General features: G+C 42.3%; 16 protein-coding genes, 4 long non-coding RNA genes and 1 pseudogene across 97 annotated transcripts; 10 read left to right on the top strand and 11 right to left on the bottom strand.

The window, feature by feature from the left end:
* The first annotated feature begins 32,739 nt into the window (after positions 1-32,739).
* On the top strand, positions 32,740-59,224 carry PEX26 (peroxisomal biogenesis factor 26). 2 transcript variants are annotated; one of them, XM_043517533.1, is made up of 5 exons: positions 32,740-33,320; positions 36,732-36,872; positions 39,596-39,909; positions 42,720-42,866; positions 59,090-59,224. In XM_043517533.1, exons 1-5 carry the CDS (start codon positions 33,103-33,105, stop codon positions 59,092-59,094), a joined length of 825 nt encoding a protein of 274 aa, XP_043373468.1. In that variant the 5' UTR covers positions 32,740-33,102; the 3' UTR covers positions 59,095-59,224. The 2 variants fall into 2 exon arrangements, with proteins under 2 accessions (XP_043373468.1, XP_038243095.1); XM_038387167.2 differs by lacking the exon at positions 59,090-59,224 and adding an exon at positions 43,754-46,804 and having other exon boundaries at positions 32,743-33,320.
* On the bottom strand, positions 49,311-95,253 carry LOC119849868. Of its 2 annotated transcripts, XR_006282344.1 has the most exons (6): positions 95,123-95,253; positions 89,857-90,063; positions 83,720-84,221; positions 75,998-76,112; positions 65,059-65,156; positions 52,708-56,764 (listed from the first exon to the last, which is right to left on the bottom strand). It is a non-coding gene; the product is annotated as an uncharacterized LOC119849868 (long non-coding RNA). The 2 variants fall into 2 exon arrangements; XR_006282345.1 differs by lacking the exons at positions 52,708-56,764; positions 95,123-95,253 and adding an exon at positions 49,311-50,344 and having other exon boundaries at positions 89,857-91,045.
* LOC119849867 (tubulin alpha-8 chain-like) lies at positions 59,096-63,485 on the top strand. The gene is made up of 4 exons (XM_038387170.2): positions 59,096-59,312; positions 60,105-60,253; positions 60,673-61,353; positions 62,308-63,485. The coding sequence occupies exons 1-4, from the start codon at positions 59,285-59,287 to the stop codon at positions 62,599-62,601; spliced, it is 1,152 nt and encodes a 383-aa protein (XP_038243098.1). The 5' UTR covers positions 59,096-59,284; the 3' UTR covers positions 62,602-63,485.
* On the top strand, positions 72,180-83,721 carry LOC119849863 (tubulin alpha-8 chain). 3 transcript variants are annotated; one of them, XM_038387161.2, is made up of 5 exons: positions 72,180-73,248; positions 78,753-78,975; positions 80,762-80,910; positions 81,458-82,138; positions 83,048-83,721. In XM_038387161.2, the coding sequence occupies exons 1-5, from the start codon at positions 73,246-73,248 to the stop codon at positions 83,339-83,341; spliced, it is 1,350 nt and encodes a 449-aa protein (XP_038243089.1). In that variant the 5' UTR covers positions 72,180-73,245; the 3' UTR covers positions 83,342-83,721. The 3 variants fall into 3 exon arrangements, with proteins under 3 accessions (XP_038243089.1, XP_043373420.1, XP_043373424.1); XM_043517485.1 differs by having other exon boundaries at positions 72,180-73,254; XM_043517489.1 differs by having other exon boundaries at positions 72,180-73,808.
* Positions 95,219-125,721, top strand: USP18 (ubiquitin specific peptidase 18). Of its 5 annotated transcripts, XM_038387162.2 has the most exons (12): positions 95,291-95,463; positions 96,879-96,938; positions 107,234-107,449; positions 109,154-109,250; positions 112,659-112,804; positions 114,028-114,107; positions 114,826-114,972; positions 116,843-116,938; positions 117,730-117,900; positions 119,025-119,156; positions 123,169-123,218; positions 123,735-125,721. In XM_038387162.2, the coding sequence occupies exons 3-12, from the start codon at positions 107,278-107,280 to the stop codon at positions 123,781-123,783; spliced, it is 1,140 nt and encodes a 379-aa protein (XP_038243090.1). In that variant the 5' UTR covers positions 95,291-95,463; positions 96,879-96,938; positions 107,234-107,277; the 3' UTR covers positions 123,784-125,721. The 5 variants fall into 5 exon arrangements, with proteins under 5 accessions (XP_038243091.1, XP_043373450.1, XP_038243092.1 ...); XM_038387163.2 differs by lacking the exon at positions 96,879-96,938 and having other exon boundaries at positions 95,219-95,463; XM_043517515.1 differs by lacking the exon at positions 119,025-119,156 and having other exon boundaries at positions 95,281-95,463.
* Positions 125,722-127,572: 1,851 nt separating this feature from the next.
* Positions 127,573-139,654, bottom strand: LOC119849865 (prostaglandin-E(2) 9-reductase-like). Its single transcript, XM_043517519.1, has 10 exons — positions 139,345-139,654; positions 136,721-136,888; positions 135,792-135,908; positions 135,295-135,372; positions 132,680-132,802; positions 132,032-132,141; positions 131,558-131,723; positions 129,113-129,195; positions 128,623-128,640; positions 127,573-127,867 (listed from the first exon to the last, which is right to left on the bottom strand). The coding sequence occupies exons 1-10, from the start codon at positions 139,429-139,431 to the stop codon at positions 127,840-127,842; spliced, it is 978 nt and encodes a 325-aa protein (XP_043373454.1). The 5' UTR covers positions 139,432-139,654; the 3' UTR covers positions 127,573-127,839.
* A 5,636-nt stretch (positions 139,655-145,290) lies between these two features.
* Positions 145,291-165,285, bottom strand: LOC119856197 (annotated as a pseudogene).
* Positions 165,286-166,776: 1,491 nt separating this feature from the next.
* LOC119843778 (aldo-keto reductase family 1 member C3-like) lies at positions 166,777-214,096 on the bottom strand. Of its 3 annotated transcripts, XM_043517473.1 has the most exons (10): positions 194,437-194,572; positions 192,792-192,951; positions 181,044-181,211; positions 179,549-179,665; positions 178,186-178,263; positions 175,331-175,453; positions 170,813-170,922; positions 170,412-170,577; positions 169,374-169,456; positions 166,777-167,061 (listed from the first exon to the last, which is right to left on the bottom strand). In XM_043517473.1, the coding sequence occupies exons 2-10, from the start codon at positions 192,876-192,878 to the stop codon at positions 167,022-167,024; spliced, it is 972 nt and encodes a 323-aa protein (XP_043373408.1). In that variant the 5' UTR covers positions 192,879-192,951; positions 194,437-194,572; the 3' UTR covers positions 166,777-167,021. The 3 variants fall into 3 exon arrangements, with proteins under 3 accessions (XP_043373408.1, XP_038229563.1, XP_038229573.1); XM_038373635.1 differs by lacking the exons at positions 192,792-192,951; positions 194,437-194,572 and adding an exon at positions 213,620-214,096 and having other exon boundaries at positions 179,549-179,719; XM_038373645.1 differs by lacking the exons at positions 192,792-192,951; positions 194,437-194,572 and adding an exon at positions 213,620-214,096.
* LOC119843797 (aldo-keto reductase family 1 member B1-like) lies at positions 211,798-225,304 on the top strand. The gene is given in 13 exon segments (XM_038373667.2): positions 211,798-211,863; positions 215,777-215,793; positions 215,795-215,901; positions 215,904-215,941; positions 216,669-216,785; positions 217,552-217,629; positions 218,348-218,470; positions 220,287-220,393; positions 221,211-221,244; positions 221,494-221,541; positions 222,008-222,091; positions 223,368-223,450; positions 224,577-225,304. Coding segments are annotated over 13 exon segments (942 nt in total). The 3' UTR covers positions 224,617-225,304.
* Positions 225,305-227,787: 2,483 nt separating this feature from the next.
* LOC119850112 (perilipin-3-like) lies at positions 227,788-238,889 on the bottom strand. 6 transcript variants are annotated; one of them, XM_043517426.1, is made up of 8 exons: positions 237,650-238,889; positions 236,969-237,045; positions 233,251-233,446; positions 231,108-231,190; positions 230,483-230,732; positions 229,752-229,939; positions 229,101-229,229; positions 227,788-229,007 (listed from the first exon to the last, which is right to left on the bottom strand). In XM_043517426.1, the coding sequence occupies exons 2-8, from the start codon at positions 237,026-237,028 to the stop codon at positions 228,660-228,662; spliced, it is 1,254 nt and encodes a 417-aa protein (XP_043373361.1). In that variant the 5' UTR covers positions 237,029-237,045; positions 237,650-238,889; the 3' UTR covers positions 227,788-228,659. The 6 variants fall into 6 exon arrangements, with proteins under 6 accessions (XP_043373361.1, XP_038243799.1, XP_038243797.1 ...); XM_038387871.2 differs by having other exon boundaries at positions 237,594-238,887; XM_038387869.2 differs by having other exon boundaries at positions 227,788-229,010; positions 237,650-238,885.
* A 4,198-nt stretch (positions 238,890-243,087) lies between these two features.
* On the bottom strand, positions 243,088-262,454 carry LOC119855187 (aldo-keto reductase family 1 member B1). 5 transcript variants are annotated; one of them, XM_038400797.1, is made up of 10 exons: positions 261,804-262,454; positions 257,162-257,329; positions 254,715-254,831; positions 253,044-253,121; positions 250,648-250,770; positions 247,640-247,746; positions 247,381-247,462; positions 246,381-246,464; positions 245,401-245,483; positions 243,088-243,691 (listed from the first exon to the last, which is right to left on the bottom strand). In XM_038400797.1, the coding sequence occupies exons 1-10, from the start codon at positions 262,119-262,121 to the stop codon at positions 243,649-243,651; spliced, it is 1,203 nt and encodes a 400-aa protein (XP_038256725.1). In that variant the 5' UTR covers positions 262,122-262,454; the 3' UTR covers positions 243,088-243,648. The 5 variants fall into 5 exon arrangements, with proteins under 5 accessions (XP_038256725.1, XP_038256745.1, XP_038256736.1 ...); XM_038400817.2 differs by lacking the exon at positions 257,162-257,329 and having other exon boundaries at positions 261,804-261,982; XM_038400808.2 differs by lacking the exon at positions 253,044-253,121 and having other exon boundaries at positions 261,804-261,980.
* Positions 262,455-284,447: 21,993 nt separating this feature from the next.
* On the top strand, positions 284,448-411,610 carry BPGM (bisphosphoglycerate mutase). Of its 17 annotated transcripts, XR_005295606.2 has the most exons (9): positions 288,783-288,990; positions 293,031-293,123; positions 295,392-296,043; positions 313,950-314,059; positions 314,410-314,530; positions 315,158-315,393; positions 324,688-324,786; positions 385,694-385,788; positions 411,056-411,610. XR_005295606.2 is itself a non-coding variant. In XM_043517357.1 (7 exons), the coding sequence occupies exons 4-7, from the start codon at positions 295,443-295,445 to the stop codon at positions 315,337-315,339; spliced, it is 1,014 nt and encodes a 337-aa protein (XP_043373292.1). In that variant the 5' UTR covers positions 288,787-288,990; positions 289,718-289,824; positions 293,031-293,123; positions 295,392-295,442; the 3' UTR covers positions 315,340-319,284. The 17 variants fall into 17 exon arrangements, 12 of the variants coding, with proteins under 12 accessions (XP_043373315.1, XP_043373298.1, XP_038277739.1 ...); XR_006282304.1 differs by lacking the exon at positions 324,688-324,786; XR_005295607.2 differs by lacking the exon at positions 385,694-385,788.
* On the bottom strand, positions 409,993-428,000 carry LOC122460799. Its single transcript, XR_006282308.1, has 3 exons — positions 427,989-428,000; positions 422,740-422,744; positions 409,993-410,156 (listed from the first exon to the last, which is right to left on the bottom strand). It is a non-coding gene; the product is annotated as an uncharacterized LOC122460799 (long non-coding RNA).
* A 15,074-nt stretch (positions 428,001-443,074) lies between these two features.
* On the top strand, positions 443,075-680,061 carry CALD1 (caldesmon 1). 25 transcript variants are annotated; one of them, XM_043517125.1, is made up of 17 exons: positions 443,134-443,379; positions 504,567-504,707; positions 536,380-536,485; positions 563,725-563,836; positions 644,289-644,435; positions 646,202-647,459; positions 648,117-648,200; positions 654,313-654,473; positions 657,988-658,249; positions 660,632-660,772; positions 668,438-668,481; positions 668,570-668,648; positions 670,531-670,668; positions 672,819-672,914; positions 676,168-676,248; positions 676,604-676,637; positions 678,427-680,061. In XM_043517125.1, the coding sequence occupies exons 4-17, from the start codon at positions 563,766-563,768 to the stop codon at positions 678,456-678,458; spliced, it is 2,628 nt and encodes an 875-aa protein (XP_043373060.1). In that variant the 5' UTR covers positions 443,134-443,379; positions 504,567-504,707; positions 536,380-536,485; positions 563,725-563,765; the 3' UTR covers positions 678,459-680,061. The 25 variants fall into 25 exon arrangements, with proteins under 25 accessions (XP_038239110.1, XP_038239018.1, XP_038239009.1 ...); XM_043517182.1 differs by lacking the exon at positions 504,567-504,707 and having other exon boundaries at positions 443,145-443,379; positions 563,720-563,836; positions 646,202-647,045; positions 647,256-647,459; XM_043517184.1 differs by lacking the exon at positions 504,567-504,707 and having other exon boundaries at positions 443,145-443,379; positions 563,720-563,836; positions 646,202-647,051; positions 647,262-647,459.
* LOC122460786 lies at positions 650,112-657,990 on the bottom strand. Its single transcript, XR_006282294.1, has 2 exons — positions 656,568-657,990; positions 650,112-656,445 (listed from the first exon to the last, which is right to left on the bottom strand). It is a non-coding gene; the product is annotated as an uncharacterized LOC122460786 (long non-coding RNA).
* Positions 680,062-682,750: 2,689 nt separating the features above from the next.
* On the bottom strand, positions 682,751-698,553 carry LOC119847937 (aldo-keto reductase family 1 member B1-like). 4 transcript variants are annotated; one of them, XM_043517287.1, is made up of 11 exons: positions 698,397-698,540; positions 697,056-697,119; positions 694,926-695,097; positions 693,339-693,455; positions 692,091-692,168; positions 690,522-690,644; positions 687,431-687,537; positions 687,132-687,213; positions 685,837-685,920; positions 684,100-684,182; positions 682,751-683,245 (listed from the first exon to the last, which is right to left on the bottom strand). In XM_043517287.1, the coding sequence occupies exons 2-11, from the start codon at positions 697,112-697,114 to the stop codon at positions 683,203-683,205; spliced, it is 948 nt and encodes a 315-aa protein (XP_043373222.1). In that variant the 5' UTR covers positions 697,115-697,119; positions 698,397-698,540; the 3' UTR covers positions 682,751-683,202. The 4 variants fall into 4 exon arrangements, with proteins under 4 accessions (XP_043373222.1, XP_038239134.1, XP_043373211.1 ...); XM_038383206.2 differs by lacking the exon at positions 697,056-697,119 and having other exon boundaries at positions 694,926-695,093; positions 698,397-698,553; XM_043517276.1 differs by lacking the exons at positions 697,056-697,119; positions 698,397-698,540 and adding an exon at positions 696,868-697,011 and having other exon boundaries at positions 694,926-695,093.
* On the top strand, positions 696,640-801,709 carry LOC119863049 (perilipin-3-like). 5 transcript variants are annotated; one of them, XM_043517270.1, is made up of 9 exons: positions 778,999-779,020; positions 784,466-784,473; positions 791,919-791,981; positions 793,747-793,826; positions 795,135-795,333; positions 795,613-795,686; positions 797,556-797,703; positions 799,799-799,935; positions 801,145-801,709. In XM_043517270.1, exons 3-9 carry the CDS (start codon positions 791,933-791,935, stop codon positions 801,469-801,471), a joined length of 1,014 nt encoding a protein of 337 aa, XP_043373205.1. In that variant the 5' UTR covers positions 778,999-779,020; positions 784,466-784,473; positions 791,919-791,932; the 3' UTR covers positions 801,472-801,709. The 5 variants fall into 5 exon arrangements, with proteins under 5 accessions (XP_043373193.1, XP_043373205.1, XP_043373189.1 ...); XM_043517254.1 differs by lacking the exons at positions 778,999-779,020; positions 784,466-784,473; positions 791,919-791,981 and adding exons at positions 790,282-790,427; positions 791,806-791,852; XM_043517258.1 differs by lacking the exons at positions 778,999-779,020; positions 784,466-784,473; positions 791,919-791,981 and adding an exon at positions 696,640-696,886.
* On the bottom strand, positions 776,019-825,640 carry LOC119863080. Of its 2 annotated transcripts, XR_005295480.2 has the most exons (7): positions 825,435-825,640; positions 818,349-818,636; positions 804,577-804,756; positions 798,471-798,629; positions 792,599-792,855; positions 789,538-789,712; positions 776,019-777,703 (listed from the first exon to the last, which is right to left on the bottom strand). It is a non-coding gene; the product is annotated as an uncharacterized LOC119863080 (long non-coding RNA). The 2 variants fall into 2 exon arrangements; XR_005295477.2 differs by lacking the exons at positions 776,019-777,703; positions 789,538-789,712 and having other exon boundaries at positions 791,975-792,855; positions 825,435-825,638.
* Positions 805,889-811,390, top strand: LOC119863042 (perilipin-3-like). Of its 2 annotated transcripts, none has more exons than XM_038420773.2 (8): positions 805,889-806,078; positions 806,692-806,771; positions 807,147-807,342; positions 808,517-808,599; positions 808,900-809,152; positions 809,619-809,815; positions 810,058-810,180; positions 810,736-811,390. In XM_038420773.2, exons 2-8 carry the CDS (start codon positions 806,694-806,696, stop codon positions 811,141-811,143), a joined length of 1,338 nt encoding a protein of 445 aa, XP_038276701.1. In that variant the 5' UTR covers positions 805,889-806,078; positions 806,692-806,693; the 3' UTR covers positions 811,144-811,390. The 2 variants fall into 2 exon arrangements, with proteins under 2 accessions (XP_038276701.1, XP_038276709.1); XM_038420781.2 differs by lacking the exon at positions 805,889-806,078 and adding an exon at positions 806,108-806,308.
* Positions 815,606-901,492, top strand: LOC119863059. Of its 6 annotated transcripts, none has more exons than XR_005295476.2 (7): positions 815,625-815,853; positions 816,745-816,794; positions 818,565-818,726; positions 832,215-832,264; positions 833,391-833,543; positions 837,973-838,171; positions 900,919-901,492. XR_005295476.2 is itself a non-coding variant. In XM_038420812.1 (4 exons), exons 3-4 carry the CDS (start codon positions 818,705-818,707, stop codon positions 825,817-825,819), a joined length of 696 nt encoding a protein of 231 aa, XP_038276740.1. In that variant the 5' UTR covers positions 815,606-815,853; positions 816,745-816,794; positions 818,565-818,704; the 3' UTR covers positions 825,820-826,206. The 6 variants fall into 6 exon arrangements, 4 of the variants coding, with proteins under 4 accessions (XP_038276740.1, XP_038276754.1, XP_043373244.1 ...); XR_005295473.2 differs by lacking the exon at positions 900,919-901,492 and adding an exon at positions 844,513-845,039; XM_038420812.1 differs by lacking the exons at positions 832,215-832,264; positions 833,391-833,543; positions 837,973-838,171; positions 900,919-901,492 and adding an exon at positions 825,146-826,206 and having other exon boundaries at positions 815,606-815,853.
* A 20,842-nt stretch (positions 901,493-922,334) lies between these two features.
* On the bottom strand, positions 922,335-1,103,501 carry RERG (RAS like estrogen regulated growth inhibitor). Of its 5 annotated transcripts, none has more exons than XM_038387949.2 (5): positions 1,103,397-1,103,501; positions 1,066,415-1,066,588; positions 943,296-943,352; positions 928,765-928,838; positions 922,335-927,667 (listed from the first exon to the last, which is right to left on the bottom strand). In XM_038387949.2, exons 2-5 carry the CDS (start codon positions 1,066,473-1,066,475, stop codon positions 927,260-927,262), a joined length of 600 nt encoding a protein of 199 aa, XP_038243877.1. In that variant the 5' UTR covers positions 1,066,476-1,066,588; positions 1,103,397-1,103,501; the 3' UTR covers positions 922,335-927,259. The 5 variants fall into 5 exon arrangements, with proteins under 5 accessions (XP_038243877.1, XP_038243875.1, XP_038243876.1 ...); XM_038387947.2 differs by lacking the exon at positions 1,103,397-1,103,501 and adding an exon at positions 1,069,402-1,069,722; XM_038387948.2 differs by lacking the exon at positions 1,103,397-1,103,501 and adding an exon at positions 1,069,483-1,069,722.
* Positions 1,103,502-1,109,795: the final 6,294 nt, after the last annotated feature.

The following is a 1,109,795-nucleotide window of genomic DNA, read 5'->3' as shown; positions in this document are numbered from 1 at the left end:
TGTGGTCTGACAAACCTGGCATATCCCTGAGAGAGCCTGTCATTTCCTTTGGGAAACAATGCTGCCATCTGACAACAGAGAAACCTTGCTTTGGAAAACATCTGAGCAGCAACACAAGCTCGCAAGTATCTGAAGAGGTGTTAGCAGGAAGGATGGGATGCAGCTTTGGTTCCCTGAGCAAGGGAGGAGCAGATGAATTAACATTTGTGACAGTGAAAGAGAATACAAGAGCCAGAGTATTTTCCTAGGTTTCAGAGTAGCAGCCGTGTTAGTCTGTATTCGCAAAAAGAAAAGGAGTACTTGTGGCACCTTAGAGACTAACAAATTTATTAGAGCATAAGCTTTCGTGAGCTACAGCTCACTTCATCGGCTCACGAAAGCTTATGCTCTAATAAATTTGTTAGTCTCTAAGGTGCCACAAGTACTCCAGTATTTTCCTAGTGTCTCTGCCAGTGATTCAGAGAGAGGGACAGGCTAAGGCTGCCTCCATAGCTACAGGGAATCTATAACCCACGTTAGCCAGAGTCTCTTTTCCGCTGCCCTCTGAAGTGAATCATCTTGAAAGTACCCTTTCAATATCTTAAACAAGATATATTTTATAACTTGTTCTAAAAATGTCATTTACAGCAGGGTCACAAATAGAATATTACTACTTATTTTAATGTCGCTGTTCACAGTGCCACCTGCTGGCAGAGGCTGAGACAGCAGCTGCTGTGAACTAGGGCAATAGTTTCTAAAATCATGCTCTACAGCATCTCCTGTTGGGAAAAATTAGGACTGCAGGAGCTGGCATTGTTTTCTGGACAATGAACAATCTTGAATACCAAACAAGATTTTGCAGTCTTGTCTGGATTCTGGAAAGCAAACCGCGGATAGTGAATCAATACCATTTGTTTGCAAGTTAGACTATTTCTTTAAACTCATTGTCTTATTAAAACTCTATTACTAGCTCTATGTTACTTTCCTTGTTATTCTTTCCTAATGCCAACTGTTTCTTCTAGAGGACTAGATTTCCTCTCAGGACACTGGTAACAAACACAACTCTGTATGTGCCTACGTGGGAGGAGAAGAGAAAAAAAATCTGTTTTACTTTGACAAAGCTCACTCCCCTCATTTTTGTGTCAGATTGTGTGAGCTCACTGTCTCTCTCCAGCAGGAGCCAGTCAGCAACTCCTTGGATGGGGACAAGCTTCAGGATTCCAAATTATGACTGTTGGAGAGCCTGTCACAACAAAGGGCTCAGTGACCTTTGTGGGGAAAGACTTACTCAGAACAGTATTGCTGACCCAAAGGATTCAAAAGTCATGAGTCAAGCCCCCCAAAATCATAACCTTGGCTTAAAAATCATTAGATTTTAAAAGTGACAAAGTTTGGGTCTTTTTATTTGCCCGTTTTTTGAGCTTTTAGGGTTCCTGTTTTCTCCAAAACCACGAGGGCTAGAAACTTAATGGTTTTAAAATGAAAGTTGAGATTCTCATGTAATTTAATGATTCTAGAACCTGGAACTTCAAGATAAAACACTAAATACTGCGAATCTTGTGACAAAATTGCTAGAGTGGGCAACTCTGTGTTATTTACCACAGCAAAGCAAGTAAATTTTTCCAGGACTGGTTCTTGTAAACCTGAGGCCCCCTATGCCATTTGATGGCTTCCCCACCACTCTTCCAGATGGCCTTTGTGAAATGAATTGGTGGTCTCCATTCAGTTCCTACTAGGTATGCACCATGTCACAAAAAACTCACATGAAGACTGGCATTATATCGCCTCTTTGTGGGTAGTCTCACATGAGCATGGAATAGGAATAGAGACTGAACTATCCTCTCAATCCCAGGAAGGGAAGGTGCTAGGTCAGGGATGGGCAAACTTTTTGGCCCGAGGGCCACATCTGGGTATAGAAATTGTATGGTGGTCCATGAATGCTCATTGCAATTAAGGTTGGAGTGCAGAACGAGGTGAGGGCTCTGGCTGGGGGTGCAGGCTCCAGGGTGGGGCCAGAAATGAGGAGTTCAGGGTGTGGAAGGGGGCTCCAGGCTGGAGCAGGGGATGTGTGGTGTGGGGGAGGGCTCTGGCTAGGGGTGTGGGCTCTGGGATGGGGCTGGGGATGAGGAGTTTGGAGTGCAGGAGGATGCTCCGGATTGAGATCGAGGGGTTCGGAGGAGGGAATCATGGCTGGGGCAGGGGGTTGGAGCATGGGGGCTCAGGAGTGCAGGCTCCAGGCAGCACTTATCTCAAGCAGCTCCTGAAAGTAGCATGTCCCCCACTCCGGCTCCTACGTGGAGGCGCGGCCAGGCGACTCTGCTGCGTGCTGCCCCATCCACAGGCGCCGCACCTGCTGCTCCCATTGGCCGTGGTTCCCAACCAATGGGAGCAGCACTTGGGGAGGGAACAGCATGCAGAGCAGAGCCCCCTGGCTGTTCCTATGCATAGGAGCCAGAGGGGGGACATGCCACTGCTTCTAGGAGCCATGTGGAACTGCCTCCAACCCTGCTCCCAGGCTGGAGCGCTGGAGTGGGGCAAGCCCCAGACTCCGCTCCTGAGCAGGAGTTTGAGGGCCAGATTAAAATGGGAGGCGGGCCGGATTCAGCCCGTGGGCCGTAGTTTGCCCACCCCTGTGCTAAGTACATTTAATTAAACTTGGTCTATCTTGCAGACCCTCTCTCCTGCCCCGGGAATGTTGTGGCTGTGCTGATGGGAAAGGCCTCCTGCATCTGTGAATGTAAAAGCTTTCCAAATAAAGCTGCCCCCTAGCTAAGGCTGTCTTGAGCAGGGAGGTTTTCAAGGTTTGAGGGTAGCCAGGGAGCTGTGACTGGGCACTGTTAGATTGTTTCCTTCTGCTGCTGTCTCCTAGCAGCCGCAGGACCCTTGGGAGGTGTTTAATGGGATCAGGAGGCCTCCTCTGCTCCATCACTCACCAAGGAGGGTACAAAAATGACAGCAGCTAATGGGCAGCGGCTTTCTCATCAGCTGCCTCATCAGAGTGATTTGATGAGCAAAAGGCTGCAATGGCTAAAGGAATGGAATTGACACAGATGACTGGATCCATGCCAGCCCAGAAAGAACATGTCCCTGTGCATGCCCACTTCATTCCTCCAGCCACATGCAAAGAAAGAGCTACAGTAAATGTACATTCATGGAACTACCCAGGCTGCATACACAGGGCTAGAGGCACTCAACATTGTTTCTTCCCATCTTTTTCTCCTTCATATTTGGAGGCATCAGGAACTTCCAAATGAATAAAGAAAAGGAGTACTTGTGGCACCTTAGAGACTAACAAATTTATTTGAGCATAAGTTTTTGTGAGCTACAGCTCATTTCATCGGATGCATGTCAATGAAGTGAGCAGTAGCTCACGAAAGCTTATGCTCAAATAAATTTGTTAGTCTCTAAGGTGCCACAAGTCCTTCTTTTCTTTTTGCGGATACAGACTAACACGGCTGCTACTCTGATTCCACATGAATGTTCATTCATCCACTCAATGTCCAAACGATGTTTCTTTTTGTCACACTGCCAGTGGCTTGGACACGGGAGCCTTTTATTAGTAGCTGTGAGTGTTCTGGTGTCCTGCTTTGAGTGGAAGCAACATACAGCACGTTGGGTGCTTTCCTGGTCCTGTGCAGAGAGCCCACCTGGGAGGGATGGGGAGGTCCCTTCAGGGTTGCAGTGAGAACCTCCCCCAAACACTGACACAGAGTTTACAAAAAGTTAGCTAACTGCTCCCAGGAGAGTGTTTCACAAAGAGGAATGGCCGTATGGAGTTAGTCCAGGACTAGAGAGAGCAGTAAGGACTTTTTACAAAATAGATTGGTGAATTGGTCATGAGAAATATTTGTAAGGATGTGTCCTGGTTAAGGATCTAGGGGCTGGTGAGTCTGGGGGAGCAGACTGGGTGAGGTGAGGGGGTAGAAGGAAGGACTGTGTGCAGACTAAAGGAGGGGGTGTGTTTATGTGAGAGTAGGGAGTGTGAGTGTTTGTAAAGGGAGTGACAGTAGGAGGAGAATGTTCATGTTTGCATGAATCATGGAAGTTAGAATTACAGATGGGGGAAAAAATAAGCTTTTTTCCCATTCTTTCACTCAGCCAGCACCGAATTTTTCAAATAGTATATCACTTAAGTACACTGAATCAAAATCTATACTAAAACTTATCTTAGATATTTCTAAAGTGTATATCACCTTCCTATCCAAGCATCACACAAGATTATCCAGCTATATTACATCTGCTCTGTTATCTTCACCCATCAATGTGGTAATACTGTCAAAAAAGTAAAAATGTGTGTGGCAAGTTTTGTTTTTTTACAAACACATATTCCTTTTTGCTCATGGTATTGTTATCCTCTGGATACTTTTTTTTCTTTTAATACATGTTCCATTTAGTAAGGTTTGAAGTAAGGCTTATCAGATAGTTATTATCAGAGTTGTTGTTCTTTTCTTTTTTTGAAGATTGGGAATATATTTACTCATCTTTCTTTTTAAATCCTCAAGCACACCTGTTCATAATTTTTGATTGTCGATTATCTTTGCAATCCATTAGAATTCCACTACCCCTATAACATGCAATATCATTGGGATGCAGTCTTTGTATATGTTTAATTTTTCCAAATATTTCCACGCCTGCATTTCATAGTTATATTAGACACGTCTTTGTTACGTCCTAAATTGTTCACAACTTTTATTGTTGTTAAAGACAGATTTTTAAAAAGAAGTTCAGTAGCTCAGCAATTTTATAACTATAGTAGAAATAATTCAGTCCACCCTCCTTCCCCACCCCACTCTTCATTTATTAATGGATTTTCTTTTTATGCAGTATTTCTCTCTCCTCCACCTATATATCTGTAACATGGGTGTAATGTGCAGTATTTACCTACCAAATCTCCCATTGATTTTAATGGGAGTTTTTGCCCAAATAAGATCCAAATAAAGACTTTAGGGTTTGGTCCAATATCTGTAAATAGGGAACAGAATGAAGAATTGTGTGTGGCGTAGGATGATGGCGTGTGTATATTGTGAGAGTAGGGGCAGTTTTTATGGAAGGCATGAAAGGACAGTTTTGTATGTTTCAGAAGAGCAAGATGAAGGAGAGTGGGGTGAGCAGGCTGAGAGATGGTCTTTTACTATGGATGAGCAGGGTGAGGGAGAGCTTTTATGTGTCTACACTCATGTTAACACTGATTTTTTAACTTGAAATAATTGGAGAGTGGATTCTTTCCCTCTCTGTCTCTGTCATCATGCAGCTGTGCAAATATTTTATCATGTGATTCTGGAAGCACAACACTGAAAACCTCTGATTTGAATAATGCCAAGAGGAAAATGCACTGAACAAAAGGCTAAAGCCTGGGCTAGATCCAGCTGCCAGGATCCTCCATCCCTAGCAGAGTTTGCAGTGGTGAGGGAAAATACATAAATAAAAGAGAGAGAAGCCATACAGCTTTCACTGCTTGCACTGTAACTATCGGTCACCCTAATGGGTAGAGAGATAGAGACCTCATATCCTCTGCCTTCCTGAGAGATGTGGCAAAAATAGTGAAGTAATTAACTCCCTTATAAACCACAACTTTATTCGTAACAGTTGGCTCTCACCACAGCACCATCTGCATGTACTGGGCCTACTTAAAATATCCAACTCATACGCTACAGGTACACTAGCAATCCAGTAAGTCACAGATTTTCTTTGACTTTTCTTTGACTACTCCTGGCAAGTTGGTCTGAGGCTGCTCTTGTCTGGCATGAGGCTGGTCTTCCTCCAGGAGGTCCAAGGGATCATCAAAGAGCACCAAAAACTGACCCGGGTCAGCATACTAAGAATGCTTTCCCTCTTAAGCATTCTGAGGAGTTTATCCTTTGTGTATCATACACAAAATGTGGGCAACAGGAGATGATGAAAAAGTAAGTATGTTGTGACTGGGACACTGGTGGATGGTGATTCTCTGCTGAAGAATCCCATGTTCTGTGACAGGGCAAGGCCAGATGGCTATAGAACAGTAGTTTGAAAGTTACTCAGTCTTAGGGCCCCCTCCACAGTGGTCTGCAAAGTCTCTAGGTGCTCCCCCAGTGGTAGATGGTCCTCTTCTTCTTCTCCTCGGGGCTTCAGCAGCTCCAGGCAGCAAGCTCCACAGCAGCAGCAGCTCCAGGAACTCCAGGTGGTGGTCCAGGCAGGCAGAAAGGAGCCCTCTCAGGTGGTGGTGTCCACAACAGCAGTGGCTGGGGTCCCTCCCTCCTCCTCTCTGGGGAGTGGGCTAGCAGCCTCCCCCCCCCCCCCGGGGCTGCAGTTGGAGCAGTAGCAGCACCCGAGAGTGGGGGGTCCAGCAACCAGGTAGCAGAGAATGGGGGGTTGTTTGGCCCAGCCAGGGGAACAGCTGGAGCAGCAGGGAGAGCTTAGTGCCTAGCAGCAGGAGTAGCAGCTTCCCACCTCCCTCCAAGCTAGAAGGCTATGGAAGAGTAATCTTATTGGGATCTGGGAAGTGGGCGGGCAAAACCCGTCCACTGCTAAAGGATCCCCCCCAGCCTAAAAGGGGGACCAACAGGACCTAGATACCCAAAAAATTCCGGGGGACAACTAATGAAATAACAGGGACAGGAGTGTGGTCAAAGGGTCAAACGAAGGGAACCGGATGGGGACACTGAGCAGAGAACCCCAGACAGCTTCCACTGCTCCTCAAAGGCGTCAAGGGAGTCAGAGGACGCCGCCCAGAGGAACTCTGCCCGGATACGTGAACAGACCGAGAATCGGAAATAGGCCCCACAGTCACAGGGGACTCCATCCGCCAACCTCCTCACTCTGATTTTATTGATGGCCATTTTAGCTAGGGCCAGGAGGAGGTTGACCAGGAGGTCCCGTGACTTTGTGGGGCCATGGATAGGAGTGCATAGATAAGAAGGTGAGGGGAAAAGTGCAACCAAAAGCGTAATAAAATATTGGTGAGGAGCCGGAATAGGGACTGCAGCCTGGCACACTCCAGGTATATATGTGCCAGGGTTTCCCTCACGCTGCAAAAGGGGCAGGTGTCTGGGAGCTATGGAAGAGTAATGGGAGATAGATATATTAGCTCCAGGCTAAACAAATCCCTGGTACCAGGTTAAGTGAACCATCCGAGAGGTCTTCCGTGAGACCTCTCCGCGCTGCCGGTCTTCTACCAAGACTCCTCCGGACCTGGAAACTCTTTTCAACGACCAGGTCCATGGCGGCCACCGAGGGGGCAGATCTCCTCGCGGAGCCCGTGCTACACAACCCCCAGCTCCGTGTGCAGGTGGCGGAGTCCCACTCGGTGCACCAGAGGTTGGTCCGGGCAGAAGTCACAAGAGTCGGAGATCTCCTGGACTATGACCGGGGAGACTGGCTGGATCCCCTGACGCTCGCTCAGCGCATGGGGCTCTCCAGACCTTGTACTCCCCAGCGCATACTTCAGGAGGTGAAGGCCGCTTTGCCGCCCGCTGCTCGGGTTTATCTCGACCGGGTCCTGCACGAGGGCACGCCCCGCCCACCCGCTACCCCAGGCCCGCCGGACCTATTAATTGGACCCCTGCCCCGTGGACCCAACCGACCCCCTCACGCCTTCACTGTAAGCCAGCTGCACGAGATGCAGCCGGTCTGCTTTCAAACTGCGTCAAGAAAACATCTATACACGCTTGTGCTCCACACCCTTCACGCCCTCACCCTCGTGTCCCACCCCTATACAAAATGGCGGGACCTCCTGGCACCTTTGGAGGGTGAGGAGCCCCGGTGGGCTAGCCTATATTCCACCTTAGTCCCAAGGCCCGCCAGGGATGTCAGTTGGCGGCTCCTTCACGGAGCCGTGAGCACGGGCGTGTACTTGGTGTGGTTCACCTCAATCCCAGACACCTGTCCCTTTTGCGGCATGAGGGAAACCCTGGCACATATAAACCTGGAGTGTGCCAGGTTGCAGCCCCTATTCCGGCTCCTCACCAATATTTTATTACGCTTTTGGTTGCACTTTTCCCCTCATCTTCTTATCTATGCACTCCCTATCCATGGCCCCACAAAGTCACGGGACCTCCTGGTCAACCTCCTCCTGGCCCTAGCTAAAATGGCCATCTATAAAATCAGAGTGAGGAGGTTGGCGGATGGAGTCCCCTGTGACTGTGGGGCCTATTTCCGATTCTCGGTCTGTTCACATATCCGGGCAGAGTTCCTCTGGGCGGCGTCCTCTGACTCCCTTGACGCCTTTGAGGAGCAGTGGGTGCTGTCTGGGGTTCTCTGCTCGGTGTCCCCATCCGGTTCCCTTCATTTGATCCTTTGACCACACTCCTGTCCCTGTTATTTCATTAGTTGTTCCCCGGAATTTTTTGGGTATCTAGGTCCTGTGGATCCCCCTTTTAGGCTGGGGGGGGATCCTTTAGCGGTGGACGGCCTTCGCCCGCCCACTTCTCGGATCCCAATAAGACCAGGTTAAGTGAAATGGAAGCTGCTCCAGGTCAATTAAGACACCTGGGGCCAACTAAGAACTTTCCAGAAGGCAGGGAGAAGGCTAGGTTGATTGGGACACCTGAAGCCAATCAGGGGCTGTCTGAAACTAGTCAAAAGCCTCCCAGCCAGTCAGGTAGGTGAGCATGTCAGGAGCTGTGGGAAGAAGTTGTGCTATTAGAGAGTCTGAGTAGTACACACCATGTCAGTCACAAGGAAGGAGGCCCTGAGATAAGGGTGAAGTGGAGCTTGAGGAAGTGAGGGCTGCTGTGCGGGAAGTAGCCCAGGGCATTGTACATGTCATGTTTCTAAAAGGTCAGCTACCATAGCTGATACTATTAGGGTCCCTGGGCTGGAGCCTGGAGTAGAGGGTGGGCCTGGGCTCCCCCCCACCTTTGCCCCCTGTTTAATCACTGAGACTGGGAGACAACAGAGACTGTGCAAGGAAGGATAACTTCTCCTCACCTCCCTTGCTGGCTTATGATGAAAATGGCTCAGTAGACTGTGACCCTGTCCCTAGAGAAAGAAGGGTTATGTGAAGGGTCACAGTGAGCCTCTGAGGCTAGTGAAATCTGCCAGGAAATATGGGATCCATGAAGGCAAGGACAGAGTTTTGTCACAGTCCTTACTTCTGGGGGATGTGTAAGCCTGTAACAAATCAATTCACAAGTGATATTCTGAGTCTTTCCTTATTTTCCATGCTGGTTTAGTGGCTCTGTCACACTGCCCATACCTAATGCTAGGCCAGTCTCTGCTCTTCCTCTTCCATAAGAGCTGTCATCCCAGAACAGGTAATGGTTCATCTTGTACAGCATCCAAACAGTGACTAATGCTGGATTCGCCACAGGAAAGTGTACAGCCCCTATAATGCACCTGATTCTGCAATTCACCACTATTATGGAGGGGAATTTCTTCTTGGCTGGTCAGGGTTCTATGCATTAAAGCACAAGATTGATGATCCATACCATTTTTATTTAAGCAAGTATAACTGCAGATGCTAGTCAAAGAAACACTAAAACTCATTTGAAATATCACTAGGCTATCTATATGCCTCAATAATGTCCTGTAGCAGGGAATTCCACAAGTTGTTATTCAAATTGCAGTAATTTCTTTCATGTTCTAGGTCCATTCTTCTTCCTTTCCAATAGAGCAGTGTTAGTAATTTTTATCTCTGTTCCTGTAGAGGCTCTCACACTTGAAAATTCCTCTAATCACTTTAAAAAGAAGTGGAATTTAAATTGTCTGAGTTAATCAGTTAATGTTAGTACAGTGCTTTGAATAGGTAAAGAGCTACATAAATGCTAGGTATTTGTGATGGTGCCTCCCCATAAGGCTTTATGGAAATATGCTTATGAATATATACATGACATAACTGGCATATGTTTTATGCTACATATGCCATGTAACATACCTATGTAAAGGTTATGATTGACTGAATCTATTAATCCTATTTGTATGCATGTATCAGTATTGTATTAGAAGTTCTGAATATTGGCTGTGTACTTGCTTGATTTTTAAGCAGCCTTTGTAAAGCATCTAGTCAGCTTCTTGAGAAAGGAATGTGCAAATTAAGTGCTCAGTCAAGAATCACTTAAGGGACAATGGATCTTGGGAGGCTCCAATCCACATAAGAAGTCTACATAAGGATGTTCAAACTAGCCTGTGAGCCATGGCTGCTACTGGTAAGTTCTGAGTCATGCATGGACATATGACTTGCCCATGTGACTCCAAAACTCCATCTTGTAGCTGGACTTTGCACAGGAGAGAGTCTCCTCCCACAAGAGTCTATTTAAGCCTGTGAGAGACCCCTCCATTTGGTCTTCAGCTTGCTCAAGAGATAGCCTCTCCACCCCCAAGGATATCTCAAAGAAACTGGAACAAAGGACAGTAACTACGGGGCAGGGGGTGAGTGATTGCTGGACCGAGACTAGTCTGTAAAAGGAAGCTTACTGGGTGAGGTTTTTATCTGTATTTAGTTTTCTTAGACATAGACTTGTGTGTTCTAATTTATTTTGCTTAGTAATTCACTTTGTTCTGTCTGTTACTACTTGGACCCACTTAAATCCTACTTTCTGTATTTAATAAAATCACTTTTTACTTATTAATTAACCCAGAGTATGTATTAATACCTGGGGGGGAACAGCTGTGCATATCTCTCTATCAGTGTTATAGAGGGTGTACAATTTATGAGTTTACCCTGTATAAGCTTTATACAGGGTAAAATGGATTTATTTGGGGTTTGGACCCCATTGGGAGTTGGGCATCTAGTGTCAAAGACAGGAACACTACTTAAGTTGCTTTCAGTTAAGTCTGCAGCTTTGGGGCACATGGTTCAGACCCTGGGTCTGTGTTGGAGCAGACTGGTGTCTGGCTTAACAAGACAGGGTGCTGGAGTCCCAAGCTGGCAGGGAAAGCAGGGGCATCAGTAGGCAGCCCCAAATGGGTTTCTGTGATCCAACCCATCACAGTATTAATAATTTATTAGATTATTATTTTACTGTTGTTCGCTGCACTTTTTTCTGCTTTTATAGTCAGTGGCCAATGGGAAACCAGCAATTCATTCAGCCTAAGCTAAGCAGCCAGGCACACCTGAGCCCATCACCATACTGTGGCTTCTAAATGTTTCAGAGCTACAGCTCCTCTGGCACAGCCAGGTGTCCTTGCACAGAGTTTAAAGCTGCAGCAAAGACCTTGTGCCCATTACTAACGAATAGCGACCGGCAGCTCCTTTATCTCCATCCGAGAGGTCTTCCGCGAGACCTCTCTGGGCCGCCGGTCTTCTACCAGGACCTCCTCCGGACCTGGAAACTCTTTACAATGAGCAGGTCCGTGGCGGCCACCGTGGGGGCAGATCTCCTCGCGGAGCCCCTGCTACACAACCCCCAGCTCCGTTTGCAGGTGGCGGAGTCCCGCTCGGTGCGCCAGAGGTTGGTCCGGGCAGAGGTCACAAGAGTCGGAGACCTCCTGGACTATGACCGGGGAGACTGGCTGGATCCCCTAACCTTCGCTCAGCGCATGGGGCTTTCCAGACCTTGTACTCCCCGACACATACTTCAGGAGGTGAAGGCCGCTTTGCCGTCCGCTGCTCGGGTTTATCTCGACCGGGTCCTGCACGAGGGCACGCCCCGCCCACCCACTACCCCAGGCCCGCCGGACCTTTTAATTGGACCTCTGCCCCGTGGACCCAACCGATCCCTTCACCCCTTCACTAGAAGCTGACTGCACGAGATGCAGCCGGTCTGTTTTCAAACCGCGCCAAGAAAACATCTCTACACGCTCGTGCTCCACACCCTTCACGCCCACACCCTCGTGTCCCGCCCCGATACAAAATGGCGGGACCTCCTGCCACCTTTGGAGGGTGAAGAGCCCCGGTGGGCCAGCCTATATTCCATCTTAGTCCCAAAGCCCACCGGGGATGTCAGTTGGCGGCTCCTTCACGGAGCCGTGAGCACGGGCGTATACTTGGCGCGGTTCACCACAATCCCAGACACCTGCCCCTTTTGCGGCGTGAGGGATACCCTGGCACATGTCTACCTGGAGTGTGCCAGGCTGCAGCCCCTATTCCGGCTCCTCACCAATATCTTATTACGTTTTTGGTTGCACTTCTCCCCTCACCTTCTCATTTATGCACTCCCTATCCGTGGCCCCACAAAGTCACGGGATCTCCTGGTCAACCTCCTCCTGGCCCTAGCTAAAATGGCCATCTACAAAACCAGATTGAGGAGGTTGGCCGATGGAGTCTCCTGTGACTGTAGGGCCTATTTCCGATCCTCGGTCCGTTCACGTATCCGGGCAGAGTTCCTCTGGGCGGCGTCCTCTGATTCCCTTGACGCCTTTGAGGAGCAGTGGGCGCTGTCCGGGGTTCTCTGCTCGATGTCCCCGTCCGGTTCCCTTCTTTTGACCCTTTGACTGCACTCCTGTCCCTGTTATTTTATTAGTTGCCCAAAAAATTCCGGGGGACATCTAGGTCTTGTGGATCCCCCTTTTAGGCTGGGGGGGATCCTTTAGCAGTGGACGGGCTTCGCCCGCCCACTTCCCGGATCCCAATAAGACTAACGAATAGCATTTCTATCCTGCAGGCAGGCTCAGATTCTAGCCTCACTGCAGCTATCCACTTGCAGCATCTGCACCTTGATGATAACAGATGGGGAGCTCTGCTCACTCACTGTGATAGCAGCAACCAGGACAGATTGCAATCCTTTCTCTGAAAGTAGTTCTGTCAGTGGTTTCAGGCCTGGATTCACTATAACCCTACTGGTACCAGCAGGGAACTTCCTGTACTACTGGGATCCTGTCTAATAGGACTCTAAAGTTATATCTAAGCAGGAACCCCATACAGCACATGTAGCTATAGCCAACCAAGCTTTGATCTAGCTAGCCTGAATAACAAGAAGCAGTGATTATTCATCAGAAAGCTGACACAACCCTGTTTAAATCCCTTCATCTCAGCAGGCAGGGCAGGGAATTGAACCAGTGTTTCCAACCTCCCAGGTAAGTGCTCTAACCACAGGGCTAAAGGTTGTAAAGGAGGGCTGTGGCCTCCCCCAATGGGCTATTTCATGTCGAGGTAGGCTGGTGCCTAAGCCATTTCTTCTACAAACAGCTTGGGTGCCAAAACCACCCAACTCCAGGAGGGAGGTTCCGAATCCTGGCTGTGGATCACAAGCAGAAATAGGTGCCTCCCTGCAGCCTGGACATAGGCACCAAACTCCCTGAGATGGGTGTGGCTTAGCATATCCCTCTTCTTGGTATCTCCCATTGCCTAGCATAGGCAGCTCCCTGTTTGTGTATCCCATTCATAGGCGCCTATGTCTTTCCATGCATTGCACAGGGAGCCTAGCCACCTAAACCAGGATTTGCGGAGCCCTGTGATTTTTCAAGGCACCTAGAACTCAGTGTTGCAATCCTGTGCGTTGCAATGCCCAAGTCCCTTTATGGATCTAGGCCCTGAGGCCTAATTTTCAGAAGTGATGAGCAACCACAATTCCAACTGAAGTCAATGGGCTCCATGTTTGTTGTGTCTCCAGATCAAATGTGCTGCATTTACAAATAAAGAAGAGTATGTTTTAACTGCCATCCCCACTAACTCTGCCTAGGATATCAGACTCAAGCTGAGTTCCTTCTCGCTTATTCATACCATAATCACAAGTGATACATTATTCTGTGGTCAGATTAGGCCTCTGACATTGTCAATGCATTTACACAGGTCTAACTGAATGGAACATAGTAGGCTATTCTGTTGAGGCCGCAAAAGGTGAAACAGAATTCTGCTGCGTTTCTCATACTCTTAGAGGTATTGGCTCTTCAGGGCTAATAATAGCAAAGTTCTTTGTCACTAAACTCAGCAGATCTGACTATACACAAAGGGGAGACATCTTTTGAATAAAAAGGTCACTCTCTAATGTTCCAGCTTACTTTAACTCCTTCTGGGGTCTCTGATGCAGTCCCTCTAGGAGTTGCTCAAAGACCCCAAGGCAGAGAATGGCAGCTCCAAAAGGATAAAGCTTCATAAAGCTGCTTTTTCTCTTGGTCTGGCTCAAAGCCACTAGCTCAAGATTATTTCTGAGTTGAGAAATCAAAGAAAAGTGATAGAGAAAGAGTACAAGTCTTCCGGAGAGGAGGTGTCACTGTGGACAAGGTTCCTGGTGTGGCACATGAAGGAGATGGATTGTCAGCACAGTAAAAGAAGTCGGAGTACACTCACTCTAATCATTCCCCTCCCACAATCCCCTGTTCATGCCTGTAGCTGCTTATAACCGAGAAGCTGCAAGTAAGGATTTTATCAGGGGAATTTGACTGTCTGGTTTCTTTTATCCCTGTTCTTACTGTCTCCTACAGCAAGCTGCCAGCCAGGAGTGCAAGGAAGGGTTTCTGTTGTAGGGCTCTCCAGGTAGAGACCCACAATAGCCTCTATCACAGCGGGTGCAAAACATAGCAGACAACCAAATGCAATCTCCAGTGTTGCAAAATGTGAGGAGCCCTGGTAAACCAGCAACTGAAGAGCAGGAGGAGAGAGTGAGAGACAGAACCACAAATGCAAAGTGCAGAGTTGGAGGGTGAAAAGGAGTGAGTTAAGGAAACAAAGAAGTGCTGAGGAGAGAAACAATGTGCAGAAAATGACTAGGGGAGGAGAAGACAGCAAGAAGAAAACATGACAGAAATGTATGAAAACCAAACCCCAGGCAAAATTCTCCTCTCTGAGCTACATGGTGGATCTCAACTGATTTTCCTGTCCTCTCTAAACACCTGGAAATCTAGTTGAACTATCAGAAGGGTTTGTTTGCTCATGTTGGAGTTCTTTTACTAGCTTCTCATTCCAGATCATTTGGGGTGCACTCACTTTGCATTTTCAAGCTTTTCTTCACAACTAGGAGGGCTAGAAATGTAATGTAAAAAAAAAAGCTAAGATTCTCAGTCTCCTGATTCCAGCAGCTTTAAGAAAAATGCCAAATATCATGAGACTTCTGGAAAAACGGGGTGTGTGTGTGTGTGTAGAGAAGTGAGTGTTGAGGCCTGTATGTGTTTCTGACAGGGGTGTACATACAGTGAGTACATGAGTTGAAGAATGTATGTATGTATCTGTGCTTACAGTTTGGGACTATGCAGCTGTGGGGAGACTGGGTTGGAGGCTGGGTGGCTCCTCTACCTGAAGATGCTTACAACAGTGAGCGTTCTCTTCCACCGTGACTGGCAGCTGTCTTTGCTGGATGTGAGCAGGGAATGACAGATTTCGTACAAATCACAGCTGAAGGCTGATGCCTACTCGGAAATCTTCAGAGCAGTTTCCAAAAGCACCTGTCACAGCCTTATTCTCCAAAGGAGTAAAGGGGGCAAAGAAACAGCAAGGCTCTCCTCAAGAGGGAAAGAGATTGGGCAGAAGGAAGAGACAGTAAACAAGAGTGTTCCATTCTCCTTCACCGAAGCAGGAAGGGAGCATGATGCAGATTCTCCCTGTCCTTGGCCCTAATCATGCTGCAGGGGCTGGGAAATCCTTCTGTCCTCTGGCTCATTAACTCACACTGATCTGTGTGGAACAGCAGCAGCCTATCATTGAATAGGAAGAGTGTAGTCAACCCACAGCACTTTACCTATTGATGATGGTGTTTATAGGCATATCCATCACCGTAACAGCATGAAACATTTCTCTGGGGATTGGACTGAGAGAATCTTCTCCACTTAATCTCTATTATGGATTTGGACTTCTGTAAAGGATTTGCCACTTAACCCATTAAATCCTGTACACAGCCAACTATTGTTCATGGATAATGATGAGCTTTGTGATTTAGCCGTGGGGTGGTGAAACTCTTCACTGGGAATTGTCTTTTCAAGGAACACAGCTTCTTTGTTAACCCCTGACTGGCCTAGCAATATGAAGGCAGTCTGGTGACATAGCACAGCGTCTTTTTGTTCACCTCATAACTCAGCCAGCGAGAGGGGATTCAGCCCTCATAAATATGAAGTCCCTCACCCAATGAGAGGAAAGAAACAGCACAGATAAATAATGTGGGGAAGAACCAAGCCACCTCATCTGTAACATGAAAGCAAGTTTATTTTTATATGGTCTCTTTAATAGTGTCTTTATGTTCCTTTTCTTGTAGGAAAGCATTATATTCACTGCTGGGAAGGTGAGGGATTGGGATAGAGAGAAGAGGTGTCCCTGAGACACATTCCAGGTTAAGAAGTGGTACACAAGTTGAAGGTATCTGAGAACTGCCCAGGAAGAAATTTTTCCCCAGGTGAGACTGGCAGCAAGATTTTTCTGCCTTCCTCTACAGTGTGAGGTGTGAATCACTTGCCAGAATTATCTGGGTCTCTCTCACTTAATTTCTTGCCACTCTCAGGGGCCTCTGGCATTGGTGCACCTCAGTCTCTCCTATTCTCTGCCTTTGGCACATTGTAGTTTAATCTCCTGTGGGATGTATGCTTTGGTCTAATTCCAATAGTTGGCTTTAGTGTGCAGGTGGTGGTGGTGGCCTGTGACATACAGGAGGTTCGACTAGATGGTCTGGTGGTCCCTTCTAGCCTAAGTCACTATTGCTATGACTACCATTATGCCACTTTAGATGGAGGCATGCTCAAGAGATTGGAAAAGAGCATACCATCCCCTCTTGCCCCCCAGTCAGCTAGGGATATAAATGGATAGCCTGGGCATTGGAGTCGGGGTGGGAGAGGTCTGCTTTTCTGGTTTGTGATTCTTTTTCTCAGGCAGGCATGGATCTCCTAATGGTGGGTTAATACTGAGAAATGAGCATCAACTTAGATTATAGCACGTATGAAGCAATCTTGGAACCATTAGCAATTATGTTTGAGAACGCATGGAGGACAGCCAAGGTCCTAGCGGACTAGAGAAGGGCAAACACGGTACCTGTCTTTTTTAAAAAGGGGAACAAAGAGGTTCTGGGGAATTACAGACCAGTCAGCCTAACTTCAATACCTGGAAAGATACAGGAACAAATTATTAAACAATGGATCTGTAAGCACCTAGAGCAGTGGTCAGCAACCGGTCAATTGCGATCGACTGGTCAATCCTAGAGGATCTCCCAGTTGATCGCAATCTCTGGTGTAGCGGGGCTGCCGCTAAAGTTTGCTCTCTGCCTGCCCTGGCTCCACACCACTCCCAGAAGTGGCCAGCATGGCCCCATGGGCTGGGGGGCAGGGGTCTCCCTCCTTGCACTGCTCTGGCCTGCAAGCACCACCACCGCAGCTCCCATTGGCCAGGAACGGGGAGCTGTGCCCAATGGGAGCTGCAGGGGGTGGTGCTTGCAGAGAGGGGCAGCGTGTGAAGCCACGTGCCTCCCCCCCTCCCAGGGGCCACAGGAGCACGTTGGCCCCTTCTGAGAGCTGCGTGTGGCCAGGGTAGGCAGGGAGCCTGCCTCAGCCTTGCTGCATTGCCAACTGGGAGCTGCCTGGCGGGAGGCTGCACCCCAACCCCCAGCCCTGAGCCCCCTCCTGGAGCCAGCAGCCCGAATCCCCTCCTGCACCGCAACACTCTGCCCCAGCCCTGACCTTCCTCCCAGAGCCAGCACCCGGTACCGCCTCCTGCACCCCAATACTCTGCCCAGCCCAGAGATCCCTCCTGCACCCAAATTCCCTTCTAGAGCTTGCATCCCTCATCCCCTCCTGCACCAGGCGCAGCCCAGAGCCCCCACCCACACTGTGAACCCGTCGGCCCCAACCCAAAGCTTACGCCCCCTCCCAAACCTCAACCCCCTACCCCAGCCTGGTGAAAGTGAGTGAGGGTGGGGGAGAGCGAGCAATGGAGATGGGGGAAGGGAATGGAGTGAGTGGGACTGGGCTTTGGGGAAGGGGCAGGGCCTCGGGGAAGGGGCGGGGTACATCCTGGGTTGCCCTTAAATTGGAAAAATGATCTTGGTGTAAAAAGGTTGGAGTCCACTGACCTAGAGGATAGAGGGTTATAAGGAATTGCCAGCAGGGATGTGAAACCAACCTAATTTCTTTCTTTGACAGGGTTACCGGACTAGTGAAATGGTGCAGGGGGAGGGAAGCAGTAGATGTGATATCTTGATTTTAGTAATGCTTTTGACACAGTCCCACAGGACATTCTCACAAGCAAATTAGGGAAATGTGGTTTAGATAAAATTACTATAAGGTGAGTGCAAAACTGGTTAAAAGAGCATAATCAAAAACCAGTCATCAATGGTTCACTGTCAAACTGGGAGGACATATCTAGTGCGGTCCCGCAGGGGTCAGTCCTGGATCCAAATCTGAAAATGACACCACGCTTAGAGGTGTTTCAAGCACTTTGGAGGACAGAATTAGAATTCAAAACAACCTGGCCCTTGGAGAATTGGGTTGAATTTAACAAGATGAAATTCAATATAGACAAGTGCAAAGTGCTTCACCTAGGAAGGAAAAAAATCAAATGTACAACTATATAATGGGGAATAACTGACTAGATGGCTGTCCTGCTGAAAAGGATCTGGGATTATAGTGGATCACAACTGATTATAAATCAAAAATGGAATGCAGTTGCAAAAAAGGCTAATATCATTGTGGGGTGTATTACCAGGAGTATTGTATGTAATATACAAGAAGTAAATGTCCCACTCTCTTTGGCAATAGTGAGGCCTCAGCCAGCGCACTGTGGCCAATTCTGGGCGCCACAATTTAGGAAAGATGTGGACAATCGGGAGAGAGTCCAGAGGAGAGCAACAAAAATGATAAAAGGTTTAGAAAACATGACCTACAAGGAAGGGTTAAAAAACTGGGGCATGTTTAGTCTTGAGAAAAGAAGACTGAAGTGGGACCTGATAATCTTCAAATATGTTAAGGGCTGTCATTAAGCAGTCAGTGATCAATTGTGCTCCATATCCGTTGAACATAAGACAAGAAGTAATGGGCTGAATCTGCAGCCAGAGAGATTAGATTAGACATTAGGAAAAACTTCCTAACTATAAGATTAGTTAAGCTCTGGAATAGGCTTCTAAGGGAGGTCATGGAATCTCCATCACTGGAGGTTTTTAAGAATAGATTGGACAAATGCCTGTCAGGGATGATCTTTGTTTACTTCGTCCTGCCACAGCACAGTGGGACTGGATTTGATGACTTTTCAAGGTCTCTTCCAGCCACACATTTCTATGGTTCCTTGTTTAGGAAACAAGGAGCACAGATTTGGTTTGGGTTCCTAACAACATGTAGCTCAAGGGACAACTTCTGCTTGTCTCACTCATACAAAGAGTTTCATTGTCTTTAATGTCACTGCTCATGTAAGTTAATGTTGTTACATAACATATCTCCCCTGTGAGGCTATTTTAGTCAGCCTCTTTAGCGAGTCAAAGTGCACCTAGCCCACCTCTGGAAAAATATCTTATTAAATGGCAAAAACTTTATTAATGCAGAGTTAAGATTGCCTGGTGATAGCTTGTGCCCTTCCAGAATGTTAAATTGAGTAAAAATCTCAATTTCATTTCTGAAAACTAGGAACTACAGAGTTAGTGACACCACACAATTGTAATTCTGCCCCCTGGAGCTGTCAATAGTCCCTGGGAATGATCTATATACACTCCAGCTACATTCACTGTTAGGTGTAGCTGTACTGAATGGTGGAAAAATAAGTTGGAGCAGCTTGGAAGAGCTGTGATTGTGATATGGGGACATCGGTGAGCAAAAAAAAAAAAAGTTGCCAGAATGTGTCAACTGTAAGAAAAGCTGTTTCTTCTGAAAAAAGAAAAGGAGGACTTGTGGCACCTTAGAGACTAACAAATTTATTTGAGCGTAAGCTTTCATGAGCTACAGCTCACTTCATCTTCTGGGGGCTGTATCTTGCGAATGCCTGGATCAAATGCTCCCAGATTTGGATCACTGACCATACCTTCCACCCCCACAAGGCACACCAATTTCAAGGCAATCTGATTAACTGTACAGATTTTAGAACAGTCAGGCTTTAAACAGAAAGCTGGTCTTAACCTTAACTGTAGCAGAGCTGTTTCTCTGCTACAATCTATGTAGCTGAATTTCTCTTGGCAAGCATACCTGGTGACACAAAACAATCGTGAACAAACCTATTGATAAGGGAACTTACTGTGCACAGGGAGCATTAAACATCACTTAACTTGAATGTGGGAAAGAGACACATTTTAAGGATAGCATGGGTGAGTATTCATGAACATAAATAGTGCATTTGAGCATTTCTAATTCCCCTTCCAATCCCCAAGGCCATGAACAGTCATGTGCATCTTTCCAGTCTCACTTTCCCCCCTCACTGTGACCTCCTAACATTCTTCACTTCCCATAACCTCTCTCAAGGCTTTCACTGACCTCCATCCTGATGACTTGGTTTTGCACTGCTAGAGTCAACCCAGTGCTCCTTCCCAACACACACCTACAGCATTCCTCCACTGGCTGTCCTGCCATTATCCCTTCCTACTACACTGAAAAACTTGGACACATCCTACTTTAGTAAATACAAGTGCCCCAATCTCTGCCAACTCCCCTGCCCTCTAAAGGATAGTCCAAAATTTATAAAAGATTCTTGATCACTGCAGTTTACATTGGAATTATTTTCTTGAACTAAAACATTTTGTTAATAAGTACAATAATAAATACTTTGCTTTTCACTGGTGCCTTTCATCCAAAGATCTGAAGGCACTTTACAAATATTAATTACACCATAAGTCACAACCCCTTTGTGAGTTACGGGATACATTATTTACTCCCATTTTACAAATGGAGAAACTGAGACACAGAGATTAAGGTTTTACAGGGTTAATCAATGGCAGGGGTCCTCCAACCAATCAGCTCCACTTCAGAGGACAGTTAGGACTAATTTTCATGCCTCAAATTAATTTAATCAAAGCAGTGTTTGAATTACCTTATTTTTTTAAAGCCAAATCCCACCCCCTTTGGGTATACCCCGACTAGTCTATAAAGTGTGTTGTGTGTGTGTGGTTTTTTTTTTTAAATGGGTTAGTTTAACTTATTTTAAAACCCTAGGGCAGATAAGGCAAGTTGTATTTTAGGGTTCACTTTCTCCAGCCATGTGTTTAAAATATAACTTGCCCTGTCTACACTAGGGTTTTAAAACATGTTTGTTAAAACGTTATTAGCTAACACATTTTAACCAGACACATTTTTTTATCCTATTCTAAACAAGTCCTTTGAGGGCCCCACTATACGAAATGCAGAAAACTTGTGGATATGGTTTTAAGAACATCTTGGAGTGTCAAAGAATCCCAAAAGCCTTCACATTTAAGCCCTTCAGACTACCACTGAACTCATAGCAAGTCACTTTTCAGAGATGAGCATGGTTAGGGTTGCCACCTGTCCAGGTTTTATCCGGACAGTCTGGTTTTTGTTTCTGTGTCCGGGTTGCCAGGTGCCCAGTTTTCAACAGGAAAGTCCAGTTAGATGTACTGACTGGACACTAAAACACCGACTGGTTACCCTGGGGAGGAGCCGGGTCATTAACCCTTGTCAGCCCCTGCTCAGCAGGGGCTATCTCCTACCTGCAGACAGGCTCCTTGTCAGGCTGCAGCAGTTCCTGTCCTAGCCCCAGAGCAGAGAGAGACAGCTGGAGGGAGAGAGGGAAGGGAGAAGAGGAAGGGAGGTGAATATGATCAAGCCAGTGAGGGGGAAGGAGGGAGAGGAGCAAGTGATGGGAGCAGGGGGCAAAGCCTTGGCGGTCTAGTTACCAGCATTTAGAAAGGTGGCAACCATAATATGGATGTGACTATAAGATCTCACCCTAAATTAGAGATGATTTCAGCTTTGGTAAGACTAAGTGATGGAATCTTCTACTTTATCTATCAGTTGACAGGTGCAGGAAAGCAACAATGAAGAGTGTCTAGAAAACTCCTGGCCTGCCTTCCCAGATGGTCCTCCTGGCTCAGTTTTCATTTAAAGCTGAAAACAAGGGGGAGAAAGCAGTAACGTTTCTTGCAGCTGCCCTTCCCCCACTGCTGAGAAGTAAACAACTGTCTGCAGAGATAGTAAACTAATTAGAAATCTAATCTCATCTTCATCTGCAGCCAGCATTGCTATGACACCTTCTGGGAGAGATGAGAGAAACCAGGGAATGAGAAGGGAAGAGAAGGAAACAGAAAAACAGTTTGTGAGGGCAAAGAAAAGTAATGCAAATTAATTTTATACATACTGTGGTCATAGATAGCTCTTAATCCAATGAGATGCTAATGTACGACATGGATCTTTAAAATATGGGGGGAAGCCCCAAATAAGAAATATTGTTTCTGGAGTGACTATATTAAAATGAGTCTGGAGGAAAAACAGAAAAGTAACAATTTCTTTCAATAATAACTAAATTCAACCACATGAGCAAGATAGCAGGAAAATTCTGGTTTATTCCAGAGTTACATCCACCAGTCCCCTAGTAGCATGTGGAGTGGCAATACACTGAACTAATGAAACATAAGACAGAAGCATTGCATCATCAAAACAATCCCTTCTTAGCTGATCCTTTCCTAAGTGCCAGACACTGTTACCTAGCAACTTCAGAGAACCCTTAATTAACCCTTCAATGGGTATCACAAGACCCAACAAAAAGACAAAAAAAAAGGAGTACTTGTGGCACCTTAGAGACTAACAAATTTATTAGAGCATAAGCTTTCGTGAGCTACAGCTCGCTTCATCGGATGCATCCAATGAAGCGAGCTGTAGCTCACGAAAGCTTATGCTCTAATAAATTTGTTAGTCTCTAAGGTGCCACAAGTACTCCTTTTATTTTTGCGAATACAGACTAACACGGCTGCTACTCTGAAACCTGTCAAAAAGCGAAGAAACAGAAGTCTGAAATGACATGGGTTTGTTCCTGTATTCTATATCATGTTTTAATGTTTATATAGCTTCAGTTTCAAGAGTCAACATTTCTGATGTCAATAATTTACAGTGATAATTAGCGGAGGGATGGAGATAAACTGAGTTTAAAATGAGGGCCAGCCCTGTTAATCTGCAGTATTGACAATTCCAAGCATTAAAAAAATAAATAAAAAAATCAAGAGCTAAGCTCCCCAAAATCATGAATTTAGCTTTAAAATTATGAAATTTGCAAATAATACATTTTAGATTCCTTTCATTTGCCTTCTGGTGTTGGCATATTTATGACTCACATTGTCAAGCTTTTCTCCATGACCAAAAATTTACTTTAAAAAAAAAAAAAGGCTGAAATTCTCATAACTATAACAGGGTTCAAAAAAGAACTAGATAAATTCATGGAGGATAGGTCCATCAATGGCTATTAGCTAGGCTGGTCTGGTGTCCCTAGACTCTGTTTGCCAGAAGCTAGGAATGGGTGACAGGGAATGGATCACTTGATGATTACCTGTTCATTCCCTCTGGGGCACCTGGCAATGGCTACTGTAAGAAGACAGGATATTGGGCTAGATGGACCTTTGGTCTGACCAAGTATAGCCGCTCTTATGTTCAAAAAACCTAATTTCAGCTTTTAAAAAAAACAAACAAATATCACCACGACTCATGAGATAATCGTGAGAGTTGGCAACCCTGATTCAGAGACAGCAAAGAGATGCAGGGCTGTGTAAGGCAAAGAGGATTTCATTGAGCAATATTGACCTCCTGCATTTAGTATTTTCTGACAATTAATGACTGGCTGCGGGAAATGAGAAGCCTTGGAACTCTTAACTAAGCTAGTCAGAAAGGCCTGGTGCCACAAAGTTATTTAGGCATAAATCTTCCATTGATTTCAATGGATTTTGGGACCCTAAATACCTTTGAGGATCTGGGCCAAAGTGCTTTGAAATACCAAGCCCAGTGTTAATTATTGCTATTATAAACAGTAAAAAGAAAATATAAAGTAATTGTTATTCTTTCTATGTTGTGTCTCAAGTTCTGCATACTGTTATTGGGTATTTTGTTTACTATGGAGCAGAGAAAGGAGCACAATCAACTTAAAAATCACCCTTCTTTCTGAATTTTTACCTAATGTTCTTACAAGGAACACCTCAGGATACTATATGTGAAATAAATTAGACAGAAAATATAGTTTCCCCTATGTTTTCAGGTTTGTTTATTTTGTTCATCTGACAACGTTTTGGTGTCTAGTTACCTTTACTGTTTCTCCAGAACAGTCATTTCTGCTGTTTGTGTGGATCTTTCACACAGCAACAGGAGGAGAGACAAACACTTTTTAAAAATAGACAATGTGACAGTAAACATTTACAGGTGGTCTTAGGGGCAGAGGTAGTACCTGTGACTTTTACTCATTATTTATTTTTTTTTCAAAAAAAGATTAGATTTCATGCTGTCCTTTTAATAGCGGAGTGAAAATGGGAAACCTGGACTTCATTTTCAGCCTTTTTGTCACGGGCATAACAGGAGTATCCAAACTTCACCCAACGTCGGGCTGCAATGATAGCTTTCCAAGAACTTGAGGGTACACCGAATTTGGATTAAATTAAGCAGATTGCAGCCATCCATCTTTATATTTAATATGATACTGTTGCTCACAGTAATTATAGGTTCCAGCATGCAATGCTCTACCACTGTCCCGACCCAAAGAGTAAGAATGCTCAGATCAAGATGGAACATTGTATGCTGGAACCTATAATCTCTGTGGACCACATTCCCCTATTAAAGATGAGGTTGGCTGTATGCTACATTATATTTCAGAACTTCATGGCTCATACCTGTCCTAGAGGCTGCACTTTGTCTTGGCTTACAATGCCCTTTATATTGCAGTCTCTGCTGGCTGATGTCGTGTGGGTCTATGAATATATCCTTCTTCAAGTGCAGGACCTTACTGTTTTCAGCTCAAAGTCTTCCTAATGCTTCTAATCTCATATTAGCAGCCTACTGACACAGCAGACACCAGGAGAAACAGAGACTGCCAGAGACCAGCTCTCTGGCCCTATGACTGTGTGCTGGTCAGATCTGGATTAATACTTGAAGCGATTTACCCCAGGAAGCCTTATTACAGGTGCGTGTATCTCTAACATGCTTTGAGCTACTGCAGGAGTGGGGAAGCATGGAACCTATGAGTTTACAGATGGTAAACATGAAAATAAACACCCTCGGACAACTTGGGCTCATTTCATTTGTTTTTCTACATAAAAATTACAATTATGGGGAACAGAAATCCTTCCCTTCTCAGCTAAGGGGCACCTAGGGAGAGACTGACATCCCACATATGACACAAAATGCATTATGATGTACCCCAAAACAACATCTCCCTCTTACTGTACACAACTGACAGCCCATCTCCCTGAATTTAATCCTTTCTAATACCACAAACCATTTTCTGGAAATTAGGCTTTGTCTACATGGGAAAATTTTATTGGTATAACCTCACGTATGAATTTAAACTGATAGTTATATCAGTATAACCCTCCATGGAGGCACTCTGATTCCATTGTAAATGTGTCCTTTTTTTTTTGTTTAGCTTAAAAATAGCTATACTTATACTGGAATAAGTGTCCACATAGGAGCATTACATCAGTATAACTACACTGGTATAACTGCTCAAACTTTCCTATGTAGACAAGGACTTCTTCTGAAAAATAAAATAATCTCCCAAAAACTCCTTTGCTGATGTTGGCTTGTCTCTGATAGGGTTGCCAATTTTGGCTGAACGTATTCCTGGAGGTTTCATCACCTGACATAATCTTTAATTAAAGATTAATATTTAATTCCTGGACCATCCAGGGCAATCCTGGAGGGTTGGCAACCCTAGTCTCTGAGTCAGAACTAATCTCACTAAAAGCCATCCTATTGAGATCAACGTATTTTAATTTTGCCTGGTAAACTGCCAATGAAATAAGTGAACCTGTTATTGAGTTACTGTACTATTGTAATAATCACAGGTTTCAGAGTAGCAGCCGTGTTAGTCTGTATTCGCAAAAAGAAAAGGAGTACCGGTGGCACCTTAGAGACTAACAAATTTATTAGAGCATAAGCTTTCGTGAGCTACAGCTCACTTCATCGGATGCATCCGATGAAGTGAGCTGTAGCTCACGAAAGCTTATGCTCTAATAAATTTGTTAGTCTCTAAGGTGCCACCGGTACTCCTTTTCTTTTTATTGTAATAATGACAGTTAGATTTCCACTCCATATGGCTAAATTCAGTGCCTTGCATACTGTGTGGCACTAGGATGACTGTAGATTTGCCATCAAAGCACCATACTGTCCCCTGTAGGAATAAAGAGAGAAGTACAAAAACATTTCCTCATGCCTTACAGAGCAGAACTGAACTTTTATTCCATCACTTACACTATGATGCCTACCAACCCAGCTGAGACTCTTGAAAGATCAGCCTGCATCTCATGCAAACCTTTGGTTTAAAAACAACACTGCCTCTCTCCCATTTTCTAGACCTGTAATATAATTGTCTTATTGTTGTTGATTTTATTTCTTTTCCCTTGTTCTTTATTAGCCCGGACATTTGCATGGAAATGGTCAGAGTCACTTACGAGCCGATCTCCTGCTGCTTATTTTCACTTCCCCCTCCCCCTGAAACAATGATCCTCTGTTTTTAAAATCACACTCATCCCCACAGCAACCAATTCTAATGTCACCAATACAACACGGCTCTCTCCTTCCCAGGACCAAAATATTCTTGGCTGTCCTCCTTAAATGACACGCTTGAACCGTATATTTGCATATTGCTAACTTACCTCATTTTCATGCTCGCTCTCTCTCTCTTGCTCCCTGTCTGATTCTTGGTGGAGACTATTCCGCAACTGTTTGCCTCTTTTAAAATTGATTCCTTCTCCATATTTGGGAATTTGTGTTGGGCACTAACTGGTACAACCCATTCTTTTCCCACAGTGCACACTGGGAGTTATAGTTTCCAGCAAGGAATGTTGTTTTCCAACATGCAAACAGCCAGAAAAGGCAACAGAAAGAAAGATGTCTGAGGATGACCCTTGTTTTCCTTCTTAATTACAACCCATCCCCCCTTTTAACAGAGTTTTAATCCTCTGGTTTGTTATACCTTCTCCTCCTCAATTATATCTATCTAGGTTTTCATGCTGGAGTCATCACCATGGCACATGAGTGCTTCACACAACTAAGCACACATTAAAGACCCTATTACATTCTAATTTGGTAATGCTTTTGCACAATATTTTTATCTCATTATGGAAGGGAGCAGGTGCTGCTCTTTGCCTGTGCTAAGTAATTATATGCAAAAAAACAGGATAGGGCAACAGTAAAGCTGATGCATTTCAATCACACTACTACTCCAATCAGAAACATCAGAATTAAATTCCCCTTAAAGCCTTTTCTCTGACACTTTAGGCATATGCATTGCATTAATGACTTTCATTAAATGATCACACACAACAGTGGGCAATTAGCAAACATACAAAACAGTGTAACTTATCCTGCCGCTCAGCTGGAAGTATATGGTTCGAGGCAGTTCTCTCATTGTGTAATACTGATTTATGTTCAAACTGAGCTATTTTCTATAATAGTTAAGCATATGTAGTATTTTATATTACTGCATGTACACTGTGAAGTCGTGTAGCAAAGGAGGCAATTGTAATGCCCACACCGCAGCTCATTGGACAAACTGTTTCATCCTTTTTAAAAAGTACTGTCATAGTGAACGCATGAATACTCCATGCATAAAAAGGATTCCTGAGGAGATCTCATGGTGTGGAGTATAATGTAGGGAGAAGAAGCCCTGGAAGGCTTGCATTCATCTAGTATATCAGGAAGCTACTGGCCTCGAGTGCACCACCATCCTTTAAACAACTTTCCAAGAAGCACCATTGATAGGCTTCAGAGGGAGCCAGCCACATGCTGCCACAACACAGGGCCCTTGAGGATCATGGAGGAGAAACAGGAAGAAAAACAGGAATTCCTTCAAAAAAGAAACTGTGCAGTGTGACCAGATCCAACATATTTCATAGTGTAAGCCCTGCCCCTTTCTCTCAAGTCTGCTCCCTGCTAGTGTTTTTGTTTATTTATTTAGAGAGAGAAAGCTTGGGACCTCAACTTTAGCTAGTCAGCTTTTGCTAGTTAATGGAGCAAACTTCAACCTGACCCCAAATTCTGAGTTTGGCACAACATACTAACCCACAGAGACCTTCCTACCAACACTACAAAAAGAAGGATTCTGGGTGGACTCCTCCTGAAGGTCGAAACAACAGACTGGACTTCTACATAGAGTGCTTCCGCCGACGTGCTTGGGCTGAAATTGTGGAAAAGCAGCATCACTTGCCCCATAACCTCAACCGTGCAGAACACAATGCCATCCACAGCCTCAGAAACAACTCTGACATCATAATCAAAAAGGCTGACAAATGAGGTGTTGTCGTCATCATGAATAGGTCGGAGTATGAACAAGAGGCTACTAGGCAGCTCTCCAACACCACTTTCTACAAGCCATTACCCTCTGATCCCACTGAGAGTTACCAAAAGAATCTACAGCATTTGCTCAAGAAACTCCCTGAAAAAGCACAAGAACAAATCCGCACAGACACACCCCTGGAACTCCAACCTGGGGTATTCTATTTGCTACCCAAGATCCATAAACCTGGAAATCCTGGACACCCCATCATCTCAGGCATTGGCACTCTGACAGCAGGATTGTCTGGCTATGTAGACTCCCTCCTCAGGCCCTACTCTACCAGCATTCCCAGCTATTGTCAAGACACCACTGACTTCCTAAGGAAACTACAATCCATTGGTGATCTTCCTAAAAACACCATCCTAGCCACTATGGATGTAGAAGCCCTCTAAACCAACATTCCACACAAAGATGGACTACAAGCCATCAGGAACATTATCCCCGATAATGTCACGGCAAACCTGGTGGCTGAACTTTGACTTTGTCCTCACCCATAACTATTTCACATTTGGGGACAATGTATACCTTCAAATCAGCGGCACTGCATGGCCCCACACTATGCCAACATTTTTATGGCTGACTTAGAACAACGCTTCCTCAACCCTCGTCCCCTAATGCCCCTACTCTACTTAGGCTACATTGATGACATCTTTATCATCTGGACCCATGGGGAAAAAAGCCCTTGAGGAATTCCACCACGATTTCAACAATTTCCATCCCACCATCAACCTCGGCCTGGACTAGTCCACACAAGAGATCCACTTCCTGGACACTACGGTGATAATAAGAGATGTGATGGTCACATAAACACCACCCTATACCAGAAACCTACTAATCACTATGCCTTCCTACATGCCTCCAGCTTTCACCCAGACCACACCACACGATCCATTGTCTACAGCCAAGCTGTACGATACAACTCATTTGCGCCAACCCCTCAGACAGAAACAAACATCTACAAGATCTCTATCAAGCATTCTTACAACTACAATACCCACCTGCTGAAGTGAAGAAACAGATTGACAGAGCCAGAAGAGTACCCAGAAGTCACCTACTACAGGACAGGCCCAACAAAGAAAATAACAGAACGCCATTAGCCATCACCTTCAGCCCCCAACTAAAACCTCCCCAATGCATCATCAAGAATCTATAACCTATCCTGAAGGACAACCCATCACTCTCACAGATCTTGGGAGACAGGCCAATCCTTGCTTACAGACAGCCCCCCAACCTGAATCAAATACTTACCAGCAACCACACACCACACAACAGAACTACAAACCAAGGAACCTATCCTTGCAACAAAGCCCGTTGCCAACTGTGTCCACATATCTATTCAGGGGACACAATCATAGGGCCTAATCACATCAGCCACACTATCAGAGGCTCGTTTACCTGCACATCTACCAATGTGATATATGCCATCATATGCCAGCAATGCCCCTCTGCCATGTACATTGGCCAAACTGGACAGTCTCTACGTAAAAGAATAAATGGACACAAATCAGATGTCAAGAATTATAACATTCAAAAACCAGTCGGAGAACACTTCAATCTCTTTGGTCACTTGATTACAGACCTAAAAGTGTCAATTCTTCAACAAAAAAACTTCAAAAACAGAGTCCACCAAGAGACTGCTGAACTGGAATTAATTTGCAAACTGGATACAATTAACTTAGGCTTGAATAAAGACTGGGAGTGGATGGGTCATTACACAAAATAAAACTATTTCCCCATATTTATTCCCCCCCATCCTTGCTGTTCCTCAGACGTTCTTGTCAACTGCTGGAAATGGCCCACCTTGACTATCACTACAAAAGGTTCCCCCCTCCCCCCCTGCTCTCCTGCTGGTAATAGCTCACCTTACCTGATCACTCTGGTTACAGTCTGTATGGTAACACCCATTGTTTCATGTTCTCTGTGTGTATATACAAAAAGAAAAGGAGGACTTGTGGCACCTTAGAGACTAACAAGTTTATTTGAGCATAAGCTTTCGTGAGCTGAGCTCACGAAAGCTTATGCTCAAATAAATTTGTTAGTCTCTAAGGTGCCACAAGTCCTCCTTTTCTACTTGTGGCACCTTAGAGACTAGCAAGTTTATTTGAGCATAAGTTTTCGTGAGCTGAGCTCACGAAAGCTTATGCTCAAATAAACTTGTTAGTCTCTAAGGTGCCACAAGTCCTCCTTTTCTTTTTGCGAATATAGACTAACGGCTGCTACTCTGAAACCTTTAAAATAACTGTTCTCTAGGTCCTTGAAAACTGTTTTCTTGAGTAAATGTATGTTGTTAGGGCGACACCTTGTGACTAAACAGAAGAAATGCAGTCTCCTCCTCCTTCTGATACCTGCTTCTTTGACTCTCCTGCTTACTTACCCGTGGAGCTGAAGGTGGATACATTGGTTTGGACTCGGTTCTTTTATAGAAGTCTTGGTGTCCAGAGAAGTCAAAGTGTCCTTATTTGAACCAAAGGCAAACTGAGACTCAAGCCCTTTGAGACTCATCACTAAGATAGAGACACATACCCTATCCTACATCAAAAAAACCCTCTTCTCTCTCTCTTGCATACACAGACTTGCAACATCATGTCTTCCTCTCTTCCAGGGCAGTTTATGTCTTTTCAGCCTGCCACCACTGCATGCAAACTGGGATTTATAGATGGAAATGCAATTAGTGTGCTATGATCTTGCAGTCAATCCTTTCACAATACAAGATAAATCCTAAATTTCTCTATAGCATAATTCACTTCAGAAACTTTTCAGGATGGTATGTGCATAACTCTCTGAGCACACTTTTGATTGGGAATGATCCTTCACTACATGTATTACAATATAGTATTAACTTCAAGGACTTAATATGCAATATATTTGCAATGTGGCCAAGTTACAGTGGCTGTGAGCACCATGCTGCCGTTTACATTTGGTTGGTTCTAGCCAGCTCTGACCCTTTGTCTACAGAAGACATTAATTTTCCAAAAAATAAGATGAAGATAATATAGACTTGCAAAAATCAATTCCTCCACTTTCCCACAGAAAGCATTTTGTATTTTTGGAAGATGAGTAACTTTTTTATTATAATTTACCCTCCTGGTAGTCAGTGGATGAGAAGGTCTTGTGTGTGAGCTAGTAAATGTTCCTGACAATTTTGCCTGGCTTACATAATGATGCTTTGCACAGACAGTCTTTTTTAGCTGTAGAGATAAAGAACTTTACAAATTGGGTAACAGAGGCTAAGTGACCTGATTTTTGAGGATGCTGATCACCCACAACACCCCTAGAGCTCCCACTGAGTTCCAGCTGCTCAACATTTTTGACAATCTGGCCATACGTGACTTTTTTAAGGTCACACAGCAAGTCAGTGACAGAGAGAAGAACAGAACCTGGAACTCCTGATGACTCCCATTATCAATTTCAGTCATCTAGAGCAGTGCTTCTCAAGCTATCTGATGTGGGGGACCGGCAATTTTTTTTCCCCAATGTGCGCGCAGACCGGCAGCCGATGGCTCACAGACCGGCACCGGTCCGTGGACCACCACTTTGAGTAGCACTGATCTAGAGTGAGCATAGCTGCCCCATGTTCAAAGAGTGGTATCCCTCTGATACAATAACTACCAACAGCAATAGCTTTTAAAAACACTTAAAGGCCGTCTGTCTAAATTTCAGAGAACCTGCTTTTTTCTTTAAATAAGTCAAAGGAAAACAGGCTAGGCCACTGCCCATCACCCTTCCCCCTCCCCCCCTCGCCATGCTCTATTGTGTTCTAATGCAATATAACAAAAGCTAGTTTTTTACAGCAATTTTTGGATTTCAGGCACCCAGGGCCTGATTTTCAGAGATGCTGAACTCCAGCTGATTTCTTCTATGCTTGTGGATGGTCAGTACCTCTTAAAATCAGGTCCCAAGGCCTGAAAGGTCAGATGTGTCATCCCAGGTGGGCCCAGTGGGTTTCGAAATCCTCACTTTCATGGAATATGTTGCTTGGGATTTGCTGCGTTCAGGGCTTCAGAGACCATACCCATCGCAGCTCAATGAAGATCTACTCTGCCATAAGGAACCGAGAAAATCAACATATAAAGTAATTAAATTTCTACTGCCATCCGAGGGAAAGTGGGCCAGCCCTTCCCACCCCTGCTCAGCATAACCCCAGGAACCTGAATCTAAACCTTACAGCTACAAACCCCTCACATCCTTGCGGCTCGGTTTTAAATCCTAGAGCAGACTGCATTCTGCTTGATTTCCTCCTCCAACCTTCCTAGGACAGCAGCACGGTGAGTTACTCTCACACTTAAAACGATATGCCTTATTTCCAGTCTCAATTTGTCTAGCTTCAACTTCCAGCCACTGGATCATATTATACCTTTCTCCGCTACACTGAAGCGCCCGTTATTAAATATTCTCCATGCAGGTACTGACAGACTGTAATTATGTCACCCCCTTAACCTTCTCTAGCAAAATAGATTCAGCTCCTTTACTCAATAAAGGAACTACAAATCCCAGAGTCCCCTGCACAGGGGTTGGGCGCCCCGAGGCGTGCGGGTAGCCGGGGAAGAGTGCCCGGCTCCAGGCTCTTCGGGAAGGCGGCGAAGGTGGGGGCCGGGCCGGGCCGGGCCGGGCCGGCTCTGCGCGCCGCAAGCCAGGACTCAGGCTCTCGGGCCCCGCGCAGCGTGCGCGGTAAAATCGCGCAGAGCCTCCGCCTCCCCCGCTCCCGCCGCCGCGCTGCAGGGCTGGAGCCCGAGCCCGCGCCCGCGCGTGGGAGGACCCGGCCCGTACGTGCCCAGGGGGACGCTTCGGGAGCGGCTGGGGCGCAGCAGCCAGCGAGCGATGGCCCCGAAGGGGATGCGGGGACGGGATTCAAAGGCACGGAGCCAAGCCCGGAAGCTAACAGCCGCCGCTCCCCGGGCGCCATGAAGAACAACTTGCCTGTGTCCTTCGCTGAACTCAGCGGCCCGGCAGGTTTCCTCAGGAGCAGCGAGCCTCCGTCCTTGTCTCCCGTGCCAGCCCCAGCGACCGCTTTGCTGGAGGAGGCTGCGGATTTGCTGGTGGTGCACCTGGACTTTGCTGCTGCTCTGGACAGGTGTGAGCGGGGCTGCGAGAGCCTCGCCTCAGACCCTGCCTGTGAAAGGTACGGGGGGGGGGGGGCGAGTTCCCAGTCACCCCTGGGCATGCAGCAAAGGAGGTTCCCGCTGCTTAGTTATTCAGGCCAAACGCAGGCAGGGCCTGTGCAGCCGGTTCCCTGCGAAATCTCAGATCCAAGCGCAGACGAAATCTGTTTCTGGTGCCTCCTGGACAGAGAAGTCTTGGCTTTTGTTCGTGAACACGCTGGGCTACGGTGGTCCTGAGAAGTTTGGCAGAACTCAGCTAAGATCTAACGTAGCAGTGTAACATCCTGCCTTCGGGGACTCCATCCTGAACTCGTAGAGGGATGCATCCACACTGACTGTTTTTAATGAATCGCTTTGAAATATTTTGCTTAGAAATAATTTTGCTATGGGTTCTGGTTTTGGATTTTTTTTGCCCCTCTTTCCCCCTCAACCTGCTACTTGGGTAGAGTTGCAAGTGTTACTGGTCAGAGTCAGCGCTGTTGTCTTTTGTTTGGCAGGTAAAGGAGAGATCCATGACCATCTTTGGTAGTTAAAAATTTCATAGCAGCATTTTTTTACAGTAGTGAGAGCGTTAATGTTGGTGTCCTGGCCAAATTCTGATTTGTCTAATTACTTTTTAACTCCATGCTGTTTCATTTGGAAATAATACATTATTTTTTGCTTTCAACCCTGAAATGGGGTGTAATGTTGCTATTCTGTATACAAACAGCTGATTTGTTTAAGCAGCAGTAACTGCATGCCATAGGTAAGGGAAATTATTCCTGTATATGAATTGCTTGGAGATCCTTGAGAATCAAGGCATTTTGATGATGATAGGTCTAAGAATATACAAGAACTCAGAAAAAGGAAGCATGGGATTATTGATCATGCTTTATATTAAGGTTCTATTTATAAAGAATTAATGAATGTTTTAGTAAATGGTTAATCTATTGTTTTAGAGTTCAGCAAGTTAATACATGACTGATAGCCATCTATAACACTTGCTGACATGCTTATAACTCTGTTTGCATTTTAATATGCCTAAATGCATCTAGGAACAAAGAACATAGGCCATACTTACATGATGGGGGACTCTCTCCTGAGAAGCAGTGACTGAAAATAATTTGGGGTTCATGGTGGATAATCAGCTGAACATGAACTCCCTGCATGATGCTGTGGCTAAAAGGGCTAATGTAATTCCTGGATTCATAAGCAGGGGAATCTCAAGTAGGAGTAGGGAGGCTATTTTAGCTCTGTATTTGGCATTGGTGGGATTGCTGCTGCACTATTGTGTCTAGTTATGGTGTCCACAATTCAAGACGGATGTTGATAAATTGGAGAAGGTTCGGAGACGAGCCATGTTAAAGATTAAAGGAGCTGAATCTGTTTTGCTAGAGAAGATTAAGGGGTGACATAATTACAGTCTGTAAGTACCTGCATGGAGAACATTTAATAATGGACGCTTCAATGTAGCAGAGAAAGGTATAATATGATCCAGTGGCTGGAAGTTGAAGCTAGACAAATTGAGACTGGAAATAAGGCATATCGTTTTAAGTGTGAGAGTAATTAACCATTGGAACAATTTACCCAGGGTCATGGTGGATTCTTTATCATTGACTACTTTGAAATTAAGATATGCTCTGGGAATTATTTTGGAGACTTTTTATGGCCTGTGTTGTACTGGAGATCAGACTACATGATCACAATAGTCCCTTCGATCCTTGGAATCGAAGAATTTCTCTTACTAGTTATCTCTATAACATGCTTAGAATATCTCTAATTTATTAACCCTTTATAAATCACTATATTGAGGGATAGTTTTATTCCTTTGTTTATGACTAGGGAGATGCGTAGAAACACAATCTAAGTGCCTTAGGTCATCTAGTCTTGTTCCCGCCTTCCCCATCTGAACACAAAAATACTCCTCCTGCTCCTCTTCATTTCCAAAGCTGTGTACCTAATACAGGTTTATGATTTGTGGTGGAGGAAATGAACAGCTGGAATAGATGAATTCTTAAGGGACTTAAGCACAGCTCCTCCAATGTATTTAGGCCTGTAACTCCCATTTCTCTGGAGGTCCTGCCAATCAATAGATCTGGTCTGGCTCTGCTTTGCTTGTTAGTTATGATGAGTTCAAAAGCCATCAGAATGATATAGTTTATTGATCTTATTATGCCCCACCGCAATATAGTCCAGAGGTTCTTGTGGTTCTACTAGATACTAAATGACCCACAAATACATTTAAAAGTGGGGAGGGGCATGAAGATGAGAATTCCCTGGAAGAACGTGTGTAAAATAGCATTGGCATTATGTTAGGATTAGTCACAACAAGGATGGAGTCTATACTTGTTACCTGTCTGAAGAACCAGGGAGGGACACTTTAAAAAAAACAAATTCCCCCAGATAGGAAAGGAGGAGTTTTAGGTTTATATTTTACTTGCTATATTATAGTCACACTCAGAGACGGCAGTGGAGATGAAGGCCCCATTGTGCTAGGTGCTGCACAAACACATGGTCTATCTCAAAGAGCTGATGGTCTAACTAGACAAGACCAACAAAGGGTGGGAGGGAAGAATCCTCATTTTATAGGTGGGGGACTAAGGGCTTATCTACACTTAAAATGCCACAGCAGCATAGCTGCACCGCTGTAGCATTTCAGTGAAGACACTGCCTACGCCAATGGTAATCCACCTCCTCAAGAGGCAGTAGCTAGGTCTATGGAAGAATTGTCTCATCAACCTACCGCTTTCTACACTGGGGGTTAGATTGGTTTCACTGTGTCACTCAGAAGTGTGGATTTTTCACACCCCCAACTGACGTAGTTATACCAACCTAATTTTCTAGTGTTGACCAGGCATGAGGCAGAGAGAATGGTTGAATCACTGACTCTGTCACACAAGAAGGGCGAGGAATTGAACTCGGTTCTCTTGAATTTCAGGCCAGGGCCTTAACCCATTCTCACTCACTTTTTTTTTTATTTGATTTTGGTCTTAAAGAATGTTTTATCAATCATGCATTGTTTAGGTTTGGAATCTCTTACAATCACAATTTCAGCACATTGTCAGTCCTAAAATAATAATAATAATGATGCCAATGGTGCTTGTCATGATTTCTAGTCACCAAACCATTACTGGAGGCTAGATTGTTGTTAAAAGCCTAAACTAATTTACAGGTAAATTTGGCTCGTTTTGGCTGCTTTAATATCTGTGAATATAGACAACTCCTGATGAGTATGAAAAGGGGTCTGTGCACGATTGAGAATTGTGGGATTTCTGCTGGAGATGTGTAACAAATATGTCCAGCAAAAAAGGCTGAACATTGTCTGTGCTTTTGGGGAAAAACTGCTGAGGAGGAATTAGAAAGCCCCTAACATCAGATGTGTCAGGCGGGGAAGGATTTTGAAATAGCATTTCTCACAAGTGCTCATTTGGCCTGTCTTGTCCATTGGACAGCTCTGCGGAAGTGAAGAGCTCCCTTTGCATTGTGGGGATCCAGGCCCTGGCAGAGATGAACCGGTGGAGAGAAGTTCTGTCTTGGGTCCTGCAGTATTACCAGGTCCCTGAACTTCTACCTCCAAAAATTCTGGAACTGTGGTGAGTAATTATCTATTCTTTCCAGATATGTTCTGCATAAAATACCCAGGTTCCACAACCTATATGTGTAGTCTCTTGTATGGAGTTTGAGTTGGGCTTTTTCCTCCTGTGTTCCTCCTCCTTTCTTGTCATCTCCCCATGCATGAGATCGGGGGGGGGGGGGGGGTGGCAGGCACAGCTGTTCCGAGGGAACCTTTTCAGAATGAAAGAACAGAGCTGAACTTGGTTTTCTGCAGCATCTTTCATTTTTCAAGGAATGCCATAGTGATAGGTTAGAGACTGTTATGTACCAAGTTTTGTCTCTTCCACAGCTAGAATACTGGAACCTGTTAGTGTGAGAAGGGATGTTGCCCTGACACCAACATCACACTCCCCCGGTGTTATGTGATCTTTATCTAGCACCTGTAGTCAGGCAGTGGTTTAATATCTCCACTAGAATATGTTGTCTCAATCAGTGCAGCATCTCCCTAGTGCTTTAATGCAGTGAAAGACATGTTGTTCCCTTCTCTTCTTCACTAGCAGGGCGGGACTACTGTAACTGTCTCCTGACAGAAGCTAACAGAATGTTAGGAACCATTAGGAAAGGGATAGATAATAAAACAGAAAATATCATATTGCCTTTATATAAATCCATGGTACATCCACTTCTTGAATATTGTGTGCAGATCTGGTCACCCCATCACAAAACAGACACGTTGGAATTGGAAAAGGTACAGAGAAGGGTAACAAAAATAATTAGGGATATTCGCTTTCGTATGAGGAGAGATTAAAAGACTGGGACTTTTCAGCTTGGAAAAAGAGATGACGGAGGGAAAACATGATAGCGGTCTATAAAATCTTGACTGGTGTGGAGAAAGTGAATTAGGAAGGGTTATTTACTCCTTCACATAACACAAGAAGTAGGGGGTCACCCAATGAAATTAATAGACAACAGGTTTTAAACAAACAAAAGGAAATACTTCTTCACACAATGCACAGTCAACCTGTGGAACTCCTTGCTATGGATGTTTTGAAGACCAAAACTAACAGGGTTCAAAAAACCTGACGTTCATGGAGAATAGGTCCATTAATGGCTATTAATCAGGATGGGCAGGGATGCAACACCATGCTCTGAGTGTCCCCAGCCTCTTGTTGTCAGAAGCTGGTAGTGGACGACTGGGGATGGATCACTTGATGATTACCTGTTGTCTTCCATCCTTCTGAAGCACCTGGCATTGGCCACTGTCAGAAGACAGGATACTGGGCTAGATGGACCTTTGGTCTGACCCAGTATGACCGTTCATATATCATCACAAGGATTGCTATGAGAAAAGATGCTGTGGCAGTGGCACCTGACCTATGAATAGCCAAAGAACCACTTAATCAATGAATGGAATGGGGCTATAGTAAATACCTATGAAAAATCCAGAGAATCTTCTCTTTATCAGGAGTGTGCTTTTTAAATTTAGTTTTTAGCATGAAGAGAGAGAGTGCTGCAAGAAGTTGAATATATAAAAGTATTAAGTACTTATCATTTACAGGATTTTCCACCTATGGATCTCAAAGCACTTTATAAAGGCAGGCAATTACCATTCCAAGTGACTGCTGGAGCAAATCTAGTCTCCCTTGGAAGTACAGGCTTCTTAGAAGAAGGTGTGCAGGACTCTTATTACTGAGATCATGGAGTCATGGAAGGATTTGGCCTCTCTAGGAAGGAGGGGAAAATGGATTTGATGCTTGTTGTTGAGGAGGGCTTGGCAGCTGTGGCAAGGGGGTTGGGTCATGATTAACCAAGCCTGAGCGAAGATTATTCAGGGCTATTAAAAGCCACATGCAGCTTGAGAGCCTTAAATGAGTGTAATGGGTCTCGGGACATTTGATTCTCAGATTACTGCATTTCACCCTTTAGTCAAATCTGTGTATTTGCCAGCCTTTCTGACCCCTCATGTCAAAACCCAAAGGGTCTGAGAACTGCCCAATAAAGTACTGCCTCATGTGTCTTGTTGAGTCATGAATTTCGTAGCCTTAGCAAAGACTCAGACCCTGTCTGAGTGATATCAGTAAGTGCAGGGAGAAAGTCACGTCACACCCAGTGAAGAGCATGTGTTTTTTAAGATAACAAAATTTCTTACATCTTAACAGTGACTGCTGTACTAGACCTTTGCTCCCTGCATCAGGTGATGAAAGGCTAGGAACGTTGCTGGGGGAGGAAGGAAGCAAGCTTGGCCTCTGCAGGTGTTTGCACTGCACCTGGGAGGTGTCATTCCCACTGTGGGTAGATCGACTCGCCCTAGCTCAGCTCAAGCTAGTGCACTAAAAATAGTAGTGTGGACGTTGTGGCACTGGCGATAGTTTAGGCTAGCCATCTGAATGCCAGCCCCCTGCCTTCCGCTTGGGCCTGAGCTTGGGTGGCTAGGCCAAGCTGCCACCAGTGCTGTAGCAGCTACGCGGCTGTTCCTAGTGCAGTAGCTTGATCTGACCTAGGAATCACACCTCCCTGCTGGGAATCATGTCTGTCTACCCATGCTGGCAATCACACCTCCCTGCTGCAGTGTAGACACATGCTGAGGGGTTGCTTCATATTGCTTTCTAGGGACTCCCTTCCTCTCTGCGTGGAGTGCAGATTGTCACTGAGGGATCTATGTCCAGTTCTGGTTATAGATGACTGAAGTTGGTAACTGTAAGTGATCTCAACTTTGCAAATAGTTTGCAGTGTAACATTCATTTTTTTTCTTGCATTCTAGCATCCTTTTGTACAGCACAGTGAAGGAGCCCCATGTGATGTTAGAAGTTGACAGTTATTGGCTGAGAGATCTAACCAATCAGAGCCTACCTTCGTATGGCACCTTGATGGAGTTGCATCTGTTGCACGTGTTGCTTCCCCTTGGACAATTTGTGGAGGCAGAGGATCTGGTACAGGGCTGTGAAGCTTTCAGTAAAGAGCAACAACTTGAGGCCCTGAGCACCATTAACAAGAGGAGGTGTCAGTGGGTGCAGCAGGAAGAGAGACAATCAGGCCCTGAAGAGCAACCGGCCACAGCGAGGGAGAAGTTGTTAGGTAGGTGCTCTCTTTAAGCCTCACAATCCTGCTTTCCTGTTCCAAGGTGTAGAAGATGGAGTGATTGAACTTGGGCCAAATCATTCTTTATTTTATTTAGACTTATGTTAAGTGTTTTACCTACTTGCTCTTGGTGCTTTCACTATAGTTACAACTCACAATGTCGAAATGCAGCTCAACACATACAATCTACAGATTGCCTCTCCCCCTCACATAACCACTGTCTGCTAATAAATAATAATTCATCTCAGCCCCCTTTCTTGTACCCCAGTTCCCTCAGCTTGGCTCCTTCCCAAATGTTCAGGAGAAAAGCTAGACTTGCTGGCCTTCTGGACGTGCTGCAAAATCTGGTAGGTAGAGAGGAGAAGCAAGTTTCAAATATAAAAGTCCTTCACAGAGAATTGCCCTGCGAGTAGCCTTCTCCCATCTACAATGAGGGAGTTGCAGTTCTGCAGTCCTCACAACAGTGGCAGTATTGTATGAGGGAAGAGGTGGTACCTCAACAAACCCAAACTACTTAAGGGCTTTTAAATTAAAATAAAGACCTCAAACTGTGCCCGGAAATCCACAGTATTCCAAGTTCCCCATGTCTGTTTAGTTTTTGACTTCTCTGCTAGATGCCAATTGCAATGGTGTTTGTTTGTGGGATTTGAATACTTGTCCCCTGGGAACAGAGGTGAAAGCTACCCACTTATTTCCACACATCAAGCTGCCATTACATGGGTTGACTGTTCAGTCTTCATTACCAACTAGGGCTAGAGTCAAACTGGTGTTTTAGAAGGAAGAGGCTCTGTATCCATTACTGGTTTTATCTCTTTTTCTTTATTATGCCCAGTTGGATGACTCAACAGCTAGTTCCCTTTCTGAATCTATCCAAGGTTGGTAGTGACTGAAAGTCTTATGGGAAGTGGTTTCAGTTTCAGCAAGTTTCTAGGTCTCAAAATTCCATCACAGCTGGCACTAGTTGGTACCCATTTCTGCTGCAGCAACAGGAGCAGCTACCCAACATACTATTAAGCCTGGTCTACACTTAAAATGTAGGTTGACCTAGCTACAGGGGTTTAAAACAAGCCACACCCCTGTGCATCCTGACTATGCCAACCTAACCCCCAGTGTAGACACAGCTAGGCTGACAGAAGAATGCTTCCAATCGATCTAACAACAGTTGCTTGGGGAGGTGGATTTCCTAGAGTGATAGATAGACCCCATCCGTCACTGTAGACTGCATCTACACTACAGGGTTATGCCAGCATAGCTACAGCACCATATCTATATTATGCTAGTTTCCATAGTGTAGACATGGCCTTAGTCTGCTAGCTTAGTGGGTATTAACTGTTAACTAACAATATTGCCAGGGGATGTTCCTTCTGAACTCTTACATGGCATGTGCATAAACAAAGTAGTAAACCAAATGCTCTTGCTTGATAAGAGTTGCAAGGGCGAAGTTTATCTTTCACCTTGGCAAAGACTAAGACGACAATTTTCTAGTTTCTAAAATATACTACCAAAGAAATATGTAAAAACATGCAATTAAAACTTAAGACAGATGACATTTCCTCTAAGGACTTATGTAGTTGCCAGTGTGAACTTTCTACTATTTTCTTTATTTTATTCTCCTTTTTTGAGCCTGTGTAATAGAATCTATGGGTGGGATTTAAGCACCTATTAAACCTAAGAATTCCCAATTAATCCAGGTATTCTTGCCTCCAGGGGGCTCCAGCACCTGGCTGGGGTATCCCTCCCTTATTGGACATCAGTATTTATAATTGTATAAAGTCCTTCGGGTACAAGCTTCCCAGAGAGTTTCCTCCTCAGTAACAACTACCACAAAGCTTTTAGAAAGAAAACAGGAAAAGAAAGCAACAAGCCTCTGTTAATAGCTGCCCAACTAGGAAGAAGTGCATTGCAGGAGCCAATGTGATGTTACATCCTTGCTAATAGCAGACAGGCCAGGAGTGCTTGAGGAACCCAGGGATGAACACAGTGTTCCTCTTCGAATAGCTGCCCTGTCATGGGGTGCATCACTCACCAGCGGGCTGGTACCTCCTTCTGGCCACTCTGGAGATTAGCTGGAGGCCACCATCCCCGTCCATGGCTTGCACATCATCACTCTGTCTCTGCATCTGGCAGTGGCCCCTCTTGCAGCCTCAGGAACCGCAGCACCCTCTTCGTGACTTGACCCTCCAGGTTTGTCACCATCCAGGTTCCCTCCTTTTAGGGGTTAGGGTCTCAGTCCATCCACTACTCCAGGTCCCAACCCAGGGACCTTACAGATAGCAGCCTCTTGCTACAACTTTTTAATTTCTCCCAATGCTGTTATGTTTCCCAGGGCCACTTCCCCGTGGCCCCAGCACCTTCTTCAACCTAATCTCAGGATATGCAACTACCCAGCCCCAGCAGCCAATCAGGAGCTCCTTTTTGTTCCCCCATCCTGTGAGTAGTTGCTCTGTCCAATATGCACTAGAGACACAATCCTAATTCCTTGAGCTCCCAGCAGCAACTTAACTTGCTTTGTTCACCCTACCCTGCCCTGCCCTGAAGCTCCTTTTATGTGAGCTTGCTGGGCCCTGATTGGTTGTTCTCTGCAACTCCTACCTGATTGGCTGCACTCAGGCAGTCTCTTTGGACCACTCAAAGGACTCACCTCCACTGCTTGCTGCTGAGGTTAACCCTTCCTAGTCTAGTTTGGGGCAGACACCCCATCACATGCTCCATCAAGAGAGCTTTTGGAACCCAGCGGCTCTTCTGTGCCGTCTTATTTTCCTTGCTTTAACCCTTTCCTTTAACCACCTCTTGTCCTTGTATTCCAGGCTCTGTATCCCGAAAGTTGTTGAACATATTAACAGTGCTGCGTAGAGCACTGGGATCCATGTCGAGCCACTTCTGTTCCAGTTCTTACAAAAAGACGCTCTTGGCTGCTCTCATAATATGCCTTGTTGTGGTGAGACTAGACCCGGGTATGTGATTAAGGTTTCTGAATGTTATTTGTTATCAGTCTTATGGTTATGAACAAGAAACTGGGCATTGCTAGCGTTGGGCTTGGAAGAGGAACATTTATTCAAGCCTCTCTCCTTAGGAGTGACTGTGAGATAGGGTGCAGGAGTGGTGGGTATGTGGGAGCTCACAGCTACTATATTTCCAGCTTTTTCCACTAAAAGTCACTGAAGGCAGATGTGTAGGACAGCTAGCTGTAAATTAACCTATAGGTACCGCATCCACAGCCTTTTCCTAATGAAAGGTACTGTCGGAAACTGTTCTGAAGCACAGGCTATAGGCAGTTCGCAGCTATCCAGTGTCAGACTCTGCCTCTGTCGGAGAAAGATGCTGCAAAGGTGTTGGCTGTGGGAAGTACACAGTGGTAAGGATGGTTGTGATTTGTGAACTTTAGAAAAGTAATTTAGCTCTAATCTTGACCTTGATCCACTTAAGCTATAAGCCAACCCAAAACTACCCTAAAAAGCACTCATTAGCATTCAGAAAGTGTGTGGATATAGATTCCCCCTCTGTTTTGTAATGAGTGTCTCTGCTAGTCTTAAGAATCTTCATTACTGAGGCACATGCTAATTACCCCCCTGCAGAGGGGACTTTTGAGTCTTCAGTGTTGTTCTGTCAATCAGCCTTTGCAGGGTGAAGCATAGCTTACTGGAGATGAGAGCAGCACCCTCTTTTCTATGCCCTGCAGCTTCTGCTAGGTGAGAGTCTGAGCACTCACCTGGGCTGGAATAAAGAGAAAGCAAAGCTGATGGCTTCCCTTGACCCGAGTGGGGATCAGCTCTTTCTAAGTCTGAGTTTATAAAGAGAAGGGTAGGAAACATTAATGAAATACTTTTATTTTATTCTGCAGCTGCTCCCACGTCCCTACCCTTCCTTTACAGGCTGGTCCAGCTCTGTCATCAGGCATGGGTGGCTGTATTTTCTCTGCTCTACAGGCCTCCACTTCAAGACTAAGCGGCTTTACGAAGTGTTACAAGTCTTTTGTCTCTGTTGCTGGGCAAGTGGCAGCTTGTCTAGAGGATTTTAATCAGGATCTTCAAGGGCTCCTGAGATCAATGTACTAATTAAAATGACCACACATGGGTCCCATACAATGACATCTTCCTCTCTTGCCAGACTAAGAACCTGGCCTAGTGCTGTCTGGATTTTGAAACTACATCTGCTACTTGTCTCCTTGCACTATGCAGCTCTGCAGCACAATACTAACCCTGGAGGAATGTGCACGTCCAGAGTTTTAGCCGTGCTCTTCTAATCCACGTCTTATTAAGATGCTCCTTAAAGTGGTTGCTTTTGGTGTGGATCCCAAGTGAGAGTCTGTAGCCAATGGCAAAGAACAATGACAGGCATTTTGAGAGATTGCACCATCCTTGCAAATGTTTTTGAAGTAATCCAAGAAGTGGGAGTGGAAATTCAGAGGGTATGGTTATGAAAGATCTGAGTACCACGTCTACACTGAATACTAGGAGCCAAAAAACTGTTCTGCCTTGGGACCCTTTAAATGCCCAGTTTCTGCAGCATGGGATTTAAGCCAAATATGTGGAACACGATAAAATATTGCAGACTGAAATTGGAGCCCATTCTGTTCTGAAGGCCAGAGTTTCTCTTGTGACCCTGATGTGTCTTGGAATAGTCATTCTCACTTTGGATTTAACAATCGTGGCTAAGCAAGCATATCAAGGTGACGGGGCGCATTATAAAGATGGATCTGTCAGCTCATTCTGTCCCCTGTCTGGGTGTACTGCATCCAGCACAAGCAATTATAGACCTTTCTGTCTTTCAGATGATCATTAATATTAAATATTTGACACTGGATAAGTTAGAATAGGGGACAGCAGAGAAATTGAGATGGCGAGAGACAAGAGGCAACAGAGTTGCTCTTATTAATCTTAATATGCTCCATATTTATTAGTCTAACCTGCCCAATTACTTGAATTGTCATGTAGTTTCACTGCATACTTTGTAAGTGTCTCTGTATCTCCCGTTGCTGTGCTTTCTATTTACCTATTTAGATTTAATACTCAAATAGACTCCTGGCCACATGCCTAGACATCCCAACAAGTATTTAGAATCATAATCCACAAAGAGTAATCATCCAGCGGCAAAACTGCACTCTTTCACACCAAGAGTAAATTAACAGGCCTCAAAATACATTTTTTCCCCCAAAACCCTCCACCCCAGCACCTAGTGTTCTGATGGTCAATAGATCAAAGCTACTTTAGACCAGTGGTTGGGGGAGCGACTTCTAGAGTCAAAGGGCCCTCCTGGAGAACACTGCCAGCAGTGCCTGTCCCCATACCAAGTTGGCTTCACAGCTCAAGTGCCTCAGCTGATTGTAGCTTTAGCAGTATAAAACAGGGAGAGAAGTGATTATTCAGGTAGACAAGTCCCAAACCACACCCTGAACTCCCCACCTCCCTGATAATCAAGAGGCATCCAGTGCAGATCCTTGTGCAACATCCTAAATCATCCCCCCACAGCCTTCTGCCTTTGCAGTAACCATACAGTGCAGTGGGGGCCATTTCTAGTCCTTCAAAAATGGCAGCAGCACACAGGTCTCACAACAACTGGCTGCATGCACTACAATGGTTTGTTAGCGGTTCCTCCTCATTTAAGAGTCCAAGGTTCCGTCTTCACTGCAGAACAACACACCTGTTTTTCTGTGGCATAACTAACATGAACTATCCTGCTGTGAAATCCTAGTGGAGACAAGGCCCTGTAGTTTTACAGAGAGGTGAACCAGGCAAGGTCAACGATGCAGTGGGTGGTGGTAATATTATTAACTTTGCCTACCTCTCACTCAGAAGAAAGTACAGGAAGCTTGTCTCCACTAGGATATACAGCGAGGTAACTATTGTCCATTTACACGTGTTTTTCACAGCAAGCTAGACAGTTAAGACAAAGCCTTGAAGACCTTACACAAATAGGGCAGAGCTCTTTGGAGCTTCATGTTATTATTTACATGCATGTGTAATGCACCTATGGCCATCATATCTCCATGAGCTCAGTCACTGGATTCATCATTTCAAAGACTTTCAGCATAAAATAATCATATTAAGACTGTAAGGAGAAAGGCTCTGGGCTTGTTCTTATGTTCTTGTCTACATGGCGTGGCAATGGACCCTATGGGGGTGTGATTTCTAAAATGCACTCATTTGCACATTAATTGGTCCATGTGTTCCCTCCTGGTATGCACTAAAAGTTCCCTACTGTGCTTTAACATAGTTCTGTTTCAAATAGTACTATGTTAAAGTGCACCAAGGAACTACTGGTGCACACCAGCATGGTCTACATGATCTGATAAGTGTGCATAGTGAACTTTAGAAATCACACCCCTGTAGAGTGCACTGACAAACAACTTAGACAAGCCCTCTCTGTAACTCTTCTAAGAATGACTAGTTTGTACTTCCCAGTCTCCTATATTGCAGGATCTACCTATGTACATAGCTTTGTGACCTAGTTACAGTAGTATCTGAGTGAGTCAAATGCGCTTACTGATCATATGTAGTCTGTCTTTCTTCTGCTAACTAGGTGGTAGTTAACATTTCCTCTGGCTCATTGTTTCAAATTTCTGTTTGTAGCCATTCTTGTGATATTGGGATTGTGTTTTGGGAGGAGCATGCATGATGATCTTGATTTCTGCTTAGAGGTTGCTTGATAATGTCTTAACTGTTCATTTCCATGGATCTTTTTAATATGTGTGAGTGATGCATAGATTAGCCACCTCAAATTTCTCCTAGTACTTTGTTTTTTAATTTGAATGTTTTTCTTTGTGTTTAGCACATAATGAGACAAAGGATGGTGGAAACCAAAAAATAACACTTAAGCAATTTTAATGGTTTTATTCATTTAATTTTAAATACTTAATTTTCAGAATAAAAATTACTACTTATGTAGTCTGTTATATTGTGATGCTCAGTCTGGCTGGTCACAAATAGTCTTTCACCACACTGGCATATATTATTAAAAATATTTACATTTAGTGCATTGATACTTGGCAAGTTCCAAATAATTCTTTGGAAATAGGTTTCACTGCAAACAGTGGCCCTGATTCTGCAAACACATGCTTTAAGTAGGTGACTAGTACCATTCAGTTCTATGGGACTAACTACCCAATTAAAAAGAAAAGAAGGACTTGTGGCACCTTAGAGACTAACAAATTTATTTGAGCATAAGCTTTCGTGAGCTACAGCTCACTTCACTGGATGCATCAACTGCTTCTAAGTGGAGCCTATGGAGAGCGGGAGGAAGATGAAGCTTGGTGACTTTTTGTTGTGCACAGGTGAGCAAATAATCTACCACTGAGATCTCTTGATACATTTCTCCTTCCCTTCACTGACACATTTCAATCAATAGAATTTACAACATGCTAAATAACTCAATCGCCATCATTTCCCTCCAATTACCTCTGATGTCATGTAGGCCCAGATCCTCAAAGGTATTTAGGTACCTAACATTCGCTGAATATCTGGACCTAAGGGCTTGTCTACACTGGCGCTTTAAAGCGCTGCAACTTGCTTGCTCAGGGGTGTGAAAGAATACGCCCACTGAGCGCTGCAAGTTTCAGCACTGTAATGTGCCAGTATAAACAGTGCACTAGTAGCTACGCCCCTCATGGAGGTGCGTTTTTTTTAGAGTGCTTGGAGAGCTCTCTCCCAGTGCTGGGCTGCGACTACACAAGCCATGTTAAAGTGCTGCCATGGCAGTGCTTTAACATTGCCAGTGAAGACGTGCCCTGAGACACAACAGAAAAATGACCTCAGCTATTGACATTGCCCTGACTATAATTATAATAATTAGATATAACAGTTAAAAATTTTGCTTAATTACAAACATTTCTTTATCTGCAGCATATTCACTACTTAATGAGTTTTAACTAGATGGAAAGTTTGTAAAGTTAGTAACAAGTAGGGCTGTCAATCGCAGTTAGCTCATGTGATTGACTCAAAAAAATTAATCGGGATTAATTGCACTGTTAAACAGAATACCAATTGAAATGTATTAAATATTTTTGGATGTTTTTCTATATTTTCAAATATACTGGTTTCAGTTAGAACACAGAATACAAAGTGTACAATGCTCACTTTATTCTTTTTTATTACAAATATTTGCCTGTAAAAATTATAAAAGAAATAGTATTTTTCAGTTCACTTCATACAAGTACTGTAGTGCAATCTCTTTATCATAAAAATGCAACTTACAAATGTAGATTTTTTTTTTTTATGTAGCTGCACTCAAAAACAAAACAAGAAAAACTTTAGAGCGTACAAGTCCACTCAGTCCTACTTCTTGTTCTGCCAATCGCAAAGACAAACAAGTTTGTTTACATTTACGGGAGATAATGCTGCTCACTTCTTATTTACAACATCCCCGGAAAGTGAGAACAAGCACTTTTGCATGGGACTTTTGTAGCCAGCATTGCAAGGTATTTACGTGCCAGATATGCTAAACATTCGTATTCCCCTTCATGCTTTGGCCACCGTTCCAGAGGACATGCTTCCATGCTGATGATACTCGTTAAAAAAAGTGTTAATTAAATTTGTGACTGAACTGCTTGGGGGAGAATTGTATGTCTCCGGCTCCGTTTTACCCACATTCTGCCATATATTTCATGTTACAGCAGTCTTGGATGATGACTCAGCACATGTTCATTTTAAGAACACTTTTGCTGCAGATTTGACAAAATGCAAAGAAGGTACCGATGTGAGATTTCTAAAGCTAGCTACAGCACTCGATCCAAGGTTTAAGAATCTGCAGTGTCTTCCAAAATCTGAGAGGGACGAGGTGTGGAGCATGGTTTGAGAAGTCTTAAAAGAGCAACACTCCAGTGTCGAAACTACAGAACCTGAACCACCAAAAAAGAAAATCAACCTTCTGCTGGTGGCATCTGACTCAGATTATAAAAATGAATATGTGTCGGTCCGCACTGCTTTGGATTGTTATCGAGCAGAACCTGTCATCAGCGTAGACACATGTCCTCGGAAATGTTGAATGAAGCATGAAGGGACATGTGAATCTTTAGTGCATCTGGCATGTAAATATCTTGCGATGCTGGCTGCAATAGTACCATGCAAAATGCCTGTTCTCACTTTCAGGTGACATTGTGAACAAGAAGCAGGCAGTATTATCTTCCATAAATGTAAACAAACTTGTTTGTCTGAGCCATTGGCTGAACAAGAAATAGGACTGAGTGGACAAGTAGGGTCTAAAGTTTTACATTGTTTTATTTTTGAATGCAGTTATTTTGCACATAATTCTACATTTATAAATTGCACTACAGTACTTGTATTAGGTGAATTGAAAAATATTTTTTTTTTACAGTGCAAATACTTGTAAAAAATATAAAGTGAGCACTGTACACTTTGTATTGTGTTTGTAATTGAAATCAATATATTTGAAAACGTAGAAAATATCCAAAAATATTTAAATAAATGGTATTCTATTATATAACAGTGCAATTAATCACATTTAAATTTTTTAATTGCGTGATTAGTCGCGATTAATTTTTTTAATTGCTTGACAGCCCTAGTAACAAGCCATTTGTTAGCGATAGAAGTGTGAAAAAATTACAATTTTTGAATGAACCATTTAAAAATAATTATTGCTCAAACTAATAGATTTAAAAATTTGAAAAACTCATTATTTAATGTTTGGGGAGGATACACTAAATTATTCATACATAACTAAGAGGTTTAATCTCTGCTTTAAGTGTAAATCCCAAAGTAACTTAACTAAGGAACCAGAAAGATATCTCCATAATTAAAACGGTATTAAATAGCATGTCTTCCATACAAAGATCCAACACTGCCCCAAACCATTCAGATGCAATTACCTCTGAAGTGAACCCCCCCCAACTATTTAGTAGTGCACAGTAACAGTACAAGAGTTAAGCACAGGAGTGAAAAATACATTAAATTGAAGGGAAACTAAGGGGAAGTTTATGGGAAGAATATAGTTTCCCAGCTCACAATTTGACCAGAGGCTGCTTTTTTTTGTAAGTGCTGACCATCCGGATTTCCAGATGAAGTAAAGAAGAACTGTGGGTGCTCAGGCCCTTTGACAATCATATCCCAAGATACCAAGGCTATTCTTCTGACAAGTGTCATTAAGTCTTTAAGAGCCTCATTTCTGTGTGTTTTTAATGCACTCTTTTCTAGTGCAATCTAAAGGTAACACTTGTAGTTTTTTATGAACATAGCAGTAGCACAAGTTAAACTCAAGCTAACTGATGCTCAGTGTTCACACCCAGGCGTGACAAAATTTACAAAATTACACAACTCACTTCATGTTTTGATACCTTTGCTTTTCACTTGATAAATTAATAATCGCAATTGAGGGCAGTGGAAATAAACCATAAAAAAGTTCATGATGAATTTTGTAACGTACAGTCTGCAAAGTTTAGATTTTTGTTGGTGCTTAGACTTATCAGCCATTTTCCTAAGTCCTGCAACACAAAAGCCAGAAAATATCTCAGTATTAATGAATCCTTTAAAAACAGAACATGTCTACAAAACAAAGAGTTTTAAGAACCAGTGCAGATGTCAATCAACTCATCTTTCCCTGAAAAAAAAAAGTAAAAAAAGGGACTGCTTCAATGCTTTTAGCTTCATGATTAAGCTAAACTTCATATGATTTAGTCACAGTATTTTTAGTAAAAGTCATGGACAGATCACAGACAATAAACAAAAATTCACAGCCTGTGATCAGTCCATGATTTATACTATAAATACCCTTGGCTAAATCGGGGGGGGGGGCACTCCCAGGGGGCTGCTACTGGGGGTGGGGACAGTGGCACCATTGCTGCTTGGGCTGTTCCTGGGGCTGTCTGATCAGCTGGCCTTGGAGGCAACTGCTTTGGCAGCCCTCAGGTCAGCCACACTGGCCGCTCCAGAAGTCACGGAAAGTTATGGAATTCGTGACTTCTGCAACCTCCATTACAGACACGGTGCCCTATTCATGACTGATTGGTATTCTAGAGCTCATGATCCTGAGTGCAGAACAGAGATTCTGGGTTTTCCAGGGATATTCAGCAAAAGCATGAAAACACCATTGGCCAGATTTTGATTTTGGTTACACTGCTGCAAATCTGAATTACCTCCGTTGCCTTCAGTGGAGTTGCTCTGGCTTTACAGTGGTGTGATTGAGATCAGAATCTGGCCCCAATTGTCTGATGATGATTTTTAAACAAATCAACTCCAGTAAAGCAAGATTACTCCAGAAATAACATTTTAGTTTTCAACATAACTCAGAGAGGTTCTCACTTGATTACAGATTCTGCAGTAAAGAAAACATCCCTGAAGGTGGGTTCCTTTCCAAATGTTCTAGCAAGGATAAAGTTGTACAGGATGGAAAATTGAATATAGGCTTTACAAATAACTTGGTAATTCATAGGTGCTGAGAAGGAATTCCATACCTTTTGCCTATATCTTCTGTGTCTTTTTTTCAGCCATGCTGCTTGATGTATCAGCTTGACTTTTTGCAACCAATATAACCATTTTAGAGAACAAATCAGTCAGGAACTAATTTACAAAAATGTCTACTAATTTTGGGTGTCCACTTCGGATACTAAGTGCCTGATTTTCAGCGATACTGAGCACTCACAGCTGCCATTGACTTACTCCATTTGGCATTGTGGATGCTTAATATCTCTGAAAATAAATCCCTCTGTTTCTCAAGTTGGGCACCCAAGAGATCCAAATGAGTGGACACTTCTTTACTCATTTCAGCTCTGAGGAAGAGTAGCATTGCAATGAATGAAGATGAATTGAAAACACCACTCTAATAGCGCTTGTGGTCAGAATATTATTAAAGATACAGAATAAAGTGAAAATAATAGTATTTTATCTAATAGTTAAAGTTCAATAGTAATAATATTTTATGTTTATCTAGTTCCTTTAAAACACTGTCGGATACATGGACTGTAGATTGGGCCACTCGCCATCAAAAAGGTATAAAGTAGAAATGGCCAGAGGATGGCAAGTCTGTCTTGCAAAAACTTTTGGGGTTTCAAAATTTGTTTTCATTCTTCATCAGAATGAGAACAAAAACCTTTCAAAAGTTTTCATGAAACAGAATTGTGTTGACATGTCCATTTTCATATTGAAAAGGTCAGGTTTCCAGTTCAGGTCTCTTTCTCTCTCTCTCTCCACTCTGGACCTCAGAATCCTTCCTGATGAAAAAATTGTCGAAATTGGTACATTTTCATGAAATGGTTCAGTTTTGATTAAATGACATATTCGGATGAAGTATATTTAATTGAAAATCTTCCAACCAGGTCTAGTATAAAGGATTCGTTGGAAGGAAAATTTTGTCAAGAATGAATAGAGGGTACGGGGGGGGGGGGAATAAGCATGGGGGATTCCTGGAGAGAGAGAATGGAATTTGGGGTGTATCTGGTTACAGGGGGGTAGTCGTGTGTATGTGTGTGTGAGGGGGTTAGTGATGCAAATAGACAAGAGGTGGTGGAAAGTGAGGGTTGCCTTGGGGAGATTGTGACCTCCTCTCGGCACTGTGATGCTGTAGGGCACCAGCTGGCCTGGGATGCATGGCCTGGGCTCCCTCCCACCAAGATACTTAGAGTGATACAGCAGTGGAAACATCACTATCCAAAGCTGCTGCTTTTCATCTGAAAGGGAAGGCAGCACCACTAGAGGCACTATGGTAAGGACAAATGCAGCAACTCCCCATTCAAGGAGGGAACAAGATATTCTGGGAATGTGAGGACATGAGACGGTAGTCTCTCTATTACCTGATCTGCTCTGGAGCTGCATGAGAGGGAGAGGATTGTGGTTGCTTTTTGCTTCAGTGTTTGGAATCTGGGATGGGGGGGGCATGAATGGGATCAGAGATTGATGTCTTTGATTGACAGACTATAAGGTCTGCAGAGACCTAATAATTCACCTCATAATTCCTGCACTGAGCCCAATAATTTGCAACTGAACTTGAGTAAACATTTTAGAAAGCCTTGTTTTAAAGACTTAGAGTGAGCGAGAATGTACTACTCCCCTGCTAAGGTGTTCCAATGTGTAATGACCCTCATTTAACAATTTATGCCTTATTTCCAGTATGAATTTTCCTAACTTCAGGTTTCAGCAATTTTATGTTGTTATGCTTTTGACAACTAGATTGAAGAGTCCTCTGGTTAGTACCAGATACCTTCTTCCTGTGTAGGTACTTAGAGGCCATGATCAAGTTGCCACTGTAAGATGTGTCCTACAGTCTTAGAATAATTCTTGCTGCTCTTTACTAAATCCTCTGCAACTCTTCAGTAATTAGATTAAATCTGGCATGCACAGGGTTTGGATGCTTCTGGCCACAGACCCTGTGATGCACTAGGTGGGAGCTTTTTATTCTGCTCCATCTCATATCAGGGGAACTGAAATGCTGGATTTGAGAAGCTAACGCTCACACAATCAAAGGGGAAGAAGAGGTAGATATAATTTGGGGAGGAACTACTACTTCCTTTTCCATCCCCCCTCTCCATCCAACACACACACACTTAAAAACATGCTGGCAAGGTCTGCATTTTTAACTGAGGTGTGAATTTTTTTTAAGTTAATAAAATTTTTAAATAAAATGTACCCTCAATATATCCAGATGACACACAATGAAATGCCTATAATCTAGAAAATGACAATGTTAAGTACTTTTGGATTCTTACAGTGTATGTGTACGTGTCACTTCTTATTCAATCCATAACTTCAAGCAATACCAAGGTAATAAATACATCCAGATTAAAACTGACAAAATTACATCTGATTAAAGGAAAAAACTATACTTCTAAATTGTATTGTTATTTTTGTCCACATAGTGGGAAATCCAGGAGAGTGGTGAGATAGTGTGCAGAGAAATAGTTCATGGACATGTACAGCTTACATTTTTAGAAGGGGCTAGTGATGTTGGGTCCCCAATATGAGACATCACCAAAGCCCGAGCCTCAGAAAGGGCTGAATACTCACCCACAGAAAAATCGGGCTCTTTAAAGGGTCTTGGTTTGTAACCCCAACAGTAGAGGCATCCAAAATCATTAGCCACTTTTGAAAATTTAGATCATATTAGAAGGTCTGAGCACCCATTCAATGGTGCCCACAGTCCTAGTTATGACATCATACCCCTGCTGATCATCAGTGGCTTGTGTCACAGACCCCTGACCTCACTGACAGGACACTAAGTAAAGGGAGAGACTCTTGCTATTTAACACAGAGAGCACATGAGATTTATAGTGTGTCAAATACAGGCTGGGAAAAACAGTGAGGCAAATTCATCCTGGGTGGAACACCATTACATAAGTGGAATTACAAAGAGGATGAATTTGGTCTTATACCTCTTAACTATTTGGTGCCTGCTGTTTACGATCTGTATCTTTACTTTAGTAATATAGAATGGTTCTCATAATAGGAGATAAGATAGAAATCTAGAAACAACACAAAACTATGAGAAATGTAAAAGAGGTCATAATTTCAGGAACATAATTAACAAACTATTTTTTTCTGATTATTTTTAACTTAACTCCTCATTTATGTCCTATACATCCTTCTGATTCCTATCTAAACTAAAATCCCTTTACACAGTGCTGGAAGTATAAAGTAGCCTTAAAGTGGGTGTAAACATAATTTATTTTCACTTTAAGGTCATTTTACCCTGCCACAGAGGGGTAAAAGGGGTTTAGTATAAATGAGAATCAGGCCCCATGTGGGTGTGAGAAGGGTAGCAACCACTCCAAAACAGTCTGAAAGAGAAATGGTCAAAAGACCTGATTCAAAGCCTACTGAAATAAATGGAAGCACCCGCATTTCACTCCCACTTCATAAGCACAATCGAATTAGCCATTATTCCATGGAAATGCTCATGGTTAATATTCTGTCCATAGGCCTCCTGAAGAACTATGATGGGAAGAAAACATTCCCAATGAATTCCCTTTCATTTTAGTCCCTACAATTATATTTAAATTCTTTCCTAGTACAGGGCTTTGCTCTGGAGATCCATCCTCCACCACACACCCAGCTTCACCATCTACTTAGATGGATCTAACAACATGTGTAGACTCATGGTAGTGAGTGCATATGAAAAACAACAAGGTAGCTGCTACCTTGAAGATAAGACTATACCTCAGTACGGATGAAGCCTAAATCAGACTGTGTTCTAAATGTCTGCAAACTGTATAGGGTCTGGTTTTCTAGTACTGCAGTGTGAATACAGTTAATAAGAACAAATGTGAACCCCAGACTGTTAGACTGGGAATTCAGTATAGAAGTTTGGAGTAGGGTCAGGATTTAAATATCCTACAGAGATCAGTTTACCATGCCTGGGACTCTGAGGAAGGTCCATTCTCTTCATTGTTAGAGGAACAGTAACTTATTTTAAAGCCATTTACTTTGAAACCCCCTGTTTCAAATCTCTTGCTTCGCTTGGCATTTCTCCCCATGTCAGTCAGAGCATTTCCAAATTGTAGCAAGTATAGTGAAGAAAAGGGTTTCGTGCAGATCTGCTCTGCCTTTGGGATTTATCACAGGGAGCTGATTCAAAAGGTAGAGTTAAGATATTCACTGGAAAGGAACAATATCTGATTAGGGGAAAAGGAGACAAATCTATAGCCTTTATGAAGCACAAGTCCTATTATGAAATGAATAACTCTCCAGAACAAGCTTCCCACTGTGTGAGAAGATATAGAAAGAAGGTTGATTATCAGAAAACAGCTCCTGTCTTCATCTGAACTGGACAGAGGTTTTTTCTTTTTTGATGAATGAGCTGGCATATTCAACTTATTTACAGCACAGTGCTCGTTATAACAGCAGGAGAAGACATGGGCCAGAAACCAGAATGAAATCCTACCTCATCTGACTCTTACACTCGCTAAAAACAAATAAAAATCTTATTTGTGTTTAAATAAAATGGAACATGGCTTCACTCCTAGCTTTGGGTTTGGTTCTTGAAAACCTGAGACATGGTCAACAAGGTTTTATAAAATCAAATCCACCCTTGGTTTTGGTATCTTTAACTATCAGGGAGGCTGAGATGGTACTTTAAAACCTTGAGAATACACAGCATGTTTTTGTTTTTGACTCCAGAAACACATTCCAAAGTATAATGGTCAGGATCTCTATGCTGTGGAGAGGGATGAGAAAAAGAAACTCTTCTTGACGATCATTCAGCACATTTGTAATACAGAATTCTTAGGAGAGCATGGTTGTGTTGATCCAGCCGTGTCTGATTCCTGAGCATGACTGAGCCAGGTCAGCATTCAGATAGGAAGGTTCCAAGAAAAATGGAGTCTGTGGAAGACATACACATCTTTTGGATATCAAATTGTTGCTTATAGACTACAACCAGATTACTGTACCAATGGGAGAAAACCAGAGTTTCTATTAACTCAGTAGGTAGCCTTACTTCTTTTCAGTTCAGAGGTCTGGGCTCCAGGTCTTGCTGGAATGGATTTCTTAGAAACAAGGATCATCTCTTGTTTAATGTTTAATTTAAAAACAAATCCTGAGCCCAGAATGTGCCACACTATTTGGTGTGCAAGCCTCAGAAGCCTATAGCCAGCCTATCTTGGGGGAAAGATGACATAATCTATAAATGGGGGTTGGGGGGCGCAGTATTACTCTTACACGGTCATGGGAGCTGTCCTAGATATATACTGAACATACCATGTATAGTCCTTTGTGAATTGTCCCTCCACGCTGGAGCCATGAGTATGAAGGATAGGAAGACACTTTCCTTGTGAGTAGGTTATTCCATAAGTGACTTCTGCAGGGTCTCTTGCACTTTCCTTTGATGTAGTTAGTAGTGGCCACTGCTAGACAAGAAGCTAAATGATGGTCCACTGGTCTGATCCAGTATGGCAATCCCTGTGTTCTTATTCCTGCTACATGAAGAGGAAGGTAATTGAGAAAGAGGTAGCGATACAATTCTATACACCTCAGAATTCTTTGATCTCTATCAGTCTGGGGTCAGACCAGATTATAGATCTGGAACTGGATTGCTATTGATGGGAGACAATCTCCTTCTAGTAATGAACAAGAGTAAGATGTCCATACAGATCTATTAACTCTCTGTAAATAGATTCTGATGCCATTGATAAGGTACTGTTAGATCAGGTAGAACTGCAGGCTCTTAGCAAAATCGTTTTACAGTAGGTTTGCTCCTTCCTCTGATCCCAGAGAGTGATGCTGGGCTCTTAAGTGTGGCTCTGCTCTGAGAGTCACTCTAAAACTGGCAGCATGAGCTTCATGTTCGTTGTTTCATATCAAATTTGCTTAATTTACAAATAAAAAGATGTTTCTCCTAATTGCCAGCCCTGCAAACTCAATATGGAAATCAATAGACAAGCTGGATTCTATCTTTCCGGTGCAACATTATAAGTAACAAAGATTCTTTAGACCAAATTATGCTTTCACTGATACCCCAGTGAATTTAGTGGAGTTGCACAGGGGTATATAACGGCTTAATTTGAAGGCATGTCGTATAGCTGTCACAGCACAAGAAAACCAGCTTGATTATCAGATCTCAGGCTGAATTTTCAGGGCTGGCAGTTAGAAAACCCATCCCAATCATTTCTTTTGTAAGATGAGCAAATTTAAACAGACAACAACATGAAGCCGAGGATGACATTTTTCCAGACTGAATTTCAGAGCAGGGCTGCATTGAGATCAGTTCCAGTCTGTTCAGGGCTTTTATCTTCAAAGAGTGCTTCTCAACTTATATAATGTAAAGGCAGTTAATGGCTTCTCTTCACTGCAAAGTTAACTTGAGTTATAACTCGAGTGTGGTTGTACTTGTAGCTCAGGTTGGCTAGTCTGTCAGGGAGTATAGGCTAAAGCTTGAGTTAGCACAACTCGTCCATGACTGCTCTGCTGTGTGGACCCAGACTAGTGCCACTTGAATGCTGCTAGTTTAGTCCTCCAGCTTTTTCCTGTGATTCCCCCCATGTGCCCAAGCAGGACAGAGAAGTTCTACCACAATTCACTGAGAAAGAAATCATATTGCATCACAGCTTGCAGCATTGTAAAGAACCATGAGATATGCCCCCAGAAGTTTTAGTGCCATCCGTGTGAGTGGAGCATCAGCGTGGACACAGCAGATTGAGTGTTGTTTGGCAGTGTGACTGCTCATTTGAGCTAGTTTAACTCCAGAGGATTAATTCAAGTGCAGATAACACAAGTTCACGCTGCAGTGAAGACATACCCTAAGATGACTAGGAAGTGCTTGCTAAAATATCTTATGTTTGACTATACCTCATCCAGCAGCAATGCTTACCCAAAGAGGTTTTTGTAATTCATACTCTTTGGTGGTCTACAGAGCAATCTTCGGGGAAAGAGACATTTATTTTGTTAAGCATTTCATTATTTTTGTGTTGTGTTTTAGTTTTATGTAATTATAGTGCTTAGTTGACGTGGCAATAACCACTTTGGAAATTGGTTAAATATATATACGTGCTTGCTCAAAATATGCTTCAATGACACTGACTGCTGCACAGCCATGTCGAAACGTGCAGGGTGCACAAGGTGTAAGTGTGTGAATATGAGCTCTCAGGCGATTAGTTTCACATGTGAAGGATCTTAAGTGCCAAGGGAATGAGGCTGAGTCCACAACTGCTTGAGCTGGGCACTGATGAAAGCAGGTTTTCCCATCCTCCAGTACAGTCTCCCAGTTGAGGGCTAAGAGCACAGAAGACACCTCACCCCTCTTGAGTTATATATAGTTAGAAAATGCTGCATGCTGTGTCAGGTCCCAGCCAAGAATAAAAATAAATGGACCTTGCACATGCTGTTCATTTGGGATCTGTCATAGCGTTTACATGTTTGTGTGCATATGTGTATGTGAATAAATGAGGACATGTATTTGGTGTACACAGGCATGTGTGTACATGCCTGAAAATCTCCACTTTTCTTTGTGATTTGCTATTTATGTCCTTATGTAGCTCTGCAGAAAAATACATTCACCACCCTATTTGTAAATAAGAGTTGGAACTTCTACTACAGGCAGAGAACAGAGGCTAGGCCCCAGTTCCATGGGTCCATGTGCACACCAGTTCCAGTTGGGTATGTGAGGTTGGAGACTCCAAACCAGTCAAGGTTAGAGGTTGGTTTGAGATTTCTGAATGCAGCTATGACAAGCATATGCGACTATCAGGAGGAAGAAGAGTTGATGTGTATTAATTCTTCTGACCTGTGCTCTGTTCTCCCTACAGCGTGAGTGCATCTCCATTCATGTTGGCCAGGCTGGAGTTCAGATTGGCAATGCATGCTGGGAACTTTTCTGTCTGGAACATGGCATTCAGCCAGATGGTACCTTCAAGAATCAGTCCAACAAGGTCAACGATGATGACTCCTTTGCCACATTTTTCAGAGAGACAGGCACAGGAAAACATGTGCCACGGGCTATTATGGTAGACTTGGAGCAAACTGTAGTAGGTCAGTATAGAATTAACAATGGAAAATGGAAAAGATTCTACTCTTATGTGGGTCAGGGTTGGGGTCTAGCTGTCTCCAGCATATTGGTGGGGCAGTCCCTTCTTTGCATTTCGGTATGACCCCATAACTGGGATAAAACTAACCTATTTCAGGCTTTTAATGCCAGGCACTCATCAAACACTCATCTCTCAAAGGAAATTAAGTCTACTGATGGGAGAAGGGGAGAACACTGACTACACTTTCCCATAAGTGCCCCACCTTGCTATCAGCTCAGTCAGAAGGTTATCATTGCTAAGTATGGCTAAGTGTACCTCTCCTCATAAGATCCTCTAACTCTGATCTTGTTTGGGGTGATATTTTCCTTTGCCATTTGGGTGTTGTTCAGATTGGAGACAAGAGAAGCTGCTGCTGGTAGAAGGTGTTTCCTGAGAATTTCCCATCACTTTTATTTGCAAGTCTCTTCTCTTGTCTGATGACTTGCCCTCTGGTCGGGTGATTTCATCCCTGGCCAGGCAGAAGTCATTCCATAAATTGGTTAACTCTGCTAAGAGAAAGAGACTGGTTTATAAAGCAACATTCACTTCTCCCTTCAGACTTAGAGAGCATCATCTCTGTGACACACCTTCATTTTTTTACTAACTCAAGGATATTTCTAACACCCTGCTCTCCCATGTCACGTGCCTGCCAACAAACAGCACTGCCAATTAACAACCGTTTGGGGTGTTCAACAAAAATCATCAAAATTGGAGTATGTCCATTCAAGGCTTCTTATGGTTTCTCTTTCTTGGACAGATGAAGTGCGGACTGGCACTTACCGGAAGCTTTTCCATCCAGAACAGCTGATCACTGGAAAGGAGGATGCAGCTAATAACTATGCCCGTGGTCACTATACCATTGGCAAAGACAGAATTGACTTGGCATTGGATCGTATCCGTAAACTGGTAAGTGACAGTACATCAGAAATAAAATGTGGGGTTGGTGGCATAAGTAGATGATTAGGATATATATGTCAATTGGAAGCTCTTCTTTTGCTCCCAATAGTGTCATTGGTTTGTAGTAGAAACTGATTGTATTGTAGGTCAGTTCCCAGAGGGACGGAAGACTCAGACAGAAGCCTAAAATGTAGGTTCCTGCAGCTTAAATTCTTTACATTTGTCACTGTAACAGCAAACTAGTAGTGATACCTATGGAGCCCACACCATTATGTGAGAGGGTGTTACCGAGTCCTTTCCCAGGAAGACCTGGTCTGATCTCCGTGCTGTGTTTTGGATACACACGTCCCAGCATCAATCTCAGGATGTGCTCATGGAAGTCTCAGAGATTTAGACTGATTCCTTTTGTTCTCTGTTTGGCTTTTCAGACCGATGCCTGTTCTGGGCTACAGGGATTCCTGATTTTCCACAGCTTTGGTGGGGGCACTGGCTCTGGCTTCACCTCCTTGTTAATGGAACGCCTCTCCCTGGATTATGGCAAGAAGTCCAAACTGGAGTTTGCCATCTACCCAGCCCCTCAAGTCTCCACTGCTGTAGTGGAGCCGTACAACTCCATCCTGACCACCCACACCACCCTGGAGCATTCAGACTGCGCCTTCATGGTGGACAACGAGGCCATCTATGACATCTGCCGTCGCAACTTGGACATTGAGCGCCCCACTTACACCAACCTTAACCGTCTCATCAGCCAGATAGTCTCATCAATCACTGCCTCTCTGCGCTTCGATGGTGCTCTCAATGTGGATCTGACAGAGTTTCAGACCAACCTGGTGCCCTACCCTCGCATCCACTTCCCCCTGGTGACATATGCACCCATCATCTCCTCTGAGAGAGCCTACCATGAGCAGCTGTCAGTGGTGGAAATCACCAGTTCCTGCTTTGAACCCAACAACCAGATGGTGAAGTGTGATCCACGTCATGGAAAATACATGGCCTGCTGCATGCTGTACCGCGGTGACGTGGTCCCCAAAGATGTCAACGTAGCTATTGCTGCCATCAAGACCAAGAGAACTATCCAGTTTGTGGACTGGTGTCCAACAGGCTTCAAGGTGAGAGGGACAAAGACACACTGGTACTGTGTATTAAGGGACATTGCCAAGTAGTGCAGCCCAAATTGTGATTTCAACTCTTGAACATTTTCTATTTGTGAGAAAAGGGAATGGTTAGAAGTGTGTGTGTGTATAATCTTCAGTTAATCATTTGGAGAATGCACATGTCCTATTTACATATCCTACTTACACAGCCTCTTAAGCAGTCACGTAGCTGGCAGTCTGGAAAATGTCAACTCTATGAGAGTTAAAGTGTTTAGCAGATGGGGAGACTGTTCTCTAGACTAGTAATATATTTTGTTAAAAACGAGAATAAATTCTGGTAAATTAAACAGGAGCATTTCTCTGTGAAAATTCTTTTTTTAAAGAGCCTCCAGTTTCACATAATTCTCCACACATTCTATGCTCCACTTACTGCCTATGCAGCAGCACTGACCGGCCTGATTTCCAGAGCAATGCTGTCAAAAGCAATAGATGGAAAAATGTATCTATTTTTCTCATATGTATTAATGGGCTCTAAACTTGAAGATTTATAGATGGAAAATACTTACTGTATTAGTTTATACGGAATAGCTGTGAGCTCAGTAAGCAACAGCAGCAGTTCAAAAAAGCAAGTAAGATGCTGGTGTTCATTAAAAGGAAAAAAATAAAGATGATTGTAATGATGATTACAATGTCTTCTGTGCTCCCTGATCTCATGTGCAGTTTTGGTTGCTCTCCCTTGTTTTCTCATTGGTTATCGCTGAGAAATGAATAGTCCAAAAAGGGCAACATGGATGACCTTTGCCACTATGATAATTTAATACTGTGGTTTCAGCCCCCTAACCCCTCTCTTGCCAACCACGTCTTAGGCTACTCCGACTTTTCCACCATGTTTATTTGATTTTTGTTGTCTCTCTAGATCCTCCTTTTCTCCCTCACTTTTTCATCCATCTTTCTTGTTCTTATTACCAGGTTGGAATCAATTACCAGCCTCCCACAATAACACCCGGAGGAGACCTGGCCCAAGTGGAACGTGCCGTCTGCATGCTAAGCAACACCACAGCCATCGCTGAAGCCTGGGCAAGGCTGGACCACAAGTTTGATCTGATGTATGCCAAGAGGGCATTTGTGCACTGGTATGTTGGTGAAGGCATGGAGGAAGGGGAGTTTGCAGAGGCCCGAGAGGACTTGTCTGCACTGGAGAAGGACTATGACGAAGTGGGAACAAACTCATTTGGAGAAGAAAATGACGGGGAGGAATTTTGAAATACACGTTGCCCCTTGCTGCACGTAGGATTGTCTTTGTGTCTCTTTACTGCATGTATCTGCATTCCTGTTTGTTTTATATACACAACAATTCTCATAGACTGAATATTACGAGGTCCATGTTATAAGAATGCTCTTTCCTACCCCTCAAATCACAAGGTAATGATCATACGAGATATGTCCACCTGCTCCTAAGTCATAATTCCTAGGAAGACAACAAACCTTAGATACTATGCCAATGCACCCTGGGAGAAAGTTTCTTTTTGAGCAGAGTCCCACTGTATTATAATGTAATATTTACTATATTTTACTAATCTAAGGATTCACTCATGCATCTCCAATATCATTATTTGACAAGTTTTATTTGTAATATTTGCTTTAAAATGCTATATACAGTTGTGGCAGTGAGACTGTGAAAAGATAGAGGATTGCTATTGCAGGAACCAATGTTACTGAGCAGCAATGCTTATCCATAGGTTCAAATTAGTTGGAAGATAAGTCAATAAAGCCTTCCTAGTTTATAGTGCTATGAGACCCCTCATATTATTTCCTGCTCTTTCAAACATTTGATGTAGGACTCTTTGTTGTAGCTTTCTGAAAACTTTGTAAATGCCTCAGATAGGGCTTTTGCAAATGACAAAAGGTCTGATTTCTCCTTTATATTAAGTGCCCTTTATACTGTTTTTGTGCTGTAAAGGGCCTTAAAGTTAGATTTATCCTCCCTTTGGATCCCTTATTACACTAGAGCATATAAAGTAATGAATGATGCCCATAATTTTTAAATGTTCACGTATTCGTTATTATCAACGTTAAAAAAATATGTCTGACACTAGTCTTCATTCATGATCACTTACATGCAAAATAATAAAAGTGGTTTAACCTGATGGAGTCAAACCAAGATGGTGTTTACAAAAGGGAAGTCACACTTCTCTAACCTAAGCAGATTAACTGAAAAAGGTGGCATAGTAAATAAACAACTATTAAAACAAATAAATAACGAGTTTTTAAACATGACATTGTCACTTCCCTCACGATCAATGGATAGGAAACAGAGAAGTAGAAAGAGATTAATAGTGAAAGGCTTCAGGATATATTTTTAGAAATCATGCACAAAAACATTAAGAACATTAAGGTTGCAAAGTCGACCGCTCCAAAGTTAAGAAATGCCATAATTAAGATGGCCTGTGCTACCTGAATTCATCCCCCCTTGTCCATATGCATTATGATACTGTCTTTAATTACATGATCACATCCTATTTTTCCCACAGGGCCCCTGCCTCATTCAGTGCACAGGACGGACAGTGCTCACTTAATGAGCAGTGAGACAGAGTCAGGCCAGATGGCTATAGGAGAGTGATAGAAGGCAGATATGTTATCCCCAGGTTAAGTAGATCCCTTTTCCCTGGGTAAGGTAACAGGGAAGGTTCCAGAACAATCAGGAACTTTCCAGAAACAATTAAGGCAGACAGACTGATTAGAACACCTGCAGTCAATCAAGAAGCTGCCAGAATCAATTAAGACAGGCAGGCTAATCAGGGCACCTAGGTTTAAACAGGAGTTCACTTCAGTTTGTGGTGTGCGTGTGAGGAGCTGGGAGCAAGAGGTGCAAGAAGCTGAGAGTGAGCAGGCATACTACTAGAAGACTGAGAAGTACAAGCATTATCAGACATCAGGCAGAAGGTCCTGTGGTGAGAATAAAGAAGGTGTTGGGAGGTGACCATGGGGAAGTAGCCCAGGGAGTTGTAGCTGTCATGCAGGTGTTACAGGAGCCACTGTAGACAGCTGCAATCCACAGGGCCCTGGGCTGGAACCCGGAGTAGAGGGCAGGCCCGGGTTCCCCCCATCCCTCCAACTCTCTACTTGATACCTGAGGAGTTGACCTGAACTGTGGGTTCCACCAGAGGGGAAGGTTTCTGGCCTGTTCCCCGATCCACTAGGTGGATCAGCAGAGACTGCGGGGATTGTTCTTCTTCCTTTTCCCCATGCTGGCCCGTGATGAGGCTAACTGAGTAAACGGCAGATTTGAGCCACGAAAGTGGCCAAACTGAGGGCTGCCATGAACCTCTGAGGCAAGAAAATCCACCAATAAGCGTAGGACCCACCAAGGCAGAGGAGGAACTTTTTCACAGCAGCTATTCAATATTTTGCTTTCTCCTAATTTTTTAATATGTGGTCCCTGGCCTTATTTACTTAACAATATTAAACCCTCTTCTGATGACAGAATTATTCATTTCTTCATGGGCTTTTCTTATGCACTTATCATTGTAGTATCAGAGTGCTTCACACATTAAATCATTTTCACAACAACTGTGTGAGTTGAAGGGATGGCATAATCCCTATTTTACAGATAGGAAACTGAGGCACGGAGTGATTAGGCCAAAAGTTTCCACAAATTTTGGGTGCCCAATTTGAGATGACCAGGATCTGATTCTTTAGAGGACTTATAATTATACAGACCTTTATATGTTCAAAGCACAGCTCCCACTGACTTCAGTTGTAGCTCTGAATGCTCAGCACATCTGCAGATCAGACCTCAGGATATCAAGCTGGGCACCCTGAAAATGAGGAACACACCATTAGTGGCCACCTGTGAAAAGTTTGGTTAAAGTGACTTGCCCAGAGTCACATAGGAATTTTGTGGCAGAGGCAGGGATAGAATCCAATTCTCCAGGGCAGCATTCAACTACCTTAATCCTTTCTCTTCCTGCAGTTCCTTGTCTCATTCACTACAGACCTTCCAACTCCTGAAACAAATGAGGAAGGGTCCTATAGACAAAGTGTCCTTTACTACACAACCCTGATTCATCCCCAGAGCAGTTCTATCCATCAGTGCACTGAATGAGGGAGAGGATTTCATGCCTTGGTTGGTAGGTCAAATATAAGCTGGAAAGCTGGATGTGGTCCCTGGGCCACCATTGCCCATCCCTGATTCAGGGCTTGTCTCCATTTACTGTCGATTGATGTTGTGGCGATCGATCCATTGGGGGTTGATTTAGCAGGTCTAGTGAAGACCCACTAAATTGACCGGTGATCGCTCTCCCATCGATTCCGATACTCAACCAGAACGAGAAACATAAGATAAGTCGAAGGGAGAGTTTCTCCTGTCTACTCAGCGTGGTATAGACACCGCAATAAGTCGACCTACGGTACGTTGACTCCAGCTATGTTATTCACGTAGCTGGAATTGCGTAACTTAGGTCGACTTAACCCTGTAGTGTAGACCTGCCCTTACATGATTGACCTACAAGAAAATAGCATGCGTTTGGACAACGGAGAAGTATCAGCCTTTCATGAGATAAATATGTAGTTTACCCGTGCCCTCATGCTAGCATGTAATAATCCTGCAGCCAAAAGTAAAGTGAAAGTTCAGTAGATTTAGGGGCTATATTGGGCCAAGATCACGAGGACTTAAAAGGCTGTACATTATACAAGCAAGGTACTTTCAAATTCAGACACTCCCAAACAGAGAAAAAGGTTTTAGCTGTTGTTTGGGTATGTGGACAAAAATGACACTTTGAGACTGAATTTGGTTTTATTACAGAGAGTAAACCACTCAAGATTATATATCCACCAAAATCAAAATCCTTTGCCAGAAGTCACAGATGGGAATTAAGGCTGTTGCAATATTGATTCAAAATTTTATCCCAACAAAGTATATGCATCAGTGCAGCTGATGCATTATCAAGGCTATCCCCTCTAGAGCAAATACAATTTGTAATCTGGCAGCAGAATATGTCTATTTTATAGTTTACACTGTTGTTCCCCACATTTTTCCTCCTTAAGGGGTAGAGGCAACTTCTGAAAGAGATCCAGACATTATCCACCTTAGACACATTAAGGAGTCATTAAAGTGAACTCGTATAGTGGTGCCCAAAGAGCTTTGCAAACAGACATTGAAAATTAGCACATGAAGAGCTACCAGTGTTGTGTGGATGAAACCACACTGGAGAATGTTGATGGCCAAGTGTAGACACAGAAGCAGAACCCACATCTGCTGCATGTCCATCCTGTCAATTATTGGGCTTTTGGCCAAGGCAAAACTTATATCCAGTACACAAATATCATTAATACCCTGTTGCCATGGTGGGCCATTTGTTGGTTCTTGTTGATTATTGTTCACAGTGGCAGGAACAACAAGGCGTCCAGTGGCACCTTAAAGACTAACAGATTTAATTGAGCATAAGCTTTCATGGGTAAAAACCCCACTTCTTCAGATGCATGGAGTGAAAATTACAGATGCACACATAAATATACTGATACATGAAGAGAAGGGAATTACCTCACAAGTGGAGAACCAATGTTGACAGGACCAGTTCGATCAGGGGGATGTAGTCCACTCCCAATAATAGATGAGGAGGTGTCCATTCCAGGAGAGGCAAAGCTGCTTTTGTAATGAGCCAGCCACTCCCAGTCCCTATTCAAGCCCAAATTAATGGTGTTAAATTTGCAAATGAATTTTAGTTCTGCTGTTTCTCTTTGAAGTCTGTTTCTGAAGTTTTTTTGTTCAAGTATACTGTCAAGGTTCCTCCCTTTCTCTGAACTCTAGGGTACAGATGTGGGGACCTGCATGAAAGACCCCCTAGGCTTATTCTTACCAGCTTAGGTTAAAAGTTGCCACCACCAAAGTGTTACACAAAGAACAGGGGAAGCGCCCACTTGGAAACGTCTCCCCCCAAAAATATCCCCCCAAGCACTACACCCCCTTTCCTGGGGAAGGTTTGATAAAAATCCTCACCAATTTGCATAGGTGAACACAGACCCAAACCCTTGGATCTTAAGAACAATGAAAAAGCAATCAGGTTCTTAAAAGAGAATTTTAATTAAAGAAAAAGTAAAAGAATCACCTCTGTAAAATCAGGATGGTAAATACCTTACAGGGTAATCAGATTCAAAACAGAGAATCCCTCTAGGCAAAACCTTAAGTTACAAAAAGACACAAAAACAGGAATATACATTCCATTCAGCACAACTTATTTTATCAGCCATTTAAACAAAACAGAATCTAACTCATATCTAACTAGATTGCTTACTAACTCTTCACAGGAGTTCTGACTTGCATTCCTACTCTGGTTCCAGCAAAAGCATCACACAGACAGAGAGAGATCCTTTGTTTCCCCCCAACTCCAGCTTTGAAAGTATCTTGTCTCCTCATTGGTCATTTTGGTCAGGTGCCAGCAAGATTATTTTAGCTTCTTAACCCTTTACAGGTGAAAGGGTTTTTCCTCTGGCCAGGGGGGATTTAAAGGTGTTTACCCTTCCCGTTATATTTATGACATATACTTTCAAATCTGTTATAGAATGTCCAGGAAGATTGAAGCGTTCTCTTACTGGCTTTTGTATGTTACCATTCCTGATGTCTGATTTGTGTCCATTTATTCTTTTACCTAGGGACTGTCCGGTTTGGCCAGTGTACATGGCAGAGGGACTTTAAGGTGCCACCGGACTCCTTGTTGGTTTGTGGATACAGACTAACACAGCTACCCCCTGATACTTGTCAGGGGCAGGAAGTGTCCATAGTGAAAAGGCTACAACCATCACCATTCTTAATAGCCTCGAGAACATAGTGGAAACATATGGGATATCTAAACTCTTTTTCAGTGATAATGATTCTTAATTTTCGTCCAAGGAATTTTGGTATTTGTTACTGGATAATAGTATTTTGCATGGTGTGACACCTCATTTGTCTCAAGCCAATGGGATGGGTGTCAAAATAGAACACTTTGCAAAGTACTTAGAATAGTGCTTAGAAAAGGATCCAAAAAATGAATTCTCACATTTTTTGGCATCTCATCATACATCCTATACAATCATTGGGGAAAACCCAGCAGAGCTACCCTTTGTTAGGAGATTCTATGCCAAAATACCAGGAGTCTCAACTGGTTTAACAGAACAGAACAGAAAAGAAACAACAGTGGAAATTTTGAGACCAAGAATACATTAATCACAGATGACACGTGTCATAGTACCTGGTATATGACTGCAACTGAGAGAGCCAATCTCAAGTCAGACTGTCAGAAAAGAGGGCAGACACCCCAAACTGGTGGTATATTCTGTAATTAGATTTCATCAAACCAGTAATAAATGGGCACTCCTGGACTATGTATTAGTCTAACCATGGAGCCAGAGACAATCCCCTTACGCTCTCCAGCCCCTTTTTGCCACGCAGACAAACTGGACTTTATGATGAAAGGTTATTAAAATTGAAATCACCACACATTAGGTTCTTCCAACCCCAAAGGATTGGTCACTTACACCAGGTCAATGGATGCTTTGGATCACACACCAAAAACAACACTGATAACCAATTTCTTTAGTAAACTAAAGATTTATTAGCTAAGAAAAAGAAATGAGAGTTATGTATATTACCTGCTTTTAACCTTTCAATAACAGGTGAGTCAAAGTTTGTAAGTCCAAAATGATAGCAGAGATGAGTTTCTGCTTAGTTCTCCATAAATGTCTCAGGACTGCCCAAAATGACTTTGGGGACCTCTGCCCTGTATCTGGGATACCCTTTGACAGCATCAAAATAGATCAGAGAGCTAAAGGATCATTTCCAGGATCCAGTATTTTATAGATCCTTCCCACAGAAGATAAGCCTAAAATAGTTTGGCAGGTGTTCCTAGCACAGCATAGGCTCAACACAGACAAAGTTTGCAGATCTCTCCTTGTCCTACACAATGACCCATGCTTTGAAGTTAACAACCTTCTCATCTAAATTTCTAAGGCTTCAATCATGGTTGATGGGCCATCCAATTACAGAGACATACGAAGAGAGGAAGTGCTGCCTTATACATTAAAAATGTACACACTTGGACTGAGGTTGAGATAGAAATAAGAGACAGACTTGTTGAAAGTCTCTGGGTAAGAATAAAAGGGGTAAAAAACAAGGATGATGTCATGGTAGGGGGTCTACTACAGACCACCAAACCAGGAAGAAGAGGTGGATGAGGCTTTTTTTAAACAACTAACACAATCATCCAAAGCACAGGACTTGGAGGTGATGAGGGACTTCAACTACCCAGACATCTGTTGGGAAAATAACACAGCAGGACACAGATTATCCAACAAGTTCTTGGAATGTATTGGAGACACTTTTTTATTCCAGAAGGTGGAGAAAGCTACTGGGGGGAGGCTGTTCTAGATTTAATTTTGACAAATAGGGAGGAACTGGTTGAGAATTTGAAGGTGGAAGGCAACTTGGGTGAAAGTGATCATGAAATGGTAGAGTTCATGATTCTATGGAATGGTAGGAGGGAGAACAGCACAATAAAGACACTGGATTTCAAGAAGGCAGACTTTAGTGAACTCAGGAAGTTGGTAGGTAAAATCCCTTGGGAAGCAAGTCTAAGGGGAAAAACAATTGAAGACAGTTGGCAGTTTTTCAAAGAGACATTATTAAGAGCACAAGAGCAAACTATCCCATTGCATAGGAAAGATAGGAAGTATGGCAAGAGACCACCCTGGCTTAACCAGGAGATCTTCAATGATCTAAAACTCAAAAAAGAGTCCTACAAAAAGTGGAAACTTGGTCAAATTACAAAGGATGAATATAAACAAATAACACAAGTATGTAGGGACAAAATTAGAAAAGCCAAGGCACACAACGAGATCAAACTAGCTAGGGACATAAAAGGAAACAAGAAAACATTCTACAAATACATTAGAAGCAAGAGAAAGACCAAGGACAGAGTAAGCCCGTTACTCAATGAGGGGGGAAAGACAATAACAGAAAATGTGGAAATGGAAGAGGTGCTTAATGACTTTGTTTCAGTTTTCACCAAGAAGGTTGGTGGCGATTGGACGTCTAACATAGTGAATGCCAGTGAAAATGAGGTAGGATAAGAGTCTAAAATAGGGAAAGAACAAGTCAAGAATTATTTAGACAAGTTAGATGTCTTCAAATCACCAGGGCCTGATGAAATGCATCCTAGAATACTCAAGGAGCTGACTGAGGAGATATCTGAGCCATTAGCAATTATCTTTGAAAAGTCATGGAAGACAGGAGACATTCCAGAAGACTGGAAAAGGGCAAATATAGTGCCCATCTATAAAAAGGGAAATAAGGCAACCCAGGGAATTACAGACCAGTCAGCTTAACTTCTGTATCCGGAAAGATAATGGAGCAAATATTTAAGCAATCAATTTGCAAACACTTAGAAGATAATAAGGTGATAAATAACATGGATTTGTCAAGAAGAAATCATGTCAAACCAACCAGATAGCTTTCTTTGACAGGGTAAAAAGCTTTGTGGATGGGGGGAAAGCAGTAGATGTGGTATATCTTGACTTTAGTAAGGCTTTTGATACTGTCTTGCATGACCTTTTCATAAACAAACTAGGGAAATACAACCTAGATGGAGTTACTACAAGTTGGGTGCATAACTGGTTGGAAAATCGTTACCAGAAAGTAGTTATCAGTGATTCACAGTCATGTTGGAAGAGCATAACGAGTGGGGTCCCACAGGGATCGGTTCTGGGTCCAGTTCTGTTCAATATCTTCATCAATGATTTAGATAATGGTATAGAGAGCACACTTATAAAGTTTGTGGATGATACCAACCTGGGAGGGGTTGAAAGTGTTTTGGAGAATAGGATTAAAATTCAAAATGATTTGGACAAATTGGAGAAATGATCTGAAGTAAATAGGATGAAATTCAATAAGGACAAATGCACAGTACTCCACTTAGGAAGGAATAAGCAGTTGCACTCATACAAAGTGGAAAATGACTGCCTAGGAAGGAGTACTATGGAAAGGGATCTGGGGGTCATAGTGGATCACAAGCTAAATATGAGTCAACAGTGTAATGCTGTTGCAAAAAAAGCAAACATAATTCTGGAATGTATTAGCAGGAGTGTTGTAAGCAAGACATGAGGAGTAATTCTTCCGCTCTATTCTGTGCTGATTAGGCCTCAACTGGAGTATTGTGTCAAGTTCTTTGTGCCACATTTCAGGAAAGATGTGGACAAATTGGAGAAAGTCCAGAGAACAGCAACAAAAATATTAAAGGTCTAGAAAACATAACGTATGAGGGAAGATTGAAAAAACTGGGTTTGTTTAGTCTCAAGAAGAGAAGACTGAAAGGAGACATGATAACAGTTTTCATGTACATAAAAGGTTGTTACAGGGGGAGGGAGAAAAATTGTTCTTCTCAGGATAGGACAAGAAGCAATGGGCTTAAATTGCAGCAATGAGGTTTAGGTTGGACATCAGGAAAAACTTCCTGTCAGAGTGGTTAAGCACTGGGAATAAATTGCCTAGGGAGGCTGTGGAATCTCCATCATTGGGGATTTTTAAGAGCAGGTAGGACAAACACCTGCAGGGATGGTCTAGAGATAATACTTAGTCCTGCCATGAGTGCAGGGGACTGGACTAGATGACCTCTCGAGGTCCCTTCCAGTCCTATGATTCTATAACACATTTAGTTACAGACATCCAGACAATTAGTTTTCCTGAACAATGTGACATCAAGTAAATTCTTATCCCAACACATATTAAGAACAAAGATAGCAATCACAGGAAACAGGTGAAGACAAAAACATTATCATTTCACTAGCTTTCATGCATTTAAAGCAATTGTAATTACTGGGTACATGCCAAGTACAGGTAATGTGATAACATCCCCTTTTGTTCTGTTCTAACAAGTGACTTGGTATATTTAACACTTCCTTGAGGGTGTGACCTTAGCTGGCTAGCTGTCAGCACCACAGCAAGTTAGATCTAGAATTCTTGAGACCAATCAAGTTGCACTGGAACAAGAACACCAGAACTAACTATTCTTCAGCCATTGCATTAAAGCCTTATTGTTTGCTGGAAAAACATGGGAATCAAGTAGCTTTAGAAAAACTGATAGAAAGAAAATCTCATATGGAATTCTTCCTTTGTAAAAACATTTATTGAACCAAAGATATAACTCTCCATAGTCAAACCAGGGGAAGGAGACTAGGACACTTACGTAGAGTTCCAAAATGTAGACTGTATGTACCAGAAACAAAAGGAAACTGATCAAAACAGATATGAAATCCCCTCAAATATCTAAAAATTATGAGTGGATTTGAAGGAAGATATAGTTAGATTCTGGGTGCCAACACGGGCTCAATAATTTACTAACCAATATTAGGTGAAGGCAGTCTACTCTTAACCTAAAGTTTAGGAATTATGTATTTAAATGGTTATTGTTTAAATGTCATGTTAAATGTAAACAGTATGATTCTAAAGAAAGGAGGGAATGTAGAGTCTTCCGATCCTAAGGAGTTAACTGTGTTGTCCTGCTTGTAACCTGAGCTCTGACACTGACAGGTGTCCTCTTTCCTATGCTCAGCCTGGAATAGAAACAGCAGACAGTAAAGCAATAACTGGAAGCAAGACAAGTATCTTTGTATATCTGCCCATCCAGCCACTCCTTTGCTATAAACACTGCAATGAGAAGTGATTTCTCTCTCTCTCTGTTTGGGCAGATCAGTTGGACTGTGGCCCTCATGTTGCAGGGCACTGCTGATGTTCCAGCTGCCTGCATATCCAGAGAGAAGCTGTAAAAGTAAATCAGAACATGAGAGGAGAGGCAGATGGGAGAAAGGACAGAAGGGAAGCCATAGAAAGGACTGGGCAGCAGCTAAGACCACTCTGTGGTATAGCACTCTTAAAAAATGGTAAATGTATGTATTCTCTCTCTCTCTCTCTCTCTCTCTCTTTCTTTCTTGCTCTATTTTTCTGTCCCTCTCTTTCCCATTCATTTGTTCTATCGCACTTTTTTGTTCTCAGGCACTGGAGGGTAGGAATGATTCTCATACGCATGTAGTGGTTATTTGTGAGGGAATATGGAATTAGGATTGTAATTGAATACTGTGGTGTAGGGTTTGAATTGTTAGAGTCTGTTTGTGTGTAGAATATGGGCTGATTATTAGTACACTCAGATGTACTGTGTATGTAGGGATTTATAGTGAAAGAATATGGGATACCGGGTGTAGGGATGGATTTTGTGTGTGTGTGTGTTAGTAAGGAGCTGGTGATGTAATAGTGCAGAGGTGGGAGGATTGTGACCTACTCCCTACCCTGTACTGTGACATTGAAGGATAGTAGCAGGTGTTTGGTGCATGGCCCAAGCCCCTTCATACCTATCAGCTCAGAGTGATACAACCGCAGAGAGAGCAGTATCAAAGGCTGTTACCACTGACTGAGACGGGAAGCAAACACCACTGGCGACAGCATGGTAAGGAGGGGACTGTGGGAACTCCACACTCATCAAGGGAACAGGAGCATTCTGGGGGTGGGAAGAGTCAGGGAGATCTGCCATCTGCCCTATTGTGAAGCTTGATGAGGGGTGGAGGATTCAGATTGCTTTCTGCTTCAGTGTCTGGATTCGAGGTGGGGAGAGTGGGGGTGAAACTAGAGATGGACTTGGTCAGGACTTCCTTGTGCTACACTGGATGGGCAGGGTGATTCTGGGCCCACCCTTGCAATATGGCACCCTTTTTACTGCTGGGTGAGTGCTACATCTGGACATTTTATTCTGCTCCATCCCTTAAGAGGCAGATTGAAACCCTTAAGCCTTGGAACTTGCCCTAATATGGTGCACCTCCCTCTGCTGTAGAAGGGCAGGTAGAAGAAGAGGAAATCTGAGGATGGATGAACCCTTCCTATTCAATCCTTTTTCCTTACAAAAAGCCATACTGGCAGACTAGGAAGACAAAAAGACTAGGAAATCCAGATGACATGAAAGTGACCATAACAAATAAAATGTTGGCTTCATTCATCTTCTGTGTATATGGACACACACGCTAGTTTTTCCACAATCCATCACTTCAACCATCACAAAGGCAATACACCCAGACTAAAAATACAGAAATTTACACCTGATTAGTCCAGAGAGCTGGCATTTGGACTCCACGTCACCATGGGTCCAAGGCAACTTCAAGGGTGCCCACAGCTCCAGTTATGGCATTGGACCTCTGGTGATCATCAATGGTTTGTGTCACAGAACACTGACCTCACTAAGTAAAGGAGGAGCATGTGAGGTTCAGAGTGGGTCAGATACAGACTGGGAAAAACATACTGAGGCAAATTCAGCTTCGGTGGAACTCCAGTTAAATCAGTGGAATTACAATGAAGATTTTAATTTGGTTCTGTACCTCTTAACTATTCAGTGGCTTCTGCTTATGATCCTATGTCTTTATTTTAGTAGCATAGAGTGGTTCTCATATTGAACAGTATGAGATTTGTTAGTTGCATATCATTTGTAGAGTCCTCTAAACTCAAAAGAAATAATTTTAGAAATATACTTAACAAAATGCTTATTTTTGTGAGTGTTTTTAATTAACTTAGACAGCCCCCCACGATGATTTTCATCCCTCTAGACTTGTAGGTGTTTGAATGTTCCTTTTTAAATGGGAAATAAACAAGGCTTTTAATCATTGGGAGTTTCTTGAAAATTCATTAAAATCTCTCAAGGCTTCTTATAAATTCACCTGCAAATCCCACCTCATCTTGCATACCAATCTACATCTGGAAGAGGGTTTTATTTTGCTCCTGAGAATTGTATTATTCTCCACTGGTACAGAGCTATGCACTGGAGACCACTCCCACCACACATGGATACACACATGTGCAGGCGCCTCATCTACTTAGGTGGACCTAATCTTACAACTGGGCTTGCTGCAGCAAGTACATCTCAGAAATAACAGTACAGAAACAGCTAAAGGATTTAAATCTACCTCAGTACAGTTAAGACCTACAACAGATCATGCTCCACATGACTGTAAACACGATGGGGTCTGATTTTATCAAAGAACAGTGTGGAAAGAAGGCCAGATCCAAAACCTACTGAAGTCAATAGGAGTCTTTCCACTGACTTGGGGCTTTGTATCAGATCCACAGTTAGTAAGAGCAAATGTGAGCCCCAGACTCTTAGAGAAGAGATTTGAAATATGAGCTGAAAACAGGGTCAGGATTTAACTATCCTATTGGGATCAGTTTACAATGCTAGGGACTCTGAGGAAGTACTATGCTCTTCATTGTTCAAGCTATACTGACCTATTTTAAAGCAGTTTACTTTCAAAAACCCTGGTTTCAAATCTTCTGTTTTTATTGACATTTTTGTCCTTGCATGTTAGAACATTTCCAAACTGTAGCTGGTCTGAGGTGGAACTGGGATTGGTGCAGATCACCTCTGACACTGGGAATCATCAGAGCAGGCTGGCTGAGACAAGGAGCTGAGATATTCAAAGGAAATGGACAGGGTTTCAAATCAGAGCAACTGAAAACTCTGAATAGTGGGGAGGGGAGCGGATCTGTGGTCTCTATCAGTCATAAATTAAGCCATGAAACTACTAAGTCTCTCGGAGCAATCTCCCAGGTGTGTGAGTCTGTGAAGAAACGGAAAGGTTTAGAAGGTTGACTCACCTGTAGCTTCTTGAGGAAGAGTGGCTCTGTGGTGGGTTTGCTGCTTTGTCTCAGAAAGATTCCAGAGGGTTATGCCGGACAGGCTTTTAAATGTGGTTCTGGTCTGCAAGTCACTCTGTAATAACCGTATCAAGGGCTCAGCATGCTTTTTGTCTCTTTTGATTCAACAACATATTTGCTCAGTTTACAAGGAAAACTGTTTTTCTAACTCACACTGGGATCTGACCAAGCAAGGGTCTTTCTTTATGGTGCAATATCACCAGTAATTAAAATTCTCCAGGTCAAAATACACCTCCAGTGACACCTAAATATCCACAGATTATACCTTCAACTACTCCAGTGTTTGTGCAACCCCATTATCTTCAAATAAAACCCTCAGAAACACTTGTGCAACTCCATGGAAGATAACATGCCTGTAAGGTGCCCCTGACAGCAGAATTTGGCCTGGGGAATCTATTACATATGATAGCACTTGTGAAAGATTATCAGACATGTTGGTGAGTTTATGTCTTGGGGGTGGCATCTCTTATATGTATACTGAACAAATTTGATATGGAGATCACTGAGGGACATTAATCATGTATTCCCACAATGCAATTTTGGGAGTCACTTTTCAGTCTTCCTTTGCACTTCTGGGTTCAACTGCGGGTGATAGTGATGATTTCTGAAATGCAGTTCTCTTCTGAAAAAAATCTTTAGTTGGGTTTCACAGACATAACAGAGATCTCAGCTTGTGAAAACTGTTTCATAGATGTCATTGGAGGAATATTTAGCTTGTAGAATCTATTATTTGAGAAGATGTGTTTGAAGGAAAGAACACAGCTTGACTGGTAGATCACAGGATGAGTTGGCAGGACTGACTGTTAGAAAAAATATCTTTTGACTTGTAAACTGAACCAATTTGACCGGAATCAATGAGACAACAAAGACGGAGTCATATAATGTTATGTTTCCAAAGTTACTTCAGAATAGAACTGCACTTAAAAGCCCTGAATGATCTAGAACTGCTTCCTTTTATTAGAAAGATTGCCTCCCACCTTACCCCATGGCATGGCAATCATGACTGTATCAGAAATGTTTGCTACATGAACTTGTGTTTGCACATATTATATCTAAGGCTGTGAGTTTGTCACGGAGGTCACGATTTCCATGACTTTCTGGAACCTCCGTGACTTCTGCAGCAGCTGGTGTGGCTGGCCGGCAGCCACCTGTGCAACTCAGGCAGCCCTGGGCCAGCCGCACCGCCCGCTGCTGGCGCAGTCTCAGTGGGCCACCGCCCTCCTGCCCCCCCAGCAGCAGCAGGAGTTTGGATAAGTGTGGGAGGTGACTCAGGGCTGGGGCGCAAGAGGGGGTGAGGGCTTCGGGTGGTGTTTACCTTGGGAGGCCCCCCGGAAGCAGCGACATGTCCATCCCTCAGCTCCTAGGTCCATGTGCTACCTCTGCCTGCAGGCACTGCCCCCCACAGCTCCCATTGGCCACGGTTCCCGGCCAACGGGAGCCGCAAAGCCGGCATTTATGGGGTAGGAGCAGCGTGAGGAGGTAGGAGCTGAGGGAGGAATATGTTGCTGCTTCAGGGAAGCAGCAAGGAGCCGGGTAGGGAGCCTGCCAGCCCCAGCAAACCCCTCCCTCCAGCATCCCTGGAAGTCCCAGACCAGCCCCCACAAAAGCATCAGTGGCACACCCCAGGCTGTTCCACCCTTGCAAGATTTAGTCAAGGGTATATAGTACAAGTCATAGACTGGTCACAGGCCATGAATTTTTGTTTACTGACTGTGACCGGTCCATGACTTCTACTAAAAATATCTGTGACTAAAATGTAGCCTTAATTATATCCAATAGCAGTGCTTTCCCAGATGGACCTTTGAAATACATACTCCTGTGCAGACTACTGGGGCAATAAACATTTGTTTTGTTTAGCATGTAGTCACTATTTTTATTTTTTGTTTTACTGTTCTCTAATTAAAGTGTCTGTCTGCTATTGTAAAAACTATGTTCATAATTAAATCTTTAAGCATGTGTTCTCAATATGATGTGATGATGCCAATTGATGAGCCATGTCTAAACATGCAGGGTATAAATCCATGGGTGTGTAGGAACTCTCAGGAACATTTGTTTCACATTTGGAGAGTCACAACTCTTTTCTTGATGTCAGTTCTTCTCAGTCTCCAGCCCAGCCTGCCATAAGAGGGTTAAGGGATCAGAAGACATTGCACCCCTCTTGAGTTACATATGGCTGGAAAATGCCACACTGCTGTGTCAGGTCCCAGCTAGGAATAAAAATAAATGGATCTAGCACATGCTCCTCAGCTGGAATTTATCATAGTCTGGATAGGAGCAAGATAGCATGTGGTAGACATGCATGTATTTTTACGTTTGTATGTGTATACATGTACATGAGGGCATGTATCTGGTACGCACAGGCATAAGTGCATGCCTGCACATTTCCAGTTTTTTTTGTGCTTTGCTGTTTATTTCCTTGCATAGCTCTGCAGCAAAACACTTTCACCTTTGTATTTGTAATCAACATTTGCAACTTTTACTGCAGACAGAAAACAGTGGCTAAGACACAGTTCCCTGGGCCCTTGCATACACTGCATCTTGTTGTATATATGATGTTAGGGAATGCAAATCAACTCAGGTGGAGGCTGATTTCAGAGATCTGAATAACAATGTACCAGGCATTAATAACTATTAAGAAGGAGGAGGAGAAATGATGTTTTTTAGTTCTCTTGACCTTTCCTCCCTCTCTCTACAGCGTGAGTGCATTTCCATTCATGTTGGCCAGGCTGGAGTTCAGATTGGCAATGCATGCTGGGAACTCTTCTGTCTGGAGCATGGCATTCAGCCAGATGGCACCTTCAAGAATCAGCCCAACAAAGTCAACAACGATGACTCCTTTAACACATTTTTTAGTGAAACAGTCACAGAAAAGCATGTGCCACGGGCTGTCATGGTGGACTTGGAACCGACTGTAGTAGGTCAGTATAGAATTAACACTGGAAAATGGAGAAGCACCTTCTGTGTGTCAGTGTAGTGTTTCTCTAGTCCCCTGTGTATCATGGGAACAACTCTGTCTTTGTATCTTGGTCTAACCACTAGGATGAGATAAAATTAGTCAACCTAAGACTTTTAGTGCCAGATTCTATTCATGACTCTATTATCTCAGTAAGGAGAAGATACCTACAGGATAGTTAGGGTAGAAACTTCAGCTAGACTAAACATAATGGTAATGATAATTGATAATGATGCTGCTATCTTTCAACATCCTGGATCAATAAGATGCCATACTTAAATAGCTATCCGCTTAGTTTTGCATCTGCTCTTCATAAAAGAGTGTCTAATTCTCTGATTTTGTTTGTGATATTTTCTATTGCTGTCTAGGTGTTGCTTTCCTCCTACTCAGATCAAAGACAGGAGAATGAAGGGGTGGGTTTCCTCAGAATTTCTCATCCCTTTTTAGGGAGGGAACCAGCATTTTACTCCTGCAAATCTCCCTCTTTTCTGATGGCTTGTCCTCAGAACAGACAGGTGATTTCTTCCCTGGCTGGGTACAACTTCCATGAATTGACTAACTGCTAAAACAAAGTGACTGGCTTAGACAGCAGCCTTTATTTCTCCCTCAAGAAAGTACAACACCTCATCTTTATGAGACATGTTAGCTTTTTTTTGGGATTCCCTTCAAGACCTTTTCCACTCCAGAACACCTTATCCAGTTCTGGGAGAACATTTCATCCAGTTTGACTCTGGATTTCATTACTCAGGCTCCTTTATTTGGCAATACAGCAAAGCTATGCTGAGTTGATCAGACTCAAGCATCGGGGGTGAGTTTAGGGCCTACCACACATCCAAAGTTACATAAGCCAATGGTTCTCAACCAGGGGTATGCCTACCTCTGGGGGTAAACAGAGGTCTTCTAGGGCATAAGTTAACCCTTCTAAATATTTGCCTAGTTTTACAACAGGCAACATAAAGCGCTAGCAAAAATTTCATACAGACAGACTTGGTTATACTGCTCTATATACTATACACTGAAATGTAAGTACAATATTCATACTCCAATTAATTTATTTTATAATTATATGGTAAAAATGAGAAAATAAGCAATTTTTCAGTAACAGCGTGCTGTGACACTTTTGTATTTTATGTCTGATTTTGTAAGCAAGTAGTTTTTAAGTGAGGTGAAACTTGGGGGTAACGAGACAAATCAGACTCCTGAAAGGGGTACACTAGTCTGGAAAGGCTGAAAGCCACTGATATAGACAACCTCTTCCTTTACAAATTACATTTCATTTGCTATACATTAAATCACACAGTTTTGAATTGGATTGGTTAGTCTGCAGGAACCAAATCCTGTCGAGCATGTTCTGTCCTTGTGCTGTTCACCTGGAACCTGATCTTTACTTTCCAAGTTTATCTTGTCCATAATCCCTAGCATCAAGGTATTGTTGCTTATCTTGGCAAGCAGAGACATCCTGACTCCAGCAAACTGTTTGTCAAGCCCCTATTTACAACTTAACCTTCCATTCACCTTCCCAATTATGCCCATTAAGAAATGAGCCAAGTTACTTATGTCAAGCCAGACCTACCCTTTCTACCAGTGTCCTGAAAGAGAAGAAGACCCAAGTTTATTTCCAACCCTCAGGTCTTCCTTGCCTCACATCATACAACACAGCCAGTTAGCAACCCTAGGAGTGTTCAACAGAACTCATCTACACTGGAGTGTGTCCCATTCCAGGTCTCTCATAGTTTCTCTTTCTTGGACAGATGAAGTGCGAGCCGGAGCTTACCGGCAGCTTTTCCATCCAGAACAGCTGATCACTGGAAAGGAGGATGCAGCTAATAACTATGCTCGTGGTCACTACACCATTGGTAAAGAAAGCATTGATCTGGTGCTTGATCGTATCCGTAAGCTGGTAAGTTCCAGTACTTTTGAAATAGGAGTTGAGGTTGTTGTGAAAGAAAGGGAACAGACAGCTCCTTTTGTTCCTGATAGTGTACTTTGTTCAGCGCTGAGACCGTCAGATCCACGGGGATTCCATTATTGGTCCAAGTGAGAAAAGGGTCTGTAGGTCTGTCAGTCAGACAGATGCTCTTGAAAGGTGGTTCTTCAGATTAAAACCTTTAACTTTATTGTGGTAACAGTAACCCAAGACTGTTATATCTTGGTGCGAGAGGAGTTAGTTAAATATCTGTTCACTTTCTGTTTCAGTAAACCTAGATTCTAGAGGTACGAATTTCACCAAGATAAACTCCACAAACAGAGTCTGATTTATATTTCATTGATTGGGCTGTTGGAGGAGAGCATAGGAGAGAGCGTTAACAAGTCTTTTCCCAGGAAGATCTGGTCTGATCTCTGTGCTGTGTTTTGGATACACACGTTCCAGCATCAATTTCAAGATGCGCTCATGGAAGTCTCAGAGATTTAGACTGATTCCTTTTGTTCTCTGTTTGGCTTTTCAGACCGATGCCTGTTCTGGGCTACAGGGATTCCTGATTTTCCACAGCTTTGGTGGGGGCACTGGCTCTGGCTTCACCTCCTTGTTAATGGAACGCCTCTCCCTGGATTATGGCAAGAAGTCCAAACTGGAGTTTGCCATCTACCCAGCCCCTCAAGTCTCCACTGCTGTAGTGGAGCCGTACAACTCCATCCTGACCACCCACACCACCCTGGAGCATTCAGACTGCGCCTTCATGGTGGACAACGAGGCCATCTATGACATCTGCCGTCGCAACTTGGACATTGAGCGCCCCACTTACACCAACCTTAACCGTCTCATCAGCCAGATAGTCTCATCAATCACTGCCTCTCTGCGCTTCGATGGTGCTCTCAATGTGGATCTGACAGAGTTTCAGACCAACCTGGTGCCCTACCCTCGCATCCACTTCCCCCTGATGACATATGCACCCATCATCTCCTCCGAGAGAGCCTACCATGAGCAGCTGTCAGTGGCGGAAATCACCAATTCCTGCTTTGAACCCAACAACCAGATGGTGAAGTGTGATCCACGTCATGGAAAATACATGGCCTGCTGCATGCTGTACCGCGGTGACGTGGTCCCCAAAGATGTCAACGTAGCTATTGCTGCCATCAAGACCAAGAGAACTATCCAGTTTGTGGACTGGTGTCCAACAGGCTTCAAGGTGAGAGGGACAAAGACACACTGGTACTGTATGTTAAGGGACATTGCCAAGTAGTCCAGCCCAAATTGTGATTTCAACTCTTGAACATTTTCCATTTGTGAGAAAAGGGAATGGTTAGAAGTGTGTGTGTGTGTGTGTGTGTGTATATAATCTTCAGTTAGTCATTTGGAGAATGGACATGTCCTGTTTACACATGTCGTATTTACATATCCTACTTACACAGCCTCTTAAGCAGTCACATAGCTGGCAGTCTGGAAAAAGTCCAGATTGGGAGACTGTTCCTTTAGACTATCAATGTTTAATTAAAAGCAAAAACTCAGAGATTTATAGTACTCATATTTCATTTACCAGATTTTTTTTTGAGAGCCTCTGGTTTCAGCAGTCATCACACAATTGTTTATGCTCCCCCTGCTGGCTAGACAGCAGCATGGAGAGACCTAGTTTCCAGAGCAATGCTGAGAACAGCAATAATGAAAAAAAAATCTATTTTTCTCATACATATTAATGTGCTCTAAATTTGAAGATTTGTAGATGGAAAATACTTACGCTATTAGTTCATATGGAATAGCTATGGGCTCAGTAAACAGCAGCAGGAAAAAAAGCAAGTAAGATGCTGGTTTGCATTAAAAAGGGAGAAAAAATAACACGGATTATTTTAATGAGATTTGGTTGAACTCCTTCATTTGGGGTCCAGTCTCCATTTTTGGTTGCTCTCCCTTGTTCTCATGTGCTGTAGCTGAGAATGGGTTAGTCCAGAAAAAGGCAACATGGATGACATTTCCATTAGGGTAATTTCAATATTGTGGTTTGAGATCCCCATCCTGTGTCTTCCCAACCCATTTATTTTATTTTTTCTGTCTCTCTTGATCCCTCTTATCTCTTTCTCCTCCATCTTAATCTTATTTCCAGGTTGGCATCAATTACCAGCCTCCTACTGTAGTTCCTGGGGGAGACCTGGCCCAGGTGCAACGTGCCGTCTGCATGCTAAGCAACACCACAGCTATCGCTGAGGCCTGGGCCAGGTTGGACCACAAGTTTGATCTGATGTATGCCAAGAGGGCATTTGTGCACTGGTACGTTGGTGAAGGCATGGAGGAAGGGGAGTTTGCAGAGGCCCGAGAGGACTTGGCTGCACTGGAGAAGGACTATGAGGAAGTGGGAACTGATTCATTTGAAGAAGAAAATGATGGGGAGGAATTTTAAAATACACGTTGTTATTCAATAGCACCAAATTGTCTCTTTACTGCATATGTCTGCTTTCCTGTTTGGTACCTTCTCCATGTGTGTAATATATAGAGAATGAAGATCAGAAAGGCCCTTGAAACACAAGAAAGCTATCATGTTTGGTATGACCACCTAATCCAAATTATGCATGATCCTCACTCAATACAAGGGAGTGTAACAAGCATTAGATTCTCTGCCAGTCCACCTTGAGAGAATTTTCTTTTCCAATCCCAAATGTAATTAGCAATTTAACCCTCTGCATACAAGCTAAAGTTACCATAACTGAGCATCTAATTCCAGTTTTACAAGCCTTCATAGGGCCATGGAAAAATAGCATAGACCTCACATTTGACCTACCTCTACCTTTTGCTCCTGGGGATATCAGGGAATAATGTAAGTGGATAACTGAGTCCTCCTTTGCTCTGTGGGACATGCTGTCTCATCGATCTCCACCTGAGGGATCCAAATTGGACGTGTCTTTTTTTTTGTCCTGTGAAATATCCATTTCTGATATACGTGTAGAATTTCCTTAGAAATGTTACAGCAATAGAAAACTTTGTGCATATTTTTTGTAAAAGTTTGTACTTCCTTGTGAAAGCAAGAATCAGTTGTTGCTTGATATAAAAATCACTAATAAAACTTCTGCAGACAAAGGGGGATTTTTTTTCTTCATGTTTATGTGAAATTGCTGAAAAGAGAAAATTTCCTGGCTGATGTAAAACTTTTCCCACCATCTCCGGTCTGCCCATGGTCCTTGCTCCACATGAAGAGTTCCTTCTCTCCGAGCGAGATCCTTGCTGCATCCAGAAGTCCTCTGTTCTGTTTGTGGCATCCTTGATCTAGTGAAGGATGGTGATATCTGAAAGTGAGTTTGCAACACAGGCATTAGGTGTACACCTAAAGATACTTTACAGTGGTGCATACAGATCACAATTTATCTGATTCACAATATGCCAGGCAGTGCCAGTAATTGCTGCGAAAGGAAACCTCCTTTGCATACCTTTGTCTTGAGCAGGGGTGGCCAACGTGTGGCTCCGGAGCCACCTGTGGCTCTTCAGAAGTTAATATGAGGCTCCTTGTATAGGCACCAACTCCGGGGCAGGAGATACTGGCACCAACTTTCCAATGTGCTGGGGGGTGCTCACTGCTCAACCCCTGGCTCTGCCATAGGTCCTGCCCCCACTCCAGTGTTTTCCCCAGGAATTGAAATGGTGGGGGGTGGGGGGGTGTTCAAATTTACAGGATGGGGTTAGGGTCGATGAGGGGTGAGACCGAGAGGGTGAAGGTAGGCTGTATGGCACCATAGTGAAAAATGTTTCATGACCATTTTATTAGATTTGAAAATCATCACACAAATTAAACTACTCAAACCTTCTATGAAGCACTACATCTACATCCTTCTTGGTTTCTTGTTATAATTTTGCACAACTCTGTTAATGAACTTCAATGCATTCATCTTTGGTGGCTTCTCGTGTGTCCGGTACTTCCATTCCTTCAATTGATATGCTCATTAGTTCATTCACATGATCAGGTAGAAGGCGACTTCTTTCAAAACACAAAATTCTATTCAATGATGAAAAAGAACGCTCAACTGTAGCTGTTGTGACTGGGACTAGCAAGAGATGAATTCCTACCTCTTTCAGCACAGGAAACATAGCATAAAGATCAGGTTGATCCACTAGTGATGATAAAAAAGAAGTTGAAGTCAAATCTTCATTCATTGGTCGTATGATATTACGCTCTGTTCAAATTCTCTATTCTGTCCTGAGCACATGGCAGCCCCATTGCTGGTAGTGCCTCACTCCACTCAACTGTCAGTGTTTTATAAGACAGGGATCTGTAAAAACTACATAGAGCTTGAGTAGAATCTAGAAGTCACTGTTGTAGATTTTTAAGAATCAAGTCTGTGTATTTTTTCAGTTGTCTTAATAAACACTTCTTGTCCTCTTCACTTAAGGATTCAATATAAAAGTCCTCATTAGTCAACTTCTGGTCTTTGCTTCTTCCAGTACTTTTTCAATGGATAGCTCTCTGATTGATCCAAATGTAGCTTCTATTGCTGGACAAAGATCTATTACTGTTGTAGCAGATGCTTGGATGGCATTGTTTAATGACCCAAGTGGTTTCAACAGCAGACTTACAAGAGAGAGAATGGCAATAGTCTCCTCTGAACATAGTAGCAAAAGTAATCCACCAGCCTCACTACTTAGATCCATCCCATCTTGGTAGATACTTTCCAAAGCCAGTATTAATGGCTGGAGTAATTTTAAGACAACAGCCAAGGATAGCTCATGAGAAAGCCAGGTTTTCCCAGGTTGGACGAATTTGAACTTCAGTCCCAGTGTATCTTCTATATTTTCCAAGATATTCAGTCTTTTTGGACTCTTGCTGAAAAAAGAATATAATGAAGACATTAAATTTATAGCTTTTTAAATGTCTTTTGAAGAATTTGCAGCTTGTAGTAGCGCTAGTTGGAGTAGATGGCCTCTGCAATGTGTATAGGAGAAACTAGGGTTACACTTTTCTCTGAGCAAAGCTTGTGCTCCCACCATGTCTTCCAGAGAAGTTTGCAGCTCCATCAAATGAACAAGCAGCCATCTATTTGGGGTCCCATTGACAAGCATTTAACTCTTCTAAGATGTGGGTTGTCACAGATGCAGCCAATCTGTCTTCTATAACTTGAACATCTAGAAATGCATGTACTGGCCTATCACTGACATCAAGATAACATACACAATGACTTAATACTTGATGACCATTTGCATTGGTGTATTCATCAGCCATGTATGCACATTTTTTGAATGTGGTGAGAGAGTTCTTCACTTTTTCAACTGTTGAGTCTTTCACTGTTGCACCACATGCATCTAGCCAGTCAGCTGAGTTTCTTGCAGAAAGATAGTGAGCATTTGCTGGTCTTGTTTGGAACCAGTGTTCAACTTCAGGATGAACTAGTGACAATGCACTTAACATTGGCCTCCAGTTTGAAGTGTGTGGTATCTCTTGCTTAAATAGAAAGTATGATGCCATGGCCATGTTTGGTCGCATGAACTGTGTTGTGTCTCCAGCATTCTTAACAGCCTCATTAATGCTCACCAGTGTTGTCCTTGGTCAGTGGAGACTCACAGTTCAAAGGTGCTTTCACATGAGTTCATCTCCCAGGTCGGGGGCAAGAAGGCATCTTGCTCGTTTCTCCAGCTGCTCACTGTTCATTCTGGCCACTGTTGTTGGTTCACTCCATCGCTCTGTGACCAATGGCCCTGTGCCATCACCTTCTGCTGCCACCCGCCACTATGACCTCTGTGAGTTGGTCTCTTGAAGTTCCACCCAGCTCTCAGTGATTTCAGCTGAGCTCTCAGTGGGGGAACCTCGCTGCTAGTGCAGACTGGGCCGTCTCTTTCACAGAAATGCTGTCCCACAGTTTTTTTAAGCACTTACACCTAATTATCAGTGATTTCAGCTGTAGTGGTCACTTCACAGAAAAAAAGACTATCTATGGAGCCTAATCAGCTCTGTCTTTAAACAGTGGAGAGGGGCAGGTCAAATAGTACTTGTGACTCAGGCAGACCATCAAGCAAAACACCTGTCCCCACACTCTCTCTTGATGCCCTCAATCAGCAGAGGCTAAGTACAGCTGTGCTGCCCTTTACTTATACAATAAGAATAACAACATTTCTTTACCCCCTGCATTCAAGTGATTTGTAACCCAACCCCAGTCAAAATCTATCACTTGGGCAACACAGCTCTGTTTGCTGGATACCTAGGCAGGTTAGGTGTGAATGTAAATACAACTGGTCCTGAAGCCTTTCCCCCCAGCCCCCAGCTCATTACTACCTGTCAGGGAGAGCTCATTTAGACTTTGCTTACAAATCATAATTTGAAATTATTAGGTTGGCCCACATCACCGAAATGAATGCACTGACATGGTCATAAAAACAACAGCTGTATAAGGAAGCTAGTCTCTGTTCATACTTTTCAAATCTATTATACTTTTTCAGATACATGTATTTTATGATACACTTTATATGCTTTTAAAGTGTGCATTAATGTTTCAATTTCAATTCAAATTTCCAAACAATCACTAAATTGGCAACACTGCATGTAACTAGTTCACAAAACTGCAGGGAGCGTTGGGGAAATTCAGGGGGGGAAAACACCCCCATAGGGGGAGTGTAGGGAAATCACTGCCCCACTCCACCTCTTCCCGCCTCCCTCCGCTGAGCCTGCCGTGCCCTTGCTCCTCCTGCCTACTCCCCAGAGCCTCCTGCACGCCATGAAACAGCTGATTGTCAGGTGCGGGGAGGGAGGGGAAGGCGCTGATCGGCAGGGCTGCTAGTAGGTGGGAGATGCTGGGAGCGGCAGGGCGGGGGAGCTGATGGGGGGCTCCTGACATATTACTGTGGCTCTTTGGCAATGTCCATTGATAAATTCTGGCTCCTTCTCAGGCTCAGGTTGGCCACCCCGTTATAGAGGACCCCTGCTCTGCCTGAAGCTTTCAGTGCTCTCTATTGGTATCCTGTGAAAATATGGTGCACTATTTTTATTTTATTAGGTTTCCTTTTTGTAGTAATGTGTCTCAAAAAGCAGAGTGAGCACAGTTATTATTTCTTGATTTAGTTTGCACCAGGTATGTACGATATTAAATGTAATGCACCTACATTAAATCAATGTTAAGGTTCCACAGTTAAAAATCCCCCAAATTCTAAAATTAAAGTTCCCACTGCAACATTAACTTATACTTCTTGCACATTATGTGTATTTTATCATACATACTTAATTACATAAACAGTTGTATACTAAACAACATCTGTCACGATTAGCATTTCAGTTAAATAAAACATCCCTATTCAGGAAACATTTGATCACATGCTTAACTTTAAGCACATGAATGAGAAACACTGAAGTCGATGGGAGATAGGCACATTGCTTGAGTGCTTTCCTGAATAGGGATGGATTTAAGCTTAAATACGGTCCTGAATTGAGGCCTAAAACAGGAATGTAAAATATTACGGTTGAAACACAGCTGAACTCATGTAGCTGTTGCAAATCTTAACTTGTTCCTCCTCTCCTGGCTTTTTGATTTTAATTATTAAACCTTTCCTTTGTATTTATGGAAACATACTGCATTTAATTTCCTAGCTTGGATTTTTGTTTTTTTAAAGGGGGGGAGGGGAAACGAAATAGAGCAAGAAGAGAAGAAATGAAAAAAAAATTGACAAAAATTCCCTTTGTTAGCCCAAATTTTGGCTCAGTTACTTGGCAAATTGTAAAAAGGTCTAATGGAGAAGCATAAGCTAGTGGCTTTTTACATATACGGAAAAGTGTGCAAAACGTAGGCAAAAAATCCATGAAAGTGCAATGAGTCTCTAGAAATGTGAAGGTGTAAACGGAGTAAAATCTCCAAAGCATGTGCAACAGCATAGCACCCTGCCGAGGCACTGGGGTCAACATTATTAACACTATTTATACAGAGCACAGTTAGGGGCCCAACTGCCATTTATTAGCAATTGAGTTGAGTGCCTAATTCTCTTCACTGCTTCTGAAAAAAATCCCATCCAAGCTAAGGGCCAGATTCTAAACCATTCACTTAGAGGCTATGTCTACACTACACACCACTTTTGATGGCATGTAGAGGGAAGCATAACTACACCTGGCCGTGAAAAGCAAGCTATGTCCATACTGTGGTATGTAGCTACACATTGTCAGTGAAAGGCACTAGCAGTTGGGAGGCAGCAGGGAGCTGCCACTGCCTTCCCATGCTGCTGGAGTCTTTTCCTGTGGTGGGGAAAGGCACCAGCAGCCGGGAGGCAGAGGGACACTACATGACTAAAAATAGCAGTGTAGACATGGAGGCACAGCTTGCGTGAGTAGAGAGCAATGTAGTGTATGTACTCGGGCACATACACACACCTTTCAGGCGTGTCTGTACTCTACCCACCAAAGCCATGCTTTATGTCTACACTGTTACTTAAACTCATGTTAGCAGGGCTACCCAACTACATACTCTACATGCCGCTGAAAGAAGTGTGCAGCATAGATGTAGGCATAGAGTAGTACCTTACTCCACAAGAAAGACTAATGATTTCAACAGGACTACTAGTGGATTAAGATACTATTCAATGTAAAGGTACCAGAATCTGTCCCTGAATGAGGCAAACCCTGACTGAACTAGCCATAGAAGAGAAAGGAGGGGCAAGAGTTAAAACAAATAAAAATGTGCCAAATTACATAGTAAGCTAGTCACGTAAGTTCTCATATTTATAAGTAGAAGTGGAGGTAGGTCCAGAGGGGAGTAGTAGACAGCACAAGAAGGATTCTAGCATATTAGCATAGTGGAATATAGCTCCAGGCTATAGAGAACAGCTTGAAAAACAAAGATACAACACCAAGTTTACCAATTTTGAGGCCTTGTCTACACTACCAGGGGAAGTCGACCTAAGTTACGCTACTCCAGGTACATGAATAACGTAGCTGGAGTCGATGTAACTTATGTCGACTTATCGTGGTATCCACACCGTGCTGCGTCAATGGGGAGATACTCTCCTGTCGACTTACCTTACCCCTCTTGTTCCGGTGGAGTACTGGAGTTGACTGGAGAGCGCTCTTCACCCACTAAATCGACCCCCACTGCATCGATCACAGCAGCATCGATCCCCAGTAAGTGTAGACATGGCCTGAGTAATTGCTGCACTTATAAGTCATTTCTAAAAAAGTGACAAAATAACATTTTACAGAAATAGAGAGAGAGAGAAAAAAAATCCCACAACAGACAAGCCATACAACAGAATATAGGAACTACCATTCCATATCAGACCAAAGGTCCATCTAATCTAGGAGCCTGTTTCTGATTGGCCAGTAACAAGTACTTGAGATCATTGAACTGGGCTTCCCTGACTCAGCTATAGTTCCCTCAGCTGGGCTCCACTTCTAGCAAGGGCCTGGTGGGTTATCTCCATGGGATCATGTATGCTACCTTCAATTTAGATAGCTACTGATTAACCTTGTTCTACCTTTTTCAGATGATCCATGGGTTGGGTGCAAGTACAACCCCCTGCCTGGACTCTCCCGGACTCTTTAGTTGGGCTTTCTCTGGAAAGATGTGTTTGGTTTCCCTCAGTATGAGCAGCCTGTGCAGTAGCTGTTCCTCTCAAGAAACTGAAAGGGCAGCTCCTGCAGCTGTTCTCCCTTCTCTCAGGCAGAACATCCCTATGGAAAAATCCTATAGAAGATAATAGGAGACAGGAACCTTATAGCACTGGATCTAAACCACTGCTGGGTACAGAACTCCAGCACAGTTCTAGCCCTAATTTGGAGCCTCAGGAAGAGATAGGAGCTGTCACCTTTGGCTCAAAAGGCATGGCCTTCTGCTCACACCTGGAGGAGCCATTGCTGAAACCTGTGACCCTCTGCTGTCCCTCTGAAGCTCCAGGAAGTTCTCCATTACCACTGCTGCTGCGTCCACTGAAGGGACTTGGCAGCTAGGCAACTGCATCCTTGCTAACAGAAGCCTGTAACAGGAGGAGAATTCTATATAACTCTATCAGAGGGAATGCAGTTGCCTAGCAGCTGGCTCTCTTCAGTGGAGGCAGCAAAAGTGATGGTGGCAGTGGAGAACTCGTCAATCCCTTTCAAAACCCCATAAATACTTCCATCTTTCCTATGCCTTCACTTAAATACCTATATGAGGATTTATTTATATATATATATATATATATATATATATATATATATATATATATACTAGCTTTTGAAAATTTAGGCCTAAATTAAATTTGGCCAATGTCACAGAGGAAATCTTTTCTAGGAATAAAATCTATGTCTCCTGTTTCGTAGGTACGTACTGTGCCTAATCCACTATTAGAGCTTTTTTTTTCCTACCTATAGTACATAACAAAGAGGTTTCCTAATATAGGAAAGCAGCCTTGCCCATTATTCATGATTAACATATACATCAAGTATTTTTTTCTCCATATGTCTAATGTGAGCAATTTAAAAGATTATTTCCCTCTGAAGTATAAAACAAGCAAAAAAAGTAATCTGACTCCTCAACTGCATTTCCAGGCAGCTTGACACTCTCATTCAGCTGTTGCATCAACACACAGTGTTATATAGCTGCTATGGCACTGTGACAGAGTACACTCCTGTCTCCATATCCTACCCTACACACTATTGTAATAATCTTTGTACTAAGTATGATTTGTGAGGTCTCATTTGAAAACTTATAATTTGCTGATCAGTATTGTCTTGGTAACATATATGTGGCAACATTGTATGTGAAGTTATAAGATTCTCCTATATGGTGTTATTAACACACGTTCCAAACACCACCGACCTGTCCAAACAGAAGTTGGCAAATAAGTCTGTCCCAAACAAAGAAATGTGTGCTCTGCTTAATTTGCATTTAAGAAGTAAACAAAGTCATCAGGCAGGGAAGGAAACAAAGAAAGCTCAAACAGGTGAGAAAAAGTGAGCAGGGAACATCCTTCCACATAGACTCTTTGTCTCGTAATGCCCAGCAAGAAATGTTTTTCAAGAGAGGAACTGAAACTATAAAAAGGAAGGAAACATCCTAAGGCACCCCCTCCCTCCGCCTATCACATTCACTGCACCTGAAACACAAAGGAATCATTTGTTGGACTCTGGGAGAGGGATTCCTAACATAGAGTGTTGGTCAATACGACTGCTGAAAACATGTGGTGAGAAACTTTGCTTGAATCTGACATAGTTTGTTAAGTATTAGTAAACATCTTATTTTTATATTTCTTGTAACCATTTCTGATTTTTGTGGCTCATTTCTTGTACTCACATAAAATCTCTCTTTGTAGTTAATAAACTTGTTTTATCTAAACTTGTTTTATCCAGTGTGTTTCAATTGAAGTGTCTGAATAACTATTTGAGATAATAAAATGCATATTATTCCCTTCAAGGAATAACAGACTTAAAGTATTTTGTACTGTCTAGGAGAGGTTCTGGGAAGTACACAACATTCATTTCTGGGGGAAAATCAAGGACTGCGGTTGTGTGGAGGTTACCAGTATAACCAAGGCTGGTGAGAGCTGCAGTATAACCCAAGTGCGACTGGCAGGCTGCAGTTACAGACAGACACTCAGAGTTTGACTTTCATGCTGGAAGTCTGTTTCTGAGCAGCCCAGGGAGAAACTCCTTCAGCAAAGTATTGTAAGGCACCCAAAGTTGCAGGGTAGGTGTGACACAGCTGCTCATCAGTTTGGATTGTACCCTGGTATGTCATAAGCACATTCTGCCAGTTTCCAAGTGGGTTTCTATAGCTGAATTTGAACTAGATGATGTGAATTAACCTTTGAGTTCTCACAAAAGTCTGCTTGATGGCTTGTCTGCTTCAAATGCTTTCTAAATTATCTAGGGTCATTTCAGTTGCTCTGGTTCCACACATTCTGTCCTCACTGACAGATTCAGAGACTGAGGTGAGCGGTAGAGGATAAAGAAAAATAAAGATGCATTTCCTTGTCTGGAGGTCTTTTTACCCTCACTAGAGTTAGCAGCTGCCTGAATCCTATGGTCTATAATCTCACGTCTAAGTAGATATTTTAATAATCATGACACTGGAAAGAGAATTGCCTTGAAATGAAAGGCATTTTCAATACAGATCTTCCAAAAAGATTCTAATCCTAAAACTTCCACAATTTCCATACTATTAGGATATCATCACTTAAACATTCTGGACTGCCTGTGAGTACTATTAGGGTTACAGCCATAGCGATCTCTCATCCTAAAACATACTTATATGGATACTACATTGCAAAATGTATTGCTAAACTGTAACAACTAATGGGGAATGATTTCACTTTGTAAACGAGTGTAACCCCTTTGGGGTTTAGAGAGAATGGCCCCTTTAAATCTTTTTCCTGAGTGTGGGAAGGGGAGCACTGAGAGAAAGGAGGAAAACTCCAGGGTGTGTGGCTCTGGAGCTCCAGAGAGAGAAGGGCTGCAGCCCGCAGGCCCTCACAAAGTGAAGCAGTGGAGAACCTTCCTGAAGACTGGGAGGGACAGAGCGGCCGATCGGGACACACCAGGACAGGAGCCAGGAGGAGCACTGTACCAGGGAGGAATTGCCTGAGAAGGACAGGCTGGAGCTGGACCCAGTATCACTGCTGCCCAGAGCTGCAGGGGCTGTGAGTATTGGGGCTCGTGACTCTGCATTGGGAATAAGGAGGGAGGCTGCTAGCTAGTTAAGTGGGGAGGTGGTCGCTCTGTGTGGCTTTGCAGAGAGCTGCAGAAGACGGCCCTGGAGGGGTTTAAAGGGGAAAGTTCACTGGCGCCAAAGATGACCAGAAGCACCCAAAATTCACCACTGGACTGGAACTTTGCTCAGGACTCCTGAACTCTGTGTGCAGACACATTGCTCCGTGTCTGCCCTTTCAGACTGGGCTACCATTGGGCCTGTGGGGTCTTGTGTTGAATGTAACCCTGTTTTACTGCTCCCCTATCTTTCCCCTTGTTTTTCTCCTCTCATCCCTCCGTAAATAAATATTTCCCTTTCTTATATCCATTGTACTTTTCCGGTGTGTGTGTGTGTTCACTCTGGGGGCTTTGGAACAGGTGCATTCCTGCGTGCGCTTTCTCTTGGCCAGAGATGCTTGCAGAGCAGACTCCATCTTGGCTACGAGGGCACTAAAGTTACATGGGCTATCACAGTCCTTGCAAAAGTTTCTTTTCCAAAGGGCAGTAAAAGATAGTAAGTCATAACACCTTGTCTAATGAGTTGCTACTTCAAGATAGTACAGGACTGTTAATTCAGTACATCCAAGCTCTGAAACAGTAGCTCTAGGACTAGTCCACTAAGGTACTTATTAAAGGATTGAACTAGCTGGGGGGTAGGAAAGAGATCTTTTACAGAATTTAACCCCCCACTCAATTTATGGGTCCTTTCAGACCTTGGTAGAAAGCCTTTCTAATCATTTCTCTAATGTGGAGGATAGGTCTGTGACATTCTATATCTTGGGAGAATGTCCTGTAACCCCCATATTCCTAATTTTCATACAATTGTGATCTTACATATAAAGTATGCATTGTAAGGTATCAGGGGAAAGGTTATGATCTGCTGAAAGTCATTTCTCTATCCATATATGTGTATCATTAATGCATATGAAGTTATGAGACTTGTGTTGTACGGCTGTCATTAAAACATGCTGTAAACTGGGGAATCACCCAGATATTAGCTCTGCAGAGGAAACAGCAAGGAAAGTAAGCAATAGCTGGATGGGGTATCAATCAACCCATCAACAACCATTGTCCAGCAAGGGAGCTACAATGCAATGAATCATCTGCATGAGGCTGCGTGCTTCTATTCTATTTTTTTTTTTTTGGAAACTAACTCTGACTTTTTGCCTATCACTTAAAAATCTCTTTTTTGTAGTCAATACATTTGTTTTACTGTTTACCTTTATCAGTGAGTTTGTATGAAGTGTGTGACAAAAGGATTCCTCTTCCCCCCACAAATGGCAGGCGTCCTGTCCCCTTCACATAGCACTGCCTGAGAGTATGCAGCGTGCTATAGCCCTAGTGGTGCCAGAATACTGGCGAGACAGGACGGGGGAGGTTCTGTCTCACCCCCCTGGTCTCTCTAATTGCCCTTGAGCGTTGTTTTTTAATCTAACTGCATGTCACAGCAGAGGGATTTGCAGTGCCCGTGACTCTATGCGAGTGCCTCAGCATAGCTGAGAAGTTCCCTTTTCCGCATTCCTCCTTTTTTTGGCTCCTGACTCCTTTCCGTCACCCCCGTACCTGTGCTGGGATTCTTCCCCTAAGCAAAGGAGCGCTGTGTGCAATGGTGTTAACCGCTGGACTCTGAGCTGACTCACTGCATCAGAAGAGCAGCCTCCTCCCGTCCATATAAGACCGTGGCAGCGCTTGAGTTTCACTTTCTATGCTCCTCACCGCGTGTTAGTGGGAAATCAAAACCGAACGGACGGCGCTGCGCAACACCGCCCCCTGAGGCCCCGAGCAGAGCGTCCACCAGGCAGAGTCGCGGGGAGCCGCGTGGGGAGCGGAGCTGCGTGTAGCTCAGGGAGCTGAAGAGACGCAGAAAGCGGTCCGCGGGGCTCTTCTTTCTCCCCAAAGCTGCAGTAAGTACCCCCCTTTTCACTCAGAGTTCATATCATCGATGTTGCAGGGCAGGACTTTTGTTTCTAGCGGCAATTTGTGGAGAAAAAACATGGCTCACACGGAGGGTGTCCAGATGTCCCGTTTTCATAGGGACAGTCCCGCTTTTGGGGGCTTTTTCTTATATAGGCACCTCTTACCTCCCACCCCCTGTCCCGATTTTTGACCCTGGCTAGCTGGTCACCCTATTCACACGGGGTGAAAGCTTCATCTCTAGGTTGTCAGCTCACGTCTAGTCCAGGTCAATACAAATTGGCATAACTTGGTGGCAGTCTCAAAATAAAGACCAAGCACTTAAAGGATATGCAAAAAGAAAAAGGAGGACTTGGGGCACCTTAGAGACTTACACATTTATTTGAGCAGAAGCTTTCGTGAGCTACAGCTCGCTTCAGCGGATGCATTCAGTAATCCGCTGAAGCGAGCTGTAGCTCACGAAAGCTTCTGCTCTAATAAATGTGTTAGTCTCTAAGGTGCCCCAAGTCCTCCTTTTTCTTTTTGCGAATATAGACTAACACGGCTGCTACTCTGAAACCTGTCATTAAAAGATATGGAAACTTATTTACCTTCTCATCGCTGTAAGTATTCTCTCCAAGTCAGGGCTTAGGCACCCTGGCAAGGGAGCCAGCAAAGTTTGCACTGCGGGTGGCTGTGTGGTACTACGGATGTTAGGAGCAGCAATCCTGCAGCTTCCATCTCCCCTAAAATAACTTTATTTAAAAAATAAACTTCAAATGCAAAACTACCAAACTGATATGTTAAAGCTTTTCAGGGGACACAGAATTATTAAGATCTATGAGCTATATTTTTGTTTTTACTACACCACTGGGAGTGCATTACTTTGTACTGATCAGAAAAGTTTTCTTTCAAATTCCCGTATCATTTTGTGACCATTATAAAAGTAGAATTTTCAGCAGGCTCTTAATGAAGTTTCTCTTGAGCCACAAACATTTTTGCCCTAGCAAACCTGGGTTCCCACTGAACCCAGAAAAGAATCTTTTTGTGGGGAACAGAGATGGGTCAAGGATACTAGGAACGACATTGAAAAAGCCTGACACATAGGTGCTGGAATTAGGGATGCTGCAGTTTGGTTCAACGGCTCCCAGCACCCCCACTATACAAATTGTTTCAGCACCCTTGTGGTTCTTCACTAAATCAGATTAGGAAAGGTCTTATGAAATTAAGAGAATAGCCTATTAAATGCAACCCCCCACAAAACTATATGCAACATTATGGGTTCACTTTCTTTTGAACTAGAGAAAGAGAAATCTGTAAATCATATAGAAGAATAAAACATTCTATATAGTGCAGCATAAACATTAAGTAAACAAATCTCACACAATGTTTCAGTGAAGTTGATAATGTTCTCTCTCTTTTACAGACGAGACACAGAAAAGTTAAATGACTTGTCCAAGATCACAGCCAATAAGTGACAACTGTGGTTAGAACTTTTGTATTTCTAACTCCTAGACCTGAGTTCAGTTCTTAAATCCTGCTGCTTCTCTCACTGGACAATGGCAAATATATTTTTCCCCCTCAAATGCACGGTTATATTTTGATGTTGACAGAATTGTCATTTTCATTTAATAGTTTTTAAGGACTATGTAAAAATTAAGATGGATCTGAGAAATCTTGTGCCTTTTATCCATTTATGATTTAGAAAGAAAATAAGTAGCTCACGTGTCAGTGTTGTGACTATCACTTCTTTAAAAACTTTCTAATTTGACTCAGTTAGGCCCAGTTAGCCTGAAAAACAGCATATTTTGAAAGGAGTCATTTAGCAGCACTTGTGTTAAACCATTTCTCCACCTCTTACAAAGCAGAACCAGGATTTCCTGTATTTAGGAAGGTAAAAGGTACTATAGAAATTCTGAGATTTCCTTGTATGAACATTGAAGACAAAATGTGAATATCAGTCCACTGATATTTAGATGAATATGATTCTCAGGGCTAGGGTGACCAGATGTCCCATTTTTAAAGGGACAGTCCCCCCCGCCCAATCCCATTTTCTCACGGTTGCTGTCTGGTCACCCTGCTCATGGCAAATGTAAATTTAACTCACATTTAGTGCAATGTTTGTGAAATATTAACAAGGCATATGTGATTATTAAATTTTCCCTTAAAAATGTAGGCAGATTTATTCAGATGGATATTGCTAACACATTGTGTACATGAATATGCATACTATATGAACATTGTCAAATTGCTAAAAGCCTGGTCAGAATGATCCCTTTGAATTTCAGTTTGAAAAGCTATTGAAGCCAGTAAAACATATTGTGATTTGGAAATGAAACTCTACACTGATTCATAGATTCCAAGGCCTGAACGGACCATTGTGATCATCTAGGCTGACGCCCTGTACAACATAGGCCACAGAACTTTCCCCAAATAATTCCTAGATGATATCTCCTAGAAAAACATCTAATCTTGATTTAAAAATGGTTACTGATGAAGAATCCATTACAACCCTTGGTAAATTGTTACAGTGGTTAATTATTCTCACTATTAAAAGTATATGCTTTATTTCCAGCATGAATTTGTCTGGCTTCAATTTCTAGCCATTGGATCGTGTTCTGCTAATCTCTGATAGATTGAAGAGCCCATTATTTGTTCCCCATGTAGGCTATAATCAAGTCATTCCTTAACCTTCTCTTTGTTAAGTTAATAGATTCAAGGAGCTGAATCTATTCACTATAAAACATGTTTTCTAATCCTTTAATCATTTCGTGGCTCTTCTCTGAACCCTCTCCGACTCCAATTTATAAACTTCCTTCTTGAACTGTGGTCACCAGAACTGGATATAGTATTCCAATAGCAGTTGCACCAGTGCCAAATACAGAGGTAAAATAACCTCTCTACTCGAGATTATCTTGTTTATGCATCCAAGCATTGCATTGGCTCAGTGGTTCTCAAACTTTTGCATTAGTGACCCCTTTCACATAGCAAGGCTAAGTGTCACCCCCCCTTATAAATTAAAAAACACATTTTTTATATTTAACACTCTTATAAATGCTGGAGGCAAAGTGTGATTTGAGGGTGGAGGCTGACAGCTCACGACCCCCCAGCTAATAACCTCATGACTCTTTGAGGGGTCATGACCTCCAGTTTGAGAACCCCTGCATTAGCTCTTTTGGCCACAGCATTGCTCTAGGAGCTCACATTTAGCTGATTAGCCACGATGACTCCCACATTTTTTTCAGTCACTGCTTCCCAGGATAGAGTCCTCCATTGTGTACGTATGGCCTACATTCTTTGTTTTTAGAAGTATTCATTTATATTAGCCACAGGGCTGATAAAAATCAATGATTTTTTAAAAAATGGATTTTTTGATAACATGCTTTTTGAGGAAAACAACAATTTAAAGGTAGTTTTAAATAAGATACAGTATAGCTCAAAATATCTCATGAAATAGGGATTATAAATTCTAATTCTATAGTATGAGACAATATAGTCATGTAATGTTTAAAAAAAGTTTTGTAAATGAGTTCCAATAGTTCATGGATTAGGGACACAATTTTATGGGGTTCCAGGGGCTTCTGTATAGATTACTTAGGTTAATCTTTCTATCTACCCAATGGGACTCAGTGCTCAGTTTAGAAGATACCATCAGAGATGCTTAGTTTTGCAGTTCATAAGTTATGGATTTGCATCTCCAGAGATAACATGCTTGTTAACGGCAAAAATGTTTTTAAATTAATATATATAAAGGTGAGAAATGACAGACCTCAACCCTATTGTCCCTCTGCAAATTTGTGTACACAGAGTCAATCCATTGCCTCTCTCTAAAAGTGCAAAGTTTCAAAAAGTTTAATGAATAGAAGATTGTTGGGGGTGGAATAGATCTGAACAAGGAGAAGAAGTCCGGAGGTAGATGTGAGAAGGGAGGGACAGGTAGTAGAACAAAAGTGAAACTATTTGAGCAGCATATTAGAGAAGTCTTTTGGAGCGTAGCCTTCATTGATGCGAGATCTCCCATACCATTCTTTCCAGGGGCAGCAGGTTTGTAGTAATTTTGGTGGCGCCCAGAACCCACCCCCCCAAGCTCTGCCCCCCACCAACCTAAGGCTCTGGGAGGGAGTTTGGGGTGGGGGAGAGGAGGTCTGGGGTGCAGACCCGGGGTTGGGGCAGAGGATTGGGGTGCAGGACAGGTGAGAGGTTGGGCTCTGGGAGGGAGTTTGGGTGGAGGAGGGGGTCTTGGAGGGAGTTTGGGTGCTGGGTGTAGGCTCTGGGCTTGGGCAAGGGGTGGGGGTGCAGGAGGGGTAAGGGGTGCAGGCTCTGGGAGGGAGCTTGGGGGTGGGAGGGGAGGTGCAAGGCAGGGCAGGCCGGGAGTCTCCACGTGCTGCTACCCTCAGGCACTGCCCCCGCAGCTTCCCATTGGCATCTGGGATGCTTGGGGCAGGACACAGAACAAGCCCTCCCAGGGCTGCTGGCAGCCATGTGGAGCGAGCAGGCAGGAACCTGCTCAGCTCTGCTATGCTGCCGGTGGTGAGTGGGGTCCTCAGGCTGTTTTAAATGGCCCAGGGGATGTGTGGGGCTGGAGTGCCTGGGGCGGAAGGCGGGGCCCAGGGAGAGACCAGTGCTGGAGCCAGGCCCATGGTTCCTGGGTACCAGGAATATTCCTGGTGCTCAAGCACCAAGGGCCCATAGAACTTGCTGCCCATGATTCTCTCACTAGAACAGAAAACCTATAATTGCAGCAGGCCGTAAAAGAGACCTAGTTTGGGAATAAGAACCATTCAAGAAATATATGTTTGCTGATGTTTTAAAGAAAGTCACACTAGTGAACTGGTGGAAGTCACTTAAGCACTTGGATTCAGAGACTGTTGAAGTGATCATCTCACTTTTAACAGCAGTAGCTTCTTCTGCTGGCGCAGAAAGAATATTTTTTTTCCTCTGGGCTAATTCATTCCATTTGGGACCTGAAAAAGCAGGAAAGCTTGTTTTTCTTTTCCAGATTATGAACAAACAGGAAAATCATAGAATCATAGATTTTAAGGTCAAAAGGGACCATTATGATAGTCTAGTCTGACCTCCTGCACAATGCAGGCCACAGAATCTCAATCACCAACTCCTGTAACAAACCCCTACCTTATGTCTGAGCTATTGAAGTCCTCAAATTGTGGTTTAAAGACTTCAAGATGCAGAGAATCCTCCAGCAAGTGACCCGTGCCCCACGCTGCAGAGGAAGGCTGTCAGGGTTCTCTCCCCACTCAGAACTCTGGGGAACAGATGTGGGCACCTGCATGAAAGACCCCCTAAGCTTATTTCTATCAGCTTAGGTTAAAAGCTTCCCCGAGACACAAATCCTTCCCTGTCATTGGACGAGTACTGCTGCCACCACTGAGTTAGACAAAGATTTAGGAAAAGGACCACTTGGAGTTCCTGTTTCCTCAAAATATTCCCCCAAAGCCCCTTCACCCCCTTTCCTGGGGAGGCTTGAGAATAGTCTACCAACCAGATAGGTAAACAAGGTGAGCACAGACCAGACCCTTGGGTTCTTAGGACACTAAAAACCAATCAGATTCTTAAAAAAAACAACAAAAACAAAAACACAGAACTTTGTAATAAAGAAAAAAAAAGTAAAAAACACCTCTGTAAAATCAGGATGGAAGATAATTTTACAGGGTAATAAGATTTAAAACAGAGGATTCCCCTCTAGGCAAAACTTCAAAGTTACAAAAAACAGGGATAAACCTCCCTCTTAGCACAGGGAAAATTCACAAGCTAAAACAAAAGAAATGCATTTCCTTGCTATTACTTACTATTTCTGTAATATTAGATGTATCATTTCAGTAGGAGCTGGAATACTTGCTTGTTCTCTCCCTTTGTCGCCTGAGAGAACACCCACAGAACACAAAACAAAGCTCCCCCCCACCATTTGAAAGTATCTTCTTTCCCCACTGGTCCTTTTGGTCAGGTGCCAACAAGGTTAATTGAACTGATTAACCCCTTACAGGTAAGAGAGGGATTTTAAGCTGTATGTTTATGACAAAGGCGAAAAACCCCCATGGCCTCTGCCAATCTGCCCTGGAGGAAAATTCCTTCCCAAACCCAAATATGGCGATCAGCTAAACCCTGAGCATGTGGGCAAGACTCACTAGCCAGACACCCAGGAAAGAATTCTCTGTAGTAACTCAGATCCCACCCCATCTAATATCCCATCACAGGCCATTGGGTATATCTACTGCTAATAGTCAAAAATCAATTAATTGCCAAAATTAGGCTATCCCATCTTATCATCTGTTCCATAAACTTATCAAGCTTAGTCTTGAAGCCAGATATGTCTTTTGCCCCCACTGCTTCCCTTGGAAGGCTGTTCCAGAACTTCACTCCTCTGATGATTAGAAAAATGAAGGTGAAGATGAATGAGTTAGCTGCAGAAGCCAATATTTTACGTTTTTCATGTTGACTTGGCTGACATAGGTGATTTAATTTGTTTTTTTTTAAATTTTCATTTAACTATTTTAGTTAACAATTTTAACAAAAACAAACCTGATTTTAAAAAACTTGAATGTTTAACTAAGTTCAAAAATTCATATGCTTGTTTTGTTAAAATATTATATTTTTTGCTGATGAAGAAAAAAAATCCAGAATACATAACATTGTTGTTTTAGTTAAATAAAACAATTTAAATGTTTGTCTGGTGATGTTCTCCTCCTAATATAGAATGGCAAGAAAATCCTCCAAAATAGTAATGATTAGCCTGCTGAATTGGAGATAGTTCACCTCCCAATGACTTCATAAATATTTGCTTCAATTACCTTTGGTAAATGAAATAACCAAACAAACATTCATTTTCTGATATAGCTGTAAAACTAATCTGAAAAATTTTCAAAATAAATCACTTTAAAAATGTATAGTGTGTACCTTCTAAAAATGAAACCTACATCTATCTCTGAGTTGTGAAGAATATGTATTAAGGTTATAACAACCAACAAGAATGCACTTTTATGTAGAATCCACGATTAAGTAGAGTCTATCTGACTAGTGATATCAATCAATTTGATTTAAATCAAATCCACCCAGATTAGCCATATTAAAATGCATAGTTTGCTTGTGCCGAGTTTACCAAGCAATCCAGATTACTCCAGTGACATGTCCTCTTCATTATTTACCAGTTTCCCCAATTTGTGTGTCATCTGCAAACTTTATCAGTGATTTTATTTTTTCTTTCAGGTCATTAATAAAAAATGTTAATTAGCATAAGGCCAAGAACCAATCCCTGTGGATGCCACTAGAAATATACCCACTCAATGATGATTCCCCGTTTACAGTTACACTGAGGCTCATCAGTTAGCCAGCTTTTTATCCATGTAATGTGTAAATATTAATTTGATATCTTTATAGTTTTTAAATCAAATATCATTCAGTACCAAGTAAAACTCCTTACAGAAGTCTAAGTATATTATATCAACACTATTGCCTTTATCAACCAAACTTATAATCTCATAAAAAAATATACCAAGTTAGTTTGACAGGATCTATTGCCCGTGAATGCATGGTGATTGACATTAATTATATTACTTACCTTTAATTCTTTACTAAAGAAGTTCTGTATAGCAGCTCCATTATCTTTTATATCATTATCTTGATATCAGTGTGACAGGCCTATAATTACATGAGTCATCTTGTTAACCCTTTTTAAATATTGACACAATACCACCTTTCTTCCAGTCTTCTGGAATTTCCCTTGTGTTCCAAGACTGTGAGGAGTGTATTGAGCCTGATGAGTTATCCCTGAGCCTGAATGTTCTGAGCCTGATGAGTCCTCCACCAGCAAAGATCTAAGCAGATGACCCTCAAGACAGATATATAGGCTCTGAATGAAAGGAGCCGTTTCAGTCAGCTCAGCATCACTACCTTGTTGGGGATACTCCCAGATGCTTGGTAGTTCAGTCATACTATTCCAGCTCTAGCCTGTGCCTGCTTCTTCTCCAGCCATGGCTGGCTGTCCTTACAAATACTTATAAAAAAAATAAATCAAAATTAACAGCCAGTGAACTCATAGCCCAGTTCTTTACAAACTCTTGGATGCAAGTCATCTGAATCTTTTGATTTAAAAATGTCTAACTTTAATAGCTTCTGTTTATCACCCTCCTGAGATACAAGTGGTATGGAAACATCTATAATGTTATCATTTTTTTTTTCCCCCAATACAGAACAGAAATATTTATTGAACACTTCTGCCTTTTATGTATTATTGATAATTCTATCATTTCCATATAATAATGGACCAACACCATTGTCAGGATTGTTTTTGATCCTAATACGCTTTTTAAAAAACCCTCCTTTTTATTGTCCTCAACTCTGCTGGCTATAGATTTCTCTTGGAGGCCCTTTGCTTTCCTTATCAATTTTGTACAATTCCTAGCTTCTGATTTATATTCACTATTATCAACTTCCCCTTTCTTGCGTTTGTTTGTTTATATATATATATATATATATATATATATATATATATATATATATATATATATATATATAAATAATAGCTGCCTTCACTTCCCCTCTAAATCAGGTTGTTTTTTTAACCAGTACATGGATTGTGGCTTTTTAGGCATCTAGTAAAGAGTTCTAAAAGCATTTCCCAATTATTATTCATATTTTTCTGATTAAGAATTCTTCCTTCTAGCTAATGTGGCTTAATTGCTTTCAGCTCTGTGAAATTGGCTCTTTTAAAGCACCAAGTATACATACATCACTGGTTTGTACTTTATTCTGTTTGCACATTATAAATGTGATCAAGTCTTGATCACTTGTACTCAAGTTAATATTAATTTTTAGTTCTGGGATCAGTTCATCTTTATCAAGACAAGATCTAACATAGAATTGCTCCATGTTGGATACAACACTTTGAGTTAGGAACCTGTCGTCCAACTCCATGTCAAACTGCCTTATTAACTCAGTCAGTTTCATGCATTTTTGGCTGTGCTCTGTTAAACACAAGTACCGAAGATAAAGGTTAAGAATGGAAGATGATTGCTATTGTATTGCTAGCACAATGCGTCATTACATAGGTTATATTTCTAATTTTCTCTTATCTTTTGTTCTTCCACATCCCTTTCTTCTGCTTTTAGTTTTCTTTTTTCTTTCTCTACGCTAGTGGTTTATGAATTCTTTCAGTGTCTGTAATGGCCTCACTGATTTTTCCATGGTGTTTAACCCTTAATACATTGTCTGAGCATTCTTTTTTCTCTACTACGTTCTCTCCTCTGTCTAAGGGCATTTATTTCCTTTTCTGATTCTCCCTCTCTTCAGTTTTTAATGTTCATCTCATTCTCCCCTCTCTACTTTCCCTCCCCTCTCTGGCTTCTCTTCCCCCGCCCCTCTTCACTAGTCTCCACCTCACATTATAAACAAATTTTAATCCTTACCATTTTTCTTTCCCCTCCCTTTGTTCACCCCACTTTTCTAGCTCTGTGTCTGAAACCCTTCCTCTGTTAACTTTCTTGCTGTCTCCCTCTTCCTCAATCTTTCTTGCATCCTCTTCTTTAAATGCTGCCCTTTCCCCATCTTTCTTCTGTCTTCCCCTTACACAACCACGATTCCTCCTTTTTCTCCCTTTCAGCTATGGCCACTTCAGAGTTGTAACAGATTTAAAAATCTTCACCTGCTCTTCCCCCTGAATTGTGATTGGCCAAAAGTTCTCCCCTCTTAGATGAGGCTGGCATAAAGACTTGCATCTCTGGCTATGTCTAGCTCATGCCACCATCTTGGGCTGTAGTAATGAAATTTGCATCAGTATGGTATAGCTATTCAGATGCAAGTTTCCCTACTATAGATGAGCCTTAAGATTAAATCCTACTCATTCACAAGAAAGAGGGAGTTTAAGGTCCTTCATGGGGCTCTAGCTTCACTTAGGGCTAGGTTTCAAATGGGCTTGGGTATATAAATATCTTTGAAAAATCTATCCTTTAGCATCTTAGGCTGGGAGAATACCATCAATAGTGGGCCTAGCACTCAACTCCAGCCATGCAATGAATCATCTTGCTCCAGCGTTTGGTACTAGCCAGCTCCTGTGGCTATGGTATCCTGGCTATTGTTATGTGGTTCTAGATGCCAGTTACTTTGGACACTCTGGTTATATTAGTACCTGTTCTTGCCTCCTCAGGCTACTGCAGTCAATTTCTGCTATTGGTGCTTTTTAAATTGCACATTCCTATTAAGTTGTAGCATTTTTTTACGTTTTGACAGTTCAGAGGTTGATGTTTGAGTTTGGCTATACAGATATGCTACTGGATGAACAGTATAGGGCATCACATTGCTTGCAGCTTTATTGTGGTGATTTTTTTGAAAGCCCATCAGTGTATGCTAAGGGTCCCATTCGTCAAGGTCAGTATTTCCCCAAACTTGGACACACTTGTTCAGGAAAAGCCCCTGACAGGCCGGGCCGGTTTGTTTACCTGCTGCATCCGCAGGTTCGGTCAATTGCGGCTTCCACTGGCCGTGGTTCGCTGTGCCTGGCCAATGGGAAGTGGCGGCCAGTACGTCCCTCGGCCTGTGCCACTTCCCGCAGCCCCCATTGGCTGGGTACAGCGAACCACGGCCAGTGGGAGCAGCGATTCGCTGAACCTGCGGATGCAGCAGGTAAACAAACCAGCCCGGCCTGCCAGGGTTTTCCCTGAACAAGTGGTATTCCAGGTTTGGGAAACACTGGTCAAGGTGATGATATTCTCAGCACCCCTTGAGCTCCATGGGAGTTGTAATAGTTCTCTTGCTAAGCTGTTAAGGCTGGAATTTTCCAAGGAGCATGAAGGAGACTGGTGAGTGCCTAACTTCTTAGGCTCCTTTGAAAATCCCCACCTCAAGTGCTACAACAGAGATTGAAATTAATTTTCTTTAAATGCTACTAAAGGCAGGAAAAAACAGATACTTAAATGAGCCACCACTGAGATTAGTGCTCACAAGAGGTAGGCAACTCTTCTGAAAATTTACCTAATGATGTATTGTGTTTTCCTTTTGTACTGGATTAAAGAAAATGTTTTTTTAACAACCACACCAGCATCATGTTAAAAGAATATTTGTTTTGTTGCAACACTTTGTTTCAAGGATGTCTGTGCCTTCATTCACCCTGCCTTCCTGAAATGAAATGTTCACGGTTCTCTCACTAAGTGGTGCTGCAATTGCAGGATTGAGTATCTACTCTATTGTAGAGAAAATGTTGAAGTTGTACTAACTTTTTATTACACTAGGTGCCAGTACAACAGTTGAGGCTTCATCACTCTTGATATTAAGAGCATGTTTTTCAGCTTTTTCATCATTTGAGAATGATCAGACTATCCTGATTTCCTGATCATATAAAAACATTTGAGGCAAATAAAGAGGCATTCAAAGATTTTTGGCAACTAAATAACTCCATCTGTGTGGCTATAAACTAATAGTCCGATACTAGTTACTGTGGCATACCAGACAAGGCCAGCTAGCTAGACTAAATGGATCCTGAACATGTCTCTCGGTTTTCCTTTGGGTCTAAAGAGACTTAGTGCTGATGAAAGATGCCTAGCAGACAGCCCTGCAAACCAGGATCTTAAATTTAGCACAAAACAGGTACAGGATATGCAATGACAGTGTGCTCTCCGCTCATACTGCCCTGCAGATATATTTCTGGGGTGCCAACATGTAATGACATGAAGAATGTTAGTAAAATAAACATGATTAATTGTGAAATCTGTTCTGTGTTTGTATGATAAATACTAAGATGAATCTCACTTTGCTGTATTCTGCCTATCTTTCCAGTCTCTCTAGGTCCTTTTGTATTACTGTAGTCCTTGCATTGTCCTATGCTGTTGATGGGCCAGGGAATTGGCTGTCCAGAGAAAAGCAGAAAGTCAGAGCTGGCACTAAACCAGAGCATGAGGAAGGAGGAAGATGGAGAAGAGCGCAGAGAGGAAGCTGTGGAGAGAGGTGACCAGCAGCTAAGAGCTCTCTGTGGTGTGGCAGACTTAAACAATGGTAATTGTTTTTACTCTCCTTCCCCCCAACCCCCATTTTGTGTCATTCACTCCATGTTGTGTGCTCTCTCTCTCCTCCCCCTCCCCCCCCACCTTATTCTTTTTCCCCTTTGCTAAAATTCACACATGGAGGAGTTGTACAAATCAGATATTAGAACTCACTCATTTGACTCTTCCAAGTGAAAGTTTTGTGCTTTAGGAAAAGGGCTACTTGAGGATCCCAAGTGTTTTCTTCCCTTCAAAACCCTAAACCGGGCAGATTTTCTTTCTAGTTGAGGATGGTTGGATGTTGGTTGCATCTCCCTCCACGCTACATCAAAGCTGCTCCTGGGTTTGCTGAAGGGTCACTTCTAGGTCATGGACCCTAATCGCCAAGTTATATCACTGGACTAGCCTCCCAAAAGCTTTCTTCACTGTTTTAAATGCAGATACTGTTTTATCCTGTGTATTTACCCTTTCTCACCCACTATATTCACCTTTCCATGGTGGGCTTTTCTTCACTGCAGTGTTAACTCAAGTTATGCATACTCCAGTTACCTCCTCTCAAGTTAGCTTAGTGTGAGTGAGAGTGGTCACAGTGGAAAACATTCCGGCTGCACAGTGTTTGGATTAGCAACACAGTAGCAGAGTCCCAGCTGCAATGATAGCTCCAGCAGCAGCACCTGAGTTTTAACCCATGCCCTTTGATGAGCCTGCTAGCTCAAATTTTAGTGACACTCAACTTGAGCTAGAGATTTGTATGTGTGGATGGGAGTCCAGTTACAGGCAAGAGCTCAAGGTAACACTGCAGTGAAAACAAATTCCGAGTGTGTCTGCTTCTGGGGTGAGTAGATTACCTTGATAGGGACAACACATCTCATCTCTATCCATTTTACCCCACTTCCCATGGAAACAGAAGCTTTTGTATCTCATATACCTCTGAGTGAAAATTACTTCTCTTTACCGCCTCCCCTTTAGCTATATCTGTTTCCTTGAAACTGGGCAAATTGGTTAAAATTCTGGAGATAGATTGTCAGACCTGAACAGGAACCCTGAATCTATTTCCTTGAACTGGTGTGACCAGAGAGCAAGTGTGAAAAATCAGGACAGGGTGGGGGGGGGTAATAGGCACCTATATAAGAAAAAGCCCCAAATATGGGGACTGTCCCTATAAATTTGGGACATCTGTTCACCCTAGGTGTGTCAGGGCATTAAAATATGGACCCTAAGCCAGAGCTGAATGTTGTGATTAGGGCCTAGCTCCCTAGAAGTCTGAATAAACTCCCTCATCCAGACAACCCTCACGTTTTTGGGGGAATGGGTTTCAAAGTCAGACTGACCTAGATCCAGATTTTGCAGCTTGAGCTCATTTTTAGAGACACCCTCCGAACTCTCCCCCGCTGTTAGAGGCAAACTGATGCTAAGATTTTAAAGGGGTGTAAGATAGGGTTGCCAACTTTCTAGGATTGGCCAGGAGTCTTCAGAAATTAGAGATTAATTTTTAGAGATTATGTCATGTGATGAAATCTCATGAATATGTCCAACCAAAGTTGGCATCCCTAGTAAGAGTAGATTTGACCCTTCCTCCATCCTAGTGAAGATGCTGAGCCTATATGTTAAATAGGCTGAAAGTGCCCAAAGGGAAATTTGCCATCATCTTCTCCTTGCCCCTTACTCTCCTTGCCTCCATGTGAGCTCTAAGCCCCACTTCCTCTTGTCCCTACAGGAGCCATTGGGCTATACAATATGGGACTGAGCTGCTGCCTGAATTCTCTGCTTCAGGTGTTCTTCATGAACACACACTTCACCATGATACTACGAAGGTAAGAGATGCACAGGAGCAGTACCCATTCCCTGAGCTCAGACTGCCAGCGATACTTCACTGCCTTACCTCTGTTTTCAAGTGGAATGTCCATCCAAAGGAATGGATTATGAGGAGGTGCCAGGTGCTTCCCAAACAAGAGTGGGCCCTGAATATGCCTAAGGCAGAAGGCTAGGGCTCTGCAAAACACAGCAATTTTGATTCACAGGGGTTCGTTAGAGACTGAAAATAGGCCATATTTGCACATTACTATAATTTAATCCCAGACTGGGATATTTGAGATAATATGTATACTGATCTAAGTATTATATTTTTCCATAACTAGGGTGACCAGATAGCAAGTGTAAAAAAACAGGACAGGGGATGAAGGGTAATAGGTGCCTATATAAGAAAAAGCCCCCAAAATCAGGACTGTCCCTATAAAATCAGGACATCTGGTCACCCTATCCATAACAGCACATGGTTTTATTCTAGTTATATCCATGAAGAATAATCCCTGTGCAATAATATAAACCATTAACTTTACAACTATAAACATTCCACAGCTATAGGCCCAAATTGCACAGCCTTACTCCTTCCTGGGTTAGATATTTGTTTGGGTGGATGGACAGCATGTAGTGTCCCATTGCTTTGCCCCTTTATTGTGCTTCATTGACTTCAGGGAGTTGCATAGAACAGGGGAGACAGGGCAGATTTTGACCCTGTACTTTTCTGCTGCCCATAGTGACAGCTATTTCAATTTGTTTCCAGTTTGTTCAGCTCACTACAGTGCATTTAAGTGGATAGTTTCTGTATATTCCCCACTACCTCCATATTTCCCAGAAGAATGGTACACTCACTGATATGCTGTAGAAGGTGCACAGCCACTAACTGTGCTAGTCTGTGGCAGGTCATCTCCCCATTGACAACACAAGTCCTGTCCTTCAACACCCCCCACACCAGGGGTTTCCAGTCCTCCCCTTTCACACAGAAATTTTGGGGACTGGGCCCCTGAACAAGCAAGATCTTTTCTAGTTGGCTTCTCACTCTAGGTAAATGTTCCTCTTATGGCAACATCCTCTCAGAATGGGTAGCAGGGCTCAGGCCTGCCCTCTCCACCAGGCTCCAGTCCAGGGCCCAATGGTAGGCAGCTACACTCAGCATCCCAGGGTGCTAAGCAGCCACCCCCAGACCACTTCCTACCGAACTCTCCTTTAGCTTGCAGGAGTAAGTCACTCCAATCCAGTCTCTGACCTGCATACTCAGTCACCAGCCTCTTCTCTCTGCAGGTTTGCACAGGGCTGTGGAACCAAGTCCCAGGCACTGAGCTCCAGGACAGTACTTTCTCCTCCAAACAGCCATTTTCTCCCTTCCATAGCCTGCTTCTGAGGCTCCACCACTACTCCTTTTAAAGCCATGCCTCCAGCTTGTGCAGGCATTGTAAGTGTGGCTGGGTGGGGCCACCAAAGCTGTTCTTTAACCCCTTGCTCTCCAAGGTGGGGGGTTTGTCTTCCCCATCATACACACCCCGGGGGAAAGAGACAGGGTTTCAGTGCTGCAGAGATGTGGAGAGAGACTAGAACTGGCATAGAGATGTCACTGATATCTGCTTGCTAGGCTTGGTACGAGGAGTGGGAAAATGAGCAGTGGAGGGTAGGGAAGGAATTCTCCCCGCATAGCAACTCCAGAGCCACTATGGAAGACTTCCAGGCAAAGAGATGGTGGGGGAGGGACAGACCCATGTTTCAGCTGGTCCCATCCCCGCCCTGGTGTTAAAGTAGAATGAGCCAGGAGTGGGAGCTCTTACTGCATCAAGCAGGGAGGAGGGGGCACTGCTTACCCAGCTAGGGGGAATTGAAGGGGGGCTGGGTGGGTGTGGAGGGAACTGCTTACCAGCCCAAGGAGAAGAAGGGGAGCTCCCCTCTGCTTTCAGAAGAGAAGAGGGATCTGTGCTGACTTTTAACCCCTGCTCATTCCCCACCTGCTGCGCAGGGCCAGATTTCCAGTTAGGCATAGTAGACACGGGCCTAGGGGCGCTGGTGTTCTAGGAGCACCTAAAAGTTAAAAGCTCCCCTGTGGGCTCCTGGCGTGGGTTGGTGGCACTGGCAGAGCCAGAGCACGGCTGCTGCGCTGGGCTGCTGGAGGTACAGAAGGCACCTGTAGATCGCTTGCCGGGGGAAGAGTTACAGTGCCCCCTTGCACCTCACCTGAGGTGGGTGGGCTGCGCCTGGCTTGGTCTGGGAGCCCCATGCATGGTGGAGGGTCTCGTGCCTTCTTGGGGAGGCTGTGTTTATATTTCTTTTGGTTTCATTTTTTACGGAAAACATAAAGGTCAGCTGTAGGCAGGGAGGGCACTGAAGATGCTGTGGCTAGGGGCACATAAGGTGTAAATCCAGCCCTGCTGCTGCCACAGAACTGAATGCCACACAGGGTACACACCCTCCAGGAGTCCCCTCAAATCCTTGTGCCATCTTGCACAGTGTAAGTAATTTGAGAGTAGATAACTTGAGTTAATGCTGCAATAAAGAAAAGCCCACAATGGAAGGTCTTAATATCAGAGGGACCATTGTGTGTCGGGCCCAGTCTGCAAGGTGCTGAGCGCCCTCAACTCCCCTTGAAGTAAGAGAAAGTAAGGGTTCTCAGCGCATCACAGGATTGAGCCCAAACATATCACTGGATGTGCATCTGGGTCTCCAGGACTGAAATACAACCACAAAACTCCATTGCACTGCTTAGGTTCTGAAATGTGCTCCGGCCAGCCCCCTCCCTTCCTGGTGTCACCTTAGTAGTAGTTTGTCCTTTGTTGCCATTTCCTTCACCCCATTCCCCCCCTCCCCCCAGCACCCTATTTCTAACCATGAACTGAACGTGTTGAAATTTGCTATTTCTACTACCCAATATGAGGCTGATTTTCAGTCATGTTACAGCCCCTTTCCACAGTTTTGGCAAAATAACTTCCTGGGCAGGGCACCTTTCCAGCTGGGGGAGAGTTGAAATAAGGGCTCTATACCAACCCTGTTTGTAACATGCAGAATGGGCAGGATTTTAGGTGTGTGGGGGCAGAAGGGAGTAGGTGAAGGGCAGGAAGAGGTACGTATGTCTGGAGCCCACTGTGCTACAGCGATTCTTTGTTTCCCAGGGTGACTTAAAGGCACTTCCGGCCCATCCATTCTGCCCCAAACACAGGGATGAAGGAACTTAGAATCAAGGCCTCTCTCTTTAAAACATGCTACCTGCCCCTTGGTTGAGGTAGTGCAGCTGCCTCCTGCTGGCAAGCCTTCTTTCTTTACTCTTTTATCGTAGGCATATATGTAATGGTTGCCTCTTCAACTGCTGTCTGTGCTGTTTACTCTGCCCCTTTGGTTACAATGCCTGGTACTCCATACCTGTGATGCTTGTTCACTGCTCCTGTTGTGTTTTCTGTTCACAGGATCAGAGTCCCGATAGTACATGCAGAACAAAAGGCAAGTGTCCCATACCAAATGCTCTTGCTGTTGGAACAGATGCAGCGTAGCAAACAGAGAGCCGTATCTCCCCAGGAACTTGTCCGCTGTCTCACTGTGCACAATTTGAAATGTAAGCGTTAACCAACCAGCCCCTGGATGCTGAACCGGGGAAGTCACCAAGCACTAATAAGCTCAGTGTGTCCTCTGACTCCCCTCCTCATGTGTTCTAGGAATGGGAGAAGTGGTGGCGCAGAGTCATGCTGGTTACAGCAGCCTGCCCGCAGGGGAAGGGCAGCTGGGTCTTATTTCCAGATCAGGGGAGAGACCGACAGCCCTGGAGAGTGACCTCACTTTTGGCCAGGGGATGCGATGGCTGCACATATTCTATAGGAGCAGAATGTTTTACTGTAGGTGAAGGGAGGCACTTTGGTTCTAGACAGAGGTGTGAAATCCTTTGGGAGTAGAGGGAGTTAGATTACTGCTTGACGTATCTTGTTATATTGGCATGATCACAGAGGGGAAGCTGCACTCTCTCTCTCTCTCTCTCTTACTAGAAAATAAGGCCATGTCTACACTAGCATGTATGTTGGCAAAACTTTTTCTCTCTCGGGGTATGAAAAAACCACCCCCCGGAGTTACAGAATTTTTGTCAGCATCAGTGCTTGTGTGCAGAGCGCTATGCTGATGGAAGACGCTCTCCCGTCAACATAGCTACAGCCACTGGTTGAGCTGGTTTTACTATGTCGACAGGAGAGCTCTTTCCCATCGGCATAAGGTGGTTACATAAGTGCACTTACAGCAGCACAGCTGTACCAATACAGCTGTGCTGCTGAAAGCTTGTAAGTGTAAACATGGCCTAAGTGTCAGCTGGAAGAAAGAGCAGGAATATAAGTGGATGATTGGACTCATCCCTGAGCTTATAAGATATATCCAACTTTTTAGTTCTGTCATAAATGCTGAGAGAAGACCTGATCAGATCAACCTTCCAGTGAACACTTGTCAAAAGCAGATCTCTTATTGTACATATGCGATCAGAAGTGATCAGTGATATGTGTGTGTGTGTGCGCGCGCACACATACATATGCAAAATGTTGCATATATATTGGACCTATAAGGAACTGCCTCATATTGTTCTGTAATGAGACTCAGAGATTGTTCCAGAGCGACGTTGACTGGATTCCACCCTTTCCTCATAGGTCAGGCAGATGTTTGGCATGGTATGGGGGGGTTAAGATTGGGGAGGACTGCGGATGAGAAAGTGGATGGAAACCTCAGGTCTCTGAGAGGAGCTCCAAGGAATAAAATGTGCTGTTTGCAATGCTAGCGTTGGTTATAATGTCTCTGTTTGTCCAGTGTTTGTCCAGTATGATGCTGCTCACCTCTTCCTAAGCCTCTGGAACCTCATTAAGAGTCAGATCACAGACTGGGAGCTGGTAAGTGCTCTGATGGAAAAAAGGAACGTGACACCTGCACCTAGAGATTCCACAGCTTTCCCTGTTCACTAACCGTGGTTCTCTGTGAGCCTCCATGAGTCACCTCCACCTCATCTGGCATCCTGCTACCAAGCAATCCTGCCTCTCACTTCCCAGCCACAAGGAATTGGCAATTTAAGTCTCAATTAAAATGAATCTGTACATCTTTTAGACCACACCAAGGTGGTAATTCCCTTTATGGGGGAGACTGCTTGTTAATAAGAAAAAACATGTTCCTTTTGCAAAATTGGGTTTGGTTAACTCATGTTTCTTCCTACCTCAAATGTACATAAATATTGTTCAGTATTATCTTTAAACGGCCCCGCTTGCATTAATGTCTGTCAGCTGCCTCTAATATGGTTTACATGTTATCTGGATGGTAGTTCCTCCCATCAGAGGCTCCTAGGCTAATAGTAAACAATAATACTTACTTTCCTCCACACCAGTAGCAGAGTACCTCTAAGGGGTACATGTACCCTTGGTTGAGAACCACTTATTTATATTGTCCTCATTTAGATGCTGTGAGGTACTCTCTGTCTAGGCAGATGAAAGATCTGGTTTCAAGTCCTAAAGAAGTGACGCTGCATTAAGTGTCTAATACAGTCACTGTCACCCCTGCAGAGTAAAAAGCATCAGCTGTATTGTTCATATCCATTTCTTGTTCTTTTCTACTCTTTAGGCTGACAGGTTGACCACGCTGTACACTATCCGGGTGCAGGAGTATCTGGTTTGTCAGAAGTGCTCCTTTGAAACAAGGAGGGGCAGCGACATGTTAACCCTCCCACTCCCAATGTTTAATTCCCATTCTCAGCGACTGAAGACACTGGTAGGTTCAGCCCTCCAACACTCCGCACTTAATGGGGAGGAAGAGTCCACTCCGCTCAGGCATAGGCATCCACTTCAGGTGCCTCTCCTCAGAGGGCTGTAGTCAGTGTCTGTGCAAGGGATACTGGTCTTTCAAATGGATGTAAAACTCTGTTTATCCCAGGTGGATTTACAGGCAGAAGATTAAGCTCTTGAGGCTCCTTTCTGAAAAGCTTAGGGGAAAATTCTGGTGTCCTGGTTAGGATTCCCCTCTCTTGGTAAAACACCTCCTTTAAAAGCTTTGTGTGCTTATCAGAACTTAGATATCACAAAAATATATGCCTTAGAAATATGTAAGGTAGCTAGATAACATGAGCTATTGCTGAACACAGAAATACTGCATTTACCTACAGAGTCCTGGTACTATTAATGGTGCCGTACTGTGTTTAGTGATGCTCAGATGCTACAGTGACACAGGGGTCATATAAATGTTTAGATAGATAAATGCTATGGTGTTCAATGATATTTGGATTCAAAGGGCCTGATTCTCATTTACACTAAGGCCCCCTTGCACTGCTGTAGCAGTGTACATTTAAGGGATCTTAAAGAGGTTGTAAATTACAGTTACACTTCAACACCTTTTCCCTGAATCAACAGTCCTCCTTATCTCCAGCTAGTGCAGTTGTCTCAGGGACCAAAGAAAGAGGGGACACCAGCTGAGGTCAATCCAAAGATTTGTTTCTTAAAACAGGAATTATGGTAGGAGTTCTGATCCAGCAGAATCAGAATATGCATGTGTGCGTGCATAGCCACTTGTGGGTAGGAGGGCCAGTAGCAGGGCTTGAGTTGTGCTGGAATGCTCCAGAATGCCATTCCAGCATGCCGGAAAGGTGTTCCCATACTTCTTTTTTAAAGATTCCAACACTGTATAATAGGTAAAGTGGGGATTATGAGCATTTTGCCACTGACTTCAAATGGGAACATGATCAAGTCCTGGGGCGAAGGGGAAGATTTAGAAGGCCAAGATTTTCAAAAGTGACTAGTGATTTTATGCCCCTCAGTTTCTGGGAACCCAACTTGAGAGACCTTAAGGCACCTGATTTTCAGAGGATGAGTGCTCAGCACTTTCCAAAAATCAGTCCCCTTTGAGGCTTCTCCAACTAGGCCCACAACAATGAAGGCATCCAAAAGCACTAATCATTTTTGAAAATGTAAGCCAAAATGTCCCCAAATGCAGTTTCATGCTCTTGGTGTAGGGTTGCACATTCCATTGTACTTGATCCATAGGCTTTCTAACAGAACACTTCTTAATGTGTTGGTGTCAGTAAGAACAAGCAATGTTTTGCTTAAGTTACTCCCTTCCTTCCTGTACTGGAAAAGGAAATGAAACCAGGTTGTTGGGGTTTGAACTAAGCAGAAAACATAACTGGAGCTCTGTCTGGGCCTGTGTAGACTAGGAGACGTGTTTTTTAAAAATGGAGTAAGGTAACTTGATGTGGCTAACATGACTTGAAACATCACCTAACACATAGTGTACATGCAGTTTAGCTCTTTAAAATTGTGTTAGCTTGTAACCTAAGAGGGAGCCTAAACTACAGTACAACAATATGACAAATAGAGGGAAACAGGAGAGGCAAAAATTAAATTTTTAATGTGAAAAAGAAGCAAAGGGGAAAAAAGACTTTAAAACCAGCCAACATGTCTTTTTGGGTCTCTTATTCACAATAAAGCAGCAACAAAACCAATTTATTTTCCTTTGCTAGATACTTTGAAATACAATACCTTCTGAAGGTTTGCCTTGAAACTGCAGCCTTTGAAATGAAGCAGAAATAGAAATGTAACTTCTCAGAGGAGTTCTATTTGGCTGCTAGAATCTCTCACTGTGTTTCTAGGAGGATTCCTTGCGTTGCTTTTTCCAGCCTGAACAGCTGACTGACAACAACATGTGTCTCTGTGAACAGTGTGAAAGGAAAACACCAAGTCTGCAGGTAAGTGACTGTTTCCCCTAATTCTGCCTACCCATGGAATTGCCATCAGGGTGGGGGTGCTGCCACTGCAGACGTATAGCAGTGCAGTGAGTCGTAATTGGCAAGAAAAGCTATATTAATGTTGCCAAAATGAAAGAGAAAGACCTGTCAGGGTGAGTACAACCCACCCAAGGTAAGATAGTACTGCTCAAAGTCTCCTTTTCAGGCCATTGCCCAATAGGGACATTCCCTATTAGCATATCTCTCACCCATCCTGCATTTTGTAGGAAAGCCCCCACTATTCTTGCCAGCATCCCACCGTGCAGCTCCCGTGCCTGCCTGTGCCTGCTGTGATCCCTCTAACAGGTGCTCTCCTCCATCCCCTCCTGTGTCCTTGTGAATAGAACATGCTTCAGGATAAGGATAGTAGACAGCGTGTGAAGTAATGCACAAAATGGACGCCTTAAGGCTGAGCCTCAGAATCACACCAAAGATGGGAAACTTGGTGATCATGGCTCCATTACATGTGTGTGTGAATGTTTAGCACCTGCATTCCAGGATCCCCCAAACAACTGTGCTTGTATTTCTGACCGACAGCTCTTCATGCTATTCCAGTTCTAGGAATAAAATGTGAACAAGTGTCTTTTACATATGCCTGAAACTCAACTGTGGTCTTCTAAAGTGACAGGTTGGGGGAATTAATTCACGGTACCACTAACCACTTTTCACCCTAATTGCACTCACACTGATCCCAGCATCTTCATCCATTCTTGATTCTTTAGTTTTCAGTTCAAGTGTTTATTGCTTTGCAGGGCATGAAGCTAACATGTCTGCCACAGACCCTCATCCTTCACCTAAAGCGCTTCTGCTACAGGAAATCTTCCTGGACTCAGAAGATCAGCTACCCTCTGCCTTTTCCACAAAGCCTTGATTTCAACCATATCCTGACACAAGAGCAGTTTCACCCAGATGCCAAAGAGAAGGTGAGACATTCTCATCCATTGCACTTGGGGGAAGCAGATTTCCTTCTATTCACTCAGCTCTCACAAGAAGAGACTCACAGGTCAGACACACATTACCCTCAGTGTTCTCCATCTTTCTAATAGAGTCATGCCCTGGGCTTTAGCTGTACCTAATGGTGTTCTACATCCTGTGATTTTAACCCTTTTAGGCACTATGCAACTTTTGTGCTTAGACTCTGCTAAACCAGCAAACCAAGACTGTTGCTACCAGGGCCATCTACCATGCTAACCTGACTCAAAAACTTACACCTTCCTTCTTCAGAGACCAGGTAGCATGGCTGTCCCACACAGCCTTGTTTCCAGCTTGCTTCAGAAAAGATCAAGGCACACTCCCCTTATGTCTTATTTAATCACAATGGTATCTGACAGACAAATCCTGCCTCGGCCTGCATCCCACCCCCCAACTTTCTCGGTATTGAAGCCTCAATGAGCAGCAGAGCTGGTGTTCCACTGTGTGGGAGGCCAGGGTTTGGGGCATCCACTCACAGCAATCAACACAATGGTGCATGCCCTAGAACTGTTTTTAGCAGGGATCCCATCTATGCCACTGTAGGAGGGTTTCATCTCAACAGGACAGGGACATAAGGATATGTGCCTATGTGGAGCTGCTGGTCAAACTTCCTGCTCTCCTCAAGTCATGAGGGAGCAGCAAGGCCTTGAGGTTGCAGTGCTGGCTGCAGATTGGTTTGGAAAGGAACTTTTCCTTTTTCCCCATTACCTAGTCTCCATGAAACTTCCCTGCTCACAACCAATTTCTTCGGATTGTGTGGAGGAACAAGGATTTAGCTATAAGAACAACAGGAAAATCTAATCCAATTGGTGGTATTTATGAAGCATTTAGCGCCTTGGTATCCAGGCACCTGTTTAGGAGAACTGAATAGTTAGGAAGAATTCCTGTTAAACTGAAGAAAATGATCTTCATTTTCCAGACAGGGCCATCATTGTCCTGTTGCTTTGCTCGACTGGGGAGGATGTTTCACCTTCTCCTGAAGGAAATGGACTTCTGTTAGAGGTGTTTGTCTCTGCTCATCAGCCAGAATTTGGTCTCTGCTGCATTGACAGTATCTTTTTGTGGCTCTTTTTAGGCAGATTGGCAGTATGATCTCTTTGGTGTTGTTGCTCACTCAGGATTAGCCAGCTTTGGTCACTATTGTGCCTACATTCGGAGTCTCACGGAAAGCAAATGGTACTGCTTCAATGATTCCAGTGTCTGTCAGGTGAGAAAACCAGACCCACAACTCTTCTGTCTTCTCTGCTGTGCATTCTTTTGATCTTCAGCTATGCCCACAAAAAAAAAGCACCTCTCATTCAAATTGATGTGTGTGGCTGGACTGGTGCTGAGCTCATTTCTCCATCCCATTCCCTTATGCTACATATGTCTGTGGGTTATTTAGTGCCAATCAAGCCATCAGAAGTGTCATGCTTTCCTTACACAAAGAGCAAACAGATACTTTCAGTCTGAGTGACTTTAATTTTACATTAGGAGAACAAAAAGAGGAAATAACTAAAATGGTCTCCCTGAGAGAGCACACCATGCGTTTCTCTTCTTTTAACAATATTCACTGAACTGAACACAGAATGGCTTTCAGTTTCTGCAGACACTATAATCCTTAGGCGTTAAGGTGTAGTTCACAGATACAGTCATCCAGCATTCATATAGTTATTCAATATACCCTTTAGGAAAGGGGTAGATTGAGAGAATGGAGCTGCCTTTCACAGAAGATTATCGGGTACACCCTGCTTACCAGTGGACCTGCAATTATTGGAAGGGGAGGAGTAGAACCTTTCTGGGGAATTGCTGTGCAGTTATCATTATCAATAATTAAATTTGCAGCTGACACAAAGTTGGAGGGTATTGCCAATAGAGAGGCGGACTGGAGTATCATTCAAGAAGATTTGGATGGCCTTGGAAACTGGAGTAATAGAAATGGGATGAAACTTAGTAGTGCAAAGCGCAAGGTCCATGTAGTTAGGGACTAACAATAAGATTTTTTGCTATAAGCTGGGGACATGTCAGTTGGTAGTGACAGAGGAGGAGAAAGACCTGGGTGTACTGGTCATTTTTTGTATGACCATGAGCCACCAATGTGATGCGACGGTGAAAAAGGCTAATGCAGTCCTAGGATGCATTAGGTGAGGTATTTCCAGTAGAGATAGGGAAGTGTTATTACCATTATACAAGGCACTGGTGAGACTTATTTGCACCTGTTCCAATGTGAATTCATCTTTCTTAAACATTGGAGACCAGAACTGCACACAGTACTACAGATGAACGGCTACTAAGATGATTAGAGGAGTGGAAGACGTGCTTTACGAGAGAGACTTAAGGAGCTTGGCTTGTTTAACCTAATCAAACAAAGGCTTTATAAATACATCAGAGGGATAAACACCGGGGGGGGGGGGGAAGAGTGGAGTTATTTAAGTTAATGGCTAAGGTTGACACAAGAACAAATGGTTATAAATTGTCCATCAACAAGTTTAGGTTTGAAATTAGGCAAAGGTTTCTAACCATCAGAGGAATGAAGTTCTGGAGCAGCCTCCCAAGGGGATTGTGGGGGCAAAATACCTAACTGGCTTCAAGACTGAGTTTGATAAGTTTATGGAGGAGATGGTATGATGAGACTGCCTACAATGGCATGTAGCCAATCTGCAACATCTAGCAGCAGATATCTCCCAATGGCTGGTGATGGGACACTAGATGGAGAGGCTCTGAGTTATTACAGAGAATTCTTTCCCAGGTGTCTGGTTGTTGGATCTTGCCCACATGCTCAGGGTCTGACTGATCTCCATATTTGGGGTTGGGAAGGAATTTCCCCCCAGATCAGATTGGCAGAGCCCCTGGGGTTTTTTTTCTCCTTCCTCTGCAGTATGGGGCACAGGTCACTGGGTTTGAATTAGAGTAATTGAGGGATTCTCTGTAACTTGAAATCTTTAAATCATGATTTGAGGATGTCAGTAACTCAGCCAGTGATTATGGGCAGTGGTGAGCTGGAGCCGGTTTGCGCAAACCGGTTGTTAAATTTTGAAGCAGTTTTAGAACCGGTTGTTAACCCGCTTCCCTGCAGGGGGCACTGAGGCTTTGATGGGCTCTGGCTGGGAAGTGATGTAATTCCTCCTCCGGCCGCCGGGGGCGCTGCGCTGCAGGAGCCATGTGAGCTGCCACCTGGTCCTCGGCATGAGCCCTGGCGCTGCTGCTGCTCCCCTGGCCCTGGGGCTCCCGCTGCTCTGCTGGGTCTGGGCTGCGTCCGGCTGCTCTCCCCGTGAACACCCACCACCCTGCCTGCAGCCACCCCTGCACCCCCTGCCCTGCCCGCAGCCAGCCCCCGTCTCCAGCCACCCCCTGCCCTGCCTCCAGCCAGCCCCCGTCTCCAGCCACCCCCCACACCCTCTGCTCTGCCCGCAGCCAGCCCCCGTCTCCAGCAACCCCCTGCCCTGCCTCCAGCCAGCCCCCGTCTCCAGCAACCCCCTGCCCTGCCTCCAGCCAGCCCCCGTCTCCAGCCACCCCCCACACCCCCTGCCCGCAGCAAGCCTCTGCCGCACCCCCTGCCCTGCCCACCGCCAGCCCCTGCCACATCCCCTGCCCTACCTCCAGCCACCCCCGCACCCCTTGCCCGGCCTCCAGCCAGCCCCCGTCTCCAACCACCCCCTGCCTGCAGCCAGCCCCCGCCGCACGCCCTGCCTGCAGCCAGCCCCCGTCTCCAGCCACCCCCTGCACCCACTGCCTCCAGCCACCCCCGCACCCTCTGCCTGCAGCCAGCCTCTGCCGCACCCCCTGCCTTGTCTCCAGCCACCCCTGCATCCCCTGCCTGCAGCCAGCCACCCCCGCACCCCCTGCCGTGCCCGCAGCCACCCCCGCACCCCCTGCCTGCAGCCAGCTCCTGCCACGCCCCCTGCCCTGCCCGCAGCCGGCCCCTGCCTGCAGCCAGCCCCTGCTTGCAGCCAGCCCCTGCTGGCACCCCCTGCCTGCAGCCAGCTCCTGTCTCCAGCCACCCGCATCCCCTGCCCTGCCCACAGCCAGCCCCTGTCTCAAGCCAACCCCGCACCCCCTGCCCTGCCCCCACCAGCGCCTGCAGCACCCCCTGCCCTGCCCGCAGCCAGCCCCTGCCGCACCCCCTGCCCTGCCCACAGCCGGCCCCTGTCTCCAGCCATCCCCACACCCTCTGCCTGCAGCCAGCCCCTGCCGCACCCCCTGCCCTGCCCTCAGCCGGCCCGTCTCCAGCCACCCCCGCACCCCCTGCCTGCAGCCAGCCCCTGCTGGCACCCCCTGCCTGCAGCCAGCCCGTCTCCAGCCACCCGCATCCCCTGCCCTGCCCTGCCCACAGCCAGCCCGTCTCAAGCCAACCCCGCACCCCCTGCCCTGCCCTGCCCCCACCAGCGCCTGCAGCACCCCCTGCCCTGCCCGCAGCCAGCCCCTACCTCCACTCAGACCCTGCCCTGTCTCCAGCCAACCCCACACCTTCCTGTCTCCAGCCAGCTCCGCACCCCCTTGCCTCCAACTAGCCCTGCCCCACGCCCCGTCTGCAGCTGTCCCTACGTCCACTGGTGCCCTGTAGTTCCCAGTGCAATAACCCTGCACACCTGCTTCAATGAGGGGGGCAGGGAGCAGCTGGGACCCACACGTGCACACCCTAGGGTGACCAGACAGCAAGTGTGAAAAATCAGAACAGGGGGTGTGGGGTAATAGGAGCCTATATAAGAAAAAGACACCAAAATCGGGACTGTCCCTATAAAATCGGGACATCTGGTCACCCTAGCACACCCCCAGGGAGTAGAATGTGAAGCGGAGTTCATTTCTAGTTCAGCCCCATCTTTTTAAAAAAGAACTTTAGGCAGGGTTAATATACATCCGTATTTTCCCGGACAGGTCAGGCTTTTTTGGTTCTTAAATCGTTGTCCGGGAGGAATTTTTAAAACTTAAAAATTCCTCCTGGAAAAATACAGATATATGGTAATCCTGTTGGTACAAAAAATACATACTGGGGCACATCCCTTAAATCAGAACTGTTTATAGGGAACCGGTTGTTAAGATTTTGGCAGCTCATCACTGGTTATGGATCTATTACAGGAGTGGGAGGGTGAGATTTTGAGACCCCTAACCCTAACCCTGCAGGAGGTCAGTCTAGATGATCACAATGGTCCTGTCTGACCCTAAAGTCTGTGAGTCTATAATGTGTCTAACCACCACTCAAAAGAGTTCTTACCAGCACTCTCATGTTTGATTCACTGCAGGTATTGTGGGATGATGTCAAATGTACCTATGGAAATTCACATTTCTACTGGTAAGTGGGTATATTTTCATTTATCTGATGGTGCTCTGGGATAAGGAATGGGGTTAGTGGTGGTATGAAAACAATCTCTGTTGTGTTTGTCTGGAATAAACTTGGGGGAAGGAGACAACTTCTCACATGGCCATGGTAATACACTATTACCTGGCTGTAGCAATACTGTACAGTCACAAGTGTGTGAGCAAAAGCAATCTTTCATCGTTCACCCTCATTGCCTCCCAGTCTCTAAAGAGAGTGAGGTGCTAAACATTTGAGGATGTTATAGTCAGGGTCTCTCTCGCTCCTCCCTCTGCACTGATAAATCATAAGAGAGTGAAAGGTAGAAAGAATCCATGCTGCCACTATAGCACCTTTTCTCAGTCACAATTACAGTGCTATCTGGAGTGCAAAAGGAAGGATGAGGTCACCTGACCCTGTGGTAGGACAACTGAAAAAAAGCTAACTTTGGGGAGTGTGTCTAACTACAGCCTGCCTCATGCACACATTTGTTTTGCTCTTTTCTTCTGCTAGGGGTGAAACTGCCTATCTCCTGGTGTACATGAGAAAGAATCCCCAGTAGCCTCATCCAGGCCTGCTTCAGGGACTTGGGGGCTCTATGCAGGCCCCATCCTATTTACGGAATCTGCCAACCCTGCTCCAAGAAGAATATCTACAAATCCATTAGTACAGCAGAGTGGGAGACCTGAACTCAGTTGAGCGGCGACACATCACTGTGTATAGTGTGTGTATGGGGGAATGGGAAGGTTCTGTGGGGGCACGAGACCGCCCCGTGTTGCCTCTGCCTCCACCTCCTGGAACTTGATATGTATGTAGACAACAGAGAAGAGCAACCACTTCTTCCTCCTGCTCTCTGCTGCCCACAGAACTTGCAGGCATCCCTCCCTGCCTGAACAATCCTCAGTAAATTTAGTAAGTGTTTAAATCAAGACCAACAAAAGGAGCAATGCAGTTGGGATGCACAGTCCCCCATGCGCCATCAGCGTGCGTGGTGCCAGGGTGGGATGATGGTTAGGGCTGGATCACCTCAGTTAACAAGAAGTTGGAGAATTATCCAACTTTTTGGTGGGGGTGGGGGAAATATGACACCCCCACATCGCCTTCCCGTTGATAGGCACATTGGAGGCTGCTGCTGCTTCAATGCACCCCCAGCAGCAGCAAGCTGCTGTTGCGGATGCATTGAAGCAGCAGGGTCTGCTCCCTCTTTCTCACTCTCCCCCACCCAGCTTGTTCCCCTCACTCTCCCCTGGGGTTCTCGGGCTGGATGGGGCTCCAGCTGAGCTGCCTGGTGCTGAGCACCACATCACCACCATGTCGCAACTCCTCTTCCTGATCTCAAAGATGCCCCCTGACTCACCTCAGTGGGTGGTCTGCAAAGCAGGTACTGGGAAGCACTGGGGCTCCAGCAGCAGGGAAGGAGAAGCAGCCCCATGTAGCAGGGCGGGGTGTGTGGGTGGGAAGGGAAGAGCTCAGCCAGATGCCCTGATGCATCCTCCCTTTCCACACTGCACAGACACACAGTCAGGGGGAGCTACTGCCTCTTGCTGCTGGGTGTCCCAGTGAGATAGGGTCCAAGAAATACAGGGGGCTGTGTGCTGCCCTCCCAAAGCGTTGCCTCTGCCCGCCCCCACCAATTGCCATTGTCTTTTTCTGGTGGCTGCTGCACAGAAATTGTCATTCTCACTCATGCCTGCTGCTGCCAATGACTGTGCTCTGCAGACTGCCTCTCAACCATGCTTCCTCCTGCCTTCTAGGCTGTGCAAGAGGGAGTGGGTCTATGAAGAAAATGAAAATCATCTTAATCAGCAGAAAAAATCTTTATACTATGCCACATATTCATGACCTCCTTGTGCCCTTGGTTCAGCTTGCACATTGGCTCCAATGTCAGCGTCATGCAGTTGGAGGGAGGACTTGGGAATTAGGAAGGAAGCAGATTGGACATCAGTGACAAGTAAAAATCAGAAGTACGCATATTTATAAAGTCTCATCATCAGGTACACTAGCTTTCACATTTTATCGGTATACGAAGTTATAATTTTTGATTAGGACCACATTTTACAGTGCTGATGTGCAGCTAGTCTTGGGAACAAGACCGTGACATTGGGCAGTGGTGCAGAGACTGCTTTCTGTACCTAGACTAGATCATCCTGGAATATCTGCACTGGCGTTCACATCATATCTGATAAGAATAAGTGTAGTGCTGACTGAATAGCGACACAAGCTGTATGTGTTCTGTCTTGATTGTTATCGTGATGAAATTCCCAAGATCATGCGTATGTGTCAGATTTTTTTTTCTTATGTAGATTTTAAATGGGCTTTCAGGAGGTGGAAAGGGAAAGGGGAGGTGAAAGAGCTAGAGTGTAACTGAGAGACTGATTATAGTTACTTGGCAAGTAATTACACCATTGTATGGGCAATCTGTTTTATTCTGTTCTACTGCATTTTATTCAAAACTTGTATTATACTAATATTAATAACAGTTGACAATTTACTGCTTGGATTCTGTTAAAGGGTATTCTCTGCTGTGATGGACTATGAATCAGAGGCGGATCAAGCCTAACAATTGGGCCTGGTTTAACTAAATGTTTGCCCTTCTCCCCAACTTCCTTTACACCCCACCCCTGCCTCTCACTGACAGCCATTTCTTCACTTCTGGCCACCCATCCTGAGACACGCTTCCACCTGAATCAAGCCGTCTCTTCTCCACTCCCAGAGCAACTGAGCTGCCCTCATTTCCTTCCATGGCCTGGTATCTGGGGATATATCTAGATCACTTAAAAAACTCCCCCCCAATTTACCACTACCGGTTTCATATGTATATGGAACACACACAGCTGTGGTCAATTCACTGTGGCATTAGAATGTTAAGATACTGGGCCCAATTCCTTTCACTTACATGATTTTCACACCAGCACAACTCCTTTGGCTTCAATGGAGTTACTTCCTTAACACTGCTGTGAGTAAATGGAGAATGAGGCCCAGTATTTTTTGTGTGTGCAGGGCAATTACCCACAAAGCCATATTAATGGTGCAATTGAAACTGGGCAGAAGCTTAGAAATTCAGTATTTTCCCCACAGCAGTAAGGTTTTCTTTACATTCTCATGCTGAGCACTTGGATGTACTTTGGGGTACATAATGCAATGCAAAGCCAGTGCCACTGCTCATCACTGTGGATGCACAGATTTAGTATTTTATATTACTGGACTGCAAATATATTGTGTTATTATATATTGAAAGGCCATATTATGATGCATAGGCTAAGAAGCCTAGAATTGTGGTGGCATCTCTGACTATAAAACATTTGACTTGTGATTAAAATCCTATCCTGAATGCTGCATTAACACATGAATACATCAGTTTCACAAAACATAGTTATACAGAACTAGGAACAAAATCAAAGAAACTCCTCATTAAAGACACGAAATGTGTAAGACCTCAGGGATTTCATCTCTCCACAGCAAAACTAAATTCCATCTTAACAGGGCAAAAGTCTGTATGTAGAGGGCAGGTACCTGTCCCTCACTTACTTCTTATCTTTTAAGTCCACTTTCCTATATCAGCAAAAACAAGGAGGAGTACTTGTGGCACCTTAGAGACTAAAATTTATTTGGGCATAAGCTTTCATGGACTAAAATCCACTTCATCAGATGCATGGAGTAGAAAATACAGTAGCAGGTATATATACACAGTACATACATCTACCAATGTGATATATGCCATCATGTGCCAGCAATGCCCCTCTGCCATGTACATTGGCCAAACCGGACAGTCTGTATGCAAAAGAAAAAATGGACACAAATCTGACATCAGCAATTATAACATTCAAAAACCAGTAGGAGAACACTTCAGTTTCCCTGGTCACTCAATAACAGACTTAAAAGTGGCAAATCTTCAACAAAAAAACTTCAAAAATAGACCCCAGCCAGAAACTGCAGAACTGGAATTAATTTGCAAACTGGACACCATCAAGTTAGGCCTGAATAAAGACTGGGAGTGGATGGGTCATTACAAAAACAAATGTCCCCAAACTAATTTCCTCCTACTGTTACTCACACCTTCCTGTCTACTGTTTGAAATGGGCCACCCTCATTACCACTACAAAAGTGATTTTTTCTCCCTTGGTATTCTACTATTGAGAATAGCCTACTTCCACTTTAATTGAATTGTCTCGTTATCACTGACCCCCCACTTGGTAAGGCAACTCCCATCTTTTCATGTACTGTGTATATATACCTGCTACTGTATTTTCCACTCCATGCATCTGATGAAGTGGGTTTTAGCCCACGAAAGATTATGCCCAAATAGTTTTGTTAGTCTCTAAGGTTCCACAAGGACTCCTCGTTGTTTTTCCTGATACAGGCTACCACTCTGAAACCTGTTTCCTATGTCAGATTTTCCTGGTAGCCACCAGAGGTCAGCAGAGCCAGCCAGCTGCTTCCCTGAGAATTGCAGATTGCTATAAACCCAGTGTGACCAAGCCCCTTCTTATCAGCATATAAAAGAAATGGAGGAAAAACAAAAGAAATGGGTGTAGTGAGAGCTTTTATTACTGTGATGGAGTCAAATGAAATATGCTAAACATGTCTCTAAATGGAACTCAGAGCTTCTATTTCCTCTTCATTTAGTTTGACAGATACTGGGACATCTTTGTTGTGAGGGCAGAGGATTGTGTTAACTGAAAATTTGTGCCTGATGAGTTCAGTGATTGTACTGAGATGCTAGCTGACACCAAACCTGAGCATCCTCCACTCCCATAGGAGAGCTCCAGGATTGAGCCACAAATGAGTACCTGATGTTTGAGAGTCAAGGGGAGTGAGGTAATATCTTTTATAGGGCCAACTTCTGTTGGTGAAAGAGACAAGCTTTTGAGTTTACACAGAGCTCTCCTTCAGGTTGCGTAGGCTATGTGTAACTCAAAAGCTTGTCTCATTGACTTACAGAAACTGATCCAATAAAGGATAATATCTCACCTTGTCTACCTAAAATCCTGGAATTAACAAGGTTATACCACCACCTAATGTTTGGTTAGTCACTAAATTTTTACATACTAGCTTGACTGAGATTTTCAGGGGGCACGGTTCATTCCAAGAGATTAAGTTCTAGCAGCTCAGAATGAAGACAAAATATTTATGAAAGATCAAGGGTAGGAACTGATAACTATTCAAAATACCCCTTTCCGCGCTCAGCATTATCAAAAGCAAGAAGACAAGTCATTGTAAGGATGAGATTTAACTGCTTATTGTGTAGGTCAAATTACACAGTAGAGAAGTTGATGGCAACAGTGTTATAAATGGTATTTTCCCTTTAGAATTGGCCCTAGGTATAGAGCATTATTACTATTTGCTAACACCACAGGAATTGCAAATGGATCCTCTTTAATAGTCATCAGCAAATGGATACTCAGGATGGTCCAAAAATCTAAAAAACAAAATGCAGATAATAGCTGTTTAATTTCCATGAAATATCCCCACACAAACTGCAAGCAGTTAAGATGTGGCATCCATATTTGCATTATGCAAACTATGCAACACTTATGATAATCATCAAGGATTATTTAATATCTGTATAAGAGGATATAACCGGAATTAATAGGATGATGAAGACAGGTCTGACTGTCAGGAAGAGCTTCCTGCCAGTGAGATCTTTTCAGCGTCCGACCAAAGCAATTACTGAAAACCACTCCAAGAACTTTCTAGAGTGTGCTGTCTAGGGAGCGAAGAACTGATGGTGAGTCTTAGATTCCAAATTTCCACTGCCTGCAGCATTGCAGGAAGGTATCAAACATGACTGTGCTGCGAGACTAGCACAATCTGTCTTTTGTCAGGCTGTATTGCCCACAGTTGATTTCTACACACTTAAACATTCTTAAAACCCAAGTACTGCAACTCACTGTTGACACAGGTCATAGCGAAGGTTTTGGTTCAGACTATCAATGGCTTTCATGTCCTCCTCTGTCAACTGGAAGTCAAACACCTATCAGAGAAAAAAGTGCTAATCATCAGATTTGCCTATGCGATGGACCAAATTGGCCCTTCATAAAGCAGGAAGGGATTTAATTTGTTCTAACATGCTAGTCATTTAGAGTGTCAGTCACTAAAATAGTAATAATACCACCACCTATTTCTTATATAGCATTTTTCATCAGCAGATTTCAAAGCACTTCCCAATCTTTATTGTGTTTATACTCACAACACCACTAGGAGGTAGGGATGCATCTCAATCATCATCCCCATTTGTAATGGAAAACAACAAACACTCAGGCAGAGAGAGAGAGAGTAACTGACTTGCCGAAGGTCACACAGGAAGTCCATGGCAGAGTAGGGAATGGACCTGCAACTTTCACAGCCTAGTCCAGTGCCCCAGCTACTGGACCAACCTCCCTCTCCCAAATGCAACCTAGTATTTCAATCCACTAAGCCAGGGCTCGGCAACCTTTTAGAAGTGGTGTGCCAAGTCTTCATTTATTCACTTTAATTTAAGGTTTCACGTGCCAGTAACACATTTTAACGTTTTTTAGAAGGTCTCTCTCTCTATAAGTCTATATATTATATAACTAAACTGTTGTCATATGTAAACAAGGTTTTCAAAATGATTAAGAAGCTTCATTTAAAATTAAATTAAAATGCTGATCTTACGCTGCCAGGTGGCTCAGCCCGCTGCCAGCCTGGGGTTCCGTTCACCTAGGCTGGCAGTGGGCTGAGTGGGGCCAGCGGCCGGGACCCCGGCTGGCAAGGGGCTGGCAGCCAGAATCCCAGACCGGCAGTGGGCTGACTGGGGCTGGCGGCCGGGAACCCAGACCAGCAATGGGCTGAGCGGCTCAGTCCGCTGCCTGTCTGGGGTTCTGTCCACGGGCTCCTGCCAGGCAGGGTCCCGGCTGCCAGCCCCTCTCAGCCCGCTGCTGGTCTGGGGTCCCAGCCCTGCCCACATAGAGTGGGTGCCTACCTTCTCCCTGGTTCTAGCCCATTCTCTTCCTCTCTCTCTGCACTGAGCTGAGGGTGGGAGTGCGCTGAGAACAGGGCTGGGGGTGACGAGCAGGTTGGGGGTGGGGTGCAGGGTCTGGCCAGGAGCTAGAATGTGGGAGGGGGCTCAGGGTTGGGGCAGGAGGTTTGGGTGTGGAGCACTTACCTGGGCAGCTCCCATTTGGTGGGGGGGTGCAGGTGGGAATGTGTGTGTGTGCAGGAGTTCCCGTTTGGTGCTCAGGGCATGGGGTGTGGAGGGGCTGGGTATGCCTGGGAAGTGCTGGAGTCAGGGCTGGGGTTGTGGGGGAGTTCAGGGGTCAGGACACAGAGCTGGGGTGTGGGTGGAGTTCAAGGGTCAGGACAGAGGGATGGGATGTGTGGGGGTGCTCCCAGCCCCCTGCCCTGAGCGGCTCACGGCAGGGGGCTGGAGGGGATATGCCGATTCCACCCCCTTCCCCAAGGTCTCCGGAGCAGAGAGCGCACTGTGGCTCCGCTTTTCCCTCTCTCCTCCTCTAGCAAAGGTCGTCAGTTGATCGAGAGGAGGAGGGGCAGGAACCCAGCATGCTAGGGGAAGAGGCGGGGGGAGGGGGAAGCTTGCCTGCCCGCAAGGAGAGAGCGGTGGGCGGAGAAGAGCGGGCCGGGCAGGGCAGGATTTTTAATGGCATGCTGCTGTCTGCTGGGGTAGGCAGACAGCAGCGTGCCACTAAAAATTGGCTCACATGCCGTTTTTGGCACACATGCAGTAGGTTGCCGACCCCTGCACTAACCTCTGGGTTATGGGCCCAGCACACTGCTGCTAGAAGAGTCTCTGCATGCGCATCGAAGGCCAGATACTGAAGTTCTCACCCAATCATTACTTACTGAGGACTATGTGAGTTTTGCCCAAGTCAGGACTTAGTAACAATTGAACTGAACAACTGAACAGAAACTAAGTAAAGACCTCAGAATTTGGCTCTAGATTAGCAGAGAAATTCCAGACAAAACCTCTTTGCATGAATTAATTTGTGTTGCCTGAGTGGCTTATAGCTTCAGTTGGTAATGAGACATATACAGGATAACACTTTGGCCTTTGTCCAACAAATCTCTCTCTGAAATGTCCTTTTATAACTATGCAACCTTTATATTGCAGTAGCACCTATTGGCCTTAACCAATCTGGACTCGAATTGTGCAAGGGACTGTACAAACACAGGGCAAATGACAGTCCCCGTCCTAAGGAGTTTGGCTATATGCAGGTGAAAGGTGCTTGGAGGTGCCGTCAGTCCTCAACTTGAGGGGCCATGTCCATGTAGGGCAGGAACCATAAGGGATATTTTACATCCACTATTTTCAAACTTGTGAGCGATTCTAATGGTATTTCTCCTTTCCACTGCTTTACCTTGAAGTTGTCTTCAATATGCTTTCTGGTGAAGCTCTTGGCAAGGACCACAACACCACGCTGCAACTGGTAGCGCAGGGTTACTAGAGCTGGGCTTTGGTTGTATTTTTTGGCCAGAGCGTTCAGTACTGGATCCTCTAGCAGAAGTGGAGTGCTTTGATCCACCCTGCAAGGGAATACAGACACTCAGTGAGCGTTTCTGATCTCAGGATCAGTGAGAGCTGAGCCTGTTGGAAGCAATACTTATTTATCATCAGATATTTAGCAAACATATTAGGCCCAATTCTCCACTGCCTGTTTCCTTGTGTGGTCATTTATATTTGTACCAAATGGGTGCAAAATACAGCCATGCCAATTTGGTAGCATGCTATGCCCACTTTCCACCCATGTAAATGACCACACAAGATCAAGGTAGCGGAGAATCAGATGCATTCTTTTAGTAATGAGACTCAACAGTCAGCTCTCTTTCCTTACCATCTCTCATCTCTTTGAGATCCCAAGGCACTAAAAGCCACAAGGACAATCTTTTTGGATTTGCAGAACTCCAGCAATTTCCTTTGGTTGAGGTAAGGATGACATTCAACCTGAAGCATTAGAAAAATGGAGATTTCCGATTGTACAAACGGTGACAGTCACACAACCCGCCCCATTATTTCTATCCTACATGTCCAAAATGGCCTCCAGTGCTGTGTCTGTAGTTAAAGCCAGGCATATTTATTGGTGCCTGTAGCTGCATGTACTGAGAAATCTAAATACCTGACTGCACCTGCAAATCAGCTCGGTATTTAAAAGGGTACTATTGTAGGCGAAAAGAAACATGCCTGCAGTTAAGCTGCTGAAATATAATTGCACACTTAATATTGGAAGCCTCATTGAAGCTTGGCTAAAAACAGTCTGATTTCTATGGAATTTCATTGCTATCTGAATCAGTGTTTCCAGGAGAAAGAGAAGCACAGCAAAGTGCAGAATGACCTGGCTTTGCCCCACTTGGCTTGGGTTGCCCTCTCGCCCTTCTCTCTCTCTCTCCCAGGCTCTGTTGTATGACTCTTGTTTTCCAGTTCTCTTTAGGAGTCACAATGAACCCTTCTGGGCCTTCATTTTAGCGGAAGCTCAGAGCATTACCTGGTTGCAGACAGGTTTGTACTTGAGTCCAGGTTTGTTCAGGATCATCTCCAGCTGTCTGCGGTTGAAGTTGGACACTCCAATGGACTTCACCAAGCCTGCATCTTTACATGCCTCCATGGCCTGGGAAAGAAAATATGGTCAGGTCCATTGTCACTGGTGCCTATAGCACGAGTGTCTGCACAATGCAGCTTGCGGGACTGGGGCCTACTAGCACAGACTAGAGACTGCTTTGTTTTTTTGCTGTCATTGCGTTACTTCCCTACAGAGATCTGTTAGTGCACTCAGTATTGCCAACCCCAAGTGTTCAAAAAGCACGAATCAGGCCCTAAAATATGAGAGTGGTTAAAAAACTATGAGACTTAAAAAAGAAGGGGCTCTTTTTATTTACCTTTTGGTTTTTGAACCTTTAGGGTTTACCTGAGTTATGTTTAGAAGCTTCTCTGCAAACCCCTGGGGGGTCTAGAAAGTTACTTGTTTTGTTTAAATGAAAGCTGAGATATGTACATAACAGCAGCATTCCAGGAGTTGTGCTTTAAGAAAAATAGCAAATATCATGAGACTCACAATAAACCTGTGAGAGTTGGGAAACCTGGGCATTTCAGTTCTGACCTAGAACCCTCCTGTATCATCAGTCCTAGATACAGCTGGGAGGCATTTTTCAGACAAATAGTTTACTTGACAAAAAAAGTAATTTCAATCAACCCAAAACTATTTGAGAATTGGACATGAATAGTTTTGGCAATTCACAAAATGGCCATATGAGGAGAAGGAATTGTGATGATGGTGGTGCGGCCATTACGGTTACAACCTTAGAAATGAAAAAAACCCAGCACACACACCCCACAAGGCAGCTCCGCAACTCGCCCCAACAGCCACTCATCATATCTAGAGAGAGAACACATATAGATAAGACTGATAACATTGCACGTCTCCTCACGCTCGCTTGACTGAAACCCTGTCTCGCTCTTATGCGCGGTGCACTTGTGTGTTGGTGGGCACTGGGCAGGCAGCTGTTGTACTTTCAACAGTTTTGATCTGTTATCACTTAAACTGTGCAAGTGGGAACACTGAAGCATCTTTAGCTGGACACGGAAACTTTTAACACCAGATATCCCAGTGTATTGTGATGATAATGCAAATCTTTAGACCCACGTAAAAAAACCCGGCTGATTAAATGATTTTTCTGGCAACTGCAAATCCATAAAAAAACCTGGCCAGGTTGGCCAAATACCAGCGAGGTGTTAACCCTAGCAGCCACCCCCTTTAGAACATTTAGCCCAGTGGTTAGGGAATTCACCTGGCTTGTGGGAGGCCGAGGGAGAATCCCTGCTCTGGACCAGATCAAAACGGACTTTTTCAATTCATAGAAAACTCTCGAAAGCTTCAGTTCAACCCGAGCCATTTTTTCCCCTTTTTTTGGTATTTTCCAAATGGAAAAAATCTGTCATTTACCCAGCTCTAGTCCCAGGCCTCTCATGTGACGACCATGTAAGTTTTGATGAACTATGGTTTGCCTGGTGGTTTGCCGGAGCAGTGCAAAGTCGCTGGAAAAGAGCCTGAGGATTGACCTCCCTAATGTATAGGTGGTGTACATACCCCTTTTACAGCAACAAAACAGATACAAAGAAATAGTAAAGAAAAAAGCTAATAAAATCTAGGTTAATTCTTCTTTCATTTTCTTTCTTGTCCCTCCCCCTCTTTCCTCTAGGAGGTTTCCATGGCAGCCTGAGACCATGTAATTTCTAGGCCTGATCTACACATGGTTTTTGTACCAGGTATAACTATCTCAGTTAGGGGTTTGGGTTTTTTTTTAACCAAAACATTTGAACTAGTAAACCCCCTGGTGTGGATGCTGTTATACTGATATAAGGGTGCTTAATACTGGCATAGCTTCTTTCCCCCAAAAGGGAGATGAGCAGTAACATTTGTGTTTAGATAAGCTCTTTGTTTCTTTTAGAAAAACAGCATCAGAAGGGACCCCCTCAACACACCTTAGTCATTATTACTGGACTAATAAAAGAATTGTCTTGTATCTTAACATAGCCTTACAAAAGGGGTAGTCAATTATTTTTTTGTTAAGGTTAAAATTTCTTGATCAAGGTACAGTCAAGGTCCAGACTCCAGAGAAACATTTTTCACCCTGCAATGTTAACAATGATAGTAAGTAAATAAAATTATTCCAGAGTCTGTTCAAAAGCATCTAGTGGCCCAGTTTTGGCCCACGGCCCGCCTACTGACTGCCCCTGCTTTACAATATTCCATGCTTTCATTCTCCCAGGTGAGTAACATTTTTCTGCAGGTGAGTAGGATCATAGGAACTATCATACTGGAGCAAACCAGTGATCCATTTTGTCCTGTTCCAAGAGTGACCTCTACCAGCTGCTTTAGAGGAAGATAAAAGAAATCCACAGTGGACAGCTATGAAATAACCCACCTCCAGGAAAAGTTTTTTCCTAAACCCCTCTTAGAATTTAGCTTATGCCCTGAAATAGAGATCTGATTTTTTGTTTTCTCCTACACTCATGGGTAAGTAGATTTTTTGCCTGGCCTGGTAAGTTTTCATGACAGTTTTGCACAGCTGTTTTCACGTTATACTTGTACATGATACCTACCTTCCATGTGGCACAAAGGTCTACGTTATCAAAAATCAATTTTCCATTTCCATCCACCGGGCATAAATCATCTCCAGGCTTAAAAACAAAAGAAACAATATAATCAGATAAACTTCCCCTTCGGTATGACACTTGACGTGAATTGCTTTCTGGAGAAATTCTGGAAATATATTAAGCTATTGTGGCATGTCAGTAACTCAATATACACAGCACATTTAACCTTTATTTTTAAGTGCAAAGTTCTTTCTGAAACCTGATGGATGTTCAGTCCATCAGTTCCCTTGATTACCTCTTCATCCATAATATAAATGAAAGCCCATTTTACATCTGATCTGGAAGAAATATACATAGGGAAATTGTTTGGTATTGTAAAGCCCTTTGTTCCTTACAGCAATGTCTCTGAATCAAGCAGTTAACATTTGGTCTGTCTTAAAGCAAAAGGGGAACTGTGGGGATGAAATTCTCCTGTGTTCAGACAGATGATTTTTTTTTTTTACCTTTAAAGATAGGGGTGTATGAATAATATAGAGATCAATGTAGTCAAACTGCAGGCTCTTCAGTGACTTTTCCAGGGCTGGTTGGACCATCTCAGGAGCGTTAAAGGTGCTCCAAAGCTGTAAAGAGTGAAAATAGAATAAGTGCCATCAGAATCGTATGTTCACAAGGCTGATTCCCCAAATAACTGTATTCTGCTGTATCTCAGGCATGAAATGTCATGATATATACAGTATATTATGCATTATTTTATCCAAATTTTAATTTTAATAATATACAAAGTCTATGCGTGCCCGACATTTAATTAATGTTGCATCATCATACCCCGCAGCATGAAAAAGTGAACATTCATACAGGAACTCTGTCCTTTAGGGGCACCATGAGGGTAGAAATTGGAAACAACTAATGTGTCTTTCAAAATCAATTTAATGCAGTCTCGGACCACAAATAACGCACCAGTCCTAATTATATGGCCATTGCATGCATAGTTACAGTTACCGGAGTTAAGATAGTTTAGGTGCCTAACCTGTGTATTTCCATAGCTTAACATATTTGGATTTCTTTCAAGTGTAACCTTAAATCTCTATCACCTGGTCTGTAATGATTGTCTTGGGGATAATTACAGCATCCTTTCTAATGCTTTTACCCTTATGTTACTAACATGTACCCTCCCTTAACTTCAGTTCAATGTAGTTTTTATCTGGTAACTGTATATAGGCACCATGCCTGCTAAAGCTCCAGCTGCCACTAAATGCATATAACACTTTCCCCTCAGGATTAGCACCTGGTAACAAGAGGGGTGTTTCAGGCAAATCCTGTCAGCCTGCTACAACTTGTACTAAACCCTTCACTAAAGTCACTGCTTTCTTGCTGCCAAAAGGCAGCATAGAAAGAAGCAGAGAACAAGTTATGGGATTTAGAACAAAATTACCTTTCCTGTGTAAAATATGTCCTCTCTTTTGACTGTTCCATCTGCAATCTTCTCTCGAATGGCTCGCCCAACCTCCTCCTCGTTCTCATAGAAATAGGCTCCATCTATATGGCGGTAGCCAACTTCAATAGCCACCTTTACAGCCTCCTCACACTTACTTTTTGGAACCTATGAATTAAAAACAGAAAGACAAAAAGCCTCAACATGCCTGGCTCAGGAATGATATTTTAAAAAGTGTGGTTCCAGTATTAAAAGTAACTGTGTAAAAATGTCACCTTCTTATTCAGACACTTTCTCTGTGTGTATTCACACTCACCTCTGCTTACATTAATGAAAAAAGTAAATTTTCCATTATTGAAGAGTCCTAGAGAATTTAATAGACAATGACATAGTTCCACAGAATTTTTAAACCAATCTACAGATTCTATAGAACAGATGTAATTCTCTAATAAAGTCTCAGATTGGTTTAAAAATGTTTCAGAAAAGTGATACATTTCTATTACATTCAATAAGCTTTTAGACACCATTTAAAAAACTCTATTTAATTGCTATAAAATCTTATTACTTTCATCCCTATTAAATTTTATAGGCCAATCTATTAAAGATAATGGGATGTCACAGGTGTCACTGAGACCAGAACTTGGCTGTCACAACCCTTTTAGTGATGATGATACATAAGAAGAAAAGAACACAGCTTGCCTCTCAGGTTGAATGTCAATTTCACAGCCCTAGCAGTCAGAAAATACATTTTTTAGTTGTAAATTGAACACATTTAATCCTGAATTCACTTGAAAGACAATAATATGGAACTACACTGTAATTTTTACAGAGTCCCTTTTCAAACTAGAACCACACTTTTAGTCACTAATCACCTAAAAGTGAGGGGGCAAGTTCTGGCCTCGTTTACACCAGTACAACCTCCATTGATTTCAGTAACGCTTGATTCATCAGAGATTATCACAAGGTAAACCATTGGAATGCTGATAATCTGTACAATGAGTCAATGTCTCAGGTCCTTATTTATCGGACTCAATGAGAGTTTTTCCTGAAGGACTGAATAACTATCGAGTAAGGAGCAAAAGGTTTGACCCACACAGCCCCCTGACTAGGTGGACTTTTCAAATAAGATAAAATGTCCAGGATTTTTGTGGAGCAGGTGTTGCAAGCTGAGAAAGAGCTGTCTCTGCTCCCTGATTGGTCCCTCCTCTGCAGCTACATCTGCCAGATTCTGCCCACCTAGACCCCCCCACTCCCAGACCTGGGAAGGAGGAGAAGCAGGGAGGCGCTGACTGATGGCTGGCGCCACATCCTGGACCTATGCCAGCTGCTCTACCACTGTGACAGGGAGCAACAATGCCCCCCACCTCAAGGTGAGGCCACAGGTGCCCCCTTGAGCCCCACCCAAATACCCCCTCCAGTACACACGCCCCTCCAGCACCCCTCAAGTACCACTCCCAGTACACTGACCCCTCCGCCACCCACCAAAACCCTCCTCCCACACACTCCAAGTACCCTCTCCCAGTCAGGAACAATTCATATTTCTTTTCTTCAGTTTCCCCATGTATAGAATTATGATAGAGATACTTTCCTTCCATTGCAAAGTGCTTGGGATCTATGGGTGAGAGAGCCGTAAGTACAACATATGATTTTTAGTCACTACCACTTTGGGTGGACTCTAAACCAGGGACTGACAAAGAAATAAAAGGCTTTGTATCCCATTACCTAAGTCCCCTGTTCTTTTCAAGGTCAGTCTGTTTGCTCACTCCATGAAGCAAATACAGTTTTGAATGGTGTCAGCACATTTATTGTTTATCTGGCACAGAACATGTATTTACATGTAACTACACAATCAGAGAGTGAGAGAGAAGAAAAACAACAGATGCTGCTGGCAGACTCTGAGTAGTAATTATGTTACAAATAAGATCACCAACTTCTTCTCCCTCCTCACTCAAAAGGGACACTCACCTGTCATCAGCTTAGTATTATCGTTGGAGGGATGTTCCTGAAATATAGGGTAGTGCTGAGGGCACATTTCCTGACTGAGGTATATAACATTTTGAATGGCCCAGAGAGGATGACACAAAATTACTTGAGAGTAAGAGGGTGAAAAACAATGGAGCATAAATTAAAGCTCTGAAAGACATGGAGATATGCTTTTAAGCACAGCATGTGGAATTGAGGTGTAGAATGGACTCCCCAAAACAGCAATAGGAGATGCAGTTGTGAACTTACAGGCACTTAGAAGATATAACACAATAGAGAACAAATAGCTGGATTCCAAATATCGCAATATAGAAATCCTTAACAAGTGTATAAAAACTACCCAGTGTAGAACAATTGACAGTTAAATGAGGGAAAGAACTGGAATAGCAAAGCAAGGAGCAGGTCAGGACTGATGGCAAATCAGAGATGAAGTGCACTGCAGCCCTGCATGGGGCCCATTGTTGGAACTGCAGAAAGTGCTGCATGCCTGGATGGAGAGCTCTGTGGAGGAAACTGTGCAATGCCTACACTCACTATCTAGATCTTAGTGCTGTCAGTTGCTCATTTTCATGCACAGCACCAAACTTCATACAACAAACACAAACTTCCTATTGTGGAAAATCTATAAAGGGTTTACTCACTGTATCAGGGGTGTAAGTACCAAATCCGACCACAGGAATTGTGTGTCCATCATTCATTTTCACAGATGTATCTTTGCAGAGCTCCATTGTCCTCCACTGAACGGTTTATGCCGGTTCTTTTGTGAAGCTTGAAATGTTGCTACACTTCTGCATAAGCCAGTGAGCAAATGCAGCCCCTGACTGAATATTATTTTTATTTACTGAGGCATGGAGACAGAGAGTAACCAAGCCTATTACTGCAGTCTCCAAAGGGGTCAAAAACGCAACACAGCAAATCAGCTGGGAGATATTCAGCATTGCTTAATACAAGGTTCAAAGATTAGTCAGTTTATGTAATGCACACACTCAAAGGGGGGTGATATTTAAGAGCTGATATTTAATCTGATCACTGCTGGAAAAAGAGCTGCAAAGAAGAATTAAGGTCTCCTCTTTCCTAAAGCTGGAAAGGGGACAAATAACTCTTTGAAATTCATTCTCTCTTTGGCACTGAAGTTGTTTATCATATCACTGGGAAAATATGACCCCAGGCTGGGACATTAACACACACATTCCCCTATCTATTCTCCTTATAGTTTTCATTGATAAAAGGAAGGAATTCCAGGATAGTATTCCATGCCTGGAAGAGAAAAATGAGACCCTTACCCCCACTCCAACCAGTTTGTGCTGGATTAAAGACCCAGAGTGGTGTAAAGTGGCCTAAAAACCTGGATTGTTTCTGGGTGAGAAGTCCCCTGGCACAGGCTCTGTAAAAGATAGTCCTAAACTGTGCTCTGAGCATGGTCATACAGGTTGTGCTGTAGGAGAAGAATGTGGTGCAGTGTCACAGGGTGATCTAGTAGGTATGGTACACTTAGATTTTCAGAAAGTCTTTGACAAGGTCCCTCACCTATGGCTCTGAAGCAGAGTAAGCTGTCATGGGATAAGAGAGAAGGTCCTCTAGTGGATTGGTAACTAATTAAAAGATAGGAAACAAAGAGTAGGAATAAATGGTCAGCTCTCAGAATGGAGAGAGGAAAATAGTGGTGGTTCTCCACAGATCTGTACCAGAAGCAGTACTGTTCAGATCATTTATAAATATGCTGGAAAAAAGGGTGAACAGTGAGGTGGCAAAATTTTGCAGATGATACAAAACTACTCAAGAGAGTTAAGTCCAAAGCAGACTTCGAAGAGTTACAAAGGATTCTCACAAAACTGGGAGACTGGGCAACAAAATGGTAGAATAAATTCAATGCTGAGAAATGCAAAGTAATGCACACTGGAGAACATACATATAAAATGGAGTCTAGATTAGCTGTTACCACTCAAGAAAGATCTTGGAGCCATTGTGGTTGGTTCTCTGAAAACATCCACTCAATGTGCAACTGCAGTCAAAACTAACAATGTTTGGAATCGTTAAGAAAGGGATAGATAATAGAAAATATAATATTGCCTCTATATAAATTCATGCTACACCCACATCTTGAATTCTGTTGTCCAGATGTAGTTGCCCCATCTCAAATATGTGCTTGGGAAAAGGGCAACAAAAATTATTAGGGGTATGGATCAGCTTCCATATGAGGAGAGAGAATGCTGGGACTTTTTAGCTTGGAAAAGAGATGACTAAAGGGGGATATGATAGAGGTCTACAAAATCATGGCAGGTGGAGAAAGTAAATAGGGAAGTGTTATTTACTCATAACACAAGAATTAAGGGTAGCCAAACAAAATTAATAGGCAGCAGGTTTAAAACAAACAAAAGGAAATATTTTTTCACACAACGCACAGTCGAACTGTGAAACTCTTTGCCAGAGGATGTTGTGAAGGTCAAGACTATAACAGGGTTCAAAGAAAAACTACATAAGTTCATGGAGGCTACGTTCATCAATGGCTATTAGTCAGGATGGGCAGGGATGCTAAACCATGCTCTGAAGTGTCCTCAGCATCTGTTTGCCAGAAGCTTGGAATGGGCGAGATGGAGTGGATCACTTGATGACTATCTGTTCTTGCCCATATGCTCAGGGTTTCTTGCCCATATGCTCAGGGTTTAGCTGATCGCCATATTTGGCGTCAGGAAGGAATTTTCCTCCAGGGCAGATTGGAGAGGCCATGGAGGTTTTTTGCCTTCCTCTGTAGCATGGGGCATGGGTGACTTGAGGGAGGCTTCTCTGCTCCTTGAAGTCTTTAAACCATGATTTGAGGACTTCAATAGCTCAGACGTAGGTGAGGTTTTTCGTAGGAGAGGGTGGGTGAGATTCTGTGGCCTGCGCTGTGCAGGAGGTCGGACTAGATGATCAGAATGGTCCCTTCTGACCTTAGTATCTATGAATCTAGGAGCATGCTGGGAGGGGGAGAGGTGTGTAAGGGGTAGGGCTTTAGTCCATGGCATTGTGGCTCACAGAACAGCCCAAGGAGGCTGCTGTAACTTAGTGAGGCCTCTAGGGCTGCCAAATATACATGAGTGACCTGTCCAGCCCCTAGGACAGCCTAGGATTAAGAGGATGCAAAAGGTGTCTAAAGCCACTTTAGCCTCCTCCTTTACCCTGAGCTTCTGCAGCACAGAATCCTACTTAAGGTACATAAAGGTGTCTTAGGGCAACAAAGAAGCAGAATTGCTATATGCTTACCAATATGGTCAATGCTACCTTTCTGAAAAGCTCTCCTTGTCCAGGGTATTTCAATAGAGGTTTTTTTGCTTTATAGAATTACAGAAATGCAGTGCTGGAAGGGACCTCAAGAAGCCATTTAGTTTGTCCCTGTGCTCTGAGGCAGGATTAAATAGACCTAGACCATCAGTGACACACTCAGTATTTCAGTGGAGTTAAAAGTTAATTTTCTCCCCCAAACTTCATACATCATTCAAATGTTGTCTGTATGAACGTCAACCTTCACATTGCCTCTGCTGAGTAGGAGCATGAGCCAATAGGCTGTGAGAAGAGAATGATTGTTAGTGTCTTCCAAGGATAATTGCCCCAGCCAGAAATTTTTGTTGTTTGCTGAAATGTTTGCATATTAAATCATTGCCTCCAGAGAACAAAACACTGTGTGCTTTCAGTAGATCAGTGCAGGAATTATCTGAGAAACATCCCGGGTTATTCCCAAATGTAAGAGTCATGGCCTTTTCCTCCCCATTTACAGCATTTTCCTTAGTGTACTTTGTTTCACATTAATATAAAAATAACAAGAAGCACAAAATTACACACTGTGGGTTTCTGCTATCTCAGAAAAGAAAGTGAGGATGAAGAAAAATAAGCCCTTTAACTTAGTCACATGCCCATCTTTGTCTTGCTCAGCTACTGTCCTCTATGAATCACAGACAGAAAAGATCTGCTACATTATCCCCATCATGATGGCTGAGGACATTATTAGTAGTTCAACAATAATAATCCAGCCCATTTCCCAGCAAATGCAGGATTATTCCCTACAAAGTGTCCGTCTGGGAGAATTCAGATAACTCCCAATTTATTTTCTTAATGCAGAGATAAACTAAGAAGAATGGGGAGCTGCATTATAAGAGAAAGTTTCACTCTGTCATGTTAGGGGCTTTCCCTTCGCCCTCTCCCCTGGTTCTTGTCACGCAGACAGAAAGCAGAAGACCAGAAGTCCGAAGTGCAGGCAATGCAATGTTTATTGGGGTTCGTTTCCAGTAAGCATATCCATAGCTCTCATGCCGCAGAGCCTTTACCCATGTCCCCATTCCCACCTCCTCCTAACAGGCTCAAATATACCTACAGTGTACGCCCCTGGTCTCACCCCTTACAATTTATGGTCATGTTCCATTTTGGAGGGTCTTGAGTCTGGGGGCTTGGTACCACCTCTTTTGTATCCCCTGGGAGGGGTAAGGAGTGAGGTTGTGTCCTGGCCAAGACCAGGCCTTTCTTTGGCTTTTAGTGTGTCTAATGCCTCCCCCACTGTCCCCCTTGTCCCTCACTGGTTGCTTGACCTTGGCTTGAGAGAGGAGCCAGGCAGCCTTCCAGTGTACGCCCATATATTACACTCCCACCATACCCAGTAACATTTTAGTGCTGTTCCTTATCTTTCTCATTGTACTAACAAACCCATCCGGCTGGGCAGAAGCAACACAATGTCTTTGTTCATTGTTCACACATGTTAGTAAGGATATAAGGGTATCAAAAATCAAACCCAAAATTTTATCTCAGGCTAACAAACAGGCCTATATACTAACACTTCTCTCCCGCAGCCCAGGTGTGGTGCATCACAGGTAGCTGGGTTTCTTGGCGGTTATGGGCCAGATCTGTAGCTGGGATACATTGGTACAGCTCCATTTTAGCAGAGAAGTGACTCTCAACATGCTTGAGGCAACAGTGGAGCAATGTAACATACATAGAATACAGCAATGAGCCATGATAGGGTATCTCTATTGGCCACACTGGGTTATTCCTACAGGATGCATGTGCATTTACAGAACCACAAGCCTCATGCTGAGCCAAAAGAAATGAAAAAAGGTATAATAATCCTGGCCTGCTCTTTCCACTGTATTTTAGATATTTCAGAGGTGAAGACAGAGGCAGATTAAGATATATTGGAGACCCAGGCACAAAGAACATTTGCCCACCCCTCCCTGCTCCCGCAATGGGGCTCCACCCCCTGCTCCTCCCCTTCCCCCAAGGCCCCTCCCCCTGGCCTGGCCAGAAGCTGGGCCATGGTAAGAGCTGCCCAGGGAGCCTGGACAACTGTGGAGAGCCCTGGCCCCACCATCTGCCCTGGGAAGCGCGCCCTGAGGGGCAGGGACAAGGGCTGGTCTCAGGCCTCCTGCCCAAGGCAGGTGAAAGGTCCTGGGGTCCCCACAGCTGCCTGGGCTCTGTGGGCAGCTCTTACCACAGCCTAGGGCAGTAGTCTCCAAATTGTGGGGCATGTCACCCTAGGGGGTACGGAGAAATGTTTGAGGGGGGCACAGCAGGGCCTAGCCCTATCCCCCAGCTATGCTTTGGCTGCACCCAGCCACAGCTGTGGCTTTCCTCCTGGCCACACCCCCACTCACAGCCCCCGAGAGCAGACCCAGTCCCACTCCTGGCCCTGGCTCCTGGGGAGGGGGCATGGACTAGGTAAGGAGGGGTGTGACAGAAAAAGTTTGGGGATCCCTGGCCTAGGGTGCCCATGCATCCCATTTTGGCTTGAGACATCCCAATTTTTTTTTTTTTTTTTTAAGCAAAACTGAGCATTTTTGCTCTTGCCAACTGATCAGTTGGCAAGAGAAAATGGGACAAATGCCCAGTTTTGCCAAAAAGGAGCTGGGCAGGGGGCGTTGAGTGGCAGGACTTGGGCCAACCCACATGTGGGAGGGGAGAGGGCACAGGGGAAGATGTGCTCGTGGGAGCTCAGTGCCGCATGGGGAAGGTGAAAAGGGAGAGGGGCTTGGTCGAGCACTATGCCGGGTAGGGTGGGGGAGTAGGGGAAGGCTTTCAGTGGGCTTGGGCTAGCTGTGCGTGGGGCTTGGGCGAGCAGTGCTCAACCAGCTCTGCCTGGGGATGTGGGGGACTATTCATTGTTCACCAGACACCACCTCCACAGGTGTTTGGCTGGGGTGGAGGCGGAACCTCAGGGGAAGAGGAGGAGCAGAGAAGGGGAGAGAGAGGAGGAGCAGAGGGCTTTGCTAGAGTTCCGGCCGCTCCTGCGGGCCCTCCAAATTGGCCAGGGCCCCTGTTCATGGGCCCCGTTGGCCCATACAGTAATGCAACCCTGGGTAAAGGGTATGTAGCTATGTAACTGTTGTGATTTTCTTTTCTGTGCATTTCACCTTTAAACTTCTATGAATCTGCTGTCTGCAGAGGCAGCTGCCATTTTGGGAAATAAAGGGCATCTTACAGAGTATACACACACTGTGCTCTCTCATGTAGATGTTGTTCCTTGTTTTGTTCTTTTCCTTAATGTAGAATAAATCAGTCAGTCTGATACTGTATGGTTTGCTCCTTGGGTATGGAAAATAGAACGAGGGATGCCTTACACTGATTTACCTGGGAAAGATGTTTAAGATCCTCGACTAAAGTGGACAGAGGAGGACAGAGAAGAGTTTGGAGAGCACCCATGGTCTAGGCAAGAGGCTGAGGGCAGGAAAGGAGCACACTTCTATTGGAAGATCATTTGTCTTTCCAAAGCTCAGAGGGGCCTATATTCCCATCTGATGTCAAGAGTAGCATTAGTCATTTTGGGAAAGGGCTCCACAAATCAGTTGTTCCCTCAGAATTTTGCCTTTGGGAGAGACAAGGAGGACTCCAGGGTTTCCCCCCCCCATATTATTATTTGTTCTCCAGTGAGTGCCAAGTTACACAGTTCAAATATTAAAATGGCAAAAACCTTCCCTAAGAATAGAGAACCTGCCTGAGAACTGCATTACACAATGTCTGATAGTTCTCTGGCAGGATCTTGCAGTGCCATACTGTACAAGGGCACAAAAGTTCTCAGCCTTCTACAGTGTCCCATCAAAATCTGCACACAGGGAGGTGGGTCCCTCATCATCATCTCTCTCCCCTCCTGTTTTACCTGGAAGTTTTTTTCCATATGCTTTCTGGTGAAACTCTTGAAGAGGACCACGCTGCAGCTGGTAGCGCAGGGCTACTAGAGCGGGGCTTCGGTTGTATTTTTTGGCAATTGCACCCAATACTGGGTCCTCCAGCAGAACTGGGGTGCTTTGGTCTATCCTACAAGGGAAACAGAGAAACAGGGAGCATTTTGGGGATCAGGAATGCAGTCATCTCAGCTTATTGAGAACAATGCCTGTGCAATCTGAAGATAACCTACTAGGTCTTTTCCAGCTCTCATTTTTATTTTATAACTTTATAAATACCAGATATTTTGAAGACAGAGGGTACCTACCCCTCCCTCCAACCCATTTTTGATGTTCTAAACCTGGGAGCACAGTCCAGTTTCTTTCCTTACCAGTTCTTGTCTCTCTTTGAGCCCAGAGCAGAATAAGCTTCGAGGAGGATATCTTTGGATTTGCAGAAGGCCAGCAGTTTGCTTTGGTGAGGTAAGGGTGACACTCAACCTGCAGAATCAGCCCCCAACCCAAAATTGAGATTTCAGTTCCTATAAGCAGCAGCAGTCAGACAAAAGAAACAGCAGATGTTATGTCAAGGGGATACAGAATGTTAAAATATCAAAGTAAATTTCAATAAAATATCCTTCAATTAAAATACAGCCTGGCAATGCAAGTGACCATGGGGTGCAGTTTAGGGGATAACAAATCCCAAGAAACAGTTTATCTAGTAGAGGACAGTGAAGCCAATACATGCTGTGTGGGGAAAGGCTTAAGACTTATAAACCGAGGGTCAAATCCTGCTTGCCTTACGCATGCGTGTAGTCCCACTGACACCTCATTAAGTTTTCTCCAGGCAGGTTTTGACCCATTGTGTATTGTTACACAGCTAGGATAGGGATCAAAATCGTGTCCTGGACCAACACTGCCATTAAAGCCATGCCTATTAGTTATATAGTGAGATAATTACTAATAGATGTTCTACGGATCTTTACTGGGACCAGTTGTAACTGTCGATATGGCACTCTCATTCTAAGCCCTTATTTTCAGGGACTGATAACTTCCTCTAAAGTGGTCTCTTGGTCTAAAATGTCTCATGCTTGGTCTCAACTCACAAATGAATTTTTTGGCAGGGAGGGAAGAAAATGAATCAAAATCAGTTCAGTCATTTTTGAATTGTCCAACTGTGAAACAATAGATTTTTCCTCAAGATAAGACATTTTACTCTTACATATTTTAATACTGAAATTTAAGCATTCAGATTTACAACTTCAAAATTACCTTCTACCTATAGATAATCCTCCTTGTAGAAATTGTGCTATACTAAGTTTAAAAAAATATTACTTGAGAGGTAAAATTGCTTTAACTACTGACTATGGGATGTTGTGCATATCCTGTGTCATTTTGCTTATTATATGTAACTCAATTCTTTCCCTTTATCCAGCATGTATAGAATACATCTAGGTAACTACGTGAAAGGTAGGCAAATCGATTAGAAAGTCACATTTCTGAGTATGAGTTTGGATAACCTGGTAATAAATCATCCTCACATTTGAAGCAGAGAGAGGCCGGTGCTCTGAAAGTCCATTCCCATAGCAGGGGAATGAGGTAGCAGGAGAGGATCTCTGGATGTTCAGGGAAGCAGCTGGGTCTCTCTTTCTCCTGCCCCTCTCAAAAACTGTTTCCTTTAAGGGTATTTTCTACTTTATTCTTTCTTGATTTGCATAAGTTTTTCCATGAATTTAGTGATGGGCACAAACAAAGCCCTTGTTGCAAGCTCCATAGCATTATGGGTATTTTTCAGAACTTGAACCTGAATCTGTATTTGCTAATGGCCCCCGTCTTTAACGTCAGCTGGTCCCAACACCCACAAATTCTGAGGAGTTCAATATCAGGGTATAAATGTTGTGACTTGTGTCTACTTGAAGTGGACCAATAAGGAAGTTTCCTTTTTGATTTAAAAGAAACGCTGGACATTAGCTCCTACTGAGAAAGACGTTCTGGAGTTTCTGCTTCCTTTAAGTATTGAGGTTCTTCCCCCATAAATGAAACTCTTCACTGACTACAAGTTCTGAATTTCTTTTAACTCAATACTTTTAGATGTCCATTCAAAGGCGAGAGTTTTACTTGGCTTAGAACAGGTTTGTACTTGAGCCCTGGTTTTTTTTCAGGATCATTTCCAGCTGTCTGATGTTGAAGTTGGACACTCCAATGGACTTCACCAAGCCTGTGTCTTTACATGCATCCATGGCCTGGGAAAAACAACAATGGCCAATTCCATTATCACTACTGGCAGGATAATTTCAACATGAGACTGGAAAAATTATGCTCAACTGGGCTTACTCCATATAAAATTATTCCACCAAAATATCATTACACAGACAGTAGGGGAAGTTTGATTTGTTCTAGAACAAAACTCTGATTTAGAGACAGTTATTTTCCAACCATTCATTAAGGCATCAGATCTCCATCCTATTCAGTGAAATATAGTCATCTTTTCCCCCCCAGTAGAAAGTAGACAGACAATCTGGCCGCTGCCTCTCCCAGTCGCTTTCTCTCTAATTTGTCCCTTACACCTACAGAACCTCAAAGACATAGCGATACCCAATCATTGCTAGTGAACAATGCAGAAATAAGGATACCACATAAGTATGGGACTTAAGAGTTTTATAGTGAAAAAATAATTGAGTATGAAAATTAAAGGGAAAACACAAGAAATACTGAAGGAGAGGGACAGGTACAGTGGTGACTGTTAGAATGTCTGTACTTACTGACAGTAGCCATTCTGTGGTGTCTGAGATATGCCAGTGTTTCCCTGCTCTGATAATAGGAAATGACTGCAGAGTCTCAGATCACAAGAGTGCTACGATAACAATGATACTGTAGCCAAATCCTGTTTACTTTTTACATTTAATAAAAAAAGCTTGCTAGAGTCCACTGAAGGGAAGGCACATGTTACAGGGGAAGTTTTAGCTTTTTCCTTTTAAATGAGGGAGTTTAGTTAATGCTCATGAAAATGAGGAACCAACAGCAGCAATTAGAACCAGGGATAATGTGAACAGACACTGTGCTAACTTCCCCAAAGCTCTGTCAATGCACCTTGATTCTGACCTGATGCCCCTTTAGATTTCATTTCTGGCCTCTCTTGATATAGAAGCACCAATTATATTAAACTGACTGATGAATTTTATAATGTGGATAAGCTGGGCCGGCTTCAGGCACCAGCTAACGAAGCACGTGCCTGGGGCGGCCCCCAAGAAGGGTTGGCATTTCAGCCAATCTTGGGGCAGCATTTTGGATCTGATGGAATCCTCATCTTGGCCGACTCTAGGGCAGAATATTTCATTCCTCCTCTGTGGAAAATATCACTTGTAAAGCTGAGACCGTCCCTGACAATGCCTTTGGCAATACTCCTGTCCTAAGAACAGGGAAGTCCAAAGCATCTCAAAGCGTGGTTCTGCTCTACAAAGTAATTCTGTTAAAAAAAAAAAAGCCATGTGAGATTTCATGTTTGTTGTCTCTCAGTGATTTCCTCCTTAAATCTGCTCAGTTCACACATAAAAATATATTTCACTTAACTAGCTGCCCTGAACACTCATTGAGGGTCTGGACTATGCACTGTTGTACTAGTTTAATTCTAGGTTTCAGAGTAGCAGCCGTGTTAGTCTGTATTCGCAAAAAGAAAAGGAGTACTTGTGGCACCTTAGAGACTAACAAATTTATTAGAGCATAAGCTTTCGTGAGCTGTAGCTCACGAAAGCTTATGCTCTAATAAATTTGTTAGTCTCTAAGGTGCCACAAGTACTCCTTTTCTTTTTAGTTTAATTCTATCAATCAATCTGACACTGATGTAGTAGAACTCTCCTAGTATGATGGGTCTGCTCCCACAGCAGTCAAGAAAGGGTTAAAGAGTTTCTCTGAGCACAACCCACCGCACCTAGGAGGCTTGTCAAGCCTGGCGAAGGGCAAGTGATTAGAAAGGAGAATGCTGGCTCAGTCTGGGTGAGACTCTGGAGCTCCCTGGATATCGGGGTTGTCCCCTCAGGAAACTGAGTGCACTGGCCTCCTGGGCCCCCTGAGAAATTAGAGGACTGGCTTTTCTGTACTTTAGTTTTTGGAGCCCTGGGACTTTGCCCTGGTTGCTTGGGCTCATAAGGGATAAGGAGCCCAGATCTCTGCCTGAGTATCAACCTTCACTCTGTGTGAGACTTCAGGGACCTAGTCTTTTTTGTGGGCTGCAGAAGTATTTTGTGTTTTTCTTCACTTGGATGTCTGAGACGAGAGAGATGCCCTTTCTTGCCCCAGGGTGGTGCCAGAGAGGTATCACTTATCCCAGTGGATAAAGTTGTGCTGGTATAAAAGTTCTTATAGCAGTGTAGTTTATTCACATAAATTAGGGGAATAACACACACCGGTATAAGGCACCACTGTACTGGTATAACTGCCTTCACTCTATCGGTTGCGCTAATTCAACTATTTTGTTAAAGAAATCACACCCCTAACTGACATAGTTAAAGTGGGACCAAAACTGTATGCAGACCTGGCTGAAGTCTGACAGTTGAGCTGGACTCAGGGCCAGATTAAGACCTTTAGAGGCCCTAAACACTGAACAGATTATGGTGCCTCCCCATATGTAATTCAAAATAAAAAATACTATACCATAAAATAAAATTTTATTTTTTCGAAATGACACAAAACTAACATGTATGCTGAAATTAAAATAGCTTCTTTCTAGATTTTCTGATTGCAAAATTATGGATAAATTCATCGAAGCTGACTCGACGAAGCATGTCCGCTTCCACACACAATAGGGAAAGTCAATCAAGTTTGTCCTGACACATTGTTGTTCTGAGGTTTTTTATTCTTTTCAGCCGAGGGAAAAAAAAAAAGCATTCTGCAGAGCAGTTAATAATCAATGTTAGAAAAATACGTAGTGCGATCTCTACATTTGGAAATACACATTGTATTCCGTCTTTCAATATTGTGTCATGAAGTTCAATGTAACTGAATTTCATTTTTCCTGTTTCATTAAACTTTGCGCGCTGTGACGAGGCAAGGCCAGATGGCTATAGAAAAGTAGTGGAAGATAGATATATTAGCTCCAGGCTAAACAAATCCCTGGTACCAGGATAAGTTAAATGGCAGCTGCTTCAGGTCAATTAAGACACCTGGGGCCAATTAAAAACTTTCCAGAAGTCAGGGAGAATGCTAGGTTGATTGAGACACCTGAAGTCAATCAGGGACTGGCTGAAACTAGTTAAAAGCCTCCCAGTTAGTCAGGTGGGGGTGGATGTAAGGAGCTGTGGGAGGAAGTTGTGCTGTTGGAGAGACAGAGCAGTACACACCATATCAGGCACAAGGAAGGAGGCCCTGAGCTAAGGGTGAAGTGAAACTTGGAGGAAAAGGGGGCTGCTGTGGGAAAGTAGCCCAGGGATTTGTACATGTCATGTTTCTAAAAGGTCAGCTACCATAGCTGATACTATTAGGGTCCCTGGGCTGGAGCCCGGAGTAGAGGGCGGGCCTGGGGCCCCCCTTTCCCCCCCCGATTAATCACTGAGACTGGGAGACAACAGAGACTGTGCAAGGGAGGATAGCTTCTCCTCACCTCCCTTGCTGGCTTATGATGAAAATGGCTCAGTAGACTGTGACCCTTGTCTCCAGAGAGAGAAGGGTTATGTGGAGAGTCACAGTGAGCCTCTGAGGCTAGAAAAATCCACCAGGAAATGCAGGACCCATGGAGACAAGGACAGAGCTTTGTCACAGCACATATAACAATAGAACTGCTGTACTTCTCCACAGAAGTCAACAGGGTACGAGTCAACTAGCTTTTGGGAACCTCGTGAATATTGTTCATCAGATAAGTCCATATCATTTAGAAAAGAAAATCTACTTGATACTTCTTTGTACACTTCACCTCTCCCCTTCATATGAGCTTCTAGTATATCGGTTATAGCATAGTAAGTAGATATGCGAAATTTGTCTCTAGGATTCTATGCTGTTTCTGTTATCTGCTGTTTCTGCTATCATTTGCTTGTTTTTTCCTGATTCGCTTGCGGGACTGGGCTTCTTTGTAGTTAGTATCAGGCAAGATATCTTTTCATATGTCTTCAAATCTTTCAAAATCATTCCTCAAAGTGTGTAAGTGGTCTGCTAATGATTGACAGATGTCTGCACGTTTTCAAATCCAATTCTTTTTCTTGGAGAGTTTGACTTGTGTGGTAAAAGTGTTGTAAAATTTCATTCCACATTGTCAACATGAATACAAACTCTAGTTCTTGCATCTTGTTTGCAATGCTTTCCGCCTCTGGTATAGTTTCTCCCTTTTGTGATTGGTCTTCAGCTATACTTTCTAATGCACCCACAATCTTTGAGTAGGACTCCAGAATTGCACTTGTTGCCACTGCATGTGCCTCCCAACAAGAGATTTCAACACACGATCATGGCCCAAATATGTTTTAAGAATTGCCCATCGGTGTGTTGAGGCAGAGAAAAATGTATAAAGTAACTGGACTGTTGCGAAAAAACTTACTGCCACCGGACAACAATCAACAGCACTGCAGCCAACAAGATTGAGAGAGAGTGTGCAGCACATGGTATGAATATGGCATATTTGTTCTGTTCTAAAAGCTACTTCTGCATTCCTTGATAACACCCTGACATGTTGGCAGCGTTGTCATAAGATTGACCTCTGCACTTTGAGAAATCTATTTTGCAAACTTAGCACAGATAATGCAGTACTTGATTTGCCATTTCTTCACCAGTGAGGCTTTTCAAATTGAGGAATATTATAGATTGTTCAACTGGTTTTCCATCGGTGGGAGACACATATCTTAGTACAATACTCAATTGATCAATATGTGAAAGATCAGGTGTAGAGTCGACAGATAAACTGAAGTACCCAGCAGTACTTATTTCATCCACAATAGCTGAACTAACTTTATCACTCATTAGACCAATGAGTTCACATATTGTCTTGGATAAATATGATGGGTTACTTTTGCCAGCATTCCCATATTTTGAGATATGGCCTGCTAAAAATGGGTCAGACTGAACCACAAGCTCCAACAATCCCAAGAAATTTCCATTCTACAATGATCCAAATGTGTCATTTGATTCCTGGAAAGGCAGACCACATTCAGCTAATGTTTGAACAACAGCTATAACACGCTGCAAGACATATTGCCAGTATTCACGCTCCCCTTTAATTTGTTCTTTCAATTTGTGTGTCAATCCAAAGCCCTGTCTTCAATTTAAATATGTCAACATTGAATCTCTGTGAGCAGTGCTATTTTCATGTTGTTCAATTAAAACAGTATTCTGCCAGTCACTAAATCCATCTGCAGCAAACCGGGATGTTGAAGGTTTATATGCAAAAAGTTTGCAAACAAAACAGTACACAGAACCTGTTGATGGGGAATACAGTAGCCATTCTCAAGTGTATTTCTCATCATTCGCTTTCATGCCGAAAAATATTTTTTGTGGACAATATCTGGTTTGTTTGCCATTGGTAAAAGTCCAACGTGATTTCTCAAATGGCCCAGTGTGGTGTTGACAGTCATTTGGTCCACAATCTATCCAGTAAGCTACATAATCGGTACTGAAATCAACCCACATACCAAGATCTTTTTTCCTATCCTTTGCAGCAGGTTCAGTCTCTGACATATCCACACCTTCTAGAACAATATCTATTTTACCACCAGGAGTAGGATGATCAGTTAGTCTCTGACACATCCACATGTTCTGGAATGGTGTTTGTTTCACCAATAGAAGAAGGGTCAATCTCTGAAACACCTACAGGTTTTGGAACAATGTCTATGCTACTGAGAGAAGATGTTGCTTCTGATGGATTCACTTTGAAAAATGATGTCAGCTTTGGAAGATTTTGGAAAATTTCACGAGTTTTTTGTTTCTTTTCTTCTGCAAGTTTACGTTTCTGTGCTCCATTCAGTTGATTACATTTCATCCTGCCCCTTATCTCAGTTATCTGAATTTAAAAAAAAACAAATTACACAATGTACACTATTTTTATGTATATATATCAGAAAAAAAATGAATCATGTACGTATAACTCAGAAGAATATATCAATAATAAGACAAATTTATTGCAATACACGACAGGATCTGATTTCCTCACATTATTTCGATCTATGTTAGTAGGGCGCCTCCCTGGTTTAGGTTGGGATAAGTAATAAAAAGAACAGAAAAACAGGGGAAGAGTGTGTAGTGGAGTGTAAGGATGTCTAACAAAATTCTGATTTTTCCCATGATGACTACTTTGATTTTTTTTTTGAAATATCAAATTTTTTTAAAAATAATCTCATTTTTTTGGTGCCCCCTGCTTTGCTTGTGCCCTAAGCACGTGCTTAGTCTGCCTATTGGGTAATCCAGCCTTGGCTGGACTCTTTCCAACTTGTGCATCATCACTAATAAGAACGGTTCAATTACACCTCTGCAGCCCCAATGTCTTCAGATTATACCCTCAGTGACACGAGCAACATCATTTTCTTAACACGGGTGTTACTGATTTGATTTTAGTAAGAAAATCTGTTGATGATTCACAAGAAGGAGCATCGCTGGTTGATGCTGCTGGGCTAACTGGAGCAAAAAAGCAGCCCAAGCTTATTTTTGTCACTAAAGCTGGCAGCAATGATGCTCAATACACACAAGGGGCAGATCTGTTAAGTCTGAAGGTGCCATTTATATATGGTTGCTTGCTGGTGTGAATCTGCACTTTATCAATAGGCAGTTCAACATCATATCGTACTAACAATCCCAGCCTCCCCACATACATTACAATTACATTCTCCCTAGTTCTCTAAAAAAGTCATATAACTAAAAAACAGATAGAACTCTGAACACTCTGTGGGTAACAGTCAGCTGGCTGCCTAAGGAAACTGGATGGGCTCTTAATTAACGCTGTGTTATTCGTGTCACTCACCTCCTAAGTTTGACGCAGATCTACAATATCAAAAATGAGTTTTCCATTTTCATCCTTTGGGAATGTACCTGTCCCAGGCTTAAAAACAAAAGGAAAATCCCCATTGGTCATGATGATTTTTAAACAAGTGGATTTTAACTATTTTGTGGCCAAGGAAGGAGTTGTAAGCAGGAGGAGTTGGGGAGGGAAGGTGTTGAACTCTAAAGCTGGATAAAAGTAATAAAATGGTTTTATCTAAACCACTTGGCTTCCCACAAGCTAAAAATAATGGATGAGACTGAAAGCTGGATCATTGCCTAGTCACCAAGAATTTCCCTACCAGTAACACCTACCAGTTATCTGATATAAACATCTTATTAACTCTCTCTCTTTTAAATCCTTAAGGGAAGATTCCAGGGGCACCAGAACAAGAGTTAAATCACCTGAATTAAAACAGTAATAGAAAACATGGAAATTCCAGAAATGCTAAATGAGTTTTTGTTTCAGTTTTCACTGAACAGGTTAGTAGCGATTGGACCTCTAACATAATGAATACCAGTGAAAATGAGGTGGGATATGAGGCTAAAACAGGGCAAGAACAAGTTAAAAATTACTTAGACAAGTTTATGTCTTCAAGTCACCAGGGCCTGATGAAATACATCCTAGTATACTCAAGAGGCTGACTGAGGAGATATCCGAGCTATTAGCGATTTTCTTCAAAAACTCATGGAAGACGGGAGAAATTCCAGAGGATTGGAAAAAGGGCAAATATACTGCCAATCTATAAAAAGGAAAATAAGGACAACCCAGGGAACTTCCTAACTATCATGATAGTTAAGCACCGGAATAAGTTTCCTAGGGAAGTTGTGGAAACTCCATCAATGGAAATTTTTAAGGACAGGTTATATAAACATCTGCCAGGGATGGTCTGGATAATGCTTGGTCCTTCTATAAGTTCAGGGGACTGGACTAGATGACTTTGAGGTCCCTTCCAGTTCTATAATTTTACTTTGAACGGACCTGGTTTCTACTTCTCTAAGGACAGGGCAGCTGTTGTAAATCTACATACCACTTGAGTTAAATCCTATACATGACTAAAATATATAGTGTAGCTTCTGTTTCATGACCCTAGATGCCCAGAAATAATTGTGTCAATAAGAGGATATGTATTAATACTGGAAAATTAATTAGCTCAGCTAAGCAGTACTTTCATAAGAAATTCTGTTTATACGCAGTGAAACAAAGCATGCTTGTCAAAAGCAAATTAGTGCCTAGAAATATTACAGATAAAACATGTGGTATCTTCTCTGACAAAGAGAAAGAAGCTTGAATAAATGAACTCATGATTAATAAGTGAAAGTAGTTATAGTTGATTAAAAAACAAGAGATCCCAGTAACCCAAGGTTAATTTTACAGATTATTGGTGAATTTCCAGAGTAACTAGAGTTTGCTTTTGATCATTAAGTGTATATTTGAATTTAGAGAGTTTCTGAGATAGTTTGTAAATTTGCCAGTCCACACAGATCATATAGATATTGAAGTAGCATTGAGTGAACCAAGGTAGCATATGATGTTTTAATAGGAAGGATTAAAAGCATAACCTACATGCTTAATATATATTGATTGCCAATGAGAGACCACACAGGTTTTCCCCCAAAATTAATTAAAGAGTGTGCCTCATGCATTAGTTTTTCTTTTGTCTTTTGCCTTCCCCTCGAACACTCATTTAAGGCTACTTCTGCAGACGGGATGTACGACAAGATGGACTATGGGTCTTTTTTTCAGAACGGCTCTACTCTGGCCCGTGGATATACTACCAAACATTTGTTTTCCTGTGTACATTTTTAAAAGAAATGTTTACCTTTAGAGACACAGGGATATGGATAATGAAGAGATCAAGATAGTCAAACTTAAATTTCTTCAGTGATTGTTCCAGGCAGCTTCAGACAAGTTCAGGATGGTTAAAAGGTACTCTAAAGCTGTAATGATTCAAAAACTGTTCTTTCTGAAGAAGTTCTCTCTTTTCTCAAAGGCTGACTCTGTAAAAACCACTTTTCTAAAATGCCTTATTCATGGCATACCACTGGATTTACTTTTTTGGCAGAAGGGTTGTGTTATGGGGTGGCTGTGTGCAAAGATGTACACGAGAGTAAGAAATGAATGTTTCCTGAAGAAGCAGGGCAAGGGGCCCAAACGCAGCCAGGATGTGAGAAATGTACTTGCTCAGTACAGGAACCCAATGTGAGGCCACTTTCAGTGTTAAAATCTTTCTGGCTAAATTTGTTCTCCTTGGTTATTAGGAGTCATTCTGTTGTCTGACTTAACTAGTTGGCCGTTGGAAGAATGGAATGGAAGATGTCCCTTGGTATGTGACTGAGTTCTGTACACAATTTTGGTATGTTTTTGGGATCCAGGAGATGGGAGTTCATACAAATGCCACTTCTAACAGGACATCAGTTCTAAGGTGGAAAGAATCCCGCCCAAGAACCCCTTCTCCTTTTTTGCCATGGATTCTTCATGTACTGTGTGGTTCTGCTCTGAAAAATGACACTGTAAAAATAAGAACTTGGTGTTCGATATTGACTGTCAGAGATTCAATACAAATGTGCCCCATTGACAAATAAAAGGATGCTTTTCTAACTGATAGCTCCACAAACTCAATCTGGATTCTTTGTTTCTTGTCCATCACCTCTAGCAATAAAGATGCTGAAGAACAAATTATGCTCTGACACCTTTCAATCCCACTCTCTTAAAATCTTGCTCCCAGTGATAATCCCTTGCTTTTAATGGGTTTGTAGTACAAGTGTAATTGATTAGAAATTAGTAAACAATTTTGTCGATGAGACCCCAGGAGGAATAAAATCTACTTCACTCTCCCTTAATTGTGTTGTATCTGTAGGACTGAAAGGAGTGATAATTTTTTCCCCACTGAAGTAGATAGAACTGTGAATGCACACAGGAAAAAGGTTGGTTGAATAAGAAGGTGCCATTTTTACACAATCACTTTTCAAAATAAATCTACACTTTTAAGCAGAGTCACCATTGTGCACAGGAAGCTTAGAAAGGGTCATTGTGACTAAATAAAACTCTGCAGGACCCAATTTGATAAGCCCTTCCAGCTTGATTGTAAGCTATTGATATCTACTCAGAGTATGGTTTTCCAACCATTTGTACTCCCACCTTATAGTAAGTTCATCTAGGTTACTGACCTCTTGTTTGCTTAAGAGGTCATGTGAGACACTATCAAAAAACTTTCTAAAGTTGAGATATGACATCTACTGCTTTCCCCATCCACAAGGCTTGTTACCTATTAGGTTGGTTTGACATTTTTTTTGTTGACTGTTACTTATTACCTTATCATCTTCTAGGTACTTACAGATTGCTTGCTTGATCATTTGCTCCATTATCTTTCTGGGTACCAAAGTTAAGATGAATGGTCTATAATTCCATGGATTGTCCTTATTCATATTTTATAGATAGGTACTACTGAGACAGATTTGTTACCAATCTGTCTGGGGCATCAGGTGATCAGGCTGAATCCGCAGAATTTTTAGGGAGATGATGACGGAACACACATGTAACTGAGTTTTAAAGCTTTATTGATAAAATAATAGCAGAGAGTGCTGGGGGGCAGGGTTTCCCATGTCACTCAGAGGAAGGAAGAAAGCGTTAGTGCCCCAAGCCCTAACCCACTTTCATTCTCACACATGCACTACCTGAGGCTGGCCAGGCCTGGGTGTAACATAAGAAGAAGAGGAGGAGGGGTGGACGGGAGTTCTGTCCTGTGCGCACAGTTTGTCCAGGGTCCGCTGTTGATCTCTGATTTGCCTTTGCTCTCAGAAGGGTTTTTAAGTTCTTTTGGGGACGTTTCGTTCAGTGACCTCTGTTCCCCGTGCTCTTTGTAGCAGTCCAAACTGGGTCTCTGTGCCTCCTCAGCTTTCCCAAAACACATCGGCTCCAGGAACATGAAACTTTGTTCCCCACCCCTTCTGCTGGCCTTCGCCATCTCGTTCATTTTTGCAATCTCTGCAGTCCTGCTCAGCTTAGTTCTCCTTTTCTTACGGCTGTCTGGGGTTGGCTAAAATATGAATACAGCTGTAGACTTCTCGTCGGGCTCTGTGACCTTGGATTGGGGGCCAGCATCTTATCTTCGAACTGAGCTTGCTGAAATATTGAGTTCTCTGCTCACTTCCTCCCTCCCCCTTTGGCATCTCACAGCCTGCAAAGGAATCTTCCACTCCACACTCACACCTTTGACTCTCCCCAAAATGCTTTGCAATGCTTGCAACAGCATTAGCAACATGCAGTGCTGATCTGCCTTCCCAGAGAACCCCCTGAGGGGGGACAGTGCGGGTGTGACACTATATTTGCCCTTTTCCAGTCCTTCCTTCCACGTGTTCTCAAAGCCAAATTGCTAATGGCTCAGAGATCTCTCTAGCCAGTTCCTTAAATATTCTGGGATGTCATGAACTGACCTGAAGACATCTAACTTGTCTAAGTCATTCTTAACTTGGTATTTTCCTACTTTAGCCTCAGAGCCTATCCCATTTACATTGTTGTTCTCTAGGATGGTTGTCTGACCATTTCTATCTTTTTGGTGAAAACTGAAACAAAAAGGGTATTTAACACTTTGGACATTGCAGCGTTTTCTGTTCTTGTGTTTCCCTTGTCATTTAGAAATGGGCCTCCCCTGTCCCTGGTCTCTCTCTTGCTTCCCATGTATTTGTAAAATGCTTGCTTGGTACCCTTTATATCCCTAGCTACTTTCATCTCGTTTTGGGCCTTTATGTTTCTGATTTTGTCTCTACATGCTTGTGTTTTGTTTTTTTTTTTTTTTTTAATATTCATCCTATGTAATTTGACCTAGTTTCCACTTCTTGTATGACTCAGGCAACTGAAGATCTCTTGGTTAAGCCAGGGTGGCCTCTTACCATACTTTCTATCTTTCCTCTGCACTGGTATAGTTTGCTCCCATGCCTTTAATATGTCTCTTTAAAAAACTGATACCCCCTGAACTCTTTCCTTGAGACTTGATTCCCATGGGATCTTAGAAAATGCAGAGAATTGGTAGGTAAGTCTGCTTTCTTGAAGTCCTTTGTCTTTATTCTGCTGTTGTCCCTCCTACTTTTCCTTAGAATGATAAACTCTACCATTTCATGCTCCCTTTCACCCAAACTGCCTTCCACCTTCGGATTCTCAACTACTTCCTCCCTCTTTATCAGAATCAAATCCAGAATAGCCTCTCCCCTACTCACTTTCTCCACTGTCTGTAATAATGAGTTGTCTCCAGTGCATTCCAAGAACTTGCTTAATAATCAGTGCCCTGCTGTATTTTCCCAGCTGATGTCTGGTTAGTTGAAGTCCCCCATCACTAACAATTCCTGCATTTTGGATGATTTTGTTAGTTTTAAAAAAGTCTCATCCATCTCTTCTTCCCGATTAGGTGACCTGTAACAGACCCCTACCATTACATCACCCTGATTTTTTACTCCTTTTATTCTTACTCAGAGACTAGAAACAGGTCTGACTTCCACTTCTGTCTCAACCTCAGTGGAAGTGTATGCATCTTTGATATAGAAGGCAACACCTCCTCCTTTTTTTCCAGGCCTGTCCTTCCTGAACGAGCTGTACCCTTCTATATCAATATTCCAGTCATGTGAATTATCTCACTAAATTTCCATGATGACAATTATATCGTATTTGTGATTATTCACTAGTATTTCTAGTTCTTCCTGTTTATTTCCTATACTTCTTGCATTAGAATTCAGACATCTAAGATGTTTATTAGGTAGTGGAGGGCTACTAGAGCTGGGCTTCGGTTGTATTTTTTGGCCAGAGCGTTCAGTACTGGATCCTCCAGCAGAAGTGGAGAGCTTTCCACCCTGCAAGGGAATACAGACACTCAGTGAGCGTATCTGATCTTGGGATCAGTAAGAGCTGAGCCTGTTGGAGGCGATGCTCATTTATCATCAGATATTTAGCAAACATATTACGCCAAATTCTCCACTGCCTGTTTCCTTATGTGATCATTTATATCTGTGCCAAATGGGTGCAAAAACACAGCCATGCCAATTTGGTAGCATGCTATGCCCACTTTCCACCCACATAAATGGCCACACAAGATCAAGGCAGTGGAGAATCAGATGCATTCTTTTATTGATGAGACTCTTTCCTTGTGTGATGCAGTCAGCTTCTTTCCTTAAGATCTCTCATCTCTGTGTAATCCCAAGGCACTATAAGCCATTAGGACAATATTTTTGGATTTGCAGAACTCCAGCAATTTCCTTTGGTTGAGGTAAGGATGACATTCAACCTAAAGCATTAGAAAAATGGAGATTTCAGTTTGTACAAACAGTGACAGTCACAACTCCCCCACAAATATCTATTAACTGCTGCATTTATTTAGGTATTTATAATATGCCTTTCAGCAGAGCATCTAAGTGCATTTCTACTTTAAGAATATAAATTATATTAAAATATCAAATAACTTCCTTTGAAATAAAATACAATCCTTTAGGTAACCTGGCAAACTTTAAATATTAATGTTACAAGGACATACAGGACTCTTTATCTGAAGGCCAATCACATACATCAGAGCCAGAAGGGTAAAAATTCAAATAACTATGATTTCCTTACTACTGTGATGTCCCAGGTCTTGGAGTTCCCAGTCAACTGCCAGTTACCAGAGCCAGGAATTGAAGCTGCAGATTAGAGCCAAAGGTCAGATGCCAAATGCCAGAGACAAGGGTCAAGATGGAGTCAGGGTTAGAAATAACGAGGCCAGGGTCAGAGTCAGGACTGGTCATTGGGGATTGGAGATGAGGCATAAGGGCAGGAAAGGATCAACCACGAAGCAGGTGCATGGCAGGAGTAGGCGCGAAGGTTAGGATAAAGCAGGAGCTGAGCAGGAATCATGAACAGGGTTGAGTGCAGGAGGCAGGCTCAAGCAGGGTCCAATGCAGCCACAGTAGGAAATCATCTTGTTGCTTAGACAAACTACCTGTTGCTCCTGCTGGCAATCGGTGAAGCTGGGCAATCCTCCAATCAGAGCTCATGGGTGGTGCATTTGCTGGTGCTATAGCCCTAGTAGTTTCTCAGCCCACCTAGGTTCAGTAACCGTTGGGTGAAGGCCCGAATATGGCAGCTGAGTGGTGGTTCCGGGTCTGGATTCAAGACCTGCAACATCATTATCTCTACACTACATGTCCAAAATTGCCTCCAGGTCCAATCCTGTAGTTAAAGGCAGGCACATTTATTGGTGCCTATAACTGTATGTATTGAGAAATCTAAATACCTGACTGCACCTGCTAATCAGATATAGGTTATTTCCCCCAGAAGGGAAATAAGCAATATAACATTTGTGTTTAGAGAAGTTCTTTGTTTCTTTAAGAAAAACAGCATCAGGAAGGTGCAACACACCTTAGCCATGATTACTGGACGAATACAGCACTGCCTTGCATCTTAATATAGCCTTACAATATTCCATGCTTCCATTCTCCCAAGGGAGTAACATTTTTCTGTGGGTGAGTGGGATCATAGGAACTGCCAAACTGGAGCAAACTAATGGCCCAATTAGTCCTCTTTCCAAGAGTGACCTCTACCATCTGCTTCAGAGGAAGATACAAGAAACCCACAGTGGACAGCTATGAAATAACCTACCTCCAGGAAAAGTTTCTTCCTAAACCGCTATTAGAGTTTAGTTTATGCCCTGAAATATAGATCTCATTATTGTTTTCTCATACACCCATGGGTAAGTTGGTTTTGTGCCTGGCAAGTATGCATGACAGTTTTGCAAAAAAGTGTTTTAATGTTATATTCGTACATGATACCCGCCTCTCCAGTGGCACACAGGTCTACACTGTAAAAAAATCTATTCCATTTCCATCCTCTGGGAGTAAATCATCTCCAGACTTAAAAAAAAAAAAATTAGATAAACTTCCCTTCGGTTTGACGTTTTACATGAGTCGCTTTCTGGAGAAATTCTAGAAATATTAAGCTATTGTGACATGTCAGTAACTCAATATTCACAGCACATTTAACCTTTATTATTAAGTGCAACGTTCTTTCTGAAACTTGATGGATGTTCAGTCCATTAGTTCTCTTGATTATCTCCACATTCCTAATATAAATGAAAGCCCATTTTACATCTGATCTGGAAGAAATATATGTAGGAAAATTGTTTAGTATTGTAAAGCTCCTTGTTCCTTACAGCAGTGTGTCTGAATCAAGCAGTTAACATATGGTCTTGTCTTAAAGCAAAAGGGGAACTGTGGGGATGAGATTTTGCAATGTTAAGACAGAACTCTTTTTTACCTTTAAAGATAGAGGTGTATGAATAATACAGAGATCAATGTAGTCAAACTGCAGGCTCTTCAGTGACTTTTCCAGGGCTAAGGAGATCATCTCAGGAGCATTAAATGTGCTCCAAAGCTGTAAAGAGTGACGGGAGAACAATTGCCATCAGATTTGTATGTTGAGAAGGCTGATTCCCTAAATAACTGTATTCTATTATACCTCAGGCATGAAATGTCACTGGATATACAGCATAGAAATTGAAATAATAAAAATGACCACTATATACAAAGCCTATAGATGCCCTGACAATTAATGCTGCATCATCATACCCCACAGCATTGAAAAGTGAACATTCATACCATGAGGGTAGAAAATGGAAACATCTAATGTGTCTTTCAAAATCAAATTAGTTCAGTCTGGGACCACAAACAATGAACTAATCCTAATTCTATGGCTCTTGCGTACATAATTATGGGTGGAGGAATTAAGATTGTTTAGGTGCCTAACCTGTGCATTTCCATAGCTTAACATATTTGGATTTCTTTAAGGTGTAACCATAAATCTCTATCTCCTGGTATGTAATGCTTAATTTTGGGATAATTACAGCATCCCTGTAATGCTTTTACCCTTAGGTTACTAACACATACTCTCCCTTAACTTCAGTTCAATGTAGTTTTTATCTGGTAACTGTACCTAGGTACCATGCACTAAATGCATATAACACTTTCCCCACAGGATTAGCACCTGGTAACAAGAGGCATGTTTCAGGCAAATCCTGTCAGCCTGCTACAACTTGTACTGACCTCCTCACTGAAGTCACTGTTTTCTTGCTGCTGAAAAGCAGCACAGAAAGAAGCAGAGAGCAAGTGATGGGATTTAGAACAAAATCAACTTACCTTTCCTGTGTAAAATATTTCTTCGCTCTTGATTATTCCATCTGCAATCTTCTCTCGAATGGCTCACCCAACCTCCTCCTCATTCTCATAGAGATAGGCTCCATCTATATGGTGATAGCCAACTTCAATAGCCACCTTTACAGCCTCCTCACACTTACTTTTTAGAACCTATGAATTAAAAACAGAAAGACAAAAAGCCTCAACATATCTGGTTCAGGAATGATATTTTAAAAAGTGTGGTTCCAGTATGAAAAGTGACTGTGTAAAAATGTTACCTTCTAACAGACACTTTCTCTGTTTGTATTCACACTCACCTCTGCTTACGTTAGTGAAAAAAGTAAATTTTCCATTATGGAAAAGTACTATAGAATTTAATAGACAATGACCACAGTTCTACAGAATATTTAAACCAATCTAAAGGGAGTCTATAGAACAGATGTAATTATCTAATAAGGTCTCAAGTTCGTTTAAAAATGCTTCAGAAAAGTGATCATTCAAAAAGCTTTTAGAGATTGTATAGAGAACTCTGTTGAATTTCTATAGAATTTTATCATTTTAATCCCTATCAAATTCTATAGGCCAATCTCTGTCAGCCCATTAAAGATAATGGGATGGCACAGGTGTCACTGACACCAGAACTTGGCTTTCACAACCCTTTACTGACGACGATACCTAAGAAGAAAACAACACAGTTTGCCTCTTAGGTCGAAGATCAATTTTGCAGGGCTAGCAGTCAGCAAATACATCTTTTCAGTTGTAAACTGAACACATTTATTCTTGAAATCTCTTGAAAGACAAATATGGAACCACATAGGGACTCTGTAAGTTACTAAATCAGCAATTATCCAAAAATGTGTGTGGAGGTGTGTGAGGGGGGGCAATTTCTGTCCTCATTTACACCAGTGCAACCTCCCTTGATTTCCACAGCCCTTGATGTACAGCAGAGAGTATCACAAGCTGAACCATTGGAGCACTGATAATCTGCATAATGAATCAAGGCCTCAGGTCCTTATTTATTTGAGTCAATGAGTGTTCTGTTATTCAGTCTTCAAGCAATCGAGTAAGGAGCTCAATGTTTGACCCATACTGATTGACTGCAATGCATTTGAAAATGAAGGGCCTGTTCTTGAAACCTTATTCACACAAGAAATATTACTGAAGTCCATGAGGCTAGTTGAGCGAGTAAGGACTGCTTGAAAAAGTAACGGGAGCAGTCGCTAATTCTGCAGCTAAATGTACATGAGTGAGTGTGACATCAAAAGGATTTTGCATGGGCTCAAGAGCCTGCCCATACTGATCTGATTTCAAGATTTGGGTCTTGATGGGTGACCATGGGCAAGTTCTATACTGCAGTTTCGCCATGTATAACATTAGGATAGTGATACTTACCTTCCATTGCAAAGTGCTTGGGATCTATCGGTGAGAGAGCCATAAATACAACACAGTGATTTTTAGTCACTACTAATTTGGGTGGACTCTGAACCCGGGAGTGACAAAGAGATAAAAAGCTTTGTATCCCATTACCTAAGTCCCCTATTCTTTTCAAGGTCAGTCTTTGTTTGCTCACCCCATGAAGCAAATACAGTTTTGAACGGCGTCAGCATATCTGTTATTTGGCACAGAACATGTACTACACAATAAGAGCGCGAGTGAGCTAGCAAAAAAAGGGTGCTGCTGGCAGATTGTAAGTAGTTAAGTTCAAATGAGATCACCTAGTTCTTCTGCCTGCTTACAAAAAGTGACACTCACCTATCAGCTTACTGTTATCGTTGGAGGGTTTTTCCAGAAATACAGGGTAGTGCTAAGGGCACATCTCCTGACTGAGGTGTATAACATTTTGAATGGCCCAGAGAAAGCAGATGGGACATGAAAACAATGGGACATGAACTAAAGCTCCAAAAGGATCTGAAAGACGTGTAGACGTGCCTTTAAGCACAGCATGTGGAATTCAGGCGTGGAATGGACTCCCAAAAACAGCAATAGGACCTGCAGTTGTAAACATATTCTTATAGTCAGACAGGAACTTAGAAGATATGACGCAATAGAGAACAAACTGTGAACAAATAGCTGAATGAACAAAAATAAGCTGTGTTGTCTCCTTTTCTTTCCAAATATCACAGTATAGAAATACTACCTGGTATAGAACAATTGACAGTTAAACGAGGAAAGAACTGGAATAGCAAAGCAAGCAGCAGGTCAGGACTGATGTGTGTTGCAGATAAGCTGTGGGCCCATGAATGGAACAGCTAACCTGATGGCAAGTCAGAGATGAAGTGCATTGCAGAACTGCAAGGGGCCCATTGTTGGAACTGCAGAAAGTGCTGCATGCCCGGATGGAGAGCTCTGTGGAGAAAACTGTACAATGCCTACCCTATCTAGACCTTAGTGCTGTCAGTTGCTCATTTTCATGCACAGTACCAAACTTTATACAACAAACACAAACTTCCTATTCTGGAATAATCTGTTAAAAATGTGCGTCAATCATTCTGTGCCCATCATTCATCCCCACAGATTTATCTTTGCAGAGCTCAATTATCCTCCACTGAACGGTTTTTGCCAGTTCTTTCTTGAAGTTTGTAACATTGCTTCACTCCTGCTTGAGCCAGTGAGCAAATACAGACCCTGAGTATTGCTTTTATTTACTGAGGTATGGAGACTGAGGGCATAGTCAAGCTGCTACGTGACATCAATGCCCACCAAAGTGGACTGACCCTATCATTTGTCAAGCTAGCTCAGCCAACCACACTTTGTGGACCTACAGCACCTCACACAGAGCATTTTTAAGGGGCCTGAATCTGCTGGCTCTGAGAATGAAGAAAAGAAAATCAAAGAATAAAGACTAGACTCAATAAATGCATTACACAGACACCTTTATTTTTTCCCCATTAGCAATCCAGAACCACTCCATTCAGAGACCTAGTTGTTTTGAATTTCTGTTTAAATGTACAATATAGATCTCTTGATATCACCAGCACAAGTTGGGCTTCCAGAACAGGGCGCTTCTCTTGGACTAATCACTGGAATGGAGCAAGGAGATGAAATGTGTGTGATTCCTCACATGTGAAATAAAATCAGGAACACTGAAAGTATTCTTTTCATTATTCATCTTTAAATGGAAACTGAGGGTGGTCCACAAGTCTAAAAAGAAAATATTTATTAAATATCTCCATGTAATTGCATTACTAGGACATCTGAGTGCAAAATGCAGGAATCTCAAAGAGCAGACATGCAATGCTATCTGTTTTAGGGTTTTCTTTAGGCCCATCATTGTACTATCTCAGCATGCGAGTGCTCTAATGTATAGTCTCTATTTAGAGGACTTTACATTAGAGCACAGTCTATTATAACTAATACCTGTGTTCATCTGGAATTTAATAAAGCTTGGAGAAAACATGACAAAATGGTCTCATAACTGTCTGACTGCCTATGGCAGAATGCTGTTAAAAGAAGTTTATTCTCAGTAAACAGTGAGGCTAGAACAAATAATAGCGGGCTTTTATGAAGTGGGGAAAAATTGTCTTTAAAATAAGACAGGCCCAAACTGTAAAGTTAAGATCCCGATCTGGATCCAAAATTTGGGTGTGTTTTGGTTTAGCCCACTGCAGATGTAAAGGCCACCCAGATCAAAGAATGTTTAACCTAGACCTACACTTCTGCAAAGATCAGGGTTGTTTGGGTGCAGCAGAGACCTGAACTCCTTGCACCCTGTGGCACTGTGCAGAGCTGGGGGGGGCAAAGGGGGGGAAGAGGGGTATATTCACAAATGAAAAGTTTGCAGCTCTCTGATCCTTGGGCTAATTCCTAAAATGCTCTCTCCTAGCTAGGGATTGCTGGAGCACAGCAGCACTCTGGCCACACTCTCTCCCCAGAAGTGCCTTCAGCGAATCCCCTATGCCAACATCTTGGACGGTATGGCACAGGACCTTGCTCTGTGGGTTCTTCACCACCAGGGAGATCCCCATGTTGATGCCACTAGAACACAACAAATGCCCCAGAGGGGCCCTGAACTGATGCTAGAGTTTCTAGAACATTGGAAATGTTTATAACCATTAGGATGATGACACAATGACATTGGCATTCAAGGGAAGTTGTTATTTTGCCTTCAAACTGGAGCAAGGGTAAAAATGATAACCTACTAGGAATGTGTTGGGATAATGGGCCAAATCCTGTCATTGTGGGGGCCTCAGGCACTGATGCACCTCGGTCTCTCCTATTCACTGCCTGTGGCACATAATTTTCTAGTCTCCTGTGTGCAATCTTGTTGTAGTTTTGTAGGTCACTGGATATTAGAAAGACAAGGTGGGTGAGGTAATATTTTCTATTGAACCAACTTTTGTGGGTGAGAGAGACAAGCTCCGGTCTGTAGGGAGCTTGCTTCTGGTGAGCTGAACCCCCCCCCCCATACATTTTTCAAGATCCATGGATCCTACACATGCCTATCACAACATGTGGTAAACCTCATCCCGTGCACTAAATGCCTTAACAACAAGAACTATATGGGTGAAACCAGACAATCACTACATTCCCAAATGAACTCACACAGGAAAGTGATAATACAAAAACACCCTATCACCTGTGGGTGAACACTTAACAAACCTATCAGTCCTCATCCTCAAAGGAAACCCGCACAACATTTTCAAAATATGAACCTGGGAGCTTAACTTCATAACCTTACTAGTCACTAAAAATCATGGACTGAAAGACTCTGGATTTATAGATTATTACAACAATCTATAATCTACTAACAACCCCCCCAGCTGCCTTTCCCTCCTTTCTTTCCCCCCTCTGAATGGAGGGGTGTTAAAGGGGTGTAACCTTGAACAGCCCCTTAAAATGCGTGTTAACTACTTATGCCAAACAATCTGTTCCATCTTGTATTTAGTTGTGACAAGTTTCCCAGACATGAAGAGCTCTCTGTGTAAGCTTGTTTCTCTATCAACAGAAGTTGGTCCAATAAAAGATATTACCTCACCCACCTTGTGTCCTGGTCTCCTGTGGGCTGTAATGCTTCGGTCTGGTTTTGGTTGTTGGGTTCAGCAAGTGGGTGCTGGGTGGTGTTGATAGCCTGCGATATACAGGTCAGACTAAATGGGGGGAGGGATAGCTCAGTGGTTTGAACATTGGCCTGCTAAACCCAGGGTTGTGAGTTCAATCCTTGAGGGGGCCATTTAGGGTTCTGGGGCAAAATTGGGGATTGGTCCTGCTTTGAGCAGGGGGTTGGACTAGATGACCTTCTGCGGTCCCTTCCAACTCTGATATTCTATGAATCTGGTCATCCCTTCTGGGCTTAAAGTCTATGACTCCATTCCAGTCCTAATAGCTATGATCCTAAATACATCCTTTGTGATCACGAGGGTCAGTATAACACAAAACCTTATTTGTGGAGTGACCACTGCTGCCTTTCTCCTGCCTCTCCACAGAGTTCTAAAATACAAAATATTGTGACTCACTGTATTAAGTTCAGGTAGCGAAGGTTTTTGTTCAGCCCATCAATGGTTTTCATGTCCTCCTCAGAGAGCTGGAAGTTGAAAACCTGACACAGAAGACAGGATAAAACATTGGGTTATTCCTGCTTGGCATAGCCCTTCTAATAGAGGAATGTATGTGCATTTACAGAAGCACAAGCCCCATGTTAAGTGAAAAGGAAATGAAATAAGTATATTAATCTAGGTCTGCTCTTTCCACTGTATTTTATATATTTCAGAGGTGAAGGGTATCTAGCTACATAACTGTTGTGATTTTATTTTCTGTGTGTTTCACCTTTGAACTTTTAGCAATCTGCTGTCTGTAGAGGCAGCTGCCATTTTGAGATATAAATGGCACATTACAGAGGAGATACACATGGTGCTCTCTCACATAGATGTTCTTTCTTGGTTTGTTTTTCCTTTAATCTAGAATAAGTCTGTCAGTCTGATATTGTATGGTTTGTTCCTTGGGTATGGAAAGTAGAACGAGGGATGCTATTCCCTGATTTACCTGGGATGTTTAAGATTCTGGACTAAAATGGGCAGGGGAGGACAGAGCAGAATTTGGAGCGGACCCATGGTCTAGGCAAGAAGCTGAGGGCAGGAAAGGAGCACACTCCTATTGGAAGATCATTTGTCTTTCCAATGCTCAGAGGGGCCTATATTCCCATCTGATGTCAAGAGTAGCATTTTGGAAAAGGGCTCCACAAATCAATTGCTCCCTCAGAATGTTTCCTTTGGGAGAGACAAGGAGGACTCCAGGGTTTTTTCTCCCCATATTATTTGTTCTCTAGTGAGTGCCAAGTTACACAGTTCAAATATTAAAATGGCAAAAGCCTTCTCTGAGAACAGAGAACCTGCCTGAGAACTGCGCTACACAATGTCTGATAGTTCTCAGGCAGGATCCTGCAGTGCCATACTGTACAAGGGCACAAAAGTTCTCAATCCTCCATAGTATCCCATCTAAATCTGCACATAGAGGGGTGTCCCCCTCATCCTCTTCTCTCTGCACTCCTGTTTTACCTGGAAGTTTTCTTCAATACGCTTTCTGGTGAAGCTCTTGAAAAGGACCACGATACCACGCTGCAGCTGGTAGCGCAGGGCTACTAGAGCGGGGCTTCGGTTGTATTTTTTGGCAATTGCACCCAATACTGGGTCCTCCAGCAGAACTGGGGTGCTTTGGTCTATCCTACAAGGGAAACAGAGAAACAGGGAGAATTTCTGGGATCAGGAATGCAGTCATCTCAGCCTAGTGAGGACAATGCCTGTGCAATCTGAAAATAAACTACTAGGTCTTTTCTAGCTCTCATTTTTATTGTATAACTTTATAAATGTCAGATACTTTGAAGATGGAAGGAGGGGAAAGTACCCTCTAACCCATTGAGGTTCTAAACCTGGGAGCATAATCCAGTTTCTTTCCTTACCACATCTTGTCTCTCTGTGAGCCCAGAGCACAATAGGCTTCGAAGAGGATATCCTTGGATTTGCAGAAGGCCAGCAGTTTGCTTTGGTTGAGGTAAGGGTGACATTCAACCTGCAGAATCAACCCGCAACCCAGAATTGAGATTTCAGATCATATGAGCAGCAGCAGTCAGACAAAAGAAACATCAGACATTACATTAACGGGACACAGTATACTAAAATATTAAATATCCTTCAATTAAAATGCAGTCTGGCAGTGCAAGTGACCCTGTGGTGCAGTTTACCTGATAAATCCCAAGCAATAGTTTATCTAGTAAAGGACAGAAGCCAAGACACGTTGTGAGAGGATAGGCTTAATAAGGATTTATAGTCAGGACCAAGTCCTGCTTGCCTTACTTATGTGTCTAGTCCCACTGAAACCTCAGTAAATTGTTTTGGCCCATCGTGCATTGTTACATAGCTAGGATATGGATCAAAATCATCACCTGGACTAACACTGCCATTAAAGCAATGACCATTAGTTGGAGAGAGAGATTGAGGGTATTACTAGTGGATGTTCTAGGGGTTTGTACTGGGACCAGTTATGGACAAGATGGCACTTTCATTCTAAGCCCTTATTTTCAGTGGCTGATAACTTCCCCTAAAGTGGTCTCTTGGTCCAAATTTCTCATGCTTGGTCTCAACTCAAATGAGTTTTGGGTTGGGGGAGGGAATTCAAACAGTTCAATCATTTTTGAGTTGTCCAACTGTGTTTTTCACCAGATAAGACATTTTTTCCCTTGTATATTTTAATAATGAAATTTAAAACAGTTTAGATTTAAAACTTTAAAATTACCTCCTACCAATATAGTATCCTCCATACAGAACTTGTTCTTTGCCAAATTTGAAAAAAAATTAGCCGAGAAGCAAAATTACCTCCAAAAAACTGACTATAGGATGCTGTGCATATCCTGTGTTATTTTGCTTATCATATACAACTCAGTTCTTTCTCTTTATCCAGCATGTACTGAATACACCTGGATATCTATGTGGAGGAAACATAGAAAACAGTCCATCTGAATCATCTCTCTCTGAGCCTACTGCCTGAAAGCCACATTTCTGAGTACGAGTTTGGACAACCTGGTAACAAAACATCCTCAGATTCCAAGCAGAGAAAGGCTGCTGCTATGAAAGTCTATTCCCATAGCAGAGGAATGAGGATCTCTGGATGTACAGGGAGGTGGCTGTGCTTATCTTTCTCCTGCCTTTCAGAGACTGTTTCCTTTACAGTATTTTCTATTTCATTCTTTCTTGATATGCACAAGTTTATCATTTCAGTGATGGGCATAAACAAAGCCCTTGTTCCAAACAACATAGAACTATTTTTTTTCCAGAACCTGAACCTGAATCTATAGTTGCTAATGCCCAGTCTTTAACGTCAGCTGGTTGCAACACCCACAAATTCCGAAGAATTCAATGTTAGGGTCTAACTGTTGTGGCTTGTGTCTACTTGAAGTGGACCAATAAGGAAGTTTCCTCTTTGATTTAAAAGAAAGGCTGGGCATTAGTTCCCCCCATAAACGAAACTCTTCACTGACTACAAGTTCTGAATTTCTTCTGACTCCATGGGCTCCAGGTTTGTATAATTTTTGGTGGTGCCCAAGGGGAGCTGTCCCATCCATAGGATGGACTGGCGCAACTGCCCAGGGCCCAGTGCTTCAGGGGGAGCATGGTCCAGGGCGGACTTGGGAGTTAGTAGGGGGCCTGGCGCCAGCAGCAGCAAGCAACCCAGCCCCAGCCCGCTCCACTCCATCCTGCTTCTTCCTACCCCGCCCCTATTCCACCCCTTTCCCCAAACCATCTCTGAGCAACACTGGGAGCCAGCAGGGTGTAGCGGAGCAGGCTAGGGCTAGGTCACTCGCTGCTGCTGGTGACAGGCCCCCCACTGACCTCCCAGGCCGCCTTGGAACTCATGTCCTCCTGAAGCGCGGGGCAGGGGTAGACACCATCATGTTGCAAGATGGACACATGACAAAATTATCCGATTTAGTGACTGACATTGGGGGGGTGGCAATTATGTCATTCAATCCATAAAATAGCACAATTTTCCACACTGGGAAAAAAACCCCAGTAACCTAGCTAATAAACAAAACAATAATAAATTCAACTCCTATAATTAATGAAAAGTGTATAATGTATATGAGATTATTATATGAGAAATGAAGATGAGCTTGCTTTGGAATTTTACAAGGCACTTATATCATTTAAACACATTTAGTACCAAGTAATTATAACATTTCTTGCAAATCACATAAATAGGGAACCCATGATCCCCTTCCCTCACCACTGTACCTTTGCAATGGGGTTATTGCTGGCTGCCCTAGGGCTGCAGAAAACCCTATGGGCAAAACATATTGAAAGAAGGGGATCAATTTATACAGAGGGCTGAATGGGGACTCCCATAGTGCATTAATTAACACTTAATAAATAAATACATTACAGAGATAAGAACCTGTAATGACAGACTTCACTTCATGAGCAAGGAAAGATCCAGAGGGAGTAATGGTAGGGGGAATCCTAGGGAGGCCAAAGGGGTCATAGGCGCTGACTTCCTCTCTTCCCAGTGGGTGCTCGACCCCATGCCGGACCTGCCCCTGCACTGCCCTCGCCCCGTCCCCATTCCAACCGTTCTCCAAAGTCCCCACCGCATTCCACCCCCTTCCCCCAAGTTCCTGCCCCTGCCCCACCTCCTCTCTGCCTCCTCCCCTGAGCACGCCACATCCCCGCTCCTCCCCCCCCCCGAAAGTCTTAAGCGTGCCAAACAGCTGTTAGGTGGTGGTGGGGGGAAGCACTGGGAGGGAGAGGGAGGAGCAGGGACACAGAGCGCTGGGAGGTGGGGGGAGAAGGAGATAAGGAAGGGGGAGCTTGGCTGCTGGTGGGTGCAGAGCACCAACTAATTTTTCCCTGTGCGTGCTCCAGCCCTGGAGTTGCTGCAGGGTTGACACAGTCTTCTGCATCTCCCTTGTGGGTGGAGACATTGGTCACTATCACTACTGGAGGGAACAATAGAATGGAATGCCCGGAAGAATGAGTGATTTGAAGACAATTTCATGAAGGGACTGTTACCCTTGCAGAGCTTTTCTAGCTCTGATATTTACATTTTTACACAGGGTGGTTTGGCCCACAGAAATAAAAATCTGCACATCTTCCATGTATTTTTGGACCGATGGAAAAAAACTAGGTACAATTCAAGTGACTTTTAAAATTGCCTATGAAACTGAGTTAACAAAATAAATGAGCTTATGAATAACCAGAAAATATACTTCTCAAGTGAAAAAAACTATAACTGGACTTCTTTGCAAAGAAACTGTAAGTTTTCTTACAGGAAAAGCCACAAACCATCTGGAAAGGAAGAATAGATTGACTTACTTGCCTCAGTGAAATTAAATACCCAGAGAATTGCTGTGCCTGCGATGATGATGATGACTAGGGCTTGCTCACCTGTGGCTCCCCCTCCCCGCTGTGGAGACACAGCCAGGCAGGTCTGCATCTGCAAGCAGGCATACTGCCTCAGGTGCAGCTCCCATTGGCTGCAGTGGCCAATAGGCTGGGATGGGGAGGAGAGGCAAAGGGGGAGATGGTAGGGAGCTCAGGAGCAGAGAGCCAGGCAGGAGGGGAGCTGTCTGTGGAGGCACAAAGGGTGGGCTCTCTGGAGAGGGGTGACCAGGGCACAGTGGGAGTTTATCAGGGGGGCAGAGGATTGTGTGGGTGTCTGTGGAGTGGAGTGATAGACAGAGCCAGCTGCAGCCCGGGTCTGCTCTGGGGGGTGGGGGATGTTGCTATAGCCCCCCACCCAGGAAGCCCCCTCTACTCTGTATTTTATACCAGCCCCAGCGTGCCCATCACTGCTCCTTTCCCCTGCCCCCGGTTCCATCTGTCTATCCCCACAACCCCGCTGCTGAGTCTGTGTGTGTCTCTGTCTGACAATGAAGTGAGCTGTAGCTCACAAAAGCTTATGCACTAATAAATTTGTTAATCTCTAAAGTGCTACAAGTAATCCTTTTCTTTTTACGGATACAGACTAACACGGCTGCTACTCTGAAATCTGTCTGACAGTGAGATTCCTGCTGCTCTTTCTGCCCGGGGCTGAGAGCCACTACCTGTGGCTCCCTCCCTGTCCCTGCTGTAGAGGCTGGCCAGGCAGCTCTGGGAGCTGGGTCAGAGCTGCAGGGAGAGGGAGGACAAAAGCAGCAAACAAAGCTACCTTGCCTCTGCCGAGACACTGCAGCATGCAGGGATGCAGGGGATAGGGGGAGCTGCTTGTGGGGAGGCGAGGGAGCTGCCCCCGAGGTGAGAGCGCCCCACATTGCCAAGCCATGGTGTGGGGCCTCCCAAAACACGGCGCCTGAGGCCCAAACATTGGTGGAGCCGGGCCCACCTCCATGAATATTGTTGGAGCATGGACACCACGGGCCCATATAACTTGCTGCCTATGTCTAACTCAGTACTTTTAGGTCTCCACCCAAAGGTCAGCATTTTACCTGGTTGAGAACAGGTTTGTACTTGAGCCCTGGTTTGTTCAGGATCATTTCTAGCTGTCTGCGGTTGAAGTTGGACACTCCAATGGACTTCACCAAGCCTGCATCTTTACATGCCTCCATGGCCTGGGGAAAACAACAACAGCCAGTTCTATCATCACTACTGGTAGTATAATTTCTGAGAGACTAGAAAAATTAACCTCAACTGGGACCACTCAATATAAAATTATTCCACCAAAATATTACTACATACACAGTAGGGGAAGTTTGATTTGTTCTAGAAAGAAACTCTGATTTAGAGACAGTTATTTTCCAACCGTTCACTTAGGCATCAGATCTCTGTCCAATCCATTGTGAAATAAAATCATCTTTTCCCCCAGTAGAAAGTGCCCTCCCCATAGCTTCCTGTCTAATTTGTCCTTCATACACAAAGAACTCAAAGACATAACGATACCCAATCACTGCTAGTGAACAATACAGAAATAAGGGTACCACATAAATATGGGATTACGAACACCAGTTTAAGAGCTTTATAAAATGGAGAATGAAAATTAAGGGGGAAACACAAGAAATACTGAAGGATATGGACAAGTGCAGTGGTAACCATTAGAATGTCTGTATTTACTGATAGTATCAATACTGTGGTGTCTGAAATTCCAGTCATTTCCTGGTGTATCTCAGATCACAAGCAGTGCTATGAAAACAGATACTGTAAATTCAGTTTACTTTTTATATTTAATAGAAAAAGTTTGCTAGAGTCCACTGAAGGGAAGGCACATATCACAGGGGAAGTTTTAGCTTTCTCTTTTTAAATGAGGGAGTTAAGTTAGTACTCGTGAAAATAAGGAACCAATAGCACCAATTAGAACCAGGGATAATGTGAGCATACGCTATGCTAACCTCCCCCAAAGGTCTGCCAATGCACCTCGATTCTGACCTGATATCCCTTTGTATTTCATTTCTGGCCTCTCTTGATATAGAGGCACCAATGATATTAAACTGAGAGGTGGACTTTGTAACGTGGGTAAGCGTGGACAGACTTTGAACCTAGCTCTTCAGTGTTGACTGGCTGGACCACTAATAAGCTGCAATGCAATACTCAAAGAGCATTAGCTAAAGAATTAGGGATCTGATGGAGTCCTCATCTTGGCTGACTCTAGGGCAGAATATTTCATTCCTCCTCTGTGGAAAACATCATCTGGAAAGCTCAGACTACAGTTCTGTCCCTGACAATGCCTTTGACAATATCCCTGCCCTAAGAACAGGTGCAGCTCTGCTCTGTAAAGTGATTCTGTAAAAATGGCATGTGAGGTTTCTTGTTTGTTGTGTCTCAGTGATTTCCCCCTCAAATCTGCTCAGTTTACAATTGAAAATATATTTCACTTAACTAGCAGCCCTGAACACTCACTGAAGGTCTGGTCTATGCACAGTTATTGTGCTGCTTTAACTACCATATATCAGTCTGACACTGATGTAGTAGACCTCTCCTAGTATGATGGGGCAGCTCCCACAGCAGTCAGAGTTAAAGAGCTTCTCTGCACACAATCCACTGCACCTATGAGGCTTGTCAAGCCTGGCGAACGGCAAGTGCTTAAAAGGGAGGAAACCAGCTCAGTCCGAGTAAGACTCTGGTGTGATCCCAGCTAGAGCTCCCCAGAGGACAGGGGTTGTCTCCTGGGGAAATTGCTTGAGCACACTGGCCTCCTAGGGGAAGGCCTCTGAGGAAGTAGAGGACTGGCTTTTCTATACTTCTCTTTTTGGAGCCCTGGGACTTTGCCTTGGTTGCTTGGGCACATAGGGGACAAGTAGTCCAGATCTCCTGCCAAGGGACTGTAAACCTTCACTCTGTGAGAGACTGCAGGGACAAGGCCTTTTTTGAGGGCTGCAGAATTATTGTGCCCTTTTCTTCATTTGGACTATTTTATACCCCTAGAAGGGGACAGGCTCTCTATCAGGTGTACGCAGAGGGCCATACTCCGCACTCGGAACTAGAACTATAGTAATGTAATTGTCCAGAAAAGGAGGTCTGAGACAAGAGAGATGCCCCTTCTTACCCCAGGGGGTGCCAGAAAGGTATAATTTATCCCAGTGGGTACAGTCATGCTGAAATAAAGGAACCTATAGTGATATAGTTTATTCCCATAAATTTAGGGAAATAAAAATACCTCAGTGCAAGGTACCACTGTACTGGTAAAACTGCTTTCACTCTAGGGGTTGCACCAATTCAACTATTTTGTTTAAAAAAAAAAATCACACCCATAAATGAAATAGTTAAAGTGGGATGAAAACTGTATGCAGACCTGACTGAAGTCTGACAGTTGAGCTGGACTCTTTCCAACTTGGGCATCAATACTAATAAAAGCAGTTCAATTGCACTTCTGCAGCCCCAACATCTTCAGATTATACCCTCAGTGAAACTTGAGCATCATTTTCTTAACACAGGTGTCACTGACTTGATTTTAACAAGAAAATCTGTTGATGATTCACAAGAAGGAGCAACGCTGGTTGGTGCTGCTGGGCTAACTGGAGCAAAAAGCAGCCCAAGCTTATTTTTGTCACTAAAGCAATGATGATGAATACACACAAGGGGCAGATCTGTTAAGTGTGATGGTGCCGTTTATGTATCGTTTCTTGCTGATAAAATGCAGATTCACAATAGGCAGTTCAACAACATAGCTTACTCACAATCCCAGCCTCCCACATGCATAACAATTACATTCTCCCTAGCCCTCTAAAAAGGTCATACGACAAAAAAAACAGATAGAACTCTGAACACTCTCTGGATAACAGTCAGAGAGTGGCTGCCTAAGGAAACTGGATGAGCTCTTAATTAACACTGTGTTGTTCATGTCACTCACCTCCCAAGTTTGACGCAGATCTACAATATCAAAAATGAGTTTTCCGTTTTCATCCATTGGTGATAAATCTGGCCCAGGCTTAAAAACAAAAGGAAAATCCCCTTTGGTCGTGATGTTTTTTACACAAGTGGATTTTAACTATTTTGTGGCCAAGGAAGGAGTTGTAACCAGGAGGAGTGGAGGAGGCGGCAAAGCGTCTGACTCTAAAGCTGGTAAAAATAATAGAATGGTTTTATCTAAACCATTTGGATTCCCACAAGCTAAAAACATTTGGATGACAGACTGAGAGCTGGATCATTGCCCAGTCACCAAGAATTTCCTGACCAGTAACACCTAAGAGTTATCTTATCTTATTAATTCCTTTTCTTTTAAGTCCCTAATGGAAGACTTCAGCAGCACCAGAACAAAACCGATATCATCTGAATTAAAACTACTTTGAACTGAACTGAATATTCTACTTCTCTAGAGGAAGAGCAGACAATGTAAATTGTCAATACAGAATTTATCTACACACCACTTGAGTAAAAGGCCTATACATGACTGAAATATAGAGCGTACCTTGTATTCCATGAGCAAATTTCACCCTAGATGCCTTGAAATAATTTTGAGTAAGACAGACAAATGTAAATACTGGAAAATTAATTAGCTCAGTGAAACACTATTTTCATAAGAAATCGTGTTTATATGCTGTGAAAACAAAGCATGTATGTGGAAAGCAATTAGGGCCTAGAGATAGTAAAGATAAATCATGATATGGTGTCACACGAAATGACATCTTCATTGACAAAGAGAAAGAAGCTTGACTTAATGAACTAAAGAGGTTATAGCCGATTAAAAAACCCCACAAGAAACCACAGTAACCTCAGATTAGTTTTATAGATTACTGGTGAGTTTCTGGAGTAATTAGTTAGCTTTTGATCATTAAGTGTATATTAGAATTTAGAGAGTTTCCCAGACAGTTTGTAAATTTGCCAATGCACTAAGATATTATATAAAAAAAAAACTTTAGTGGCCTAGAGTGAACCCAGGTAGCATATGATGTTTTAATAGCAAGGATGAAAAATATAAAACTGTTAACGTATATGATTACTATACATCGACTGCGAATGAGACAACACGAGTTCCCCCCCCCCCAAAATTTTTGCATTATAGAGTGTGCTTCATGCATTAGTTTTTCTTTTGTCTTTTGCCTTCCCCTCGAGCACCCATCATAGGCTACTTTTGTAGGCTGGGCATACGACTAGATGGACTACGGGTCTTTTTTTAAAGACAGCTCTGCTCTGGATATACTACCAAACATTTGTTCTCCTGTATATACATATACACACACTATATCTCCTATATTTTTTAAAGAAATGTTTACCTTTAGAGACACAGGGATATGGATAATGAAGAGATCAACATAGTCAAACTTAAGTTTCTTCAGTGATTGTTCCAGGCAGCTTCGGACAAGTTCAGGACGGTGAAAGGTACTCCCAAGCTGTAATGATCCAAAAACAACTGTTCTTTCTGAAGAAGTTCTTATCTCTTCTTTCTGTAAAAAGACTTTTCTAAATTGTTTTATTCATGACATGCCATTGGCTTTGCCTTTTTAGCAGAAGGGTTGCATTGTGAGGTGGTTGTGTGGGAAGATGCACATGAGAGCGAGAAGTGAATGTTTCCTGAAGAAGCAGGGCGAGGGGCCAAAATGCAGCCAGGATGTCAGAAGTGCATTTGATCAGTACAGAAACCCTATGTAAATCCACTGTCAAGGTTAAAATCTTTCTGGCTAAATTTGTTCTCCTTGGCTATTAGGAGTCACTCTGTTGTCTGACTTAACTAGTTGACCCTTGGAAGAATGGAATGGAAGATGTCCCTTGGTACGTGACTGAGTCCTGTACACAATTCTGGTCTGTCTCTGGGAACCAGGAGATGGGAGTTCATACAAATGCCATTTCTAACAAGACATCAGTTCTAATGTGGAAAGAATCCCACCCCAAGAACCCCTTCTCCTTTTTTGCCATGGATTCTTCATGTACTGTGTGGTTCTGCTCTGAAAAGTGACTCTGTAAAAATGAGAGTTTGGTGTTAAATATTGACTCTCAGTCAATACAAATGTGCCCCATTTACAAGTAAAAGGATGCTTTTCCAACTGACAGTTCCATAAACTCAATCTGGATTCTTCACTTCTTGTCCATCATCTCCAGCAATAAAGATGCTGGAGAACTAATTATGCTCTGACACCTTTGCAACCCCAATGTCTAAAAATCTTGCTCTCAGTGATAATCTCTTCCTTTTAATTGTTTTGTGGATGTGTAATTGATTGGCAATTAGTAAACAATTTTGTTGACGAGACCTGAGGAGGAATAAAATCCACTTTACTCTCCCTTAGTTGTGTTGTCTCTATAGAGCTGAAAGGAGTGACAGCTTAATTTTTCTTCCACTGAAGACACAGATACAACTGTGAATGCACACAGGGAGCAGGTTGGTTGAACAACAAGGTGCCTTTTTACACAATCACTTTTCAAAATAAATCCACTTTAAAAGAAACAGAAATGGTCTATCAAGCAGAGTCACCATCGTGCACAGGAAGCTTAAAAAGGCTCATTGTGGCTAAATAAAATAAAATGTTCTGGCTGGTGATCTGTATTTTGAGGGGCATGAGGAGGCCATTTTAACTTCGCATTCACACATTTAGAGATGAGCCTGTAACTTTTTATAGAAAGCAGTTTTCCAAGTCTGTGAATAATACCGCCCCCCGGGGAATCCTTTCAATACTGGCCTTGAGTAGGTTGCACCATTCTTCATAAATTAGAAAAAAAAATTTGCTCTGGAAGCAGTAGCGTAAAAATATCTGCATTAAAACAAAATCCACTTACCTTTCCTGTGTAAAATATGTCCTCTCTTTTGACTGTCCCATCTGCAATCTTCTCATGAATGGCTCGCCCAACCTCTTCCTCAGTCCCATATACAAAGGCTCCATCAATATGGCGGAAGCCAACTTCAATAGCCACTTTTGTAGCCTCCTCACATTTACTTTTTTGAACCTACCAGTTAAGAAGGTATGGTTTCAATCTCTCTGGATTAGGGATATTTTATGCCAGTGATTTAGAGCTTTGATGCCCATCAGAAACACTTCAAAGTAGAGTGGCACATTTAGAATTTTGAATTTACCTTAAAGGAAATTCAGGGATTCAGGGCCAGGTCCTCTGTTGCCCTGCATCTTGTGTTATCATTTACACCACAACAAAGTAAATGGAATGTAGGTGTAAAAAGCTACTATTCAGATATAGCAGATTTTTTTGCTCTCACTGTGCACAGAAGTAAATGACTCCTTAAAATGCAGGGCAACAGAGATTCAGGCCCATAATTTCAACTTTCCTTTTTACAAGATTCAAAGGACAATTAGTACAGGACCTTGAGACCAGGAGCTGTAAGAATCAAATATAAACATTCACTGTGGATTAGAACCCCCCAGTCTGGCTGAGCTATTGCCAATTTAAAAAAAAACAAAAAACAAAAAAAACAAAACTCATGATTTGTAAGTCAAACTCATGATTTTGCCAAAACCGATTATGGTTTTGAACTCTTGGTTTGACAGGACCACATTCTTTTCATTAGTAGTTGTAACAAAGGCAGCTTTAGAACGGTTTGGTGAGAACTATGATTTTATGAACCCCTGTTGGTTCTTGATAATGACTCAGCTTTCTTCCAGCTATGTCCATATTGACTGTTGAGATTAATGATTAAAAAAAAAAATCTGACAACAGCCATGCTTCCTAGTGGAGAAATCAGGTGTGATAAAGAAAAAAAAAATGATAAGACAGACCTAAGTGGCAGAAGGTTTGATTTCCCATTTGCCTTTAAATTTTATTTTTCAAGCTTCAGCTAGGGATTTGAACAATTTTTCTCCTAGTATCAAAGAGAATCTAGCCTGTGGGCTGAAATCTGCTCTCATTGAAGTCAATGAAGTTACAATGGCGTAAAACCTAGTGTGAAAGGAGAATCAGGCCTTATAAATACAAGTGGGCCACATTCTCATTATATTAAGGCCCCTTTGTGATGGGTTCGGTCACAGAGATCCCCTTGGGACTGTCACCAGACAGGCTGAAATTACCTGAGCCCATTTTCCCTGCCAGCTTGGGACTCCAGACCCTGCCTTGTTGAGCCAGACACACTACCCTGCTGCAACACAGACCCAGGGGCTGGGCCATGCCCCCAAAGCTGCAGACTTTAATTAAAAACAGCTCAGCAGGTTACCTGTCTCCACCATCCAGCTCCCAATGGGATCCAAACCCCAAATAAATCTGTTTTACACTGTATAGGCATTTAACCTGCATAAGCTTTAAATTGTTCGTCCTCTATAACACTGAGAGATATGCACAGCTGTTTGCTCCCCCAGCTATCAATCACATACTCTGGGTTTATTAATAAACAAAAGTATAAAGAGTAGGATTTAAGTGGTTTCAAGTAATAACAGACAGAACAAAGTCAGTCACCAAACAAAAAGCAAAAAACACACAAGTCTAAGACTAATCCATTAAGAAACTGATTACAGGTAATCTCTCACCCTCGGAGATGTTCCAATAAGCTTCTTTCACAGACTAGACTCCTTCCTAGTCTGGGCCCAATCCTTTCCCCTGGTAGAGTCCTTGTTAGTTCCAGAAGACATCTCAGGTGGTAAGCCGGGGTTCTCTCATGACTAGTCCCCCTTTATCCTGCTCCACCCCCTTTTATAGTTTTGGCACAAGGTGGGAATCTTGTCTCTCTGGGTCCCCACCCCTCCTTCTAAATGGAAAAGTACCACATTTAGATGGATTTCATCGTCAGGTGACATGGTCACATGCCACTCTAAGGCCCCTAGTCTCCATTCCCCATGGGCTGGCGCACACGGATCACAGGAAGGCTTTCAAGTAACTAAGGCCACTTACAACTGATCGTTTCTGATCAACGGGAGCCATCAAGATTCTAAGCCACCATTAATGACCCAAACTTTGCATAATTACAATAGGACCTTAGAGTTATACTTCATATTTCTAGCTTCAGATACAAGAATGATACATGCATACAAAATAGGAGGAATATATTCAGTATGTTCTAAACTTTGTTATGATACCTTACAAGAGACCTTTTGCATAAAGCATATTCCAGTTACATCATAAGCATATTTCCATAAAACATATGGAGTGCAATGTCACGCCCTTTACATCACTCTGGCAGTCAGAGATGTGAAACTCTTGATGGTGGGTGGGCACAACATTTAAAGTTTTGGGTGGGGATGGGTTGCATCTGACCGATCCATGTGTCACCTCTGGGCTGAGGAGCAGCAGCAGAGCCAGGAGCATCAGGGCAGCAGTGAGCAAGCATCCTGGGGAGTATCTCATGGCAGCTGGGCTCCATGTTGCATCATCTGGCTCCTTTGTGGGAGAGGCGAGAGCGCATCAGGGATGCAGCTCAGACCTGTGCTGCCCTCCCTGCCTGGGGAGCCCCTGGCTGTACATAGGTGGCCTGGCTCAGGGAGATGGGCAGGGAGGGCTGCCGGGCAGCCGGCTTCCACAGTGCAGAGAGCCAAGGGCTCGAGCTGACCAGGCAGCTCCCACCAGCTTCCAATCCACCACCTCCTGGCAGGAGGCAGTTTTCAAATCCCACACATCACCTCTCCTGGCAGTGTGATGGGGCCTTAAATTACACCCACTTTAGAGTGGAGGTCCTAAGGTGCCTTAGTATAACTGAGAAACAGGCCTGAGTGAATAGCTGCAGTTGATGCAGATTGTAGTGTGGAGGAAAGTCATATTTTAGGAGATGGCCCTTTCTGGGGGGAGGAGGAGGAAAAGAAAGATTGTAGAGCAGGAGGAGGAGGAGGAGAATGTTATGAATTATACCACAGAGACCACACTACTTTTTGAGTAGCGAATTGTGCCACATGGGTCACGTACAAACTGGGTCTAGGCTGAGGCACATAAACGAGTTACAACTGATCAGTCTTTGCAAAGACTCTGTTTATTACGCTTGAGCGTGGTGCCCCCCGCTAGTCAGAAGGGGACCCTATGCATTGTCTACACACCATATATTATATGAGTAGGTGATCCATGCAGCCCTTGTGCCCGAACCCCTCCACAAATCAGTAGGTTCCATTGTCCTCGTGCACAGGGTTCTTCAGCCAATGAGTAAAAGCCCATTATTGTTGCATTTAGACCTAACCTTCACTTGCGATAACATGCTTACACAAAATTTTGCTAACTCCAGGCCTTTTTCATAACAGTCGCTTATCTCAAGCAGTGAGTCAAGGCCAAGCCAGAGCAGCCTACTACAAAGCCACAGAAATGAGAGCTCTCTTAATTCTTTCACAACAGTCCCTCCTTTTCTCCTTTTGTACGTCAGTTAATTATATTAGAGCAGAAGAAATCCGTCGACAACATATACTGCAACACTGTATACATACAAAAAATAATACCAATATAATCATGCCCAAACAGACCATATACAAGATACGCCGTCCCCACACACCCAAATCTGGCACCCATGACGTAAGCCAGTTCCAAACCTTTTGGAACCCAGTGCTAGTATTGTCAAGACTAACATGGTGGAATATTGTTGCCTGCTGTTGTAAAATGTGAATGTTTGTTTTAACTTGACTGTTGATTTACAAACACACAACAGCTTGAGTTTACCAGAGCGCAAACCCTGCCTTGATTGGCGAGAAGATAATCCAGGGTGAGGCGGTTTTGCAAGGCGGTTTGTGATAATTGGGTAACTTCTATTTGAAGGGCAGATAGTGCATTAGCGGTGGCATTTGCCATCCATTTTAGGGCAGCCGATATGTTAACTATAGCTTTTTTTTAAATTTACTAACTTTCAGCCACGGTAAGAACCATTGTGCGAAGGAGTGAAACCCTGTTGGGCGGTTAACGAGGGGGTTCTGTGGGACCTCTCGTCGGTTTTTCCATACTAGATTGCGAATTCTTTCCCAGAGTAAGTTTTGGTGTACTGTGACAGCGGGTACAATAGCCCCCAGAGTACACATACCAACCCAATTTGCTGGGAGAATTTTATGAGCTGTGTGATTGCACAACCAGAACCAGCCTGATCCTTCAGGGACCGGCCAAGGGGCCCCTGAGTAATTTGAAACATGTGCTGCTCCAGAGCCAATTGTGGTAGTGTGGTTACACCCCATAAAAGTTTCTACAAAATTCCTGTTTATTTCTTTCCCACGCTTTACACATACTGCGTAATTGCCCTGGGTTACCATGTTGATAGACCACGTTTGAATAGTGATACTTTAATTGAAAATGGTATTGGCCCATAACATGGGCAAACGCGTTTTATTAAAAGGGATAGGCACCCCTACTAGCGGGACCCCCTGACCAATATATGTGGGGGTATGGATACATATCCAACACTGTTTGATTCACGCTTTGTGTAATAATGCGAGTCAGATTCAAGAAACTATTACCTGCCCATCCTTGTACTGAACTTGGGAATAGGGGGAGGAACCCACAGGCAAACCATACCAATAACGACATCCTCCCCGATACCACCCAAAAACCAATACTCTCAATAGGAGTTCGATAAACAGGAACACAGAAAGTCCTGGTGGGCTATGAAGGTCCCAATAGCTGGAGAGTTCGGTCCAAGGGTTGGTAGTAGTGTTCATTAATGAAGCAATTTGTCAGTCAGGATTAGGGTCGGATGGGGGTCTTGTGGCCAGTTTAGCATAGCTATGGTGAATTCAGGAGCTTTTACCTGCAACTTTTAAAACAGAATAAGTACATAACAATACCTGATATGGCCCCTCCCACCGGGGTTTCAAAGGATCTGCCTGACGGATCTTTTTTACCATTACCCAGTCCCCTGGTTTAAAGGAATGGACCTGCAATCCCAGGGGTGCAGTTTGAAACAGCTGAGCCTCTGATTGATTACAGGTCAACTCCTTCTGTAACCTAGCAACATATTTGGCCAAAGTTTTATTTTTATTTAAAAGGCTAGCATGGGCTGGAACATAAGTTCCTGGAACTAATGCTGGTTTTCCAAACAATACCTCAAACGGAGATAGACCCAGGGGCATCCGTGGGGTTCGCCGTATGTGCCATAAGACTATAGGCAAGACATCTGGCCACTTTAGTTTTTTTGCAAAACTTTGCAACTGTTTTTAAAGTTTGATTTATGCGCTTAACCTGTCCAGCGGACTGAGGGTGTTATGGAGTGTTTAACTGTTGTGTAATCCCCAAACACCGGTACAATTCTTTTAAGATTTTTGCAGTAAAGTGTGAGCCCCGATCTGAATCAATCACTTTAGGGACCCCAAACCTAGGTACAATGTTTTTCATTAAAAACTTGACCACAGATCTGGCGTCTGCCTTTCTGGATGGCCTGAAGCAGCGCCAACCAGAAAGTTGGTCCATGATGACGAGGTGGTGGCGAAACCCCAAGCTTTTGGGCATTTCGGCATAATCCATTTGCAGGCGCTGGAATGGAAAGGTCGCCCAGGGTCTCCCTCCCCTAAGGGCAACATTGAATCAGGCCTGGGCAGAAAAGGCCAGACAAGTAGAGCAAGAACTGAACTCGTTTAACTGCAGGATACACATGAGGTGCGGCCCAATACTTTAATATGGCTGTCCCCGTGCCCTGGATCCCAGCATGGCCTAAAGAGTGAAAGTAATGAGCCGCTGCGAGCAAGTAACGCCGGGGGAGGATAGGTTTATTTCCAATCCGCCAAACCCTATTGGGGCCCTCTGATCCTTTCCAACGCTTTCAATCCTGTAGCTCTGACGACGATATATCAGCATATAATAGCGACCAATCAGCTGGTGGAAAAGATACTTCCAAGGGGAGGGAAGTAGAGACCCCCAGAGGTTGTAAAGCTGCAGCCTTTGCGGCTGAATCAGCTAATGCATTTTCCCTTGACACAAAATTGTCAGGTTGTCTATGTGCATAACAATGGACCACCGCTACCAGGTGTGGGGCTTGAATGGCCTTTAAGAGGGTAGAAGTTAGCGGGCCGTTGGCGATTTTTGAACCCGAGGAAGTTAAAAACCCTCTATGCTTTCAGAGCTAGCCCGTAGCATGGCAGACACCGAAAGCATATTTAGAGTCTGTATAAATAGTAGCTGCTTTTCCTGCCGACAATAAACAAGCCCTGGTAAGCGCATATAACTCTGCACTCTGAGTGCTGAAAGAAGGGGGTAGGGGGGCAGCCTTGATAACGTCTGTATGGGAAGTAACCGAATATCCTGAAACCTGATAACCTTTTAAATAGTACAAGGACCCATTTGTAAAAAGCAATAAATCGGGTTCAGTTAAAGGGGTGTCCACCAGATCCGGACGGGGTTTACCATCCTGCGTGACGACATCCATGCACACATGATGTGGGGTTCCGTTCTCTGGAAGGGGTAGCATCGTGGCTGGATTAAGAACGTTGCAGCGACGTAAAGTAACATTATTAGCAGCTAACAAGATCAGTTCATACTTGTGAGCTTGCTGTGGAGACAGGGCCTGAGTAGAATGCTGTTTTAGCAAAACTTCAACCTCCTGAGGAACCCAAACAGTCAGAGGATGTCCCAAAACAATAGGTCATGTTCGTTCAACCATAACAGTGGCGGCGGCAACAGATCGCACGCAAGAGATAGAGCCTTGAATAACAGGGTCCAGCTGCACCGAATAATAGGCCACAGGGCGTGGGCGATCCCCTAGGTACCGTAATAGGACGCCACTTGCTACTCCCCTCCTCTCATGAGTAAAAAGAGAGAGAGAGAATGGCTTACCATAGTCCGGGAATCCCAAAGCCGGTGCAGAGGCGAGAGCTTCTTTGACAGACATGTGAAAGCACATTCCATTTTAGAAGTCCAGGAGATAGGGTCACAAGTTGACACGGTAGTGGCTTGAACTAATGGTTTCACTAGTTCCCCAAAAGCTACAATCCATGGACGACAGAACCCAGCTGCCCCCAGGAAAGCTCGTAACTGTCTCTTGGTAGTTGGACGCGGGTAATCCTGGATTGCCTGCACCCTGTCAGGGGAAAGTAAACGCTCCCCCGGCCTAATGATGAAACCCAAATAAGTTACCTGACTCTGGCATAGCTGCAACTTGGATGGAGATGCATGTGACCTTTATCCGCTAATGCAGTAAGCAAAAACAGAATCAATTAAACAAGCCTCGCGGTCAGAGGCAGCAATTAACAAATCATTTACATATTGAATTAAAACAGAAGAACTAAAGGAAAGTAATATCCTTTAGATTCTCAATGAGAATCCGAGAAAAAATGGTGGGGGATCCCGAGAACCCCTGGGGAAGACATGTCCAAGTTAACTGTTGACCCTTTCAAGTGAAGGCAAACAAATATTGAGAATCAGGGTGTAAAGGGATACTAAAAAATGCTGCGCACAAATCAACAGTAAAACAGGTAGCTGACTGAGGAATCAATGTTAAAATAGTACTAGGGTCTGGAACCACTGGATGGGGGGCTATGACATAACTCTTTACTGATTTGTTCAGGATTTACGCGCTATAAAGTGGGCGTCCATCCGGCCAAGGTTTAGGTTTCTGTATCGGGAGGATGGGTGTATTACAAGGGACTAAAACCCCTTTTTCTAAATAGCTGTCGATAAGTGAAATACCTTCTTTGGCTTCCCTTGGCAAGGGATATTGTTTCACAGACGGGGGCGATCCGCCTCGTGTTTCTAAACTTACTGGTGTAGCCGATTTTAAAAGACCCACATCTGTGGGATCCGAACTCCACAAAGTGGGGGGTACACTGGCCAATTCAGGAGGCAACATAAAAGTAGGAGTAACCGCTGCCATAAGGGAGGCAACTGTCGAATCTGGGACATATGGAGCCCCTTGGGGTGCAACGTATGTGTGCCCCTAACTTACCCAATACGTCCCGTCCAAGAAGGTTGGCTAGGCCTTCTGGCATTACAAGAAATTTATGTAACAATTTTAACGGACCGAGCTCGATAGGAACGGACAGGATAAGGGTGCCGGGTACGGATGGCCCTCTATGCCTTGCACCCAAACCCTGGCACCTGACAAAGAGCCTGGAACAAAAGTCAAAGTGGAAAGGGTGGCCCCAGTATCTACTAAAAAAGGCACGAGCTGCTCCCTGATTTTTAAATAAATTTGTGACTGCAGCCCCAAGTTCTACTCCAACTCCCCCAGAGTTTCTAAAATTTCCCGCTTCCAGTCATTGGGGGTCAACCTGGTTTGAAGGGTTGTTAGGGGGATACCAATGAGGAGCCTGAGGAAAACAGGAAAGGTCATTTTGTGCTTGCCTCTGCCAAGGGGCCCCTTCCGGACGGAGGGGACATTCCCTTTTCCAGTGTCCTGGTTGTTTACAATAGTTGTAATTGCCAGATCTTGTGTTTTCCCCAACCTTCTTTTTGCTCTATCTGCACCCGTCCCCTTCCTCTTGCACCGCCACGCTCCTGCCAATTCTGATTCCCAAAGGGGATCTGCAACGCAGCTACCAACATACTTATTTTTTCCTTTTTTTGTTTGTGCTTTTCCTTAGCCTTTTCCTCGTCCCTGCCATTAAACACAAAGGTGGCCAACCAGACTATCTCTTGTAGGGGTTTACCCAGCCAGTCAGGAACAAGTATTTTTATATCTGATGTTGCTTGATTGACATAAAAGGATATCATAGGATGGGTTTCTTCCGCCTCAGGGTTAACACCACCCCCATACATACAAACTTGTTTAGACAAGCGAGCCAAAAAGGCGGAGGGGTGTTCCATAGGCTCCTGCTGACACTCACGGATCTTAGGCCAATTAGCAGTCTTACTTCCGGCTTTATGTATGGCCTCTAAAAGGCCATGTCTGCCAGCTTGTAAACGACCCATGTGATCAGTAATATTCGGATTCCAAGCGGGGTCAGTCGATGGCCAGAGCACTCTAGCACCATCCTCCCCCGCCCAATGCCTGTTAGCATCTAAAATGGAGTATTTTTCATCCGGCATAAAGAGTGTCCAAAATTACCTGAACATCTCCCCACGAGGGGTTAAATGCCGTGAACACGGACCGAATAGTCTGCAATACCTTTTTGGGGTCGTTGTGCAGGCGGGGCATCTGTTGCTGCCAAATCACTAGGTTCCCTGGCCCAAACTGATCTGCTCAGCACCGTCTGTGTTATGGGTAACAAGGGGTTGTTGAACAAGAGGAGCTTGAAGGGCTGGCGGTGGGTCGATAGTAGGTTCAAACGAGTTGGGGGGTGGCAAGCAAGGGGGCAAAAGACATGCATCAGAAAGGCAAGGGTAAGCCGGAGGAGGGGCAGAGGCAGACAGCATAGCACAGGATGGGGATGGGGCAGAAGACCCGAGACAGGTAAGAGAAAGAGGAAGTGAGGGGACGTCCCTTCGCATGCACATAAGCCCAGTTGTCCCACACATACCAGTAATCCATCTGAGCTGGAACTTCGTCCTCTAATTTTTTTTTCTTAAGGCCGTTAATTTGTCCCCGGCAAAAGATCCATTCGGTGGCCACTCAAACGATGTTTGAGTTGTTAATGCCAGCCACTCTTTTTTACACAAAAAGGTACCATTTGTCTTTTACCTAACCCATGGGTACCAGAAATATGTTTCCAGTTTTCAAGAATTTTTGCCTAAGGGGTTCCCCTACCTGTACTCTATCCAGAGCCCATAATGGAATGGGCTACCAAAAGAGCATCAAATGTGCCACCTTATTGCCTAAGCGACAACCTCCCCCCTCCTCGGAGTTCTCAAAAGGTGAACTCACCTTGTGCTGGCTGGAGCTATCTGAGAGGAGTGCAGCCTTGCTTATTAGGGCGAACCTAGAGTCCCATCTGGGGTGCCAAAACTGTTACGAATTATACCACAGAGACCACGCTACCTTTTGAGTAGTGAATTATGCCACATGGGTCACGTACAAACTGGTCTAGGCTGAGGCACATAAGTGAGTTACAACTGATCAGTCTTTGCAAAGTTTCTGTTTATTACGCTTGAGCGTGGTGCCCCCCTGCTAGTCAGAGGGGGACCCTATGCATTGTCTACACACCATATATTATATGAGTAGGTGATCCATGCAGCCCTTGTGCCCGAACCCCTCCACAAATCAGTAGGTTCCATTGTCCTCGTGCACAGGGTTCTTCAGCCAATGAGTAAAAGCCCATTATTGTTGCATTTAGACCTAACCTTCACTTGCGATAACATGTTTACACAAAATTTTGCTAACTCCAGGCCTTTTCCATAACAGTCGCTTATCTCGCCAAACAGCGAGTCAAGGCCAGGCCAGAGCAGCCTACTACAAAGCCACAGAAATGAGAGCTCTCTTAATTCTTTCACAACAAGAAGAAAGATTGTATCAGTCCTGCTGATTAGTAGGACCCACTGGAAAGAGCTGAGTCACTGAGCTTTACAGAAAATGTCTATGCTTCACCTTTATTCCTAGGACAATATACATGTCATGGTGCCACAAGGCCTATATGTACCAGGTAGAAGGAAATAGAACCACATGCAACTGTCCTCTTCAGAGGGACCCTTGCGAGGGTATAAACACAGTATTTAGTCAGGCTTAATTCTCCCTGAGTCATGGATAGGAATAAGGAGTGAAAAAATGTGTAAAGACTATAGAATTTAATAACTTTTTAGCACCTTCCATCTGAGAGGCCCAATGCAATTTTACAAACTCTTAGGATAAAATCTTCAAAAGCAGTGCCATTTCCAAATGTCTTTCAATGAGATGTAGGCTTCTAAGTCATTTAGGTGCTTTTGAAAATTTTATCCTTACGAACTAAGTCCAGAAAGGTTCATTCAGGTATTTATCATCATTTTAGAGAATGGGGAAACTAAAACACACAGAATCAAGTAAGGTGCCCAAAGGTTACATAAGTGACTCAGAGGCAGAATCAGATCTTCTGACTCTAAATCCCCTGCTCTGACCACTAGACCAGTCCCCTCCACACTGGGATCAGCAATTAGCAGGACTGTTGAGAAGGGAGAAAAAAGGAAATATACTCATTTTCCTTCCCTCAGTGTAATTCAGTAAGCAGCACTACAAGGGCTAAAAATAACTAATTTCTCTTTAAAGGAAACTGGTTTCCATTTAACTCAAGTTGGGATCAAAATGCATTGGCAGAGACATATGGGCTGAAAACTGGAAAAGGGAGTGCTGTAGGTCAGGGCAAAGGTGTGCAGGTAGTTACATAGTGACTCTGGACTAGCATACCTGGGTGCTGGAGGTCAGGACATTGGTGGATTGACAGATGCATGTCGGGGTTCAAGGTAAAAAGAAAAGGAGTACTTGTGGCACCTTAGAGACTAATATTTATTTGAGCATAAGCTTTCGTGAGCTACAGCTCACTTCAAGGTGTGAGTGGTTGGGGTTGCTATTGATCAGGTGTTTTGGCAAAGCTAGGTCAAGGAGTCATGAATCAGCATGAGATTTGCTCAAATAAAAAATTTCTTACAGAATGATGATATTCTTACACTTGTATACAGGCATCATCTTTCACTCAAACCCACAAAGCACTTTTCAGACATTGTCAATAGTTTTATAAATTAGATATACAGGGATCTAATCTTGCAGCCCTTTCTGGAGTGCTACAGGTAATGGTTATAGCCATGCCCAGCAATGTTAAACAGGTTAAGGACAAAGAAATCCATGAAAGATTTACTTACTGCATCAGGGGAATAGGTACCAAATCCCACTGCAGGAATTTTGTTCCCATCATTCATCCTAATACAGTGGTCTGTGTCAAATTCCATCTCTTTATAGTATTTCCTCGATTCTATTCTGAATGCTGAAATTTTGCAGCACTGCTGTATGAGCCAGCAAGAGCTTCAGAAAGAAAAAACAGTAGGAATTTCTGTTTTAGTTGTATTTCTATGATGTGTACCAAAAGGAGTAGCCAAGTTTGGTGCAGCAGGCATAAAGGGGGGAAAAAAAAAAAAAGTATAAATGCAAAATGACAAAGCTCTCAAAAAATATAGTTGTCCACTATCAACAGGTTCAAAGATCGGTCTCTTTCCTCAAACTCTATTGACTTAATATTGTGTCCATGTGACACAGAAGAAAAGCGTACAAAAGATCTCCCTTCAAAATCACAGTCACTCTACAATAGAGGCAAAGCATTTCCAGCAAAATATAATTAGGAAAACTGTTATAACCTTTAAACAAAGCATTTTAGAACACTTATCACATGTTACTAATTGTTTACACTCAGAAGAAGCAAATAAAAATTAAATTATCTGTGAAAGTAGTACAAGAGAATTGCCTAGTGTTTAATTGCTCCTATACATTACAAAAACTTGAGTGGCCCGACCTATTGGCTCAGGGAATGAAAAGATAAGAAACTTATCAAAACTAGTAACAAGACTCAATAACTGCATTACAAAGAGACCTTCATTCCTTCCCAATAATCTAGAACCATGATAAAAGAAGTTGTTCTGAATTTCTATTTAAAATGTACAATATAGATCTCTTGACTTTATCAGTGTGCTCTGGGTTCCCAGAGCAGTGTGTTCTTTTTGGAATAACCCCAGTAACGCAACAAGGAGAAGAAATGTGGGTCCGATTCTTTATTATGTGGAAGAAAAAAAAAAAAAGTCAGGAATAGTGAAAGGATCCTTTTTAATATACATCTTTAAATGAATACTTGGGGTGGACCACAAATCTAAAGAAAATAGTTTTAATAAAATATCCATGTGCAACTGTTTGGCTAGAACAATGGAATACACACTGCAGGTCTCTCAAAGAGCAGACATGCAATGCTTTCTACTAATTTTTTTTAAAACACAGCCCATGACCATAGCGTTCAGTGGCACAGCCAGGCCACTCAGAATAAGTCAGCAAAACCTGCAGGGCTCTCAGAGCCTGGGTCTACAGAGAAGGGCTGGGCGCTATAAACAGCAAGATAGACATTGTGACTTGGGCTGGAGCCCAGGCCTCATGGGCTGAGCCTGAATGTCTACATTTCTGTTTTTAGCATTAAGAAAAGGAGTACTTGTGGCACCTTAGAGACTAACAAATTTATTAGAGCATAAGCTTTCGTGAGCTACAGCTCACTTCTGATGAAGTGAGCTGTAGCTCACGAAAGCTTATGCTCTAATAAATTTGTTAGTCTCTAAGGTGCCACAAGTACTCCTTTTCTTTTTGCGAATACAGACTAACACGGTTGCTACTCTGAAACCTGTTTTTAGCATTGTAGCACAAACCTGAGTCTCTGGACCCAGACTCAGAGTCACTGCTATGGGTTTTAAAAGTCAGTGTAGACATACCCTTACTCTTCCCCCTGAACTGGGAGTGACAATGAACCCCAGCTACCTGGCAGGGTCTGCTGCAAAAGCACCTGTGAGCTACTCCACTCCTGAGATACCCCCCCCCTCTACAGGCATCCATTGGTACAGCCTGGCTGCTTACTCTTTTCCTCTATAAGTGGGAATGAAGACAAACTCCAGGTAGCTGGCGGGGCAGTTGCAGAAGCATACTTGGTAATATTTCCCCTCCCCATCCTCCTTTTGCCACTCCCCCAGGGCTTTCATTTAATCATTGTTGTTGCGCTCCTCAGGATTTTCTCCAATTTGTCCACATCCTTCCAGCTGAGGTCTTATCAGTACCGAGCAGAGCAGAAGAATTACTTCTTGTGTCTTGCTTACAACATTCCCACTGATAAATCCCAAAATGATGTTTGGTTCCCCCCCCCAACAAAATTATATTGTTGACCCATATTTCATTTGTGATCCACTATAATCCCCAGATCCTTTTCTGCAGTACTCCTTCCTAGCCAGTCATTTTCCATTTTGTATTTGTGCAATTGATTATTTCTTCCTAAGTGTAGTACTTTCCATCTGTCCTCATTGAATTTCATCCTATTTAATTCAGACCATTTCTCCAGTTTGTCAAGATTTTGAATTTTATTCCTGTCTTCCAAAGTGTTTGCAACCCTTCCCAGCTTGGTATCGTCCACAAATTTTACATATGTACCCTTTCTGCCACCGTCTAATTCATTTACAAAGATATTGATTAGAACCAGACCCAGGACAAATTCTTGCAGGACCCCACTCAAAATGCCCTTCCAGCTCAATTGTGAGCCACTGATGGGGGAAAGCAGTAGCATTTATCTGCAAGGCTTATTACTCTGTCAAAGAAGGCTACAACTTGGTTTGACATGGTTTGTTCTTGACAAATCTATATTGACTGTTAATAATCTTCTAGGTGCTTACAGATTATTTGCTCCATTATCTTTCCCAGGACCAAAGTTAAGATGAGTGATAATTCCCTGGATTGTCTTTGCCTTTTTATAGATAGGTACTATATTTGCCCTTTTCCTGTCCTCAGGTACCTCTTTTGTCCTCCATGAGTTCTCAAAGATAATTGCTAATGGCTCAGAGATATCTTCAGCCAGTTCCTTAAGTATTCTAGGATATACTTCATCAAGTCCTGAGACTTGAAGACATCTAACTTGTCAAAGTAATTGTTAACACATTCTTTTCCTACTTTAGCCTCAGAGCCTATCCCATTTACGCTGTTCTCTATGTTAGCCAGCTCATCATTGCTAACTTTTTGGTGAAAGCCAAAACAAAAAAAGGCATTTAATACTTTGGCCATTGCTGCATTTTCTGTTGTCATCTTTCCCTCATTTAAAAGTGAGCCTAACTTGTCCCTAGTCTTCCTCGTTTCCTATGTATTTACAAAATGTTTTCTTATTCTAGCTAGTTTAATCTAATTTTGTGCCTTTACCTTTCTAATTTTGTTCCTACATGCTTGTGGGGTTTTTTTTTTTTTTTAATATTCATCCTTTGTAATTTGACCTATTTTCCTATTCTTGTACAATGACCCAAAACTCAAAAAAGAATTAAAGATCTCCTGGTTAAGCCAGGCTTCCTACCTTCCTCTGCATTGGTACAGTTTGTTCGTGCTTTTAAAAGTGTCCCTTTAAAAAACTACCAACTCTTCTGAACTCTTTTTCCCCCCCTCAGACTTGCTTCCCAGGGACTCTTAACTAACAATTTTCTGAGTAATAAACTCTACCTTCTTTAAGACCTTTGTCTTTATTCTGCTGTTTTCCCCTCCTACAATTCTTTAGAATCATTAACTCTACCATTTCATTCTACTTTCACCCAAGCTGCCTTTCACCTTCAGATTCTTAATTACTTCCTCCCAGTTTGTCAGCATCAAATCCAAAATAGCCTCTTCCATAGTCTTTCTCCACCTTCTGTAATAATGAGCTGTCTCCAGTGCATACCAAGAACTTGCTGAATAATTTATGCCCTGCTGTATTATTTTCAAACCAGACATCTGTTGGGTTGAAGTCCCATCACCATCCATTTTATTAGTTTTTTTTTTTTTAAAGTCTCATCCACCCCCTTTTCCTGGTTATCTAGTCTATAATAGACCCCTACCATGACATCACCCTTCCCCCCTTTATCCTTATCCTGAGACTAGCAAGAGGTCTGCCTCCCACTTTTGTCTCAACCTCAGTGAAATCATATACATCTTTGATATACAAGGCAACATCTCCTCCCTTTTTTCCCAGCCCATCCTTCCTGAACTAGCTGTACCCTTCTATGCCAATATTCCATCATTGGAATTATTTCACTAAGTCTCCATGATGCCAATTATGTTGTCTTTATCGGGCCCTACCAAATTCATGGTCCAGTTTAGTCAATTTCACAGTCATAGGATTTTTAACATAGTAAATTTTGTGATTTGAGCTATTTAAATCTGAAAGTTCATGGTGTTGTAATTGTAGGGGTCCTGACCCAAAAAGGAGTTGTGGGGGTTGGAGTCACAAGGTTCTTGTAAGGGAGGTTGCGGTACTGCTACCCTTACTTCTATGTTGCTGCTGGTGGCAGTGCTGTCTTCAGAGCTGGACAGCTGGAGAGCAGTGGCTGTTGCCAGGGAGCCTAGCTCTGATGACAGAGCCACCGCCATCAGCAGTGCAGAAGTAAGGATGGCATGGTATGGTGTTGCTACCTTTACTTCTGCTTTGCTGCTGGGGCGCTGCCTTCAGAGCTGGCGCTGTCACACAGCTTCCACTCTCCAGACACCCAGCACTGAAGGCAGTGCAGAAATAAGGGTGGCAATTCCCCACTCCCCTTAAAAAATAACTACAGGTTTCAGAGTAGCAGCCGTGTTAGTCTGTATTCGCAAAAAGAAAAGGAGTACTTGTGGCACCTTAGAGACTAACAAATTTATTAGAGCATAAGCTTTCGTGAGCTACAGCTCACTTCATCGGATGCATTTCTGTGAAGTGAGCTGTAGCTCACGAAAGCTTATGCTCTAATAAATTTGTTAGTCTCTAAGGTGCCACAAGTACTCCTTTTCTTTTTAAAAAATAACTGACTCCCCCTGCAACTCCCTTTTGGGACAGGATCCCCACCTTGAGAAATGCTGGACTCCCCCTGTATAGGGGGAAAACATACAAAAGACCATATTTTGTGGGGGGGAGGGAGGGAACACACCAGATTTTACAGTCCATGACACTGTTTTCATGGCCATGAATTTGGTAGGGCCCTAGGTATTTGTGATTATTCATTAGTATTTCTACTTCTTCCTGTTTATTCCCCATACTTCCTGCATTAGTATACAGACATCTAAAATGTTTATTAGATTTCTCCACTATAATTTTCTTTTTGTTCATGCTGCAATTTTCAGTGTTTGCCCTAGATTCTGACCTTTCTCCCAGGTCTCTGTTTTGGACTCACCTGTGGGCTTTTGCCTCCTGCCTGTCGGACCTAGTTTAAAGCCACCTCACTGGGTTAGCACACCTCCCAGCCTACCAGGTCAGGCATACAGATGGATGACTCTGTCCCCTTTAGAAGGAGTCACTAACCACCACCACCCTTTGATTTCTCTTGTGAAGGGTAGCCATGATTCTCCCAGCCTAGGGGGTACATTGTTTCCTTGTTCCCTATGGTCTTCCTGTATCCATCTGTTGTCTCTTGTCTAATACTTCATAAGGCAGGGAGCATCTTTTTCTTTTGTGTTTGCATGGTACCTTGTGCAATAGGGTTCTACTCCATGACAAGGTCTCCTGGCACTGTGGTAATACAACTAATAAACAATAATAAACCCTACTGTATAGTCTTCATTGAGATTATATTACATTGCAGCAGTTTATAACCAATACCTTTATTCACTTGGCAGTAAAATAAACTCAGAATATATTTGTCAAACATTATATAAAGCTTATATATAAACAAACATTTATTTATAAACATATAAAGCTGAATTGGGTCACAGCTATAACTGTCTGTAGGCAAAGAAAGTAGAAGGCTGTTACAGAGGATGTTTATTCTTAGTAAACATTGAACCTAGAATAATGGATTTTGAATGCAGCTGGAATTTAGGTTTAATACATATTATTCAAACTCTAAATTCAGCTCCAGATTTGGATCCAAACTCCTCCAGAAATTGGGAATTTGTTTCCACCATTTATAGACAAAAGGGCCAGTTGACAATTTTGAAACTAGATGCAAACTTTCCCAGAGGAAAGTTAGGATGCAGAAGATTCAATTCTGCATTGTGCCCAGTAGCTGCTGAGCAATGCTAAGGGAAAGAATTACACGGGAGCTTACGTGTTACATATGCTACATAAGAGTTACATGTTTTTAAGTCCAGAGTAACTCAGTTGCAGTCATTTACTGTGGATTTATGCTAGAGTAATGTAGAGCAGAATTTGATTTAACTCAATCCTGCCACCCAGTGGACAACTGAATAGATGACCTGCAAAGTCCTGTTCCAACCCTAATTGTTATACTCCTAGGTACATTTGTTTGCACTAGGGCATTCACCATGAAGAGTTATCCCTACTGATAACACCTAATTTCTTCTTCATTGTAACGAGACATTTCACCTGAATCAAAAGCTACCATGAACTGAACTTTCTGCTTCTTCAGATACTAGTTATTGCAAGTTTTCAAACAGAGTTGGAGAATTTATCTATACAAGGAATTGTATAGATCTATAACCTTCTACTCAAGTGAAAGTTTGGCTAATATAAGTTTAAATACTTTCTGAAAAGTATTTATCCAAGTTAAAAAAGCCTACACATGGGCTTAAATATAGTAAGCCAAGATAAGGTTTATAAGCTACTTGTTATATCTACTATTGACTTTTCTGAAGCACTAGGGTTAGCTTTGAATCATAAAGTGCACACTTGGGTTTAATATAGAGTGTGTTCATGTGCAAAAAAAAGTCTTGGATAAGACATTTGGAGAGGCAATGAGAAATACAAACCATAAAACAATGACAATCACCTTTTAATTTAGGAATAAAAACCATCAGTGAGAATAATTTCCTGTTCTATTTTACTGCATTCGTGATATTTTATGTGAGAAAGTTTAAAATATTTGGAAACTTAGGGTCTGAATTAAAGCCCAAAGAAGTCAAAAATAGTTTCATTGATTCCAATGGGTTTTGGATCAGGTCCTTAGTGGATGGCTTACCTTAAAGGAATAAAGAAAAAGGAGTACTTGTGGCACCTTAGAGACTAACAAATTTGAGTATAAGCTTTCGTGAGCTACAGCTCACTTCAGCGGATGCATTCGGTGGAAAAACTGAATGCATCCAATGAATGAGTTGTAGCTCATTAAAGCTTATGCTCAAATAAATTTTAGTCTAAGGTGCCACAAGTACTCCTTTTCTTTTTTGTGAATACAGACTAACATGGCTGCTACTCTTAAAGGAATACAATTTTCAAAATAGTATAAACAGGTAGCATCTATTGTTTTACTAGCAATAATCAAATCTACAAGGCTATTAAATCCAGATGAAGCAGAATATAAACTGATTACCAACTGGGACAGGAAGAATTTCCCCTCAAAATATTGTATTGCACTATATACACATTAGTTTGTCATTTATTTTTTGGGTTCCTCAAAGCAGTTATCATAGGTTAATTCTTCAAGAAGGAAGTTGGACTTAGTAAATATTTATATCCTAAACATACTCCGGAAAACTGTTTGAGAACAGGGAGTGTGGATAATGAGGAGATCAACAGAGTTAAACTTAAGAGTCAAGCATTTATTGTTCCTGGACTTCCAGACTAGCTCAGGGTGGTGAAAAATATGCCAAATCTATAAGAATTAGACAGCAAAACAGAACAGATCTGGTGACATTCTCTTTCTCCAAGGCTGAATATCAAGGACAGTTTTTCTAAAATATCTTTGTAATGCCATCTTCTTTGCTTATTTATCAAAAGGGTCACACTGTAAGGTGGTTGTATGCAACACTATGTAAATTAGTGTACAAAGATAGACTTGCTAAATACTAAGACAAACAGCATTAATGACATTCTTCACTGCCTATGTACTTATTTTTTCCTTGCAAACAAGATATTAGTTTGTCCACAACTATGTCATTAGTTATTTATATGGCTGCCATCACTTTGGTATCGGAGCACCTCACAGGCGTTGATCAATTTACCCTCACAAAACCTCAGGAGGATGCACTTCACCTACTTTTCCTGCAATGGAGCCTCTTCTTTGGATTATGGACATCACTTTCACCAGTAAGCAGGGGTGAAAATAACTTAAAGGATTTACTGGTACACCTGAGTCCTGAGCAGGGGGCATGGCCTCAACCAGAAGAGGCAGGGCCTTTAAAGGCCCCCCAAGCTCCAGCTGCACTAGCAGCAGTTGGGAGCCCCAGCCCTTTAAATCACTCCTGGAGCTACCAGCTGCAGGGATGATTTAAAGGACCCGGAGCTCAAGCTGCCACTACTGCAGCAGAGCTATGGGCCCTTTAAATCGCCGACGGAGCCCCAGGGGCTCCTGGCTGCCACCACTAGCCTGAGCCTCGGAGATTTGAAGGGCCTGGGGCTCCGCTGCAGTAGCAGTGGCTGGGAGACCCTGGCCCTTTAAGTCACCACTGGAGCCCTGCTGCCACTACCCCAGGGCTCCGGCAGCAGGGCTTGGGTGGCAATTTAAAGAGCCCAGGGCTCTGGCCACTGCAGGGAGCCCCAGGCCCTTTAAATTGCCAGCCTGGGGAAGCTGGTCCAGTCTGGCACAGCGTACCAGCTCTTGCCGATATGCTGTACCGGCTTACTTTCACCTCTGCCAATAAGGGAGCCTGTCAACACTACTGCTTAAGTAGCTGGTGTCTCCTTTGATTGATAGGATGCATTTTCTCAATACCAGGATCTGACTGCTGCATTCCTGGCATTCACAGCCCTGCTAAACACAGCAAGCATAGATGCAGAAGTGAAACTGTTTTTGCTGCATGGCAGTGTCACAGGGTCAGCAGAAAGGACAGATAGCTAGCTGCATCTTTTTCAAGGTGAGATACAATGGGAATGTGTTTGGTAACATTTGAGGATGATCTAAAATAGCTGTCATTGATATGAATTGGACTTGTAGCATGATTTGTGTGGAATAAAGCCACAAAACCATACCTCTGCTGGAAGTTACAGGATGTCTCCTTGAGGCTATATCTTGGGGGGGAAAGGAATTTTCACACACTGTATAAGAGAAATATATTCATGCTCTTGCCTAGACCAAGGAATGCAGCCATTCAGGCAGCAAGACCTTCAAGAAAACAAACAGAAAAGGCCAAAAGCAGAGTTATAGAAGACTTACTGCTGGCACTGGTAACCTCTCTCTTCCCTCTCTTGCTCTTGAGATTCTGAGTCTCACTGAAAAGAAGTGCTGAGGTAGAAACAGCAAACTATGTTAATTCCATTGCTTGATCTCTGGCTGAGATCCTCACCCTCAGATTTCAAAAAGGAAAGCAGCACTTGTGGCATCTTAGAGACTAAAATTTGAGCATAAGCTTTCATGAGCTACAGCTCACTTCACCAATGAAGTGGAGCTGTAGCTCACAAAAGCTTATGCTCAAATAAATTTGTTATCCTTTTCTTTTTGTGAATACAGACCAATACGGCTGCTACTCTGAAACCTCAGATTTCAGATGTTGTTCAGTTCCAAGAAACAGTAAAGGAAACAGGAAAGTTATGTTTGCATTAATGGAGTCAGTATTGGGTAACTCATGAATATGTTATAGCAGCTTAATATCACTTGGACATTAATGTTTATTTCAGGCTGAAGTTTGGCCAGTAAAAAAATCCCCCACCCCCCCAAAAAAACCACACTATCAACTAATTTATTAATGAGAAATATTTTGTAGAGTTTTTTTTTGGCGATTAATAAGTTAAACTGATTCTGAAATTACACAGAGTCAAGGTTGTCAAGTGATTTGCCTTGTGGGCATTCACCCAAGAATGATGCCCAGAAGAGACATTAAAAAGAACTTTTACACTCAGTGAAAACACATTGAGTAATTAGACTGTTTACATTAAACACCACTGAACTCTGAACACCACTAGGGCATAACACTATTAACAGTACGCATAACTACTGATCACAAGAACTCCTTGGGTCTAGATGGGTTCTACTGCTTGTGGACCCAAGATATTCCTGGGGAAGAACTGTATCAGGGTTTCTAAAGTCTTTAAGAAATATGTGCTGGGCTGGTGGCTCTCAACTGTAGTTCTTGCCCTTCTGACCCTGTGAAGTGAGGCTCTATCTGGCCCTTAACTGGGTTCTTCGGAGCCTTCCTGTACCTCTTCCTTTTTGGGCTGCTCTTCATAGAGTGTTTCTTACTGATGTCCCCTCTTCAAGGTGAGACAATTCTTATCCTAGAATAAGTTAAGCCATTCCTTCCCCAGGAAGAATTTCAGAACCGTCCTTTCAGGGCCAGAGAAGATGGCTCCCTCCAAATTCCATTCCTAAAGCAACCTGACTGGCTAAGAGGGATTTGGCTCTTCATCAAAACCTTCTCAGAAGAAAAACTGCAGCTGTGCAGTGCCTTGCTGAAAAGACAGTCCTGGCCTCTAGTACAAGACCATTTTCTTTGTTTGATGGCACATTTCTTGCCTGTGAGCGCAACGGAGAAGCCTGCTGCATTTCCACCATATTCAAATAGGAGCCTCAAACAGGCTTCAGAAGAGATTTTCTGGAGGTAAACCTTTTTCAGAAAAGGAATTAAAATGCACAGACTCCTCAGAGGACCCAATGTGACAGGAATTTTTGATACCTTATGTTTGGTGCCCCAATCAGTCTTTAGAAAGAATGAGGTAAATTTCTTCATAATAAGCACAGACTCCACAGAATGTCCAGTCAAAACCCATAATTTTTAAACAAATTAAATGAGGAACTTCAAATAGGCCTTAAAAAGGGATTTCTGAGGTAATTGGTTTAGAATAGAGTTGAATGCCAGCACTTGCCAAGGCTTTCAGGGTGAGAGTGGCCTGCTGCGTGCACTGATTGAGTCTCAGCATATGTTTGGTTGCTTGGGGGATATTTGAAAAATTCCCTGGAGCACTTCAGTAGCAAGAAAAGTGAATGCTTCCAAAGGACAGAGCCAGCCCCTTAACGATTGCCTGGCTACTAAACTGGGAGGTGCACATTAGCTACTGCTGAAGCACGGCACTCAATTATGCTACATTTGTTCCTCTGAGGCACAGGAGGGAAACGAGGAGGGCCATGCTGTCCTTGGCTCATAGATGGAGTAGACAATACACAGTCTATGAACCAAAGAGGATTGTCCTTAGCCCCACTGAATCACAGCAAATCCACCAATACATGCTCACCCCAGAAGTCTTCATTCACCTCTGAAAAGCCAAGGGATGATTTTGAGAGGATGATACACAGCCTCTCAATTGCTGTCAGTGTCCAAACTATCCTGGGATTTACTTGTTTTGGATCCTTCCAGAGACGTTATCAGGGACACCTTGAACCTCACCAAATCTGCTGCCTTGCAAAGGTCCCAGGATTTTAATGAGGAGAGCAATGGATCTCCTTCCCTGTGGACAGAAGCATCCAAACTCAAAATATTGTGGATGGTAGGCTGAGGGACATCAATCCCCATGAGAGCTCTCAAGAGTGGGTAATACTGCATACCAGAATAGCAAACATTTACTTAAGCCCTGAGCACGACATTAGTCTGACTCTAAGCTGCAATTTACAGCCTTGGTAGCAATGTTTCTTGGTTTCTGCCACTTCCTGCAAACTCAATATCTTATTCCTCCCAGGACAGTTTCAGAGTGAACCACTGAATCTGGATTCATCTCTGTTGACAGGCAAAAAGAAAAAAATATTCACAGCGTACTTGTTTTCTGAACACCAGTCATGGATTAAACAGGGAAAATACCTTAATATTTGTTTTCCTTCCTAGGAGACAGAACATACTTTTGTAAATCTGGCTGTTCTCTTCCATTATAAATCAAACAGACTCAGCACAAAAAAAAAGTGCTCGTAGATCCAGCACAATGGGTATAGAGAAGGCATTTGATCCTCTAAGTGCAAGTCAAGTATCTTCATCAGATTAATATTATGTTACTATATGCAGACAGGAAGTTAAAGGACACCAAATTCTCTCCTTCCTTGTTTAAAATAGTGATAGTGGCAGCTGACAGGTGGGTTATGATATGGCTTCTAACGTTGCTAACAGCTGAGGGTCAGAATTGGTGCTGGCAATTTTTTGAAAAAAATTCTTAAAGATGGATCTATATTCTCCAGCAGGAGAAATCATTTTGTATTTGTTTTTGGTACTGTAATATAGTTGGGGGGTGCATGGGTGAGGTTCTTGGGAGTAAGATACTCTTAAGTAGAGCTAGGTGACTTTTTTTGATGAATTAGTTTTTCATTAAAAATGCATTTTTCAGTGCCCAAAACTATTTGTTGAATCCAGGTCAAATTCAGTGAATTGTTTCAGTTGAAAATTCTCATTTGAAATGTTTTATTTTAAATAAGAGCGTTTCAAATAAAAAAGTTTAAAAATGTGCACACACACTGTGCACACCTCAAATTGCCTAATTCAAAGAAAAACTAAAAAAAAGTTGCTTTGAGGGAAGGCATTTTGGTGAACTCAAAATGAATCAAAAACTGAATGGACTTAAAATATTTTGGTCAATTCAAAATTTGAATTTTTGATTTGAAGAAGTTTTTTGGAAAAAAACAAGTGTTTTCCATTCTAATCAAACCAGAATTTTCTTTCTGATTTTTTGGTTAAGGCCCTGAACTAAAAAAACCCAATTGTTTGCTAAACTCTATTCCTAATACAGTAGGACCTCAGATTTATGATCACCTTGGAAAGGAGGTTGTAACTCTGAACAAAATGTTATGGTTGTTCTTTCAAAAATTTACAACTGAACATTGATTTAATACAGCTTTGAAACTTTACTATGAAGAAAATACTGCTTTTAACCATCTTAATTTAAATTAAACAAATTGTTTCCTTACCTTGTCAGATCTTTTTTTAAAAAACTTTCTGTAGTTTATGTTTAACAGTTCTGTACTGTATTTGTTTTTTTCCCCCCGCCTCTGCTGTTGCCTGATTGCATATTTCCTGTTCCAAATGACATGTGTAGTGTGCCCCCTCTCCACCTGGTTACCTCCTTTAATGCCAATCCCCTTACAGGTTTTGATGGACAGGTCTGGGTTCTTTTGGATCCTGCCACCCACTCAGCGGGATGGGTCTTTTTTTCCTATGAAATTTGGAGGTACCTGCATCCCCCTTGCTCCTTCCTCGCAGGGTCACCAGGACAACTTGGGTGGAAAATTCTCACTACAGAGTAATCCCCACTTACTTACCAGATAGTTGGAGACTTCCAAGAAACAACACAAGCACATAAAAACATATTCAACAAAATAATTATATTAGACAGGAGACAAACAACATAACAGGGTAAAACACTATTTTTAGGGTCACCAGTGCCCACACTGCAAATACCTGTGACTTGATGTAGCAAATGTAAAATTAGGGTCCCATTGGTACATGTATTTTGCTGGGGCCCTTGATGACCTATAACCACAAAATTCTTCTCTGCAGTGGTTTAGCAGCATGGCTGACTGGGTTCAGTACAGCCCAAAGGACTCACAAGTGGAAGGCGGCGGTAAATCCATCCACAGGTGTCATGTGTAGCAGGTTATAAAATCCTCAGACCCTTACTCCCTGGCTTGAGGGCACAGTTCAGGGAATAGGGGGTCCCCAGAACAAATTCCCTGACTAACTAATGGTGTTCGATGGTGCGCTCACGAACTCCATGAATGACCCTCAGGTTCAAAGATGACTCTGGACTCCTCAGTCACTGCAGAGGGGCTGCTCTCTGCTGGCAGGGATCCTCCTCAGGCAGGAATCAGGCTGTGTCAGTCTCAGGATTTCCCCTCACCACAAAGGGGTGCAGGGCTCAAGGTGTAGATTACACAACTACACTAACATCCAAACGGTAGCCTCCTAGCCCAGCCTCCAGTCACACTCAGCAGGCAGCTGCCCTGGACTAGCAAACAGAGCAGAGCTGACCATGTGGTACTGGTCTCACCTAGGGAGCTGGAGGGCAAACTCAGACTGGCTGGGAAGTTTCCCAGCAAGTGCTACAAATTGGGAATCAGTGGGGAAGGAAAAAACCCAGCTGAGGGATCTGCTGTCAGTTCCTTAGAGGCCTGTTTTCAGGGGGAACCCTGCATGGAAGCCTGGGACTCCCCAGCATCCCTACATAGCTAGTCCTGCCCTTTTCCTGGCTGGCTCCAGACTGACTCCCAAATGGCTTTTCCCTGGGAGGGCCTCTCCCTCCCTATTGATTGCTGGGCAGACTGAGTCTGCCTTGGCTCCCCCTCCCTACCAGGGATAGTGAGCCTCTCCTGGAGCTTCCCGCAGACAGAGCCCCAGGAATCTGTGCGATCTCCTTGGGGGTTACATGTGGTTGACTTGTCGGTTTGTAATGCTGGTGTTCGTAGCTCTGAGGTTCTACTGTATAGTAGAAGGGTAGCCAAACTGCAGCTCATGAGCTGCGTGCAGCTCTTTAATAGTTAAAGTGAGGCTTGCAGAGCCCCCCCCATTCTCCACCTTAGGGTTTCTTCTCTGTGGTGGGATGATGGGCCTGGGGCTTCTGCCAGAGACCACTGGTGCCTGCTGATGGGGAGCACAATTTAAAGGGTTGTTCCCCCCAGCTTGACTCATGCCCCCAAGCACAGCCTCCCTTTTACCCTCAGTAGCTCTCCCTGCAGCTCCCATCTGTTTGCTGTTGCCTCTAGGGCAGTGATGAGCTGCCAAAATCTTAACTGGTTCCCTCCTCACCCCACAAGGGGGTTGTGGCCCACCCCTGCCCCATCCAACCCCCTGCATTCCTTGATGCCTCCCCCCAGGACCCCTACCCAAGAACCAGGCAGGAGGGTCTCGTGGGCCACTGTAGTGGGTGCCCACCCCACCCCTAAGAGCCAGAGGGACCTGCTGGGTGGTGAGGTGAGGAGTCCTGGAGGTGCTTACCTGGGGCAGCTCCCAGGAAGCATCCGGCAGGTCCCTCTGGTTCCTAGGAGCGGGGGGAGCAGCTGCTCCCCCCACTGATCACATATAAAGTGGTGCCTTAGATGCCAACTCCATGGGTGCTCCAGGCTGGAGCACCCACTGGCAGCTCCCCGCCCTGTGCCTGGCTCTAGCTCGCCTCTGCATCCGCCCCTGAACATACCGCCCTGCTCTGCTTCTCCGCGCCCCACCCCGGCTTCCCACTAATCAGCTGTTCGGCGGGAAGCCCGAGAAGCAGGTGGTGGCTTCACACTCAGGCTGAGGATGGCAGAGGTGAGCTGGGGCAAGGAGAGTTACCTGCTGTGGCATGGGCAACCCTTCTCGCATCCTTCCCCCCCCCCCCCCCCCAGCTCACCTCCATCTCCCTGGGCCTGACTGCGAAGCCGCCGCCTGCTTCTCAGCCCACTCCGGCTTCCGGTGTGAACAGCTGATTTGCAGGAAGCCTGGGGGGGGTGTGGAGAAGCAGAGCGGGGCGGCGTGTTCAGGGGAGGAGGTGGAGGCGGGGCAGGGGTGAGCTGGGGTCAGGGGTGCTCTGCACCCAACTTTTCCCCTTGGGTGCTCCAGCCCTGGAGCACCCATGGAGTCGGCGCCTAAGGCGTCACTTTTGGCTGGTTAAATTTAGAAGCTCTTTTAGAACCGGTTGTCCCTCACGGTACAACAGGTTCTAAAAAAAGGGCTTCTAAATTTAACTGGTTCTAGCAAACCAGTGGGAACCGGCTCCACCTCACCACTGCTCTAGGGTGACCAGATGTCCCGATTTTATAGGGACAGTCCTGATTTTTGGGTCTCTTATATAGGCTCCTATTACCCCCACCCCCATCCTAGTTTTTCACACTTGCTGTCTGGTCACCCTAGTTGCCTCTCCTTATGGCTGCAGCTCCCAGCTTGCTGACTCCAGCAGCTGCCACACAGGGAGGGGACCCAGCAGCACCATGTGACTGAGCAGGGCCAGTAAACCCTGGTAAAAATCTGGCTTCTGCCCAGTGGGGAAGGGCATCTTGAAGCTTCAGCCCTGCAGGAGATGCCTGCCACAGCTCAGGGCTTAAGCCCTGGGCCCCAGCAGGGGCACCCTGGCTCTCAAACTTCTGAAGGTTGTTGTATGTGGCTTGGAGGGTCAGTAAGTTTGCTACCCCAGTATAGTAATTCCTTGTGGAAAAGCAGAGAAGCGAGGGGTGGGGAGCAAGAGGAAGAAGAGGTAACTGGGAAAGGGGAAATAATGCAATAAGGATCTCCCAAAGGAGGAGATCATGCCAGACTAATCTGATTACTTTGAGAAAAAAGATTGAGTTTAGATAAGGGAAATGCAGTAGATTTAATATACTTGGACTTCAGTCAAGCATTTGACATGGTAGCACATGGGAAACAGTTAGATTAGAGAAGATGGGGATTAGGACAAGCATTGTAAGCAATTGGCTAAAGGGGAGAAGGCAATGGATTGTGCGGAAAGGTGGAATATCGAACTAGAGGGAGATTCCTAGTGGAGTTCCTTAAGGATCGGTCCTGGGACCAATCTTAAGTATTTTGATTAATGACCTTGGTACAAAAAGTGGGATTGTGCTAATGAAATTTGCTGATAATACAAAATCGGGATGCATCTATCATCAATACAGAAAAGGGTAGGATACAGAAAAGGATAGGATACAGGAATCTGGATGAAACTGAAGACTGGAATGACAGAAAAGAGATGAAATTCAGCAGAACAAGTGTCAGGTCATGCGCCTAGGATCTAATAATAAGAGTTTCTGCTTTAAGCCAGGGGTTTGTCAGTTGGAAGCAACAGAAGATGAGAGACCTGGTTGTGTTGGTCACTCACAAGAGGACTATGAATCATTAATGTGATGTGCAAAGAAGGCAAAGGCAATTCTAGGATGTATCAGGCAGAGCATTTCCAGCAGAGCTAGAGAAGTATTAATGCCATTGTACAAAGCACAAGACAGACCTCATTTGGAATACTGTGTGCCAGTCTGGTTACCCATGTTCAAGAAAGATGAATTCACACTGTAAAGTTACAGAGAAGAGCTACTAGTATGATCGGGGTATGGAGGGCCTATCTTATGAGAGGAATCTGGAAAAGCTTGGCTTGTTTAGCCTAACAAAAAGAAGGCTGAGAAGGTATATGATTGCTCTAAACACCAGGGAGGGGGAAGAACTATTTAAGCTAAAGGAAAAATGTTGGCACAAGGCCAAATTCAGGCTGGAACTCCTCCTCTGAAGGTTTCTGAGATGTGAGGTTCTGGAACAGCTTCCCAATAGGAATTGTGGGGACAAAACTTTGTTTTGAGAGAAAACTGGATAAATGTGTGTGGGATTGTACAATGGGTTACTGTGATGGTGGGGGACAGGGCTCAGCAGCCCTGGGGACTCTTCCAGTTTATGTCTTATGTTCCTAACGGTTATGCTTTGCCAGTCACCTGCAGGGGTTAGGAAGGGATTCCCTCCCTTCAATGCATTCTCTTTCCTCTGAACCATCAGAGATGGCCATGGCCGGAGAGTGGCCCACCCTGTATAGTGTCCTATGATTTGAGGCAGTATGAGCACACTCTCACATGCTCAGTTGGCTGGTTTTTGTTCACATGCTCAGATCTTAACTGATTGCATTATATGGGGTCAGGTTGGAATTTCCCCCCAGGTCATATTGGCAGTGACCTTTGGGATTTTTGCCTTCCTTTGCAGCATGGGGAGTGGGTCATTTGCTGGGATTATCTGGGCATCTCACTTATTTCCTTGCCATTACAGGGGCCTTGGGCAGCACAGTCCCTCCTATTCTCACAACAATTTAGTCTCCTGGGGACTTTAATACTCAAGTCTAATTTTGGTTTTGGGGTTGGTGCAAAAGTACTGGATGGTGTTTGTGGCCTGTGCCATACAGGCAGTCAGACTAGGTGATCTGGTGGTTCTTTCTAGCTTTAAACTAAAAAAAAAAAGGTACAAGAATGGTCATACTGGGTCTGACCAGTAGTCCATCTAGCCTGATATTCTGTCTTCTAACAGTGCCAGATGCTTCAGAGGGAATGAACAGAATCAAGTGAGCCAGCCCCCTTTGTCCAGTCATAGCTATCAGGAGTCAGAGGTTTAGGAATAACCAAATCATGGGGTAGAATCCTTTACCATCTTGGCTAATAGCCATTGATGGACCTCTTCTCAATGAGCTTATCTAATTCTTTTTTGAACCCAGATATACTTTTAGTCTTCACAAAATCCCCTTGCAATGAGTTCCACAAGTTGACTGTGTGGTGTGTGTAGTATTTCCTCTGGTTTGTTTTAAACCTGGTGCCTATAAATTTCATTAGGTGACCCCTCATTCTTGAGTTGTAAAGGGATAAACACTTTCTCCATAGCATTCATGATATCCCCTCTTAGTCTTCTCTTTTCTAAGAATGAAGAGTCCCAGTCTTCTTATTCTCTCTTCATATGGTAGCTGTTCCATACCCCTAATCATTTTTGTTGCCATTCTACTCCCCCCCCCATACACACTTTTTTTTGGAGATGGGAAGACCAGAACTGCATTCAATATTTAAGGTGTGGGTATACCATGGATTTATATAGTGGCATTGAGATATTTTCTGTGTTATCTATCCCTTGCCTAATGGTTCCTAAAATTCTGTGGTTTGATTGAAAACACCTGCTCACTGTGCAGTGGCAAAGAATTATCCACAATGACTCCAAAAATCTTTTAGTACGAGTTCTTTAAACCTCATAATTTTGTATGTATAGTTGGGATTATATTTTCCATTGTGCCTAGTCACCCAGTTTTGTGAGATCCCTTTGTAACTCTTCACAGTTAGCTTTAGACTTCACTATCTTGAGTAATTTGCATCATTTGCAGCTTTTCCACCTCACTGTTTATCCCCTTTCCAGATTGTTTATGAATATGTTGAACAGTGGTCCCAGTACTGATTCTTGGGGGACCCTGCTAGGTACCTCTCTCCATTGTGAAAATGGAGCATTTATTCCTACCCTTTGTTTCCTGTCAGTTAATGATCCATAACATAAGCAAAGTAAGCAGTTATGGGATAAGAGTTAAGAGACTTTGGTGAGGGACCTTGTCAAAGGCTTTCTGAAAGTCAATCTCCTCCCCCCCCCCACTTGCTTATTAACACCCTCAAAAATTCAAATTGTATAAAGGACACACATACAAAGCCTACTGCACACTTGCAGATTGTAATTCTGCATGGCTTCATAATCCTCCAAAGAGGAGAGGGAAGAGGCACAGAGCAAAACCTCCACCTTCTGAGGCTTCTCCCCTTCATTCTCCCTTCCCACTCCTATTTGCAGCTAATCACCAGAAAGTGGGTGGAGCAAGAACCTATTGAAGGCTTTTGTCAGGGTACTGCCCATTCTTTTACCGTGTTGCATTCCAAAGGGAATTAGAACAGACAAGCCATGACAACCTATGTGGAACTGAGCACAAACACAAAGATGCCCATCCTGGGACTAGGAAACTGGCAGGTAATGATGAGACCCAACTACTCCGGTACTGTACACATGCCTAGAGCAAGGCTAGTTTGTAACCTGTATGATACGATGAAACTGCTACAGGTCATCAAGCCTGTTGCAGCTGTCTCACCAAGAGAGTGCAACTCCTACCTGGAACTTATGGTCTCGAAATTCTGCAGGTGTGACTGTTCAGTTACAGCTTTCTTTACTTGTCAAATCTTTCGAGTGTGACTGTGTGGAGATTTGCTTTTTGATGTAAAAGCCGATGCCCCTGAAAACTGCTTCATGTGATTTTTTTAATATTCAGTGCTAATCTGTTAGAATGAATTTAAGTATCATCTACTGTAATTAACTGGATTTGCAAATGGAACTTTATAAATTGACATCCAAGTAGTTTTGTACAAAGCACCTTATTTCTGCATGGTACTTTCCAAACAAAAAGGAACTGTAGTATCTCACATTGCTGCTTTGGGGTGTAGGAGAAGGTTTTTAAGAGCCTCTTTAAATTAATTTTCAAGTAGGCGGCAAAATGGACAAATCTCACAAAAAACTGCAACATTAAAAAGATAAAAGGTGTTCAGCCCTATGTTTTATGAAAGCTCTGTAAAATGTTACATTGAAAATGAGAAGTGCCTGAAGAAGAAATATAGAAAGAATGTGTGTCAGAAAAGTTGTACTTATGTTTACACTTTTCAATTGCCCTCCTCTGTGTGGGTCTAATCACGAAAGGTGCTAAGTGCTTTCAGCTCCCATTGACTCCAGTGCTAATTGTGCATGCCCAGGATCTCTCAGGATGAGGCCCCTTAACTCATTATTGCAAGCATGGGATTGTAACATGATTTATCAGTGATAATTTGTGAAATCTTTGACAGGTTTGAGTGGTAGTTAGTCTGTATCAGAGAATGAGGCGTACTTATGGCACCTTTAACAAATTTATTTGGGCATAAGCTTTTGTGGGCTAAAACCCACTTTAAAACCCACTTCATCGGATATGAAGTGGGTTTTAGCCCACAAAAGCTTATGCCCAAATAAATTAGTCTGTCTCTCAAGTGTCACAAGTACTCTTCATTCTTTCTGCTGAAATCTTTGAATGAACCTGATAAGTGGGTCAGGCTGACTGGAAAGATTTTTGGATGCAAGAAGCCCCTATCTAAATGCAATGAAAAATTCAATGTTGATTTCCACAAAAAAATCACTAGGGTTATTTTGTCATTATTCAGTATGAATGTCACCACAGCAACCTCAACTGTATCTCTCTGTACTTACTAAATAGAGGAGTTTCAATTTGAGTACTGCATGACTATGTAAAGATAGATCCTGTTATAATGCAGGTACATAGTGTAAAAACACCACAAGGGATTATTCTCTGAATGTCTCATTGCAGACTTGTGTAACCATGCAACAAATTGCCAATCCTGTCTCTCCTTGCTCCACCAGCTAACACAAGGATCGCGTTTTGCTTCTTCACAAAAAGCTTTGTCTTCCACATTGCACTTTAGTACAGCAGCTCCTAGATACTGTACAGCATATTGTGTATCAGTGGTTCTCAAACATTTGTACTGGTGACCCTTTTCACATACCAAGCCTCCGAGCGTGACCCCCCCCCCATATAAATGAAAAACACTAATATATTTATCACCATTAAAAATGCTGGAGGCAAAGCAGGGTTTGGGGTGGAGGTTGACAGCTCACAGTTCCCCCCCCCCATGCAATAACTTCACAACCCCCCAGGGGTTGTATAGTGACTGACTGGGACAAGAGTACTTACCTCCTGACTGCTTCTTGTCAGCTGGGTGTGGCACTTCAGTCTTTTCCCCCCTGCTCTTGGCATCCTCTGTAGGTTGCTGACCTTGCTAGGCAGGTCTTCAGTGGCTCAGCTCTCTGGTCAAGTACCACAGTCAAATAGATGAACCCCCTCCAGAGTAGCAAAGAGTCCACAGTCAGTCCTCACCAGGGTCTTCAGGTCCTTTTTAATCCAGCCCTTCATTAGGGTTTAGCTATTTTGCCACTGGCAGGACCTGGGCCCACCAAATATTCCAGGTCCAAACCCAAGGACCCTATAAACAGCAGTCACATACCTCTGCCTCCTTTAATTAATTCCCTGGGCCTCTTCCCACCTGGTCTCTTTACTGCCATTCATTATCTTAGGGATGGAGCTCACAGGTCCTCTCACCCCCCAGGTTTCGCAAATACAGCCTATCAAGCTCCCTCAGGCCAGAGTTCCCCCTAACCCCAGCCATGAACTGATCTATTCAGCCCCTGCAGCTCCTTTTATTTGAGATTGCTGGCTCTGATTGGCTGCTTTTAGGCAGCCTCTCTAGGCAGCTCTGGGGGACCCACCTTTACTGTTCCTTCCTGGGGTGGGGTGGTGGTAGGATTGAGGGGCCTCCAGCAGGGGGCCACAAAGAGACTGGTACATCTTGGCATGCTGCCTCTTTTACATATGCCAGCTAGCTTTCCCAGGCTGCTGAAGGAACTGCAGTTAATGAATCTTATGCAAGAAATGAGATTAATTCAGACTGCAAGAGTTATACAAAAAGTACATATTCGCCAGAAGGGATAACTGGTTCCTGCTTATTTTTCTACCACATGCAAGAATCCAGGTAGGGTTTTTTTCTAAAGAGTAATAGAATTTAAGGCCAGAAGGGACCACCAGATCATCTAGTTTGACCTCCTGTATGTCACAGGCCACCAACATTACCCAGCACCCCAACCAAGCAGCCTTTGATCTGCAGGACTTAGAACTATGTGCTTAAAAAAAAGGGATCAGTGATTATATTGTTAATCTTATAATGCATTAAATATAGGAATGTGTAGTTCTGCTTTTGCTGCAAGTTCTTACTTGAGATGCCTCCCCTCTTTCCACTTGACTTGGTATAAGGTTGTCAAACAAATTTTCAGTGTTCTTTTCCAGCCAAGAAAGTTATGTGGTTTCATATTGATAATGAATCCTAAACTATGTGCCTTATCCAGAGAGTGGCACTTTCTATAATATTTTGCATTGTATCTACATATGCCTCCTGTCCCAGCTCCTCAATAGCAGATTTGTTTATGTCCAAGAGTCAAGAGAATTTCCAGTGATTATGTCTTTCCTCGTGTTTCCCAATACCCCACCTTAAAACTGGTTTCTCCTCTTTTTCTCCCTCGGCAAATTATAACTTAATTCCAGGTGTTGATTCCAAGTAACTCAACATTGATTCCATGGTCAGTTTAGCAGAGCTCTTCAAAAGTTATCCTGTCAATTTCTCACTCTCAGAATGACTGGCTGCAAAGGAAATGTTAAGCAGGTGAATGAAGGTTTCCAACAGGGATGTGGAGAATCTCCTGGAGGGCACTCCTCTAATGAGACAGTGTCATGACCAGTTACTTTCAGCCAGGGAGGACTGGAGAATTGTATCATGTTTTCCTTCCTCCACACTCTCAGTCTGATGTCTCCAGGAACATGTACTTACGTTGTAGGGAATGGACTAAAGAATTCTTGCAAAGTTTCCATGTACAGATCTTGGAGTCTGTTATTGCGTTTTCAAAGCAAATGTTGAGCAATATGATTACCATACCTTACTTTGACTCCCATTCCTTGAGATTTGCCCACCCTCTTGATCTACATGATTGGCCATCTGGGCAGATTTCACCCTAAATAGATGCATATGGCATGGCACACTCTGGTATCTATCTTGTCTATGGTATTTCTTGGGTGCCTATTACCATAATCTGTGAGTGCCAGTCACAGGTGGCTTAAGACTCAAGGTTGTCACTGGTTGTTTTGTTCCATAAAGCACACTGAAAATGGGAATCAAATCCGGATTACTGGATTACTACTGGATTAATACTACATGATTTTAGGGGAGGATGAACCATTATCACACTGGAAAGCTGGAAATATTTTCCAGATATTTAAATTTCTGACTTTCTCTTTTCATTTCAGTCCCCCATTGGGAAAGTGAGAGGCAGTCAAGTTTGCCATTGATGTTGGATACTACCAGTTTGACTGTGCCTATGTGTACCAGAATGAAAATGAAATAGGGATTGCGATCCAAGAGAAAATTGAGGAGTGACACAGGAGGACCTCTTTGTTGTCAGTAAGGGTAAGGTACTGCCTTTGTTCTCTTGAGTCTAAGTATGGGGTCAGGTTGATGACTGGGAGGAAAAGAGACAAAGATCACATAATGCAAAGGGCAGGCTCCATGGAGTAAAGCTAGTCAGGAAATTAACCCCTTAATACTGTATCCACTATTTATTAATTTTGTTTTCTTTATTCCAGTAGTCAAGTAAAGGGGATGGAGGGAAGGAAAAAAGAAACTCTTAAAAAATCCGTGGTTGATTAGAATGCACTTTTCTGTGTACTCCTCTTTTGCCAGCAATAGAGCAGGAACTTAGCCTCTTCTTTCAGTGACCCTGAGGAAGAAAGCATGGCTACAATATTCTTGCTCATTCCTGCTGCAGGTTTGAATTATTAACTCTTGTATGTTAGGTTTTCTCCCCAGCAGCAACAAGGGTAAGAAAGAAATTGGTTTCTACCTACTGGAAAACTTGTGAGTGGGTCTTCACCAATCTTGCATTTTTGCATTATTTTCTTTAATTGCTGTCTTAACTGGTGACGTTTTACTATATTTTAATCTGACAGAATCCTAATTTAGTCAAGTGTACTGCCAGTGACAAAATTAACTGCAAGAATATACCCATCAACGCCACCTCCCCTGTAGATGAATGGCATAATATTCCCAGACCTGCCTCTGGTAGATGTGACATTCCCCTGTCCTGCTGCGGATTTCATTTGCCTGTGAAGTCAACTGTCATGCTTAGTTTTCTCTCTCTAGCTGTGGTGCACATTTCATGAGAAATCCATGGTGAAGGGAGCATGCCAGAATATGCTTGCTGCACTGAAATTGGATTATTTGGACCTCTACCTGATGCACTGGCCCATGGGATTCAAGGTACTGTGACTTTAACTCTTCTAAGCCTTTCTGTCAGAGTCCTAGGGAGGCAATTTCCTCTTCTTAGCAGTCATGCCATAATTATCTTCTAACCAGGCAAGGAAGACTAGACTTTCTTCAGAGTGTATTGGTGCCACTCCCAGTATCCTCCGGAAAGTAGTGCTGCCCTGGACTGGTAAGGCAGTAGCTATCTTGCAAGGTCATTCTTATGATACGTCTATGCTGCAGCTGTGCTACTGTGCTACTGTAATGTAGTCTTTTTGTCATTCTTATTTTCTTTCTTTTTCTAGCCCTTCTGGATTAGAGAGTAATTGATCCAAATCAAATCCAGGTCTCTTGGCTCATAATATCTAGTCATTTGGCTGTCTATAATATTCTACAATATTCCTGTCTGATGATGTCTATGTTCTGAATGCTTATCTACCTCTATCTTTACTGGAAAGATAGCTAATTCTCAGCTCCCTACTGCAGGACTGTTCTGTCAACCTCCAGAGAGCTCCTATAAGCTGACAGAAGCACTGATAAACTTCTGTCTTTCCTCTGCTTGTAGTTGCAAGTCATACTGATTGGCATGGTGCCAGTCTGCTCAGAAACTAACTAGTTTAATAAGTAATTCTTTTTTCCTTCTTTTTGCCCCTCAAAGCTCAAGTCGGGACACCCTGTATAAATCTACCTTCACTCACTTGCAGATTTAAAGAAAAACAAACAAAAAAACCCAATAGATAATTCAGCATGGAGGATATCTTTATCTACCTTACAATGACAGGCCGGAGAAGAACCGCTTCCTGCAGATGAGAGCAGCATGATCATTCCAAGTGACACAGATTTTCTGGACACATGGGAGGTGGGTTAACTGATGATTTGAGATTCCCTTTGTTTCTGTCAGAAATGCTATTGGATGAGGGTGGCAACAGGAACTGTGTGTGCTCAACAGTGCTACGCTAAGCCTTCAGGAGAAAGAATGAGATAGTAAGTCACCAGATTTAGAAGGAACACTTGGGAATCTTGTTCTTTTCTCCATTCTGTCAGATGGGAAATGAATCAAGTCTTATTGATGATTTACAGGAATAAAAAGGAAACTGCAGGCTGATACTAATGATAACAAGCACAAAAAGAAAACTGTTCTTAAAAGAGAATGAGATGTCTCTGCCTCCTAAAAGAAGGATGCAGCGGACTATTTTTTGTGTATCCCCTTTCTCAGCTAGCCTCTGGGACCTGCAAAACATGATGTATTTGGCAGGTCCAACTACCTGATTTATCATTTGGTTTTGTGAAAGAAAATAGGCAAGTTAACAATAAGACCACGAACACTTTGTCCCATGTATGTCTACATGGAAAAACTGACTTGCATAACTTTTCTGGAATAACTCTGAAAGAAAAGTGACATTATTCCAAAATTATTACTCTGCTTTGTGAGCAGACTAATTATTCTGGAATAAAATTACTTTTATTCTGGAATAGTGTGTTCACAGGGGGAGTTATTCCAGAATAGCTGCCAGTCAATTTCCCTGTGTTGATAAACCCTTTGTTATATAGAATGTCTGATTCTCTTGTATCCTTAGGCTATGGAAGAGCTGGTGGATGCAGGATTGGCAAAATCCATTGGAATCTCCAACTTTAACTATGAACAGATAAAGAGGCTCTTGAACAAACCTGATTTAAAATACAAACCAGTGAATAATCAGGTAGACAGTTTATAGACTCATTAATGTTGGCAGAACACTTGTCTGAAGGATGCTGCAGGCAGAAGATGTGACTTGTATGTGTGTCTGTGTATGTTTGAGAAGGATGTAATTGGTTAATGGACAGAATGGACCATTTAATGAGTTTTTCTATGATTCATATAATTAGAGTTGTTCAAAACTTGGAATTTCCATCCTGTGGGAAATTCAGACATTTAACATTTTTTTTTGTTCTAAGTTCAAATTTCAAAATCGCTCACAGAATAAAATTTCTGAAAAAAATTTAGTTTCAGGTAAATTGAGACATTGTTTCTATTTTGATTTTTTAATGTATTTTAATTGTTTTATATTTTATATTATAAATTGATAATTGTTTTTTAAAATTGATATTCTAATTGCTAAGTAGTATTCTAATTGTTAGTTTGCTTGGTAATTGGTATTCTAATTGGTTTGGTAACTGGTACTCTTTGCTATTCTAACTGATCATTTGTAATTGTTATTCTAATTGGTAACTGATCTGGTAATTTGTATAATATAAAAATAAAAAATAAAAAAATATAAAAATGTAAAATAAAAATTTTTGAAATAAAAAGTCATTCTGAAACACCAAATTGAAATGTTCCATGGTGATAAGGTCAAAATGGAAACCCGAACATTTCAACTGCATTAAAAATAAAAAATACACAATTAGTGAACACCTGTGAAAAGCTGGTTTAGTTGCCCCAAGTCAGTCACTCTGTGGCATATTACCAAGGGGAAGCAAGCTTAGCACAAGGTTGTGCTTAATCAACAATGAGATGGAGGTTGTGTACAATAAAAAATTTTAGATCACAAGAAACTAAAAGTACAAACCAAGTCAGTTCTTTAACTACTCCTTGCAGGAGGAGTGCCTTTAGATAATTTACAGTACAATAGAACCTCAGAGATAGGAATACCAGAGTGATGGACTTACCAGTCAACTGGCCACCCTGTGAAACCGAAAGTCATCAATCAGGCAGTAGCGGAGACCAAAAAAAGACAAAAAGGAACCCCCCACCCCAAACACCAGCAAATACTGAGCTGCCTCCCAGCTTTAGCCCTGGGGCTCATGGCTTCAGCCACTGGGTAGGGTAGAGGGGAGGGGGGTTGGGGCTGCAGCTGCAGGGTGTGGGTGGGGGCGGCTGGGGACTTCTGACCCTCGGGAGCACTGGGGCTCAGGGCTTTAGACTGTGGGGAGCACTGGGGCTTGGGGCTTCAGCCCTGCGAGGGTCGCCGGGGCTCTAGCTGTGAGCGGAGCGCCAGTTTCAGCCCCAGCATTCCCCCCCCATAGCTAAAGCCCTGATGCCTGGCAACTCCCCTGGGACTGAAGCCCTGATCCTTGATGTCCCCCACGAGGCTGAAGCTGGGAACAGAGAGGCAAGACTGAAGCCTTAAGCCCCAGTGCTTCCCCCAGGTCTAAAGCCCTGAGCCCTGATGTTTCCAGAGGGCAGAAGCCCTGAGCCCCCTGCCAAGAGCCCTGGCGGCCCCTAGGGTCAGAAGCCCTGACCCCCCTCCCCACCCTGAGCCTGCAGCCCCAACTCCCCGGTGACTGAAGTCTGTAATGTTTTGTTCAGAGTTAATATTTCAGAGTTATGGACAGCCTCCATTCCTGAGGTGTCTGTAACTCTAAGGTTCTACTATATATTGACTAGTTCCAAAAGAAGCTATCTTCTGTAGGTTAGGGGGGATATATTCTATGGAGAAGCTTGTGCTACTATATATCTTTCTGTACTCAGTGTCTGTACTCTGAAGAACAGTAGTACAGTCTGCCTCTGCGTAAACTTAGTGTTCATGCTTGTAGATCGAGAGCTACACATACCTTCCTCATGAAGAGCTGGTTAAGTATTGCCAGACCCAAGGGATTGCTGTCACTGCATACTGTCCCCTTGGAGCTCCCAACTGGCCTTGGTAAGAATGTTTTCTATATCTTGTTTTCTTTTTAGGAGTGATTTCAATAAACTAATATTTGTATATTATCATAGCTGGATGAAATAAAAAATGAAGAAAATTGATAAAATATTGTAGATTACAAAACCTCAAAATTTCTCTTAAATCTGCACAATTACATAGAAACCATGAATCTCTTATTGAATTAATGGATTAATGTGTGGGACTCAGTCTGACTGGATTTATGTATTTTAATAGAAAAACAAGCAATTATTTTGTGAACTGGTAAATAAAATTCTTAGTTGAATTCTGATACATTTATTTAACATTCTTTAACAACTTAATGAAAAATTAGAAAATCATAATCAAACACCTGTCATGAAAACATCAGTTTCATGCATTCATTCTAACAAACATATGGTGAGCTTGAGATTGTCTCTGGTTCTAATCTTCAAACCCGCTAGACTACCTCGAAGACATCCACTCTCCATCCATTCCTACAAGAGAAACTGGGATCATGAAGGATGAAACTCTTGGGAGTCAGAGGGAAGGTATTCTCGGTGCTAAGTCCTAGACTATAGAACATCTTATTGGAGTATATTGGAACGAGCTATATCTAACTTCTAAGCTAAACTCAGCTATTCACAGATGCCTACTCATGATAAAATAATGTGAAGAATGATGTTTGGGGGGAGAGGAGCAATGTGATGGGGTGAATTAAAGTATGCCATAAATTCTTTTGTTCCTAAATTACCAATTATCTTATGAACCCTATGATGTTTAGTGGTGGAAACACAATTATCTTTTCCATCAAAGTGTCTACTCTTTATTTTTGTAGGCCCAAGTCTGAGGACTTTTTCCTCTTGGATGACCCCAAGATTAGGAAAAAGAAAAGGAGTACTTGTGGCACCTTAGAGACTAACAAATTTATTTGAGCATAAGCTTTCGCGAGCTACAGCTCATTTCATCGGATGCATTTGGTGGTTTCCACCAAATGCATCCGATGAAGTGAGCTGTAGCTCACGAAAGCTTATGCTCAAATAAATTTGTTAGTCTCTAAGGTGCCACAAGTACTCCTTTTCTTTTTACGAATACAGACTAACACGGCTGCTACTCTGAAACCCAAGATTAGGGAAATTGCAGCTAAGTACAGCAAAACCTCAGCTCATGTACAGACTCATTGTACAACATTTTTTTCCTTTCTAAAATGTCATCCTCTTATGCTGGCTAACATCTTTCACAAAGGAATTGCGCCCAATTCTGCTCCCTGTTACGTTTTCTTTATAGCGTGTTGCTTTAAATATTTGTTTTTAATATGACTGCATTACAGAAGGAATGGGGAAAGATTATTGACCACTAAACTGTGAAATTAAGGGCATTAGCTAGAAAGGGGTAGCTGCATCTTTCATATGCATCACCATTAGTCAACCTTTTCAGTCAGTGGCAGTCACTAGTTGCCATCTTGGTCTCATGAATACTAGTAATAAATGAGTATTTGCAAAAATTAGGGTGGCTCTGCTACATTGCTTCCTCCTGTGGTAACTCTTTGATCTAGGAGATTTATTCACTATTGAATGTGAAAGTAGGCATGGCATTGTCTTCTCAATTTGCCACATTTCTGATTTGTTGCTATAGGTTCTGATCCAGTTCCACATCCAAAGAAATGTGAGTGTAATTCCCAAGTCTGTCACTCCACATCGTATTGAGGAGAATTTTAAGGTAATGTTGCAAATAAGATACTTATAGGTTCTGTTGCAAGTTTACACAGGAAACCTGCTTTACTTTACCAATATCACTGTTTTCCCTTATACTTAGAACAGGAAATAACTGGGGTCTCTCAGATATGACTATATGATAACATGGTAAATGCTGAAGGTTTTTTTTGAAATGGCAACCACTCAGCTTACTTCATTAGAACAACCAGCAAACAAATAAATGTGAAACCAAATCCTCCCTCTGGAAGAGGTGACCTAACAGTTTGATTTAAAATTCTATTAGTGAGTTGCCTGATTACATATACTACTTTGTTTCAAAATATGGTCTCTCTCTCTCCATCATCATGTCAGTTCAATGCTAGACCATTCCAAAACACCTGAATCCCTTTGTTTAATGTACATGATTTCCCCATACTCAGTTGATTCTTCTAGACTCCGATAACCACATAACAACTAAGAATTTGGAAACAACTAAAATAAATAGAATTCTCATTAACACTGTCACCTCTTTGAGGTAACACCCACATATTTGAAACTAAGCCAGACACTTATACCTACAACAATTCTTAAGTACTAACACAGGCTACACTGTGGTTACCACTAATGAAGGGCCAAACACTGCAGTACTTATACTAAAGTAAATATCCCACTGAATACACGAGAAATGGCCTGAGTAATGGTTTGAAGGATCAGGCCATGCAAACATATCTTTTCTTCCTCTGAATTATCCCTCATTTGTAAACATTTGAAAGTCTACCTGAACTATCTTTTTCAGCAAAATAAAATAAAAATTGATCTTGTCAGTGAGTTGAGTGGTTAGTGACATCCTAAATTATAATATAAGAACCTAGCGGGTAGAATCATTCCGTTTTGTATTGTAGAGTGGTTTTCATAATTCAAGGCCAAAATTTGGAACATGGCACTAATAATTCAGCATATAAATTAAGTGACCTGATACTCACAGGTGCTGAGCACTTGCAGAGATATCACAAGTCCCTTTGACTAAATTAAGAGTTGAAACTGTGAAAATCAGGCAACTTAATTTATATGCCTGGCTTTACGTACCTCACATTTAAAATTTTGGTTCATATATTTTATTACCCACTCAGAAATGGGGGCATTCATTGTAACATTTGTTCATGAAGTTGTGTTCCTTCTGTCACCTAAACAACTATAATGCATTCTTCCTCATCTCTGCAGTATCCTTACCTGGAAGCCACTTAAACTTTCCTCTTGTACATCTTATTTTGTGTGTCTGTCTCTCTCGCTCTCTTTTTAAGGTATTTGACTTTGAAATGACTAAAGAGGAGATGGAAACCATCCTCCGCTTTAAGAGGAGATGTAGAATCTGTCCCATAAGCATGTGAGTGTCTCTTCTCATCTAGCAGAATGCATAACAAATCCACATTTATTGTAGAACATTTATATCCTCATTTTTAAATGGTGAGTAGGAAACTGAACAATGGACCTCTAACAAAATGTCATATTCAAAGCCACTGAAATCCCATGCTAGCATTCACTAGAATACTAGTCAGCTTGCACCCTTTTGCAGAATTGTGATTTATACAGGGTTTATCATGTTAAAATAGCTTTTAATATGTAGATGTCAAGGTACTATGAGCTAAACATGTGTTAGCAAATTAAAATAGACTTACAGCTCCAAAATAGCTAGGCTTCAGATTTCTTGATTTTTTTTTTTTTTGCTACTCATCTGACTAAAAGATGTTCAGTGTAAAATTACAATTCAGAAATTAATGTTCTACTAGATAAGTTTCAGAGTAGCAGCTGTGTTAGTCTGTATTTGCAAAAAGAAAAGGAGTACTTGTGGTACCTTAGAGACTAACAAATTTATTTGAGCATAAGCTTTCGTGAGCTATAGCTCACTTCATCGGTAAGCTTATCCTTTTAAGTTAGTAAGTCGAGAAAAGAAAGGTCATGTACTACCTACACAGAAATTATTAATGTAGGGTCTATATTGTAGAGTGGTTGGACCCTGACATTTAAGATCTATTCCTAGCTCTGCTATTTATTCTCTTTTCCCAATATAACAATCTGTGAAGTGACTACTACAGCCATACTGTACCTCAGATATGTGTGGCTTAATACTGCAAAGAAATTTGGTAGCCTCAGATGAGGTGTGCTAAATAAGTGAGAAGCATATTCCTTTTGACATCAAGATCATAATGTAAAATCTGAAACAGTTACAAATCTACAGGGGAAAACTACCTTTTGAATGACAGGAGTTCAAGCCTGCCTATTTAAATTACAGAATATCCAAATCCTCTATTGATTACAAAAAGCAGAGTGTTAGCATGAATTATCCTGTATAAGTTAGGACAGTGAGGGAGGCTGGATAAACACTTTAAATATTCACTATAATTAGAGATTATGCACATTTCAAACTCCTCTCTTTAACCTTGAGACTGCATCAATGCTGACCCTTGTAGTGTTCACTGTAAGAACTTTAGAATAACTCACTCTTTCTTTAGGTGCACAAATCACAAGGAGTATACTTTCAGAGAAGATTAAACCTGGCATTGTCTTGACATTCTTCAGGGCTTAGAATGATTGTATTCTGCTGATCCTTTAGTCTGGTTAGCTGAACTGATGAGCATGTTCATGTGCACTATACAATTATGGCATCATTTAAGCACCAGTGTAAATGCATTATGTACTGGCTGCTGGCAGAGGAGATACAGGAAGCTTGAAGGATAAAGCCTGAAGACAGTCCAATTTGCTGCCCTTACATCTACTATTACTACTGTAGTCCTTTAGCTGTTTGAGATTTTGTTTTTACAATATAAATGCATGTTTTCCCCTTTAGTAAAATTTATTCCACAGGCTGTTAGTAATGAAACAGGTAAACAAGTCTTAATAATCATTGACCTATGGGCCTTGTGAACGAGTTTCTAGCAATTAAACTAAACAGTTTTTGTAGCCATATTAACAGAATGCTCATGGCATTTGGACTGATTACTATAGTAAGAGAATCGTGTGCACTAGCATTAAGACACCTAGGCCAGCATTAAAACCTAATTTAATCTAAGATATGTTGACACCTAAATACATAGGCATAAAACAGCTCATTCAGTTTCAAGAAGCCTTCATGAGAGAAGTGGATGTAAATTCTTTGTTGCTATAATTTCATTTAATGCAAGGGAGTGGAATAGTTAGACTTTAAGATGTTTAGATTAGACTATATTACTGTGTATTTATACATAGGGCCCTACCAAATTCACAGCCATGAAAAACGTGTCAGTCTATGAAATCTGGTCTTATGTGCTTTTACTCTACATCATACAGATTTCATGGTGGAGACCCATGTTTCTCAAATTGGGGGTCCTGACCTGAAAGGGAGTTGCAGGAGGGGTCAGAAGATTATTAAGGGGATTGTGGTATTGCCACTCTTACTTCTGCACTGCTGCCTTCAGGGCTGGGTGGCTGGAGAGTGGCAGCTACTGACTGAGGGCCCAGCTCTGCAGGCAGCAGCACAGAAGTAAGAGTAGCAATACCACACCATGCCATCCTTTCTTCTGCACTGCTGCTAGCAGCAGCTCTGCCTTCAGAGCTGCGCTCCTGGCCAGCAGCTGCTGCTCTCCAGCTGCCCAGCTCTGAAGGTAGTGCCACTGCCACCAGCAACACAGAAGTAAGGGTAGCAGTACTGCAACCCCCTCCCCCACCACACACACCTCCTTTGTGGATCAGGACTCCTACAATTACAACACCATGACATTTCAGATTTAAGTAGCTGAAATCATAAAATTTATGATTTTTAAAATCCTATGACTGAAATTGACCAAAACAGGCCATGACTTTGGTAGGGCCTTACTTATAGGGCATTTAATGGAATGAATCTTCCCTTCCCCCAAGCTTAGTTATGGCCTTTAGGTGCTGCTACACTACTACTACTACTGAGCCCCCAGAATCTGTGGCTGAAGACAGAATGAGTAGTATTTTAAGATACTACAGCTTCACATACAATAATGATGCACTGCTAATACATTTTGTATCTATTGTTAGGGAACATGGGGCTGCTTAAACTTAAAGCAATAGCCACTGCTGAATGAGTTTCCTGCAGTTCCCGATAAGCTAGCTGTGTTTGTTTTAATTTTCCTCACTTTGTAACCCTCTCCCAGTCTGATAGAGGAGAACAGCTGTTTTGAACAGTGAGCTGAATCAGAAACCGACACCAAGCAAGAGTAGATAAATGGGGGGGGGGGGGGGGGAAGGAAAGAAAGACAAGAAAGAGTTGTTATGGAAGCTAAACAGGAAACTTCACCTCAAGCATATTCCTTCCCCTTTACTGAGTTCCATTATTTAGTGCAGCTTGTGCTTTTCTACAAGTCTACAGTAGCCTCTACAACTGGTGAGGTGCTACCATTAACTTGTGTTAGTCAAGATTCATTGCTACTGAACTCAAACTGATGACTGAAGTTTGAATGTTGCCCTAGGTCCCCTCACAGTATAACAAGAGGACAAAGTTGATGAGTGTGATTAGAATACAGGACTAGGAGGTAGGCTGCTTGGCTCTAACAGACTTTGTAGGACCTCCACCAGATGACTTTGTGCACTGCAATTTGCTTATCTATAAAAGGAGAAAAACAGGGACCTGTGTGAGAGGCTGTTTGTATTTTGTAAGAACTTTGTATTTCTAGAACATCACCTGAAAAAGTATCATCCAATTGGAATTAATCCCATTGGAACAGAAAGTACTAGCCTGAAAGACAAAAGTAATTTCCAAGCAGAATGATTATGTTGCAATAGCTAACCACTGCAACATGACCTAGAATCTGCAGAGGTCCTGTACCCTTTACTGAACAATAGAAAGCTTTGGAACATGATATCACAGCTGTAATTAAAAGGCTGCTTCAGTTAGTGCATGGTCTACTATTCATACCCTAGGCTGTTTTCTAGGTGAAGTTCCCAAAAGCTGCAGACATATTGAGACTCATGCTTTGGGATGTCTTTCAACCAGTAGCAGGCAGCACTGAGTAGACTGGAGTAAAGTAACATTAGTTCAAAGAATAGTAAATGGATACAGGACCCATTATACAACCTAGAAGTTTGTGCACAAGATTAACCAGCATGTATACTGTTGTAATTTCACACAATATGCAAGTTCGTAGAGTCACATGCTTTGAATTTATTTTAAGCCCTGTTTTATGAGACTAGAAGCTCATCATGCAGTGCTATGTCCAATTTGGATATTTTCAAGCTAGCTATTTTTGATGTTGAGGCTAAAGGCATCTTCCCCCACCCCTTCCCCTGCTCGGGGTTTGATACAGACATTAGAAATTTTAATCTAACTCAAAAGAAGTTTAGGGTCCTTAAGCCCCAGGGATAAAGATCTTTATTGGTTCCAACTAAATTAAAGAATTCTGGGATGCTATGTGGAGACACCATCTTCCTTAAGATCTTGATGAAAGTTATGAGTGAGGGAAGGATGGCTGGCTGTTAGAACAGTCTCAGACCTTTTATTAATAGCATTGGGTTACCAAGGGTTGTTGCTGGTTGTCCAGCATGGGACATTTTTAAAGAGATATGTCCATTGACTTACAGATACTGGATTTTAAGCAGGCCACAGGACTTCCTGGAATGGATTCTTGTGTTATGCAGGAGATAGGAGGGACTACTGTGATATAGCCTAGGGTTAAGAATAGCTAGAAGTTAAGGCAATTCAAGAACAAGCTAGAAGACAGATTTGTTTATATGCAATATATGTTTATTTTGCAAGAGAAAAAAAAAGTTCTTTACTACAGCAATTTGAGGAGAAGTGACAAGAGAATGAGTCAGTTACCCAAAACAAGTGTAAAGATAGTCACCAATACACTAGTGTGTGGGGTATGGTTGGAGTCATCTGACTAACAGATATTACATACACACATCCATGCACTAGAAAGGCCATGATTTATGTCAATGACTTGTTTAGCAATCCACATGACACCTAGAGCTGAAGCTGTATTTAGTACCATTTCTTACTGCTTTAAGAAGTCTTAGAAGAGTTCTAGCAAGAACTCCAAGTTGGAGATGTCTATCTCACTGTGGCAAGAACCGTTTTCCACCAGAAGTAATCTAGTTCTCAGCCACTACTTTAAGATTGTGGCAAGTATTCCAGATGTAGGTTGAGTTCCTGGAGGGTAGGATCCAATTTGTGTGTTGTTTTACATTCATATTTCACCCTCATTTTAAAAGGGTGACTTCTGGTGACAGCATTGCCATTTAGAAAGTAATTAAATCAGTTTTTAATCTTAGCTCAGCCACAGGTAGCATGCAGCCCATGCAAGACATGAGATTGAGTTGTACCCCATGCTATCCAGGGGAGGAAGTGCCTCTCCTGGTTCAAACATTCTTCACCACAATCTTGGAGCTGCAAGCAGCTTCATTTCCTACAGGAAGGAGAAAAGACCCCACATGACACAATTCAATCTAATGTTGGAGGTGGCTGCACAAAGGTATAAGCTTTCAGACCCTATTTGTTAATTGCTATAGGTGTTAAGGAAAATGGTCCTTTACAAGTGAGCTGCAGTAAGTTTGCCAGAGAGGTTATAGAAGCCATTTACTCTTCCCCATCCTCATTCTGATGGTTCCATGGCTTCTTCTGGTATTTTGCTGGACAGCATGAAAGGTCCCACAAGCCAGGACAGAGGAGTGTTGTGCACTATGTACTCTAGTAGCTCATCCATGTACCCCTGGGCTTTGGTGACCTGTTTGCGGCTCTGGGTCAGGATTCTGCTGGAGAGATCTTGGAAGGAGTGAACTGTGGAGAAGGAAGTCTGGAGCTCCTTTGTGCTGTGGCAAACCTGCTGCACCTTGTCTTGGATGTTGGATGGGAAGCCTTGGATGCTTGACATTAGGGTTAGGCAGGTTGCCTGCAGCTGCTGGATAATGCTCTGAAACATAGTCAGAGCACGAGTCTCCAGCTGCTGAAAGGAAACAAGTTATTATTGAGGTAGAATAAGACTCGATAGGCAGAAATGCCACAGCCCAAAGCTGGATCCTGGCTAATTAGATACCTCAGGTTGTACCAACTCTGTGTCCTCACTCCCTCCTGTCTGCCTCTTGCTCCAGTCCAGCCACATTTGGTGGAGCTTCTCTTGGCCATCTTGAAGCTTCTGATCCACTCCTTGCTTCACGTATTCGATCTGGAGGAGAAAGGAGTCTTACTACAACATTTCGGTAGCACCTTTTATACACCACAAGTGTTTTAGAGCAGCTCCGAGATGCTGGGGCCTCCTCCATGCCAGTGATGACTGGGCCATATTTCAGTATGTTTGGCATATATGCCAACAAGCAAAAAAAAAAAAAAAAAAAAAAACACAAAACAAAAAACAAAACAGTGCTCCATAGCCAAGAGGAAATAATGTCCCCCCCCCAGTCACTCACTTGCAACACCTGCTTTATTCAGAGATCTCTTTTAGAGACTCAGTTGGCAAGGTGTTGCTTAGCTTGTGAAGTTTGCTGGAACCAAGGCATTATGGCAGTTGGAGTTATCTGCTTGCCTAGACCCAAGTAAGAGACTAGCTTAAGAAGCAGCCAGTTCCAGTGGAACATGGGTAGTCAGGGGGAACAGGAGAGCCTAGACACCTTGTAGAGAAGACACTTTGGTCTCAGTCTGCTCAGCCCAAATCAGCTCCAGAATAGAATGCTGCTGAGAAAGTGCCTACCAGATCAATGGTTTGATGAAGCTGGGAGAGAGCGTCTTGGATGCTCTGCCTGGTATTTTTAATCTTGGCTAGCGAATGCTGGTAGGCACGATGGCGGAGTTTGCTTGACAGAGAGCCTAAGCGCACAAAATAACTTTGAGGTTGGAGAGGAGCCACTCCATCCTCCTTTATAGATGTTGCAAGTTCAGCTGAAGGAAATAAATGGGGTATGACCAAAAAACATTTTAGCAGGATGGCAAGAGGGAGGAAGGCATAGACTATAGCTACTTTCAATATCTTGTTGAATTAATTGTGTCAGGAAGTTGCTTGTGACACATCTAGCAATAGTAACCATAGCTATTCCTATTTGGATATTGCCTTTTCAGACACATTTGATAGCTGCATTACAGATTTGGCCACCTCTAACTCTTCCCTCTTAATCACTCCCCACCCCAAGAGCCCAATACATCTCATTGTCTGGCTAGCTAAGCCTCGGATACAAGTGACATTCTAACCATCTTCACCTACTTTCCAGTAGCCTGTGAACTGCTTAGCAGTGTTCAACTGCCTTTGATGGTACAGGAAAAGCAGGTTTCTAAAGGAAGGACCAGGTGGATGAAAGCAAGATAGACCGAGCATAGTATTTGGCTCCAACTTTGCATGTCATAAGGTAAAAGGGCCTTCTTGAAAATAAGAGAACCATGACCTCCAATGAAGGGAGCCAGCATCTCATAATTCAGATGTGTTCTGACCTAGTTCCTCATCTGTTATGGGGAGATATTGATCTAACAGCTCCGCTGATTTCTCCAGCACTGCTTCCACACCACTCACAGCCATCTGGCCCATTCTTGATCCCATGACTGTGTTCACACTGTGGGTCATAACAGCCTTGGTGGACTCCACACTCTCTTGCACAGCTTCTCTGGTCACATCTACCAAGCTGGAGAATCTGCTGGCAGCTTCCACTTTGGAAGACACCAGCTCCTTGGTGTCTGAAGCAACCTTCAGAGGTGACAGCAGAAGACATTTGGTGATTATTCTTCATGTATTATTTATACAATTCTCTGCCTGAGATCTAGAGGTCTGCCCCCACACCATGCCCTTTCCTCAAATTCTACATGTTTCTTCTCTGGAGAAGAAAGATTATACCATGATTTAGTTGAGCACCATTTACTAAGCTTTAGCTACCCTCCTATTTTTGCCTCATTCTAGACAGGCAACAAATCTGTTCCTGGGCAGCTCCTTTACGCGACTCAGCCACTTTCCTGAACCAGAATGTTCATGAGGCTGCCTCCAGAGCTCTGGACTGGTCCAGTTCTTACCCTAGATGGTTTATGTGACCACAACCTTCTCTAGAGAAGAGCAGAATAAGTTTACCTTATCCACTGTAATTTGAAGGCTTGGCAGTTTCTCATCCAGTGGGTCCGGTCCCTTAATAGTAGATTCATTTGCTGTTGCAACTATTAGAGAAAGGCAGTTTAGTCCCCTACAAGTCAAACTCAGTTTGATCAATTAAAGGGCAAGGTCACTGCTGTATGACAAATTCAGCCAGATCTTCTCTAGTCAGCAGCAAGCCTGCAAAGAGATTAAAATCTAGCCACACTGAATGGAGAACATGCTAGTTTAGCATTTCCCCTTTGTGTTGTATCATGCTACCCTAGGACCTGCACTTTTGCTGTACAGTAGATCCATTGAGTAACTACAGTTTCAGGCCTGAACTTTTAAAAATGCCAAACAATTTTGGGTACCTCAGTTTGTATGTCCCCCTGGACCACTGATGATTTTTAATAAGTCCTAGAAGGCCAGAGCTCAAGAGGACTGGTAGAAAGCCATTGTGCCAAAATTTGAGGGTAAACAGGATGACTGCATAGTTAGACTTCCCAGTTACCTGTTGACTAGGTCAATTCTGGACAAAACAAAACAGCTTGTGTGGAACTCCAAGAATGAAAGGGGAATACAACTAGTGTCAATTGACTTGGGTTTGTTGAAGGTAGATCTTGTCAAACTTTAAAAAAGGTGAGACTACAAGGCTGGTGGATTTAAGAATATTACATCAACACTGGTAGGTTTGACTTCTGTAAGGCATTTGACTTGGTATCACCATGGCATAAGGTAGAATACAAAGTCAACCTGATACATTAAGTGGATTAAATTGTTGCTAACTGATAGGTCTCAAAATGTAATTATGAGCTGGAAATCATCTTTTAGAGGCGTTTCTAGTGGGGTTCCACAGTGACTGATCTGGATCTCCTGGTAGTCTAGGGGGAAATGAAACCCTAGTCATGTCTAGGAACAAAACATGAAAGCTATAATCAAATGGCAGACTATGCTGAGGAACAGTGATTAAAGAGCTTTGGTGGTTCAGAATAGTCATTTGACTTTGAGCTCACAGTGCTATGGTAAAGTGTTAATGGCATCCTTATATGCATTAAGAGGAATATGGAGTAGGTTATTTACCCCTGTATTTGGGTCTGATGTGAGTGGTATTTCAGTAGCAGTCTGGTGTCCACTGCTGGACAAAGTTGGAAAAAATTGGGGAGGGTTCAGGGAAGAGCCACAAGAATGATTGAAGGATTAGAAACATGCCTTGTAATGAGGGGCTCAAGAGCTCTATTTAGCTTATCAAGAAGAATGTTAAGAAGTTACAGTCTGTAAATACCTACATGGGGTAGAGATGTTTAGAGGGCTCTTCAGTCTACCAGACAGAGCTATCCTGATTGAGTGACTGGAAGCTGAAACTAGGCAAATTCAGATTACTATCCTTGTCAAATGTTAATCTATGTCTAAACTACTGGAGTAGTGTACTAGGATTATAATGGAGATTCCATCTCTGGGAATTTGTCAAGATTGGATGTTTTTCCTAAGACATATGCTTTAGTTCAGCCTTAGCTATTGGCCTTTATTTCAGGGAAGTCCTGCATTATTTTTTGTGGCTTATGTTATGCAAGTGGTCAGACTTGATGACCACAGCAGTCCTTTTAGAAACCAAACCAGTCGCCAACCCCTGCATGAACCTTGATATTTAGAGAGACCTGACTTCGACACTTCAGAATAGCGAGACCCCTAAAAATCTAAGCATGAGCACTCAGGAGTCACTTTGAGTCCCTATTTCTAAGAGGCCATTAGAATTTAACAGGTTTGGCATGCAAAGATGATTACCCACATAAAGTAATCAATCTATGGATTGAGTCAGTCAAGTTGCCTGTGCACCACCAGAGACTGAAGACTCAGTCTTGCAGTCACTGAAGTTATTTGGCAATGACTTCTCTGCCTGTGAGAAACTGACCAAGTCTCAAGATATACAGAAACCTTAAATGAAAAGGGCAAGTGCTCAGCAAGGCAGGGGGTTTGGACTGTCTTGGGATGTAGTTCTATCAAGGAGTGAGGAAATCAAGAATAAGTGCAAGATATAGACCTTCAAAAAGCAGCATGAGACTGAGCCATTGCACTCCATGTCTGTACTTGGGATGCAGATACTTATGTTCATTCATAAAGTGACCTGCAAACCCTGCTTACTCACTCTGTGGTTCAAATGAAGTCAGAATTGGCTGTGTCCTGCTGGCTGCAGCCTCACTAATGGTCTTCACACCTTTCTCTGCCACATCACACAAGGACTTTAGGTAAGGGTGGCTCTCCTTGGTGGAGGTGTAGGCAGTTGCGGCCATGTCATAGGCAGAGCTGACCAAGGGCAGACTGGCCACCCTCCTCAAGAGATTCTGCAGGCAAGAAAGGGAGAGAGATTTGTGAAGACCTGCTGAGAAGTGGCTAATGAGAGCATCATACTGGAAAGCCTACAGAGGCAGGAGAGTCAGTTAGCATCTTGCAGGTATTTCATAGTCATGAACCTTTCCTCCCACACTAATTCAAAGGCTCAAATTCTCAGCAGTCTGAAGGGTTACACAGACCAGTGGTCCTCTAATTACTATGGGATGCTGTATTAAACTAGCTGAAAGATCCAAGTGTGTGTCTTACTCCCATCCTCTGAGAGGAAACCTTCTATCGTTGCAACTAGAGAGCTATTAGTTATCTGGAAGGTTTACTCAGGATTTATAGATCAGGTCCCAGAGTAGCTTTCAGCTATGTCAAGCTTGGAATGTTTTAAGAAAGTTTCAGTAGTGATGAAGAAAGCCAATCACACGGTCTTTCATAGAATGGGAAATAGTCTCCATGAATATTCAGCTCTGAAGTCACTAAACAGACTATGATAGGATTGCTAGAATACAAGACCAACCATTCATTTGACCCAGTATACTGGGCTAGATTGGCCATGCTGTCTTCCAGTCATGGTCAATGCCAGATGCTCCAGGAGGGACTCAAGTGATCCACCCCCCTGTTCACTCCCAGTTTCTGGCAGTCAGGTTAGAGACACCCAGAGCACAAGGTTGCATCCCCTGGCCATGTTGGCTAATAGCCAGAAATGGACCTCTTCCCCCATGAATTTATCTAACTTTTTCAATCCTATTATACCTATGGCCTTCACAACATCCCAGGGCAATGAGTAAACCTGTGGAACTATGTTGTGTGAAGTAATTCCTTTTGTTTTAAGCCTGCTGCCTATTAGTCTCATTGGGTGTCCCCTGGTTCTTGTGTCATGTTTACTCCTTCATAACACTTCCCTATTCACTTTCTCTATGCCATTTGTGATTTTAGAGACCTCCCCTTAGTCATCTCCTTTCCAAGATGAGCCACACTAGTCTTTTTATTCTCTCCTCATATGGAAGCTATTCCACATCCCTAATCATTTTTGGTGCCCTTCTCTGTACCTTTTCCAATTCTAATAGTCCCCTTTAGATATGGGGCAACCAAAACTGTGTGTGGTAGTCAAGGTCTGGGTGTACTATAGACTTCTATAGTGGCATGATGATATTTTTCTGTCTTATTATCTGATTCCTAGCATAGTTTGCTTTTTAAACTGCTGCTGCACATTGGGCAGATGTTTTCAGAGAACTAGCCACAATGACTGCAACAAGTTTCTTTTACGAAAGCAGCTAATTTAGATCCCATCAGTTTGGAAAACATAGTCCCAACCACCCAATGTCCATTAACTTGGATTTACCAACATTGAATTTCATCTGCCATTTTTTTGCCTACTCACCCACTTTGCTGAGATCCCTTAACTCTTTTCAGTCAGCTTTGGACTTCATGTGGGGGGGAATTGCAAATTGTGATTTCTGAATAGGTTGAACAGCACTACAGATTCTTGGGGGACCCTGCTGTTTACCGCTCTCTATTGGTAGAAATAAACGGTCCATTTTCACCTTCGTTTCCTAGTTCTTAACCAGTTACTGATCTGTAAGAGGACCTTCCTTCCTATCCCCTGACAGCTTACTTTGCAGAAGAACCTTTGGCAAGGGACCTTGTCATTGGCTTTTTTTAAAGTCCAAAGACAATATATCATCCCTGTCCACATCTGTTGATCCTCCCCCCCCCCCCCCGCAAAGAATTCCAATAGATTGGAGAGTCATGATGTCCTTTTACAAAAAGCTGTGTTGACTCTTCCTGCCCTACTCCCCAAATCATGTTGTCTATGCATCTGATCATTCTGTTCTTTACTATAGTTTCAAAAACTTGTTGGCTGGTACTGAAATTAGGCTCACTCATCTATAAATGCCAGGTTTGCCTCTGGAGCCCTTTTTAAAAGCGGTATCGCATCAACCATCTTTTAGTCATCTGGCACTGGAAGAGATTTAAATGATAGGTTAAGTGACACTTAGTAGTTCTGCAATTTCATATTTGGAGTTTCTTCAGAGCTCTTGGGTGAATACCATCTGGTTCTGGCAAATAAGTGTTCCTAAACCTTCTTTATCCACACCTCAATCTGGGACGTTCATTGGGATTTGTCACTTAAAGACTTGCTCAGGTGTGGAAACCCCCCCTCACATCCTGTGAAGTGAAGATGATGCAAAGAATTCATTTAGCTTCTCTGCAGTGAGCTTATCTTCCTTAACTGTCTAGTGGCCCCACTGATTGTTAAGCAGACCTTTTGTTTGTGATGTACTTAATTTTTTTTGCCGTTAGTCTTCGGCTAGTTGCTCTTCAAATATTTTTTATTGGAAAGCCCAATTACACTTTTATGCTTGACTTGCCAGAATTTATGCTCCTTTCTATTTTCCTCACTAGGATTTAACTTCTAATTTTTAAAAAGATGTCTTTTTGCCACTAGCCACTTTTTATTTTGTGGTTTCACCATCATGGCCCCTTTTTACTTACTATTTAATTTGGGGTATACATTTAATTTGAGCCTCTATTATTGTGTTTTTAAAAACATTTCCATGCAACTTGGCAGACAGACATCACTCTTGTGACTGTTCCTTTTAGTTTCCATTTAACTAGTTCCCTTTTCTTAAGTTTAAAGCCTACTGTGGTGGGCCTCTCTGGGGGTCTGTCCCCGCTCATCACAGGGAGGTGAAACTTAGTAATAGCAGCCATTATATAACTAAATGGTTCACCTATATTCACCTCTTAGTACTAAATCAAGACTGTCTCTCCCCTTGTGGGTTCCAGCCTCGAATCTCAGGAAAGCGGTCATTTATGCCATGTAAAAAACTCTCCCTACATCCCCATCCTGATGGGGCATCTACCCAGTCAAAATGGGGATAGCTGAAATCCCCCATTGAGTTTTCTATTTTTGTAACCTCTCTAGCCTCTCTCCCTGAGCATTTCACAAACCACCATCTTGGTCAGTAGTATGTTCCAACTGCTATGTTCTTATTATTCAAAAATGGAATTTTTATCTTTTGAGATCCTATGGGACAGTTTGATTCGATGCTTTCTTTCACATATGCCATTCCCCCCAGCCCAACCTGTCATTCCTATATATTTTGCACCATAGTATGACCATGCCTCATTGAGGATCGTCATTCTACTAACTTGCTGTGATGCAAATTATATTAATAGCCTCATTTAATACTTGGCACTTAAGTTCACCCCTTAGCATTTATATAAAAGTGCTTATAAAATTTGTCGATTTTTAGTGGTCAGCCTTTATGTGATGTAGTTGAATGGGACTCATTTCCTACCTGTACTTTATCAGCTTCCATCCTCAACAGGCAGAATCCCCATTAATAGAGCCTCTCCTAGGGGATGTCTCTGTCCAAATGGTGTACTTCTCTACACCTGTTGGCTTCCCCCCCCCATCTTAGTTTAAAGACACCTCTACAACCTTTTTCATTTAGTAGACTCTCTTTTAGACAGATAGGAGAGAGTCAGTATATTGCCCTCTTAATACATGCACCTACTTGTTGCGCCTGTTCCTGGATCTCTAAGGAAGAATCATATATTTGCTTCTCAGAAGACATAGCAGCGTCAGATACAGCTGAAAGGCAAGAGAGGTGGAGCAGTTACAGGTCAAGAGCAGTCTCCTTTGATTAACATTGGAGTTTAACAGCATTCACATAAGTCATAGCTGAAGAACTACAAATATCCAGTTTTACTAATTTTTACCTCTTTGATACAATTTACAGACTCTTACATATGATGTATAATTAAGAGAATCTGAGCAGTCACATTTGAGAGGAGTTCTGTCTTAGAAGAAGTTAGTCTTGTTCTTACATATCAGACAGGAAAGAAAGAAAGAAAACAAAAGCTAAAGTTATCAGCTGCAGATCACAATAAAGAAGCCCCAGCTTGATGCCTCCTTTCTCTCCCCCCTCAAGGGAGGAGTAGAGAGGGAAAGGGGGGGAGAAAAAAAAAAAAACACAAAACCCCCTAGAAACACAAACCCCATCACTCAAATTTTAAAAAGTAGCATTTTACAGAAATTGCTATATATTTGAAACTAATAAATGCATAAAGAAAACAAAGTGTTTTATTTATCATCATCATCATCATCATCATCATCTCTCATCTACAGTAATTATTTACCTAGCCTTGTCAGTTGTACTTGATATTGCAGTAAATGCTCACTTCAACCTACTCACCTTTTATGTACCTGTGGTGATCTCACTGGGGAGGAAGGTGGTCAGGAGCTGAAGACTGACAGTTCAGCAAACCTGTGAGAAAGAAGTACTCTCTGCTGTGACCAATGAGGATAGAATGTATGTGGGACAACATGCAGGGGTTCTTGGGACAGTGAATAATTGTACACATATGATTGCAATTGACCCTTTCAGTTAATTTCTTAGTAGCACCATCCCTTCAAGATGAACTCTCCTGTGAGCAGGCTGGTCCAGATCTACGGAGGTATTTAGGCACTTAATGCCCATTGCTTTCAATCAAAGTTAGGACTCTAAATAACTTTGAGGAGCTGGGCCTTACTGCTCTGTGCAAGTGTTTCTTATTAATGTAGAACAGGCAGTGAGACAACAAATCTGCATGGACTCACTTTGGGTAGTTTAAAAGCTACAAGTGTATTATTGTGGATTTTTTTAACCTCATTTGTTATAGAGTAACATTATAAGTAGTATAAATAAGAATCAGAACCCTGGGTCCTGAGTAACTTTCCCTTCCCATCATCTTACTGCCTAATGAGCAACAGGGTTGGGAGAATCTTTGCCCATAACTCATCCTAAAATATAGCTTGCTACCAGAAACCATCTCACGGTATAACTTGTCATTTTTTATTAGTTATTTCATAATAGGGTATGACAGCTCAGGGCAGGAGAGACATGGACAGAACAAAAGAGCTAGAGGTTCTTTGGTTTGTTCTTCGTCCATGTAGTAACTTCTCGTCTCTTCATTCTCCACACTTTATTAATTATTATTATTATTTGTATTATCGTAGTACTTGGGAACCTATCAGGGATCAAAACCTCAGAGCACTAGGTACTGTACAAGCACAGAACAAAAAGACAGTCCCTGCCCCAAGGGGCTAACAATCTAAGTAAGAGACAACTGATGGATATGGACAGATGGGGGAGTACAAGAAAACAATATTATGATATTTGTCAGCATGATAAGCTGTGTAATGCACAGCTACACATTGTTAAGTTTTTTGTAGGCCCACACCTTTTGAAATTCAGCTAACCCAGGGCAAATCTCCCAGCTACAAGAAGGGGCCCCTGATGTACACTGATCTGTCCATGTTGCCTCCACAGGAATGGGGACACTTTCCTGCAAATGGTGCTCCCTGTATGATATCCTTATAGAAGGCCCCTTGGTCACTGTGTATCAATACCCAGATCTTGTTGCCTAAGTCTGTTTCCTTGTGACAGATCCTTCTCCTGAGCTCACCTGCTTCTAAAGAGTCCTCATCCTGCATTCCTCTCAAGAGGGCAACTTACCCAAATGCAATCTCCAAAGCAGCTCATTATGGATTGATACTATTTATGTATAGATCTTATGATCAAGCCTGAGTTAAAAGTTCAGCAGATGGTCTCTAAGGAATCCAGTAGATATGTTGGGAGTGTAGCGATATCAGGGAGATGTTATGCTGACAGAAAGTTTGGCAAAATTGTGCTCAGCTGGTTCTCTGTGTTATTGGGCAGCAGAATGCCCCTTTATGAAAGGCCTCATTTAATCTCCAACCTTAAGACTCCCCCCACCCACCCTGGTGGAAATGGAAGTATAACTATGGGTCACTATGTCACTCTAGGCCAGCACAGACCCTCTCCCCTCCCATTTACCCTTGTAGCATATCGCTGAAGTGTAGCCCCTCCTTTTTTATTACTTTGTCATGACTGTGTTGGGAACACTGGGCATGGCCACTAGGTAACTCAAGGGGATGGAAGACCATGAGTGTCGATGAAGCCCCCTCACTCTAGGCCCAGGTGGCCCCCCCTTCCCTTTTCTGCCTGGAGATACTCACAGCAGTCATGCTGAGGAGTTTGCAACAGTTTGTTGCAGGCGCAAACTGGCTGAAGCAAGATTAGGCCCAACAGGACAGAAATGTTAGATAATGCTGAACAAACAACTCCATATATGGTGAAATAGATAAGAGGAAAAGGGAACTGGCTGCTATGCTGGATTGGCTATATGGGTACTCAGGGCAGCTTGCTATTGGATAAGTATGCTAAAGAAAGAATGTATAAAAATATGTGTAACTGCTTGCACTAGTGTGCAGGATTTGAGATTGTTGTCTCCCTGTACCGCTTGAAGCTTTAAATACACTTTTCTACTTCTCCACTCCGTTGTGGTTATTGGGCAACGCACACCGGGCAACGAATCCAGCTGTTGCTTGCCTCGGGCACTCTGTGCCAGCAACAACTGTGTTGATGGAGTCCACCTACTTGTTCTTCCTTTCCTGAGACTAGAGCCTTCTTCACCTCGCAGCCATAGGGAAAGGTATGAGAGAGGTCCTAGGAAGCCAAATTTAGACTGCTGGGTAAAAGATTAAAGTCTAGGACCTCTATGGTAGCATTCTCCAAAAAGCTTCCTGTTCCACAAGCAGGGCAAGACAGACAGGCAGAACTGCAGGATCTCACTGCATGGCTGAGATTGCGTAGGGAGGAAGGTTTTAGGTTTATTAGGAGCTGGGGAAACTTTTGGGAATGGAGGAGCCCCTACAGGAAGGGCCAGAATTACTGGCATACAAAATTTAAAAACTATCCCCATATTGACAGGGTAATGTGTCACCTGAGGATGGGATGTAGAGAAAATTTCTAGACAGCATGAATGACTGCCTCTTGGAGCAGCTAATCTAGAACCCACAAGGGAAGAGGTAATTCTTGATTTAGTCTTAAGCAGAGCACAGTATCTGGTCAAAGAGGTGACTATAGCTGAACAGCTCAGCAATAGTGACCATAATGTAATTAAGCCCCCAACAGTGGCATTTAGCTTCAAAAATAGGAACCACACAAAAAAGAAGAATCTAGTTAAATGGAAATTTAAAGCAACAGTCACCGGAGTAATGTGCCTGCAAGCTGCATGGAAACTTTTTAAAAACTGCCATAACAGAGGTTCAAAATTAAAAAAAAACAAACAAAACAAAAACCAAACAGTAATTGGACCCCCCCCCCCCCAAAAGCCACCATGGCTAAACACAGTAAAAGGTAATTAGAGGAAAAATGGCTTCCTTTCAAAATTGTAAGTCAAATCCTGCTGAGGAAAATAGAAAGGAATATAAACTCTGGCAAGTCAAGTATAATTAGGCAGGCCAAAGGAGAATCTGAAAAACAGCTAGGAAAACAAAAAAACCCCACAAACTGAACAGCAAAAAGAATTAAGTGCATCAGAAGCAAGATGCCTGCTAAACAACCAGTGGGGCCACTGGACAATCGAGGTGCTAAAGGAGCACTCAAGGAAGACAAGGCCTATGTGACAAATTTAAATTAATTCTTTGCATCAGTTTTCACTGCACATGAATGTGATGGAAATTTGAGAGATTCTTCTTAGGTGACAAATCTGAGGAACTGTCCCAGATTGTGATATCACGAGGTGGTTTTGGAACAAATTGATAAAATGAAACAGTAATAAGTCACTGGGACCAGATGGTAGTCCCTCAAGAGTTCAGAAGGAACTCAAATATGAAATTGCAATCATGGGATAAGAGGGAAGGTCCACATGGATCAGTACCTGGTTAAGAATTAGAAAACAAAGGGTAGAAATATATTGTCAATTTTCACAATGGAAAGCGGTAAATAGCAGGGTTCCCCCCCAGAATCTGTACTGGAACCAGTGCTGTACAACATTTACAAATGATCTGGAGAAAGGGATAAAACAGTGAGGTGGCAAAATTGTGGAAGTTACAAAATTACTCAAGATAGTGAAAAAGTTGACTGTGGTGTTACAAAGGGATCACACAAAAGGGGGTGACTGGGCAACAAAATGGCGGATGAAATTCAAAGTTAATAAATGCAAAATAATGCACATTGGAAAAAAGTAATTTCAACTATACACACAAAAAAATGGAGTCTAAATTAGAAAGATTTTAGAGTCATCATGGACGGTTGTCTGAAAACATCTGCTCAATGTGCAGTGGCAGTAAAAACAACACCTAAGAGGTGAGGAATCGTTAGGAAAGGGATAGATAAGATTTACTGGAAAAAGGTAAAAATGAGGGGTATGGAACAGATTCCGCATGAGGAGAGATTAAGAAGACTGGGTGTGTTCAATTTAGAAAAAGAGATGACTGAGGAGAGATATGATAGAGGTCTATAAAATCATGACTGGTGTGTAGAAAGTGTTATTTATTCCTTCACATAACACAACTACCAAGGTTCACCTGATGAAACTAATAGGCAGCTGCTTTAAAAAGAAACAAAAGGAAGTACTTCTTAACACAATTCAATCAGCCTGGGAAAATTGTGAAGGCCATAGGTACAACTGGGTTAAAAAAAAATTAGTTAAGTTCATGGAGGATAGGTCCATCAATGGCTCTTAACCAAAATGGTCAGGGATGCAACCCTATGCTCTGGGTTGTCCTTAAGCCTCTGACTGCCAGAAGCTGGGTCTGGACAACAGGGGATGGATCACTTGAAATTTCCCTGTTCTGTTCATTCCCTCCGAAGCATCCAGCAGTGGCCACTGTTAGAAGACAGGATACTGGGCTAGATGGACCATTGGTCTGACCCACTATGGCAATTCTTCTCTTTTAGAAACCCAAATTATTTTTGACAGAAAATTGCCAGACCATTTTTGACCAACCCCAGTGGCAAATGCTGTAATTATGCCACATACTAAGCTCTGTATTGGCACTAGCCCCTTCGGTCATTACTAATGTGTGCTAAAAATACCTTAGTTGTGAGGTTCCTAAAATGTGGCCTGAAGTATAAAAGCAGCTGATGAATTTCAAAGTTTAGGAAAATGCATATCACTGAAGTGGTGGCTTTATGGTTATTGCAAATTTTTATCTGATTTGCGGATTCTTAAATGTAGGTTTTTTTGCATACAATTTTTTAGTATGGTTATTTAAGAAAGGCTGAAGACTGCGTTTTGTAGCTCACTAAGCCTTTGGTGTAACCTTTGTACTGGCCATCCTAATGAGGAATGTTACTACTATAAATTTAGACAATCAAATGGAAGTCTGCCTAGGTTTAAATTCCTCTGCAGGAATGCCCCTTGAACTAGTCAAAAATAAGCGATACCTTTAATAAAAGATTGACCTATTGCATTGTTACTCCATTTGTTTCCAATTTTACTAGAAAAAGCAAGTAACTACATTTTTAAAAAGTCCCCCATCTAAACAGATGACAACCGCGTTTGAGTGTCAAGAGGCATAAGTACATTAACTTTTTGGTTAGCCAGGATTTTGCATGGATTCATGCGTTTTTGCATCAGTACCACAAAAGCTGCAGATCCTTTAAGGACAGCAGGTTCTGCATAAGAAATTAGTATGAAAGTGAAGTGAGCTTTCTGTGTTTAAACACAAAGAATGATTTTTTTATTCTCTTGTTTGAGGGCTGGAGACAGCTGCACACAAAGGGGCAGCTGCAGAATTACTGTCACAGCAATGCTGAAATAATCATCTCATTACACAAAGTAACTAGACAACATTTTATTACAAGCAAAAAACAGTTTTAGACTGCCAAAAAAGCTCCATTGTTTGGGAGAGCTGCACAGATAGCAAATGTCCATACTCAGAAGTCAACTGGCACTTCAACATGGAGTGAAAGGCAAAGGAGTGTTCCAAAAACAGGAATTTAACAGACAAGGCTTCAGAATTGGCTCTTCCAAATGACAGCAGTCTAACCCTCCCATCTGGGAGCAGAGAGTGATCTCAATCACATTACAACCTGTTGTGAAACAGTGTGAACAGAGAATTTGAATTACTGTATTTTCTGTTCAACTTGAGCCAATCCCAGCCAGCTATCTTGGCAAACACACTCTCACGTAATAAGGAGGTCAAAATTATATTCAGTGTTTTGTTCTTCAGACTCCTTATAAAATTTCCTTTGAGCACATCTTCTGTAGCCAGAATAGAAGTACAGTGTGATAGCTGTAGTGTGAAAAAACTGCTATTGGGACAAACGAACAAGTCAGAGGTAACAGCAGAAGTGAACCACTGCCAGGAGTCAGGAAGCATGGCAAGACACTACCAGCTTTAATACTCAGCTTTGAAAGGATAGTCCTTGTGATCTGTGCACCTGAGGAAAAGAAAAAGAAGAAAGGTTATTCTGAAAACTGAATTAAACACTGCTCATATTGGCATTGGTGCCTTTTTCTGGACTGAAGAGAAGGTTCTCAATGGTACACAAGCAGTCTACACAGGCGTTAAGTCCCTACCAGCCTCAGAAACATATCCAGTTTATACACAAGCTTCCCCAACCCCTTTGCATTTAGACATTGAGAAGTCACAGGCAGGGAGATCTGAATGCTTTTTAGATTAAGTGTTTACATTTGTGCTGTGTCATTCAAATGGTAATTTTTTAACAATCAGTTTTGGTTTCTGAGCTTGATATTGCAAGGTGCTATGATCGCTACAGAAGTATTAATACTTCATACTAAACACTTCAAACACTTGATATCCCTAATGAGATAGTGTCCATATTTTAAAAATGGTCGGGAAAAAAAGAAAAACGTCTGGCAGAGTGATCAACCAAGCTGTATATGACAAATAAGCTGGCCAGCCAGGCTCAGGATTTGGGAATTTAACTCCTAATATTGTGTTCATTTCTCTATATTGCCATCTTTTTAATTTCATACAGAAAAGCAAGATTCCTTGCTAAATTTGTTATTGTATTAGAATTCTATTTACTAACCCCAAAAGACCCTGAAAAACTATCACTCAGTTTTGAAAATGTAAGCTTATTTACATCATTTACCTGTTCTTCAGATGGGACATTAGTAATAAGAATCGGAGCCATTTTAAATTCATCCAAGGCAAAAAGCAACAAAAAAACGCTATTGTTTAGGCTAAAACACCCTTACACAGAGCTCCATTTGACACTTTATTTGAAACAGGTTTCCTATCCATTTAGGACAGCACCCTTTAACACTCAGTTCCAGGGATCATTTCAGAGTGTGACAGAAGAGAGAGTACTCTGAGATTCTGGGATTGCCTAAAATTGGAGACTTCCCACTCCAAAAATAGACTTGGTTGAAAAGAAACAAACTAAACAAAATCCCCCACTAAAACCCAGCAACAGAATCACAACTGCTTTATTTCCTCACATCCATCAAGCAAAAGGGAACAAAGGGATAATTTTGCAACATCATGATGCGCAAGGACATGTTCATGCGCTGCTAAGTAGGAATGCAGATATATTTGGGTGGAAGAACACATGTTACTGGTTTCATCTTGGCAGGTGTTGCAAGTTATATTTCATTTTATAATGTGGAGTGAAAACTCAACTGACAGCACAGAAGCTGATGAATACATCTCAAGTTTTAGGACTTCCAAGGGCAATTTAATTCCTTAATTCTCCATTGGAATTAAGTATTTAGCATGCAAACATTAAACTCCAGAGAGGTAAGTATCTCTGTTCTACTGACAAAGCGTGAAGCAGACAGTTAAATGGCTCAATCAACATCACAGATCCAGTCCCATGTCAGAACTAGGTTTAGAACTAGAGACTAAGAACTCCTGTGTTCAGACTCTTCCTTCTTGATAAATAAGTCAGTTTAAATCAAACGTAGGTATTAAAAATAAGGCCATATGTTTACCACTGTGAAGATGTTCAAAAATTATTTTTTCAGGTCGGTTTTTGACAGACCTGTTTGTTAGACAGTCCAAAATTTCAGTTTGCTTTTTTTTTTTTTTTAAATCAATCTCTCTCTCTCACACACACAAAAATAATTCCCGGATTTTTCAAAAAAAAAAAAAAAAAAAATGTGTTTGAAAACAGTCACCTACATGGTGAATGCACAGGCTCTCCAGTTCTTATTAAAGGTGAGGATGGTTTCCATCTCCTCTTTAGTCAATTCAAAGTCAAACACCTGACAAGAGAAAACTTTTAGTTAGCTTTTCAAACAGTGTAGTCAAGACTTGGGTGATCAAAGATTCACAACTCTGAAAGAAAAGCTTCATAAACACTCCCAACTTGACCTGAAAAAAAAAAAATCGGATTAGTTAGAAGCAATGATTGCTTTGTACAACTAAAGTATTGCTTTTTGAACAGCTGCTGTCTATTGTCAGAGAAACATGTAAACTGAAGCTACAGACACATCAGCTATACTGAAAGCTTTTGTGAACTGTTATAAGACAATTAGCTACACATTCATCCTCTGCATTTGTTCATATTCACTGACAGCTAACTCCTCTGATTATGGGTAATACATTTTACCGGCTTGTTAAGAATACAATGCTTGAAAACTTCAGTGTTCCAGTTCATCCAATGTGCGTGTTCTCACAATTTGTTTAATTTGAATATTTTAATTTAGCAAACAATCTAAGTGTTTTTAATTCACTGGTAATTCAGTAAAGTACCACTGAATTAAGAACAAGTATATGACAAGCTGTGCAGTTAGTTAGTGTGTGGGTGTGTATATATATGTGATATCAAAGATTGGATCTGAGTAGAGGAAAGCTATTTTCTTGACACTGCTTTGTATACACTGAGGTATTAGGCAAGTTTTACCTGCCAGCTCAGCACACAAGAGAAAGGAAACACTAACTAGGACCCTGTACAGCCACTTTGTGCATTTATTTTTAAGACAGTTCTGCTCACTGTTGCCATTAATCCTGAGTGTCAGTTTAACCTTCAGTATACTGTATGTAAAGGTAATAAAGAATCTTTCACTTCCTTATTTGAGAATAGCCATATTTTCTCACCCTTCCCAGGTTATCTAGTTACTACGATTCAAAGCCAACCTGAATTTTATTTGCAATCTTACCTTAAAGTTCTCTTCAATACGATGTTGTGTAACAGATTTGGGAATCACAATCACATTTCTCTGGATATGAAACCGGATCAGAACCTAAACAGATCAGCAGGGTTACTTATAAGTCATTCATCACCAGTAAGAGACTGAAACCTCCCTGTTCTAAATAAACAGTACTATTAGAGCAAAGATTCAATATACACGAAGATGCAGTTCATCAGAACCATTCCAGTTCTAAAGCACCTCTTCATCACTGCAGTACTCAAGGCCAAGCTGACACTTATTGAACTGCAATGGGTTGAACAGTGGCGGTCAGGCGAAAGCTGCATGTTTCCCTTTCCTCTGTTTCATAGATACTAAGGTCAGAAGGGACCTTTATGATCATCTAGTCTGTGGCCTGCATTGTGCAGGAGGTCAGAATCTCACCCACGCACTCCTGTGATAAACCTCTCACCTATGTCTGAGGTACTGAAGTCCTCAAAATTGTGGTTTAAAGACTTCAAGGAGCAGAGAATCCTTCAGCAAGTGACCCATGCCCCATGCTACAGAGGAAGGCGAAAAATCTCCAGGGCCTCTTCCAATCTGCCCTGGAGGAAAATTCCTTTCTGACCTCAAATATGGCGATCAGCTAAACCCTGAGCATATGGGCAAGATTCAACAGCCAGATACCCAGGAAAGAATTTTCTGTAGTAACTCGGATCCCACCCCATCTAACATCCCATCACAGGCCATTGGGCCTATTTACCATGAATATTTAAAGATCAATTAATTACCAAAATCATGTTATCCCATCATACCATCTCCTCCATAAACTTTGAGTTTCCCTTTCCTCTGTTATCCAAATAACCAGGTGATCATTAATTCCTTATCTTTACAATGAGATTTTAAGAACGGAATCAGATTGCAAAGAATGTAGAGTCTACACAAGATTAGAATGCTGAAACAAGAGGACACATTATAAAAGGAAGCAGCAGATATCATGCAGCGACCTCACTTTGCTGGGCACAGATACCTGAGCTGGGGTTTTGTTGTGCTTGGCTGCAATCTCCTTAATCTTGGGGTCATCCAAGAGGGAAGGGTCCTCTGGTTTAGCCCTGTAAAAACAAGGGATAGAAAGTTAATGGTGGCAAGTTTTCATAAAATGACGCTACATACTAACAGAAGCATGTGCCCATTACAACTGCGTGTGTTACTTGTTCAACTTGCCTCAGTTTCAAGTTCAACATACACATTGTCACTATCAGGCAAGTTAGGCTGCAAAGCATTCTTACCATGGCCTGTCAGGAGATCCGAGGGGACTGTATGCTGTGACAGAGATTCCTTTGCATTGGCAATACTTAATCAGCTTTTCCTGGGTAAGGTACGGGTGGCATTCAATCTGTGAACACAAGGACATAAATTTACTCAGAGGCAGTCTGCCCTAATACTGCTGTGTTCCAGGGATCATTTCCTATTCCACTTACAGGAAATATCTTTAGTCACAACTTGCCAACCTACCAATTATGAACCCTGTGTCTGTTACACAACTTTTGTTGGTTCGTATTTTATGAAATGTTCTTGTTTTTGTGTTTTATCTGTTGCGTTTCAGTTATTATGGGATATTACAAGGCAGAGGAGTGGCTGGGGGACCATACCTCACTTATATTTTAATCATCAACTTTGTTCTTCAAAGATTTACAAAATAGTCAGCCTCATAATTATGCAACTGAAGCAGTACAATAAAGTTTGTATCCAAAAGTATAGCATAAAATCAGAGTAATCTAGTTGAAGTGAAATTCAAATGAGTAGGGCTAATTCTTCCAATTTAAAGTTTTCTTGTTTAGCTTCCCTAGTTAAAGATACAAATATTTTGGAAAGTACTGTAGCATCAGTACTATGAACTGGAGTGTTCCAGACCATTACTTTAGAATAACATAAGACTGTTTTGATGTTAACAGGTAAGGTACATTTCAATCCATTTATAGGGAAATTTCAATACTGGTTACTGCTGTACATGAGTGCTCTTGTTGAAAGTGGCCCTATTCATCCAAAATGTAAATACTGAACAAATTTTACTCATTAGATCATTGTCTGTTATGGAATTTCTTTTTCCAGACAATGCACATGTGTGCCTACCATTAGTTTTAATGGAATCATCATCATCATCATACCAGGCAGATCAGAGGAAAGACTACAGAACCCTTAATGTTGGGCCCACATTCTGGTAAGCTACTGCAGTACAACCCACAGTACAACCAGGATTACCACAAAGTCATGGGGCACTGGCTCAGTTTGGACAATTGAGGCTTTGGATAACTGAAGGGATTTTCAGGGTACCTACACATTGGGGAGCATAAACTTAAACAGAGCCTATCCTGTTGGTCATTCAAACCATCTGGATTGCTGCTTTCAGACTGAAGGCCTTGAAATCTCATGCCGCTGGCAGGTGGGACCAAGACACTACATTGCACAGGATGGGTTGCAGCCTGTTTTATTTATGGTTCTAGCTGCATTGCTGTTAGGAGATGTGGCAGTTTCCCAAAACTCCTAAAATAGTTTGGAATATTAGTCATCGTGCAGCTTACGGCTGAGTCCAGCTGGATAGATGCTGCGTGGCTATTTTGTTTCTGCAGCATGAAGAAATTCAGCTGCTCGTACAGTATATAATGGAAGTGCCTGGCTGGGTTGCCCCTTTTCAAAGGTGCCCAACAGGCAGAGTTTTGGCTATATTTAGTATGAAACATGAACCAGTGACATTGTGTCTCCGATATGAATATAGACAGGCTCCTGAGATTTTTCTTCAGAGCTATGCTAGTTCATCTGTTACAACTGGCTCAGGGTGAAAGGCCTAACTGAATATACAGAAACTACTTTAAACAATTGCTACCCCCTGTTTACAGCAATGAGCGAGTATTCAGATTAAAGGAAAAGACCTTCCATCAAAGATTAAAATGAGGATTTTTTCCAAAATGAATTGCAGATGGAATAGTTCATGTGTGTTTACAGAAGAATGTTTGAAAATATCTGCAAATTACTGAGTATTCCTTTGGCCCTCCCCAACCCTTTCACTCTAAGTTCTATGCTACAGAAATTTCAATTTAACATTTTCTCCCTCCCCCCAAGAAGAGAGCTAGTCTAAAGTATTTTGTATTGAACCAGAAATATGCTAATAATATTAGTCTTTGCGCTGTTAGCTGGACATGAGCTCTCATTTATGAGCAGAAGACCATAGGATGCCAATTTCTTGATTTTCAACTTTTACAAAAAACCAAATGCTAAACACTTGAACTAAAAAAAGAGTCGTTATTTGACCAGCCAACTCACTACTATCTTTGATTGTTTGAAAGAAAATTAATGTAACTGAATTGGTGAGATATACTTTCAACATCCACAGGAAGGAGGCACATATTGATTTTGAAATATTATAATTACTATTACTAACAAGATACAAGAATGAGGTTCAGATTTTATTCTCCATTTTCACCTAGGCATTAAAGTAACCCTCTCTTTTAGTACATTGATAAGAAAACCATTATTGAACTTGGATCATTTATATCACGGTACCAGAGAAGGGTGATAACCACAATCTACTTATTTTGCATTTGAGATTTTAAAAACAGACCAGTCAAGCAATTCAGTTATTTTTCCTACCACAGCCATTACTCAACCCCCTCCATTATACTGTGGCTGTTGCTAGTAGCTGAAGTATAGGCAAGTTGTTTCTGTTATAAACACTTGTATTCTCCCACTTATGGCTTAAGCCTAGCAACATCCTCTGAAGTCAATGGGAATGGAAGGTTCTCACTCAGCCCCTTGCAGGATGGTGCTCTTAGCTTTCTTAGGGGTCATCTATATAGCAGCAGTGTGGACTACAAGGGGTGTGAACTGTACAGCATGCTCATATGCTGTGCTCTAACTGCCCTGGTTAGACCCTGCTGGCAAGAACTAAAAAAGGGACCTAGTTCACATTGAGGTAGTCCCATTTCAAGCAGGACTACACTAACATGAACAAGGCACACTCTCCCACTCTGTGCCTCAGTTGCCCTACTATAAAATGAAGATAATGATACTTAACTCTTTTGTACAGCATTTAGTACTTTTCACCAGGAAGTCATTGTAAGAATTATATATTTATTAACATTCACTCCCTCAAGTGCCCCTGCACAATTCTAGAAGGACTGAAAACATCTTTTATCCCTACTCTGTTTGCCCACTCCCTACTTCCCCACTGTAAAAGAACTGACATGATCAGATCCTCAGGATCCCGGAGACACTGAGCTGTTGCCTTTAAGCAGCTTACCTGGTTGTTGGCAGGCCTGTATTTTAACTCAGGCTTGTTCAAGATTCTCTCAATCTGTTCGTGGTTAAAGTTGGAGATTCCAATGGCTTTCACCAGACCTGCATCTACCAGCTCTTCCATAGCCTAAGAGGACAAGAGAATCTGAGTCTATGTAACCAGTGGAGTTCCTCAGGGATTGGTTTTGGGACCAATCTTATTTAATCTTTTTATTACTGACCTTGGCACTAAAAGTGGGAGTGTGCTAATAAAGTTTGCAGATGATACAAAGCTGGGAGGTATTGCCAATTCAGAGAAGGATCGGGATATTATACAGGAGGATCTGGATGACCTTGTAAACTGGAGTAATAGTAATAGGATGAAATTTAATAGTGAGAAGTGTAAGGTTATTCATTTAGAGATTAATAACAAGAATTTTAGTTATAAGTTGGGGACGCATCAATTAGAAGTAACGGAAGAGGAGAAGGACCTTGGAGTATTGGTTGATCGTAGGATGACTATGAGCTGCCAATGTGATACGGCTGTGAAAAAAGCAAACGTGGTTTTGGGATGCATCAGGAGAAGCATTTCCAGTAGGGATAAAGAGGTTTTAGTACCATTATACAAGGCACTGGTGAGACCTCACCTAGAATACTGTGTGCAGTTCTGGTCTCCCATGTTTAAAAAGGATGAATTCAAACTGGAGCAGGTACAGAGAAGGGCTACTAGGATGATCCGAGGAATGGAAAACTTGTCTTATGAAAGGAGACTTAAGGAGCTTGGCTTGTTTAGCCTAACTAAAAGAAGGTTGAGGGGAGATATGATTGCTCTCTATAAATATATCAGAGGGATAAATACAGGAGAGGGAGAGGAATTATTTCAGCTCAGCACCAATGTGGACACAAGAACAAATGGGTATAAACTGGCCACCAGGAAGTTTAGACTTGAAATCAGACGAAGGTTTTTAACCATCAGAGGAGTGAAGTTTTGGAATAGCCTTCCAAGGGAAGCAGTGGGGGCAAAAGACCTATCTGGTTTTAAGATTCTACTTGATAAGTTTATGGAGGAGATGGTATGATGGGATAATGGGATTTTGGTAAGTAATTGATCTTTAAATATTCAGGGTAAATAGACCAAATCCCCTGAGATGGGATATTAGATGGTTGGGATCTGAGTTACCCAGGAAAGAATTTTCTGTAGTATCTGGCTGGTGAATCTTGCCCATATGCTCAGGGTTTAGCTGATCGCCATATTTGGGGTCGGGAAGGAATTTTCCTCCAGGGCAGATTGGAGAGGCCCTGGAGGTTTTTCGCCTTCCTCTGTAGCATGGGGCATGGGTGACTTGAGGGAGGCTTCTCTGCTCCTTGAAGTCTTTAAACCATGATTTAAGGACTTCAATAGCTCAGACATAGGTGAGGTTTTTCATAGGAGTGGGTGGGTGAGATTCTATGGCCTGCGCTGTGCAGGAGGTCGGACTAGATGATCAGAATGGTCCCTTCTGACCTTAGTATCTATGAATCTATGAAACCAGATACACAAGGCAGGGCCTAAATAAGGCATTCTTGCTGCCAACATGGTTTATTTCTTTGAGGATAACCAGTGATAGGACACTTGGTTGGATTCATCACATATGTTCTGGAGTCCACCAGGGGAAAGGGATGCAGAGAGAACGGTGTTTTTCACCCTCTTCTCTGAGGTTTCTTTTCTGGCTGTGAGAGTTTTTACGCATTTTTATTAATCATACGAGTGAGTTAGGAGAGACCTGTGTCAGATAGTCCACTATTCTGCCAGTGCTGGGTTATCCTCAAGATTGTGGGTAGTATATAAACCTACAACTCTCCTTTTACTTCTGCAAGTAATAAGCAGAGCTGAGAATTTTTAACAAAAATGTTAAAATTTCAGTCAATTTACTTTGACTATGTCTATCACCTTACATGTTTGTTAGTATTCTAGCAAAGAAGTTTTCTAGCCTGAATTTTAAGTTTGAATCCAAATGAACTGAAAATTTACACTCACATTTCCTGTGAGCTAAATTACCCAAGGCAGCCAGTCAGAGAACAAAAAGATCACCTGACTTGCATAAATGTACAGTTGGAATATTTACATAGAATTCTAAGTCATGTGCAAATCAAGAATGAAGGTATTTACAAATAATTTTGAATGAATGATAAGTTCTTTGCAGAGAAATCAAATATAAAATAGATAATCTAAATCACAGAGCCAAAATGAATCTCAAACTGTAATAAGAAAAGGAGTACTTGTGGCACCTTAGAGACTAACAAATTTATTAGAGCATAAGCTTTCGTGAGCTACAGCTCACTTCATCGGATGCATTAGTCTAAGGTGCCACAAGTACTCCTTTTCTTTTTGCGAATCCAGACTAACACGGCTGCTACTCTGAAAACTGTAATAAGACTCACCTCCCAAGTGTCCAGAATATTTGTGGTACTGGGCAAGACCATGCCTTTCTCATCCACAGGAAACAGGTGCTCTCCAGCCTGTCAATGCAAGGCAGAAAGTCTGAAACGTCCTCTGGTGAATTTTCTGCTGAAAAACTAGAATTCTTGGGGAGTCAAATGGAACTCAGATTCTGTATAGCAGCTCGAACTCTTAGGGCAGAAAAAGAGGAATAGTAACTCCTATTTAAGTAGTTATCTTACTCATTCTGGCAAGATCTCCCTCCCTCACGCTTCACATTCATCATTCCAGCCAGATAATCCATCCCAATAAATAGGGTTAGATCTGTGGCTGGCCTGCAGTTCAGGGATAGATCCAGTGATCCACCATAGTACAAGTACAGCTGAGTTATAGGTCTGTTATCTATGGGTGTAGCAAAGCACACAGGTTTTACATGTTGTCCCATGATGTACATAATGGGGCATTCCTTTATTAAGCCGGATTTATATCTGACTCCATCTGTTGGATGAGTGATGGTGTGCTGTTACAGGCCTTCAGTGGGAGACTATGTATGGATTGCAGAGAATGGGGAAAAGACAATGGGACAGACTGTGTGCATAAGTTACTGTCTATGCTCTTGCTATTATAAAAAGCTCCCTTGCCTAGACTCCTTTACAGCCTGCCTGCAGAACCAGTACAGCCTTATTTCATTTACTTTGTCCACCCTAAAAAAACTAAAAGATACTGGAGAGTGCATTTGGGAGTTGCGCAGAATACCAAGGAGAAGGTATTTTTTATCAGGCTTGAACAGAAAAGAAGAGCCAAGACAAGGAGTGAGACATCACCAGCTTCAACCATATCTTTAATCTGCATATGGACTTTAAAATGAAAGTTGCCAGTTCTGAAAGCCATGGATTGCAGAACAAGGCTCTTATGGCAGATGGTAACTACAAGTTTGTACTGTGCTTAGGGATTGGGGTGGATGTCAGAGAGAAGAGAAATTAAGAGCTTATTTCACTGCCTGCTGCTTAACTAAGGTCATGTATACACTACCGGTAGACTGACGCTGCTGCAATCAATGCAGCAGGGGTTGATTTAGTGTCTAGTGAAGAGTGTTCTCCACTGCAATGAGAGGAATAAGGTAAGTCAATGGGAGATGTGGTATAGACACCGCGGTAAGTCAACCTAAGTTACATCGACTCCAGCTATGTTATTCTTGTACCTGGAGTAGCATAACTCAGGTCAGCTTACCCCGGTAGTGCAGACAAGGCCTAAGAGTGCTGCTACTAGCAACAAGGAAAAACAGACTTGTTAAGAAGCAAGGAATATAGCTATCCTTTGTATAAAAAGGAAGACATACCAATAAAGAAGAAATTGGTAATCAAATGGCTAAAGGTATAAGCTACCCTGCACTCAGACCTGGATCTGATCCCAGGTTCATCTCTTCTTGGATCAACAGGGGAGGGAACGTGGTAAAAGTAGCATGCTCCACTTCAGGGATGCAAGCCTTGTTCACACACCCATACAGTAAAGTTGAATAAGCAGCCCAAAGAGTGATGCTGAGATATCCCGGAGGAAGCTCAGTCCTCCTTGAGGGTAAGAGGGTTGGGGCGGTAACAGGATAGTTTACCAGGAGGACAGTTGCTTCTCCAGAATCTGTCAGGAAGAAACAAAAGTGTTAAACATTACAGTACCTTAAATCCCAAAGGCCAGTGAATGAGATACAGATCCAAGTAATTCAGTTTCAATGCATCAAGGGTTTTCTGGCATGCTCCCTTCACCAGAGATTTCTCATGGAATGTGGACCACAGCTATAAAAGGAAAACCAAGCAAAGCAGTGACCTCACAGGCAAATGCTCTTACAAAACTCTCCCAAACAGGACAAAGTCACATCACACCTACAGGAAGCAGGTCTGGGAATATTACCCTCATTTACAGGCTCAATCTGTGAGCAGAGACAGAGGGAACGTTTCTTGATGCTAATATTTTCAGTAGCAGTTTACCTGACAAAATTGGGTTCTGGCAGATTAAGATGTTAACAAAATTTTACCAGTTAAGGCAACAATAAAAAGCCACTTATTGCAAGACATGGTATTCGGAAAGAGAAAACTAAGAGCTACAGGGTAATGAAGCTTTCCAGCCATCTGTGTCTGGAAGCAGGGAGATGGGAAAATCTCCTGCATGAGTTTGGCTAGCTAAACATTTACAAGACAACCTAGACAGCCAATAGGGCTGCGAGTGCCTTCTGATTTGATCACCTAATTTAAGAGCCTAGATAAAGAATGGGTTCAAACACATACAATGCAAAAAATTTATTTGGGCCCCCATGATTTTGAATTGTCACATGGCCTGGATTCACAAGAGTACTTAGGCACCTAAGTCACAGCTTTAGGCTCCCCTGAAAACCAGGAAACTCCTGCCAAACCCAGCACGCACCTAAATGCAATTTTCATTTGGCACCTACATTTTCAGGGTAAAAGTTCCCTAGGTGTCTATGTTTCTGCCTCTGGACATGCTCACTGCTGCCCCCCATCCTGAATCTGGATGCCTTTCTCCCACCTAAGTCCCAGAGCAATGCACAAGCCAAGGGAAGATAGCAATTTGTCTGCCTAAGTCACATGCGGTGCCCAATCTGGCAGGCATGTTCAGAGGCCCACTACCAGATCAGGTATAATTCAAAATCTCACCAAGAGGCACTCACCTGGGACATGGAGGACCCAGGTTCAATTTTCCGTTCAGGCAGAGGGGAAGAAAGGATCTGAAGAGAGGCCTGACTGACCTTTCAGGAGAGTGCTCCAACCACTGAGCTCTGGGATATTCTGGTGTGGGTGTTCAGTCTCTACGGAAGCTATTCCATTCCAGATAAATAATGGAAAAACAATTGGAGCACAAGGACTGGATGTTGGGTCTCCCAAATGGGCATCCTAATGACCATGCTACAGAGTCATTCTTACGTGCTCACAAAAGAGTCCCATAGTTCAATGGTTAGCCCATCCTCCTGAGAGGTGGGAGACCCTTGTTTGAATCCTTTCTTACCCTCTGCCTGTGGGGAGAATTGAACGTAGGTCTTCTAGAGCCCAGGTGAGGGCTCTAGCCACTGGACTAGCAATCATACAGTGGTCAGCCTCAACTTTGTGTGGTGTAAGGCACCCACACAACTCATTCTCACAAGAAGCAGTTTAGCTGTCTAAGATGCTCGATATCGAGAGAGCAGTTCCCCTTTGTCAATCACTAGCAGAGACAGGTGCCTATTTCACACACAGAGACAGAGAGAGAGGCGGGGCTTAGCATACACATCTCTCATCTCCATTGGTTAGGTTAAACGGCTCCCCCACCTAGCAGGCTGGCTTTTCTAAATCACATTCTTAGCTGTCCATCTCTCCCCATTCATTGCATAGGAGCCCAGGCACTTCACTCAGGCTTTGTGAATTGCAGTGTGCTCTTGTGATTTTCTAGGTACCCAAAAGTTAGTGTCACAATACTGAAATACCTTTCTGAACACAGGCCAGGCTCAGAAAGCCACAACCTGGTCCTCCTTCCAGCAGCAGAAATGGAAAGAGCCAAACAGTAGCTTGCTACATTGCTCCAATTCTGGAAGTTGCACTAGAAGGGGGGGGGGGGCAATCTTGTAGCCCCTAATGCCCATCCATGATTCAAGGACTTCAGTAACTCAGCAAGAGGTTAGGGGTCTATTACAGGAGTGGGTGAGTGAGGGTTCTTATGTGCAGGAGGTCAGACTAGATAAACATGATGGTCCCTTCTGGCCTTAAAGTTCTTACCTTAAGTCCAGCTCTAGGGTCTACATTATAAGATCAGCATGGAAGGCAAAAAACACTTGTCCCTTCCTCAATTATTGGAAGGGCACAATATTCCCACCTCCATTGCTGGTACGTTCACTGGAGAAGAGCCACTCCAAATAGGAGAGAATCCAAGATGTCTTTTATCCTTCCCTGTGCATGCCCTTTATACCCATCCCATATGAACATGTGAAGCAGGAAACACAACTCAATGGTAAAATATACCATGTCTTGAATTGCTTTATCCCATCGAGTCAGAAAGGAGTGAAGTTTTCCATCTTCCTCCAACACCCTGGGTGCACTGAATCTGCCCCATGACCGTGATCTTCCTGCCGCAGCCATACCTTACTGACAACAAAGAGGTCCTCTCGTTTCACAACCCCTTCTTTGATTTTCTGCTGGATCCCATCCCCTACTTCATTCTCATTCTGGTACACATAGGCACAGTCAAAGTGGCGGTATCCAATGTCAATGGCATCCTTCACTGCATCCTTCACTTTCCCTGGTGGAGACTAATAAAAATAATAAATTAAAAACCACCAACAACACTTTAAAATACCCCATTTTCCAGGTGGCTAGAGGCTCAGAAACCCCAATAAAGTTTATTTATTTCTTCTATAGTGTTCACCTCCCAGGCATCTGGGCACCTTGCAATCACAACAAAAAATGTCTCTCTGTGGTTGTCTAGTAATTATTGTCTGACTTAATGAAGGCATCCAACAGTGCATCTAGCAATCCATCCTGCATCTTACATGGACAGTTTAGCAAAACAAAGCTGCCTCACACCATGACCCTACTCTGGATAGCTGTCAAGGAGCAATTTCTATGAGAGAGGGCTCTTTAGCAACACCCTTCAAGTGGTCCTAGGAAAAGAGCTATCTTGGGAACTAGCTGTCAAGGCTGAGTCCCCACTCTGGCACTTTGAGTGCAGAAGGTGGGGGCCTGCAAGGATTCTAAAAATTAACACTGGCCACTCCAGGCTTGTATTAAACTCCCAAGGTTACAGATTTTCTCTGACCTTGGATGGGTAGATGCTGCCACCACCCAAGTGCAAAAAACCCTTTTGGAACCCAGGAAGGTGCACTTGGGAATTCCTCCCTGTGGATACACTCAAGCCCTTTTACCCCCCTCCCCCCCCAGGGAACAGCTGTGAAAGAAAACAAAGGAAATCAGTTTTGCCACCAGCTAATTAACCAACAAATGCACAAACCTCTCAGGGACACAAAAATTCAATCCTGTTCTTAAAAAAAAAAAAAATTATTTAAAACAAAAAGAAAGAAAATACATCTGGAACTTGTGTTTTTTAAAACCTAGCAAAAAGCCTAATTACAAGGATTAAGCATCAAGATAGCTTCTTGAGGTCCAGTTTAAAGATTACATGCAAAACAAAAAGCACCTGGGGTTAGCACAGAGAAGTCCACAAGCCATAAAGAAATAAAAGATAAAACTAATCTGTCTTCCTAGACATTTCCTGACCTACTTACATATCTGGGGTTTGAAATGAGTAGTTTCTAGGTATGATGTGATGATTTTCCATGCCTGGCCCAAAGCTTTTTACAGCATAGTTTCAGCCCTGTCCCCTCTCTCTGGAGAACGACAGACAAAGGGAAAAAAATTTCCCCCAATTTTAAAAAGTTCTAGCCTTCCTATTGGCTCTTTGTCAGGTGCTCACTACCTTCCTTTTACCTATGGACTTTAACCCTTTACAGGTAAAGCAAGTAGAGAACTGCTAGTAACAGGGATTTTATAGCTAACTGGCTGGCTGGCTATCCATAAAAGTGAGCTACCCACTCTTCATTTATCACACTAGCAGAAGAAGCATGAGCCTATGAAAGGCAGTGCGGTGCACTGGGAAAGGCAAGGGACAGTCAGGTGATCTAAGTTCTGTGTGATGATGGGCAGATGACATAACCTCTCTATCCCTCAGTTTCCCCATTTGTAAAGTGAGGATACCAATAACTACCTTCTTTGTAAAAGTTTTTCAGTTCGATGGACAAGAAGTGCAATAGAAGAGCTATGTATTAATGATCACACAGGGAAGCATCCCACAAGAGGGGAGGCTGGGGAGATGCAGAAGCTTCCCAACCACTAAAAGAGCGCAATCACCACTCTGAAAAAAGAGAATAGGTAGCCAGAAATAATATGGCAGATATATAGACTGCTGAGGGGAGGAAGATTTCAAATGTTACATACATGTTATCCAAAAAGGCTTTTCCAGCAAGGATTCTTAGAGCTATCCTCCTCCGCACCTCAGAATGCACTCATCTCACAGGACAGCAGGGGAGTTACTTAAGTACCAATGACCAGCCCTATGGTCTTCAACCCCTGTGCTTTGAGCATGCAGTTGAGATTGGTCTTCTCAAGGGAAGCGTTAAGCATTTGCCTGCCAACTATGGGCAGTGATCAATTCATCCTAAAACACCTGAACTACTGCAAATCAGGAACTTGCCACAGTACCAGAGCTGCCGCTCTGTCCCTCAGGGCATATGGCTAGACAACAAGATGTAGACCAGTCCACTGACTGACATCTATGAACCAATATTAGATTTCAGAGTCTGCAGTGTGCATTAAACAAAAGAATTAGAAGGAGAACATTTTGCTCCTGCAAAAAAGAATAATTAAAAAAAAAAAAAAAACAGATAGTGCCTGCATTTTCAGGTATTGCATGAATCCAGCTGTTGCTGCTGATTGCTATTTGATTTTGTTCCAATTCTGCTGGTCAAAAGTTGCTTGAAATAACAAGTTTGCTTAATACACTAGCTTGCTGCTCTCAAAAGGTAAAAAAAGCAGACAATGGATTTCAGGTTATGCTATGGTATATCGTGCCATCCAGCACTTGGGGCCTGCATAAGGTAAGTGTGCAGGAGCAGTATGTGATCCTCAGCCTGTAAGAGGCCCACGGGAAGAAAGTCCTACAGAAATTATTTATATGACATATTGTTCAGCAAGTCACCTATTCTAATCTACTGTAGCACACTGTTTGAAATTGCATTTTACAGCATTGTACCTACCATACAACATCAGGGCTAGAAGGGATCTCAAGAGGTCATCTACTTCAACCCCCTGCTCAAAGCAGGACCAATCCCCAATTTTTGCCCCAGATCCCTAAATGGCCCCTCAAGGATTGAGATCACAACCCTGGATTTAGCAGGCCAATGCTCAAACCACTGTGCTATCCTGCCTCCCTATATGAGACACTGTCAGCTTTGTGGGACCACATAATGCAGAGCTCTGCCGTAAGGCATAAAACAAATGCACACACTTTCAAGTTGCAAGTCAGGTTGGAGTTTGGGCTATGAACACCCCTTCCTAGGCTTCAGAGCCCAGGCTCTAGCTTGAGCTGCAACTTCAAAGCATTAGCATGAGCCCTGCTACCCCAAGTCAGTCAACCCAGGCTGGCAGGCTCGCTACCGCAGGCTATGTAGACACACCTTACTTTAGGGATATCAAACAGCTTAAAACCTTGGATCTCCACCTTGCATTAACTTAGTATTGGAACCAGCACATCAAGCAGTGGATAGCAAAACCATTGCATAAAGCTGACAAAGAAAAGTGCTTTTAAAAATGTAAGAAAAGCTCTGTTTACCTATAAATCTGTTTGGAACATTTAATGATTTCACAGTCAGAAAGCAAGAGTAAGTTTAATGACATGTTAGCAAGATCCACTGTCACACATTTGCCATATCTCTAATAATAACTACAATACTGCTTCATGCTTCAGTAGGACTTTCCAAGAGAGGATGATCTTTATGAACATTAATCTTCTCAACGCCCTTATAAAATAGGTCAGTAATATCCCTGTTTTACACACAAAAAGGCAAGCATGAACACTCCTCAAAGTCATACACAAGTCTGAAGTCAGAATTAGGAACAGAACCCAGAAATGTAAACTCCTGGCTGTATTAACTAAAATTATAAATTCTTTCAATCTCTCTCCCCCACCCCCAGGTATTGTATGCCTTGCTAGTTATGAATCACCAATCACATGCTGTGCAATGTACAAAATACAGACAGTCCCTGCCCTGAGTTTTCTAGAAACTACTCTTGTATGTTATTTCACTTTTAAAGTGATACCAACAAACTTCATGAGACTTAAGGGGATATTCTTTTAAAAGCCAAGTAATAAAAAAAAAATAATAAGGCCAATAGAAAACTTTTTAAAGAAAAGGCTAATAAAATCAGCTGTTCTAAACAAAAAGAGTTCTCTTGCAGTGTCTGAAACCCAAACATTGCAGAAGAGCCTACAAGCGAAACTGACTTCTTTGGTTTTTAATCGATTTTTATTCAGCCAGAGAGAAGTGGTAAACTGAAACTTGAGCAGTAACAAGAAAATTGCGTTTTTAAAATGCTCTTTTTAAAATAGGGGAAGTTAACTGTAAGAGGGGCAAAGAAAATTAGTCCAGAATACACCATTTTTAAATTGGCAATACCTCTTTAAATAGGCCAGTCAATTTCCTAGACAAATTTTGGAGCGCAGGAAGCCTTTACACTCCTTCCTCTCCCCCCTAAGAGATGCATGAATTACACACGAGGCACCATGTGCCCAACAACTTTTAATAGCTGGGCTCAGACGCAGCAAAGGCTGGGGTATGGAAGCGTGACACACAGCAACCCAGTATCTGTGTTACAGAATGGCCAAACGCGATTCACACTGAGCGCATACAGGCACCCCCCTCCACCTCCCCGTCCGCATCCCAGGCCTTGCAGACGCATCAGGGGACAGGACGCTTTGCACAGGGGGCAAATCTTGCCAGCGGAAGAAACCCAGAGAGTTTGCAAAGGAACCACCCAGTGCTCAGGAAGTGCCAGAGCTGCCTGCCCTGGAACAAGAAGCCAAGCGGAGGCCGGCACACTTTGCAAAGGGAGGACCGGACCCGAACAGATCCGCAGTTGCAGAGGCAGCGATGAGGAAGGGATGCAACGCACCCGAGCGCGGGTGGCCGCTTGGTACCATGCCCTAGACCCCATCTCCTGCAATTACTGTACCTTCCAGGTGCCAAGCCCCAGGATGGGCATCTTTGCCTTAGTGTTCAGCTCCACGCAGGTCCCCATGACTCCAACTCTTCGGCTCGCCCTGGATCGCGTCCCGGGAAGGAAGAAAAGCCGCAGCCACCCTTTTTTATGGGAGACTGGCCCCGCCCCGGCAGCTGGTCTCCAAGGGGCGGCTGCGGCGGGCGGGGAGGGTGGAGCAGGGAAGGGCTTCGGGAGGGGGAGCACGCTGCAGAACAGCCGCCGCCTGCCTTTAGCAAAGCCCTTGCAGTGGGCCCGGCTCAGGGCACGCTGGCCTGGGCAGCCTGCGGGCATGTGTCTCCTTGCAGCGTTAGCGGCAGGTGATGCACAGACCGTGCCTGCGTTGCCCGTGCACGCTCCGGCTCTCCTGTTGGGATTTTCTGCAAAGAGTGACACCGAGTAGCTTGCAGATTCCTCCCTCCGGTGCGCTCAAACCGCCAGGGCAGGCAGTGCGGGCTGTTTTCTGCTGAGGACAGAGCTTTCAAGGAGCTGCAAAGGCCAAACCGCGTGCGACTCCAGCTTTCCATTCTGGAGGGCAAAGAGAGAAGCGTGTGTAGCCACCTACCAAAAAAGTTGAGTGGGATCAGGAGTGAGCCTGCACCAGTGCCGAGGCTGCAACATTGCGAGGCGGGGGGAGGCGCATGAACACGGGTGGGAGGGCTTATCCCTTGACTCTCCGTCTCACTACCTCTATACAGATAAAATACAAATGAAATGGAAACTGGAATGTGATGCATCATTCATGGTCTGTATTAGGGGAGGGAGGGAGATCTGTTCATGGCTAATTAACCTCTCCTCATCTCCCGTTCATTGTTCCTTTGAGACCTACGTTTTCAGAAGGCCCCTCTCATTTTAGGAAACTCCATTTGGGGGGACCCAGTTATAGGAACCTCAGAATCTCAAATTAAGACCCCCCAAGTTAGGGGCCACTTTTGAAAATTTGAGTCTGGTAGAGGCAGTGGCTAGCCTGCTGCTCCTTCACTCGCTATTTTTGTGCTGTCCTGTTGCAATGGCAATGAAATGTAGCTGGTGCTTCTGAAATTACATTGCTCTGGATTGAATTTGATCTTTTTATAATTTGTAACAAATCCATGGGCATCTAGAATTCCTTAGTTGTCACTGTGCTTTCACAGCTTCGTCAGTCAGAACTTAAAGGCAACAGAGTGCAAGAGGAGGTGATCAGGTCACTAATATTTTCTGGGCAGCGTGAAAGGTCATTGCCCAGGCTGATTGAACCCACCAGTCCAACTCGGGTGTCCAATGCTGTAAACGTTTCAATGCAGCTCACAAATGTGTTCAGTACAGGAGGGATCCCACACCTAACCAGCAGCCTGACACAATCTGTCCCTTTCTTTTCATCTTGCCTCATTACCACAGCCTTAATGTGACTCTTTCATAGTAGCGAGCAGTACAGTTGACTAAGGAAAGTGTGCAGGGGTGGCAGGTTTGTGTAATTTTTGGTGGTGCCCAGAACAAGTCCAAGTCCCGTCCCCCCAACCTGCCTAAGGCTCTGGGAGGGAGTTTGAGTGCGGAAGGGGGTTTAGGCTCTGGTAGGGAGTTTGGGTGTGGGGTGTGGTCTCTGGGCTGGGACAGGGGGTTGGGGTGCAGGAGGGGGTGTGAAGTGCGGGCTCCAGAAGGGAGTTTGGGTGTGGGGTGTGGCGCCTACCTTCAGTGCCTCCTGAAAGTGACCCGCATACCGCTCTGGCAGCGGCTCCTAGGTGAAGAGGCTGGGGGGTCTCCACACACCACTGCCTGCAGGCACCGCCCCCATGGCTCCCATTGGCCGCGGTTCCTGGCCAATGGGAGCTGTGGAGTTCAGGGTGGGGGCAGACGCCCGGGGGAGGCGCGTGGGGGCAGCAGGCAGGGCTGGGGGAGAGACCCGGCCCCAAACATTGGAGCCGGGTCCTCAAGGCCCTGAATATTCCTGTAGCACAGACACCAGGGGCCTGTATTACTCACTGCCCCTGAAAGTGTGAGATCTGGAGTGGGAGGTTGAGAGGGGAGATGGCCATTAAAAGAATCTATAATTTAAAGTGAGGCCCAGAATATAATTGTTTGAAATATGTGCACACAGTTCTGCAAAAGTCACTTTAAGAAAAAAAGGTGAGATTCTTTAGTAGCACTAAGCACTGGCCTCGCTCTGCTCCCACTGAAGTGAATGTTGACATAGGAGCAGAGTGTAGTCTACTCTGAACGTCTTCCAAAATCCTACTCAAAGGCCTGCTTCACCACTGCATTACTCCCTTTTTTTGCTGTTGTGATGCCATTCATTTTAATGGAGTAACACTAGTATTAAACTGGAGTGATGCAATGGTGAATCAGGCCCTAAGACTGCTATAGCCTCTCACTTCTATCCTCACATATATTTATTTTCTCACTCATTGAATGCCAAGTTAGTGAAAATTACACTTCTCTACCATTTAGACCCTATTTCTGACCCTTTGGCACAGAACCACATTTTACATCTGGCACATTCAGTTTACATGACAGTTGAATTTGGCTCCTCCTTTTTAATGTAGTCATAAACTGAAAGGCACAGTCCAGTTGTGCAAACAAAGGGAATAACTTTTGTTCTGCTCTCAGACTCATGCAATTCTGTTTATGCTTGAAAAGAACCATTTAAAAATCAAGCAGGTAATCACTTATGTCAAGTTTCATTAGCAATGTTTTAATAATCTTCAGAACCTTTCCTGAGGATTTCATTTCTTATCAAAATGCTGACTCACTCTCTATATTTTTTTTCACGTTTATACAGTCCTTTGACCATGTAAAGCAAAGTGCTAAGTAATATTTATATTTGGCCAAATGTTGAAAAGTTTTGAGCACCTGCAATTTACAATCAGCATGTCTTGAAATTCAGCCCATATCTCATCATCCTTTCATCCAACGGTCCCGTCATAAACCTAGAGCTAAGGGTAGCATAAAATCCCTCCTTTACCTGTAAAGGGTTAAGAAGCTCAGATAACCTGGTTGGCACCTGACCAAAAGGTCCAATAAGGGGAGAAGATACTTTCAAATCTGTGGGGGAAGGTTTTTGTTTTGGGCTTCGGTGTTCTCTCTGGAGACAAAGAGAGAAACCAAGCAAGTAATCTAGTTCCTACTGAATGATAAATCTAAACTTACAGAAATAGTAAGTAATAGCAAGGAAATGCATTAGAGTACCTTTTGTTTTAGGTTGTGAATTTTCCCTGTGCTAAGAGGGAGGCTTATCCCTGTTTTTTGTAACTTTGAAGTTTTGCCTAGAGGGGAATCCTCTGTGTTTTGAATCTTATTACCCTGTAAAATTACCTTCCATCCTGATTTTACAGAGGTGTTTCTTTTACTTTTTTTTCTTTATAATAAAGTTCTGTTTTTTAAGAATCTGATTGGTTTTTAGTGTCCTAAAAACCCAAGGGGCTAGTCTGTGCTCACCTGGTTTACATATTTGGTTGATAGATTATTCTCAAGCCTCCCCAGGAAAGGGGGTGAACAGGCTTGGGGGGATATTTTAGGGAAACAGGAACTCAAAGTGGTCCTTTTCCTGAATCTTTGTCTAACTCACTTGGTGGTGGCAGCAGTACCCATCCAAGGACAAGGAAGGATTTGTGCCTTGGGGACGGTTTTAACCTAAGCTGGTAGAAATAAGGTTAGGGGGTCTTTTATGCGGGTCCCCACATCTGTACCCCAGAGTTCAGAGTGGGGAGGGAACCCTGACAGGTCCCATAGTACTTCGCAAGTTAGGGACTCAACCTTGCACCTTTGAAGTCACTGGGAGCTATGCCATTGACTTCAAATACTTGAAATATTGTTATAGCAGGAACCATTCTACAGCACACATTGTCTTCCAAGTTCATTTTCTTAGTATGTGAGTAGTGTCCTTTTTCTTTTGAGAAGTGCTGTACTGCAGTACTGTCACAGTGTTTCTCTGTGGGGGAACTGCTGGAGGCCACAGGAGAGCTTTTTTCTGCCTAAATCTTTCTAAGGAGAGTTCATTATTGAGGAAGACTTGCTCCCGGGGAACTGGGCTTTGGCATTTGGGCTGTGATGCCTAAAAAAGGAGTTTGTCTACGTGTCATTTGTGACCACTTTTGTTTAAGGACATATAGAGAGAGTAAAATAAAAAGTTGCACTAACACTACACCCAGACTCTATGTCCTCCAGTGGGAAGCTGGTCTGCAAAGCCCAGGCATCTGCTATGCTTTGTAGAGGGGTGACAACATATGCAAAATGCAAACCAGATACCATTAACTTGGGTTTGAATAGAGACTGGGAGTGGCTCGGTCATTACACATATTGAATCTATTTCCCTAAATTAAGTATCCTCACACCTTCTTGTCAACTGTCTAAATGGGCCATCTTGGTTATCACTACAAAAGTTTTTTTTCTCCTGCTGATAATAGCTCATCTTAACTAATTAGCCTCTTACAGTTTGTATGACAACTTCTACCTTCTCTGTATGTATATATTTATATTCTTACTATATGTTCCATTCTATGCATCCGATGAAGTGGGCTGTAGCCCATGAAAGCTTATGCTCTAATAAATTTGTTAGTCTCTAAGGTGCCACAAGTCCTCCTGTTCTTTTTGCGGATACAGACTAACACGGCTGCTACTCTGAAACCTGTCATTACAGAATAGTTTAGGGCAGGAATTAAGACTTCTGTACCCACTGAAACTTGGAGGCAGACTATAATTATCCAAACTGGAATTTGCCCAGGTTGCCAAGATTAATCTCTCTTACTCAGGTGAAATGTGCCATGGGAATGTCAGTGCCTACACATGGGGCCTGTTCCAGCTCCCAGAAAAGTCAATAGTCGCAGGCTCTGCCCCCTGGGGCATAGGCGCTGACTTGTGCCAGTGGGTGCTCGCACCCCCGCCTCCGGCCCCACCCCCATTCCAACCCCTTTCCCAAATCCCTGCCCCTGCCTCCTCCCCTGGGCGCGCCGTATTTCCCCTCCACCCCCCTCTCCCCCAGGCTTGCATGCGGCAAGCCAGGGAGTGGGGGAGAAGCGGAGCAGCAGAGCGCTCAGGGGTAGGGGTAGGGGTGGAGGCGGAGGCAAGCTGGGGGATGTGTGGAGAGGGCCTTAGGAACTGGAAGTGAGCTTGGGAGCAGGGGCTGCAGAGGAATCGCTCCCTGCCCCAGCTCACCTCCGTTCTGTCTCCTCCTATGCCCGGGGGCTTAATCCTGCGCCACTGAATTCAATGGGAGCTTTGTCATTGACTTCAGTGGATGCCAACATCAGACCCAAGGTGAGGATCTTGTTTTTTCTATATAAACTGAGAGACTAAGTCTGGCCTATCCAGAAGCAAAGTACCCCTTAACGCCATCCCCAGGGTTGGGAGCAAACACATATTTAGTCCTGACAGAAGCCTGCAGTGGATTTTAAGAGTCTGTTTTGATAATATTTAATAGCTTAAGCATAAGTAGAACTGTGAATATGTAAGAAATTGCAGATTAATCATGTTTATGAGACCAAGAAAAGAGAAAGTAACTAAAAAGCTAGAAAAGACCCGTCTCAACTAACACTAAACCTGTACTGACAGGGGAAGATAGTTAACATAGAAATGAGACACTAATACATAGGTATAAGAAAAGGTACCACAACGTTATAAATAAGTTTGTGTAACAAAGGGAGATTGAAGCTGTACTGTCTGGTGCTGGAGGTGACTGTGATGAGGCCATCCTAACGAGCTTCCCTCTTGTAAGTAATTGATTACTACTTGCTGAGTGTTTCGCCTTAATAAATATTTGTTAGATCCATCTGTTGGGAAGTGAATCTCAATCCAATACCAGAGTATTTTTGAGTAGTAAAGAGGGAGGAATGGCACATACTGAAGCACTTCTTGCAGCACCTGTGTCTTAGTTACATGGATGCATTGCAAATTTTTAATTAAATTTAGGTACACCATTTTAAAATTAAAAGATCACAAATAAAAAAAATCTGTATGTTCTTTGTTGTTTTAAATCCCAAATTGGACTTGCTTTTAGCCATTGTTGAGAGCTGGTAACTTGGACTATCTTAAAACACCTGCCTCTTAAATTGACAGTGAGATCCATCATTCAAAGTAAGGAATGAAACATTCATATTTTATTATTTACAGTATGTTCAACTCGTCTAAAGTACACCTATTTTCAACAAAAATGTGACCATAGATATGATGTAATAAACACTGTAAAATGATTCCATTTGTCACACACCATTGTAAAAAACCAGAATGACCACAGAATCCACATTTCACTGACTTATTATATTATGTAAACTTAGCCAGCAGCAGCTGAGAGAGGTTTTACTGCTTATTCATTCCCTCAGAATTTCTTCATCTACAAATACTTAATTGTACATAAGATTATGCACTCTTCTCGTGGTGTTTTTTCTCTGCCCAAATTCTCGCTCTCTTTGCAGTTGCATATTCTTTGTCCTTGCGTGTCATGGAGATGAACTGGGAATGAACAAGCTATTAACATTTTTATTTTAGTTTTCATCCTCCCATTGTGTCATTGCCACCAGATATTTCCTCTACATCTCCCAATGGCGTGTTTCCATGGGATCCTGTAGACAGTTGTATAACACGGTGCTGTACACTTTCACTGGCTAGATTCCCTCTCTAGGGATTCACCTCTACCCAGTCTTCCTCTCTTTCAGGGCTGATTCACTACCCACTATAGTCAATGGAAGGAATCCCATTGATTCAATGGGCGCTGGTGTGATGCAGTGTTCATCCCCACACAAGGCAGAGCAGGTTAAATTAGGTTAATTAACCTGATAGGCTGCCTCTGGGGGATAGCCAAGGCTTGAAAGGCTGATTGATGATGAAGTCCAACTGAGAAGGAACAGGTGGGGCTGGAGGTGTATTTGAGGCTATGGTGTTAAGCAGTCTGCAGTTACTCTCTGGGAAGAGGGAATTTGAGCTAGTAAGGGGTGCCAGAAGCTGTAGGAAGGAGTCCTGGGAAAGAGTAACAGAGTCTGAGGAAAGCAGACCACAGTTGCTAACCATATGGTTCCTGGACTAGAACCCAGAATAGAGGACAGGCCTGGGTTCCCCATCAGTCTCTGGGGGAAGTGCTGCAGACCGGGCAGTGGAGCAGAAGGCTGCCTGGGACAGTTGTCTGATAGGACTTTGATACCTCAGAAGGGGAGGACTATAGTGACCTAGCCAGAGGGCCAAGTCCTTGAGAGTAGGTTGGGTCACAGAGAGAGAGAGAGAGAGGTGGCAGGGCATGCAAATGAGTGACTGAACAGGGCAAGACCTGGAAGGAGCTAATGCCAAGAGCAGCCAGGAAGACGTGCCCTAGGCAGGAGTGGAGCCCTGAGACAGTTGGATTGGGCCCTCAATCCACACCACTAAACAAACTGTTAGAGATAAAGTTCGTAAACTGTGAGTGCAATGGGTCACAATAAACATTCCTCCTTCCTAGTCCAAGCACCTTCTAGTTCCCTCCCACCCAAATCAAGCAACATCCCCACTGGGCATTTCCCTGCCCAACATCCCCTTGCTCTGTCAGGCAGACACCCTCCCAGTTCTTCCCCAGGCTGCAGGATGTCTGTCACCACAAGTGCTGGCCCTGGGTGCCAACAGGTATTCTTGGTGAATTGTTCTGGTTGCAGGCGAGCACTAGTGTTGAGGTCTATGACTGTGGGGTGCCTGTGAGTGCTCCTGGGTAGGAGGAGGTGGGTGGTGGTTCTGGGACTCAGAAAACTTCGCAGTTTTTTTCTGATCATTGTTTCAGGACCAGTGCTTGCAAAAGTCGAAAGACACAGGCATTTGTACTAGTCCTGCCAAAGAGTTTCTCTGCCTTGGTAAGTCACCAAATATTGGACCTTCAAACATGAATATCAATGTACTTATTTTAGATCAGCATGTATTAGTGTTTTGGTTGTTGAATGTCAGTTATGGAAAGTGTACATATTTTCACAAAACTTACAGAAAAGTTAGTATTTATCCTCTGCCTGTGATCCTCTTTCAGCAAAGTCTGAGAGCCCATTTGAGTTCTATGTTGCTGCTGCTCCTGTCATAAACAGATCCTAGCTTCATTGGACCCTTACCCTGAAAGTTGAGGCCCAGTCAAATTTCCACTCCTAGCTATGCCACTGCAGCAAAACACAAAATTTCTAAGAAGTTCTTGGAATGTATTAGGAATAATTTTTTGTTGCAGAAAGTGCAGGAAGTAACCAGAGGGAAAAGACATTTTAGACTTGATTCCGTCCAACAGGGAGGAATTGGTAGCGAATCTGAAGGTGAAAGGCAACTTGGGTAAAAGTGATCATGAAATGACAGATTTCATTATTTTGAAGGAAAGGAAGGAGTGAGAGCAGTAGAATAAGGACAATGACGTTTTTTTTTTAAAAAATCCAGACTTTATCAAGGTTACAGAACTGGTAAATAAGGTCCCATGGGAACAAAATCTAAGGGAAAGGAGTTCAGGAAAGCTTGCAGTTTCTCAAGGAGACAATCTTAAGGGCACAACAGCAAACTATCCCAACACAAAGGAAAGATAGGAAGCATAATAAGAGGCCAATATGGCTCCATCAGGAGCTTTTTAATGACCTGAAAATCCCAAAAGAATCTTACAGAAAGTGGAAACATGGATGAATTGCTAAGGAGAAGTACAAAAGAATAACACAAGGATGTAGGAACAAAATCAGAAAGCCTAACTCACAAAATGAGTTACCCCTAGCAAGAGGCATAAAAGGCAATAAGAAGAGATTCTCTAAATACTTTAGAAGCAAGAGAAAGAAGAATGACAGTATAGGTCCTCTGTTTAGTGGGGAAGAAGATCTAATAACTGATGGTATCAAGAAAGCTGAGGTGTTTAAGGCCTATTTTGCTTCAGTCTTCACTAAAAAGGTTAATGGTGACCAGATACTCAACACAGTTAATATTAACAACAAGTGGGAAGGAACGCAAGACAAAAGAGGGAAAGAACAGGTGAAAGAATATTTAGAGGTATTCGAGTTGGCAGGGCCTGATGAAATTAATCCTATGGTGCTTAAGGAACTAGCTGAAGCAATCTCAGAACTTTTAGCAATTATCTTTGAGAGCTACTGGGGGATGGGTGAAGTCCCAGAAGACTGGAAAAGGGCAATGTTTAAAAAGAAGAACAAAAAGGACCTGGGGAATTATAGACTAGTCAGCCTAACTTTGATACCTGGAAATGTATCAGAACAAATTAAACAATCAGTTTGTATGTACCTGGAGGATAATGGGGTTATAAGGAATAGCCAGCATGGATTTGTCAAGAAGAAAAATCATGCCAAACCAACCTAATTTCCTTCTTTGACAGGGTTACTGGCCTAGTGTGTAATTTTAGTAAGGCTTTCGACACAGTCCCAGATGACATTCTCATAAGCAAGCTGGGGAAATGTGGTCTAGATGGAATTACTATGAGGTGGTGCACAACTGGTTGAAAGACCATATTGAAAGCATAGTTATTAATGGTTTGCTATTAAACTGGGAGGGCTTATTTAGAGGGTCCCACAAGAATCAGTCCTGAGCCAAGTACTATTCAATATTTTCATTAATTATTTGGACAATGGACTGGAGAGGATGCCTATAAAATTTGAGATGGCACCAAACTGGGAGGGGTTGCAAGCACTTTAGAGGACAGGATTAGAATTCAAAATAACTGACAAATTGGAGAACTGGTCTAAATTCTATATGAAATTCAATTAAAAAAGTGCAATATGCTTCACTTAGGAAGGAAAAATCAAATGCATAATTACAAAATGGGGAATAACTGGCTAGGTAGTTGTGCAGCTGAAAAGGATCTGGAGTTATAGTGGGTCACAAACTGGACGAGTGAACACTGTGCTGCAACTGTGAAAAAGGTTAATGTCATTCTGGGGTGTATTAACAGGAGTGCTGTATGTAAGACATGGGAGGTAACTGGCACATTCTATTAGGCACTAGAGCAGTCTCAGCTGGAGTACTGTGTCCAATTCTAGGCTCCACACTTTAGGAAAGATGTGGACAAACTGGAGAGTCCAGAGGACAGCAACTAAAATGATAAAAGGGTTAGAAAACCTGACCCATGACAAAAGATTAAAAAACTGGGCATTGTTAGTGTTGAGTAAAGAAGCCTGAGGGGGGATACAAGTCTTCAAATGTGTTAAAGGCTGTTATAAAGAGGATGTTGATCAATTGTTCTCCACGACCACTGAAGGTCAGAGAAGAAGTAATGGGCTTAATCTGCAAGGGAGATTTAGGTTTGTTATTAGGAAATTTTTTCTAACTACAAGGGTGGTTAAGGTCTGGAATAGGCTTCCAAGGGTGGTGTGGAATCCCATCGATGGAAGTTTGTAAGAACAGCTTGGACAAACACCCGTCAGGGATGCTATAGGTTTACTTGATCCTGCCACAGCAAAAGGGCTGGACTTGATCTCTCAAGGGCTCTTCCAACCTGACATTTCTGATTTTTGGAACAGCAACTGCTAAAGTCAAGTCAGCTTTACAGCAGAATAAAAAAGGCAGGATTTGGAAGTCAGAATGATGTGACTTTAAGGTCCAATATCTTGCTAATCATGAGGGCTAGAAAGATGAGGTTCCTTTGTTAGAGAAAAGTCATCCTTCCTCTTCCCTTTCAATGTGTGGAGCCTCACATTGCTGTTCATGGTAGCCTCAAGCAGTCATTGTGCTCCCTGAGTTTAAGAACAGGGATTACATCTGCCTACAGAGCAGGGCTGTGTAGAGGCTGGAAGGCAGGCTGTCTCCTTACTCCCTCACATTAGGATAAATGCAGTCTGGCCCTTTTGTTTTCCTTCCCATTTTTCAATGTTTTCCTCACATTCCTGCTCATTCCCTCACATCACCATTCACAGAACCAAGTGACCTTTCCATTATGAGTTTTCGCTTAGGAAAGATATCTCCATCTTTTTAAAAGGGCTTCCTTTTCATGCAGAAAATCTGGGAGTTTGATTTCACACTTTCTAGAGTGAAAAATCCCCCTGATCCTTGAGAACAAACTGTCGAACAGCCACTTGTGTGTCAGCAAGTACTAGCTGTGCTTGTTATTCAACTGGACCTTGGAACAAGAAAAAATACTGTTTACGTTACTGGCTCAAATCCAGACAACTTGTGAGGAAAAGTTGGTAACATCACCAACCTCTAACATACATAAATTGTGTCCTTCAGAAAACCTCCAAGGTTCTTTTATAATGTAGTACAAGACGGATGAGGAGCAATGCTCATGTAGCTGTTTAATGTTAAAGTCACTGTGAAAGGTAACTGTAAAAGTGGTATTATTGGGTTCCATGTTTGTCTCAGTGACTCCCAATTAAACAATTATAATACACACCGAAGTACTGTCAGTTTGGTCTCTGAGTATTCCTGGATTCTAAAATGATCAAACTGGTAATACAGTCGGAAACTTCCCAGCTACTAAAACCTGCTAGGCCAGATGAAATAATAGGGGAAAAAATACATAAGTTAAAAGGCAACTTGACCACAGTCTTATCACCTACAACTTTGGGGAGAAGACATCTGATACTAGAGGACTCTTTAATCTAGCAGACAAAGGCATAATAAGATCCAGTGGCTGAAAGTTGGAATCTGTAAAGTTCACACTGGAAATAGGTACATTTTTAATTGGAAGTGTAACTAATGAAAACTTACCGAGGGATGTGGTGGATTCTCCATCACTTAGTCTTTAAATCAGAACTGGATGACTTTCAAAAAGAGATCTAGTAATTGAACTAGAGCATGATGGGCTAAGTCCAGCAATATACTGTGTGAAATCTCTAGCCTGCAGTGTACAGGAGGACAGACTTAGAGCTGTGTCTATACTAGGAGCACTTTTGATATTAGAATATTGGTATACTACCAGCAAAGCACTCCTAGTGTAGATGCCGCTAAAACGGCAAAGCTATACTTTATATCAGGAGAGTAAAACCACCCTCCGTGAACAAAACAAGCTATACTGGTAAATGCACAGCTTTGTTGGTGTAATCTGAATCTCCACTAGAGACTTCTGCTGGCATAACTATGTCAGTCAGGAATCTCACCTCTTCACATCCCTGATTGACATAGCTAAGCTGGCAGAAGTCTGTAGTGTAGACACAGCCTAGATGATCACAATGGTTAGGTCTAAATATAAAGTCTATGGTAAAAGTAAACTGAATTTTAATCCATGATGCAGGCCTCCAGTTCCCTCTTCTTTAGAATCTGATGAACAAAGGACTGACTAGATACCCTATGCCACATACAGAATCTAAAATTTTGCTCCTAACTCCATCAGAAAACGTTGGCATCTCTGCACAGAGGAAGGATGATCTGGATAAATGCCAGTGTGAACAAACATCAGTGTCTGAGTTCTGCTTTACTCCTGGGGGAATTCTGTGCCACTGTGCAATGCAGAAGTTTGCAGAAATTAACTTTGTGAGTGCAGAATTTCCTTTCCCCCATAGAAATGGGCTGTAGTGCTGCTAGCTGCCACTAGGGGCTGCTTGACTCAGCAGAGCCCAGCTCGCACATAGAGGGAGGGGGAGGGGGAGGGAGCTAGAGGGTTCCTGGCAGCTGCAGTTCCCTGCATGCCCTGAGGAAGGAGACAGCAGTGCACAGGAAACTCCATGCAAACCTGGGACCAAGCATCAGGCTGTTTCTCCCTCTGGATCCCTGGGCTCTGGGGGAGAGAGGGCGGGTGTCTGTGCTCTAGGGGGAGAGGGTGCAGGTATCTAGGCTAGGGGTCCCTGTGGGTGGGCTCTGGGGTGAAGAGGGTCTTGGTATCTGAGCTGGGGGGGCCCTGCAACTCCTCTGGAGGGAGGGGTTTGGGTGTATTGGCTGGGGGTTTGGGTGTATTGGCTGGGGCACCATGGCTGGGCTCAGGGGGGAGGGGATGTCTGTGTCTGGCCCCCCCGGATGAACTCAGTGGGGGTGAGAAGAGGGCAGAGAAACATAAATTGGGTTGTCATAGGGGTTTCTTTAACTCTCTACTCCTGGGGGAATTTTTGTATGCGTCTGTATAATTGCAGACATATTTGCTGACAGGTATTTTGAAAGATATTACCAAAATAATCGAAACTGGCATGATTATGTAGTGTTATTTTGACAAAATTTGCAGAATTTTGCAGAATTGTAAAATATTGTGTGCAGAATTTTTTATTTTTTGGTGCAGAGTTCCCCCAGGAGTATTGCTTGCAGCAGAGAGAACTCAGTTGTTTACTGCAAAGATTTCACAAACTGTAAGGCCGATCTTGAAGAGGCTGGGGACCAACAGGCATTTTCCCCAGGGTATCACTTGGCAGAGATTAATGTAAATTGGGAGCCTCTGATATAGTCCCCATTATTTCTTAGGCTAACACTTCTCAAAGACACAATTCCCCACTTCTCCACTTTCAGACATTTCACTCTCTGCCTCTTGCCACCATGAGGAAGAAGGTTCCACTTTACAATCAATGGCAATGGCAAGATTTCGCAGCAAGACCTACATTTTTATGGACTAAGGTTTACAAAGATATTTAAGCATCTAAAGATGCAGATAGGCACCTATAGGTATTTCCAAAAGCACCTAAGCAGCTTAGGCACCTAACTCCTATTGAAAGTCATGGGAGCTAGGCACTTAACTTAAGCATGTTTGTAAACCCCCCCCAGATGTTTATCAGCAGCTTTAGGTGCCTATATACTTCTGTAAATCTCATCCTAAAGCCCTGATTCAGCAAAGCACTTAATCAGATACTTAACTTCTTTGTCCCATTGACTTCAAGTTAAGCATATGCTTAAATGTTTTGCTGCATCAAGGCCTACAGGCCAACTACGGGTCTCATCAAAGCTAATAAGAGTTTTGCCATTGACTTTAATGGGACTATGCTTTGATCCTAAATCCGATACAAAAGCAAAACTGTTTATTTTAAAAACAAAGTGATATCAGTGTAGTTAACTCTCGCTGGATGTAGACACAAAGCCCGTAAATGCAAAGAAATGAATTGTTAAGGACATCATAAATCTTGCACTGCTCACACAACAAATAGTCCTTTTATGTATAAAGAAATGCATATGTGATCACAGACAACAACCCTAGCTCTGACTGTGGATTGTTGAGAGTTTTATGTATTGTTTTTGCTGTCTTGATTTCAGTAGCTAAATATTTTCTTTTAAGTGATACTGTTAAAAGAGAACTGATGGCAGAACTTTTTGAAAAATACTTATACTTGCTGTTCTTTGAGGAGGGCGCTGTATATTCATTTTAATAGGAAAATTGTACAACATTATAGATTTTTCAGAAAACTTGCCCTTGGGGTGGTTATATTCCTGGCCAGTCACCAGAGTGGAGGAAACAAAGGAAGCAAGGTATAGGACTGATGCCAAAATGGAGGAGGTAAAATGAGTCTGAGTTAATGATCTTATGAGAATGCTGACTTTTGAGCATCACAATTTTAAAATGCAACATTACCACATAATCAGGTTTGGGGGTTGATTCTCCATTACCCTGCCCCTCTATAATTTTTCTCCAGTTCAAAGTTCATAATGGGTGTAAAACACTTTCAGATATGAATGGCAGCATTTTACCCCAATGTGTTGCTCACTGTGTGCAATCCTCAGGTCTGGCCAAGTTTCGTTTGGTGCAAATCCCAGGGAGGAGGGACAGAGGTGGCTGAAGCAACCGCCACTCTCCCCCCTGCCCAATCCTGGGATCAGCTGAGCTGCTCTAATTTGTGCTGGGTGGCAATGACTCCAAGGGGCTATTCCATCAGCAGGGAATTGCCGGAGTGTAGTAGTGGGTTGGCTGTGCTCAGCTACCCTGGCTGCCCCCTGAAGTGGTGTTCTCTATCGTTGATGTGGTGCTGGGGTGATAGCAGAGAGCTGTTGTGCTGGCTCTATACTACCCGGAGATTCTGCCATACCAAAGGAATCCTCCAGTGGCAGGCTAAACCCACTGTGAGGCTACTCCGTCTGATGGACCAGTTCAACCCAGCTGCCTGGGAGCCAGGATCTGGCTCTCTTTTCACAGGTGAAAGTGACTTTGTGTAGTGAGAAGAATGAGTTCCATAATTCTGAGGATCTTACAGACCATATCCACTTCGTTCAGATAGCACTGTCTTCCTGCTGATGGTACTGCCTGACCTCTAGTGGGAAGTTACTGAATGATTTTGACAGGTTTCAGAGTAGCAGCCGTGTTAGTCTGTATTCGCAAAAAGAAAAGGAGTACTTGTGGCACCTTAGAGACTAACAAATTTATTAGAGCATAAGCTTTCGTGAGCTACAGCTCACTTCATCGGATGCATTATGCTTATGCTCTAATAAATTTGAATGATTTTGCTAACATAAAATAAATACACTATGCCCCATAAGCAATTATTAGGTGGACCTGGAAATAAGTTTTTAAAAAGAGGCTAATGTGTACTAGGTTTGAAAAATGGAAATTAATACATTTTTTGAAAGATCTGAAACAGAAGACAAAATAAAATGCGAGAAACCACTGTTAAATTCTGATGGATTATTTTTGTTTATTTCAGATAAATCTGAGTTTACAAAAGTATAAACAAAGTCTGTGTTTCAAACATCACAACGTTGTTTTCAGGGTACTGTGAGGTGTGTAATGTATTTTTTCATCAGATTTGGTTGCAAATATTGTATGATATTCTGATGGGACATGCCCACGTCCCTCTGATGGAAAGACTAATGAGCATTCCTGCACTCAGTCAGCACCAATTAAGAGCACTTTCAGAACGTTCTCCATCTGGAGAAGGAGAATGTAAAGCCACAGAGGAGAAGGGGACAAGAGAATTTTTCTAGGAACAGGGGAGCTGCTAGTGAGCTCCAGTAACAAGGGGAGCTCAGCCTGAGGCAGTTGCTAACCTTTTCCTTCAACTGCCCCCCATCTGAGGCAGGCAGAGTCTACTTTCCTTGGTATGAGCAAAGACTCTGGAGGGCTGCTTCCAGCCAGTGACCTATAGTGTTTCCTGAGAAGAACCACCAGGGGCTAGAGACAATGGGACTGTATACTGAGCTCTAAAAAGACCCAGGACTGAGCAGAACTCCCACTGGGATCAGTACAATTGTCCAGGAGTGAGGCTCCTGTAGGGAACCTGGGGCAAGACACTCAAAGACACTATGGTTCGAGCCCAAGCTGAGATTTGGTTGACTACAGATATTAGCACGTAAGAAGTGCAAGATGCGTTTTAGATGTACTTGACATTTTAGTGGGGTAAACAATCTTTGCTTACTATGTTTTCTCCCTAGAATTACCCTAGTTCACTGACTAACAATTAGTTTCCCTTACACGGCTGCCATCGCTGTTGTGTCTGGACTAAATCTGGCCAAAATTTTCCCATCAGAATGTTGTGGTTTATTTTAAAATGTATAATAGTTTTTGGATTAAACAGATAATTTTGAAAAATCTGCTTTGATCTAAAATGTCTGGGTTTTTGATGAAAATTTGGAAACATTTTAATGAAATTTGATTCAAGTGAAATGTTAGTTTACATCAATTTTTCATGGAGAAAAAATAATTTCTCAACCAGATCTAATCTAGACACATCAAGTATTAAAAAAGATGTAACTGTCTGTCCCAGCCCACAGTGTGCGTTTGCGTGAGTTTGAAGCACTTATTGACAGTAGTGGTCCTGGAACAATTTGTATAGCTGGGGTGCTGAGAGCCATTGAACCAAAGTGTAAACCCTGTATATGATGGAAAGCACTTCAAGCCAGAGGATGCTGCCATGCCCCCAGAATCCCTGCACCTGTGACTGAGAGGGCTAAATTGAAAAAATGGGGTTTTTAGTTAGTTCTGAAAGTGGTCGGGCCCAACGTCATTATCTCCTCCAGGAATGAGTTCCACAGTTTAGGTCCATCTGCTGTGAAAGTTCTGTCTGCTCCCCAGTTTCATTGTGCTAATGGAACATAACTATTATGGAAGCTCATGATAGATGATCATCTCAAGGGCCAATCCCATGGAAGGCTTTAATAGTAAGTCAGATTTGTACTGTACTCTGCATTCAACAAGGAATCAGTGAAGAGAGCAGAGCACTGGAATGATGTGTTCTTGCTGATAGTGTTGCTAAACAGATGGGCTGATGTGTTTGGTATCAGAAGTCTTTTTTTGGGAATCTAGTTTAATTTCTAAATATAAATTGCAACCATCAAGATTAGAGGTTGCTACATGTATCACTGTGGCCAGGAATGTATCTGATAAGATGAGGTACAATCTTCCAGCCCATTGCTGATGGAAGTGGGGCTTTTGTTTTGCCACCATGGCTTTTTGGGTATTCTGTAGCAGAGAGCAATTTCCTAGTTCAGGTAAGGCAGTGGAATTCATTTCTAGAACCCCCTGTGCAGGGGCGCTGGAAAAATTTGTATAGTGGGGGTGCTCAGAGTCATTGAACCAAACTGTAAACCCTGTATATAATGGAAACCACTTCAAGCGAGAGGGGTACAGCAGCACCCCTAGTTTCAGCACTTGTGCTCCCATGGAGCCTGAAACATGCCAACCAAACGATCATCAGATTCATCAGGATTCCACTGTGGTATACTATAGTATTAGTGCTGTAATGTCAGACTATTTTTAAAGCTCTCTCATGTCATCCTCATTGTTATTTAGAAACAGACTTAGTTAAATTGTGTAGTTAAATTTAACTAATTGTTAGTTAAATTTCAGCTTGAGTGTTTTATATTGATTTAGTTTAAGCCTATTTCTTACATATTTATGCTAAGGCTATATAAGGCACCCTTAAACCAAAACAAGAGTGCCAACCAAAAGGGTTGAAACAATTTAACGACATCTGTTTCTAAACAGATGTCATTAAATTAGTTCCACTTTCTTGTGCAGAAATGGCATGCAATTCATTGCTGGAGGAGTGGAACAAGGCAGGATCTATCAGGCCTTTGATCTGTCCAGAAACAAACATTCTGAACATCAAGCAGAGAGCTGGGCAAATAGGGAAGTCTCATGATCTCTGAACATTTTCATTTAATGTCTCCTGGTCAGGCACTGTGAGCAAAATAGGTCCTGCAGAACTGGCATCTGTCCATCAAGTGTCTTATCCTGTTTCTTAATTGCTTCTGTCGAAGGGTTGGCTATATACTAAGGTGATAGGTATCTGATGAACACAGTGTAAATTGAAATGCAACAATAGCATCCTGGCCAACTCTACAAACTGTCTCGGACTCTAAATGGAACGTGTGTTCATCCCAAAGGTATATTCATGCACAGTGCAGGTCTCATTGTGTGCACACAATATAATGAAAATGTTCTGTTGCATGTGCGCAGTTGCAGTTTTCCAAGGCTCATCCCTCTCTGAAAAACAAACAGATGTCTTTTACACCAAAGCAAAGAATCTTGTCCTCAGTGCAGAATATTTTCATGCCCAGTTTGTCTGTTCTTAGAAACTTCTTTACAAAGGGGAAACAAGATTTTCGCTTTTATTGAACACAAAAATGTTAAATATTTTGCTCAAACTTTTAAGAAATAATCTGGATCATAGGCACACATGAAAAGTATCAGGCCCAAAGGTGAATTTTTTAGAAGTTATGCGAACAGATGGTTATAATGGAAGCTGTTTTGCAACCTTAACTATAATATACAGTTACCAAAGGTCTGCTGTAAAACTAGAGGGAACAGTTGGCACTGGCATGCATATGAACCAGTATTTTAGTGTGTGGATATGTAACTATTTGCCATTTTGTGGTGATGCCTCTTGTTGTCTCATCTTCAGTAGACTTTATATGACTGAGGAAGATGTCCCAGAGTTCTGTGTATTGTCTATTTTATCCTGTGGGGTGGCATTTAGACATTGGTGAGATTTCTCACTCATGTAGCCATTGTGCATGCAAAGGTGTGTCCTTCCCATGTCTGATTACAGGTTGGCATATAAGTATTGGCACCATCTCCCATTTCTCCAAAGGGTCTGAAACATAAGGATCCTCAGTGAGACAGGATAGGCTACATTTTATTGGTATCTCCCTAAAGAAAACCTTAGTGTATACAGTTACATGGTCCTGATTTACATTACAGTACAGTAGCTCATCTTCCAGAAATGAACTGAGTGTTTAAAATCAGATTATGGGATTTCTGCAAATATTTTCTTACTAATGGCAAAACCGTACAGACCAGATTTTGCTATTAGACAGATCCATTTGGGTTGTTCTCAATTCAACATCTTATCTGGTGTATCCTGGGGAGAGTGACTTGTGACTGGGAATCTATAGGATTCTCTCGCACTTAAGCAAAGTGTCAATAACAGTACTAGTTAGTATTTATGTCACTTATGAAGTTACAATGGTATAAAACTAGTGAGAGGAGGATCAGGCCTGCGGTATGTAACCTACAGCTGTAACAGGTACAAAAGCATGTGCATACGGAATACACAGCAATCAGCCCTTTGCAGTCTACCTGCGTTTCTGAAATCAGGCTGTGTCTACTACATGGGTTGTGTAGGAGCACTGTCATAGAAAAACTCATTGACATGCAACGTCATCTTCTGTGCTTTTAACCACATTCAGGGGAAAAGATTGTAACAAATCCACAGACTGTACTATACATACATACCAGAAAGTTCATATTTAACCCAGTTTCCACTTTTTGTTGTAATAGTAAAGTAATCAAACTTTTAAATAACCCTCCCCATAATGGATCACTATTTTAGAGCAGGAAGAGATGAGTACAGGCAAGCTCCTATTTTGTCCTTTGTGGTTCCCCATCTGCCACCCCCTGCCATCAAATTTCTTTAGAGTTCTCTTTTCTGCCTTTGTTTTTATTTGCCCAGATTCTAGCATTAGAGCACAGCAACAATATATCAGTATTATCCAGTCTGTTTTTGACCGACTTATCATGTCTAGACTCAACACTATCTCCTCCCTTTCTTTGCTCAGAGAAGCCCTTTTAAGCTTATCAAGCCTCTGACAGTATTTTACTGATGTCTGGATGTTTTTCAGAGAAAAAAAGTTGGCAGAAACAACTAATACATTCACTCTCAATGTTGTGGCACTAGAAGTATAGAGATGCAAAACAACAAATGTTAACTTTTTTTTTTTAACATCTCTGATCAGTCAAAATGGTTCCATTTCTGGTTCAAAAATATGGGCAACAATTTGGTCTTGGGGTGAATGTTGGTTTTTCTGAATTAGTTCACTTTTCCTTAGTTTTGGACTACAGTATCTCTTATTTTATATTGACTGTCTTGCAGTTGCTTTGGAATCTAATATCTAAGCATATAGGCCCTGATTCAGGAAAGCATTTAAGCACCTGCTTAAATTCCTTTGAGGTCAATGCTTAAAGTTCAGCTTGTGTCTAAATGCTTTCTGGAATGAGGTTCTTATTCCACACACATCACCCTACTATCTGAGTCCCTGTTTTCTGCATTGTATACAGGCATTTATTTGCAATGGCTCTAGTTCTGCATTCCTTCATGACACTGGCAACTTTGTGCTCAAGGAACGCAAGTTTTGCCCCATGTGTCTATTTTTTGCATGGGGTATGCAGAAACTGAATCCTTTTCAAGTTAAGGGTTCAGATGAATATTGTGCTACAGCAGGGCCAGAGGGTAGTAGGAGAGTGATCTTATTGGGTCTTATTGGAAGGCCTGGGAGGTATATAAGCCCCAGGATGATCAGAGCCTTATTCCCTGTAGACTGAGGAGAGGTTACTACAGGTTAATTAGGGCACCTGGAGCCAATTAAGGCCCCACCAAGACCTAATAAAACCCCCCTGCTTCAGTCAGACAGGAGGAGGGAAGGACTTCTGACTGTAGTTTGGAGGTGCAGGGTATTGATCAGAAGATTAGAGTACCAAGGGAAGGGAAACCCTGCCCAAGCGGGATAGAGGAACGCCCCCAGCATTGTGGACTGAGAGAAACCCTGCCCAGGGGGAAAGAGGGTGAGAAGCCTGTGAAGCTGAAGGGGCTGGGACCGGAGTAGTGGGTGAACCTGAGTCCCTTCTCTCCCCCTCCAGGGCACTTGCAGAACCCAAGAATCCGGGGCGGTGCCCTGATCCATCACACCAAAGACGAGCATGGGACCTACCACAATAGCATTGGCCATTTGCCACAATATGTTGTGATGTTTTGGATATTTTCTGGGGGACTTTTTCACAGCAGAATGAAGTTTCCATGGTAACTTTAGAACAACCTCTCTCTCACCAATAGAAGTTGGCCCAATAAAAGATATTACCTCACCCACCTTGTTTCTCTAATATCCTGGGACCAATACAGCTGCAACACTACTGCATACTTGTCCAAGTTTTACAAATATATGCTCTGAAATCTACCAAGGCAGATATTAAGGATGTTTTAAATAAATTGGAAAATCCCTGTTCTCATGGTTAAATGGTAATAAGTTAGCTAGAATTCCCATTTATGTGAAAATTTCTTTTGGAAGCTCTCAGACTTGAGATATGTCTCAACTACATTAACTAATGTTTTAAAAATGATCAGGTTTTTTTTTTAAATCAAAGTTTAACTTTAGTTAAACTGATGCCTTGTGCAAATGTGTATTTATATTTACTGACAAAAAATACCCATGGCATGCATAAAATAGGCTGAAGGATGACCTCCTTCCATGAATGCATGATGCAATGAATTTATATTATATTTATAGGAATAATTATGAAATTAGTACTAGATTTTAACATTTGGATTCAGGAACATACCTGATTTAAGAGATGGGTGTTTCTGGGCTTACCTGTTATAATCAATAAGACCATTAGTCTCTTATGGCACAGACAAACTCTGCTCTTAGTTACACTGATGTAAATCTGGAATTACACCACTGGAATCAGTGGAATTCCCAATTGTTTACACCGGATTAACTGAAAGCAGAATTTAGACAGTGGTGGGTAGAATCCTAGCTTTACTGAAATCAGTGGGGAGCTTTGCCATTGATTTCAACAGGGAGAGGGTTTCACCCTTTGTTTATTGTTTAGAGGTAAGATCAAATGGCAGAATCAGCATCTGGATCAAGACTATTAATCCCCTAAAGCGTTGCAAGAACCTGGGGTTTTAAGTGAGCCCCAGAGATGAGGGCTCACCTCTGAAATTCAATTCCAGATTTGGATTCAGATTTTAACACGTGCATGCAAATATCAATGGTGATTGGATGTGGGGTCTCAATGAATGCATGTATTTATTTATTACTTGTCTACTGTTTTGTAGAGGAGATGATGCAATTAAATTTATATTTTTGCCTACAAATATTATAGAGCTGCAATCCTGCTAACAAATACAGGGGACTTGGTGGCAAAAAAAATCCAAGAGATGTCAGAATGAGAAGGCCCCAGAGGCAGGATTTGAGCAAAGAAATCCCCTTTTAAATTGGAAACTTGTAATGATGACTGTCCATGTGTCAAAAATAGTTTGGTATCTAGGTACAGTGCATTCCAAAAATAACAGAGAAAATATCAAGGCGGTAGAGCTTAGGCAGCGGAGAATGATGAATATTTTGACAAATGTGAACAATATACCACTTATTCTACTATTTTCCTCCTAATTTTATTTCCTTCTATTTCTACTCTGCTTCATTCTTCTCTTACTATTCTTATTTATAATATGATAGCATTGGTAGCTGCATGAACCATGATCTGATGAGAAAAGGGCTTTCCTAAATCATTTGTACCCTAAAAATTCCAACTGAGAGAAGCTGTTATGTCCTGGAAAAGTTCCAGTTTGGAGATGTTGAGGGGGTGGGGGAGGAGGAGGAAGGGAACAGTCTAGCTGTTCTGAGAGATAATGCCCACCAATGGAGTGAAACTGGGTGGAGCAAGAGTAACGAATGGCAATATGGGCCAGATCCTTGTGCAGGTAAAACTCAGATTAAAGTAAATTGGTTATTTTTATTATGTTAATGAAATTATCTGGTAAAAAGTCTGGTAATATGCGATGATAACAGTTTTATATTTAATGGCTGAGTAGGTCCTGGCTAATGGCATGAGTTGATGTCTAACTAGTTGAGATTATGATTGTATAGTGGCATATAATGGTTGCTTTCAATTGTTTATGTCATCAATGGTGGCAGTATATCCCATAGAGTGTATAAACACAACCTCTTGTATATATCCAGCCTCTAGTGTATTTCTTCTCCTTGTAAAGTGAACTGAGCAACTTGAAAGGGACACTGCCATATTAAAAATCTAAGTGCTAATATGTATATGCACCACTGTCCTCTCATAGATGGATTCAGAACTGCTTGGCTTTTGTCCTAGACCCTATCCTTCTCCATGGTTAATGGAGATTCAAGTGGGGGTAGCTGAAGAGGTCTATGGAGAATGCATATCCTATTATCTCCAGTTGTGTGGAAATTAGTCAGAAAAGGTACTACAGCAGCAAGCTTTATTATCCTTTCCTGGCAGCTCCCACTTTTGGAACCAGCCAAAACAAGGGAAAGTTCTTGGTACAATGGCTTCATTGGAGATGTGCTGCCATGGAGTCAAGGGGGTAAGGGATTGCTGTAGGCCAGAGTTGGTGCTGAGGTACAGGGACTGCATGCAGATGGTCCTTGTCTCCCATGGATTTGTATAGATGCCCTGGCATTTGCCAGGTTTGGGGATGGGGCCCCAATGTCTTTTCCAAGGAAAGGCTGGTATAAAACCCCACTTGTGATGTGAAAACATGGAGGTGATCTCAGTGAAGGATTCTAGTGGAGGTTTCCTCCCCCTGATTTGTGTCTCGTGGGTTTTTACACAGGATGGGACCCAGTAGTTGGAGCTGTCTTCTTTCTATCACTTCTCTGCTCATACTCAAGGATGTTCCATGGCATGCATCCCTCACTATCCTTAACTGTCCGGACGTGCATTAATGCCTTGATACAGCACAGGGATATGTGTGAGCAAACTTGGGTTCCCCACAGAGCACCACTCCCAGGGCCAAGATTCTGCCGGTGTGGAACTGACTGAAATCAGGGCCTAGATATGTGCATAAATGAGTCTGCTCACCACACCTACATTCTGTTGCTTTTATTTGGGAGGTGTAATGTCTTTTTTTTTTTTTTTTTTAAACACTCTTATTGCAGATAGGGGTTGTAAATCACACTCATCAGCATGGAAGGAGGGAAGAGGATGGTGTTGATTTGCATTCATTGGGTTGTTCCCTGGAAGGGTAATGATTTCTTTTCTCCTTTCAGACTGTGTGTTTGTTTGTTGCAAAGTCACTTAAGGTTTGATTGTGCCATTTAGACATGACCCTGCATTAGGGGCAGTGCAAAGTAGCCCTGCCCCACCAGCAGTACTGGAAACATTCAACAGAATGCCTCCCCGTGTTCAGTGGGAATGAACACACTGCAATACCTCTTTAGGAGGTGTAGCATGCTCCCAGCTCAGGGAGGCTGGCCAGCTCCACTGGCTGCCATGGAAGAGGAGGGTGGGGTTATGGCGATGCCTCTTTGGAATGCTGTGCACCCCCAGGGAGTAGTTAGGGGATGATTCATGTGCTTCCCTCAGACTGCATTTCTGCCCTTTCGTTAGCAGACTACCCAAAATGGGGAGAGACTCTTTACTCCCTTCCTCTTCTACTCCCCCACCAGCTGCACAGACATATAAGGGCCAGGGGGGAGGGGGAATCTAGAAATGTCAAAAAAACCCACCCACCATCTCTTCTTCTGAGCCCAGTTTAGTCCCCACATCCCCTTTATTTGGCTGACCCCAGATCTTTTACTGCAGCTTCTTGCCCTGCTTTGACCATTAGGAATCTGAACTTTCTCTTTTTCAGTTTTACACATTTTTATTTAGCCTGGGACAAATCCAGCATCACTTTTATCTCTCTTGTGCCTCTATGTCCTTAGTTTACAGCAGGCAGAGCCAATCTACAGCACTTGAGGCTTTAAAATGGGCCATTCAAAGGCTTCTGTCTTCAGAAGAAAATGTGCATTTGATTCCAAATGGAAAATGTGTCCTGTGGGTTTTAATGGGCAGTGTTTGAATCAGGCCTTATTGCTATGGAGACAAGGAAGGTGGCACCATCTTTCTGACAGCCTCCCAGTGTCCCTGCCTCCAGCTGCTCTGTTTGTTTGTTTGTGATTCCGAATCAACAGTGCCTCATGGATACAAGCGTAGCTAAGATGGTGTAACTGGTAGACCACGGTTGCCAATTCTGGAGATTTTGGTCTCTGCTGGAGCCAGTCTCCCATGACAAGAAGCTCCAGCCCTCAAGCAAAGGTGAGCTCTGCTTGGGGAAAACTATTCCGCTGCCTTCTCCAATTCCTAGCCTGAGCTTCCTGGGCAAGAACAGTCAACCTGAGGTGCTGCAAGAAGCCCACAGAGCTCTCCCTCTGTCCTTGTTCCCCTGAGCGGAGGGGGGTGTGTGTCTGTTGGTCTGTCTGTCCTCCAGCAGCTAAGAGTAGTCAGCTCCATTTTCCATTTCTCCTCCTGTGACAAATGGGTAGGTCTCCTCCGTCCCTCTCTAATCCATCCCTGCAACACCAGCCCCGGGGGTGGTGTTGGGGATAATCCCTGGAGGGGCAGAGGTAGGGCTGATGTGGGGTGCCCAATTAATTACTAGTCTGAGGGGCACAGAATGAATGACTTTGAATTTTTGGGTTGGGGAGAAGCTGGAAGCTTGACATCATCAAAAAGCATTTCATACAAACCCATATTTTTAGCCGGGGCTTCTGCAGCAGGGGCCATGTGGGAGAGATGTCAAAACTTTATCTGCTCCGCACACATTAGGTATGGGCAGGAGGGGTTCAAAAATCAAAAGACAGACCAGAAAACACAGTATAATCATTTTGGGGCCAATTTCTTGAGTTTTGGTGAGTCTGACTCATGGTTTTTTGAACTCTTGGGTTTGGCAATACTGCAGATTCAACTGGAAATTAACCAACTGGTGTGTGTGTGAGGGGTAAACAACTCCAAAAGTCATATTAAGAGGATAATAAGTCAAGACAAGTTTTTGTATTGGGGTTATAGGATAAATAGTTAAAAGTATTGAGTGTGGTCTCTTGGTCCTTTTGAAATAATATTTTGGCTGTCAGACCGACAAAGTCAGACACCACCGGTCTATGTAATGTCTGTAATTTGGTGATGCTATGCCCTTCTTTTCCCTCTGCTTTTCTCTCAGGCACTTAGTTCTAGGAGGATATTTTTTGCAGCTGATCCTTCCTTTCTCTTTAGTAGGGGTGTGTTGTTTTTTTTAAACCTGTGACTTGTTGCCAATATTTTACCAAAGATTCCCCACAAAATTTTCTCCTTTGCCTCGGATAAACCCCTTGTACTGGGGCCAGTATGCTTGCAGGGAGGAGGGGTAAGAAACTGGGAAATCTTACTTGGGCTTCCCTTGCAAACAAAAGCTCTTTCTCCTAACCAAGGAAGGAGGCAACGCTCAGAGCTATGAAGTGATTTTGCATTTGGTTCTTGAAAAATATGGGGAGCGCCTTGTGCTAAATGTGTGTACTTTCAAACGCTGCAGGTGGGCGTACGGTCACCTTGGCAGGGGCCCGGGACCTACCCTCATCTTGGAAAGTTCCTGATACCTGGTGCAATTTGGTATATTCCAAAGGCAAACAAGGCGTTTTACAAAAAGGAAAGGAGGACTGGTGGCACCTTAGAGACTAACACATTTATTAGAGCAGAAGCTTTCGTGAGCTACAGCTCGCTTCGTCGGATTACTGCATGCATCCGCTGAAGCGAGCTGTAGCTCACGAAAGCTTCTGCTCAAATAAATGTGTTAGTCTCTAAGGTGCCGCCAGTCCTCCTTTCCTTTTTGCGAATACGGACTAACACGGCTGCGCCTCTGAAACAAGGCGTTTTACAGACAGCGCTTTCGGGCCAGCCCGAGGGAGAGGATGTGGCCGGCAGGCTGGGGGCCCAGCGCCCAGAGAGCGGGGGTGAGAATGGTTCCATCGCGGAGCGGGCAAACTCCCCACGTCACGCGAGGGCAGCGTTTCCACAATGGGACCCCCGCGCTCCCGCCCGCCCGCCGCGCGTGCCAGAAAACAAAACCAATGATCCCGGAGCGGCCAGTAAACCAACTCCGATTGGCTGCGGATTACGTTTATCTGGCCCGCCAGCCAATCAAACTCTCTTCCTCCCACAGCGCCGGAGCCATCAGCGCCCGGGAAAGGTCACCAGGGCCAGCCCTCGGCCCGTCTCTGATAGGCAGCGGCTGGGCTATTTCATGAGTGACAGCTCGACGCCCCGCTCACAGGGGCGCGCTCCGGGAGCCAGTTTGAGGCTCTGGTTACCACCGCTAGCGTGTGGGGCTGCTGCCGGCCGCGGGAAGACGCGGCACTGATGCGGCTGGGCGGTGGCTTAACTCGTCCTGCTCTCGGCCAGGTAAATCTGGTTTCCCGGGGCGGAAAGATGCGCTTGACGCAGCCCGCTGGAGAGCGGGGTGACTTGCGCGTGCGGAGGAGGGATTTGCTGGCACAGTCGAGGCTGGGGTAGATGGAACGTGCCCCCCTCCCCCCCCCCCCCCGCGCCCATCCAATGCACCTCCATAGTCCTGCGCTCTTCGCCGTCCCGGGGGCTTGCCCCGAGCCGCCTCGCCATGCGGCAGTGCCGGCGAAGCGTCTGCCGGCGCCTGCGGGGCGGGAGGATGGTTTGGAGGCTCGCTCGAGGTGTGAGTTGAGGTCCGCCCTACAGGAGCACGCCGGTCTCACCCGTCCGAAGGTCCAGAGTAGCCGCCGTGTTGGTCTGTATTCGCAAAAAGAAAAAGGAGGACTTGCGGCACCTTGGAGACTCGCACATTTATTAGAGCAGAAGCTTTCGCGAGCTACAGCTCGCTTCATCGGATTACTGAATGCATCCGCTGAAGCGGGTTGTAGCTCGCGAAAGCTTCTGCTCTAATAAATGTGTTAGTCTCTAAGGTGCCGCAAGTCCTCCTTTTTCTTTTTGTAAAACGCCTTGTTTGCCTTTGGAGCTCGCTTCATCGGATGCAATGGATTATTTATGCTCAAATCAATGCGTTAGTCTCTAAGGTGCCACAAGTCCTCCTTTTTCTCTTTGCGATCAGAAGCTGTAATTCTTAGCGCTGCTGATCTCTTTCTCTCTCTCTCTCTAGCCACTTGGGACAACTTAATTTCCTCCAGGGCTGTTACTACGCTGGTGTTTGTTTGTGTTTCACGAATGAGAAATGCGAGCTGTGCAGTGTAAAGGATGGGGCAGCGGGTTGGTGCTTGGAAAATAGCATTTTAAACAAGTGACTTTGCTAAATGAGCAATCTCTGAGGTGCTGTTCAGTAAGGCCTTTATGAACGGGGGAGTGTTTTCAGAAGAAACCTACTGACTGCCATTCAGAACTTGATTTTTCAGAGGTGCTGGGAGCCATAATTCCACCTAGTCAGAGTGGGAGCTGCAGGTGCTCAGCACCTCTGACAGTCCTGCCTCGAGACACATTGTGTTCAAGGCTGTGTCAGTCTAAGAAGTTGCCATCCATGTACAATAGTTACCTTTCGCTTCATTGTGAGGCACAGCTGAGTATGCTGTTCTGCGGTAGGCCTGATCCTGCTGTCCTTCTGAAGGCTAAGGTCTCTTTGACTTCAGTGGGACTGGTGTGCACGTCAGGTCTGCAGGACTGGGGTCCAGTGGGTGCAGTCTGGGGAATAAACAAAAGTTATCAATAAAAAAAATTAGGGAGAGTACATGTAAAGGCTATCTGAGAATGAAACCTGAGCATTTTGCAGTGTCAACTTTCTTAATCAAAGCGATATGATGTTGAAAATAGGCTGAAAAAGTGGAGTGGGATGTGAAACCATCTATGAGTACTTGAAAGGTGCAATATCCAAAGAGGAAAGAATCTATTCGGTGTGGCACTATAGGGTATCAATAGCAGGGCATTATGAAGAGGGAATTTTGGGTAGACATCAGGAACAATTTTATCAGACTGAGATCAGTTATACTGGGGAATATTCTCCCAGGGAAAGTGGTGGAAGCCCCATGGCCTGAGTCACTTAAAACTTAACTGAACAAAGCACTGGCCCTGTGGATAGGCAAAGGATAAAATTTTCAAGTGTCTAAATCCTAGTCTCAAAAGTGACTTAGGCACCTAGTAAATCTCAGTCTAAGGGGTTAGGTAGGTTTGGGCACCTAACTCACTTAGGCTGAAATTTTCAAAGGTGCATGAGTGAATTATATGTCCAAATTCACCTAACTCCTTTGATTGGGATTTACAAGGTGCCTAACTGCCTAAATTGCTTTTGAAAATAGGATTTAGGCTCCTTTGTCGTTTAGGTACATTTGTTAAATCATCCAAGGTAACGTTTTTCAAGGTTTCCTGCCCCCTCCCCCCATCTCTGACTTTTATGACTGTCAATCCTAACGCTTTCAAATTCAGCTACTTTTAAAATAATATTTTAATTCTGATTAAAAGATCATCCAGTTAACTGAATCTGAAAAGTGCATAATTTCACTTGTGACAAATGGTAGTGTTGTGTATTTAGATACTAAATATACCTATGTGCTTACAAAACTGATCTGAAAATATTGGAGAAGTCCACTGTGGCTTATTTTGTGTTGGTATCTCTTCATAGGAATTAATACAGTGGCCTTTTAACAGAAGGGAATAGGGAGAGAACACAGTTTTGGAGAGCTTAAAAATGCAGTTTAATTTTAATTCTGTTTCAAATAGAGGGCCTGATTCTCCTTTGTTCTGCACCTTGTGTTAAGTGTGTCTAAAATGCTACCAAATCAGAATGGCAACGGTGATGAGCCCATTTGACCCAAATGTGTTCAAATCTCTGCAGTGGGAGAACTGTGCAAAATGCATGTTTGCCAGTTATCTGGGCAAAATCCTACATTTGTTCATGTAATCCAGACAATTGCAGGTGCAGAGTACTTGCTGAGCAAGCACAATTACCTGACTTTCTCTAACCAGTGCAGAGTTTTGTCTGCACCACTGATGAGTATGCACTCTGCAATGCACAAATCGTTGATTTTTAGTCTCTTTATGGCATCTGGGATGTTTTGCATGTGAGTGGTTTCTAAATTAATAGCATGTAGCTGGGCACAGAGGCAGCTGATCTTTTCTCCACTTTCTGTCATTTCCCCAGTCTCCTTCCCTACAGGTGACATTGCCTACTTCACCCAGGGAGACAGGATTAGTGGCTTCTTCTCTGGGAGACAATCAGTAGCTTCCATCTCTCTGAACCCACATGTAAGGATGTCCAGGATCTTGCTCTAGAAAGCTAGAGTCATCAATTTCTTGCTCAGCCTCAGGAGGTGGGGTTCAGCGGCTTGGTTTTTGGTTCTTCTTTCTCTTTCACTTCCCATATAGGTGTTTCTTTGAATTATGAATTGTTGATTGTTCCTCTGTTATATTATTTCTACATTCTGTCCCTTTCTATTCCTGCTGCTATAACTTTGCTTCGTTCCATGTTGGCTTCAGATCTCTAGTACTGTAACCTCCTGCTTTGCAATCCACCTCTTTCCCTCATCCCACTACAGCTACATGACTCCCAAGATCATATTCACTTTCACTGCTCCAGCCACATCACTTCTCTTCTCAGATCCATCACTAGCTTCTATCCTTCAGCATTAAGTTCAAGCTTCTCAGATCTGATTTCCCCACTCTTGTCACACTGGTTTAGTCCAGTGTAACTTCATTGGCTTCACTGTGTAGCAGAGTGGAACAACAAACGCCTCATCTGTAAGATACCGCTCCATCCTTACATCTACACCCTAATATAATTCTCTTCCTGACCCCAGTTGCTGCTTAAACTCCTCCACGTCTCCTGCTAACTATCCCCTTCTCCCCTGGTGCTGGGCTTTGTACCTTCTACCCTGCTGCCCTCTTCATTGGAGACAGGCTCCACATGTGTGCCCCAATGTGTTCAACCCACTTCTTCAATGAAGTCTTTCAACATGGGCAATATCCCCTTTATTGTTCTTGTTTCCTACCTGTATCATATTCGTCTGTAAGCTCTTCAAGAGAGTGACTGTGTTGCCTAAACAAGTCTCTAAGAGGTGGGGTTAGTGGCTTCTTGGAATATCTGGGAGGCAAGCAGATTGCTCTTTTTCTGGAGTGCCCAATCTGTATCACACACAGCTGGGAGGTGAATCCAACCCAGGCTGATAGTCACACTAGCTCAGTTCAAGCAAGCATGCTAAAATAGGAGTGTGGATGTTGCGGCACTGGTGAAGGCTTGGGCTAATTACCAAAGCTCAGATCCAGGACATTGCGTGGGTCTGAACTTGGGTAGCTAGCCTGAGCTGTAACATCCACAGTGCTATTCTTTGCGCACTGTCTCAAGCGGAGCTAGTGTGAGTCTGTCTGCCTGGGCTGGGAGGCACGTGTCCAGCTGCCATGTAGACCTACCCAAAGAGGCAGGGTTGGTGACAGCGTTGCCAAGACTCTCACTGCCTTTTCTTTTCCTGCAGATAGCTTCAGGCTGAGGTTGTGATCTTCTGACAGCAACTCCAGTCTCTGTGCCTGGGGGTTTGTGTAAGTGGAATACATTTACAGTGATTCAGGTGAGGACAGTTACTTCCATATGTCACTCTAGGTTTTTTAGCGAATTCAGTATTGTGCTGATATTTAAGGAAACATATTTCCGCCCTTTTCCTCTAAATATAGTTACAAGAATAGTGGTCCAAATATTATAGATAATTGCACTGAAGTCCATAGTTATGCCCAAGACAAATTTACTTCTGGGTGGGTCTGTCATCTCCCACCCCCATCTCTAGATGACTTGTGTTGGGCTCCTCTGGTGCCCAATTGAGAACTGATGTAAGGGGGTGCAACTTTCTTGCCTTTCTGGTCACATCAGGTCTGAATTTGGACTTGTAAATCAGTTCATCAGTTCCTGTGGATGATGCAATCTTTTGATCTCAACAATAAATGTTCAGTATCTAGACAATGAACCTTCTATATAAACCGTGGGCTCTTTATGAGGTTATAGTTCTAAAGGAACTTGCATGGTATTTTGCTGTGGGCCGCATATTTTTAAGTCTCTGTGGGAGGAGACCACTGAAAGGAAAGCGCTTTTTTTTTTTTTCCTCCAGAGGGTGAAATACTTTGTCATTTTTTTCTTAGAACACTGTGCTCTCAAAGAAATGGCTTAATACTGTAAGCATCTTGCTTGCAATTTATGGAGTCACCAGCTTGAATCCCATCAGGGTTGACTTGAACAGTACACACCTGATTTCTATGAATTTAGGGAGTGTGTGGAGTAGGACGTGTTCAGATGAGATTCAGAACAAATGATTAGTCTTTAGTCTCCATGATTCTGCATGGAGACTAAAGATCTGCAGCCCTTTCTGTAAGAGTAGCTGTTTTACTCTGTGACCTTCATCTTTGTTTTCCCCTCCCACTTCTTTTATGTTTGCCACATGTCCATCTGGCTTCCATTCTTTGTTGAAGATGTCTGTAGGTTTCCTATAAAATCTGATGAGCTTAGCATCAGATTGTGGGTTACTACTGAGGAGCACCTCTCCTGGGGAAGCCTCACCCAGAACTCTCCCTGAGAGGGAGCATGCAAGCTGCGTTCACCGGCTTGCTGGCTACCAATTGGTCAGTATCTCCTCTTGGCTCCTCTAGGCCCTCACAGCAACTAGTTTTGTTGGTAGCCTGGCCTGTGTGGGTTTTCCTTGAGCTGAGGGGTGTCTGGATGCTGATGTCTTCAGCCAGGTGCAGAGAGAGCCCGATAGACCCCATCGCAGATGCTTTGTAAATAAGGTAAAATTGTAAGATCTTTAGGACAGGGACTGGTTTGTTTGTTTTATTTATTTATTTGTTCTGTTTGTACAGCATCTAGCGCAGCGAGGTCGTTGTCCATGACTGGGGCTTGTAGGTGCTATAGCAATATGAATAATAACCAAAAGGAACTGTGTAGCTGGAAGAAATGCTTCATGGTATCATTGTGTTATGTCTGTACACTTTGTTCCATGATGATGGTTGAGAATTCTAGCACACTGTTCAGTGGGATCACGCTGCAGTCAGCAGCATCAAAACACTGATTCCGTTCGATAATTTAGCCCCTCTGAATAGCTGATGAAGACCTATTCTGCAAAGCTGACATTGTATTTTGTGCTGTTCAGAATGCACTGGAATGCATGGTCCCTGGCCCACACCATTCATAATGTAAGATCAAAAATGGCTGGAGACTTTTGGGGTTCCCAGCTTGAGAGCCTTAGGAGCTGAGCACCCAAAATTCCAGTCAGTGTTCATGGGAGTTGCAGATGTTCAGCACCTCTGAAAATCAGGTCCCAGGTATCTCAAGCTGGGCACCCAAAAATCTGTGGCCACTCTGGAAAATGTTAGCCTGACAACACAATCCATCTCCCACTGCAGATGATAGATTCCTGTTGATGAGGCAACAGATAAACAAAAAAGAAAATGTGCTGTGCTTTGATAGCTTTCATCTGGATGTTGTTAAAAATCAATAACCCCAAATTTGCCCGATTCTGTACAAGAAACGAAAAGGCTATGCACCCTGCATGAACATCTTGCAGTCTAATCCATGGACACAAAGTAAATGAGATTTACTTGAAAATCAAGAGGAAGGAATTACCAGAGTGTCTTCTGTGGGCTCTTTAATAATAATAAAAAAAAAAAAATTAAAAAAAATGAGGATAGGTGGTGGTCACTTGTTATGTAGTGGGGAGGAAGGAAAGCAAAGCCTAGTGATCAGCACAGAGGACACAAAAGAACTTCTTTCAGTGGACACAACACTTAAAGTACGTACAACTTAATTTTACTTTACTCTCTAGTGACATACTCATTTCATGTCTCTTGTCTAGATGGATCATCATTAAATACTAGACTGTAAGCTGAGTGAAGCCAGAATCAAAATGACTAAGTACAAACTTGTTCTGTTAAGACACGGAGAAGGAGCCTGGAACAAAGAGAACCGCTTTTGCAGCTGGGTGGATCAGAAGCTGAGCAGCAATGGAATAAAGGAAGCTCAGAACTGTGGGAAACACCTCAAAGCGCTAGGTTTTCAGTTTGACCATGTGTTTACATCCATCCTAAGCCGTTCTATTCAGACTGCTTGGCTGGTGTTAGAAGAGATGGGGCAAGAATGGGTTCCCACCCAAAGTTCATGGCGTCTGAACGAACGCCACTACGGTGCACTGATAGGTCTCAACAGAGCAGAAATGGCTCTGAACCATGGTGAAGAGCAAGTGAAAATATGGAGAAGAAGCTATGATGTTACTCCACCTCCCATAACTGAATCTCATCCTTACTACAAAGAGATCTATGATGATCGCAGATATAAATGCTGTGATGTGTCGCAGGACAAACTCCCAAAGGCTGAAAGCTTAAAAGAAGTTCTGGAGAGACTCATTCCTTATTGGAATGAAAAGATAGCACCAGAACTGAAAAGCGGCAAAATGATCCTTATATCTGCTCATGGAAACAGCACTAGGGCACTGCTCAAGCATCTGGAAGGTAAAGATCTTCACACTCTTTCTGCTTTAGTGGTAACAGTACCCAGGCTTCTGTTTGTTTAAAAAATTCTTGTATGCTGATCCAACCCTTTTTTTGCATTAAATACATAGAGCCAGTTTTGCCACACCTGCAACAGTACACTGACTTAAATGGCAAGCAGCATTTGATCCCAGTGATAGCTCCCTAACATAATGTACGAGCTTTAATAGCTGTGGTGTTGAAGGACAAAATAGTAGGTTGGTCTCTTGAACAAAAATCAGATGGGAGGAAGGCGGTGCCACACAATTAGTCTGCTTTATTTCTTAATCTTTTAAAAAAATTAGATTTACATCAATGTAAAAGATGAGAGTAACCAATCCGGCTTCAGTGGAGTTAATAGACACCAATGTGACCAAGATCAGAATCTGGCCCTGTTTTTGTTTTTCCCCTCTGTTCCTTATTTTACTGTGATAATTGATACAAACAGATTTTATACTCTGTTTTTTCTACTCACCATATCATTAAAGTTCCTGGCTAGAAGTGCGTGAGGAGAATACTTACCTGTTACTGTGATGTATATCTTCTCTTTAAGAGTAAGTGCTCGTGAATACATCACTGAGAAGTCAGTGTTGTATTGACATACTGTGTCAGGAAGATGCTTGTTAAAACATTCATCTATACGTATATTATACTTTCCCAGTGAACAGCTAAACTTGCATTCCTGGACCTTGCAAAGGTTTGCTGATTCCTTTAGGGGCTGAGGGGGTGTGAGTTGAGATAGGCCTTTTTATGCAGACATGGGTCCAAGTTTAGGTCCTTCGTAAATTAGCACAATCCACCTTCCGGTTATTCAGTTATGAATGTAGGTCCTAGTCACAGTATGGCTTTTTTTTTTAAATCATGATTTTGTAATCATGCAGTCCCCTCTGCTGGCTGCAAGTAGATAGAAGTGCTGTGTAACACTGGCTTGTATCATCAAACCCATATTTGTGCATCTGCACCTACTGCACTGCCCACATCATTTTCTTTCTGGGACAGTCTGGGCAAATATTGTTTCCCCAAAGTGTGCAAAGAACATACACCTGGAGTGGTATCCAGAGAGCAGGCAGTGTATTCTGGAATGTCCTACTTCACAGGGTTGGGAAGAAGATTGCTAAACCAGTTATAGTCGCATGGTATGGATGCCTTGTGCCCACAAAAGGTGCATTGAATCAGTTACAGGAAAAGAGCCATGTGCCAGCCAAGCCCACTGGCAAGGGTGGTACACTGCTAGCTGAGCACAGCTCCTGCATAACTTTTAACCATATTGTGTGTAGACACAAACCATGTTCAGAGCCAGCTATGTCAGACTAGCCCTACAGACTATAATGAGTTTGTAACCAGAGTCTCTCCTGCACTGAGATCCACTTGATGCAAGTGTGGAAGGAGAGTTAAAGCTGGTTTCAGCTCCCAGATTCTGAAGCTGCAGCTGTCCAATTCTCAGCGTAAGTTAGAGTAGCCTAGGGACTGATCTAAGCATAAATTAGCTGTGTATAGTCCCTAAGGAACCATATGTACTACAGAGAAAAATAATACAGCTGAGCAGAGTTGCATCCCTCTGGCCATACCCTTTCTTTTCAGATCGAATACTCTATACTTGAGCAAAACTCCCATTGAAGTTAAATGTGGCCATGGAGGAGGCCTTACCCTCTGAGGTGCTGACCCTTTCCTGAAAGGTGTTGAGCCCCTTGCTCCCACTGGCTGGAGTCCTGCCTCAGTAGATCCTGATTCTGCTATCTTTTAAGTTGCAGATGAATTTGTGTGGCCCAACACTTTTGAGTGGCCACTGACCTTTTGGGTGATCAACTTGGGATATCTTGGACCTGACTCTTTTCAGAGGTTCCAAACACCTGCAGTTCCCATTAACTCAGCTGGAGTTGTGGGTTCTTGGCATGTCTGAAAATCAGGCTCACGATGTCTGAACCTGGGTATTAAAAATCTGTGGTCACTTCTGAATGTTTTGGTTGTATTGACTACTTTTATCTTTTGAGACTACAGCTGAACATATCTTGATTTAAGCCAAGAGGCTTTGAACGGAAGTAAATACTGACAGATTTTCCTTTCTTAGGTTAAGACAGGTAAAGTAACACATAATTAATCATTTCAGAGAAACTTTCAGCAAAAGACTTTCCTAAAGAGGTTTCACTGACTCCTTTAAAAACATCTTTGAAACACAGCTGCTTCTAAATCCAGGCTAAGTAGTTCCTTGGACATGAACATTGCCCTCATTATGGTTAATTAAAACAAAGCTTGAAAGGCTTAGGCTTGCTAACCACATTACCAACAAAAAAAAAAAATGCTTTGGAGCAACAGACTTTCCTGGTTAACAAAGCTTTGATTATGTGTTCAGTGCTAGGAATGGATTTAAGCAGGATGTGTTGAAATGCATGAAAGATCTGTTATGATTTCCATGGAAGATTGTTTTTTAAAAAACAAAAAACATATTTAACACAGATTGGGATACACACACTCTGCATGCATTTGGAGGTGAAACGAACTCCTGCAAAGAGAGATGATTAATGTTTAAGTGGTACATAGTTCCTCAGCACAGGAGCGAATTTCACCCAAGCTACATTGTTTAAAAGCTCTCATTTCTACAGCATCAACTCTTCAGTAACTACTTCAGACACAGTTTCATCCTCAGTGCAATTCTCCTGAAGTCAGTGAAGGATAAATATGGCTCTGTGGTTTGTGTGATCCTGTCCATTAATGCAGAGTGGGATATAAAATTGTCCTCTTTAGGAGCATGTGCTGTTGGTGCCCTGTTCAGATGATCTGTGATGGTGGTAGATGTCTTTAGAACTACTTAAGGGAGATTTCCTGATGCTCAAAGTGCAGCTAGGTGTCTGGCTCCTGTTGAATGTCAATAAGTCTTGGGTGTCCAACTTCTATTTATGCCTTTGAAAATTCCCTTAAGTTCCTTTTTCCCTCTTTGTTTTGTGCTTGCTGGTTGAAGCCTCTTGCAGCACCCTGGCTGCCTGTGACTCTGTATATCTACATTGTGTTTTTGAGAGGAGGAGGAGGAAATAAAAATAGAAATTAATGAAAAGGACATATAACATGACCAGATAACATGTGTTTAGTTAAAGGCCAGAGGTGGTGAGGCTAAGATTTAGTAGCACTACAGCAGTCTGACTTCAAAGGCTGGATTCCCTTCACTGCTTCAGTGTGAAGGTGGGGTGCGCACAGGAGATCCTTTGTGGAAGTATTTAAGAGGAATCTGCTGCATTTTTCCTGATAACTGGGGCTTCAGACTTCCAGGACTTTCTATGAGAGTCTCACCATGGAAACGCTCCCAGGTGAAGTGCTTACTACTGTGAGTAGTCCTACAGTATGTTTTCAAGGGGACAACTTGCAGAGGGGCTTCTGGAACAGAGTCTGTAGCCCCAGGCTGTTAGCTTTGCTGTGCAAGCCTTACATAAGGAACGTTCTACATCCCTTCCCAGCCGACACTCTTTCCTCCCTGTGGGCCCATGGAGTGCTCCTTCTAGATACAGGTACTGCAGGAGTAGCTGAGTTTCCCTTCCACTGGATGAGGGGGGAGAGCCACATATGCTTCTGGGAGGCCCTGTTCTTTGCTTTGCTCTCCACTGAAATGCAGCCTCCTCTGGGGTAAAACCAGTTGCTGTTTAACAATGATATGCAGTCATCAGGACAGGCAATGAAGGAAAAAAATACTGTATCCTGTTGAAACTGCTGGCATGAGACAGAGCAGGTTGGGTTGCTCACTCTCGGACTGGGCCAGGAAACTCAAGCTCTTGGGATGGGCTGTCAGTAGCAGAGGACAGCAACTTACCAGAGTCTGAAGCAGTGCTTCTCAATTGGCAGGCAGGGAGTGTAGCACCTCCCTTTGTTTCCTTCTGTGCTCAGGACATCCTGCTAATGGGGCTGAAATGTACATACAGGAAGGGCATATGTGCAGGGAATGATGTGTGTGTGAACTCTGGCGTGACCGAGTGCTGGAGGCTAACAAGTGAGCTAGCCTTCTGATCACTTAGAGTATGTCTGCACAGCAAAGGAAACCCAGGGCTGGCCCATGCCAGCCAACTCAGGCTTACAGGACTCGGGGACTGTTCCATTGCTGTGTAGACTTCTGGGCTCAGGCTGGAGCCTGGGCTCTAGGACTTGGGAAGGTCCCAGAGCCTGGGCTTCAGCCTAAGCCCAGAAGTCTACACAGCAATGGAATAGCTCGCAGCTTGAGCGCCATGAGCCTGAATTTGCTGGCATAGGCTAATGCTGGATTTTTCTTTGCTGTGTAGATGTACCCCTAGGCACCAATAAGTTCCTCTGGAGAAGGCTTATTGGGGAATGTGATAATTAGCTGATCAGTGTGGGGACTGATGAACCAATTAACCATCAGCTGAGTGGGAGGTGGAGGGAGATGTATGGAGTTCTGCTAACCCAGTTGCTCTGAGATTCCAAGGGAAGAGATCTGTTTCTCTAGCTCTATGGGAAAGGGTGAGAAACCACTGTAAAAACTTTCCTGCACAAGATTGTATTCAGGTTGGTGGTGAGAAAATAATGTGGAGATGCTATGCACTGGAGAGTCTGAGTGGTTTCTGGGCAGCAGAGGGCGAGGACAGAGCATGCCCTCTTACACTTGTGTTGGCAATAAGTCTCATGGTCTTATTTGGCTGGGGTCTCTTCTTTTTTTGTACCTGAACTCCCGGGCTTGGCAATATTGCCAGATGCTAGCTGTGGATTGCTATGTTGGGCTATGCTATGTCAATGTTCTGGGTCCCTCCATGGCTAGCTTGTAATTAATGTTATTGTTGGTCAATGGCAGATTTCAGACTGCTTAAAGTTTGGTCTGCAGGAGGAAAATTTTATGGAGGCAGAATATAGTTTTCTTAAACAGGATTTTTCCAGGGCACTGGCTTAACACCCCACCATGTGCTAGTACTAGATGGGTTCTTTGACCACCACATGTGGTCAAGGTATCTCAATGTCACGGTCCATCTGAAAGGTAGCACTGCCATCCCAGCACAATGATGGGTCATGTCTTCCCTCCAAGCCTATACAAAAACAAATCTTATGGGTGAGGGGAGAGAGACCTATTTCTATTACTCCTGGGGGAATTCTGCGCCACTGCACGTGCACAGAATTTATGTCCTCTGCAGATTTCTTTGCTTCCCTGCAGAAAAATGACTTTCTGACAGAGAAGCCACAAGAGTGGTCATGTGACCCTTCCCAGCAGTATGTTTTGGGTGCCCAGGGAAGCTGGCAGAGAAGTAAACCACTGTCAGGCAGGATTGGGGAAGACCTGGCTGTTGGCTCCTACCCTGCGCTGGGCTCAGCTGCTAGTCGCAGCTGGACTGGGGAGGGTGGAACTTCCTCTTCCCCTGAATGGCATGCAGAGCTGTGTAAGACCAATGCCAGATTTCTCCTCTGGCTCTAGGAAGCTCTGCAAACTCTCTCTTCCTCCCCCCCCCCCCCAGCTTCCTGCACCCATCACTCCTCGGCTGCAATGGGAGGGATCCCTGTACAGGGAGCTGCTTCCCAATCCTCCAGACCCCCTTGTACCCAGGCCATCCTGACAAGCCTTACTCTCCCCTGACAAGCCCCACTCCCCCAGCATCTGGACCCTCCCCTCCCACCTGGACCCCCCGATGAGTTCTATCACCCAACCCCCCTGCTGAACCCCAACCTCCTTCACTTGGACCTCTCTTCAAAGTCCCATTACAGTTGCACCCAGAACCCCGCCCCCACAACAAGCTCTCTGTGCATCCAGATCCCCACCACACCCAGATCCCCCACTGAGCCACCTGCACCCAGACTGCTCCACATAGAACCCTCTCAACCCACAACTGGATCCCTCCACACTAAACCCCTCCAAACTTGTTTTCTGCCTTGCTGAGCCTGCCTGGTGCACCTGGCACAGAGGGGCAGGGCCCTGGGGTGTTTCTGGGGCAGACCCGGTCCTTATGCTGTGTCGGGTTTGGGTGCAGCCTCACCGCTAAGACTGTGCCCCAGGGATGGGGGCAAAACTGCACAGTGATCTCCCACCTCTGTGCAGCCAGTGGCCTATGCTCCCCAATGCCATGCTGGAGCCTCCATGTTTATTTGACAAATAAAAGTTGCAGAATTTTAAAATATTATGTGCAGCATTTTTAATTTTTTTGGCACAGAATGCCCTCAGTGTTCTATAACTTGCTACATTAATATAAATGTCCTTCATTCTGCCTCCTCAATTTCACTAAAGCAATTTGCATACCATAAAGATTAGTAGCCAGACTCTGCTGTTATAACTATTTAAATCCAGACTTTTTTAATGGAGTTCTCTGTGTAATTGAGATCCAGATCTGGCCCCCTACATACTGCCAACAGGAATAATACATTGAAGCCTCATTTAATAATCTAAACATCCTTGGCCAAATTCTGCACTAGCCATTCATGGGGTTGCAACTGTGTGCAAGCTGTCAGGGAATTGGATTAGTACTGTGCAAAATACTGTACATTCTCTCTGAAGAATCATGTCCTGTAGATGCAGTTTGGGTGCAAGGACTGCTTAATTGGGGCAGATATTTGGTGTGGCTGTTACGTTTTGTTTTGCTGTGACCATAGAGATGGAAGGAAAGAAAAGGCTTGTGAACAGTAAGACAATGACCTCATAGTGGTTTTGAAATACGTAGGTTGCTTATTAAAAGCAGATGAGACAAGCTGGACTGACTCTTAAAAATGAGTCACTTTGGGGGGCTGGAAATCCAGTGCAATCAATGCCCATCTACAATATTTTCCTCAACAGAAATGTTTCAGAACAGTAATTTGTATGGGTTACCCATTAAACAAAAGTTAGTGGAAACTCCTATTCCAGTAGTGATTTCTGCTTATCCAGAAAGTGCTGTGTCCTTGTTCCCTTGTGGAGTGAATCCTCAGGTGCCCCAATTAGACAACCTTGTGCTGTCAGTTATGTAAACTTTGTAAAGGGTCTGGAGCAGAGGCTGGAATCTGGCTCCAAGTGTGTCCTTAAGCCTGCAGGGTGACGTGTACTGCAAGGGGGTAAATCTCTTATAGGAATAAACCTCAAACAAAGGTTTATTTCTAGAACATTGAGAAGGATAATAGCATAAGAAGCCTTTCACACTTGTGCAGTCTGGTGGGTTTCAGTGGATCAAATTTGGTAGCATAAATAAATGTGCTTGGAAATTAGCTCCGATACAACATTGCAATAACTTTAGACCTTCGCACTCCAAAGTGCTTTACGAAGTAGGGATCACTTACTTCACCTGCTCCTGAAATAGGTGCTGAAATGCTGCCATCACTGAGGTGGAATGTGGTACCTGTTTAATAGCATACAAAACCATCACACAACACTATGGGACAGGAATTAGAGAATAGAATGCCCACTTGAAATTTCAGGAGGAATTTTTAGGTAGGCAGAATGCAATTATCTAGATTGGACTCTCCCCAAGACACAAGTGCTGTGCTATAGGATTGCAAGTAGGGATGTATATACCATTTAAAAAGTTAACTGTTTAAGAGATAAATTTTTTTAAAAAATGGTTATCTGATTAAAGGGCCGGCTGGCACTGCTTGGGCTGGCTGGCACGGGGGTTAACAGTTAAGGTGGGTTAATTGGTAAGACTAATGCTTACCGGTTAACATTTTACATCCCTAATTTGCAAGTGACCATGAGTAGGCAAAATCTTCCTCTTAAGACTCCTGAAAGACCACACCCCCAATAACACTAAGAAAGAAGAAGTGGGGCTGCTAAATACTGAGGATGGAGTGGAGGTTAAAGATAATCTAGGCATGGCCCAATATCTGAACAAATACTTTGCCTCAGTCTTTAATAAGGCTAAAGAGGATCTTGGGGATAATGGTAGCATGACAAATGGGAATGAGGATATGGAGGTAGATATTACCATATCTGAGGTAGAAGCGAAACTGAAACAGCTTAATGGGACTAAATCGGGGGGCCCAGATAATCTTCATCCAAAAATATTAAAGGAATTGGCACCTGAAATTGCAAGCCCATTAGCAAGAATTTTTAATGAATCTTTAAACTCAGGAGTAGTACCGAATGATTGGAGAATTGCTAATATAGTGCCTATTTTTAAGAAAGGAAAAAAGTGTGATCCGGGTAACTACAGGCCAGTTAGTTTGACATCTGTAGTATGCAAGGTCCTGGAAAAAATTTTGAAGGAGAAATTAGTTAAGGACATTGAAGTCAATGGTAAATGGGACAAAATACAACATGGTTTTACAAAAGGTAGATCGTGCCTAACCAACCTAATCTCCTTTTTTGAAAAAGTAACAGATTTTTTTAGATAAAGGAAATGCAGTGGATCTAATTTACCTAGATTTCAGTAAGGCATTTGATACCGTGCCACATGGGGAATTATTAGTTAAATCGGAGAAGATGGGGATCAATATGAACATCAAAAGGTGGATAAGGAATTGGTTAAAGGGGAGACTGCAACTGTTAGGTTGGAGGGAGGTTACCAGTGGAGTTCCTCAGGGATCGGTTTTGGGACCAATCTTATTTAATCTTTTTATTACTGACCTTGGCACTAAAAGTGGGAGTGTGCTAATAAAGTTTGCAGATGATACAAAGCTGGGAGGTATTGCCAATTCAGAGAAGGATCGGGATATTATACAGGAGGATCTGGATGACCTTGTAAACTGGAGTAATAGTAATAGGATGAAATTTAATAGTGAGAAGTGTAAGGTTATTCATTTAGGGATTAATAACAAGAATTTTAGTTATAAGTTGGGGACGCATCAATTAGAAGTAACGGAAGAGGAGAAGGACCTTGGAGTATTGGTTGATCGTAGGATGACTATGAGCTGCCAATGTGATATGGCTGTGAAAAAAGCAAACGTGGTTTTGGGATGCATCAGGAGAAGCATTTCCAGTAGGGATAAAGAGGTTTTAGTACCATTATACAAGGCACTGGTGAGACCTCACCTAGAATACTGTGTGCAGTTCTGGTCTCCCATGTTTAAAAAGGATGAATTCAAACTGGAGCAGGTACAGAGAAGGGCTACTAGGATGATCCGAGGAATGGAAAACTTGTCTTATGAAAGGAGACTTAAGGAGCTTGGCTTGTTTAGCCTAACTAAAAGAAGGTTGAGGGGAGATATGATTGCTCTCTATAAATATATCAGAGGGATAAATACAGGAGAGGGAGAGGAATTATTTCAGCTCAGCACCAATGTGGACACAAGAACAAATGGGTATAAACTGGCCACCAGGAAGTTGACTTGAAATCAGACGAAGGTTTTTAACCATCAGAGGAGTGAAGTTTTGGAATAGCCTTCCAAGGGAAGCAGTGGGGGCAAAAGACCTATCTGGTTTTAAGATTCTACTTGATAAGTTTATGGAGGAGATGGTATGATGGGATAATGGGATTTTGGTAAGTAATTGATCTTTAAATATTCAGGGTAAATAGGACTAATCCCCTGAGATGGGATATTAGATGGATGGGATCTGAGTTACCCAGGAAAGAATTTTCTGTAGTATCTGGCTGGTGAATCTTGCCCATATGCTCAGGGTTTAGCTGATTGCCATATTTGGGGTCGGGAAGGAATTTTCCTCCAGGGCAGATTGGAGAGGCCCTGGAGGTTTTTCGCCTTCCTCTGTAGCATGGGGCATGGGTGACTTGAGGGAGGCTTCTCTGCTCCTTGCAGTCTTTAAACCACGATTTGAGGACTTCAGTAGCTCAGACATAGGGTGAGGTTTTTTGTAGGAGTGGGTGGGTGAGATTCTGGGCCTGCGCTGTGCAGGAGGTCGGACTAGATGATCAGAATGGTCCCTTCTGACCTTAGTATCTATGAATCTATAACACTGTACCCACTAACATTGTGCTGGGACACTGGCTTGGTATTAACTCTGAGGAATGAGTCCTACCTACTGAATCATAAGTATTATTTCCTGCAGCACCTAGGTATTCTTGGAGGTCTGGTGTTCAACTACTGACCTTATCTCACCCTGCTTAGATGGGGAGAAATGATGGGATCTCAACATGGACTGGTATGGATACAGAAGTGCAGTAAAAGGTCATTTGGCTTGTGTGAAGTAACTGGATAGCAGCTTTAGCTGTCACTTATGCTAGTCAGAGTGGCATGTTTCCAACGTCTTGATTTCTGTTCAGTCTCTTATCAGCCTGGCTGGCTGGAAGTCCTCTTGGATTTTAACTGTGCAGGTTTCAACATTTAACTGACATGGGTGCACAATGTGCTTAATAAATATCTTACTTTCTGAGTAAAGGGTTCCCATGTGCAAATACTCTCATTGTGCTATAAGTACGCAAGCAGCTATGAAGCACCTCTTGGATTTCTTCCCCTTCTTCTCTCCTCAACCTTCACCTCTCACCTTTAGCTGTGATCTTGTCAGGTGGCAGCAGAATCTAAACCGGTGGTTCTCAAACTTCTATTTTCGTGGCCCACTTGAAAATTGCTCAGGGTCTCTGCAAACCACTTAATGATCTTTCCAAATGTTGTTTGTACTGTTCGCTAACTTTTGTAAAGCACTTTGGATAAAAGCGCTATATTAAAAAAACCCTTAATATTTTTTTGTTCTACAATTAAAAGCACACCACTTATATTTTAATATCCATAGTCTTACCTTTCTAATGTGATGGGTGTGCCGTCTCTTCCCCGCTGCAGCAGGCCTTGAGCTGGGGCTGGGAAGAAGCGGGGGTCTCTCCCTGGCAGCCGCAGCCCTGGAGCTGGGGAAAGTTTCTTTCTTTCTTTCTTTCTCTCTCTTTCTCTCTCTCTTTCTCTCTCTCTCTCTGCTGCAGCTCTGCATGTCCCAAATTCCGCCCACCCCCTCTCTTTACCCCACTGCTCCCTCCAACCAACCCCTTATTTCCCCCAAGGCCACTATCTCAACTTGCATGTGTGTCTTCTCCAGGGTCCAGGCACCTAATTAATGGAGCCAGGCCTACGCGGCTCCACTAATTAGGTGGGTGGCCCTTCATTCTCTCGTGTGTGGCCACCCAGGTGTGCACATTAGAGGGAACGGTCCACGGGCCACAGTTTGAGAACCACTGATCTAAACAGTCTGGGCATTTGTTAGGCTGTGGAATAGACATAGCTTATGTTGGCAAAACTTGTGTCGCTCAGGGGTGTGAATATTCCACCCGCCTGAGTGTTGCAAGTTACACTGACATAAGCGCTTGTGCACAGGGAGAGCTGCTCCTGTTGACAGCTTCTGCTGCTCGCCAGGGGTAGGCTTTTTATGTCAACGAGAGCTCCTGTCTGCATAGTGTCTTCACCAGATGCACTGCAGCTGTATTGGTACTGCTGCAGGACTGTACATGTAGACATGGCCTTAGGTGGGAGATTTGTAGGGGAACAAACCCAGACATTGCAGCAAGTGCTGTGGTGGCACTTTTCCTTTTGATCTGTACATAATGCCTCAGCATGGTATTGGTGGACACTCTAGTTGCAGAGAGGATGCTGTCTTTTTTGTAAGAGGTATAAAATAGAGATCCTGAGCACTTACTTGCAGTGGTGGTGTTTTTCACCTAACCCACCTTGTCTCTTTGAGCATTTATAGGCATTTAAGATCCCACATATTCTTTTGAAGAGTGATTAAAACAAATGTCCTGCCCAAATTCCGGTTTAGGCAAAGACATGTTGCCTATTTAAATTCCCCTTTGTAATTTCATCTATGCTGTGTGATTCTCAACAGTCTGTGTTTGTTTCACCCCATAATGGCTGAATTTTAGAGGGGGACACGCAGCAATTCCTCACTTATATAAGGCCAAATTCTCCATGTCTATAAGGAAGTCAGTTAATCTGCACATGTTTACATTGGGGTGAATTTGGTTTATAGATCAGTGCTTAAGGATCCTTTTAGGATGAGTGATTTTTTGTTGTTGAAATCATTAGCATTACAAACGCAAAACCTTGACTACAAACCCCGTGTCCTACAGCCTTTATTTAAATGAAAAATATAGCAGCCCAGGGTTTCTGCATCGGAGTTCTAAAAGTTTATTAACTTAAGAGTATGCTCTCGGAATAGAATAGTCTCTTTGAGGTTCTTGGAGCTGTTGCTTAGAACTCGTCTGTTCTCAGCCAGTGTCATACTGTCTCACACACTGATTTTGATCAGTTATAGGATAGCGAGTAAAGCTGTGAGAAGCTTGGTGCTTGCATTTTGCAAGGGTTTATATGAACAACTCTCCAGCGGCATACATCCTCCTGAATTTTGGGGTCTCAGTCATTTGCAACAATAATCTTGCTTCAGTTCACACTGAAATCACAAACTTAGGGTATATCAGGGCAACATTATAAAATGAATTAGATTTGCTCATGAGATCTGTGAACTTTTTGTTTAGATTTTTTTTGTATTAAAGGAGCATACAGTTATGGAGCTATATAAGTATCCTGTTAGGATTAATCTGCTATCCTGTTCCCATGGGCAAAGGAATTTTATTGTTTAACTGCTCTAAAAGTCTCTCAAACAATGGAAAGCTTTAAATGAAGTAAAACCTTTTTTATTAAAGCAACTGATGGTTCAAGCTGTGATCAGTGTTTTTCCTGCACTCATGGTAACAGTGCTGCTATGAATGTCTTGACTCTTTATATGTTGGTCATTTCCTTCCACCTAATGTGAGAATCATTTTGTCATTTTATACCTCTTTGTTCTGTGAGAGCTTTCTGTTTTCTTAGCTGCTCACCTGTACTTTGCCTCTTGTCCCTTTGTCTATTTGGCATGTTAGTCTGTTTAGAAAGTTCATTGTGTTTATTTTTTTAACTTGTATTACTTCAGGCTACCTAGCTTTCCAATTACAATCTGCTTTTCTAAAGGGGATCCAAGACCTTAACAACTTACATTTCCTCCCCATAAAAATCTGTGCAAGAGAGTATGTGCAGACCTGCGGCAAAATTTTCGCAAGTACGTTCATGATTACATAGTCACATAGGAGCCAAAGGACATGTCTACACTTAAAGTTGAAGGTGCAAATTCCAGCTCTAAAAATAGCATAAAACAGCTAGTCCCTCCAACTGCTCACCCCACTGTGGCTACACTGTTTGGTTTTTTTTTGTTTTGTTTTTAAATGCGCTAGCTTGAGCAGAGCTAGTGTGGGTATGTCTCCTGGACCTGGAATTTACACTTTCCAGCTCAAGAGTGTCGACATACCCAAGTCTCATGGCAAGTCAAGGGGACTTAGGCTCCAAAATCACTCTGATGCTTTTGAAAATTTTACCCATTATGTAAAAACAACCCACAATGACTCTCTGGCTACATTTAAATCCTGGTTTTCAGCTGTCTGTTTGGTGTATGCAGGCCGATGTGTGGGAAGCTGGACTGATTGAGGGGTTTTTTCTAGTGATTTTTGTGACCAGTCCAATACAGCTTTGTGTAGTCTGTCTCATAGAATCTCTATCCCCAAAATGCTTGAGAATTTAAAAAGAGGTGGACTTCAATAAAAGTAGGAGAGAAATGACCATCTTTTGTAGAGTCAACGAGGTGGAAAGAGTTGGGAAAACTGCTTCAGATGGCGGCAGCTGCAGAGAAGACTCGTCAGCGGTTATCTGTGGTGGTTAGCACAAACACGTGGAGACAGAAATAAGGCTCCCTTTACTCTAGCAATTTTCTCACTGTTGATCTGGTAGCAGTGGGAGCAGTAATATAGGGTGGACACAAGTGTTCTTACTACCATGTTGTCTAGGTTTGGCACAAAAGTCTGCGCCTGGCCTACACTAAAGTTAGGATGACCCAGCTACGGTGCTCAGGGTGTGAAATCTCCACTCCCAAGGGATGTAGTTAAGCTGACCTAATCCCTGGTATAGACAGCACTAGCTGGACTGAAAAATTCTTCCATAGACCTAGCTACTGCCTCACAGGGAGGTGGATTACCTTTGCTGATGGGAGAATCCTTCCTGTTGGTGTCAGTAGTGTCTACACCAAAGCACTGCAGTGGCGCTGGTGCACCTATGCTGCTGTAGTGTTTCAAGTGTAGACAAGCCCTGGTACTAGTAGTTCTGTGGTGGAGTTGTGCTGGGGTGGAGTTGTATCGGTACTAGGCCAAGAGTATGTCTACAGCTGCGCCGCTATCACTCTTCACTGTAGATAGCAGCAGTGCTGACAGGAGGGGTTTTCCCATCAGTGTAGATAATCTGCTTCCCTGAGAGGCACTAGCTAGGTCGATAGAAGAATCTTCTGTCAGCCTAGTGCTGTCTAGGGTAGCGTGGGGTGTATGTGGTTAGGTCGGTATAACTCCATTGCTCGGGGGTGTGGATTTTTCACAGCCATGGGAGATGTGTCTATGCCACTGTAAATTCCCAGTGTAGATGCACCCTAATAGTGGGAGAATTAAGTCTTTCTTTGTAGACCAGGTTTATGAGAGAAGCTGCAAATACAGGGTTTTAAAAACAAGGGGGCAATCTTGAATAGTCCCCTCAAAGGGACTGACAAGTTAATTTTGTAGCAGAGGTTGTTGGTTTCATACTGCAGTAGCGCCTTTGGGCACCAATTAAGGATCAGCACCCTGCCCTGCTGTGCACTGTGCAGACATGCCGTGGGGAGCAGGGGAGGGGGAAGTCCCTGTTCTAAAGAGCCGCCTCTAAGAAAGATGCGTTTTTTGCAGGCAGATTCTCTTCCCTGCCTCACTTAAGTGGCTCAAAGGGAGAAAAAACCTGATTTCATTTCCTCTGCTGGGAATTCCCCCGTTGTGGGCTGACATCCTGTTCAGGTCAACCAAAACTGCAAGCCACTGTGTTATTGTTCTGCCTAAGTATGAGTGAACTTTTCTGCTGCTAAGCTATGTGTCAGCTTCAGAATGCTGCCAGTCCAAACCTTGCCTTGCAGGTAACAATCAGTGAACCCAACTCCAGGGTGGATTTGATTTAAATCTCTACTCAGGAGGACTCTATTTAATCATGGATTTCTACATAAAAGTGCATTCTTGTTGGTTGTTATAACCTTAATATTGTACATATTCTTCACAACTCAAATAGAAGTAGGTTTCATTTTTAGAAGGTACACACTGTACATTTTTAAAGTAATTGATTTTGAAAACTTTCCAGATTACTTTTATAGCTATATCAGAAAAGGAATGATTGTTTGGTTATTTCATTTACCAATGGTAATTGAAGCAAATATTTATGAAGTCACTGGGAAGTGAACCATCTCCAATTCAACAGTCAAATCATAGAATATCAGGGTTGGAAGGGACTTCAGGAGGTCATCTAGTCCAACCCCCTGCTTATAGTAGGGCCAATCCCCAATTTTTGCCCCAGATCCCTAAATGGCCCCCTCAAGGATTGAACTCACAACGCTGGGTTTAGTAGGCCAATGCTCAAACCACTGAGCTATCCCTAATATTTGGAGGATTCTCTTTCCATGCTATATTAGGAGGAGAACATCACAAGACAGACATTTAAATTTTTAGTTTAACTAAAACAACATTATGTATTCAACAGCAAATATATCGTATTTTAACAAAACAAGGATATGAATTTTTGAATTTAAACATTAATTTTTTTAAAATCAGGTTTGTTTTAACTAAAATAGTTAAATCAAATTTTTTTTTAAAAACAAAAATTAAATCGCCTATGTCAGCCAGGTCAACATGAGAAACTTAAAATATTGGCTTCTGCAGCTAACTCTGTCGTCTTCATCTTCATTTTCCTGTTTGTTCATAGTCTGGAAAAGAAAAACAAGCTTTCCTGCTTTTTCAGGTCCTAAACGATTTCTCAATTTGGAATGAATTAGTCCAAAGGAAGAAAATATTCTTTATACACCAGTAGAAGAAGCTACTGCTGTTAAAAGGGAGTTGATCACTTCAACAGTCTCTGAATCCAAGGGCTTAAGTGACTTCCACCAGTTCACTGGTGTGACTTTCTTTAAAACATCATCAGCAAACATCTATTTCTTGAATGGTTCACCCTTAGCTCTGAAGTTTATTATAGTTGACATTATGGAGGGATGATTGCTGGATGTCCATGTCATAGCCCGCTCCTCTTCTTCAGCAGTTAAGGTTTGACTCTGGTACCGAGTATTGAGAATATTTGCAAGAAAATGAGCTGAAGATAGTGCTTGTCCCATTTGTTTTTTTTAAAGCTTCTAATTTAACTCTGTCATTGCCGATTTCTCTTTTTAAGATCTCACTCAGTTCCTTCCAAATTTCACCAGCGTCAGCAATAAAACAGCTATTTCCCTGCGTTTTGTTCAAGGCTACAGAAATAGGCTTCAGGGTACTCAGCATGTGTTCAACATTTCTCTTAAGCCCAATGTTGAAAACTTTGACTGTGACAGTGCCATCTATTTTTTTTCACGATTTTGGTCACAAACTGTCGTCAGGTTAGGCCAGTTCTTGATATAGTGCTCAAAACAGTCCACTTCTGAGTTCCATTGCACGTCTTGTGAGAGCGTTAGCTTGGTTCCTCCCACTTTTTTCAGAGCAGCTGCTGCAAAGTGGGTGTTAGGGAAGTATTTTACAATTTCAACAACATTAGCCATTATTTCTGGAACGCTGAAGCCTTTGACTAGGAGGTGCATCAAATGAGCACTGCAACTGTATGTTATTAGCTTGTGACACTCTTCACTCTCTCCTAAATAATTTCTTCTCATCTTGGATACATTTGCAGTATTGTCTGTGACCAAGCTGCGTGCTAGACATTTGAATTTGTTTTCAGTTTGTTATAGCTTTTACTGCTACTTCTTATAAGTATTCTGCTGTGTGTGCATTTCCTGATGTATCAATAGTTTCTGTAAGGAAGACATTCCCTTCTTCTTTTGTCATACAAGCATATATAACAGGATCGTTGTGGACATTGCTCCACCCATCAAGACTCAGGTTAACAATTTCACACTCTAGACCTTTTTGCACACTGCTCAATTTCTCTTTCATACTCTTTATCCAGCAATTTGCCTGTGACATCTGCTCTGGGTGGACTGCATCCTGTCTTAATGACTGAACCATGTTAATGAAGTGTGGGTTCTTAATCATACGGAAAGGAGAGTTTGTTGCATAAGCAAACAGAGCAATTTTTTCATCAGTTACCTCTTTTTGTAATCTGCTGGTTCTCATGACAAATTTATTTATGGTTGTTTCTGGATGATGGAGATTTTTTTCTTTTTTGCTACAGGTGTTATACTGTGGTCATGTGACATACATGATATGACTGAAACACTGTCATTGGCAGATAACTCTGAAACGATAGAAAATGATGGTAATCTTGAAGGTGGATAGTCTTCAGAATCCTGTATGTTGAGGATGGATTCTCCTAAACAAAATAAGTCAATGCAGTTATTTAATGCATCCAATGAAGTGAGCTGTAGCTCACGAAAGCTTATGCTCAAATAAATTTGTTAGTCTCTAAGGTACCACAAGTACTCCTTTTCTTTTTTGCAAATACAGACTAATACAGCTGCTACTCTGCAATCATCTTCTTGTCATTGAACTTTTTGAAACTTTGCACTTTTAGAGAGGTAAGGGGTTGACTCTGTGTACACAAATTTTCAGAGGGACGGTAGGGTTGAGGTCTGTTATTTCTCACCTCTCTATTTATTTTATTTATTTAAAAACATTTTTGCTGTTAACAAGCATGTTATCTCTGGAGATACAAATCCACAGTTTTGAGAACTGTAAAACTAAGCATCTCTAGTATCTTCTAGAGTGAGCACTGAGTCCCATCGGGCTGATAGAAAGATTAACCTAAATAATCTATTCAGAAGCCCCTGGAACCCCATAAGATTAGGTCCCTAATCCATGAACTATTGAAACTCATTTACAAAATTTTTCTTAAACATTACATTAATATATTCTCATACTATAGAATTAGAATTTATAATCCCTATTCCACAATGAGATGTCTTTGAGCTATAATGTATCTTTATCTTTAGATAGGGTTTTTTTTTCCCTCAAAGCATTTTATCCACTTTTTTTTTTTAAATCATTCATTTTTTTTTTATCCACCCTGTCCAGCTCCCAAGTTCCATAGAGACGTCTCTCTGCAGTGTCCAGTCCCTCTTCCTGGACACTCACAAAAAGGTATTGCGTTTGCTGCCTCCAAAGAGGGCCCATCAGCCTGTCAGGTGAGCTGGAGACACGCACTTCACTTCAGTGTAACAGCACGGTGAGAGGGCTTTGTAAGGAAACAAGAATAAGTTAATAAACAAAGAATATAGATTTCCATGATTTCAAGTAAGACTGAAAGAGAGGAAAGGTTACAAACAACAAAACATGATTTCTAGTGACTTAAAGTTTACTTCAGCAAGTTACAGTCTTTGTCTAAGTAGGTTTCTCACCTATAGTCAGCTCCCAGAGACTTCAGTCCCCTTGGGTGAAGGTTCCACCTTTCTCACATTTCAAGGGCTCTGGCTCCTTGTGTCTCTTAGGTGACGGATGCCAAAATGGCTTTTCTGTTTCTGCTTCCGTTTCCCAGCGGCCATTGTCTGTTTCCAGAGGCAGGCAGGCTTCCTGGAGAGACAGCATCCCCTGTTGTTATCGTTCATGGGAAATCTCTCCTGCACTTGCTAGTCTTCATGGCTTTGTTTACCTTCTATGTAAGTGTACTTCCATTGTTTCTGGCCTCACCTTGCTCAGTTTCCACTGGGGATGCAGGCAAAACACCATTTCTTTGTCTAGGGCAGACTTATGCACTATGTGCTGAAAACACTTTAGGAACATGGTTCCAGCACACCTCTGTAATTCCTTCTACACCACCTGCACATAAATCACACAATAATATTAATGCCCAGCTTTTTAGCAGTTTGCATATGACATCCTACACAGTGCATCTAGCCTGATGTGAGTTATGGTATGGTGTGCACTTTGCCAGTTGGCGTTGAGGGCCCCTCTGGGTCACGGAAGGGAAGTACCTAGTGTGTGTCTAGCTGGCTCCCATGCCACCCCTCCATATCATGCTCTAGCTGGCTGAGAGTCTCCTAGGAACTGTTGCCAGCTGTCATAGATTAGCACTAACCTGCACTGGGGCTAGGGTTGAGCCCGGCAGATAATCAAGAAGCCATAATGGTCCCTGTGCCTCAACTCCTTGCTTAGCTGAACAGATCGCTGCCACAGCAGAGAATGTGGACCAACGTCTTTGGAGATACTTGGGGGCAATCTCAAGGCAGGAGGTTGCCTGGTGCTGGGTTTAACTGTGTGGCGTTTTTTGTGTTCTCTTTTTGCAGGCATCTCCGATGAGGATATAGTTAATGTTACCCTCCCTACTGGCGTGCCTGTGCTCCTTGAACTCGATGAGAATCTGCGCCCTCTTGGCCATCACCAGTTTCTAGGTGATCAAGAGGCTGTCCAAGCTGCCATCAGAAAAGTGGAAGATCAAGGGAAAGTCCAACCTGTTGAGAAGAAATAACGCTTCCAGATGCTGCCCCCACTCGTGTGTGTGTGTGGTAATAAGTAGTGCTTTGTGAGTGTTAAGTTGCACTTTGTGAGCTTGTTAATTTTAAATATTAATTAGGAGCGCTAGTTATGCGTTCTGTTAGTAGAGCAGCCTTTCACCTTTGGTGACTAGAATTCAAATCCCAGTGTGGGTTACAGGTGAAGAGGAGGTGGCTGATTTCATCCTAAGCAGTAGTAAGGACACCATAAAATTGCAGAAAAAAGTCTGCCACAAATCTTTGCTAAAGAAAGGCCCAAGCCAGCAATATGGTAGGATATATTACAGGTCAGGTCAGGATTAAGAAGTATTGGCACAGCTCTGTGGGGAAAGCTTGCATTGCAGAACACTTGGCTCCCAGTAACATTTGAGGTCACTCACTTTCACAAGCCCTAAATGCTCCCAGTTTGCAAAAAGTAAGTATTAGGTAGTAAAGTGCCAGTTAGATTGTTCTTTATGGGGAGACCTGTTAAAAAGCCTGCCTGTAGCACTAGCGTATACATTACAGGCAGTTCTCTGGTCGTCTTATTGCAGTGACGCTGCTGTGGTTGAGTGCATTTTTGCTAGCAGCTCATTTTAGAAGCACAAAAAAGTATCTTGTGGCTTGACTCTTCCGGCTTGACTCTTCCAAGGCTAGTTTTTGTTCTAGAAGAAGCACAATCCTACTATCTACACAAGGGAGTGGGGTATGCTTGGAAGAAGTCGCCTCTCTACCATTCCCCCTTCACCTTGCTTTCAAAACCAGTTTTTAGGGCTAAATTCTGCTAGGTTGCACCAGTGATAGGTGAAGGATGGCCCAGTGGTTGGGGCACTGGCCTGGGACGAGGGAAACCAGGTTCAACTCCCTGCTTTGCCACAGACTTTGTGTGACCTTGGACAAGTCACTTAGCCTCTCTGGGTATGTTGACACAGCCCACAGCAGCAAGCCTTCTGTGTCAACAGACACAGGCTCATGGGGCTCATGCTAGTGCTCTAAAAATAGTGCTGTAGACAGCACTTGGAAGGGGTGGCTTGGGCTCTGAAGACTTGGGAGAAGGGTTAGAGCGCTAGTGTGAGCCCCGCTAGGTTGAGTCTGTTGACCCAGGCTGGGAAGCTTGCTTCTGCAGGCTGTGTAAACATACCTGTAGTGCCTCAGTTCCCAACTGTGAAATGGGGCTCCTAGAGAGGAGACGACGGGCACCCCTGTGATAAAACCACCCATTGAAAGACACTCCTGCAACCAGGTTGCTCATGGGATATGTACACATGCATGCACACCCATGCAAACCTCGTGGGATTTCACTGATGTAATTCAGCAGACTTTAGCCCTCAAAACAAGGAGCACAAAGAGGTTAGTGCATGAACAGAACTTCAGACTTGTCATGGACATAGCCGTTAATTAGAACAAGTAACCCGGATAGGTTTCAAGCACTTAACAGGATCTACAGGCTTGATCCAACTCCCATTAAAGTCACTGATAACACTGACTTGATTTGAATAGGGCCTGATCCAAACCTTTGAAATTCCCCACTTTCACCACTCTGTGGCACTCCAGATAAGGGCTAGAGAGTGGTCTCCACTGAACTCTTTACAAACATTTTTTCAAGTGAGATTACCACGGTGTTCCCAAAATTAACTCCTTGCAAGAGCCAGTACTGGAGAGATTGTAATGGTGAGTAGTGTATGTATGTGCAGTGCTACTCCAGGAAATAAATATAGCTGTTTCATTGTGTGATCCTGTAAACAGTAGAGAATGTTAAAATTTACTTCTGAATTCATTCCGGTGAACCTCTTATCTCTACTACCCACTACAGTGTGTGGTGTCTTAATTTCCTTTTTAAAAACCAAAAAACCCCAACTTTGTGCTTGGTTTTTTTTACAGGCACTCTTGTCAGGAAATTATGAGCCTTACTCTAGTTTCTCTTGTGCTAGTGTAAAACCGCTGTAGCTTAAATCTGAATCCATCCCAGTAACTGAACTCTTTCAGTGGTCCAAATTCTGCCCTCCGATGCACATAGCCCCCACTGACTTCAACGGAAATTGCATGTGCCAATTTGAAGGCAGAATTTTGCCCTTTGTTTTTCAGTGCAGCCAAGCTATGACTGCGAGGGAACAACTGTGAATTCCTTGAGTGCAATGCCTGTAAAAAATCTCACATGGAGCTGTATGCAGTGAGTGGCTTGTTTTTTAATTGGATTTTTATAGGTTCAAGAAAATGACTGCCTCCTGGCGAATTGAGCAGCCTTGCACTTCTTTAGCACTCTGACTTTCTGAGCATAGTAGTAGCTTGTGTCACTAAAGCATGCTGATTGTAACAGACCATATTGCTGGGTATCTTTCCTTTACATGAATGGCATTTGGACTCCTAGGTTTTTTGTTTGTTTCTATTGCACTTGCAAAAGGGGGCTGGTGGCAGTCTCTCCTGTTTTTAAGATAGTTTCTCTTTCTAAAATATGAAGTCAGTTTACTTTAATCCTCAAATGTATTGTGCACTAGATGAGAACCTCTATACTTGTGACATTGATAAGCAACCTACAGCCTGATGTATGGTTTTTTTTGTATATATTATTCACCTGAATATGGTGTTTGAGTCATAAATGATCTCCTCCTCCACGGTAGCATCAGTACGTTGGCTGCCCATCGGTGAATGTTCACTTTCCATAGCCATACTGAAGAGCCCCATCACTAAGATGGCTTTTTCTTTGGTGTGACAATTGACACTTGTGCTGGTAAAGACATCCATGAAGCAGCACTACCATAGACTTCAGCAGGAGTGGAGTCCCTCATCCATATGGTTTGATATGTACTTAGGGGTCTGAATGTGGTGTGGGGGAGTGAAAAGAAATACGGGTAATCTAGTATTTTTTGTAGAGAATAATTAGTATAGTTTTGCAACCAAGACTACCGGCACCACATGCTGCCCTCCGCTATATACACATAACTCCCATTGACCAACTGGGATTCATGGACATGGAGCTGAGGCCAGAGCATGGCTCTTGACTGTTTACCATACTGCAATGCCAAAGCAGTGCAACATAGGAATTTTTGAGAACTTGAGATGCTGCAGCTACAGTGTAATGCTCAGAATGCTGATAAATAAGCCAGACTCTGCGGGCTTTTCATATAACACAAGGTCAGGGCTAGATATCTGTGTCTCATGTTCTCCAGCAGAAGGGAAAGGAACACTGATCTTAGGAACACCTGACCTTTAAGTAGAAGGGTTGGAGGGAAAGTGCTGAGTAAATGTTCAGAAACCTTAGGTTCAGCAGCCAGCCAAGCGGGGCAAATCGAAAATGGTTTCAAATGGAACTGTTTTTTGCAATGCTCTTAACTCAAGAGGCAGTGGTAGTGCAGCAGGAAGTTGGACTGCAGTTGTTTGGGCTGAGACTCCATTTGATGACAAAGCAGCTCGCCAAGGTTCAGTACCCATGCTCTTCAGCATTGCCAGTGCAGGGAGTAACAGACCGAGACCTTGATCTTCTCCTGGGGGCTATAAAATGCCCCTCAATAGGGGGGAAAAATTGGAGGCCCAAGCCAGGTGTTTCTGAGCACTTACCAGCACTGGTCTCTTGGCATCCTTTGTAACTATATTATTGACACCCAATGGGGGGTGGGGTGCATACTTGAGGACAGAAGCCAGCATTCATGGGGAAGGGGGCCTGATCCACAGGCTCTGTTATCTTACAGCAAAGGGATGGATGAGAAGCAGCCTAGTGACCCGTCTCAGTCCATGATTAGAAGATGCATTTTCCCTTGATCGAGCTTCAGAGCTCTGGAAATACAGCATTTCCACAACTGACGACATAGGCATGGTTGGTTTGCTTATGTGTTTAAAATATGTGGTTTGTTGTGTGATCCTGTTGACAACACTTGTAAATATTTACTTGTAGAGTTAGCAAATTCTTTAAAATTCAATAAACCATCTAAAATACAACTTTAAAATGGTTTGGCTTCACTTCTTCCCCTCTCCCCCCATTCATACATTGTTCCCATAGATCTGAAACAAAGGCTTTTCACATGTTGACTTTGGCTATTTTTACGTGGATGGTACTCGGATACCATGGTGAAGGGTGGCAGCATAAAACTCTAAGGTAGAAAACCCAGAAGGCAAAGAAAAGCTTCAATGTGATCTTTAAACAAAAACCCTCATGATTTTTAAGCCAATTCCATAATTTTTGGGGGCCTGACTGTGGTGGTCTGGGTGATCCTCAAAACAGGAAGGCATTCTGAAACTGCCTACTCTGTAACCTTGAGGGGTCTTTATGTTGTGCTGCTTTGGATCTGTTCCCTGACACCAGTAGCCTGCCCACAAGCACAATGTCTCATTCTGGCTTCCATCAGCATGGTTACTCTACAGGGTGACACAACCACCCTTCCATTCCTAGTCTCGCCAAATCCATGCTCCTTGAGTTCTTAAGTACCAGATGCTCAGACCGTTTCCCTCTTGCTCGTCAGTCCCAGAGGTGTGAAACTTGCCCCCCATCCCCACTTATCAGTTCACTTTGGCACACACACTCAACACAGTTGGCACAAAAGATGCATTTATTTTCATCCCAAGCGGGTAATACAAAAATCACAGATGAAATGGTAAAGGAGAGCACACACAAACAAGTTACACAGCAAATAAACAAAGGTGTAATCTCAGGCTTTACACTTCCATATTAAATAAAAATCCCTTTTCTTCCAATTAACGGTCCATCAGAGTCTTTTCCTGTCCTGCACAATTAATAGGTACTTGTTCATTTTGTGTGAACTGGCTTGGGAGGTGTTCCTCTCTACTGTGATGTGTAGTGAAAATTGTACAGATTGAGCACAGTTTTCTATATACATAGAAAGGGACCTCAAGAGGTAATCCAATCCAGTCCCCTGCGCTCATGGCAGGACTAAGTATTATCTAGACTAGACATAGATTCATAACCACAGTCCATATACATACCTCATAATGATTTAAGTTCAGAAGATTACAAGCTTTCATAAAATAACTTGATATAGGTTTATAGTACAGTAGGAATTTGTCTGTAAATGGTGGATTCTCTGTGACTTTAAGCTTTAAACCATGATTTGAGGACTTCAGTAACTCAGGTTAGGGGTCTATTATAGGAGTGCGGGGTGGGGGAGGGAGAGGTTCTGTAGCTTGCAGTGTGCAGGAGGTCAGACTAGATGATCATGATGGTCCCTTCTGACCTTAAAGTCTGAGTCTATAATCCAGTAGGCAATCAGATGGGTTAACTGCTCATTGTCTGTTCTCTTCGGGTAGCTGGCCCTGATTGTCATTCTGATTCATGACTTTTTCTTTTTTGGTCCAGCTAGGGTTGGCCATGCCACTACCCAAGTGAAAGGTGCCCTGGGACTTAAGGAGTATACGTGCTCAAGAACTCTATAGAACTCTGCTGAAAGCTGGCACCACCAGCAGTGATCCTTAGCCAATGCACAGCATGGTACTAATCCTGACTTAGAGGAAAGAGCACCTCCTGGGGTATCAACAACAACAACATTTCCTGTATTACTTAGAATGAAAGAACATCTGAGCACTGGCTTAGCCTGAACCCTGCTCAGCTTTAGATCTAAAAGGTAACAGTGAGGGCAACTGACTGCAGCCAACCTTTAACATGGGCTTGAAAAAATCCATTCAGAAGGGTGACTAGGAGTGTTGGAGGTTTTTTTTGTTTGTTTGTTTTTTAAATGAAAGCTAGCCCTTGAGGCTGTGAAGGTAACTTCCAAATGCAAACTGAGTACAATCCAATTAGTGCTGCCTTCCTAAATTGACAGTCAGAATGCTGCAGTGCTGCTGTTGCTCAAAACTACCCTAAGATGCAGCAAAATGAAAACTGACCAGAGTCTTGACAGTCTTCAGGGCTGGTTTCTTCCCCATATCAATCCACACCCAGTTTCCTCTGGCAGCAATGGTGCTGACGAACATCAGCACATGTAGTGTTGTTTTAGCCCTGTTGGGCCCAGGATATTAGAGACAAGGTGGGTGAGGTAATATCTTTTATTGGACCAATTTTTGTTGGTGAGAGAGACAAGCTTTCCTGCTTACACAGAGCTTTTCGGGTCTGGAAAACATACTCAGGGTGTCACAGCTAAATATGAGGTGGGATAGATTGTTTAGCATAAGTAGTTAACACATTTCAAGACACCATTCAAGGTGAAGTGGCCAGTAAATACCTCTCTAGTCAGAGGGGAGAAAGGAGAGAGAGAGAAATCTGGGGAGGTGATTTAGTGGGTTATAGATTGTTGTAGTAAGCCATAAATCCAGTGCCTCTCTTCAGTCCATGATTTTTAGTATCAAGCAAAGTTATGAATTTCAGCTCCCAGGTTGTTTGTTTGAAAGTGTGCAGGTTTCCTTTGAGGATGAGAACTGACAGGTCATATATAGAGTGTTTGCTTTATGAAGTGTTCACCCATAGGTGATATAGAGTGTTTTTGTCATATCATTTTTCTGTGATAGTTCATTTGTAGCATGGTTTCACACACTGTCATAAATATAAAGGGAAGAGTAAACACCTTTAAATCCCTCCTGGCCAGAAGAAAAACCCTTTCACCTGTAAAGGGTTAAGAAGCTAGGATAACTTCACTGGCACCTGACCACAATGACCAATGAGGAGACAAGATACTTTCAAAGCTGGAGGGGGGAGAAACAAAGGCTCTCTCGGTCTGTGTGTTGCTTTTGCTGGGACCAGAGCAGGAATGCTCTTCAGAACTCCTGTAAAGGGCTAATTAGGAATCTAGTTAGATATACATTAGATTCTGTTTTGTTTAAATGGCTAATAAAATAAGTTGTGCTGAATGGAATGTATATTCCTGTTTTTGTGTCTTTTTGTAACTTAAGGTTTTGCCTAGAGGGATTCTCTGTTTTGAATCTGATTACCCTGTACCATCCTGATTTTACAGAGGTGATTCTTTTACTTTTTCTTCAATTAAAATTCTTCTTTTAAGAACCCGATTGCTTTTTCATTGTTCTTAAGATCCAAGGGTTTGGGTCTATGTTGTCCTATGCAAATTGGTGAGGATTTTTAACAAGCCTTCCCCAGGAAAGGGGGTGTAGGGTTTGGGAGGATTTTGGGGGGGAAAGTTTCCAAGTGGGCTCTTTCCCTGTTATATATTTGTTAGACGCTTGGTGGTGGCAGCAGTAAAGTCCAGGGGCAAAAGGTAAAATAGTTTGTACCTTGGGGAAGTTTTAACCTAAGCTGGTAAAAATAAGCTTAGGGGGTTTTTCATGCAGGTCCCCACATCTGTACCCTAGAGTTCAGAGTGGGGAAGGAACCTTGAGACACACACACAGTTACTATTGAGGCAGTAAGTGTCCTGGATGAAGTACTCCACATGTGTAGGACCCATGGAACTTGAAAGGTGTGTTGTATGTGGCGTTAGTCTGCAGGTTTTGCATCTGTTGTTCTGGCAGGGTCTAGTGCCACTTTGGATTGGTGTGTCCTGGTCTGTGGGGAGCTGTCTGCTGATGATGAGGTTGGGGGGCTGTTTGGCTGGAGCGGTGTTAACTGCTCACTTCACCTTGCCTCTTTAAGCATCAGGACAGTTTAGCTGCTGCTTGTGAAAGTTCTGAGCAACAGCAGAGATAGGAACTGGGGAGGTGGATTCAAAATGGAGGCTCCGGAAAGGCTGGGATAGTGGAAACTGCCCCCTTGAAGCAGGCAGAATGCTGAGAATGCAGGCTGCTCCCCAATTCATGATTGCCAGGAGGCCCTGGGCTGCGTAGAGGGGCTTCAAATTTATCCAATATGTAGCTGGAGGCTGATGGGAAAGATGGAGCCCTGAGCAGGGTCCACAGATCCCTGTACTCTTCCCTATTCCTCCAAGATGTTCTAACTTGCATATTGGCACCTAAAGCCCCTAGGGCAGGGGTGGGCAAACTTTTTGGCCCGAAGGCCACATCAGGGTTACGAAACGGTATGGAGGGCTGGGCAGGGAAGGCTATGCCTCTGCAAACAGCCTGGCCCCCACCCCCTGACTGCCCCCCTCAGAACCCCCGACCCATCCAAACCCCCCACTGCTCCTTGTCCCCTGACCACCCCCTCCCAGGACCCCCCACCCCTAACTGCCCCCCCGGGACCCCATCCCCTATCCAACCCCCCCGTCTCCTGACTGCCCTCCCGGGACCCCATCCCCATCCAACAGCCCCCTGTCTCCGACTACCCCCGGGACCTCCTGCCCCTTATCCAACCCCCCCCTCCTCACCCCCTTACCATGCCGCTCAGAGTGGCAGGACAGGCTTCTTTGGAAGGTGGGAGGGCACAAGCTGTGCTGCCTGAATGGCTGCAGGGGAGGGGGACAGTGGGGGAGGGACTGGGGGTGAGCCTCTGTGGCCGGGAGCTCAGGGGCCAGGCAGGATGGTCCCATGGGCTGGACATGGCCCGTGGGCTATAGTTTGCCCACTTCTGCTCTAGGCGCTATTCCAGCAGCAAAGAATAGCAGACCTCAGCAGTGCCCTGGCCATGCCCCCTTCTCCCGACCATGACCCCATGCTGGAGTTGTCAGTGGCTTTGCGAAACAGCCATTATGCCACCCATACACTGTCTAGGAATATTCCCTGGCTAACTTATGCTGCTAGAGAACTGTAGAGAGGCTACAGAGTAATGGCATATAGGACCCTCTGGCTGTGGGGTATCTGTAATAGGATGGCTGATCCCATAAACTGGAAAGCCTGGGGCTAAGCCTGCCCTGAGTACAGGATGAGCCACACCTGGGTTGAATCAGGTGCTCCCAGGATAAAAAGAGGAGGACAGTGTGGTGGGGGGAGCATTGGAAACTGTAGCTGCTGCTACAGGGGGTAAGAAGGTGTCTGCAGGGCCCTGAGTTTGCGGGGAGCTGAAGAAGCATGAGAGAGCTCTCATGGCAGGAAAGCCGGGTAGAGACTAAAAGCCAGCTGGGATGAAGACTGTGCAAGTTCGTGGGTTTTTTGGGTTATATCAGGAGAGAAACACTGAACTGCTTGTGTCCTAGAGGGCCAGTATGATCGGAGGATTAAATAAGTGGGACCCTACATGGTGGCTGTCTGAACCATCTTTGAACTGTGAGGCTTTTAAAGGGCTAAGGAGGGGGAAACAAAGGCAGCATGCTACAGAGTGACCTCTGGTCGAAGGGGGCGGCCACTATGTTCTAGTATGTCAGAGGAGAGCGCACTGCACTAACCCAGCCTGCAGGTTATTGAGGGTATGTCTAGACTGCAATTGCAATCTTGAGTCTCAAAACCTCGGCCAATTGGCTTGGGCTTATGGGGCTAAAAATAGCAGCATAAACAGTCCTGCCTCAGGCTGGAGCCCAGGCTTTGAAACTGAGTGAGGGTCTCAGAGCCTGGCACTCACTATGCTCGCTTGCTTTCCCCAGAGCCATCCTGCCATCAGCTGAGCTTGGGTCATTTGTTTCCCCACCTCTCTGGCACTGGGAGAAAACAAACTGCTGCCCGGAGGATCCGATCCACACCAGGTGAGATTCCACTCCTAGGGAAGGAGCATGAGCCCTAGTGAGTGCAAACCTCTAGATTTAAATTGTTTTGTGGGGCAACAATCACACTGCCAGGCAGTACTTTAGTGCTAGCTTAGAAATCCCCTCCAGTCACAGGAGCAAGCAGAACAGCAGAGAAATGACTTAATCATGTTTGTTACGGTAGTGCCTAAAGACCAGCCAAGCATGGGGCTCCATTGTGCTAGGTGCTGTGCAGATACAGGGTAGCACCCAGACCCTGCCTGGAAGAGTTTACAATTTTAATAGACAATGCTGAGATTCCTATTAGTGCTAAAATGGATGTGCTTTATTTTAATAAAATAAAGGCTATTCATTTAAAATGGTGGTTCTCAAACTGTGGTTGCGACCCCAAAGTGGGTCATGAGCCCTTTTTAATGGGATTGTGAGGGTTGGTGTTAGATTAGTCTGAGGGCTTCAGCTCTGGCTGGTGGGGCTCAGGTTACAGGCCCCCTGTGTGGGGCTGAAGCCCTTTGGCTTTGGTCCCTTCGCCTAGGGGACAGGGCTTGGGTTTGGGTTGTGGCTTTATTTCCCGCCCCCCCAGGGCAGCAGATTTCAGGCTTCGGTCCCCTCCTGGGGTTGTGTAGTAATTTTTGTTGTCAGAAGAGGGTCACGGTGCAATGAAGTTTGACAATCCCTGATTTAAAGCAACACCCATCCTCTGCTGCTGCTGGACAACCTTATTGAACAGGCTTGTATTTATATGCATGAAAATAAACTGTAAAATGGAACGCAGTTAAACAAAGCATGCTTGCCTGACAGATGTTTGTCATGCTCCAACAGCTTTTATGGTGCCCCTTAAGCAGCATTTTAGTTAAGGTTCAGAGGCCACTGCTATTCTAACTTGTGGTTCTCTCTGCTTCACTGCGTGCTCTTGGCAGGTTGCAGCATCCGTGCTGGGGTAGGAGTGGGTATGCTAGGTGGAAGATCTAGCACATAGTCCTTAAAAATACTGAGACCACTGTTACCGGAATTGATACTGTGGTTCAGGATTTGGTTTTCAAACTTTGCAACCACATATTGCCTTGCAGAAATGCAACGGAACAACAGGTGGAGCAAAAGCATTATGATTAGATTGCTCAGCAAACTAAAGGCATAATTTTACACTCTTCTGTGTATGTTGGAAGAGGAAGTTATGTTCCAGCCCCCCTCCCCACCCCAAAGGCACTGTTTGTGTTCTAGTAGGTAACAAGGCTCTGTAATGTCACAAGTCACATGAAGGTGACTTAGATTCTGAGGTTGAATAAATGGATTGTAAGAAAGACCTAAATAATTACCACGCAGCATGTTGCCTCTTTCCAAATGTACTGCCAACTTCACAAGTCAAAGCCAGATAAATATTACAGGAGCAATATCTTTGTACCATTTTCTGGAAGGCTGGATGGTTTGAAATTACGTTTATCCAGCGTCAACAGTCAAAGCAGGGTCCCTTGATTGTGAGTGGGTGGCATTAAATAAAACTGCAGGAGTTGTGGGGTAGCCTTGGAGTGTGAGCCCAGCAGTAGATTTATTTGAGCCTGTTGAAGGCAAGTATGACTCAGCACTTTGCAGGAAGCATTCACAGGGAGCAGGCTTTGATCTGCTACCCGCTATTTATTTGCTTAAATAAGATTTTTACACACATTGCCACCTAGTGGCTGAACAGTATAGTACGGTTTAGCATTCCATTACAAGTGGGGGCTGTAAAGCTAGAGCTGGGGAACGGGTGCAGAGAAGCATTCATGTTGGAAGAAGACACTTGTCAATGATACCCAGCTAACTCTGCTTGTTGTAGGAAAGGATGGGACAAAATAATTGTTGCTCTAGAGGAGGGACTGCACAGACAGCAGAGGTGTATATATAATTGGTGTTTGGGTACCTATCCTGAGACATTTTGTGCCTAACTTTCAGAGACACTAAGCACCCACAACTCCGACTGAAGTCAGTGGGAGCTGCAGGTACTCAGCACCTCTGAAAATTAGGTCCAATACATCTCAGGTTGGGCACTTCAAAAATGAGGCATCATCTAATGATGCATGCATGTGGGTGGTGGTGGTGGTTTTTATGGGGTGTGGTGTGGTGTTTTTTGCTTCTGGGGACTTGTCCAAGGTGAGTGTGAGCCTTTAGCAGAGGTTGGTGGAAACAGAACTGAGGAAATCTGATTCCCAGTCTTCTGCAGTAAATGCAAAACAATATTGTCTCTGGGTTAAATATACCCATCTGAAACCTTCTGCTTGTTAGTGTGTTGTGAAACTCATGAGTTTCAGTTCCTACGGTTTTCAGTGAACTTGATGGGTTTCAGTGCATGCATGTGAGAGGAACACTTTACAGGTATGCAAGAAGAGAAATTCCAGCTGTAGTGAAATATACTGTTATCCATTTTGTTAGAATAACCGTTAACATTAAACTTATGTCAGAAAACTACAGAAACATAAAATCTGTCTTATGGAGACTTTCACAGTCTTTATTTCACTAGACCAAAGCTTTAGGAGAATCTTTCACATCGAGACTTGCCACTTTCTTCTGATACTGGAAATTTCATATCCAGTGATTCCTATGTCACATGATTAGCTCTGGCTCAAATGATTTCATCACCTGGAAGCCAGGAATCTTCTCTATCCTTCATGAAGCTATAAATCCATCCCATAGGCAACTGATACAGAGGCTGCTTAATATCTGAGAGAGAGACAGACTATCTCTTGGCCAGAAGGTAAATATCAATGACAAACCAGGCACGCACGCGCGCACACATACAGATTTAGTAACAACAATATAATATAAGGTCACAGGTTTGCTGTTTTACCTTCTATGACTTCAGTGTGGCCTGCTCCTATCTAGGAAAGTGGATTTTGTGTTGCCAATCCCTCCCTGCATTTCACCTTGATTATCAAACTGGCCAGTTGATATCAGATTTGGCCTAATGAAATTGGCTTGTACAGGGGATGAATTATAGTTGTCCATAATCCAGTAAAAAAACAGGAGTACTTGTGGCACCTTAGAGACTAACAAATTTATTAGAGCATAAGCTTTCATGGGCTACAGCCCACTTCATCGGATGCAAAGAATGGAACATATAGTTAGAAGAGATGTATAATATACACACACACAGGACTGTCCCTATAAAATCGGGATATCTGGTCACCCTATTTTTCTTAGCTTGTTGGAGTTCTGTGCTGATCAAAATAATAAGGAACAGGTGCTGGTGGCAAATTTTGCATTTTTGGCTGAAAAGAACATACAAATTATACATACTTGCATTCTAAATGGGCATTGTTTCTGTTTAATATACTGTATTATGTTCTGCGGAACTAAAATTTAATGCAAATCAGTCAGGCAAGTTTCTCTCTCCATAAACAAATGTCAGAATCAATAATTCTGAAGGGGTAGACCCTCAAATTATTCCGAAAGGAAATGCTTTTAAAAAAATATTAGGGATTTCCCACAATGAATTAGCTGGAATGTACGCTTTATTGAAATGGTCTCCTAGGACATAGTCTTCTGTGACTTCTTTATAGATCTTCTAAAGTGCTCTGTATACAGCAGCTCTTCTGGTATGATGGCCAGATTTTTTGAAAGAACTTCTCACCAATGAGCGGAAGGATGCTGTAGTGGTTAGGATGTTTGCTTGGGGCTTGGGAGATGTGGGTTTAATTTCCTGCTCCATCACTCATGTCCTATGTGACCCTGGGCAAATGACATAGGGTGGGATTCACAAAGGGGACTTAAGCGACCTGCCACCTACTGGAATTAACAATCTTGAGTTAGGTGCCCAGGTTCCCTATATAATGGATGTGGGGAGAGTTAAATGCCTACAAAAGGATTTACAGAAGCCAGTACATTGACGCTGGGAGCTATCTAAACTAGCCAATAGGAAATGTTGGAGAGGGGTGTGGCCTAAGCCTTGTCCCTTAAAGGGAGTTAGGCACTGGCTGGAGGAAAACACCTTTCCCCACTCAGCAATCACAGCTGTGAACCCTCTCCTGGAGTTGGGTGCTTAAGTGTGTCCATCCCTTACAACCTTTAACCCGGAAGTTAGAGCACACACACAGGATGTGGGAGACCTGGGTTCAAATCCTCACTCTGCCTGCCCTAGAGCAGGGACTAGAAGTTGGGTCTCTTCATCTCCAAGAAGATTGTCCTAACCCCTGGGATGGGAGGTATTCGGGAGCAGTGCTCACCCAATCTCTCATGCTGGAGCTGTTCCATTGTGTACAAATACTTAAATATTCATTGGGCCAGAGAGAGTGAGAATGACACTGTAGCCCTGTGGCTCATATTTTTATCTTTACGGAATCACATCTCCCCCTCCTTAATTCCAATCAAAGTAGAAACTGAAAACATTCAAGATCATTTAAATTGGGAGTTTGCATAAAAAAAAAACAACTATATCTAAACTTCCCTACAAAAGCTTCAAGTAGTCTCTGCCAGGTATCCCAAGTAACTTAGCTACTGCTTTAACTTTCTATAACTGCACCTAATTCCCATCAGGTTGTTCATGTGTCTCCCTCTTTCTCCCCACCCTGCTCTATATTTTTGGTGTGAATTTTTTTCCTTTTTGAAGTCAGAGGTACTTTTGGAGGCATTTTCTAGGTATGGTATATGAAAAGCAGTTCTTCAGACTGTGGAAGTTAGAAATGTGTTTTATGGCTCTATACTGGATATACATGTCACAAAATATAATAAAACAATATTGAGGTTTTATTATGCAACACTAAATAAACTGCAGCAATATTGTTCAAATCAACATTAATATACTAGGGCTGTCAAGCGATTAAAAAAATTAATAGCAATTAATCGTGCAATTAAAAAGATTAATGATGCAACTAATTTCACTGTTAAACAATAATATACCATTTATTTAAATATTTTTGGATGGTTTTCTACATTTTCAAATATTGATTTCAATTCCAATACAGAATACAAAGTGTACAGTGCTCACTTTATTTTTGATTACAAATATTTGTACTGTAAAAATCAAAAGAAATAGTATTTTTCAATTCACCTAATACAAGTACTGTAGTGCAGTCTTTTTATCATGAAAATTGAACTTAGAAATGTAGAATTATGTACAAAAACCCCCTGTTTTGTTTTTGAGTGCAATGTAAAACTTTGGAGCCTACAAGTCCACTCAGTCCTACGTCTTGTTCAGCCAATTGCTCAGACAAACAAGTTTGTTTACATTTGCAGAAGATAATGCTGCTCGCTTCTTAATTACAGTGTCACCTGAAAGTGAGAACGGGTGTTTGCATGGCACTGTTGTAGCCGGCATGGCAAGATATTTACATGTCAGATGCGCTAAAGATTCATATGTCCCTTGATGCTTCAACCATCATTCCAGAGGACATGTGTCCATGCTGATGACTGGTTCTGCTTGATAACAATCCAAAGCAGTGTGGACTGACGCATGTTCATTTTCATTTGAGTCAATGCCTCCAGGTGAAGGTTGATTTTTTTTTTTGATGGTTTGGGGTCTGTAGTTTCCACATCTGAGTGTTGTTCTTTTAAGATTTCTGAAAGCATGCTCCACGCCTCATCTCTCTCAGATTTTTGAAGGCAGATTTTTGGGTCGAGTGCTGTAGCTATCTTTAGAAATTTCACATTGGTATCTTCTTTGCATTTGTCAAATTTGTAGTGAAAGTGTTCTTAAAATGAACGTGTGCTGGGTCATCATCCGACTATGTGCTATAACATGAAATATATGGCAGAATGCAGGTAAAACAGAGCAGGAGACATACAATTCTACCCCAAGGAGTTCAGTCACAAATTTAATTAATGCATTATTTTTTAATGAGCATCATTCAGCATGGAAGCATGTGTTCTGGAACGATGGCCGAAGCGTGAAGAGGCATAGGAATCTCTTTAGCGCATCTAGCACGGAAAAATCTTGCAACGCCTGCTACAACAGTACCATGAGACTGCCTGTTCTCACTTTCAGGTGACACTGTAATTAAGAAGTGGGCAGCATTCTCTCCCATAAATGTAAACAAACTTTTGTCTTAGCAATTGACTGAACAAGAAGTAGGACTAAGTGGGTTTGTAGGCTCCAAAGTTTTACATATTTTTTTTGTTTTTGAGTGCAGTTATGTTAAGTACAACAACAAAACCTCCTACATTTGTAAGTTGTACTTTCATGATTAAGAGATTGCACTACAGTATTTTTTTAATTCACCTCATACAAGTACTATTTATTTTGTTTTTTACAGTGCAAATATTTGTAAACAGAAATAAATATAAAGTGAGCACTATACACTTTGTATTCTGTTTGCAACTGAAATTGATATATTTGAAAATGTAGAAAAACAGTGAAAATATTTTAATTTCAATTGTTATTCTATTGTTTAGCAGTGCGATTAATCATTAATTTTTTTGAGTTAATTGTGTGAGTTAACTGCGATTTAATAAAAACACCAAACAAAAACAACCCTAATATATATACTCTTCTATTTTGGAGGAAAAGTTTGTGTCATGAGAATCAAAAATAGTAATGAAAACTTACGTTTCAGATTATTTTAAAAAAAAATCAGATAAATTTGGCTAAAATTTGTAAATGGCATATTTTTGCAACAGGAAACAGAATAGGGACTCGTCTACAATTTCCACTTTTTAAAAATAAAAGGTAAATATTCAGAAAGTCCTCTCCAATTTGTAAGAAGTGCACGCACAATGCACATGAAAAAGAGCTGGACTTTTGTGATTTCCTTTTTTTTTTTCTCCATGTGCGCTCTTTTTTGAATAGAGGAACAAGTAATGATGCTTTGAAAAGAAATGGTGCAACTTGCCACAGTACAAACCCAAAGCAGCACAGCTGGACCTTATTCGAGCAGAGTATGCTGTCAGTACAATTGATCCTTTGCTCTTTTTTTGCAATCCTAGGACGGAGTAAATAACTTATCAGTTGAAGGCACTATAAAGTAGTGAAGTCACATTTACATGCTGAACTGGTGCCATGCCCACAAGGGGGCTAACACACTTTGTGACTGGTCAACTCAAAAACCATTTCTTTGTATGCAGTGAAAAGGAGCTGTCTAATTATCTTCTCCTCTGGATTAGATTAAAAGGGCAGAAACTGCACCATGGAAGGGTCTAAAAGATGACCACTTTTCTGGACTACATCAGAAACAAGTTGTTTGCTAGTCCCCATTAAACAAAGTGCTCATTTATCAAACAGTGTTCAGCGCCAATTATTTTTAAATCAATAAAATGTTTATAATGGATAAACATGTGAATGGTTAATTATTTCTAAAAGTACACAATGACACGTTCGCATTATGTACAAATTTAATTAGAAACATTTTCATCTGTTTTTTTCCATGAGAGTTCACTTGCAGGGGAAGAAAAGTTAGAATACCATAATGATATCACAGACCCAAAAAGAGGAACATAAAGCAGCTGTAGAAACTCTCCCCATGCAGCGAAAACAGAACAGTACAGCATGTGGGCAGAAAGATATAGAAGCCAAAAAGAAAAGGAGTACTTGTGGCACCTTAGAGACTAACAAATTTATTTGAGCAGTGCAGGTAAACACGGTTTAGGTGAGGAACAGTTCTCCAAGCAGAACTTTAGAGGGAGAAAATACAAGTGTAACTCATAGGGGTCCATTATAAATGCAATTTTCTCTCTGAAATGTTCACATTTCAAAAGGAGATGAAGGAAGATTTTGATCAATAAGACAATAGTCCTTATCAACTGCTTTGAAATATTCCAAGAGATCATGAAAACTTTTGAAGTTTTAAGAGGTGTGAGACATGAAAAATATAGGCTACAAATGATCATTTTAATAAGCTATGTAAAGAATAATGAATGAGAGAAGTACTGGCAAAGTATGAAATGGGAAAAGCAGTAATTTCATCATTAGTCTTTTCAAACAAACCCTTAATTACAAAATATATAGGACAACCTGGAACATCTCTTTGGGGATAAATAAATGGTCATCCTTTTATAAGGATGTAACAATAAAGTGGTTCAAAATGGTGTCAGTAAGATAAAAGGTCTAAATGTAATGTCTTAACTAATAGGATACATTGTGAGGTAATATCTTTGAGAGACAAGCTGTTGAGCTACACAAAGTTTTTCTTCAGGTCTCTGTATAGCTCGAAAACTTCTCTCTCACCAACCGAAGTTGGTCCAATCGAAGATATTACCACACCCACCTTGTCTCTCTAATATCATGGGACCACTACACCTACAATAAGCCTATCTGTGAGTGTAAATTGTAAGGAATGCAGTGTCCTGATAGCTCCAGCTGCCCCTGCTAGCCAATGCTCTGCGGCAGCATCCCTCTCCTTAGGTATGCGTAAGGCTGTGATTTCTCTCATGGACCTTGTGGATTTATTGGACTTTCTGTGACCTCCATGACTTCCGCAGGTGTTGGTGCCGCTGACTCCAGGGCCGGCAGAGCAGTTGGCTCCAGAAGTAGAGATTTAGTTGGGATGGGGTAAGAGCCATGGGCAGGTCGCTGGCCATGAATTTTTATTTATTGAGCATGACCTGTCCATGACTCTTAACAAAATACCTGTGACTAAATCTTAGCCTCTAGGTATGGGTGGTGTCTGAGAAGCAGTCCTGGTGGTGGTCCTACTGGCTGCACAAAGGGGAAGCTATGTTCTTGTTCAGTTAGAGTTGCAGGTGCTTGAGTGGTGACTAGAGTGACAAATAATGGTGATTTGTCTGTCAAATATGTGGCAGGCCAAGGTTATTCCCTTTAGCTGGATACATGGTTATAATTTAAAATATACTGTTTATTATAAAAATATACATAAGAAATTATGGTGTGATCAGGAAAAACATGGTGTCACTAATTCATTCTTTTCAGTACATTATTAAAAGGGAAACACACAAGCTCCAATAATCAAATTATTCGGAACAAAATATGTTCTGAATAAAATCAGTGGTTTTGTTGTTTTACAAGTTATTTCAATTCTAACAGCGACATCTCTTAAAAGTGAATTTTAACCAATGTTGGCAAAGGGACAGTGTAAAGTTGATATCTATCTTTGGAATTTCTTCTGCCCTGTTACATTTCATAATAAAAAGAACAATATCTTCCTTAAATCCCCAAACAGCTTATAGTGTTTTGATCTCTTTCCTAAACCATGAATAATTGAACAGAAGTCCTTAGATCACCACCTATTCAAATAACATACATTTTCTCCCTTACAATTTCATAGCATCACAGTTACAGAACATGTCAGGCATCTTTCATATCGCTTACACCCCATCCCCCCAACCCCATATGCATAAAAACACCAAATACACATTGGAGCTCATTTTTAACACATACAGTACTCATTAGGGGATGAAATTTGGCTACAGGGCTCAGCTCCTCAAAGGTACTTGGGCACTAGTTCTGTATTATAAGAATGTCCCCTTTAAAAAAAAAATTGCCTGTCCCTTACTACTGTAAATCTATATGGCTGTGTTTTATCTGATATCCCCTCCTCTACGTACTGCTTCCCCTTTTGCAGGTAGCTCTACACATCTTGAGGGATAAAGCAGTCGGAGTTCATTTGTTGCTTCATTCCTTGAAGTTCTTAGTGGTTCCCCTGTCCCCCCCTAGGAGGCAGGGCTTTCGGGGATGCAGGAGGGCCCTTCCTACAGCTGATGGAGCCTGAGCTGCACAGGGAGCTGGGGCAAAGGGCTGGAGCTCCTGCCAAGTAGGAAGGAGGAGAGGCCAGCTGGGCAGGTTTCTGGGTCCTGGTGTCAGATGGACTAAGAGGACCCCAAAACACTTCCCCCCCCCGTCTGTCTCTTCCCCCCTGAGAGATACTCCCATCATATATTTTTGAAATGCAATTTTGGCAGCCCTGGTGGGGGTGCCTAATAACTGCCATTGATTTCAATGAGAATTAGTACCTCTGAGGATGTGCCCAACTCCCTATTGCATGTTTGCAAATAAATTGTCACTCTGCCCTGGTGAAGCTCCCTCTGCTGGACGCTCACCAGGCTGCTGTTTGGGTTCCAAGCTGATGGACTCGTGCTCTCAAGCTTCTCGATCTGGGTAGGGTGCAGCCCTGATTCTCTGTGGGGACCCTCTGGCTCACTTCCAAGACTTAGACATGGGCCTTGTGTGTTACCCCTTCATGGAAATGCGGACCATATGGCACAGCAACCGTGGGCCTCCAGGACCAAGGTTGAGCTGCTAGATTTCCCAGTGGCTTAACCGCACCCTTTTCCAGTCCTGCAATCTCATCAGCAGTCTGGGTTTACTGTTACCTCTTCACGGACATGAGAGTTGAAAAGCAAATAGACTTGCAGGCTTTGAAAGAGTTCTCAAAACCCAATCTCTGTTTACTTTAGCTAGCACAAGGAAATATACTGATCTAGACAATAATAAGCATAACTAACCTTTCCCTGCCTCAGTTTCCTCCCCACTCTTGAGCACTCATCAGTATAGGTGCAAATCCATGATTCTTCTCCCCCCCCCCGCACATAGCTTCCCCTCTGAATTGTCTAGTCTCTGTCTCCCCTGGGCAACCAATTTCCTTCTTCCTTGGCTGGTCCCACAGTTAAACTGGTCTCCTACACTATGAAAGCAAGTTGCGCACTCCTACTTAAGTTTTCTGTGAGTCTGCTCCGAGTTCTCTCAGGCTCTGTGGCTTTTAAGACCCAGGCTTAACATGTGATATTTTCATTCTCCTGTATCAGGATTTTCCACTCTCTAAACTCCAGCCTCTTCAGACAAACTTGGTTGAACTGGTTTTCCTAAGCTTAACGATCGCATTTAGTTGGGGATAGCTCCTGCTTTGAGCAGGGGGTGGTACTAGATGACCTCCTGAGGTCCCTTCCAACCCTGATATTCTATGATTATCCCTAGGTGCTTCTATCTGAATAGGTGACCATTAAAGGTCTAATGACCTATGCTTGCACCAAGTCTGGAAGAGTTTACCATGACAGCAAATGGTGAATTTCACATACAACGATAGAACAATTTCCTAAGATCAACCAGAATTCATAAGTTGTACATAAATTCCCCAAATTGTCACAGATTCCAAAAAATGGATACTGTGGAGTCAGATCTATATTCTGACCTGTTTTATGACATATTTATTAGGGCTGTCAATTAATCGCAGTTAACGCACATCATTAACTCAAATCTTAGTCGCACGTATAACAATAGAATACCAATTGAAATTTATTAAATATTTTTGGATGTTTTTCTACATTTTCAATATTGATTTCAATTACAACACAGAATACAAAGTGCACAGTGCTCACTTTATATTTTTGATTATCATTTTTCAGTGCATATATTTGTAAACAAAAGAAATAGTATTTTTCAATTCACCTTATACAAGTACAGAAGTGCAATCTCTTTATTGTGAAAGTGTAATTTACATATGCAGATTTTTTGGTTACATAACTGCACTCAAAAACAAAACAGTGTAAAACTTTACTGCCTACAAGTCCACTCAGTCCTACTTAGTCTGCTAATTGCTAAGACAAACAAGATTGTTTACATTGACAGGAGATACTGCTGCCTGCTTCTTATTTACAATGTCACTTGAAAGTGAGAATAGGCATTTGCATGGCACTTTTGTAGCCAGCATTGCAAGGTATTTATGTGCCAGATTTGCTAAACATTCATGTGGCCATTTGTGCTTCGGCCACCATTCCAGAGGACATGCTTCCATGCTGATGATGATTGTTTAAAAAAAATGCGTTAATTAAATTTGTGACTGTACTACTTTGGGGGGAGAATTGTATGTCTCTTGCTCTGTTTTACCAGCATTCTGCCATATATTTCATGTTACAACAGCCTCTGATGATGACCCAGCACATATTCATTGTAAGAACACTTTCACAGCAGATTTGACAAAACGCAAAGAAGGTACTGATGAGATTTCTAAAAATAGCTACAGCACTCAATCCAAGGTTCAAGAATCTGCAGTGCCTTCCAAAATCTGAGGGATGAGGTGTGGAGCATACTTTCAGAAGTCTTAAAAGAGCAACACTCCAATGTAGAAACTACAGAACCTGAACCACCAAAAAAGAAAATCGACCTTCTGCTGGTGGCATCTGACTCAGATGATGAAAATGAACATGTCAGTCAGCACTGCTTTGGATCGTTATCAAGCAGAACCAGTCATCAGGATGGAAGCATGTCTTCTGGAATGGTGGTTGATGCACAAAGGGACATGAATCTTTAGCGCCTCTGGCGTGTAAATATCTTGCAATGCTAGCTACAACAGTGTCATGCGAATGTCTGTTGTCACCTGAAAGTGAGATTGTAAACAAGAGGCAGGCAGCATTATCTCCTACAAATTGTAACCAACCTTGTTTGTTTGAGTGATTGGCCGACCAAGAAGTAGGACTGAGTGGACTTGTAGGCTCTAAAGTTTTACATGGTTTTATTTTTGAATATAGGGTTTTTTGTACATAATTCTACATTTGTAAGTTCAATTTTCATGATAAAGAGATTGCACTACAGTACTTATATGAGGTGAATTGAAAAATACGTTTTTTTTGTTTTACAGTGCAAATATCTGTAGTAAAAAATAAATATAAAGTGATCACTGTACACTTTGATTTCAATTACAACACAGAATAAAATATATTTGAAAATGTAGAAAATATCCAAAAATATTTAAATAAATGGTATTCTATTGTTTAACCGTGATTACTTTTTTAATCACTTGATAGCCCTAATATTTATGCTTAAAAATAGAAGTCAATGGTATAAAACAAATGTATAACAATGTAGAGCTTCTTCAAACCTATAACCTTTATAGTTCAGGTTCTTGTTTCTAAAAGAATTAGAACATAATTTTCTGTGACACTGAAAACCCTGACTCATCCTTAACTATGGTCTTGCTGCTGATCCAACATTCATAGCCAGCCCCTAATCTAAAAATGTATGTGCCAAGTTCAGTGCCAGTATTAACAGGTGCTCCTTCCATGTAAGTCTCCAGGCCAAATTCAGCAGCCATATAAATGGCAGTGTAAATTACACACAAAGTACAAGTAGACCAGTGAGCTGGTTTACATGGCAGAGTATTGCACCTTGCACCAATTTGGCATACATGATATGCTAACAAGTGTAACTTACAGTATGCTCTAAGGGAGTTGAAGACAGAAAAACTGCTAACAGAAGCTTTTACAGATAAAGCAAACTCCCCTTACAGCACTTTATCTTCCACCTTCCTGTTTGCTTTTCCAGCTACTCCTACCTTCCTGTCTGCACTCAAAGCTCAAATCCAAGGGCCTGATTTTGACTTCACTGCAAATTTTATTTAGTCAGCAGTTACTTGGACTTGCTTTGTCCTAAATGAGATCAAGTCTATCCTGAAGTGTTTTATGCACATGGAACAACTTTAGTCTGAACATGATATGCTAGATTTTACAAAGCATTTCTATTAAAAAGCAAATAATTCAGTAGAGCAGAAACTGAATCGAATAAGTAAGAAATTAAAAACATATCTGATCCTTCCTGTTTGTTTTTCATCAGAGAAGTCTTATCTGTAACACCTTTGCTGTATATTATGGTGTGAATCTCAGATTCCTTGGGGGTTTTTTAGAGCCTAGGTTCCCATCTCCGGCCCTTATTAAATAAACTTTTTCCAGGAAGCATCTGTGGAAAGAATAAGCTAATCAGGCAAAACTTTGATACCGAGTAACCCCTCCTCCTTTTCCTTCTCAATTTTAATGTCTTAATTTTGTTTTTCTGGTACTCCTGTAAAATTTATCACAAATAGCACTAAATAGACACTTGGCACACAACATAGTTCCCATACTTTATCAGCAGAACCCATTGAATTGTAATGGGGAAATACTACATGTTGCTGTCACACATAGATTTGATCCATGCTGTGTAATTAATTATTTTCATAGCCCTGTCTTGCCAAGGTGCTCAGGTCTCTAATCATGGTGAGACTTGAGGGTGCTCAGCACCTCAGAGGATCAGGCCCATAGTGAATTGTGTCTCTCAAACTGCCATGCTTTGAGTGAATGTCATTTGATAATATTTTCAGGATCCAGGGCAAGAACAAAGATGAGCCAGTTTAAATTAATCCAGAAGGAAAGTCAGTTACAGAAATATGTTTGGAGGTGTATTAAATATGTCGGTACTATCTAGGGATTTTATATGGGCATTCTATACTTCAGTTTTACGGAGCTTAACAATTGGGGTTTTATGCTAGTATCCCAATGCCAAGATTTTTAAAAATGGGTGCCTAAAACTAGGCTCAAATGGCCTGATTTTTCAAGGGTTGAATACACTGACTTCTGTAGGAGCTGCTGGAAACTTATGGCTTATAATAATAATAATAATTAATAATAAAAAACCACGCCACTTAATTAGGTATCCAAATGTGGCTGCTGTGCTCCACAGTGACACTCAGAGGTGGCAGGAGTGGGGGGCTGGTGTGAGGTTCCATCATTCTGTAGCTCCAGTGGCCAACATCCAAATTCTAGTGAATATTACACTTCCACTGACGTCCAAATAGGTTCTGCTGAGTAAGAAGTACAGGATTCAGCACTGTATCCATCCCACACAAGCCCAGAGCGAGTTAATATGCCAATTAACCTTATATGCTGCACTTGGAGAGAACCAGGGATTGATAGGGCCTAATGGGAGATAAAACCTTGAGGGGGTGGAGGGGAAAAGCTGAGATAGGACTACAGTGCTAGAAGTAAGAGTAGCAGGGGGCCATAGGGAGGAGGTCTGCAGTCACTCTCTAGAGCAGGGGTGGGCAAACTGGCCCACGGGCTGTATCCGGCCCCCCAGACATTTTAATCCGTCCCTCAAGCTCCAGCCAGGGAGTGAGGTCCAGGGCTTGCCCTGCTTCACTCATGCCAGGGCTCCATGCGGCTCCTGGAAGCAGCAGCATATGCTCCCTTTGCCTCCTATGCACTGGGGCAGCCAGGGGGCTCCGCACATTGCCCCTACAGTTCTCATTGGCCGGCAACCGCAGCCAATGGCAGCTGCAGGGGCAGTGCCTGTGGACAGGGCAGTGCGCAGAGTCACCTGGCTGTGCCTCCACATAGGAGCCAGAGGGAGAACATGCCACTGCTTCTGGAAGCTGCTTGAGGTAAGTGCTGCCTGGAGCTTACGCCCTTGACCCCCTCCTAAGCCCCAACTCCCTGCCCCAGCCCTGATCCCTTTCCCACCCTTGATCCCAGCCCGGGGCACCCTCCTGCACCCTCAGTCTCTCATTCCCAGCCCCACCCCAGAATCTGCACCCCCATCTGAAGCCCTCATCCCCTCCTGCACCCCAAACCGCAACTTCGTGAGCATTCATGGCCCACCATACAATTTCCATACCCAGATGTGGCCTCTCGGGTCAAAAAGTTTGCTCATCCCTGCCATAGAGGGAAAGGGAGTTGCCTAGGGACAAGATGGAAGCCTAGAAGAAGAGGAGGGAATTTGATAAGAGGGGTGAAGTACCCATGGAGAGTGGAGGAAGCTCTGTGGGCAAGCCAAGACGTAGGCAGGGAGATAGAGAGGTGGAATAGGAAATGCCCAGGGAAACAGCACCAAGGTCTGAGACCGAGTTGACCTACATTGCTGGTTCTAGGGACCCTGGAGTGGCCAAACCATGTTCCCCTACCAGCCATGGGGAAAGTGGTGCTGGACCGAGATTTGGAACAAAAGACTGCCTGAGATGGTATATGATCAGCTTGTCCTATGTGATTTTGGTTTTTTTGTTTCCCTGAAAGAGGAAGACTATATAGTGACCTGGCTGAAGGGCAAAGTCACTAAGGGGGAGCATCCTGAGTCATCAGGGGGTAGGTGGGGCCTCAGCCTAAGCAACTGATGGGATGGGATGAGATCTAATTCTTAGACCTAGCCACAATGAGGCACACCTGTGGTAAGGTGGGACCCCTTCACATATACCCTCTTGTATTTTTTTTGTCTTGTCGGCATCAGGTTATCTGGGGGCTCAATTCTGCTCTGACTGAAGTAAATGGCAGAACTGCCTTTGAGGTCAGAGGAACAGGCTTGGGCCCTTCCTGTTCATTTTACAGAGTGCACTAGTGACAACCTTTTAAAAATGTAACCTTCGCCCATTAACAAATTGTCTTACAAAGAGATGAGCAGTTAAAGGGATGGACAAATGGATGAGATCTAGATACCCTGGGAGATAAATGAAATAATTTAAAAATTCTGTCTTGTAATCTGAGTCCAGTAATGGTGCTATGAGTACTAAACTGAGAGTTCCAGTATGTAGCACCTGTCTCTACCCTAATCCTTTCTCTGTTTCAACTAGTTTTGTACACTTATTACCGACATTTTGTAGACTATGAAGATTTCAATGTTAAAACAAGGTCATTCACTGCACAGAAATATCAGTTAAGATACCCACTGCAACGTTTTACACCTGAATTATAGTGTTATCACATGCTGATAGTCTGTATCAATTGCATATGCAAAATGCCATGCACATATCATACAAATTAACTACTGTGCTTTACTATAGATGAACATATACTTTTGTATGGCTGCATGTGTGATTGGTTACTGAGATGCTATTGTGGTGTATACAACAGAATGGGGCGGGGGGTGGGGATCTTAACTCTGCTTTCCAGGTTCCTCAAATCTCTATCTTAATGGTGCAGTAATTTAGGACCTGCTCTTGCAATGAGCTCCAATCAGACAGCCCTTCTGCAACTTCTTGTAATGCTCTGGCACCAAGTACTGTTTTTTTGTGTGTGTTTTGTTTTGCATGATTATCTGTAGCCAACAATCCTTTCCCTGGTTGCTTAATTTGGGCTAGGATTTGGACAGACCCTTTGTGGTAACAATGCAATAAGCAGTGTTCGGAGTCTGTAAGCCAGAGAAAGAAGGATCTATCCCAGCAGCCAGCCACCATAAAGAATTCCTCATGTGTTTAGTGCACGTGTATCCTGCCTTGCCTTGATCACAAGGCATATTACATAAGAAGCAAATCAGTCAGCAGGATTAAGGTTCAGCAGACTTTACTGGTGATTTACACAGAATCTAGTAGAAATGCATCACAGATGACCAGACAGCAAGTGTGAAAAGTCGGAACGGGAGTGAGGGGTAATAGGAGCCTATATAAAAAAAAGACCCAAACATCGGGACTGTCCCTATAAAATTGGGACATCTGGTCACCTTACAGATGGCCACAGACATTTCTTCAAGGTAACTGCTTAAGAATTCAGTTAAACAGAACTAGCAAGACCATTTGCACTAGCCCCATCTGAGAACTTCCAGCACTGCTGTATGCCTCAGCATTATTTTAGCAAAAGTCTTCGCAACATGATCAGATTTGTGAGTCCCCAGTTGATAGTTGTACCAGTTTTGTTGAACTGGACATGTAGGTAGTTTAGATCTGGAGAAATGTTTTAGTGGTGATGCAGTCCTTTCACTTATTCCTTGTAGTGTTTTTTTTCTTTGAGTGAGACTCCTTGACTAAAAACTGTTACTTAGTTGAAGAGCTGCTGCCTACATGTAATATACATGCAAGCAAACAAAAAACAGATGGTGTCATCCACTAAGATTTACCTCTAACTTTAACTGCTGTAAAGCAGGAATAATTCCATGAAATCAATAGAATTGCACCATCGTAAAACCAATGCAAGTGAGAGGAGAATCAGGTTCTTAGTTTTTTCTCATCAAAGTCATATGCATTACTAAACGTTTTCCCACCTAAAGCAACCTCAAGCGGATCCTACTAGAGTCAGGATCAGTGGAAAAGTAATCTCTCTCCAAAGTGATATATTTTTCTAGAATGATTGGTACAAAAACTGCAATCCAAATGACTTGGAAAAAAACTCAGAATCCACGTAATTATCTTCCAGAAAATGCACACATGAATTTCTGATTAAAGTGCAACAAGCCCAAAGGAAATTCTCAGGACAGACACATTTTTAGTTTGAATTTGAAAATGTAACAGGAAATTAAAATAAGATGGAAAGATCTATGACCAATACCCATGAAGAATTATTTGACCAGTGTCTAGATCTCAGCTGTACAACAAAACTAAGCAAACCACCAAGAAATATCTATTTGTTATGCTTTTATGTGGGGGTGTCTTATTTCCTAAGCTCTAACCACTTTAAGTAAATAAAACTGACTTCAGGAAATGAGTGCATTATGATTTTCATTGATGTACTTGTAACTGTAAAATATATGCACTCCGTCAGCATTAAAACGGCCTTTTCTTTGCAGTCCATCTAACAAGATACATCGGACAATAAAGGGTCCAATCCTGCTCCCAAAGAGGTGAATAGCAAAACTCCTATTTCATATTAAGAGCAGGATTTGTGGTTACTGGTGACTGAATAGCTGCAGATATATTTGAGTTGATGCAAGAGATTTTAATCACAAAGGTCAGCCTTGACAGCATCTTAATTCTGCTCCCTTATGTGTCTTCACTCTATACCCCTTACTGACACTGGTGAGTACAAAAACAGTTCCATTGGTGCCAGTGGGACAACTACTTGTGAGTAACTGCTTACCTTAAAAGGTTCACAATCCAGGCCTATAATAATTTTACTAGTCTTGATCCTACTGACCCTCTGTGTGCTGAACTCTCCTTGAGAATGTACTAGAATATATTCTCATCTGCGCAGTAGTACAAAATGGTGCATATGTGAATCCATAACTATAGAAAAAAGTGCAATGCAAACACAAACCACTGCTTACTTCGCTGTATTTACATATGCTTGTTGGAAGAGCTGTAGTGCAAATAATACAATTCCAGATTTACAATATTTAATGCTTTATTATCAGAATAATATTTCCAGTTACCCAGCTGCTGTGGAAAACCCTCATTCTGAATATATTGTTCTCCGGGCATTAATATTAGCATTAGGACAAGTAGTTTTGCATAAAATTGAACATTCCCCTCCCTCAAAACAAAACACTCAACCAACCAACCATCCAGTCCATCATTACTTGGAATCTCTAAAGGATATGGGGCGACCACCTCTGCACGCAGTATTCAAGATGTGGGCATACTATGGATTTATATAGAGGCAATATATTTTCTGTCTCATTATCTTTCCCTTTCTTAATGATTCTCAACATTTTGTTCGCTTTTCTGACTGCTGCTGCACATTGAGTGGATGTTTTCAGAGAACTATCCACAATGGCTCCAAGATCTTTCTTGAGTGGTAACAGCTAATTTAGACCCCATCATTTTATATGTGTAGTTGGGATTATGTTTTCCAGTCTGCATTACTTTGCATTTATCAACACTGAATTTCATCTGCCATTTTGTTGCCCAGTTGCCACCCAGTTTTGAGAGAGCCTTTTGTAGCTCTTCAGTCTGCCTGGGACTTAACTATCCTGAGTAGTTTTGTATCATTTGCAAATTTTGCCACCTAACTGTTTTACCCCTTTTTCCAGATCATTTATGAATATGTTGAATAAGACTGGTCCCAGTACAGACCCCTGGGGGACACCACTATTTACATCTCTCCATTTTGAAAACTGACCATTTATTCCTACCCATTGTTTCCTATCTTTTAACCAGTTACCAATCCACGAGGGGACCTTCCTTCTTATCCCATAACTGCTTACCTTGCTTAAAAGCCTTTGTTGAGGGACCTTGTCAAAGGCTTTCTGAAAATCTAAATACACTATATCCATTGGATCCCCTTTGTCCACATGCTTGTTGACCCCCTCAAAGAATTCGAGTAGATTGGTGAGGCATGATTCCCTTTAAAAAACCATGTTGACTCTTCCCCAACAAATTATGTTCATCTGTGTGTCTGACAATTTGGTTCTTTACTATAGTTTCAACCAATGTGCTCGGTACTGAAGTCAGGCATACCGGCCTGTAAATGCCGGGGTCTCCTCTGGAGCCCTTTTCTGAAAAGAGGCATCACATTAGCTATCCTCCAGTCATTTAGTCCAGAAGCTGATTTAAATGATAGGTTACAGATGACAGCTAGTAGTCCTGCAATTTTGCATTTGAGTTCCTTCAGAACTCTTGGGTGAATACCATCTGGTCCTAGTGACTTATTACTGTTTAGTTTCTCAATTTGTTCCAAAACCACATCTAATGACACCTCATTCTGGGACAGTTCCTCAGATTTGTCACCTAAAAAAAAAAAAAAAAGCTCGGGTTTGGGGATCTCCCTCACATCATCAGCTGTGAAGACCAATGCAAAGAATTCATTTAGTTTCTCTGAAATGGCCTTATCGTCCTTGAGTACTCCTTTATCATCTCGATAGTCCAGGGGCCCCACTGGTTGTTTAGCAGGTTTCCTGCTTCTGATGTACTTAACATTTTTTTGCTAATACTTTTTGAGTCTTCAGCTAGCTGTTCTTCAAATTCTCTTTTGGCCTTCCTAATTATATTTTTATGTTTCATTTGCCAGAGTTTATGCTCCTTTCTGTTTTCCTCATTTACAACTTAAATTGACCCCAAAATAGACAAGTTCTACAATTTCCTTTTCATTTGCAACTTTCCTTGGATCTTAATTTATTCATCCTAGGATGTACTTACACATCTGCTACTCCTTTATATACATTTGTCAAGCTACTTTGGTAAATGTCATTCCTTAACTTTTCCATTTGTCATCGGCTAGGTAGAAAGTAATTGTTGCAGGAAAATGTTGCTGAATTATATTCACCAGGTATGATAAAGTTAAAGGTTTTATGGGGCACATAAATATCATGTGAGACTCTTCCCACAAGGAATGTGTGCACTGAGTTGTCTTTTCTTTCCTGAAAAGTACAGTGTATAAACTGTTGTGACGGGATCCACAGGGTACAATCTGGAACTGGGGTACCGCTGTGCCCCTTAACTCTCCAGCCTGGGCTGTCTCTCACAATGCTTTGCTAGTGACAAGCAGCAAACCCTCCCAGGAGCCATTATCACTCAGCACAACCGCATGTAGAGCCCCCCACACAGCTGGTTTACATGAATGCTTCCTGAGCACTCACGAATCACACAGGAAAAAGCCCCAGCAAATCTCCTAAGCCTCCAGCCTTGCACCCAGAATTGTATCTTCTTGCTCTGACCAATATAAGTTTATTACCCAGTCCACCCTTCCCTCGATGTGGAGAGGACACACACTAGCCTTTGTAAACTGAGTTGAGATTTCCCAAGCACTTTAAGCAAAACACCCTGTTTTAGGTAAAATATAGAACAGATTTATTAACTATAGAAAGATAGGTTTCAGAGTAGCAGCTGTTTCTTTGGTAACTACCACTTAAAAATAAAAAGGTAATTGCACAGTCTAAATCTTAAACCTTATTCAACTAGGCAGTATTTAGATCAAGCAATTTTTCTCATTCCACTAGATGTTGCAGATAAGTTATAGTTCTTAATACACAGGCTTCCTGTTTAAGCCTGGGAGCAGTCTCATCAGTTCAAGTCTTTGTCTTCCCAGTGTTCTTGTTGCTTCCAGCATAGGTGGGGGAGGAGAAAGGGGACAGTGGCGTCACGCTTTTGCCTATTTTATATCATCAGTCCATGTGCCTGTCTCTCCTACTGCCTGATTGTGTTCTTCCGGTTCCAAATTGGTTGTGGTTGGCTAGTCAGTTCGTAACTCTGGTGTTTGTAACTCTGAGGTTCTACTCTAAAGCCCTCAAAGGTTAGGAAATGTCGGAAGTATGGTTGCCTTTGCAACTTTAATTGGGCCCCCTTGTGCATATGTGTATGATGTCTTTAATTACATACTATTCTTTCCCCCACAAATGCACAAACACAATCCCCCCACCTCGCCTACTAGTAGTACAAGGAGAATGATATTGAAACTGCCAAATAATGTGGATGAACAAACAGCTCTAACTTACTCCTCCTCTGATGCTGCCAACGTCAGGACGGTAAAAATATATCTGAAAGTACCAAAAACATGCTTGAAAACTAACAGGGTATAATTAATGCATATTCACCCTAATGTTGCTATGGACAGAAGAGGGTAAGTGACCCCCCCAACAGAATCTGAACAGCTGTTCTTGCTGCATTTAAGAATTTATATTAATCTTTCAGAGTGGGGAATATTCTAGTCACAGGGCCTCCTATTTTGTGCTCTGACTAGCAACAAACACGTGAGATGTGGGCAAACAACAAAGCCAGGCACTGGTATTGACAACTGCAGCTTCCAGACAGACCTGCAGGAATGTTCACCTCCCAATCAGTAATCTGTATATTGAGGAATCCTTTGGGTTCTCAAATTCTTCCATCTAGTATCTTGTGTGCATCAGTGTCTCAAAAATCAATGTCTAAACACTATCCCCTTCTTCTCAGCACTTCTGTTGTCATCTCCAAAAGCAGTAACACAGCAGCCCAGACCCTTAAATGTTTACCTTATGACAGATACTGCATCTTGTAGACCAACAAGTCTACAGAGTATTCCCTGAGCTGTAATCAAGTCCTTCAAATAGACATGGAGAGGGAAGGAGAGGTCTAAAACACTACAATGGCATTGTTGCTGTTTTGGGAGCTGACAGAGCAGCCAGAGTGATATATTTCAAAGAGGTATTTTTTTCATTTTAACATAACAGAAAAAACAGTTGTAAACTGTTACTTTAGGACCCAGAGTTCAAACTCTGAAATGTTTATAAAATACTAGAGAATTTGGGGTTGAATGGAATCTTTCTTCATGTTCCCTCACCCTGGGGATGCTCAGGAACAGGTTATTCACACACACAATCCAAAAGATGCCTACACATATTCCCTGAAAATGGTCGATCCCCGCAAAAAAGCAACACCCACACATCTGGGCTACAACAGCATAAGATGTCTCAGCCCCAAAGGAGAATGTTCTGAGAAAGGTGAGAATTAGAGCAAGTGAATGGGGTAAAGAATAGAAGTGCCATCTTAGTATTCACTACTGCTAAGCTCTGTGTTTGGGGGGGGGGGGGGAAAGCCAAGGAAAACATTGTTTCTAAGGGGTGCTTTAAACTTTCAAGCTGTCACAGCATTCCTAAGAGCTGTAAACTCAGAGAAATGGGACCTGCTAGGATTTCTTTGGAATTTTAATCTATTAAAAAATAGAAATATTGGCTGGGGAATACTCCCTAGTTTTGTTCTGATTTTCAAGTGTTGCTCGGGATACTAACTTGTTGCTTTGAAGCTACTGGAATAAGTCAGACACAAGAATGGGCACTGGCCATATTTTTCATAGGACTACAAATGAACTTTATTCCCAGTTCTGGGAATCATTTTACAGTCCTTTGGCACATCATCTATAATCTGGATACCCTCACTCCATTGTAGTTAGTAAATTATTGCTCAACCTGACTTAGTCTTGGCTTTAGAGCATTTCTGGGGAAAAGTCACACAATTTATTAATTTGACATATGCAAACATGAGAATTAAGCAGGAAGTATCTAAGTTTGATTTGGTTGGAAGAGTAAAAATGACAGAGATTTTAGTTTACAGCTGTTCATTGACATTTCTTTTCAATTATTTTTTAACGACTACAGGGTTTTTCTTGGTTTCAGAGTAGCAGCCGTGTTAGTCTGTATTCGCAAAAAGAAAAGGAGTACTTGTGGCACCTTAGAGACTAACAAATTTATTAGAGCATAAGCTTTCGTGAGCTACAGCTCACTTCATCGGATGCATTTGGTGGAAAAAACAGAGGAGAGATTTATATACACACACACAGAGAACATGAAACAATGGGTTTATCATACACACTGTAAGGAGAGTTTTTCTAATGAACTTTCCCACAAAGGGAAGGGGAGGGGGAAAAATAATGTGGTTAGAGTGCTTTAACTGTATCTGTTACAACCCATCTCTTCTGTTAGTTAAGCAGCCAAAAATGTGTTCCTCCTTTATAAAAGAGGGAACAGAAGGGCACCAGATCATAGTTCTTTAATGCAATAAAATCTTCAGAGGCCAATATGAGGAGCTCCATCCTGCACTGCTGAAAGACGAGCAGAGAGCCAGACTACTAGCATTGATCACTCCAGGCCTGATTAAATGCCCACTGCAATCCATGGGAGTCTCAGAGATTTCTGACTTGCCCACAGTCTCACATGGGAAATCTGTGGCCAGGCTGAGAATAAATACAATTTACAGTTCCTGCTTCTCCATCCTGTCTCTTAAAACTCAGAGACAACATCCCTCCCACTGCTAGCCTGCTTTTATATTTGTCTTGCACCGTATTTATTCTTTTTATTTTGTCTTTGCCTTTGCAAGACTTTCAGTAAAAACCATACCTGAAAATGAGAACAAAAATACAACTACATCCTCACTGGGGCCACTTGTGCGAACAAAGGGAGCTGGATTTGGTTTTATGGGCCTGATTCTATGTTCATGGAAGTCAATGGGATTCTTTCCATTGATTTCAGTAGACTGTGAAGGGTCATATTCATAAAAGTAACTAGCCCCTGAACTCCTATTGACTTTAATGGGAGTTAGGACCTAAGTATTTTTGAGTCCCACCCCCTAGGTGTGTTTGGGCCTGATCCTACAACAACGGCAGGAGTAAAGATGACTTAAGTCCGCAAGGGTTTCACCCTTACCTGGCACTCATGGCAGCTGTGTGGTATTGTGAGTGTCTGTGTTTATCATCCGTTCCCTCAGTTCTCCTAGAGGCTGCCTTACTTTTTCTCTAGAAGTGATTCTTGTCTCCTCTATTGAAGCAGAAACAGTCCCAACATCTCTGCTACCATGGGGCCTTCTTCCCTGTTGAATGTCCAAGAATCCCTGCTGGTCTCCCCTTTCTCCCTGGCAGCAGTAGCCATGCGTGAACAGTCTGGCTGCAGTGCAACATAGCACTGTTTGCTCTAAGTATGAATGTGGTTTATTATGGAGTGGTGACAAGTTGGTGTGCATATTTAAGCCAGATGTGATAGCTTTGTAATAGAACAAGGACACTTGACTTACCGAAAGTGAGTGCCATTTTCTTTTGGGTAAAATGTCCTAATTTTATTTGAAACCTCCTGTTATTGATTCTGAGGTTGGCTAAGCTCATGCCTGTGTGTTCTGAAAATGTATGCTGGCAAGACATATGCCTTGTTGACCAATGGAATTTGATGGTTTTTAAATGAAAATATTTTTCTACTTACTTGATCAGTCAGAATTCATCTTGCAAAATTGTTAATTTGACTTGAATTTCATGGGTTGGAAGCACTGGTGATGCAAAGCTGTTTCCATGGATGACTATTCCCCGATCCATGTATGATGTTCTGCTGTCAGCAAAGATAAGCAGGGTTGGTGGGCAGTGTTTCTTCTAATTTTTTACATTCATGTGCAGAATGAATTTTATGTGCACCAATATGGAGGTGATGTGTGGTGGGGGTGCAGGGGAGGTATGGGCTCTAGAGTGGGGCCGGGGATGAGGGGTTTGGGGTGCAGGCTGCCCTGGGGCTGCGGCAGGGAGAGAGCCCTCCCCCCCCCCTTGCTGCAGCAGCTCAGGTTGGCCTTGGTTGGGCAGGCCAAGGGAGAGATGCCTCTCCTTGATTGGGCCAGGCCTTGGCTTAGGGTTGCCAACTTTCTACTCGCATAAAACCAAACACCCTTGCCCCGCCCCTGTTCATTCCATCCTCCCCATCCCTCTATCGCTTGCTCTCCCCACCCTCACTCACTGACTCGCTCATTTTCACTGGGCTGGCTCAGGGGGCTGAGATGTGGGAAGGGATAAGGGCTGGGGGTGCGGGCTCTAGGGTGGGGCCAGAAATGAGGAGTTCAGTGTGGGAGGGAGCTTTGGGCTGGGGCAAGGGGCTGGGGGGTGTGAGGGCTCTGGCTGTGGGTGCAGACTCTGGGGTGGGGTTGGGGATGAGGGTTTTGGGGTGCAGGAGGGTGCTCTGGACTAGGACTTTCTAAACATTATAGATAACAATTTCCTAACTCAAAAAGTATTGTAGCCAACACAGGGGAATTCCATAATAGACCTTGTCCAACAGATAAAGAGGAACTGATCACAGAATTGAAAGTTAATACTAGTTTAGTTACAAGTGATTATGACTTGATGATATTTATAATGTGCAAGCAAAATAAAGTCCAGACCAGTTTTTTATGTATAAAAAAATCCCCTGTCTCACTTGGTGCTTTAGTAGGGCCAGTTTCACAAAGCTGAAAATAATTGAGCCAAATCAACTGGGCCAAGCTTAATCAGAAAAATGTGAATGATGATTGGAAATCATTTTAAGAATACCTTACTAGATGCCCAAAAAGCCACAACTGAGGAAGAAGACTGTGCTACTTAAAAAAACAACCTGGTTTAAAGTGGAAGTGAAAGCAGTTGTAAAATAAATATATATTTAAAAAATGGAAGAAAGAAGAAGTTGATAGTAATGAATATAAATCAGAAGTTAGGAATGTTAGGAATTGTAGAAAATTGATAAGGGAAGCCAAAGGATACAAGGAGAAATCTATGACCAGCAGAGTTAAGGACAATAAGAAGGATCACAACCCAACATGATACAGCTGCAGGTAAATGATCTTCCACAGAAAACTAGTAGTAGGCGCTGCCCAGTATAGTAAAAAGTAACAGAGGTATTTGGATTTTCTTTTATTATCTTAAAACAGGGGTTCTCAATCTTTTTTTCTTGAGGCCCCCCCCAATATGCTATAAAGACTCCATGTCCTGCCTTTGCCACAACAACTGGTTTTCTACATATCCAGTAGATTAAAAGCCAGGGCCAGCATTAGGGGGATAGCAAGCATGGGCAATTGCCTGGGGTGCCAAGCCACAGGGGGCCCCACAAACCTAAGTTGCTTGGGCTTCAGCCCTAGTGCATCTAATGCCAGCCCTCCTCTGTGGTTTATTTTGGCAGACCCCCCTGAAACCTGCTTGCGGCCCCAGATCCCTGGTTGAGAACCACTGTCCTAAAATACTCACTATTTTACTGTAGTGCAATGGGAGCAAAATAAATGACCTTGTCCAATAGGGACAACAATCAGTTTATATAGTTGAACTTCAGATGCCATAACATTTTCAAAAATACCTAGGTTTTTTCCATATCTCATTTCTTAATACCATGAAACTTCAGTCAATTTTGTTTGTTCTGTGTAGAGCTGGTAAAAGACTGAACTTCATTTCTTGGGCTCCACCACATGACAAAGGGTACAGGATTACAAAAGGTTTTACCAGTATTCTGTAGCAGACGTTAGACTCTGGTGACTGCTGATATAGTGATGAGCACCAAAGATATGCATATCACATAAACAAATCAAGCTTAGCTGAAAGGCCAAGAAGAAGCAAAACTTAAAGGTGATTGACTGTTATAGATACACACAGACACTTTAAATAAAGTGTAGTGTCCTTTTGCTCATTGAGGAAATCATGAGCTAATATGGGAGGCACTTGGCTATTTAGTCTCAGAACATACTAGAGGCAATAATACTTCTGGCTTTTTGTTTGTTGATTCCAAAATAGCAAGCCTTATTATAATTTATTTTTTTAATTGGAGTCTCTTCCATTTCAGTGTCATTCTGGTGTTTGAGAACCATATGAAAGTACAAATAGCAATGGTAAATAAGTCCATTTTTTTCTTCCATTTTTCACCAGACTTGGATGAAGTTTTGAATTAGTTGTTGTTGTTCTTAACTGCTAATATTTTCCAAATCCACTCTACTGGTGAGCGTGGTGATAACGAAGTCTTAATCCTTATTGGAAGGAAGCTATAGTGCTCCCTTTGGGCTTTCTTTATTTGCTTGCTTATGCTCTTTTTATTTGTAACCGTGTTTTGTATTGCGTTTGGTTGGTTGTTTTTTTTATTGATAGTCATATTTTGTGGCATTGATTCTTGGAAGTGGATTTAACAGCTGGGATTGAGCAGCCTACGAGATTTCTGCAGCAGCACGCTTTTTTCTTGAAAGTCGCAGTTCTACTCTGTCCTACATTTGTCAGACTTTTGTTTGACTGCTATGAAGAGTCCACACCCATATGTGTTCATTAGCTGGCTGAGAGAGAGAGAGAGAGAGGAAGATATTGTCAGTTTCCATTGCAAGCTTCATCCCTGATTTTCCCCGTGGAGCTCTGGTCCAGAATTTGTCCACTGAGATGACTTGAGATGCAAGTCATTCAAAGCATTGATTCCATCTTATTGAAGTCTCTTTCCTCTGAGTCATGATGAACAAACTATGTGAGGGGGAGAAAAATCTGTTTTAATACATGCTTCCTTGGCATGATTTCACTTTGACTTGAAAGCTCAGAAGAAATGTTTCCTCCTTCTCTCCTCAAAAGTGGAATTTCTCCCCTCAGGCCCAGGATGGGCAGAATGGTGCTATGCATCAGTGACAACTTTTCTATGCATAAAGTCAGGATGTTAAGTCCAACATCTTGCATCTCCTCAGGGTGCTAGAGACAGGGTCTGTAGGCTACTTGGGAAGGAGATTTCCAGCTTCTCAGTGGGACTCAGCACTCACTTCTGGAAGGGACCAAGATAGTGGATTTTAAAGCCATGGTTATTATGTTTAGAAAATGTTATTGGTCATTTTAGGGGATGGGCTTCAGAGGGAGTAGCTTTTCTGACTCTCTGAGCCTGATACAATTGGGACTGTTAACTAATATTTAGCTTTCTAGCAGTATGGATAGCTTGCAGTGCTTTTCTTTGGAATTTCTGCTTTACAGGACCTCGAAAGAGTTAATTAGGAGGAAGTTCCACTCTCCATCATGGCTTTTTTTTTTCCTACTTCAAGCAGTGAGGGCAAGTGCTCCCATTTGTATCCTACCCCTACTGCATTTGTCTGTGGGTGTGTTTTCACCATAGGGAAGCCAAGAACACTTGATTTGTGGCCAATAGAACTAGGAGCACTTTGCCTGAGAGGCATTGCAGAAGCCTCCTCTTATTCATATGCACAGTGTGTGTATCACACAAGTAGCTTCATACAAAAGACAAATCAACAGGAGTCCTTCTCCTGCCTTATTTCCCTCCTCAACTGGCCTTGTCTTCCTGTTTCCTCTCCCTCTCTGCAGTGCTGCCAAACTTTCTTCACTGACCCCCCTTCTCCCTCCCCCACAATGACTACTTCTTCAGTTCAGATGGCACAGACCTTTTTAGTCTTGGTTCTGAGAATACTACAAATCCCAAATTAATTGTGTTGGGCTGGGGTGGGCAAATTTTTTTGGCCCGAGGGCCACATCAGGGTTGCAAAACTATATGGAGGGCCAGGTAGGAAAGTCTGTGTCTCCCCAAACAGCCTGGCTCCCACCCACCCCCACTTATAACTGCCCCCCTCAAACTCCCGACCCATCCAACCCCCCCTGCTCTTTGTCCCCTGACTGCCCCCTGGGATCCCACCCCCATCCAATGGCCACTTCTCCCTGTCCCCTGACTGGCCCGACCCCTATCCACACCCCTAACAGGCCCCCCAGGACTCCCACGCCTATCCAGCCCCCCAGTTCCCCTTCCCTGACCTCCACCCTATCCAACCACCCCGTGCTGCCTGTCCCCTGACTTCCCCCTGGGACTCCCCACCCCCTTACCATGCTGGAGCCAGCCACGCCGCCGTGCTGCCCAGGAGTGGTGGGCCTGAGCGCTGGCAGCACAGCACACTGAGGCTGCGGGGGAGGGGGGCGGGGACTAGCCTCCCCGGCCGGGAGGTCAAGGGCCGGGCAGGATGGTTCCATGGGCCAGATGTGGCCCGTGGGCCATAGTTTGCCCACCACTGGTGTAGGGCAACCCTAGAAACGTTTTCAGCAAAGCACTGTAGAAACCTACACAAGAGTCATTTTAGTAGTCATAACATTGTGATTTCACAGTCCAATACTGTGTCTTGTGACCTCTCGGTGTTAGAAACAAGGGCCCTATACCATTATGAAGAGGAGATTCACAGCTTTCCAGTGCGGATAAAGACCTCACTCCTCACTCCGATGGCTCTATATATTAGAGCTGGTCAAAAAATCATCCTGAAACTATTTTCCATTTTTTGTCACGTTTTGAAACTTTCCTTTGTGGAGGCACAGGTGCCTCCTCCCCTCCTGCCACAATATTTATGTGATAAATAGTGGAACTGTGCAATATATTGTATTTATCTTGCATCTTTGACTATCTTACCTGGGAACTAATCTATCGTAGATGGGACCATTTCTAAAACTCCAAACATCCAAGCTGTTTCAAAAAAAAAAAGCTGTTTCAAAAAGCAGCCGCCATTTAAAAGGGCCCCACTTCCTCAACACCCCCTGTTTGCCACAAATGTTTCTGCTCTCATCTCTGCTGCAAAACTTGTATATGAAATGTAAAAAAGAAAAGGAGTACTTGTGGCACCTTAGAGACTAACAAATTTATTTGAGCATAAGCTTTTGTGAGCTACAGCTCACTTCATCGGATGCAGACTAACACGGCCGCTACTCTGAAACCTATATGAAATGTGTGCGAGTCCCCAGCAGGGGGAGTTAGTTTATCCCTTTTTAAAAAATAAATTGGAGCTACAAGTGCAATCAGTAGAGCAAGCCATTCTCCAAAACTTGTCAAACTTGTCGTTTTCAAGTGAATTATACTTTGACTATTTGAATCTGCCTTCTGATTATGCAGGGGCAATGTCAATCCCTGCTTGCCAGCGCCCTGGCTAGAAACCGTTGTGTGAAGAGAAAAATGTGAAGCGAGAACTTTTTCCAGTATGTTGGGCCCGAGGAAGGTTGGGGGTGGGGGAGTACAACCGCCCAGAGAACACTGACACTGCAGTTGCCTGGCATAAAGTAGGTGTCATATTTGGGGTATTTTTTATTATTAAATGAATATACAAGGGAGTACAGCAGCAATTCTTTTATTTCTTAACCACACTTAGTGGGGTTTAAATTATTAATGCCAAATATAATAAAAATGTATTCTAATCTTGGTCACGTTTCTGGTTCTCATTTGCTGTCATCTTGTATTTCTCTGCCTCTTTCTCTTTCCCATTGCTCTGTTTATATTATGATTCTTGTGTCTCTCTGTCTCCAGACTTCCTTAAGCCCCCTCCTTTCCTAAGTTTTCCTTTACTCTTTCTGCCCTCTAGTTTCATTTTATTTTTTCTCTTCTTTATTTATTCAATTTGTCACTCCTTTATTCACTTTTGGGGGGGGCAGAAATCTTTGCTGCTTTTAATCTGTTTCAGTTGCCTCTTTTCCCCCTTCTCTTATCTCAAAGCCCTCTGAATTCAGAGGGTTTTTTGATTGACTTCAGTGGGTTTGGATCACACCTATAGTCCCTAACAACAGAATAACTTGTAACACACACTTCTTTGTGGTAAAGAGGAAGATACACAACACCCTGTTGTCCCTAGGTGCAGTCAAACACAGGTACATGAATATAGCATTTGCGCATCTCCTGAAAAACAGGTGCTCAAATAATCCATGCTAATGCTGCATACTCCTGCTTCTACCATGTACTCGGCAACCATATGACCGTTAAGTATAAACTAAAGCTGTCCCTGGTAGCTCCGAAGTATGCTGCAGAGTACAAATGGTCTCCAGAGCATTTGGAGGGGAAGAGACGGGTATTAAAATGAGAGATTTTGGTGAAAACAAATCTATGCACATTACAGCACAAAAGAAGCCCAAATCCTTTTTTATTTCCAAAAAAGATAAGTTGAGAAATGTTTTTGAATTTTTTCATAAGCTGACTGTAAAATGTATGTGTGTGTCAGGGCGGGGGGGGGGTGAAGAATAGAAAAACATCTAACAATTTGCAGGAAATATTGTTTATTTTGGCAGAACTTGGGAAATGTCTTCTCTTGTTTTATCGTGATCACGTTTTATCCATCTAATAGCAGCCTACGTTAGCATCGTACCATGCCCTTTCATAATGCCAGATTCCCCAGGCATGTTTCAGGCCATATATAGGGATCGTTTACCCACCTCTTGGATGGAAGGCAGAGGCAGCATGCCATCTAACAGTGCCAACAATACTACACAATAGACTTTAAGAGAGGATGTGAAGAATAACTTTTCCTGTTGAAACTGCAATGGATATTACAGCTAGTTACACAAACATAAAAAAGAATAGTGTGTTGCACCTGTAAGAAAAACTTTGATGTGTTTTTGGTTTTTTGGTTTTTTTTTTGTACTTGGCTTACTGCAAAATTCTTTCCTGTTAAATCTAGTCTTGTGTGTCTTTGAACAGTTATTGTCACCTGAAAACAGAGAATTGACCAGACCTAATACCGTGTGTCTGTTTCACATTCACTGGCATTTTCTGGATGCTTGGCCCCACTCCTGTGAAGGATACCAGCCACCACAGCATGCCAGCAAATCTGGCCCAACATGGTTGTTTTCCAGAAGTTACAGCAATAAACTTAGGGGTGAATAGTTCTAAGTGCGGTGGATATTTGCATCGTTTCATTAGCAATAAATGATGCAGCAAGAAGGCACAGTGCTAGGAGTCTTTACTGAGCATACTGAGAGGCCTGAGTTTCTATCAACATATGCTACTGCATTTCCATGAATTTTACAGAAATGTAGAGCTGGAAGGGACTTTGAGAGGTCAGCCAGTCCAGCCCCCTGCATTGAGGCAGGACCTAGTATACCTAGACCTTCCCTGACAGGTGTTCGTCTAACCTGTTCTTGCAAACCTTCAAGGGTAGAGATTCCACAACCTTCCTTGGAAGCCTATTCCACTGTTTAACTATCCTTAGAATTTTTTCCTAATCTCTAACCTAAATCTCCCTTGCTGCAGATTTAGATGATTATGTCTTATCCTATCTTTAGTGGACCAATTGTTTACCATCCTTTTTCTCACAACCCTTAACATATTTGAAGACTGTTATCAGGTCACCCCAGTCTTATTTTCTCAAGAAAAATCATGCCCTGATTTTTTAACCTCTCCTCATAGCTCAGGATTTTTTTTTAACACCTTTTATCATTTTTGTTGCTCTCTGCTGGAGACTCTACAGTTTGTCCACATCTTTATTAAAGGGATGCCCAGAAAAGAACACAGTAGGCCACTTCAGGTCTCGCCAGTGTCAAGTAAAGCAGGACAATTACCTCCTGTGTCTTACATACAACATTCCTGTTAATACACCTGTCATGGAGTTCAGGGTGCAATCCAGACCAGCGAAGGGTTGTCATTGCTTGTATTATAAACCTGAGTAGCTCTCTGCCTGGGGTGTGCATACAGCCTGCAGTAGCCATGCACTTTGTGTTGTGTATGCTGTCCAGCTCTGATTCAACAACCTTGAATCCAACAGCCTGCCAGCAGCTGGCACAGATACACACTTGTCTTACAAGACATGATTAATGTCAGCAGGTAACCCCAACACACCTCCAGTCCTGAATTTTCCCAACCCATGTGCTCTGCAATGTCCAACTCTATTCAGAGAAACAGGAAGATCCATTTGCTCCTTTAAAGAGACAAAGCCCACTAGCTTGCCACATTAGCTGGAGTTAACTCTTTAATTTAAACATAGCACTGTTGGTTTAACTTAAAAGTAAAACAAGTTTATTAACAAAAGAAGATAGGATTTTAAGGGAGAAAATTAGAAATGGTTATAAGCAAATAAAAGTGAAAACACATTAGAAAGTCTAAAACTTAATCTAGAAAGGTTCAAGCTTTGTTCTCGATGGCTTTTCTCACCTACAGTCTTCCAGCAAGAGGGTGGCTGAATCCACCAGGTCAGGACCTCCTCCAGAAGCCAGAAGAAATGCTGATTTCTTTGTCATCTTAGGTGAAAGAGAGATATTGGAATTTTCTGCCCCCTTTCTTTTGAAATGGATTCTCCCTAAAAATCAAGTTCATGCAAGCTGGTAGTGAAGGAAGCTCCTTGCTTTTCCCCACTTCTGGTATTTGCTAAAATGCAAACTCTTCGGTTTTCTACAATCTCCTGTCCCTGCTGTCTTCATTACTATTCACTGTTTATAATGTAAATTGAGCTAAATCCACATTCCTTTGTTTAGGACAGACCTGTTTGCCAGCTCTCTTGGACATGCCTGGTTTAAACATGCTTTACTCATAATTTCATCATATACCCATAACTCTTAATACACATTGCATACATACATCATGCAAGAATATTAAGGATCAGTGAGTTATTAGTTTTCAAATGATACCTCACAAGCTATATTTGGTACAAAAATTATTACAATCATATGTAGGGTATGAATATCTGGATGCTTTGGGTCATAATATCCCAGAATTATTTTAGCCGTTTTCACAACTGCCTCCCATTGTTGACTTGTATTCAAATTTTAATCCAATAACCCCCCCCCCCGAACCTTTTCAGCACTCTAGCAATGTATTCCCCATTTTGTAGTTGTGCATTTGATATTTTTTCTTCCTAAGGAGAAAGAAGAGAAGAGACTACTTCAGGAGAAGTAGTCTACCGTCATTCTCTGGGAGAAAGAGGGTTTGTTTAGGGCAGTGGTTCTTAACGTTTACTGCAGCCTGCACCCCTTTGGTTCTCAAAATATGTTCTCACACCCCTTATCAAAAATCATTGAAGTAGGTCAGTTCTTTAAACCTAGATATATTTTTTTGTTTGTATATTACAGTAGTCGTTAAATATATAATGTTAATAAATACATAGGTTTGATGAAACAAAGTAGTTGTACTTACATGCCTGTGCTTAATTTGTGTTTTCGATGATTTACCTTCTAAAAAAATTTAGCATGTCTCGCACCCCCAGAAAGGGCATCTCGCACCCCAGGTTAAGAACCACTGGTTTAGGGCTACAGAATCTGGCAAGAAGTATATGGTCTGTATTATATAGACAAATTTTAATTAGAAAGATGCTGTGTGTTTTGTTTTAGTCTTAGCCTAGTATAGTGGTTCTCAACCTTTCCAGACTACTGTACCCCTTTCAGTAGTCTGATTTGTCTTGGGTAGCCTAGGATTTCACTATAGGTGCTGGAACTAAGGGCGATGGGGGTGCTGCAGCACCCACTGGCTTGAAGGGGTTTCCATCATATACAGGGTTTGTAGTTTGGTTCAATGGCTCTGAGCACCCCCACTATACAAATTGTTCTAGCGCCCCTGGATTTCATCTCACTTAAAAAGCTCCTTGCTTACAAAATCAAACATAAAAATACAAGTGTCACAGCACACTATTATTGAAAAATTGCTTACTTTCTCATTTTTACCATATAATTATAAATCACTTGGAATATAAATATTGTACTTACATTTCAGTGCATAGTATATAGAGCAGTATAACCAAGTCATTGTCTGTATAAAATGTCAGTTTGTACTGACTTTGTTAGTTCTTTTTACGTAGCCTGTTGTAAAACTAGGCAAATATCTAGGTGAGTTGATGTACCCCTTGGAAAACCTCTGTGGACCCCCAGGGGTACCCATATCCCTGGTTGAGAACCACTGGCCTAGTTGTGGCATTGATCTGTAGTGATATGTGGAAGATGTGAGCTTGACTGTAGCTCCTGTTACCTCACTACATATTGTTGTAAGCTCCTTACGGTAGGTACTGTTTCTTTGTTCTGTGTTTTGTACTGCACCTAGCACAATGGGGTACTGGTCCAGGACTGCGGAACTTGGCTGCTACTGTAAGACAAACAGAATAATAATATTAAAAATCACTCTCCTGTAGTTAGACTACCATGAACTGCTGAAAGGTGACACATAATTAACTTGTCCTCAACACACATTAAATGAGAATTGAACCAGCACTAGCTCACACAGAAATGTCAAATGTTTCCCAAGGAGCTCTCACAGGATGGGATATATATATATATTGAAAAATGCAAGAGATACAAGATCTCTTCAATATTTACATTGCTTCAGTTTAAAAGCAAAATCTGCCCCCTTCTGCATGATATGTTGCCATTTCAGAGCTGTGCATTAGTGTTTCCATTCAATGGATTGAAAATCCATTCAGCAGCATTACAACAATGGGCAAAAAACCCCATTGTTCTCAGAACTGAGAATAATACTGTTGTCAGAACAGAGACATGTTTAAAAAAATGACGACCATCCAAAACATATTTGAAAAAGTTAGTTAAAGAAAGAAAGTAGTGAGTGTTCATGTCCAGCTCTGCTGCTTTAGAATGACATGGGCAATAGTAACAGTAGCTTGGTGGTAGTATTTCAGGTCAGATCACATCATTAGGGAGCAGCTGAAACACAAGCTAAACTGCAAGATAGGACCAAAATGTAGTGTGTTGTATTGGAGTTTAGGTAAAGCAAACTGTCATTAAGTTTCAGTGCAGCCATTTGCTTTATGGGGTTGGCCGTGAATTTACCTTTCAAAAAGTACAAACTGTAGCATTCAGTGCTGCTGTGGGGACTTTTCTTCTTGTCTTTGGCATCTGAGGCAGTAAAGAGCTTAAGGGTTAAACCCAACTCATTCGTAGCCTGATCCAAAGTCACTGGGAGTCTTTTCATGCCCTACCTCCATTGGGGCTACTTGCATGACAGCGGGAAATGACTCTTCAGTATCTCTCCTTTTATTGTGTGCTAGGTATGTACTGTATACTCCTGCTTGCCTGCTAGGAGGCAGGGCTGTGGGGGGAATGCAAGGGGGTGGATTTTGCTTCCTCCCTCATGAAGAGTTTACCTTTATTCCTTCTTTGTTTCATTTAATCTAAATTATTTACTCTACAATGAAATACATGTTTTTGCTCGTTGCATGTCCGAAACATAACTTTTATGGCACATCAGATAGATGCATGTATCAGCTTTGTCACGTAAGGATTTTCTTGTTCATTTTAACTCCTAATATCTGAAGCCACAGCTCTTCTTAGCCCATTTGTTAGAAAGAAGAGCAACAAGCTTTGAACAAAACAAGCTGGCTTCCTTCTTTTGTCTGTAATCAGGAGATCATGCCCTCTTTAGAGCTTCTACAACAGCTAGTGGCTGAACATGCAACTGCATGGAAATATTACTACAAGTAGAAATCCTTTTTGACATCTAAAGAAAACAATTCCTCAGATTTGCTGATCTTCACATTGGGAGGAGAACAGAAACCTCTGGGAGCAGGTCAGCTGCAATTGCCCACCAAGACTTATGTGCCACATGCTAAACTTGCTAAACACAGTAAAAGACAGTTGCTAAGCCAAGGAGCTTATAATCTAAATAGAAAACTCAGACAAAGGGAGGGAGAAAAGAAAGATACACTTCCCCATTTTCTCTATGGGGAACTGAGGCAGAGAGCACATGTAAATGAATTCTGCAAGGGTGCACAGAAATCTCTGCTGTAGCAGAACTGGGAGTACAACCCAGATCGCCAAAGGCCCATCACAGCCTACTAAACTATAACACTGTCCTTCCTATTTTTGCTGTTAACCCAGGTTTAGTCATTTTTCATGTAGCTTTCATACAGGAGGAGAGCTATTGAACTCTCAGCCCAGTATCTATTAGCCAGGGCAAGCTGAGGCACAGCCAGTGAAAATGTACATAGACAAATGTATAGCCTGAGTCAGCTTCTGATCTCCGTTATTTCTGGATTTATACCAGAGAGACCAGAATTTGGGCCCCTTCTGTATTGGGAATTATAAAGTGGTTATTTTAATCACATGACTAGAGTTTTAAATAAACTTTCAGGAAGTAACGAAGGCAAGTCCCCCCGCCAAGTAAAGTGAGTCACACACACCCTTTGAGGTAAATAAAAGGGAAACAGCTTTATTCCAGCTAGAGGCTCATCCAAAAAGTGTTCCAGCATTTGGCTGCAGGCACCAGGAGGGGGGAATTTAGGCTTGCAAGGCTCCTCCACACACACTAATTCCCTTGCAAAAAAATTATGCAGCTTCAATCTTTTACCATAATCTGCCTGCCAATGTACTACCCTGATGGATCCTTGCAGTGTGTATGTATATGATTTTTAAGGTAGATCCCTCCTCCCCCCCACTCCCTTATGCTCCAGCACAGTAAAGCACTGAGACACATGCTTAGACTTAAGTGCATCCTTAATGTTGTTATCCCTATTCAGCATAGTGCTTATGCGTTTGTTTGTGTCCTGCTAAATCAGGGTTTTAAAGAACATACCAGACTTTTCTTTATTATATGTATTATTTAATTAAAAATAATTTTTACAAAGTATGCCACATGATTTATCATGGTGCTGATCCTTTCAATTCATTGGAGTGAGTAGAGAGAAATTTTACTTTATCCCTGCTAACTAATGTACTTTTCAACGGACCCCTGTCGGTTCATTCCTTCCTCTTGCATAGTATATAGAGCAGTATAACCAAGTCATTGACGCTGGGAATGGGCGACGGGATGGATCACTTGGTGATTACTTGTTCTGTTCATTCCTTCTCAGGCACCTGGCACTGGCCACTGTTGGAAGACAGGATACTGAGCTAGATGGACCTTTGGTCTGACCCAATATGGCCGTTCTTACATTCTGATCTCACATGGTCTGTTCACCCCAGGTCCCAGTTCTGCAAACAATTAAGTGGATAGTTGAGTGATTAATGTAACTTATGTACTTGTTTGCAGAGTAAGGGTGTGACTCCATAGGTTGGCACCAGAGCTTGTGTTTTCAAGTGTTTTCATAGAAAAAGCCAAGCACAGTCTGCTGAAAGAAGCTGTAGAACTGTGAGAACCCTGAGTCCTGGTCAGAGCTGCCAACGCTCCTTCCTCATTGCAGTCACAGGTTTGATATTCATGTGGCTCCAAAGCCACAATGAAGATGAAGTATCTTTTTTTTTAAAGTTCTGTCTCCTTGCTATTTAGAGTGGCATTGCTCTGTTCTAGCTAAGGCTGGTTTCTGGAGTTACTTCACTGAATTCCAAAGAATTACACTGATGTAAAACTGGTGCAAATGAGCAGAACTGGTCTCATGAGAGCAGTAGCTTGGTGGTGTCACTCTAGAGGTTTGGGTGAATATTTTCTTCAATGCTGATTCCCATGAGTTGTACTTCAACACTCCAAATTCCCAGGGAAAGTCTGTTAAAAGTGCCAGGACAAGTGTTCAAGCCAGGAGAAGCCATGGGTTTTTCAGGGGTTTAGGAGTGCAGTGTTAGATAGCTACTACACGGTCACCATGAGGTGGTGGCATTTCAATGGTGGATGAACTGACTGCTTAGAGCTAGACTTGCACTGTGCCAAGAGAAAGAGAAAGTGCAGGGCCTGAATTGCAATAGATAGTGTCACAATTTGGGCCCTGTTTCCCATTCCAGACCTCTTTTGCTATGCTGTCCACCCCATCCCCACTTCTACCCACCTGTCTCCTGCACGCCTGCTCAGGAAGAAGAGGAGTGGTCCCTGGCACCTGTTTTTCCCTGTGTTGTGGCTTGCAGTAGGGGTGGTTCACATGCCCCTGTACTTTCCTGTGTGGTTGCATAGTCTGGCTCATGATTGAACCTTTGTGTGCATCTTTGGTATCCTTTTGAGATAAAAGGTGTTGCATAAATGTTACACATCGCTACTGTTGTTGTTACTGCACTTGAATATGTTTCTAAGCAGCAGTATTTATATTGGATTTATTGAGGGGCTGACTTGTCGAAGAAGGGATTTTTCCTCTGAAAATACATACTGTACTGCTATCACTACCACATGTACAACTACACTGCAGCTAGTGTAGTCTGTTTTTCACTAAGTGCATTGGTGAACAGCGTTTAAACAAAGGGGGAAAAAAGTACTGGCAACAAAGACATGACTTATCATTTGCAACTCTAAAAAGGAGCCTGCAGCTATACGGGTCTGGAAATAATATAAACTTAACCCACAGGACTGTTGCATTGGTTTTAGAGGAGCTTACTTTAAAGCTAGTATGTGGAGTCACTAAGAGACTGAGTGGTTGGCAAGGATGCTAACGATTTATGGAATGTGTCTTTTTGGAAAGGATTAAAGCAAAAACATGTTGCTTCTTACCATCTCTGAGCTAGGAATATAGCTTTAAGGGTTGAGCATTAAATTTTAAACATCCAGTATGTAAAGTTTTTAAGGGAATAAACTTTCAATTTTTTCAGTCCTAGTGCTCAGGATCAAATTCACCCCAGACCGGATAGACTAATAATCATTCCCATCTGACGTCCAGGAATAGGTCAGAAGTTAAAGGAGAACTGGTAATTGTGAGCCAGTTCCCAGCTTGCATAAGTACTATTTGTGAGCTGCCCAAGACAACACAGCATTTTAGTTCTAAACTGTCCCGGGCCTTGTATAAAGGGGGGGAAACTAGATAGAAGCAGTTAATTTCCTTTTTAAAACTGCTTGCCTTCTCCCATTGAGACACGAATAAAAATGGAATATGGAGAATTTGGTTAAAAGTAAAACACACTGACTTTATAGGGAAGTCCTTCATTTCCTACATTATTGAACCTGTAACAAAAATGTCTGTCTTGGTAGTCATGCCCCAACACACTGAGATTCCAGGACTTCTCAAGTATTCTACAATAGAAATGCTAGAAACAATCTCTCCTTTCCCAGTTTGTAGTAGAAATGACTTAATAGTTACAGGCTATTTTTAACTTTGCGTGTGTGGGGAGGAGTGGGGGCACATGAGGGAAAGTGAGAAGGTTTGTTGTCTGTGTTTGTGTGTCTGAAGGACACACTGTGGGAAAACTAGATTGAAGAAATGAGCTCCACATTTAATTTCTGCAATCCCAAGGCCTGTAGTCTTACTTACCATGTGCAGGAGTGAATTCCAGAGTCTAATTTTGGTTCCTGTGGAAGTTCTGCCTCTTGTAACCCCTCCCCCCCCTTCCTCCTCAGTTGATAGTTTTAGGATTGCTGTGGGAGAGGTGATCGCTCTGACAGCCAGGGCCAATCCCACGAAGACTTTCAATATCAGGACAGGTTTCAGAGTAGCAGCCGTGTTAGTCTGTATTCGCAAAAAGAAAAGGAGGACTTGTGGCACCTTAGAGACTAACAAATTTATTAGAGCATAAGCTTTCGTGAGCTACAGCTCACTTCATCAGGACAGATGTTGAATTTGATTCTGTATTCAGTGGGCAGCCAGTGCAAAGAGCAGATCGCCAGGGTGATGTGTTCGCAATAGTTTATATTGCTAAGCAAACAGGATCCTGCATTTTGTACCAAGTTTATAAGCTTCTGAAATAGTAGTAGAGCCTGAAGGTCACAACTGCATGAAGACCCATAGTCTGGTATGTATCTGATAGGATGGCCAGTCACCAGTGGAAATGGATATTTGTTGTTGACAAGGCTACTTGGACACCCAGTAGCCTTGTGGAGTCCAAAAGGTACACATGGCTGCAAGCTAGTTTAATGATTGGAGGGCAGATGCCATTGGAAATGGGAGTATTTCAAAGGACACAAATTATGGGAAGTGCTTCCCTTTACCTTCCAGCGACTTCATTCTTGCCTGGGTTCAGCAGTAGCCAACTGCTCTCCCTCCTGCTGCTGATTTTGGCTGGGCGCTGAGAGAGCTGAGCGATGCTGCTGTTACATTTGACATAAAGGTGATACTCATCTGTGTGCTGCTGGAGCTCCAGCCTGACCTGACTGATTAGTCTCCCAATGGCTTCATACAGACGTCAGATAATATGCAAGAGAGGACTGAGCCTTCTGAGATTCCACAGCCAAAGGCTGGTGTTTCTGTTCACCCAGATAATTTCTTGGAGGACAGAGGAGTATTTGGGGCTTTCCTGTAATGCCACAGAGGGGCCCATCAGGATGAGCATGCATGTACATTACTTGTTTATGGCCAGGAGGGTGTCATCCACCAGACCATCCAAGTTCTGTCTCTGGATGGTGCCCTGCCCTGAAGCCTGCCAGAGCAGAATATTGGATGCTAGCCCCTGATAAGTAGCACAGGAAGCTATCTTTTTTGCTAGCTTTTTGATTAGCTTGCCTAGAGAATAGAGCCCCATTCAATTTCATGATTGTTTGCTCTGCCCTGTGGCTCTTTGGAACTTCGTGGCCACAGACTTGGAACTTGGATCCTCCTGTATTTTTAAAAAAAGGTACAGATCCCTACAACTGAACTTAATAAGAATCTGCAATATAGCAATCCCGCAGTACAGCACATATGACACATCTTTGCAGTTCTAATTCTGTCCGTTAGAGGGCAGCAGTACACATACACAGCTAGTTTATTACAACAGGTGAGTATTACTAGCAGTTAACTTTCCCCCCAGTTATTTGAAGAACTGCCCCTGACATTTTTATAGATTCATAGATATTAAGATCAGAAGGGACCATTCTGATCATCTAGTCCAACCTCCTGCACAGCGCAGGCCACAGAATCTCACCCACCCACTCCTACGAAAAACCTGACCTATGTCTGAGCTATTGAAGTCCTCAAATCATGGTTTAAAGACATGGTTTATGCTGACTATTATGCATGGACTCCAGTACTAGTAGCTGAATCAACTGCTTCTACAGCAGGGAAAGCTGGTGGTGGCCTAAAGATCTCCTTGCCTTTAGATATGTCAGTTAAATTTGGGGATTCTCCAAAGGATCGTCTTTCTGGCCCTTCCCAGAGGCCGGTCCTATGCAAAACATGAATACACTGGCCAGGATGGGTTGAATGTAGGGGGGCCTGAATTAAATTTTTTTCAGAAGATCACCCCCAAAGAATTGGGCTGGCTTTGTCTAGGTCTAATTTTAAAAGCCTTGGTGCCCTATTATAAATGCTGGCTATACAGCTGTATAACACATGAAACTTCTGATATGCTTTGCAGTTTAAAAAAAAGTAAATGTCTTCATTCTTCAGAAAATATTCTGTTGTGCTTGCTGACAGTGAATGTATATTTCAGTACAATAAGACCAGAGCTTATATTTGTAAGCCTTCTAGAAGGGTACAATTAGAGATGAGCAAACTAACTTTTGTTTTAAAACAACTGTCCTAAAACAAAATATTTTCAGGGTCTAAATAAGATAATGCAGGTACCCATGTCACACTACTGCAATCTGGGATTTTTCACCTACCACTTGTGCTAATGATACCTAGAAAATTCTATGGGTGGTCTCAGCAAATCTGGTACCCTTTGCTTATTGTTTTCTACAAATCTTCGGTGCTTCCCTGAAGTCAGAGGTAGAGTGGCTGGAAACTTTTTGACAAAACATTTTGGCAGAAAATGCCGATTTGTCAAAACGGAAACCTTTTCCAGAAACATATCAGTTTTGAGGAAACGTTCATCAGGAAAGGTTTCTCAGGATCCAGGATGGAATTTTTGGTCTAAAGGAATGAGAGACGTACCTCAGAACAGCCAATAGCTTGGTGGTTAGGTCATTCACCTGGAATGTGGGAGACCCTGATACTGGTCCCTGCCCTGAAAGAGGTGTGTAAATCACTGTGTCTAGGATGGTAAGCTTGATTGTGCTGGAAGAGGAAGAACTGGGGCCTTGGCTGAGATCAGGGGAACCAGTAAGGGAAGGAGAGTGGTTAAAGAAGGGAAAATATCTGCTTGGGTGGAAGCAGGGAGGGTGAAAGTCCAGGAAATGAAGAAGGCCTCAGAACGTCTGAATTAGCTTTTGACAAATGTACATACGGAGGCTGGAAGCTCTAGAAGGCAGGGAGCTTGCTACTACTATTCATTGGTGAACAGGGGAAAGAGCAACCCAGAGCTGCTTCAAAATGCCGGGAGGACAGAGGCTCCATAGCGGAAGGAGCTCTCTGCTACCATCTACTGGCAAACAGTGGGGGGGGGGGAAGAAACTGAGCCGGGCCTCATTTGCCTTTTGTTATGTAAAAATGTTCAGTTTTGGGTTAAAATTAATTTTAGTTTTGGGTGAAAGGGTAATGAAATATTATCCTTGTTGGGGAACAAAGGGGGAGAAAAAGTGCACCAAATATGCCCTGGCTGAGGGTTTGCCCTAACCTAAACATCCATCCAGCGTGGCATGTCAGAGAAAGGGACTCCGATTTTCTGGCATGAGTGCTTCTCAGGTGGTAAGGGTTCTGTTCAAGTTTGCTCTGTAGCATTGATCTCTCTCTGCTGAACACTGTGAAGAGGTGGCTTTGCGACAGGGACTTAATGTCCAGAGGTGACTGTTTGCTGCAGCTGCAGAGGGCAGCAACAGAGCTGACCCAACTCTGGTGAGGGGATCCCAACCCAGTACCAGTAAAACTGAAATCCTCTTCGGTAGCCTCAGGACCTGACCACGCAGCATGTCCCCTAGGTGCTAGAGACAGACCTCCATGAACTCTGGGACTTCACTAAACAGGAGGAATGTGACTATTAAAGGTACATTGCTTTCTAGGATGTTCATATTGGGGATGGGGAAACTAAGTTAAAGGATTACTGCTAAAGATACCATGGGTATGTTTATTTAGTTAGTGTGTGTGTATAGAAAACAGAACAACAACAAAACCATATATAGAGAGAGTATATGGGTACAATTAAAGATGAGCAAACCAAGTTTAAAAAAATCCTCAAACAAAATATTTTTATGGCCTAAATAAGGTAATAAGTGTAGTGGTGTGTCATGCAGCTGCAGGTAAAAATTAGGATTTTATTATAGCTTTACTGTGTTTTCCCCCAAGATGATTGTGTCCCTTCTTCTCCTCAAAAAGCTTCATACACAGACACTTTGTGTGCGTAAGAATTGTTTTTAAGGTGCCCCGAAAAGTATTTCATTTACCTGGCTTCTATGTGGGAGCTTGAGTCAATGATATTGGTTAGAATTTTAAAAGGAGCCCCTAGATATATGAACCCAGCTTTTGTTTCTGCTGATAACATCTGGTAGTGGGTTATGCAAGAACTGAAACTCTGAAACTGTTCTGACCTCAAACATGTCCATAGCTTTACAGATGACCCATGGCTGGTATGTGTATCTTAAACTAACAATGGCTAAAGTAGTGATGGGGTGAGTTTCAAAAACTTCTTGGGGTTCTGAAAGAATCAGACAAACCCCAATGTTTAGGATTTTTATTCTAACAATATTCATGCTTTCCCAAAAGTTCAATTTAAAATGTTTTACCCTTTTTCTGCCAATCATCTCCCTTCCTTCCACACAGCTGTCTTTGCTTGAGTCAATAAGGCAATTTACCTACAGTAGGAGGGATTTATCTTCCTTCCTCCCTTACCAGCTGCTTCTACTGTCCATGGCTGCAATCCCCTTTCCTTAGAAAACTACCCACAACCTGATGCCTCTGTTGGGTGCTGATCGACTTCAGAGAGCCACCCTCACACTGTGTAATCCAGAATGTCTGGCCTGGTGTAACTATAGCTCAAGTCTGCGGTGTTTTACTAATTTGAAAACATTTTCACTCAGCTTAAAATTGTCACAGCTGGACAGGAGCAATGGCTGGGTCCAAAGAGGACCATATGATTTAGGAGAAGAGGAGTTCCAAACAGGAAGGGAAGCTGGGCGGAAGGAAGAGAGAGAAAGAGACTGCAGAGGGCGGGGGAGTATCCTGAGGAAGTGGATCAGAGCCACGGGTATGCACACAGACTGTTGGGTGGGGAAGAGGCAAGGGATAGGCTGAAACTTTAGGGCATTTGATAAACTCTGATCCTGGTGTTTGGTTTGCACAGATTGATCACCTGATTGAGTTGCTGGGTATTTTCTTTTGGAGGGATCATGGGCTTTATTTTTAGTGAAGGGGTCAGTTTAGAACATAAGAACACTTTTAAAGGGTTTATGAACTGTTGTTGTGCACTTGGGTCACATTTTTGCTTTTGCCTGCAACAGTTAGGGCAGACAAAAGCAAAAATGTGACCCAAGTGCACACCAATGGTTCATAAAAATGGTTTAAAAGTGATCAAGATAGCAGAATACCAGCTGTAAATAGTTTAATAGGCACAATCATTTCCACCTAAAACAAAACACGACTGCTCCAAACCCAAATGATAATTGCCAGGATAAACCACAGTGCCTGTAATCACATTGTCTCATGCTACACAAGACAATCTAAGTATTACTTTCCTGCTGTAATGAAAGCTGAGATTATCACATAATAACTTGCCTCCTGGAGCTGGAGCTTTAAGAAATACATCAAATATTATGAGATTCATGATATAATTCCCAAAAGCTGTTGATGCCACATACTTTACTGCAAAGTACTTTCACTAAAAAGAATAAAGTACAAATAAGACAAACACCTGTACTCAATTTTAAATATAAACTGATAAAGTTCTAGTTACTTGCTATTGCATTGCCAAAACACCTAGAATTCATATTTGCCTTTAATCTCTTCTTTTTTGCAACTATTTTGGTTCTAATTAAAAAAAAGATCCTGGGAAATTCAATACCCCATTTTTCTAACTATTTAAATTAAGGCTGGCACTGTAGTTCAATACATTTAATCAAAACTTTTTTTTTACACACGTAGTGTGCAAGTGGATGGTGAATAATAACTTATATAATAATTACTGCATGTGCCTAATTCTAAGACTAAAGCACCTTATTATTATTTATTATTACTTTTTACTGTGTAGGGAGCAGGAATACTAGTATTTTCTGCAGGGAGACGCATGCAAGTGTGAATTGTGTTTATATATCTGAGTAGTAGAGGAGGGAATGAACTCCCCAGATTAACAAAGAAACTAACATATAAAGAAGATGCAATATGTTTTTGAAAGTACCACTGAAATAGTTGTTATAGATATTACTCGACCTTTAGTGGTGATTGTTGAAAGTTTCCTGTTTACTTCCTAGAGCCCCAGTAAATCAAGGCTAATTACAAAACGCAGGAAAAAATGAGTTTCTAGTATATCATGTGAAAACATGGAAACATAGCAACAAAAGCAAGGAAAATGTGTCTGGGCTGTCACTAAAACTCACCACCCTTGAACCACCTGCTTTGAAAACAAAAAGAGAGGCTACCTAAAGTATAGCTATCAAGGATCTTCTGTCTAAACTGAAATGGAACAAAATCACTGCTTCTTCTTAGAATCAGTGCAATATTCCTCAGGTGGCACGTGACCAGGATTCCTTGCCGAATTTGGTTCATTGGTTGGATCATTAGCTTCCCCGGCTTGAGCTGATACTGAGGGGGAGCACTTATTTAACCGAGGAGGTTGGCTTAAGTCTTGAGGATGACTGCACATGTCTCTTTTAAGTACCTTTCAAGCCCGGGGTTGTTAACCTGACTGGTGAGTACACTTCTGTAATGGTTTTCAGTTTAATGCTCCTTCCAAGACTTTCCCTCTCACCTCAGATATCACTTTTAGCAACAAGAGGACAGTTCATATCTTTAGCTACAAGAGCTTGATCTTAAGCTTGCTAACTTTAATAGATTGTGTTTACTTTCATCCCCTTTCTAATGAATGTAGGGAGCAGCCTACCTTTGGGTCCTGTCACAGTTTTACTTTTGTTAGCAAGTACTATGGTCTTGGGATTGAGCCCACTGAAATCAATGGAAAGACTCCCATTGACTTTAATGGGTTTTGGATCAGGCCCTGTATGTTCTTACCAGTCTAGGAGAAACAGGTTACAAAATGGTTACAGTGTCAGCAGTTGAGACATGGTGGGTCAAGCCTATTAGTTGGAGCAGTACACTCAGGCCTAGTGGTCAATGCAATGCAGTGCAGTGCAGCTGGGCCAGGAATAGAAGCCAGAGTCAAGAGTGGGTTCAGAAAAAAGCAGGAGTGGGGCTGGGAGCCAGGGCTGGAGCAAGCTAAGGCCTATGGCGTCCATCACCACCATCAGGCAGGGGAGAGTTCCAAGCCATGAGGTGACTTTGGGCAGACTGAGTTGCTGTTTCTCCTGCGAGGCTTATATTCTTGCTCTGAAAGCCAACAGACCAGCTCCAGCCTTGTGGATTGGCCGGAGCCTAGTGCAGGAAAGGCTCATCACCAGATGTGGTTTAATCAAGCTTTAGTTGAGGGATGACTCATCACGTCAGATGGTAGGTTACAGTGCTAAATATTGTGGAAAATACAAAACATTCAAAAGTTCTGCTGCTTGAAATTGTGAGGTCAGAATTTAGAATAATGAGTCATTAGGAAGTGTAAAATGGATGTGTAAGCAACACTTTTGAAGTAGGGATATTTTTTCCATAGGCACATATGAATTGTCATAGTGGATCAAACCAGTGGTTTATCTAGTCTGGCAACTTCTGTCTGACAGTGGCCAGTACCAGATGCATCAGAGGCGGATGCAAGAAACCTTGAAGTTGGCAATTATGAAATTACTTTGGACTAGGCCAATGGTTGTCATATGAAAACTTCCTCTCTCCCACCACTGATGTGCAGCATACTGTGTACTGCTGCTGTCTTATGTACTGCATGCTGGGTCATAACATGAGAGGATTCCATGTTTCTAAAACTAAACTGACTGTTTGTTAAATGATCTGGTTAGAGATACTACAACCTCAGTGAGCATTGTGCCTACTGACTAAGTTCCTGATGCCTTCTCCTGACTCTTCTCTCCTACAACCTGTGCTCCTCCCTCCAAGTTTCATGCAATTTGCTACAGCTGCTGTCTTCACCCACAGAGGATGCTTTAGTTCATGGTGGTATATGTATGTGACTTACATTATAGCTTTCTCTAAGATGAAAGATGCTATATAAATGTAAAATATAATTCAGTGTATTCTACTTGGGGCATGATGAATTAGGATGGTTGCTTCATTGGGATGTCTCAGGGAACTGATTTAGCCTAAGGATAATAAATAATAATGACTGCTTTATTTGACATAGTATTAACACACAATCTGCTCAGAGGGAATGCATTTTGCTGCATACTACAGTGATGACTAACCGGATATCAGATAAGTTTGAAATTCCAAACTCTAGCCTTTTAACATGCAATTTCTAAAATCAAAATGATCCCTGCGGCTGAGTGTTCTGGCAGCTTGGGTCAGTGATAGCTGGGTTCAGAATATACCTAAGCCAAATGGTTCTAGCTTATGCAACATACAGTAGAAGGTCCCTTGATAATTTTTAGTGAGCTGGTGTTGTTTGAAAGTCTTAGAATGAAGGACTCTTTCGAGGCCCTGTAATGCTCTAATAAATTTGTTAGTCTCTAAGGTGCCACAAGTACTCCTTTTCTTTTTAGAATGAAGTGGGTTTTTTCCCCATTTTTTTTACTTAAAAAAAAAAGCTAAGAAATTAAATACAAAACCCAGCAATGCAACCTTAAAATAACACAATTATGCACTCATGCCTAATCCTGCCCCACAGAAGTCAATGGGAGTTTTACAAAGGGTGCAAGATCAAACTCTCCAGAAGCAGGAAATTCTAGTTAATATATGGAATGTGTGAGCTTAACTCTTCCCTATTAGATCCTCTTATGAGCCATGTAGACAGCATGAATGCTTTTTTTATGGGCTTCCCTTCTCCCCAACCCCTTCCCAATGAAACTGTTGCCATTTCTCAGCCCTGTGCAGTGGCGCAATGATATCCTAGGGATTTTGGATTTTAGAAAGATGATTCGTCCGAAATGTAAAGGGCTCAACATAAATGTGTGTGTAACCATCAGGTTTTGCTTTACCCCCTCAACTCAAGCTTCAGAAGTGGAACCTGTTTGCCTTTTCTTTCATATCTAGTGATTGGTTTGTCACTTTGTTTTCAAGATTATCTTCACAAGAAAAAAAGGCCAAAATAGTGTGTGCGTTCACATTTCAAGTGCCTCAAATCAAGGCCAACTCTGATGATACAGTATGTGATGTTAGATTGTGTCATCAAAATACAGTATAATACGAAGAAGGATGTTATGTGTGCAGAAACCAACAGAGTACATTAGCATGTTTGTTCTATTTTATGGAGGTTTTTCTAATGGTGGGGGCAGGGAGAGGGGATGGATTGGGGCCAAGAAATAAAGGATGATTTTGTGGCTTAAATCACAGGGTTGGGAGTCAGGAGTTCTGGCTCTGTTTGGATCTGCCACAGATTTTGTGCAATCATTTAATTCCATTGTGCCCCATCTTTCCTATCAGTAATGGGAGGATAATACATTCCTGTCTCACAGGTAGAAATCATTAATATTTGTAAAACATGTTGAGAACTTTGGCATAATATATTGTAAGTGCAAATACTATAACGGCTAAAGAAAAATAGGAATGATCTTGTTCCATATTGTTCTCCACCACCTTCATGTATTAGTCAATTGCTGTGCATAGAAGGAAAAAAACCCATTTTGTTAGATGAACAAGAAATCAATGGCATATCCATAACTACAGGACCAGTCTAAACATAAAAACATTTCTCCATGAAAAAGATTAAATTAATAACATTCTTATAGGGTTAATTCACTGTGTAAGAATATGAACTGAAATTAAATGTCTCCAGTTCTCGTATGAGAATCTATAGTTTATTATTCTTAACTGCATCAATATGTTGTCAGTGTTTCAGAGAGTAAGGAGTGCCAAAATGGTATTGCATATATCAGTTTTCTACCGAATGCATCCGATGAAGTGAGCTGTAGCTCACAAAAGCTTATGCTCAAATAAATTTGTTAGTCTCTAAGGTGCCACAAGTACTCCTTTTCTTTTTGCGAATACAGACTAACACGGCTGCTACTTTGAAACCTGTCATATATCAGAGAATGTGCTGTGTACATTACTAAGGGCCTGGCTACTCTAGGGCATTTACAGCAGTACAGCTGCGTCATTGTACGTTCTCGAATGTAGCTGCTCTAAGACAATGGGAGAGAGCTCTTCCATTGGCTTAACTACTCCAGCCCCCAAGAGTGGCAAAAGCTATGTTGCTGTCCACACTGGCACTCATGTGGGTGTAGCTTATGTTGCTAGGGATGTGTTTGAAATATTCACACCCTTGGGCAACATAAGCTGCCATGTAGATGTAGCCTAACTCTTCAAAAGCATAAGGGCTTTGAATTTGACTGTGAGGAATTCAGGAAATAGCAAATGGAAATAAGAAGATACGACCTTGCATTTTTATAGCATCTTTCATCCTGATTGATCTTAAAGCGCTTTTCAGAGTGTACAGATGGGGTCACTTTACCAGCCACTGAAATGCATCTGCCTCTGGGTTGAAACAAGGTGAATCTCAGCTGGACTTGAGAATGAGGCCCATAATATTTTTTATTCAGATGTCCTCAGTCTCAGTGAGAACAAGAGCAAAGTGAACTGCAATACACCCAAACAGATCTGACTTGCATCTGACAGCAGGTTTTTGTGAAACTGCTCTGAGGCAAAAATTGGCAGAATTTGGTCGGCTTTAACAGAAGTTCATTCTTAAAGATCAGGCTCAAGCATCTTTGAGCAAGGATGTGATTTCCCCATAGCAGTCATCTGACAATTTGCAATGTGTGCATATGCTTGACCAATCTGTTGTCCCCCTTCCCCACCACTGGCCCCAATCCTACAAGGCGGTCAAACTTCTCCTTCATGGTGTATATTGCCCTTTACTCTCATTGGAGTCAAGGGGCACTCTGCTCCTTGACAGGATTAGGCCCATGTATCTTCCAATGTAAACCTATCACACATATGGTAATATGATGAAGAAGGTGGGTGCAATTAGATATTTAGAGCAGATTAACAAAAGGCCTCATGAAAGACAATCTGTATTTTGTCCGAAGGATGTGGCCTCTTGGGAAATGAAATTTAATGCAGCACACTGTACAGAGTTTCATTTTAACTTATAAATTATGTCCAACACCAAAGTCTCTGGCCACATCAATGTCATGCATGGTGTAATTACCCAGAGGTCCCATTTCTGAATACCCTTCACGGGTCATATAGATCAATGTCAAAATAGATTCCTATAAAATAAACACTAGCCTCCTACCTCCAACCCCCACAATCAACATGTGATGGCTGAGAAAAGAATAGATGTCACACATCCAGCTACCTGCATTCACTATAGACCTAATTCAAAGCCCACTGAAGCCAATGTGAATCTCTTTCAGTTGAGTTCAGTGGTCTTTGGATCAGGGTCTTGGCATCAGTACCATCAGCCAAAGTCCTGTGGAGTCTACCTGTATTAAACCAAAGAAAATGAGAATGCGTCAAGGAAACACTCAACTCATTTGTTTGCTCTTGTTATTGATTGAAAATTCCTTCATTATAATGGTACCACGCTCCCTTTACCCCACCACTGCAAGCAAGTGCTGGCAAAATAACTTGCTTTCTTTGGCTATTCACCCTGAACAAGTGAGTTTTCTTAAGAGCAGATTTAGTTTGTATTCAGCAAGGGAACGATGTATAAATCATCTCATACATTATCTCCCAGCTCCACTATGAGAGCTGTCCCTCTGGATGCCCGGGTGGGGCCTTTAAGTGCATTGCATGGAAGCTACTCTGGTTTTGATGTATTCATATGGTTTTGTTTTAGGCTGTATTTTATTGAGTGGTTATAGATTATTATATAGAAACAGCATAGCTCGGATTTATGCTAATGGCTGTTCATTTGCCTTGCTTTGCTCAGTGAAAAAGGTATGTTTGGATGTTGTCTATCTGTCTTGTTTCTATCTCTGGGTAGCAATAGGACTGGAGTTCTTAGAAAGCTCTGTTAAGGGAATAAAAAGCATGAAAGGCCATCTCACAAATCCATTATTATACCCTGAAAATGTGGTGATGGTCAGATCTGTGGGTTTCAAGACACACAAACCTCTAGGACAGAGGTCACCAACGGGTTTATCGCAATCGACTAGTTGATCCTGGAGCCTCTGCCAGTTGATCATGATCTCCAGCCGCTAAAAGTCTGGTGGTGCAGCAGGGCTAAGGCTGGCTCCCAGTCTGCCAGCACGCCCCTGAGGCCCCAGTGAAGAGGGGGGAGCAGGGGTCTCCATGCGCTGCTCCTGCATGCAAGCACCGCCCCTGCAGCTCCAATTGGCTGGGAACAGGGAACTGCAGCCAATGGGAGCTGCGCGGGTGGAGTCTGCAGAGAGGAGCAACGTGTGGAGCCACGTGCTGCCCCTGCCCCAGGGGCTGCAGGGGCATGATGGCCGCTTCCAGGAGTGGTATGGGGCCAGGGCATGCAGGGAGCCTACCTTAGCCCCGCTGCGCTGCTGATTGGGAGCTGCCTGAGGTAAGTGCCACCCGGCAGGAGCTCACACCCTCCCACACTTGAGCCCCCTCCCAGACCCAGCACCCCATAACCCCTCCTGCACCCAAACACTCTGCCCTAGCCCGAAGCCCCCTCCTGCACCCAAACTCCCTCCCACAGTTTGCACCCCTCACCCCCTCCTGCACCCCTGCCCCAGGCTCAGCCCAGAGCCTCCTCCCACACTCCAAACCCCTTGGCCCCAGCCCAGAGCCCACACCCCAACCCCCTCCCCCACTCTGGTGCGGGTGGGGGAGAGTGAGCGACGGAGGGAGGAGGGATGGAGTGAGTGGGGTGGGGCCTCAGGGAAGGGGTGGGATAGATCCTGAGTCGCACTTACATTCAGAAAGTCATCTTGTGTGTAAAAAGGTTGGAGACCACTGGTCTAGGAGTTATACCAGTAGGGAAACTGGCTCTGTGTCTGATAGAACCTATGTCTGATGTATGTCTGGGGGTGAACTCAATTAGCATATAGGAGCCACTCCTCCCTCTTATGCCCTCCCCCCTTTACAGATGTAGAAAAGCATTGACAGGGGAGGCAATCCGACTTCTTTTGCACTATGTTTGGTGATAATCCCAACACTTCAGACTCCTTAGCCTGTTTATTTGGCCTGTGCACTCTATTAGGATTTGGTTCATACTTTGCATGTATACAGTAGATTTCTGTTAGGCTCACAAAGCTTTTTAGAACATTAACATTAATTCTCATGGCTCCCTTCTGAGGAAGGAAAAGTAATTTAATGATACCTATTATATAGATAAACTGAGGCACAGTGGCAGTAGCAGAGCTGGAATAGAATCTGGGATCTTTTGTATGTAACCCACACACCTCCTGGGTGTGGTGCTCTGTCCCATCTAGTGGCACCGAGACCACTTAAAGAGAGATTAATGAGTCTCCTACAGCCTTAACTAAGAATCATATGGCTTTTAGCTCATGAAGTAGAGGCTCATACACTAAACTCCAGCGGTCCTAGGTTCAATCCTGCCCGCCACGGACCACGGTCTGTCGGCGTTACATGCACACTAGCCTTTTTTGGGCAAATCTCCCATCAGTGCAGTCATTCTTCCACATGATCACAACCAACTTCATTAGTAGCTCCCTGTGCATACCCACAGTTTGCTGACTCTAGTGACAAAGATAAGCTTTTAGTACTTTTTATTCCTATTAGTTTGCAGAAACCACCACAACTGGAGGAGATCATGGGCCTTTTTCATTTTGTTAATCATGAACAGTAGCGTGTAGAGTCCATCCAACTAGTTTAGTTATAAATAACAGTGTACATGATCACAGGTTTCAGAGTAGCAGCCGTGTTAGTCTGTATTCGCAAAAAGAAAAGGAGTACTTGTGGCACCTTAGAGACTAACAAATTTATTAGAGCATAAGCTTTCGTGAGCTACAGCTCACTTCATCGGATGCATTTGGTGGAAAAAACAGAGGAGAGATTTATATACACACACACAGAGAACATGAAACAATGGGTTTATCATACACACTGTAAGGAGAGTGATCACTTAAGATAAGCCATCACCAACAGCGGGGGGGGGGGGGGAAGGAGGAAAACCTTTCATGGTGACAAGCAGGTAGGCTAATTCCAGCAGTTAACAAGAATATCAGAGGAACAGTGGGGGGTGAGGTGGGAGGGAGAAATACCATGGGGAAATAGTTTTACTTTGTGTAATGACTCATCCATTCCCAGTCTCTATTCAAGCCTAAGTTAATTGTATCCAGTTTGCAAATTAATTCCAATTCAGCAGTCTCTCGTTGGAGTATGTTTTTGAAGCTTTTTTGTTGAAGTATAGCCACTCTTAGGTCTGTGATCGAGTGACCAGAGAGATTGAAGTGTTCTCCAACTGGTTTTTGAATGTTATAATTCTTGACGTCTGATTTGTGTCCATGCATTCTTTTACGTAGAGACTGTCCAGTTTGGCCAATGTACATGGCAGAGGGGCATTGCTGGCACATGATGGCATATATCACATTGGTAGATGCGCAGGTGAACGAGCCTCTGATAGTGTGGCTGATGTGATTAGGCCCTATGATGGTATCCCCTGAATAGATATGTGGACAGAGTTGGCAACAGGCTTTGTTGCAAGGATAGGTTCCTGGGTTAGTGGTTCTGTTGTGTGGTGTGTGGTTGCTGGTGAGTATTTGCTTCAGATTGGGGGGCTGTCTGTAAGCAAGGACTGGTCTGTCTCCCAAGATCTGAGAGAGCGATGGCTCGTCCTTCAGGATAGGTTGTAGATCCTTGATGATGCGTTGGAGAGGTTTTAGTTGGGGGCTGAAGGTGATGGCTAGTGGCGTTCTGTTGTTTTTTTTGTTGGGCCTGTCCTGTAGTAGGTGACTTCTGGGTACTCTTCTGGCTCTGTCAATCTGTTTCTTCACTTCAGCAGGTGGGTATTGTAGTTGTAGGAATGCATGATAGAGATCTTGTAGGTGTTTGTCTCTGTCTGAGGGGTTGGAGCAAATGCGGTTATATCGTAGCGCTTGGCTGTAGACAATAGATCGAGTGGTATGATCTGGATGAAAGCTAGAGGCATGTAGGTAGGAATAGCGGTCAGTAGGTTTCCGATATAGGGTGGTGTTTATGTGACCATCGCTTATTAGCACCGTAGTGTCCAGGAAGTGGATCTCTTGTGTGGACTGGTCCAGGCTGAGGTTGATGGTGGGATGGAAATTGTTGAAATCATGGTGGAATTCCTCAAGAGCTTCTTTTCCATGGGTCCAGATGATGAAGATGTCATCAATGTAGCGCAAGTAGAGTAGGGGCATTAGGGGACGAGAGCTGAGGAAGCGTTGTTCTAAGTCAGCCATAAAAATGTTGGCATACTGTGGGGCCATGCGGGTACCCATCGCAGTGCCGCTGATTTGAAGGTATACATTGTCACCAAATGTGAAATAGTTATGGGTCAGGACAAAGTCACAAAGTTCTGCCACCAGGTTAGCCGTGACAGTATCGGGGATACTGTTCCTGACGGCTTGTAGTCCATCTTTGTGTGGAATGTTGGTGTAGAGGGCTTCTACATCCATAGTGGCTAGGATGGTGTTTTTAGGAAGATCACCAATGGACTGTAGTTTCCTCAGGAAATCGGTGGTGTCTCGAAGATAGCTGGGAGTGCTGGTAACGAAGGGCCTGAGGAGGGAGTCTACATAGCCAGACAATCCTGCTGTCAGGGTGCCAATGCCTGAGATGATGGGGCGTCCAGGATTTCCAGGTTTATGGATCTTGGGTAGCAGATAGAATACCCCAGGTCGGGGCTCCAGGGGTGTGTCTGTGCGGATTTGTTCTTGTGCTTTTTCAGGGAGTTTCTTGAGCAAATGCTGTAGTTTCTTTTGGTAACTCTCAGTGGGATCAGAGGGTAATGGCTTGTAGAAAGTGGTGTTGGAGAGCTGCCTAGTAGCCTCTTGTTCATACTCCGACCTATTCATGATGACGACAGCACCTCCTTTGTCAGCCTTTTTGATTATGATGTCAGAGTTGTTTCTGAGGCTGTGGATGGCACTGTGTTCTGCATGGCTGAGGTTATAGGGTAAGCGATGCTGCTTTTCCACAATTTCAGCTCGTGCACGTCGGCGGAAGCAGTCTATGTAGAAATCCAGGCTGCTGTTTCGACCTTCAGGAGGAGTCCACCCAGAATCCTTCTTTTTGTAGTGTTGGCAGGAAGGTCTCTGTGGGTTAAAATGTTGGTCAGAGGTGTGTTGGAAATATTCCTTCAGCCTGAGACGTCGAAAATAGGATTCTAGGTCACCACAGAACTGTATCATGTTCGTGGGGGTGGAGGGGCAAAAGGAGAGGCCCCGAGATAGGACAGATTCTTCCGCTGGGCTAAGACTATAGTTGGATAGATTAACAATATTGCTGGGTGGGTTACGGGAACCATTAGCACTGCCTCAATGAGTAGAGTACAATAAAGAGCCGTATATACCTGAACCTTGCAAGGGTGTCTACATGTCCAAGCAGTGCTTCCCACGTCTACACTGCTATTTTTAGCAGTGTTGTGTCCCTCTGCCTCCCGGCTGCCAGAGCCTGTCCTCACTGCCTCCCCACTTTTCACTGCCATGTGTAGCTCCATGCGGCAGCTTGGATGCAGCATGTCTTGCACTGCAGTGTAGAGCTACACATAACTTCCATGCTTCTGTCAGCATTGGCAAGTGTAGACAAGGTCATAGTTACACCTATGCAACCCCAGTGAAGACACCTGGGTAGAGGGCCTCTAAGCTGGCCTGCAGAACCTGTGTTGGTAGGGATGATGCATGAAACAGAAAGAACTCAGCTCGACTGTAGATCTCAAGCCAAGTTTTGCAGAGCTGGCTGGTGCGGGTCTGAGGTGGGGAAATCTTACTTGGGTAATCTGATTGCATTTGATCAGGAGTCAAAGTCCTGTGATGCTGTTTACACAAAATAGAGCCACACTTCTTGTGTGGCCAAAACTATGGCTTTGTGGGGCTCTGGAAGCAGGGTGGAGGGAATCTCTAGGTTGTTGGAGTAGGAGAGCATGTCTGCTGCTCCAGCAGTGGTGGAGGGAGGCCTTTGGGGAGCCACAATATCCTGCACTGCTTCTCCAGTGCTCCTCTTCTGGTGCTGTCGGTGGCTACATTCATTTCCCTCACCTTGCCTAAATACTCCTTCTTTGGGCTAGTAAGCATTGCTGATAGTGCTAGCTAGCCCCCACCCTTAACACAGCCAAGCACAGGCTTCCTGGTGTGCATGCAAGGGGGAGGAGCTCTCCCACACCCCTACTACATCATCACAGGATAAGCCATGATTTGGCCTTTGGTGTATTATTAATTAATCCTGCCTAGTAACACAGGGCATTGACACATCTGCTAATGTCTCCTGTCTCCCTGCCCACTATGCTTAGACTCTCATCCTGCTATTAAAGTAACTTGCCAGGCCACTGGGGCATTGACTAAACTGTATGTAAAAACAGCAGTCTCTTCCAAAGCTGACTCATTCTAGGGGAACCCAGCTCCTGGGAGTAACAAAAACTCCTTTATATGGAAGAAAGGATTGAGCTTGGCATACGTTAATTAGGAAACGTACGACACTAAACGAGCAAAGAATTAAACCATTTAATTTACAAGATTGGTAGACAATTTTGGCATTCTGTGTACTACTTTCTTCAACTATTTACAGTTGGTAAATTGCATTACAAAAGCATTCTCAGAGACCTTTCCAAACAGAGTAACATTTCTGACTTTAACAGTTTGGCATTTTTTTTTTAATCAGCCCAATCAGCACCTTTGCGCCTTGAAAATTTTCAAGACCATCAGTGACGGAATATATTGCACCACAAGCTTAGAAAAGATGCCAGAAATAGACTTTTATATTGATGCAAATAATTGAGAATGAAACCGAATAGGGTTCACATCACAGCATGTTTTAAAGTCAGACCAATAACTCACATTTCTGATTTTAATCATACCGAAAAGTTCCTTTGGATCTCCAGGTAAACTATTTAGTGCATGGATTACCTCATGCTGTTTTCATAGATAGTTTATCAGACTAAGACAAAGACTATTAGTCACCTCTGCCCAAATTGACTGGAACACTCAGCCCTGGTCCACTGTTTGTGTGGATGTGCCCCACCCCCAACCATTTGCATGTACCTTATTGGGGGATGTAGAAGGCAAAAGACTCTCTGCTTAGTATTCAACAAGGGAAGAGCATAGGAGCTGGATTGACCAGTGCTCTGCATCTTGTGTTTTCATTTAAACCAGCGCAAAGTGAGGGCCTAACAGGCTCATTCGGTTTTGGTGGCATTTTGCACTCTTGTTGCACCGTTGTAAATGACTGCACGAGATGAAGGGCAATGGTGATTTGGGTCCTTTTGAAAGGATCTCGGGAACTCCTTAAGTCATTAAATGAATTATTTGTCTCTGAGTGAATTATTTGTAATTCAATATTTTTTCAGTTCTATAATAGGTTTTTTTGGGGGGGGGTTAAAACAATTTTCAAAAATTAATAAAAATATTGGAGAAGAAAAAGTGTTTGAGACAAGTAAAATGGATCATCTTTGTACAACATATCCAGAGGTGCTTGCATACTGTTTATACTCCAGGGCCAGACAACTGTCCAGATTATCAACTTCAGCATAAATTCACTCAGCTGACTCTTCTCTAACTGTCTCTCCACTTTGGACATATTGCATTTGTAGGACTTCTAATCTCCTTTACTTTTTATAACATAACCTGTCCCCATCCCTTTACCAGACTAATGCTCTTGGGCTGACCCCCTCTCCATAGTGTTTTCAGGCTTTAGATTCAAAAGAAGAGCTGACTAAAAACTTTTATTTTTTTTCCAATGGGAATGTAGAAGGGAAGGAACATATCCTTCATGAAAACCTTTCCCGTTTTTCAAAAAGTTCTGTTCAAAACTCAGAATCCCTTTTTCATGTTGAACTTCTGCATCTTTGTCACCTTTCCCAACATACTTCAATCTCTCTCTCTTTTTGTTTTAAATGACGGCATTTAGAGCTAAGATACTATGGTGAAGAGTGTAGTATAAATACTGAGTGATAGAAAATAGATAGAAAAATATGTTGTCGTTATAACAGCAGTGTTCAACTTGAACCCATCTTGGTATAGACTTATTGCTGTACTTTTGAATATAAATTGGCTGAAAGATATCTAAACTGGAACATAGATGCTCATGCTGTATTACATTTTGCCATTCTGAATAAGTTCTGTATGATCATTTGGATAAGTTGTTTTTTCACTTTGTTCTAAATTGTTTGTGGGGCATGTCTGAATTGTTATACAACTGTCATTTCCCATCACTTGGGGGTGGGGGGATGATTCCTATTCAGAGAGAAAACATGATTTAAGTGACCTCTCAGAGTATGTCTACACAGCAGTGTAAGCGCAGAGTCTGTGGGATTTGAGTGCACAGGGGTGGTGTTTCTAAGTCCGTGCCTGAGCGTGTACACTGATTAGTGACCCTGAGTTTACAATTCCTGGAACCAGACCTCTCACCTCTGCTCATGTGTCCATATTGCATTATGCAGATCCGAGTCAAACCAGACTATCTCAGGCTTCCTAGCACCCTCCTCAGTTGTAGCTGCTCTAGCCCTTGGTTTGTGGTGCACAGTGGGAAAACTTGACTGTGCTGACAGAGTTTGGTTGCTTAATGAGGGTGCTTGCTAATAAAAATTGTTATCGTTATCGCTACAGTACTGTACTATGTCACAGGAAACAAATTCTTGGAGTCTCAGCAATATGCCTCTTGATGACTGTATCTTTTGGGGGGAAATTTGCCTTTGATCAATACTTTGCACATTATGAGACAAATTCTCCTCTTGTTACACTGCAACCACTCCTCTGCAGTCAGGTGGCTTGCACTTCAAATTCGGTATCTTTCTTGTAACTGCTTACACATTGAACTATATTTATCCAAGGTGGTGCAGAGAGGCTGAAATTACACTTCTCTGCACCAGCCTGATCTCCTGTACCCCAGGGGGCTCACACTGAGGGAGGCTAGGTGGTATTGCCATGGCTTGGGTTCTGTTCTGGGCTCTACCAATAACTCGCTGAGTGTCCCTCCTTCAGGAAGTCTCTTCATTCTCCCTATCTGTAAAATGGGTATAAGACGACCTGCCTGTGTAAAGGGCTGTGAGATTTATAGATGAAAAGTATTTATTATTGGCCAGACATTCCAAACAGGGGTGTCTAAAGTTATATACCTAAATCCAAAAACTTGGTCCAGTTGTCCCAGACTCAACCAAAAATATAATAATAGGCAATATTTTAAAAAAGTGAGTACCTAGAGTTAGGCACCTACATAGCCTGATTTTCAGAGGTGTTGAGCATCTGTGAGTCACCCTGCTGCCAAATCAGTGGGAGCTGTGGTGCTCTGTTCCTTTCAAAGCCATGCCATTGAGGTGCCTAACTTTAGAGACATTTTTGAAAATACTGACTATTATCATTATTTTGGTGGAAATTAGGCTAACTGACTGGCTTCTTTCCTCCCCTGACTATTGTTTATAAAATAAACAAGCGGATTTCCCTCTGCCATGTTTTACAGATAATTTTAGAATTATTGAAATATCATCAATACCTATTTGAGATATGTACATCACGTTCTGATTCCTAGAAGGGAGCAAAATGCCAGATGTTAGTCATTTGAGCCAGATTCTGATGTCCTTGCTCATGTGAAGTACTATCTTACTCCATATTCAGTGCCATTGAAGTGAATGAGATTATCAGGGGACTAACATGAGGAAGAGTATAAGAAATCTGGCCCTTTCTCTTTTTAGTATAAAATGGCAAAAGTAAACATGGTTGTTTTCTTATTAATACAATCATCATACAGGCACCAATAAATATTAATCAGTGTTTTATATTATTCATTAGGCATGTTCATTCATTAGTTCTTTCTTCATAAAATAAACACGGGAGTGCCCAGCATGAGGAGAAATTCTGAGAACAAGAACTCACATTATACAAAGGTACGATGATAAATGTCTCCTGTGGCATAATTCTAACTCTTACCATCTGTGATTCCCCGTTGCCAAAGTAACTTAAAGTAAATATTAAAAATAGTCCAAAACCAGGAAAAGCACAGCAGGGAACGTCTGTCCTGAAAGAAAACAAGCCTTCAACGTGACCAACCATTGGTAGGAAAAAGGACTGATCAGGTCAGGAGCTTTAGTCTAAAGACAGATCAATATGAAGGGTGAGACTGAGGGGGTGGGGAGAATCCCCAATGCAGTGTTTATAACTGGTTATAGATGTGCTACCAAAACATTATCAGATGCTCTGTGCTGTACTTGTCATCTGTTTTCAACTTTGTGCTTGACAAGTAAATTTACTTATACAGATTAGCTTGTAGGATATATATTTTACATTTTCTACAAATCTGTTTTTGATTTTTGTAGGGCTGTGGAAGAATGAGGCCATATTTTCAGTATCTGTGTTTGAGCAGAGTTATAGTGATATTCATATCCTAGAAGCCTATTTAAAACCATGTTAAATGGAGTGTTTAGTTTAAAGGGAAAGTTAAAATGGGAGGTGTAGTTTCAAACTAGACCATCAGGAGAGTTGTTTATTGTGGCTTCTGTCTTGGAAACATGACAGTTGGGAGGGAGGCAGCAGGAAAAACTGTCCTGGGAAGAAAAAAAGAAGTGAGAGACAGGGTGTGAAGAGGGCATAAAGGTGGGTTAAGACTAATCAATATGTGGGGAGGTAGGAGGACATCTCTCTTTTAATTAGTAAATTTAGTCAGAGAATCCCAATCCAAAGGTGTTTCTGGGTAAATAAAGGCTTGGAAGAGCTCTGCATGGAGAGCCCTGCCCAGGGAAGTTAAGGACAATTCAGGAACTTTTACTTTAAGTGACTGCTTTAGTCCAATTGCAAAAAGTTCTATTCAGTGTTTCCGATCCTATGTAGTCCTCATAATTTTCCCCATCCATTTAAATGGCAACAATTGCAAGGTTAATTTATGATACCAGATTTAAAAACAAACACAGGTTTAGTTAGAACTTAGATGTGTATTAGGCAAGAACTGGGGACCCTAGATTTAATCACTGCTACATAAAATTCCTCCAAATATTGCATGCAGTGGATGTTGCTGTCTAAAATATATGCCTTGTGGTTTGCTCCACAATGGTGACATACAGAATACAAACCCTAGAAGACAGCTAAATACAGACACTTGACTTGTGGGGAAGTTCTGCCAAGCCAAAAATGTAGCTCTTTGGGTGTGGGTCATGGGAGAACTTCTGTTTTTTGAGGCTCAGCAGTAACCCAAAAGTCTCACCCGATCTAAGAAACGAAACTGCCTCTTCCTTATTTGTATGTTTTGACCTGCTATGACCGAATGCACCCCTGTATTCACACCCTACACACTATTGTAGTAATCTTTGTACAAAATATGCCTTGTGAGGGATTGTTTGAAAATTAATAACTTGCTGGTCAATAATATCCTGGTGAAATGAGTGTAGCAACATTATATGTACAGCTATAAACTTAAGCTGAAATTAGGACTGAAATATGTTTACCAGACCAGTCTGGCTAACTCAGTTTCTCAAAGACAAAGGATATGGATTCCTTACAGATTGGTGGATAGTACGATTGCTCTCTCTTGGCCGTCCCACAGACTACGGTCCTACCATAACCAACAAGGAAGGTGAACTTCCTTTCAGTTAAGCCTGTGGTTTTGGAACTGTAAATCCTGAGTTCTATCGCTGATGAATGCCTTCATGGATCCACTAGTCTATCCCTGTGCACGTATTCCTGCATAGCAATTAAAGGATTGTCATATCCTGTTAGATCAGACCGGAGGTTCATGTAGTCCAGTGTCTTTTGTCTGACTGAAGTGACTACCAGATGCAGGTGGCTAGTGATTGGGTTATAATAGCAGCTGCAGAGGTACTCTGTCTTCTTCTAATGTTCTGTGACATTCCCCTCAGCAGAGCTTGTGTGTTGAGGCTACCCACAGGAGACACAAGTCCTCTGAGTGAGAGAGAAACTGTATTCATCATAAAGGAATTAGACTTAACATTCCCTCCCCACAAGACAGAGACAGTGGATACACTTTGACAGGAGTGTAAGCTTTTGGATATTAGTAACATACAATGTTATAATTTAGATTAAACTCTCTTGCAAAAAGTCACAACAGCTTTCCAGTATAAACTTTTGTATTAGCATGGTTGATGTTAATGGTTCAAAAGAATTACACTCCAAAATAAATGTCCTAAATAAGCTAAACAAGTCTTAGGCGAGACCATATTAAAAAAAATAACTATAAATGTCCAACATTTATAGTGTCTGAACCTGATAAATTACATTTTTTTATAGGTAGTAGGTCCAGACCTGAAGTAGAGTTCTGTGTAGCTCAAAAGCTTGTTCTCTTTCATCAACGGAAGTTGGTCCAATAAAATATATTACCTCACCCACCTTGTCTCTCTCATGTCCTGGCATCAACACAGCCACGACAGTTCTGGAAACTTGTAGAAAAATTATACTCAGTCATGGAAAACTTGACAAATTGGCAGGGATTACCAACACCATGAGGGCCAGAGGACATGACCTCCTAACCACAAAGTTGTTTAGGATCTGCAGGGAATCCAGTTTCAACCTCCTGGATCTCAGAGCATCTGGCCAGAGTGTCTTCACCTTTTCATGCTGTCAGGGCTTTCCTCTCCCACATGGCAATATAGCTGGCTCAATAACCTTTTCCAATTGGTTTCTGGTCCATCCAATGTCCATCCACCTGTGATGGCGAAGAAGGATAGGAGTGGACATTAATATTGCAAAGGAGCAGCATTCATTACTGCAGGGATTGCTGTAATGGAAAATTGTTTTGGTTTCCTGGGAAAACAAGCCTCCCAGAGCAGCCCAAAATTATGTCTCCCTCTGCCATCTTTTTTTATCTGCATGAAATGTAATCACCAAAGGATACGAAGGTCTGCTGACTAAAGAGCATTTTACTGTTGATATAATAATCTCACATGCAAGTATTGTAGCACTTAAAATTGCAAAGTTCAGAAACAGAACTGGATGTAAAGTTGTTAAAAGTTCTATAGTTCTAACATAAGTTGCTTTATTTCAGCCAAATTAGATCCAAAATGCGGTTCAGGATGCAATCTTTCCCAAAATATAAGAATATTTGGATCAAGTGTTCTGGGGCAGGTTATGATAGTAATCCATGCTTTTCGCTTAAAGGAACCCTGTTTCCTAGCAGTAGGTCACAAATTTAGGTTTAACAAGAAGAAAATGGGGCCCTAAAAACTCTGATGGGCCAAATCCTGTACCAGGTGTAACTTCATTGGCTTTCATGGAATGTGGCTTAGTCTGTAGAAATATTTCTTGAATGCTTTTTATAGTTAAATTTTTTTAATAGTCATATGCCTAAAGTGAAGCTGACTTGGGAAAACACCAGTCTATTTTAATTGTCTATGTGACGTGCATAAACTAAACAGCCTAAATAATGAGCTAGATTTGATTTGTTTTCAGTTTTAATTATCCTAAAATGACGCTAATAATAGAAGTTGGGAAAATATATACTGGTCCACATACTACGTCTCAGTATGCCAGGAATGTACTGTATGCAAACTTTTTATTGATGATTTAGATCTAAAATACATAATTTAAATAAATGAATCTGGAATGATATTAAGATCAGTTTTATGTCTCAATCCTGCAGCTGGTTGTGGGTGGGAGGGTGGGTACAGAAATCCAGCCTCATAGCTTCACTGAAGTCAATATGATTCCATGTCAGCTCAGTATTTGCCTGTGCATAATTAATAGCAGACTCCGGGCCTTGGGCCTACTTCTAATGTACACTAATGCTCCTCTACCCTACTGCGAAAGTAGCTAAAATGTCACAATTTTGTTCTGTGAAGTTCTTGTTTTGCAAAATGTCCCACAAATGGAAATTATTAGGGATCCAAAAATAGGCAGGATGAAATTCTGGGAAACTTCCCAAAGTATCACGAAAAATATTCTGCAGTTTCACACATCCTTAAGCAAAATGAATCACTAGCTGCTAACCTAGATGATGCTGAACCCCTCTTATGGGGCTGAATTTGGCACCCTTATTTACAGTGGGTTACTTCAGGTGTAATTCCATTGGGTGAAATCCTGCCCCTGCTGAAGTTAATGAATTTTGCTACTGATTTAAACAGTGCCAGGATTTCATCCATTGAATGTAATGAGATTACTTCCAAAGTAACACATTTACATCTCAAGAGTAAAGGGTGTCAAAATTAGGCCTTATCTGAAGAAGGTACTATTCTCTATGGACTCTGCTGACAATGGGTGTTGAAAGGCTGTACTTTCCTTGCTATGGAAGATGACAAGCTCCTAGGAATCTGTCTTTTAGAACTTCATTAATAGGCATTTGAATAGGTGTTTTTAGATCTGGTAGGTTGGCCTTTGTAGCTAAAAATCAAACTTCCACATCTTAGTAAGCAAGGACTGAAAACTTGATTCTCTTGGGTCATCCTCCTCCACCTGTGAGATACATTTGCAGCTGAAGGTATAGAGCCAGCAGCTTCCCCTGGAACGGTACTGGTACGTGTCTCAGATGCAGGAGCAGATAATTGAGAAAAATAAGAGGTTTGACTGAAGAACTGTAGTATTCCCTTTGGGCCTGCTTCTGAGAGGTAACGAGCACCTGAAACTCTGAGTGTTTAGTATCGTTGAGGTCATGCTGGGAATAGTTCCTGGACAAATACCAAAAATCCTGGTTGTTTAGTAAAGGAAAATCCCCGTTACCTTGCAAGTAATTTGCAGCAATAAATGTAAAATGCAGTCTGCATTAGATCATTGTAGCAACCTATTGCAGTGCAATGTGGTTACAAAGAAGAACATTTTATCCATTCCCTCACTGTTATTTTCCTGGAAAAATGTATTTTATTTATAGGCATTTTTATGGGGCTCATCGCCATAGAATTGTCGCATTACACTAGCGGCACTTGTACCTTTAATAGGAAAGGAGGGATGTTTTTCTGGTTATCTTGGAATTTTGCAAATGAATACATGTTCATTGAAACCCATCTTATGTCTAAATTTTAACTCTAATTAAATCTACTTTTCAAGAATTCCTCTACTGTGCAATAACTTTCCTTCATTTCTGTTTAGAAACTAGGCAAATGTACAGATGAGTCTTCATATTTCATTAATACACTGAGCATTAAACACAAAACTTTACACTGAAATAGAGTTCTACTAAACATTTTCTTGATTTGTGACATCAGATGTTGATCTGAGTGCATATTTATTCTGGAGGAATGAACACATGGTGAAGACTAGGGCTGGTTGGAAAAAAAATTCTGCAAAAATTTTGATGCAAGTGAAGAGAAATTCTTTGTCAATTTTCCATAGCAAGTTTTAACTTTTCAGTATACTTTTTTTTAAAGGAAAACCAAACAATTCTGATTGAAAACAAAAAATCCTAACTTAAAATGCCACTACAGTGTGCAATGCCTCCATTCTCTTCTAGAGACTGGACTTCCAAGCCAGACTACGTCCTACAGTGATGCAGCACAGAACACAGTCTCTCCTCTTGCGGAGCCTGCACAGTGCATCATGGGAATCCCTGGGCATAGTGCATCATGTCAAATGTATTCTAGTCAAAATTTTCAATGGAAATCACAGGCTTTTCATGAAAAAATGTGTTTAACTGAAATCCGAATTTCCATTAAATAGTTCTGATAGAAATGTTTCAACTAGCCCTACTGGGAAGTCAGGAAGGTCAGACTCCTGCCTCTTCCATTGATTTTTGTCTGTGACTTAGTCAAGTCACGACTTTCTCTGCCCCAGATTACCAATGTGAAAATGGGGATAATATTACTGACCTGCTTTCCTCACAGAGATGCTGTGAGAATTGAAGTCTGCACAGAGCTTTTAATGTTTAAAGAGTTATTTAAATGCTCAATGTTGTCTCGTTGTGTAAATTCAATGGGATACATTCATAAATCTACTAACTCCAGTTGAGACTCAAGGGATAAACCTGGACATGTATGCTTATGGAGATATTCTTCTACTAGTCTCAGGTTCGATAGCTTATTTTAGTGACCGTAACTTTGTGTAAGCCCTGGAGCCTGAAACATTTTATGGAAATTCAGAACAGATACAACACAGAGAAATGAAATCAAAGCTCACAGGACACTCCCCTCTGTTTGTGGCACTATCCTGACCTTCTACATCAGTGGGTCTTAACCAGGTGTATATGTGCCACTGGAGGTATGCAGAGGTTTTCCAAACAACTCAGCTAGATGTTTGCCTGGTTTTACAACAGGCTACATAAAAAGCACTAGCAGTCAGTACAAAATAAAATTTAACACAGACAATGACTTGGTTATACTACTCTATATACTATACACTGAAATCTAAGTACAATATTGATACTCCAGTTGATTTATTTTCTAATTATATGGTAAAAATGAAAAAGTAAGCAATTTTTCAGTAGTGTGCTGTGACACTTCTGTATTTTTATGTCTGAATTTGTAAGTAAGTAGTTTTTAAGTGAGGTGAAACTTGGGAGTATGCAAGACAAATCAGACTCCTGAAAGGGGTATAGTAGTCTAGAAAGGCTGAGAGCCACTGTTCTGCAGGACAGGCAGTTTGTGATCTTGTGTGAAGGGGGTCTGTTTGTTCTCTATCAAATTGCTCTATTCATGAGCTACATTTCACAAACAAAATCATTTTGTTGACAGGGTCACACAAAGCACTGAGCACAAAAACAATTAAGGCATAACGCATAACTTCCTTTTAAAATCTAGTAATATAGATCAGATTTGGGTCTCTAGAGCTAGGCATCTAAATGTATATTTTGGTCTTTAAATAAGTGGCCTGACTTTCAGAAGTGCAGAGTACTAACTCTGTTAGTACTAACTCTGTTGACTTCAACAGGTGCTGGAGGTGCTCAGCGTCTCTGAAAATCAGGACACTTATTTAGGTGCTTAACTTCAGGTATCCAACTGAGTTTGAGGATTTGGGCCATTGATTTTTATCCTCGCTACAGGAAGGTTTCTTATGAAGACTGTATTAGTGTCCCAACAGTTACCTAAGTTCTGGTATGCACCTCCATCTGAAGCTGCCTGTGTTCTCTCCATTGAGGAGTAGATGGGCCCAAGTGTGTTTATAGCTGTAGTGCTGCTTCTTGGTCCTTAAAGACCTCCCTATCAGCCAGCTGGTACTATGATTCTGTTAAAAGAAAAGCAGTACTTGTGGCACCTTAGAGACTAACAAATTTATTAGAGCATAAGCTTTTGTGAGCTACAGCTCACTTCATCGGATGCATTTGGTGGAAAAAACAGAGGAGAGATTTATATACACACACAGAGAACAAGAAACAATGGGTTTATCATACACACTGTAAGGAGAGTGATCACTTAAGATAAGCCATCACCAGCAGCAGGGGGGGGAAAAGAGGAAAACCTTTCATGGTGACAAGTAAGGTAGGCTAATTCCAGCAGTTAACAAGAATATCAGAATGCCAAATGCATCCGATGAAGTGAGCTGTAGCTCACGAAAGCTTATGCTCTAATAAATTTGTTAGTCTCTAAGGTGCCACACGTACTCCTTTTCTTTTTAAGAATATCAGAGGAACAGTGGGGGGTGGAGTGGGGGGGAGAAATAACATGGGGAAATAGTTTTACTTTGTGTAATGACTCATCCATTCCCAGTCTCTATTCAAGCCTAAGTTAAATGTATCCAGTTTGCAAATTAATTCCAATTCATCAGTCTCTCGTTGGAGTCTGTTTTTGAAGCTTTTTTGTTGAAGGATAGCCACTCTTAGGTCTGTAATCGAGTGACCAGAGAGATTGAAGTGTTCTCCGACTAGTTTTTGAATGTTATAATTCTTGACGTCTGATTTGTGTCCATTCATTCTTTTGCGTAGAGACTGTCCAGTTTGGCCAATGTACATGGCAGAGGGGCATTGCTGGCACATGATGGCATATATCACATTGGTAGATGCGCAGGTGAACGAGCCTCTGATAGCGTGGCTGATGTGATTAGGGCCTATGATGGTATCCCCTGAATAGATATGTGGACAGAGTTGGCAACGGGCTTTGTTGCAAGGATAGGTTCCTGGGTTAGTGGTTCTGTTGTGTGGTGTGTGGTTGCTGGTGAGTATTTGCTTCAGATTGGGGGGCTGTCTGTAAGCAAAGACTGGCCTGTCTCCCAAGATCTGTGAGAGTGATGGGTCGTCCTTCAGGATAGGTTGTAGATCCTTGATGATGCGTTGGAGAGGTTTTAGTTGGGGGCTGAAGGTGATGGCTAGTGGCGTTCTGTTATTTTCTTTGTTGGGCCTGTCCTGTAGTAGGTGACTTCTGGGTACTCTTCTGGCTCTGTCAATCTGTTTCTTCACTTCAGCAGGTGGGTATTGTAGTTGTAGGAATGCATGATAGAGATCTTGTAGGTGTTTGTCTCTGTCTGAGGGGTTGGAGCAAATGCGGTTATATCGTAGAGCTTGGCTGTAGACAATGGATCGTGTGGTATGATCTGGATGAAAGCTAGAGGCATGTAGGTAGGAATAGCGGTCAGTAGGTTTCCGATATAGGGTGGTGTTTATGTGACCATCGCTTATTAGCACCGTAGTGTCCAGGAAGTGGATCTCTTGTGTGGACTGGTCCAGGCTGAGGTTGATGGTGGGATGGAAATTGTTGAAATCATGGTGGAATTCCTTCTTTTCCATGGGTCCAGATGATGCAGATGTCATCAATGTAGCGCAAGTAGAGTAGGGGCATTAGGGGACGAGAGCTGAGGAAGTGTTGTTCTAAGTCAGCCATAAAAATGTTGGCATACTGTGGGGCCATGCGGGTACCCATTGCTGTGCCGTTGATTTGAAGGTATACATTGTCCCCAAATGTGAAATAGTTATGGGTGAGGACAATGGCTTGTAGAAAGTGGTGTTGGAGAGCTGCCTAGCAGCCTCTTGTTCATACTCCGACCTATTCATGATGACATGGAGTGCTTCCGCTGACATGCACGAGCTGAAGTTGTGGAGGGGCGGCATCGCTTACCCCGTGGCCTCGGCCGTGCGGAGCACGGTGCCGTCCGCGGCCTCGGGGACAACTCTGACATCATAATCAAAAAGGCTGACAAAGGAGGTGCTGTCGTCATCATGAATAGGTCGGAGTATGAACAAGAGGCTGCTAGGCAGCTCTCCAACACCACTTTCTACAAGCCATTACCCTCTGATCCCACTGAGAGTTACCAAAAGAAACTACAGCATTTGCTCAAGAAACTCCCTGAAAAAGCACAAGAACAAATCCGCACAGACACACCCCTAGAACCCCGACCTGGGGTATTCTATCTGCTACCCAAGATCCATAAACCTGGAAATCCTGGACGCCCCATCATCTCAGGCATTGGCACCCTGACAGCAGGATTGTCTGGCTATGTAGACTCCCTCCTCAGGCCCTTCGTTACCAGCACTCCCAGCTATTTTCGAGACACCACTGACTTCCTGAGGAAACTACAGTTCATTGGTGATCTTCCTAAAAACACCATCCTAGCCACTATGGATATAGAAGCCCTCTACACCAACATTCCACACAAAGATGGGCTACAAGCCGTCAGGAACAGTATCCCCGATAATGTCATGGCTAACCTGGTGGCTGAACTTTGTGACTTTGTCCTCACCCATAACTATTTCACATTTGGGGACAATGTATACCTTCAAATCAGCGGCACTGCGATGGGTACCCGCATGGCCCCACAGTATGCCAACATTTTTATGGCTGACTTAGAACAACACTTCCTCAGCTCTCGTCCCCTAATGCCCCTACTCTACTTGCGCTACATTGATGACATCTTCATCATCTGGACCCATGGAAAAGAAGGAATTCCACCATGATTTCAACAATTTCCATCCCACCATCAACCTCAGCCTGGACCAGTCCACACAAGAGATCCACTTCCTGGACACTACGGTGCTAATAAGCGATGGTCACATAAACACCACCCTATATCGGAAACCTACTGACCGCTATTCCTACCTACATGCCTCTAGCTTTCATCCAGATCATACCACACGATCCATTGTCTACAGCCAAGCTCTACGATATAACCGCATTTGCTCCAACCCCTCAGACAGAGACAAACACCTACAAGATCTCTATCATGCATTCCTACAACTACAATACCCACCTGCTGAAGTGAAGAAACAGATTGACAGAGCCAGAAGAGTACCCAGAAGTCACCTACTACAGGACAGGCCCAACAAAGAAAATAACAGAACGCCACTAGCCATCATCTTCAGCCCCCAACTAAAACCTCTCCAACGCATCATCAAGGATCTACAACCTATCCTGAAGGACGACCCATCATTCTCACAGATCTTGGGAGACAGGCCAATCCTTGCTTACAGACAGTCCCCCAATCTGAAGCAAATACTCACCAGCAACCACACACCACACAACAGAACCACTAACCCAGGAACCTATCCTTGCAACAAAGCCCGTTGCCAACTCTGTCCACATATCTTTTCAGGGGATACCATCATAGGGCCTAATCACATCAGCCACGCTATCAGAGGCTCGTTCACCTGCGCATCTACCAATGTGATATATGCCATCATGTGCCAGCAATGCCCCTCTGCCATGTACATTGGCCAAACTGGACAGTCTCTACGTAAAAGAATGAATGGACACAAATCAGACGTCAAGAATTATAACATTCAAAAACCAGTCGGAGAACACTTCAATCTCTCTGGTCACTCGATTACAGACCTAAGAGTGGCTATCCTTCAACAAAAAAGCTTCAAAAACAGACTCCAACGAGAGACTGCTGAATTGGAATTAATTTGCAAACTGGATACAATTAACTTAGGCTTGAATAGAGACAGGGAATGGATGAGTCATTACACAAAGTAAAACTATTTCCCCATGTTATTTCTCCCCCCCCACCCCACCCCCCACTGTTCCTCTGATATTCTTGTTAACTGCTGGAATTAGCCTACCTTGCTTGTCACCATGAAAGGTTTTCCTCCTTTCCCCCCCCTGCTGTTGGTGATGGCTTATCTTAAGTGATCACTCTCCTTACAGTGTGTATGATAAACCCATTGTTTCTTGTTCTCTGTGTGTGTATATAAATCTCTCCTCTGTTTTTTCCACCAAATGCATCCGATGAAGTGAGCTGTAGGTCACGAAAGCTTATGCTCTAATAAATTTGTTAGTCTCTAAGGTGCCACAAGTACTGCTTTTCTTTTTGCGAATACAGACTAACACGGCTGCTACTCTGAAACCTATGATTCTGTTGTGTCTCAAACTAAGCAGAATTGGGCTATAAGAATACTTGAATGGGAGACCTCAAAATTACAGGATGTTGAGTTGCTGACTTACTGGGGGACATTCTTGTCTCCAACTTGGAACTGAGTCAGTATGCTGTTAGGGAGTACCATGCTGCTGGAGATGCTGAATTCTGGATGGGGTGGGAAACTGAACTCCTGACTGGAGAGTCTGGAACACTTTTCTTTAGCACAGCAGTCAGAAATGATACTTTAGGCAAACCTGAGCTCAGTGGCTAATTCTGCCTAACTAAAATTAGCCTTGCAGCTTCAGTTTCATGTGGTTTGATTCAATTTGTTTTGCTCAATGGTCCTGTGTTAAACAGTTGGCATGGCACTTTTTCAGAGGTGGCACCATTTCAGTGGTGGTTAATGGGTTTTTTTCTGTATACTATAGTTTTTATGACGCTTTCTCTCTGAGATCCTTTAGGATGAAAGGTTCTGTGCACATATAAGCTGTGTGTGTGCATGTGCACTTTCAATTCAACATGCAATTTACCCTAAATATTATCTAGATGCACCCCACTCAAATTTCTTTCTGGTTTTGTTTGAGTAACAGAACTTTTTCCTTATCCTCCAAATATACTCTGTTAACAGATGATGATAATATATCCTATTATGCATCTTGTAGTTAAGTTTTCATGATTATTTCGCTTTGTACTCCTTACAGAGACTTCAAACAAGTCAATTGTAATATGGACATGTGTCTAGTAGGAACTTTACCGAGACCACCGATTCATTCCATCTAAGTCATCAAATAGTCTTCAAAGCACTACTGCCTTAGACTGTAGTTGAACAGTGAACCTACAGTGGAAATATTTCATATCCCATTACTAATCCCCTGAGCCAACTGCCCTTCTCCCTCATGGTCATTAATTTAAGGAAAATCAATTAAGTACAGAAAATCAACTGTTCTTTCACTTAGTACCTTAGAATTCTGTGGTATATCAGGAAATCTTTATGAAGTCTGGCAAAAATATAAAATAATAGGAACACAGTGAAAGGGAAAAATTTGTTGCAGCTTAGAAAAGGAAAGAAAATATATGCACACTAAAGTAGCAAAAAGTCTTGTAATGATTCCATTGCTCTTTACCAGAACTCTTGGACTATTGATTTCAAAGCGTTTATATATACAAAAGAAGTATAGAATTGTGCTCTGCAACTGACTATTGTGTATAAAGCAACATGTTAACTCCCTTTGAGTTTCATAGGGAACACTTTCATCTGAGGAGTCACAGTAGCACTAAAAGTCTGTCAAAGGATGTGGACATTTAATTGTTCCAGTGTAGACTTCAATAAGAGGTTGACAACCGGGATATTTTTTGCTGAAAATTTAATTGCAGAAGAATGATTTAATGGTCAGAATAAATCTCTTAGTGCTGACATTTAGCAGTCCTTGGTGTTGCCATAATTCTTCTTCAGTCCAGAATGTTACCATATACTTGCAGAAATTCCAGTGGCGGTGACTGAGGATTAGGCATTTGAGCCAATCGATGTCTCTGTCAAAGGAGTTCTCTGACAAACACATTTGTATGTAGCTTGATTGGGTCTGATTGTTGCTCCAGTTCTTTCCTCCCAACAAAGAACACTTTGAATAGAAGTTACCTCGCTATTTCAGGAAGTTTATATTCTTAAAGAGTATGAAGGTGCAAGTGGAACTGTAGTAGCTTATAAAACAGTGTTATTGGGAACTTGACATACTATCTGGAAAGCTATGGGTTTCCCTTTGGCGCTGCACTCGTATGCATTTGAATGGATTTGCTTTATTGAATTGAAAAATGTTTATTGGCCAATTCAATATTTATTGAAAAAATGTAAGGTGTTCACATTAGAAACTTGGGATCCCTAAATTTTCTTCCTGTTAGTTGTCAATAGTAGTTTAGTTTTTATCTGACAACATTTGGTCGTGGATATGACTAGCCTATAGAATAGTGGTGCCCCATCGGGTAATCCGCTGGTGGGCCATCACAGTTTGTTTACATTTGCACAGCTGCCCGCTGCTCACAGTGGCCATGGTTTGCCATTCCTGGCCAATGGGAGCTGAGTATATCAGCTTTTATAGGATGAACACCAGTGATTGCTCTTTTAATCTCTTCTGCTTGGGGCCCCTAGGAAGGAGACATTAAGACCTGTGATGGAGGAGGAACGGTGGTCTTATAGTTATGGCACAGGATTCCATGTAGTAAATCAGTGTTTTTGTTCCCAGTTCTCCTACAGATTTCCTATGTGCCCTTGCAGAAAATCACTGAAACTATATGGACCTCAGTCTCCTCATCTGAAAAATGGGATAATATCTTTACTTATCCACAGAGATACTGTGAGGCTTAATTCAATAAAGATTGGCCTTGAGAGCCTCTGATGGAAGTGTTCTATCAGTTCAAAGTGTGAATTACTGTTAAAGGTATTTCTGCTGTCTATTAATCTGCCTGTGCTTTACATTATATGCATGAGAGCTCTCTGCAAGATAAAGAAGATAACTGCAACTCAAACACCACCTGGGAAAAGCGGTCAAAAAGCCGTGTTTCTCTGCTATCGCCCATTTACAGCACTGCACAAATGACTGAGTTATCATTATTTATTCCTCAATCCGTCAAAAGCATAAGATATTGGCTTCAGTCAGAAGCACAGTCCCAGACTACATCAACCAACAGTCTGATTTGATATGAGAAATATGATATTTTTATCCAAGCCACTGATTCATCTTTTTCCCTATCACTCTGACCCCCTTGCCCGCAGCAATGCTTGCTTATAACTTGTTACATATATGTGGTCTGCTTCACCTCTGTAATGACTGTCATAGCTGTCCTCAGGAAATGTTGGGATATCTCGTTCTGGCCTTTTCTTTTTGCTGTAAAGGAGGAAGGCTTTGCTTGTTCTTTTTTGTGAGACAATATAGCACAGTCATGACAATAAAAGTGTGCAAAGATCTTTGCAGTTGTCTTTATCTGAAAAAATAGTTTAAAAAGTAAATGAAATTTGGGGTAGTTAACTAATGGTACAGTGGAAGGCACTTAAAGACTTGCCAATTTTACCTTGAGACAAAGTTACGAAAGTGTTTGCAGTATTCTTTAGTACTCTTATATGTTCCATATAAGCAAATATCTTCAGTACTGCAAATGCAGACGTATTTAACTCCAAATTGTTAGGCCCTGATCCTGAAATGAGCTCTGGGGAGCTGGATCTCTCCCTGATCCTACATAGACCCAGCTAGCATTTGCTGAAGGACCAGGGCCATAGTTAAGGCAACGGGCAAGCTTTTAAAGGCCACCACAGTGCTGTCTAGGATTGAAAGCTTGTATGTTGTTGTGATGCACGGGTAGAAAGGGTTAAACATCCTGCAAAATAAATAACCCTCAAAAGATATGGGGGGAAATAATGTTTGTGTTTTTGTGTATTTACATATGTATGAGTACGACAATGTAATCAACAGACCCTGTCTATGCTGTATTCTGATATCATTTAAATGAATTATAAACACGGGATATCTCGGTATTCATCTCTCTTTGAAATGTACTGTGAATGGTGGAGGAAAAAGCAAATGGCCTTATATTAATTTGTATAGCTAAGTACTGGTGATGGACCTCCTTCAAAGTCATTCTAATTACCTTTTGTTCCCCGAGGAAACCCCAACTTGTCAAAGAGGACATGAAATTGTATAAAATATCTTTGGGCCCTAATTCTGTCATATCTGCTTAGAGTTCATCGGGGAAGTTTGAGTTGCAAGACTGAGGTCCCAGTTATGCAGTTACACCCTGAATATGAGATTTGGACATTGGACTATGACCTATGAACTGAATTGTAAAGGAACTCTTTGCAACTACAGAGCTCACCATCGCTGCTATGAATCTGAACCTCAATTAATTGAATTCATGTCTGTATGTATAATGATCTTTTAACCATGCTCTCTCTCTCTCTTGTTTTTTAATAAATTTTAGTTTAGTTAATAAGAATTGTCTGTAGCATGTATTTGGGTAAGATCTGAAACATTAACCTGGGAGGTAATGTGTCCTATTGGTATTGGGATTGGTAGAACCTGTTCTTTTATGTGATGAAATAAGATTTATGGAAATTTTCATCAGATTTGATGTGGGTACCTGGATGGAGGCCTGAAGCTGGATCACTTTAAGGGAACTGTATTGTTATCAGTAAGGTAATAAAGAAGCTGTTTCGTGCTGATTTGGTGAATCTAAGTATTGGAATATCCACCAGCTTTATAGGGATTGTCTGCCCCATTCTTGGCAGTTCATCCTAACTGAGTGACCACAGCTGGCTCCCCATTGGGACCCCGGTCACAGTGGTGTAGTTGTGCATGGATACACATTACCACCGTTAATTGGGTTTTTGGATCAGAACTACATGCTTGTCAAAATTAAATTTTGATATTGGAGAGTTTAAAGGTTAAAAATCAGTTACAGTGAGTGACCCATGATCAAGATCCTGACAGAAAAAGCCTGGAAGAATTGTGCTTACAGAGAGGGTTGTATTTTAAGCAAAAGGCCCCAGAGCAGGAACTGAAAAATCTGTTAATTGCCAGTGATAAGGAAGCAGACCCAGCAAAAATGCTTGCTGTGAGAAACAAGCAGCTAGAACTTGAACAAAAGCAAAAAAACCCCAACAAAAAACCCTGATATGGAAGGAGAAGTTGCTGAAAGAGAACACCTGTGTTTTGAACATGAACAAAAAATGGCATATATTCGATTGCAGGAACTAGAAGCTAAGGCAAAAGTGGACAGATTTAAGTTCAAACTCAAGAGAATAAAGGAACAACAGGTACTGTATCATCCCGAAAAACCAATTCCTCTCAACAACAAAGATGGGGCTAGAATCTATCCCGGTTGTAACCATGTTGGTGTGATGTTTGACTGTGTGTAACCAAATTTACCCCAACATTGCCACCTTTTATGTAAATGCTTTTACTGTGAGCTCGGGTAAAGGTAACCCCATAACTTGTGCAGAGAATGTAAAAGTCAATGGTAAAAGCTGTTTAGGGCAAATTATAGCTTCTAACATCACTCTTGTTAAAGCAGATCTTGTCAAAGAGGAAGATTATTTACCAATGAGAGCATGAATATTGTAATCCTTTATGAATATACTGTACATCTTGAATGGAATGGTGTTAAACATAAAGTTATAGCTGGTGTAACAAAGTTATTGCCTAAGGATCTTTTGATTGCAGATGATATTAAAGCTTTGTTCAATTAGGTTGACATAAACCAGTCACAGGAAAGAAATAATCCTGAACCTGTGTCTATTAGGGGCAAAGATTTGCCTATGGAGGGTTTCTCCAAATATTTGTCTGAGGAAGGTGGCAGTTTGTCTGTGCAAAGAAGCAGAGCATATGTGTCTCAGAAGTGAATCTGGCATTAGATAAGGCTCAGGAAGATGTTTCTCTAGAGCAGAGGTGGGCAAACTATGGCCCATAGGCCACATCTGGCCTGTGGGACCATCCTGCCCAGCCCTTGAACTCCCGGCCAGGGAAGCTAGCCCCTGGCCCCTCCCCTGCTGTTCTCCCTCCCCCACAGTCTTAGCTCGCTGTGTCACCAGTGCTCTGGGCAGTGGGGCTGTGAGCTCCTGCCAGGCAGCGCAGCGGCGGGGCTGGCTTTGGCCGGGTGGTGCAGCTACTAGACATGCTGCTCTGAGCAGCATGGTAAGGGAGCGGGGGGGGAGGGTTGGATAAGGGGCAGGGAGTCCCGGGGGACAGTCGAGGACAGGGAGCAGGGGGTGATTGGATGGGGCAGAGGTTTGGGGAGGGCAGTCGGGATGGGGAACGGAGGGGGGTTGGATAGGCATGGAAGTCCCAGGGGGCCTGTCAGGGGGTGGGGATGTGGATAAGGGTGGGGCAGTCAGGGGACAGGGAGCGGGGGGGGTTGGATAGAGGATGGGGTCCCGAGGGGGCTGTTAGTGGTGGGAGGTCCTGGGAGGGGGTGGCAAGGGGACAAGGAGCAGAGGGGGTTGGATAGGTGGGGAATTCTGGCGGGGGGCAGTCAGGAGGTGGGTAGTGGGAGGGGGCAGATCGGGTGCAGGGGCCAGGCTGTTTTGGGAGGCACAGCCTTCTCTACCCAGCCCTCCATACAGTTTTGGAACCCCGACGTGGCCCTCAGGCTAAAAGGTTTGTCCAACCCTGCTTTAGAGCAAATTAAAATTGGTGATCAGGTTAAAGCCCTAACTGAAGAAGGAAGGGGTACATTCTTGATGAGTGATAAATTGTTGCTCGTAAAGCTTGGGAAAGTAAACCTGACCCAGGTAAAAGTGATGTGCTTCAAGGGGCTCAGTGTAATAAGACACTATTTGTGGGGAACAGCAGTTTATCTGTTAAGGGAGGGGAAGGCAAAGACAGTTTAGATGAGCATAGGCAGCCTTCTGAGCTGATGGCTTTGTCTAATCAGCAGTTTGGGAAGGCAAAGTTAGTGGAACATGAGTATCCCTATACCTTACCTCTTACCAATGTGGAGAATTGTAACAGTGAAGGAAATGTTCCTGGGGTTATGTTAGGGGTAATGACTTGCCCAGGAAAGAAGCTACCCCAATCTCCAAGCAATTGTCTGTGAACAGCCATGTGTGCTGGGACAAGGGAAATGATATCCCAAGCTGTTTGTCTGTTAAAGGAGAATGTTTTTCCAGCTCTTTTCTGTCTGTAGAGCAGACAGAAGAAGCTTGTCAGCCTATGATGGTTGAAAATGTATCAGTTGACCCAGAGCTGATTTTGGATACAACTAAACCCCAGAAAGGAAGTGGTCCTAAATTTGTGTCTGCTAGGGATGATGACATTGTAACTAGGTTGCATCCAGTTAATGTCATAAATAGCTCCCAGAGACCAAGCGATTCTGGTGCTTCTATTTTTCCTGTTAGTGTGTCGCTGGGTAAAGGTATGACAACCTTGTCTGAGCAGGGTGATGATATAGCCAGGGCACAAGAAAAGCATGAAGGTGATTTGACTGTTACAATTTCCACACTGTCAGTGGGTAACAAGGAAGAGAATACTTCTAATCATGTAACTGTGAAGTCTATCAGTTTTCCTGAAAGGGGCTTGTGTGAAAATCCTTCTGATGGGCCACAGGTGATTCTGGATGTGTGTGAAACTCGGAAGGAGTTTGGTGATTTGTCTGTTGTGCCAAAGTCGGTTCTAGACATAAATATAGTTCAGAAAGAACCTGTTGCAGTGCATGATATTGCAGAAGGAAAGGAATTTCTTGGGGAAGTCTTTGAAGTCTGTGAAAAGGAATGGTTTCCATTGACTCTTGATGGGCCATTGTTGATAGTAAACAGTCTCTCTTCTGAGGAAAATGTGTTGGTGACGAGTGGCCAAAGGGCATGGCTACACTTGTGAGTTAGAGCGCATTAAAGCAACCTCAGGTTCTTATCACCACCAGCTGCCTCCAACACCTGTAGCTTCACCACCCAACTCTGCAAACTATGACCCTTACCCTCTGCACTCAACCCCCATCACCATTCATTTTAGCCAGCCAGAAGTGCAGCACCCATTGCACAGCACTCCAGACAGGAAGGCTGAGTATGATAACAGGACATATACAAATCTGTGATTGAACCATTACCCACCCCACACTCTGCCCTTTCTGTTTCCCAAGCAGTTGTGTTTCTTTTCAATAAATGAATTTTCTTTTCAATAAATGGATTTTTTGGCTTTGAAAACATTCTTTATTATTTCATTAAGTAAAAGATACCTTAGCCCAGGAAAGCAACAGGCACTGCAAGTCAGTGCATCATATGTAGCAAACACAGATTCCTGCTAACACTGGAACCACTGCACCTCACTTCCGTGCAGGGCACCAAACATCAGTGGTGACTTTCAGCCTCAGATTGCTCCCTCAAGACATCCCCAATCCTTGCAGCCCCACGCTGGGCCCCTCTAATAGCCCTGCTCTCTGGCTGTTCAAATTCAGTCTCCAGGTGTTGAACTTCCAAGGTCCATGCCTGAGTGAATCTTTCACCCTTCCCTTCACAAATGTTATGGTAGGTACAGCACGCGGATATAACTGTGGGGATGTTGTCATTGGCCAGGTCCAGCTTCCCATACAGACAGCACCAGCGGCCCTTTAAATCACCAAAAGCACACTCCACAGTCATTCTGCACTGACTCAGCCTGTTGTTGAACTGCTCTTTGCTGCTGTCAAGGCTCCCTGTGTAGGGTTTCATGAGTCACAGCACTAAAGGGTAAGTGGGGTCTCCAAGGATCACAATGGGCATTTCAACTTCCCCTACGGTGATCTTCCAGTCTGGAAAGAAAGTCCCAGCTTGCAGCTTCCTGGATAGGTTTGTGCGTCATGCACCTTTCTGGACCAGCCTGCATTAATGTCAGTGAAACGCCCATGGTGATCCACAAGGACCTGGAGAGCCATCGAGAAATACCCCTTCCGATTAACGTACTTGGAGGGTAGGTGGGCTGGTGCCAGAATTGGAATATGCATCCCATCTATTGCTCCTCTGCAGTTAGGGAAACCCATTTGTGCAAAGCCATCCACAATGTCATGCACATTACGCAGAGTCATGGTTCTTCTGAGCAAGATTAGATTAATGGCTCTTCAAACTTGCATCAACACGCTTCCAACGGTCGACATCCCCACTCCAAACTGGTTAGTGACCGATTGATAGCTGTCTGGAGTTGCCAGCTTCCAGATTGCAATAGCCACCCACTTCTTCACCAGCAGGGCTGCTCTCAATCTCATGGTCTTACGCCACAGGATGAGGGTGAGCTCAGCACACAGTCCCATGAAAGTGGCTTTTCTCATCCAAAAGTTCTACAGCCACTGCTCATCATCCCAGACTTGCACGATCCCACCACTCAGTGCTTGTTTCCTGAGCCCAAAAGCGGAGTTCTACTGTAGTGAGCATATCCGTGAATGCCACAAGCAATCTCGTGTCATATGCATTATGGGAGTCAACATCGTCCGACACCTTACTGTCAGTTTATAGCTTAAGGAGTAACTCGACTGCCAAACGTGATGTGCTGGCAAGACTCATCAGTGTATTTCTCAGCACTTTGGGCTCCATTCCCGCAGACTGAAAGGGAAGACAGAGTGCGCAGTACAAAAACCTTTGAAAGATGGCACCAAATGTGGATGGAAGCACAGGGTTTTCTGGGATGAGAAGCGATGCATCACGTGGTGTTGGGACAGGACCCAGTATGCCCTGCACCTCCCACCCCTTCCCATAAGCCACAGCACCAGAATGGGAAGAGGTGCTCTGTGGGATAGCTTCCCACCACTCCCAATGCTGCTGCAAATGCAGCAAATGTGGCCATGCCAATGTGCTTTCAGCTGACAGTGTGAGCATACTGCAGCGCTTTCTCTACCTAGCTCTCTGAGAGCTGGTTTAACTCACAGCACTCTACATCTGCAAGTGTAGCCATGCCCAAAGTCTTTCAAATGAAAAGGAATCCACTGACTTTGCTTTGGAAAGACACAGGGTGAATAGCTTTGAGAAGATTTCAGATGGAATAAAAATTGTGAGGGAATTTGAACAGTCCTATGTCCAAGTGGCTGTGTTTGACCAATTTGTTGGGACAGGAATGTCTCCATATTGATTCTTTAAGTAAGCAATCTGTGACTCAGGTACTGAGGAAAGATGGGGTTACTGATTTTTCAGAGCAGAACAGCCTTATGACTGAACTCACAAGGATTCAGGGGAGAGCAGGCAAACTCTCACCCTTAGACACTTTGAATTTGTTTGGTATCTCTTTAAAACAGAGTCCAGTCTCTAAGCAGCTGGTGGTGATAGATTCACAAGCAAGCATGAAAGAGAGCATAGGTGCCGACTCCATGGGTGCTCTGAGGCTGGAGCACCCATGGGGAAAAATTAGTGGGTGCTCTGCACCCACCGGCAGCTGCCTGCCCCGCCCCAGCTGACCTCCACTCCACCTCCTCCCCGAATGCACCACATCCCTGCTTCTTCTGCTAGCTCCCAGCACTTGCCGCTGTAAAACAGCTGTTTTGCGGCAGCAAGCACGAGGGGGGAGGAGGGGGAACGTGGTGCACTCTGGGAAGAGGTGGGGTTGGGGCGGGGATTTAGGGAAGGAGTCCAATAGGGGTAGGGAGGGGGCGGAGTTGGGGCAGAGCCTGGGCAAGCACCCACTGGCGCCAGGGAAAGTTGGCACCTATGCAGGAGAGCATCTGTGTAAATGTTCATAGCACAGAGGGTCTGCAGTTGGTGAACACACCTAGCCAGCAAAGGAATTCCTGTGAGCAGGAAGTTTCAGATTCCAACCTTTTAGGAAAAAGATGGTGGGGGAGGGGGGAAAGAACCCCATCCTGCTGAAGGGAAGAGTGAGCTTCCAGCCTTGAAATTGGTAGCAGCTGAGAATTTGAAAGCTAGTGTTTGTGTGATGCAAATTACTTGACTGACTGGGGGGAAGACTTGCCTGTAGCTGTTAGCAAAAAGGACAAACACAGCCAGCCAATGGATTCTGTTAAGCAAAAGAATTCAGATTTTGACCCTACTGGAAGGGAGGAAGGGAAGGATTAAACCTTGCAAATAAAAGCCATAGGTTAACCCTAAAATACCAAAACCAAAGGAAGTGGTTAAACTGAAAGCCTATGTTAAGGAAGACCCTGAGGTAAAGAAAAAGCTACAAAGATTCAAAAGGGATATTGAACAAGCAGACCTAAAGAATGATTTGTCTAAACCAAAGGCTTGCCATGACAAAAATAATTATAAATGTACACGTGTGATAAATATGATAATGTTATTGCTAATGATTGTAACTAATTTGTTGCTGATACCAAGAACTGTAAAATGTACAATGTGCATGGTCTGTTGGAAAAGCCCTTGAACATGTTACGAGCAGTACATAATAGAAACCCTTATGATTATGCTGTTTGGTTCAACAAGAACACACTTTGTGTTAAAAAGCCTAATAATGTTGAGGCTTCACAGCTAATGCATAGACCTATTTCTAAAACTTTCCAAGCAGAAAAAAAACACTATAAGCTGGAACTGCTGTGCACAAAGGGAAACTGAGGTATAACACCTCCCAGGCTTCATGGCTGAATGCCAGAATAAGTGATCTCTGAAGAACATTAATGGCAATGTTAAGTTAACACATAGGCCACACCCTGGAATCACTAAATTTTTTCACAAAGTATGGACTTAGTTTTTGGCTGGGGCCAAAGCATGCATCAATAATTTGGCCTTACAAAGAATTCAATGTAAACACAGCTCATATCAATGTTGAAAGGTCTGTAAGGTATATCCAGGAGATCTAATTTTGCCCTTCCACACCAGTCTCACATTGGGGGTGTGGTGAATGGCTAGAAAGGGTTAAACATCCTGCAAAATAAATAACCCTCAAAAGACATGTGGGGAGATAATGTTTGTGTATTTACATATGTATGAGTACGACAATGTAATCAACCGTCCCTGTCTATGCTGTATTCTGATATCATTTAAATGAATTATAAACGCGGGATATCTTGGTATTCATCTCTCTTTGAAATGTACTGTGAATGGTGGAGAAAAAGCAAATGGCCTTATGTTAATTTGTATAGTTAAGCACTGGTGATGGACCTCCTTCAAAGTCATCCTAATTACCTTTTGTTCCCCAAGGAAATCCCAACTTGTCAGAGGACATGAAATTGTATAAAAGATCCTTGGACCCTGATTCTGTCATCTCATATTTGCTTAGATTTCATCATGGGAAGTTTCAGTTGCAAGACTGAGGTCCCAGTTATGGTGGTACACCCTGAATATGAGATTTGGACATTGGACTATGACCTGCTATGGGGACCTGCATGGCCCCACAGTATGCCAACATTTTTATGGCTGACTTAGAACAATGCTTCCTCAGCTCTTGTCCCCTAATGTTCCTACTCTATTGGTGCTACATTGATGACATCTTCATCATCTGGACCCATGGAAAAGAAGCCCTTGAGGACTTCCACCAGGATTTCAACAATTTGCATCCCACCATCAACCTCAGCCTGGACCACACAAGAGATCCACTTCCTAGACACTACAGTGCTAATAGGCGATGGTTACATAAACACCACCCAATACTGGAAACCTACTGACTACTGTACTTACATGCCTCCAGCTTTCATCCAGATTACATCACATGATCCATTGTCTACAGCCAAGCTCTAAGATACAACCACATTTGATGCAATCCCTCAGACAGAGACAAACACCTACAAGATCTCTATCAAGCATTCTTAAAACTACAATACCCACCTGCTGAAGTGAAGAAACAGATTGACAGAGCCAGAAGGGTACCCAGAAGTCACCTACTACAGGACAGGCCCAACAAAGAAAGTAATAGAACACCACTAGCCATCACCTTCAGCCCCAACTAAAACCTCTCCAGCGCATCATCAAGGATCTACAATTTATCCTGAAGGACGATCCCTCACTCTCACAGACCTTGTGAGACACACTAGTCCTTGCTTACAGACAGCCCCCCAACCTGAAGCAAATACTCATCAGCAACCACACAACAAAAACACTAACCCAGGAACCTATCCTTGCAACAAAGCCTGTTGCCAACTGTGTCCACACATCTATTCAGGGGACACCATCATAGGGCCTAATCACATCAGCCACACCATCAGGGGCTTGTTCACCTGCACATCTACCTATGTGATGTATGCCATCATGTGCCAGCAATGCCCCTCTGTACATTGGCCAAACCGGACAGTCTCTACACAAAAGAATAAATGGACACAAATCAGACGTCAAGAATTATAACATTCAAAAACCAGTCGGAGAACACTTCAACCTCTCTGAACTCTCAATTACAGAGTGGCAATTCTTCAACAAAAAAACTTCAAAAACAGACTCCAACGAGAAACTGCAGAACTGGAATTAATTTGCAAACTGGACACCATCAAATTAGGCCTGAATAAAGACTGGGAGTGGATGGGTCATTACACAAACTAAAAACTATTTCCCCATGCTAATTTTTACCCCTACTGTTACTCACACCTTCTTGTCAACTGTTTGAAATAGGCCATCCTGATTACCAGTACAAAAGTGATGTTTTTCCCCCTGCTGATAATAGTCCACTTTAATTGATTTGTCTCAATAGAGTTGGTAAGGCAAACCCCATCTTTTCATGTTCTCTCTCTCTCTCTCTCTCTCTCTCTCTCTGTGTGTGTGTGTGTGTGTGTGTAAAAAATACAGTAGGAAGATTATCTATCTATCTTCCTACTGTATTTTCCACTCCATGTATCTGATTTTAGCCCACAAAAATGCGCAAATAAATTTGTTAGTCTCTGAGGTGCCACAAATACTCCTCATTCTTTTTGCTGATACAGACTAACATGGCTGCCACTCTGAAACCTGAATTCTAAAGAAACTCTTTGCAACTACAAAGCTCACCATCACTGCTATGAATCTGAACCTCAGTGAATTGAACTCATGTCTGTATGTATAATGATCTTTTAACCATGCTCTCTCTCTCTCTCTTGTTTTTTAATAAATTTTAGTTTAGTTAATAAGAATTGTCTGTAGCATGTATTTGGGTAAGATCTGAAACATTAACCTGGGAGGTAATGTGTCCGATTGGGATTGGGATTGGTAGAACCTGTTCTTTTATGTGATGAAATAAGATTTACAGAAATTTTCATCATATTTGATGTGGGTACCTGGATGGAGGCCTGAGGCTGTATCGCTTTAAGGGAACTGTGTTTGGACTTCTGAGTAACCAGTAAGGTAATAAAGAAGCTGTTTTATGCTGTCTTGGTGAATCTAAGTATTGAAATATCCACCAGCTTTATGGGGATTGTCTGCTCCATTCTTTGTCGTTCACCCTAATTGAGTGACCACAGCTGGCTCCCCATTGAGACCCCGGTCACAGTTATCGCTTGTTTTTTTTACTCTGAAAGCATCTCACTGATCTGCTTTGTACATCCCAATAAATCTACAGCATACATATCCCTCTCTGTAGGAGATCACTCATCAAAATGTTTATCACATTGATTTTATTCAGGCAGATAATGTTGGTGATCTTCTGTTTTCTTCAGGGCTGGCTCTACAGTTTTTGCCGCCCCAAGCAGTGGAAAAAACTGCTGCCGCGGATGGCAAAAGGAAGAAACTGCCACCGATTCACCACCGTGGCAGGCGGAGCACAGAAGCTGCTGCCGAATTGCCGCTGCGGCCGGAGGAACTGCCGTCCCTTTCCAACTGCTGCCCCAAGCACCTGCTTGGAACGCAGGTGCCCGGAGCCACTGGTTTTCTTTCTACCTGACCTAACCAGTGATCTAAAGTAGGATCTGTCCTGCCACTTGGCCAACAATATTTCACTGAATACTAATGCTTCTATATTTTTTGTCTTTCGTGCATAAGCATGATCACCATAAGGCCTGATCCAAAATCCAGTGAAGTTATTAGGAGGCAGGTCCTGACAGCCTACTCCTGGTATTGTGCCAGCAATGGCAAAGCTCCTATTTACACCCCTGAGAGCAGGTTTCCCCTTAGAAGGTTCCTCCAGTTTGTCATGACTGCATTTCACTATCTGTTCCTAAACGAAGTACTACAGTATGTGCTGAAAGAATAAAAGGCCAAACTATATAAAGGTATTTTTTTGTTCCGTGTAGTATGTGCATGCAGCAGCATAAGTCAATAGAATAAATTAGGTCTAAAATGAAGAGTTATGTTTCCAGGTAGAGTTTCTGTGGCCACCAGGCTTGGTTTGTCTGGTTTCAGCAAATCAAAATGAGGTTACTGCACACGCTCTTTTTGCATGGAGTTTCAGATTTGTGCTTTACTTGGTTCGGAGTTATAATGTCAAAGCTTTGCCTTGAACTGTTTCCAGGAATCAATGGGAGTAGATCCAGACTTTTAGCAGGCATGCTGTAGATATGTCTGCGATCAACAGCTTCCTTTCTCTAACACCCTATCCCTTTTGGTCCTAGAAAGGCCTTTCCTGAATATACCGTAGGGCCTGCTCCCACTCAAGTAAATAAGAGGTTAGCCATAGACCTCAAGGAGTTGCTTTCTGTCCTCCATCCTACTGAAGCGGAGGATGAGAGCAGAGAGCCTCAGCTGGTGTAAATTTGTTGCACTTCCACTGAAATCCATGTAGCTCTGCCAATCACTTTTTCGCAGTGTATTGACATATCTTCTAGCATTATTTCCACCTTGTCATCTGACAGGTTAAGCATAAATGACAGTGATAAATACTTGTCTAGTACTTCCTGCTGCTATGTGCTGACTTATCTTATTCTATTTGCTAATCATCTTCCCTATGTGAGAATTAGCCATTGAAATAATTTCCCTCTCCTCTTAATTTGTCTCAGTCATATTGTATAGAATGTAGCATTTTTGCCAGGCCTACAAAACACTTTGAAACCAATCTCGTCCCAGCCAGCTCCCACCCCACCCAAAAAAATTGCTGACTCTTGTCCTACCCTCTTACCTCCCCACAAGTCCTCTCCAAACTGACCTCTGTTACACCGCATTTTGCATTAATTTGACTAGACAACAAAATCTCATTCTTAAAAAATAAAATAGTTAGCCAAGTGGCTCTGGAAAGCAACAATTCTTTTTTGGGCCTGTCCCTGACTGTTTTACATAAAACAGTAAAGCCAGTCAAAATACAGAAACAAATTTTGTGCAAAATGGGATTTCACTTTAGTGTTAACTACACATAAGTCATTTAGGACCTAAGTAACTTCTGAACATTTCACCCTTAACCCTTTTATATCTGGGTTGCCCCATTACATAAAATGGAGCTAATGATAGTCGCCCACCTTTGCAAAGTACTTTAAGATATTCAAATTAATAATATACTATATTAATCAATGTCCTTCATCTGAGAATATTTTTCATACAGAGTACCTCTTGCAGAGCAACTAAATGCTCTTAAATTGCTCCAGTAAGCAATGAATTGATGGTGTTGACTGGCTTGGAATGCACTGAGCAATACAACAAAAAAAATTTGGTGTCAAAGCATGGAATTCTGCAGTTTTAGTGAGGCTCTTTTCAGCCTCTTTCTAGAGACATCTGAATACTCAGATTCTCTTATGAGCAGGAAGACACTCTGAGAGGGAGGAGGGAGACATTGCTATGATTTTATACTGCAATGCTGCCACACACTGAGAGTCAAGGTCAAAGCCCTGGGCTCTTGCTGGACTGCTTTGTGAGACAGAAGCATTGCAGGCTCTCATGACCAATGGGTGTTACTGTGCTTGAATGGAGCATGGAGACTGAATAATTGTAGGAAATTACAAACAAAGAACATCTGAACTCCTGATAAGCAGCCCAGATATGCACCAAAACATAAACACTTGGCAAAACTGTCTGGCAAAAAAGTTTCTCATTTCAAAACTAGAGCTCTAATTTTAAAAACTTACAGGGCTTTGATGTTCTCCAGTTCATCGGAGATCCTCAGTGACTCTGCGAAAAATGGATTCTGTCTTCTGAGAAATCACAAAATGTTTTGCAGTTTTTACTTTGATCTTTGTTTAAAGCAGTTTTTGTGCAAGGGGCTGAGATGTGTGAAACAGATTACACAGCTAACGTCCAGGTCAAAGCTTTTCCAAAGTTCCAGGGTTTTAATTTGAACCTTTCTTTCGTGAACTAAAGAGATTGAAGTATAAAAACTCAAAATGGACTGTACAGTTCATTTTTCCTTAGGCAAAAACTCTGCTTACAACTAATTTTTGCTGAGTAGGGTATGCAGGTCCTTGATTACTTGTAGATTAACAATATAATGGGAAGAGCTGGACAACTGTGGTCCCTCCCATCAGAGTTCTGCAGCCTGGACTCCTGCATGAGCCCAAGGTCTACACTGCCATTAAACAGCCCCTTAACCCAAGGCCTGTGAACCCGAGTCAGCTGGATGTCTAACTGCAGTATAGACCTATCCTAAGACTAAAAGACTGATGCTTTCCCAACTAAGCTATGCAATCCCTCAAAGCTAAATGGATTGTAAATGCTGCTTGATGTGTACAGTGTTAGTCCATTATGCCTTTACCCATAATCTTTTTTTTTTAGTTAAATGCAAATGCCATGAAGCAATTTGCCTTCACCCCAGAATGGAAGATGACTACATCAAAACAACACTTCAATAAATACATCTCTTCCTCAGGGTCGGACCCTTACTGGAACTTGTTTTGCTTACTTCTGTTTCTCCCCTGTGATGGAGATGGATTTATCTATTCTGCCTTTAGCTATCTCTGTATCTCTCCTCATCTATTTAACAATCTCATCTGAAAATGACTCTGCCATAACCCCTTAATCTTACTGTTTCTCTCCCTGCTATTTATTTTAACTTTATAACCCTTATTGCACCCCTGAAGGGTTTTGGGACATGGTTTGCATAGTATGCATTGTACAGAACTATGACTGTATTCTATTTCTACAGGGTATAGATATGCTATACCATAAACATTCCTCTCTACCTGCCCTAACTCAGCCCTTTTGGTTGCTGGTCTGGATTACAGATCCTTTCCCTTTATTCTCCCCTTCCCATGATCCTTGCACATAGCTGACCATCTCTGTTATATTTCTATTTATATAGCCTAGTCTTTTTTGGTAAGGTGTCTAAGTGCTGAACAAATTTGGGTCAAAATCTTCAATGGAACCTGTTGCTGCTGACTCTTCGCAACAGCGAATGAAGACTGAAATAAGTTTGACCCTGGGCTCAGGGTTCCCAAACCACTAGAATCCCCAAGGTGAATAGCAAGGGATTTCTACAATAGACCATGCTGCTATAGGGCTTCCTGGGAAGAGGCCCAGCTGAATTCAGAGAAAATCTGTCACCCACAGCTGGGGTGAAAGTAAGTGTAGGGACTTACCGGTACGGGGCTGGGCTGGGGCCGGCTCTGGCCCCCAGAAGGGGCAGGGCCTCAGGCGGACAGAGTGGGGCTGGGGGAGGACAGAGCCAGTCCCAGCCCACCTTGTACCAACAAGTGCCTCCTTCCCCCTTCCCAGGGTAACAGCGGCAGCCGTGGCCTTTGGCAGTGGTTTTAAAGGGCCCTGGGTGGTAGCAGCAGCCGGAGCCCGGGCCCTTTAAATTGTCCCCGAAGCCCCGCTGCCGCTTCCCCAGGGCTCCGGCAGCAGGGCTCCGGGGACGGGGCTCCAGCCATCACTACCGCTTTGGGCCCTTTAAATCATCCCCGGAGCTTGTCGGAGCCCTGGGGAAGCAGCGGCGGAGCTCCAGGGATGATTTAAAGGGCCCAGGGCTCGACTGTCGCTACCACCCCGGGCCCTTTAAATTGCCGCCCCAGCCCCGCCGCCGCTACCCCAGGGTTCCGGGAGCAGGGCTCTGGCAGTAATTTAAAGGGCTGGGGGCTCCAGCCACTGCTGGGAGCTGCAGGCCCTTTAAATTGCGCCTGGGGAAGACGATACACCCTAGTACGGCGCACTGGCTCTTGCCAATACACCGTACCGGGGTGTACCGGCTTACTTTCACCTCTCCCCTCAGCATGCCAGGGTGACAGACAATAAAAACTCCTTTCTCCTCTGAGCTATCTGTCAACAATCATGGAGTAGACACCAATGTATTACACTGAAGTGTAAACTTTGCACCTAGGACATGATTCTCCATTGTCTGGCATTTTGTGTGGACATCAAATATTACAAAAATCAGAATGGTGGTGATTTACACTCCCTCTTGCACTAGTGTAAATGACTATTCAAGATGCAGGCTGCCGTATAATGAAGGATCAGGCTGCCGTATACATTTCCTAGCCCTGCCACTGACTTGCTGTGTCCCAGTGGGTGATTCATTTAATTTCTAGGAGTCTGTGTCCCCATCTGTAAAATGAGAGTAATAATGCCAGCACTTAACTATTTATTAAATGAGGTAGGTGTCCTGAAGAAGTGGGCATCCGGCCTGACCACAATTTGAGTGATTGATTCAAAATCACTCTGGATTGAAGGGAGAGGCAGCAAGCGTTTGGGGGAAAGAGGGATTTTAATGTGGCTGCAAATAGAAGCAAAGCAGGAGACAAGGGAACATATAACTAGACAAGACCAGGTAAGTGCCTGGGGAAAGTATCTGTAATCTGGCCCAACAGCCAATAGGGTTTCATCAGTGCAGATGATGCTAGCTGGCTGGTGTGGTTAGAGAAAACTCAGAACTGGCCACGCACAATCAATAGAGGCAGGGAGTAAGAACCACGAGGATCAGAGTCCACCTGAAGTTCCAGCTGCTCAGGCAGGAGGCCTGGATGCCTTTCTTCAGAGTCTGGATTAGATCAGACTCAGTAGGAGTGGAAGAACCAGACTATACTTTTCTCCCTATACTTTCAAGCCTGCCTGGACAGTAAGAGTTTACAGGGCAAAGCATCTGTTACACAGCATCTGTATAACCTAACTGGATTACTCTGCAGTTTCCTTTAGATTAGATAGAAACTGTATATTAGGGGCATTGCCAGCAGATCGAGGGATGTGATCGTTTCCCTCTATTCGACATTGGTGAGGCCTCATCTGGAGTACTGTGTCCCACACTACAAGAAGGATGTGGAAAAACTGGAAAACGTCCAGCAGAGGGCAAGAAAAATGATTAGGGGACTGGAACACATGACTTATGAGGAGAGGCTGAGGGAACTGGGATTGTTTAGTCTGCGGAAGAGAAGAATGAGGGGGGATTTGATAACTGCTTTCAACTACCTGAAAGGGGGTTCCAAAGAGGATGGATCTAGACTGTTCTCAGTGGTAGCAGATGACAGAACGAGGAGTAATGGTCTCAAGTTGCAGTAGGGGAGGTTTAGGTTGGATATTAGGAAAAACTTTTTCACTAGGAGGGTGGTGAAACACTGGAATGCGTTACCTAGGGTGGTGGTGGAATCTCCTTCCTTAGAAGTTTTTAAGATCCATCTTGACAAAGCCCTGGCTGCGATGATTTAGTTGGGGATTGGTCCTGCTTTGAGCAGAAGGTTGGACTAGATGACCTCCTGAGGTCCCTTCCAACCCTGATATTCTATGATTCTATGATTTGTTGGACTAATTATAATTATAAAGGCCAGGCCCCATTATGCTAAATACTATCACTAATATAGGAAGAAGAACTTAAAATGCCCAAATATGGGAGGGGGGATGGTTTGGGGACTTGGAAATTGAATTTAAGATTTCTAGCTCTGCCACAGACTTCCTGTGTGATCATGGGCTGGTCACTTATTCTCCTGAAGCCTTAGTTTGCCATTGGTAAAAATAATACCTACCTCTGTGAAACAGAGAGAATACTTATTGATATCATGATTGTGAAATGCTCAGATGCTACAGTGGGGGTAATATAAGAATCTAGATAGACCCATTCCGTGGGGACCTCCCGAAGGGATGAATTGCCTGTAATTGAAAACTGGTTGAGAGCCTGTAAAGACTCTATAGTACCATGGGCAGGGAGAACCTGTCCCTTCATATCAAAGTGAAAGAATCATGGTTTACACTATATATGGTGATGTTACCAATATAGATACTTGAATCAATAGGTGTTCTAGGTCTATCTGATTCCTGAGAAAGGTATGAAGGAGGGGGTTGTTTCCTGTGAATTTCTAGGAACAGAGTCAAAAGCTTGATACAACTTCTGTTTTTCTCAGGAAAACTGGTTTGATTGTCACAAAAGTGTTAATTGTGTTCCTGGAGCTAAGAATCACTGCCGCGTGTGGAGGAAAAGTTTGGAACAGCATCACAGAATTGCCCTGTACATATTGTTTTATGTAAAGGGTTTATTTTTCCTTTCTTTTTTTTAAACGTGCCTTCCATTTGGAGTTAGCAAATCTCATTGTACCAGCTGGTACAGTGGAAATCCACTCTACAATCCTGTGTCAAACAGATTTTGCTGAGTGGTCCTCTCTGTGGAAGGAAATAATGGACTAATTCCAGAAAGATTAGGTTAGCATGTTGGGTTCCTTTGGCGTTTCAGATGTTGAATGTGAACTGAAGGAGTGCACAGTTCTCCTTTTAACTCTTTTTCAGGCCACATGGGCTCCAGTCTGCCTTCTGATATGCATGCACTGCGTTCAATGGGAGTTGCACAGGTGTATCTGAGGTTAGAAATGAGCTCATATCTGTTTGCTTTAAAAACAGCAGCAGTTCTGGATCTAGAAACCTCTCCGGCAGCCAGACCTGCGCTGCTCAGACACACATGCTTTGTGTTCAACCAGTAGCTAACCTCATACCTGGGGCTAGATTACAGCATGTGCTGTTAGTTCAAACTGCCTTTTTACTGCTGCCAAACACAGAACAGGCTCCTCACTTATTCTCTAGCCTGAGTATTAAAAGGGTATATTGCAAAAATCAATAGTGTTAAGGTTGCACAGTTTAAATTTTAAAAAGTCAGTGAATACACATGGTCAGATTCCTGCTGCAGCAGTGTTGGCCAGGTTATGCTTATTTCCTACGTCTATTCCTGCTTTTCCAGTTAAATGTGCAGTTTGGAGCCTGCTCCTACTCCCATTGAAATTGATGGCAACATTCTCATTCACTTTAATGAGAGCAGAACGGAGCCATGAATGTGGTACGAATAGGACTGTCTCTAAGGAAATTCAAAACTATCTCAGAGTTCTAGGACTAAAGAGGCTGCATGGGTGTTATCTGAGTGCATGGTTGGTTGAGCGTGAGGTTTCATAGGTATAACTGAGGGCACAATCTGAGCTGCAGGACATTATTACTGACTCTTAGAGCTCAGGGTAAGATGCAGGCCTAGAAATGCAGGAATTACTTTCATTTGTTTGTAAATGGAGAAGTATGATAGTCAGAGAGACACCATAAACAGGTAGCCCCAATAATGTATTTTCCCTCCTCCCGCCCTCTGACTCCTGGAGTAGAGCTACAATTTAAGACTATCTGAAGCCTCTTCCAGACCAGTTACTGGCTGGCTCTGGCAGCTAGGTTGAATTTGGGACTCTCAGGACCCTTACTGTATTGAAGGGACTGCTGGCTGGCTGATCAGATGGTTGACCTCCAATGGTTACAATGGAGCTTAGTTGAACAAGGGATTCAGTTAATGAGTTGCACTGCATGCACCAAAATGGCTTGGGATACTGACAGACCTTTTAAACACTTCAGTTTTTATCAGTTCTTCTTTGGCCTTCGGTGTCCATTAAGATGCCTCTCTGAGCCAAATTCCCTGTAAATCTGATTAGGAGTCTTGAGCCATTAGACACATTGCAGACTTATTCATCTAAATTGCTATAAATATCACATTTTAACTAGGACTGGCTTTGCAACCCTGTAGTTACAGCTGAAATGCTCTTGAAAGCTGGTTAAGAAGCATAAGAGCAAATAACTACATCCTGAAAACAGAGCCAAAGACTCCACTTCAGTTCTCTCATCTGCAGATTTTGTTCCAAGATCTCTGGGTTTGGTTGAAACTCATAATTTAAGATTCCAGATTAACAGTCCAAGAAATAGGTTTTTTTGTTTTTTTTTTTTTTTTTCTTATTTGGAACAGATCTCTGTCTCCTGGGGAGCAAAAAAAAAATCTGGAAAAGGACTGTTAAACTTGCATACTAGCTACTGAATAGTGGCTGATACTGCAAGGCAGCAGCATAGCCAAAGGTGATGTAAATGCATGCTAGAGGCCAGCAAGCCTGCATACTAGCTACCAGAGTGTGGCTGATACCGGAAAGGCTACTGCATGGTTGGTGGTGATGTAAATCCCTACTAAAGGCCAGCAGACATGTATCAGTGTGAGTACTTGCCCAGAACAACATAAAACATAGAGAACGGCAAGGTAATTAGGATAAAGATGAGGAAAGTGGCATCATTAACATTAAAAAAAATTCTCCTCTGAAGAATAAGGTTGTCATAAAATAAATGCTAATTGTGTGTGTTTGTGTGTGTGTGTGGCGGGGTGCTAAATACCTTAGGTGCTACATACTGTCCTGGCTTGAGCAGGTGTGCTATGATGGGGAACATTAAATGTTTAAGCACACTCGCACAGAACAGGGACAGTTAGAGAACTAGAACACTTATGTAGTTGTTCAGACTAGTCACCAGTTGTTTGCTCTCATTCTTTGATTGGCTGAAGCCACCCCATGTGGTACGGCAGCTTGGCAGAAGCCATTCCTGGCTCACTTTCTTAGCAGGAGTGGCTATGGATGATATGCACTTCCTTCCTTTCTCTGAGCCAATCAGGAAAAAATGCTCAGGGCAGTTAGAATCTCTGGAGAATTTTCATGCCATCCTCTGCTGAATGTGTATGGACTCTGACTTTTTTTTCAGAAGCTATTACTGGGTCGAAATTGGCTGGATTTTCGTGGGGTTAGCCAAAGACAAATTTCTGACCCCAGCCTGGCCTCTCTACCAAATCTCCTGCTCCAAAGCATGAAAGCACTACAGTTTCTCAATGAAGTAGTTGTAAGCATGTTTTTCCCATGTTAAAAATGTATTTTTCCCTACCCTTGTTATTGGGAAATAACTGAACGATTTTTGCTGAAACTTAAAAAATAATAAGCCAGCCAGAGGCAGACACCTAGCATGGAACATTTCAGCCCAAACAGTTAGTTTGGCAAAGTTATAAGCAGGGTGTTGTGATGGAAAATATGAAGCAACCTTGAATAAAGATGTGCTGTCAGTGCTATCTGTAAGTGCATGTGACTGTCTACTTGTTGCTCTATGCCAACCTGTCATATTTACCGCCATGGCATTTTTCCATGAAATTTTAATCTAGAAGTAGATTTCCAAGATGGCCTTCAAAAATAAATCCAACTTTTTTATTTAAAATTTATATTTTTCGACCCTCCTAATCTAGTGCAAAAGAAAATGCTCTCTTACTACTGAAACCCAAAATGAGAATTGTTTGAAACCAGACGTGCAAACTGTCACTGTTAGGGCTACAGGGTAAACTGTGCCTTAGACCCCTTTAATCCCTCTTGAGTGCACCCCTGAGGTGACAAGCCTGGCTTCCTGCACCTCACTGTGGGTGGAACCACATGGTTCAAACGCACTCAGACTGGGTCTCTTGACTGTAAACTCTAGTGCCCAACTGTGTTAATGACACAGGTCTCATTTGGTTTTGATCCCTGTAATAGTTTCGCTTCAGAAGCCTGGGACCATATATGTTTTCAGAGACACAGAAACAGCATCTTCAGGACAAAGCATTGCTTATTCATTCCTCAAAGGAACACAGCATGTAGAGCTTAGGGTTAAGACAATAAAAGGTCAACAAGCATGCACCCTACTTACACCTTTTTGACTTTCCTTTCTAGCTATTGTAAGAGTTCCCCCTCAGCCCAGCTACCTCCATCTCTGGCAGGGAGAAGCAGCCCATCATGCTGTAGTAGTCTCTATGTTTCAGTCAGCTTTCTCTGACACTCTGAGTAGCCTCTGGACACTCACACCACTGGTCCTTCCTTTTCTAGCATCTTTGAGTTTTAGACTCTTCTTTGATCCTAGGCTCAGTCTTGGGAAGAGTAAACCACTCTAGCCTGGAGGGAGCCAGTCACAGAGTATTCCTCAACTGATGCCCTCTCTCGTTTCTTCAAGGAGCTTTATCTTTGCCATCACATTGTTTCCTGCAGGTTTCCTCATTTACAGCCTCCTTTTGATTTTTAACTCCCTGCATTCAGGCAAGTTAAAATCCTTATAGGATAACTTGTGATATTTATAGTAAATACTACATTTATCTCCCTCATTCTCCACAGTGGACAAAATGAGTGAAATATATTTTATGACTCTTATTCAAGTCACTTCCAATGGCTACTTTGATATTTGATTAGTCCTTTCTGCTTCCAGATAAAGGAGACCACCCTATGTTGCACACTATTTGGCTTGGCAATCTGCATCCACATCTCACTCAGCTTCTATTAGGATCTTTCTTTTTGGCAATGGAGAATGATATAATTTCTTTGCAAACTGCCACAGTGGCCATTTCCTTAGAACAGTTCCATCTGGGAATTTGTAGACTTCATTGGTAGTCTCATAAAGGTCCTGTTACGCCTCTAATTAGGAAATAAGGAGAGGTCATTATAATGTAACCAGCATAGGACCTAACACTTTGAAGTAGCTGTTTCTATGGGGCAAAACTGTCCACCAAAATTGTTAAATGAAAATGGAAGGTGATGAGAATAAGTCCCAACAATTGTTTTGCATGGAAAGGAAAAAAAGCCAACAAGATTTATGAGTTCCCCTTTTGTATTAGTTCTTCTTGGCAGAATGCAAAACCTCCCAAACATCTGGAAGAATGAGGTTAGCACAGAGTGAATGGAAGAATTTAGAGATGTATGAAGGGTTACTTCAACTAGTGGGAGATTATTCACAGAAACTGGACATTCAAAACTCCCCTGTGCATACGAACTGGGAAAGAGAGTAGTGAGAAAATAAAGACACAAAGAACACAGGATTATAGGAGCTAGGGACTCAAACATTGCTTAATACCAGAGTTTTCCCAACAATGATCAATTAATAGACTAAAAATCATTTTGGCACATCTATGAGATTAGGAAATTGAAATGTTTGCATGATGAAATGATGATCCTCTCTTGCTTAATGCCTGGTCTATGCTGAAAAGTTATGTCGGCAGAGCTACACTGGTCAGGGTGATGGGAGGGGAAAACCACACCCCTGAGTGCCACAGCTATGCCAACTTAACCCCCAGTGTAGATGCCACTATGTCCATGGAAGAGGGTTTCTGTTGTCAGAAATAACTTTGTTTGGGGAGATGGTGTTCCTATGCTAACAGAAAAAACCCTTCTGCCAGTTTAGGCTGCCTCTATACTGTAGGGCTATGTGGGCATATAGTCTCTGTAGTGCAGACATATCCTTAGTAGCCCAGAACAGTATATGAAGAGGTAAACATCTGCACAATCCACTTAACCTTAATTTCTTCAGGTACAGGTAGTGTGTTTCCTGGGTGAAGGCTGCTTCTCTCATCCCATCCTTGTCATAGCTAAAATTATAGTCTTAATCTAATATATTTAAATAGGGTGACCAGATGTCCTGATTTTATAGGGACAATCCCAGTTTTTGGGTCTTTTTCTTATATAGGCTCCGATTACCCCCACCCTCTGTCCCGATTTTTCACACTTGCTGTCTGGTCACCCTATATTTAAAATATCTAATATTTACCCCCTTTTGACCTTCAGAGGAGTTGACTTAATCAGTCATAATTAAATTATACAAGGCTTGCTATTTATCTAGAGTGCCTTGTGTGCTTCAGGAGTTCAGTGAGGAAGGAGACAAAGTTGCTGCTAGGGGTTGCATAGGGTGAAGGGGAAAGTAACGGTGCTCTACCTATCTTAGCTCACAAACCATGTTTCACCCATTTGAGACACCAGAATGAGAGATCACTCAGAGAAGAGGGTGCAGTTGTTCAGAATGTGTTCCTGTGGGCTCTGGTGGCTTCTTCAAGGTTGGCTCATCCGTGATAAGGTGTCAGTGGAACTTGGCTTTCCCTTGGTGGGACTCAGATGCTTTCTTGGGTCCACTCCTTGCCTCTAGCTTGTTAGCTCCACAGACTGGGGGGTGGGGAATAAATGCTGGTGCTTTCCTAAGCATTACCTGTTCATGACACCAAAAAGAGACATCACCTCTGGTGGATTCTTCATTGTCCCTCTGTTTTCTTTCCTGCTTTGATCAGCAGTGAAATAGTTAACATAAATGGCAATATTTTTATCACTGGCTATTTGAATCAATGTCCCACTGATATAATCAGAGTTAGTTTGCAACACTCAAAGCTATTGATTCAGTCTCTCTGCAACCTCAGGAAGAAAGTGCATTAATTTGGATTTAGTTCAAGTTTTGAGCACTCCTTTGCAACCATAAAAGATAGAGGTTTTGTTGTTTTTCTTTTAATGAAAGCTGAGATTCTGGAGCACGGGCTTGCTTAGCCTCGAGTTGGCCAGTTTTGCTCCTTGATCACTACTCTGAAGAGGTTAACTCTAACAGTTTGGTTCTGCAAACACCGTAGCGTACACCCCCATCCACCTCAGTGGAACTATGCACAGCAGTAAGCACAATGCTTCATGGTCAGTGTTTGGAGGACTAGGGTCTAAATTGAAAATAAGCTGGTGAGGTATGAGATAGAGCAGGAGCAAGCACAATGAGCAGATGAAAAATGGTGAATGGGATATAACGAAAGCAAATGTATTTAGCGATTCAGAACCTCTCTATGTATATAGAGAACTAGAATGCAAAACTTGTTGGCACTAATGTACAGCATATGCTTACTGAAACAAAACCTTTCCTAGAAAAGGGGTAAAGGTTGAAAATGTTTGTGTGACTAACACTGAAAAATCCCACTTTTATACTTTATGAAAATTCTACACCTTTAAAATATCAAATAAGAATGTCTTGCGATGAACTGGTCAAGGGTTCAGCCATTTCCTCAGTGACATAAAATCCTTCATCACTCATTACTGCCCACACTTATTTATGCTATCCAATGAGAGCCAGCCACAATCTGGCCCTGTGATAACAATTTATACAACAATAAAAATCTCTTCCAAATATCATGAGACTTTGTCGATGATGTGACCAGCATAAAGCAATCACTAGGGACCAGATCATAAATAGGCATCTGGGAAGAAAAAAAGTAAAAATCATCATACACTACACTGCACAATTCAAATGCATAAGAATTCTGAACTGAACCAGTGTACAAAAACTCTACAGCAGCTATTTGTGGATCTAGCAGTGCCTAATAAATACTATAACTGGTTCAAATACTTTCATTTTGGTGACACAGGCTGCTTGAGAGAGACTGACCATCTGGGTGGTTAGAGTACTGCCTGGTGTGACGGGTTCCCCGTGGGGTGCCACCTGGAACTGGGGTACCACTGAGCCCCCCCTGACCCACCAGCCTGGGCTCCCTTTACACTGTACTGCTGTGACCAGCCTTCCAAGCCATCTCCCATGCTCCAGCCTGCACTTTACCAGCACACATACAGGTAGGGAGATACCCAGCTGCAGTTACATACAGATGCTTTGATCAGCTCTGCATGGGGAGGCATAGCTAGGGCATCTCCCAGTTGCTAAGTCACGCACCTCCTCTCTGGAGTGTAAACCCAAAATTATATTGTCTTGCGCTGTACACTGTACAGCATAAGATCATGAAATTCGTCCCCTCCTTCAATGTGGAGAGGAAATATGCAACAGCTTTCTGCCCCGAGTTATGATTTCAACACACACTGGTTTTAGACAAAGCAAAAACAAGTTTATTAATGACAAAAGATAGATTTTAAGTGATTATAATGGGTAGCAAACAGATCAAAGCAGATTACCTAGCAAATAAAACACAAAAACTAAGCTTAATATACTACATAATTCTGATATGAATAGTGCAATCTCACCCTAAATGATGATGCAAGCAGGCTGCAGGCTTTTAAGGGGCAAGATGCACCAACTTAAATCTTGGAATCCCCAGGTGTTTCAATCACAGGCTAAAAATCCCTTTAGCCAGGGTCCAGCGCTTCCCCCCAATTCAGTCTTTGTTCCCCAGGTGTTTCCAGAAGTCCCTTTGGACGAGGAGTCAGTGAAAAACCATGATGATGTCTCTCCTCTGCCTGATATAGCTTTTGCATATGGCAGGAACCCTTTGTTTCAAAGCTTGGTTCTCACACCAGTCAGTGGAAAAACACTGGTACAGGAAAAAAGGCAATGGGAACCTGCAATCTAACTTCCCAAGGTCCACAAAGCCTCTCCAGAGCGCCACCGTTTGGGGAAGTCTGCATTATTGTTTCACCCTTCGGGGTCTTCCTGACAATTAAAGCAAGTAACACACAGGTTTTGCAACGGCACTTCTAAACCACACACACAGACTTTACTTGTAGACATGGCACAAGAAATTTACAGATCTAAGGAAAAATAATACCTGGATGCAAGACCCTGCCCCAGTTTCCTCACCCTACCTAAGTCCTTTGGATCTTAGTGTTTTTTCCAGGGAGTCCAGGATTCTTCTGCAGCTACTCTTCTCCTGCCCAGTCTTATCTTACGGTTCTGGTCTGCACTGTCTTGCTGTTGAGAGTCTCTTTTAACAGATTCTAACATCTTTTTTTCTCTTCCTGTCCTTTGGGGTTATTCCATTCTGTCATAATCAGTGTTCAATGGCCTCCTGTCTCCTCTAGGTTGTTACGGGGATCTGAATCATTAGCATATGAAGAGACTTTTGTCCAGCAGTTTCCCCTTGGTCTGGGACAAAATGACAACTGGCCTTGATAACCTGTTTTTTGAGGGGGTAAGTATCAATGACTGATCTATCCACATGAATTCTCTGCCTTCCTGCAGAGGAGTAACCTTTATCCCTGCTCCCCTCCACTGAGAACTAAGTTAACTCTTTGTGCCCAGGTAGCATACATTATAATTGAAGATACATATAATATTCATAAAAATAACAGAGATCTCCCACATTCTCTTCAGGATGTTAGGGCTTTGTAGATTTCAACATCATACACGCACATGTTGTTCATATTAAATTTAAGCTTAATGTTTATGATCACTCCACAAACTAAACAAGACTTAGGAATGGCTCAGTATGTTCAAGGGAGCACTGATATTCCTGTCTCTATAGAGAACAATTGTTTGGGAATATTTATGATTTGTAAAGTCAGTGAAGGGGAGAGAGAGGAGACTATTAAAACTCAATTTAGAGGCTACATGTGTAAATATGATTCCTGACACAACGTACCCCTTGTGTTAGTTTTCCCAAACCAGGTATAGATGGTATCTAATTTTCATCACTGGAAAGCAACACTATGTAGTTTACAGACATGATCAGGAGGAGAAATTGGTTCTCTGGGTCAGTAAATATTCCTGGAGAATATGGAAAAAGTCAGCTATTACCCTTAGGCCAAATCCAGAGGATCCTTTCTGAGACAAACTCTGCCTCCCTCAGTTACCTTAGGTAGTACCGTACTTCATGGATAGCCCCACACCCACGTAGGGGGTTCGACAGCACATAGACCTGAGCTGCCAAGAGAGGAGCTAGTCAAGGAGCCATGTGACTTTAAACAAAAATTATGGGCCACCAGATGCCAGGAAGTGAGTTGGAGGCTGAAGTTGTAATGGTTATTGCTGTTGGTCATGGGTGCGTCAGCAGAAAAGTCAGCCTCTTAGCAGAAATCCTGCTGTGTACCCAAAATATTCTTGATTCCTATGATCTTTTTACTATGCACAAACAAGGGGAATAATGTAAAATAAAAAACATGAACAGTTGAGCACTAACATAGGCAAGCTATAAAAAAGGGCATGACTACACTGCAATTACAGGGTATGACTGCCGCTCATGTAGATATAAATGAGCTAGCTTTAATCTAGTTAGCTTGGGTATCAGAGCAGTGAAACTGTGGAAGTATTAGCTAGCCACACAAGCCATTTACCCAAGCTTCTGGTAGGCTTGAACAGCCCACGCCGAAACGCTCGCTGTCTCAGCTTTGCAGCTCCAGTAACCAAGCAAGGTAGATTAAAACTAGCTCAGATATGTCTACATGACCTGCAACTGCATTCTGTGATTGGAGTGTATATAGATTCTGATCAAGTGATAGCAGAACCTCAATGTTCAGAGTGGCCTGTTTGAACTGCCCAAATACCCCAACAAATAACGTAGCCTTCTCCCAACCCACTCCTCTTGCCATACATCCTGGGGTTTAGAACTCAATAGAAAAACAGGAAAAAGACTGCAAAAAATTAAATTTTGAGGTGGCTTCCATTTTGCAGGGTTCAAAATGCATCCATTTTTAGTGGAATGTTTACAGAAATCATAGTTTTTAACTGAAATTGTGGGTTTTTTTAAATAAGAAAACATAATTTATGGTAAAAACTTTATCAAAACTTTCCTTTTTTCATTGACAACTTTTTGTTATATTTCATATTTTTTAAACATAGGCCATTTTGAACATAAAATGTTGCCTACAGAAAGGTTTTTAACCCCCTTTCGGCTGTCATCTACTTCCACTGGAAGGCCCAGCCATCTTTGTGTGTGTGTGTGTGTTTTTAACCATATCTATAATGTAGTCTGGAGGCTGCCAAGCCCTCAAAAATCCTGGATGGCCTGCTCATGGAACACTAAACAGCCTATCTTCCATACTGTAGTAGGAAGCAGTACCCCACAGATTTCTTTTTCCTAATTGGTTTAAACAGCGAGACTATAAATTGCCACTGCTGCCTTGAAGGAAACAAGTCAAAATGGCTTTTGTTAATCCTTTTGAGCACATGAGGTAGACTCAGTCACAATCATTCAGGAAACTAGAACTGATACCATGTGACTTTTGTGATCAATCACAACTAATCTAGAATAAAATTTGAGAAAGTAACCTGAAAATTTGTTACTAAGGGCTGGTCAGTGCTTTAGAGCATTGAGCTGTAACTGTCCCGTTTATCATTTTTCTATGCAAAGCACTTTGTTTCAACTGTAATATATCAGCGCTGGGTTTATAAAATGTAATATAAAATTGAAAGGAAGTGCTTTGACCTTGTCAAAATGAAATTTTATGGAAATTTTGTTTCATGGGAAATTTCAATTTTTTGTTCTGATTTAGGACAAAAATAAATTTCAAAGTGTCAGAACTTCCCATGGAATTGAAATTCTGAGTTTGGGCCAGCTCTACTTAGTATTTACTTAGCATCTCACACATTCAAAGGACCATGCCCTTGGATATCTAGGGGATTGCACTGTTTACATCTGATGTGAAGAAATGTAGAGCAAGGTGGCAGCTGCATAGTGGTTGCATTTTAGTCAATGTAATTTCACAGTCTCCCCTACTGGCTTCAGGTAGATGTTGAATAGAATGGGGCAGAGGATGGATACTTGTGGGACTGTGCACTTGAGGGCTCTGGAAACATTAGGATTGTCTTGGTATGGTCTGAGGGGAATGAATGGAGCCATTGCAGCATGACCTCACTAGTCCCTGCCACATCTCTGAGGCAAGATGGCAGCTTTCTCAAATGCTGTGGAGAGCTCCAATAATATGAGCATGGATATGTGGCCCCGAGATCATCTACCAGTGCAATCACCCCACATTTCTGTTCTATGTCCTGGTTTGAAGCCTGGCTGGGAAGGGTACAAGATGGAGGTGGTATTTAGGAAGAGACTTGCGAACTTCTTGCTTGAGATGCTCAGGAATGGGAAATATTCCAGGTATGACCAATCAGATGTTGCAGGGACTTGGTAATGTTTGTTGCTTTGACCTTGTAATTTCAGGGATTTCTGTAAGGCAACACCTAGAGACTGTGAGGAAGTGCTCACTCACTCACAACTGCGTGGAGGCCAAGTTAAACAGACTGTCAGTTTTTACAGCCAAGTGTGGAGTATCTGGGAGTTACTCTGAATAACAAAAGATTTCAGCCAAAACTGGAAAGTGTTTCTGAACTGTTAATTTTGAAGTCTGTTAAAATACTATGTATAAAAAACTATACTAGGTTTTTATAAAACCTCCCAACTATGATAAACCTTTGCTGGAGTGGCAAGCCCTGGAAATAGTCAAAGGGGTGTGCTATTTCTTCTAACAAATTAAAATCAGTCAGCAATGCACACAAACACTATGACACTCACAAACAACTCCATCTAGTTTGTGATATTGAAATATAGCATAGTGGCTGTGACACTGCATGTGGTAGAATATGGCAAAGAGAGACCAGTTGTGTTCACCTTGAGAACTTTAGCCAGCAATAAAAAGAATTATGCTTGTATTAAAGAGGATCTGTCCATAGCTTCTGATTTGTGAACATTCCAAAAGTATCTCTGTGGTTAAATTCATCTTAGGTACAAACCATAAAATGGTGAGCATTTAAAGCTATTTATACCCATATTAGATGTACTGTGTATTGCCCAACATTGCAAGCTCTTTACTACTTATGGTATGGAATATCAGCAGAACATGGTCATGCTGATGGCTTAATCAAAGTTACCTTATGACGATTAGGAGAGTTTCACAGAAGAATGGGATATTTTTCTTTTGTTTACATATTGGTGAGCTATTTTGTTCTCCAAAGTTTGCTGAGGGGATTCAGAGAAGCCCTTTGCTATCAAGAATGTGGGAATACAGAAGGAATGCCTGGCCAAATGTTGTAAGAGGTGGCTTTCAATCCTCTATAGTTAAAAAAAGATCCACTTTCAACTTAACCGGGCTACTTTTTTTGGGCACTGCGGGTGCTAACACCTCCATTCTATTAAGCCAGATTATTAGAGGATCTATGGGGAGGGGAACCCTCTGCAGTGTGTCACATGAAGGTCGCAGTGCAAAGCTATTTCTGGTGACCAGGAGTTAATAAAAATATTGAGCAGAAAGTACAGTGCTATAGAGTTGATAGGGTGTTAAAGAACCTGCCCTTCCCCATCCATGGAAAGGTGTAATTCAAGTACATTAGTATGTTCCCATTGACTTTGCTGGAAAAAAAGCAGTACTTTTTTATGGACATCAATGGTCATTGAAAGTGGCTATAAGTGATTTGAGTGATGGCATAAAAGGAGTTAATAGAGCCTCAAGGTGGCTGCATGTGAAGCAGCCAATAGGAGAGAGACTGAGAGGAGTAGCTAATCAGGGCTCAGCAGGCTCACATAAAAAGGGCTGAAGGGCCAGAGGTAGTCAGTTGCTGCTTGGAGCTCAAGGAGGAAGAACTTGGTTCCTAGCAGGTGATTGGAAGCAAGCACCTTGGACAGAGCAGCTGCTGGCAGGACTGGGGGAGTGAGAGGGAGCACCTGGCTGGCTTCTGGGCCTGACATGCTGAGTGCCCTGACGTAAGGGTGAAGAAGGTGCTGGGGCCATGCGAAAGGGGTCAAGGGAAACATAGCAGTGTCGAGAGAAGTTAGAAACACAGCAGGAGGCTGCTATTTACAGGGTCCTTGGGTTGGGACCCAGAGTAGTGCATGGGGCTGGGTCCTCCCCACTTGCCACTGGGGAAATGGCATAATTATTGGACTGAGACACTGACCCCCGGAAGGGGGAACACAGAGGATGACCTAGCTGGAGGGCTGAGACGGAAAGAAGGATGCTGCCATTCCTGAAGTGGAGAGAGGGGCCGTAGGTGGAATTGGAGACAGAGTGACGGTGTGCAGACCATGGACGAGGGAGCTGGCCTCAAGCTAATCCTCAGAGCCACCAGGAGGAGGCGCCAGTCTGGTGGTGAGAGCTGCACCTCACGACAGTCCACAACAACTGTCACAAAAATCACAGTCGCATTATAGAGTTTACTGTCCTTATATGGATTTCTTAAGGAAATGGTACCTAATGGGGTATAATGACTTATTGCAGAAAAATACCAGACATCTAACACGATTAAATGTATGCTATTATCACTGCACCTTTCTTCATGGAAATGGAGCTGGAGAAAGATCATTATGGACATTGAAAAATGGACTTGCAAAGTAAGTGCTAAGCAGGGACAGATGAAATTATCCTCATAGCTTGGCAACCCTGTTTATTTAGGTAACAATGTAGGCTATGTACTGTCACTGGATGCTCACCCTCTCTGAACTATTGCTGAAGCAATGATGAAAAGATAATCTTACTCTTCTTGAACATGATTTGCCCGAAACAGTTGAAAACAATGGAGTGAAACACAAGGACCTGCATGTGCAAACTCATGCTAAACTCCAGGAATTCAAAATCAGGAGTATTCAAGTCATGCCAGTAGAAGAAGGGAAAATGGGAATTTGGAACCATTGTAAAGGTTTCAGAGTAGCAGCTGTGTTAGTTTGTATTCTCAAAAAGAAAAGGAGTACTTGTGGCACCTTAGAGACTAACAAATTTATTTGAGCATAAGCTTTCATGAGCTACAGCATCCGATGAAGTGATGTAGCTGTAGCTCATGAAAGCTTATGCTCAAATAAATTTGTTAGTCTCTAAGGTGCCACAAGTACTCCTTTTCTTATTGTAAAGGTTGGATCCTTCAGCGTACTTAGTTCAGATTGCCTCCAATCTTACACCCTACCCCTGCAATTGTGTTCAATATGTATGCTGAATATTCTAGAGCCAATCTCTCAGGTAGGTATGATCTAGGCCATTTAGGGTTTTATAGGTCAAAACTAAAACCTTAAATTCCACCTGGAGACCAATGGGCAGATCCAGGAGGACGGGTGTTATATGCATGCAATAGCACACTGTGCTGAATTCTGCACCAACCTCAATTTCAGGTTAGGTTGAAGATGTACCCCATGTGCAGTACATGGCAGTCATTTAATTTCTTGGTGGCAAAGGCACGGATGACAACAGGAAGATCTGCATCTGCAAGAAACAGTTACAACCTCTCAAGCATACCTAAATGAAAAACAAACAAGTCTCTTGGCTGTTGCTGCTCCTTGATCTTCTAGTAACAGCTGGAAATCTAATCAGACACCTAGACTGTAAACTCCAACAACAAAAGGCAGACAGACACTTGCAATCAAAGGAGCAGATATTATCCTCACTGTATCTTCTTAGTCAACCAACTAACTTCAGCCCGATCCTGGTGTGACTGAGCTTTAGCCAGCTACCTCTCATTGCTGCCACATCTCAGCCACATACCGAGTCACACAGTCAGCTGCTTTGACTAGGTCAGATGTGATAATTATAGAGCTGGATGTCATCATCATTACAGCGAAAACATTGCAACATATGTCTCCTCACTAATGCTCCCAACAGCTCTACATAACCTTAAACTCTAGGAAACCCTGCATGAGCATGTCCTCTGAGATGAGGAGCACGTGCCCAACAGTACTAAAGGCTCAGCAAGAAAAGAATGGATCCACTTGAGAGCAGCTCTGTTCATCTCCCCTCTGGTCAGTGAGGAAGACAGACACACCTCCGTATGAACGATATCACTGGCAGCTGATAGGTTTAATAATACATGCAGGGTCTTCGTCCACTGCCAGAAGAAGATTGTCAACTAATGCAAGCAGGGCATCTCTGTGCTGTAGCTGGGTTGGTACCTAGACTGGTACAGATCAAGGAGATATGAGGCAATGAGATGCGTAGAGTTGTCTTGACTAAAATATATATCTCAAATATTACATCTTCACTGTCAACATGAGCTATTTCACTGCTGACCACTTTGGCAGAAACATCAAGCTAATATGCTATCTCACGTTCCCCAACTGTCTATCACTCTTCTGCATGTTTTCAAAGCCCCAGCAGACCCTGACTATTGCCCCAAAGGGCAACTCCCCCCCACGACAAATTCTACAATGCAGCTAAGAAATCGGACACATGTTGAAAATGTGAGTGGAAGCATAAAATAAACTTAGGGCCTGCTGTACGGATTATATTTATCAAATCCTTATTTAATTCATTAAAAATGTACACTTAGCAACTTAATTTTAAAAAATGCTATAGGGAATTGTCTATTGGACTATATGACCAAGAACTCTTAGCAGGAAATTGAGTGTCTCAGTTTGGAGAGTGGGGGAAACCCATGATGGAGTATTAGCAGCAAACCACAAAGTCTCTCTTTCCATAAAAGGGCAGGGGAAGAAAAACTACATTCCAACATATGTGTAATGTACCACTCCCTCCATGGCAGCTGGTATTGAGGTTAATGCTCTCCGAGGGCTGCAGTAACTCCTGCACTCCCTGAGTAGAGAGTGAGGAGGGAGTCAGATATCTGCAGAATGCTGCTTGGATAGGTCGGACTTCATTTACTTAAGGTTCCCTCTCTCCCAGGTATCTCCACAGTGGGAGAGCAGTGCCTAGTACAATGGAGCTGTGATCCCTGACCGAGGTCCTTTAGCAGCTGCTGCCACCACAACAGAAATAATAATCCTCTCCAAGACCCATTTCACACAGTCAGGCTAGGCTTGCTTGACCCAGTATGTAGTCGATTTATTACTATATGTACTTAAGGGGTTTATGTACCTTTGAGTCTCTGAATAGTTATCCCCAAATTTGGTCCATAATATTATGCACTTCTCTGATGTTTTTGCATCTGCTTCTTCCCCACTCCAGTTTATAATTCTTTTATTCTTTTGAAATTAGATATTGCAGTTCTTCCTAGCTATTTTGGATACAAATGAGGACAGCCAACGTTTTTGGCTTAGCAAAGTGTCTGGGCTAGTTACACAGATTTGGAATGTGTCTCCCCCTGTTTTTCTTGATAAACTTTGAAAGGGGTAGTAGTTGTTCTGATGCAAAATGAAAAAAAAATCTCAACCTCAGTTTTTTCCCACAAAACCAAATTCTTGTTTTCCGACCAGTCCTGCTCTTTGCTTTCATGCAATGCTTCACCCCTAAGAAGTATCCATCCCTATTGCCATCGCAGTAGAGGAGCAAAGCCGAGTTCTGCTTGTGACAGTCACTTAGATCCCCACGGAAGGCCCAAGCCGAGACCAAAGGCAATGTTTGCAAAAGACTGGTATCTGTGGAACCTAAATGCACAGGCCTGTTATCTGTAAAGTTAGGTTTTGTATTTGAGTCTGTTACAAATTAGTGACCCAGACCTAACCTTTGCTCATTGCTTGAGCCGACCTGCCAAAACTAAATGGTTTATTTAGATACAAAAGATAAGGGGCCTGATTATCCTCTCACCTACACCGCTGTTATAGTGAGGTAAATTGCATTCGTTGACTTACACTGGTCTAAGCAAAAAGGGACTCAAGCACTCTCCACCCTGCCCCCAAAATGCCTGCCCCAGCAGCTGTGAAACTTGTATTTACGTTGCAAAAGTATGTGACAGCAACACATTTTCCACAGTGAAAACAATGCTCAAAATGGGACCATTTTAACTGAAAATGATCTAATTTAACACAAATGGGACTCATTTCCATGTCTCAATAAACTGGGAATGTGTGCAAGTGCTGAACGCTTCAAATGTCATTGCAAACATTTTGCACTTCCCCATCCCTGATGCTGCCATCAGAAAAGTTTGGAAAGTGATGCACATCTGTTGTTCATATTTTGTGCTCTCTGTGAGAAAAGTGGGCACAGCCTTCAGGAAGGGAGTCATCCTGGAGGCCAAAGTTCTCCGGCCATATGTTAGCCTGCAGAAGCAGTATAAAATGGTACATTAAGAATGAAGTCACCTTTGCTTTGGGAGACATTGTGGTCTTGTAGGATTGCTTGGTTTCATACTGAAAATATGCAAGTATTTTGTTTTAATTAGGATGTGGGTCATTGTGCTATTCAGTATGTTTTTAGTAAGTGTGAGGGCATTGTGCCGACAATAAATCCTTCTTCCTATAATAATTATTATTATGGGTAAAATGTCTCATACGAGTGTGCTTTCTGCTCCTTTTCTGTTTTATTTTTATTAAATGCCTTGCATTTACATAGCCAGCAATACCAAGAAAAATAAAATTCCACAGCTAACTGCAATGAACTAGCTGTCTGCACCAAAATTAATATTTTGAAATGTGAATGATATATAATTCCACAGTAACACATTTTAAATCCTAGTGAGGGAATGATCTCATTGAAAACTTCAGACTGATCCCTCCTGTTAGGTTGTTCCTTCTCATCTGACACAAGACTCCATTCCCAATATCCAATATGCTTATGCAATCAAGATGTGCGTATACGTGCCAGAGCTGATACTATCACCTGCCCTGGAGGCCTTCTTTGCCAGGCATGACTGGGACCTTTCATAACACAGCTGATTGCTATGGTTTATATGTGATGTGCTGCTATTATTTATTTGTTTCTGGTAGTGCCCAGAACCTGCTAGGCCCATTTAAATGCTTAAATGGCATTAAAGTAAACATTGTCTTTTCCCCCACTTATTGAAATCCTATTTTCTTCACATTGCAAACTCTCCTAAATTTTCAGGGATACTCATGTGCTTCTCCTGTAGTTCTGTTTTGTATTAATTTTTAGACCATCTATGCACTGGCACAGTTTGTTAAGGAAAGACAATACAACCCTCAGAGTCCTACAGGTTGTGTTGGTAAAGACTGAAGGGCCCTGCTCAATACAGAGTGTAAAAACACCTTTATCTTCTAAAGATAAATACACAAAATTTCCCAAAATGTTACATCTGCTTCTCTCTAACACAGGCAACACTGTCTAGAGACAGGAGGTAATAGTATGGATGACCAAATTTGCTCCTGGTGGGTGGGCTTCTCTCGCTCTCATTTCTGAGTGATTTTTTTCCCTTCCCAGACAGATCTGCCAGCTGGGTGGCTAGCTAACAAATATAAGCTTGCTCACCTTTATGTCAAATATGCACAGCTGTGCGTGTACCACCGTTGTTCCAACTGAGCTATATTCTCTGTATATACCATTAGCATGACTTATGGTTATGCCATTTTCCATGGCTCATCTTAGCATAATTCAGAACCTATCTGTTAGGGAAAAAAATGCACTGTGCTCTTTACGTGATGGGGACTCAAGGTCATTTCAGAGAATTAGACTGTCTTTAGCTGCAGCCCTGAGCAAGGGATGGTATATAAGCTGTACTACTCAGGGATAGCCCTAGGAAGCACTGTGCCTCACCAATATCCTTTGGAGGTACACTTCCTTCCTGCTGCTCTCATGCAGCACTGGAAGAGAGAAGTATGTTACTGCAGGCACTGAAAGGGTGCATCTTAGGGCCTTGCATCTGGTCAGTGAGCATAGGGGGAGAGCGGAACCAAAGCTCCACCTAGTTCCCTCTCCTGTCTGCCACCAGTGCCTACACACTTACTCACAAAAGGGAGTAGGTAAGTGATGTGGGTATGCTCCTCACCCGACTCAGACCCTGCAGCTGGGTAAGCCTTACTCAGGAAAGCAGGGGTGTGAAGGTCTACTTCCCCTGTGTCTTGAAATAAGACAGGCATTATACAGCCCATAGTTCATAGTGGGAATTCTCACAAAACCCTGTGAGAGATGTCCTGTCTCACAGTATCTCACAATGGTTCTACCGTGGAAAACAATTATTTGTGACTGTCCGTTATTTGTATCCTTATTTAGTGCCTTACCTTCTGGAGGAGCCACAAGCCATGAGCTGTGCAGAAGTCTCAGCTGCATTAGGGGTGTGTGTGGAGATATCCTGTGTCAGGGACAGTTCCTATAGACCAGTGGTCCCCAACTTTCCTATTCTCAGAAGACCTGGCTGCCAAATGCCAAATGCCAAAATGCCGCTGCCGAAAAGATCGGAAGATCAGCTTCTTGGCGGCATTTCGGTGGCGGGGTTTCCTGCGGGGACACAAAAATGCCCCGGCGGGCGCATTGGGGACCCCTGCTATAGACAGTCTGCCTGTGAAGAGATGAGGCATGTGAGACATCTTTTTTGGTGCTGATGGGAGTGGCCCCTATTTCTTTTTTGGAATTGTGGTGTGCACTTCCCTCCAGATGCCACCAATTGGTGAGCAGGGGTAAGACCATGACCCCACCCTCATTCAATGCAGACCTGTGCCAGTGTGGGGTATCTTGCACCACTGCATGTGTTAACTGTTCCCCATCCCTTTGCACTCCACGACAAAGAACTGTGAACGCTGGGTTAGAATTAAATGTTGCACTGTACTATTCCCGCGTCAGTGACACAGAGGGAATTCAAACATGAATGGATAAAAGTATTTTCCTGGCAGGATGTGCAATATGTAGGTTTATCTGAGAATGTTTGTTGTTGGAACAAGAAGACAGGAATGCTTGATTGTAACAGTAGACGCTGGAACCAATGGATAATGACCTTTACTGTGACAAGGCTATAACCTTTTTAAACCATGACCCATGTCAGCACTCCTATGTGTCACACCTTTATTATTAGTAGCAGGAGTAGAGAAATTACCACTACTTTCTTGCCAGTGTCACATCTTTATTACGGATGTAGAAAGAAAGTCTGCTTGTCTGCTTCTATACGGTACTCCAGGGCATATGCTCAGTTCCTCCTAACAGAGAGCTCTCTGTTTTCTGCTAAGGTCAGCTTTGGTCATTCTTTGCATAAATGCTGGCCATCCGTTCTAGTTACAGCTATACCTGTCTAGCTAATGTGTTCAAAACCTGTGCTTATCATGCATTCATCAATCCATTTTCTTTGTTCCTTTCTATTAGTCTCCCCATGATTTTTCATTCACCCACTTTTGATTGGTGTACCTTAGCAAAGGCAAAAGATTTTGATACATTGCAATTCTTTATAGCGTGTAAGTGACACACAAGTCATAATGTAGCAATTCCCCTGTAGATTCCACACAAAAAAACCCACCCTGTTTTACAGAGGGCACAATTAATCTGTACTTTGGAATCACAGAATCATAGCACCTTAGAGTTAGAAAGCACCGCAAGGGTCATCTAGTCTAACCCCCCTGCCAAGATGCAGGATGTGTTGTGTCTAAAGCCATATGCCACACAGTCATCATCTCTTAGAACAAGAAGAGCGTATGTAAACCATTACCCTCCATCCCCATGTATTCCAGCAAAGCAATAAGATGTGGATTTTACATCAAGCCCCCATCAAGTTGATGAGTTACACCTGAGTGGATCTGTTGACCAGCAAACATTTCACCTAAAATTAAGTTAGGTCTCCCACAATGTGCGGTCCATATCAGGATCAGTCTCTCTCAGGCACACGGTGCTCATGTGTCAAATTGGCAACATACATGTTTCAATGCAAAACAGGGGTGGGTGGCATCATTAAAAAAAATCTGCTGTTGGACTCAATGCTTCCCAGTGCACGCATGAGATTCTGAAGAGGCGAAAAGACTCGTTACAAAGCCCTTGTGCCGCAAGAGCCTTGGTGTAACCTTGCTCCCGCAGCCACAGTCCTGCCATTAGCTCTGCCTGCCACCATGTATTGCAATTAGTCACCCTACCCACGAACATCACCCAGCCTCTCCACCATCCTTTATTTCCGCAAAATACTGTGGTGATGGGCGTATAATAGATCAGCTCCCTTGGTGCAAACTTGGTGTCTGCTGAAGCTTTCTGTAGCATTTCCCCACTGGACTGTGCCAGCCATGTTAGCAGCCATGCTATGCAGTCCCATGGAGAGACATGGGAGAGAAGTGGCCCTCACCTCACCACCACTGGGCAGTGGAATGGGGCTCCTACACGTCAGACACGCCAGTGTGGGCCTGCCTCCCCCAGTGGAGTATCAGCAACTACCTTCTCTTCTGCTCATGCTACTCCTACTCCATTTCCCCAGTGGCTTACTCACTCGTGTGTCTCTCCCTTCTCAGGAATGTTTGGTTGCACTTCACTGCCTCATTAATAGATGGCTTTTTGTTTTGTTATAGATTATCGTAGGCATTGATTAAAAATTCAACACTGGCCATTCCCCTGATGGCCTGGTAAAAGCAACTTAGAGTAGGCTTTTCTGCCTAAATCTCTTCTGCATCTTTCTTGAATGGAAAAACTATAGCCAGCCCTAGAGCTGTTTGGTGGTCTTCACAGCCAAAGATCCAGAAGTAGGGGAACAGAAGAAATGACCTAACACACTGAATACTGATCAGAGGTTACTGTCTTTCCTAAATTGTATCAGAGTGTATCAGACTGTGGGAACATATAAGGGTATGGAAACAGACATTCCCCCCACCTCACTATTCCTCCCCTCTTCCAAGTCTCTGGAGCCCAGATCAGCTGCTGTAATGGCACCGACCCCAAGGATGGAGCTGCTCTGGGATTCTCAGCACTCCTCACTAATGCAGAATCTAATTACAAAGTAAAAAATGATAAACTACTAAAACCCAGTAATAAAAAAGACTGTTGGGTTAACTTCTCCCCACCCGAAAAATAACAAACAATCCCAAAACACAAAGCGCCAGTCTCTCTATGCCTGGAACTGGTCATGGAAAGGAAGGCACTGAGGGAACTGGAACTTCATGACTTTATAAAACTGCTGTTCTGAATGCTCAGTGCTGTGAAAATATGCTCCTATGGGCACCACTCTCTGGAGAGCTACTACCTTGCTGGGATGCGCATCCCAAGAGTGGATCTATACAGAAATATTACCTACCTCTCAGGAGATGATCAATAGTGCACTTTCTAAACCCCGACCATATCTTCTCTTTAAATTTTATAGGAAAACAGTGATAAACCTTTGAGAGCCATGGTCTCCACAGAGATTTCCCAGGACTTCTAATGAAAACATTGAGATGGTATGTTCTGAGTGACTGCAATCACAGGAATTCCATGCTCGCAGCACTAAAATGTAGTCCCTGTAGCTGCTATCACAAATAGCCAGGATATGTCTGCTTCCACCCCTAGCCTAACCCTAGCAAGTATGGGAGTAAGCAGTTTACAGGGCTGCTGCTTAATAGATTGGTGTTGAAGGGACACTTTAAGTTTTAGCTTCAATTCCTGCCCTGTGCCATAAATGAAGGGATGGGGTGGGAGAGGGTCAGTCAATAGTTTTTTCTCTCCTGTGCCATGACAGGAAAGGGAAGCTGAAGGAGGCCTTCCCTCCATGCCATGACATAAGAGGAGAGGGGGCTGGCAGAGTCATAGCAGAGATGGCAGGAAGACATGGCTCAAAGGTGGGGCCTAACCTTGCAAGCAGCTGCAGGGGTTACTGTTATGGTAGTTCTGTACTAGCTAATTTCTAGTATAGCGCTGCTATTGATGTAACATATTATAATTACTTTATCAAAGGGTTTTGCATGATGCTTCTCTCCAAAGTGTGCAAAGATATTCCCACTGGAAATGCAATTTAAAAACCTTATTCATCTACGTCCTTGATTATTTTTTTAGAAATGTTGATGAAAATTCACTAAAACCTGTGCACTTTCACTTTTTTTTCCCTGCTTGAGTGTCCCTATTTTAGAGCAAACCCCACAGTGTATTTTTGTAGTCTTGAATCTTGAAATTCAAAGTTCCTTGTGGCTGAACATCACATCCCATTGTTGAATTTTCCATTTTGTCAGCTTGCATAGTTTTTCTAATGTGAAATAGCCACTTTTCAGAAATTCGCTGGAAAAATGACCCTGACGTACAAATGGCCTGGAACTCAACAAAACAGTTTGTGAAGAATCTCATTCAAAAAGCACAATTGCTTTCATCCAGCCCTACTTATAATGTATACGTTGGCTTCCTGTTTCAGTGAACACTGAGCTCTTGCAGCAAGTCAATGACTGTATAGGAAATAGAACTCAGAGGAATCTTTCCGACTCCCAGTCCTCAGCTGTAACCATGAGCTTTCTCTAATCCTGCTCGGACACTGCAGTAGACATTTCATATATTTAAAATCCTGGAATTAAAAATCTCTGTAGCAATTTAGGACCACTCCCCGTTTGCCATAGGCTCCTGACTAGTCTAATTGACTTCAGATGATTTTGGCTCTTAACAGCCTGAGGTTTTTAAAGCTTTTAGTACAACAGAGCTTAGACATTCTGTTCTCCCTTGTGCTAGTCAATTATAAATGTGACATCTGCTTTATCAACATACTGTGTGTGTTAGATTTTATGTTTCAAATCCTTGCCGAGACAAAGCCTCCTGCATTAGAAAAGGCATCGGAATGTTAAAATAAAAACGCGTATTTCCAAGACCAAATCCTATTTTTTTTTACTTAATAAAATGTAATTGTAATATTTAAAAAAGGAACTAAACAATTGATATAAGCATGCTTGCTGAGATTCTGAGTTTGTGTAAATCAGCATACCTTTGGAGCTATGCCACTTTGTATCAGTTGAGCATCTAGCTCAGGAGTGGCTAGCCTGAGAAGGAGCCAGAATTTACCAATGTTCATTGCCAAAGAGCCACAGTAAGACATCAGCAGCCCCCACATCAGATCCCACCCCCCCAGCACCTCCCACCCACTGGCAGCCCCACCAAGCAGCATCTCCCCCTCCCTCCCCGCACCTCCCAATCAGCTGTTTCATGGCAAGCAGGAGGCTTGGCGGGGGCGGGGGGAGGAGCAAGGGCACAGCAGACTCAGGGGAGGGGGTGGGAAGGGGTGGAGTGGGGGCAGGGCCTGTGGCAGAGCCAGGGGTTGAGCAGTGAGCACCCCCTCGCACATTGGAAAGTCGGCGCCTGTAGCTCCAGTCCTGTAGTCGGTGCCTATACAAGGAGCCGCATATTAATTTCTGAAGAGCAGCATGTGGCTCCAAAGCCACAGGTTGGCCACCTCTGCTCTAGCTCTTTAGCTAGAGGTGTACAGTGTTAAATAAGATTAGTTTACTGTACATGGGCCAAATCTTGCTGCTTGTACTCATGTGAGTAGATTCAAATAGGCCCTGTGATTGAAGGAAAAGATCCAGACTGGCATTAAAACAATAGACTTATGAACACATACAATAGCCCACCTGGATCCAATGTCTTGTTATATGTATTTGCCCCTCTCACTGTCCTTTTGTACAAATTATTGTCAAATAATAAACCTGCAGAATATCTTGTGGCTTGGGCAGTTTCTTCCACTTCTCTCCAGTTCAGTCAGCACTTTTCTTTCAATCTTTATTGGTGTGTGTGTGTGTGTATGTGTGTCTATATACTGTGCTATATATTTACATCTGTAAGAACAGTTACATTTCATCTCATTCTTTGCAAATACTTTATGTACCTCACTTTTTTCTGTGCATGTGTTTTGTATTTGTTCTTCCACTTCTTTAAATTACTCAGGGTAAGTAAAACCTCCAATAAAATTCTGAGAACAGTCTGCAATTTTCTGATGCTCCACAAAAGACATTTCAAGGTAAAGATTAATCCAAACATACTTGATTAGTGGAAAAAGAAAGTTTAGTGAAAAGTGCTGTTCAAAATATATATATAAATGGACATCTATTAACTCAATGTTTACCTGCACTAGTCAACATTTTTTAGGATCAGTGATTAGTGTCAAAGGTTTTAATAGTATCTTAAACAATTTTTAAGAACACGGACATTCTATATGTAACTTCTATTACACTACTTGACAGGTAACTGCCTGTCTGCCAACTCCTCTTTCATGCTCCTCTCATACTATTGCTTTACAATTTTTGTTTCTGCAGGAAAAGACAAACAGTTTTTACATTCTCTTTCTACATATGGTATTCGTTAAAACAGTGCAATGAAGTTGGTTGTGGTGTATGTGCTTTTTAAATTTTCTTTAAAATTGGTGCAAAAAATAAACGTATTTACTCTGCCCCCTTTCCTTGCAGTATATTTCCTTTTTTAAAGCTCCATTTGTGTTCAACAAGACAGCCTCTTTTCCCCAAGATTAACATTTCTTATGATTGTTCCTGACAGAGGATTTACTTTCAGAGGCCCTGCTAAGGATAACCAAAAAAGGGCATGTAGCAAGACACTTTTGGCAGCTTGCATGAATTTTCGGAGCTTTTTAGGTCTTGGTTTTCTGATGAGTGGCTTCCTGAGCATGCCTAGGGAATGACAGGCATCTCTGCAGGCAGGCTGGACCCACCTTGGCTCAAGCGTAGTCATTGGCTGCTTATTAGAATAAATTGAGAACAATGCATACCACTGGCTGCCAATTGTAAACATAAGGGATATGTAGTCACTTAGCATTGACTTTTGGGAGGGGCCAAGGAAAGTCTGTAGTTTTATTGAATAGGGCTGTGTGTTAGGCTGCTGGTGTACCTTTCTTGCTGTGCTCCTGCCTAAACAGCCAGTTATTCGTTTCCTTCCTACTAGTTGAAAACTTTTCAGCTGCGGAGGTAAGGGATTAAGATACTCTTTTCCCCCACCCCAATGATCTGATTTGACTGCATTTTCTGTTTAATGTCTATCCACAGTGCATGTTAAATGTAACAGAGCTGTGGAAATATACTAAAAGTGCCTGCAGCTTTTTCCCTTGGCAGATGTTCATTGTGAACCACTGTTAGTGAGAGAAGATTTCATATTTTGTTCTTCACAGAGATGTATGCTTTGCGTAGTGAGTGCAATTCCTGGGCAGAATGGAAAGGCTTCTCATGTACAGAATAGCCCATTGTTTGTTTGGAGGGAGGCAGAAACCCAGTTGGGCCAGCATTAATGAGTCGGTACCGCACAGTGGTATTCTTGGGGACGCTTGCCCATGGAACAAAAGCCTATTCATGTTTTCTTTTAAAGTACATTTAAAGGAGTGATTGAAATAAGATTTTGCAGGTTAACAGACTGACTTGCTTTTCATTTTGCAACCTAAGAGCTAGGCTATTAAAGTAGCAAAAATCTAAAGGCAGAGCAGGCAGGGAAAACATTGTCACTGATTTGATATTTGCTGAAACAGATGTCTATTATGGCTGTCTTTCAGAAAAGTATTGTTGACAATAAACTGCATCCGTTTTTGTTTTCAGACTTAACATGCAGAGCAGCATATTGCCAGAATGTTTCTTATGAAGCAGTCTTTCCTGTGAAAAGAAAGTGCGGGGAGGGGGGGACCCAAACTGTTCATGGGTTGGACTGGAGCTTTGTGTGTGTGTGTGTGTGTGTGTGTGTGTGTGTGTGTGACTGCTATTCCAGAAAGAGAGGAAGCAGACTTTCATTTCAAGCTACTTTTGACATGCTCGTACAGTTGTGTTGTGCAAGCCTGATAGCTGATACTAGTGACATTTTGTGAGGCATGGAATTCCTCATAAGAAGGAATGATGGGGGCATAAAGATAGAGAAGGGCAAGATTAGCTGTAGAATGATCAGGGTGGGGGCGGGTGGGAGGAAGACCTGATAACTCCTGACCGAACCCACAGATATGTCAAAGGTGATTATTCTCCCATGCCCTGTTTCATTTATTTATGGAAAGGATGCACAAAATAATTTTTAAAATAACTTTTCTACGGCATGTGGCTTCTTCTGAGGACTTCATGTTTTCGGGAAGGTTTCTCCCCCACTCCCACTAAAAGGCTTGTTGGAGAATATTCTGTGAAAATGACACATTTTTTCCCTTGGAAACATCTGGAAGAAACAAACTGTGGAGGGAGAATGTCTTTTGTAGTGTCTTTCATATAACATATTCTAAATGAATTTGCTAGTACAGCCAAGCATTAAATAAGTCTGAGATCAGTACCCTTTCTTTTTCTAATTATATTTACAGGTTGGGATGTGTGTATATGTATGTGTGCCTGCACAATGTTTGTTTGTTGCTATATTTTGGATTTGGAATTGGGAAATATCAGGCGATCCTGAAATTGCTTTCTTGAAAACCACTCAAACTGGACTTTTCTTGAGATGCATTACAAATACAATGAAAGCTGTTTTCTGTGGTCATTCAAGGGACTGACAAAAAGTCATTTGTTAATGGAAGTGGCTTTCTGAAAAAGGGGGAACAGAGCTGTTATCAGTATATTTGGGGAAGCTTATGGGTCTGTCTCTCTGTCTTCAGATGACTGTTTAAGGAGGATGATGATATTCAATAAAACCTATACATGTAACTGTAATGTTTGGCATTTGGTTGTCATGATGGTACTGGGAGAAATATTGGACAGGTTGTTTGAGAACAGAAGGCAAATTGAAGTCATTTGTATTTCCTGAAAACTTCTCATTGTTGCACCGTGAAATGACAAGGGACCCAACCCAATCTTGCAGGCCTTATTCACACGATTAGTCTTGGGTGAAATCAGTACATTCATTAACAAATACACGATCAGACTCAAGGAGAGTAGATGTAATGGCTTGCCACATCTAAATACACTATGACAATGAGCAATGTACAGTGTAAAGTTGCTTCTTTATACTACTGCAGCCCTATCTTTCAACATTGAACAGCATAAAGAAATGGAAAACTCAGTATTTTGCACTCAATATCATTATGAAACATTTTGAATTTTACAGGGTAGTTGGTCAGTTTCCTTCCATGCAAGGTGACGCAGAAGGGAAAAGATGCACTAAAATGGGGGTCTCTGTGTTCCTCAATTCCTCATTCACTGGGCTATGTGTGGAGGCTGCAATAGGTGTGTTTACCAGCAGTGTTTCATAACAGAACAAAGTGTGGAGGGCAATATTGTGAATTCAATGAAGGGTGCTGCTTTGGGGATGGTTAAAGGGCACCTGTGTACAGAGATGACATGAAAGAGGACACAGTGGCAGTGATGGAATGAACTCTCCTTGTTGAATAGCAATGGGACCAATGACTCTAAGAGCTAGGAGCAGGACATGATAGGGCAATAGCACTGGGCATTCTTTTTTTTTGCAGACTGCTAGCAGGGATAGTGGTCTCTGTGGCATTGAGACATGGGTGTCAGTTACATTATCTGAACAGGTTGCTGTAGCACACTGGTTCTCAGCCAGGGGTCTGCGGCCCCCTGGGGGGCTATGAGCAGGTTTCAGGGAGTCTGCCAAAATAAATTGGGCTTCAGCCCAGGCGGCGGGGCTCAGGGAGAGAGTACCACTGCCATTCCCTGACTCACTCAGCAGGCCACCAAGCTTGTCTGGGTTGGCCGGGATGGGCGGGTAAATCAAAAATTGCAGCATCACTGCAGAAGAGAGATCTCCCCCTGCTATAAGAAGGGATTTCCTCACAGCCATCGACTTCATGAGCAGGCAGCAGCTAGCTAAGGATACACATCACTGCTCTGCCCTGCTACGTCTGCACTTCAGGGAGCAGGGCCAAGTGGAAAGCCGAAATCTGGGAGGCATGTGACCCCCATGCATCACCCGTGGTTGGGGTTCCACAGGTTTGTCTGTTTAAGTTTAGGGGTCCCTGGGTAAAAAAGGTTGAGAAACTCTGCTGTAGCAAGAGCCCCTCTAGCATTGCTTCCTCCTCTCCCCATACACAAGTGGAGGTGCTGCATCCACTGTACTGTATTCAAACTCTGGTGCATGAGTAGGTATGGAGGGCATCCATGCACAGCATTGCTTAACAGCCATGGCTAGCCTTACATGATACTGCCCTCCCACATTTCCTCCTGACTGCTGGTGCAATGAGTAGAGGTTTATCTGGACCAACAGGCACCGAAGTACACTGCAAAAGATATAACAAACTGGATATGCTCTAAAACGTGCTCTTGTTATTTCTGGTAGTTTTTTAAAAAGTGGATTGTACAGCTGGGAAAGAAACAGAGTGCCATTCATTTTTCTTTGCCAACACTCCCCCCATCTGCTCACCTTTCTAACAGTCTGTAGGCTATATGCACATGAGCATTGTCAGAACAGGGAGGAGTGCACTGGGCACACGAGGGGGCATAGTTTGTATTGTTTTGCGTAGTGTGTGGTGTATTTTCTCCTCTTTTCTACTATAGCAAACTGCGTAACAATAGGACCCTACTGTCCTAGGGCCTTAAAATTCCTCTTATCGTGCAGGAGATGTGCTGCACAACAGGGTAAATTCCATTGTATAACACTGAGTTCCTACGGGATTTCTTTCCTACAGAACAAATGGAATTTCAATGCTCCAGAACTGTATCAACACTCTTCTCTTTCTGTAGTTTGCATTTGACATTTTTTGTGATTACATGGGCCATAATTCATATTGGATCAGGTCTTCACCTAGTGTAAATTGATGCACATCCATTAAAGTCAATGGAACTATGGAGGATTTGACCCACTGAATTTAGTTACTATGCAAGAACAAAGAGGTGAAAGAAAAGTGTGTGTGTATATATATAAGGGTATGTCTACACTAGAGATGGAGGTGTGACTTCCAGCTCAGATAGACATACCTGCGCTAGCGGGTTACCAATAGAAGCATGGCTGTGAGGGCACAAGCAGCGGTACTGGCTAGCTGCCCCAAATACATACTTAGGGTTTCAGATGGGATTGTACTAGCCCCTGTCACCACTTCATACTGCTATTTTTAGAATACTATCTTGATTAGAGCTAGCCAGGGTATGGCTACCTAACAAGGAAATTATACCTCCAGCTCCAGTGTAGACATACTCTAAGAAAGAGAGCAAGAGGCTGAGAATACAGTATTAGCTGTCAATCTTCAGTACCCTACATCAAATACCATAGGAACCAGAGAAAGGGTGTGTGTGTGTGGGAGGGGGGGAATACCCCCAAAGTTACTATTGTTTTCTGGGTCAAATCCTACAAATCTTCCATTGTCTTCAAGGGGAATTTCATGTATTGAGGGTTTGCAGAATTGGGCCCCAGATGAGTAAAACCTGAGGCAGGCAGGATGACTACTTTAAAGAATGTTAGTAGAAAGTTGTTTCCTTACTAAAAGTCCCTTCATCGGACATATATACGGATTTGTGCGTGTGCACACAGATAGGTTTGCTGAGATTGGTACTAAGCTTTTGGCTATTTTAGAAGGAAATTTTCTTTAACAACTGACTGAGTGGTTATTGGGTATAGCTGCATTTTAGCATTTGTGGCTTGTACATATAATGTCATATACAATGTGTGCGTGTGTGTGTGTGTGTGTGTGTGTGTGTGTGTGTGTGTGTGTGTGAGTGCATGTATGTAATTATAGCCATTGCTGGCCTCAAAGAAAATGGTCAGAGAAGGATTTAACTGAAGTTGAAATTTGACTCAAAGGCATTTGAAGATCAGATTAGATTTGACCTTTCTGGATGAAACATTGAGGTCACTGAGGTCACATGACTGTTGAACTATGTAACTCTTTATTTTCAGCTTTCTTCTGAAGCTTGTGTGTAAATTAGCTAATCAATATCAAGTGGAAGGGAAGATTTGAGATATTTTGTTTGACAACATTTAGACTTAAAAAAAATATGTATACCTCCTACTGGTCCCAAAATATGACTTGATAAATCCAGAAAACTGGGGTACATAATTTATTTAGCTAGTAAACTGAATATATATGTATAACCGATATGATTATCATAATTTTGACCCTCACTAAAAAAATTCTTTTGTCTTTTTAACAAATGTTTCTTTGGGAATGAATCTGGTACTGGTGAATGTGGATGGATTGACAGCCCTTGCAACTAATGTTTATCTGCAGAACTGGCAAAGCAGTAGCAATGCAGACCCAACCACGCTGCTTTTCCAAAGCATCTCAACCCATCTGTAAGGTAATGTGTGATGAGCTCCATCTCCAGGCCCATTCAGTCTTTCATCTCTCTGCTCACGCTACCAATGAGAATGGTATATGAACAGTAGCAGTCGTGGTGGAGCATTAGGTAGAATTCTAATCTTTTCTCTACCATCCTTTCCCCCCAATGTATTTGACTGGACAGAGTTAGGGAAACCATTTTTAATTACTGAGTGGACTAGTAATCATGTTCTTCAAATGCCAAGTAACAATCAGGAGAGCTGGATTCTGTTCCAGGGTCTGCTATAGGCTTCTTGCAAATCATTTCAGCTCTCTACCTCAGTTTCCATATCAGTAAAATAAATGCTTCCCCTATGAACTAGGTACACTAAGGTTATTAAGGCTTAATTCATTCCTATTTTGTAACATGGTTTGAGGTCGTGGAATGGAAGTCCAAAGTCGTGCTGGTAATACCTATTTTTTGAGAGAATCTTTTAGACACTATATGCTATACATACTCCTTAGTGGAAAGTCCAGTGGACTCCATTAGATTAGGACTTCAGTTAGTCTGTTTGGGCTGCTCCTGGAGGGACCAGTGGGCTAACAGAGTAATTTGCTTCCAAAACAAAGCAGAACCAATAGTAACCAGTTGAAAATGGTTCACTGGAACTTCAACTAGGGTCAGTGGCGTAGGCTTTCAGAATTACACAGGTACACGGGGGTTGCACAGTTACTGCATCTGCATGTGCAAGCGTAAATGCTCATTTACACTTGTCATATTAAATGCATGTTCTGAAAATATGGGTGGAGAGAGGAGACCCTTTTTTAATATTGCAGAGACGGTCTAAATGCTTGGAAGACAAATAACTCTAAACAAACTTCTGAACATTAATCTGCTTGTCATTGCACATATGATGGGAGCATTTGAGATCAGAACCACAGTAGCTAGAACAGGCTACAATGGGTAAATACCCTACTTGGAAAAGATTTCACTGAGTGGAAACTTCATTACATATTTCCACTCCCTACGTCTACAGAATACAAAGAGAGGTTTTCCCCCAGACGTGTTGCAGAGGGTGTGAAGCAAAAAGGAACCCTCCCGTTCACACACCTTCTTCTGGTTTATATCCTGAAATAGAAAAAAAATCATATGGGGAATTTAGCTTCTTTTTATAAATATATTTGTGGAGAACGTAACGTTTTACCCTAAATGCTCTGCTTGGATCTATTCCAATGGATATTTTTACAGCCTAATAAATAAAAAAATGTTGGGAATATTGTTAAATGCAGCAAGACAACTTGGTTACGCGCTCGCACACACGCGCTCACACATACACATGCACACACACGCATGCACACACGCACACGTACATACCTCCCCTAAACCTCCCTTCAAGAAACTGGATATTCGAAGGACAGGGAAACAGATTCAATTTAAGAATGATGAAGCAAACGTTTTAATGTTAGATAGTTTGGGGCAATGCTGCAAATTGGGAAAATTATAGGATTCACTATTTATATAATTCTCATAATTTTTGGGAGTAATGAGGGATACTGTAAATATGACAGTTCTTTAACTAATGGGTTGAGGAGAACTTTCCCTGTGGGTTACTCTATAACTACCTACCGCAGGGTTTCTTGGCACCTTCCTCTGAAGCAGCTGGCTGTAGCCACAGTCGGAGACGGGATACTGGACTAGATGGACCACTGCACTGGTCTGATCCTGAATGGCAGTTGCTGTGTTCCTTTAAATTTCAAGGTTCAGTCCTGCAGCCCTTACACAGGCCAGACTCCCATTGCCTTTAAAGGGAATTTTTACCCAAGAAAGGACATTGTGATCTGTTGGTTTCTTATTTGGAGGGCTTCAATGTTGGCGTTCTCCTTATGTAAATGTCAATGCTGTAGAGCACATTACTACTCTTCGCATATCTTTGCCTCGGATAGGGAATGGCTGAGTACCATTGCCTCAGATAGGCAATAGCTGAGTACCTTTTTGGGATGGGAACCATTTCACTGTAGCAGTGTTCACAGGGGACAGGGAACACTGCTACAGTGAAATGGTTCCCTCCCCAAAAAGTCACCATGGTCAAAATATTCCTTTCTTTTCATCCCATAAGCTATGGCAGGACATCTCATTACTCCTTGCAGTTTTGGGGATGCTAACAGCTGGTGGAGTTCCTTGGCAAGTCCATATATTCATTTCTATTAAGAGCAGCAGCAGCAGGAACAATTTCTCTTCAATCCCCTGGGATTAGCAAGAGCTAAGAGATTCCTCTTTACTCCTCTCCTCCCCCCGCCACCCCAACTCCACAATGAGCTAGTGACACCCTCCCTTCTCCTCCTCTGCTCTGTTATAATGACAGGTTTCAGAGTAGCAGCCGTGTTAGGAAGTGAGCTGTAGCTCACGAAAGCTTATGCTCAAATAAATTTGTTAGTCTCTAAGGTGCCACAAGTACTCCTTTTCTTTTTGCTCTGTTATGAAACCCCATTGATTTAAAAAGCAATTGTGCTTGTTAGCACTAGGGCTGAATTTGGTATCTTGGTTACAAAGGGCAGAGGTTTGGGAAAATGGTTTATGGAACTTTTTGCAAACCTTGAAAAAGGATCTGGTCGAGATAGGATTGAGATATGGGGGAAGATTCTGGTCAGCTATTATTTTATCTGAATAGCTTCTCCCATCCACTGCTGATATCACAAAATGCCTAATGGCACATGGCAAAATTCTTCTCTTGGATCCACGCACAGCTTCAGTGCTCTGATGTTCTGCCTTCATATTGCCTGTGGGTAGAGAGAGAGGCGCTCCAGGCATGTGGGGATAGCAAGAATGTCAGAGTTTAGATTCTTTGTGCGCCTCTGAGAGCAGAATTTAACTTTAGATACATGACCATACCCCTGCTATGAAAATGATGGGTTCCATTCAGATGTCTGATAAGCTACAGCTGTTGCTTTGTAACTTCAGTCTTTAAAATCTAGTTTTGTTTGAAGTATGTCATTTTAATTGCTATAAATATGAATGAGTGTTAGTGATCCAGCTGAAATATTGCCATGCATTTTTGTGGCTGGTATACAGTACACAGATAAAAGAAGCCTAATTCAAATCCTTTTTTTAAACTTAAAACATCAGTTATCCAAATTCTGCTGTTAATTACACTGGTGTAAATCTGATGTTTGGTGTAAATGAGAACAAAATTTGGTCCAGGTTTTAGCTTGGACATCTTTTGCCCAGATTTTGATCTTAACTTTCACCAGTTTTACACTGGTGAAACTCCATTGCCAGTGAATGATCTTTATCCTGGGCCTGATTCTGATCTAAATGATCCTGGTATAAATCTGGAGTAACTCTAACTTCAGTGAGATTTATGATGGGATAATTGAGTTCAGAATCTGGCCCACTCTCTCTGTTTCATGTACATCATGGGTCTGCAAAAACTTGGGTCAAAATTATTCCCACATTCAATAACAACCATTCATCAGAAAACAATATTTCATATAAGATAGGGCACTGCAAAATCAAAAGCCAAGTAAAATTCCATTGCTCATTCGTTCCCTGTTGATTAAAAGGCACTGCCATATATGGAAAGGTCTGAGCTTCATTCACTTTAACTGCAATAGTAAATGGCTTGCTCACTGGACACCCTATACAAACAAGGGATAACCCATTGGGAGTTATGGTTTTTCAGAGTAAAAAAGGAGAACCTGCGGAATAGTAGTGTTTGCAACTTCCTCTACTAAAGGTGCATTAAAAACTCTATTACTGGTTTTTGTTCTTGTAGTTAGATCCCTGAGATATAAATTGTTGTATATAGTGCCAGTTTAAAATACCATAGGCCACATCTTCAGCTGGTCTGAATCAGCATAGATCCATTGAAGTCAGTGGAACTGTGCAGATTTGCAGTGGCTGAGGTTCTGGCACAATGGATGAAATCCTCCTCTCATCCATGGATAGAGATGCACGAAAATGCTAAATCCAGTTTACAGAGGGGGAGAGGCTGTGGAGAGTCCTTTGTGGGGCGGGAGGCAGTTCTCACCCCTTGTGTGTGCTGTCTCTGTAGAACCAGAGAGAGGGCTTTTGGGGCAGAAAAGGATCAATGCACACAGATCCTCAGACCAAAACTCTCTGCCTAATGGTTTAATAGTGGCTGTGCAATGGTTCATTTGGTGTTCCAGAGCTTACAGGAAAAGTCCCTTACCCACCCCCAAATACCCATAGTAAAATAATGCACAGACAGGTTAACACATTAAGTCATCAGAATATATGCGCATTTACTTTTTGCCACTGTGATTTATTTTCTTTATGGGTGTGTGGGATTTTTTGGCCATCAAAGTCCTGAGACGGAAAATAACAAAACCACTATACAATTACATGTGTGTTTCATGGGAAGAAAGATAGGAAGGTTGCTGCAGCAAGGAAATTTTATACAGGATCTGCTCCCTGCCAAAATTCTCAGGTTGTTTAAAATAAATTGGAAATAGAATGATCTGTGCCATGTTGATAGATTTGGAGACTATGGACCAGTTTCTGAGCTTGGTGACATGGATAGGAATCCAATGATGCAGTGTTTCCCAAACTTGGGACGCCGCTTGTTCAAGGAAAGCCCCTGGCGGGCCCGGCCGATTTGTTTACCTGCCGCATTCGCAAGTTCGGCCAATCGTGGCTCCCACTGGCCGCAGTTCGCCGCTCCAGGCCAATGGGGGCTGCGGGAAACGGTGGCTAGTACATCCCTCGGCCCATGCCGCTTCCCGCAGCCCCCATTGGCCTGCAGTGGCGAACCGCAGCCAGTGGGAGCCGCGATCGGCCAAACCTGCAGACGCAGCAGGTAAACAAACTGGGCCGGCCCACCAGGGGCTTTCCCTGAACAAGCGGCGTCCCAAGTTTGGGAAACACTGCAATGACAGACAAAGTTTTAAGGCCAGAAGACCAGTAGATAATCTAGTCTGACCTCCTGTATAACGGAGGCCATTGAATTTCACCTAGTTACTCCTGTATTGAGCCCAGTCACTCCTATGAGTTCTGAGAACTTAAAGTGGCATAGCTGAAATCAGAATCCGGCCTCCTATATTCTTTTTAGTCACAGAATAGGCACAATACAGATAGTAGTATTACACGTTTCCCTCACTGCCCCTCCAAAGTGCTGTCAATCCTTTCATGAAGGGACCACAACTAAGTGAGAGAGGCTAGTTCAGCCTCCATGCTCAAACATCTCTGGGCCTCTCTATGATTTCCACCAAGCGTATCAGTTCTGGCAATTGGCTTTTCAATATGGATGTTGGTCTATTGGGAACTGGATAGAGACTCAATTCACATGGGCTGCACCTGCCATCAGATGGTAACACCTTTGTCATTACCAGTCTGGGCTGGATATGAACCAGCAACCAGGCGTAGTTTGGTTTCTCAGAGCCAGAGAATTTCTCTCCGAGATACGGTGCCACTTCTGTTTACAGATTATGGAAAATAACCATTGTTGTTCAGTAACCTATTCAGCTATTTATAAAGTTTCAAATAGCTAACCTGCGGAAGGCAGATTTTTTGACAGAAAGTTGACATTCCCAGCTCTTTCAAAAGTCTAGATTTGTTAAGTCAAGGGGATGGTGTGGAGAAGTTGCTTTTAGATTGTCAATTAAGCGTTTCTTGTAAAATCAGTTCCTTCAGAACTACTGAGGAGGCATCATTTGATCATTCCTAGTGTGAGGCTGAAGCTATTCCTAGTGGTGTCAATTGGGTTCCATAAGAACATTAATAAAGTTAAAAATAGCCACTGTCAGGCATCAAATTATTAATAATAATGCATATACTAATGCCAAGTTGTTTTTCAGGGTGTTTCAAATGCATCATGGAGCCACTTATGAAACCAAAACAACAGAATATCTGGTCTTCCCGTAGTGTTTTCTCCAACAGGAACTGAATTACTGTGGGGAAAATCCGACCTATTTCATATTCTTAAGTGGCTCCCTGAGACACTGGAAAAGCCCTTCAATAACAAATCTATCAGGGTACAGCAGGTATTGCTGGATTGCAATGTTTATTTCATCCATATGGTTTTCAGTCTTTCAAGGCTGAAATGTAGGAGGTGAGGCTATTAAAGGAAATTTATATGGTGCATGTTTTAGAGTTCATTTAAAAACCCCACTACAATCAGAATTTGTAGGTGAAGGTAGTGCCCATGAAAGCTTGAACCTGGTACTCTGATGTGTCTATTGCATAGCTTGGTCACTGTGCCTAAGTCCTTAGCCTGGTGAGTCCCCCCTGTTGATGTGTGGGTCTGTTAGTAATGGTTGCCAACTAGGTCACATTTTGCAGTGAGGTTGTTTTGATTTGCACAAACAGGATCACACCAACTAATGCAGTTTTTCACTTGAGACCTAACTCAAAATTTGTAATCGGGCCTCCTCCCAAAGAGGCTAAAGTTTAGTGCACTGCCTACCAAACTAAAAATGTTGACAGTACCATTCCTTAAGTGTCTGTCCCAACAAATTCACAAATCATCCGTGATGAATAGTGATTTTTTTTTCATTCACAGCATCGTGGATGGATGTGAAACCAATTTTTAGAAGCAACATGTAGCTATCAAACAGTTAAAATGGGGGTTGGTGGAACTCCATATTTGTTTGTCTTCTATATCAGCACATCAGATAAGTCATCTGTCCATGTTTAGTAAAAAATGAGGGGAAAGTGTGTCCCTTGTAAGGAACAGACTGAGCTTGGTGTCAGATTGTCTGTCTGATTTACACCACTAAATACAGTTGTACGATATAGCCAAAAGTTTGGGGATCAGTGTGACCCTAAATAGGATTGGACCCTAAATAGGGACTTTGCTGATTTTCAGTGGGATGCTCCTATAATTGAGAGCAGAACTTAGCTCTGTGTGTTCAGTGCTTTTCCATGATTTAGACTTGAACACCAACAGTTGAGGCCATAAAAAATAGACAAGAGAAAGACATTAGATCATCTCGTTCATTCTCCCCAGCCCGTGCCGGATGGTTTCTATGGTATATTCACACGTGTTTTGTCATAAACACTTCTGTTAACAAAATACAAAAGCTGTAGTTTTTTGGATGAGAAGAGGGATAGTTTGCTGCATTCTGTAGTTTTCAGCAGGAGAAAATAGCCATCACTTTCAAATGTATTTCTTGGTCTGTGGATATTGCTCGTGCAAATTCAGTGCAGAAATCCTAATGAATGGAAACTTGGAGATAAGCTAATAGTGGTCATTTTATTAAGGACATGGGTCTGATGTGATCTCACACTGGTTTAATACTAGTGTTATCTCACTGACTTCAATGGCATTACTTTTGATTTACATGGATGAAAGTGAGATCAGAATCAGGCCCAAAGTCCTTGTGAGACTTTCTCGGAGAGTTATTTTAAGGATTTTTTTTTTAAACTCTGGCATGTCAACACATAGCAATAAATAAATGAGGGGACCTGAGAATAAGGGCCAAATTCTGCTTTCAGTTACACCTGTGTAAATCTGGAGTAACTCCTTTGAAGCCAATGGAGACTTTCTCCTGCAAGGCAGAGTGCTATCTTTAATGCCAACATGGATCACCTCCATATTAGATTTGCAATTGTGTCACATTCAAACATCCAGAGAACCCTTTTTTATGCTTTTCAAGTTGTTGATTAACATTTATACAAATCAGCCAAAAATACAGCATAAATCTCCTTATGTGCAGTTGTTTTACTTGGCAAAAATCAAAGCAAACATTTGACTAAATACTAGTTATTTTTCCAGTCAAACCGTTCTTTGGGATTGTGCAAGAATATGTTGCACATTGGGTACTTAAAGTGCTAAAAAACAGTTTTTACTCCAAAAAAGGAGAATACTAGAGACACCATGAACTCCATGAGTGATTGATTTTGTGATTGATTTTTTTTTAACATGGAAGGAGCTCATATTATGGTGATGGGCAGCAGTATAAAACAGTAAGGTAGGTAGATAAACTAGATAGTTGTGTCATTAATACCACTTGGCTTTTCTAGCTGTGTATTTCCCCATATGTAAAGTGAATTGATCAAGGCCAAAGAAGACATCGGCAACAGACATGCTTTTAGAATTCCTGGCACTCTGTTATGTGTGTCACATCTCACTCCATATTCTTTATGAAAATATGCTTATGATATGGATATAACATAATTGAGATATACTTTATGCAAGATGGCTCATGTGAGATATCATTGGAAAGATTATGACTTAGTGAATGTGATTATCCAATTTGTATGCTGGTATCATTTCTGTATCTGAAGTTAGGAATATTGACTATGTATCTGTATTTCAAATGTGTTACTTTGGGTGTCAACCCCAACCAGCCCTTCAGGTACAACAATGGAAAAGCCAAACAAGTCTAATAGTTCATTAGCAAAGACAGCCTGTGGACTGTGAAAGAGCTTAGTCTTCCTGTGTATGCTCCAGATAGCCTTCGAGTAATGGCTGCCACAGCCCTGCACAGACATGGGTCTGAGTCTCCTGGTACTGGACCCACTGCTTGGAATGCCAGTGTTCTTCCACTGGGAGACAAAGGGTTCCTGCCATACACAAGAGCTGTATAAGGCAGGAGAGTGACATCATCGTGTCTCTCCTCTGCCTCCTCACCCAAAGAGACACTGAAAAACACCTTGAAGCAAGAACTGAACTGAGGGGAGAAGAGTTGAACCCAAGCTGGAAGGGCATCTAACTTGTAATAATACCTGAGGTCTCAAGCTGGAGACCAGTGCAGCTGCCTTTCAAGACTTTCTGTAATCTGCCTGCAACAATATCTAGGGTGAGAAATTACTATTTGTAACCAATTTTTTTTAGTGAAACAAGTGTAGTTTACGTATTCTGTTTTATTCACTCAGTAATCTGCTTTGTTCTGTTATTTCTCATATTTACTTAAAATCCACCTTTTGTAGTTAAAAACTTATTTCTTGTTTATAACATAACCCCGTTTGTACAGTTCATAATGGGGAAAGAGGCTGTGCATACCTTCCTCCACATTGAGGGAGGAGGCAGATTTCACAATACACCTTTGGGTCTGCACTCCAAGGGAGGTGGACACCTGAGTGCTGGATCAAGTCCCTTAAGCCGAGTCTTCACCGAACTGACCTCAGTGTCTGTATCATTCTGCAGTTGGGTGTGGCCCTGCCTGTGTCTGTGCTGGAGGAGGCTTAATAGCTGGGCTCAGCAAGACAAGTTAAAAGGGTGCCCAGGCTGGCATAACATGCAGGCTCAGTGCTATCTCAGCACATCAAGTGGCATCCTAAGGGGGGCAACCCGTCACAATGTGCTCTATCCACTATTATTAATGTTATTTATCATTTATATTTGGGTGGCGTTCATCATAGACCCACACCCCCATTGTGCCAGGTGTTGTATAAACACAACCAAATTCTACATCTTTCTTAGTGAAAATCTTTTGAAATTTTCAATTGATCAAAACTTCAGCACTATCAATTTCTGAATTTATTACACGAAGGAATTGCAATACTGGAATAGACTAATGGCTCATTGAGATATTTATCCTGTTTCTAAAAAGCAACCTATTTCAGGTACTCCACAGTAAGGACTAAAATCTTCATGCATCATTAGCCTGAGTAGATGCATTGCCCTTTTTATTGATTGCAATGTTAATTGATATAGCTCCACTGATTTCAACAGGACTGCTCAAAGGTGTAAAGTTAAACACTTGATTTCAGATACTTAATTTGTACAGAGCTTTGAAACTGAAGTTTACAGGTGCTTAGTATCCTTAATAATCATGTTAGGTGATGTGCTACTCTTTTCTATTCTATATACACTAACAGTAGTAGAGCGAATCGAAGGCCTTGTCTACACTGGCACTGTACAGCACTGCAACTTTCTCGCTCAGAGGAGTGAAAAAACATCTGCCTGAGCGCTGCAAGTTTCAGTGCTGTAATGTGGCAGGGTAGCCGTGCTCCCAGCGCTGGTAGCTACTCCCATCGTGGAGGTGATTTTTTTTTTTTTTTATAGCCTTGGGATAGCTCTCTCCCAGTGCTGATGCTGCGACGACACAGCCACAGCCATGGCAGCACTTTAATGTTGCTAGTGAAGACATGCCCTAAGATGACTGAGATTATGCAGCAGTCATCTTCGGCTTTTATTAGAGCACTCGGAGGGAAGCAAAATAATAGTTAAGCATGATTCAGAAACCAGAAATAAAAAGAGATGGCATAGAATGGAAACTCTCCCCAGTTGTACAAATAGGGGACAGCATGGGGATGGTTTGAAATTCTCTCTTTACAGGATAGCACAAGTCCTATAAGTGTGCAAACCAAGAATTATCATATTTGATACACTTGTTTACACAGTCTCTTTGTATTTCTTGCAGCTATTAGAACTTCATCTGGAAAAATAGTGAAGAGAATATTCAACTTCTTATTTTTCTTTGTCTCTTGAAATTCCTTTTACAGCACAAGTTTAACATTTTGTCCCTATCACCATATGATATGCCTTTGATATATGGAATTTGATATCTGTCTGGTGGATTGATACAACGCTATGTTGCTGGGAAGGGAACATCTGTTTATGTCTAGAGATTTAAAAAGTAATTGCTAGAGAAAGGTGGCACTTGTAGCTCTGTCATGTGAAATTTGCTTATTATCCTTGGAAAAAATATGGTGAGAGCTAAATTCCCTGCCCTATACATTATGCCAATTAATACCAGTTATGATGGTCCATTTTGAGATACAGACATTTGTCCTGTCACAAATGGGAATGAGATCACCAATTCATTTCACATGGAGCATGAAAGAGTGATCAGGTGGGAATGACTTCTGTTCACTAATGAACTTCACCAAATTCACAGTGGAACCTAAAGGTGAAAGGCTTTGTATCTTGTTACAAATCCTCTAAGCCATTCAGTCCCCTCTGGATCTTCCTTTGAGTGAATTAAGTGCTCAAACAAGAAAAGGTTTAGTAGGCGAGCCTCAATTCAAGCACAGTGCATGCTTATCTCAGGGCATTTAATCCTGATTTACCATGTCCCTTTTATTTCAATGTTATCTTTACCCTAGTAGAGAGCACCAATCTTGAAATACTTTAGAAATATTAATTGGTACACTCATTACCTGTATAAAGTAGTTAAATATCATACACAATTCAGACATATAGACACTGAGAGAGAGAGAGTTTATGTCTCTGCTAAGGTCAAACACAGTCAATGAAAGACCCAGGAACAGAAAACATGAATCCTGATTTCTTGCCCTATGCAGGCAACTCTAAATCATGTTTTCATCCCAACCCTCACATTCTCAGACTTGTTTGCTTCTTAAATCACCAGAATGCCTCCCCTTATTTTTAGTTTGGTAGAACTATCACATTGATTACAGAGCACGTACTAGGTAAATGCTTCCATCAGTGAATCATTTTTAGAATTTAAGTGCATTTAAAACATTTACAAACATTGAGAACCCATAATTATCAGGTGCAGAATAATCTGAATATGCTGGACATTTCTCATATGAGGATTTTCACATGCAAAAGATCCAAGAAGACCTTGTTAGCTGTCTGAACATTTTTGGACTCAGAGCCATTAACTTCTGAGTTACAAGCCCAGCTTTCAATTTTGTGGTTTTGGGTAAGTCATCCATCTCTATGGTGAACAAACGTGAAGTTCTAGGTTGACGTGGATTGTTACAGTACTTTATCCAAACCAATTTGTCCATCCTTAATTGTCTTTTGACTAATGGAAGTTCACATAAAAAAAACACCACCCAGATTGGGCCAGATCCTCAGCTGGTATAAACTGACATAGCTTTTTTGACATCAGTGGAACTATATTGATGTACTGCAGCTGAAGATCAGGCCCGTTATGAAAGACACTTTTAGGAAATCTTTGGCTTATCTTTTTGTGGCTTTGTAAAGAAGCTGTTTGTTTGTTTGCTGAGAAGAGAGTGAAACTGTAAGGTCAGTCTCAGATAGAAAAGGTGGCAGTGTGCAAAGATCATTTGCAATGGAAGAAAGAATGGCACGTGGGTGCGGAAATGAAGAGACTGGGTTAAATGAAGATCAGATGGAAGGGTTTGTAACTCTCTGACACTGGAGTTGCATTCACTAGTGTCGTGTCTGAATCTGGCCCCTTAGCTGAAAGATAATGTACAAGAAGTGATTGAACGTTCAAACAGAAACATGGCAAAGTCAGAGGGAGGGAGACTGTGTGGAAATAGTTAATGTTCTTCATACAGCTCTGGTCCAGCCTGTTCCACATACGGCATAAAGGTATCTCTCTGGAGTACCAGAAAGAACAGATTTATAAACCAGATGTTACTTTGCATTTATACAGGTGTTACTGGCTTTGACTGAAGTGCCATTTTGAAAAGAGATGGAGTGTCTCATTATGTAATCAGTATAAATTACTACTTGACTTTTACATATGTGTTATTAAACAAACATGCACCACTTGTGTTGTACTTCTTCTAGTGTGCATAAAAGGGGACCTGTCCACCTCAGGCTTACAGAAAAAGCATATGGTATAATGCACCTATTCAGTATTCATAAAAGAATATGTTAGTTACCCAGCTGATGATGAAGAGATGGTAATTTCAGAATTCCACTTAGTTGAAGTCACTGATTATTGCAAGTGGAAATTATCTTTATGAATTTTTCTTTAATTAAAAAAATGTAATTAGTGGTTCACAAATATCTATATAGATAGTATGAAGGGAATCTTGTTCCCAGCCATTCCATACCTTGCATTTTGCGTGTCCTTTGCTCCCCCCTTTACAAGACACATCATACAAAAATGTGACTATGTAAGTCCAATGCTAAACAGAAGCTCATGATGCAACTATGAAGTTTTGCCAAACTGCTCTAAGCTCCTTAGATGGTAATAGAATAATTAAAAAGAAACACTGAACAGACATAAGGCTCAATTCAGCAGCCCTGACTCAGGCCCCAATCCTGCAACTTGTGTTAAGATAGATTCAGGTAACATTACTCAGGCAAAACTCTCCGAGTACTGACTGAGATAGGGCAACAGACTTCACCCTTTAATTGTTAAAGAAGGATTTTCCACGCACGTCTAGTCACCCAAGATGCTTCAGATCCCGGGTTTATTTAGAACCATTACAATTCTGCCACTGACTCACTGTGTGATTCAGAGCAAGTCACTTCTGGTTTCCCTGTCTGCAAAATAGAGTAATATTGACTTCTTGTTTGTAAAGAGATTTGAGGAAAGTATGCAAAGTTATTCTTATTACATAACAAAATCCTTATTTTAAAAAGGATGATTCATTGATACTCCCATACTCTTTATTCTTGACAAATCTGATCTTGGGTATTGAGGAGTCCAGGAGAGTCCAATTTATGGGAATTACATGTTATGTGAATTTTTTGCTATTTCTTGAACCTAATTTTTGTAGCAAAGTGATATTTAAAGACTATTTACTTTCCCTGTCTACTTGGTCAGTGATTTAATTTCCCAGTGAGCTGACAGCTACTAATAATTTCTTGCATTTCAGAAACCTCTTGAGTACTTGTACTGTGATACCGATCAGCAGGTTATTAGGAAAAATAAGTTATTCTTCTCTGAAAGTAAATTAGAAGTTCTCAAGAGCAGCCAAGACCTACAACCATAATCTGTATTGCACATGTGTGAGAGAGTGAGCTTTCAGCCCTTTCTTTTATGCTTCCTCTATCCCCCTTTTAGGGCAAAATTCTTCTCTCTGATCAATTTTCTGCCCTACTCTTCTCAAAATCCACTTCTCTCAATCTCTCCAACAGTGACACACACTCTCACACTTAACCCACTATCACCTACTTAACTCAATAAATAACCATTAGGGAATCAACACAGTATGTCAAGTACATTATGAACACCTCACTCCAATTGTTTTCTGGAAACCTTATGCCTCAAATAGTCCTTTCCTGTGCCATGCCATATCTTGCTTAGGTTGCAAGCTTGTTGGCTCAGGGACTGTGACAGCCTGCTGGAGGCCTCCACCCCATCCCAGAGAGGAGCAGAAGAGAAGTCCTCCAAGTGTCCTAGAGTAGTCCTGGGGCTGCTGGAGCAACCAATCAGGGCTCAGCAGGGCCATGTAAAAGCAGCAGCAGAACAGCGCAGCAGCAGTCAGTTGCTGCTTGGAGCTGGAAGGGAGATCATTGGGTTACTGGCGGGGGGGTGGGGGGGAAGAGAGAGAGAGAGCGAGAGAGCAAGCAAGCAAGCAAGCAAGCAAGCAAGCAGCACCACCACCACCACCACCACCACCACAGACAGTTTAGTATGATCAGGGACCGGCAGAGCTAACAAGAAACTCCTTGCTGGGACTGGAAGAGCAAAGAAGCAGCTCCTGGCTGGCTGCTGGTAAGGACTGAACTCGGGGATGGCTGTAAGAAGACAGTGTCTCCAGGGAGGAAGTCCTGGGGGTATGGCTGCATACCAGGGCCGGGACAAGTTAAGGACTGTATACACCGGAAGGGGTCTGTTCTGATTCACACACAGTGTGTAAGGCCCAGCCAGAGGGCTGACTCACTGGAAAAACCACCTGAGAAACCCCTGACAGGGGTCACCATGAACTGAAAGATGGCAGACGCACCTGACCAGATGGGTATGCGTGTGAGAAATGGTGTCCCCATTACAGGGACCATGGGCCAAACTTGAAAAGCCAGACTATGCTAATGTAAATAGATACATCAAATCATTTCTACAAGGGGCACCTTTATAAGATCAGCAATACAGTAGCCTCTAGAAATTCTCCCATGGAATCAATTGCTCCCATAGGCAAACCTCTTTCTGAAAATGGAGGTGTGTGTGTGTGTGTGTGTGTGTGTGTGTATGTGTGTGTATATATATATATATATATATATATATATATATATATTTCTGAAAACTCTGGGTTTGTCAGCACTGCTGAGAATCTGTTTAGTTTTTTAAACTTCAGAATACATCAAATGTGCTGATTTTGTACTAAGTTGAGCCACAAAATTGTCCCAATCATTTCCTTTTTGACCAGTGAAGACCAGGTTGTTTTACCCTCCGTAGTTTTTTTTTCTCTCGTCACTCAGGTTCACCGATAAGACACCCATGTTTGGTTTAATAGTAGAGCTAGAATACAAAACCACTAAACAGTTAATTCAAGTGCCAGTTTGAAAACTGCATTGTAATGTATTACTGCATGTTGTGTTTGAAACCATAGCAATTAAAGGCCACATTCAGCCCTACTGAAATCAATGTAGTTGTATTCAGATGTGGCGTGGGAAAATTTGGCCTTAATTGTCTGGAAGCAAGAGAGAAAGTAAAATAACTGATTTTTCATACCAACTTAAATTGAACTGAATGTAGTAGAGAGAAACTTCTCTGAGCTTCTATTGAACTTCAGATCTAAAATTCCTCAGCAGGTTTTCCAGTGACAACATATGCAGTCAATGAAATAGCTAGTGTGAAGCATTACACCAGCCAAACACATTCTCACTGGCTGATCATGCATATCTAGCGGTTTGCAATGTTGCTGTTATGTCTCATGTAATGTACAGCAGTATCTGAATTGCCCAACAAAGAACATACTTAGGGCCTGACCAGAGTGCACACTGAAGAAAAGTAGAAAGATTTTCATTGACTTCAGCAGGCTTTGGGTCAGATGCTTAGCTATTATCTTTCCTAAAAGAACTGTTCATAACAGTTATGTGCAACAGAATTTATTCAGTTTATTGTTTTCATATTTCTTCTCCTAGGTATGAGCCCTATAGAAATGCATCTTTGTGTCTCACCAAAGAAGTGTTTGTCTGGTTTTGACTCTTAGGCCTGGTCTACACTAGAAAATTGTCCTCTTAACTAGGTCGCTCAGAGGTGCAAAAAAGCCACACTTGTGAGCAGTGTAGTTAAGCTGACCCACACCCCAGTGTAGATAGTACTAGTCTATAAAAGAAGTCTTCTGTCTGCCTAGCTATCACCTCTCAGGGAGATGTTACGTGTGCTGATGGGAGAACCCCACCTGTTGGCATAGATAGTGTCTATATTATAGCATTTCAAGTGTAGATAAGCCCTTACCCCTGCCTGCATTAATATTTGTCTGCAGTGCCCAACGTATAGTTTAGACAATCACTGGAGAAAAGCAAAAAACAAAGTTCAAATTTAATCAAACAATATTTTGCTGTGGGGCCAATACTCAAGACACTGCTGCACTGTTACCTGGGCCAGCTTCCTTGAGGAACCTTAGACCCTGGCACCAGTACTCAGCCCTTCGTTGTTAGTAAGCTATGTGTATCTAAAAAGGCCCACTTAAAGGAACACGAGGCTTTAAATATTAAGACAATTGCTATCCAATTATCTAAGCTTTGCTAATGTAATGAGAAATGAAAGAAAGAAAAATAGGGTACTTGAGTTGGAGAGTAAAAAAATATAGATGCTGTAGTGTACAATAAGTGGGCTTTGTTGGACTAAATACAGTATTACATTCTTTAAATGCGTGTATGGTTAGCAGCTTTAAGCACCGGATTCTGTCTTTGATTATAACAGTGCCAAGCTTTATCTGCAAAACTGAAACCTCTGACTCTCTCTAGTACAGTAGTAAGTGAAATCTAAGTACATGTAATCTGTAAAAATAAATATAATTACTTTAGCAAATGCATTACAGCTGGCCAGGTTTAATATTAATATACCTGTTTCTTACAGCTGATTAGTGGCAGAGGACAGAGGTGGCGGTTTGTGTTGCGCCATTCAAGCAGAATGGGGGGAAAAATCATTGCCCTACATTGTTCCATTTTGACATTTGATAGTGAATTGAAATTGATTGGAAATGCTGGTCTTTGCAGTTTCTTCGCACTCAGCAAGTCAGTTAAAATATTTTTGGGATAGAAAGTTCAAAAGCTTCTGAAGTGCTTCATCCTCTTTCAAAATTGGAGGAATTTCTAAATTTCAAAATGCTCTGAAAATGTGAAGGAAACCGGAACGCCTTTCTTCGATACATTACCAGGAGATAGTGCTGTCTAGGGTGTGAGTCAGGAGACTGGGAATCAACATTAGTACAGGCCTTTCCAGCTCTGCTGTTGATTCGCTGTGTGACTTAGACAAGTCATTTGATCTCTCTGTGCCTTATTTTATCCAGCTGTAAAATAGGTGTATTTTTTGAGGGGTTTAGGGACTGTTTACAGCAGAAATACATCAATGTAGGGACATCAATGCAAGTCTCTAATGTTGCACTGGCAAAACTACATTGATGTAGACCTACATTGGGACCCACATACAGCTAAATTGACGCAAACCAGAGCTTCCCCTCCTATAGCTTATTCCAGTAACTTGCAGTTACACTGGTGCAAATATTTGAAAAATGTTCCTAATGTAGATAGGCCCATAGACAAACAATGCAATTAAGGGGTGGTATGTGCCTTGACTTCCCCATACTGCTATGGAAATCTTAACCAATATACCCATCTCCCTCATTGGAGTGTTGAGACATAATTAATGTCTACAAAGTGCTTTGAGATCCTCAGATGAAAGGCACTCAAAGCATGAAGTGCATTGTGATATTGTTGATTGAGGTGATGCCTGTGAGTACTAGCAAATTGACATTGCAGATAAGGCTATCATCGACTGCTAAGCTTTTTGAGTGCCTGCTCTTTAATCTAGCTAATTTCTCATTCCTCCTCTTCAATATTGTTTTGTTTCCCCTTTACAAAGGACATGTTCATGAAGCAACACTGTCCAGCTCACTTAGGGAGGCTACATCTAAACGCTTGGTGTAAATTACTAGGTTTACAATTTCATTCTCAGTTAGTGTCAGGAATTTATAGATTTACTCTGTGAGACATAATAGAGTCTAGAAATTTACTATGTTGAGGAGCCACTGCAGGCTAAATAAAGAGACTCTTATTAAAATAATTAGTAAGCCCACCAGTCAGTTACAGTGTTTCCCTCCCCTTCAAACAAACAAACAAGACAAGGCTCAAACAGTTAAGTATTTCAGTGTTATAGCCAGCCTGGTAGAGATATGGCAGTTACACAAAGAGAGGACTCAAGAAGTCTTCCTGGCCATTGCACACCCATGCAGTCTGTCTCTGTACTCCTAGGAACAGATTTCTTCTCACATTGTGTCCCCTTGGCAGTCGCTAGGCAGAGGTTCCTGGTGCATGGTCTATGCTGGGGGCGTTCTGGGGGCCTGGGCAGAAGGAGTTGTGAGTGGGGCATTTTACATCCCAGCAATTCTGCATCCTCTCCAGTGATCCATAGGAGTAATGACAGCAGGGACGTAAGTTACAACAGTACTTAGGGACGCCCTAGCCTGTGCTGGGGGGGAACATTGGCCCCTGTCAGTCTCTTGATTAAGAGAGGTACAAGCTGCTTCCCTTTTATCCTGGCTATCACCTCATCACAGACACAGCATGAATCTAGCGCCTGGTCCATACCTCTTCTGTGCTGGTCAGTGGAGAAGCAGCGTCACAGGGAGACAGCATGCTGGACCCTTTCAAAGGATGCCTTGGATCTTGCTATGATATGCAGTTGCTTTTCCAAGAGATGTTTTGTCTGAATCAGTCTGAATGTTTCTGGGGTGCTAAGTGGAGGAGGCAGCACCACCCTCACTCTAGCCCAGGGTCTGGCAGTGAAAGCCACAGCGGAGCCCTCAAAACTTTATTTTTACATGCTGGATGAAGTTGCTTTGAGGTTAGCAGGGACTCAGTCTCACAGATCTTATTCAGACAAAACCCCACCGATTTGAAAGGGGAGTTTTTTCCATGTATGAACTCTAAACCTAGCCATCTTGTACACTAGATTTATTTTCTTTGCTTGCAAAAGAAAATTCATACTCTGATGGACAAAATATGGCACATAAGTAAAACTGCATAAACAACCTTGGATTTCTGTATTCTATCTGTCCATGGATGATATTTAGAAAACAAAGTTCTTCAAAAACATAAAGGAATTTTGGCTGCCTTTCAGAAATAGTAGAGTTAAATCAAAATGCTCTGTAGAGATTGTATGTCCCCAAACATATTTTATCTTGACAAGTTATGCACTATTGAGAGCCACAGGAGTGACTTGAAGGCAAGTTAGAAAACGAGCACTTCTAGTACAGGACTTCTTTGGATGGGGAATCTTAGGGACTGCCTTGAGAATACCAAACCCTGGAATAATCATCTTTCTTGGCCAGATCCTCAGGTGACATAACCTGGCATAGCTTTACTGAAGGCAACATGGATTGACGTCAGCTGAGAATCTGGCCCTTTTGTGGTCTTTCTCAGACCTGATAGCTCTAACATCACAAAGAAAAAGTGAGGCTAATAAATGCTGTATTTACAGAAAAAAATTGTAGCCAAAATATAGAAGAGTTTCAGTTGTTAACAGTGTTGATTTTTGTTGATTTCATCTTCCTGAATTCTCCCCCCCCCCCCATTTTTATGAAGTTTTCAGTTCCCTTAGACCTTGGTATGGCTATTGTCTGTCTGAATTCTCTAGCCTTTTTATTTTTATTTTATTTTATTTTATTTCTTTACATTCTCAAGGGGGCAGATTCTCTGTTGTAGCCAAGCTATGCTTGGCACAGGAACAAAAAAGAGTGGGGGGTGGGAGGGCATTACAGGTAGTTTTGGGGTTGGCCTAACTTTGCGCAACTTCAGTTGGTCACAAAAGTTCTCAGGTGACTGTTCCTCAGTTGAGAATAGCATTAGCATTGGCCATGTTCCCTCCCTCCCCAATGTGCCATGAACCAGGGACTGTGTGGTACGGCAGCACAGAGGTGGTACACAAGAACTGCAATGTGTGGGGAACCCCCTTACACCAGGAAAATTCCATATGGGCCACTTCTGCTGATTTTAAGCCTCTTTATGATGCTCTATAGTGTAAAGGGTCCACAGGGTAACCAAGAATCTGCCCTAATATGTGTCTATTGCATAACCATATAGGCTTCCCCTCATCTCCTTTAAGGGCATAATCCAGTCTTATTAATGTAAGCAGTCTCTTTGATGCGTGTGACTACACAGATGAATAATGTTTGTAGGATGAAGCTGAATTGATATGGAACAACAAAAACTACTTGAGTTTGGCTTGGACTGAGGACCAGATTTACAGGCCAGTTCTTACCCAATTTGTACACTGCTAATTGTAATGTGCCTGCCCAGTTCTTTTTCTAATTTAGCTTCTTTCCTTTGTTTTGTTAATACACAATGCTGTTGATGAAGCTTTATGTGGTATTTATCATGCTCGTGAGGTGAACAAAGACTTAACTGAGGAGGATAAAAGCACTATCTCACTGATGCCTATATTCTCTCTCTATATCTATTCATTCTATTACATGTGATCATAACTTGGAAGTTTACCGTCTCCACATTGGTATGAATAAAACTACTGAGTACTACAGGAAAGCAATCCGTGACTAAAAATAAATTTCTTTTGTATTACCCTCTCGGCAAGAGATCTCATGTTAATATGTAGTTTGAAGTGGGTCTTAAATTTATAGTGAGAAGGTAGGTTTTTTAATCCAAAATTTGTCCCTTTATGAAGTTATTAAAATGTTTATGAGCCCTGAACCTACATCACATGTTGGTTGGGGAAAAGTGAATGCTGGCAGCATATAATGCTCTTGGGCTCCATCCAGTTTCTTTAAGGGCCAGGGATGTCTAAATTAGAAATGACCATGTTGGTTACATCAAATTAGTCTCTTGTCTGAGTATAATAAACAAGCTTAAGGCACTGGAGTGGGATTCAGGAGACCTGAGTTCAGTTCGCAGACTTCCTATGTGACCTTGAGTAAATGCCTTAGCATGGGATTTGGAAAACCTCTGACTTTCAATGGTATTTGTACTGTTAAATCTCTGAGATGCTTTGGAAAAAGCATACCTTTAATATCTGTGCCTTAATTCCCTATCTATAAAATGGGGATAATTCTAATACTCCTTCTCCCATCTTTTGTCTTACCTCTTTAGATTGGAAGTTCTTAGGGCAGTGACTGTCAAAAGTATTTGTACGCTACAAATGAGTTGTATGAATAAAAACTTCTCATTTGGAGACTAGATGGCTCAGGGGCTGTTAATGGGATGGTAACCAGTCACTGATTTCAAAGTGGTGTAGATCAGAACTCACTGAAAGGTACTGTGGTTTGATGGCAGGTCAGTGACCATCGTGAAATGAGTTCCTCTGGACAGTGTTCACCTTACATAAACCATTATGAAAACTGGCACCAGTTTTTAAAAGTTCCATAAGAGAGGCCCAGGGCTGAGTGGCTATTGATGCATCTTCTTACCCCTTCTTACCCCTCCTGATGTATTTAGAGTTTGAGGCACATTGCAGGATGCTGAATATTCTGTACCTGTTTGATGGATGAAAGAACAACATCAGTTTCCAGGGCTGTCAGCAAGGCTCCTTTCACAAATATTCCATTCCATTTTTATTGTCAAGTGAAGAGGGGGAAGTATTGCAATTGTTTTTTAATAGCTATCTATGTAATAGCTACAAAGCAGCTTACTGTATACCTGTATGCTATGCTTGCAGAGGCCTAAATTGTAAAAAAGTGAATGGTGACTTTTGGGCTCTTCTGCTTTTGGCTGTCCAGCATGGAACACCTTAAAGGGGTCTGATATTCAAAAAAGTGATAAGCAACCAGTACCTGAAAATCAGGCTCCTTTAAGATGCCTCAAGCTGGCCACCAAGATGTTGAGGCATGCAAAACCAGCAGGCATTTCTCAGAATTTAAGCCAACACATATAATTTACCTTAGCTCTACCTTAATGTATTATTTTGTGTTGCTACTGTTGAATTATTAAGGCTTATCTGTTACGACTACTATCCTTTTGTGATTTAAAACTGGAAGAATATTTATTATTCTCCTTGGAGATGATCTGTCCTTGAGGCCGTGAACAATATTTTAAAATTGATAAGAAATAGAGTTGAAAATGCAGCTGTTACATAGCAATATGGATGCAGCTGTTAAGAATTAAAAACAGTAGAAGACCAAACCTTCAGTTAGTATAAACTGGCATTGGTTACTCTGTAATATAATTATAAAATTACAAATTAGAGGGGGAGTTGGCAGAGGCCCATATATTTAGGTTGCCTAATATTTTCTATTATAAGAGCCTTATGACTCTTTTTGAGGGGCTCTAATGTCTCTATTTTATAGCCGGCCATCCTTTGAAATTTGACAAAGTTCATGGGCTAGAAAAGTGCTGCTGCTTTTGCATCATGAAATTCCATCCAGGTTTAGCTAAGATATAAGCTGTTAAAAATCAACATTTCTCTTCTCTGGCTTGTGTTCTTCAGGGAAATTTTGACAGCCTGCCAAAATAACTGAACATGAATGTCCTAAAGAGCCAGACTCCTGCAGCCACAGCATCACACACTGTACTGCAAACACCTGAGAACTTCCAGAGCCACTGTAGCTAGGGGGATTGGGGAGAGGGAGAGAAGGGTGTCAAGCTGAGGTGGGCCATGCTCCCCCTCTTTGATCAAACCCCCTGGACTCAGCACATGACCCACTATCCCATCCCCCCCACTCTTGGGCCACCACCTGGGAATATGATAAAGGGAATCTTTCAGGCCACCTGCTCAAAACCAGGTGAGGTCAATATTTTAGCTATATAAATTGTTGCCATCTGATGGCTGTTCAGTGACTTATAGTATATGAAAGAATGTGATGGTCTCAAACTAGTTCTTAGTGGATATTGGCCTCCATCATTATAACCACTATAATAATTAGTATGTCATTGGTCAGGGGTGAAGCACATTTTTGGAGCAGTTTTCAGAGTAGCAGCCGTGTTGGTCTGTATTCGCAAAAAGAAAGAGGACTTGTGGCACCTTAGACACTAACAAATTTATTTAAGCATAAGCTTTCGTGAGCTACAGCTCACTCCGATGAAGTGAGCTGTAGCTCACGAAAGCTTATGCTCAAATTTGTTAGTCTCTAAGGTGCCACAAGTCCTCCTTTTCTTTTTTGGAGCAGTGTAACAAATTCTTAATTGCTGTGCTTGTGATATATACTTTATATGTTTTTAAATAGGAATTCATCTTCCTGGGCTATCAGTCTAGGGAGGGAGGGATAGCTCAGTGGTTTGAGCATTGGCCTGCTAAACCCAGGATTGAGTTCAATCCTTGAGGGGACCATTTTGGGATCTGGGGCAAAAATTGGGGATTGGTCCTGCTTTGAGCAGGGGGTTGGACTCGATGACCTCCTGAGGTCCCTTCCAACCGTGATATTCTGTGATTCTATCTTTCATGAGCACTTAATTTGTTGTTGAAGCATACATGTTCTGTGATTTGTGGCCCATAAAAATATGCGATCAGGTAATTACCGATTGTACTGTCAGAAGGCAAAGTTATGGTCTCGCAGCATTCAGTTCATTTCTTAGTTGAAAAAGAGAACTTCATTGTTTTTCATAATATTAGAGCACATACATTGAGAGAACACCTTCCATCTCAGGACTGAACTTTTATCCCCTATCCACAACTCTCACATTTGCTCACATTTCAGGTGTTGCTGATGAAATGTATGGTGGTTATGACTGAATCCTGACACCTTTATGCTGCTCCTTATTTACTGCTCAGGTAGCCTCACCAGTTAGGGTGGCAGCATTTGGCCCACAGAAAGTATGATGAGATGGCAAAGTTTCCCTATCTGTAAGTTGCTCCTATGCCTCAACATCACACATACCGTGGTCATTCCAGTGGTACTTCTGGAAATGATTAGTCAACATCAGTGGATTGGCATTTCTTGGGTGGATTGAACATTTTTAACAATAGTCATGCCTCCTAGGAGGCAGACCAATTCTTTCTTTTCTTACTCTCACTGGTATAAATCCAGAGTAACTTTATTGAATTCAGTCTAGTTATTCTGGATTTATACCAGTGTATCAGCCTACTGGCCCAACAGGGATGCTTTTAAATCACCAACCCTGCTATAATGTCATTTTCCCCCTGTCTAGTTTGTTCTCTCTTTGAAACCCTGGTCAGTCAGGAAAAGTTTTAAGTGCTTGACTCTGAGATAGTTTATTAATAATTCCCTACAATACTATTTTGGATACCAGTTTCCCCTCATGCTTTAATTTAACTTGCTCATCACCCACTATCCTTACTGAGATTTTTTCATAGTTTGCACAGTGACTTTTGCCATCAGGAAGCAGGACAGCACTAATAGAGGAAGCTGGTATCACCCAGTACCTGACTATCTTTCTATGCTACCTCATCCCTCACATGGCAGAGCCCATCAGTAGTAAGGCACCAGCGTGTCTTACAGTACCATTTATAGTGGGTTCCTTTGAAAACATTTTTTAATGTAAACTTGCTTGTGAAAGGTGCTGGAATCACTGTCTTGGAACTTGAAATCCCAGTTATTGATGGAACAGAAACAAGATGGACAGCAGAAGTGCAGGCTTCCCTCACAAAGCCCAACCCTGCCCTGGAAGTGAGGCCCAGCTGCTGGGAAAAGAGGATTGTCCACTGTAGTTTTCATGCCCATACAATTTTAGGCCTTTTTGTGGAGCTTGTCAACCAGGCCACTTACTTGTGCCAGCTGTGGTTTTACTGATGTGAAAAAATTGCCCACTAGGCTTAGAACTAGGACCACCAAAATCATTTCCCACAGGCCCTGAACAGTCAATAGATGGGACCAACTTTCAGTCTCTATTGCTATGGGGTGGATTTGAAGAAGGCTTCTAAATTCTTTTACAAATCTCTGCAGCCATCTATTTCTTGCTTATTGTCGCAAAAAGGCTAAAACATTCAAAATATACATTCTATTAGGTTCCATTTTCCAAATCTGAACAACAAATAACTTGTCTAAGTTTTCTTTAATGGAGAATGTTTCTAAAGGAGTAGAACACTTTTGGTTCTTTTCCAGCAGCTAAAAGATAGCATTGAAACAGGAAGTACATATAAATATCCTCTCAGCAAATATGCAACCTGTTTACATATTTAAAACTCTAGAGGTTAAAAAGGTCCATTCGGCACTGAGAATGTTCCAACATCCCTTGGTTTACATTTTCAGTACTGTTAGAGATGTATAAGTACTTATCAAATATTTGCATTTATCCACCCACTTGGATGGAGTAAAATAGTTTGCAAGAATGAGGTTTTAAGATTTTCCTGGATTTTACTCAGTGGTTGCTGAAATTATGCAAGCTCCCACGTACCACAACTTACAAGTTTTAGTTTGCTTAGTTTGTTTTCTTAAATTCCAAGAGAACGTGTTAGAGAACTAAAATAAAAATGCAAACCTACTGAAATGAAGGAAAAGACTAGTCTTCCCTACCTACACCTCCTCCCTTCCCTAAGAAGACTGGAAATTTGTTTCTGAATTTAGTAGAATGTGGCCATGTAAGTTTTGCATACAAATAAATGGCAGGATCTAGTCCAATGTCAGTAACATACAGTGTGTCTGCTTCTGTAACCCCTTACTCGCCATGAGCCTTTAATATACTACCCATAACTCCAGTGGGATTATTCAAGTGAACTAGGCTTGTAGGGCAAAATCTCACTTTACTGATGGTAGTCAGATTTCACAGTTTTAGGGTAGTTGTTCACACCAGAAACTAAAGGTGATATTTGGAAACATGTATGAGTCCTAGTAGTCCCTCATGAGCAGATCTCAGATCATGCACCAGAGTTGAAAAGACTAGGAAATAAGAGAGAAGAAACAGAAGTTCAAGATGGAAGAAACCAATTAGTTCCTCTAGGACCTCTCCATCCTCTTTGCTTCAACCAATTTACAGCCTTCTCTTGCACTTATCTTCGTGCCTTCTCCATAAGCCCTTCCAATGCAAGAACTTCCCTTTCTTTTCCATGGTTAAGCCCTCTCCTCAGAACAGAATTCTTCCAAGAGGCCTATAAACTCTAGTCCTCCCTGCAGGGGAAGATCAATAAGTCCCACTGTGAACAAAATATGGAATCCATGCAAGAAGAGCTAAACGTCATCGTTCAGCCATGATTTTTATTGCACTGAAACCTCAACCCTCTATTTGTACATTTTCTATTTAGTGTGTGAGCCAGGACCTTTTATTCCTACATGTCTGCAAAGTGTCCACCATGCCAGCACTATGTAAATGATGATGATTTATCATTTAAGGTCCAATTTTGCAACTCTTCCTCCAACTGAAGGCAATAGGATTATTTGTGTACACAGAAATACTTGAATGAGTTAGGATATAGGATCTGATTTTATGTCCATCCCGCTTCCTGCAGCACAATCTCCAGTGTTTTCTCTTGTCCATTTCTGAATGTCTGAAATGATGTTCTACTCACTGATTTCCTCCAGACTACTGTAATGGACCACTCCTCACCATTACTAAGCATTTTCTGATATGCAGCTTACTATTTTTCCTTTTTAAAAATTTCATCCAATTAATCCTCATTACTCACGTCAGAAGAATATGCCAGTCCATTAAGGGACATTGAAGGAAGCAATAATCAATGAAAGTGAATCCAATTTTCAAAGTAGCCTATCAAATGTCTTAAAAACCAGAGTCACTAGTTTGTAGAGCCTTTTGCAGACAGCATAAAAGTAGTTTATTACCGCAGTTGTTGCAATTAAAAAGCTGACATTCATTTACAGTTACCACTCAGTGGTATGTGAGCTACTCCAGTTATTTCCTATTCCCGTTCTGCTAAAGCAGGAGTTCTCAAACTGGAGGTCGGGACCCCTCAGAGGGTCACGAGGTTATTACATGGGGGGGGGGGGGGTTGCGAGCTGTCAGCCTCCACCCCAAACCTCGCTTTGCCTCCAGCATTTATAATGGTGTTAAATACATTAAAAACACTTTTTAATATATGGGGGGTTACACTCAAGAGGCTTGCTTTGTGAAAGGGGTCACCAGTACAAAAGTCTGAGAACCCCTGTGCTAAAATTTGCGATTGAGACAAAGATTGGCAGAGAGGTAAATAATGATGGGAACAGGAGTCATGGTGCAGTCAGACAGATCAATCTGGATTGCTTGGTAAACTGGGCTCATTCAAAGAAAATGTGTTTTAGTACAGCCAAATAGAAAAATTATACTTCCAGGAAAAAGGAATGCAGGAAACACATGTGGTGTTAGTTGTGAATATTCAGAGTGGCCACTAGGGGACATAGAGCAAGGAGGAAAGCATCTGCGTAAGTGGGAAATAAAAGACAGTCTTGCATTCACCCCAACCATGGTGAGCTAGGTCTGTCACCTGTACAATACCTACAGAAGGGGGACTGTAACTTGGGAGGCAGTGACTCTGAAAAGGATCTAGGGATTGTGGTGGACAAATAACACAAGTGCCCAGTGATATTGTGGCAAAAAGGGAAAATGCGTTCCTTGAATGGATAAAGGTTGGAGTAGAATTAGGGAGGGGATTTTATCTCCGTAGTCTGCATTGGTGAGACTGATGCTGGGTATTCTGTACAGCTCAGGTGTCCACATTTTGAGCGGGTGCAAAAAAGAGCCACAAATATGATTCAAAGAGCTGGAGAAAATGCCTTGCAGGGAAGGATATATAAGCTGCTAAACAGACTGACCTTTTAAAAAAAATAAAATAAAATGGACAGTTGGCTGGATTACACTAATTATGCTTCTGAGATATACAAACCCATTAATCATGTCATATTCTTCACTGTGGATCATATACGCACCTCCATCACTGACTCTTTCGATGATCATGATTTTCATTTTCTTTTGACTGATTCTTAATCCTACATTGGCAGCCTCATATTTGCCATTGATGGTGGTATTTCTCACAGCATCATCACCTGTGTCCAATAGAACAAAGGCATCTGCAAAGTCAAGATCTTGCAGTTTTCCTCTATTCCATATAATTCCTGTATCTTCCTTTGATGTTTGCTTTGCACATCACGTAATCTATCACTTTGCAGAAGAGGAGATAATAAGATGCATCCCTGTCACACTCCAATGACAATATCAAGCCAGCCACTCTACTTTTTGTCCTTATGAAGCATTTTGAACCTTCATACAGCATTTTATCCAGTGACGCTAGCTGTATTTTTGCTAGATCTTCCATAGTGATTCTGAATGCAATCAAAAGCTTTGGTGAAATCAATAAAGTTCAAGACTAATCTTCTCTGGCAACCAAGCCCTTGTTTAATCATCTTAGGGTAAAGATGTAATCTGTACACTACCTTTCTGGTACAAAACCTGCTTGCTCAGTATGCAGTTTTTCATCTGTGACCAGTTTGATTCTGTTTAATAATACCTTTTCCAGGTACTGAAAGTAGTGTTATTCCTCACTAATTGTCACATGCCTTTCTTTGGTAATTTACAAATCATATCTTTCTTCCTCTCCTCTGGGCAGAATTCTTTCTCCCAAACCATATTACAAAGTTTATATATTTCATGTACTACCACCTTGTCCTCAGCTTTAAGTATTTCAGCAGTGATCTTATCTTGATCAGTGCTTTGCTATGTTTTTAACCTGCTTAGTTGCTTCTGTTTCTGCTTTGGAAATTTCTAGGAGTGAGACTTAATTCTTCATCAACTTCTTCACATCCATCGATTGGAATTGTTGGTTCTGGCTGGTTGAGTACTTCATTAAAGTATTTTCACCATCAGTCCTTTTGTTCTGCTTCCATGGTTAATAATGTTCCATCTTTTGCTCTGATGATGCCACTGTGACTCTAGAACCTGACACACCCGGAACAGTTTCTAAGAATTGCTTCTCACAAATGCTTCATTGGCGTGTCTCTCTTTTTTGTGTCATGCCAGTCTCTTATCTTTTGGATAAAACATCTTTACTTTTTTTTCTACAGATTCCCATTGCAGCATGTGGTGTTCTTATCATGTCGCCTTATTTTTTTAAGCTTTTTTTCCCTTCAATTAATTACCGTGTGTGGGGCTGTATCCATTCGTCTTTCCTTGATCCTCTTGGTCCAAGTGGAGTTCCTGGCAGCTTCCTGGCAGACATCTCTGTAGTGAGCCCATTATTCCTCTATATCATAATTCATTAGCCACTGCTCTTGGAATCTATTTGAGAGCTGGATTGTAAAGTCTGTCCTGATTCCTGGGTCAGATAGTTTCATTGCATCAAATCCCATCTCTTTGTTTTATTAACTTGTCTTTGTAGCTTTACTCTAACTGTTAGGATGACAAGGTAGCGTTTGCTTCCTATTTAGCAGTTGTAAGAGATCGTGTATCCAGCAGTGATCTTCTCTGCAGTCAGTCTGTTAATGGCAGTGTGATCCACCCCGCCGTGCATAGGTTATACATACTACAGAAATCTTTCACCATTGTCCATCTACCCCTCACTTCCATGTTGACCCATGCAATGCTCATCTCCAAGGCTGCCATTGCCAACTTGGACATTCATGTCAATCAGAACTAGAACCACGTCATAAGCATATACTGGCTTAGTACATCTTGCAACTTACTGTAGAATGCATCTTATACTTGTTTGTTAGCTGTGGGTAATGGTGACCTTTTTAAAGCCAACTGTTGTGAGTACACAAATAATAATGCACCTATGCTACTAACAGTAAAGGGCGCTCTTTGTAGATCCCGCCCCCCACCTCTGAGAAGTGCTTTCATACTGTTTGCTCAGCAGGTTTAATGGCCTTTCTGGTGGGTGCCACATTGCAACAAATTTAATTTTTTTTGCATGATCCACAAAATATGCTGTGCCTAAGAGAATATGCAATGCAAAATTTGCAAATAGGGATACTCACTGCCTAGAACTAGGAAGGCCATTAGACATATTGGAGCCTTTATGATGCCATCTCAAGTGTGTGTGTGTGTGGGGGGGGGGGGGGCGGGGTGCAATACAACCCCATAGAAATGTATTTAATTAAAATTCCTATAGTAATCCTATCTAATGATGCTTAATTGCTTTGCTAAAGCTTCTGCCTGGAGGAGTTGCTATGGGAACGTTGTTTGGAAACATCTGGAAGCTAGGCAAATAACTCAATGTGTGGAAGATAATACTGAGCTTGTATGGGAGAACTGCAAAGGCTGATATTATTCCAACATGACTTAGGGGTTCTGTGCATTAAAAAATGGGACAGGAATTAAGCAGCAAGCTATGCCGTTAAAGGCCAGTCTGAATGAGCTGTTCTTTTCTTGAAAGCTGTTAGGTCAAAGTTAATATTGGCTGAATTATTTGTAGCAATATTTCACTGACAAATCAAAGCAAGATAAATCCATGTAACAGGAAAGTTCAGGTATAGTAGACTCAGCAGAGGAATTGGCTCCCCAAAATTGTTAGTTCCAAACTTTCTTAGACTATCATTTACTTGTCACACAACACCACTCCCTAATACAGGGTGGCCATCCTGTGCTCTAGAGCCACATATGGCTCTTCAGAAGTTAATATGCAGCTCCTTGTATAGGCATCAACTCCGGCTGGAGCTACAGGTGCCAACTTTCCAATGTCTTGGGGGCGGGGGCTCACTGCTCAACCCCTGGCTCTGTTACAGGCCCTGCCCTCACTCCGCCCCTTCCTGAGCCTGCTGTGCCCTCGCTCCTCCCCTCTTCCCCCCCAGGACCTCCTGCGTCCCACGAAACAGCTGATTGGGAGGGAGGGAGAGGCGCTGATTGGCAGGGATGCCAGTGGGTGGGAGGCTCTGAGAGCGGGGGTGGAGGGAAGCTGATGGGAGGGGGGCTGCTGACGTCTTGCTTTGGCAATGTAGATTGGTAAATTCTGACTTCTTCTAGGGCTCAGGTTGGCCACCCCTGCCCTAATATTTTGGAATATAGTAGGCATTGCAGTAATTTAATAGAATATCTAGAATACTATTTGCTAAGTATTTTAATCAATAGTTCATACAGGGGAGGAAAAGGTAAATCTTACTCCAAAGAGAAATTTGTGCAACCCATACAACTGCGTTTTTATTGCTCTAAAGTATTGGAATGTTGTATCAAATATTTATTTTTAGACCCAATTACTTGCTGTCCTGATTTCAAGTTCATTCTAGCACATTGTATATACAATCAAAATGTTAAGAACACTTCAAAAACTTTGGCATGTTTGTTGCTTAGCCTCAGGCTGGAGCAAGGCAGGTACTATTGCTATCTCTTTCTCTTGATGCTTTCAAATAGTAAGTGTCAATATTTTAATGACGTTTATTATCAAAGTAATTAGCATAACTAAAGCTACACTGTTGTGAAAGGAAAAGTACTTCAATTAAATTGAAAGTGGAGTTTGGTTCTCTTGGAATTACTGTGCAGCACTTTTCCTGCAAAATAATGAAGAGAAGAAATAACCATTCTTAAAATATGATACTGCTAAAATAATGCCTACAGAACAATTAAGAATTAAAAAGAGAAACTCAGGGAATGATTATGTGAAGTGATTCTGTGGATGAATGGTTTAATGATTCCCCAGGCTGCTCTAATCAACTTAGGTCTAGTATATGGCTCCAGGATCAGGAAGCCATAACCAGATCCCTTTTTTGCCTCTTCCTCTGAGCAGTGCCTGGTGGAAGCTAAGTTACCCAGTTGAGAACCTAGCCCTTAGTTATCTGTTCTGAACTGTCTAGTTCATGGGTTCTCAATCTCAGGGTCATGGACAGGTGACAAAGTGCTGCAGCCACCTTGCCTTTGTCATATAGGATAGGGATCCTTTATAGATGAGAATGGATTCTGGGAGGATGTGGTGGTTTGGAACAGTGGTTCTCAACCAGGGTGCCTGTGGCCCTCTGAGGAGCTGCAAGCGGATTTCAGGGGTCCACCAAAACAAACCAGAGAGCAGGGCCAGTGTTGGACTCACTGGGGCCCAGTGGAGAAAGTGAAAGCCCAAGCCCTGCTGTGTGGAACTGAAGTGGAAGCCAAAGCAACTTAGCTTTGTGTGTGTGTATAAGCTTGCCATTTAAAAAACAAATCAAAACACACTTTTCTTTGTCATGGAGGAAATAAAACTAAATATTAAATTATAAGAAAGAGGAAAGCAATCGGCCATATTAATGCTGGTCCCCAGCCAACCCCAAATTCCACACACTGTGTTGGATGCACTGCATTCTGGGGCAGAATTTTAAATTTTGATATTCCGGGGCCCATCAGAAATACCAGTATGTATGGTATTTCTCCTTGTGTGTGTGTGTGTGTGTATGTGTGTGTGTGTATGTGTGTGTGTATATATATGTGTATACTTGTATATATACTCCTTGTAATGCTACCTTAAAGGCAGAAAGAGGATTCATAGAGATATGTCTTCAATGCCTAGACTCTAAGGTGATGAGTGTTCTAGAAACACCTAGCTAGTTTAGCTCTGAAGAGGAGGGATTGCTTGAAAGAGTGTATTCAACATCTTTGAAGTCATACTTAGGGTCTGACCCCTTTTGAGGTGCTAAACTACTGCAACTACGTCTGAACTCAGTGGGAGCTGAGGAATTGGTAGGATTGAGCCCTCATTGAACAGATAAACTGGTAAGGGGAATTGCTTTTAGTGTGCATGTGATATACACTGGATAAGACACATTCCCCTCAGGAACTTTCAGTCTAAGATAGATAGTACAATTATTCAGGAAAGGGAGGTGAGGAGAGATTATTGACAAGGTGAAAGGAAAGGATTTCTGAAGAAGTAGGCTTTTAAAGAGGAATTTAGAGGAGAAATAAGAAAGGAAGATGACTGTTTCAAACACAGAGGATACCCAGATAGAAATCAACAGTGTAAGAAAGAGATTAAGACAAGATGATTGGGAATGAAAGGGATGAGGAAGAGAGGAAAAAGTTTAATTCTTCTCCATTCAGAGACAAGAAGCTGGTAAAAGGAGAGTATGGTGTGATCTGTGTATCAGGAGAGGAAGATGACTTCAGCAGTGGCATTTTGGATAGAAAGGCATTGGGAAAGAGGAAGAGTGGCCAGAAAAAAGGATCATTAAAGAATAGCTTGACGTCACTTTTCTGAAGATAGCCACTAGAATAATAAATTAAGATGTCTCACACTCAAATTGTAATATGAAGACAGGGTGAAGAATGCAAGAAAAGCAGGGGGACTTAGAAAGAGACTGCAGTCAACTGGGGAGGAGAGAGAAGAACTGGAGATGACCCTGAAGTTGCAAGCCTTGGAGAAGGGAAGGGTAGCAGAGCTGTCAAGGGTAATAGAAAAGGGAGGCAGAAGAGAGGAAAGAGATTCACTTTTGGAAAGACTGAGTGTGCGATGGTGCTAGGTCATCCAAGACGAAACATGAGAACAGCTGGACATGTGGAACTGGACACAGGAGGAGCAGCTGCGTAGAGTGATAGAAATGAGAATAAATCACACAGACGTGGTAGCTGAAACCACTATAAGATGATGAAGTCACCAAGGAATCTTATTAAACATGACAGGATCAGAACACAATGGTGTATGACAAGCAAGGAAGATGGTTCCAGGAGGAAAAAGGATTACTGAATCTCTCTTTTTATCTCTAACTCCTTGTAAAGAATGTTATGTTTAAATACAATACTGTAATTATTTTTGACTAAGACCATGTGCAGGAACTTGTTTGTTCATCGAATGTATTGGTAGTCTTTTTTGGACTTTGGAAATAAGAAAAGAGAGAGAGTCCTTGATGCTACAGTGTTCACAATCTTTCCTGCCTCATGAGCAGCACAGCACAGCCTGTGGACAGTGTGAGGCCGGTAGCGGCCCCCGGCGCGCCGGGACCGGGTCTTCTTGGAGTCGGGTTGCTTGGGAATGCAGCCCAAAGCTGGTGGTAAACTCCATCTAAGGCTAAATACTGATTAAAGGTAATAAAAGAGAAGAATCAGTGTAACTATGATGGACTTCCTTTTACTATGGTGGCATTGAACTAAGAGAGAAATTATACCTGATACTGCCTGAAATGAATTTTAGGTGAAAGTTCAAACACTAGCCTAGTTCAATATGCTTTTTAATTTTTAGGCCTTGATGTTAGGTTGATAGCATGATAGCTGAGTTTTGCAGAATGTTTTTTTAGTTGAAATACTAAATGCATTTTGCAAAATTCATATACCTCTGAAGTTTATTTTAAGAGATCCATATTTGTTTGGTGTAGATTTAGTCCAATTATCTAATCAGAAGCAGACCCATAACTTTTTAGGCTGTCAAGGTGTTCAGGAATGTCTGACAAACTTCAAAGGAACGTATAAGCTCTTGCTACACATCTTACTGCAAGTTTGCATAGAAAAGACTTGGTTAAATTAATTTGCTCTTTCTGAACAGAAATTATTTTTAGTCTAAATATGTACAGTTGTGTGGCATGGTGAATTTCAGTATTTTCGACTCTAGCTCATTGGCTGACTAAATTGCCAAATACTTCTATGTTAGAAGAGTAATATGTAAAATGATATCCTCGGACCAATTATCTGTTGAAAACAATCTTGAGTGAACTGTGACATATCCACACTTTAAAGCAAATACTCAACCAAATGGATTAAGCTGCAAGATTTTGAATAGATTTTTCAATAATATTCACCCATTGGGAGGTGGAGAAAAATCCCATATGTTCAGACAACTAAGGTTCTTTAGTTATGCTCTACTTGAATGCAATTTACAGGACAGTATTTAGAGTTGTTAGCCTCATCTATTTAGGTAAGAACCTCTACTTTCCCTTATACAATTAGACTGGGTGACTTCATATTATACATGAAAAAGAGTAACCCTACCTGATAGTAAAGTGAAGGGTGAATTAGAAATGCATAGCTAGATTACATGGGTTGCTATTAGTAAAAGGCACAGATTCATAGATGACAATAACAGCAGAAGCAGCTGTATCACCAAAGTTGCATAAAAAAATTGGCTTCCCTGCAGATATGTCAGCACAAGAAACTAGGACCACAAAGAGGAAGGATGGTCTAGCAGTTAGGGTACTGCTCCAGGACTTAGGAGACATGTCTCCACCATAGACTTCCTGGGAGATCACAGGCATGTCACTTAGCCTCTCTGCCTCAATTCTCCATCTTTGGGGATACTACTTCTCTACCTCCCAGGGGTGCTGTAAAACACTGTTACTACAGCAATGGGGGCCATATTAGTAACTAAAATAGATTTCTATTGCAGTGCTCTGGTTCTAGTGCAAATACTGCATCAAGGTTAATTAATTTCAGCAGCATTAGTGTGGAAAAAATACTGTGACGAATACTAAAGGAGCTGGGTTAAATGTTCACAGAAAGCCTGAATCAACCAAAACTCATAGTTTCAGACTGTACCCGCTGTTGTAATTTATTGTGCAGAGGCCTGTTTGGCCCCCAGTAGCTACAGGATCAGAGTAAGTGAAAAGTTGGCTTAGTCATTTTCTGCCTCACCCCTTTCCCACTTCACGTTTAGTCCAGTGGAGAATATATCCCACTATTTATTTCTTATTCAGGCACAAGTTCCCATTCTCTTTGGTGGGAATTCTACGTGAATAGACATCACTCCATAGAGTAACGTGTAATGATTCAACAATGGGGAGGCCAATGTGCAAGATATACCAAGATTGAGGGATTTGGTGACGTCCCTTCATTTCCACTGACAGAGGGGAACACACTGGGAATCTTGCTAGGGTCCTAAAATGTTACCTGTCCTGCAGGGCACTTCTTGCACTTCAGAGAGAGAATTCCTTTGAACAGTAAGTTTCTTCTTAAAAGACACTTTTTTACTTCAGAGCAAGAGAAGTGTTAATGCTCTGGGACTGTATTTCTCACTTTTGGTGGAACAGCTCAGAAGTCAGCAGGATAAGATCAGTGTTGTCAGAAAAGCAGAAGAATAAGAAAAGTTGTAATGGTGCCTTGGTATATGGAAAACTCCATTAATATCTCTTCTTCCATGCAAATAAAAGGTTTCTTTTGGCCCGATCATGAGCATCAGTAGAGCAAGGAATAAATATCTATTGAAACACAATAGTTCCCCCCTTTAAACACAGTAAATAAAAAGGAAATAGTTATATTCTGCCGTTTCCTGAGATGTAAGGCTGTTCAGTTTTAAAATCTGAGATCTATCTTTTGATGGAGTAGTTGCTATGCTAAGGATGCATTATATTTAAAAGGTAAGAAATACAGCCATTGAATACCCATTAAAATATCATGAGCAGAAGTTATGACTGGCTTCACCCAAAGAGTCAACTAGCTAATTTGCTTGGGGAAACAAATCAAATACTACTTAAAAAAAAAAAGTGTTCTGATATTGGAACAATGAAGTGAGTACTCTATTTTTGATGAAATATATGTCAAGCACTTTTTGTCGAGATCAGCAGTTCTGAAACTCTGGGATGGGACCCCAAAGTGGGTTGGGACCCTGTTTTAATGGGGTTGCCAGGGTTGGTGTGAGACTTGCTGGGGCCTGGGACTAAAGCTGAAGCCTGAGTCCCATTGCCTGGGGCAGAAGACAAGCCCTACCACCTAGGGCCAAAGCTGAAGACTGAGGTCTTCAGCCCCGTGTGGTAGGGCTCAAGATATAGGACTCCTGCTTGGGGTCATGTAGTAATTTTTGCTGTCATTAAGGGGTTGTGGTGCACTGAAATTTGAGAACCCCCCTCTAGATCTCTCAAAGTACTTTACAAAGGTTAATTATGCAATACCCTTTAAGATAGGTATCCACTTCTTTTAAAGATGGGGAAACTGAGATACAGAGGTTTATTGATTTGCCCAGTGTCACACATGGAATGGGGAAGAGACACCTAACTCTCAATCTCTTACACTAATTGCAATCCACTTTCTTTTACTTGCTTTCAACTCTTCTCAAGGAAAATGAATGGATCCACCTACTGCATGTATGTAGGATAGTTAATGCATATCAAAAAAACTGATTTGGCTTACTTCTGATATATTTTCAGATTTTATGAGTAAAATCTACCAAAAACACACCTCAATGGAGCATAACCCTTTATTGGCTAGAGGCTTATAAGTTTTTCATTTTTATTGTTCATGCTACTCATTTTTAATCTTGTATTCTAAAGTGGAACAAAATGCATTTTTTATGATGTGAAAGTACATATTTTACTTTTATTTTCATAACGTCCCCTGAAAAGAATCCCTCCAAGGGGCTGCAGTTGGTTTAATAAAACTGAAATCTTAGACTGTATAGAGAGGGGAAGGTCATGAACTCTGTTCTATAGAATGGGCAATGCTGGCTGCATTACAAAAACAAAGATATGAGGGCATAATTGACAACATTTGTTCTTGGGTGTCTGCAGGACCAAGGGCTCGATCCAGATTTCATTGAAGTCAATGGAAGTCTTTCCACTGACTTCAGTGGGCTTTGGCTCAAGCTCTAAAATAGTTTAGTTAAAAAGCATAAAAGAATTTTGTTTTGTTAGGAAAGAATTTTACAAACTTTAATTTGAATAAAAATGTTTGATTATTTTAAAAAGAAAATCAATGAAAATAACTTTTTAAAGTAAACTTCCCCTGTAGTGTTTGCAAAACCCACGTTAGACAGTGATGTTTGAGAACAGTAATGATTAGCTCATGAAAAATAGAGGGTGAAATCCAGGCCCCCACTGAAGTAAGTGGCAACAGTTCCATTGTGTTTAATGGGGTCAGGACTTCAGCCAGAAAGTGCAACTGATCAGTCTAATGTCACTATACAAGATGAATGAAATGGAAAATTTTAATAGCATAAATAGTGAAAAGTACATTAAGGCACTGATTGTGCAAAGGTGTATGGACATGTTTAACCTTAAGGTCAAGCACAGTTCCATTGAATTAATATTTTAAATTTTTTTAGGTAATAACCATGTGTAAAAAATATATTCAGGATCATTGGACGGAGCAATATTCTATGTACTCTTTCACATCTGTCCTTCTAAAGGAAGAAAAGGACACATTTGTTGTAAAAGGGGCTAAAACAAAGGCCAAGATTTTCCATCATAACTGGTGATTTTGGGGTGCCTTAATTCTTGGGTGTCCAATATGACTCATCTTCAAAGCAGGTGCTTCACACTCTCTGGAAATCAGTTCCCTTTAAGGTGTCACAAATTAGGCACCCAAAATCGCTAGTAGTCGCTTTTGAAAATCTTGATCAAAATGTACTTGATCAAGCATACAGTAGGGCAATACACTGATTAAAAGCTTAACAGAATGATTGAAATGTACTTGCTCTTTTATAGTTATTTTCCATCTCAAATTAAAAATGAAGGCAGTCATAGCTGAAGATGGGATTTCTGATACATGATGATGGGGGAGGGGGAGGAGAAAGAAAGAAAAACCCAAACCCCTACCATGTTTCAGAAATCTGAGTCTACAGTAAAATTATTTTCTCTTTTATGTAACTTGGACCATAAAATGTGTGCACAATGGACCATATCCATTGGTCCTTACAAAGAGCTAAATTCAAAACAGACATTAAAGTCAATGTGAGTTTTTTGTCCTAAGAACTGCAGGCTTTGGCCCAGTTCGTTTATAAGCACTGTAATTCTAGTCATGTTTTTCCCAAGTGAGGAAGAATACTAATTTTATGAGTGAATATACCTTTTACATAGTGAAAATCTACATAGTGTTGTCAGGACTCCAACTGTAATTATAAACTGCCATGAGACCCTATGTGTCTGCTTAATGCTTTTGTTGCATCATTATAACAATGATTATTGATTATGAACAGCATCGTTGTATTCAAAGGATGAGACTTTTAAGAGCCTATTAATGTCATCTTATGCTAGATCTCAAAAACCAACATGGGATTAATCATGATTTGCCATGTTTTCAAAAGTATTGCCCCCTTCTGTGTGTAAGGCCAAGGAAGTCAGTGATCCCTAAACATATTATTCCAAAGACATTTTGGGGGCACTTTTGCAATATTCTTTCTTTTTCAAAACTTGGTATGAAAACGTCTGAAAATCAGTGGGGAACAAATCTCTCCATTCAAAATTCTTTCTGGAGGAACTGAAGAGGCAAAATCTTATTCACAATTTAGTAACAAGTGTCCCCTCAGTCCCAAAGCCAAATAGCAACCCCTTGGTTACAAGGGACATGATGTGTTCCAGTGATTAGAAAAAGTTATTGGGAATCAGGATTCCTGTATTCTAGTCCCAGCTCTGCTGCAAATTCACTGTATGACTTTGAGCTCAGGGTTAATCTCTGTCCCTCAGTTTGTCCACCTGTAAAAAGGGGGTAATTATTCTCATCACTCTGTGGTATGGAGGCTTAACTAACATTTGTAAAATTGTTATAATTTTAGTTTGAAAAGGTGCTATATAATTGCAAATAGTACTAATACCTAGCTCGTATATAGCACTTTTCATCTCAAAGTGCTTTACAAAATAAATTAGTACGATTATCCCTATTTATAGATGGGGAAATTGAGGCACAGAGAGGTGGAATGGCTTGTCCAAGGACACCTGCAGGTCTTCTGAGTCCCAGCCCTATCCACTAGGCCAGACTGCAAACAGTGTTACAGATAATCTGTGATTCAGGCGTTTTAAAAAAAAATATGAAACCTATCAAAATATTGGTTGGTGGGAAGAGGGAAGTGGGGTGAGAATACAGAAAAACAATTCCCACGATTGTCCATTGTATCATAAATTTAGCTGTAAAAAAGATAAATCCTTTGAAAAATCCCCAAAAGCCCACTAAAATCAGAGGATTAAATTAACTTTTTTAAAAGACTCTAGTAATAGCATAACTTGTGCTCAGTCACATTTTAGCACATACATGAGTCTGAGCCAGACAACTCTGTTGTTTTAACCCACTTTCAACATTCCTATCAGCAAATCTGCTCAAAAGGGCCCCGTATCTATATCTTATGCAGTTTTATCATTAAATCTTTTTTCTTTTTTCGCTACTGCTTGGAATTTCATTATGAATCATTAGTGATGTAATACTAAACATATGGAATCTTAAACTCTGTGAAATAAAGAGGTCTCCTACCAAACCAAAAACTCGGAGGGCATGGACAATACTGCATCTTTTTCAAAGGATTCATTTAATATTTTCCTGAATGTTTTGACGGAAACGTCTCAAAATAAACTAGCTTCAATGTTCCAGCTTTGATGTCTGTTTTCTAACGAATGTTTCATTTTTTTCAAAACAGGTCCATTTTTTGCCTACTTAGTAGTGTGTGTGTGTGTGTGTGTGTGTGTGTATATATGTATATGTGTATATATATGTATGTATGGGCCAAATCCTTAGCTAGTGTAAACTGTAGTAGTGCCACTGACTTAATGGAACTATGTCAATTTATGCTAGTTGAAGATCATAATTTTTTTTCAATTTAAATCTCTAATTTCTTTACTGGAGCTATCTATCTGCACAACCTATCTCATCACCAGCTCTGTCAAGACACCAAGATGACTTTATTCCCTGTCTAAAGCAAACATATTATACACCAGATGATTATTCCTTGTTGACATATAGAGGGAAAAAAAGATTAACAACTGAATAGTGATTTCAGTGCTAAAGATGGAAAATTTCCCCAAACTGCTAAATTAGGTCCTGATCCTACAAACACTTACGCATGTGCTTAACTGTAAACTTGTGAGTATTCCCACTGACTTCCATATGGCTATGGATGTGAGCATAGTTAGTAACAATACCTAACTTTTTCATCCGTAGATCTCAAGTTGCTGTGCAAAGGAGGAGAAATGTTATCTCCCTTTTGCATCAGGCAGAATGGAAGCACAGAGAAGTGAAGTGTCATGCCCAAGGTCACATAGCAAGCCAGTAGCAGAGCTGGTGGTAGAAACCAGGCCTTCTAACTCCAAGTCTGGTGCCCTGTTCACAGGCCCACAGTGCCTCAGAAGTGGGGTCTGAGACAGGGCCTGATTATTCACTCTTTGAAGTCCATCAGAACCTTTCCAGTAACTTCAGTGGGAGTTGGTAAGATTTCAGTCCTGCAACATACTGGGCATTCTTAGCTACATAGGAGGCCAGGGCTTAGCATCTCACAGGACCAGATCCTTAATTTTACTGCTCTTTCTTGATAGTTCAATGGTTTTGTATTTTCATTACAAAGGGCCTTGATTCTTAGCCAGTAGTGCCCTAGTTCAGCAAAGCACTTGAGTGTCTGTCTAAATTTAAGCATGTGAGTGATCCCATTGAAGTCAATAAGACTACTTGTGCTTTACTGGATCAGTCTAATGAAACCCTTCTGCCCCCCAGCCCCACCACTGGTCACACTTTGTTTCTTGTATAGACAATGTTTGATTTGCTGCTGTTTGATACAGGAGCGTCTCTTGGCTCCCACCCCTCCCTCTGTTTGTTGGCATCTCGTCTCTTTTTCAGTCTCCTCCTTGCCTGTCTTGCTACATAGATGGGACTTTCCCTCCTCTTTTCAGTACTGTATAAGCTGATAGTATTCTTTTATCAAGGAGGAACACAGCTTGTGTACTTTTTTCCTCTCCAATGCCTGGAAATGGGTGTGCCATATAAACCCTAGGCATAATTTCTCCAGTGCTGTGCTCCGTTTTCAGAGATGGCCTGATACTTGCATCTAGTGCACTTTAAATAATGTGTTAATGTAACAAACATAAGGGACCAAGTTCCACCCTCAGAGATACTCCAGATTTATATCTGCATCATCCCATTGACTTTAAGTGAGTGACTCAAGCATTCATCTTGTCACTCAGAAAAGAATTTGGCCTAAGATCTTTATAGTTCAATTAAAATCCATTTATAGGGTTAGATCTTGAGGTCCTAGTTCTGGAAAATTTTGTCTTCATTGGGAGCACGTTTAAGAACTGAGTAAAAGCTTCAGAGAGACCTCAGGATTTGGCCCATTTACAATCACGATGGCACCAGAAATTAGGAAACATCATTCTCGTATATATATTATGAGGTTTAATTACCCGAACTGTCTTCCCTGGCATTCTGCGTGTAAAGCTTCTATTAACTTAGCTGCAGAGGAATGATCTGGCCCCATGTGAGGAAGTGTCTAGTTGTCACATTGTATTATGCAAGTCCCCGAGAGGCACTTGGGTGAAAATTAGAGAGAGCTTGGAAAAGGAGTAAATCTTCCTAGGCCAAGCAAGGAAAAATACATATTTTTTTTCTGATTTTATTCTATGTTAATGTAGGAGTGTTGGTTTTTGGAAGCATTACAGTGTGGCCCTTTTGGGAGTCTCGAGGTGTTTAGTACTGAACAAGTACCGGCTACATGTGCATGCCAAGAAAGGAGGAAAACAGCAGAAATGCAGTTTGGGTGTTAGCTTCCAAGATGTTCCTTATGTAGATAGTCACAGAGGAATTGCTCCTCCTTCACTTACTTATGTATGGATGTAATGGAGCACGGTCCAAGGGCCTGCAGGCATGTCCTACATACATATGTATATATGACTACTGTGGCCAACCAATGGATCATATGTTTGGTGCCTAGTGCAAGCAATTTCTACTTCTAGCAAGAACAGACTATGCAAAAGGGAGCTAAGGACCAGGTTGGTCTCAGCTAGTGTGTGCTACCTTTGTAGTCAATTGGTGACCACACCTGCTTATCCAACTACTGCTCTATATCTCCCTTCACATCCAAGTAATTGAAAAATTTGTCTAGAACTACAGCCTTGATTTGGCTCTCCTCCAACTCCACTTTTGAGCCCCCACCCCCAGTCCATCTTCTGTTCTTGCCACTCCACAGAAACTGTTGTCATTAAAGTCTCATGTCCTCCTTCTGGCTGAATCCAGGACCTCTATTCCATCGTCATCCTTCTTCACCTGTCAGCAGCTTTTGACACTGTTCACCACTCCCCAATTCTTGAAATTTTGTCCTTCATTGGTTTCCCTGGCTCCATCTCCACATGGTTCTCCTCCTCCCATTCTGATGACTCCTTTGGCATCTCATTTGTTAGATCCTTCTCTTCACTTTTCCCTGTTGCAGGGGCAATCCTTACGTTTCTGTTATTGACCCCCTTCCTCTTTTCCCTCTTTACACTTTATTTCTAGGTGTTTATTATCTGCAAACATGGCTTTGACTACATCTTTATGCCAATGACTTGCAAATCTTCCTCTCTACTGATGACCTATCGCTTTCAATCCAATCCCACACTCAACCAGTCTTTCTAAATTTATGCATGGATGCCCATCTGTCATTTTTAAATTCAGCATGACCAAAACTGAGCTCTTGATGTTTCTTCCTCCACCAAGCACTCAGACCTCCTCACAAATCATTCTAGCTAGCTGTTAAATAGGCTCAAGTTTGCTTAAAAAAGTGAACCTTTTGATGAACCTGGGCTGATTTTCAAGATTGTAATGAGACCTGAACCTACGAGAGTTTCCCCATGACTCGCATTTTATTCTCAACATCTGAATAGTTCTATGCTTGCAGTCTTCTCCGAAGGGTAAAATGAAGACACAACAAATTAAGAAAGAGCTACATTTTCAGCTCTAATATAGAATGCTAATGGTAGGCTTAAATGTGGGCCCAGAACTCATTAGACTTTATAATTATGCACGAAAGCAGGGGTACTTATGCAGGGGCTGATGGATACATGGTGGGGTCTACAGCTTGGTATTGAATGAGTGATGTACATGCTCCAGAGAAGATGTTCTAAGTAAAGTACCACCTTTGTGAACATCGTTACAGAGTTGTAAAGAAAAGTCTTACAGATTTTTTTAAATGATTTTTTTCACCAGATTTGTCATTTCTCTGAGCTATAAATTTACTGCTGATATTGGCTGGCTGCCCAATGCTGTTATCCCACAAAAATGTACAGAATCTCTGCCTTTCAATCCCCTGTGAAGAAAGGCATAGAACATAGACTTTAGGGGAAAAATGTATAAAAATGCATGTATGCATACATGCATGAGGCTCAATGGAGCCTCAAAGGAGTAGCTGTTTCCTAAATTACAAATGTTCCCATGTTAGGGTAAAGATTTAAAGTTAAGCAGACATGGAAAAGTTGGGGTTCTATCCAAAGTCTGGTGAGCACTGGCTCTAAAGACAAACTTCTTCCCATGCATACACTGCAGTCAACTGTCTTCAGAGCTCTTATGGGCTGATGATCCTTTATGTAATACCATACAATGAAATGTTACACCAGCTGTATTTGAGACTTCACCAACTTATGTCTGCTTAGTCCAAACTCTCAAATTCAGGTTTTTATTGTGGGCAGGGAAGAGATGGCAAGGTGTACAGATAGACGTAGGTTGTGATTAGCTCTGTGTAGTTCCATAAAGATCAGGGAAGATATGGAGCAATCATATTAACTGTTACTTACTTTCATTCGTTATAAAGGGAAAATGTTTCATGTCTGCTTGATATAGTCATAGAAGGGGCCAACATGATCATGAGCTATTTCTTGGTGAACACAACAAAAGATATACAAGACAAAATCATAATATACTCATATATAAATATGAACTTGTGAAAAATGATACATCATATAGTGGGGGAGATTTTCAAAAGCACTTATGGGATATAGGAGCACAAATCCACCCTGATTGTCCTTTTTCCTCAATAAATTTTCTTCAGTGTGGTCACGGGCCAGATGCTTAGGTGTGGGGAGTTAGAGAATCCATGCCCAAGGCTGACTATCCTATGGAAGCGGCAGAGTGTCCTGTGGCACCTTATAGACTAACAGACGTATTGGAGCATGAGCTTTTGTGGGTGAATACCCACTTCGTCGGATACATGCATCCGACGGAGTGGGTATTCACCCACGAAAGCTCTTGCTCCAATACGTCTGTTAGTCTATAAGGTGCCACAGGACTCTTTGCCGCTTTTACGGACCCAGATTAACACGGCTACTCCTCTGAAGCTATCCTATGGAACAAACTCTACACATGGCACAAGGGTACATATATAGTTCTGCAGCTAGGGATGCTGAAGGATTGCTGCTAGTTGTGACTGGTTGCACAGTAATTGCAGTGGTATCCCTTGGGACGACTGTAAATTGGAGGATTTCTGTTTTAAAATGTTCACTATCCTGACAAGCAGCAATACTTCCACCATACGTCCCATTTAAAATGTCTGCAGCCAGTACCTCCTTGTGTTGTGATGCCATCAGATCTCATAAGCTAAACAAGGCTGGGCCAAGTCCGTCCTTGCACAGGTGACCACCAGGGAACATCCAGAACAGGAATTGCAGAAAATAGGATGGTGGCACACTTTACCCCTGAGCCAGTTGTGTAGCTTGATGTTAGTGGGTTGCTTTGCTGCTAGAGGAACCACCTGTGTTAACAGCCTTAAAATGGAGATCCTGAACACTTAGTCATTACATCCTTTTCACAATAGTAATGGCGTTAGCCTCTGTGCATTGGCCACATTGAAAATCTAATAGTTAAACCTTGCCTATTTAAATTCCTTTGGCAATTTCAATTGGAGATGGGCTAGCATCAGCGTTTGATTCCTGTCTTAAACTGTGGGTGTTGAAATGTGACACACGCTTATGGAGTATATCAGTATTTGGTATACTTGTAAGGTGCCTTGGCATTCTTTGGGAGGGAACTGCAAGATATTTCAATCTCTTTAAAGCTCAGGTGGTCTGATCTAGTTCTTAAATCAAGGATTGCTTGGGAGAGGGGTCAGGGCAAGGACCACAACGACAGTTCCCAGAGTTGACATGGCTGGCTCTGACAGAATGCCTCCTGGAGATTGGGGAATTAAGCAAGCAAGAGAGAGCAGCGCATGCTCTCTGTTGACCTTCTCTGCTGGCTGTTATGGAAAGAGACAATGAAACTCTCTTTTGGGACATTTAGAACTACTGTTAGGATTAGAAATCCACAGTTGTGTGCAGAGAGCAAATGCACAGATTATAGCCCCCCTTACACAGATGTGCAACAGGCAGAAGGAACCTGGTGACCACCCTTTTGCATACCCACAGAGGACTTACCATAGTGTAGGCTTAAATCTAAATGCATTTACCATATAATATAGGTGAAGTATTTCTTTTCTTCTTTTCATACCTGATACCATGGGTTGGGCCATGCGTGGCCCACAGACAGAGACAGGTTGTCCTGATTGTCTGTATTATCCAGTAGACCTAAAATCCCATAATGAGAATAGCTCTGGAGGCAAGAAGAGGCCACTTACGGCCTTATCCTGATGAAATGGAAGTTAATGGACTCTATGGCTCACCTTCTCCAGAGCGTGGGCCTGATTCACCACAGCATTACTCCAGTATTACAACTCGTTGGGAACTCTCCTGAAATCATCTGAGTTACTCTTACTTAAAGCTGGAATAATGTAGCAGTAACTCAGACCATGTGTTCACACAGATAAGTTATAAGACGCTAACCCATTAGCGAGAGAGTGGTGTGCAGCCTAAGTAGTGTTGGATAGTCTCATAGACAGTCCAGATTTTCAGAACGAGCTCAGACCATCTCTACTGTACCTAATTTTTTAGTATGCCATGTATTTCTTTCTGAAGTAGTATGGGAGATACACTATACTTGTGTGACAAGCAACACAGCTAAAGAACCATGCCGCTGTACCATGTTTACACAAAGCAGGCTATCGCTTGCCAAAATAACCCACAGAACCCAGCTTGCATGTCATAGCGGTCAAGTTAAATTAAAGGAAAGGAATTTCTCAAAAATGTTAGACTAATATATTGTGATCTAAGCCTTAATGGCTTGATTATTTTCTGAAAATGATCACTTTTCACTTCCTATGGGGAACAGAATTTCGGCTTGGAATGGAGCAATGGAAAAACAAAATTGCGTTAGTTTGCACATTTAAAAAAAAGAAAATGATTGGTTCTGAGTTCAGAAGAAGTAACAGTCTAGCTGTAAAATTTCTTAAAATGCAACTGGCAAATTTTAGAGAATGGGAAGGGTTATAGCTCAACAAATGACTCTCTATTTACTATTGTTTGAACCCATGCATACATACTACCTTTTCTGGTGGATATTTGTCCAGAATAGCTTACTAGGTACTTAATGCTCTGGTGAGAGATGTTATAGGAATACCTTAGCTAGAGAGAATGAACTCTGGCTATTTGGAGAGCACCTGAAGTAGCCAAGTAACTCAGATTAGTTCAGCTATTTCGCTCTTGGGCCTCTATTTTTAATTTATTTTGTAGGCTGCATCATATCAAATAACATAAAAGTTAAAGTGCTGTATTCTGATAAGTGGCTTGAATGATTCTTTGGTACAGATCTTGTCTAATCAATCTCATTCTCTCACTTCTAAAGGTTTATAGAAGGTTGTCTCAATGTATTCTGCTTTTAGAAGGAAATTCTCATTGGATAATAAGCCTACAATCTGCATCTTTTACACGTCTAGGTGACACAAATATTGTTACCTTCTAGAATGGAGAATCTGTAGCATAAATACATCCATTGATTTTTATGGCAAAGGAGTCTTATTGGGGAATCCTTATAGTATCTGGTATGCATATCTTTTCCTACCTATTCTTCTAGGCTATAGAATAAAACAAGCATGTAAGATAAAATCAAGCACTCTACGAATAGTTTGTATTTTGAATCAGCAAAGTACTTAAACATGTGCCTAACTTAAAGTATGTGAGTTATCCCATTGGGCTGGTTATGGACATGCTTTAATACCTTGCTGAATTTGGACCTCTAACAATAGCTTGTGATACTGTAACATCGACACAGGGAAACAAAAGAATGGTGACAAAGACTTGCCTTGCATTGCCCTTGATAAATTAGTTTATTCAAGAAAAAAAGAGTAAGTGAAAAATTATAAATGTCTCGATATTGTAAGAAAGCATGTCTGTGCCTAATTTACTGGAAAATAATTCATCCTGTTGACCATATTAGCTGTTTAACACTGTCCAGATAATTGAGAAGTTAGGCTACGTGCCAGCCATGCAAGTTAAACATTCTTGGGCTCAAGCCTAACAAGAATCTAGCTTTGAAGCTGCTTTACAGATGAAATAGCAAGATCTCAGAGTTTAGAAATTCCAAATGTTAAGGCTGCTTAACTCGGCCATATTGCGCCTTTGGTTTGTTTTGCATTCAGATTTTCTTTGTCACACATCAACCTTTATGTATTATCATTTCTTATTCACGTATACCATTAAAATATATAGGCTGTGCATTGTGGCTGAGTTACTCTTGTGGGACAGAATGAGCCATTAGAATTGTCTGATTTTTGGAATGCTTGATATTGAACCTGAACACTGCACTAATGTTTATGCTTTTACATTTTATTGATACATGATGTGTTCAGTTCTACTTTCAGATAGGAACACTAACTCCCATCAATTTTAATGGGAGACGTATCGATGCAGAGAATGGACTAAATTATACCTGAAAGTCCGAACTTAGTAATATACAGTGCGAATCTGCACTCCTTTAGCTGAAATTCCTGAAGACCATGTGTTTCAGAGATGTGTGCTGCCGCCTGGAGCTCCCCAGCTCCCTTAAGAGGGTGTAACATGCAAGCTCTTGCATGAACAGCCTCCTCTGTTGGCCACAGCCTCATGACATCCTTTGGGCTGCCTTGTGGAATTATGAAGAGTGTAGTTCTTGTGCTTTGTGGAGTGCTGAGTTTGAGTTACGCCTAGCCACAGTATGGGCAGGTATAGTAACCGTACAAGGAAGCTTCCCTGTATGCGTTCAATACAGTGGCTGGCCTTGAATGAACTCGGCACTACTTTTACACACACACACACACACACACACACACACACGTCCTCCTAAGCATTCTTTTGCCTGGCACTGTTGTCTGGAAAATACCAATGTATTAAGAGTTAAAAAGAAACGTAGGGAAAAATATATAAAACATATTTTGTGAAAGCATGGCTTTTTTCTCTGAAGTCTGGAGAGCTTTGTTAAGTCTCCTACTCAAACCAGATAATTGTATAGATGTTTTTAAATACAACCACTGATCGTATGTAAGAGACAAGAGGAAAAGTAAGTTGCATGTTCATCTAATTAAATAGCAGTTTACAAGAACAGTTCCCGCACCCCACCAAAATCGGTGCAAATGATCTCTAGCAATTATACAGAATAAGTCTAATATTTTACACTCATTTTTGCTTCTCACCAGCAACTAGGCATGCAGCCATCAGTCAAGAGACCATGCTGGGCCACAGCCAAAACAAATAAAGAATAGCCTCAGATAATTTTGTGAAGTGAATCATGGGGGCATAATTGGATTTCCAGTTTCATATTGATCATTCCAATTTGATTATAAGATTCTGGGCCCTGATCTTTTTAAACTTCTCTGATCCTATAGCTGATAGGTTCTGGGGTCTTCCGCAGCTACAGCTTAGAACATCCTTAGGACTGTTCTAAGTTGTGCCATTTAGTACTGGTCATTATTAGAATTGGACAAAATATTTTGCCAAACTTTTTTTTTGTCAGAAAGCATAGATTTTGGTCAACTGAAACATTTCATGAACCTGTGTTGAATTTGCCCAATTGTATTAATTGAAAAACCCTTTTTGTTTTGACAATTTTTTGAAGTGGATTTGTTTTGAAATTTACTTAACTTTTATTTTTTTTATTTAAAAGCCATTTACAATATTTTATAAAGCTCAAATAAAACATTGGTAGGCCCCAAACTAAACTTCTCTCTCTCTCTCTCTCTCTCTGAAAATAACATTTGGTATGGCCCATGAATCAAAAAGTCAGCTCTAGTCATTATGGCTGCCAGGCTTCAGATGGACAGAACAGCTCCCTGGCTATCCCTCCTTTCTCTTAGCCATGGTGCAAGAGCTGGGAGCCAGGTTGGGTGGCATACAATCTGCTGTGTCTGCCTTTTGCCACTTAGGAATTTCCCCCCTCCAGTGTGGAATCATTAAATAGCTGGTTAAGCTGATTTTTTGCAGTTGCTTTATGCTGCCAGAGCAGTGCAAAGTAGCTACAGCAGGGCTTATGATCTGGCTTTCTGTGTTTGAAACTCTCCCCATCATAAAGCTATTTCAATAGGAACACTATGTTAAGATCCCACCCATGAACATTTCTATCTTCTTAACATCTTTTAGCTATGCTTAAAATATTTTGGTTACCAGTTAAGTGCCTGGGAATTGAAGATTCTCTGCATCTCTTGGGTTTAGGTCTATAGTGAGGATGGAGCATATTGTTAAAACTTATATTTGTTTTCTGCTAGCAAGTATTGTCTATCTATCAATTCTGATGGTTACCACCATCTGGTTTGGCGTTGAGCCTACTTTAGCTCAAAGTTCAGGGTGAGAAATGTGAAGAGAGGAGAAGAGAAAGATGAGACAACCAAAAGGAAGCTTTCTGATCTCCAGCAAGCACTTTATATCACTCATAAAAACACTCAGCATTATCTATCAGATGTCAGGTCACCTCACCAGATCCTCTTCAATGCCTCTTTTCCTTCTGATGTACCATAGGGTACAGAGGACCTCTAAAATCAAACCCAATTAAGAAACCCCACTAGTTTAATGCACAACACAGATTATTCACCCATGTGATTACTAAAAAGAAAAGGAGTACTTGTGGCACCTTAGAGACTAACAACTTTATTAGAGCATAAGCTTTCGTGAGCTACAGCTCACTTCATCGGATGCGTTTGGTGGAAAAAACAGAGACCAAATGCATCCGATGAAGTGAGCTGTAGCTCACGAAAGCTTATGCTCTAATAAATTTTAGTCTCTAAGGTGCCACAAGTACTCCTTTTCTTTTTGCGAATATAGACTAACACGGCTGCTACTCTGAAACCTGCCATGTGATTACTGTATCATTAAACAAGTCAGGGCATGCACCTCATTTTCCATTCATGATGAGAAATATATTCATTATATTTCACTCACTAGAACTTCCAACTCATGTTTTTCACAAAAACAATGCACCCAGAATCTCTCACCTCTGACATGTCTCCTCTCTTACCTGCAGCATGGTCCCTGTCCCAGAAATTGTAAGGGGGCCTGTGCAGGCAGCCTGTGGCTGTCTCAAGCAGTATCTATGCTGAGGGAATTCTCTCCACATTTGGCCAAGTGGCTTTTTTGGCCTCTGTATATTGCCATAATGGGAAGGAGGATCTCTCCTTCTGTCCCTGCATATATGAGGATCTAATTCTTATTATTCCTTGTCCCTAAATTTGTATGTCCTCTTGCAGGAACATGTATATGCACATGCACACGCACACACTGAGGTAATTATTCCAGTTCAACTGTTACAGTTGTCTCCTCCATGAAAGGCTATGATTATGGTGACTTATACAGCATTACAGTAATGATATTGTTGGGCATGAAGCAAAGCCAGTGATTCTAAGTTTTCTCGGCCTTTAAGCAAGTCCCAATTTGGCGGGCGCGGGGAGGTGGAATGAATCCTTTCCAAAGGCATTCTGGCTGCCAGGTGAGAAAGTGTTTGCCTCATCAGTACTGACTTCCAGGGGATTGATGTGTCAGCACTTGAAACGATTCTCTGAGCAAAAAACGAAACAAACTGTGTGTGGGGGATATGCACAAAACACTTGAAGTGAGGGAACCCCATCATTACAAGTACCAGCTTGAGAGATCATGGCATCATGCATAATATTTGTATTACCACATTGATTAAAAAAATGATGGGGCATTACATAAATAACACGAATATCCAGAGTTACAATAGTAAAGGTTAAAAAGGGGTATAAAGCTTCAGGTTTAAGGGCATAAGCCAGTCTCTGACTCTTGTGGTTGGGAAGAAACTTCCTGTGGGGATTTGTTATCTGACTACTGCCTACTTGTAGGTTTTTCTTTCTTTCTTTCTTCATCTTCTGTAGCAGCTGGTATTTACTACTGTCAATGATAAACTACTGGATTAGATGAACCACTGATCTGATCCTGTATGATAATATGACCAGAGTTTGTGCTTGTTTCCACGGAACCAAGACTGTGCCAAGGATGTTGTGGGCTTGGTTTGAAGACTCAAATCCGGGTCCCACTTCTCCCCTCACCACAAATAAAACAATGCTGATAAGGTCAATCAAAGTCAAGTAAAGAGACGGGTTACAGAGAAAGCTAGGACCTCAAAAGAAGGAAAGAACAAGAAGAGTTAAATAACATGGGCATAGGTGCTGGAACTAGGCGTGCTGGGGGAGGGGGAACTGCTGCACCTCCTGGCTCAAAGTAGTTTCCATCATATACAGGGTTTACAGTGTGGTTCATCAGCTCTCAGCACCTTCACTCTACAAATTGTTCCAGCACCCCTGAATTTGTGGCTCTTTACAGGCCCTGATAGGCCTGGCCCCAGTTCCACTGGAACCATTTGAAACGTCCCTTTGCACAGCCCTGCTTCGATCTCACACAAGTGTACATGGCAGAGCTGAGGACTGAGAACCCATTCAGGCTCCCGCAGCATAGACAGCAGGCAGAAATTCACACCCGGTTCTGACATGGCTGTGTTATAACCCAGACTTGTTTTCTAGTCAGTAAAACCAATGTTTGTTTCTTTTGCTGTGACCATAGCACCCTAAAACTTCAAGAGCTATATCATTGGGCCTCATAAGTGTCTTTCAGCAGATGGCAATTCCCTGAGCATTTAGAGTTCCTATAGCCATTCCTATGAGAGCTGCTCCTGTCCCCACAGCACATGGGACTTTCTGGGCCATACTGAATGTGGCCCAATGCTTGTATCTTGCAAGTGTCAAGAGAAGATGGGGTCTGAGTTTGGTGAAGGAGGGAACGGAGGGTTATGGTGAAAAGACAGGAATTATATAACACAAAAAGGGCTAGTTTGTTTGGCCAGGTCAGCTTCTTTAACACATCTTACATTCAACTGTATATTGATAAGTATAAGGCACAGATTTCTGTCTCTGTAGTGTGTGTGTCTCTTTAGGATAATACAGCACAACGTGCAATTACTGCGCACAAGATCACCCCCACCACAGGTAAGAGCAGAACTATTTTTGAGGGTTGTTGAATATTCTGAAGTTGCACCCTGGACTACCAGGGAGCTATTTTGGTAAGGATAATACTTTAGGAAAATGCCAAGCCTCCAGATGCCTTTAGACATGTCTATATTTGTGGTGTATGAGGTCTAAGTGTTCCTCCTCTGGGCTGTATATTTTTGAGAGCATGTTAGCAGAAAGCAGCATTGTCACAGCATAAGGGTCTTTTGCTGCCAGAGAAGTGCCAGAGCATCTCCAGAGTATTTAACAAACAAATATTAAGGCCAAAGGTTCTGCTGTTCAAGCAGGAGACACTAATCCTGAAACATTTATTCTATTATAATTAGTGATGAGCAAACCTCAAAAGATGTGGATTTCTATTAGAGACCACATCAGAATTATCTTTCAAACTGGGCTGAAGAAGAGACTCTTTAATTTTGGATCTTGTGTGGCATCAAGCACAATGTTGTTACTTAATAATTAATACATTAATTAACAATAATTAATAATAAATCTTGGGAGAATAGCTTTCTTGTGAAATTTCCAGATCTTCTAGTTCTGAGTGACTCCCAGTGCAAAAAAAAGTCTTTCTAAAAACAGACAATGGTTTGAGGCTAGAGGAATCTTACATTAAGTAAATTGCATCCCAGTCTCTAGTTACAGTGGTCTAAATTATACCCTCATTACACCTATGCAGCCTCATTAAGTTCACCTGCATTGCACAGAGACAGCATGACTTGGTAATAGAGAACTAGACTGGGACCTGGGTTCTCTTCCTGGCTCTGCCACTGGTCTGCTGGGTGACCTTGGGCAACTCACATCACCTCTGTGCCTCAGTTTCTCTGAGGAGAAAGATGCTTTCCTTTCTTTGAGATCTATTGTTGAAAAATGCTTTATCAGAGCTATGTATTATCAACTAAGGGAAGAATTTGGTAATGTTAATGATAGTGAATAGCTGAGTGCTGAATAGTTTAGAGAACAGAACAGTTAGCTTCACTCATTCAGAATGAAATTCAGCTCTTCCACAGAGCCAGCATGTAGCTTTTACATCACTTAAGCCCTCAAAATAGGCCTATGTGGAAAATAGGTGGGGCATAATCTTGTGCTTGCTCTCTGCACCGGCTGAATTTCACTCTCCAAGAATGGTTCATCCCTAAGGTTCTGACCATGCAACTGCATCTCTGCAAAGCCTCATTTTCAGTGGTCCAAGGCAGCCCAACCTCTTCAGGCTTGCCGACAGCAATTCCGGGCCCAAGGGCAGAACAGTCAATGGGCCCCCACTAGTGCCCAGTGAGCTGCCGGCTGTGCTGCTGGGCACACTCTTCTGGCATGGCCAAGCCTTCCACATGCCTTCCCGGCTGCCTTCCCCGCTGCTGGTACCACCCCGCGCATGCCTAGGAGCATAGGGCCGACTTCCAGGTTTCCTGGGGGGGTGCTTGACCCCCCCCCACTCTGTCCTAGGCCCCTTCCCCCAATGTCTCACCCCTGCCCACCTCTTCCCACCCCTGTTCTGCCCCCTCCCCTGAGGACACCCTATATACAACTGGTGCCTTCCCATAGCAGGGGGTGTGCAAGATCTAAAGGGCAGGTCACGTGTCATCCCTCCCCCCCCCCCCCCCGTGCCCAGCCCAGAGCCACCGCGCTCTCCCCGCCCCATGTTACGGCACGTTCTGCCACTCTCCCTGGCGGGCAGGAGCCCAGGCGGGGAGCAGGAGGGAGCCCCTTTTAACTGCTCTGCAGCCCTGCCCGGCAGCTGCCTGACAGAGCCTGGCTGGGGAGGAGGCAGCTTCCGCTCCCCACCTGGCTTGGCTGCCAGGGACCCCGAGTCTGGGCAGGGAGCAGAAGTCACCTCCTCAGCCAGGCTCTCTCAGGCAGCTGCTGCGCAAGGCTGCAGAGCAGCATCTCAGCGGCTGGTCCTGCCCCTTCCACTCCTGGCATCTGTCGCCCAGGCTCACCCCTGCCCTGCGTCTTCCCACCCCCTGCTCCTCCCACTCCCCCCAGCACCTCCGGCATGCCGCCAAACAGCTGACGGTGGCGGGCGAGAGGCACTGGGGGAGGATGGGGATGAGCTGATGGGCGGGGCCCGCTGCTGGCAGGAGGCTCTGTGGGGGGAGGAGGGGGCCGCCGGTGGGTGCTCAGCACCCACTTAGTGCCTATTTCTAGGAGCCCTGTGGCCTGCCCGCATGATTTAAAAGGGCGCGGGGCTCCCGGCTGCTGCCACCGCTGCTACCGCAGCAGTAGCCAGAGGTCCCGTGATCTTTTAAATTTCTCAGGCCCCTGGGCAATTGCCCTTTTTGCTCCCCACCCCGTTGGCGGGCCTGAACCTCTGTGTCTGTGCAGAGCCTTTGAAGTCAGTGGGGTTCTACACAGGGGTCCATCCATGTTCCGGTGCATGTGTCAATCTATGCACATGAATTTGCAGGATAGAGCCAGAATGTACAATTAAAAATAAGCAAATAAAAATGTGACTCTAAGTCTTATATGAATAGTGTGGCTGGCATGGCTGCTAATTGGCTTTATCAAACTGTAATGTGAAAGAAAGGTCAGGAATCCAGCAATTGGTCTGACTTGGACAAAATACATTTGATGATGTATTCAGAAAAGTTCAAAATAGCCTTTAAATGGTACCAATATCATTCTAGAATGCTGCATTTACAACATTTTCCCTCTGCTAGTTATATATTTATCTTTTTTTGCAAGGTGATAGGCAAATTATAGAGAATACTTGGCAGTTTAAAAAAGAAACTAACGGAGTTCCCTTGTCCCAATAGCTTAAATTCCAAACTGCTACTCATTTGAGGAACTGGACCCATTGCTAGAGCTGGTTGAATAATATTCTTCAGATAATTTGACAAATGTCACTTTTTTTCCAAATAAATTATTCAATGAATAGCTTAAAAATATTTGCTGAGAAATATCATAATATTAAATAAATAAATGCCCTAACCACGCTGAATAACTTAAAAAATAAAGAAAAATATGTCAGGAGATTAAATACAAAAGTGATTTGGTAATATCATGGAGGCTAAGATCATCTGAAATAAGGGCCTGGGACAATAATGGAATTGACGTACAATAGCTTCTAAAGAACAGCATGCACCTTGTTAACGTAATCCCTGAAAGGCTTCCAAGCTTCCTGAAATCTGGCCCTTCTGTTCCCGAGTGTAAATATGATCTCATAGGAAATAATCTGGGAGAGGCAGACTAACTCCTCTGCACAGTCAAGGTGGCATTGTTCTTTTAATACCCTAGGATGACTCGCTTTCCTGCCATGCGTTCAATTATCAACTTTGCCTTTGCAGCCAAGTCCCCATTATCAGAAATTGCAGGGATTTCAGTGAGGTTTCACTAGTGTATAACTGAGATTAGAACTGGTCCTAATAAATTGGTGTGTCTTAAATACTGGCCTTGATATAGTTTATTATCCATCTCCCAGCTTTCTACCAAAACTCCTTTAAAATGTAACATCCTAAAACATATGCCACCAATCATTCTTTAAGATGGAGAGAAAAATTAAGAGTACAGATGAGGGGACAAAGATATTTCTTGCAATCGTTCCAGATATATCGAAGAAGGTTAGCAGGATTAAAGCATAGATTGAAGTCCAGGAGCTACTGAGTTGGTGTGACAAGAAGGGCTATAAGAAAAGATACCCATCTCACATCAGGTCCTGATCCTGTAAACCCTGCTATGTAGAAATTGGTAAGAAGTTTAGAATGTATATACCTGCACTGGGCCCCTTGTAAAATACCTCTTTCTCCAGATGTTTACCTCACCCAGAGTGCTTTAAAGATCCTGTAATAATTTTGGGTATGCCCAGGACTTCCTTACTTTATGTAGCCCAAGAAGGGAAGCGTACTAAGTAGCCTCTATCGCTGAAAGCCTTGTACAGCAGCTAGTGTTTATCAATCTTCAGTGGCAGTGGAGAAAGAACAAAGGTATCTGTTTTTTGTTTAGTTAATGTGAACGGATAGTAACTTGCTGAATTGCAATTGCTCTGAGCCTAAGCAGAGAGTTCTGTGGCACACTGCAAAGTTGTTAAGTTTGGCACTCGGCATTGGTTTCCAGTCAAACATTTTCTTAACCATATTAGGCTATATGGAAATCAGCCAACAAGCAATAGGCTTTTGATGTACTTATTGTTTGTGCACACATTTAATGTACCAGACAGCCACCGTTTTACATAATAACATTTAGCGGATTTAATAAAATGGGACAAATGTAGCTAAATTTACTATTACAATTTTATAATTAAAAAGAGAGCCTAGGGAAAAGGAACAACAGTTTTCTATAATTAAACACAAAGTATTATTACATGTAGCACTTTTTATCCAAGGATCTCAAAGTGTTTACAAATACTAATTGAACACTCCAACAAAAAGGTGGTAGGTAAATATTATGCCATTTCCCAGGTGAGAAATGGAGGCACAGAAAGATGATGCGACTTGACCAAGGTCACCCTGTAAGTTAGTGCCACAGCTGCTTTAAACCAGTTCCTTGCTCGAAACACTAGACAGATCAGCTCCCACTAACAAGGATCATTGATGTTCAGATAAAATAATGCTCCTGATGAATCTTTCAGCAAGGCTAGAATCTTCAACAAGATCCGCACACCTCTATGTACTACTTCCTGGTTTCAGCCAGGAACAGAAGGTATCATGAGCAATGCTGTTCCTCTATTCTTGTAATATTGCCAGGCTATCCCAAACTAGAATATATTGGGAATCCAAGAAAAGAGCCTAATGTCACAAGAGTGTCTCAGAATCATAGCTATTAGAGTGGGAAAAGACTTATTCAGCACATCTGTTCCAAATCCCTGACAATGAGTTGTTTCCTATTGAATATCTACTATTTTTTTTGTTGTCTAGATTTAAAACACACGAATGATGGTGTTTCCATGTTTCTTGGTCAACTACTCTACGGTAGGACTGGTCAAATTTTTCTGTCAAAACTGGTTTTTGATTGAAAATTGAATGTTCAACTAAATGACATTTTTCTTGAAATTCTTGGCTTTTTTAACAAAAAAACCCCAAACACCAAATCTTCAATTCTGAAATTCACCATATCTCATGAAAGCTGTGATTTGGGCCCTTCATGCCCCCATTCTCCTCTGTGGGCTGGATTCCCTCGCCAGACTACACATGCCACCTAGCATGACCCCAGGAATCCTGTGATGCACTGAAGTGGCTCAGCAAGAGGGGAGACTGTTGTGCATCATGGAAGAGGTAACTCGGCCAAGGAGCCTCGCTCACAGAGAAGAACGGGGCATGAAGCACCGTAGCACCCTAGGTAGCCAGTTTTATGTAGAACTGAGCTGAAACAAAACTTTCAATTTTGTTTCACAAATTGAAATGAGAACTTTCATTTTGGGAATTCTATTTTTAAAACACTTCATTTCAATCAAAAAATATGTCATCTTGAAAGTGTTCAGTTTTTCGCTGACAGCTCCATGGAAAATCTTATCTTTTCATCAAAGACGTTTTCCAACCAGATCTCTTTCAGAGCCTAATAGATGTCACTATTAGAAATATTTTCCTGATATTTTCCATTCTTAATTTGGCCATATTATTCATAGCTATAAAACCTTGTTTCATTCAAAATAATTCCTTGCCCTCCTTGCTAATGCTTTCAAATACTTGTAGACAGTTGTCACATCTGTTCCTTAGTATTTAGTCAATATAGGCATATTTAGCTCTTTTAATCTTTCTTTGCAAGTCAATCTCTCCTGTTTCCAGATAACTTTTATGGCTCTTCTGGAGGAAGATCACAGGTTGTTATATGACTCAGGAAATGAGTTGCCTGGAACTGAATGCTGTATTCCAGGTGTGATCACACCAGAGCTGTATATTACCTCTCTGCTCCATGACAATGATGCCTTTTGAATACAGCCCCAAAACACTTGGGCTTTTGTTAATGCCATGTCCTAGTCCAACCTCCAAAGAAATTGGGAGAAACATCCAAATCTTTAAACCTTTTGAGCTTCACTGTAGCTAATTTTGGTATAGTTCAAAGATACGATAGTGACTGAAATGCCCGCCCTTAATTTGTAGCTAAAGAGAGTCATCTCTTGAAGCTGGAACTCAAGCCTGGGAAAGAGAACTTTTGTTCTAACCCTGGTTCTGCAGCTGACTTGCTGTGTGACCCTAGACAAGTTACTTAAGTTCTCTGCTTTAGTTTCCCTGTCTGTAAAAGGAGGGTGATACCCCAGTAACCACACTTAATGGGGTTTTATGAGGTTTAGCTAACGTTTGTATAGTGCTTTGATAATGATTTCCACTTTTAGTACATTACATTACTTGGGCAAGTGATGGTGACAAAGCACGTTACATATTACCTGTGAATTTACATTATATGGTCCCATTGATATTGAGAACTACAGTCACCAGAAATTCCACTTCAGCACAGTCATTCATCATTCTGTTTGTTTAAAGAGGAGGAGAACTAAATAAAGCAAAATGGATCAACTTCATCTTAGGTGTAACCCTAGCAAGTTCACCAGCTGTGCATTTGGACCAATGTGCCTAAGAAATAAGCACATTTGGAGACTTGTTGATTTTGAAAAAACCTCTACAATTAAATATGTAATCAGCTAAGATCTTGAAGTGATTGTTCGATGTTGTATGAGGAAGAAAGAGGAAACAACAAGGTCCTGACTCTCTGTTGCCCTGCAACTGTAAAGACATTTACACCAGAGTGAAATGAATGCAAAGTGGATGTAAAAAGCTACAAAATCAGAATGATAAAGGGCACAGTAAGTGTAAAATCCTATTATACATCCACAGTACATTGGTGTAAATGATGATACAAGCAGAGCAATGGACAATCAGGACCCCCACAGCTTAATCCTGCAAACCCTGACTCTCACAATTAATCTTTAATTGAGCCCATCCTTGCTTATATGAGTCAGGGTTTGCAGGATTGGGCCCAAACACTATATAAACTTGTAAATGTGTCTGATTTATATCATTATTAAACTAGATTGACTTTTTTGGAGTGATCAATTTGAGGTTGCTGAAAATAAACCTGATCGAAGAAAGGAATTCTCTCAGAGACAGTTCACATGTTTACTCAGTTGCTGATATAATCTTAGCTATAAGAGATTACAAAACCACTGGAATGAGTAGCTTCCTTATCTGAGTGTAATGCCCAAGATTAAGGCTTTTGCTGTGTACTTCATAGAGACCAGGACTGGGATGAGGCATGATGAGAAGGTAGCAATGAGTGATCTGAAGTATGCAGAGAAGAAGCTCAGGGTTGCACCATTCTTGAGGGATTAGAAATATTTATGTTATCCACATGTGTCAGAAGCCATTGCTCTATAAATAAAATCAAGTTAATTTTAATATAAAACTGGTAGAGACGGTAACCGCACTGTTAAATTCAGACAAATAGGAGAGGGAGTGGGTGGAGACTCAAATACCCATACTAGAAGGACCCTAACTTTTGATTCTAGTTTAATTCTCCCAAGAACTATTTGTGTGAAATTTTGGTCCAAGATAACAGCTATTCTTGAGAGAATCTGATCTCGCCATTTCAGGCTAAAATCTCCTGGGAACAGTTTCCAAGATTTTGGCATCATCTGATCTGAACACTGAACCAAACTTAAATTCCGCAGCATAACCTGATCTGGACCCAAATAGTATCTCCTCCAGTGCTCATCTGCCTGCAGACGGTGGAATCTAGTGGTTTTTTTTTAATTCTCAATTATATATATAATTTTGAAAGTAAAAAGAAATCATCCACAGTTTCCCTCTAACCAGATTAAGATTTCATGTTTCTACTCCATTACAAATGATTATCAGCAGAGACTAATGAAACCTAAAATAGGTAGGCAAAAATATGGTTCCAACTCTACAACTATTTACCCTTATTATTGTTCATGTTGTATGTTATGGTAATACCTAGCGGGCTCAGCTGAGATTGGGGCTGCATTGTGCTAGGAACTACACAGACATCTAGGGAGTGTAAATCCCTGCCTCTAAGAATTTACAATCTAGACAAGACGAAGGGTAAGCAGGGAATCTCTTTGCACAAGGTCATAAGTGGAGCTGGAACTAGAACCCTTGCCTCATGACTCCTACACGAGTGCCCTATTCACTAGAACACTGTCCCTTTTATATAGAAAGCAGTTTTCTTGGCAGCTCTGCTGACAGGTACAGAGGGTATTGGAGCCTTGAACCCACCTCCTTCCTCCAACCCTGTTAGGGCACTAGCCCCATAAAATCCTTGTGCTCATGGCAACAGAAGCATCTGTTGCAGCTGTGCACTGTACATGATGTGCGTTCCCCCGATAGAGGCCCCTTCCACAACCATATACGGGCTGGCCACAATCTGGGCCTAAGCTTCAGAGTTTTCAATAAACTCCTAAATAAAACGGTGTGTTTTTTCTAGAGATAGGTCTAAGTTAGGAAGCTGGATGAGATCTGGATCCAAATGTACTTTGTGTGTGTGTATTGTGATTCAGTGTTCCATTTTGCCCCATCTCTAATTTTTCATTGGCAGAATTACAATGCTTTTTTTTGCATATGCCTGCAGAGTACCTCTTTGTGTCATGTAAACTAGGGAAGGATCCAGAAATACTACCACATTTACCCATAATTCACAGATTTTTTTTTATTGTTGTATTTTTACTGTTCCAAAATTTCAGCTAATCAAAATCTTGGAAAAATGATTAAATAGCTTGGCCATAATATGTTGTTTTATGACTATTAATAAAATGTCTAGTTATTCATGTTCAGATAAGGGAAATCAAATCTCTTGCTTGAGGGCATGAGCTGATTACTACAGGGTTCAAAAAGGAATTAACCTGTCTCCCTGCATGCAGCGTTATACAACTAGCTAGGTGCATGATGGGTATTTTCCACCTTTTTTTTTTTTTTTTTGAAGCCATAGGTATTGCTACTGCTGGAGGCAAGACACCAAACTTAGTACAGAAAAGCCTTGGATTCCTATGATCCAAGCAGTTGACACAGAAATATATGCATAAAAAGAAGAAAATATAGAATCATGGAAAAGTAGGGCTGGAAGGGATCTTGAGAGGTCATCAAGTCCAGCCCCCTGTACTGAGCAGGACCAAGTAAACCTACAGCAACCCTGACAGGTGTTTGGCCAACCTGTTCTTAAAAATCTCCAATGATGAGCATATCTCAAACAAGTTAAATAAGTGGAGAGTTAAAGTGAAGCCAATAGTGTGTATAGGGGGAGAATTTCTAATGCACTCCCTTTTAAAAGTCAAGGGAAGTTAGTCATTTTAACAGCCCTTTGTGTCTTTGAAGACCTTCCTCTTAGTTTTCTGATTACAATTTTAAATTGTAACTTTATTCAGAGGAAAAGGGATTGAGTTAACATGAAGATTAAAATGTTGTTTTGCAAAATTCGTGCCACATCTTGATCTCATTGGTGTTTAAAGCTATCCCAGTATGGTTTTCGTATATTGATAGTATTGTTGGCTTATTGAGCATAGACAACATTCATAGTTGTATTTAAAATGCGCAGGTGATTTTTGGTAAATTCGTTGCAAATTTTTGATACCCTTGGCCATTTGGTTTTATGGATCTCGAGTTGAATCCTGTGGTGGTTTCCTCTGCAAGGGTTCCTTAAAGGACTGGTAATAATGAGGCATACTTCTTCTCTCTCTGGTCTTCTGGGGATTCCATTCTGGCAGCCCCTCTTTTTTTAAGATGTTCATGTGGCATGTAGAGGAGATAGTGAAGTTTTGCTGCAGTGTCAGGGGTCTTCCAAATGGGTAAATTGAAGCACAAAAAGAATAGGTGACTTGGTGAAGGTCACACACGTGACCGTGATCTTGGATTAGAATTCAAGAGTTCCTGGTTTTGTTTCCAAGGCTCACTGGATCTTTTTACCAAAATCCCATTTATTATGGACTAAACCTACATGCATTCTGTATATGGAACTCCCCTTGAAAACAATGGAAGTTCGAAGTGTAATTTTAGGTAAGTTCTATGGCCTGTATGTATGTTGAACTTGACTCCAAGCCAACTGAAGTGAAAGGCAGTCTTTCCATGGTCTTCAATAGGCTTCAGATAGAATCATAGAATCATAGAATATCAGGGTTGGAAGGGACCCCAGAAGGTCATCTAGTCCAACCCCCTGCTCAAAGCAGGACCAAGTCCCAGTTAAATCATCCAAATGATCAGACACATCACCATTTCCCTGAGGCCTTGACCATAGGCACTGACTCTGTGGATGCTCCGGTGCTTTGGGAAAAAAAACAGTGGGTGCTCAGCACCCCCCAGCGACAGCTGTTTGGCTGCGCCTCTGATCAGGTAACCCAGGACAGTGCCAAACAGCTGATTGGGGACACCACCAAACAGTTGTTTGGTGGCTTGGGGAGAGGCTTCGGAGAGGGCAGCAAGCAGCAGGTGGGCGGGGGCCTTGGAGTGGGGGGCAGGAAGAGGTGAAGTGAGGGTGGGGCCTTGGGGAGAGGGCGGAGCAAGGGTGGGGCCTCAGGAAAGAGGATGGGGGGGCCTCAGGGTGGAGTGGGGGTGAAGCACTCCCGGGGAAAAGGAAAAGTTGGCACCTATGGCCTTGCACAGCAGTTCTGTCATATTTATTTTTTTTTGAGCTATCTTAAGAGTTTTATTAACTGTGTGTTACAATGTCTACAATGAACATCTGGCTAATATTTAAATGAGACCATGATTCTCCAGGTGTCAGTCATCTAGGCAAGATAGTTGCAGCTAAGCATAACTAATCAGCCCTGCACCTAATCATCAACTCTCAATGTTTCTTTGCAATTGCTAGGGCATCTTCTAATGAGAAAATATAAATGACAGACATTACAAAGATGCAAAATTGTGTTTTTAATTATCCACTTTTAGTGTTAAGAACCAAAATACACCTCTGTGCCTTTAGCTCCATAAACGTTTGTTAAAGCATTGCTATGTAGTATCAATACTAAATACAAGGGATATGGCGTGAAGAATTAAAATACAATTACAGAAAAGATAAATACAATTAATTACCAGTTTATATTTGTATAACACTGAGGATCTCAAAGTGGATTTCAAACATTAGTGAATGGAATGTTACGTGTCCCCATTATTTATTTATTTTTACTGTGGTAGCATCTCTGTAACTAGTCACAGACCAGGATCCCATTATGCTATGTCAGTGGTGGGCAACCTGTGGCCGTGGCCTGTGGGCCGCAGATTGCCCACCACTGTGCTAGGTACTGTACAAACACAGAACAAAAAGACCATCCCTGCTCACATCTCTGGGAGGTACGGAAGTGTTAGCTTTACTTTGCATATGATTAAAATGAGGCAAAGAAAAGCAAGTGACTTGCTTAAGGATGTCTAGGTAGAACTGACTTCAGATCTAGATCTCTCAGCTGCTAGATATGTGCCTTAAACAGGAAGCATAGCAGTCTTATGGTTATTAAAAATGCAAATAAAGTATGAATTACTAAAATATAAAATAAATAATAAAAAGCTAAAAATGCTCACATGGAGTATGACCTACTGGATAGTGCACTGGACTGGGACTCAGGAAATTGGGTCCTCTTCCTGGTTCTGCCACTGGCCCACTGGGTGACCTTGGACAAACCACTTCACCTTTGTGCCTCAGTTTCTCTTTCTTTAAAATGGGAATAATGATACTTTGTAAATCACTTTGAGGTCTACAGATGAAAAGCACTATATAGGTAATTAGGTACAAGGAACTAGATAATTTTATTTTTATAAGTCAGGGTGGGATGAACTGAAATAATATACTAGAGGAATCCTTAAAGGATAGGTGACATTAAAGCTTAGCTACTTCCCATGATGGAGCTCCCTTATTAGATCTTTAATATATTATAATGTTAATTCCTTGGGACCCTATCCTTCAGGGTGCTGAGTATTGTATTGCTGCAAACTGGAGTGCACCCCAACTCCCACTGAAGTCAGTGGAAGTTGAGTGTTCAGTAGCTCATGAGAGTCTCTCAACACCAACCCCTTGGTTTCTATATAAAACTTTCTAGACAGGGTGGACTGTACAGAGAAGGCCTGATTCATTTTGTAGCTATGTCCCAGTGTCCCAGTGGTTAGTTTTTTTTGGACTCTGCATATTCCATGACTGATGGAGCCACGTTCATAGAGCTTTCCATAAACCACATCGTTCTTAAAAGAAATTTATGGACTCAAATTAATAACTAGTTACATAGGACAAATAGCAACATATCTGATTACCATACAAAGGAAAATTTGGGTTTACCACTAATTGCAGATAAAAATTAATACTTGCAAAAGACATGTATGATCTATTTGTACGTGTCTTATGTTTCCATAATTAAATATTAAAACATCCTTAAGTTTTAAATAGTCTTCTGAAAAAAAAAGTGGTGGTGGGGAGGGTCATTAGTCTCTGGTGGTTGTCACAAATGATTAATAGTTTGCTCTTCTGACAAAAGTAGGCTCTGGTTCAGCAAAGCATTTAAGCATCTACATAACTTTAAGCACGTGCTTAAGTGCTTTGCTGAAATTGGGTCCTAGCCTGCCAGATTTCTTTCAAAGTGAGACTAGACTGAAATAATAACAATAAATAAATCTGTTAAGTTGCTACCTACTTCTTTCTGCCTATGCCAAATTATTAGGCAAGTTCAAGCTAATGTCTTGGCAAAAAAGGGCACAAGTCCATTTTTCCCCCTTACAATGAGTAATTTCCCGTCCTGTCTCAGCTGGAAGTTTCTCTGCTAATTGTAGAACTAGTGAAATGGTGACAACTCAAAAGCCAAGAAAACAAAAGCTGAACTATTGAGATGGAAGAGGTTTTAGTCACTGTTTGATTTTTGTATGTCTTTGTTAAGACCTAATTAACTTCAGTGAGTAGCATTTTAAAAAAAGGAAACATTTGTTAAAGATTCAACACTCTCTTCCCTTCCTTTTAGGGGTTTAAGAGCTAACAATAAACATCCCCTAGTCCCCTCAGTGGTTCTTCAACAAAACCCAGAAAGACTAGCATTATGAATGAAATTCTGACCCTACTGAAACCAATGACAGAATCCTATTGACTTCAACAGGGCCAGGATTTCACCCTGCTTTCCTGATATTTCTTAGGTAAAAAACAAGCAGGGTGAAAAAAAATCATTTTGTTAAAACATCCAAAAATATAGAGCAAAACAAGTGCAAGCCCATTTTAAAAAAATCCACTGAAGGTGTTCTTTAAAGGTATTTCCATTTAGATAATTTCAGTGACTAAATATTACCATTGCTCTCAAATGGTAATATTTTTATATGCACAGGAAATATCGTCTTGCTTTTGTACAGTGTCTTTCACTTTCCCCACACCAGTATCCATCCTCCTATAGGGTGGGGCACATCAGTTTTATACAATGCACACTAATATTAGACAATCATGTAAGATAGAAAGCAAAGAAGAGAAAGTGAAGAAATACAGTGAGTTTGGGGATAGGTAGAACTATCCACGTTCAGATTTGCCCAAGCGCCGCTACCCCTGTGAGAAGCTCTGAGATTTTTAATAACCACAACAGGTGAAGACCTAGGGTTAGGTTCTCAGCCCAAGTTTGGTCCCCTTTATGCCATCTGAGTGGTGCAAAAGGGATGTAATCTGGCCCCAGCTACCAGTTGGGAATTCTCTGGGCAGAGGTGTTGCCAGCTTGATTCCGGTGTAAACCTCCTCAGTACCACACAGCATAGGCAGTGTAATGGGGCGGGGAGCTTCAGTTTGCTTCCTTATAACAATTCTCTGCTGGTGTATGGTCCATTAGGGACCATAGACAGCAGTCATAAGTTAGAGCAGCCTCTAGGCTTATTTGAATTATACCAGGCAGGGTCTGGGACAGCTTGAGAATCAGGGAGCCATAACGAGCTTCCTGACAACTCCCTCCTCCCCCCGCATCAAGATATGCATCACATAGGAGAGAATGTGTTTTTTTTTTTTTTTCATTTTCTCTCATATGAAAGATAGAACCTCCAACAGTGCAGGCCACCCACCATGCAAAGGCATTGATTCCATTACTGACTCTGAGGAAAGAGCGCCACTTACCATCAGCACTTACTACTAGAAATGGATTTTCTGTAGAGGTCGATTAGCCAAACACTTAACCAGGCTCAGACTGAAGTTGTACAAAGGGAGGAAAACGATTTTGTTTATTCATATCTTATACATATTCATTTAGTTTATTGCACGATTTTCTTTCCTTTTTTATATTTGACAGCAACAAATATATTCAATTGAGTGTTGTATAAACCCTTGCCGGGCTTATCATTGATATAGCTACATGCATGAAAATGAAATCATCAGGAGGTTCAGTTCTGCATGTCTGAGGCAAAGCTGCCATTGCCCTTAATAGAAGCTTTTCTTGAATGAAGGGTGCACAACCAATATTACAGTGAGAAAAATTTGGCACACAAGGGCAAAATCTATAGGAATGTCTATAGGAATGTATGGGACTTGAATGTTTTATCAGAATTTGCCTATATCTTTATAATCAGAAAAGGAAATTCAAACATTCTCTATTTTTATGTTCTAGTAGTATTTATAGGCCCCTAACTGAGCTGAGGGCCTCACTATGCTAGGCATTGCACAAACACTTAGTGAGAGACAGTCTCTGCCCTAAAAGCTTAGAATCTAAGGCTTTGTCTACATTGCACTTTCATCGGTAACACTTTTGTTGTTCAGGGATGTGAAAAAAAACACACACCCCTCCCGAACGATGAAATTTTTACCGATGACTAGCGCCGATGTGGGCAGCACAGTCTCCCGCCGACAAAGCTACCGCCTCTCATTGGGGGTAGATTTATTTTGTCTGCGGGGGAGCTCTCTTCTGTGGACAAAGAGCAGCTACATCATGCACCTTTTAGCAACACGGCTGTAGCGGCACAGCTGTGTCGCTAAAAGGTGCATTGTGTAGACATAGCCTAAGTAGACGAGAAACAAAAGTTGGGAAGGGAAACAGAGGCACACAAAAGAGAAGTGACTTCCGGGAAAATTACGCATCAGGTCAGTCTGAGCATGGGGAATACAAGCTATGAGTCTTGAGTCCCAGGTGAGTGCTCTATTTGCTAGAACACGTTGCCTCTTTGCTAGCTGATTAATCCATTTCATTCTGAGGTTCTGTTTATTTTACACTGTTTGAATGTTCAATGTGGGAATAACCATCATGTCCGCAAACCTCTCCATTGAGGCACTTGTGCCTGGAATGCCTCCTCCTATGGTACAATCTAGAAAGGATGGGGATCTGGAGCTGTCTCCTCTCTGCTTGTGGATTGCTTTGCTCCTTAATGTGAACCATAATAGATTACTTACCTCTAGCTGGGAAAGTCTGGAGACTTTTTTGGTCCCTTTTAACTTTTGTTTTGTTTGTATGAATGCATTTGTTGTTTTTGGCACCTTGGTGGATGGATTATTGGGGAATTTGCTACGTGGCTTGAATTCTGTTTAGTTATTTGGCCATGCTGCTTGTTTGAAATTCCTAAAGTATTTTTTAATGTGTGTTAGTGATTCAGAGAGCTTTAGGTTTGATCACTCTAGAGAAAAGGAAACTGATGGGGTGACTATTTTTAATAAACCTGCCTACTTAGTTGTTGTCAGGACACTTACGATCCTGAAATATGCTGAGCACCCGTGATTGCCACTGACTCTAATAGGAATTGAGGCTTCTTAGCACCACAGGGGAGGTGCTCCTTAGGTTCCAGGATCAGGCTCCAAATGATGAAATAAAATGCCTCCAGCTGATTTCTGATCACAGCCATTAAGTTACACACACATACACACACACACACACACGGGTGGGGCGTGAGGGAATAGGAAGAGAGAATTGGTGGACTATATGTGATTAATGCATACTTACTCTGTTGCCTGCAAAGGAGTCATACGATGATGAAGGGGATGCATGCTTTGATTTATTTGCTTCTAGTTTAAAGTTGTGGAGCCCTAAAAATGACTAATGAATCTCCTTTCAAGGTTCATATCTATGACCTAATTCAGATGTGCAGGAATCTAGTCTTCCCTAACTGCAGCAGAAAGTTTAGGTTTGCTCATCCAAGGAGTTATAGTCAAAGGCAGAGACACTGGACAAGATCCAGCACAAATAGCTCAGTTCCAGTGAAAACAGGAATCAGATGTACCGTGCATATGATAGACTAATAGGCCAATGCTATTTACCATATGTTAATTGCAGTTCCATTATACCAAATTTTTCTTATGTGAAATTGCTATAATTATTACCATATAATCAACATCATAAGATGTCAGGCAGGAATACTATGTCGTTAACAATGATTGCTGTGATAGAACCTTTTTTTTTTTTTTTTTGTCTGTGTAACTTTTAAATTCATTCTTTAAAGCTAAGCCATGTATGCATATATTGGGTCAGATCTTCTGCTGGTATAAGTCGGCTTAGCTCCACTTAAATCAATACAGTTATGCCGGCTAAACATTTCTCCCATTGTGCTTTATGCTTTGGGCCTCAGAAGGTGTTTTGTTGTATTATTCTGTTTATGTCAAAATATTTATAATTAAATCGGCTCATGGATTTTTATCTAAATATTTTTTATTCATAAAATGCTGATTTGTCAAAATCAACACTGTGTTCATAGGAAAAAATGGTTTCTATGAATTATCCAGTTCAAAAACATTTTGGGAAAAAAAAAGTTTTGACATTTGTTTTTTTAAATGAATTTTTTTTGCATTGAAACAACTTTTCATTTTAAAATTAATTTACTTTAGAGTTTAAAAGACAAAAATTAAAACAATGTTTTGAAATGATCAAACTGTTTTGATTGGATTTTGGGTTTGTGAAAATTTTTGAGATTTTGACTTTTTTGTCCTGAGTCAAGATGAGAATGGGTTTGTTTTTTTTTGTTTTGTTTTTAATCTCAAATTTTCATGGGACAAGAAAACCTTTTGCTACCAGCTCTACTTGGAAATAGTTTTTATGCAATATACATTGTTAGAGTATAATATTATAATTAGCCAATTTTGCTCTCAGGAATATGGGAGTAAATCTGGATTGATCTGATCCGGGTAGGCAGAATAACTTCAAGTACTATCTGATGTGCTAACAATGATGCAATTCATAGTCATTCAGAATGACTTGGGCCAGGGAAAGAAAGCAAGTATGATTCTACCGGAGGGTAGGACACTCAGAGCATATGAAAGAGTGAAGTTCAAGGCCCTGTGCCAATAATTTATTTATTTAAAAGTGGAATAGTTTCAGCAGGAGAGATTGAGAGACTCCCCCCGACCCCATCAGAATATCCCATAGCCTGGTGACTAGAAGCATTCTCCTGCAATATAGAAGACCCATGTTCAAATTGCTTTTCCTCAGGCCAAACCTATGGATCTTGTGGCATATGTATAATTGGAGGACCCCTGCTGTTTTTGAAAGGCCAGCTCCCCCACATGCTTAAAGATGATGGGATCCTGGAACTCCATAGAGAATATAGACACACCAATATCTTGTCATGGGCCAAATCCTGCTCCCACTGAATTCCACAGGAGTTTTGCCATTGACTTCATGGGAGGTAGTAGAATCAGGTCCTGTGTATATCAACTTTAATTTTATAAAGAACTATCTTTGAAGCTGTGAAACAGTTTGTTTAAATAGTTTAAGTCTGTGGAGCTATATAGGTGTAAAACCAGACTGAGGACAGAATCAGATTCTCAGAAGTCACTCAGAATATACCAGTTTGTATGATGCAGCATCTACAACATTGATCCAATGTCACTGAGAACAGAATTAAATTTTTTACCTCTTGGCACCTATCTTCAGGTCTGGCCAAGATAGGATCTGAGAGTGATAGGGAGCAACTGTGGTTCCCCCAGTTGTGTGGCCTGTTTGGTTCCCTGTACAACTTAGAGTGGCCACAGGGCTACTCTAAGTAATAGCCAGCTGTAGTCATGGTCCTTCAGCAGCTGGGGTGACCAGAGTTCAGTTATGCTCTGGCCACACCCCATTCCCTTTGCCGTGTCTCTGGTATGCCCTCTATGCTGGGAACTGTGAGGACCAAATTCAGAGATGATTTATAAAGGTACATGTTGGCAAGTGAATGTGAATCTTGAGGGTTTATATTTTAAGTTGCTCTAATGTATGTGTTGGGTGAGGGGGATAGAGATGGTGTAAATTAGACTCCCAGTGGAGTCACTTCTCAATTTGACCCTTTACATTTTACAAAATTAAAGAACAGTGTTCTTTCTTTATCCTACAGATATTATTCTGGAAAATGTAGTTAAATACTCAGGCCTGGTGCATGCTTGTGGGTGTACAGTACTTGTAGTGTGTTACCACATACCAGCTACACCAAAATGTTGTGGTTTCTCTTTGTATTTAGTTTGGAAAGAAGCTAACTTTATCCCTGAGTTCTGCAGAAAAATAATCATCCACTACTCTGTCATTATTACAGTCCCAAGCTGTACCAGCAGAAACAATAAAAAAAAAATGGGGGAGAGGGGGTGACAGAAACTACAGAAGAACTTGGGTGGGTGTGAGGGGAGAAGCATTCAGATCTTACACATAAGGTAATGTAAATTAAACTCCCTTCCACTAATTTAGGGTATGTCTATACTGCAGTGGGATGTGTGATTGCAACTCGAATAGTTCTAATCTAGCTAACACACCTTAAAAATAGCAGTGAAGACAGGGTCGTGTGGACTTCAGTTGTATTAGCTTGCCTGGACTTAGGGGTATATACTCACATTCCTAGTCCACGCTGGGGTTTGTGCCACTGTTATTGTAGCCACACTAACTAGATTAAAGATAGAGTGGGTATACCTACCTGAGCTGCAGTCACACCTTTGATTGTAGCATAGTCCCTTAGACTCAATTCAACTGACTTACATCCATTCTGTCAAAGTGTAAGGGACTACTAGTTGGTGTAATTGCCATTCTGAGGAGCTGCGAAGAGTTGTATCTTACAGTGTGATAGAGGCTACTTTAATTTACACCTTCCAACTCCTGTGAATTCCAGTTATTCCCTTCGACATCCTTGCCTGTTAGCAGAGTGACTGTAATTAGGTGTAAGAACATCCAAGTCTGCATCAAGAGAAATTTGTGTATAGACCTCTAACTTGCACCACATTTCATCTTACCTCTGGATTGCCTCTTTTTAAAAAAAGAAAAATTCCAGTCCTAGTTCCCTTTTTGTGTCATAATTAGATAAGAATGTTGATTATGGGACAGTTTTAATAAAAGCTGATTAAACACCATTTTCAGCTATATAGATGTCTGACTGAGCCTCTATTAAATCAGGAGTAGTCCCAAACTGAGACTATTGGCCAATTTAGGATGCTGATAGATCCTGTTTTCTATGGTTAACTAAAGAAAGGTTTGACTGTTTGTTGTCATTTCACATGTTGGGTCAAATTCTGCTCTCTTCTGAACACATGAAACCCCATTTGAATAAGATTATTTAAATCCCATTAAGTTTATTATTGTTACTGTATATTACTTCTGGGGGAATTCTGCTCCAAAACCAATACAATTCTGTGCCAAAAAATTAAAATTCTGTGCAAAATATTTTAAAATTCTGCATATTTTATTTGTCAAAATAACACAATATAATCATGCTAGTTTCAATTATTTTGGTAATTTATTTCAAAATACCCATCAGCAAGTATGTCTATAACAATATAGACAACAAAAAAGATTCAGGAAATCTATTTTGACAAATAGATTCCTTACGAGGCATATTAATACAGAACTTTGAGTAATAATCCATTTAAACTACAAAACAAAAATGTATTTCCCCCAGAAGCAGTGCAAAGGCTTGGGGGAGTCAGGGTAATGGAGGAGCTGAGGGCAATGGAAGTAATTGCTTGAAAGGAGCCTGGGAGTGAACCTGGAAGGCTGTTGGCTGTGGGTGGGAGAAGTATGGAACAGGTTTTTTGGAGTGGGGCGGAGGGATGGTTAGGGAGCTGGGGAGCCTCCTCCATGCAGACCCTGGCTGACCCTGAGCCTCTCCCATTCAGCCAAGCATATCTACACATATCCCCATGTGTCCATGCACCCTCACTCCCTATTCAGCCAGGCATAGCTGCCCCTGTCCCCATGTGTCCCTGCACCTCCACTGAGCCACTCCCACTGTTCCTATCCCCATGTGGCCCAGCACCCTCACTCTCATTCATCCTCTGGCTCAATGTTGTTACCCCACTAGCTCCTGTGACCCCATCTCAATCTGTCCCCCACAACCCTTCTGAATTCCTGTCGGTGTGACCACCCAGCAGCTACATGTGCCCTGTTCTCTCTCTCCCCCATATCCCATGCCTCCTCACCTGGCCCCACAGCGCCCCCCCCCCCCCACTCCACAGCTGGCTTCTTTGTTCTTGAACCAGCTGCTCTCTCTTCTGGCACCACATCAAGCCTGTCAGAATCAATTATTTTGCAGGGGCGAGGGAAGAGAATCTGTGGCGGACATTCATTCTGTGTTTGTGCAGTGATGAAGAATTCCCCTAGGAGTAGTATATATTAGGGATAGGGCGACATTGGGACCCATCCTTTTTTATTGTTTTATTCTCCTCCTGTACTCTCAGTTTTAATTGTTTGGATGCAGACTTTGGTTGGCCAGACAGGTGCCTGGAGTTTTGTGTGTGGCAGGAAAAAAACCCCTATGATGAGTATACTTCGGTTCTGGTTCAGATGGAGAACTCAGTTTCATACGAATTACTGTTTGTGGTGAAGAGGCCATTTTGTTACCCAACAAAATCTCTTTACCCCATTCGCTGACTGCCCATGTCTCTGCATGGTGTCCAGTCCCCTTTCCCCCTCAAAAAAAAAAAGAATTTAAATAAATCAATCTTGAAAATGAGATATTTGCATCCTTCAGTTAGACTTTTTTTCATACACACAACTAAACAAAGATACTAAATGAGAGAGGATGGTTTAGGGGTTAGAGCACTGGCTTAGGAAAGTTGGGTTTAGGTTCCTCCTCCCCAATGGACTTTGCATGTGACCTTGGGCAAATCATTTAGCCTCCTAAGTTTCTCTTCTGTAAAATGGGGATAAAAGTACTTTCCTACCTCACAGGGGTTTTGTGAGGATAAATACATTAAATAGATTGTGAGATGCTCAGATACCATGGCAATGGAGACCATATAAGTATATTACAAAGAAATGAAAAAAATAATGATTTTTACTTAATCATGATTACAGATAGGGCTGCACTTACACATGACAAGAGATTATAAAACCATAACTTAGAAAAGAGCAGTTATTATGTGAAGGCCTATACTACATAGCATTCTTCCACATTTGCTCATGTTGAGTAATGCTTTACTTACCAACTGGCCCCATTGATTTCAGTATGAGTGCGGGTGGCACTATTGGGTGCTAAATCACTAGTCTCAGTCCAATCACTAGTGGGCTAAATCACAGTTTGCTAAAGGCACCACCCTGATTTTTGGCACCCATGCTGAAAAGCTCAGAGGCCAAGTGTTAAATGGGAATCAAGACTGACTTTATGCTATCCCTCCAGGTTAGAGCTGAAACAGGTTGGTGAGGAAGCTTTCGTGTCTGATAACAGTGCTGTACCTGTTTTGCAGATCAAAGGAAGACGTTATTGTCTAAGGTTGACAATCAAACACCAGCACCAACTTCACATAGAAAAAGCTGGCAATTACTTGGTTTCCCATTTTTAACAATATAAAATGGAAATCAGTTATCACTCAAAAATAAATGCATTAAAGGAACACTGTTGTTGTTTTTCACAGTCTTGCTGCTAAGTGAGTAGATCTGAGACATTGTCACATAAAGGCATTGTTTCTGCAGTTCAGAATAAGCATTCCAGGCATTTCAAGGCAGTTTTAAAGTCTATGGGAAAAAGTCAAAGGGGGAGTATCTGGAAGAATTGTTGGCCCTTCTAAATTCCAGCTAAGCAATCCCAAGATGATCGTTATTCAGGAGGTTTCGGCACTCCAGTGCTTAAAAGTTAAAAATAGAAAAATATCTGGGAGATGATGAATGGGTTTGAGAAGAACAATGTAACAGTTTGGGTAAATGTAGTTTTGTGGATTAAACTCAAATATACTGCCACAGATATCTAATCTCTCTAAACTGTCTTTCTCTTTCTCTGCTTCTCTCTACTCATCTCTTGCTCCTAAACCGTCTAAAATGAACCTTAGATAAAAGACCTTCATTTTACCCAAAAGCTCTAAAATTTAATTTAGCTACCTTTTACAATTATTGTATACAGCAATAAATTGATGTTGATTCCCTCCCTCTTATACCCCGTTACATACCACCTCTGCATTTTGGCACAGTAGTTATAAACACATGTATAATCTATATTCATGGGACATAACTATAACAAATTTGGCTCTCTCACTTTTATTATTGTTTTTTCTTAAATTAATAAATGTAATAACATTCCCCTCAGTTGTAAGCAGAGACAGGACCCAGGATGTTCAGCACCAAAGCACAGACTTCTGTCTCTTGAGCTTAAAGCATTACTGCATTAGCTGACAGCTGTAGCAGATTCTTATCTGTTACGTGGATCAACCAAGGAGGACATGGTCAGTTTAGCCATCATGTTTCATAACCAGGTGAACTTCTTCACAGCCAGGTTTCCAGTTGGAACATAAAGTCTGAGTGTATTAAAATGGGCATGTTGTTTCCATTATGTGGCTTCATGTATTGTATACTGGGAGAAATTAGGTATATTGGCACTGGAGGGTCTGTTTATTTTTGTATGCTTGTATATTTTAAGTAAGTACCAAGGACAGCCCAATAATGGAAATGAATAACAAAAATATTAACTACCCAATAGCAAAGTCAGTTTTCATGGATGTCCACATGCCACTTTGAGGGGCACACTAGAAAGGCATAGATTAATAAATAAATAGCACAGAGGAGTTGATTTAAACAAATGGCACTAGGGCACAAGGTTAATAAACTAGCACAGAGTGTTGTCAACTATTTGAGTTGTCAGCAGTCAACATCAACTAGTTTTCCATGGGAAAAAGAGAAGTATCAAAAGGCTGTAAACAGCTTTTCCTTTCTTGTGTGCACCAGACAAATATGGAACATGTGGATAGTTTTAAAACTTTGAAAGTCACACTTGGGTAGAAACTCAATTGTGTTTTCACTAGCTGGACAGCACTTCACTATATCCTGTGATATAAAAGACAAAAGTGCTATCGTCATTCGTTACACAACAAGTGGAGACCTCCAGCAAGTCAAAACATGGGATGCCACCAGAATATTCCTCAGTGATGTGACTGCTCTACTGAATGAAAGACTTATAGCACTTCTTGATGGTAACTTTGTCACAGCTCCTTCCTCCCAACCAGGGTTCTCCTTATCCCTCATTTCCATTTTAAACCTCAGCTTAGTTTCCTTCTCCTCCCTTAAAACTGTATTTAACCCCACCTATTGTCCACAGAAAGTGTACCTCCTTTGTGACAGGCAAACAATGAAATATGCCTCCAGAAGCTGTTACCACCTTTATATCAAGCCACATTCACTCCTCCCCAATCCTAAATGGAAGCAAAAAGTGCTATTTAAACTATAGTGGAATCTTGATTGGGAGATTAAATGGGGCAGTTCCCATTTTGATTTCTATAGCCAGATGATCACTGCATGAGGAGTAAGTATTTGCTGCTTATTGTCTCCAGTCAGATCATTCCTTTTCCACACAGGCTTTAGTTTAAAACAGTTATTTACTTTCCTTCTAACCATGATTTGACCATCTAACAATGATTTGAACTCTCTTTCACTCACGGAGGTAACAATTTTTATAAATCACCATCCTGGAGTCAAAACAAATCTATTGCTTTGTCTGCTGTGTGTGGTTTTTTGGGTCAAAAATTCAAAGTATGAGAAAATTTCTTCTGCAACCCTATCAGTGCTCTCTTTCCTTCATTGTTACATTGCTGCCAACAACAACACAATGCAATACAATGTAACGACCTGATTTTGCATTCTCACTGGAATCAATAGGAAATATAAGTGGTGGAGGACCCCTATTTTCTATATTGACTTTTATACAAACTGCATCCCAAAACATTTTACTGAATTAAACCATACAGTTACCAAGTTAAATGATAAAGCAGATGAAGAGAGAAATTAAGAGTTATACGCAAGGGAGAGAAGTCTTGATCTCAGATAAGATTTGAAATGAGATAATGAGAGTCAATGAGGTGAAGAGTTAAAGTAAGGCTGTTCCAATAGGAAATTCATAGGAGAAGATTCTATGAAAGCACATAGATTCTAGCACCCAAGATTCTATGAGAGCACAGAAGACATGGGCTAAAAGCATGGAGGACAGAAGAGAGAGAGCAAAGGTTGATGGGGTTGACTTGAATATCTCCATTGGAGGGTATGAAAAACTTGTACTAAATCTCGAGGTCCTAAAGTTTTTTATACGCTTTTTACTCAAGCAAAAGTCCATCGAGTTCAGTTAACATTTACTTAATAAGGACTGAGTAGAAACTGAATAAAGACCTATACTTCCCAATTTGCCTAAAAGCAGACAAATTGGGAAGTAAAGGTCCTTGTTCAGTTTCTGCTCAGTCCTTAAGTAAACATTAACTGAAGTCAATGGGCATTTGCAGTAAAGTTTACTCTCTACAGTGGACACTATTCATAGCCAGTGGTGAGAGAATCTTGCCCCAAGATTTGCCCAAAGGGAGCAATGTTGGCCTGAGAGGATCCTGCCAGATGAAACCTAAGGGCTTCTCTACACAGAGCAGCAATGTGCCCTACCAAGGTGCGATTTTAAAAAAGTTCACTAATGTGCTGTACATTAATTGGTCCCAGTAGACCCTGCTGCTGTGCATTAAAAGTTCCATAATGCACTTTTATGTACTTCTATTACAAACAATGTTAAAGTGCGCTAGGGAACTTTTAATACACTACAGCAAGGTTTACATGGACCCATTAATGTGTAGCACATTAGTGCACATTTTAAAAAATCACACCTCCGTTGTGCCAATTGCTACTCTGTGTAGACAAGCCCTTAGTTAACATGGTGAGAGGGTCCTGATGAGACCATCAACTGCACACATGCAATTCCCACTGAAGTTACTAGGGGTCCCACCTACATCGCTGGACAAGATGGTTAGGTCCCAGCGATGAAGAAATAATTAACAAAGGATTAAAAACAATAGACAGACTATTAGAATGCTGTGTTGAATCAAAATATTCTCCTCATCCATGGAGGAAATTAAAACAAATATAATTTTTATATTAAAAATGTCATACATTAAATTAGATGGCTGTACAACACTGTGTACTAACCCAATTTTATGACCATGGGCTGTCTGCAAAATCTGTAAATACTTGATAAGAATAAAGTAAAACAAAAACAAAACAAAAAAAATCAATGGAATGCTAAGCAATCCCTTGGCAACAAAGTCAGTGTTTATTTTTAATTAAAAATAACATAGCTGGGTTGACTTCAGTTTTCCCAGCTGCTATTCTTCCATCATAACAGCTCTCTGGCCTGTTTTGCTGATTACTTTCATCATTTGCACTTAACTTGTATGTGTTATATAGATTTTATGAAATATTTCATACCATTTGGTAACAGAGCTAACAATCCAAATGAGTAGCTTGGGCTAAGGCATCTCCAAATAGATCACTGCTGTTTGTCGTCAGACACTCACCGACAGTACATCAGCCTGTCCCTTCCATTTGAAAAGCGGTAGAGATAACATATAATTTTTCATATGAAGAATGTGCCCATTGCACATAATTTAATTTTATTCACATGGCCCATGAGTAACGAAGTATTGAAACTGTACCCTGAGTTTTCAAATGTGATGTACTCCAGAAGGCTGGACTGATCTGATTGGGAAAAGTTCAGAGAGCTCTAAACACACAGGACATTTTTTGAGACTGCTGGGAAGTCTGAGTATTTAGTTTACACGATCTACCATACTTGCAAACTATAAACTAGATATTCTTTCTTCCCCTTGCTGGCACCTGTTAGGTCACAAGCCATCTCAAAGGAATTGGGATAGAGAAGGCAGGACCTTGCCCCTTCTTATCAGCACTGGCTAACAGAGCTGGCCATTGTTGTAGCGGAGAACACACTGCCCCTCCCTAAAGTTCAGGCTCATTTCTGGCATAGACTGAGTTAAAGATTTAAGTGTTGATATTTAAGGTCCCTAAGTATCTTATTGAGATTCTGGTGGTCTACATACATTCTCTGAAGCTAAAGAAAATTGTGGTTTTAGTGCTGGAAGCTTGTAGGATCAGGGTTGGCAATGTACAAGTAACAAGCCTTTACCACATTCATATAGACTGAACGATTGGCAGTGGAGATGGAACCCAGGACCTAGCATCAAAATGACAAGTCTCTACTATTTGAGCTAAAAGAGAGCTCCATTAGCTGGAAAGAAGTAGCAAGTTGTTTTAGTCACTGGAACCAATTGCTAGAGGGAGACTTTTTGCTGTCTCTGCAATCTTCACACTTTAGATAAACTAGAGACTTAGCCACTTTAAAAACAGGCCATTAGGATGATTCTTTCCAATGAGTGATGGCATCTGGGTATGTCATACTGCTATTAATTATTTTGTGGAATTTTAGCTGCACTGTGACAACAGTCATCTTTGTAATACCATGGCACTTCTTCCTAGTTCCAACAGAAGTAGAAAGGCAAAGGCACATGAGCATGAAAAATAACTAAACTTAACAAATAATATTAATCAAACTTTTTAAGTCTCAAAAAAATCTATTCTGGGGGGAAAGATTTAGGTTAGTTCATATGTTATTTGGACCAGTTCACTCATCCCTATTTGTACGCTCCCTGAAAATGGGGTTTAACAGGTAGAAAGGCTGATAGTCTGTTCACTGTAGCAGCATAGACGATATCCTAGGATGATCTTCTCAGTTTGGACTAGACAGTTCTGCCTTTAGCAATGTTGCCAGCTGTTGGGATTTTATTGTGAGTCAGGTATGTTACAGGCCTACTTGAGTCCCTGTAGTGGGCAGTCACCAGTCTGTTTTTATGGATCCAACCTTTGGATCCTACTTGTTTCCAAGTCCACCGGTTCTGGGCAGCATCCAGACACTGCTTTTAGTTCTGCCCTCTTTTGCACACTCTTGGGTACAGATCCTATACCTAGTACCCCTCCTTGGCATGTCGGACTGTACAGTCCAAGGGCCCTCAGTCCTGAGACCACTGCCAAACCATCTGAGCTTCCCCACCATCTCCCTCATGGGCACTCCCATTTATAGTTTAATGTTTCAGAGACATGTAACAGTTAAAGCAAGGAACACACAGGCTTTGCAAAGGAACTTCTTACTATATACACACCTTACTTTTAGACAGCATAGGAGAGATATGGATCTATGACAAAACGACAAACAGCTGATCACAATTCCCTCCCTCAGAGACCCCACCAGTCCAGAGAATGTTTTGGGGTTTAGTCTGTGTCATTTAGGGAGGCCAGGTCCATTTGGCTCCCCACGCCTCTTGCTCAGTCTTCTGGTTCTAGCAATGCTCAAGAACAGGTCTCTTTAAAAACAGACTTTAAAACCCACTTGTCAGGTGGTCTGCTGGAGAAACACCACAGCTGTTCAAGTCATATGCTCACACTGGGGAGGATTCCAGAACCCCCTTTGTCCACAAACAGGTTTCTGTGATGGAACCCAACTCCTGAGGCAAAAGGTCACTGCTGGAAGGGACCCCATTGTTCAAGCAGGTAAGAGCCATTCACTGCTGATGGCTCCTTGATTGCCTTGTTTCAGTTTCCTGGGCATAGCCCGTTTTTGCTTGAAAACGGAAACTGTAATCTACATTAGAAGTTACTATCATGGACAGTGCTGATGAAGTGAGATGGAATTCATAACTGGACACAGGCATGTTCCCTAAATGGCCACATTTCTGCCTGTCTGAAGATGAACAGAGAAAGGGGAACTCCTCCAGTACCTTAGGGAAGTTATAACACTGACTGCTGAGATACAGCAGCTCTATTACCCTTTATTGATTTAACATCATATATTGTATACTGAACATTCACCTAGCCAAACTGACATACAGTGTTCAGAAAATGTGACAGAGCCACTTCAAATCTGTCACGTCTTTCCCATTTAGATCACACTGGATGGGTACACTGGAGACTTTTTTCCTCTCTGCTTGTCACCCTAAAACCTCTGGGTTTGAAATGATGACCTGAGCCAACCACTCCTTCCTCTCTTTGATCTGCTAGGGAAAGAGGAGGGCATCCCTTTATGTGTCAGCTGTCCAGGCTGTGCATTAGGAACTCCCTGCCCCACCATTGGATGGTATAAAGAGCACCCCATTGATCAGATTGGGTGGTCAGAATAGACTTGGTTTCCCTGCAAGGATGATCTTAGCCTTACAGTTTCTCCTGGACTCCACTTACCTGCCATCACGTGGGAAGGGATTTGCCCACCCCTTTCCCCTGGCTTTGGCATGCCTTCCTAGGGTATCAGACCCCACCTATGGGATGTGTATACCTGAGGAGGGCATTTCTCTTCCCAGGTGAGAGTCTTTAAATTTTCCCCCAAGTTGAGCCAAATTCCTCTTTCTGACCCCCTTCCTTGTGGAGGGGGTGGGGTTTCCCTCGTGGAAAAATTCAAGTTTTCATAAAAACATGAGCATCCCCAAACTGAAAACAGACTGGTGTTTAAAACAAAAACTGCTGGGGGGAAAATTGCCTGAAAACCAAAATATTTAAGTTTTCTGATGAAAGAATTAATTTTTGAGGAAAGCAGACACTTTGTATATACATTTTCGTTTTCCTCAAAACCTAATTTTTCACTGAAAAAAGGTTTAGATGGAAAATTTTCAACCAGACCAATTGAGTTTTGCTTTTTAAAAAAAACACAAAAACAAACCCTCATGATTTTTAAACCAATCTCTGATTTTTTGGGGGGGGTCAACTCATGATTTTTGGACACTTGGATTTGCAAGTGTGTGTTGGTGAGCACTTACTGACGCATAAATGAGGAATGCACAGTCCTGCTCTCTATTAACAGAGCTGTGCAAAAAGTTTATAATGAAATTTAAAACCACATAAAACTTGGCTCTGACAGGTATCATTAGCAAATTGAAACAGACCTTAATTTTTACTCACCCTGAGTTTCCTCTTACTCAGTCCTAATTCACTATGAGTTCAAAGACGGTTTAGTCTGAGTTGGAATTTTAAGGATTTGATACCTTTCAAGTAAATCTGGATCAATTTAAAGTTTTGCACCAAAATCATGGAAATGAATGTGAAGAGTTGAAATCTGGTGATTTGGCCATGTCTCACTAAGAAAGTGTGATTTAGTTTAATTGGAAGTTAAAATAAACTTCATTGGGTGCAAACTTAAAATTGCCCTGAGTCTCAGAATGTAGAAGTGGAACCAGATCCACAACTCTGCAGAGTTTGGGAGCATTCAGACCTGAGGTTTCACTCTCACTCATTATGGTGATGACACAGGGGACTAACAATGAAGATCCAGGTTCAAACTGCCCCGAAGTTTGAGGCTGTTCTTGTCTGGGGTTTCCTTCAGGCCCATGTCTAGTGAAAAACCCATGTGAAATGAAACCATAGGAAAGGTTCACAAAAAACCCCTGCTGGGTGAAATCCTTCATTTTCATATGGCTCTCTATGCTAGCCCCTTTTTATTTTCATTGAAGCTGTGAACAGCAGGATCTACAAATAGTAACTTTTAATGGTGGCACTACAATTGTCAGTCACACAGTTCTTCTTGGAAGCATGTTCATTTAATTATTTCTTAAAAGGATATAGCTTGCTAAACATTAATTCGTGTTTGTTTGCAGCTTCCACCCCACCCGCTCCAATGTCGGCTTTGTTTCCATGTCTAATGACCAAGTTTAAAACAGAAGAAAATCACAGCCTCAGAAGAGATGTTGCTAATGTTTTTACTGCTACTGACTCATCATCTTTCAGTTGCATCTGTTTTCCCTCATTTTGAGTAAATTCTGTTATCTGCTAATGCAGATGATTTTAACTGCTGCCAAATAATTCTTTGAATCAGTTTCCATTTGCCTCCTGTTCAAATGACCATGTCTTGCCTCATTATGCACTAATTCTTTACGGATATTAATATTTGGATCACAGCTATGAGCATTCCTAAATCTTTTCCAAAAGGGACAATGAACTCCACATCCTGATATCATTAATGCAGGTCGGCAGCCGATCGTTTGGAAGGTTTGCAGTTAGCCGCAGAGTGAATATCTGGGAGACGCAGCTTTGCAAGTAATTTAGGATTTCTTTTATTAGCCGTAAAAGGGTTTGCGCAATAGGGTATTAATTGGAGACAAGTCTTTATCTACTGCAAAGTTGTACAAGAGCTTATGTTCAATTTACAGCTCTGCAGAGAGAAACATGGCATGTTTTTGACTTTTAATTAAAAATGTTTATCCTGTCATGTCCCAATCCTGAAGGGAAATTCCTTCTCTTGTTGGCTCCTCCTTGCAGTACATGTTGCTGCTTTGCTAAGAAGATATCATTTCACAGAAACACACGGCTGCTCTGGAATATGCTTGGCCTGACCTTGCTCCCACTGAAGTCAAAGGGAGCTTGAACATTGACTTCCGTCAGAGCATCAGCCCTGCACTGATCCTGCTCAGGGGCAGGTGTGGAGCATTGCATAGAGAAATTAGCCTGGGTATAAAGTGGAGGCAAATGGAAGCAGCAGGGGATGATGAACTTGTATTAATGGGAGTGTTGTTGTGTGATTACAAAATGGCTTCTGCTAAATAGCAGGAACAAGGTCAAAGAAGGAAACAGTGCCTAATTCGCATGCCGAGGATTCCAGCCCGTGTCCGCGCAGGCAGCCCTATGTGTCACCCTTTTGTGTGCCTGCTTGTAACTTACTTCTGCTCATGTGGTGGACTATACCTAGCACTTAATCTTACAAGAGTGGCTGTGCTTCTTAGTCTCTGGACACAGCTGGCTTGTCCTCCCTGCACCATGCAAGGGCTAGTAGGCTCAGGTGTAATCATCACATCAGTGATGCTCATTTCTACTGGGAAATCCTGCCTCTGCAGCCCCTGTCAGTGTGGAGGGCCTTATCTGCAAAGGAATTGGGGTCAGCCTGCTGCAGAGATCAGGAGGCTATTGGAGAATCTGTGTGGGTAGTGCAGACTCCTGTATACTGTTGAGCCATGCCCAGTTTCCAGAGGATTCATTATGCACGCTGCCACGCCCAGGGAACTGAGAGTAGGGCAGAAGTAGGTACACCACTGGGTGGGTGAGCATGCAAGCCATTAGCAGCTACTCCAGCCTCGAGTCTCCAAGGAGAGGCTGTTGGGGAAGGATTTCTTTTCTCTGTACTTGTAAGGAGATCCCCAGTGCATGTAGCAGATGCTCAGGCAAAGGCTTTGGGCACTGAGAATACTATACTTTTCCCTCCTCTCTCTCTCTCCACTTCCAGCTCCTGAATACAGCCGAGCATCATGAGGATGATCAATGAGTTCCATTTGGCAGTCTGGGTGGCCTCACAAGGTGTAGTTCATACACGAAATACCACTGGTTGGAATGGTCCCTTCCTACCTCCAAATTCCCATAAGGCATGACATAAGTGTTGATATTTTTCCGCATCATTAAATCCCTCTTCAGACCAACTCTCCACAGAAAGATGAAGCTCTGTTGAATGGGCTGAGCTACTCCATAACCCTGGTAAACTAACAGCGATAAATAAACACGTACATTTTTGAGGGCGGGGGAGTATTCACTGAAGTCCTGTGGGCTGTGTCCTATAATTATAGGACCACAGTAAAAGATATGTGCTGTCAGCTGTGGTTGAGATGGCCCTTTGACTCTAGCCCCTTGCTTCCCTCACTTGTGAAGTTCTCAGAAAATGAGCTTTGATCTGCAAAGTTTCATGTTTGTCTCACACATTTTCTACTGAGATTGTAAGTTCTTGGGGCTGGGACTGCTTTTTGGTTCTATGTTGTAGAGCACCTGTTCCATGATTGGGGCTGCTACGAGCTACTGCAATACAATATACAGAAATTTAGATAATTAAAGTGACTGAAGTAATTTATCTGAATGCAGGCAAAAAGCTTAAGAATATGAGCCTGCTTCAGCAAAGCACTTGAGCATGTTTCTTAAGCTTTTCCCTATTCAGCAAACCACTCAAGCACGTGCCTAAGGTTGAAGTAATGAGACTTAGTGTGTGCTTAAAATTAAGCATGTGCTTAGTTCAAAAGGTGTCTAGTAGTGTTATTTATTGATGTTCATCGTTGCATCTTAATAAACTGTTTGTAAGTGGTAAGATGAACAGTGAAAGAGACTTGCTTTAAACAAAACCTAGATTGCATGAAAACAAACTGCACAGACACCTGTTTGGGTAACACTGATGAGGACTGTGCTGCCCATATCCCTCTTTTCTATCAGCAACTCTATTTGCCAGACATTATAATTAAAGGCTTCCTTGTTAGAAAATGATTGAACGTGTGAGGAAATCTTGGAATGCTTTATTTAAAACCCTCCCTCAGTAATGTCTTCCTATATAAATAAACTACATGGCAATCCAGCCATAAAAACTGAAGGAAAAAGAAATCTGGAAGAACTGAATAAACAAAGAAATACTTTACCTAGACTGGTTATTTAAAGATGGTTTCCTGCTCCCAGTCTCACAACTCAGTGAAAAAAATGAATTTGCAAGAAAGCCAACACTGGCAGCACTACTGTTGAAGATTAAAAATTTACAGGCAAAGATGTCCAGCCTTAACTGGAATGAGCTCTCAACAACAGCCACTCTCCAGTTTTTGTTTGTTTGTTTGTTTTTGTGATCCAAAGTAACAGTCTCCCATTCTGATCTCGCTGGCATAAAACTGTTGAAGTCAATGGAGTTTCACCATCCTAAAAACAGAGTAACTGAGAGCAGAATCAAACACTCAAGGCCCAATTCTTAGCTGCTTTAAATGGGCATAGCTCTGTTGGGCTGGCAATTAAATGACTGGAATGGGACTCGGAAACCTTCTCAGCTCTGCCACTAGCCTGCTCGGTGACCCTGGGCAAGGCACATCGCGTCTTTGTGCCTCAGTTTCCCCATCTGTAAAAGGAGGATAATGATACTGGCCTCCTTGGTAAGACACTTTGAGAGCTGCTGATGAAAAGTGCTGAAGTACAGCTATTATTTTTGAAATCAATGAAGCTATGCTGTGTTACATGAGCTGAGAATCTGGCCCACTGTGAGCCTGATTGTGATCTCAGTTACTTTGGTTTAGCAATGCTGTAACTCCTTTGCATAAATGAGATCAGAATATGAGCCTGATATTTTGGATCAGTGAATCAAAGGAACTGGAGGGTGACACCAATTTAGCTGAGATTATGACAGTATGGCCAAAACATAGCAATATGTAGTAGAGAAGGGTCTAAGCCATGAAGTTTGGATTCGAACCCAGTTCTGAACTTTCCTCAGATTCAGGATGTATGGATGGGAGAACATTTTTATAATATCAATAAAATGTCTGTTGACATTCAGTTGAACTTCATTCAGCAAAAGTCATTTTCAGGATGGAGTGAACACCAAGCAGAATGGCAAGACCGGGTTCTGTGACTTGAATATTGCTAACAGCGTGGGAAGGAGAAGGGAACTACTTCATGGCATTGTCCCCATATTTAAAAACCTTGAGAAGAGATTGGAAGGAAAATAGGTATAGCTGGAAGCAGAAAGTTCCCTATAGACCCAGAAACCTTTGTACTCCAAATCTTGTCAAGGGTCCAAGGAATTGTCATAAGCAGTTCCTGGTGAGGGGTTCTGCAGTGGCCAAGTTGTGCATACTGTGAAATTCGAAATAGGCAAATAAATTCAATATTTCAGAGTGGTATACAAGTGTGAGTGAGCTCAGTAGCTTGGAAAGGATTACTTTGTGTACATGAGGCAGGGTTCTCCCGAGAAGGATGGGCCTGATGCACTTCTCATTCCAGGGTAAGTTTGCAGTAATTACACTGAAGCAAAAAATTTGAATCAGGTCCCGGGTCCCTCTCCTTAGATCTTGGTTGAGGTGATTAAGGGTGTCCTTACTCAGGTACACTTTGATGTTCTGTATATCTAATAATCTTTATTATACTACAAATAGAGATGAGCCTGAACTCAAAGCCTGAAACAGGATGCCCCTTACTTTGTGGTCAGAGTAGCAGCCGTGTTAGTCTGTATTCGCAAAAAGAAAAGGAGTACTTGTGGCACCTTAGAGACTAACAAATTTATTAGAGCATAAGATTTTGTGAGCTACAGTGAGCTGTAGCTCACGAAAGCTTATGCTCTAATAAATTTGTTAGTCTCTAAGGTGCCACAAATACTCCTTACTTTGTGGAAATTCAGTTCTCAGTTTTGCATCTGACATCAGCCTCTATAATGGGTTGAACCAAAACTCTGTATCTGACCATCCCCATGCTTCAGGCAACATGTATCAAAAACACGAATCTGTAAAGTCTAAGGACCAGATTATGAAACTTTTTACTCAACTTGTTGAGCAGTAACTCACATGAAGAGCCCCAGGAAGTTACTTTCTGTGAGTAACTGCCTACTAGTAAAGTAAAGTTTCCAGTCTAGCACTAAAAGAGTAACAAAGATTAATAAACAGCGGTAACTCTAAATAATACATTTATTTAGAGCATTGCATGGGTCCTGGGATGTTGTTCTGCATATGGAGGTGCATGATTCTTAAGAGAATAGTCCAGGCTCTCTGAAGGTGCAAGGTATCATTTAACACAACAATTTTCTATGATGCCACAGGAGTGGCAGGATGCTTATGTCCACAGCATTCAAGGAGGGAATGCAGATGGAAGTCAGTGTATAGCAGACATACATCCATGGTGAATTTAGGAGTCTTACACACTGATAGAAATGCAAGATGGAAAATTATTTTTGTGGGAGGAGATTTTCAAAGGCAGAAAGGGGAGTTAGGTGCCAAATGCCATTGACTTTCAATTGGTGTTGGGTGCTCATCTCTCCTTTGTGCCTTTGAACATCTTCCCTAGGTCATTTTCTCTATCTCCCTTTGTCAGTATAGGATTGTTCCCTAACATAGGTTCTCCAGTTTGCTCCGTTCAGTTTTAAATTATTCAAATGAAGGGCTCCTGCCACCTCCCTGGAAGACTAATCTACTGGTTTAATAGAGATCATTGTTATTGCATGTTTCTTGATATTCATTGTAAGTTCCCCCTGGCTCCTTTACTTGTAGTTACAGCCTCTGGGATTATCCTAAACAGTTATCCTCTTTATATAAGAGTTCATCTCAATTGTTCTGTTGTCAGTGGCATTCATGTTGTAAGAGACCAGCTGAATGTTGATAATAGATGCTTTTGCCTGTCATTTTTGGAATATTTTGTTGTATTTCTATATTTTTAAAATCTCAATAGTGCTTTCTACTAAGAATAGTTCTCTGAACAGAAAAAGTATTCCCTGAAAAAGCATTTTGTGGGCATTATCATAAAATCATCATCACTAAACATTTCTCTGCAACTCTTATTTCTTTACAGTGATCACACACAGTGCTCCAGAGACATCATTCCAAATTAATTCCTTAGCGCTCAGCAGCTGCTGTGTGATTGACAGGCCCAGAAGTGTGCATCTGATTGCTTTCATGTGAGTATGATTAAAGTGACTACCTTTGAATTCCTTGCCAATAGCAGCTGCACTGTTTTTGGCATGCTGCCTCAGCGACTGATCCAACGCCCATTGGAATCAGTAGATAACTCCCTTTGACCTCAATAAGCATTGGATCAGGCCTTGAATTCGTATATTTTTGGAGACACTACAGTAGACTACTTCCTGCATTGTGGTTTATTGGTGATGTAGTAGAGATGTAAAGGAGTGTATGAACTTGAATTTTGCAATAATTACTTCTTGGAGATGTGGAAAATGTTCTCACAGCTGTACGTATTTCTTCATTTGATCTTAGCAGTGTTTTCTTGTGTTTTTTTGGTGTTCTAAAATTTCTGCTTCCTGAATCTGCTATTAATACTAAATCATATTAAGTTATGTGAATAAGATTTGTGGTTGTGATGTTAGACTCCTGTTTCTTTTGCTCTTCACTCAACTAACGAACTATGAAGGAACCACACAGGCTGTGGGGTTCAAATAACCATGTCTACTAAATAAACACAATATGCAAAGCTGAGCTACGTATACACGCTGCTGTCCTGGTTGGCTTCTGGATCCCAGAACACAGTGAACACTGCTAGAGGGCTCACAAACTTTTTGAAGGGATAATTTCCAGTTTCTGTGTACTATAACCCTGAAATATTTTCATACAGAAATTCAGGCTGGATATATACTGCAGACTGGTATTGTACTATACTTGACATTAATGCAGTAAGAACTTCTTTTAAACAAGTTCCTTTATTCTTAAATTTGCATCCATGTAACAACTCCAACTCAGAGCCTGCTTTAATTGCTGCAGGCAGCTTTCTCTCCTGATCAGTTTTCAGAGCCTTCATTGTTATGTGAAGTGCTTAGCTGCATTTTAGGTGCCTAAATCCCTTTAACAATCTGACCCAAGGAGATTAAGATCCAGATTTTCAAAGGCTCAGTACCCACAGATAAGGCAAGATTGTCAGTGTCCTGAGCTCTTTTGAAAAACAAAACAAAACCCTAAAAACAAGCAAGCAAGAATAACAGTAACACAAAAACAAACAAAAGGCTGTTTTGGTTATAGAAAACCTGAATATTTTGACATAAATAGACATATTTCTTGAGAATTTATATTTTGTTGAAAAAGCCATTTTACATTGGAAAAAAAAATTTCCATGCAAAATTGGTGAATAGCTCTTTTATTGACTCTGAAGTTGAAGACTACACCATATACATTTGGAAGGATATGGATAATTTTCTTTAGATTTGCAATAAGGTATTGCACTTAAAATATGACCCCCCAGTGTCAGGAGGTATTAATGGATTCCAAATGGATAGATTCTATATATACAATGTCGTTAACAACAATTGACATTTACCACTCACTACACAGTGAGTTATCTACAATTATTTTGTTTACTTAGAATAGACAATAATTGCAGTATCTATGATACCAGTTAGTAGTAACTTCTGGTAAACATAAATGTGTTAACGGGGATCCACCACTGTAGAAGCAAACAGTGTATTTTTTAGATCTGCTACAATGAGTTTATCCTTGCAAGAAAACAAGCAATTTAGAGGTGCCAATGGGCCAATGTCATGATTGGTGTAACTGCAATGACTTCCGGGAAGTTTCACCAGGGATGATGATGATGTCTCATTACAGGCCTAATCCAAAGTCTTTGAAGTCAATGTGAGCAAAGCTAAAGGTGAATCAGGGCAGAGGATCAGGCACGCACTGCCCGTGTTATGGGAATTCTGGGCTGCATAAGAGCCATAGGCAGCCCAGGAAGGTTGCTGTCAGTTGGAGCATTCTCTGAGTCTATCTGCCTTACAGAGGTGATCACTGAGGCCCCCAAAGCACTCCAATCTGAGTAGTACAACAATCTGGCCAGAGCCATCTTTGCCCCCTCTCCCTGAGCTGACCTGATGTGCTGCATTTTCATAGCAGAGACCGCACCAAATCTATCTCCATTTCTTCAAAACAGGATGATCTGGAAATTGTGGCTCACCCCCATAAACTGGTTCTTCAGCAGAATGAGCTTCCCCATAGAATCTGGACTTTGTGTGAGTGCTAGCCTGCACCAGTGCCATATAAAAGTTCTTTGTTACAGTCTAGGCCTCTGGTGGTGTTTTGTGTTGCTGACATTTTTGGAGAGGTGCGAGTGTAAGTGCGGCTGAGTTTTGTTTAGTTTAATACCAGACAGGCTCATTCAGGAAGTGATATCATTCATCCTGACGCAGTTTGTAGTTCCATGAAAATGTGATGACTGCCTTTCACTGGTCACTCAGCCTGATTAGTGGTGTAACTCTGCTGCTAGGAAAGGTTTTACTAGCTGCGTTAATGAAACATGGAGCTAACGGGCAGCTGAAACAAAGAAAACTAGTATGTTAATTGGCAGAAAGTAATGCATCACTTAAGGATGACGCCTAAACAATCAAAACCTGCTGTGACTTGCCCAAAATTTGAGGTGAGAAACATTTTTTAATTCAGGAATCACACCACCTAGAATGTGAAATTGACATTGAGTAATTGCCAAGAAATCTGCTTCTTATAAACTGTTTGCAAGACAAAGTTTAAAAACAAAACTTTCTGAATAAGCATAGTGAGCAGGTATAGGGAAGTATTCACTGCTATCTCCTCTGTCTTTGTGCTGGCTGCGTGTGATGGCAAAAAGACTGGAAACTATTCATATCTCCCAGTGGGTGACAGAGCAGATGTAGCTGGTAGGAGAGGGAGGTGGCAGCTATCCTCAGCTGACAAACTGTCCCGTAGCTGTGGCCAAAACAGATCTCAAGCCAGAAGAAGAAAAATGTATTCCGTAGTCTTTTTGGTGATATTAACTTTCTAAGGCAGGAGGGCCTAGAGAGTCCTAGAGATACCCTTGAGGATCTGGCAAAGTGGCATGTAAAAGTTAAACCCATGATTGGGAGTTGGGATTCTTGGATTTTATTCCGCAGATCTACTAACTCCTGATTTCTATTCCCTAGTTCTGTCATTATAACCTGTGACTTTAAAATTGAAATAACAGTACTTACCACTTGAACCTCACAGGGATGTTGTGATGCTTTAGCACTTAATATTTCTGAAGCATTTTGAGATCCTTGGGCAATGCTATAGAAGTATATATCAATCATCATCATCTGTAAAGCTGCATTGGTAATATTTACCTAATGCACAGGATGTTTTGAGACTTCATAGGTGTTTTAAAAATATTTTAAGATCCCTGGCTGAAAGATGTTCTGTGAATGTTCTGTAATTCTAGATTAGTTGGAAGCAGGAAGCACCAGAAACCTCAAAAAAACCCTCTTCTCAGGACACTTCCAACCCAGTTTTGTAGAATCAAGTGGTTTAGATTAGAAGATAGTACCCTTCAATGTGCATGACAACCTTTGGGTGTTTATCCAAACTTAGCACGATCTCTATATCTCTTGAAGTTCTCTATTTAACTGGTTCCATTCACAGCCTGATTTTGCATCTTCTTTCTCAACATGAGTGAGAACTGCCAGACCGCAACATGTTAAAGTATTTGGTTCTGATTCCCTTGTACATTAAGGTCCCTTTATACACTTCAGGCAGCGTAAAGGGGCCATAAAGTGAAAGTAAATTACATTTAGTGTATAAATGAAACAGAGTGAAATTAGGCTTCCCTGAGTTACTTTAGCTCTGACCCTGAAAAACCTTGTAGAGTCTATGCAGGCAGTTCTTTGTTTTAGAAGAGCAGATCTCCCAAATTGCAAGAGATTACCTGAGGCAAATGATATTTGAGAGAAGATTCTTTTCCATCGCACTTGGGATCCCTATATCTTTATTACAAGCTCCATTTACTTGTCAGACACCTTCTTGCTTGTTTGCTTTGACCGAAGGGGTAAGGGTGGAGAACTTTAATTGTGACTTCTACATTAGAAAAATATAACAACAAATATTTATTATATGAAACATATAAAAACATCCCACTTGTTGGTTGGGTCTTGAAAATATTTTGGGGTAGGAAAAACTGTTATTCATCGTCCCAGGCCTAATTTTGAAAGTTTGATACAAATTGAGACTGACTCTTATTGAAGACCTGATACAAATTTGCTGTGACTTGGATACCAGCTGCTTCATCCGACAGGGTACAAGGGCACATAACTAGAATAGCATCTTTTGTGAAAAGTAGGTGTTTCCCATTGTTAAATGTGTGAGCCTGAGGCAGAAAATTGCAGTCCTTAGTTATGTGGCATGTGCAGTCTAAAACATGTCTGTGGGGCTTTGGCGGTCTTTTCGCTGTTTGTTTTTCCTCAAAAGTTATCCTACCTATTCTGAAGCCTACTTGCCTTTTGGGTAGTTTCATCAGTGAAAGACAAATATAAATATCTTTTCTTTTGCCTTCATTAAAGCTGAAGATAATGTACTGATTATTTGTCTTTAGAAAGGTTTGTATGAATATTTGCTTTGGTTTCAATCCACTAATAGGGTCATGCTTCAAAATCTCAGCAAAAAAATCCAGTTTTCCCTTTTATTTGCTGAATTCTACCAGTCATTTTTGATGTTCTTACTGTATTGTTTTCATTTTAAATCTCAGGGCAAATGTGTATAATTAATAAAATAACCAACTAAGTATAAATGTAAGCAAGGAGAATTTGAAATGACCTCACTCTGCAGCTTGCCTAAGAGATGATAAATGATAAAAACTATATAATGATAATAGTTAGCATGATAATAGGTCTATGAAAATGTGCAGGATGTAAATGTTAGAATGGAGATAAATTATTTAAGTGCTACATCAAGAGTAATAAGAAAGATAAAATTTAGGCTGAATATCAGGAACATTCTCGCAGTGCAGATCTTTTTTTTTGGGACCAGTTATACTTAAACTGGGGGTCCATTGACGCACAGAGTAGCTGTCTGGGTCACAATGTTGCTGGCTCTTCTTGCCTTATTTCCAGATGCTAAACTGCATTAAAATACATCTAAAAAAGGGATACTTTGTAAAGGTTGATTTTCATAGGTGCTGCACATGTTCAGTGCCTCTTGGTATGAAGTGAAGGATATTGGTTCTTTCCTGTTTGTCAGTGTGGTGGGGTGGTCACCCTGCCCTGCCTCAAAGGGCTTAAAACAGCCCTAAGAGAGGGCTGTAGCTGGAGGAAAGCTAGGCTGATTGGGGGAAGTAGCCACAGGTGGGGCCATGCCCCAATCAGGCCACAGCTGGTCCCATAAGAGGGCTGTTAGCCAGGAGCTGAGACACACACTCTCTAGCTACATGGAGAGAGGAGGACCTGGCTGCCTGGGAAGCTGAGGAGGGTACCTAGGGCAGGGCAGTGCTGGGGAAGGGCAGGGGGAGCTCCAGCCTAGCAGAGCTGCAGGCCGAGGTAAAGGTCCACGAAAGGGTCCTAAGGCTGCAGAGGAGCAGCCCAGACCTAGACAGATGCAGCTGCTCCGACTCCCCTTGCTGATGATGAGTGGTACAGACTGCAGTCCACCCCAGGGAGTGGGGGCTAGATGATGACTGACAGTAGCCACTGAGGCAAGGGAGGGTTGGGAGTTCCCCTGGGAGGGGAGACCCAGACTGAGGGGGCACTGCCAGGGGGCAGAACCCTAATCTAGAAGGGCACTGGGGTCTGGGAGGGGCACAGGGCCAGCAGCAGGTGAGATACTGACTGGCAGAGGGTGATCCTGGCTGACAAGAGCTAATTCCCTGGACAACCGGCAGGAAGCGCTGCAGCGGTGAGTCGTTGCCCTGTCACAGTCAGTCATGCCTGTCAAGAAGAAAGTCTAGGCTGACAGCTCCAAAGTGGAGGTAGAGTGTCTTTGGTGCTGGATGTGTCCTTTATTTCAGCCAGATTTGCAATGTGAAGATTTGAACTATGATATATTGAGGTAAGATAACTGGCAGGGGTGTCACAAAGATACTGCCAGTCCCTCTACATGGAAGTCTCTGGAGAAGCATCTGTGTGAGATGGTATATTGGGGAAATCAAGCTCATACTGAAGTGTTGAATATGTAGAAAAGAGATGATTAATGGATATAAGAGTATCAGAAATAGAGGCTGGCACTGATAATCATGAGAGAAGGGCAGAGTTAAGGTTGTGTGTAGAATTTTAACTTCTTCCTTTGAACTTCTTGGAGTATCACATTTTAAAAAAAAATCCGATGCCAACAAGATTTCACTGTGTAACAATTATTTTTTTTATTCACTGCCAAAATTATAATGAAGCACAGAACAGAAGATTCCAATCACTCCTCGTGTGTAGGCCTCAGCCATTTCTTTTGTAAACATTCAAACAGATGTTAGATAGTAAAATTGTAATGATGTGAAGTATTTATTTAAATCTGTTTTACCAGGAAAGTCTAAGTGGCTGAAGAACATCTTGTTTTCATGCATGTGCAGAGAGGGTATAAACAAACAAAGGTCTGTACACAAAACTCAAAGAACAAAAGGTGATCAGAAGACGTCCCCACTCTTTGGCTAGCTTTCTGCTCTCGTTTACATCAATACAAACCTGGAACAACTCCCAGAGGAGCAGAATTTGGCCCTTCCCTTTGTGCAGTTGAGGCTGGATATGCAAACTTGGTGATAGCAAGTGTTAGTTGTAGGACACAATCAAAATAAAGTTGTGCGTGTGGTGCTGCAGCATATATTGGCTGATCTAATAGAGCAGCTATCTGTAGCAAAAAAGTCATACCCCCACGTGGGTAGGGTGCTGACAACTGCTAGAGAATTTTTAAGCAATAGGACTATTGTACGCAAATGACCTAATGACAACTGTGCAGTGATAGGCTGTGTTTGCCATGCTTACAAAAAGCTGTGTGGCTTCACAATCAGGAATTACATTGTAGTGCTCTGAGATGTGGTATCTAGGAGATCTCATCGCACCTTTCCCAAGAAATGGTAGCCCTCATATCCCAATCAAATTTAGTTGTGTTTTTTTTTAATCATTCGGTCTACATAAACTCCCTCTAAATTTCGAAATGTATAAGGCATTTTTCTTCTTTACTGTTTTTTTAAACTGTTGTATAGTCTTGCTCTCTGCTGAAAAACAGCTGCCATTTCTACCCCAGAGCGAGCTGTATTTCAACGGTGAAATGATTCTCACTTTCCCCCCTCCATATAGGAGATAGTAGGAGCTCTATATGCTGTATTCACCTTCACAGGGTCACTTTTCACCTGCATTACTTGGGGGCATTTACAGAAAGGCTGAAGTCGATTGAAACGGGAAGGGGGCACTCTCACCCCACCAGCCAAAGAGGAAGGGAACTGTTGGATGGCACTGCTCACCCAGGCATGAAAGAGGATGGGTAACTCTCTGCTTTTAAACAAAGGGGGAGAAGCTGTCCCCTTAAGTTCCTGTACTTTAACTCTTAGGTTTACATCCAGGAGAGGGCAGGTGATGTCACCACTCATACTAGATTGAGTAGTGGGGAAAGTGGGTGTGGAGGTGACAGCTATGGCCAGGTTTTGGTACGTTAGTGCAATCTAATGAATCATAGGACTGGAAGGGACCTCGAGAGGTCTTCTAGTCCAGTCCCCTGCACTCAAGGCAGGACTAAATATTATCCAGACCATCCCTGACAGGTGTTTGTCTAACATGCTTTTAAAAATCTCCAGTGATGGAGATTCTACAACCTCCCTAGGCAATTTATTCCAGTGTTTACCCACTGTGATAGTAAGAAGTTTTCTAATGTCCAACCTAAACCACCTTGCTGCAATTTAAGCCCATTGCTTCTTGTCCTATCCTCAGAGGTTACCAAGAACAATTTTTCTCCCCTCCTCCTTGTAACAACTTTTATGTACTTGAAAACTCTACAGTCTTCTCTTCTCCAGACTAAACAAACGCTTTTAAATATCTTCCCTCATAGGTCGTGTTGTCCAAGATCTTTAATCATTATTATTGCTCTTCTCTGGACTTTCTCCAATTTATCCACATTTTTTCCTGAAATGTGGCACCCGAGACTGGACACAATACTCCAGCTGAGGCCTAATGAGCATGGAGTAGAGCAGAAGAATTACTACTTGTCTTGCTTACAACATTCCTACTAATACAGTCCAGAATGTTTGCTTTTTTTGTGTAACAGTGTTGCTCATTGAGCTTGTGATCCACTATGACCCGGAGATCCCTTTTCTCGGCATTCCTTCCTAGTTGGTTGTGACTTCCGCATTTTGTATGTGCGCAGCTGATTTTTCCTTCCTAAGTGGAGTACTTTGCATTGTGCCTTAGTTGAATGTAATCCTATTTACTTCAGATCATTTGTCTATGTGTCCTGTTTATTTGAATTTTAATCCTATCCTCACAAGCACGTGCAACCCTCCAGTTTGGTATCGTCCACAAAAATTAAGTTACTCTCTATTCATTATCTAATTCATTGATGAGATATTGGCACAGAACTGGACCCAGAGCTGATTCCAGCTTGACTGTGAACCACCGATAACTACTCTGGGAATGGTTTTCCAACCTATGATGCACCAACCTGTAGCAGCTCCATTTAGGTTGTATTTCCCTAGTTTGTTTGAGAGGTCATGCGAGACAGTATCAAAAGCCTTACTAAAGTCAAGATATACCACATCTGTCACTTCTCCTTATCCACAATGGCTTGTTACCCTGTCAAAGAAAAGCCATTAGATTGTTTGACATGATTTGTTCTGGACAATCCATGCTTGACTGTTACTTATCACTTTATCTTCTAGGTGTTTGCAAATTGATTATTTAATTAATTTTGCTCCATTATCTTTCTGGGTGCTGAAATTAAGCAGATTGGTCTGTAATTCCCTGGATTATCCTTATTCTCCTTTTTATAGATGGACACTTATATTTGCCCTTTTCCAGTCCTCTGGAATCCCTCCTGTCTTCTGACTTTTCAAAGATAATCGCTAATGGCTCTGATATCTCATTGTCAGCTCCTTCAGTATTCTAGGCAGTATTTCATCAGGCCCAGGTGACTTGAAGATATCTAACTTGTCTAATTTTTAATTTCTTTCCTTGTTTTAGCCTCTGATCCTATCTCATTTCATTGAGATTTACTATGTCAGATGTCCAATCACTGCTAAACTTGTTGGTGAAAACTGAAACAAAAACGTCATTTAGCCTTTCTGCCATTTCCACATTTTTGTTTTTCCCCTGCTCTGGGAGAATATTCTCTGGGAGTAGTGGCTCATTCAAGTATGATCGAGAATGGTTTTAGAAGACAGGTGAGAGCATGGGACAATCCACGAATTCCAGAGTGATGTGTCCAAGGTTATAAAAAAACAGTATCCCTCCTGTCCAGCTGCTCAGTGACTCATGCCATATGCTAGTGCAGTACTCTTGCTGGCCCACTGTCTTGCAGTGCCTGCTATTTTAAGATTATATCAGTTTAGTGGATGCTAACTATCCAGAAACATTCACTATGCCCAGCATCCCTCCTGGTGACTCCCAGCTGTTTTCTCACAACTCCCCTTCACACCTCTGCAAGCTCAAGTCCTAAGGACCAGATTCTGCATCCCTTCTTAGGTTTGTAGAACCGTCATGTGTGAGTCATCCCAATCATTTCAGAGACAACGTCAGGGAGTAAGGCATTATTCAGCATGAGTAAAGATGGCAGAATATGACCCAAAGTGACTGAATACCAAGTGCTAGCTTCAAACAAATTTCATCTCACTGAGTAATAACCTACTCCTCAAGCAGTCCCATTGATAGCAGGGTAAGGTACTATTCAGTGTGAGGAACACTGCTGGAATCTGGTGCAACGAGAAGACCATCTCTACCCCCAACCCCCAAAGAACACATTCCAGCAAGAGAATGAAGCTGAGATCTGTGCATCAAAGTAGGGCTACCTAATAAGATAAAGCAGACTCTGTTTTTCTATCAGTGTTAGTCCTATCAGAGGCCTGTAAGCAACAGTCTGGTTTATAAGAGATAAGCATGCTCAAGTACCAACCAGACCTAACCTTGCTTACATTTTAAAGCCTTGCTTCAAGGGGGCCAAAATCCCTCTACTTAAGAATTAATTTCCAAGCAGTATGAATAATACAGCAACCATACAAACCACGGCTATACTACAGTGTACATACGTTTGTTCTTTAGCCTGTAAGAAGAGGATACAGAACAGGAGGTCATTTGACTTACAACCAGTAATTTTGTTTTTTGTAATGTTCCTTTTAACAAATGCAGTTTAAAATGGGTTGTTTATATGGCTTGGGATTGGAAAGGCCCAAAACTAACCAGATTTTGGCACAATGTGGCTTTCTTCTCAAATTAATCTAAAATATTTTAATCCCTCTGGAGTTTCTTTATCCTCGGCATCTGTGTTATAGTGAAGACACATTTTTAACATTTCTTTGAGAAAATTACCTTTCTTTCCTTCCAACTGTACTTGGTGAGGTCAATGGAGGCACTGTTATACTCTATTAAACATCTGAGATTCATCACGTATCTGCAGACGCAGAGAGAATCATCATAAAAAAAAAAAAAATCTAATGAATTGCAACTGTTAGCCAAACAACTGAGTCCTCTAACAGACATTAGGGCATAACAAGACATTGGGCATTAGAAATTAACTATATTTTGCAGGAGTTCTTGTTTGTTCACACTTCAGCTTTGTACTATGAAGAATTAGACTCTGCTAAAAGATGGTTAAAAGAGAGTGTAAGGCAGGGCGGTCCTTAGGATTTATAATGGGGACTTATGCAGTATTATTAAACTGGTGCCCCTATGCCCAACAACAGCCTAGACTTGGCATATGTATTTTAGATAAGGGTGGTCTTTTGAAGGATTTATTTAAAAAACTATGTCTGAAGCTCCAAGCATTGAGGCTAATGATGAATACTCAGATTGTGCATCTAAAAATCTATGCAAGGATTTTTTAGAGATGAAATTTTATAATCTTCAACACACTAATGAAATATTTTTAAAGCAATTTTAAACTAAGGTCCTGTAGACTAACATGTTCTGAGTAAATATTACAGTAATGCACAACTGTTTGTCAGTAAATTCAGAAACTGACAGTATATATCTGGGGGTTGGCAAATGCCTGTTAAATGGCTTCCTTACCACTTGAATTACTCTTTAACAGTTTCAGTGTTTGCTAATAGGTCTGGCAGACTGGAAGGCTTTCTCACTTTTAAGTACTAGATCCTCCTCCGGAGGAAGATTCACCAGGCTGCAGCAGCCAGCTGTGGCGGGAGCCTGTAGGAAGGGTCAGAACAGGGATATGAAGTGGTGGGAGGGTGGATGCTAAGACTCAGGGGTGCCCCAAATTTCAGGTGCCCTACACAGCCCTGTGGGCTGCATATGCCTAAGGATAGCCCTGGGTGTAAGGAAGCTTTGTGATGATGAAACATCCTGACAAATTACTTATCCTCTTTTGGCCAAACCATGAAGGCCTTAATCATGGCAAGATTGTGACTTGCCCCGTGTGACTGCTATAAAGGGGAGTTAGAAGCCCACTTACCACTGTTGGCCAGGCTGAGTCCAAGGAGGAGTCTCTAAGGAAGGGTTCTTCCCTGTGAGGGCATGTAGTCTAAGTCACAAGCTAGCTCTAAACCTGAATAGCTCAGTATCTGGCTATGTGCTTGTATTTTTTTTTTTTTTTTTTTTACTCTAGTGAGCAATTCATGGGACCAGAATTATTCTGCCACCCAGAAACTGAAATACCATGGAAAGGCTGGATCATGTGCTGCTTTAGCTTATAGAAGCCTTCCTGAGTCGTCATAAAAGCCAGTGATCTCCTACAGCTGCCAAATGTGTCACTTGAATGTCCATGGTGACTAGACAAGACTTTGGGGTTTTTAAGGTCTCATTTAAAAGACTCGCTCCCACTGCAAGCTATATGGAACAAAGTTATTTTATCTGCTGCAGAAAAAGATGTAGCATCCCCTGTGATGGAGAAGAGATAGGACTCTGGTTTAATAAACAAAGGGTTCCATTTATAAAATAGTTTGTAAGGAGTTTAAAATGCTTAATACATGTTTAATAAATGGTTTATGAATTGTTATAGAGGTCAAAAGGTTGTAATAACCATAGTTTATCTCTAACGTGTTCTGCTGATATCCTTATAGCCACTTGGGACACATCGCCTGTGTCTTAAACAAGCTTATAATAGCTAGGAATAATTTATTAAACCTTTATATTAAAAGATTCCATTTATAAATTTTTATAAAGTATGACCAGGAATTGTTTACTGGCAGTGCTAGGCACTCAGATACTAGTTGTGGCTTGTAAATTGAGGAACGCAGTCTGTGCTAAGCAATCATGGCCTGACTACGTTATAAATGCCTGATTTCAATATTGATGAAATTCAGACCTCTGAATGGTTTTCAGAGTAGCAGCCGTGTTAGTCTGTATCCGCAAAAAGAAAAGGAGTACTTGTGGCACCTTAGAGACTAACAAATTTATTAGAGCATAAGCTTTCGTGAGCTCTACAGCTCACTTCATCAGATGCATGCAATAAATTTGTTAGTCTCTAAGGTGCCACAAGTACTCCTTTTCTTTTGGCAGACCTCTGAATGTAGCTCAAGACTGATCTTTAGATGGATCCCTCAGGCCTCCTCTTCCAGCTTCATTTAGTGGTCACATGCTGTGGACCAGATTCTGCTTAAGGTTGCATTGGTGTAAATTAATAACTTTCATAACATTAGTAAACCCAAAACTGCCCATTCCTTCATCAGTAGGGAGTTTTGCCAGGAATGAGAACTTGTGCACTATGCTGTGCAAAGGGATGCAAGAGTTAAAAGCTTGGGGATGGAGGGGAGTATGCATCATAGAGATCTCCACACAGAGATCTGCTCTTGGAAGTTTTGGGTTAACAGGCCAGGGGGAAGAGCAGGGATGGAAAGTTTTCCTCTGCAGATCCTCCCATCCTCATTCCATTGTGTTTGTGTGGGTATGGAGATGGGGTGAGAGCCACGTAAAGGGCTTCAGAGATTGTTTCCATAACCTCTGTAGTTTCAGTGAGGGGAATGCCTTCTTCCATGAACCTGCCTTGTGGCGTGTCTTGAGTACTCAGGCTAGTTACTGGGCACTGGGTTTGGGATTTGCCCGGAGTCTCTAAATAAAGAAAACTTCATAATGCCACACAGCTGCCACTCAGTTCATCTAAGTTACTGTTGGTTTTGAAGCTGCTTTTTTAGATGACATGCATTATATGACATGATCTGAGAGTCAAATTCTATTCATGTCTGTATATTGTATGTTTATTGCATAGGACTGGCCCTTTTAAAAAAAATCATTGGCATTTCTGCTATATCAGCTTAATCTCATGCAGCTTGACATCAGTGGCACACCTATCAACCTGCCAAGGCCCAAATTTGGACTCAATATGTGACAGATGCCAATGAGGAATACTTCAACATTATTCATGCAAGAAATCTAAAATGTTGAGGGCTTCCTTCCTTTTACCTCAGTTTCAGGGGTGTGTATCAGGGAATTTAAATTTGGCTGCTTGTGGAGGGATGCAGAGCTCCCCTGACCCCAGGGCTACATTGGGGGGTGGGGGTGGGGGAAGAGAGAGAGCGCTCCTTTGGCTCCAGGGCTGGAGAAGTTGTTTGCCCCCCACTGCAGCCCTGGGCCAGAGGAGCGCTCTCTCTCTCCCCTACCATGACCCTGGGACTGGAGGAGCTCACTCTCCCTGCCATACTCCCTGGGACAGAGGAGTTCTATGCCTCTGCCAATTATTTTTTGGGGGCGGGACCCTATGTCCCTGCTTGCCCTCCCCCCCGCGCATGCTCCTGCTCAGTTTCATGATTATTTTTTCTAATGTAAATAGTTTTCAATACTAAAAGTGAGGAGGCATGAAATAAGTCCAGGTTTCAACAATAATTGTAAGCAGAAGAGCCATTTCTTACCTTCCTTTTGAGATCTACTAATGAAAAGCGCTATATAAAACCTCAGTAGTAGCCTTTCTAACAAGGCTCCTCCTACAAATTTTTCTAGCCCACTTGCATGTAGGCAGTCCGGAAACTCTCATGAGAGAGTCTGAACTACTAAAGTTTCCAACCCAAAGGTCTGATTCTGCGTTCATTGCAGACAACAAGGCTGGGTTGCAATGTTGCTGGATCATGAAGTTCAGATAGTTGTGAAATGCTTATCTAAACTTTATCAGCTTCTGGGCAGAAGGTAGTGTTGTGCTTAAAGCAGGGCACTGTGAGATCACTGCTGTGCCTTTTATTCCTAGTTCTGCTACAGACTACTTGTGAGTCCTAAGGCAACTTCCTTAATATTTCTGTGCCTCAGTTTGCCCATTTGTAAAATGAAGGTAATACTGACCTATCACATGAGGGGCTGTGGAGATTGTCATTAACGTTTGTGCTTTGAGATTCTTGGATGAAACGTGCTATTGACCATTTTCTGAACCAAGTCATTGATCACACATCAGTAACATGAAGATGCTTGAGTAAATCATCCTATTGCTTTCTGAATTAAGAATTATATCTGAGCCAAATGCCCTCTTCCTATATGCCTATATATTTGAAGGCATCTTAGCACCATTACAACCCAAATCGCAGTGGAACAAATTCCAAGAGCAGCAGGAGACCACTAAGGGGAAAAGCTCATTAACTGCCAAGGGCAATTCTTTTGCCTTTTGTTAAATGGGACTGGAAAATATTCCCAAAATAATGCATCTGTATGCAGAGGAATAAAGATGGAAAAGAAAAACTTTTAAATTCAGTAGGAGTCTATTTTAATAGATTGTTTAATTTGCCAGCTGGCATTGTGTTGACTACTTGCTACATATATTTTAAGGAGACCTATGTAGTGCTTGGAACAAAGTTTATATTAAGTCAGAGAAATTTAAATATTAAGAAATTGGCAAGACTAGTTTTTGGTACTTAGTAGAAACCAAGAAACTGCTTAGTCATGTCCATAGATATTTGTATCTATTTAAATGTTTTTATGTACAGTGCAAGAACCATATGTGCTTGCAGCAATAAGATAGAGGATATAAATTCAGCTATGTACAGAACAGAGTTTGATAGATGTGCATGTCTTTATAATTGGTGGAACCCAGATCATATTAAAAAGAAAAGGAGTACTTGTGGCACCTTAGAGACTAACAAATTTATTTGAGCATAAGCTTTCGTGAGCTACAGCTCACTTTATCGGATGCTCACGAAAGCTTATGCTCAAATAAATTTTAGTCTCTAAGGTGTCACAAGTACTCCTTTTCTTTTTGCGAATACAGACTAACACAGCTGCTACTCTGAAACCAGATCATATTGTTTCCTAACTTAGTATTCCCCATAAAATGGTTTGGTTATGGAAGAGCCCATGTAACACCTTTTGGCCTGTTGAGACCCAGCAGAGGAGAGTTTGTTGTTACTACTTTGTGTCACTGAATCCTCCTCATGACTGCACCTTGCAGCCTCTGCCTGGATTGAAGCTGGTGCAGCCCCTGAGCTGAGTTTAGCCTAGAGTGTCTTGCTCTGTGGTGTCATTTATTGCATACTTTAGAGGGTGTGTGTGTGGTTGTGGGTTTGTTTCCAAAGCGTTTGTGGCTTTGTGTGGAGGTATGTGTGTGAGATTTAATAAGAACTTTAAAGTGCTACTTTAACTGTGTAATTAGGATTCATAACAACATGTTTGTTCCTGAAAGTGCAAGGAAATCTCAAGAAATGTGTCTTAAGTTTCCAGTTACTGGAGCATGACTGGGAAGCAAAGGACAAAGATTTTACTACAGACAATCCTCTTCTTATGCTTATGGAATCATTTAAATTATCTGACCTGTCAGCATTTACTAATAGCAAAGAGCCAAGCTCAAAGGGTCTGAAGGTTTGATTTGGTTCAGTTAAGCCCATGAAAATGTGGATGCTTCACTGAAATTTATCCAAATCTTTTGACTAAAAAGGGGATGAAGCCATGAAAATTGGGTCTGGATTTTGAGCACCCCAAAATTCAGGAGTGTTTGGATGCAGGGGTTTGGTTTTGGGCTATGTGACAGGGTGTGACTCACTCTGGTGCCTCCTGCTGGCTGTCATGGGAATTAGTTCTTCTTGCCAGTACATCCTCTTCTGGTGGTGCCTCACCACTGTCACTTCTGCTCTGGGACACACATCATTCCCAGGACCACAGCATCCTCTTCAGTGACACGGGCCCCTGGCTGTGCTTCTCTGTGCTCCACACTTCCAAGGGAACATTGCAGTCCCTTAGTTTAGCCACTTCCTCAGTGGAGAGTGTGTGGGGGGAGGGGGGTGCTCAGGCCCTTCCCCTACTCCAGATCCCAACCCAGGGATCCTGTAGATGGCGGCAGCTGCTGCTGCTGCTTGTGTCACCCCTTCTGAGTCCTCTGTAGATCTCCCTGGGCCACTTCCCCACGGCCCCAGCACCCTCTTTGCCCTTGCCTCAGGGCCTCAGCCTGCAGATCTTAGCAGCCTGCCAAGAGCTGCCTTTAGTTCCTTGGGTCTCTGCCTGCAGCACTGCTTTGTCCAGGGTGCTTGCTGCCTTCAGTCTGCAAGGCAGCCAGTCCTCCTCCAGGTCCAGGGAGTGACTGAAGCTGCTCTGTGCTGCAGCTCTTCTTATATGGGCCTGCCCAGCCCTGGTTGGCTGCTTCTATAAGCCCTTCTGTGATTGGCTGCCTCCTGTGCAAGCCTCCCTAGGACTCTATTAACCCCTGACAGCCCAGTGTGGGGCAGGCGCCCCATCTCAGGCCATCATAAAGATGAATGCCATTTGCAAAATTGAAATCCAGACACAGATCTGAAACAATGTCAATATTCACAGATGTTAGAATCTGAGGTCCTGGTCTGACCCCCTCTCTGCTCCTGCACCTTCCTTCTCCACTTCCCATCTTCCTTCCTCAAGCCTCTCCCAGTCAGATTTTCCCCTATTCAATCCTTCTGTTCCCCTGACCTGCTGACATCATCTCCCCAACATGTAATAGGAATTTAAGGACATCGGCTGAAGGCGTATCTCTCCAACTGGACATTATTAACTCTGTTGGGTAAGCTGTCTTATTGAAATCCTGAGAGCTCTGGAGTTCCCATGGGCCAGAAGACCCCAGAGCACACGTTCACTCCTACGCCAATATGCAACCCTTACTCTGGGTACCCTAAAATGCATGAGATTTGAAGGCAGAATTCAGCAGAAGTTGACAGATATGCTGTAATGAAAGATGAGTGATTAATTTTCAAGAAATAAAGTACCTGACAAATTTAAACTTTTTTTTTTTGATTCATGGCTGCAAAGGGATTTGAAATTTCCTCAAATTTGCTTTGTATTCTGCACATGTATACATAAACTCGACAGACTGATTGCAAACGGTTTGCTGCATGTGGTCAATACTCGGTATTCTGAATCTGAGCTGTGGTGGTCAATTGATCACATAAGTCACATGCTTCTGTTTCTTATTCTTAATTGGGTAAACCTAACACTTGTAAGCATGAAGTGCTTGAAGACTCTCAGGGAGAGTTACAGTTTAGTGAAAGGTAGCAGATAATGAAAGATATGGACATGTTTTGGAAATGTTAAACTTTTTCCTTTCTGGACCACACAGGCCATGTCCAAGACTCAATTCCTAGAAAACTCAAGCAGCTGTAAGATTTATTGGCTTGATGCATAGTTTAAATTTATTTTCCCATGTAACGTTCACACAAAATAACTACATATGTCTGTGCACTCTTAGTGATAGCTGTGTAGAGGATGATGGTCAGAGCCTCACCTGTCTTGTTTAATGGAATCTTGGCCAGAACTCTGGTGAGGGGTTTTGGGAACGCTGCTCCCCCTGCTGCTTTAAGCCATGTGCAATGCTGTACAAAATACACCGGGCATATTCTATGTACTGAATTGTAATGTTCCAACCATGGCCACAAAGTGTTTGCCTGTGCATGTGTCGTCTTGTTTGGAAAAGGTACAGTCAGATCCTTGTCATGCTTGGTTAATTGTGTCTCTGCAGGAGCTCTCTTGAGGAGTTTTGGAAACACTGTTGTCCTGCTGCTTCAAGCAGTGTGCCATGCTTTATATAATGTGACAAGTATAATGCACTTCTGGGCTGTTATTTTCTACCATCAACATAGCCTACTTTACAGGCTTCCTCACCAGTCCTGGGTTCTCTGGTGACTCTGTCACTACAGAAGCTATCATTCCTTGCCTTTACATGACATACTGGGACATGCATAGATCATGACACACATTATTAAAAGTGACTAATGTTTTGGGTGCCTCGGTTTTTGGGAAAGAGGCCTGATTTTTTTCATAGGGAGAGTAGGCATCACATGCTGAAATTCAGATGCCTTTAAGGTATCTTAAGTAGGGCACCTGAAAATAGACACACCAAAATCATGTTTGACAACTTAGATCCACGTACCACAGTTCAAGGTAGGTACACGTGTGCCTGCAATATGCTCTCCTTTCCTCCCTAATTATATCCCCATATTCTGAGTGAGTGAGTGGCCTCCAGGACCCAGCTGCAAATCCAAAAGGAATGGGAGACTCCCTGGAGACTAATGTCTTTGCTTGGCAAGAACAAAATGGGCTTAATTTACTATAGTTGGGAGCATTTGAAAATAGTGAACTGAACATGCACACTAGAAAATTTCATTAAGTCTACATGGGAAGACCCATCCTTTGTGGGCTTCCATAGACTTCCATGAAGATCCATCTTGGATTAATTGGATTCCAGGCGCACGCTTTTTATGTGATATACACTGCACATGTGTTCATCAAGCTAAGTGTACAGCTGGCTGAAATGCACCCTGGTTTGTTCAAGGAATGTACAAGTGCAGTATGCAAAGCCATCAGCAATTGGTAGTTCTGTCAGCTGAATTTTTGGGGTTCAAATTGGTTTAAAAACTCTTTGGGCAGAGCTGGTGGTGGAAATTAACAAAATATATGTTGAAGGAAATGTATTTATTCATCTTTGTGGGTTAAATTTGTGCAAGGTAGTAAGAATCCTCAATTCTCAATAGAGTTTAGGGGATTCAACATAATGGCAAATTGGGCTCTACAGTTGTTGTATATCTTAATTTTTGCCTTTCAGTCTTTTTTTTTCTGTTAAGCCATAGTAAGCTGCCTGCAGAGGACCTATGGTGTGTGTAATTTTTTTTTTTTTTTTTTACAGTGACACATGTAGCTTAATGGATCACTGTTTGTGCTGTAAAATGGATTCCAGAAATCATGCAGAGTTTGCACTATGGCTGAGTTAATGTTGCTGTTGGAACTTTACCTTTTGCATTTCCTGACTTTTTGTTTGTTTTTTAACTGTCACCTTAATGTTGTATTAATGCAGGATTTGAGAGATGAAGAGAAGGAACATGAACTGAGTGGGGGGAAAAATGTGGATAAAACCCATTCACTCACAAATAATTTAGTAGTTTAGATATACTGTTAAAATATGGCGAGCAAATTTAGCATGTGTCGGTGAAAGACCAACAACACTTCCATGAATTGGGTTCTGTGTGGTCAATTGCTCTGCATGTTTCCATCCTGAGCTGCAGCACTCTCTACTAGCTGCAGTTCTGGGCCCTCAATGAGCTCTGCTAATGCATGTCTGTCCATCAGTTCCTCCTGCTGGTCAGTCATAAAATCATAGAAATGTAATGCAGGAAGGGACCTTGAGAGGTCATCTAGTTCATTTCCCTCCACTGAAGCAGGACCAAGTAAACCTAGACCATCCCTTAGTTTGCACCTACGCCTCCAGACATAAGTGCTGACTTCATGGGTACTCCGGAGCTGAAGCACCCACAGAAAAAAACATAGTGGGTGCTTAGCACCCACCAGCAATCCTGGGATCAGCGCCTCCCACCCACTGGCAATCCCTCCGATCAGCTCCTTTCCCTTCCCTCCAGTACCTTCCGCCCATCAGCAGCCCCACCAATCAGCTCCTCCCTCTCCCTCCCAGTGACTCCCACCTGCAGACAGCCCTGCTAATCCACTCCTCCCCCTCCCTCCTAGCACCTCTTGCCTGCCGCAAATCAGCTGTTAAGCGGCGTGTAGGTGGCGTTGGGGGGTTGGAGGAGGAGCGAGAATGGGGTGCACTCAGAGAAGGGGGCAGAATGGGGTGGGGTGAGGCGGGAAGAGGTGAGGGCTTGAGGAAAGAGGTGGGGTGGGCCCTAGGGCAAAGCAGGGGTTGAGCACCCCCTGGCAACTTAGAAAGACGGCGCCGCTGCCTCCAGAAGATGTGAAGTCAACGTAGTTAATATTTCATATTTGACATTAAAGCTGTAGGTAAACTTAGCTTGTTTTCCCCCTCTCCATTGATTTCAAAGACCCTTCTTTGGATTTGAATAGGAGTAAATGTGGTCAAAATTTGGTAGACTCTTTAGGATGGCATAGTAAGATCGTGCTGCATACATGCAGCTTTTCCTAAGCTTAACTAGCCATACTGTTTATTTATAAATCCATCTTTTAGTGCTCTCTTTTACACCTTGATTCTGCTCCAGTTAAAACCAATGGCAAAACTGCCATCGACTTCAGCAACGCAGGATTGGCCCTTACCCTAGAGAAAATGCATTCTTGATCCTCATGTAGGGCCTGATTCTGTGAGCTGCTGATTGTTTTCTGCTCTGTGGTTTCCTTGGGAGTTGAAGCTGGTCAACACTTTCCCAGAGGCAGCCCCAGTGACTTGTGGGATCAGACTGTGAATTTGTAGCAAAGCCTCCAGTAAGGTAGAGTTAGTGTTGGCATTCTTTAGTGCAGTGCATTGTATAAGTATTCCAGTGATTGGTCTAACATAATATAGATGGATGGCTTTGTGGGGAAAATACAGGCAATTTTTTTGTTTTACATTAAGCCAAAAATTACTAGCGAAAGGGGAGCAATGAAGCTGATTTGTTGACCGACAGGATTCCCTTCCCATCCTTTGAAAGCTTGGAGACAATAAATATAAAGAGGAGCTCATTTTGAGCTGAGAGTGCACAATGCTGAGCACTTCCTGTAAACTGATGTGTATCTTTAAATCCCTTTGATTCCAGGGCACTCTGCAGCTAGCAGGCTCAGTCATATATTCAATCGCTGAAATAGCCTTTACTTATGATTAAATGGGAACTAAGGGGATTCCAATTTCCAGCGCTCTCTTCTTTCAGCACCAAATGCCAAATATTCCTTCAAAAACTATACTGACAATGGGAGGAAACTTAACTGACATGCTATTTCTGGTTCCGACAAAGTGTATTGAAGAATGGGAGAGATTCTGCCTTTAGAAGTGTATGTACAACTCTCAGTGGCTTTGCAGGTGTGTATTTGAGGTAAAATAGCGTGTAGCGAGACCAACTTCTTAAACCCTGTGCAAGTGCAGTGACATCTTGTGGTAAATGCTACTGCAGAATTTGGCCTTTTGGGTGAAATCCAGACTGTATTGAAGTACATGGGAGGTTTGCCAGAGACTTCAATGGGACCAGGATTTCATCCCTGGTCTTTATGTTAGGGACTATTTCAGTTTTGTCTGATCTTTGGGGACAACATATTTGGAATATTTCTGAGGACACTCAAAGGGGAGGGTCATAGGTTACTCCTTCTGACATGAGAACTGGTGTCTCTGCCAGCAGCCTCCAGCTATGCTTCTTCCTCTGTCTGCTTATGGGAAACCATCATTAAATTTCACCACAAGCACGTTTGGGTCCAGTACACGCAAATCCAAACATTAAAAGAAAATTCTGGTTTTCCTTGGATGGAGGTTCCCCCCCTTCCCCCCAAGTCAATGGTTCACCAGGCTGACACCGTTAAGCCATGTCAGTTTCGGAGCCAAGGGCACACAAAAGGGGTGATGTGGCCAGCATCACGTCTGACTTCCTTTGACTGTCCTAACCCGATGGAGCAGATAGCTATTTTACAGCTGAGTGAACGGGAGGGTGGTGGCCTTTCAGCATGAGATTGATTGAGATGCAACCTCATGACTTTCGGAATTGTAGTTGAGTGCTTTACCCTCTCAGCTACCACAATGTTAACACTTTGTCATGCACCTTTGTCTGCCTTGGACAGATAGATAAATATTTATCTAATAGGCAGAGTCTGCCAGGCCCTAATGTGGGTGTGCAGTGAAGAAGGGAGGAAGTAAGGAACCTCCCTCTCCTTGCATGGATCACTAAAGGGCAAGGCAAAATTGTCATCCCTTGCACAGCACTCCCTAGAGAATGGAGAGGGATGGAGAGTATGTGGATCAGTGGTTTCAGGTGGGTTTGTAGTCAGCACTGTTAAGTTGTGCCTTCGTTGCCGCTACCCATTCAACCACAGCTACACTGCGGTTTATGCTCATGGTAACTCGGTGAGAGCAAGTGCAAGGATGTGTACATGAGGTGGGGAATCGTACCCATTGTTCACAGTGTAGATGTAACCGCAGAGTGCAGATGGAAGTAAAACCAATGGAGAGCAGAAGGCAATCTCCTTAATATGATTTTATGAAGCTAAATATTGACTGTTGTTGTTTAGGTAATTTTGCTTCTGATGAATGTGTTTTAAGAAGCACAGTCAGATGAAACAAGGGATGGGCTAAATTAAAACAAAACTGTATGTTCACATGACCTAATGTGTTGGTTTTGCCTTGAGTCCCAAATGAGCTATTCTGTTTGGGAAGGAGCAAAGCTGCTTGGTGGTTTTGTAAAGGTACAAAAGTTCAGTATCTGCAGTCAACATGAACAGTTGGCCAAGTTTTACAGTAACACCTGCAGATGTGGTCACGTGAAAGTAACTTTGGAGATGAATTCTTAGACCCTGTTTAAATGTCAGTTTTAGTCTTGGTAATGTAATATTGCTAGCTGCTCCTAGTGTCTCAAAGTACAGTGGATGCTTAATGGGATGTGACATTTGGGCAAATTCAGCTCTGGAGTAACACCTTTTGACTTCAGTGGGAGTTGTGCCCACTTATAACAGATCTGAATTGGGTCCAATGACATATAGTTTAAAAGAAAAAAAAAACATTTCCAAACATTTTCTGACAGATGTTCATAGAAAACAGATTTTATTTGTTTTTATTGAAGATAGACTAAGGAACTCTAATTCACCCAGATATTATTCTAGAATACTTGTTATAGCTGCATTTCATGGGTGCCAATTTTAAACAAGATGCAGTTGAACAAAGACTTGCTCATTCTTCCACTTTTCAGCTGCAGAAGGAGAGTTGAAAGGGCTCTACTCTCCTACCCCGGTTGGTACTTGTGGTCCAGTAGATGCCAGATCATGTGCACAAGTAAAGCAAGGCACTCTATACTCGCAGAGGGCAGGATGTACTGTATGGTACTGTACTGTAAAAAAACCCCTGTATTCTTAGGGTTGTCAACTCTGACTGAAGCTATTCTGGGAGGTTTTTTTCCCCAGCATGACGTAATGTCATTTTCTTAAAATATCCTATTCAAATCTGGTTTGCTTTCAATAGTCACCGGAAGATCAATGCTGATTCCAGAGACTCCAGGCAATTCTGGAGGGTTGGCAACCCTATGTATTCTAGGCCAGGGCTATGGAAAACTGAAGTAGAGGCAGATGGGCCATGATGTTTTATTTAGTTCTGTTTAGACATTTGGCCTGTAGGATGTAATCTACAAAACTGCTAATAATTTTGATGAATGTGAGTCTTTTGGATAAATTCTGGTAGCCTCTGCTGTGGACCCAGAGGCACAGGGGAGCCTTGTGCATTCTCACAGGATGTCAGCATAGGTATGGTGTTACCACCTCAGTATGAGTGGAAAGTCCGCGTACCAGCTAGTGAACTCCTGATGCTCTGTGGGCTCAAGTTATCATGCTGGTGAAGGGCACGCTTCCCCTCCCAGACCTCCAGGATAGGACAGACAGAATGGCTCAGGCCATGTTTACTCAGCCATTTGAGCTCTGATCCATAAATCTCCAGTGCCAGAATTTCTTCCTTTTATTGTTTATATTACAGTAACACATAGAGGCCACAACTGAGATCAGGATCCCATTGTTCTAGGCCCTGTACAAACATATAGTGAGAGACAGTCCCTGCCCTGAAGGGTTTCAATCTAAACAGACAAGAGGTGTGAAGGGAAACTGGCAAGATGAGTGAAAGGGACTTGTTCAAGGTCACACAGTATTGGTATCGGACCCAGGAATAGGACTCAAATTTCCTCTGTTCAAGTTCACTAGACCATACTAACACTCAAATCAGAGTCCTTAAGAACATAAGAATGGCCATACTGGGTCAGAACAACGGTCCATCTAGCTCAGTATCCTGTCTTCCGACTGCAGCCAGTGCCAGGTGCTCCAGAGGGAATAAACAGAACTAGAACTAATCAAGTGATTCATCCCTGCTGCCGAGTCCCAGCTTCTGGCAAACAGAGGCTAGGGACACTTCTTTTATTTATATTCTGTTATTTCAGTTCTCCTGGAAACATCAGCCCCAACAGTGAGAACTCGCTCTTTACAGCATTCTTGCCCCTCAATAATCAGGGTGCAGGAGATTGAGGCCAGAAATTGGGTTTCTCATTTCTTTTATAATCTCCTTTCTGCTCTATACTGACAGAACAGCATAAAGGGACTAAAGGGTCCATAAAAGTGGACCCTAGGAAATAACCCTGCATAAATGGGGTCCCCTGGTATTGTAGAATAAGGAGAATGACCCTATGCTGCATCCCCATTGCTGCCCCTTTCATTGGAGGAATGTCGGGTGGAAGAAGGAAGGGCATATGGCTGGAGTGTACTGCATTCTGACTCTCTAGGCTAGCTGAGCAAGTGGGTAAACTTGGCTTAAAAACCACAGTGGCATAGCAATACCTTGGAGCTGGACACCCTTCCTCTCTTTCAAATCCAGGAAGCCTCCTACACTGACCTACTCACAAACAGTGGGCCAAATTCACTGCTAGGAGTAAACCAGCAAAAGAGCTTTGGCTTCAGTGGATTTGTGGTCATTTGCACCAGTGGTAATCACACCTTGCCATCTGCCCAGCCATTATCAGGCTGAAGGCTTCTGTATGCATTACAGAGTCACAGAGTCTAAGGAAAGAAAAGATTACCAGATCATCTAGTACACAGGAGCGAGTGATGTAGCACTAAGTAAGTTGCTGAAAATTCACCAGTGGGTGCAAGCTTTCAGGCTGTCTGCCTTGAAGATCGCTGAAAGGAAATTTGCAATTGTTTCATTGTACTGAGAGAAAGCGGAATGGCATGCCTTGGCACTGTGCCGTCACTAGTGGTGGCAGCCTGAGAGTACTTTGCAATAAGTAAAAAGAAAAGGAGGACGTGTGGCACCTTGGAGACTAACTCATTTATTTGAGCATAAGCTTTCGTGAGCTACAGCTCACTTCATCGGATGCATTCAGTGGAAAATACTGTTTCCACTGAATGCATCCGATGAAGTGAGCTGTAGCTCACGAAAGCTTATGCTCAAATAAATTTGTTAGTCTCTAAGGTACCACAAGTCCTCCTTTTATTTTTGCGAATACAGACTACCACGGCTGCTACTCTGAAACCTTTGCAATAAGTAGTAATTCTATATTAGGAAACCTCTCTGGCTCTGTGTTTCGTGGCTCCAATAGGTTGAAAATGATGCATAAGCACACCATCGCTGTTGCTTTCTGAGAGCTAATTCAGTACAATGGAAAGGTGATTGACAGCCATAGAGACTTAAGGAGTTTATTCATTCACAGCAATGCAAGTTTCCACCTCCTCACAGCCCAGATATTAAGGCCCCGATCCAGCAAACTACTTAACTATGTGCTTAACTTAAAGCACATGAGTAGTCGCAGTGAAGTCAATGCTGAAGCATGTGCTTAAAGCCAAGCATGTACTTAAGTGTTTTGCTGAATTGGGGCCATGGTAGAGGTGAGAGAAAGTAAGAAATTTTTTTTATATTGTCCCCAGGCATTTGCCAGAAAGAAATTTTTTTTTTCATGAAATTTGCAAGAAATGGGTAGTTTCACATAAAGTATATGATCTTCAAAAGCATCTGGTCAAGTATCTTCACTGGATCCAGTCCTCTCTTGGGATTCTCTGCTGGAAGTCTCATCAGAACTTGCTAAAAACGCTTTCAGAAAAGCTGTATTTCTATTGTAAAGGTCAAAACTGTGTCAATAATCCTGTTCTGTGGTGAGCGCCCTTTCAAAAAAGACGATACCCCCCCTCCCGCAAAAAAACCCCCACCCCTACCCCAAGCTGAGTTTTTACCCCCAAAATGGAGATGTGCTAGAGATTCCCCGAGTTCCACTAAAGACTTCACTATTGTTGTTGATTTGATATGGAAGATGCTCAGATACTGCAGAGGTAAAGCTTTAAGGCAGATAAACAGATTTGTTTAAAACAAACCCTTCAAATAATTAATGAATGCAGCTTCTCTTTGTCTCTTTTTTTTTTTTTTTTTAATTTGTAAGCAGTTAGTCTCAGTTGAAAGGCAGCTATTATCTGAACTCTTTCTTTTCGCAGTGTAAGTGGCTGCTCTTGTACTAAAGAGCTGGAAAATGTTTTTAAGGGAGGGGAAAAAAAAAAACCCTCTGAGTGCAGAGTCTAGGCTAGGATTCCAGAGGAAGTTGAGGCCTCCAGCTCTACACAGGAAGCAATCTTAGAGCAGGCCTTAAATGCCAGATTCCAGGCAGAGTTTAACTAACCACTGACAGCTCTGTAAACAAAGCAGGGACAAAAAGAGAACAGCTTTCCCTTTTCTGGTAGTCATTTTTTGGTTTGGGGGCTGCAGGGGAATTCTGTAATACTCGGCTTGATGGGATATAAACGAAGACTGAAAAGGCTTTGTATATGAAGAATTATAAAGGGGAAATATTTCATGGACTAAATTATCAAGAAGGTAGGGCATTGTTAATATGCATGGATTAAACTACAAACAAGTTGCTTTTGGTTCTTTTAGAAGGATTTATACACAACTTGTCTCCTTCTGGGTGGTATTTAAAAGCTCTGCCTTCTATTCTTTCTCTCTCTCTCTCCCTTTTTTTTTTTGGGGGGGGGGGGAGAGGAGGGGGACTGTTAGCCTTTCCAGAACTTCTCGTTATCTGTGCAGCTATAAGAAATGGAGAAATCTGTTGTGTAGCAGTTTATTGCTTCCAATAAAATTTGAAGTTAACAATTGCAGTCCTGCTGAATTCTTGCTATTGTTTCTAGAAGAGGACCTGTGGCATTACAAATAGCTAGTCTGTGGCTAGCAGATATATACAGTACTTAGGTTAATGCATGTTGATTTAATTTTAACTTGGAACCTAAACTCAGGAATGGGCTGTGTTTATCCTACTAGGCATTTCATTAAGCCTGTTTATCTCCGCAATACTGAGGAATTTTATTGCTAGAAAAAGAAAATAGTACCAGTGGAGTTTAAAAAGCAAAAAAAACCCTAAAAACCCCCTGAATTATCTCAATTGGTTAAATGCATCCAATCGTATTCCATGTCCCTTCTAACTCATTTACCTTTCTCGGTTTAGATTCTGATCTGTTTGGAGTTTTGAAAGCTTGAACACACACCATGGATGACTTTGAACGCCGCAGAGAACTCAGGAGGCAAAAGCGTGAGGAAATGCGCCTTGAAGCGGAGAGGTGAGGTGTTACATTGGAAAACCGAGCCAGTGGTTTGATTTGTGTTAGTAGTGGCTTTGAGGCTTTCTGTGTCTAAATATCCAAAGTGTGGTGCAGTTTTACTGAACAACTTTGCTACCAATATGTTTTAAAAAAAAATGGCAATGGGTAATGTTTCTGGGGACAGGCTGAAAGTCAGTGGGAGTTGAGTGCCTAACTTTGTTAGGCTTTTTTGAGAATTCCAGCCTGGTGTGTTGAGAAAGAATGTAAGTGCTGAAGGTGGAGTAGGGCAATGTGAAATCATTTACAGGTACAATAGAAAGGAATTTGTCAAGCTGACAATGGTCAGATGTCATGCATCTGACTGTTTGCTAGTCATAGAAATCAGATTGTGGTGGTGGTTCGAGATAGAGCTCAAATTATAGTGTGTTGAAGGAAAGCAGAGTGGAAATAAAACCCTTTGAGTACTTAATATGTGAATACTTACCCTTAGAATATTTAATACTCAATATGTGAACTGTATGCTAAAACATCTACACTACTAGTATGTTAAATTTATGATTTGTTTGCAACTGTTTGATATAGATTATAAAAGCAAAATTCTGCTCCTAGTTACTCCAGATTGACATTGGTGTAAATAAGAGTAGAATGTGACCCTAAATGTGAATGTTAGCTAAAATGCAGTGACAAGACTTTATTAAATGAACAGCTTGAAAATATTGGGACTGATTCTCCTCTAATTCACATCCGTTTTATACCAGTGCAACTCCATTGATGTTAGTGCAGTTACTCCTGTTTTACAGCAGCATAAGAGGGGAAGGAATCAGGCCCCTTATATTTTTTAAAAAAACAAACAAATTTCCTTCTTTATGTTACAATGATTACATTATTTCAAAAAAATATAATTTACCCATCTTTCTTTCTTATTTGGCTACTGAAAACTGTATAATCAGTTTCACTTTTGTTTCTGTCTGTTTCATGTCCATGTTCTCATATACTAGCACAATGCTGCAGTATTTGAGTTTCAAACACAGCAGAGGTATATTTATTTCTTTTTACTAAGCAGTTGTAGATGGAAACATGGAAAAAAAGTCCATGGGGTATAATATATAAAATACATATTTTTTTTGTATCTGCCTTGAACATCTTTAATATGGTCTTGCCCATTCCGGCAAGACTTTTCAAATACATTGCATAAAGGACATCAAATGGATGGACGTAGTAATTAAAAGGCACCTATTTGTTTTAAAAGCAAAGCACTATTCTATAGAACTGTGTATGTAATGGTTCAGATCAGGGTGGAAAACTGATTTTTTGGCTTTAGGAAACAGGAAAGTCAATTGCAGATAAATAAAGCCAATGAAAGCATGGTGGCCTATGTGAAATGAAATGGTAGCTTCTACATTTCAAAAGCCACCATCACAATTGTCAAGTTGGTTAGCAATCTTAACAAAGAGGCTGCAAACTGAATGGGTCATGGAGAATGAGCTACCTTCTAGTGTTCCCTCCAGGTCTGTGTTAATGCATTTGGTTGGACAGTTTGAGAGAAACTTGCATGGCCAGTTCCAGTGCTGGACCATTCCTCTTGGTAAACAGGGTCTTCTGTCTCCAGAGCTGTTAGGCTCTCGCCACAAAGTAAATTTGCAAAGAAATACGCTAATTGAATAAAATTCTTGTTGTAGTTGCTGACAGAGATATAGGTGCCAGTCACATACACTGATTGGCAGAGGCCTGCTGTTTATGTGAGGACCCAGTAATGTTCAGATTTATCCCATGCCAGAGGTCTGAACCAATGCTCATTTGCAATGAATGTACATTTATTTCATGTAGATCCAGTTTATCAGATTATAACAGCTTGGATTTTGCTTTTGTTTGAAAGGAAAGACAGACTCTAGAGGGTGACTGTTAGCAATCTGCTCTCCCCACCATAACCCCAACTTCCTTGAAGAATTTTGGTTAGTGAAGGCAAGGAGGCATATCCTGTCTGATGGAGATCTGTGATTAGAATTTCTCCTGGAGGACACTCAAAACACTGTGGGACAAATCACGTCCCTACTGAGCTCCCCAGTGGAGCTGACTGGACTACAATGACCCAGCTTGACTTTGTGGATGCAGAGTGCAGTTGAGAATCCTGCTAGGGGCTTTCTCCATCAGAGGCTGCCTGGTAGCCACTGTCTGGAACCCTCACAGTCAACCCTTTAAAAAGATTGGCAGCAGGTGGGGGCAGGGTGTGTGTCACTGCAGAGTGTGGGCCTTTGCAGATAAGACCAGGGAGCCCCTGATCATGTGCAGAGACTCATGAACTCCATGGAGACAAAGACGGGTCTGTGCAATGACCTACCAATATGCTTCAAAGCTCTCTAAACCCCAGCCTCACTGGATGGTAGTTCGGCCACCCAGGGTGAATATATGTTGTCTTGGGCAATCAGGAGTTCAGAGGAATGAGGGGAATAACCTTAAAAATCCCAAGATAGGTTTACAAATCATGAGATCTATGATTTGCTTTCTATTTTTGGAGCCTTTAGGGCTCACGACTTCAGATATTCTCTGCAACCACAAGGGCTAGAAACATAATTTTTGAAAATGAAAGCTGAGATTCTCAAGTCATTACCTGACTCCAGGAGCTGGAGAGTTGGCAACACTGTTACTCAGCCCCATTGAAATCCTGACTTAAGGACTGCAGGATGAGGGCAATTATCAGGGACTAGTCACATTTCGTATTAAACCTCTCTGTGAATTATATTTTAGATTTTGTGTTTTTATTTTATTTATTAAAAATTTTATTTTAATTTTTGTTTTATTTTTAAAAGCATTCCTGTAACATCTCTATCTGTTTCTCTCTCCTCTGTCAGAAAAAAATAGACCTCAAAGGCCCACATAAACATTCAGACTGGAAATATTTCTGTGTTATTCCCTTATTTTAAAAGAGATTTTTTTTCCATGACGTGAATTTAGTACTCATGAAAAGTGCCAAACTAATGGAACTAAAATGTTCTGTTTATTCTGAGAACTGGCACCTGATGAGCCGTGCCTTCACATTTCCCCACACTGGCCTGTCATTATGATTTAGAGGAGGAAACTGTCTCTAGGTCACTGGCTCTCAAACTTTCCAGACTATTGTATCCCTTTCAGAAGTATGTACCCCCACATGACACCTCACTTAAACTACTTGCTTACAAAATCAGACATAAAAACACAAAAGTGTCACAGCACATTGTTACCGAAAAATTGCTTGCTTTCTCATTTTTACCATACAATTATAAATCAATTGGAATATAAATATAGTACTTGCATTTCAGTGTATAATATATAGAGCAGTATAACAGAGTCATTGTCTGTATAAAATTTTATTTGGTATTGACTTTGCTTGTGATTTTTATGTAGCCTGTTGTAAAACTAGACCAATATATAGATGAGTTGATGTACCCCCTGGTAGATCTCTGTGGACCCCCAGGTGTACACATATTCCTGGTTGAAAAGCACTGCTCTAGGGTGTGCAATGTAATGCCCATTGAATAGGCAGGTTAATACACACCTGCCTCCTACAAGGTTTCTTGCACCTTCCGCCAGTGGCATTGGAACACTTTTTTTTTTTATAGTGGGGGTGCTGAAAGCCAGCTAACCAAACTGTAACGCAGTGGTCCCCAAACGTTTTTCCTCATCTTCCCCCCCCCCTTTACCTCGTCCGTGCCCTCCTGCCCTCCAAGAGCTGGGGCTCAGGAGCAGGAGACATGGACAGGGGTAAGGAGGTCAAGGCTAGGGCCCAGGGTTTCCAGGTGTCCAGTTTTCGACAGGAATGCCCAGTCGAAAAGAGACCCTGGGAGCTCTGGTCAGGACCGCTGACCAGGCCGTTAAAAGTCCGGTCAGTGGTGCAGCAGGGCTAAGGCAGGCTCTGCCTGCCCTGGCTCCGCGTGGCTCCCCAGAAGCAGCCAGCATGTCCCTGCAGCCCCTAAGTGCAGGGGCAGACATGGGTCTCCGAACGCTGCCCCCGCCCTGCAGCTCCAATTGGCTAAGAACTACAGCTAATGGGAGCTGCAGGGGAGGTGCCTGCAGATAGGGGCAGTGTGCAGAGAATCCCGCCCGTCCCTGCACGTAGGGGCTGCAGAGGCATGTCACTGCTTTCTGGGAGCTACCTGAGGTCATTCCTGCCCAGAGTCCATACCCCTCACCCATTCCTACACCCCAACCCCCTGCCTCAGCCCAGAGCCCCCTCCCGTACTCTGAACCCCTCTACTCTCTACCTCCCAGCTTGGAGCCCCCTCCTGTACCTTAAAGCCCTCATCTCCAGCCCCACCCCAGAGCACACACCCCCAGCTGGAGTCCTCACCCCCTTCCACATCCCAACCCTCTGCCCCAGTCCAGTGAAAGTGAGCAAGGGTGGGGGAGAGTGAATAACAGAGGGAGGGGAGATGGAGTGAGTGGGGGTGGGGCCTGGGGGAAGGGGCAGGGCAAGGTTTTCTGCAATCAGAAAGTTGGCAACCCTACTGGGGCCACAACTGGGGACAGATGCAGGGCTGGCAGCCAGGTTCCTGGGCATGGGGGGGCCAGCAGCTGGGACCTCAGGCAAGGGGAGGTTGGCAGCCAGGACCCAGAGCATGGGGGGGGGCAAGGAGTGGAGCCCTGGACGCAGGGCTAGCAGCCGGGATCCTGCATGCGGGACCAGGAGTGGAGCCCCAAATAAAGGCCAGGGGTGCTGCAGCACCCCACACACACCTAGTTCCTGTGCCTATGCCTTCCTCTGAAACATCTGGTACTGACGTCTGTCCCCGACAGGATGCAGGAACAGATGTATCACTAGTCTAGCAGTTCCTATGAATATTTGGCTTATGTAATGGGCATGTTTGTTAACTGAGCCTAATTATAAGCAGATTCATTGTGATATGGACAGCTATCCACATGGACACTGTGAATCGGACTGAGACCACCATGTTTCATACAGGCCACCAAAGGGCTGTGACAACATTCAGACAGGTTTCAGAGTAGCAGCCGTGTTAGTCTGTATTCGCAAAAAGAAAAGGAGTACTTGTGGCACCTTAGAGACTAACAAATTTATTCGAGCATAAGCTTTCGTGAGCTACAGCTCACTTCATTGGATGCGAAAGCTTATGCTCAAATAAATTAGTTAGTCTCTAAGGTGCCACAAGTACTCCTTTTTCTTTTTGCAAACATTCAGACAATACCCAAGCCTGCTTGCTTCAAACAAGTAACCCGGTGAAAGTATCCGTAGCCCATCACAGAGCTTGTGAATCAACCCATTTCAGTGCCTCTTTTGTTGTCCGTAAAACAGTGTGGAGGTGGCAGGTTGTCCATGTGTTTGCAGCCTGACTCTCTAATTAGTTTGAAGCGCTTTTCATGGGGCAAATACTGCCCCAGCTCCTTTTTTGGGATGAAGGAGACATGAGGAGCTTCTTTCCCTCAGCATGGTCCTGGTGCTCAAGAGAGTGCCAGGGCTGGGGCATGGCCTGCTTAACACGTCTGCTAAGGCACAACGGGTCCAACAGGGGCCATGCTCCTGACCTTTAATGTGTCTATTGTGATATGCAGCATGCGCTAGTTAGGGGGTTCACGCAGCTCCATTTCTAAGGTGCGGCCAGCAACATATGGTGTACTCCAGCCTTCTATCAGTTTGAGCTATCTTGGTCTGTGCTGGAAAACTAGCTACAGTGAGAACCTCAAATCTGACTTCAACCCCAACTAGAGCCGGTCCAGTAGTAGGGGCAGACACTAGGCCTACAGTTTCTTAGAAATGTGCTAAAAAAAAATTTGTGACTGGCTCAGTTACAGCATCTAGCTCTGACATTTGGGATACACATGCTTAGAGTTGACCCTAGGAAACCTGCCTTCCCTTTTAAAGAGCAACAGCCTGATTCTCCATTGGCCTGCACCTTGTGTGCAAAGGGAGAGGGAAGTGGGTATAAAATGCTGAATTGATACAGCCTTCTCATGCCAGTGTTGGCACACGGGACGGAAACGGATCTCTTCCATCCTCTTCTGTCATTAGCTGCTGCTTCCATTTGCATGATGGTGCTGAGATCAACAGTTCTGCCTTCTCTGCTATGGGTTCTTCTTAAGGTTTCTCTTGGGCACCCTCGTTTCCCCATCCCAGTTGGTTTCCACTTGACAGCTTCAAGTGGGAGTCCATGTGTTGGCATCTGGAGTACATGCCCCAGATATGTCCAGCACTTCCGTCTGACTCTGGTGGAGAGGAGCTGCTGGTTGGTGACTTCTTGGATCTCTTTGTTGGATAAAATCTCTCCATCCAATGCCCAGAATCTTTCTTAGATATTTTTTTCAATCACTCCCAAATCCGAATGTTAATATTTTACATTTACTTTACACTCTATCATTGTGATCTGGTGGCATTTTACAACCACCTTGCCCTAGTGTAAATGACTGCACAGGTGCAGGGCCACAGAGAAGCAGATCCCATGCATGTGGTAGATGTGATGTGCTATATCTCTGTATCCAGCGATGCTTTGTGAAGCAGAGTGGAGGCTGTATCCTGCCCCTAAATGTTCACGAGAGTTCAGTGCATGGATTGATGGTAGGATAAGGCCCCGGTGGCTTGGTCCAAAGCCTGTCAAAATCAGTGGGAATCTTTCCATTGACTTGACTTTACTGGGCTTTGGATTAAGCCCTGAATGAGTTACGTGAACTAGACGATTTATGTAACAGTATTAATAGCAGTCTTGGAGGAGCCAGAAGGACACTCTTCCTTCCCAGCTGCAGGGTACATCATGTCCTGCAATAGTAGGGATAGCCACAAAAATAGGCTACAGGAGTACATGATAGAAAAATCACATACATTTAGTATCTGAAACACAGACCAAATTCTTCCCAGAGTCTGGAGCCTGGGGCTATCCTATCAATAAACTACAAATAATAACTAATGGGCCAGATCCACAGCTCATGTAAATCCACATAATTCCATTGACCTTGATGGATTTATACAGCTTTACACCACCTAAGGATTTGATCCAATAAGTGGTCCCAAACTATGATGACTCATCAATACAGACCATCTTAAAATTGCAGACTACTGCTTACGGTGTTGTGTGCTTACTGTTGGAATGCAAAAGACATTCTCTTTCTCAGCAATTTTTTTGTGATTTTGGTGAAGATGAAAATGACAGTACAATAACTCATGCTAGAGCCAGACAGGGATTGGGGTGTGTGTGTGCTGTGTAAGCTTGCTGCCAATGCACCCAGGTCCTAGCTTGTAGCTGTAAAACCTTTGAGTAAAATATGCTAAGCCCAAATTCTTCTCTGTGGCAGTGAGGCAACCCCACTGATGTTGGCATAAATGAGAAGCATTTGGCCCCTTGAACTCTCTTAGGCAGTGGGTTCCAGTCATACATAGCCCTTTCATAGAATATCAGGGTTGGAAGGGACCTCAGGAGGTCATCTAGTCCAACCCCCTGCTCAAAGCAGGACAAATTCCCAATTTTTGCCCCAGGTCCCTAAATGGGCTCCTCAAGGATTGAGCTCACAACCCTGGGTTTAGCAGGTCACTACTCAAACCACTGAGCTATCCCTTCCTCACTTTGCATCCCTGGATCTCAAAGCACTTTACAACAGTGGATAGGCATCCCTTTTTTCCTAGCGACGCTCATTGGAGCCATTTTATATAACGGGAAACTGAAGTAATTTGTCCTATGTTACATAAGAAGCCACTGAAAGGATCAGGTCTTCTTACTTCAACTGTACTCTGTAGAGCTCTATCCACCGCACCGTACTCCTTTCCTGACTAGCTTTGTCATGCAGATGATGGTCCCTTTAAGGACTAGGAAGAGAATACCAAATTAACCTGGAAGGCACAGAATCAAGTATTTTTGGATGCAGATTTTACACTTTTTTTAAAAGAAAAGACATTTTCTTTCCACTATTCATGTCTCTTGTTCCTTTTTGCATTTTACTTATCTTAGACCAGTGATACTCAGACTAAGGCTTGGGAACTGCAAATGGCTCTTTAATGTGTCTCCCGTGGCTCTTTGCAGCACATGATATTAAAACACTATGTGATTTAATTATTAACCAATCTTAGTTATTAACCAGTCACGATGTTTTTACTATGTTGTTAACCATGATTTTGAAGTGAGGGAGGCTGATTTTTCAAGGAGTGGGACTGGCAGTGTTGCTAGCCTAAACACTGGCCTAAAGCAAGAATAATGTAGCAATGCAGAACACAGTGCTAAAACAGGAATGGCTAACTTTACCCTTGAGTAGCCCCAATGACCTGAAGGATCCTGCTTGCTACTTCCATATGTAAGGGTTTGCAGGATTCTACTCACAGAAACCTCTATCTAGATAACTGTGCGCTTGCGTGCTCTCTGTCTGTGTGTGTCTCTCTCTCTCTCTCTCTCTCTCTCTCTCTCTCTCAAAAGAGAAGGAGATGAAATTCTTGTACTAGAATTATCCACTTCTCAACTGAGCACACCTGGGAGACTAGGACTTCTATAATGTTTCAGCCCCTGAGTATGAGATTTTTTGCTTTGTTTTGTTTTTGTAGTTGACAGGTAGAGATGGATGAAATTTCCCCTTCAACTCACTGTTGTGCAATCTCTTAGTCACTAGCTGCCATCCTACACCCTAGAAGTGGTTATGTTTTGTGTATGGAGAGTACTTTTTAAACCTCTTTGGGATCTTTGAGCATTCTTTATGTGCTGATGAAACTTGAAAGCTCAATTATAACTCATATGAACCTGAGCTGTGCTGGGAAGGAGAAGGCAAATTAGTGAAGTGGCTTAGAAGTATTATGTCTTAAATGTGGTCACCATAGTGCAAAGGTGCTATGGAATGTGATAACAAATGTCTGCTGTTATACCCGTTCACTCCTCCAGTGAAACCTGCCCAGACATACCTCTTCTGAACCTTCTAGTTCTACCCTCTTACTCTCCAGAGCCCCTGCATGGCTGTTCTGGGATGACAAAGGACTTCTTGCACACACTGTCCCCCATGATACATCTATGCTATCTATAGTGGCAAAGATTTGGCCTTCACTGAGTGAAGAATTTGGTCCAGTGTATCTTTCTTGACGTACATATATTTAAGCCTAACAGAATTTTCAGTTGCACATGCTAGGCACACAATTTTCCAACACTCGTAACTTAACTCAAACTTAAGAAAACACACCCTCTTCATTGAGCACTATGTCCATGCCAAATATCAAAATCCAGCCATTTTTACTGTAGTGCCATTTTTTAAAAAGAGTGATTAGAATTCTTTATCATAAAAAGTTTGTTTTTTGTTTTTCCTAATATTGCTTGAATTCAAAACGCGTGTAAGGATTTTGTTAATCTTTCCACAAAAATATTCACTTTCTGAAAGTATCGAGGCATGGAAAATTCTGCTTAATTTTTTTCCTTTAATTTACAAGCATCACATGAAATTGAGGGCAAGATTCACTGATATGCTCCAGCTGCTAAATTGGTTTTACAGCTGCTTTGCATCCTGGCACTAAATATTTGGAGCTCACGGGTAAATCTGGCCCTCAGTGTCATAATGAACAGTGTTTTGCAGAGTCTACTTCAGAGTTCCCAGAACTCATGGTAAAGCTCGACTGACGGGCATGATTCATAGTCTCATTATATGTCCTTTTAGCACCATTTTGTGGGTGCATAAACAAAAAATATTTTGTAATCACAAAATTTCAAAGATGCCAAAGTTTCCTTTGGAGCAAAATGAACATTGGTAAAGAGGCATATGCAGTTTGTTTTTAAAAAATAATCAGTCAGCTTCACTGATATTTATTAAATTGTCCTGACTGAGAAGTTTGTATAAATGGAGCTTTGTTCCCCTAAGTAGCTAGCTACGCAGAATTATAAACTTCAATAAATTGCTGTGCCTATGCTGAGTACCCAGAGCAGACAACAAAACAGACTATTATTTCAGATATTAATCCCATCTATATGTTAGGATCATTCTGTAATCTCAGTACTGCATCTACCAAACCAATCAAACTTTCAGTAGGAGGGAGAGCCTAAATCCAGTACTGTGATAGTGCCAGATTTTCACCCCTTTTGATATAAGGGCAGGTTCTCCTTGGAAGTGCTAAGGGCTGCTGGAAAGCCTGGGAAACAAAAACAAACAACAAAGAACATTTTACTATTGGTTGTTAGCTTTAATCAGAGAAACAAAATATGGGTAAGTGTCATCTGGACATTGGGCCAGGTTCTGAAGTTATTTAGAACATTGTAAATCTAGAGTAAGAATAGAATTATTTCAGAGTAGCTGGTTCAAGGATGTGGCCTGTTAGCATTAGTTGCACATTCATTACACCCATCTTTAACCTTTGATCAGGGTTTGACGGAAGACATGCACTGAAAGTGTCCTCAGATTAGGGAGCTGTAGACATGAAATAAACTGAGTGAAACTTACCATCTTTCATAAAATCTTTTGGTTCTCTAGAATGTCTTGATTAGAAATTTAGAACTAAATGATCAGTTCAGAGGAAAAACAATCTTTGAAGTCTTTGAAGAGAACACCTTCTAGGCATATAAACCACAGAGCTGTACAATGAAAATATTTATTTTCCGTAGCATAGCAAAATATTAGTTATGCTTCTGTTAGAGTTGAAAATACACTTGCATTATAAGGTATTGTTTTCAGACATCTCACTTTTTGAAAAGTTTACCTGTTAGGCTGAAAATTTAGGTTTACTATCTAGAGGGTGGGGGAGGAGGAGAGATGCAACAGGTGGGAGGAGAGGGAGAAGGAGGGGGAGGGGCTGTGGGTGTAACGTTCCTATGCACCTGCTGATCTGCTCAGGTAACTCGAATGCCATAGAGTTTACACTTAATGAAGGGAAAGTGCCTTTGGCATATTTGAAGGACTTTGATTAAGCAGGAACAACTTTATGCCCCAGTTCTGCATTTGGAGGGCTCTGATCTCTGTGAAATACCATTGACTTCAGTGGGCAAGTCACGTCACTTCACTTCTCTGTACCTGGGTTTCCTCCTCTGTAAAAAGGGGATAATGAGACTGACCTCATCATAAAGCACTTTGAGATTTACTCATGAAAAGTGCTATATAAGAGCTAGGCATTATTATTATGAATCATTATTATTCATTGTTACTCCACAGGAGCCCCAGAAACTCTGACAGCAGATCCCAATGCGCCTTGTACAGGATTGCCAAAATATGTGGTGTTTTTTGTTTTTTTTTAAATATGGGTGCCTTATGCTGCTTTTAAAGGTGCCTAGGGGAGTTAGACACCAAATTTATTTAGAATTCCAAAGGGACTTGAGCACCTTACTCTCTTTTGAAAACCACAGGCCTACATAGTGTTTTAAGCTACTAAGTGACCTAATTTTCAAATGTGCTGAGCATTCACCATCTCTTATTGAAGTCATTATTAAATTGGAGCTTATTTAGGTGCATAATTCTGGATGTTGGATTATAACTTTAGGTACCTATTACTTAAAGTCTTGGCCTATGTATTTAAAAATTACGTATTATGAATAGTAGTAATACAATGCTATTTTTAAACGTGTTTAAAATATATATCTAGGTTTGGACTCCACACACAAGCACACATGTATCTGGAATACTGCATTTATGGAAATGATTACACTTTTAAGTTTATGTGAATGATCACATATTTTTATTGTGCCTTGCATGCAAATGTACACTAACTGAAACAAGGTACAGAGTGCATGTATTGGAATCGCATATTGCACACTCTCTGTGTAGTGTTGAATGTGCTATCAGATTTCTCTTATGTTAAACCCTCCTTCGCCCAGGAATTTAAATGCAAATAACTTTAATTCAATATTAAGAAGAAGTTTTGAAGGCAGAGAGGTTGGGAAATTCAATGTTAAGGTTCCCACACCAACCATAACTGGGCCATTGTGTGTGTGTGTGTGTGTGTGAATATATATCTCTATATATAGATTTAATGTAATTAGTAGAGCTGGTTGAAAACTTTCCATCAAAACTTTTTTGCAGTCAAAATGGCCTTTTTTTCTAAATGAAAAAAAATATGGCAAATGTTTGTTTCATTAATCATTTCCTATACTTTTGACCACAGAAAGAAAAAGGAAAAATGTTGTTTTCAAAATGCCATAAAGGTGTAAGTTGGTCCTAGCTTTGTTGTCTTCAGCAGAGCTATGACCATTTGCACCAGCTGAGGAGCTGCCCCCTAAACTTTAAATGTCACCTCTTTGATGCGTGTAATACCTCAGTATAACATTGCAATGCCTTAGTTTTGGCATGTAAGAAGTTTAGCACTTTTGTAGGCCAGATTGTGATTCCCTCACTCCCTTTGGATAGTACTGTAGTTCACAAGTAATCACGCTGAGTTTAACAGGACTAATCATGTTGTCATTTATATTCGATGAGAGTATGGATCATTACTGAGGTACAGTACCTTAATCAGGTCTAATTACAATCTGCCCCTATACCATAGTTTTGAATAATCTGGGCCAGCTCTTCAACTGGACGTGTGCTGATTTACACCAGTTGAGAACCTGAACCTCTGTATTTTGGGCTGTCCATAGTGTGGTCACATGGGGTCAATGAGGAGCCTATGTAAGCTATGTTTTTTTAAAAAAAAAATGTATGCTTTGAAATCACTAGCCAAATGTAAATATAAAGATTTAGCTGAACTTGGTATTAAATTATTTCCCCAGCTTTCATGGAGCTGTACAAGAAAAGTTCTTACGTTCTGTCGAAATTCTGATTATTTTCCAAAAAGGAGAATATTCGAAGGATAAATATGAAAATTAGTCAGACCACTCAGCATTTAGGTGTATCTGCTTCTTCTCAATACAAGTTTTAATTTTATTCACACTTTTATGCAATGCTTATGATCAAATACCAGAAATTAACTCTGATATACAGAAGATTAAATTTCCCTATAAAAAGGATAGTGGATTAAAAATGAAGTCAAATGCTAACAAATTTTACTCATGAATAAGCATAGTATGCAACACTATCAAATTGCTGGTGGCATGGGCAAAGTTTCCTTTAAAACTCAGTTCAACGAACCATAGAGGAAGAATTCCGCACTCCCTGACTTGAAGTGGTTTCTATTATACACAGCGTTTACAGTTTGGTTCAATACCTCTGAGCACACTCGTTATAAAAATGATTCCAGCGCCCCTGCTCCAACCTTAATCTTTAATTAATTAGCCTCTTACAGTTTGTATGGCAACTTCCATCTTGTGTGTGTGTGTGTATATCTTCTTACTATATGTTCCATTCTATGCATCCGATGATGTGGGCTGTAGCCCACGAAAGCTTATGCTCAAATAAATTTGTTCGTCTCTAAGGTGCCACAAGTACTCTTGTTCTTTTTGCGGATGCAGACTAACATGGCTGCTACTCTAAAACGTAGTCTTAGATTTTGTCTATACTACCCACTTTAATCACACAGCTATGCCGCTACAGCCATGCCAGTAAAAGGCACGCAGTGTAGCTGCTGTTTGTCCTCAGGAGAGCACTCCTGCCGAAAAAGCACAGTTCAGACCAGAGCTTTTTATCAGTAAAATTTTGTTGTTCACGGGGGGGGATGTTTTGTTTTTTGTTTTTTTTAATACCCCTGAATGACAATTTTTGCCGACAAAGTTCCAGTGTAGACAAAGCCTTAGTAATCATACTAATGAAAAAAAAATCCCCCTGTTTCAGTGGATTGTCCTTTTGATATCATGGTCTTTTTTAGAACAGATTGAGATGTCATAAATATGTCCTTCCTTGGGACTTTAATTCACCAGTACATGGCTCAAGCAACCCCCCCCCCCCAACCAAAAATAATGTCAACAGACAATTGCTCCTTAGCAGTGTGGCCACCTAACAAAACGATCACTGGCAGGCAGTGACCAATGGGTGGAGTCTGACAAAAGAGATGCAGTTACTGATTAGAAAGAACAATAGCCTCATTAGCTTGGCAGCTGGGCGCTGCTCTTCCAGGAGGAGGAGAGTTATCGTGAAGGGAAGTTAGCATCCTGCATAGCTACTTTCCCCCAACACAACATTTCTTTTAGTTGATTAGAAAAGGCACACCAGTGTATAGTGCATTTGATAAATAACTGTCAGTTTTTTAAAAATGTCAACAAAATGAAACTAATAAATAGTGTATGCAGCTTTGCTTTGATTTGCCTATATGTGTTCATTTAATTAGACAAGCTTGTGCATTAAATATGGTCCTAGCTAGACAGAAATGATAAGGCTCATGTCCTACAAATTTCTGTGTTGATGATGGCAAATCAAGGCAGGCACTTAGTAACATCTCCCTCTGCCTCTTTTTGTTAAGACATTTCCTATACAAGGCCCATTTCTTACTTTTATAGTCTGCTTCATTCCATTTAATAATTTTGCTACCATTCACTAAAAGCATGTTATGGTTTGTAAGCCACCAGTCGAAAATTAAATCAATGCCTTAGCCTCCCTTACCAAGCCTTGCTCCTTAAGGCAAACACCATCCTTCTTATGATGGAACTAGACAGAGTGGTATATTGACTATGGCTTCTCAGAAATGGAGGGGTGGTAGTGGCTCTGCCAGGTAGCACTTCCCTAGAGGTAGCTCCCCCCTCTTCCCCTACATAGGAGGAGCATTTTAGGACTTATCTACACATATAATTGCACCAATGTAACTACTAATGTTGAAATTTATTTATTTAAACTAGTACAGACCTCAAGGCAGACACTCTTCATTTGTTTGGGAAATTTACAGGTGCATGCAAAACCCATATAAACCCATTTAACTTAAACCTGTGCAACTTCTATGTGTAGACAAAAGGTTTTGAGACAAGAGGAGTGAATGAGGGTGTTGAAAACTGGGAAGACAAGCTTTAAAACCAAGCAGGTGGTAACCTTATTGACTTTTGAATGCTAGTCCATGAAGATCTTTTCCCCCTCTTGTATCCGGGTGCAAAGTGCACGAACAGTGGCGCCAGTGAGGTTCTCCAGCATGGAGTTTAGGAGTGACAAACATTGCCCATCACAAATTAGGAGGCTGTAAGTTCCGAGACTATTACCCACTTAGGGCTGGCGCTGGAGCAGCTCCACAGATGTGGAAGAAGGATTCCTTGTACTGTGAGCACTCCAAGGCTCTGGGATTTTCAGCCTGGCTGCCATGCAGCACTTGGCTGTTTTGCAAAGAGTACCCTGCACAAGTAAATTGCTAGATGGCTACACTGGAAACAAAAATCTGAGCAACATCCTTTTCCCTGGGTAAGTGGAACACTGCTGAGGAGGCAGAGAGTGGAAAACAGAAAATCTGATCTGCATTCACTCAGGCTGGCAGAAGGCTCCCACTCAGACTCCAGTGTCACTGCTTACACTATGAATCATAGAAACTCCATTTGTTTCTCTCACTATCTCCATTGATTTCAACAGGTTTGCACAAGGTGTTAGAGCAGATCTTCTTCCTTCGAACTCAAACAGAAATTGCAAATTCAGTCTGAAAACATGCTGCTTAATTCAGCTTATTCAAACCAACTCTCTTTCTGAGTGAGAGCCTGTTTATACACAGTCATTTTTAATATCTGTCACAGAACTCTCTGTCTGGAATGAAAAACACGCTGGGCCAAATTCTGCTCTCGGTTACATGCATGCAACCCCGGTGACCTCAATGAGGCTGCATGCATGAAACTAAGAATGAAATTTAGTGTGCTGTTCTGTAAGGTTAAATACTGTGCGTTTCTGTGGCATTTTAATCTTAACACAAAGGACTGTATTTTCAAACAGAGGTGAAATGTCTGCACCAAAACAAATGCCTAACCGTTCTGTGTCTGCAAAAATCAGCATCTTTATAAGCAAATGAGCACTTACATGAGCAAACTAATTCCTTGTATACAATTTCCAGCTGTGTGGGGGTGGAGGAAAGTAACTAAACTGGACAATATGATGGACTTTGTGTGATGATGATTTGTGCAAGATGAATGAGGCAAAGCGTGAAATTCAACCCTAGGTAGAAGACAGCACAAGTCTTATTCAATAGAGTTGGTTTAAAAAAAATGCCTGAATGATTTTTCCATGACAGGTTGTATTTCAATTAAATGGAAATTTTTGTGAAAAATGAAATAAAATTTTGTTTCAGCAAAACTCCCTCGAAATTTCAAAGAATATTTCCAACTAAAACTAGCACAATTTTATCTGCACTGAAATTTTTCATGGGGAAAAAATAATTTCCCTGCCAGCTCTACTTTCCAAATCCTGTGTAGAACATGAGAGAACAGAGTGGTGTGTAGACCATGAGAGAACAGAGTGGTGCATAAACCTTGTGCTGGTCCTCTGTGCATACCTGACTTTCATTCTTATACCACGTTCAGCACCATATTATGTGAGCCCAAATCATCACATGCATTGTATGAAGTCCCTCGTGTGGTCTAGTCTAGTTTCTTCTTATCTCCCCACCCAAAATGCTTGTATGAATGGAAGGATGGAAAGATAGATGGATACTGTACACTTGATTACCTACTTGTGCATTTTATTGGTGCAACAGGTACATAGCCATTTTCACAAGTGCAAGCATTGTCCCTTGCTTTGAAAATATTCTGCTCACGTAAGAAATGGTGTACTTGTATTTCTCAAAGCTGGTTTCTAATGAATAATACATACTGAGCAAACTGAACTGCATGTTTGTATTTTAAAGTTCGGCAGCCTATGTGATATGACGGCTTCTTCTGCGCCCAGTTACTTAGAACATTCCAAAGATTCTCCAACAGACTATTATTTCAATGTCTTAATAAGGCAGCACTAAAGCCTTCAAAGACAAGAAGGTTGCCTTTTCTAAACACTTGGTACTCATGGATTCCTTTTATGGTTAGGCTTGCAAAGGTGGTATTCCATTGAAGGTCAGCAGCACAGATAAATAGTGTTTCTCACTGCAACATACAGTCAATTTTGAGTGCAGGCATCATACGTTTGATGCCACACATAGAAGTTGCTTCAAGAAGGTTGAGGAGGGAAAAATAAAATCTTTGGATAGCAAAATATAGGAAGAGGGGAAAATCAGAGTAATGGTACAATAGTGAGCTACTGAGCACTTTGTGTGCCCGCCGGTGCTACTGCTCTGTTGTTGGAAAGCTTGCCATAGATAGTGAATACAGCTTTATTTGTGATGTATAGAACACATGTGTTGGCCTGGTAGTTTGTAGACGGATGCCCCCAGGAAGCTGGGTCACTGGAGTTTCAAGTCAACCCTTAACAATGCCAAGGGCAAATTTTAAAGTCACATCCATGAATGGCTTTTCATCTTTGAGACATGATTGGGGTAGAGCGCTGTTGACTTTTTCAAACCAGTGAGTTATGATGCTTGAAGGGGTTTCTCTACTGGAATGCTGTGAGATAAATATGTTTAAGCAAAGATATATTTTTTTCTCCTATATGATCTAATAGGTCTTTTCCATCATTAACCTCTGTGCTTATCCTTGCACTAGAGGACTGCAGGAGTTCCTTCAGTGCTGTTGTCTTGTTTCTCAACAAAATATTAGGGGATCAGTGAGTCATTTTCAGCATTCCAATGAGATGGAGTATGTTGATGGATGAATTAATATGGGAAAGATCCCTGCTAAGTACTGAAAATCTGTTTGTGTTTTGTCAGGCTTGTGGGTTATAGAATATACTTAAATTAAACAAAGAAAATAAATCTTCAAGGCAAAACAGAAGTCTTTAGCATATACAGTAGGCTCATAATTTAATTTTTCTTCCACTGATTATTGTCAGATGGACTAATGAGACACCTTAAACCATCAAGACAATAAAAAGCTTAAATGTTCTTTTATTCTATGACACCATTTGAGGAAAGGAACACTTGAAGGTGGTGTTCTGGTGGCTCACTTCTTATGAGTTTTGCTCTCTTCATCTGTTGTCCTGATGCCATAACTTGTTATACCCTGGTCTCATCTAATGCACATACATTACATTCACAATGAGATCTTGATGTACTGACCATGCTCGGAATATTTGTCTTAAATATCTGTGGCTCTGTTGGATTTTTAGGGTCCAGAGGAAAAAGGTGAATCTTCCAGTTAGTTGCCTGGGTAGTTGTCAAGATTCAGTTTCAGAGCAAGATTATGGGTGCTTTCAAGCTTGCTCTGAGAAGAACACAGAAAATCGTAGGAGTGAATAGCAGTAAAGCTTTCAAAGCATCCAGACTGGTTGACATTTTAAACTTTGTGATTACCTGCTTCTGTTAACGAAGAGATTCTAAGGCAAAATAAATTAATTTGTACATATGGTTTACATTGAAAAAGGCCCTATGGGCCAGATCCTAACCTGGTGTAGATTTGCATAGCTCTGAGGATATAGCCATATATGTTTGAGAGACTGTGTTAAGAAGTTTAGAACCTTTGCTGAGGTTTCAGAGTAGCAGCCGTGTTAGTCTGTATTCGCAAAAAGAAAAGGAGTACTTGTGGCACCTTAGAGACTAACAAATTTATTAGAGCATAAGCTTCTGTAGCTCACGAAAGCTTATGCTCTAATAAATTTGTTAGTCTCTAAGGTGCCACAAGTACTCCTTTTCTTTTTGCTGAGGTTGCTTACTGCACAACAAATTCCATTCCCAGTGATGTCAGTGTAGATTCTGGTTTCAGCAGAGTTACTCTGGATTTAACCGATTGGTATAACTGAGAGCAGAGATTTCAGAGTAGCAGCGGTGTTAGTCTGTATTCGCAAAAAGAAAAGGAGTACTTGTGGCACCTTAGAGACTAACAAATTTATTTGAGCATAAGCTTTTGTGAGCTACAGCTCACTTCATCGGATGCATTTGGTGGAAAAAACAGAGGAGAGATTTATATACACACACACAGAGAACATGAAACAATGGGTTTATCATACACACTGTAAGGAGAGTGATCACTTAAGATAAGCCATCACCAGCAGCAGGGGGGGGAAGGAGGAAAACCTTTCATGGTGACAAGCAAGGTAGGCTAATTCCAGCAGTTAACAAGAATATCAGAGGAACAGTGGGGGGTGGGGTGAGAGGGAGAAATACCATGGGGAAATAGTTTTACTTTGTGTAATGACTCATCCATTCCCAGTCTCTATTCAAGCCTAAGTTAATTGTATCCAGTTTGCAAATTAATTCCAATTCAGCAGTCTCTCGTTGGAGTCTGTTTTTGAAGCTTTTTGGTTGAAGTATAGCCACTCTTAGGTCTGTGATCGAGTGACCAGAGAGATTGAAGTGTTCTCCAACTGGTTTTTGAATGTTATAATTCTTGACGTCTGATTTGTGTCCATTCATTCTTTTACGTAGAGGCTGTCCAGTTTGGCCAATGTACATGGCAGAGGGGCATTGCTGGCACATGATGGCATATATCACATTGGTAGATGCGCAGGTGAACGAGCCTCTGATAGTGTGGCTAATGTGATTAGGCCCTATGATGGTATCCCCTGAATAGATATGTGGACAGAGTTGGCAACGGGCTTTGTTGCAAGGATAGGTTCCTGGGTTAGTGGTTCTGTTGTGTGGTGTGTGGTTGCTGGTGAGTATTTGCTTCAGATTGGGGGGCTGTCTGTGAGCAAGGACTGGTCTGTCTCCCAAGATCTGTGAGAGTGATGGGTCGTCCTTCAGGATGGGTTGTAGATCCTTGATGATGCGTTGGAGAGGTTTTAGTTGGGGGCTGAAGGTGATGGCTAGTGGCGTTCTGTTGTTTTCTTTGTTGGGCCTGTCCTGTAGTAGGTGACTTCTGGGTACTCTTCTGGCTTTGTCAATCTGTTTCTTCACTTCAGCAGGTGGGTATTGTAGTTGTAGGAATGCATGATTTGTCACCATGAAAGGTTTTCCTCCTCCCCCCCCCCCGCTGGTGATGGCTTATCTTAAGTGATCACTCTCCTTACAATGTGTATGATAAACCCATTGTTTCATGTTCTCTGTGTGTGTGTATATAAATCTCTCCTCTGTTTTTTCCACCAAATGCATCCGATGAAGTGAGCTGTAGCTCACGAAAGCTTATGCTCTAATAAATTTGTTAGTCTCTAAGATGCCACAAGTACTCCTTTTCTTTTTGAGAGCAGAGACTGGCCTTCTTATCCTCATTATTATTCAGGAAGAAAATATTGGTAAGATCTCTTGGAAACTAGGGATTACTTTTTCCGGGGCCAACTTATCTTCCTTTATTTATTAGTCATTCTTCCCCGCTTTGGACTATATCCTTTCATCAAATTTTAAACCAAATTCCCTATGGGAGTCAATGGGAAGTCTGGCTTAAAAGCTGATTGGCCCCCTCGTCCTACCTGCTGGGAAGCAATGATGAGAGAGAGAGAGATTCACATTTTACTAATTAGCAAAACACTGAATTTACAGAATGTGTTCATGTTGTGTTAGCATCCAGCAGTTTCATCATTGGGCCATTAGTCTCCGGGACAACTGTTTTAGTTAAAAATATTCTGAAAATTGTCATTAGTTTAATTGTATATTGTAAACACCTAGGTCCTAACTGTCCTGCTGCAAAGATCCTGTGGCACTATTATTAAGAAAAATCTGGTGTTCTTGTCTAAAATTTCTCCTCTTCCCACTGTTGTGCAGTATTCAGTGAAAAATTAGCTGCTGCCCTTCAACCTGGAAGCAGCTGCATTATTGTAGGGACACGTGTATAGTTTGTATAGCACCATAGGGTGCTTCAGGATGAAAGGTGCTAACGTAAATGTAAACCATTAGATGTGAACTGTGAAATGTAAGTTCCAGTCTGTCTACAGGAGAGTGGTTGCAGCAGTGTCTATACAAAGAGTTACACTTATGTAAATTAAGCTGCTGCTTTTCAGTGCATCATGACCTGGGTTTTGAAATTAATTTAAAATGGTGATTTTTTTAATAGGATAAACTCCTCCCACATGCTGTGCTAATTAGAGTTAGAGCTGGAGCTCTTCTGCACATAAACGATTCTTGCGACGCTGACAAGCTGTTGGAGCTAATTGTAGAGGAGCTAGAAGTGATTCCTTTCGTCTGATTAATGAAATTTTCTTTTTGTATCTATGTGTGTATATTTCATTTCTTTGTATTTCATTGTATCAATTTATGCACCTCACAATCTTTTTGAATGTATTTATCCTCCAAATACCCCAGTTCAGTAGAGGCTGCTCCTATCCCCGTTGTATAGATGGGTTGTATAAAAGGAGAACCGAGGCACAGAGAGATGAAGTAACTTGCCTAAAGTACACAGGAAGTCTATGGCAGAGCAGGGAATTGAACCTGAGTTTCAAGCTTGCCATCTTTGCTTAGTCACTTGCTCAGATTATTCTTCAGGAATGGGCCAGAGCTGCAAAATTTTGATGATGATTTTGAACATTAAGTTCAAGAGTGTTTAGATCCAGGGTTTTGCTTCAAGGACATTGTAGAGATGAATACATTTATTTGAGCATAAGCTTTCATGAGCTACAGCTCACTTCATCGGATGCTGTAGCTCACGAAAACTTATGCTCAAATAAATTTGTTAGTCTCTAAGGTGCCACAAGTACTCCTTTTCTTTTTGTGAATACAGACTAACACGGCTGCCACTCTGAAACCTGTCATTGTAGAGATGGAAGATTTTGGTTTAGGTCTAACAATCTAGGCTCAAACGTCTGGGGATGTTTAGATTTTGGTTTTGGCTCATTTTTATTGTATGTCTTTAATAATAACCCTACATATATTTTGCACCAGGGGAAACTCAGTGTAGTGTGAAAAGAAAAGGAGTACTTGTGGCACCTTAGAGACTAACAAATTTATTAGAGCATAAGCTTTCGTGAGCTACAGCTCACTTCATCGGATGCATTCAGTGTAGTGTAGAATCTTTATATACCACCACTACTCATTGATTCTTGTCAAACTAATTACTAATCTGGCACAGAGACTGCTCTGGTTGCATTGGCTGATGATCTCCTTCTGTCAGTGGATGAAGGTCAGGTATCCATGCTAGTAGTATTAGACCTGTCAGTTGCCTTCTGCTGAGCATAAGGGTAATTACTACTTCTTTCTGAGGGATTGTCTACAATGGCAATTTACAGCGCTGCAACTTTCTTGCTCAGGGTGTGAAAAAACACCCCCCTGAGCGCAGCAAGTTTCAGCTCTGTAAAGTGCCAGGGTAGACAGTGCCCCAGCACTGGGAGCCGCACTCCCAGTGCTGGGAGCCATGCCCCTCATGGAGGTGGTTTTTTATAGAGCACTGAAAGAGCTCTTTCCCAGCACTGCACTGCGACCACACAAGCCACAGTTAAAGTGCTGCCGATTGGGTTCTGCAGCATATCGTCATCCAGCTTGATGTGCCCATGAGGACACTGGGAGGAGGCACGGCTAGTGAGAAGTGTCTTCAGTATGCTAATGTCATGCAGCTTTAAATCTCCATCTTAACTGCATTGAGAGTGTGGTCAGTTGCGTTACTTAATGTCTGTGTGAGTTTGGGGCACAGATGAGAGCAAGCTGGAGACTTGGTCTAGACAAGACTAGCGACCATGATGTTGATTGATTGGGGGAAGCAGCCAGAGGATATGGCAGGTATAATACTGACCCCTTTGATTGAAGGTGTATGTTTGCTAATTGTGAATTGGGATCACAGTCTCCATCTGAAGAAAAGGAGTACTTGTGGCACCTGAGAGACTAACAAATTTATTTGAGCATAAGCTTTCGTGAGCTACAGCTCACTTCATCGGATGCATTCCGATGAAGTGAGCTGTAGCTTACAAAAGCTTATGTTCTAATAAATTTGTTAATCTCTCAGGTGCCACAAGTACTCCTTTTTCTTTTTGCGAATACAGACTAACACGGCTGCTACTCTGAAACCAGTCTCCGTCTGGTTAGTCTCTCAGCTGCTATTAGAAGAGCAGGTAGCAGCTACAGTCATGTCAGATTTCTTTCCTTCTCCACACAGCCAGAGGGTAGCTTCTGTTTCTTTTGGATGTGAACCTTGTAACTGTCATGCATACTTTCGTCACCTTGGGAGTAGACTATTGTAATATATTCTACCTTGGGCTACATTGTAAATCAATCAGTGGCAGATCTAGGAATAGAACCCAGGTCCCATCCATTAGACCACACTGTGTCTACTAAAGATAAAGGTGATTGTGGGCTTTGTTGTAGAACTCACTGATCTGTATTTTGCCTGCAAGCCATGTTTTGGGCCTCCCTTAACTAGAAATGATTTCTATTTTAACCTGTAACACAAAGCAGTATCAGTCCCAGCTGACTGACAAAAATTGCTTGCAATCTAGTGTAGACCCTATAAGGGGCATGTGGCTCTGTAGCCTGTGTGTGCTAGTGATCTTTGTGAACAGACAACACATTCAAACTATTACTTGGGGATGGGGGAGGAAAGCCTGGTTCATGTAGCATAACTCCATTTTTAGATTTACCCTCCTGGTTATTTATCAATTACGTATGCTGAGGGTAGTAAGCAGACAACCACAGAATTGGGGAGGGGGTGGAACTAATAGTTATTATACTGTTCCAAAAACCATAATACTAGATACCAGAGGGAATGAGAGTCAGATGTATGTGATGTTGTTGAACCACCATTGGTAGAACAGAATGTACTGTGTTATCCAGCTACAGCCTTCTCTTTGTCTAAAACCAAATACTATGACTGAAATGTGGATGTCACTCTGGAGCACTTGTATGGTTTGTAGAATCATCATTACTGCTCTGTACTGTGTGGAATTTATTAAACTGCAAATTAAATTTCAATGTCTTAAATCAGTTTATTCTGCTACGTTAACTTTCTTTCCCTTTCCAGAGCGAGTTACATAGAAGTGAAGAAAGTCTGAGCATGACCAATCTAATGTTCCTATTTATTAGTCCTTACTAAGGCAGAACTCTCATTGGCTTGAGGTGGGAGTTTTGCCTGAGCAAAGTGCATCGAGTAAAGATGATGAAAGACTTTTTATGAAACCATTTTTTGACAATGAAAAATGGACTAAAAATTTTCCATTTTTAAATGAGCAACAAACTGAAAACAATTGGTAGACATTGTATTGAAAACCAAAATAGTTTACCAAAAATAGTTGTTTGAAAACTGTTAATTTGGGAATTTTTAAATTCCATGTGAAAAATGGCGTTTTTAACTGGCTCTAGCGCTGAGCTGAATAGGGGCCAGGTGGAGGAAGAACTGTCATGAGGGTAAAGATGGATATAAAAGAGAATTTTCATGAAGTTCTAAGGATGTAAATCATGTAAGATGGACCTATTACTTGTGCACTGATGTTGCATTCTAAGCAGAATATAGAAAGTGGTTTAAGTAAAAGACAGAATGTGTGCTCTACTTTATTTCGGTAAAAGAGACTGATTCTACTAGGAAAAGTGCTCTCTTCTAGTTTGTCACTTGGTTGTCTGTGTTATCCTCTTCCTTCTAACTGGATCATCCTCCATTGCATCTCTTTTTATGTACTTTCTCAGGATCTTAATTTTATCATAATTTATTATTTGCATAGTGCTAACAACTTACAGCCCAAATCAGAGATCAGGTCGCCAATGTTAGGTCCTGTGCACACTTAGAATGAAAAGATTGGCCCTGGCCCAAGAAACTTGTAATTTAAGTATAAGACAAGAGACAGCAGCCAGGTGAATACAACAGCCAGGAAGTTAGGGAGTAAGGAAGCATAAAATAACAGTCAGACAATTATTATAGTATAATAAACAGTGGTCACAGCTCCGCTCACCAGCTGCCAAGCCATTTTCAAGTATTGTCCAGGCATCACAGTGGAAGAGTCTTATGGAGTGATTTGAAGGAGGATAATGTAGTGTCTCTCTCTCTCTCCCCCCGCAATACCCACACAATATGAAAAAAGCCCTCCTACATCCTCCACTCTCTTACTCTCCTATTAAAACAAAGAGTCTGATCCCGCATACCTTCCTCAGGAAAGTCTCTCCCATTAACTTTAGTGGGAGTTTGGATTGACTAACGAATTCAGCAGATGGCTGAAAGCAAATCTGTTTTTAAACTGAAGAACAACAACAGCGCAGAAGTGAAAATGTTGGCAACCGTTGGGATTGATCAGCATCTTGTTCCTTCAAGTGTTGCTAGTGACACCCGGGCATCCTCTCTCCTTTATCCCTTCCCTCCTGTGAGTTATTAAATGCCTCAGGACTGGGTACCACTGTTGCCCTTACCCATGCAGGCCCATGGCTGCTTATCACTGTTGCTTCTTGCTCAGTAAAGATGTCACACACCTTTGCTCTCCAGCTCCTTCTGAAGTTAAACACACACACCATTAAAAAAAGAAAGTGACATTGTGGCTGGACTTCAAACCCAATAGACTAAATAAATTAGTTTAAAAAAATAAAAATAGTAATTCTTCTGCCAGGTGGAGTTGGGCAGCAATAAGGACCACGTTCAATGGTTGGGGGTTTCTCTTATCAACAGAAAATAGAACTGGCTTAAGTCCCCACTCAGTAATAATCTGGGAAAACTAAACATCTCCTCTGGGTGCCTCTAAAAGGCAATGCTTTCTCCCTCCGCACTGAGCCTGTGTATAACAAAATAAAACTTTTATTAACAGGGAAAAAGGGATCCTACATTAATCAGGGAAAATGCCATCACCATAATTTAAAAGGATGTGTGAAAGTCCAACAAACGAATATCCCTTAGCACAACACTCCTCTTTCCCTGCATGGCAGCCCACTCACCATTGGCAGTTCTTAGTTAGCAAAGATCCAGAGTTCGGAGGTGCATTCACAGGGGTGGGGGGCACTGAACAAAGCTTCTGCTGCTGCCATCATTCCAACTGGCTCACAGCTGCCACTGTCTCTCTGCTGCCATCCCTCTGCCACCACTGTCAACTGTGTCTGCCATTTCTGTGTTGCCACCACCAGCAAGCTGCTGTGATAACATGTTCTGAGGTGCCACCACTTAACCCAGCTTTCACTGATTTCAGTGAGTTCAGCAGATTGGGGGGAACCTCACTGTCAGTGCAGTTTCCATGTTGCCTTTCACTGTTCCCACACACAGGCTAAAACTTAGCCCCCAGACTTTCCCAGCAGTGAGGGCACCATCCAGGTGTCACTATCTGGAAACAAGGACTCTTAATTGACAATAATCAGTTCTGCCATTAAACACTGGAGAGGGGCAGGTTAAATAGCATCTAGGACTCTTTAGGCAGAGTCCACGCCACCAAGTACAAACACCTGTCCACATCCACTCTTAACTTTACTGGGATTTGGCATCCCTACCCCCTGCTTAGCAAGTGAGGTTCAGTTTAGGGTGACGCCCTCCTCCCCCAATCATGACAGGCTAAGCACGGTTCTGCTGCCCTTTACTCTTACAATAAGGATAACATTCTTTCATTATCCCTCATTCAAATACTAGAGGGATTTGTAACCCCAAACCAGCCAAAATTAATCATTTTGGCAAAGCTGCTCCATCTGCTGCACACCTAGGTAGAGTAGGCATGTTTATGCAAACACCGTGCTCCTGAAGTCTTTTCCCTCAGTGCATCATTAGCTGTCAGGGGAGAGCTCAGTCAGACCCTGGTAACGAAATAAACAAAACACCTTTTTTGGCACATGTTTATTGGCCAACCACATAGGGACACCTCATGCCAGTGAAAATGAGGTAGGATCAGAGCCTAAAATAGGGAAAGAACAAGTCAAAAATTACTTAGACAAGTTAGATGTCTTCAAATGACAAGGGCCTGATGAAATGCATCCTATAATACTCAAGGAGCTGACTGAGTAAATATCTGAGCCATTAGCAATTATCTTTGAAAAACCATGGAAGACAGGAGACATTCCAGAAGACTGGAATAGAGCAAATATAGTGCCCATCTATAAAAAGGGAAATAAGGACAACCCAGGGAATTACAGACCAGTCAGCTTAACTTCTGTACCTGGAAAGATAATGGAGCAAATAATTAAGCAATCAATTTGCAAACACCTAGAAGATAATAAGGTGATAAATAACAGTCAGCATGGATTTATCAAGAAGAAATCATGTCAAAATAACCAGATAGCTTTCTTTGACAGGGTAACAAGCCTTGTGGATAAGGGGGAAGAGATAGACGTGATATATCTTGACTTTAGTAAGGCTTTTGATACTGTCTCACATGACCTTCTCATAAACAAACTAGGGAAATACAACCTAGATGGAGCTACTACAAGGTGGGTGCATAACTGGTTGGAAAATCATTCCTAGAGAGTAGTTATCAGTGGTTCAGAGTCATGCTGGAAGGACTTAGTGAGTGGGGTCTCGCAAGGATCAGTTCTGGGTTTGGTTCTTTCAATATCTTCATCAATGATTTAGATAATGGCATAGAGAGTACACTTATAAAGTTTGTGGATGATACCAAGCTGAGAGGGATTGCAAGTGCTTTGGAGGATAGGATTAAAATTCAAAATGCTCTGGACAAACTGGAGAAATGGTCTGAAGTAAATAGGATGGAATTCAATAAGGACAAATGCAAAGTACTCCACTTAGGAAGGACCAATCAGTTGCACACATTCAAAATGGGAAATGACTGCTTAGGAAGGAGTACTGCGGAAAGGGAACTGGGGGTCATAGTGGATCACGAGCGAAATATGAGTCAACAGTGTAACACTGTTGCAAAAAAAACGAACATCATTCTGCGATGTATTAGCAGGAGTATTGTAAGCAAGACATGAGAAGTAATTCTTCCGCTCTACTCCGTGCTAATTAGGCCTCAGCTGGAGTATTGTGTCTAGTTCTGGGTGCCACATTTCAGGAAGGATGTGGACAAATTGGAGAAAGTCCAGAGAAGTGCGACAAAATGATTAAAGGTCTAGAAAACATGACCTATGAGGGAAGATTGAAAAAATTGGGTTTGTTTAGTCTAGAGAAGAGAAGACTGAGAGGGGACATAACAGTTTTCATGTACATAAAAGGTTGTTACAAGGAGGAAGGAAAAAATTGTTCTTCTTAACCTCTGAGGATAGGACAAGAAGCAATGGGCTTAAATTGCAGCAAGGGAGATTTAGGTGGGACATTAGGAAAAACTTCCTAACTGTCAGAGTGGTTAAGCACTGGAATAAATTGCCTAGGGAGGTTGTGGAATCTCCATCATTGGGGATTTTTAAGAACAGGTTAGACAGACACCTGTCAGGGATGGTCTGGATAATACTTAGTCCTGCCTTGAGGGCAGGGGACTGGGCTAGCTGACCTTTCGAGGTCCCTAACCATCAGAGGAGTGAAGTTTTGGAATAGCCTTCCAAGGGAAGCAGTGGGGACAAAAGATTTATCTGGCTTTAAGATTCTACTCGATAAGTTTATGGAGGAGATGGTTTGATGGGATAATGTGATTTTTGGTAATTAATTGATCTTTAAATTTCAGGGTAAATAGGCCTAATTCCCTGAGATGGGATATTAGATGGATGGGATCTGAGTTACTACAGAAAATTCTTTCCTGGGTATCTGGCTGGTGAATTTTGCCCATATGCTCAGGGTTTAGCTGATCGCCATATTTGGGGTTGGGAAGGAATTTTCCTCCAGGGCAGATTGGAAGAGGTCCTGGAGGTTTTCGCCTTCCTCTGTAGCATGGGGCACGGGTCACTTGAGGGAGGATTCTCTGCTACTTGAAGTCTTTAAACCACGATTTGAGGACTTCAATAGCTCAGACATAGGTGAGGTTTTTCGTAGGAGTGGGTGGGTGAGATTCTGTGGCCTGCGTTGTGCAGGAGGTCGGACTAGATGATCAGAATGGTCCCTTCTGACCTTAGTATCTATGATTCTGTGATTCTATGATTATGTTCTGGATTCATCCCCCACTGAAGTCAATGGCAAACCCTCCATTGATGTTAATGGTGCAGGATAAGGCCCAACGTTTCATGACTTGCAGGTTCTTGGGCTCCAGTTTGACAAAAGTGTTAGGCACGTTCTAAAGCTCATCGGCACTTTAACACATGCTTGAGTACTTGCTGAATTGGGATGTGACAGCCTCTATGGAGACTGTGCACTGTGAACTTCCATTGATTTCAGGGCAGCATCTCTCTCAGGAAAGCTGCAAAGATATTTTAGCTTAGCCCATATGATGACATTGCATTCAGCTTGCAATAAACATAAACATCTTTCCCCTTTCCTGTTCATTCCTAGAGATTGTCAGCAGCCAGGAAAGCGGTGTTTAGACTGCTTTCCAAACAGGTACCAATATGGCTCGCTCACACAGAGGTAGTTTATTTTCCATTTTAATAGCTCTTTAAACAGGTCCTGCATTTATATACAGCTCCTTTGTTGGAATAAAAATCTTTGTCATAGGCTACCAGACAGCTATAAATAGCCTTAGTAAGCATTTATGCTCAGGATAATCTCAGGAGAAAGTATTTTTAACTATGCACATTGTTTAGAATAGGAAATTCTTCTAATGCCCACATTTTCCATTCTTGGTGCCATTAACTTTCCCCTACCACTTCTCTCTCTCTTTTCCTTTAAGGTTCAAGGGTACAGCCAATCTGCTGCACAGACAGGCTCAAGTTTATTTCTTTTTTTTAAAAAAAATGCTAACTTTGGCCTTTTGCGACTCTATGGGAATTCAGTATATTTCATAGGGCTATCAGAATGTAAACGAGATATCTCGCTAGGCTGTCACCACAAATTGGGTAATGAATAAGCACTTTATTCTGTAGCACATGGAACTAATGTGCCTGTTAGAATAACAGTGGTCAATCTATTTTATACTCCCACAGAAAGTATTTGACTCTTTTTGGCAAGTTTGTGTGAGCTGCTACTTATACTAATATTTGAAGGCAAAAGAAACATCACGATGCAATGTATTTGTAACTTAAAGCAAGGCCCAGCATTCAAGTACAAATACATTCATAATCATATTTTATATTTATATAGCACCATTCATTTCAAGGCAGCACACTGTGCTTTATAAACTGTGGGCCATATTCACAGCTGGCGTAAGCTGGTGCAGTGTAATGCACTGGCTCTGAGTGTGAGGGTTTCTGTTCTCTAGGGGATGACCCACACAAGAGATGAGGGGTAAATTTTTTAAAATGCACCAAAGGGACTTAGAAGCTTAAGCATCATGTTCAGCAATGTCTTAAGCACTTAGGAGCCTAAGTCTATAAACCGTTTGAAGGCATGCTCTTTCTTTAGGCTGTTGTTTTATCTTTCCAGGGTTCCTTAACAGCCCCCTTTTACAGCCTCCTTTGATATAACTCTGTGCATTCAGGCAGATGACAACACCAAACTGAATAGGAAACTCAGTCATTTGTTATGTTCACAAAAAGATGTACTGTTTTTTTCCCAGTTGATCACAGCTTCTGTCTCAGGAGGGTAGGGAAAGGGCCAGAAAGGGACTGAGATCAGCTAATTGAAAGCTGCTGGCCTGTTTGATTTTGTAGGGAGGCAGCACTTGCAGGCAGAGAGCCCCATCTGCACATGACACGCACATCACATAATGCTGTGGCAGGCTCCTCAACCTGCGAGTGGCAAGAGCCAAGGGGCCAGAGTGAGGAGCTGGGCCCAGCCCTATGGGAAGGAGCTGTCACTGTAGGGTGAGTGACGGGTGGGCTTGCTCTGCAACTGCCTCCGCTTGCACTGGACCAGGATAGAGACATCACTCCTCACCCCCGGCTCTAGAGCTATTAAGTTTTGCCCAGCATCCCCCTCTGGAATATTTTCACCAGCCACCTATGGCTGGAGGACAGCTTTGTCGTCTCCTCTAACCACTAATCAACACAGATGAAATATCATGAGTTCAAGCTTCACCCAAACCCTCCTATTATGCCTCAATCTTGACCTGAAGGCCTTGCTCCTCTGAGGTTGCCAGCAAGAGTGCCAGCTGTGGTGTGTCCACTAGGAACTGGCTGGAGACCACCAAGTTATCTCATATTCTTGGTTTGTGGGATTGAGTTAAAAGATTTCTTCTGCAGTTTTCCTTGCCTCTCCTATTTGATGAAGCCATGGTTTTATTCAATTTAGCATTCTGCTCCTTTTGCTGTTGCCTAGAATGTGACTAGATCAAATTTCCCCCTTCTGTCATGAACATTAGTAACTTTTTATTTTTTATATAAAATTCTTTTCTATAATGAAATCTGTCCCAGACTCCAGTTATATAATATTCAAGGTCACGGTGATCATATGGAATCCATTTTGCTCTAGGATTGTGCTTATGGAGGTGACAATGGCACACTGGGAGTTTTCACAGGTTTTTGCCCCTGGACACACACTTTTGGGAGACTTTGATTCCATACAAAATTGATTTAACTGTGAGACTCGCAGTAATACACTTCTTTCTATTTGCATCCTTCACTTCATTTGTGGGGTACAAACAAAAGACATTATGGGCCATTTCAACCTCTGCATTGGCTACTCTCACACAAAGAATGGAATACGCTGACTTCGCCATTGTGGAATTTCTCCGATAGTCTTTGTATGCATGTACAAACCAAGGAAATGACCAAGACTAGCGGATCCTCCAAGATCCACAGAGACATGGGTCCTTCCATATAGGTGTCCAGTGTTTTCTTCCATCTTCCCGTCTGTCGCCTTAGCAGCATGGAATCCCTCGCCAGGATTCCCTTCATTTGAGTCATCGTCTTGGAATTTCCACATCATGGAGGGGATATTTCTATACTATGGAGGTATTCATATACCTACTAGAAGCCTGTGACATTGATGTGAAGGATGATGCTCTGAAGAGTGGCCATCATCCTGACTTTCTGTGTCTCCAGATGTAGATCCCATTCTCCAAGGAGCATCTACAGAGGGCCTCTGTGGAAATGGGTGAAGTAATGTACAATGAAGGTAGCACTCCCCACTTTCTTGACCCTTCCCCATCTGGATTTGCCAGGCTTCTGTCCTTTCTGCTATGGACACAAGAGGAACACGAGGGCCTACCTCAGTTGCCAAATCTCTTTGAAAATTACAGAGGGATAAATTACCATTTTCAGATGTTTTTGGGTTATTAAGCCTAGTGGCTCATTCCCTGGAAAGGGGAAGTTTTAAAAAGGGTCAGGAGAAACTGGAGAAGAAGGAAGCAGCTCAATGTAATGTCTTACATGTCCACAGTAGTGTCTTCTCAGGATGGCAGGGCTGGGCATGTGCTTGTGTCTGGAGTTTGGCAAGCCTTAATGATGATTTCCATGAACCAAACTGTATTAGTTAGAATCAGATTCATTCCAAGAAAGATAGAGGTGGGTGCGGGGAAGAGGTAGAGGAGAGAAAGAAGATGGCAGAGCTGATAGAGGCACTTCCCACTAAGGTGAGCAGGAAAATACTGCTGAGTCTTCAATATTGCTAAATGTTACAGAAGCAAAGGGCCAAATCCATTCCTTCATCAAGCAAGAGCTTGCCCTCATCGAAGTCAATGGGAGATTTGCCATTGATTTCTGTGGGAGTGTGATTGGGCCCATTGCTTTCAGTCAATTTACATATAGGATGAATTTGGTCCATTGTTTACCAGGGACCGGCTTACACAACTAGTGAATATAAGCAACTTCATCAAACCCAAATGAAGACAATAGGAACAGTTAATATGTAATGGCTGCTTAATCAGAACCCTGGTGTATAGACTTATGGGCAACAGAGGCTGGTAGAAATTAGTGTAACTCACGTGGAGGGGTGAGGGGGTAGGCGTTAGGGTTTCCCTCTGTGTCCAGTATGCAGCAGATATGAGTCTGTTACAGCCCCAGCTGGAGGATATTGACTCTGTATCTCACGCTGCCACAGCTCATGCTTTTAATTCGAGAGGTTCCTGGATCAATTGGCTAAGACAACAGTTGTCATGTTAGCACAATTTAGAGCCATGTTTTTCTGTCATGCACTGGTATAAATCTGGAGTTAACCTGGATTTACACCATTTTTACTGAGAGCAAATTTGGCTTTGTGTGTGAAGCCAGTAAAATAATGTCATCGTCAACAACAACAACAAATGTACGTAAAGCAGTTGCATGTCTTTGGATTGCAGCACATTGTACAAATGGCCTGTTGTTATTGCAACATTTCCCCAGTACCTCTATACTGACTTCCAACCCTACCTTGCTCCAGCCTCCAAACTTAAGGCCCTTACTCAGCAGAGCACTTAAGCATGTGGATTAACGCTGACTTCAGTGGGACTTAAATACATGCTGAAGAGCTTTGCTGAATTGGGTCCTAAGACATTAACCTAAATGTTTTTCAGAGGACACCCCCGCATTTGCTTAGGATCAAAACTAACTGGAAAGATTCATATATTCTTTGTGACATATTTTCTTCAAAACAGAAATAATACAAATTAGAGTGGGTGATTTTTCAGTAAGAAAGGCATCAGGAAGAATCAGATTATGACTGGCAGTGGCCGGGTATACTACTGGAGGTGGAAGGCACAGGTATTCTCTGTTCCAGAATGCAGCTGCACAAGGGACAGCCATAAAATGAATGCCATTGAAGGGGAATGCATAGGGGAGCTGGGCTAGAGAGTGCTGCTGGCACAATAGGCGCTCTGGAGGGGGCTTGTCAGGACAGGTTTTGTCCCCACCTTGCTGCTAGCAGAACTGCACTGAGGAGAAAACTGGCTGCACTTTTGATTACATAGGTTTTACCAACAATTTTCGGAGCCTTATGGCAAGTTCTGAAAACAATATCTTTGTGACTATATTTAATTATTTCAATTTTGTAATACACAAAAAATCCATCCAGGGCCCTGAGTGCTTTAGCAATAATTAAAATGGGCATACAATAAAATGTTGTTGATAATATTATTAATAACATTAATTAAAATACTCTTCTCTCTTTGAGGCTAGCTCCCCTTAACATTCACTTTAGAACTAGCTGCAGAATCCTAGAAATATGAACAAAGACCCATAATAACAGCCTTAAGGCTTTGCCAACAGTGGTTAATTTCTAAGGAAATATTAATTTCCTCTTCCTGTTTTTCAAGAATTTTGTGTGTAGGAGAAATGTTTCTGTTGCATAAACATTTTAAAATAATGACTTTAAAGAGTACAATTGAGAACCCGAATCCAAATGTTTTGTTAGTACTTAAAGAATCTTTGTTCAACTTTTGCTTCCCTTTTTTTTTTTTTTTTTTTTTTTAAATTCTTGAATAGGAGGCTGTAGTTTGGCTGAGGTCAAGATCAGTATAGTGCAGATATGGTCAGAAAAACAACTTTGGAATAACATCATCTTCTTATCCAACACAATCTGCTCCATGTATATCTGCTCACATTGCTAATAGCAAGTAGGATTTTTTTTATGTTTTTAGCCATGCAGGGCTAAAATGATCATGGGAGAGTAAGCTGGAGTCTATTCTGCCTCACACATAAACAGCAAAATAGCTAACTTCTGAGTGCAGATCTTTCTTACAAACGCTGATGCAAGTGGCAGAAAGAGCACAGCTGAAGTTTTTAGATCCCAGCCTGAGTTTGCAGGGCTAACAGTTAGAAAATCTTTTTCTGAACTCATAAAAATGAGTATGTATCACATGGAGTCTCTGGAGGGAGACTAAATATGGAACTGCATGATGTGTGTTTAGAGTATAACCACACTTTAAGATAACAGGGCAGCTAGTTGTACTGGGATGCATGCACCAGGCTCAAATACAATGGTGACAGAGGTGCATCACGTACCTAGATAGAAAGACAGACAGATATTGCTAGACTACATAGGAACCAAAATGAGTCTAGTCATAGTAAGGTGCACCTCTCCTTGAAATCACTCACAGCTCTATCTGCTTACACCAGGGCTGATTTTAGTCCAAGTGGTAAGAAACTATTGAAGTCAATGACAACTGTGTAAAAGACACCTGTATAAATCTGGTTTGGTAGGAGACTCAGGCTCCCTGCTTCCAGTGCTTGAGCTGAAATGTGTATGTGTGTGCAGGTGGGAATGCCATATCCCCAGTCCTTGCTGTTGCAGCTTGAAAAGGGGGCAAAAAGGCGAGGAAAAAACAGGAACAGCTTTTGAATGGCATATGGCTTTGGATGGTGGGGTAGGGATGCCACCCAAAGGAATGCCGTGCTGCTAAAAAAGGTTACTATATGTAAAGGGGTACATACTATCTTGTGGAAGTGGGGCATAGCAGTATGTTTGGAGGCTGCTATAACTTTTGGAGGTACCATCATACAAACACCCTTTTTGGGAGGGCACATACCATTTGGGAGGGATCAACTGGTAACTTTCCCAGACGGACTTTCTCTTTTATAAATGTGCTTTTGTTAGCAAACTCTGTTTTCAAAGTGAAGGCAGACCACTACAGTGCTAAAAGTGCTGATGAGGGTTTTAAGTGCACACTGTGTTACATCATTTAAAGCTTGCTTGGCACATTTGGTTTTATGAGTAATGTGCCACCCCAATTTAAATAAGGGAATATGTCTGATGTACAGACACGGCTGGGTTTCTTGGGAAGGCAGATGGAGGGGTCATTGATTTGTGGTGGGTAGGTTGCTTGTCTGATTATGTTAACAGCTTAGAGCCTGGTCTTGTCCTTCATCTCATCAGTAATTCTCAATCATACGACTTGCATCACTGATTTCAATGGCACTACTCACACGATTGAGGATTACTCATCTAAGTAAGATTTGAATGACTATCCTCTTAAATGACAGGCAGCTCCCTCTACAATCCCCAATCTGGCTACAGCCAGGGGGTTTAAAAGATGTCAAGAGTCATTGGATTATAGATGTATTAAAGGGATAGGGCCAAATTATACTCTTTTATGAAAAGACCCCTGGCAGAGGAAAAATAAAGTGGAGAATCCCATTAGTTTTCATGCTGGAAGTTTCTGACAGATCGTCCTGCTGAAGGATGTGGTAGGGTTTCCAGGGCTTCTGTGGAGGCAGTAAGGGGCCAGGGTTCATGCATTTCTAATCCCAGCGATGTCCTGAGATCTCTGGGGAAAAGCTTTGGCTCTTGGGCCATCTGTGTGAACAGACTGCCCCATATGCCATTGCCACAGTACCGCAGCAGCTGCAATAAATAAGTCTGCAGCTGTGACTTTCACTCACCCCGTGGGGTTTCTACCCTTCCCTTCTTGCTGCTTGCATATGTATGGTGTGACCATGTAACAAAGTACTCTGATGTCATGTACAGGTACAAGTTAAGAGTTAAGGATGGTATGGGAACCTGACTTCTGTATAATTAAAATCTCACCTTACCATAACATTTCAATAATGTAGATTTTCCCCCTCGCTGAACGGGATTCTGATTTACATAAATGGATGTGTACAATTGCACCTGCTAGATTTGCACACAGTAATACCATGGCTATATGTGCAAATACTAAGATTGCAGGCAATCTCTGATTTGCATATGCCCTCCTGATATCTGCATGTACAAGTTATACACACAATTCTGAGAGTGGCCCATCTTTGAAAAAACTGTTCCTGTTCTTAATCCTTCATTTTGTCAGCTGTCTAGCAAATGCCAATGTCCTATTTTTTATGGCAGAGACTGAAGATTTTTCACAGCTTAAAATTATTCTTCCTGATTAAGTTTATTGAAGTTTTCAAAAGTACCTAACTCCCATTTAAAAAAAAAAAACCCATAGGCTTCTACGGGTAGGGCACTGGACTGGGACTCAGGACACCTGGGTTCAATTCCTGGCTGTGCCACTATTTTGCTACATGACCGTGGGCAACTCACTTCCCACTCTGTGCATCAGTTTCTCCATGTGTAAAATGAGGATAGTAATACTGGCCTCATTTGTAAAGCACGTTGAGATCTGTGGAAGGCAAGTGTTATAAATGAGATAGATATTATTATAGTTACTATCGGTGACATAGGCACATTTGAAAAGTTTACTCTGTCACGATTTTCCAAAGCATAATTTGAAAGAGGGAGGAGGGAAGAAGAAAGAGGGGCATGGACGTGTGTGTTGTGGGTTGGACATGAAACATAATGTTCTAGGAAAGGAGTACTTGTGGCGCCACAAGTACTCCTTTTCTTTTTGCGAATACAGACTAACATGGCTGCTACTTTGAAACCTGTCATAATGCTCTAGAGACATACAGCTGTCTTTTTATTTATTTTATTCTATTCAATAATGTACACTATTCCTGTCACCACCACATCTGGGCACATCACAGATAGAAACAACATCAATTATCATTCAGGCCTTGACTGTGCCATTTAGTCTCAATCTATATTAAAGGGAGGCGTGGAGCCACACAACTTTAGGAGGAGTTCAAGGAGGCCTCCCACAGTCCCTAGGGGCAAAGAAGCTAAAAATACACTGCTGCATCCTTTGGTGGGGTCTATTTTACAGTCCTGCTCCTGCCAGAAAGCTCCTCTGGCTTGTGCATGGGGGATGAGATGGCAAGGATGTATACCTGTGGCCCTATCTTCCTTTCCCATCCTCTTCAGGACACCATGGATCCCTGAGGGAGTAGGAATAGATCAGCCCCAGTGCTATGCAGTGTGTGGAGCTGAGATTCTGCCTGATCTTTACATAGACCATGGAAAGTTGGGGAAGATTCCTTGCACCCTTCCCTGCAAATGCCTGTTAGCAGAAAAGCTAACAAAGTTAGAATTCAGGAAATGCCTTCATGTGTAATGTTTGCCAGCTGTGGTTTCTGCTATTTTGATGGGTGGGTTCCTTACATGGCCATCTTGATAAGAAAATGCCCCGAGCCAGACCCACTTCATCCAAGGATCATTGCCTTAATCTCTCATTTGGATTAAATGGAGAGGCTTTTTTATATATATAAAGCACTGTACTTATTACATTTTCTCCAATCTGAGATTCATTTAACCTCTTAGACCTTGTAATATGGAGCTCAGTCACCACTTGACATTTATGGATGAAGCTATCTTCCCAACCTAAGTCTGATTTTCAACCTTCCCTAGCTTTCCCCCTAAGAAATTAGCCCCCCTGAAATTACACCCTGTGGTAACTCATCATTGGTTAAAATGTTCTGGGAAGTTTTTGGAGAATAAAAATTATAATAATAGTGTTTAAGCTTATGCTGTTCCAAAAATGTTCCCAATTTTGATTTTTTTCAATGATAAAAAAATGTAAGTATAAAAAAAATCCCCAGGCCCTGGGACTGACATAATACTTATTTTTCCTTGCAAGCAAGAATGGAGGAAGAAACACACACAATAATATTACTGGGTTACTTGGGAGCTACAATTCCTAAGGACTTTTTTCAGGGCTGTTGGAACAGTTTTTATAGTGGGGGTGCTGAAAACCATTGAACAAAACTGTGAACTCTGTATATGATGGAAACCATGTATTTGGCTGTTTATTATTACTTCAAGACAGGGGGTGCTGTTGCACTCCCAGCACCCTTAATTCCAGCACCCCTGGGTTCTTTTGAAAAAATGTATGTTTTAAAAGGAGTGAATTAGAGGGCTGCGGCCAAAGGTGGGTTTTGAAGACGGCTTTCCCTTATGGCTAATGTCTTATGGAAATTAATATGATGAAATGGCTAAAGTTCTATAGGCATTTTTCTTAAAACCTGTAGAACTGAATAGAGAAAATGATCCTTCCTATGGGTTTTTATGAGCGGAGCGGGGGTCTGCAGTGTTGGTATGGGACTGGGTAGGGAAAGTTACTCACTTAGCACCTGAACCTGTGCCCACTAAGGTTCAATGGCAAAACTCCTATTGACTTTAATGGTGCAGAATCAGATTTCTAAGCAGCTGGAAATGCTACACCCTCAGGTACGTAACAACAGTTGCTCTTCCTGTGAGCAGGGGTAACTCATTTTCTGCTCTGCACTGACGCAGGATCCAGGATCAGGAGCCTGGCCAGTCCATCCCACTCTCCATCCACACAGTGTCTCTTATTTCTCCTTGGGTATGAAGTCCACTGGCAGGGGTGAAAGTAAGTCTTGGAACTTACCGGTACGGGTTGGGCTGGGGCCGGCTCTGGCCCCCAGAAGGGGCGGGGCTTTGGTGGAAGGGGCGGGGTTGGGGAGGTCAGAGCCAGCCCCGGACCACCCTGTACCGGCAAGTGCCTCCTTCCCCCTCTCCAGGGCAACGGCAGTAGCTGGGGCCTCTGGCAGCAGTTTAAAGGGCCCTGGGCAGTAGCGATGGCCAAGCCCTGGGCCCTTTAAATTGTCCCCAGAGCCCCGCCACCACTTCCCCAGGGCTCCGGCAGCAGGGCTCCGGCCGCCACTACCGCCCCGGGCCCTTTAAATCGTCCCCGGAGCCCTGGGGAAGCGGCAGCAGGGCTCCGGGAATGATTTAAAGGGCCCAGGGCTTGGCCGCTGCTACCACCCCGAGCCCTTTAAATCGCCACCCCAGCCCCGCCGCCGCTACCCCAGGGCTCCGGCAGCGGGGCTCTGGCAGCAATTTAAAGGGTCGGGGGAGCCGCAGGCCTCTTAAATTGCGCCTGGGGAAGCCGATCCACCCTGGTACAGTGCACCGGCTTTTGCCGATACGCCGTACCGGGGCGTACCAGCTTACTTTCACCTCTGTCCACTGGGGGCAGGGAGTGGGGGAGCATGTTATCCATTGACTTTTCCAGGTGCAGTGCCTCTGGGCACACCAAGTAGGCTCCGCAGAGCCTCTCTGCACCTGTCTGTGCTGTGCAAGGCAATGTAGGGTTGAAAGGAGAGTCCAATATAATTGTATCAGAGGGGTAGTTGTGTTAGTCTGGATCTGTAAAAGTGGCAAAGTGTCCTGTGACACCTTATAGACTATCAGACGTATTGGAGCATAAGCTTTTGTGGGTGAATTCCCACTTTGTTGGATGCATGTATTCACCCCGAAAGCTTATGCTCCAATAAGTCTGTTAGTCTATAAGGTGCCACAGGACTCTTTGCTGCTTTTACAATATAATTGTGTGAATCACTTCCGTTCAAAATGCTAGACACAGGACTGCTAAGCCCTGATCCAAAATCTATTTGTGTTTGATTATTGTGTTTGATTGATCACTTTAACCTTGTGTACATTGTATCTTGGAGGTTTTAATTAACATACCAGAACTATATATCTTGGCTTCCTTTCCCCTTTTTTAATACATTGAGGAATCCCAAAGATTCTCGATCAGTTTTATAGTTCTTAAAAACTTTAGAGGCCTTCATTTAGATGGCACTGAGCCTATCAGGGTCTGTAATGGTCTTTTCAAGAGTTTCAACATAAAATCTAGTTTCTTTTTCATCACAGGACATCACATCAAAATGCTGGTAAGCTATGACAGATTCATTGTAATAATTCTCCATGTTTCCATTCTGTTTTTAGACATTAGCTTGCCATAAGAGGTTTATTGAGTTTTCCACTATTAACCATATTGGGTTATAAGGTCAAGTTCTAAGGTCCTTGCTCAGTTTTTAACTCAGGCTTTGGTCATTGCTGCAATAAAGATGAATGAATTTTAAAGCTGGTTGAAAAATGCAAACATGTTTTTTGTGAAAAAGTTTGAAATTTCAAAGTTGTTTTTGTTTAGAAGTGTTTGAAACAGCCATTTTTCTGAAAATGTGTGATTTTGTTCCCAAAAATGCAATTAAAATGGTTGTGGAAATTTCCAAAATCTGGGTTATTAGAATGGTTATTGGAATTAGATTTTTACTAAATGAAAAATTCCAATAACCATTTCAATCACATTTTTGATAATATTTGCTCTCAAGGTTTTAGAAAATATCAATAAAGCATGGCGTTTTTTTCAAAAGCTGAAAAATTTAGACTGTTGACAATTTTTGTGAACATTTGCACATTAAAAACACACCTTAGTGATTTGAAAAAACTATTTATTTGGAAACGCTTCCATTAGCTGTAATTAATTTGAACTCCAAGTTTCAAAGCTTAGTCAGACATCTACACAATACTAAAACTGACTCCTTAATGCAGGCAGCTACTGATTGGCTAGATCAAACTAAGTGGCTTTCAAGTGCTCTAAGACTATTAACGGAAAGAAAAGAGAGGACCTTATTTGGAGTATAACAATCCCCAAAGGGAGCTTCATTTACTGATGAACTTAGGCACAAATGAAGAACATTTAAGACACTTAAAATGAAGGCAAAATAGGCCTCATCAAAGAACAACATGATCATGTATAGTAATACAGATTGCCGCATGTTCTTCCAACCACCTCCCCTCTTCTTGCCAAGGATCCTGCCCGCTGACACTCATGAATTTGAACTCCCTGGCAGTGGGAGAGCAAGAATCAATTCCTATACCCAGCATGCCTCAAATAATAAACTTCAGGGACTTCTTCCTGCCTGGCTGTTACTGAATTACAGTGGAATTCAGGTACTACAGTGACGAAATCCGTACAAGTAACTGGATAGAGAAACCTAAACAAACAACAGAAGAGAGAGAGAGAAATACCTACAGTTACAAATTGTCTCTTTATAAATGGGCTAAAGTAACCTCCCAGATCACTATATCTGTGCATCATCTGAATGTCCATTATCATTTTAATTTTCCTCTTTGGTGACCCTGTGTGTGCATGTCCTTAGGAAAAATGACTGCTTGTGTGGATGTTTCAGTGTAGGTCACACTGTTTAAATGCTACAGGGGATCAGCTGATTGCCTGTAGGGGTCAGGAAGGAATTTTTCCTCTTTTATAGAGCCTTGCACAATTAGCCAGCTGCATTATGGTTTGGGTTCTTTCTTTCTGTGAAAGATTAGGCATAAGCCACTGCTGGAGGCAGGAACCCAGACTTGATGGAGTGCTGATCTGATCTGGTATGACATATCCTGTGGAAGTGTTCAGCTATTACTTTAACCCTTTGTTGCCCATAATTTGGAAATCCCATTGGAGAACAACACTGTATTGATGAGACTGGAAGCTCCTGTGCTGAGGACTATTGAGAGAACTCCAGAGAAAGCAAACAAGAGAAAAACTTTAAAAAATAAGAACTTTATTTATCTCCTCTTTTTTGAATATCCCTGAAAGTTTAATTCCTTTAGTGTGGTTTAATTTTCCATGAATTCCACCTGGAAGCATTTGGTGGGCTGGGAAGGTGAGGTTCAGGGGTTACTAGAAAAGTTTGGGAGGTTCAAATGGTCTGGGCTGGGACGGCTGGTGGGCTTGGTTGGTAAGTGAGTTCAAGAGCTGGGACAGAGATCAGGATGCTGGGGGAATTGCTGGGAGAAGCGAGTCGGTGGGGGCACTGGAGACAAGTCAGATGCTCTCATATACAGTGTTCTGAAATGGATTTGAGTGGAACTGAATGTAAAACTAACCCCTAATTTCCAAGGTATTTTTGCCTGGGTTTAGCAATCCAACTTCTGTCAAACTCAGTAAATGTCATATTGATTCAACACCAGGCCCTAGTTAGAAAACCTGGGATGGGGGAGGTAAATGTTGAGCAGAGCAGCTCCTCTTTGTTATCCTACATTACTACAGGAATCAGACATACAACAAAAAACCTAAACCAATCAAACAACTCCCCACCTCCCCCCCAACAACAAACAAATAAGCAAAAGCCCATCATGTATCGATCATTCTAACCAAAATCATCTCAGGATGCTCTCTTGTGGAATGTTTTCCATTGGCTGCAGACTTTTGAAGGAAAGAAAAGCTAAGAATCCTCTCCTGTCTTCAGTTAAGTTTGTTAATGATTAACAGAGTGCTCCAGTATGTGTGATGTGTTTTAATTAAATCAGGGGAGACATGATTTGGACAAGATTTTTGTTTCATTTTGAAAGTTATAAAATAAACCGACAGTGTTTGCCCATTGCAAGTTCCTGGGAGCATCCAGTTAGATTTTAATCATGTTCAGCTAGTGAAATAATGCTCATTCCAAACTACCTGAGGATAACAACGGAATATTAAAAAAAAATCACTCCAGTCACTTTGGGACTGAGCCAATCATTAAACTAAGTGACACAGGATCATGCCTGGAGGCTCCAAATTTGACATATATGTAAGCTGAGTGCAATAATATTATAAAGACCAGTTCAAGCTGCATGTGTCTCCTCTAGACCTGGATTTTGAATATCCCAAAGTTGTTCAGCTTGGGTCTTTATGGGGGGGGGGAGGGATGGCGAGCGGCAAATCCTCAGAGTTGTCAGAAATCCATTGACTTCACCAGAGCTATCGTAGTTTGTCGATGTCTGACAATTTACGCCAACTGAGGATTTTGGCCCCTGGGTCATTTGCAAAATATGGATCTGTGTCTAGGTTCAGATTTTGTCCACCCCAAAAAATTCAGATTTGTTAGGATTGGAGATTTTGGTTCAAAATCATCTCTATAATATATCATAGTATGAATTGTGCTTCTCATTCCAAATTTGGGTCCGTGTCTCTCTCTCTCTCTCTCTCTGTCACTGTTTAAATCTGTTGTTCCAGCTGTGAATCATTCTTTTACAAAAAAGCAAACACAGCACGCAGAGTAAAACTTCAAACATAATGCAATCATGGTCATTTGTCCCGCCCCCACCCATCCATTAGGCTTTTCCCCCTTGTTCCAAAGGGCGGGGGGGAGAGGACATCAAGAGAGGAAAGCACACCCTCCCCCCCCAAAAAAAACCCCAAAAACAAAAACCAAGAACCAAGCATTTTTGGGGTTTTGGATCATAGTATTTTTTTAATAAAAGAAAATGGAAAATTCCATTAAAAATCAAATAAAGCAATTTTTTTCTCTTTGGAAATTTTTCATGGAAAATATATAGCATTTTTAGCCTTTCTAATTTTAGCTATTTTGTTCAGAACAGAAAACATTTGAGAGTTCACACACTCAGCTGACTCCCGCAGCCAGGAAAACTGTCACCTATGTGATATATGTGCAAACTAATATATTTTGCTTTGTGGGAACTTCACTAGAAAATAGACAGGTTTTCTACAAAAACAAACTCTTTTATTTACGCTGGAGCTATCCCCATAGGCCTGTTTAATGTGTACTTAGACTGGAAAAATGATGATCACCCCAGTTATTGATGCCTACTATAGTAAATCAAGGCTGCAATTTCTCTTGTCTCTTGTAAAATTTCTTACATACTCTTTGCAAGGGGGATGAAGGGGGATTCTTTCAGGTGGAGGAGCCATGGAGGGGAGGGGGGCCCAATCAGCAATTCAACATGCTGTATGATTACTAACACACAATGGCAAAACACCTGGAATACTCATGCCAATGTTAATTTTGAATTCTTTGAAATGCGTATTACTTTGTTCTTCATTCTGATTGCATATAATTATTTGCACCCTTCCCAGTAAGCCTCAACCATATGTATAAGGGCTAGGAACAATCTGACCTCTTTACTTTTTACTGAGTTCAAACTTAGTAAGCACGTTAGGACTTGGGCCACTGATTCCAAGGAGGATTTTACCTGAAAACACTGTGTAAAATTGATGATGGGCTTCCTGTTTTTTATTTTGACAGTATCACTTTATTGGTGTGAAATCAAACTCCTAGAGTTCACTAAGCTACAATGGTAACTCTCCAGGGGTTGGGGAAAGACACACTGTATTTTCCATTTCAGTTTAAATTACCTGAAGATAGCAGCAGCCCAGATGTTACATGGATACCATTGCTGTAGTCCTAGTGTTTTGTTTTTTTATTTTAAACAATGAAAAGATGAGATAAAAGACAAGAAAAGATTTAGTGGAAATAGTCTTATGAAATGTTATGTTCTTTTATTTCTGGATCATGCATTGCTTCATAAGTAATGGCTAGAGAACTCAAACATTGGCAAATATGTTTTTCTAATCAAACTTAGACTTGCAGTGGAAGTTCTTGTCTATGCAAGAGACAGACTAATATTAATTTCTCAGAAACTAAGGACAGATACCTAAGGTGAAATTCATCTTTGTTCAGAAAAAGACCCACCTCTAGACTGTTCATGACTCCAGTCCCATGTGAGCCCTGAAAATAGACCTTAAATTGTGTGTAGGCCTTGTATGGGACCTCTTCACCTGGGTGAATTTTATCCCAAGGGGCTCCATTTTCAAAGCGGCCCATCCTAAACTCTAAGTGTTCATGTTTGGTTTTGGGCAGGTGGTTCCATTTGTCCATTAGGTAATTAAATGTCTAACTACATGATATGTGTGTGCAAATTCTGTTTGCATGCACAAATTCTATTATTTGCCATGAAAATTTCTATGAATGCAAACTGTGTGAGCAAAACTGAGGCCATATTCTAATATTTGGCCCGAGTCCATGGAATTCAACAAAGGCCTTTTGCATGTCTGTGTGTTTTTTTTTTTTATTGATTCATGTCACTGCACACATTAAAAATGTGTATGTGGAACACTGATGTTTACAGTGCTCCAAGGGGGTAAGGCTTAGAGTAACGATAAGAAAAGGAAAACATGAGCTTGCTGTCAGGAGATGTTTCCCATCACTAAGGTCTATTAGACTTCAGAATAGTTATCACGAGGAAGTTGTGGAAGCTCCATCACTTGAGATATTTTAGAAACTGGACTGAAATCACTGAAAAATATATATTTGGTAGGGAATCATTCTGCACAAGCTAAAGATGGACTAAATGACGTAATATCCTTTCTGAGCTTAACATCTGTGAACTAGTAACTCAGAGGCATTACATATGGGTTACACAGGGCTGGCATAATATTCCAGGAATTTCTCACTGACGCCCCAGGCTTCATAGGACCTTCCAGGAGGGTAGACTGAGACCTTTTTCCTTCTGAGGTGGATAAATTGAGTTCCATGCAGTTAACTATGTTGGGGTCTTTCAGCTGAGACCTTTAAAACCAAGTCCTTGCCTGCTCTGTGAAGTCATGAAAGACATTATGGCATCTTTCATTTTCTGGGGAGGTGAACGGTTTTAAAAATATTCTTCAAACAAAAAGCAGCTGTTAATGTCATTCCAGTGGATTTAACAACAAACACATTTTTTTCCCTGCAAAATGCCAGTAGCTTTTAAAGGATTTTTTACAAATCCACTCTTTTCTGAGCAGTGGCACACAGGAAGGAAGAAAGCGTAATTAGGTATTGAGTATCTCTGAATCAAGTCAGCTGCATTTCTAAAACTTATTCCCATTCCCATTTCAAAGTTGCCTAAGACTGCGAAAGGAATAAATATCAAGCTACTGAAACATTTTAACAAAAATCTAAAATGTCCGATGGCCAAGTAACAGAGCGAGGCTATGGGCAGCGTGATGGCAGATGAAATCCAGTGTGGACAAATGCAAAGTAATGCACATTGGAAGGTATGATTTGAACTCCTCATACTCCTTGACTTGATTCTGAATTAACTGTAATCTCTCTGGAAGAAGACCTGAGTCACAGTCTGATCAGCTCATTGCAAACGTCTGCTTAACATGCAAGAAAGGTAAGAAACCAACCAAACAAAAATGTTAGGTTCTTCTTCGAGTGGCTTCTGCCTTTTCCCACTCTTGGGATGTACCAACAGTGCAACTTAGCTTGGTGGAACCTTCTACTAGCAGTGCCTTTTGGAGCGCTCCTGGGCCCCCTTCTACCTCTCTGCTCACAGCTTCGAACATTCAGAGGGGTGGGAAAGTGGGAGGGAAGGAGGGATGGTGCCTCAGTTTCTTTACTAAGGATCTTCGTTCTCTGGTCATTGGTTCAGATACATCAGAACTGAAGACAAGGAAGCCAGATGTGAAGAGGTGCACTTCTCGCCCTGCCATTTTCCCTGTTTCAGACACATATATGTGTTGTCTGAGGGAAGGTCCTTTTTCCTTCTTATTGCTCCATATGCAGCACCTTCATCCTACGGCCAGAAAGGAGCACTGGAAACACGTTGAAGCTATGCTATTGAAGGAAGCGTTAGTGGCAAAACTTTCCAGCTCTGAAATGAAGGGCTCTGTAAATACTGGCAGAACAGAGCTGCAACTTGCCCCGCCTCTCCCAAAAGGGGCTAAAATGCCCAGCAAAGTCCTTGTACAGTGGTTGGCCTTGCTTGACTGGAGACAGTCCTAAAGTGCTTGTCATTAATCTGCAGACATCAGATTCAATTGAGCATAAATACTCCACCTCACAGGTGTTGGCCTTCGAAAGTCATCAAGGGTGTCACACTTTCAGGGCAACTGCATCTCTTTTCTGCCCCTCGTGTTCCCTCAAGGGCATCCACTCTAGGCTTCTGGCTCCCAGCCATCACCTTTTTTGGGTGGAGACCCATGTCCCAGTCGTTCTGACTGTGGGAATCTTTAAGGCTGCGCAGTTCCCTGCCTACACTGTGATATCCCCATAAGTTGGGCTGCCTAAAAGGCTAGTGTCTGTTCTTTACTTTCTCTCCAGGGGCTATGACCAGTTTGTTGCCCACAGCTATAAGTTACCACACTGCTCCTTCTAAGCAAGCCCTTTATTCTTAAGGTGAAAGCACTGCAGAGAAATATATTAAAAACATAAAGAACCTACACACATGCCAGCAGCTTACCAGAGGTCACCCCCAATTACAACCTATGGGGTCTTAATACTATTAATAGTAGGTATATGAAACTAACTGTACTCAGGGATGTGTTCCTCTCTCATATGGTGGAGTCAACATTACAAGGTCATCACAGGAACTGGAAGTCAGTCTTCCAGAGAGGTCAGATTTGCCACTTAAATTCAGATTCTCTCCACATGACAGCATGGGCCATAAAATTTTGACAGACCTAGAACTGTCCTATTCAGAGCAAGTACAAGAGAATCTATTAAACACCAGGAAACAATCAACTCACTTGTGTTACGATCATAAATGTAAAAAGGTTTCTTTTTGTGGCTAACTAACCATAAACCCAATTCAGCTCCTATTCAATCCATATTTGAGTACTTACTTCACTTGAAATCCTTGGATTCCCCATATCCTCTGAAAAAAGTACATCTTACAGCCATCTTGGCTCATCATAGCTTAATCTAACAAAAGATTGGATTTAGCTATGATAAAGTAAAAAAAGATTCCTGAAGGATTTAATGAACATCTACCCTCTGGTTAGACAAGCAACATCTAGACGGGACCTAAAGCTTGTCCTTTTTTAACTCATACAACCTCCCTTTGATCCCATGGGAGAATGTTCCCTGTTTCATCTCTCTATTAAGACAGCTTTTATTGTTGCTATTACATCTGTTTGAAGTGTGAATGAGCTGCTGGCTTTCAAAAAGATAAAGTTGTCCTTCATCCACATTCAAAATTTCTCCCCACAATGGCAACAGAATTCCATCTTAACCAGTCCTGGACTTGCTAGTATTTTCCTTAGGCCACACTTTCTTCTGGGGAAATGATACTACACACCTTGCATTCAGAGAAGCATTAGCCATCAGCTAGACTGTTTGTCTCTTATGAGAAAAAAGAGCGAAGGCCAGGCAATGACATCCCAATGCCTTTCTCTGAGGTTAGGCTCTGTATTGAATACCTCTTCTGTTCCTCTTCCAGAAGAGCTTCGAGGTCACTGAACTAGAGTGGAAGGATGTTCCATGGCCTGTCTCAGACATATTCTCATATTAGAAATCTGGTAGAGCTGCCACTTGGAGCTCATGCATACTTTCACAACATATTATTATTCCTTAGATCCTGGCATCTGATCACATGCCATAATTTGGTATAGCAATATATAATAATTATTTAACTAGGCTTCTTGTCCAGTGTCTGAAGGGAGGAGCACTACTTGCCAAACTCCAAGTGTGGGGAATGTTGTGGAGGCTGCTCAAAGATGAATGAAGATTACTCACCTGTTACTAAAGTTCTTGAGATGGACTCTGTACATTCACACTCACTGCCCATCATCCCCTCTTCCTTGGAGGCACTGGAAGGAAGGGGTGGGGGGTTGGTATGCCATGCCCTCTCTTTATAGCCCCTCTCCACTGTAGAAATGGAATTCAATGGTTTGACCAGCCCCCAATAATAAGTTATATAGAATTTTCATCATGAAAGATTGCACACTGTGCCCAAATTTACACACATGCAATGCCCAGTGGAAGGATAAATGAATCAGAGTTTTCTGCATGTTGACTTCAGCTTGTGCATGTGCATGGGAACTGGGGCCAGAACTCAGTGGTGAAACAGGTGTAGCTCCACTGAAGATGTCAGCTCCCTCAGTTTACACCAGCTGAGGATGTGGCCCTGAGTCTGCCAAAAAATTGAGCCTGTTGGTTTTATTATAAGACTCACCCAAGCAGAATGCAACAGCTGTTCTGTGCAAATACTACACAATTAAAACTGCAAAGGGAATTTCAGGGAGGCAAAATTAATTACCTCGTTTGAATTTGATCAGAATGCAAATTAGTACCACTACTTTTGTGAAAAATGGGATGGTATATTTTAATAAACTGCAAGTAGTTAGAATATCGATTTTGTGTCCCGTCTGAAGACAGCACCTCCACTAGCATTATGCAGGAAGGGACGGTTCAGTGCATCTCGAAGATCAGAGTGCCACCTACTGAATCACCTCACTACTTTTTGAAGCACCATTTATTCTCCCTGGAGGCAACCCATCCAAGTATTAACCAGCCCCAGCCTGTAGTTTATGAGTTTGACAAGATACAGCCTTGGAATAGAATAGTTGCAGGATCACACAGTAAGTGTTTCAACATGTTCACAGGCTGTGTGCTGTGTTAGCTTAGAGGGTTATGAGAACCGAGCATGTGAAATTATGTAAATGATGGTGTCTCAATTTATATGACTTGTTTGCATTTATATTCCTGTGTTATTTACTGGATAAAAGGGAAGAATGCTGAGGAGAGTCTGTGAGGTTAGATCCCACTGCAGTCCACATCACTAACGGAGAATGTGGTGGTCAAATCCTGACTTTGGGGGGTCTGGGCTGCTCCACACTTCCCAAGATTTGTCCCAGAAAATATAGAACTGCTTGGAAACAACCCTCTGGCCTTTTCAGCTGTCCGATCCCCACTGATTCTTCGTGTTTAGACGGGACATGAATACTTATGCTTATGTATTATACAGTGATTTGTAATTAGCAGGGAGGCTAACATAGCTCTGTTTTATAGTCAGTTACATGTATTCCTCCCCTACACAAGCTCAGTCGGGCTGGAAGCAGGTGTTTGTTAATAAACAAACATCTTTGTGCTGTAGATCTAATTTCAACTCCTCAGTTATCAGCAAAGCAGCTGAAACACGAGCACTCCTGGTGAAAACCCTAGGGAAGACTAGAATTGTTTACCAGTTACCTACTATACAGCAGCTGAGAAACCTGTAGGAATTTGTCACTGTAGGTATTAGTCCCAGACATCACAAAGGGCTCTATTAGAGAGAATACAGTAAAAAAAAAAATCTGAGATATATGATCATAGTGCAGAAGGTCCCCAGAGGGTGGTGGATATAGGATAGATAACAAGCCTGGTAAGTGGGCAAATTCAGACCGTTATTATAGTGCAAAGGGGTGACCAAATGGTTAGCCTGCTGGCTGAAAAGAGCATCCAACAAGCCTCATGTGCCTGAAAGGCTAATGACCGTTTTTACTATCTAATTCCACGCCCTGATCATCCATCCATTAGCTCACTGAAGCTGGCAGCTGCTGCACTGACTCATCCATTACAGACCATGATCACCAGATCATACTGCAGGCAGAACTTGTCAAGTCCTCCAAGTGAGTTTCCAATTATTGTGCTATTTGTGTGCCTTTTAGCTCTTGGTTTTATTTAGAAAATGTTGTTGTGATTGTAATGGGGGAGGGAGAGTAGAGACAGAATAGGTTGCAGCATGTTCAGAGTTGGTTGAGTTTAGAGTAAACATTGGATGGGTACAAAGTTTTTGCTGTTTCTTTTTGCTGGACAGCATTTTCTTGTAAAAATATCAAGTTGGGCCCTTTCCTTGCCTTAATTGCATCTGTATCTATCTTTGATCTCAATGTAGAACTTAATGGCTTTGCTTGGAGGCAGTAGACAACAGAATATTTCTCCAGACAGGTTATTGATTTAAAGTTCGTGGCTAATGAGAAGTTTGCAGAAGTCACAGTTTATGTGAAAGCTGACCATTGCCTAAGCCTCTGAGTAAATAACAAAGGCCTTATGGCACAATCTGTCACAAAGGTGGAGGCGTGGGAGGGAAGAGTGGAAAAATCAATTAGATGATATGATTTTGCCAAAGAAATTGTCCAAATAACATTTCCCAAGATTTTGTTTGTCCTGTATTTTGCCTTCTCTTAGTTTAAATTATAAAGGGCCAGTAATGGGTCCTACTTACGTTGGGGAAGTGCTGTGATTAGTGCAATATAATGTTTGTTTGTAACGATAGCCAAGGTTTTCAAAAGGAGCAGTAGCTTTGGATGCCTCATTTTTTGAAGTGCCCAACACCATAATTGTCAGAGGGTGGTTGGTTGGTACATTTTGGAAATCAAGCCCCTTTTAAGAGGTATCAGATCAGCTTGCAAAATCCTAGTCCATTTTTGAAAATATTGGTCCAGATAATGATAATCCAGATCCTGTTGGGTTGAATGTAGCTGCTTTGTGCTTCTTCCTTGATAGAATCTTTCCACAGAACCAGCCTGTCCAACTGTGTAAGGATCACCCCCATCAATGGCATAGAACCAGTATAGAAGCCTCCCTCCTGACAGTGTAAGGGAAGTAGGTGGGTGCACCATATGCTGCATTTTTGGCACCATTAGGAGAGTGTGTAAATTGAGCAAACCTGGGATGTTATGTACTGTGGGGAACTGGCCTTGCATACAGGGACCATGCACTGGAGAATGCAGGTGGGAGCTTGGCATTACCTTTGCACACCTCCCCCTGATCTGCAGAGTATGCAGTTCAGCTAGACACTGGTATATAGATTTTCCTGCTGCTGGGGGGAAAAAAATCCGCAACATTAGCCTTGTGTATCACTGACCACTGTAAGGCCCATTTAAACTGCCAGAGCATTGTAATGGGCGGTTAGTGCCAACGAGTATCTGCCCATAGAGATTAACTGCTGATCATGAGACTGGGGAGACTGCAAGTGAATGCTGTGAACTGCCTGTGTGCTTGATTCTCCTCTCACCCTTTCCTCTCCTCTCTGGTGTAAATCTGGAATAATTCCATTTACAGCAATGGAATTATGCCTGTATGAAATTGATGTGTAAGACAATCATCCTTCTGGTTTAGTGTCTGGTTTATTGTGTTATTGGTTGCCCACACTTTGAGATTTCAGTATTCTTTTCCAAGTTTCACATCAGTACAGATATAGGCTGACAACCAGAAGCAGTTTTCCTCACAAGCAGTGGCATTTTTTTTCTGATGAAAGTTTTTAGTGAATTTAAAATTGTGGACATCATTTTATGGTGATTGTTTTGTCCACAAAGCATCTTTGTGACCTCAGCTAACATGAGGAAGACATCTTTAACCTTACCCACAAGTATCAGTTTACTCCAAAGTACTGTTTTGTGTCTTCATGTGAAGTTCTACCCTTTCTAAGGCTGAGAATCAATGTGGTCACTCCAGGTCCTCTTATTTTGCCAATACATCTCAGTATGCTGGGGGGGGGGGTAAGGAATATGACATTTTTTATAACTTTGCCCAGTGGAGGCTCTTCAGGGGAGGCAAGGGAAGCTTTGCCTTCTCTGTTTTGAATCAGATACTGTATGATCTTTTGCTTCTTGCAAATTCACTATGATGGTGCCTTTACATATCAGTTTCATTACCTCCTTTAAGATGTCACCAACCTGCATGGCACACTTGTAATACTCAGAAAAATAGAAATGCTAAAAATATATTCTTGATATCATATTGATTTTGTTGTTTCTAAGTAAACTGGATATAATCCTTTTAGCGTGCAGCACGCTGAAAATATAAAGTAGAATCTTTCATCAGAGCCAATGAATCACTCACGATGACTTGAAAATATGGAAACCTGGGTAGAAATTTCTTAGTAAGTTCTTAGGGCTGAATCTAACTCCACTGAAGTCAATGGTAGTCCTTCCACTGGAATCACTGAAAGTGGGATCGGTCCTTTAGATTGTTAATTCCTCTGCATAGGACCTGTGCTGTCTGCCAGCAGGTCACGGATTTAGCAAATTTGATTTTTGCATTGGATACATGTTCACCAGTTGATTTCTATGAACAAATTTCAGCACAGGGATTGTTCATGAGCATTTGTTATTTGGAATTCACTATTCAACGTTTGGAATGAGTCACTTAAATCATTTCTGTTCCACACTGAATGATCATGCGAAAAGCAAGAGCTGTGCTAGCAGATTAGGAGAGAGTCTTCAGGGGGCAGTTGAGATGCTGGGGATTGCCATAATGCTGTCTTTACTGCTTCACCCAGGCAATGGTGACAGCAGTAGCACAGTCTCCATCACTTGATAAGTAGCATGATTTGAAATCCTGGGTGTAGGATCACTGCTGCTGCTCATACTGATCAGTTTTATTAATTAATTCCTTTTAAATCACTCGCTTCTTACTCTCTAGGCTCTCCCTACTTCCCCCCATTCTCACTGCCATGCCCTCAAGGACTATGACCTGAATTCTCATTGGACTTGAGGCCCCTCTACATCACTTTGGCAGTGTAAAGGCCATAGAAGTGTGAAGTGGGCTTACTGGAACTGAGACGACATCTACACTGGAAGCTTGGGATGCGAGTCACATACCCGCCCTAGCTGTCCTTGAGCTAGCGTGAGTAGAAGTAGCAGCATAGTCACGGTATAACTGGTGGCAGCTGCAGAGGCACAGCTGAGTTGTGCGGAGAACATTACCTACCGAAAGCTCGATGAGAGTTGCACAAGTATGGGTACCTGAGCAGGGAAATCACCCCCTAACTTGCAGTGTAGATGCAGCCTGAGAATCAAGCCCAATATATAAGATGGCCAGATGAGCACTTTTGACACAAATATACTTGTTTGCACATGGCCAAGTGTTTATTTTTACTCTCCGTCCCATGTCTTGTAGTAGCCACAATAGCAATTCAAGTTGCCACAAATCATGAGGAGTCTAGGGCATTAGGGTTTAGGTCAAACAAGGTCAGTGACTAAGGCAAACTGATTGCCCTATCCAAGATTTGTAGCTGGTTTAAAGAAAAAGGAAGACTTGTGGCACCTTAGAGGCTAACACATTTTTTGAGCATAAGCTTTCGTGAGCTACAGCTCACGTTCATCGGATGCTGTTAGCTCACGAAAGCTTATGCTCAAATAAATGTGTTAGTCTCTAAGGTGCCACAAGTACTCCTTTTTCTTTTTGCGAATACAGATTAACACGGCTGCTACTCTGAAACCTAGCTGGGTTTAGAAACTTTCCAGTTTAATGGGGTCGGAGAGATTCACTGGAAGATCTGAGTTATTTTTTGGGTCAGATTACCAACTCCAGTGGAAAAACCTGAGAGAGGAGGACAAGAGGGAAAATTCTGCAAGGTTCAGCTCTCAAAGGTTTCCCTGGCTTTTTCCATCAGAAGAGGTCTGCTCCACCACACAATAATCATGGGGTTGAGTGGCCAGAAGATGCAACTTCCCTGAAATCCATATGGATTTGGGGAATTTGCTAGAGACTGGAACCGGTATACAGAGGTCCTGTGCTTCTACATTAGCTCCAGGTCTTCATGGTTGTCCTCCTTGGGAGGTGGATTGCCAGGATTACAGCCTCTGTCTGTATTAACTGCCTAGAATACAGCCTCTGTCTGTATTAACTTTTGAGGAGATTCTTCACTGGTTGCATTAGGAATTATGTTCATAGTGAATCTGCCTGCCATGTTTCAGTTCCAGTCCTTTTCTCAACACACAGGTATAGAGTTGAAACTCCTTTTTGACAGAAAATTTGGGTTTCAAACAAAAATTTTCATGGAAAAGTGTCAGTTTTCCTTGGAAATTAATTAAAATTAAACACTTGAAAACGGAAACATTTTTATTTGGCAATTGCTGCCGTTGGTGCCTCATGGGAAATGTAGGTCAGGTGCACATGCCTGCCTTCCTCTCTGTGAGACAGGTTCCCCCGACAGACAACATTTTCATAATGCACCACAGCCAGGGACTCCTATGATGCACCATGGTGGCTCACGCAAGAGGCGAGACTGTGGTGCATCCTGGGAAATGTGGTATGGCGTTGTGATCTCCACCTATAGAGGAGAATGAGGGTATGAGGCTCCTAATTTAATGTTTTGGTTTTCAGTTAAAAGTTTTCAATCAAAATTTGTAGGTTTTGTTTCTGAAAATGTTCAGCTCTCAATTTTTTAACATCTAAATATTCCGGGGACACCCGCCTCCCCCTTCCCCTGTTGTGACTAGCCCTACACAGATCCAGTCCGTGGGTCTTGTGGCAGTGTAGGTGATAGTACCATGAAGGCAGCTGAGCCACCTTTCCCCCCCCCCCTCTTCCATATGGACAGGGAGAGGTCAGGGCTTAGATCATGGGTGGGATGGTGTGCCTTGTAGCAGTGAAGATTTATGTTCCCTCATTTCTGTGTTGTCAAGCAGCAGCCTACAGGGTATCGGCTTCACTTACCCTGGGATCAATAACGACCTTTATATGTACGTTTGCCAATACAATGACCATGTACATTCAAATGGTAAGAAGGCCAAACATTGCTGTGTCAGTAAATGAGCATCCACTCCTTTGTATGCACCCTTTACTATGCTTTACTAATGGTGGTATAATGCTTTGGGGTGCCCACAGAGTAGCAAGAGGTTTCAGCTAGAATGATCAACAGAGAGACAGTTCGGTGGGATTCAGAATTCAGACCCCATTGAGACAAAGGGGGCAGTTTCCCTTCCTCATAAACGTGCAAAAATAGTTTGGCTTTATTCCATGGGCTACAATTCTCCATCTGTAGTGAAGAGAGGGGTGTGGAGAGCTAGCTGAGGCTCCGTGATCCTGGTCAGAACTCCCAAGGAGCCCCTCTACTTACACTGGTGGCACAAGATCCTGCAAGGGACCTTACACCGGTGGAGGATAGGGCATAGCAAGACGCTGTTCTGCCGTGACCCTCCCCTCCACCCCCCCCCCCGCTTATCCCTGCCCAGCCCAGCAAGCTTCCAACTCCCCTTACCCTAATGCACAAGAGGCAGCTGTGCCTGGTCTACCAGTAGAACTCCCCTGTTCAAGGACACTTCTCTGCTGACCATTTCTGGTCAGTTTACCTCTCCTTTGTTCTATTGAATGGCAGTTAATAGACTGGAGAATCCAAATCTATGTGTTCAAAAAAACAAACAAAAAGTACTTCTCCTCCCCGGGGCTACTAACAGCAGCTTTTGAATATTAAAACTTAAATTTAAATACCTGTTACTTTTCACTCCTTTTTGCATTTCATTTCCTTTGCACCGTGAATTGGTTTTCCTTGCTTTTCTGCTTTGTTTTACTCTCTGTTTCTCTTTTGCACTAATATTGTATCTGTTTTCTTGGGATTCCAACACAGGAGACTCTTGAAAGAAAGAGAACACTGATTTTTCTTTTTCATTGATATGATTTTATTTTTTTAATGCCTCTGACCCTGTAACTCTAATGCTCGTGACTAATCCCATTTACTTAATTAAGGTTACTTGTGGTTATAAGTGTTTGCAGGATCCGGGCCATAATAATTTACATATATAAAGGTTTTAATACATTCTTCATGCATCCAACCCATTGTTTTCATTTTACAAAATCTATGATAAAATGTGAAGCCCAAACTAAGTTGATGCTGTCCCTTTAATTTAAGACTCAGCCTTTTTTCCCCTCCGTTGTTTTATTTTTTAGTTGTTTTTTTTGTGTGCTGTTGTGCGGTACATATTGCTAAAGCAACTATTAGGGCCAGAGCTTTACTGCATGGAGAGTGTCCTAATAAGGGAAGAAAAACAGCCCTTATTGATGAGGTAAGAGAAATCAGGCAGTGGATATTTTTTTTGCTGATTGAGAAGGATAAGGTGTGGTTTGGCAGGTACTACATTGGTTTGGCTAGTTGCTGACACAGTTTGTCTCTTTTACAGTTCAAATCCCTTGCAAAGCAGACAGTCAGGAAGATCTTTCTTCTTCTTCTTCTTCTTCTTCTTCTTCTCACAAACCCTTAGTGTGGCCATAAAATCTCAATGTGACACAGCCTGGATGTGGTAATGAGTTTAGTACAAATCTAACAGTGGTGTATTATAGTCACTTCTGAAGAAAATCTGGGTCTAGCTCAACGGACATGTTTAAACATAATTTTCCATGTGTTTCATTACATATCTAATGCATCTAAAGTAATTTTCCAAGCTGTCAAAGATCAGAATATTCATGCTCTAGTCAGAGAAATTACAGCCCAATTTTCTCCATTCCCAAATCTCTCTCATCTGATGGGAAGTCCATATGTCAGACTGCAGCCACTCTAGTCAGTACTGCAGATTGTTCAGCTGTTGTTTTTTCCCCAATGCTTTGAAATTTCACATTAATTAAGTTCAGCATTTTCAATAACAAGTTAAGTATCTCTGTCCAAATTCTGTACTCACCCCAGTATAATCTGAAGTAAGTGGTGTTCTCTTGTTTAAACCAAAACTGAAGGTAGAATCTGATTTCTATTGTCTTTCTTTTTCTGTCTCCATTTGTTGCTTGCTGACTGAAATACTGAGCCAAGTCTTTGGCCCCTCTTAAGTCATTTTGTATTGCTCCAGCGCACAAAGGGAGCTTAAAGTTGTTTTAAGGAGCTGTTGAAGATTTTTCTAGTGAAGGGAATCCTGATTTGGCTTAGTCCTGTTGGGTTCTGGGAAGTGGGCAGGCGCAAGTCCACTCACAGGTAAAGGTCCCTGCCCCAGCCTAAGGGGAGGAACCAATGAGCCTGGGAATCAAATAAGTATGGGGACTACAAAAGAGAAAACAAGGACAGGTGTAAAGGTCAAAGGGTCAAAAGTAGGGACTGGAAGGGGACACTGAGCAGAGAAGCCCGGATAGTACCACTGCTCTTCGAAAGTGTCAAGGGAGCCAGCTGACTGGTTTCGCTTAGTGGCAGAGAGGTCATTCTGAGGTGGACTGAGAGTGAAGAGTGAATATGTTAAGGGAGGTGTGATATTCTCACCAATGTTAATGTCTCCTTGACTATTATATGCCAAATTAGTGCAACTCTAACTTGTGCTGGGGGCCTATTTATCTGCTGGATATGGGACTGGGTATAGAAATGGCATAACACGATCTATTTGCTCCATCCCCCTCAGTACACCAAGCTTTGTTCTTGGAGACCTAGCCTTTTGCATTCAAGAAGACTAATGATTCAAGTAGTAAGTGTCTAGCTTTCACTGACATTAACTTTTTGTTTTCTGTTTGAGAAAACGCTTGATTGAGTCTTTCAATCTCTCACAATGTGTTTTTTCTTTTTAATTTAATAAATCTACAGGACATATCCTGTTATGGTGAGATTAGTTTATTATAGGCGTAGGATGTGAAAGATAAATTGAGATGATAATAGAGCAGGAAAGAAAAATACAGTCGCTATAGTAGGAAGTGGTGACCAATTAGATAAAGTAAGAAATACACAGAGTTAGGAGTGAGTTATTCTCCTAATACTTTGCTGGGAGCTATATTAATTGCTATAGAATTTAAATTGAATTGCAGTCCCTTTTGGGTGCAGAGGTAAACCTTCTGAATGTGAACTGAAGCACTATTGTCGTCCTGAGTATGCAAATGGATTGAAACAAGAGCTGTGAGAGTTCTCAATGGGGTGTTGATTCTATAGCCTAATGATGGACTAATTATCATCATTAACTATTTAATATTGCATTATTTTAGCAGGAACATCCAGCTTTTCTGAGACTGTGACCTTCTTTTCTTTATAGTTCCGACATAACAACATACTCCTTTACCAAAACCCAAATCTTTCTTGAGGTTCAAGAGTTTGGCTATCATCTTTCTTCTCTTTATTTTTTATTTGGTCCACCTCCTTTTTCATATTTCTGTCTAACCAGAGCAAGAATATTTGAACTCTCATGACAAGCCAACGCCAACAGGATTTGGAGCACCAGTCAGTACAGTTTAAACTTCTGACCCTGAATTGTGAACCATTCTGAGATTATTATTATTATTATTATTTATGTATGTGTATTGTGATAGCACCTTAGAAGCCCCTACTTATGAACCAGGACTCCATTGTGCTAGGAGCTGTACAAACATGAAACAAAAACATGGTCTCTTCCACAAAGAGCTTACAGTCTAAATAAGAGATTAACTCCTTGCTGATCAATAGATCACTTTGAAAAGTTATATACACTTAAACAACAATAAAAACAAAAAGATTTGGGGACAGTTCTTTAGCACATGCCATGGTAAGCTGTGGGCACTTGTTTTGTCCTGAGTTTCTATGGAAAGTGAAGGCGTGTCTTAGGATGTGAGATAAATACATTATGAATACAGGATACAAGATCATGGCTTCCGCTTAGTTCATTGTAGCCAAATTGCCTGTAGGTTTTTAGCTGTAAAAGTATATTACGTGTTTCTGAACAGGAGGTTTTGGCTTGCCAAGTTCCGTATGTTTTATGTTCAACCCTGGAGTCATTTGGGTACAATTATAGCAGTACCTTGCTGGCACCATTTTCATGATCAACTCCATTTTCTGAGGGATTTGCCTTTATAACTCAGCAGCAGGAGCTTGGGATGAGCAAGATTCAAAAGGTTCAGTGCAGTTAAGATAAGCATCCAAAAATTATACAGATCGCTTACATGTCAAAACTAACCTCTGTAACAGCCTCAGTGGAACCATTAACATCTATTTATAAAGTAGGGGCCCAGTAAAGATTTGGAGGTTCAGTTTGACACCACCTTGGCAGTCCCCATTCCCTCTCCATGACAATCCAACTCTTTTCCGTATACAGTGGCCGCTCTCCCATAAGAAGCCACTTCCCTGGCTTCCTCTCTGCCTGGCTTCTGCCTTTCTCCCCATTTGACTCCCTCCCTGCTACTCTCTCCCTCCCCCCCCCCCCCGCCATCAGGATATTCTGAAAAGTCCTAATGGGTGGCATCTCTTTTCCCACATTCTGATTCTCTTGAAAACCTCTCACCAGTCTAACTTAGCATTAGATATTAGCTGCACTTGATAAACAAGGTAAATATTTATCATATTTTTGCCCCTCTGCTGAGCTATAGCAGATGCCCAGGACCTTGCAGATTAGTTTCCCACTGGATGAGAAATCACTTACCCAGACCTGGGTATATTCTTAGTGCAACTTGTTTTCTTTCACACATACACACCAGGTCCTGGAATAGAAGTGGTCTCAACTACCATGCAGGCAATCACATCTCTCAGGGATCTCAGCAGAAACCACTGATGCCCAATTCTCAGGGAGTAATTCTGCCTCAAAAGTTGACTCTAGTTAAAGAGATTAAGGCAGAGAACAAACCTCTCTTGCTGCTTGTCACAGTTCACCCCTAAAGAATCTACAATAACAACACAGAATTTCTTCTAAGACTAAAAACTTGTTCACACACTGTACGACCGTGTAAAACTTTGGGTACAATGCTATCCTTGACTACTGCCATCCCTCTCACTCCCTCTCTCTGTCTGACAGTTCTCCATCTTTATGATGCTCATTGGGACTGTTTGTGACCTGAATAGTCACTCAGGGCCAAATTTTCCACTCCAGTACAACTCCTTGTAGCTCAACTGAGTACAGTTATAGTTGAGAGCAGAATTTGGCCCTCTGTCTTGGACAGACCTCACTTAACCCTATTCTGTTTGATGATCCAGTTCCAGGATTGCTGTTACAGGGAATCCCTTTGTCTGGTGGTGGTGCAATGGGAGGAGGAGGCTGGCTAGGTGGCTAGACAGCATCCAGTACTATTGGCAGACTCCATATTGGGCCCCACTGCCACTGAGTTAGAACTAGGATTGCTCAGGAAGTTCAACAATACTTAGCATGTATGTTGCACTTTTCATCGTTGATGTTTTGTACACGTGTTATTTAATTATTTACTAGGAGGCATATTCTGCCCTAACTTACATCTATGCACTCTCACTTCTGCCAGTTGGATTGCATGAGGTATATATGAACACAGGTTTTGACCTTTGTGTCCCAGAATTTGGCCCTTCTGAGCATGAAGGATTTAATTCAGTGACAACCTGGGCCGTGAAAAGGCTGATACTGTTGCTGGGCTTCAAGGTAGCAGGTGACCATCAGGAAGGGAGTTTATTAAAGATCAGAGGGTGGATAAAGAAGCTAGAGATGCCTATTGAAGTGCCATGGGGAAGGAATGGCAGAGACTACTTGTGTGTTGCAAGAAGAGCGAACCAGCAAGACCTACTGGAGAACTGGAATGAAGAAGGAGGCAGTAGCCATTTTGGGATCAGTTCCTATTAGATACAGGAAGGAGAATACTGGAGCCTTGGCTGAATTGTCCTGAACCTTTAAAAAAAAAATTGTGTGAATGTGCTGATGGAGTTTTGGGCAAAGGTTCAGAAGGGGATTCTTTTTTTATCCGAAGTACCCAGCCCTAATTCATTCATTCAGCACTGTGTATTAGCAATAAAGCATTTTATGTGGTATACCAATGTAAAGCAGTAAGGTGGTTGAACCTATAAGTACATTCCAGCAGATGAGCTTACATGAGGGAGATATTTTTCACAGTCTTTTACTTCAAGTAGAGTTGGACTGGAACTGGATTTTCTGTGTTGTGGGAACTGTGATTTCAAAAACTTTTCTGTTCCAAAATGGAACACAAACAAACATTTCAAAATTTTCCATGAAAAAAATTTGAAAAACAAAACAAAATGGTTTTGGGCTTGATCAAAATGTGTAGTTTCTATAAAAGCTAAATGTTTCATTCTGATTTTGAAGTTTTTTTAAAAATTACAATATAAAAGAAAAGAAATTTCTAAAAGAGAAGTAATTTTGAAATGAAAAATCTAAATATTCTGTCCCGAAAATGTTGAAATGTTCCATTTCAACAGATTGAAAAGATTCATGTTGGGGTGTTTTTCTAAATGAAATGTTGTCAAAATTGACATGTTTCTTCAAAATCTTTTGCTTTCAATTAATAGACATTTTCCTAAGGAAAAACATTTTGCCAGAAAATATCCAACCAACACTTTCTTCAAGCTTTATGACAATAAAAGTGTTTTCAAAATAAATAAAACTATTTTACTTAAATCTGTCTATGCAGGTCCTGGTGTGGCCCCCACCAAAACATTCTTGGGAGGAAGAATTATTCCCATTTTACAGATGGGGAATTGAGGCACAGGGAAATTAAATAATGTATCCAGTGTCACACAGGAAATTTATGAAAAAGATGGGGACTAAGTCCGGATCTCCTGAGTCCCAGTGCAGTACTTTAACCACAAGAAAAAGGGCCCAGTTGAGCTAAAACAAAGCCCATCTTATTGCTATGGTTTGGAGGATTGCCTTTCCCAAAACTCTTTGGTTAGGTAGAACACTGCTAACCTCAGTACTTCTCTCTGTGAATAACATTCTCCTAAAGTCCCATCTGTCACGGAGTCTGGGGGAGTCAGGGTCCTGCACCCCCACTTCCTGCGATTCACCATGACTCTCAGCCAGCCAGTAAAATGGAAGGTTTATTGGATGACAGGAACACAGTCCCAAACAGAGCTTGTAGGTACAACCAGGACCCCTCAGTCAAGTCCTTCTGGGGGGCAAGGAGCTTAGACCCCAGTCCTGGCGCTCCCTCCGTTTCCCAAGGCAGCTCCAAACTGAAACCCCCTCCAGCTGTCTCACAGCCCCTCACCCTGGTTCCTCCTCCAGCCTTTGTCCAGTTTCCTGGGCAGAAGGTGTCACTTGACCGCAACTCTGCTCCTGGGCTCTCATGTTACATGCTCAAGTATTTTCCCTCAAGGAAAGTCTCCCATCCCTAATGCAGACAGTCCCAGTAAAATGCCCCTGGAACATTCCCAGGTCAATACTCCCCACTCCCTGCTGCGTCACACCATCTATTGTGTGAAAATCTCCCTTGGACATCCCCTTAACTTTTGCAGTGTTGGTGAGACAAAACTATGTTTTTACCATTTGCCTCAATTGTGCTACAGCCTTGCAAAATCCAAGGCTACAGCACGTTATGAGAACTTGGCTAAACTACAGTTTGGTCCCATCTACCTTGCAAGACTAGTGTGTGTTAAGGGAGAACCATGTTGTGACTGGGTCTTCCAGGGTGATAGTTTCCACAGTGTAGGTGGGACTGGAAGAAAGAGAGTTTAGGCTACTAATTTCTCCTTGAGCCATTATTTAGAAGCTGTGTTTCAAGAACCCAACCGTTTTCCTCAGTTCAAGTGTGGGAAGCAGCAGAGTTTGGCAGCAAGTTAACTTCCTGTCAGTTGATGCTAGGGCAGGGCCTCTTCACCCTGTCACAATAGTTTTTTTCACACACTCAGGCAGTATCATCTTGATCTATATCACAGTGCTTCAAGAGGGCATCAGATTGTGCTGAGACACGCTGAGCCTCTGGCAGCCTGAAGCATCTTTGAGGGATCATGGCTTGGAGATGCCTAACCGCAAAGGAAAAGGTACGACTAGCTCCTTTTCCACTCCCCAGCTCCCACAAAGTGTTTTAAACATTGAAACTTCTGATTAAAAATACCTGACAACAGAAGATATTAAATAAAAAAAAAGTGTCATTATGACATGGCCTTAGGCTACAGCTTGCTCAGAGACAAGCAAGAAAACGTAGAATAATGTGCCTCTTTGTTCAGGACTCCGCCAGTAGAGAAATCTGAGAACAATCTGCTATCCCAGTGGATATCATACGAGCTACAATACCCATGCTCAGTGATGGTAGTCAGTGCAGGGCAGTGGTTAGAGTAGAGGACTAGAAGCAGGGATTCATCCAATAGCTTCTACAATTCCCATATGAAGTCAATGGAAAGATTCACATTGATTTCAATGGGCTTTGGATCACATCCCTAAGTTCTGGCCTCAGCTGTACCACTTATGTGGTCTTGGGTAAATCCTTTATTCCTCAGTTTCCCTTTCTGTAAATTGGGATAACAGTACCCATCTTGTGGAGTACACAAGGCTGTTATGATGGATAATTCATTAGTGTTTGTAAAGCACTTTGAGATTTTTTTCATGAAAGGAGCTTTGTAAGTGCCAAGTATTAATGAAACAATGATTGGGAAATAGCCATCACTCTGAATGTTAATCTTGGGAATTTAATGGATTACACCAGGAGCCTTGGCACTTAAATATATTTTGTATTTAACAATGAATTTTCCGTTACTGTTTCTTTAAAATGTGAATTCTGTCCTGGTGAAAGGGCTCAGGTTTTAATGCCTCTGTTTTTCCACAGAACATGTATTGCAGCATGGGCAGTGGTACCACAAGCTTCTGTTACATTAGCCTAATAGCTCCAATCACTATTCTGGAGTGATCATTTGTAGGGCTTAGAAAGTAGCTCGTTCTCCAGCCATATTCAGTCCTCTGTCTCTCTGCTGAGATTGCCAACTGGGTAAAAGTGAAAAAAGCAGTATCTGTTTGGATAACTTGCCTATGTACTGGGCTGGACCCAGACAAGTACCATAGAAGTCCTAGGTAAGTGTTAGGTTTCAGGACAAGAACAACAGAGAAGGCTGGGAGCAAGCTGAGCACAGCAGCTCTGAGCTGCCAGTCAGATGAGAGGGTAATGGGCATGGAGAATAGAAAAGTATGCTGCTGAGTAATGAACAGAGCCTGGTGAGTAATTTGTTATGAGCACATACTCAGTGAATATTGCACCCTTTTCTGCTCAGAAAGAGCAAATTTTTCAAAATTGGCTGAGTGATTTAGGGCTTGTCTACATGGCAAAATTGACCAGAACAGCTATTGTAGAATAAACTATTCTGCAATCGGTATTCCAGAATAAACTCCCCACATGGACACTATTCCAGAATAAAAGTGATTTTGTTCCAGGATAATTACTCTCTTTTAGAAGTGCACTAATTTTTCCAGAATAAAGTGTCCTAACAGGTAGTTATTCCAGTCAATTTTTCCATGTAGACAAACCTTTAGGAAACTACACCTCATTGAAAGACAATGGAATTTAGGGACCTAAGTCACACAGGCATTTCTGAAAAATGTGTCCATATTTTCTTCAAGCAGATTGTCATTTTCTCTGATTTCTCTAGTTTTTCAAAATGAATGTTTGGATATTTTCTGTCAATAATTCTTGGTTCTGAGATAATTTGGTAACAAATATTTGATACTTGAAATTGGAGGTATTTTGACTGGACATTCAAGTTCTGTGGCATGTTTCTCTTCCCTAACTGGATAAGAGTAACTCTCAGCTTCAGATTTCCAGTATGAATATTCACTTATTGTGAATTACAAATTCATTTTCCATAAATATTTCATAGTATTCACTTAAAACACTATTTTGGCAAACTTTCCTGCCAGTAACCTAATTTGCTAGAATATTAATGGACATAACTAATAAAGGAACATGAACAAACTTGAAGTAGATGTGTTTAAAAATTCAAATGAATATATGCAAAATACATTTTGCACTATTTGTCCAGCTCTAGTTACGAATCATTGTATTGAAAGTTTGCAGCTTTTAAAATGGCCCTTTCTGTAAATTGTTGCACAAACTGGGCAAATCATAGTAACAACAGTGTGCTGTTAATAAAACTGTACATGAACTTGCATATCTTTATTGGGCACTTCATTTGTGGGAAGAATTTTTACCTTTCACAAAGGTGGAAGACATACCAGGATTAACTTTCAGAGTCACACATGGAATGTATATACCTATAATCCTGTTAGCAAACAACAGGATCAGTGCTCATGATTCCTGTACTGTCTCATTGAAATGGTCTCCTAATCACCAGCACTGCTGCCAACAAGTTTCTTAAGTACATGAATGAGAGACAGAGGCTTGTTTTTGAAGTCCTTTTTAAAAACAGACATAAGTTTTCCTTAAAACAAATTCTCCACACACAGTATCCATCTAGTGTTTGTGCAGAGAGTGTTTGTCAGCTCAGGGAAACTTTGTGACATCTGATTCTTGTTAGTTCTTTTCCACACACCGCATGTTGTAGCTCTGAACATATTTGTAATACCATTTTTTCCCTAATGTGGTTTATTTCAATTAACATAAGACTTCACAGTCCACTGTGTTTCAGTGTGTGTCATTTTCTTAGAGCAGTTGCTTTCCCATTGTCTACTGCTTTTATTTCAATATTTAGTCTGCTGCAATGTGAGAGGGGTTGTCACCTTTTTGCAATTTTTTTTTAGAGATTATTTTCATTTGATGATGGTGGTGGTGAAGTGATGTCTGACAAAGTTAATTTCTTCAGACTCCTTTTGTAAAAAAACAACAACACCATGCTGCATGCATTGTTCATGCAGCACAGACTTTCCTGTATTTCTGGAAACTGTGGTGGGTGTCTTCAGAGACACCTCTGGCACTGAATGATAATAAATTACTTCAGGAGACAGCACCACCCTATATTCTCAGCGGGATCATTCAGAACCTTAGGTCCTTCTATTCATGGGTCCCAAAACAGTATTAACTCTCATCTTTGAGATTACACAAAAAATAGGCCCTGACCACTTGTAGTCATTAAAGATCATAAAAAGAAAAGGAGTACTTGTGGCACCTTAGAGACTGAATGCATCCGATGAAATGAGCTATAGCTCACGAAAGCTTATGCTCTAATACATTTGTTAGTCTCTAAGGTGCCACAAGTACTCCTTTTCTTTTTGCGAATACAGACTAACACGGCTGCTACTCTGAAACCTGTCATTAAAGATCATGTGGCACTTTTGGCAAGAGTGGGGGTGTTAGCCCTACCATCCTGAACAAAATGCGGTTTGAGTACATATATTCTACACAATTCCCTTGCTTTTTTGATGAGTAATGGTGACATTCTTCACTTCAAGTTTTAGGTGCTCAAAGCCAATCAAAACACGGGGAAATTTATTTTTTTTATTAAAATTCACAACTTTTGCAACCTCACAGCTTTCTAAGGCGATGTTTGGCTGAAATGTCACATCCACCCTGGTTGCTTGCGTGCATGATGGATGGATATATGTTGTAAGTTTGTTGTGCAGCTGAGGAGTCTATGAGGGCATTTGGGTGTTGTGATGTGAGGGTGGTGAACAGTGATTTAGGTTGGTCTGGATGTTAACGTTGTCTTAACTGGGTGATTTCCTTGTTTTTAGTGCATGTTTGGATAGGAAATTAACTTGAGCAACCTTAACTCAAAATTGACAAAGCTTTTTGTGTGTGTTATCTGTATCGAACATGCTGCACTTGCATATTACATCAATTCTATTTATTTTTCACAAAGGAAATGAAATGGAAGTATTGGTGTGTTAAGAAAGCTCTCTATTTCCTAGTGCAGCACTGTCAGACTTACATGTGCACAGAAAAGTCTTCCAAATAGGAAACCAGGATGAAAAGTGGAGGAAGAAATGAAGTTGAGAGGCCAGGTACTAGGTTTCCAGGTCGGAGAGAGACATTTAAATTTATAAGCACTCAGCTTTTGCATTTCTTGGATCCTATATTCTTTCCTGTATGCTAATTTGGATGGGTGCATCCGATTTTTTTTGGTTATTATTATCAACACTAGAAATAAAAATAAATTTAGACCACATTTTCTGAAAAAATAAATTACTGCAATTACAGGCCAAAATTCAGATATGAAGCATAAAGTGGTTTAAGCTCATTCCCATTACAGTCCCATGCTACCACCTAGGCCTAGCCTACACGGGTGAAGCTTTGCTTACATTTCTCATTGCTGCTGCCACCAATGCAGCTCCCACATGTGCTGGAGGAAACTTGTGCTTTGTGCACCACAATCGTAAATGCTGCTCTGAGCAGAGTTATAAGACTAGGTGCTTAACATACCAAGGGTCACCTGGAACCCTGTTTGCATTACATCTGTTACCAGAGCTACTGTCAGCAGAGTTGAGCCAGGAGTAGGTACAGTGACTAAGGGTATGGTTATACTACCCGCTGAATCGGCGAGCAGTGATCGATCCAGCGGGGGTTGATTTATTGTGCTGCGATAAATCGACACCCGAGCACTCTCCCGTCGACTCCTGAACTCCACTGCCGCGAGAGTTGCAAGCAGAGTCGAAGGGGGAGAGGCAGCAGTTGACTCACCACAGAGAAGACTCCACGGTGAGTAGATCTAAGTACATCGACTTCAGCTGCGTTATTCACGTAGCTGAAGTTGCATAACTTAAATCAATTCTCCCACCAGTGTAGACCAGGCCATAGTTTTTTTGTAAAAGGCCTAGTAAAGACACCTCGTTACAATCCCTTAGGCTGTTTACATGCTACTACTATGTGTAAGAAAGTCTAAGGTATAACTGTAGTAGAATGGAGGCTATTGATATCTTATATAACTTGCATCTTCTTCTGACATCTTGGTGGGTAAGTTATACGAAAAAAACTCCACCTACTGAATTACCAGGAAAGCTGTCTGTGCTGTACTTCTTCTCAAATACAACATTGAGAAGGCCCAGTCCTGTTTAGTATGTGAGCTCTGATAGGATCACAGCTTAATGTGTCTGGGCTGCAGATGGGATGGTTTAATTCAATGAAATTCTCCTCCTTGCTTGTATTTAAAGAAAAGCTTGGATATCAGGAAAGACTTGATGAGAGCAGAACATTTGTACAGAAATCATTTCAGTTGGTCAGTAATTGTAAGCTATCCCTTCTGCAATGATTTCAGACACTTGTGTTTCAATAGGAGCTTGATCCACAAAGGGACTGAGGTGTTGCAACTCTGAACATCATGATGCCTAACTTTTAAGCTCCTAGAAAATAGAGGAACACACTGTGATCCACAAAGCCTGAGTTAGTAAGCCTGACAGAACAAGGAATAATGGTCTTAAGTTGCAGTGGGGGAGGTTTAGGTTGGATATTAGGAAAAAAATTTTCACTAGGAGGGTGGTGAAGCACTGGAATGCGTTATCTAGGGAGGTGGTGGAATCTCCTTCCTTTGAGGTTTTTACGGTCAGGCTTGACAAAGCCCTTGCTGGGATGATTTAGTTGGAGATTGGTCCTGCTTTAAGCAGGGGGTTGGACTAGATGACCTCCTGAGGTCCCTTCCAACCCTAATATTCTATGATTCTGTGATTCTATAGGTGCCTAGGCCCCTATACAATGAATGGGGAGAGATAAGTGCTTTAGAATGTGATCCACAAAAGCCAGTACTCTAGGTGGGAGCCATCTAAGCTAGCCAGTGGAAGATGCTGACAAGAGGGGTGTATGCTAAGTCCTGGCCTTCTCATGGAGATAGGCACCTAAGTCCTGCAGGGAGGTGCCTATTTCTACTTAGCGATCCAGGGATCCAGAATGGGAACCTGCGACCTCGAGTCAGGCAGCTTGGGCGCCTAAGGCGTTATTTGTGGGAATGAGTCAGGCACCTGCATCACTCCACACAAAATGGCAGGAGGTGCTGGTGGTGCCCAACTTACTACTTTTAGTTCAGTAGTTAAAGTACCTTCCTGAGCAGTGGGAGATCCCTGTTCAAATCCTTTCTCCCCACTCACCCCAAGGCAGAGGGAAGAATTGAACCTGGGTCTCCACAAACCAGGTGAGTGCTGTAATCACTGGACTAAAAGTTATAATGTGGGCACACCTCCACCTCCTGCCAGATTTTGAATTTGGATGGGTCCTGCTAGGTGGCCTTTAAGCACCCCTACTGGATTGGGCCCTGACCATGATTTAGGTAGCTGAATGTGTATCTTCCCATAGTTTATTGCTGGAGTTTAAGCGGGAGGGAGGCAGCAATGTGCATGCCTAGAGGCAGACACTTAGGCCCAGAGGGAATTTTTATTCTGAACATTTAGGCACTGAGTGAGTTTAGGTGCCTACAGCATTCGACGGGAGTTTTGTTCCTCACAGTGGAGCCAAAACTGGGATTTAGATACCTTAAACCCAGATTTAGCCTTCTAAATCTGGGGTTTAGGTGCTGAGTATCTTTGTGGATCTGGGCTCTGCTTCCTAGTCGCAATCCTGTTTCACTTTCTGCCCCAGCCTGTAGCAGAGGAACAACCCTGTGTGTGATCCTGCAGTCTGTTTTAATGGAAATTTCCAGAATTTCATAAGTGTAAATGCTGACTGAGGGTGGAAAATGGGCATGTGCCCTCTAATTTGTTACTATCCCAATGATTTTTCCTTCAGAAAGACTGCAGACCTCATCGTGTGCTTTCACTCCAATCCCCCCCACCAGTTTTTCCTACGTGATTGCACCTCTGCTGAACTCAGCATCGTGGTTGATTGAAGGGTTCTGAAAATAGGCTTGTAGCAACAAAAACTTTTTTTCAGCTTAAATATTTCTGATAATTAGCAACGGTGGCAAGGTAAATTAGTAAAAATAAAACCACATTCAAAAGTTTCACTCTCCCAATCTACTATTTCATAAAAAAATAAAACTCAAGGAATCTTTTCTTAAATTACAAAAGTACTGTACAGGCAGAATCCTGAAATCTTTGCTTGCTTTTTCATTCAGTCTTCCTTACTCAAGCAAACATCCTGGTGACTTCACTTGGAGTTTAGGCCGAGTAAGAAATCAGTAAAAAGTGAGTTACAGCTTCATTTATTATTTATTTATGTTACAGTCATGCCTAGAGACCCCAGCCTGATTCAGTGCCCCATTGCACATACCCGCAGTGAGAGGAAAGTTCATGATTTCGTTTACAGCAATTCTGAAGCAAATCCTGATGTCATGTCTTACTCAGGCTAAAAGCCCATTATTTTCAATGGTCATGTTGCTTGAAAAGGACTGAGTAAGGATTTGGCCTATTGTGGTTCGGAATATGACATTTGTAATAAACCACAAAAAAGTAGAGGTGGTCACATAGAATAGAAAGCAATTTGCTACAGTAGCAACAAATACAGCAATGATCACAATGGCATGCACAGATGCAGAGATTAATTTTTACTGTCTTCCTTTGACATTCAAGCTATAAATCTTGTTATGTGCACTTCTTTGAATGGCCCATATGTAGGGCAAACTGATTTCTGAGTGAATTCCACTAAGCTTTAGGGAAAGCAGTCATAGACTAACAGTCAGTGGTTCAAAGCCCATAAGAAACTTGGCTAATTATTGTTTTCTTCTCGGTTACCGTTTTTTCTTTTTCTTAAAGCCTCTGAATTAAAACAGGTTTAATACTGGACATTGCTCATCTATTGTGGATGAAGTGAAACTGCAAACCATTATAGACTCCACATGTTGAGAGAATTACAAACTTTACTGGGACACTTCCAACAAACCCTTTTATCTGCATATAATATATGTTGGAGGCAAAGTTGACATTATTTCAGTAGCTGAAGGTTTTTACTCTTTATGTTTACAGCCCTGCATGCGATTTGTGCTGAGGTACTCAGAGGCAATTTCCAGAACTATTTGGATGTGGTCAGAGAATCTGCTTGCATTTCACATTATGAAACAGATCATCAGTTTTCTGCCATGAAAAAAAAAACAGGGGCATGCATGAGTCATTTTGCCTTTGTACACAATAAGGCAGTGATATGATATGCTGGCTTCAACTGCAAGGTCTGGGTTTTAGGACGTGGATCTAAAAACAAAACAATTGTGTCATCATGAACCAGGGAACTGTGGGGGTGAAAAGGGTGCTGGATATGCCAAATTACTGGGAAAAACTGAGGGCCACATTTCAATGGAGGCCTCTGATTTTGGAAGGCAGGATCTATCCCAGGGACTTAAGCACAGTTCTGAGCATACAATGCTTACCTACAAACATGTTCCTCCTTTTGCCTTTCTCCCGCTATTAGGCAGGAATGACTAGGTAAAGTAGCATTCTCTTTAATACGGAATCACTTTCCCCTGTGATCATTGGTCTGCTGATCACTTTTTTATACCTTGTGCCGAAATGTGAAACATTCTGCTTCCACTTTTTGCAGATTCCCTTAAACGGATGAATGAATCTGTTCGTTCCTTAGTTAAGAGCAAGGGTTTAATGCGCTACCACATCAAAGGGGAACAAACCTCAAAGAATGATAGATACAAGCTGATCGGTCAGAAGGAAATTTTCTTTCCCATACTTATCTTTTCTCTCAGAGGAAAATGCAAGGGGCTAGATCCTCAACTGATATAAAGAGAGGAGCATCTGGCTTAGTATGAGCTTTCATTTATTGCTGTAGTATACCCTATTTAACATTGCCAGTGTTTCATATTGATGCCTAAAATCAGCAAAAGTAGGAATGATAAGGAAAAGCAGGATATTCAGGATGTAAAGACTGAAAGAAAAATACTTAGGGCCAGATGCTGATTCCCTTACTCATATTGAATACATATCTCTACTTAGTGAAAATAATGCCTTTAAAATCAGTGAGGCTACACAAAGTGAATAAGCACATCAGGAATAAGAAAAGCTGCAGTTGTGCAGAAGACACAGGTGAGACCACCGTATGTAAAGGTTTGCCATGCTTTTCATTGCCCCTGAAGAGCTGCACTGATGGAATACGTATGTAGTTAGCCCACCCACAATATGTCCTCTAGGAAGATCTTTGAAATAGCTAAGAAATTGTTGACGAAAAGACCAAAAATACATGAGAAACAGCAGGGGTATTGGAGAAACAAAAAGGCAAAGTCTTGTCAATGACAGGAGATTCATAGTTTTTAAGGCCAGAAGGGTGTTCATTTAGTTTCACCTCCTGTATGTCGCAGGGCATAGTATGATCCCAAAAATTCAGGAAAGGCATCCAGTCTTGATATGAAGACAGTGAGGGATGGAAAATCCACTGGGATGTTGCACTCTATTTGATTTTAGGAAAATATGCTAATGAGTGTGAATATAACATAACTAGAATATGCTTCATGCAAAAAGTCTCTTGTAAGGTATCATTGCAAAGCTTATAATCTACTGAGTGTGGTCATCCTATTTGTATAAATGTATCACTCTTGTATCTGAAACTAGAAATATGAAATATAACTCTACGGTCCTATTGTAGTTATGCAAAGTGTGGGCCATTAATGGCGGTTTGGAATCTTGATGGCTACCATCAACCAGGACAATTGACTGTGGATAGCTCTGTTTGCTTGCAGGCCTTCCTGTGAGTCAGGCTGGGAGGAATGAAGGCTTGGGCTCTCTCAGGACATGTGACCATGTCACCTGGTACTGAAATCCATCTTAAACCTGGTGCTTTTCTATTTAGAAGGAGGGGTGCGGACCCAGAGAGACAAAAGATTCCCACCTTGTGCAAAAGATATATAAGGGGGTGAAACAGAACAAAGGGGGCTGCAATCATAAGAGATCCCTTAGCTACCACCTGAGCTGGAACAAGGACTGTACCAGGGGAAAGAATTGTGCCCAGACTAGGAAGGCATACAGTCTGCGATAAAATCTTCCCTCAGAGATGTTTCAATAAGCTTCTATCTGTATTCAGTTTTCTTACTGTATTAGGTTTAAACTTGCGTGTTTTATTTTATTTTGCTTGGTAATTCACTTTGTTCTGTCTGCTACTACTTGGAACCACTTAAATCCTATTTTGTGTATTTAATAAAATCACTTTTTACTTATTAATTAACCCAGAGTATGTATTAATACCTGGGTGGGGGAGGGGGCGGGGAAACAGCTGTGCATATCTCTCTCAGTGTTATAGAGGGGGAACAATTTATGAGTTTACCCTGTATATGCTTTTTACAGGGTAAAACAGATTTATTTAGGGTTTGGACACCATTGGGAGCTGGGCATCTGAGTGTTGGAGACAGGAACACTTCTTAAGCTGTTTTCAGTTAAGCCTGCAGATTGTGGGACATAGTTCAGACCTGGGTCTGTTTGCAGCAGGCTAGCATGTTTGGCTCAAACAAGGTAGGGTTCTGAAGTCCCAAGCTGACAGGGAAAATGGGCTCAGAAGTAGTCTCAGCACATCAGTTGGCAGCCCCAAGGGGGTTTCTCTCCCAAGGGGATTTCTCTGATCCAACCTGTCACATCCACCACTTCCCTTGATAGTTTGTTCCAATGGTTAATCACGTTCACTGTTGAAAATTTGTGCCTTATTTCTCATTTGAATTTGTCTGACTTTAATGGCCCACCAATGGTTCTCTTTATTATTTTCTCTGCTAAATCAGATGTGAGAAACAAATTCCTGTGAGTCAAATTCAAAAGCATAAGCCATAAAGATCTTATTATTAAGTACTAAAATTAATGCACATACAGATAATTATGCTGGCTAAGCCAGGATCACTATAATCATGATTCTGAGTTTCCACTATAACCTCCTGCTTTCACTTACACATGTCTCTCTTAAACAGTAACATTTCTGTGCTAGGTCCATACACAAAGGTGAATCTTTTTTTTTTTTAACAAGTTTGAGCAGAATCCCTGCAACTGTTTTTGAGTATGATGGAGTAAGAGGAAAAAATAAAATGTTTCCAGTAATAAAAAAAAAATGTAACCACACTTTTTAGGTAAGGCGTGAGCAAAACAGCTGAAGTTTGAAACATGAAACTTGACATAAATGTAACTCTCTGTGGCAACTTGTGCCTTTTCTAGATTTGGAAAAAAAAATGGATTGTATTTGTTTATACTCATAGTTTTGAAGTGTGTCTATCACAATACAAAGTATTTGCACAATAAAACATTAGAAGCATATGCAGTAGTAACTATAAATTGACAGAATATCAACAATAACTAGGGTTGCCAACGTATTTAAAAATAAAGGACTTTTTTCTTAGCATTTCCTCCCCACCCCTTCTTGAGATATTATTAATTATTACAATAATAATTAATAAGCAGTACTCAACTACATTTGCCAGGGATATTTCTTGCTACTTTTTGCAGCATTCAGCAACTCCTGATCTTGTTGTACAGAGATGATAAAATAAGAGGTGTCCCCTGTAGTAAAGGACTGTTGGCAACTGTAACAATAACACAAAGGGAACTCCCCAACCTGTATAATAACAGGTCCATCCTCACTCCACCCATCCCCTCAGGAAGAGCCTGAGTAAATAGACAGGCCTTTCAATGAGCACTAAAGGCTAACTAACTCAGCTCTGATGGACCCAGTTTGTGAATGAAGGCTGGTATCAAGGGTCTTCTACTGAAGTCCCTCCTCTGGCACCAGCCTCCAGCCGTACAGATCTACTGATCCATTGTCTTGGTGTTTAGATACTAACTTTCTACATGCCTTAGAAATAAGCTATGCAGATAGCACACATACCAGTACAGTAGCTGGATGTATACACTGTCTGATCTCATTCCCCCTGATGGAACACACACAGAGAAAGCAGTCTCCAAGATGTGCAGGACCCAAACTATAAAATGTTTCAAGATAACAAAATTATAGCCATTTGAAAATAGCTTACTGGACATGTGCAATAGAAAATTTTATTTAAGCCTACAGTCGTGCATGTTTGTGCAGCTGGTTCAGTGTGCATTGGTTGGTAGAATGAGCATGCTATTTCCACCTGTGGCGGTATTTTCAAGGAGAAGAGAAAAAGGCTTACTAGTATATGGGGGACATGCTGGAGGGAGGGAAGCTGGACCATTTACAAAAATTCAGAAAGCTTGGGGCTGAGAGCTTTGTTTTGAAATTGTTTGCACCCCTCTGGCTCCCTGCAACCAGAATCTCTGCTCAGACCCACAGGTTTCTCTTTCATTCTCGGTTTCCTCTCTCTAATGGAGTGATGAGACCAGCTTAAGTTAGACACTTCCCAATCACATCTGGATTCCTTGGCAATCTCTGCAATTAAGACACCTATTTTCCTGCTTTTGCCAATCACTGAATGAGGTTCGTGACAAGCTGGGTTAGGCGATTGCTGATATTTATTAATATAGTTTAAATAATAACCCCGTAAGGATTTAGAACCATCAGGTTCAGCTTATAAATAATCAATGGAACTATATGTTTTCATTGCAACCTTCTTCTGCCTCCCCTTCCATTCCTTGATGAATTCCCCACATTCCCTCCTCTTCTTTAATTGCATATTATATTAAATAAGCCCGTAAATTCCTTTTAGGGCAGTGACCATGTCTTCCTATGTTTGTACAATGCCTGCTACAGTGGGCCTCCCATTTTGATTGGGACATTTCAGTGCTACCATAAAATAGATAAATACAAGTAATAATAGTAATATAACATACGAGAGCTGGGCAACATTTTTTAAAGAAACTCTAAACCAGAAAGCCTGGGATGAGTTTGAGGTTTGAGTTAATTTGTGGTTCCAAGTGGAAACCAACTGAAGCCTGATGGTATTGAATGGATATGGCACAAAAGCATTCTAACCTTGGCTGAGATTCCCCTTCAGTATTTTAGCTTCGTTCAAATCCCAAACTCAAAATAAAATGCAGAGGGTACAGAATCTTTATGAACCAAAACCTGAGAAAGTTTGTGGGAGCCTGTATAAACCAAAACCACGAGTTTCACACACAGCTCTAGTCTACAGATATGTCATATAAAGTCCTATGATGACACCTTGGATCTATTGAAGTCAATGGGAGTTTTTCCTTTGATTTCAATGGGGCCAGAATTTCACCTCTGGAGGTTTAAAAATTATTCCACCTGTTCTGCAGGGACAAATGTCTGTTTTTGCAGGAACTCAGCGTTAATCAATAGAATCCACATTGTAGAGTAGGAAATATCCTGTGGGGCAAATGGAATTTTTGGTTTCCAGTATTCCACACACACCGTAATAAGGTATTATAATAGTAATAGGGTCTTATTACTAATGATTAACAAGAAAGCTACGTTAACACACTTCAGGACTTTGACACAGCTGAATGATCACAGATTACAATTTATTTTTCGTGTCATAAGCATAGAGAATGTAATCAAAGAAGCAGCCAATTTTCTGCTCTTTTCCTATCATCACTTGAATAAAGAGCTCGTCATCTTTGGTCGAGAGGCAGGAGGCAGTTTCCAGCCATCTTCCTTTCATCTGAATGTTTAATAAGATGTATCAGGTGTCAGAAAGTGTGGAGTACCTGTTGAGTGCAAGCTGTTTTTTCACTGCTTAATATAGGAGAGTAGCTAACGGAATACAGAGACTTACCTGGAAAGAAACACTTATGCAGAACGTGACAAGTGGATGTAAGGTTGGTTAAGTGCGGTTTGTGTGGATTCAGCATATCAAAACAGCTCCCCAAGTGTGGATTATAGAGAAGTAACAAAGGTTATTATGGTTATCAAATAGCCCTTTCCCAGATATGTAGAACTGAGGTCTGGGCCTCTTTATTTTGTTATTTACTATTGTATTAAAAGTGTGCTAGATGATTGACAGCATAAATGCAAAGACAGGGTTTTCACCCTAAAGAGCTTCCAGTCTAATTTTAGATGTGATGCAACTAGTGAGAGGAACAAACAGTGTGGGAGAGAGAGTGATGAAGGACATGGGTTACTGTAGTCACATCACATCAGTGAGTACGTAGTTACTCATGTACAGTGGGTGCATGTATTGGTGGTTCCACTGGAGATGTTTATATACTTTTAATGGTAAACTGCAGCGTAAGGCCAGACTCAAGCCTAACCTCCCTTGCATCTACACTACAATTGTGCTAACCCAGGGCTCACACCCAGGGTCCCACAGCTCTGCAGGGCTGGAGGGTCCAAACTTGAGTTAAACTATTGCTTTGCAGTCCAGACGCAGGCTCGCTTGACTTGGAATCAGCCAGAAGTATCCCACAATTTCATGGGACGACTTCTTTAGTCCTCTCTCTATCCCAACAATCTGCAATCCACTCTACCGAAAACAGAAGCCACAGGCACACACCCCTTTGCCAACTGCAGCAGCTCAGGTCTGCGTTGTCCCATTCTCTTCTGATCACCGATCTGCAAGAACACTCTCAGAGAGCGTCCTGAGTTTGCAATGGATAACGAACCGATCAAACCTTTTGCAAAATGAGGTGCTTTCTGGTAATGTGCAAGGTGGGCAGTAAAGTTTTCCCACAGTGCACCATGATCCTAGGGTTAAAACGGCCACATTTCGGGGAGGAGCCACTTGGGACTCTGGGATATGGTTACTTTGACTTAGTTCGGTGCATTGCAGTGAGGATGCCAGAGCCTAGGTTCAAACATAGGTTAGAAAAGTCTTAGCATAGAGTTAAAATACGGTATAGACACACAAGCCCAGGCTTCCCTAACATGAGTCATCTGACAGAAGTCCCACTAACCCTGGGCTTACATTGCAGTATAGACATACCCTTAGTTGCTTTTTCAGGCATCAGGGAGGAAGAGAGATATTAGGAGGGATTTGACTGAGGCAAGGATAGTAGTATTTGTGAACTGAATACAGGGGCACTGTAACACTTTTGTATGGTGGGGGATGCTGAGAGCCATTGAGCCAAACTGAACCCTGTATATGATGGAAACCACTTCAAGCTTGGGGGTGCAGCAGCACCGCTAGTTCCAGTACCTATGGCTGAATATGGATGGCATTTCATGAATACAGAACAGTGTGGAAAAAGATATGAGAGGTAGGAGTGGGAGAAGGCGCTTTATAGTCGGATGAATAGATTGTCAAGCACACAAATGACACTTAGGTGTCTTACTCCCATTGCTTTCCCTATTGCCTAACTCTCTTTGAAAGTCAATGGGAGCTGAGCATCCAAGTTGAAAATCTATCCCGTAAAGGATTCTGGAGAAATTTTCTTAATACCAAGGGTGCTAATTATATTGTGCCTACCTATTCCCTCCTGCATTTTCAACTGGAGGAGCTTTTCCTCCTATCTTAACTTTTTCACAGTTTGACTGGTTCGTAAAGACTGCTGTGTTTTATTCCAGAAATAGTTGCATTTCTGAGATGAGTGAAGTAGCCCATTGAGAAACAGCCTAGAAAGTAATTCGGGACATTTCTGGATAAAATACGCTACAGAAAACTAGGATACTATTAGTAATTATTGCTATTGCATCTACTAATCAAATATTGAGGAAAAGTAATGAATTCACACATATGCCAACATTAAAGTTAATCTCTACGTGTAGTGTCTGATATCTGATAATAGTATTGTTTTCATGCATGTACCTATATACTGTAGGCAAGCTTTTGGTATAACATATACACTAGGTGCAGTTAAAAGAGTTACTACCACTTTGAGGGATATTACCAGCTTTTGCGAGGTTTTACTCATTATTTATATTATAGGGGCCTAAGAACAGGAAACATAAGTTTTACCCTCATCGGCATATGTCGCAGGTTAAGGATATTTTGGTTTCCTTTTTAACTTTCGGGCAGATTGGTTTTTTTCAAAAAGGGCATACGGGGGTTTCTTCACTTTGCTGTGTTTGAGCCTTCTGTTTGTGTATAGAAGGAAGAGTAAACAACTTCATCATCTTTTAGGGTCATGGTTTAGACATCCAACAAACAAGGTCTGGTGGAAATTGACTCACCCATGCTCATTGCCCAGCTGCCAGAGGCTAAACACAGAACTCCTTTGTCAAAGTATTGTCAGAGCCATAAGAGATAGTTCTCACAGCTGGAGTTCTGACAGGACTAAAAAGATGTAAGGCTCCTTGCGGCCAGAGTCTTTCATTATTAAGTGGTCCTTCTGCAATCAGTTTATTCAGTGTATTTGTATCTCAGGGAGAGTCTGCCTCCAGGAACATAGTTAATTGCTTTCACTTGCTTTCTATTTTAGAACTAAATGAATAGTTGGTACTCCTTAAAATTAATGGCAAATGACAATGGCTTTTTTTTCTGTTTTCCCTGCCCCTTCTCTTCTGCTTTGAACTCTCTTCCCAACCTTGCCATGATTTGTGGCCATTCTGCTGACACCCTTCACTTTCTGTGATGCGGACTTTCAATGAAAAGGAAAAGTTAAAAGCTCTTGTGGAGAGGGGGGCATGAATCATAGAAATGTAGGGCTGGAAGGGACCTAAAGAGGTCATCTAGTCAAGTCCCTGTGCTCAGGTAGGACCAAATATACCTAGACCATCCCTGACAGGTGTTTTGTCTAACCTGTTCTTAAAATCCTCCAGTGATGGGGATTCCACAACCTCCTTTGGGAGCCAGTTCCAGTGCTTAACCATCCTTATAGTTAGAAAGGGTTTCCTAATAGCTATCTTAAATCTCCCTTGCTGTAAACTTAGCAATTTATTTCTTGTCCTACCCTCAGTGGACATGGAGAACAATTGATCATCATCCTCTTTATAACAGCCCTTCACATATTTGAAAACTTATCATGACTCTCCTCAGTCTTCTATTCTCTAGACTAAACAAGCAAAGTGTTTCACATAGGAAAAAAAATCAAATCCACAACTACAAAATGGGAAATAACTGCTTGGGTGGCTGTACTGCTGAAAAGGATCTTGGGGTAATAGTAGATGACAAATTGAACATGAGTCAAGAATGTGATGCAGTTGCAAAAAAGGCTAATATCATGCTAGTGTGTAACAACAGGAGTGTCATATGAGGAACCCATATGAGAGTAACTGTCTCACTCTGCTTGGCACTGGTGGGACCTCGGCTGCAGTATTGTGTCCAGTTCTGGGTGCCACACTTTAGGAAGGATGTGGACAAATTACAGAGAGTCCAGAGGAGAACAACAAGCCTTTGCTGAGGCACAGTGTTGGTAAGAGGGACATGGGGAGAAGCTTGCACTGCTGCTATGCTTTCACAAAGAGTAAGACTGAGAGGAAGCTAACATATGCCAAAACAGATTAGGCCAATGGTTTAATCAGGGACAATATTCTGCTTCCAGCAGTGGCTAATTCATAATGTTTCTGAAGAAGTCATCCCTTCCTCCACCCACTCATTTTTCACAGCCCGTTGTGCAGTGATGGACGTAGGAGAAAAGATCCTTCCAGATCCTTGCAGGCAGTCAAATTACTTCACTTATATTTTGCGTCCCTTTCAGTCAGGATGAATTTCATTGCAGTAATCTTCTAGGGGAGATGAACACACTGGGCTTTCAGCCTCATGTCTACACTATGGTGGTCTGATCTGGAGATGTGATGTCAAAGAGAGGAATAATTGAAAAAGCAAAGTCAAATTTGGCATAAACTTCTGTATTTGACAATGTCCCTTTAAATCACATGCTTAGCACTACTGAAGGTGTATTTGATATTGCACAAATCATTTATAAAACATATGAATATATATGATCTTATCTTTATTAACCCCTTTCAAATGATGCATTGCAGACTAGCCTATCAAAGAAATGATGATGATGAGGAAGAAGCCGCCAGAGAACGCCGTCGACGGGCTCGACAGGAGAGGCTGCGGCAAAAGGAAGAAGATGATCTAACAGGACAAGTGACAGAGAAACCAGAAGTTAATGCCCAGAACAAGTAAGCTTCTACATGGTTGTGTATAGATGAATTGGTGGAGTTTTCAGTACAGGAAATCGAAATATTTAGAGCATATACTTCAAGTTTTAGAAATTAAAATTCAGATTCTGCCGATCTTACTCTGAATTAGACCTTACCCTGTGAGAAGTCCCACTGGTGTCAAAGAAACTGCTTAGAGATTAAGTTACTACTCATTGTGAGCAAAGGTGGAAGAATTGGACCCTAAGTATTTCTGTCATTCGAGAATATCTTTGTAAATAAATAAAATTCCAGCAAACCTACAATTATAATAAGATGTTTGTTCATAACCTTTTCAGGAATCATTAATATTCATTATGGCATCAAGCTGATAAGTCAAATCTAGACCTCAATCTGAAATTCACCTCCACTAGCTCCCATGCCCTACTTACTGAGCAGGGGAAAGTTGGGAAAATAGCTATGTTCTTGTTCATTGATGCTCACCATTTTCCTGTGCAAAGCAAAAACATCTGGAAAGGGAAAAGATTAATATAGAAGAAGAAGAATACCACAGATGTTTGAAGGAGCCTAGATCCCTCGGGGGACTGGCAATGGAATCCAGTACTGGTACCGAGGCAAGTCAATGGCATGTATGAAATTAGGTTGGTGGACTCACTCCACTTCCTGGTGGACCAGTGTCCGTATCACAATTGTTGTTTTTTTCACTAATTGTTCCCCCACTTGCAGGCAGTCTCAGCAGAGGGCATTTGTACAGAACTGGGGCATAGGTGGGCATGCCTAGCTGTCACAGCTGGGCTCGTGGCCACCAGCCAAGGATGGCCCCGAGGCAGAGTCAGTGAGCAGGGACCTGAGTAATCACTAGAGCTGGGATTGGTAAGCAAGAGTCAGAGTCAGGCTGGGATCGGAGACCAGAGGTAGTACCAGGATGGAATCAGGAGGCAGAGTTAGGGTCAGGCTCAGGCTGGGGTCAGAGACTGGAGATCAGGAAGCAAGGTGCTGTCCTAAGTCACAGCTGACCAAAAATCCATGTTGTTGCCCAGATAATTTCCTGGGCCACCCTCCAAGGTTAAATAGTGTGCTTTGCCAATCAGAGGTCTGCAATGTGATGTCACTCTAGATAGTGCTCCTTGGATAGGGTGCTGTATGCCTCCCAATGGGAATGTGGCAATGTCAGCTGTCCCAGGCTCTGGGGACTTGGGTTCTAGTCCCATGGATCCTTATACCATCACTGGAAAGAAACAGCCACCTTCCTATTAGTAGAGATGTTCCCATTGAAGTACCCTGTGTGTTTTGCTTGAGTAAGGACCTCAGATTTTGGTCCTATATTAAGAGCTTTTAATTAATGAGACTTCATGTTAAGGGAAAGAGGTAGCAGCTTTATTGAACGCATCAAGCCAAGATGAAGGTCTCCACAGAACAAACAAAACATTTCCAAATATTCCGCAGGGCTGTCTCTAATTCAGTTGTTCCAAGGCTCTAGGGACCAATCTAATGCCTACAGAAGTCAATGGAAAGTCTCCCATTGACTTCAATACGTGTGGGATAGATCCCTACTCAGGAGCCTGGAGGAAAAGCTTTCTCAGTTATCATTATTATGAAACACCAAATTCATAAAAGGCAGAAATTCCATAATTATCCCTAGCATGGTCTTGATAAATCTTTAAAGTATCTAACCTATCCCATTCTAGAGCCATGTGATAATTTTAATGTATTCTATTTCTGGAAAATAACTAAGAAAATGCTTTGTTATGGTACTTGATTAATGCAAAGTTGTCACTTCTGTACAGTGTGGCAGAAGAGGAGACCAAACGTTCTACAACAACACTAACAAACACTCAAGGGGAAGGGGAAGACGATGCTGCATTCTTGGAGAGATTGGCAAGAAGGGAGGAAAGACGCCAAAAGCGTCTCCAGGAAGCCCTGGACCGTCAAAAGGAGTTTGACCCAACAGTCACAGATGAGAGCTTGTCACTACCAAGTGGGAGAGAGATAAACAATGTAGAAGAAAATGAGACCATGGGGAAAGAGGAAAAGATTGAAACCCGCCGAGGACGTTATGAGATTGATGAAGCTGAAACTGTCACTACATCGTACCAGAGGAACAACTGGAGGCAAGATGAAGAAGAAGAAAAGAAAGAAGAAAAGGATAAGGAGGAGGTGCAGGAGGAAAAGGCAGAGCAGAGAACCATAGAGGAAAATCAGGTAGAAGTAACATTAGAAAAGAAAACAATAGACAAAGAAGAGGGACCGGTGGTATTAGAAGTAAAAACCCTAGATGTCAATGTAGAGAAACACAAAGCAGAGAATGATACGAGTGTCCCACTGGTAGGGGAGCCCAGGGCAGGAGTGGAGGCCATAAATCTAACTTTAGTTCTAGATCATGAGAAGCTTAGGAATGAAGAAGAGGAAAAGACTAAGGAAGAAAAGAAGAGAACAGAGGAAAGGGAAAGGCTTGAGGCAGAAGAGAGGGAGAGGGTTAAGGCAGAGGAACAAAAAAAAGCTGAAGAAAGAGCGAGAATTGAAGCAGAAGAGAAAAGAGCAGCCCAGGAAAAAGAAAGGATTGAGGCAGAAGAGAGGGAGAGGATTCAGGCAGAAGAGCAAAGGGCAGCTGAAGAAAGGGAGAGGGCTAAGGCAGAGGAGAAGAAGAAAGCAGAAGAGAGGGAGAGGGCTAAGGCAGAGGAGAAGAAGAAAGCAGAAGAGAGGGAGAGGGCTAAGGCAGAGGAGAAGAAGAAAGCTGAAGAAAGGGAGAAGGCTAAGGCAGAGGAGAAGAAGAAAGCAGAAGAAAGGGAGAGGGCTAAGGCAGAGGAGAAGAAGAAAGCAGAAGAAAGGGAGAGGGCTAAGGCAGAGGAGAAGAAGAGAGCAGCTGAAGAAAAGGCTAAGCTAGAAGAGGAGAAATTAAAGGCAAAACAAAAGGTAGAAGATAAAAAAATTGAAGACAAAAAAGTAGAAGATAAACAGGTAAAAGAGAAGAAAATAGAAGAAAAACAGGTAAAAGGGAAGAAGGTGCAAGAGGAAAAACCTCAAACAGTCTCCCTAAGAAAACAGGTACAGTAAACATTTTGCACCAATGGATGATGCCTGTGATTTGTGAGAAATGTAATGCAAGAAAAAAAAATTGGACTGGAATTTACTCACAATTCTGTCCCTGTGTTTAAACTACTAACTCTCTGTTCCATCAATATTTGCTTTCCTTTTTACTAAAGCTTTTTGCTTCTACTTATCAATAATGTGAATGCATGATACACTTACACTTCCCCACCCTGGCTCTGAGATCCTGCAAAGGAAAACCTTGCATGTCAAGATCTCTGCACAATTTAACGCTGCCTTTTCCTGTTGCTTTAAGCCAACCTAGGGCAGTAACACCTGAGGGATGGAAAAGCACAATTCGACACAGGAGATATGTGGGCACCTGGGAAACTGTGTGAAGGACGCTGACTGTAAATGTATGTTGTTTGAAGCAAGCACAGCTGGGGGCTCTCTCTGCTGGGATAGGTGAACACAGTGGCACGCAAGGGAGAAGTAAGCACAAAAGTCCGGAGTGGGTGTGGGAGCACAGTCCCTTGCGAGGGGAAGAGCAAGCACAGCTGCACACGGAGGAGATGTGGGCACGGCAGCACAAGACGGGTATGTGAGCACAGCTTTGGCAAATGGGAGTGGACAGGGCTTGTTGTAGAATGACATTTTCATCTTAAAAATAAAAAGGGGGAAGAAAAAGAGGTTAAAGTGGAAGCTAAAAAGGAAAAGTTGCCAGACGAGAAACTTCAACCCGCCTTCAAAAAACAGCAGGTAATTATGATCTACAAAAATTGATGCTATAAGGAAATGTTCAGGAATTTAAACAAATTCAGCATGGGCCCTTAGTGTAAAGGCCTGAATCAGCAAAACGCTTAAGCACATGCTTCACGTTAAGCACGTGGGTAATCTCATTGATGTCAATAGGGATGGGACTATTCATGTACTCAGTGTTAAGCATATGGTTAAGTATTTTTCTAATTGGGGCCTTAGGACCAAATCTTGTTTGCCTTACGTAACACAAGTAACCCAATGACGTCAATGGGACTCACTCAAGTAAGTGATGCAAGCAAGATTTGGGCCCTGGAGATGAATTTCTCAGGATTGTTCCAACTAATCATCCTTCCCTGGTTTCCTCCACTTTACTACAAACTTTACTCTTGTGACTGAGACCTACTTTCATAATAATCATGGACGCTTCCAGGTCCCTTTGGCCACTTAACTGATCTAACTAATGATTTTTCTTCCCCCAAATAATGCAGTGCCTAATTATATAAACCTTGCAGACTCAAGATTCTTTTTTTGTTTTAAAGAGAAATTCTACAAAATTTACTGCATTGCATTTCTATTATAAACACAGGAGCTGGTGCCATGGTGTTTTACTGTATGGTAAGTAAATAAGGTTGGGAACCATTTACTCCTCAGATTTGTAATTAGCAAACAGAGAGAGGTGCTTAGTATTTGTGCAGTGGACCCGCTTTTGGCACAATCCTGCAAGGTGCCGAGTGCCTCAACTTTCATTGACTTTAATAGAAAGTTGAGGGTGCTCAGGGCCTTGCAGGATTGTGCCCCTTTGGGCTCAAGCACATCCATGTGGTATAAAGTAAGCTATAGCCCTACTGGATGGATATTTAGTAAAGGTGAGATTACCTGCCTATGTATCTGCTTGGAAAACCTGAAGACCAGATCTGCTGCGGCTGTAAATCAGTGCAGCAGATTTGCACCTGTTGAGGATTTGACCCAATATCTTGGGGTGTAGGAAAGCAGCTAGTGGAACTCTGCATATTACAGGTGATTATTCCCACCCTGAGGATCATGCCTGATAGCAAACGATGCTAAAAACTTTTCTGGAGTGCAGTGTCCAGTTTCGGATACTTCAATTGAAGATGGACATAGGTGAGATTGAAAAGATCCAAAGAGGGCAATGAAGAGGGTAGAAGAATGTTTGTAATTCATATGAGGAGAGATTGGTAAAACTAGGATAATTTAGCCTGCAAAGGAGAATAGTTAAAGGACTCTTCATGGAGATACTTACGATAGTGAAGGTTAAATTAAAAACTGAACCGTCACTCTGATTGCCTCACAAAACTGAGCAAAGAGTTACTCAGTGAAATGAGGGCGAGATTGGCAGTGACCAAAAGATGTTACAAACTGATGACGGTTCATTAGAGTGAGTGAACAGAAATGGTTCTCTGACTGGTTCCTAGCAGTTAGGAGTCCACATCTTCAATGTCACTACTGTTGCTATTAGCAACAATAGGCTTGGCTTGGCTTGGCTGCTGGTAGTCACACTGTCAAGGTCAAAGAATGCGTATAAAGCAAATGCAAGGAAAATATTCCTTCACAACAAGGAGTCAGCCTGTGGAATTTGCCACCACGCAAAATCAGATCATACTGGAGATTCTTTTAAAAAGGGGCTGGATAAATATATGACCAATAATGTCAATTTTACTTGGCCTCGCTAGATTTTCGTCCTACACAGTGCTGAGTGCCCTCAATTCCCATTGAAGTTAGTCGGAGCTGAGGAAGCTCTGCATCTCATAGGACCCCCATGAGTATAGACTGCAAGAGCGAACCCTTAAAGATAATGGCCAACATTCTCAGAAGGGATTAGAGATTTTGCATTCCTCAGTTTTTGGATGCTCAATTTAAGACACCTTTAAAGGGCTTCATTTTTGGAAAGTGCTAAACACCCACCTCCCAAAAGGTGTCTCAAGTTGGACACCCAAAATCATTAGTCCCTTTTGAAAATCTTGGCCATCGCTTTTTGGCTTAGGACAAGAATGATATTCTCACTACTGCAAGATGAGCAGCCTTTCAGTACATTCCTGTCATGATAGTGATACACAAAATTCAACAAAGCCTGAATTTTGACAAGTTATGTAGTTATTAATAGGGTTGCGAGATTGTAAGCCTGACTAGATCTGGGGGCATTCTTCTCCTCTCTCTGTTACCTCAGATTTATGCCTATGTACCTGTGTTACACCAGTGCACATCCACTTTAAGTGAGATCAGAATCTGGCCCTCACAGTGTAGGTTTCACTCAATTTAGCAACCAAAAGTCTGGCCGCTTCTTTGAACTGTCCCAACATTTGGGTCTGCAAAATTGGTCTGGAAAGTTCATCAGAACAAGTTTTCTCTTGACATGAGACTCCCGCTTCCGGTTTGGCTAAACATACTGCAAAAGCAGCCTTTTCTCATGGTATATAGGTATCTCTACTTTGATAGAGATGGGCCCCAAACCTAAACCTTAGGGTACCTCTACACTGCAGCTGGGCATGCACTTTCCAGCTTGGGTGGACAGATACACGGTAGCTCTTCTTGAGCTAATGCACTAAAAATAGCAACGTAGCCAGCGGTAGCACAGGCAGCGGCTTGGGCACATACCCAAGGGGTCTGTGCAGGTTTCTACTCAGGTGGCTAGCCTGAGCTGCCACCCATGCTACCCTGCTATTTTTAGCACACTAGCTTGAGCAGAGCTAGTGTGTCTCTGTCTGCCCGAGCTAGGAATCCTGCTCCCAGCTGCCACCTAGAGGTAGCTGTAGATGCCCACAGCTTTTTGGGGCATTCCAAAATTGAACCCAAATCAGGAACCAAAGTTTGCGATCTTTATAATTGACAGAACCAAAACTTTGAGGTGTTCAAACTCTGGGTGGAAATGTTGCATCTCAAGTTCTAATTTACATTCCTAGCAGGAACCTGGAGATGGAGAAATGTGCAAAAATAAAAATAGCTGAACAATTTACAAACCTCCAGAAAAATTTCAGTCATGTTCAATTTGATTTGAGGGTCAGGATCTGTGGGAGGAGATGGGCTGTGTTTTTTGAAGATACTACTGCAGGTCTGATCTAATTCCACTGGAGTCAGTAGGAGCCTTTCCATTCCTTTCAGCGTCAGATGGATTGATCCCTAATTCACTGAGATGTGTAAGCATACAAAAATGTTTAATTCTGTCACTTTTAGGGTGCACTGCTATGAAAGGGTCTATTTCCTGCTTCTGTTGAAGTCAATGGCTGTTCTCCATTAAAATTAACAGAAGCAGGATTGGGCCCTAAACCCTTGACGTGTTTCTCTGATAACCTATTTTATCTTCCTTTCTTTTTTTAGTCAAAAAGCCCAGTTGTGTTTATTATTTGTGTGTGTGTGTCCCTTCCTTCCACCCACCCCCACACACTTGGTAAGAAACCATAATCTTTTAAATCAAATCCTTTTAGCCCATGAAAAGGTATTCCCTAGCCTGTTAATTCTAAAAGCATATTTTTTTACTATTAGTTTTCTTAGCAATTTCAATTAAGATGTAAGATACACTACCTGCCCCAGCTGGGACTGCAGCTCAGGCAGCTGACATACTGGGTTTTTAATGAGACTTAGAAGGGACTTGATGAAAATCTCATAAAAGGAAATTCTGCCCTTTCAAAATCCCAAAACAGAAGTCCTGGCATTTGAAATCCTGAAACAATCAACACCCCAGGTCTCTAAATCACTCAGAAAGGGATTGAGTAGTGCAGGGGATTGCTAATGAGAGCCAGAGCTTTTTCCTGTTATTACATCACTGGTTCAAATCTTGCCCAGATTGGGAGTGACCAAAAGACATTACAAGCTGATGACTGTTCATTAGAGTGAGTTACTGAAATGATTGTCTCTGACTAGTTCCTAGAAGTTAGGAGTTCACATCTTCAAAGCCACTACTGTTGCCCCTAGCAATAATAGGCTTGGCTGCTGCTAGTCACAGCATCAAGGCCAAAGAATGCGTGATCATGGAAACGGAATTCCCCTCTTACCTATTAACGTGATTCCACTTGGTCGTAGCTGAGGGTATGTCTACCGCACAAAAAGGTGTGTTTTTAACTTGGGTTACCGAACTGGGGTTACAATAGCAGTGAAGACTCCATCAACTCAGCTTCTAACTCAGGTTAGAAGCTCAGGTTTAACCCCAGTCTCCATTATAGGCTCGAACTCGAGCTGCTAACCTGAGTTAACAGCAAAGACGCTGCAACTCTACTTTTAATTTGGGTTAGCAGCTGAAGTTAAAACCTATAGGGAGCCTGGGGTTGATGTTGAGCTGCTATCACAAGTTAAAAGCTGAGTTGCTTTGTCTTCACTGCTATTTTAACTGGGGTTAGCTAATCCAAATTCAGAACACACCATTTTTTTGCAGCGTGGACATACCTTGAGGCTCATTGGAAGGGCAGTATAGGGGAAGCTTACATTGCTGCTGCCTATTCTAAGGACAGAGCAGTTTTCTCTCAGAGTTGTATAGCTGGCATCTTTCACCAGAAGCAAATTCACGCAGAATATATGAAAACTCATCCCCTCCCACCCACACACACTTGCAGTCCACACCACATGATAGCTGTCACTTGTGGTACTGGCATTGTATGAACAGCACTTAATGCCAGTTCCAGGCAGAACAGGTCTTAGGGTTTCAAGCTGCGCAGTCATGTCAGGTGCTTTGTAAGCATCCCCCTTCCCCCCATGAGGCTCCTGCTTTTGAAAAGTGGGAGGGGATGCCTTGGAGGTGGGCTATTGAAAGGCGCATTGAGCGGAGGAAGGATAGAAATAGTGTAGAGGTTTGGGCTTTTCCACTAGACGCAGCTTGGAGTACGTTTTTTTTAAAATGTGTCCTAGAATAGGACTGTGTACGATTTATTTTCTTTTCAGATCAGATGGAAGGGCAGTAGGATGCAGAGTAATATAGTACAGCTTGCTAAAGGTTTACAGACAATTCTCCAAATAAATGATATTCAGGCTGCCAATCAGAGCATTTCCCAAATTTGGCAAAGCTAAAAGCGAAAACGGAGATCTTCCTTGGGTTAACGTTGGTATTTTCCTCCACTGCTATTCAAAGCTTGTTTTGGCTGCTGGTTTAGCTAATTTACTTAGTGGGAATAATTCTGTCCACAGAACAGAAGAACTGAAATCAATTGCCATATCCTGCACTTTCCATCAGCATCCAACCATGACTCAGCATGCTGGGGTCAGGCCATCAGTGGTGATAATAAATAATTTTCAGTCCAGAATTTTCTGGGTGGGGTTTAGAGAGTGAAACTAGTGCATAATGATTCTGGATCTTAGTCTGACTTATGTCGGGCAAAGGCTTGTAGGGGAAGGGGGGAAATCTTGCCTTAATGTTTCCAGAGAAAACATCTGCTTCTTCATAGGCGTAAGAGCTTCACTTCCGATAGTATCTTCCTCCACTAGTCACTGTTTAGACTGGGGTACAGGTGATGATAACCCCAGTTACACATTTATCAAAGCAAATATTGCTTTGAAACATAATTTTTAACTACTATTGCAAACTATACTTGTAATAGCTAGGTAGTATGCACCTGCTGTGACACAGAAAGTCCTAGGTACGTCCGTATAGCACATACCTCCTGTGCCGTTGAATGTATTGGCTACATCCACATAGCATGCACTTGCTTTGTGCAAATCAATTTAAGATTATATTATTTCTATTGCAGTAGCGCCTAGGGCCCCAACCAGACAATCCCTGCCTCAGAGAGCTCAGTCTATGATTTAGACAATACACAACAGGTGAATAAACAGACACATGATCAGGAAGGGGATGGTGGGCAAGGTAGTGGTAGAGACTGGCTTGATTGCATGAGAAGTAAGGATGCTTGAGATTTCCAAGGCCACAGCAGATTAGCACACAGTGTAGATGAATTCAGATGCCTGCATATTTAACATAGATCAGAAGGCGAGGTTGGTTGCAGGCCACATTTTAGAACTTGACAACCTATTCCTGCCATAGAACATTTGAAGACAGTTGTTCAGTTGCCCATTGATGGTGGGAAACTTGTTTTCCTTTTCAGTCATCCACAACGTCTAATTATGATTTTTTGTTTTGTTTTTGGTTGTACGCTTTCTAACATCTCCCAAGCAGATCAAAGATGACAAGGCTAATAAGGACAAAGCACCTAAGGAGGAGGTGAAGCCTATCTGGGATCGTAAGAAGGGATTTCCTGAACCAAAGCCACAGAATGGAGAGCGTTTCCAGGAACCTACTACTCATAAACTTAAACATACCGAGAATATTTTTAGGTAAGCTACACATTAGCACTAGATTTGTTTATATCAGAGTAGAGCTGTGGGACTTGTTGCCTTTTATGGGTCTCTGTTACTGTACTTTTAGCTGTATAGTACAAGACTTAAATTTCCAACATCATTGAAGGTTGTAATATTCAGTGGCTCCTTAGAAATAAATTCAGGATCTCAAGCTATTTTGTAGTGGCCTGCTGCCCACCTCACTGTAGTGGAGAAATGAGAGACTCATAGCAGAGTAGTAAACAATAAGCAAACAACTCACCCCCTCTGTGGGGATCAGTCATTTGCTTTTACCATACTCCTGTCATCTACTAGACATTTCTTAATGAACTTCATCATTTCATAGTCTACATTAAGAGCCAAGAGCTGTGATTTTATACTCTAGTGGCACAGGTACCTGACTCTGAGTGAGATAACTCATTGCCAATTACACACCTGCTTTTAATTACACCCTATATAACCAGCTAGGAGCAGCTTTGCCTCCTAGGATAACTCTTTTAAGGGTTGATCTTTTGGTTGTTTGCACTAGCAAGCCTTGAAGCTAATGATTTCTGCACAAAAGAGTGATTATTTGATGGAGTGAAAACTACAGCCAGCCACACTATTCTGCCTTTTTAAGAAAGATCTTAATGTGGTTTAGCGAGACAAGAAAATAAAACGGTCTCTGAGGCTTCTGCTACAGTTGGAAATCTAAAGGTAACTTGTTTATGGGGAGAGATTTGGAAAGGCTCATCTCTGCTACCAAGTGGGGAAGCAAGGGGGAATAAAAGCAAAGAAGTGGAATAGACAAATAAGTTAGTAGTCTTCATTTATTTCTTCTAAATCTCTCCTTCCTGTTGCCACTGAAGTAGGTAAAGACTTTAAGCTCCCTAGTCAATTTTCTAAACAGTGGCAGATGGAATTTTTGTGCATCTTAGCATTCCCCTAATAGGTCCTATGGGGAAACAAACTTTTTCAAAAGTAAAATAATTCAAAATCCCATATAGCTAGGTTGTCATATGACATAGGGATGGAATAGCAGGACATGAGTCCTGTTAGCAATTGTTCTGTATACTCAGGTCAAATCACCACTAACATGAGTTCTGTTTCTAAAATATGTATATAACTTTTTTCACTTGCTTTATTTCTTGTTAGAGCCAAGGACTTATTTGAAAAACTTCAAATGGGGTTTCCACACTTTTTCCCCACCCTACCTTAGGAGGAAAAAAAGTTGATGTCTAGTCATAGGGCTTTAGTTTGGGACTACCTGTAGTTTCATTGTCCATAAGCAAGATAGTAGCAAGAGATTAAGAGACTCATAAGATAAGTCTAAATGGTAATGATGAGAAATAAAACTTCTTAAGACCAACTGAGAAATCTGAGGCTAAAGAGAAATATTGTCTGTCCCATCTTTGTCTCTGTCACTGACAGAATATTTAGAAAGCTTTATCTTTGTGGTTTCCCTTTCCCACCTCCACACTTCCATATGGGAGTGCAAAAATCCTAAGCATGATGTAATGCATTTTTCACATTGTTCTGTCATTTTTGTCTCTCACAAACCATCTTATTTCTCCTTCTGTGTGAAGGCTGGCAGTTGGCTTTTTTTTCTTAGCACCAAATAGGCACTTTTGAAAGCTCTTCCTCGGTATAGAATCTCAGTACTGATTTCTTGATGTTGGCAGCAAGGGGCTGAGATTCCCAGAATGTGCTGAAAGCAAAGAGGCTCAAGAAAAAAATATGAAGAGGATGACTGCCAATTATTGTTCCCTACTAGAGAATATGCAGAAACAGCAGAGGAAGTCCTCCATAGTGTATATTAATAAAAGAAGATAGAAATAGCCTGTGGATATACATGATTGGGAGATAAACAGTTCTTTTCAGTAAGAAAGACAAATGTGATTGTTTGGACAAAATATTCACCCACCCCTTCCAAACAGTGAAGAAAAAATTGCTTAAGGCTAAATTCTACTCTCAGCTATACCACTCAAACCTGGAAGTGAGCTGTAGCTCACGAAAGCTTATGCTCTAATAAATTTGTTAGTCTCTAAGGTGCCACAAGTACTCCTTTTTTTTTTTTGCGAATACAGACTAACACGGCTGCTACTCTGAAACCTGGAATAAGTCTATTGACTTCAGTGAAGTTACTCTGTATTTTCCCTGAGGTAACTGAAGACAGAAACTGATCCATATTGCTGAAGGAAACCTTAACTGTTGTACTGTTGGCTCTATTGGCATTTAATTGTGCAACACTCTGGTTTCGTTGCTGTAGTGTTTGGGATCTCCTTTTTTCTTGGGTGTAGAACAAGGAAGAAAATAAAAACAATATAAATGCATACTTGCCATTTCTCTTGTAAGTATCATGCTGATACCTCAAGTGTTGACCCCTTTTTCTAGTGTATTAATAAATACACTTCGAGGAGCAAGCATGTAAACCCTGAAGTGGTAATTACATATATAGGTGGTGCTATTTGACACTCCCACAAAAATATGCATCTCTTGTGGGCAGTCTGAATGTACTGTTTTTTAAAATGTCTTTGATTATAAGACCTGGCTGGAAAATATCTGGTTTTGATTTGTTTTGGGTTTTTTTCCCCTGGTGGAAAAATTCAATGAAAAATCTAGTTTTGGGTTTATGAAAAATCAAAACTCTCACAGAAAACTTCAACCAAGTTTTTGACCAGACCTGATATATATGCAAGTTAGCAAGAGTGCAAGATAACAAGTGGCATTACATTATTGAAGCATCTTGTGTTGAAAATATTGATGGAATAATAAGAATATTCCTTCCTACTCCCGGTAAACTGAAGACTAATGCCCCAGCAATGGGCTTTAGCTCTCTTTAAATAGATTTGTAAAAACACTTTATATAATCCCTTAGGGAAGACGTTTGTCTGAGAAATCAAAGGATTATTTGTCTTTTATTACACAGAATATAGTGTTTGTTTTGGATATGTATATGTTGTTTCACTTCTCTCTGCCTTAAATATTTATTTATTGCTTTTCATTGGATCCCTGAATTGTTTTCTGCATAGATTAATCAAGTAGTATGCTTTTAGAAGCTGGAACATATCTCGTAGGTAATGTTCTCAATTACATGGTAGAAATATGTAAGGATAAGTGTGTATATACTATGGAGTTGGGAATAAAATAAAATGGATCTTGAATTAAAAAAAAACAGACATGAAAATTTCAAGTTCATGAGTTCAGATGTCTCTAGAAAGGGGGTGAGACACATTTGTCTTAGGTTCTGAGGCAATATGATACAAAAACTACCCTTCCAAGCATGTGGGACCCTTTGGTCCCCCACTGTCAGGGGAAGGAAGAGATGTGCCTCTGGGCTCCCCAGCCTACTTCAGCCCCTGATGAAACCTGCTGAGGGTAGTACACACTCTGTGAGGAACAAAAGATCTTGTCAAGAGGTGTTTGTGTGTGTCAGGTTCTTATGTTGCTGCCGAGTTGAGTGGAAACGGGTGATCCAAACTGGCAAAGGAAAACCTGTGGCATGTTAACCTGCTTCTCAATTCATTCTTAGCCGCTCCGGCATGAAAGCAACTACAAATGCTGAGGATAGTAAGCCGGTGTCCCAGGCTGAAGCCGGCAAACGACTAGAGGAGCTGCGCCGTCGCCGAGGTGAAAATGAAAGCGAGGAGTTTGAGAAGTTGAAGGAGAAGCAACAGGAGGCGGCCGTGGAGCTGGAGGAACTGAAGAAAAAGCGTGAGGAGCGTCGGAAGATCCTTGAGGAAGAGGAACAGAGGAGGAAGCAGGAGGAGGCTGAGAGAAAAGCCAGAGAGGAGGTAATGGTGTAGTAATAAAACCGTAAGATCCAAAGTTAGACTCTGTTCTGCTTCACTTGCTCCTATTGGTCTTTCATTGCATGATCACACAACGCTGTGCAGTGAGGCATACTCTTGGGCAAATAATCAATGGGACTGCATAAAGAGAGAGCCTCTGCTTAACCTGAGTATGGGTGGCATTTTAGGCCCTGGGATAGTTCCTCGGGCCCAGATTCTCAAAAGTATTTCATCTTCTATCTGACATTGAAAACAATGGGAGTTAGAGGCCAAAATACCTTTGAGGATCTGGGTTTCAATATGTAAGGCAATGTTGTGTGAAAGGAAAAGGAAAACCAAAACAAAGCCTAATGTCAGCCAACTTGGAAGGCCCAAAACTAGACTATTTTATTCCTGGATCTGCTACTGTTAACAGACTGTGTTACCTTGGGCTTTACCTCTCTTTGCCCTTGCTTCCTCTCTCACCCTTTTCCTGTCTCATCTATTTAGACTATAACCTCATCAGGGCAGGGATTGGCTCTTGCTATGTGATTGCACCTAGTGCAGTGTGGCCCCAGTTTAAGTTGGGAACTCTTGGTGCTACAATACAAATACTTAACAGATAAAAATCTTTCAATTTTCTCAGTGAGCTGTAGCTCACGAAAGCTTATGCTCTAATAAATTTGTTAGTCTCTAAGGTGCCACAAGTACTCCTTTTCTTTTTGCGAATACAGACTAACACGGCTGCTACTCTGAAACCTGTCAATTTTCTCAGTCAGATTCCTCCTTTTGGGGGCCCTGCCATCATTCCACTAAGTTTTTCTTCTCTGCTACCCACTAAGGTTGACAGAGGTAACAAAACTGGGTCTTTCATCACCCGTTTGTACAATGATGTGCAGTGGCACATGCTAATGGACATAAAAGCTGCACTGTTTCTGTAACCTTCAATCTCAGCTGCAAGTACACAGTATTTGGTGTGATGTGATCCTATACACAGATGTGTAGTAAGACCCTGATCTAATCCTGATGCACAAGGAGATAGCACCAACGGGTGACATTCTAGTCCCATCCAAGCAAATCTCATCACACAAGTGGGACCACTGTGGTTGTCTTGAGAATCTTAACTCTGATTTTCTTATTTCCCGTGCAGACAAAATATCATGTGCAATGTTGCGGGAACATAGGCTTTGTTTGTTGTGGGTGTCTTTTTTTGGCACACATCTTAAATTACAGAAATCTTGTTACTATCTGGGGAGGGAGAGATGAGACTAACACAGATGTTTGTTTGCTGCAAATGGGATTAAATGCCTGTGTTATGATGGACTGAATCTCATTAGAAATCTTTGCCTCATTTAAAATTTAATACCAAAAAATACATCTGTTTGCCTGTTTCTTCTGCCAAGTGAATCTCCTTAAACTGGATGTTCAGATCTCTGGCACAGAAATTAGGGATCTAAATTATACAGAAAATAAACTTGGATATTGGGGACTAATAATTATACTACTTAGCACTTATAGTGATGGGCCCAATCCTGGAACATGCTGAGCTCCCTACTTTCCCATAAAAGATCTCTGTGGGAGCGAAGGTCACTCAACATTTTGCAATATCAGAACAGGCCTTGCTTAATAGGGCTAAGAGTGACTGCCCTCTAGTTCAACTGATGTCTTACAAAATAAAAACCCACACTACCTCTGCAGAGTAATAGCCCTTCTTAGGCTGTATGTGGTGCTTTTCATCTTCAGAGCATTAGGCATATATTAATCTCCACCAGCCACATGAGGTAGCTAAGTATTAATCTCTGTGCCACAATTCCCAATCTATAAAGAGGAGGAGAAGTGACTTGCATGAGGCTAAAGGAGGATTCAGTCTTGGAAGTGGGATGGGACCTTAGGGTTCTTGGGTCTGTTCTCAGGCAACTAGGAAGATCCCCCTCTCTGGAATTTATTCCCTTGAAAACATTCTACCATCAATATCCTGACTTAGAGCCATGTTAAGTGTGGCTTTCAATAACATTTTTAAAATCAATGTAACAGTCTTAAAAGTTAACATTCAACTTCTTAAGTCCCAGTCCTTTAATGAAAGACAGCATTTTTCATAAAGTACAGCTGTCTCTCATTACACAGTGGACCATGAAAGTACACTTTCTTAAGGAGAAAATGTCTTCGGGGGCAGGGGAAATTAAGATCTTATAGATTAACACACACACTTGATACTATGGTTGCCTAGTGCACCACAAATACATTATAAATAGCTAGAACTAAAATAGATCACTGAAATTTCCGGCTGGTGTAAGGATTTGTGTTCTCCACGAATCCTGTATATTTCTCCAGGAGTTTAAGGGATCTGAGGTTGATGTGGTCTCTTGAAGGAAACAAATGACTAGCTAGGTGTTCATACTGTCTTAGGAGGAGAAGAGGAGGCTGAAAGAAGACATCGAGAGGAGAAGGGCTGAAGCTGCTGAAAAACGTCAGAAGATGCCAGAAGATGGTTTGTCAGATGACAAGAAGCCATTTAAGTGTTTCACTCCCAAGGGTTCATCTCTCAAGGTAACTTCTGCACTAAGTCTATAAATGAAAATAGAATAGGGATTCAAGCTAAAATCACATATACAAAGACCCCCAAATTTTGGGAACACTTCAAATCGGAACAAGGATCCCAATCTGAATTTTGCAAATGGACCTTAGCCAAAACTGTGGATCCAAAGACCTTCAAACCTTATAATGTTTGAAATCCAGGTCAAGATTTTGCAGAATGAGCCCATCTCTAGAAAGTTAGTGAGTCTGTATGTATATTGCCTAGAATGCAGGGTACCTATTGTTCTTAATAATCAGGATGACCAAAAAGAGGCCTTTCTGATATCTTCAGGAGGATATCACTTTGGAAAATGTTAGTGTTCTCAGTGTAAAACTAATATTTTCACACTTCAGTGATGATGTGTGTTAGAGAAACTGGAGAGGAATCAGAAATGTACTCTTCCTTTCTACATCCTCAGTTCTCTTCCACCCTAGCATTTAAGAAGAACACATGGCCACAGAGGACTCATCTCATCTACATGCTTATACTGTGTATTAAATCTGTTTACCAGATGAAACTCTCCCCGGAACAGAGGGCTACCATAAATCGAATCCATCACATAAACCCCAGCTACAAATTGCTGGCTCAATAATGTCGATTTTTGTAGCAGGAAAGAATAACTTCTTCTGCAGCAGGAATTACAGGATGGCTCTCTTTGTGGCTTGTGTTATGCGGGAGGTCAAAGTAGATGACCACAGTGGTTCCTTCAAGCCTTAAAATATATGGGTGAATCCTTCCCTCCCACTGAAATCAATGGGAATATTGCCATTGACTTCAGTGGAGGCAGGTATTCATCCTCTGAACTTGTACTGCCCTTTACACAAGGAAGGAGTGAACTCACAGGGTTATGACCTGCCTCAGATCCTCAGCAGCATTTCCGTTGAGAGCAATGGTGGCAGCAGGGCCCCTGCAGCTCACAGCTGCTGTGGGTGGTGGATGCTGCCCCTCCAGCAGGGTTTGGGCTCCAACTTGGGCTTCCATCAGCCCCTCCCACCCAAAGTCAGACAGGTCACAGGCTTCCATGAATTTTTGTTTATTACCTGCAACCTGTCAGTGACCTTTAGTAACTTATAGTTAAGTTTAAGATTGTGTTACTGTTATTTTTAGTAAAGAGTTTATCAGTAGTTATGGCACTAGCAGCTTCTTTCAGCTCCAGCTGCTAGAAATCAAGACCATTATGCATGTTCCTTCTGTCTGAACTTTTTCTTCTTCCTGTGCGCATTAAGATATCTGGTTGACTTTTATGAAATGCATTTTAGGTTTCTAGCTGACAAATGCCATGACTTATTTCTTTCTCTCAGTTGGAGAGAGAGTTGAAAGTGTATAGTGGAGAAATGTTTAATAGAGTTAAATGCAGCTTTTAGCCTTGACAAAGCTTTTCTGGTAAAGCTACATTAAAAAAAAATCTTTGGTAGACAGCTTAAACTTTCTAAACTTTGTTAAATTTCAAAGACTATATTTAGGGGGATATAATAGCTGTGGTCTTGGTGGTGGGAGAGAATTGATAACTGTTAAAGCTCACAAGAGCAACTGTGCTAACTTTGCAGGAACTGTTCTTATTTAAAATATATATCCATGACACTTCCTGAACATATCGGTCCTGGCTTCAATGGGCAGCCGTGTATCTGCTGAATCCAGCTGAAATTAGCCTCCTAAACTGTTGGCCTACATCACCTAATTGCTTTCCTAGGCTCCACAATTGAGGTTTGGGTAGGTTTATGTGCATGTTCTGCAGGGTTCACTAGATCACTCTTTGACCAGGATTTTCTTTCACCCTCCTTGCTCTTGCTTTTATTCTGAGCTAAATAATCTCATTTCTTCCACAAAGGAATGATTTGATTGAGGAGGGGGAGAAGACTTGTTGAACTGGGACCTGGTGCACATCAATATGTACAAAGGAGGCAGGAAAATGGTTTGAAAGGGGTGTAGCATGGTGCCCTTTTATGGATGCTGCATTTATCTGTCAGGCAAAGGGCTGACTAGAGAGACATAAAGACCAACATAGTTTAGAGAATCTGAGTCAGATATGCAGTCCAATGTCATTCGTTACTTTTTTGTGAGGATTCAGATCTATAAAGACCACTCTGACCTAGCATATCACAGACCATAGAACGTCACCCAGTAATACCCGTTGATGATAAAACAGTTAAACAAAAGTGTTTCAGTGAAACCTGAGGTCCCCTGCTTCAAGATCACAACAGGGGCATCAAGGTTGTCATGACTGGCAAATAAAGGGAGCTAGGGGAACATACAAGGAACAGGAACCTGATGTGTAGGTAGGAGCAGAGGAAGCCTAGTTTGAGGTTAATATGGAGGGCAAGGGGAGTCAAGAAAGGGAATTAAAGAGCAGTGTGTTCAGGATTTTTTAGCAGCTGTGTTTTTAGGAAAATGACCATGACCCTGGGGAAACTGAGGTAGGTGTAGACTGGAGTCTTTCAGATGAGAACACATGGGTTGGGTTCTCTTATGTATGATAGGGAGTAGGAAAAATGCCAGGAGAATGCAGGCAGATTCATCCTGGGCTCAGGGACAGTGGAGAGGCTGCTTGCTCTTCCTTCTGTTAGGGATTTTTGTGACTACTTCAGGTCCTGGTGGGTCATTGCAGCAGTGCATGATTGTCACTCCTGCATCTTCCTCTTCCCCTTGGGGCTTCCTGTGAGGGCACAGGGGTGCACAAAACAAGGTCTGCTGCTCCTGTACAGCACCTCCTGCACTGGGGTCCTTCCCAGTTTAGCTGGCACAAATGGGCTGTAGCATGGGGTGAACTGTTCTGCATGACACTTCTTTGTTGTATTCTTCCCTTCAAGCCCATTCCCGAGGGGTATCAGGAAGAGCCGTAGAACTGTCCTGTCCCTCTCTAAAGCAATGAAGAAGGCCAGAAGACTTGGAAAACAAAGTTTCCCCTGGGCAGTGAACCCCACCCCCGCAGTCTGAATCTTTAGTTGGGCAGGAAAACAAAACCAGTTTGGAGCTGAAATGGGAGGAACTCCAGCTTGCAGCCTGGGTGTGGGTGGGAGCAATGACAGAATTGTGGAGTCTTGGAAGTTCTCCAGCTCCTAGCTGAAGATCTCTTGTGGGGGATCAGAGGATTGTGCGGCAGCCAGCTTTCTCTGAAAAGCCACTCTGACTGCAGAGCCAGGATGTGTGACCTTGCAGGACCTGAGACTTTTTTTTAAAGACATATCTTTGCCTAGCGCACTATTGCTTATTTAGGCAATATCTCAGCATTAGAGCACTGACTGGGAGGAGTTAGATCCCACACTGCTCCTGACTTTAAAGAACCTCTCCTCTAAGTTTAGTTCCTCTCCCATTATTTCCCTCCTCTCCCATTATTTCCCTCTTGAATATGAGAGGGGGAGCCTGTGGCTTAAACTCATCACTCAAATAAGTCACCTGAGTTACCCCAGGGGTGCACAGATGTTACTGACTTCAGTAGAAAGCAAGATGGGTGCCTAGTGGGGCTATGATTTATGTTAGTGCTCAAAGAGTCTGAGGGCAGGCTCTTTTCTCCAGGGAGCCAGAACCAAAAATGGAACTGAGTGGCTAGATTCCTGCAGCTGGGTGCTGTACATTAGCTAATGCTATATGGGACGCTATTTTTCTCTTCCCCCCCCCCCCAAACTGTTTCACTTTTTTAAAGTAGCATTTCTATTGTCACATTACCTGAAATGGTTTGATAACCTTTATTATACACAGTTTAAGAGTCTACTAAATGGTTATTAAGATAATTAAATGCACATAAAACTGACAACCCTTTATTGGAAATATTTAGTTGGTGATCTGTTCCTAAATGTTATGTAAATGTATGGGGTCAAATCCAGCATTAACCTTTTCCTTATACCATCTTATTCACATCCTGGGGCATCATGGTTGGCAGTGAAGGCAGAATTTGTTTCATAGGCCTTAGGTTGCATCTCTAGCCTCATTAATACATCCAGCAACTTCTTTGCACAAACAGGTAGAAAAACCCCATAGCCTCCAAGCCTGCTCATACAGGACAGCTTCAAGGAGAGGAAACGTATGAGCATGGTTACACCCTAGAAAAATCCTTCCAACTCAGTTGAATCATGCATTGCTCTTCATCTGCCTGCACAGCTCCCATTAACTAAGGTCTTGGTCCTGCAAACTGCTGTTTTGCTTATGTGAGTAGTCCCATGATGACTCACATCAGTCAAGTTAAGCGGGGGCAGAAGTGTTGTCAGATTGGGTCCCTGGTGTTTGTGACGGTTGCTATATTGTTGGTCCCTTTACTAAGGCTGTAGGCCTCTAATGCTGACTTATGGAGATTATTCTTGAATTTGATTTGCAGGGGCTGGCTTATTTGAGACACCAGGCTGGGTTCTTCACCATCTGGTAGTTTAGCTGGAGATTGGTGTCTTTGATTTCTTGAAGCCCTTGCTTGCTTTTGTGATATGTTCTGGCTGGTGTTCCTCTTAACAAAACCAGGGTCCAAGGCATTTAAAAAATCCCATACAGGCTTTGGTCTCAGATACAGGAAACAGCAGAGTTTCTCAAAAAGAAAAGGAGTACTTGTGGCACCTTAGAGACTAAATTTATTAGAGCATAAGCTTTCGTGAGCTACAGCTCACTTCATAGAATGCATTTGGTGGAAAAAACAGAGGGGAGATTGATATACACACACAAAGAACATGAAACAATGAAAAATAAACTGCAGGTTCAAATCAAGTCTCTGGAGTACATCCACAGCTGGGATGGGTCATTCAGTTCTTTGTTCAATGCTTCAGTGTAGCAAAGTTCCTCCAGAGGTAACCATTCAATTAACAACCTTGCTTTTTCCTATTTGTTTTACAGATCTGTTTTGTAATTTTATTTAGTGTACGTGGCTAATATTCCTCCTCCTATGGCATGCAGCTTGCTTAGTGTGCAGTGGGTTGAGTGGCCTAGTCCTCTGCATGTTGAGTTTAGTTGAAGTACATTGAAAGATGGGTTTTCCCCTGCATGCAACAGTAATAAAAACTGGGCTCTTCCTAAGCAGTGCGCCAAGACAGATCCTCATGCAGGAGTGAGGAAACCTCATGAACAACCATTTTATTCTTCAGGCTGGAAAGGCCTCGTCTGTCTTGAGGGATCCCTGCTAACTCTGCTCCTGTCTCCTTTCCCCCTTGCCCTCTGCAGGAGCCTTGCTTGCCTCCGTCTCTTGAGCTACACTCCCCGGTATCCTGTCAAGTACAGACAGAGCCCCCACGTGTACGGAGTATACAGTCACTTCCCACCTCTTTGCTACTCCCCCATTCAATGATTGTTCCACCCCTCTCCCCTCTTAACCAAATCCTTCACTCAGGCTGGTCAAGATGGGGCACAGTTGCAGCTGGGAAGCAGGACACACCAAGATTGGAGAATTAGTAACTGCTTGCAGAGGTATTCAGGGCTGCGATGAATAGAATCCACCTTCTCCCCTTAGTGAGCACAGGGAAGCTCTAGAAAACAGCCAGTCTAGCTGGGAAAACACCATTAAAATTACTCCTCAGGAGAGGGACCATCTCAGCTAGGGATCCAATGTCATCAAGTTTCTAAGCTAGAAGAGTCTCTAAACCACACATCAGCTAGCTGCTTTGGGCCCTGCTCCTGCAAGCTGTTCTGCAGGGACCATCCCCTTGCCTGCGTGCAGGGGACCGACTGATGTTGCTGAGGAAGGGGTCTGCTGTGTAGAGCTTATGAGAAAATAGAGGCCTCAGTCTGCATTGTGTGTGTGTGTGTGTGTGTATACACTCTCTGTCCTTTAGAAATGCTATTCAGAGCACACTTTTCTAGAGCTGAATGCAATGAGAAAATACAGGCCTCTTCCAATAAAAGATTAGAACCATGGTCAAGATCTGTTCAGACCATATTTCCTTTATAGGAACTAAAAACTAAGCCCACATGACCTTAGTATTTATAAACTTTTATCCTTTCAGCAGTTTCCCATAACCAAAAATATGACTTCAAAATGGGATTCATTGCTGATGGGCAACACTTTAATCTTTTTCTTTATGCTTTGTATAATGGTTGGAAAAAACTGATATGTTCAAGTTAATATCACAGATCTATCTATTCCATTTTAACCACATTCATTCCATGGCCATGTCAATTGTATTACTTTTGGGTCAAGACTCCTTTCCAAAGACAGCAGAGGAAAAATCTGAGGAACATGGACAGCCTTCTCCTGGCTGGTGTGTTGCTGCCACTGTGTGGCTGGATAAAGAATCAGCCATACAGTATGTCTAGTGGCAGAATAAAGCAGATCTCTCTCTCCAGGAATTTATTTGGATCTGAGACATGAGCAAGCAATACTTGTCCATCTTTTGAGACCAATTACTGGGAATAGAGTGTATCTTAGATCAGAGCTGCGCATTTGAGGTTCCCTGGAAATATATATATGAAATTAACTGGAATTGGTCCAGTTAGTTCCTTCATTGCTGAATGAGAAACTGCCTGAATCTCTGCTGCTGTGGCCCTGAGTTGTGGAATTTCCAACCATTTGTATTTAAGGTGTGCTGTGGGGTTAGATATTTTTATATTGCTATGAGGGAGGGAGGATGCAGGGGAGAACCTAGAACTAGTTAAGTGAACGGTCTAAAGTTAGTTGTCATTACTTCTTCTTTGAAGATGCAAGTGCTGCAGTAGTCACCACTAATGACTTGGAAACAGTACATAGTGATACTGGTAAATCTGCAATAACCCAAATTCTGGGATTACTGACGGTCAGGTAGATCTTCTGTTTATGCAGTTGCTCCTGTATGGAGCTGCAGAGCTGACTGCAGGGTAGGGTGGGGTCCAGCTGAGTATTGACAGGGAGAAGTAAAAGGAGGTGAAATTGTTGGAGCTGATTCCATTAACTACATTATCTCTGCCAGACCTCCTCTAGCTCAGACTGCAGAGAAGACCTTGTCTCATGTGACTTCATTAAACTTTTTGCAGGGCTGCAATCCCTCTATCCTGAAATTATCTGGAGTTTAGGATGTCTCGCCTGAGACCTCCATGGTTCACCTGTATCAGAGATACTACACTATTTCCCTGTACAGGGAATAGAAAATAACTGTGGTATGAAAGACAACATTGCAGTTGGTAAATATTGACTCAGTGGTGACCGTGCTGTATAGAAGCAAAATATGCTTTGATCTATAATTTGAGTCCAAAAAAATCAGTGTACTTGTCCTCTTTAAAATGTATGGGATAGAGTTACATGGCTCAGCTCCAGATCTGTCCTACTCTGATGTGTCTACTCTTGAAAACTTATTTAATTTGCCTCTTTCCCTGATGCTTTTTGCGGGGTGGGTGAATTTGGCATATAATGTGACTCTAATCTCCCAACCCCCTTAGTGACCTCTACATCCTCCCTTTCCTTCACCCCTGGTGCACTGGGGACTTATTCTTGTAAATATATCATCTTGAGAAGCACTGAAGAACATGAAGGAGGTAAATAATAATTCCCTGCATAATTCCCCCACACCTGCACGTTTGTTTCATAATAGAGTCCTAAATGGTAAACTCCTCTATATGTTGCTGCAGTGATTTGAATTTGAAGCTGATGCTGATTTTCTGTTTGGAGCTGCGTGTCACTACAGGCCTTTGAACTTGTATTGGGCTGCAGGCATTGCAGATAAATAGTTACACCACTTCTATCTTTCTATTTCTAGATAGAAGAACGAGCAGAGTTTTTGAACAAATCCGCTCAGAAGAGGTAAAGCAATAAACTGCGTAATAGACTAAATCAAAGCAGCAAAGTGTGTAGATGTAGTAATCACTTCTGTTTTCTCCCCTCCAAACAGTGGCGCTAAACCCACTCACTCTGCAGCAATTGTCTCCAAGATTGACAGCAGACTTGAGCAATACACTAGTGCAATTGAGGTAAGTTGTAATTAAATTATATTAATCCAATTGGTGATGGTGGTTGGGGGGCGGGCCTTAATCAGTCCAGGTTTTAGTATCCAAGAATTGTGGGGAGCTTCATCACAAAGCTACTTTTGATGATGCTTCAGAACAAAGTGGTTCATACAAGGTTTGAACAAACGTTCAGAGGCTTATCTGACTCAAATGTCAGAATTGTGGCCTCTGTTGCTACTAAATATTCTGTCTTCTCTCTCAAACCTTAGTGGCTGTTAACTTGTAGTACTTTCCAGATGAGTCTCAAACGGTGCTACTAACCTTTAATGAATTGAGCCCCAGCACCCCTGTGTGTTGGGTACCTACCTGTTTTCCTCATCTAACAGATGGGTTGTTAAGGCAGAGGGGAATGACTTGTCCAAGGTGTCACAGTAGCTCTGTGGAAGAATCGGAAACAGAACCCATATCTCTGAACTCCCAGCTGTGTAGTCTAACCATAAGACTGTGCTTCCCTCTTAATCACTTGTCGCACATCCTATTCATTAGGCCGGATTGTGGGCAGCACTGCATAGGATGTAGTGAGCCTTGTCACGTGATAACGTTAAATCAGTCTTGCTTCTAGCGCTGAGCTTAATGAGGATAAACAAAAAGGTAGTTCCTAACTTTCTCTCCCTTCTGAGTTTCCACCTGGAACTATATACCCAGTCCTTATTTCCCTTGTCCACTTGGCTGCTGTTAGTTTTAAAGAATCAGTACATATCTGTGTTTTATAACTCCACTCTAACCCCTTTGTCCCCGTGTAAGACACAGTCTCTGAGCTCAGAGCGTGCAGATTTTGATTCAGCGCCAGAACTAGATGTTTGACTCCCCAAACTGTGAATGGGTGAGGGTGGAGCGGTGGCCCCATCCATCTCTAGCAACTAGCGGAACTGATCCCATGCAGCAGGGAGATCAGACTGTGCCATTTCCAAGGGTGCAGCAGTAGCTGTGATACCAGACTCATTGGACCTGCTTGTCAACTAATATAAATGGTGTTGCTCCACTGACTTCAATAGAGCTATGCTGATCTAGACCATCTGAGGGTCTGGTCCTTTGTGCCTAGCTTGGACATAAAGCTATTGCTTTACGAGGTAAGGGGAGAATTGCACAGCTCTCCACCAATGTTACCTGTGCTTTTCTGCCACAGTCTGGCCCTTAACTTCTGGTGCTGGACTTCTCTTACACATAGAAACACAAGGCAACTTCTTCAACCTCTACCTGTTAGGACCCTCCACTCCCCCACATCCCTGACCGATTCTACTTGTGAATGTTGCCAACAAAGAGGGAATTTTGACTTCCATTTTGGTAACCCTGCAGAAGTCACACCTTGCAGAAATGCTCGACTGTTGGGCCTTTGTGATAAACCTCAGTTACAGGGTTAACCTGCCAGTACCAGACAGAGCAGGATGGATGCACTAGACAGTGTATCAGTCCTTTACAGCTTCCTTCCTCCTTGATTTGTGCCATAGCCAGAGGCAAATCCATGGAAGAAAGGGGGCAAACTGTTTAAAGGAGTTACAAGCTAAATCAAACTATGGGTCAGCTGAAAGCACTACTTTATAAACCTCTTTACCATCAGCTACTGTTTACCACAAACCTTGTAAATCCATGTGTGCAAAATCTGCATGAATGATAGGGCAGATCACGAGGAGTGCACGGACTTGAACAACTGTACTTCCAACAAGTCAGGCTCTTTACTAAGAGTCTTATCTTTGTCTGCATTATAATTTGCATAGTCATCAATGGAACTTCATTCAGCTTTAAAGATACACGTATATGCTGTTCTCCCCTGATGCCCCAGAACTCTAAAACACATTCAGCACCAGGGTCTTAGTTCTGAGCATTAACTAGCCTCTGTCTATTGCAGGGCACAAAGACTGCAAAACCTGCTAAGCCAGCACCCTCTGACCTTCCAGTCCCAGCTGAGGGTGTCCGTAATATCAAAAGCATGTGGGAGAAAGGAAATGTTTTCTCATCACCCTCTGCACCAGGGACAACAAATAAGGTACATATTCCTACTTTGCATGTTTATATAGAACTACACCAAGGACCTTTCCTTAAATCCTTATTTATAAGTAATCCTTACTCCTGTGAACAGTCTTGCTGAAGTCAAAGATAGATGGTGCTCAGCATCTTGAAGAACTGGATTCTCAAAGACCCAGCTACCCATGTAGCCTACAGCAGTGGTCATCAACTGGTTCATCTGACCATGGATCTCAGTCAGTCACTGAGACCCACTGTTAGAGGCTCCACAATCGACTAGTCGATCACAATAGGGTTGCCAACCCTCCTGCAGCCAAACCGGGAGATCAACTGCTAACTATCTGTTGGCAGGGCTAAGGCAGGCTCTCTCTCTGTCCTATCCCTGCGCTGCTCCGAGAAGCAGCCAGCAAGTCTGGCAGTGGCTCGTGGGGTGGGGAGGGGGAATGCGCAGGCAGGACAGTGGGTCTCTACGTGCTGCCCTCACCTGCAGGCACCATCCTTGCAGCTCCCATTGGCCGGGAATGGGGAACCGTGGCCAATGGGAGCTGCGGGAGTGGTGCCTGCGGGCGAGGGCAGCACGTGGAGCCACCTGCCCTTCCCCCCCCCACCCCCAGGAGTCGCTGCCGGACATGCTGGCTGCTTTCAGGAGCAGCGCAGGGACAGAGAAGACAAGGAGCCTGCCTTAGCCCCACTGTGCTGCCGCCTGAGGTGCCACAAGCCACCTGAGGTAAGCGGCATCTGGCCGGAGCCCAAACCCCTCCTACACCCTGGCCCTCTCCCAGAGTCCAAACCCCGGAGCCCCTCCTGCACCCCAACTCCTGGCCCCAGCCCTGAGTCCCCCTCTGCACTCCAGCCCCCTCCCAGACTCCGCACCCTGCACCTCAACCTGCTGCCTGAGCCCTGAGTCCCCTCCTGGAGACAGCACCCCACACTCCTCCTGCACCCCAACTGCCTGCCCCAGCCCTGAGCCCCCTCCTGCACCCAAACTGCCTTCCTGAGCCCCTTCCTGCACCTCAACCCCTTGTCCCAGGCTCAGCCCAGAGCCCCTCCCACACTCCGAACCCCTCAGCCCGAGCCCGGAGCGCGCACCCCCTCCTGCACCCCAACCCCCTGTCCCAGCCCAGTGAAAGTGAGGGAGCATGGGAGAGCGAGTACGATGGGGGGGGGATGGAGTGAGCAGGGCAGGGTCTTGGAAAAGGGGGTGTGGCCTTGGAAGGGGCAGGGCAAGGGTGTTTGGGTTTGTGTGATTACTGTTATTTCTACATTTTCTTTGAGGTAGCTCCTGGGTTGCACTTAAATTCAAAAAGTGATCTGGTGCTTATAAAAGGTTGGAGACCACTGGCCTACAGAATAACAGTAAGATTATTACAGTAGGCACTAAGAGGGAAACTTATTGCAATAATAGGCTTACTTAAGAGAGACTCACTGTAACTTCACACTTCCGACATCTTACACAGCTGTAACTGGGGAGCTTAAGCCATGTACAAAAAAGTTCGGAGTTGTAATGTTTTTATTAGGTCAAATTCTACTAGTAAAGTTACTCAGGTGTGGTGGGGTTTTTTTTGTTTTTTGTTTTTTAAAAAGCATCACTCGAATATTTAAGGTTCATATCTTGTCTATAAATTCATAGGCCAACATTTCTTCTTACAAGTCAACGTGAGTTGAAAGCACTTCTGAAAATCAGGCTCTGTGTGCCTAAATATGAATTTAGGCACTTAACTGTATGCACCCAAGTTTGAAAACTTTGGCTATATATTTTAAGAAATTCTATTAACTTGGGTGATTTAGGCAGGAGGTTTATTGTGTTGTATTTCAAAATTCCAGTTAAAAAAAAAAACAAAAACAAAACCTGGATGAAATAATTCCAGTGTCATTCTTCTGTTTAGGCTAAAGATCTTATTTTTAGAATTTGGAGTGGGGGCAGAAGCAGCACTGGGTACTCAGGGATCGATGAAAACTTTATGAACGGTATCCAGGGGGTAGTCACATGATTACTTTGTTTGCCAGGTGTGACCAGCTACCCCTGAAAATTGAAGGCTGTATCTCATCCAGACATAGTCTCTGAGGGAAATTCTTATTAACCATGGGTTTTGCTTTTTTTAAGCCCCAAATCATAGAGCCCATAGGCACAAGTACTCTAGAAAAGCTGATTTGTGAATGACTGCTTTGCAGGAAACAGCTGGACTGAAGGTTGGTGTGTCCAGTCGTATCAACGAATGGTTAACTAAGACCCCAGACACCAACAAATCACCTGCTCCGAAACCTTCTGTAAGTAAAACTGCAGTAACTGGCTTCTGAATGATGAGTTTGCACTTATGTCAGTAGGGGAGAGATAAAAAGTAAATATGCTAGGTCAGGAAATAGATGGCTCCTTGGAAGGGATGGTGGTGCTTTCTCTTTCCTCAGAGGCTTGATCTGATAGAAGCACTAAAGTTGAGAACTTGTGGATGATGATGGAATCAGAACAGCTCTCACCATCGAGCTGGTGCATCCTTGGAAACTGCACGGATGGATGCTCTAGAAAAATTGTGAGGGGTCATGTTACAGAGGAGAATGTTAACTTGGAGCCTCAGCTATTCTGCCATGAATCTGTACATAAACAGTCATGACCTGTTGATGAAATATTTGATATTTTGCCTCCAAGAGGAACTGGCAAACTGTTGAAATGCCCAAACTGTTAGTGTCCTAAAGATGCCTTGGTGTAAATGAGACTCCGGTTCTAAAATGGTAAATATACAAGTAGCACATCAGGCTGTTATGTTTAAGCTTCCTGCATCCATATTTGACTATATGCTGCCAGACCATATAACTTTCAGCTAATCTAGAGGAGAGGAGCAGCAGAGCTGTGGAAAGCTTTTGTGTCCCTGGACCTGCCCCCTTGCCCACCAAAATGAATGCAAATGTCTCCTCCTTGTTGCCATAGCAATCCCTAATGTAGCAACTCCAGGAGAGACACTGCCCCAAATGTCTATATAGCTCACCCCTCCTGTAAGAAGCACCTGGTCCAGACCACTGATGGCTGCCTTCACTCTAAGCGTCACATAACTTTTTACTCAGTTGGGAACAAGGGCAGCAAGCTACAAATGAAGGAAGAAGGAAAAAAGTTGTTCAGCCACTGCCAAGAGGGGCAGGGGAAACAAGATAAGAGCGGTTCAGGGAGGAAAGAACAGAAATTGACAATTCCAGTCCCTTTTCCTTCCCTGCATTGGGAGATAACATGTATTGTAAGGTATGGCAGGTCTAAGGTCTCCCCTGGATCATATTCAATAATTCATCTTATTTTGATACTTTATAAAAAGTCTTGTTATGCACATTGGGTAGTATGTTCAGTACAAGTCCAATTGCTTTCCACATCACTGCTAGCATAGCATGTGCTTCTGATTTACACTCCTGTTGCCTTCAATAGGGTTGCTTGGAGTTGAGTGGTTGCCCTTAAAAAGTCAGTATTTACTAATGGTTACATGGTAACTGAGTTTAGCAGTGTCTGAATAGAAAATAATGGCGGTAGTTATTTAATGGTGACCATGGTAAATTGGCATAGAATCTGGTTCTTGTTTTTTGGGTTTTGTTTCTTTTCTCTAAGCTGGGCATTAATAAACACTGCAGAACTAATCACTCCTTTCCTCAACCACATCTTTCTTTCTCTCTCAGCGGATCGCTCTCTTTCCTTTCAATATCTCTGTTTCTGTGGACTTCTCTAGATGCCTGCCTTCCTTCCTTCCTTCTATCCTTTTTGGATTGGGGGTCTCTTTGCTAAACTGGTCAGGTAAATCCTTTCAAAATTCACTCTAAGGTATGATCTGACTGTAAATCTAAATGTCTCTTAATGCTATTAGGATAAGCCAAGGGGAAATCAAGACTGTCTCAATTCCCAAACCATCTTTTTCTCTCCCTCTTGCGCACCAGGATCTGGCTGTCTTTATTTCACCTCCTTAAATCCATCCAAAATGAAGTTGAGAAGACTAGGCATGTGGTCAGTCCTCTGGAGACTTGTATCATCAGTATTTTTGCACTGACCTTTTGGAGATTGAAATATGCTCAGCCATGATCATAGCCACTTGCTATGTACTTCTTGCTTGCACGCAAGTTTTAATGCATCCTAGAGTATCACCAATGTGCCAAAGCATACCCCAGAGAAGTCAGACTATAAACGGCTTGCTGCTGTTTAGTACCTGGGAGCTCTTCCTTCCTATTGCAGAAATCCTTAGGCACAGCAAGGATAGCTGCATTGGGGATGGCAAGAAGGATGCTCGGAACAATGTAGAACTTGCACCTTTCATGAGGTGTTGAAGGTTTATTTTTCCCTGGTGGGTGTTTCTCTCACACTTCCTGTTATCTTGGCACTTCAACTCCATGCTATGGATTTAAATGTTGTAGTTAGAATTCAAATGGACATAAAGAATGGTTTATGGCTAAGTGTTGGATCACAAAATCTTTACTTGAGAATGCACAGGAGGAGCTGCTCTTCTGTTTGTGCAGTGTCCTTTCCATTACAGCATTTCTAATCCATCTCTGGGTGAGACTACATAGTTTGTTTACATTTAAAAAACACACCTCATTTGTCTATACAGAATTATCTATAGTCTGGCTAGCCTACATGTCCCATGTTGCACTGCTATATGTGACACCCCCCCATAAGACACTGCATTCTTTGAGCCTAGTGCATCTTGGGAGATGTGGGCAAGCCAAGGAGCCTATACCATGGGAGAATATGGGGGGGCACGAAACATCCAAATTACTACTCCTATGAAGTATTGAGGCATCTTGGGCAGATTTATTGTAATGTTGAGCTTCTTCTAAATGGTAAAATGTTTTGGTTCTATTCAATCAACTGCAATATTTCAATTCAGCTCAAACCTACCTGAGACTTAATATTTCCTCCCAACCAAAAATTAAACCTTTTCACCAAAATTGAAGTTTCCCAAGGGAAAAAATTTCCCCTACCAACCTTTACTCTGTCCCTTTGTGTGAATATATTACAAGAAGATCCATCTTAGCAGAACTGTAGATTGACTTAGGTAGGATTTTGTATTACAGGGATATATATATTGGATGATCACGTAAAGTGTCATATCTTGTTACTTGATGAAAAATTCTGTATGCTCAAGTTATTTCCCCTGTACTTACTGTGTAAAAAGAAAAAATTAAACATACTGGGGTTGGACAGTGACCTCCGTTTTTAAGGTGTCACAGGAGATCAACGACTAGCTTATAACTGCTGTATAACCCATCCTCTGGTTTGGAAGTGAAAAATACATATTTGCTTTTTACCACTTTCCATTCTCTTCTTCTACCTCGTATAGGTATTTGACATAGAAGTAAAAAGCATATAAATAACTTATGAGTAAAGGTACTGCAAGCCAAGTTCTGCTTTTGATTATTGTACATCTGTGAAAACACATTACGAATGGGGCTTACACAGGCATAATGTGTGAAGTTACAATACAGCCTTTACTCCACTTAAATAAAACAAATCTGAACTAGTATTTTTTTTTCTATTCTTTGACTCCGCAAAATATAGGATTTAAGACCAGGAGATGTATCCAACAAACGTAATCTCTGGGAGAAGCAGTCAAATGAAAAGGCAACCTCTCCTTCTAAGGTAATACTTCTCTATCCATTGTAGAGAGAACAAAGATCCTGCGTGAGACTTTCAGAAGGCAAAGTGTCTAACTCTGACTAACATTCAGTAGGAGCTGGGGATCTAATTGCCCTTTATGCCTTTTTCAAAATCTCCCCCTTCTGTCTATAATATTAGAGAAAATTCATCCATTAATGTTCAGTAGGCCAGAAAAAGGCCTATGTACCATTCCTATTTTGAAGAACTAAGTGGTGCATAGACCTTGTGTTGGCCCTTTCCACAGATACGACTTTCTTTCCACTCTGGCAAACATGGTTTTCCTACATACGCCTTTCTTTAATGATAAATGTATTATGGAATTTTTTTTGCACTGCAGGTAACAGCTATGGGGAAAAAGTCAGAGACTAATGGTAAGCGTTGCAAATAATTTGTACTCTACATTATTAAATAGAAGCTTTTGCACATTTCATACAAATGCACCCAGCTTTTAAAAGTATGCCATTAGTGGTGGCATACAAGAAATAATTTTTGAAAGGGAAAGGAAGAATTGCCGCAGATCATAATTTGACAAATATTTTTGGGTAATGAGCACAAATCTTCCTTTCGGGATGACCGTTCTCTAGCCATATTTGCAAAGCATTGTGTGCAAAACACATGTAGTGTGCTTGCTGTAGCTGCAGAGATCCATTTGAACTGTTTGAGGCCCAAAGAATAAGACCATCAAACACTCCAGGTGTCAAGCATCTGGGAATAGTCCTTTCAAGGTCTACGAATGGTTTTCATCAAAACTACTTTAAAAAAAAATCCTAAACGCTGAGTGAGGCTAGTATTGCAATGTTATTCCACTGGGAATGGAAACCCTGAGGACTGGTGAAAACAAATCCATAGGATGACTCTGAACAGTACCATCAGTCAAGCATAAGGTCTCATGACAGATGAACATGCAGTCACCTGTTGACTCTTAAATCTTGATCTCATGAGTTGCTGAGTGCCCTCCATGCCCCAGACTTGAATTGGAGTTGAGTTCAAATGCTGTCAGCATCAGGCCGTCTCTTGCTGCAGCAGTGCCTAGGTACTTTTTCACAGCATAAACTATGTTTGGTGTTTCTATTTAGGCCCTATTTGAGTCACAAATTTGAAATAAATTGTCTGAGAGCTATGTCGTGGCTGTGCCGAAGGGAACTAGCAAAACCTCTGCTAGCTCTTCTATACAGGCGATACTGGTGTTCCAAAGCTCTCCAAGGAAAACCAGGTGGAAGAAATGAGCCTCTGTGGAAGAGGAGTGGGGGAAGAAGTGCTCTATTAAATAATTAAAATTGATCAGAAGCCCATTCTTAGGAGTCCCTTAAATCCGTGTCCCATATTGGGAACAAAACAATCCATCTGTGAAAACACCGACTTAAATGGAGGGAAGTTTTCTCATCATTTCAGTATTAGAAATATGTCTTAGAATAACACCTGCAATGTTTGCAAAGCTCTGGAAGATGAAATGCATTATATACAAACTAACCCTGATATCACTCCTATTAAGTGGGCCTTATTATTTTACAGTGAAATTAAGATGACTTTTCACAATTACTTAGTGTTGGCCTCTCTCTACTCCCGCGTGAAATCAATGGCAATTTTATCACTGACTTCCCAGGTAGCAGAGCTAGGCCAGCACTGAGCAGTTTGGGCAATACCAACCTAAATGGCTTACCCAAAGCCATGTGTGGAGAGAACAGGGATTGGAACTCCAGAGTGCCAGTCTCCCTGTCCTTTGATTTAGTAGGCTATGCTTTCATCACTTATAGAATCATTTCCTTCTTCCTGGGGATTGGAATAGTGGTTGAACAGAAGTGCTGAGGCAATCTGTCTAGGAACAGGAGCCACAGACAAATGATGCATGGGGAATGTACTCTGTAACCCTCCTTGAAAGGGTCACTATGCTCCCTGTACCTGCTCCAGAGGCAATGGCTGCTGCTGCTGTCAGATGTGAGCAAGTATCTGTGTGAGATCCTACCCATCCACCCTTGGAGCCACGGAGCACCTGTGTGTGCTAGCTGGCCACACAGCCTAGTAGTAGGTGTGTGTTGTCTTGCCCCTTAGCAGGTGCTCTGAGGTGAAGGGGTTTGAGGCAAGTTAATTCAGAACAGCCACCTCCTATATTGCTAGAGAAACATCTGATTTCAAGCAACCTTTAATCATTCTCTCTTTCAGCAGGTTTGAGACAATTTGAGAAAGAACCATAGGAGGCTACTAAAGATGCTGAACCAACTCATTTTGGAAGTGCTAAATTGTCCTTTTTATATTTATGTTTATTTACCAAAATGTCTCTCTTTGCATTATCCCAGTTAAAACCATGTATATTAGCACTGTATTTAATAATCAGTCTAGACATTCATCATAATAGTACTGCCTTTGCACAAGAGCCTTTATTCCTAAAGAAACCCATGCTGTGAAATACTCTCCTACTGATAGTCATGACTATGTGTCTGAACAGTGATTTCAACTGGCGTAAGAGGTCAACCCCCAAATGCATGCAAAGTTGAATTACTTAAGAAAAGTGTGCAGTAAACCCATAAAAACAGTGGTTACTTTTGGAATACAGAAGTCTTTTTCTGCACTTTAGACTAAGGCATGGAAGAAATCTTTAGTTGACAATGTAATATTTTCTGTAAGTTGCCCATGTCATAAATACTGCATCAATAACTTGTTTAAATTTTTGTTTTATACTTTTAAGTATCCATTTTTTCATTCTAGATTAAGTTAATACCTAAATTTGGATGATTGTTAGCTGACAGCGGTACTGATACTCTGTTTTTGTTAGTGATTAGTAATTGATTGCAATATATACACACAGCTTTACAAAGTTTAGCTTTAAGGCACTACTAATGGTAGAATGCTTTAATACATGCTAGAGTATTATATTTAGTAATGAATGCACATAATTAGCCGGTATCACAGCTTTTAAAAAAGTCACACACTTTTCTATAGTAAGATTTCATAATTTTGCCATTAGAGGTATGGCAAGATAAGTATTAAATTTTTTTTAAAATGTAAGATGCCCAGTAATGGGTAATTAAAAAGAAAACTATAGTTTTAAAGAGGGGGAAATAAGGGTATAGAGGATCAAAAGTAGGTCACTTGTATAAAACATCGTAGTTTAATTTATGTAAAACTACCATAATTAAAAATGTAACACAGTTGGAGCTTAAATGACTGTACACTAAATCTTGCCATTCATCAGTGCCGTATATTAAGTCCACCTAACCACTCAAAGTGAAGTAAACCTCCTAATAATGGTGTTTAAGTATCTCCCAAAGCTCTTATTTACAGATGATTTTGTTTGATTTGTATATAGTAAACACAAAGCTATAAGTCAGCTTGGTTTGAATTTACATGCCATAAGGTTTAGCAATTACATCCAACAGTATATGGGTGGAATAAACTAGTTAACTGAAGTAGCCCTAAAATGCTTAACAGCTTTATACATTGGAACTACAGAGAACTCCTCCTTCATCACTACTTTTTTTGGTAGCATGTTTTTGTAGCAGCGGACTTCTTCTTTTTTTTAAATTAGAGGGGAGAAGAGAATATTTCAATGCGAAGATGAGCTCCCCTGCTTAGCTGAAACATCTTCTTTACATATTGAGATGCACTTGGCTATCTGTAGGGGGCGAAACTGTGCAAACAATGCCTGGCATTGTTTCTGAATTGTCTCTTTTTTGGTCTGGGGTTTTTGTAAACACTTCTCTGAATCTTTCAAATACATTTGATAGCTGCAATAAAAATGACTTGTTCAAACAATATACTCTGAAACTGCACCAATAATAAATGGAATATTTCCATCAACAGTCCCTGTTTGTGTAATGATTTAGAATGCATCATTTGTAAGTGGGATGGGTTTTTTGGCATAATGCTAATACATTGCAAAAATGCAGCAAGGTGAAGCTCACAAATGTATCAGGTGTGTACATATATAGTAGACTGACAGTCTTCTAAACCTGTGATGTAAAAGTTCAGTGGTTTCAGTTTGTATATTGTTGAATGAATCTCATAGGAAAAAGACCTGACATGGAAAACTTATGATACGAGTAGCTGTGTTCTACTCCACTTCCATAAGGAAGCATTGATTTAGTTGTGCAGGCCCTTGCTATCTTGCTTTGAAAAGCATTTTGCATATGAAACTTGAGTTGTTCCTGCTTCAAAAATTAGGATCATATCTGTATCCATAGATGATCCTAATAGGGCCCTTTATATAGCAGATGAAGAATCAATAAGCTGTGAATTTTTTCCTCTGACCTGAAGGTGCTCTCACAGCACAAACTCCAAATTCTAAGCAGCCTCAAAAGAATGAGGTCTCCTACTCTAGGGGGAACTTAGAGTTACAGAAAGATTAAATTGCAGGCACTCTGTCTTGTGAGTCACTGGGAAAAAAATGCCCTAACGTAACCAGAACATCTCTGCTGTAAAGTAATAATTTCTTCTTAATGGTCATTCAAACAGTGTATGCTCTTTTATGGAGGGGGAGTGCATTAGTCAGATTAAATTAACTCTACCTATAGGCTAATTGGGTAATTAGTCTTATGAGGCAGTCATTCACCTCCATTCCTCCAAAAAGAAGCTAAAGCTAATGTATGTGAGATAACTATCAATGGCTGAATATAAGGGAGCCCAGACAGACTGAAAAGTGCTTCAGGATGAAAATGACACTGTATTTTAACTGGTTGTGGTGCTTACTCTTTTTTTTTTTTAATAGAAGGTTGGTGTCATGTATAGAAAAGTTTTCCATGTGGAGTGCAGTGAGCTGGGAACAGATTTTGATCATATTTAGGGTAGTATAAGGAGAGCTTGTAGTAGCACAACCTGTCTCTTGCAATATGGGGTACAAGGTAACAAATGGCCCATAGTTGGAAAGGGACTAGATGCACACCACCATGTTAGTGTACTGTTGATGACTATATTATAAGCACAGTGTTTTGAATAAATAGTGAATAGTCTGGTACAGCTATACACATGAACCTAAAGCTAGATGACTATTAGAGGGATATGTATATTTGTCCTAGACCCCTAATTCTCCACACTCAAGATAACTTTGTACTTATTCATGTGGAAGGTGCAGAGTTCAAAACCTAACTTGGTGAGGTTAGGGCAGGGCAAGGGTTTTTTCCTTCTGTGCAATTGTAACAAATCTAGGCAATTTCTCAACTACCTTTAAATTGTTGTAAAGTCAAGTATGCAAGTTAGCTATATCACCTACACTTCTAGAGGACCCATTGTTTCAGTCAGGGCACATAGGGCAGAATTAAGGTTGCACAAGCAAACTAACATTTTTACTTAACTTGTGTAATAGTGCTTGGAAGTGATGGTTTAACAGTGACAGACACTGGTAGTCAGTGGGCAGGATCAAACCTGGGGCCTCTGGAGCTTAGAGCATAAACCAAAAGCCAGCTGGCTGTTAACTAATGCTGTACAGCAGACTCAAATCTCTGTGGCTAAGTGGTCTCTGTGCCCCTAGATAGGACAGAACACCATATCCAGGAGGGGTGTGGATTACAATGGCTCTTGCTAAGCTTCATTTACAGCAGCTAGCACCTCCTATTCAAATAGCTAGCTAAAGACAATAGGCTAAGTAAATGTAAAATGACTTGCTTCAACAGCACCCATAAAGGTGTTTTTTTTAAAACCCTAATCTGTAAAAGTGTCTGTGAAAACAGGTGTCTGCCTCTTCTACCTAATGCCACACAAAGCATTGTAACCATTCTTCCCTTAGTCCTTCAATTATTTTCTACTTTATGGACTCTACTTGTTTTAGGTCACCTGTGGTCTAGTTATACATTAAGTATTTTGAAAAAAAATTAAGTTTAGGGGGGCTACATTCTACACCAATGCTTTAAAATGTGCTTTATCCACATTTACCTAAAGGTTTCCATTTTAGAGACCCAGGGCTTGTCTAAAAAGTACTTCTGTGATCAATAAGCATGACATCTAACTTTGTTTCTAAGACTTCCAGCACTGACCATCTCCCATGCACACCCCACTAAGCCCAAAGCTCCTACAATTCCAGTCACACCCAAGATAGATTTTTCTTCCCCCTTTATGCTCAGTAATACAGGGAGCAAGTTTGTCATTTAGTCCTAGAGCCACTTACACAAGCCCAGCAGTTCTCAAATTGTGGGTGAGGACCTCAAAGTGGGTCACAACCCCCCTTGAATGGGGTCACCACGGATGGCTTAGATGTGCTGGGGCCTAGCCCTGAAGTCCAAGCCCCACTATCCAGGGCTGAAGTCAAAGCCTGAGAGCTTCAGCCCTGGGTGGCAGGACTGAGGTTGCAGGCCACCTGCCTGACGCTGAAGCCCTTGAGCTTCAGTTTTGGCCCCCTTCCTGGAGTGGTGGGACTTGGGTAGGCTCAGGCTTCGGTTCCCTCCATCCTGGCGTCATGAAGTAGTCAGAAGGGCATCGCCGTGCAATGAAGTTTGAGAACCACTGCACTAGCCTACTGGTGCACCATTTAGTAAAGTGAACTCTATACTCATTCAAATAATTGTACTCTGAATTGTTTAATGTCTTAGATACATTAGGCACAGGATAGTTATTATCCAACTGGAACAATCAGACAAGTGGCATACGAGCAACTGTATAAAGAGTTCCATAGTTAATACAGCATCTCAATGTACTGACATTGTATTAAACTACCTTGAACACCTCCTCAAGTGACGAGATGGGAAGTGGAGTTTAATGTACAAAGTAAACAAAAGAGGAATTAAAGTTAACTTTTTTTCAGTAGTCTTGCAAAAAGCAGTACCTTTGACCCTTTGATAAAAAGATAACCCCTCTAAATGTGTTAAATATTTGTTCTTTAGCTTTTATATACATTTCTTCTTCCTTCAACCCACATGTATGGCAGTAAAAGGGCAGACAATAGTTGAAGAACAAGTCAGAGCAGAAGAGGCTCCAACTCTAATAGCCAGAGATGCCAAGAAAACACCAGCTTTAATAATCTTCTTTGAATGGATATTCCTTGTGATTGACAGCCCTAAAAAAAAAAGAGTGGGTGTTACCAAGTATTCAAAGTAACTACACATGTCCTTCTGTCAGGAAGACAAGCAGGGAATGAATAGTGCATAGGTAGATGTTCGTCAAGCAGTCCCTACTGTAGGCATTAAAAGCATTCTGAACCTCCTGGCCATTCCTTCCATACCACTTCCACCTTAGTCAGAGGAACACCGCTTGCTGGAGCAGTCATTTAAATTTAGGTATTTGGAATATACGGACAAAATAGAGGGGATAGTACCTGCTAAAGAAATGACTATGTAGGGATGATCTTCCTCTTGACATCAGTCATTCTGAGGCCTGGTCTACGCTACTGGGTTAGGTCAATGTAAGATGCCTGGTCTCAATCTAGCTGTGGAAGTGCCTTCGCTTAAATTTGGCTACCACTGACGTAAGTGCCTCTCTCTGCCAATTTACCACCACCACCTCCTCAAGCAGTGTATGTGCACGGTCAATGTAATTAGGTCAATGCAGCATCAGTGTAGACACTGCATTGACTTTGTTGACTGTTAGAGGCTTTCAAGAGCCATGCCCCACACTGACAATACAAGCGCTGCTAGTGAGGATGTGCAATGCTGACAAAATCAAGCGTGTGCATACACAAGCAATTTAATAACTGCAGTGGCTGTATGCTGATGTAAGCTATATTGACATAATTTTGTAGTATAGACGGAGTCGAAGGTATGTCTAATTACCCAAAGCCCATGATTTAAAATCTGGGGTCCTGCCAGCTTTCCCTTTCTCAAAGGGAGAGACTCTGCCTTGCCTTTAAAAACAATAGTAAGCAGTGAGTGGGATTTTGGGCATTCTGTAGGATTCAGAAGAAAAGCAACCTACATTAGCATTTCAACGGCCCTCCAATTTCTGTTAAAGCTGAGGATGGTTTCCATCTCCTCATTTGTCAATTCAAAGTCAAACACCTGAAAGGAAAGTGTTTTAAGTTAGGTCTGTAAGCAGCTGGAAATTAAGTGCACCTAATATAAAGATAAGGCAGCTATGACTTAGAGCAGGGGTGAATTGTACCAGATTGGGTGACCAAAAATTCCACTGAAGCGTAATTACACCAGCTACCCTCACTTCAGATAGAATGGAATACTTAGCACTAGGACACGACACACACACACAAACAGTCCTTTCATCTGTAACTGCTCGCAGGACATCAGACTTCCAGAAGTTCGACCCAGAACACAACTAAAGTCGTCCTATGACTTCTGCAACATGCAATGGAAAGAGATACCTTAGATTCTAAGGCCAGAGTACCTCTTTACTCTCCGAGTATTTCCAATGAAGTCAGTGGGCTGCTGGGTGAGCAGTTCTAGACCAAGAAGGACGACTTGTGTGGCACTTACTCACTTATTGTCCCACTGACTTCAAGGGCAGTCCTCAGGTGAGTAACTTCTCTCCACTGGGAGAAAGAGGCTTTCAGCCAGACTGTGGCACCTTAGCAAAGTTATGCAGTTTTCCTCTGTGAGAGCCTACATGTTCAGACCCATCCCCTACTGAGATTTGCTGGGGATTTCCCCTCCCTTTTTATAAATATAAACGTTGATATAGCCATACCTATTTCAGGATAGCAGTCCCCCAACAGCAATCAGTGCTAGATGCTTCTAGCAAGGAAGGTTCAAGGAAGCATATGGTGGAAAATTAGGGAATAACTTTCCCCTAGAAGACTTCTTTCTAACTCCCATCAACTATTGGTAGCATTATACCCTGAAGCATAAGTGATTATAGTGCTAATGCATTTTTAGCCTGTCCTGTACAACTGCTGATGTTTTAGGCAGCCAGAAATGCTTGAGCTTACTAAGGTTTTGGTGTCAGGGATGTGTTGTGGCACTGCATTCCATGGTTAAATTATGCATTGTATAAAATATGCCTGTCACATTCTTGTATTAAATGCTCGCTCCAACTGACCTTTATTATATCAACTATTGTAGTGCCGTAACAGCCCTTTTCAAGTCCTCTCCTCTCTAAACTAAATAGGCCTGATCTTTTCACACATTTGTCCTTATGGTGTTTAAGTTTACTCATGTTAAATTACATAAAGGTAATGCATCCCAGTGGGCAGAGCACAGATCTATTCCTAACTCTGCCACTGACCTGGGTGACTGAGGGTGGTGAAGTAACTTGCCCCATGTTTCCCCATCTATAAAGAGGTAGATAATAAGTCTGACCACTGTTGCAAAGCATTTTGAGATCTACTGCTGAAAAGCTCAATATAAGAAGTAGGTATTAAATTAAGTTTAACTCTAGCTGTGTAGGAGTAGAATTAAAGCTTAAAATTAAGAGAGACTTGGAAATGTGGTATCACAAATAAGATGTGAGAGTTTAACTCACTTCGCTCCTGGTTTTAAATTTAACAAAAATGCAAGTCCACTTGAATTTTCATACAAAGTATGAACGCACAACTAAAAATGCAGTACTAAATGCTGAAATATAGAAGGATCTTTCTACCTCTCTGCCCCTTCTCTTGCTCCAATCACATGTAATTTGGGACTAATGAGAAAATAGGAAGATGGCACCCCATCTTGCTACTGTAATGGATAGGTGTAGCAATAGTCTTATTTGAAAGCTTACCTTAAAGTTCTCCTCAATATGGCGTGGTTTGTCAGACTTGGGAATGACTGCCACATTCCTCTGGATGTGAAACCGGATCAGAACCTGAGAGGAAAGAACAGGAATTCTGATGACACTGAAGTTACCAGTCACTAGTAGTGCTGGTCAAGGGTTTTTTTGGAGGCTTTTTTTGTTTGTTTGGGGTGGGGGGTGGGGGTATTGTTCTAAGTAAGTTTTCTAGAAATGTAGCACTTTTTTGTTACAAACCCATTCCAATTGCTGCAAATCTATTCATTGTTCAGAAGTATTCCTCAGGTGGTTTGTGTAAACAAATTACATCCTGTAGTGTGTTTGCAAACTGCTCAAGTCAACTATGAATTGTTTGCAATGTCATTGTTTCTGCTCCCTGCTTGGGCAAGAAGTTTTTGGAAAACAGGACTCGCTCGGTGACTCCCATGTCCTGCGTTATACAGGGGTTCAAATGATCATAGAGGCCCCTTCTGGTCTTAAGAACTGAACGAGGAACAGCTAAGGCTCAGAGTTTTGACATCTTCAATACAAAAAGGGATGCATTTTTCAGGAAGCATTTTTTGAAGAAAAAAATTCACCCTGTTTTTCAAGCAACTTTATGATTGGAGCCTGACAACTGCTGACTGGGTGTGAGGATGAAGATCTATCTGAAGAGTCATTCTCAAACATTCTTACGAGCAAAAACAATAGAAACAAACCAAAACAAACAAACAAACACCCAGAAACAAAAAAACCCACACATTTGTAAGAGAGTGTTTGTGAACAACAAATACTAAGAAGTAGAAACGTTGTCAAACTGAGCAGCCATGAGAAATTTTCCCCAACTGTTCACAAACATTGAATTCTGGAAAACAAAAACTCCTGCTAGCTTTAGTCAAATAGCGAAACACAGACGTCCATGAAAAATAATTTAGCTGGATCAAGGATTCATAGGGTGATTTGGCTGAACCACATTTGATTTTTTCCACAGCCCCTTTCATCGCTAAGTTCATATGATCAACTTGGCACTTTCTGGAGGGCACCCAAAGGCCCATTTTTAAGGCTGGTCAGCAATAATCTGTGCTAATGACAGGCACTCCCTGTTCCTTGCCAGGTCCTTTCTGTTCCCAGACTGAACTGTTTGTTCTGACAATCCCTCTCCTTCGAAACTGAGTTACATTTAAGAGAAGACATTCTAAAGAGTCACTGTGTAAAGACCGCAGAGTATCTGTGAAAGAGTGCAATGTTGGTGCAAGACAATATATTATAAAGGAGGCAACATGCACTGTGCTGCGACTCCAACGTACCTGAGCAGAGGTTTTGCTGTGTTTAGCAGCAATCTCTTTAATCTTTGGGTCCTCTAGAAGAGTAGGGTCCCCTGGATTGGCCCTATAAAAAGAAAAAAAAATATAACAGCCAATAGGTTAATGGTAGACTACCATCCCTTGCACGAAACAGGATATATTTCACAGGAGGATTTGCAATATAGCGACAGAAATATGTATCAATTGTAACTGCATTGGTCATTCAACTTTCTTCAATGATTTGAGAGAGACATACATACTCTAAAATGCTTCCAAGAAGACAGGCAGCCAAGCATTCTTACCACGGCCTGGCAGGAGAACCAAGGGGACTGTATGCAGTCACAGAGATCCCTTTGGATTGGCAATATTTAATCAGCTTCTCCTGGGTAAGGTATGGGTGGCACTCAATCTGCAGGCACAAGGACACACAGGTTCATCTAGTGGCAGACTGCACTGCTAGTGCTCCTGTGCTCCAGAGAATACAGACCCTATGACTACCTTTGGAGCCACTCATATACCTATGGTATAAAGAAGTCTTGCAGAACATCACACACAAAATATCTACATGCCTTGCTGTTGATTACTATTTGCACTACAGTAGCATCTAGAGCAGCGGTTCTCAAACTGTATGTCGGGACCCTAAAGTGGGTTGCAACTCTATTTTAATGGGGTCACTAGGGCTGGTGTTAAGACTTGCTGGGGCCAGATGCCATAGCCCAAGCCCCACTGCCCAGGGCCAAAGCCAAAGCCCAAGGGCTTCAGCCCTGGATGGCAGGTCTCAGGTTATAGGCCCCCAACTGAGGGTGAAGTCCTTGGGCTTTGGCTTTGGCCCCCTGCCTGGAGCAGTAGGGCTCAGGCTTAAGCTCTGGCACTCCCACCTGGGGCTGCGGGACTCAAGCGGCTCAGGCTTTGGTCCCCCTTCCTGGGATCGTGTAATAATTTTTGTTGTCAGAAGGGGGTCATGATGCAATGAAGTTTGAGAACCCCTGAGCTAGAGGCCTGAACCTCTATCAGAACCACACAGTGCTAGGTTCTGTACAACACAGTGACAGTCTCTGCCCTGAAGCGCTCTGAGTCCAAACAGACAAGATATACAAAGTACTAGTATCCCCATCTGTAAAATGGGGGAACAAGGGTAGGTGACTTGCCCACGGTCATGCAGGAAGTCTGTAGCAAATCAGGGTCTACGAAGTCACCATTCAGTGAATTAACCACACAATCGTTCTTCTTTTATCATGATGATGATTATGGAAAGCCTGATAATATTCTACTTGCCCGACACACAAAAGTTACTCTCCCATGGTGAGTAGAATTTTGCTAGGCAGGTATATATATAATGCTTTTACTATGCTGTGTATGGGCAACGTGCCAGAGTAATTGTCGTCGTAGAAACCAGAACTTTGAGATTTACCAACTTGTTGCTTTAACACCTTAAAAAATTTACATTAATATAATTTTGAATCTCCTTTCATATACTGATCACACATTCAAATAATGCAGCCTGTAAACATGGATATACTTCTACCCAGAGCAGTGCATCTTGGCATGGTAAAACATTTGTATACCGTGCTGGGTTTGACTAGGTCTATATTCATTTTTAAGTATTTCTTAGATGGTAAACACTTCAGGGCAGGCACTGTGTCTTTTTAGGGTCTATGTAACGCACCCAGCACAGTGGGAATCTAATCCGGAATGGGACGTTTCGGTACTCCAGCTACATAATATTAGACAACATTATTATTAAAAAAACTACTTTAAAGCAATCTGTGTTAAGTGAATATTTAAAAAAGGTGTTGGGCAAAGTGAAACTGCATACTATGCCCCATAAAGAAAGAGTCAAAGGGAGTAGTTATCAAATCCTTTATCCTGCCTTCTGAAGTCACAGGAACCTGGCTGAGCAAGACCCCACCACATGTTCAAAGGTAAAAAGGAAAAGCCTTTGGCCTGCTCATGGCAGCTCTTGCCTCGTGCAGGTAGTCCCATTGATGTCAATGGCACCGTTCACAGGAGTATGGATCCCCATGTTTATACATTATGCTGCAGGTGCTGGTGCTAACTTGGCACGTTCAACTGGCAATTGCAATGGTCGTACAACCTTATGGCTACAATGCTGTGTCTACAAATACAGCCCCTCCCACCTACGCTTAGACCACACTAAAGTTAAAAATTCACCCAAATGAGTCATTTAATAAAGCCATCAACACTTGGGGAAAAAAATTATACGGGAACCCTTCCCAATCATACTGCAGAACCACGACGTGACACAAAGATAACACTAAAACTAGAAGCACAGCCGTAAGACTCTGAAACGCTCATGAATGCTATTGCCCAGTGTACTGCATTGAGCAGAGGCCAAAGGAACTTTCAGCAGCCATAGTGTAAAGCCAGAAATCTCTGGTTACTTTTTTTTTTGGCACGTTGGAAAAAAACTGCACAAGTCAAGGCAAAATATAAAATCAACTCTAGTGGGCTTAAATCTGTGGGTATATTTTGTAGGCTCAAATGTAACGTAGTGTTCCAGAACTCCTTGATGTTTAAGACATCTGTCATGGACTGGCTGGCCCTTTAAGGGGGAGCTGGGTTCTGCCTTGTCTGTGAGGTAGCAGCTAACCCCTGATGATCTTGATCTGGTGACGTAATGACAACTATTGATCCCAGTGGTGAGCGAAAAGGTTCGCAAGAAGTGCACAAGACAGAGGGGAACTCAGCTGGATGAAAGCAGGCTGAAGTAGAAAGGTCCCTGGGAGAAGAGGCAGTGAGGAAACCTGCTGCAAAGAAGAACCTGCAGGAGGAAAGTCCTGGGTGTCATTGCTCAGCTTAAGAAAAACAGAAAGCTGTGGAAGCTGAAAGTAGGGCAAAGGGAGGGATCTGCAGCATAGCCCAAAAGGGGCAGAACCACCATTTGTTTAGATGTTTATTTGGATTTTCAGTTTGTCCTTTCCTTGCCCTGGAAGGGGACAGAACTTAAGAGGTAACTGGTCTGGGCCACAGAAGATGCAGACAGAAACAGACCAGGAGATTGCAGGGCCAAAGTGACCACCAGAGGGTGCTAGAGATGAAGACCCTGGTAACATCAGACTCAGATATCTTGGGGTGCTAGGAGGAGGAGTGAAACTGCTTACAGCATTTCATGGGATTGTGAAAGGTTCTATATTCTGCACATGCCGTTTCAAGGTTTATCAGGGTAGTCTAGACACTGCATAATTACTGGGATGCAAGTTAGGATTGTCATTCAAACAGTAATACCCATTCACTGAACAGAAACGTCCACAGATGTTCCTGAGTTCTCAGTATTTTGTTGAATTCCAAATTCTTTTTAAGATCCATTCAAGCATAAGTAGCCCAGCCTTTAGACACATGTTCGTCAGAAACCAGCAGGAATAAATACCTTACCTGGTTGTTGGCAGGCTTGAATTTTAAACCAGGTTTGGTTAAGAGTCTCTCAATCTGTTTGTGGTTAAAGTTGGAGATTCCAATGGCTTTCACCAGACCTGCATCCACCAGCTCTTCCATAGCCTAAGGGGACAAAGTAATCCAGTCATGTACAGGAGCTAGTACTACTGCCATCTTAGCCTTTTTCCTTAACCACAGTAACTGATAAATCAATAAGGAGGTGAGACTAGATCGGGGTGGGCAAACTTTTTGGCCCAAGGGCCACATCTAGGTATGGAAATTATGGCCATGAATGCTCACAAAATTAGGGGTTGGGGTGTGGGAGGAGGTGAGGGCTCCAGGTGGGGGTGCAGGCTCTTGGGTGGAGCCAGAAATGAGGAGTTCAGGGTGTGGGAGGCTGCTCCGGGCAGGGACCAAGGGGTTCAGAGGGTAGGAGAGGGATTAGGGCTGGGGCAGGGGGTCAGGGGTGCAGGCTCCGGGCAGCACTTACCTCAAGCAGCTCCCAGAAGCAATGGCATGTCCCCACTCCAACTCCTACACGGAGCGCTGCCTCTGTGCGCTGCCCTGTCTGCAGGTGCCACCCCTGCAGCTCCCATTGGCCGTGGTTCCTGGCCAATGGACGCTAGGGGGGTAGCGCTTGGGCAGGGGCAGCATGCGGAGCCCCCTGGCTGCTCCTACATGTAGGAGCTGGAGGGGGGACATGCCACTGCTTCCAGGAACTGGACAGAGTGGGACAAGCCCCTGACCCCACTTCCTGGCGGGAGCTCGAGGGCTGGATTAAAACATCCGGAGGACTGGATGCGGCTCCTGGGCCGGAGTTCGCCCACCCCTGGACCAGATGCTCTAATGGTCATGTCTGGCCTTAAAATCTTTGCATCAATGAATTAACTGTTCACGTTAAGCATGTCTGTTCCCCAGAGTCCATCCCACCATCACATCCAGCCCAGCCCACCCTTTCCCCATGAGAGCCAATCTCATCCTTTTAGGACACTGTCTTTTTATGCCATCTAATAGAAGCAAAGAGGTTAATAAATCACTCCGTTTTTGACCTGACAGGACAGAGACATGAAGAGCACAGACCTGAGCCTCAAGCTACACAGGTAGGTGATCACATTGTTCTTTTCCACAATGCTCAGCCTACCCTTATGGGGAAAATGGCATTCTCAGAGCCACTATGTCACCTAGGCTGTGGGTAGCCGCAACAGACATAGAATCATGCTACTCAAATGGAATAAAGGGTAGATAGCTCTGAACAAAGACCATTTGGAAACCCTGAATTCCTAGGTTTCAGAGTAGCAGCCGTGTTAGTCTGTATTCGCAAAAAGAAAAGGAGTACTTGTGGCACCTTAGAGACTAACAAATTTATTAGAGCATAAGCTTTCGTGAGCTACAGCTCACTTCATCGGATGCATTACTAGTGATTCCTAGTGATGCAAAGACCCTGTGAGCAGCCCCGAGCCAAATACATCTCTCCAAACCCTAATATGAACAACATTGCAGCCCCCACCATTACAGACATGCAGCCTTCCGCTCAACTTCTGGTGTGTAAGAACTAAGAGTGAATTTTACCTCCCATGTGTTCAGAATATCCGTGTTACTGGGGACAATCATACCATTGTCATCTACAGGATGCGTCTCCTCACCAGCCTGTCATATCAAGACAGAAAGTTTAAAGATATTTGTTTTCAGAGCTGGAATACCCAAATTCTACCAGCAAGTCAAAATGGATGCATAGGCCCCAATTCAACAAGGAACTTAAGCATATGCAAAACTTTAAATCAATGGTACTACTCATGCACTTAAAATTATGTGCATATTTAAGTACCTTGCTGAATCAGGGCCATACTGCATATGGTGACTTAAACTGGGGCTAATAGAGGGGAAATAGTAACCTTTGGTCAAGTAATTAGCTTAATAAGTCTAAAGAGAGGAGAGGGAAGTCCTCCATTCTTTATGTGACAAGTTTCATTCCAGCCCTGGTATTCATTCCAAAAAAGTATGGTTAATTCTGTGACTTACTTCATCTTCCATTGATAATCACTCTAAATAGACCAATAATTAAGAACATAAGAATGGCCATACTGGGTCAGACCAAAGGTCCATCTAGCCCAATATCCTGTCTTCAGACAGTGGCCAATGCCAGGTGCCCCAGAGGGAATGAACAGAAAAGGTAATCATCAAGTGACCCATGCCCTGTCACCCATTCCCAGCTTCTGACAAACGGAGGCTAGGGACACCATCCCTGCCCATCCTGGCTAATAGCCATTGATGGGCCTATCCTCCATGAATGTATCTATTTTTTCTCCCAAAACTGGAATCCACACAACACTGCCCCTGCAGCTGAAGAAGCCTGGATGGGAAATGTCCTACTCCAAAAATATTCATTCTATGTTGTAAACTCCCAGTTCTGCTATTGCTTAGAGAGAAAAGTATAGCATGCAGCCACTAGAACTCCTAAAGAGATAATCGACAGCTAAATACCCATATGCACAGTAGTATAGCCTTGCTTTTGCCATGTAGGTGACCTGCATAGAAGCACTTGTGGGTTGCTGTCAAAGTCACTGGAGGCTTGGAATGCTGTGGAAGCAATATCTATAGAGATGTCTCCTCCTCCTCTTCACCCCTCTTCTGCCAGACAAGTGGCCTCACATTTCTCTATATAGTGTAACATTTAGATGAATAAAACATGGCAAAGAGACATTCCAGAAGGAGGCTAGTCCTCCTTGGCTGACTAGATGGTGGCCATGACCTAGCATCTGAGCACTCAAGGATTTTCTCTGGACGATGAGGAGAAAAGAACTAGAGGACGCTCGCTACCTTGAATCCCATAGGAAAATGAATAAGGTAGAGGTCTAGGTAATCCAGTTTCAGTGCAGCAAGGCTCGTCTGGCATGCCCCCTTCACAAGGGATTGCTCATGAAACGTGCACCACAGCTATAAGGAGAAAACCAAGGTTGACAGTTACTCTGAAACCTTACAGAATGCCTCCTGTCTGGAGAGGGGCTATTTTTATCTACGAAAAACAGGTCTGAGAGCATCACCCCTTCTGCTTACATAGCTTATGCCAAAGACAGATCCATGTGTCTTACTGCTAAAATTAGAAGCGACAGATTAAAATAGAGCCCAAACTCAAAATACAGTATTTATAAAAAGCAATGGTAGGAAGCTTTATTCTGACAGTGCGTCCCCAGATCAGGGGAAACCTGCATGTATTTTGGCAATTCCACATTTCCAAAGTGATTAAAGTTGTCAGCAGGGCCTATTGATTTTTATTACCTCATTCCAAAGCTCAGATACGAGGAGAGAATTGTCATCAGGTATTTGGAAACTTTCAGTAAATCCCCAATAAGCCACACATCACCATCCTGAACCCAAATTAGAGCTGGTTGTAACTTGTCTTTTATTTAAATATTTTGATGAAAAACTGGTTTTTGACCAAAATTAAAAGTGCTGAGAAAATTTTATTTTGGTCAAAAATTTCCATTTTTTTAAATTGAAAAACTAGAAACAAAAAATTCCTAGGAACAATGTCCATCTTCTAGTAAGATGTTTTTGTTTTTTTACCACCTTCTAACCTTCCCCACCTCACAAGACCCCAAAACAAAACAAAAAAAAAAACCAAACAAACGTTTTGTTTTGTTGACAAACTGAATTTTCTCCAGAAAATTAAAATACAAATACTCACAAATTTCCTGTTCTATTAAAAACTGGTTTTAGGCAGAGGAACAAATTCAGAGAGGAGCGTAGAGGTGATCTAAATTGGTTTAGCTCATATGTCAGTGGGCCAGAAGAGAAAAATAGAGTCATTAAGGCAATTAACTAGAAAAGTAAAAAAGTTATAATAGGCCCCCAACTTTAATTTACACCTTATTCCAGGTTTGCATTGCATTGCATTGGTTCCACCGATTTAGGCTTCCTTACACATCATTAAGTTAAAAAAAAATTATATAAACAAACTGAAGCATTGCCTCTGAATTTGACCTAGAGACTTCTAATTTCTTGTTTTTCCTACCATGCTTCTAGGGGGGAAAGCCTTAAAGTAACAAAGGCTCGAAATTTGCAGATCAGGAGAAATTAACATGATCATGGTGGCCATACTACCCTTCTCCGAGTTGTCAATATGCTCCCAACAGGATTCTTCTCCCATTGCAAATAATGGATGAACTTTATGGAAGATCCTGTTCTAGGCAACAGAATTACAGGAATCCCATTTTCCTTGCTTTTACCCCTCTCCTTGCCTTGCTAGAAAGACAGAAGCATAAAACTAACAGCAGGGATGAAGGGGATTATTCCCTCGGTCATTTTATCCCTGGAGCATGGGCTGTCTGTTGAGCTCCATCTCTCCATGTAACTAAATGATTTGCCCTATGATCCACAATACAGTTCCTGTAGCCAGAGTTGTACCTTACTGACAACAAAAAGATCTTCCCGTTTCACAACCCCTTCCTTGATTTTCTGCTGGATCCCATCCCCTATTTCACTCTCATTCTTGTACAAAGAGGCACAGTCGAAGTGGCGGTATCCAACGTCGATGGCAAACTTCACCACTTCTTCCACTTTCCCTGGAAGAGCCTGAAAACAAAATGAACACCTGTAAAAGACCAACATTTCCAGATAGGAGAGTGGCTCAAACTGACCACAGAGTGGATGTGCTAATCCAATGGCATGCAAACTAGATCAGACTAATCACCATTTTGAACGTGCTTCTGTACCTGGGAATTTATCCTGGGATCTCTATTTATACGGCGCATAAAACTACTCAGGGTTTTGTTGTATGGGACGGAATCCAAAGGAGTGTGCGAAACACAAAGCAAGAGTGATTCAGAGAACCCCACCTGGAAGGGTCAATTTCTAGTTTGAAAACAGTGTGGACTCCTGGCTGTGTAACTATATCCAGCATTATGTGTAGGCTAAACAATCACCATAGGATCCATGTATGGGGGTAGTTCTTGCCTACCTGCCCTTCCCTCTACCTTCTCCGACCTCTCCACACACACACCCCCAACCAGGATAGCTCTGTGGGGACAGCCCTTTGCTACTGCAAGCGTAGCCCAGATCAGCCACCCTCATTATCATTTGGGACTGCTTTTTGGCGGGAGGTTGCTCCAGCCCTCTCCCCACATGCACTACCAGGTAGCAGAAGCCTAAGATAGTACTGTGTCTAGCACCAGTCCTGCTTGCAAGATGGAATCTCACAAAAAATACTGTTCCCCATTCCCCACAGTCCATGCACATGTTCCTGGAGTCCTGGGAGTACAGGTGGTTGGGGGAGGACTTGCCTAACAGCTCTCTTCTGGATGCAAAACGTTGATATTTTTATTAGCTGTATTGGGGTTAATGGGCACTGTGTGGCTGAATTTCCTAGATGGCTTTGAAACCTTCAAATCCAAATGCTGCTGGGCCTCTTTGGTTATTTGCTCCCTAATTGTGTAACTTCATATAGTATATGCTCACGGCCAGATAAATGATGCATACTATAAGGCTATTTAATGCTGTACTTTCTTTACTGCGAGTGCATAAAGACTGCCCTTGGAATTGATGAGAAGGTAGAAAGATTTTTTTTTTCCCCTCTGTCCTCACTTCAAATTTTGTCTAGTCAAATTTGAAATCAACAGACAGAAGTGGCAGGTGCTCTACCCATTTCAGGATCAAACGCAGAAGTAACAGGTTCTCCTTTAGCTCAGTCAATAACTCTGCCTCTTTGACCTGCAGAGATTCTTTCAGTTTCTTGCTGGCATAGATTCCTTACAAAGGAAACGCTGTTATTTGATGAAGTTAACTAGATGGTATAGGTTATCTATTCGGTATTGTTCACAGAAAGAATGGCAGTTATTTATTTATTGTTGCCACAATATACCTATGCCATAGCTCTTTTTATAATCTCTAAGACATGTATTTTCAAGCTTCTTCATAGCACAGACCACATTTTAACACACAGATTCTCTTGGGAACACTCCCCTCTCCTCACAAGCTTTGCATATGGGTCAATATCCTTTCCCACTGGCTACTTCATAATCACCCTGTGGTAAACAGCACTTGCTTAAGTAGAAGGTGAACACTAGGAAAGTTTGTATATTTTATAAACTTCTTTTAGCATGATTCAGCAGGTGGAACAAGGACTATATGTGACCAGACAGTTATCTACAGCACACAGCTTGAGAACCTCTGCTCTATACTTTGATAAGTTATGCAACTAAAAGTAACAGATGCTGGGCAGAGATGATAGAATTCTCAAAAACTCTGAATGTTCCTACAGCAATGTTAACTTTGTCTCTCCATTAGCGTACATCTGAAGAGGGGCTTTCATCACACGAACACACAACATTGAGCAGTGCAGAATACTGACCATCAATACAATACAATAGGTAGAAACCGCAAGTATTTTCCTGTAACTATGAGCTCTTTTTTTACTGTGCATAAAACATTCTAAAACAATGTACACACGGGGTGATCTTTGTTGTTCTCTGTGTGATCACATTGCCAGCTTTAATGTTGTTTTAATATATTTTTTGTACATAAAACACACTCCCCTGCTAAGAGTGATTCTTGTAATTGCAGTCCCAATTTGTCACCATGGAAGCAAGTGACATCATAAACCCTGGATTGAAAGAAAAAAAGGGAATTAAAAAGGAGGAAGGGTTCCATTTACACAGAAAGGATGGGATTCTTTTCTCAATTATACCACTGTAAATTCAGAATGACTCCATCAATGCCAACAGAGCCAATATGGATTTAAACTGGTGTGACTGAAATCAGAAGTTGAACTACATTCTGCACTTGGGTATCTAAAGATCAAGAAATAAATACCGCAAATACCAGTTTTCATGCCTTCATAGAATCCAAGGCCAGAAAGGACCATTATAATCAACGTTGTTTGCATTTAAGTCAAATACATCACGAAATTTGCTACCAGGGAGCCAAGGGACCTTTGGAAACCTGAATTTTTAAAAAGAGTCTTTCATGACGATGTGTCGTCTCGCTGCTGGCTACATTTTAATCAGCACCAGTAACTCTTAAACCAACGTTTTATGCTCGTAAGTAGCTGCAGAGTCCAAGCACCTAGAACAAAGCCCAATTCCTACAACTGCTGCTCATTAGCCTTTTGTTTCAGAGTAGCAGCCGTGTTAGTCTGTATTCGCAAAAAGAAAAGGAGTACTTGTGGCACCTTAGAGACTAACAAATTTATTAGAGCATAAGCTTTCGTGAGCTACAGCTCACTTCATCGGATGCATTCGATGAAGTGAGCTGTAGCTCACAAAAGCTTATGCTCTAATAAATTTGTTAGCCTTTTGTTGACATTGTTAGAAAAGCAGCGGAAACGCTGCTAGGCTCCTAAAGCCTCCTAAGGGCCAGGTATTGAGCGCGATAAAACGAAACACCTACCAGGAAATTGGATGTCACGATGACATCCACATCTGGCTAGCAACACCAACAAAAACAGAAAGAAAAGGAGTACCGGTGGCACCTTAGAGACTAACAAATTTATGAGAGCATAAGCTTTCGTGAGCTACAGCTCGCTTCGTCGGATGCATCCGACGAAGCGAGCTGTAGCTCACGAAAGCTTATGCTCTCATAAATTTGTTAGCCTCTAAGGTGCCACCGGTACTCCTTTCCTTTTTGCGAATACAGACTAACACGGCTGCTACTCTGCAACAAAAACAGCTGGCCCAAGGGTAATTAACGGGCCCGCGCTGCTGCCTCTGGCGTTGCAGGCAGCCCGGGGGGAAAGGAACTCCTGCCTTTTGCACACACACAGCTGGAAACTTTGACCGCGCTTGCAAAGGGAGGAACAAACGCAAAGAGCCGAGCGCTTCCTGAGGCAGAGAGCAGCTGCACTATACCCGGCGTGCCAGACCCTGGATCCTTTGCAATTACCTGCCAGGTGCCTAGCCCCAGGATGGGCATCTTGGCCTTAGGGCTCAGGTGCACGTAGGTCGCCATAATTCCTGCTCTCCGATTCTCTGGGGACTAGGAGCACGCCCCCGGGGCTTGCCCCGGCTGAGCCTCTTTAATAGGGTCTGGCCACGCCTCAATTGGCGGGAGCGAGTGGCATTAGCAGAGGTAGTTGTCTGTGCTGGAAACAGAGCAGCTGCTTGTGTGCCCCCCCCCCCCCGCCCGCCGGAAAGGAGCAGAGGCTGGGGGCGTATCTCTCCTGGCAGCCCGAGCTGCTGGTGCTGCCCGCCCCAGCCCCTGCCTGCGGCCTCCCGGCTCCTTGCACGGCCCAGCTTTTCCGCGGGAGTTTCCCACCCGGAACGGCCTCCTCCCGCAGGCGCCGCGCGGACCCCCTCAGTGTGGCGCGCGAGCAGCGCCTGGGATCTGGGGTGTCCGCGGGGAAGGGCTGAGGCGGCTGAACCCCCTCCCTCCCCCCCCCCGCCCACGTGGTATGTTGGACAAGCGAATCGTTCAGTCCCTGCGCGGGGTTTGTCTTGATTTCAGGAATAGGGTCACCAAGGTCTTTTGCAACACGGTCTCCTCCGAAATCCGGATCTTGGCCAATGAACCAGCCGCTTAATTATTCCCAAGAGAGCTCTGAGCGTGCAGCAGTTCCCAAGGGGCAGTTGGGGGCCCTGAACAGCTCTGAAAATCAGGCCCCAGGCGTCTCAAACTAGGCCCCGAAGTAGGCAATCAAGGTGCCAAGAGCGTCTGCGTTGCTCTGTGCCTCAGTTTCCCCCTCTGCAAAATAGGGATGAGCCTTCCCTTCCACACCCGTTGTGTGAGGTTCCGCTAATTTAATGTTTCTAAAGTGCTTTTGAGAGCCTAGGATGGAAGCGGCAATAGAAATGTTCTTGAGCTGCATGTTAAGATCACAGAGTGGGTTCTGGGGCTTTATGTTCCAGGACTCCATCCCTGTTCATGAAGGACCCTGGGGTAAAAAGTCATATCGAACACTGACCTATTCTATCAGGGGTGGCCAAACTTATTGGCCCTCTGAGCCACGTACCACACTTCAGAAATTCGAGAGCTGGGCGGCACTTGCTGGGGCTTGGGACCCCAGCCCCGGGGGGAGTGGTTTTCAGGGCCTCAATCCCAAGCCCCAGCAGGCATATGCTGTGGGGCTGAAGCCCTGAGACCCTCCTCCCCCCAGAGGTGACATGTGGGCAGGCATATGCGGTCACATCCCACCAGTTTTTGCTGGCCCCTCTTGGTCACATGGTGTAGCCGGGCCCCCTCCCTGCGCTGCAGCAGCTGGAGCTGACAAGCTGGGGGCTTGGGGACAGGCAGCAGCAAACAGCTGGGAGTTGCAGGGCAAGCCACTGCTTTTGCTGTGCTCTCTCTGGAGGAAGCTAAAGCAGAGGCCCCTCCTTGCAACTCCTAGCAGTTTGCTGTTGCCTCTTCATGTGGAATTAACACCTAGGGGGTGTGACTCAAGCTGTTGGGGGAGGGGAACCTTTAAATTGTCTCCACCACCCGCAGCAGACACCAGTCATCTCCAGCAGAAGCCCCTACCCCCACCACCCTGCTGCAGGGCAGAAGCCCCAATCTCTCCCGCCCCACTCTGGTTCATGATAAAAGCATGACAGGTTTCAGAGTAGCAGCCGTGTTAGTCTGTATTCGCAAAAAGAAAAGGAGTACTTGTGGCACATTAGAGACTAACAAATTTATTAGAGCATAAGCTTCCGTGAGCTACTGACGTGAGCTGTAGCTCATGAAAGCTTTTGCTCTAATAAATTTGTTAGTCTCTAAGGTGCCACAAGTACTCCTTTTCTTTTTGATAAAAGCATGATAATTTTCAAAATATTTTTGTGGGCCAATGAAATTTCTTTCATACTGAGACAACTGTTATTTTGTACTGAACAAACTTTAGATAAACACACTCGAGTCACTGTATCAATCAATCTTTAGCACACACTCTAGATCTGAGGAGCCAGGCGCTCAAACAATGTCAGCAAAAGAATTTTAGATACAGGTAAATGTGTGTGTGTGTTTCCAGGCCTTTGAAGAAATTTGCTCAGTTGGAATCAAAGGGCTGAAATATTAATCTTTTATCCTAGTAAATGTCAAGTCTGCCTGTTGCTCACAAAGGAATTAATTAAAAGGGTCTCTTTTGTATATATTGGTCATATTGAATCCTCCTAAGGTCAGGCTTTTTGTATAAAACCTTCCATGTGCTGCTTGCTTCCAAAAGGTTTTTTGCCAAGCAGCCTGAAGACAGTTTTGGCACATGGAACTAAAGTTTCAACCACTGTCCACAAGGTGTGCCAAAAGATCTAGAAGGGGTTTAAATCACATTTTGCCTACAGGTTTTTAAATCACATTATGCCTTTGCCAAAAAAAAGAGGCCTGCTTTGCATCTGCGGTCATATCAGTTGTCCTTCAGAGCTTTGACACTTGGGCTATGTCTATACTGCAGCTAGGATGAGCCTCCCAGCCTGGGTAGACAGAGTGTTGAGCCAACTTGGCTTGAGGTAGGATGCTAAAAATAGCAGAGTGGACATTGCAGCTCGGGCTGTCAAGGACTCCTGATCCTCTGGGTCTGAGTGCAAGTGGCTAGCCTGAGTCTCTGCCAGAGCCACAATGTCCACACTGCTGGTTTTAGCACACTAGCTCGATCACTGCGAATGTGAGCTGTCTTCCTGGACTGGTAAGGCTCGCTCCTAGCTGCAGTGTAGACATACCTTTGAGGGCCGGGAAAGCTGGATATATGTTGAATGCCCAAATGACCAAGAAGAAGAGGTGTCTCTTATTGGCATTCAGATATATAACTGAGTGTAAGCTTAGGCCAGACTTTTCAAACATAGGTATCTAAAGATAGGTACTTAAGGTGAAATCCTGCTCCACTGAAGTCAATGGGAATCTTGCCATTGACTTTAGTGGGACCAGGAATTCCCCCCAACCCATCCTTAGGCATCTAGTTGTCTCTATTTTTAATATCATGCCCTTCACCATGGTATTTGAGCACTTTACAAGGATGGCTATGGGTGCTCAGTTCCTCTGAAAACGAAATATGGATTTAAAGGCTTAACTTTAGGCACTGAAGTTGGAAAACTGTGGCCCAAGTTATATATGTGATAATGTGAATGCCTTTGAGAGGTGTGTCTGCCTCTTGCTCTTTTTGGGGCTTTCAGCACATAACTTAGCTGTGACTTTATCTCATTTTTCAACATGTACTTTCAAGTCTCCTTTAAAATTGTATGCATTTTTGCTGTGCCTTGTGTATACGAAACTGTCCTAGTCATAATCCTACATGATGGATTGAATTCCTCCAACTTTTCCCTGTACTTCTATTCAGTATGGATTGGTACAGCCTTATGTAAGTGATTTCAATTGTTGTTTAATTCTCCCAGCTCAAGAGAGGGCAAGAGTGAAGATGGACATAGATACTGAGGAAACTTTTATCTATGACAGGAACAACATAACCTTAGGGGCCAATGTGGCCAGAAAAAACACTCTAGAAAAACGGCCCCTTCTTAATCAACTGATCTATGCCAAAAACTAACTCTGTTACACACAGGTTGCAGAGAGGAGCATTAGCCCTTTATACACATGTATGGAGATCCCACGCTGGGATGGTCAAGCTGATCTGAAAGGAGGCACAGATTAGCTTCACAACTGCTGTACAGGCAGGACATACAGAGCTGCTGAAGAGGGCAGGGACCTCATGGAAATGAGCTCCCCATCCCTTTCCCATTCCTGTTCTCATCAGACCTGGCCAAAGACCCTCCAGAGGCAGCTTTTCTTTAGGTTTGTGCAGCTCTATCCCTCTACCTACTTTAAAGGCATCACTAGAAGCCCAGTTCTATCTGCACTTTCTTCATCACAGAAGAAGTGAATTTTAAACTGAAGTTCAGTTTACCTCCCGTTTGTCCAGTAAATCTGTGTCATGGGGCATGATTGCACCTTCCTTTTCTGTAGGAAACAACTCCTCTCCAGTCGGTCAGTACAAGGAAGGAAGTTTAAAGCCATTTAATTTCTGTGTTGAGTAACCCGATTGAGAGCAGAGTCCTTTCCCTTTCCTTTTGATTGTTCAAACTGCCTGAGGGGAAGGTGGGTTGGACGTTTCTGGTGGCTAACAGTGGATGTTGAGCTGGACTGTAGCTTGCCAAAAGACCTCTGAAGGAAGAGAGGCTGGCATCTTGTTTGGGATTTCCTGTTTGTTTCCTTTCTTTTGTCCTTTGTTCCCGGAAGGGAAAAACTCAACCAGAGGGCCTAGATTCCATCCCGGGTCCTGTGCTACTGACTGCCCCAATCTGGGTGGGTGGAACCTTAGTGGGAATGTAATTCTGTCACCCCCCCCAAGGGGTGCTGCAGAGGGGCTAACCCTGTGACTCTGTCAGTGGGTGACATGAATTGCATTCCTCATTTCGTGATACTTGAGTCATAAAGATACTTGAGTCAGAATAAAACATGGCAAAGATACATAGGAAGGCTAGTCCTTCTTGACATGTCAAGATGGGGACCAGGAGGGAGGAGTCCCCCAGGACTTTCCCAGAACAAAAGGTCACCTGGTAAGAGTAAAAACAGAGCTAGAGTCCCAGTACTTTGAATCCCATAGGAAAGTGAATAGTGTGGAGATCCAGTTTAATCCAAACTCAGCACAGAAATGGTTTTCTGGCATGCTCCCTTCACTAGGGATTTCTCATGGAATTATGCAGCACAGCTACAAGACTCAAGACAGCCAATGTAGTTACCCCCGAGGCTAAAAACCTAGAATAACTCCCCTGGTAGGAGGAGGTGTATCTTGCTTACAAAAGGAGGGTCCGAGAATAGTAGCCATTTACAGGGCTTTCTCTAGGAGTCTGGCAATCAGACTTCTCAGTACTAATGTTTAGTGGCAGCTCCCTGGTCCAAAATTAGGTTATGCCAGGTTGGGATAGTTTAGCACAAATCTTAGGTGCAGTTTAGATGGAAAGCACCATGAAACTAGAGTTATACAAGAAATCTACAGAATGGGGGATGTGCATGTGCCTGGAGGCTGAGAGGTGGGATGGGGTGGGGTGGGGGGAAATCCTGCATGCATTTTGGTAAGTAAGTAGTTGCAACATGAACAAATGAGTCAGTATGGCTGCAGTGAGTAGTGATTGATTTTTATAGCCTTATTTCAAGACCTTAGTGCCCTCTTTAAAGTCTTACACATAAAAGAAAAGTCCAGTAGAATCCAATTAATCTAGACCTTGATAACCTGCACTGAAAACTGATTTTGGAGAGAGAGACAGGTTCAGGGGAAAGCTTATGCTCTAATAAATTTGTTAGTCTCTAAGGTGCCACAAGTACTCCTGTTCTTTTTGAAGGTTCAGGGGGATGATTAAAAGGCATCTATGTCGGTGTAAGGTATATGACTCTGGGAAGTAAGAGAGGAGTGCAAGAAAGAAAAAAGCAACAGAAGACCATGTGAATGTGTAAGTTATACTAGGTCAACCCTTACTTCAACTTGCATCTTCTTCTGGCTCTTCACATGGTGTGTTGCACCATTGGTAAGTGTATGTAGTTCTGAGGGATTCTAATTTACACAGCTCTGAAATTGGCCTAGACACTTTTTTTAAATGTCTGTTTTTACTAACGTTTTTTGAAAAAATCCCATGTGAAATGATGTCAGTGAGACTACTCATATGCTTAAAGTTAGTATGTTTTTAAGTACTTTGCTGGTCTGGGCCTAAATGACTACCCGAGGTGCAAGGCAATGGAGACCTAGATTCTATAATCCTATATATGTCTACTGTACAAATCCATGATGAAGGTAAGAAAAGTTCTTCATGAAGATGGGAACCCAGTCACATGAAATTCCCTTCTTTTAATCAGATGAAATGAAACTGGATAATATACTGCAGTGACCGTTCCTATTAAAGAAGACGCGTTAATCCAACAGGTCTTTTGCAGCACTATTTTTTATCATTCACTTTTTTTATTCCATTTACTAAAGTATAATATGATGTGCCAGAAGTATCTGGCCTAGCTCAGATGCGATATGTTGCAATATACGGCCTATTTTTATCAAAACATCTGAATCTCACTTTCAGTATGAATGCACTGCTCTTTCTTTTGCTGATCTGGAGGTTTTCTTTGATCCTGTACAATGTTCTTTTGCTGGAAACAAATATGCAGTCTCTTATTTTTTTTAAGATAGCTTTTGAAGGTTATTACATTGGTTGAATATATCTCACAGCTCATATGGACCCAGGGCCATAGTACCTGAGAGTGCGTCACAAACAATGGGTGAGATTCTTGCAGCCCAGGGGGAAGGGAGGGTCTGGTGGCTTTTAACCATCGTTGCATCCTCCTCAGCCTGGACTCCATTGAGAACTGGAGAGGCCCCTGAAGTAAGGTAGGGATTGTCTACACAAGATTATAGCATGGACTACAGGGGATATGAGTTGCAGGTCACACTAAAGTGTCGCACTGTAGCTGCTCTGTTTAAGATCCCACTAGTGTGAACTATATGGTACCTAATTCACGTTCACGTAGCCCTGTTTGAAACAGGCCTATGTTAACACAAACTCGGTACCTTTTAGTTCTCCCTAGCAGGGTCTATCCATGGCAGTTACAGTGCCACACTTTAGTTTGCACTGCATTTCACATCTCCATAGTTCACACTGCAGGGTTGTGTAGATGAGCCCTTACACATGTTCAAATTCCCAACTGTCCTGCCCCTTCCATACTTGTCCTGTCCCTAGCCCTACTCCTGGCATGCCGTGTATTTCTGGGCTTATGAGGCTGTCCTTTGAGGACAGTATGTGGCTGTCTTCCTCAGTTCTTACACTGGGGGAATTCTCCCCCAGTTGGAATCAGGAATTTTAGAGCCCCTTTATCTCATGTAAAGTGGAAGGAGCAGGTGTGAAAACCTCGCTGAATGAATTTATTCTTAAACAAAACCCCTGTGAAGTATGATCCATATTTTATACATGAGGAATTGAGGCACAGAGCAAGGTCACACAATGAGTTTGTATTAGAGCCAGGTACTCTCATCCTGAGTTTGTCCAATACCTTATCCACAGGACCATCTTTCCTAGTAGCAATACATATATGCCACATAAATGCTTTTCTGAATTGGGCCTAAAGTCCTTCCCTTGCCAAGATAACTCTTAAGCATATTCTTAATTTTAACATAACATTGACTTCAATGGAATTTGGGAAGCTTTCCCAAATGGGGCCACAGGTGCAAGATCATATTGTGTGTGTGTGTGTGTCTGTCTGTCTGTCCCTTACTGGAGTGTACACACATGGCCTATACAATCTGGGGCAATGAAGCAAATACCCATGCAAGGATCTTATATGTAGAAGGGATGCTCAGTTCAATTAACAGTTGTGCATGGCCCATAGAATCAAGGCTGCTGGAACAATGTGTATAGTGGGGATGCTGAGGGCCATTGAACCAAACTTAAATCCTGTACATGATGGAAACCACTTCAAACCAGGAGGTGCGGCAGAACCCCTAGTTCCAGCACTTATGTGTAGAATTGAGAGGAAGGTAAATTTGTTTCACTCTTTGACTTTTTTTCCTTATTCTTCTGAGTGGGGTATTGTCGTTGCTGTACCTATAACAGACCATGCCCCCCCTCATTCTCTGTTTTATATGATTATTCTCCTCTCTTGAGTGCTGATTTAGAAACATACTTATTCATGTGCTTCAATTGACACATTGAAGTCAATGGGATTTAACTATGTGCTTATAGTCCTGAGTGAGCAGAGTACTTAAGCATGTGCCTAACTTTAGTAGCCAGAACTTTTCATATGATTAAAGTTAGGCCCATGCTTATGTACTTTGCTGGGGCCTGGGTGCTTTTCTAAAAAAGGGATGTTCTTATGCACATGTTTAAGTGCTTTGCTGAATCAGGACCCAAGTCTTTTATTATTCTGATGCTATCTTCTTTGTTTTCTTGTCTCATTCCCTGTTAGATCATCCTGTTTTTCCTTTCTAAGTGCTCTTTTGCTTGTTACCTGACAATCTGAATGTTTGTGCCAGCTCTGGACTACAGCATTCACAGCACAAACAGAATCAAGGTAAAGCTCCCTGTTGCCTGACCTTGACACTGCATTGTATTTTCTTCCGTTCTCAGCAGCACACGGAATAGTTGAGTAAAATCCTTAGAATTTACCATGCTCTGACTCCATCAAATTGCAGAAGGCATTGATTGGCTGTAAGAGGATGATGTGGTGCACAAAAGGGAGAGTCACTCCCACCACCAGCCTCTTCATGTTGCGAAAGGGTAACAGCTTGAGCCTGTGCCTTCAGGGGCAGAATCGCATGGCATCTGCTTTGGGAGGAGAGGATAGATTTTGTCTAAAAACCCCAAACCCCCTTTTTAAATTGCAAGCCACTTATAGCTCTCCGAGTACCCAAGGATTTAAGCATGCACTGAAGTCCCATAGAAGTCAGTTAAGCATGTGCTTAAGCGTTTTGCTGAAACAGGGCATGAAAGATGAATGGTGTGAGAGGGTGGACTGTCCTTTGGGGCTGGGCCCAGCCAGACCTCCTCGTTAATCAACTGCGGCTGAGAAGGTGACAGGTGTTTCCACTAAAGAACTGCAGGAAAGGTGGGGTCTGAAGGAAGGGAGAGTCTCCTGCAGTAGTCTCTGGAGAAGGAAGACCCTTGGTGGCTGGGTAGCAAGCCCCAGCTAGACATTGTTTTTGTGTTTGGTGGCTTGGACAATAAAAGGAGGCAAGGAATATAGACTGATTTGGCGGGTGGGGCGGAGGGGGCTGATAATTCTCTAGGAATGAGTCATGATACCTGCATCACTGTGACTACACAAGTGTGGCATGAATATCTTAGTCTAAGAAGGCAAGTGAGGTTTGAAGGGTGCAGGTGGGGGATGCAATCAGATTTTCCCCCCGTTTTTAAAAGCATATGTACATTTACTCTTTTAGATGGTTGAGAAAGTGTCAACTCTTTCCATGTGCTGCACAAACCAGCCATCATTAATTGGCTAATGTCTTACAGGCATTGTAGCAGAGGAGGATCTTTGGATGGGATGGATGGAGGAGAGCACAATGACTTTATGGATCAGTTCAGAGAGCGCACTGGTACAGCGTAGAATCCTAATGGCTGGAATAATCAAAATCTGGACTGGATAAAACTCTAGAACGTTATTTAGGTATGTAAGAACCCTGCCTTGGTGAAGGGAATGATTTTATATAGGATTATTCCCTATGCTATCTTTTCTAATGATTTATCCAGTACTGACTGAAGTGAGTCAAGCCATGGGGATTCCACCTCTTCCTTTGGGAGACTTTTCCCACAGTCTAATAGATCTCACTGTTTCCTAATATTACCAAACATTTCCCTTATTAGTCATAAAACTACCTAGCTTTTAAAGAGTACAGCTACAGTATTCACTCTGTTCTACCATATGTCCTGAGTCATGAACATTCATGGAGAGTATTGCCAGGAAAAAAGGCACAGTAGTTTCTGTGATCTTGAGTCCTTTCTACTGATGTTTGTTTGTTTCTTTCATTACTATGTAAAAACATATCTTTTATTAAGCAAACTGACGGAGCTTCATATAAACTTGGCAGCCTGACATCCATCAGAAGTGTAATTAATAACAATACATGAGAACATTAAAACAAAAACAGAGGTATGAAGGATTGCATAGAAAAGAAAGGCCTCTTTAATTTGCAATCCAATCCAAGCATGCTGCCTCCAGGTGACTTTATTATATTAACCACAAAGTTCTTCTTACAAGCAGTGATTTATAAAAGCTGTAAGGTTTTTGGCAATTCAAGATGTGTTTCTGCATTGAATTTACTATTAAAAAAATACATCCCTGGTTTGAAATTAGTTGTACTTCTGTAGAAGGATGAAAGGGGAATATAAAAATGCACTACAAAGATGACTTTGTGATCAAGTGTAACAATGAAGAATTTCAGTACATTAGAGACATCTGCTTTGTAAAGCTGGGGGGGGGGGCGACGATGACAAAACAACCTCCCCATCATCAAGGTGGTTTCAGTGACACTCCAGATATTACTAATATAGAGAGAGTATTTTCAGGCATGTCTTGTCTTCTGCCTAGTTAAAATCTTCACACTATGGGCCATATACTATCCCCAAGTTTGCACATGGAATTCCCAGTGCTATTATGGCCAGCTTTAAGCCCAGAATATTTTATAGTTCTAAATGGTTCCAAAAAAATCCCATTGATTCCAGTGGCAGTGAGTTAGAACCCTTCTCACACAGTTTGATAGATTTCTTATCTTTATTGGTTATAAAATAACAGAGAAGGGCCCAAGCCAAAAAAGTTCTGAACTGCCTTTGGACCCAAACTTTCTCAAAGTTCAAGGAGAGGGTTGGCTCTGGGATTTAATTTGACAAATTATAAAGAGAAAGATCATTTACAAGGCATAGACTGGATCCAAGTTCCCACTTTGATCACCTCCAAAGGCTGGGACTGTTTGGATTGGGGGTTTTCTCTAACCAGCTCTATTCTCCTCCTGCAGACCCTTGCATTTAGAGAATAACCGTGAAGAGAGAAAGCAGTAATTACCATCTGAGTACACAGCTTGTGTGAGCAAGTGATGGCTATCTATGGAGAAATGGGTTGCAGGCTATAAGGAATGGGCAGCTTAAGAAAAAGAGAGAACCTGGCACAATTTGGCTATGGACAGAAGAGACTGGATAACATGCCATAACTACTGGCTAAGCTGAAAGGTCTAAATGGCCGACAGCATAACGTAAAGTCACAATTCAATGAATGACAACCAACAAAAAGTTCTAATCCCTATAAATCAGGCTCAGATAGACAACTGTACAGCCAAAGCCCAGTGCTCAGCAACATTGATATTACATCATGTTAAGGGAGGGAAACGTTGTCTTTAATATGCTCTAATTCTGGCTTGATTTCCATTGGTGAACAGGCCTTCATTAGTATCTTAACACTTGGAAACAAACATTCTGCTCTTGTGTCTCCCAAGTGATCATTACTTTCAGGCCAGCTGCTCTCTGTTGTAGCCCTTTTATATCTGTTTGTATAGAGGATAGCTTTTTAATTTGAATGTTTATCAGTGGAGGCCTGTTGCAGTGCCTGACGTGTTCCATAGAGTTATTGACACACACAATATTTACATCATTGAGAGTAGAACACAGCAGTGATCAGGAGCTACTTATTCATTTATTTCCAGGCTTTGAAGCACACATTAATTTCCTGAAAGTGCTATTAGTAAGCAGGCAGACAGACATGAGGTTTTTGTTCCTCTTAGCCCAGAGGCTCAGGAACAAATGGGCATAGAAATGGAACTGTCTTCTTACGGACAGCCTGATTCAAAGCCTGTTAGAAGTCAGTTGAAAGGCTCTTATTGACTTCCATGGCCTTTGTATGAGGTCCTGAGTCCTTCCAATGCAGGACAGAGAGACACTGTTCGGGCAGTGATGAGCAGCCAAAACTTTAACATGGAACTCCCTTAAAATATGTCTCCTTCAATCAGCAATATGTTATTTATTATTCCTGAACATTTATATTGAAGTGGCACCTAAACGCCTTAACCATGTTAGTCCATTGTGCTAAGTGCTGTACAAACACATCATAAACAATGGTCCCTGCCCCAAAGTGCTTACAATGCATGTGATCTTCCCTGGGTACAATACTCCTCCCAATTTCTTATTTTAAAATTAATGTTCTTCCCACCAAAAAACGGTCCATTAATTCCATTTTCTTTCTTCACCTTTGCCACAAAACAAATGCATCAGTAACCTATTCTGTCCCCTCATCATCTATTCATTCCATACTGTTTCTGCCCTCCCCCATTCATCAGTCTTTCCACCTCCATCCTTATCTCATCACTCCTTGACCTACCATGCTTTCCCTTCCACAACACCTCATGGAGGCAGGTGTGACAGGTTCAGTCACAGAGATCCCCTTGGGACTGTCACCTGATGTGCTGAAACTGCCTTTGAGCCCATTTTCTTTGCCAGCTTGAGACTCCAGAACCCTGCCTTGTTGAGCCAGACACACAAGCCATTTACAGGTGGTTGAGTCTGAAGCACACTTAATGGCTTCCACTTAACATGTTTACATAAACCTTGAAATCCTGGACATCCCATCATCTCAGGCATTGGCACCCTGACAGCAGGATTGTCTGGCTATGTGGACTCCCTCCTCAGGCCCTCTGCTACTAGCACTCCCAACTATCTTTGAGACACCACTGACTTCCTGAGGAAACTACAATCCATCGGTGATCTTCCTGAAAACACCCTCCTGGCCACTATGGATGTAGAAGCTCTCTACACCAACATTCCTCACGAAGATGGACTACTAGCCGTCAGGAACAGTATCCCCAATAATGTCACAGCAAACGTGGTGGCTGAACTTTGTGACTTTGTCCTCACCCACAACTATTTCACATTTGGGGGACAATATATACCTTGAAGTCAGCGGCACTGCTATGGGTATCCGCATGGCCCCACAGTATTCCGACATTTTTATGGCTGACTTAGAACAACGTTTCCTTAACTCTCGTTCCCTAACATCCCTACTCTACTTGCGCTACATTGATGACTTTTTCATCATCTGGATCCATGGAAAAGAAGCCCTTGAGGAATTCCACCATGATTTCAACAGTTTCCATCCCACCATCAACTTCAGCCTAGACCAATCCACACAAGCGGTCCATTTCCTGGACACTTCTTTGCTAATAAGCGATGGTCACATAAACACCACCCTATACCGGAAACCTACTGACCGCTATACTTACCTACATGCCTCCAGCTTCCATCCAGGACACACCATATGATCCATTGTCTACAGCCAAGCTCTAAGATACAACTGCATTTGCTCCAATCCCTCTGACAGAGACAAACACCTACAAGATCTCTATCAAGTATTCTTAAAACTACAGTACTCACCTGCTGAAGTGAAGAAACAGATTGACAGAGCCAGAAGAGTACCCAGAAGTCACCTACTACAGGACAGGCCCAACAAAGAAAATAACAGAACACCACTAGCTGTCACCTTCAGCCCCCAACTAAAACCTCTCCAGCGCATCATCAAAGATCTACAACCTATCCTGTAAAATGATCCCTCACTCTCACAGATCTTGGGAGACAGACCAGTTCTCGCTTACAGACAACCCCCCAACCTGAAGCAATACTCTCCAGCAACCACATACCACCCAACAAAAACACTAACCCAGGAGCCTATCCTTGCAACAAAGCCCGATGCCAACTCTGTCCACATATTTATTTAAGTTACAGCATCATAGGACCTAATCACATTAGCCATGCCATCAGAGGCTCATTCATCTGCAGATCTACCAATGTGAGGTATGCCATCATGTGCCAGCAATGCCCCTCTGCTATGTATATTGGCCAAACAGGACAGTCTCTATGCAAAAGAATAAATGGACACAAATCTGACATCAGGAATCATAACATTCAAAAACCAGTAGGAGAACACTTCAATCTCTCTGGCCACTCAGTAAAAGACTTAAGGGTGGCAATTTTGCAACAGAAAAGCTTCAAAAACAGACTCCAAGGAGAAACTGCTGAGCTTGAATTAATATGCAAACTAGATACCATTAACTTGGGTTTGAATAGAGACTGGGAGTGGCTGGGTCATGACACATTGAATCTATTTCCACATGTTAAGTATCTTCACATCTTCTTGTCAACTGTCTAAATAGGCCATCTTGATTATCACTACAAAAGTTTTTTTTTCTCCTGCTCTGATAATAGCTCATCTTAATTAATTAGCCTCTTACAGTTTGTATGGCAAATTCCACCTTGTGTGTGTGTGTGTGTGTGTGTGTGTGTGTGTACATATATGTGGCAAATTCCACCTTTTCTATATGTGTGTGTGTATGTATCTATCTATCAATCTGTCTTCTTTAATATATGTTCCATTCAATGCATCCGATGAAGTGGACAGTAGCTCATGAAAGTTTAAGCTCAAATAAATTTGTTAGTCTCTAAGGTGCCACAAGTACTTCTGTTTGTTTTTTTTTGGTGTGGATACTAACACGGCTGCTAATCTGAAACCATGTTTACATCAGTAATACAAGTTTATATCTTATTCTCCTAACTTCAGACATAGGAGCTGCATCCTTCAGGCAAACCACTCTTTGTCATCAATGAATAAGAAAAGAATTTTATTTTTGCTATTCATTATAAATTTAGTCTCCTCTTCGGTTAGCCATACAAACTTTAAATGGCCACAGCTCTACCTGTTTTAAAGATTAATAAATTGTAGAAATTGAGTTACTTACCCAAAGGCACATGATAAGCTATTGAGATGGATTAAAAATAGAATCCAGAAATCTTCATTTCTGTCCTCTTCCTCTAACCATTATTATGAATCTTCAGCAAGTTTCTTATGCAGATTTACTAATGCTGCCTACAGCACATTCATTTATTTTATGATAGTTTGTATTTATGTATTTGTGCTCAGCAGTATAATACAGTTTATGCCATTTTATCTTCCATTTCAAAATTCAGAATCAAATTTGAGTCATTTCCTCTTCACTGCAGATGATCAGACATGCAACTCATCAAGGTGTCCTACTGGTGTTTTCTGCCTTTAATAAATTAATTAATTAACTCTGATGTCAATTTGCCTTTTTTGGTATTTTTTCAGAAACTAGGGATTCAACTTGAAGCTGCTGCATCTACATCTCTCTAAACTCAGTTTATTGTGATGCCTCCTCTATTGAATGATGGTGTGTATTATTGGTTTACTGAGATCATTTTGACATTTTTCGGAGTAGCAGCCATGTTAGTCTGTATCCGTAAAAAGAAAAGGAGTACTTGGTATTTGTTAGTCTCTAAGGTGCCCCAAGTACTCCCTTTCTTTTTGAGATCATTCTGTTTCCTTATCTCAACTAGATGGATATTTTACTATTTTTCTCTATAATAGTACTACTAGTGATACTCTTCTTTGGGTTTCTATTCTGAAAATTTGTCCTTTCATGCTTTTGTACACAAAATAGATTCCAATTCCATGTCCTTTGTTGTTACAGTCCTCACCCCATCCGTTCCTTCTCTCTGCAATTTTAATTATTTCTTGTGTTTGTCCAGTTTACACTGTAAGCTCTTTAGAGTAGGGACAGTGACTTTTGCTGGTAATCACCATGACAACATAGGATGCTAATAGATGTTTAATAATATTAATATTCATCTATCTAATATTCATAACAGAGCTGGCCAAAAACCTCAAACACTTTCAACAAAATTGGTGATTACTGAAAATTGAATTTTTGACAAAAAAAAATTCATCAGAAATTTTGAAAAATGTTGACCAGCATGCTTGTGTTTGCATTTCTGTGGTGTGATTCTATTCTGAAATGTGGCTATGTGAAAATGACATCTCTCAGTCAGCAGATCTGCCCCCCCCCCCAGTGTGTTCAGTGACAGCTACTGCATTTAGTAATTAAAATGCATTGTTCCCCCCCCCCTCGTCTTCTTGGTTGTGGTGTTAGTTATGCAGGAACAAACACTGTTGGGAGAAAGAATAGATTCTGAAATCTATGTCCTGTGTGCCCTTAAGATAATTTCTTGCTGTATTTCAGTCGTTTACACCTATGCAACCTTCTTGAGGACAATGGACTGTCTCTGGTGCCATTTAGGGTTTAATTTTCATTAGTGGTAATTTTATGTATGAAATGGTAAAAAACCTCATCTTAACTCTTGAGTCCAGGGTGAGTTTACAATGCTGACTATTTGGGAACGGGGATGAAGCCCTCTTTTTATTGGTAAACTGAGTAAACCTAGTACAGAAATTGTTGAGCAATAGTTGGGACCCCATGCTGCCACTTTTGCTCAGTCACTGTCTCAGAGTAAAACTGCATGTCCTGTTCTTGCACAACTAAAGTCACCTTCCTGTTCTGTAGTTTACCATCTATATGAGAATTTTTAAGTGTCATAGCTAAATTAATAAAAACTGGAAACTACTAGAATTGTGGTCAGACTATATTGTAGTGCAAAACACAGGAAAGTAATTACATGGCTAAACCTCAGATGATTATCCTTATTAGTGAGAAATATATTCCAGAAGAAATTGGGTTGGTGATCTTGCAAGTAGTGGGGCTTTCATACTATCAGAAATTTTACTTTTTCTGACAGTAGCTGGTCCAATGAAATCCATATTAAAGTATCCAACTGTGCAGGGGTGTATAAACCTTTCACTGGATGGGGGCGTCAAGGAACAACTATGGGCTAAGGCGATGCTGCCCCTATGCCCTTGTTGAGCATGTCTGGGTTGGAGGCAGGGTTTAAAAGCCAGCCAGGCAGCTCAGTCTGGGGCTGGCAAGCCAGGGAGGAAGATGTGCCCTGGGAGCTCCAGGAGAGGACAAGAGCTGAGCCTGCATCAAGCTGGCAAGCAGAAGAGCTACAACACCCAACAACTGGGATGAGGGCTGGAAGCTCAGAAGGTGATGTCCCCCAAAGACGAGCAGTGGCTGGATGGGGTATGGATAGAAGTAGGAAGAGACGCAGGGAAGCTGCCTGAGGGCTGACGCCATATAGAGATGGGTGTGCAGCCAAACCGGTCTCACAGGGCCCTGGGTTGGAACCTGATGGGTGGGAGGGCCTGGGTTCCCCTACCCTGCCTGAATGTTAGCCACCTAGACAGGACTGCTGCTGCTTGAAGTGAGGCCACAAGACAGGAGCCCCCTATACCACCACCCTGATCACACCAACCATTACCCATGCAATTGCACACTACTGTGGTTCCCATCATACATTAATCCCAAGATGTATTTATAATGGATATGTATCATCAATTGAATTGTATCTGTTTATATCAGCACACTGCAGCAGGGCACCAGCTGTATAAGAAGGATTTCTTATACAGAAAGTGCTTTTGGACAGTGATCACAGTGAGTAAAACGCCCAAGATCTCTAGATATATGTATATCTTGAGTGTATAACTTTGCTGTATAATTCTTATTCTCAGGATTTTCCCTTCCCCACACTCTCCTATAGATATGTGAATATGTGCATTTATTAATGACTGAAAGTCATTGCTTTCTGACAGTGTTCAGTGACCGATCTAAAGTGACTTGATGGTCTTAATCCAGCCCACCACTACATAGGTGTTCACATCCCAAAAGATACCATCACAAATTGAAAACTAGTTGCTTCTTTTTGCAGAGAGGATTGGAATTAACTAGATAGGAGGACTGAACTACTGTTTCACCTCTAGAGGCAGTCTCACAAGAACAGTTGTGCAGCTAGGACATTTTAAAGAAGGGAAAGACGTCAGTTTCTGGACCTATCGTACTGCTTCTGGAGATGTTTTTTTTTTTTAAATTTTTTAAAAGCAAAAAAAAACCAAAACAAAACCTCAGTTTCTCTTTAGGTCTGTCTTGCCCTCAACAAGCCAGTGAATTTTAATAACCGTGGTAAGACACACAAATCTTCACCAAATAAAAAAGGACTTAAGTGGAGTTTCTCATCAGATCTACAATAATATTTTTTCAAACACTTTTTGTTTTTGTGTAACTTCAGAATTCTAGATGTTCACTGAAATACTTAGTAAACAACATGTGTGCGCGTGTTTGAAGTTGACACACAACAGCTCCTAAACACCTGTGTAGTATTTATCATAAGTCTTATCTGTAGTTGAGTTACAGTTTCTCTTAAGGCCTGATCCAAGGCTCATTGAATTCAATGAAAAGATTCCCACTGACTTCAGTGGGCTTTGCATCTGGCTCATAAAACTGACATACTGGTAGAATGTAGAGAAAAAAGATACAAATCTTGCAGCTTAAAGCAGACCAGTATTGATCTCTAAATATTATTTGTCCAGCTACATTAAGTTTAACATTCTGTAGTATTGCAAAAGTGTGTAGCTGCCGAGTTCCATGTACTGCAGCTCATAACATGGCATTGCTTGTGGGTGTGACTGAGCTTTTTCTAGCTGAGCTCTCTGTAGAAAGACTATGATTCAGTTCCAGCTCCTTTACTTCCCCTGTTTTTGATATCAGTTCTCTCCTTCATCACCCAAATACTTGAAAAATGATTGCATGCTCCCATTTAGTGTACCTAGTTGACACGTCAGTTCTCTTTCCCAAAAGGAACACGGGCCAAAGGGAGGAGGTATATGGAGGAGGAATTAGTCCTTTTCCCCCGACCCATGTCCTAAGAGGATAGGGTTCTAGAAGGGGATGTGACCTTTATCTCTAGTCAAATGTTGGGAAAAGTTGGGAAAAATTTGGGCTACTGGGGAGCTAGAAACAATCAAATAACCATTAAAGCATAGATTCCAAAGCCTGAATCGAGCAAACTTTTTATAAGATGATGATTCTAAAAGAATCATAATTCTTGTATTTTATACTTTTCCTTTTTTTCCCTGTCCGCCTCCTTTTGTTCTCTATAAGTAATTTATTTACAGTACTTTGATTTCTAATCAGGCACCTACCCATGCTTTTGGCACTTTTAAAGGTTTAAAATATAGAAAAATAAAATTGACATCCTAGTACAATATAATGAATCTTGAAGCATCTTTTCTTCACTCTTGAAATGTCAGAGTTTCCCTAAAACTAATTTTCTATCATTTGTCACCTTTTTAAAATATGCTACTCCCCCCCCCAACACACTTTATCTTCAGAACTTTTTTCCTTTCTAGTGCGGTTGATCTTCCTGTACTTGGACTCAATCCTGCAAAATGCTGTGGGTTCAAGATCCTGCATACCGTGTTGGCAGATGGTTAGCCTTAACCATGTTAGTCATGCCATTGAAATCAATGTGTTTGGGAATAGTTTCTACAACCAATTCCAAGAAAACGTACAGGTTTCAGAGTAGCAGCCGTGGTAGTCTGTATCTGCAAAAAGAAAAGGAGTACTTGTGGCACCTTAGAGACTAACATTTATTTGAGCATAAGCTTTTGTGAGCTACAGCTGAATGCATCTGATGAAGTGAGCTGAAGCTCACAAAAGCTTATGCTCAAATAAATTTGTTAGTCTCTAAGGTGCCACAAGTACTCCTTTTCTTTTTAAGAAAACTTGCATTTCTCGATCTGCTGGCTACTGTGTTCCATCTAAACCCACAGTTTATGACAGAGATTTAGAAATTAGACTCCTTTTGCTGAGAGTGTTGGTAAATGTGATAAATAAGGTTATGGAACTATTCTGTATAGTGGAACTAGAATTAAAGTGAATTTGGCAATTTGTGAGGGCCAGACTGGAAGACTCATGGGGGATTGGTCATAGGGCTCTTCACCTCTGAGTCAGTTGTTCAAAGTCCAGCCCAAAGAGGAAGTAATCCCAAATTATTAGCAAGGTGACATGAATTAGTGAGGCTTAGTTCAGTTCCTGCTGACCATGACACAAAAACACTATCATGGTCTGGTAGACTCAGCAAAAATGACAAGGACTGAATGAGGATAGATACAGGTCTTGTCTACATGGTGAGTTAGTGTACGGCAAGCCAGGCTGTTTGCAAGGTATGTTAAGCCATGCTCTGGGACTTTTACTGTAGCAGTCTTCCCATTGCAAGTTAGTGCCCCTAGCAAGCTGGTTGGGCTGTAGATTCATACTCTGGCTCACCGTGCACCAACTCACTGTCTAGACATGACCTCCCTCTCTCAGCTTTAGGCCTTATCTTCACTAGGAGTAAAAGGATGTATTTAACTTGTGTTAACTGACAAGATAACTAAGGTAAAATCCTAATGGAGGCAAGGCAGTCTGTAGATTTAATATGCATTAACATGTTGAGGTAAACCTGTAGTATTCTCAGTCTTTAATTAGGCCTGCTAAATCATGTGAAAACTACAAACAGCTTTTTCTTCATTTGGATTTTACCTTGAGTTTCTTAACTCAAGAACACATTTTTTTTCTCCTGGTGAAGACACGCCCTTATTAGAGGAGGTACTCTCAAATTGGGCACATGGGTAGGTTTACAATTGTATTGTACTGACATCTTTTCCATTAGAACACCCTACTGATATCAAAGTGGAGTTCTGCTTAAACATCAGTGGGATAATCTGGACCTTTGTGTGATGGAAGCTTACCTATTCCTTACTTGGCCAATACCTATGCTGCACCTATTCCGTGAAGATTAGAGAATTTCAGCCTGCAGGACTGTTTGTCATTCTCCTAAAATGTGTAAGACTTTCTCTTCATTTTCATGTATTTATTTTCTAAGAGGAGCTCCTTCTCTCTTGTCACTTTAGGAATCCCAGAAGAAAAGGTTTCATATGAGACATGACAGTACAAAAGGCAAATTTGCACCCACTCACATGCCAGAAAATCATAATGCTATTACATATGGTTAAATTTAGACTTGTTTTCAGTTTTTAAGAAGTCTTTAACTTTATGTAATAGTCTAAACTGGAACTAAAGTTACAACAGGTAAAAGGAAAGATCTGCTTTATAGACAATAACTTGAGACTGAAAAGCAAACAATGTTTTTTTTCTCACTTTTTCTTATTAATTTACAGTTTGACAATGTTTGAATGATGCCTAATGCCTTCATTCTCCCTTATACTTTGGCCAAGGAACCCCATCTCATATCTCCCATGATGCACCACAGTCTTCCTTCTGACAGGGCCACAGTTGTGCATCATGAAAGTCAAATTGTGGCACATAATGGGATATATACTCTGGCCAGAGAGCCTGGCCCATATGGTACATTGGCTGTCTCATGCCCTCATTCTACAACTCCTGTGAGGCACTGTGACAGCTCAGGCAGCTGCAAATTAATCTCGAACTGCCCTGAAACAAAACATTTCAACATTCATGAATTGAAATTTTTCAGAAATTTTCATTCCATAATAAATGTTGAGGTGTTGTCTTTTCATCCCAATTCAAGATGAAAACAAATATAGAAATATTGGGATTCCCCATGGGATGGAAATTCTGATTTTTTCACTTAGCTCTATTCATGGTTTTTCGTACAGCCTCAAATATCATGTAACTTTTTGTACAATTTTTTGCCATTCTTTTCTACTCATTATCCCAGTGGTCTAGCATATTTGTATTGACAGATTTTTATATGATGTTTTTCTCTCTATAAAGCATTTCAATGATTTTGTCAGAAACATTGTACTACTATACAGCACATTTTAACAGGATTTTTTCCTCTTCAGAGAGAGATACATGTCTGCGTAGTGATTTATTATTATAGAATCTTGCATTCTGTTTCTCAAAGAAATATACTTTGGGGGTTTGATTCTCCTCTCAGTCAAACTGATGTAACTCCATTTACTTCAATGTTTCATACGTCTGTCTATCCTTAAATTATCTACATAAATTATTACTTTCCCCAGTTGCTAATGTAGTTTTGTTAAAACTTTGTTAAATTGTCTCTCCTATTTTACACAATGTGCAGGATTTATTACTTGTTTGCAAATCAGCAGCATACAAAATGGCTTTCTAGGTTAAGAAGTACAAGGAAATGGAAAGTTGAGCTTTTGCATAAGCTGACATTAAAACATATGAGGGTTTCCAAGTACCTTATTGTACAAAATAGGAACAGTGTATTTATAGTAATAGTAATCAACACAACTTATAGTGCATTAGTTATGGAAATGGAGTTGATATTTAATGTATTTGTAAACCTCTAAATATGTCAGCATAATGCTTTTCATTATTACTCTGTATGATGGGGTGCAATTGCCCCACACTGGACAAGGAAGAATTAACCCTGTACTCAGGGCAAAAGAAGCCATGACCTCTCACTGCTTGGATCACCACTGACCCTGTGGTGAGTATAGTCATCTCTGACAGGGCCCTGGGCTGGAACCCAGTGGAGTAGGGAGGACCTGGGTCTCCCTACCCCGGCAACCTCCCCTCCCCCTCCCCCCATCCACAAGCCACTAGGCCATAGAGCCCTGCCAGGGGCAGCCATATTGACCCTGGCCACTAGGCCATGCGGCCCTGAGGCAAAGGGTGGTCAGGTAGACTCAGCCGTGGAGATATAACACCCCTTCCCTTGCTCCAAAGAGGGGACAGGGTGCACTTGCCCCGCAACACTCTGCTACTGTAACTCACCTGTAGTACTATGGATTTTCTATTTAAGTGATTTTCATGGATTGATTAGTTGGCATATATATATTGCTAGCACAAAAAACTACCTACCTGGCATGAATTTGGCCTGGGATTTCGAGGCACTCTGAAATCTCCACACCTTCTGATGGTGTCATCTTGTCCAAACACACAATGGGAGGGGGTACCTGTTCACTATGCAAGATAGAACCCCTGTCTTGACTAACCTAGGTCCAATTTGGCCTTTGACTTGGCATATATCATCGCTTTACAACATTTGATCTGACATCCTGCTGTAATGGTCAGCTTTACAGCAACACCTTTAATGCTGCATAGGCCTCACTTAAAAATAGAAGCACCTTTGTGCAATTCTTCCATAAGAGCTGTTGTAACTTTTGCCATCGTGATTTTTCTGGTCCATACTACTGGTTCTTTCTAAGCCATATCCAGGCCTTCTTGAGCTGGGTAATCTCCCTTAATCTCTGACAATAGAAATCAAGTCCATAGTCCCCATCGTGGTCACAGATTCCCCGCAAAGGTCAGCAGTATAAGTCTGATAGGTTGCAGGGGAAGATAGATGATTGATGTTTTGATTTGAAGGCCCCTAAAGTCAATGGGAGTCTTTCTTGGGACCCAAGTTTGCTAACGACACTAGCACTAGCACTCAAGTTGCAACCACTTCTGTTCATTCAGAAACCATTTCTGTTCATACCCAAAATCTATGCACATGCCATGGAATGGTGAGTTAGCTCTACATGATTCTTATTGTTTTTCCTCGTTCTATTGCTAGAAATGCAAGCAAGCCCTTCCTTTTGCCATTCTTGGTTGGCTGCTTTATAGTAGTACCAGTTTTTCCTGCAGTTTCTTTCTTCTGCCTGATACCCTTCATTGCAGCGTGCTCTGTGGTCTATGCTCTGAGGCAATGCAGAATTGCCTATTGTCTGTACCTGGTATTACATACCAAAAGGCTGTGGGAATTGTGGGCTCTGTGGAAATTGCTGCAAAAGAATTCTACCAAGCTCGATGCCATGTATGGTTCTAACTTGTTGGCTGTATGATTCAGTGTTTCTCTCTCATTGTCTGCTTTGCATGTCTAAAATATTTACACTGTCGAGATTGACAAAACTAAAAATAATGAAATCCAGCTGTAACAGCTTCTATCCTATTTTACAACATTGATGAACTAGCCTCACAGCTGTCTGTAACTCTGTGCCACTTCTTTCTTAGTCCTTATGTGCCCCAGGCCCTCCATACTGGGGAGGAGTCTTCCCCAGAGTTCCCAGCACCAGCTACGAGTGAGGGCCTTTCAGACAGAGGGATCTGCCTGGGGCCCTGCAGCTAACAGACTACACATCCACAGAGAAAAGTAATTATACCAGCTAGGAGGAGCTTCCACAGTAGGGAGGCCACTCTTTTGGTTTAAAGCTGGACAGTGCTAGTTTTATGGAGCGTTTTCCCTGTCAGTAGAGACCTAGCACCAGATGTGGCTTTATCTGGTGAAAATGAGAGGAGAGAGGAGGACATTGAGGATGCCGGCAGGAGTGAGGGCAGCACCTCTGTATGGAGTGACGCAGGTGGGAGCGGGCCCAAGACGGTGGGTATATCCTGCATTCTGGAGATGCTCCAGTCGCTATTTTGTTTCACAGCCTCCTGAGCTAATCCATCTCTTACTTCTGAGACTTGGACGCTGATTTTATTTTCTCCTTCAGTTGCTGTATTGCCATTAGTTGTTGGTCCTCTTCCTGGCCCTGCTCCTGATACTGCAGTTCTTCAGGAACCTCTCTCTACGCACCCATTTATGCTTCCCCCATCCCATTCTCCTTATCTGTCCACCTGAACATTCCTCAGCTTCCCTCTTCTGTTATCCACTGACCTCTCTTACTTCCAGAATCCCTCTTCTCCCCAACTTCAACATCCAGTGCCATCCCCCAAACCCCATCCCCTTATAAATGAAACGTGTGTGTGTGTGTGTGTGCGCGTGCATATATATATGTATGTATATAAAGACCATAGAGCTAATGAGATAAGTACTTGCCCATTGATCAACCTGAGCCAGTCTGCCACCTTTATTCCTGGTGAGTAGTACCTTACTCCACGAGCTCACCCATTGATTTAGCTTTCTCACAGGGCAAGCACTGCTTAAAACAAGTAAGGGGACTCAGAACTGGGTCATCTTGTTTTATGTTGTATCCCTTAGCCTGTTTTGTATCCTTGTTGATTGTAAGCTAACATAAAACAGGTAGTTAATAGGTAGGCCAGGCTGAAGCCTTGTCTCTGAAGGAGGAGGGAATGTTTGCTTCAGGAGAGTCAAGCCAAGTGGAGACTTGCCCCATCCCGAGTTCCTCTTCCCTGGAACAATTCCTTCCCCATCCCAGGCCCTGGTTCCTCCACCCCAGTGCTACAAAGTGACTTGAAATTAGTCACTTCCCACGTGCAATATATCTGATCATCTTCTAAGACTGCACTGCTGATCTGGGTCTCTAGCGGGCAGTATTTTCCTTTCAGTTGACTTCTGTTGCTGCTAAGCTCCTAATTGTCTGAACAGATGCATCATATACAGCCCCCAGCTGATGTGAGTCACCAGAGCTGGAAGTGATTTCGCATATATCAGGTAATTTAAAAAAAAAATGTAACACATTTTAAAAATTGGGCTGCTTGAAAACTGTATTTGTAGAATGATACACACTTGAGTAAAATCAAGTCAAGTAAATCAAGTAAAATCAGCACTGACCAGGTAGACAGGAAAAGGCCCGCGAACTTTTGAATTTCAATTTCCTGTTTGGCCAGTGTGGCAAGCTGCAGGTGACCATGCAGAGCTCATCAGCAGAGGTGACCATGCAGTGCTCATCAGCAGAGGTGACCATGATGGAGTCCCAGAATCGCAAAAGAGCTCCAGCATGGACCGAACAGGAGGTACGGGATCTGATCGCTGTATGGGGAGAGGAATCCGTGCTATCAGAACTATGTTTCAGTTTTCGAAATGCCAAAACATTTGTGAAAATCTCCCAGGGCATGAAGGACAGAGGTTATAACAGGGACCCGAAGCAGTGCCGCTTGAAACCTAAGGAGCTGAGGCAAGCCTACCAGAAAACCAGAGAGGCGAACGGCTGCTCCGGGTCAGAGCCCCAAACATGCTGCTTCTATGATGAGCTGCATGCCATTTTAGGGGGTTCAGCCACCACTACCCCAGCCACGTTGTTTGACTCCTTCAGTGGAGATGGAGGCAACACGGAAGCAGGTTTTGGGGATGAGGAAGACTATGAGGAGGAGGTTGTAGATAGCTCACAGCAAACAAGCGGAGAAACTGGTTTTCCCAACAGCCAGGAACTGTTTCTCACCCTGGACCTGGAGCCAGTACCCCCCGAACCTACCCAAGGCTGCCTCCCGGACCCACCAGGCGGAGAAGGGACCTCTGGTGAGTGTACCTTTTAAAATACTATACAAGGTTTAAAAGCCAGCATGTTCAATGATTAATTTGCCCTGGCATTCGTGCCTCTCCTGGATATACTCCCAAAGCCTTTGCAAAAGGTTTCTGGGGAGGGCAGCCTTATTCCATCCACCATGGTAGGACACTTTACCACTCCAGGCCAGTAGCACGTACTCGTGAATCATTGTAAAACAAAGCATTGCAGTGTATGTTTGCTGGTGTTCAAAAGGCATCTGTTCTTTATCTCTCTGTATTATCCTCAGGAGAGTGATATCATTCATGGTCACCTGGTTGAAATAGAGTGCTTTTCTTAAGGGGACATTCAGAAGTGCCCGTTCCTGCTGGGCTGTTTGCCTATGGCTGAACAGAAATGTTCCCCGCTGTTAGCCACGCGGTGAGGGGAGGCAGAATGCGACCTTGTAACGAAAGCACATGTGCTATGTATGTAATGTTAACAGCAAGGTTTACTGTGAAAGAGTATCTGTAGTTCTATAAAATGTGTCTTTTCAAATACCACTGTCCCTTTTTTTTTCTCCACCAGCTGCATGTGTTTCAAGGATCACAGGATCTTCTCCTTCCCAGAGGCTTGCGAAGATTAGAAGGTGAAAAAAATGCACTCGCAATGAAATGTTCTCTGAGCTCATGCTGTCCTCCCACACTGACAGCACACAGACGAATGCATGGAGGCAGACAATGTCAGAGTGCAGGAAAGCACAAAATGACCGGGAGGAGAGGGGGTGGGCTGAAGAGAGTAAGTGGCTGTCTGAAGAGAGGGCTGAAGCTGAAAGGTGGCGGCAGCGTGATGAGAGGAGGCAGGATTCAATGCTGAGGCTGCTGGAGGATCAAACTAATATGTTCCAGCGTATGATTGAGCTGCAGGAAAGGCAGCAGGAGCACAGACCGCCGCTACAGCCCCTGTGTAACCAACTGCCCTCCTCCCCAAGTTCCATAGCCTCCTCACCCAGACGCCCAAGAACGCGGTGGGGTGGCCTCCCGGTCACCCAGCCACTCCACCCCAGAGGATTGTAACAGAAGGCTGTCATTCAGTAAGTTTTAAACTTTTAAAGTGCTGTGTGGCCTTGTCCTTCCCTCCTCCACCACCCCTCCTGGGCTACCTTGGTAATTATCCCCCTATTTGTGTGATGAATTAATAAAGAATGCATGAATGTGAAGCAACAATGACTTTATTGCCTCTGCAAGCGGTGATCGAAGGGAGGTGGGGAGGGTGGTTAGCTTACAGGGAAGTAGAGTGAACCAAGGGGCGGGGGGTTTCATCAAGGAGAAACAAACAGAACTTTCACACCGTAGCCTGGCCAGTCATGAAACTGGTTTTCAAAGCTTCTCTGATGCGCACTGCACCCTCTGTGCTCTTCTAACCATCCTGGTGTCTGGCTGTGCGTAACCAGCAGCCAGGCGATTTGCCTCAACCTCCCACCCCGCCATAAACGTCCTTACTCTCACAGATATTGTGGAGCGAACAGCAAGCAGTAATAACAGTGGGAATATTGGTTTCGCTGAGGTCTAACCGAGTCAGTAAACTGCGCCAGCGCGCTTTTAAATGTCCAAATGCACATTCTACCACCATTCTGCACTTGCTCAGCCTGTAGTTGAACAGCTCCTGACTACTCTCCAGGCTGCCTATGTATGGCTTCATGAGCCATGGCATTAAGGGGTAGACTGGGTCCCCAAGGATAACTATAGGCATTTCAATATCCCCAATGGTTATTTTCTGGTCTGGGAAGAAAGTCCCTTCCTGCAGCTTTTGAAACAGACCAGAGTTCCTGAAGATGCAAGCATCATGTACCTTTCCCAACCATCCCAGGTTGATGTTGGTGAAACGTCCCTTGTGATCCACCAGTGCTTGAAGCACTATTGAAAACCCCTTGCTGTTTATGTACTCGCTGGCTTGGTGCTCCGGTGCCAAGATAGGGATATGGGTTCCATCTATGGCCCCACCACAGTTAGGGAATTCCATTGCAGCAAAGCCATCCACTATGACCTGCACATTTCCCAGGGTCACTATCCTTGATATCAGCAGACCTTTGATTGCATTGGCTACTTGCATCACAGCAGCCCCCACAGTAGATTTGCCCACTCCAAACTGATTCCCAACTGACCGGTAGCTGTCTGGCATCACAAGCTTCCACAGGGCTATTGCCACTCGCTTCTCAACTGTGAGGGCTGCTCTCATCTTGGTATTCTTGCGCCTCAGGGCAGGGGAAAGCAAGTCACAAAGTTCCATGAAAGTGCTCTGATGCATGTGAAAGTTTCGCAGCCACTGGGAATCATCCCAGACCCGCAACACTATGCGGTCCCACCAGTCTGTGCCTGTTTTCCGGGCCCAGAATTGGCGTTCCACCACATGAACCTGCCCCATTAGCACCATGATGCCCACATTGGCAGGGTCTGTGCTTTGAGAGAAGTCTGTGTCCATGTCCTCATCACTCTCGTCATCACGCTGATGTCGCCTACTCACCCAGTTTCGCTTTGCCAGGTTCTGGTGCTGCATATACTGCTGGATAATGCATGTGGTGTTTAATGTGCTCCTAAATGCCAAAGTGATCTGAGCGGGCTCCATGCTTGCCGTGGCATGGCGTCTGCACAGAAAAAAGGTGTGGAACGATTGTCTGCTGTTGCCCTGACGGAGGGAGGGGCGACTGACGACATGTCTTACAGGGTTGGCTTACAGGGAATTAAAATCAACAAAGGGGGTGGCTTTGCGAGAAACTGAATGGCCGCCTCAAGGATAGAACTCAAAACCTCAAGGATAGAACTCAAAATTGGGTTTAGCAGGCCATTGATTTCACGGAGAGAGGGAGGGAGGAGAAAATGAATACAAAACAAATCTGGTCTATTTCTTGTTTTGAGCCACTTCATCTATCTTTATACATCATGCCGGCAGGATACTGTGCAGTACGACCGCTAGCCATCGTCACCTCCTGGGTGCTCGGCAGAAGACGGTGCAGTACGACTACTGGCCATTGTCTTCTGCTAGCTGCAGATTAAAAGACAGTGCACTGCCAGTAGGACTCAATCGCCATGAGACGAAACAAGGGAAATGACCTGGCTGAGTCACTCCCATGTTTGCCCAGGCGCCCGGTTAAAAGAGCACCCAGGACTATGTCGACGACAGCTACCAGTCATACTGCATTGTCTGCTGCCAAAAGGCAATAAACTACTGCTGTGTAGCAATGCAGTACCATGTCTGCCAGCACCCAGGAGACATACGGTGACGGTTAGCTGAGCGGGTTCCATGTTTGCCGTGGTAGGGCGTCTGCACTGGTAACTCAAGAAAAAAAAGTGCAAAACGATTGTCTGCCCTTGCTTTTACGGAGGAGGGAGGGAACGGGGGCCTGATGATATGTACCCAGAATCACCCGCAACAATGTTTTAGCCCCATCAGGCACTGGGATTTCTACCCAGAATTCAAATGGGCGGTGGAGACTGTGGGAAATGTGGGATAGCTACCAACAGTACAAAGCTCTGGAAGTCGACTGTTGCCTTGGTACTGTGGACGCAGTCTGCCGACTACATGCACTTGGAGCATTTGTGTGGGGACACACACACTCGACTGTATAAAAACGCTTTCCACAAAACCGACTTCTATAAATTCAACCTAATTTCGTAGTGTAGATATATCCATAGAAGAAAGTTCTACCCATCCCAAAGGATCGGACACATTACCTCCCAAGTTAATGAATATTTCAGATCTTACCCAAATACACACTTACAGCCAATTCTTATTAACTGAACTAAAATTTATTTAAAAAGAACACAGAGAGAGAGTATTGGTTAAAAGATCAGTATACCTACAGACATGAGTGCAGTTCTGAGATCAGATTCATAGTAGAGATGGTGAGCTTTGTAGTTGCAGAGAGTTCTTTCAGAATTAGTCCATAGGTTATAGTCCAGTGTTCATATTGAGGGTGATCCAGATGAGACTGGAGATCTCAGTCTTACGACTCAAGGTTCCCCTGCATAAAGCATCAAGCAGATCTGAGATGAAAGGATCAGGTCCCAAGAGTTTTTTACAGTAACTCCTCACTTAACGTTCTCCCGATTAACGTTGTTTTGTTATTAGATCACTGACCTATTAGAGAACATACTCCTTTAAAGTCCTGCAATGTTGCCTTATAACGTTATTGGAAGCCCCCCCCCTTGCTCCACCCACCCGATTCTCCTGCCAGGTACTGTCGGGGCTCAGGGGCTTGCCCCACTCCACCCACTGGGCATTCCAGCTGGGCAGTGGGGTGGAGTTGTGGAGGCTTGCCCCATTCTGCCCATTTGGCACTCCTGCCAGGAAGCGGGCAAGCCCCAGCACCCTGACCCTGCTCCCCAGCAGGAGTGCTGGGCGGGGAGAACAGGGCAAGCCCCCGACCCCGCTCCCGGCAGGAGCCCCAGGCGGGCGGTATGGGGCAAGACCCCTATCCTGCTCCCTGGCAGGACACCCGGGCAGAATGGGGCAAGCCCCCGCACCCCAATCCCGCTACACCCCTGCACCAACCAAGCTTCACAATCCTCATTGGTGAGTACAGTAATAAATTGTTTGTTTTATTATTTAAAACTTGTACTGTATATGTATATAATGTCTTTGGTCTAGTGAAAAAAATCCCTGGAATCTAACCCCCCATTTACATAAATTCTTATGGGAAAATTGGATTAGCTTAACATTGGTAATATGATTAGGCCCTATGACGGTGTCCCCTGAATAGAATCCACATATCTATTCAGGGAACACCATCATAGGGCCTAATCATATCAGCCACACTATCAGAAGCTTGTTCACCTGCACATCTACCAATGTGATATATGCCATCATGTGCCAGCAATGCCCCTCTGCCAAACCGGACAGTCTCTACATAAAAGAATAAATGGACACAAATCAGACGTCAAGAATTATAACATTCAAAAACCAGTCGGAAAACACTTCAATCTCTCTGGTTACTCGATTATAGACCTAAAAGTGACAATTCTTCAACAAAAAAACTTCAAAAACAGACTCCAATGAGAGACTGCTCAATTGGAATTAATTTGCAAACTGGACACCATTACATTAGGCTTTAATAAAGACTGGGAGTGGATGTGTCATTACACAAAGTAAAACTATTTCCCCATGTTTATTCCCCACCCCCCGTTCCTCAGACGTTCTTGTCAACTGCTGGAAATGGCCCACCTTGATTATCACTACAAAAGATTTTTTTGTTTATTTTTCTTTTTCTTCTCCTACTGGTAATTGCTCACCTTTTCTGATCACTTTTGTTACAGTGTGTATGGTAACACCCATTGTTTCATGTTCTCTGTGTATATAAAATCTCCCCACTGTATTTTCCTCTGCATGCATCCGATGAGGTGAGCTGTAGCTCACGAAAGCTTATGCTCAAATAAATTTGTTAGTCTCTAAGGTGCCACAAGTACTCCAGTTCTTTTTGCAGATACAAACTAACATGGCTGCTACTCTGAAACCTCTAATGTTCCAACAATACAGGTTTGCATTTCAAAGTTCTAGCCTATCTAACATGGAATGGCCCTAATTACCATTTATGTACTTCTCTAACATGTCTCTAAAGGTTGAATCTGCCTTGATTATCCTGAGAGCTGCTTAACCCTTTCTGGCTATGTGTCACAATTATTGCAAAGACGTGGACCTCCAAAATTCCCTCTAGCCCACCAGCAGTGTGTTTAATTAATCTGGCCCTGCTAGGTGCTGAGCACTCTCAGCTCTGATTGACTTTAATTGGTATATAAACAATGCTTACATCCGAAGCTGGGAAGAGCCCAAACTAAAACCTCAGATCCGAATATCTCAGAACATTGGAGTATTTGAAATCCACCTCCAGATTTGGCAGCTTATATCCATTCCTGATTGGAAGATAACACATAGCTCTCATATAGCGCTTTACAAAGGAGGTCAGTATCATTATCACTTTTTTATGGATGAGGAGACTGAGACAGAGGGAAGTGAAGTGACTTGCCCAAGGTTACCAGCAGGGTAGTGGCAGACCTGGGCATACAGTCCAGATCTCCTGCTTGCTCTATCCACCACACCACATTAATCCACAAATAGGTTTCCCCCTAAGAGTGCTCAGCACCTGTAATTTACATTGAAGTCTGCAATAGATAACTGAAATCCATGGGAGTTTTGGTTGTGAAAAGATGCAGGATCAGACCCTTTGTGGGGACCCTATGACAGAGTCCTGGAATCAAACACCTGAGCCAGCACTCTGGTCATTTAAACACCCATTAATTCACCCCACAATGGACCTGATGGGGCCTAATCAGTGGATTAGAATGGGCTGGGGGAGGACTAACAAGCAGATTGGCCAATTAAGACAGGAGGCATAAGAAAGTACAGGAAAGAAGGGTGGGGGAAGAGAGGCAGGCTAGGAGAGACACAATGATCTCTGGGTAGAGCGATCTTGTCTCTCTCCTCGGCAGAGAACTGAGGAGAAACTAGAACTGTAAATGACATGGTGTGTGGATCAGTAAGGTAGTGGGAAGAGCAAATGTAAACAAGTTGCACGGCAGTGTTTAATGACTGAAGGTCTCTGTGAAGACAGAGCAGAAGACAGGAGCAGAATGCCACTTTGTCACAGGCCCCCCAATTGGAGCTTTAAATAGCTGCAATGGTCAGCTAACCTCCCTGTTCCTAGCAAGGTTAATGCTGTGCTTCCTCCTTCTAATATAGGTAAATTTAATTACTCACAGGTTTCAGAGTAGCAGCCGTGTTAGTCTGTATTCGCAAAAAGAAAAGGAGTACTTGTGGCACCTTAGAGACTAACAAATTTATTAGAGCATAAGCTTTCGTGAGCTACAGCTCACTTCATCGGATGCATTTGGTGGAAAAAACAGAGGAGAGATTTATATACACACACACAGAGAACATGAAACAATGGGTTTATCATACACACTGTAAGGAGAGTGATCACTTAAGATAAGCCATCACCAACAGCAGGGGGGGGAAGGAGGAAAACCTTTCATGGTGACAAGCAGGTAGGCTAATTCCAGCAGTTAACAAGAATATCAGAGGAACAGTGGGGGGTGGGGTGGGAGGGAGAAATACCATGGGGAAATAGTTTTACTTTGTGTAATGACTCATCCATTCCCAGTCTCTATTCAAGCCTAAGTTAATTGTATCCAGTTTGCAAATTAATTCCAATTCAGCAGTCTCTCGTTGCAGTCTGTTTTTGAAGCTTTTTTGTTGAAGTATAGCCACTCTTAGGTCTGTGATCGAGTGACCAGAGAGATTGAAGTGTTCTCCAACTGGTTTTTGAATGTTATAATTCTTGACGTCTGATTTGTGTCCATTCATTCTTTTACGTAGAGACTGTCCAGTTTGGCCAATGTACATGGCAGAGGGGCATTGCTGGCACATGATGGCATATATCACATTGGTAGATGCGCAGGTGAACGAGCCTCTGATAGTGTGGCTGATGTGATTAGGCCCTATGATGGTATCCCCTGAATAGATATGTGGACAGAGTTGGCAACGGGCTTTGTTGCAAGGATAGGTTCCTGGGTTAGTGGTTCTGTTGTGTGGTGTGTGGTTGCTGGTGAGTATTTGCTTCAGATTGGGGGGCTGTCTGTAAGCAAGGACTGGTCTGTCTCCCAAGATCTGAGAGAGCGATGGCTCGTCCTTCAGGATAGGTTGTAGATCCTTGATGATGCGTTGGAGGGGTTTTAGTTGGGGGCTGAAGGTGATGGCTAGTGGCGTTCTGTGTGTTTCTTTGTTGGGCCTGTCCTGTAGTAGGTGACTTCTGGGTACTCTTCTGGCTCTGTCAATCTGTTTCTTCACTTCAGCAGGTGGGTACTGTAGTTGTAGGAATGCATGATAGAGATCTTGTAGGTGTTTGTCTCTGTCTGAGGGGTTGGAGCAAATGCGGTTATATCGTAGCGCTTGGCTGTAGACAATGGATCGAGTGGTATGATCTGGATGAAAGCTAGAGGCATGTAGGTAGGAATAGCGGTCAGTAGGTTTCCGATATAGGGTGGTGTTTATGTGACCATCGCTTATTAGCACCGTAGTGTCCAGGAAGTGGATCTCTTGTGTGGACTGGTCCAGGCTGAGGTTGATGGTGGGATGGAAATTGTTGAAATCATGGTGGAATTCCTCAAGAGCTTCTTTTCCATGGGTCCAGATGATGAAGATGTCATCAATGTAGCGCAAGTAGAGTAGGGGCATTAGGGAACGAGAGCTGAGGAAGCGTTGTTCTAAGTCAGCCATAAAAATGTTGGCATACTGTGGGGCCATGCGGGTACCCATCGCAGTGCCGCTGATTTGAAGGTATACATTGTCACCAAATGTGAAATAGTTATGGGTCAGGACAAAGTCACAAAGTTCTGCCACCAGGTTAGCCGTGACAGTATCGGGGATACTGTTCCTGACGGCTTGTAGTCCATCTTTGTGTGGAATGTTGGTGTAGAGGGCTTCTACATCCATAGTGGCTAGGATGGTGTTTTTAGGAAGATCACCAATGGACTGTAGTTTCCTCAGGAAATCGGTGGTGTCTCGAAGATAGCTGGGAGTGCTGGTAACGAAGGGCCTGAGGAGGGAGTCTACATAGCCAGACAATCCTGCTGTCAGGGTGCCAATTCCTGAGATGATGGGGCGTCCAGGATTTCCAGGTTTATGGATCTTGGGTAGCAGATAGAATACCCCAGGTCCTGGCTCCAGGGGTGTGTCTGTGCGGATTTGTTCTTGTGCTTTTTTCAGGGAGTTTCTTGAGCAAATGCTGTAGTTTCTTTTGGTAACTCTCAGTGGGATCAGAGGGTAATGGCTTGTAGAAAGTGGTGTTGGAGAGCTGCCTAGTAGCCTCTTGTTCATACTCTGACCTATTCATGATGACGACAGCACCTCCTTTGTCAGCCTTTTTGATTATGATGTCAGAGTTGTTTCTGAGGCTGTGGATGGCACTGTGTTCTGCATGGCTGAGGTTATGGGGTAAGCGATGCTGCTTTTCCACAATTTCAGCTCGTGCACGTCGGCGGAAGCAGTCTATGTAGAAATCCAGGCTGCTGTTTCGACCTTCAGGAGGAGTCCACCTAGAATCCTTCTTTTTGTAGTGTTGGCAGGAAGGTCTCTGTGGGTTAATATGTTGGTCAGAGGTGTGTTGGAAATATTCCTTGAGTCTGAGACGTCGAAAATAGGATTCTAGGTCACCACAGAACTGTATCATGTTCGTGGGGGTGGAGGGGCAAAAGGAGAGGCCCCGAGATAGGACAGATTCTTCCGCTGGGCTAAGAGTATAGTTGGATAGATTAACAATATTGCTGGGTGGGTTACGGGAACCATTGTTGTGGCCCCTTGTGGCATATAGTAGTTTAGATAGCTTAGTGTCCTTTTTCTTTTGTAGAGAATCAAAGTGTGTTTTGTAAATGGCTTGTCTAGTTTTTGTAAAGTCCAGCCACGAGGAAGTTTGTGTGGAAGGTTGGTTCTTTATGAGAGTATCCAGTTTTGAGAGCTCATTCTTAATCTTTCCCTGTTTGCTGTAGAGGATGTTGATCAGGTGGTTCCGCAGTTTCCTTGAGAGTGTGTGGCACAAGCTGTCAGCATAGTCTGTGTTTGCTTACAGACAGCCCCCCAATCTGAAGCAAATACTCACCAGCAACCACACACCACACAACAGAACCACTAACCCAGGAACCTATCCTTGCAACAAAGCCCGTTGCCAACTCTGTCCACATATCTATTCAGGGGATACCATCATAGGGCCTAATCACATCAGCCACACTATCAGAGGCTCGTTCACCTGCGCATCTACCAATGTGATATATGCCATCATGTGCCAGCAATGCCCCTCTGCCATGTACATTGGCCAAACTGGACAGTCTCTACGTAAAAGAATGAATGGACACAAATCAGACGTCAAGAATTATAACATTCAAAAACCAGTTGGAGAACACTTCAATCTCTCTGGTCACTCGATCACAGACCTAAGAGTGGCTATACTTCAACAAAAAAGCTTCAAAAACAGACTGCAACGAGAGACTGCTGAATTGGAATTAATTTGCAAACTGGATACAATTAACTTAGGCTTGAATAGAGACTGGGAATGGATGAGTCATTACACAAAGTAAAACTATTTCCCCATGGTATTTCTCCCTCCCACCCCACCCCCCACTGTTCCTCTGATATTCTTGTTAACTGCTGGAATTAGCCTACCTGCTTGTCACCATGAAAGGTTTTCCTCCTTCCCCCCCCTGCTGTTGGTGATGGCTTATCTTAAGTGATCACTCTCCTTACAGTGTGTATGATAAACCCATTGTTTCATGTTCTCTGTGTGTGTGTATATAAATCTCTCCTCTGTTTTTTCCACCAAATGCATCCGATGAAGTGAGCTGTAGCTCACGAAAGCTTATGCTCTAATAAATTTGTTAGTCTCTAAGGTGCCACAAGTACTCCTTTTCTTAATTACTCACAGTATATTGGGTGAGGGTCTTTCAGATAGTGGGGGGATGGATTGGCCTACTAAACCCAGGGTTGTGAGTTCAATCCTTGAGGGGGCCATTTAGGGAAATGGGGCAAAAATAAGGGACAGTACTTGATCCTGCTGTGAAGGCAGGGGACTGGACTCAATGACCTTTCAAGGTCCGTTCCAGTACTATGAGATAGGTATATCTCCATATTAAGTCATAGTTTTGTCTGGTCTACATGGGCATAAATGGACCTGGATTGACTCCCATTGTAGTCAATACCAAAGTGATCATTCACTTAATGAAAACAGAATCAGATCCTCAAAATCCTTGACAGTTATCCATAAGAGGCATAAGCCAGTGTCCTTAGCCAAAAAAATTTCCCTCTTCCTCCTTGCTGCTATGTGTGCCAGTTGATTGCTTACCTGCCACTTCAGAGGTGGCTTCACTTTAATGGTATGCAGTTGGTAAAGTACTCTGGAATCTTGTGCTTTTGAAGGCAACATATGAAAGCAAGATATTACCATCATAACTTCAGGCTGTGAAGCCCTGAAAGTAAGATTTACCCGGTTTGCCTTGGAGTAACCAGCTGGCATTTCTCATCAGACTTGCTCCACCAAAACCAAGCCAAGTGCATCAACTAAGTGGCAGCTGAGCTCTTCTGAAAAACTGGCCCCAAGTGTGGGTGTGGACAGAGCCCCTTCGAAAATTCTGGATTTAATGTTTCACCTTTTAACTTTTCTGTATGTAGTTTTCTCTGCTATACCTTAAAATAGATGCATGTTTTGTTTGATTTAATCAATGTAGAATCAAGCTGTTTCATTGGAGGAAATACTGTCTGTTAGTCTGAAGAGGGCATCCTTGTCTTCCATTTCAAAGAACATAATAGAAAAAAGTATTTCCGTGTTAAACAAAGCAGGAACTTTAGGTTGGAGAGGGGCAAGCCCACAAAAACAGGGTTCCAGATGTTTGGTTTGGTTAGTATAATTCCTCAATTTGCCATACTACTAGAAGGGAAGGGTGTAGTGGCAGTATATTTAAAGTGTCTGTCTGTTTTAGAAACTGTCATCTCTGTGGCTTTTCCATGTACCTCTCTCTCACGCTGCAATTTTGCCTTCTGGCAGTCATGACCTAGGCAGGGAGTCTTCTCCTCCTCCTCCTCCTCCTCTGTGTTATATCTGAATAAACATATACCTGGTTTTATCTAAATCAGGACCTGTGGCATGTCCGTTTCCAACACAGAACAGTCGAGGAACACCAAAAAAACTCAGATCCAAAGGCAAAAACAGCTTAACTACTGACAGATGGGGGAGTGGAGGAATCCAACATATTTGCTAGTGACCCAGTATCTTTTTGCTTATCTATCGGGTAGAGGTTCTTTTTCCTATTGAGAATGGAGGTTATATCCTATCCTCCACTCTACCTGTGACTCCTACATGAAGGCCTTGTTAATTAAACTTAAATTTGCTGGCAGAAGCCCTAGTGTAGTAGAGACATAAATAGTGTTTTTAACACCCTGTTGTCCAGCTCCAGCTTAGTCCTGTTGACATTTGCCATTAAACCATTTTCAGTATGGTTCAGCGTCACCGGCTGTCAACTGATGGTCAACAACAGGTACATTTCTTGTGCAGACCCAGCCCAAGAGAACAAGAGAGAACAGTGTAGCAGTAAACACATCTAGCTGGAGATTCTAAGCAAAGAATAAGATACAGCCTGTTCCCCCCTTTCCTAAATTATCTTCTTGCATCCTCCTGTCAGTTGCTTTTCTTTTTACACAATCCCATCTCATCCTTTTGGCATCTAAATTATGTCTCTTTAAAACCACTTAATATGTCATTTATACCAATATTTACATCCCTTCTGAATTTGGTCCTAAATCTGAATTCATTCCTTTCCTGCTAGTGGTCTCCATCTGATTGTCACTGGTGCAGTAGCTGGTTCTGATTTAGTCAGTAACAGATTGCATCCCACTGCATCTTGACTAAAATAGAAAAATACTTTTCAAATCATATGCAATTAAGTTTGAAGCACTGAACTCCACAAACTTGGAACCACCTACAGATCCTATTACAAATATTCAGGTGGGAAAAGCTACTTCAGAGGTTGGGGGGGAGTGGGTAAGGAGAAGGGTTAGAAACAGATGCCATAGTTTAAAATGGAGAGAGAATGTTTTACTATATTTTGTTGCTATTCTTGGAATGTTACATTATAGCAATCTGCCACCACTGGAGTAACAAAGCATTTGTATGCTAATAGGCATGGCATTTACTTAGTACGTTATAAATCAAGTCTGTCTTGGCACATCATTGTGTGATGACAGTACAAATTAGATATTTAAAATACAGAATTGTGTGGTGTTCTACTCAGAGCGCTTTGAGCAGATAGGCATGGGAGTGAGAGTCAGGAGACCAGGATCTATTCCCGGCTCTGCCACTTGTTTGTTGTGTGCCCCTGGGCAAGTCACATAGGATGGAATTTAAAAAAACACATTTGTGTTTGGATGGGTAATATCAATAAAAAACATATGTTAAAATGAGTGAAAGCTTGGCCTCACTGAAAGTGAGTGTTTTGCTATTTGCTCCAATGGGGCAGGATTTCACCCCGTCCCTTTTTCTTCCTTCACTTGTTTCAGTACAGCACTAAAAGCGGTAGGTAATTCATTACAACAGCTGTAATTTTAGTTGTAAAAATCCAGGCATTTTCCTGATACCCTCCCAAGTCTCTGAGCCTGGCTCTATTCTGTAATAAGATTCAGTGGAAGTTGTGACTGCTCTGTATGGTATGTATTGGGATGTCATAGTGGATCAGGAGTCAGCTGGTGCTAACACTAGGGGAAGGACTTTAGAAAGGGAAATTTAGATTGGAATCTAAATTGCTGACTGCCTCAAATAGTAGGGACATGAGGGATGCTGTGTACATAACCCTACAATGCATTCTCTTTAAAACAACATTTGCAGATCAACTTTAAGGTAATGATTAGTGAACAGCAAAAGGTTCAGAGATCAGGCTGAGTTTGGATAACCACACAGAAATGTGGGTACTTGTCTGTGTGACCATCTTGGAGCTGTTTTTTTTTTTTTAAAAAAAGGATTGGAAATCTCATGAAAACTTCCTTTCTTGAACAAGTATTATGATATTTCTGCTTCTGTTAAGGAAGCACATAGTCAGTACTAAATGTGCTGGGTTTTTGTTAATTTGTTTAAAAGTATATATGAACCTCAAAAGAGACTGGAATTCAGTTCATGTTTGGGGTTGAAATTTGAATGGAGGGCATTTGTTCATGTGGGCTTGAATTTGCAAACCCTTATTCAGTTTTTGGGTTTAGTATGCAAGTGTCTGGGTGGCATTGGTGGCCTGTGGTATACAGGACACCAGACAAGGTGATTTGGGTGGTCTCTTCTGACCTTAAACTGTATGCCTATTATTCTAAGTAAAGGTTTGAGGGGTCAGGCCTGTTATCTGAACTGGTTCATTCAGCCCTAGAAAAAAACTAAACCTAAGATGCATGCCCTTTAGTGTTTGATGTAGTTGCTAAATTTGAGCTGTATCAGCATAAAGGTAAATAACCTAGTATGAACTGTATGTAGGAAAATTGATATTGGTGGTGTAAGTACTAGCCAGTGGATGACTGTAGAAATTGTAGCTTTTTTCCATTCTGAATTCCATTACCTTTAACGACAGATGATGTAAGTAGACTAAGGGTATGTCTACTCAGCAACTAGACATCCGCAGCTAGCCCATGCCAGCCAACTTGGGTTCATGGTTTGGACTGCGGGGCTGTTTCATTGCTGTGTAGACTTATAGGTTTGGGTGTAGACTGGGCTCTGGGATCCTGTGAGGTGGGAGGGTCCCAGAGCTTGGGCTCCAGCCCAAGCCTGGAAGTCTATACAACAATGAAAGAACACACTGCCTGAGCCCCATGAGCCTGAATTGGTTGGCATGGGCCAGCCGTGGGTGTCTAGGTGCGGTGTAGACATACACCAAATGGCTCAAATGAATGTTATGAGATAGAGGGCTTTTCACCTCTACAATAGCTCATTGATTCAGATGCATTTGCAGATGAGTCGTGAACAAAAGCCGCTAGTATCTGAAGTCACTCTGGCCTATGTGAAGTAAATTAGTAGTCTTTGTCAAGTTCCTGCTGTTCAGGTTTCCACATTACAAAACCACTGGCACTATGCTAGCGGATATTCCAGTAAGACGCCATTAGAATCTTTCAGCTTGCTTGAATAGCCTCAAGGAAAAATAGCCCAATAGAGCTATTGCTCCATCCCTCACTGGAAACAGTAGGATCCAGATGAAAAATGTCCCCCCAGAGTAATTACCATCTTAATTGGCAATAGGTATTTTGCCCTGGAATGTAACAAAGAAAACAACATTTCTGTAAACGGTGGGCAAGGAGAGGCAAAATATTACACGTCTGAGCCAGGTTTTCACTTGCTGTACTGTAAATCATTTGCAGCAGGGTGGGGATCTGGCCAAAACATCTCTTGCTAAGTTATAAAGGTATCATTTCAGGTAATGATTACTGAAGAGTCAAAGCTTCCAGATATCCTTGGGAAGTACCAGGGGAACTGGTGGATTATTAGTAACACAGAACACTATAGAACTGACACTTTAAAAAAACCCAAAGCTCTAATGGATTGTATTAGGTGTATACTTTCTAATGTTTTTATTGGTGTACAGAAAGAACAAAGACTAGCATTCACTTTCTCACAGTTCGATTGAAAATGTATGTACTAGGATTAGATTTAGAACAAATACTGATTGAGCTGACAAGAGAATAAGGAAGAGTCAGATTTTTTTTTAAGTTTAATTTCTTATTGGATTTTTAAAAAATATAAACACAAAACAGAATGGAGCAAGAGAAAGTTTCAAGTGCAAGAATCAGATTCTAGAAGGTTGCATGATCTAAAAGAGAAGTCTCTGGACTGAAATTTAAGAGATCTAGGGTGAGACCCTCAGCTCCATTCCTCCTGCTTTATGCCAGTTAGAGGGCTAATGCAGTGCAAAGGAGCCCTAAAAGCCCTATATCAATCACTGTGTCCTACCAGGGAAAGATTATTCTGGTGAATGACTGCCATAAGGCTGCCATCTGAGGAGTCCCTCACAAGTCCTGCTGTGGAGAGCAGTTCAAAGTGGGGTGGGAGGGGCACTTTGGGATGGAGCCCAAGTATGCATCATTGCTGAGTTTACAGGAAGTGCTGAGGCCCATAGTACCCATAGGACAGCCCTGGGTGACCCCCCACCCTCTCCAGTGAGGTGTTTAAACCACACACACGTCCCTGCTATCTTTCACTGCACTGAGAGTTCTGTGCTGCACAGAATCTCACCCCTTCGTTCTATTCCTGGTTCTGACACGGACCTGCTGTGTGACCTTGGGTGAGTCACTTCACCTGTCATGCCTCTGTTCCGCTTCCATCCCTTCTCTATGTAGTAGAGTGGGTCAGGAAATTTCAGATAAAAATGACCTGTTGAATTGAAAATCTTTGCAAAAATATGGTGGGTTTTTTTTCAAAATTTCCTGTTTCTTCTCCCTCCCTTTCTTCTCCCTCCCTTTTCAGATTTCACCTCTTCTGTTTCTCCCCCCGTTTTTTAGTGGCAAAAAGATAAAGAAAAAAAAGAGAGGATGAAAAAAGGGAAGAAATGGAAGGAGAGGGAGAGAAATGCCTGAATATTTTTGCTAAAAAAACACAAGAACCATTTCAAATTAACCAAAAAAAAAAATCCTTTTCCTAATCTTTGGAATGAAAGTTACTTCAACATTTCTGACAGGTTTCAGAGTAGCAGCCGTGTTAATCTGTATTTGCAAAAAGAAAAGGAATACTTGTGGCACCTTAGAGCTTAACAAATATATTTGAGCATAAGCTTTCGTGAGCTACAGCTCACTTCATCGGATGCAGTGAGCTGTAGCTCACGAAAGCTTATGCTCAAATAAATTTGTTAGTCTCTAAGGTGCCACAAGTACTCCTTTTCTTTTTTCAATATTTCTGAATCTTTTTGGTAAAAATCTGTAAAGCTCTATTGCTTTGTCTGTTTAGACTGAAAGCTCTACGTGGCAAGGACTATCACTGTATTTGTCCAGTGCCTAGCACTATGCAGTCCTGATCTGTGTGGGGGTCTCTAGATGTTATGTTGATGTTAATATAAATACATTCCCCCTTTATCAACTATAATTATAAATAGTGTGTTAGATATTCTCTGTTTAAAACATACACATGTATGCACATTATGGGCTGCATTGTAACCCACTAACACTGTTGTAAATCTGGAGTAACTCATAGAATCATAGAATATCAGGGTTGGAAGGGATCTCAGGAGGTCATCTAGTCCAACCCCCTGCTCAAAGCAGGACCAATCCCCAACTAAATCATTCCAGCCAGGGCTTTGTCAAGCCTGACCTTAAAAACTTCTAAGGAAGGAGATTCCACCACCTCACTAGGTAACGCATTCCAGTGTTTCACCACCCTCCTAGTGAAAAAGTTTTTCCTAATCCAACCTAAACCTCCCCCACTGCAACTTGAGACCATTACTCCTCGTTCTGTCATCGGCTACCACTGAGAACAGTCTAGCTCCATCCTCTTTGGAACCCCCTTTCAGGTAGTTGAAAGCAGACATCAAATCCCGCCTCATTCTTCTCTTCCGCAGACTAAACAATCCCAGGTCCCTCAGCCTCTCCTCATAAGTCGTGTGTCCCAGTCCCCTAATCATTTTTGTTGCCCTCCGCTGGATGTTTTCCAATTTTTCCACATCCTTCTTGTAGTGTGGGGCCCAAAACTGGACACAATACTCCAGATGAGGCCTCACCAATGTTAGATACAGGGAAACGTTCACATCCCTCGATCTGCTGGCAATGCCCCTACTTATACATCCCAAAATGCCATTGGCCTTCTTGGCACCAACGGCACACTGTTGACTCATATCCAGCTTCTTGTCCACTGTGACCCCTAAGTCCTTTTCTGCAGAACTGCTGCCTAGCCATTCGGTCCCTACCGAATTGTCTACCAAAGACAATGGAGTTCATAAAGGTCCATTGTCTACCGAGGACAATGGAGTTCACCTTTAAGGAAACAATTGTCACTGTCACCATTGGTCTTGTTCATTTCTGCCAGGTGCTCAGTGCCTCATCCAAGGTGCGGAGTGCCATCAGCTCCCAAGTTCAATGCAGCACTTTGCATGAGGTCCTTAGTGTGTTGCACAATCAAACCATATAATGCAAGGTTTGAGTGTGTGACTAACCTCTCCCCAGGGACAGGAGGAATAGAGAAGGTTTCTTGATTGCTATTCCTGCAAACCTGAAAAAGAGCTAGTCACTAATGTGCATTTCCATACCCGTGCATGTAGCAGTGGTCATGCTTATAAGTGTGTGTGAGTTAATGTTGGCACGGGACTTGACAAATGTAAAGTCATAGCTTTAAAATGATTGAACAGATTTTCTTAAATTGCTCTAACATCTAGCTCTGCAAAATAACCTTGAATAAAATTGCTTCTTTAGGCTAGAGATCTGAGCATTTAAAGGGCAATACAATTTCAGAAAGTGTATGCTTGCCTAGCTGTGCACTTACATAGAATTATACTTTTAGACAGCCTACTCCATATATAATTTTCAAATGAACTAACCTTTTCTTAGCAGGTGCTTCTTTAAACTACGCATGAGGTATAGTCCAAACTTAACTCCTTTTTAGGGTTTAACTTTGTGGCTAACTAAATAGCACACACTGTCCAAGCTTTTCTCCTGGCTGTTTTCAGAGTTGTCCTTGCGGGTCACTTTTCTGTCCCTGCCTCTATTTCTCCCCTGCCCACAGAGACACTCCAGTCCTTCTGATATCCTGGGCTGGAGTGGATAGGACTCCTCTGCTAGAATGATTCTGCAGAAATAGCTCCATCTTTATGTAATGTTCTATCCCCTGACATTGGGACAATAGCAGATGTGTCCTGCTTCCCTATGTAGAGTCCTAGTAACTCCTACCATTGTACACATAGTAAATCAAAACCTGTTTTTTGGTACTAGTCCTCACTAAGGAATATTTGTAAGTCAAATTTCAAAGTTCAGCCATTTTGGTCATAAAGTGCAGTTATAATTTTTTTAATATAAAAGAAACAAAAATAAAAAGCATATTTTATGGACCATAAGGAAAGTTAAAATGGCTGATGGAATTTTACTTAACTATACCGTTAAGTATAGGAATGAAGCAGTATGTCTTTAAATAGTTTGGGAGCCCTCTAGTGGCTTCTGTTTCAGAAGCCATCCAAACTTTGCCAGAGCAGCAGTGTATATATGTACTTTCTATGTTGTATGGAGTTAATAAACAGTTATTTGAACTCCACTGAGTCTGTGTTGTTCTTTCATATCACACTTGTTCAGCACACGTGTGTGGAGAATATCAGTCCATGCACATACAATGCTTAAGAAATGGGGTCCCAGTCTCAGCTCAGGCCTCTAGATGCTACCATAATACAAATAATTGATAACACTAACAATAAAATGTGAATGTTTCAGAAGTAATGAGCAATGGAAATTGTCTGGCGATCATAAACACCACTGACGCTGCCAGATGCATACTATAATTTATGCTTTCCAGGTTTGTTCATGTGTTCAACAGTTTACACTGACTATTGTGTGTGCACATACTCTCCCCCTCCCTCACACATTGAAATTGCAGGGGGAATTTCATTAGGCAGAATATCCAAGTTGGAATTTGGTTAGGACAGCATGACAAACCTCTCTCTACTGTTGCAAAAAGTGCATGGGATATTTAAATATCAGAAGGGATCAGGAGTTTTGTTCTGAGTCTCATGCATAAATTGAAACATGAAGAAATGTGAAAAGTTTTTGAGAGCTTGTCGAAACATTGCTTTTATTGGACCTTTAAGAGTTGTACACAGCAATGTAGTTATTTGGGAACTCTATTGAATACCTGTTCGACTATTGGTATAGGATAACTCCTCTTCTTTATGATGTGAGACAAGACCTTTTTCTCTTAGATGTGTGCTGTTGTATATTTTGTACATCCCAAAAGCTAGATAAAGTAGTTCCATCCAAAAGAATGGTAAAAGCACTATTACAAGATGTCAAATATTCCTTTCATTAAATTCGAGTCAATAGTTATTCAAGTATCAGAGGGATAGCCATGTTAGTCTGTCTCCACAAAAACATATATTTTGGCATAAGCTTTCGTGGGTAAAAAACCCACTTCTTCAGATGCATGGAGACTCCACGCATCTGAAGAAGTGGGTTTTTTACCTATGAAAGCTTATGCTGAAATAAATCTGTTAGTCTTTAAGGTGCTGCTGGACTCCTCGTTAATATTTGTTCAGAGTTCTTATGCAGTAGCATGGTGCTATTGCAGTTTGATCCTCAAATCTCCAGGGGGATGTTTACATTTCCTTCCTTTCCTCATTGCCCCTTTCTCCCCCTCACACCTTGAAAAACCTCAGTCCCTTTTAAAATTTAAATACCTTTCTCTTCACACTAGATTTTATCCTTCTGAATACACTATTAAAATATCATTCTTCTGCTTTAAACTATGTCAGTATCACTTACCTCCAACTTGCCTTGTGTGGTTAAAGTTTAAATATTTTCATTCCTCTGTGCTTGATGGAAATGATGAAATAATTGGATGGAAATACTTTTGTATCTATCACTATTGTTAAAGTGTCAGCTTGATTTTTTTTAACATAAGGTTTATATGATTTTATCTAGACCATAAATTCTCTTTATAAGGAATTATCATTTGGGTAGATTTTTGAACCTCAAGATTCTGGTTGTGAATAGACAATAGGAATTCAGGTCTGGCACTCAGAGATATGGCTGCTGCCACCCCTTTATTTTATTGGACCTTCAGATTTAAAATCCTATCTGTATTAACAGTTTCCTCTGTACCATAACACAGTAAAGTATACACGTTGATTCCTTCCAAAGAAATCACATTCTCCATCATTTATTTTAGTTAAAGCTCTACGAAATCTATTGCCTTTTTAAGGCAAAAAGTAATTGAGTGCTAGATGGGTTGGCATCAACCCACTTTACCTTTGAAAGCTTGAATACACAGCACTCAATTTTAAGCAGCCCTTTTAGATGCTGAGGGAAGAAAGGGAGGTTTAAAGAACATATTCTAGTCTCCCTGTGGATAGGAAATTCAGTTGGGAAAATTACAAACAGGGGTTCCACCCAAAATTAGTTGTGATCCTCTGTTGACCTAAAGAGTGGGCCCAGCATTTGTACCAGCTTCAGGATGAATGTATTGTCATTGAAAGGTACTTAACCACTTAGGACAGATTTGGTTCTGTTGTTGATGAATTCAGAGTAGCAGCCGTGTTAGTCTGTATTCGCAAAAAGAAAAGGAGTACTTGTGGCACCTTAGAGACTAACAAATTTATTAGAGCATAAGCTTTCGTGAGCTACAGCTCACTTCATCGGATGCATTTGGTGGAAAAAACAGAGGAGAGATTTATATACACACACACAGAGAACATGAAACAATGGGTTTATCATACACACTGTAAGGAGAGTGATCACTTAAGATAAGCCATCACCAACAGCAGGGGGGGGAAAGGAGGAAAACCTTTCATGGTGACAAGCAGGTAGGCTAATTCCAGCAGTTAACAAGAATATCAGAGGAACAGTGGGGGGTGGGGTGGGAGGGAGAAATACCATGGGGAAATAGTTTTACTTTGTGTAATGACTCATCCATTCCCAGTCTCTATTCAAGCCTAAGTTAATTGTATCCAGTTTGCAAATTAATTCCAATTCAGCAGTCTCTCGTTGGAGTCTGTTTTTGAAGCTTTTTTGTTGAAGTATAGCCACTCTTAGGTCTGTGTTCGAGTTTGCTCCAACCCCTCAGACAGAGACAAACACCTACAAGATCTCTATCATGCATTCCTACAACTACAATACCCACCTGCTGAAGTGAAGAAACAGATAGACAGAGCCAGAAGAGTACCCAGAAGTCACCTACTACAGGACAGGCCCAACAAAGAAAACAACAGAACACCACTAGCCATCACCTTCAGCCCCCAACTAAAACCTCTCCAACGCATCATCAAGGATCTACAACCTATCCTGAAGGACGAGCCATCGCTCTCTCAGATCTTGGGAGACAGACCAGTCCTTGCTTACAGACAGCCCCCCAATCTGAAGCAAATACTCACCAGCAACCACACACCACACAACAGAACCACTAACCCAGGAACCTATCCTTGCAACAAAGCCCGTTGCCAACTCTGTCCACATATCTATTCAGGGGATACCATCCTAGGGCCTAATCACATCAGCCACACTATCAGAGGCTCGTTCACCTGCGCATCTACCAATGTGATATATGCCATCATGTGCCAGCAATGCCCCTCTGCCATGTACATTGGCCAAACTGGACAGTCTCTACGTAAAAGAATGAATGGACACAAATCAGACGTCAAGAATTATAACATTCAAAAACCAGTTGGAGAACACTTCAATCTCTCTGGTCACTCTAACACAGACCTAAGAGTGGCTATACTTCAACAAAAAAGCTTCAAAAACAGACTCCAACGAGAGACTGCTGAATTGGAATTAATTTGCAAACTGGATACAATTAACTTAGGCTTGAATAGAGACTGGGAATGGATGAGTCATTACACAAAGTAAAACTATTTCCCCATGGTATTTCTCCCTCCCACCCCACCCCCCACTGTTCCTCTGATATTCTTGTTAACTGCTGGAATTAGCCTACCTGCTTGTCACCATGAAAGGTTTTCCTCCTTTCCCCCCCCTGCTGTTGGTGATGGCTTATCTTAAGTGATCACTCTCCTTACAGTAAAAAGAAAAGGAGTACTTGTGGCACCTTAGAGACTAACAAATTTATTAGAGCATAAGCTTTCGTGAGCTACAGCTCAGAGCTGTAGCTCACGAAAGCTTATGCTCTAATAAATTTGTTAGTCTCTAAGGTGCCACAAGTACTCCTTTTCTTTTTGCGAATACAGACTAACACGGCTGCTACTCTGAAACCTCTCCTTACAGTGTGTATGATAAACCCATTGTTTCATGTTCTCTGTGTGTGTGTATATAAATCTCTCCTCTGTTTTTTCCACCAAATGCATCCGATGAAGTGAGCTGTAGCTCACGAAAGCTTATGCTCTAATAAATTTGTTAGTCTCTAAGGTGCCACAAGTACTCCTTTTCTTGTTGTTGATGAAGATCACTATTGTCTTCCTTTGAGGTGATAGGATGCCAGCTTTCTTATATAAGTTATAGTTTCATACCTCTCTCAAGAAACCATCCCCGATGAAACAAACTTACCGGAATTACCATTTGTTTTTATTTAACATTATATTGCAGTGGCACCTAGAGGCTGACCAGGTTGAGGACCTATACAAACATTCACAATGTTATACAACACTAGGCACTGTGCAAAGAGGTACCCCTTCCCCCAAAGTTCTTACAATCAATGATCTATCTCTTGGGAGTGTAGGGAGTAAAAATTGAAGATGTGGTGTTGGAGCAGCTACAGTTCATCTGGATTCCATAGATTTCCTTGCTTCCTATCAAACTGTTTTCAGTTTAGACCTGGGATCAAGTTCACTGCTAGTGTAATTGAGTACAACTCCATGGTCTTGTGTCTGCTTAGGCTAAAGCTGAATTTTGCCCTTGCTGTATAATTTACTATGTAAAAGAAACCTACAAAAAGAAAAGGATTGTACACATACACCCCAAGCACGGAAGCCAGTCAGAACCTTTAGTATTCTCTTCCTGTAATATTATCTGTTTAGGACAAATTTTCAATAAACAGAAATCATACAGAACAAGAGAAAATAGATTATGTTGGATACCACAGTACATAGATATGACTCCTTTATGCTCATAGTACAAGCAGCCAAAGATAAGGGTAATGTTCAACTTTTTATTTGATACTCAGATTAGGGACTGTCATTCACTGTAGGCTTGTACAGCCTTCCGCACAGTGAAACCCCAATCGTGGTTGTAGCCTCTGGGCACTGAGGAAATAACCACAACTCTTACTATTCTTTACTATTCAGATTGAAGCTTATGTTGGAGACTTTGGAGTAGATAGCAAAACCTTCATTCTTCTTTGAGTGCAGTCCCTCTGGGTGCTCCACTCTAGGTGACGGTGCATCCCAGCAACATTGATAGGAAATCTTCAGTAGCAGTGCCTGGTCGGGACGCACGCACTCAGTTGGTATCTCCTGTCTCGTTGGAGTCTTCCTGAGTGCGTGCGTCCTGCACCCTCCTAAGTTCCTTCTCTACCATCCTTGGCTGAAGACAGGACTCGGGGCAGTGCTGCTTCTCTTCCCTGGTCTCTGTAGGAAACAGTAACAAAGAACATAGAAATAGTTATTAGTTACATCCCAGTTGTTTCCCTTCCTTTAGAATAGTTACATAGTTTAATTACTTAGTTTAAAAAAAACCAAAAAACTTTGCACCTCAGGCTTGTCTCCTGCTGAGACACTTTCCCCAGCCATTTCTAATTCAATATGCCAGGGGCATCAGGAGTCAAGAAGTGTGTTTTCTGTCAGGACTCCATGCCAAGGTCTGATGGGCACTCACGATGTGTGAAGTGCCTTGGCAAAACACACGTCCCTGCAAAATGCCTTCACTGTGCAAGACTCAAGACCAGGGCTCGGCGTGACAGGGACCTGTGGCTTAAAATGTTACTAATGGAAAAATCTCTGCAGCTGCCTTTGGAGACTGGGAAAGTTAAACCCTCTCCCTCACGCTTCCCGACAAGATCAGAGTCAATTGGGAGCATGGCTTCACCCTCTCTGTAGCAGAGACAAGAAGCCCAACAGTCTCCGAGGAGAGACTTTAACAAGGGTAAAGAGTCTCCCACACGATCCTTACTCTCTGCATTGACAGTGCGGAAGGCAGGTGCTTCAGGCTGTCACAATGCCTCAGCCGTGGCTCCTGCAGACCACAGAGGCAGGAACCTGACCTCCTGTGCTGGGAAGAACATTGGTACCAACCCCCTCCGGGCTAAAAATAGCTGCGGTACCAACTGCGCACTCTGCCCTGGTGCTGGGAAGAACGTCGGCACCACGCCTGCCTACCACTCCGGCACCAGCAGCGGACCCCCTGCGGGGCTCCTCCACATGTCTGGGGCACCAGTGTGGCTTTCAACTGACAATGCGCTAGAGCACAGTCCAGGCTCAGCACAGCCCAGGGAGCAGGAGCAACAGTTTCTCACTCAAAGTAACCTCTCAGTACCACCTGAGCCTAACTTCCCACTCCTGGACACACAGGGCTTACTTTTTTGAACAGCTGCTCTCCCCACCTCAATTGGCTACCTTTACTGATAGTGAACCTGATGTACAGCAGCAGGCGGAGTTCTCCCCACCTGCCTTTCCTCCTCCACCGGAACCTTTTCCACCTCAGGTCATGGCTCACAACCACCAGTCTCAGTTTCCCTACTTCACCCCTCCGTGGACAGCACCTGGGTTTTCCTACCCTATGCCTTGGCCTCAGTGGTACCCTTGGCCACATCCTCCTACCATTCACCCTCAGACCTCTTTTACCAAACCGCTACCTCCTTCTGTGCCTTTATCTCCAGCTCCGTCCACTTCTAGAGTGCCTGAACCCCTTCCTGAGAACATGAGCTATGGACCATATCCTGACTCACCAACCCCTGACTCTCCATCAGCTCCAGATGGAGCCCTCTTCCCTCCATTTCCACAGAACGTGGATGACTGTAAACAATTTCAAGAACTTTTCAAGAGGGTGGCACTCAGTCAAGACATCCCCGTAGAAGAGGTTCAGGAAACACAACACAGACTCCTCAAAATGCTTCAACCCTCTGCTCCATCAAAGATTGCGCTCCCCATAAACAATGCATTCTTGGAGCCAGCTGACACTCTAGCAAACTCCAGCTTCTTTATTACCAACTTGCAAAAGGCTGAACATAAATACTATGTTCCCACTAAGGACGCTGACTTCCTATTTTCTCATCCACAACCGAACTCTCTTGTCATGGATGCAGTTGCACAATGGACAAAATAGCCACAATATCAGCCCACTCTGCAAGACAAAGACCTTAAACACCTTGATGTCTTTGGTTGCAAGGTCTACATGTCTTCTACTCTACAATTCAGAATTGCGAATTATTCTGTCCTCCTCGCCATCTACGACTTCAGTAATTACAATAAACTTTTTGAATTTGCCTCCTACATTCCAGAGAATAGGAGAGCAGACTTCAAATCAATCCTAGTTGAGGGCCAATTAATTTCCAGAACGGCCCTACAAGCATCTCTAGACACGGCAGACAGCAGCCTGTACTACTGCAACTGCTGTGGTTATGTGCAGATCTTCATGGCTCTCTGCATCTGACATCCCTAAAGATCTGCAGACCAAAGTGGAGGACCTCCTCTTTGATAAGGATAAACTTTTCTCCAAAAAACACGATGAACTCCTCCATACCATGAAAGATTCTAGAGCAACACTGCGCACCCTGGGCATTCACCCATCTTTCCAGGAGACAATACCAACCCTACCAAAGACCACACAGACAACAGTATTATCAGCCTCAACCCAAATCATATGACATAACTAGGAGTCGTGCTAAACCCACTAAGCCCAGACAAAATCAAGCTCAAGCAACTACCTCCCACCCACCGGGGAATAAACAATTTTGAAACGTTGGTTGAGGGTCTGCAGGACCTCCCCTTGAATCCACCGCCTACTTGCCTGTTTGGCCACCACCTCCAGAGTTTCCAACATACCTGGCAGCGGATTACACAGGACCGCAGGGTCCTCAAAATAGTTCAGTCTGATTACTCTATCCCCTTTATATCCTACCCTTCCCTGTCCCTCTTCAGGGACCCCTCTCACAAGCACTTACTTTACGTAGAAGTGACTCACCTTCTACAGCTAGATGCAGTGGAAACTGTGCCGACACAACATTGAGGGAAAGGGTTCTACTCCCATTACTTTCTGACCCAGAAAAAGACCAGGGGATGGAGGTGTATACTGGACCTATGCTGACTGAACAAATTCGTGAGGATAGAAAAATTCAAGATGGTCACACTGGGCACAATAATTCCTGCACTGGATCAAGGGGACTGGTTCACAGCCCTCGACCTACGGGATGCTTATTTTCATATACCAATTCAACCAGCTTACAGACGCTTCCTACAATTCACAATCGGTCACAACCATTTTCAATACAGAGTTCTTCCTTTCAGACTCTCCACAGCACCAAGAGTCTTTTCCAAGACTCTGGCCGTGGTCGTGGTTCACCTCCACAAACATGGAAGCACGCTTCTTCCCTACCTGGACGTTTGCCTCATCAAGGGCAACTCCTATGGCGAGACACTTCAAGCTACCCATTTCGCCATCTTCCTCTTTCACAGCCTAGGCCACTAAATAAACATCCAAAAAACCACCCTGACACCTACACAACGGATCGAGTTCATTGGAGCTCATCTGGACTCAATCCGAAGCAGAGCCTCACTCCCAAATCAGATTCCTTGCTATCACACAACTGATACGCACACTCTCTATTTGTCCCAGGACACAGGCAAGAATCTGCTACAGCTCCTTGGTCACATGGCAGCATGCCAGGCTACATGTGAGATGTCTTCAGGGCTGGCTCAACTCCAACTTCAAACCCAACAGACACACCTTAGGGATGCTTCTAACTCCTCTTCCCAATGTTCTAGCTTCCCTACACTGGTGGACAAGACTAGAAAACCTCTGCATGTGTGTTCCCGTCCAGCAATGATCCCCAATGCTCATGCTCACCACGGATGCTTCCCTAATCAGCTGTGGAGCACATCTAGGGAGACAAAGGGCACAAGGCTGGTGGTCCGCATCAGAGATGCGCCTACACATAAATCTCTTAGAGCTCAGAGCAGTGCGACGAGCATGCCTTCACTTTCTTCCTCTCATAAAGAACACATCTATTTGGGTCTTAACAGACAACATAGCATGTATGTTTTAAATCAACAGACACGGGGGAGCCCAATCACATTCCCTATGCATGGAAGCCATTCAACTATGGAATTGGTGCACACAACATCAAATACAAATCATTGCCTCATACCTATCTGGCTGCCACAATATTACTGCCAATGCACTCAGCAGGCACTTTTCGACAGAATACGAATGGGAACTGCACCCTGCAATACTTCAACAGCTCTTCTCCCTCTGGGGCACCCCATCAATAGACCTCTTTGCCACAATCCAGAATCGAAAATGTCACCTGTTTTGCTCCAGAGCAGGACTTGGGACTGCATCCCTAGGAGACACATGCCTCATCCCGTGGAACAACTCTCTCCTGTACGCCTTCCCAGCAATCCCTCTGCTACACAGGGTTCTTCGGAAGATTGTAGACGCTAATGCGTGGGTCATAATTATTGCCGCAGCTTGGCCCAGACAGTTGTGGTATTCTTACCTACTCTCCATGTCCTCCCGTCATCCACGGATTCTCCCACCATAAAATGATTTTTCCCGGACCGACAAAATCTCTATCCTGAAATTTACCCAATGGCAGCTACATGGAATCTTAACCTCATTCTTCACGGTCTCATGAAACCTCCATTCAAGACCTTGGCTACCTGGTCTTGTCTTCGTATGTTCATGAAGGTAGCTTTCTTAGTTGCAATAACATCAGCAAGGAGAGTAGGTGAAATAACTGCCCTGATGGCCTATCCTCCCTACACAACCTTCTCCAAAGACAAAATCACTCTGAGACCACATCCTAAATTTCTCTCTAAGATGATATCCACCTTCCACCTTAACCAACCAATATACTTACCTACTTTCTATTCTAAACCTCACGAGACTCCGCAAGAGGCAACCATGCATACTCTCCATGTCAGGCGAGCAATTGCCTTTTATTTAGACAGGACTAAGCCATTCTGTAAATCCCCACGACTCTTTGTCTCAATTACTGAATGATCAAAAGGTGCGGCTATCTCTAAGCAACGTCTGTCCAAGTAGATCTCTAGCTGCATCAGATCCTGTTACAGTACTCAAAATATTCAACCGCCCGAAGGCATTAGAACTCATTCCACTCGAGCTATGTCGACATCCATTGCTTTCCTACATAACGTACCCATTCCTGACATCTGTAAAGCGGCTACATGGTCCTCTGAACACAAGTTTGCCAAACACTATGCTGTCACTCAAGATACCATGGTAGACACCATCGTAGGCCATACAATACTCTCTACAGTTCTCACTGCCGCATCTCCAAAGTCCCAATGACCATAGTGGGTACTGCTACATATTCATCTAGAGTGGAGCACCCACAGGGACAACACTCAAGGAAGAAGAGAAAGTTATTCACCTTGCAGTAACTGAAGTTCTTCGAGATGTGTGTCTCTGTGGGTGCTCCACTCCCCGTCCTTCTCCCCTCTACTTTGGAGTACTAGTATGATTTCTCCACGGTAGAGAAGGAACTGAGGAGGGTGCAGGATGCACACACTCAGGAAGATTCCAATGAGATGGGAGATACCAACTGAGTGTGTGCGTCCTGACCACGCACTGCTACCGAAGATCTCCGATCAAGGGCGCCAGGATGCACTGTCACCTAGAGTGGAGCACCCACAGGGACAAGCATCTTGAAGAACTTCAGTTACTGCAAGGTGAGTAACTTTCTCTTATGCCTGGATAGAATTACATGCAAATGCAACAGAAAAAATTGTTTTTCAGTTTTCTGGCAGATTTCATCATTTGCATGACCCAAAATAAACACCATGGCCCACAATGGAAAGAAAAGTGAGATATGCATTACAAAAGTGATAAAGAACAATTAATGAAAAAGAAATTATATTTCTGAAATACTTTAAGTTAAATAGAATAGAACAAGACATTCCTACCTTTGTATTTGCAAGTATACATACCCATGCATACATGAAGAATATAGAAAAGGAGTACTTGTGGCACCTTAGAGACTAACAAATTTATTAGAGCATAAGCTTTCGTGAGCTACAGCTCAATGAAGTGAGCTGTAGCTCACGAAAGCTTATGCTCTAACAAATTTGTTAGTCTCTAAGGTGCCACAAGTACTCCTTTTCTTTTTGTGAATACAGACTAACACGGCTGCTACTCTGAAACATGAAGAATATAGACACTTGTTCTGAGGACCACAGGGAGGTGAAAGATAGACCAACTGAAAGTCTCCAGGGCCAGATAAAAGGGATAAAAATAGGGGTGTTATTGGCATAGGCTTCTATAATAGATAAGCAAATGAAGAGGAAGTGGATGAGGCATTTCTAGAACAAATAACAAAACTATCTAAAACACAACACCAGGTAGTAAATACCTAGACATCTGTTGGAAAAATAATAAGGCAAAACAAAAAATGCCCAGTAAATTATTGGAATGTGCTGGGAACAACTTTTTGTTTCAGAAAGTGGAGGAAGTAATCAGAAGGACAGCCATTTTGCACTTGATTCTGATCCACAGGGAGAAATTAGTAGTGAATCTCACAGGGTAGAAACTGGTAGCGAATCTGAAGGTGAAAGACAATTTGGGTGGAAATGATCATGAAACGACAGATGTCAGGATTCTGAGGAAAGGAAGGACTAAGAGCAGCAAAGGACAATGGACTTCAGAAATGCAGACTTCAATAAACTTGGAGAACTAGTAGATGAGGTACCATGGGAACAAAATCTAAGGGAAAAAGGAGTTGAGGAGAGCTGGCAGTTTCTTAAGGAGACAGTATTGAAAGCACAATAGCAAACTCTCCCAATGAAAAGGGAAGATAGGCCAATATGGCTCCATCAGGAGCTCTTTAATTACATGAAAATCAAAAGAGAATTCAAGTGGAAACATGGATGAATTGTTAAGGAGGAGTGCAAAAGAATAGCATGAGCATGTAGGGACAAAATCAGAAAAGCTAAGGCACAAAATGAGTTACACCTATCAAAGGACATAAAATGTAATAAGAAGAGGTACTTTAAATACATCAGGAGCAAGAGAAAGATGAAGGAAAATGTAGGCCCTTTACTTAGCAGGGAAAGAGAGCTAATAGCTGATGACATCAAGAAGGCTGAGGTGTTTAAAGTCTATTTTGCTTCAGTCTTCACTAAAAAGGATAATGGGGATAAGATACTCAACACACTATTAACAACAAGGGGAAAGGAATGCAAGCCAAAATGGGGAAAGAACAGGTTAAAAAATATGTAACATGCAAGATGTATTCAAGTCCACAGAGCTGGATGAAATTAATCTTAGGGTACTTAAGAAACTAGCTGAAGCAATCTCGGAACCATTAGCAATTATCTTTGAGAACTCATGGTGGATGGGTGAGGTCCCAGAGGACTGGAGAAGGGCAAACAAAGTACTATCTGGAAATAAAGCAGACCTGGGAAATTATAGAACTATCAGCCTAACTTTGATACTTGGAAAGACACTGTAACAAATTATTAAACAATCAATTTGTAAGCATCTAGAGGATAGTAGGATTATAAGGAATGGCCAGCATGGATTTGCCAGGAACAAATGTCAAACCAACCTACTTTCTTTCTTTGACAGAGTTACTGGCCTGCTGGATAGAGGGGAAGCAGACATAATATATCATGATTTTAACAAGACTTTTGACCTAGTTCCATATAATATTCTCATAAGAAAACTAGGGAAGTATGGTCTAGATGAAATTACTGTAAAATGGGTTGAACTCAAAGTGTATTTACAAATAATTTGCTGTCAGACTGGAAGTGCATATCAAGTGGAGTCCTGCAGAGGTCTGTCCTGGGGCCGGTAATATTCAATATTATCATTAATGACTTGGATGATGGAGGTTTATGAAATTTTAAGATGACACAAAGCTAGAAGGGGTTGCAAGCACTTTGGAGGACAAGTTTAGAATTCAAAATGACCTTGAAAAATTGGAGAATTGGTCTGAAATCCTTAAGATGAAATTTAATAAAGATAAGTGCAAAGTACTTCACTTAGGAAGAAAAAATCAAATGCACAACTACAAATTGGGGTATAACAGGGTAGGTGGTAGTACTGCTGAAAAGGCTCTGGGGGTTATAGTGGATCATAAACTGAATATGAGTTATCAATGTGATGCAGTTGCAAAAAATGCTAATATTCTGGGGGGTGTGAACAGGAGTGTTGTACGTAAGACACAGGAGGTAATTCTCCTGCTCTACTTGGTACTGGTGAGGCCTCAGCTGGAGTACAGGGTCCAGTTCTGGGCACCATGCTTCAGGAAAGATGTGGACAAATTGGAAAAAGTGCAAAGAAGAGCAACAAAAATGATAAAAGAATTAGAAAACCTGACCTATGAGGAAAGGTTAAAAAACCTGGACATGTTTAGTCTTGAGAAAAGAAGTTAGGGGAACCGTAAGTGTTATCATAAAGAGAATGGTGATCAATTGTTCTCTGTGTCCACTGAAGGTAGGATAAGAAGAATTGGGCTTAATCTGCAGCAAGAGAGATTTAGGTTAGCTATTTGGAAAAAACTTTCTAACTATAAGGGTTAGACATTTATCACAACCCTGCACGATGTAGCTAGGTCAACCCAAGTTTTAGCTGAAGACCAGGCTTCAGGCAGGAAGCCCTGCTTATTGTTTTACAGAGCCTGAAAGCACTGTTCTGGTAGTTCAATAGTATTACACTATGGCTGTGTCACTAGCACTGTTGCACTGCAGCTAAGGATCTGTTTGCATCTTCATTAGGAAAGCCCATTTTCAGATATTTTACAGCTGTTTGGGGCTGAAACTTCTCATTATGTCCTTTAAGAATCACAGAACCTGGAGATTTTGAGAGATGCTTAAAAACACGATAATGACTATTTGTCATGACTATTAATCACAAAAGAATAACACAATAATGAATAACAGATTAAAGACTTAACCAGCATCTTTCACAATGTGCTGAGGAGCCCATTAAGTTCTTTCTCCATCTATTAGAGTTGTTCTTATTTTTCTTCCCCTTATGTCAGTTATATGAAATCTCTGCCAGCTGGCTCTTTTCCAGATGCTCTGTATGGGAATTCAAAGTCCCAGCCCTATCCTGCAGCATGCATACAATTCCTTATTCACTGTCCATCAGTTAGATTAGTTTGTCTTCCAGCTGTAGTCATGAGGGAGGAACCACTAGGGACATTTTCTATGCACATAATTGCCACTAGAGGCTATCACAAGCCTCACTAAATAGCGGGGCAGGGATATGTGTAGTAATGTAATGTATTTATTTACAAAGAAAAACCAGAAGTAAGACTGCAACCTGTATCTGATATGAGCATACTGTTGATGCCTACTGTAACGAAAGAAAATTGTCTTGAGTATATATCAAATTCATGTTTCTAATAGCCTTTTAACTTTAAACGAAAAAGAAATATGCCCTGGTATTTTTATAGTCTATTAAAATATGAAAGCAAATATAATACATGGATGAGGATTAAGAAGTGGCATGAAATTTCCCTGGTTTGGGGTATTTAGGTTAGCGTAATAATATTTTAAGAAAGCATTTTATATTTAATTACAAAATTGTGCTAATTGGCAAAGTTTGGATCCAGAATCACATCAGTACTTTCCCTAAGTTGTACAGTAGAGGATGGAAAGTGGAGGAAACGTTCTGGTTCACATCCATCTGTAATAATCACACATTGAAGAAAATGATGTATGGGTTACAGTGAAGTTGGTGTTGGTGAAAGGTGTCAGACTGATAGCCAAGAGACTGAACTCCATGTAGACCCTTAGACATGAGGAGCAGAAGGGAACACTTCCCCCACACCACAGTGTCTCCAACTTCTATGGAGCTAGGATTTTTGAGAGACATTCATTATTCTAGGATCACAGCACTTGCTATGAAGGGATTATGCATTATACCTATTTTCTAGGGGGAGAAACTGAGGCATTGGGAGGTTGTGACTTGGCCAAGCGCTAACTGTTATAATGTTTGCCCAATGTTCATACTCTGAAAGTACACAGACTAAACCAGCTCTGCACCATAGCTACTTTGTAGTGTTCTTCAGCCCCCTAAATACTGATGTCAGGTGTATCCTAATAAACAAGGCTAGACAACATTGTCTTAAAATTAAATAGTTCTGTTATACAGACAGAGCCCTTATGCTGCAGTGCTGGTCTCCCCTAATGGCTTCTGGCAACACCCTTTAAAACACTTCTGCTTTCACTTTCACATTTCCCCTGAGTCACCCCGAAACCACAACCACCCACAACCCACTTAGTTCCAGAGCAGAAACCACTATTACAGTATCATCACTATTATTTGCTACCCCTCCTGAACACAGGAGTTAGGCTCAGCCAATATCAGGAGCCTGAAGAAACACTGTGTGAACCTGAATGGTAGCATGTGAAGAAACCCCACCCACCCCATCTCATGTAATGCGCCCAAGTGCACCACAGGCAGCTGCATTGAAATTTCCACTGATAATGCAGATACTGGAAAATCTGAGCATCTTCCACTGATGTGAAAAAGTTCACAGAGAACACTACACATCATGGCAGAACTGCAAGCCGGACAAGGGGAAACGGAGGGGTTTTAACCTTTGTGACACATTATTTCATTGAGCTAACTTTTGCTGTAAGAAGCAAATAGGCAAAACCAACCAACCCACCACTTTTCAGTTGCTTTTTGGTGGGCCTGGGCCAGATTTGTTTTCCCAAGCTTGTGCTGCTCTGTTGATTCCCCAATGGCACTTTACAATGCATTCTGGGGCACAATATTCACAGGAGTTCCTGAATGAAGCCACATACGAGAAGAGGACACAAGGCCAGATTCACATTAGGGACCAGACACAGTTCTTTCATCAAAAGTAGGGTGACCATATTTCCCAAAGAGAAAACAGGACACTATATGGTGCTGAGTCACTTGCCCGAGCCCTGCCTCCCCCATGGGCAAGGCTCTCGTCCAAGTCCAGCCTGCTCTCCGTATGTGGCTGGCATTGCTGCTCACCCGAACTCTGCCTCCCCCTCTTGCAGGGCTGGTGTTGCCGCTTGCTCCCCTGCACATTCTTCTGTGCCCTGCTAGGGGTGTGTGTCCCACTTTCTTGGGAAAAGTACGCACTTGTCACATCTGTTCTTGCCAACTGATGATCAGTTGGCAAGAGCAAATGGGACAAATGTCCACTTTTGCCAAAAAAAGTCAGGATGGCCAGCACAGGTCTTAAAAAAGGGACTGTCCCCGTCAAAACGGGATGTATGGTCACCCTAAATGGGTCATAGGCTTGATCTCATTAGGTAGGGTCATAAATATGCTGGGATGTGCAGCCTGAATTTATTGCTGCTGTTTGGTACTCCATGTATGACTGTTCTCATGGACGAGAACAAATCACGGATTGTATACCTCCTCTCCAGAGCACTGGGAGCAGCTGTAGTCATGCTGGGGAGATGGAAATCCTTCAGAGCAGTAGGAGCAAGTGTGGATAGGGGTAGGAAGCAATAGGGTTCTTCTGGTTAATTGTACTCTGGGGAAGAGTGGGTGGGTTGGATGCCTGGAGCAGTTGTATGTATGTGTCGGGGAGAGGCACCTGGAGGTGGGAGTATTTGGGTCAATGTGCATGTCTGGGGCAGAGATCAGTGGTGGAGCAGGTGGATAGGCCCTAGGGTTAGGGAGCTGATGGTGAAGGGGGTGTTAAGGCATATAGTGTCCCATCTTCTGTCACTGTTGTTGCCTCCTCCTCCCTTTCCCTGCTAACTGCAGCTGCTGGACACCTGGGCAGGAGGTAACAGTGAAAATGGAGGGAGAGAGGATGCCTGTTTAGAAGGCACCACAGTGTCCTCTCAATATCAACAGGGTAAACCGCAGGAAAACCCTGCTGCAAATGTGCAGCCACATTGGATGCATGAGAATCCAGCCCGGACGCATGCCACTCAGCAGGCCTGGGGATTGTGGGTCGGATCACATATTATTATGGGACTGTGATGCTGAAGTACTAAGACAAAATTGCCAGTCTGTAACAGAAATTCCAGCCATGTGTGAGATTAAAAAAACACACCACAGCAGCATATCTAGCATGTATAATTTTTCAGCTCCAGTTCAGGTTATTTTAGTATTTACTGGAATCACAGATCAGTGGGGTAACATTTTAAGTCTGCTAATAACTAAACACGGGCCTGAATCAGCACTCCTGTCACATCCACATTTTTTTTTTTTTTGCAATGGAGGTAGTTAGGAACTGTAGCTATCTAGACAGGTGCCCATCTACCTCTCTTTCTTAGGTTTGTATATTGTGTCTATCATCATTTTGGTTTCTGAGTGCTGATACTATCTCTAATACCATTTATATGTGCACAGGCTAAGAAAAGGAAAATCAAATCTCATGCTTCAGACTTAAGCAGATCATCTCAGAAGTGTGGAAGAATTGGCCACCATCTTCCCAGACACAGCAATGCATAATTGGTTAGGTGCATTATGAATACGTTTTGTTTTCCTCTGAAGCATCAGCTAGTGGCACCTGTTAACGGTAGGCTGCTGGACTTGAGCTAATTTGCTATGGTAAATCCTACATTACTCGGGAATATAATGGGTTGAATAAAACCAATCAGCTTCCTGTGTGCTTCTACTGCTTTAGTCCTTTGATTTGTTCTTTGTTTTAGTGAAGTGTTTGCAGGGTCCATAGCCAATCCTTTTTGCCAAAACAAGGCTATATATGCCTTGTGTCAAATAAAAGCAGCCAGGATGCTTCTAAATGTGTGTATATATATATATAAAGATTTAGCTTTCTAAATATATCTATTGGAATTGGACTAATCTAAGTGTCTTTTATCAATGAGGTATGCTTTACACTCATCCTTTGTTCAAAAATAAAAGCAATGTTGACACCTGCTATAGCACATGATCCACTGCATTTCATTCATAAACCATGTTAATCATATAAGCTAACGGAGCTCTCAGGGGGTCTCAGAAATATTGGAACTCCCAGAGAGCTGACAGGAAACACTTTCTCTCATTATTTCTCCCCTCTCCACATGGCGTCTCCATTTCAGCAAGTAACTAATTGGCTGTTGCAATTAGATATTTATTTGCTGTGCAACCAGAAAAAAAAGGGGGGAAGAGATGTTTTGTAACATTTGGAAACTTGCCTCAGGGCCAGATTTTTAAAGGTATTTAGGAACCTAACTCTCCTTGGGAGTCAATCTGACTCAGGCTCCTACCAAGTCACTTTTGAAAAATGGGACCTAGGCTCCTAAGTCACTTAGGGCCAGATTTTTAAAGGTATTAAGGTGCCTAACTCCCGTGAAATACCTTTAAAATCTGGCCCTAAATGACATAGGAGCCTAAGTCCCATTTTTAGAAGTGGCTTGGGAGCCTTAGTCACATTGACTTTCCGTTTGGTTTAGGCTCTTAAGTGCTTAGATCAATTTGAAAATGGAACTTTGAAAATTTTACCTGTTATCTGCAAATATGAACATTTCTGACAAAAATTTCACTGGAGTATGTTAAAGTAGACTAGACCCTTCCCATATCAGAGACTCAGGGCCCCCAGAATATGACACTGTCAGACTGTGACTAATAAAATAAATAGAACGTGGCATGCCTTACTGTAAGTGTCTAGTAAGCAAGCAGATCACTTCACACAGAGGGAAGAGAATGTCTTTGGGAAGGTTGAGATGCATGCTCAGAGATCTTAGGATTGGGCAGGATCCCAAGCTAGGAAGTTTTCTGTTTGTTTATATTATCTTATTTTGCTTTTTTGTTGCAAACATTATCTCTGCAGAAAGGGCCTTGCTGACTGCAACTGTATTTTCTGATGAGTCATTCCAACAGATTGCTGAGTCCAAGCTACACAAGACAAACTTGCCAATCAAAGAGTCAAGGATATGTTTGATTCATGTCACAAACAGTGCCCGCAGGCTGATAGCTAAATGTACTTATATAATACTTTATACATATCTGTAGTCAACTGAGTTATTTAGTTATTACTATAACCATGGCAAAATACCCACAGAATCAAAGGGGAATGTATGATGAACTCTTGTAGCACACCCCCAGAAGTTCTCTGCTCTAGCAGACCACCTTGTAGGTACAAACACAAAGGCTCATTATCTGACACTGCTAAACCTAAGGATTTTCTTTAGGGAGTAGGTTGGTAGATAGTAAGAACTGCTGGTAGTTGGTAGAACTAAAAACAGACAAACATGAATAATTTGGATTATTGCTAGGTTTTTTTTGTACTGGCTGCAAGCTGCTGCATTCCCAGACCATTAATATATGTTCAAGAGTTAGAAATTAACACACAATAATTAACTTAATGATTTGCAACAGCCTGTCTCTGTATAGACAAACATTTGCTAATACATCGCAGAATGATGTTCGCTTTTTTTTGCAACAGTGTTATACTGTTGACTCATATTTAGCTTGTGGTACACTATGACCCCCAGATCCCTTTCTGCAGAATTCCTTCCCAGGCAGTCATTTCCCATTTTGTATGTGTGCAACTGATTGTTCCTTCCTAAGTGGAGTACTTTGCATTTGTCCTTATTGAATTTCATCCTATTTACTTCGGACCATTTCTACAATTTGTCCAGATCATTTTGAATTTTAATCCTATCCTCTAAAGCACTTGCAACCCCTCCCAGCTTGGTATTCTCCGCAGACTTTATAAGTGTACTCTCTATACCATTATCTAAATCATTGATGAAGATATTGAAGAGAATCGGACCCAGAACTGATCCCTGCGGGACCCCACTTGTTATGCCCTTCCAGCACGACTGTGAATCACTGATAACTACTCTCTGGGAATTATTTTCCAACCAGTTACACACCCACCTTATAGTAGCTCCATCTAGGTTGCATTTCCCTAGTTTATTTATCAGAAGGTCAAGTGGGACAGTATCAAAAGCTTTACTAAAGTCAAGATATACCATGTCTAACACTTATTTCCCTGTCAAAGAAAGCTATCAGGTTGGTTTGACATGATTTGTTCTTGACAAATCCATGCTGACTGTTACTTATCACCTTATTTTCTTCTAGATGTATTGCTTAATTATTTGCTCCATTATCATTCCGGGTACAGAAGTTAAGCTGACTGGTCTGTAATTCCCCAGGTTGTCCTTATTTCCCTTTTTATAGATTGGGCACTGTACATGCAGCACTGTATGAATATGCTGAATAAGGGTGGTTAAATTAACAGATGCAACATATCCCCTTACTTTGGGAGTTAAAGCATTAAGCTTGGGTCTCTCTCTCTCTCTCTGTCATGCCAAGAGCCTTTTTTCATTGCATCCAACAAGAGCTAGTTCAGAACCTGTTTGTTCTGCTAATGATGTGTTCCACAAAGCTAAAGCCAGAAGCATTTATGCCTACTCTCTGCAATCAGGCAGGGTGGATTTAATGCCATCGAACCAAATTCAACCCTGGAATTACTTTGGTGAAGTCAGTGGACTTCCACCAGAGGTGAATGTGGCCTTTGGAATGCCAATATAAAAAGGAAGTTATTATAAATGCTTCCGTTGGCCTGTAAAATTACTAAACTATCCAAAACTTCCTTCAACAACTCTAAATTCAAAGAGATCATCTCACATGGGCCCCAGCCCTGCAACTGAATCTAGACAAGCAGACTGTTACACTTGATTGGAACCCCATTAAGGTGAAATAAGCGCTACGTTGGTGCAAGGGTCTGCCTGCAAGGATTTGTTGCAGGACTGGGGTCTTGGACTTTTATGAAAGGACATGTAATTCTATCTTAAACTGAGACATACACGGTCAAATTCATCCCTCATGTAACTCCACCTATGTCACTGGTTTAACCTCGGGGGTAAGCGCAAGAAAACTCATGGTACTCACTTACTAAGACTTATTTTGCTAGTTGTGACAACAACACATTGTTTAAAACAGCTATGCACGATTTTATGCACAGAAGGATTATAACTGTCTGTGTGCTAGTGTATTCCCAATTAGTAGGAGAAGTGATGAGCTCATAAAATCCCAAGTTGTGAGGCCCTGAATCAGTATTTACTCAGTCTATTAAGGTAAATGGGAGTGTTGCCAGATTACCGAGAGAAGAAAATTGAGGAAGGGCCTTAGGATTTTGACTGCTAGCAGGATTTTGAGCAGGGGAGGGGAGGCTGGGTGAATGCTTAGAAGCCAGCTGGTACCATTGAAAGAGTTTGTAATTTTTAGTTAATAATACTTTTTTTTGGTGGGGGTAATAGTAGGAATGGAGAAATAGGTAGTAGAAGTGGAATGTATTTCAACCATGGAAAACTGACTGTTGCTAGTATTTCAAGTGATAACTTGACCTATTTTTATAGAGGGAATTGAGGTTTTTAGACAAGGATCTCTATGATAAGCTGTAGTTTTTAATGCCCTTTACTGGAGAATGCTTTCATATTTTTAAGTTAGTACTCTCGTTGGCAGTTTTAGCAGAAAGGCCTGTGACTGTATGGGTATGGTAACCAGACTTGTCTGCATTACCCACTGGATCGATGGGCAGTGATTGATCCAGTGGGGGCTGATTTATCTCGTCTAGTCTAGACGCGATAAATCGACCACTTAATGTTCTTCCATCGACTCCGGTACTCCACCAGGGCAAGAGGCTCAGGCGGAGTCGACAGGAGAGCATCGACTGTCGACTTACTGCGGTGAAGACACCGCGGTGAGTAGATCTAAGTACGTAACTGAGATCGATTCCCTCCCCCCCCAGTGTAGACCAGGCCTAATTTCTTATTCCTAAAGGTGATCCTTCTGAGGAGATACATGGCCCAGACAATGTGGAAGAAGCTTGCTGCTGTCCATGCTGTATCTTTTCTGTAGATAAATACAGGCCGTCATTCTCTAAAGGTGTCAATCCAGCACCTTCCACTGGGCAGAGTGCCTCTATGCGGCATCCAGTGATGTCTCGGAATCCTTTGCAGAGAGGTGGACAATATCTGGAGTTCTCTGCTCAGTCTCCCCATCCAGTTTCCTTGCCTTATTCCTGTGACTTGCATTGCATTCCTGTTTTATCACTTGTCCCCCATCTTTAGTTTAGTCCTGGCTCTGTTGCCCCTCCACCATTTGTGAGGCGAGCCTTTTGTTCTGATGAACTCTGACCACCTTTCCAGGATTTCACATAGGCTGGTACTTTTTCATTTCTGTGATTGGCATTCACTGACTTCTTAAATGTCTTCCTAGAGTTGTGGAGATTGTCTGGGCTCCTTTGTTTGGTGTCCTCTTCTGGTTCTCTCATGTTGTCCCTCTGACCTTCATCCAATCCCAGTTCATTCATATATTGTCCCAAGCAATTAGTTAATTTCTGGGCTTTGTTGCTGCACCCCCACAATGGGGCAGGCCTTTCCCCCGATGAGTTTACCCTCACCTTTCTGCAGAATTCACATAACCCAGCACCTTTCAACTGCAAGCACAAATTGTTAAAAAATGCAGGGGTGATGTCACAGGGGAGCTGATCTCTGTGGATAGACTGAGCCCAGCACCCCTGAACTGGAGCACCTATTGAGTTCCAGGAGGTTCCACCTCTGAAGACCCCTTCCCCAGCCTACAGGGAGAAGCTACCTAATCCTGGACTGGAGCAGGTGAGCCCAATCCAGCTAATTAAAGAGGGCTGGGCTACACCTGGGCCTATAAAGGGCAGCTAATAGGCGGCTAGAAGGAGGAAAAGCTAAGATAGGCTGATCCCTGGGAAGGAGAAAGCTACACTGGAGTGGAGCGCACTCTTGTGGTGGACCCTTGGAGCCAGGGACTCAGAGAAGCAGCTCTGTGGCTGCTGCTCCTCCAAACAGGTGAATAAAGTTGGCTAAGGCTCAGAAGCTGCCAGGAACAGGAGTGCCAGAGACTCCTGGGAGGGGTGGCCCTAAAGCCTGGGGCCAAGGATGGAATTAGGACTGTGTTCTGTTTGTTTGTTAACCTCTGTTATGAAATAAACCTCCTTAGCTAAGACTGGGTGTGGCAGTGCACATTTTGGAGCTGGGCAGAAGTGATGGCCCTGGTGACAGGTGGATACAACTCAGTGTTCACCAGCAGCAGGTAGGGGGTTCACTTCATGATGCCTTTTAAAGTGAACACAAATAGCTATTTAGAACCAAAACCAAACCCCACCACCTCTCCAGGATTAGCCTGTTCATGATAATTTGGATGGTGCAATTTAAACATACTTGATGTTTTTCTTTTAAAGGGGTTTAAACGGTTCTTTAAAACTGAGAAGGTTGACAAATTGTTCCGATTCTCCAATGTGTTATCAGCTAAAAGAATGGAAACATCATAGTGTTATTCAGCTGGGTATTGTTTTGCAGAAAGTGATTATATTAAGGAAAACAAACCCTTGGATTTTGTGGCATCTTTACATCTGTTAAGGCACCCTGCTCAGATTTTAAAATAGAACTATTATACAACTGCTTATAAGGACAAATTGAATTTGGAATTCAAAATGTTAAGTTTCTGCAATTTTCAAACACATGTGCCGCTTAATACATTGAAAAGATCTTTCAGTTCCCTGATACGATTTAATGCAAGAAAGATGAAATCTTCCATAGCACAGGCCATGAAAATACAATCTGGTATGTGAACCACTAAAAGGTACTGAGCCCTAAGAAAATAAGGCCAATTTAAAATCAGTCTTGAATGAAGTTTAACGTTTATTGTTCCCTATAAAAATGATTGACAATTCTTTTCCAACCATGTAATTTTTTAAAAGAGCCACAGGAATTGTTTGTCCAACCTCATTTATGTGTTGAAGAAAAGTTTTGTGTGCTTTTATTATCATGGCAAGCATAAAAAAATCATAATCACTTATCTGATCATGGCTTTATACAACACAACTCCAACCAACACAGTTTTACCTGCATGTCACTTGTAGGTCACTAGTTCAAATACTGAAAGTCATTACCACTTCCTGGCTGTTTGGTGCCCTATGTAAAATGAGCTGGTAGGCTCAGTCCTGCTTCTAACAGGCGTTGTCATCAGAGCTGGTATTAATTGGGTTGGACAGGCTGTGGTGGATGAAATAACAAGCTCAAAATCTGAACTGAACTAAACCCCTAATTTAGGCTATGATCCAGCAATGAGCTCCATTGATATGAATGGGGCCCTGTGGAAAATACTGGAGTATGTTTCTATGGAGCTTGTTTACAAGTTCAGTGACTTAAAGGTTTGAAAATGTTCTCATGAGACCTGAAGTGTTTCCTGTCTGGCTGAGAGCATAATAAGAACAATCTCCTCAAGTTATTCTGGTGGGGCCATTGTTCTGACACTTCTAGTTCTGGTCTCAGCACAACTCAGAGTGGAGGGACTAACAAAACAAATATGGAAAAATTAACTGGCCTTTTTCATTTTAAACCCCAAGGTTCAGGCTCATGTCAAGTTGTAGGTGAAGAATCAGGTGCTGGTTGTTTTAATAAATCTAAACCAGAGATGGTCCCAAAATGACATTTTAGTTCAGAAAACCCTTAAACCTTGGGACCCTTTGATCTATGAACCCATATCCAAATTTTGCAAGAGGCCCGCTAGCTTTGCAGTTGTCTGAACCAAAAACCTCACATTTGAACAGCCTTGACCTTTGGAGATTCTCAGCATGTTACCTATTCCTAATTTACTGTCCAGAAGACAACACGGTGGGGGAAAGGCAGAAGAAAGACCTTGAAAGATTTGGTTAAACATAAGAAACGGCCACACTGAATGGAACCTCCAAGTAGTATTGATTTAATTTTTTAGTTTGCTATAATGGAACATATTGCTGAAAAATTCTGCTTTGATTTAGACTTGTGTATAAATCTTGGTTTACTCTGGATTTATAGTGGTGTAAAAGAGTAGAATTTGTCCCGGTGATACACAAAATAAAGGTTAAATGTATGTAAAGCTATTTGTTTTATATTATATTACATTTACATTCCAAAGATTATGCATTTTCATAAGTGGCTAATGAACAACTTAAGACACCTTTAAAGGAGACTGATTTTCCAGAAAGTGCTGTTGGTGAACAAGAATTTAATCATGTAAAGATTAGTTTCCTAACAGCATTTCTTGTACCTGTGTACAATGAGACTGTAAGATCATTCAAAACTCTATTCTTATTTCTCTGAAGAGGGGCTGCTAAGCCGTGAATGACGTAAACTGCATTTTGAAAGATCACCAAATAATATTCTCTTGTTTCACATAGATGGTAAACAACTTTTAAACTGTGAATAATTCAGCAATCACTCCATAAAGAGTTTGCTCTTAAAATGCCTACATGGAATCTTCAAAGAAATAATACAACATTCCCTGTGATAGTTTGATAACATAAGTCTCCTTTTGTGTTCAGTGTGGTTTGCACTGTAATTTACAAATTCATAAATTCTTTATAAGAAGACTTGTAATAATTTGTGCCATCAAAGCAGCATTTTGCCTTGTCAATTAAATGTTACATTTCTGAACAGTTGACAGCAGCAGTGAGCAAATGGAGCAGGATCTGAGTACTGGCACTTATTAAAAGGAAAAAATAAAGGAGATAAATTCATCCCCGGCATAAGTCCATTGAAGAAATGGATTTAATCTAGAGATGAATTTGACTCAAAGTATTTTTTTCAGTTTAAGAAGGGGAATTGAATGCAATCTGTGGTTGCACTGGAAAGAAAGAAAAATAACATGGAGGGTCTGATTTGCAATAATCACTCCAATTTTCCATAAAGTGTTGTCTCATTATAGTCTCTCTGACTCACACCTATCCTGTAGCTTTACAGCAGCCTTTGATTTCTCCATTTCCCTGTTCCCAGTGGAGATCTCTGCAGCACTCCAGTAGTAGGTCCTTTGTTTTTTCTTCATAATCTCCATATCAGAAGGGCACTAGAGCATAGAAATCATCTCTGCTTTCCAATCCATCTGATCTCTCCTCAGACATGTCCTAGAACATCATAGTAGTACTTTACAGAGCTTCCTAGGTACCCATCTTTTCCCTGCGCTTTATCCCATAGTTTAGATCTCTAATACAGCCTTCCGGGTGCTCTGCCTTCACATTTTCCCCAAGTGCTCTGCTCCCAATCTCCAGGCATTCCTCCAAATTTAGTAGAGATGGGTCTAAACCTAAACCATAATGTGAACATCCCTCAGCATTTGGGGGACAATTTGGAATTGACTGTGGAGCAAAATTTTGTACCTCAGGCCATGTGTTCTCAATAGGACTACTCATGTTAGGCCCCAAGTAAAAGCAGAATCTGGGTCTATGGAAGAATCTCTTCTGTTTTACTTTTCCCCTCTGTGCTTTTGTCTTTGTCTCAAATCCTTCCTGCAGAATTACAAGGGCCACCAGACTTTTTACCCTCTTCTTTGGGGTCTGGACACTCTCATATTAATTACAAATGTTTTGTGCTGCCCTGGAAAGACAGATAGTGTGTCCCTGTAATTTCTGCCCTAGGGATATGTTGATTTTATTCTGCGGGTGATTTAATCTGAGCCAGAGCCATGGACCTGAACTTTCCCTTCCCTGCTGGAATTTAGGGGACGATCAGATCCTCCTCCAGCTCTGAAGATCTCCGCTCTGGCCCATGTCGATTAAAATGGAATTGTTGTTTGTCATTCAGAGTCAGTGACATGTTCCCTATGTTTCAGTCAGGGAATGGCGAAAAGTGTGGATAAAATAAGTGCTGACCTAAACATCGAAGAGGGGTGGGGTGATGAAGGGATTTCATGCACCGCACAAGGAAGCAGATTTGGTGGATCTGATGAGAGAGACCCACTAACCAACACACCAGGGGTTTTACTGAAACTCTAAGCTAAGGCTGTAGCAGAAGCTGTGGATCAATTCTACTGCTACACCATAGCATAAATGAGAGGATTCCTTTCCTCCAGGCCTCCACAGAATGCCCCTGTTTACTCACTTGTAAGCAGGTTCAACATTTGGCACTATCATAGAATCATAGGACTGGAAGGGACCTTGAAAGGTCATCTAGTCCAGTCCCCTTCACTCATGGCAGGACTAAGTATTATCTAGACCATAATAGGCTCTATAACCTATCTTTTGGAATATCACAGTGTTGAAAATTAAGTCTTGAGTACTGCTGATTTTCTCCCATGTTCAGCCTTTTATGTTCAAGAAGATGTTGATGATCTCTAGTTCTAGAGTTCACAATTTCTCAGCAATCACACTGTTGAACAAGGATGTTTAATGAGCACAAGATAGAACAGGAAACATCCAGGAGGACACTTAGCACACCAAATACACAGCAAGTAAGAACCTTGATTCAGTTCCGCACAAAACAGCAGAAGGAAAACTTTAAAAGGGATGTAATAGCTAAATATTTCATCCCAAAAGTGCTTGCCTCAAATGTTTTGAAGATTAACAGAGTAAAGGAATTAGACATGAATGCTAATTATGAAGTGCATCCCTCCACCAAAGTATATTTTTCATCTACAATATCTTTTCTAGTTCTTTGTCAAGTTCATTATTATGAACTAGGGCTTCCCATATTTCACTTAGGAGACTATTCCACAATTTACTAAATGTCACCACTAGGAAATTTTTCTTGATATTGTGTGACTTGTCTTTGCTTCACCATATTCCATCTTACCTTTACACACCCTTGAACTACCTGAACACTTCCACTCCCTCCCTCCACTCTTTAAATTCTTCTACAGGTTATAACAGATACCAAAGTGACTGGTGTGCTGTAGATTAGGTTGAGATAGAAACTATCCTACAAATCAAGCAGATTTCTTGATTCCTTATGGTCATAAAGCATTACACCTTTCCAAGACTGTACATATGACAGAGCATTGCTGTTTCATTTCAGATTGAGTTTGGAAACTATTCCAGCATAAATGCATTTTTATTCATCTGACGTGAAATATCAGGGCTCATTAATAGTACAACTGCCCAAAAGACAATTCCCAGCTTAACATCCTACTGCTGTTTAAAACCCACAAGTTTCAAACCGAGCCCTGCAGGAGTCATGGGAGCAGCCATGTTCCAACACTCCAATTGGGAGTAGCTGCTAATAGCTTACCTAGGACCCAAAAAGCCCAGGGACTGTGTGAGGCTGTACCACTGAGATTCAATTGGCAGAGTCCCAGAGCATCTGATTGGCCCACTATCCCTACTTGAGACAGAGGCAGGAAGAGGAAACTGTTTAAACAGCTGGGCTCCACTCTATCTTGGGCTGTGTGCCTTCTGCTCCTGTGACTTGATTTACTGGCTTCCTGACCCAGCTTGACTCTGAGCAGCTGACTTGTGGCTCCTGATTTGGCCTGACTTGTGTTTTTTGTCTCCAGTTCATCTCTTGTTTCTGACTTCCTGGTGTCCTGACCCAGCAGACTCTTGGCTTCTGTCTTGTGGATGGACTATGGCTCTGACTGCTAGGTCTGGCTATCTGTGACCTGGCTGTGACAACAGCATAACTAGAATAAATTTTTTTTCTAAAGACAGCATGCTGTTGCAGTTGCACTAAATATACTCTACAGCAGTGGTTCTCAAAGCCGGTCCGCCGCTTGTTCAGGGAAAGCCCCTGGTGGGCCGGACCGGTTTGTTTACCTGCCGCATCCACAGGTTTGGCTGATCGCTGTTCCCACTGGCCTCAGTTTGCCGTTCCAGGCCAATGGGGGCTGCGGGAAGCAGCGCAGGCCAAGGGACTTTGAGAACCACTGCTCTACAGAATATCTGCTGCTCTTGGACACAGCTGGATATCAGTGTCTTATCAGATAGTCTCTCAACAATAAATGTGAATTGTCCATTAATGACTGATACTGCAGTCAGTATCAGTTGCTTAATGGTTGCTTAAAGTACCTGTTGACCTGGTGGTTGAATCAATCATGTTTAGTTGTGGTTTCTTTGTCCAGTGTGAATAAGAAATTTTCTCCCTTGAGAACCGTGCTACAAAGCCTTGGCTCTTAACAGTTCTGAACAGTGGGAAAGTTCAGATCCAAACTATAGACTACCCAGGGGAGGGCAGTTTATAGCATGGTTCTCAGGATATAGGACCCTCTCCACAGGAGCCAATGAAACAATATTAACTAAACTTGTGACCTAAACATGGTTGTTACTAGAATGGTTTCAAGTATTGACTAGAGAGAACAACATTTGAAAGATGAAGCTCATGGTACTCTGTTCCAGAAACACAGTGAGTTACCATAACACTTGTTTTCAGAGACCAGTCAAGTGACCAAAACTAATTGATAGTTTACCAAGACTGACTTCTAGTAAAGGTGGAACAGAATGGGATTCAGTACATTTGGGGGTAGTCTGTTAAAACAGATGTTTGCCTTGTACAGTATTCAGTGTATCTGAGCATGAATAAATTAGTCATTTGTGTGTAGAAAGCATTTCATAATGGAAAGCATCCAGATGCTGTGGATGACATATCTAACTGAATTTAAAAAAAATGCCAGAAGTTATGATGGAGGGAAATATAGGTCATACCTAAATCAGGTAATTCATAGTGGAGAGTCTCATAATCTCCTTGAGAATATACTTTACAATCTAGCCTTTCATTATTTTATAATTCAGTATACTAACTGGATGTATAACACCATTCCTCATGCCTGGAGAGAGAAGGGTGCAAACCTTGGTGATTGATGCTCAGAGAGAACACCCACATCACAAGTGATTTGCAGCAGCAGTTTCATAATTTCCTTATCTCTCATTGTTAAGTGAAAACACTTGCATCTGCTTAGTGTTCTGCTAATAGGCCTGGCCATGCTCCTTGGACTAATTACCAGTTTTTGCAGTCTGTCTATGTCACTGGTCTGAAGTTGGCAAGCAGGATATAGGAATGTGCTGAAATGAGGTAATCCAAACTTAGCTGCTGGTGCTAAATATCAGACAGGAAAAGAGATGAGTGTTTTTTTTAAAATAAATATTTCAAATTCAAGTTGTTGCTTCAGATTTAAATATCCTTCTTATAGAATTGTAATGTGCTGACCAATATATGGGTACCACTGTCCTTTACTGAATGGAATCAGAACCGCTGAGGTCTTAGGCCTTACACAGACCTCAGCCAAATGGGGTTCCTCATGAGCTCCAGTGTTAGGAGCAGGTATTCAAGCAGCTTAACACAAGCAAGGGAGCTCTCATTGCACCAGCTAAGAAGGAGAGGGAGGTTTGGGGAGCTGTTTGCCCAGGCCAGGGATAGAAAGGGAAGCTAGATGGGTGAGAGGGAGCTGTTTATCCAGGCCTGGGAGTGGAGGGGGAGCTCCTCACTGCTTTTAGAGGGAGCTCTGCTCCCCCCCTCTACTCCCCTCCATTTTAATTCCTGCATAAGGACCTGCGCTTTTGGAGAAGAAGGATCTAGGTTCTGTCTCCATCATCTCCACTAAATTCGGAAAGGCCATGGTTTCTACTGGTGACTACTATGATATTATGCGGCCACAAATTAAATTCTTCAATCCTTTAACTTGTGATGAGGGAATTCTGTCCACCCAATCCAGCTTCTCCTTATGTGTTCTTATATATTTTTCACATTTTACTTCAACAAAAGATAGCTGGATGCTTAAATATTTCTAAATGAATCAATTAATGAAAAAAGAACTGCACAACCACAATGAATTTTGTTATGAAGGTTATGGACCACAGCACTCCTAAGACCTGTGAATATAATAAACTGACAGCTGGTTTTCCTTAGAGTGGCCAGAACATGGGACTGAACCCATTAACTCTTGATGGCCTGACAATTTGTCTCTTTACTCTAGTGCCTTGGCCAAGTCGCCATCTCTCCACCTGTAAAATGTGGATAATACCTATCTGAGAGGAGTGTTATGAGGATAAATCGGAGTTGCCAACTCTCCTGATTTTTTGTGACTCTTGCAATGTTTGATGGTTTTCTTCACACCAGAGCTTCTGGACTCAGGTGACTTCATGAAAATAAGTAAGTCTCTATTCCTCATAGTTGTCTGGAAACATGACCTGTGTGTACCATATAGCCTCGAACCCCAAAAGACAAGTAAAAAGTACCCAACATTTATTGTTTTTTTAAAATCCCATGATTAGGTCAATCTCATGATTTTTGAGCCTAACTCGTGATTTTTGAATGTTGGGAATGCTGATACACGGATAATTGGTCATGGTTGGAATGTGCTATATGGGTTAGTGGGCTCCTACTGCCAGCTCTGGTAAAAGTCTCCCCCCCCCCTTTTTTTTTCTTTCTGCTCCAGAAAGAGAACTCTGGGGCTTGTGATTGACTAATGAGAAGAGATGGTGCTGCCAGAAAGAAAAGTGACAGGTCATAGTATCGGGGTGCTGCATGTTATGTACTGGAGTAACTAGCAAGTGGGCCGTAGGATAAATGCCTTGGCCTGTCCAGAAGGTTGGATGGGCATTTTGGACCATGTGATGGTTGCTCCATCACTAGTCATTATTGTTAAGTGCCCGATTCCTAGCAATGATCCAGAAGTCAAAGGCTCACTAACCCATTACTAATGACCTTGAGTCACCCAAATTTGTTCCAGTGAATACATTATTATTATGCTTTTTATTCTATGGCATTTGCCCACCACCTGATGAGATAGCTGTCACTGATATACATTTTCTGTCATTAGATAAACCATTTAAAATAACCAAATGCTATGGAAATGTTATTGTTGAGAATGTTCAAACTTAAAATGATTTGGTTTTGTGTTAAGGAAATCCAATTGCCTTTTGTCATATTTAGAAACTGAATAGGCAATTGGCTAGGGTTCCTCATTTCAGGCATTCACATGGCTCTGGAAAGAATTCCACTACAAGATGATGCCCAGTCAGAAGACTCTGGTGCACTGTGAACCAATCCCCAGAGTGGAGGCTGTATACACAGAAGAGTGTGTGCTGGGACTCCACCCCCAGAAGTGCAGGTGGTGGGAGAAGACAAGTTGTACCTGGCTGGGACAAATGCCCTGTTGTGGTCTGACATCTGGGAATGGGAAAGAGGGAGAAGCCATGGGAAGGAGCACTAGATAAATCTCCATATATTCTGAATCAATCTAAGATCTTTGGTCTCTTTGGCTCTCCAGTGCAACAAAAATAGAGATTTGGTGACCGCTTCAGTTAAGTTTAAAACTGAAGACCTTTACTGCATTAACATGAAAATTCATATTAAAATCAGTTCAGTATTCTTTTTCTAGGTTAGTCTGGTGTTATGTAATTTGCTTCATGCTGTCCCCATGTTTTCCAGTTTTTAATGTGCTGCAGAATCATTTAACACACAACCATATAGTAGAGGTTGCCAGGAAAGGAAGTTGGTGATTTTTCACATTTGGGTAAGAGACAACTGGGTGTTGGAACCTCAGAAGGTTTGGGGGCAGGGAGTTTTGGATTGTGGGATAAGTATATTATATGGAATCTCTGCTGAAAAGATGAGCAGTGGAAAAAGTTGAGGGTGTATTTAAATCATCATCATTAGGCTTCTAAGTTACCATTTGAGATGAATAAGGCATTTAACTCAGCCTAAACCAATGATGCTGAGAGATCTGCAAACTCAGGCATTCAGTACTACTTCAGTTTGCGTTTGGTTCATGTTTGGATGTTCTTCTTGAAACTATAAAGGTAAAACTCACCTTTATCGATTAAATCTAAAATTGTGTGGCCAGAAGTGGATTCTATGGAAAATTCCCTGCCCATGAAATAGTGAGTACATTGGACTCTGACAATAGACAGTGGCAACCAAAGGAAGGGAAATAAATGGGAATCTAGTCTATTGATTTTGGGGGTTGAGATGTCCACAAAATTATTTGTATAGTTTATTAGTACATCTAGAGGCACCTCTGCTTACAGATGTTCACAGACACATTTTCTTGTAAATTTTCAGTAAGCTTTAAGCAGTTACCTCTTCCAAAATGGCATGCTTGTTAACAAACCATACTTTGCTTAAGATTTCTATGATTTCTAAGATTACTATGAAAAACACTTTTCAAGGCTCTGGAATGAAAAAGCATGAGTAACAGTTGACTATTTTTTTCAAAGTAAGTCTGTGGATGTCTCTTGTAGAGAGCCCTGGCCTCACTCCCAGTCCCATCCATCATTAAAGAGGAAAACAGTTCTGAAGTCATTTTGCTGTCATTGCTGAAATGAACTGAACTGGCTAGGTTTTAGATGAGGGTAACAAAGCCAATTCTATGTTCAGCAGTGGCCCATGTGTATCTCATATTGTAATATCTCATTGAGATAGACTGCCTCTGTGTAGCAAATGCTCCCTACAGCTTTGAACTACTAGAACTTTCCCTGATAATGTTAAGAATAAATAATACCCCCAAACTAAACACACACACACAAAAAGCCAAAATCCTCCAGACTGGGGGGGGGCGGGGAGGGGCAGGAAGGGACAAGAGAAGAACTGAGGATAATGGCATTTGAAAGTTACATCAAAGCTGTAGTCACCAAAATTAAAGTAGCAGCAACATTGTATGGTTTTGTGATACTGGGTTGGGTTTCATTGTGAAACAGATATAATCTATTTTTGGTTTAAATTTCCTTTATTCCTAATCACTGTTCCAATTCTTCTTCTTCTTTTTTTTTTTTTTTTTTTTTTTTTTTTGCAGCTACTTGGTATGCAGAAACTCTAGCCCAAAACAAAAGGGAAGGTTAGTTTTTTTCAATGAAGTATTTTATAGATTAAAGGCCAATTCATTAAAAAAGGCCTACACTTTTTAAAGGGTTATACACAACTAATGCCCATCCTCTACAAAAAACTGTGGTATGCATTTTCTAAGTATATTAAAAATTATTGTTTACATCTTCCTTGGAGGCATCAAGTATTGGCTATCGCTAGAGGCAAGCTGACAGATTAGATGGACCTTGAAACATGGCTATTTATTCAGGCATTTAATTATTTTCTTATCGTAGTAGTATCTGACTTCCACCATGACGAATCTTATTATCTCCCTGGTTCAAGAGAAGAGTCTAGCAAGTATTGTCTAGAACCTAGATGTTTTGGATAGATCATGCTTTTTGTGATGGTTGCATACCCTGAAATGTCCATGATAGTCTTAGGTGTAGTAATAATATTGGTGATACAAAATAACACTTAGAACTTTACATGCTCAAAGTGCTGTACAGTCATCAGGCCAGACTATCTGCTGGTATAAGGTGGTACCATTTCTTTAATGTCAACAGTCATAGAACCCCTGGGAGTTTAATTGTATTATCCTCATTTTACATTTGGAGGAAAAACTCGGAGATTTTCAAAATCTTGCTCAAAGTCACACAAGCCCAGCTATAGAACAGAAACTAGAACTCAGGAGTTCCTGTCTCCAACACTCTGCTCTGTCTTACAGACCACAGTGCCTTATACATATCATGGAATGTGTCTGTTGTGCTCTGTCATTTGTTTGCATTTCAGAAACATTTGTAAACAGAAAGAAATGCCACTGGAACTCTAGAGCCCTCAAAGAGGATGAGCTGGATGTACAGACAGCATAAAAATGTGAATTCACTTTTGTAAACCAATGGCAAAATTCTCCTCTAAGTTCTGCATGGTGGATGTTCTCAGCTCTAATGTTATGTCTTCCAACATGCATGAATCAGTGGCAATCCATGATCTCAATGGGAAATCCACATGTATAGAGACAGGTAGCATAATATTAGTCAAGACCAATTGTGTTGACTTAGGAAAAGAATTTTGCCTGGATTGCTGTGGTTGGTGTAAATTCGAATCTTAAGCAGCGGTGCCTGTTGAGGGTGTTGGCGGGGGGGATGCCATCTCCTCCTAGGTTTTTGCACTTGCTCAAAGTTCTATAGGTAGCAGAGGTGATTGAGGGTCATGGCCCAACAACTTTTAAGCAGTGGTCCCATCTTAAACCTTTGTGGAGCCTGCTCCTATGTGGTGGAGCACAGGGGAGTCAGCTAAGAACTTGATTCCTGGTGGCACCAGCTCATGTTGTGTGGAGAGACTTGTGAGACTCCCCAGCCAAGGAAGACTTGTGGTCCCTTGTGGGACAAAGTGGAGGCAGATGAGCAGGGACCAGAACTGTGCTGGGGAGGCACTGGAGTTTGCCCAAGAAATATCTGAATTGGTCCCACTGTTCCAAAGAAGAAGATATGAGTGGATATGCTCTGGGGTGATAATAGGTTAAGATAAATGTTAACCCTGCCTCACAAGATAATCAGGCTTTTATCTCTTCTGTACCTAGAGCCAAGTTCATATAGGTATTTCAGATTCTTTAGCCCAAGCCCAGAAAAAGTGACCAATCCAAAATGCCTATATAATGGTGCTTATTTAGGGGAACTGAATTTGTTTGGAGTATACTTATGTTGGCTTTAATTATTGTACTGCTGTGGGACTGCCAACTAATACTACCATGGTTGCAGTTTAATTTTTGTCCTTGGAAAAGCAGTAGGTAAATTAGATGAGTTTACAATATGATACTGCAGCAAATGACTTTACCTGAAGTAACACTTATTATACTCATGAGTCTTTACTCACTGTGAGCAGAACTGTCCAGTACATGCACTTGCAAGGGTATAGCTGAGCATATAATTAAATCTCCATTTTCATAACACTTTGCAGTAGCTTCAGATCATGGCATCAAATATTTCTTAGGCAATCACCCTCTTGAAATTCTGAAGTTAACACCAGAAAACTTTTCCAACTGTTAAAGAGTTTTCTTGAATCAACCAGTCCCAGTTGGAAGTTTCTTATAATCTAGATTCCCAACTCTCAGTAGCTATGTTTGAATGAGTTGTTTCAAGTGGTGACACAGTTCACTTCATTTACCTAGGATTAAGGAGAGGATAAATCAGTTATTTAAATGGTGGATATTTACATGAGCCAGAATAAAATGTAGTGATGGGCCAGAACCCAATCTCAGAACGGAACATCCTCAAACTGGCGAAGGACAGACTCGGATGTAAACTGAGCAGTTCAGCCCATCTCTGATTACATTTCATCATATCACTTTTGGTTCTGTCCTGAGCACCTCTTAATGTGTCATTCCACAGAAAGGCATTTGCAGAATTTTTCCTCTTCAATCATTTTATGATCTGAAATGTATGTTATTAGGGCCATTATACTTTGTTTAATGAGAATGCAAATTTGCTATTGTGTTTTGCTAAGGTGTCAGCAGATTGCTCTAAAGTTTTCAAGACTCAGTTTTCCTCTGGCATTCTGTCATTGGTATCCAGGGATTCTGAAATATTATTATTATTATTTATCTCCCAGAAGAGCAAACATAACTCAGTCCCTTCCTATTATGCTTAAATCTATAAAACCTCTTTGTCTTTTCTTCCTAGGGAGATTGCGTTAGTTTTATTTTCCTGGAGCCTATTGATCCAGATTTCTTCTATTTAACTTTATCTAAACTTTATTCTTTCCCTTTGGCTGTCATCCACTTAAACTGGTTTTTAGCTACTTTAGTCCTTTCTCTCTCTCTCTCTAAAGAGAGTAAGCATTGTCTAGCAGTTAGAGCAGGCAAAAGGGTCTTGTTCTTTTCCTGGGGAGGTCACTATTTTACTGTGAATGTAGGCAAGTCCTGTTCTGTGACTTAGTTTCTTTATTTTTAGAATAGGAAGAATATTACACCCCTGTCTCAAAGAGGTTGTGAGAGGCTTAATTCATTAATTATAAAAATTAGAGACAGAAACCCCCTCCATGGACATCCAGTGTATCTCTCTGCCCATACAAGATTCCTTTGTCTGGTCTAGTTTTAAGTGTCCCAAGCAATATTCTTCACCAACTAATCTACATCCCAATAATTCTCAGGGTCAGATTGTTTTTCATTATATTTTCCCCTCATTCAGCTATAAAATGAGGAGTCTGATATTGATGACCTTTGTAAAGCAGTTTGAAATCCACTAATGAAAAGCACCATATAAGAGTTATTACAGTAACTCCACACTTAACATTGTAGTTATGTTCCTGAAAAATGTGACTTTATGCAAAACGATGTTAAGCTTACTCAATTTCCCCATAAGAATTAATGTAAATAGGGGGGGTTAGGTTCCAGGGAATTTTTTTTTCACCAGACAAAAGACATTATATACATAGCTGTATAATATTGTACATAGCAATAAATGATTGTAAAGTTTGGTTGCGGTGGTGGAGTAAGAGCATGGGATATTTCTCAGGGAATGCCTTGCTGCTAAATGATGAACTAACACTCAACTGAGCCCTCAAGGGTTAATACGCTGTTGTTAATGTAGCCTCATACTCTCCTCCTTCCTGCCTCAGTCCATGCTGCCTTGTAAACACAATAGATGCAGGGCAGTAGCTGCAAACACTTCCCTGCAAAAACTGAACATGATGATGAGCCCATGCTATCCAGCTGGAGCACACCACTCCCTCCTCCTGACAGCACATGCGCGGCTGCACAGGAGCTGACTTTCCAAAGTGCTGGGGTGCATGAGTGAGAGAGAGAGCGAGAGAGGTGCATTGCCCCTTTAAGTATGCTGACCCCAGTTCAAGTACATTGCCTTTTAAGCAGATCAGACAATTCAGACAGAAAGTCCAGCTCTCCACCCCTCTTCTGGAGTGTGTGTGTGTGGGGGGGACAGGAAGAGGGGGACATCCTGATAGGGCGACAAGATAGCAAGGGTGAAAAATCGGTACGGGGTGGGGGGTAATAGGCACCTATATAAAACAAATCCCTAAATATGGGGACTGTCCCTATAAAATTGGGACTTCTGGTGACCCTACATCCTGATATCAGAACCTGTCCCCCAGCAAGCAAGAGGCTCCCGGGAGCAGCTCCAAGGCCGACGGCAGGACTGGAGCAGCACAGCAGGGGGGGAGGGACACCTGAACTGCTACTGGGCAGCTGCTGAGCCACATACCTTACAGGGAATTTAGGGCAGCTGATTTGAGTGGGGGGGAGCTATTGGTATCCTCAGTTCTTATCCCGCGAGGAGTGGCTGCTCTTCCAGAGAATCCTGGAAGCCATGGACAAAGCAGGCAGTTGCCAAACGATGTTATAAGGGAGCATTGCGCAACTTTAAATGAGCATGTTCCCTAATAGGTCAGCAACGTAACAAAGAAACAACGTTAACCAGAACAAGGTTAAGTGAGGAGTTACTGGATTATTTTATTATTATGCCAACCCATGGTTCCTGTGCTCTATACATAGTGACATCCTTAACTCCATATTAGGCCGCTGGTTCAGTACTGTCTCAGGCCCCAAACATACAATGTGCTCTGCATAGGTGAACCTCTGGTTGTGCATGGACACCTACTGAATTTAAGAGGGCTGCACCCAAATAGGAATCATTGCAGGATTGAGGAGTGAAAAGTGCTCACTAGTGAATTACCAATGTCACCAGTTCTCCTAAAATTTGACAGCACTATTTCATGAAGACATGCTGCTTTGCTGTCACAAGGAAGTTTTTCTCCTAGTTGAACTCTTGTTACAGGTGGTCTCCAAAGAACGAGTTTAGATATTTTGCTATATGCAGTTCTGTACTGTTGCTTTTACAGTGTATTCTATACTTGGGTCCCAGTCCTGCTCCCACTGTCTTCCCATGGGAGCTGGCCTTTGGAAAGAATATTTAGAAGTAACACTTTCTTTAAGCTTTGAGATTTAATAGACTGGACAGCCAATCAAATTCTGGAATACTTGAAGGTCACAACACAAGAATGCAGCTGGAGCAAACCACTACATTTTAGAGAGAGAACATTGTAGGAACCATCCAAAGTGCTAATTGCTCTGATTCTCTCAGAGAGTATTTGTAAAAAAGCAAAACTAAACCAAACTATGAGAACAGGTGTTTTTTCTTGAGAAGCTGATTGGGGCAAGAATGTAAACTGATGAACACTGTTTGTTATCCCTATTGTTTTAAGCAATTGGTCCTGTTTTTCCAATGCCCGTCAAACAGAATAGTTTTAGTACTTCATTAGGTTTTGAGTAACATTTTGGCTGTCAGGATAACTGGAATAAATGATTTGCCTTGCCCTATCCTAGCTTATTCTTCTCTGTTTCAAGCCATAGAAAATAAAAACCTCTAGTGACTCAATAAATTTCTGGACCGAGCATTTTGACACACGCAGAGTTGCAAACTTTGTATCTTTTTTAAGACTGATCTTTCTTCTTAAAGATATTCAGAATGTTAAGCTATTTCAGGGCTAGTTTCACAGCCTTGGCAAAAGTTATTGAGGGCCTGGCCACTGTTAACTATACATAAAAAGAAGCAAAGGAAAACTACTGCGGTACCCTTTTAGTGACATTTTAGGGGTTGAATGTCAAAATGAATACTACTGTTTTTACACCTGATGCTCTGAATCAAAACATCCCCCAAACTAGTACCAGTTTTGCATTTAATTAAAAATTAAAGAACTGAATGTGGATGGAGAGGGAAGAAACCCCACTTATTCCTAGAGGTGAGGGCACTGGTGGGAAAGTCGGAAATACACTACCACATACCAATCTCTGTGCTGTTCTGCGGCTAAACAACGGATGTCTGCCCCTACGGCTGTCAGGAAGACATCTTTAATCAAAATTAAATATACACTTTGCAATATTCAATTTACATTCTTCATACAATGCACAATTAGCCCAGGAAACTTGTTGACACTAGAGCTGGTCAGAAATTTTCCAGTGAAACTGCCAGTGAGCTGGGAAATCTGATGCCCTCGTCATGCTGGGTTCACATGCACAACATCCTTAGTTCCTAGGTGGTGGTAAAGTGGATAAGAGTTATTAGCGAGTCAGTAGGCCTTGGGAAACTTCTGAATGATTCTTCTTGTGTTAGCTCTCCACAAGGTGAGCAGAGGCGGATGCCATTGGGCAACTGGGGCCCATGCCAGGGGCCCTGACCAATTGGGGTGCCCTGGAAAAACGGGTGCCCTCGCACCCTGACCCGCTCCACCTGCCCAGCGCTCCAGCCAGGGAGAGGGGTCTGGGCATGCGGGCTTGCCCCGCTCCACCTACCCGGCACACCAACCGGGGAGCGGGGTTAGGGATGGGGATTTGCCTCACTCCACCTGCCTGCCCAGCACTCTAGATGGGGAGGAGGTTTGGGGAGCAGGCAGGCAGAGCAGGGAAAGCCCCTGCATCCTGCCCCCACTCCCCGGCTGGAGCATTGGGCAGGCGGAAAAGGGTAAGCCCCTGTGCCCTGACCCCATTTCCCCAGTTGGAGTGCCAAGAGGTGGGGGGGGGGAAGACAACCGCTTCCTCTGGCCCAGGGGCCCCACAAAACCCTAATCTTCCCCTGAAGGTTAGAAACACCCCTTCCTTCCCTGGTCTCTGCTACATATCATAAACAGAGAGTCATGCAATCTGCTTCATTTACCTGAAACCTTCACCTACCAGTGAACCACTTTATCAGCTAGAGCTTGGCATTGCCATAAATGTAATGCCATTCAAAAGCACACATACATTCAGTTATTTTTTTAAAGGAAAAGAAATTGTGTTCTACTTAGCATTTTCACTTAGCACTAATTGCTTTTTATTAGTTTGTCTTGGATGGTTAACTTTTCTTGCCAAGTCCATCTTGGTGTATTTTAATATAAGGTAGTTGTGTTTTTCCCCTGTTTTTTTTTTCCCCCAAAAGACAAAGTGGATGACTCAGAGCTAACTGTAGGCTGCAGATTGAGCCATGAAACATTATGATGCTCTGAATCACGTTGACAGGGACATTTGATCCTTTCTGGGTAATGGGATGTGCCTACTGGCCTGATAACAAAACTTGGGAAGCTGACCTTGCTTAGGGACTGTACTGCCACTGAGTTCTACAGTATTTGTTAAATCGCTTTATTAATAAAACAGTAGAACTTTTGACAGTTGAAGGCTTAAAGACATATCGTACATCTTGCCACAGAGCATTTACATGAGTCATTCACTGACTCTGCTGTTCAGTTTGAAGTGGAATAAACTTTCACAAAGAAAACAAAAAACACATTGTAATCAGTAGTATTTAGACCCAGTAGTAGATAGTTGTTTCATGCTGGTTTACCTACCCATAGCCCCACATCTCCTCAGCACATTTGTACAGAGGGGTGATATTTAACCTTTTCTATGCTATGAACATTTTAAAATAAACACTGGCCCTTTCCATCAGAATAATGGTGCTAACTCCAGTTTGCCTCCAAAACCCCACAATGCAGTTTAAATGGGATATAGCAGCTGTTTGCAAACTTCTCAGGAGCAAGACCCTCTTGTGAACATCTACCAGCTTCCCTCACCCTTTGTTCAGCAATTATAGTGCTTGCTTACATCAAGGAAAATATAACATTAGGACAGTATTAAGAAGACAAGGTCAACTGCGCTTAGTGCAATGAGAACATGCTGCTTGATTATATCCCACTTTGGTTGTGGATCTGAGCTGTTTGTTTCCTTTCTCTACTAGTCGGACTATATGTCCACTCCCACTGCTGTAACATCACCAGATCACTTCCCAGTTTGCATCAGACCTCCTGCTACCCCTCCCGGTTTTACTCTCATCAGCAACATTGATCCTAGTTGAATTTATACCAAAGCAACAGATGCTGATGCTTAATGTAGATTGAGGTTTTGCGTTAGGTTAGCTAACATCTCTGGAAACACTCCAAGAGCTTGACATGGGGTTACAGAAGGAAGTGCCACTGCTCAAAGACTGAGAAGGTTTGAGCCATGTGACAGAAGAAGCTCTGCAGACACTGAAAGTTCTCTGTGAGGCACAGTGACAGGGCAATGGGCTATGATATTCTTCACTGGGCTTAGTGTCCACATCCCAAAAATCTTGGCACTAATGGTCATCATTGGCAGTCTCCACTGGGAAACCAAGGGCAAAACTTTCATCCCACTGAAGATGACCAGAAGGGCAAGAAGAGACCACCCTGAAGACAACAGAGCTGAAGGGGGTTAATGATCATTGAGAATCCCAACCAGGAAACTTTCAAGATAAGGGGATTTCTGGGATCTGTTGGTGCTTGGAAACACAAGGGGAGGTGTGGGAACCTCCAAAACTCAGCCTCATGAACCTTTGAATGAATCTGGTCAGATTTTCAGAGTCAGTAAATAAACCAGGTACATTTAATCTGATGTGAGTATATTACAAAAGTGTTGTACAGCTCTGGGCCTGAGCTTACATGATGTAATAGTGAAAAGTATAGAGTCAGTAAATCCAGATGTGTGATGCTAATCAGGAAATAGAAGCCCACAGAGCAGAGTATATCCTTTCTTCCTTCCATACTTGGCATAAAAAACCACAAAAACCTCAAGATAAATACTAATGGGGGAGGGGCTGCACCAGAAATCTTTGCGGAAAATATGCCAATAGGTAACATAGGGAGATGCAGTACTATCTCCTTTGTGCTTGCTCTTTCTTCTCTCTATGACCCATCACCATGTCTGGAGTATTTTAACAGAGAAACCCTGAAGACTCTTCTAATTCTGAATAATAGAAAGTTGTTGCTTAAGGGATAGTTGTAAGACAGCCAGGGCAAATTGCTCGTGACAAAGAAGCAACAAAGAAAACATTTATATGGATCATTAGTACTCTCCCATTTCTATAAAGGAAGCATTACTTCAAGAGGAAGAAGACAGAGAGATCTTCAGGTAGTTGCAGAAAGACACTGGAAGATAAGGGGTACAGAATTTTAAAAACATAATTGGGTAACAATGTTTACATTCCCCTTGAATATTACTTAGCTGATTATTTCTCAGAGAAGTTACCACTGTTATCAAGCTCATTATCTTGCAACAGGATTATCTCATGGCAGGGTTGCTTGCAATAGCAGAAATGGACTCAATGATCCAGGAGGTCCCTCCCCGTCCTATGTTCCTATGTTCAATACCACATCAGCTGTAAATAGTCTGAGGAAAACTCATATGATTGTAAGTTCTCTGGGACAAGGGATCACTGTTTTGTTCTGTGTTTGTACATCACCCAGCACAATGGTGTCCTGGTCCATGCCTGGGCCTCGTAGGCTCCATGGTAGTACAAATAATAAATTAAAATAGCACAGTAAATGTATTCTAAGAATTGATAGTATTTGCTGCTGGTGATAGCTCTCAGATAATATAAGGGTATTTGAATAGTGAAATAGTTATTTTATTTCAACTTAGAATGTTGGGTCTTCTCTGCCTGGGGTGATTAAAGGGAGTATTGCTTAGGGAAGAAAGGAAGGAAGGAAACTGAACTTGGAGACTCAATGCAGGTTTGCTGCAAGATTTGCAAATGAGCAACACCAAAGGTTTGCAAAGTTCTAATTTCAAGAAATTGTATTAGGCCAATTTAATTTTTGGTGTAACTCATTATCCAGTGTTACGAATTCTCATGATTTATCGTGAGTCTTCCAATATTTGGTATTTTTCTTAAATCCTCTGCTCCTGAAGACATGTGACTATGTGAGACTCTCAGCTTTTATTTAAAATAAAAGTAAGTTTCTAGTCGACATGATTTCAGAGAGAAATTTGAAAACATGAATCAAGTGCACTCTAAAAAGGCTCAGAAACCAAAAGGAAAGAAAAAGATCCCAAATTACTTTTTATTTCTAAATCTCATGATTTTTAAGCCAATTTTTTAATTTTTTGGGGCACTTAACTCATGATTTTTGAACATTACATTTTGCAATATCATATATGCAGAAAAAAAAGCTACACAAAATGTAGCAGTCTGACTGTTTAGCAACACCCAGCACAGGTTTTCAAGAACATATTACACCAGTGCCCTACCCTCACCTGACTACATAATAAAGTCCAAGATGTATGTCAGATATTCAACGCCTTCCACGGGATTGGCCATGGGTGTCTGAGAAACTTGAGTGTCCTTAAGAATATAAGAACAGCCATACTGGGTCAGACCAAAGGTCCATCTAGCCCAGTATCACGTCTTCCAACAGTGGCCAATGCCAGATGCTTCAGAGGGAATGAACAGAACAGGTGATCAAGTGATCATCTGCGAGCACAGCAACTATGTTCCATGGACACAATAAAGTAATCAACCAACAGGGGAGACTTGTGATTGCGGGACACCAGGAGCTAGATCTAGTCTACAGAATTCACTTTCTCAAGAGATAACAATGACCATCAGCCTCCCCATATTCAACAGTAAATGTAAAACTCATTCCTTTGACTTCTCTCTCCCTCTCACATAAACACAAACAAAATTATAAACTAATCCAGCAAATTCTCCTACAGGTTTAGAGGGAAAAGGAGAAAAGAGATATTGTTACTGTTTGTGTGTGTGAAATATTTGGGAGCTGCTCAGACTACTCCTGGAGGAATTCTGTGCCACTGTGGATGCACAAAATTCATGTGTCCTGCAGAATTTTTTCCCCGCAGAAAATACATTCTGCTCAGGTAGTGCTGCAGTTCTGCCTTTTGCCCACGAAAGGCTACTGTGGCACCAGAACAGCCAGCAGCATGAACACAGCTGGCTGTTCTAGCACCACAGCAGTCTCTGGTGGGGAAAAGGCAGAACCATGGGTAAAAAAAAAGTGTGTGCGCTCAGAATTCCCCCAGGAGAAGAAGATCATCATAGCTCCCAGCCTATGGAGCCAGGTTCGGATGGAGTGGGGCACACAGGGCTGCTTGGCGGGGTAGAGGGACACAGACTGGGGTTCAGCATGGCTAGTGGGGGGGATAGACTGGGGGGAAGGCTCAGGAGCTACTGGGGTAACAGTGTTTGAGCCAGGGGCTCAATGGGAGTGGGGGTGCAAGGCCAGATGGGGATGGGAGGTCCTGCAGGAACACCTGGGGATGGGGGAGGAGACTGCAGAGACCCATACTGAAAGGGGGTGTGGGGACAGGGGCAGATGTGCCTGACTGAATGGGAGAGGCTTGGGGTCAGCCAGGGTCTGCTTGGGGGAGGCTCCCCAATTCCCTAACAGTCTCACCCCCCAAAAAAACCTGTTCCATACTTCTCCCACTCACACCTAACAACCTTCCAAGTTCCCCCCAGGCTCCTTCCCTCTCCCTTAGTTCCTCTGTTACTCCTGACTCCCCCAGGCCTTTGCACTGCTTCTGACAGGTGCAGGAAATACACTTCTGTATTGTAATTTAAATGAATTACTCAAAATTCTGTATTAATAAGCCTCATAAGGAATCTATTTGTCAAAAAACCAAAACAGAATCTTTTTTTGGTCTGTATGGTTGCAGACATACTTGCTGACAGATATTTTGAAATAAATTACCAAAATAATTGAAACCGGAATGATTATATTATGTTATTTTGACAAATAAAATATGCAGAATTTAAAAATATTTTGCACAGAATTTTTAATTTTTTGGCAAAGAATTCCCCCAGGAGTATCAGGCACTACAGCAATGGGGAACCTATAAAATAGATAGATAGAACTTCACTCCAGTGGAGTCAAACTAAGGATGAATTTGGCCATTTTGTATTGGTTTTTTGTTGTGGGGGAGAGTCTTCTTTTGCAAACTCAGAAGATAGAAGAACACTAGTGGAGGAAGCAGTCCTCTGTAAATCACAAACTGTTGCATAAAAAGGTTGTTGTTATTGCCCAGAAAAGTCAGTAAGTGGAAATAAATACAGGCACATCTCCAAAGGCTAAGGCAATCATATATGATTTGTACAGTGTAGTTACAAATAAACGGATTGTCATTGGATCTGAAGTGAAGGCTAAAATTTGGCCCTTTTTACATTTCTAGTTGGATATTTTGATTTTGTAATTGGTGATTCATCTCACCCTTACTTCAATAATACTGTGTTTGTGCACAATGCATTTATTGATGCCATTGATTATAATCCTGGCTTTAAAAAAGCCAGATTGAAATCTGTCTGTCATAAGGATTAAGGCTGAATTACTTATCAGCATCATCTAGGGAATGTCAGACAACCAAATCACTTTCATCTGCAGGATATCTCCATCCTATGATAGATGTAACATTTTTGCAATATCGGGTGGAAAAATCTTTTTTTTTTAAAAAAACCCCGCATTGTTTTTGAAAAAACAATTACATTACATATTGAACAAATATATTGAAAAGTAATAAAGGTTGTGGTTGAAACCTCCTCTCTGTGTTTGTCCTTCGCTAGAGATCTGGAAGTCTCAGGGGAACAAGATTTCCAAGATTTTCTAGTTCCAGCAGGGTCAGAAATACTATAAGATCTGCCTTTCGTGATAATGTATATTGGTACTAAAGATCGAGCTCAAATATGGGAGTTTGGTTCAGACCCATTGCCCATAGATATTTTTGCTTCTAGTCAAAGGGTATGTCTACACTAAAGAGACTATAGTAGCATAGCTACTTCACCATAGCTATGATGACATAAACCTATAGTCTAGATGCAACCTACAGCAACAGAAGGGGTTTTTCCATCAGATTAGGAACACCATTTTCCCAAACAACAGTAGGTGGGTTGACAGAAGCATTCTTTCATTGACAGAGCTGTGTCTACACTGGGGGTTAGGTTGGCATAGCTACATCAGTCAGGGATGTGAATTTTTCACATCCCAGGGCCGATATAACAATATTGAACTAACTTTTAAGTGTAGATCAGGCCAAAATGATGAAGTGCAGGGGCACAACCTTCCCATAGTTTTGGTTCAGCTGCAATTTCACACAAAAATTTAGTTTTGTCTTTACCTTATCTGAACCTGTTCACCCAGTCCAGTATCAGCCTCCAGGGACAAGATGGATTAAGTGAATCTGTGGCTTTATACACAGTAAAAAATTAGGGTCCACTCTCTTAATAGTCCCAACCTTTACTGATCTCATCCATTATGGCCCTGCCTACATCCACTCCTTGTACAGGGCTGGGAGGCACAGCGGTCCCACATGGCCGTTTGCTCTAGGAGATATGGGTCTCAGCAGATGTAGGGGACACAGCAGCTTGGCAGGGCCCTTGTCCCCAAGATTAGTGGATATACTTTTGTATGTGAGGTGTTAGATGTACTCAATTTAGCCTTCTGGAATCAAGAGCAAAACCAACTGAAATCAATGGGAGTTATGTCCACTTTATTATGTATTAGTGTTAACTAGAGGTGCCAATCTTACAATACAGCAGATGGGTATACCACACAGATAGGGGAACACAAGGAAACGTGATTCTGGGACACTGCAAAACCCACAGAGGGGGCTTCTCATTACAGAAGAGTTTTAAAACTCCCTTCCAGTGTCTCATTGAGTTTCCCACTGTTGTCATTGGGGTCGGGATGTCACCCTGGGTCTCCTCACTACCATTAACCTGATGTCCTTTAGTGTTTCTGCAACATTCCCAAGTTGCCTGTTAGTAGGGTGACCATATTTCCCAAAGAGAAAACAGGACACTCCCAGCCACTCACCCGAGATGTACTCCCCACCCCCGTGAGGCTGTTGCCCATGTCTGGAACCCTGCCAGGGGCCCCTCAGGAGGCTGCTGGCAGGTTGCTGAAACCCTGCCGACCCTCGACCCCCATGCTGAAACGCTGCCAGTGCCTTCCCTCTCCAGCTCTGTCTCTCCTGTTGCAGGGGGCTGGCATCTCTGCTTGCCTCCCCCCACGTTCCTCCACACCGCACCCCACTTTTTTGACAAAAGTGGGCATTTGTCCCGTTTGCTCTTGCCAATTGATCAAGCTGCCCAGAGCAAATGGGAAAAAAAAATGTCCGGATGGCAGGGACAGGGCTTAAAAAATGGACTTTCCCAGCCAAAATGGGACATATGGTCACCCTACCTGTTAGGCCTGAAGTTTCTTACCCAAAACCTTTTCCTGCTCTGAGGAAGAAGTCTCTCTCCAACTCCTCCCAGCACGTTAGGCAGGCTCAATGGAAACTGTGTAATAACACTTTCTAGCCATAGTAGATTAACCAGCAAGACTGGGCAGCTGACTTCATCCTGGAGATGTTGCTGGGGGTGACAACAGCCATGGTGTCTGTCAGGGGAATAGAGAGGAAAAATTTGCTCCCATTCACTCAGCAATGGGTCTTTCCCCTGCTGAAACTTGCTAAAAAGAGATGAGCACAAATACCCAGAGCCCTGGGTCTCTTATGGATTTCTTCTGCTTCCTCTAAAATCTCTCATTTGACTCTTCCCCAGCGGACCAGCTTCCTCAGTGTGATTCACCAGGGGCTACTGTATGGGTACCTGGCCTTGCCCAAAATAGTCACCACCAGGGGCAGACTTTAATTAGGGGTTCTATGTCCTCTCAGTGTTGTCACTGCTGTGTATTGTGGTTGTTGTACCCTGGGATGCAATACCACCTGTTGCTCATTGTTTTAAAAAAAGGTATAAAGGGGCAGGGCAGGGGTCCTCTGAAACTGATGGCAGTGGGTATAAGGTAGGGAGAGGAAGAATTCTGAGCCTGGAGGGATGGTGTGATGGTTATTCTGCGTCTGGGAGTGTTGAGTGGGAGAGATTTCAGAGTTGAGGGGGTGTTTTTGAGCTGTGGAGTGGTTAAGTTGAAAGAGGGGATAGATGGGGGGTGGGTTGAGGGGTATTCTCAAGTAGCTGGGCATTGGGTTGTAGGAGCTGAGGGGCCTGGGGATTTTCTGAGTTTGGAGGACTATTTGGACAAGGTTTAGTGCAGGAGGGAATGGAGTCAATTGGCAAGTGAGGGTGTATGAGACCTTAAACTACGTCTGAAAGAGGTTGGTCCAGTGAGTTTGGTTGTGTAGCATTGAACTGTGCTGCTTTTCTTTGAGGTGCAAGGAGGAGCTGGTAAACAGGCTTTTAGTTAGCTTTCCTGTGCAACGAAATTACACTCTAGCTTTCCAGCCTGCAGTTTAATGCTTGGCAGCTGGGCTTTTAAAAGTTATCAGAGCTGTTAGAATAGAGAATCAAGACTTATTTGCAATGTACATTGGAGGATTTGTACGGTACTGCTTTAAATTATGAGCATAGGGCTAACTTTTGAGGCCTCACTTGGCCTCTTTCCTTCGAGTCTGGAGCTGTGAGTTGTTGTTCTAAGATCCTGTAATTAATAGCAAATGTTTGCAAAGTGCTAAATGTTGTTGCTAAGGTGCTCCTTCAGGCTGAGCTGTGTGGGGAATGGCAGGAAGCTAATTTAGACCCATTTTTAAAATGTTTTCCTAAGCTAGAAATATGGGTTGTTTGTATCCAATGCAGTACACTCTGACTTTTTGAATTGACAGGAGGAATAAATACATTCCATATGTATGACTCAACATGAGCAGAGCTATGCTCCTACCCTTTGAAAGTGTTTTTCAGTCAATAAAGCAAAAGATAGGAGACAGGATTCCGTGTTAGCACTTTCAATGGCATGCTAAGTGACTTACCCAAGTCACACAGCCTCGGGTGCCTTAATTTATTTCCCATTAAAACAGGAATAGCAGCTATATATATATTTCTGTTTACATAAATATCAAAAGGTTCCTGTTTTGACAGGTAACTAGTGACTAAGGATCACTACAGTACAAAGCATATGCATGTAGCATTATATACATGGGTGGTTTCATAAGACATATGAAGCTATAACAAAGAGATTACCAGATACTTCCGAAACTATACAATCATGGAGTTCCCCCAAAAAACTGCAATAAAATTAAAGGCTGAGAAAAAACTATTCATTTCTGAGCCAATGGGGAAGCAGGGATTTGCATATAATAGCCGATTGGCCCAAAGGTGAGAGGCACCACCGAACTCAGCTGCAGAGAATCATAATGTAGTAATTTGCATACATGATTTGATTGGGCAACATTGCTTCTTATCCCAGTATTTACATCTGTGAAGGTAAACAATAGAAATACCATGTTTTGTCACATGACTATCCTTAGCCAATGATGAGGCAGAATTTTCTTGTCTATTACAAGGTGTAATTATCTTGTAGGCTTAGAGGGTCAGGTTTTGAAATATTCCCGTAACAGGTGCTTGACTGGTGTTAAAGTCTCCCTTGAGTGGTGTTAAAGTATCCCTGGAATGAGAATGGTGTAAAATGCACACAATGTTATCTTACTTGAGTTCTGGGGGCGAAGAATAAGACTAACGGAATAATTTGTACACCTGTAGACCATCCCGCCAATGATGAAAACAAGTATGATATCACCCGCTGGCAGGTAATCAGAGCTGCTGCTGCTTCAGTGAAGCTGGGAAGAGGTTGTTATTGGAGGAAGTACTGAGTTATGGGACTCAGGAGATGTGCATTCATTTTCCAGCTCTCCCACAGATATCCGAGATCATGCTGGGCAAGTCACTTTACCTCTGTGTGCCTCATTTGCCAGTTTTCTGCTTGAAAATTCTGTCCTTTTCTCCATCTCTCTCTGTCTGGTCTAATTCCAATGTAAGCTTTTCAGGGCAGGGAGTGTCTCTCACTAGGTATTTGTGGAACACCTGGCACAATGGGGCCATGCTATTGGTTGGGGGCTGCTGGGGTACAAAGGATGGTGCAGTGCATAGGGCACTGCACTGGGACTCAAGAGACCCTGGCTTAATTTCAAGCTCAGTTACCAACTTTCTGTGAGACTTTGGGCAGATCATTTAAGCTACTTTGTGCCTCAGTTTCCCATCTGTAAAATGGGGGTAATATTTCCCTATCTCATAGGGGTATTGTGAAGTTAAAATCCATGAAAAATTGTGAGGTGATCAGCATATCTGCATATCTAGATACATAGGGGCTACTGCAATACAAATAATCATAACAGGAGAACAAAATTTGAAAAGTGAGAGGAGCATTTTGACTTCTTCAAATAGTTTTCCATCCCACATGGACTGATTATTTAATTAATCTAGCTGAGTGAGAAAACTAGAGACCAACACAAGAGGGTGACATTCTGTATCCAATGAATCCCAAGCTGCCAATCACCTGGCTGTGGCATGAACAGTAGCATCGACTGGCTTCAAGTTGAAAAATTGCCTTGTGTGATGATTGTTCACTTAATTAGGAGTTAGTTAGATGAATGGTCCTTGGCTAGTGGGGGTAATAATTTTTCATCCACTTAGGCCTTGGATGATGTGCACCAGGACATGCAAGGCTGCTGTGCTCTGTCTTGAATAGGAGCAGAGAGTACAGGAGGGTGTAAGTCTTAAACTCTGTGTGCATCTGCTACCTTCCTCTTGATTCTAGGGAGAAAAAAGGATGAGAAATAGTTCTGTGAGAGAAGAAACAGGCTTAAGAGAGACTCTCAGCATGCAAATGAAACATTATATACTCCCCTCTTTGAGTAACTCCTACTTAGGAAGAGGAGAAAGTCAGTGGCTATGCAGCAGTGCTTTCATTAAGGCAGGATCAGATTCCCTTGCATTCCCTGTCCTTCTCATCATCTTTTAGTTTGTGCTCACATGCACAGCATTCCCCCACATGCACTGGTCAGGATCAAGCACGTAATAGGTTTTTCAGCAGATAAGGGATTGGACTAAGAACTATCATGGAATTTTCTGCTCACTCAGTTAAATTTCATCCTCAGAAAACCAAGCAAAAGTAAAAGTGTGTGTGCAACACAATTTCACTAGGCAAGAAAGAGAGCAATTGGGTGCCATGCTGGAGGCTGTTTCATGCTTACAGACTAGGCTTCTATTCCAAATCGTTCTACAAACAACCTGGATTGTTGAACCTAACTATAAAAAACCCCAGTTGCACTGATCCCTCAGACTGATTCCTGGTACCCAGGCCCTCCCCTTGCCCTCCTCAGTAGAATTACATCGGACTTAAATTAGGATGTGAAATGGGAGGATGTCACACATTCCCTCAGAGCAACTTACACATAGAAAGAGAGTTTTACTCTGTATGTGTATGACAGACAGACAGAGAGAGAGAGACAACACGGGGCATTGACTTTAATGGAGTTACTCCAGATTGTCAGGGTTGAAATTGAGATCAGGATTTGGCCCCATACATAGTTTAGGCTTTGATCAGTCTGTGAGATTCTCCATCCTTGTGTGTTATCTGAGGTTTCCATTAAACTTAACTTAATTCCTAATTTAACACTGTTACGTCTCTCTGTTGGCTTTCAGTTATAACTGACTGCAGCATGTTCTCTAAGACGACCAAACTAGACATTGCTTCCTCAGAGAACTGGGAACAGAAGAAGCAGGTGGGTACATGCTGTAGGAATAGGGGGTGCAACCAGCAGGATACTGGTTTGCACTATTAAGCACCAGCCAACAGGTAATTCAGGCTTACACAAAAGTGTCAAGAAATGTGCCTAATGACTGTTGAAATGAGTCCAGAACTGAATGAATGTGAATACTAAATTCTCCATTCTGTGCCAAGAAAGTAGTGGACCAGGTCCTAAGCTAGCGTAAATTGGCTTGTCTATCTTTGGAGGTGTGCTGATTTATACCAGCTGAGGGTCTCACATTAGGTTTATAAGTAGCATCAGGACTGGTATTTTCCAGCCCTTCTCATCCACGCTGGTGTCATATGTCAAGGCCAAGACTGACACAGCAAAATGTGTATCTGATAATTGTTCAGCAAATTCAAAGGTGGTTTCTGGAAGTCCAGCTGACTTAAGTCTATTCTAAATAGCCATTCCACTGTTCAGTGATTTCTTCTGTTATGTTTTTCCATGCACAAAGACCAAAGCAATGTTTGTTTTTAGTCTAGCTGACTTTGATTTTTGATTAAGGAAAATAACAAAGAACATGTATAAAGGGCCTGTTCACCAGTTTTATGTTACTGGTGTGATGTAATATTGGCATAAAACTGCATCTGAACTGAAAAACAAAATAGCAGCTGTCTCGCAAGAGCCCCCAAAGTGAGCAAGAAGGGGTGGATTTTGAAGGTGCAGTACACAGCAAATGAAATGACATCTCCTTTTAGTTACTAAATTAGTCACACTAGATTAGATGAGAAACGGTCTAGACTAAGACTAGAAACAGTCATAACTAAGAATTCCACTCCCTCCTTAAAGGGCAAGGGGTAAAAGAATCTTTCGATTTTGGTTCATCCTAATTTTCTGTTTAAAGAGTTCAAAGACAGAACTAGTAGAAGTTGTACCTGGACTCAAATTGCTGTAAACTCCCCTCCTCCACCGCCAAAACCCAATGTCTTCTCAGTGTATGGACCTACAGTACTTATTGCTCAGAAATGTGAAGTAAGACTAGATGTTTGATTTTATTAGACTTTTCAACTTACCTAGTTTAAATAGATGTATTAACACAGACTATGGATTCTGATTTTCTTTGAGCAAACAGTAGGATTTCATTTCCTCTACAACTCCAGATCTACAACCACTGTACCTGGTGTAGCTCCATTGACTTCAGTGAAGTGCTGCCATTTAAACTAGCTCTGGACTGGTCCTAAACCTTTGGAAAGCCAGATAGATCAATGGGAGTTTTGAGTTTGCTTCTCACCCTGCCAGTGAATCTTTGCTGATGTGACTTTTTCTGTTTTGCCTCAGTGTAATGTCTTGAAGAAACCTAGTGGCCTACCCTTCGTAAGCAATATCTGTCACTTGGTTTCCACTAAATATACTTCCATCAAAAAGAGACACCCATACATCAAATTTATATGTACTGGGACAGAGAAAGGAGTGAAGACCATTAATGAAGTTGCGGTCAGCAGTGCACAGCCGGTTCTGAATACCCTGGAACCTCAATGTGAGTAAACCGAGACAGAGAAGCTTTTCTTAATGGGAAGGGAAAGTGTAACTCAAAATAAAAATTTAGTGGGAAATTCCTCATTCAGTCCTGACTGTCACACATAGGTGGTGTGCAATTTCTCAGCAACTTCTGTGCCTAAAACCATCTGGAAAATTGGCCTCTGTCTCCACTTGTGATATGGCTGATCTGAGAACTATGACATATAAACATAATCCAGTCTGTTCCTGCTCACATTGAAAGAGGGTCAAGAAACTAATTCAATTTACCTCTCTATAGCTGCAACAGTAAACTGCAAGGGTCTAGAGTCAGTGGAGGAGAAGCTGCCGAAACTTTGTCAAACCACTGATCAGGTAATTATCTTTTATTCAACTACAGACACTTTAAAGGGGAAGGTTTCAGAGTAGCAGCCGTGTTAGTCTGTATTCGCAAAAAGAAAAGGAGTACTTGTGGCACCTTAGAGACTAACAAATTTATTAGAGCATAAGCTTTCGTGAGCTACAGCTCACTTCATCGGATGCATTTGGTGGAAAAAACAAAGGGGAGATTGATATACACACACAGAGAACATGAAACAATGGGTTTATCATACACACTGTAAGGAGAGTGATCACTTAAGATAAGCCATCACCAGCAGCGGGGGGAGGTTGGAGGGGGGGCAGGAGGAAAACCTTTCATGGTGACAAGCAAGGTAGGCTATTTCCAGCAGTTAACAAGAATATCTGAGGAACAGTGGGGGGTGGGGTGGGGGGGAGAAATAACATGGGGAAATAGTTTTACTTTGTGTAATGACTCATCCATTCCCAGTCTCTATTCAAGCCTAAGTTAATTGTATCCAGTTTGCAAATTAATTCACGTAAAAGAATGAATGGACACAAATCAGACGTCAAGAATTATAACATTCAAAAACCAGTTGGAGAACACTTCAATCTCTCTGGTCACTCGATTACAGACCTAAGAGTGGCTATCCTTCAACAAAAAAGCTTCAAAAACAGACTCCAACGAGAGACTGCTGAATTGGAATTAATTTGCAAACTGGATACAATTAACTTAGGCTTGAATAGAGACTTGGAATGGATGGGTCATTACACAAAGTAAAACTATTTCCCCATAAAGAAAAGGAGTACTTGTGGCACCTTAGAGACTAACAAATTTATTAGAGCATAAGCTAAGTGAGCTGTAGCTCACGAAAGCTTATGCTCTAATAAATTTGTTAGTCTCTAAGGTGCCACAAGTACTCCTTTTCTTTTTGCGAATACAGACTAACACGGCTGCTACTCTGAAACCTATTTCCCCATGTTATTTCTCCCCCCACCCCACCCCACCCCACCCCCCACTGTTCCTCAGATATTCTTGTTAACTGCTGGAAATAGCCTACCTTGCTTGTCACCATGAAAGGTTTTCCTCCTCTCCCCTCCCCCCCCGCTGCTGGTGATGGCTTATCTTAAGTGATCACTCTCCTTACAGTGTGTATGATAAACCCATTGTTTCATGTTCTCTGTGTGTCTATATCAATCTCCCCTCTGTTTTTTCCACCAAATGCATCCGATGAAGTGAGCTGTAGCTCACGAAAGCTTATGCTCTAATAAATTTGTTAGTCTCTAAGGTGCCACAAGTACTCCTTTTCTTTTAAAGGGGAAGGCTATGATCCGATCTATTAGCAAGAGTGACTAGAGCAGTGGTGGCAGCTGGATGCCTTTCTGGAGTGGTGTGGATAGTTGTAGCCTATTTTGCAAAAATGTATTTGATCAAAAAATGGGTTATTGTGGATTTCACTAGACTATAACAGGCAGTCCATGCAGTTTCAATTCAAACACTGGAGGAAATATTGGGGCAGTGGACAAACACACATTTTCTGATGACTGCAAACTAGGAAAGGGCAGATAAAATTGGATGACACAAGCCCCATTTCATAGATGTTCCAGGACAACATTATGCTGAAGTGTCTGTCGTATGGAAGATTAAAGCTCATAACAAGCAGAAGGTGATGTCCCTTCATCAATTGATATCTACCCTATTTTGAAATGAGATCTTAGGTCAAAGCGTTAAAAAATGGACCTGCAGTTGTTCAGAAGTTTTGAAAATTTACCCCACCTTATTATGTATCTCATTATGAATTTAGCAGCCTAGCTTTGGGCACCCGACTCTGAAAACTTTGCCCAAGAGCTTTTTTTTTTTTTTTTTTTAAGTATAAATCCAGCTTTCCTCTATTTTATTTTCAGGTTGTTTCAGATGCAAAGGACTTCATGAGGTTTTCCAAAGTGATGGGTGAAAATGATGCAGCGACCAAGACAATAATAGGAGTGGTCAGCCTGACCAAAGAGGCCATCCAGACCAATATGGAGACCCCCAAATCATCAGTGATTAATGGTATGGATACAGTCATGGAATGAAAAGTATGTAGGGCTGGCTGAAAAACAAGAATTTTGATTTACAACAAAATTGGAGGATTTGAAATGTGTTTTTGTTCCACAATGGAATGAAAATGAGACCTTTCAAACATTTTCATTAAAAAACACAAGTGACTCTGACCCCAAAATAGCCTGGTAATTAGGGCACTAGTCTGGCATGTGGGAGACCCAGGTTCAAGTTCTTGCTCTGCCTGATTTGGAGCACGGAGCTGAACCTGGGGCCCCCACATCCCAATTAGTGCCCTAGCTACCAGGCTATTGGCTGTTCTGGGATGGGGTTCTGTCAATTCCATCCTGAAGCTGAGAAGCCTTCATGATGAAAGTTGCATCCAAATCACTACACTTCTGTGAATAGTTTTGGTTTTGATGAATCTGTATTTTCCAATATAAAAACATTCTGCTGAAAAATTCCTGATCAGCTGTAGTCATATGGCCAAGAATAAAATTTAAGCAGTGCTGGAGACAGCTGAAGAGCTAGCACATCCCTGCCTCCCCATGGCTGGTGAAGTGGGTAAGAACTTGTCTGGGTCACACTCGGGTTGGGAATTTCAAAAGAGCCTAAGGGAGTTCCATTTTCAGCTTCTTCTGATTTCCAGTAAAAGTTGAGTACCTACATCTCATACGTTCTTTTGAAAATTCCAGTCCTGGTGTCAATATTTTTGCCATAGCTCCAAAATAAAATGGGGGCATCCCAATGTGCTGCTCTTTTCATTACCTTGGACTTACCTTCTCTTTGGAGTTTGCTGATATAATAACAAGCCAGTAAATGGATAAAGGGCCCCTTGCATTGATAAGACCGAATAATTAACAGGATTCCCACTTGAACTAGCTTTAAGCCATGAGCTACGCCTTCATTCTAGTCCTTGCTTTCATCCATTCACCTACCTGTGGTGTAAAAGGAAGACAAATATCAGACTGACAGAAGAAAGTGAGTTTAAAATATGTCCCCAGGCACCTTGTGAAGTGAGACTTGACCACAGCTGTGATGAAATGCATTAAGCTGTGTAACATTTGTTTTGCTGATGATTGCTCAGTAAAATGAAGACATCTGGGAGAGCAAGATCCCAAGCCATAAACCTATGACTGGTGCTGAGTGTGTTTACATCCTGGAGCACATGCTGTCACTTGGGGGGTGTTAATGCTTCACGGATAGGGGAAATACAAGTGTGTGGTCAATGGTTATGTTCCTTACCAAAGGGTAAATGGTAGTAAATAGGGAGGAGATACTTTAAGAACCACTGACCTTTCTAGAAAAGCACTGGCTAATTTCAGAGGAAAAGTGGTTACACATGCTGGATCTGGGTTTCATTCCCAGCTCTGCCACAAATTCCTGTAGGGCCTCAGACTAGTCATTTCAGTTCTTTGTACTTCAGTTCCCTATTTGTAATATAGGGATAATCTTTTCTTCCACCCATTGTCTGTTTAGATTATAAATTCTTAGGGGAAGAGACTGTCTTCTGCTACGTGTATGTACAGTGCCTAGCACAACAAGACCTGAGTCAGTTGGGGACTCCAGGTGCTGCCATAATACAAATAACAGCAATAGTAGTTTACCCAATTTCTCATCAAAACAATTCCATCACTAGATTGGTGGCGAACAGTGGTAATAGTAGTGCTGTTGCCAAAGGGCCAGATTTTTAAAGGTATTGAGGCACCTAAAGATGCAGACAGGGATCTAGTGAGATGTTCAAAATGCCAGGATGCCTATCTCTATCGGTGGGAATTATGTGCTTAGGAACTTTTTGAAAATCCCACCAGATGCCTATTTATCCTTCTGGGTTCCTAAATACTTTTGAAAATCTGATCCTTAATATCTAGGGTACATGTGCTGCAAAGGTTTTCTAAAAGCTCTGCTTTAGGAATTATTGTGTGGAAGTTCTGTAGCCTGTGTTATACAGGAGGTCAGACTAGATGACCACAGTGGGCCTTTCTGGCTTTATAATCTATGAATCTATAAGTCAGGCTTTCAAATGAAGATTTGGGGAAGCTGTGGTCCATTCTGACATTATCGCATTTCATTTGGCAGAATAACCTTATTCTCTTGTCTCTTTCAGTTAAACCTACAGCTTTTGCAGAAGGGCCTGGAATGGCTTCTGCTCAGCAGCGGCAAGATTATGACAGTTACCTACTGCGTTTGGGGTCCATGATGACCAAATTCCAGCAATGTGCTTACCAGCATTCCCAGAGCAAGGTGAGGAATGCCGGCCAAAGCATCTGGGAGGCTCTTCAAACTAGTTACCTGGTAGTAACAAAGTTCTTCTTTTCCCTTCATCCTTATCCCAGAGATGTTCTGGGCAGGACCACAATATAACTAACCTTCTTCTTTGGGTGGCCTCTGCATATTTCCACTCTTGAGATGTATCCAGTGCTTCATTTTTAATGAAAGCAGTGCTGGGGCTCAAGAATTTTTTTACTTTCATAACTGATACGGCAAGCCCAGAAGTGCCGGGGTTATGAACTGCTAAGCCTAAAGGTGCCGGGGCTCAGTTCTGGCAAGCCTGACACAAATTAAGCACTGAACGTACCTGTAGCACAGCCAGGATCAGTGGAACCTTCCAATGCCAGTGGAACACTACCTTACACCCTCCTTTTGTGATTCCAAATGTTTGCGGGGTGTGCAATACGAGTGGTGTGAAGCACCAACTGTCATAGTTCCTTCCAGCCATGGTGGCAGATGGAACAAGAACCTCACCTGGTCCATGGACCCAGTTTTGTCAGAATGTATCATTTCTAGTGTCTTCTTCATTAGGATTAGTGTAGTTAGCTTGTTCAGTTAGACAGTTGTTTTACTTATCTTTTTCAGGTTTGGCAGCTTCATTGCTGATCTTTGTCCTAATAAGCTTTTTTCTTTAGCAATCCAGTCTTTATGAGAGTCAAAGATTGCAAGACTTTTTATTTATCTAGGCCCCTTCCAGACAGTATATAGCAGTGATACTCAGACTGAGCTCACAAGCCACAAGTGTCTCTTTAATGTGTCTCCTGTGGCTCTTTGTAGCATGGGATATTAAAACACTGTGATTTAATTATTAACCAGTCAGGATGCTTTTACTATGTTATTAACTAATTAAGTTATCAATATATAAAACTGAATGTAATATAGTACTATAGTAAATGAAACAATGAATTCACACTACTGGGTAATGTTGATCTTTAATATGGCTCCTGCACCATTGAGCGCTGAGTATCACTGGTATATAGCTTCAACAGAAGCTCCTCAGTGATCGGGGGAACCATACCAAACAGGGCTGGATTGGCATTGAAAACATCAAAGAGAGTGGGAACAATGGTTCTGTATTGGGGAACAGTTTTAGGATCAAACAAAAGTATAGTTGTAGATGTCTCCCATTTCAAGAGATATTTCTAAAATTGTACCTTCACAATATTAATTTGCTTCTTGCAGTTGCTGAAATATTGCATCATTGCCTTGATTCATAAAATTACCCAACCCCTGAAGACCATCTACCCGTTCCTACTGATCATTATTGAATACTTTCCCGTCAACTTTCAGGACAAGATGCAACAAGTTTCCCATACCACAGAAGTGCTCCGTGCTTCATTCTCCACTCTTGATTCCTTCCAAAATCTGTCTAGACGAATCCTCTCCCAAATATGGGAGAAAGTGACCAAGAAAGAGGAACATATGAATGAGCTGCTGGAGTATGTGGTGTACAGAACACCTCTGTGTTGGTTTGTGGGACCCTTCAGTGCTTTAAGAGGCAGAATATAAGCAAACTCCACAGAAACTGCAGAATATGGATAAGAAGGGGCATGTGACAAATGACACTATTTAGACTGCAGAAGATTGGAAGCTGTTACAGGACACGACTTCCCTGTGGAGCTAATTTATTTGTAGAACTGTCAAGTTTGTCAAACGAAAGCTTTGATCTTTGTGAACTCAGCTCTGAGATTAGAGCTGAGCCTCAGAATAGCCTGGAAATAAATAAATAAATCAGGTTCTTTGAAAGTTCCTTTGTTGCTGAAATCTGCCTCCCAAAATTCACGGAATCATTTAAATACTGGCTGCGGGAGGGGAAAGGGAACTATAGCAAGTCTGCCCTTGAGCAAGACTTTTGTTTGGTTACACATATGGTGAACAGAAGCAATTTAAAATAGGGAGGTTAATCAAAGATTAGGAATTTTAGCAGATTGCAAACAGAATGTGCCATTGCATAATCCTTTACATAAGACCATAAGAGCGGCCCTACTGGATCAGACCAAAGGTCCGTCCAGCCTGGAAATAAATAAATAAATCAGGTTCTTTGAAAGTCCCTTTGTTGCTGAAATCTGCCTCCCAAAATTCACGGAATCATTTAAATACCAGCTGCAGGAGGGGAAAGGGAAATATAGCAAGTCTGCCCTTGAGCAAGACTTTTGTTTGGTTATACATATGGTGAACAGAAGCAATTTAAAATAGGGAGGTTAATCAAAGATTAGGAATTTTAGCAGATTGCAAACAGAATGTGCCATTGCATAGTCCTTTACATAAGACCATAAGAGCGGCCCTACTGGGTCAGATCAAAGGTCTATCCAGCACAGTGTCCTGTCTGCCGACAGCGGCCAGTGCCAGGTGCCCCAGAGGGAATGAACAGGTAATCATCAAGTGATCCATCCCCTGTCACCCATTCCCAGCTTCTGGCAACCGGGCTAGGGATACCATCCCTGCCTATCCTGGCTAATAGCCATTGATGGACCTATCCTCCACGAACTTACCTTGTTCTTTTTTTAACCCTGTTGTAGTTTAAATTCTGTTAGAGTTCCAGTTGTCCCCTCTTGTAAGTAGAAAGCTCTTTAAGGGCAACATTGTGATTTGCCCTATATAGCCAGGCAGGACAGGAGGAATGGCTGAGTAGGGAATCATTGTTCTGTAGCTAATGGGATATCAGGCTCTGTGGGGCTGCTACTGCCCTCCAAAATGCAGGTTGGAAGAGAGTGGGCAGACCAGGCAGAAGAATATATAGATCTTCACTATATGTCCTGGGACACTTGCACAATACAGGCCTGCTTCTCCACTGCTTTGCACCTTGTGTAGTCATTTACCCCTGTGTACAGTGGGTGTGAAATGCTGCCACATGAAAATGGTAGTGTAACCCAGGCTAACACAGTGTGGGGGTTTGTACCCCACTCCACCCCAGTAGCCAGGCCATCTAAAGAGGTGTATGAGTTTGCTAAGGAACCTGGATTCTTTAGTACAGGTAACAGAAGCTCAATTTAATACAGGATGAAAAATCTTTACTAGAGCTGGGTAAAATATTCTTTAATCATAAATTTGCCAAAAAATGCATTTTTCAGAACACAGCAATTATTTGAAAATTCAAGTAAAAAATGGGGGAAAGAAATTGAAAAAGTCAAAACAGTTTGTTTTGTTCATTTCAAAATGAAATATTTTGACTTTTCATTTCAAATAGTTTCGTTTTGACCATTTGGAAATGAAACACTTTTTTTTTTTCATTTTGAAATGGTGTTTCTTTTCAAAATTTAGCTAGATTTAAAAAAAGGGAGGGGAGTACAAAGCACCCAAAACCTACATGAAATGAAAAACTGAAAAATAATCTTTTAGGGTCAAATGAATAGTTTTGTTTGGCTCAAAACACATTTGTTGATTTATTCCATTTCAATGAGGAGAAACTGAAAAATAAAATCAGCTTTGGTTTGAACGGATTGTTTTTAATTTTGTTTTTTGTTCAGGCCCTGAAATGAAAAATTCATTATTTGCTCAGTCCTAGTCCGCCCACAAATATTTTAATATTGCATGACAATGTCAAGTGGGAAAGGTGGCAGCTAAAGGGAAGTATCTCAGAATCTCTGTCAGTTGCCCATTTGGGGTAAATGTTCATAAGGAAAGGGGATAGCACCAACATAAAAAAACTACAAAGATGGAAATTAAGATGATTCAGCACTGGGTAGGGTATCAAAATTCAACTAAAGAATCTCAGTTACTTCTGGTTTATCCATAACTCTTTTGCTGTCCCAACTAACTGCACCAGAACCTCACACCTTCTCAAAAATATCACAAGTAATGCCATGAAGTAATTTGTGTCACAAGGCTGTACTGTACAGTGGGCGAGAAGGAATCCAATGGGAAATTGTATTTTCATGCAATCATGCTCATTTTACAAATGTTTACAATTTCCTTGACATTTATCTGTATTGAAGGCATAAGCTGTCAATGGAGTGGAGAGGCCTTTTCCTTAAGCATTACAAAATGCAGCCTGAGAAACATTTGAAAAATACAGCTTCATATGTTTAGAACGAACAGTAAAATACTTTCAAATTCAGTTACTTGGAAAACTTTGTGTCTTGCAAGTTATATGAATAAAGCGGCCTCATTCTGTGAGAACCCCAAAACAGTCAGGGTGCATTGGAGGTCCCGTCCAGACTTACATTTCTGTGCTTTTTGCATTATCAGGAGTGGCTGGTCTTCAGGTGCTAGAGCTAAACTCTATCAATATAATGTGACAACAGATTATGGGAAAAACCTTGAAAACATGAAAAGAGCAAAATCAGATACACAGGCATTTGCCTGTCCCTGCAGAGAGCCTGACACAGGAGCTCAGAAAGGTGTGAACTGCCCCATTCATCAAAGTGGGGTAACTCCCATGCCAAGTGATGGTGGTATACATGTCTAGATTTTTAACTATTTCACTGCTGATCAAAGTAGGCAAGAAAGGAGAGGGAGGATTGCAGATGTGCATAATCTACTGGGACTGGCATCTCATTTTCATGGTGAGAGTGGATGTCATTAGGGAACTTCACGCTCCCATGGCCAAAATCTGACCCTTGGGGCTAAAAGACCAGATGCCACCAATCCCACAGAGCCCAGCTAAGCATTTACCTGTTGAAGTCCTGGGAAGGTGGGTGGGCAGGCACACACCAGGAACAGCAAGGGCCGGGTGGAAGATAAAGAGTTACTTCTCTTGGTGTGGATGCTGCTTCTTCCTCTGCAGGAGGCTGGGTGCAGACATGGGCAGACATCACTGTCTCAGTTCAATTCAATGGATATTCTCAAGCTTCTCTTTGCAGCCATGTGAGGTAGAAATATATATTTGTAAATGACAGCTGAGATTGACATAATCACATGACTGAGATCCAAGCATGTGGCTATTGTGCTTCCATCTTAATCTGGTCATACCCACTGGTGTAGCTGAACCTTATAGAGAGGGACCCAAGCCCAAAGGGGAATCCAGCAGAGCATGTGTGCTCATGTTTTGTACATCTGCACAATCTGCTATAAGTAGCATCTCACTTGGCAGAACTTGGATTGTGGCCAGAGCTTGGGACAGTACCACCACTTTTTTTTCCAATTCAAACCCTGAGGGAGAACAATGAAGGGGTGACAGAGGGATAAACATTCCTTTCTCCCACCCTTCCCTGTAACAGAAAGTGGCATACTTTTCTTTTTTTTTTTTGGAAAGGTGCATGAAGGAGGAGAGGGGCACGTTCTTCCAGTTACCTTACCTAACGCTTGTTCCCCAACAAAATGCTTCACTATCTATCTAAGGTATTTATATAGCCCTGATTGCCAGAGTATCTGAGCACCTCATAAAACTTCTATGAAGCATGGAAGCCATATTATCCCCGCTACACAGAGGGGGAACTGAGGCACCAAGAGGCTAAGTGTCTTGCACAAGGTCATGCAGGAAGTCTGTGGTAGAGTATAAAATTGAACCCAGCTCAAATCCTTGGCTAGTATCCTAACCACTGGAGAAAACTACCAGTCTTCAGTATGTTACTCTTTGTTACAGTATGCCAGTTTTTACTTTGAAACTATGACCAACATGCAGGTGAAGCAGGCACATTGCTATCTGCAACCTTACCACCAGAGATGGTCTATATTTGTCTGATTTTTTTTATTTGGGGTTTTTTTTTATGGGTTTTTTTTTAGATTTTTCAAACAAAATGAAAGTTCTGTTTCAATTTTTTACCCTTTTCTTTACCTTTTTTAAAAAAAATTTCTCTCCCCTTTCCCATTGGAAAGGGCCATGAAAGTCAATGGCTTTTTAGTCACAGAGGTGTTTTTGAAAATGGTATCCATCCTAACTAGCAACTATTTCTAGGCAGGCTGTGGAAGCAAAGTGAGTTCAGCTGGATGACAGCAAAGACCCAAGAGTATTAATTGGAATCACATTTGGGGAATAACTCATGCCCAATCTCTGCAGGCCCCAAGGGATTTGCATTCTCCAATTGGTAAGGAAAGCAAAGCCTTCTTTTCACTGATTCCCTGAACTGTCAGTCCTGAGTATTTCACTCCCTTCCCTCACAATTACATCACCAGGAGTGTATAAAACCTGACCAGGTGTTGAGTGGAGTAAAGTAGTGTCTGGAGAACTGAGAAAGGTAAGTGACTTGGTGCTTGCCCTTGAAGTAGTAGGAATTGTTAGTAATAAGGATTTTGTAGTCACTTTTTAAAAAGTGTTTATACAATTCCTTGATCAGGGCTTTGCGGTTATGCTGCTAAGAAATGTTTAGATGTGTAAGTGTCTGTATTAAGAAGCTGTGGGTAGGACAGCAGTTGGGAAGCTGAGTCTGGGGCACTTAATGCTTGTTGGCCTTAAGCCCCTTAGCTGGTGAGTAACAGGATCACATTTAATTTTTTTTTTCCTGCAGTTAGGACTATTACATGACCTTTAGTAGTAATGATACCTACTACCTTTAATGGACTCAGGAAAGTGGAATGTTTTGAACCTCTGTGCCATGAGAAGGAATCCTTCTTCTTTCTTAGCTGCAGTAGAACTGAAATTGTCATTACTCTTTTTTTTTTTTTAAGCAAGAAATATGTACTTAGCTCACTAAAGAGCTAATGTTCCTCTAAATATTAATCTGATGATGGCCCTGCCATGTTGTCTTCTCTTTCTTTGGAGTAGAACACTGCTCTTGTCTTTAGGGTGCTGTAAATTTCTTAAGGAGAAACTAACTTGTAACTTCAGGCCTTTCTTCTTGCCCTCTTCAGGTATGTCTGATTATACCATGACTTCTAATGGAAAAGAGACAGATATGGCATCCCCAGAGCATGGGGAGGAGGAGCAACAGGTAGGTGCTTTCTCTTAAGCATTGCTAGTTCAACATGTGAATACAAAAGATGGCTGGCTGTTTCATAGCAGGCTTCACATATGCCCACCTCAATGTCTAGAGATCTATTCATTTACTCTTCCATAAGCTGCAAAATAGCTTGGCTTATAAGGATGTTTAAAAATTCTTTTTGCTTTAGTTAAACTTGTGATCTGGTTTCAGTTCTCTAACTTCAGAAGCAGCTGTTGGGCCTCTTGGCTCTTCAGGCTTTCATACCATTAAACAATCCTTTGCCTGGGGGGGGGGCAACATGTCTAAGGGTATAAAAAGTAATGGTTCAGCCCCAGTTTAGAACATTGCTTCCCTGACTCGCTGTTCTGTCCCTTGCCTCTCTAGAATGTCTTGAGGAGGGTGGCTAGTCTACCTTTAGTCAACTCTGCCTATGATCTGGCTGCCACTGCTTATGCTTCCACCAAGGAGAGCCATCCCTATGTAAGGTCCCTCTGTGACATGGCCGAGAAGGGTATGACATCCATAACCAGTGTTGCAGTAGGCAGTGCACAGCCAGTTGTAACTAAACTTGAACCTCAGGGTGAGTAAAGCATGTATGCAGACCTTTGTTTGTATGGTACAATTTCTTGATAGTTGGATCTTAACACCCAATTGGGAAGCTGCCATCTCTAAAACTCATGTAATGAAAATCAGTATGCCTGGAGTACTGGAGGACAGGCTGGCAGCAGGGTTGGTGTCCTGATAGGAATAATACAGTAGCCCATGGATATAAACTAATATCTGCTGATGTTAATGAAGGGCTTTGCTTACATGAATTACTACTGCTGAAATTGTACTCCTCTTCACTGTAGCTAGGAGGTGAGATTAGTGCTTGCTCCTTTCCCTTTAAGGAGCAACACCCTTTGAAAGGTACCTAATTGCAAAATGAGATCCTCATTCTGTAACTTGAGAGGCTCAAAATGTAGTCTCTCCAACAGAAGTTGGTCCAATAAAAGATTACCTTACTCACCTTGTCTAATATCTCTGGACCAACATGGCTACAACAACACTGCAAACAGATTACAACTGTTAAACTATTCTTAACTAGCTTCTTGTCAAGCTATTGCCTGATGCCAACAGCAATGGGTACTCCCTGACTTGGTTCTTCATGAGAACAGTTAATTGGATTTATTGCAGCCAAGGCATTGCAAAAACTTCTTGGTGCCTTCCAGAGTGATGAGTTAAACCTTTGATCAAAAGTCTTCAGAGCTGCAAGACTATGGAGTGAGAGATCCTTGCACATAGTCCATTCCCACTCTACCAAGAACATAAAAATCCCTCCCCAGAAGAGGGAGCCTGTAAAGTAATGCCTAGCATGCTTGAGTAAAATTCTGCAGTAAGTATAGATGGGAGGAGAAAGTGTTCTTATACTAGTCATAACAATCTTGATTGGGTAACTGAATTAAGATGAATGGGAAGAAACATGGAACTAAACTATTGAAGGGGATGCTACTTTTCATGGAAAATTATTACCAGAAAAGCTCATCTCTTGGGGAAGAGGGAGGAAATCCCCTTACATGGGGAAGGAAGGGGAAATGAAATCCCCCTGAAGGTCTAGATTCCATGCAAGTGTGTAAATGTACAGCACCTACAACCCAAACTACTGCTTCCTGAACATATTGGAGAACTGAAGCTCTCATTACAGATGTGAGCCAGGTTCTGTAAATATTGCAGTAGCAAAATTGACCAATTAAGAAACTATGGTGTCTCTATAGTGATCACAGCAGATGAGTGTACTTCTGAAGTACCTGACAAAGTGGAGGAGACTCTACCAATCCTTCAACAGACTGCTGATAAGGTAACTTTCACCACCCTCCCTCTACAAAATGACTAGATCAAGTGTTTATGATAGGGGTGCCAATAATTGGATGCTTCCTCCAGTAGAGGAACACGCCATACTAAAAGCAGTCAAGAGGTGGGAGCTAGTGTTTAAACATAACTCTGGTCTGGAGCTTAACAGCAAGTTGCAGTTCTTCTCCTGAAGATTTGATCTATGGGGCAGAGCAGATGGTAATCCCCCCCAACCTCAATCTCTTGGTCAATGCAGTGTTATCACTCTGCATTACTGTACAATAATGTCTTGATCACTTTTCTCTAGGTTACATCTGAAACACAGGACTTGGCATCTTCCAGACTGACAGATGTCAAAGAGACCATGATCAGAATGGTAGATATGACCAAAGAGGTTGTACAGGATGGTATGAAGACCACCAAATCAATGGTAACTGACAGCATGAGCACAGTTGTGGAATCAAGAATGGGCCAACTGGCCATAAGTGGAATGGAAACAGTGCTGGAAAAATCCGAAGAGCTCTTGGATCACTATCTTCCCATGACAGACGATGAACTAGGTCAGAACACATGAAGGACAAGCTTGTCTTTAAAAGTGTTTAGGATAATACTCCCTTTGGGCTGAACTTCTCTAGGCTTCTCCTCAATCCTGTATCTGTCACCAAATTCGGGCTCATCCTACAGCATTTTCATATCTTAACCCTCATCTCAACTTCTAGTTGGTGGGCATGTATCTGAATTTTATGGGATTACAAGTGGGGACAGGGTGCTACTAGAAGGAATTATGGGCATGACTATTCATTAGTCACTTTCATTATCCAAGTAAGCAAAAACTCGCTTAATCTTATTTAGTGAGGCAGCTATAGGTGGGCTTTTTTTTTTTAAAAAGGCTGAAGTTACTTGATAGGTACCAAACTCCCTTGTTACAGGAGTTTGGCTTCTGATTTAACAGAACATCAGTATGGCTTGTACTCCTTTCCCAATCTCATTTGAGAGGGTGAACAACCTGAACTTTCTTCCCTCTAGCTGAACTTGCTGAACCCGTGGAAGGCGCTGAAGTGTCTTCAGCACAACCACAAGAGCATCGGAGTTACTTCGTGCGTTTAGGTTCCCTGTCAACCAAACTTCGCCAACGTGCCTACCGCTATTCCCTAGACAAGATGAGACGTACCAGTCAAAACATCAGAGAGGCTCTTTCCCAGCTTCATCAAACCATGGGACTGGTAGGAGAAACTACTTCTTAGGCTGATGCCCTCCAGGGCAGGGAACCCCTTTCATTCTGCCTGTATAGAATGTGGTACAATGAGGCTTAGACCTCAGTCATGATTGTGTGCTATGTAACTAGACCCTTCTACTCTTGATGCATTGAGCATACCACTCTGTGGGGTGAAGGCTAGTTCATAAGCAGTAAAACTAGAATAAATGATGTGCAAATGTCTCCTCACTATGCTTAATCCATTTCTAGATTGAATACATTAAGCAAGGTGTCAAACTTCAAGAAGTCCAGGAGAAGTTGCATCACATATGGCTGAGCTGGAACAGAGAGCAGCCAAAAAGCAATGAGATCAAAGATTTGGCAAAACCAGAGGTATGTATGGGGGGAAGTGTCCTCTGGTCTGCAGGGCCCAGAATACTGGCTAACCTTGCAGAGTGACTTATCTTTGGATAAGTCGCTGACTAAAATCGGGTGACTTGTTACAAAAAATAGAAATAGGTGACTTCCTTGCTTAGACATCCCTAAAGTGACATCACACCAGCAAGGTCTGTGCCAAGCATGAATCTAAAGAGTGCTTCTTTTTTAACCTCAGCACAGCCTGGAAACTGATATTGTAGATCATGGGCTTGCAACAGTGAAACCCCTGTTAAATAACTTGAATTAGCTCTGTTCTGAGCCAGTTTACAAGGCTTATTGCCTCTGGTGTTAGCCTCCATTGTCACAAGCTGTTCCTCTTAAGGAAGGAGCAATTTTTGTTTATATTTCTCCCGAAAATGCATGGCACACCCATTGCAGACCTTGTTGGAGATAATGGTCTTTCCATCAGACCTCCTTGATTGCCATTAGTACCTTGCAACACCACCTGAGGCAGTGGCAAGTTTGATATTTATTGTTTGAACATTAGAATTGAATTTCTTTCTCCAACAGATGGAGTCTGAGACTTTGGCTATGTCCCGCAGCATTATCCAGCAGCTGCAGGATGCCTGCCAGATGCTAGTATCCAGCATTCAAGGTCTCCCCACCAACTTTCAGGATAAGGTGCAACAGATGTATCACAACATGGAAGAGCTTCATGATTCTTTCTCCACTGCCCATTCCTTCCAGGATCTCTCCAGCAGCCTCCTGACCCAGAGCCAGGAGATGGTGACCAAGGCCCAGGAATATGTGGATGAGCTGATGGCATACATGATGGAGAATACTCCTCTGTCTTGGATTGTGGGACCCTTCACCCCATCGGGTAAGGTGTCTGTGGATTCCATTGAACCACAAAACCAAGAAAATGAGGCTGAGGCAGCTGAAGTCATCACTGCATCCAAGTCTAAGGAGGACTTGTGACCTAGAAACATGAAACTTCAACTTCTTAAGGAAGAAGGCAGAATTCCTTGTCTCCACAGATTCAGTCAGTCTTCCTTCTGACTCCATGTGTACTAGCATAGTTCTGCAGGAAAGACCCCAATGGCTAGTACTAGTAAGCAATGTGTACCTCATCTCTAACTTCTGGAGGTGATAACTTCTCAGTTCAGATACTACTTGTTTGTGTTTAATATCACTGTCTTCAAAATAAAATGTCACTGCATTTGAATGGAGGTCTAATCGGCTCTTTCTAACCTGGTCTATAGTAGACATCTGTGCCTGCAATTAGTCATACTACATGCAGCCTTGTTTCTCATAGTAGCAACCAGTGGCATTAGTGTGTGGACACTTAGAATAAACTTCCCAGGCTTCTATATACCATAGAACCAAATCTAGAGCCTTAATTTCAAAGTTGTAGATCAACTACTCACAGATGTAAACATGCTTTAGTTTCTGGTTAAACTTACAACAGAAAAGCTACTTTTGTTGCTCTCATATGGCTGTAGTAGAATTGCACTTGAGATTTCAGGTAGCAACTCCTGAAAAGCAAACAGTGTGGTTTAAAAAAAAAAAAAAAAAAAAAAAAAAAAAAAAAATTCTGGCCCAGGTTGGCTAGACTTTATCTGGGTTGCTCCATCCTAGGGCAGGGACCAGGAGAAAATGAGGCAAAGGAATCCCAGGAAGATCTCAAAGGGCTGGCACTAGAGGGGCTCTAAGGCATAGATGTCACAGCCTATGAAACATTGGCTATTCTGGTGAGGAATGTGCCTGTGTATATAATCTTGAACACTTACAAAATCACTTGGAGTCTGTATCAAGGCTGCATAAATTCACACTTCAGCTGGAAATGTGAGTCTATACCTGCAATTTTAGCTCTTAGGCACAGCAGGCCCTCTAAAATCCACATCATAGGGTGACAAGTATCAAAGGGGTAGCTTTGTAAGTCTGTCTGCAAAAAAACAGTGGTGGCACCTTAAAGACTACAGATTTATTTGGGCATAAGCTTGCCTGGGTAAAGAACCTACTTCAGCTGCATCTGAAGTGGGTTCTTTACCCAGGCAAGCTTATGCCCAAATAAATCTGTAATCACCGTAGATCTGAGGCTGTAGGAAAAGCTGAATTATTCACCCTATCTGTCAAAGAGGAAGGGTATCAATCACTTTAATGAAAAATACATTGTAACATATTACAGATACAATAAAAGCGTTTGAAGCTCAAATGAAGGTGGTACAGACCCGTAATAGAGAGGATGTGCACCACTTCCCCTAGGAAAGTAAGCACAAGAGACCCAATGTTTTTGGAGGTATTTAGGCATTGCTCCACTCACATTGCAGGACCTCCCTGAGACCAAGTTTCATTTACAAGTGATTTAGGTACTGAAGTCACTTTTTGAAAATTAGACTTGCATTGCTGTCACATGGGTCTTGCAGAGTAGTGCTTAAACACATTTAAAAATAAAACTGGGCCTCTCAAGAAATATATAGTTAAATTTATGCCAAACTTGAGGGTGCTATGATAGTTTGCTTACCACCTGTGTCCTAGGTTATTCCTAGCCCTGCAATTCCTTGAGTCATTTCTATGCTTTGTGTCTCTGTAAAAGGGGGTCACATGATGCCATTTGTAAAATGGGGATAGCCATTCTCTGTAATGAAGTATTTTGAAATCTGGTTATAGTTAGTAACTAGCAAAAGGGGCCCAGTTGCAGTTGGGGCCTCCATGTGCTACTCTGCTGCAACTATTACAGCTGTGAACTTCCTAACATGTGCGCAAGTACTAAAGTTTGCATAGTGTACCCAAAAAGTCAGTGGGAAAGAAGTTGTTCCAGATGCATTTTCTAAACCACTCTTTCTACAGAGGGAAAACAGATCTAGTGGTTCTGGAATATCTACGCTCTATAAAAGCCAACATGAATGCCTTGCCTACCCGCAAAAGGGAGATACAGCTTATTCCAGCAGGAGTGTTTCATGCCAGTATCATTTATGATTTCAGCAAATGAAATAAGTAGGGCTGTCAATTAATTGCAGTTGACTCACACAATTAACTCAATCATGACAAAATTTTAATTGCACTGTTAATAGAATACCAATTGAAATTTATTAAATATTTTCAGATGTTTTTCTACATTTTCAAATATAACAGAATACAATGTGTACAGTACTCATTTTATATATTTTTATTATAAATTTTCACTGTAAAAATAAAATAGTATTTTTCAATTCACCTCCAAGTACTATAGTGCAATCTCTTTATCAGGAAAGTGCAATCTACTAATGTAGACTTTTTTGTTTTGTTTTTTTTGAGAGAAATTATGTAATGATGTAAAACTTTAGAGTCTACAAGTCCACACAGTCCTACTTCTTATTTTGCCAATTGCTAAGACAAACAAGTGTGTGTACATTTACAGGAGGAGATGCTGCCTGCTGCTTCTTTACAATATCACCTGAAAGTGAGAACAGGCGTTCGCATGGCACTTTTGTAGCTGTGCTGCAAGGTATTTATGTGCTAGATATGCTAAATATTCGTATGCCCCTTCATGCTTCAGCCATCATTCCAGAGGACATGCTTCCATGCTGATGATGCTTGTTAAAAAATAATGCATTAATTAAATTTGTGACTGAACAACTTGGGGGAGAACTGTATGTCTTCAGCTCTGTTTTACCCACATTCTGCCATATATTTCACGTTACAGCAGTCTCAGATGATGACCCAGCACATGTTTGTTTTAAGAACACTTTCACTGCAGATTTGACAAACCACAAAGAAAGTATCAATGTGAGATTTCTAAAAATAGCTACAGCACTCGACCCAAGGTTTAAGAATCTGAAGTGCATTCCAAAATCTGAGAGGGGTGAGGTGTGGAGCATGCTTTCAGAAGTCTTAAAAGAGCAATATTCCGATGCGGAAACTACTGACCTAAACCACCAAAAAAAGGAAAATCAGCCTTCTGTTGGTGGCATCTTAGTCAGATGATGAAAATGAACATATGTCGGTCCGCTCTGCTTTGGATCATTATCGAGCAGAACCCATCGTCATCAGCATGGACGCATGTCCTCTGGAACGGTGGTTGAAGATGAGGGTACATATGCATTTTTAGTGCATCTGGCATGTAAATAGCTTGCGATACCGGCTACAATAGTGCCATGCAAATACCTGTTCTCATTTTTAGGTGATGTAAACAAGAACCAGGCAGCATTATCTCCGGCAAATTGTAACCACATTTGTTTGTCTGAGCAATTGGCTGAAGTAGGACTGAGTGGACTTGTAGGCTCTAAAGTTTTATATTTTATTTTTCAATTCAGTTTTTTTGGTACATAATTCTACTTTGTAAGTTCAACTTTCATGGTAAAGAGATTGCACTACAGTACTTGTATGGGGTGAATTGAAAAATACTATTTATTTTGTTTTTTACAGTGCAAATATTTGTAATCAAAAATATAAAGTGAGCACTGTACATATGAAAATGTAGAAAACATCTCAATATTTAAATGGTATTCCATTATTTTTTAACAATGCAATTAATTGCAATTAATTTTTTTAATTGTTTGACAGCCCTAGAAATGATATATTTGCAAAGGGCTTTCCCCCCAGTATATCTGCATCTATACAGGGTGTTTTGCTGGCACAGCATTCCTAAGTGACAGTTATGCCAGCAAAAGGCAGATTAGAAGGATATTTATTAACCTTGCAGAATTCCTTATGTATGCATAAACTACCTTTAATAACTCCATAACTATTATCCGAAGACACCTACTTCTCTCTTCCCTGAAAAGTTACCAGTTCTTCCCCCAACCTTCTGTGAGAGAAGAAAGGAGAAAAAAATAACTAGAAAAAGTTTGAGTTTAGGTTGGACCCATGTAACCTAATGCATACTAGTTAAGTGACCTAAACTCAGCTATTTTCCTAGTGCAGATGCAGGGCAACATCTTTAACATATTAGCTGGTAATTTTTAGCCTAGGCTCCTGTATCTATATTAAGAAAAAAAAAAGGTTGGTTTTAGCTACCATGGTGTAGCTAAGTCTGAAGGAAATTCAAACCTTTCCCTAGTTAAGGCAATCCCTACAGAGTGTTTCAGAATTATGATAAACCAAATAAAAAAGGTAAATTTTCAAGAAGTGAAAACACCTCTTGTTATATGCAGAGCTCCCAAATACCATCTCTAGTTTGCCTCAAACTTTTGAGACAAATTCAGACTTGGCATAAGAAAAATGTCATAGAGCTTGGTTTATTTCTGGTATATTTAGGGTTAAGACTTTGTGCAACAGGGAACAAGTATTTGCAGGACATGGGCCTTAGGCAATGAGGTGCCAAACAGGCTGATTATGGAAGGCCAGCATCTCTAGCTATTAAACTGCATCAACTCTCTACTACAAATAATTAGTATAATTACAATATAGCATTCTTAGAATTTGTGAGAGACTTTAAATAATCCATACCAAATCAGCTGGGAAACCACAAACACTACTGCTCCTTTAATGTCTAGTCTTTGTTAGCAAGGAAAAACAGCTTTTCCTAATTAGTAATAGTTGCTAGGCAGGGTGTGGCATCCTAGATGAGTCCATCTGAATGAAAGAATAGTGCTAGTCAACGAAATGGATAGGCTATCTCATCACATTATTTTAATTAACTATCTTTTTCTTTCAGGTCTCCAAGATGTTGGAGTAACTTTGTGGTGAGACTGACTTTGGTGGTTGGTAAGTATGTTTCTCTTTTCCCTTTCTCTCCCCACACCCACTCTATCCCTGTGTTAGATTCCTTTAGAGATAATATTTTATATCAAATATTTTGATCTCCTTCTAATCTGAAGTACAGTACTCACCATTTATTTCAGGCAACACAGTTTCAGATTTCTCACATTTCTATATTCCATAATTAAAGGGGTTATGAGGTTTGAGTTTTCATAACAAGAAATGGTTGCATTTCTTCCTTTTTAGTATATATCTATATCTGTGTTCTGAGGTGCTCCTTATACTATTCTTGGAGAGGTCGGTTGTAAGTTAACTTTCTCTATGAATGTTGTGTGAAATCTTTGTCTTGCTACAGGTCTGAAGTGAAATGGGAAGATCTAAAACTAGCTCAGATTACAGCTATTGCTAATATCAAAAGACACAGGAGAAAAATGGTTATTGCCAGGTGTTGCTTTGCTATGCTATTTTTATGTCTACTGCAATTGTATTTGGACTGCCTGGGTGTGGCCCCAATCCATGCTTAACTATGTGGCTTGAACAGGGAGCTGAAATGAAGGTGGATTTTATTAGTTTGTCTCTCAGTCCACTGATCCCAACCCTGGACTCTGTGAAGCCTGCCTCACCACCTTTAAGAGCTGGTGGTTGTTGTTTCTTGTGTATTTAAAGAACATGTTTGGATATGATGCATCTCCCCTTTTTATTCTTTTGTCTTTTTTAGATTCTACTTGTAGTAGCTTCTTGTAAGCAGGGTACAGCTGGGACTTGCTTTCTATGAAATGCTGTGACAGAAAAAAGGAGGATAGCTGCAATATTCTTGTGCTAGTGTTTTGTTTGTATGGTATTGGGCTACTGTTTACTCTGCCATTTGGACCTGCAATAATTTTTCTTGCTTTTCAGTTTCATCTGACTAGAACACAGCTTCCCTGCCAAATAAGAAATCAAAACAGGTAGGTGCCTTCAGTAAAAATTTAGGCTTCTGTAAGTAAATTACTGATCTTAACTCTTCAGTGTTAGCCACCAGTTGATTGTTGTACTCAGTCTCATTACTCTCTAGAAACCAGTCACATTATTAGTGTGAGTTGTTTAGTGCTTGTTAGTGCTGTAGTGGCTTCAGAAAAATCTAGAGCTGGTCAGAGAATGATAGTTCAGTCTCACAAAAACTTGTGAGGTTGCAAACAAAACTTTGGAATGCTTTCGCAAAATAGAATTGTGTAAAAAATGTGTCTTACGATCAGAAAGGTCAAGTTTTTGATATCTCGCTCTCTCTCATCAGAAGTGACCAGGGAGCCCTGGACATGAGGCCTTCCCATCAGAAACTTTGCATAAATTGCTAAGTTTCTGTGGAATGTTCTGGCTTTTACTAAATGGCATATTGAGATGAAATTACATTTAGTTGAAAATGTTCCAGTCGGTTCTAGAAAAAACATGAAAGGCTGGTAATTGTAGATGTTGTTGAAGCACAATTCTACTCCCAGATGTTGTTCCGACTCAATCAACCAAATTTTATTAATTGTAATAGTCATATTTTTGATTAGGGAAAGTTCCTGGAAGAGCTACGTGTCCAATCTGATCTGAATGACCCTCTAGCTTTCAAAGTAGAAGACCCTAACTATTAAGGGAACCTGGAAAGAGAACTGGGGGGAGAGAATGAGCTTATGCCCCCCTCTTTTTTTTGCTGCTTTATACTATATGGAAACAACATGAAAGGATTTTTTTGACCTCTCCAAAAGAGTCATCTTGGTTGATGATCTTTTGAAACTTTTTCTCTCATTGAGGTTTTAATTTTCACACACAGACAGTAAACTGGACAGCTGAGAGAAAGAGATGTTTAGTCATACTGTTAATTTGTTTCTGAACACCTTTCTAAGTCTAACACATAATACAACTTGTGGGGAAAGATAGTAATTTTAAAAGGATTTAATTCTTCCAATTCAAGAAAGATGTGGAAGTGCACAATACCCATTTTCTAAGCACCCCTTTCCTTGTAGGTACTTAGTCTAATCATTAAAGTCTAATTTTAGTCTAATATTTCTAAGATTAAAAACATGCAGAATTACTCTTCTGCCTCCTCTCCTGCAGTGATGCTGTGGAGATACAGGCAAGAAGAATAACAAAGCTGTTTGAGGCCTGGTCTACACTGGGGAGAGGATTGATCTAAGTTACGCAACTTCAGCTACGTGAATAACGTAGCTGAAGTCAACGTACTTGGATCTATTTACTGTGTGTCTTCGCTATGGTAAGTTGATGGCTGATGCTCTCCTGTCAACTCCACCTGTACGCCTCGCCCTGGTGGAGTACTGGAGTCAACGGGAGAGCGTTGGCGGTCGATTTATCGTGTCTAGACTAGACAGGAGAAATCGATTGCTGCCCATCGATCCAGTGGGTAGTATAGACAAGCCCTGAGCCCTCTTTCAAAACATAAGGAAGCAAAAAAGGCACACCCAATTTTTAATAAATGCCTCTTGCAAGTCACATCAAGTTAGCAATATAAGTACTCTTACCTTGGCTACCCAACCTCATAGTTAAATAGATCCCTGCAGTGGATACCTAGATTCCTGAAGTAGCTTGATTTAATCTGCGTCTTCAGCCCACAGAAATTCCTATTGTCAATATCCCCAATGGCTCCAAAGGGACTGATTTCCTGGAAACATAGGTAATTCAATCTCCACAGTGACAGTCCTTCCTCCAAGTCAATGACATGATGCTTCTTTTTGTAGGATGTATTCAGCAAGGTCCTCAGTCAGCTCTTAGTCCATGCCACCCATGACCTGGGTTCCATGCTTCCACCTCTGAAAAGGAGCACCACTTGAAACATCAAATTTGCCCATGATACTGCCGTCAGCGATATACCCCAGTTATGACTACACTTGAACCTCAAGGTGAGTAAACTATGGGATGAAGTTGGATTTCTGTACTTATCTCAGAGGTGACATGCAACTAGAACGTACTGCTTTCTATGTGGAAAGCAAACTGCTGTGTGACCTTAGGCAAGTCACTTCACGTCTCTACCTTGCTTCCCTCCCTGCCCTCCTATAAAATGGAGGCAATGATATTTGAATTCCTTTGTAAATTAGTTTGAGATCTACAGATGAATAGCTCTGTGAGCTTACTATTCCCTTCCCTCCCACTCTAGTCAGAACAGAGCTTTAAAGTTGCAGTTATAACTCTGAGATCAGAGCAGGATTTACAAGTGTGGGATGGAAGAGAAAGTGGGTTGAATGTCATCTAAAGTTTCATGAACAGGATATTGTAATATTTGGCGCAGATGAGAAGGGAGCTAGAGGTAGGTTTTAGAAGAAGAGATAAGAATGTGTTGCTTCAACATGACTTCATGGAAATGTCTGCAGAGCAAAAGTGTCAACATGTTGCTCTTCCTCACTTTGTCTGCTGCAATCGTAAAAGAGCCTACCAGAAATTATGATAAGGCTGATATTGTAGGGCCCTGTGACCCAAACTTCTCGATTATTTTTTTATGGTGGGTTTCTCTGTGTGTGTTGTGTTTCAAGTCCAATTGAAGTTTAAGGAAATCAAATTCATGAGAATAGTTTTTTTCTGAAAGATTAAAAATGAGGCAGAAATAGAGGCACACAGAGAGAAAGTGTAGGTGAAAAACTGTAACTATGTAATTACTCATGAAGCTTTGACCACCATCTCTCCTCTCTGCTCACTATTTCACCTGGTCTACTGGGACTTATTTGAACATTCCAAACTTAGGGGTGGTTGATGGGTCCTAAAACAAAATAGGTGAAAAGAAAAACTGCTTGCCACTAAAACATTTCCTCTTTCTCTAACTTCCAAAAATGTGAAGCTTCTGTCTCCCAAAATTACTCTGTCTGAGGCCATATTTAGCTAGCGATGTCCATCCTTAAAGTCAGATCTCTCAGCCCTCTAGGATGAGAATTTTAGATTCCCCGCTGTTAATAGGGAAAGCACTCTGCTTCTAGTCCTGGAAAGTCTTGATGACTGAAGGTGTAGAGGTTCTGGAGAGGCACTTCTATGTAGAGTTATTTGAAGTCACTTTTTGGACTTGTCAAGACAGAGACTTTGTGTGTGGCAAGCTGGGTATAAATCTCGAGCACGCTAACTGGCTGTGTGGACCCTGCTGCTGTGCAGTAAAATTTACCTAGTATGCAGTGACGTACTACTCTTTGAAAGAGATGCAGATCAGAGTGCATTGGGGAACATTTAGTACATGGCAGCAAGGTCCACATGGCCAGTTAGTGTATAGTACTCTAATGTGATGGAGATTTACACCCTGGTTTGCCATGCATTCATTCTCTTTCTAGACAAATCCTTCATAGTTCTTTCAGAGCCCTGGATCATAAATCTGTATTCCCAACCCATCCTCACAATTCCCCTTGATTACAGCTGGCGTTGTGGGTGCCCAGCATTTATGAAAAATCAGGCACATGGTAATGAATGCACCTACCGTTACATGGAGAGAGAGAAATAGTGGCCCCAGTAACTTTTTTAAAAACATTTACATGCTCTCACACACTTTCTGTAACTCAGGGTAATGTGCCCACCTCCTGGGGAGAACCTTTGACACCACACCATTTTGGTATGTGTAGGGACTGACACTTTTTTACATAGTGATTTTTATTACATCTTAAAATTTTCAAAAACATCTTTTACCCATTGTCACAGTTCCTGAGGTAATTGCACCTCTGATCCCTTCAAGGAGATCATGAAGGCACCCTATATAGGTTTCTGACCTCTACCCATTGTCTCTTTTGGGGAGGAGTCCCATGATGCTCTCCCTCTAGACTGGGGATTTTGGCTGCAATTCTTCCTGTACTTCAGTTTGGTTTTATGTCCAATTGAAATAGAGTTTAAAGAAATCAAATTCATGGGAATAGCAAGCCTCACTTCAGTTCAACACCTGCAGCCTTGTTCGCTCACGGGCCATGACAGGGTTAACCAGTGACCATCCAGCCTTCACAAAGCAAAGTATTTGTTCAGAATAAAGCATTACAGAGAAGACTTCTTAAACAGTGAACAGTTTAAATGTTGGGCTTGGCTTATCAGGCATCCATCTATCCTCCCCATGGAGACCTTGATAGGAACAAAGTACTTCAGATCTTTCCATAGGGTATATTCTTCTTGTGGTTGCTGTGTCAGTTCATGGGTAAATCAGAGTGACCCATTCTTCCTAAATCAGAGTGGTTGCTTTGTACAGATTTTCGATTCCTTGTTTGCCAGGCTTCTCTGACCAGACTTCTCATACCATACAACTATACAGTTTCCCCCAAGAGGAAAGGAGTACTTGTGGCACCTTAGAGACTAACAAATTTATTAGAGCATAAGCTTTCGTGAGCTACAGCTCACTTCATCGGATGCATTTGGTGGAAAAAACAGAGGAGAGATTTATATACACACACACAGAGAACATGAAACAATGGGTTTATCATACACACTGTAAGGAGAGTGATCACTTAAGATAAGCCATCACCAACAGCAGGGGGGGGAAGGAGGAAAACCTTTCATGGTGACAAGCAGGTAGGCTAATTCCAGCAGTTAACAAGAATATCAGAGGAACAGTGGGGGGTGCGGTGGGAGGGAGAAATACCATGGGGAAATAGTTTTACTTTGTGTAATGACTCATCCATTCCCAGTCTCTATTCAAGCCTAAGTTAATTGTATCCAGTTTGCAAATTAATTCCAATTCAGCAGTCTCTCGTTGGAGTCTGTTTTTGAAGCTTTTTTGTTGAAGTATAGCCACTCTTAGGTCTGTGATCGAGTGACCAGAGAGATTGAAGTGTTCTCCAACTGGTTTTTGAATGTTATAATTCTTGACGTCTGATTTGTGTCCATTCATTCTTTTACGTAGAGACTGTCCAGTTTGGCCAATGTACATGGCAGAGGGGCATTGCTGGCACATGATGGCATATATCACATTGGTAGATGCGCAGGTGAACGAGCCTCTGATAGTGTGGCTGATGTGATTAGGCCCTATGATGGTATCCCCTGAATAGATATGTGGACAGAGTTGGCAACGGGCTTTGTTGCAAGGATAGGTTCCTGGGTTAGTGGTTCTGTTGTGTGGTGTGTGGTTGCTGGTGAGTATTTGCTTCAGATTGGGGGGCTGTCTGTAAGCAAGGACTGGTCTGTCTCCCAAGATCTGAGAGAGCGATGGCTCGTCCTTCAGGATAGGTTGTAGATCCTTGATGATGCGTTGGAGGGGTTTTAGTTGGGGGCTGAAGGTGATGGCTAGTGGCGTTCTGTTGTTTTCTTTGTTGGGCCTGTCCTGTAGTAGGTGACTTCTGGGTACTCTTCTGGCTCTGTCAATCTGTTTCTTCACTTCAGCAGGTGGGTACTGTAGTTGTAGGAATGCATGATAGAGATCTTGTAGGTGTTTGTCTCTGTCTGAGGGGTTGGAGCAAATGCGGTTATATCGTAGCGCTTGGCTGTAGACAATGGATCGAGTGGTATGATCTGGATGAAAGCTAGAGGCATGTAGGTAGGAATAGCGGTCAGTAGGTTTCCGATATAGGGTGGTGTTTATGTGACCATCGCTTATTAGCACCGTAGTGTCCAGGAAGTGGATCTCTTGTGTGGACTGGTCCAGGCTGAGGTTGATGGTGGGATGGAAATTGTTGAAATCATGGTGGAATTCCTCAAGAGCTTCTTTTCCATGGGTCCAGATGATGATGATATCAATGTAGCGCAAGTAGAGTAGGGGCATTAGGGAACGAGAGCTGAGGAAGCGTTGTTCTAAGTCAGCCATAAAAATGTTGGCATACTGTGGGGCCATGCGGGTACCCATCGCAGTGCCGCTGATTTGAAGGTATACATTGTCACCAAATGTGAAATAGTTATGGGTCAGGACAAAGTCACAAAGTTCTGCCACCAGGTTAGCCGTGACAGTATCGGGGATACTGTTCCTGATGGCTTGTAGTCCATCTTTGTGTGGAATGTTGGGGTAGAGGGCTTCTACATCCATAGTGGCTAGGATGGTGTTTTTAGGAAGATCACCAATGGACTGTAGTTTCCTCAGGAAATCGGTGGTGTCTCGAAGATAGCTGGGAGTGCTGGTAACGAAGGGCCTGAGGAGGGAGTCTACATAGCCAGACAATCCTGCTGTCAGGGTGCCAATGCCTGAGATGATGGGGCGTCCAGGATTTCCAGGTTTATGGATCTTGGGTAGCAGATAGAATACCCCAGGTCCTGGCTCCAGGGGTGTGTCTGTGCGGATTTGTTCTTGTGCTTTTTCAGGGAGTTTCTTGAGCAAATGCTGTAGTTTCTTTTGGTAACTCTCAGTGGGATCAGAGGGTAATGGCTTGTAGAAAGTGGTGTTGGAGAGCTGCCTAGTAGCCTCTTGTTCATACTCTGACCTATTCATGATGACGACAGCACCTCCTTTGTCAGCCTTTTTGATTATGATGTCAGAGTTGTTTCTGAGGCTGTGGATGGCACTGTGTTCTGCATGGCTGAGGTTATGGGGTAAGCGATGCTGCTTTTCCACAATTTCAGCTCGTAAGCTTTCATCCAGATCATACCACTCGATCCATTGTCTACAGCCAAGCGCTACGATATAACCGCATTTGCTCCAACCCCTCAGACAGAGACAAACACCTACAAGATCTCTATCATGCATTCCTACAACTACAGTACCCACCTGCTGAAGTGAAGAAACAGATTGACAGAGCCAGAAGAGTACCCAGAAGTCACCTACTACAGGACAGGCCCAACAAAGAAAACAACAGAACGCCACTAGCCATCACCTTCAGCCCCCAACTAAAACCCCTCCAACGCATCATCAAGGATCTACAACCTATCCTGAAGGACGAGCTATCGCTCTCTCAGATCTTGGGAGACAGACCAGTCCTTGCTTACAGACAGCCCCCCAATCTGAAGCAAATACTCACCAGCAACCACACACCACACAACAGAACCACTAACCCAGGAACCTATCCTTGCAACAAAGCCCGTTGCCAACTCTGTCCACATATCTATTCAGGGGATACCATCATAGGGCCTAATCACATCAGCCACACTATCAGAGGCTCGTTTACCTGCGCATCTACCAATGTGATATATGCCATCATGTGCCAGCAATGCCCCTCTGCCATGTACATTGGCCAAACTGGACAGTCTCTACGTAAAAGAATGAATGGACACAAATCAGACGTCAAGAATTATAACATTCAAAAACCAGTTGGAGAACACTTCAATCTCTCTGGTCACTCGATCACAGACCTAAGAGTGGCTATACTTCAACAAAAAAGCTTCAAAAACAGACTCCAACGAGAGACTGCTGAATTGGAATTAATTTGCAAACTGGATACAATTAACTTAGGCTTGAATAGAGACTGGGAATGGATGAGTCATTACACAAAGTAAAACTATTTCCCCATGGTATTTCTCCCTCCCACCCCACCCCCACTGTTCCTCTGATATTCTTGTTAACTGCTGGAATTAGCCTACCTGCTTGTCACCATGAAAGGTTTTCCTCCTTTCCCCCCCCCTGCTGTTGGTGATGGCTTATCTTAAGTGATCACTCTCCTTACAGTGTGTATGATAAACCCATTGTTTCATGTTCTCTGTGTGTGTGTATATAAATCTCTCCTCTGTTTTTTCCACCAAATGCATCCGATGAAGTGAGCTGTAGCTCACGAAAGCTTATGCTCTAATAAATTTGTTAGTCTCTAAGGTGCCACAAGTACTCCTTTTCTTTTTGCGAATACAGACTAACACGGCTGCTACTCTGTCCCCCAAGAGGGGTGAGGTTTACTGGCTTGGACTTTTGTATTAATTATCCCTTAGTGATTTTACTTCCTACAGGAAAGCCCAGTAACTACTGCCTAGCTAAGACAGATACAAATATCACTTTTTAAATTGATACAGTGCTCTCTGAACATTCCATGATTCTATAGCTCAGTTCGTAGATTGACAACTCTTGATAGTTCATTCATGTTTATGTGGTGACTTCCCTGGCACTGCATTGCTTCTCCTGGTCAAGAAAGAAATTAACTCCTTTGTGACCAGAGAGTAACACAACAAATTGAGAAGGACTTAGTCACATTTTTAGTGAAAAAAATAAAATAAAGTATCCCAGTTCTGTACACCCACCTCATGCACTTACGTATTTTTAACGCATATAGTATATCTGTTAGAACTTCTCTTTACACCTTCAGCTAGTACCTATACTTCCAATAAATGGAAATGTCCTAATATGGCCTCTGACGGGATATGCTGTGGTGTGTTCTTGGGTCAGAGCAAGCAGCCTGGTTAGGTCTTGGCACTGGCCAGCATCTTTGTATGCTTTTTTGGAAGAATAATCATTCTTGTGTGTTAGGTCAAAGTCATGAAAGTGACGGGGAGAAGGCCGGACCATCTCAGACCAGCATGTTCATCGCTGCTAGTAAACCTGGGCTTTCAGTGGCAGCTTGTGCTCTGTCCAGCCATCCTAAGAGCAGGAGCAAGAATGTGAATATTAGGCATGGCAGCCAGGATGACTTCTCTGACCTTAAAGGGAAGCATGAAGGAAGTATAACTCCTGTATTTGGCCTGGAGGACAGAGAGAAATCAAAAGAGTCCTGCAGCAAACTTGTTACAAGCAGTATGAGTCATTGTGATGTACCTACCGGGAAGAGGAATCTCAAAGAAGGGGATGACCCCCCAGCAGCCACACCAGGAGGCCAGGCTCCTCCAAGCTATCCTGCTCGGGAGAAGACAACAAAACTGCAGTTTACAGAGAGTCAGAGGGACACGTTTGCAACAAGTAAAAGAGTACTGGAATTCTTAGAAACCAGCCATCGGGAAGACTCTAAGACCATACAGAGAATGGAAACACAACTGAGGGACATGGGGGTAGCCTCAGTTATCATCCATAAACAGCTGGAAGCAATAGCTAATCTCCTCAGCCAGCCTCCTAGGCCTGTCCCTGCACAGCCAGATAGCTTCTTCTCTGCCACACCCTGTGTAGAAAAGATAGATGCTTCTACGTACACTGGTGACAACTGCATGTGATCCAGAGGGTTAGTTGCTCTTTCGAGTCAAAAGAGATGGCTTCTGCCTGGCGTAGCTCTCATTTGCAGAGAGTGACAATGGACCAAGCCTCGTTATCAGTCACCATGGCTAGGGAGGGAAGAAGAGAGCATGTGGGGCTTAATCTACATATGGAATCTTGTATCTCTTACAATACTCTACATGTTTTATTGGTCAAGATATTAAAGAATCATCATCCTATGGGGTAGTACTAAATAATGCATGATGGAAAGCAGCCATGTGAGACATTGTTTGACTAGGATTTTTGAATCTCCACTTGTTGTTGTCTCTCTCTCATTTGATACAAAGTGTGTTTTCTGGAGATTTTTGAAAATCTATCCTAACAATTAAACTTTGCTATGTATATGAGGGCGTGCATGTGGCTGGTTCAGTTACCCTTAAGTTCTCTTTGGATAAGTCTGTGCCAGGTTGATTTGTCATCTTGGTGTGATGGCTATAGGTCCTTTTTCCTCTTGGATTTATGGTTTCACTCTGATTTATTGGCTAGAGAGGATGATCCACCATTTGCAGTAACTCTACACGATATGTCTATGGTACCTTTCTCCTGATTGCATTTTAGGTGCCTGACTCTCCATTTTCATAGTGGGAAATGTGATTTCTGAACCTTGCTTGGCCACAGCAAGGTACTCTGCCACTGTTAGCAGAAACCATTAGCCCTTTCTTTCTCAAAAGGACTTGCTGCATTTTGTGAACTGTGAGCCACTCAAGTGGCAGCTGCAGAAAGTGGCTCCTTTTGTGCAATTTTGCTTGGGCTGGATAGTAGAAGAGGGTCTCAGTTTATTATGGGGGTGTGTGTGCGTGCGTGCGCGCATGCATGTATAAACAATATATTCATACCCTACTACTTGAGGCCATGAGGTGTTCTGTACAGGAAGATTTTTGGGGAGGGAGCGGGGAAGAGGCTGTGTTGAGTGGGAAGGGATTGTGTGAGGACAGAGGACGGCATGTCTTGGGTGGGGCGTGGGAGGGTCCTCCTTAGGTTTCAATGACCTTCAATGTTTGAACATCCTTCCTTTGTCACTAAATTTATGGGGCAGCTGATTTACAGAATGCTTGGCTGTGTTTAGGCAGCGGCTTGCATACTGATTGATCTGCCAGCATTCTGAAAGGCCATCAACATTGGGCAGTGAATGCCCTAAGTGGCATTGTGTATGCCTTGGTATGTGGGGGCACCTGAAATAACACTTGCATGCCAAAAAGAAACCAACTTCCTGCATTCAGCATTATATTGTTACACAGCTCCATTGTAGAATAAATACTTCAAATATTTTTTTAAATCCAGGAATTAACTGACCTACCCATAGGACCCAAAGGATTTGAAAACCAATAGGTTTACAGAAAGCTATCTTACAATTACACCATATTAGCCCAATAGGTTATTAAAGACAAATCTTTAACTGAGCCAATCTGACCTTTCCTTATAACTACCATCCTATAAAATTTAAGGGCCTAAATGAGTTCTGATTGAAGTCAAGCTTCTGCCATTGACTTCAGTAAGAGAAAGAGAAGATATGAGAATCGAAGAGTGTGGCAAGCAAATCTGGTCAAAATTCAGAATTTCCATTTTGTGGGAAATTTTGATACGACTAATTTTGTTCCCCTGATTACTAATGAAAACACTTTGAAAAACTCCCACAATGAAAATTTATAAAGAGAACTTTAAAAAAATTACATAAACATTTTCTAGATTTTTTTTCCATTTTAAAGTAAAATTTTTTAAACAAAGTTTTGGAATTTTAAAAATCTTTTTCAAGACTTTTTTTTTTTTTTTCTGAATACTCTCCATTTTTCAACAGCCTTCCTGAACTGTAGACAGGAGAACTGAACACAGAATTCCAGTGCCAGTTCTGCCAATGCTAAACAGAGCTAATAACTTCTCTTCTACTTGAGATTCACCTGTTTATACATCCAAGGATTACATTAGCCCTTTTGGCCACAGTGTCTCATTGGGATACGCTGTTAAGCTGATTATCCATTATGCTCTCCTGGTAAGCACCAACTGTGAAAATGACTTGAATAGTCCCCTATCTTGGAAATATGTCATACATTCTTTGTTCTTAAATAACTATTTATTTAACTATAACAATAGGTCATGTAAAAATGGATACTATTTTCTTGCACACAGCTTACTAAGCAATCACGATCACTCCGCATCAGTAACCCTCTTCATTATTTATGCTTCTCCAGTTGTCAAATCTGCAACTTTTTTCAGTAATGACTTGGGGCTTCATTCAAAGGAATTTAGGGCATTAAAATGCTGAGCATTTGCAATGCTCAACTTTTAGGGGCCTACACAATCACAGGAACACCACTGCAATCCACAAACAGGGACGCCAGAACATGGGGCTGGGGGGGGGGGGACAGGGCAGGAGGTCATGGCTCCATCACTTTTTACTGGCCGTAAGGGCAGGTGAGGGGGCAGACAGGAAGGAGTGGGGGATGGGGTCATGCAGGAGGGGGAAGGGGTGGCCTGGGGGTCGGAACCACAGTTCCAGTGCCAATGCCTGCTACTTTTAGGCTTTGTGGACAAGAGTAGCAGAGGCTTCCTAAGTTAAGCATCTAGGCTCCCTATGCAATGAAGGGGGAGAGCTAAGCACCTTAGAATTCAGTTCATAGGAGCCAGTGCGTTAAGTGGGGAGCCACCTAAGTTAGTCAAATAGGAGATGCTGGTATCAGGAGTATGTGTCATAAACCACATCCCTCTAATAGACCTAAATGCCTCTCTCTGCTAGTGCTCCTCGACTGAGTGCCCCTGTCCTGGAATGAGGTGGCTTAGATAGCTGAGTTGTTTCTAGGTTGAATGATTAGAGCCGGTAGACCGGACCCTGTATGCTTTACAGCCAGCCCCGCCAGCTGGATGCCCTATTCGGCAGGCTCCAGAGTCATTCATTCTCTCTCTCTCTCTGCTCCAGTGACTCTAAGTATTTATCCACAGTGGAACAACTTCAACTAGTCACACTGCATACATCGCTGGCATGGCCAAGAACTAATTATTTGTCCTAATTTGCTGAAATTTCCCAACCTCTCCTTATTTTTTCCCTTCCCATTGCACAGTTAGTAAAATTCCTACCACTCTTCCTAGCACAGGTACACTACACACCATATGACAGGAGTGCCTGTCTGACTCATCTCTATAGAGAAACATTAATAAAGACTTCATGGGGGTGTATCTCATAAAACAAATGCTTCCAAGGCCAGCACTCAAGGAGCTCTCTTCTACAGATGATCATGTAACGTGAAATGTTATTTCTGTATTGTATGTATCATCAAAAATGTGTTAACTACTTTTGCTAAACAATTTGTTCCACCTTGTACTTAGCTGTGCCACTGAGTACGTTTCTTGAAGCAGAGCTGTGTAGCTCGAAAGCTTGTTTCTCCCACCACCAAAAGCTGGTCCAATAAAAGATAGCACCTCACCCACCTTGTCTCTCAGTGGCATTTAGCCCCACAATTCTACACTATAGTACTCTTGAACACCTTGTAAATCACTTGGATGCTCTATCAAGGTTGTGTGCTTCCGCACTTAAGCATAGGAAATGCTAAAATAGAGGCTGCCCATGCAATTCTAACCCTTGTGCATAAGCAGGCATTCTAAAACTATCACTTTGTATTGCCTACTAAGTAATATAGCTTTTCCACAACCTCTGGTCTACCTGTCAAACACCATCACTCACTTGTATGAAATATACATAGTAACCATTATTGTGTAACATTACACTAAACAAATGTAACAGAACTCTTTGACTTGCAAATGCAGCTGGCATATAGCTCTTTTCATAGTTCGCTTCCTTATGCTTCTGAACTGTACTTCAGAAGCAGCCGTCAGATTTTAAAGCGGAAGAAAGAAATTGTATGATATATGGGTAATGATTAAATACACATAAGAAATCTAAAGATAAACTGGACATTTCTGTGAAAATAGTTAAACATAAATATACATGACTGGAAAAAGTTACAACTCTGTCAGGTTTAGAGAGAGGAGAGATAAATGCTATGTGATCATGTATGTAAGGCTGTACCACACTGCATCCATGTAAAGAAGATGCAGTTAAATCTGTAAATGTGAGCTTAATTTTGTCATGGCCTGATTCTCAAGTGCACTCTTTACGTTCTTATTGTGACTTTGCAAATATAGCCCATGTTCTGTGCCTTAATAAACTGCTAACTCCAAGAAACTAAGCCTTCCGAAGAAAGCTGCACTTCAAGCTGAAAGCCAAGACAAAACTGGGGGGGGGAGTAATCTGGAAGAGTTGAGCAGGGTGCAGGAGTGTGATCCCGTGGATAAGATAGGACACTACACTATGATTCGGGGATCTGAATTGCTATTCCTAGTCCTGGTACTAACTTACTATGTGACTCAGGGCAAGTTATTTCAATGCTTTGTGCCCCCATTTCCCATCTGTATAATGGGAATGACGACACTTATGAAGTACATTGAGAGCTCTTGGTTGCGTATACTCAGTAACTAGCCCAATGGGGCTCAGTCTCAGGTGGGGCCTCTAGGTACTACTGGGCTGCAATTGTGAACTTCCCAGCAGGGGCACAATCACTATAGGAGTTCGTATAATGTAACTCTGCTCCATAAAAATCCTACATGCCGAAAGCTGTGCCAGATACAATTCCTAAACCATTCCCTAAACTTGGGGGAAATGATCTAGCTGTTCTTAAATTCCTAGTTTCTGTAATAATCAACAAGAAAATATAGGAACCCCGCAGAATTTTTCATATATGCATAAAGAGAAATTCCCCTGGCCATAAGAAAAAATAATCAAAGATACCAGTGATCCACTTCACAACACATGCTCCACCTTGCAAAAGAAGAGAGGAGAATAAGTGTCTTGACTAGATAAAGAGATTGAGTTTAGGGTTGGACCTACCTGACCTGACACATGCTGACCTAATCTCAGTTTTAGATGGATGAGTTATATCCTAGTCTTCTGCATTTACATAAGAATAAAGATTGGCTTGTATTAAGTAAATCTAAATTAATACAACCCCTTTCCTTAGCCAAGGCAAATCCCACAGAGTGTTTTGGCCAAGATGTTTTGGAATAATGAGCCAAGTCAAAAAGATAAATTTTTAAGAAGTAAAATCATCTCCTCTTGGTATATGCAGAGCTCTTAAATACCTTCCCTAATTTATCTCAAACATCTTTAGAAAATTCTAGCCTGGCATAAGAGAAATGTCATACAACTTGGTTTATTTCTGGTAAATTTAGTTCAAAGACTTGTACACGTGCTTAACTATTCACAAGGGAGGACCTTAATGAAGGACAAGTATTTGCAGGACCAGAACCTTAGGCAATGGGGTTCAATACAGACCAATTGTGGAAGACTAGCTTTACCTTAAGTAGAGTGAGACTAAGGTCTCTTGCTAAAAAAATGGCATGAACACCCTACTACAAATAATTAGTATGATTAAAATGTATTATCTTTAGAACTTGTGAGAGGCTAATGCCCCTTCTAAATAACCCAAAGCAAATAAGCTGGGAAACCATGCATTGCTGCTCCTTCAGTGTCTATTCTTTGTTAGCAAGAAAAACAACTTCTCCTAATTAGCAATGGTTGCTAGGCAAAGTGTGGCAGCCAGGGTGATTCTAAATGAATGGGAGGCTGCTGCTAATCCCAGAAAAAGATAGTTAATTAAAATAATATGTGATGAGTTAGCGTCTTCTTTCTCAGTTTGCTAAGCTACTCATTCTCCATTCAACCTAGCAGAGTGCTGCTTTCTTATTGTTTCAGGGCTAGCATAATGAAACAATGATAGTATTATCATGTGTTTGTATAGACTAAGTGGGGGAGTCACTTGTATAGTACAGATTTTGGTGTGCTTAAACAGGCAGCTTTGTGGTAAGTGTGTTGGTGGTAAATAGATTCCCCTTTTTACCTTCCTTTAGAGGTAAAGTATTTTACATAAAATATTCTGTTATTCTCCTACTCTTCCATTGGCTCCTAACCATCTCTCTTAGGTAACTTATTTCCAGATCTCTTGCATTGCTGTATTTTGTAATTAAAGGGATTGTGATATTCTAGTTGTTATAAGAAGCATATGTTGATTAGCTTCCATGTGTGTGCATGTCATATATATGAGAATGTACTAGGGTGCTTCTTATATTATGTTTTCTTTTTGGAGGTGTTAGATGTAAGTTAGCCTTTCCTGGGACCATTGTCTGAAACTGTTGTTATTCTACATGTCTGAAGTGAAATGGGAAGATCTAAAATTAGCTCAGATCATGGCTATATATAATGCTAAAAGCTAGAGGGACATGGTTATTGAGGTTACTTGCTATTTTTATGTCTACTGTAGTTCTATTCAAAGTGCTAGCTAAACCTATATCTGTTTATCTTGTTTTTCAGTTTCATCTGATTGGAGATGTCTTCCCAGACAAAAGAAAAAAATGAAGCAGGTAGGTGCCTTCATTAGGAGTTTAGGCTTCTGTAAGAGGGATACTGATCTGAATTCTTTGGTGTCAGCTAACAGGTATATTGGTGTACTTAGTATCATTTGTCTAATTAGAATGATTTCTAGACACTCATCATCATTGCTGTAGTCTGACTAAATGTTGAGGAGCTGGTACTTGTAGATGTGAATGAAGAACAATGATTGAGCCATAATAAAATCTAGGACTGGCAGTCACATTTTTGAATAGCAATATTCAATTCTTAGGAGGGGTAGCTCCTGGAAGACCTAATATTGCTCTTTGATTTGAATGACTCTGTGCTGGTAGTATGACCTAACTCTTGGAGAAACATGCAAGTATGGGAAGGAGAGGGAATTGGCTTATACATCACAATGCAGCAAGCCTATATATCTATATCTATAGAAGTCCTGAAAGGCCTTGGTGTGATTTTTTTTTTTTTGTTTTGTTTTGTTTCTGATGCCTCCAAATGACTATGCATGGTTGATGGGCTTCTTAGATAAGTCCTGGCATTCTGATTTTTCTAATGTTAAAAACAAGTAGAAGAGGGCCCCCCCCCCTTTTTTTTTTCTAGTTTGGATAAGACAAGGGAGGAGATCCAGACCCTCTTTGGAAATGTGATACAAAAGTAAAAGACACGAACCAGCTCTTCAAGAAATGCAACTTGCCTTCAAAGTTGCAATATGAATACTCTCACCTTGGTAAAAGTGAAAAAGTCGCAGAATAACATAACCCACTTCTAACTCTTTTGATGGAGGTAAGGAGAGCAGGTGAGAGGAACCAAAAAACCTGTTCAGGCCTTCTTTGTAAAGATGATAAGAGAAGCAAAAAAGGACACACAATTTTTAACAGATACCTTTTGCAAAGTGCCATCCAAGTAGCAATATGAATGCTTTTATTTTGGCTAGTAGGTCCTCATGGTGTAATGGATCCTGATAGTGGAGACCTAGACTCCTGAAGTACCTTGACTAATTTCATAGAATGAGTTTTCAGCCTACAGAGTCTCCTATGGTCAATATCTCCAACAGCTTCAGAGGACTGATCATGTGGAAACATAGTCACCATAGTGAAGGTCCTTCCTCCAAGTCAATGACATGATGCTTTCTTTTTGTAGGATGTATTCTGTGAGGTCCTCAGTCAGGTCTTAGTCTATGCTACCCATGATGTGCTTTCATCTCCAAAAAGGAGCATCACACAAACATCCAATTAACCCATGATCCTGCAATCAATGATACACCAGTAGTTATGACTACACTTGAACCTCAAGGTGAGTGAACCCCAGGATGAAGTTGGATTTCTGTACCTAACTTAGAAGTGAATCATCAGTACTGCTGTCCATGTGGGAAAATTCTTGAGGTCCAATGTATAGTCTTAAAGGTCTGAGATGTGGCCATTACCCTCACTAATGGAGAGGAGAGAGTACTACTGTTTGTGTCTTGCTGGGGAATGACATAGCTTAATTGGTTCCTGTGCATGGAAGGGTGTCATCTACCAGGGGAATAATACCCAGGTTGAGGTAGGAAACAGAGCCTTGGAATTTACTTTCCTGTTGATGTTTTGTTAGGTAAAAGATCTCTGAACTCAAAGTAACCCAACTTTTGTCACAATGGTCCTCAGACAAGATCTGATTTTTTTTTTTTTAATGGATTTTGCTTCTTGTTTATACTTGGTGCCAGTTATAGTTGCACGAGCTGGGCTACTATCGATGCATCACTGTCCATCTGGTCTCTTTATGGATCAAGTAACTTTGGGACAGCTAGTGAGTCTTATGAAACTTGCTGGAATTCTCCAGACATGGAGAAGCTGAGCTGTTGTGTAGGGTGCATCAGCCAGAAGCCCTACAAAAAGCCTTATCTAGATGCAAAGCTGTAGAGGAAACAAGAAAAATCATGGCCTAGCTGAAGTGGCTTTGGACTGGAACTTGGGAGATGGGGGTTCTATTTCTAGTTCTGAGTGCTGAAGTGATTTACCCAAGGTCATCCCCCTCTTTGCATCTCTTTCCTCCCCCTCCTATTGTAAAATGTGATCCTTGCCTGCCTTTGCAAACTGTTTTGAGATCTATAGATGAAAAGTACTCAGAGCTCAATTATCAGAGGGGTAGCTGTGTTAGCCTGGATCTGTAAAAGCGGGAGAGTCCTGTGGCATCTTATAGACTGACAGAAGTATTACTTATTATGTCTGTTAGTCTATAAGTTGCCACAGGACTCTTTGCCGCTTTTTCAGAGCTCAATGTTACCTTCCTTTTACGTTCAGACTTCAAAGTTCTGTTCTATTATAACCCTGAGATCACAGCAGGGTTGTGGATAAAAACTTTGTTACTGTGGAGGTGGGATAAGTATTTTTGCTTCATTAAATGAATATAGCAATATTTGGCTTAGATTGGAAGAGATGAGACCATGTTGCCTACAATGCTGTTTCCTGGAAGTGTCAACATGTTGTTGATCTTTGTTTTGTCAGCTTATTCTTAATATGCCCTTGAAAAGATCCTAGCAGGAATTTGTGATAAGGCTGATATTGCTGGATCTTGTGAACTAGAACATCTGCAATAGTTTCTGTTTTATGGTGTGTGTGTGTGTGTGTGTGTGTGTGTGTGTGTGTTCTCTCTACACAACAGTAAGAATAAGGCAAGAACACAGCCACAGTTGGGTTCCAAATAACTCTTTGCTAACTATATATAAACATGCAATGCCTAGCTAAAGATATACACTTGGCAGATGTTGAGATTCAAAGATAAAGCTTTACACCATTAAAACACAAATAGTCAGCAAGACCTGTCAAAGTATACAAAGTAAATATCTTCAAAACAAGCTTCAATAACTTTTTCAGCAGCATTTTTATATCTGTAAATTTTGATTATCAATGGAAATACGTTTTGTTGGTCTCTCTCTCTCTGGTGAAATTGATATTACACTTATCAATAAAAAATTTAATCCTTCCAAGCCTGAATGAGACAGGGAGGCCTACTGCAGGCTCCCAAACTATTTAAAGGGATACTACCCAATTCCTGTACATTCTACTGCGGGCTTATTATGTGTCTGCAGGCTACTGTGGTTTATATCTTTTGCCTGATTGAAATACAGGGTCTAGAGTTCTTTTTCAAAATAGTATTTTTAAACTGGGAATTCTGACCTCTTTATGATGAGAAGATCACTTGAAAAAGGATATTTACAGCTTTCTGATGGAGAATGCACTCTTGTTCCAGCCCTAGAAAGCTTTCATGACTACTTATAAAACTGTAGAGGCTCTTTATTTGTGTGTGTTTGTAGCAATGCAATCTTAGGTCACTTTGTTTCTTGTGATGGGACCTAATCATACAGGCCTCGAAAAATGTTTTCCCAATCTACCTGCCAGATTTGCTACCCCATCTCATACAGATGACCTTATAAAATTGAAGTATGCAAAAGTGAAAATTGTCTCTTTATATGTAGTGGGTTTATTTATTACATCTAAAATGTACAAAAACACTTAGCAGCCATCTCATTTTCTTAGTATGTATTGGAATAAATATACAGGGAAACTACATGTGTTAGAAGTTCTCTTTACACCATCGGCTAGTTTCTTACTTCCAGTATACTCAGATGTCATATTCCATGGTGAAATCCATACCAGTGAGGGGTTGTTACCACCTGTGTGATTGGCCCAGTGGGAATAACAAGTCTATCAGCATTCAGGTCAGACCCTGAGTGTCTGTGTATAGCTGCAGCTCTGACCCCAGCAGCCTGTCAGCAATACTCCAGTCACACTCTGGCTTCAACCAGCCTGGGTTACTTCTTGCAGGGTGGCCCCAACACACTGCCAGTCCCACATTTCCCCCCAAATGTGTGTTCTGCATTGCCCAGCCCTCTCCTGGACAGTTGAGCTATTAGAGGTCCATTGCCCCTGTAATGGGTTGATATTCAATAACTTGGTATTTTAATTGGAGTTAACAAACAGTTCAGTTTAAATACAACACTGGCTTAGTTTTAATTAAAAAATAAAACAAGTTTATTTAACTACAAAGAGATTTTAAGTGAGGACAAGTATAAAGCATTAAAGTCAGAAATGGTTACAAGAGAAATAAATATAAAATTTAGCAAACTAGACTTGGTTCAAGGAAAAATCCTTACTGCAGTTTGTCAGCATTGTTCCCAGGTCAAGATGTCTTTTCCTCCAAAGTCCAATGGCAGGTTCATTTGTCCTCTTAGGTGAAAGTAAGAGATGGGAGGAGTAGAGAGTCTCAAGAACCTTGTTTACTACTTACTTGTAAATTGATGGAGACACATATTCCTTTGTTTAGGATAGATGTATTTAACAACTCTAGCCTAGTCAGGGCTGTGTGGGTGTGGACATGTGCTCACATCATCATCATCATCATTCAGAAATTCATAACTTTACATATAATGCTATTAAATAAAATTAGTCTAAAATAGGCATGTTTCTGCTGGGAGTAATTTGTTCAGGTCTGAAACTTCTGCTAGTAAATGACTAAACCCAATTTTAGGTACTGTTCATAATCATATCTCTGTCCGTATGACTTCTTAGAGTCAAATATCAATTTCAGCTTCATAAGGAAACTTAGTTTAAAAGCAGCTGTCTGGCACTTTAAGTGGAGAAGGTGGGGGCCTGCAAGGATTCTAAAAACTAATACTGGCCACTCCAGGCAGGTATTTAAACTCCCAAGGTCACAGTTTCTCCCTGATCTTGGAAGGGTAGATGCTGCTACCACATAAGTGCAAAAAAACCCCAAATCCTTGGGACCCAGGAAGGCGCACTTGGGAATTCCTCCCTGTGGGGTACCCTTAAGCCCTTTCACCCCCCTGGGGAACAGCTGAGGGGAAAAAAACAAAGGAAATCAGCTGTTGCCACCAGCTAATTAAACAACATGTGCACAAACCTCTTAGGACACCAAAAATCTACTCCTGTTCTTAAAAAAAAAAAATAAAAAAAAAAAAAAGAGAGAGAAAATATATCTGGAACTTAGGCTATTGCTAGGTTTAATAAACCCACTTACAAAAATTAAACGTCAACAATAACCTTCTTGAGTTCCAGCTTAAAGGTTACAAGCAAAACAAAAAGCATTTGGGGTTAGCACAGAGGAGACCACAAGCCAATAAGAAATAAACAGAAATAAACCTAATTGCGTCTTTCTAAACATTCCTGATCTACTTACATATCTGGGTTGTTAAATAAGTAGTTCTAGATATTATCTGATGATTTTTATATCTGGCCTTCAGCTTCTCATAGCATAACTGCTCCCTGTTCCCCTCTTTCCCGGAGAACAGCAACACATAGACAAAAGGAAGTTTTTTCCCAATTTTAAAAAGTTCTCCCATTGTCTCTTTTGGTCAGGTGCCCACTCCTTTCCTTTTACCTGTGGGCTTGTTAATCCTTTACAGATAAAGCAAGTAGAGAACAGCTATTAAGAGGAATTTTATAGAGAGCTGGCTGGCTGGAAGTCCATAAAAGGAAGCTATCCTCTCTTCCCCCAACTCCCCGCTTTCATTTATCACACCAGCTGATCTAGCTTGAAGCTAAATGTTAATTCACTGTAGAAATGACCTGTTTCAGTCTAAGATATGGGGTAATATTTCTAAAAGTGATTTAGCAATGCGCAGCTTAAATCTCCATTGGAAGTCCATGGAATTTAGGCACCATTGACAATTGTATCCTGGATTGTTTTTCAGTTAAGTTTTTTTTTTTTTTTTTTTATCTCGCAGGTATTTGGTTGTCTGAAACATCCCATTGGTATGAGGCAAAGGGGAAGCTCGCTGCACTCTGTCATCTTTAGGAGACATGAAACAAAACCGTGAAAGAGAAATCGCTAGAGAAAATGTAAGCAAGGTTGGAGGGAAGGAAGGACTGCTGAGTGCTTTGCAATGGCTGAATACTTCAATGCTATTTACTTCAATGACCCAAGTAAGCTAAATTTATTGTAAGGGGGAACATGTTAACTGTTTCAGATCACCATGGTGTAGTTTAAAAAAACTCTAGTTGATTGTATCAAATCACCACTGCAGTGCACCAGTGTAACAATTAAATCAGTTTTGCTAAACGAATTACTTTATAGGCAAGACAATTTAATGCAGATAGAAAGAGAACTTCCTAAAAGTCTCATTAGTAGGTAGCCAGCAAAAATAATCCCAAAACTGTTTTTAGATTAACCTTTAGCAATACATGCTAATAAGAGAGTTTGTGGGAATATGACATACTGTTATGATGCAGGGGATGGAGATTCTGGGACATGTCACTAAATGGTAGGATAGCACTAAAGTGGTATTTGGTGTAGTGTGTTCTCTGCAAACTAGTGTGCTCATTTTCCCCGAGTCTCTTCACCGAACTTGCTACTGTACGTTAAGCTGCCTGTTTCCTGTGCACAGGTTGTCCTCTTTAGGGGCTTTGGAATGCAGTGAGTTTCTGTTCATGGCATTTTTGACTTAATTCTCCCATTTATGGGATGTGGTGTTGGTGGGTGGCAGGAGGAGAGAAAATGTTTGGACCTTGCCTAACCTTGAAATAGGAGGGGGATGGGCTCAATAATATCCTAGAGGGAGCAGCAGCAGCACTGACCTGATAAACCTAAGCCCTGTGGAATACTGGAAAGTGCAGCCCACCTTACTGTCAGCCCTCTCAATCAGCCAACATCCAAATGTGGAACTCAGTGTGTGATAAAAAGCCAAAACTGGGGGTCATGCAAAACTTATGTGGGAAATTTAAAATGATGTGGGCTTTTTTCCTTTATTCTGAACTCTTTCTATGAGCTTCAGCTTAGTGATTTGTTGTTGATGTAAATCCGTTAGTGAGGATGATGCCAAGTTAGGGTGGAACACAAATAACTTGTGTAGAGAAGTGTGGTAGCTTAGCACCACCCAAGGGGATGAATGGAAAGGGGTGTTTGTGCTCTTGGGGAGGAGGGCAGATGTGGACAGTTTCCTGAAATTCCAATTTTGAAAATACAGAGGATTGAAATATTAATAAGAAACAGAAAAATGAAGGAGACGAGGCAAAGGGTGTTGGATAATACACTACCCAGGTTGATATTTGTGTCTTCGCAACCTTGGACCTGGATGGATTGTCTGAGTATACTGTACACTTATGTAAAGGTACAGTTAGCTGTAGAGAGAGAGCTCCAAGTTTCTATGGTTTCTAGGAGTTCAGTCTGCGCACATGTTCTATGAAAGGGATCCAGTTGTTCCTATTTAATATATTTTTCCATAACTAGTATATTCCCTCATTCTCATTAGCTAGGGTATGATACCTGGTGATACTGGCTCTCTCTTCCCCCTGCAGTGTGTGGGTTTGTATAATGAATGAGCACTTATCAACAGCTGGAAAATAAATTCTTTCCACATCATGTTATGCTGTAAAATTAACATCTGGTAAAACTAAAGAGAGGTTTTGGGATTGCAGTAAGGTGATGGATGAAACAACGGAAGAGCCAAATCTTCTAATCTTCCCACAAGTTTGGGGGAATCCCTATCAAATGTGAATAAATGAGCTGGTTTCACTACATTCCATACCTCAATCAGAAATAGTCCCACAAATATTCTGGCCTCTTTAATGGGGTGTAAGGATAAATGACCACTGGCTATTCCTACAGAAGATGACTAAACCTGAGAAAGGAAGACAAAAGGAGAAGGGCCCAGGATATCTCCTTTTCTCCAACAGGGGCGTGGCCAAGAGTAAGGGCTTGTCTACACTGGCAAGTTTCTGTGCAGTAAAGCAGCTTTTTGCGCTCAAACTGCAAACGTGTACACACTGCCAAGCCACTTTGTGCGCCGAAACTCCTCGGTTGCAGCACTGCAAAAAAACTACCTTGGCAAGAGTCGTAAGGCTATTTCCGCAGAAGCTCCATTGCTCTATTGCCAGTGTAGACTCTTGATTGCTTTCTGTGCTGTAATTGGCCTCTGGAGCTGTCCCATAATGCCTCAAGCAACCACTCTGCTCATTGTTTTGAACTTGGCTGCTCTGGAGACATGTGCCCTGCCCCTTTCAAAGCACCATTTCTGACAGCCCTTGTGTGCTGATCTGGTCTGGGACACAAAGCAAACCATTAATGTGGAATGCTTGTGCTATTGAACACAGAGGCGTGTGAGTGTGAGAGAGAGCGAGTCCAGGGAGGAAGGCAGGGGCTGATGTCGGGGTTTCCCCCTCCCCCTGCCTCAGGACTGGTTGCTTCCTGCTGCTGTTCCCCAAAACACACCATCTCTCTGCCCCCCCCACAGACTCCCTGTCTCTCATACTCTCCTCCCCCCACATCACCTCAGTTGAAAAGCAACTGGCAATCTAGTAGGATGCCCATGGAACAATGGGATTGGGAAACCTGCATCATGTGACACTGTGCCTGCCCCATGAGGCATTGCAAACCCTTCCCAAAGCACGCTGCGGCCAGTCGCACAGTGGGATAGCTACCACAATGGACGGCTATCTTTGCCGTTGCAAGAGCTGCTAATGTGGATGCGCTCCAGCGTCACAAGGAGCACAGTGTGGACATGCATCAGTGTTTTAATAAAAATGGTATAACTTGTGGCACAGAAACTTGCCAGTGTAGACATACCCTAAATTATTTCCTTTTCCAGTCAAAGATAGGGGAGGCAGAATGATCTGGAGATGGTTATTCCTGCTTTCAGGTTAGCCAAGGATCACTATGGCCAAATGACATGTGACCCCAGGGTGAGGTTACTTGAACAGACTGAGGTTCTTCTTAGCCAACTAGAAAGAAGTAGGAGTTTTTCGTGACATAAGTTGTTGTTGCTGTGGGTAACAGCATGTTTCTGATAGATCCTAACATTTTCCCTCTAGAAATCAATGAGGTATTTACTCTGTTCCAAGTTTTAATCTGTGTTACTCTGGAAATGGGATTTTTTTCCAGGGTTAACACTTTATTGTTCTTTATCTGGATTAGATGGAGCCTTCCAAATTACTAAATATTTTTAAAATCTGCAGTGAAACCCGTAGATCCATTTCATGTGCACTATAAAACTGCCATCTAACACATTGTTAGATAGGACAGCAGTTCTTTAATATTGGTACACAAGGAAGACCATTCCTCAATGTATAACTTTAATAGTGGTCATTTTCAATGTGTTAAAGTTTTGTTTTAGTGGCACTTTTTGTAGTAACATCTGGCTGATAACATTTTTCCTATCAAGCAAGTCAAATGCTTTCCTTCCCCTTTCCCTCAGCCCAGTGCTTAAGCATGTTCTGACCCTTAAACACATGAGCAGTCCCATCAAAGTCAATGGGATGACTCATTCTTAAAATTAAACCCTTTGCTGAATTGGAGCTACTAACAGGATGTGGTTTTCCAAAACATCTTGTCATATATAGTTATTTCTCTTAGACTGTACATTCTTTGGGCAGGGTCTGTCCAGTTCTAGTACAGTGCTTAGCACATTATTTGTGCTTAACAACAACAGTTGCTTTTCCTGCTGCACCACTCTTGACTAGCCTTTCTCGGTATAAATTAAATCAATTAAGAACTCCATTAAGTCCACTTACTGATCTGTATTCCAACCCACTGTGACATGCAGCAGGATACGGACCCTGGACTTCAGGAAAGCAGACTTTGACTCCCTCAGGGAACAGATGGCCAGGATCCCCTGGGGGACTAACATGAAAGGGAAGGGAGTCCAGGAGAGCTGGCTGTATTTCAAGGAATCCCTGTTGAGGTTACAGGGACAAACCATCCCGATGAGTCGAAAGAATAGTAAATATGGCAGGCGACCAGCTTGGCTTAATGGTGAAATCTTAGCGGATCTTAAACATAAAAAAGAAGCTTACAAGAAGTGGAAGGTTGGACATATGACCAGGGAAGAGTATAAAAATATTGCTCGGGCATGTAGGAAAGATATCAGGAGGGCCAAATCGCACCTGGAGCTGCAGCTAGCAAGAGATGTCAAGAGTAACAAGAAGGGTTTCTTCAGGTATGTTGGCAACAAGAAGAAAGCCAAGGAAAGTGTGGGCCCCTTACTGAATGAGGGAGGCAAGCTAGTGACAGAGGATGTGGAAAAAGCTAATGTACTCAATGCTTTTTTTGCCTCTGTTTTCACTAACAAGGTCAGCTCCCAGACTGCTGTGCTGGGCATCACAAAATGGGGAAGAGATGGCCAGCCCTCTGTAGAGATAGAGGTGGTTAGGGACTATTTAGAAAAGCTGGACGTGCACAAGTCCATGGGGCCAGACGAATTGCATCCGAGAGTGCTGAGGGAATTGGCGGCTGTGATTGCAGAGCCCTTGGCCATTATCTTTGAAAACTCGTGGCGAACGGGGGAAGTCCCGGATGACTGGAAAAAGGCTAATGTAGTGCCCATCTTTAAAAAAGGGAAGAAGGAGGATCCTGGGAACTACAGGCCGGTCAGCCTCACCTCAGTCCCTGGAAAAATCATGGAGCAGGTCCTCAAAGAATCAATCCTGAAGCACTTAGAGGAGAGGAAAGTGATCAGGAACAGTCAGCATGGATTCACCAAGGGAAGGTCATGCCTGACTAATCTAATCGCCTTTTATGATGAGATTACTGGTTCTGTGGATGAAGGGAAAGCAGTGGATGTATTGTTTCTTGACTTTAGCAAAGCTTTTGACACGGTCTCCCACAGCATTCTTGTCAGCAAGTTAAGGAAGTATGGGCTGGATGAATGCACTATAAGGTGGGTAGAAAGCTGGCTAGATTGTCGGGCTCAACGGGTAGTGATCAATGGCTCCATGTCTAGTTGGCAGCCGGTGTCAAGTGGAGTGCCCCAGGGGTCGGTCCTGGGGCCCGTTTTGTTCAATATCTTCATAAATGATCTGGAGGATGGTGTGGATTGCACTCTCAGCAAATTTGCGGATGATACTAAACTGGGAGGAGTGGTAGATACGCTGGAGGGGAGGGATAGGATACAGAAGGACCTAGACAAATTGGAAGATTGGGCCAAAAGAAATCTAATGAGGTTCAATAAGGATAAGTGCAGGGTCCTGCACTTAGGATGGAAGAATCCAATGCACCGCTACAGACTAGGGACCGAATGGCTCGGCAGCAGTTCTGCGGAAAAGGACCTAGGGGTGACAGTGGACGAGAAGCTGGATATGAGTCAGCAGTGTGCCCTTGTTGCCAAGAAGGCCAATGGCATTTTGGGATGTATAAGTAGGGGCATAGCGAGCAGATCGAGGGACGTGATCGTTCCCCTCTATTCGACACTGGTGAGGCCTGGACTAGATGACCTTCTGGGGTCCCTTCCAACCCTGATATTCTATGATTCTATGATTCTCATCTGGAGTACTGTGTCCAGTTTTGGGCCCCACACTACAAGAAGGATGTGGATAAATTGGAAAGAGTACAGCGAAGGGCAACAAAAATGATTAGGGGTCTAGAGCACATGACTTACGAGGAGAGGCTGAGGGAGCTGGGATTGTTTAGTCTGCAGAAGAGAAGAATGAGGGGGGATTTGATAGCTGCTTTCAACTACCTGAAAGGGGGTTTCAAAGAGGATGGCTCTAGACTGTTCTCAATGGTAGCAGATGACAGAACGAGGAGTAATGGTCTCAAGTTGCAATGGGGGAGGTTTAGATTGGATATTAGGAAAAACTTTTTCACTAAGAGGGTGGTGAAACACTGGAATGCGTTACCTAGGGAGGTGGTAGAATCTCCTTCCTTAGAGGTTTTTAAGGTCAGGCTTGACAAAGCCCTGGCTAGGATGATTTAACTGGGACTTGGTCCTGCTTTGAGCAGGGGGTTGGACTAGATGACCTTCTGGGGTCCCTTCCAACCCTGATATTCTATGATTCTATGATTCTATGCCCTGTGGTGCAATCTGGCCTGTGAAACTCATGTACCCCCGTTACCTTTCCTGCCCAGGCTGTCACCTATGCTGCTCTGCTAGTCAACAGCAAATTCCGCCAGGCTCTGTTCCCTCAGTCATCCGTGTGCAGAGGCAGACCCAGCTAAATTGCACAAATACTCTCCCAAGCCACACATCAACTACTATATATAGGGAAATCCCAGCAAATTCTCCTAGCCACAACCTTGCACCCCAGAAATATGTGTCTTACACTGCTCAGGACCTGATTAATGAATTCACCACTCTTTCAAAGGGTATTGGACATACCCCAGCCTCTGTAATCTGAGTAGATTCCCCCAAGCACTTTTGACAAAATCACGGGTTTAGATTAAACATCAAAATAAGTTTATTACTGGAGAAAGATAATCACTTAAAATCTAAGTGAACGCCTTCCAGTTAGATCCAGCCCCTCCCAAAGTCTCAATGGAGATCTTTGTTTTCCAGGTGATCTTGCTTCCTTGTGTGGAGAGGGGTGAGGCAGGCTCTGTGATGACATCACTGTCCCTCATTTAAACTTTTCTTCAGGTGCTGGAAAAATCCATGTTGTGTCATGGGGTTAGGTGCCCTCCATGGTGTACATGAGCTGCTCACTGTCTTTTATTATGAATTGCAAATTTTTGCTTGCACCTTTTGTCTAGTGAAGTTTGGCATGTAAGGCCTCTATATTTGTCCTCTCTGAGGGGCTCATCTGTGGGCATTTCCTAGACTCACAATATTTTTCAGTGACAAACAAGTGACAAGTTATAAGATTTTGCTATATACTTTCATACACACATTTCAACAAAATAATGAGGTTCATCAAATCAATATTTTGCACAAAACATATACTAAAGCAGTGGTGAATATGTGGGTACAGGGGCTAACATGGGGTACAGTATGTCAAATCTACCATACACATTGACTCTCAATATGACCCCATGCTTGTAAAATGCCATGTAAATGTACAGTATTCTGTTAATTAATTAATAAAAAATTTATATAAGGGTAAAGGAGCCAGTGTAGCTGCTTTAACTGTAGAAAAATGTTTGACCTGTAATAATCTGGCCATAATGCATCTGACAAATCATGAATCAAAGTTGTCAGAAAAACCTCTTGATAGCTAGTCAATACATTCTCTGAGTTGCTAATTATTATTTAATGGAGGGGAAGCTTTAATGAAGTCTTGTCAGTCTTCAAAGTCTGGGCAGATTAATGTGCAAACTAATCCACTCATGCTCGTAGCAAAACTGGGGAAGAGACTGAATTTTTGTTAACATAGGCAATACATACTATTCAGCCTATCTTGGAATCCTCTTGAATAGGAATACAGTGGTATAAAAAATTACTGGCAGACCCAGCATGCTTTGGTATATGTGTCATTGTCTTAGCTGATTTCATGAGCTAACTTTCTCATTCTAAATGTCAATCAACTTAAAATGAATCTTCCTAGTAAGAGTGCTTTTGTTAACATGTACACACTGCATAGCTAAATGAAAACATGCAGGTGTTTATGTTTAACTGGATGGAAACATTTATTGATTTGTTAGCTGAATTAATCAAACAGGTTTTCCTCACTGTCATAATGGACTCTCTACTCCAACACACTTCTTGGGTCTTGTCACAGTTCTGGGGTTAATTGTACTTCTGTCCAGCCCATATTCTGCTCAGAGGTGCCCCTCTAACTCCCAGGCCTCCAGCTGTCACTTCTCTATGAGTGGGGACATGTGGCCGTCTTCCCTGAGACCATGGATTCTAGCTTGCAGTTCCCCTGCGACTCTCTGTGCCTATTTGAGCAGGTCTGACCATAGAACAGCACCTGCTGTTTTGCTGTCTCCTGGGAACTATGAATGTGGTTACTGTTACCCCAAGATTTAGACCTCAGACATTCCAATAATGGTTTGCTTAACACTATGCAATTTGTTTTATCAAAAGGGGTAATAAAGTAGTGGTCTGCCCTAGAGGAATTGCCAGAGTATTACCAGGGGGCTTGTCTCTGACCCGCAGAGGGCTCCCCAGAGCAAGCCGCCTTGAAAGGACAAAGATACAGCCTTCTGCTCAAAGGATTGACGACTTATTTATTTATTTATTTATTTAAAGAGGAATAATCAGTTACATTGAAATCAGTAAAATGAACAAGAATACATTACAATACATAAGAAATACTACATTAAGACAACGCTTCGTAATAAAAGACATAGACTACATAGAATATTTCTGTATCACTGTAACAGGGTTGGGTCAGATCGCTACAGGACAGTAATAGAAGGCAGATATATTAGCTCCAGGTTAAGTAGGTCCCTTTTCCCTGGGTAAGGTAACAGGGAAGGTTCCAGAACAATCAGGAACCTTCTGGAGACAATTAAGACAGACAGGCTAATTAGAATACCTGCAGCCAATCAAGAAGCTGCTAGAATCAATTAAGGCAGGCTAATCCGGGCACCTGGGTTTAAAAAGGAGCTCACTTCAGTTTGTGGTGTATGTGTAAGGAGCTGTGAGCAAGAGGCGCTAGGAGCTGAGAGTGAGAACGCATATTGTTGGAGGACTGAGGAATACAAGCATTATCAGACACCAGGAGGGAAGGTCCTATGGTGAGGATAAAGAAGGTGTTGGGAGGAGGCCATGGGGAACTGGCCCAGGGAGTTGTAGCTGTCGCACAGCTGTTCGAGGAGGCACTCTAGACAGCTGCATTCCACAGGGCCTTGGGCTGGAACCCAGAGTAGAGGGCGGGCCTGGGTTCCCCCCAAACCTCCCAACTCCTGGTCAGACACAGGAGGAGTTGACCTGGACTGTGGGTTCACGAAAACAGCCAAACTGAGGACTGCCATGAAGCTCCAAGATGAGCAAATCCGCCAATAAGCGCAAGACGCACCAAGGTAGAGGAGGAACTTTGTCACAATCACATATAGAGAATATAACAGTTAAAATGTAATGGTAGCGAAAGACGGAGAACCCGTATACATATGTATAAGAACCCTTAATGCAGTGCAGCTACACGTTATTGTACCTATTCTAATCAACAAAGCTTCTATACATATACATAAGGAAATATAACAGGATCATACATTTAAAAGGTCTTGCAATTTAATATTACCATTCTGTAAGTGGGGTCCAACCAGTCACAGAATGGGGTGGGGTAGATCTCACTCAAAAACGGGCATCCAGCCTAATTAATACACCTAGGCACTCCTTAACAAGAGATAGGAAAATCAGACTTACCCTCACACCCAGAATCCCTCTGACTCATCAGAGGGTCCTTCTGCTCTGTCAGTATCAGACAGGATGGTGTCAGCGCCTGGAGATGATGGTTGATGCTGTCTTTAGCAGTGGCAGTGGCTGCCTGTCTCAGGAACTGCGGAGGCTGGGGTGATAGTAGCTGTTGTCTCTAAAGACAGCTGTCTTCTAGTGGCTAATATCCTAGCAGCCTTAAAAGCTGCTTCCTCCTAGAAGGGTCGGTTGCTGCTGCTCTTGCAGGTAGCTGCTTTGTAGCTGTGTCAGAAGCTGCTGCTTTCTGGAAGGTTCTGCTGCTCTTGTCTCTGCAGGTAGCTGCTTCTTAGCCCACAAAACCCCCACACCTTCAGCCTGTTAGCTGGTTGCTCTCTCAACATCAGCTTATCTCAGCCAATCAGCTTCTAGATCTTCTGCTTCTCCCCTGATGTCCTCCTATTTCTAGATACAGAGCTCCTCCCCAATGATGCTATCTTTAGAAAGGCTCCTTCCTCTGAGGTCATTTTTGGCAAAGCAGAGTTCCTCCCTCTGAAGATGGAATTTAAATTTAAACTACGTCATCGCTGTCTCCCCCAGTTTGGTCTGCCATGTTGGATTTTATTAATTTCTACTTATTTAAAGCCTTAATGTTAAAGCTAACGGCTGTTTTATGCAAGTCAAAGTGTCTTTATACTGTCACCACCTTAATTATGCTGATTGGGAGAATTTGTTTTATGGTGTGTTTAAACCCCCTCTGAGATTTTCCATAAGCCTCTATTAAGGTGCTCCACGGTATCTCAGAACATTCAAAGCAAAATCTCTCATTACAGTTACCAGTGCTCAAATGGCTTTCCCAAAGCACAGTAAGTTTATTTTAGGACAAAAGAATTACAGAGAAAACACATTATAAACCACTGAATGAACCACACTCATGCAAAGCTTACCAGGTGTCTCATCTCCCACATGGAGAATCTGGCAGGATCCAATCCTCCAGTAGGGTTTTGCCATCTAGGTTACAACCTCATGTCAGTTTTTGGATCCAAATGAGGGGGTCTCAGTAAATGCTCATCTTTTATACCAAAAGCCCTTTCTTTGTCTCCTGGTATTCTTGAAACTCCACCTGAACCACTATATACAATTCCCCTCAAGGACTCATTGACTTCTGGAATTGTTTCCTGTTCAGGCTCCTGGGATCTGCAGTAATTGTCCCCCACTGATTGTAGTTCCTAGAGGAAGTTTGGTAACCCTTATCCATGGACCTACAATACAATCCCGAGCTCACAAAGATCTATATTACATTTATAGATACACACACAAGTTTATTAATAGTCCCAGTGCCTATAGCATCTGAAACATCTCAGCATAATAGTCTTTTGATGTTTCCATGCTCCCAAGGTCTCGTATCTGTTGCTGGGCTGTTAGTCCAAAATAACTCAAAGGGAACCTGCAAACACACTATTTTAAAAAATTAATGCAATGAGAATAAGTAAGTCTTATGCTTGGGACCTGAGCTAATCACTACTGGGGTCAGAAAGAAATTCCCACTCCACACCAACACCCCCACCAAATACAGCATTGTACAGCTACCTAGCTAGGTGTAACAGTGTGCACTAGTTGGTACCCACTAAACAAGGGGTTAAGTTCAGCTCTGCTTCCCCCTTCCTTTGCTTGGAAGGAAGAGATGGAAAAATGGCAGCTTGAGAGTCAGATGGGGAGGAGAAGAATGCAAGCCCCAGCGTTTTGGGGAGGTCAGGCCTCAACTTCAGGGTTACAGACCTGGGCTGAATCTCAAGCTGGGAAGTTATTCTGTTTAGCTTTAGCCAAGATTTTTAAAACCAGGAGCCTACAGTTAGGTTTGTAAATCCATATTTAGGCACCAAAATAAATGACGACATAGTCAAAAGTTCTGAAAATCCAACAGCTCCCGGGGGCTTCAACCAAACACAAGCTATCAAGCTGGCCTTAGAGGTGGCTTAGAGTATTAATGATTTATCTGACAACTAGGAGTACTCACTGTAACTCACTAATTATTAAGAGCCCAAGTAAAGGGATAAATGTTGCACCGTTGTCTGAAGCATTGTAGCATGCCTTGAAGCTTGCTGCTGGAAAACATGTGTTGATGTGCTTAGTTTAATGTCAAAGAGATAAAAGCAAATTCTGTTACCAAATAACAATGTGAAGGTGGGAATCTTGTGATGAGCTCCCAGAAGCTGGGCTTCTAGCCATCTGATTCCACTTAACCCAGGGAACAGATACTGGTTCAAGGTTAAATAAAATAGCTTGTATCGGTTTAACATAGACTTGTTCACCTGATTATCTTCCTACTTTCTTAGGGAGTTTACCTAGCAATTGGACCCAATCCTAAGAGGTCTCAACTCCCACTAAAATGGATGCATGTAACAATAACTGAACTGAGAATGTCCTTAAATATGTGGCACAGTCCTGCCCTTGAAGTCAGTGCGTGCTGTAAGTGGGTAATTCAGGGCGGAACTGGGCCCAAGAACTTTACTTGTCCTAGGCCACCAGAAAGCTAGCTGACAGTGACTGTTTTTTTCCCCCAAACTAATATTTTCCCCATATGTGGCTGTAATTCCCTGTTTTGAGCTATGATGCTTTCATAAAAAAGTGATATTTCCTGACAATTGTTTAGGAACAACCCTCACATATTTAATCAGATTCTTGAATTGCTTCAGCCCTTCTCCAAGAGCACTCACAGTACAAAATCCCTAACATTTTATTTGGGAAATAATAATAGGTTCTATATGCAAGTTATTTTCCTAAAGAATCCCATAGCACTTTTTGAACTTTTGGCCTTATGCAAAGCTCATTGAAGTCAGTGGAAAGACTCCCACTGGATAAGCCTCTTAAACTGCAACAAAAAGAAAATGAACTATTAAATGTAGATCTTGTATAACCTCAGTCAAGGAGTTACTTTAATGCACATTTCTTTAAAAACTGATCTTGAGTATCTAGCCTCCTAACTACTTATATTTTTAATCTCATTTGTGTTGTACATGCTTTCTCAAACTATTTTATTTTTTTCAGTCCTACCAGAACATAGGCCTTGCTTGTCTATTATTGCTCCTGAGTTACAGTGTAGAATATGAAAAAAGGCCTAATAATAAACATGACTGGCAATAGGGATGAGTAGCATATGTGGTACAGTATATCAGTTGCCATGGGAAGGGAAAAGTAGGGAGAAACAAGGCAATTCTAATGTTTATTTTTCTGCATGTTGCTTGGTTACTTGTTTTGCTAATAATAAACATCTTCATGAAAATTAGAAAATGGCACAAGTCAAACTTCAGATTCAAATCCATAGGATCTCATATTTTCTGGCTGTTTGGCTTTGGAGTTTCAGGTTGGCACTAGTTAGGAATAGGGATCAGCCACAAACTTCAAATCCAGATTGAATTCACATTTTCCTGAAATTCCAGGGTGGAGGCATTCAGAATTCTAGTTCCAGGCTGTACTAGAATGAAGATATGCAGATCCACACCTGAACTTTCCCAAAGTTTGAGGGTGTTCTAATTGGGGTGACCAGATAGCATGTGTGAAAAATCGGGATGGGGCTGGGGGGTAATAGGCGCCTATATGAGGAAAAAGCCCCGAATATTAGGACTGTCCCTATAAAATCAGGACATCTGGTCACCCTAGTTCTAATTCAGGCTTATTATAGATACTTTGGCTCAGCACCCTATATTGAGGGGTGCTGGAACAATTTTTATATTGGGGGTGCTGAGAGCCATTGAACCAAACTGTAAACCCTGTATATAGTGGAAACCACTTCAAGTCAGCACCCCTAGTTCCAGCACCAATGCCTATATTCAGATCTAAATTGGAACTTTCTCTGTTTTGGCTATGTGGGTTGGCTATGGGGTTTCAGTTCAAGCCAATCTTTACTTTTAAAAATAATTAAATGGATGTACAGATTAAACATGGTTTATTCTTACTTCTTTGTTTCAATGGTAGAATCTGGGCTGAAACACAGCTTCTGTTTAATATCACACAGAAACACGGAACAGGAGTTTCTAGAATAGGTAATTACAGTTGCATGGGAAATGGTTTTACTGTCCCATGAAAAACGTTGGGATTTTGAAATTTCCCACACTGGGACAAAACTGAGACCTTTAGTAGTCTTTCAACAGGAGAAATCTATCCCAGAGTAGCCAATAGCCTGGTGATTAGGGCATTCTCCTGAGATGCAGGAGACCTAGCTGTAAGTCCATGGACTGAATCAGGCAAAGAAGTGACTTGTAACCAGGCCTCTTACATTCCAAGTAGGTGCCCTAACCAGTGGACTATTGGCTATTGTGGTGTCTTTCTCTGACCAGACATTCCAGCCTGGACCTGATAAACCTTTCTGGATGAAAACCTGTTCTATCAGAAATTTCCTGATCAACCCTGCTTATACTACTACTTTAATTATATAGTGTCTTTCATTCAAACATCCATTATTGAGATAGAAAAACAACATAGTATCTCCATTTCACTGATGGAAAAAGTGAGAGGTATTGAGAGGTTATGTGACTTGTACAAGACTACGCAGTGAGTCAGTGGCAGAATTCACATCCAGAATTCTTGGATGCCAATCCTCTGCTCTAACCACTAGGTCACATTTTGTATGAATAGAGACTATGTAGAACCTGATCTTGCTCCTTCTGAAGTAAATGGCAAAACTCATGTTGACTTCAGTAGGAGCAGGATTCGCCCATTGTGGAAAAACAACACGATTTCCTGTTTAAACTGCAAAATGGGGGATGAGACTTACATTTTTTTCAAAATGTATATGGACATCTGAGGCCATTGTTGCCATTTCTTCATCCTTCTTGTTAAAAGTGAGATGTGTATTGAGCTCCCCGCTTCATCGCCTGAGGGAAACAAGCTGTTGCACGTTATGCACAAAGTTAAAAATGAAAACCTCCTTAAATAGGTGGCAATAAACACTTCTGTCAGTTTAAACATCCATGTGAAATTATAGTATAAAAAGAAAAGGAGTACTTGTGGCACCTTAGAGACTAACAAATTTATTAGAGCATAAGCTTTCGTGAGCTACAGCTCACTTAGCTCACGAAAGCTTATGCTCTAATAAATTTGTTAGTCTCTAAGGTGCCACAAGTACTCCTTTTCTTTTTGCGAATACAGACTAACACGGCTGCTACTCTGAAACCTATAGTATAAAAGTAACTCTGTAGTGAAAATGACACTGTGGGATTCCACTCTCTGTTGTCCTCTTTCAAGAGCTTCAGTATCAAATAGGCTCAATTTATAAGTTAAAAGACTACATTGTTCATCATTTAACTGCCAGCCCTGAAAACCTGGGGTTTGCAGTACCAGAGGTGTTCTTTCTGCTTCTTATATCACTCATCAGTAATGAAGTTCCCTGAGTCAGAATTTAGCTCACAGTCTTACTGACGATTCGTAAGGCCAGCCAGCAGTCACAGCCCTTCAGTGAAAACAAAAATAAATGTGTAAGGTAAAATAAGCAGCTCTAGGTCAGAGTCCCAGCACAGAGCAAATGTATTGAGCAAAAAGACAATATTTTTACAAGGTGACTTTTCTGACCACAACCACGCTTTAAGATTTATGTGCCCAACTCAATGAATAGGACAATTCTATGAGAAAATCAATAACCACTGAACCAGGACCATAATATTCAGAAAAGTTTCCATTCATGCAGAAAATGAATTATAAGGGCACATTTTAAAATGGTGTTTAGGCTTCTAAATATCTTATTTTTCCCCTTTCTCGCATAATGCTTTAAAGAGTTGAACATTAGAATTACAGAGACAAAGAAAAGCAGGAGGAGAGAGAAATGCAGAGATATAGGAAAAGGACAAAAGAACATTTTCCTGTTAAGATTTTTAAAAGGGGTGGGAAGTTAATGTGGCAGAAAGATGCAGAAGGAAATCTCTTATACAAACAGGGCCAAGGTTGTGTGAAGAAAAAGAGGGAAGACCAGTGCTACATAATCATAGGGAAGGGAATAGTGAGACACATGATCCATCCAACAGGCTGGATCAAATCCCTGTTTTATAAGCAAAGGGCCCAGTTCTACCCTCATCTACATGGGTGCAACTCCCATTGACATCACTGTATGTGTCAGCAATAATAGATGGTTAGGATGAATGACCTTGTTAAAAAATAATTGGCATTGTCCATATATGCCATTGCCTCTACTCCATCTCTGCAGAAATCCTCATCCAGACTTTCACTTTCCCTATGGGCAACTGTGATGGGTCCTGAGACTGCAGTCTGAACTGCGGGACTGCTGAGCCCCCTGGAACTCGCGAACCTGGGCTGCCTCTCTCACTGTAATGCTGATTTCAAGCAACAGACCTCTGACAGGCACTGCACATACACAGATATCCGCAGGCAGGAACACACGCAACTGAGTTACATGAATGATCTCCCAGTCACTCATGAACCATCAAAATAGAGGCTCCAGCCAATTCCCCCCAGCTCCAGTCCTACATCCTGGGACTGTACCATCTTACACTGCTCAAGGCTCCCTGGGGAAGTGCATTAAGTAGTTCACTACTCCTTCATTGGGGAATGAACACACACTAGCCTTTGTAAACTGAGCTGAGATTTCCCAAGCACTTCAACCAAAATGAGCTATTTTAGGTAAAATAAAAAACAGATGTATTACAGAAAAATTTTAAGTGATTATAAGTGGTAGATATAAAGGTCAGAGAGAGTTTACTTTCCATTTTCTTAAGGTAACACATTCTAAATCCTGAACTTTTACTCTAAACCAAGGTTGAATCAAACAATGTCTCACCTTGATAGTTGGTACAAGCAGGTTACAGTTCCTCAATACACAGGCTGGGACTACCTTACAGCCTGGGACCACCTTTCCCCAGTTCAAAGTCTTTATCCTCCAGATGTTCCTCTGGGTGTTGAGTTATGGGAGGGTGGGGGAGAGGCCAAGTGATATCACTTCCCCTTTTTTATATTTTCTTCCAGCTTCCTGGAAATATCTTTGCTGTGACATGGGTTAGTCCACCTCCATGGTGTATGTGCATCCTCCAAGAAGTCTCTAGGATGGTGGATTGTGTGTTGATGAGCCATTAACGCCATCTGGCGTTTAATGGATACTCCTTTTCTTTAACTGAAAGGCTATTTGTGAATGTTCCCAACCACACAACATATTTCAGTAACACATATAATAATACTTTATAATTTCACATAAAGTTATAGTAGATACAATCCAATAGGATATTATTGTTCAACAGATCAAGACTTACAAAATGATATCTCACAAGGCATACTTTGTACAAAACCTATCATAATAATATCACAGTGGTGAATATGGAGGTTCCAGGGTGCTACTTTGAGGTACAGAGTGTCACAATTGCCCAAGTCCCAGCTCTTCAAAATGCTGCTGATACCCTCTCACGTAACACTTATCCTCAAACGAAAACCAAAACAAAACAGCCACCGATTCCTGTTCATTTCAGGAGCCTGTTAAAAATGGCCCACTTTGGAGCCAATTTTTGACTTGCCTGCAAGGGTATTTATAACAGTTACATTAGTCAAAATCGACTGGCTGAGAGTTGAACAATTAGGACCATCTTCTCGTTGATTTCAATTGGCTTTTGATCAGATGGTAGCTTTATGTAGAGCGAGAGAGAGAATTTGGGATAGTGTGGATTGGTGATAATATGGCAGTTCCCAAAGTAGAATACTCTTCTGTATTAGGCAGATTAAATATATTAAAAAGCCTGACAAGATTGTTGTATTTCTCTGCATTTGATGAATCAGCTACATGGGGACTGTGCAGTGTTCAGAAAAATTCCATCAACATCTTGGCTATTTTAGAGATAGTTCTGGATGTCCTGAACCTCTGATTTTTATTTTTTCCATTACAAGAAAATTAATGTCATTAAATTCAATATGGGAGACAAGTGTTTTTGTTGGCTGTCTGGTGATGGTTTTTAAATTTTGTATCCAAAGAACATATCAGATATTGCTATTGGCAATGCCATTCTTTGGCAGAATTATTTAATCATTAAAATAGATTTCATGACCCAAATGCCTTGATTTACTTAAATTGGCCCATAATTTGGAAAATTTTACTTTTCAAGGATGCAACAACTTGGTGGGTTTATTTCAGCCCACTAGTCTGTGTATCAGCATCTCAGCCCCTTTCTTCTGTGGCAACTTTTCCTGTGACTTTCCTAAGTCCTGTGAAATTTCCTGACGTTTATTTTCCCCTCTCGCCGGTGATCAAGACATGTTGCAAAGTGGATAAAAGACTAAATGCTTTTCCTGCTCACGCTGACTCATTTGGTATATTGAGGACTCTCTTAGAATTGCAAGCTATCACTTTAAGAACAAGGTGGTTTTCTGGACCTGCTTGAAGGCTGGGGGCTCTATAGAAAAGTGTGCAAACTGTCTGTTCATTTGGAAAGAGCCATCTTAAAACCAGAGGGTGAATAGTGTCTTAGGGAGCAGTCTGTTTTCTTCCTTTGTGTTTCTGGCCTCTTGTGTGGTGGTGGTCTGAATTCTAAGAAATAAAGTATGTTATGTTGCAACCTTCCAGCAAGAGAGTTCAATTTTTTTAAAAAAAATCTAATTTATTTCTGTACATCATGAAGATTAAAACATGGAAGTGGAACTGCCATTTTTCAGTTGAATTGAGGGGGGGAGGGACAAATTGAAGTGGTGCAGGATGACTCTGCACCCCCATGTGTCTTTCTGCAACAATGAATGCATATGTAGGCCAGATGGGGGCGGAGCAGAAGGCCATTTTGAGGCTGTGGTCTCCTTGAAGACCTCTTAAGTAAGAAGGGAGGTCCCCATGGCCGTGGGGGAAAGGTTATTTGGAGAGTTGTTGGAAGGTTGTTGCTGAGGGTAAGGTGCTTTTGGGAAAGGCAAAAGTTAGGAGACCAGGCTAATAAATCTGTCATTAACTCCTCTGTGGAAAGGGTAGGGGGAAAAGGCTCCCCAACCAAGACTAGAGCTTGTTGGACTTAGACTTCACACAGCCTAACCTTCCTCCTGTTTTCCTCCACACAGGTACAGCCCCCACATCACACTCTGATACTGAAACCTCCTCCTTTAGCTTAACTGTCTGCAAAGCAGATCTCATTGTGCAGCTCCTTCCTACAGTGTGCTGGGGTTTGAGTGCCCTCATCCCAAGAGTCTTCACTCTGCTAAGCAGGGTCTTTGGGGCAGGAGGCTGCCAAGTCTGACCAACAGCTCCTCCAGATCCTAAAATCTCTTAGGGAAGCAAGATGCACCTGCTCCTCTTAACGCTGGCATGGGAGAGGGGAAAAACTTATGTTCCCATTGACACTTACCACTCTACTGAGTCAGTTATGGATAGCACCCACTAGAAAGCTAATTTTTAATAAAAGGGTATTGAAACAAAATTACACTGGAAACCCCAAATATAGACAGGGGGATGCCTATTGGAAATGGTCTTTAGAAAACATTATGTTTCATTGAAGCAAACTTTGGGATTAATTTTTTAAGGAAATCTCCCACAGTCTTGTGAACAGAAGAATAGCCATACTGGATCAGACCAGTGGTCCACCTAGCTCAGTATCCTGTCTTCCAACAGTGGCCCATGCCAGGTGCCTCAGAGGGAACCCTGAACGTTATGGCAACCAGGAATATTTCTAATGCTATGGTAAGCCCTGGTGCAGTTTATTAATTCTGTATAGTAGTGAGTAAAATATTCAATCGTCATCAAGGATTGGCTTAGGGAGAGGAAGGATGGACTTATGGTACAAGACTGGGAGTGAGGACATCTGGATTCTATTCTCTTTTTACCTGGGGAGGTACTGTCCTGATCCCAGTGGAGCCAAGGGGACTCTAATACAGCCTTTCTATGGCAGTTGGCTCTATGCACACTTTAAGCAAATGTTTTGGGTCACTGAAGCAATATAAATGTGGATCTTCTGGCTGCTCTCATAGCCTGTCCCAAGGCAGATAAGCTCTTCGAAGCTGACAAGAAGACCACCTCAGAGCTCCCAAGCATATCTAGAAAGTTGCACGTCTGAGCTGAATCAGGCTACCTGTTCTGCTGCACTGTCAAGACAAACAGTATTCTACAAACACAGGAGAAAGTGAGGGACCCTTCTCATCCAAGTTCCTTTGTTTTAGGAATGGTATAGTGAGCCACAAGCTAAGAAATCATGAGTTGTTGTCTCACCTCTACTGATTGTTGGTTAAATTTCTGTGTACTTGGTACTGATTTCTGAGTACTTATTCATAGCCTAATCCTCACAGGTGGTCAAGTACTATCCTGTGATGCTTCTTGAGAAACCCGGGGTTGTAATGCTCCTCACTACACCTGCCCTTAGTGTGAAGTAACCTCATCTGTGCCTGCCAGGGGTCAGCTCCTTGACTCTCCCAGACTAGCTATAAGCATACTCTAACCCCTAAATCTTCTGAGCATCCCACTGCAGTGTCTATCCCCTTATCCACTGGCCAGTCACAGACTTCCCAAGTCCACTGTTCCCAAAGGAACAGTACATTACAGCTTCCCTTAGAATTGCACATCATAGCAAACAGAAATATTGGAAACAAAGGGTTATGTATGAAACAAAATAATAAGATGCTTTCTAGAGCCTAAACTTAACTTTGGGTGAGAAACTCTTCAGACAGGAGAAAGTCTTGTTAGCTATGTCCAGTGTTTTCTTTTATGATCAAACCCATTTGTCAGTTTACTTCCTTGGGGAAGAATCTATCGGCATCCCAGATATAGTTCCAAAAGTTCATTATCTTTACTTCTAAACAGAATAACCCCTGGTGTTTTGGTTTTTATCTGTTGCACCCACAATCCATTGATCTGCATTTTGCTCACACTGTAAAGGGGCATCCATTGTGAACTATACAATGCTCAATTTGCACATGACAAGCGCGTGTGAGAGAAGCATCTCTTCTCCCTTGCCTGCCACCCACTTTTGGTGACCTGCCTTAGCTCACAGACCTAGAGAAACTTTTTTTTGGTATATATATACACATATTTTATGTACCTACTTTTTGGCAGGGGATGGATCACTTGATGATTTCCCTGTTCTGTTCATTCCCTCTGAAGCACCTGGCATTGGCCACTGTCGGAAGACAGGATACTGGGCTAGACAGACCTTTGGACTGACCCAGTATGGCTGTTCTTATGCATATACTGCACCTAGTGCAATGTGGACCCCCATCCTGATAAAACTTCTAGACACTACTTGTCTAGTAGTTCCCAGTGAGTGGCGCTCTTGAAAAGTGGTGGACTGGAGTTCTTTCCTCAGCTCCAGAAAGTGGAGGAAAATCAGCTCTGTTCTCTTCTGAACCTTCCTTAACCAGGGCAGGTGAGGCTTATCTTCTTATCAGGAGCACTTGGAATAAGAGACAATGCAGTTGCAGGAGGAACTTGCTTGCACTTGGCTTCTTTCCAGAAGGAACTTGGCATGGTATGTATGGTTTATTCCTGGGCCAAATATCTGTATATTTAGATCATGTTTTTATACTGAATCTGGGCATCCAAAAGTTGAAGCTGACCAGAGTGGCTGACAACACTACCACCATTTGAACTGAACTACAGAAATTAACTCTCAACTCGTGAACAGAGTTTTTCCTTCTAACAAAAGATTCTTGTGTGGTTTGAGCAGAGTTCTTGGGATATATCTAAGCTATGTACACCTTGAACGCTGCACAGATCCATAAATAACAGTATCAGTATTGTGAGGAAAGATGGGCCAAAGGCCAATGGGTTTTTGTAATCTGGAAAAGTCTGAATATACACAAAATATATCTGTAAGTGCATGAGTATTCTTGGAAACAATAAAATATACATACAGTGCACCTGATTCTAATGTTGCTTGCACAGATCTTACACTGATGTAACTAATTGGTTTCAGTAGTTGATGTAAATGAAATCAGAATCAGGTATTTTTTAACCAAACAAATGACTCCAGTCCCTAAAGCCCTTGTATGTAATCTCTAGGGGCCTTATCTTTCAAAGGAAATGCTGGACTCTCTGTCATTTGGAGTCTTTAACTGAAGATTAGACCTCTAAAAGATATGCTTTATCTCATAGAGATGCTCTGGGCTCAGTGCAACAATTAGTGAATGAAATTCTATGGCCTGTGTTATACAGGAAGTTAGACTGAGTAATTATTATGGTCCCTTCTGGCCTTAATATCTATGAACGTGGACGTAAGACAATTGCGTTGTCTTGTCAATGGATTTCAAGACTTGACGGAAGTCGCCCGCATGATGCGGGAGGGGAAACAAGGGGCCCGACTCTGATCTCCCTTACACTGTCGTAACTCCATTGACTTGTGTAGAATTATTCCTAACTTATTGCAGTGTGATGAGGGAATCAGGCCCAAGATGTTGAATTATTCTGCCCTCTTTGAATATGCTAGTGATTAGGCCTGTTGTGTTAGGCTGTAGTATTGGTGCAAGCAAACACCAGTGCACTCAAACCTGGTGGGAACCAACAGGAGGAGATAGGAGAGGACATCATCTATAAGCAGATACATAAACAAAACACTTATTAAAAATTGCTTTGTGGAGCATTTCAAAATTTGTTGTTTTCACTCTGAGTCAGAATGAAACCAAATCTCAAAACCCTTTGTGAAACAAACTTGTGTCCTCGCTTAGCTCTAGCTTGGAGGCTCTTTCTTTTTTCAAAGCACCACCAATGTCTTTTTCTCCTCATTTTCTGGTGTTTCTGTTTTCCAATAAGGGTCATCTCCTCCTGTGCTATTTTTGATGACACTGTTGCTAGGTTGCGTTAATACTAAAGCACCGTGTTGTCACTACAACTAATCCACTATTTCTCTTCCCCTCTCTGGTATTCATATTTGCAAATTTCCGAACCCTGTCACCAAACCTAGGTATGCTTAAAAGCACAGCATGAAATAGGAAATAACCTCAAATCACTGAGTGAATTCAAAATTCTCAAAACAAGCTCTTCACACGCATAAAAGGACATTAACAAGAGATCTGGCCCCAAATTAAAGGAAAATAAAACTCTCTGTGAAGGACTTTGTATGTAGAGTCATAGGCAATGATTTGCACAGCTGGCAAAACTATGGTAAATACAATTTTTGCCAGACTTACAAAAACAGCTGATATTTGTTTGGCTACAATTTTGATTCCTTCATTTCTGAACCAATGGCCTAGCATTTTACTAGGGAGCACTGTGTTACTGGAAGGATTGCCTTTCAGCTGAGCTTTCCAATTAAATTTGGAAATTATATACTGTCTGCCTAAAATTTCCTTGGCAGTTCCTAATGGATGTAATGGGTGACATCCTCAGCTGTTTTAAATCTGCATAATTCCACTGAAGTTAGGAAAGAGACACTGATTTAGATAAGCTGAGAGTCTTGGCCCAAAAAGCTTCTCTTTGTGTTTTAAAGTGATATGCACACAAACTTTTGCATGGGTTTTAAATCAGGGCAGGAATTTTCTCAACATATGTAAAACTTTCAAAACCCTTTAGAATAGAATGTGCAACATAAGAGAGTCTTAAAAGTAAAACTGTCTCTTAATGAATGACTTTCAAAATTAAACTAATAAGCCATTTGCTATGATGGGGCTATTCCCTCTAGTAAAAATGAGTGGAGTTATATAAATATTTATAGCATAGGTAGAGCCAGAAATAATCAGGAGACTGTTGAGTTTCCTTAAAGTGAGATCTTAAGTAAAACGAAATAAAATGAGTAAAGGCTGTAGCAAAAGTGTCAGCAGTATTTGAGGTTGGTGGGATTCTAGCCAGAAGCTAAATGATATGTTGCACTAAAACAAGGGGCTTTCACATTCAAGAAAAAAATAAAACCAGAACATGTACACAGAACATACTCTGCCTCACCAGTAACTTCGTGTACTTTCTTTGATGTTGTTGCAGTGATTTGTGATTGGTATTTGAGCATCTTCATACATAAATATATATCCTACTGCTTGATCAGAGGGATGTTGCAAGTCTTGGCCAGTACAAAACTCATTTTAGGAAGAGACAAGATGGTATAACAAATATCATTGCAAGATCCTTTCCAAGTTTATTATTTATTACATTATGTTAAGTGGGAACTTTGCTGCTGAGTGCACCAGGATTATTGTTTGTTTTTTTGTTTGTGTATTTGAGAAGGAGAATCTTCATGTAATTATAGAAGTTGGAGATGGTCAAACTTAGGTCCAATTTTTCTAGTATAAACAGCTGAACTCCATTGCTACAAGGGAGTTGCACCTGCCTAGTGGAGTTGCTTACACCAGGGCTGAATTTGACCCATATTACTTAAGTCTAGTCCATTTTTAATTTTCCAAATAATGAGGCTTCCACTAATCTACTAATGAAAGCTTGGGGCTTGTCTCGATGGCCCCACAATGTGGACTATGGAGTGTAAACTGCAGCATGCTGAAGTGTTGCATTGTAACTTCTTTGTGCAGACCCTGCTAGTGTAAACTAAAAGGTACCTGGTTTGTCACAACACAGTCCTGTCTGAAATTGGACTGTGGGGTGTGCAGCAGCAAGATCCTGACCTGGCCTTTGCTGTTGTCATCTGGTTTTTTTGTAATGAACCAAAACCAAACCCCCTTGATGCAAAACTTATTTGTGATGAAATCTGTATCTGAATTTTGGGACGCAGAATTCATCTCTGGTATAAATAGGGGTCTATAGACTCCCTCAAGCATTATTGGGACAGATCCTCAGTTTGTTAATCAGCATATTTCCATTATCGTCAGTGGAGCTATGTCAACTTTCATCCGCTGAGGATCTGAGGCATGAGTCTCTGACTTGTTCTGAATACCTATTCATACATTGTTTCATATTAATTCTTTTTGGCAATCATAGCCTACGTGTATCCTAAAGGATTCATGAGTTTTATGGTTCTCTTTTGCAATATCTTCCATTTCAGGTACAGATTTTGACTATATCTTTGACGCATTGGTGACTGTACACAAAGGCTTTTGTTACTTTAAACTCTTGAATAGAATTTACTATGTCAAAAACTGCAGAAGACAATAATGCTCCTTTGAATAAGTATATAGTGTTCCTTGTGGGGGAGAGAGCTCTTGGCTTTTGCATCTTTTCTTAATTTATCTGTCCTTTTTGAAGACCAATGTTTGAATTGTTCACATTTGGTGAGATATAGGGCCGACTGAATAGCCACTATGTTAGAGAGAGAGAAGAAGACTCTGTCTTGGTGTGCCAAGGATTTTTATTTTAGTTGGCACCTTTTTGAAATAACAAACTGCTACTATACTATGATTGCCCACAAAGGATCTGTTCTTTAACTGGACAGAACCACAAACTATCGCCATATGCTAAACTGTCATTTCAAAACCAGGCCCCCTGTACTCACATCACAGTGTGACCATTGAGAACAACAGCATGTAGTCCACGAAGTACCCCCATTTATCCCCTGCTAGGATATATGCACACTGGATAACTGTCATCTCAGATGGTTTAGCAGTGTAATGTTTTCCCTTTCTCATATTTCCAAATGACCTCCTGCCACCAGTGAACAGAATAAAGGTAAATTGGGAATAAGCTGTCAACCACTTACGGCCAGATTCTGATACATTTACTCACAGGGTGTACGAGCAGGTGAACGAGCCTCTGATACTGTGGCTGGACATTACGGTGCTAGTAAGCAATGGTCACATAAACACCACCCTATATTGGAAACCTACTGACCGCTATTCCTACCTACATGCCTCTAGTTTTCATCCAGATCACACCACACGATCCATTGTCTACAGCCAAGCTCTACGATATAACCGCATTTGCTCCAACCCCTCAGACCGAGACAAACACCTACAAGATCTTTTATCATGCATTCTTACAACTACAATACCCACCTGGTGAAGTGAAGAAACAGATTGACAGAGCCAGAAGAGTACCCAGAAGTCACCTACTACAGGACAGGCCCAACAAAGAAAATAATAGAACACCACTAGCTGTCACCTTCAGCCCCCAACTAAAACCTCTCCAACGCATCATCAAGGATCTACAACCTATCCTGAAGGACGACCCATCATTCTCACAGATCTTGGGAGACAGGCCAGTCCTTGCTTACAGACAGCCCCCCAACCTGAAGCAAATACTCACCAGCAACCACACACCACACAACAGAACCACTAACCCAGAAACCTATCCTTGCAACAAAGCCCGTTGCCAACTCTGTCCACATATCTATTCGGGGGATACCATCATAGGGCCTAATCACATCAGCCACACTATCAGAGGCTCATTCATCTGCGCATCTACCAATGTGATATATGCCATCATGTGCCAGCAATGCCCCTCTGCCATGTACATTGGTCAAACTGGACAGTCTCTACGTAAAAGAATAAATGGACACAAATCAGACATCAAGAATTATAACATTCAAAAACCAGTCGGAGAACACTTCAATCTCTCCGGTCACTCGATTACAGACCTGAGAGTGGCTATCCTTCAATAAAAAAAACTTCAAAAACAGATTCCAGCGAGAGACTGCTGAATTGGAATTAATTTGCAAACTGGATACAATTAACTTAGGCTTGAATAGAGACTGGGAGTGGATGGGTCATTACACAAAGTAAAACTATTTCCCCATGTTATTCCCCCCCCGCCCCAACCCCCACTGTTCCTCAGACGTTCTTGTTAACTGCTGGAAATGACCCACCTTGATTATCACCATAAAAGGTTTTCCTCCTTTCTCCCCCCCTCCTGCTGGTAATAGCTCATCTTAAGTGATCACTCTCCTTACAGTGTGTATGATAAAACCCATTGTTTCATGTTCTCTGTGTGTGTATATAAATCTCCCCACTGTATTTTCCACCTAATGCATCCGATGAAGTGAGCTGTAGCTCACGAAAGCTTATGCTCAAATAAATTTGTTAGTCTCTAAGGTGCCACAAGTCCTCCTTTTTCTTTTTGCGAATACAGACTAACACGGCTGCAACTCTGAAAGCTGTGTTCTGTGTTTTAGAAGCCTTCAGAGACCAGTCAGAACAGCAGTGTGTTATTTAGTCCAGGTCTGGAAAGCTAGTGTATATTTAGTAAGCATGGTTTATTTAGGACCCAGCTGTGCCTATGTGATTTCTTCCTGTTGCTTTTTTGTATAAAAGTTAAAAGTGCCGCTTTCCTACTGAGTTCAGTGGGAGCCAAATGCTATGTTGTAATAAGCTTCACACTGACATGTAATTAGGCTCAAACATGGCTATATGATATGTACACATTCCTTTTTTTCAATGGGGTGTGAGCACTAGCTGTCCCACCCAGTGTTCATAAAGATGTGTCTTCTACTACAGATATGGAGAGTTGCTTGGACACCAGTGACTCCCCCATATCAAAATGGTGTTAGATGCTCAATTGCTGTGACACATGCACATGAGTAAACAAATGGTGAGGGGTTAAGAAAGTGAAGAGTATTCTCCTGAGATTGTTGGAAGAGGTGTTAAGTCAGGATGATTACAAGAGGATAAGAGTAGGGGATAACTTGTAGAATTCCAACTTGGGGGGCTGGACATCAGTGAATGTCCGCCTCTCCATCTTCTTAGTGGCCAAAATTTTCAGAACCATAAGCCTACAATTATGCTCCTAAGTCCATATTTGGGCATCTAAATATAAGTGACTTGATCTTCAGAACTGCTAAGCACTTATAAATCCCATTGCATTTGGTGGGAGTTGCAAATGCTCTGGACTTTTGAAAATTAATCCCTTCTCTTAAGGCTCGTAAATGCTGTATTTAGGCACCTAAACTTTTGGCATCCACACTTGAAAATTTTGGCTTGTTTCTACCCTGAGTAAATATTTCTTCTTTCATACCACATTTCAGTTCTTGCTTCCTTGCTCAGGAATAACTTAGCTTTGTTGAACTTCCACCATCAAATGTGTGATAGTAGAGGGAGGATATTGCTGAACATTTGTTTCCCCAATACTACCACATACAATGTCAACTCTGTCAGGTTGTTTTAACTGGAAAATGCTTTGAATACTCTTCTCCCCGCCCCCGAATATCAATTTAGTAGGCATGACGTGCCAAATGTGAAACTGCAGTTAGTTCACTGCGTGTAAACATACAGTGATCGACTGAGAAAGTGTGGAATGGTCTGGCAACCAATTCTAGTTTATGGAATAAAAAAACTTGAGTGATTACTATTAGGAATGCATATGAATGCAACACATTTCATTTTTAGGTTGCTGCATGAGGTTGATGTAGAATTATCCAAGTAACTAAAAAATGTTGCAATGTCGATCTACACACTTACCCCATCAGGTTTTAAGTAATGAGAAAATACCTTGCGGCATAAATATCTCTGATGTACATCTGTTTCTGATGGTGACTTTGTGAACATTGGAAATATTTTTGATATGTGTTTATTTAAAGGCGAACTGCCAGATGTTTTACATGAATAATTTAGGAATTTAAACAACATTTTGTAATTTATTAAAGTGCTAATACTGTCGTCAGCACTATACAAGACATGGTACCTGCTTTGCTGAACTTGCAGTCTATGACCCTGATTCTGCAAAAATATATGTGAGCAGTCCTATGGGTTTGATGGGATCATTCAAGTGCATAAAATTACTCATGCATAGATGTTTGCAAGATCAGGGCCAAGGTAAGGAACCCATTGAGAGTCATAGAGGATTGCCATAACTTAGAGTGGCCTACCTTAAAATAGATCTAGTGATTGGCATTATGTAAGTTTCTCTTTCAGAAGAGATTTAAGGTGGGTGAGATCTTGTTATATTGTTAACGGAATATTTCTTAATGATATAACAGCAGTATGATTTAAATACATATCTTATTTGAAAATTACCTAATACTGTGGATATTGGTAGAAAATCCCGTCCAAGGCTTTTCAGAAGGTCTGAAAAACAAACATCAACTAATCAGTGACCACTGCCCATAAGGCAGTAACATTGTGAAGTAGTCTCTTGCACAACTCCCAAAAGAACACAAATGTCTTGACTTCTTGTCCTGAACTTTAACCTCAGGATTGTCCTTTCCTCATCAGATGAGTTCCATGTTGTGTTTTCCCCCTTTCACTTCCAAGACCTGTTTTAAGGGGTCTGTGATTCCCTTGCTACAATTCATTATGGGCCTGTTTCAAAGCCCATTGAAGGAAATGGAAGAACTTCCACTGAATGTTTTCAGGGGCCTCCAGGTCAGACCCTGCATCATCAATGAATGAAGCAATGTAAACTCCCTGCTCCACTTGTGTGATGTTATCAACTCGTGCAGGGGAAGCACAATGTTGAGCTTGGTTCTTGGCAAATCTGGGATGGCAACATGGCAAATCATGCCCACTCTTATATTACCAAGTCCTCCAGCTTCGTGCTAAACATTTAGTATTGATGCCAATCTAAAACCACTTCCTGGGATTGAGACTCCCGGACTGCCTCGGGGAGGGCTGCAGCCCAGCTCTAACCCTGTAGGGGCACACTGGATGAGACTTGGATTGGTAATCTCGAATTGATAATCTGTTTATATAGAAATGTATATGGCCCTCCTCACCATGCAAATTGAGCACTTCACAAACATACATTAATTTTATCCTTGCACACCCCCTGTGAGGTAGGAAAGTAGTAGTAGTATCATTTTACACATGGGGAAGTGAGGCTGAGAGAGGATAAGCAACTTCCCCAAGGTAACACAGAACTTAACCCAGGACTCCAAGTATAGTTCCTTAATCACAAGGCGTTGAAATGTGAGAAAATACTCAGACATCACAGAAACTCCTAAAAAAAAAAAAAAAAAAGAAAATTAGCTGCATTTTTTAGCAGTCAGAGGCAAACAAAAACCTTTGATGAAGCTAATATGCAAAGGAGGAGTTGGTAATATATAAAAAAAAAAATCCATTGCAGGTTTTACACCAGGCTGTCTAGCAGAATGAGTGTATTTGGAACTGGTCCAAAAAGGTATTTTTCCCATGGAATTATATTTTTCGGAAAATTTTTCCTATTAAAATTTTTAGGTGGGGAACTTTTGATTCTCATGAGAAATTTCAAAACAAAACCAACACATTTTTCATTTCATTTCAAAATGAAACAAAAAATTAGTTTAAACTTTACATGGCATTTTGGTGCTTTTAAAATGAAAAAGGTGTGTATAATTTTTGGCTCCCCCTCTTTTTTTTTTACTTAAAAAGTTAGCAAAAGGTAAAAAGTGTGAGGGCAATCCACACCACCTACATTTTTTATTGTTTGTTTAAATAGTGAAAAGAGGAGGTGTGTGTAGAGGGGTGTTCCCATTCCCCAGAGTTTGATACTGTTATATGGGGTGAGGAAAACCATAATTTCCCAGCACAATTTCAAGAAAAAAAATGTAGAAATGAAACTTTCACATGGAAAATGTCATTTGATAAAATGTTATTTTCCAGCAAAACTTTGTCAAAAAATATTCACACAGCTCTAGATGTACTGAATAAAGTTGCTTCTGCAATTCTTTATCTGCTTATAATTGATAATGATTTGTACAGTATTCATTTCAGTTTCCGAATAAGGTGGGATAGATTATCCAAGTCTTTTAGATCAATGAGCAAATAAAAATTTTTGGGGAATTCATGGGAATGTTGTCAGGCTTTGCCTTTCACTCCCCCACCCCTTTTGTGTGTGTGTGTGTGTGTTTGCTTTTCACCTTCCATCCTATTGAGACCATCCAGATATCTCTTTAAAAGGAATCTTCTAATATAAAACCAACTGCTTGCTCATTTTTTTTCTTTTTTAATTCACTTTCTTTTGTAGATTTTGAAAATATATTCCATATTTTTGGAGCCTGATTTTTCAGATTTACAGAAAATATTAAGGGAACTTCATTGTTTGCTGCTATAGCAGAATATAGTTACTTTGCTGTATTGCGAAGCAGATTTATTTTTCAGGTCAATCTTATTGCAAAATGTGGTGCTATTCTTTTATTAAGGAGCATTGTTCGGGGCAGGGAGAAGGGGAAATGCTGTCTTTCCATTTAACTTTAAGGTTTTCAGTAATGCCTTACCTTCCTTGCATTCATAGTTCAAACTAAGAGCATTGTTGCTTATCAATAGAGCTGGCCAAGCCATCTGTAGACAATAATTATTTCTATTTCCCTCCTTATCATAGAATCATAGGACTGGAAGTGGCCTTGAGAGATTATCTAGTCCCGTCCTCTGCACCCAGGGCAGGACTAAGTATTATCTAGACCATCCCTGACAGGTGTTTGGAGATTTTTAAGAGCAGGTTAGGCAATGATGGAGATTCTGCAACCTCCCTAGGCAATTTATTCTAGTGCTTAACCACCCTGACTGTTAGGAAGTTTTTCCTAATGTCCAACCAAACATCTCTTGCTGCAATTTACGCCCATTGCTTCTTGTCCTATCCTCAGAGGTTAACGAGAACAATTTTTCTCCCTCCTCCTTGTAACAACCTTTTACGTACTTGAAAACTTATCAAGTCCCCTCTCAGTCTTCTCTTTTCCAGACTAAACAAACCCATTTCTTTAATATCTTTCCTCATAGGTCATGTTTTCTAGACCTTAAATCATTTTTATTGCACTTCTCTGGACTCTCCAATTTGTCTGCATCCTTCCTGAAATGTGGCACCCAAAACTGGACATACTATTCCAGTTGAGGCCTCATCAGTTCAGAGTGGAGCGGAAGAATTACTAATTGTGTACAACACTCCTGCTAATACATCCCAGAATGACGTTCACTTTTTTTGCAACAGCGTTACACTGTTGTTTTATATTTAGCTTGTGGTCCATAGTGACCCCCAGATCCCTTTCTGTGGTACTCTTTCCTAGGCAGTCATTTCCCATTTTGTATGTGTGCAACTGATTGTTCCCTCCTAAATGGAGTACTTTGCATTTGTCCTTATTGAATTTCATCCTATTTTTTTTGGACCATTTCTCTAGTTTGTCCAGATCATTTTGAATTTTAATCCTATCCTCCAAAGCACTTGCAACCCCTCCCAGCTTGGTATAGTCCACAAACTGTATAAGTGTACTCTCTATGCCATTATCTAAATCATTAATGAAGATATTGAACAGAACCGGACCCAGAACTGATCCCTGCAGGACCCCACTCATTATGTCCTTCCAGCATGACTGTGAACCACTGATAACTACTACTCTCTGGGAATGGTTTTCCAACCAGTTTTGCACCCACCTTATAGTAACTCCATCTAGGTTCATTTCCCTAGTTTGCTTATGAGAAGCTCATGCAAGACAGTATCAAAACCTTTACTAAAGTCAAGATATACCACGTTTACCACTTGCCCCGCTATCCACAAGGCTGGTTACCTTGTCAAAGAAAGCTTATCAGGTTGGTTTGACATGATTTGTTCTTGACAAATCCATGCTGATTGTTACTTATCACCTTATTATCTTCTAGATAATAATGTAAATTGATTGCTTAATTATTTGCTCCATTATCTTTCTGGGTACAGAAATAAAGCTGACTGGTCTGTAATTCTCTGGGTTGTCCTTACTTCCCTTTTTTAAAAATGGGCACTATATTTGCCCTTTTCCAGTCTTCTGGAATCTCTTTTATAGAGCTCTTTAAGATCTGTATGTGAAAAGTGCAATATAAGAGCTAGTTATTATTAATTTAGCCCTCTCTTTCTGGTCATGAATTGTTTCTTAACAGATCACAATTTGTATACAAATGTATTCGTTATTTGAAAGTGTGTTCTGTGCTTTATTTGGACAAACTTCAGCCTAGCAGTTTCTTATGAATTGTTTGATGTGAGTATTGCTTTGAATATTTGATATTATCTACTTGAGCTTGTGTGATCTGTGGCTTAAGTTTATGTTGTTGTTTTTTCTGGAGACTATTTAATTTTACAAAAGGAAAAGGAGTACTTGTGGCACCTTAGAGACTAACAAATTTATTTGAGCATAAGCTTTCGTGAGCTACAGCTCACTTCATCGGATGCATTGGGTGGAAAATACAGAGGGGAGATTGATATACACACGCAGAGAACATGAAACAATGGGTGTTACCATACCCACTGTAACCAGAGTGATCACTTAAGGTGAGCTATTACCAGCAGGAGAGCGGCGGGGGCGGGTGGAGGGAACCTTTTGTACTGATAATCAAGGTGGGCCATTTCCAGCAGTTGACAAGAGGAACAGTGTCTGAGGAACAGTGGGGGGTGGGGGTGCGGGTAATAGCTCACCTTAAGTGATCACTCTGGTTACAGGGTGTATGGTAACACCCATTGTTTCATGTTCTCTATGTATATAAATCTCCCCACTGTATTTTCCACTGAATGCATCCAATGAAGTAAGCTGTAGCTCACGAAAGCTTATGCTCAAATAAATTTGTTAGTCTCTCAGGTGCCACAAGTACTCCTTTTCTTTTTGCGAATACAGACTAATACGGCTGCTACTCTGAAACCTGTATTTAATTTTAGAATTTGTCCACATGGTGCTGTAGCCCAAACTGGATGGGTGTCAGTGCACAACATGCTAGCATGGACTAAAATTAACCAGCCTGTGTAGCTCCTGCTAGTGCACACTAAAAGTTGCCTAGTGTTCATAAATCTAGTCCCATTTCAACACCATCTTTCAGCCCCCCATTCCCCAAAAAGCTTGGCAGTTACCATAAGAAATATTGCTGCCCATGAAATTTAAAATTGTATAGGATGGCAAATATGGCATGTACTTGGAAAGAGCAGCACAACGCAACGGGTATGAGTGCACATGAATTTTGTAGGTACAGTAGATGTGACAAAATAGTACTTTAATATTCATTGAGCTTCACTTTTAGACAAATCAGTATTGATTAGAATGAGGCAAGAGGAGAAGCTTGGGATCTGTGATTACACATAAACTAGTTTTTAAAAAATTAAGCCAGTTTTGAGGCATGTGAAGGAAAGCTTCTCAAATAAGAACACGGAAAAATTGCCATGGTATCCTCTCAGTAACTCTGGAATAAAAGTTGTGTAGTGTTCTAGAATTGGAGGTTTTCTCTTCAGCAGAGAGAGAGGCAAATAGCCATGTATATGTGGGGAGGACCAACAGACACATGATTTGTCTTCTTTGTGGCTTTTGGAAGAGGACGTTATGGGACACTCACTTCTTACTTGTCAGGAAAAATCTTTCCATATTTCAACTTCTCTGAAATGTTGGGCTGTCACAGGATCATCTGTGATTGTGGACTGTGGATTGGGCTCTAAAGTCAATGGAAGGCTTTCAATTTATTTCAGTGGGGGAATGGGTCAGAATCAAACAGAGTAGCCTCAACAAAGTTCTGAAATGGAGAGAGCTGCAGGGAACTTTTGCACAGGCTGTGCTTGATAAGCAGGCTGGCTTAATATTCAGATATATGCTCTTTCTCAGAATTATGGTATTATGTACCCATTCTAGTGCAAATCCAGAAATGAATGTAGTTAAACTGGATTTACACCAGAGTGATTCTAGTGTAAATCCAGAAATATATTTTCTCTGAAATAATGGCACCAGAACTTGGCCCAGTCTCCACATTTGTATCTGTACTTGCTCCTTCACAGCCTTGAGGACAGTCCTGATCATAACAGATCCTAACATAAGCAGCAGATGAACCCAGGTCCTGTAATAAAATAGACCCTCTTCTGATGGAATAATATTAAGTGCTACAAATAAATCAAAGCTGAAAATATAATACAGGCTGCTGGAAAAGAAAACATCTGACCATAAAATCAATATGAAAGAGAGGGGAGGCTGTAAGCAGAAGCGAAATCCAGTGGCTTCCACTGATAAAAACCACACTGTCAAACCAAGTCAAAGGAATAAGGATTTGCCAAAGACAGAGGAAGGCTTTGGCACACAAGAATCCCAAATTCCTTCCAGGTATTTCCCACTTTCTTTAGATAGTCAAGAGGTTAAAAAAATGACTTTAGTATATTTCTGAGCCACTTACAAAAAATTCTGTGCAAAATATGCTCGGTATTAACTTTTCCAGTTTAAAATAGTCTGATGCATTGTAGAGCAACAGGGGAAGTTTGAGAAATTACTAGCAGCCTGGTAATGTTTTGAGTGGCCCTGCCATAAAAACCTACACTAGCCTATTTATGCGACTGCTTCTTTCCCAATGACATGCTGCCAAAGTTGTGTACAAGAAAGGGGCTGGGGCTGGGGCTGGGGCTCCATTGGTATAAAAGACAGCCATCCTTCATCAGGGCTCATGAGACTTGGAAACTCACTTCTTCATTAGTTCTCAACAGTCCAGATTTGTTAGTCTTCAGGATCCATCTTTTCTCCCTCACCTCTAAGGAGATGGGCAATGGGTAGAGCTTGGCAGAGGTGGTCTGAGTCTCTGGTGGGAATTGTATCGGGAGCGGTGATACACTGTACCTCAAAATAGCACCCTGGAACTCCCATATTCACCACTGTCCTATAATTATGATCTGTTTTGTACAAACTATGCCTTGTGAGGTGTCATTTTAAAAGTCTTGATCTGTTGAACATAAATATCCTGGTGGATTGTATGTGCTATCATTACATGTGAAGTTCTGAAGTATTGCTATATGTGTTACTGAAATATGTTGTGAGGTTGGAGGCTAACTTTCCAGTTGCAACAAAGGACCAGCCAGATAGATGCTGATGGCTCATTAAAGGGACTCCACTCTCCCAACAACCATCCCAGAGACCTCTCAAAGAGATCATGTATGCAATGAGGACTGCTTGACCAATGCGGGCTGCCTGATCACCATGTCACAGCAAAGATCTTTCCAGAATGCTGGAAGAAAATATAAAAGAGGCCAAGTGACATCATCACTTGGCCTCACCTCCCTCTCCCCCCCTCCCCCAACTCAACACTCGGACAAACGTCTGGAGGACAAAGACTTAGAACTGGGGAAGGGTGGTCTCCGGCTAGAAGGTTGGTCCCAGCCCGTCTATTGAGGAACTGAAACCTGCTTGTATCATTTGTCAAGGCGAGGCACTGCTTGATTCAAATCCTGCTTAGTTTGTAGATCTTAGGCTGCAAATTTTAGTTTATTTCTTAAGTAACCAACTTTGATCTCTTTTGCTTCTTATAATCACTTAGTCTATATTTCTATAGTTAATACATTTGTTTTCTATTTTACCCAAAACAGTGCATTTTGGTTGAAGTGCTTGGGAAATCTCAGCTCAGTTTACAAAGGCTAGTGTGTGTCCATTCCACACTGTGGGAGTGGTAAACTACTTAATGAACTTGCACTGCACAAGGGAGCCCTTTGCAGTGTAAGCTGGTACAGTCCTGGGGTGTAAGATTGGAGCTGGGGAGAATTGGCTGGAGCCTCTCTATGGTTCATGAATGACTGGGAGATCACTCATGTAATTCAGTTGGGTGTGCTCCTGCTTGTGGATATCTGTGTATGTGCAGTGCCTGTCAGAGGTTTGTAGCTTTACATCAACATTCCAGTGTGTGGGCCAGCCCAGGTTGGTGGGATAGAGGACTCAGCGGCAGGACTGGCCTTACCATGAGGCGAACTGAGGCGGCTGCCTCAGGTGCCAGACTGTGGGGGGTGCCACTAGGACCCAGAGTGTAGAAAATTGTGTCTGCTGCTGGTGCATATGGATTCTCCCTGCTCTAGATGCACAGAGATGGTGGAGTGCTGTGCTGGAGGAAGGAGGGCACAAGAGACATAACAGGCAGGCAGGAGAAAAGGTGAGAGGGATAACAGAAAACAGCAGGAGCTGCAGGGAGAGAGAGGAGGAGGAGCCTCTTATGTACCTCTCTAGCACCCCCAGAAGCCTGGACTGATTAATACCAGCTTCTCAGAGAGCTCCCTGTTTCCTGCTGCTTCCCTGAACCCACTTGAGGAGAACAGGCAGTCAACTGAAGTAGTAGGAGCCAGTTAGGCTCTGAAGACGCTGATATCTTCCCTCACTCAGGCCCTGCTACCAGCCTGCTTATTTGTCCCCTTCAGCTGAGTGTTGAGAGCCACTATAGCTGGCACAGAACAGCAGTCATGAGTGAAAGAAGAAAACGCCCCTCTGGGGCAGCATTCAGAAAAAGAAAGAAAGCAAAGGAAGCTTTTCTATCTAAGCAGGAAGGAGCTCTCCTGAGATACATGGACACAAATGTTCACGGTGAGCTTTCCGGCCCCAGTGGGGATGTGAGCAGTGAGGAGATGCCTGATCTTCCAATTAGTCAGAGTGCAGGTGACCTGGCAGCTACTACAGCATCCATATCTCCATCTCAAATGGATGTAACATGCACATTCCTGAAGAAAAGTTTAGATCAGAGAAGAGTGTGGTGGAGGAGCAAGAAACAGCTGCTGCTGAGTTTAGTTCCTTATGTCTAGATGATCCAGGACTTTGGACCCACTTGAGCAGTAGCCTGAGGGACTTTCTTGTACTGCATGGGCCACAACAAGTGAAAAACTTCACGTTCCCCAACGACAATGAACACAGAAGTTCCCATCCAACACATTACTGGTGTGAAATCCCCAATGGTGACAAAGTGAAGAGGCCATGGCTTATGTACTCAAAATCCCAGAATGCTGCATACTGTTTTTGTTGCAAACTCTTCCAGTCTAATGTTCCAGCCATGTTGGGTTTTACAGGAACAAAGGACTGGAGAAATCTGGCATGGCATGAGAAGGCAGCAAATCACCAGAGAGCATTCCATGGGTGGAAAGAGCTTGAGATGAGACTAAGGTTAAAGGCCACCATAGATGATCAGCCTCTAGAGAACAGAGTCTCTTTACTAGCAAAATGTTCTGAAAAGGCTCATTGCCATTGTGAGAATGCTTGCTACCCAAAACCTAATACTGTGTGGCACTTCAGATCAGCTGTATGTGCCAATCAATGGAAACTTCCTTAAAATTGTGGCGCTGATGGCTGAGTTTGATGCTGAACTCCAGGAGCATCTAAGAAGAGTCACCACCCAAGAAATGTACTCCCACCACTACCTTGGAAAAACAATTCAAAATGAGATCACACAGTTACTGGCAACAAAAGTCAAACAGAAGCTTGTGGCAGATCTGAAGTCAGCAAACTATTACTCTGTTATTCTGGACTGCACAGCTGACATCAGCCATATGGAACAAATGACTTGAACGGTGTGTTTTGTAACAACAAGAGAACCTAGTGAAAATGTCCCTGAAATGGTGACTGTCAGAGAGCATTTTCTAGAATTTATTGACATTGATGATACTACAGGAGCTGGTATGACAAATGTGCTTCTTAAAAGGCTGGAAGATACAGGAATTGCGATAGCTGACATGAGAGGTCAGGGCTACGATAATGGTACCAACATGAGAAGAAAGAACAGAGGAGTGCAGATACGGATCCGAGACTTAAACTCTCTCCTAGCTTTTTTTGTCCCATGCAGTTCTCATTCATTGAACTTGGTGGTCAGTGATGCAGCATCAGCTTCTAGTGAGGCTGCTGAATTTTTTAATGTAATTCAAAGCATCTCTGTATTTTTCTCTGCATCAACTCATCAATGGCAAATTTTGAAGCAACATCTGGGAACATCCTCTCTGAAACCACTGAGTGCCACATGATGGGAAAGTCGAGTGGAGGTGATAAAGCCTATCAAACACCAAATTGGGATGATAGAGGATGCCATAGTTGCCATTATAGAGGGTAATGCTATGACAGGAACTGTTCATGGGAGAATAGTGGCAGAGGGAAATCGAATCACCAGAAACATACATAACTTCAAATTTCTTTGTGGCTTAGTTTTGTGGCATGACATACTGTTTGAAATAAATGTTGTAAGCAAGAGACTCCAAGGTGTGGACCTTAATAGATCTGGAGCAATGGAACAACTGGACAAAGCAAAGTCATACCTACAGTCTTGCCGGTCAGATGAGGGATTTCAAAACATCCTGAAGAGGAACGTTTACACTTGCAGAGAAACTTTACACTGAAGCAATTTTCCCACCCATTCAAGAATACAAGAGTCACCAAAGAAGAAGACATTTTGATTACGAGGCACAGGATAATCCCGTAAGAGAGCCCAAACAACAATTCAAAGTTGAATTCTTTAACCAGATGTTAGATTGTGCAATACAGTCAGTTGAGGAAAGTTTCATGCAGCTCAAGGAACACAGCAGTATATTTGGGATGTTGTATGATATTCCAAAACTCCTCACTATACCTGAAGAAGACCTACACCAGCAATGCAGGGCACTAGAGACAGGGTTGACACATGATGACATGTGCGATATTGATGCGAGTGATTTAGGTGATGAACTAAAAGCCCTTTCAAGATACATTTCAGCAGTATCAACTCCAAAGGCTGTTCTGGAATATATGTGCACAAATAAGATGACCACCCTCTTTCCAAATGTGTTTGTTGCTCTGCGCATACTTCTACCACTTCCTGTAATAGTTGCCAGTGGAGAACGCAGCTTCTCCAAGCTGAAGTTAATAAAAACACATCTATGCTCCACAATGACACAGGAGAGGCTGGTCGGCCTTGCAACCATCTCAACAGAGCATGAGCTGGCTCAGACTGTGGACCTTCAGCAGGAAGTAGTTCAAATCTTTGCAACCAAGAAGGCATGTAAAGCACCACTTGGATAATTCAAACAGATAAACAGGGTTTACTATGCAGACAAGAAAAGTTAGATTTGCTGTTCAGGTGTTCGAAAGTGAAGTGTTCCCTAAATTTTTTGAACAAGGAATTTTAAGTTGCTAGTTCTCCTTTATTGGGGTAGGTAGCAGAGCAGTACCATGAGAGGAGTAGAACAGGAAGAAGGCAGAATTGAGACCTTTCAAAGTTTTGGTCCAAGCGAGGGGACATGGGGGCATCATTTAAGCTCCCCGCCTCAGGTGCCAAAATGTTGTGGGCCGGCCCTGCTCAGCGGTCCCACAGTCCAGGTTGTGCCCCAGGGACCCTGTCACAGGAGTTTAATCAGTTGTCTTATTATTTGATATGAACTTGGGGTCATTTATGGGTCTGTTTATTGGATGTGTAGTTTTAAGACTGGGAAACTTTGCCAGCGTGTGGGATAGCTTCTTTTTTATTCTAGAGTAGTAAAAATTAATGCAAATACATTTTCATTAGCTTTGCCCTTTCACTGAAATTATAAGGAAAGAGCCATCAGAAGCCATATTTTGGAGCTCAGCAGGATGCACTTTGCTCCATTGAGTAGTCCTGCTTTACTGGAACACAGGAATGGAAGCATTTCAAATCAATGTATACAGCCTTTCTGTGATGTGACTACCAAACTCACGTGATTTGGTTTGGATTAAGATGCCAGAAATGCCCAGTCCTCCACAGTAAATCATAAATCTGGGGACAGCAAAATATAATTTTATATTCCAGGTAACTAAATATATCATTGGCATCCGAGCCCCTGTGAGGCTTAGCCTTCTACCTGCTTCAAACTAAATAGTAATGCAGGCACAAACCAAACTATTTAGATAAATTGTGGTTGGGAAGTTTCTCTGACCTAACAATCAAACACCTGTACGACAGGTAACGTTCTTTCTTTTAGGTTTCAGAGTAGCAGCCATGTTAGTCTGTATTCGCAAAAAGCAAAGGAGTACCCGTGGCACCTTAGAGACTAACAAATTTATTAGAGCATAAGCTTTCGTGAGCTACAGCTCACTTCATCGGATGCATTTGGTGGAAAAAGCAGAGGAGAGATTTATATACACACACACAGAGAACATGAAACAATGGGTTTATCATACACACTGTAAGGAGAGTGATCACTTAAGATAAGCCATCACCAGCAGCAGGGGGGGGAAAGGAGGAAAACCTTTCATGGTGACAAGCAAGATAGGCTAATTCCAGCAGTTAACAAGAATATCAGAGGAACAGTGGGAGGGTGGGGGTGGGTGGGAGGGAGAAATACCATGGGGAAATAGTTTTACTTTGTATAATGACTCATCCATTCCCAGTCTCTATTCAAGCCTAAGTTAATTGTATCCAGTTTGCAAATTAATTCCAATTCAGCAGTCTCTCGTTGGAGTCTGTTTTTGAAGCTTTTTGGTTGAAGTATAGCCACTCTTAGGTCTGTGTTAGAGTGACCAGAGAGATTGAAGTGTTCTCCAACTGGTTTTTGAATGTTATAATTCTTGACGTCTGATTTGTGTCCATTCATTCTTTTACGTAGAGACTGTCCAGTTTGGCCAATGTACATGGCAGAGGGGCATTGCTGGCACATGATGGCATATATCACATTGGTAGATGTGCAGGTAGGCTTGAATAGAGACTGGGAATGGATGAGTCATTACACAAAGTAAAACTATTTCCCCATGGTATTTCTCCCTCCCACCCCCCCCACCCCCCACTGTTCCTCTGATATTCTTGTTAACTGCTGGAATTAGCCTACCTTGCTTGTCACCATGAAAGGTTTTCCTCCTTTCCCCCCCCCTGCTGCTGGTGATGGCTTATCTTAAGTGATCACTCTCCTTACAGTGTGTATGATAAACACATTGTTTCATGTTCTCTGTGTGCGTGTGTATATAAATCTCTCCTCTGCTTTTTCCACCAAATGCATCCGATGAAGTGAGCTGTAGCTCACGAAAGCTTATGCTCTAATAAATTTGTTAGTCTCTAAGGTGCCACGGGTACTCCTGTTCTTTCTTTGGTTCCTCCACAGTTTATGGAATCAAGGAAGATGTTTTTTCAGAGAGGTTCCGGTAATGTTACCAAACTGCAGCCACCTTTTTAATTTCTGTCAGGAGCCACACACATCAGAGGATAACTAGGGCAGAGGGATTGCATGGCCTTGGTAAGCAGAGTGAATAATACATTAGCATTTTGAACTCTCGCTTCACCGATTATGTTGAGTTTGAGAGCTGACTAGGGAGGCAATATTGAGCACAGTACCATGAAAACCCTGCCTTCCCAAATCAAAATCTTTACTTCTGGAGGAACTACTCTTTTTGATTCTTGCTGTGCTTGAGCCGCCATGGGTAATTTGATACTTGTTTGTCTAAATAAATCAGAAATGTAGTTATTGTTCATTAAGTCTCAGTGGGTGTCCTTGCTGTGCAATTATACCCATAGCAGAACTGTCTCCTTTATATGCTACAGCACTTTTTCTGTAATTTTATTTTGAGTGTGTTGCATTCAGTCTTTGAATGTTCTCCCACATTAAAAAAAACACAGGTGGTTGGTTACATTTATGCAACTAATTGCTAGAGAGGAGGAGACAGATGATCTTTCTTTCTGGGAACAGAAGCTACTGAATTATTTTCATCAATAATGGTTTTATTTACTGTAACTACAAACAAAGAATATGGTAACAAAGAGATGAATGTTTTATCCCCGGCTTTCCCAGCATGCGCATTAATATTGAACTCATGCTTGTAGGTTTCAGAGTAGCAGCCGTGTTGGTCTGTATTCGCAAAAAGAAAAGGAGGACTTGTGGCACCTTAGAGACTAACAAATTTATTTGAGCATAAGCTTTTGTGAGCTACAGCTCAGTAGATTGACTCGGCAAATGAGAATCAAAAAGGAGCAAATCCATAATTATTTTTATTCAGCTTAGTTTCAAATGCAAAGTAAAAGGTTTATCTTGTGAGCTTTCTTCCAAAGGACATTTCTAGTAGTGCGTAACTCTGACTTAAAACATTCAATAATAACAACATTTGCATTTAAACAGCATCTTCCATCAGAGGGGCCTGAAGCATTATTACTTACCTTGCAAAGATGGACTTTTGTTACATCCATGTGAGGTGGGAAAGTATTATTAGCCCTATTTTATAAATGAGGGACTAAATGACTTGCCCAAGCTCACTCAGCAAGTTAATAGCAAAGCCAGAAATAGGGCCTACAGGGTCAGGTTCAGGCTGATGGTCTTCTGCTCTAACCACTAGACCATTCTTTATTATTTACATTGGTAGAAAGAGAGGGGAGTTGTAATGTTTTAGGACCTGACTCAGCAAAGCTCATAAACAGGCTTAGCTTTAAGCACCTGCCTAACTCTATACCTATTGCTTTTACTAATTATCATTATAATAGGGTTACTGTGAAGGTAAAGCTTGATGCTCAATGTGCACCTCTCAGTATCACAAGATGGCACTGCAGAGTTTTGCTCTGGCTTAGTGAAAAGAAAATATAACCTTTGGTAAGACTTTAAGGCCAGAATTGTTCAAAAATGGCTAGTGATTCTGGGTGCCTTGATTTTTGGGGTTCCCAATTTGAGACATGTTCAGGAGGCCTGATTTTCAGAGGGTGGGTGCTCTTCAAGAAATCACTAGTTATTCTTGAAAATTTAGGCTTACAGGTAAAGCCAACACATTGAAAATATATGCTGTTGTAAAAATACCCAGTTTTTGTGTAGTGTTTTCCATCAGTAAATTTTAAAGCAAAGGAGGCCAGTATCATTATCCCAGTTTTACAGATGGGGAAACTGTTGTATGGAGGTGAAGTGACTTGCCCAAGGTCACTGAGTAGCCCAGTGGCACAGCTGGGAGTAGAACTCTGGTCTCCTGAGTCCCAGCCCAGTTCTCTGTCCATGTGAAATGGTTTGATTTCTTTTATGTTGGTCTCAAAAACTTTCTGTAATTTATGTATTAAACAATTGGAGAGTATGTTATAGGTCGTTTTGAAGGTCAGAAACACAGCAGATACTCAGCAATAAGATTAGAAAGAACTGATTGTCCAAATGGTCACTTGGATATGATGGTGAAGGGGGCCATATAAGTATCTAGATAGAAAGGTGAATTTATTTGCAACAGGAACCAGCAACTGAGTGCCTCTTTTTTATCTTCAGGCAGAGTCAATCAGAGTTGCTGCACCCCTTGGCTTGAAGTGGTTTCCATCATATAGAGGGTTTACAATTTGGTTCAATGGCTCTCAGCACCCCCACTATACAAATAGTTCCAGCATCTCTGGGGTCAATAAATCATCTATGATTTGGGGCCAAAAACAAAATGGAAGGATTCTAGAACTGGAGGATCCCATGCAGGCCAAGATTTGAGAGGTACACAAAGAAGAGAGGAAATTTTAAGAAACTTTTGTCACTGACTTTGGCTTTAGGAAATAGAGAACTGATCCCTTTCAGAAACTGACAAACTAGAATTGCTGGAGCTGGATGTGCATCAGCTGAGGAGTTTTTATTTGTGCAAGCCCTGGAGTACCCCGGTGTAAAGGGAAAACTTCACCCTGTGTTGTGCTGGGGGATCAAAGGGAATGGAAAAGTGCAGGGAACCTTTTCTTCCTTCCTATCCAACCCACTCAACATACTCTGAGAACGGCAAGATGGATGAGCACTAAGTCAAAGCCCACTGAAATTAAAGTCATTGAAGGCCACTGGATCACGCCCTAAGTGATAGGCCTGGCTTATGAAAGTGCAAACTTTCCATTGCTCCATGGTGGCAAGTTCTGTCAACTTAGTCATTTGTTCAGGCTCTTAAGTCCCCTCCACATGTGCTTCAGCTAGCAGTACCAATTGGCAGCATGGAACATGGGTGAAGGCTGGGCACATTATCATTTTAGAAACTCAACTAAGGCCACTTCTAGCTTCCCCTCCATCAGGGCCTGCATTGGCAGGATGGCTCTGACCTCTACTGCATATGGGAAATGCTCCATTTTCCTACCCTCACCCCACGCATTGCATGGAAAAGCAAGGGTAGAATTTTTGCCTGACATTGCCACTGGTCAGCCTTGTTATGAGCTCATTTGCAATGCTTACAAGGGATAAAGGGCTGCATTCTTGGCTGGATATTGCCTTTTAATTAGCAAAATTAATGTGCATCTGACCAGAAGCTAAATCCTGAATCTGGTAGGAATAGGTAGTAGTGAATGGTTGTTTATGTACTGGATTAAAGTGAGAAGAAACTGAGAGAAAGGAGAATCAATAGTCACCTACAGAATACAGCTTCAGTCGTTAGAGTAAAATACAAGCAAGGTACATTGAGGAATCTATTTATGTCATCACAGACAGACTATAATCACCAGGTGAACAGCTCACAAAGCTTTATATTCACACATGCTGCTTAAAGCTCCTTTTCATACTGGATCCTACGTCAAAGGACAAAAGCATTGCTCGGCACTAACAAAATAAATTTGCTCAAGGAGTGTTAAATTAAGGTTGGTAAATTGCTGTTTGCTATAGATCTAGGCAGCTAAGCTAATCAGTTTAATGTGCATCGCAACTTTTCTCACCAGATTAGGGCAAAATTCTCTTCTCCAGTTGGCACTCTGTGTTCAGGGCACGTTCAGATATTGATGGAAGCTTTTGGTGTGGAGCAACTGTGGAATATGCAGCAGAGATTAGCTGCTTGAGTCAGAGAGGGGAATTTTAAAGCTAAGAGCATAAATTTGGTGCAAATTCAGTTGATTTCTGGGATGAATTTATTTAGCCCATTGTTACCTGAGGTAAATGCCATGCATGAGAATATTTAGTCCATAGGCTTGGCCATACATGAGGGCTATGTCTACACGAGTTATGTCAGCAAAACTTAAGTTGCTCAGGCATGTGAGTGTTCCACCCTCCTGAGCGACATAAGTTTTGCCAGCATAAGTGCTCATGTGGGCAGGAGAGCATCTTCTGCTGACACAGCTACCACCGCTTGTTGGGGGTGGATTAATTGCATCTACAGGAGAGCTCTCTCCCATCTGCATAGAGTAGCTACAGGAGAGATCCTAGGCCATGTCTACACTTACAAGCTTCCAGTGGCTGTAAAAATGCTTGTCTAGTTGCATTGTGCTGACAGGAGAGTGCTTTCCTGTTGTCATAATAAAACCAGCTCAATGGCGGCAGTAGCTATGTTGGCAGAAGAAGCTCTCTTGCTGACTGCTTTGTGCACATGAGCGCTTATGTTGGCAATGCGGATTTTGCTCAGTGGGATGTTTTTTCACACCGCTGAGTGACGTACGTTTTGCTGACATAAGTGCTAGTGTAGACATGGCCTTGCAGCGTCACCGCCGCGTTGGTGCAGCATCGTTGCCGTAAGCTATCTAGCGTAGACATAGATTCAGAGTTGGTTTCAGAGTAGCATATTGAAGCTATTTCTCTAAGTTAAGTGTCCTCACACCTTCTTTTCAACTGTCTAAATGGGCCATCTTGATTACCAGTACAAAAGTTTTTTTTACCTGCTGATAATAGCTCATCTTAACTAATTAGCCTCTTACAGTTTGTATGGCAACTTCCAACTTATCTGTATGTGTGTATATATATCTTCTTACTATATGTTCCATTCTATGCATCCGATGAAGTGGGCTGTAGCCCACGAAAGCTTATGCTCTAATAAATATTAGTCTCTAAGGTGCCACAAGTACTCCTTTCTTATAGCCTAAATATTCTCATTTAGCATAGTCTAGAGACTTGATCTTGACTGGAGGTTGTGTATTCCTGAGTTCTAAATGCATCAGTACTACTTATTCCCTCTGTTCTTTTGGGCAAATCCAATTACCACTGTGCTTCAGTTTTTCCATCTGTAAATTGGACTAATAGTACTAACCTATTGCACAATTTTCCTGATGTCTGAAAAACATTGTGTAATTGTTGTTAATGTCTAGTTGCTGCCTTGTTTTATGGGTGTATGGGCAGGAGCTAGACAGGATGGTGGTCTAACACTCTGCTCTGTTGATTGCTAGCCAAAGTCCTGGTCAACATATCCAAGCAGTGATTCCCAGCCCCAAGAAAGATAGGCCAGGCAGCTGGAGGACCTGGCCAGATTCTTCTCTATTCTGTGAATCTGCTAGAGAACAGTCAGTCACTGCAATAGAAGAAGCTGTGTCTTGTTTTTTTTGTTTCTAGCTACTCTGAATTATTTGCAGATAGAATTATCAACTGTTTCTTGAAGGTGGAGATGGAAGGAGGTTGACATGTTACTGGGGAGACTAGTCCAGTCATAGGGGCTCTATGGAGCTGAGAGTTGGTGAAGGAGACAGTAATGCTATTTATTAGTGTTTCCATCTCAACATTCTTCACTTATGGTAGGTGGAGGAGTCTCTACTATTTTACAGAGGGACAGTGATGTTGAGTGATGTGCCAAAGTTACACATTAAGCCAGTTGTGGAGCAGGGAATAGGACTGAGGAGTCTTGATTTGCCATCCTGTGCACTCGACAAGGCTGACAAATGGGGTAGGGAGGTGGCACGCCATGGCAGCGCACTAGATGAGTGTCATAGGGTGGGTTTCTGCTACTGTACTTTCTCTTGCATTGAAAATGCCAAGAATGATGACTTTCTGTAGTTGTGGGTGTTTATTTTTTTAAAGACAACTAAACCCGAATGCTGCTGCTAATGGGTCAGATCCTACAAAATAATGAGTGCTCTTAGCTCCGGCCAATGTCAATAGGAGTTAAGTGCACTTGGTACTAGCACCTCACAGGATTGGGCCCAAAACATAGGCAGAATTTCAGTAATTGTCTCTTACAACTTTTATCCATACATATCTTTATTAATGCTTCATAAATCCTGAATGACTTGAGCCAAATCCGCACCCAGAAGTTTTGTTGCCTATCTGAACTGTATCTGGGTCTGCAAAATTGGGCTGGAAATCTCAAGGAACTGACCTTTTCATGAGATTCCTGGTATTTCCCTTTTACTAGTCAGCTGGAAATATGAGAGCATCCTGCTGCTGATCCTAGGCAAAGCCAGGAAACGTAGAAGCATGTGAAAATGAGATGAGGCATAACTGACTCCACACAGCTGCAGACTCTGAAAAGTTAATGAAAAGAGCAATCTCTTTCCTCCAGCTGCTAAATTGTTGGTTAGCAACAGCTGGGATAAGAAGCTGAAACCCAGACAGAGCAGGGTGGCTACTGGATTGGATGATAGCTCCTGTGTGGGAGCTCTATAGCACTGGGTGGGGGGAAAGCTGTTCAGAGAGACAAGTTTCCTGGCCAAAGGATCCAGGGAAGGTTACCACACAGAAGATGCCTCCTAGAGCCAGAGGTAGGAGGTAGCAGGAGACTTAGTCAAACATTCTTTGACTTCCCAACACAGAATCCCTAGGTTGGAACCCAGATGAGATGGCAAGCCTGTGCCCCACAGGGAAGTGGGTAGAGACTGCTGGAGTCTCAGATTCAGGATGGCAGTCCTAACACAAGACGGTTGGACTTTATTTTTGTTTCTCTTTTAATTTCCTTTGTTTTCCCTCTGGTGAAGAAGGGAGAGGGAGATATCAGGGGCCCAGGACTAGCAGTTGGAAGCCCATCACAGGATTCTTAGGACACTGGGGTGAGACTCCTTCCTACAGCGAAAGGGGAGGAACCCAAATGACCCATTTGTAGGGCTGGAACTGCAAAGAGAGTCTGAATCCTTCAGGCCATGCTTCTAAACTGACTAAAAGGAAAACTGAGGCAAGGCTACCATTACCACATGCCCAAGCATGTTAAAAAGGCAAGAGGCCTGATGATCGTGGTAATCAATTCTTTTACTAAACCTCTAAATACTTTGTCTTGGGCATCGTTTGAAGGATGAGTAAAGGATTGCTCAAGTCTTAGTTTAGCTGTTCCAGTTCAGCCTTCCCTAGCACCATGCTAACATCAAGCTGAATGCTGCAGGGATATGCACATCTCTTCTCAGCAACCTTGATAAATATCAGAGTATGTGCTTTTTCTGGCAGCAGATGGTTTCTCTTGCCAGTCATATTGCTCAGTTGTATTCTTGAGCATAGTGTAGATTATGAACAGACACTTGAGAGAAGGGCAATCTGCCTATACAAATGCCATTTGATAGAAATCTGGGCAGGTTGTAAATGATCTAGAGAGTTCAAGTGACCCCACTGCACCTTGCCAGGGGCTAGCAATCCTCACCTTCTGGGGATAAGGTAGTACAATCTCCAGGACAACATACCCTTTGGTCTATTTGCTGAGACTGCAAATTAGTGCTGAATGTGGCAATGAGTGAGGTTTTTGTATTTATTTTTTTTTGTGGTGCTTGACTAGGTGGGACCACTATGATCACCTAGTCCAGGGGTTCTCAAACTGGTGATTGGGATCCCTCAGGGGGTCGCAAGGTTATTACATGGGGGGTTGTGAGCTGTCAGCCGCCACCTCAGACCCCGCTTTGCCTCCACCATTTATAATGGTGTTAAATATATTAAAAGTGTTTTTAATTTATAAGGGGTTCGCATTCAGAGGCTTGCTATGTGAAAGGGGTCACCAGTACAAAAGTTCAAGAACCACTGACCTACTCTGACCTCCTGCCACAGAACCTTGCCCTGCATTTCCTGCATCAAGCCTATAACTTCTGTTTGAGCTATCTTATAGAAAGATCTCCAGATATAACTATGTGGCTGTTTTGGGAAACAGTTGCAAAGCTGAAGATGGACAATGACATACAGAGCATATGAAGGGAGATTTTAGCTGATTATGGGGATAGGGGGCATAGACTACATGGTCCTGCTTTTCTCTAAATATCTAGTAGGTTGTAAAGTATAGTTATAGGCAGAAAAAATAACTTTTTTTAAAAACAAGCCCAAACCCTGCATTGTGGAATAACATATTCATTGCCTCTTAATGGCTTCCCTTTCTAGCTTGCTCCATTTATAAGTAGACAATTTTTGCTAACTGCCAATACGGCAAAGAAGATATAACAGAGTGCATGATATCGCATTGAGTAAATTGCTGTGCTACATAACTGAGGATCACATGAAGCAAATGAGAAAAGAATTACCAGCACAACAAGCTGGTTTCAAAGAGGAATGAAGAAAAGGAGTACTTGTGGCACCTTAGAGACTAAGAAATTTATTAGAGCATAAGCTTTCGTGAGCTACAGCTCACTTCATCGGATGCGTTCAGTGGAAAATACAGTGGGGAGATTTATATTTATTTATTTATATTTATATATATAAATCTCCCCACTGTATTTTCCACTGAACACATTCGATGAAGTGAGCTGTAGCTCACGAAAGCTTATGCTCTAATAAATTTCTTGGTCTCTAAGGTGCCACAAGTATTCCTTTTCTTTTTGCGAATACAGACTAACGCGGCTGCTACTCTGAAAGAGGAATGAGGCAGTCATGATCAAATTGAGAATATCCATAATATCACTGAAAAATGCAGGGAGTATAATCCCCAGTTGATTATGTATTTCACTGACTACTCCGAAGCATTTGATATCATCTCACATGACCCTCTTTGAATGATACTGGCAGACACTGGGATTCCAAAGTATCTCACTGAACTCGGCACAAGTCTCTACTGTCAACAACAGGCCATGCTGTGAACAGCAATGGATGACAGCAAACGGCTTTTCCACTGGGCAGGTTGTGAAACAAAGATTCATTCTGTACCCACGTCTCCAGCATGTATGCAGAATTTATTATCAGATAAGCCCTGGAAAATGTTGATAACATAGAAGGAGCTGAGTTTCCATTGGTGGACACCTTTCACTGACCACAGATACGCTGGTGATATGACGTGCTTCACGGCAACCACTAGTTCAATGCAAAAATTGTTGGAGTCTATACAACGAGTTAGTGAGGAACATGGACTGTCCCGGAACATGGCAAAAACAAAATGTGTGTACGTAGACATAGATGAAGAGGATGCAAGTGGGCATCACGATTAACGGTCAAGCTGTAGAGGCAGCAAATGAATTTATTTACCTGGATCAGACACATTCAACTAAAGTTGCTGCTCCAAAGAAATTGGATAATGATTAGGGATGGCTCACTCAGTCATGGTCTCCCTATGAAAGTGTGGAAAAACTGTGACATCTCAAAATGTATGAAAGTTTGTCTGTTGAAAAAGCTTCACTTTTTTCCATAGCAACATATGGATGTGAATCCTGGGAAACTAATCCTGCTGAGAGGAGGAAAATTGAAGACTTTGAGATGTGGTGATGGCAAAGACTTGAGTATCTCCTGGATGGAAAAGAAGATGAATGCTTATGTTAAAAATATTGCTGGAGAGAAGTGGACTCTGTTGTTGGACAGAGTCTGTTGCAACAGATGCAAACTTCTGTACTTTGGTCACATCAGGCATAGAGACTGAAACAACCTCAAAAGTTATCATGGAAGGAATGGTTGTGGGTCATTATAGCATGGGAAGACCAGCAAGGAGATGGATAGATTGTATGCACTAGACCGCTGACAGGTCAGCTGCTGAGTGTTCAAAGCTAGCAATGGATAGAGAAGGTCTACAAATTTTTTTTGCTATGTCATGAATACTCAGACATGAATAAATGGACTTTATAATTACAGTACAATGATGCAAACTCTCTCACCCCCATCACTTCCTCATCACTGAGCCAATGAAATATAGCTGCTTGTGGGGTGAAGAGCAACAGCAACATCATCAGCTGTATAGGGGTAAAACACAAACAATATTGCCAACCCCATGCGCACAAAAATCATGAGTCAGGCTCTCAAAAAGTATGAGATTCACTTTTACGATCATGATTGTTAAAGCCGCAAATGCGGATGGAGTGGGGGAAGAAGAGTGTTTATTTCCCTTCTAGGTTCTGATCCTTTGGGTGATCCGCTTGGAACATGGTTTTCAAGTGTCTCTACACAACCATGAGTGCCTGGTCCCTTTTGGCCTCAGAACCTATGAAACTTTAATTTAAAAAAAACAAACAAACAGATTCTCATACAATCTTCTGTAACTTGAAGGAAAACACCAATATCACAAGAGCTGGTGACACTAGGAAATGAGGAAGAATAGTGATTCTAGCTTCTTGTGTATTGAGGAACCACTAATCACACACTTGGATTTTCTTAACAAGCTTTGATCTTTTTATCTGTAATTTAAATACAGAGGAAGTCGAGGACTGAGACCAACACAGAACATCAGCACTTTGGCGTTTTTAAATTGACATATTTACACTCGTGTAATCTCCAGCTCAGAGAATCCACTTTCAAGCCAGCAACTTGCTTGGCAGTTCTCCAGCAGATACATCCAGTTGTTGTTAGCCTCAGACTCAGGTAAATGTTGAGCCCCACCACAATTACAGCAGTTCTTTGAGTGCCCAAATGATTCTCACTCAGAGGAACACAGCACCAGCATGAAATGCAACACATAACTTTATAAGAATACATTAAGGGCCTAATTCTGTCCCAGTGAGTCAATGGGACCTTTGCCATCAACTTTAATTGGAGCTTGATTGAAACTTAACTCTTAAATGCTGGATTAAAATATTGTACAAAACAATCTTATGGAAACTAGAGGCAGGGGGAAGAGACTGAACATATCCATATTGAAAGTTGGCCAGAACACCACCATTATCATCCTTCTCTTGCAAATGTTTCAGAAATTCTTAAGTGACAAGCGAGCAGAAAGAATGTTGGCTTTCTTTGAGGCAGCCAAAAGCGAGAGTATGAAGAGCAGAGACTATGAAATGGATTATGCACAGCATTAGTTGTTTGGTATAGCTGAGTGAATTATACAAAAAGACATGGCTTTCATTGTTGTGGGGGGAAATGTAATGAATTTGTTGTTTATACAAAGTCATGGGTTATAAGGTTTTTGTTTGTTTTGTTTTGGTTTTTTGCAATGAAACTTTTCATGCCTTCTAAAAACATTAACTCTCAATTTACAAAGAGTCCTGTGGCACCTTATAGACAAACAGACGTATTGGAGCATAAGCTTTCGTGGGACAGGACTCTTTGCCGCTTTTACAGATCCAGACTAACACGGCTACCCCTCTGATGCTCTCAATTTACAGTAATTCTTAAAATATTTACAACTATCCTTGACTCTGTGACCTTGGGCAAGCCATCTAACCTCTCACTTTTCCTCCTTGTATAATGAGGATGATGATCCCTGCCTCACAGGGATGCAGCGAGAAGTTTGTAAAGCACTTTGAGAGCATGGATTAATAGGGGGTGGAGATAAGTGCTACATAAATGTTTGTATGTGAGATTTATATACAAAAGTAATGTTCTGCATTACGTTGAGAATGCCAGCCATCTGACATTCGTTGTAATGTCTTTCTAAAAGTACCTGGATCTTGATTTAGGCAGGATTACATGATCTATAGAGACTCTAACACACTGCATCAAATTTCGTCCAGTAGCTCCTGTATCAAGCCCAACAACTTGTGGTTAAGCTACAGCATTCATTTTAGAAACACACCCCAGTAATTTACTGTCTCCAAGGAATGGAAAATCAACCACATCCCTTGCTAGTCTGTTCCAATGGCTAATCAACTGCAATGTTAAACCATTGTTCCTTATTTCCTGTTTGGATTTTTCTCGCTTCAGCTTCCAATTACTGGACCTGTTCTTTCCTTGTGTGTTAGATTAATCTAAAGGATTTAATATTGGATTTATTCTACCTGTCTAGGTACCTATGGATTTATTTAAAAAATGACATCGTTGGTAGATTGATAGCAACAGACATCCATTTTGGGTAGCATGTATTTTCAGGCTGTTTCATTTCTATAACAGAGAAATTGACAAGTGTGAGGGAGAATCCGTGTAAGAAAATAAACTTTTCTCTTCTGTTCTTGTTTTTTTTTTTAGTGGATGGAGAGCAAGCCAGTTTAAGAGATGATATTGTTGGTCTCCAGGGTTTAGGCTGAGGGCATGGCAGCAGCTACAGTAAACCAAGCACCACTCCAATACCACGGGAAAAATCCCACAGAACAAAACATATGTTTTAGAATTTAGTTACTATTATTATAAGCTATTGACATATTTAGTACACTGAATCTAAAATTAAATTTGACTGGATTATTAAGTTAAAACTACAGCATAGAGAAATAAAACATCCTCTAATTACCATAGTGATATTATAGTCAAACCATAGGGTTTCATATGGTGTTGTGATAAAACACAACTTCATTTTTAGATTAGCATATGAGCAACTATTATAGACTAATGATAGTTGTTGATGTAGTTCAACAAGTCACTTGGGTTTTATGTGAACCAGCTGAGTTTTGGATTGTTTTGTTCACATTGCATACAGTGCTGCCAGCAACCATACCACTTTAGAAATGTTCCCCCAGACACCTCATAAGGGCGAGCAATAATCTTTGTATCATAAATTGAAGTATATTTTCTTCTGTAAAGGCCTGATCTGAAGTCCATGGAAAGATTCATGGAAAGATTGCCTTCAATGAACTTTGGAACAGGCTCTGGCCCCAATTCAGCAAGGTACTTAAGCGTGTGCCTAACTTCAAGCACATTTTATATAATCCCACTGAAGTCAAAGTGTTCAAAGAAATAATTTCAATGCCAATGCAGAATCATAAGACTCTACTGTATTATAAGGTGAAAAACATGGGGATCCTGTGCAGTACAATTCTGCAAAGTCACTGGGTAAATGTACAACTGTATTTAAAAATAAATAAATTTCTGCTCCTACATAGTACCTGCTGTACTCAAAGGATAAATGTAACAATATCTTTACAAATAATTCTGAGGAATGACTCAGACTCTCTTTCCCCACCCCCTCTCCTTTCATTATTTTGCTCTTTGAATTCCCTTTTTCCCCTCACAAACTCCTTTCAGAGAGCATGCATAAAGTATAGATAATTAGAATTGCTGTTTTGTAGCATGTTCCTTGAAAATGTCCTTGGAATTAAGACAACAGTAGGCGAATTGCATCAATTAGTGTTTACAATAGGCAGTAGATGTTCTACCAACCTTCAAAATATAGCTTCAACATGCAGGTAAAACAAATTGTGAAATCTTCTAGGCTTGGGCAATGCAAGTGTTAGCCATATGAAAAAAATACTCATGTTTTTATATACTGTTGACCATTGACCCCTGGCCTGATCTTAGAGGATCTGTAGTTTTGGGTAAAATAATAATGAAAGTTATTGAAGCAGTAACAGCCAGTAGAAGAACCAAAACATATGTATTAAAAATAGGGTTGGCTGAAGGTCACTGATATATCAAAACTACTGGGAAAAGGACTGATGTGAATGATTGGATTAACTGTCAGAAATGTAATTATGGCCAATCAGATTACCACATATGGACAACCGGAACCCTAAAATTGGTCTCTTGGAATACCAAGTATGAATAGGAGGCTGAGACAGATATGACCTTGGATGTTTGTGGGTGGAATTCAAAGGTGTATAAAAGGTTGTTAAACTCATCCCTAGTTGGGAAGTTGGATCAATAAGAAGGTGGAAGCCTGGACTGTCATAACCGCTTATGAGATTCTCCACTTACTTTGCTCCACCTTCACTCCCACTAGCTTCCATCAGGTTGAAAGTATGTTGAGCTTGCTTTATCTTGTACCATCTTAAAGCAAAATGCAATGCTGGGGTGGAAAGGAGTGCTTTACTATACCTATATGTGATAGGTTGATTGTATCCTGAACAAATCTTATGGAATTAGGGTTAAGACCTTTGGGGGTACATTGTGTATGTGGTGTTGAGGCATTGTATGTACTTCCTCTAGTAGAGAGTCGGGATGATAATGGTCTTCCTCCATTATCAGTGTTTGAAGCCTCCCACCCTCCCAGAGAGATGTGCATGTATAAGTTTAAACTAGATTCTCCAGAGATCAATAGGCAAAGGAAAGACTTTTTAATAAAAAAAACCTGAGTTTAGCTGACTCAGGGCCGCCTTTGTGATCCAGAAATTGGACAATACCCATGGTCAATGGAGGCCATGATCTTTAGCGTAGGGTTGGAAGGACACTGCCAGAATTCACGTTAGGGTGCACTCTGGTAAGCGGGTTAGCTTGTGTGCAGGTTCTTTTGTTGTTTTTAATATGTTTTCTCTGTAATACTTTTTGTCTTAAGAATAAAGAAGATTTGCTTAGAAAGAGCTTGTGGTAACTTTTATATCTGCAGCAATAGCTCTGCTATCATTCTGTGAAGAGAAAGCAAGCAGGTCTGTTTAGGCAGACTCTCTCTGGTGGTAAATACACAATGAAGGTAGAGAACTGTGCAGCTTGGACATATCCTGTCAGAAGGGAGTGAGGGGCAGGTTATGACAGGATATACCTCTGGGGTGAAGCCTGGAAGCTGTTGGAACTGCTGTGCTCCCTAACTATTCAACTAGGTTGACCTCTCTCACAGCTCTGCGGATGACATACAGCCAGCCCCTCTGGGGCCTGTTATCACCCAACATGACTTTAGGTGATGCCACACGTCCAACTGAGTTACCTGAGTGCTTTACCTAAGCCACTCATGGACCAAAAATGAAGGCACCAGCCAATTTCCCAGCTCCTGAGTCTTGTGCTACTGGAGTATAAACCCAAAATTATACCGTCTTGCACTGGACAGGGATCTGTTCAGTGCAAGCTCATTAATTAGACCGCTTCTCCCTCAGAAGTGGGGGGAAGATATGCACCAGCTTTCATAACAGAGCTAAGATTCCCTAAAACTTCACTCAAAAACACACTGATTAAGATAAAACAGGTTTATTAACTTCAGAAAGATAGATTTTAAGGGCTTGTCTACACTTTCATTTTATAGTGCTCTAACTTGCTGGCTCAGAGGAGTGAAAAATTACCCCACTGAGCACAGCAAGTTTGAGTGCTTTAAAGCGCTAGTGTGGCCAGGCTTCCAGCAATCGGAGCTATTCCCCCTCGTGGAGGTGGATTACCAGGAGCACTGGGAGACCTTTCTCCCAGCGCTCGTGCGTGACCACATGTACACTTCAGCAGCGCTTTGGAGTTTCTAGTGTAGATGTAGCCTAAGTTAGTTTAAATGAGCTGCTTTTGCTGCCATCCAGGAAGTAGTGCCAATGTATTGTAATTAGAGATATAAGTGATAGCAAACAGATCAAAGAAGATTACTTAAGAAATAAACAAATGCAATCTAGGTCTTATACACCACACAGGAGTTGAATCAAACAGTGTCTCACCCTGTAATAGTAAAAGCAATCTGTAGATGTTTTATACACAGGCAGGGATCCCCTGCCCCAGTTCAGTCTTTGTTCCTCTGATGCTTCAGGTGTTGTCTTGTAGTGGATGTCACTTGATGATGTCACTTCCTGCTTTTATAGTTTCTTCCATAGAGCGGAAACCTCTGTTCCAAGTCACGTTCCCACCAGTTTGGGGAAAAATACTGAACTCCATTTTGGTACCTGTATCATGTGGTCCAGTCACATGCCCCTGCATGCTTGATGAGTCATGGCAGCGATTATCCATAGGCTGTCTGAAGTGTTCCCAGGAGAGGACAAGCCTTTTCCGTGGTCCATTGTTTTTGCTGATGGTCCATTAGCTTCTTCATTGTTGTACCTGAAAGACTAGTTGCGGGTGTTACCCAGAGAAAGCATATTTGAAATACAGATACATAGTCAATATTCATAACTTTCAGATACAAAAATGATACATGCATACAAATAGGATAATTATATTCAGCAAATCATATCTTTTCTCTACATACATCACATGACATACATGATATACAAGAAGCCACAAAATCAAGATGCAACATAATTATATCATCGTCATACCATAATCGTATTACTATGGTGAATATGGGTGCAGGTTGTCACACGAGTCTCCAGTATTCCCTCTAATTTTTCCCACCCACGTGCAGAATGAATTTTGTTATGTGCACAATTACTTCCATACTGGTGGGGTGGAGCTGAGGGGTTTGGAGTGCGTGTGGGAACTCAGGGCTGGGGCAGAGAGTTGGTGTGGGGGCGGGGGGAAGGCTCTGGGGTGGGACTGGGGATGAGGGGTTGGGATGCTGTGGGGCTCCCGGGGGCTATGGTGGGGAAAGAGGATTCCCCCTAGCTCTCTCTCCCCACAGCAGCACCTGGGATGTGGGGGAGAGACGCCTCTCTCCCCCACTTCCCCCCTTCCCCGGCTGCAGCAGGTCTGGGCCATGGCAGGGCTGGGGAAGGGGCACCTGTCCCTGGCTGCAGCAGGTTTGGGGCTGGGCTGGGCCAGGGGAGGGGAGCTTGTCCCCTGGCCACAGCATGTCTGGGGCTGGGCTGGGTTGGGGCCGGGGAGGGAAACCGCGGCAGGTCCCAGGCTTGGGGAGAGGTGTCTCCCCCAGCCACAGCCCTGAACACCTGTGCAGCACTTAATAAGCAGATGCACAGCTTATAGGAAACTTAGGTCTCCACCCAAGAGAGGCAATAGCTTGGAAGCCTGAGAGTGAGTGCCCTTGCTGAACCACTAAGAGGAAATACAGGTGTAGTTGCCCTGAACTGTGACAATACTTATCTTGCTTTTCTATAATTTTTTGTATCTAAGTATTAAATAAAATCTTCTGTCTCTCTGTTTTACCAATCTTTTAATTAATATATAGCCACGAGCAAAAAGCCTGTTACTTGTGACTGAAGCATTTTGCATCCTAGATTAATCCCATTGTGACAATAATGGGGCCTGATACTTGATTGTGGGGTGTTTTGAGGACTAACATTTATACAGTGCTTTAAATATGTATCTTACATGGATGCTTGATATTATTGGCAGTTTGGCAAGAGTTGAAATTATGAAGTACAACTAAAGGCTCTCAGACATTCACAATTTGGCCCTATTCGATGCTTACTGATGTCAGTATGCTTCTTCTTATTGACTTCAATGAACTTAGGATCAGGTCCTCACTGATTATTTGGACTCAGCAGCATTGTACAGTCATGTCTATTAATTTTGATTCCTTCAGTGATAAACCATGTTTAAAGGACTGGCTTGGAAAAGAAACAAGCATTTTGTACTAATTCAGTACGATATCAAATGACATTAGAGATGGTTCCAAAATGCACATCCAGATTTCAAAGTTTGTGGCTTTTCAGACTTGTAATGTTGTTTGAGAATGAGATGGATAGATATAAAATGTGTGTGTATGTCTGAGAAATCATCTATCCCTCCTCACCCAGAGAAGGTCATTGGAAAATCTTAGAGAGGAGAATTTTTTTCATTGAGGAAAAGAGGATGAAGAGAAACAGATGGAAGAAGGTTCTAATGCAGGTTCAAATTAAATAGTATCTGGAGAAAAACCACTATCCCTTGTAGAATAAATAAATCCTTTAAATACATAGCTGAAGAGAATTCAGCTGAATTTGATTTTTACTTATTACCTGTTTTCCTACTGAAAACTACTGATTTACTAGCTTGGAAAGTACTTGAGATGCTTTGAATCTTCTCCCTTCGCAGTCTAATGGATGCTGTGCTAATGATTATAATGGGAGCAGGAGCAGACACAATATCATTTACTGAATGTGGTGTCACATGGCAAATGTCTTTGCCATATTACTATCATGTAGCTAATTGAATCTCTTGAATTCAGCCCCAATTGAAGCCATCAATGGCCAGACATTGGTGTAACTGCCCTGATTTAGAAACTCTAATGAAGTTAGGCAAGGCTGTTATTTCCATTTGTAGACCTTCATCCAGTTTGAAACAGGCAAAACTCCACTGGTCCAAACAGTGGCTTTGCATGTCTATTTTTCAGAGGGTTGCACGGGGGCAGCTACACTTGTGCTTAGTCACTGTTGGCTGAAATTGGGGCAAATCCCCAGGGTAGACTCTGGAAGAGTGACTTCAGAGGCCGTCTCCATGTTTCTTCACCTTTTTACAGCATTTTGTTTTGAACACGAGGAAGGTCAGAATGTCAAAATATGTGACAGGCTTAGCTGTACTGGGTATAGCACTTCAAAGCAGAACAGTATTAAATAGGATAGCATAAAAGTTTCATTTTAGTGTGGTACATTTATTAAAAGTATGAGTAAGTGACCAACATGAAATCCACATATAAGTGCAGAATATTCATAACACAGCTGTTTTGTTTGAGAACACTCCTGATCTCCATGCCTGGCAGCTTCAGGCCATCTTATTTTTGCCTGCTTTGCATAGAATATCTCTTGGATGAAGCAGGTTTTATGGGATCCATGCACAACATTTCTAAATGGATAAGAAGCATTCCAGGCTGGATACATGTTTTCTGTGTGATCAGACTGTACCCAGTCCTGCTTCAACAGGCTCATAAAGCTGTGCAGGGCATTTCATCCTCCTTTCGTTCTTGCAGCTTACTGCTCAGGGTTAGCACCATGAGAAACAGCAGAACTGTCAGCTGATTTCAGTTCTCTGGATAGTGTAGAGCACCCTGAGTGCTACATTGATTCCACTGGGGCTGTAGCCACATGCCCTCTAATTTGTACTGCTCACCAATCGCACCAACTGGAGCGGGAGTGCAATGTGCTAGCCCAAGGTTTTGCATATGTTCGAAGTTCCGTGGACCAAGGAGCTGGGGGTGGGGAATGGCATACCCAGACCACTTTTAAGCAATGATCCCATTTGAAGTCAGTATAGCAGTTGCTGTGGCTGTTCAGGGCATTGCGCCAGCTGTGTAGTCGTAATGCTACTGAAATTTGACCTGGCTGCTCAGCCTTTCAGATGGAGGTGCTGCCGGGCCAAACCTGTGACTTGGCACATATGGAGTCTGTTCCTGAATGGCATAGCGCAGGGGAGATAGCCAAGAACTTGAGTCCTGGCAGTCCCAGCTTATGCACTGTGGGGGTAAAAGACAGGGGAGGCTCCTCAGCTCAGTGACCCCCAGGGTGGAGGAGGAGGAACGAGGAGTGGAACAGAGTCCCTCCGTGGGAGAGGTGAGGACCGGAATTTGCCCCCTCCTAAGAAATATCTGAACTGGCACCACTGCGGTGTTCACAACTTTATATCGTGTGTTTTTACAGTGAGCAGTTAGTCCAAGGAAATTCCCTTCTCTCCATAATATACACTACAGAGAGGCTTGATCCACAATTTTCAGAGCTGTTTTGTTCAAGTTCCTCTGATGCAAACCAGGCATGAAACAAGCTCTTGACTTCCTCATGCTGCTCCTTTCTTCAAGTCATGCTGCCTCAGGCTAGCTGTGAAAGACATATTATGTGGGTTACTGTCGGGGCTTGTAGATATGCTTGTTAAGTTTATTGACTTCTTCCCTTCAGAATTCTTTTCAGCTATATATTTAAAGGATTGATTTATTCTACAAGGGATAGTGTTTTTCTCCACATCCTCTTTAATTTGAACCTGCACTAGAACCTCCTTCCATCTGTTTCTCTTCATCCTCTTCTCCCCAGTGAAAACAAATTCTCCTCACCATGATCCTGTATCACAATGATCTTCTCTGGGGTGAGGAGGGATGGATGGGAGTCACTTCAAAGTTTCTTGCTTGGAGACAGAGACAAGGAAGAGCAACTCAAGAGGCACTCCACATGGCTTTACCCCTGGGGAGACAGACACTATTGTAATGGGCCATGCTGGCTCCTTAAGAACAAGAGCCAGGTCTAGAAATTCTGGAACTGATGGGAACTATAGACTGGGAGAAAGGCCTGCTGGCAAGATGGAAACAGAATGTAGTTTCTTCTCCATCATGAAGAGGAGAGAGCAGGAGAAGGGAGCAGTTGCTGGTGTGATCCCCAGGGAGAAATGACCAGGGAAATTGTATTTGTTTGAGCTTTCGTTTACCATGGAAGGAATGGAGTATGTTTAGCCAGAGGGATAAAGGAACTACTCTCTCAGCTGAAAAGGAAGTAAAAGTATAGCCAGAAGTGGTCTTGTCTGACAATGAGAAGTTAAGCACCTCCTTCAGCTGGATACAGAAAGTAAGCCTTCATGGTATAGCAACTGACTACGTGGTGAATACTGACCCCTCGTATACTTTCTTTCCCCTTATCCTTTTTGCCATGGTCTGGTCCCTGATCTCCATTGCCAGTTCAATAGAAACATTTCCTAGATGCTCCTTCCATTCTCCTTGCTCAGAAGCAACATACTTTTTCTTTGTATTCAGTTAAGAGCAGATGAAACTTAGGAAAAACTAGCTAGACAGACAGACACATGCATGCACGCATATTTTAAGGAACCTCGCTATTAACATCAGATATATCATTGATTTACTGCATTCGGTACTGGTGCCTTCACTTGAGAGAGAAACTCAATCTGGACACTTGATCTTTTAAGAAACAGCAGGTTATTTTTAGAATATTTTTTTCTACAAAATAACTTTATAAGAGTGAGTTTATGGTATTGACATAGGCATATCAGAACGAAGGTGGGGGCGAGGAGGAGAGAAGATAGAATTTCCAATATGTCAAATATTCTCTTTTGCTTTTAATTGTCACTTGATACAGACTTAACCTTAATTCTAATTTTTGATTGTCCTTGGAATAGCCCATTTCCCAGCAGAACATCCTCTGTCTTCTCTTCTGTCCGAGAATCAAGTCCAGTGCAATATTTGCTCTCCTTCCTAAATCAGCATGGTGTTTGATTGCTTTTTTGTTTTGTTTTTCAGATAAATGCAGTGCCAATGAAAGCAAAGGACTAGCAGTAATAGCTAGAGCAAGACATAGTTCAGCTTGGCATAGTGGATATATATTATATAAGCTTCCCTATGTAGTTTTGCCAATGCAACTCAACCCTGATCTGTAGCATTTGCAATAATTCCAGTCTGGGGTTCCTGAACTCTCTCTGCCAATACATGTCAGTCCTGAGCTGTAAAACCCTTTGAAATCTTGGGACTTCACACTGATCTTTCAGTGCGTTTCACACTTTGCTTACAGTAGCCCTGAGTATTTTCCCCACTTTTGTGGCCCCCATGGAGTTCTACAAATATACATCAGTCTTAATGCTAAATGCCCTATGTCTATTCCAGTCCACTCCCTCTTTCCTATTTGTGCTGAAGGTTATGCTGGGGAGAGATGTTGGCAATAGGAAGTAATGCCAACCCAGTTTTTACTTGTGATTGACTGAAATGAGGCCTGACTCTTTTCTTAGAGAAAGACTGATCCAGTGGTTTGGGCACTTGCTTAGAATTTGGGAGACTTGGGTTCAAGTCGGACCTTTCTTTGCCACAGACTTCCTGTGTGACCTTGGGCCAATCACTGAGCTTCCCTGGCCTTTAGTTTCCTATCTGTAAAATAGGAATATCAGTACTTCCCTACCTCGCAGGCAGGGCTGGATTTCCAATTAGGTACAGTAGGCAGATGCGGGAGGGGGGCTTCACGCAGGGCCACACAGGGACATGGGATGGGAGCTCCAGGAAGGACCACGTGTAGAAGTGGAAGGAGATGGTGCTGAAGATGCTGTGCCTAGGGGTGCATAAGGTATAAATCCCGCCCTGTTCAAAGGTGTGTTGTAAGGATAAACTTCATGAAGTGATCAAATATTATGGTAATGGGGGCCATACAAGTACCATATATATATATAATATATATATATATATATATATAGGGGCTTGAGTCAAAGCCCAATGAAGTCCATTAGTATTTCAGTAAGCTTTGGATCAGGTACCTTGAGCAGTATGCTACATTAGAATGTTATGTATCCCCCTTTGGGACAAATGATATTGTGAAGATGCTGAAGGCCATTCTGGACTACATGTGATTAAATGTGGACGTGGCACAGAAAGTATTGCTTTTTTTTTCCCCCCTTTCTGGGGAATACTCAATTGTAGGAGCACAGAACTAAAGCTTGCTCATATTTGTTGCGTTTGTTAGTTGGCTGAAATATAGCTGAATAGTGTTAGAAATGGAAAACTGATTTAGATATACTGGCGGGGTAGGAGGAGTTCTCTTTGCTTTGGACTGTGCCTTTGTACCACCTGGCAGGAGGGCAGATGTGGGTGGTGACTAAGTGGAACAAAAATAGCTGAAAACACCATGGGTGGAGGGAAGTTGGCAAAGGTGACCTGAAGGGTGTAATTTGGTTGAAAGAGAGCAAAGGAAAAATTGAGACTGAATGTTAAAAAATAAATTCCAGATTGAAGTTGTGGCAATCCCCATTGCTTGAGTGATTTAATGATGATGGAACAAACTCGTGTCTGGTCTGCAGGGCCAGGAAATTGGTGTCTGGCCATGAAAGTGAGAGAAGCAAGGTATGTCTGAGTTGGCCAATAGGATTTCTTTAGTTTGTGTGTTCAGGGGGGAGAAAAATTGTGTGGCTTGTACAGTTTGTTTAAATCTATTTCTTATGCTATTGCTACTGCACAGCGGGGCATGGAAGTGATTTTAAAATATATATTTTACCCTCTTTTTGCACAGGTGTAATGCAGTTGGAGGACCCTCAGTTCCTGATTTCTCTTGAACTGCTAGTCTGACCATCAGGGCATGGTGTTAGGCTTACATCTTTGTTCAGTATGTCCCCTTCCTACTCTCCATAGGGTGGTTGGTGTTTAGCTAACAATATTGGGCATTATGACTTCTGCTGCACGTATTGTTTGTGTGTATGTTAACGTTACATACACCCCGAGTCCTTTGTAACAGGCACATGTTACAAACAACTTATTTTGTTAATCGGTTGTGAAATCCTTCTTTGATGTATTTAGACATACAGCATTGTCCATACGAAATGCTGCTACTACTACTACAGAACAGAACACAGCTACCGGTCTAATAATCTCCTGTTTTTCTAGCTGTCTTTATATGTTGTCTTCAAGACTGCTCAGAGACCCTGCAAATTCAGCAATGCCTTTATCTCCATGAAAAATATTTTAATACAAAACACAATACAATAAACTGAATTTTGTTTTCCCCTCTGCATGTGAAATAGAGGTTTTTGTTTTTCCTTTTTGCTTGCTTTTTATATAACTGGTCACAGCACCAATAAATTGAAAGTCCACATGCAGTACTTAAAATGCTGTCTTGCTACTCAATGTCCTTCCTGTGTGTCATAATCATTCATCTGGCTTAGCAAAGTACGTACACTGCAAAGCACACATTCCAAATCAGGACACAGAGATTCACTCAGATGGCTTATATATAGTTATTTCTTAACATACTAGTGATTTAGTTCCCAAACACGGTAGCAGCACAATTAAATGGTAGTACTGCAGAGAATTACTGGCCTGCAGCCAGACCATGTTGGACTGTGAATTCAGCAGATATTTCAAGCTTCAACTGGGTTGGGTCTGATCAGAAGCTGTATAGAAAAACCTCCAAGGAACACTCAGATTCTGCAGGAAGTGATGCTGCTGATTTAGTATGTGTCACTTTTCCCTCAGTCAGTATTGACTCAATGCTTCAGCTTTGTGTAGAACAGTGTGCTGCTATTGGAGATGCTGTTATTCTTAGGAAACATATCTCACTGAGGTTTCCTGACTAGAACTAGAGCTAAAATTTTTGGTCAATTTTTTTGGGAGGATGGCCTAAAACACAGATTTTGTGATTCCAAATAGACTTGTATCTCTTTTGCTGAACTGCTTATTTTGATTTTTTTTAATCCAAAAAAAATGTAACTATTTCATTTACAAAACATTGAAACAAAACATTTTGGTTTTTCAATTTGAAATGACTTTTTGTTTCAAAGTTCCCTTTTTTAAAAAAAAATCAAGTGTTTTAAAGTGGTCGGTTTTGTTTAAACAAAACATTTTGTGTGGTACAAAATTAATTATTTTTGACCTTTTTGAATTGCCAATTTTTTAAAAAACAATTGGTTTTGTTCCCACCCTGAAATGTATTCATCTTTTGGCTTTTCAAAACTGCCAAAGAGCTGAAAAATCCATTATTCACCCAGCTCTATTTCTGACACCAAGAGTTACCCTGTGTTTCCAACTGGAACAATTTTATTTTAGGTTAAGGCAAGCCAGAAACAAGAAAGAACAAAAATTACGTCTCCATGAGAGACAGCACTGTGTTTGTCTCTTCCGTAACATGCTGTGTGTATGTTGTCTGCAAAATGGCATTGCATTCAGACCCTTTCAAAATGTACAGGTGCAGGATGTAGAACACACAGTCACAGCAGTTATATAACAATAGCTACTACACTGACCTCTCAAGAATTACCAGTAGCCTGTTACAATTTTTGGAAGGGCAAGAGAAGCGATGTTAGTCCTTGGGCCAAATTCCAGTGAGATGATTCCATTGTGTCTGTAATGGGGTACTGGCTTTTAAGGCCAGAGGGGGTAGTTTGGAAGGTCAATTGTCCTATTCCACGAATCCAGCAAAACAGATGAAGGCCAGAAAAATCACTGAAGTAGTCATTGAGTGAAAGGACGATGGTCCCAGGGAGCACTTACTATCTAGGAGAGGGAAGATATAGGCCAACCCCAGACTATTGTACCTTTAAAGCAGGGGTTCTCAAAGAGTGAGTTGTGACCCCTAAGTGGGTCATGACCCAATTTTAATGGGGTTGCCAGGGCAGAAAGCCCCAGCCCCAGAGGTCCACAGGCGAAGGGAGGCTGAAGCCCCAGCCAGCCTGTCTCTTTGTGGGCTGCTGCGGAAGCTGGAGGATGAAGCCCCAGTCAGCCAGTCCACTGCTCTGAGGGCGGCTGCAACGGCTGAGGGCTGAAGTGCTGAAAAACAAATACAGGTCCCGTCTCGCTGTTGAAGATGATCTCTGTCTTTACCTCAGCCACACAGAGCCCAACTTCAAGGGTAGGTGTTCATCAAAGCAAACTCACCCCTCCCATTAGGCGCACTTTTTTTTTTTGCTATTGGATATAAAGATTGTCTTGGGATTATATTGTGAATTAAAATATTTAGTGGCTACTTTTCATTGATACGGCCTTGTAATGCATATATTATTTAAAATACTAACTATTCTGAGTAACACAGGGCACTGGATTGTGCAGTAATTATTCTTGTCAGAAGGGGGTCACGGGGGTCAAAGTTTGAGAGATGCTGCTTTAAAAGCCTGAGACCAGGAGCCTTGCAGAGTGGGTGCGGCAAGGCTCCCCTCTCTCTGAGCAAGTACGTATGTGTATTTGGGGTTATTAAACCCACCTGGGTAGAATCAAGAGACTGATTAGTTCCTTGGGTGGGTGACTCAAAAGGAGGCTCCAGCCCAGTCAAGAGAGAGCTTCTGACAAAGCTTGCTTTGGGGGTGGGTGGCGGTGGGGATGAGGAATCTATGCAGGCAGTTTCTGGAGGGAGGGCTGTCGAAACCTGGAACTAGAGGTCATTCCAGGCCACAAGGGGCTGCTCTGGAGCAGCACCTATCTACAGTGCCTTTGTGGATGAATTACATCTGTGCTACATATATGCAGTTTTATTTGACACCATATTCTTCATTTGTCTTAAACTACTGTGTAGTGTTGCTATGCTCTGCTGAAACTACTTCACAAAAGCAGCAAAAGTGATTCACTCGTTGGAGTGTGTATTTGAATAGCAATAGATGGATACTTTTGTGGCTTAAGTGGAAATATTCCAACTTTGACTGGGCTTCTGGCTACCTCCCAGAATCCCAGGGAACTGTCTCATGGCTTGCACCTGCTGAATGTCTAATCTGACACACTGCTGCCCATCAGAACAGCTCTCCATGTGCTGCATACAATGACCTAGAAGGTGCCAGTTAGAGGAGTGCAGCTCAGTAGATTGACTGCAAGTTGAGGTTCAGGTTGGAGGGGGAAAGGACAGGGCTGGTGAGTGATCTATCCTTATGGAAACTGCAGAGAGACATTCAGTATTCTGGCTGGACTACAGCCTATCTAGTGTTCACGCCCCCACTCTTCCAGAACATGACCAGGAGTGTTAATGATCATCAAGCAGTAAGGGCCTCTGTCCCACATCTCATCCAAAAGACAGCAGCTCCAAGAGTGCAGTGTCCCGGGGTGGTACCTCAGAGGGAAGAGTGTCACCTGCTGAATTGCCAAGACCACTCCGTACAACACCTTGGTTTCACCACGATATTTCCCATCCACTTACTGAGTAGGCCTGGCCCAGTGAGTATCTGGAAGCTGATGAGATTACAGCTCACAGTGACTCTGTCACTAGTGCTTCCTTTAGCCCACATGCTTTCAAAACTGGTTCCTATGGTGATACTTTTAACATCTTTTTTCCATTGTCTTCTCCCAGGGTCTGTGTACCTCTACAACAAATGATTTGAAGTCTGATATCTTGTTGTCTTATAGTATCCAGCTCAGATTTAAATGCAGGGATAAACTAATTTGTTTGGATTGTGCACAAATGTGTTTCACAGCCTGGCTTGGTTGGCTTTATCTTCTGTTTTGTACAATCACCTTTTAACATAATAAGAGATGGATGGGACGATGTTATGCCTGTGGACATAATGTATACTCTATGTCTAATCACAAATCAGGATTGTCACTGGTTATCATTTCTGCTGCCATTACTTATACTTCTCATCTGTAGGGCTCAAGGGAGGCTGGTCTTGTGTCTGTGATACTGAATTGCCACTCGGGATAACTGCATTCAGTTCCCAGCACTGCAGCACCTGTCCTGTGTGACCCTGAGGAAGTTACTTTAATCTGTCTGTACCTCAGTTCCCCATCTACAATGGGGATAACATTCTTTTCTTCCACCCTTCATCTGTCTTATCTGTGTAGACTGTGAGCTCCTGGGGACAGTGAATGATTCTTCTTGTGTGTTTGTACAGTGCCAAGCACAATAGGGCTGCTGTAATACAGATGTGACCCTTGTGTCAGGTGATTAATGACCGCAAAAAGGGCTGGGTTCAACACATTTACGGTCCCTCTTGGCAAATAACTAAACTGCCTTGAGCCCCCACCCACAAACCTGGCATAATGAAAAACATCCTCCCTCAGTACCCTTAACAGGAAGAACTTCTCCACTCACAATCATTTCAAGACAGTGCCTGAACAAAGGAATCTTCATTAGAAGAAAGGGAACACAGTCATAAGCTTAGGCAAACACAACAACAGAATATATATGCAAATAAAGAGTAGAATACTCCACCTCTTCTTTCCCCTGCCCCCACCCTCCCGTAGTTTTGGTAGTAATCTGTCTAATTCCTTTCCCATCTGCAAGTGAGGTGATAGTCCCTTGGACGCACCACCTCGGCCATCCACCAAACCCCACCCACATTTTGAATTAGCAAGTGACAGTCCTCCAAGTATCACTTGGCAGGTCTGTCTCCAGTTCCAAGGGAGCTGCTATAACCCTGGACGGGCTACCACCTAACACAGTTTTGTGATACAGCTTTATTGGGGTGCTGGGCAGGAAGGACCTCACTGGAATCCACTCTGCTCTGCTGCTGTCCTCTGTGACATGACTGCACTTTTCAATAGAGGAAGTAGAGAGCTTGTTCCACTCTGATGCCTCTAAACATAGGCCTTACACAGGCGGTAAGAATAGGTTTACTATAAGAATAGTTTACTATAAACTTTCAAAACAGAAGAAACCTCTTAAGTGAAGCCACTGTATCCAGTGGTGAGTTGGAGCCGGTTCTCACCGGTTTGCGCTAACTGGTTGTTAAATTTTGAAGCAGTTTTAGAACCGGTTGTTAACCCGCTTCCCTGCAGGGGGCACTGAGGCTTTGATGGGCTCTGGCTGGGAAGTGATGTAATTCCTCCTCCGGCCGCCGGGGGCGCTGCGCTGCGGGAGCCATGTGAGCTGCCACCTGACCCTGGGCACGAGCCCTGGTGGTGCTGCTGCTGCTCCCCTGGCCCTGGGGCTCCCGCTGCTCTGCTGGGTCTGGGCTGCGTCCGGCTGCTCTCCCCGTGAACACCCACTACCCTGCCTGCAGCCACCCCCGCACCCCCTGCCCTGCCCGCAGCCAGCCCCCGTCTCCAGCCACCCCCTGCCCTGCCTCCAGCCAGCCCCCGTCTCCAGCCACCCCCCACATCCCCTGCCCTGCCCGCAGCCAGCCCCTGTCTCCAGCCACCCCCTGCCTGCAGCCAGCTCCCATCACCAGCCACCCCCGCACCCCCTGCCCACAGCCAGCCTCTGCCGCACCCCCTGCCCCGCCTCCAGCCACCCCCGCACCCTCTGCCTCCAGCCAACCCTCTCCAGCCACCCCCTGTCCTGCCCACTGCCAGCCCCTGCTGCATCCCTTGCCCGCAGCCAGCCCCTGTCTCCAGCCACCCCCTACCCTGCCTGTAGTCAGCCCCTGCCACCCCCCTGGCACCCACTGTTCACACCAGCCCCTGACTCCAGCCACCCCTGCACCCCCTGCCTGCAACCAGCCCTGGCCACATGCACCCCCTGCCCTGTCTGCAGCCAGCCCCTGTCTCCAGCCACCCCCGCACACCCTGCCTCCAGCCAACCCTCTCCAGCCACCCCCTGTCCTGCCCACTGCCAGCCCCTGCTGCATCCCTTGCCCGCAGCCAGCCCCTGTCTCCAGCCACCCCCTACCCTGCCTGTAGTCAGCCCCTGCCACCCCCCTGGCACCCACTGTTCGCACCAGCCCCTGACTCCAGCCACCCCTGCACCCCCTGCCTGCAACCAGCCCTGGCCACATGCACCCCCTGCCCTGCCTGCAGCCAGCCCCTGTCTCCAGCCACCCCCGCACACCCTGCCTGCAGCCAGCCCATCTCCCGCCACCCCTGCACCATGCACCCCCTGCCCTGCCTGCACCAGCCCGTCTCCAGCCAGCCCCTGCCTCACCCCCTGCCCTGCCCACAACCAGCCCATCTCCAGCCACCCCCGCATCCCCTGCCCGCAGCCAGCCCATGCCGCATGCACCCCCTGCCCTGCCCGCAGCCAGCCCCTGCCGCACGCACGCACTGCCCTGTATCCAGCCAACCCGTCGCACGCACCCCCTGCCCTGCCCACAACCTGCCCCGTCTCCAGACAGCCCCACACCCCCTTGCCTCCAGCCACACCCTCCTGTCTCCAGCCAGCTCCGCACCCCCTGCCCTGCCCACAGCCAGCCTTGCACGCCCTGCCTACAGCTAGCCCTGCCCCACGCTCCTGTCTGCAGCTGGCCCCACGTCCACTGGTGCTCTGCAGTTCCCAGGTCAGTAACTCTGCACACCTGCTTCAATGAGGGGGGCAGGGAGCAGCTGGGACCCACACATGTGCACACCCTAGAGTGACCAGACAGCAAGTGTGGAAAAATAAGGATGGGATTGGGGGGTATAGGAGCCTATATAAGAAAAAGACCCTAAAATTGGGACATCTGGTCACTCTAGCACACCCCCAGGGAGTGACGGGGACCCACACATGTGAAACGGAGTTCATTTCTAGTTTAGACCCATCTTTTTAAAAAAAAAAAACTTTAGGCAGGGTTAACATACATTGGTATTTTCCCAAACAGGTCAGGCTTTTTGGTTCTTAAATCGCTGTCCGATTTAAAATTTTAAAAATTCCTCCTGGGAAAATATGGACATATGGTAACCCTGTTGGTATAAAAAATACACACTGAGGCACATCCCTTAAATCAGAACTTTTTATAGGGAACAACCAGTTGTTAAGATTTTGGCAGCTCATCACTGACTGTATCCCATTGATGATGACTTTTGTTTGTTGCAACATTTTCAGAAATGGCTGTTTGACCAATGTCCCCTTCCGTTGCCAAACAGGCTAGGTCAGCTATTTTTGTTTTAAGCTGTGTATGTTGCTATACAGACATGTATAGTTTCGATTCTTGACCATGTGATCTATTGTTAGATAAATCCTTTATCAGGATTTATCAGGACTTTCTTGGAATGTACCTCTCTCCAATCTCCTCCTGTCATTTTTTAAGTGCAACTTTCACTTCTATCTATTCTTTACCACCAAATGTCAGTCTCTGCTTTTTTCAGTGTTTTGGATCTCATAATGAATGGTGGCTTAGCGTTCTCCAGTATACAAACTAACAAAATCTGAGTTTTCCTTCCCATCAGTATTGCCAGCTCCCATTTAGATGTGTTGTGTTGTCCTTGGATGCTACTGTATGTATCACCTTCATTTTCTTCTTTAAAGAATCATCTTCCTTCATCATGAAGGGAAATATGTCAATCTAGTGCAATACTCACTACCAATTCTAGCACTCTGGGCCTGATCCAAAGTCCAGTGAAATCAGTGGGCTCCAATGACTTCACTGGCCTTTGGATCCGGTCTCGTATTTGTAACATGAATCCTTTACATCAGTGGTTCCCAAACTGGGATTTGTGAACCCCTGGAGGTTCATGAAATGTTACAGGGGGTTCTTGGGGAAAAAGTTCCCTAATGGCGAATGGAGCTGTCCCTAGGAATCCCGGGCAGCACGGAGTAAGCTGCCTGGAGCCCCTGGACTTCCAAGAGCTAAGCAGATCAAAGCAAGTATATCGTCACACTGAGGAGATTTAAACTTCAAGACTTCTTATCAGAAATGGAAAGGCAGGTGGATATTTTTTGCTGTTTTTTCAAATTAAATAGGCAGCTAGTATTGTTTTTAAAATTATTATGAAGAACAAGTTTAAGCTTTGTTGTAACATGCGGTTGTTTGCCTGGACTGCTCAAGACCTGAATGCTTGTATAGGAGGAACTATCTGAGTTAGCTTCTTAAATACCTTCATGCTGTTTTACATCTGATACTCCTTGATGAAACATAGGAGCCTTGTCTTATAACAGGCTTATTCAAGTAGTGAATACAAGCTACGAAAGTGAGATCTTGGAAGAGTGTTGCCATTTTCATAATGTAATAAAAATACTGTAATGATAAATAATAATTAATAATAAATAGTGTGTAATAAGCATGTCATAAAAACAAATTTTATATTTCCAAGATCACTGCTTTTGTAATTTATACTCAGGTAAAGGAGAAAATCCCTGGCAATATTCATTTTTAGGTGGGGGTTCGGCGAGATTTGACATTTTAGTGAAAGGGGTTCACAGGTTATTAAAGTTTGGGAACCACTGCTTTATATCAATGGGAATTTTATGCACAGAATAAGGGTAGTATTTGGCCAATAGGCTTCTGATCAGCTAGCCTTCTTTTAGGCAAAATTCTCTTACACACCTTGCCACTAGGTGGCAATGCAGCGCAACCCCATATCAACATTATAACAAATATCCATTGTGGATTCTACATAGCAGAGGAAAGCATGGCAATTTCAGAGATGTATATGTATTTTAACTACACAATGAAAACTTCATCAGGAGCAGGTAAAATCATTTACAAATCCAGCTGATATAATCAATCTTTTTTTTCCACTGAGTTGTGGGAAGGTGTCCACGTAAAACTCACTGAAAATGTCAGAGAATGTGTATATTAGTTGTGCCCCAGAAGCCTTAATTTTTGCACTATGCCTTTTATAGAATCATCATTTGTTCCTTAAATACTCTCATTTTCTTATGACACATTTTTCCATTTGTCTGGGCTTTCTTAAGATAAGGTCTTTATTTAAACCTTATGAGGAAGTGGCTGTTTTTACACACAGTATGAAGTAGTATTATGGATCTCAAAGTATATAAGTACCCAGCAGGAGGTGGGGAAAAGTCTCTTACATTTTTTTTTAATAACTAAAGAGCATTACAATGTAAATAATGTACAGTTTGGGGTGTGTGTGTTTGTGAATGTTCCTAAATTATTAATACATGAGAAGCTACATTGGAAACTATTAAAATATTTATTCAAACCATGTAAAAGAACTGTCTGGAAAGACAATGAAGGAAGATCTTGCCTCTTATTCTATTTTCTGTGAGTGACTGGTGCGTGTATTTGATTCTGATGAAAAAAAATGTCAAAATCATTCATATTGTGTCTATTGACTACATGGGGCTTACACAAGGAGTAGATGTGGTCTAACATGTTCCATGCTGAAAGCCAACTCTGAAAGCAATCAACAAGCTGTGTGTGTGCATGTGTCTTTTCTCGAAGACTGTAAAGACATAATCTTATTTAGATTAGATTTATTTATATATTTAGATTTAGAATATATTTACTAAATAGAATTCTATGATTTAATAAATATATTGTTGACAAAAAAGCAAGAGCATCTGCATATCTAACATTGTCTGTCAACAAATAAATCTCCTCCTTTTATGTTTCCAATTTCCAGGCACTGTTCCATATTCTCTAGTGTACACTCGGTTGTCATTCAGTCAGTCTCCTGTGCAGCATTCCATTATTCCTTATCACTACTAGAATATAAAGAGAGACATGTTTTTAAGAAAAAGCTGCTCTAGTATCCTGCTATCAAAACAAATGCTAACAAGCTGCGCTTGAATTGTTTGTGCACGGCTGAGCTCAGCTGCATCAGAACCCTTATGAGGAGATTGCTAGCAGGCTGTATTTGCCCCACTGCTCCTGGTGGCCCACTATCTCCTCTGGTTTTAGAGTGTGCATGTGCAATGCCTGCATATGTTTCCCAGAAGAAGACTGCAGACTTGTCTACCCTCAGGCTACTAGCAGAATCCTCTGGTGGCAGCTCACAATGCCACTGTAGCTACATGGATGTCTTTCTTCAACTGCAGCAGAAGTCCCAAAGGGACAACCATTCCTGGGCTGCTCCAACAATCCAGCAGTGAGATGCCTCCCCCTGATGGATTTGCCAGTGCTGGTCAGGTACCCCCTCCCCTGTTCACTTTCTAAAGCTTTTTGTCAAGGATAGGGATATTAGCCATGGTGCCTTCATCATGCCTAATTTCCATTATGGAGACTTGCATTCCCCAGGCAGGATTGTCTGGTCTGTTAAGGCTATTTTGTGCCACTTCAGCAGTGCAAAAATAGCCTTAAGGCTGCTTAACCAGCCAATGGAGGAAAATGACTGGTTAAGTAAGGAGTATGGGAAAATTCTGTACTGGAGTTTGAATTCTGACATAATTGGTGGCATGTGAATCTAGATATCAATAAAACTAGATCTGGACCTTAGCAACAAAAGTTAGATCTGAAAAGGATCTAAATTTTAGGCATGTTCAGCTATTCTGTTTTTGATTCAGCCCGTCCTAAAGACGTGTTCCAGCTGTGAAATTTGGAAAAGAATCTGGTTCCAAACTTTTCCATAGTTTGAACCCATCGCCAACAATACTTCTGAAGTTCAAAGGGAAACAAGAGTAGAGATTAGTCAGTCAAACATCTTTATTCAACCGCTTCTTTGTCGACCTTTCCACGAGATAACCATGTAGTGCCATCCTCATGCTAATTAAAAGCTGAAACTTGTACAATCAACTAAAACTTGCATCATCCAAGAGCATGCTTCCAGCTAAAATAGGTACATTTAGCACCATGGGCTTCACTGGAGTTATATCCAGGATTCAGTTGACTCTTAAGGTTTACATAATTGGTTCAGCTTTATTCTCAAATTCCGAAGTGAGGGAGAACTGATTGTGTCAGCATCTCTCTACGTATATTTCTTCCTGCTCCTCTATTACAAGAATATTAAGAGAATATACAAGAAGTCTTGTCTTTCATCCTACAAGAAGGCATTTGCCATATTATCATACCATTTTAAAAGATGCAACCATAGTAAAATTAGTGATGAGCAAAGGTGAAGAGGTTCAGAAGCTTTCCAATTGAATAAGTATCTACAAAATTCAGATTGTTTTCTCTGAAGCTTATCTGACTTAATGTAGCTTAGAAATCAGACTGCAAAACCAGGAGGAAAAAAAAATTTAGAGAACTCTTTGGGAATTGTCCAGGTTTGACCTACAGATTGTATAACTTCCAGTTATAACTCTCTGTATTTCTGTTTCCCACTCTTCAACAGCTGTCTTGGTAGGGCCATTCTAATGGATAGCGAGCTCTTCTACAGCACTTTTCAAATGTAGATCTCAAATCACTTTAAAAAGGAGGGTAAGTATCTTCTCCAGAGGCAGGAGTAGAATACTACTTTTTCAATTCCTAGACTAGTTTCCTAGCCTTCATGAGTAGGGCTAAACATAATAGAAAAAAAATCCCATCTCCTGAGAAAATGTCTTCCCAACCTACAGCTGTTATAGTTCACCTACTAAATCATTTTATGCACCCAAGATGAAAAAGCAGAATTAGTCAATCCTTAAGAAAGGTAACTATTCTTGTGGCTTTAGAAGCTAACAAACTTGTGCATCCACTTGGAATGTGACTTCCAGCACTGCCAGCTGGAAGAAACAAGCAGCTTGTAGGTGAATTTTCTATTCGGCACATGCAGTGCCCACGTCAGAAAGAGGATTTTTCTTAGGGCAGTCATCCATAAGGGATGGGGGGGGGGGAACCCATAGGAAAAACTGTGACCCTGTTCAATAGCTAAAGCCTTGGTTTGAGTCTCTGATGTTTAAACATTCCTTTGGCTTGCCTTCCCACCTGAACACCAGTCATTCTAATACATTACCAAATCCTTAGGATTTTGTAGTTAGCGTGTGAAATCATCTGTTTGGTTTTTAAGGTGATCTCTTAGAGGCAGTTCTGAGTGCTGGGGGAACTGGCCTCTATTACCCAAAGAGCAGGCACAGCATGAACAGAAGTAGCGAAATCTTCCCTTTGCCACAGTCTGGAGGAACCAAGTGTAGGGGTGAGACTGTAGCTAGATTTCTATGTCTGCTCTATCCATTGCCTCCCTGCTAAGAGAGCAAAGAAGGGCATATATTATAAGTCTGTTCCTGCAATCCTTTCTCAGGTAAAACTCTCATTGGCTTCAGTAGGAGCAAGCAAATCCTCTAATTGAGAAGGATCATAGTGATTTCTATACCTACCCCTAGCTGCTGTCACAGGAGGAGTGAAAGGGCATGAGTCAGGGAGGCATAGATTCAACAGGAGTTTTGCCTGCGTGAAGGCTGCAGGCTTGGGTCATGCTAACTATACCAATTTTCCTGTCTGGTGTTTGCAACATGCTCAGCGCTGTGTAGAACACATGCAAATGAAAGTTAGTTTCTGCCCTTCAAGAGCGGACAATCAAAAAGATTTGATTAATAATGTGCAAAGAATTCATTACCTGTGGAGGTCATGGGAAGAGCGGGTGTTTAGGAAGGACTAGAATGCAAAAAGCATGGCGGATTGGTAAGTTGGGTTAGGGAGGGTGTTTCATGAATAGAGGGCAGTGTGGGAAAACTACAGGAGGCAGTGGCTGGAGAAGGAAATGGACCAGCCTCAGAAGTGACATCATAGGTGAGTGCATGATAGCAGAGGCCCAAGATTTAGGTAAGGTTTGGGAGACGAATGGCATGGCAAAAGTTAAGATCCTTTGAAGGAAAGGATGAGAAATCCAGTGCTATCCTTAAGGGAGAGATAGTGAAGGGGTTCACACAGAGTGCATTTAGACTGATTGATGGATGAGGACAACCATTTTGACTGTCATATTTTGGAAGGGAGCAAAGTAGCTGTCTGACCAAGGAAGGTCATAGTAATCAAGAAAGGAGATGGCAAGAGTCTGGGCAAGTGTTTTAGCCATCAGAACTGCGGAGGAAGGTTAGAAGAAGCAAGAAGAATTAGTGACAAGATGCCAAGATAAGTGCATTAGACATGGCAGAGGGGAAAAAGAGTATTAAATAAGTGGCTTAAAATTGTGAATGTTTTTTGAAAAATAATGAAAAAAAATTTACCTTCTGGCTTCTGAGCCATTAGACTGAACTTGAGTCATATTTTCAATCATTTCCCTACAACCACAAGCTAGAATCACATATTTTAATGAAAGATAAGATTCTCAGGCAATTTTTTAGCCCCAAGAGCTGGGACTTTTATGATATTTTTCTTAGACTCACAATAAAACAGAGTTGGCAACACAAAGGCACTGCAGCAGCTTTTGTACAGGAAACATCTATCCACTAGCAACAAGAATAAGATCAGCAACTCTTTTTAGACCCTTAAGGCATTAAATAAGTTTGGTCACTCTTGACCTGCTGTGGATTGGAATTTGTGACTTTCCTTTTTTTTTTTTTAATTTTAGTCTAATTATTTGTATGAGAGTAGCACTGAGGGTATGTTTACACAGCCTGCAGTGTGCCTACCAGCCTGGGTCAATAGACCTGGGCTAATGGAGCTCTGGCTGGCCCTCTAGAAATAGCTGTGTAGACAGCACTTGAAAGTTGTGGCTTGGGCTTAGAGTTTGGGCTCTGAAGCTTTTTTGCAGAGCACTAGTGAGAGCCCTGCTAGCCCAAGTCTGTTGACCCAGGCTGGGAGGCTTGCTGCTGCTGGCTGTGTAGATGCATTCTCAGAGGCTCCAACTGAGTTTGGGGCCCTACTGTGCAAGGTGCTGTGCAAACATTTACTATGACTTTTCTCCAAATTACTTACAGTCTAGAGATGGACAAGACAGATGAAGAGCAGGGATAAAGGAAGTGGTGGTGTTTCTAATATATAGATAAGGAAACTAAAGCACAGAGATAAAGATCCTGATCCAAAGTCTACTAAAGCATATGGGAGTCTTTCCATTAACTTTAGTGGCTTTGGATCAGGCCCTAGATGACTTGCCTGGGGCCAAAGAAGAATGATGTGGCAATCTGACAGCTGATCTCAGATCTACCAGTGTCTCAATCACAAAACCATCCTTGTGTTTCATTCCCCTGAGCTACTCAGTGTCCCCAAAGTTTTTGCTGAATTGAGGGTGGGCGGGGGGGGGAAGAGATTTATTTCTGAAAAACATTTGAACATGCCTTTCAACAATTGGCTGCAGTGTATCAGGGTTTCATTAGCTGCAGTGATATTGTAAGCACAGAGCCTTAGGGATTTTGGAAGCATTTCCTTGAATATGAAAGAAATGTGCAAGTGGAGCAATCCGTACACATTTGATCAATGTAATTAAAAACACCTTATTTCATTCTTGGAAATGCACAGCCAAAGCTCTTGCCTATTTAAAACATCGCTGTTTGGTGCTTCATGCTTCAAGTGAATCAGTGAACTGAGTGGATCAAGTTCATGAAGACGTGTGAAAAGTGCAACCTGTAGTGCCTCCTCCCCCAGGTGAAACCAGTGCAGTGGCTATAAATAAAATCCAGATGCTAGCTTAAAAGGCATCAGCTATAGCTGGAGGCTTCTTTATGTGGGTCGGTGGGGAGGGATGGCCAAGAACAAGTCTATTCAATCCACATGCAAGTTCTGTGGTGAGAACGATCAGAGCCTTGAAAAGTTCATTGAGGCTGTGAGTCAGTTTTCAAAGGCCTGTGTGCCTTACCGACTCTGGAGTGAGGCACTGATTTGAACTACTGACTTTTCAAAGTGCCTTTCACAAGGTTGAAGCACTTATACCGTTATACACCACGGCCAAGATTTTTCCAAAGTAACTAGTGATTTGGGGTGCCCAGCTGGAGACCAGGGTTTCAAAGGACAGGTGCTCAGCTCTTTCTGTTTAAAGTTGGCCCCTTCAAATCTCTAGTTGTACTAGAAAGTCTTGGCCTCTTATATAGTTAGGGCTGAATTCCTAATAGGAATTTTGCCATTGACTTCTATGGAAGCAGGATCAGGCCCATAACATCCTGCTTAACCTACAGAAAACCTCCTGTAAATATTTTCTATTCCAATATGCTGATGTTAATTGTGAAATCCTTATTAATATTCTCTGTTAGTAATAATCCATTGTCACCTGTCAAGATGGCTGCATGCAGGCCTTGAATACTCTTGGCTCTACATACTTCCTCCAGGTGCCAGTTCTGGGTGAGCCTGAGAGAACCTAAGCCAATATTTGAATGTCTTCTCTCTGATGCGCCCAAGCCCCAAATTGCCCTGTTCTAGGAAGACCCAAAACATCTTAGGCTGTATTCTTCTTCTTAACTCTACCTGGTTCCCAACTCCCCCTCCGGTCACCCCAGCCCCTCAGCTCCCACCCTGCTTATCAAAGAACAAAAACGTAGTAAGCAGATGACTTTAACAGCATTTAACTTTTAAAACATTATCAGCTTCTTAACAATTAACATTTATTTTTGTTCTTGGTCCTTGAGGAGTCTCCTGATAAACTTAAAGACAAAATTGATGGGTAGTTAAGAGGCACTGACACATACACTTTGTGCATATGAACACCTACAAACACAGAGACACCATGCCACCATGTACATACTTAGTGAACTTGCCACAACTGTCTGGGCATTAGCTGAGCAGCATCTCCTGCAGTTCTGAGCTCTAAAAAGGGTCATTAGTTAATAGATACACAGCAAGGCAACTACCTGCAACATAAGGAGAAATGAATGAAAACAATAAAATCAAGGTGTTTATGTGCTCAGACTGCAGTCCCCAAAGATGGCAGTACTCAGCATAATGTAAATCACACTACAGCTGGTCAGAAAATTTTCATCTAAAGAGTTTTCCACTAAACAAATATTATTTTGACAAAACTGATGTTCTTTTCGTGAAATCTTATTGATTTGGATAACATTAGTTTAAACCCCCTTCCCCAAATAATGGGGATTTAAAAACAAAACAAAACAATGTCCTCTTTCAAAGTTGCCAGAACAAAACTTTTGAGGTGTTTGTTTCAGAATGACCTGTCATTTTGAAGTTTCTTTAAAAATACTTTTTTAATATAAAATCGTTGAAATCAGAACAAAATTTCAGGGGGAGCCAGAATGACATTTCATTATTGTTGACATATGAATTATTGTTAGGTTTTGTAAAACGTTTTGGGTCAGATCCTCAGCTTCGTGAAAGTCAGCATAGTCAAGGGAGCTACACCAGCTTTTCACTGCGAGGGACCTGGCTCTCAAACTCCACAATAATTGTTGGTCCAGATCACCTGCCAAATCCTGTTGAGGGGAAAAAGAGAGTTAGAAAGCTAGTAGCACTTTGAGCCACTGTTTCCCTACCATTCAGCCTATGAGAAATAAATGCAGTGTGCATATGACTGGGCTCATGAAAAGAGAGGCCAAATCCAAAGATACCCATTGACTTCAGTTGGCTTTGGATCAGGGCCTTAGTGAGTTTTTGTGAGTCAGAAAGATGAAGTCTTGGTTTGAGGATGGGAGGATGCACAAGCAAGTTCAGGAGTTAACTTCAGAAGGCCTGGGGGAGGAGGAGGAGAAGCTAAACTAGAGACTAGGTAAAGAGGGAACAATAGGAGATGCCCAGCTGGAAATTAAGAAAAGTCCTGGAGGAGAGAAATAGACCCACACAGCAGGGAATGAGGCAGAGGTTGTCTGTGTTGGCATCAGGGATAGACAGAGGGGCCTGGCTGGGAGTGTAGAATGTGATGTTTGTGTTCCTCAAAAGGCCACAGATACAGAGCCAAGAAAAAAGACCCTATTCCTTACATTCAGTGTCTTCCTAACAAGACGCAGCTTTTTGAAAATTGTAACACAAAGCGATTGGATTATTTCAAGCTTTATTTAGATCTTTAAAAATTTGTAGTTCTTTTATTTATTTATTTTTTAGCTACCTGCTTATCATGGGGCCCATTACTGGTGCTTGTGGATTGGGTCTGACTATTCACAATGAACCATATTCAATATTGACTTCAGTGGGAAATAAATTTGGCCCATTATTTGCAAGTATTTTGAATAACTCTCTGAAAAAAGTCATTTGACTTCTCTTCTTTCCATTTTCTAGGAAGTGTCCTGCTGGTGAAAAGTGTTTAGAAGGAAAGCCCTATGGGTATGGTATGGGTGCATGCATGAAGGAGCGGCAGTGTGTATTTGGACAGTCACACACACTGATATCTAAATACATTAAACCTCTAGATGAGCCACTTCTAGGATTGAGAGAATAAATCGATCAGTGTGACCATTCAATCCTCAGTTTTAATTTGAACCTGCCAATTACAGGTGCCAATTAGTACCAGTCGTGGTGATATTTTGTGATGTGGACATTAGTTCCTTTGGAACTGATAACTAACTCTCTTCATGATGGTCACCCGATGTAGTAGCAATCAAGGCTAGATTTGATCCTAAAGGTGAAGATTTGGTATTCTCATACTAAACCTCTCTATTCCTCTATCCCTACTTCTCCCATCCCGATGCTAATTATTTTCAGGGGATCCTGGGTACACCTAGCCCAGGATATCTTTGTGTATAAACGTCCGAATTCATATGGGTCTTTAAATGGTTTTTTTTCTGAAAAATGTCATGTAGAGCTCTCTCCCTTTTCTGTCCTTGTCTATAACTACTTGTTGTACCACTGGCATCTCCTCTGATATCTTCCCTATTGTGCTCATTAACTTTTTAAATGTGCATGTCCTAACTGTGCCTCAAGAGAACTATTGTCTTTAAATGAAAGTGTCTGATGGAAGTTGTAAGCTTCACATCTACTGCAATATTGGGGGAAAAGTGAGAGGAGATAAAAGGCAGCCCATGGCAATTTTTTTCTTAAAGAAACTCATATATATGTTAATATTTGTAGAGCGTGTTCACCCCTGTTTTGCTCTTTTCAGTTCATGCAGGCATCACACACACACACACACACACACACACACACACACACACACACACACAAAATCCCTAAAAACAAATAGCTCAGGGAAGAACCTTGAGGGCTAGCATTTGTGCTTGTAAGCACAGTCCTGGCCTTAGAACTTTGCTACGTTTTTTAAGAATCAAGAGGATCACTCAGGAAGGGAATAAGTTTGGACAATAACCTGTGTGCACGCATGCATGCACATGTTAGGAATGGGATGGCAACTAGAAATGGAACCTGCTCTTGTGAGGTTTTTGTAGATAAACTTTTGATAATCTGAGAGAAGAATACAGGCTTTTGGTAAAGCACAAAGATGGGAGTCACAAGGTTTGTCGTATTCCTGTCTCTGCCAGGGCAAGTCACTCAGCCTCTCTGTGCTCCCATTTCCCTATCAATATACAGGTAATAATGATACTTCCTTAATTCACAGGAATGCTATGAGGCCTCATTCATTCATCTACCTAAAGTGCTCTGGAATTCTTGAATGGATGATACTACAGAAGTTCAAAGTAAACACTCTGAGGTTTTATCTGACTCAGACTTTGAACTCTAAGGGACACAGTAGTAGTAATACTGAGCAACCAAAACTAAATGACATCAACAAGGATCCCTAGTGCCTTGGAAAACCAGGCTGAAGTTATTATGTAACACACTGTCTAAGTATGTTTGGTCATGTCACCCTATAAGTGGCTGGACCAGACAGGCGAAATACTCTTAGTTCATGTGATAGAGGCCCATGCTTTTGGTTCTGAAGGTCCAGAGTTCTATATCTTCATTGAAAAACTTGGTGGGTGGTGTTGCATTAGCATCAGAATATAATAAATTTCAGAACTTAGAGGTGAATATGGGACCTTTTTGATCCAAAATATATCTTGGGTAATGTATTTATCTTGTCTAATTTCTTAAGATTTAAAGACAAAATATGTGCCATCCTGTTCTTTTAATAACCACTGTACATTTGTAGTTTGTCATGTAGCTAGAGCATGGAGACAAGGTAATACAGTTGTTAGGAAATTATTTAAAATGATTTAGGGATAGCCATTTCTCATAGGTCAACATAAACTAATTCAAAAACACTGAATGACCCAGAAGCTGTATTTCCACACAGGAATTAAAACTTGGACACCATAAGCCTGAAATTAATTTCAAATTTCAACTCCGTTCAACTGGCATTAATAATAATATTTGCATTTCTTTTGGATTAGATTTGTAAAAATATTTTTACAAAGAAAACTGTTGTTCATTTTATCTTTCTAATTACATTTCTGGGTGGATCATCAGCATACCAATACTCTGTTAATAAATTATAATGCTTATGTGGAAAATCCTAAACTCCTTATTCGGGCAAAATTCCCATTGAAATGAGTGGGAGTTTAACCTGTATATAGGTTATGTCCCTTATCTGTTTTTATTTGATTTTACTCTTAATCATTCCATCTGAATATATTTGACAGTTATCTTTACTATGATAACTTTAACTACAACAGGAAAAGGTAGGTTGAAGCTATAGATAAAATACAACACTACGGCCCAAGCCTATTAGTCAGATCTATTAATCAGCCGCTAACTGAAAGTGCATAGCTAGTAATGGATAGATTTAAGTTGGGGTGCCTTACTTGGGGCTTGTCTACAGGGAGAGTACATTATTGCACACCAGTTTGGGTATAATCTCTAGCACGCATCAGCATGTCATGCACGCAGTGTCTGCTGGTGCATGCTAAAAGTTCCCTCATGCACGATGACATAGTCCCATTTCCAGTGCTGGAGTCCTAAAAAAAAAAAAAAGTGCTAGAGGAGGCAGAAGCTTGTTCTAAATATTAGGGGGGGAGGCCACAGGTACAGAGGCCCTGGGAGGAAGCAATGGGGAGCTGGGCAGTGGTGGTGGGAGTTGGGAGGAAGATAGGAGTAGTGGGGCAGGCAATGGGGAGCAGGGGTGCTGACTCCTAACAGAGCCCATCCCATTCCTGTGTCCCCTCTATCTGTGCCTGGCACAGGGGCTCCGCTGTCCGAGCAGCTCTGCTACCCAGGTCCAGCTCCAAGCTTCTGGCAGCTCCAGCCCCTGAGCCGCCTACCCAGTCTGGTCCCCTGCTCCCTCTGCACTGCCCCCCACTGAGCGCCCCCTAACAAGGCTCAGTACCAGTACCTGCCGGCTCAGAGGACGCTCTACAGCCAAGGAGGGAAAGGGGCTGCTTGGCCTGGCACTGGCTCCCTGCACTGGGCACTGGCACCAGGGCCCTGCTCACCCCCTGCATGGAGGCTGGAAAGTGGCTACAATTAGCAGAAGTACCAGAATGGCTTTCTAGCTCCCCAGAAGCGTCCAGGAATGGTGTTCTGGCAGGACCCAAGCACTGCCCATTTCTAACTGCAGTAAGTCAACCCATACTAGAGAACTCTTAGTGCATGCCAGTATCATCCACATGGGCAGTTAGTGCATGGCCTGCTGGTGTGTGCTAGAATTTCTATTTCAGCTTGTGCACGCTAATGCACAATGTAGACAAGCCCTTGGAAGTGAAGATGTGACCATAACTTCTTGTTCCTGAGCAAATAAATTCTACTGCCCATAAAATTGACACACTTGCAAAGCTATAGTTCTAGTGCTGAAGCTTGGAGATCTATGAATAGAAGTTGTTGTTGTGGGTACAAACGGTTTTACCAGTGTCAGTGAATTAAGCATCAGACCTCCCAGGAATTTAGGGAAATGTTATTCCTCATTTATAGCTAAAGAACTGAGGTGGAGAGTAGTTATGTGGCTCACCCAAGATCGCACAGAAAGTCTGGGATAGAACCCAGTTCTCTTGACAAAGGTCCCGTACTTGAACCAGAAGACCCTTCTTTCCTAATGAACACCCTTCTTTCCTAACAAACATTCATATCAAAATGTGTGGACTAGTAATATGTTAATGGTTAAACTTTCAAAATCTGCCTGCAAGGCAATGTCTATCTATTTACTCATGGTGGAATACTTCTGCTATGTAGCCATATAGCCTCTTTATAGGTACATCTCAGCATGGTGATAGGCCAACATCCTTTTGAAATAACAATAAATGCTGCTTTTGGGTGTCTAGTGCTGGTGGAAGGGGCCTGGAGACTGACAATCCTGGAGATTGAAGTCCCGTTTTAACCACAGCCATTTGATGGTAAACTTGAACTACTGATGACTTCTCTACAATACTCCACCAATCTGCCTCAAATCCAAGGTGGAAAGGAGTTGCCTATAGGGTAGAGAGAATTGGGTCGCTATCTCCCTGTCCAGTCAGTCATTGACACTACTAGGACTGCCAACAAAGGGCTTGATTAATCCTTGATGTAACCTCACTGAAGTCAGTGGTGTTATACCAGAGATTAATTTAGTCCAAGGTGATGCTTACTGGTGTAAATCATGTAAATTGTTTCCATGATATGGACCTATGCCCACTAGAATCAAGACTGAACTTAATTCCCATAGGCCACCATCCCAGGCAGTTAGTAACATCTCAAAGTAAGTGGTTGAATTTCAAGCCCTTTGTATCTTAATGGCCATATAGTTACTCCCTGGCATCTGTAATGGAAATAAAGCACATAACACCAGAGCTTCTAAAATGACACTGTTTTTATTATAGATTTACTTTTTCAAAGAAAATAAGTCAGATACACGAAGCTGTCAAGGAGTATTGTTGAATTAAAGCCTCTATATCTTTACAAATGCTTTTTTTTTTCCTCTTGCAAGTTATGTAAATAGTTTGAGCTGTTAGAGAAAGAGAAGAACTAGAAAGTCTATGCATACATAACCTTTAGGATCTTTCTCCCTTGAAAGCTAAGAATTGCAGTAAATATTTTGCAGGAAAGTTTTTGAGTCTAGTTGATGGGGTAGTTATAGTTTAAGAGCCTGATTCTTGACTCTACTCCAGCTGCTTTGCACTGCCCTAGTGGCACATCACAATTGGAAAGCTGGATTACCTGCCTTGGAGGATTCCCCAGATGGCATAGGGCCAGCATACAAGCTCTACACCACCCCTGTCAGAAGGGGTGCTCCCAGGAGAAGGGGGCATGGCTTAGGCATCCCTATGCCCTGGTGGTCCTTAGTTGCCATGGGAAATAGCCTGAATGGCGCAAGGACTGGGGGAAACACTAAAGCGTTTAGGGCCATTTCCTGCCTCCCACGTCCAGCCTTTAACTTTACTAAGCCTATCTCAGCTACAACTTAGGATCTAGCCTGACCATATTTGAATAAAATCTCCACAACATTTCCTAGGGAAATGCTAGTCAATGTTTCAGGAAAATCCCATTTCTTCTCATCGGGCTAAGACAATTTACCTTACATGTAAAGGAAACTGATTAGGGCCCTAGAACAGCGTAGTTGGAATCCCTCGTCCGCCTCCTTACCGAATTCAGGGCTAACAATAGGTGTTGCCAGAATGCCAGCCCTGGAGGCTGAATTCCAAGTACCCCTGATATTTGGGAACGGGAACAGCCACATCTGGGGGAAATCCTGTCTCCAATGAAGTCAGTGGCAACCACCCTGAACTTTATGGCTTTGACCCACTTATCACTTACATGGCATGATAAGGATTGCACAGAGCTTTGTCAACCAATTTCATTCAGGCAACCAAATAGCCAGGTTGCTATAACCCTTTTGATCAGCTTTGAATTGCTATAATTGTTAATGGTATAAGGCTCCATATTCCCTTATAAATGCTATTGGATCTATTGGATGCCTAGGTGTTTTGGAGAAATATCTGTGATTCACAACAGTTAAACTAATCTGTTCACTCTGGGACAAATCCTGAACAGCTTATTCAGGCAAAATTAACTTTGAGTTTGCCTGAGGTAAGAACGAAGGGCCATATTTTTAAAGGTATTTAGGTGCTGAACTCCCAGAGGTAGGCACCTAAATATCTTTAAAAATCTGTCTAAATAAAAACTGAGTGAGGACTTTAGGATTCGGCCCCTTGTTTATTGAAAGACAGAGTATCACAGGTATCTGGAGGAAAATGAATGTGTAAGAGTTCAGTACAGAGAGCACTGATTTTCTTTATTTTTATATTGTTCTTATATATTATATTATCTATAGGCGTGGGCCATCATATTCTTGTATGTCAAAATGCATACAGTTGGTACAATATATGTGCTAAGTATATATGTATCCAAACCCCACATACAAACATCCCCAAATTTTGGGAAAGTTTATCTTGATACGGATCGAGACTTCGTGGTTGCCCCCCTATTCTGTAATGATTGCACCAATCATCTAGATATGAACACCTTAACTTGGAGACAGTTTGGATCCTGATCCAAATCTTGCAGTATGGGCATTTCTAACTCTTTATTTGTGACTTCAATGAATCGCGATCAATCATGTAGAACTAATGAGGAAACTACTTTAGGGGGAAAGTACAAAAAAAGGGGAGGGGAAATACTATTAAAAAAGAAAAATTGGCAGTAAGAATACAAATGAAGGCTTTTAATTATCCTGTTTCCTGATTGAAAGATCAGTGGATATGGGCCTTTGCATATTGCATTTGGGCCTTTCAACACTTAGGCATTTTCTGGCTCATTTGAGAAATTGTAGAAATCGGAAACTTCTACAGAACAGCCAATAATAAATTGCAACAGCTTGAGAAGCAGTAAATTAGACTATAGTCATACTGTGTTACAATTGGCTTGACAATCAGCCCATTAAACAGAGGAAAAACAACAACGCTCTTAATTAAAAACAAAATAGAAAAAATACCCAAATCACAAAATATCCCCCATTTTTTTTGTCCAGTTGTCTGTCATCTGCAGTAGTCTCCAACCTCAATCTTCACAAATAAATGTTGCTACTTTTATTAGAGGGTCTGTCCTTAACAAGTAAGACACATCTATTCAGCATTATGTGTTTTTTTCACAAAGGATTTCATTACTTCCCCATAAACCAACGGTAAAAGGAAAGACACATTTTCAAGGACATTGTCAAGAAGTAAGATAATTTAGTATTTCTTTAGTTGACAAAACTTCCTACTACAAACATTGCCATCGACTTTTGAGCGTGTATTTTCATCTGCAGTTTTAATCTGAAAATGGAGTCTATCCTAAGAGCATCATGACATCCCATGTTCTCTCTCACTGATCTTCAAATCAAATTTCCTCAGTGTACAAGTAAAATAATCTTACTCCTCTCTCTCACACACATACACACCCATTTTCAAGTCTGTAATCTTGCCCTGGGATGCAACGGTAAGGTCTATTCTTTTGGGCTCATGTGACATCACATTATTAAAGATTACCGGAGAAACTTAGGTCCTGAACCTGACAACACTTTCTCATGCATATTAAGTTAATCACATGCATGTTTGCAAGATTAGTGCCATAGTTAATGAGCGTTGATGCATGAGCCAGAACAGAATATGGCTCACTCACCCATAGCTATGTTGGCTCTGCATTGCTAACAGAAGTTTAAAAAAAGGGGGGGGCAAAAATTGATGGTTGTCACTAAAGTTAGCAATATGACTGACACATTTTGGGAAGATCTGTTAAATGAGAAGGTAACAATTTGTTGCTTTTCTGACCAGAGTCATCCTTCAGAGATTCTACTGTAGTGTTTGCAACTGAAACATCATAAAGTGCGAGCGTATGAGAACCAAAAAGAAGAAACTTACTCCACAGACAACAGTCTAATTTCACTGTCCCAAACATGACAAAGTTCAGAAAGTAAACAAAGAGCATATAGGTCTTTAAAGTACATTTGAGTATGAATTCCTTCTATGACAATCATCAGAGAGAGTGTTAGTGACATTATTTAACAGAAAATGAACTTGACAGAGTCTCATTAAGTCATTCTTGGTTTAAAAACTGATTTAGGACTCATGTTTCCTGCTTGTGTGGAAGCAGAGGGCCTACTCCACTATGTTGCCCCCTGTGCGGTCATTTACACCTGAGCAAAGTGCTAACAAATCAAATATCACCACTTGCCTAACCCTATGATAGCATTCTCTGTCCATTTTTCATTCTCTTTGCCAGGCATAAATGACTACACAAGATGCCAAGCAATGGAGAATAAAGCTCCGAGTATTTGCATAAAAGGGGGATGTTAACCAAAGGAAAGAGGTGCTCATACTTCTATTAGTGGATCCACCCAGTTGCCTGTGACTCTGCATGATGTTAGCTTTGGTTCCATTCCTAACTGCCTAACAGGGTGTAATGTAACTGCTAAGAAAAAAGTATAATCTGAAAATTCTTAACTACCTCCTAATTCTAGTTCCTGTATGTGTGTGTCTGTCTCTCTCTCTCTCCTCCCTCTTCCCCCTCAAGAAGGCCTCAGAAATGCAGCCAATAGGTGAGTAAAGTAGAGGGAAAGCTAAGAGTTTGCTGAAGCCACAGGGTTGGAGGAAAGGAGAAAATTAAAAAATCAGATCAATACTATTAAAAACTCAAGAAAGCCTAAAAATGTCTTCTCTGCTGGTTTAAACAAACCATTGGCTCAAGCCATAAAATTTAGATCTGTGTTTGAAACACCTGAAAGTCTGGGGGCTTTTGGCTTGTCCCATTGTAAAGAAAGGGGCCATTTACATTATACTTGCATATGAGTTTGGATTTTGAATTCTCAGCCTTCCCAGAATTTGAGGCTTGGGCTGGGCCTATCTTTAGTTTAAAGCAGAGGTGGATGCATCATTTTGGATAAATCAAAGAAGTGGAACTTTCATCAAAAACTCTTAATTAACCATAACCAAATTTCTGGAACTTCACTAGTAGATTGGTTATCTTTGTTTGATTCCCCCCCCCCCACAAACTTCTGATCTTTGAGGTGGAATGCTGAAAATGCCTTCAGAAAAGCTGTTTATGCAATATTCCCTGCCCACTTTTGCAGATCTGAGAGACCTGGAAAACCAGCCACATTTATGTCCTTCAGACCCATTGAAATTCACCCATCACTGGTTGAAACCTTTAGTGTCATGCAATATTTTTCCTATTTTAAATACATACCTAAGAATGTAGGCACTAGTATTGGGCTGGAAAAATAATACAAGAAAAGAGGGGTTGTAATAAAAGAAATTGTGTGTAAATTTAGTGCTACTGAAAGGTGCCAGATTAACAATTTTGGAGAGAACAATTAAGCAGTCTCCCAGGTGATTCAGTCCTTGGCCTCTCTGCTAAGGATGTCAGTTATCGCTGGACTGAGACTTATTACTCATAGGCTACAGAGCAGCCATCAGAACATAATGATTTTCAGTCATTACCAATCTGGGTTGGATTGGAGCCAGCAACCTAGCTGTCTCATTACCAATCCCTTGAGTCAGCCAATCCTTTAGAATGTCTCTGTGATGTTGGTTGGAAGCGGTGTGAAGTGGATGCTACCACTCTAAAACCATTTAAATAAAGTAGAAAGGAATCTGCCCCATATACTCAAAAAGGGATGAAGTGATTTTTTTTTTTAAAGTAAAGCTTTCACCATTTTTTATTTTCATATGTCCTGGCTGCCTTCTCCCAACCCTCAAACTAATCTTCTCTACCCTGGTTCTCTACTTTGTTACAATTCTTTTAGCTGCTGATTTTGGTGAGCATCTTGTTAATCGCTTGCTTGACATGGGTGGTGGAGCTCCGTCTCCGAGTCTTGCCCTGAACCATCTTACGACGCCGTACCTCACGGCAAAGCTCATAGAAGGCCTCCATGATGTTGCCTTCACCTGTGCAAGCGGAACACTCATAAAATGCACATGCCAGTTCCGTGGCCAGCTTTTCTCCTTCCTCTGTGCTGACCTGCCTGGAGTGATCCAGGTCTGCTTTGTTCCCCACTAGGATCAGAGTAACATTCTTGGGTTTTTTAACTTCATCCAGCAAGTTCTTAAGTGGCAGCACTTCCTCAAAGCTACCCCTGTCGGTGATGTCGTAGACTAGCACAAAGCCTTCACCCCATCGTACGTGTCCTTCCTTCTGAATAGTGTCCTCCTGTTTGGAAAGAAGGACACCAGTTTAAGGAAAAGATCATACACTAGCTGAATACGGTTTGAGAAACTAATATAAGCTCTTCAGCTAGACATCTGTCCCCTAGGCTCTCCTCTCAATGACTGAGCAGAGTGCAAAGCCATTTACACGTGGGAAAAGTGGATGTAAAACCACAACTCTTCTGATTTTACACCCACTCTTCAAAGGTGGAGATGACCGCACAGGGTGTGAGGCAGTGGAGAATCAGATCCTAAAGATCTGCAGCTGTGTGCGGAATAATGTTGTTGTGTGCCCCTGTAGTAGATTTTGAGGAAAAGTCTGATAGGTTTGGATGGGTTTCTGGTGGTTTTCAGTGTGAGCACCTGCCAGTGTTTGGTAAGAGTGAATGTGGCCATGGTGAGGTAGAATCTACAGTGTTTGTTTTGGTGGGTGTAGCTTACAAGTTATATTTGTGTCCTGGCTGTGCATGGATGACCACAGTGTATGATCAGTTGGCTGTAGGAAGTATCTGTATGCTGCCTATATCCAGGTATTGTGATTCCTTTCTAAGAGGTTAACTTCATGGAGTGCTCTTTGGTGTCCACATCGGTCACTTGCAGGAATACTGCTAGACTGTCTGTTTCTGCTCTGGATAATGGCACCATACAAGAGTGATAACCCATTAGGGAAATCTGGTAATGTGATGTGGGCCAAACAGGTGACTGTTACCATAGATTACATTGCACTGATTTCATTCAGAGCCTTCATCTTGCAGATTTATGTGGGAGGCTCTTTGTGTACAGAGACAGTTGCTCCAGATGATGAAGTGGAGTACCTTGGGGCACCTGCTGAAGTTCCTTACGCAGCCTTTGTTACAGTTAAGGCATGTAAAATAAAGAGTTCTCCAGATGGTCACACACTATCTCCACCCGCTTTTCCACATTACAAAACTCTAAACATCGATCTGTGTGTAACACCCGGGTCTGGCAGCCGCTGCTCAGAGTGGCATGGGCTCTACTTGATTTTAGTCACTAGAAGTGTTGTGTAGCTGTCTTAGTCTCATCCTTTTCTCCTGTTTATTCGTTTATGAGAATCAGATCTTCTCGACCGTTCTCACTCACCTGACCAGCTGTATCTAGTATCTCCATGGAAACAACTTCATCATCGATAGTTGCCTGATGACGATAGGTAGACTCTTAAAAATAATAAAAACAATTTTAGAAGAGTTTAAAATCTAAATGCAGATTATTAGAGCAGAATCTTCTTTATGTTCCTTGCTACTGTTCTATCACACGACTTGAAGTACTGTATTGATGTGATGTAAAGCTTCCCCAGCATCCATGAATTGGAGCTTTTTCATACATAGGCATATCCTAGCTCCTCTTCTCACAGCTAAGACCTACCCATCTCTCCTCATGTGCCAACCCATAACCTTCTTTTATACCACATCTCAGAACTATGACTGTGCAGAGACACAGCCTTTGTACTATATACATGGGACCTCTGCAATTACCACAAAGGGACTGAACAATTTAAAAAGTTAACCAGCTATCCAGTAATATTGACAGGCCTGGGTCTTCCTATTGGACAATAATATAAACAATATCTGGAGCATGTAACCCAAGATATTTCTGAGATGGAATGTTTTAAAAATCATCATAACTTTCAAAAAATGAAACTGGTTTCAATGACTATGACTCTATTTACATCAGGGCTGAATTTGATCCAATTTGTTTATTCAAAATGGAACATGGCAGTGAGGCTAACACTTATTGTTTTTGTTTTCTTTTTTTTAAATAGATTTTTTCCCCTTCAGTTTATTTTTTAAGAGGGAAAAGGGCTAACTCACATTAAAATATCTTTCAAACAATCAGCATAAGTTCTTTTCAAAAGATTTTCCTATAATATCAAACCAGCCAATAATCCTGAAATCAGATGCAGGTTTCCATATTTCAATATGTTAGACCGATTAAAAAAAAATTCTCAGTTAAAATAGTTTCTGCAATACATATTATTGTTACCGCTTGATAAAAAGCCAAATGGGCACACATGGTATAAAATGGGTTTACAGCAGACATGAATTTGGTGTAAGAGCTTGTAATTAAAAGAAGAATCCTGGGTTCACTCAGGATATCTCTCAGAATCGTATTTAGTCTGTTTATAACCTCTTCCTAGAATATTTGATGTACTCCTCACATTCCTGCTTGTTCCAACAGATATTATCTAACTTGCTAGTATTACATATGGGGGTTGGAGTCAATTACTATGGATACTTTTTAAGTGGTCAGGATCTTGGATTTGTGCCTCAATGAAAGCACAGCAACTGAGAGCCTTTTAATCCCATGCTGTGATACTTTTCCTACTGATTTGAAGGAAAGAGTGCCACCTCCTGAAACACCAATGCCACTTCTTTGGAGGTCTCCAATTCAAAAACTGATAATGCCTGTCCCTGCTTAGCTTGAAATCTGACCAGATCAGAGCTGAAAATGGTGTGGCTGCAGACCAGGGATCTACTCAAGCTACCCACTAAGTATAGCCCTTAAACTGTGATGAAATTACAGAATGCTGGGATTTATTTTTGGAATGTTTCTTTGAAAAATGCTGAAACCATCACTTTCCCCTTTTCTAGCAAAGGCTCAAAGCAATGTGTACGATTTATAAGAATTGCCAAGGGGAGTTAAACATACACACTATCCATGTTATAGGAAAATAAGGGTGCATTTGCTGCCTCTAAAGTTCTGGAAATAGGCAACTTATCAAATAATTAATAACAAGGACACTTGTTTTATCTTAATGAGTATGACACTTAAGTGTGATAGCATTTGACCTACAACTTGGAAAATGATCCGTGCTAACATTCAGATTTATTACTGTTGCCAACTCACAGATGGTCTATATCAAAAGTCAAATGCACATGATGTAAAACTGTAGCCAGCAATTTTGATCGCTTTTCATTGTCAGAGATTTACATTTTATTTGGTGCAAATCTCTTCAATGGGAATGGGAGGATGTGCTCAAGGAAGCTTATTTATTGAACCAGAACTTCTGAAAGGTTTTATGTTCTATGAATGTTTCCCTTCCCTACTGAGGGATGCCATCTCTCCAGAATAATGTGTTTAAACTCTCACATTATTTTCCCCCACCAAACACCCTCTTCCCCCACCAAAAAAGTAACTTGCCCTTGTCACTCAAATTGCTTTAAGTGGTGCAGCTGTCACCAGTATGGACAAATGGGCAAGTCCCTCCATCAGTCAGTCAGGCAGGCAGAAGCCAAATGGCAAGTTCCTTTGTTTTCAGTTTTTATTTTGTTTAAAATTTCCCAGGAACTTACTGGTGTTTGTTACAAAAATGTCAAAATGGACAAAAATGGGTGCAAAAATTAACTTCACAGTTTTCTGGGTAATATCAAGCTAATACTAGGGATGGGAGAACAGGGAAAAAAGCAACAAATAGAGAAAAGTAGGCCAGAAGTGAAGAGGTGGAGGAGATGAGGGCACCATCTCCATCTCTTCTGCATCTGGGTCCATTCTGGAAGTTCAGTTACCCTCAAAATAATACTTAATTGGGATTTATGTAGGGCATGTGCCTTATTCTGGCCTTCTACTGAAGTGCGGGTTTTATCTTGGATGTGTAGCATTGCTCTGGGTAAGAGAGGTATGAAATGTTGGTAGTTCTTTTGGATAAAGATGTATCTGTTTTTGAGTTTGAGTAAGGTTTGTGGATTTGGGTCCATTTTAATGATATTTAGCACTATCTGGATATTTGTGAAAAAGCAAATAGCTATTATTAATCTCAAATTGACAAGTATGAATTTTGACTAAGGGGATGGAGCCTCCTAAAAGCCCAGTGGATTAAAGCACAGAGCTGCCAACCATGACATCTTGAGTTGTATTCCCTTTCTGAAAATAAATGGTCTTGACTTCACATTTCTGTAGTACTTCACACTGTACAGCACCTTGCTTTATAGTAGTTCAATATCATTACTCTTCTGTACTGTACATATAGAGAAACTGTGACAGAGACGTTAAAGTGCTTTGACTGGAGTTGGCATGATCTAGTTGATGAGGCATAGGTATAACAGAAGAGAGCTGTCATCTAATTATGGTTATGATATGGACTTTTCAGGTGACCATGGGCAATTTCCTGAACTTTGGATTTTCTGCCTCTACCACGCACAATATGACCTGGTAATAATTCCATACTGTAATTATATGGCTTCCACCAATGAGGTGGAAGGAAAATGTTATAGTTGTGTTTCTCTGTCCATAAATGCTTGAATCAAAGTAGGATTTTGCTGGCCCCTGAGGAGCCAGACAGCTACTATGGTCAGAGCTGTGGTAAGCCAATCAACATCAGAAATACTGAAATGCAGCTGTAAAACTTACCACTTGGCCCCAATTTATTATAAACTTTGAAAGTCCTTGTTAACTATTGGGGTGTTACACTTCATATAATACTTTTGGTAATTTAAAGAAAAGGGTTGCTGACCATATTGCTTTGGACCTACAGTTGATCTTATTACTCTGATGGCTTCACTTTGTATAATAGTGCATTCTGCAGCACTTTTTTTCAATAATACACACTTAACTCTTGCAAGATTCATCATTTGAAAAATTAAAGCTCATCCTTTAAATATTTAGACCATACCAAAGGGTCCCAGAAGCATTTCTGAAGCAACATTAGTCAGTTTATTTTTTTTAGCCTACAATATATTGGCACAATTATTCAGTCCCCATTAACTAATCAACTTCTAAATTCCCAGATGCAGAAAGTCCTTTACAAGGAGAAGCAAAAAGCAGACTGAAAGCTTCCCCTGAGCTTATTTGTGCTATCTTGTTAATAAGTGTATTGGAGAATCACTGTATTTTTCTGAACAATGGATAAAAAGTCGTTATGAAAAAAAATACTATTAAAATTATATAAAGAAAATATTGAAGTATATGATCCACAGAATGTGAATCTGAATATCTTCCAAAGCCTGAGGTTTTGATAAATACATTCAAGGGAGATTTGGGTTGTATTTACTTGAAGAATGGACACATTTTCTTGTCCTGATTAAAACTGAATTGGTTAATACATTTGTTCCAGAAGAGCATATTTCAATTCTTGTGGAAAATTTTTCCTCTGAGATCCATTTTGTAGCTCTTGGACTACATCCTCAGTTGGCATAAATTGTCTTTAATCGAACTACACTAACTTACACCAGCTGATCTGGTCTCCTGACTCCAATGTCTTGCTCAGTACAAGTTCCATGGATATGGGGAGAGCAGAAAATGGGGGTAAAGTGTCACAGCTCTGAAAGGAGATTTTTGCTTTATGCTTTTAGGAACATGTTTATTGTAGGAATAGGCAAACCAATTTGGATGAAATAAACACCTCCACAAATTTATGCCCAAACTTTGAATGGTAGCCAAGTCTGTTTTGAGTACAGATGGGCCCAAATTCTTTCTCATCCAGAGTTTTGGCTCATGTCCATCTCTAGTTTCAATGTTCAAAAAAGACAGCCTCGCTGGAAGGTGACGTATAGAAATCGTGTGAGAAAGTTTGTGCTCACAGTGTCTTCCACCCCCATGCAACCTGGAAGCACTGGAGACCTAGAGAGTCTGCTCTGTGAAATTTGCAGACCAGTCTGTAGACCAATAAGATGCAGATAAGGTGCAATGAGATGCAAGCATGTGAACTTCTACTTGCTTAATTGCACTGAACTTTCAAACCATTATTTAAAAACTTCATTTTTCCTTGGATGAAGAAATATGGATAGGAGACTAATGCTTGCCACAATTACTTGTCATAAAATAATGAGCCAAAATCTCCTCTGTTACCCCCATGAAACTCCATGGAGGTCGCAGGCATTGCATGGCGTATATTCCTGCAGAATTCGTCTCCGTCTGATTTGAGAACTGTGAATCATGGCACACCCAGTTTACCTCCGTTCCACACAAACCTAGTGTTGTCTCATATTGTTTTCCATGGATTTGCTCCAGCTGCGTGAGTAAATTTTGTCTCTCTTCGCTGCTCTCTGCATCTACTCACTTGCTTCCTTTCAGCCCTTTTCAATCTTATCACTACTGAGACCAGGTACATCTCTTTAGCACTTACCATCTAGGGCATGACTCTGTCTGTCTGTCTCTCTCTCTCTCTGTGACTCTTCCCCACCCCTAAATCTTTTGTCAAACCTCATCTAAAAATATTTTTCTTCCTTGCCTGTGACTCATAATTGCCTACTCTATCTCTTATTGCCCTTATGACATGCTTTTATTTTACTGGAGTGGAGCTAATGTCTGTTCACCCCAGTGGAGGATCTGGCCCTACGTGCTTATAAAACAGTTTTTTTTTGTTTAATAGTGAATGCATTCCTTCCCCTCTTTTTTTTATTGTCAAATATGCAGAGCCATAAATATGCATGGGGCTTTCCATTCACGCTATGTTAAACTTACACACTCAAAAACCCCAAAGGGTAAAATATCCAAAAGCAACTAAGAGCACTGTAGGCTAGTGTGGGGCAGATTTACACCTCACCTTGCTGCGAACTAAGTGTCAGTATGGACCTTAGCTGCTGAACGCTAGAAGTTCCCTAGCGCACTTTGATCTACCCCACTTTGAAATGGGAGTACATTAAAGGACAGTGGGGAATTTTAGTGGGGGGCACCAGGGTCCACATGGATGCTTAGTGCATGGCAGGCTAGTGTGTGGTAGATTACACCCCAACTTGTGAACTAAGTATTTTTATAGACAGGCCCTTAGGCCCAGATTTTTAAAGCTATTTCGGCATTGCTATGCTCCGTGTCACAATGCCTAACTGATTTAGGAGCCTAAATTTCATTTTAAAAAGATATTGTCTCTAAGGAGTCTAAATCCCATTGACTGTCAATAGAATTTAGACTCCTAAATCAGTTAAGCATTGTGGTTCTTACTGTTGTAATGCCTAAATAGCTTTAAAAACTTGGGTATTAGTGATTTAGGCTCTTAGATTCCTAAGTCATTTTTGAAAATGTGATTTAAGTTCTTAAATCACTTAAAATTTTTAACCCAAAAAAGTCAGGAAATACAACACTTAAGGCTTCAACAGGTAACGTTCTATGTCCGATATGCTTGTGTCTCAGTGCAAAGTTTACAACACCCACAGCAATATTAAGCTACACAAAAAAACCCCCAGAAATCTGGGTCTAGAAAATATGGGACTTAAGGCTGAATTTTACAACCCCCTTCATGCCAACTGTCTGAGCAGAAGCCTCTGCCCCTAACCAACACCTTGCTAAGGCCAGGCAGGGAGATAAGCAATGATATCAGAAAGAATGCAGGATTCGCTAGGCTACGTTAAATGATTTTGCTGTGTCAGTATTGACTAGCCTCAGAATTTTTCAAATTTTTAACTTTTTCTTTTTAATTCTCCCCCACCCAAATCCAAGCAGAGGTACCAGTCCTCAGGGCGAGTTATGTCCATGACAAGTTTCAAGTTAAATAAGCCATTCTTGCTGTAGTTATACCTTTTTTTAAAGCGTCATTAGAGAGCAGATGTGTACTTCCTTCCTATAAATGAAAACTAGCCAAAGAGATTTTGCTCACAATTGATTATTTTTTCATCACTTTGAGGCATAGGGCAAGCATGGGAAATTTCAGTCTATCCGGCGAATGTTTCAGAAAATGAGCAAGTGTGAATAGGGCAAAGTATTTTGCAATCATAACTATTGTAGGCATAGCTAGTGCCCAATATAATACTTCCGGTTGTCTTCCATTTGTTTAATTCTGTGAAGTGTTTTGGGATACTGTATATATGTAAAGGCTGCTATAAAACAGGCTGCCATCAGTATTTTATCACTGCCATCAGGAATGCTACATCTTGAGACCAATATTAAAGAAAACGTAAAACACATTAAATAAATGATTCCCAAGTTGTTCCAAGCTTCTTCCTCTGCTGTTCTTCATTGTGACCTCTTGCTTTTGAGTCTGCCATGCTTTTTAAAGGCCAGTGTCATGGATTTAAAAAGTTTTAGGCCATGCCCATTTGCTTCCTTATGGATACTTCAGAGAAACAAGTTTCAGAGTAGCAGCCGTGTTAGTCTGTATTCGCAAAAAGAAAAGGAGTACTTGTGGCACCTTAGAGACTAAATTTGTTAGTCTCTAAGGTGCCAAAAGTACTCCTTTTCTTTTTTCAGAGAAACAAGGAATGTTTTCCCAGCTCATTTCCATAATACATTTTATATAAATTCCCACTGCAGAGGAGCACAGTGGGAGGCAACAGAAGATATCTTAAATTTGTATGAGGTCAAGTTAATTTTTCTTTGAAAATGGGAAAATTAAATCTAGGAGAGGTAGCTGCATACCATGTTACCAAAGGGAATGGTGTAGGGTCCCATCCTATTTAACACTGTTGATCAAGAAGGAATGAGTAGCATCATTAATAAAATTCACAGGTGACACCAACGAAGCAGATTGCAGCTGGCCCAGCATAAGGCCCCATTCCAGCACAGCATTAAGCACAAGCCAAAGTGGAGAAGATTGTTCCCCTTACATCCTTGCTTAGGAGCCAACCAGAATCCAATTGCTTATAATTCCTGAGTGCAAGGATTAGGAAAGTCTAATGTCACTGCTAGATTCCTCCCAGATTGGCAGTGGGGTGAGGAAAGGGTATTGGTCTAATGGGAAGCAAATGCTGCTCTCTCTAAAGGTTTTCAGTTTCCAAACTGGAAGGCACTGCACTAAATCAATCAGAACACCTCAGGCACCAGCTGATGTGGGGCACTTCCTTATCCAGCAGCTACTAAAGTTAGACACTTTTAAATCAGCAGATCTGGATAACTTGCATCTAAGAGTTTTAAATGAGTTGGTTGAGGCACTCACTTAGACCATTAATGTTGATTTTCCATAAGTTTTGGAACATTGGGGAAGTTCCAGAGGACTGAAAAAAGCTAATGTTGTGTTAATATTTAAAAATGGTAAATGGGATGATCAAGTTAATTATGTGCCTGTCAGTCTGACTTTGATCCCAGGCAAGATAACGAAGCAGCTGATACAGGACTTGCTCCATAAAGAATTAAAGGAGAGTAATATAATTAATGCCAGTCAATATGGGTTTATGGAAAATAGATCTTGTCAAACTAACTTGATATTTTTTTGATAAGATTGCATGTTTGGTTGATAAAGGTAATAGTGTTGATGTAATATACTTAGACTTCTGCAAGGCATTTGATTTGGTACTGCATGAAATTTTGATTTAAAAAGCTAGACATATAAAATATACATGGCACTGATTAAATGGCTTAAAAGCTAGCTAACAGGTCTAAAAATGTAATGTAAATGGGGAATCACCATTGAGTGGATGTGTTTCTAATGGGGTCCACAGGGGTTGGTTTTTGGCTATTTAACATTTGTATTATTGACCCAGAAGAAAATATAAAATCATCATTGATAAAGTTTGTGGATGACACACTAATTGGGGGAATGGTAAATAATGAAGAGGACAAGTCATTGATTCAGAGTGATCTGGAGAGTTTGATAAGCTGGGTGCAAGCAAAAAAATGTGTGTTTTAATATATGTATACATGTAGGAACAAAGAATGTAGGCCATACTTATATGATTGGGGACTCTATCCTGGGAAGCAGTGACTCTGAAAAAGATTTGGAGAGGGGTGTATAATCAGCTGAACATGAACTCCAGCGCAATATTGTAGTCAAAAAGGCCTAATACAATCCTTGGATGCATAAACAGAGGAATCTTGAATAGGAATGGAGAGGTTATTTTACCTCTATTTGGCACTGATGGAACCGCTGCTGGAATACTGTGTCTAGTTCTGGCATCCACCATTCAAGAAAGAGGCTGAGAAATTTGAGAGGGTTCAGAGAAGAGCCATGATTTAAGGATTAGAAAACCTGCCTTATAGTGATAGACTCAAGGAGTTTAATCTATTTATCTTAAGAATGAGAAGGTTAAAGGATGAAATGGTTGAAGTTGATAAATACTTACATGGAGAACAAATATTTAATAATGGGATCTTCAGTTTAGCAGAGAAAGATAGTGCATGATCCAATGGCTGGAAGTTGAACCTAGATAAATTCAGACTGGAAATAAGGAGTAAAGTTTGAGCAGTGAGAGTAATTAACAATTGGAACAATTTACCAAGGGTTGCAGTGGATTCTCCTTCACTGACAATTTTTAAACAAAGTTGGATGTTGTTCTAAAAGATGTGATCTAGGACAGGGATCATCAACCTTTGGCATGCGGCCTGTCAGGAAATCTGCTGGCGGGCTGGGACGGTTTGTTTACCTGCAGCATCAGCAGGTTCGGCCGATTGCAGCTCCCACTGGCCATGGTTCACTGTTTCAGGCCAATGTGGGCTGCGGGAAGTGGCGGCCAGCACATCCCTCAGACCATGCTGCTTCCCACAGCCCCCATTGGTCTGGAACGGTGAACCACAGTCAGTGGGAGCTACAATCGGCCAAACCTGCGGGTGCTACAGGTAAACAAATCGTCCCGGCCCACCAGCAGATTTCCCTGATGGGCTGAATGCCAAAGGTTTCCGATTCTTGATCTAGAAATTATTTTGGGGAAGTCCATTGGTTGGTGTTATGCAGTAGATCAGATGAGATGATCACAATGGTCCCTTCTGGCCTTGGAATCTATTAAAATGTTCACAAAAGACAGACTTTGGAATGATAGGTGGTGAAATGCAATGAACATACTGATCTTTTAGGCACTATGACTGCACTTGATTTGATAGGGGTTTCAGTTAACCAGGGTATGGCTGAACTGGGTTTTTTGGTATCATACTCTATATAAAGCAACATCATTTAATATGACTTTATGTACAGCACCTTGATGGGAGGGTGTATGTGCACACTCAAAGATGTGTTGTGTGCTCTAATAACGTTCATTATTGTGATATTAGGCAGTTTAAGGCATATAAGTTACATTAAGTGATATAAGGCAGATGTAAGTGTTTGTGGCTCATTTAGTAAGAGCAGGAAATAGAAAGGCAGGGTTCCTGCATACTTCTCTTAGCTGAGCCACTGACTTGCTGTGTGGCTTTTGACAAATTGCATAGTCTCTCTTTCTCTCTCTCCTTCAGTTCCTCACCAGTAAAATCCTCCATCTCAAAGAAGTGTGGTGAAGTTTTAATAAATTAATGTTTGTAAACTTGTTTAAGTTCCATGTCTGAAAAGTGCATAGAAATGCAAAGTGTTTATCCAAAGGCTGTATTTTGGGCAAGAATCTACCAGTGTAATATTAAAAAAACATGGAGTGATATTTTACTGGTAAATAATACAAACTCCATTGTCTGTAGCATTTCTCTAACTTCACTGTATTATTTGACTGTGATCAGAAAAGAAAAAAAATGTTCATGGAGAATGTGCTAGTAAAGAATCTTGAGTCTTACATTTTAATTATGTTGCCATTTAAGTTTTCTTGATAGATCAGACTACTAGAATTAGTGATAGTATTGTTTGAGATTATTAGCTCTCTGATATCGGTTTAGATATAATATATAGATTACTTCAAAAATTTTAGTTTATGTCTATACTTAGACTGTAGCGCTTCAGTATACACATTACCTATGCTGATGGGAGTGGTGCATCTCTTTTTCTATGCACCTTCTGTATCCTCGGTGTGCATATATAACATAATGTTTTGATTTGTTATAAACAGATATTGATATGCCTCATATACCCGGGCAGGTGAGGAATTAGTAAAGCCCTGCAAATGTGCAGCTATGCACAGATATCTGCAGACCATGTTTGAGAATCAGATGTGGATAAAAATTTTGTATCCGCACAGGACTCTAGCAATTAGCCTCAATGGCTTGGTATCTTTAAAAAAAAGATAGCAAACACCTACCTAGAAAATGATAACTAAGCAATAAAGTTGTAGGGCAGACAAGAGTTGGTAGATAGTTAATACTCTCTGGGTAATGAGCTCTGCTGATATTGTCATTCCTAGTAAGTTGAGAATGGAAAAATAAAATATTAAGGGTGATATAGTTGTGCAGGGTCACAGTTCAGGGCAACTGCACCTATATTCCCCTTCTATGGTCCAGCAAGGGCACGCACTCTTAGGCTTCTGGCTCCCCATCTGCCTCCTCTCTTGAATGGAGATGCATGTCTCTCTCCCTCTTCACTGGGATATTTCAAGGCTGAAAGCTCCTTGCCTACGTTAAGAATTCCTCAGTGAGGACCAGTTTCCTAAGCAGGCCTGCATTACTTTTCTTCTCAGAGACCATCCACAGCATAATTGCAAAAGCTGTTGCCACACAGCACTTTCTAAGCAAGCACATTTATTCTTAAGGTAAAAGCATTAAAAAGAAACTATGTTAAAACAATAAAAGAGCCTACACACATGCTAATAAACTTACCAGAGATCAACCCTTCACTCTAAGGGTTCACTCTGGCTGTTGAACATCCTTCAATCCCCACCAAGGGGTTATCCCATGATTACGAGTTCATAACTCCTTTTCTCAGAACAATAACGCAGACTGAGCCAAATCCTTCCAACCCTTCCCAGGAAAGATTACACACACACACACCCTTGCACATTTGTTGGTTCAGAAAAAAGGTCACGAGTAAATTTTAACTTAGGCTATTTAACTAAAAGTCCTTTTTTTGTTTGTGCCTGGAGACTCCAATATGAACCAGTATATGTGAGCCTCTTTCCAGATGGTGGGAGCAGCTCTCTGGAGAAGTTACAACCTGAGTTAATTTGCCAAACCACTCCCAACTGTTCTTAGTTCCTAGAGGGTTGTGGTCTCCCTCCCTTATGAAATTACACACAATCCCTGGCCCACAATGATACATAAACTTAATTCAATAAGGTTTAGCTTAATTCAATATGGTTTGTCCAGGAAATTGCCCAAGCTGTCACACAGGGCACATATACAGAAATAATATCCTGAGTAGCAACACTAGTGCTGCAAGACCCTCACTTTAAATGGGAGTTCCATGTCCTTAGCAAAGCCATGCTACTCATTCATGCTCCCTCTTCATGTGTGTGGCAGCTGAACATTATTTAACTTAGATCCTGGAGACATAATAATACACTGCACACAGAAGTAACATGGAGTCTCTAATTTTTGTCTTGAAGCTTAAAGTGGTACTGAATCCCATAAATTCCTTTTATCTAAAATATATTATCCCTTTCAGAAATTACAGGAGAACAAGGAATTTTATGCTGTTTTATTCACTTTAAATAGAACCCTAGTGAATTTCCTGTGCCTTGGAAGTTTTGATGTAAGTCCTGGTGGAAATGGGAATTGCCAAGGGAAAACCAACTTCTAGCATAGGAGAGTTAATGGATCCCATTAGATCTGATATAAAAAATCAGCTGTAAATATTACTCTTTTTCTTTTCTTTTCTTTTCTTTTTTATCACTTGCAGCCTCAGTGTTTCTGGCAAAATCTCTTGTTGCTTAGTAGCTGTGTGGTATGCGTCTGTTTTAGTTCTACATTTGAAAAGTCACTTGACAAACATGCTTATTCTCAATGTACGGTAAATATGTCACACTGACACAGTTTATGTTGCTTGAAACAGATTGATATGATTCTTCAGAAGAACAGAACAAAACCAAACAAAACAAACCTCTTGCAGTAAAAAGCCATAGTAAACCCAGCTACGTACTATCTAAAGAGATGCCTATATGCTATAAGCCACCAAAGGATGACCATGATGATAAAGGTAGATATAGTAACTGCTTCCACCAGAGGCTCCTATCATTGATTAATGTCCAATTGATGACATTTGACATTTTTGCATTTGAATATCACAAAGTGCTTAGCTTCACAACAGCTGTATCAGATAATTCTCTCCAAAATTAGATGAATATGTAGAATTTAATAAATCAAAGGAGTAGCAGCCCTAGAAGCTGAGTACCTTTTGTGCAAGGAAGGAGATATCAAAGGATCATGGGAGGGCAGGTGATCTTGTGGCCACTTACTTCCTGTGTAACCCAACACAAGTCACTTAGTTGTACGGGTCTGAAGATAGATTCTACTTTCGTGGGTGCCCAGCTTCAGACATCTAGGACCTGATTTTCAAACTGGGGCGGAGCATGCAACAATGTAATTACTTAGCACTTCTGAAAAATCAGGCTCCAGGGCCCAAATTTTCAAAGGGGGCCTGTAATTTAGGTTACTTTGCTATTTGGTGACCAAATCTGAACACTTTGGGCCCAATTTTGAGAAGTGTCAAACACCAACATAGTTGAGATTGAAGTCAATAGGAGCTGTGGGTGCTCAAGAGCTGTAATAAGGACCTGGGTGTCTTAAGGTGGTCACCCAAAAGTGGAGACTCCCAAAATGAGAAGCACCCTTTTAAAATTGGGGACTAAGGGCTGAATGTTCAATAGGATTTAGATGGTGTGACACTCAGTGAGTTAGACACCTTCAGATGTGATCCACAAAAGCCAGCAGGGAGCTAGGTGGGGAGCTGCCTATGCTAGCTAATGGGAGATGCTGACCAGAGATGGTGTAAGCCAAGCCCTGCACCTCTCTCTCCAGAGATAAGTGCCCAAGTCCAGGCTGCAGGGAGGCGTCTATTTCTGCTTGCAATTCTCGGCCAGGGAGTTAGGGTGCCTCTGCCATTTTAGCAAGAAGCGAATGGGTGGGGTAGTCATTTGGGACACACACACAGAGAGCACAAGCATGAGAATGACTCTGTTGCCTGGTGGTTAGAGCACTCACCCAGAATGTGAGAGACCCAGGATCCAGTCCCTCTGCTTCAGTGACTTTCATTGTTTATCCACAGTGCAACAGGAGAGAGAAAGGGATCTCCATATCAGAATATCCCATAGCCCAAGGGTTAGGACACTTGAGAAGTGGCAGATCCCTGTTCAAATCTTTTCTCCCTCTTAGGCGGGGGGACTTGAACTGGGGGAGGAGTCTCACACCTCCCAGGTGAGTACCTTCACCACTGGGCAAGAAGTGATGAGGGAAGTCATCCTCTCCCTCCCTTGCCCCCAACGGTTTTGTGTAAGCTCGCCTATGGGGACCTGATCCAGTAGGCAGTCTCTGATCACGCCTACCAGATAGAGCCCCTCAAGCTGAACATCTGTCTTCCCCTGGTTTGTAAATCGCTGAGGGGCTTAGGTGGGAGATGGGTATCTGGACACCCACAGGGAGGCAGCAGTGTGCTTACTCAGAGGCAGAAACATTGACTCACTGCAAAAATGTAGGCACTGAGTGAGTTTAGGTACCTCCAGTGTTTCAGCCGGGGTTCTGTGCATTCCAGTGGTCCCAAGTGATTTTCACAGCTTACACAGGAAATGACTGTCCACAGGATTATTCCTCCCTTGCCCCTTGGAGCACTCTTCCCAAGCACTTCTACCTTCCACAAACAGTGGTCAGTTACTCCAAAGCAGAAAACTAACATCTTTATTTCCATGGGTCAAATTCTAGCCCGACAGAAATCAATGGCAAAACTCCCATAAACTTCAATAGGGGCAGGTTTTAACCCCACATCCAGCCTTTATTTGAATGTATTTATCCCTGTTGATTGTGCTACATCAGCTGGCTGTTCATTCTAGCTAGGGATTTACCTCAGAGAAGCTTTAACATCATATTTAAAGGATGAATGAGGTTTTGGAATCTTTACTGCATGCCTTTCCATTGCTTCTACAAAGCCAACACCTGCAGCATTCTGTAAGTATTTAGAATAAAATGTAACCTACCTAGAGTGGGGTCATACTCCCAGATGAACCGTTTGGTCAGGAAGCGCACTACGAGAGCTGGGGGGACAAAAACATCTCACATGAAATTTTAAAACCCCTGACTCATTCACTTCAGAGGGGAGGGTTTTTGACTGTAGGCTCATATAGAAATGCTGAGCCTTGGGGGGACAGTGCAGAGGTTTCATAGAATAGACTTGAACCAACACATCCAATCCAAACACCTGCAAGCATTGGCAATGGAAGACTTAAATCCAAATGCAAATCTGGATCGGAACTGTACAAACAGCACCTCTCTCTTTATAATAGGACAAACCCGAATCTTGAATCTGATTTTTCCCCAAATGTCTGTGTTCAAAATCCGGATCCTGATTTGAATGTTGTCTTGAGCCCAGCTCCATGGCAGTTTAGGTGAGAAACACCATAAATTTTAGTGTCAATAGTACATACTCTTTTGGGGTTGTTTTTAAGAGGAACTTACTAATTTAGAAAGATGCCTGATTGACAACCCTGAAAACTGAATTCCTTGGTTTACTTAGAGAATATCTAAAGCAAAGGCAGTGGCAAAGCAAGCTCTCCTCATGCCTATGGGCTCAATCCTTCTGGGACCAGGCCATAAGCACAAGAGCTTATTTTAGTGCCCAGCTTTTTTGCTGAGATTGCCAACAAAAGTACCAATTGACAACAAGACTGAGATTCATAAACAACTACACATAGGCTACTGAAGGACCATCAAATGGTAACTTTCAATACCAATCCTATCTGGCTTTAAACATAAGCCTGGCTCTTCCCAGCAAAGAAGGAAAAGAGAAAGATATTGGGCCTGGTCCTCCCTTTCCCTGCTCCTGATGTAGCCAGGGAAGAGCAGTTGTAAAAAGAACTACCATTCTGATTCAATAGCATTTTACATTTTTTTTGCACAAATGCAGGAGGATGATAAATTGGGCACTTTGTTGGCTTTTTATTCTTGGGGGGCACTAGGATATTGCAGTGATGGGTGCCAATACTGGAACCTGTGTATCTATAAATAGATCAACAGGCTCTGTATCTCCTTAACCATTTGTTTCCTCTATTTTTAAGCTACAATATGCTACAATCCTTGTTCGGTAGTACAGTAAAAATTATGTGTTGGAATTTTGTTTTCAAACTATTTCTTGAGTAATAGCAAATGGAGCTTTTGGTATCTTTATTCCCTCCCTCCCCCCATTCATACAGTTGAATATATTTGGGGGAATAAAGTATGTTTAGTTTTCATTTCATAATGGGAAATTATTCATTTAAACTAACCTGTAATATATTAGAAAAAACACAAGTGACAAGGTCACAAGCAATTTATAAAGGACTTGATCCAGTAGGAGTTACCCAGGCAAAACTCGCATTGGGTGAAATTCAACCCTGTACAGAGGAAAAGTACCAAATCCCTCTCTTGGCTTTAAGTGGTACATACTCTGTGTGCTGGCCATCTGCACAAGGAAGAATTTAATCCACTGTACATAGGATTGAATACTAAATTCCAGCAGCTGATATACTATTCTTCTGAGTTTGGAGGGATAGAAATCAACCAATATAAACATCAAACACTTTTCATGGATGTGGCATGACTATGAACAAAGCTTCACCTGCACCTCTGTAGATATTTTCCTTCAGAGTGGTGTATTAGCAGTGAGGAGTTTTAATTATGTTTTTTTAATTATCTACTGCCATGGCAGCACAGATGTTTTAGATGGGGAAAATGCTCACTTAAGCGGATGAACTTCGAATACTGTGTTATGTCCCTGGGTGTCTTTGGTAATTACCTTTGTACAAGTAAATTTATCCCACTGTGTCAATTCTTGAGTTATGTCTCATTGCAGGTTGAGATATTTCAGTTAAATGCAGACTACTTTCCGGAATTTATCACTAAGTGAGTAGAATTACATGTGAGAAGAATTAATCTGTACGTAGAGGGAAAACACCAGGCCTATGCACCACTTAAGCCCTCAAAATTATGCAAAAAATATACAGAACTTAACTTCTTGTGTGTACTCCATCATATAATATTGCAGTGAAAATGCTATTGATAAGGTTGAGATGTCACTCCCCAGTTTAAATTTCTCTTTTCCCCAATAGCTTATAACTTCTCAGAAACACACACCAATGAAGGGCCTGGCTGCTGAATACTGGCAGTGTAGTGACCAAGGGACCCAAGATTTTAAAAAGGGATTAGCTGTTTTGGGTTTCCAACTTGAAATGCCTTCGAGTGTTCCAAACACCTACCCTCTGAAAATCAGGCCCCTTTAAGACATTTCAAGTTGGGCATCCAGGAAAAACCTGAGGCACTCAAAGTAACCAGTCCCTTTTGAAAATCTTGGCTTAGGTCTTTTAAATATCATAAAGCAAATCTATAAATCTGATAAATAGTTTGGTTTTTCTCTTGGGGTATTTTTCTCTTGTCTACTTGCCAGCTTGAGTAACCAGCTATAGCATTTCACATCTACTTGTTAAACAAATTCAGTTAATGAAATTGTAGTTCTATACATGCATCCTGCAATAAATACTTTAGAGCATCGGATGAGTCACAGTAAGTGTCAATTTTAGAAGCAAAATCTTAATGGTTGTATACTATATGATCATGCCTGATTTTGACTATTTCTTTTTTTAAAAATCTAAGATGGCTTGAGTCTAGTATAGATGTAATTCAAGCAATCTAACTTGAAACAAAAGCCTGGTTTGAATCCACAGTTCTAGAAGTGACAATTCTAGGCCATTCACAAACAACAGATAACCATAATCCTTTCTCCATAATGAAATACATGTTTCCAGAGCTGGGACAGAAACCCTATTGCTTTAGCTCTGAAAAACTCAGGCCTCTTCCATTTGAACTAGAGGAAAAGCTCTGCTGGCTGTTAGCCAAAGCAATCATTTTTACGTTCTTTCTAAGCTGCAACCAACCAATATAAGGCAACACATAACGCAATTTCTGATCCTACTCAAAAAGATATTGATCGAAAAAATATAGTTAATAACTTTGCTTAATTACAACCTATTTTCTTCAAATATAGCCAGACCATGAGTTTTCAAGAACACTTAACTAAACATAAAAGTTTGGAGAGGTAATATTAATAAGACATTCCTCAGGGAGATGACAACATTGGAAAAAAGTCAGTTTCAAATTGGGGTAATTTTTGGATAATCTGGATAATCTGTTTTTTTAAAGCAGCTCTTAGAATATTTCTAAGTATAAAGAAAATTAAAGGCAAAGTTGATTAGAGTGGATATGGCAATTTTCAGGCCAAACTAATTTTCCAGGCCAAAAGTTTTCAGAGTTAAATAGGGTTTTATGATGGAAACAAGTTGCAAATTTAACTTTAGAAAGACAATATTTTAAAATGTGGGCACAAGGGCTGAAGTTAAGATTTAAGGCTCAATCTTAACTTCTCAAAATACCTGACATTTGACTGCTTCATTTCTCAGGGAAATGGTCTAAATTTAACAAGTTTTACTGGTATAACTATATCAGAGAGGGTGTGATTTTTTTTTACTTGCATAATTATGCCAATAAAAGCCCTCATGCAGACACAGTTACATCAGTATAATATATATACAGTATAAGGTGTTTTATAATGGTATCACTTATTTCACTTTGCTGAACTGGAATAAACTAGACTGATATTATAAGCACTTTTGTACCACTATAACTGCAGCTGCACTATGGGGTTTTGGCCACTTAACTATGGCATAGTTAAAGAGGCAAAACTCTTAATTGTAGGCAAGACCTTAGCCTTGACTTTGAATTGTTTTGTTTTTTTATAGAAAGTTTATATTGGAGTGGGGAAATAATACATTGACCGGGTTTTTCAGCCAAGCATCCAGAAAGCTTCCTAACTACATCCTCTCCTTCAGAGATAAGCTTTCAAATGGTTTTTGTTAACCCTGTAGCCTTCTAGAAGAGTAGGCTCTCACTCAATCATGAATCCAGAACTAATAGTATGTAGTCCATCACAACCAATTCCGCCTGAAATTCAAAATACAATGTGAAATGTTGCCATGAAGGTTCCACAGCTATTCAGAAATTGGTATGTATTCCATATGCTAAGAAAAGTTTTGCTGATGTAGAAAATTTCATGCAACAGGCCAAATAATTTTAACTCAGTGAAATCTAAAGGCGGCAAATTTCAATACCTCTCTTAATTTCACAATTAATATTCCAAAGAGCTCTATTAAAGACCTTCTCAATAGTTACTACTTTTTTAAAATAGAGAACTATACACATAATTCTGTCAAAGGGAAAACCTAGATGCAACCTTAATTATGAGGGCACCAGCACACATGCTTGGTGAGTACTCCTCAGATGCATACTCATAGATGGCTAGCAGAGAGCATTTCACCACTTATTTGTATAACCTCAGAAGAGGCAAAGAGGAATAGTCTGTGTAATGCTGTGCAATGAGAGAAAAGCAGGGTAACAACACTAAGCACTGCTTCCCCTTCTGTTTATTCAGCTGAGTATAGGAGTTCTTGCTGAGGTCACCTATAATTATTGCTGTACATTAAACCGCTGAATAGAGTGTAAAGTCCCATGTGTGACTTATGTTGAGTTTGAAACGTTTCTTACCTGTCTGACTTTTGCAATCCTACACTAAAAAGAATGTTTAGAGTTTAATACCTGGCTCACTGTTACAAAATCTCTGCACTGGAATGGATCAGCTACTACCAGCCAACGCGGTGATGTGCTGCCATGTTGTAACAACTTGTGAGAGAGCCCGTGTCTTGAGCTGGGGTTGCTCACAAAGAGAGGATGAGGGTCTAGGGAATCTATTCACTTTTTTCCCCATTTAAAAAAAATCATGTTTACACTTACAATGTAAACTGAAGTATCTTAGGATGAGGGCATGGGAAACTAAGGTGACAGGAAGGAAGTCAGTCAGTTAAGCAGCAGAGTCTGAGAAGAGGAGGCTTGGGGATGAGTGACGGGGTGAGGGCTGGGAAAGAGAGGTGGGAAATAGCCACTCTGAAGGAAAAGACAGAGAGCAGCTGTCTGGAGTGGACTTCAAAGATAACCAAGGTGTGCGGGTTAATCATAGAATATCAGGGTTGGAAGGGACCTCAGGAGGTCATCTAGTCCAACCCCCTGCTCAAAGCAGGGCCAGTCCCCAATTTTTGCCCCAGATCCCTAAATGGCCCCCTCAAGGATTGAACTCACAACCCTGGGTTTAGCAGGCCAGTGCTCAAACCACTGAGCTATCCCTCCCCCTGAAGGAGCCAAAAGTCACAAGAAAAGGTCAGAAGAATTGAATGTCACCACTATGACCTTAAACCTAGAGCGTGAGAGGAGATGTCAGCATTGGCTGCAGAGAAAGGAAAGAGACAAGTGTTGGTGAGCACAAGGGAGCTGAAGAATAGAAGATCAATGTGAGTTCTGGAGATGAGACAGAAAGTGGGGTAAGTTGTCTTGTATTTGTCTCCATAGAGGCCTCAGATTCTGTAGCAATAAAATATAGTAATACACTCAGGAGGGAACAGAATGCAAGGAGGGAAGGTGGGGAGAGAGCTGGAAGATGCAGAGCCCAGCGGTGAATGGATCTGAGCAGCTATTTCCCACCTCCCTTTCCCAGCCTCCCATCACTTCCCCACAAGCCAATTCTCTCTTCACACTGTGAGGATTGATTAACTTCCTTCCTGTTGTCTTAGTTTCCCCTACCCACATCTTAAGATACCTGCACTCTTGGCAGGAAGGACAGAACAGTGACTCACCTACTTATCCATTGATGATGATGATAAAAGAGATAAAAGGAGTCATCTTTGCCTTGAACCATGAGGTTTGTTTAGGTATGATAACCAACCATCAGATAATCCATCCCTTTGTGAAAAATCCAACCACAGGCTCTGATCTAAAATGCAATTGTGATTGAAAAAATAGTATTTTCAGATACATTTTACTGGTGCCAGCATTGCTAAGACATCTATCACTGTAGGATCTAACCAGGCACCACTGTATGTATTTAGAAGAACATCAGTTCCGTCTAGAAAAGGGACCAACATCTGCTCCGCTTCTCTTCAGATTGAAGCCATGTATGAGAAATTAAATCTAGGTGATTATTTTCAGCAATAATGTTATGGGGTCAGTTCCAAAGGCCTGCGCAAAGAGATGCTTCTTGTAATGCCTCTTGAGGGTTGTAGGCAGTGATGATTATCCACTGGGCCAATGGGGCCATGCCCAGCGGCCTTGGCCAATGGGGGGGGCTGAAAAAATGGGCATCTCTGCATCCCACTCAGAACACCCAGTGGGGAGCTGGGTGTGGGGGCTTGCCCCATTCTCCCCCTCCCCCCCCCCAGTCCACCCGGCACTCCTGCCAGAGAGCAGGGCAAGCCCCTGCGCCCGGACCCAGCTCCCATTAGAAGTGCTAGAGGGGGACTGCAGGTGGAAAGGGTGGGGAAGGGCCCTCACTTGCTGTGCCCGAGGCCCCACAAACTCCTAATATGCCTCTGGTTGTAGGACTCTGGCTCAGCCTGATCTCCAATAGCAGCGAGTTCCACAGATCGGGGTCCGCCACAAAGAACACTCGAGCTGCCGCCTCAAAACATTGTATTGCTTGTGAAGTGCTTCATCTTTCAGACTTGTCGGGAAGGAAAAACCAGATTAGAATTTGCTTTTCCTTTCATAGACACAACACCCACAAAAAGGAATCAGTGTCACCACATTCAACTGATTTGAAGTCATTTGTGTTGTGCAGAGTTTAAGTGAGGATAGACTCTCTCCCATCACTGTCATTCACTCACTTTCAAGTCTCCTGCCAAGTTATTCTTGGAAAAGAAACATGAGCATCTGTCATCCACAGTGTAACTCCACTGAAGGCAAGGAAGTTACACCAGAAATTAATTTGGCACTTGGGCTGAGATTTGCAAAACCAGCTCAGGGATTTAGCCACACAACTAATTAATTTCACTGGGATATGTGTGACTGAGTCTCCTACTCAGCTTTACGAATCTCAACCCATATCTTTTGGACCATTATATTAAATCATCCAGTTGTACTTGGATCTCTGTTTGGATACAGTGACATACAAATGCTCTGGCTTCTGCTAAATTTACAATCTGCCTGAATACATGACTTCATGAATGTATTATCTTTATTTATTATCTACAAACTAATACAAGCTGGGCTTTTAATGGGAGAGAGAAAATGGATTTAGGATTTTTGTTTTGTTTTTTAAATAAAGACTATAGAGCTTAGAGTTACACTAAGAAAAATTACATTTCTCTCCAGTGAAATAATTGATGAATGATGATTCTTTTAGGCAATGAATGTTTGAAGCCATAAGATGGCCTTCAAGTAATCACATTATTTAAAACATCAGCAAGTCTGTTGTTGTTGTTATGATAGTATATCGTCTTTAAACTATATTTGGTAAGAGAAGTCGACGTGGGTAAAACTAGTTGTTATAACGAGCATCAGATGAGTCACAGTAAGCGTCAATTTTGGAAGCAAAATCTTAATGGTTGTATATTATATGATCATGCCTGATTTTGACTATTTCTTTTTTTAAAAATCTAAGATGGTTTGAGTACTTATGTAAACTAAGCTAGTCATTTTTTAAAAATATTTTTCTTTGAGTCCATTTCTTATTTTTTCCTTTTCATGGTCTCCTGTGTATCTGAATCTCCTCTGACTCATAGCACGTGACAAGCCCTGTAAGATGGCAGCCCTACGGTATTGTGGAAGGCAATGTGATCAGAAAAGGGCACTGCATTCAATCCAAAAAGAGGATGGATTGTTTTAAACCAATACGCAGAAGTATTTTCTTTGTTTCTAAAAGTGCAGATCCCTCGGGAGAAACATCTGCATCAATGTCAAGCCATATTCTGATCTCATTTATACCAGTATAGAGTAAATACATTTGGCCCAGCATTCGTGGCTCTGGATTGTCTTTGTCTGACATTCTTTCAGCTAACTCAAAGCTAGATATAGAGATCAGTGGTGGTGCTGCAAACACTAAGGGAACATTTTTCTCTGCATTTCAACTTCTTTCAGGACATGCACTGTGGTTAATCCCATTGTTGAGGTTTAGCACATAAACAAAAGGGGGGATTTAATAGGCTTATGGAGCGGGATCCGAGGGGAAAAAAGAAAGGAAAACATTATCAACACCAAAACTGAAAATATTACATTGTCTCATTGTTCCCCTAACTAGTACATTTTACTCATTGTCTTAAATTGTGAACGCTTTAGGACCAGAGACTGTCTACTTCTATGTTTCTGCAATAACAGTACAACAAGGCCCTCAATACTTATTGAGGCTATGATAATATATGTGACATAAATAATAAGAATAGTAAATGCAGACAGATTGGGACTGGCTTGCTCTGTGCTGAGAGCTGCTGGACTGCTCTTTTTTCTCAGGAGATTGTGTGGTTTAGGGATACTGTAGGCTGGTGAACTCCCTCCCCAGCCCAAGAAAGAAGCAATGCCATGCTGGGGTCTCTTTCAGGCTCTTATCTCAGGACACAGTTTATTATTTGAATATAATGCTCACAAAGTGATGCAAACCAAAGCTGTTGTGTTTTAACCCTGACCCACAGCCAGCTGTACGGGACCAGAGGCCTTTCCCCTTGCATCTCTGTCCAACCTGGAAAGAGGACATACCCTTCCTTTAAATCCCTGCTGAATTGTGTGACAGGCAGCCCTTAATCCTATCCTGGCTGTTGCACTCTATCACTGTCATCCAAGGAATTTGTCCAACCATATTAGCTTGGACTATGATTCTATTAGATCTCAAATTAATCTAGAGATGAGCTCAAAACCAGACATCATGATGATTCAGCCACGCCTAAATTGTGAAAATGGTGTGGAGGGTTTGGAATTCCAACTTCAGTCCTCAATCTGAATTCCACAGTTGTTCCACAATTCTATAAGGGCCCAAGCCAATATCCCACATCCAAGCACCTCCAGGTTTTGAGATATTTGAAGTACAGATCTTAGGTTTGTATCTTGGGTCCATCTTTCAGCTAAACAAGGGTGGACATGGGAGTGCTTGGCTGGCAGAACATCAGGGAATGTCTGGACAACAGCAGAATGTCAGCAGTTCAGCAGGTAGCTCTTCCACAGAGTCAAAAGGGAAGCAATGTTCCACCAGGGTGTTGGAGACACAGGGCTCTTATAGATTAAATGTAAAGCTATGTGTTTATTAATAAGACTAGAGCAGTTTTCACAAGGTCTGAGTGTTCATTGTAGTGCCCTGGCCAAACTCCAAACTGGGTATTATATTCTACTTATTTGAAAGTTTCCCTGTATGTTCAATCTGGTATGATATTCTTCTTTTGCTTTCTGTACTAAAGAGGTGAGCAGTGTTCTTGTACAATGCGAAAAGGTGGTTGCATTTCATCCTAGAGATGCCTGCATTTTAATGCTGGGTGAAATGATTGGACTGGAAATACATACTTGTTGGTCTGTTGAAATGCTGGTAATTAATAGGACATTTATTTCAGATGCAAACAGTTCAGTGTAGAAATCTTTGCAGACAGCTTCCATCCCTGTTCTGTCAATTACTGCTTTTCCATCCTTGTTCTTCAGCACCGTTATTGTCGACCTGTACAGCATCAATTCCCATTTGTATTTTTTGAGGCTTCTGCAATCTTCAGCTGTCTTTGAGAGCCTTTCATTTTGGTACTTCTCAAAGTCCTCCTTTAGTCGTCGTCTTATCAGCTTGCAGAGAAAGGAGTACTCGAGTTTGTTCCTATTATTTTGATTCATATTCCTCTGCTTCTCTAGAAAGTTCCTCATTTTCTCCAAGATTCTTCCCTTCGCTCTTTTTGGTCTTCCTTTCTTGGCTTATTTCACACATTACCTCAGCTTATCAGCAAAGTTTTTATAGTCCTGTCACAGTTATCTATGAAACTCCAGACTTTCTTGGTAATGTTCACTTTCAGGATTGCCTTGTTGAATATTTAGGCTGCTGTCTCTTATTTGCCATCTCTAGCGCTTTCTTCTCCACCTTTTCATTGAAGTTGAGCCATGCTCTGAGCAAGCAATGGTCACTACCGGTATTGAATGACAGCACTATTGAGATGTCTTGTACAATGCACCGCTATTGATCAGAATATAGTCGATCTCATTCTTCTTTGCATTGGGCATGATCCATGTCCACCTCCTCCTGGCTGCCTTCTTAAACCAGGTGTTACCAATGAACATTTCTTTTGTCTCCTGTCAGAGTTTCCAGTCACTCTCCTCGTGGATTCAGTTTGCTGATGCCATACCTTCCAATGAACTTTTTGCCTTCTTTCCCTCTTCCGACCTTGGTGTTGAAGTCTTCCATTGCAATTGTATTTGTGGATTTTCAAGCAAGGGTTTCCTCAAGCTCCTGATAGAATTCTTCCACGTCATCATCTTCACTTGTGCTTGTGGGAGTATAGATGTGATAATCTTGAGGGTGATGTGTATGTTCAGTTGGAGGTTTAGCACTCTGATGTGTAATGACTTGAACTTGCAGGAGATGATTTTTGAAAACCTTGTTGACAAAAAAAAACAATTCCTCCAATGGTACTTCCATCTCCTTTCTTCATTGTGTTTTGCAGAAACCAAGGACATCGCAGGCTGCCCTTGCCTTCTCTTCCATTAGATGGTTGATCAAGTCATCCCTCATCGGTGTCCTGCAGTTGTAGGTACACCCTGAGAGGGCAGGTCTCAGAGTAGCAGCCATGTTAGTCTTTATCCACAAAAAGAAAAGGAGTACTTGTGGCATCTTAGAGACTCACGAAAGATTATCTCAAATAAATTTGTTAGCTACAGCTCACTTCATCGGATGCATGCAGTGGAAAGCTTATACTCAAATAAATTTGTTAGTCTTTAAGGAGCCACAGGTACTCTTTTTCTTTTTTACTGAGAGGGCAGTCATTTTTATGGCCCCTGAGATTCTTAGCAGCCTCTCATCAATCGAACTCCACACTGCTGCCATGGAATGGATCAAGGGACGCCCAGGGAACTGGGGCCAATTTATTCATTTTGTTTTAGCCATTTCTTCAACCACGTGCTACCTATGCTGTCAGTGGCATGTTTACCTCCTCAATTTAGCAACTTTCCCCTCACTGGGTTGGCCGTCTGACACCTTAATAACATGGTCAGACCTACTAGAAAATACACTCCGCTATCATCACTGTCAGACAAGCCAGGGTCACTGCTGCGCTGCTCCTCGTCAGTGAAGTTCGACATGCAGTTTACCAAATGAAAGAAGAAAAAGCTCCAAGAAAAGATGGACTGAAAACTAAAATGATAAGAGTCAGAAGCCAAGACCTCTGGGAATTCCTTGCTCAGATGTTTTGCTGTTACATGAAAATACAACGAATACTATCTAGCTGAAAGGAGTCCAACACCATTTTGCTGTACAAGAAGGGAAGATCTAAAGAACTATCATCCAGTATGCCTGCTCTCACTTGTCTACAAGCTGTTCTCCAAAATAATAGCAAACCGACTTTCACAGAGTCTGGATGAACAGCAGCTGAGAGAGCCGGCAGGTTTTTGAAGAAATTTCAGCACAATGGCCATATCTTCACTATAAGCCAGCTATTGGAGCACTGAAGGGACTACAAGTTCCCTTTATGCATTGCCTTCGTCGACTATGAAAAAGCATTCAACAGCATAGAGATCAATGCAGTGCTGAAATCTCTTGCAGAGTAGGGCATTGACATAAACTACATCAAACTACTACAGGAAGCAAACTGTGACTGCACTATGGATATAACTCTGTTCAACATTCCCCTTTGCATCCCAGTCAAAAAAGATGTGAAGCGAAGAGACACGGTTTCACCAAAACTCTTCACAGCCTGCCTCGAAATGGTAATGAGGCACAGGATCAGGAAGTGGAATCAGCATCAACGGAGAGCAGATAAACCACCTCAGATTTGTAGATGATAGTGTGCTGATTGCTGAAAACACTATCAAACTATAGAAATTGGTACGAAAACTCAACACAAAAAGCAGCCAAATCGGACTGAAAATGAACCACTCTAAAATAAAATTTATGCAGTCTGATGCCTTTCCAAAAGCCCAAATAATAGTCAAGGGAGAACAAATAAAGAAGTTGAACAATACATCTATTTGGGATAAGAAATTAACATGTGCCATGAAGGAAGGTGAACTCTCGTAAAGAAAGAAAGCTGGTTGGTGCGCATTGCGTTCTATCAAGAATGTCCTCCATGGAAAAATCAACACGGTAACACGCACCAACCTCTTCAACTCAACAGTATTGCTGACAATGTTGTGCAGCAGCGAAACCTGGGCGCTGATGAAGATAGAGGAGTAACAATTGTCTGTTATGGAGAAGGCAATGGAAAGAAGAATTCTGGGGATTTCAACCTGTGATCAAGTCCCCAATGAAGTGATCAGACAGCAGATTGGAGTGCAGGACCTCGCTGTTGAAAGCAGGTATAATAAAATGCGATGGGTCAGGCATACAGCTAGCCTCACTGAGAATCGGTGAACTGCAGCTGTCACCAAGTGGTACCCACAGGAACTGAAACTACCACTCAGCCAACCTCCAAAGAAATGGCAAGATTTTATCGTGAAAAGGCATGGCTACACGTGGAGAAGGAAGGCCAAGATAAGAGAACAATGGAAGACATATTGTGATCGGCGCAATCTATATGAGGGCTGAAGGACCGATTGATCAAAGTGAAATCATTGATGTAAAAAATCAATTTTTAAAATGCCTTGGGAACTGTCTGGATGAATGGGTCTAGATAGAAGTATTTATCCATTCAATTTATTAAATAAGGATGAACCAGTTGATATAATGTGCTTGTACTTTCAGAAACCTTTGACAAACAGTCATGGGATAAGAGGGAATGTCCTCTCATGGATCAGTAACTGCTTAAAAGACAGGAAACAAAAGGTAGGAATAAATGGTCAGTTTTCAGAATGGAAAGAAGTAAATAGTGATGTCCCCCAAGTATCTGTACTGGGACCAGCACTTCCAACATATTCATAAATTATCTGGAAAATGGGGTGAACAGGGAGGCAAAATTTACAGATGATACAAAATTACTCAAGGTAGCTAAGTCCAAAGCTGACTGCAAAGTTCTACATATGGATCTCCCTAAACTGGGTTACTGGACAACAAAATGGCAGATGAAATTCAGTACTGATAAGTGCAAAGTAATGCACACTGGAAAACATAATCCCAACTATACATACATAATGATGGGGTCTAAATTAGTTGTTGCCACTCAAGAAAGAGATCTTGGAGTCAACATGGATAGTTCTCTGAATACATCTGCTAAATTTGCAAAGATAGTCAAAAAAGCTAACAATGTTGGGAACCATTAAGAAAGATATAAATAATAAAGACAGAAAATTTTATAATGCCACTATATAAATCTAGGTATACCCACACCTTGAATACTGCATACAGTTCTGGTTGTCCCATTTCAAAAAAGATATTGGAAAAGGTACAGGGAAGGGCTACAAAAATGATTAGGGGTATGGAACAGCTTTCCTATGACTAAAAGGATTAAAAGCACAAGGACTGTTCAGTTTAGAAAGGAGATGACCAAAGGAGGGATATGATTGAGGTCTATAACATCATGAATGGTGTGGAGAAAATAAATAGAGAAGTGTTCTTTATCCCTTCACACAACACAAGAACCAGGGATCACCCAATGAAATTAACAGGCAGAATGTTAAAAACAAACATAAGGAAGTAATTCTTCACAAAATCCACAGTCAATCTGCGGAACTCATTGCCAGGGGATGTTGTGAAGGCCAGAAGTATAATGGGGTTCAAAAAAGAATTAGATAAATTCATGGAGGATAGTTCCATCAATGACTTTTAACCAAGATTGTCAGGGATGCAACCCCATGCTCTGGGTGTCCCTAAATCTCTGAATGCCAGAAGCTGAAACTGGATGACAGGGGATAGATCACTTGCTAATTGCTCTGTTCCGTTCATTCCCTCTGAAGCATCTTGTACTGGCCACTGTGGGAAGATAGGATACTGGACTAGTTGGACCATTGGTCTGATCCATTATGGCCTTTCTTATGTTCTTATTCATTCAACAAGCTAATTCTGGTTTCTAGGGGACAAAGAGTTTTATGCAATTAATAGTCTCCCCTCAACCATGTTGAAGAAAGCACTGCACTTGGGTCACAAGCTTCACAAATGCCAGACTGAAATCTCTTTCAGGCAGGGACCATCTACTACTCTGTGTTTGTAATGTACCTAGCACAATAGGGTCCCATCTTGGTTAGCTGTCAGCTATTACTGTAATAAACACAATTAATAAAGTATAGATATTTAATCTTAAAAATAAAAGCGTATGGTGTGTTTTTTTAAAGCACACAATATTTGTCTAATTTTGCTCCCACTGAAGTCTAATAAAACTCTCATTGACATCAAAGGAAGCAGAGTTAGACCAATGCCTGGATGCTTTTGAAAACCCTGCCCTTAAATGCTGTAGAAATTGATGCCGGTAGAAGGGTAAGAGATCCATTCACTGCCTTTTGTTTTCAGAACCTTAACACAGCAAAGATAATCATTCTGATTTAAGATGCTGGAAATATATGAGAGCTATTTATGAAAACTTTTGGCAATTATCACACTCCAATGTTAATTTTACCTATTCCTATTATCTCTTATCCTGCTACTAGTGTGGTAAAATTTCATAACGAAATAGCTTTTCAAAATCCTATATATATTATTCAGCTTGTAAGAATGAACCCATTTTGTAAATTAGTCAATAAAACAATAATTCACTCCATTTCTAATGAGTAGAAAGAAATGGCAGTAATATTCTACCCTATTACCATCTGTATTAGAAAATGTTTTTATAACAGTTGCCATGTATCAAATATGAGCAGGAGGTATAGTTTAAATACATTATCTAGCCCATAGTATGCTGTTCCAATATAAAGCATGAATTTACTAAGAACAAATCATGCCAAACCAGCCCGACTTCCTTCTTTGGCCAGGTAACTCGTTTGGTGGATGGGGGAATGCAGTGGACATAATATACCTGGGCTTTAGCAAGGCTTTTGACACAGTCCCACATGGCATTCTCAGAAGTGAGCTGGAGAATTGAGCTTCACAGAACTGCCAATAAGTGGATACATAATTGGTTAAACAACCGCAAACAAAGGGTAACCATTAATGATATGACATCAGATTGGCAGGAGGACTTGAGGGGTTCCACAGGGATCTGTTCTGGGTCTGGTGTTGTTTAACATCTTTATTAATGGCCTGGATGTAGAATTAGAGAGCATACTGATCATATTTGCAGATGACACAAAGTTAGTGAGGGTTGTAAACACTTGGAGGATAGAACTAAAATTCAGAGGGATCTTGATAAATTGGAGAACTGGACAACAAAATAAAATTCAGCCAAGACAAATGTAAGGTGCTACATGTAGAGAAGAAAAAACAAATGCACAAATACAGAATGAGGGATAACTGTCCTGGCAGCAGCACTGCTGAGCAGAATCTGGGAATTGTAGTGGATCACAACCTCAACAGAGTCAACAGTGCAATGCTGTTGCAAAAAAAAATGCTATTTTGGGTTGCATTAACAGAGGCATAACATGGGAGGTGATAATACAGCTCTACTCAGCTTTGGTTAGGTCTTAACTGGAGTACTGTGTCCAGTTTTGGTCACCAATGTATAGAAAAGATGTAGAGAAACTGAAAAGGATCCAGAGATGAGTGACAAAGATGATCAAAGGGATGGAATGCAAGCCATATGAGCTGAAGGAATTGGGCATGTTTAGTTTGGAAAAGAGGAGATTGGGAGGAGGGACATGATAGTGGTCTTCAAATACTTGAAGGGCTGCCATAAAGAAGATGAAGAAAAATTGTTCTCTCTTGTCACAGTGAGAAAATGGGTTCAAACTACAGCATAGTGCACTTAGATTAAATATCAGGAAAAACTTCCTAACTGAAAGAACAGTAGGAAAATGGAACAAACTGCCTAGGGAAGTCATGGAGGTTTTCAAAAAAGGATGGATAGCCATCTGTCTTGTATGGTTTAGACACAACAAATCCTGCATCTTGGCAGGCAGTTAGAATAGATGACCCTTGTGGTCCCGTCTAGCCCTATGGTTCTATGATTCTTTGATACAAAGTCTCCCAGGCCCACTTCTGGAGTGGTGCAGCTTACGTACCTCCTCTTGCTCAGTGCTGTGTTAAAGTCTCAGTGTAACTGTAAATCAAAAATTAGGCTTTTGATTTGTACCATTCTTTCTGAATTAAGTTGGTAGGTGGAAGCATGCCATACCATTTCTGGTTCTATCAGTATCTGCAGAATTTAGACTTCCTTGAGGGTCTATCCTTCAAGGCATGGAGAGTTCTTATGGCCCATTAAAATCAACTGGAATCGAAGGTGATATCACATGTTACATTTTTATTTTTCTTGATTGCAAAGGGAACCTTCTGAATGGTTCTCAATGCAGTAGGGGCTTATTAAGTCTGCAGACAGTTGGACCAAAATACATTAACTAGGAGTCGAATGAGCTGTGACTGCTCCCAATCATCTTAGTGAGGTGTTGACTCTGAAACCTAATGATAACAATGTAAAGGTCAACATTGTTACATAATTCACTACTGTTTATTTTAGTAGAAACAGTCAGCTGCTTTGGACTGTGAACAGAGCCTGAGTAGAATACCACAACTTCTCATCACTAATCTGACCTTGACCATTTCAGTATTTCATATTCTTTACATCCACTAGCGTCCTTTGCAAGTTTGAAGCAAATGAGAAGTGATCCACATCCAAACCTTTTCTCGGGTTTGGAAATGGTTAATTTTTGTGTTTAGTTCACATGCCCCATTGCTTCCTGGTTTTGGCTGGAATTAGTCAGGGAAGTAACAAATTATCAAGAGACAGCCCTTCCTTGTTGCAGTTTGAGCCCAACTGTAAGCAGGAAGTGCTGGGAAGTCTTGCAAAAGCATCTGTCTTCCAAGTTTTCCAGCACTATGACAGGCCAAAGAGGTTCAGATAAACATCAGAATGTTAAAGATTCTAGAACTACTGCTCACGATCCCACACATCTCTACAGTGTTCACAGAGTAAACTCAGGAGGACAGGTGATGGGGCGGTGGACATTTGTAGGGTAACAATGAATGTATTGAAAACTGACATTATAGATTTTTCATGATTCCCCTCCCACTTTTATAAGCCCGCCTCTAAAGGAGATTCTCCACTACAGCACCATTTCTTACCTTGCACCGAGTATGTGTATAGGAGAGTTTTGGGAATCAATCATTTCTGATTATGCAGTTGGTTCATTTCATATCACAGTTCCTTGTTTAACTGGAAATTTGGAGGCAGATTATATAAATATTTGCTTTGTGTGACTTCTTTGATCTGAGGGGCTAACAGCCTCCTATATGAAACTTGCAAGGACAGGGAGGGGGTCCAAAAGTAATGTCTGGAGAGAGAGGCAAAAGAGCAAAAACAGGAGAGTGTGTGGTGTAGGCCACAGTGATCTTCAGATGTCTGTCAGTATTTATTGCCAATATATATTCTTAAAACAACTTCTAAAACCCTCTGGAAAACTATGATATATGCTTTGCATGCTGCTGACATACCTGATCTTTTATATCTTTATTTTTTCTGTTCTGTTTATTATTAAGACATCTGCTCCTGCTGCTTGTTTACCACCTGGTATCCAAAAGTCCTCTGTAATGTAACAATTTACACAGTAAACAACTTTAATGTCACACACAGAGGATTAGGGGACTCAGTGGCTGGGGCGGATGATTTCTTAAGAACCAGATCTCATTTCCATGCAAAGGTAACAAAGGTTCCATGGTAACAAAAAGGACAAGAGAAGAGAAATAAAGAAAGGATGTGATCAACAATAAAAGCAAAATTGTTTTTAAATGCCAGGGGCCATATGTCTCTTTGTCTTTGAGTGCCACAGTTGCAAGGTTTATAAAAGATTGGCGCAAAATACTCTGCACAGGATAAAAGTGTCTGTGCTGTAAGATGCTATACAAATCCTAATCTCCAGAAGGCAAAGTGTGCACAATCCACAAGACTTCCACTGCAGAGTGAAACAGGAGAGTGATTAGTGCAGTGTGAAACAGGAAAGTGATTAGTGATTATTAGGGGGGAATAAAGTGAGAAATTACTAGTACCTGATAATGCCCTCTCAAAAACTGTGACCACTATTTTGTGGTGTGGTTGTAAGCAGCTGGATGAGGAAAGATAGAGTACCTAACAATAGATGAATAGGGACTGCATGTTTTTGTTACAGTCTAATGTCTGGTTGGTGACCTATGCTGAATCAGATTTGTGGTCTTAAAGGGCAGATGTTCATCTCACAAAAAACCCAAAATTGGCATGATGTCTGAACTATCCCTTCCCGTGGAGGAGGCTCCTTCAGACCAGAGCTGAGGCATACTGGTGGGGAGTGATGTGGTGAAATTTACAACATCTAGGCTGTGAATTAATGGAAGTCTTAAGGCTCCAGGGCTGGGAGCCTGGCACCTTATTCTGGTAACTGTGCTAAATTCTCTTAATTTTCCCAGTAAACTAAACAACTGTAATCTCAGATCTCAGTCTGCAAACACCACTTTATAGCACTTATTTTGTACTTTGTATAGCACTTATTTAGCAAAGTGAGTGCTATTATTAGCATCATGTTTGGGATCTGGACTCACTACCCTGGGAACAGTTTGCAGAGTAAACTTTTAAATGGGGTGGGGGAAAAACATGATCTAAATTTAAATTGTAAAGTTCTAGGATGTTAAAGCCTTCTTTTCTTTTCAACAGTGAAGGGTATTTAGTTAATAAAGATAATAAATCTTCTAACAAAATAAAATCCACAGTAGTGGATAATGAATATTGTAAAATCACTGGCTTATAACGTTCATCACAGCTGCCAGGAGACCTGACTCTGCATCCTTAGAATGTATTTGACTTTAGGGAGTGCTTTCCAGCTGTGTTGATGTTGTAGTTCACACACCAGAGTCAAATTCTGTTACCTGTACTCATACTGAACAGTACCTTACTTCACGGGCAATCCCCAACTTGCATAGGAAGATTCTAATAGGCTTGAGGAAGGGCAGCTGAATCACGCCCATAGAAATTATAGATGTTCAAGCTATCTAGTCCACACAGCCAGGATTGTTTTTTTTCATTATCTCATTTAGTGGTGTGTCCAGTTTAGTTTTACCTCATCCAAGCAATGGGATTGCATCGTTCCTTTTGGTTGGAGACCTTTAAAAACCAAGTTCTTGTCTTCACTGAATAGACATTAAAGTTTTCCATGGTACCTATCGTGTGTAGATGGTTTTTAAAAGATCCCATTAGGTGCCTATTTGCATCTTTAGGCGCCTAAATACCTTTGAAAATCTGGTAAAATGTGATAATAGAATTTCCCTACCTCACATTGTGTTGTGAGGATAAAGACATTCAAGATGGTGAGGTGCTCAGATGCTATGGTGGTGGACCATCTAACTACCTAACGTAATGGGTGTATTCTTTTAGTGAGTTGGAAGCTAAAATCATTTTGTTTTTCACATATATTTTAAAAAGGATTTCAGTTTCCTTAAATTACTTGCATTTTGTCAGAACTTGTTGCATTTTAATCAAATATTTATAGATAATGAGAGTCTTCCACAGCCACCTCTTTTCTAATATTTCTTAAGATAGTGGTTTTCAACCTGAGGTCCACAGACTCCTGGGGGTCTGCAGACTATCTAAAGGGTTCACGAGAGGTTGTGGTTATCATAGAACAGTGGTTTTCAAATTTTGGTCCATGGATGCTTGGGGGTCCGCAGAATATGTCTTAGATTTCTAAAGGGGTGCGCACTTGCATTTGAAATTTTTTAGGAGTCTGTAAATGCAAAAAAGATTGAAAACCACTTCCCTAAACAAAGGGTCTAACTATGTTGGCTTCTTTCTTTTTACTGGTATATCCTGAAACTTCCTCTACAAAAGGCAGGGCTAGATCTTACAAATGGATCACCTGCAAAGTGTAGAGTACCCTCCTCCCCCCCACCCCCTAACCGCTGGGAGTTGAGGGCTTTCCTCAGTGCTTCCCTGGATCAGATTATTATTATTATTTTATTTATTATTATTTAAAGCAGTATCATCTCCTCGTTATCTACCTGCCGTTATTTAAAAGAGAAGATGTGCACCTTTAACTCTGTTAATGGGCATTGCCCCCCAGAGGGCTGGCTTGCCAATTTAGACTATAGAATATTTCAGAGGGCTAGATTATAATGTTACAGTCTACCCTGCATAAGGGGCAACCAGGGGCACTGGAACAATTTGTATAATGGGGGTGCTGGGAGCCATTGAACCAAACTGTAAACCCTGCATATGAAACCACTTCAAGCCAGGAGGTGAAGCAGCACCCCTAATTCCAGCACCTATGGGGGCAGCACATTGTTGCACAGCCCTAGGGGCAGCTTAGAGGACACACTGTGATCCAGAGAGTCACAGTTCTACCCCTGCTCTTTACATACTGAGTTAATCAGTGTTTTCCCCAGGAATTGAAATTAGAGGGGCTGTTCAAATTTACAGGGGGGTTGGAAAATGACTAAATTGGTAACACTGTGACCACTAAAGGGTGATGGAGGTGTTGGGGGGGGCATGTAGGGGAATCCTCAGTTAAGCTTAAGCTGTTTCACACCTTTATTTGGAGCAGTTCTGATGCCCATCCAGCTATTCTGTCTAATGCGCATGTGAATGTGCAGGAGCATAGCTAGGATTCCTCCCACTTCCTGCCCACTTTCTCACAGCAGGGAGAATCAGATGAGTTGTTCCTGCTCTGTCCACTGCAACCAGAATCAAAGTCTGAGCAGGGCGGTAAGGAGAGGCTTTATTGCTCCTTAGCCATCCCTACCTCACGCAACCAAATAAAGTCTGTGAGAACCGAGTCCAGAATGGCAAGAAGTCATGGAAAATCCACTAGTCTAAATGGGTAAGTGTGTGTGACACAGGCATACATAACACTCCCATCCTTGGCTACATAAAATACACTTTTTAAAAAATCCTGGAACATTCCCATTTTAGGAAATATAATGTGGGTAGGGGAGTAGGGAGATCATAAGGCTTTCACTATAGCCTATTACCCGCTCCACTAGATAAAACCATGGTGAGTGAAAAACAGGACAGAAATCCTTGGAAAGAAAACTTCAGCAATCAGGAACAGAGGATTTCACGTGCCACAGAGATTGTTCTTAGAGGATCTTACAGCAAGTGGAAGTTTTATGTTAGGCTCTTAAGCTGTTCAACAGCTGGGAAGCTTTCAGAATAGCAGCTGTGTTAGTCTGTATTTGCAAAAAGAAAAGGAGTACTTGTGGCACCTTAGAGACTAACAAATTTATTTGAGCATGAGCTTTCGTGGGCTACAGCCCACTTCATCAGATGCATAGAATGGAACATAAAGTAAGAAGATATAGGAGTACTTGTGGCACCTTAGAGACTAACAAATTTATTTGAGCATAAGCTTTCGTGAGCTACAGCTCACTTCATCGGATGCATTTGGTGGAAAATACAGTGGGGAGATTTATATACACACACAGAGAACATGAAACAATGGGTTTTATCATACACACTGTAAGGAGAGTGATCACTTAAGATGAGCTATCACCAGCAGCAGGTGGGGGGGAAAGGAGGAAAACCTTTCATGGTGACAAGCAAGGTAGGTCATTTCCAGCAGTTAACAAGAACATCTGAGTGGGGGGTGGGGTGGGGGGAGAAATAACATGGGGAAATAGTTTTACTTTGTGTAATAACTCATCCATACCCAGTCTCTATTCAAGCCTAAGTTAATTGTGTCCAGTTTGCAAATTAATTCCAATTGCATCTGAGGAAGTGAGCTGTAGCTCACGAAAGCTTATGCTCAAATAAATTTGTTAGTCTCTAAGGTGCCACAAGTACTCCTATATCTTCTTACTTTACGTTCCATTCTATGCATCTGATGAAGTGGGCTGTAGCCCACGAAAGCTTATGCTCAAATAAATTTGTTAGTCTCTAAGGTGCCACAAGTACTCCTTTTCTTTCAACAGCTGGGAAGTATCCTGTCACTGCTCGCTCTTGGCCGTGAATTTATAGGCTGATTTTTGTACTGAATCCATTTTATGGATCCTCTGTTGTAGCCTAATCCAAAACCCGTTGAAGTCAATGGGAGCCTCCCCTTTGACTTCAGTGAGCTGTGGATCAGGCCTTTGTTGGGGACTGTGTGCAAGTGGTCAGGAGTGTGCCGTGGTCTCCCCTCCCCCACCCACACATGAAGAAAGAGAAAGGGAGTCTAAGGAGCTGGAGCTTGCAGAATGAATGTTAAATTCCTGCATTGTAGAATGAAAGGTTTTTTTTTTTTAATGTTCTGATCTCCCCTGTGAACCCCACCCCCAAGTGAGTACTAACATCCACTAACACCCTCACCAGATACTGATCTTAAGACTGACCTGGCTTTGCCATTCAAGGCTCTGAGGGCATGTCTAAACTTGAAAGGGTGTGAATGTAGGGTGTGAATTTAAAGCATAATAGGTATTCTGGAACAGCTAATGAAGAATAGTTGTTCTGGTTAATGTGTCTGTGTCAACAAATCCTTAGAACCTCAGGACATGGGCCTTGCTTCTACTCCCATGGAAATGGATAGACAATGCCTTTGATTTCAGTGGGAGCATCATCAGACCATTAAATTGCAATATGGATTCCCATTTTCATTACTCACACTGGGGTTCAAAAGCAACCGTTCAAATGCCATGCAAGTCTAAGATGTCTTGAGATCAAAAAGGAATCCCCAACCCCATCTGCTCACCTATGCCTGACATTGCACAACTGATTAGATACATTACAGAGAGAAATCAAAAGTTTCTGACTGTCACCAGAGGTAGGATACCAGAGTAGCGTGACTAATGTGCTATGTTTTGGCAACTGCTGTGTAATACACTGGTGTAATTAGTCCCTGCTCTCACCTGATCCTCTGTGACTGTATTTTATGTTTGGCCTATTTTGGTGAAATATGTCACTCATGCTGTATACCTTGCCTTTCCATTCCATTCTCATTAATCCAATTACCAGCCATCATGAATTTATTCCAGTAAATCTTTTGTTCAAGTTACACTAATTGCTAAAGATAATGTGTAGCTAAACAAAAAAAGCATTGCTTACCCAGAAACACAAAGTTAATGTATACTCAGTACTCTTACTTAACCCATAGAGCAGTCTTACATTACAGACACTTGTTGCCCTGATACTTATTTCATCAAGCTGATTGCTGGTTTCTCTATAGCAGCTAAGAGACTGCATAATTAATGGCAGCTGGACGCATTCAATCAGCAGATGACTAATGAATCCCAAAATGTAGTCTGCATTGCTGGGTTGCTTGCCAAAGAGGTCAAGGTAAAATTACAACTATCGTATAATAGAGCCCTGTGTGGGTCTCTTGTAGAACCCTGCAGTGGGACTGGGATCCCATCGGTCCTGTAGGACCCACTGCCATAATACAGGGAGCAGGTGGATGTGGGATTCACAAATAGTCCAGTGCAGGGCTCTCTTTTATAGGCCAAAATGAGAGCGGGAATAAAGAGAAGGCAACTAGAATCATGCATATGGTAAAAAAAAAAAAAAAAAAAAACTAAAGCCATCTAATAGCAACTATTGTATATTACTATTAATAATAGAACTGGTTGACATTTTTCTATTGAAATTTTTTTGATGAAAAAATGATTTTTTTAAAATGAACATTTCCAATTTTTCTACAAAAATCAAAAAACTGAAAAACAAAAAAAAATTGGGTTTTCAGTTATTGTTATTCCTCTCTTTTCTCTCCATTTCTTCTCCCCTGGAAAAAACAAAACCTGAAAAAAAAAGGTTTGGAAAAGTTTGGGGGTTTATGCTTTTTTGGGGTGGGGGAGGAGTTTGGTTTTTTTAACCAAAAACTTTGAGGAAGAGAAGAAATTTTCTGAATTTTGCTGAGCAACATACTTACTATTTTTGTCCAGCTTTAATTAGTAGTATCACGATAGACTCTTTCCCGTCAATCTTAAATATGTTAAAAGTAGATAGAAAATAAAGTGGTTGTATCAATCAGATAAGCAGCATCCCATTTCCCAATATTCCTCACTTCCCATTAGATCTGTGGGAATCTTTCTTAACAGTAAAAAGAAGAGGAGTACTTGTGGCACCTTAGAGACTAACAAATTTATTTGAGCATAAGCTTTCGTGAGTTACAGCTCACTTCATCGGATTACTGAATGCATCCGATGAAGTGAGCTGTAGCTCATGAAAGCTTATGCTCAAATAAATTTGTTAGTCTCTAAGGTGCCACAAGTACTCGTCTTCTTTTTGCCGATACAGACTAAAACGGCTGCTACTCTGAAACCTTTCTTAACAGTGACACTGTAAGCAGGCTCAAATCCAACCATGCAGAGGGCCAGCAGAAGATCTAAGCACAACTAATGTCCCACTTAAGCTCTATTTTGAGGGTTTAGTGGTGAAAAGGCATTGTGATGACTCCCTGCAGATGGGTAAATTTCACTTTAGGACCCATATCTGCCGAGATATATGTATATATATATACACACACACACACACACATCACTGCAATCATCTGAGAACACAGTGGGCCATCTTTTATCCTATAACACAGATTTTCATTTTGGGCTGGCTCCCATAGACTCTTTTGGCTTTAAAGATGTCCAGGAGATCAAAGTAATTGTAATTTCTGTATTTTTTTTAAAAAAAAGGGTCCCTCTAGTTGGGACAGTGATGATGTAAGTTTAAGACAGGGAATTTGCAGGCACATTGGTGTAAATTTAGGAAACTGACATATGCCAGGGTGAATAATGTATAAGGAAACTGTATATCAAGGAAAGAGAAGGACAGTTTCAATAGCTGCTCCATCATAGATTTTAGACAAAAGTATTTGATTGCTTTTATTATTCCTACATCACTTTTGGATGGGAACTGCAACTACAGTATTGATGATTATATGGAATTGGGTTGAAATGAATTTAGGAAGTTGTTTTTCTACAGACTTGTCAAGGATGGTATTTATTTTGGTATATAATGTTTACTCGATGGACCTATGAGATCAATATCAATTTCATGATGGATTACCCTTGTTAAATATCATGAAATATATAAACTGTTACAAAATATTTACATACTAAGCCCTGTTTTTCTCTTCACTGCAAGTACTTTTCCATATATTTTCTTCCTCTTTATTTTTAGTTTGTGAAACAATAGCTCTTTAGATGGCATAAGTGTAAACTCATTCAGAATCCCAATAGACCATAAATCTAACAGCTGAATTCTATTATAAAGGATATCTTTACTTTCATTTAGTTTCATACTGTTGGTGACATTTCATACAGAAATTATGTAAAATATGGAAAATGAACTTTAAAAAGCTGAAAATTAATGGGATATTTAAACAATCCAATAGATTAGATTAGGAACTCCTTCAAAGGCCTGTGAAGGAGGAACAATCAGTCTTGTGAGGCCAAGTTTTCAGGAGCTTAGTTCCCATGTAAACACTTGATTACGGGATCAAGCCCTGTTGAAGTCAATGGTAATAAGCTTCCGTTGATGTCAATGGGGAGGAGGAGGCACTCAGGGCCAGATTTTTAAAAAGTACTGATAGGGGGGTTGGATAAAATAAGGTGCTTAAAAGGTGATTGACCTATGGATCTATTTCACCAATATTTCCTGTCTCTTCAAAAGGGAAAGCTGAGAACCTGGATCTAAACAGCAGAGAAGTTTGGATCCACATTTTGCAACCTGAGCCCATCTCTAATAAGGATGTGCAGGGAATAGAGAGAATTGACCTCGTAGCCTAATACCAACATATGCTGACTAGAGTCTAAGGGCTAGGTCTTCAGCTACAGCTCAGGAGTATATAGTACAAGTTGAGCTCTGTGTCTATAGGTGGAACAAAGATTACCTGTGTACTTCCCTGAGCCTGAGACACTCTATACAGGGCCATTCCCCAGGCATAATTAGGACAAACCCAACCATAATAGTGATCAATGCAGTATCCTGGCCAAGATTCCTTTGCTCTAGCCCTGCTGATATTAGGGAAAAGAACTGGCATCTGTTCTGGCTTTATGCCACCAGAAAATCTCCCTTGCACTGGGTGATCCCTCTGGGCTTTTTTTTTTTACCAGCTGTATGACCATATTCTGCTGGCAATACATCACAAAGTGGCTGCGCTGTATCTTCAGATCAGGCCCTAGGACTCTAGCCTGACTGCAACAGATTTTAGTCTTTGCTGTTAATCATAATAGACTTGTAAGCAGGATTAGCAGATGTACTAAGCACTCTGTAGCTGGAGCTAACTCTCTTTCCTCATTAATAATATTTGTTAGAATATACCCTCTGGTTCCTGCCTCTCCTAGCCTAGAATTAGTGACTGATGTGTGGGTGGCTGGATTGTTTAATTGCACTTGCTTTTTAAAGATCAACATCTTAATGTATCTAATATCAATCAGAGGGGCTTCTGTACAGAACTTGGCATGGAACAAGAGTAGTTCCAAAGAGCAATAACCAGAAAGAAATCAGATTTTGCCCTTAGTTACACACATGCAACATTGTATATTGAGCTGCAGGAGAAACTAGTGCTTCCTGCAGCTTAGCAGCCCCACTCTTACCTCTGGCAGTAGTGCCAAATCTGGCTGCCTGCCAGAGCAATGGTTAAAGTAGATCAAGGGAAGAAGGGGCGCTTACAAGAGTAAAGTGCCAGTCATCATAGATCTTGACATTATGTGGTGATTCAGGGTTGGATCAGCTTGTGGATGTGGGACATAGCAAGGACATGGGAAAGGGGACAAGAGAAGGATTGTATCCAAACATTGTGTCCTCATGCAGGTATCTAGCCAAGGTGTGCATCTGCGTGCTAGGATGTGAAGGTCTCTGGAACTTCCCCACCCCAGTATATACCAATGTGTGAAATTTGTATGACTGTAAAAGTAATACAGTTTGAGGTTCTGGGGGCTTGTCCCCAGAAAATTTTTAAATGCCCTACAACATTTCTTCCATTTCAAAACAGTGATATTTCAAAATGTTTCAGATGTTATGAAGAATTTAGGTCTCCTGTATAATTTAACCATCCAGATGAGAGAGGGTATGTGTGTGGGAGGAGGGGAGGTTGGTATCTCTTTTCCCTTGTTGGGAAGTATAACCTGATCTTCCTTCCCTCTCTTTGTAAAGTGAAAGAGGCAACTGGGTGTTGTTCCTGTTCTTCTCTGTTCCATGCAGGATATGGAACAGGAGCTGGGAGCAGATCCCTCTTTAGGGAGAACAGGTTGAATAGGGGATTCCCAGCTGAGACAACCTGTCATTGCTGCTCATGTTTTATTGCTGCTCTCCCACATGGAAACACGTTTGCAGAAGGCTAAGAGAAATCCTCAGTCATGGACCTCCTGGTACTCCTATTTCAGATTCCCCATCCTATAAAAAATAAATAAAACAAATATCATTCTGGGTTGTATTCTACTTGGCAATGGTGAGGCTTACTGTGTCCAATTCTCATCACCACACTTTAGGAAAGATGTAGACACACCTGAAGAGAGTCCAGAGAAGAGCAACAAAAAGATGAAAGATTTATAAAACATGACCTATGAGGACAGGTTAAAAAAAATGGGTATCTTTAGTCTGGAGAAAAAAAACACTGAGGTGGGGACCTGATGACAGTCTTCAAATATGATAAGGGCTGTTATAAAGAGGACTGTGATCAACTGTTCTCCATGTCCCCTGAAGTTAGAACAAGAAGTAATGGGCTTAATTTGCAGCAAGTGAGATGTAGGTTAGAAATTAGGAAAAACTTTCTAACTATATGAGTAGTTAAGCTCTGAAATAGACTTCCAAGGGAGGTTATGGAGTCCCTACCACTGAAAGCTTTTTAAAACAAATTGAACAAACACCTGTCAGGGACGGTGTACATTTACTTGGTCCTGCCTCAGTGCAGGGAGGCTGGACTTTATGACCTTTCCAGGTCCCTTCCAACCCTTCTGTAAGCCAACTAGTACCTTTTGGCTCTGATTCAGAAAAGCACTTCTCCATATGCTTAAATTCAGGCATGTGCTTAAATCTTATTGATTTAGTAAACAGGGATGTTTTCCTGATTTGGGTCTTTATTCCATGAATGGTCCCATTGAATAAGACTACTCGTGGAGTGAAGTACTATTTGGCATGAGTAAGGGTGTCAGAATCTACCCCCATAGTAATTTCTTTCAGAAAAAAAGAAACTAAACGAAACTAATTATGTTTTCAATATTTTTCTTGAATTTGAGCAGTTGTATTTCAAGGTAAAGTTTTGGTTCCTGAATTTCTGAGTTAGTGTAACATAAAATATTAATGACCTCTTACAGCCATGCTCTCCTATTTCAGCACTATCATAGAATATCATTCCTCCTTTTAGATATCTGACATTTCCATTTGTGATAAGTGAGGGGGGGGGATACTCTCTTTTGTGGACACCCAGCCAGCCAGTTGGCTATGGAATCCCTCTTGGTGGTGGTTCTCTAATTGCTTTACCTGTAAAGGGTTAACAAGCCCACAGGTAAAAGGAAATGAGTGGGCACCTGACCAAAAGAGCCAATGGGAGGGCTAGAACATTTAAAATTGGGAAAAAACTTACCCTTGTCTGTGGTGGTGGTGGTGTTCTCTGGGAAAGTGGGAAACTGGGAGCAGTTATGCTGTGAAAAGCTTTAAGCCAGGTATGAAAAACCATCAGATCATACCTAGAGATTGCTTATCTGAAACCCCAGAAATGTAAGTAAATTAGGGAATGTCTAGGAACCGCAGCCACTGGGAGCTGCGGGGGGGGCATGTCTACAAACGGTTAATGTAAACAAAATGTCTCATGGCCCACCAGCGGATTACCCTGATGGACTGCGTGCCAAAGGTTGCTGACCCCTGTCCTAGTGTATAGTTAGGCTTGGCAGAATTCAGTTTTTATAATTTTGTAGGATAATATCAATATTTATTTTGAAGCATTTTTTAAGATTTGTATCCATTTAAATTTTCACAGTTGTGCAAAATTATGGGTTTTAAGCATTTACTTTTATTTTTATCGATTTAAATGTTAACAGTTGCCGAAAATTGTCAGGAGAGGGGGGTGAGGTGCCAGACAATAATTATTTAATGACTGTTGACATTGTGGAACTGTTTGCCAGAGGATATTGTGAAGGCCAAGACTATAATAGAATTAAAAAAAAACAAACAAAAAACCCCCTAGATAAGTTAATGCAGGATAGGTCCATCCCTGGCTATTAGACAGGATGGGTAGGGATGCAAAACCATGCTCTGAAGTGTCCATAGCCTCTGTTTGCCAGAAGCTGGGAATGGGCGACAGGGGATGGATCACTGACGATTACCTGTTCTGTTCATTTCCTCTGGGGAACTTGGCATTGGCTGCTGTTGGAAGACAGGATACTGGACTAAATGGACCATTGGTCTGACCCAGTATGGCCATTTTTCTGTTCTATGATTCTAGGATTCACTTCACCAGCTGGAGAGGATGAGAGAGGAAACTGAGCTCCCTCAAGCTAAGGAGACACTAAAGAAGGAGAGCTATCCTTTTGCTTTTAGCAGAGGAACTAGAGCTGTGCTTACCACCAATCCAGAGGCCACCTCTACTCCTTCCCTTAGCAGACAACCCTAAAAAAATATTCTATTTTCCTGTCTATATCTGATTTTATAGAAGGTGAATGGTGTAAAGTTCTCCTGCCCCCCTATTGTGGTTAACAGATTTTAACTCTGTTTTTCAAGTTTGAAAACAATGTTTTTCAAATTTGGAAAAAAATGTGGCAAAACATTTTGACAATTACTCTGCTTTGCATTTTAGGTTTTTCCTTTCCTTCATCTTCATTCCTTTTTCTCTTCTTTCTTTCTCTAATTTAAGGTTGTCTTTTCTCGTTCTTTTTCCGTCTTTTTTCCACTGTCCGTTTTCCAAGAGTTGACTACATACAATGTGCAATTGCATATGTGAATTGAGGAAATGTCTGCACAGTCAGAAATGGGAAGCTTACGATTATATGTGAAAACACATGTTTTCTCTGTACAAAACAGGAAATTGTATGAGCAAATACAAATTATGATCTATTTCATTTAGAGTTTCTTCATGTTTTTGCACAGTTTGCACAAAAAAATCAAGGATGCTTGGTCAATAACTTCAATCATAATGCTTAGAATTCTTGTTTTGTTTTTTGTTTTTTTTTTCTCAAAGGAAACTCACCTCTGTACAGAGAGTAGGGCAAAACCAATAACACCAGTTAAACCCTGTTTTGAGTTCTCACTGTATTATGCCCTTCAGGATTATTTATTTTTTTCTCAGATGTTCATCCCTTCAGCCCCTAGCCCTACCTATTGTTTCTCAGAACTCCTTCCAATATGTCAATTTTGCTGACAATATGCCCTAAAATTAACAAAATCCTCATCTGGTGTAAACTGGCATAATCACGATGATGATCGGGCCTAATATTCCTGGTGCTGACACAGCAGGACTGTGCATAGAGAGGCTAGCTACCTCCCTGCATTATTATATGATGATTTTGTGCATGTAGCCCAAAACTGCATTGGCCTTTTTTGCAGTCCTATTACATTGAACATTTATGCCTAATTTGCTATCTGCTATCACACCCTAGGTCTTTTTCAACATTACTTCTTTCCAGATTTCTCCTTTCTATTGAATGTGTGTGTTTCAAGTTATTTGCCCCCTACTATATCTTACATTTTTCCAAGCTGAATCTTATTCTCTTATTTTTTGAATATATTTCTAGGCCCTTTCATTCTATTTCTCTGTCCCTATTGGTGTTCACAAGTCCTTCCAATTAAGAATGATGCATGATGTTTACTCTGACTCCCAGATAATTAATGCAGATATTAGATAAAGACTGGGCCTACCATTAATATTTTAGTACCCCAGTAGGCACTTCCAGACAACTCTGCTCTTTGGCCACTTTCACCCATACTCTGTTTTTGGCAACAAACTCAGTTTTCTATAACCACATTTAATACCTAGCTCTTGTGTACAGTAGAACCTCAGAGTTATGAACACCAGAGTTACGAACTTACCAGTCAACCACACAACTCATTTGGAACCGGAAGTACACACTCAGGCAGCAACAGAGACCAACCCCCCCACCCCCAAAAAAATACAGTACAGTATTGCATTAAACATAAACTACTAAAAAAGCAGCATTTTTTCTTCTGCATAGTAAAGTTTCAAAGCTGCATTAAGTCAATGTTCAGTTGTAAACTTTTGAAAGAACAACCATAATGGTTTGTTCAGAGTTCCAAACATTTCAGAGTTCCCAACAACCTCCATTCCCTAGGTACTTCTAACACTGAGGTTCTACTGAAGTGATTTTCCTCCATAAATCTAAGTGCTTTTCAAAGGAGTGTATTTTACAGCTGGGGAAACTGAGATACGCAGATGTGAGTTGACTTGCTAAAGGTCATGCAGAAATCTGGTGGTTGAGCTGGGAATAGCACCTAAGTCTCTGAATCCCAGTCCAGTCCCCTATCCATAGGTTTTGAAAGATTAGATTTTTACTGATAAATGTCAATAAACGTTGACTTCTCAGTACACACGCACAGATGGAAAAAATATTTCCATCAATAATAATCAAAACTGACATATAGGCAAAGTGAGAATAATGCTGTTGAGAACTTATTAGCATTTGATGTAAGGCTATTTACTTTCTAAATTTTGACACATGATATTAACAATTTGTGTTTTAATGGTTATAAAGCTTTAATTTTTAAAATGTTCACATCTACTGCCATTAAATAATTATTCTCCGATCTTCCATAATTTCCCACAACTGTGAAAATTAAAACAATAAAAATTGAAAAAAAAAAAAGCTTACAACCCCATTGTGACGGGGTATACTAGGCCCGTTGAGACCCCTTGCTGGAGTTCTACTGCAACCCACCTCAGAAAAGGAGTGACTGGCTGGAGAACTGGGACACCAGGGAACTGATAAAGAGAAAGAGTTCTCCTTATGGCAGTTCTCCATAATAGGGCAGAGACAGACTTAAAGTCAGCCCAGAAGCGGCTGAGAGCTGTGCTCAGAGACAGGGCTGCAGACACTAACAAGGACACAGCGATACTCCTCGTTGGACCTTTGTTACCCTGGAAGGGGTTTGTCCATTTTAGACTTAGCCAGAGGGCTGATCCATTGAAGACCCGCTTGACGAAGGCAACAACCGATGGGATGCTGGGAGCAGAGAAAAAGAGTGCAGGATTGCATCCTGGTGATAGACGGTGCTCATGAGAGGTGAGTGCACCAGGGCTAGCCCACAACATTTTGGCACCTCAGGTGGGGAACTCAAATGACCCCCCCATTTCCCCTCGCTTGGGCCAAAACTTTGAAAGGTCTCAATTCTGCATTCTTCCTGTTCTACTCCTCTCATGGTACTGCTCTGCTACATACCCCAATAAAGGAGAACTAACAACTTAAAATGCCTTGTTCAAAAATTTTAAGGAACACTTAACTTTCAAACGCTGGAACAGCAAATGTAACTTTTCTTGTCTGAATAGTAAACACTGGCATTTTTATCTGTTTGAATAATCCAAGTGGTGCTTTCTGTGCCTTCTTGGTTGCAAAGATTTGAACTGCTTCCTGCTGAAGGTCCACAGTCTGGGCCAGCTCATGCTCTATTGAGATGCTTGAAAGGCCGAACAGCCTCTCCCATGTCATTGTGGAGTGCAGATGTGTTTTTATTAACATCAGCTTGGAGAAACTGCGTTCTCCACTGGCAACTGTTATAGGAAGTGGTAGAAGTATGTGCAGAGCAACAAAAGCATTTGGAAAGAGGGTGGTCATCTTATTTGTGCACTGTGACGGGGCAAGGCCAGATGGCTGTAGAAAAGTAGTGGGAGATAGATATATTAGCTCCAGGCTAAACAAATCCCTGGTACCAGGTTAGGTGAAATGGAAGCTGCTCCAGGTTAATTAAGACACCTGGGGCCAATTAAGAACTTTCTAGAAGGCAGGGAGAATGCTATGTTGATTGGGACACCTGAAGCCAATTGGGGCTGGCTGAAACTAGTTAAAAGCCTCCCAGTCAGTCAGGTGGGTGTGCATGTCAGGAGCTGTGGGAAGAAGTTGCGCGGTTGGAGAGGCTGAGTAATACACACCATATCAGGCACAAGGAAGGAGGCCCTGAGGTAAGGGGGAAGTGGAGCTTGAGGAAGTGAGGGCTGCTGTGGAGGAAGTAGCCCAGGGCATTATACATGTCATGTTTCTAAAAGGTCAGCTACCGTAGCTGATACTATTAGGGTCCCTGGGCTGGAGCCTGGAGTAGAGGGTGGGCCCGGGCTCCCCCCCACCTTTGCCCCCTGATTAATCACTGAGACTGGGAGACAACAGAGACTGTGCAAGGAAGGATAACTTCTCCTCACCTCCCTCGCTGGCTTATGATGAAAATAGCTCAGTAGACTGTGACCCTTGTCTCTAGGAAAGAAGGGTTATGTGGAGGGTCACAGTGAGCCTCTGAGGCTAGTGAAATCCACCAGGAAACACGGGACCCACGGAGGCAAGGACAGAGCTTTTTCACAACTGGTGTCAGAAGCGGGAATTTGTTCACAGCGTGGCGGAAGAAAGAGGTTTTTTTTTTAAAAAAAAAAGTGCACTGGGGGGGTTTGGATTTTTTTTTTTGTTTGTTTGTTTGCTTTGTACCACAATGGAGGAGGTGGTAAGAGCTCTGGTACAAGCCACGGCAGCCCAGCAGGAGGCCACCCGGGTTCTGACAATGGCACAACCGGAGTCTATGCAGCTACAGCAGGAAAACAATCAATTATTGATGAGCCAGGTGACCCAAGATCATGCTCTCTTGAGAGAGGTGGTGGACCAGCTGAAGATCCTCACCACCCAGGCCCGGGGGTCCGGACATGAACCCTGAGGGCCACTGGTTGTCTGCCAAAGATGACGTCGAGAGATGACATAGAGGCATATCTCCTCTCATTCGAAAGGAGTGCTCAGCGTGAGACGTGGCCCCAGGAGCAGTAGGCCAGCATTCTCGCCCCTTTTTTGTGTGGAGAGGCCCAGAAGGCCTACTTTGTCTTGCCTGCTACGGATGCCACTGACTATACCCGTCTGAAGGCAGAGATCCTAGCACGATCAGGGGTAATGGCAGCGGTAAGGGCCCAGAGGTTCTATGAGTGGAAATACCAGGAGAACAAACCCCCGAGGTCCCAGCTATTCGACCTCATACACCTCGCACGGAAGTGGTTACAGCCCGAGGCGTGCAGGCTGGAGGACATTTTGGAGACCCTGGTCATAGATCATTACATGCAGGGACTGCCGCCAGATCTCTGCAAATGGGTAGGCCAGAATGATCCGTCCACATACAATGAGATGATCACACTGGTAGAAAGATGGATGACAGCCAGGGAACTGACCCGACTACCCAAGGAAGGCCCCTTTCGAAGCAAGCACCCGACCCCAACCCTGGAAGGTTGGGCAGCCAAACCCCCGGGGAGTCCTAGGTGGAAGAAGGGGGGGACGAAAACCAGCGGGGACCCCAGAAGGAAGGGATTGGCCTGAGTGGGGGTACCCCGGGACTAAACCCCCTAACCCCTGGGATAGGGGAGTGATTAAAAGCAATTATAGATGTTATGCATGTGCGGAGTGGGGACACATAGCAGCACAGTGTCCCAGCACTGAGGAGCCAATGCAATGTAACTTGGGGGATTGGGAGGTCCCATGCTCCCTTATCCACCTCGCAGGGGTTGCATTAGCCCTGCATAATTACACCAGGCCAGTGAGGATAAATGGAGCAGAGACTACAGTGCTTGTGGACTCTGGGAGTGCTATCACCCTCATATCGGGTAAGCTGGTAAAAAATAGTCAACTGCTACAAGCCAAACGTATAGCAGTGACGTGCGTGCATGGGGCCGTGAGCCATTATCCCACCATCTCAGTGGAGTTAGAGGTTCAGGGAAACCCCATTGAGGTGACCGTGGGCGTAGTTCCTAAACTCCCATATCCTGTAGTCATTGGGAGGGACTATCCAGAGTTTGATAATTTACTCCCCCCCGGACAGGCTGGAGGGAGGTGGGGACCCTGAGGACTGCCCCCGATGTTCGCTGAAATTTCTCAGGATCTGTTCTCAGCCCCTCAAAAGACCCGGAAGACAAAAAAAGAGAGGAAGGCCACGAAGGCCTTGGGAACCCAGATCCTGACCCAGGGCCAGAAGACCTCCCTAGTAGGCAGATGGACATGAGCAGCCAACAGAGAAACTCCCAACACAGAAGGTGAGCTAGAAGCTGCCCCCAGCCATGATGGCGGCGAGCCATTGGAAGAAGCAAAAACTGGCCCCTGGGAGCTTGGGCAGGTTAGTCCCAGGAGAGAGACTTTTGGGAGGGACCAGGCGGAGGACCCCAGATATGATAACGCCAGGAAAGAGGTGGCTGAGATCGATGGGATACCCGTGGATGGGAAGGTCCGGGGTCCTGGACCTTACTTTATAGTGAAGAAAGATCTCCTGTACCGCGTGGTGCAAATGCAGGAGCAAGAGATGCAACAACTTCTGGTGCCACGAAAATATCAAAAAGCCATATTGAGTCTCGCCCACAGTCACCTGTTTGGAGGACACCTAGGGGTAGAGAAAACCCAGGCACGGATCCTGCGGAGGTTCTTCTGGCCAGGAGTACATGAAGATGTCCGGCGATACTGCACCTCTTGTCCGGAGTGTCAGTTACATAGCCCTCGCCCGCACTTGCAGGCTCCTTTGATACCTCTTCCAATAATAGAGGTTCCTTTCGAACGGATAGCCATGGATCTGGTAGGGTCCCTAGAGAAGACAGCTCGGGGCCACAAACATGTGCTTGTTGTATTGGACTATGCAACCCGGTACCCGGAAGCTGTTCCCCTGCGCAGCACAGCTTCCAAGACAATAGCAAAGGAGCTAGTACAGATCTTTGCCTGGGTTCGGCTACCCAAGGAGATATTGACTAATCAAGGGACACCTTTCATGTCCAAGTTGATGAAAGATCTCTGTTCATTGCTCCATGTACAAGCCCTATGGACCTCTGTATACCACCTGCAAACAGATGACCTTATGGAAAGGTTCAATAGGACCCTCAAGGCCATGATCAGGAAAGTGGTGAGCCAGGATGGGAAAGATTGGGATACCCTATTACCTTACCTCATGTTCGCCATCCAGGAGGTTCCGCAAGCCTCCACGGGTTTCTCTCCATTCGAACTACTATATGGGCCCCACCCTTGGAGCATATTGGATATAGCCAGAGAAGCCTGGAAAGAGGAGCCAAATCCTGGAAGGAACATAGTTGAGCATGTACTGCAGATGAGAGATCGGATAGCCTGAGTTACGCCCATTGTACGGGAACACTTGGAGAGAGCACAGGAGACCCAACGAATCCATTATAACCACCAAGCGAAGCTTCGACGGTTCCAACCAGGGGATCAGGTGATGGTACTGGTGCCCACAGCAGAAAGTAAACTGTTGGCCTAGTGGCAGGGACCCTATGAAATAATTGAAGCCGTGGGAGAGGTGAACTATAAGGTGTGGCAGCCAGGCCGCCAGAAATCGGAGCAAATTTACCACATCAATCTTCTAAAACCTTGGCACGATCGAGAGGCATGCTTAGTCATGCAGAAGACCCTTCCCCAGGAGGATAGCTTACATGAGCAAGTGAGGATATCATCCGACTTGACGCCGATCCAAAAGATCGAGGCAGATGACATGATTAATCGCAACAGAGATGTGTTCTCTACAAAACCAGGGCAGACGACTGAGACCTATCACCATATCCGCACGATCCCTGGCGCCAAGGTAACATTGAGACTCTACCGAATCCCAGCAGCCAAAAGAGAGGAAATCAAGGCGAAGTAAAGAAAATGTTAGAATTAGGGGTTATTGAAGAATTCAGTGGTCCAGTCCAATTGTTCTAGTGCCTAAACCTGACGGTACCATGAGATTCTATAATGACTTTCGCCGACTGAATGAAATATCCCAGTTTGATGCATGTCCCATACCATGCATCGACGAACTGGTTGACTGACTGGGTAGTGCCCGATTCTTGACTACACTGGATCTGACAAAGGGGTACTGGCAGATTCCTCTGACCAAAGAAGCTAAAGAAAAGACTGCATTCTCCACCCCGGATGGGCTATTCCAGTACACCATCCTCCCTTTTGGGCTACATGGGGCCCCAGCCACATTCCAGTGCCTCATGGATAAGCTGCTCGCCCCCATACTAGTTATGCAGCTGCATACCTAGATGATGTCATCATCCATACGTCAGACTGGGGAACCCACTTGGAGAAAGTTGAGGCAGTACTGTGCACCTTAAGGTGGGCTGGTCTCACTGCTAATCCCGCTAAATGCACCATAGGGCTAGCAGAGGCTAGGTACCTGGGATATATTATGCAAAGGGGCATAGTGAAGCCCCAAACGAATAAGCTAGAGGCAATTCAAAACTGGTCCCGGCTGACCTGAAAGAAGCAGGTCCGTGCATTCCTAGGCATGGTAGGCTACTACCGACGGTTTATTCCCCACTTCGCCACTAGGGCAAGTCCCCTAACAGACCTGGTGAAGGCCCGAGGTCCAGACATAGTAAAGTGGACCGATGCAGCAGAGGGGGCATTTACATACCTTCGGACAGCCCTCTGTAATGACCCCATACTCACAGCCCCAGACTTTAACAGGGAATTTATTTTACAAACAGATGCTTCCGAGGTGGGGTTGGGAGCAGTTCTGTTGCAAATGGTGGGAAAAGAGGAACACCCGATCCTCTACCTAAGCAGAAAGCTTCTCCCAGGAGAACAGAAATATGCAGTAGTTGAGAGAGAATGCCTTGCTATCAAATGGGCTATGGAGACACTGCGGTATTGCCTCTTAGGCCGGCAATTTACTCTTGTGATGGACCATGCACCCCTCCAGTGGATGCAGCGGAATAAGGAAAAGAACGCAAGGGTCACCAGGTGGTTCTTATCCCTCCAACCATTCCAGTTCCGCATACGGCACAGGGCTGGATGCCACCATGGCAACGCTGATGGTCTGTCATGAGCATACTGTCTGAGGTCCCAAGTTGCCCAACTCTATGGTGTTGAGCAGAGGGGGAGGACATGCGATGGGGCAAGGCCAGATGGCTATAGAAAAGTAGTGGGAGATAGATACATTAGCTCCAGGCTAAACAAAAACCTGGTACCAGGTTAAGTGAAATGGAAGCTGCTCCAGGTTAATTAAGACACCTGGGGCCAATTAAGAACTTTCCAGAAGGCAGGGAGAATGCTATGTTGATTGGGACACCTGAAGCCAATCAGGGGCTGGCTGAAACTAGTTAAAAGCCTCCCAGTCAGTCAGGTGGGTGTGCATGTCAGGAGCTGTGGGAAGAAGTTGCGCAGTTGGAGAGGTTGAGTAGTACACACCATATCTGGCACAAGGAAGGAGGCCCTGAGGTAAGGGGGAAGTGGAGCTTGAGGAAGTGAGGGCTGCTGTGGGGGAAGTAGCCCAGGGAATTGTACATGTCATGTTTCTAAAAGGTCAGCTACCATAGCTGATACTATTAGGGTCCCTGGGCTGGAGCCTGGAGTAGAGGGTGGGCCCGGGCTCCCCCCCCCCTTTTCCCCCTGATTAATCACCGGGACGGGGAGACAACAGAGACTGTGCAAGGAAGGATAACTTCTCCTCACCTCCCTCGCTGGCTTATGATGAAAATAGCTCAGTAGACTGTGACCGTTGTCTCTAGGAAAGAAGGGTTATGTGGAGAGTCACAGTGAGTCTCTGAGGCTAGCAATATCCGCCAGGAAACGCAGGACCCACGGAGGCAGGAACAGAGTTTTGTCACAGCACATATATTCTGGAACAGCCTTTGGAGTTGATCCTGCTGAAATGTATCTTGAAAGGGCTTTCAGTTCATCACCTAAATAACTCAGATCAATATCGCACATGTCATCGTGTGTCAACACTGTCCCTAGTGCCCTGCATTGCTGGTGTAGGTCTTCTTCAGGTATAGTGAGGAGTTTTGGAATATCATACAACATCCCAAATATACTGCTGTGTTCCTCGAGCTGCATGAAATGTTTGTCAACTGACTGTGTCGCACAATCTAGCACCTGGTTAAAGAATTCAACTTTGAATTGTTGTTTGGGCTCTCTTATGGGATTATCCTGTGCCTCGTAATCAAAATGTCTTTTTCTTCAGTGACTCTTGTATTCTAGAATGGGTGGGAAAATAGCTTCAGTGTAAAGTTCTTCTGCCAGCTTCTGTGCACTCTTCAGAACGTTTTGAAATCCCTCATCTGACTGGCAAGACTGTAGGTTTGATTTTGCTTTGTCCAGTTGTTCCATTGCTCCAGATATATCAAGGTCAACACCTTGCAGTCTCTTGCTTATGACATTTATTTCAAACAGTATGTCACGCCACAACATTAAGCCACACAGAAATTTGAAGTTATGTATGTTTCTGGTGATTCCATTTCCCTCTGTCACTGTTCTCCCATGAAAGTTCCTGTCATAGCATTATCCTCCATCAGGGCAACTATGGCATCCTCTATCATCCCAATTTGGTGTTTGATAGGCTTTATCGTCTCCACTCGACTTTCCCATCATGTGGCACTCAGTGGTTTCAGTTTCAGAGAGGATGTTCCCAGATGTTGCTTCAAAATTTGCCATCGATGAGTTGATGCAAAGAAAAATACATAGATGTTTTGAATTACATTAAAAAATTCAGCAGCCTCACTAGAAGCTGATGCTGCATCACTGACCACTAAGTTCAATGAATGAGAACTGCATGGGACAAAAAAAACTCGAGGGTTTAACTCTTGGATCTGTGTCTGCACTCCTCTGTTCTTTCTTCTCATTTTGGCACCATTATCGTAGCCCTGACCTCTCATGTCAGCTATCGCAATTCCCCTATCTTCCAGCTTTTTAAGAAGCACATTTGTCATACCAGCTCCTGTAGTATTATCAATGTCAATAAATTCTAGAAAATGCTCTCTGACAGTCACCATTGCAGGGACATTTTCACTAGTTTCTCTTGTTGTTACAAAACAAACCATTCAAGTCATTTGTTCCGTATGGCTGATGTCAGCTGTGCAGTCCAGAATAACAGCGTAATAGCTTGCTGACTTCAGATCTGCCAAAATCTTCTGTTTGACTTTTGTTGCCAGTAACTGTGTGATCTCATTTTGAATTGTTTTTCCAAGGTAGTGGTGGGTGTACATTTCTTGGGTGGTGACTCTTCTTAGATGCTACTGGAGTTCAGCATCAAACTCAGCCATCAGCGCCACAATTTTAAGGAAGTTTCCATTGTTTGGCACATACAGCTGATCTGAAGTGCCACGCAGTGCTAGGTTTTGGGTAGCAAGCATTCTCACAAAAGCAATGAGCCTTTTCAGAACATTTTGCCAATAAAGAGACTCTGATGCAATCTTCTCTTGAGGCTGATCATCTATGGTGGCCTTTAACCTTAGTCTCATCTCAAGCTCTTTCCATCCATGGAATGCTCTCTGGTGATTTGCTGCCTTCTCATGCCATGCCAGATTTCTAGCCAGATTTTTCCAGTCCTTTGTTCCTGTAAAACCCAATGTGGCTGGAACATTAGACTGGAAGAGTTTGCAACAAAAACAGTATGCAGCATTCTGGGGTTTTGAGTACATAAGCCATGGCCTCTCCACTTTGTCACCATTGGGGATTTCACGCCAGTAATGTGTTGGATGGGAACTTCTATTTTTATTGTCTTTGGGGAACATAAAGTTTTTCGCTTGCTGTGGCCCATGCAGTACGAGGAAGTCCCTCAGGCTACTGTTCAAGTGGGTCCACAGTCCTGTATCATCTAGAATTAAGGAACTAAACTCAGCAGCAGCTGTTTCTTGCACCTCCACCACACTCTTCTCTGATCTACACTTTTCTTCATGAATGTTCATGGTTACATCCATTTGGGATGGAGATATGGATGCTGCAGTAGCTGCCAGGTCACCTGCACTCTGACTAACTGGAAGATCAGGCATCGCCTCACCACTCACATCCTCACTGGGGCCGTAAGGCTCACCGTGAACATTTGTGTCTATGTATCTCAGGAGACCTCCTTCCTGCTTAGATAGAAAAGCTTCCTTTGCTTGCTTGGTTTTTCTGAATTCTGCCCCAGGGGCATTTTTTTCTTTCATTCATGACTGCTGTTCTGTGACAGCTATAGTGGCTCTCAACACTCAGTTGAAGGGGACAAATAAGCAGGCTGGTAGCAGGGCCTGAGTGAGGGAAGATATCAGCGTCTTAAGGGCCTAACTGGCTCCTACTACTTCAGTTGACTGTCTGTTCTCCTCAAATGGGTTCAGGGAAGCAGCAGGAAACAGGAAGCTCCCTGAGAAGCTGGTGTTAATCAGTCCAGGCTTCTGGGGGTGCTAGAGAGGTACATAAGAGGCTCCTCCTCCTCTCTCTCCCTGAAGCTCCTGCTGCTTTCTGTTATTCCCTCTCATCTTTTCTCCTGCCTGCCTGTTATGTCTCTTGTGCCCTCCTTCCTCCAGCACAGCACTCCACCATCTCTGTGCATCTAGAGCAGAGAGAATTCATATGCACCAGCAGCAGACACAATTTTCTACACTATGGGTCCTAGTGATGCCCCATCCCTCGCCCTCCGCCCCGCCTTCCCACAGTCTGGCACCTTACGCAGCTGCTTCAATTTACCTCATAGTAAAGCTAGCCCTGGAGATTACCCTGTCACTCCCATATTTTTGTACAACTGTGAAAATGTAAACCTATACAAAACATTTTAAAAATGCTTAAAAACAAATATTAAATCTTGAAATTAGAGAGAGAATCTTGAATGCTGCCAAGCCTACCTATCCATTATGCCAGGAAACAGTTTTTATGGATTTGAATTATTTTTTCAAGGTTTTAGATATTGTACTTTTTAATGCTTTACTTTGTGTTTTAAGTGTAATTCTACCAGGAAAAAAAGCAATCAAGTGGGTTTTGTATATTGTGTTTTATTCACCCACTCGATCATTTCAGTTGTTTCAAAATCTTTATGGATTTGTTGAATAAAAATCAACCCAAATCGTTATCTTTTACTCAGATTGTTTCATCATTTCCTTTTATAAGCTCTGAAGAGTTCAATTAACTTTTTTCACTAATTTTTCTTGTGCGTTTCTGGGTTCTGGATGAGAACGGAACCAAAAGCGCTGAACTATGTGAGTAGGCTTCATCAAAGTACCCAAAGTTTGGGTGCTTATTTGACCCAAACATTTGAGACTTTTATACACCTATACACATCATGTGTAGTCCTATGACATCTCAAATTGGAACACACATGCTAGTGTGCATATGCAGAACTGAATAATTTACATCCAATGATGCCCAAGCTGAAAGTTTATGAATGGCAAATGCATTACATTAACACATGGCAGCTTAAGGAGCTTTCCTAATAGTATGGATATTCAAAAGAGATAGTGTTTAAATTAACCATTTATTTCAATTTGCCATCAATGACTCTCTTGTACCATTAACATTCAGTCAAAGAAAGCAGTGAACACCTGAAGGTGTATAAAAACAAGGCTGTGGTACAAGGTGTGAAAAAAATACAGTAGATTCCTAATTTTCCATATCTCCAGTATCTGAATTGCCCTATCTAACAAAGTACAAGTATATCTCCCTCTCTCTTGACTGTCTATACTTTTCCCAATCTGATTATCTGAATTTGAGTCCCCCAAGCTGTTCAGAGATTTGGGTACTCACATAGTATGGTGATTGGCGCCATCAAAGATTAGATAAATTAGGTCAGTGGAGTCCCTTGAGTCTCTAAGGTGTAGCCTATAAGAGCCACTATGCTAATAAGAAAGTATCTATTTGGTTATGGATAGGAAGCATGTTCTCTCACTTGTGTAACCCACACCTTCCCAGTGTGGTGTTCTGTCCCCCCATAGTGGTGGCTGGGCCACATAGGGAGGAGGTTGAGCCTGCTATAGCCTTGGCTAGCACAAAAGGGTCTTTTCAATCAGGCTGTAGAGACTTATGCTTTTACAATCCAGAAGTTCCAGGTTCAATCCCCATTGTTAATGATGCACCCGGGGCATTGTGTAACAGTTACACCCTGCAAACAGAGCTGTTTGAGTCAGGTCAAATATATAGAAGGGTGGTTTGGGAGTGTTTTCTCCCCAGCTGTCTCCTCATTGTTCTCCTTCAGCCCTAGGAGCAGCTGTGATCTGAGATGGGAATGCTCCTGGGAGCTGCTCTCTATTCTCTGTTGCAACTGCTCAATAGCTCCATAGAGAGGTAAGGATGAGAGAGAGACTCTGGTTGTTCTGTTGCCTGCTTCCCTGCTGGATTATGGGAACCCTAAGAAGAGTAGGATAGAAGCTCAAATGGCTCTGTCTGAGTCTAGGGAAATAGGTGAAGCACGATCAGCATTTAACTGTCTGAAGTAATGGTCCAGGACCTTAGCTGGTGTAAATCCACGTAGCTCCACTGAAGTCAAGAGTTTGGGTTCCCACTGAAGTCAACAGAGATGAGCTGATTTATACCAGCTGAGGATCTGGCTCAATAACACTGGATAATTTTTCTGAAAGAAGAAGGAGTTTCAATTCAGAAATATTAAGAACTAGACTCCTACCTTCTCCACAAACCTGAACTCACCAAAACTTTGGTGGGATTTGAAAAAAGTTAGTTAAGTTGGAGAGGGTGAACAACTTTTATCTTTTCCAATTTTGTGCATCTCTGTATTTTCCTGTGTTCAGCTGGGCCTGGAAGCAGATACCATGAAAGAGAATGTTCTTGCATATCTGACTCAACCTGGAAGAAAAAGTGGCAATAATCTCTTAAGAAAGCATGAGATTTTCAGTTTGATTTCTAGGTTAAATAAATATATTCAGATGACCACCCAAATTTTAGGTGCCTATCCCAGCCTCAATCTCTGAGCTTTTGGAGATGCCCTGTTACTAAGAAATGGGCTTGCTCTTGCTTTACCTTCCATAGTCTCCCTGAAGATAAAAATGTTCCAGAGAGGAATGTTGCAGCTGGATAGACCCAGATTCTGACTATCAAGCACTGGGAACAGAGCATTCTTGGTTGGGGGATCCCAGATGTAGAAATCCCTGCCAATAGAGACCAGACAGTCCAGGTCTGATAGTGTTCAGCTCACGGTGTAATTCAGATCTTTTATAAAAATGCCCCTTGTCCTAGCATATATAATTACAAATGTTATTGCAGGTTGTAAAATCTTCCAGCTCTTTTAAAAAATTAGAGAATTTGATGTTCTGACAGTCTGTGGATATGCAACCCACTGGTAAGTAACATTTCCTTTTATATTGCTCTAAAATTATATGTACCAGTTATTAATCTAATCTAATGAGCCTGTGTTCTCACATTATAGGACTGGCCAAAAAGGAGGAACTGACTGGATTTCACTTTGCCATTTATAATTTCACATCCTCCTCAGATCCCCATCCCTGCTTAATTATCTCTAACCTTTGCAATGCAAATTCTGCTGTACAGCTGACATTTTTTACTGCCCTCCTCTGAACCTTTTAAAACTCAATTATATCTTATTTAAAGTGAAACCACTCCAACAGGCTACAGTTCAGCATTTGGCAAATAGATAATAATGAAGATGAGCCACTGTTCAGTATAATTTCATTATAATAGTTGGTTATTTTCCTAACTCTTGTCTACTCTATCCAAGCAATGGAGGTTTTTTGGAACCTATAATACTGAGACACCAGTAATAATTTTCCTACAATTATAGCAAAGCTTGAAGAAGATGAAATTGCAGCCCTTCTTTAGAGAGATTTTGTGGTTTAACCTATCATAGCCCACAATTTTAATTAAAACATATTTTGCTTAGAAAGTGCAGGCATGAAGTCAGCATTAACTTTTATTACAAACAGTGTAATAAGAAAACACAGGCTCATGAATGGCTGATAACAATTGTGTGATGAGTCAGTAGATGTCTGTTGATACCTCCATCCAGGTAAATGCTCCTGAGGTCTAAGGCACAGGTTAACTAATTATTTAGGCCCCAGTCTTGCAATTGAATGCCTGTTTGCAGACCATTGTGACTGCATAGAGACTCACTGACTGCAGAATCGGGGCCTTATATTGCTCAGGAAAATGATTGCATTGTCACTGGCTGTGCTCAGTTCAGTGAAAAATATTATACAGCTTTTAGGAGAACTCCCATCTTCAGTGAGAGGGGCTTCCTGATGACATTGTGGCATTGCTACTCATTTGTCCCCAGCACTGCTCTGTAGCCTTTGTATATCTTGGCTCTCCCTGTTCCCCCATTAGTTTCACCACCCACCTACCAGACAAGATAAACTGCAGCTCAGGGAGGCCAACACTGGTGTACCTGGAACTCAGGAGGGTCATTAGATAGAGAAGCTGCCTCCATAAGTGAAGCTGCAAGCTCAGCTTCTCAGAAAACTTTCTTTCACTCCAACTCTCCCCCCTGCTCTCTCCCAGCAGAGGGTGTAAAGAGCGAGAGATGTACTGCCATACTTTCCTGAGAAGCAGAGCTTGAAGATTTGCTATGAAGATAACTTCTCCCTCTAGTGAATCCCCTGTGAACCCTGGTCAAATGAAACCAAAACTTTCAGACTGGAACTCCTGCTACTGAAGAGTGTTACATTACAAGGAAGTTTGGAAGGTGAGAGGAAGGAACACAGGCAGGTAGAGTTGGGGTCTGGTCAGAGGTGTAGCCAGGAGAGAGTAATAATATGGTAAAAGGGGTAGTGAATGTGAGAGGCAAATGGAAGTAACCGGTGGAGCTTGACAGTTTGTCTTTTCTTTGCAGAACTAGATTAGCGAGGTGAATAAAAGGGAATAATGTTTACTGTCTTTGTTTAAAAATTTGAAAAGTGCCACATATCTGGATTCTTATGACAATGTGTACGTATATGAAGTGCTCAGTTTTAGGTGACTGCTATAGCTGATGGGAGGCCAAAAAAGTGGCACTGCTAAAGTCAAATTAAAACAAGGGTCATTTAAAACTGTTTCCTTTGGAAGAGATCATAAGTATTTCATCCATAGAAAGTTCAGTTGTCCTCTGGAAAGCTCTTGTGGAAACTAAATCTGGAACCTAAATTCTGCCATGACAGTGGGAACTAGAGAGATTTTAATCCTGCATTCAGTGCTAATCTCAATGTAATTGTAACTATGGAGTCACCGATACTGCATCTGACTTGCTGCAGAGCTACAGTGGTGTCAGTGGGAACTTATATGAGTGCATGGGGCAACATGTGACCCTAGGTTCTATATAACTCTGCCAAAGCTCAGACCACCATATTGGTTTCACTGAAAATATTCTAACTCGATTTAGCTCAAGGTCCCAAAAGGTGAAAGGCTAGTTATTTTTTAATTCAGTCCCCAACCACTGAGTAAGAACATGCAGTGGCCAAGTAACTGCAAGCTCAGTTAAACAGCCAAGCTTTATTATACTGCAAAACCTCCCTGTGGTTTTATTGCTCCCTAGAAACACAATTCCTGTAGAAGTGTCTGTGGGAAATTGCACTAAAACTGTCTCTTTCTATGTATTACTTATGATCTGTCAGGAACATTTTGACTGGAAGCAGCCTGCATCACAATGAATGTTTTTTTGGCTGTTAAAAGGATATTAAAACAGGAACAAAAAGGATTGGTTAATAGTTATCATAATATGTGTTTGTTTTTAAAAGAAGAATTCAAAAATCTCAGCAGGGACTATTCTTTTTTAGCTTAAAATTGCAAGGCTGGTCTTGCTAAAATTAAATTCCCTGAAACAAAGACGCTTTTTTACTTGGTTATGAAGTTTGGATTGTTTCTCGGCTTAATGATTTAATATCTAGAGACATGCATTCATCGCTCACACATCAACATGGCCTTCTCTCAAGTGATTAAACCTCTGCTGTTTATGGTTGTATACTGATGTGGGATGAATGAGTCACATATTTACGAAGGAGATGATATACAAGGGGCCTGTTGAATAGTAAACAATGTGCTTCTAGGTTCTGAAACACTTGTATTCCGTGAAGTACCCAGAGTAATCACGACACAGTCCCTTCTGAGTAATGTAAAAAAATGTGTTTAATCCTAAAATAAGCCCCAAATACAACCTCACTGATAACATTACAAAGAATTTCTGAGAAAGCCAAAGGAACCAGGGAATGAATTGAGGCACACACATGACTCCACTAATTATCACACTCCGTCATCCCAGCATCTCATAGAATTTTTCAAATGTTGGGCCTAACTCATTCTGCCTGGCAGCAAGGGCCAGGATACAGGGCAGTGTTCTCCTGTAGGCAGGTGAGGCCCAGATCTCTTGGAATTTCCAGCAGGGGGCATCTTTAGTTTCTGCTAGTGACTCCCAGGGAACCCTTCTGACTGCATCTGACAAGCGGATGTGCTGAATCATTTTTTTTCCTGATAATGCTGACCACATCACCTTCACAAGCCAGTGCCATCCACTTTTTGGGCTGTGGAGGCCCTTCCACTTGTCCCTCTACCCCTTGTACATGGGAGGTTAAGGGCACTTTGCTCTCTCTCAACCGCTCTCTCTGGCAGGCTTTCTTCCCTGAAGACCGTGCACGCAGGTTTACATCCACAAAGGCAGAATAACCTTGGAGTAAACATAGCATTTTAATGAAGCATCAAGCTTTAATTTTGCTGCCCTTGTGAGGCAGGTGATGTGATGTAATTTTTTTTCCAGATGGTTGAACTGACACCTGTTCCACACTGGATTCACTCCATTTATTTCAATGAGGATACTCCTCATTTGCATCAGTGTATGTGCAAGGAGAATAGCAACTTGCTGGTGGTGGCAATACAACCAATCTGCTTAGGTTTGCCACTCCCCACGCTGTCCAGGCACAGAGTATCTTTTTCTCTCTATGGGTTTGATTGTGTGGGAGAAGGGCTGCAACATCCAACAGGCCTTGTAGGAGCTAGTTCTTGAGGTGCACAGCCACTTGCTGTCAGTGTCTCTGGCTAAGCTGGTAACTTTTTTCAGGGATCCAGGGCAAATGGCTAGTTGGTTGGTTGTTTAAAAAACAGACTAAGAAAACAGGACAGAGTGTGAAATATGGACATTCTTTTGTCAGGGACACAAGGTATCTCTGACCAGGAGAAAGGAAGTGCCGCTTGGAAACAAAGTTAACAAGACAAGGAATTGGTAGAAAAGTAGGCCGGGGTAGTTGAAATGGCAAATCTATAAAATTACTCTAGATAATAAATCTGGATATAGACAAGGCTATTCCTCTGCTTTTTCCCTATTATGATCCACTGAGGGAAAATATGAATCTTTCCTAAATTGAGAGAGAAATTTCAACCAGCTTTTGTCTGCAAGGAAATAAAGGAACTTCTACAACTTTATTTTGTGCAACACCATCCTTGCTCACTGTTACAACTCTTGGTTTGCACTAGCAAGGCTAATGAATCAACTGAATGGAAAGCTCCTGATAAAAAATAACATACATGCTCTTGTACCAGTGAGATCAAACAGAAACCTTCACTGCAAGTGCTCAGCATCAGCAGCTGTGACACCGCATTAATAGTAGTATGTTCCTGTCCCTTAAAATAAACCCTGAGCAAAAGCAGAGTAGGTCAGACAGAGAACAAGAGTAACTGAACAGATACTGCAAGGCTATTTCTACCACCATTCAGCTATCATATTATACATTAATTCTTGTCTGGCAACATCTATTTGGGGAAAGGGAAATGCATATGAATTGTAAAAGCATCACAAGTATTCATTGATTGAAGGCTAGACTGTGACTTGGATTATTCTCTTGTGCAAGGGTGTAAGAGCTTCAGTTCCCCCCCTACACGGGCTCCCTAGAGAGTGGGTAAAAGTAAGGGAAGCTACTCATCTGCTTCATCTCTGTCCCTGAGGCACATGGGTGGGAAGGGTGGGGGATGGGTGGAGTTGTGGGTCTAGTCCCCCTACTCACAAGGTCGAGTAGCAGAGTCAGGATAGAGTGGTGCTAGGGTTAGTAATTTGCTACTGGCATAGACCAGCTCTAAATCACTAACCCCCAGCAGATCAAGAAGATAGTAGAAGTGGAAAAACAACTCAGATGTGCCTCTTAGGCTATTCCTAAAGTGATACTTCTTATGCACTGACATTTGATTATGGCCCTGCCTAACACCACAATCTGGACTTTAGAAATTTATATCTGGTGCCCAGCACCAAGGCATCTAGGCTCTTTATATCAGCAACCCCCGTCACCAACTTTTAAAGCTACAATATTTTTGGTATGTTCTGTTGCTTTATAATTTCAATAAAACCTTGCTTGTTAACACAAACACCCCCCCCACACACACAATTTCCTACTATTGGAAAAGTTAGTCAAAAGCCTGATCAAACAAATAGGTATCATACTGTGAATTGGAGTATATGGAACTGGGACTCTGGCAAAGTGCTAGGACTATGGGCCCTGAACTGGAGGCAGGAAGTTTAAAACCCAGAACTAGCCGTGACAGTAACCCAGCGGATCTTGTCTCTGATACAAGATCAGAAAGTAGACCTGTGCCAATGCACATGACAAGTACAGTACACAGTCGCACAGTACTCCATGTTTCTGGATACACTCATTCTGTCTGCTCCACTTCCCTTCACATGCTTACTACCTCTTCTGCCTGCTGTACCCCACATTCTTGAAAGCAAAGACTGGATGCCCAACAACAAGGGGGCTCAATTAAACGCTCCAGCACTTATGTAAAACTAAGAAGCTCAGCTAATCATCATAGATAGAAGCCAAAATTATCCATTCTCAGCGCCATCATAAACCTCACTTTCCTCCCCCTTAAGTCTCAGACTGAGTTTGTTTTCCATGTCTTGGCAATGATTGCTCTAGGAGTGCTAGTCTTTGGTAACTTCACTTCTAGTAGTATCATGGTACCTATATCTTCATTTTTTTTCTCTGCTTCTTACAATCTTGAGTCAGAACCTTCAAGCTCCTTTTCTAAGAAGGCCACTGAGATCTGGGTTATGTCAAACTCCTTCCTACTAATGCTTTGCAAATACTTTGAGTACATCCCACAGTTACAGTCTATATGCAAGGGTTGGAAATTAGTGCTGGACAAACCTTGAAATGCTGGGTGGCCAAATTCACAGCTGGCATAAGTGGATGCAATTCTATTGACTTTCATGGAGTTACTCATACTAACACCAGTGGTGTATTTGGCCTCTTGTTTGGATAAGCATCCTTGTTTTGGATCCTCCTCCAGACCTATCTGGGTCTTCTGTTCCCTCCTTACCCTGCAGCAGCAACCCCCCCCCCGCCTAACTTTATTTCTTCCAATTGGTACCCTAATCTCTTTCAGCTGAAATAGACTGCTCCTTCTCCTCTGGCTCTCAAACCCATGTTGTTAATCCCACAAAGGAACCACCAATAGCTCTCCAGTCTTTCTACTCTATGAGAAAAAATACCTTGTAGAATGGGTGGAAAAATGTGGTTCACAAACACAATTAAAGGAGATTGGAAATGATGCACTGGCCATGCACAATACTTCATTTGTAGCTTTTTCGATCTCTTGTAGCCTTTAATTTGTGAACCAAATTTCCATAACCATGTCACCACAAGCATCCATTTTCATTTAGGAACTAAGGACGGAGCAAGCTTGAAGTTTAAAAACTAACCTTTTTCTGAATTATCTGACTGCCAAAAAAAAGCTTTGGGCCAGCTGGTGTAAATTGGCATGGCTCCATGGAAGTCAATGGAGCTATGCTGGTTTATGCCATCTGAGGATCTAGCCCATCGTATGTGTGTGCTGCTTTTTTTTAAAGAGACATTTTTCACGTTCACACAATTCAAAAGGCACACACGTAATCTAAAAATGGCTCAACTTTCTCATTTCTCATTTCCATGTCACCACAAGCATCCATTTTCATTTAGGAACTAAGGACGGAGCAAGCTTGAAGTTTAAAAACTAACCTTTTTCTGAATTATCTGACTGCCAAAAAAAAGCTTTGGGCCAACTGGTGTAAATTGGCATGGCTCCATGGAAGTCAATGGAGCTATGCGGGTTTATGCCATCTGAGGATCTAGCCCATCGTATGTGTGTGCTGCTTTTTTTTAAAGAGACATTTTTCACGTTCACATAATTCAAAAGGCACACACGTAATCTAAAAATGGCTCAACTTTCTCATTTCTCAAAGCTTTATAAAGGAGTTCACCTTTTGGTTGAAAGTAGGAGTAAGAAATTTCAGTCTCAAAGTTTGGTGGTGTTTGATTTTTTAAGTTATGAAGGACTGAAAATAGGAGTTCATTAGAACAGAGGGCACTTTCAGTCGTACTCTGTTTATGATACTTGTGAGTTCATTCCCTCTGGCCAAGCCCAGAAAATGTGTATATTAAACTTCTCATGTTGTTAAGGAGGTTAGTATTGCTTCAAGGAAGCAATTACAGCCTCAAGGTTTGTCCTGGTATAATGGAGGCAAACCTTTTTACAACCAAAAAGAAAAGGAGTACTTGTGGCACCTTAGAGACTAACAAATTTATTTGAGCATAAGCTTTCGTGAGCTACAGCTCACTTCATCGGATGCATTTGGTGGAAAATACAGTGGGGAGATTTATATACACACACAGAGAACATGAAACAATGGGTTTTATCATACACACTGTAAGGAGAGTAATCACTTAAGATGAGCCATCACCAGCAGCGGGGCGGGGGGGAGGAGGAAAACCTTTCATGGTGACAAGCAAGGTAGGCCATTTCCAGCAGTTAACAAGAACATCTGAGGAACAGTGGGGGGTGGGGTGGGGGGAGAAATAATATGAGGAAATAGTTTTACTTTGTGTAATGACTCATTCATTCCCAGTCTCTATTCAAGCCTAAGTTAATTGTATCCAGTTTGCAAATTAATTCCAATTCAGCAGCCTCTCATTGGAGTCTGTTTTTGAAGTTTTTTTGTTGAAGGATAGCCACCCTCAGGTCTGTAATCGAGTGACCGGAGAGACTGAAGTGTTCTCCAACTGGTTTTTGAATGTTATAGTTCTTGACATCTGATTTGTGTCCATTTATTCTTTTATATAGAGACTGTCCAGTTTGACCAATGTACATGGCAGAGGGGCATTGCTGGCACATGATAGCATATATCACATTGGTAGATGCGCAGGTGAACGAGCCTCTGATAGTGTGGCTGATGTGATTAGGCCCTATGATGGTGTCCCCTGAATAGATATGTGGACAGAGTTGGCAACGGGCTTTGTTGCAAGGATAGGTTCCTGGGTTAGTGGTTCTGTTGTGTGGTTGCCGGTGAGTATTTGCTTCAGGTTGGGGGGCTGTCTGTAAGCAAGGACTGGCCTGTCTCCCAAGATCTGTGAGAGTGATGGGTCGTCCTTCAGGATAGGTTGTAGAACCTGGATGATGCGTTGGAGAGGTTTTAGTTGGGGGCTGAAGGTGATGGCTAGTGGCATTCTGTTATTTTCTTTGTTGGGCCTGTCCTGTAGTAGGTGACTTCTGGGTACTCTTCTGGCTCTGTCAATCTGTTTCTTCACTTCAGCAGGTGGGTATTGTAGTTGTAAGAATGCATGATAGAGATCTTGTAGGCGTTTGTCTCTGTCTGAGGGGTTGGAGCAAATGCGGTTATATCGTAGCGCTTGGCTGTAGACAATGGATCGTGTGGTGTGATCTGGATGAAAGCTAGAGGCATGTAGGTAGGAATTGCGGTAGCTGTAGCTCACGAAAGCTTATGCTCAAATAAATTTGTTAGTCTCTAAGGTGCCACAAGTACTCCTTTTCTTTTTGCGAGTAGAGACTAACACGGCTGCTACTCTGAAACCTGTCATTTTTACAACCATGTACTTTATCCTATTTGGGGCTCTCACAAACCAGAGAGTGAATTTACTGCTGCTGAAAAGTGCTGTGTAGGCAATGCTGGAACATGAAGCTCTTATTTATCCACAGCATAGGTACTATGTGTACAATGGCTCCTACACTTTTCTCCACTACTGTGTATCCATACGGAAGTGGGGAGGGGCGGGAGGGGAGAGGGTCCACCACTAAGGGCTTGTCTTTTGCTACGATTTTAGCTTGAGTTATAACTTGAGTGTTGCCCCTAACCCGACGCCCATGCACACACACACAAATCTCTAGTTGGAGTTAAATGGGGCTTTATTTTAAACTCAGGCTAACTGGCCCCTCAGGGGTTATGGGTTGAAGCTTGAGCACTGGTGGTGCTTGGACTAATGGGGATGCAGCTACAAGCTGCAACATGAGTTAGCACAACTCATCAGATGCTAATCCAAATACTCTGCACTGCTAATCAAATTCATGGGGTAACTCAATTGTTGTTTCACAATGTCGCCTTTCTCACTGGAGCTAGGCTAGCTCAAGTGGAATAACTCAACTGCACTAATGGAAGCTAAGTGATGCAGTGAAGACAAACCCTCAGAGTGATAGGATAGACCATCTCTTTAGTCTGGGTTAAAACAGTGTGAAAAAAGTCCAGTGCAAGCCAGTTATGGTGGGTCTTCTGTGGTACAGACATGTGGCTCTTAGGAGCAGGACTGAAATCATCAGCTCATTTACAAAAGTTGTCAAGCAAATAAAAAATGACTTTTGATCAAAAACTGTTTGGACTAGATTTGAACCAATGGTTTAATAATGAAAGGCTCCCCGCCCCACTAACCCCACTACTAATCACCCAGTGATCCAGACCGCCTCCAGTGGTTATCCTGTAGCAAAACCTTTTCAGTTGACTTTGATAGAAATCCAGACATGGGAAAAAATAAAATAAGCCATGTCTGTTGCCATCAGAAACGCTTTTCCCCAGGGAAATAGAACTTGTGCACCGTGGGATACGTCTATCAACACCCATGTATTTAGCAGCTCCCCTGATGATATTGGACAAGAACATGCTCCAAACTTCTGAGCCAGCAGCAAAATATTCCAAACAGCAATGTAATGCTGTTCTGTGTAGAAGACAAACATAAGCAGCTCCCAGGGGCATAAGTGATATTGAAAATTCCATAATAAAACATATTGCAGAGATACATTTCTATGAAAAACAATGCGGGATATTTTAAGCCACAGAGAACCTGATTGACCACTATGTTACTCCAGTTTTACACCAGTGTAACTCCACTGTAACCACTAATTCTCCCCCCATGCTGGTTTTATGTCACTTCATTTGCTTCAGTGGCGCTGCTTCTGATTTACACCACAGCAACAGAGAAGCTAATTAGGCCCATAGGCTATATGCCACCTTCGTTCTGCCTGCAGATCTTCCATTGATATTAATGGGAATCCCGCACATGGAATGAGGAGAGCATCTGGCCTACAGTGTTTTTCCATTATATTCTTAGAACATCCATCATAATTTGTATCTCATTTCTACTGGCTCAATTCACTTGGAAAACTATATTCCATCTCAGATTGTTACGTAATTTATATCTGAGGGAAAGAATGGGAAAAAAATTCAAGATTATTTTTACTGCCACAGTAACCATCCATCATATTTGGATAATTAATAATCTATTCAAAAGGTAAATGGAATTTAAAATGTTATTTCCATCTATCTTAACTATGGCATGAAATAAAGTGGTGTCTTTTATAGGGGTACCAAATTTAATGGGAATAGGTCTGTCTATTTAAAAATACTATTTCATTGGGGTTTGGGTCAATACAAAAGAAATGAAGGTAAAAGGGGAGAGATGGTATATTGTGGCACTGGGAAAAGGGTATAACATAAATGGTTCCAGTATGCTTCATCTCTAATATTCACTGGGATCGGCTTAGAAGGCCAGGTCTTATTCAGGCAAAACTGGCATTGACATTAATGGGAGTTTTGCTTGATTAAGGACTGAGGGATTTGGCCTATCCTCTGCTTGGATATAACAAAACAATGTACAGCTTAGTGGAATGAAGGTCTTGAATTGTTTCCGGACATTACCACGTGAAAACTTAGGTCAAGGTATTGTGAATTTTCACTGTAGTGAGATTGTTTTCGTGGAGTGGGGGGAATTAATCTCTGGGCAGAGAGGCAACCAAAGGAATCGGCACAATCTACATCCTATTTAAACCCTCAGGGTAGTGCGTAGGCCTTGTGTTGATTCTCTTCACAAGGGTAACTCACTAGGGGATGTTTCCACTGTGTACAAGTATTGTCTATACCCAAACACCTGTCCAAAAATTGATATCATTTTGAAGAAATTCTTATATGCATATTTTTACCATTTATAAAACTACATTAAAAGAACATTGTTGAGGTTGCAAAGTCAACCCCTCAAAAGGTAGGAAATGCCAGCACTGACAGCTCTGGTGCAACCTTCATTCAGCCCCCTTCTGCGTAGGCAGTATGACAGCTTTTAGTTACATGACTGCATATTATTTTTTTCTGCAGGGACCCTGACTCATCCAATGGATTTGTCCCTTCCCTATTCTTGGCTCCTGGTCCCAGTCCCATTCTCCTTTCCTACCCAGTCCTAATCTCCTTCTCTAGACTTGGTGTCTTCCAATCTCAGGCTCCTTGCCCAAGCAGTCCCAATCTCCCCATTCCCACTCCCACTCTCCAGTTCTCCTTGTCCAGACAATCCTTCTGCTCGCAACTCCTTGCCTAATTTCAGTTTCACCAGCCCCTCACAGCCAACTGACTCCAAGTCATTCCCCTTGTTTCCCTCAATGGCTTCCAGTCCCCCTCCCCGCCAGCTCCCAGTGTCTTTGCTCAACCATTCCCAGCTTCATCCCCACAGCTTGCCTTCCTAGTCTCCTGTCCCAATCAGCCCCAGTTCCCTCTCCAGTCTCAGTCTCACTTGATGCCTTGTCCCAACTCCTTTCCCTCCCCACTCATCAGACTTTTGTCCCCACTTCAGATTAGCATTCAGATTAGCCACTAACCTCCTTCATGCTGCCTGGGTGCCAGCAGGGGGATCAGTGAGAGCACAGGAGACACTGGCTCCCGCTTCTCTGTTCCAGTACCCTCCTCAACCCTGCCCGGCAACAGCTGTTCTAGTGAAAGTCTGGCTTTGCTTTGGCTTTTTGGGAGGAAGCATGCTCATTTGCTTTATGGGGATGGCACATGCACAGCCTGGTCAGCACTAGGAGCTGAGAGAGGCTTGTGCATGCTCAGTGGGGACAGAATCTTTGGAGATTTTAGCTCCTAGAATTGAAGTCTCTACTGAACATGTGCCAACTGATTTTCCAAAGGCTTATCATTTGGTAAAATTTGGGAAGATTTTCACAGGGATGGCAAAACACACCTGCCTACCACAAAGATCCCACACATATACACACCTCAGCTCTGCCACTGGCTTTTGGGGTGACCTTCAGCAAATCACTACCATCCGTGTGCCTCAGCTTTCCCATCTGTAAAATGGGGATAATGATACTTACCACCTTTGTAAAGTGCTTTGAGATCTATTGATGAAACATGCTATATAAACTGTTGGTATTTTTATTATTTAGTACCTAAGGGCAAAATTCTGTTCTTCTAGGAGCATTCAAGACTCCCACAGAAATAATTAAGTAGTGCACAATTGCATCTGGGATCAGAATTTGGCCTTAATTAGGCTTCCTAGCTACCTCACTAAGTGTTTTTTCTGTCTCTGTTGCGTGCTTTGTATGCAGGAGAAAGACTTAGTCAATGACTCATCTGTCTTGCCTGACCTCGTTTCTTATGAGAAATTATCCAAGTCCAGGCAAGATGGTCATAGCCATCTTTAAAGCAATTAAGCACTCTAACCTACAAGCTTGGTTTTCCTCCCTGTATTTTAATACCATATATATTATTCCAGGCCTTTCATGTAAGAATGATATATGAATGATAATGGGTTTGAAAGTCACACAGAACCTTTGAAACAGAAGGAATTAAATGAAACTGCAATAGAGAGGAAACCTTTTTATTTACCAAGATGCAGAGAAAGGCTACTAGGATGATGAGAGAAGTGAAGAACCTACCTTCTAAGAGGAGCCTTAAGGAGCTTGGCTTGTTTAGCATAACAATATGAAGGCTGGGGGCAGGGGACACATCTGATTGCTCACTATAAATACATCAGATTGATAAATACCAGGGAGGGATAGGAGTTATTTAAATTAAGCGCCTGTGTGGACACAAGTACACATTGATATAAACTGGCCATCAACAAGTTTAGGCTTGAAAATTAGATGAAGGTTTCTAACCATCACAGGAATGAAGCTGTCATGGGATAAGAGGAAAGGTCCTCTCATGGATCAGTAACTGCTTAAAAAATAGGAAAGAAAAGGTGGGAATAAATGGTCAGTTTTCAGAATGGAGAGAGATTAAAGGGGTCTGTACTCGGACCAGTATTGTTCAACATATTCATAAATGATCTGAAAAAAGGGGTAAATAGTCAGATGGAAAAATTTGCAGATGATACAAAACTTCTCAAGACAGTTAAGTCCAAAGCAGACTGTGAAGCATTACAAAGAGATCTCAAAAAACAGTGTGACTGGACAACAAAATGGCAGATAAAATTCAATGTTGATAAATGCAAAATAATGCACATTGGAAAACATAACCCCAACTATACAACCAAAATGATGGGGGACTAAATTAGCTGTTACCACTCAAGAAAGAGATCTTGCAGTCATTGTGGATAGTTCTCTGAAAACATCCACTCAGTGTGCAGCAGCAGTCAAAAAAGCTAACAATGTTGGAAATCATTAGGAAAGGGAGAGATAAGACAGAAAATATCATATTGCCTCTATATAAATACATGGTATGCCCACATCTTGAATACTGAATGTAGATCTGGTTGCCCCATCTCAAAAAAAAAAGATATATTGGAATTGGAAAAGATACAGAAAAGGGCAACAAAAATGATTAGGTGTATAGGAGATTAATAAAACGGGGACTTTTCAGCTTGGAAAAGAGACAATTAAAGAAGGATATGGTGGAAGTCTATAAAATCATGACTAGTTTGGAGAAAGTATACAAGGAAGTGTTATTTACTCCTGAAAACACAAGAACTAGGAGTCACCAAATGAAATTAATGCTCAACAGGTTTAAAACAAACAAAAGGAAGTATTTCTTCACACAACTTACAGTCAACCTGTTGAACTCTTTGCCAGAGGATGTTGTGAAGGCCAAGAGTTTAACAGGTTTCAAAAAAGAACTTGATCAATTCATGGAAAATAGGTCCATCAATTTCTATTAGCCAGGATGGGCAGGGAATCAAAATCACGCTCTGAAGTGTCTTTAGCCTCTGTTTGCCAGAAGCTGGGAATGGGCAACAGGGGATGGATCACTTAATGATTACCTATTCTGTTCATTCCCTCTGAAGCACCTGATATTGGTCACTGTTGGAAGACAGAATACTGGACTAAATGGACTATTGTCTGACCCAGTGTAGAAGTTCCTCTGGAACTGCCATCCAAGGGGAGCAGTGGGGGCAAAAAAAACCTAATGGGTTTCAAGATTAAGCTTGATAAGTTTATGGAGGTGATGGTATGATGAGACTGCCTATAACAGCATGTAGCCGGTCTGTGACTGCTAGCAGCAAATATCTCCAACTGCTGTTATTGGGATACTAGATGGGGAGGGCTCTGAGTTACTACAGATAATTCTTTCCTGGGTGTCTGGCTGGTGGACCTTGTGCGCGTGCTCATGATTGCCATATTTGGGGTTGGGAAGGAATTTTCTCCTGGGTCAGATTGGCACAGACCTTGGGGTTTTTCACCTTCCTCTGCAGCATGGGACCCAGGTCACTTGCAGGTTTAAACTAGTGTAAATGGTGGTTTCTCTGTAACTTGAAGCTTTTAAATCATGATTTGTGGCCTTCAGTAACTCAACCAGAGGCTAGGAGTTTATTACAGGAGTGGGTGGGTGAGGTTCTGTGGCCTGTAGCATGCAGCTGGTCAGATTAGATGATCATGATGGTCCCTTCTGGCTTTATATTGTATGAGTCTACATAAACGATAGGCTCTTTGCCATCAAAGTCTAATACAAAGTGGTAGAAAATCCAGCTACAACATGTATATCTTAGGCCACTAAAGCTAACCAGTATCAAGGCAGAAACTTGGTCTTGTGGTAAGTAATGTAGTTCCAGTGATAAGTAATTTCCTCTAAAGGGCTTTTTTTGAGCATAATTACAGTGGGCCACATTCTGCTCTCAAATAAACGCAAGCAACCCCACGGATGTCTTTCTGGGGTTTAAAGGTAAAATTTGACCCTGAGGATTTAATTCTCAATAGGCACATTGATTTTAAGAGCATATTGAATATAACAATGTTCCCCAGATGCAGACTTCTAGTATTCATTGTATTAATCACTGCCATGTTCACAGTATCACCCTACCACCATAACGTTCAGGACAATGACAGCAGAGTGTTTCCCTCTGGACATGAAGAAACACAGATGTTTGGATATGGATTCTACTGTAAATTCTAACCTGGGCTGCTTCTTTCTCTTCTTCACCATTTTCCCCTCCCCTCCCAATGCCCCAGGAATGGGTTACAGGAACATCTCATTCTTTTTGGTCATTAGCTTCCCCACGCAAGCATGCACTCCTGTCTTGACACTAGAACTCTGGCAGTGTTCTCCTGTACAGATTCCAGCAAAAACCAGTGTCTTCAAAGCACAATCTGACTCGAACCAGTTTTGATAGAATTTCGGTAGAAGTTCAGGAGATGAATTTTGCAGGATCAACTTCTGTGGTCTTCACTATTGGCTCCAGAAGACTTTTGTCAAAGTTTTGTCAAAATATAGATAGGTCTTCTTAATATATATATAAAACATACTTTGATTTTTTGAAAGCTCATATGCTCCACAATATTTTAAAAATCTCTATAAAGATTAAATTTCCACCGACATTCCAGTATGAACTTTAGCTGATCTCTGGCAATATGTAATGATATAATTTCACATCCCCTGTGTCTTGTCCTGTTACAGTCTAAACTTTTAGAATTCCAAACATGCTGTTTGAAGCAATTCAGATCAGCATCTGGCACTTGATAAAGACAGATACAGTAAAACCTACTCTATGTACAAACCAAAATCTGATTGTAAGGTCTTATGCCAAAGGACAAGGAGTCTTTACACAACTACAGGAATTTGGGGATTTGCCTTTCCTTCTCCAAGTTTTGTTTATAAAAAAACATTTAATGAAGCTTGAACATGACAGGAAATGTTTCATTTCACATCAAACAAAATGTTCATTCAACCAAAATGAAACTTTTTTTTTAAACTTTTCAGAATGGTCAGCGAACCCAAAAACCAGTTAGTTGCAGAGCTGTATGAGGCACTTCAAGGGAGGGGCATAGAGTTGGCAAAGTCATGGCTCCACCCCTATGCACAACCATGGAGTTGACCACTCTCGTGTTAGGGGGAGAGAGAGTACACTGCATCCCTTAAAGGTGTGTAGCGGTGCACACACTCTCCCTGTGCACTGGGGCTCTCCTGGAGGCATTCAGTTTCTGTGAGGCAAAGTACCTCAGGTGCTCTCACTGGGCTGGTGTACCTCCATGCCATCCCTCCACCCCATAATGGCACAATGGAGACCCGAGTGTTTATCATGCTGGCTAAATATCACATAGCAGTAAGTTCTGAGCAGACAGCAAGCACCTGGATATGACATTTCATTTTCATCATCGCCTTATTGCACCTCATATTTAAATTTATAGCATTACGTGCGTGAAATGAACCAGATAACTCCCACTATCGAGTGTTACAGTTGTACAAGAATGGGAACAGTTTATTCATGGTATCAAATTATCTAAAACACTTTGTTCAGTACTGTACATCTTTAACTTCCAGCAACGCCTTACTCATTGGGATCCCAGCTCTTAAGTTTCAAAAATAAAAATATACATAGGTCGTCTACTTGAACTTAGCATGCAGAGCAGGAAACTCTAAAGAGAAAGCAAGCAGGAGAGAGAAAAACAAAACACAACCTGGAATCTTGCAACATAACCAGTCCAAAGATGGCAAGCTTGTATAAAACATTCAAACAGGATGATGACCCCCACCTGACATCAGGGGATGAATTTGAGAGCTAGATTATTCTGCAAGTATTAAAGTGGATCAAAGAAGACCTGAGTTAATAGTGTGCAGGCAGCCAATGCTGTACACACAACATACATGGACTAATGCTGTGTACAGAGCTGATGCTGTACACAAAGCAGGCCTGGATGCATTAAGGTGTCTAACATACAGTACGGTGTTTGAGTAATTAACACAGTTTTCAGTTAGAAATCTAATGCTGTGCATCAGAGACACTTACTGTGCAGCTGCAAAAGCCACACAACAAAGTGGTAGTCCATGACCAGAATTGTCAGTTTCCCTCTTCAGCAGCTATTGCAGTCCTCCAATGCTATCCTGAAACAGCAGACTCAGGGCTCTGGCACACAGATCAGTTACAAGAGCAGGTCTGACAAGCACCTAAAAATTAGATTCCTGGGCAATAGTCGCCCAGTTATTAAATGTCATTTCTGAACGCAGAGCCATTGGCATGAGTTATAAATAGAAAAGCCAATCAATTACAGCAAATAGAGGCTAGTGTGGGCATTTTAATCTTTCAATTACAGATGAATGTCACAGCCTGTTAGGCTGATGACCTCTCCACACTCATGAAGATAAATGTGTTATGTTAACTTGACTTAGTGGATATTTGACATATGCATAATGGGCCAAATCATGAGCTCCTCACTCAGTCTTTCCTCACTACTTACCCAGGCAAAACTTTCATTAAAATCTATAGGAGTTTAACCAAGTAAAGACCTCAGATTTGACGCAAAGACATTATGTACACTAGAAGGAAAAGGCAGTGTTTAGTGCAATGTTCTTGACTGAGAACAGGTGCTTTCCAAGGACACCATCATGGCAGTCTTAAAAAAAATTGCATCCGATGAAGTGAGCTGTAGCTCACGAAAGCTTATGCTCTAATAAATTTATTAGTCTCTAAGGTGCCACAAGTACTCCTTTTCTTTTTTTTAAAAAAAATTGTAATCAACAGTATTACACCTTAAAAGCTCAAAGATAAGCAGTAGGAGACAAATGTGCATAAGGGAAAGCTTTGCCTCCTGTTTCCACGTGAACAAAGGAGAAACCTAAGTACCTTTAGGTTTCAGAGTAGCAGCCGTGTTAGTCTGTATTCGCAAAAAGAAAAAGAGGACTTGTGGCACCTTAGAAACTAACAAATTTATTTGAGCATAAGCTTTTGTGAGCTACAGCTCACTTCATTGGATGCATTCAGTGGAAAATACAGTGGGGAGATTTATATACAAATAGAGAACATGAAACAATGGGTGGTACCATACATACTGAATGAGAGTGTGTACCTTTAACACTTCCTGATGCTGCACATACTTCCTCATCCCTTTACAATCATCCCACTGGGGGCCATCATAATGTTTGCTGTACACATCTGCACTTGCTAGTACTAAAGTCACAATATTGTCCTTTAAAAAAATGTATATGGGTGAGATGCATGTACAATCTTTGTCCAGGATCTTTAGTTTTTAAAAAAAGAACACTAAAGAAGTGTGTGTGTGACAGAGAGAGAGAAAGAGCTATACATACAAACTTCATTCATATAGAATATAAATTCACATTTTGATAAAAATACCCACACACACACTTTTTTTTTTGCTGAAAATTTACAGGTTTTTTTACCCGCTCTAATGTATTTCAGTACCAAAAAATCTACATTAAAGACTGTTGTTTAAGTTGCAAAGTCAAACATTTGGAAATGCCAGAATTAAGGTTGCTCATGGAAACTTAATTCGGATCGCTTATGTGTTATGATTGTCTTTAGTTTATACGCCCATGTACTTTTAATTTCCCCCTTTAAGACCCTAGCCTCATTCAATACACAGGGTGGATGGTGAACAAAAGGGCTTTGTATCAAGTGAGACTGTTGGTTGCAGGAGACTTGTGTCATTTGTTGCAGAAGTTGGATAGTTTTGTATAGTTATGAACTAGGGCTGTTTGACAATTTTCCATCATAACTGTTTTTCAACTGAAAATTGAGGTTTTGAAGGAACAAAATTTTTCATTACAAGTGTGCTTTCTGTGGAAAACTCACCTCTGTGGGCTAGGGTCCCCAGATGGACTACATCTCCCATGAAAAAAATTCAGTGGGTCAGCAGGAGAGGAGACCAAAGTGCATCATGCGCAATGTAGTGTGGCCAGGAACCCCACCCCATCGAGGAGAATGGGGCATGAGGCACCATGGGAGCATTTCAGAATCAAAATTTTCAGTAATGTTTTTTGGACAAAAACCTCAGTGTTTGATTTTTTTAATTAAAAGTAAAAAAATTTCACGGGGGGAGAAAAAAAAATCTGTGAGCTCTATTTGGAACAGCATAGCAGTCTTTTTAAAATGTAACTCACAAAAGCAGTGATTTTATCATGACTCTCATGATATCTCATATTTTACATGATGCACCAGCACCTAGAGATATATGTTTATGTGAGAATCTAGTTTTCATGGCTGCAGATAAAAGCTTGAAAATGTTATCTTCGTGTACCTTAAAGACTCAGAAACAGGAAGGCAAATAAGGCCTTCTTCCCCCCCCCCCCCCATATTCTTTAATCATCTCTTGATTTTGAAAGACACACTCAGGATTTTTTGGAGCCTGACTTGATTTTTGAACATTAGGAGTTGGCAAATACTGAACAGAACTAAAGAAGATGATGCAGTAAAATAGTAATTTGGTTGTGCAAGCTACTGAGTTTTGCCTGAAAGGTACGGAATGGCTCCCCCCCGCCCCCATGCCCACAGCAATCAGGTTCTGAAAAAGTGCTGAAGTATTTTATTATTATTTAATTTTGATGTCTATTCCACCTAATCTCATGTATTTCAGGTCTAGCACTCTTCAGTATCATATAATTATGAAAATCATCCAAAGACATCTTTATCTGCATTTTCATTTATTAAACATAATAACAATAAATAATAATAATAATTAATAATAATAATTCATATTAGTGTACAACGCCTTTTGGTGCCTGTTATTAATGCAGAAGCTCAGCTGACCTGATTATCATTGTGAGCTGTACTATCAGGCTGTATTATTAAGCTTCTACAATTTGCTATGTACATTGTGTGAATAGGTGCTTTGCTCTGTGCTTTTTTTAGGTTTCTGAGTACAGAAACATAATTCCTCCCAGTACTGGAAGAGCGCCGTGTCTTTCAAATCATCCCCCTAAAGGTGCAAAAGGAAACATTTTAAAGGGGTTCTGCCAGTTTAGGTAAGGCCCCCAAAATAAGACTTGTTTGGGTATTTTTTAAGGAAGGTGGTCCCAAAGATTTCTCCGGGTCAATTCAAGGGCTAAGGTTTTATTCAAGCCGAGTGAAAATAATAGAATCTGGGCCTACGTAATTTTTATCTTGATAGAACTTCTATGAGTATGATAAAAATAATAATATCCAGTTTTTACATAGTGCTTTTCCTCAGTAGATTTCAAAGTACTTTACAAAGGAGTTCAGGATCATTATCCCTATTTTATAGATGAGGAAACTGAGGCACAGAAAGAGACAGTGACTTGTCCAGCTGGCCAGTAGAAAAGGACCCAGTTTTGCTCTCAGTTACACAAGTAATCAGAGATTAATTCTATTGACTCCTTTGAAATTACCCTGGATTTACACTGGTGGAATTGACAATAGACTTTGGTGCATTGTCATAAATGTATTAATTCACCAGAATTAAGAACTAGATGGTTTTCAGATGACCTCATTGGACTATTATAAGTAAGTGGGTTGTTTACAGTTTGCTATATGTGTAGGGGAAGTGAAACATACTCCTAAATTAAATTCTAAACAAGCTCCTTCTCTTCTATGGAAAGCAAATGTATACAGTATGGTCTTTATTAATATATTTTAATGCCCTTCCATGGCAAAATGGATACTCTTATTTGTAAGTGATTTTTTGAAAACAAAAAAATGTTTTCACTTCTTAAAATTCTGCTGCTAGTTAGATCTGAATTTCCATCAGCTGATAAAGTATGATGGGGCAAGTAGGGGGTATCGTTTTTCACTTCTGACACAGCCGCCTCTTGTAACTAAGCTGCACTCTATAGTGCAAACAAAAGACTTCCAGAAGATGAATGGTCCTTATTATATGCTTCACAACTCAAGGAGACTGGGGGTGGTATGCTTTTTCTTCTCATTTTTTAGACCATCGTTGAATACACTTTTCAAGAGAGGAGTTTTAATAACTATCATTCATCACGACAAAGGATCTAGTTCCTTAGAAAGAGGAATTCACAGTAGGCAATGTTGCTTGAATTTGATAATTAGTTATGGCCTTTCAAAAAATGAGAAATAAGTTCAGTGTAACAGTACTAAAGGGTTAAAACTATGAAACAAAATAATGAGTCATCAGCGTAATGGGCGAACATTTGGTTAAGTTGTGTTCTACTGCCATGTTCTCCTGGGGCATGATTAGTGGAAGCAAAACAGTATGTAAGAGAAGAAAAGAAGAAAATCTTGCATGCCTAATGTACACAAAACTCATGCTCACTTCAGTGGGCGTTTCAGGTGAGCAAGGAGTGCAGGATTGGGCCCCATTTTATTTGAAAGGGCTGAATCTCATTAATAGTAGGTATAAAGTACAAATCTACCATATTCTCTAATTTCAGCTGTGCCTAATAACCCAACTCTGGGCTTAATTCTACACTCTGTTACACCAGTTTTATGGCCAGCAAAGTCAGTAAAATTCCACAGATGTAAAACTGTTGAAACAGAAAATGTGATCCTCCTCAATCTCTGCTTTGTCTGTCACTTCACAGTAACATGGAGGACCCGCTCCTATAGTCCTAAAAGCAATGAGATAACTCACGTGACAAAGGGACTGAGAATTTGGGCCCTTAATCTTAAAATGCTTGCCTATTATTGATAAATTAACAACACAGTGTTAGGAACTCAATGTTATTTTAAGTACAAATATTCTCAAAGTCCAAACCACTTCATATTCTTGCAGTCTATGCTCCAGTCTGGATGTAAGTCTCTCTGTGAATGCAGTCTCCAGAAGCTGGGATTTCCATGGCAGTTTTACAGGCAGGAAAATACAGAGAGATCAGAGTTTCCCAAAAGATTTCCGATACTTGGATTCAGTCAGCTATGAATAATCACGAGAGCAGTCCCTCTTGTGGTATTTTGCTGCTTCTGTTTCTGGCTGAAACCAAGAAGTATAGAGGCATGTGCAAAACTTTAAAAAAGTTCACTGAACTTTTCTGAATGGCACCAAACCCCCCCCACAAAACACTCACCATCCACTTGGGGGGTCAATATAGTTCAAATTCTAGTACAAAGTTCAGATTTGTTCTTAATTTCTCGATATCCTTTCTGTGGATATTTCATTTGTAAAAGCAGCCTGTTAATGTCAAATATTTCCAGTCCAGCATTCAGAGATTAGGAGTTTATTACAGCAGCTGTAATCTTCATGTATTTCAAGGGAAATATATTAGGAGATACTTTACATGTATTTTCCTCTATTATCATAAATGCTGGTATGTTGCCCAATACAGTGAAATAGCAGGGCATAAATTACTCAATAAAGTTCTTAATTGGTAAGACCTAAAGGAAAAGTGAAGTTAAATTAAGATTTCAGGCTTAAAGTTTTATGTGAGTTGTGAATGTGTTTTCTAGACCTAGTTCTTATTTCTGGCATTGGATACAGCAAAAATGCAGGGGGATTGGTAACTGGATATGGAGTCTTTTGCCATGAGGCCAATTCTTTCTCACTCACTCAACAAGTCACCAGTGTCTGATCAGGGCCGGCTCACAACATTTTGGCACCTGAGGCAGAGAGCTCAAATGACGCCCCCATGCCCTCTCACTTGGGCTAAAACTTTGAAAGGTCTCAAATTCTGCCTTCTTCCTGTTCTACTCCTCTCATGGTACTGCTCTGCTACCTACCCCAATAAAGGAGAACTAACAACTTAAAATGACTTATTCAAAATTTTAAGGAACACTTCACTTTCAAATGCCTGACCAGCAAATGTAACTTTTCTTGTCTGAATACTAAACACTTGCATTTTTATCTGTTTGAATAATCAAAGTGGTGCTTTCCGTGCCTTCTTGGTTGCAAAGATTTGAACTGCTTCCTGCTGAAGGTCCACAGTCTGACCCAGCTCATGCACTGTTGAGATGGTTGCAAGGCTGACCAGCCTCTCCTGTGTCATTGTGGAGCATAGATGTGTTTTTATTAACTTCAGCTTGGAGAAGCTGCGTTCTCCACTGGCAACTGTTACAGGAAGTGGTAGAAGTATGCGCAGAGCAACAAAAGCATTTGGAAAGAGGGTGGTCATCTTATTTGTGCACATATATTCCAGAACTGCCTTTGGAGTTGATCTTGCTGAAATGTATCTTGAAAGGGCTTTCAGTTCATCACCTAAATCACTCGCATCAATATCGTGCATATCATCGTGTGTCAACATTGTCCCTAGTGCCCTGCATTGCTGGTGTAGGTCTTCTTCAGGTATAGTGAGGAGTTTTGGAATATCATACAACATCCCAAATATACTGCTGTGTTCCTCGAGCTGCATGAAATGTTTGTCAACTGACTGTGTCGCACAATCTAGCACCTTGTTAAAGAATTCAACTTTGAATTGTTGTTTGGGTTCTCTTATGGGATTATCCTGTGCCTCGTAATCAAAATGTCTTTTTCTTCAGTGACTCTTGTATTCTAGAATGGGTGGGAAAATAGCTTCAGTGTAAAGTTCCTCTGCCAGCTTCTGTGCACTCTTCAGAACGTTTTGAAATCCCTCATCTGACTGGCAAGACTGTAGGTATGACTTTGCTTTGTCCAGTTGTTCCATTGCTCCAGATATATCAAGGTCAACACCTTGGAGTCTCTAGCTTACGACATTTATTTCAAACAGTATGTCACGCCACAACATTAAGCCACACAGAAATTTGAAGTTATGTATGTTTCTGGTGATTCCATTTCCCTCTGTCACTGTTCTCCCACGAAAGTTCCTGTCATAGCATTATCCTCCATCAGGGCAACTATGGCATCCTCTATCATCCCAATTTAGTGTTTGATAGGCTTTATCGCCTCCACTCGACTTTCCCATCGTGTGGCACTCAGTGGTTTCAGTGTCAGAGAGGATGTTCCCAGATGTTTTTTCAAAATTTGCCATTGATGAGTTGATGCAGAGACAAATACACAGATGTTTTGAATTACATTAAAAAATTCAGCAGCCTCACTAGAAGCTGATGCTGCATCACTGACCACCAAGTTCAATGAATGAGAACTGCATGGGACAAAAAAAGCTCAAGGGTTTAACTCTTGGATCTGTGTCTGCACTTCTCTGTTCTTTCTTCTCATGTTGGCACCATTATCGTAGCCCTGACCTCTCATGTCAGCTATCGCAATTCCCCTATCTTCCAGCTTTTTAAGATGCCCATTTGTCATACCAGCTCCTGTAGTATCATCAATGTCAATAAATTCTAGAAAATGCTCTCTGACAGTCACCATTGCAGGGACATTTTCACTAGATTCTCTTGTTGTTACAAAACAAATCATTCAAGTCATTTGTTCCGTATGGCTGATGTCAGCTGTGCAGTCCAGAATAACAGCGTAATAGCTTGCTGACTTCAGATCTGCCAAAATCTTCTGTTTGACTTTTGTTGCCAGTAACTGTGTGATCTCATTTTGAATTGTTTTTCCAAGGTAGTGGTGGGTGTACATTTCTTGGGTGGTGACTCTTCTTAGATGCTCCTGGAGTTCAGCATCAAACTCAGCCATCAGCGCCACAATTTTAAGGAAGTTTCCATTGTTTGCTACCCATCTTGGGTAGCAAGCATTCTCATAATGGCCTTTTCAGAACATTTTGCCAATAAAGAGACTCTGATGCAATCTTCTCTTGAGGCTGATCATCTATGGTGGCCTTTAACCTTAGTCTCGTCTCAAGCTTTTTCCACCCATGGAACGCTCTCTGGTGATTTGCTGCCTTCTCATGCCATGCCAGATTTCTAGCCAGATTTTTCCAGTTCTTTGTTCCTGTAAAACCCAGTGTGGCTGGAACATTAGACTGGAAGAGTTTGCAATAAAAACAGTATGCAGCATTCTGGGGTTTTGAGTACATAAGCCATGGCCTCTCCACTTTGTCACCATTGGGGATTTCACGCCAGTAATGTGTTGGATGGAAACTTCTATTTCCATTGTCTTTGGGGAACATGAAGTTTTTCACTTGCTGTGGCCCATGCAGTACAAGGAAGTCCCTCAGGCTACTGCTCAAGTGTGTCCACAGTCCTGTATCATCTAGACTTAAGGAACTAAACTCAGCAGCAGTTGTTTCTTGCACTTCCACCACACTCTTCTCTGATCTACACTTTTCTTCATGAATATGCATGGTTACATCCATTTGAGATGGAGATATGGATGCTGCAGTAGCTGCCAGGTCACCTGCATTCTGACTAACTGGAAGATCAGGCATTGCCCCACCACTCACATCCTCACTGAGGTCGTAAGGCTCATCATGAACATTTGTGTCTATGTATCTCAGGAGAGCTCCTTCCTGCTTAGATAGAAAAGCTTTCTTTGCTTGCTGGGTTTTGCTGCCCCAGATGGGCATTTTCTTCTTTCACTCATGACTGCTGTTCTGTGCCAGCTATAGAATCATAGAATCATAGATTTTGAAGTCAGAAGGGACCATTATGATCATATAGTTTGACCTCCTGCACAATGCAGGTCACAGAATATCATAAACTCCTGTAACAAACCCCTAATTTATGTCTGAGCTATTGAAGTCCTCAAATCGTGGTTTAAAGACTTCAAGTTGCAGAGAATCTTCCAGCAAGTGACCCATGCCCCATGCTGTCGAAGAAGGCGAAAAACCCCTGTGGCCTCTGCCAATCTGCCCTGGAGGAAAATTCCTTCCCAACCCCAAATATTGCGATCAGCTAAATCCTGAGCATGTGGGCAAGACTCAACAGCCAGACACCCAGGAAAGAATTCTCTGTAGTAACTCAGATCCCACCCCATCATCCCATCACAGGCCACTGGGCATATCTACCGCTAATAGTCGAAGATCAATTAATTGCCAAAATTAGGCAATCCCATCATATCATCTCCTCCATAAACTTCTCAAGCTTAGTCTTGAAGCCAGATATGTCTTTTGTCCCCACTGCTTCCCTTGGAAGGCTGTTCCAGAACTTCACTCCTCCGATGGTTAGAAACCTTTGTTTAATTTCAAGTCTAACTTCCTGATGTCCAGTTTATATGCATTTATTCTTGAGTCCACATTGGTACTGAGCTTAAATAATTCTTCTCCCTCTGTGGTCTTTATCCTCTGATATATTTATAGATAGAAATCATATCTCCTCTCCGCCTTCTTTTGGTTAGGCTAAACAAGCCAAGCTCTTTGAGTCTCTTTTCATAAAACAGGTTTTCCATTCCTTGGATCATCCTAGTAGCCTTCTCTGTACCTGTTCCAGTTTGAATTCTTCCTTCTTAAACATGGCAGACCAGAACTGCACACAATATTCAAGATGAGGTCTCACCAGTGCCTCGTGTAACAGTATGAAAACCTTCTTATCTCTACTGGAAATATCTCACCTGATGCATCCCAAGACCATATTAGTTTTTTTCACGGCCATATCACATTGGCGGCTCATAGTCATCCTGTGATCAACCAATACTCTGAGATTCTTCTCCTCCTCTGTTACTTCCAAGTGATGCGTCCCCAGTTTATAACACAAATTCTTGTTCTTAATCCTCAAATGCATGACCTTGCACTTTTCACTATTAAATTTCATTCTATTACTATTACTCCAGTTTACAGGCTCATCCAGATCTTCCTGTATGATATCCCAGTCATAGTGGCTCTCAACACTCAATTGAAGGGGACAAGTAAGCAGGCTGGTAGCAGGGCCTGAGTGAGGGAAGATATCAGTGTCTTAAGGGCCTCACTGGCTCCTACTACTTCAGTTGACTGCCTGTTCTCCGCAAGTGGATCAGGGAAGCATCAGGAAACAGGAAGCTCCCTGAGAAGCTGGTGTTAATCAGTCCAGGCTCCTGGGGGTGCTAGAGAGGTATATAAGAGGCTCCTCCTCCTCCTCTCTCTCCCTGCAGCTCCTGCTGCTTTCTGTATTCCCTCTGACCTTTTCTCCTGCCTGCCTGTTATGTCTCTTGTGCCCTCCTTCCTCCAGCACATCACTCACCATCTCTGTGCATCTAGAGCAGAGAGAATACATATGCACCAGCAGCAGACACAATTATCTACACTCTGGATTCAGAGGCGCCCCCCCCCCCAGTCTGGCACCTGAGGCAGCTGCCTCAGTTCGCCTCATGGTAAGGCCAGCCCTGTGTCTGATGGTTGTTTACATAAAGTGAGTTGCTGAAGCTCAGCCAAGTTCCAAGTAGATATTAGAAATAGGCTGGAACCACAACCTCAGATCTGAACTTCATAGGCCAAATGTTCCTGTCCATTTAGGGCAGCTCTGTGATAGTCTCTTGATCCAAAGTTGCTCGAAGCTGGTGTAATTAGCCAGGAAGGGTTCCCACAGCATGGGGCCCCTAGTTTATGAGAAAAGGGACGTGGGCAAAGCATCTCTGTGCCCCAGAGATCCTCGGCTGCTCTAATGATCCTTAGGGAACGTTGGCAGCTGGCACAGATCAGGCTGTTCTAATCTGCTCCAGGAGACTGGTGTGACCCTGAGCTGGCCGTCACCTTGGGAGTTTGAAGTCCAGCTCTAAATCTGATCCTTCCTGAAGTTCATGGTGTTTTGATTCAGCCCTTTGTAAAGACTGGTTTGAGACACCAACTCTGACCCAGGGTTTCAGCGTCGTCCCCTCTCTAAAAGAGAGAAATCCAAACTACTGAACAAAAAGCAACCATGACAAGCACGAGTTGGCACTTTCTGCAGAAAGCCCAAGACAGAACTCGCCTCTCACCAATTCCGAGGATCCCTCCAAGGCTAGTAGCAGTTGCCACATGGTGCAGCTTGCTCTGGCATTTCTCATACAGTATGTATGTTGTGTATGAAGACCTCACTCTCCAGGGCTATCAGATCAGCAGCTGTCACTGCCACTAATTGCATATATCATTAAGAATGTGCTTATGCTTTGTTTATTAAAGTACACACCAAAGCTGGTACTGTTGATGACATCTGAGCATTCTTGACATTTACTTGGAACTATGGCCTGGATTCAGCAAAGTACTTAATTTTAATAGGCAGCTCTTATATGAAAATAGAATACCAGAGCATCTGGAATAATCAGGTAGAGTTTGTAATAGATTATTTTTAAACACCTCATACTATAATTAAACTTTCATAAATAAGTTTTTAACAATGTATTATTATTTTATTAAGGTACAATAAGAGTCTAACTAAATGTGTGTAATATCCTATAAAAGCCAATGAGTCTGCTCAAAGTTAAACACACGTGTTCTAATACCTTGCTGAATCAAAATCTATAATAATACACTGTTTGAGTATAATAAATCCTGCACATGTGATAGTGCAGCTGTTTGGATGAAATAAAGGAGATTGTAATTAATGATGTTTCATCCAAACATTTTGGGCAATGCCTTCAAGTAAGCTTCCCAAATATACATTTAATTTAGATTTAGTAAGACTGTTAATGTACCTTAATAATGTGTTTAAAAATAATCGGCTACAAACTCTACTTGATTATCTCAAATGTTCTGGTTTAAGTGGTATATTTTCATATAAGAGCTGCCTATTTAAATTAAATGTAAACATATTTGAGATGTGTGACTAAGCCCATGTGTGCACTATAGATTTTTGTCAGCATAGCTGTCAGGCACTAGTGTTAAGAGGTGTGATCTCTGTCTGACACAGCTGTGCTGGAGAGAAGTCCTTAGTGTAGGAATTACAGCTGTACTGGCAAAGTTGTGCTTTTACTGATGCAGCTTGTTTTGTTCAGGGTGGGGTTGGGGATCGGGGTTGTCTAGCTGTACTAGTACAAAGCACAGCTTTGCTGGTATAGCTCTGACCATAGTAGGAGTGCTTTGCAAATATAGTATAGCAGTATTCCTATGCCAATATAGTGCTCCTACTCTAGAAATGGGCTTAGGCTGACTGGTTGCTATTCAGCTTTCATTATTATTTGTATTGAAGCGACTTCTGTGGGACCACTCATGCTTAAGTACTTAGATGCACTGGACTAAAGTGCTAGGCACATGGTAGGATCAAGTCCCTACCACTTAAGAGAACAAAAGCTTATTAATTTTCTTTTTTGCCTTTATCTCCTTCCACGTCACTGAATGATATGGCCAAAGTTCCCCTCCTGAGTTCTGAATAGTGTCCTAAATACATAAGCACAGGTAGTTTGATCCTGGGGCCTCCTTGGACACTTGACTGCATCTGCCTTTGCCTTTTGCTCGCCCAGTCTGTGGCTCCGTTTGGTGAATGAGCAGACTAATCCTAGGAGTAGTCTTGAAGGATGAAATAATGGGAAGGCAATGCAAGAGGAAAGAAGACATATTACTGCTACTGGCACCATCACACCTATGTGTGTTATTTCTTTCTGTACTTTCTACCCACCCCATATCCCTTTTTCACCCCTTCCTCTTTCTCATTCTCTATGCTTTTCAGTTTGATGGGCTATCTATTGCCTTTTCTAAGCCCTATACACATTGCTTTGAACTTGTGTTAAGAGACGGGCAAATTTCAAGCGATTAGAGAAAAAACAGCTTTTTTCAAACCTTATTTGTCCAAATCAATGTAGTAAAGTTCTCACTATAGTGGAGAATGCTGTAGCATTTTTTTCCCTAAGTGCAGAAGACTGTGTAACACTCAGTAACATGTACACACACACACACACACACACACACACACACACAGAACTTTCAGATACTGTCAGAAAGAAAACTAAAAGTTTTGGGAGGGTTGTGTGCTATAAATTCATAAGTAAATGAACTACATCTATATTTGACTCATCTTTATTTCTGTGTCTTGCATATTGGCTGCCTCATGTATCTTTTTTAGACAATTTTCTCCCTTGTATAAGAGGTGATAAGCAGCCAAGTTGGAACAAGGTCCACTGAGCAGAGCACTGCAGTGTGTTGGGACTATGGGTCTAGGCAGCCATTCTGGCTCCCACAGCTGGTTCCAGGGAAGAATCAGGGAGATATGAAAACATTTAAATTTCCCACATTCATATACAAAAATAACCTTGCTAAAAGCCCAACTATAGGCTAGATTCTCTCATGGCATTTTGGTTTGATTTCAAAAATGTTTTATTTTGTATTATAATACAAACTAAAAAAATGGAAATGAAAAGTCATTTCAAAATGAAAAATGGAAATGTTTCAGTCCAAAAATGTCAGAATGGGATGTTTTGGTGTTGTCAGAACTCTTCCCCTCCCTCGTCTTTTTCCAAAAGAGAATTCCAGCAAAATCAACCTGATTTCATGAAGCATTTCAATTTTGACAGAACTGCATGTTCTGATGGAATACTATTCTCTCAAATTTTCTCTGACCAGCTTTACCTAACATCTCTAATGGTTGGAGTCGGACTCTAGGAGACAAGACTGCTGTCTTCTTATCCCAGGTCTTCCATTGACTTACTGGGTGATTTTGGGTACATCGCTGCAATTTTTGTTCCTCAGTTTCCCCATCATCAAGTGGGTACAATAACACCTCTCTCTTAGAGGTCTGTGAGAATGAATCAGTGTTGGTAAAACTTTTTGAGCTTCTCTGATGAAAGGTACTATACACTACCATAGAACTGAAAATGAGTAGTAGTAAGATTATTATACAGAAGGTTAGAATCCAGCATATGGGACTCTTATGAGAGACATCATGAATGGACAGTTTAAGGATGAGCTTTGTTATAATTTATTTATAAAAATAAAACTACTTTTCCTCTCTCTTTTAAGATGATTCAAGTGTCTAGTTTGAAGATTTTAGAAAATACTACTCGTTTTATGTCACATGGTCTAGTCTATTCTACATCAGTTCCTATGCTGCATTCATCACCGTAGTATCTAAGCACCTTCCAGTGGTTCTCTCAGCAACATGACTAACATCTGTCACTGTGTTTGTTCTCACATCCTCTCCCCAGGAGGAGAAGTGTGTGCAGTGGAGCATTTTGCTTTGGAATACGGTTTGTTCTCATTCCCATATGCACGTGACACAATGTACTCTTATTTCTGAATAAATCGGAAGAGATGAGGAGGCAGAGAAGCAGGGCAGGAGGGAGACTGACTAGTGCCTCTTTGAGTGCAATGTATTAGGTCTGTTATTTACAGCCCAAAATTTATTATTCATCTTCTCCTTGAAACACATAAAACAAACCATGAGCTACTTAGCAAGGGACAATGGACTGTGCCTTTCTTTAGATAGCATCAAGCGACGGGAAGCAGCTCTGAAGTGATGACATAGCCACAGCATGAATCAGTAATCTCATCTTGTTACTTGGCTCTCTTTTGTACTGCTTCTGCTGCATGCTGTTTCCAGGGGTTAAAATGGCTGCTGGCACCAGTGAAAGGTGAGTCATAATCAGTGAGTAATAAAAGGTAGGGTATATTTTTACGTCTGTATTTATGCCCTAGAACTAAGGAACTGATGAGGAATAAATTTGCCTCAGCCCTGCCTCTTTCCCAAAAAGGATGTATCTTACTGAGGACATCAATAGGTGCAACTCTGTAGAAGACAAGGAATTGCATTTGCTTATGTCAGCATTGAATTTGACCACAAATTCTCCCAACCCTCCTTATTTCTGTGGATTCCTCCTTAGAGCTGACTAGAGACTTGACCCTCTCCCTGCTCCCTCTCCATGCATTTCTTCCCAGAAATTGTTGCAAATTGACTCCCTGTTATTGGCTCTGTCCTCCTCTGTTCACCCATATCCCTGCACCAACTCCCCAGCTTGTTCTCTCCTAGACCTCAAACTCCACATGGCCCAACTTCCTCTATTAATTCTCAGCCCTACTAAGCAGGGTGGTTGGTCGTGGACTTACTTAAGACAAGTGTCCCAACCCTAGTAAATACTCCCTCATCCCACTGCATAGCACAGGAATTTAACACTGAAACCAGACAGTTTCCAGAGTTAGGATGAAACAGAAAATGATTGGACCTTTCATCAAAGCCTCAAATTAAAATGAACACAATTGTGCTTTGAGGTTTAAAGTTCAAATAACTTCTTTATTCTCCAGGGTACTTGGCCTGTAAAGTTTTCAGTCTTATTTAAGCACACAAGCATACCCTTGTTGGGAATATATTTTTATTTCCATTTGCTCTTTCTGACCACAAACTTAAGTCTGGCCAACAAATAGGAAGCCACACTCTGCAGTAGAGAGTGGTTCAGGAATGATTAGCATAAACAACCTTAATATGATTAATGTAAATGAGTATACCACATGCTATTACACTCAGCATTCAAGCTGGAAGCAAAAATGTGACAATACCATGAGAATAGCTACTTTTTTGGAATTTCTCACTTGGATGAAACCAGGACAAAGAACCCTCAAAAATCTCAAGAAAAAACCTGACTTCTAACCTAAGAAGGTTGTGTTTCCAATTCTTATAATTTTATTTTTTGTGCTTGTCTTGAAGTCTCATCTCCAAGAGTTATATGACAGCATAAGCACTGTACACTTTGTAGTCTATTTTGTAATTAAAATCTATATATTTGGAAATGTAGAAAACATCCAAAAATATTTAAATAAATTGTATTCTATTATTATTTAACAGTGTGATTAATCACAATTAATTTTTTTAATTGCATGATTAATAGTGATTAATTTTTAAATTGTATAACAGCCCTAGAATTATCATAATTTCCATAGGCTTGCAGTGCTGTGCTAAGAGAGTGTGCAACTGGAGTACTTGGAAGAGGATTACTGAATGGACAAGATCCTCCACTGATGTAAATTGGGGTAGCTTTATTAACTTCATCAGAGCTACCCCAGAGGACTAGCTGGCCCATTATTTGTTACGTTCCAATACTGTGTGATAAACATTGCAAAAACAAAGTGAAAGACATTATCCGTGGACCATGAAGCTATAATCACTACATCTCAGAGAGGGCCAGATCCTGCAGGCCCTCTGCTACAGCACATGGAGGTCCCAGTGAAGAAGTAAAGAAGTAAAGAAATGGTAAAGAAGACTTGCAGGATCAAGCCAAAATCTTGCAGCACATTTGAGAAACTGTTGAGAAAATGAAAGAAAATGCCAAAAATACCTGAGAGGTAGGTGAGAAGAGAGAACCTAAGAAATACCTGCCTGGTCTGAACAGATGGGTGAGGAATAAAGCACAGAACTGACACAGCCTGATTATCCTCTCTCATGCACTGGTGTAAATCAGGTGCAACTCCACTGAGGTGTAGAACAAGCATAAATGAGCCTCTGTGTCTCATCTCTTTGCCTTCTAGGGAATATACAATAAAAACAGAACTAAATGATTGCTCGAGGTCACTGTATTTTCATTATTCTTTTACAGATTCTGTTTCCCAGCAACTTAGAAAGTCCCTCAAAAACTCTTATAGGAAGGAACAACTGAGAGTTAGCAACATGCTTTTTGCTTTCATAGATTTCATTTCCATCTCCTTTCATTTTTCAGTGTCATCTGACAAATGTAAAACCAGCTGACAATACATGGATATTCAGGTGAAGTTTGCAGGAGCAGGTTTTAAATACCCTTTACACTTTCTCACCATAAAGCCAGCATTACAGATTCACAATGTGCTTCTCCTCTTTATTAAAAGCCTGTCCTTTAATATTTTAAAGCTTTTTAAATGGCATGCCAATGAAATGGCTGCCTGCAACTTGCAATACCTCATGTTCTGGATGTGTTGTGGCATAATTCTAACGGGTAATTACATTCTGCCTATTTGACATTCCCGCTCAAGTTTCAACTCAAGAAGCTATTCCTCACTTATTTACAGGTTTTTCTATGTTATTCCAGCACCTCATTTGCATTAATTGTTTATCCTCACAATCCTCCTGTATTATGGGGCCAGATTTTTGACTGCTCCACACCCACAGTTGGGGGTCAAATTTTCATAAGACCTCATCTTTCATTGAGGCATGTAAATAAGGATCAGATTCTCAAAGGTTCCAAGCACTCGGAATCTCCCATTGTGACACTTATGGCCAGATTTTCAAAGAGGCTCAGTATCCAGTGTGCTAAACTCTTTTGTAAATCTGTTCACTTATTTTGTTGGCTAAATGGGAGCTGAGTTCTTTGGAAAAATCTAGCACTGATTGTGTGTGATGAGGTCTTTTAATATTCTGGACATATGTGGTAGGGATCATTCCATTTCTGCAGAGGCAAACTGAGAGACTGGTTAAGGCCCTAAGTCAGCAGAGCACTTAAGCACATGCTTAACTTTAAGAACATGAGCCGGCAGGGACAAGAAAAGAACCTAGACTTTCTGATTCCCAGTTTATTGCCTTCACCCCAAAATCATCCATTTTTCTCATCTTCTCTCCTTAAAATCTTACCTGGAGTGGTATTGACTCATAATGGTGTTTGTGTTCTATCCCAGAGACAGCTGTATTCCAGCATGCGTGAGGTGAGCGGTAGCAAATGTGCAGCCTGTGAAGCACTTGGGTTCTTATTTGTTTTAGCTCTTCTATTAGATCTGTTGTATGTGATCATAGGGCTATAGCCACAATTTATACAACATAGGACAAGATGTAAATATATATATATGTAAATTATATATATATATAATACCACCAACCAGGACACTTGAAGTTCTGAGTGCGAGGAGGTAGGAAGCCTTACTAATTATCAGTGGTTCTCCTGCCTGGGTCCCATGGTCAAGCCAATCCTAGGAAAAACACACCTGGTAGCAGCCCTGTATTGACCACAAGACTCCCAGACAGTTTGTGTCCCCCACTACAATTATATGTGCTACATACACATGGTGGAACAAATTCATCCTTCGTGGAATTCCACTGAGGAGCAAGTCCAGCTCCCAAAGGTGAAATCCTATTCCCACTGAAGTCAGTGGCAAATCTCCCATTGACTTCAATGGGGCTAGGAGTTTACTGAAAATGAGGGACTCTGACTGGTTAAGTGTGGCTGGTTACTACTCATTCTTAAACTTAAATTCTCCCAACCCTCCTTATTTCTGTGGATTCCTCCTTAGATCCGACTAGAGACTTGACCCTCTCCCTGCTCACTCTCTATGCATTTCTTCCCAGAAATTGTTGCAAATTGACTCCCTGTTATTGGCTCTGTCCTCCTCTGTTCACCCATATCCCTGCACCAACTCCCCAGCTTGTTCCCTTCTCGACCTCAAACTCCACATGGCCCAACTTCCTCTATTAATTCTCAGCCCTACTAAGCAGGGTGGTTGGTCGTGGACTTACTTAAGACAGCATCTCAGAATAACAGACCTCAGTAAATGAGGCCAAAGAGACTTTGCCCAGTGATGGGAAGACCGCGTGGCAACATATTTAACCACAGCAGTGAATGGTTGACAAAAACAAATCCGCACAGAGACACCCCTGGAACCCCTATCTATCTGCTACCCAAGATTCATAAACCTGGAAATGCTGGAAGCACCATCATCTCAGGCATTGGCACCCTGACAGCAGGATTGTCTGGCTATGTGGACTCCCTCCTCAGGCCCTACGCTACCAGCACTCCCAGCTATCTTCGAGACACCACTGACTTCCTGAGGAAACTACAATCCATCGGTGATCTTCCTGAAAACATCATCCTGGCCACTATGGATGTAGAAGCCCTCTACACCAACATTCCACACAAAGATGGACTACAAGCCATCAGGAACAGTATCCCCGATAATGGCATGGCTAACCTGGTGGCTGAACTTTGTGACTTTGTCCTCACCTGTAACTATTTCACATTTGGGGACAATGTATACCTTCAAATCAGCGGCACTGTGATGGGTACCTGCATGGCCCCACAGTATGCCAACATTTTTATGGCTGACTTAGAACAACATTTCCTCAGCTCTCGTTCCCTAATGCCCCTACTCTACTTGCGCTACATTGATGACATCTTCATCATCTGGACCCATGGAAAAGAAGCCCTTGAGGAATTCCACCATGATTTCAACAATTTCCATCCCACCATCAACCTCAGCCTGGACCAGTCTACACAAGAGATCCACTTCCTGGACACTACGGTGCTAATAAGCGATGGTCACATAAACACCATCCTATACCAGAAACCTACTCACCACTATTCCTACCTACATGCCTCCAGCTTTCACCCAGATCACACCACACGATCCATTATCCACAGCCAAGCTCTACGATACAACCGCATTTGCTCCAACTCCTCAGACAGAGACAAACACCTACAAGATCTCTATCAAGCATTCTTACAACTTCAATACCCACCTGCTGAAGTGAAGAAACAGATTGACAGAGCAGAAGAGTACCCAGAAGTCACCTACTACAGGACAGGCCCAACAAAGAAAATAACAGAACGTCACTAGCCATCACCTTCAGCCCCCAACTAAAACCTCTCCAACGCATCATCCAGGTTCTACAACCTATCCTGAAGGACGACCCATCACTCTCACAGATCTTGGGAGACAGGCCAGTCCTTGCTTACAGACAGCCCCCCAACCTGAAGCAAATACTCACCGGCAACCACACAACAGAACCACTAACCCAGGAACCTATCCTTGCAACAAAGCCCGTTGCCAACTCTGTCCACATATCTATTCAGGGGACACCATCATAGGGCCTAATCACATCAGCCACACTATCAGAGGCTCGTTCACCTGCGCATCTACCAATGTGATATATGCTATCATGTGCCAGCAATGCCCCTCTGCCATGTACATTGGTCAAACTGGACAGTCTCTATATAAAAGAATAAATGGACACAAATCAGATGTCAAGAACTATAACATTCAAAAACCAGTTGGAGAACACTTCAGTCTCTCTGGTCACTCGATCACAGACCTGAGAGTGGCTATTCTTCAACAAAAAAGCTTCAAAAATAGACTCCAACGAGAAACTGCTGAATTGGAATTAATTTGCAAACTGGAAACAATTAACTTAGGCTTGAATAGAAACTGGGAGTCATTACACAAAGTAAAACTATTTCCCCATGTTATTTCCCCCACCCCCCACTGTTCCTCAGATGGTTTTGTCAACTGCTGGAAATGGCCCCCCTTGATTATCACTACTAAAGGTTTTCTTCCTTCCCCCCGCCCCCTCCTGCTGGTAATAGCTCATCTTAAGTGATCACTCTCCTTACAGTGTGTATGATAACACCCATTGTTTCATGTTCTCTGTGTATATAAATCTCCCCACTGTATTTTCCACTGAATGCATCTGATGAAGTGAGCTGTAGCTCACGAAAGCTTATGCTCAAATAAATTTGTTAGTCGCTAAGGTGCCACAAGTACTCCTTTTCTTTTTGTCTAGCAATTGTTTCACCATGGCTCAAGTGGAGTGTGGATCAAGGGGTGAGTGCTCAAAATCTCTCAAGGCAGACCTGCCTTTGCACACATTTGGCCAAATTCCATGGTGAGGTACATCCAGTACAAACTGATTGACTTTACTGGGGAAAACTGAAAACTGGACAGCATGCAAGACTATAGTAGAAGATTTATTAATAAGCTAAATAATACATTTACTTATAAATCCTCAGAAAATTAAGTCTTTACTCACAAACTACATGCTATAATTTTGGGCAGATACACTTTATTCTTCATTTAAAAAAAATTAGGTTGAATTTCTGCTTTAAATGCAAATCTCAGCACGGCCTTAACTGAGGAACTGATATATTGCCTCTATAACTTCGTATACTCTGAGTTGAAAGGCTCAAGTTTTGTTGACCAATTCAGTATGTTAATATCAACTTTAATTGTAAGAACTGAATGCTCCCCTTTTGCAGAAGTCAAAGCTGATTGCAAAAAACAAAACAAAACCCCTATTCAATATTTGTATATGATGTTATTTTGCCTCCCATCTATTTCATTGCACTTAGATACCAAATTGATAGGCATCTGTAACAGGGTGTAAATGTGCTCACTAAAGGATCCTACAGGCCAGGAATAGTCTTGATTCTAGCGAAGTTCCGAATAAGGGCATTCTGGGAGATGTAATCTGGCTGATGGGAGGTGTAGTCAGTGGGTCATGTGACAGAGATCAGGTGATGGGTGGACTGCAAACACTGTGCTCTTTGGGAAAGACCAGACCTGGAGTGTATTTCCCCACCAAGTGAGATGAGTGAAACAGCCCAGGAAAAGGGCACGTGCAGAGCTTGGGGAAGAAATCTAGAATGAGGCTGGTGAAAAGAAAGAAATCCAAGGGGGGGGGAGAGAGAGAGCATGCTAGTGAAGTAAAAGGGCTAGGGATTATGCAGTAGTTCTGTGGGCTCGAGGCCTGATGCTGATATCTCAAATTATTTAGAAGCTCCAGACTGGGGCTTCCAGAGAAGGTTAGAAGAAGGCCCTCTTCACTCCCCTGCCTCACATGGGGTGAAGTTTATGGCCTGTGGAAGACCAAGGAAAGAACTGTTTAGCCCTGCATCAACAGGAAAGGGGCTATTTAGCCTGGGGAGGGTAAAGAGCACTGTGCCGATTGGGTAGAAGATTAATGAATCCCTGGCGGGGTCAGGGGTCAGTGTTTTCTTTGTTTTGTCAGGGACTTGGTTTGCTCTAGATGAGATGGACTGTTGCTTTGGTTGGAAACCAAGGGAGGGAGGCCAGAAGGGAATTGGAGATGGTGACACTAGAAAGGTAAGAACCAGTACAATACATGATAAATAGCAGAAGTCTACATTTGGGGTGTATGACTAAGAAAACGAAAGAGTTGAACCTATGGAAAGTATTCATGAGAATCTTAGGAGCTTCTATATCTATGTGTACAATAGTAGGAGATAGTCAAAATAGGCATAAGTGCCGAGAGACCATTCAAGCGTCTTACTATCTGAGATGTAGCACCCATACCTACAGTACTTTCCAATGCCCTGCCCTGTGCCTCCCCACTCACTGTTTTTGGAAATCCATTGTTCTTACAATGTATTAAGATGCACATTGTTGTCACTGCAGCAGTAGTTTGTCTCGCTGTGCCTCTTCTGTAGCAAATTTGATTTGTCTACAGGATTTCATACATGTAATTTGTCTACAGGATTTGATACATGTAATGGGTTTTTTTCCTGTCTTCACCCATATTTCCACCAATCACACTTCCATTTATGGTGCCTGCTGACTTTTGGTGACCTGCTGCTTGGTACCAATTTGCTTTGCTGTGGCTGAGGCTGTGTAAAACTGCCAGTGAAGAGTTATGACATGACCCAGTAGGGGATTTAAAGGAAGGATGTGTCCTCTTTCCAGAAGCTGAGAGGGGCAAGGCGAAAGGCTCTGGGGACTGCAGCCCAGGCTGGTCAGGGAAATCGCTTTGTTTTGTGTTACTCCTTAGTAAGCTGTAGAGAATTTTCAACTGCTGATTCATCCAAATCTAAATGTTCCATGGGAAGGTGTTAATTTTGATAAAATCTCTTGTTCTGAAGAGGGAAAAAAATTGAAATCCAAGCATTTTGATAAGGTCAGAATGCTCCATTTTGACATTATTGGACCACTAGAGTTTTGTTCTGAAATTGTATTATATTGTGTAAGAAAAATAAATACAATAAAAATATTTCAAAAAGAAAACCATTCATTTCAATTGACCCAACTAACATTTTTCAGAAATGTCAATGGGAAGTTTTGAAATGTTCAACTTCAGAATGAAAATACACTTCTAAATGTGAGAATTTCCCACAAAATGGAAATTCCACATTTAGACCAGCTGTACTTGTGAGCATGTATTTAATAAAAAGTGCCCTGAAATGGACTAGTTCCTTCCTGTGCCAGAGAGATAGCATGCCACCATTGTAAACGGGTGGGCTTATAAAACTGCTTTGAATCACATTTCAGCTTTTGAGGCTGGATTTGTAAGTTACTAATGCCTTTCATCAATCCACGATGCACAGGTTCTGGGAGAAGATAACCCTATGCAAGGAAAGACTCCTCTAAAAACCTGGATCATCACTCTCTTCCAAAACTAATACTTATTCCTTAAATTTCAGTCCTGTGTATTGTGGTGATGGCTTTTTATAACAAATCCTAAACTGTGGCCTGCATGTCTCCGAGTATGTTACATGAGGAGTTGAATGAGCATTTATCTGATAATCTGTCATGCTGAGATGTCATAAAACTAGCTCTCCATCCATTTTATTCTTTTTAATCATCAGCTTCTGCTCAAGGATAAGGCAAAGCAAATTCAATGACATTTAGCATCTATGTAATGCAGCTGCTGATTTTTTCTTTTAAGTGTAGGGTTTTGATTTTTAAACACTGCAATAAATGTCAAGGGAGATTTGCTTGTCATTGAGGACAGGACTGCATTGAACATGAAACATCTTTGGAGACTAAAGTGCTTTTTGTTCATTTAGATGTTTGTGATGAACTCCTTTTGGGTTGGATGTGTTTCCTTTGTTCACTTGGATTCAGCCTAATTAGGGCAATGAACTCAATTTCTAGTCAAATTAACATAAAGCTGTTTTATCAAGATGTGGATGGTTCTTCATATAGAAATGCCACTTTATACTAGAAATATAAACAAGGTACTTAATGTTCTTGTGTGCAGGGTCAGGGCTGGATTCAGACTAAATGGGGTGCTGGAGCAACCAGACTTTCAGGGTCTTCTCCCATCACCTGGGAAGGGAATCCCACCAGCACTAAAGTGCCACAAGATCCTTGTGTTTAGGTGATTGGTGAAAGTGGAACACCAACATGTTCACTCAGCACTGTTTTCCTTCCCACACTTCTGGGACTGATCTAAGAATTCTGCTTCAAACTTCCTTAAAGGCACATTCCCACTAGGTAAGTAGGAAGGGCCAATTTTGTGATCTAATTTAGATTAGATGATTCTCCACTGGGTGCACGGGGTTTTAGCCACACAATGTATACCAGCACTTATGAGAGATGGACAGAGGCCCTGCACAAGTTGAAGCCAAATACACCTAAGGATGACCTATATTTGGCTTTCTTCAATATATCAAATATTTGGTGTATATAGCTGGTATATTGCAATGCTATTCTCAACAGCTCTTAATTTCTGCTCTCCCTTCCATCCTAGCTAGTCTTCTACTTTGTTCCATGTCTCTGCAATATAATCAGATATCAGCTGCTTCTGCTGTTCTATCCTAGGGACCAATGCAATACTTCCTTGTCCCCCATTACTGGGCCTGCTGCCTGGCTCTCTGTGTGATACAGGCACAGCTGGATGCACAGCAAAGTGGTGATTGGAGGGAGAGGGACAAACCCTGCAGACTGGGAGCTTCTGAGAAGTGCGTCCATGGTGTAAGGAGAAAGGCTTGTGGAGGGGAGGAAAGGGTGGCGGAGGAAAAAGGGAAATAGGAAGATATCCTGGAGGAGGGCACACTGTGAGGCAAGACCTGTCTTTGTGTTACTTATTTGAGCCTAGCACAATGTGGCTGTCATCTGGGTCTTTAGGCACAACCGAAGCTATCCTAATAGGAAGGATGGAGCAACACAGAGGATTCAGGAGTTCAAGAGGTAAGGGAACGAGTGTGAGGGAATCCCAGAGAAGGAGCACAAACGCTTGTCCAACAACTGAAACCCCTTCTATTGTCTGTCTGACCCAAACAAAGGAAAGTCTGGGACACCACTTTGTGTACATGGTAAAAAGGATGCCGAGGATTTTGTTCCATGACAACTGAAATTGAGGTGGTGCCTTGTTTCAGTTAGTGGGAAATGCACTGAACAACCAACCTAGGTAGAAAATGTTCCATCCTGAAGACTTGGCACTTGAGCTAATACTCGTCAGTGTGGATTTTTTTGTTTGGTTTTTTTGTAGACTTTTAGCTGGAATCCTTTGTCGATGGCATTTATCCAATGAAAATGTTATGTCGTTTCTATGGGATACTCAACAACGATAAAGCCAGCTTTTCCAGGATTGAATATTCCCTACTTTCCCTTGCATGTTAGGGGATCCCTCTATGCCCACTCTTATTAGCAGCTTCTTAAATCCCATATCTTAACAAAGGAGCCACCATAAACCCCTACACATAATCTGCATGTGTTCACTAGAAGCCAACAACTTTTTGGCTTGATCCCCGTGGTGGCAAATCATAATGGCATAGGAGTCACCTGTTTATCTCAAATGCTTATCACTGCAAAGCACTCATTATGGTGGTATCTAGGTGCGATCAGATCTGCGCTAGAAAAGAGGAATAGTGAAACACAGTACAGCACCTGAATGGGTGCCAACTGACCTAAGGGATTAATGGAAACCACAGTATTATGTACTGCTGGTAGTGGCACCTCTGCAGTTAAGAATGCTACATCAATCAGCCCTATCCACTTCTGTTCAAGGAGCTTCCTTAAGCTCTTATGGCCAGATTCTTTAGCCCTTAAGGGCTGGAGGTAGCTGGCACATGGTTGAGGCTGATCCCTACTACCCAAGGGATGGGCTTGCATAGAATCAGCTTCAGGATGTAGATGCTTTAAATGACTCCTTTGCACCTTTGCACCTATGGGCAGCACTTCTGTGGTTCAGCTAAGAATCTGGGTCAGTAACCATATTCAGTCTTCTCTGCTGAAATGCAGGATCTCGACAGTGTTGGCTAGATAAGCAACATTATCTGAAGTGACAACAATACATCATTTGCTTGTCCTTATCTCTGGAACTAAACAAGCTACAGTCTCATTGTTCCAAACAGTTTTTGCAGTCCTTAATACAGAACCTGTAGAGAGAATGATATGGTATATTTGATTCATTTACCACACAGAGATTATTACTCTCTGTAGTTCACTCCTGGGTCCTTGATGTTGGAAGGTGAAGAGGAACAGGTTGAACTCTTATGGTTTGTCTACATGGGGGAAATTAATTGGAATAGCAATTGTGGAATAGCTCTTGTGACAAAGCTCTGCCCTTGCCTCCATGGGTCCCACATTTCCTGGCGGATTTCGCTAGCCTCAGAGGCTCACTGTGACCCTCCACGTAACCCTTCTTTCCTAGAGACAAGGGTCACAGTCTACTGAGCCATTTTCATCATAAGCCAGCGAGGGAGGTGAGGAGAAGTTATCCTTCCTTGCACAGTCTCTGTTGTCTCCCAGTCTCAGTGATTAATCGGGGGCAAAGGTGGGGGGGGGAGCCCGGGCCCACCCTCTACTCCAGGCTCCAGGCCAGGGACCCTAATAGTATCAGCTATGGTAGCTGACCTTTTAGAAACATGACATGTACAATTCCCTGGGCTACTTCCCCCACAGCAGCCCTCACTTCCTCAAGCTCCACTTCCCCCTTACCTCAAGGCCTCCTTCCTTGTGCCTGATATGGTGTGTACTACTCAGCCTCTCCAACCGCGCAACTTCTTCCCACAGCTCCTGACATGCACACCCACCTGACTGACTGGGAGGCTTTTAACTAGTTTCAGCCAGCCCCTGATTGGCTTCAGATGTCCCAATCAACATAGCATTCTCCCTGCCTTCTGGAAAGTTCTTAATTGACCCCAGGTGTCTTAATTGACCTGGAGCAGCTTCCATTTCACTTAACCTGGTACCAGGCTTTTGTTTAGCCTGGAGCTAATATATCTATCTCCCACTACTTTTCTATAGCCATTTGGCCTTGCCCCGTCACACTCCCCATGTGGATATTTTTATTTCAGAATAAAAATGTTCACATGGGAGCTATTTCAGATTAGCTACTATGCTCTAAATTCACTCCCTACCTTAATCCAGAATGACTTCCCTGTGTAGACAAGCCCTAAATGAATGGCAGTGGAGTTTTGCGAAGCTGGTAGTCATTTATGGCTGTCCATTCTTGTAACACACTGGAGAAGTGTTAGTCTCTAAATACTTGTTTTGGAGTGACTTCTTGTTGGTTTTCTATTTACAACATTCGTTTCCGAAGTTTAGAAATTCTTAATTCACTGATGTCAATAAAAAGCTGCAATACTACAAGGAGCTGTTAACTTTCTACACAACTTTGCTGCCACACATGAGAAGCACACCAGATATGTCTAAGGGTTAATGAATGTCATTGTGGGGTAACTTTGTAGTGTGAGATTGTTGTCTCACAAGTGGATGAATGAAACAGTTGAAATAAAACTTTAGCTGTATCCCAGATGAGACAGGGTTCTGAGTGCTTTCAGTGCCTATGGAAGGAATACAGGGAAAGTTTAAAAACGGGTCAAGGGGAGAAGTGATTTTTTTTTCTTGTTCAACACCTTATCAGAATAGCAGCAGATTCTTAAGCCTCTTTAAGAGGCATGATCTATCTTCCAGCCTTTTCAAGGGGTGCGTGAACTATTCATGATCCAGAACCCGAAACGGGTTCCCATTTGAAGTCAATGGGAGTGGACTTCCTTTTCCTTTTCACAAGGCCTGCACCACCTTGGAGGATCGGGGGTCAAATTTATTTCTACAACACCATTAACTCTGCCTCCAGCAAAAAGGCCGCAATAATAGCAACTCACACTTTTGCCTTTTTGTCCTGGTAAACCCCAAACTTAACCAATTTAACAGAGATAATTATTTATACTGTGCCATAGATATGTAAGGTGTTTATACATTCAAGCTGTATATACGGGGATCACTGACATGCAGCCACCTCTGACACAGAATGGGACCGCTGTCAACTAGCAAAGTCCAACAAAACACAACACTTAAGACAAGAGGAGAAGAATACCACATCCAATCAAAGTTACAGGGGGAACCTGGGTAGGAAGTATTTGGCCAGGACAGTATAGTTGACACTTCCACTTCTGTTTAATTAATTAAAAAAAAAAACAAAAACAAACCCACCAGAGGGGAAAATTTTCAAAAACACTTAAGTAACTAAGACGTCTCATTTTCAAGAATGACTTGGGCATACACAAGCGTAAGTCTTGTTGACTTTCAATGAGATTTAGGCTCCTTAGTCAGATAAGTACTTTGGAAAATTTTCATGAAAGACCCCATAAATAGTCACATCCTTTGCATTCTGACTTCTCTGAAGGATGGTAGCCCCTAAACAGTTACTTCTCATTCACTGATGTTTCAGTAGCATCTCAACCAGATCACAGCTTCATAGTACAAATACACGAAATGAAGGTCCCTGCCCCAACAAGCTTAAAACAAGATGGTGAGATTAAACAAATGGGAAGTGGTAGGGGAAATCCGAGTGCATCATTATTATTATGACAGGCTCTCTCTCTTCATGGTAAAGTATATCCTGCATAACTCTGAGAATACATCATCTGTGAGGTAGAAAAGTGCTGTTAATCTTCCTCCCTCCCCATCCCAGTACAAAGAGCCTCTGTGCCTCAGTTTCCTAAATGACTTAGTCAAGGTCACTCAAGAAGTCATGGCAGAGAAAGGACTTGAACACATGTCTCCAAAGTATGTGGCTAGTGCCCTAATCATTAGACAATCCTGCCTCTCAGCACTACCTCTAATTTACTTAGTATTATACAGTACTACTGATCCCACAAACGCAAAGTTGTTAACAAATCAAAAGGGGAAAACACTTTGGTTGGAAAACTAAATCTTGGCCTTTATTTTGCAACCAGTTAAGAAGGCAAACATTTTTTAAAAAAGTTTACAACATTGGTGCAGACAAATCAAATGGCATTTTACAGAAATGCAAGATTTAATATACACATGCTGCACAAACCTTCCTTGAAAGAAGCAAAAAGCTACCCACTTGCAAAAAGTGCATTCCAGCAAGAGTTTTTCATTTCTCAAGTAAACATTTCCCTCATCCATAACCTGTCTTACTTTCCATATGTTAGGAAAGTGGGGGTGGGAGGGAGAAAAGGCTTACATAAATAGAATGGAAGTTTTCTTAAACATTTGAGTTTTAGCTGTACAACCCTCCTCTAGATCTCGGAAAAGGCCAGAGAATACTTTGCATCCGTACGGTTCATTCCAGTCAAGACTCCCAAAGCAGTTAACAAACGCTCTTTAAGCTACAAATCATCATTGTTTGTTTGTATAGCACATACAGTAATGGGTCCCCCGATCTTGACTGGTGCCTGGGATTGTTACTGTAATCAAATAGTGTAGATAGGAAAGCATTATGTACTCTACATTTTGAGGAAACAGAGGCACAGGACAGTTAAATGTCACACAGTGAGTCAGTGGCATAGCTACTGACTCATGTTTTGTAGTCTGCAACTGTAGCCTGCAGATACGCTGCTGCTCCAACAGAAACAAGATTTATCCTAAAGAAAAAGATAATCTGAGTTTAGATATTGCCTTGATATGGTATTCTAATTTAAGCAATGACCTTGGAAGTGCAATGCATTTCCTAGAGATCATAGTGAGGGTCACTCTTTGTACTGTAAACGAAAGAGCCATAAGGGTGTGGAGTCTTTTCTTCATGGATAACATTTCAACTGGTACTTTCATGGTACTTCTGAAATATTCATGGTATGCATGTTAAGACTCCAATTACCCTGAAATGTCTTCTTGGCTACCTCTCATCATGACAACTAGGCATTCAGGCAAAGAATCTCTTCTGGTTGGGATTTTCAATTGGTAAAGCCACCATGCAATGTGCCCTGGGTGGAAGCAGGTTGCACCCTCTTGGGTTAAGGACTAAACACCTGAATTTCAATGTGGAGGATACAGTTGTCCTAATCCAGAGAGTTAGAGGACAAAGGCGGCGTGTCTTAGTAGTGTGCTAGGGTATTTTAGCTGAGTACTAACTCCTAAAGAGACTGAAATAGCTCATAACACAGGAATACAGTAGACATTTGTTTACAATCAGATAATTTTGACTTTTTCTGCCTTTTGGTACTGCCCAAGTGGTATTTCTTATCTTTTGGTAATTTACTTCTAGATGGTGGGGTTACTCTAAAAAATTTTAAAAAGTTAGACTGAAATCTTATTGGTCTTGTGAATAAGTGTTTGGATCTTTGTCAATCCATTCTGATGGCTGCTGTCTTTTTATTTCTGAAGCAGTCATGGGAAAATAAAGGAAATATGGTTAGCCGTCATTTGGCACATAACCTAAAGAACTACACTTTATGGAATAAAGGGCTTCTGCAAAGTAAATACCATATGGACAGACAATCAAACATAAGAAACACTTAGGAATCATGGAAAGTAGAAAAGCAATGGATTAGATTCTTTTTTCTGTTACACTGATGTCCATCCATGCAACTATCTGGTACTCTGGAAAGGTTTCCAACTGGCAGCCTTTGAGACTGAAGTCCTCTGTTTAATTCACAGCACAAGTACATCTGAGGAAAGTTCCCCACACTGCTATGGCTATGTGCCCCAATCCCAATGAGAAGGGGCCACTTGGGGTAAAATGGATATTTAGCTTATTGCTTATTCATCCTTTGACCGTTGTGCTGAGACTTCAGGTGACAATGGGTTGGATTTTTTTTTTGCTTGATGTGGACACTTGCAACTGGATTGAAGCCAGGCGTCTCTTGTATAAGTATAAAAACTTCTAGATTGCTTACAGCCTGCTCCACTTTTGTGACTAAGCAAAAGTGAAATGCAGTGTCTCCTCATTTTATTGCAAGTCTTGTGCTATCAGGTGGTTTGTTTTTTTTTGTTTTTTTTTGTTGTTGGTGGTGGTGTTTTTTAATCACTGCTCCATCAGATAGTATCAAGAGGCTGCATGAGAAACTCCGCTTTTATTTAAGAAAAGAGTTTTATCCTTCATGGTTGTGGAGCTTGAAAACATGAAGTAAGTGTGTTCTAAAGGCTGAGAAACCAGAAGGCAAATAAAAAGATCTCCCCCCGCCCTGCCTCCCCCACAAATGTAGTGTATATATTAAAAATATCATTGTCTTCAATCAAATCTCATGGAAGGAGGAGGGGGAATCCTGATTTATGAGATTTGAATGCCTGAGGCTGTTCTACTGGAAGGAAATCAGTGCACAGAGCTCTGTCTCTACTGGGATACATGGTATCCAGCATAACTTAATTAGCACTAAAGTCTTGATCTTGCAAAGGCTTGAACACCTGCATAATTTTACACACAAGTAGTACCATTGACTTCATCAGGACTAGTCATGTGCGTAAATTTATGTACGTACATACATTTACAGGATTGAGTCCCAAGATTTTATTCAAGGGAAGTTTATCTGAATCATTCATATTTTGTTTTTATATAGTTTTTTTCATTCAAGGATTTTGAGCTCTTAAGAGCAATTAATTAAGCCTACTCTCTGTACTTCACTGTGGTGTTATGTTTAAGAATGCTTATTTTACAGATGAGCTTAGAAACCCAGAATGGTGTTGCTTTTCTCAAGACCACATAAAAAATCTGTTGCTGAGCTAAGAATACAGCCTAGAAATCCTGGGTTCCAGTTTGCTGCTCTCAGCACTAGATCATTTTGGCTCATTCCTACACTTTGAGTTTCTGGATGCTGTTTAATATAACCTTGTTTCAGGACTTGAATCCAATTATGTTGTTTTAAGGTTAAATATCAAACTATTTTAAAAAAATCTAAAGTCTGTTTCACTGTACAAGTGGATAAAGTATAGACTTTTAAGAGTTATTCATCACTGTGTGCACAGACATTTCATATGCACACCTCAGCTACAGTAAAACACCATGTTTCCAATGTACCGATAGGGTAGATTGGCATATTACTGCAAACAGCCACATACTAGCACTTAAGCCTATATGACTCATCTATTGCAGGTCAGATCCTGACTCTTCCATCCTCCTTGTATCTCCGAGGACACTATTTGTATTATGCCCACATCTGTTTTGACTGTTTCATCACATTTAATGTCCTTGAAGCGAACAAAGTAACAAAAGGGGAAACAATATATGTTGTCACTTTCTTTTTAAGCTTATTGTTTAATAAGCGACTGTTGGAGCATTTCTCGACTACACTTGGGAAATTCTCTTCCTCTTCATTATACAGTGTGTGAAAACATGATGACAAAGCTGCAGATTAGTTTTTTCCAGTGGCTTTTCTGTAACACCATTTTATGGATTTATCTTTAAAAGGCCATAACCAGGGCTTAGAAAAACCACTCACCTGGAGGTATGGGAAGCTTGGCCTTTTGGGAGGGGGGAAGGCTAAACATTGATTACTGAGAACTTAAGTTTTCATTTTAAAGAGGGGGGGAACTGTGTCTTGTCCTTCTGTTGGTGCAAATGACCTTCCAAACATAGATAGAGTGTCACTGGTGCTGTATTGGCTCTGAATCTGCAGACACACCGCTCCAGTGCTTCTGCTGCTGCTGCTCAGAACTTGGCCAGGCATCAGGGTGAAAGTAATGAGTCGCTGGTTAGTATGGCTCAGGTCTTTGCACCCCTAAGCCTTAGTGAAATGGTCAAAAGTCACGTCACTTTGATACTGCTGCCCAGGACTGCCTTGAGGACCACAACTTGGCAGAAGTCTCAGCATCCTCTCCCATCATAACAGATGAGTGCTGGGAGGAAGATGATTTTCACCAGGAGATTGCCCCACCCTCATTTTTTTTTGTATCTACCCCCAATTAGTAGGCTTAGTCCTCTAGTGCTCTGACCGTAACACCCCGCCCTCATAACCAACTCAATATGTATATTCAACAATCACCACATGCCCTTGAACTATATACACTAATGTGAGATGATGGAATAGTTCAGTGGCACAAAAAATAGGCTAGCTGAAATCAGCATAACTCTACTGATTTCAAGGAAAGCACGCTGTCTGATTCACACATGAGAAGTATCTGGCCTTTTCCTTTAGAGGGTGGTGCCTGGGATTTAACCAGTCCTTTCACCATTAGGTGTGAAGCCCAGCTTCTCCAAAGGCAAGCTCTTCTAAGCTGATCCTATTAGGGTCCTTGGTAGAAGTCCCAGTATCCTCTCCCATCACAAAAGATGAGTGGTAGAGAGAATCTGATGAAATCCACAAAAAAGAAAAGGAGAAAGCTTATGCTCAAATAAATTTGTTAGTCTCTAAGGTGCCACAAGTACTCCTTTTCTTTTTGTGGATACAGACTAACACGGCTGCTACTCTGAAACCAGAGAGAAAGGTGATTCCCACCAGGGGATCTCCCCAGATCACTTCCCCATTCTGTGCCTCAGTTTTCCTATCTGTAAAATGGGGATAATTCTAGTGCCCTCTCTTGCGAAGTTCTTTGAGATCTAGGGATGATACATGTCATATAAGAACTAGGTTTTGTTGTTAGACTTTTCTCTGAGTGCCTGCCCAATGGAAAACTAAGTGCTGAGTTAACCCCTTGTTCACTGGGGATCAGGTAGCTCAATCCAGTTATGCTAATATGGCACCATGTGACTAGCTATCTGGCATTATTTGCAATAGTGACATCAGACACTGGCTCACAGGTATACGAACCATCACCTGGGCTCTAAAAAACCAGCTCTGTATTTTGTAATATATCTTTGAGCTCTGCAGTATTTCAGTGAGCAACACAATGGCCCTGATTCTCTTCCAGCTTCTAACCTATTCAGTCATTTGTCTCTGTGTCAAGTACGTATAAAATGCTGCTAGGTGTAAATGACTATCCAAGATGCAAGCCAGTAAAGAATCAGACTGACTGTTTACACTGACCTACGTTAGAGGGGAGTTTGCCCCACATGCCAGCTACACTAGACATCAGAAAAAGTGATTAACTATGTGGTTGTATAGCACAGCGACACTACCATATAAATAGAGTTCTGCTAAGTTTTCAGTTTCACATGCTTAAGGGCTTGAGTAAACCAGGGCACAGTTTAATTAAGGTATTGCAGCACATGCGATCTAGGGGCTACATACCAACCATGTCTCTCTCTCTTTTTTTTTTTTCCTGGGTTTCACTTAGCAATGGACAAACACAAGCTTGAGTCTGGATAAACTCCCAGAGGCATACGTTCTTAGCTAAAATTGATCTGAACCTCCTGGCAAGGCCGGCTCTAGGTTTTTTGCCGCCCCAAGCAGAGTGCCGCTGAAGCGGTTAAAAAAAAAAAAGGGGAGGGGAATGCCACCCCTTGAAAAGTGCTGCCCCAAGCACATGCTTGGTTTGCTGATGTTTAGAGCCAGCACTGCCTCCCGGGTCTGCAATATTGGACTGGAAAACTCACTGGGGCAGTAGGATTGCTGGTAATTCTCATTTTGGGTCATGCAAGAAATGCCATTAGAACAATCCCTCTCAGTAGTGCCGCACTCTTGCTTCCACCGCGAAGCAAAGAGGGGACTATAAATGGTGGGGTGAGTTCAACAAACACTTTCAAACCTTGAAGTTTGAATTGGGAATTTGGCTCATATGAAGAGCACAAGATTCTGGCCTGTTGTTTTTAAATGAATCAGTTTGACCTTCTTCTGTTTCAGTTACAAATGAGCCTGAGCTGCAAAATTTTGATTCTCCACACTCTGTTTCTCCCGCCCCCTTTGTGTTTTATCTGAAACATGCTTTCAAATCAAAATGGTAACATGTCTTGCACACCCTTTGCACTGGTGTAAATGGCTACACAATGATTAATTGGATCCATGAAATGGCTAACTGAGCCTTTGAAAAACAAAATCACCTTCATTTTCTGTTGCATCTGCAATGTTAGCCAGAAGCTGGAAAATGACAAGCACTAAAATCCTGTGCAAAGAATTTGGATTATTTTTTTCTAATTGAAGAGCCTTTTGGGAGTCCTGTGAAGGTACACTCCTAATGATAATTTAATGCACCAATAAAGGCAGCTAGGTCTGCAGATACATTGTATATACTCTATTCAGTGTGTGAAATCATGCCTCCAAAGCTACTCACTGGCTTCCCTTGAGCACTGCATTCCTGCCTTTGCACTAAAAAAAAAAAAAGATCATTCAGAGGCCACAAGAAAACTGATCTCTTTCTCTCCCTCCCACCACCAAAAAGGCGGGGTGCTAAGGTTGGGGAATATAACTGTTCTGGAAGGCCCTTGTAGGGGCCTGTGTAGGCCCTTGAACTGAATGGAAAAACATATGAAACACTGATATCCCCTAAGAGGCCTGGGTATAAGAAGAGGTCTTATTAGAAAGGTTTTACTTTCTTACCAGCATTCCACATTCTCAAATTCATGTAGTCTATATAACCTTCATGTTGTTCAAAAAGCTGGAGCCCATACTGCAGTCTCTTCTGGGCCCACGCCAAATGCAGCGAGTATGAAGTCACCTTCACGACGGCCAAAAAAGCAAGTTCTACTTGGATTTGTGAGCTAAAATTTTTTGACTGAAAAGAGAGAAACCTCATCTTAGTGTTTAGTTTATTTTTAGTGCTGGTGAAAAGTGCCGGCTGGCTTGAGATCCCTGCAGACTGAAGGCCTCTGTTTATCCAAACAGCATGGGCAGTCAATGGAAGCTTCGTCTGCCATCGTCCTTCAATCCTGTCCTAGAGAGGAGCACCCCAGGTGTGCTGGAGGCTAGCTAAGCCTCCGTCCAGCCCATGTGTAGTCAGTCATGGGGTAAAATTTTCAAAAGCAGCTAAATGACTTAGGCTTCTAAGCAGTGATGAGCTGCCAAAATCTTAACTGGTTCCCTCCTCACCCCATGAGGGGGCTGTGGCCCGTCCTCGCCCCCTGGGACTCCTGCCCCATCCAACCCCTCGCATTCCTTGATGCCCCCCGGGACCTCTGGCCCATCCACCTCCCTCCTCTGTCCCCTGACTGCCTCAAGAACCGGGCAGGAGGGTCTCGTGGGCCACCATAGTGGATGCCCACCCCACCCCTAAGAGCCAGAGGGACCTGCCAGGGGGCAAGGTGGGGAGTCCCGGCAGTGCTTACCTGGGGCAGCTCCCAGGAAGCATCCAGCACGTCCCTCTGGCTCCTAGTGGCAGAGGAGAGTAGCCCCTCCCCCCACCAATCACATCAAAAGTGGCACCTTAGGCACCTACTCCCTGGGTGCTCTGGGGCTGGGGCACCCACGGGGAAAAATGGGTGGGTGCAGAGCACCCACCGGCAGCTCCCTGCCCTGCGCCCAGCCCCAGCTCACCTCTGCTCTGCCTCCTCCCCTGAACATGCCGCCCCACTCTGCTTCTCCGCGCCCCACCTGGGTTTCCCATGAATCAGCTATTCACGCGGGAAGCCAGGGAGGGCTGAGAAGTGAGTGGCGGTGTCGCACTCAGGCCCAAGGAGGCAGAGGTGAGCTGGGGAGGGGAGCAGTTCCCCTGCACCCCCCAGCTTATCTGCTGCAGCGTGGGCGGCCGTCCTCACACCTCCCCGCCCCAGCTCACCTCCGCTCTGCCTCCGCGGTCCTGAGCACGAAGCCTGGCCTGCTTCTCAGCACTCACAGGCTTCCCGCGCGAACAGCTGATTCACAGGAAGCCGGGGGGGGGGGTGCGGAGAAGCAAGGTGGGGCAGGGCGTTCAGGGGAGGAGGCAGAGGCGGAGCGGAGGTGAGGTGAGCTGGGCCGGGGAGCTGCCGGTGGGTGCTCTGCACCCACCAAATTTTCTCCATGGCTGCTCCCGCCCTGGAGAACCCACGGAGGTGGCACCTAAGGTGCTACTTTTGGCCGGTTAAATTTAGAAGCCATTTTAGAGGACAACCAGTTCTAAAAGGGTTTCTAAATTGAACAACCAGTTCCAGCTCACCACTGCTTCTAAGTCTCATTTTCAGAAGTGACTTAGGCATTTAGGGCTTGTCTACGCTATCACTTAAATTGACATAACTCAGTCGCTGGGGATGTGAAAAAAGCCACCCCCCTTAGTGATTCAAGTTACATTGACCGAAGCAGTGTCCATGCAGTGAACTACAGCCTTGGGTCAATTGAAACACTTCATGCATTTGTGTTTGAATTCACAAAAACAAAAATCCCCAAAACTTTAAATGTTTTGTTTCATTTTTTAAATGAAACATTTTGATTTCTCTAAATTCAAAATTACTTTTCTTCACAAGTTACTTCAATTTTATTTCAAATAATAAACCTTTTAAATTCAAACAATGTGCTTCATTTGAACTGAAAATAAATACTTTGACTTTTCATTTCCCTCAAACAATTTCCTTTTGCTTTGACCTGAAACATTTTTTTCCCCTTTGGTATAGCCAGCAAACTGAACATTTTGCTATTTGCACAGCTTTAATTAGGCAACCTTAATTAAAGGTGGTGGTACCAGCTCCACCAATGGTGCTAAAGACTGAAGGTTAATGTGACAGACATACATTCATCCCCATTAGAAAATGAAATATGGGAGCCACATACGCTTTATTTATCCAAAGCATAAATAGCACATTTTGTGGCTGCTGTTAATTTCTCTTATTTCAAAGTTGACCCTGGTGCCCTGGGTTCATAGAATACTGGGGTTGGAAGAGACCTCAGGAGGTCATCTAGTCTAACCCCCTGCTCAAAGCAGGGCCAATCCCCATTTTTTGCCCCAGATCCCAAATGGCCCCCTCAATGATTGAACTCACAGCCCTGGGTTTAACAGACCAATGCTCAAACCATTGAGCTATCCCTCCCCCAACTAAGATAGTACCTTTGCTCTTAGAATATCAGGGTTGGAAGGGACCTCAGGAGGTCATCTAGTCCAACCCCCTGCTCAAACCACTGAGCTATCCCTCTCTCCCCCTCCCTATTGTGATGACAAACACTATCAGCTCATTATATGAATGGTACAAACCTCTAAACAAATAACCTCTTCCTTGATCATATAGTGCCCTCACAGTAGCATTTGTGAAACAGGACCAGAAACACCACATCACTGCTGACTGTCAACATTCCAAATGAGAATCTACATGCAGGAGTGATACGGGCTGTATGTGTTTTCTGCTTCGGTGATAACTGGTTGTGTCTTAATAGGTCTTTGCTTCTGAGAGGTGAGGCTATTAGATGCATGGTAAGTCTTCCTATAGTACTTAAGTCTTTGAAAAATCTCCCCCTAGAATCTAATTACAAGAGACTACCTGAATCAGATTGCTTACTAAGGAAGAATGGTCTTTGAACTGAATCAGGAGATCTGGGTTTTCAGCTCTATAAACTTTTATGATATGGGGTCAGTCACCTAATGCCTAAATTTTCCTTCTGTAAAAAGGGATGATAGTACTCCCTACTTCATAAGGATATTGGTAGGATAAATTAATGTACTCAGGTTCTATTACTGTTGTGGGCTGGGGGCAGATAGGAAGTCAGACAGTTAGCTTTTCAGGTGACAATTGTGTGTGTGTTTTGGGGGTTTGTAGAATGTCCCCCAAATAGTTTGAACTCTAAACAATGCAATGCACGTTACAGCACAGAATAAGACAGAGAACAGAACCTTTGCTTCAATAGTCTACTGCAGTCCCAGTAGAAGGTTTATTTTAAAATGATGTTAACTTGAACTTATTACTATCTAACTTTTTTATCATAAATCATATCTACGGTACTGACCCTGCTAACACTCTGTGCATGGAACTCCTGTCACCAGAATTCAGTTCAGCTTCCAGTAATGAGCTGTGGAACTCCCACAGAGAAATGGTGGGATTGAGCCCAAAGAACAAGTGAGTTCTCTTTTCTTTCCATGGATTTGCCTCCAAGCCCAAAGACTCTTTCCCTTGACTTCAGTGGGCTTTGGGTCAGGCCCCAGATGTTTATCAATCCCTTTCAATTGTGGAAATATTGCTGGGAAAATGTAACATGGCAATGCAGAGAAGAAGCTGAAAATAGTATCTGTCTGGTGGAAAGAATCTCTTTGTAAATCACAGACCTGTCACAGAAAATGAACAAGAAAAAAAACTTATTGCTTGCCCTAAAGACATAGGGCTAAGCAAACCTGTTCATAATCAAATCAGAAATGACTTGAACTTCACCTTTTTTCAGCCCTTTGGCAGAATAAATTTTTAAACATCTTTTCAAACCCTACAGTACTGCCCCTGACCAAGGAACAGCTCCATTGAGTCAAGAACTTTCTAATGGATCATTAGTTCTACAAAGGAATATGGCAGCACAGAAGTAGTTGCAATGACCAGCATTGATTCATGTCCATTTGAATGAATCTATCACCCAAAAAGCCTCCTCCTTGCTCACTAAAGTTTGCATCTAGTGAATTTCAGGAAACAATGCAAGATGCAAATATTTGGTGTAGCTTTTGTTTCATTTCACCCATTACTCTACCCATCAGTGCTGTACTTTCCCATAACTAATGCCTTCAGCTTTATAAACAAACAGGTGAAGTTCCCTTCTAGTTCCAAAGACTTATACAGACTTTTCACCTTTCTGGGATTTAGCTTTATTGGCAAATGAAATAATAACAAATCTTCAGACTTTCTCCCCAAGCTTGGCTGTTCTTGGAGTTTCCTCTGTGAACCTTTAGTTCCTTTGCTCCAGGACAATTCTATCTCATATCCTGGTTAAAACTAACAAGATTCACTTGCTAGCATGAGTCTGCACAAAGTACTATAATCTTTCCAAAGGGTTTCAGCAGCTTAGCTTAGTGTGATTCTACAGAAGAGCTTGCATCTGTCTCCCATTTCAGAGCCCAGTTTTGTCAATTATTACTCATGCAAACAGGCCTCAGCCGCACAAGGCATTCCATTGATTTCAATGGAAATACTCATGAGAATCAGGGTTTTTTATGGTAGTTTTATTAAATGTAGCTGCAGCACAATCAAAAATTTGATGGAACTAATGCATACAAGTTCATGCTATAAAGTTGAATGCATTTCTTTCACATTCATTTTACAGGAATCATCTTTAATATTTTGGTATTTAGAGAACATCAAATTTAAAAGATGTTATAATCACATTATGGAAAAAACCTTTGTCCCCAAAATGGAGGAGTGATTCTGACCAGATGATTGCTATTGAGGGAAATGATAATAATCTCTATATATCTGAAGGGTGTAAACTCCACAACGGGAAAGGAATTGTTTGGAGTGGGATCCCAGGGGATGTGATCATGAGTAAAGAACTGAAATTAAGCAAAGGAAAAAGTGAGATCACAAAACACTTACTCAAACTGAGGTCTATGAGATTAATAGTGGTCCCTTACAACTTTAAAAATCTGTGATCATCCTGTCTGCTGTCCTCCTGCATAAAATACAGGCCATAGAATTCCTTTAGGGGAGAGAATTATTAGCTAGAGAATAGTATCCCAAGGGGACTAGAAGATCTATGAGTAACTTAAAAATGGATGGCCAAAATCTGGGAGTACTGCTATACAATCCTGCACTGATTCTCTAGGGATAGATTAAATGGCATCATACCACTTCCATTCCTCGCTTCCTCTATGATCATCTGAGGCTGAACTATAGTTGGCCTTGAGCTGGGCACATAGCCATAGTCCTACTTCATCTGGGCAGACTGTCAAGATGCCTGTGTCTTAAGGGGAGCATTGGTGACATCCTTGTAAAGGAGTAGCAAAGACCAGCTCTGTCCAGGCTCACTGAACTCTTCTTGAGGCATGCCTCCATTAACACATGGGAGTTTCATATCCTTTTCTCTTCAAGATGCTTTTAGCACACATGGCTTATCCCAGCAGTACTCATCCAATTTTGGAGAAGCAAGGACACAAATAGCTCCATAGTGGTCATTATTTGTTAAGCACCAATTGTATGGTAGGTGCGAGACAAGATGCAGTTCTTACCCTACTTACATGGTCTCCATCGCATTAATGTCTGAGAAATTCCAAATATTTATATAATTATCCTCACGACACCCCTGTGAAGCAAGGAAATTACCCCATTTTACAGCTGGGGAACAAGTACAGAGACGGAGAGGTATTGCTCACTTGAGTGAGGAAGGAATCAAACCCAGATCTCCTGGGTTGCAGTCCAGTGCCTTAACCAGATTATCCTCCCCTACCCCATCTGGGAATTTCTAATCAGGGATTATAACATGTAAACCTATGTTCCAGACCTACACTTGGTTATGCAGTAGCATTCCATCAGAATAGACGTGGTAGGTTCATACTAGTAAATCCCATGCCCTTTTGGGTATTAATCAGAGGTAGGTTGCTGCCCTGTCTGTCACCTGGGATCTGAGGATGCCTTTGATACAAGCACTTCAGAATGACTGTTGCAAAATGCTTTATACCCCCATAAGAAATATATTTTTAAAAAATCAAGATGCTATACAACCAAGAACAACTGCATTTAATAGTCTATAAACCTAAAGTGCCAAAAATAATACAGTAAGCACAGCGATCTAGCAATTACACAGCTAGTTCATTTCTCTTAACAAATGAAGACAGAATGCCCACACTGGATACCATTAAGACCCCCTCTTAATCCTCTCTGCCTCCCACCCCGACAGGACAAAAGATTCTTATCATGTGGCAGCAGGCTGTGGTATGAATAGAAGATGCCACAACAAAATCCAGCTTCAATCATGAACGTATTTGCTAAAGCCTTGTTCTGAGAACCAAATAGTTGTCACTATTTTTCCAACCTTTTGTATGGCACAAATGTCAGAAGCCTCTTTGCGCAAAGCCTAAAAGTAGCATCAGAGTGTTAACAGACTATTTTAACATAGCCTTGAAAATTGTGCTCTCCCATGTGTCCCTTTGTTCTCTACACAGCAAGTCATGTTCCCCACTGTAGCAGTAAGAGAGTGACATTAAGGTACCACAAATAATTCTTGCTTAGATTGTTTCTGCTTTCACTGCTGAAAATTATGTGACTCAAATATGCTGTAATGAAACTCTTGAAGATCTATTATACAGCATCACAATGTAAGCCTTCTGGTTGAAAAGAACAGGCTTGCGGGGAGCATAAACTCCTCTAAACTCATTCCCGACATTGATAAGTAGCAGGAACATGCTAACTGCAATGCACTCACATTGTGTCATCTCAGTTAATGAGGAAGATACAATACTCCACATACACTTGGTGCTGATGATAGTTCTGATGCACAATACATCTGCTAACTCCCTAAGAAGAAGCTGTTCCCTCCACATTTTTATAGACTACTGTACCTTGTGGGTGGTATTATTCTTGTAAATTCATTTTCATTGAGCTTTTCGCATCAAAACATGCCCAGTAATAGACTCCATCCGCCTATAATTCTGTGGCCTGTGTTAAGCAGGAGTCCAGACTAGACCACTGTTTCCCAAATGCGTCCACCAGGAGGTTTCCCTGCGGCCACTGCAAGTTGCCTATAAGCCGTGCGGCTGCACAGCAACCTTTTAGTGCCACACAGGTGCTCAGGGAACCTGCCCAGGCACCGGGTGCCCCCTCCCCCAGCCTGAATCCAGCCCTAGCCTGGACCTGCTGGGGCAAAAGGGCGCCGAGCCTGCATCCTCAAGGCTGCCATGGTGGGGACAGGCGCCGCTCCCCACCCCCCTCGCCCAGGTGCTCTTGCGGGGAGAGAGAGCTGGGGGGACTCTGAGGCCACCAAAAAATTTGTTGTGAGAACCCCTGGACAAGACAATCATCACGGTCCCTTCTTGCCTTAAAAATCTATGAATCTATAAAGCATGCTTGTTTTCCCAAACAGAAGTAATCTATGACTCCTTACATCATAGCACTGAGATTCTATAGGGAGGTGATAACTATACAAGGCTTGTTAATGATGTCCATACTGCACAAGTATTCCCAAAGTACTGATTCTACTCCCAAAGGACTCCCACAACATGCACTGGGCTCTGTGTAAAACCGTGTCAATATATATTGTAGTAGTGCTTAGAAATCCTGATAAAAGATCAGGGTGCTATTGTGCTAAGCACTATACAGATCAGTAACAGAGAAAACAGACCCTTCCCCAGAGAATTTGCAATCTAGGTTGTATGTCTACACTAGGGGGCAGTCTCCATAGGACTGGGGAAAAAATGTCCCAGAGATACTACAGAAGTGACATTGGATTACATGGAGATGTCAGGGGGCAGATGGTCTGAACCAGATTGTGAGCCTCCTAGTTACATTGTTGAAAAACTAGCTTTCAGGAACATTAACCTGGGATTAAAGGGCTCACCCCATGACCTCTTATGTCTGTCTATGTACCTGTTCTACAAAGAATTTATTATGGTAGATAGGCATTTGTTAGGGACCAAATCTTGACCACCTTACTTGGGTAACACTTGTATTCATTTCAATTGAAGCATTGCCTAGATATGAACAGAAGGAGATTTTGCCCACACCAATGGTCCTCAACCAGTTCTCCTTCTTCCTTCCAAATTATTGGCTGCTCTGTTCCTCTCAATTTGAAAAATGAGCCTGGATCAGTGTTGAAGATCAGTGCTTTTCAAGTCTTTCCAGTTCAGTTTGAAAATGAATCCTCTCTCCTTAAGCCTAGGAGAACATCTGTCCATATTTTTCACCTTTATAGGTTCAAGAACTGGTGTTTTTCTACTCAATTTCCACTGTCTTCCTCCATGGCAAATTTATCCTGGCTAACATACAGTCAGAGCTCCAAGTTTGCTACAGTGCTGTGGCCAAGATATCCTCAGTAGAGCATGAAGTTGTTTTGTTTTTTTTTTTTTTAAAAAACCACCCCAATATATGGTTTAAAATATAGCAGGTTGACTATCTTGGATTCAATCACATCTTGCTGCCTTTCCCTCCACTTCTCTAGCAACTCCATCAGGGCTGCTTCCAGAGTTACATATCTGTCCAAATTGATAGTATGCTGTGCTCCCGATTTAGCCTTTTTAAAAGTAAGACAAAATAGAATAGTAGGCTTAAATAATAAAAGGATTAGATATAAATAAGAACCGCACTTGCAGTTACACTTAGTACAGGTTACAAGAGCTGTCAATCCTTGTGCTTTAGTGAAGAAGTTAATTACTCTCTGAAGTAAAGAAGAGCTCTTCTTAAACACCCACAATGGCATGGTGAAAGATTGTGGTGTGCCTAAAGCACAGTACTGGGAGGCAGGAGATCGGGCTTCTATTCCCAGCTTTGCCAAGAGTTTCCTAGGCCAGAACCTCAGCTGGTGTACATAGTTTCACTGAAGTGACTCTTTCTTCCCTCACTTCCCTTCCATCTCTTGTGAATTACAATGGTCCCAGTAGATGTAGATCAAGCTTTTCTTAATTTAAAATTTAAATTTTCTTAATTTAAAATAAAATTTCAGGAAATTTGTTTGTCTGGAAATGGATCTGTCAGACATGGACTCATGGGACAAATTCATTCTGATGCTCACAAGTACAAAATGGTTTAATGTAGGAATTGAGCCTGGCATGTGGCCAATGCCAGAATGCAGCAACCACTAACATACAATCCGGGGTTAAGCAATAGTTTCTGGAGTCAGGTGTGTTATTGCAGAACTCTAACACAGTATTTTCTTTGGCACTGCAATGTGGTGCCCTATTTTTGTGGGGGGAGGGAGGGGGCAGGGTTTTAATCTATCCATGGGTGACAGACTATGCATTCTTCTGGGATGACTCCCAAATGTATTTCTGTCGATAGGCTGCAACGTTCTTCCAGTGAACAAATAAATAGCTTACTTTGCTTTTGCTTTTCCCCGCATGTTACAGCGCTGAATAGATATTACTGAAGTTCACTTGGAAAGCTTCTAAACCCTCCTCAAGTGTACATCACCACACAGGATTCACCACCACACAGAACCCTATGCAACTGGCTTCAGGCATTATGAGAAGAAGGATTTTCCAAGAGGAATAAGCATGGAACTGGGCATCAGGAACTCCTGAACAGAGTCCTGATAGTCCCACTGACTCACTGTGTGGCCTTGAGCAAGCTCGGCACCCTCTCCCATCGCTTCAGTTTCCACCTCTGTAAAGTGGGGATAATCCCACTAATTGACCTACCTCACAGGAGTGTCTTAGTGGTGGATTAATGTTACCACTGCACTTTGGAAATGTAACCCACAGTGTAAACACTAAATATGTTCATCATTTTTTAGTGTAGCAAATCCTGTGCTCTCTGGACCAGTTGTTTCCTTCCAACTTGAAAGGTTTCCGTACACCATTATATAAACATTTCCAGCTATTTAATGCACCTCTGACACAAGCTGTTTCTGTTACATATCCACAGCTTCCTTTCTGCAAACTCCTACATGGAAGCAGCTTTCTGACCTGTGAGCTTCAAGGATTTCATGGTCTCTTGAAACCAAGATGGTGATTTCATCACAGTCTCATTTTGTTGCACTCCAACTACATCTAACATTTCTGGAAATCTGATCTGCCACTTAGGCCAAGTTGTATGGCTTTTTTTTTCTACTTTCAACTTTAAAGCTGCACATACGTTTAATATATCTCTTGCATCTTTTTCCTAGGCTTCATACCTCTCACCATTATCTTTTGGCCTGCAGATATAGAGTATACAATGGTAATGATCACAAGTTATTTAATTTATGGAGTTATCACTATAATATGCAGCATTTCGCAAAATTTACATGATAAATCCATTAGAAACAATAATAAAAGCTGCCAGACAGTAACTCCAAGCAAAGGGACTGGTGTATACATACTGGGAAACACAAGAATCATAACAGTACTTCACCCATTCAAAATACATACATGTGTCTGTGTGTGTTTGTGTGAATGCAGAATTATGAAAAGGAGAATGATCTCTCCTTTTTCTTTTAATTCCTCTCTATTTAAAAAAAAAGGAGTGACTCAGGAAAGCAATGTTTGGTATAATCTAGGGCAAATGGAAGGACATACTAGATCAAACAACAGAGCAATTCAGAGGTGACAAACTGTATAAACTACACACTGGTGTGAAAGTAACTGGCACTGAAGGCTTGATCCAAAGAGCATTGAAGTCAACAGGAGTCTTTCTCCTGGGCTTTGGATCAGGCCCCAGTGAGGACAAAAGGGGAAGATGTAGCAGAAAAAAGTGACCAACAGGAGTGAAGTGGGGGCAGTGGGTGTGGAAATGTAGGGAACAACAAGGTTGTTTTTTTTCTCATTATAATCCTATCCTTTGTATCCAAAGCATATACTCTACTGACTTGATGTTCAATAATGTTGGGTGCCCATCAGCTCCCACTGACGTGGAGTTCAGTAACTCTGCAAATCAGGTGATGAGTTACCTCAGCTGGTGCTCATTCTTACACTAGCCTCATCACGACAGCAGCAGAATGACTTCCAGGAGTCTATTAATGACATTCAAGGATGCTGACTTAATGGCATGCAACTTACAGCTGAGGAAGAGACCTTATGTTCACTCCCCAGCTTGGGCTGCCTGAGCTAAAAACATTGCACAATATAAACAGATGTGTTGCTGCCTTTTTTAACCCCACCCAGCAAGAAACTGTTTCCAGGCAGCCAATGGGCCTGATTTTTGAGAGGTTCTGAGCACCCACAAATCCAGATCATAGTTGCTAGGACAGCATGAGTGTCTTCTGACGGGCAGCTACGTGCCATTCCACACCTCCAGCTGTCCGCTCTCTTAATCTGAGTTGGGAGGGTAAAGAGGCAGCTATGAATGAATGAAGAGGTTCAGCAGATGGCTATGGAGCCTTACAGAGCTAGTGGATGAAGGCGGAAGACCAGAAATGGGAGCTGATCAATTGGGGGAGGGGTGGAAAACTGGGGCAGAGAGACACATATGTGAAGGGGCATGGGGAAACAAGGGGAAGGTAGGAACTGCAAGCACTCAGGGTGGGATTAAGGAATGAGATTAACCTCTCTGAGGGAGACACAAATCCTAAAGCCACCATTTGTAATTACCCAAAAGAAATACTGGAGTTACACCTCTGTGAGCCATCACTGCATTGAATGATACATTCAGGTAGTCACTGTGCAGTTAGTGGTAAAATACTGTATACTGTTTTATGGTAACCTGGCAAGTGAGTCCTCTGACCACCCCACAAGGAGGTTTTGCTGATCTTTTGCAGTAATTCCTGGAAGCCAAAAACAATCAAAGTCCCCATCTCACCGAGCCAAGCACTGTGGTTTGTTTATGTATGTTAAGAGAGCAGTGGAGTGTATACAAACCTTGGAGTTTGACATCCTTTCCCCAATGGTCAAGCAGCAGATTATATTTAGCACAACCTAAACAGACACCAAAAACGGCAGAACAAGACTTAATTCTGACAGCTGCCACCAGCTGCTCTGAGGAGATGCAGGTAGAGTAGATGCCAGTGACAGTAAATAAGATGAAGCTGAAAGCAGGGATAAAACTGTATGAACATCTTTGGTTTTAGGCTAGCAAATTCCTGCATTAGTTACTCCTTGATTTGTGGTAGCTGGGAGGAGGATGTAATGTCAAACATACTCACAAGGAAACAAACTTTGTCTACTCTGTGGTCTGATACTGGCTGCTCATGGGCAAGTGTGCAGAGGGTAGTGAGCAGGGGATAGAGTGGCCAGAATCCCTGCACATGCTTTTCATGGGTGAAACTGATCTACTTAATTGGTGCATAGGGCCTGGGCTGGCCCTATGCAAAAGGGATCAATTTCACCCCAGGTGAAGGGTACAGAGGAGTCCCATCACAGGTTAGAGAATTATGTACATCAAAAAGGAACATGTTTGAGTAACCTGGGGCATGGCCAGAGGCATGTTCCCATCTCCTTCTCCTTGCACTGGCTACCATTCTATTCCTAATAATACACAAGAGTTAAACATGTACAGAGGACCCTCTGACAAGCACACCTCTCATCCAAGGCATGAAACCAGAGGACAGAAGAGGCAGGAGATGTTTAATATGGAAAAATAATAATATTTCACCAGCACCACGTTAGGAAAAATGAATACAGCTGATCCTCTAACAAGCACTATAATAAGAGTGTCTTTAGATAAGCAATGAAAGCAATTGATCCACTGTACCACCCTGAAATTCCACCCCATTTTCTGGACTTCTGAAGTAACCTGTTATGGTAACTTGCCCCGGCCGTGTCAACTGGTCTAAAAGCTGACTTTAAAGCTTTTGTATGACGAAGATTTTTTCCCTGACTGAACTGATAACTAGGTGAGTAATTGCTGTTGAAGAAAAATTTGACATTTCCTAGTAAATACACTGAACTAAAAATGGTAAAAGGAAGGGGGTGGGGTATAAGAATGTGTTTTGTGAGGCTGAAAATCACTTTTAAAGAGACATCTTTGGTAACTGTGTGTACAGCTTTGGAAAAAAGGAGGTGGAGTTAAAGTCTAAAATGAGTGGGGAGGGTGTAGAACTTGGTTCAAAGTTTCGCTTCTTGTATCTACAACTCTCTATGGACTCGTTCTAGCCTGCCTCCATACACTGTCTCTCTACAACCTTCCCTTGCGTTGCAATGATGACTAGCATCAACTTGCCCTCTCCCAGCTGAATTCATACAATCTGGCCGCAACTGGTATGAGAGCCCACTCCTCTGAAGCTCTTTCCATCTGGATTACAGGACTGGCCTTACCATGAGGTGAACTGAGGCACTGCCTCAGGTACCAGACTGGGGGGAAGGGGGGGGCGCCACTAGGACCCAGAGTGTAGAAAATTGTGTCCGCTGCTGGTGCATATGAATTCTCCCTCCTCTCGATGCAAAGAGATGGTGGAGTGCTGTGCTGGAGGAAGGAGGGCACAAGAGACATAACAGGCAGGCAGGAGAAAAGGTGAGAGGGATAACTGAAAACAGCAGGACCTGCAGGGAGAGAGAGGAGGAGCAGCCTCTTAGGTACCTCTCTAGTACCCCCAGAAGCCTGGACTGATTAACACCAGCTTCTCAGGGAGCTCCCTGTTTCCTGCTGCTTCCCTGAACCCACTTGAGGAGAACAGGCAGTCAACTGAAGTAGTAGAAGCCAGTTAGGCCCTTAAGATGCTGATACCTTCCCTCACTCAGGCCCTGCTACCAGCCTGCTTATTTGTCCCCTTCAACTGAGTGTTGAGAGCCACTATAGCTGGCACAGAACAGCAGTCATGAGTGAAAGAAGAAAACGCCCCTCTGGGGCAGCATTCAGAAAAAGAAAGCAAGCAAAGGAGCTTTTCTATCTAAGCAGGAAGGAGGTCTCCTGAGATACATAGACACAAATGTTCACAGTGAGCCTTACGGCCCCAGTGAGGATGTGAGTGGTGAGGAGATGCCTGATCTTCCAGTTAGTCAGAGTGCAGGTGACCTGGCAGCTACTGCAGCATCCATATCTCCATCCCAAATGGATGCAACCATGCACATTCCTGAAGAAAAGTTTAGATCAGAGAAGAGTGTGGTGGAGGCGCAAGAAACAGCTGCTGCTGAGGTTAGTTCCTTAAGTCTAGATCAGGGGTCAGCAACCTTTCAGAAGCGGTGTGCCGAGTCTTCATTTATTCACTTTAATTTAAGGTTTCACGTGCCAGTAATACATTTTAATGTTTTTTAAAAGGTCTCTCTCTCTTTCTCTCTTTTTCTCTCTCTGAGTCTGTATATTATATAACTAAACTATTGTTGTATTGTAAAATAAACAAGGTTTTCAAAATGTTTAAGAAGATTCATTTAAAATTAAATTAAAATGTTGATCTCACACCGCCAGCCTGCTCAGCCCGCTGCTGGTCTGGAGTTCTGTTCACCTAGGCCGGCAGCAGGCTGAGCAGGGCCTGCGGCCGGGACCCTGGCTGGCAAGGGGCCAGAACCCCAGACCGGCAGTGGCTTGAGCGGCTCAGCCCACTGCCGCTCAGGGGTTCCATCCGCTGGCTCCTGCCAGCCGGAATCCTGCCTGCCAAATCCACTCAGCCTGCTGCCAGTCTAGGATCCTGGCCCTGCCCACATAGAGTGGGTGCCTACCTTCTCCCTGGTCCTAGCCATTCTCTTCCTCTCTCTCTGCACTGAGCTGAGGGCAGGAGTGCACTGAACACAGGGCTGGGGGTGAAGGAGCAGGCTGGGGGTTGGGGTGCAGGGTCTGGCCAGGAGCTAGAATGAGGGAGGGGGCTCAGGGTTGGGGCAGGAGGTTTGGGTGTGGAGCACTTACCTGGGCAGCTCCCATTTGGTGGGAGGGGTGCAGGTGGAAATGTGTGGGGGGAAGTGCAGGAGCTCCCATTTGTTGCTCAGGGTGGGGGTGGGGAAGTGGGGGGTGCAAAAGTCAGGATGTGGGAGGGGTGCATGGGGTGTGGGGGTGCCAGAGTCAGGGCTGGGGTCATGGGGGGGTGAAGGAGTCAAACAGAGGGCTATGTGTGTGAGAGGAGGTGTACAGGGCTCAGGGCAGGGGTCTTGGGGGTGTGCGGGGCTGCAGGGCAGAGGGCTGGGTGTGTGTGAGGGGGGTCAGGGCAGAGGGCTGGGGGTGTGGGGTGCTCATGGCAGAGGCTGGAGGGGATATGCCCCGCATCCCCAAGGCCCTGGCCCTGCTTCTTCTCTGCCTCCGCCAGGAGCAGCAAGCACGCTGACTCCGCTCCTCCCCCACCCCCTTCATGACAAGGGCCATAAGCTGATCGTGCTAAGGAAGACGAGGAGGGGCAGGAACCCAGCACACTGCGGGAAGAGGCAGGGGAGCTGGCAGGACCAAGCTTCTGCCCCCTGCCTCTTGCCCCCGCAGGTGGGGGCGGGGAGTGGAGAACAGCGAGCCGGTCTGGGTCAGGCCGGATTTTTAATGGCACACTGCTGCCTGCCGGAACCCTGGCAGGCAGCAGCGTGCCATTAAAAAATGGGCTCGCTTGCCATCTTTGGCACACGTGCCATAGATTGCCGATCCCTGGTCTAGATGATACAGGACTGTGGACACACTTGAGCAGTAGCCCGAAGGACTTCCTTGTACTGCATGGGCCACAGCAAGTGAAAAACTTCATGTTCCCCAAAGACAATGAAAATAGAAGTTTCCATCCAACACATTACTGGCGTGAAATCCCCAATGGTGACAAAGTGGAAAGGCCATGGCTTATGTACTCAAAACCCCAGAATGCTGCATACTGTTTTTGTTGCAAACTCTTCCAGTCTAATGTTCCAGACACATTGGGTTCTACAGAAACAAAGGACTGGAAAAATCTGGCTAGAAATCTGGCATAGTATGAGAAGGCAGCAAATCACCAGAGAGCATTTCATGGGTGGAAAGAGCTTGAGATGAGACTAAGGTTAAAGGCCGTCACAGATGATCAACCTCAAGAGAAGATTGCATCAGAGTCTCTTTATTGGCAAAATGTTCTGAAAAGGCCATTATGAGAATGCTTGCTACCCAAGATCTAGCACTGTGTGGCAATTCAGATCAGCTGTATGTGCCAAACAATGGAAACTTCCTTAAAATTATGGCACTGATGGCTGATGGCACTGATGCTGTACTCCAGGAGCATCTAAGAAGAGTCACCACCCAAGAAATATAGACCCACCACTATCTTGGAAAAACAATTCAAAATGAGATCACACAGTTACTGGCAACAAAAGTCAAACAGAAGATTGTGGCAGATCTGAAGTCAGCAAGCTATTACGCTGTTATTCTGGACTGCACAGCTGACATCAGCCATACGGAACAAATGACTTGAATGGTTTGTTTTGTTACAACAGAACCTAGTGAAAATGTCCCTGCAATGGTGACTGTCAGAGAACATTTTCTAGAATTTATTGACATTGATGATACTACAGGAGCTGGTATGACAAATGTGCTTCTTAAAAAGCTGGAAGATAGGGGAATTGCGATAGCTGACATGAGAGGTCAGGGCTACGATAATGGTGCCAACATGAGAAGAAAGAACAGAGGAGTGCAGACACGGATCCGAGATTTAAACTCTCTAGCTTTTTTTGTCCAATACAGTTCTCACTCATTGAACTTGGTGGTGAGTGATGCAGCATCAGCTTCTAGTGAGGCTGCTGAATTTTTTAATGTATTTCAAAGCATCTATGTATTTGTCTCTGCCTCAACTCATCGATGGCAAATTTTGAAGGAACATCTGGGAATATATTCTCTGACACTGAAACCACTGAGTGCCACATGATGGGAAAGTCGAGTAGAGGTGATAAAGCCTATCAAACACCAAATTGGGATGATAGAGGATGCCATAGTTGCCATTATGGAGGATAATCCTTTGATAGGAACTTTCGTGGGAGAACAGCGGCAGTGGGAAATGGAATCACCAGAAACATATACAACTTCAAATTTCTGTGTGGCTTAGTGTTGCGGCATGACGTTCTGTTTGATATAAATGTTGTAAGCAAGGACTCCAAGCTGTCTGGAGCAATGGAACAACTGGACAAAGCAAAGTCATACCTACAGTCTTGCTGGTCAGATGAGGGATTTCAAAAAGTTCTGAAGAGTGCACAGAAGTTGGCAGAGGAACTTCACACTGAAGCTATTTTTCCACCCATTCAAGAATTCAACAGTCACCGAAGAAGAAGACATTTTGATTATGAGGCACGGGATAATCCAATAAGAGAGCCCAAACAACAATTCAAAGTTGAATTCTTTAACCAGGTGCTAGATTGTGCAATACAGTCAGTTGATAAATGTTTCATGCAGCTTGAGGAACACAGCAGTATATTTGGGATGTTATATGATATTCCAAAACTCCTCTCTATACCTGAAGAAAACCTACACCAGCAATGCAGGGCAGTAGGGACCGTGTTGACACACGATGATATGCGCAATATTGATGAGAGTGATTTAGGTGATGAACTGAAAGCCCTTTCAAGATACATTTCAGCAGGATCAACTCCAAAGGCTGTTCTGGAATATATGTGCACAAATAAAATGACCACCCTCTTTCCAAATGCTTTTGTTGCTCTGCACATACTTCTACCACTTCCTGTAATAATTGCCAGTGGAGAACGCAGCTTCTTCAAGCTGAAGTTAATAAAAACACATCTATGCTCCACAATGACACAGGACAGGCTGGTCGGCCTTGCAACCATCTCAACAGAGCATGAGATGGCCCAGACTGTGGATCTTCAGCAGGAAGCAGTTCAAATCTTTGCAACCAAGAAGGCACGGAAAGCACCACTTGGATTATTCAAACAAGTAAAAATGCAAGTGTTTACTATGCAGACAAGAAAAGTTAGATTTGCTGTTCAGGTGTTTGAAAGTGAAGTGTTCCTTAAAATTTTTGAACAAGGCATTTTAAGTTGTTAGTTCTCCTTTATTGGGGTAGGTAGCAGAGCAGTACCATCAGAGGAGTAGAACAGGAAGAAGGCAGAATTGAGACCTTTCAAAGTTTTGGCCCAAGCGAGGGGGCATGGGGGCATCATTTGAGCTCCCCACCTCAGGTGCCAAAATGTTGTGGGCCGGCCCTGATCGTCTACGAGAGTTACCTATTGTATATTTAAAATCTCATCTGAAGATATATTTTTGTCTCCTGCCTCAACCATTTGGTTTCCTCCCCTGCTGTTTATTTCATCCATAGTTCAAAAATGTTTGTACCAGATAGGATGTTCAGATCATGTCGGCCAACATCCTGTATAACACAGGATGTAGAACTTCACCCAATTACTCTAATATTGAGTTCAGTAACTTGTTGCCAGTCAGTCTTGAAGACTGAACTTTGTAGCATAAGAAATCAGAGCTGGCTGAAATGTTTTTAAATTTGAGACTTCAAAAATATAAATGGGAAAATGTTAAGTGTGCCCCATCATTTTCCAACCAGCTCTATAACAAACATTTTATGCTATAGACTTGGATGAAAAGTGCTGTGCAAAAAAAAAAAAAAAAAAAAAAATGGTACTGCACTGTATTGCATCTCTATTCTGTACTTAATTACATACTGGGCACAAAAAGGGAATTGATTTCAGACATTTCTCTTGTTAAAGTGTGATTCCACCAGATGCTGTGTGTGTTCAGAACCTTGTAAAATTTCATAACCCCCCTTGCCCCTCCCCACCCACATATAAACAAATGTAGTAGATTCCCTTCACCACCCCCTCTTGTTTTTGACTGGCTCTAGTGAAGAGATGATTTTTGTTCTCTCAGGTTTTTTGGCAAATGTAAAAGTCTCTCCCTTTTGATAAAACTTAAAACATGCACAAATCACACGTCCAAAAAGGATCTCCTCAGACCACCGCCACATCTCACAGAATAAAAGCCCAGATTCATCCATTTCATTTTTCACACAGCTTTGCTTTGTTAGTGATGGTTGTAGTATTGGGGACTATGCCTTTAAGGGATGACCTTCCCAAACACAGTCTGTATGCGGCACTGTGAAGCTCCTGTTACAGCCCTTTGAAAATGAACACAGAATAAAGCAGATCTCTTGCAACAAAGTGGTCGCTGAACAAGGGCCATATGCTGACCTGGGTCTGCATGCTGCAGTTAGCGGGGTCAATGTAGCATAGGGCCCCAGGCTCAAATGCAGTTCTGACAGAGCTCCAAGCACAGCATAAGCAGATGCCGGATATGGTCCAAATTTATGCATGTGCTTAACTTTATGTCCTTCCAGTCATACTATGCAAAGCTAACCACATGAATAAGCCTTTGCTGAATCATGGCCTTTCCTGGGTTTTGCCTTTGCTGTTCACTTAAATAGCCACAACAAAATACCACAAACCTTTGTCTAGGCTTTTCTCCTGAGCATGGCTATTCCTAGCATTTTCTCTCCAGGGCTCCTGTATTCCTAGCTACCTTTCTCTCAGGCAGGTTCTTCCATCTTGGCTTGAAACTGATGGGAGCCACTTGCCAGCATGAGTCAGCAGACATAACTCTTCATCCTAGTGACCTAGAAATGATCTATTTGTCAGTGCAAAACCCTGCAATCTGCCACACTGAGATGGGACCATACAGAGTAAAAGCCATACAGGCTTTTGGAAGCTAGGCTAGTACATACCTTAGTTGGACACTAATCATTCCAAGGTCAAAATAAAAAAAGTCTCCTAGGCATAGATACTGTATTTAAAGGCCAATTAAACTGGGAGCTGGAAAAGACTTCAAACCATTTCAATGCTTTCATCCATTCTTTTCTCTCTTTTTCTCTCTCACACATTCATGCTCTTCCCCTTCCATACAGGTCAGTACTCTCCATCCTTTCTTTTTCTCCTCCCGCCCATGCATGTATTGCAGACCTTAGTTGCAACCACTGGTGGATCAGACCTGTGTGTCTTTCTTTAATGGCTGTTAATACCACAGAGTTTTAAAATAGCCACTTGCATTATGATATCCCAGCTTTCTTTGACATAGGAATGAAGGTGTAAAATCAAACTGAACAGTGATTAGAACAGCAGTTTGTAAACTAGGGTGTCGATTAATTGCAGTTAACTCACACGATTAACTCAAAAAAATTAATTGTGATTAATTGCACTGTCAAACAATCGAATACCAATTGAAATTTATAAAATATTTTGAATGTTTTTCTATATTTTCAAATATATTGATTTCAATTACAATACGGAATATAAAGTGTACAGTGCTCACTCTATATTATATATATTATCATTTTATATCACTTTACAAATATTTGCACTGTAAAAACGATAAACAAAAGAAATAGTATTTTCTATTCACCTCATACAAGTACTGTAGGGCAATCTCTTTATCGTGAAGGCACAACTAACAAATATAGATTTTTTTTGTTACATATCTGCCTTTAAAAACAAAACAATGTAAAACTTTAGACCTTACAAGTCCACTCAGTCCTACTTCTTGTTCAGCCAGTCGCTAAGATAAACAAGTTTGTTCACATTTATTGGAGATACTGCTGCCTGCTTCTTATTTACAATGTCACCTAAACGTGAGAACAGACATTCACATGGCACTTTTGTAGCCAGCATTGCAAGGTATATACGTGTCAGATCTGCTAAACATTTGTTTATGCTTTGTTGTTTATGCTTTATTTGTTTATGCCTTCATGCTTTGGCCACCATTCTAGAGGACATGCTTCCATGCTGATGAAGCTTGTTTAAAAAAAAAAAAAGTGTTAATTACATTTGTGACTGAATTCCTTGGGGGAGAATTATATGTCTCCTGCTTTGTGTTTTACCTGCATTCTGCCATATATTTCATGTTATAGCAGTCTTGGATGATGATGTTCATTTTAAGAACCCTTTCACTACAGATTTGACAAAACACAAATAAGGTACCAATGTAAAATTTTTAAAGATAGCTACAGCACTCAACCCAAGTTGTAAGAATCTGAAGTGCCTTCCAAAATCTGATCGGGACAGGGTGTGGAGCATGCTTTCAGAAGTCTTAAAAGAGCAACACGCCGATGCGGAAACTACAGACCCCGAACCACCAAAAAAGAAAATCAACCTTCTGCTGCTGGCGTCTGACTCAGATTATGAAAATGAACATGCATTGGTCTGCACTGCTTTGGATCATTATTGAACAGAACCCATCATCAGCATGGATGCGCATGTCCTATGGAATGGTGGTTGAAACATGAAGGGACATGAATCTTTAGTGGATCTGGCACATAAATATCTTGCAACACCGGCTACAACACTTCCATGTGAATGCCTGTTCTCACTTTCAGGTAGGACTGAGTGGACTTGTAGGGTCTAAAGTTTTACATTGTTTTATTTTTGAATGCAGTTATTTTTTTGTACATAATTCTACATTTGTAAGTTCAAATTTCACAATAAAGTGATTGCACTACAGTACTTGTAGAAAGTGAATTGAAAAGTACTATTTCTTTTATTTTTACAGTACAAATATTTATAATAAAAATAAATATAAAGTGAGCACCGTACACTTTGTATTCTGTGTTGTAATTGAAACAAATTAATATATTTGAAAATGTGGAAAACATCCAAAAATATTTATATAAATAGTACTATTAACAGCATGATTAATTGTGATTATTTTTTAATTGCGTGATTAGTCGCAATTAAGTTTTTTAATTGCTTGACATCCCTAGTGTAAACTACTGGGAGCTTTAATTCTCCATTCCATCCATTGTGGAGAGGGGAGGACACAGAGAGCTGGTGGCCATTCTCATTCAGGGCTGCCTGGCTCCAGTGCAAGTGCACCCTAACTCACGCCAGCGGAGGACCGGGTAGAGTAGAGCTCTGCCATGCCCCTTCCCTGCCATTGGAATGCCACTTCCTTTCTTCCCCTTAAATGGGGATGGGGTGTGGCTGACACAGGAGACAGCAAACAGTTCCCCTGCTCAGAAGGAATTCTCTATCCATTATCTGCAGCCAGTTTAAGGCCATTTTGTATTGTTTATGCAGTGCAAACTGGCCTTAGCAGAATGGAGAATCCAGCTCATGGTGTGTTCGTGCATTGGAACACTTCCCCTGGTTTAATTTGCACAAGAGAGAGACTGTGTACCGAATGCTCATTTATTGCTCAGTGTAATTCTGAAGTAACCTTCTTAGCTTCTGTGGAAGTACTCTTGATTTACACCTGTGCGAGTAGATTTGGTCCTCTATCTTTGAAGGACATACATCTAGAGAGGAAAATAAAATTAGCAATGAAATCTACTGGTCTTAATCTGGTAGGATAATAAGTAAATAATGGCTGTGACTGAGAAAAGATATTATGTAACCATTTAAAACAAAAAACCCTCTAGCCTAGAAAACCAAAGGGCAAGGAAACCTGACAAGTAGCAGAAAGTGTAGAAGTTTGTTTTAATCTGGCTTTAGCCCTTTGAGACTTCATCACTCATGATCCATCCCACATTTCTGAGAGCCTTCAATTAATATACTGAAAGAAAGAATAGGAAGTCTTACTGAACACATCCTATTAAGTGGACTACTATGTAGATCAGACCAAAGCCCAGATCCTACTGCTAGTAAAATCAATGGTAAAACTCCCATTGGCTTCACTGTTGCATGATGGAAGCCTAAAACTCCCAAAACATCCTATCCCCGCACACACTATTTCTTCTGCAAAAAATTCGTTATGACTACCTCGGGTTCAGTCATTCCCAAACCCTGAACAAGAATTGGGAGGGGAATCTTTCCAGGACATTACAATATGCTTCTGTAACTTCACAAATGTTCTGCTCTGAGGGAGGAAAGCCAATGAAGGCTTAAGCCAGACTGGAACCTAATGTCTGGCCCTGTCTTGTTAAATGAGGATGGGCCAAAAACGAGAGAAAGCCAGTGACCTTATTTTGGAACAACTCTCTGGTAATCATAATAGTCTTATTTATTGCCACGTGTATTTCCTTCTTCATATGCATCTTGTCCACTCCAGTGTCTTGAGTCATGTTCTGGCTTTTAGAACTTGGCTTAACTTCCAGCTGTCTGGCTTAGTCAAGTCTGGTACTGTACAGTCAGAGAAACCAGGATTTCACACACTACATATCATAAACTGGACACATATCTTGATAGAAAATTATATGGACACTCAAGAATCTACAGGTTTCAGAGTAGCAGCCATGTTAGTCTGTATTCGCAAAAAGAAAAGGAGGACTTGTGGCACCTTAGAGACCAACAAATTTATTTGAGCATAAGCTTTCGTGAGCTACAGCTCACTTCATCGGATGCATTCAGTGGAAATACAGTGGAGAGATTTATATACACACACAGAACATGAAACAGTGGGTTTTATCATACACACTGTAAGGAGAATGATCACTTAAGATGAGCTATTACCAGCGGGTGGGGGGGGAAGAAAACCTTTTGTGGTGATAATCAAGGTGGGCCATTTCCAGCAGTTGACAAGAACGTCTGAGGAACAGTGGGGGGTGGGGGTGGGGGTGGGGAAGAAAAGGTTTTCTTCCTTCCCTTCCCACCTGCTGGTAATAGCTCATCTTAAGTGATCACTCTCCTTACAGTGTGTATGATAAAACCCACTGTTTCATGTTCTGTGTGTGTGTATATAAATCTCCCCACTGTATTTCCACTGAATGCATCCGATGAAGTGAGCTGTAGCTCACGAAAGCTTATGCTCAAATAAATTTGTTGGTCTCTAAGGTGCCACAAGTATTCCTTTTCTTTTTTCAAGAATCTACATCTCTCCCAAAAAAAACCATTTAGAGGCAGCATCTATTACATCCTAACACTGGGCCTCTCTGTCCACTACAGTTTGCTCTTTGGGGACTATTTTGTCTTTCATCCTGCTCATAGTTGATCCACAATAGCAGTCTCAGTATTGCTACCACCAGTAAAGTTGTCCTGATATTAGCACAGTGAGGAATAATTGCCAGAAAACCTTAGTGTAGTGAAGGCCACAAAGGGAAGACCAAATGTGAAAACTGTACCACTCACATGCTAGATGTTCTTATGAAGGACATTGCTGATTATTTTTGACTGAACAGTTAAAATCTCTCTTTTTTTTTTTCTTCAAAAGTTACAAAACCTCATATGAAGAGAAATAGTGTGTGTGTGTGTGTGTGGAGGGGGGTTAATTTTGCTGAAAAAGCTTTTTTGGGAGAGGGGACACTTGGGAGGGAGATTCTCCTTCATTATCCTGAATCCAATCAAAGCATTGTGCTAGGCAACCACAACCATAAACAGAGTTTGACTACAAACAAAAAGTGAAACTAACTGACCTTATTTCACTGTCCAAACTGACTTGCAAAACTTAAATAGAATAAATGGTAGAAAGTAAAGGCAGATTTATTACGGCACTTCCAGTTAACCGTCTGTTAACGACAGCACCTCCTTAACAACTCTGACATCATACCAAAAAGGCTGACAAAGGAGGTGCTGTTGTCATCATGAATAGGTCGGAGTATGAACAAGAGGCTACTAGGAAGCTCTCCAACACCACTTTCTACAAGCCATTACCCTCTGATCCCACTGAGAGTTACCAAAAGAAACTACAGCATTTGCTCAAGAAACTCCCTGAAAAAGCACAAGAACAAATCCGCACAGACACACCCCTAGAACCCTGACCTGGAGTATTCTATCTGCTACCCAAGATCCATAAACCTGGAAATCCTGGACGCCCCATCATCTCAGGCATTGGCACCCTGACAGCAGGATTGTCTGGCTATGTGGACTCCCTCCTCAGGCCCTTCGTTACCAGCACTCCCAGCTATCTTCGAGACACCACTGACTTCCTGAGGAAACTACAGTCCATTGGTGATCTTCCTAAAAACACCATCCTAGCCACTATGGATGTAGAAGGCCTCTACACCAACATTCCACACAAAGATGGACTACAAGCCATCAGGAACAGTATCCCCGATACTGTCACGGCTAACCTGGTGGCTGAACTTTGTGACTTTGTCCTCACCCATAACTATTTCACATTTGGGGACAATGTATACCTTCAAATCAGCGGCACTGCGATGGGTACCCGCATGGCCCCACAGTATGCCAACATTTTTATGGCTGACTTAGAACAACATTTCCTCAGCTCTCGTCCCCTAATGCCCCTACTCTACTTGCGCTACACTGATGACATCTTCATCATCTGGACCCATGGAAAAGAAGCCCTTGAGGAATTCCACCATGATTTCAACAATTTCCATCCCACCATCAACCTCAGCCTGGACCAGTCCACACAAGAGATCCACTTCCTGGACACTACGGTGCTAATAAGCGATGGTCACATAAACACCACCCTATATCGGAAACCTACTGACCGCTATTCCTACCTACATGCCTCTAGCTTTCATCCAGATCATACCATTCGATCCATTGTCTACAGCCAAGCTCTGCGATATAACTGCATTTGCTCCAACCCCTCAGACAGAGACAAACACCTACAAGATCTCTATCATGCATTCCTACAACTACAATACCCACCTGCTGAAGTGAAGAAACAGATTGACAGAGCCAGAAGAGTACCCAGAAGTCACCTACTACAGGACAGGCCCAGCAAAGAAAATAACAGAACGCCACTAGCCATCACCTTCAGCCCCCAACTAAAACCTCTCCAACGCATCATCAAGGATCTACAACCTATCCTGAAGGACGAGCCATCACTCTCACAGATCTTGGGAGACAGGCCAGTCCTTGCTTACAGACAGCCCCCCAATCTGAAGCAAATACTCACTAGCAACCACACACCACACAACAGAACCACTAACCCAGGAACCTATCCTTGCAACAAAGCCCATTGCCAACTCTGTCGACATATCTATTCAGGGGATACCATCATAGGGCCTAATCACATCAGCCACACTATCAGAGGCTCGTTCACCTGCGCATCTACCAATGTGATATATGCCATCATGTGCCAGCAATGCCCCTCTGCCATGTACATTGGCCAAACTGGACAGTCTCTACGTAAAAGAATAAATGGACACAAATCAGACATCAAGAATTATAACATTCAAAAATCAGTCGGAGAACACTTCAATCTCTCTGGTCACTCGATTACAGACCTGAGAGTGGCTATCCTTCAACAAAAAAGCTTCAAAACCAGACTCCAACGAGAGACTGCTGAATTGGAATTAATTTGCAAACTGGATACAATTAATTTAGGCTTGAATAGAGACTGGGAGTGGATGGGTCATTACACAAAGTAAAACTATTTCCCCATGTTATTTCTCCCCCCACCCCACTCCCCACTGTTCCTCAGATATTCTTGTTAACTGCTGGAATTAGCCTACCTTGCTTGTCACCATGAAAGGTTTTCCTCCTTTCCCCCCCTGCTGCTGGTGATGGCTTATCTTAAGTGATCACTCTCCTTACAGTATGTATGATAAACCCATTGTTTCATGTTCTCTGTGTGTGTATATAAATCTCCCCTCTGTTTTTTCCACCAAATGCATCCGATGAAGTGAGCTGTAGCTCACGAAAGCTTATGCTCTAATAAATTTGTTAGTCTCTAAGGTGCCACAAGTACTCCTTTTCTTTCAGTCAGTACTTGTTTCTACAAATGCACCATTGTACTGCTCTAAGTACAAATGGTGCATCACATGCAAACCTTCTGATGTCAAAATCCCCGAAAATATTGAGAAAACTGAGCTTGGAATGAATAGATCAGTAGAAAAGGGGGGTGTCTAAATGTTTGTTTTCTGCTGAGATTGTCACTTTCTTCTAGGTGTTTGTTTCACTAGGCACACCAAGGGAGTTGGCAGGTGAATTTAGCCAGCAGCTCTCTAAAGGGCTCAGTCATTCCCTGGGCGCTGAAGTGGATGGGAGTTCTGTGACTCCTCTGAGCCTAAAAATATTTTAACTTGCTCATTCAAAGCTAATTTTAAGTGGCAGCCAGGAAGAGGGATGTTCTATGTAAAACAGATGCCAGCTGTTTCCTCTCCACCCTGCAGGGGGCCAAAATAGTGATGTCGTGAATAAAGTCGATTGTTGTTTTATCCTCCTCAAAACAAGGCAAAGCTGGGTCATCCAAAAAGCCACCCTGAGCTGATTGGGTCCTTCCACTGCTCTTTAGAATCCTGTGAAAACTGCTGTGTGGTGGTTAGCTCCACATGGCTTCTAGCACACTTTCCTAGGGTCTGATCCTGTGAGTTGCTGAGCACCAGAAATCCCCACTGGAACCAATAGGCACTGCAGCACTCAATATTGCTCAGGACAAGTGCATTATTCTACCTCGACTCCCACCTCCTTTTATATAGGGAATTAAACAATAATAGTCAACATGCCGTAATCCAAGCAAGCTATATAGGGACAAATTAAACAATGCTAGTCCATCTCTATCTCCATAGCAATCAATAGGAGTCTTGGCATGGACTTAAAACAGTAGGCCTGTTCCCACTTCATTTTTATACTATTCCTTCTATTTTGCAGAGCCTAGAGCATGAAAAATAGTGTGGAAAGCTAAATTAAAATTATGGGCCTGATGCTGATCTCTCTGGACACAGCTTTACACCCATATCACCCACTGGCTTCCATGATGCTCTGCATGATTCATGCTTGTATACATAAAATAAGAGTAAGGCCCAACTGTTTTTTGAGTACACAAAAGGCTCATTTTGAGAACACTAGAAAGAGTGAGGGAAAAGCCACCTGATCAAAGGCAGAAGAAAAACAGACAACAAATATACCTGACTTCCCCACGCCGGCTCGACCAAAGATCGCCAGCTTCACTTCCGCACTTTTAGCCATGGTGGAAAAATGGAACGATGGAGAATTCACTGGATTACCCAGACTTGAGCAGATGGAAGGTTCCCAGGTCCTGTCTTCAGCTTCACCACGCCATTGTGACTTCTGCACAGAACCTTAAAGCGGTGTAATACAGTGAGTAGGCAGAAATCAGACTCTTCCTAAATACTTCTTTATTTAAACCATATGCTAATGTCCTCAAACACAGAAGTAACGCTACTGACACCTTTGGTATTTGTCACCTTTTGTGTAGAATATATATCACAGTAGTTTTCTAGCTCAGCTGTTGAGACATGCCCGTGACACTTTGTTGAACACAGTTCTCATTCAGTAATCTTCAGCGCTCAGCTCATAATGCCATATAAGGTTCTCTGTTACTTTTTTTTAAGCCAGCTGGGATAGCTTATATTAAGTTACTACTTTTGGCCAAACTAACTTTAATGAATTTTATTTTACAGAATATATTTTAAAACCATAACTATTCATTAATCTATTTGCAGATAGTTGAACTCCCTTTCCCTTTCCCAACCCTCAATTATTCAAAGTCCCAATTACTCGGCAGCAGTAGTTACTTAAATGTCTTCAACAGTTCTAAATATTTGCACCTGCCCATTCCAGTAAACAAAGTCTTTCCACAAAGTTCCTTGATGTTCTTTGTGTAAGAAGACTCAGCTCAGACGTAAATATTCAGAGAAGCACAGGGCTAGAAAGGGACACTGAAGTTTCTCTTTATATATTTTTAAAGATCACATAAGAATGTTCCTACTACCTCTCTTGCCCTGCTGTATGACCTTCAGTGTGTTATGTCACCTCTCTGTGCCTCAATTTTCCCATCTGTGAATTTAAGGATAACTAAATTTACTTTCCTCTGTCAAGTGCTTTGAGATCTATTAATGAAGGCACTATAGATTATTAGTATTGTACCAATACTACCATTTAGTGTGGGTAATTCATCTCGCCAATTATACCATAGTATAATTTTACTTCTGTACACAGCATGTTTCACAAAAAATACCAATCTCTGTTTGTTAGAAAGGTTTGCCAATATTTCTTTTGAAAGACGTAAGATTATTTTAATCATAAATATCAGCTACATTAATTGCTACATTAGCATTGCCCACACTAAAGCAATAACACATTTCAAGAAACTTTGTGAAATAAAATAATGTTTTATTAAATTTTCTCCAGAATACAATATGTTGCACAAATCTTGTCCAATGTACTTTATCTAGAGAAGGATATGAATGTATTTTTGAGATCTCATGCTTCTGGTTTATTTTGCAGAGGAGTAAACGGCAAATCATATTCATCTTGTACAAGCATTTAGAAAGGAAAAAACCTTTTATGAATTGTTTCATCTACTAGCAGAGAGACAGGAATTGAACTCCAAAGAATACAAACATTTGCCTTTCAATTTCTAACCTAATAAAGTCACGGTTGCATGCTTTGTCAAAAGCGAATCATGTAAAATCATTTGTAGCAAAACTTGTTTTTCTTACTCTAGTTCTGCTCATGGAAGAAAGACATAAATGTGATGCAGCCAATACATTCCTCTCACTTTCAGCTTTAGGTAGGAAATCAAAAATGCTAGAATATTCTGGCAGAAGAAAGTACTTAAATCAATCTGTACTATAATCCCTAGTTTTAATTGCTTGGTTTGGGGTTTTTAATACACATAACTGCTGACAACAGATTCTCACCTGGTGTAAACTGGAGTAGCTCTGAAGTCAATGGAGCTTTGTCAATTTACAGAGAGAATCTGACCCTTACTGTTTAAAGAGATTGACACTTATTTCTGGATGACTATAAATGCACACTGTAAATTAGAGGGTTTCAAGTGTCCCTTTTCTATATTTGCATGCTACCTTCCTCTAAAAATTATGGACTAGATGCCAATCTGGTCTATATCTGGAGTAACTCCATCAGTTTGATTTGTTCCTTATTTACACTACAGAAACTGAGTTGAGAATCTGAACCCCATATTTCTATAGCAGAGCAAAAGAGAGAAAGCAAGACAACGTGTTGCTATAAAACAAACTCTCTCTAAGTAAAGATTGACATACTGCTGGGTGTGCTCTGGCTCCAAAAGAAATCCAGTATTCATTTTCATACTCAAATGTCATTGAAAAAGTATGAATGCTGGTTTGTCACAAGAACGTCTTTAAAAAACTATGAGCAAAGATTCCCTTCTCAATCAGGCCCATGCATTAAAATAAAAAAAAAGTACATTTGATTTAAGTCAACCGCACAACTGCCATCCCTACTTAATAAACAAATACTAGTTTACACATTTATTTCTCTTCCTATTTTCTGTAGGTCTCTGCCTCAGTATCCTTATCACAGCAAAAGAGCGAGAGGCATATAGATCTGCAGTGTGATCTTCTAAGGGATACTTTGCTTCTCTCTGGTTTTCTGACAGTCAGCTTGCAAATGTTTGGCTTCCCAGGTGTGATGAGCACAGCAAGACAGTCCCTGAAATAATTACAGATCGCTGTTCCAAGCCCACGGCTGTCGCTGATTAAATAATACAGTGCAACAGGTAATATTTTGCTTCCTAATGAAAGACCTGAAGGAATCCTCCCCCACTCCTGGGCAGATGGACAAGCTCACAATGTGATTTGCCCCTCGCTCCTGTTGTTAAAATTAGCAGCCAGGAGGGAACCCCAGAAGTAGAGGGTGTCTCCCCTAATACCTTCCCGTGCAGAATCCGGAGATGATCCGAGGAAGCCCGTCCTCTTCTAGCTCTGCCCGATTTGGGGAATCGCCAAAGAGAGAAACCGGTAACAATTAAGCAGCTTGTTTGTTGCTCTTGGCAAAGCACAGAGATAGTGGCTGGCTTTGCCAGGGTCCCCCCACTCGCGGCAGTAGCCCTTGGCTATGTGCGCGCCAGCCCTATTCAGCCAGATGCCTCTTCGTGCATCAAACTCACCTCTCCGCACCAGTCAAACGGCACGAGGGCGAGTTGGGAGGACGGGAATCCAGCCCTGCTCTTTGTGGCCGGCCAGCTCACCTGGCGGTGTGATCAGAGAAGGAACCCGACCTCAGCCATCGTGGGTTGCCCGCGGTCTCCCTTCTCCCCCGGTCTAGTCCCTCTGGCGCAGAACGCAGAGACTTCGCACAGCCCCTGGACCCGCTCACCCGCGGCTCCCTTCGCCTACCGGCGAGAAAGCTCTCTTGGCGCCCCCTGTCAGGGCCGCAGGCGCTAGGACGCGCAATGGACTGCCGCAAGACAGCTGGGCAGGCGGCAGGACCGGCGTGGAAGGGGAAGGGGGTGTGTAAAAAGGTTCCGGGTAGCAGCCGGGTTTGGTCTGTATTCGCAAAAGAAAAGGAGGACTTGTGGCACCTTAGAGACTACACATTTATTTGGAGCATAAGCTTTCGTGAGCTACAGCTCACTTCATCGGATGCATTGGGTGGAAATACAGAGGGGAGATTGATATAGACACACAGAGAACATGAAACAATGGGTTTATCATACCACTGTAAGGAGAGTGATCACTTAAGATAAGCCATCACCCAGCAGAGGGGGTGGGGGTGGAGGAGGAAACCTTTCATGGTGACAAGCAAGGTAGGCCATTTCCAGCAGTTAACAAGAACATCTGGGGGGGGGGAATAACATGGGGAAAATAGTTTTACTTTGTGTAATGACTCATCCATTCCCAGTCTCTATTCAAGCCTAAGGTTTGTGAGCATGAGGTGGTTTAATCTACAGCATAGGGGCAGGTGAAATGGAGACTTCCCCCTATTAAATGTTGAGCATCGGAACTGTGCCTACACAATCAAATGAAACCAAGATGCTGGCTTGAGCAGAACAAGCCGTGGTGTGCAAGAAAAATGAGTGAGGGGCTGGTTCATGGGCTGTAGTGAGAGAGCTGTGACTAAATGTCTAACTCAAGTGGGAGAACCACGAGGGAGGAAATGCCGCGAATGTCTGTATCAGCCAGAAATGGAAACTATGGAAAGGGATTCTGCCTTAAAAGAAACTCAAACCAGAGACTTTAATGAATTTAAATGAATGTCAGGGCAAAAAGCCGTAAACTTTAGTTCTCTGGGTTGAGCTTGCATTGACTGAAGTCAATGGGAATTTGATTATTGCCTTCAGTAGGGACCAGGAGGCAGACCTTAGGAGAAAAGTTACAATCACTCCATGTGTTGCAAGAAAAAGAAATTTCAAGCTGTGTTCAAGTTTGGGCACACTAAGGTTCTGATTTACGGGGCCATTGACTTAAGTGGCAGCTGTGGGTTCTCAGTACCTCTGAAAATCACACCCTATGTAATAAAGTTCTAGCATCCAGATGTGACTGTCTATACTTTTTTTTTCTTTTCAGTCTGGCTAGGGACCACAACTATCCTAGAAACAGAAGGCTTATTGCAGTAAGGGCTTACTTTCATAGAATATGATCCTACAACTACTTACTACCAGAAGCAGTGTTTAATACCAGGAGTAGTTCCTCTAAAATTAATGGGGATTAAATCCTGTAAACAAACACGTGACACTGTAATCAAAGGGTTTGTTCATATGGACAATGGGGCTAACTCACATTAGTAAAGTTAGTCATAAGTGTTTACAAGATCATTCCTAATGCGACTACTCACCATTGTAAATACAGCATCTGATAGTAAGCATTTGTAAATCTGGCCCATAGTTCCTTCTATGCTAAATCATATGACTTGATTCGCTGCATATTAGATATCCTGGGCCAAATTCCTGTCTGATATAGATCTTGATGGAGTTAGACCAGGGAGGAATTTGGCCCCTTAGGTTTTAGTTGTGTCCAATTTAAGACTATTCAGAACACAGCCCTTCCTTACAAGCTGAGCCACTGAATTTCTTTGCGACATTTGGTAAGTCACTTACCTTCTCTTAGTCTTTGTTTTTCCCCACTGTTAATGAAGATAATGACACCTGCTAAAAGTGTTTGTTTTTCTAAGGTGCAAGACATTAAGGTCAGGTCAGTGGTAGGGCTGAAATCACAATCTCCCAGCCCTGTACTTATTCTACTAGAAGACCTGGCTTTGGTGTAGGTGGGAAGACCTACATCATGGTTGTCATCCTCCTCCTTCTGTGCCAAGGGAAAATTTTTTGCAGACATGAAAAAAGAGCTTTTGAGATTTCACACACTCAGCTGTGAATAATCCAATCCCTCCATGTTTTTGCAAAGTCAACGTTCCAGGGGTTAAAAGAAAAGAAAAAGCTCTTGCAAAATGAACTAAGAAATGTAACCCAAAGTTTCTGGATATTGTTTTTTCCACCCATATTGTTCAGCACAGTTCACAAGCATTCAGCTGTGCCTTATCAAGTTCTAGAAACATGGAATAGGGAACTAGCTTTTGCCATGCTCTCTCTAGCCTAACAATAAAGCAGCATTAAGGCTGCTACAGCCACCTCCTTTCCCGGGCTGTAAACATATCTAGTTTTATGTAATTTTCCTCTGTCAATCCCAAGTGTTTTACAAAGTAGGCAAGTGTTATTCGTCTTATGTGTTACAGAGGGGGAATTGAGGCAAAAAGGCTTATTCAAGGCAATCTTTTAGGCTAGGGCCAGAGCTAGGAATAGAATCCAGGTCTCTAAATCTTAAGACAAAGGTTCTATCCACTGGATCACATCTATCACCCTTTTTACTGACTTGTCCATTGATATAGGGATACCTTAGTACAGCTGTAACCAGAGGTAAAGGTCCTCAAAGATCAGTGGGTATTGCTTCTGTGTTCTGGTTCCAACTCATCTCTCATTGCAAATAAGTGAGATAAAATGGCAGTAAAGGCAATCATCCCCCACTTCTTAGTGAGGCAGAAGTTAAATACAAATTAACTTCACATTCAGCTCTTCACAATGATTCAAGTCTCTCTCATGTAGAATAATAAGAGCACACCAGAGAATTAGGAAGCTGAGGCTTGCAGGGCCTAATCCTGAGAGGGACTGAGCATCCATAACTTGCTGTGTTCCATGTGAGCAGCAGACACTCAGCTCCTTCTCAGGATCTGCTCTTAAAATAGCTTGGCTGCTTATCGACAAAGGCAGATAATTCAAAGGCAGATTTTAAAACTGTGTTGCAGTTATATTTTACTTGTTAAAAATAACTGCCGAGGCTTTAACCTTCTCTCAACGTTTGGTTTACATAATTTAGATAAACTGGCTTTTCCATTCTCCTGTGCGAAGCAATTTGTGTGTTTCTGTTTTACAGTAGGGGATGTACGTGTCAGTTTCAAGGGCTGGTATTTGGGTTCTGCATCTGTGGAATTCATGCTGTGGGGGGGGCGTCATTGAATTTAGATGCTATGGCAGGATTGACAAACCGATGGGTAATTTCTTGACCCCTAAAACCCTTTTTGTAGCAGTGCAAGGTACAGTAGTAAGGGTAATTAAATCTCATGCTCCTGGTGATAAGCTGATCGCTGTGGGGAACAGGAAAGGAATTTCTTTCACTCCTGAACAACCCTGCATAGACTATATTCAAGATGAGCAGGAGTCCCTCTTCCTTTGCCATCATCTGAGGCTGGCGTATTGGCCAATGTCAGAAACAGGAAGCCAGGACTTACTATACCAGTGATCTGATCCAGCATGGCATATCCTGTGTTTGCGTGTGGGTGAAATCCTGACCCCCACTGAAATCAGGGGGAGCTTTACCATGATTTCACCTTCCATGCAGGTCTCCTGCTCCCTGTGGCAGGTAACATTGCACCTAAGTGCTTTTGAAAATGGGATTTAGGCTCCTATGTCACCTAATCTATAGCTCCAGCAGGCAAGCAATTCTAGAATCAAAGCCATATATAACCCCAGGCATAAAGGTTTTGGGTGAAGCAATAGGAGGGCTTGGGCTAAACCCCAGGTAAGACCCCAGGGTGATCCTGCAGTGAAGACATAGCCACAGGTTATCCAAAATGTACCCAACCTGTATCTGTAGTGGAAGGAAAATAGTAGTTACAGCAGGAGGGGGAAATTGGGACCTGAAATTATTGGGACCCAGAATTATCAGTTGGAATGAGCATTGATGAGTGCACTTTTGGGGAACAGATGTTTAAGGACGCACTGGGTGAAACAGGGATTCAGCAGCCAAGCTGTGGGGATGTTCTAAAGGTAGGGGGAAGAGCAGAGACTCAACCTCAACCTTTTCAGTGCAGAATGATTTATTGGTATGAACAGACAGAGGAACGGGAATTAAAGCAATAAACAAAGACTCACACAAACATTTACTCTTGTTTCCTGGGATAATCCTAGTGCTAGAGACAGTAGCTGGGAACTCTGCTTCTTCTTAGATGCTCATTCTTTTCCAGCATCAATGTAACTGAGCCTGCTCATCCATAATGTCCAGTGACCTTATTTGTAGCTTCATTGCTCTGAGGGGTGATTCTAGACCCCATATAAGGGCTGAGCAGGCAACTTCCTCCCTCTTAGCAAGCTCATAGCTGCAGTAATGGTGCAGCTACTATAGGAGCTTATTTTTCTCCCAAGGGAACCTCCCCACTGGTGAGTACAAGCCTAGAGCAACAATCCTGACCTGTTTATAAGAAGCAGCTACTTTGAGTCAGCCTACATCGGCAGTAAGGGATTTCAGCCATGCCACGGTTCACCAGAAACCTCCATGGTCTGCTCTTCAACCATTTATTAAACCAGAGAGCAGCAGTTGTCCCAAGAAGCAAATACTGGACCAGACACTCTATAGCTAACCACAGCCTCAGTATAAATTAAAGGGCTCTCTTCCCAACAGCTGCAGTTAATGTAAGTAGCCTTGAATGAGGTCTATCACAATTTTCAGTGCCATTCAATAACACTTTATTGCTATGACAAGCTATACAAGTGATGCCAAAGTCGATTATATTTTTCCTCTTCCGGTCTGGATGATGGTATGTGTGTATAGGGCCTTAGCTATCACTTCTATTTTCTTATTATTTTCTTGAGGTATTTCCCATTTGAAATAGGCAAACCAGAGGTCTGCTTTATGAATTGTGCAGGTGATTTAGTGTGATGCTGCCCACCTGAGGGCAACACTTAAGGCAGGATGTGTAATTAGTGTTTTTAAAGCAGGAGAATCAATTGTATCTGATTAGGCTACCAGCTGCAACAACCAAAGGAGCAACATCTTGCAATGGGGGATGGCTTTCAGTATCTACAAACATTGGAGCAAATCCTTCCCAAGGGAGCACAGAAAAGTAGAGATAATGCTGATGCGTCCTCTGCTGTAAGAAACATGCTAGTGAAAGCAGTCCTACAGGCAGGCCAGGAGTACAGATTCTCAAGTCCCCTTTGCTGGGCATTAATCAACAGCAGCATACACCTGGAGTAGTGCTTGCTGCTGAGTACAACACATGTTCTCCCTGGGTTGATGGCTGGGTGGTCTCCCTAAGCCAGGACTGGGGAACCTATGGCAGGTGGGCTGGATCTGGCCCATTGCTCATTTCATCTGGTCCATGGCAAGTCTGGGGCCCTTTGGGGCTTGGCGCTGCACCATCGTGAGTGGGAAGCCCAAGCCTCGGAGCCCCCTGTGGGGCAGGAGCCATGAGTGCTAGCTCGCCCTGCTGCGGGGGAAGCCCTGAACCTCCATGAACCCCCAAGTGGGTGAGTTGAACATTCTATATTTCTCTCTCTAAACCACCCCCCCCAATAAAGTTGCTTTTTATTTGTGTGTGGCCTGTGATTGATGTTTTATTGTGGGTCAATAGCCCAAAATAGAAAAAAGGTTCCCCACCCCTTCCCTAAGCAGTAGACTGAGCCCATTTGGGGACTGATGGTTATTTTATGCGCTCTCTCTTTCCTAGTATTCTCTCAAGTCCTGTGGAGAGTCTCAGTTGATAGTTGAGCAGCTGCTGAACACTATTTAGGGTTAATGTCTTAACACAGACATGTGTAGCAATTACTAAAGGTACACATGGAAACATTGAGATTGTTTTCTTCAGTTTTTACGACTATCTTCCAAACATTTCTGTGTTGGCTCAAGGCACTGTACATAAATCTATTAAGATATGCTAATCTAACTCAATGAAATATAGGGCTATCTTTGTTATTAAATTATAGATGAACTTTGCTGGTAGTCTGGGTTGTAGTCATTATGAAGTATTGCTGTTTGACTTAATATTACATTATCTCATATTTTCCCTTTTGGCTCATGTTACACAGAGTTTTTAATGAGGTGATTCTTGTGTGTCCTGATGATTTATAACCTCTCTTGGGCTCACTTTTCCCACTATTGAAAAATATCCAATACATATTTACTTGTTTTTTAAATGCAAACTGTATCACTTTTATTAATAATAGGTATTTATTTCCAGTGTAATAATTAAGGTCCAAATTCTGTAAATATTTAGAACGTTTAACATATACATGCCATGTGAGTAGTTACAAAGAGTTCAGTGGATTATCTTGTGAACAGTTAAGAATGTTTTAAGTGTTTGTCAGTTCTAGGCCTAAATCCATGAGGAAATAAGCAATGTGGTAATATTGTATCCTAAAGCCAATAGAATGCTGGCATATCAAGAAATGCAGGATTACGTGGGCCCAGACGCTGTATGATGTGATTTAAAAGAACCTCAGCATTTAAAGTTGCTTACTTTATGGTACAACAAAGTATCAGTGGAATGCTGCATGACAGCTGTGTCAAGATTTGGGGCTTGGCTAAACTGAGAGCTAGTGAGCAGCAAGTTGTGATGTAAATCTACCCCATCCATGTTTTTGTGGACCCTGCTGCCATGCATTAAAAGCTTCATAATGAGCTTTAATTGACTGCTGTTCAAACTGCAGTACATCAAAGCTCACTATGGAACTTTCAGTGAGAGGTAGCAGGATCCACGAGACCTTTTAGGTAAGGCAGGCTAGCGTGCTGTAAACTAACACCCTATCTTGCTGCAAACTAATTCCCCATTTAGACAAGCCCCTTAGGCCCCCACATCCTGTGTTGTGATCAGCGTGGCTGGACTGCTGCACCAGAGTGGGTCAGTCTCTTGCCTGTGTTGCACACAAATGCCAGGAGGTTATCTAATCAGGTATGTTTTAGTAGTGGAAAGTCTGCAAATTCGAAGACATAGCTCACTAAGACTACAATCTGCCCTGAATAATGGGGAGTGAGCAGAGTAGGTTCTGAATGTGGCTCAGTCACAACTTTGTCCCTGTTTTCTCCTAGCTTAAGGGAGTGGCAGCGGTGGGGGTGGGGGGGGATAGGTAGTGCCAGCCCTTTTCCTGGTGTAGCTTACTTCTTCCTTGGGTCAGCTGAGCTGCACTAGTGGGGCCTAGATCATATGGATAGGTAATCCTTACTTGCATTTCCACTGATCTAAAATTGATGTATACTTGAGCACACAGTGTGAAGAAACAGGAATTGAATGAAACATACTTAAATGTCTTTATAAGTAAATTACAATGACAAAAAAAAAAACACCTACTGATTTATTAAGGATCTTGTGGTATAAAACATATTATATTTGCATAATATAACTAGATTAGTAGAGCATACTATGTAGAATTTCTCTAACTGTTTAACATATTACTTTTTCATAAAAACTTGGCACCCTTCAGGAAAAAAAATCTATTTTCCATTTAACTTCTATACAGTCATTTATTTAATATATATCTTAATATATATAATAAATTATAAATGACTGTATAGAAGTTAAATGTAAAATAGATTTTTTTTCCTGAAGGGTGCCAAGTTTTATGAAAAAGTAATATGTTAAACAGTTAGAGAAAGTTCTACATAGTATGCTCTACTAATCTAGTTAGTATTATGCAAATATATATAGTTTTATACCACAAGATCCTTATAAATCAGTAGGTTTTTTTTTTTTTTGTCTTCATTCAGTAACTGATACATAGGACTTAGTATTGAAGTAGACAGAGAATTAATAACATTTGTAAGTTCGTAACAAATGTGCAAAACCAGACTGTTATCCGGAGTGCTGCATGCAGCACTTGCTGTCTTAATTCTCTTGCAGATGTATCCATGCATCTTGAAAGGGCCAGTTGCTTTTTCAAGAGAGATCATCATTAATTCGTTTCTATTCATATTGAACTAATGCTAGTATACTTTACTTTCTTTGACAGTATTATGATTGCACCCGGTGTGGCCATGGGTATCTGACTGCAATTTATTATTACTTAAAGGTTCACGTTTTTTAGTGGAACTGGTCACTGATGGCAAGAACATCTGGAATTCACTTTTCCTGATGTTACCTCTCCCTGTTTAATCAAGACCTTGTCGGGGGCAGAAGAGGAAGGAATTGCTGCCCGCATTAAGCTGTTCAATTTCTTGAACATATAGTAGAGCTCTAGAGAATATTTAGTCAGGCTCGATGTTAAGAGTACATTATGAATAGTTTTATAAAGGTTAATAAGTGTTTTAATAAATGGTTAATCAATTGTAATAACCAACAGGTTAATAGCTTCCTTGTAATCATGGCTAATGACCAACTGTACGACCTTTATGCAAATGTGCATATAAACATGTGTAACATACTGCTCGTGTCCATAACATGTTTATAAAAAGATGATAAATGTTATAAACAATTTACAAATGTATCCTTAATTTAAATGACAGAATATTAAGTAGCATGCATAGTGAAAATATTTAAAGGGGGTACTATAAGGTTCAGCATCATATATGTCATCATCAAGGTTAATCCCAAAAGAATGTAGCCTCCTTACAGATGGATCACCACCGAGAGCAAGCTCTACATGGGTCCTTAAAACAGTCTGGATGTTCAGTCTATATCAGTCACTGGTTATCTTATTGCAGTACTGACCACCCTTGTAGTGATATTCCATGGTAAACACACTTCATAATTTGTTAGGGTTTCATCCTCACAATATGCCTGTGATGGGGCATCCGCCCCATGCTGCCCTTTAAAGGGTTAATGGAGCCCTAGGGAGGCTGTGAGAAAAGCAGCCAATAGGAAGGGAGGAGCAGCCCATCTGGGCTAGGCAGACCCATATAAGAAAAGCAGTAGAGCAGAGACAGTTGCTCCCTGGAGCTTGAAGAAGGAAGGCTGCCTGCCTTGCAGGAGGAAGAAAGCTAGCACCTTGGACAAAGTAGTGCTAAGCAGGATCAGGGGAGTGAGAGCAAGCTCCCAGCTGACTGCTGGCATGCTGAAGCCCTGATATATGGGCAGAGATGGTGCTGGGGCTGGGGAAGTGGCCCAGGGAAGTAAACTGAGAAATTTGAGGAGATGCAGCACATGGCTGCCATCTATAGGGTTCCTGGGCTGGGACCCAGAATAGTGGGCAGCTAAGTTCCCTCTCAGCTGCACGGCTGTGCAGCAGCCTATAAAGAGCCATGCAGTAGGCTATAAAGGGAGTAGAGAGAAGTAGGAGGTGGGCGGAGAATGGGGAGGGGAGTGAGTTCAGGCATGCAGGGCTGCCACAGGCCTCTCCCCTGGCCCCAGAACTCACTGCTGCTGGCAGGGGCCCCTCCCGCAGAGCTCACTGCTGCTGGCTGTAAGAGGGCTGGGGGGGGAGTCCTCTGGCTCCAGCCGTGGAGTAGCCTTCACCCCAAATTCCTCATCTGCAGCCCCACCTCAAACCCGGCAACCCAACGCTGTGCCCCAGCCCTGAGCCCCCTCCCACACTCCGAGCCCCTCGGCCCCACCCCCGCCACACATCACCACTATATTGATGTACATAATAAAATTCATTCTGCACTTGGATATGAAAAAGTAGAGGGAACATTGGTGGGCGGGCCTGGGTCCCCTTCACCCCACTTGCCACTGAGGAAGTGGCTGGACTATTGGACTGCAGTACATTCCCCCGAAGGTGGGAACATAGAGTGCAGCACAGCCAGAGGGCTGTGTCCTCAGAGTAACACAGGTTCAGGAACAGAGGTGACACAACACCAGAAGAGGGCATAGAGTTAATTCCCAGGACAGCCAGCAGGAGGCACCGCAGTGGTGAGTCGCACCCCGTCACAATGCCCATACCAAGAAAGCTGTTGAAATCAAACCAGTGCTGATGGAGGTGGTTGCTGGATTTGGCTAGAATTATTATACACAGCATTTTAAATTATTTAATCATATACTTAATATCTAGCTTATTAAATCTAAAAGAAATTTTAAAAATCATTACAGTGGTTGTACTTAAGAATTTATTCTGCTTCTATGTCAAATTATTTTTATCATTCTTTAACACGTACTTTGGCAAAACACATCTTGTTGAAACCTTACTGTATATTAAATGAGAATGAATAGCTAATCCCATATCAGTTGTCAGTTCACCTGATTTTTATTATAGGTAGTTGGTAACGGTGACTATAGTTAGGGTTGCTCAATGTTTCCTACTATAAGAACCTGTTTTCAGTTATTTATAGCTTTGTCAAACTCTAATAATCTGGGCTGAAATTTTCCATGATGCTTTTCTGTCACTGGCTGAGCGTTTTTTGTTGGTGATGGTGGGGTGGTTTTTTTGTTTTGTTTTAAATGTCAGTAAAAATGGTTCAGCCATTTCAGAGAATGAGATTATGGAAAAATTCATTTTTTACCTATTTTAACAAAGTGGTAAGAATTTTTTCAGAAGCTCTAGTGCCTCCATGCTTGGAGCTGGGATTTGAGGTTTGAACGTTATCACCCCAGTGTCAGGGATGTGCTTTTTGCTTCTCTCATGAAAACAAACAAAAAACATTCAACTTTTGACCAAGTTACAAGCCATTGAAAAAATCTCAGTGTGCACATTGAATCATAGACTCATAGAAATATAGGGCTGGAAAGACCTTGAAAGGTCACCAGGTCCAGTCCCCTGTACCATGGCAGGACCAAATAAACCTAGATCGGGGTAGTCACTAGGCGGACCACAGGTCAAATCCCAAATCACCAGTTGCTTTTGAATGGACCCTACAATCTTTTTATTTACTTATCATTATTTTATTATTATTATTACTATTATTTTCCCCTGAGTCTGGACCTTGACTATACTTTGACCAAGAAATTTGGACCTTGCCAAAAATAATTGACTACCCTTGACCTAGACCATCCCTGATAGATGTTTATCCAACCTGTTTTTTTTTTAAAAACCTCCCAGTGTGGGGATTCCACAGCCTCCCTTAGAAGCCTATTCTAGAGCTTATCTGCCTTTATAATTAGAAAGCTTTTCCTAATATCTAACCTGAACCTCCCTTGCTGCAAATTAAGCCCATTACTTCATGTCCAGCCTTAAGTGGATATGGAGAACAATTGATCGGAGTCCTCTTTAGAACAGTCCTTACATATTTGAAGACTGTTCTCCTTCAGTCTTCTTTTCTCAAGAGCAAACAAGCCCAGTTTTTTTAAAAACTTTTCCTCATAGGTCAGGTTTTCTAAACCTTTCATCATTTTTTGTTGCTTTCCTCTGGACACACTCCAATTTCTCCACATCTTTCCTAAAATGTGATGCCCAGAATTGGACATCGTATTCCAGCTGAGGCCACACCAGTGCCGAGTAGAGTGGGACAATTACCTCCCAGGTCTTCCATATGATACTCCTTTTAATACACCCCAGAATGATATTTTTCTTTGTACCTGCATCACATTGTTGACTCATGTTCAATTTGTGATCTACTAGAACCCTCAGATCCTTTTCAGCATTACTACTAGCTAGCCAGTTATTCCCCACTTTGTAGCTGTCCATGTGACTTTTCCTTCTTAGGTAAAGTTCTTTAGACTTATCTTTATTAAATTTCATCTGGTTGAATTCAGACCAGTTCTCCAATTTATGAAGATCATTTTGAATTGTCATCCTGGCCTCCAAAGTGTTTTGGAATTCCACCCATCTTGGCATCATCTGCAAATATGATAAGCGTATTCCCCAGTCCATTATCCAAGACACTGATGAAAATATTAAATAATAGACCCCCTGTTAGACAACACTACATACACCCTCTCAGTTTGACAGTGAACCATCAATAACTACGTTTTGAATATGGCCTTTCAACCAGTTGTGCATCCAACTTGTACTAATTTCATCTTGACCACATTTCCCTAGTTTGGTTATGAGAATGTCATTTGGGACTGTGTCAAAAGCCTTACTGAAGTCAAGATATATCACATCTACTGCTTCCCCCCCATCCACTAGGCAAGTAACCCTGTCAAAGAAGGAAAGTAGGTTGGTTTGTCGTGATTTGTTCTTGACAAATCCATGCCAGCTATTCCTGGCAGCCCTCATGCTCAGTAGAATTTTGCTAAAGGTTGACAGCTAAATTTTCTGTTTATGCATGCTGAGGAGAGATTTGTTAGAGTTTGACTGCTAAATTCTGTGAAGATTTGTCAGCATTGAGCATGCTATAGTTCTGCTTGGCTCCTGCATGTGATGAGCCTGTGCATATGCTGTCTTCAGAGTGCTTGAGCATGCTCTTTCTAGGGCTACAGGGCCTGAACAGAACTTTCCCTGCAATTGCTGCTTTGGACTGCTGTGGTGCCAGGCACCAGAACTGAGAACAGCGTGACTGACTCTCTAGTGCTTTTAATGCTTCTTGAATTGATCCCAGAAGTCCCAATTCTCTACATTCCTCTACTATCAGCAAATAGTTGTGCAACTCACTGATAATATATGTGTTTCATCCCCCTTTGCACACTCAGACTACTGTTGCTCTCAATAGTTCAAGTGGTAGATGTCTGTGCTGTGGATCAAACCAGTCCAAACCCTTTTGATGACACAATTTGGGGGGTCAATATAGTTCCACATAATGGAATTTCTGTTTTTCAGCTTTTGGGGGTTTTTAATAGGAAATTACATTTTAAAAAGAATGTTATGGTTGCAAAGTCAAGTACTCCAAAGTTACAAAATGCCAAAATTAAGATTGCCTGTGTAGCCTTCATTTGCCCCTTTGTGTATGCATTATGATATAATCTTTAACTACTGATCCATACTATTTTTTTCCACAGGACCGCTGTCTCATTCCATGAATGAGTAGTTATTCAATATTTCTTTTTAATCTCCTCATTCAATATGTGGCCTAGGTGCTCTGGGGATGAATCAGGGCTCTGTAGGGAAGGAGGCTGTTGTCTGTATGATCCCTGCTCCATTTGTTGCTGATGTTGGAAAGTGTGCACCTTATTGTGGTTGCCAGGAGATGGAGGGCTTAAGCTTGCCCAAAGCTAAAGGCCCTACTCCAAGGGGGAGGGGCCATTGAATCTAGGCCACATGGATGGGACTAACTGGTTGATCACCGGTGCCCTCTCCTGAAGGAAAAGGCTCCGGAGCCATCCCATTCACCTCCACAACGAGTCAGACACCCTGGCCTCTAGGTCAATCGCATTCTCCAGTGGGGAGGGATCAGTGGCAGAAAGGTATGCGGCCAGATAGAGCAGTGGACCTCTGCCCCACTGGATGGCATGGAACACAGGTGAGAGGTTGCCTATCTGCCACCCATCCCTGACTATCAGGCAAGAGTTCTTGACCCAGTTGACCCAACTGGAGGAGGCCACTAAATATATGGCTTTGCAAGCCTCCACCCTTGCCAGGTCTCCCAGGCCCTGGGACATGAGAAGCACATTGTCAGCATACATCCCACTCCATCTGCTCTATTATTGTATCCCTTCTCTGGCTGGTCCCCAGGTGTAGTCACAGCAGAAGAGATGGGCGTGGGCCTTTCCCACATGCCTCTGCCAGGCCCTCCAGAACTCTTGAAAGGACACTGCAAAGCCCACATACTCCAACGGACTGTTACTAAAATGCCAGTAGGTCAGCCCTAGTGGCTCAGGTGTCAGCTAGGCCATGATGGCCACTGGGTTGTGATCTGACAATGGGGTTGGCCTGATGTCACGGAGTGGGCACACAAGATGTGAAATCAAGAAAGATAAATGCAGTCCAACCAGGAGTGGCACAAGCATGCGTCCTCCACGTGGACATAAGTGAAGGCAGTGATGTCTGGGAGGTGGTTGTGCCAGGCGTCCACCAGGGAGTGATGATCAACAATCTCCCTGAGGACGTCCATGGTGGCCTGGCACTTCTCTGTCACAAGAAAGTCCCACATGTCCAGGGTGATGTTAGAACCCCCGTCCAGGACCAGGCCCTTGCAAGGATCCAAAGTAGTGAGGAAGGCAGATGCCTGGCAATAGAAGTGCACCCACTCTGGGCCCAGCATCAGGACATAGATGTTAACCAATTTGAGAATCAGCCCCTCCACACACACCAAGAGGTACAGTAGGCATCCCAGTGTGACCTCAGCAACCCCTAGTACCTCGGGCCATAGGTCCAGGAGAACAGAGTGGCTAGCCTACCCAATAGTGTGATGAAGTGGCTGAAGTACACCCCATTCCCTCACTCCAGCTGCCATCTGGCTTCAGCAGCCGGATCAGTGAAAATCTCCTACAGGAAGATCACAGAGTATCCCCCTGAAGGAAGGAGAGTACCTGGCACCTGTGAAGACTCACCCTACAGCCTCTGGTGTTAAGTGAGGTGATGGTAGTTGGTATCATTGGAAGGCCGAGAATCGTCACAGCCAAGAGTGCCACCCACCACCACAGTAACCCATAGTCCATCCCATAGTAGATCAGGGAATCATGGAAAATGTTGGCCCACTGCTAGTCTGTGTTGTCCTGTTTCCTGGTCCCTTTTCCTTCCCCCATTAAGGCCCTCGAGGCATGGAGAACAAGATTAAATTCCCCCACCACCACGACTGGAGAGTGAGCTGTACCTTCCCCCTGGAGCCAAGGGCATCTACCAGGAACTGGTGCAGCTCATCCCACAGAACAGTGAGGGTCAAGAACTCTGTAGACCTAGCCAATCCCACAGACTCCCGATCATCATCCAGCTGAGCCCCATCAGTGGCCCCACAGCCTTCAGGCAGGAGCATTTGTGCTTCTCCCTGAATGGTGGTAGACTTTCAGTGCAGCACCATCCACAATGTATTTTCTGCCTCAGCCCCCAACACAGGAGTGAACAGCAGAGGGAGTACAGCAGCTGCCAGTGAAATGAAATAGGGGAATAGAAATACCAGCTCCCAAAGGTCACCCCAAGAGAGGGAAGATAACAATCTCAGGGGTGGTGATAGCATCAGAGGTGGAAAGGGAGGGTCAGTAGTGAGATTGCGGTCATGGTTGTGGCACCACCTCCCTGGGCGCATGGATTGATTGGGCAAGCATGAGGTGGCCCTTCTTGCTTGGGCACTGGGGTGGGCTCAGTGTGCCCACAGCCTCAATATCTGGTTGGACACTGATTTGGGGCCCTCCAGCTGCTCTGGCAACAATTGCCCTGATTCAGGAGGGGGGTCCACCAACTGGACTTTCTCAAGGGGAACAGAATCAGGCTCAGTGGTTGACTCCTAGATGTCCTGTGGAGGCATCCTCCCCCTCGAGCTTGCCACACTTCCCCTGATTCCTTCCCCGATAACCCAGAACTCCATGGCTCTCACTGGAATGTCGGACAGCTGGGGGGGGGTCCAGTGGGCAAGGACAATGAGACTGTGGCTTGGGGAGGCAGGGATGGGGCAGAGAAGGAGGGATGGTCTCCCGTGATATAGACCTGCTTCTGGATGGCAGAGCAACCCCCTCCTCCACAGACCCTGCCCAAAGGTTCTCAGCAGCAGGGCCTATCCACTCAGCTGGGTACAACAGGGGGGCTGCCCCGGCACCTGAGCGGGATTGTTGGCTGGTGGAGAAGGAGGGGAAACTGAGAGAGAAGGTTTGCTGGCGGCAGCAGGACCAGCACGCTCCGGGGACTCCTGGTATTCCTCCTTGCCAGGCCAAAGGACAGTCTCTCGGGATGTGCCCTAAAGTCTGGCAGAAGCAGCACCGAGCATCCCTGAGGAGTAGTGAACCAAGTACAAGGAGCCCTGATAGGGCACTAGAAAAGACCCCTTCAAGCTCCCCCTGCCACACACCGCTTGCTGGCAGCTGAATGGTGACTTGGCAGAGGATGGAGTCCTTTCACTCCATCAGGAGAGGACTGGAGACCAGTTTCCCCTAATTGAACAGGAGTAACAGGACAGTGTTGGGTAGGACAGATGAGATGGAGGTGAGAACCCCCTGTATTCCCAGGTCCTCCAGAGGTTCAAGGGGAACAGAGAAGCACCCACCCACCAAGATGTCTTTCACCACTGGCTCCTGGGTTCCAGCTTCTAATGCCAGGAAGAAGACAAACATTCCATACATCTTGGAGGCCAACTCTATGGCTGACAGCCTGACCTGTTAATGCTTGCTATGTAGGTTTCAGCGTAGGGCAAGGCAGCCGCTAGGAGGCAGCAGACACTGTGCCTTCTAGCCAGGGTGGGGGGAAGGGGCCCCACCGAGCATTGATGGTAGTAGAGGTGGCAGTAGTGGCAGCAGTGGACAGAGGGGCCATGGGGTAGCATGTGGAGCCATGGCCAGCTGGGCCTAGGCTGTGGGGGCTGTGGAGTGAGCGACCCCAGAGCTGGTGGAAGGGACTGCACGGGAATGGGGAGCTGTGGCTGATGGCGTGGTTGCAGTAGTGGCAGCCGCCATGGTGGAAGGAGCTTTCTGGGTGGAGCTCTTGCCCTTTTTATTCCTCTTTCTGCTGGCTGAGGGGGCTCCCTTGGTGGTGGTAGCAGATTTGGCAGTGGAGTCCCTTCCTGTACCTGCTGCTGCCACCCCACTGGAGGTACTGATGGTACTGGCAGCAGTGTTAATGGTGGCTGCCATGGGAGTATATGGGGGGAGAAAGCCATGGTGCAGGCAACATCAGTGCCTAGGGGTCCCCCCACCTCGGCATTCCCTCCAGTATCCCCATGCCCAAATCTGTTGGAATGGAAACTTTGCATTGAGTGGCTGAGTCGGGGTCCGCCAATGAGGAAGTCACCAGAAGGGATGGGGGATAGGGATGATAAACGGAAGGGTGGTGATAGGGAAGGCGGAGGCTCACTGCTCCACCACAGTGAGCTGTGTATGGTGGGAGGAGGGCACAGATTAGTGAAACAAGAGAAGGTGGTTTCAGAGTAGCAGCCGTGTTAGTCTGTATTCGCAAAAAGAAAAGGAGTACTTGTGGCACCTTAGAGACTAACAAATTTATTAGAGCATAAGCTTTCGTGAGCTACAGCTCACTTCATCGGATGCATTTGGTGGGATGCATCCGATGAAGTGAGCTGTAGCTCACGAAAGCTTATGCTCTAATAAATTTGTTAGTCTCTAAGAGAAGGTGGGGGTCACATCCAGCTGTCTGGGTGAAATTGGCTTCTCTGGCTGCACTGGGATGAGGGGCAGATGTAAGTATGAGAGAGTGCTATGAACAGAGTATCAAACAAAAGTGGTGAGGGACAGGATCACAAGCACAGAGATGATGTGTGAGAACATGGGGGTAAGGGAGCCAGGTGGGGCACAGGAGGCAGGGAACAAACAATCAGGGGAAGGGCCTGGGCAGGAAGTAAACAGCAAAGCATGGGGCCTGGGCAAGCTATGGAAGACCTGCAAACAAACTGTGAAGGGGCTCAGGTGGGGAAGGGGAGGCCAGCAAAAAAACAAGCAAGGGGTGCTAGGTGAGGGAGCTAAAACAAACATTAAGGGTGACATCCAGGTGGAGCAGGGCGCACGTAACAAACTGCCTCAGTTCCTCATCAGGAATTATATCACCTGTTCTCATGGGGTATTGTGAATATAAATTCATTCGTGTTTTTAAAGAGCTTGGACCCTATGGTGCAAAAACCATAGAAATGCCTACGATTCCAGGAAGAAACTATTATTGTATGTAGTTGTAGCCATGTCAGTCCCAGGATATTAGAGAGACAAGTGGGTGAGGTAATATCTTTTATTAGAACCACTTCTGTTGGTGAGAGAGAGAAGCTTTTTAGACACACAGAGCTCTTCTTCAGGTCTGGAAACTAAGGGCTTGTCTACACTGGCACTTTACAGCGTTGCAACTTTCTTGCTCAGAGGTGTGAAAAAACACCCTCCTGAGCACAGCAAGTTTCAGTGCTGTAAAGCGCCAGTCTAGACAGTGTCCCAGCACTGGGAGCCACACTCCCAGCGCTAGTAGCTATGCCCCTCGTGGAGGTGGGTTTTTTAGCACTGGGAGAGCTCTCTCCCAGCGCTCTGCCATGACTATACATGCCATGTTAAAGTGCTGCCGTGGCAGCACTTTAGCATTGCCAGTGTAGACTAGCCCTTACTCAGTGTCACAGCTAAATACAAGATGGAACAGATTGTTTAGCATAAGTAGTCAACACATATTCAAGGGACCATTCAAGGTGCAGTGGCCCGTTAACACTCTTCCAGTCATAGGGGGAAGGAAGGGAGGGAAGCAGCTACCAGAAGAGTCTAAGGGTGCCTGGCATCCCTTCTTGCCAGGCCAAGGGACAGTTGCTCACCACTAGAAGTTGGTCCAATAAAAGATATTACTTCACCCACCTTGTCTCAGGAAGAAACTAGTAATTTTGTATTCAGTGCAAGGTTTGAAAGGTGTGCTGTAAATAAGGCCTAAGGTTTTACTTTGTTACATAATGTTATAAAGGTTGGTTGATGTATAAATTCCAGGGCATACTTTAACCATTTTACTGCACATAGATGTGTCACTGCATATTTTTCTCTCAAGTACTGTTTTGAAGAGTGCTCTTTTCAGATTTTATACTGCCACCATCCCCCATAGTATTTGAGTGTCTTCCATATAAAATTGATTGGCAACAGCAAAGTGCTTAGTAGTTTCATGGAGTCTCCTCTCTCTTTTCCCATTTTAGTTATAACAGCTGGCCAGAGAGTTAGGCATTTCTAGAAATTAAGGCATTTCCTGTAGCTGTGATATCTTCCCTCTCAGTTGGTGATAGATTCTAGTCTTCCGATAAAGCAGGACATGGGTCTACTGCTTTAGTGAGTCATCAGTGCACATCTGGAAATCATTATTGCTAATCAGTCTAGCTTTTATGTACTAGTTGCTGTAATCATTGTGACTCATCAGATTTTTTGTGTAACTAGTTGCTGGGGTAGTAAGTATACAAGAGTGTCTTCAATTTACTACAAGCCCCATAACATAATGATTGCAAATGAATCAATAGTAAAGTAGGGGATATCCCCACTGGGAGATAATGATACAAACAGGAACAGCTGCTATGTAACAAGGAAGGTGCTTTAATAAATGAAAATTACAATAATTAATTTTGAGGCTCTTTTATAAAAAATAGGGAGATCCTCCAAAAGGATTTGTTTTAAAAAGTGATTGTTAAGGCCACAATTTTGCAAAGTACTGAAGCATGTGTCACAGACTGTGAAAGGGTCAGGGTGGACTCTATAGAGATAGGAGAATTGTGTCAGAAAAAGGAGCCCCAGGAATGAGTGAGTGTGCATGCTTGCTCTCTCTATCTCTGGGAGAGCCTGTTTAGTTCCAGTGGTGGGCCCTGGAAATGGGGTAAGAGCCAGAGAGCAATACTTGTGGGTTGACATTCCAGGGAAGGAGCTAGAAGGAACTTGAGGAGAGGCTCTATTAACACAAAGCTACTAGGAAACAGCACCAGGGGCTTAGAGGTAGGGAATGTCCTGGGGACACAGCACTGCATCTAAAGGAGCAGACCAAGCTGCAATCTAGAGCAGAGCGTGGATCTGGGTTCTGCTATCAGCCTTAAGGAAAGGGTGTAAAAGCCCTAGGACAAAGACTATTGAGCCTGTGATGGGGTTGAGGACTAAGCGCAGAGAAAGGATGGAGAAGTACTCAAGACAAATGAAACTAGGTTTCTAGTTGGATTTTTGTCTTCCTGGAAGAGATCTGGATAGATGTGACTTATCCGGAGGGCTACGTTATGGACAGAAATAGGCCATAAAGTGATCAAAGGACTCTCAAGGTGAATATCCTTGTAATGCCATGAACTGATACCAGAGGATGCTGGTAGCTTTGCGTGTAGCGTGGATGTAGAGGATGCTACAGCTTTGCGTGGAACTACTTAAAGCATGCTTCAGTCCCTGTGGCTTCAGGTTAAGTTGAGACACATGCTTGAACACGGCACTGAATTAGGGCTAAGAAAATGCATAGGGTTAAGCCTTGCAATTCCTTATCCAGCTTTTTGCTACAGTCCTTATATAGGCAAAACTCCCATGGAGTTAAGAATTTGACCCTTATATCCTGCAGCAAGTAACAGCATTATTGTTATTGTACTAACTGCTAACTAATCAAGAACTGATTTTTAAGATGATAATTTTAATGTTTCACCTGCATTTATAAGTCAATAGGAATAAATTTCTCAATGATCTTTCAAAATAGCTAATGGAAATATGTTAAGTGTTTCTCCTGGGAAAGACTGTGTAGAGTAAGCCTACAGTATGCCTTTAATCAGTGTGGTTTCATCCATCATAGTGATATTTCTTTAACTAATCCAAAGAATGTTCTATGTCTCAGTGGTGCAAAAGCTTAAACATTTTTTTTAGTTATAAGCTGGATATTTCAGGCTAACTTCCTTTTTTTCCCCTTAGAAAAAAAAACTAAAAAAACCCCTCATAATATAGGGCAGTGAACATAGCTAAAAGCATCCTTGCATGATCTTAAAGATTTGTACTTTGTTACATATGGTACATCAATTGTTTGTATGCTTGTTGTTTGAAGCTTCCTGCCTCAGTAATAAGTTGTAATTTTTCTCAATATTGTAGAGGAAGAGTCTAATTCAGCCATTTAGTGCTTAAAGGAGCATGCCAACTGGTATTGAAAAACTGTATTGGTATTAATTGGCTTAGATATCAGACTTCTATAATTTTGGCTGGTGTGATAAATCTGTGCAGCTAAACATGTATGCTATTTTTTAGGAGACTCCTATGTGAGATTATCTATTCTGTATTGTTTTTTCTTAAAGTTTCAATAAGAAAAACAGAATATAGCAACTCTCCCTAATATTCTGCGTCTGAACTGAAACACAAAATGGCAGCTCCCTCAGCTGTCCCGGCAGCAAGAGTTCTATACATCGCCTCTCAGTTAAGTAACTATAGTATTTGCAGCATGTATCATTTATCATCAGTGTCAGTTTGAAATCTTTCTGCCCATTTAACTAAAAGCTTTGGCCAAAATTTCAAATGTGACTAGTGATTTTTGGGTATCTCAATTCTGGGACTCCTCAAAGGGGCCTGGTGCTCAGTACTGAGCCCTCACCCTCTGAAAATCAGACCCCTTTAAGGATGTCTCGTCTTGGGCACTTAAAATGACTAGTCACTTTTGAAAACACTTGACCATGACATAGAAGACTCAGTTGCTAGTCACATTTTGAGCATCTTAATTTGTGGATGCCCAAGATGACGTTGAAGTGGTCTGATTTTTTTCCCCCCAGAGGATTGGTGCTCAGTACTTTCTGAATACCAGGTTCCTTTAAAGAGTCCAAATTGGATGTCCCAAAATTGAAGTAATCAAAGTAACTAATCCTGCATATAATATCTAATGTATATGAGATCCATGAAAAACGCTGCATGCCAGGTTTACTGCAAATCATTGAAAACTTGCTCCAACTTAATTACAGTAAGATTCCAGAATAATTTACTCTGGAATTTATTCCCCTTGTGATTCTGTCAGTCTAACTGGGATGATATTCAGGCTTCAATGCAAGGCAAATCTGCTCACCTAAACATTTGCTTGAGGGTGGGTGAGATAAGATTGGCTAGGGATGGTAGTTCCTGATGCTTTCTCCCACTCTGGTATTGCTGCTATTGGTGTCAGTTCCGAAAGAGGGAGATTGTTTAAGGAGTTTTACTTTTATATAATAAAAGAGGGAGATGGAAAAATTACAGTGAAACATTTTTCATCAAAATTTGCAGACTTGTCAAAATTGAAACTCTTCATGGAGACATTTCAATTTCAATGAAGTTCTGATGGAATCATTCTCAGTCCTGGTTCCCAAGCTCTAAGGCTTGCGGCTCCTCAGCAATTTGGGCTGCCAGGATCTATGGTTCTAAGGCAGCCGATTAGGTGGATACCAGTGTCCCCTGCTCTGAAGCAGCCTGTCATGAGGATTGCCCTGGAGCAGGGCTCCATTCCCTTTCACAGAGAATTGAAGTTATGAAATCAATTTATGATTGATTGAAGTTATGAATCCCCTGTGAAACAGAATTTTTCTGCTCAGCTTTAATATGCCTTGTTGCCCCTCTGGTCTGAGTGGGTTAGCCAAAATTTGAGAACTTTACAGGGTTGTGTTCATTTAGGATGAGAAATCCGTGAAAAGAGTCCAGTATATTCTTGGTGTTCACTTGTTTCACAATGTTATCTTGTGCCACTAAGTCCTGTTTCCCTAACTACAGTAGAAGCAGGGATTTCCTTGCACAGAAATCTCCAACTCTTCCACTTCAGTGAGTTCTGTGACCAAGAAACTTTGTCCTCCTGCCATCCTTCAGGGTAATCCTCATAACTGCTTCTGGCTTTCTGTTCCCCCAACTCACACCCTTTACAACAAATATCCTAACCCCTGCCTTTGTAAACTAAGGATTCCCCTGTCAATCTACCTGGTTTTAGCTCTGGTTTACAATGTAACCTATTGCTGTGAGTGGTCATTACCACTGTCCGAAGCTTTTTGTACTACATGAAGGGGTTTGATTGCTCCTTCTGTGAAGCCTGAAAGAGAGCGCTTGGCTTTAAGGGGTTCTACGATTGTCTTTAAATCTAAGACATCTTCCCTCACTCCCCACCCTGTCCCCCATAATCCATGGCAGCCATTAGCACCTTTCATCATAACAATAATCTCCAGCTATACACACTTGTTTAATATAAGTCTGAGGGTAGCATAGTTTGAAATGCACAACCCTATATATTTAAAAATGCGATTCCTATTGTAAGTTTCAGGATGTGGGGTGATGAACAGAATTTGTTTCCACGTGTTCATTAAAGTAGATATAATATAGATTCCATGTCTATCTGCTACCTATCTCGTTAAGACAATTTCTCTCCTGGCTGGTATTGATTTTGAGGAGCACTGAAAGTGTGCTAAGCATCCAATTCAAACTAAAAATAATCATGGAATATAATTAAATATAAAAGTGATTCTTTTCAAAGAGAGGAAGCAATCTGCTGCTGAAAGCCCCTTTACTGTGTTGTTAAAGTGCCATTTACAGTTGCTCAGAACTGAAAAGCTAAGGTAGTTAAAGAAACAAATGGCTTGTGAGTTGCTCCATAAGAACGGCCATACTGGGACAGACCAGTGGTCCATCTAGTTCAGTATCCTGTCTTCTGATAGTGGCCAATGCCAGATACTTCTAAGGAAATGAACAGAACAGGGCAATCATCCAGTGATCCATCCCCTGTCATCCAGTCCCAGCATCTGCAGTCAGAATCCAGGATAATACTAATTAAAGCAAATTTATGTAAGTACAGCTTTGAACTATCTACAGGCTGTCAAACTAGTTCTGAGATTCATGTTACATTTAGCCTCCAGTCACAGGTGGCTCCCGTTAGATGAAAGCATATATAACTCCACATTACCATGACATCTTGCCTGAATGTACAGGAGCAAGCTCCTCTTAAAGAAAGCAGGAATAGTATGTGATGATGTCACTTCAGCTCCAAATTCTTCCTGAAGGGCAATGGCTGAGACCTGGGTGAAGCCCATTTAAAAAATAGGGGGAGACTATTAAAGACAGATAATCTTAGCAATAATAACATTGCCCTCTTGTCTCTTTTGAATGGAACTTTGGGCCATATACATTCATTTAAATGGTGGTATCATCATCTGGTAATAATTGGGAATGGGGGAGAGGGATATTCAAGTACTATGCAAGGAAGACTTTGTACTCACAGGGATGGCAGAGTTTATGCACAGGAAAGTTCCTGAAGGCTCACTGTCACTAGGGTGACCAGATGTCCCGATTTTATAGGGATAGTCCCGATTTTAGGGGCTTTTTCTTATGTTTTCTTCTATAACCCCCCACCTCTGTCCTGATATTTTTACACTTGCTATCTGGTCACCCTAACTGTCACTGAGGTGATCAAAGCTGAGAAACTACAAGATGGCCAGACTGTGCACCCCTGGATTTTTGGATTTGTTTGCTAAATTTCCAGATTGAAAATCTGGATTTCATGTTGGTGAATACTTACTTGCACCACTGGGTTCAGTTTTGAGCCAGCCTAGGAGCCCATGCTGGGATGTAAGAGGGGCTATCAATAGCACAGGGGAACCAACATCTTGGGGAAAACAGCTGCCATCAGTCACTGCCATCAATCATTATTTCCTCTCCTGTGCAAGTGGGACAAGGAAGGAGCAACGTCTTAGCTTTGGCTCCCACTGTGCTAGTGCGGCTGAACCAGCACCAAGGGGAAGTGAGCTGTGCCAGGCAAAGTTCTCCCATGGAGCAAAGGGGAATCAGGAACTGAGTTTTGATAATGAATCTTGGCAGACTGCAAGGTGTAGTGTAGCCCAATGTAAAGGAGGGTTGCACAATTAAGCCCTAAAGCAATGATCTCTACCAGTAGACGTATTTAACCCTAATGGCTCTAGAATAATTTTGCTAGGGGAGCATGGTGGTTGTGTGGATTTGACACAACGTTAACAGATCCCTTGAGGTATGCTGAGTGAGGTAGGGGTCTTGTGGGAAAAAATAGCAGGTGATCACATAACCAAAGATTGTATCATAATGCGTAAGCACAAGGGGCTGAACTGGCAGATGCAATTTCAGCATTTCCTAACTTTTAAGCACTTGCAACCCCCAAAACCAACTTTTTGGTTTTGTATGGAACACTTATGTAAAACAGTACACCAGTATGGTCTGAATCAGTGCAGAGAAGACTATTGCAATGCACTTCACATTATGGCTTCAGTTTTACATCAACTGGGATACTGCAGGTAATGTGACTGTCCTATTGAAGACATAACAGTGTTGTGCACTGGCTACCTATTGGTTATTAGGAGGAGATTAAGGTGTTGCTTTTAAACTAGAGATTCTTAAATGACTTGGTGCCTGCATAACTGTCAGGGATCAGGGCCTGCAGCAGAGCCTCCTGGCAACCCAACAAGCTGGCCTCCTGTGAACTGCCTGATTGCCTGCATGTGCTACCTGACTGCTCACAAAGTGGCTGGTTTTAGCACAGCAGCAGCTCCTCTCTGACTGCTCAATGTGTTATAGGGTTGCCAATGTTCTAATTGCACAAAACTGACACCTTGCCCTGCCCCCCCCCGCTTGCTCCATCCCCCCCCTCACTCTGTCGCTCGCTCTTCCCCACCTTTACTCCCTTTCACTGGGCTAGGCGGGAGTTGGGGTGCAGGAGGGGGTGCGGGCTCTGGCTGGGGGTGTGGATTCTAGGATTGGGCCAGGAATGAGGGGCTTGGGGTGCAGGAAGGGGCTCAGGACTGGGGCAGAGGGTTGGGGTGTGGGAGGGAGGGAATTTGGGTGTGGGAGGGGGCTCAGGGCTGGGGTAGGGTGTTGGGTGTGGGCTCCAGGAGGGAGTTTGGGTGCAGGAGGAGGCTCAGGGTTGGGGCAGGAGGTTTGGTGGCAGAAGGGAGTTTGGGGTGTAGGCTCTGGCTGGGTGGTACTTACCTCAGGTGAATCTTGGAAGCATCCAGCATGTCTAGCTCCTAGGCAGAGGGGCCAGGGAGCTCTAGGCACTGCCTGCACCTACAGCCATCGCCCCTGCAGCTCCCACTGGCCGCAGTTCCCAGCCAATGGGAGCTTTGGAGCTGGTACTTTGGGTGGGGGCAGCATGGGAGCCCTCATGCCCCTGCGCCTAGGAGCCGGACATGCCAGCCACTTCCAGGAGTTCCACGGAGCCAGGTGAGGCAGGGACCCTACCTTAGCCCTGCTGTGCTGCTGACTGGACTTTTAGGGGCGCAGTCAGTGATTCTGAGCGGAGCCACCAGGTTTCCTTTTCAACCAGGCGCGGCAGTCGAAAACCCGATGCCTGACAACCCTAATGGGTGCATGCCTGCAGCTGCGATACTCCCTGTACTTGCAGCTGCTCCTCCTTTCTTTGTTCCTGTCTTACTCCAGCCCAGCTTCAGTTCTTTATCCTGCCTTGTTCCCCAGCCTTGCTCCTGTTCAGACCTACCTCAGCTTACTCCTGTTTCTGGTTCCTCACCCTGGTTCCTGATTCTGGATCTGATCCTTGGCTTGGCTGTTAGTTCCTCACTCCTGGTATGGCTGTTGGTTCCTGACTCTGACTCTGACCCTGACCCTGGGATTGAAGCTGCTTTCTGCTCTGACCACTAGGCCTGATCACCCATGGCCCAGTTTCTAGCAGTAACTGAGAGGCTGCCCCCCTCTATCTCTCACTCGCTCGCCCCATGACATACTGCCACAGCTGCAGTCAGTAGAGGCAGTCTGGTTAGAGCCTCCTCATTGAAAAAAGAGTGCTGCTATGTAGGGAGCTCTCCATGAGGAGGCCCAACTTTTGAATTCTCTCTCCCTGCTCTTGGTCTGCGAGAGTCAGATCTCTTGGCCTATGGGGCATTCTGAAAGGCTCATAATAGGCAAACACAGTCTAGGTGCTTTTGTTTTTCCTGTTATAAATAAGACCCTACTTGAATAGCAGGATGACTTTAAAAAATTGTGGCTCAGTTACGGACAAGCTATGGACAATTGCGGAAAAGTAATAATGCATCTTATTTGTGGTAATGAAGTCCATTATTACTTTTCCGCAATTTTCCGCTGTTAGCCGCGTAGGGCTAAAACCAGGGGCCCCTGCTGTCAAAATTGCAATGGAAGCCTAATATTGCAAAATCCACAATTTCTGCAATATCAAAAAGTAAGTAGGGCCTTAGTTAGAAACCAAAGTATAACCTCATGTGGATACTTCTTAGGAACACCTTCTCCGCCGATGTGGCAGTTGACATCTTCTTTGCCTGTACAACCAGCTACATCCAAGAGTGAGGAAGGATTTAACCCAGGGGAAGTAGATTTAAACTGTAGGCAGAGCTCTGCAGAAGCCCCTCCAGAGAAGACTGTCCATGAGATGCACTGAATCAACAAATCTCTCCGATACTAAGGAGCCAGTTTGCCCACACATTGTGTGCTGTGCCAATTGTTCCCTTCCTCCCCCGCTGGTGGAGTAGTGGCACTTTGTTATTATGACATCCCTTGACAAACTCTCCACCAGTAAAGGTCAAGTTGCTAATCAGGGTCCCTTGTCTACGAAAATACATTTAGTGCTGGCACTAGAGTACGAACAGATACAAACAAGGACTTCCAGTAAAGCAGGGCCTTGTTTGTGAGGGATCATGTAAGAATTAAAGTTCTTAGCTTTGCTGACTTGTACCAGAAGCAAACTTTCTGAGCCAAAATGTCTCTTGGGGAAATAAATTCAGTCCCAAGCTAGCCACCTGTTTTGTGGCAAAATAAATATTAATCTGTCTTTGAAAAACAACCACCAGCATTGAGTGGATTAAATCAAAGTAGGATTAATGAATTATTTACTGAATTAGAAACATTTATACTTTTTGTAACTTTAAAACGCATTTAAAATTCCAGCACTACTATTGAGATAAAAGCAGAATGAATTCTGCTTAGGATCATTTCTTCCATTAAAGTTAACTTGGGTCTATTTCTTCATTTACTTGATCTGGTGAGATGTATTTCATCTGATAAATACTAAATTGAGGCTTTGCCAGGCCACTTATGCCTGGCCTACACTAAAATATTAGGTTAACCCAGTTATGTCGCTTAGGGGTATGAAAAATCCAAAGCTAAGCCGACCTACCCCCCTAGTGTAGACAGCGCTAGGTTGTTGGAAAAATTCTTCTTTCGACCTAGCTACTGCCTCTTGGGGAAATGGATTGCCTACACCAATGGGAGAACCCTTCCCCTCAGTGTAGATGTAGGGTCAACACTGAAGCACTGCAATGGCACAGCTTCAGCTATGCTGCTGTAGCGTTTCAAATGTAGACAAACCCTAAATCATGACTAGCTCTTTGTAGAGATTTGTCCTGGTTCTTATGCAGCATTTCTATTACACACCTAGTCTGAGACTAGCTCTGACCAGCTTTTTTAACGCATGATTATTGCTCTGTACGTTTTCAGTCTGAAGTAATTTTTTAAGCTAAATAATGTACTCGCATATAGCCTCATCTCAAATCAGATTTGGGCCACCTTCAGAGGCGGTGTAATCAAAACTCCACTGAAATTAATTAATCACTTCACCCGCCACTGAAATATAGGCTGAGATGGGAGAGAAAGAAGTAGCTTTTAAGGAACTCAGTGATACTATATAACATTGTAAATCATGAAGGGAAGAAAATTATGGTATCTAATAGAAAAAAACAGGAAGTAACTCAGAAAACATTCTCTCAGATATGAAGGAATGGAAAGTAATGAAAGGAAAGGAGTCATGGAATTTCAAAATTTGGAAAACACTGGATCAAATGAATTCCTGGTGTAACTTATTGAAGTCAATGGTTTAGGGATGAGTTTTGGCCAATCTGCCTATTCCATTTATTGTCTGATCAGATGTGTTTGGCATTCTATGTAGATAGCTTAAGCCTGGAGTCCCCAATACCCTACGCATTTGAATAAAATAGTTTCTTAGTGAGCACACACAGATTCCCATCCCCCAATCCTTGCTATAAATGCCATGATTCAATATATTCACCTAAAGGACTTGTCATGTCAAGTCGTCTGCATCCTCTACAATTTATTTCAGTATATGAACAGATTAATTTCTTTCCCTTTTGCTGTTTAAACCCTCTGGTTTATGATTACTGTCACAAGGCCGACTAATCTGGAATAAAAATTTATACTTAAGTTTAGTTTGGTTTTTATTTGATTTGGACATCAAGCTCTAATCAAGTTACAAAGACAAGTTAATAAGGGTAATTTTCTCCTGATGAATAACTGTCTGAAATTGCCAGTACGTACACATCTGTCCATCCATCCATATAATGAATTTCCCAGAAAACTTGCACTATATGGGGAGAGGGAGGAGAAAGGCATACTCAGGCCCTGAAAACATCTACTTAATCTGCAGCGGCAGTCAAAAAAGCAAACAGAATGTTGGGAATCATTAAGAACGGGATAGATAATAAGACATAAAATATCATCTTGCCTCTATATAAATCCATGGCACTCCCACACCTTGAATACTGCAGGCAGATGTGGTCACCTTATCTCAAAAAGAATATATTGGAATTGGAAAAGGTTCAGAAAAGGGCAACAAAAATTATTAGGAGTATGGAATGGCTGCCATATGAGAAGAGATTAATAAGACTGGGACTTTTCAGCTTGAAAAAGAGACGACTAAGGGGGGATAAGATAGAGGTCTATAAAATCATGACTGGTCTGGAGAAAGTAGATAAGGAAGTGTTATTTACTCCTTCTCATAACACAAGCACTAGGGGTCACCAAATGAAATAATAGGCAGCAGGTATAAAACAAACAAAAGGAAATATTTCTTCACACAATGCACAGTCACCCTGTGAAACTCAGTCAAAGGATGTTGTGAAGGCCAAGACTATAACAGGGTTCAAAAAAGAACTAGATAAATTCATGGAGGATAGGTCCATCAATGGCATCCTGGCCAGGATGAGCTGGGATGCAAAACCATGCTCTGAAGTGTCCCTAGCCTCTGTTTGCCAGAAGCTGGGAATGGGTGACGAGATAGATCACTTGATGATTACCTGTTCTGTTCATTCCCTCTGGAGCACCTGGCATTAGCCACTGTTGGAAGACAGGATACTGGGCTAGATGGATCTTTGGTCTGACCCAATATGGCCGTTCTTAGGTTCTTATGATTCACTACTGCACAACACCAGTTTCAGGACATTTCAGAGACATTAGACTAGCATCAAAGTGGCATAAGGCAGTCATGAATTGGACCCTGCGTCTTAATTTTCATACTCCACCCCACCCCCCAAAAAGTGCAAAATTGGTGAAGGACTGGAACCGAGTGATTTCTAATGAAAGATTTAGGACTCAGTCTGCAAGGTACTGAATGCTCTGGCCTCTGTCCAGCATAGCACTTAAATATGTATTTAGCATTAAGCACATGAGTAGTCTCACTGAAGAAGTCAGTGGGACCGTTCACCTTCTTAAAGTCAAGCATGTGCTTAATTGCTTTGTGGATCAGGCCAGACTACTTAATACCTTGCAAGATCAAGTCCTGAAAGAAATGAGCTTGGTGAAATGACAAGAGTCTACAGTGAGTTGAACCAGAATTTGGGATTTGAAACCTCTCCACATTTTGGTAAGGGACGTTCAAATACACTGATTGAAATTTTGGGAGTGAGTGGGGTTTGCAAAAAAATGTTGGGGGGGGGAATTTGTTTCATTTGAATTTTTTCACTTTTTGCTTTATTCAGTGAAAAATGAGAAACAATTTTTAAGCAAAATTATTTTATTTGGAAAATGGAAAAAATTCATCCTATGAAATTTTGTTCGCTATAAAATTCATTTTGATGAACCCCTTTATTGGTGAAAAAAATTATCAAAAAATTTTCAGCCTTCTGTTGGTACAAAAATCTAGATCTAAAACGGAAGTGTGAGGTTTGTTTCCATTTCTACAGGTAGCCAAACTAAGAGGTCTTCATCTCTCAAATTTCTTTTTGTAATGTAAGCCCTAGCCCTGACTGACTATTTTTGTAGAGCTTTTCTAGAGCTGCTGTATCTTTTGAAGTGACCACTCTGCATACAACAGTCAAGTCTGAAGATGTACCATCTATGTAACAGCATGAATATATAATGTATTCTCAATTATTTTCTATCAATGTCTTAATACAGTCTAAGATCTTACCTGCTTCGATAAACACTGTTGCTCATTGACTGGAAGTCTTTTTATTGAGACATTTAAAATGATGACTACTATGGAACTAGTTGGTTTTTCAGCCAACACAACATAGGGGTACTGTTGCTTTGAAAAAAATGTCAATTTTTTAAAGAGGTGAATTTCCTAATATGGGAAAATATGCCTGTGGCATTGTCAGGAGTAGGGAATGGATGATAATTAGATAATGAGCATGCAAATATGGTAGGTACATCCATTTAATGAGATAAGTGAAGTCACTGAGGAGTCAACAATATCCCTCATCAGCGTAACTCAGGAGATGATTCCAGTAACAAAAATCATTTCTGGATAGATTTAGCATGGCCTTGCACAGGTGCACAAGTGTGGGTATAGAGGCCAGGCATAATTACAGCAAAGGGACTGCTCATTGCTAGCATCCCCTGAGGCAGGGAGCAGGCAGAGCCCAGGTAACACTCATATTCCACAGTAGTCAGTGGAGGTGGCTGGATTGGTAGGGGAGCTCTTTGCATGAGGTGGTGTAGCAGACACATTGTCTTTGGAAGGCACTGAGCTCTTGAGATATAATAATCCCACTGGAGCAGCATGCCTGTGCTCTGCCCCATTTCAAGTGTAAGCAGGGGAATAGTCCCGCTCTTGTGGGGAACTTTCCTGGCTTCTGCACTACCCCGGTGAAGTGGGCTAGCGAAAGGATCTGAGTCCTCGCTCCCACTTCCTTTACCCAGTGGCCTCCCTGCCCTTGAGGACGCCCCTTTCACTCTCCTGTCTGGCAGAGTCCTCGTAACCACAACAAGGCTGGGCCCAGGATTCCTGGGGGGCTCGACCCCCAACCCTGCTGTGGTCACCTAGGACAGGGGCTAGAGTGTCCCCACTCTGGGGTACTCTCTCTGCACTGGGCACTTCTCTGACCCACTGACCATTACATACAAGTTAAAGCAAATGCAAGTTATTTAATCAACAATTAATTTTAAAAAGAATAAGGAAAAAGGGAAAGGTTAAAGGAAACACATCACCCCGCTCTGTGGCAGGGAACATCACAAACAGTGTCTCTGGAATGTCAGGGCAGTTCACGCTGTTCCTTGTAAGTCCCAGGCCTTCCTCTCAGACCCTGGCTGTGCTGCAGGGATGCTGTGGGTCGGACACTTGGTCTGGTGGTGGCCACACGCTCTCAGGCTCTAAGTGGTAGGACCCTTCTTCCCAGTGTCGCCCCCACCCTATCGGGGTTACGATCCAAGCCTGGCCTGCAGAGCCCCTTGGCTGAGGTGTCTCCTTGTACTGGGCCCGTTGCCCAGGGTCCCCCTCAGTCACCCCAGTTGCTCACCGCACCCAGCTCCGCACTGCTCCAGCCCCAGCTCCACCACTCAGTCTCAGCGCTGCTGCTGCACTGCCTCTAGCTCCCTGGGCTGTTTCTTTGGCCCCTCTGGCTCTGGTTGCTGCAGCTTTGCTCCCAGGACAGGTCTGCTCTGCAGGCTGCTTCTGTGACTCTGCTCCCTGCTCCCAGCACTGACCTGCTTTCTGGGCTGCTTTTCTGGCCCCTCTGGCTCTGGTTGCTGCAGCTCTCCTCCCAGGGCAAGTCTGCTCTGCCTTTGGCTTTGGGGCTGCAGTTCTGCTCCCAGGACAGGGCCTCTCTCTGGATCTGGCACAGCTCTGCTCCCCAACTCAGCTTGAGCCCCTGCTTTCTCCTTAGCTCGGCCCCACTCTGTCTGACCCAAGCAAATCCAGCTCACACAAAGGACGGGACTTTCCTGACTCCCTGATTAGCCTGCCCGCCCTGTCATTCAGGGTGACCTGGAGCATTGGCCTCTCCCATTGTTCCTGGGGGCTGTCAGTCTCAGGTCCTGATTCCCTATAGACCCCTTTTTAGTACTGGGAGCTAGCAACTAAAACACCCCCACTGAATGTTAGTAAGGGGGCAACACTCCCCTTGCACAAGCCAATGTAATAAAGATTACCTCCAGACAGAGATGGTCCAAAATCCTGAATCCAAACCTTAGATCCAGGTTGTAGTTCAGATTCCAGTTTGAGTTCAAACATATCAGTGTGCAATAGGCCAATTCTGTCATCTTAAAACTTTCCCGAAGTTTGGGTTTGGATTCACATTTTTGTTACCTCAGATTTGGTTCTAGGCTGTGGTTTGGCCCATTATAGAGCTAGGAAGTTTACATCCAGGTTTTGATTGACAGCTGAATAATTAATCTAAAGAAAAGTTTGCTGGAGATCCTAAGAATCAGGATATTCAAGGGGGAAAAAATCAGCTACTTAAAGCTCAAATAAACCTAATTTCTCAATCTCTGCTGTTTAGAAATCAGACTGAAAATTTCTTAAGGGGCTTTCTTGTGATATTTTTGTACTTCTGCTCCTGACAGCTGCCAAAATAAGGAAGTTTCAAGGGTGGTTAATACTGGAGGAGAAAAATAGGATGTAAAGGAGAGGAGAAAAAAGTGAACAACTTACATCAAAGCTCAGAAAAATTTCAGACTTAATTCCATTTGAATTCTGGACAAAGGTTTAGGTAATTTTAAAGTTATTTAAATTTATTCCCTCACTATTTCAATCAAAAATGAATATCTTTCTAAACATTAGGATATGCTAGCTCAAACAGAAGTTATGGACTTGATGCAGGAATTAGTAGGTAAGGGTCTATGTGATCTATTAGAGAAGAGATTGATTATCATAATAATGGCCCCCCCTGGCCTTAAAACTTTTGAATCCTTCTTCAAATTATTGTGAAGTAAAATACAAAATCAGAGAAGGCTAAGATGAGCCTAGATACAGGTTTCAGATGCCTCAGAAAGTTCAGAATCTTTCCTCATGGGGAATTTGTCAAAGGCCTAGGAATGTGAGTAATGTGACAACCCCAAACTTGTGCTGATAAAGCCTTTGTAGCATACTATATCATCGTCATTTATACAACACCTCACTATATGTAGTTAATCACTGGAGAGCAAGCAAACCAGTTCCCCAAGCATGCTGTACGGGGCTCATATGACCTTAATAAAGAAGAATGTCCCTTGTGGGGGCCTAGCTACATTGATAGTACCTTTACATATGCTATTAAAAAATACGGTTTGTGGTAGCTCAATTTATGCCTGGCTTTTCCCCACTCAATAAATGTTCTTAATGATCAGAAATACACATTTTAATTCAGTTTTCAATTATTGATCACTGCCTTGCAAAGACTGAGATCTCAAAACCAAATCTTCAGGATCTATATGAGCGCAGCCATTACTATGATTTGGCTGATTGATCTCCCCCTCATCGGACCTGACACACAGCTACTTGCTCTATTATGTAAAGTATATCCTAGGAGGCGCCTGTAGATTTTACAGCAACGGGGGCTGCTGTACTGTATTATTGGACAACAGACTTTCATCATTCAATATCCCATTTAATCTTACAGCCAAATTATTATACTGTACCTTTCACACCTTGAGCACATCACAGACAGACCCAATGAAGACAACAGGACTGACTACTTGTTCAGGAAGATGCTGCTCATTGTGAGTGAAGATAGCGGAGCGTGACCCAATATGTTAAAGAACTATTCATGAAAACCCTTACTAAGGAAGTTCTGCAGCTGTTTAAAATCCTGACTCTGTCAGCAGCAACTTCCTTAAAAGGGCAGCTGCAGTTGTTATAATCTGAAACAATCTTTTTTAAATAGTTCTGAGAAGTAAATAATTTGTAGAGATTAAAGATGGCTGTCTCCTGCCACTTTTAACTCATTACTACTTGCTCAGTGTAAGTAAGGGTATCAGATCTGGCCCAGAATAAACTTTTTAGAAGTAGCCATCTCAGTTAGCTGTAACTCAATGGTAACTACTAGGTTTCCTAAGAGTAAATGAACAAATGGTTCCTGGGAATTTAGTTTTGGAATTAGCATGCATTTTGTGGTTCTTATCATCTGGACAAAACATAGGGAATGCTTTTGTTGTTGTTCTCTCTGTTGCTATTTTCTATGATTATCTGAATAATTTAATGTTTTAAGAATTTTAATAGAGTTGGAATTCATGATATAATAAAACATGGATAGAAATATGTGCAGTATTCAAATCCCAGAACCAAACTAGCTAGGGAGATAGATGTCACATGGTGAAATGCTTACATCTGATGCTGAAAGACAGCTGGGAAAAGTTTAGATCCCTGTACTGTGTGACCTGTCTTAGATGTGGTAAAGATGAAGAAAGCCTCCAGATTCTAAAAATATACTTAATTTCTCACAGATGGTGTGGTTAACTACTTCTTTACAATAATCATTTATTTCTGTTATTCTGAACCAAGACTAAAATGCTACCCCTGTTCTGTTTCATATAAGATCTGGAAGTAAACAGCCTGTCTCCATCGACCTGTGGAGGTGGCTTACGGTACTGATGATGAATTCAACAACAGACATTCTAACATATACTTTGTTTTATTAGATACAGCTTCCAAGCGTGGGCTTGACCACCATGATCCATTTACAATTTTGTAGGGTGTAGTAATGCATATTTTTCTTGCTTTGTCCTTGGAATTGTGGCTTGATCTGTGGGAATTATTTTGTATCTCTTATTGAGGACTGGAGAGTAGTCAAGCTACACTTGAACTTTGATATATTAGCTGATTGGAGCCTTTGCCAGCCTTCAGGATGGAGTTTCTCATCAGCAAGCTCTCCAGAGCATTTCTAAGGTTGAGATTATTGTAAATTTTTGGTTTGTTTTTTTTATCACAGCCCTGGTTGCTAATTGAATGTTTGGAACAAACATTCAAATACTGGCACATTCCCGGGAACAGCAGTATTCAAAGTGAATAATAAGAGTATGATGGGTTTTTTGTTTTGTTTTGTTCTAATATGTATCCCTACTGCATACATAGAAATCACAGCCTGTGGTTAATGCTGAGGACTGGGATTTAAGTTTTTTTACTGCCTTTCCCAAGATCACACAAACTTATGGAAAACTCACTGAGCCCCTCAGTGATTCTATTTCCCCTATGTAAAATTGGGTTGATATCTACTAGTAGAATCACCTGGGGTACTATGAGGCTTATTTTTTCCCAAGAGCTTTGAGTTCTGTGGATGGAAATACTGTAATTTTTTTCCATTAGGAACTGAACATGATATTACTAGTAACATACTGGTACTCCACTGAGGAGCCATCAAGGAGTAAACAGCTTTCAAGCACTCTTGGTTTTGGGCTGGATTAAAAGCAGTGACCTAGCGGTAGAAGATGTTACCAGTCTCTCAGGATAATTTTATTAATTAAACAACATCAGTGAGCTTGATACACTTGCAGGCAATATGTGAAGAAAGGGTTTGTAATCCAAAGGCACTTACTTGGCTGTGCTTGTAAGTGAAGGGCTGTAAATTTCAGTAACACTGTTCTCCAAATGTTTCTATTGGAGGGGGGTGAGATTTTTCCTTCTCCCATCCACCCATGGGCAGCATGTGGCTCCGGCATTTGCGGAGGAGGGCATGAGTTTCAGAGGCCTCCCTGGTGCCTGGACCGTGGCTCCACCCTGAGGCCTGCCCCTGCTTGGCCTGCTCCCCGCAAGGCCTCCCTATGCTCTGCCTACACTCCGCCCCAAGCCCCACTGCCCCCCCACCCCCCCAGCCGCTCGCCATTGCTCCTCTTCTCCACAAAGGGGCTGGAGAAAAGGAGCAACTCAGCAGGCGGTGGGCCCTTGTGGGAGGGGAAGGGGCAGAGTGAGGTTTCAGGCCACAGAGAAGAGTGGGAGTGGGACTTGGGGGCAGAATGCATGCAGGGCAACAGCCCAGGTGTCTGCCTCTCAAAGGCAGCTTTGGGGAGGCTTAGCTTCTCCTGGCCTTTAATACCCACCATGCATGCACATACCCAAGGAAGATAGCTAAGGTTTCCAAGTTTCAGGTCCCTCTGGGCATGGCAATTCTGAAGAATATTTAACCATATTGTCACTTAGTTATTTTAATTTCTGTGTCTTGAAAGGCATGGTATACAGAGGTTTAACTCAAAGCAGTTAAGCAGAATCAAAAATGGGTTAGCAGGAGGTATCCGTATCTGGCGGGAAGAGCACCCAAACAGATGCCTATCACTGGGGAAATTGCATCTTAGCAGCTCCCTGAGGTTTCCAGGCTTCTGGAATGAACCTTAAGCCTATGCACATCTAGTATCTAAAGTGAATTTTCCATCCCAAGTCTGTTTGTGTCTACAATGCACACCATCAAGCAGTGTCCGGAGGTCCAACTCTCTCATTCTCCAAAAGCTAGGGAAGTGTTAATGTTCAGCAAAGGCCTGTCAAGGGGGAAACCATTATTAAAAAGCCATGCCTTTTAGCAAATAGGAAGTGAATCCATCATTGCAGGGATTATCTTGATGCCCACCCTAGCATAAAATAAACTAAAATGGAGCCAAAAAGAAGAAAAGGTGACCAGTGAAATCACTCTTTTTAATATTATTTCTCAGTAAATAATACTCCCGTAGCTTGAAATGAAGATGGTCTAACAATGCCACCGCAGGCTGCCTTGCTCTTAGTCACAGAAGTTGTAATGCAGAGGTTTCCAAACTGTGGGCGTGCCACCCTGGTGTCATGGAGGAACTTTTTTGGTGGGAGGAGGGTTGCAATGCACAAGACAGTTTTTACCTTAAATTATTACATAATTAGAAGATGACATTGCAATTGCACACACCAAAATAGTATGAATAAACATTTTGCAACTGATTTAATCAGGTGGACATTTTGGCTGATACAAGGCTGATGCAGGACACAAGAGTGCGTGACAATGTATTTAATTATAAGCCCACCATCATTTTTCATTGCAACAACTGCCTTTCCCACCTTCCGCTTTGGTATAGCCATACCTATCCTGTGGTTACAACAAGCTGTTGTGCAGTGATTATTCTGCTGGTGAGTTTGATATTTATTCATATCATTACATGGTGAAAAATGGATCAGTATTTATTGCCAAAAGACGGTAGTGTTCTGAAACAAAAGGCAGAAGATGAAACAGCTAAAAGTCGATACAGAGAAAAAAATTGCAAAATCAAGAAAACACGATGAAGCATATTTGGATTTTGGTTTCACTTTGATTGCAGTTATTGGAGAAATTAGGCCTCAATGTGTAGTGTGTTTAGTAACCTTAGGAAACGATAGCCTGAAGCCAACAAAATTAAGATGCCATTTAGAAACAAAACATGGCGATCTGGTAGGAAATACAGCAATTCTCTTTCAAATGAAAGTTACAAGAAATTAACAAACAAAAAACAATGAAAAATATGTATTCCCTCAGCAAGTGCTTTAAAGCATATATCAAGGTGCATACCACATTGCCAAGAATAAAAGCCTTACAAAACTGGGGAAAAACTGATTCTCTCCCAGCAGAGATTGATGTTTGCTGGATGATGTTTGGTGACAGTGCAGCAGAGAAGTTAAATATGATCAGACAATGTGGTCAGCCACCAAATCTCTGACATGTCAGAAAATATCAATGCACAGCTGATCTCTCTATTGCAATTCAGTTGGATGAAGCAATGGATATATTGAAAGAAGCTCATTTAGTTGCTTATGTTCAGTAATCTCATGAAACAGCATATTGGAAGACTTTTGTTCTGCAAGCCAATTAAGATTCATGCAAATGGATCTGAACTGTATTTTAAACAACCTCCTAACTTCTCACTGTGTCAGAATCTGCACAGATTGAGTTCCTTTTATGCTTGGAGGAGGTAGGGCAGGCTTGAAAGCCAAAGTGTTTGAAATTGCTCCACTATATCATGGACTTGTATAATACACCGCAAAGCCCTTGCAACTCAAAACATGGATCAACAACTTACTGATGTTTTGAGTTCTGCTATTAATGTCATGAACTTTATCAAGACACAGCCCACAAAGGTGCATCTCTTTGCAATGCTTTGTGCAGAAATGGGAGCAGAGTACAATGCTTTGTTGTTTCACATGGAAGTCAGGTGGCTATTCAGGGGGGAACTGCGAAACAAAGTTTAACTTTTCTAGTGAATTTGAATTTCAGCAAGGCAGAGACACTGCTTAGCTTGTGCTTTTGGCTTACCTTGCCGATATTTTTGACAAACTGAATTCTCTAAATTTCTCATTGCAAGGGGCAGAGAGTCCTATTTTTGACCTGCACAACAAGATATCAGCATTCAAAGAAAGCTAGATCTCTGGGAAACAAAGATCAAAACTGGTTTAAGTGTTCCATTCCTGTTGTTAACTGACACTATCGATTTAACAGTATCTGAACTATTGAGTGTTGTGGAACCAATCAAGAATCACTTGACTTCTCTCAGAGCCAGTTTGTGTAAATATTTTCCAAAAAGGAAATGTACCCCTGAATGACTGGATGATCCAACCTTTTGTAGCTGAGGCAGTGACCTTGTGCTTCTGAAAGTCATTTGAGAGATGGAAGCTGATTAAACTTCACAGTGATAGGACACAGGACATTCCATTTAAAAAACAGCCTTTGGGGGATTTTTGGTGGAAGTTGGCTCCAAATATCCAGCTTTGTCAAAGTGTACGATCAAAGCTGTTACCATTTGGCTCATCTTATTTGTCTGAGATTGGATTCTCTCTGCTGGATGTGCTAAAGACAAAGTACCATTCGACACTGGAAGTAGAAAACAACCTCTGACTGTCCATTTCAAAATCTCCCTAGAAATTGATAAACTATCCACAGAGAAACAGACACGTTCTACACATTAATTGGTAAGTATCTGTGTATTTGAAACTGAACAGGTGTAGGTAATTTAATTAAAGTTATGTTAAGGTATCCATTAGGTTCTAGGTAGGCTATCTAGCATACTTTTTAGGTGTCTATTTTGGTCTGGGTTGTAGGAGCGCAACTAAAAATTTTAACTCAAAGGGGGGCTCAGCTCAAAAAGTTTGAAACCTCTATATTAATGTCACTGTTTCATCTTGAAAAGATGTAACGCTCTAGAAATACAGTGCACTCCTTTTGTAAGAATCACAACCGTCCAGACATTTGATTCTTGTAAGTGGAGTATAGGTTAGTCTAGCAATGATTTTGTCCAGGTGGTTTTGATCACTATATGTAGGTGATTTTTATAAACACAGTACGCTGTAATTTAGACTTCTATAACTGCATATCCAGAGCAAACAGTGAGATATCATGTATAATAAAATACAGATTTACACCAAAAATAAGATGAAAGAACGACAAGGTTTCCAGGTCAAGATCTCAACATTTAGGAAATGATAATATTTAGGCTGAATGTGCAGTCTTAACTTGCATCCCCACCCTTTGGTGCATGCATATTCATTGCAATAGTCTGTTGTAGACTATGCCATGAATATACAATGCGTTCTATCACTACTTGACCACATGTAGTGCACCATTATCTGTGCAGCATGCTTGGTTCATTCCATGGGGTATGCACAGTGTGAGAGGACGGGCTGCAATGTTTATTTTAAATGACTCATTGGAACAAAAGTGAAGAGGAAAGCTGACAACTGACACAACTGACAGCTGCAAGGAAAAATGATTTATGTGCTCTCTGGAAATTAAATGTTTTTTTTTAAAAAAGCTTTCTTGAAATAAATCCAGTTATTTTAAGTATATTTATGTCTGATACATTATTTTTTTATCCCCACTGTTCAGTTAATGCAGGTGTTCTTAACTTCATTGTACAGGGACCGCCTTCAGACAACAGAAATTACTACATGATCCAGGAGGGGGGACCAAAGCCTGAGCCCATCCAAGCCCCATCACCCTAGGCAGAGGGGGGCCAAAGCCCAAGAGCTTCATCCCCGGGCAGGGGGCCCATGGGCAGTGGGTGAGCCACAGGCTCGGGGAAGCTAGCTCCCAGCTCGGCCCACCCCTTCTTCCTGGGGCCACA

The sequence above is a fragment of the Dermochelys coriacea genome, chromosome 1 (genome assembly GCF_009764565.3).
Source record: "Dermochelys coriacea isolate rDerCor1 chromosome 1, rDerCor1.pri.v4, whole genome shotgun sequence".
Classification (NCBI taxonomy): domain Eukaryota; kingdom Metazoa; phylum Chordata; order Testudines; family Dermochelyidae; genus Dermochelys; species Dermochelys coriacea.
Note: the sequence above shows the minus strand (reverse complement) of the source record. Positions and strands in the feature narration are given on the sequence as shown.

What these genes read in the sequence shown, in the direction of transcription:
- PEX26 (XM_038387167.2), top strand. Translation starts at nt 33,103, where the DNA reads ATGAAGAACAACTTGCCTGTGTCCTTCGCTGAACTCAGCGGCCCGGCA. An exon ending in CCAAAAATTCTGGAACTGTG is followed by an intron (nt 36,873 to 39,595) that starts GTGAGTAATTAT and finishes CTTGCATTCTAG; the next exon opens with CATCCTTTTGTACAGCACAG. An exon ending in AGCGAGGGAGAAGTTGTTAG is followed by an intron (nt 39,910 to 42,719) that starts GTAGGTGCTCTC and finishes CTTGTATTCCAG; the next exon opens with GCTCTGTATCCCGAAAGTTG.
- LOC119849867 (XM_038387170.2), top strand. Translation starts at nt 59,285, where the DNA reads ATGGTAGACTTGGAGCAAACTGTAGTAG. An exon ending in CTTGGAGCAAACTGTAGTAG is followed by an intron (nt 59,313 to 60,104) that starts GTCAGTATAGAA and finishes TTTCTTGGACAG; the next exon opens with ATGAAGTGCGGACTGGCACT. An exon ending in TGGATCGTATCCGTAAACTG is followed by an intron (nt 60,254 to 60,672) that starts GTAAGTGACAGT and finishes TTGGCTTTTCAG; the next exon opens with ACCGATGCCTGTTCTGGGCT.
- LOC119849863 (XM_043517485.1), top strand. An exon ending in TTGATCGTATCCGTAAGCTG is followed by an intron (nt 80,911 to 81,457) that starts GTAAGTTCCAGT and finishes TTGGCTTTTCAG; the next exon opens with ACCGATGCCTGTTCTGGGCT. An exon ending in GGTGTCCAACAGGCTTCAAG is followed by an intron (nt 82,139 to 83,047) that starts GTGAGAGGGACA and finishes TCTTATTTCCAG; the next exon opens with GTTGGCATCAATTACCAGCC.
- USP18 (XM_038387163.2), top strand. Translation starts at nt 107,278, where the DNA reads ATGCTGTTGATGGGCCAGGGAATTGGCTGTCCAGAGAAAAGCAGAAAG. An exon ending in ATGATTCCAGTGTCTGTCAG is followed by an intron (nt 119,157 to 123,168) that starts GTGAGAAAACCA and finishes GATTCACTGCAG; the next exon opens with GTATTGTGGGATGATGTCAA. An exon ending in GGAAATTCACATTTCTACTG is followed by an intron (nt 123,219 to 123,734) that starts GTAAGTGGGTAT and finishes TTCTTCTGCTAG; the next exon opens with GGGTGAAACTGCCTATCTCC.
- LOC119849865 (XM_043517519.1), bottom strand. Translation starts at nt 139,431, where the DNA reads ATGGAGCTCTGCAAAGATACATCTGTGAAAATGAATGATGGACACACA. An exon ending in ATACACCCCTATCTTTAAAG is followed by an intron (nt 135,373 to 135,791) that starts GTAAAAAAAAAA and finishes TTTGTTTTTAAG; the next exon opens with CCTGGAGATGATTTATGCCC. An exon ending in ACAAACCTGTCTGCAACCAG is followed by an intron (nt 132,142 to 132,679) that starts GTAATGCTCTGA and finishes CTAATGCTTCAG; the next exon opens with GTTGAATGTCATCCTTACCT.
- LOC119843778 (XM_038373635.1), bottom strand. Translation starts at nt 213,682, where the DNA reads ATGCCAAGAGCAGGGGGGAAAAGACTGAAGTGCCACACCCAGCTGACA. An exon ending in ACAAACCTGTTCTCAACCAG is followed by an intron (nt 170,923 to 175,330) that starts GTAAAATGCTGA and finishes TTGATTCTGCAG; the next exon opens with GTTGAATGTCACCCTTACCT. An exon ending in CGCTACCTGAACTTAATACA is followed by an intron (nt 167,062 to 169,373) that starts GTGAGTCACAAT and finishes TTTTCTTTTTAG; the next exon opens with ACTTGTGGACCACCCTCAGT.
- LOC119850112 (XM_038387869.2), bottom strand. Translation starts at nt 237,028, where the DNA reads ATGTCTTCTGAGAAGCAAATATATGATTCTTCCTTAGAGATCCAGGAA. An exon ending in TCCAGGAACAGGCGCAACAA is followed by an intron (nt 233,447 to 236,968) that starts GTAGGTGCATGT and finishes TCTTGCCTGCAG; the next exon opens with AATCTCTTGAGGAGGGTGGC. An exon ending in CATAACAGATGAGGAACTAG is followed by an intron (nt 229,940 to 230,482) that starts GTCAGAACACAT and finishes TATTTCCTTCAG; the next exon opens with CTGAACTTGCAACATCTATA.
- LOC119855187 (XM_038400797.1), bottom strand. Translation starts at nt 262,121, where the DNA reads ATGCCCGCAGGCTGCCCAGGCCAGCGTGCCCTGAGCCGGGCCCACTGC. An exon ending in ACCTCTTTGTTGTCAGTAAG is followed by an intron (nt 254,832 to 257,161) that starts GTATGGCTGCGG and finishes TTCCTTTTATAG; the next exon opens with CTGTGGTCCACATTCCATGA. An exon ending in AGAGCCTGTGCATTCACCAT is followed by an intron (nt 243,692 to 245,400) that starts GTAGGTGACTGT and finishes TCTTTTCCTCAG; the next exon opens with GTGCACAGATCACAAGGACT.
- BPGM (XM_043517363.1), top strand. Translation starts at nt 295,443, where the DNA reads ATGACTAAGTACAAACTTGTTCTGTTAAGACACGGAGAAGGAGCCTGG. An exon ending in AGGGCCCATCAGCCTGTCAG is followed by an intron (nt 314,060 to 314,409) that starts GTGAGCTGGAGA and finishes TCCGTTTCCCAG; the next exon opens with CGGCCATTGTCTGTTTCCAG. An exon ending in TGGCTTTGTTTACCTTCTAT is followed by an intron (nt 314,531 to 315,157) that starts GTAAGTGTACTT and finishes CTCTTTTTGCAG; the next exon opens with GCATCTCCGATGAGGATATA.
- CALD1 (XM_038383058.2), top strand. Translation starts at nt 563,766, where the DNA reads ATGGATGACTTTGAACGCCGCAGAGAACTCAGGAGGCAAAAGCGTGAG. An exon ending in CATACCGAGAATATTTTTAG is followed by an intron (nt 654,474 to 657,987) that starts GTAAGCTACACA and finishes ATTCATTCTTAG; the next exon opens with CCGCTCCGGCATGAAAGCAA. An exon ending in AATACACTAGTGCAATTGAG is followed by an intron (nt 668,649 to 670,530) that starts GTAAGTTGTAAT and finishes TGTCTATTGCAG; the next exon opens with GGCACAAAGACTGCAAAACC.
- LOC119847937 (XM_043517276.1), bottom strand. Translation starts at nt 696,939, where the DNA reads ATGCACAGTAAAAAAAGAGCTCATAGTTACAGGAAAATACTTGCGGTT. An exon ending in ATCTTTTTGTTGTCAGTAAG is followed by an intron (nt 693,456 to 694,925) that starts GTACAACTCTGG and finishes TTCTCCTTATAG; the next exon opens with CTGTGGTGCACGTTTCATGA. An exon ending in TCAAGCCTGCCAACAACCAG is followed by an intron (nt 687,538 to 690,521) that starts GTAAGGTATTTA and finishes TTGTGCCTGCAG; the next exon opens with ATTGAGTGCCACCCATACCT.
- LOC119863049 (XM_043517270.1), top strand. Translation starts at nt 791,933, where the DNA reads ATGTGCATTCATTTTCCAGCTCTCCCACAGATATCCGAGATCATGCTG. An exon ending in GATATCCGAGATCATGCTGG is followed by an intron (nt 791,982 to 793,746) that starts GCAAGTCACTTT and finishes GTTGGCTTTCAG; the next exon opens with TTATAACTGACTGCAGCATG. An exon ending in GAATACCCTGGAACCTCAAT is followed by an intron (nt 795,334 to 795,612) that starts GTGAGTAAACCG and finishes ACCTCTCTATAG; the next exon opens with CTGCAACAGTAAACTGCAAG.
- LOC119863042 (XM_038420773.2), top strand. Translation starts at nt 806,694, where the DNA reads ATGTCTGATTATACCATGACTTCTAATGGAAAAGAGACAGATATGGCA. An exon ending in TTCAACAGACTGCTGATAAG is followed by an intron (nt 808,600 to 808,899) that starts GTAACTTTCACC and finishes ACTTTTCTCTAG; the next exon opens with GTTACATCTGAAACACAGGA. An exon ending in AAGATTTGGCAAAACCAGAG is followed by an intron (nt 810,181 to 810,735) that starts GTATGTATGGGG and finishes TTTCTCCAACAG; the next exon opens with ATGGAGTCTGAGACTTTGGC.
- LOC119863059 (XM_038420812.1), top strand. Translation starts at nt 818,705, where the DNA reads ATGACTACACTTGAACCTCAAG. An exon ending in GACTACACTTGAACCTCAAG is followed by an intron (nt 818,727 to 825,145) that starts GTGAGTAAACTA and finishes CTTGTGTGTTAG; the next exon opens with GTCAAAGTCATGAAAGTGAC.
- RERG (XM_038387949.2), bottom strand. Translation starts at nt 1,066,475, where the DNA reads ATGGCTAAAAGTGCGGAAGTGAAGCTGGCGATCTTTGGTCGAGCCGGC. An exon ending in AGCCGGCGTGGGGAAGTCAG is followed by an intron (nt 943,353 to 1,066,414) that starts GTATATTTGTTG and finishes TTGTCCCCCCAG; the next exon opens with CTCTCGTAGTGCGCTTCCTG. An exon ending in GGAGTATGACCCCACTCTAG is followed by an intron (nt 928,839 to 943,295) that starts GTAGGTTACATT and finishes ATTATTTTTAAG; the next exon opens with AGTCTACCTATCGTCATCAG.